Source organism: Elephas maximus, chromosome 11, assembly GCF_024166365.1.
Source record: "Elephas maximus indicus isolate mEleMax1 chromosome 11, mEleMax1 primary haplotype, whole genome shotgun sequence".
NCBI classification, from domain to species: domain Eukaryota; kingdom Metazoa; phylum Chordata; class Mammalia; order Proboscidea; family Elephantidae; genus Elephas; species Elephas maximus.
The window spans coordinates 26,571,333-27,617,915 of NC_064829.1; the positions used below are offsets into that span (position 1 = coordinate 26,571,333).

At 38.7% G+C, this 1,046,583-nt stretch overlaps 6 protein-coding genes, 1 long non-coding RNA gene and 2 pseudogenes across 30 annotated transcripts; 4 read left to right on the forward strand and 5 right to left on the reverse strand.

The window, feature by feature from the left end:
• Positions 1 to 2,064: 2,064 nt before the first annotated feature.
• LOC126085698 (DNA damage-regulated autophagy modulator protein 1-like) lies at positions 2,065 to 18,188 on the reverse strand (annotated as a pseudogene).
• Positions 18,189 to 24,200: 6,012 nt separating this feature from the next.
• Positions 24,201 to 207,851, reverse strand: ROCK1 (Rho associated coiled-coil containing protein kinase 1). 3 transcript variants are annotated; one of them, XM_049901935.1, is made up of 33 exons: positions 206,845 to 207,851; positions 164,234 to 164,315; positions 128,390 to 128,490; positions 127,701 to 127,838; positions 124,711 to 124,886; positions 123,887 to 123,971; positions 121,959 to 122,103; positions 121,320 to 121,458; positions 117,169 to 117,260; positions 111,825 to 111,984; positions 106,709 to 106,769; positions 104,091 to 104,176; positions 100,624 to 100,672; positions 91,399 to 91,534; positions 89,320 to 89,411; positions 88,971 to 89,217; positions 80,285 to 80,391; positions 78,867 to 79,017; positions 72,158 to 72,318; positions 69,433 to 69,617; positions 67,364 to 67,433; positions 57,213 to 57,307; positions 52,397 to 52,562; positions 51,180 to 51,273; positions 50,844 to 50,932; positions 47,964 to 48,152; positions 46,436 to 46,595; positions 39,996 to 40,066; positions 39,702 to 39,790; positions 31,424 to 31,502; positions 31,002 to 31,263; positions 29,924 to 30,131; positions 24,201 to 25,758 (listed from the first exon to the last, which is right to left on the reverse strand). In XM_049901935.1, exons 1-33 carry the CDS (start codon positions 206,935 to 206,937, stop codon positions 25,755 to 25,757), a joined length of 4,062 nt encoding a protein of 1,353 aa, XP_049757892.1. In that variant the 5' UTR covers positions 206,938 to 207,851; the 3' UTR covers positions 24,201 to 25,754. The 3 variants fall into 3 exon arrangements, with proteins under 3 accessions (XP_049757892.1, XP_049757890.1, XP_049757891.1); XM_049901933.1 differs by having other exon boundaries at positions 104,091 to 104,179; XM_049901934.1 differs by lacking the exon at positions 24,201 to 25,758 and having other exon boundaries at positions 29,920 to 30,131; positions 104,091 to 104,179.
• Positions 207,852 to 208,241: 390 nt separating this feature from the next.
• LOC126086003 (uncharacterized) lies at positions 208,242 to 231,103 on the forward strand. The gene is made up of 3 exons (XR_007519382.1): positions 208,242 to 208,273; positions 227,691 to 227,861; positions 231,019 to 231,103. It is a non-coding gene; the product is annotated as an uncharacterized LOC126086003 (long non-coding RNA).
• Positions 231,104 to 396,905: 165,802 nt separating this feature from the next.
• LOC126086401 (uncharacterized) lies at positions 396,906 to 397,022 on the forward strand (annotated as a pseudogene).
• Positions 397,023 to 426,860: 29,838 nt separating this feature from the next.
• Positions 426,861 to 762,291, forward strand: GREB1L (GREB1 like retinoic acid receptor coactivator). 16 transcript variants are annotated; one of them, XM_049901919.1, is made up of 37 exons: positions 427,535 to 427,763; positions 495,717 to 496,631; positions 497,832 to 497,967; positions 579,756 to 580,036; positions 582,159 to 582,267; positions 597,454 to 597,613; positions 597,831 to 598,028; positions 611,280 to 611,456; positions 618,151 to 618,327; positions 620,671 to 620,793; positions 662,691 to 662,819; positions 666,058 to 666,174; positions 666,652 to 666,795; positions 667,971 to 668,108; positions 669,774 to 669,959; positions 675,641 to 675,967; positions 677,085 to 677,213; positions 677,777 to 677,911; positions 680,217 to 680,414; positions 709,693 to 709,873; positions 712,044 to 712,236; positions 721,275 to 721,408; positions 724,901 to 725,240; positions 731,529 to 731,644; positions 732,541 to 732,785; positions 734,273 to 734,844; positions 735,047 to 735,149; positions 739,969 to 740,124; positions 740,623 to 740,762; positions 746,998 to 747,159; positions 747,288 to 747,495; positions 751,816 to 751,981; positions 752,981 to 753,208; positions 754,349 to 754,490; positions 755,269 to 755,469; positions 757,257 to 757,395; positions 758,507 to 762,291. In XM_049901919.1, exons 6-37 carry the CDS (start codon positions 597,457 to 597,459, stop codon positions 758,668 to 758,670), a joined length of 5,925 nt encoding a protein of 1,974 aa, XP_049757876.1. In that variant the 5' UTR covers positions 427,535 to 427,763; positions 495,717 to 496,631; positions 497,832 to 497,967; positions 579,756 to 580,036; positions 582,159 to 582,267; positions 597,454 to 597,456; the 3' UTR covers positions 758,671 to 762,291. The 16 variants fall into 16 exon arrangements, with proteins under 16 accessions (XP_049757884.1, XP_049757876.1, XP_049757881.1 ...); XM_049901916.1 differs by lacking the exon at positions 427,535 to 427,763 and having other exon boundaries at positions 489,948 to 496,631; XM_049901920.1 differs by lacking the exon at positions 427,535 to 427,763 and having other exon boundaries at positions 489,948 to 495,899.
• Positions 762,292 to 764,021: 1,730 nt separating this feature from the next.
• ESCO1 (establishment of sister chromatid cohesion N-acetyltransferase 1) lies at positions 764,022 to 883,929 on the reverse strand. Of its 7 annotated transcripts, none has more exons than XM_049901941.1 (12): positions 883,380 to 883,929; positions 856,838 to 856,925; positions 840,494 to 840,591; positions 837,921 to 840,072; positions 825,136 to 825,247; positions 823,418 to 823,478; positions 822,446 to 822,560; positions 819,628 to 819,759; positions 799,475 to 799,564; positions 789,340 to 789,483; positions 787,587 to 787,774; positions 764,022 to 765,177 (listed from the first exon to the last, which is right to left on the reverse strand). In XM_049901941.1, exons 4-12 carry the CDS (start codon positions 839,475 to 839,477, stop codon positions 765,030 to 765,032), a joined length of 2,547 nt encoding a protein of 848 aa, XP_049757898.1. In that variant the 5' UTR covers positions 839,478 to 840,072; positions 840,494 to 840,591; positions 856,838 to 856,925; positions 883,380 to 883,929; the 3' UTR covers positions 764,022 to 765,029. The 7 variants fall into 7 exon arrangements, 6 of the variants coding, with proteins under 6 accessions (XP_049757898.1, XP_049757897.1, XP_049757899.1 ...); XM_049901940.1 differs by having other exon boundaries at positions 855,506 to 856,925; XM_049901942.1 differs by lacking the exon at positions 856,838 to 856,925 and having other exon boundaries at positions 883,597 to 883,929.
• A 5,389-nt stretch (positions 883,930 to 889,318) lies between these two features.
• SNRPD1 (small nuclear ribonucleoprotein D1 polypeptide) lies at positions 889,319 to 907,697 on the forward strand. The gene is made up of 4 exons (XM_049901950.1): positions 889,319 to 889,476; positions 899,860 to 899,936; positions 905,560 to 905,751; positions 907,519 to 907,697. The coding sequence occupies exons 1-4, from the start codon at positions 889,463 to 889,465 to the stop codon at positions 907,593 to 907,595; spliced, it is 360 nt and encodes a 119-aa protein (XP_049757907.1). The 5' UTR covers positions 889,319 to 889,462; the 3' UTR covers positions 907,596 to 907,697.
• Positions 907,698 to 917,979: 10,282 nt separating this feature from the next.
• On the reverse strand, positions 917,980 to 918,369 carry LOC126085699 (alpha-ketoglutarate dehydrogenase component 4-like). Its single transcript, XM_049901302.1, has one exon. The coding sequence runs from the start codon at positions 918,367 to 918,369 to the stop codon at positions 917,980 to 917,982; it is 390 nt and encodes a 129-aa protein (XP_049757259.1).
• A 25,241-nt stretch (positions 918,370 to 943,610) lies between these two features.
• Positions 943,611 to 994,914, reverse strand: ABHD3 (abhydrolase domain containing 3, phospholipase). Its single transcript, XM_049901949.1, has 9 exons — positions 994,636 to 994,914; positions 993,943 to 994,106; positions 992,606 to 992,788; positions 969,873 to 969,918; positions 953,667 to 953,779; positions 950,040 to 950,213; positions 948,239 to 948,287; positions 947,994 to 948,159; positions 943,611 to 944,427 (listed from the first exon to the last, which is right to left on the reverse strand). Exons 1-9 carry the CDS (start codon positions 994,795 to 994,797, stop codon positions 944,249 to 944,251), a joined length of 1,236 nt encoding a protein of 411 aa, XP_049757906.1. The 5' UTR covers positions 994,798 to 994,914; the 3' UTR covers positions 943,611 to 944,248.
• Between the last annotated feature and the right edge of the window lie 51,669 nt (positions 994,915 to 1,046,583).

A 1,046,583-nucleotide genomic window follows, 5' to 3' on the forward strand; every position in this document is an offset into this window, starting at 1 on the left:
ATGAAGATTAAGGCACGCAACCCTCAGGGAACTTTCACTCTCTTCATGCAGACAGATGTGGAAATGAAGAATGCCAATGCACTGTGAGAAGCGCTGGTAACAAAAGTCTGTCCATAGCGAGACACACCCATGGATTCATCCTATCACTGGTTCCACACAAACAGTACGTGGCGTTCTTCTTCCTCTTCAGAATAATGAATGTTTGACACAGGCTTTGTTGCTAGCTTTCATTCCAGTGCTACAATGGGGATCCACATCATTATTACAAATGACAATGGATCCAGAAATGGTTATCTGGTTCTTCGCTCGGCACGAAAGGGAGATGCAGTTTGTCAGTGCAGAGATCGCTGAATGCACTGCCTCACCCCTTTACTCACTCAAGGAGTCCTTATTGAGGAGACACCACATACTCTCCAGGGCTGTCTAAATGGGCTTCTCTGTCCTTGTGTATTATATCCCCTCAAGGTTTGGTCCCACTTGGCCAGAAACAAGTTTGTGATCTGGGGGATCCTTGAAGGGGAGTTCCTTCTCTTCAAGTTTCAAACCGAAGCCTTGTATTTCAAGTGTCACTTCTCCCCCTGGAATGACTTCCTTTTCACATGTCACTCATGATTAGGGTGAAAAGGTGAAGTCTGTAGGTCCTGCTTAAAGCAAAGGGCCTTACTCACACTCCCTATAATGTGAGAACACCAAGCCACAGGAATTTAAAGAAAGAACAAATAAACAGCACCCTGAACCCAGAAGCTTCTGTGCCCCCTCCCCCCCACCCTTCTCCTTGTCTGTTCTCTTCAACATGTTCACTGGCATAAAAGAAATCAAGACTTGAGTTTCGGTTTCTTAGTTATGTCAGTAATAATAAAGAATGCTTTTAGAAATAGTATTTTCAATATTTTTCATAGATTGGCTTTTGCAGAGCTTTAGTATAAAGCAGGAATTCCTGGGTGGTACAAACAGTTAGCACCCTTGCCTGCTAACTGAAAGAGTGGCAGTTCGAGTCCACCCAGAAGTGCCTCCAAAGAAAGGCCTAGTTAGGTACTTCTGAAAAACCACCCACTAAAAACCCTATAAAGCACAGTTCTACTCTGACACACATGGGGTCTCTATGAGTCAGAACTGACTCGACAGCAACTGGTTTAGTATTAAGCAAAAATCTTTTTTCATGGCCCTGCCATCCATGAGCCTGTGACATGCTGACTACTTTCCCTCCTTGCCCATCTAGCAAAGACACCTATCTGAAGTTCAGTGAGATTTTGCTGTTAGCCAATCACTTGCCTGTTTCACTCTGTTATCATAAGGCTTCTTATTTCTAATCCGCCTTGGTGAATCTGTCCTTCATGGAATTACTTTCACTATGCACTGCAATTAGCAGCAAGGGTAAAATTTGTAGTCCTGTGAGCAGAGAGACCCGGGCAGAGGGTTTTCAAAACTAATGCCTTAGGTGCTCACTTAGCATTAGTGTGATAGTGGCATTAAGGACTCTCAATAGAAGCATTTTGCTTAAAAAACCCAGTGCTGTTGAGTTCAGTTCAACTAAAAATCAGATTACCTCAGCTAGTGTTAATTGATTAACCAAATCTTTATGGTTTCAGTACGAGATCATTATAATTTGAAATTTACAAATATGCTCATGATATAAAACTTCACAGTTCATCCTCTAAAACTTAAAAATGAATATCCGCTTGGCTTCATTTTTTAATGAATGTAACTAAGTTTAAAATTTGTCATTTAGTGTATTTCCACAAACCACACAAAATAAAAGAGAACCTATTAAAAAAAAAAAAAACTCTTCATTTTCTATAACACCTTGTCTCTTCTGTATAAATTTGTTAATATAAAAAAGTGTCTACTTAGAAAATGATAAAACATTGCTCCAATGTCATAAATTCCTTAGGTTCTCTGGGAAAACACATCTGTGGAAATAGTACAACTATTGGGAATTCTTTCTTAATGAAATTCAAGCCCTTAATGTGCCACAGGTGCACTGGAATCAGGTCGGTGTCAAAACAGTGTTCTCTGTACCGCTTATAGAAACTTCGACATTCATTGGCTGAGATGTAATTTTTCTTAGGTGTCATCACTGATTTCTGTGGATGCCCTTTGAGTGCGACTCTGGAAATCTTGGATCAGTTAGGGAGTAGAAAATAAAACCAAAGGACCACTATCCACTCACAACATGTTATACACAATTCTCTTCTTTTGGAGGAGCCCTGGTGGTGAATTGGTTAAGGGCTACAGCTGCTAACCAAAAGGTCAGCAGTTCGAATCCACACCCTCACCTTGGATTTTGGACCAGTTCTACTCTGTCCTACAGGGTTGCTGAGTCAGAATCGACTCCACAGCAACAGGGTTTGTCTTTTTTTTTTTTTTTTCTTTTGGGTTACACTCCAGTTTGGTTATAGAAATTGGTGACTCACAGGCACTCACTGGGAGGACAGCTACACAGGAAATGGCAGAAATGGCCATCCAGTGGGGACATGGCTGGTAAGAGATGACAATTTCAGGAGCGTGTACACAGCATAGAAGACAAATGCAAAAGGGCACCCCTATCATGGGCCACTGGGACAAGTTGTTCCCGAAAATTGGCTACAACATCCATTCCCCTACATGCCATCAATCCTAAAACTAACAACACTGGTTAAAGACAGGAGTGGAGAAAAAGCAAGTTTGATTTTGTTTCTCTACTATTTTATATCTTGCGTACTAGTGGCTGCACCCAGAAATGCAGAAGAGTTTATCATAAGCCCAAAAATACCACCTTCTGGAGGTGTCGTTCCTGTATCATCAATGTAGGGGAGAAAAGTGTGGAAGTGCCCCAAGAGCAGGAATTGATGAAGGCGACGGACGACCAGGTCACCACCAGGAGGAAGGAAACGAATGTCATTCCCTTCAAGAAGCACGGGATGGGCACGGGCTGCTCCTGGCCACCGCGTGGACAGCGACGGCTGGCTGGATGGGAGGCATCGCCACGGCTGGGGTAGGGGGTGGGGGGTGGGACAGGCGGCTGGAGGAGAGGTGGCCAGGTGAGATGGCCTTGTTTTTTGTCTGTTCTTTGCAGTTACTTTGTTAGAATCAGGATTCAAATTAGAAGCATACATTACATTTGGTTGTTATGCCCCTTAAGTTAAGTATTTCCGTTCCTCCCCACCAGCCTTATTTTCATGCCATTGACTTTTAGAAAAGACAGATTAAGTTGTCCCAACCAAAAACCAAACCAAACCCATTGCAGTCAGGTCGATTCCCTATAGGACAGAGTAGAACTGCCCCATAGGGTTTCCAAGGAGCAGCTGGTGGATTTGAACTGCTGACCTTTTGGTCAGCAGCTCTTAACCAGTGCACCATCAGGGCTCCTAGGTTGTCTTATAATACAAAATGTTCATATTCTAGAGCTCTTGGCTTGCTTCCTTGCTTTCCTTGTCCAGCACAAAGAAAACTAAACCAAACCAAGCCACACCCATTGCCCTTGAAGTCGATTCCACTCATGGCAACCCCATGTGTTGCAAAGTAGAATAAAAATTCATAGGGCTTTCTTGGCTGTAATCTTTACTGAAACAGATAGGTCTTTCTTCCAAGGTTCCGATGGGTGGATTGGAACTGCCAAATGTAGGCTAGTAGTCAAAGTATACTGTTTTGAGCTCTAGAGGCTTGATTAGATGCTGGTTAAGTTTTTTTTTGGGGGGGGGCAAAAATACTCCAAGGGTATTGCATGTTTGTTACACTGTTGTGGCTTGCTGAGTGGTTAACACAACAGTATAACATGCTAGAAGCTATGCCACCGGTGTTTCAAATACCAGCAATGTCACCCATAGCGGACAGGTTTCAGCAGGGCTTCCGGACTAAGACTGACTAGTCAGAAGGACCTGGTTATTTACTTCTGGAAAAAAAAAAAAAAAGCCAATGAAAACTTATGGGCACCAGTAGAACATTGTCTGATAATGGTGCTGGAAGGTCAGCTCCTCAGGTTGGAAGGCACTCAAAATACAAATGGGGAAGAGCTGCCTCCTCGAAGTAGTGACTACCCAAAACAAAACAAAAAACTGTTCTAAGGCTTTAATATTTACTGAAGCAGATTGCCACATCTTTATCCTGTGGAGCAGCTGGTGGAACAGCCAACTTTTCCGTTAGCAGCTGACGATTAGCCCACTGGCAACCAGAGCTAGTTCCTCAAAGTAAATTAACCTTAATGATGTGGAATGAGTAAAACTTTTGGTCCCTTCATTTGCTGATGCGGCACAACTCAAAATGAGAAGAAACAGCTACAAATGTCCATTAGTACTTGGAACATAGAATGTATGAAGTATGAATTAAGGAAAATTGGAAGTTGTCAAAAATGAAACAGAATCCTTGAAGATCGATATCCCAGGCATTAGTGAGCTGAAATGGACTGGTACTGGCCTTTTTGAATCAGACAATCATATGGCCTACTATGCTGGGAATGACAAAATGAGGAGGAAGGACATTGCATTCATCGTGAAAAAGAACGTTTCAAGATCTATCCTGAAGTACAGCGTTGTCAGTGATAGGATAACGTCCATATCCCTACAAGGGAGCCCTGGTGGTGCAGTGGTTAAGTGCTCAGCTGCAAACTGAACAGTCAGTGGTTTGAACCCACCAGCCACTCCACTGGAGAAAGATGTGGCAGTCTGCTTCCATAAATATTACAACCTTGTAATCTTTACTATCTCTGTCCTATAGGGATCAGAATTGATTCAATGACAATGGGTTTAGTTTTCTTTTCTTTCTTTCTTTTTTTTTTAATAAGGAAGACCAGCCTTATTTCCAAATCTACACACCAACCACTAATGTCGAAGATAAAAAAAATTGAAGATTTTTACCAACTTCTGACCAAACATGTAATCAAGATGCTTTGATAATTACCAGTGATTGGAATGCAAAAGTTGGAAACAAAGAAGAAGGATCAGTAGTTGGAAAATAGGGCCTTGGTGATAGAAATGATGCTGAGATCCAGTGACAGAATTTTACAAGACCAATGACTTATTCATCCAAAATACCATCCAATGAGATGGATCAACATAGTGGCTGCAACAATAGGCTCAAACATAAACAACAACTATATAGGTGGACCTTGCTGGATGGAATATATAGGAATCAGATTGACTACATCTGTGGAAGGAGGCTATGGAGAAATTCAATATCATCGGTAAGAACAAGGCCAGGGGCTGACTCCAAAGCAAAGCATCAATTGCTCATATGCAAATCTAAGTTGAAGTCGAAAAAAATTAAAACAAGTCCACAAAGTACAATCTGAAGTATATCCCACCTGACTTTAGAGACCATCTCAAGAATACAGGCAGTTCCTGTGTTATGAACTTATGTAGAACCTGTGGTTAATAACCAATTCCATATTCAAGGTACATATAATGGTTCTGATAACAAACGGGTGCTACTTTGTGATTTAGCATATCTGGAATTGTTTCTTTGAAGTTTTTTTGTGCATAGAAAGGTACAGTATATGCTATATACTAGGATAAACATTTGGCTAACTGGTGTTAAATATGAACTGTACCTAACTGTTTCAATTTATGTACAAATTTGACTTAAAGACTGATTTAGGAATGGAACTCATTGGTAATCCAAGATTGCCTGTAGATTTGATACGTTGAACACTAATGACCGAAGACCAGGTGAGTTGTGAAACGACATTAAGGACATCACACAGGAAGAAAGCAAAAGGTCATTAAAAGGACAAGAAGGAAAGAAAAGACCAAAATGGATGTAAGAAGAGACTTTGAAACATGCTCTTGAATGTAGAGTAGCTTAAGTGAGAGGAAGAAATGATGAAGTAAAAGAGCTGAGCAGGAGATTTCAAAGGGCAGCTCGAGGAGACAAAGTAAAGTATTATAATGAAATGTGCAAAGACCTGGAGGTAGAAAACCAAAAGGGAAGACATGCTTGGCATTTCTCAAGCTGAAAGAACTGAAGAAAAAATTCAAGCCTGAGTTGCAATATTGAAAGATTTTATGGGTAAAATGTTGAATGATGCAGGAAGCATTAAAAGAAGATGGAAGGAATACACAGAGTCACTGTAGCAAAAAGAATTGGTTGATATTCAACCATTTCAGGAGGTATATATATAGAGAGAGGTAGGTAGCATATAATCAGGAGCTGACAATATTGAAGGAAGAAGTCCAAGCTGCACTGAAGGCATCGTTGAAAAACAAACCTCCAGGGATTGATGGACTACCAATTGAGATATTTCAACAAATGGATGCAAAGCTGGAATTGCTCATTCGTCTATGCCAAGAAATTTGGAAGACAGCTACTGGGACAACCAACTGGAAGATCCATATATATACCCATTCCAAAGAAAGGTGATCCAATGGAATGTGGAAATTATCAAACAATATTATTAATATCATACACAAATAGAATTTTGCTGAAGATAATACAAGGAAGATTGCAGCAGTACATCAACAGAAAATTGCCAGAAATTCAAGCCGGATTCAGAAGAGGACGTGGAATGAGAGATATTATTGCTGATGTCAGATGGATCTTGGCTGAAAGCAGAGAATACCAGAAAGATTTTTACCTGTGTTTTATTGACTATGCAAAGACATTCGACTGTGTGGATCATAACAAATTATGGAATACATTGCAAAGAATGGGAATTCCAAAGCACTTAATTTTGCTCATGTGGAACCTGTACATAGACCAAGGGTTGGTTCTTTGAACTGAACAAAGGAACGCTTCGTAGTTTAAAGTCAGGAAAGGTGTGCATCATGGTTGTATCCTTTCACCACACTTATTTAATCTGTATGCTAAGCAAATAATCTCAGAAGCTGGACTCTATGAAGACGAATGGCACATCAAGATTGGAGGAAGACTCAGTAACAATCTGCAACATACAGGTATGGATTACACCTCAACGTAAAGAAAACAAAAATCCTCACAACTGGACCAATAGGCAACATCATGATAAATGGAAAAAATATTGAAGTTGTCAAGGATTTCATTTTACTTGGATCTACACTACTGACTCATAGTGACAGTGTAGGGCTAAGTAGAACTGCTGTAAATATTAATGGAAGCAAGCTGCCTCATCTTTCCAAGGGTGTAAATATTTATGGAAGCAGACTGCCTCATCTTTCTCCCGTGGAGTGGCTGGTGGGTTTGAACTGCCAACCTTTTGGTTAGCGGATGAGTGCTTTAACCACTGTGCCACCAGGGCTCCTCCCATGGAAGCAGCAGTCAAGAAATCAAATGACATATTGCATTGGGCAAATCTGCGGCAAACGACCTCTTTCACGTGTTAAAAAGCAAAGATGTCACTCTGAGGACTAAGGTGTGCCTGACCCAAGCCGTGGTATTTTATACCATGGACTGCTAGAAGAATGAACAATCTGTCTAGGAGGAAGTACAGCCAGAATGCTCCTTAGAAGCAAGGATGGCGAGAGACTTCGTTTCACATACTTTGGACATGTTATCCCTGGAGAAGGACATCATGCTTGGTAAAGTAAAGCGTCAGCAAAAAAGAGGAAGACCCTCAATGAGATGGATTGACATAGTGGCTGCAACGATCGGCTCAAACATAGCAACGATTGTGAGGACGGCACAGGACTGGGCATCGTTTTGTTCTGTTGTGCACACGGTCACTGTGAGTCAAGACTCAATGGCATCTAACAACAACAACGCTGCGTGCTTCATGTTGCATCATATCAGAGGTGCACAGTGGCTCACTGCGCCATGTTTAGTAATGATAAGATAAACTAGCTCCGTGGTTCAAGCGGTGACAGTGGGAGCTCTTCATCCTTGGACTCCCTGTCAAGCCATAATCTAATGCTTTAATTCATGAAAGTTTCAAAATGAATTCTAGCTTTCATTAAATACTTAATAGGTGGATTCTTGTGTAAGAAAAAACTTTCCTTCTGCTCAGCAATTGTTTACTCTAAAATATGTTCATATAAAAAAATCAGGGTAAGCATCTGTTTTCCTATAGTTACCAATTTCCAGAGTAAGAAATGTTGTCTAATTCTCTTGCTCACTCTCTCATATTATGAATTCCTGAGTGTTTTTTTTTTCTTTTTCTTTTTTAAGGAACGTTTCATTGTGCTTTCAGTGAAGGTTTACACAGCAGATTAGGTTTCTATTCAACTATTTCTACACAACTTGTTCAGTGACATTGGTTACATTCTTTACAATGTGTGAACATTCTCATTATTTCTGTTCTGGTTGTTCCACCTCCATTAATCTAATTTCCCTGCCCCTTACATTCTCATTTTTGTTTTAAAGTAATTGTTGACCATTTGGTCTCATACAGGTAATTTTTTTTTCTAATTAACTTTTATTGAGCTTCAAGTGAACGTTTACAAATCAAGTCAGACTGTCACATATAAGTTTATATACACCTTACTCCGTTCTCCCACTTGCTCTCCCCCTAATGAGTCAGCCCTTCCAGTCTCTCCTTTCGTGACAATTTTGCCAGCTTCCCTCTCTCTCTATCCTCCCATCCCCCCTCCAGGCAGGAGATGCCAACACAGTCTCAAGTGTCCACCTGATATCATTAGCTCACTCCTCATCAGCATCTCTCTCCTACCCACGGTCCAGTCCCTTTCATGACTGCTGAGTTGTCTTCAGGAATGGTTCCTGTCCTGTGCCAACAGAAGGTTTGAGGACCATGACCGCCGGGATTCCTCTAGTCTCAGTCAGACGATTAAGTATGGTCTTTTTGTGAGAATTTGGGGTCTGCATCCCACTGATCTCCTGCTCCCTCAGGGGTTCTCTGATGTGCTCCCTGCCAGGGCAGTCATCGGTTGTAGCCGGGCACCATCTAGTTCTGGTCTCAGGATGATGTAAGTTCTAGTTCATGTGCCCCTTTCTGTCTCTTGGGCTCTTAGTTATCGTGTGACCTTGGTGTTCTTCATTCTCCTTTGCTCCAGGTGGGTTGAGACCAATTGATGCATCTTAGGTGGCTGCTTGTTAGCATTTAAGACCCCAGATGCCACATTTCAAAGTGGGATATAGAATGTTTTCATAATAGAATTGTTTTGCCAATTGACTTAGAAGTCCCCTTAAGCCATAGTCCCCAAACCCCCGCCCTTGCTCCGCTGAACTTTGGAGTATTCAGTTTATCCCGGAAACTTCTTTGCTTTTGGTCCAGTCCAGTCCATTTGAGCTGACCTTTCATGTATTGAGTATTGTCCTTCCCTTCACCTAAAGCAGTTCTTATCTACTAATTAATCAGTAAAAAACCCTCTCCCACCCTCCTTCCCTCCCCACCTCGTAACCACAAAAGTATGTGTTCTTCTCAGTTTATACTATTTCTCAAGGTCTTATAATAGTGGTCTTATACGATATTTGTCCTTTTGCCTCTGACTCATTTCGCTCAGCATAATGCCTTCCAGGTTCCTCCACGTTATGAAATGTTTCACAGATTCGTCACTGTTCTTTATCGATGCGTAGTATTCCATTGTGTGAATATACCACAATTTATTTAACCATTCATCCATTGATGGACACCTTGGTTGCTTCCAGCTTTTTGCTATTGTAAACAGAGCTGCAATAAACATGGGTGTGCATATATCCGTTTGTATAAAGGCTCTTGTATCTCTAGGGTATATTCCAAGGAGTGGGATTTCTGGGTTGTATGGTAGTTCTATTTCTAACTGTTTAAGATAACGCCAGATAGATTTCCAAAGTGGTTGTACCATTTTACATTCCCACCAGCAGTGTATAAGAGTTCCAATCTCTCCGCAGCCTCTCCAACATTTATTATTTTGTGTTTTTTGGATTAATGCCAGCCTTGTTGGAATGAGATGGAATCTCATGGTAGTTTTAATTTGCATTTCTCTAATGGCTAATGATCGAGAGCATTTTCTCATGTATCTGTTAGCTGCCTGAATATCTTCTTTAGTGAAGTGTGTGTTCATATCCTTTGCCCACTTCTTGATTGGGTTGTTTGTCTTTTTGTGGTTGAGTTTTGACAGAATCATGTAGATTTTAGAGATCAGGCGCTGGTCGGAGATGTCATAGCTGAAAATTCTTTCCCAGTCTGTAGGTGGTCTTTTTACTGTTTTGGTGAACTCTTTAGATGAGCATAGGTGTTTGATTTTTAGGAGTTCCCAGTTATCTGGTTTCTCTTCGTCATTTTTGGTAATGTTTTGTATTCTGTTTATACCTTGTATTAGGGCTCCTAACGTTGTCCCTATTTTTTCTTCCATGATCTTTATCGTTTTAGTCTTTATGTTTAGGTCTTTGATTCACTTGGAGTTAGTTTTTGTGCATGGTGTGAGCTATGGGTCCTGTTTCATTTTTTTGCAAATGGATATCCAGTTATGCCAGCATCATTTGTTAAAAAGACTATCTTTTCCCCAATTAACTGACACTGGGCCTTTGTCAAATATCAGCTGCTCATATGTGGATGGATTTATATCTGGGTTCTCAATTCTGTTCCACTGGTCTATGTGTCTGTTGTTGTACCAGTACCAGGCTGTTTTGACTACTGTGGCTGTATAATAGGTTCTGAAATCAGGTAGAGTGAGGCCTCCCACTTTCTTCTTCTTTTTCAGTAATGCTTTGCTTATCCGAGGCTTCTTTCCCTTCCATATGAAGTTGGTGATTTGTTTCTCTATCACCTTAAAAAATGACATTGGAATTTGGATCGGAAGTGCATTGTATGTATAGATGGCTTTTGGTAGAATAGACATTTTTACTATGTTAAGTCTTCCTATCCATGAGCACGGTATGTTTTTCCACTTAAGTATGTCCTTTTTAATTTCTTGTAGTAGTGCTTTGTAGTTTTCTTTGTATAGGTCTTTTACATCTTTGGTAAGATTTATTACATACAGGTAATTTTTTAAAGGAGCACAGTACTTACAAGTGATATTATTTTTTGAGCCAATTTGTTATTTAGCTACAAGAGGACTTCAAGGGTTAGTTTCAGTTCAAGGTTTGAAGAGTATCTCAGGGCAATAGTCTCAGGAAATCCTCCACTCTCAACCAGTATGGGACGGGAGGTCTTTTTTTTTTTTTTTTTAAGGAATTTGAAGTTCTGTTCCACATTTTTCTCCCATTCTGTCAGGGTCCCTGTATTGTGGCCCTGATTAGAATGGTTGATAGTGGTAGCCAGGCACCATCTCGTTCTTCTGGTCTCAGGGTCAGTGAGGCCATGGTTTGTATAGACTATTTGTCCTATAGACTAGTTTCTTCAAATCTTTGGTTTCCTTCTTTCTCTTTTGGTTCAAAACAGTAGATACCAATAATTGTATCTTAGATGGCCACTCACAAGCTTTTAAGACCCCAGACACTACTCACTAAATTAAGATGTAGAAAATAAATTTATGAACTATATTACGCCAATTGACTGAGATGTCCCACAAAGTTATGGTCCTAATTCTTCAAATCCAGAAATCCACTCCCTTGCGGTGTTTAAGGTACTATGTCTAAGAAGTTTTCATAACTGTGCCCCCATGTGCTTTATTATATATATATACACACATATGTGCATACAGTCACATAGATGCATATGTATATACATATACACATGCATATACCTATATATACACACATATATACATATCTATACACATATGGAGCCTTGGTGGCACAGTGGGTAAGACCTATGACTGCTAATCAAAAGGTCGGCAGTTCAAATCCACCAGCTGCTCTTTGGAAACCTTATGGGGCAGTTCTACTCTGTCCTATAGGGTTGTGATGAGTTGGAGTTAACTCAACGGCAACAGGTCTGATTTTTTTTTTAATACACATATATGCCTACCTATTTTTTTTTAGTACATATATGCCTTGCCTACACATATATTTTTTGTTTGTTTCAAAATTATATATGCCATAGCAGTTACCAAAAGGTGCTTTTTTCTTGTGTAGAATTCCTGAGTTTTTATACAGTCAACATGTTTCAGTCAATTTGCAGGATGATTATAAGTAGGAGTCTCTCTCTTTCTCTGTTTTCTGGTCTTTCATTTACATATTCCTGTCCCCTAGGCCCCCAGTCTGTAGTTTGGGGGGCCCTGTTCCATGCTGACATTTGGGATATTACAGATACAGTCACTAAGTAGCCATGGGTCAGTTACTAGTCACATGGCTCTGCCTTTCCTTCCCACCTTCCTAAGGTCCATTGCTTCCCACGATGCTTTAAATTCTTAGACCCAAGCAACAGGGAGACAGCATTTTTTATTTGCTTTGTTTTTAGCCTGTTTCATGAGTGAGGAAATCCTTCCTGAGCCTCTGGCTTCGGGCATTGATCCACCCACCCACAAACAGAACCCTTGTCACCACTGTCTGCTTCCAGCCCCAAAGCTCAGCAGGAAATGGCTTCAGCGCCACTTACAACTTAACATGTTCATTATTCCATTGAGGCTCTGTGGGGATGCTTTTGAGCTCAGCTGTAAGTTTTTAGTTTTACCTTCTCATATTTTATCTGTGATTTCTATGTGTTTGGCACAAATTCTGGATTTGCCATTTTGCCGGAGGACCCACACTTGTTTGCTATCATTTCAATATGGCTTTAAGACGAAAGCGGGGGCAACAAACATGCTAAAATTCGACTAGAACCAGAAGCCATCAGAGGATTGTTGAAGTTAAAAAAAGAAAAGGTGACCTTTTGTAATATAAGTTAAAACTGAATTTACGATAGTAAATTAAGTTATTATTTTCCCAATTAACTATAAACTTTTCAAATAAACTTTGGGAAACCACCAACCAGCAAAACATAAACCAAGCCCTTTTTTTAGTGTCTAAATTAAATAGGGCCAGTAGTTCGAATCCGCCAGAAGCTCCTTGGAAACTCTACGGGGCAGTTCTACTCTGTCCTATAGGGTCGCTATGAGTCGGAATCGACTCGACGGCACTGGGTTTTTGGGTTTTTTAATTAAATAGTCTGTAATGCATATATACAATTGCTTTATATTATTCTTTCTCTGTTAATTTATTCCTTAAGAAATTTAGGCACTTTGAAGCTGATTTCTATCTCTAGTTGCTTACACATTTGCAAAACTCACACCTAACCCTGCCCCATTTCTCATTGTTTTCAAGGTCTATTTATTAGAGATTTGAATCACAGTTTCTTCAAAGTAAAATATCCCGTCTTGCTAACCCTGCTGAATTTGCCCCCAGCACAGCTGATTAGATAAGAGTATTTAATCAAAGGGCAGCCATTCTCTGGGCTGACTAGTGATTTGTGGAATGGCTAGACTCAAACAGATGAGGGGAGCCAACCAGCCATTCTCAGAATTTGAACTTGCAATGAGGAAATAAGACTTTAACAGAAAGGTCTGTGGTAAATTATTATTTGGTCACAATTGCTTGTTCCATCTCCGCCTTTGCAATGTTGTGTGTAGGTGCGGTGTTCTTCCTGCCCACTGACTTTGGGCTTGGCCATGTGACTTGCCATGGCCAATGAAAGCAAGTACACATGATGTATACCATGTCAGAGCAGAAGCTTTGAAGGTGCCGATGGGCTTTGATTGCCTCTCTTGCTCCTTTCTGCTCTCTTTCATGAGAACAGCATGTTCCAGATAGTAGCTACTATTTCAGCCTGAGTCCTGCAGTGAGAACACTTGTGGAGGCCAGCAGAGTCTAGCAGAGCTGCAGCTAGCCTGCAGCCCTCTGGTGATGGGAGAACAAAATAAATGTTTGTCGCTGTAAGCCACTGAGATATTGGGGTTGTTTGTTATTGCAGCAAAAACTGACTAATACAAAGCTATAGCCAATATAATGCGTGAGGTAGATGGGGTCATGAAGGGCCACGGCAAACCCAAGTTATGCAGAAACAGAAATTGAGTAAAAAAGAGGTCCGTTTTTCAGTGAGGCAGAGAGAAGATGCAGAAAATAGAGCAGTGATTCTCAATAGGTATGTCTTGGCACCCTGTTATACTGAAAATCATGATTTTTTGCAGTCCTTTCAAATTAATTAGAATAGGGGCCTATGCATATTTACTGATTAGGGGAGTGACTTTGACTGACAGTCAAAACAATGCTACACCAGAAGGGAGGTTCTTTCCATTTTCCCAAAAATTGACATGCTAAAACCAGAAGAAGGGAAAAATGGGTGCTGAGTGGTAAAACCAGAAATGTCCCCTAGATTGAGTATCTGGCCCTACCACCAAAAGAGACTAAAAAGACCTCACACTTCACCAACACTGTTTACAAAAGTGTGGAAAATTTGGTCGAGAACATTTTGTTGCATTCAAGGATATTTATATCAGACAAGTCTAACAGTACTTAATTGTTTACGTACTATTACTACAAAATGAAAAAACATCCTTTGATCAGCTTCCCACCACAAACCCAGCCCCTTCTCTACTCACCTTTAATTATGTAAATAATTTTTGAAGTATAACATTCCTGGCATTATAGTAATAAGGAAACCCTGGTGGCATAGTGGTTAAGTGCTACGGCTGCTAACCAAAGTGCTGGCAGTTCGAATCTGCCAGGCGCTCCTTGGAAACTCTATGGGGCAGTTCTATTCTGTTCTGTAGGGTCGCTATGAGTCGGAATCGACTCGATGGCACTGGGTATAGTAACAAACAACTGTTTTGACTCAAGAATTCCTATTTTGCATTCTCTTCAAATTATTTAGAATAGGTACCTATGCATATTTACTTATATTAAGAATGTTAAATCTTAGGCTATATGGTATAACTTCATTTTTAAGTGTAAAAAGGTATCTACTAAAATTCTGAAATTGATGTTTGCTTTCACAGCTCTTATGCTAAAGAGTATGATGGTGGGGGAGGCATTTAGTTTGTTCTGGAAAATCATTCAGGTGACTGCAGAAGAAAGATTCACTCTCTCAGCACAGCAACTTACATGCTTTCTTTGGACTAATTTGAAATGAAGGGCTGACTAAGATTCTTGTTGACTTCCAAGATGCCACCATCCTCTAGGGAACAAAGATGTAAGCTATTTTTGCTTTGTTCATTTTTTTATTTTAAATATCAACACAAATCCTGAAGGTCATCTTACTGGTTAAGTATAGCATCTAAAAATAGTGCATCTTTACCTCATTCTCTGAAGGAAATCTGTAATGAGATAGACAATAATTTGCACCTCACGTGATTTGGAACAAGATTTTTGGAACACTGAAGCAGAAAATTAAAGTGGAGAATTGGGTGCCAGCAACGGAAATACTGGTTTAAAATCTGCTCTTGTCCTGCCAAGTGATTTCTAAGCTTTCCAGGATGCTCTGTCAAAACAGAACAACAACAATAAACAAACAAAAAAACTGGTGCTCTATTTTCTTACTAGCAAAACACCTGAGAACAATAGCAACAAGAAGAGGAATTGCTTTGCTCCTAGAAAATTCCACAAATTTTAACAATGGTTGGTGATGGCAGTGTGTGGGAGGGGAACAGTAGGAAAATATGTGGATGCCTTCCAAAGAAAAACAGGCTCTTTTTAAAATCACACATATTTTATATTTTATCATTCTCGATTTACATTCGATCCTCCCATTCAGAGTTTTTTGATTCTCCAGAAAAGCTCACCGTGCTTATACTAAATTTTCTTACAGTAATCATTCCCATACAGTATTTTCCACTGTACACCTATTTATCAAATCCATTTTATGGATTATAAGGAGGTAACTTTTTAAAATATAAAATTTACTGTAATTTCCTGTTTTTCCCAGAGAATTAGAGCAACCAGGAGCTATGAGGGACATTTATTGCTTTTGCCTTTCCTTTCCTTTTTTTTTTTTTTTTTTTTGTGGAAACAGTAGCCTGGTTTTTCCTTTGGAAACGAGCCTTTCCTCCTGCCTTAATGCAGATAGTTTGTGTGGGTCAGACCTCAAATGACCCTGGTGTAACCAATCAGGACACTCCTTTCCTCTGCCCATAGTGATTGGTTGAAGGATAGACACATGACTCAAGCCCAGTAAATGGGAAGATTTCCTCTGTTGCCAGAATGATCGATTAAAAGGGTCTCTTTTGGCTGAGATGGATACACTTCTAGAATGTACGCCTGGTGCAGCAATGACATGAGAAGATTGTGTAAGATGGAGACCAACCCAAAGGAAATAAGAGATGGAGATACAAGGATCCTAACGATATCATTTGAGCCTCAAGATTCATGCTTAAAGTTAGCTTTATCCCTTAATTTGTCAGTTACACAAGTCAATAAAGTTCCTCTTTAGCCGGTTTGGTTTGAGTTCCTGGCAGTACAGTAATAAGTAAAAATTGATTGATGCCTTTGAATTACGTGTTGGTGAAGAAAATTGAATATACCATGGACTGCCAGTAGAACCGATAAATCTGTTCTGGAAGAAGTACAGCCAGAATGCTCCTTAGAGGTGAGGATGGCGAGGTTTGTCCTTGTACTTTGGACATGTTATCAGGAGGGACGGGTCTCTGGAGAATGTCATCATGCTTGGTAAGGTAGAGAGTCACCGAAAAACAGAAAGACCCTCAACGAGATGATTGACACAGTGGCTGCAACAAGGGGCTGAAACAGCAACCATTGTGAGGATGGCACAGGACTGGGCAGCCTTTAGGTTTGGTTGTACATAGGGTGGCTGTGATTTGGAACCAACTCCACGGCACCAAACGAGTTCAGTCTTTATTTTTTCCAAATGTTTAAATGTTGTCTGTAGCCACTTTTTATGTACTGAATAACATATACTCTTGTCTACTAAAAAGTTCATCATCTTCATGTAGTTTTGGCAACAAAGCTCTATGTGGTAGAACCAGCATTCCACTGAGTTGGGAGACCTGGATTCTAGCCTCAGTTGTTTGTCTAATTGTAAGTTAGACACGGGCCTGTTACAGTTTTCTCCCTGAGTATTGATATCCTTATTTGAAGAACAAGTAGCTTGAGCTGGACTCTGTCTAAGGTCACTTCCAACATTAACATTCTGTGACTCTTAAAAAAATATATAACAAAATATCAAATCATTTTTCTTTTACTAAAACCTGGGTATTGAGATGTTTATGTAAAATTTTTTTATTTTTTGGCCAGAGAAGGAGGAAATAATTGTGGTGGAATATATTAGCGTCCCCCACTATTTCCTGCCATTTCATAGGGGAGGATTATGTATTCTCACTTCCTTGATGGCAGGCTTGGCCTTAGGAATTGCTTCAGTTATGAATGTGAGTGGAAGTGACATGTGTCACTTCTGGACAAAAAAGTTAAGAGCTAGATCATAGATCACTATGTCCCCTTTTCCTCTGTCCCAATGATAGGGGTTGTTCCATCAGCCTGGGTTCCAGTGTGAACGGGACATGCAGCAGAGCTATAGCTGACCTGTGATGGGCACATAGAGTGAGGTAGAAATAAACCTTTGTTTTTGTAAACCACTGAGATTTTGGGCATTGTTTGATGTCACAGCATAATCTATCCTTTCCTGATTAATAGTGTAATGGTGACAAAGCAAAAATGTATTAGGATTACTGTGCAGACCCTGAAGATTTGAAACCGTATTCATAAGGGGTTGATTTTTTTTCTGTGTAGTAAAAGCTGTGAAAGGTGGAACCTGTGTAAGGCGGAAATCTGTCAGAGAAGGAAAACTCAAATATTTTCCACTAAGACGAGTGATAGAAAAATGGTAAGACTGCACCCTGTCAAAGACAGAAAACTTGTGAGACCTGGAAAAACAAGGCAGTCCCGTCGAATTCCGGCTCTCACAGGTTTCACTGCATATAAACATAAAGCTGAGGTAATCATTATGTAAAAATGACTAAGACTGAGGCTAGCACTGGATTAATACAGAAAATTCACACAAGAATTATGTTTTTGTTCAGACTCTTTGAAAACTCATTGATTAGATGTCAATTGTATTAGTAGTAGAAAAATATGACCTGCAGTAGTGCCAGGATCATAAAAGATCCACCTCTACAAAAATCAGTAACAGGAAGCTACTTCAAACTCGAAGATTTTTATGTGAAATGAAGTCGTAGTTGAAATTAGGAAACAATCATTTTAAAAAGTGAGGGTGATAATTAGGTGGAAGCTATGAAATTGTTCCCGGGAAATGAGACTTAAAAAATAAGTGGTCATATTCCACCAGAAATTGGAAGAGTGGTTAAAAATATTCTCTAGGCAAAAGCAGAGTAACTGAAACAACTGTAGTGTATACTGCTTGTAATTGTCAGAGCTGACTGCAATTACCTTTTAGATTCTAAAATCGTATACTGGACATTCATAATACTAAAAGTAGAGATGACTCTTTCAAGAGCTTTACAAAGGGTGAATTCCTTATTGGATGCAATTTTATATGCCATGTTCTGAAGTGGAGACTAACCCGTTGCCTTCTCAATTCAGCCTCATGGTGTTTCAGAGCAAAACAACATTCAGTAGGCTTTTCAATGGCAGTAATCATGTGGAAAGGATCCCTGGTGGTGCAGTGGTTAAGATTGTTGTTATCAAATTGATTACGACTCATAGAGACCCTGCAGAACAGAGTACAACTGCCATATAGGGTTTCCCACCCAACAACCCAGTGCCGTCGAGTCGATTCCGACTCATAGAGACCCTATAGGACATAGTAGAGCTGCCCCACAGAGTTTCCAAGGGCATTAATTTTATGGGAGCAGATTGCCAGCTCTTTTCTCTCTCGGAGCTGCCGGTGGGTTCGAACTGCCCTTTTGGTTAGCTGCTGAGAGCTTAACTACTGCGCCATCAGGGCTCTTCTCTTAAAGATTACAGCCTAGGAAACCCTATGGGGCACTTCTACTCTGTCATATAGGGTCATTTTGACGGCACACAATAATCTTATGGAAGTAGATCGCCAGGGGACTGGACTATACTAAAAAAAAGACTGTGAAGAAGCTTGCAAAGAAAAATGCTTTTGAGACATTGTCAGATTATTCCATGATGGAGTTTTTTGTACCATTAATGTGTGGTTAGCTTAAAAATCTTCAAAAAAAAAAAAAAAGAAACCAGATAACTGGGAGCTCCTAAAAATCAAACACCTATGCTCATCTAAAGACTTCACCAAAACAGTAAAAAGACCGCCTACAGACTGGGAAAGAATATTCAGCTATGACATCTCAGACCAGCGCCTGATCTCTAAAATCTACATGATTCTGTCAAAACTCAACCACAAAAAGACAAACAACCCAGTCAAGAAGTGGGCAAAGAAAGAAGATATTCAGGCAGCCAACAGATACATGAGAAAATGCTCCCGATCATTAGCCATTAGAGAAATGCAAATTAAAACTACGATGAGATTCCATCTCACTCCAACAAGGCTGACATTAATCCAAAAAACACAAAATAATAAATGTTGGAGAGGCTGCGGAGAGATTGGAACTCTCATACACTGCTGGTGGGAATGTAAAATGGTACAACCACTTTGGAAATCCATCTGGCGTTATCTTAAACAGTTAGAAATAGAACTACCATACAACCCAGAAATCCCACTCCTTGGAATATACCCTAGAGATACAAGAGCCTTCACACAAACAGATATATGCACACCCATGTTTATTGCAGCTCTGTTTACAATAGCAAAAAGCTGGAAGCAACCAAGGTGTCCGTCAACGGATGAATGGGTAAATAAATTGTGGTATATTCACACAATGGAATACTACGCATCGATAAAGAACAGTGACGAATCTCTGAAACATTTCATAACATCGAGGAATCTGGAAGGCATTATGCTGAGCGAAATGAGTCAGAGGCAAAAGGACAAATATTGTATAAGACCTCTATTATAAGATCTTGAGAAATAGAAAAAACGGAGAAGAACACATACTTTTGTGGTTACAAAGGGCGGAGGGAGGGAGGGAAGGAGAGGGTTTTTTATTGATCAATCAGTAGATAAGAACTGCTTTGGGTGAAGGGAAAGACAACACACAATACAAGGAAGGTCAGCCTAATTGGACTGGTCTAAAAGCAAAGAGGTTTCCAGGATAAAATGAAAGCTTCAAAGGTCAGTGGAGCAGGGGCTGGGGTCTGGGGAACATGGTTTGAGGAGACTTCTAAGTCAACGGGCAAAATAATTCTATTATGAAAACATTCTGCATCCCACTTTGAATTGTGGCGCCTGGGGTCCTAAATGCCAACAAGCGGCCATCTAAGATACATCAATTGGTCTCAACCCACCTGGAGCAAAGGCAAAGGAAGAATACCAAGGCCACACGACAACTAAGAACCCAAGAGACAGAAAGGGCCACATGAACCAGAGACCTACATTATCCTGAGACCAGAAGAACTAGTTGGTGCCCGGCCACAATCGATGTCTGCCCTGCTAGGGAGCACAACAGACAACTCCTGAGGGAGCAGGAGGCCAATGGGATACAGACCCCAAATTCTCATAAAAAGACCATACCTAATGATATGCATGCAACTAGAGGAATCCCAGAGACAATGCTCCCCAGAACTTCTGATGGCACAGGACAGGAACCATCCCCGAAGACAACTCATCAGGCATGAAAAGGACTGGTCAGTGGGGGGGAGAGAGATGCTGATGAAGAGTGAGCCAATTAAATTAGGTGGACACTTGAGACGAGTGTTGGCAACTCTTGACTGGAGGGGGGATGGGAAGATAGAGAGGGAAGATGGCAAAATTGGCACGAAACAAGAGACTGAAAGGGCTGACTCAATAGGGGGAGAGCAAGTGGGAGAAGGGAGTAAGATGTATGTAAACCTACATGTGACAGACTGATTGGAATGGTAAATGTTCACTTGAAGCTTAATAAAAATTAATTAAAAAAAATACAAAAAAAAATGAATATTGAGATGCAGTTAACATTTGGTTAAGATTTATAAATTGGAATCCTAAAAGTAGTGATAATGCAGATAAGATGCCCTATCTAATTTATCTAACCATGAGGGCCTTCAGAGAGTAACTAACATCTAACGTTTTATCTCTGCCTCCCAAGTAAATTTGTATGGAATTCTGGAAAACAGTTTCAATACAGGCAAGATGACAGCACAAAACCAGAAAACCTTTTCTAGTTTTTTCATGGCTTCCTTTCCTCAATAATACATTGCAGTTATCTTTCCATGTCTGTACATACAAATTTACTTAAGTTTTTATAATGGGTGTAGATAATTTTATAATTGAGTTAATAAATTAAGATATTTAGGCTTATAATTTTTTTGCTATTAAAAATTTAATTATACAAATTGCTCCATGACACTCAAGATACAAGAAATGTAACACTGACTTTTTCTATTAAAATAATATCCATATTCATTCCTGTTTGCCCTGTTTGCCAAGGTAGATAAGAAATCCATTATCAATTGGCTGACCATATGTCCCAGTTTATGCTGGTTGTCTTGGTATGGTTAACCCCTTTCCTTTCAAAAATATGTTTCTTGATCCAGGAAAATGGGAGAAATCTGGAAGTTAACCCATAGTAGCTGTGACTGATACGGCTAACCCTCCTGTTATAGTTTGGACGCTGCCATTGAGGCTTTCCCCAAAGCCTGGGCTCTTAATGGTCAGTTCTCCTAGATACTCACATAGCCATCCCCCATACAGTTCCCATATAAGACCCACCTGGCTTCTTGGACCCTTCCATATCCACCCTCTATACTTTCCTTCCCAGTCCTGGGTTAGTTAACAGCATCAACTTCCTTTAGAGCACCAACCTCTTTTACTTTGCTCTTTAGTACCATCCAACTGAATTCCTCTTTAGGAATAGAGACCACTTGGAATAGGCCTAGGGTTAGGGTTGTGTTCAAGGGGGCCCTGAAACACAAACATGATGCTGAGTAGATAATCAAACCAAAAAAACCCACTGCCACTGAGCTGACTCTGACTCGTAGCAGCCCTATAGGACAGAGTAGAACTGCCCCATTGGATTGCCAAGGCCGTAATCTTTACAGAAGCTGACTGTCACATCTTTCTCCTGTTCCCAGTTGGTGGGTTTGAACCTCTGAGTGCTTAACCACTGCACCACCAGGGCTCCTAATGCCTCAGTAATGTGCCCTTACACTGCAGTAAACTTCCTTTGGCATATATCTTGGTGCTTAATTTAACATTTCCACGGGAAATGAAATTCCATATATATAAAAAGGCATATATATTTAAAATGTTCATTATACTGCCAAAAAAGAGTGAAGTCACTGCCCCAGTAGGCTAGGAGAATAGGGCTACCACTCAAAGTCACCCAGAGTCTGGAGGGTGAGACTACCACACAGATGGACAACAGAGAACTATTTTCAACACTTGAAATCTAATGAAATTTACCCTCATGAGTTTTGGACTTGCTTTGGTACCTGTGACCCTTTCTGTTGCTCCAATTTCTCCCTTTTTGAATGGGAATATCCACCTTACACCTGTTCCACCACTATACTCTGGAAGCAGGTAACTTGTATCCTAGGTTTCACAGGTCCACAGATGGAGAGGAATTTTGCCCCACGATGGACCATACCAGAGTCTCACCCATACCTGGTTTAGATAATAACATTTTGGATTTAGAGCTGATGCTGGAATGGGTTAAGACTTTTGGAGATGCTGGGTGGGATAAATGTATTTTGCATGTGGAAATAATGTGGAATTTGGGGGGGCTGGATGATGGAGTGTTATGGACTGAATTGTCCCCCTTCCCACCTCCCCAACAAAAGATATGTTGAAATCCTAATCCCTGTACCTGTGGATGTGACCATATTTGGGAAAATTATCAGTTAAGTTTTATCAGAGTAGGGTGGATCATAATCCTTACCCTTTGAGTGGTGTCTTACAAAAGGAGAGAACAGAGACAGGGAGTCAAACACAGGGGAAGACACCATGTGAGAATCCATCTGCATCCAAGGAAGCCAAGGAAACACCTGGGCCTACCAGAAGCTGAAAGACTATTATCTTCTTCTAGAGCTGAAAAAGAGCACAGCTCTGCTGACACCCCGAATCCAACTTCTAGCCTTGAGAACTCAGAAAATAAATTTCTTTAAAGCCACTCACTTTGCAGTACTTTGTTTTGGCAGCCCTTTGTTCCTGGGAAATAAAGACAGCCAGACTGGTGCCGAACTTCTAGGCACTCTTAGTGTGTCTTCCTATAGTAAAGTGTGAAAAGCTACAAGTTACAGTTCTCAGACTCCCTTGCAGCAGAGTTCTGGATACCTTTGTTTTGGCCAAGCAGATGTACCCACAGGGCAGAAGCAGGACAGGGACTGCAGCTGTGCTAATGTCAACAAGCAGGGTCATGAAAGTGGTTTTTCTTTTTTATTCATTTATTTGAAAGAGGTTTCTTCTGAGGCAGTGTTGGTGGAGATCCCAGTGTCCACACACAAGGTTCATAAGTGGCAAGCGCACAAAGCATCTAATTCGGTGTGGATTAGAGCAGGCACGGCAACGTACTGTAGGAAGCTTGCAGTAGTAGTGTGGCTTTGTGATCATGCTGGTGTGCTGTGGGATCGAGTGGTTTCCTGATCTTAGAAGAGGAGGCAGCTCTCTTAACTGACCTGGTGCTGCAGGGTGCCACTGGTAGTCATTCCTCAAAGCCCTGTCTTCTCAGGTTAATATTTTGTTTAAAACAGAAACCCTCAGTTGCTTAAACTAATTAGAACTCTGTTCTCTGCAACTGTATGTTAATACATTAGGTAATGATGATGGTTCTAAGAAGAGAGTAGGGACATCATCAAGAACTGTGAAGGGGCTGATATTTTACCCTAATTGCAAGCTGCAAGTTAGCTTGCCACAGCTGCATGGATACTGGTCTGGTAGAAGATATGAGACTCCTGGGTCAGAGCCAAATGACTTTATTTAACAGCACAGCAAGCACCATGAGCTTCATGTTCATGTCAGTTTCTCCTGCGCCTGAAGTCCTATAGAGGTTATGCGGAGCGACTCAGGTAGGTGCTGAGCATACAGTGGGTTTGCATCACAACTGAGAAATCCCAAGTTTAGGGAACCCAAATCTTTTGTAATCAGCTCAAGCAAACCTGCCCAACTTTTGCCCTGGAGACAGACAATATCTTTATTATACTGGACAGTAAACACATCTGCCTTCCTCTTAAGTGTAGGCGCTGTATCTTCCCAGGCTGTTCACTATACAAACATCCTTGAAATGATAGTCGGGATCAAAGGCTCTCAGAGCCTCTGCTCACGAGATGTGCAGAAACGCAAGAGACTCACCTAGTATTGTGTCCCAACAGACATTAGCCAACTTTTCATTTCAACTATAGCCACACTTCCTTTAGAGCCTAAACTAGGCTTTATCTTTTAAAAATCTAGTTATGAAATCTAATAAAACATTTGTATACACTCAGAGGCTAATTTGGAGCATGGTTTCTATTCATTTCAGTCATGAGAAAACACCATAGCAGCCATCATTAAAGGTATCCATCCATAAATTACTTTTATTTCTCATTAAATGAGCACAGAGTCATTAGCATATTAATAACAGATATGTTTATTCTTACATATCCATCAGTGCGGCTTCCAATACCACTTGAAACATGCATATCGTCCTAGAGACGAATCAGTTTTCCAGTGCTTCTTATTTGATACACATTACTGCAAAGCCATTATAAATTACTGAGGAGGTATTTGGTTAAAAAAATAAACAATAAATCATACTGCCCATTATGAATCGACTCTTGTTACTAGACAAGAGTTTAACAGTATTTATCTGGTAATTCCTATGTTAACTGGAAAACATCACAGATGTATTGCCATAATTTTCTTTTATACTGGTGCAACCTTCTACATTTTTTGCAGTTTTATAAAGTCATTCACTGCTGTAGCAGGTAGTTTGATGCAAAGATTGTACTCAATTTAGGAAGGTCCAACAAACCCCTAAATATTTTAAATTAAACCAATTATCAATGAAAAACCCACTGACACATATTTTTTTTTGAAAATATGTTTTCTGAAATTTCTGTACTTAGTCATGGCAGTAAAATAATTCTCTCAAATTAAGGCACTAAAAGGGCAATGCAACTGCCATTGAAAGTGTTCTAAGAATAATTTACATTTCAAACAGTGCATACATTTCTTATATGTTTGTTAACTTAATGTCTTTATCACTTAAAACCACAAAGAAATACATTATACAATTATAGAAATGATGTACCCCACAAAATGCTTTTAAACTTGGTTCTTTTGTACAGTTAGTTTCTAATGTCTCTAGTAGTAAAATAACTCAATATGGCTTGGCAAAAATGCATAATTTTTTTTTTTTTTTGCCTTTTTTTCTCCCATTTCCCAATCTACAAACTTGCTGAAACACATACAATATTTTGTAAAGCATAATGTAAATAAAATATTTAATTTCTCCATCAAGTCCACCATGGGCAATCACCAGTAAGGCTTTTAAGTTCTACAGTGAGGGCACTGAAGTTCAAGTGATGTCACTGCTTTTTAAAAATAGTTTTGTATAGTCTTGCAAGAGCACGAAAACTTAAAGTCATTTAAAAAAACATCAACAACAACAAAAAACTTCAGTTTGTCTCATTTTGAGATATTTTCTTTACTCCTTCCATGAGCTGATCTTGACAGTGATGGCCATTCCACTTGAAAGTTAAGTCTCTTCCTCTCACTCATATGAGGAAAAACGTGTTCTATCATGATTGACAGGCATTTTCTTAGAAATTCAAAAAGGCAGCACCTTTAAAAATATATATATATATATATATATCTAGCTAAGCTTTTTCCCCAATTGTACTTGCATTAAATAGTAATAATTAATCTAATCTACCTGTAGGCAAACCCGCAATAAAAAAAAAAAACCCTCAGTGTGCTTTTGTGCCAAAGCGAAGACAGAGTAACAGCACTCTTAACCCTGAAGCCTGTGATATTTGTGTCAAAGGAACAGCCTGTTTGCTCTGCATGATTAAAGAAGCCTGGTTTATCAGGTAGCATCCCACAAGACTCCACAAGGCACTAGGACACACGGTTAACTGTTGGGGGAAAGAAAAGGAGAAAAATAAAATTTAAGAAATGTACCCAGTTTAAAAATTACAAGAAATAAAATTAAAGGTAATAAATATTATCTTTATATATAATAATTAACTAATTACCCCAAATTTGGAAAATAGGGAAAAAGAAAATACATAAACAGTTTTCAAATGCATTTTTATATAGTTATCTTACTTTAAATAATTTCAGATCTGGTTTTTATCCTACAGATCTTAAACATTTTTTCCATATTGTAACTTAAACCTTCATAAATATAATAGCTACATAATATTCTATAAAGTGAGAATATTATAATTTACTTCACCTTTTCTCAATTACTGGATATTAAGATTGCTCCAAATGTTTTTGCTACTACAAGTAACACTAAAGTGGACATCTTTCTGGTACTTTTAAAGTTGGCTTACAAACAAATGCCATTCTAGTCCACCAATGGCCACGTCATTGGATGATGTTTTAACCATGTACAGGCAGTATCTGGCTTATGATGGGGCTCCATTCTGATGACTCTGCTGTAATTGTTTCTGACGTTACGCTGAATACCTCATTTTTTTTTAAGTTTTCATTATTATTGCTTTTTATTATCAGTATCTTTATAAATCCAATCTATATTTGTCTATGGGGGTTGGAAACATTAGATATAAATTTATGGATATGATGACACCAGCAAATTACATGCTGCAACATCGTACGCAGTACACATTACAAACAGTACGATGTGCCAAAAAAAAGGACGGTCATAAGTGTGGTTCGTCGTAACTCGAGTGTGTTATAAATAGTGGACTACCTTAAGGGAATACCTTAATTCCTTAACATGGAATGGGAATATACCTCCTTCTTCCAGTTCATAGTAAACTTTTTTAAATTTATTTTTAAATTTTATTTTGTTATTGCTGTTGAGAATATCCACAGCAAAACATACACTAATTCAACAGTTTCTACATGTATGATTCAGCGACACTGATTACATTCTTTGAGTTGTACAACCATTCACATCCTCCTTTTCTGAGTTGTTCTTCCTCCCTTAACATAAACTCACTGCCCCCTCAGGTTCCTACCTAATCTTTCAAGTTGCTGTTGTCAATTTCATTCCATATAGATAGTTCTTAAAAGAGCATAATGCTCAAGGCAGACATTTTTTACTAGTTAAGCAAAACTATCGTTTGGTTTTAAGAAGACTTCAGGGGTATTTTTGGTTTAAGGTTTAAAGATTATCTCAGGGCAACAGTTTCAGGGTTCATCGAGCCTCCATGGCTCTATTAAGTCTGCATTTCATAAGGATCTGAAATTCTGTTCCTGTAGTTTCCCCGTTTTGACCAGGATTCTTCTACAGACTGTTTGATCAAGATGTTCTATAATGGTAGCTGGGCACCAGCAGTTCTTCTGGTCTCATGGCAAAGGAGACAGTTGTTCAAAAAGGCCATAGTAATTTTTACTGCTGTTGGTTAACCATAATACTTCATAAAATTTAGAAGAAAAATGCCTTATTTAGAAAAGTTGAAAGGGAACACAAGAGGGAAAAGATTAAACTCTTTTCCAAGTCAAATAAGATGTCAAAATCATTTTTTTTGTTTAATGTGCTTTCTTGTCAAAATCTCTTAAGTATTTTTTATAAAAGCATTTTAAGTTTTGCTCAGCTACAAAGCTAAACAGTAACATTTTTTCAGTCAGTTTCTAAGTAGATAAGAGGTGAAAAGAGTGAATAGATACGGATTAAAGTGATAAGCAATTTTTCTTAATGTACAAAATTGAGACTGTGCTGAAGTTTCAGAAAATTAATAATGAGGGGAGGAGGGAAGACGTATAAAGGACATGAACTATAATAGGAAAATGACCGATGCTATATAGACTATTTTTTTATGGAGATTGTTAACTCATTCCAAAGATAGAAAAACCTGAAAAAATAAGGTCAGACAGCAGCATATATGTAGTGTGATGGATTACTTTTATGTGGCCTTTCTAGCCATGGTCTTGTAACTCCCATCCAAGTGATTGGGCGGGACTGTGTGATAGGGTAGTTGTGGCCCACCAAAGGGTTGGTCAGTTTTGCTATCCCACTGGGTTTGAAATGAGCCACCCCAGAGGCAGGAAAGACAGGATTCTCACCACAACGAAGGAAGAAGAGCCAACATGTCCTTTGGACCCAGGATCCCTGCCCTGAGAAGCTCTTGGAACTAGGAGACAGAGATAACTGTAACACTAAAGGCAGTCAGAAGTGACAGCAGAGATCCGACAGCAGAGGCCCGGCAGCAGGATGTGGTGGGCTGAGTGCCTTTGGGCAGAGGCCTAGGACCATGGAGAGGCATGCCTTAGAGCATGGCTGGGGAGAGGCTGTCCTGAGGGAAGAACTGTATCCTTGAGTGTTTGTGAGCCTGAGTTGTAACCTGTTACCTCCCTAATAAACTTCATAATTGTGAGTATGGTCTGTGAGTTCTGTGTGGCCATTGCAATAAATTATCGAACCCAGCAGTGAAGTAGAGAGTGCTGTGGGAGGGACGGTTGATGTCAGATCTGGTAAAGACGGTGGAGAGAAGAGGCATGTCTGACCCCCACCTCATAGGAATTAGCCTTGGACTGTTGATCTTGATTCTCCTTCCCCTTTGTGAAGTTAGCAGAGGTCAGGCGTCACCTCCATGCTCTATTTTCACAATATATTATACATAGATTTAATACGCTTTTTAAAAAATCTTGGAGAAAAATGTATAACACTTTAAACAACATAAATTACTCATAAAGCAGCAAAAACTAAATATTTTTTGTAAAACTATTTGGTATCTATTTAGGATGGATGGTTAAGAGACTTTACGAATACGGAATGTCCTCTGATTGAAATACTGCTCAGTTTTGGTATACTCTATAGAGATTGTGAGCATGGCAAAGGACTGGGCGGTGGTTCGTCCCATAGTACACAGGGTTGCTATGAGTCGGAACTGACTCAACAGCAGCTAATGACAACAACAACAACATAGAGATCAGGAACTTAAACAGATGGTCAATTCTGGAGGAGAAACACAAATCAGGCTGTAAAGCAGGCAAGGTTATAAAGTAGAGTGAATGGTCTGGCTATGATAGGAAATCAGAATAAAGTAACATGATGGAATTAGCGCTTAAGGAAGATTTGTCTAGCATTAAAATGTAGGGGCAGGGGGCACTTATATAGGATTCCACAGAAATAAGTCAGGAGTGAGGTGATAATATACTTGCAGTGTGGCAGCCGGAAAATACAGAAGAAGGAATGGATATGAATCATGTCAAAGACTTAGACTTGGTTACTGACAAGAGGGAGTGAAGAAAAAAGATGAGTTAAAGACAGCTGGGAGCCTGCTTGGAAGAAGTGGGTAATATTAGCAGAGAGGCAAATTAGCTTTAGGTCTCAGCTTCTAGATTGAAATGGCACTCTTAATCTAAAGATTATACTCCGGGGGGAACTGGTATTTGATATGGGAGGAAAAAACACAGGTTTTGAATTGGGCAAAAATGGGTTCCAATCCTGACTACACCACTAATTAACTGTGTGGCCTTGTGCAAGTTACTTAATTTCTCTGAGCCTCATTTATTCAGGTGAATATACAACAACCTCTCTCCAAGATAGGGTTTAATTATGTCCTAAAACTGTTTATCAAAGCATATAAGATATTTAGAAAAATATCCATCAAAAAGAGTTAAATTAAAAAAAAAAGAACTATGCCAGCTTGCTGTTGTTAGGTGCCATTGAGTCAGTTCTGACCCATAGTGACCCTATGTACAACAGAACAAAACACTGCCCAGTCCTGAGACATCCTCACAATTGTTGTTCTGCTTGAGCCCAATGCCAACACAGTTAACAATAAAGAAAAGATGAACAAAGTTTTATATGAATCTACTTACATTTAAAAAGATATAAACCACACGGTTAAAACATTAAGCCCTAAACATCTGCTATGGATACCAACCTGTGACAATAAAATTTGACAGGGGATCTAAAACAAGTAGCATATTTATAAATATTATTTAATTTTTAACAGGAATCAATTAACCAGTTTATAGAGTCATTTCAAATCTAAGACCTAGCTACAAATGATGGTAAAAAGAAAAATTAGATTTCTGCTTTTAATAGATGTTATCCAATAACTTTCACATTATTAAAAATATTAATATTTCAATCCTTACCTAGTTTTTCCAGATGTATTTTTGACCACTTTCCTGAAAGACTGGTTTGCAGCAGATCTTGTAGAAAGTGTTCGAGGGGATGCGCGAACAAAACCGGAGGGTGGATTTTTGGGGATCTTCTTTACTAAATGAGTTACCCATTTCTTTTGTTCATCCTGAGAACATGCTAACAGCAGCATATCTCTTGCTGATGTTACATCATAACTTACTATATGTTAAGATTTAAAAAAAAAAGCACAATTAAAGCCATATAATATTAAAAAAAAAGTTAATTAAATGATAATTTTTCAAGTTTTTAAAAGATTTACTATGCTTAAATTAGCTTGGACAATATCCCTTTCTCCTCAATGTAATTAAGGCTGAAAATTTTAAAAGCAACATCAGTCATAAGCTAATAAAGTAAAATCAGAAATATTAAAAAAAAAAATGCAGAAGTGAAGCAAGTGAATGTAGTCACAGAACACGATTTTCTTATCTTAAGATGGCTATACCCTGACTTATATCCCTCAAGCCAACTCTGGTAAACTAGACGCTATTTTATAATGTCAATGACACGGTGTGCTGGTCCAGACAAAAGACAAGAAAAGAAACGGGAGGTAAAAACTCAAGGCAGGGGGTAGAGTGGAACTCACCTGTTAACTCCTCTAATTTAGAATGATTTCTTTGTGGCATGAGTTTACAAAGGGGTGATATTCTTAAATATATTATGTTCAAAGCTAAATCTGTAGCTGTGGAATGATAGGTGCTTTTTGCTCTCCTAAGGTCAAAATAAGGAGCCCTGGTGGCGCAACGGAAAAGCACTCAGCTACTAACCAAAAGGATGGTGGTTCAAATCCACCCAGTGCTCTGTGGGAGAAAGCCCTGGCAATCTGCTTCCGTAAAAGATTACAGCCAAGAATGCCTTATGGAATCGGAATGGACGCCATGGCACTCAGCAACAACAGTGTCAACAAAATATTACTTTTTATAACCTCTTTGCAACTTGGTATAGCAACTGCTACACTTGAAGAATTTATTTCACTGGGATTTAAAACTAAATTTGTTAAAGCTGTAAAAACAATTTTTTAACATGCCTTACCTTTACAGGGAGAAATCAAGTCCTCTTTCTTATCTAAATGGTCTCTGTGGCACTTAACATGGCATCTTCGACATTCTAGGGCAGGGGGTGGCTTGAAAACATGCCAGAGAGGTTTGGCACAGGCCTCACAGTTGGCTGGGAAGTGGTAGAGTGTCGGGATGAACTCATGGCCTTTGTGATTTTGAAAATTAGTTTTTTCAGCTTGTTGTACTGGTTCCATCTCTACTTCTTTTCTACATTCACCTTCGTTTGCATATAATATCTATATTCAGAGGTGGTAGAAGAAAAAGATTAAAAAAGATCTTAATCTATACATACAAGTTTCAAATATATAAAAGCCTGCTATATTTTACATTTACTTAACAAAATTCATTTACTACTTAGGTGAAAGATCTTTTAAAATTATAATGTCAGATTTTTACCTGGAATATTTTAGGAATTTCTTCAGTTTCAGCTCTATACACATCCCCTTGGGTTACAGGTCGAACATGAAACAGTTTACTAAAATAAAAATAAACATGACATAGGCCATTATAAAAATTCACTGACAGCAAAAGACAAGAACAGACATTTCACTGAATAGGACATAGAGATGGCAATAAGCACATGAAGATATTCAGCATCATTAGTCATTAAGGAAATACATAATTCAAACCACAATGAGATATCACTATATACCTGTCAGAATGGCTAAAACCAAAAAATAGTGATAACATCAAATGTTGGCAAAGATGTAGAAGCTGGATCACTTATACACTGCTGGTGGGCATGTAAAATTGTATTGCCGCTTTGGAAAAGAGTATGGCAGTTTCTTACAAAACTGAACATGTACATTCCATATAACTCAGCAAACTCTACTGTTGGGCTTTATTTAAAAAAATGAAAAATTATGCCTACACAAAAATCTGTATATGAATGTCCATACCAACTTCATTAATAATAAACAAAAACTGAAAAAACCCAAATGAATGGTTAAACAAACTGTGGCACATTCATACTTCAGAATACTACTCGGCAATGAAAAGGAACAAACCGTAACTTGGATGTTATGTCAAGGGAGTTATGCTGAGTGAAAAACGCCAACCTCAAAAGGTCACATACTATATGATTTTATTTATATAAGTCTTCAAATAACAAAGTTATAAGGATGGAGACAGATTAGTGGCTGCTGGAGATTAGGGAGGGATGGAGAAAGAGAGCTGCCTGTGACTGTAAATAGGATCCTGTGGTGGAACTGTTCTCCGTTTTCACTGTGGTGGTAGTCATATGAATCTATACATGTGATAAAGTCACATAAACACGTACAAGTGGTGTGTGCACATGCACACACATAAATAACTACATGTTAAACTGGTGAAATCTAAATAAGGTTGGTGTACTGTATCTATACCAATATTGTATCACAATTTTCCAAGATGTTTCCACTGGGGGAAACTGGGTAAAGGTATGTGGGGGATTTCTCTGTATTCTTTCTTTTTTTTTTTTTTTTTACGAGTCTTATTTTTTTCTATTGTGTTTAGGTCTAAGTTTACAGAGTGAATTAGTCTCTTTTACTATTTCTTACAATTGCATGTTACTCTACAATTATCTCAACATAAAGTTAAAACTTATTTACATAAAAATCAACCAACTTCTCATTTATTGACTACTACATCCAACAACCGTGGAATACAGATACTTTTAAAGTATACACTAAACATTCACCAAGAAAAACCATATTTGGGCCATAGACTTTAAATGCCCCAAATATTTGGAAATTAAGTAACATGCTATTAAATCATGCATAAGTCAAAGAAAAAGATCACAAGGGAAATTAGAAAACATTTTGAACTGAGTGGTAATAAAAACACAATATACATATCAGCATTTACTGATGCAGCTAAGGCAGTGTCTCAAAGGAAACATATAGCTTTAAATACTTCTATCTTAAAAAGGAGATGCAAAATTAACGATCTAAGCTTCTATCTTAAGGAGCTGAAAAAACAGCAAATTAAACCCAAAACAGGTAGATAAAAATAAATAATAAAAAAAAGAACTCAATGAAATGGAAAATAGACCTACAATAGAAAAAAATAACAAAGTCAAAAGTTGGTTCTTTGAAAACATTAATAAAGCCGATAAGCCTGCAGTAAGACTGATAGAAAAAGGGAGAAAACACAAATTACTGATATCAGAAATACTAAGAGCATCACTACAGATTCTAAAAGACTTAAGCTATCTAAATACAGTAGCCACAAGCCACATGGGGCTATTTAAACTAAAATGGAACAACATTAAAAATTTAGTTCCTCAGCTGCACTAGCTATACTTCAAGCAGCCACTGGACAGTGCAGATATGAAACACTTCCATCATGGAAAATTCTGTAGAATACCACTACTATACGAATTAAGAGTAACAAGTAGGATACAATTTATACCGATAAAATTGATGATGTAAATGAAATGGACAAATTCCTTGAAAATACAATTATCAAGACCATCACAAGACGAAAAAGAAATAATCTATACAGTCCCATACCTATTAAAGAATTTGATTTTGTAATCATAAAACCTCTCAACAAGGAAAACTCCACACCCAGATGGCTTTATCACTGAATTCTGTCAATCCCTTATAGAAGAAATACTACTAATCCTATACAAACTCATTCAGAAAATAGAGGAGGAAAGAACACTTGCCAACTCATTTTCTGATGCCACCATAATCATGACACCAAAACAGGTAGATACTATGAGAAAGGAAAATTACCAACCCATACCCTCAAGAACAAAAATCTGATACTGAAACATTAGCAAATTGAATCTAATAATGTATAAATACATTATAATCGAGTGGGACTTATTTTAGCAATGAAATATTGGTTTAACATAAAAAATATCATAACAGAATAAAGGCTGAAAAACTATGTAATCTCAATAGATGCACAAACGCATATGACAAAATTCAACACCCAGTTATGATTATGGAAAAAAAAGAAAACACTCTCAGTAAAGTAGAAAAAAGCGGGGTGGGGGGGTATATATAATCTGATAAGGGCATGTATACGAAACCTAAAGCTAACATCATACTTAATGGTGAAACATTACATCCTTCCCCTAAGACTGGAAATAATGCAAGAGGTCTGCTCTCAATCACATCTATTAATATTGCACTGGAAATTCTAGTCAGCTCAAGAAGGGAAGAAAAAGAAATATATGCCATACATATTGGAAAGAAAGAAGTAAAACTATCATTTGGAGATGGCATGGTTGTATATATAGAAGAACTGTAGAATTAAAAAAAATAAACCTTATAAAACTAGTAAATGAGTAGCAAGATTAAAGGATTCAAGGTCAAAACCGGTATTCTTGCTTTTCAAAAGTTCACTTTATGTCACTTTGCTTTTACGAAAGACCTACCTGTTTTCACTAACCAAAAGAAACCTGAAGAGGATTTTCACTTTTAGGAAAAAAGGCAAAAAGCGGAAATAGCGTTCAGCACTTGTTTTGCAGCAAGCCATTAAACAGGCAGTGTGTACCCCGAGCAGCGAAAGTGGCGTCACCAAGCTCCTTCCTGGGTAACTACACTCAGCATCAAGCCACCATAGCTTTGAACTGTGTCTGTGAGCATCTGTGGTTTGTCTCAATTTATTTTGTGCATCCGTTAGCAAGATGTGTCCTAAGGTATCAGAAAAGCCTAAGAGAGCTTGTAAGGGTTTTATGTGCTTCTTGTTATGATTTGGTAGGTTATTTTTTGGGTCTAGGAATGTTCAAAATTTTTTCCCACATAAATTAATGTAATTGCTTGTTTATGCCATTTCAGCTTACAAAAGGTTTCAGAGGAACGCTCTACTTTTGGAAAGCAGCAGACACCCGTACATAAACAATGCTGGAACAATATAATTGTGTGGGAAAATTTTTAAAAAAGGACCTTAATTCCTACCTCTCACCAAACACAAAAATTAATTTGACATCAATCATAACCTAAATGTAAAATCTTGAACAATATAGCTTCTAGAAGAAAACATAGGGGAACGACACCTTCATAAACTCTGGGCAAGCAAAAATTTTTTGACCAGGGTACAGGCACTAACCATTTTTAAACACCAATAAACTGGACTCCATCAAAAGACACCATTAAGAATATCTGCTGAGCCTCAAAGAATCTCCCACAAAATATTTGTAAATTACCATAGTGTTTTTAACATATGTCCACAAATTTGTTGATACTTCTACTTCCATGAGATGAAGCTTAATTTCCTTCCCCTTGGTGAGGGCTGGAATTAGTTACTTGCTTCTAATGAACAAGTATGCAAAGGAAAAAAACATAACTTTACAGTACAGAAACTGGACAGAAACCACGTGGATAGGTCACCAAGATTAATTATCATCAGTGATAAATCATTTTGATATCATGTCCTCCCTGATATGATGCAATGAGAAGGACTCCTCACTTCTGTGATAGTCTTCCTTAAAACTCATACCTCCAATTTAATCATGAGAAAACATAAGGCAAACTCAAACTGAAAAACATTCTACAAAGTATCTGACCATACTCTTCAAAACTGTCAAAGTCATGAAAGACCAGGTAAATACCTAGGAGTGCATCTACCTGTGAGAAATGAAAACATTAAGTCCACAAAAAAGAATGTCCTAGCGGCCTTATTTATACTAGCCCAACAGGAAATAACCCAATGTCCATCAACAGAACGGATAAATTCATTCAACGGAGCATCACTCAGCAATACAAAGAACAGAACAGCTGGTATGCACCACATGGATGGATCTCAAAAACAGTATACTTGAGTTAAAGAAACCAGGTGTGTTTACATGGAGTGCGAGAATAGGCAAAACCAATCTCGGTGATATAAGGAGCCTTGGGGAGGCAAGCGGTAAAGCACTAGGCTGCTAACCTAAAGGCTGGTGGTTTAAGCCCACCCAGCAGCTCCGTGGGTGAAAGGCCTAGAGATCTGGTTCCATACAGATTACAGCCAAGAAGACCATACGTGGCAGTTCTACGTTGTCACATGGAGTCATCATGACTCAAAATCGACTCAATGGCACTTAAAAATAATAATCTCAGTGACAGAATTCAGATCAGTGCCTTTTTTTTTTTTTTTGAGGGGGGCAGAGGGGAGGATTGGGCACAAGTAAATTGTGTAGAGTGATAAAAATGTTCATCTTATACTGAATGGTTACATGGATGTCAAACTGTCAAGTCATTGGACCAAACACTTAAGATCTATGCTTTTTATCAATGAAAACTACATCTCAATAAAAAAGTATATTGAAAAAAAAAACACAAAACCTCATTAGTCTAAAAATTAGTGAACTTAGTTATTGTTGTTAGGTGTCATCGAGTTGGTTCCGACTCATAGTTACCCTACGTACAATAGAATGAAACACTGCCTAGTCCTGCGCCAGCCTCACAATCATTGTTATGCTTGATCCCACTGTTGCACCCACAGTGTCAATCCATCTCCTTGAGGGTCTTCCTCTTTTTCACTGATCCTCTACTTTACCAAGCGTGATGTCCTTTTCCAGGGAATGATGCCTCCTGATAACATGTCCAAAGTACGTGAGATGAAGTCTTGCCATCCTTGCTTCTAAGGAGCACTCTGGCTGTACTTCTTCCAAGATAGATTTGTTCATTCTTCTGGCAGTCCATGGTATATTCAGTATTCTTCACCAACACCATAATTCATAGGCGTTAATTCTTCAGTCTTCGTTATTCAGTTATCTGTTTGATCTAATATACTCCAGCACTTTTTTTTTTTTAATTGTGCTTTAGGTGAAGGTTTACAGCTCAAGTTAATTTCTCATACAAAAATTTATACACATATTGTTATGTAACCCTAGTTGCAATCCCTATAATGTGACAGTATACTCCTCCTTTCCACCCCGGGTTTCCCATGTCCAACCAACCAGCTCCTGTCCCTTTCTGCCTTCTCATCCTGCCTCCGGACAGGAGCTTCCCATTGAGTCTCGTGTATCATGTGTCTACTTGAACTAAGAAACACACTCTTCACGGGTATTATTTTGTTTTATACTCCAGTCTAATCTTTGTCTGAAGAGTTGGCTGCGGGAATGGTTTTAGTTCTGGGTTAGCAGAGAGTCTGGGGGCCATGTCTTCTCAGGTTCCTCTACTCTCAGTCAGACCATTAAGTCTGGTCTTTTTATGAATCTAGCACTTTTTTTTACAGTGGTAAAAATATATGAAACATGTCATTGGCGAATTCAATTTTTACACGTATAATTCAGTGGTATCAATTGCATTCATTATGTTGTGCAACCATCACCACTACCCTTTTCCAAATTATTCCACCACTGTTAAGAGAAACTCAGTGGCCCCCTGAGCAATGACTCCCCCTCTACGTCAGGTAACCACTAATAAACTTTAGTTTCTACACGTGCCTGTTTCATGTAAGTGGGATCATGCAATATTTATCCTTTTGTGACTGACTTATTTCACTCAGTATAACAAGGTTCATAGGTTGTTGCATGTATTAGGACTTCATTTCTCTTTATGGCTGAGTAATATTCCATTGTGTAACACATTTTGTTTATCTATTCATCTCTTGATGGACATTTGCATCCACCTCTTGGCTATTGTGAAAAGTGCTGCAATGAACACTGGTGTACAAGTTTCTGTTTGCATTCCTGCTGTTAATTCTTTTGGATATATACCTAGGATTGGGGTTGCTGAGTCATATTGTAATTCTGTATTTCCTGGGTGGTGCAAACAGTTACCAAGTTCTGCTGCTAACCAAAAGGATGAAGGTTGGAATCCACCCAGAGGTGCCTTGAAAGAAAGGACTGGCTCTTTATTTCCCCCAAATCAGCCACTGAAGACCTATGCAGCACAGTTCTGCTCTGACACACATAAGGTTGCCATGACTTGGAATGGAGTAGTTGGCAACTGGTTCTGGAAGCAGTATAGCACTGTGGTTTTGATTTGCATCTCCCTAAAGACTAATGACACTGAGCATCTTTTTTATGCGCTTGTGGCCATTTGTATGTCCTCTTTTGTGAAATATCTATTCAGGTTCTTTGTGCATTTTTTGACTGGGTTGTTTGTCTTTTTGTTTTTCAGTTGTAGGAGTTCTTTATATATTCTGGATAGTAAACTCTTATCAGATATATGGTTCTCAAAAATTTTCTCCCAATCTGAAGGTTGTCTCTTCATTTTGTTGAAAAGTCCTTTGATGCACAAAAGGTTGTAATTTTAGTGTAGTCCAATTTATCTGTCTTGCTGCTCATGCTTTTGGTGTCATATCTAAGAATTCATTGTTAAAAAGTAGGTCCTGAAGCATTATCCCTGTTTAAGTGATGTCTAAGAATTTTATAGTTTTCAATCTCACACTTAGGCCCTTTATCAATTTTGGATTAATTCTCATATATATGGTGTGAGTTATGAATCCAGCTTCTCTCTTTTGCATGGGAAATCCAGCTGTCTCAGCATCATTTATTGAAGAGATTCTTCTTTCCCCATTGTCAAAAATTAATCGACCATAGATGTGTGGGTTTATTTCTGGACTCTGAATTCCATTCTATTGGTCTAGATGTCTAGCGTTATACCAGTACCAGACTGTTCTGTTCTGTAGTGTTATCGTATGTTTGTTTTGAAATATAAATTTGAGAATTGGCTTTCCCATTTCTGGCATTTTGATGGAGAATGCACTGAATTTATTAGACTGCCTTGGGTAATACTGACATCTTAACAATATTAAATCTTCCAACTCACGAACAAGGAATGTCTTTCCATTTATTTAGGTCTTCTTTAATTTTTTTAGTAATGTTTTACAGTTTTCAGTGTATAAGTCTTTTACTTTCCTGGTTAAATTTATTCCTAGGTATTAATTTAGATGATGTCTAGTAGTTTTAAAGACCTAAAAAAGTAAATCAAAGTTATCTAACAGTTGAGGGATAACATCTTTCATATTTGAGTTTATGTATTATTCCACTTGGTTAGTCATTTAACTTTTCACAACTTTTTTTTTTTTTAATCTGTAAATATCAGTACTCTCAAGCCGCTGCTCAGGTCTTTTTACTCTGATTGGGCTCCACAAATGTTTAATTCCAAAGGAATGGTGATACTTCATTTTAAGTTTATATTTTTCTTGAACAGCACTTATCACAGTTTGCTTTGAATTTAAATTTTGTTATATATTTTATGTATATATGTCTTACTTTTCCTACCACTAGACTGTAATATCCTTAAATATGAAGCTTACTTTACACATTCTACATTCTATCTATGATGACACAGGCAGCTGTGTTTAAGTAATGTTTTTAGAATGAATATAAGAAAAACAAAAGAAATCTGAATCCCTTTGTTTATTACGGGCCTCTCTCAACTACTATAAAAAAAGAACAGATACATTTATATTTCCTTCTTAACAATGGCCAGGTAATAGTATACTTTTGAGATGCTTTCTGAATTCAAAACCAGTAAATGCTTGAAATCAAGAGTTTGTCTTTAGAAGAGATCAATCAAGTATACAATTATACACATTTTTCCATGCTCACATTTTGCTAAGGTAAGATTTAATGTCAAGTTAATACTTAAATCGGTTAAGAAAAACAAATAACATTAACTGTTTACATAACATATAAAAGCCATTGTAAGATGGCTGCTTCCTTTAATTAAAAATAAGGCTAAAAATGACTGATTATCATAAGTTAACACTTGATTGACCTAAAAATCAATCAAAGACAACTTACTCTATGTCCAATACCATAGACGGATTGGATTGTTCCTTTTCTTGTTCATCATTGTAGAACAAAATTTTTTTGCTGCTTACCACAACATACTGAAATGAGAAAAAGGGGGAAGAGTTACAGAGCAACATTAACTTGGTTCAAAAAGAAAAGCATAGTGTTCGCCATGTATGTCTACATTGTACTGCCATTAATCTAAAATCAATGCTAATAATACAGCAGTTAATGTAAGATCTATCTTTTAAAAGTAAAATATATAACAAAATATCAATTAAAAAAAAATGAGGCATACGGTACCTGTTTCTTCCAGCCATATCGCTTAATATTCCCTCTGTTTGGTACTGAAAGCCAACCTTCAATTCTTGACTCTAGGACAAAAAGAAAATATAGTATCCAATCTTAAATTGTAAAAAAGGGAAAACTATTACAAGTTGTCTGACAGCATGCAGCAAAAGCATTTGAACACAGCTAAATGAATAAGTGCTATAATTTGCTCTTTCATGCTTCAATCACACAAATTAACTTTAATGGCCATACAAATATTACAGAAAAAAATTTCAAGCCATTTTCCCATAAAATTAATATTTAGTACTCAATTATAAAACTATGAAGTACCAATACCCTTAAGAGCCAGGCAAGACTGGAATGGATTGCAGCTTAAATGGGATATGATATAAAAGACTTTAACATTTAACATTCATATAAAAAATACTTAGCAAAAAAAAAAAAGAACAGAAAGGATTGTGCAGCAAGTGGAACAAATCAGAGCCATGGTTTACACAAGAAAGAGCAAGCAAAAGTATAGAAGTGTCCTATTACTCACAGAAGACAAGAAGATAAATAAATAAGGAATGCAGGCAGAATCAACTAGATACAAAGAATAAGAGACAAGCATTTTATTTGTTTTCTCAGGACAATACTCTGATAAACTTTTTGGTAAAATACTCATAACAATATCAACAAAATTGTCCAAGTTTGGTTGGCTGGTGGTGGTACGTAATGCTAATATTAAGTCCAATTAACAATTCTTCTCAAACTAAATTAAGTGTAAGCAGCCTTTTAAATTTGTGGTACTGAAACTCAATAAACAGTTTTTTTAAAAAAAGAATTCAATTGGTCAACTGCTAATATTTCAATCAGTTCATGCGTATCAGAAATTCCTTGACTAATTCAATCAAGGCATTTAAGAACAGTCATTACTACTGTTTAAACATAATGAATGATTGTTAGAAATATCTGGAGGAAAAAGATTCTATTAGAAATGTAATATCAGGTTGGACTATTCATTCAACTTAAGTATTTTCTAAATCTATCTTGTAACACACACACGCAAATAGAAAAGTAACCAACTTTAAAGTATAATGCTATATAATTTGACATACTATGGCTAAAATCATGATCTTAGCTGGAACAGATAGTGGCCCTCTCCATATTAACTTAAAAGATGTAAAGTTCAGTCTTACAGTGATAACATCAAATAGGTTATGTTTATTGAATATTTATTATTTATCAAGTGCTTTTTTTTTTTATAAGCAATAGCTCACATATAACCCTTCGCACCACCTTATGAAGCAGGTTCTACTATGATCCTCCATTTACAAATGACGAGATTAGGATTTAGCAAGGTGAACTGACTTGCCTAAGGATGCTCTATTAGTAACTGCAGAAGGTCTACAGTTCACATGCAAGCAATGTAATTTCAGAGTTTATGTTCCTAGAGCACAATGCTATTCAGTCTCCAAATAAGTTGTGTGGGTAATTGATATGCGGGTAATGTTCGTTCGTTCCAACTTCTACCACGTACTTAAATTAAATGTCTCCACACCTTTGCCTGTGTTATTTCCCTTCATCTAAAATGCTGTTGCTATTGAAGTGGAGGAAATAATGAAATAACTTCAGTTCAAAATGATCCTTCTCTTCTCCCAACTTTTGTTTTCTTCGTTGCTGTTACTTAGTTCATCAATAATTATTTTGCTTCCTTGGGTAGGTCCTTGGTAAGCTCTGTGAGAGAGGGGGCCATTTCTAACACTTGTTTTGTATACCACATGGCATCTGGCATGTAGAATATGTAGTTGATAAATGCTGGATTATTTTGCAATCTTTTTTTTGAATTAGCTAATTCAAGTCACCTTCTGTAAATAATTGTTTCAATTTAAAAACCAAAGGACAATTTTTATACTTCAATTACATGTAGAAGGTTGCTGATTATGTAATTCTTAGTCACAAATATTTTATCTTATAAAAGCAAAAAAGTTATTGCTAGGAAAATTTCCTTTTAGTTCAAGTGGCAAAAAACTGCAACTCTTGTTTTAAAGTATGGTCTGGAAAACATTAAATGAACAATAGTTAAAATGAAAAGTAGTCTTAATATCTACTATTATTCCTGAGTCTATTTAAGTAATTCTTCATTGAAAAGCAAAAGACGTGAAAGCCAAAGAAAACGTGACAAAATTATGTATGCCGAAATAATCACCATAACTCCTCCCAGTTATTTCTATATGAGAATATAAACGCCATGAATATTCGTACATTCTGACTCTAGATTTGAGTTAACTTGCCAGTGTTTTCTTTAATATATTTTCAATGAGCTGTTATATAAATCAAATGAAGACATTTATAACTCGAAGGTGTTGAGGATATGTGAGGGTCTTTGTTAATTTAAAACAACGTTACAGGAGTGGGTTTTAGTTTTTCCTTCTGGTGAATTTCCTCAGAGAAGTAGCTGAACTAAGCTCAGTGAGAACAGATAAAAAATATCCACTTGCTTCTTTGTTTCTTTTCCTTACTCCTATCTTAGATGCAAGTTAATATACGTAACATCTCTACACAGCAAAACCAAGGAGAGCTGGAACTCCACAGGACTTCTTGTTTTTCCGGGTCTTGCAAGTTTTTCGCCTTTCATGGGGTGCTTACGACACTTTTCTATCACTCTCTATTAAGAATCCTACTTCATAAACATCCAGTGAGTTTTCCTTACCTGACAGGTTTCCACCTTATTGAGGTTCTGGTTTCCGCAGGTTTTAACCATATATAAAGACCTCCTCTAAAACCACGATCACTTGGGACCTAAGTGGCAATCTGAAGGTACACTACTCTATATTCCATCTTTCACATCATAAACACAGAAATTAGCTTTTCCAGAAGTAAAAGAAACCCGTGTTGAAGACTTGTAAGTCTAAATTATCATCAATAATATGCTACCCATCGTGGCTACAGGTTTTATATATTTATACAGCAACTTTAACTTACAAAAACTTAATGTGTTCTTATTGGGATACCAGCCATAAAAGAGAAAGAGAGGCAAATTTTACATAAAACAATATCCAATACAGTCAATTTAAACTGCCATTAAAACTATCAAAGTTTAAAAACATTTCTTTTTAAAATTATTTTTATTTAGGTCAACAATTCCAAAAGGAGGAAAGAGGAAAAAATGAGGGAAGACAGACAGTTACCACTTTAAAGTCTTCTTGTTATCTAAGCAATGGGCAAACTGTAACCTAAAGGTAATCATTACCTTTACACAGTGTGCTAGGCCACAACCTGCCACAGAACCAGAGGGAGGAAGAGACATGAAAGAATTAAAAGGATAAAAGTGACTTCAAGAACTTCAAAGAGTGATAAGCCAGAGAAAGAATCACACTTTTCCTAAGATTTTTAGAATGGGGAAGAGATTTAATCCTGTTAATGACAAGATGCCAACTGAGAAGATTATAGAGGTTAAGCTCTAGATGTACAAGATAATTAAATGGGAATCTTTACATTGAACGATGAAATCTAAGAAAGTAATGAAAGTCATGGTATCTGTTCATCCAGCCATTTTAAAAACCATCTTACGGAACTAAAAATATGTTCCATATTTCAAAAGGCCATTATTCTAAATGCTGAATAAACCTATTCAAAGTTCTCCCTTAGTCTACAGTTTAAATTTACTATAGGTAGTCCCCAACTTATGAAGTATTTGATTTATGACAAACCACACTTATGACTGTCAGTGTACCTGAAACACTGCATCTTCCTGGGAGGAAGTTATGGGAAAATGCATGCAAGGGATATTTCTGAGTCATGTGAATATGCTCCAAGCATTTGATCAGGATAATATATGATGGAAGAGATTGATGGAAAAACTGTCCCTGTGGCAAGAATGCTGGATTTTGAGCTTGACATTGCTGATGTGGAATAGTTTATAGATCACGAAGAAGGGGAATTGACAGATTGGGACTTAATGGATTTTGAAAAGGAAAGAATTGCTGAAGAAAGAAACAATGAGGAAGAGGATGCAGAGAAGTTGTCAAAACATTTTACTGTGAAAGGATTAGCTGGAGTTTTTTCTAAACTAAATCAGGGGCTTCAGTTACTTGAAAACATGGGCCCAAACACTGATCACTTTGCTAAAGTCAACAGGAAGATTCAGAATGCAGTGAGATGTTACTGTGAAACATATGAAGAAAGAAAGAAAAAGACCATACAGACAACTCTAATTTTCTGGCTAGAAATGCCATCCCCATTCCTAGGGATAATTCAGATGATCCAGAACCTTCCACAAGTGGAGTTATTACCGCAACTGGCAAAATGTCAACATCATCCAACTCTATTTCATTGTCAGAGTGAATTTTTATGACGTGTTTTTTTAAATGTATGTATTAAAATTTATCTCTAAGTTTATATGTAATGTTTCCACCCCCTGAAGACAAAGATCGTATTTATAAAGATACTGACAATAAAAGGCAATAATAACGAAAGCTAAAAAAAAAGGTATTCGACTTGTATATCTGAACCAACTTAACACAGAGCTGTCAGAATGGAACCCTGTCGTAAGTCAAGGACTACCTGTAAAACTTTTAAAACTAGGTGAAAATTAATCATTACCTTCAAGAAATCTTTCAGACACTTGAAGGATATGAAACTCTCTCATGTCAAGAGTGAACATTGAATGTCTTTAATAATTTCCCCTAAATATGACTGCAAAACCTTAATTTTACATGCTACAAACCATTTTTAAGCATCTAGTAAATAGTGAATTTAACACAAGACTTTCAAGAATATCTGGTCCAGAGAGAAGGAAAATAACACTGATAAAGATTATCCATCAGTTTCTACTTCCAATATGAAATTCAAAGGGTTTATAGCATTGCTGAGATAGATCTTTTGTAAAATTTCAAGAGTGAGAACATGACAGGCAAAGAGATACTTCACTGGTCTCATTTATAACAATAGAGAAAGGCTACCAGTACATTTTTTCTCTTACTTGGTTTTGATTTTGAACACCTTAAAAACAAAATCCCTCAAAATACAGTTATTCTGTGTAACATACTTAGAATGGAGCCAGTAAAAATATTTAAAAATATCTTTGTTGACTGACTCTTAAGTAGATTTATGAAATCTAAAAGGATCCTTAAGCCTGCCAATAAAATCCTTTGCTTTTTTCCTTCCTAAGTAAGCTAGGATGGAGGATAAAATTCACCACCTTCCTTTTCTTTAGAGGTTCTCCCAACTGCATCTTTCAATTCAAATCTCCTAAACAGCACTCACCAATAGTGATTCAGTTTCTGAAATCCTTAGCTGAATAGAGAGAAAATCAAGATGCACATGGTAAAACATTATAATAAGTAACATTAAAGGGAAATGGATACAATAAAGACAAAACGTGGTCATATACTTAACCAGCACTAAACAGAGTAATGTTTAGTGCTGCAATGGTTAAGGGCTCGGCTGCTAACCAAAAGGCTGGCTCTGTGGGAGAAAGACCTGGCGATCTACATCTGTAAAGATTACAGCCAAGAAAACCCCATGGGGTAGTTCTGTCACGTGGATCACTATGAGTTGGAATCAACTCAAGGGCACCAAACAACAACAAAACAGTAAGAACCCTTTCTAGAAATACTGTGGTAAGGTTAAGGAAGAGGGAACCTAAACTGTAATTTCAGTTCAACAACTGAAAGAATGCAGCCAAATATTCCTACAATTTATACTTTTACTAATGACTAAGTTTAACTTTAGAAAGATGTTCAGACAACAGTGGACGCTAGAGGTTCCTATTAAATCCAAAGTAACTGGCTGATGAGCACCTATAAGTTTCTCAAGAGGCAAGAGGTTTCAGAGAGCCAAAAAAGAGGAAAAATAGAATGAATCCCTTGACCAGTGGAATAAAACATACTCCCCTTCCCTTCCCAGATACTTAATTTTAGGCTACAGAACGTACAAAAGTGATGGCAGGGATTACATGTTACATGACTAAGAGCTGAATTCACTTCCCACTTTGCATCCCCCTTGCTTGACCAAGAAAGATACTATAAAATTTTCTTAATAGTTTATCAAACTTCTGGTATCAAATTCTCAAAAAACAAGACTATATGTTAAAACAGAATCCCTATAATATCAAACATGCTGCTTCATAAATATCTTTCTATTTAAAACTTTCAAGAGTTGCTACTCACGAAGACATGCACAATTTTCTTTACATAGTGAGAAGCGAAACAGCAGCTTTGACTCTTGCCCTGGAGTTAGGTTGCTCAGTATAGGTTCATAAACCTCTTTTGGTCTCAAGTAGAGTTTCTCAAACTTATTTTAAGAGTCCAAGATTGCTTATGACTGATCTTTCCCATAAAAAGCACTAAGTATGCAATTATCATTAGGCCTTGGCTATCAGACAGAGGTAGAAAACCAACTCAAAGAAATACAGATTAATTTCCATAACAAATAAGTATACCTGAATGAAGTAACAGAAATGTTCTTACCTGGAAGGTTTCCATCAGTTTCATCGGCACTAGGAAAACTAGCAACACTTGTAGAATCCGAAAGGTCCAAAAGTTTAGCACGCAGTTGCTCAATATCACTCTCTTTGCTAGCCAACTGCATCTGAAGCTCATTCTTATGTGTACATTCTTCCACTAATTGCTATTTTTGAAAAATATCAAGATAAAGAATCAGAATCAAATAATTTCCAACATTAAGAATTAATTGAAATATAAATGACAAGTACAGACAGTCCTTGGGTTATGACGTCTGGCTTATGTACAACCCATAGTTATGAACCAACTCCCTAAAGCCTATATTATATTAAAAATTTGAGGAACATACAATGGTTTGAAGTAACAAACGGCTGCTACTTTGTGACGCGTGTCAATCATTATTATTAGTACTGTTTTATTATGTTAAAGTTGCTTTAGTGTATCTGGAAGTGTTTCTTTAATGTTTTTTATACATAGAAAGGTATACTATATACTAAGACAAACATCTGACTAGCTGACATTAGATATGAACCATATCTAACTGTTCAGACTTCGACTTAAAGACAAATTTAGGAATGCAACTAGTTCCTAATCTGGGAACTGTCTGTAATCTAAATTGCTAATAAAAATTTACAGAAAACTTCACAAATGTTTGTATCATCAATACACTGTAAAAATGCAAGCTCTCTTCTTCAGTAATACATTACTTCAAATAATGAACGATCATTGGATAGGCTCCTTTTCTCCTTGCTTTAAACAGCTTTTTTTTTTTTTAATACAAGGCATTAAAAAAACTTATTAAAACAAGAGAAAGTGCTTTCATAACTCCAAATGTAACAGCTTAAAGGTACAACAAGCTTCTCAGGATGGTAAAACCATACATGATGGAGTCAATGCTTGGATCTAAGTCTAAAACCAGGGACCATGCTGCCAACTTTATGTTATTAACAAACCAGAAAGTATAGAAAAAAAATTAATCTTGATACTTTGATTTCAGATAAATGAGTGTTGACTAGAGAAAACAAATTAAGCCATGATACTGCAAAACCTCTACCGTAACTGTACCTGTTGCTGTTAAGTCAGTTCTGACTCATAACAACCCTACAGGATACAGCAGAACTAACTCCCCCACACAGTTTCCAAGGAGTCTTCACCTGCCAACCTTTTGGTTAGCAGCCAAGCTCTTAACCACGGAACCACCAGGGCTCCACTGTAACTATAGTCAACTTAACTTTACTAGCCATACCTTAATTTCAGTCTGAAACCACAAGGCAAACCCTTGGTTGTCTCTCTCAATGCAAGGCCTCTAGCCAAGCATCTGCTAATGGCAAATAAGGTAGCAGAGATCCTTTCTAGTTTTTCAAGGTCCTGGCTTATATTTGAGTAATAATGATCAAATTGTGGAAAATATAAACCAAAATATGCACTTTATACTTTTAAAATTCAGTCTTAACAAGATCAATTGATAACAGGTATATATAATAACAATTTAAGAAAATAATTCTATACACATGTACTCTCTCTCAAATCTTACCGCCTGCATGTCATTCAGTTCCTTCTGGTGTTTCACTACCATCTGGTTGAATTTCTCTCTTTCTTGGTTGAGTTCCAGTTGTAGTTTTCGATTTTCCTTTTCCTTCTTTCTTAAATCTTGAGTATTAGCTTTCTTTCTATCAATTTTAAAATCTTTTCGATTCATTATTTCTGCCAACTTGTTAACAGCCTGTTCAATACATTGAAAGGTTATTAATAAGAACATATATTGGAGTTGTTCAGTTTAAATCTCCACTAAAAATATATTTTCTTCCTTCGAAATGAGCAAACAGGCCTTTTTCTGGTGTGTGAAAATTAGGAGAACTTAATGAAACCTGGGGTATGATAATTGGTAGAGCAAGTAAAACATTATTGATTTATCTCATTGTTCAAAGGTAAGGGCCAGACAGGCTGGCAAAAATTCATTCATTGTTCAACAATTTTCCAATATTTATTATGTTGTAGACAGTCTGATAGGCACTGGATATAGAGGCAGAAAATACAGTTATGCTTCAAAGGCATCCTAGTGTGGTGGAAGAGCCAGACAAGGAGGCATCACATACAGAGTGGTGCATAAGAAAGAGCCATGCAAGGGCGACAGGGGCCCTGCACCTAACTGAGACTTGTAGAAGTCAGGGGAGGCTTCCTTGAGGACCTGCGTATGTGTCCACGTATGTTTCTTAGGAGTTACGTAGGAGTTGGATAAGCAAAGAGAAAATGTTATGAGGCAGGAGAGCCAGGGATGGTATTATAAGCAGAGGTAACAGTACACAGGCAAAAAGGCCCAAGAAAATTTTTTTCGTTAGACAAGGATGATAGCAGGGGGCACGCACCTGCCTAGGCCATTCTAAAGGTGAAAGGGAATATAAATACAGGTGAGGCTAACCCCTCTTAAGAAAAAAAACATGTTCAAAATGAAATAGAACTATGCCTATGAAATTAGCTACATAAATCATAAAACAAAGTTAAGTCATGGTATACATCCTCTGCAGTAATGTAATAAAAAGAAAAACAAAAAACAAAGAGCCCAACCAATGTCATTTTCATATACATTAGGTCCCATCTGAGATGAGGTACCCCGAATAAAATTTTTTTAATGCAGTAAAAGCTTACTTTACTGAAATTATAAATGCATTTTTCCCTAATAATAAACTTAACACATATTTATTTAAAAAAAAATCAAATGCAGAGATATTACTATGAATAAAGGGAAAAGTCCTTCTAGTAACACTCCTCAAAAACCACTTCTGCTAAAGCCTTCTCTTTTCTTTCCATCTGCTCGATATGTACCTTTCTAGATAATTTCCCCTGCATACAAATAGATTACATATGTATTTAAGGTAAAAAATGGAATCAAGCTATATGTTCTTTACTGCAACTTGCTTTTTTCATTTAATACCCTACCACATATCAACAGAAATACTGTTTTGCCACCATGTCACTACATATAAATCTACCTCATTTATTTTTTAATAATTTTTATTGTGCTTTAAATGAAAGTTTACAAATCAAGTCAGTCTCTCACACAAAAACCCATATACACCTTGCTACACACTCCCAATTACTCTCCTCCTAATGAGACAGCCCGCTCTCTCCCTCCACAGTCTTTTTTGTGTCCATTTCGCCAGCTTCTAACCCCCTCCACCCTCTCATCTCCCCTCCAGGCACAAGATGCCAACAGTTTCAAGTGTCCACCTGATCCAAGAAGCTCACTTCCTACCAGCATCCCTCTCCAACCCATTGTCCAGTCCAATCCATGTCTGAAGAGTTGGCTTTGGGAATGGTTCCTGTCCTGGGCCAACAGAGGGTCTGGGGGCCATGACCACCGGGGTCCTTCTAGTCTCAGTCAGACCATTAAGTCTGGTCTTATACCTCATTTATTTTTAATGGCTCCTTTGTATCCCACTGTATGGATGTATCATGACTTATTTATCAAACTACATCGATGCAAGGTTATTTTCATTATTATGAATAATGCTATAGTAATTACATTCGTATATATTTCTTTAGAGTATTTGCAGAAGCATTTACACAGAATAAATACCTACATGCCCAGTCACTGGGTCACAGAATATGCACATTAAAATACTTTATTCTGTTATACTGTTCTTATAGTTTACTCCTTCTACCAGTATATGAATGAATTTCCCTTCATATTCTTGGGAATGAGATCTCAGTTAAAACTGTCAATCTGATTGTCAAAAAAATTCCTTATTATTGTCTTAATGTATATTTTTTGGTTTCTTATTGGAGTTGAACATTTTTAAATGTACTGTCCATTTATTTTAATATGAATTGCCCCTATTTTATTTTTTCTATTGGACTATCTTTTTCTTATTTGTTGGTGCTCTTTATATTTTCTTTTATATGCTATTTAAGTATTTTCCCCAGTTTTTTTTCAACCTTATGTTGTTTTAGGCTTCACAGACATTTGATTTTTATGCAATGAAATGTCAATCTTTCCCTTCATGGTCTCTGTCTTGGTATAAGAGTATGTAAAACCTCCACTGAGGAATTTTTTAAATTTGTTTCTATATTTAATAAAGAATGTACATTATACATTGTTTCAATGTAAAACATGAATCTTTTAACCTCAGTTAAATACATAAAGAACATATACTAATTTTTTAATATGTTTCTGTTGTTATTGTGTGTCATCAAGTCCATTCTGACTCATTGTGACCCTATATGACAAAGTAGAACTGCCCAAAGGATTCCCTAGATTGTAATCTTTACGAGAGCAGATCACCAAGTCTTTTCTTCCAGAGTGGTTTGAATCTCAACCTTTTAGTTAATAGCCGAGTGCTTAACCATTGTGCCACTAGGTACAATATATGATACTCAAATACATATACATGGAAATGGCTGAGAGCACGTATACCTGTGTTTTGAGGGTTCGTTCTGTATTGATATTCTTTTCAAAGGCAGCCTTAAGATTACTGATCTCCTCTTCCTTCTTCAATTTATATTCTGTTCAACAAATGATTAATAAGAATAAGAATCTAATTTTCTGTATTCCAAATTAACAATGTTCTTAATTATCAAATTAGTACTACATAGTAACTTTTAGTAATTCCATTAAAATAATTAAGGTTACATAAATTGTTTAATATATATAAGCAAATATTTCAAAAACAATGCACAATAAAAATAGCTAAACATTTATCTTTGAACTTGATTTAACATGATTAAGAAAATAAAAAGAAAACCTACATACCTTCCTCTGTCTTCCTCATGTTTTCAGTTAGCTCTTCATTTTCTTTTCTTAGTAATTCAATATCTCTCGTTAGCATGCTGTTCATTTCTTCTAGCTAAACAAAACACACAAAGGTTTATCCTATTTCTCTACTATTCCTCATATTTAAAGCAATTAAAAAAAAATCACATTTTCTATAAACGAGGACAAGTCAGACATTGCATAACTATAGAAAATGCCTCTTTGCCAGTTTAAAATATGTAGACATAATTAAATTTGAAATATTTCAAAACAATTGTTAGCTTCCAATAATTATGTACATTTGTACCCACGTACACATACGTACATACACAAATTATATGAATGAAAGGAAAAATAATGTAATGGAAAGAAAACTAGACTATTTAGTTCTAGCTCTGTTATTAACCTACTATGTGACCCTGAGCAAGACACAATCTTTCTGGGCCTTAGTTTCTTCATTTGAGTAACAATGAAAACAATGATAAGGCATTTATTAATTACTTTTAACAATGCATTTATTGGTCATTCTATATATATTAATTCATTTAAACAACCCTGCAGAGTAGGTACTATCATCCCTATTTTATAGATGAGGAATCTGAGGCTTAGAGAAGTTAAAACAACCTGCCAAGACCACAGAAACTTCTTAGGGGCAAAGATGGGACTGGAATCTCAGCCTGCTTACATCAGAGCACTTGATGGTGGCTTCAGAAGAAGAAAAACCTCTAACTCCCTGTTTTAGACTTGTGACTGTATATAGACTATAGTATATAAAAAAAAAAAAAAAACCTCTGGAATAGGAACTGTTTCTATTATTGGTTGTCTTATAATGGATTTGCAGATGATCCACAAAAAATTCTCACCCCATAATAGTTTCTCAGTAATGTCACAGAATTCTGGTCCATTTATCCTTATCATCAGTTGTAATATATTAAGAGAATACAACAAATGAATTTAAGCTGAACATTACCTCACATAAAATATAACTAATAAGATCTACAGCCAGAAAGGGTGGGGGAAAAAAAAATCAATACACTAAATACGAGTTTCAATCATTAACAGTTATTTTGGATTATGTAAACTATACATGAGTATAGAATGACTTCTATGTGTGTACATATGTATACATACATACACACTCGTTTTTAACACTTTAAGATATGACCTATTTTGATTTAAATGAATTTTATTCACATACTTGACTATCACACACTTACCCGACTAACAGTGTGATCTTTATCTGTAATCTCTTGTCTGTTTCTTGAAGCAGCTTTCTTGCTTTCTTGGGTCAATTCAAAATACTGTTCTTCCAAAAGCCCTCGAGCTAACTGCTCAGATTCAGCTTTTGTTTCTGCTAGATCCAATTGAGTAGCAAGAGTTTCTCTGCAAAATATTTACAAGAGAAATGTCTATAAACAAATTCACTTCAGTCTTTCAACTTAATCATATAATTAAAATCATAATTACCTTTCAACAATAAAAAGAAATGTTATTTTATTTTAAAATAAACTCCCAATCCATTACAAACTTTCTACAAAAGTAATGAATTTAACCTCTCACACTTTGAAAAACTATAAAAGTAAAGAACTCTTTAAGCTCGTATCTGCTATTGTGCTTAACTAAGAAAAGGCAATAAAACAATGAATGGCAAGCAGTCTTTTTTTTTTTTTAATTTTTACTGTGCATTAAGTGAAACTTTACAAATCAGGTTGGACTCTCATACAAAAATTTATAAACACCTTGCTGTATACTCCTAATTGCTCTCCCCCTAATGAGACAGCACGCTCCTTCCCTCCACTCTCTCTTTTCGTTTCCATTCAGACAGCTTCTGAACCCCTCTACCCTCTCATCTCCCCTTCAGACAGGAGTTGCCAATATAGTCTCAAGTGTTTACTTGATCCAAGAAGCTCCTTCTTCCGCAGTATCATTTTCTATCACATAGTCCAGTCCAATACCTGTCTGAAGAGTTGGCTTGGGGAATGGTCCCTGTCTTGGGCTAACAGAAGGTCTGGGGATCATGACCTCTGGTGTCCTTCTGGTCTCAGCTAAACCATTAAGTCTGGTCTTTTTATGAGAATCTGGGGTCTGCATCCCACTGCTCTCCTGCTCCCTCAGGTGTTCTCTGTTGTGTTCCCTGTTAGGGCAGTGGCAAGCAGTCTACTTTTTTTTTTTTTATTTATTTTTATATTTTTTTAGCAGTCTACTTTTAAGAAGGCATTTGTTATAGATGTTGAATGGAAGGCAGCATGACAGTGGAAAAGTCAATGGTTTGTAAATCAGGAGGCCAGACTCGGACACTTATCCTCTGTTCTATCACCAACTAATTGGGTAGGGACACTGGGCAAGTTCCTTACTCCCTGCAGCTCAATTTACTCAAATCTGTAAAATGAGAGGGTTAAACTGAATTACTTGTGAGGTCCTTCCCAGCTCTGAAGTTCAGTGAGGTTATGAAGATTTATACCATAATTAGATTCGCAAACCACTATAAACTGTATAAGGAAGGCTCCTTGGGAATTACTTTGAAGCTTTCCAGAATTCATATCCAGACCAGCATCAGACAACTCTAGCTCGCCTGTTCTTCCTGAAGAGCCTCTCTTGGGTAAGTTATTTTGGTAACCAACGTATCCCTAGTATACAGTATCACTGAATAAATGTTTGATACATGAAAGAACAAATGACTTAAATCTCCTATTTTGTAGTAGGGGAATAATACAGATAATTTTTGCAGCTTTGAGCCTGAAGATGGAGTCATGTATTAGCTACAAAAAAAAGAATATTCAATCATTCTTTCAACAAATATTTATCTGAATGTTTATGACATGCCAAGCACTGTTCTAGGAACTAGGCATATATAGTAGTAACAAAGTCCTTGCCCTCAGGGAGTGTACATAAGTGGTGTGAGACAGACAATTTAAAAAATGAAAAGTAATACATAGTATGCTGTGGAGAACAATAAAAGAGGAAAAGTGGAAAGGGTATGAGTGTGGGTGATCCAAGTCTCTCTGCTGAGATGACATCTGAGAAAAGATATGAAAGAAGTGAGGGAGTGAGCCATGCATCTATGTGGAATACACTGTTTTAAGCAGAAGGGACATTAAATAGCAAACGACTGATGCTGGTCTGAAGGAAGCTACTTTGAACAAAGCGAGACATGGAGGAAAGTTGTGAGAGATATACAGTCAGAAAAGTAGGGGGGAGAGAATAACAGACCCTGAAAGGCTTTCCAAAACAACAGAAAGACTTGGGCTTTTACTCTGAGTACTCTGATGTTTTAGGGGGACAATGGCAGGAGCAGGGATACCAGTTAGGAAGCTACTGAAATGACCAAGATTGGAGATGATGATGGTTTGGATCAGGGTGGTAAAGGGCACAAACTGAGAAGTGATCATTTTCTGAATATATGTTTTAGTTATAACTGGGAGGACTTGATGGATTGCACAGAGTGTAAGAAAAAAAGAATGACTTTAAGTGTTTTACCTGAACAACTAGGAATAAGAGAACTGCTAATTACTAAAATGCGGAAGACACGGAGAAGTAGACTGGCAAGGTGAGGGAATGAAGATTTTTTTCTGGACACGTTAAGTGAGATCCTTATTAGACACTGAAGTACAGATGTCAAGTAGACAGGTGGATATACATGTCTGGAATTCAGGGGAGAATCTACTTATATGTAGATGCTATTTAAAACCATGAGACTGGATGAGAACAAGTAGGGCGTGATCCCTTGGGCCCTCCAAACTCTAAAGGTCACAGAGATGAACAGGCACAAAGGAGCAGAGATGACTAAGAAAAGAGTAGCCAGTTCATTAAAAGGAAAACAGTGTCTGGTGTCACAGAAGTCAAGTGAAAAAAATTTTTAAAGAGCAATTAACTATGCCAAATGCTACTGTTCAATTAAATAAGAGGAGGACTGAGAACTACTGCCTTTAACTATTTGGAAGTCACAGATGACCAGGAGAAAGGTTTTTTGGTACAGTGACAAATGCAAAAGTCTGACTGGAGCATGTTCAAGACAGAATGGGAAAGGAGGACCTGAAGACACTTGGTACGACACTCTTTAGGAGGTGTGCTGTAAAAGGAAGCAGAAAAATGAGAAAGCAACTAAGTAATATGAGGTTAAAAGAGGGTTTTTATTTTGTGGTAAGTATATATATGTGTGTGTGTATAAAACAAAACATTTGCCATTTCATTATTTTTCACATGTACACCTTAGTGAAATTAATTATGCTCATCATGTTGTACAACCATCACAATTATCTGTTTCCATTTTTTCTATCATCCTTAACAAAGGCTCAGAGCCCCCTAAGCCATGACTCAATCTTTCCCCCTCCCTCTCACCCCTGGATACCACTAATAAACTTTGGTCAAAAAAGGGTTATTTTTAAAGGAGTTATTTAACTGTATATTATATACCAATAACTGTAGAAAGGGAAAAATTGATGTAGGAAAGATAAGAAAATTGTTAGAGTCATATCTTAAGTAGGCAAAGGAGACTAAGGGGCTGGGATCGAGGGATCAAGAATACAGTTTGTCCAATTATATCAATCAGAAGGAAGATAGGGTTTAGATGGACAGATGCAGATAGGTTAGTAGGTATGGTGGTGGGAGACAGTAGATGTTCTCGTTTGACTTCTGGGAAAAAGGCCCTTAGCTATCAGAAGCAGTTGTTGGAGCTTTGGGGAGAGGGGAGAAGATGTGAAATAGTTGTCTAGAAGAGTAGGGAAGTTGGTATACTAGGAGTATCTCCATCTTGCAACATCTAATGTATTAAGGATCTTTTTTTTTTATTATTTTTTTAATAGTTGCTTAACAATACAAATAAAGAGGCAGCCAGACATTACATGATTATATATGAAGTTGTCTTCTCCCCTCCAAAAATCACACTTGAATCTGATTAAGTCTCCAGAACAGGGATGCCCAACAGAATTTTCTCCAATGTTGGAAATGTTCTAACTCTGTGCTGTCCAATATGGTAGACACTGGCCACATGTGACTACTGAACACCTAAAATGTGGCTAGTACTACAGAGGAGCTAAAGTTTTAATTTTACTTAAATGAATTAAAATTTAAATTTAAGTAGCTCTAGATTTAACTACTGATTTGCAGGGAACAGGCAGGAGGAAAATGTTCAATTAACTATGGAAATAGAAATTTGCAAAATCATGACTAAGGGAAACTCTACAGAACAAATGATCCAGCTTCTTTAACAAACGTGAGAATAGTGACGACTCTTTGTGGAGGGGAGGGAGGCATAAGTAGGAGGTGGGATATAGCTTGCTTCAGAGGTGAATAGCAAGGTTATATCTCTTTTGTGAGTGGTTGTTATAATTAAAGCTGTTGTATAAGTCATAAAATGCTACATTTGTTCTTTGCTATTTTTTGTATTTGTTTATGGCAATAAAATAGTGAACATTTTTTATTTCTTTCAAAGGTGGCTAGATAAAAAGGAAACATAACAATGTCAGCAGATATTAGTTGCAGTGTCTTTTTGGGCCCATCGGTTCAACTGTAAAATGCAGCTGACACAGCAAAATAGCCTTATAAGGTTTTCTCCTTCTAAGGCCCAAGTACACAAGTAATGAAAACTAACCTACATAACAATGCCAAGAGGAAGACCTTAAATATTAAATACCTTTACCTAACATGAAACAATGACTTGTGATTACAGTATGATTTACATACAAATGGATGTTTACAGGTTCGGAGACTCCTGAATACAATTCATTGTCACAGTTAATGGAATCTCTAAGCAACTGTTAGAGTGATACTGTGTTAATCTATTTATTAAACTGTTTCTTAAACATAAAGGTAAACTTCAGCCTAAATATAGTCTGAGTTATTCTGAATTAGGCTTTACTATGCCATTACCATCAGAATAATTGCACAGCTACTATCTTTAAACTTAAATTTAAGAATGCTTTTTTTTTTTTATGCCATTACCATCAGAATAATTGCACAGCTACTATCTTTAAACTTAAATTTAAGAATGCTTTGTTATAGTACGGATTCTTGCACAAAGTAAAACAAACATACTTTTCATTTTGTAGTTCCTGTATTTTCTTTAAATTTTCTCTGTTTTTTTCTTGAATTTCTTCCTTAAGTTCCTTTACCTGGGTTTTATAAAGCGTCTGCAAAACAAGTGCCAAGAAGAAATAAGAGTTTACGGTGGTTTAAAAACAGTTTGGCAATTTCTTTATAAAGTTAAACAATTAACATATACTCCAACAATTGTAGTTCCAAGTACTTACCCAAGAGAAATTCAAATGTATGTCCATACAAAGCCTTATACATTAATTTTCATTGCAGCTTTATTCATACTAGCTAGAAACCAGTAAACAACCCAGATATCCAGATTCGTGGTTTAAAAAAACTGTCATCTATCCATACTACTCAGCAACAAAAAGAAATGAACTACTGATATACATAACATGTAAATCTAAAAAATATTATGCTGAGTGAAAGAAGACAGGCTCTGAAGAGTACACCATTTCATGCATATGAAATTCTAGAACAGGCAAAAATACGCTCAACAGTAAAAGCAGTGGCTGCATGGGAATAGAGGTAGGTAGGGAAGGCTGAATGTGGTGATGGCCACGAATGTACACATATGTCAAAACGTATTGAACTACGTACTTCAAATGGGTACAAGTTATCATATAGAAATTATACCTCAAAAAGTATATTAAAATTACATTGATTTGAGAAAAACATTATGAAGAAACCTAGAAAGCATGCTTGTTTAAAAGGCAGATCAATTTTTGAAGTCAGTAATGTTAGAGAAACCCCTTTCCTTCTGGGTAGGAGGTAGAGTAGGTGGTTGAAAAAGGTAGAAACAGTACCCACAAATAAATGCTGTTAACATATAAATATTACATAATTATCACAGAACACACAAGAGAAAGATCAGTCCAAAGGACTGACAGACCACATCTATCACAGCCTCCACCAGACCAAGTCCAGAACAACGAGATGGTACCCAGCTACTGCCACTGACTGCTCTTACAGGGATCATAATACAGCGTCCCAAACAGAGCTGGAGAAAAATGTAGAAGAAAATTATAATTCAAAAAGAAAGATCAGACTTGCTGGCCTGACAAGAGACTGGGGAAACCCTGAGAGTATGGCCCCTGGACACCCTTTCAGCTCAGTAATGAGGTCACTCCTGAGGTTCATCCTTCAGCCAAAGATTGAACAGGCCCATGGAACAAAACAAGACTAAAGGGGCACACCAGCCCTGGGGCAGGGACTGGAAGGCAGGAGGGAACAGGAAAGCTGGCAACAGGGAACCCAGGGTTGAGAAGGGAGAATGTGGATGTGTCGTGGGGTTGTTTACCAATGTCATAGAACAATGTGTGTACTAACTGTTTGATAAGAAACTAGTTTGTTCTGTAAAACTTCATCTCAAGTACAATGAAAAAAAGCAAAAATGATTATTGCAGAATAATGGTTCCTACAAAATTCAGTAAGTTTCTGTCAACTTTGTAAGCACATATGTAACAGGTACAAATAAGTATCAGACATATTGCGTTATGGGCTGGGGTTCCAGAATAAACTCCCAGTTCTGATATCTATTTTTTTTTTTTTTTTTGAAAACCACCTTTTTAAGCTTAAAAGGAGAAGAAAAAAAAAAAAGGCACCAACAAATAGCTGTGGAGAACTACTTTTATACTGTATACTTAATTATCCTTCTAACAAACAGTACTTCTTTAGGGGAAAGTACATAATTTTTATAGGCATGCAAACGAAGGAACAGTGATAGTTTGCTCTAGTTTAAGTGTACAATTTTGAAAATAATAGGATTCATTTCTCCTTTAGGAACTGGACTGTCATATCTTCTCTGACTTCAAATACTGAAATTTACATGCAAAATCAACAAAAAGATAAAAAGAAAAACCAGTCTAATATAAAAGCTCAAATTAAAGAAAAATCTTAAATTTGGTTCATAATACCATGTCAAATTTAATGATATTTAACCCAATTCTTAACAAGCAATGGAATGCATCAAAACTAAAACATGGGGTTAGGTTTTGCATAACTTTACAGAGGCAAAATCCAGAACCCATAAGAAAAACCACAAGTCATCATCTGGCATCCATCCAAAAATCTGGAGCTACCAGGTAATTATGCTGTGGAAAAACATGGACAAGGCAGTGTACAAGACATTGTAGGTCACTTTGCAGAAGTCATTACTACTTACTTTGGAAATGTAATTCAGGTTAATCTACACTCAGCGAAATGTAACCCTGAATTTTTTTTTTTAATATTAAAAACATAGAGGGGTGGGGCCAAGATAGCAGAATGGAACAAGTGAAACAAGTATATTTATGACAAGCTAGGAGCCCTGAACGTCAAAGGGAAAGTTAGAAAACAAACTGAGCGGCAGCTGGAGGAAGAAACGGTTAAGAAGCAGGGAAAAGTTACCGAACCTGAATCGCCGGGAGCCCTCAAGCACCATTACTGGGAACAGCTGCGGCAGGCTAATACTAAAGTTTGGCCGCAGTTTTCTCAGGGAGAAGCAGCGAGCCACACAGCCTTCTCACACCTCCAGAACCAGAGAAGAACGGTGCTCTCAGCAAAAGCAAAGTACTTGCATATATTCTGCCACGTCTCCTGCCCCCAAGCTGGCTTCAGCAGCTGTTGATTTCCCGGGGCCTGAGATAGGCCCTGTTGAGTGCCTAGAGCCATCCTCCGGGCATTGGACCCTATTGAACAGGGTCCTCACTTACCCACATCATGGGCCTAAGGACTGGTGGCTCCACTCAGGTCACCTAGCCACCCGCGACAGGGGTACAAGGATAACTGGTACCTCCCACTCCTTAAAAACAAAAATACTGAGTGTCCATGGTCCATCTGCAGAAACCAACCACCTGTACTCTCTAGGGAAAAGGGACACGCTTTCCTCAGAGACACGTGGGGAATGATTCTCAGCCCCTGCCTTGTTCAGAGTGTGACACCCTGCTGCAATCAGATACTGGTACCTACACCAATCATCCCTGCCCCTCTAAGACTGTAGGGCAGAGCCCGTACCCCACACTTAATGATCACCTTCCTGGACACCTGAGCTGAATTCATACTAGAAAATCGAATGGATTCCCAGACTGATACACCTGATAACAGATCTAGCCATCTGGGGACAGGACATCAGAGCTCCAAAAGTGAAAATAATCAAGCTAGCTCACTGAAGCAACCCATCTGGGCATGTCAAAACAAAACAAAGCAAGAAGCTATAATACAGTAAGCAAACATAAATAAACAAATACAATAACTTATAGATGATTCGAAGCCAACAGTTAATATCAAGTCACATAAAGAAACAGACCATGATCGCCTCATCAAGCTCTCAAAACAAAGATTCAAGGGATCTTCCAGGTGAAAGTACCTTCCTGGAATTACCAGAGGCAGAATATAAAATATACAGAACCCTTCAAGACATCAGGAAGGAAATCAGGCAAAATGCAGAACAAGCCAAGGAACACACAGATAAAGCAGCTGAAGAAATTAAAAAGGTTATTCAGAAACATAATGAAAAAATTTAATAAGCTGGAAAATCCATAGAGAGAGAGCAATCAGAAATTCAGAAGATTAACAATAAAATTACAGAATTAGACAACTCGATAGAAAGTCAGAGGAGAAGAAATGAGCAAGTGGAAGGCAGAATTTGTGAACTTGAAGATAAGACACTTGGCACCAAAATATTTGAAAAAAAAAAAATCAGATAAAAGAATTAAAAAAAAAAAAATGAAGAAACCCTAAGAATCATATAGGACTCTATCTAGAGAAATAACCTACGAGTGACTGGAGTACCAGAACAGGGAGGGATAACAGAAAATACAGAGAGAACCGCTGAAAATTTGTTGGCAAAAAACTTCCCTGATATCATGAAAGATGAGAAGATATCTATCCAAGATGCTCAACGAACTCCACATAACGTAAATTTTAAAAGAAAGTCACCAAGACATTATAATCAAACTTGCTAAAACCAACGGGCCAGGGAAAAATGAAAAGTCACCTACAAAAGAGAGTCAATAAGTTCTGACTAGCTGGCAGAAACCATGCAGGCAAGAATGTAATGGGATGACTTATATAAAGCACTGAAGGAAAAAAAGTGCCAGCCGAGAATCATATATCCACCAAAACTGTCTATCAAGTATGAAGGTGAAATCAGGACACTTCCAGATAAACAAAAGTTTAGGGAGTTTGTAAAAACCAAACCAAAATGACAAGAAATACTAAAGGGAGCTCGTTGGTTAGAAAATCAATAATATTAGGTATCAAATCAAGACTAGAACACTGCACAGAGCAATCAGATGTTGACCCAAATAGGAAAATCACAAAAATAAGATTAAAAAAACGCTCACAACAGGGAAACAGTGATGTTATTATGTAAAAGAAGACAATGTTAAAATAATAAGGAGGGACTAAGAAATGTAGTCATAGATCTTATATATGGAGAGGAAGACAGGCCATGCAAAGAAATAAAAGTTAGGTTTAAATTTAGAAAAATAGGGGTAAATATTAAGGTAACCACAAAGGAGACAAACTATCCTACACGTCAAAATAAAATACAACAAAAAATAGAGACTTAGCAGGAGCAAAATCAACAACAACAAATATGAGAAAAAGACAATATATAATCTATTCAACACAAAAAATTAAGCGGGAAAAAGAAATTGTCAATAACACACAAAAAAAGACATCAAAATGACAGCACTAAATTCATATCTACACATAATTACGCTGAATGTAAATGCACTAAATGCACCAATAAAGAGACAGAGAGTGGCAGAAGAGATTAAAAAGTATGATCCGTGTATATGCTGCCTACAGGAGACACACCTTAGAGACACAAAGTAAAACTCAAAGGATGGAAAAGAACATATCGAGCAAACAACAATCAAAAAAGAGCAGAAGTGGCAATATTAATTTCTGACAAAATAGACTTTAAAATTAAATCCATCATAAAGGATAAAGAAGGAAACTATATAATGATTAAAGGGACAATATACCAGGAGAATAAGACCATAGTAAATACTTATGCACCGAATGACAGGGCTGCAAGATACATAAAACAAACTCTGTCAGCACTGAAAAGTTAGATAGACCACTCCACAATAATAGTAGGAGACTTTAACACACCAGTTTCCGTGAAGGGAAGGACATCCAGAAAGAAGCTCCATAAAGACACGGAAGATCTAAATGACACAGTCAACCAACTTGACCTCACAGACGTATACAGAACACTCTACCCAACAGCAGCCAAGTCTAGTTTCTTTTCTAGTGCACATGGAACATTATCTAGAATGACCACATATTAGGTCATAAAGCAAGCCTTAGCAGAATCCAAAACACTGAAATATCACAAAGCATCTTCTCTGACCATAAGGCCATAAAAGTAGAAATCAATAACAGAAAAAGCAGGAAAAAGAAATCAAACACTTGGAAACCGAACAATACCCTGCTCAAAAAAGACTGGACTATAGAAGACATTAAGGATGGAATAAAGAAATTCATAGAATACAATGAGAATGAAAACACTCCCTATCAGAACCTTTGGGACACAGTGAAAGCAGTGCTCAGAGGTCAATTTATAGCAATAAACGCACACATCCAAAAAAAAGAAAGGGCCAAAATCAAAGAATTATTGCTACAACTTGAACAAATAGGAAGAGAGCAACAAAAGTAACCCTCAGGAACCAGAAGAAAACAAATAATAAAAATTAGAGCAGATTAAATGAAATAGAAAACAAAAACAATTGAAAGAATTAACAAGACCAAAAGCTGGTTCTTTGAAAAAATTAACAAAATTGATAAACCATGGGCCAAAAAGAAAAACAGGAGAGAAAGCAAATAACCCGAATAAGAAATGAGATGGGCGATATTACAACAGACCCAACTGAAATTAAAAGAATCAATCAGATTAGTATGACAAAATGTACTCTAACAAATTTGAAAACCTAGAAGAAATGGATGAATTCCTAGAAACACACTACCTACCGAAACTAAACACAGAGGTGGGGCAACTAAATAGACCCATAACAAAACAAGAAATTGAAAAGGTAATCAAAAAACTCCCAACAACAAAAAAAAGCCCTGGCCTGGAAGGCTTTACTGCAGAGTTCTACCAAACTTTCAGAGAAGAGTTAACGACACTACCACTAAAGGTATTACAGAGCATAGAAAAAGACGGAACACTCCCAAATCCATTCTATGAAGCCAGCATATATCTGATACCAAAACCAGGTAAAGACTCCATGAAAAAAGAAAATTACAGACCTATATCCCTCATGAACTTAGATACAAAAATCCTCAACAAAATTCTAGCCAACGGAATTTAACAATGTATCAAAAAAATAATTTACCATGACCAAGTGGGATTCTTACCAGGTATGCAGGGATGGTTCAACCTTAGAAAAACAATGAATGCAATCCATCATGTAAATAAAACAAAGACAAGAACCACACGATTTTATGAATTTATGCAGAAAAGGCATTTGACAAAGTTCAACACCCATTCACGATAAAAACTCTCAGCAAAACAGGAATAGAAGGAAAACTCCTCAACATAGTAAAGGGCATTTACGCAAAGCCAACAGCCAACATCACCCTAAACGGAGAGAGCCTGAAAGCATTCCCCTTGAGATGGGCAACCAGACAAGGATGCCCTTTATCACCATTCTTATTTAACATTGTGCTGGAGGTCCTAGCAAGAGCAATTAGGCTAGAGAAAGAAATAAAGGGCTCCAGATTGGCAAGGAAGAAGTAAAAGTATCTCTATTTGCAGATGACATGATCTTATACACAGAAACCCTAAGAAATCCTCCAGAAAACTACTGAAACTAATAGAAGAGTTCAGCAGAGCATGAGGATACAAGATAAACATACAAAAATCTGTCGGATTCCTCTACACCAACAAAAAGAACATCGAAGAGGAAATTGCCAAATCAATGCCATTTACAGTAGCCCCCAAGAAGATAAAATACTTAGGAATAAATCTTACCAGAGATGTAAAAGGTGTATATGAAGAAAAGCACAAAAATACTTCAGCAAGACAGCAAAAGAGACCTACATAAGTGGAAAAACATACCTTGCTCATGGATAGGAAGACTTAACATTGTAAAAATGTCTATTCTACCAAAAGCCATCTATAGATTTAATGCAATTCCGATCCAAATTCCAAGATTTTTTTTAATGAGACGGAGAAACAAATCACCAGCTTCATGTGGAAGGGAAAGAGGTCCCGGAGAAGTAAAGCATTACTGAAAAAGAAGAACAAAGTGGGAGGCCTCACTCTACCTGATTTTAGAACCTATTATGCCACGACAGTAGTAAAAACAGCCTGGTACTGGTACAACAACAGATACATAGACCAATGGAACAGAAATGAGAATCCAGACATAAATCCATCCGCATATGAGCAGTTGATATTTGATAAAGGCCCAAAGTCAGTTAAATGGGGCAATGACAGCCTTTTTAACAATTGGTGCTGGCATAACTGGATATCCATGTGCAAAAAAAATGAAAACAAGACCCATACCTCAAACCATGCACAAAAATGAATTCAAAATGGATTAAGGACCTAAAAATAAAATCTAAAATGATAAAGATCATGGAAGAAAAAAAAGGGACAATGTTAGGAGCCCTAATACATGGCATAAACACTATACGAAACGTTACTAACAATGCAGAAGGAAAACTAGATAACTGGGAGTTCCTAAAAATCAAACACCTATGCTCATCCAAAGACTTCTCCAACAGAGTAAAAAGATTACCTATAGACTGGGAAAAAGTTTTTAGCTATGACATTTCCAATCAGCACCTGATCTCTAAAATCTACATGATACTGCAAAACTCAACTACAAAAAGACAAATAATCCAATTAAAAAATGGGCAAATGATATGAACAGGCGCTTCACTAAAGAAGACATTCAGGTAGCTAACAGATACATGAGGAAATGCTCACGATCATTAGCCATTAGAGAAATGCAAACCAAAACTACCGTGAGATTCCATCTCACTCCAAACAAGGCTGGCATTAATTCAAAAAGTACAAAAGTATAAATATTGGGGAGGTTGTGGAGAGACTGGAACACTTATATACTGCTGGTGGGAATGTAAAATGGTACAATCACTTTGGAAATCGATTTGGCACTTCCATAAAAAGCTAAAAATAGAACTACCATACGATCCTGCAATCCCACTCCTTGGAATATATCCTAGAGAAATACGAGCCTTTACACGAACAGATATACACATACCCATGTTCACTGCAGCACTGTTTACAATAGCAAAAAGATGGAAGCAACCAAGGTGCCCAGCAATAGATGAATGGATAAATAAATTATGGTATATTCACCCAATGGAATACGACACATCGATAAAGAACAGTGAGGAATCTGTGAAACATTTCATAACACGGAGGAATCTGGAAGGCATTATGCTGAGTGAAATTAGTCAGCTGCAAAAGGACAAATATTGTATAAGACCACTATTGTTTTAAACGGAGAAGAAAATTTTCTCTGATGGTTACGAGAGGGGGGAGGTAGGTAGGAGGGAGAAGGCTATTCACTACTCGGATAGTAAATAAGAACTACTTTAGGTGAAGGGAAAAGACAACACAGAATACAGGCGAGGTCAGTACAACTGGACTAAACCAAAAGCAAAGAAGTTTCCTGAATGCTTCAAAGGCCAGCGTAGGAGGGGCGGGGGTTTGGGGACCATGGTTTAAGGGGACATCTAAGTCAACTGGCATAATAAAATCTATTAAGAAAGCATTCTGTATCCCACTTTGGAGAGAGGAGTCTGGGGTCTTAAATGCTAGCAAGTGGCCATCTAAGATACAGAGAACCCTTGAGGGAGCAGGAGAGCAGTGGGATGCAGACCCCAAATTCTCATAAGAAGACCAGACTTAATGGTCTGACTGAGACTAAGAGGGCCCTGGTGGTCAATGGCCCCCAGACCTTCTCTTAGCCCGAGACATGAACCATTCCCAAGCCAACTTTTCAGATAGGGATTGTACTGGACAATGGGATAGAAAAAGATGCTGGTGAAGAATGTGCTTCTTGGATGAAGTGGACACTTGAGACTATGTTGGCATCTCATATCTGGAGGGTAGATGAGAGGTCAGAAGGGGTCAGGAGCTGGCCCAATGGACACAAAAAGAGAGAGTGGAGAGAAGGAGCAGGCTGTCTCATTAGGGTGATAGCAATTAGGAGTACATAGTAAGGTATATATAAATTTTTGTATGAGAAACTGACTTGATTTGTAAACTTTCACTTAAAGCACAATAAAAATTAAAAAAAAAATTAAAAACATGGTCCAGTGATGGCCTAATAAGCCAAGAAACAAACAAGCAAAATATACTTAGAAAGCCTCCATCTTTATTAGGAGATGAGTAGAGAGTATGGCATCAGTCAGCAAAGCTCTAAATCATGTGAAACTTTCAGAGTTCTAATGGTTTCAGTTTTTTTATGGAAGAAACCATTACTTTTACCGTAGTTCTCACTTGGTTTCTAGTGGGATGTTCACTAATGCAACCCAAATTACATGCATTTAATTGCACTGAAGAAGGTTTGTATGAAATGTGGTTGCCAGCTTCATCCTAGGGATCAGCTAGATAAATGTTAATTTGAAATGACAGAGCACAAGCTTGGCAACCAGAAGAAACAAAAAGAAAATTCAGAGGCTTCAATAATGCCTCAAAAAGCAATAGCTGTAAATGTTCATCATTAGTAGTAGTAAAAATTACTTGGCCTGCAGCAAGTTAGAATGATTTCTATGGCGTAAAAGAAAAACAGATGCATGAAGTACACAGAGCTGAAACAGGAAAAAACTCTTAAACATTAGTTGTATCTACAACTCAAAGGCCACGGTAACATGTACGCATGAACCACACATGGTAATAGTGACTCTAAAACATGCAAGCTTGCTTCTAGGCAAACAACCCTTAACAAAGTCTCAAAGCTCTAGTCTGATGGCAACTTTGGAAATGCTTGTACAAAAATGATCATTTTTTCACAATTTAGACCATCAACTTGGATTCAGAAATGAAGAAACGAGAATACAAAAGGAGAAAAATTATTCACAGTCATTTGAAAAAGAATCATAATTCTCATAATAAAATCTAAATACCTTGTTTTAAGTCAAATTCTGAAAGTCTACAAAAGCTAAAAATGACTTTGACTTACCGAGAAATACTGCTCAGCTTCAAGCTGATCTTGTAGCTCCCGCATCTGTCCTTCGTTTCCTCTATATTGTCTTCGGATAAAAGAGAAAATTGTGAACAAAGGCACTTATCCATAGCAGGCTTTATATTAGTCTTAGTTCAAAACACACACTTCATACGCACTATTACTTTACTAATTAATTGATTAAGCCACACTGTCTGGTTTCATTTTGCTCCTTATAAAAGAATTCTATGTAAAGTATGTTGTTGTGTGCCATCAAGTTGATTCGACTCATATTGACCCTATGGGAGACAGCAGAAGTGCCCCATACGGTTTTCTAGGCTGTAATCTTTACAGGAGCGGATCACCAGGTCTTTTCTCCCGTGGAGCCACTGGGTGAATTCAAACCGCCAGCCTTTCAATTAGTAGCCAAGTGCTTAACCATTGTGTCACCAGGGCTCCTTATACAAAGTATAGGGAATCCTTTTCTACTGAAGGTCATATTCAGGAGAATATTAACTCTGGATCAATCCAAATAGCAAAAATAAAATTGACAATTTTTTCTTTTGTAAATTTTTGTAGGGAAAAGTAGTATTAGGGGTACATTTAAAATGTTTTATATTGTAAGTACATACATAAAACATCTAAAAAACTCATGGCTGGTGGGTTCAAACAGCCAAGCTTTCAGATCACAGCCAAGCACTGTGCCACTAGGGCTCCACAATTAAAAATAGAGGACATGAAATATTTCGTAAATAATAATTCAGCATTATATATTATGGTCAACTAAGTGTGAAAGGAGGGGTGGAGATGAAAAATCAGGAATGGAAGAAGAGAAGAAAAGAACAATAAACGGACAAAGGAGAAGAAAAACAGACAACTATATGTATACAAAACACAACTCAAACAGAGAGAAACAGACTTTAAAAGACAGAAGCACAACGCAACTCAAAGACAGATTTTCAAGGACCAATAATTTCATATGTGGTTGTTGGGCTTTTGTATTAGATAATAATAACTTTGTATTTTTACCACCTAACAAGTCATGAGGCGCACTGGTGGCACAGCAGTTAAGAGCTCGGCTGCTAACCAAAAGGTCGGGAGTTAAATCCACCAGCAGCCACTCCTTGGAAACCCTACAGGGCGGTTCTATGGGGTTGCTATGAACTGGAATCTACTCAACGGCAACGGGTTTGATTTGAGTTTTGGGTAACGAGGCATGTTGTTTATGGAAAGTATATTATAAATACTTGGTAAATGCTGAAAGTTATCTTGGGAGAAGAAAGATAAAAAAAAACACATTACTAGGTGAAAAGGGTGGTTTTAAAAGGGGAAAAAGAATTTCACCACTATAAATCCAACAAAATCAAAGCTGACAATTTTATACAATTACTGTGTTATAAATGAAGCTGACAACAGAAGATACTATTACATAAATTGGTGAAAATAAAAACATGACTCATCGTAAGACAGGCTCATCTTTGATACAAAATTTTTGAAACATGTCCGTATAAATTCTGAAAGCAAAACACTAACACCTTGTTTTATTTCCATTTCAAATAAGCAGGCACATCAGAGCCCGGAGAAGAAGAAAAAAAGCATTCTGAGATGAACCAAAGAAACAAAACAAAAAAACCCCACGGTGCTACTAATTCTAGCCTTTAAAATAAGAAATCTTGAACCTTTCCTGTAAGTTACTGAATCAATAATAAAAAGTTTAGCCATGATTTTTGCAATACGAATGTCTGAAGAAATGTAACTTTTGTGGATATGAAAATCATATGAGAAAATTGTGTGTTTTTTTTTTTCACCATAAACATACTTAGTGTAAAGTCAGTAGCCTTGATTAATCTTTTTCTGTTCCCCTTAAATACCTGTATTTTTTATTTGGTGAGCCTGTCCTTCCAAAGCCTGAACTCCTTTGTAAACCTTTCCAAGAAAATTATTTTATTTCTTAATGCTTTTTTTAAAGTCTTTTTTACAGATTCTAAATATATAATAAGCACACACATAAAACATCAAACATATAAGCAAATGCTGAGAACACACACACACACACACAAATCAAGGATGTTACTTTCAAGACTTACTTTGTAAGCTGAGCTAACTCAAATTCTAATAATCTCTTTGCTTCCAATAATGTATTTATTTCCTGTTTCATCTGCTTCTCTAAACCTTTTAAATTGTCTGCCTCAAAAGCTTGTGTCTTCAATTCATTTTGTAATAGCAGTCGCTTATTTGATTCCTGCTCCAGTTGTAGGGTTAGATTCTTAACCTGTGAATGAGAAAAATAAATGAGATCATAAATCTCTTTGACAATTTATTAGACATTATTTGAAAGAACACTAATCAAATTAAGTACATTATAATTCCTGTAATTTTTATTAGTATAGAGAATATCAGTATTCTAAAGAGTCTCTAAGTGTTTATTCTATGTTTATTATTGTAGAATTTACTGCTAAGTCAAATTAATTCCCAAATTTCAGATATGAGACCTTGAGAAAAAAATCTGGCTTCTTTCTACTCTAACCAGCATGGAAATTTTAGAGACTTTTGGGAGAATTCCAAAGGACTATTTAAAGTTCACCTGTTCATTCGTAAATGTTTATGTGCTCTAGTCGATTATCATCCAAAGTTTATGAAACAAATTGAATGTATACTTAATTCAACTCAACAAACATTTATCAAATATTTACTAGGTGCTGGGACCAACAAGCTAAAAATTCTTAAGAGTGCTTTACAATACCTTTGTGATCTGCTCCTTCTCTACTTCTCTAGTTCTATCACTGGCCATTCTGTATACCCCATCATATTTTCAGATCCTCAAATGTAACAAGCTCTCCCTCACCTTACAGTTCCTACATGTATTCTTCCCTCTGTCTTTCCCTGTTCATTTATTATTCAGCTTCCAAATTAAATGGCACTCCCTTAGGGAGGCCTTCCTTCCACGACTCCCAGATATGATTAGTCGTAACATTTCTACAGCATTCTGTACTCCTCTTTTTAATATTAGTCATGCGTGTAATTACTAGTTCAATATCTGTCTTTCCCTCCGTAACCCCAACTCCTAGAACAGAGCCATGAAAATAATATGTATTCAAAACTTGTATTTTTTAAATGACTGAATATTATCTCCTAAAATTTCAACATACATTCTTTCTGCTTGCTGGCTCTAATAACCCCAAAATCAAACCCAGTGCCGTCCAGTCGATCACGACTATAGGACAGAGTAGAACTGCCCCATAGAGTTTCCAAGGAGTGCCTGGCGGATTCGAACTGCCGACCCTTTGGTTAACAGCCGTAGCACTTAACCACTATGCCACCAGGGTTTCCACTGGCTCTAATAGGTACCTCTAATCTCTCTTCTTTTTAGCCCATTTTTTTTTTATATACCACTATCAGATTAATTTTCCTAAAACAGTGTTTTCAAATGTAGTTTCCATGGTAAGGTTTTGTTTGTTTGTTTTTTAAATTGTGCTTTAGAGGAAGGTTTATAGAGCAAACAAGTTTCTCACTAAACAATTAATAAACATATTGTTTTGTGACATTGGCTGCCAACCCCATGACATGTCAACACTCTCCGCTTTTTGACCTTGGTTTCCCATTACCAGATTTCCTGTCTCCTCCTGCCTTCTCATCTCTGCCCCTGGGCTGGTATGCCTGCTCATTTAGCCTCATTTTGTTTTATGAGTTTGTCTAATCTTTGGCTGAAGGGTGAGCCTCAGGAGTGACTTCATTACTGAGCTAAAAGGGTGTACGGGGGCCATACTCTCAGTTTCTCCAGTCTCTCTCAGACCAGTAAGTCTGGTCTTTTTTGTGCGCGTGTGAGAATTTTGTTCTACATTTTTCTCCAGCTCCCTCCAGGACCCTCTCCTGTGATCCCTGTCAGAGCAGTCAGCAGTAGTAGCCAGGCACCATCTTGTTGTGCTGGACTCAGTGTGAAGGCGGCTGTGGTAGTTATGGTACCCATGGGAAGTTTTAAAGACCATCAATACTTTGGTCCTCAAGTTTCTCCCATGATTACTCAACATGTCTCTTCTACTCTGGTCAGATCAAGTCCCTTACTGCTCTCACTCACTTACCTTCTTGCCCACTCCGTACTCATCTTTTATCTTTACTGATGGTGTTCCCTCTAGGAAGTCAAATTTCTGACTCTCAAACTATTGCTTCCTGAGGTCTTAACCAACCTTTAAAATCTAGGTAACATCTTGTCCCTCTTTGTGAAGGCATTCCTGACAATTCTGGTCTGCTTCCTCTTTTTCCCTTCTTCAATTTATTTATGTAGATTAAGAACTTTTAGTCTTATAAAAAATTTCTAAAATACTTATAGTTACCAGCAAGATATAATGTGATTTTATCTTTTTATTAACTTCTTTATGTATATGCACCCTATGTTTTCTATCAACCTAATCCAATAAAGATTCTGTAGTTTAAAACTTTTTTTGGAAATTTATGAGCCATGCTCCTCTTTGAGGGTACAGGATACCTTATAATATATATTTTTTTTCTTTAAAACAGATACCAGTTTCTTCAGGGAAGGAGCTATGTCACTTCAATACAGTTATACTGGCAATACAAAATGGCATAGATGCTACAGAATGAATGTTCAATAACTATTTGAAGTTGAAAATTCTAAGAGCTAGGGATATAGCAGGGACCACATAGCAGTGAACACAGATCTTTAAGTTATTCATTCGAATTTTACCCATGTTGTTTAAATCACAGCTAATGACTCTTCATTCATTACTTATGGAAGACGAACATTCATAATTCCCTTATAAGATGAAGGAAATCAGTACTGTGTATTTTTCTTACTTCTTCCTCCATTCTTTCTTTATTTTCAGTCAAATGCTCTAGCTTCTGCTGAGATTGCTTTAGATCAACATCGAGCATGGAACATTGTTTCTCAATCTGAACAACCCTATTTTCAGCCTTCTCTCGGGCTTCTCTTTCTTCCTTCAGCTTTTTTTCCATCTCTACAAAAGAAAAATATTACAAACATGTATTTAGAGAGAGAGAATATGTCAACTTTTTACTTTACATGCATTGTGTATTACAAATTGGTGCCAAATATTCCTACCATTTTTATCCTGGGACTTTAAGGGAGTTATAAAATATAACGAGGTAATAAAATACTTTAAACCCAGCCCTTGCCCAATGACATGTGAGATTATTTAGTACCATTCTCAGACCAAAAGGTGAAGAATATAGCTGGAAAGTTGAGTAACTTGGGAGAAAAATGGAGGTAGGTCAGGGGAAAGAAGAAAAACAAGGTTGTAGTTATTCATCTATATGTTGCTTTGTTCCAGAAAAGTTTCAAGAAGCTTAAGGTTATAATGGGAGCTTTAGCTCAAGCGACTCAGGTCAACAAATATCCACAGTAGTAAAACACCTGTTTATATTATTACCAGAAGATGGAGGTCTTCAGTGAGGCTCTGCTTTTGAGATATGGTAGCTAAGGCTCTGAGAGGTTAGTTTTCTATGCTCATGCAACTAGTAAGTTGCACCATCAGAATTCAAAAAGTTTACATAACTCTAAATCTTGTGCTTTTCCCATTCAACACACTTCCTCAAAAATGTTAAATTAAAAAAACTGGGATGAAGAGGAAACAGCAAGAGGTAAGGATAAAGAGTGAAAGTGCATGCCATGCCATGTCTAGGGAAGAAAAGTAAGAATTACTGCTAACTCCATGCTGATCATCTGCAGACATTGGGGTACATGTTTTATATTCATTCACTCACTTAATAATAAAGGTACTAAGTGCTTACTATTGCCACGCACTGTTCTCAGGGCAGAGATTATAGATGAATATGTATATAATACATTGTGATGTTGTCATTGTTCGTTGATGTTGAGCTGATTCCGACTTATTGCAATCCCAAGAGTGCAGGGTAGAACTACACTCCATACGGTTTTCAAGGCTGTGACCACTTGGAAGCAGATTGCCAGGCTTTTCCTCTGAGGCACACCTGGGTGGACTGAAACTGGCAACCTTTCAGTTAGTAGCCAAGTACTTGAACCATTTGTGTCACCCAGGGACTACTCAAGCTTATATACCAATTAACTATTTGACATCTCTGCCCGAGTACCTAAAAAAACTTGTCAAAGTTAACATATATAAAATGTTGTTGTTGTTGTTAGGTGCCGTTGAGTCGGTTCCGACTCATAGTGACCCTACATACAACAGAACAAAACACTGCCCGGTCCTACACCATCCTTATAATCGTTGTTATGCTTGAGCTCATTGTTGCAGCCACTGTGTCAATCCACCTCAATGAGGGTCTTCCTCTTTTCCGCAGACCCTGTACTCTGCCAAGCATGATGTCCTTCTCCAGGGACTCATCCCTCCTGACAATATGTCTGAAGTATGTAAGATGCAGTCTCGCCATCCTTGCTTCTAAGGAGCATTCTGGCCGCACTTCTTCCCAGAGATTTGTTCATTCTTTTGGCAGTCCATGGTATATTCGATATTCTTCGCCAACACCACAATTCAAAGGCGTCAACTCTTCTTCCGTCCTCCTTATTCAGTGTCCAGCTTTCACATGCATATGATGCGAGTGAAAATACCATGGCTTGGGTCAGGTGCACCTTAGTCTTCAGGGTGACATCCTTGCTCTTCAACACTTTGAAGAGGTCCTTTGCAGCAGATCTGCCCAATGCAATGCGTCTTTTGATTTCTTGACTGCTGCTTCCATGGGTGTTGATTGTGGATCCAAGTAAAATGAGATCCTTGACAGCTTCAATCTTTTCTCTGTTTATCATGATGCTGCTCATTGGTTCAGTTGTGAGGATTTTTGTTTTCTTTATGATGAGGGGTAATCCATACTGAAGGCTGTGGTCTTTGATCTTCATTAGTAAGTGCTTCAAGTCCTCTTCACTTTCAGCAAGCAAGGTTGTGTCATCTGCATAACACAGGTCATTAATGAGTCTTCCTCCAATCCTGATGCCCTGTTCTTCTTCGTATAGTCCAGCTTCTCATATTATTTGTTTAGCACACAGATTAAATAGGTATGGTGAAAGAATACAACCCTGATGCACACCTTTCCTGACTTTAAACCAATCAGTATCCCCTTGTTCTATCTGAACAACTGCCTCTTGATCCATGTAAAGGTTCCTCAGGAGCACAATTAAGTGTTCTGGAATTCCCATTCTTTGCAGTGTTATCCATAGTTTGTTATGATCCACACAACCAAATGCCTTTGCATAGTCAATAAAACAAAGGTAAACATCCTTCTGGTATTCTCTGCTTTCAGCCAGGATCCATCTGACATCAGCAATGATGTCCCGGGTTCCATGTCCTCTTCTGCAGCCTGAATTTCTGGCAGTTCCCTGTCGATATACTGCTGCAGCCGTTTTTGAATGATCTTCAGCAAAATTTTGGCTGCATTTGATATTAACGATATTGTTCTATAATTTCCACATTTGGTTGGATCACCTTTCTTGGGAATAGGCAAAAATATGGATCTCTTCCAGTCAGGTGGCCGGGGAGCTGTCTTCCATATTTCTTGGCACAGGTGAGTGAGCACCTCCAGCGCTGCATCTGTTTGTTGAAACATCTCAATTGATATTCCATCAATTCCTGGAGCCTTGTTTTTCGCCAATGCCTTCAGAGCAGCTTGGACTTCTTCCTTCAGTACCATCAGTTCCTGATCGTATGCCACCTCTTGAAATGGTTGAATATCGACTAATTGTTTTTGCCATAATGACTCTGTGTATTCCTTCCATCTTCTTTTCATGTTTCCTGCATCATTTAATATTTTTCCCATGGAAGCCTTCACTATCGCAACTCAAGGTTTGAATTTTTTCTTCAGGTCTTTCAGCTTGAGAAACACCAAGCGTGTTCTTCCCTTTTGGTTTTCCATCTCCAGCTCTTTGGACATGTCATTATAATACTTTACTTTGTCTTCTCGAGAGGCCCTTTGAAATCTTCTGTTCAGTTCTTTTACATTATCAATTCTTCCTTTTGCTGTAGCTGCTCGAAGTTCGAGCGCAAGTTTCAGAGACTCCTCTGACATTCATCTTGGTCTTTTCTTTCCTATCTTTTCAGTGACCTCTTGCTTTCTTCATGGATGATGTCCTTGATGTCATTCCACAACTCGTCTGGTCTTCGGTCACTAGTGTTCAGTGTGTCAAATCTATTCTTCAGATGGTCTCTAAATTCAGGTGGAATATACTCAAGGTCATATTTTGGCTCTCGTAGACTTGCTCTGATTTTCTTCAGTTTCAGCTTGAACTTGCATATGAGCAATTGATGGTCTGTTCCACAGTCGGGCCCTGGCCTTGTTCTGACTGATGATATTGTGCTTTCCCATCATCTCTTTCCACAGATGTAGTCAATTTGATTTCCGTGTGTTCCATCTCGCGAGGTCCATGTGTAGAGTCGCCATTTATGTTGATGAAAGAAGGTATTTTCAATGAAGTCGTTGGTCTTGCAAAATTCTATCATTTGATCTCCAGCATTGTTTCTATCACCAAGGCCATATTTTCCAACTACTGATCCTTCTTCTTTGTTTCCTACTTTTGCATTCCAATCACCTGTAATTATCAATGCATCTTGATTGCATGTTCGATGAATTTCAGACTGCAGCAGCTGATAAAAATCTTCTATTTCTTCATCTTTGGCCCTAGTGGTTGGTACATAAATTTGCATAATAGTCGTATTAACTGGTCTTCGTTGTAGGCGGTATGGATATTATCCTATCACTGACAGCACTGTACTTCAGGATAGATCTTGAAACGTTCTTTTTGACGATGAATGCAACACCATTCCTCTTCAACTTGTCATTCTCAGCATAGTAGACTATATGATTGTCTGACTCAAAATGGCCAATACCAGTCCATTTCAGCTCACTAATGCCTAGGATACCGATGTTTATGCGTTCCATTTCATTTTTGATGATTTCCAATTTTCCTAGATTCATACTTTGTACATTCCAGGTTCTAATTATTAATGGATGTTTGCAGCTGTTTCTTCTCATTTTGAGTCGTGCCACATCGGCAAATGAAGGTCCCGGTAGCTTTACTCCATCCACGTCATTAAGGTTGACTCTACTTTGAGAAGGCAGCTCCTCCCTAGTCATCTTTTGAGTGCCTTCCAACCTGGGGGGTTCATCTTCCAGCACTATATCAGACAATGTTCCACTGCTATTCATAAGGTTTTCACTGGCTAATGCTTTTCAGAAGTAGACTGCCGGGTCCTTCTTCCTAGTCTGTCTTAGTCTGAAAGCTCAGCTGAAACCTGTCCTCCATGGGTGACCCTGCTGGTATCTGAATACTGGTGGCATAGCTTCCAGCATCACAGCAACACACAAGCCCCCACAGTATGACAAACTGACAGACACGTGGAGGATATATTAAATAGAAAGACTTTATTCATCCCCCTCCCATCCCAAAACCATTCCTACCCCAATTATCTCAATCTCAGCATATTACTATTTATCCAGCTGTTCAAACTAAAAGCCTAAATCTTTATTAATTTCTTCTTTTTCTCTCTTTCCATGCAATTCATTACCAATTCTGTTCATCTACGTCTCCACTTCTTTCCATCTCCACTACGACTGTGTATTTCTTGCCTACAGTCTTGTAACTGATCTCCCCCTTTTCACTGTTATTTCTCTCCAAAGTATTCTCCACACAGCAGCCAGAGCTGTCTTTTAAAAATATAAATTACACATTCCAGTCCAGCTTAAAATGCCCCAATGGCTTCTCACTATTTTTAGAATATGGGTGTTGAATTTACTGTCTCTTTTGCCTGAAATGTACTTCCTCCAGCTGTTTTAATAGCTTGTTCACCATGACCTTCAGTGCTTACCTCAAAAACCTGGAGAGGTCTTCCCAGAGAACCCCATGTTAGACAGTACCACCTAGAAACTATCCTTCACATTAATAATTACCATTGTTAACTATTTTATCTATTTATTTGCTTTTTCCCTGTATTTGCTACAGAATGTAATCTCTAAGAAGGGTTTTTGTCAATTTTAGGCTTGGCTATATTTCCGGGTGTGTCTGGTATGTAGTTAAACCCAAAAACCCAGTGCCGCTGAGTTGATTCCGACTCATAGCGACCCTACAGGACAGAGTAGAACTGCCCCATAGTTCCCAAGGAGTGCCTGGTGGATTAGAACTGCCGATCCTTTGGTTAGCAGCTGCAGCACTTAACTACTACGCCACCAGGGTTTCCGGTATGTAGTTCGGCAGTCAATAATGACCATATGTGAAAGAAATAAAAGTAGTTCAATATAGCTGAAGCAAACAATATTATGAAAAACACAATAGTGCAGAGCAGTAAGTCTGGAAAAATAGGTAGGTACCAACTCAAAAGTTTTACATATCATGAAGAGTTTGAAATGTACCTTGTAAACAATGAAAAGCCACTTAAGGAATTTTAAGAAGGACTAGAATGTGAGTATCAGATACATCATTGTGACCGAAGTAAGGAGGATAGATTGATGAGTAGAATAACTCTAGGCAGAGTAAAAATTAAGAGTCTATTGCAACAGATCAAGCAAAGTAATGATGCTATCATGTACTAAATGGGGACAGGAAAGGAGGATTACATTGTATATATAATTTGGAAGTCGAACTCCTGACTAATTCCCAGATTTCTGGCTTGCTTGAGCTCCTGAGTGTTAAGTAATACCACCACCAGTAGCTACCAATTATTGAAAGCTTTCTATGTACAGTCACTTTGCATGTATTTTCTCAGGTTTTTTTTTTTTTTTTTTTTTAACTCTAGAGAGGTTAAAAGGCAAAGTAGATGTGCCTGATCCCAAAGCCTGGGCTCATAAAGACTACATGGTCATTAACCAGGATAGTGAGGATGGGGTTGATGGATAAGATTATTAGTTCCCTTTGAACAAATGGAATTTAAATTGCCAACGACATATCCAGATTATAGAGAGGTTAAGAAATGAATAGAAGGTGAAGGGCAGGAAAACTGCTTTTATAAGTTTGGCTCTAAAGGGATGGAATAAAACAGTAGAAATCAGTGAGCATCACATGCTCCTGCAAAGGTTTACCTACTTGTTTTTAAGATGGGAGAAATTTGTTCATGTTTACAACAAGGAAGAAGCCAGTGGAGGAGAAAGGCTGAGGAAAAAGAAGAGAGAAAGAGCTGATGAGTCAGGATGAGGTAAGAGGAGACTAGATCTAGAGCGCAGCTAGAACATATTAGCCAGGACAGGAAGAGGACCAGCCTTCTTTAAGAGGGAAGACAACAAAGATGGGTAAAGAGGTAGGCTAGGTTGATAAGTAGGAGAGCTAGATTTAGAGGTCCAGAATGAAACAAGAAAATAAAAGAATGGGCTGAAAACTAGGAGAAAAGAGAGGTTCCACTAACCTTTATAGGGAACAAAGGGAGTAAAGGAGTAACAGAACTAAACAGAGAAACTGCGATTAAAAAAAGGAAGGAATCCTTTCTAGATCATAGTTTATAATTTCTAAGAGTTATAATGCTACAAAATTAAGTTTTGACAAAAAAATATTTTGTAGGCATTATTTAAAACTAACTACACTGACACTTACCACACATTGCAACAGACTTTGCCTCTTCAATAGATTGATGTTTGTCAGTTAAACGAGCTTTGGTTACTTTATGTTCATTTACTTCTTGTTCTAACCGTTGTTGTAATGATTTAAGCTTGTAGTTTAAATCTATCTCTAAGTTATTCTTTTCCTGTAAAATGGGAATGAAAGTCATGTAATATACTGTGCAAAAGATACATTTATTAAATCTTACATTATTTAATATTCCATAAGAATGAATTACACTGGCTTGAAATATGACACCGTATTTAAACATACTTATTCAGTACATGATTTTCATTTTTAATACTCTCCTGTATATTTCACATTATCTTTGTCTTACTTGATGTCTTACTTTTAAAATCAGAATAAACACATGTAAGCAAAATATCATTTTTTCTTTAGTCCCCAATCCTCCCCCCAATTTTGAATCATTAACCATGCCTGATGGCAGGGCATGGCTGGGGTGGTAGTTGGGTTCAGGAGGGTTCATTACTAGGAGCAGAAATAAATTCTTCAGGTTTTATTTTTATTTTTGCTATCACATTTTTTTTATATTATTAAATTATCTCTGTCTATGTTTGTATCTATACCTACATTTACTTTCCTTTGACAAAAGAACAAGAAGCTCTCATGGCAAGTTACCAAGTCCCTGAGATGGCAAGAGAGAACAAGTCAAAATGTATTTCATTTCTGTCTGGGTGCTTCTGCTCTTCCTTCTTTTATCCTATTTCTACTTTTACACCAGGCTTAGCCAGGAAAAAACTATTCTTTATCACAAAACATCCATGGACTCCAAAACATGTTCAAAGGACAAGATAAGTGGTAAGTTTTCTGATAGTTTATCTGAGGTTCAACTGAATCTCCAACATTTCAGTGAGGAACTGAGACAGTGAGAGCTAGACCTGCATGTTATCTCTTTAATCCGCTTCCCTAACAAGGTAGGCAACAGAGGATAACCAACGGGATTTTTTACTTTTAAAGGAACCCTAAACGCAAAGGCCAATCACTTTATGCTTTTTTCTATTTTGCTAATTAACTCTTACCAACAAAATGAAACAAACATAAACGATCTACTATACACCGATCCTTTGTTTTCCTTCTTCATAGGAAGTTTCATCTTACCCATGTACAAAGAAAATTCTATATGAAAAGATATTTCCAAACCAAAGCAACTTATTGATAATCAGATGACACTGAACATCTAATATCTTCAAGGGTCAAAACAATTAAGTAAAAACAACAATAAAAAACCCAAATAAGAAATACATACACCCATATACACCAACCAAACACAAAAACTTTAGAAATGTAAATATGTAAATTTTAGGATTGAATGCTATTTTATAAAAACCACCTTATAATATTTGGTAACGAGCAACAGTTATCTCATAATTGGTGCACGTTGAATCATTCACCTTTTCTGAATGATTAAGCATGTCTTGAGCCTCTTTTCTTTCTCCTTCCAGCCTTTCAAGATTGTGTTTGAGATGCTTCACCTCCTCTTGTGAAGATGTAATTCGAGCTATCAAGTAAGAAAAAAGTTTAAGTCACATAGTCACGGAAAGAAAAGTCACTGATTCAGTGTGCACATTAAGGTTAAAAAAATTTTTAGTATTAAATCGCCTGATCAGATAGAATTATTGTTTTTGGTGATATGCGCAATAAACATAACATACGGTAATAAAAATGTTAATGCTAATTAAAGATCTTTTTTTTTTTTTAGTCAATTTTCTTCATTTTACAAGTGGTCAAAGAGACAAAGCTTGAACTTGGGCTAGAATTCAGATCCAAATCCTTACTGAGTGCCATTTTCTACGAAGTTAAAGGTGAAGCTTTTTACATAGTTACTAAAGAACAAGTATTTATTAAGTGCCTTGTATGTGCCAGAAACTGTACAGTGTTAATGGAGTCAAACTCTGTTTTTATGGGAAACTAAGTTTTAAGATATTTAATGTAACAAAGCTTAGTTTTAGCCTACCTGAAGCTCAAGCTATGCAATGGGAGCAACTCATCTATTTTGTAACTGTCTCATTAAAATATGCTTTAGACATATGGTTTTTAATGCATTAATATTTAACACACACAAATTTAATACAGGTAGAACCTAACTTAAATGAACATACTTATATTACCTAGTTCAAAAGTAAGTATCTATTTTCAGGTTTTGTGATTCAAAGTTGCCTAAAATTTGACAGGAAAATGAATAAAGCACCCTGAGTGATCGGGAAGAATTTTGTACTAAAAGTACAGGTTAACTTACTATACTTGCCCAAGTTTCAAATGTACCCCTTCCTCCCATATTTTGTGTTTCTGAAATAATTCCTTAATGAACAAATGAATATTAAACCTTTGGTACCTGATAATGCTTATCTGCTAGGCCCGTTCTATAATCTAGAGAATACTCTTATTTACATACACACCACACAGTAATGGTATTATGTTCATACAGGAGAATGTGTTATGACATCTGCCAGTTTCTTTCAAATGCCTGAGCAAAAATACAAAGTACATGTGTGTTTGTACGGAAAGTAATAAATCAAATGTGCCAAGATGTTCCAATGTTAAAGTAATATTTAAAAATAGGTTTTAATTTTTTTTTTTTTTATAGAAAGATAGTAAATTGATTAAATTTTTAAATTTTCATCTGGAAAAAGATTATTATAAATAGCTCCTAAGAAGACAAGGTACTGAAGATATATGGGTTGAATTCCTTATAGATTTCTAATAGTCCTATGAAAGACAAGTAAAAAATACTTTCTTTTCCTCACTTATCCTATCTAAAAAAACATGCTAGGAGGAAACTTATAACTTGTCTGTACAATACATGAAAGCAAAAACAAAACCAAAGGAACCTGTTGCCGCTGATTCTGACTCATGGTGACCCCACGTGTTTCAGAGTAGAACTGTGCTCCACTGGGTTTTCAATGGCTATAACTTTTTTTTTTTTTTTATAACCTTACAGAAGTAGATGGCCAGGACTTTTCTCCATGGTGCTGTTAGGTGGATCACAACCCCCAACCTTTTGATTAATGGCCGGGTGTAAACCATTTGTGCCACTGAGGGCCCTTATGAAAGCAAAAAGCTTCATATACAAAAATTATAAAACTACAGTGGAAGGAATATACCATGACATCACCATTTTTAGGTATACACCCAAGAGGAAGCATATTTATGATTACCAAAAAATATACATGAGAAAGTTCATATCAGTACTATCCATAATAGCCCAAACTGTAAATAACCAAAATATCCATTTCCTGTAGAATGATTAATAAATAAATTGCAGTGAACACCCTATTGCCATATACGGCAGTATGGATGAGCCTCACAAACACAACATTGTGTGAAGTAAGCCAGGTGCAAAGTAGTACTTATTGCACGATTCCATTTATAAAAAACAAGAAAAACTAATTCACAGTGTTAGAAGTCAGAATAATGATTACTTGGTAGAGGGTCATTAGTGACAGAGAAAGCCCAGGGAGAGACTTCTGCGTCGCTAGGAACGTTCAGTTTCATGAGCTGGATTCTCGTCACGTGGGTATATTCACGTTGGGAAATGGGTATATTCACGCTGGGAAATGGGTATATTCACGCCTTCAGTTGTACGTTTTTTGATTCATTGTGTTTCTATCCGTGCATACATGTTGTTTCAACAACAACAACAAAAAACCTCACTTAAAAAAATCTAAGTGTGTTAAAATCTCAAATAAATGATGAAAGCTCTCGAACTGAATACATTTGAGGCCTACTGAAAACATAGAAAAATTAAAAATAAATGAATGGGCAAAATATAACAGGAAAACGCAAATCATGGGGGGAACAAAACCTAAGGCCACATGCATCTAATGTCATTTATGGCACAGTGGTTAAAGCAATCGACTGCTAACCGGAAGGTCGATGGTTTGAAACCAACAGCGGCTCTGTGGGAGGAAGATGTGGCAGTCTGCTTCCATAGAGATTTACAGCCTTGGAAACCCTATGGGGTCACTATGAGTCAGAACTGACTTGACGGCAGTAGGTTTGGTTTTTATAACATAAATTCTAATCTACCCAGAACATATATAGAAGTCATAAATCATTATATACCAAAAAACATTACATTAAAAATATACAAAGCAGGGCATATATGAAAATTTACAGTTAACATCATATTCAATAGTGAAAGACTGAGATCTTTCCCTCTAACACCAGGATTAAGACAAGGATGTCCGCTTTCACTACTGCTATTCTATACTGTCAGAGAAGTTCTATCCAGAGCAATTAGGTGCACATACACACACACACAAAGACATCCAAATTGTAAAGGAAGAAGTAAAGCTCTCTCTTTGCAGACAACATGATCCTATACATAGAAAATTCCAAATAATCCACAAAAAACTATTAGAGCTAGTGAACGGATTCAGCAAAGTTGAAAGATACAAGGTCAACACACAAAATCGGTTGTTTCTATACACCATCAATAAGCAATTTGAAAAGAAAATTAGGAAAACAATTCCATTTACAATAGCATCCAAAAGAATAAAATATCTAGTAACAAATTTAACCAGAGATGCAAGACTTGTACACTGAAAACTATAAAACATTGCCAAAAAAAATTAAAGAAGACAAATAAATGGAAAGACAGCCTGTGCTCGTGGATTGAAAGATTAATTGTTGTTACAATGGCAATACTATGCAAAGTGATCTATAAATTCCAATGGCCTGTTTTGTAGAAATGGAAAAGTCAACCCTCAAACTCATATGGAATTACATGGGGCCGAACTTGGAGGACCCATACTTCCTCAATTTCAAAACTTACTACAGTGGTCAAAACAGTGTGGTACTGGTATAAGGACAGACGTACGGATGGATGGAACAGAACTGAGAGTCCAGAAATAAACCCATACATCTATAATCAACTGATTTTTTATAAGAGTGCCAGGACCATTCAATGGGGAAAGAATAGTCTCTACAATAAATGATGCTTGGACAACTGGATTCCCACATGTAGAAGAATGAAGTTGAATCCCTATCTCACACCACACACAAAAATTAACTCAAAATAGATCAGAGACTTAAACATAAGAGCTAAAATTATAAAGCTCTTATAAGAAAACGGGGGTAAATCTTCAGGACCTTGGATTTGGCAACAGTTTCTTAGATAAGATACCAAAGGCAGGAGTAACGAAAGAATAGTTAAATTGGACTTCATCAAGATTAAAAACTTTTGTGCAATAAAAGGACATCAAGAGAATGAAAAGACAACCTACAAAATTGGGAGAAAATATCTGCAAGTCACATATCCGGTAAGGGTTTAGAATCTAGAATGTATAAAGAATGCTTACGATTCAACAATAAAAGGACAAATAAACTATATGCTAAGTGAAAGAAGCCAGACACAAAAGGACACATATTGTATGATTCTGTTTTTATGAAATATCCGGAGTAGGTAATTCCATAGGCAGAAAACAGACTGGTAGGTACCAGGCTCTGGAGAGAGAGGGAGAAAAGGAAGATGAGGGACTGTTTAACAGTACAGGGTTTTCTTTTATGCTTTGGAACTAGATAGAGGTGGTAGCTGTACAACATCATGAATTTACTAAATTCTGCTCAATTGTATACTTTAAAATGGCTAATTTTATGTTATGTGAATCTTACCTCAATAAAAAAGCCATTAGAAATACAAGGGGACTATGAGAAAAAACTGCAATCACAATGGGAACTTTTAGAACATGTTTCAAAATATGACAGATTAAAGAGACAAAGAATAAACGGGGTCTTAGAAAACTGATTGATTAGACAGAGAAGTTTCATGTTTTTTCAAGAAATAAACCCAAAAAGATATGAAAAGAAAAAAACCTACACAATTTTCAAATGCCCGTGCAACTGTTAAAAACAAAATAAACGTACATTATAAACTAAGCCAGGAAAAAAACAATTTCCAAAAAGTACAAATCTTGTAGGTAATATTTTTTTAATCACAATAAAATGAGAAATTAGCAATTTAAGAAAAAATCAAAACAATAAAAACCTCTAAAACTAACCTGGAAATTTAACATTACTAAATAACTCATGAATAACAGAACAAAAGAAGACTAAAAATATTGACTATCAATAGAAATTTATGATGGTTTTTCTCTCAAAAAAAAAAAAAAAAGAAAAGTATTCCTACCTTTGTCCCTTAAAAAATCCTACAGGCACTGATCAAATTAGGTAGCAGTGAGTATTCACAGCACTCAGATTATGGTCCCTGAATGCCATATCCTACAAAAATAAACTAGGGTTCCTTAGAAAATGGGTGACTCCATGTCTGGCACAGAAAATGATCTTGGAAAATCTATGACTATCAGAAAGCACAGAAGCTATCCAAGAGTACTAAAAACAAAACCAAAACCAAACCCACTGCCATCGAGTCGATTTCGACTCATAGCGACCCTATAGGATAGAGTAGAACTGCCCCGTAGAGTTTCCAAGGAACGCCTGGTGGATTCAAACTGCTGATCTTTTGGTTAGCAGCCATTGCACTTAACCACTACGCCATCAGAGTACTAGAGTAGTGTTAAAACTTGAAGAGGTTTCCACTGACTGCAAGACAGTGTCAGTAAGATTACTGCAATGGACTTTTCAGCTGCCATTGAGTTGACTCCGACTCATGGCAATCTTATGTACAACAGAATGAAACACTGTCCTGTCCTGCATCATCCTCACAATTGCCAGCATGTCTGAGTCCATCATTGTGAATATTGTACCAAACCATCTCACCAAGGATCTCCCATGTCCTCATTGGGCCTCTACACTTCGCCAAACATGATGTTCTCCTCCAGCAACTGATTCCTCCTGATGACATATGCAAAGCAACTAATTCAAACAATATTCTGTTGTGATCCATAAGGTTTTTGTTGGCTAACTTTGCAAGCAGATTGCCAGGCCTTTCTTCCTAGTCTGTCTTAGTCTGGAAGCTCTGCTGAAACTTGTCTACCATGGGTGACCCTGCTGGTATTTAAAATACCAGTGGCATAGCTTCCAACATCGTAGCAACACACAAGCTAGCAACACAGTAAGATAAACTGACAGATGGGTGATGGTGCAATGGAGTAATATATGTTAAACATATTAAATCCATGAGTTCATAAATACCCTAAAAAAAGCCAAAAACTGCATCGGTCACCTTTGCAGGATGCTGGGGAAGAACTCATTGTTCTGAAAACGGATAAAGGGAAAGAATCAAGTATTTAATCTGCCTTTCCTCTACAAGAAACCCTGGTGGTGCAGTCCTTAAGCATTTGGCTGCTAACCAAAAGGTCGGCAGTTCGAATCCACTAGCAGCTCCCTGGAAACCCTATGAAGCAGTTTTACTCTTTCCTATAGGATTGCTCTGAGTCAGAATCGATTTGATGGCAACAGGTTTGTTTTTGTTTCCTCTGTAAACTGTGCCTCAAGGTAACTATATAGTTGATGAGAAAGAGTTTCTCTTTATAAGTATTCCAGTAAACGACGGAAAAAAAAAAGAAGAAGATAAAAATAGATTATCACCATTGCAAGCCCCTAAAAATCAATCAACCTAGGCAATGATCATCAATGGCTGCTAACATCACAGAGACAGCCAGGCTTTCTGTGTTCCCCTGGTGCCTATACACCACCACCTATGAAGTACATTGTCAAAAATCCTACCAAAACACATTAAGCTTCTAGACTCAACTACCAGTTTAAAGTGCTACAGGAGAGAAAGCAACATGCTAAATGACACCACAGGATGAAATCTGCAAAATCCAGAGTGGGAGATGCTCAATAAGACAAAAAAAAACCCTAGTTTTTCTACCACAAACAGTAACGAATGCAAAGAATTAAAGGGGCGGGGGAACCTATATAGTAGAAGAAACTTAAGGGACATATTAATGAAACGCAATGTGTAGACCTTGACTGGATCCTAATTTGAGCAAAATAAATGCAAACAAAACAAATGATGGCACTATGGGAGAAATCAGAGCAGTCACTAGATATTTTACAAATCAAGTATCAACTTTTTTCAGGTGTGATAATGATATTGTGGTTACATTTTCAAAAAAAAAAAAGAGTCCTTATCTGAGACTTCCTTCAAAATAATTCAGTGTCAGTGGAATGGAGAGGAGAGGGTATGACTATAAATGAAATAAAACCAGCCATGAGATGAAGATTATTGAAGCTAGATGACAAGTACATAGGGGTCATTACACTATTCTACTTTGACATATGTTTGAATTCCCCAAAACAAAAAATTAAAGAAAGAAGAAATCAACCAAACAATAGCAAAAAACTTTGAGCTATTTTTTAAATAATTCATTTTTAAAATTGGTCAGTTTGAAGAATTACAGATAAACCTACTAGATGAAGAAGAGCTTATTGTTTCAGTTAAAAATTTAATTCCTCCATGACAGTTTGATCTTTGCCCATCGTTTTGGTTAAGTCTCTATGTCCTGAACTTTTGGAAGCTTACTTTCTCTGTAATGGCCTTATTGATTACTTCAGGGCTAGGCAAACGTCAGCTCAAAGTTTGTTTCTATACAGCCTGGAAGCCAAGAAGAGTTTTTACATTTTTAAAAGGTTGTAAAATATAACAAAAGAAGAATATGAGACAGAGATGGTATGTACCTCACAAACCCTACGTTATGTTTGGGAGGTCATTTCTCACAGAGACTAAGAAGCTTCTACCCCTTAGTATACATGAGGGATATTAAACTAGGGAGTGACAATCGTGGCTCTGCCAGAAGCCCAGCATCCCAAGTATAAGAAATTTACACTTGAAGGATACGAACGTTCTCACAGACCACACAAGACTAATGTAAAATTTCTGACGGTTTTACCACCATGCACCTTTATATGCTGAGATGCACATAGTTTTGTGCGAGCTTTAGTGTGTGTGAGCTTTGACTCACATTTAAGTTCAAAACTGAACTTTAAAGGAAGCACCGAAAAAGGATAAACCAGTCAACAATAAATCATCCTACACATTTTTCTTATCTTTCACCAAGATCTGAATAAAGAGCTTATGATTAAAAACCACCGTTCAGCTGAGCATGTAACTGACTGACTCTTCCTCTGAAGTATTCAGCTCAATCAGACCCAGAAGATCACAGGCTAAAAAAGAATCTTAGAATAAGAAGGACTTATAAGGGTAATCTATTCTAAACCTCTGGGTTTACAGATGAAGAAAAGAGATGAAATTACTTTCACACAGCTAATAAACTGCAAAAAAGGACCTAGAAAAGCACTTAAGGAAGTCAAGTGCAAGGCTTTCCTAATATATATAAAGAGGTTACTTTCCTAGTTATATTCATTCAGGTCTATTTTAAGCCTAGTCCCTGAGAAATTGGATTGCACAACACGCCTCAGCCAAGAGCCAACCAACAGGAGCTCCTAATTTTGGTTTCCACAGTCACAGAAACTGACCCTGACCTCTCTCCACAGAACTACTGCTAATCATCAAGCCCCATGAGACCCCAGACTATGTTCCCATCCTGTTACCAAGGTTAAAATGGACCCTCCCCCCCCCCCGCCTTTTTTCCTGAGAGATCTGGCAACTTCCATGCGTATCTGTTTTGATTAGTATGGATGCTACTGCCTATTAGAATCCTCTTAGACTAGAAAAGAACAGAAACATAAGTAGGTAGAAGCAGGCATCTTTTTGAATATAAACTAAATTTTATTACTATTTAAAAACTGTTCTTTTATGCACTGCTAGAGTTACACTCAATCTTCTTCCTTTTAGATTCACAAAGACTGCTTATATCTTTATCACTAACCTTCCCAAGTACCTAACTCTTTTATCTGTAATGGGATTCTGTGTCTGCAATCCTGAGGAATTCTGAGGTTTTAATAGCGATAATTCCCTCTGCCTGGATTAATTCCACTTTTATAAGACTTCTGTGAATTAGGAAAAATTTAAAATTATGTTTTCAGTTAACTTGGCTGTAAAACAGGAAAATATCTCCATTATCTATCTCACAGGAGTATCTAAGAGAGTGAAGAAACTACAGTGTGATCCAAGTATATGCATTATCCAGAGAGAGAAAGAGTCCTAGTCATTTCTGGTTTCACCAAGGTCATTTTCTTACATGAGGACAGTATGACCAAAAAACATATTACCTTGAAGGTCTCCAATCATCTCAGAATCATGGCCTCTGTCTCTTCGTTCAGCGTCTAATACAGCTTGCAGCTGGTAATAATCCTTGTCCGTTTGTGTCTTGGAATTCTCTAAAATTCTATTTCTCTCCTGCAATTCTATGTTCAGGGACTCTAGCTGACTAATCGACTTGCTCATCTCTGTGTGACTCTTCCTTAATCTTGCAGCTGTGTCTGACTCTGTCCTAAGTAAGTCATTGGCTTCTTCTAGCTATTTAAAAAAGATAGAGAGAAAATAGGTTTTTGATCAAAATATAATCAAACTCATTTTAATTATATTAAAAAAAAAAGACTCCTCATTTAAGAAACTTACCTGCTTTTGTAATTGTGCCAATTTCTCATTAGCAAGCTGTGAATTCTGACTGACTTTCTTTAAGTCTTCCAACTGATCCTTTAACGTAGAAACTAGCAAATGAAAAGATAAGGTGTAGAAATTACAAAGTTCTCTGAGAAGAAACATGTAAATTCCTTAAAAAAAGAATAAGACAACAGTCTAGCACTTCCGTTCCCAAGCCCAAATCCCACCTTGAAAACACTTACATTTTAAATTCATCACAAAGTAGAGCATTATTTTATAACAGAGTGCAAAAACAGACTTATTTCTACTGTATTTCCAATTCTTTTAATCCCTTAACATCTATTAGTGAAATATTATAAAGCTAGTTTAATATTATTTATTTTTGAATATTAATTCTTTGAATAGTTAAATATTTTTAAAATGATACAAAATTCAAAAGGTACTTAATGGTGCACTATGTCTCCCAGTCCCTGTGCCTCCCTTAATTGGCTCTCCTTCTCAACAACAACTATTAACTTCTTGTGTATCCTTCCTAAGACAGTCTATGCATCTGCAGTGCAATTGATTACCCTTGTGTGGTCTTTCTAGCTATGGTCTTATAACTCTCACCCAGGTGACCAAGTGAGACTGTGTGATAGGGTAATTGTGACCCACCAAGAGGATTGGTCAGTTTTGCTTTAAAAAGAATGCCAATCCCAGATCAGAGAGGAGGATCCTACCACAGGAACAGCCAAGAGTGAAGAGTATGTCCTTTGGATCCCTGCACTGAGAAGCTATTGGAAGCAGGAGACCAAAAGAGAGAGATAGAGCAAGCTGTAATCCTGAAGATGGTGAGAAGCAGTGGCAGGAGAGACCTGGCAGCAGAGACTCGGCAGCAGGAGATGGGGAGAGGCCTAGGCCAGGGTGAGGTGTGCCTGTGACCAGGGTTGGGAAGAGGCTGTCCTGATGGAACAGCTGTATCCTGAGTGTTCCTGGGTATGAAATGTAATTGTTATTTCCCTAATAAACCCCATAATCGTATCATCTGTGAGCTCTATGTGGCCACTGTAATGAATTACCGAACTCAGCAGACAAGTAGAAAGTGCTGTGCGAGGAACAGCTGGTGTCAGAATTAGTAAAGACAGGGGAGAGAGGAGGCCTGTCTGGCCTCCACCTCATGGGAGTCTGCCTTGTACTGTTGATCCTTGTTCTCCTTCCCCCTTATGAAGTTGGACAAGGTCAGACACCATCCTCACACCGTTTCTACAGCATCCGTATGCTAATGTACAAAAACACAGAGCCCTGGTGATGCGGTGGCTGCTAACGAAAAAGTCAGCAGTTCTAATCCACCAGACGCTCCTTGGAAACCCTACAGGGCACTTGCTTTGTCCTAGAGGGTCCCTATGAGTTGGAATCGGCTAGATGGCGACGGGCTTGGTTTCAGGTTTATGCACTTATATATAAATAGATAAGCACTCTTGTTTTAAACACAAAGGATCTGTAATTTGTTTTTGTCACTTAAAGGTCTAAGCTGAAGATTCTTAATTATAACAATACATAAAGAGACACTTTATTCCTTCATAAGTTGCATAATATTCTACCATACAGATGTATCAGAATTTACTTTATCATTGATTACATTCATGTTTATAATTTTTGCATTTTAAACAATGCTATGACTGCTTTGTATATACATCTAGAAGTGAAATCACTGGATCAAGGGGCGTAGAAAGCTTTTTTAAATGTATTTTTAACACTACTGGTAAAGTTCATGATAGTCTAGCTGAGTGGTTTTCAAAAGTGGCTGCCTGATAGAATCACCCAGGAGCTTGTAAAAACACTCATGCCCAGGCCACATGTCTAGACCAGTTAAATTCGAATTTCTGAGACCTTGGCATTAGTATTCTTTAAAGCTTCCTTAGGAGACTGCAACTCACCCACAAAGTTAAGGATTGCTACTATAGCTAAAATGCTATTTACTGCTGACTTCAATATGTTACCATTTATACTGGGATCTGGGTATTTACCTGGTCAGATATATTAAGATTGTGGCTTCATAAATATATCACAGGCACTTGGAAATTCTAAGGTTTTTCAAAAGAAGCAACAACTTACCTTCATTTTCTACATTCCTTCTCTTCTCATTTTCCTGTTCAGCTTTTCTTTGGTACTCATTAATTCTATGCTGTAGCAACATTTTCTCCTTCTCCATCTGTGACACTGTAGATTCTAGATTTCTTCTTTGGCTCCCCTGGAATTATAATGACAACTTATCACTGTAATTAATATTCCTCATTTATTTCGGAGAATAGTTCTTTAAAATTTTTTTAAAAGATGAGGATTTGATATGAACTTTTTGTTTGAAAATCAGACAGTATCTCCTAACAATGACAACTTTCTAATAACAGAATTAGCTTGCCTTATAAGACAATGAAAATTCTCTCATTTGAATTAGATAAGTAAAAATTTCAAAGATTTTTTTAGTCCATGATTAAAAAACAAAGAATCTCAAGTAAGACCAGACTTACCGGTCTGATAGAGACTGGAGAAACCCCGAGAGTATGGCCCCCAGACACCCTTTTAACTCAGTACTGAAGTCACTCCTGAAGTTCACCCTTCAGCCAAAGATTACACAGGCCCATAAAACAAAACAAGACTAAAGGGGCACACCAGCTCAGGGGCACAAGAAGGCAGGTGGGGACACGAAAGCTGGTAACCGGGAACCCAAGGTCGAGAAGGGGAGAGTGCTGACATGTCGTGGGGGTTGGCAATCAATGTCACAAAACAGTATGTGCATTAATCGTTTAATGAGAAACTAATTTGCTGTAAACCTTCATCTAAAGTACAATAGAAAAAAAAAAATACAATGAATCTACTTTTAAAAGTGACTTTTTTGAATCAAGTCACTGTATTAGTTCAATACCATGGCATTGTATTATATCATCTATATTATTTACAATCCTAAACTTAAGATATGAAATATTAAAGTGATCAGATAATAATTACATTATGTGATAATTAGTGATGCAAAGCTCAAATGGTACTAAATGGTGCATGATGGGCAGTGAGTCAGCTGATTCCTCTGTCTCCCTTAATTCTCTTCCTGTTTCGACAACTTATCTTTTCTAAGATGTCCTTTGTATCTACTTATCAATGTATGCTAAATAGTGATAAATGATATACTTATTTTAGAAAAAGAAACTATAGGGGAGGAGACAGTTAAAGAAAAAAAAATCCAAATTTTAACAACTTGAAAATTTATCTTCTGTTTCTGAGTTACCACTATCAGTATATCCTGATTTTAATGTTTCTTTTTCCGTGAAAATATACATAATAGAACGTACACCTAGTCAACATTTTCTACGTGCACATTTCAGTGAAGCTGGTTACACTCTTCACATTTTATCACTATACTCATGAGTTCTACCCATATTGTTTCACCATCATTAATTTAGACTCTCTGTCCCCAACAGTTCTCCTTTGAGAGTTACTGTTGTCAATTTGATCTCATATATATATTTTTTCTTTTTGTTTCCGGTTTATTTCACTCAGCATAACATTTTCAAGGTTCACTGATGCTATAGTACGTATCACAATTTCACTCCTTTTGTTTTATGTCTGAATAATATTCTGTTTTATACATATGTATACACACACACACACACACACACACAGGAAACGCTGGTGGCATAGTGGTTAAGTGCTATGGCTGTTAACCAAAGGGTCACCAGTTCAAATCCGCCAGGTGCTCCTTGGAAACTCTATGGGGCAGTTCTACTCTGTCATATAGGGTCGCTATGAGTTGGAATTGATTTGATGGCACGGGGTTTGGTTTATACATACACACACACACACATACACACAAGAAGCCCTGGTGACAAGTGTTTCAATGATCCACCACTAACTGCAAGGTCAGCGGTCTGAATCAACCCAGCAGCTCCACTGGAGAAAAAACCTGGTGATCTGCTCTCGTACAGATTAAAACCCCCCTGCTAAAACCCGCTGCTGTAGAGTTGATTCCAACTCATAGCAACCCTATAGGACAGAGTAGAACTGCCTCACAGGGTCCAAAGAGCAGCTGGTGGATTCGAACTGCCGATTTTTTGATAAGCAGCTGTAGTTCTTAACTACTACACCACCACGGTTTCCAAGATTAAAACAGAAGACCCCAAATCTGTTGCCACTGTGTCAATTCCAACTCGTAGCGACAGCAGAGTACGGTAGAATTGCTCCATAGGGTTTCCAAGGCTGTAAATCTTTTTTTTTTTAAATCCCCAGCCCTGGGATTTTTTTTTTTTTTTTGGTATCTTGGGCTAATATTTTCCTTGTGTCTTTGGTGTTTTCTCATTCTCCTCTGTTCCAAATGGGTTGGGACCAATCGATGTATCTTAGATGGTGGCTGCTCACAAGCTTTTAAGATCCTAGACACCACTCACCAAAGTGGGATGCAGAATATTTTCTTAATAGACTTCGTTATGCCAATTGACCTAGATGTACCCCCAAAACCATGGTCCCCAGACCCCAGCCCCTGCTAGTCTGTCCCTCAAAGTATTTGGTTGTGTTCAGGAAACTTCTTAGCTTTTGGTTTAGTCGAGTTGTGCTGGCTTCCCTTGTAATGTGTACTGTCCTTCCCTTCACCTAAAATGATTCTTATCTAGTACCTAGTTAGTGAATTCCCCTCTCCCTCGTAATCATCAAGGAGTGTTTTCTTCTGTGTTTAAACCTTTTCTTGAGTTCTTAAAATAGTGGTCTTAAACAATATTTCTCCTTTTGTGACTAATTTTCACTCAGCATAATGCCTTCCAGATTCATCCGTGTTGTAAGATGTTTCACGGATTCATCATTGTTCTTTATTGTTGTGTAGTGGTCCACTGCGTGTTTGTACCATAATTTGTTTATCTATTCATCTGCTGTTGGCACATAGGTTGTTTCCATCTTTCTGCTATCGTGAACAATGCTGCAATGAACATGGTGTGCATATATCTATTCGTGTGGCGGCTCTTATTTCTCTAGGATATATTGCAAGGAGTGGGACTGCTGGATCGTATGGTACTTTTATTCCTAGCTTCTTAAGGAAGCGCCAAATCGTTTTCCAAGGTGGTTGTACTATTTCACATTGCCACCAGCAGTGAATAAACATTCAGTCTCTCCAACATTTATTATTTTGTGTTTTCTGGACTAGTGATACCCTTATTGGGGTGAGCGGGTATCTCACTGCAGTTTTGATTTGCTAATGACCGTGAGCATTTCCTCATATATCTATTAGCCACCTGAATGTCTTCTTTGGTAAAAGTATCTGTTCAAATCCTTTACCATTTTTTAATTGGGTTGTCTTTTTGTTATTGAGGGTTTGCAATATCTTGTAGATGTTAGAGATTAGACCCTGATTGGTATGTTGTAGCCAAAATTTTTTTCTGTAGGTTCTCTTTTTACTCTTTTGGTGAAGTCTTTGGATAAGCACAAATGTTTGATTTGTAGGAGCTCCCAGTTATCTAGTTTCTCTTCTGGTGTTTGTGCATTGTTAGTAATGTTTTGTATTCTGTTTATGCCATGTATTAGGGCTCCTAGCATTGTCCTTATTTTTTCTTCTATGATTTTTATCATTTTAGATTTTATATTTAGGTCTCTGATCCATTTTGAGTTAGTTTTTGTATGTGGTGTGTGAGGTATGAGTCTTCGTTTCATTTTTTTGCAGATGGATATCCAGTTACGCCAGCACCATTTGTTAAGGAAACTATCTTCCTCATTTAACGGACTTTGGGCCTTTGTCAAATATCAGCTGCTCATAAGTGGATGGGTTTACGTCTGGATTCTCAATTCCGTTCCATTGGTTTATGTATCTGTTGTTGTACCAGTAACAGGCTGTTTTGACTACTGTGGTGGTATAATAGGTTCTAAAATCAGATAGTATGAGGCCTCTCACTTTGTTCTTCTTCAGTAATGCTTTACTTATCTGGGGTCTCTTCCCTTTACAAATGAAGCTGGTGATTTGTTTCTCCATCTCATTAAGAAATGCTGTTGGAATGTGGATCGGTATCGCATGGTATCTTTAAATTGCTTTGGGTAGAACTGACATTTTCACAATGTTGAGTCTTCCTATCCATGAGGAAGGTGTGTTTTTCCACTTATGTAGGTCTCTTTTAGTTTCTTGCAGTAGTGTCTTGTAGTTTTCTCTGTACAGGTCTTTTATGTCTCTCGTTAGATTTATTCCTAAGTATTTTATCTTCTTGGGAGCTACTGTAAATGGTATCAATTTGGTGATTTCCTTTTTGAAGTTCTCTTTGTTGGTGTAGAGGAATCCAATTGATTTTTATATGTTTATCTTATATCCTCATACTCTGCTGAAATCTTCTATGAGTTTCAGTAGTTTTCTTGTGGGTTCTTTGGGGTTTTCTGTGTATAAGATCACATCATCTGTAAATAGGAATACTTTTACTTCTTTTGTACCAATTTGGATGCCCTTTATTTCTTTTTCTTGCAGTATTGCTCTGGCTAGGACCTCCAGCACAATGTTGAATATGAATGGTGATAAAGGGCATCCTCGTCTGGTTCACATTCTCAAGGGGGATGCTTTCAGACTGTCTCCATTTAGGAATGATGTTGGCTGTTGGCTTTGTACAGATGCCCTTTATAACCTTGAGGAATTTCCCTTCTATTCCTTTTTCCTGAGTTTTTATCAGGAATGGGTGTTGGACTTTGTCACATGCCTCTTTTGCACGGATTTTAAGATCATCTCGTGATCTTTTATGTGACGGATTACACTGATGTTGAATCATCCTTGCATACCTGGTATGAATCCCACTTGGTCATGATGATTTTTTTTTTTTTTTTTTAATGTTGCTGAATTCTATTGGCTAGAATTCTGTTGAGGATTTTTGCATCTATGTTCAGGAGGGATATTGGTCTGTAATTTTGTGTGTGTGTGTTGTCTCTACCTGGTTTTGGTATTAGGGTTACTCTGGCTTCATAGGATGAGTTGGGAGTATTCCATCCTTTTCTATGATCTGAAATACCTTTAGTAGTGGTGTTAACTCTTCTCTGAATGTTTGGTAGAATTCTCCAGTTAAGGTGTCAGGGCCAGGGCTTTTTTTTTTTTTGTGGGGAGTTTATTACCTCTTCAATCTCTTCTTTTGTTATAGGTTTATTTAGTTGTTCTACCTCAGTTTGTGTTAGTTAAGATAGTGTGTTTCTAGAAATTTGCCCATTTCCTCTAGGTTTTCAAATTTGTTGGACTATAATTTTTCACAGTATTCTGTTAATGATTTTTAAAATTTCAGGTGGGTCTGTCGTGATCTCACCCATCTCATTTCTTATTTGGGTTATTTGCTCCCTTCGTGTTTTTCTTTTGTCAGTTTGGCCAATGGTTTATCAATTTTGTTGATCTTTTCAAAGAACCAGCTTTTGGTCTTGTTGACTCTTTCAAATGTTTTTCTATTTCATTTATTTCTGCTCTAATTTTTATTATTTCCCTTCTTCTGGGTGCCTGAGGGCTTCTTTTGCTGCTTTCAGATTTGTTCGAGTTGTAGGACTAATGTTTTGATTTTCGCCCTTTCTTCTTTTCGGATATGTGCATTTATGAATTGACCTCTGAGCACTGCTTTTGCTGTGTCCCAAAGGCACTGGTAAGATGTGTTTTTATTCTCATTTGATTATATGAATTTCTTTATTCCATCCTGGATTTCTTCTATATCCCAGTAGTTTTTGAGCAAGGTGTTGTTCAGTTTCCATGTATTTTTTTTTTTCCTTTTTCTATTATTGATTTCTACTTTTATAGTTTTATGGTCAGAAAAGATGCTTTGTAATATTTTGATGTTTTGGATTCTGTTAAAGCTTGCTTTGTGGCCTAACATATGGTCTATTCTGGAGAATGTTCCATGTGCGTTGGAAAAGAAAGTATACTTGGCTGCTGTTTGGTGGAGTATTATGTATATGTCTATGAGATCAAGTTAGTTGACTGTGGCATTCAGATCTTGTGTCTTTATTAAGCTTCTTTGCAGATGTTCCATCCTTCACCGCAAGTGGTGCCCTGAAGTCTCCTATAGATTAATTCTTTAAAAAAGCAAGGTGCTCAAGGTGAACATTCTTTACAAGTTGAGCTAAACTGTTTAGTTTAAAGATGACTTTATGGGAGTTTCACTTCGAGGCTTAAAGATTACCTCAGGGCAATGGATTTAGGGGTTCCCCCAGTTTCAGTGGGTCCAGCAAGTCTGATTTCTATATGAATTTCAAATTCTGTTCCATATTTTTCCTCTTTTAAATTGGGTCCTTGATCAAAATGTTCAGTAATGGTGATTTTGGCATTAGTATTCTTTAGAGCTGCCCAGGACATTTTTATCTTAAGGCTCCACCCAGAGAACCCTCTTTTTAGAGCATGTTTTTCTGGGCTTTCCCATCTTTAAGCAGAAACATTTTTTAAGGATGCACAGAAAACAGATTATAGGGTCACTGTGAGTCAGAAATGACTCAATGGCAACGGGTTTGGTTTTTTTTTTTAAAGACAGATTTAGTAAAATTTGACATACACTATTAAGGTCTTTCCAATTCTATGATTTTATCTATCCTAATTTTATTTTTTGTTAACTTTTAATTTTGAAATAATTATAGCTTCGTAGGAAGCTGGAAAGATAGTACAGAAAAGGCCCATGTATGCTTCCCTCAGCTTTCCCCAATAGTTATATTATTGTAACAACAGTACAATAGCAAAATCAGGAAATGGACATTGATCTAAAATGTATATAGTTCTGTCATTTTATCAAGCATGTAGATTCATGTAACCACTACAATCAAGATGTAGAGCTATTCCATTACCACAATGATTTCCTTTACAGCCACACCCATCCTTATTTCCCCACCATACCTATCTCTGGCAACCAACAATCTGTTCTCCATCTCCATAATTTTATCATTTTGAGAATGTTATATAAATGGAATTATACAGTATGTGATCTTTTGAGATTGGCTTTTTTTCCCCCCACTCTGCATAAACCGAAACCAAACCCACTGCTGTTGAGTTAATTTTGACTCAGCGAACCTACGGGACAGAGTAGAGCTGCCCCACAGGGTTTTCAAGAAGTAGCTGGTGGATTTAACAGAAGACTTTTTGGTTAGCTTAGCAGCCGTGCTCTTAACCAGTGCGCCACCAGGGCTCCATGCCCTTAAAACACATCCAAGTTTAGTTGACTGTATTGATAGTTCATTCCTTTTTGTTGCTGAGTAGTATTCTACGGTATGGATATACCAAAGTTTATTTAACCATTCACCTATTGTAGGACATTTTGGTTGTTTTAAGTTTGGGGCTATTACAAATAAAATGGCTATAAACAATACCATATCCTATGTATCAGGTTTTTGACAGCTTTATATAAGTCCTCATTTTTCTGGGATAAATGCCCAAGAGTACAGCTGCTAGGTCACATGGTGGCTGCATGCTTTGTTTTTTTTGGTTACACTTTTTTCCAAGAATGGCTGTACCATTTTATGATGTACGAGTGATCTAGTTTCTCCACATCCTCACTTAGCATTTAATATTGTCACTATTTGTAACTTTATTTGTTCTAATGGTTATATAGTGATATCTCAAGGTGGTTTTAATTTGCATTTCCTAACGTCTAGTGATGTCTCATTTCTGCCAGGTGGAGGTAGAAGTCCATGTTCCCCACTTGGCCTCTGCTGACACCCAGGGGTACAGAGGGATGGACTCCTTGATACTACTGGACGGGAATGGAAGTTCTGACACCCCACTAGGCCTCTACTTATAATACCATGGCTGGGGAGGGAAGAAGTGGTACGTCATTGCGGCTCCCCAAGTGACCTCTACAGACACCATAATGTGTGTGTGCATCCTCCACACTGCAGTGGGGAAAATGCTCTATACCCCAGCAGAGTGGGAGGGGCACTTCATTACTGCTGGGTGGAAGTGTAAGTCTATGCTTTCCACATGGTCTCCACTGAATGTTTGGGGGAAAGCGGGAGGTTTGTTACCACCCAGTGGAGATGAAAGTCCCTCTACTCAGCCTTCTCTGATGCCATAGCAGCAGGGACTAGAGGGGCTGAAGTATGTTACAGTCTGGTGGAGGCAGGAGACCCTCACAGTCTTTACTGGGAAAGGCTGGGGGAGAGGGGCTGCAGTTCTTCTGTGGTGTTTGGGTAGAACAGGGTGGTGATCGTGTAAAAGCTTTCTGACTTGCTAACCTGCCCCCTTTAATGGTTCTTTGGCTAAGGAAAGCAGACTTTTCTTGGGGCTTTTTCTATTTATTCTTGTCGTCATTTCCAGGTTGCCCACTTCTCCAGTACCTAGTCTGGAATATATGCAAGAAAAAGAAAGCCCAGGGTACTCATTCCTGTGTGATTTCTCTGGACAAGTACTACCACTGGTCTGCCTTCTTCTCTTTACCTTTTAGAATCTTTTTATGTTTATTTTATATTCAGTGTCTAAGGTTTTTAGCTGTACATAGTAGGTGAAATAGAAAAAAAGTACTTTTACTCCATCTTTCCAGAACCAGGACGATTCTAATTTTATAATTAAGATCTCCTCCACTTCAAATTTGGAAATCTGATTAACTTAAACCTTGTACACTTAAATTTTATTTGTGCTTTAAAAAACTAAAAATGGAGAATATACAAAAGGGTTTCTGAAATACTTATTGTCACATAAATAGTGTTAAAACTAATATTAACCAGGGGGCAAGTTGGTAAAATATTACCTAAATCTTCCCAGGTGACTATATGCATATCTAAAATTACCACTAAAAGAAAAGAGTGTATGCAGGGAATTCTTTATACTTAAAATAGAAACATATTTTACAAGTTGACTAAGATAAATGAAAACATATATATTTACAAACATCTGAATCATGAAATGTTTATGCTGTGTTTCCCTGATAATAAAAAATTCTTGTCAGGTGACCATGGCAAATGTTAATAATTCTAAAATCAATATATTTCCCATTTGGTCACACGAGGTGATGTCAATGTCAGTACTTTTTAAATATTTTAAATCGTATTCTTCCCTCTTTCCTATCTGTCTCTTTCTGCTACAATTTCAGGTTCCATTTCTTATCTCTTGATGCTCTTGGTCCCTTCTTCACAAGCACTGAACTGAAACTTATGTACCAAATTCCAGCATGGTTTTAGGATAAAACTACACAAAAGAAACAAAATATAATTTATTCTGTATTACTTGAGCCTGCAGTCAGTCCCAAGGTGAGACCTTCATCATAATTTACTCTGGTTTTATTTTGTGTTTCAACCTATAGAGTTCAAATGTAACTTTTTTAGGAAACAAACTGAGAGGGAGAAAAATCTCAAAAAGGAGAATTTCTGATTAGAAACAAAAATTACCTCTTCATCCAATTCTTTCATTATCTTGTCTAGTTTTATGTTTGAAGTTCTGTAAAAACAAAAGCAATACAGATTAGAAATGTTTATTTTTTACTGCCCAGGAGTTAAATATCCACATTCCTTACTTTTCTACTTGACCATGGTTTCTTAACCTTTTTCTGTGCCATGGATCCCTTGGGCAGCCTGGTGAACAATATTTTCTATGACCTTTTCTCAGAATAATACTTTTAAAAACATAAAATGTATAGGATTAAAATAAGCCAATTATACTGAAATACAGTCTAAAACTTAAAAAGAAAAAAAAAGTATGATTCAGCAATATATGTGCTTCTTTGTTAAACATTAAATCACAAGATCTAGTGGCAATAATTTCAAAGAAGTGATGAACATAAACGGTATTTGGAGATAACTGTAACACCTATAATATAAAAATAAAATGTGATTTCTATTGGTGGTAAAAAAAAATTCACAGGTTCTGCTAGTAACTGAATTGTTGCCTATGCTCAAAACTGAAGGAAATGTTAAACTTCAGTTACAAGTTAGAGAAAATATTTTTCTCAAATTCCATTCACAGACCCTCTTTTGGGGAGGTTTGTGGATACATGGTTAAGAATTCCTAAACTTCCTCATGTAATAATTGCTATCACACAAAAATTAGCCGTTAAGCAAATGAAGGGAAAGGTTGATATAAATCAAATCAGTAAATGTACCATTTGGCAACTTAAGTAAAAATCTGAGATTACTGAAACTATTATCTTCATCATAATTTGCTATTTTTGGTTCAAAAGGTAATTCTGAGCTTCAGATCTACATATGCAATATTTCCACGTGATGTCTCATCAAATATCTCATTCAGAATTTCTAAAACTAAATATTCCCTCTGTTCCACACCCCAAGCCCCCAGTACCAATCTGCTCCCTTCTGGGGCCCTGAAGTAAATATACCACCCAGGAATCATCTTTGACTCATCTTCCTCCCTTACTCCCATTTAGCTGATAAATGCCAAGTGCTGTCAATTAACCAGAGGTTTTTTTTTAAAACAATATTTTATTGTGTTTTTGGTGGAAGTTTACACAACACAGATTAGGTTCCCAATCAATAATTTCTATACAAATTGTTTAGTGACACCGGTAGCATTCTTCACAAAGAGTGAGCACTCTCATCATTTCTGTTTTGGTTATGCTGTTTCCAGTAATGTAATTTCCTGCCCCCTTACCTTCTCTGTTTTATAGCAATTGTTGACTGTTTGGTCTCATATAAATGATTTTTTAAAAGAACATAATAGTCACAGGTAATATTCTTTATTTTGTGAGCCAACCTGTTATTTAGCTAAAATGTGGCCTCAGGGGATAATTTCAGTTCAAAGTTTAAAACAGTATCTCAGGGCAATAGTCTCAGGGAGTCCCCTAGTCTCAACCAGTCCAGTGAGTCTGGATTTTTAAGAATCTGAGATACTCTTTCACATTTTTCTCCTATTCTGTCAGGTTCCATCTATTGTGGCCCTGATCAGAACAACCAGTAGTGGTACTGGGACATCACTTAGTTCTTCTGGTCTCAGGGTAGATTAGGCCATGGTTCATCAGAGTTCTTTTCAAAGAACTTTTGATCATTTTTTTAAAAAAAAACTTTTTAGTTTAACAACTTTCAGTGTTTTTCTATCACCCTTAGGTTAAAGTCCAAATTTCTTAGCTTGTCAAAAACAAAGTACTCCAAGGTCTAGATCCCTGGCTGTCTTCCCAGCCTCATTTCAGGTTTGTCTTTCTCTCGTGCCTTACTGACCAGTCTAAACTCTCTAACCTCAGGGCCTTTTAGATACCCATTTCCTGGACCCTAACACTTTCTCCTACTCTTCCCCTACTATTTCCAGTTGACTCTCTGTTCTCTGACAATAATATAGGCATCTCTTTCTGTATTCTTGTATCACTTTATTCTCTCTCCATCATAATACACATCACACTTATTTATAATTACTTGTCTTCCCAGCTAAATTACAAGCTCCATGTAGACAGGGATTATGCCTTGTTTTATCTGGTACTATACTGCCCAGCGAGCACATTACCTGACACATAAACTGAAATTTTTGTTGAATGAATAAATATAGCTAAAGTGATTTGAAAGCAGAGAATTTGACTAGAAGCAGTCCTGACTCAATCTATATGTGCTGGCAGAGGGGGCACAGGGAGACTTTTGACAAAGTTTGTTTCTAGCTCGCCAACTTAGTTCAACCAATTTCTTTCAATCCCTGCCTGGGGAAGAGGCTGCAAGGAGGACAAGGAATGTCAACCCTTAAAAAATAGACAGCTAAATTTTTAGTGGGATAAAGGACACAAAAAAGCTCTAGTAGACACATGAGATACGCCTTTTTGGAAAGGATGTATCAATTATTTGAACTCTCACAAGAAAAAAAGCAATTAATATTATTCTGCAATCCCCAGCACTAAGTTTTTATTTTAAAAAAACTATTCACCAGTTCAATACAGAATTTTAGAAAGTCTCATTTTAATTCCATTTCATATAATGATAGGCCACTTTGGCTTTTATCTTTTTCTCAAAATGACTCCCCACCACCACTACTACCACCAGTTTGTCATTTGCCTTTTGATTTTGTTTATAATATTTTTTAGATGTAGAAACTTTTCAACATTTGTACAATAATATCTATTCATTTTTCTATCACTTCTATATCTTACATTTATATAGTTCTTCCAAAGTCTGGGACCTATTATTTGCCTACAAGCACTTCAAGTGCTTTTTTAAAAGTTTATATTATATACTTACCTCTTTAATATATCAGAAATTATATAAAATGAGAATTTTACTTGTTTCCTCTTCCTCCCCAGTCACAAAACTGACAGTTTTTTCCAATTCCATTTGTTGAATACTTAATCTTTGTGTTACTTTTGTATTTCATTTATTTAACAATATCCAGCAAACACATAAATAATTATAAAGAGTTATTGTTTAACTAATAACCTAGCATTAAGGTAGAATATTTAAAATAATGTTGATCATTCTATAATTTCATAAATATATATGCTCTTATTTGTACCAGACCCACAGGAAAAAAAATTCTGAGTTATTTATCTAGAGAATCATAATGTAAATTAGAATGATTACATAAAAATTTAGTGACTTTTAATCTCCAATATTTTATATCTTAGAAAACACTGCATTTAATGTAAACTAAGTTACCATTTCAATCAGCTAGTTAACATGGGAGAGGAAAGAAATGAATCAGGTGCTAAGTAAATCAGCGCTTTAAATATTCTGGGAAAAACACATCTGTAACTAATGCCAACAAAAATAATACTCTGGCCAACACACTCTTCAGGGCTGTATATCAGTAGCGACATTTATATCCTCGTCTTACTTCAGGCTACTCTTGAGTGTTTACAGAGGCAAGCTTTAAAATAGCATTTGCTATACAACTTTTAATCTGAAAAACATAGGATTAAATTTAATCTCACCTGCACTTCTGCTCCATTTCATCTTTTAATTGCATTTCATTATGTAGTTGTTCTTCCAACTTGTAGATTGTTTTCTGCAAACTTTCCTGCTTTAAATAAAAATAAAAACTCATTCTACTGAAAATATTCATAAAGAATTTAAAAACAGCCAAGTTTATGTCATCATTTTGCACACCTCTTTAGGGGAGAATTATTTAGGTTAATCCTATCTCCTTTTTGTTTTTGTCTTAGATTTCCTATTAATAATTCAACAACCATTTTCTTAACAGCTACTATATGTCATTAGTAATACAAAAATTAAATAGATTTAGTTCCTCTTCTCATGAAGGAAACAGTGCAGGTGAGTGGGTAAAAACCTATAATGACACAAAGACATATATACAAAATGTTACATTACAATGTGCTTTGTGAAAATAAAATTATATATACAGTGTTCTGAAGGAGAGAAGAGGTCACTTCTAATTGTCCGGAAGACGAAATGTTTGAGGTGAGACCTCAAAGACTAGAGAAATTTACCAAGCAGAGAAAGTGGTACAAGGAAGGCATTTCACCCAAAAAGAACAATGAGTCCAAAAGTTGAGAGGCAGAGGAAAATACGACATATTTGGGAAATTAGGAGAAATCAAGTACAGGCAGAGCACAAAATGTAACAGGGAGACTGACTGACATCAAGTCTGAAAAGGAGAGCAGGACCAAGATCTTTGTAAGTAAAAACAGAAGTTGGGGACATTAACTTGTAAGCATTTTAAGCAGGGAAATGACATAATACTGGCATTTCAGAAGCATCACTCCAATAATAAGGTGAAAGGATTGGTGCAGAGAAATTCTAGACAGGGCAACCAGTTAATAAGCTGTTGAAACAGTTCAGGCAAGAGAGAATGTGGGTCTGAGGTAAGTCATCAGCTGTAGCAATGAGGAGGAGGAGGGGGAGGTGGATATACATATCAATTTAAGGGCAGAATTTAGAACCTAGTAACTTAGAAATAAGAAAGAAAAGACACTGTACCATTACAAAAGACAGGTGACACAAAAGGAAAAACTGGGAGAGGTCGTAGAGAGAACTGAGTTAACTTTAGCCTAGCTGGAGATGTCTGAGAGATCAGGAAGAAAAGTCTAGTACTCAGAGAGAGATTCAGGTTTGGAGTTGAGAGGAGCAAGCCAGACATGCAAGAGATTAAAAAAAAAAGAGAGATTACCTACAGAAAATGAGCAGAGAGTCAGGATCAGAAGCTTGGGGAACATTTAATATTTAAGTTGGCAGAAAGAGATCTTGCAAAGACAACTGAAAGTTCAAAGAAGCGGGGGGAAAAGAAGGAAATAATAGGAACACGAGTTATAAAATTTTGAAGGTCCAAGTAGGAGGGCGCTATCAGCGTCAAATGTAGTAAAGAAGCAAAATAAGATACGGGCTGAAAACTACCCATTTGGCAAGTGCACAGTTGTTCACTAAGATCTCTGCTAGTAGACTTCCAAGGAAGAGTTGAAAATAAAATTAGTTGATTTTTGTACTTATTATCAGATTAAGAGAAACTGAGTAGACATCTACATGTTTTCTTCTTCTCCTGTGATTTTACCAGAGCAAAAGATAAAGAAGGTAGCAGACACTGACAGATCCATTAAACAACATCAGCCCAGAAAAAATACGATTCCTTTGAATATTTTTTTAAGTAATGTGTGAGAGCTAGGTTACAGCAGGTCCTATTCTTAACTTCCCTAGGGCAAAGGTGCTCTAATTTTAAAGATTTCTGAGCCAAAAAATCCCTTCTCAAATGTAAGAAGATTAAAAAAAAAAAATCTGTTTCATGAACATAAACCATACGAATAGAAAGGCTCATTTCTCTGATATTTACTTTTTACAGTAATTTACTTTTCAGTGGACAAATTAGATGATGCTGACTGTAGTAGTTATTCTCATTTACCCTTCTCTCCCTTCCCCCTCCAGCATTAAAGATCCATTCTCTGCCCTTCTTTGCCTTGAAATCTACTGAGTGCATTACCTGGGTTCTGTTGCCCTATATTTTAAGGTTGGTTAAAGATCCAACCATACGAGATACCAGTAGGAAATCAGAAGCTGGGGGAAACGAGGTATTAGCTATCCCACACCCCTCACTGCGGTTCTGGCAGTGGCTATGTTCTATAATCACAGGTCCTCTTCCACATTCCAGGCTTCCTCTGAGGTGTGGTAACAAGATTTTTCTCTCCTTATCCCTTCAGCCTAGGGACAATGGCTTCTCACTGTTAATTCTTGGTCCCCTCAACCCTGCTCACAACGTTAACAGAATTCATTAAATTCTTTTCAGTTAAATTTTTTGAACATGTCATCTGTTTTCCTGTCAAAGACGCTTACTGATACATTGATTTATCATAAACCCCTAATTCCAAAAAGGCTACTACTGTCAACTTGTGTAGCAACTCAGAATTTACTAACTGCCTCCACATATATTAATTCATTTGATGTTCAGGAAAGAAGTCAGACTGGTGAGGGCACAGCAGGTGAAACTGTCATAAAAATTTAATTTCACTAGCTACACATTCACAAGCAAAACATGTTTATACAATACCACACATACAAATACATTATTCACAAACCAAAATAAAACAAAACGGAAAATACCTACCAAATTTTTATCCACATTGGAACTAGTTCTGTTATCATTAGGATTTGCTGAAGATAAGTACCTGGGAGGAAAAAAAGTTTAACAAGAAGAAACCCTTTAATACCACAAAACAAACACTAACAAATACCGCATGCCTATCTTATGTTCAGTATCATACTGGCTCTATTTTTAGAAAATTAGGTACAGTTCCATAATTTTTTAATTTTAGATGCATATTACAGAAATGACACATATATTAAATAAGCTGTGTCCGAAACAGTACCTTATAATGATATATACTGATGTTCCTGCAGCAAAACATATGAATATTCACACCAAGAAGGAAAACAAAAACTATAAATAGCCTCATTAGTTTAGGTCAGGTTTTTGGCCATGAGAGCAAGTTATGACAGAGTTTACCACCAAACAAAGTACTAAAAACCTATCAGTTTTCAGAGCTTTTTGGGGTTTAGGAATTGGGGATAAGGAACTGTATTGACCTCTATAGGCATATACAACACCCCCTCCCTGCTGCCCCATGATACTGCCTTTCTGTGTCAAAAAGTTAAGAGTTTTTGCCTAAGTGGTTGAAAAAACAAAGCCAGAGGTCTGGTGATAGCTGCCTAATCTTTTTGGGACTCTAATCCTTGTGAATGGGCAAAGGAGTGGTTACTGTCCTTTAAGTTCACTGTAACGTTAGAATTTATATATAAATGCAAGCTTTAGGGAGCAAGGAAAACCTGAAAAAAAAAAAAAAACCGTTTTACTGGGTTTTTTTAACAGGTTTTCCTTAGATGTTTTATAAGATCATTAAACAGGTCAAAATAAGTCATGTACGTAAAATGTTATGCAAAAGGTGCTGGTGCCGCTCTCACTATATCCACTGCTACAACTACCACTACCCTCTACTTCTACCATCACCAGGACCACTGCTACCACCTTGATTAACCAGTAGAGCTCTCTCAAAAAAATCAAATAGTTACAGTGTGCCTCTAACACACTACAATACCAACTGACACTGAATAACAGAAGAGTATTTTAAGTACCGTTAAACATATTAATGGTTCGCTACCAGAAACAGCTAGAAATATGTCACTTTCTATGTTTTCCTTGGAAAATTACCCAGATCAAATGGAGATTCAAATTATCATGAGATAATGTCATGAGCTCACAGGGGCTATGTAGCAGATTTATAGAGGAAAGGTTCTATTTAACAAATAACAAATTCCAGATGTAGGGCAGCTGAATTCCATTATTTAAGTGTTTCAGAAATTCGGTTTGAAATTCAGTATTAAATTATGTAAATAAAATCATATAGTGATGTCAGTGGAACCTGAATTAGCCAGAAGATCACAGTGTTTGACCTCTAACAGGGCTTTGAACTGGTTCAAACTGGTTCAGTCATGGCTACAAGGTGAAACTGGAATAGACCTGTATTTTTACAATTTGGGTGAACCAGAGCAGGAAAAATTACGGTTGAAGCCTCAGAATGGGAGACTTGGAAGAGGCATAGTGAGCTCTTTCAGAAGCCTGATGCTGAGATTGGATTATTGACAGGGCCCAGGTGAGTGACACACATTCAAAGCAGTGTGGTCAGCCTCCATCTCTGAGTGAGTCACTTGTTTCCAACCCGGCTCAAAATCTGACGGGCAAGAGATCTGGTTGCTATACAATGTGTATATTGCCCTTGTTTTCTAAGAGGGAGATGAGGTTTTTAGAAGGGCTTTCACCGTAATTTTTCACATCCCTGTTATCGTTCCAGTTCACCCAAATTTTAATAATTTTAATAATTTCAGTCTGTTCTGGTTTCGTCTTGTTGGCCATGACTGAATCTGGAAGAATCAGTTCAAAGACCTGCCTCTAAATGTAATATGCTATATCACTGGAGTTGATGTTTAGCCTTCTACAAAATTAGTAATATAAGATTCTCTGAATGCAGCAGGAGAAATATAATGACACCACCTCATATATCCATTAATGTTTCTTTTGTCCTTTTTTTTTTCTTTCAAGGTCCTTTTGTATATTATACTGCTGCTTTAGGTAATTATGAAAGGGGAGTTAGTATATTAAAAGTATAGCTATACGTTTATGGCTATTAAAAATGTTTAATTTAGCTATACTTCTGCAATAAAGTATGAAATGAAATGGTAAACAAAAGTATGTTTGGATTTCAGAAGCTTATTTCCTATCAGTATATCCAAAATTAATACTTACATATTACAATGAGGCTGATCAATACGTGAAGTGTTTACTTAAGTTTTTTTTTTTTTTTTGCCAAAAAGATTTGCTGATTCTTTACTAACAGTGACCATGCCTTTGCCCATTCACTCAATAATCACTTACTGAACAGCACTGTATTACTCAATAAGATGATAGTTAAGAACAGAGTACAATTTCTACTTTAAAAAAAGAATTTGGAAAATACTTTGGGACATGAAACATACGAATACAAGGAAAAACCAGAGAACATAATCAAGTGTATGACAGTAGAGTACAAACAGTTTATATAGATGTTTATTTAATTCAAGATTACTTATTTGTACAGATAGAGCTAAATAAAGTAATTGACCACTGGACTATACTACAGAAAATCCAAAAACACTGGAAGAACGCCTCAACAAAAATCACATTGAAGCTTCTGCATGTATACGTGTGTGTGTGTGTGTGTGTGTATCTTAATACAAATTAGCTATAATATTATACTCATAGAGTGTTAAGGGAAAAAAGGGTTAAAATTTGGGGTTTTTCTAGTGTTCAAAATTCACTGCTAGCTACCTGGTTGGTGACAAAACAAAACGTATTCAGTACTGTTTTAGCTGGAATATTAAAGAAGTTTCATAAAACAGGACTAAATTACATTCTTGTTTTCTAAACTTGACTTGAATCGACTATTATAAAAGAGTTTTGACTAAAATGATAAGAGTCTTCAGTTTAAAATAAGGTTAGCTTTATAATAACTTCAGAATTAATAACTGCTTCCAGCAAATCAAGTATCTAATACCACTTTAATAGAGTATAATTTGATTAGAAGTAGACATTTTTTGAAGTAATTCAATTAAGTATATTTAACACACGCTGCCATATAGTTCACCATATTATACTGGTGTAGTACTTTATTTAGATTCCTACTATGCAGTCCTTACCACCCTATATTGTATGCAATTTATTTATTTCCTCACTAGGATGTGAGCATTTCAAGAGAAAGCATTGTATCTTATTCATCTTTCTCCAGGATGCGAGTCTCTCAAGAGAAGGTACTGTATCTTATTCATTCTTCTCCCTGTACCCTAGTGCCTGGTACAGACCTGACAAAGAGCAAGTTGTCATAAATAGACAATAGGTAAGTGGTAACTTGGTGAAGGTTAAGACAGTACACAATACTGAGGAAGCAAGTACAACTTGTACAAGGCAAGGTCATGGAAGCTCCACAGATATATCCAAACTCCCTGAGGAACTGAATTGCTGGGTTGTGGGTTGTGGGGACCATGGTCTCAGGAAACATCTAGCTCAATTGGCATAACATAGGTTATATAGAAAATGCTCTACATTCTACTTTGGTGATTAGTCTCTGGGGTCTTAAAAGCCCATGAGTGGCCACCTAAGATAAAACACTGGTCTCACACCTTTGGGAGCAAGGGAAAATGAAGAAAAGTAAAGATACAAGGGAAAGACTAGTCCAAAGGACTAACAGGCCATACTGAACATGGCCTCCACCAGACTGAGTTTAGTACCACCAGATGGTGGCCAGCTACCATCACCAGCTACTCTGACAGTGGTCAAAATAGAGAGCCCCAGATAAAGCTGGAGGAAAATGTAGAACAAAATTCTAACTCACAAAAAAAGACCAAACTTACTGGTCTGACAGAGACTGGAAAAATCCTAAGAGCATGGCCCCAAGATACCCTTTAGCTCAGTAACGAAGTCACTCCTGAGGTTTACACTTCAGCCAAAGATTAGACAGGCCCATAAAACAAAACCAGACTAAGAGGCAAGAGACAAGGACTAGAAGACAGGAGCGAACAGCAAAGCTGGTAATAGGGAACCCAAGATCGAGAAGGGAGAAGTGTTGACATGTCGTGGGGTTGTTAACCAATGTCATAAAACAATGTGTACTAACTAACTGTTTAATGAGAAACTAGTTTGTTCTGTAAATCTTCACCTAAAGTACAATTAAAAAAAAAAGGGTAAGTTGCAAACATGTCTGTTGAATGAATGAATGCTCAGCAAACTGAAATAACATTAAATGCTTAATATATATCTCAAGCACATTTGATAAAGCTAACATTAATACTTGTATAGCTGTTCGTTGTTAGTTGCTGTTGAGTCAATTCCGACTCGTGGTGATTCCACGTGTACAGAGAGAGACCTGCTCCATAGGGTTTTCAAGTTGTGACCTTTTGAAAGCAGATCGTCAGGTCTGTCTTCTGAGGCATCCCTGGGTGGGTTTGAATCTTTTGGCTAGTAGTTGAGCACTTGATTGTTAATATTGCATGCTGACCCCATGCCAAGCCCTGTTCTAAGTGCTTTACTGTGTTTTAATTTACTTTACCCTTACGATAATCCTTTGAGGCAATTATTATTGTTATCATCATCATCATCATCATTTTTGAGGTAATGGAGACATAGACAGTTACTTGCCCAAAGTCGCAGTATAGGTAATATTACATGCTGTAAGACATGGTGAATTCATTAAGCGGTTTTTGGGAGGAATCACTTTTTGAAGAGCTAAAAATTACAGGCCTTTGGTAATATCAATATAGTGATGATAATGCTGGAAATCTCTATATGCTATTCCAAAATGTATTATAAATTAGAATTATTTGGGTAACAAGATAACTAAACTATCAGTATTAGCAGACTCTCCTGACCTATTAATCTTCTAACTTAAAGATAGATATCAATCAGCAAAGAGTTTCTGAAAAACATTACCTTGAACATGGATGAAAAAAATTAAACATGAAGTACTGGAAATACCATGCATCTCTAAAAAACTGGCATAATATAATAAGATATATCTTTATATACAATTAAATCTATTCCAAATGTTCTTAAAATGATTTTTAGATAGCCCTAAGAAAATAACATAAATATAATAAAATCAGCATTTACCCTTAAAACCACTGTTCAGCATACTTACCTACGATTGCTATAATACGTAAATCCTACAAAAGGTAGCTGATTGCCAACAAAAGCTTTAGGAATAGGGAATGTTTCTTCATCTCCCTTGTCTTCTTCCAAGTCATCAAAATTACTTGTATCAATGTCACTACTTAAATCAGGTACAACTGGTGCTACAGCTGAGAAGAGAAACAAAATGAGTTGTTCATTTCAAACTTATTGATAAAGTAAAGCAAAGAATCCATACCAACTACTGATGGTTTCTCTCTCACAAATAACTTGTGATCCACAAAATCCAAATGGGTCAAACTCTACTACAGTAAGCTTTATTGGTGCAGTGGTTAAGAGCTCAGCTGCTAACCAGAAAGTCAGCAGTTCAAACCCGCCAGCCGTTCCTCGGAAATTCTATGGGGCAGTTCTACTCTGTCCTATAGGGTTGCTATGAGTTGGAATCAAGTTGACGGCAATGGATTATTATTATTATCATTATTTTTACTTAACAAGGATTATAAATCAACTGATATTGACCATTACATAATTTTATGAAACACAGTCTTCATTGCCAACTATAATTATCATCTACACCTCAAGTTTAATTTGAAAATTACAAGTCAATGTATTGTTAAGGCTTATTTTAGAATATACCATAGTATAAAATACTCAAAAGCATTTAGAACTACAGAAAAGGCTTTTCAGAAACTATAGCATGACAAATCAAGAAAGCTGATTATTTTTAAAGACACTATTCATAATACAGGTGAAAATATGACAGTAATATTTATATCTTTTTTTGGAGCTTGAATATGTAAGAAAGGGTATATTTAAAAAGAAATTTTAGGAGAAATTATTTTAAAGATACAGCTGTTTAATGAAACATCACTGAATTACTCCATCAAAATATTGAATACTTATCTTAAATACAATCACTTTATGTAACTTTAGAGAAAAAGATGAAGATGAGCAAACAAACAAAAAAAACTGACTTGATTTCCTGTTAATCTCTTATAAAAGAAGAATCACTTTTGAATCACTTTGATATTCCAGACAAAGAATAACTACTATTGTACAACCTCAGATAAACTAAACTAGCTGATGTATTTGGGACTGGAACAACACATCTAGCCCAGCAAAGTGGTAGTGCTGACTAAGTGAAACAACAGAGTGAGACGAGAGCTTCTTTGCTTAATGGCCGAGAGAGCTGCCTGGCTACCCCATTCTAGCTTCCTAATAATAACTACTGCCCAATATGTAGAATGAGGGCAGTGGTGGTTCAGTGGTAGAATTCTTGCCCTTCACTGGGGAGACCCAGGTGCGATTTCCAGCTCAAGTGCAGCAACCACCCATCTGTCAGGGGAGGCTTGTGTGCTGATTTGATGCTGAGCAAGTTTCAGTGAAGCTTCCACACTAAGACAGCCTAGGAAGAAAGGCCTGGTAATCTACTTCTGCAAACCAGCCTTGAGTTGGGGACTGACCTGATGGATGGCAGCTAACAACAAAAATATGTGAAATAAGGGGAAAAAAAAGAAAAAGACTGCCTCCCCTTGCCGAAATGTAAGTCAATTATGATCTTGGCATAAATTTTACCCAAAAATAGTGGCTCTCAACAAGAGGCCATTTTGCCCAGGGGGCAAAGTTCGGCAATGTCTAGGTACATCTCTGATTGTCACAACTTGGGGAGAGATGTTACTGGCACCTAGCAGAGGCCAGGGATGCTGCTAAAAATTCTACAATGCTCAGGACAACTCTGACAACAAAGAATCATCTAGCCCAAAATGTCAAGTGTTAAGTTTGAGAAACACTGCTTTAAAATGATCATATTAAAGGGATTTTAAAAGAAGTAGAGCAAGGATGAATTCAAGATATTGTTATCTGCTAGCAATGTGACCAGCAGTAAGTTATTTAGGCTCCCACATTACTTTCATCTTCTATCTTTAATTTCATTTCTGTCATTTCTTAAATTTTATCTCAAATAAGTGGTAAAAGTAATTACAGTTGTAATACTTTGGGTTCCTAAATTAAGGGTGAATAAGAACAGGCAAGTCACTGAAATTCTTCCAAAAATGAAGCTGTTTTTTACCTTGTGCCCAGATCACCCAAGGAATGGATGGTGAAGATTAAATGCCATTGTAACCTGGAGGCATCTAAGTGGTCATGTTACCAAAGGAATTATTATTTGTAAAAAGTAAGCAATTTTACAAAAAAAAAAAAAAAAAAAAATTGCAGAGTAAAAAAAACAAAAAAAGAATCATAACTGTTACATAATTTTTAAAAAAAACTTAGCAGATCATTTAAGTGCTACGGCTGCTAACCAAAGGGTTGGCAGTTCGAATCTGCCAGGCACTCCTTGGAAACTCTATGGGGCAGTTCTACTCTGTCCTATACAGTTACTATGAGTCGGAATCAACTCCACGGCACTGGATTTGGTTTGGTTTTTTGGTAGCAGATCACAGAATTTGTTCAGAATAAAAGTATTCTTGGTATTTTTTTTGGTATTTTAGGGGTGGGAAGATGAGAAGGGGTAGGAAAAGCGAAGAGGAAGAAGAGAATAGTAAGTCCTACAGACTTCAATTTTTCTTTCTTTTTCAATAACCACACAACAGGCAGTAATAGGATTAGGAGAAGCTATCAAAATGTTTATATGTATGTGAAATCTCACCACACTACGGCAACACCATAGATGGCAATGTAGACATTAAAAAGATATAGAAATGATAACAATAGTAATACTAATAATAATTATGTAAGGACAATCAAAGAAATTCTTTAGAGTTCACTTAATTTAAATCAATGAAGCAATCCACTTGTTTTTCAGAAATCTAAGCAGTTCTATTGACGAGGTATAGCAATACAATAAAATGCCACTGGACTCCTCAATTCCACTGGAATATGAGCTCTACTAGGGGAAGAATTTTTGTTGATCACTGTGGTTTTCCCAGTGTTGAGAATAAAATAGTGCTCAGCACAGAATAAAAAAACAAACTAGTTGCCATCAAGACGATTCTGACACATGGTGATTCCACGTCTATCAGAGTAGAACTGTGCTCCACAGAGTTTTCAATGGCTGATTTTTCAAAAGTAGATTGCCATGCCTTTCTTCTGAGGTGCTTCTGGGTGGACTCGAACCTCCAACCTTTCAGTTAGCAGCCGAGCACGTTAACCGTTTGCAGCATCCAGGGACTCCCAGTATATTATAGTTGCTCAATAAATATTTGTTGAATAAATTAATTTTTCCCCTAATCAAGATGAGTCTTTTAATACACAGAAGGAACTATATACCCTTCCTGCCTTTAAGAGTGATTGCGCAGTTACTCTATAGTTATTCATGCACTGCTCAACTTGAAAAAATAATTCAAAGCAATAGAAAAGATACTTTGTGTTTTCTTCACTCCCTTTTTAAAATTTCTTCAGATTTACAATCTTGTTTGTATGTTTTCAGCCTTCTTAAACTGCACTGCTTGAATAACAACAGAGCTCTTCAATGTAACCATCCATCATCTCACTCCCTGCTCATCTATTTGTTCTTGCAACATGTTCTCTTGAAGCCTGACGATAATGATCATGTCACATTTACAAATGAGGAGGAGGAAAAGCTCCTTACTTATTCTACAGTCTATAACAGTTAATAGGAGTCTCTAGGTGGTATAAATGTGCTCCACTGCTAAGGGAAAGGTTGGAGGTCTTGATCCAACCACAGGTGCCTCAACAAGAAAGACCTGACGATCTACTTCTGAAAAACCAGCCCCTGAAAATGCTACGGAGCACAGCTCTACTCTTGACACACATGGCATCGCCATGAGCTGGAGTCAACTTGATGGCAGCTGGTTTAATGGTTAATAAATTCTCCTAAGGTCAAAGTGAACCTGTAGCTTTTCTAGCTCGCAGGTCATTCAGTGACATCCTTTGTAGTGGTACAATTTCTTAATGGTCATAGTATCTCATTTCCCTTTCTCAATTTTATCGCTTTGCACAAAGTATGTACTCTACTTGAAGGCAATATAAGTACTACTTTCAAAACATTTGCTAACTAGGAGACTTTACTAGTATTGGCAGACCTACATGATCTATTTAATTGAAATTAATGATTTTTTTCCAGAACAAATCTTAAATGTCTCAACTAGATATGCAGTCCCCAAGACAAATATCTAATTTGCTAATAATAGTCCCCACAACTACGTAACTAAGTTCATTTCCATTATTGCTGTTCACTACTGTAGCTACAGCAGAAAGTCAGGGACTAGTATACACTATCCTTTCTCTCATAAATCAAAAGGGAAAAGAATTCCTGAGACTTCGGCAGGGAAAAGATAAATTCTTTGCTTCCTAAATTCACAAAGATTATGGGAATGTTTGGTGCCATTATAATTCTGATTTAGCTATAGTGAACAAGGTTTACTATGAAACATCTACTTATAATTTTTTTAAAAATAGAAATATTTTCTAAGCAGACTGAAAATTAACTTCTTGAATACCACACATTGTAATTCCTGAACTGTAAGCTATAAAAGCCTAAGGAATCAAGTATACCATAATTTCCTTTATCTTTATAAACAGAATTAAATTAATTCTGACATTAATAATAGAGCCTCCTTATATTTTAGGCTTAAATAAAAACAACAGAATAACTTGTCCATTCACTAGAAAAGATATTTTCATTTCATAACCCCTTATATATTGACTTCCTTCATAATGAGATACTAAAACCTAAATTAAAGAGAAATCAATAAAAGATCAAATATCAAATTATGACCGCTTACACCAAATCCATTACATTTAAATAAGATTTCATCTTGATATCTTGAATAAGATATAAGAAAAGCAGTACAGCCAGTCCCCAGGTTATGAATGTCAGACTTATGTACAAGTTGTAGTTACGAACCAGCCCCCATAAAGCCTATTATATTAAAAATCTGAGGTACATACAATGGTTCATAATAACAAACAGGGGCTACTTTGCAATGTGCATCAAACATTATTATTACTGCTATATTATTATGTTAAAGATGTTTTAGTGTATCTGGAAGTGTTTCTTTAATGTTTTTTATGCATAGAAAGGTGCACTATATACTGTACACTAAGACATAAACATTTGACTAACGTTAGATATGAACCATACCTAACTGTTCCAACTATGAACAAATTCAGCTTAAAGACAGACCTAGGAATGGAATTTGTTTGTAATCAGGGGACTGGCTGTAGTATGACTGCTCAATATTATCAAATATTCTTTCTTAAGCTAGGTTAGAAAAATGTCTGTACAGCACTTGTGTACTTTTGATTTTCATCAGATAATACACAATAGTTTCAACTACTTACTACAACTATTTTCAAATATTTTCTGTAATGTGCAAGAAAAAAGAACTTACTGTCTCGAAGTGTTTCCCAAGCCCATTGATCATTTTTGAAGAAGAGATGTCGTTTGATTTCTTCTACACCATTTCGCCCTAATCTCACTTCTCTGAGCAGAGAGGGAAGGAGAAAAATAATCACTTAAGATCTTATTATAACCTGTCTAGGTTATATGTAGGCAGAATGCTAAATTGGTGCAGGATAAGTACAGTTCTGCATCACTTTGAAATTATTTTACTTGTCAGCATAATTTTTAGATTAAATAGAAAAGTTGAAGATCGAGAACATTAGAGAATATTTTAAATGCTAAGTTCATCCAATGGGGAAAGAAGAGTCTCTTTAATAAATGGTGTTGGGAAAACTGGATTTTCATATGCAGAAAAATGGAACAGAGTCCATGCCTCACACCACATAAAAAACAAATTCAAAATGGATTAAGGAACGAAATGTGCAAATTAAAACCATAAAATTCCCAGGGAACAAGCAGGTGCAATGCTGTCAAGCCTAGCTTTCAACAATAGATTATATAACATAATAACAAAAGCAGAAGCAGCAAAGGACAAAACAAATAATTGGAATCTTACAAAAATTAAAAACTTCTATTCATCAAAAGACTCTGCCAAAAAAGTGAGATGACAGGCTACCAACTGGGAGAATATCTTCGGAAACCATATATCCGGTAAGAATCTAATAATCAAAATATATATAAAACTTCAACAACTTAACAAGAAAAAGACAAAAAACCCAATCATAAAATGGTCACCAAACACATGAAAAGATACTCAGCATCATCAGCCGTCAGAGAGACAAACCAAAACCACAATGAGATACCATTTCACTCCCACTAGGATGGCTAAAACAAAAAAGTAACAAATGTTGGCAAGGATGCGGGGAAATTGGAACCCTCATCCGTTGCTGGTGGGAATGCAAAATGGTGCAGCTGTTATGGAAAACCGTGTTGCAGTTCCTCAAAAAACTAAAAATAGAACTACCATATAACCCAGCAATTCCACTTCTAGAAGTATACCCAAAAGTCTTGAAATCAGAAACTCAAAAAGAGACTTGTACACCAATGTTCACTGCAGCACTATTCACAATAGCCAAAATGGAGAAACAACCTAAATGCCCGTTAACAGACGAGCGGATAAACAAAATGTAGTACATATATACAGTGGAATACTACTCAGCCAACAGGAGAAATGAAGTCTTGATATATCCTACAGTATGCACGGAACTTGAAGACATTATGCTGAATGAAATAAGCCAATCACAAAATGACAAATATTGTTATCAACTCACTTATATAAAAAAAACAAGAAAAGGCAAATGTATAGAGACCACAGTTTATTAGTGGTTAGCAGGGGAAAAGGGGGGTTAAAGTGATGAAGAAATTAAGCATAGGGTTGCACAGCTGATTATTATAATTGCTGTAAGTTGTATACCTGTAAAAAGTTGAACTGGCAAAAATTGTGGGATAAGATATATCTACAACAATGACAGAAAAAAGGAGTAGCTTTTGAACTGCTTATGTACAACCAAATACCTCATGGGATTTGGTTCCCTGATTTGGATATTTAGGGTTATGGTTTCATTGGACATCTCGGTTAATTGGCCTAATAACATGTTTAGTGCTTCTGTTCTACCTTCTAGTTTGTTGCATAATACCTGGGGTATTTGCAAGCTTGCAAGCAGCCATCCCAGGCACAACTGATCTCTATTCACTTGGAGCAATAAAGTAAGCAAGACAGTCAGGAAGAGGAGGAGGATATGGAATGTGTGGCTAATTGCCTCCATGAACAACTGCCTCCTTTGCCATGAGACCAGAGAACTGGATGGTGCCCAGCTATTAGTGCTGAACATTTTAATCAACGAGTCCATAGAAGAATCCTGATCAAAATGGGGAAGATGTAGAATACAATTTTTAAATTCTCATGGACTCTAGACTCTCTGGAGCTGTGGAGTAGATAAACCCTTGAAACTACTGCCCTGAAATTATCTTTAAACCTTAAACCAAAAATATTCCATGAATTCTTCTTAAAACCAAAGAACAGTTTAGCTTAACTAGTTAAAAAGGCTTGCCTTGAGCATTATGGTCTTTTAAGAACTATCTATATGGGATCAAGGAAACCCTGGTGGTGCAGTGGTTAAGTGCTACGGCTGCTAACCAAAGGGTCGGCAGTTCGAATCCGCCAGGCGCCCCTTGGAAACTCTATGGGGCAGTTCTACCCTGCCCTATAGGGTTGCTATGAGTTGGAATCGACTGGACGGCACTGGGTTTGGGTTATATGGGATCAAATTGACAACGCAGCTCAAAGGATTATACAGGGACCTTAGGGGGCAGTGAATTTATGTTAATGGGGGAGGAGCAAATCAGAAAAGGAGGGTGAGAATGCTTGCACAACTCGAAAAATGTAATCAATGTCACTGAACTGTACATGTGGAAATGGGTAAATTGGTGTATGTTCTGCTGTGTATATTCTCAACAACAACAAAATAAATAAAATTTAGGAAAAAAAACATCAAAAACAAAAAAGAATTTTTACAAAGAAAATAGTAGAAAAATATATGAAAACACAGATTTGTTGATATTCTATGACTTTACTAGTAACAATAAAGAGCCAGATGAATCACTCACCTTGCTTCATTAGCATAATAAATTAAAGAGAATGCTTTTTCTTGACTTTTTTTTTTTTAGAGAGAAAAAGTTATTATTTTGTTTTTTGGTAATCAATAACTTAATTTTATACCAGAGGTTACTAAAAAGTCCTGGAAGACATTTTAAATTTAAAATTTCCATTTTATAATCTATTAAATATTTCTGACCACTTAAAAAAAAAATAGCAACTAATTCCTGACTCTGCTACAAAATTCAAAGGTAAAACTGGACAAATTACTGATCTCTGGCCTCTTTTAGGTAAGCATGAAGGTAAAGTTCTAAAAAATGTACTTTTAGCTGTATTAGAATGAGTAACTCAGAACCTTTTGTTCTCTAGTAGAATGCTTATAAACAATGAGATACCTTAAATTCCATTTTTTTCATGAGTTAAAAAGATAAACTGCTTTAGATATAACGTGACACTTATTCTGAGAAGCCTTCACTGACTCTCCCAGCCTGGATTAGGAAACCTCTCTAAGGTCCTTGGCATCCAGTAGTTATCTCATGGTACTTATTTTCTCTCTGTACTATATATAAATGTCTTATTTGCTTGTCTATTCCACTCCCCTCAAAGGACTATTAGGTAATATGATGTACTGTGTACCTTGTTCACTTCTATATCCATAGCATCTAACATATAGCACAGTACAGCTCTCTTTATTAAAATGTAAAAATTTGAAAAACTACCTTTCGGGTTCTAAAGGACACAATGAAGACAAATAATCTTAAAAAAAATCTCACACTCATGCATATTTCAAAAGTATTAGGAATCTCTACTATTTAAATTAACACTATACAATCATAAACATTAAACTATCTTAATAAGTCATCTGGTTAACTTTTAAATTAAAAAAGTAAACCACAAGAGGATAACTAATATACCATTTTTGTTAAAACTCATATATGAATATACATTTATAAAAATTCTCACTGAATCTAGAAGACATCATGACCAATGACTATCTGTAGAAGAAAGGAGGTAGAAAACACATACTTTAAAAAAATAGCTTTGTACTATGATTTACTTTATTTCGACAAGCATATACCGTATAAAAAAAAAAATTTTTTTTTTTTTTTATACAGAAGATCAGATCTAAAATGACATTAATTGGAAGATGCTCCTATTAAATCAATACATATCTTTGATTGTAAGATTCACTCTGATTTCAGAGATGTTAATATGTAAAAGAAAAATCTTAGACTCAAAACATACTATCATTTTTATAATTAACTAAGTTAAAAATTTAACAACAAAAGAAAAAGAAATCATCTGGACTAGCCATCAGCCAAGAATCTATTATCCCAGTTCCTCCAATAAGGCAAGTTAGTGGAGAACCAGAAAATCATAAAATTATATTAGGTTTCACTGTCACTGGAATGAATCTGGGAATAGTAGCATTCATATTCTAACAGTTCAAGTGGAGGAGTTCAGATACAGATCTTAAAAACTGAACAGCAAAATAAGAATTTCCTTAGAATAATGGATATAAGTCCAATCTTAAGATTATTTACCTGTCAGTAAGGAAGGCACAAATAAGATTTTTTGCTTCTTTTGATATGTCATTATCATCAGGGAAGGTAAGTGAATTTTTATGGTTCATAATCTTACTGTAAGTCCCAACCAAAGAATCTGCATAAAAAGGTGTATCACCTAAAAATTGATAGAGAAAACAAAAGCAAGTATTTTTCTATACTGGAAAAGAAAGTTTGAAAGGCAAACAGTCAGTCAACTTTCAAAAAAAGATGACTAAATACATATTAAGCTAAAAAATATACAGTTAATATATAAAAAGAAATACATCACAAACCTGCTCTAAGCCTCTAAAGTTTTTTAAAAACACATACAAAGAAGGTTTGGATCATTTCTGTTTCCTACAAATAAGATCAACATTGCTTGATATAAATACTATGATATTAGAAGAAGTCAAGTGGTGAGCTTCCTGGCTATTCTCTCGATATGTTGCAAAGACTATAAATGGCTTCAACTGAAAATAAAGTGGCATACTTGCTCCTTCAAATATGTATGTTATTTAATACAACTAAAAGTGAAGATGTATATTGTATCTTTGAATAGTGACTCCTAAAGAAAAAAGTGAAATTTTTTTTTTCTTTCAACTGTATTAGAAGTATGTAAAATTTTCCTTTACTCACCTACAAGCATTTCATATAAAAATACCCCAACTGACCACCAGTCACATTCTCGTCCATAATAACCATCACCGCCTTGGGATTTTAATACTTCAGGGGAAATATAATCAGGTGTTCCAACTGCTGTGTCACATCGTACCATGCCTTCCTAAAAAGAGCAGCGGGTCAAATTCTACATTAGGATATAAAGTCCCAATTATTTAAAATGACTTTTTTTCTTGATAGAACCTGTAGAATTCTAATCTTTGGCCTATAAAATATCATATCAAAATGTAATGCAAACTTGACAAAAATAAACAAATAGTTTAATCATACATATATTATATGTACAATATATAAATAACGGATACATATATCACATAATGTGAGCATACACATGGATTGTATCAGTGATTTTTATTTTGTGATAATACTCACTAGAAAGACATACTGCCACCATTTATTATTCTCCCAGTTATAATGATATCATGATCGCATCTTAATCACAGAGAACAAGTATACTGGCTAATACAGAGTGGCTGATAGGATGAGACATTTTGTAACATAAATATATAAACACTGATCTCACCCTTTCTTACTGAAATAGCTTCTCGATTTAACTATGCTTGAAATTGAGAAAAAAAAAAAAACAAGAATTGGCTGCATGAATATAAAATGAGGAAACGTGTATGCCAAGAAGATGTTATAGTATTAAGCACTTTAAATATCTAATACACATTTTAACAAAAAAAAATTGATATCCGTTATAGCTTTTAGCTGGTATTAATACAAGAGAATTATAACAAAATGTTCACAGAAAAGTTCCCACATTCCCATGTACTATTCCCTTCTAACCAATAAATTTAAAATAATAAATACGGCTCCCTGGCTATTCTCTTGATATGTTTCAAAGACTATAAATGGTTTCAACTGAAAATAAAGTGGCATACTTGCTCCTTCAAATATATTTAACACAACTAAAAGTGAAGATGTATATTGTATCTAGTGACTCCTAAAGGAAAAAGTGAATTTTTTCTTTCTTTTTTTTTTTTTTAAACTGTGCTTTAGGTCAACACTCTCCCCTTCTCCACCCTGGGTTCCTGTTTTCTAGTCCCTTTCTGCTTTCTGTCTTTGCTTTTGGGCAGATGTTGCCCATTTGCTCCCGTTTAGATGACTGAGCTAAGAGGCACGTTTCTCGTGTGTGTGATTATTTGTTGTATAGACCTGTGTAATTTTTGCCTGAAGGATAACTTCAGGATGACTTCAGTTCTGAGTTAAAAGGGTGTCTCTGGGCCATAAGTCTTGTGGTTCCTCCAGTCTCTGTCAGACCAGCAAGTCTGGTCTTTCGTGAATCTGAATTTTATTCTACTTTTTTCTCCCACTCGTCTGGGACTGTCTATTGTGATCTCTGTCAGAGCAGCTGGTAGTCGTAGCCAGGTACCATCTAGTTGTTCTGGGCTTGGTCTGGTGGAGGCTGTGGTAGTTGGGGTCCATTAGTCCTTTGGACTGATATTTCCCCTGTGTCTTTGGTTTTAGATGTTAAAATCGCTTAAAATTTCGTAGAAAGGCTATGTAAAAAACTGTCTTATGTAAAACACTACAAAATATACACATTACCGAAATCTGTTTTTACAAAAGTCTAATTTTAAATCTGAAACAAGTATTTAGTGACATTTAAAAGCTAACTCTATTTCTAGTTACCAGTAGTGTATTACAGAGTTGTTATGAAGGAATTAGTAAATCTGGCAATCCACTGTGACCCTAAATAGAGAGGAAAAAAATCACTAACAAGTTACTAATACACACTGAAACCATGGTATCTAGTTCAACAAATAAGACAGCTCACATCAACTCTGCACAAGTCCAGATATGGTTAGTAAATTCTTACAGCATTTTCTAAAGAAGTATCTATTTTGAACTAGCAAAAAATAAATTAAAATTTAATTAATAACCTTATTCATCTTCATACAAGTACCAAAATCTGCTAACTTCAAATGTCCAGACTTATCCAGCAGCATATTATCAGGCTTCACATCTCTGTGGGGAGGGAGGAGAGGGAACAAAAATAAAACAACAGTAAAGTACTTCTGAAATAGACATTGATAAAAAATTATGTGAGGTAGTTATTATAGGTCAAGTGTCCTCACTCAATCTAGATATGGCCATATTTGATCTGTATGTGTTCTCTACCCATCTATAAATTCAATTTCATCAAGGAAACTCCTTTATATGTTAATGCTTCAAAAAAAAAAAACCACACATCCCCTTTTCTTTTAAAAGGAGTTTGATTCTTCCAGGGGAGTAATTAAATCATATAAGAGAGATTTACCATAAAAAAAAAAATTAACACTAAGACATAAACAGTCATAGAATCATACAGGATAGGTAGGACATAAATAGCCCCAGGAGAGGGTCTAAGTCACTTTCATTCTTGTAACCGTAGCAATCGCACATAGTCAGGATTCAAATGGTGTTTGCAGAAAAAATGAAATTACTCTTCTAGAGAATAAATGTGGCCTACTCATTAACCAAAAGCATATTAATTTCTATATAAAAAATTAAAGATGAAAGGACATTAAAGAATATATTTATATCAACATTAAACTGAAATGTTAAAACTGTGAATTTCAAAGTTTCAAGTTCTCAAATGCCACTCATGTTATATGGGAAAAGGATGAGTGAATTTAAAGTGGAAAATGCTAATCAAATAAAGTTTAAATACTTTTCATCTTTTCTCTTCAACAAATGAGACAATTTAAAGCCTTTTTATCTTTACCTATGAATAAAACCCATGGAATGGATTGCATCCAATGCAAGAACTACTTCTGCAGTATAAAATCGCGCCCATTTTTCAGGCACATCATAGTTGCTCATTAAGTTTACAAGATCTCCACCAGGCATGTATTCCATCACCATGTAGAGATAACGATCATCTTGGAATGCATAGAAAAGCTACATAAATGCAAAAACAAAACAAAATTAGGATTAAGCAAAATTGTTTCATTTAAAAAATTTGACAAAAATAGTAATGTAATGTAAGATTTAAATACTCAAGTTGTAGAACAGTAGCTGTATTTTTTTTTTTTTTTTAAAAGAAACATACAAATGCCAAAATGACCCTTGCATATACAAAGGTACTATAAACTGTAGCTATTTCTGGGGAGGTAGGTGAAGGCATTTCTTTTTAAATACCTTGCTATACTATCTAAAACCACAAGTTTCAATGAAGAATATACAAACCTGCTTAAGCAAAAAAAAAAAATTGTAGTTCTAATTTAACTTACGCACTAGTAGAAATTACTGTCAAATGTATATCAACACCACAATTCTTAAGAAGTCTTTGGTAAACTGGGTTACAGTCTCAGCTGTCCCTTATTAGCTTGTGACTGTCGACAAGTTACTTAACATCCCTGAATCTCTGTGACTATAATACCCTCTACAAGAGTGTGAGGAAACTATACTTTACGTGACTTTAATGCTGGCTGGTCTGTCACTGTCTGGACGTCCGACACTTAGCAAGTATTAATAAATGTTAAATGAATAAAAGCATGTAGTTAGTAGAGATTAACTACTTTTCAGAGTTGTTCAAAAGGTTAGTGAACATAGAAAGCACTAGTGCAACAGATAACGAATAAATAAATGATAGCAGTCAGGAGGAGGAAGAGCAGCAACAGTTAACAAAGAAACAGGAAGAGAGAAGGAGCTAGAGTATGAGCAGGAAGAGTAAAGTCCATTACTGTGAAATTGGCAAGAACATCAGGCATAAAGATATAAAGGGCAAATTTACAAAAGAACGTTTTAAAGAAATACAAGATTAGAATCAAATTACCTAAAATAAGGACTAGAGAAAATACCTCACATTACCTAGACATTTATGTCTTAAAATCTTCTTTATGTTTCATTTTTAAAGTGTTTAATGATTTTAGTTATGAATTTAGGTTATTTTAATTAAAAATACGTATCCGAGGGAAAGATAAGAAACTAAGTGACATCTCATGGCTATCCTAGATTAAAGTGTACCCCTTATCATTTGGGCCCCATAATTAAGGAAACACTGTTCATTTGGTGGCAGTTTACCCTATTTGTAGGCAATATATCAAGAGAAATAAAGCTCTCTGTACTGAAGCTATAAATTTAACCCTAAAAGTAACAATGTTGTCATATCTTTTCTCCACAGAACACTATATATTCTCTAGATTAGTGGTTCTCAACTGTCTGGACACATTTTTGGTTGTCTAAACGAGTGTACCGGGGGTGCTACCAGCATCTCCCAGGTAGGGACCAGGGAAGCTACCAAATATCTTACAATGTACAAGGAGCCTCCCTACCTCCCCACCCCCAGCCCCCAAAAGAATTATCTGGCCTAAAATGTCAATAGTACTGAGAAACCGTGCTCTACATAGCTGATAAAAATAGAGAGGCTGTTTCAAATTTTTATTACGTAAATCTTAAACATGTCCATATCTTTTTTATTCCAATTACTAGTGTGGTTATTTAGAATAAAACCCCAAGCCCACTGCCATCAAGTTGATTCCGACTCGGAGTGACCCCCTAGAACAGACTAGAACTGCCCCATAGGGCTTCCAAGGTTGTAATCTTTGTGGAAAAGCCCTGGTAGTGTGGCTGCTAATCAAAAGGCTAGCAGTTCAAATCCATCAGCCACTCCTTGGAAACCCTATGGGGCAGTTCTACTCTGTCCCAAAGAGTTGCTATGTAGAGTCTCTATGAGTCGGAACCAACTTGACGGCAACTAACAACAACAATCTTTATGGAAGCTGACTGCCACATCTTTGTCCTGCGGAGTGGCTGGTGGGTTCGAGCGGCCGACTTTTTGGTTAGTTAGCAGCCGAGCACTTTAACCACTGTGTCACCAGGGCTCCTTTTAATTTAGGATACTCTTCATTATACATTGTAAACAAATAATCACAAAATATGTATTAGAAACTTAGAAATGTAGCCCAGTGGTTTGTTTTATGTGTTTTTTTCTTTTTTTTAACCAGAAGACTTTACTTCCCTCATATGAAATCTTACGTAAGAGTCCCAAAATACAAGACAGATAAAACATGGGAGATGCTCCCATTGAAACAGAGGTAGAAAGCCCAGAATTATAAGCCACCCAAATTCCTCTGTACCCTCATGACTTTACTTGTGGTACCTCAGTAAAAATAACCAATCTAAGCCAACTGTCACATCATGAGCAAGGGAACTATGGCCAAGAGATATTAAATAAATTGGCCACACACAGGCCTGTGGCAGCCAAGACCAGAACCTACAACTACTTGACTTTTGGTCTACCGTCCTTTTCACTAAAAAATCTAAAACCAGTATTTGGAGGCCTAGTTTAACTTAGCACCCTTTTACTCTCCCTTCATTTCCCCCCATTACACAAAATGAGGCACAAATCAATGAATAGAAAAACAAATAAAAGATCACATGTTTTGGAAAAAAATGTAAAGTTAAAATTCAAAGTGAAATAAAAGCAGCTATTAAAAGTTAGGTATATATGATTTCCCCCAAGTCAAAGCAGACTGTTTAAATTTTCTATAGTTAAATTCTACAAAAATGTAATTATTTTACTTTGGCCTTACTTCATTCCTAGTGGCAATTGGGTAAAATTAAATTTTAGGATTTTGAAAATAATGGTATAGTAAATAATTTTATACTTGCCAATAAATTCTCTAATACTGTTATAAAAAGCAAAGCTTCTCACAGACATGTTTAGTTACAAACCAGTACAGCAATAATGAAATACTAGCAAAATTATACCTGAACAACCCAAGGGCTGTTAGCAAAAGCCATGATGTCTCTTTCTTCCCAGAAAAAAGCTGAATCAGATCTCTTGATCATCTCAAATTTGCTAAGAAGCTTCATAGCATATACCTTCCTGCTGGATTTATGTCTTACCTTTAAAATTGAAAATAAAAAATAATGGGTTTTTGTTAACATTTAAAATGCAATGTTTCACAGAACAATTTACTAAATTATTTTAACACCTCATTAAATAATTTCACATCATTATTTGAACTATTTTTACTTTTATTTTTAATCTTCTGCTGAATTATCCTAATTAAATAATGTGAGTGCATTATTTACCAGAAATAATGTTAGAAAAAAATCTTTATTCTCTATACAATACCACAGTCCCCCTCCACCCTGCTATGTATGCTGCTCTCTGTTTAAAAAACTTACCTATCCATAGCATACTAGACAGTCTGATACATTACGATTCAAGATTTCTCTTCTGATGCTTCTTGAGACTTCATCTCTACCCATGAAGGCTTAGGGAAAAGCACTTCACACTAGACTTTCACAACCTTAAGCAAGGATGTCTAGGACAACTTAAAGTAAATATTTTCTAACAACAATACTTTCTTCAATAGCATATGCTAAACACACGAGTGAAATTTTTCAATTTTATAAGGTTATTGCTTTTTAATCTCGTTAAAATAACCTACCAATTGAACTTCTCCAAATGCACCTCTACCAATCACCTTCACTACTTCATAGTCTTCAGCTTTCATGCGTAAATCTCTAATTTTATTTATTGTGTCTTTATCTGCAGGGAAAGAAAAGTTTACACTTTTAAATCACTAAAGCATCATAACAAACACTGCTGTTTTACATCCAACTTCTTGAGAAACACAATGAAAACAAAAACTTCATTAAGAATTAGTTTGATATTCAGTAAAACCCAAAGTTATAAAATAGAGAAGTGCTGAAACTATGTGCTAAGATTTTTTTTTTTTAAATACATTCTGGAACAATTTCACTTTAGTTATAAGTTTTTAACAAAGTCTGATTTAACAGGTGCTTTAAAAACAAATATACTACAAACAAAAACTGAGGATAATTACTTCCAGGTACTTTAACTATACATCAAATTTGAATTGAGGGAAGACGGGTAGATGTTTTAGATTAATGGAATAGAATTTTCTTCTTATCAAGTTAGCTTTGATGAGACTCTATAAAAGATAAAAATAATTTAAGAAATCACAGGCAAACATAAAATGCTAGAGATCACAATAAATTTTCCAACAAACACTCTTTAGTACTTACAACATTACATTTCTCTATCTGAACCTAGATTTTAAATTAAAACAAGCAGTGGGAATCACTGCAATTATTTATATAAACCTGTCATGCTACAAACTACAATAATTTACAAATCCCCACTGGGTAGATATTCTAATTCCTAATTTGGTCATAGATTAAAATAGGGCTATTTTAATCCACATGGGTCAACACTGGCATGAGATTACATGGAAAAGCTTCACATTTCAGAGTTGTACAAAATACAGAACAGCTATTAAACTTACGTTCTAGTTCCTAATAAAAGCTGCATGTAATATTCTTATCCTTCTCTTTAAACGCACATTTCATCTCAAATATTTATGGACACTGTTGCCATCAACTCAATTCCAACTCAAAGTCACCCTACAGAACAGACTAGAACTGCTCCACATGGTTTCCTAGGCTGCAATCTTTACAGGAACAGATTGTCAGGTCTTTATTCTCGCGGAGCCGCTGGTGGGTTCAAACCCCCAACCTTTCGGTTAGCAGACCAATGTTTATGAGCAATAAACACGTGCAACAGAGAACAAATTTCCACACAGGAATAACATTAGTATATTTCATTTTAGGTTCATATCCACTGCAAGATGCACCAGAAAGATAGAGACAATAATCAATTAATTCACTATAAAAATATTTGTTTTGTTTTTCACTGGTTAATTTTTTCTGAAGCAACTGCCAGATCCTTCTTCCCAGTTTTAGACTAGAAGCTCTGCTGAAACCTGTGCACCATGGGTGACCGTGCTGGTATTTGAAATGCTAGTGACATAGCTTCTAGTATCACAGCAACAAGCAAGCCACCACAGTATGACAAATTGACAGACGCACCGGATGAGAATATTGAAGATATTTATCAACTTCTACAGTCTGAAATTGTTCAAACAAGCAATCAAGATGCATTGGTAGGAGGCAGAGCCAAGATGGTGGAATAAATAGCCAGACACTTCCTGCGAACCCTCTTACAACAAAGACCCAAAAAAAACAAGTGAAAAGATTATATTTATGACAATTTAGGAGCCCTGAACATCAAATGCAAAGTTAGAAAACAGACTGAACGGCAGTGGGAGAGAGAGACAGATCGGAAACAGAGAGGAGTTGCCGGATGTGAATTGCCGGGATCCCTCAGGCACCATTCCGGGGCAAAAAATAACTGCCTGTGGTGGGCTGGTAGTAGCGTTCAGCCACAGTTTCCTCAGGCAGAAGCAGCCCGCTGCACAGCCTACTCACACCTCTGGAGCCAGAGAAGAACGGCGCTCTCAGCAAAAAAATAAGTACTTGAGTACATTTTACCATGCCCCCTGCCCTCAGCCAGGCTTCAGTGGCTGTTGATTTCCCTGGCCTGAGATAGGCCCTGTTGAGCGCCTGGAGCTATCCTCCCAGCCTTGGAAAAGGAATAAATTCACAACTGGGGGAAAAGATAATTTGCCAGCTCCACTAACCTGGGGAGCTCAGGACAGAAGCAGCTCCCTTCCCGGCATAAACAGTCTGTGGACTTTGAATACATTTCCCCCTGCATGGGCCTATGTGGGCCTATTTCAGGAGAATAGGCCCCCTTTGGCAGACTACAACTGTTTCAGCTGTGCAGTGGAGAGGTGGGTGTTTGATGTTTGACATTACTTTGCCTATTAAACGGGGTCCTCACCTACCTACATCAGGACCTACGGACCGGTGGCTCCACTCAGGTAACCCTGCTACGTGCAACAGGGGTCCAAAGATAACTGGTACCTCCCAGTCCTTCCAACCAAAAACACTGGTGCCCATGGTCCATCTGCAGAACCCACCCACCTGTACGCTCTAGGGAACAGGGACACACTTTCCTCAGAGATACTTGGAGGGTGATTCTCAGGACTCTGTCTCGTTCAGAGCATGACCCCCTACTGGAACCAGATACTGGTACCTAAACCAATCACCCCGACCCTCTAAGACTGTAGGACAGAGCCTGTACCATACATTTGATGATCAGCTTCCTGAACACCTGAGCTGAATTCATACAAGAAAAGTGAATGGACTCCTAGACTGATATACCTGATAACAGCTCTAGCCCTCTAGGAACAGGAAGTCAGAGTGCCAAAGGCAAAAATAATCAGGCTAGCTCACTCAAGAAACCCATCTGGGCATATCAAAACAAAACAAAGCAAGAAGCCAGGACACAGTAAGCAAAAATAAAAATAAACTAGTACAATAACTTATAGATGGCTCAGAGACAACAGTCAATATCATGTTACATAAAGAAACAGACTGTGATCGCCTCAACAAGCTCTCAAACCAAAGAATCAATGGATTTTCTGGATGAAGGTGCATGCCTGGAATTACCGGATGCAGAATTCAAAAGATTTATGTACAGAACTCTTCAACACATCAGAAACAAAATTAGGAAGATCAGGCAATACACACAAGAAGCGAAAGAACACACAGATAAAGTGGATGAAGAATTTAAAAAGGTTATTAAAGAACATAAAGAAAAATTTAATAAGCTGGAAAAAATCCATAGACAGATAGCAATCAGAAATTCAGAAGATTAACAATAAAATTACAGAAGTAGACAACTCAGTAGAAAGTCAGAGGAGTAGAACTGAGCAAGTGGAAGGCAGAATAGGTGAACTTGAAGATAAAGCACTTGGCAACAATATATTTGAAGAAAAATCAGAAAAAAGAATTTAAACAATGAAGAAACCTTAAGAATCATGTGAGACTCTATCAAGAGAAATAACCTACGAGTGATTAGAATACCAGAACAGGGATGGATAACAGAAAATACAGAGAGAATTATTGAAGATTTGTTGGCAGAAAACTTCCCTGATATCATGAAAGATGAGAAGATATCTACCCCATGCTCTGAACTCCACATAAGGTATATTTTAAAAGAAAGTCACCAAGATATGTTATAATCAAACTTGCTAAAACCAAAGATAAAGAGAGAATTTTAAGAGCAGCTAGGGATAAACGAAAAGTCACCTACAAAGGAGGGTCAATAAGAACAAGCTCGGGCTACTCAGCAGAAATCATGCAGGCAAGAAGGCAATGAGATGACTTATATAAAGTACTGAAGGAAAAAAACCTGCCAGCCAAGAATCATATATCCAGTAAAACGGTCTCTCAAATATGAAGGTGAAATTCAGACATTTCCAGATAAACAGAAGTTTAGGGAATTTGTAAAAACCAAACCAAAACTACAAGAATTACTAGACAGAGTTCTTTGGTTAGAAAATCAATAATATCAGGTATCAACCCAAGACTAGAACACTGGGCAGAGCAATGAGATGTCAACTCAGACAGGGAAATCACAAAAATAAATCAAGATTAAAAAAACACAACAGGGAAACAGAGATGTTATTATGTAAGAGAGGACGACACTAAAGCAATAAAGAGGGACTAAGAAATGTACTCATATATCTTTCATATGGAGAGGAAGTCAAGGTGATACAAAGAAATAAAAGTTAGGTTTAAATTTAGAAAAATAGGGGTAAATATTAACATAACCGTAAAGGAAACAAACTATCCTACACATCAAAATAAAATGCAAGAAAAAAATAGAGAATCAGCAGCAACAAAATCAACAACAAATATGAGGAAAAGACAATATATAAGGATAAACTACTGAGCATAAAAAATTAAGTGGGAAAAAGATACTGTCAACAACATACAAAAAAAGACATCAAAATGGTAGCATTAAATTCATGCCTATCCTTAATTACACTGAATGTAAATGGACTAAATGCACCAATAAAGAGACAGACAGTGGCAGAATGGATAAAAAAACATGATCCGTCTATATGCTGTCTACAAGAGACACACCTTAGACTTAGAGACACAAACAAATACTCAAAGCTGGAAAAAACATATCAAGGAAACAAAAATCAAAAAAGAGCAGGAGTGGCAATATTAATTTCTGACAAAATAGACTTTAAAGTTAAATCCACCACAAAGGATAATGAAGGACACTATATAATGATTAAAAGGACAATGAACAAGGAGGATAAGACCTATTAAATATTTGGTTATATTTACAGGGCTGCAGGATACATAAAACAAACTCTATCAGCATTGAAAAGAGATACAGAGCTGCACAATAATAGTAGAAGACTTCAACACACCATCTTTGGTGAAGGACGGGACATCCAGAAAGAAGCTCAATAAAGACCGGAAGATCTCAATGTCACAATCAACCAACTTGACCTCATAGACATATACAGAACACTACACCCAACAGTGCACATGGAACATTCTCTAGAATGACCACATATTAAGTCATAAAGCAAGCCTTAGCAGAATCCAAAACGCTGAAATATTACAAAGCATCTTCTCTGACCATAAGCCCATAAAAGAAGAAATCAATAACAGAAAAAGCAGGGGAAAGAAATCAAACAAATGGAAACTGAACAATACCCTGCTCAAAAAAGACAGGTTACAGAAGACAATAAGGATGGAATAAAGAAATTCACAGAATCCAATGGGAATGAAAACACTTCCTATCAGAACCTTTGGGACACGGTGAAAGCAGTGCTCAGAGGTCAATTTATACCATAAATGCACACATACAAAAAGAAGAAAGGACCAAAATCAAAGACTTAACCCTGCAACTTGAACAAATACAAAGAGAGTAACAAAAGAAACCCTCAGGCACCAGAAGAAAACAATAAAAATTAGAGCAGATTAAATGAAATAGAAAACAGAAAAACAATTGAAAGGATTAACAAGATCAAAAGCTGGTTCTTTGAAAAAATTAACAAAATTGATAAACCACTGGCCAGACTAACAAAAGAAAAACAGGAGAGAAAGGAAATAACCTGAATAAGAAATGAGATGGGCAATATTACAACAGACCCAACTGAAATTAAAAGAATTATATCAGATTACTATGAAAAGTTGTACTCTAACAAATGTGAAAACCTAGCAGAAATGGATGAATTCCTAGAAACACACTACCTACCTAAACTAACACAAACAGAGGTAGAACAACTAAATAGACCCATAACAAAAGAAAAGATTGAAAAGGTAATCAAAAAACTCCCAACAAAAAAGAACCCTGGCCCGGACTGCTTCACTGTAGAGTTCTACCAAACTTTCAGAGAGGAGTTAACACCACTACTACTAAAGGTATTTCAGAGCATAGAAAAGGACAGAATACTCCCAAACTCATTCTATGAAGCCACCATATCCCTGATACCAAAGCCAGGGAAAGACTCCACAAAAAAAGAAAACTACAGACCTATATCCCTCATGAACATAGATTCAAAAATCCTCAACAATATTCTAACCAATAGAATTCACCAACATATCAAAAAAATAACTTATTACCATGACCAAGTGGGATTCATACCACATGTGCAGGGATGGTTCAACATTAGAAAAACAATTAACGTAATCCATCATATAAATAAAACAAAAGACAAGAACCACATGATTTTATCAATTGATGCAGAAAAGGCATCTGACAAAGTTCAACACCCATTCATGAAAAAAATGTCAGCAAAATGGAAACAGAAGGAAAATTCCTCAACATAATAAAGGGCATTTATACAAAGCGAACAGCCAACATCATCCTAAATGGAGAGGGTCTGAAAGCATTTCCCTTGAGACAGGGAACCACACAAGGATGTCCTTAATCAACACTCTTATTCAACACTGTACTGGAGGTCCTAGTCAGAGCAATTAGGCTAAATAAATAAGGGGCATCCAGATTGGAAAGGAAGAAGTGAAAGTATCTCTATTTCCAACAGGTCATTAAAAAGACAGGAAAGACCAAAATGGATGTCAGAAGAGACTCTGAAACTTGCTCTTGAATGTTGAGTAGCTAAAGCAAAGAGGAGAAATGATGAAGTAAAAGAGATGAACAAAAGATTTCAAAGGTTGGCTTGAGGTACTATAATGAAATGTGCAAAGATCTGGAGTTAGAAAATCAACAGGGAAGAACATGTTCAGTATTTCTTCAGCTGAAAGAACTGTAAACTACAATGCTCAAGTGGCAATATTGAAGTAGTCTATGGGCAAAATATTGGACAACATAGGAAGCATAAAAGATGATGGAAGGAATACACGAAGTCACTGTACCAAAAAGAACTGGTCGATGTTCAACCATTTCAGGAGGGAGATTATGATCAAAAACCAATGGTACTGAAGAAAGAAGTCCAAGCTGCAATAAAGGCACTGGTAAAAAACAAGGCTCAAGGAATTGACGGACTACCAACTGAGATGTTTTAACAAAAAGATGTAGAGCTGGAGGTGCTCACTTGCCTATGCCAAGAAATTCGGAAGACAACTACCTGGCCAACTGACTGGCAGAGATCCATATTTGTGCCCATTCCAAACAAAGATAACCCAATAGAATGCAGAAATTATCAAACAATATCATGATACATAAGTAAAACTCTGCTGAAGGTAATTCAAAAACGGTTGCAGGAGGACATGGATAGGGAACTGCCAGAAATTCAAGATGGATTCAGAAGAGCACGTGGGAACAAGGGATATCATTGCTGATTTCAGACGGATCCTGGCTGAAAGCAGAGAATACCAGAAAGATGTTTACTTGTGTTTTATTCACTATGCAAACGCATGTGACTGTGTGGATCATAACAAATTATGGATAACAATACAAAGAATGGGAATTCCAGAACACTTATTTATACTCATGTGGAACACAGACCAAGAGGCAGTCATTTGAACAGAAGAAGTGGATACCGCATGGTTTAAAGTCAGGAACAGTGTGTGTCAGAGTTGTATCCTTTCACTATACTTATTGAATCTGTATGCTGAGCAAATAATCCAAGAAGCTGGACTATATGAAGAAGAACATGGCATCAGGATTGGAAGAAGACTAGTTAACAACCTGTGATATGCAGATGATACAACCTCCCTTGCTGAAAGTGAAGAGGACTTGAAGCACTAACTGATGAAGATCAAAGACTACAGCCTTCGGTATGGATTACACCTCAAGGTAAAGAAAACAGAAATCCTCAAAATTGGATCAGTAAACTACATCATGATAAATGGAGAAAAGATTGAAGTTGTCAAGGATTTCATTTTACTTGGATCCACAATCAACACCAGTGGCAACGGCAGTCAAGAAATCACATGACGCACTGCACTGCGCAAATCTGCTGCAAAAGACCTCTTTAAAGTGTAAAAAAGCAAAGACGACACTTTGAAGGGTAAGGTGTGCCTGACCCAAGCCAGGATATTTTTCAATCGCCTCATAAATGCATGCAAAAGCTGGACAGTGAATAAGGAAGGCTGAAGGACTGATACCTTTGAATTATGGTTGTGGCAAAGAACACTGAATATATCAAGGAATGCCAGAAGAACAAACTGTCTTGGAAGAAGTATAGCCAGAGGGCTCCTTGGAAATGAGGATGATGAGATCTCGTCTTACGCACTTTCCACAGGTTATCAGGAGGGACCAGTCCCTAGAGAAGGACATCATGCTTGGTAAAGCAGATAGTGAAAAACAGGAAGACCTTCAATGAGATGGACTGACACAGCAGTGCAACAATGGGCTCAATCATAAAAACAATTGTAAGGATGGTACAGGACAGGACAATGTTTCGTTCTGTTGTATACAGGGTTGCTCTGAGTTGGAACCAACTTGACGGCACCTAACAACAATTGCAGCAAATATGAGTATTTACCACATGCCAGGTTCTATAATATCACTGGACATATGTAAAGATAACTTTAAAATAAAGATCCTGTTTTCAAGGAGCTCAACTGTAACACACAAAATAGAAACAGTGAAAAAATAATACAAAAAAATGCAATGAGGGAGATGGGCACAGAGTTGGTGGAGTACTAAGGAGGCCACCTAGCTAAGTCTGCCTGAGGTAGTGATCAGAAAAGGTTCTCTGGAAATAATGACACCTGAAATGAGTCTAAAATAAAGAGTAGCAGTTAGCTAGATGACACAGAAAATAAGGTAGAACATCACAGGCAGATGGGCCATATAAGCAAAGGCATCATGGAACTATACACAAGCAGTCACGTGTTGCTGGAATATCAAGTTTGTTTTAAGGACTGGCAGTAGAGGAGACTGGAAAGCCCCGATACGGGTAGGCCAGTAGTCGTAATCATTGAAATCTTTTTTCACATTTAATTTTAAAGCAGCTCAATATGTAAAATAGATAAACTGCTCTGCTTCAAGAGTAGGCAGGGGAAGGGAATGGGCGTCTGGAGCCTTACCTACTTATGCAGTACCATAATGCAGTCCCTGAGGAGTCTTATGGAACGGGTTGGGAACTGAGAAGAGCAATTTGAAAACCATGACATGGGGTCACAACTGGTTTTTTATTATGGGTTTGAGGAAATCACAAAAATAAATAAGACAGATAAACAGCACAGTCAAATTTACATTTCAGCTAAACTCTCTGGGGAATATGTAAAAGATGAATTCCACATGGGCAAGACTAGAGGTGGGAAGAATTTTAAGATTACTACAATACTCCAGATAAGAGATAAGAAAATCTTGAACCCCCAAAGTGTGTTATGTAACAGTCTGTAGCATTGAGAAAGGGTCACTGGCTCTAGTTATATGGGGTTTAAGCCATAAATAGGTTGTAAAGTCTTGAGGAAGGCTGAAGACAAGTCGTTTGAAATCCAAAAGATATTTCTACATTCTTGCTGCCTTGGACTATCTCGTCCTAATACAGACTTACATGTTAACACTGTAAGTGCCTCTTGGTAGATGTACTGCATGATTATACAATAGATGCTCAGTTTCATTCTTTGTCAGTCAGTCTCTGATTTTCTATGGCTCTAGTTTTCCTAGGACATCTTCCCAAGGGTCCAATCTAGAACTAATGAAGGACTTAATGGTAAAGTCTAACCAACAGGCCCAACTACAATTTTGTCTCAACCTCCGTAATCCCAGGATCTTAAAATTGAAACCTATTTATTGAAATGCAGTAACATGGTCTTCCTCTTCTCTTACCAACAGTACCTAGGGATACTATTTATAGCCTCGTCTTCATAGGCTTAAGGCTTCTTTGAGGTAGAAAACAGTGCACACAATAGATGTTTTCCAAATCTGTCTTAGATGACTGGATGTTACTGGGTCTTCATACTTGCTTACGTAGCAAACTAATGTAAGAGTTGAACTGGGTCATAGTTGGTGTCTCTGGAACAGTTAAGAAATATCCTTAATAAAAATTTCAACTACTTTATTTGGCATATGGGCTTCACACCATCAATTCTGTGTTTCATGATGTAATCAATTGGTGACAATTCCAGATCAGACAATCCCTCCTCATCAGTAACTCCCACCCCTCCTTCACATGTGAACAATCTTTGGGATCTCTCTATACACATTTAGCCAGAATAGGGCATTCTGAAATATGATTATACAATAGATGCTCAGTCTTCTCTCTGTAACCAACATACGCTCAGATCTACAATTACAATTAATGTAAATATAAACACCTTACAATTGCAATTAATATCAAAGTACCAAGATAAAATACAAATACAACCAAGGATGCACATTAGGAATAAGAAGATAGGTAAAGGAGTTTTCCCAAGAGCGTTTCATAGCAGCAGTAAGAAAAATGGAAAGAAGAGGATCTATCTGAAAAAATCAATTAGAAAATAGACAAATTTGTTGAGACCATAGGTGATAAAGAGATAAGAATCAAGGATGATATACACAAGTATTATGCCAACACCCACCATGTGGTAGGAACTGTTCTAAACATTAGGAACAGACAAGATACCTAATCTCATGGAGGTCATACTATAGAGGGAAGAATAATAAACAAGTAAATAAATTAATATGTTAATTTAATTTCAAACTGTGATACATATAACTAAAATAAGACCATGCTTTCCCAGGTTCAGGTGAAGAAGGGTAAAAAGGAGGCCCATGCACTTGAAGTAATACCCAGCTTCCCCAGGTATCCCTGATTGCATCAACATGGGTAAAGGGGAAATTGACCACTTGGAATAAGGCCACACCTCCTCCAAAAGTAGACTGCCTGCGATAGAACTGAGATTGCAGCTCCCCTAGGCCTTCTACTCTCTATTGACTGGGGTCAAGAGCAGGCCTGTACATGTTGTAAGAACACGAAATGGAACTCAGTCCACACTTTCTCAACATTCATCACTTCTATTGTCAGTGGTCAAGAGGAAGCCCCAAATATCTACTCCTCCCTACCCTCAACTTCACAACCTTGAAGCTACTGTCTTCAGTTCAACAGAACTAATCTCATCATACCCTTTAACCTTCTTTTAAAAAACAAAACAAAAGCAGAACTGAAGTACCAGATAATCTTTCATTTTTGGCACTCTAGAGTGCTGGTGGTACAACGGTTAAGCGATGGGCCGCTAACTGAAAAATCAGCGGTTTAAAGGGCAGTTCTACACTGTCATACAGGGTTACTATGAGTCGAAATTAACTTGACGGCACACAACAACTAACTTACAGGTTGGTGGTTTGAATCCACCCAGTGGCTCCAAGGAAGAAAAGACCTGGCAATCTGCTTCTGTAAAGGTTATAGGCAAGAAAACTCTATGGAATAGTTCTACTCTGTAACACATGAAGTTGCCTTAAGTCAATCGAGGGCAACAGGTTTTCTGTTTGTTTTTAGTCCCCATAAGCTCTACACATCCCTTTTCTTTCCTTATCTCCCTTGTCACCCTGGGATAGAAAATGCCTGGATCCTAGGCTAACCTCCCTTACAGATAAGCCACTGTGATTTTTGGATATATTTATTATAGAAGGTAACGCTACCTGAATAAATATGCTCAACTCCAGAAATTCTACTGTGTCCTTTAGAACTCATGTTCCATTATCAGCAAATGCTATATAATCTGAAACGCTTCTCTTGCTCTAATGCAGGGGTTGGCAATTTTTGTGTGTAATAGGTCAGTAAAGCATTTTAGGCTTTATGGATTAGAAGGCAAAATCAAGGATATCACGCAAGTACATATATAACAAGGGAAAAAACAAATGCCAAAAAATTTTTACTGATGAAATCCAAAATATAGTAACGATAACTGAGTACAATCTTTATTAATACAGGCCTACTAGAGAGAAGGATACAGCCTTGGAAACCCTACCTGGCAGTTCTACTCTGACATATAAGGTCACTATGAGTCAGAATCAACTCAACAGCATTTTTTTTTTTTTTGGTTTAGAGAGAAGAATGTTATTAACTGCACAGTTAAATTACTTTGAAATATGAAATTTTTCTTTGTACCTGTATCGAGGCCTAAAAAAAAAAACCACTGCACGAACTGTAATTTGACCTTGAAAAATCTATTTGCTGCAAATTTGTATGGAAATGGAGATCTTGTTTTAGATTTTGACAGCACAGGAAGTATATAAAGATTTAAACAACATTCCAAAAAAAAAAAAAAAAAAACCCAAACCCATTTGCTGTCAAGTCGATGCCAAGTCATAGCTATCCAACAGGTGAGAGCATAACTGCCCCAGATGGTTTCCAAGGCTAAAATCTTCACAGAAGCAGACTGCCACATCTTTCTGCCATGGAGCGGCTGGTGAATTCAAACCACCAACCTTTTGGTTAGTAGCTGAGCACTTCACTATTGTGCCAACGGGCCTCCTTGTGTCATCAAAACGATTTTACCACAGTTTAAGTTTTTCATGTATATGCCATTTTGCCTTGTAATTTTATGCTGAATTCATTAGGAAACATTATCAAGTCTAGAGTAAAAACTTTTTTCCAAAGTCAGTCTTCAATAAGAGTGGTTGAAGGTGATTCTTCTCACTTAGAAATATGTTCAGTTTGGTCCTGAACTCAAAAAATGACAATAAAACATTGCCACTGCTAAGCCATCAAACTGCTGTGTAGTGAAGTACGATATTCAGCTTCTATTTCCAACAAAATTTCAAATTAATGATGGTTAGGTCCATGAAAGCAAATGAAGTTTACCACTGACACTAATGGTTCAATAATACATGATAGACTCAAATATTTTCCACAAAGTACCTGCTGATGAATAAAACAATGAATAACTATAGGCTTCAAACACCTTATATTTTCACAAGCTCTGTAAATTTGTCCAACGAAGCATTTTTCTGCACCATACATATTTTTAACCACTATCTGTTGTAATATATCTTAGCAGATTCCACTTCAGGTTGTACTTAATTAGCATTTTCTCAACTTCTTTAAAAATTTTCGCCTATAGTTAGTTGTTCCATGCAGGCTATTCTTAAAAGCTAATTCCTCAGTTACTTCAAACTTGGCATTAACACCTCAAATAAACAACTGAACAGTATCATTAATATCGTCAACTCATGAAGACTCAAAGAAAACGACTCAGAATCATTTGCCCCCCTTTTTTTTCCTTTACTATTGATGTTGCTGCCAGTGTCCTCAATTCTTTGAGCAACTGTTCTCACCAAAAGGCTAACAGTCTTAAACAAATTTCTCTCTATGGATAACATTTCTTCAGCTGCTACAACTTAATTAACTCACCCTCAGTGAACAGCTTTCTCAGCTTGGCTAACAAATTAACCACTCATAACTTATTTAAGGTTGCAGCTTCGTTTGTCATTTTTATTTTTGTGAAAAAAATACTGCTGTGATAAGATACTCCATTTAAAATTTTCTAATTTAAAATGCCTGTTACTTTCTTGTGAGTTGAGAAAATTATGATGAGTGTTTAGTCTGGCAACGTCGATGTATATTGTATTCTTCTGGTGTTACGTGCCATCGAGTCGGTTCTGACTCATAGCAACCCTATGTAACACAGAACAAAACACTGCCTGGTCCTGCAAACAAATCTGTCTTGGAAAAAGTACAACCAGAATACTCCTTAGAAGCAAGGATGGCGAGACTGCATCTTACATACTTTGGACATGTTGTCAGGAAGGATCAGTCCCTGGAGGAGGACATCATGCTTGGTAAAGTAGATGGTCAGCGAAAAAGAGGAAGACCCTCAACGAGATGGACTGACACAGTGGCTGCAAAAACGGGCTCAAGCATAAAAAGGACTGTAAGGATGATGCAGGACCGGGCAGTATATTCTCTTAGTACTGGTATATGGATCGTCACTGCATAATAAACATAATGCTTTGCCAACTAACTTGATAACAATATAACCTACACTCCACTGTGCCTCAAAAGGATAACACTGAAGTACAATTTTGTTTTGACATGATAGGTATGCACTGGTAATAAAAAATAAATAAAATGTTGTGATACAATGATACATATGGCACTCAACTGCATCATTATGATTTAGAGAGCTGAGCAGCAGTGAGAAGCAATGAGAGGGTCATAGACCATCTCTGTTGCAACTACTCAACTCTGTCACTGTAGCACAAACGCAATCATAGACAATACAGAAAAGAGTGAGCATGGCTGTGTCCCAGTACAATTATATATGGACACTGAATTTGAATTTCATACACCCACAATGCCTTGGCTCTATTTTGCTTTACTATAATTAGTTTGGCAAAACCACAATCCTAGTTAAATCAACTCTCCAACTATTCTATGTCCACACCCATGCAGCAGAATATGGCTTAAAAAAAAACCCATAAAATTATATTGACTGGTCCAATTTTAAATTCATAACCACAAATGTCAAGCTGGCTCTTAATTCTGCCCAATCCTGTATTTCCCTAGTCTATTTGTTCTCAGATGTGTCTTGGCTGAAAGCAGAGAATACCAGGAAGATGTTTTCCTGTGTTTTATTGACTATGTAAAGGCATTTGACTGTGTAGATCATAACAAATTATGGATAGCTTTGTGAAGGATGAGAATTCCAGAACACTTAATTAGGCTCATGAGGAACCTGTACATAGACCAAGAGGCAGTCATTTGAACAGAACGAAAAGAGATTCTGCGTGGTTTAAAATCAGGAAAGGTGTACAGCAGGATTCTATCCTTTCACCATACTTATTCACTCTGTATGCTGAGCAAATAATCCGAGAAGCTAGACTATATGAGGAAAAACATGGCATCAGGATTAGAGGAAGATTAGTTAACAACCTGCGATATACAAATGAAATAACCTTGTTTGCTGAAAGTGAAGAGGACTTGAAGCACTTACTGATGAAAATCAAAGACTACAGCCTTCAAGTATGGATTACAGCTCAACACAAAGGAAACAAAAATCCTCACAGCATCATGATAAACAGAAAAAATGCTCAGGTTGTCAAGGATTTCATCTTACTTGGATCCACAATCAACGCCCATAGCAGCAACAGTGAAGAAATCAAATGACATATAGCATTGGGCAAATCTGCTGCAAAAGACCTCTTTAATGTGTTAAAAAAGCAAAGATGTCACTTTAAGGACTAAGGTGTGTCTGACCCAAGCCATGGTCATGCGTAAGGAAGACCGACGCAGAACTGATACCTTTGGTGAAGAATACTGAAAATTCCATGGGATGCCAAAAGAACAAACAAGTCTGTCTTGGAAGAAGTACAGCCAGAATACTTCTGTGAAGTGAGGATGGCAAGACTTTGTCTCACATACTTTGGACATGTTATCACAGGAAGGACCAGTCCCTGGAGAAGGGCATCATGCTTGGTAAAGCAGAGGGTCAGTGAAAAAGAGGAAGACCTTCAATGAGATGGACTGACACAGGGGATGCAACAATGGGCTCAAACACAGCAAGGATTGTGAGGATGGCGCAGGATGGGACGGTGTTTCGTTTTGTTGTGTTCAGGGTTGCTATGAGTCGGAACCGACTCGACAGCATCTAACAACAATAACATTCATTCTCCTGTTCTCCTAGAGACCATATTTTACATTTTCTTCTCTCTTCTCAATCCTCCCACAGCTTTCCCACCGATCCTCATTCCCTACTAATGATCCTGTGCCTACTACACTAAAACAAATGATGCAACCAGGAAAAAACCCACCACAGTTACCACCACTATACATGTACTCACCTCTCACGTATATGGTCTTCTCACATTTTACTACATGAAAATACTCTATTTTTAAGTCAATACCTCCACTGGTGCAGAATCTGCCATTCCTTTTCACTAGTTCAAGGACACTGTTCCAGCAAGTCTCCCCTCTTCCTCCTGTATCAAAGTTTTCTACCCCCTAACTGGGTCTCATCATGTTCTTTTCTCTCCAATAAAGTCTCCTGATCCCATTTCTCTCACCAACTACTGTTCTATTTCTACACTCCTTGCTGTGGCAAAATTCCTGAAAAGTTGACTATACTCTGTTTTCTTTCCTTCTTTTTCCCTCCATTTGCTCTTAAACTTATTCTAGGTGGATTTTGCCTTTACTTGACATTAGAAACACCACTCTTCCAACTATACTGAGAGTTATTTTTCCACCTTCACGGTTACTTCTCAGTTGCTTTTCCTGGTTCCTCCTCATATCCCAGGATTCTTAAAGTTAAAGCAACCAAAGGCTCAGTCCTTTGTTATTTTTTCTATCCACATTCACTTCTCTGGTAAGCTTTAAAAACTGTCTACATGCCAACTCCTAAATTTTTACCTCTGGTCCAGACGTCTCTCTGAAACTTCAGACTTGTATATTCAATTGCCTACACAGTATGTCTACTTGTATGTGTAACAGGCATTTCAAATTTAACATGAACTGATGTTCTCACTCCAGGTCCCTAGATGGTACAAATGGTTTACACTCAACTACTAACCTAATGGTTGGTGGTTTGAACTCACTCAGTGGTGCTGTGGCAGAAAGGCCTAGAAAACTGCTTCTATAAAGATTACAGCTAAGAAAACCCTATGGAGCAGTTCTACTTGGTAATACAAGCGGTCAACATGGGTCGGACTGACTTGATGTCAACAGATTTGGTTTTTTTCTTTTTCTAGTTCTTACCCCAAACCTTCACCTAAGACCTTCACATTTCACTTGATGGGCCAGTTTTGATCTGGGCAAAAACCCAGGAGTCATTCTTGATTCCTCTTTTTCTTACACTCTATAGCCAATCTTTTAGGAAAACGTGTTCTCTCTATTTTTGAAATACTTCTGGAATGTGATTAACTTCTCACCCTGTACATTGCTACCATGCTGGACCAAGTCATCATCATCATCATCTCTTACCTGGATCACCACAATATCCTCTCGGTTCCCTGTGTTTATCTTGACTCCTCACTTCCCAACGCAGGGTAACAATCTTAAACCACAAGCCAGATCATGTCACTCCAAACCCTCTAATGTCTTGCCATCTTATCCAGAGCAAAAGCCACAGTACTTACAATGGCCTACAAGACTCTACATGAAATAGCCTCCCCATTCCCTTAACACTCTGACTTCATCCTACTATTCTCTCCTTTACTTAATCCTGTCCAGCCATACTGGCTTCTGTGCAGCTCCTCAAACAGGCCAGGTGCAATCCTAGCTTAGGGCCTTTGCACTGGCCATTTTTCTGCCTGCCATCTGCATGGTTAAAACCCCTCAACTGCCTCAACTCTTTTCTCGAATGTCACTTTAAATATAACAAAGTATTTCTATTTCAATCATTTTTATGCATACAATTCAGTGACATTGTTCACCATGAATATTACGCAACCACCTACCACAATCTGTTTCCAACTTTTTTCGACACCCTTAACAGAAACTCAATGCCCCTTAAGCAACAACTCCCCATTTCCTCTTCCAACATGTCCGTAGTAACTAGTAATAAACTTCAGTCTCTATGCATTTGCCTATTATAGATCTTTCATAGAAGTGGAGTTATACAGTATTTGTCCTTTTGTGCCTGACTGATTTCATTCAACATGTTTTTAAGGTTCATTCATGTTGTACCATGTACCAGGAGTTCATTTCTCTTTATGGCTAGAAAATACTCTACTGTATGTATATACCACATTTTGTTTATCCATTCATCTTTGCTGGATACTTTGGGTTGGCTCCAACTTTTAGCTATTTTAAATAATGCTGCAATGAAAACTGGTGTACAAGTATCTGAGTACCTGTTTTCAAGTCTTCTGGGTATATACCTAGGAAGAGAATTGCTAGATAATATGGTTAATTCTATGTTTAATTTTGTGAGGCACTGCCAAACTGTTCTCCAAAGTGGTTACGCCATTTTATATTCCCACTAGCAGTGGATGAGAGTTCCAATTTCTCCATATCCTTGCCAACACGTGTTGCTTTCCATTTTTTCTCCTACCAGTCATTCTAGTGGGGATGAAGTCGTATCTCATTGTGTTCTGATTTGCATGTCCCTAATGTGGGTGGTTTTCTGAATGACTAATGATGTTGAACATCTCTTTATATGCTTATGGCCATTTGTATATCCTATGGTGAGATGTCTATCCAAGTTCTTTGTTCATTTTTTTGATTGGGTTATTTGTGACTTTGTTGTTGACTTATACGAGTTCTTCATATATTCTGAATATTAAACCCTTATGAGATATATGGCTCCCAAATATTTTGCCCCATTTTGTAGATTGTCCTTTGACTTTGTTGATAAATTTCTGTGTGATGCACAAAAGCTTTTAATTTTGATGAAGTACAATTTATCTATTTTGTCTCTTGTTGCTTGTGCCTGTGTATCATATCTAAGAATCTACTGCCAAAAACTAAGCCTAAAAGCATTCCCCCACGTTTTATTCTAAGTTTTAGTTCTTACATTTAGGTCATTGACCCATTGTGAGTTAATTTTCATATATGGTATGAAGTACGAGTCCAGTTTCATTCTTTTGCATGTGGAGCTCAAGTTATCCCAGCATAATTTATTGAAAAACTATTCTTTCTCCACTGAATGAAATTTACTCTCTTGTCAAAAATTAACTGGCCAGGAAGGCGGGGCCAAGATGGAGTAGTCAGATGCTTCCCATGGTCCCTCTTACAACAAAGACCCCAAAAAAACAAATGAATCGATTATATATGAAAATCTAGGAGCCCTGAACATCAAAGGCAAAGTTGAGAAATCGGACTGAGTGGCAATGGGAGGAAGAGACAGTTCAGAAGGAGCAAGGAGTTGCCAGATCTGAGCCGGCGGGACCCGGAACCCTGCAGGCCAAATCTGCCGGCGTGCATGGTGAGGCAAACAGTGACATTTGGGATGCGTTTTCCACACAGGAAGAGACCGAGCATCAGAGATTCTACTCAAGCCTCCAGAACCAGTGAAATGTGGAGCTCAATCGGCAAAAGATAAGTACATGGGTCTAACCTAACACTCGGATCAAAAAACACCTGGTTTGGGAAGAACCTCTCTCTCGTTCACCTGCTCCCTCCCTGCTCTGCAACAGGTCACAGGCTGGCTTCAGCGATTGCTGACTGCCGCTTCCCCTGGGCCGGAAGTAGGGCTCTTCATACATCCTGAACCATTTTCTGAGCCTTGGAAATGGAACAAATTAACAAACAGGAAAAAATGATCTGCCAGCTCCCCTAAGCTGGGAACTCAGAGCAGGAACAACTCCTTTGCCTAGGCACAGGCATAAGGGGTCCACAGACTCTGAACACCTTTCACCACTGCATAGACCTGTGTGGGCCCATTTCAACAGCATAGGCCCACATTAGCCCAGTACAACAGGGTATATACCTGAAGCCTAACTTCAGCTATATGGTGGAGTGGCAGGTTCAAGACATCTGACACCGCTCTGCCCATTAAGCAGGGTCCTCACCTACCCACATCAGGGGCCTGAGGACTGGTGGCTCCACCCATGCCATCCAGTCACCTGTGACGGGCCCAAGAATAAATGGTGCCTACCAGTCCTCATAGCCAACAGCATTCGGTGCTTGTGGTCCTGCTTCAAAACCCACCCACCTACACGCTCTAGAGAACAGGTACACACTTTCCTCCTGGACACTCAGAAGCAGCCGTCAGCCCCCTGCCTTGCTCAGGACACGACCCCCTAGTGCAGCTGGATATCTGTGCCTGCTCCAATCACCCTGCCCTTCTAGGACTGTAGGTGAGAGCCTAAACCACACACTCGGTGGCCAACTAGCTGGATCCCTGAGTTGAATCCATACAAAAAAAGTAAACAGACGCCTGGGCTCACATAGTAAAAAATCTAACCACCTGTTGACAGGACATCAGAGCTTCAAAGGCACCAATAATCAAACTAGCTCACATGACTAGCCTATTTGACATAACAAAACAAGAAGCTAGGACACAGTAAGCGAACATAAATAAATATAATAACTTATTGATGGCTCGGAGACAACACTCAATATCAAATCACATGAAGAGGCAGACCATGAGGACCACAGCAAGCTCCCAAAACAAAGAATCGAGAAATCTTCCAGAGGAACAGAACTTCTTGGAATTACCAGAGGTAACATACAAAAGATTAATATACAGAACTCTTCAAGAGATCAGGTAAAACACTGAACAAGCTAGGGAACACACAGACAAAGCAAGAGAGGAACTTAAGAAGATTACAGAAGAGCACAATGACAAATTTAACAGGCTGCAAGAATCCACAGAGGGATAGCAAACAGAAATCCAGGAGATTAACAATAAAATTTAAGAATTAGACATCTCCATAGAAAGTCATAGGAGCAGAACTGAGGCAACGGAAGTCAGAATTTGTGAAATTGAAGATAAAGCACTTGACATCAACGTATTTGAGGAAAAATCAGATGAAAGAATTTTAAAACATGAAGAAACTCTAAGAATTATGTGGGACTCTATCAAGAGGAATAGCCTACAACTGATTGGAGTACCAGAATAGGGGAGAGTAGCAGAAAATACAGACAGAATTGTTGAAAATTTGTTGGCAGAAAACTTCCCTCATATCAGGAAAGATGAGAAGATATCTATCCAAGATGCTCATTGAACTCCACGCAAGGCAGATCCCAAAAGGAAGTCACCAAGACATATTATAATCAAACCTGCCAAAACCAAAGATAAAGTGAGAAATTTCAGAGCAGCTAGGGATAAATGAAAAGTCACCTACAAAGCAGTCAATAAGACTAAACTCAGACTACTCAGCAGAAATCATGTAGGCAAGAAGACAACTGAATGACATATATAAAGCCTTGAAGAAAAAAAATTGCCAGCCAAAAATTATATACACAGCAAAACTGTCTCTCTAATATGATGGTGAAATTAGGGCATTTCCAGATAAACAGAAGTTTAGGGAATTTGCAAAAACCAAAACAAAATTACAAGAAATAATAAAGGAGGTCATCTGGTTAGAAAATCAATAACATCAGATAACAACCCAAGACTAGAACATAGGACAGAGCAACAGGATATCACCCCAGATAGGGAAGTCACACACACACAAAAAAACAAACATAAGCTGGTGAAAATAGGGAAACAGAGACGTCAATATGTAAAATATGACAACATTAAAACGAAAAAGAGGGACTAAAAAATGTAGTCATAGATTTTTCATACAGAGAGGACATCAAGGCAATATAAAGAAATAAAAGATTGGTCTAAACTTAGAAAAACGGGGTAAATATTAAGGTAAACACAAAAGAAACTAACAATCCTATGCATCAAAATAAACAAGAGAAACATAAAGACTCAGCAAATAAAAAAACAACAATGAAAAAGATGAAAAGAAAATACATAAAGAAAAATAACAGCACAGAAAACTAAGTGGAACAAGGAAACTGTCAACATATACACACACACACACACACATCAAAATGATGGCACTAAACTCATAAAAAATAAACTCATACCTATCGATAATTACGCTGAATGTAAATGGACTAAATGCACCAATAAAGAGACACAGAGTGGCAGAATGGATAAAAAACAAGATCCCTCTATATGCTGTCTACAAGAGACACACCTTAGACTTAAAGATACAAACAAACTAAAACTCAAAGGATAGAAAAAAATATATTAAGCAAACAACAATCAAAAAAGAGCAGGAGTGGCAATATTAGTCTCTGAAAAAATAGACTTTAAAGTAAAATCTACCACAGAGGATAAGGAAGGACACTACATACTGATTAAAAGAGTCAATACACCAGGAGGACATAATCATAAATATTTATGCACTCAGTGACAGGGCTCCCAAATACATAAAACAACTCTAACAGCACTGAAAAGAGAAACAGTCCACAAAAAGTAGAAGACATCAACACACCACCACTTTCGATGAAGGAGAAAACATTCAGAAAGGAGCTCAATAAAGACGTGGAAGATCTAAATGCCACAATTAACCAACTTGACCTCACAGACACATACAGAACACTCCATTCAACAGCAGCCAAGTATACTTTCTTTTCTAACCCACATGGAACATTCTCCAGAATAGACCACATATTAGGCCATAAACCAAGCCTTAACAGAATCCAAAACATCAAAATATTACAAAGCATCTTTTCTGACCATAAAGTCATAAAAGTAGAAATCAGTAAGAGAAAAAGAAAAAGAAAAAAAAAATCAAACACATGGAAACTGAACAACACATTGCTCAAAAACTACTGGTTTATAGAAGAAATTAAGGATGGAATAAAGAGATTCACAGAATCAAATGAGAATGAAGACACATTCTACCAGAACCTTTGGGACATAGCAAAAGCAGTGTTGAGGGGTCAATTTACAGCAATAACTGCACATATCCAAAAAGAAGAAATGGCCCAAATCAAAACATCAACCTTATGACTTGAAAAAATAGCAGCAAAAGAAGCCGTTGGGCCCCAGAAGAAAGCAAACAATAAAAATTAGAGCAGAATTAAATGAAATAGAGAACAGAAAAATAACTGAAAGAGTTAACAAGACCAAGAGCTGGGTCTTTGAAAAGATCAACAAGATCGATAAACCACTGGCCAAACTGACAAAAGAAAAACAAGAGAGAAATCTCACTGTAACAAGGCTAGCATTTATCCAAAAAACAAGATAATAAATGTTGGAGAGGTTGTGGAGAGACTGGAACACTTATACACTGCTGGTCAGAATATAAAATGGTACAACCACTTTGGAAATCGATTTGGCGCTTCCTTTAAAAGCTAGAAATAGAACTATCATACGATCCAGCAACCCCACTCCTTGGAATATATCCTAGAGAAAAAAGAGCCCTCACACGAATAGATATATGCACATCCGTGTTCACCACAGCACTGTTCACAATAGCAAAAAGAGGGAAACAACCTAGGTGCCCATCAAAAGACAAATGCATAACAAATTATGGCACATTCACACAATAGAATACTATGCAATGATAAAGAACAATGACAAATATGTGAAACATCTCATAACACGGAGAAATCTATAAGGCATTATGCTGAGTGAAATCAGTCAGTTGCAGAAGGACAAATACTGTATGAGACCACTATTATAAGAACTCCAGAAAAGGCTTAAACACAGAAGAAAACATTCTTTGATGGTTACAAGGGTGGAGAGGGAGGCACTAACTAGGGTATTCACTAACTAGGTAGCAGATAAGAATTATCTTAGGAGAAGGGAAGGATAATACAAGGGAAGTCAGCACAACTGGACTAAACCAAAAGCTAAGAAGTTTCCTGAATACAATCAAACACTTCAAGGAACAGAGTAGCAGGGCAGGGATCTGAAAACCACAGTTTCAGGGGACATCTAGGTCAACTGGCATAAGAAAGTTTATTAAGAAAATGTTCTGTGTCCCATTTTGGTGAGTGGTGTCTGGGGTCTCAAAAGCTAGTGAGCAGCCCTCTAAGATATATCAATTGGTCCCAACCCAACTGGACCAAAAGAGAATGAAGAAGAACACCAAACATACAAGAAAAATACTAGTCCAAGAGACAGAAAGGGCCACATAAACCAGAGACTTCATCAGCCCAAGACCAGAACTAGATGGTGCCCGGCTACCACCAATGACCACCCTGACAGGGAACACAACAGAGAGTCCCTGACAGAGCAGGAGAAAAATGGGGTGCAGAACTCAAACTCTCGTGAAAAGACCAGACTTAATGGTCTGACCAAGACTGGAGGGACCCTGGAAGACATAGCCCTCAGACTCTCCATTAGCCCAAAACTAAAGCCATTCCCGAAGCCAACTCTTTAGCCAAAGGCTGGACTATAAGACATAAAATGATAGTCGTGAGGAGTATGCTTCTTAGCTCAAGTAGATACATGAGACTGAACGGGCAGCTCCTGTCCAGAGGCAAGATGAGAAGGCAAAAAGGGACAGGAGCTGGTTGAATGGACATGGTAAATCCAGGGTGGAAAGGAGGAGTGTGTTGTCACATTATAAAAAACAAATTATAGGGACAGCAATTAGGGTCACGTAACAATGTGTGTATAAATTTTTGTATAAGAAACTAATTTGAACTGTAAACTGTCACTTAAAGCACAGTAAAAAAAAAAAAAAAATTAATTGACCCTCATAGAAAATTAGTATGGGTTTATTAATAGATTCTCAATCCTAGTCCATTGGTCTATATGCCTATCATTATACAAGCCAAGGCTGTTTTGATTATTGTAGCTCAATAGTACATTTTAAAATCATGAAGTGTGAGTCCTTCTATTTTGTTTTTCTTTTTCAAGATTGCTTTGCTATTAGGAGCCCCTTGTAATTCCATATAAATTTAAAGACTGGCTTTTCCATTTCTACAAAGGCTACTGGAATTTTGATAGGTTGGCTCTACAGATTGTTTTGGGTACTACAGACATCTTAACAATGTAAGTACTCCAATACAGAACACGGAATGCCTTTCCATTTAAATAGGTCTTTTTAAATTTCTTTCAAAAATGTTTTATAGTTTTTCAGTGTACAAGTATTTTGCCTCCGTGGTTAAATTTTCCCTAGGTGTTTTATTCTTTCAGATACTATTGTAAATGGAACTGTTTACTTAATTTTCTTTTCAGATTGCTCACTGCTTGTGTATAGAAACCCAACTGATTTTTGTCTGTTGAACTTGTACCTGCCAACACTGTTGAATTCATTTATTAGCTTTCTTGTGGATTCTTTGGGATTTTCCACACAAAGAATTACGCCACTAGTGAATAGGGATGGTTTTACTTCTTCCCAATTCATAAACATTTTATTTCTTTATCTTGCTGAATTGCTCTGGCTAGAACTTCCAATGATGTTGGACAGCAGTGGTGATAAAAGATGCAGTGCAATAGGTTTCTCATATATGGCCTTTCTGGTCCTAGGTTTGTAATTCTGCAGAGATATGTTAGGCGACAATCTTGCAAAGGGATTGGTTTGTCTACTATGTAAACAGAGTATATAAAACCACCCAAGAGGATTAAGTGACCTTACAAGAACTGGTCAATTACTATGCAAATTAAGTGATTGTGGTCTACGGAGGGGATTGGTCAGCTTTGCCATCCTCTCAGGCTTATAACGGCCAACTGCACAGAGGTTGAGGAGGACCTCGCTACCACCAAGAAGAAGAGCCTGGAGTAGAACATGTCCTTTGGACCCAGGGTCCCTGCACTGAGAACCTCCTAGGCACAGGAGAAAGAGGGCTGTAACACTGGAGACAGCACTAGATAATGAGAAATGACAGCAACCACAGCAGAGCCCAGCAGCAAACAGCAGCTGCAGTATGAGCAGCAGGAACCAGGAGACTAGGGCAAGGTGGCTGCAGCGGGGCTTGCGGACACACAGAGTGAGAGAGAGTTGAGTGCCATTAGGCAGGAAGCTTGCTAGTGGAGTGGGGTGCCTCCGGGCACTTGTCTGCTGAGCTAAACAGCTGTAACACTTGCCTGAGCAGGGCAGAGGCCAAGAGAAGTCCCAGTGGCAGGCACTGCCAAGAGAAGGGCCACTTGAGAAGCTGAGAGCTAAGAAGCTGGGAGCTATGTTGTTTAGAAGCTGTCCTGATTGAAGAACTGTATCGTGAGTTGCTCCTGTTACTTCCATGTTGATCCTGAATTACAACCTGTTCCACAAAAACCCAGTGCTGTCGAGTCAATTCCGACTTGTTACTTCCCTAATAAACCACATAATCATGAGTATGGCCTGTGAGTTCTGTGTGGCCACTCAACAAACTCTCAAACGCAGCAGAAAAGTAGAGAGTGCTCTGGGGAGGAGGGGGGAGAGTGGCTGTTGTCAGAAATTGTGAAAAAGTTGGAGGTATGTCTAACCTCTACCCTCATAGGAATCAGTTTTGAGCTGATGGTTATTTTCATCCTTCCTCTTGAAGTTAGACAAGGTTAGATTACAGTGGGCATACTTGTCTTGGTCATGATCTTAAGGGAAAGAGCCAGTCTTTTTCTATTGAGTATGATGTTACTTACGGGTTTTTCATAGATACTCCTTATCATACTGTGGAATTTTCCTTCTACTTGCTTACTGTGTGTTTTTACATCATAAAAGAGTGTTAGACTTCATCAAATACCTTTACTGCATTGAGATATCATGTAGTTCTTTGCCTTTGTTCTAATTTTTTTTATTCATGTGGTATATTACATTGATTGATTTTCTAACATTGAAAAACCCTCGCATTCCTAGGATAATGTCCGCTAGATCATGGCATAAAATCCTTTTACTATACTGCTGGATTCGTTCACTAGTATTCTGTTGAGAATTTTTGATTCTGTATTCATAAGGGATATCGGTCTGCAATTTTTTTCTTGTGATGTCTTTGTCTGGCTCTGGGATGGGGTAATGATAGCAACATACAATGCATTAGGAAGTGTTACCTCTTTTATTTTTGGAAAAAGTTTAATAAGAAGGATGGGGTTACTTGTATAATGTTTGGTAGAATTCCACAATGAAGCCATCTGCTCCAGGATTTTTTTTGTTGGGAAGTTTGTGATTACTGATTCAATTTCTTCACTTGTTATAGGTCTGTTGAGACATTCAATTTCTTCTTGGGTCAATTTAGGTAGTTTATATGTTTCTAGGAATTGTCTACTTCCTCAGTTTAACTCATTTGTATAATTGTTCACAGAATTTCTGTAGGCTTGGTTGTAATGTCCCCTTTTTCATTTCCGATTTTATATATTTGCATCTTCTCTTCTTGTCAGTCTAGCTAAAGGCTTGTTAATTTTATCAATTAAAAAAAAAAACACAAACTTTTGATCTCGTTGATTCTCTTCATTGTTTTTAAACTATTCTCTATTTCTGCTCTGATCTGTGTTATTTCCTTTCTTCTTGTAGCTTTGGGCTTAGTTTTCTCTTCTTTTTCTAGTTCCTCAAATTGTAAAGTTAGATTATTGATTTGAAACCTTTCTTCTTTTTTAACGTAGGTGTTTACCACTATAAATTTCCTTCTGTGCACTGCCATCGCTGCTTCCTGTAAGTTTGGTATGTTGTGCTTTCATTTTCATTTTACTCCAGGTATTTTTTAAATTTTTCTCTTTATTTTTTCACTGATCTACCAGTTGTTTCTAGAGTGTGTTGTTTAATTCAAATATTTGTATATTTTCTAATTTTCCTTCTGTTATTAGCTTCTAGTTTCATTCCATTGTGGTCACAGAAGATACTCGGTATGGTTTCAATTCTTTTTTTAATTTATTGAGCTTTGTTTTGTGACCTAGCATATGGTCTGCCTTAGAGAATGATGCATGCGTACCAGAGAAGAATAGGTATTGTCGTGCTGTTGGGACGAGTATTCAACATATGTCTGTTAGGTCTAGTTAGCTTGTAGTGTCACTCGAATCTTCTACATCCTTTTTGATCTTCTTCCTAGATGTTCTGTCCATTACTGAAAGTGGTGAATTGAAGTCTCAAATAATTATCGTAGAACTATCTTTTTCCCCCTTCAATTCTGTTAGTGTTTGCTACACATATTTTGGGACTCTGATATTAGGTGCATATGTACATATATATAACTGTTACATCGTCTTGATGAATTGACCCTATTATCATTATATAATGCCCTTGTCTCTCACAACAGATTTGACTTAAAATCTATTTTGTCTGTTATTAATATAACCACTCCAGCTCTCTTCTGGTTACTACTTTCATGGAATATTTTTTTCATCCTTTCACTTTCAACTTCTTTGTGTCTTTGGGTCTAAAATGTGTCTCTTGTTGACAGTATACAGACTGGTTGTTTTTTAATCCATTCTGCCACTCTGTTTTTGGAGAGTTTAATCCATTTACATTTAAGGTAACTACTAATAAGGACTTCTGCCCTTTTGGTGGGTGGGTTTTTCTGTGTCTTACACCATCTTTGTCCCTCATTTCCTCCAATTCTACCATCATTTGTGTTTAGTTGATTTTATGTAGTGAACCATTTTAATTCCCTTCTTTCCTTCTGGGCATATTTTTAAAGATATTTTCCTTGTGGTTTTCATGTGGATTAAATTCAACATCTTAAGATTTATAACAACCTTGTTTCAATTGGTATCAACTTCAGTGACCTTCAAAAACTCTGCTCATATACTGCTCTTCTCCCTGCTATATAGTTATTATAAATTACTTCTTTATAAATTATGTGCCCAACAGCATAAATTTATAGATAGGTTTGCATGTATTTGCCTTTTGGAATTACATAGGACATAACTACTAAAGTTACAAACCAAAATTACCAATAAATTGGCCCTTCCATTTGCCCACAAAATTAGCTTTATCAGAGGTCTTTTTTTACATACATCTTCAAGTTACTGTCTAATGCCCTTTCAGTTCTATCTGAAGAACTCCATTTAGCATTAGTTATAAGGCAGATCTAGTTGTCATGAACTCCTTCAGTTTTTGTTTATCTGGAAATATCTTAATTTAATTTAGCCCTCATTCTTAAAAGACAGTTTTGCCAGATGTAGAATTCTTGGCTGACAGTTTTTTTCTTTCAGTGCTTTATCTATCATTCCACTGACTTCTGGTTTCCAAGGTTAAATAAACACTTAATCTTATTGGAGAGCCTTTGTATGTGATAATTCGTTTTTCTCTTGCTGCTTTCAGGATTCTCTCTTATTTTAATTTTTAAGAGCTTGATTATAATGTGTCTCAGTGTGGATCTCTTTGGGTTTATACTACTTGGAGTTCATTCAGCTCCCTGGATTTACAGATCATATCCTTTGTTTGATTTGGAAAGTTTTCATTCATTATTTCTTCAAATATTCTTTCTATTCCTTTCTTTTCCTCCTCTTCTTCTGGGATTCCCATGCTGCATATGTTTGTTTGCTTGAATGTGTACCACATTTCCATTAGGATATGCTCAGCAATCTTGAGCCTTTGCTCTTGTTGCTCTTCAGATTTCATAATTTCAATCACCACATCCCCTTGTTCATTGATGCTTTCTTCTACAGTTCAAATCTGTTATAAGAACTCTACAACAGGGAGAGAAACAGCTTTTATAGATTACTGAAGTTGCTATCAATTTAAACAAGGCTGTTATAAAACTAAAAAAAAATTTTTTTTTTTTTTTAGTTATAAATTTAAGATGTTGGATTTAATCCACTGAAAACCAAAGAAAGTATCTTTAAAAATATACGCAAAAAGAGAGAAGGGGATTAAATGGTTCACTGCATAAAATCAACTAAACTCAAATGATGGTAGCATCATTAAGTCCTTCCAATGAGTATTTCATTTCCGTTACTGTACATTCAGTTCCATTATTTCTGTTTAGTTTCTTTTTAGAGTGTCTACCTCTTTATTTATATTTTCGTTTTGTTCATATATCCTTTTCCTGATTTCCTTTAGTTCTTTGTCCATGTTCTCCTTTAATTTTTTGAACATGTTCAATATTGTTGTATTATAGTCATCTACTCTGTCCATTCTTGAGGCTTCCGTAGAGATGTTTTCTGTCTTGTTCTTTTGAATGCGTCATCACTTCAAGGTTCTTTGTACATCTTGAGATATTTTTGGTTGAAGAATATTGAAATGTGTTAGCGCTGAGCACACGTGTCTGCCTTTCTCAAATGCCCTGTATATACAGTACTTTCAAAAGCACTAATTTCTGCAAGAAACTCTTGGGCAGCCACAGCATTCTCTCTTTGCTCACCACTCCCTCCTCTGCCTTACGTGAAGTCTGATTCAGAGCAGAACAAGTCCTTCAGACAGCTCTCAAAAAGATCAGGCACACTGAAGAGTTCACCAGCAGAGTGTGTTCTATTTACTCCAAAGCCAGAGATTGGTACCCCGTCATTGAGAGCATGAGCAATGGTCTACCCTCCAATGCAGCCACCTGGCTGCCAAACCAGGAGGGGTAAGGGTGGGGGCAATAGAAAAGGTTTTCCTACTACTTAAAAGTCATCTTTTTCTTGTTTCGGTGTACAGTCAGTTTCTGCAATCCTCTACCTACTTTTCAGAGTTCTTACTGCGTTCAGATTATAGATTGCTAGTTACTTTCTTGGTGTTCATCTGTGAAGGTTGGGATCTTAGATCTGCTCTTGCTGCTCCCAAAATCTCCCTCAATATCACCTTTCAACGAGGTCTTCCCTACCTACCCAGTCTAAATTGACAATCCTCTCAGAACTTACAATCTTCTTTATGTTCTATTTTTTCCCATTGCAGATATCAACCTGTTATTCACAGAATTTGTTGAATGAAACATGCTACAACACAGATGAACCTTGAAAACATGTTAAGTGAAAGAAGCCAGTCACAAAGACCACAATTGTATGATTCCATTTATATAAAATGTCAGGAAGAGGCAGATTTATGGAGACGAAAACTAGATTAGCGGTTGACCTACAGCTGAAAGGCTTATGGAGAATTGGAGTAACTGGTAATGGGTACGAAGTTTCTTTACAAGTTGAAGAAAATGTTCCAAAAGTGACTGTGGGCAAAATGTTAACTATTGGTTTAATCTTGATGATGAGTACACAGATATCTCTTATGGTTTTCAATATATTTGAAATACGTGATAATAAAAAATAGTTAAAAGAAACAATGATCAAGTCAAAACTCTACCAACAAAGAAATACTTTCTATGACATCCCTAGCAAGTCAGCATGAACATCTAATCTACATTTAACAAATATTTTATGAGTACGGAATTGTTGTCATGCTTGGCAGTAGAAATACAAGTGCCCCCTGCTCTCATGTCGCTTAAAATCTAATGATGCGAGAAAAGGGGTGAGAGAAATGGGTAACAACCAAATAATCAAACAAATGAATATAAATCCCTAACTGTGTTAAGTGCGAATAAAAGCACAAGATGCTATCAAAGTACACACCATGGATATCTGACCTAGCCCAAGAGGTTAACAAAGTGAAGGTTTATTTGAAATTTGAAGGATGACTGTTTTGAGTGGGGTTAAAAGAAATTCTAGGAAAAGAACATCTAAAAAGTCTTGTAGAGAACTGATTAAGGAACTTTCTAGGAAACAAATGTGAGCCAGGTGGCTGCAGTGCAAGGAAACCAGAAGAGTTCGGGTAGTACAGATAAGAATGTAACTTGAAAGTTCACATAGCATCAAGAAAACCCATCAAAAGATGGAGGGTAGGATCTGACAATCAAATCTGAATTTAAAAAGATTCCTCTGGCAGCAATGTAGATAACTAACTGTATATGGGCAAAAGCAAATGCACTGAAGCTGGTGACAAGACCGATTGTGATCATTTAAGTGAAGCTGATGACACCTGAACAAGGGTAGCAGTGAGAAACAAAGAAAGGTTCAAGTCTCTGTCAAAAGACTGCAGAAATCTGCACTTACCAGTCTTCTCTTCAGTTTATAATCAGACCATTTACTTATCTTTAATCTTCCGGCAACTCCACTATTCTCTGAAGTTTTTCTAAAGATCTTCAATCATATCAGCAAGTTAATTCAATACTCGAGGATATAATCTACCTAGTTCTGGAGGTATAAACTAATTTAAAGTGCTCAAAAGTTTTTTCTCTTACCCTGAAACTTCGATTTCTTTCCCTAAGTGCAAAAAAAAAAAAAATGAGACTAACAAAAACGAGAAATTAAGCAATTCTTTTTTATTGTCCAATTGATTAACCCAAAAGCGCCAACCTCTATTTTAGTCTCATTTCCTGCCATCCGTCCTCCTCACCATCCCCTCCTCGTGAGCCACATTAACCCACACCAAACTCCTGGTCACGCAAAGACACCGCACTTTCAGATGGCTCTGTGACTTAACAACCGTTGTTCCCTCTCTGCCTAAATCGCTCCTCCTCAATCTAGCTCACCTGTTAAGACTCAACTCAAATATTGCTTTCTTTCGAAGCCTTCCTTCACTCCCTCAAAATCTGTGTATTACTTCATTCTCTACATCTTTCTGCTATTATAAAGTCATACAGAAGTTACAATTTACTTCTATGTGTATTTCCCTCCACAAGATGGTAAGATCTATAGTTTATAAGAAAAACACTATCTTATTCTTCACGTCCATAAATGACTAAAGCAAAAAAACAAACCCAGTGCTGTTGAGTCGATTCCGACTCATAGCGACCCTACAGGACAGAGTAGAACTGCCCCATAGTTTCCAAGGAGCACCTGGTGGATTCGAACTGCTGACCCTTTGGTTGGCAGCCGCAGCACTTAAACCACTATGCCACAACTGTTTCAAGACTAAATGGTCTCAGGTAGTGAATTTATCATTATCTCATATATCTTGAATCCATAACTCTAACAGGGAAGGATTCAGAGGAAGAAATGACTTTTTACGGCCTCAGGAATTTTTCACAAGTCTTCGTTCATTATAGGCTTTTGGCCTAACACAATTTTTACAGATTATTACTGTTTTGCATTTATTCTTGGATCTGTACTGATATTTCTAATCTGATGTTCTTATCCTTTCCAATCCGAGCTGAAAACTCCCTGTGGAGTAAACCACTGCAATCTTCTTATATTTACTCCTTTTTGAAATTCCATCCTTCATTTGGAATCACTATTCACGGGATTTATCTTTTCTGTAATTTGATTAAATTTCCTAGGCCTGGAGCAAATGTCTGACTGTGCGTAGCATTTCTTTCCTTTAATAATATAAAATCTAAGGCAGTGGTTCTCAACTGGGGGCAATTGTGCCCCTCAGGGGACATTTGGCAATGCCTATGGACATTTTTGGTTGTCACAATTAGGTAGGGGAAGAGAGGTATGCTACTGGTGTCTAGAAGGTAGAGGCGAAGGCTGCTGCTAAACATCATGTTCTAAACCGGATAGCCCCCAAAACAAAGAATTATCTGACCCAAAATGTCAGTAGTGCCACTGTTGAAAAATACTGGTCAAAAGTGAACTGAACACTTTGTCTCCATCACATCCCATAGGCTAATCAATTCAGCCTTTTTGGTCACAATTAATTCAGAAAAGAAAAATTTTATCAACTGCCCTGGATACTTCAATAAGCAGACAGGTGCTACATCATCACTCTCATAGCTATTACACTACTTCTGTGATCTATACGAGGAAGGCTCTGGTGTAATACCATCGAATACCATTTCCAAGTTTGTTTGTTTTTTATCCAAATAAATGTTCTCTACTGCATTTACACTTTCAGGTTCATAGATTTTCTTCATACAATGTTCTTCCCTTTTCTATTACCTTCTTTTAGACTAGTGAGACTTATTTGACAAGCATGCTTTTCTGTCAACATATTACAAGTCTTATATCCAAGAGTCTCTGTGAAATCATTATAGTTCACAAGCACGTTCAGTCATAATCACTGATCCCAAGTTACCCCACCTTCCCCTTCTCCCCCCGCTGACCTCCACACCAACATGTTTCTTAAAAATTGTGACTAATTCTCACCTCAATAGCTCCATTTTATCTGCATTATCTGTCTAACCCCTACTCAAAGTTTACCTTAAAATTTTTATCAGGTATGTGAGGCTGACACACATTTTCTTTGCAGCCCTCATTACTGAGGTATCATACATAAGAGCCCAGAAAAGCAATTCTTTAACATCACAGATTCCCTTTTCCTTTTCAGTCTCCATATACTCAACACAAAAGAGATGAAAATTAACAGCTTGGAATATAGCTAGGCTTGAAGATTTGGCATACTATTTCAAAATCTAGTGCTACAGGAACTGCATTACTCTAGTGAGGCTTAAGCTGAGTTCTTAAAGAGAAAGATTTTATTCCATATTCCAGGTGTATTCTTAGATCACCGCATCTGCTATCTGGTAGCAAAATGCAATTCAAAACAAAACATTTACTTTTAGTAAAATAATTTTGACATATTCGATGATGAAAGCTATGAATATCCATATAAATGAATTTCAGCAGTATCTAAATACTATCCTATGAAAATCTATTACTCTGTGTGAATTATTACAGAAGATGCAATTTTAGGAGTTGAAGGAGAACGTTATAATTACGTTGGAAAAATAAGTTTATTTACATTTAAAAGAGGTTTATCTTTTGTTTTTGTTCATATGATAACATTATTTAAATTTCACAGTAGTCATATAGGTTGTTTTCCTTAAAAAATTAACTCACACAGAACTATTTTTTTCCCTTGAAATAACAAACTGATTTAGAATTAGGCTGAGTATTAAATGAGTATTAAACGTCCTGGTTTTTTTAAGTTAGATTTATCAATACATAATTTTTAAATGTAGATTTCAATGAGTTTTGACAAGCATATACACTTGTGTAGTCATTACCAAAAAGAGAGAGTATTTCCAAATATCTGTAGTCAATTCCCTGCAACCCCTGACCTGATTTCTATCTCCAAAGTTTTGCTCCTTCAGAACATGATATAAAGATTTATGATGCAAATGGAATCATACAGTATGTACTCTTCTGTGCCTAGCTTTTTTCACTTGACATAATGTCTTTGAGATTCACTGATGTGGTTGCATATTATCAGTAATACATTCCTTTTTATTACTCAGTAGTATTCCAGTACATGGATATACCACAATTTGTTTATCCATTTACCAGTTGATGGGCGACTGGGTTACTTCCAATTTTCAGCAATTATAAATAAAGCTGCCTTAAATATTCTCACACAGGTCTTTGTGTGGACATAACACTTCTTTTTTTTTTTTAAGCAAATACCTAGGAGTGGGATTCCTGGATCATGACAAGTGTACATATAACTTTATAAGAAACTGCCAACTGTTTTCCAAAGCGTCTTACCACTTTACAATCCAACCACTAACATATGAGGGTTCCAGCTACTTCACATTTTCACATACACTTGATATTGCCAGATGTGTACTAGTATCTCATTACTGCTATCATTTGCAATTTCCCAGTGACCAATCAAGCTGAGCAGTTTTTCATGTGCTTGGCTGCTAACCAGAAGGTCAGCAACTGAAATCCACCAGCCATTGCTTGGAAACCCTATAGTTCTACTCTGTCCTGTAGGGTCACTATGAGTGGGAATTGACTCGAGGGTAATGAATTTTTGGTTTTTAGAGCCTTATCAGTCTCTTGACTTGCGAATATTTTCTCCCATTCCATAGGCTGTCTTTTCACTCTCCTGATAGTGTCCTTTGAAGCACAAAAAATTTTTAATTTTGATGATGTCCAATTTATTTTACTTTTGTTGCCTGTCATGTTAGAGCAAAGAAATCACTGCCTAAACCAAGGCCATGAAGATTTATGCATATGTTGTCTTCTAAGAGTTTTACAGTGCCCTTACATTTTGAGTTAATTTTTGTGTATGCATAAGGTGAGAGTCCAACTTAATTCTGCATAGGGATATCCAGTTGCCCAAGAGCCATTTGTTGAAAATACTATTCTTTCCCCAATAACATGTATGTTTTGCAACTATTTTCTCCTAATCTGTGGCTTTTCATTTTCTTAACACTGTTTTCTGAGGAGCGAATTTTAAATTCTGATGAAGCCTTATCAATTTTTTTAATGTTTTGTGTTGTTTGTGTCCTAGCTAAGAACTCCATGCCTAAACCAAAGTCACAAATATCTTGTTTTCTTCTACAAGTTTTACAGTTGTAGTTCTTACTTTTCTATTAAAACATATGTAACCAAAATTGAAAAATAACACCAAAACCAATCCAACTCAAATATATCAAATGTATGGTTCAGAAATAAAGAAATGGGGTGGAGTTTATGATTTAAGTCTTATTCACTCATTATGATCAAAAGTTTGAAATTGTTTTAATAAGTTCTGTAATAAATTTTAGAAATACAGTATCTAATATAAAAATCCAAAAAAAAAGTTTGCCGAAAAGTATACCTGTAACACTTAAATATCCATCAGCTTTCATGGAAAAAAATCCTCAAATTTCAGCGGTAGGAGGGCTTTTTATAGGCAATCTATTCGTACTTTTTGATACTAAAATACAATAGGTAACACATTTATAAAAGAAAAAGAGCATAGATATGACCTTATTGAAATTCATTGTGCATGTATGTGCATTCATACATACATATATACACACACACATATATAAAACATCCTAATTTTAGCCATTTGATTTCAAAATATTTTAATGATTTCCCTAATGGGCACACAAACTGGCTAATGAAGTTTCTTTCCTATTTCCTGCTAATTTTATGTAGGAATTGTTTATAAAATAATCAAAAAGTAGACAGAAAGAAAGAAAGAAGTGCTTGAATTATCTAAGTCAAGATTTAGTTATATGCAGTCTGTCATGAACTGCCACAAAAATTTTACTTACATCTGCTTAAAAAGTTGTCAATATTTTTGTTTTTTCTTAATGCAGGAAAATCCAAATCATATACCAAAGCATCCAATCCATCCTAAACAAACAAACAAACAAACAGTTAGTTTTTGGGTCACACTACTAACGTTTTCATTTTTTATGAGTCAAGCATAAAACATATGCTTTAACATTTAGCTTCCCCTCCCTAATACATCTTATGTTCATTTAACACTTCTAGAAGAGAAAATCTGTTTTATTTCATACATAGATTTTTTACCTCTGAACTGTGCCAGGCAGAGGAGCAGCACAGTTACTACAGATTGGCTGCCCTTTTCCCCTCAGAAGGGCGTGGAATCTTACTTTTCATTTCTCTTTACCACTGCCCTTCTCTTCATTTCACAGACACCCATCGAAAAGAAATGATCTACATTTGTGACTACAAATATTTTACAAGGTAGTAGCTAAATAAGAGTTAATAAAACATTAAGTTTAGTACAAAATAAACTCTGGAGAATTGCAAATAGAAGTTACACCCATTTTTAATTATTAAAAACTTATCAGGTCATCATGAGGGTTCTCTCCCTCTCTTTTTGAAGAACCTTTTAGGGCAATCAGTAGTAAGGGGGAAATATAGGGTTTTGCTTTTAAGGGGATATGTAAGTATTCCTAGGCAGGAGCTGGGCAATGTAAAGGTGTACTAATCTGTTAAAGTGAGAAGGAACCCACTAAGGTGGTATCCTGTCATGTGGGAGGAGCAAGAGGAACATTCAGGTAATTCCAAGTAATATTCCTTCTTTTTTTTTTTTTTCAAGTTCAGGAAATTTAGTTTGTTCCTGCCCAGCCCAAGAATAAAAAGAGAAGCAGCAACAGAAGACACACCTACTGCAGACCCCGTACAATCATGTTCATAAAAGACTGAAGGAGAATTAAAGCCAAAGGATAAACGGACTTTAGATATTGTGTTACATCATGGGGTGAATCATTCAGCTATTTCAGAACGCTTGAAACATTCCCCTAGGAAACTGAAATGCAAAGTCAAATTTAAATGAGCAAGTAAAATATATCACTAGATGAGGTGGAATGTGACCATGGAGAAGACTGCTAATAATGTCAATATTGTTGGCTCCTTGAAGAGATCAGCCTATCATATATGGACTGTCAAAATTCAGAGGTTTGTATAGATTTGAAGAAAAAAGCTCCTCCACTAAACAAGTTCATTTATCTTTGAGATAAATTTCTTAAAGAGTCTTATAAGCCATTTGTTAACTCTTTTCAGAGTTAAGAATTAAGAACCATCACATGAGAACTTGATTTCTAAGATCACTTGATACCTGGCCTACTCTAAATTGAAAAGCAAACCAATAAATATCTGAATTCACTATTTCCCAGGAAAGGTAAATTGAATACAGATTAAAAAAAAAAAAATCATTACTAGATTTTAAGCTTTTTAAGGCAAAAACCAGTTAACAGTTTGTTATCACTCCCCTTGGAAACTCTGGTGGCACAGCGGTTAAGTGCTACGACTGCTAACCAAAAGGTCGGCAGTTCAAATCCAACAGGTGCTCCTTGAAAACTTTATGGGGCAGTTCTACTCTGTCCTATAGGGTCAGTATGAGTCGCAATCGACTCAAAGGCAACGGGTTTGGTTTTTTGCTTTTTGTAGAATGACCTGGACAAGTGGGCATAACATGTACATTAAACCAATAATTTTCATGCTTAAAAGCAAAAACCAAAAAAACCCGTTGCTGTCGAGTTGATTCCGATTCATAGCGACCCTATAGGACAGAGTAGAACTGCCCCATAGAGTTTCCAAGGAGCACCTGGAGGATTTAAACTGCTGACCTTTTGGTTAGCAGCCATACTTCTTAATGACTAAGCCACCAGGGTTTCCCTGAAAAGCAAAGGCATTACATTATTCAAGATTAAAGACTAAGTTTCAGTGTATCATGTCACTACAAAAAATTATACAGATGACAGGGCAATGTAAGTACTACTAGCAACACAAGAAAAAATTTTAAGCAGAATTTTGATACCTCAAAGTTGTCTGGGAGATACAAGCAAGTATAAGGCAGAATCTCAATACACTATTATACTTTAGAATAACTATTACTTTGAGAGCTCCTAGTAACTATCAACTTCCAAAAGACACTTTACAATTTTAAAAAGTTCAGAACATCTGAATTTATAATAGCTTAAAATTTTACCTAACATCAAATAAAACATAAAAAAGTGAGAGAAATATATATTGAAGTTTACTCACATGCCCTATTTGCTAAGTATACTGAAAACGAATGCCTTCAACCTTACTCTAAATTAAGTTTGTGGAAAATAACCACTAAATATTAGAAAATAATTTTTTTAATTCTCTTATTTAACTAGCTCATCTTATAGTCAAGGCAAATAATGATCAGAAAGGTTAACTAACTTGTCCAATGCCACACAGCTAGCTAGTGGCTATGTCTGAATCAAAATACGAACTCCTAGTTTAGCTGTTGTAGACATAACATGATCATCAACAACAAAAATCCTGAAACTCCTATGAATGAAATTAGGATTAAAGAATAAACATGTATATTAGACTCAAGAGGTACTATCTAAAAACTAACAGAAAAGCACAAGTCATTTCTCCAATTATAACTAGAAAGTACACTGGCTAGGACGAAGACTCAATCTTAGCACTCTGACTCAAAATTCCCTCAACTATTTATTAAAACTAACAGTTCTTCCTGTATTAGAGCTAATTTTTTACTTCAGTCTTCTCAGTTAGATTTCAAGCTCCTTAAGATAAACATCATGTTTACTCACAGCATGGTAGATACTGTTGGCCTTCCTGCCCGAACAATCATTCCCCAATCTGTCTTCCTAATTTAACCCTGATTTTGTTCAGGACAGCCACCCTCCTCCAAGAGACTTAAGTGATTCCAAGGAGGCAGGGACCTTTCCCAGTCTCAGGAGGTAGGTCCTGATTTATCTGATCTAAGCCAAACATGGAGGCCCATTCCTCTTGCCAATGATTAGCTTCACTATGAAAAACTAAACCAAACTTGTTGCCATCCAGTCAGCTCTGACTCATGGCAACAATAATCTGGCAAATGAGACACAAGGGAAAATCTAATGAAGGGCTTCTGGGAAAAGTTTCTTCTCTTCTGAAAAAGATATACATAAGATACAGTCACTCCTTTCGTAAGAAATCATCATGTCTGTATGTGACACCTCAAACAACAGCAGCCATCTTACAGCCTCAAAAGAAGTTGGCAGAAGACAAAGCCAAACTACAAAGAAATCGGCAGAGCCTAAAGATGGAAGAAACATGGGCCCTTGATGGTATTTGTTAAAACACTGAACTCACCTACCCTGGAGCCACACCCATACCTTCTTATTTGAGGTAATACACTTTAGATTTTCCTTATGGTACATAAGCCATTTTGCATTGGATTTGTTATTTCTTGTAACTAAAAGCATCCTAACTGATACATATAGTAACAGCTCAATAAATGCTGCACTGAAATAGTACTAGTCAGTGCACAAGCTACAGGTAGGGTTTGTGTGCATTAAAAAGGCCAGAAAAACGTGCATTCAATAGTGATACTGGGGCAAGGTGGGGCTGACAAAAAGTACCACTATTTGTATAACTGAATAGTACTATGAAAAAAAAAATTCTGAGTCATGCTTAATAATATAATAACTTCCAGATGAGTCAAAATAATTCAACCATGAAAAAATACAGCAAAAGCATGCTAAAGAAAAAAAAAATGTTTACATGCTATTGTTGGGAGAAAAAGTCACATAACCTTTCTGAGCCTTAGTGTTCTCCATTGTCAAATGGAGATAATGACTACCTACAACTCATAACAGGTTTATGAGGATTAAATGAGAGTACAGTATGTGAAGTTGTAAGCCTTTAGTTGTTCCCCTTCCCTTTATTTCTGTAGCTGACATTTGAAAGCTCTATAAGTTAGCCTCTTTACTGACAGAAATGACCTAGAAAGAAAACAGACATTTTAGTCATCTTAGCCAAATAATCTTGAAAGTGAATTTCAGACCACAACATTAATCCCCTCCCCAATGCAGGAATCCCATCTGCAATAAATTTTGACATATGGGCAACTGACTTTTGCTCGACCACAGTATTCTGTCAGGTATTTATTAAAGAAAAACTAGTTGCCTCCACTAACTGCATATGGTCACTAGATGTTTGGGCCTATCACCATACGCTCTCTTAAAATTAATTTTACAGTACTACTATGTGAGATGGTTGATTACTTTCTAGTATCATCCAAAATAAAATGGGCAAGAAGGTATTCTTGCATAATCTAAAGCATATATCACTGAGCTAGGGGAGTCAATACACCGGAGCAGGAGAGAGGGGTACAGACTTTCACTTTAATATAAGTGGAAAAGCCACAAAATGCAAGGAATATCATCTATATCCGACCACATGTTGGAGCAAGGAACCCTGACTCTGAATAATCTCAATGCTCTGATATTCTGTAAAATAATGAAAAATAAGTCTTCCCCCACTTCCTAAGGTCTAGACTCTAGAAGGACTTAGGGCCTTAACAGAAATTAACACTCCTCCAAGTGTAAAAATAATTTATAAAAAAATGACAGACTGCTCCTTCACTTAGTTCCCTCTACACTCAAAACATGCCCACCGTAGAGCTTTAAGGTCACTACCAATCTTAAATAGAATGTTTCATCTGACTAGTAGGAGGAGAAACCAGTTTATAGTAAGTAGAAAAATTTACAGAAAATGGGGAAATGAAAAATGGCCAAAGAAATGAAAAAGATTAGAAATATGTATAATTTAGAATCTAAACTTGATGGAATACTTTTAGGTAGAAGAGACATTTTTATAGAAGATAAATAACTGAGTGAGGTTCCAAACATTGTAGAGGAGAACAGGATTCAAGATCCCAAGTTAAGACATTAACTTTGTCATACAGGAGAAAAATACTTCTATATAAACAGTATCCTGTTCGAAAAGCATGGAGTCCTATTCAAAGCTAGGATACTTAATAGTCACAAGACTGTCAGTTACTTAACCCTTCACAGCTTCAATATTCTCATCTGTAAAATAAAGATACCACATAGTGCTGTTATAAGAAACAATCATGTATCCTAATAAACATGTATCCTAACAAGTAATAAAAGCATATTCATGGATAATTTCAAAGAAGGTCCCCCCCACCATCCTCGCTATGGCTTGAAAGGTTTATAGGTATGGGTGAACACAAGCTAGGCTTTCTGCTGGCATGGATAACTGAAGAAGTTCTGATGGTTCAGATTTTGTTATGGAGGAGGCTGTCGTTTTTCAAATCATTTCTTTAAGTGTTTGATTTGTTTCTCTGTGGAAAAAGAAACAGACCTCATGCATTCTTTAGCTAGTATTAAGTATAAAAAAGGGAGTCTCCAGGTGGTGAAAACGATTAAGCACTCAACAACTAGCTGTAAGTTTGGCAGTTTGAACCCCATGCAGAGATGCCTTGGAAGACAGGCCTGGCGATCTGCCTTCAAAAGGTCACAGCCTTGAAAACCCTATGGATTAGTTCTACTCTGCACACATGAGGTCACCATGAAATAGAACTGACTGGACAGCAAATAATAATAACAGATTGAAAAAGAAGACCTGAATTTGAAATACCAGTGAACCAGTAGTGAATTTACCATTTGTTCCCTGCCTCTAGTATTACCCGGCCTGAAAGCAATGCAGCCCTAAACTTGGAAGTGGACACAAAGGTACGAACAGAGAGCTCCAAGAGAAGTCCTCTGCCGACTTGAGGAGTTTAAAAGGGAGTTGGAGAATGTCCTCATTTTTCCCCCTCTTCCTTTTCTCTGCTACCTTGTGTCCAAGCCCCTCCAAGGAATCTCTTGGCAAGAACAGCAGTGAGGACAACAAAAGCCCACAGGGGCCAAAACCCTTAGGTAAAACCCTTCCTCTCTGATTGGAGGAGCTGTAGTCCAGAGATGCTGAGGGGAACGTGAATTGCTTTTATCTCTTTTTGCCCTCTCACCACTTGGCATAGTCGTAGGAAGTACACAGCAGAGCAGGCTAACACACCACACATTTCTGATGAAAGTACTGAAAAGGGGGAGCACCAGGCATCCAGAGAGATCATAGAAAGGGAGGAACTTGGGCAAGCAACCCCACACACCGGTTTATGAGTTCCTGAGCTCACCACCAAGCTGTGTACACTTGGATCTGACCCTAAACTGCATACACAAACCTTGGTAATGGAAATATAAGATAGAATACCATCCAGGTACTACGCTGGCCTCTGTGTGACACAAACATGGGACAGATTGGAAATGCAAAGTCCTTGAAAACTAAATTGATATTGGAATCCAAACTCAAAGAAACCTGAAAAAAAATTGCAACCTGAACCCAAATGAGTCAACTGCCAGCTAAAACAAAAATATCAACATTTTCCATAGAATTTAAGCAAGACCCAGAGTTTCATACCATAATACTCAAAATGCCCTGAAGAAGCTGAGCAAACAGCAAATAGAACATATCCAAAGAAATCCAAGCTAGGAAAAGAACTTTCAAACCAGAATTCTATGTCCAGCAAAAAAAGAATAAATAAATAAATAAAGATATTCTCAGATAAGGGAAAACTAAGATTTGTTGCCAGCGGATATACCCTAAAATAATGGCTAAGGAAAATTCTCTAAATAAAAAAAGAAAAAGAATGAACTTTGGGATATCAGGAAAGAAGAAGAGAAAGGAATGAGTAAAAATATGGAAAAATACAATATACTTTCCTTCTATTGAGAGGTGAATTATAATACTGTCTGATTGGTTCTCAATGTATGTAAGGAAATATTAAAGATAAATATATTATAAATGAAAAGGATAAAGGTACACAAGGTAAGGTTTCCACACTTTAATATATATAAGTGGTAAAATATACCAACAGAATATGGTAAGTTATACATGCCTAATTTGGTACCTATAAAAAAATATATTATAAATGAAAAGGATAAAGGTACACAAGGTAAGGTTTCCACACTTTAATATATATAAGTGGTAAAATATACCAACAGAATATGGTAAGTTATACATGCCTAATTTGGTACCTATAGCAACCAATAAAAAAGGCTATCCAAAGACATACACACAAAAACACTATAGCTAAATCAAGATGAAATTGTAAAAAATGTTCCAGCAACCCACAGAAAGGCAGAAAAAAGAGAAATGCAAGAGACACAGATAATAGAGAGGTCAAGCAAAAAAAAAAATAGCAGAGTTATTCCATAAGAGAGCAACAATTACATTAAATGTAAACAGTGTAAAGCAACAATTAAAAACAGATTGGCAGACTGGATAAATAAAACATGACCAACCTCCATACTGTCAACAAGAAACTTGCTTCTATAGTAAATTGAATGTAAAAGGATAGAAAATTATATCATGTAAATAATAATCAAAAGAAAGCCGGAATGGCTATATTATCATCAGAAAGAAAATTATCAAGGACACAGTGAGAAATTACATAAGAATATAAGGGTCAATCCACCAAGAAGACATAGCAATCTTAAACATGTGCGCTCTAAACAAGAGAGCTACAAAATACATGAAGCAAAAACTAAGAGCAAAATGCCAAAGAAAGAAATAAGAAAAGACTTAAACAAATGGAGACATTCATGGCGTTCATCGATTGGAAGACCCAACGTAGTAAAGACTTCAATTCTCCTAAAGTTGATAGGTAATGCAATTTGTACCAAATATCAATTTCTATCAAATATATTTAATGCAATCTGTAACAAAATCCTGGTAAGATTTTTTATTTTTTGTAAATACAGGCAAGATTATTCTAAAATTTACATGGTGAGGCAAAGGAACAAGAATAGCTAAAAACAATTTCGAAAAAGTAGAATAATGTGAGGGGAATTGTTCTACTCAATTTTAAGACTTATTACATAACTACAGTAATGAACACAATGTCGTATTGGTAGAGGGATAGATATATAAATCAGTGGAACAGAATACAGAACTAAGAAATAGACCCACACAAGTACAGCCAGCTGATTTATGACAGAGTTACAAAAGCAATTCGACAGAGGAAGGACAGTCTTCACTAAATGGTGCTAGACAAAAAGGACATCACAGAAAAATACTGACGCTCAATGTAAACCTCACACCTTATACAAAAATTAACTCAAAAATGGATATGTTTAAATGTAAAACATATAACTATTAAATTTCAATAATAACATACGGTAAAAACACGAAGATCACAAATAAAAGAAAAAAAATTGAAAAATGGAATTTATCATAATTAACAACTTTTTCTCTGTGAAAGATCCAGCTAAGAGGATGAAAAGACAAGCCAAACAGTGGAAGAAAATACAAATATATGGGTTCGCAAACCACCTTTCTGACAAAGGACTTGCATCTGGACTATTTTAAAAACTTTCAAAATTCAAAGATTAAAAATAAAAATCCATTTAGAAAAATAGGCAAAAGGCCTAAACAGGCATTTCATCAAAGAGGTTATACTGAAGGCAAATAAGTAAAACCTGATCCACTGCCATCGAATTGATTCCAACTCATAGCGACCCTGTAGGGCAGGGTAGAACTGTCCAATTGAGTTTCCAAGGCTGTAAATCTTTATGGAAGCAGACTGCCACATCTTACTCCTACACAGCGGCTGGTGGGTTCGGACGGCCACCAATCTTTTGTTTAGCAGCCGAGCACTTAACTGCTGCACCACCAAGGCTCCTGCATTAGCCATTAAAGAAATGCAAAATAAAACCACAATGAGATATCACTATACACTCATTAAAATAGCTACTAATAAAAAAGTGAAAATACCAAATACTACTAAGGATAGGGAGAAACTGGATTCCTCACATATATTGCAGAGGCCATAAAATGACATGGCCACTTGGGATAACAGTTACACAGCAACTACCCATACAACCTAGCGTTTGCACTCCTAGGCATTTATCCCAGAGAAATAGAAACATTGTCCATGTAAAACCTGTACACTAATCTTCACAGAACCTTTATTTGTAATAGCCCCAAAATGGAAACAAAATGACTTCCAACAGGTGTATTGCCTAACAAGCTGTGGGACCATCCATACAATGGAATAATACACAGCAAAAAAAAAGAAATGAACTACTGATACACACAACAATTTGGCTGGATCTCAGGGGCATTATGGTGAATGCAAAATCACATATTATATGATTTCATTTAAATACTATCCATGAAATGAAAAAAATTAGAGAGGCAGGGCCAAGTTGGCAGAATACAGCAGAACTAAATGAAATAGAAAAACGAAAAACAATTGAAAGAATTAACATGACCAAAAGTTGGTTCTTTGAAAAAATTAACAAAATTGATAAACCACTGGCCATACTGACAAAAAGAAAAACTGGAGAGGAAGCACATAACCTGAATAAGAAATGAGATTGGAGATATTACAACAAACACAACTGAAATTAAAAGAATCATATCAGATTACTATGAAAAACTGTACTCTAACAAATTTGAAAACCTAGAAGAAATGGATGAATTCCTAGAAACACACTACCTACCTAAACTAACACAAACAGAGGTAGGACAACTAAATAGACCCATAACAAAAGAAGAAATTGAAAAGGTAATCAAAAAACTCCCAACTAAAAAAAGCCCTGGCCCAGACGGCTTCACTACAGAGTTCTACCAAACTTTCAGAGAAGAGTTAACATCACTACTACTAAAAGTATTTCAGAGCACAGAAAAGGATGGAATACTCCCAAACTCATTCTATGAAGCCAGCATATCCCTGATGTCAAAACCAGGGCAAGACTCCACAAGAAAATTACAGACTTATATCCCTCACGAACTTAGATGCAAAAATCCTTAACAAAATTTGAGCCAACACAATTCAACAACACATCAAAAAAATAATACACCATGACCAAGTGGGATTCTTACCAGGTATGCAGGGATGGTTCGACATTAGAAAAACAATTAATGTAATCCACCACATAAATAAAACAAAAGACAAGAATCACATGATTTTATCAATTGATACAGAAAAGGCATTTGACAAAGTTCAACACTCATTCTTGATAAAAACTCTCAGCAAAATAGGACTAGAAGGACAACTCCTCAACATAATAAAGGGCATTTATACAACGCCAACAGCCAACATCACCCTAAATGGAGAGAGCCTTCCCCTTGAGATCGGCAACCAGACAAGGATGCCCTTTATCATTACTCTTGTTTAACATTGTGCTGGAGGTCCCAGCCAGAGCAATTAGGTTAGAGAAAGAAATAAAAGGCTCCAGATTGGCAAGGAAGAAGTAAAAGTATCTCTATTTGCAGATGACATGATCTTACACACAGAAAACCCTAAGGAATCCTCAAGAAAACTACTGAAAGTAACAGAAGAGTTCAGCAGAGCATCAGGATACAAGATAAACATACAAAACTCAGTTGGATTCCTCTACACCAACAAAAAGAACATCAAAGAGAAAATCACCAAATCAATACCATTTACAGTAGCCCCCAAGAAGATAAAATACTTACCAGAGATGTAAAAGACTTAAACTACAAAACACTTCTGCAAGAAACCAAAAGTGGAAAAACATACCTTGCTCATGGATAGGAAGACATAACATTATAAAAATGGCTATTCTACCAAAAGTGATCTATACATTTAACGCAATTCCGATCCAAATTCCAATGACATTTTTTAATGAGATGGAGAAACAAATCACCAAATTCATGTGGAAGGGAAAGAGGCCCCAGGTAAGTAAAGCATTACTGAAAAAGAAGAACAAAGTGGGAGGCCTTACTCTACCTGATTTTAGAACCTATTATACTGCCACAGTAGTCAAAACAGCCTGGTCCTCGTATAACAACAGACACATAGACCAATGGAACAGAATTGAGAATCCAAACATAAATTCATCCACATATGCGCAGTTGATGCAAAGGCCCCAAAACAGTTAAATGGGGAAAAGACAGTCTTTTTGACAAATGGTGCTGACATAACTGGACATCCATTTGTGAAAAAATGAAACAAGACCCATACCTCACTCCATGCACAAAAACTAACTCAAAATGGATCAAAGACCTAAATATAAAATCTAAAATGATAAAGATCACAGAAGAAAAAATAGGGACGTTAGGAGCCCTAACACATGGCATAAACAGTATATAAAATATTACTAACAATGCAGAAGAAAAACTAGGTAACTGGGAGGTCTTAAAAATCAAACACCTATGCTTATCCAAAGACTTCACCAAAAGAGTAAAAAGATTACCTACAGGCTAGGAAAAAGTTTTTAGCTATGACGTTTCCAATCAGCACCTGATCTCTAAAACCTACATGATACTGCAAAAACTCAACTACAAAAAGACAAATAACCCAATTAAAAAATGGGCAAAAGACATGAACAGTCACTTCACTAAAGATGACATTCAGGTAGCTAACGGATATATGAAGAAACGCTCACAATCATTAGCCATTAGAGAAATGCAAATCAAAAACTATAATGAGATTCCATCTCATTCCAACAAGGCTGGCATTAATGCAAAACACACAAAAGAATAAATGTTGGAGAGGTTGTGGAGAGACTGAACACTTATACACTGCTGGCGGGAATGTAAAATGGTACAGCCACTTTGGAAATCAATTTGGCAGTTCCTTAAAAAGTTAGAAATAGAGCTACCATAGGATCCTGCAATCCCACTCCTTGGAATATATATCCTAGAGAAATAAGACCCTTTACAAGAACAGACATATGCACACCCATGTTCACTGCAGCACTGTTTACAATAGCAAAAAGATGGAAGCAACCAAGGTGTCCATCAACAGATGAATGGATAAATAAATTATGGTATATTCACACTACGGAATACTACGCATCGATAAAGAACAGCAATGAATCTGTGAAACATTTCATAACATGGAGGAATCTGAAAGGCATTGTGCTGAGTGAAATTAGTTGCAAAAGGACAAATATTGTATAAGACCACTATTACAAAAACTCGAGAAACAGTTTAAACAGAGAAGAAAATATTCTTTGATGGTTATGAGAGGGGGAAGGAGGGAGGGTGGGAGAGGGGTATTCACTAATTACAAAGTAGATAAGAACTACTTTAGTTGAAGGGAATGATAACACATAATACAGGTGAGGTCAGCACAACTGGACTAAACTAAAAGCAAAGAAGTTTCCTGAATAAACTGAATGCTTTGAAGGCCAGCGCAGCAGAGGTCGGGGTTTGGGGACCATGGTTTTAGGGGACATCTAAGTCAATTGGCGTAATAAAATCTATTAAGAAAACATTCTACGTCCCACTTTGGAGAGTGGCATCTGGGTCTTAAACGCTAGCAAGCGGCCATCTGAGGTGCATCAATTGGTCTCAACCCACCTGGAGCAAGGGAGAATGAAGAATACCAAGGACACAAGGTAATTACGAGCCCAAGAGACAGAAGGGGCCACATAAGCCAGAGACTACACCAGCCTGAGACCAGAAGAACTAGGTGGTGCCTGACTACAACCGATGACTGCCCTGACAGGGAACACAACAGAGAACCCCTGAGGGAGCAGGTGAGCAGTGGGATGCAGACCCCAAATTCTCATAAAAAGACCAGATTTAGTGGTCTGACTGAGACTAGAAGGACCCCAGTGGTCATGGTCCCCAGGCCTTCTGTTGGCCCAGGACAGGAACCATTCCTAAAGCCAACTCTTCAGACAGGGATTGGACTGGACAATGGGATGGAGAGGGATGCTGGTGATGAGTGAGCTTCTTGGATTAGGTGGACACTTGAGACTATGTTGGCATCTCCAGTCTGGAGGGGAGATGAGAAAGTAGAGGGGGTTAGAAGCTGGCGGAATGGACACAAAAAGAGAGAGTGGAGGGAGGGAGTGGGCTATTTCACTAGGGGGAGAGCAGTTGGGAGTATGTAGCAAGGTATATATAAGTTTTTGTGTGAGAGACTGAGTTGATTTGTAAACCTTCACTTAAAGAACAATAAAAATTTTAAAAAAAGAAAAAGAAAGACTAGACTTGCTGTTGGCCTGACAGAGACTGGAGGAACCCTGAGAGTATGGCCCCCGACATCCTTTCAGCTCAGTACTGCAGTCATTCCTGAGGTTCACCCTTCAGCCAAAGATTAGACAGGCCTACAAAACAAACGAGACTAAAGGGGCACAACAACCCAGGGGAAAGGACTAGATGGCAGGAGGGGACAGGAAAGCTAGTAATAGGGAATCCAAGGTCGAGAAGGGAGAGGGTTGACATGTCATGGGGTTTTTAACAAATGTCATAAAATAGTATATGTACTGTTTAATGAGAAACTAGTCTGTTCTGTAAATCTTCATGTAAAGTACAATAAAAAAAAATTAGAGATGGAGAACAGGTTAGTGACTGCCAAGGGTTAAAGAAGTGAGGGTTAGGGATCGGTGAGAATGTCTACATAGTGGTAGCACAGGGAGATCTTTACGGTGAGGGAATAGTTCTGCATTTTTAGGAATTTATAATGCAAATATTAGGAATATTTGCAACTTCCTATGAGTCCATAATTATTTCAAAACAAAAAGTTAAAAAGACAAACAACAGAAACCAATGCCAAAATAACACAGATGTTAGAATTATCTGGCAAAGATTTTAATGCAGCTGTTACTAAAATGCTTGAAAAAAAATATGAGCTAACACTCTTGCAGTAAATGGAAAGACAGTCTAGGCAATTAATATAAGAACCACATGGAAATTTTAGAACAAAAAAAAAAAAGAACAATAACCAAAGAAAAACTCACTTGATTAGCTCAATAACAGCATTCAGGTGACAAAGCAGTCAGTATTCCTGAAGACACATCAACAGAAATTATCCATTTTTAACAGAGGAAAAAAAGGTTGAAAAAACAAAATGAACAGAAACTCAAAGACCTGTGGTATGGTACCAAAGAGGGGGAACATGTGTGTCATTAGAGTCATAGAAGGAGAGGGAAAAGCATATTAAAACAAAACCAAATCCCCTGTCGTTGAGTCGATTTCGACTCATAGTGAACAACGTATGGTATAGGAATAACATTTGAAGAAATAAAAGGTTGAAAACTTCCCCTATTTCGTGAAAGACATAACCTACTGATTTAAGAAGCTCAGCAAACTCTAACAAGATAAGCTCAAAGAAATATCGTCACAGACACATCATAGTCAACCTGCTGAAAACTAAAGACAAAGAAAATATTTAGAGGGCAACCAGAGAAAACAACACATTACTTATAGTGGAAGAATGATATGGATAACTGTGGGTTTCTCATCAAAAACCATGGAGGCCCCATAATTGATAAAAACTCTCAATAAAATAGGAATAGAAGGGAAATTCCTCAACATAATAAAGGGGCATCTATACAAAATCAACAGCCAGAATCATTATCAATAGAGAGTGCTTGAAAATATTCCCCCTGAGAACAAAAACAGGAAAAGGATGCCCTTTATCAGCACTCCTATTTAACATTGTTCTTGAAGTGCTAGCTAGAGCAATAAGGCAAGAAAAAGAAATAAAGGACATCCAAATTTGTAAGGAAGAAGTAAAACTATACCTATTTGCAGATGATATGATACTATACAGAGAACCCTAAAGATTCCACAAGAAAACTACTGGAACTAACAGATTCAGCAGAATAGCAGGATACAAGATAAACACACAAAAATCCGTTGAATTCCTATATACCAATAAAGAGTATGACAAAAAGGAAATGAGGAAAACAACATCACTTATAATAGCCCCTAAGAAAACAAAATATTTAGGAATAAATCTAACTAGGGAGGTAAAAGACCTATAACAAAAAAAAACTAAAAAACACTACTGCAAGAAACCAAAAGAGAACTACATAAATGGAAAAACATACCGTGCTCATGGACACGTATACTCAACACTGTGAAAATGTCAATTCTACCCAAAGCTGTCTACAAACACAATGCAATCCCCATCCAAATACCAACAGCATTCTTTAATGAGGTGGAAGACCTAATCACTAACTTTATATGGAAAGGAAAGAGGCCCCAGATAAGTAAAGCATTACTGAAGAAGAATAAAGTAGGAGGACTCACACTACCTGACCTCAGAACCTACTACACAGCTACTGTCAAAACAGGCTGGTACTGATACAACGACAGACATATTGACCAACAGAATCGAGAACCCAGATTAAATCAATCCATCTACAGTCACCTGATCTTTTTACAAAGGCCCAAAGTCCATTAAATAGGAAAAAGACAGTCTTTTAAAAAAATGGGGCTGGCAAAATTAGATGTCCATCTGCAAATAAATGAAACAGGACCCATACCTCACACCATACACAAAAACTAACTCAAAATGGATCAGAGACCTAAATATAAAACCAAAAACTATAAAGATTATGGAAGAAAAAATAGGGTCAACACTAGGGGCCCTAATACATGGCATAAATAAAATACAAACCATAACTAATGATACACAAACACCAGAAGATAAGCTTGATAACTGGGATCTTCTAAACATTAAACACTTATGCTTATCAAAAGACTTCACCAGAAGAGTAAAAAGAGAACCTACAGACTGGAGAAAAAAATGTTTGGCTGTGTGACATATCCAGCAAAGGTCTAATTTCTAAAATCTACAGGAAAATCCAACACCTTTACAACAAAAAGACAAATAATAATCCAATTAAGAAACAGGCAAAGGATATGAACAGAAACTTCACCAAAGAAGACGCTGAGGTGGTTAAAAGACACATGAGGAAATGCTTGCAATCACTAATCACTAGAGAAATGCACATCAAGACTACAGTGAGATACCATCTCACCCCAACATTATTGGCACTGATCAAAAAAACAGAAAATAACAAATGTTGGAGAGGTTGTGGGGAGACTGGAACACTTATGCACTGCTGGGGGGAATGCGAAATGGTACAACCATTTTGGAAAATGATATGGCACTTCCTTAGAATGCTAGAAATAGAAACACCATACGATACAGTCCAGCAGTCCCACTCGTAGAAACACATCCTAGAGAAGAGCTGCCACACAAATAAACATACGCACACCCATGTTCACTGCAGCATTATTTAAAATAGCAAAAAGATGGAAACAACGTAAGTGCCTATCAACAGAAGAATGGACAAACTATGGTACATACACACAATGGAATACTATACAACACTGAAGAACAATGATGAATCTGTGAAATACCTCACAACATGGATGAATCTGGAGGGCATTATGCTGAGTGAAATAAGTCAATCACAAAAGGACAAATAATGTATGAGACCTCTACTATAAAAATTCATGGGAACATTTACACACATAAAGAAACAATCTTGGACGGTTACAAGGGAGGGGAAGGGTGGGGAGGGAGAAACACTAACTAGATAGTAGATAAGTTGTAACTTTGGTGAAGGGGGTGAGACAGTACACAACACTGGGGACGTCAGCTCAACTTGACCAAGGCAAAGTCACAGAAGCTTCATAGACACACCCAAACTCCCTGAGGGACCGAGTTAGTGGGCTGAGGGCCCGAGTTAGTGGGCTGAGGGCCAGGGGCCATGGTCTCAGGGGACATCCAGCTCATTTGGCATAACACAGTTTATAAAGAAAATGCTCTACATCCTACTTTGGCGAGTAGCGTCTGGGGTCTTAAAAGCTTCTAAGTGGCCATCTAAGATACTCTACTGGTCCCAACATATCGGGAGCAAGGGAGAATGAAGAAAATCAAAGACACAAGGGAAAGATTAGTCCAAAGGACTAATGGAACACAACTTCTACAGCCTCCAGCAGAATCAGTCCAGCACAGCTAGATGGTGCCCAGCTACCACCACCCACTGCTCTGACAGGGATCGCAATAGAGGGTTCCGGACAGAGCTGGAGAAAAGTATAGAACAAAATCCAAACTCATAAAAAACAGCCATACTTACTGGCCTGACAGAGACTGGAGAAACTCCCAGAGTATGGCCCCTGGACACCCTTTTAACTTAGTACTTAAGTCACTCCTGAGGTTTACCCTTCAGCCAAAGATTAGACAGGCCTATAAAACAAACAATAATACATGTAGTTCAACCATATATATGAGACTAAGCAGGTGCATCAGCCTAGGGGCAAGGATGAGAAGGCAGGAAGGAACAAGAAAGTTGGACGAATGGAAATGAGGAATTTAAGGTCGAGAAGGAGAGTGCTGACAAGTCACGGGATTGGCAACCAATGTCACAAAACAATACGTGTATTAATTGTTTAATGAGAAGCTAATTTGCTCTGTAAACCTTCACCTAAAGCACAATTAAAAAAAAACCATGGAGGTTAGAGAGAAGTACAATATTTTTAAAGTATCAAAAGGGAAAAACTGTCAACCCAGAATTCTAGATCCAGCGAAAATATCTTTCAGGAAAAAAGATGAAATGAAGACATTCTAGGGTGAAGGAGAACTATGCGAATCCACAGCCAGCAGACCTGATGTAAAAGAACTGTTAAAGAAATTTCTATAGACAGGAAATGACAGAAGAGAACTAGGAAGATGAGGCAAAAAGAGCAACAGAAATGATAAATACCTGTTCATCTCCTATTAAGTTACTTAAAATATGTTCAACAGGTGAAAGCAAAAATTATAACATTTTCTGATGGGGTTTTCAATATCTAGATGCAATACGTAAGACAACTACAACTTAAAAGGGAAGGGTAGAGGGATCTATATATGGTGGTAAGATTTCTACATTCCAAATGAAGTGGTAATATTGATTTTAAATAGACTGTGAAAAGTATCTACATTGAAATCCCTAGAGCAGTCACTAAAAAATAAATAAACAAAAATAGTAAAAAACATGTTAACTTAAAATGGAATACTAAAAAATGTACAAAGAACCCACAAGGCAGAAAAGGCATAACAGAGGAATAAAAACAAAGGGAAGAAGTGGAAAACAAAATAATAATAAAACGGGAAATTTAAATCCCAACGTATCAATAACAACATTAAAAGACAATGACTGCCAGGATGGATTAAAAAAAATTTTTTTTAAAACATTACATATTAACACAAATAACATATTTTTTGTGAAAATTAACTCTTCTGGTTTTTTAATTGGTTAAGGAGAACAGCATTATTTTATATTTTTACAAAGCCCTTTCATGTCTGGCTTAGTAGAAGACAGGTTGACTCTCATACCTATTTCTACATTCAATCTGTTGCATTGTCTTGGTTCAACCATGAAAATCTGACTTCATATAGATATGCAGTTGGAAAAGGGAAGAAATTTATTAGCTTTTTCAGATAATTGTAGAAATTCTTTGCTACTACACCAAACTTGACAAGCGGTAGTTTCTTAAAGATCAGCTGCAATGTGGAATCTGAAACCCTATCAATCAACTTTTTTGTACATTAAATTCCATTGGTCTGTCCTGCATTCTGAATGGATGATTTTATAACATCATGCATTGGTCATTTAGAACTACTGGCTCACTCAATTACACAGCTCTTCCAAATGATGACACATTTTATCATACAATATCAAAAAATCGCATTTGTTAATGTCATCATAACCTTATCAGAAAAGTGTTTTAAGCATTAGGAAGCTATTAAGCTCATGGTGGCAAATACAAGTATTCCAAAATTCTAATTTTCACCTAAAAGCTCTAATTTTATCACTGGACATGGACACAAATATTGGCAGTTGTTTTCCAACCATCATACTTCAAATTGCAGTCAGCACAGGTCATTCCCAAATGACACATACATACAAAAAAACCCATACACAGACATGTCTTTCATATTCAAAGGACATACAACTGACAGTAACAAAAAAAAGGTTCAGCTGTTACAGGACCCTGTTCTGTTATAACCCCTTCAGCAAATATTATTTTCTTCATTTTTTCAAAACTCAGGTTATTGAAGTAAAATCCACCCTGTGGTTTATATGTCTATTGACGCTGACAAAGACATACAGTCGTGTAACCACCACCACCACAATCAAGAACACTTCCATCACCCCAGAAAGTTTACTTGTGCGTCTTTCTGGTCAATTCCCTCACCCATCCCCAGTGCCTAATAAATGTTCAGCTCTGTTATAGGACAGTAAAGCCTTCACCAAACACAGGAGTATTATTTTTTTAACATCTTCCAAAAGTCATCCTATATCTTAAAAAAAAAAAAACTTACTTCATACCAATTGGGTAAAATGTTACTACTGTCTATTGTTTAATGATATGCATGACGTATCATTAATCATTACCACTGAAACTATTATTCTACTTCAGATGATCACATTTCATAGCTTAGATTGCCTATCAACATTCACTCCAGACATTTCAAATCAGCAAAGGTGTATTTCAGCAGGAAGCTATTTGAACCTTACAATACACTACAGATTCAAACAGCTGGTTCACACCCCTCATCCGGGTCAGTTACAGAGCATTACTTCTGAGACAAAATATTGCAGGACTTACCTTTCCCTTCAAACCCAGTCAATAAATACTTGTTAAGATCTTGCCCTACTATTCGTATCTCGCCTTCCACATTCCATTCTTTACCAATCCCCATACTTTTAAGTTAATTTACATAGTTTTCATTTAGTGCATTCTGTGTACGATCACTCCCCTAAGCACTATGGCAACCCATATCCATGTGGCATGTTATCTACGCCTTTGTAGTATAGTGGAAAGAGCACTGGACTAAGCAAGGATCAGAAAGCCTGCCTCTCACTAGCTATATGTCTTCAGGGAATTCATTTACCTTTACTAAGGTTTAATTTCTTCATTTATAAATTGGGAATAATAATATCTGTCTCACCCAGCCCACCAGACTGTTGTTATAAAGATTAAATAATGTAAGAAATGTACGAAGTCTTATAAAAATGAATATTACTAGCTTTGGTCTCCTCACCCAAAATTCAGAGATATCGGGTGCGGGAGGGGGGACACCTGGTTGCTGTGAGTTAGAATTAACTTGATGGCAACAGGTTTTTTTGGTTTTCTTACAGTTTTAAAATATACAATCCTCCTAGAACAGATACAGAATCCATGGGTGGTGCAAAAAAGTTACTGCACTTGGCTGCTAATCAAAAGGTTGGTGGTTCAAGTCCACCCAGAGGTGCCTTGGAAGAAAGGCCTGGTGATTTACTTCCAAAACATCAGCCACTGAAAACCCGATGATGCACAGTTCTACTCTGACACACATGGAGTGCCCATGTGTCAGAGCCAACTCAAGGGGCAAAAGGTAGATTTAAGAACAGATACAGTTTATCAACTAGTAAAAAATGTCTGCCTTGAGCATCATGCTCTTTTAAGAACTATCCATATGGGATCAAACTAACAACAGCAGCTTGAAATATTGGATAGGAACCTTAGGGGGCAGTAAGTTTATGTTAAGGGGGGAGAAACAACTCAGAGAAGGAGGGTAAGAAGAATGTAATCAATGCCACTAAGTCGTACACATAGAAAATGTTGATCCGGTGCTATGTTTTGCTGTACATATTCTCAACAACAACAAAAAAGAATAGATACAGTTTAGATTTAAACAAATTACCAACTACACCTTATCTCCTACCATTATGTCCCAGTCTTTCTTTGCTTCTGTCACAGAAACAAATAAAGATATTTTCTACTGATGCAATAACAAAATAAAAGAAAAAAACAAACCCAGTGCCGTCGAGTCGATTCCGACTCATAGCAACCCTATAGGACAGGGTAGAATTGCCCCATAGAGTTTCCAAGGAGCGCCTGGTAGATTTGAAATATTTATTGAAAATTTATAATGTACCATAACAGGCACTGCTCCAAGAACTGGTGATACATTACTGAGTAAGACAATCAGATATTTGCTCTTACGGAGCTTACACGTAGAGCATCAGTACTTCAAAATGCAATAGCTCAGAAGCCTAATAGCTTTTTAAGTAATCAAAATTTGCTCTCATTTTGGAATAGCCTGTTCATGTTAATCTCCCTCTAAGTTACTAAAGAAAACACAGGTCCTTTCCTTTTGGCAGGTAAAGTAATACAGTGATGGGAGTTACAATGCAGGTAATTACTTCATTTGGATTTTGTATCAAATTTGATTTCCTCTCCCCCCCAAAAATCAGATCAATCAAACAAAACTGAATTGTTTCAGCAACTGTCAAAAAACGTTCATCCTCTTTCATATAACCTGGCTTTTTAAACCATATTTTTAAAAAAGGTAAAATAATTTCTTAAATGGCAGGCAAGCCTTTTTCCATTCAATCCTACTTCAATTTATTTCCCCACGGCAGCTTCTCGGAAGAGGTATATGCAGGAGGCATAACGTTGATCTACTTAGCAACTATTCAATCCTTTCCAAACCTGGCTTTGCAATCACCTGAGCCTTGTCAAGAATACAAATTCCAGCATTCCACCTCCCAGCTCCAATTTTCATATAGGTAGGCTGTAGCGAGGCACAAGAATCTCTATTGAGCTCTGATGCGATTGATCCATGAACAAGCATTTGGAAATTCTTCACTATGTCACCCAAAGACATGTATCATCAAGGCAAAGTAGCATTAGGCATTTTTCCCTTAAAGAACAAATGCTATCCCAGACAATGATCTTAAGTTGTCAGTCTTTTGAGTTGGCAATACTTATCCTGACATCAAATAACTGAACAATTTAGTAAAAAAGTCACTTCCAAAAAGGATGAAGATGAATAAACTATCGTCACTTGAGTTTTTCTTGATGCCTGGCTACCACAGCTGCTACTGCCACCAACTGCTCTGACAGGGATCACAATAGAGGGTCCTGGACACAACAGGGGAAAAAATGTAGAACAGAATTCAAAATCACAAAAAAAAAAAAAAAAAAAAGAGACCAAACTTACTGGTCTGACAGAGACTGGAGGAACCCCCGAGACCACGGCCCCCTGAGAGCCTGCTAACTCAGAAATGAAGTCACTCCTAAAGTCCATCAATCAGCCAAAGATTAGACAGGCCTATAAAACAAACAATAACACACGTGAGGAACGTGCTTCTTTCTTAGTTCAATCAAGTCTAGGAGACCAAATGGGCAACACCTGCCCAAAAGCAAAGATGAGAAGATAGGAAAGCTGGATGAATGAACATGAAGAACCAAAGGAAAGGGAAAAAGGGTGGGGGGGGGGAACCTGTTGCCATCAAGTCAATTCTGACTCAGAGCGGCCTTACAGGACAGAGTAGAACTGCCCTATAGAGCTTCCAAGGCTATAAATCTTTACAGAAGCAGACTGTCACATCTTTCTCCCGAGAACAGCTGGTGGGTGCTAACCATTCTCCTTTTGGTTATCAGATGGGCACTTTAACCACTGTGCCACCAGGGCTCCTTAGTAGGTAGTGGATATTTGTTGTTTGAGACTGCCTAGCAGTTCTTTCTCTTGGTAACTAAACTCCAATTCTCATCCTTTTCTCATGCAACCATCATATATCTTGGGATTGGCTGGCACACCCTCAGTTCTGGGAATGGAGCACAGGATGCAGTCATTAGCATAAATTCTTCTGACAACCATGACTGGGTTAGATATGGGCACGTGATCTGAGCTGGTCAGATAAAACAGAAACAACTATCTGAAGGTTAGAAGACAAGACTTTTCTTTCCACTGTACCTAAATAAGTAGTCTTGGAAGCTACTGGCCATCATCTTGCAACCATAAAGTGTTGCCTACCTGAGAAGGGAGACAATACTAAAGAAAAATATTTTAAAAATCTGCTCCCAGTCATATCATCTGAGCCCTCAATAAAGAAATTCCTGAAGCCAGAATCTACCTCTGAACTATTCAGAGACAGTAAGCACTCTTTATTATTAATATCGTTTAATTTCAGTTGCGTTTTCAGTCCTTTACAATCAAAAGATTCCTAATTAAAACAGACAAGAAGGAAAAGAAATCTTTATAGGCCCTTAGCCCTCAATTCATTTAGTTCAGTGTCTACTCTGGAACTACTACAGAGAAAGGGAGGCACAAGGACTTAAATGAATGCTGCAATTATAAAACAAGCCCATTGTTTTCATTTACATTATAATTTAGGTATAATTCATTTAATTATTATGAATACTTAGTCGAAAATGATCTGAGAAAAGCTATGAGTTCAATAAGTAACTTCCTCCTCCTCTCCCACTTGAAAACACTGAAGCTTTGGGGGCTAGGAACAGAAAGGAGAGGTTGTGCCAAAAGGCCAGTTAGCAACCTGGAGCTCCTGCAGGCAAAACGGCTTTGGGGCCAGGCCAGATGAGCTACAGGGTATGTTGATGAAATGGACCAAAAGAGAGCCCTGAGGGGACCCAGGGTTAGTCAGTGCCTACACTCACTTTCTCTCCAACCCCAAGAAACCAAAAATTATATGCAGTAAACCGGGGGTAGGGTGCTGGTCTGGAGATCCGAGACTCCACAAATCATCTTTTGAAGGCTCTCGCTGCCTTAGTTTGAAGGCCTTAACCCAGAGTCCTGAGATAATAAAAAAAGGAAGGGTCCTTAGTTAAGATTCTTTATAAAATAAAAGAAGAAGGCAGAAAAACCATATGAAACAGCAGAATAATAATATTCACAATACAAAAATAAGACCAACGAACATTTAATCAATGCTTGATACACAGCAGGCAGGTCACAAAATGGCACTCCAAGGGCCATTTCACACAGACAGATATAGTTTGTTTGGCCCACCTAGTGATTTTTAAACATCTGAATTAGCTGCCAATATTTAAAAACAGAAATGTTTAATCTACGAATGTGCATTTCTAGCTTCTCTTTTAAGTGAAATGAAAGATCTGTTAACACTGGACCTTGCATTCTTACTTGGTAACTATCAGTTGGAACTTTGCAACTAGGAGGTGGCTGCCCCCTTTCACAGGGCACATGCTCTATATTTTCCCACATCCCTCACCCTCCTTATTTTATCTCCAAAACCGAGGTCAGGTATCATTTATTGTCAGCTTCCATTACTGTTTTTGTCAGGTTTCAAATCCAGCTGTATAGATTATCTCATTTAATCCTCACCGCCACCCTAAAAAGTAACTTGTTATTATCTCCATTTTACAGATTGAGAAAACTGCTTAAGACAGGTGAAGCCCACCAGCTGGCCGTTCCATGGGAAAAAGATATGGCAGTCGGCTTCTGTAAAGATTTACAACCATGGAAACCCTATGCGGCAGTTCTACTCAGTCCTACAGGGCCACTATAAGTCGGAACTGACTCAACAGCAATGGGTTTGGTTTGGGTTATGGCCTTGTCTACCCTGTCCCACTGCTCTCATTCTCCTGAGAACTGCTTCCCCCATTCTCATAGTTCTCATGTCACCCTACCCTCTGAAACAAAACTGATTAGTCCAGGGGTGGACACCTAACCCATGGTAAACCAATGATTGTTTTCCTTCAGAGCTCTGGACTTGAGACTCAAAGATTTAAAGTCAATGGCTGGTGCTGTCTCATTAGGGGGAGAGCAACTAGGAGTACACAGCAAGGTGTATATAAGTTTTTGTATGACTTGATTTGTAAACTTTCACTTACAGCACAATTTAAAAAAAAAGTCAATGGGTGAAGATGAAGATGTTAGATATAGAACTCCAGTACTTTGGACAGCCCTTTTTATGTAACTAAAACAAATCTACCATCAGAGAAAATGAAGCCAACACAAAGAAAAAATAAGAGAATAAAGAGAGAGCGCCATTTGTATTTGAGGCCCAAGTTCCAAGTTGTTATTGATGCTCAACTGAATCCTTACCCTTTAAGAGATCAGATCTCCCCAAATCCATCAATTCTTTTTGCCTAAGAAAATTCAAGCTGGATCTCATCACTTGCAACTGAAAAGAGTCCTAATAAATTCAGGAGGAAAAAAAAAAAACAGGTGAATGGGAGTAGGGTAACCATTCACAACAACCAGCAAGTATTAACTGAACACTAATACACAGAATTATGCTAAATTCCCAAGTAATTCTCATTAGAGAAACAGTCATATGGGACAGTTTATGATTAAATTCTAAACTACATAAAACATTATAAATACTGTAAGAGTACAAAAAAGAAAATAACAATGTAACACAGTTGTGATTTATGTTAGACTATAAAAAAAAAAACTAGTGAGAAGAACGTGAGAAAAAAACTTAATATAGAGAAAGGTAGGACTTGGAGCTACAAAACCAAAAGAGCAGGCAACATGCTGAAGAAAGTGAGAAAATCTACCTAGAGTATAGTCTGGGGATTGGTGGGAATTAAGACGAAGTGCATAGTTAGACTGAGACCATATGGCAAAAAGCAATGAAGTTAAGAAAAAGAAAGCTATAGCATGGGATATATTACCAACTGTTAGGTTCACCCATTAATCCAAGAATGTTGTTGTTGTTAGGTGCCATTGATTTGGTTTGGACTCATAGCAATCCTATGTACAACGGAACGAAACACTGCCCAGTCCTGAGCCATCCTCACAAATCATTGCTATGCTCGAGCTCATTGTTGCAGCCACTGTGTCAATCCACCTCGTTGAGGGTCTTCCTCTTTTCCGCTGACCCTGTACTCTGCCAAGCATGATGTTCTTCTCCAGAGACTGATTCCTCCTGACAACATGTCCAAAGCATGTAAGACATAGTCTCGCCATCCTTGCTTCTAAGCAGCATTCTGGTTGTACTTCTTCTAAGACAGATTTGTTTGTTCTTTTGGCAGCCCATGGTACATTCACTATTCTTCGCCAACACCCATTATTCATTGTCCAGCTTTCACATGCACATGATGCAACTGAAAATACCATGGCTTGGGTCAGGCACACCTTAGTCTTCAAGGTGACATCTTTGCTTTTCAACACCTTAAAGAGGTCCTTTGCAGCAGATTTACCCAATGCGATGCATCTTTTGATTTCCTGACTGCTGCTTCCACGGCTGTTGATTGTAGATCCAAGTAAAATGAAATCCTTGACAACTTCAATCTTTTCTCCATTTATCATGATGTTGCTCATTGGTCCAAGTTGTGAGGATTTTTGTTTTCTTTATGTTGAGGTGCAATCCCTACTGAAGGCTGTGGTCTTTGATCTTCATTAGTGACTGTTTCAAGTCCTCTTCACTTTCGGCAAGCAAGGTTGCGTCATCTGCATAACGCAGGCTGTTAATGAGTCTTCCTCCAATCCTGAAGCCCCGTTCTTCTTCATATAGTCCAGCTTCTCGGATTATTTGCTCAGCATACGGACTGATCGGACTGAATAGGTATGGTCAAAGAATACAACCCTGACACACACCTTTCCTGACTTTAAACCAATTAGTATCCCCTTGTTCTGTCTGAACAACGGCCTCCTGATCGATGTAAAGGTTCCTCATGAGAACAATTAAGTGTTCTGGAATTCCCATTCTTTGCAATGTCATCCATAATTTGTTATGATCCACACAGCCGAATGCCTCTACATAGTCAATAAAATACAGGTAAATATCCTTCTGGTATTCTCTGCTTTCAGCCAGGATCCATTTAATACTAGGCTGAAAATTTGGACTTGGGCAGAGCAGCAATTAACAGGAAGGAAAGGTCGGATCCAAGAAATATTTCAAGTAAAAAATTCCATTCTCCTCTCTTCTACCAAGTTCCCAAATAATAATTTCACCTGTAGTGGAGCCTTCATCAAATCCATACTATAACGTTAAACAAGGAAAGGATGTAAACACTGGGAACTAAGTGTTACAGTACTATGATACTTATAAATTATTTCACTTAATCCTCATAATTAAACCTATGAAGTAACTATTATCATGATTCTAATTTTGCCAAGTTAAATATATTCAGGTTCAAAGAAGTTATGTGACTTGTCCAAGATTACAAAACTACCATATTTTTACACAAATAACGTGCGCCTTCTATGTTTGTTTGCCAACCATGCCCTTCCCCCACAAGGTATTTTCGTAAGTGCGCTATGTTAATTTTTTTTACAGCGAAATGTTAAAAAGAAAATTGGCATAGTGGCGCTTATGAAAATACCTCGCAGGGGGAGGTCATGGTTGGCAAACAAACATAGAAGGAGTGTGGTATATGTGTAAAAATACAGTAAATAAAAAGCTGGCCTAAAGAGTGGGGAGTTGGGTAATAATCCAGTTGGTCAGCATAAAAGCACTTTTTCCAAAGGACAAATTATGAAGATCTATAATAATGATAATGATTGTTGCTAACATTTACTATACGCCAGGAACTGTGCAAATCACTTTACATGCATTATCACATTTAATACTCCTAAGAGCCCTATAAGAGTCTATGTTTAATCTTAATTGAAGAGATGATATATTTGTGTCCTTAAAAAGTTAAGAACTCTGCCCAAAGTCACAACGCTAATAAGTGGCTGAGCTAGGTGGGATTCAAAAATCAGTCTGTCTACGAACAACTGCCTCTTTTGCCATGAGACCAGAAGAACTGGATGGTGCCCAGCTAGCATTACGGAACATTTTGATTAAAGATTCTATAGATGAATCCTGATCAAAAGGTGGAAAATGCAGAAAGAATGTCAAATTCTCATCAACTCTAGCCTTTCTGGAGCTATAGAGGCTGGATCAACTCCTGAAACTACTGTTCTGAGATAATCTTTAAACCTTAAATCAAAAATAGCTCCTGAAGTCTTCTTAAAACCAAACAATAGTTTAGCTTAACTAATAAAGAATATACTTTGAGCACTGTGCTCTTTTAAGATCTAACCATACGGGATAAAACAGACAACAGCAACTTGAAAGATTTGATAGGACACTTAAGGGGCTGTGAGATTATTTAATGGGGAAGGAATAACTGGGAAAAGCAAAGTGAGAATAGTTGCACAACTCAGAATGTAATCAATGTTACTGAATTATACATGCAGAAATTACTGGTGTATGTTCTGCTTTGTATATTCACAACAACAAAAATAAATTACAAAAAATAAAACAGTCTAACCCCAGAGGCAATTCTCTTTACCACTATGCATACTGTCTCTATGACTATGAGCCTACTAGATATGAGCAGAGGAAATACAATTAGGATGTGATAAGTAAACTCCTTTGTTGTTGTTGTTAGGTGCCGTTGAGTACGTTCCAACTCATAGCGACCCCATGTAAAACAGAAAGAAACTCTACCTGGTCGTGTGACATCCTCACAATCACTGCTATGTTTGAGCTCACTGTTGCAGCCACTATGTCAATCCATCTTGTCAAGGGTCTTCCTCTTTTTCACTGACCGTCTACCAACCATGATGTCCTTTTTCAGGGATTGGTCCCTCCTGATAACACGTCCAAAGTATGTGAGAGGCAGTCTCGCCGTCCTCGTTTCCAAGGAGCACTCTGGCTGTACTTCTTCCAAGGCAGACTTATTCACTCTTCTGGCAGTCCATTCAATATTCTTCACCAACACCATAATTCAAAGATATCAATTCTTCTTCAGTCTTCCTTATTCACTGCCCAGCTTTTGCATGCATATGAGGCGACTGAAAATACCATAGCTTGGGTCAGGCACACCTTAGTCCTCACAGTGACATCTTTGCTTTTCGACACTTTAAAGAGGTCTTTTGCAGAAGATTTCCCCAATGCAATATGTTGTTTGATTTCCTGACTGCTACTTCCATGGTGTTGATGTGGATCCAAGTAAAATGAAATCCTTGACAACTTCAATCTTTTCTCCGTTTACCATTTTTGTTCTTTATGTTGAGATGTAATCCCTACTGAAGGCTGTCATCTTTGATCTTCATCAGTGTTTCAAGTCCTCTTCACTGTCAGCAAGCAAAGTTGTGTCATCTGCATATCACAGGTTGTTAATGAGTCTTCTTCCTCCAGTCCTGATGCCTCATTCTTCTTCAAATAGTCCAGCTTCTCAGATTATTTGCTCAGCAATTTTTACAGACTGAATAAGTATGGTGAGAGAATACAACCCTGACATACACCTTTCCTGATTTGAAGCCATGCAATATCTCCTTGTTCCGTTCAAACGACTGCTTTCTTGATCCATGACAACATACTTGTCAAGAGCATTAAGGGCTTCAGAGACCCAGTTTGGTTTTTCTTTTCACTATACCACACCCTCATTTTTGGAAATCACTGTATATTAAGTACCTACTAGGTTGACAAGTACTTGACAAGGCAGTTCTGCTTATGTCATTCAATCCCCACAACAATAGTACATAAGGTATCCCCATTTCAAAGACAGGATAACTGGACATCACAGTGGTTTGGACTAGTAAATAGATAAACCAGGTTGGAACTCAGTAATTCCTGGCTAAAAAATGCCTGTTCTTCAATGTGACAGTGTATGACCATGAGGGGATTCAGGTGGGCGATGGTCCTACTATTAAAAGCTTAGAAGATATTAAAAAGCCTTTGAAACTGACAAAGTGTGGTATTAACACATGAATAGGCAAACAGACCGATGGGACAGAAAATGAAGTCTAGGAAAAAATTTCCAACTACCAATGGAAATTCAGTATGTGAAGAAAGTGGCATCTCAAATCAGTAAAGACAGGCATTTAAAAATAAATGGCTTTATCCACAGGCATTTGCATAAAGATAAAATTGTATATGAATCCCAAATCTAAATATAAAAATTGAAACCATGACAGTACTAGAAGAAAATATGGATGAATCCATTTATTAAAAACCAGACATGGGGAAAACCTTTCCAACTATGACTCAAAATCTTGAGGCAATAAAAGACTGGTAATTCAAACACATTAAAAAAATTTTTTTGCAAGGCAAATAAACAAAAAACGACATGAAACGGCAAATGAAAAATTGCAAATAATATGCAAATTATATCATAGAAAAAGGGCTAATATCCCTAATTTATAAAAAGCTTCTAAAAACCAAGGAAAAGAATTTTTAAAAAACTGAACAAAAAAACAGGGGCAGAAGTTCACAGACGAAGATTTGCAAATGGCCCTTAAAAATATGAAAAGATGTTCAATCTTACTCATAATAAGAGAAATAGAAATTAAACTTACACTGAGATACCACTTCTCACCTATTAATCAGGCAAAAATTCAAAAGTCTGACAAGATATTCTTAGGGAAGCCAAAAGACAAACCCATATATTACTGGTGAAAATATAAATTGTGCTAATTGTGCTAACCCCTAGGAGGAAGACAATATTCCAATAGTGAGCAAAATTCCATATGCATTTGCCTTTGACCCAGCAATTCCACTTTTAGGGATACACTTCAAAGATACTCTGGAAAAACATGAAATGACTATGCACAAGGTCATTCATGATGGCATTACTTGCAATAGCAAAAGATTATAAATAAATAAAATGTCCATCAATAGGAGGATGAATAAACAATGTTAACAGCCACGCCATAGAACACTATGCAGCTGCAAAGAGGAACGACGATCTCCATACACCAATACAGGGTACTATGTATGCTACTTTTTGTGTCAAAAAGGGGTAGAAATATGAATATAAATGTGTATATACACACATACACATATGTATATGCATATATGTGTATATTTGCTTATGTTTTAAAGACAAAACACAAGTATTAAATCAAAAAACTAATAAAAACGTGGGAAGGAAAAGAGAAGGCTGAGGAGGACATGTACGGAAGTGAGAATCCTGATTATATTTTGTTCTATAGTTTTTACTTCTAAACTATGCAAATGTTTTATACACATAAAAAGATAAAATTAAGTCAAAAAGGAAAGGCAGTCCTTAAAAATTAAAAACGAAAGAACCAAATTGATGTCAAACTGGTGACAAAATCGTACAGAGAAAAGAGTTATTTCAAGTGACTTCAGAACATAGTATTCTGATCACCTATCTTCGACAAACTGTTCTAAGATCAAATAGAGGTACAACAAAACCGTAAACTTCATTTCGTAGTTTTATTGTTAGACATAAGGAGACTTGGTTAAGCAACAGTTAAGCGTTTGGCTGCTAACCAAAAGGTCAGCGGTTTGAACCCACCCAATGGCTCCACAAGAGAAAGGCCTGGTGATCTGGTCCCATAAAAATCACAGCCTGTGAGGGCTGGAGACCATGGTCTCGGAGAACATCTAGCCCAAGTGGCATAACAGTTTATAAAGAAAATGTTCTACATTCTACTTTGGAAAATAGCATCTGGAGTTTTAAAAGCCTGTAAGCAGCCATCTAAGATACTTCACTGGTCCCAACCCGAATGGAGCAAGGGAGAATGGAGAAAACCAAAGACACAAGGGAAATATTAGTCCAAAGGACTAATGGACCACAATTACCAAAGCCTCTACCAGGCTGAGCTCAACACAACTAGATGGAGCCCACCACCAACTACTCTGACAGAGATCATAATAGAGTGCCCCAGTCGGAGCTGGAGAAAAATGTACAACAAAATTCAAACTCACCAAAAAAGCCCAGACTTACTGGTCTAACAGAGACTGCAGAAACCCTGAAGAGTATGACCCACCAGACACCCTTTTAACTCAGTACTGAAGTCACTCCTGAGTTCACCCTTTAGCCAAAGATTGTTGTTGTTGTTGCTGTGTGCCGTCAATTCCAAATCATAGGGACCCTAGACAGGTCCACAAAACAAAACGAAACTAAATGGGCACACCAGCCCAAGGGCAAGGACGAGAAGCAAAAAGACAGAAGGAGGACAGGACAGCTGGTAACAGGGAACCCAAGGCTGAGAAGGGGAGAGTGTTGACACGTCGTGGGGTTGGCAACCAATGTCACAAGACAACATGTGTATTAATTGTTCAATGAGAAATGAATTTGCTCTGTAAACCTTTATCTAAAGTACAATTTAAAAAATAGGATTAAGCATAAACAAACAAACCAAAAACAGATTATACCCTAGAAAACCCTATAAGGCAGTTCTACTCTGTCACATAGGGTTGTTGTAAGTTGAAAATCAATTTGACAGCACCTAACAATTGTTAGACATAATATACTTACACACCAGGATAAAACAAATAAGTAATTGTGTTAATGTCAGCAAAACTCAGATTTTCCAGGTAAGAGAAAAAAATGCAAACATAAACTCAAAGAAGTAAAAACGCTGTGATGATAAACAGAAATTACAATTATCAGTATAAACTACTTTTTCTTCTTGTCAAAAATAAAATTTTATAGCTCCATTCACCAAACAAGGACAAGGAGTAATTTCAACCCAGTAGTAATAAATACTTCTAGCACCCAGTAGTAGTAATAAATACTTCTAGCACCCAGTCGTAGTAATAAATACGTCTGGCACCCAGATTGTGGTCTTAGAAGATCATCCTGCGCTACAAGGAACAGTTCCCTGGAGGAATGGTTCATTCCCAAGTCTGAGGCAAAAATGCGTAAGATGAGACTGGGCATCTTATTGTAACCAAAAGCAAGGAAGTTCTATCAAAGATTATTAGAGTCATAAAAATAACACAGAAGCCAATGTGAAAAGAGTCCCATTAGGCAAAGATTGGTCAAAACGAGCATCAGAAAGGATGACGAAAATGGGCTAAAACATAGTTCTTAAAATGTTTCCGTGATGATACCAAATGATACCAAAAATTTAAAACAAAACAAAACAAAAAAAAGAAATGGGAAAGAAGGAGGGAACACAATTAAATTACACTGGTCATTAGTCGCCTTTGTAACTAGGATATTGGTATCTTGTTTGCTGACCCCTGTGGACTATTATCAAGGAGCCCTGGTGGCGCAATGGTTACACACTTGTCTACTAACTGAAAGACCAGCAGTAACCCACCAGCAGCTCGTGATCTGCTCCCATAAATATTTGCCTAGGAAACCCTACAGGGTAGTTCTACTCTGTCCTATAGGGTTACTATGAGTCAGAACCGACTTGACAGTATACAACAACTACATGGGCCTTTATCAATGGACTCTTTTGTATATTAGCACTCAGGTAATAAGAGACCCCAATGGAACGGTGTTGAGCAAGAGGAGAATAAGGTCAGAGGAGACATTCTCCTGGCTTCCTTACTACCAGATCAACATGAGTTGGTTTTCTCACTACCTAAAATCACAGTCCCTGTCAGACCCCTACTCCATAGGGCTACCCTCCCCAATTGCTCTCTTTCGTTGTCCCTTCAGGCCTAGAGGTGGTGGCAGCTCCCTTCCCCACTGAAACTAGTTCCAGAGTACTGCATTATCCCTAACCGGTTTCCTTAAATAATGTCTTTACCTTTACAAACAGTCCCTTTCTTAAAGTACTCTCAGATTACCCAACTTGACTGTGCCATGTCTATGACACTAAGGCTCCAAAATACTTTACTGTGAAAAGTAGCAATTGAAGAGAAAGACTGATCCATTCATCCTGTATTTAATGAACTGTATTTCATGGTACACAAACAGCCCTAGGCCATGAGTGTAGGTTCTTCCGTTAACAGAATTACAACCCATAATGTTAAAGGAATGGCAGAATCTAAAAGTCATTATTTTGTAAAATCTAATGAAATAAGTAGCAACATCATAATAAATGGAGAAAATACTGAAGTTGTTCAGGATTTCATTTTACTTGGTTCCACAATCAACGCTCTTGAAAGCAGCCATCAAGAAATCAAGTGATGCACTGTATGGGGCAAATCTGCTGCAAAAGAACTCTTTAAAGTGTTAAAAAGCAAAGATGTCACCATGAGGACTAAAGTGCACCTGACTCAAGCCATGATATTTTCAATCGCCTCATATGCAGGCAAACACTGGGCAATGAACAAGGAAGACTGAAAACTTGGTACCTTTGAATTTTGGTGTTAGTGAAGAATACTGAAAATACCACGGGCTGCCAGAAAAACGATTAAGTTTGTCTCAGAAGAAGCACAGCCAGCCAGAGTGCTCCTTGGTAGCAAGGACAGCAAGACTTCATCTCACGTACTTTGGACATGTTATCAGGAGGGACCAGTCCCTGAAAATGGACATCATGCTTGGTAAAGTAGAGCGTCAGCAAAAATGAAGGAGACCCTTGACAAAATGGATTGACATAGTGGCTGCAACAATGGGCTCAAACATAGCAATCAGTGTGAGTGAGGATGGCGCAGGACCAGGCACTGTTTTGTTCCGTTGTACATAGGGTTGCTACGAGTCAGAACCGACTCGGCGGCACCTAACAATAACAACCACCACAGCAAATAAAAGACCTGGTTCAGGTAAAGATTATCAATGGATGGAACAATTAGATGAAAAGTTGATAAAGGATTAAAAAAAAAAAACTATCACAGGCTGTTACCACCTGAACACACTGATCAAATTTAGCATCACTAAGGATGCCCAGCCACATATTATGTGCCCCCTGATGTGATCCAACCCTGGTGGCATAGTGGTTAAGTGCTACAGCTACTAACCAAAAGGTTGGTGGTTCAAATCCACCAGGTGCTCCTTGGGCAGCTCTACTCTGTCCTATAGGGTCTCTATGAGTCGGAATTGACTCGACGCCAAGAGGTTTGGTTTTTTGGGTTTGATGTGATACAAAGAAAACACACAGGAACAATTTATGAAGTATGCCTGACTAAAAATTTGAAATGATGACATTAAGCTTTTAGATCTAACTACTAGTTTATAGGAAATATGGAGGATATAGAAACTAGTTCAATGATACCACAAGGAAACAAAGAGAAAAATCCAGAATGTGAAATCATTGTACAGTACCACTGACCTAGTAGTGTCTTCAACAAGAAAATGGCAAGTGTTTAGACAAAAAAAGGGGGAAGAGACTACTCTATATTAAAAAGAGACTTAGAAGACCTAACGAACAAAAGCAACACGTGGATTTTGTCTGGATCCCAGGTTCTAATAAAGTAACTGCAAAAAAGACACTGTCTTAAGGAATAAGGGAAATGTGAATGTAAACTTGGAATTAATGATACCAAGGAGTTCTTAATTTTGTTAGGCAAAATGGCCACTGTGGTTAAGTAAAAAAATTCTTTTTTTTAAAGAGATGCTTATTGAAGTCTGTAATGGTGAAATGACAATGCTTTAAATTACTTAAAATATTTTGTCAAGAAAAAGGGTGATTGATGAAGCAAGTGTGATAAAACTTTGAAAACTGCATAATCCGGGAAATAAGGGTTCACGATACTATTTTCCCTACTTCTATGATGTTTAAGATTTTCACTGCACAATTTCAAAAAACCATTGCCTTTAAGTCGATTCAGACTCATAGTGACCATAAAGGACAGAGTAAATCTGCCCCACAGCGTTTCTAAGGCTATAATCTTTATAGAAGCAAGACTACCACACCTTTCTCCAGTGGAGTGGCTGGTGGGTTTGAACCACCAACCTTTCAGTTAGCAGCCAAGCACTTAACCACTGCATCACCAGGGCTCCTCCACCTCCCCCCGCCAAAAAAAAATCCATGTTCTTTGCGGCATAACAATAGATCTCAAACTTGAGTGTGTCTAAGAATCGACATCTCCTATAAAAAAAAATTCTGATTTTGTTTGTCTGGGCTTGGGCCCAGATTCCATTTTTAACAAGCTCCTCAAGTGAATCTGATACAATCTAGAGACTCCTTTCTGAAAATTATGCACTTAGACTACTTTACCACAAGTCTTTAAATATATCCCAAATCTTAACGGAAAGGCATGGTCTCTTACCTCTACTTCAAGCCTTACTCCGTACCTATCTGCTCACAATTAATCCTTTTCCTGAGACTATAAATCACACGAAAGCAGAGACCCATGTTTGTTTTTACTCACCATGGTGTCCTTAGTGCCTATCAGAGCACCTAGCACACAGTACATATCAAGTAAATACTTGGTGAATGAATGAATAACAGCCAAGAGAAAAAAGAAGAGTTAACTATGATCCACTATTACAAAACTGGTTCCAGAAAATGATCGGAGATAGAATTTCACTATAGGAAGTATGGATGGATCAATAAAGCGGGGATACAGGTTAGCCACCTTTCAAAATATGATACAAGTGTAAGACAATTTCTCATCTCCCTGAGACTCCACTTCAGACATTAATCTGAGGATCTAACTTCCTACTAACTGTTTAGGAAGTATAATGAAAAGGTACTTTATATTTCACAATCCCAAACAGGTAGGGCAGGTATATTAAAGAAGTAAACTACATGTGTACATTTTAGCAGATATACAAATGAATAACTTAATTACTACTTTCTCTGTTCAAAAAGTACAAATCCCTACAGTTATGAAAACAAGTGACAAATTCAAAAAAGAAGAAGTACCAGATATAACAATTAAAAATTAGTTTAGGGTGATCTTCAAAAACTATACAGGGTTCCTAGTCTTACACTTCTACCCCAACATTTAACTTTTTAGATTACAAAAACTTTCGTAATTTTTTTTAAACTTTTTATTGAAATAAAGACTCAGATTGTTTAGAGATGCAAACGACATGAGCAATTACCTGGTCCAATTCTTCATTCTACAAGTGGAGAAACTGAAGGCCAGATAACTTTACTTGATTACACAGAGGGTTAACAGCAAAACTAGGCTATGCTAATCCTATGAATTTCCAGTCCAGTGTTCTTTTCACTACACCACGCTAGTAGCATATTTTTAATAAAAATATTGTCCATTGTGAAATGCAGTATTATCTGTTCATCTTCTTGAACATACATATGTGTGGCCTCAATCACTATGCTCTAATCTTCAACTAATGGATGTATCCCTTATTTAGAGAGGATGAAGATGGGCAAGTGGGACTTTTGGACTATCTTCAGCAATAGAACTCCATGTGTAATATTTCCTGATACGTGGGCTTTTCTCAAATTTATCATAATAAAATCTCTAGTTTTCACCAGACATACACAATACCAAAACTTATAATCATGAAATAAAATTAAATTAAAACTATGCAAAGTTTAATATAAAACTGAGAATTTACTCTTGTTCATTATAAAATTGTGTATGTGGTTCCTTCTTCTGGATTAAAAACATTTCTGACTCAAGGGATTGATGAATGGCCTAATTCATGTCTCCGCTGTTACCCTGAGCCACTCTCTACACACCCACAGGGTCCTTGTAGGGCACGACAGCCTATTTACAAAACACATACTGAAAGTATAAAAGATACAGAAAGGGAGCAAGATGACAACTAAATCTCCACAAGATATGCGTAGCTCCCAACTGCCTTTCATATCAATCTAAACCCTCTGCACGAAGTAGGTATGCTATAAATCATGACTAAATGAATAAACAGTTTCCAAAAGTCCCTCCCCATTCTACTGTATCCCATCAAAATATATCCATTTTCCTTTATAATTGGTTCTGAAGTTTAGATGCTTCAATAAAGCAAAACTGGATTATGAATTTATGGGCTTGGTTTGAGGTGCCAGATAAATTGCCCTGCACTTAGAAAAGACAATATCAATTTCCAGCCCAAGCACAGTGGCTAGCATATAATAGAAATACTATATCAAAAAAAACCGAAACCCATTGCCATCGAGTCGATTCCTACAGGACAGAGTAGAACTGCCCCATAGGGTTTCCAAGGAGCGCCTGCCGGATTTGAACTGCTGGCCCTTTGGTTAGTAGCCGTAGCACTTAACCACTATGCCACCAGGATTTCCTGGAACACTATAAGAGGACAATAATAATTGCTGTCATTAAGTGCCATAGAGTCAGTTCCAACTCATAGCAACCCTATATACAACAGAACGAAACACTGCCCAGTCCAGCACCATCCTCACAATCATTGCTGTTTAAGCCCATCGTGGCAGCCACTGTGTCAATCTATCTCCTTGAGGGTCCTTCCTCTTTTTCAGTGACCTCCTGCTTTACTAATAATAACACAATAATAATAAACCAAAAACCCGTTGTTGCGGAGTTGATTCCGACTCATAGCGACCCTACAGGACAGAGCAGAACTGTCCCACAGAGTTTCCAAGGAGTGGCTGGTGGATTTGAACTGCTGACCTTTGGTTAGCAGTCAAGGTCTTAACCACTGCATCACCAGGGCTCCAGTACAATAATAGTTACAATTATCAAACACTAAATACCAGATACTGTGACAACTGCTTTGCCTATATTATTTAATCCTTACAACAATCTGGTACTATGTTTAGACCCTACACAAAGATTTGCTGAATGAATCAACAAATTAGAAGAGTAATCTCTTTTTAAAAAATTTCTCGCACCATGTAAACATCAAAACCCAAACCCACTGCCGTCAAGTCGATTGCGACTCATAGCAACCTCACAGGGTTTCCAAGGCTGTAAATCTCTACAGAAGCAGGATGCCACATCTTTCTCCTGCAGAGCCACTGGTGGTTTTGAATCACTGACCTTTTGGTTAGCCGTCAATTGCTTTAACCACTGTACCACCAGAGCTCTTTAACATCAAAACAGCCTGGTCCAGATAGGCAACTGATATTGGTAACACCTATTAATTTAAAAAATTACGAACACTGGCAGGCACATAGCTTTAAAGCCTAAAATAACATAACCCCAAATGTGATCAATTCAACTGACAGGGAGTACACAGGGATTACACAGCAATAATCTAAAATTTAGAATGCTACCCAAAAACCTACTGTAATAACCCAAGAGTAAAATGGCATATGTGTGGCCTAAAATGGTCTAAGCTCACAATAAAAATTCTGGTTGATTGACAGGGATAGTAACAGCACTGATGACAAAACAGTTAAGTATGTGGGACAAAGCTGACTTTGGGATATGAGAAATTTGAGTGATAACATGACATGCAAGTAGAGATGCCTGTAGGTAGTAATATACTTAGGATGTGAAATCAGATAAAACTCTAAAAATAAAGATTTGAATATCATGGGCATAGAGATGATAGTAGTTAAAACTGTAAGAATGCATGGAGGAAAAAGAGAAGTCAGCAATGAAAGATGGAAAAGGAAATCCAGAAAAGAGAATTTAAAGGAAGAAAAACTCAAAAACTAACATGGGAAACTTCATTTACATTTGCCTTCCACATTCTGAAAAACTGACTGAGATGTGGTAATAAATATGCACCAAGGGGAGGCACAACGTTAGAACTCACTGTTCAACCAATATTGGTTCCCCTCTCTCTCTACCACCAGACCATTGCGACATCTCCACCAACTAAATAAAAACTGGAAATAAAGGTCATGCTCTTCATTAACTGTCATCCTGAAGCAGTGTGCTAAATGTGCTACAGGCAAGACAGCTATATTTTCATGAAATCTACTTCAAACTTTAAGATAAATATATCCCTAACCCTCCCACCCACTTCTGTTTTTTCTTTTTAAGAATCATACGCAGTTTTTCCCCTGGAAAAATTAAACAAGCTTAAACTCTATCCCTTACTCTATTTTCAGGGGTACCTAAACCTGCTGAGAACTGTTACAAGCCCTAGATAAAACAATCCTAAGAAAGTTGGGAAAAGGAAAACAGCTCTTGATAATCTTATAAACCCTAATGTGGACAGTAAGAAAGATAACCATAGGGCCACTAGAAAGAATGTGACTTACAAAAAAACCAAGATTGAGTAATTTAAATGATCTAGGAAATAAGTGAATGATTATCATATTATCTTAGTATTTCCAGACTATTTTTGCATTTGTTTATAATATGAAAATGAGACTTATGTGGTTCTTCAAATAAATTATAGGTGTTCAAGAAAAGGCTGGCTAGCTATTTCTCAAGGTTTCTTTCAGCTACATGATTTTATAACTACCAGTATTTATCACAGAAGTCCCTGTGTGGTGCAAATAGTCAAGCCTGACTACTAGAGGAAAGGTTGGTGGTTCAAAAGCATCCAAAGGCACCTCAGAAAACAGGCCCGGATTTCTGCTTCCAAAAGGTCACAGCCTTGAAAACCCTAAGAAGCACTTCTACTGTGCACATACAGGGTTAGAATCGACTCAATGGCTATTAACAACAATATTTATCATTAGCATCTCAGCAAAAGAGATGTTCTGTGGTAAGGTGGTTTAAAAAGACATTTGCTGGCAAAGTGTTCTGAAAACAAAAGGATTGGGAACTTCCATTTCTGATCTAGTCAAGGCAGTGGAGAATAAACATAATTGGACAACCTTATTTTTTGAGATTACAAAAAATATCTAGCACTAGAGTATTGCATTTGTCACATAAGTACCCTATAACTATCAGTTAAATAAATGAACAAAGGCCAAAATAACAGAGAGAAAAGGCAACCAGGGTGAGAAGTGGCATTGTCCTTGCAATAAATGTGGATGTCCACAGTTCAGAAAGGGAGAATAAAAACAGACTGAAAAATGTGAAGCTATCTGATAGGTCATTCTGAACAGCAGAACAGAATGAATGAAGACATGAATGCTCAATGTAAGCATAGAATATCATGGAGAGAAAATTCATGCTAAAAAAAAAAGGCACTATAAAAAACTGGAAAGACAATTTGTGCTCTCCGAAGAAAAATTCAATCTTATCACGTTCAGATTGATATGGTAATAAAATTTAAATAACAGCTATCAAATAAACAACTGTTGAGCTAAACAGAAAAAAGGGCCAAGATCACAAGAGAAGATACCTGGCTCTCCTAATTCTGAATGGCCTTCCTTGATGTTTCCTCTTTGTTCAACCTACTCCTTTCACCCTGTTTTCTCTATATACTAGTGTCTCCCTTATCACTGTTACCAGTTTCAACCTGCACCTCTGTGACAAATGATTTCCAAACTTTAATTATGAGCTTGGTTTCATATCTCCAATAGTCTACAGGTCATTCATTTCTTCATGGCTATTCCGCTATCCTCTCAAACACAACAAATTTAAATTGAATCTATCTGTAAACCTATTCTTCCCAATCAATTTCCAGTCCCAACTTTGCTGGTTTTTTTCCATTTTTTCATCATTCTCCCTATAATCCAGGCTCAAAATTTTAGAGTCGTCCGACTATTCCCTCTGTCTCTGGTTCTCCCTTCTCCTCCTCAACCCTGCAGATCTAATTCCATCAATTCTTCTTTCCCCGGTCTCATGCTAATTTGGGACTTTATCATTTCTGAACTATGACAATGAAAAATTCTCCAATCTCAGCCTATCTCCAGTCACTTTCCACACTAACTCATCCTGTACACAATTACCAGATTCATCTTCTTCATTCACCATGCCACAGTCTTGTTTATAAACATTTAATGGATGCAACATACTGAAGAAAATATAAATTCCTTACTCAGTCTAGCAATCAAATCCTCCACAATCTAACCCCAATATATCCTCCCAAATTTATAGTCTTCTGTTCCGTTAAACATGTTTTGGCCAATTATGTCTCCATCCTCCTCGCCCTCAATCCTATCCATCCATCATAAAGCATATTCTGGCTCTCTCAATTCACAGTGATTTCTTCCTTTCAATTTCCAAGAGCACGTTATTACCTATACCAATTACTTGGATTTTATCACATATTTTCTCATCTGTGAGGTGTTTTTTGTTTTTTTTTTTTCTGTGTATGCATGTGGGATTAATTCCTGTTTTCCTAAAAAGACTGTAAATTTTATGAGGAAAGAGCCCATGCCTTCTATTTCCTTGTATCCTCCACACATCATATTTGTTGAGGTTCCCACCAAATGAAGTTGTGGCAAGAGGCTAGAAGACAATTAAAGCAAAAAAAAAAAAAAACTACTAAACCCCCCATGCTGCTTCATGGAATAAGACCAATAAGCAAAATAAAAGCAAAGGTATTTAGACTTGTTAAAAGTTATGGAACTCCCTATTAGAAAGCTGTGTTCCAGTTTCTTCCACTTTTTACATTTAACAAAATGTTTTAAATTGTACTAAGCATCAATCTTCCTGTTTCTCAATATAAAGAGCGTCCATAATGTGGGTGAGACATTTCAAACATACAACCCACAGTACTCTTACTTCACAGTCAAGGATGCTCAGATTAATATTGAAAGTTTAGGGGAGAAACCTTCTTGGAAAATCATACTGATTTAAAAACTTATACAGATATTTATTTTAGGATAACTGAAATGCATGTGATTTTAAACAATCTACATAATTTTCCTCTGACTGAAAATCAGATTTTAAAATCGTATATTTCTCTGAATTTCATTATATTGGTCCCTTGACCTTAATCCCAAATATTGTGTATTTCTAAAACTAATTCTCTGAAGACGCTGTAAAATCCCATCCATATAGCTGCTCCCCAAAATTTTATCTTAGAGATTATGTGGTTTTATTTGGACTAAATCAGAATTCTTAAATAACTGTAGTTGTTCAGTAAAGTGTGGTACTTTTGTAGTCAACAGTGTCAAAGAACTGTGATGACCTACGATCAGGAATCTTGGGTTTTTACACTTAACAGCTCAGCAAAAAGTTACTTCAGACTCAAGCCATCTATGACATTTTAGCTCAAAAATCACTTCTCCAATATCATTTCTCCACTGTCACTTCCAAATCTTAAAAACTAAACCCTTAGGAGCTAAATCGCTGTAAATGAAAAGTAATCTCTCCTACATCACAGTCAGATCGATCAGAAAAATTATCACTAAGACCGCCATTCGACACCCTATACACTTCGGAAACTCTGACGTGACAACTTCAAGCTCTGAGGCGCTGCAGGCGTGCTAACGTTACATGATGTCTGCAAGAGCAGTTTGTAAGTGTCGTTTGTGTAGTGATGAACTGGGTCAGAGCTAAAGGTTCGAGGAGTAGCTGGGACTGAGCTAGCAAAGGATGCACAGAGCCACGCCAGGAGATTTGCGTGGTACTTCAAGAATTTTCGGAAAACAGGAATCGGGTGTTTTCCGAGAATGCTGTGCACACCTGAAACCTTCTAGTGCAGCTAACCAGACTGAAAGCAAGAGGAAGGCCATGCACACAGAAGCCCAGACACGCACAAGAGAACAAGCGCTACTCACCAGCAAACAATCCGAATTCACTTCCGATTTGGGATCCCGCAGCAGGTTGTCGATTTTTTCAAACCGAGTCTCAAAACTGTCCCCAGACGACATGTTGCTGCTACTGTTGACAATACCCTCGTACCAGCACCAGCAGCGGAAAGCAATTTCAACCAACTTCCTCCGCGGTGGGTTCGCAGACGCCGGGCGGAGGAGCCGGAACCTCAGGGTCACCAGGTGCGCCCGGTTCCCCCTCCTCCCCCTCACTGAGGGGATCTCCGCTCTCCAGACCCCGGGCCCGGGGCAACAGCGACCCACAGTCGCTCGGACGCCCAAAGTCGCATCCCACCCGGCAGCTCCTCACGACACCCGACAGCGCCGTCACCACCAGCCTCGTCGCTCCGGCGAGGTGCTTCAGCCTAGCGGGCCCCGGCCGCCTTTGCCATGGAGGGTTCCCCGTCCCGAGGTGGTCAGGAGCAGGGAGAGAAAGAGAAGCAGGGTGGAGACTCCCTCTGGGCAAGCAAGGGAAGGAGAAGAGGAAAGGGAAAAGCGAAGGGCGGGTGAGGAGCTGTGCCAGCTGCCGCCGCCGCCGCCGCTTGGGCCACCGGCCAGGCCCGCTCTGCTCTGAGGCGCTGCAAGCGCTCTAGCTTCACATCCCCGGCTCTACTGGGCCGGCCCGACGTCCCGATCGCTCTCGGCTAAGAGATGGTCCCCGCGGGACAGGCTCACTCTCCCATTTTGTCCCGTCACTGCTGGGGCTGCTGCCGCGGTGTCCGGCGGGGCAGGGCGAGGTCGGTGCCCGATGGAGACTTAGGAAAGACGAAAGGCTGGAGAGCTGGCGGGGAGGAAGACGAGAGTCGGGTCCCGGCCGCTGCTGATGGAGGAGCTTCTAGAAGGGGCTGCAGTCCTGGCCGGGGAGAGGGCGAGTCGCGGCGGCGAATGCCTGGGGGGGTGGGGCGAGCGGGGCAGTGAGGGACTAATATGTCCGCCTTCCTGTTCAAACAAACGGAGACCGCCTGAGCGGACTGCGCATGCGAGGCGCGGGCGTTCGGAAGGGGAACCAGTCGGGCGCCCCGCGCGCGCACACGCCGGAGCCTGTGCGATGCCCGGCCTGCCCGGCAGGAGGGAGCGAGGCCTCAGGGGCGCGCGGGCGCGCGGGCGCGCGGGCGGGCGGGGTTGGGGGGGGAAGGCGCGCAGCGGGGAGGAGCCAAGAGGGTGCGGCGGGCGGCAGCGCCCTCGCTCCGGTCCGCTCTAGGTAGCCACGCAGGGCGCTGGAGCAGCCGCGGAGGTCTGGGCGGGGGCGGAGCTCTGGGCGGGGGCGGAGCTCTCGCTGCCTCTGGTAGCTGTCCTGGCAGCTGCAAGGGCTCTGCTTCCTCTGAGCTGCAGCCGGTCCGGAGACTTCTGACAAGAAAGAAAGGCGCTTGTTGTTCTTGTTCTTGGTATTATGGAGGTAGGTTCATTTTTAGGCAAGATGCCTTTACGTCGGCAGGCACCAGCGTTCTGACTGACACCAGTGGAGTTTACCATTTCATCGTTGGCCTCCCGTGAGCCCCACAACGTTTAACCCGCCTGGGATTGAATGGGAAAATTACAAAGCAGTGCAGTACTCAATCTTTCCAAGCCGAGCGTGTGCGTCAGTGAACCATTAAAATATTTACTCCTAAAATGTGGTCAAAGAAGTCAAGCTCAATTTAGTTTAAAAAAAAAATCATACCAAAAAATTTTAATTCGTTCATAGTGGTTCTCTCACACCATGAACACCCCCACTGTAGTTCGCTTCTTGATGTGTAATGCTGCCTTTTTAACATCAAAACATTCCATGAAAATTTAGCATTGCAATTTTGCCAGAACTAATGGAGAACATAAAAACAATGGCCATTTCTTCCTAATTCAGTTGCTTCATTGACTGTGGTGTGAGTAAGGGTGAAAGACTTTTTATGCAATATGCTGATAATGTTCTTCACTGGTTTAAGTAGGAAATCTACCTTAATTTATTTCTAATCAGTATTTTTGCTCATAAGTCAAATTAAGGAGCTCTAGAAATAGAAAACGTGGATGTTTTACCCCACACTGGAAAATGTTACAAATGAACGAATTGTTTTATATGAAAAGAATTGTATAGCGTCTGAACAGTCCATCAACCTAATGGTGAGTCAGAGGTTAGAAAAATCTTACGTTGTTTAGAAAATGGCTATTTCTGTTTTTATTTTATTAGATGTCTAAGAAATATTTAGATATAAAATCCACTGTATAATCAGGATAGGAAATAAGTCTTCACAAAAATCATAGCAAAGAAGACAACTAGACAAAATTCAGGTATTTCATGAAATGCCTCTACAGTGACTTTTCTTGGCTCCAGTATTTTCAGTCAGTCATGTGAATTAGATTTATTTTTAAGCATAGGGCTTAAAATAAATCTGGCAGTTGCCCTAAAATAAATTTCCTAAGTCCTGCTTGTTCTTTTTTATTACCATTTTTAGGTATTCTTAGGAATTTTGTTGTTTCTCAGAGAACTGTGAGCATTATGTTGCTTTCCATTTGGACCCATATGAAAAAGTGCAGCTAGCTAAGACAATAAACCAGTGGTATCGATAAATGTATAAGTGGGACAGATAACCACTCTGGCAAAGCTACTGGAAATATATTTGAGTCCTATATAGTTTACTTATCTATTAGGTAGTCTGATGATTGTAACACACCATTAATTGTCTTTTACCATAAGATAAATGGACTCTACATCAATTAAAAAAAAAAAACAGTATTCACTTGTAATATGAAAGCTTCATATGACATAAAAGGTCCCTTCCAACTTTAAAATTCTGTTTTCTCATTATGACTAAATTATTTCAAAAGCATTGTGGATATTTGAGGTAACCCTTAAAGTATATGTTAAGATCCTAAGTGAAATTGCAAAATCCTGATACCATGTATCAATATAATACGAATGTAATATTATTTATCATTCATATTTACCATGTGCTAGACTGGCAATCTATTTCCAAAAAATCAGCCGTTGAAAACCTGTCAAGCACAGTTCTACTCTGACACACATGGGGTCACCATGAGTCAGAATTGACTGGTTGGCAACTGGTGGATGGGTGGGTAGGCATTAGTCCATGTACTTTACACTTAGTATCTCATTAAAACTTCAAAAGAACACTGCTGTGGTTATGCCCACATCAGATGGGGAAACTGAGGTACAGAGAGACTGTGTTACTTGCTCAAGGTCATGACATAGCTGCTAAGGTGGCAGGCCCAGATTGGAAAAGAGACAGTCTAACTCCAGAGCCCCTACTTTTAACTACAGACTGTACTAACACTGGGGCCCCTGGTTGGTGTAAATGGTTACCACACTTGGCTACTAAAGGAAAGGCTAGAAGTTCAAATCCACCTGGAGGCACCTTGAAAGAAAGGCCTGGTGATCTACTTCCAAAAAATCAGTCACTGAAAACCCTAAGGAGCACAGTTCTACTCTGACATGCTTGGGGTTGCCATGGATCGGAATTGGCTCGATGGCAACTAGCTAACTGGTTATACTAACACTATACAATCCTAATTAAGAAACGAGTATTTCACGATTATACTCTTTACATTAGCACAGATTTAAATGGTTCTATGTATAAAAGGCAGTGGGTTTTTGGTTTTTTATGTATGAAAGGGAGTTATAGAATTTGCAGCGTGATCAGTATGATTACAGACTCCAGGAAAAGATGTGAAATGCTTTTAGCAAGGTTCAGAGTGAAAAGGACTTTGAGGATATTCAGTAGCACTGCCTTGACTAGAGATTCCCAAACTCTGGGTCCAAGAGCCAGTGGCAGTCCTTGGTGAAGTTTTGTGACCTGCAGTAAAATGAGAAGAATAAAGACATATAGTAAGTTTTCATAAAGTAAGCAGACTGTCCTGAAATTCTCTTTGCTCCCTTTTTTTTTTTTTAATGTTAAATGTACTGCCCTTTATGAAGAATTCGAATGAGGCATATTTGGGAGAAATCATGGAAAAATCAGAAAGATTGAACTGTAGACTTCTGTGTAGTGAAAGGCAATTAAGTTGAGCATTCCTTTGCTTTTGGTTATTTCATAGGAAATAGACTCCGTTTAATGTTGATGGAATTTCTTTCATAAACATTGATGTAGTATCCAGCCTTTAAAGATGCCCACCCCCCCCGCCCCCACCCTGGCCACGAACCGTGTCTCCTAGTATTCACATTTGAGGGCAATTCCTCTCACATCAAATCTGGGCTGGGGCCTGGGACCTCCTTTAACCAAATGAATGCAGTGAAAATGGCACTGTGCTAGTGTCAGGCGGAAGCTTTGAGAGTGCCTGGCAACTAACTTTGTGCTTTGGGAAGTTTGACTAAACTGAGATCACTCTGGTGTGGGGAAACCCAAGCTAACTAACCACATGAAGAAGTTACATTCAATACAACTGAGGATTCCAACAGACCTGCAGAAGAGGGCCCAGACTTCTAGCCCAAATCGAGTCATCCCAGCAGCCCCCAGCCATTTGAAACATCCCAGATAACACCACATGGAATAGAGACAAGCTGATGCCTTCAAGCACTGAGCACACAACAGAATCATGAGCAAATAATAAAATGGTTGTTTCGAGCCACTACTTTTTGGTGTAGTTTCTCAGCAACTACTAACCAAAACAGTTAGATTTCAGGAAATGAATTATTCATAAGTAAATATGTATATAGATACGTATTGGGAGCATCTTTTATACTTTTTTATATTATCCACTATAGGAAGAAGGAAACACTAGTGGCGTAGTGGTTAAGAGCTAGGGCTGCTAACCAAAAGGCCAACAGTTCGAATCCACCAGGCACTCCTTGGAACCCGTGTAGGGCAGTTCTACTCTGTCCTATAGGGTTTCTATGAGTCAGAATCAACTCGAAGGCAACGGGTTTGTTTTGAGGTTTATAGGAGGAAGCTGTCCACAATGGAGTGTTATAAAGGAATGACAAATTAACTCATGTTTACTGTCTTCAGCAAAACCTTTGTACAGAAGAAATGCAAAAACTTTTAAAACAAATTAAGGAATGTTTCCAAATTTTTTTAATTATTGAATTATAGTCCCATATAAACACATTTTTACCTATATATTTGTATTTTCTCTAGTGCATAATCATGTCTATTCTGTCTCAAAAACATACTAGAAATGCAGGTACATACCATGAATTGCACATCGATTGTAATTCATTCCCATAAATTGCGTGTTATTTCAAAAACTCATACCACAAATGTGTTAAGAATGTCATGTGGTTAAGTTCCTATAGAAACTTCAGCTAACATTTCTAAGCAAATATGATACTTATTATGTTTAATAAAACTTTCCAAAAGGGCATTAACATTTTTTAATGTAGAACAACTTCACTTGATTCTGAACAACTTTAATAAACAATTGTGAAAATTTAAGTTCGAGTCTATTTTAAGAGGTTGGTTTTATATGATTAATATTTACCCCAAAGTAGCTTATTTGTACATATTTCTCTAGATCTGAGAACTGAATCATGAACAAATATGTTCCATTACATAACAGTACTCCTTTTGAGAGAAGCTAAGCTTTCCTTTTCTCTCCACAGGGCACTTAGGCTTGGGAGTTAATGTATTTTGACATTTTTAGATCTACAACAGCTTGGTGTTGCCTAGGTAGAGTTGGGGATAAGAGCATCTATCAAAATTACAGCAAGGAAAAGTGTAGGGCAGGCCATGAGCAAAGAGTGCTTTTAAGGCTTCTCCTGACTCACCCAGGAATGCCTTCCTCTAACATCTGTTTTTTATTTCTTAGAAGCTGCTACTCCATTCAACTGCAAAAATACTTTCATTGACCCTAAAAACAGAATGGAGAAATAGAGGGAAAGAAATTTCTATAAAACTGTTACTCCCCTGCTGCATGGCATTGCATTCTTGTGGACTCATTGTTGCCACGCTCACAAGCCCAAGCATGCAAGTGGCTGATAATACAGTTCATTCCTCGGGTAAAGGCTGTTATGTTTGTGGAATCCTTAAGATGGTGGGTATGTGACGACTGTAGGAGAGGGGAACCCAGATACCTGTAGCTGGCTACATGCCCTTTCTCATCTTTTACAATAGCTTCCTATCCAAATTTTCCCCTCCTACGCAGCACCCTTCTGCTGAGTTCCAAGGCTAGGTGTGCTTTCTGGCCTATTGCTTTTTAGGTACTTACATCTTCCTCTCCATTGTTGCAGCTGCAGTGTCAGTCCATCCCGTTGAGGGTCTTCCTCTTTTTCGCTGACCATCTACCTTACCAAGCACGATGTCCTTCTCCAGAGACTGGTCCCACCTGATAAAATGTCCAAAGTATGTGAGGCAAAGTCTTGCTGTGATGGTTAAGGTTGTGTGTCATCTTGGCTGGGCCATGATTCTCAGTGTTTTGACTATTGTGATGTAGTTTGGCAACTATGTAATGATGTAATCACCTCCATAATGAGATCTGATACAGTGTAATCACCTCCATGATAAGATCTGCTATGAGCAGCCAATCAGTTGAAAGAGAGTTTCCTTGAGGATGTGACCTGCATCCAATATATGTGGATTATCTGGCAAGGCTTACAGGCTTTTGCTTGCTCTGGATCTTGCATCTGGACTCAGGTTCTTAGGACCTGGGCAAACAGCTTACCTGCCGATGCTAGGTTCGTCAGCCCCTGCAGCTACATGAGTCAGGAGAAGCCTCTAGCGTGACCCACAGACTTGGAACTTTTCAACCTCTACAACCATGTGAGCCATTTCCTTGATATAAATCTCTCTCCATCTCACACACACACACACACACACACGTATATATACACTTCACCGGAGAACCCCGCCTGAGACACTTGCCGTCTTCGTTTCTAAGGAACATTCTTGCTATACTTCTTCCAAGATACTCATTTGTTCTTTTGGCAGTCCATCATATATTCAATATACAATGATTCTTCAGGCTTTCTTATTCATTGTCCAGCTTTCAAATGCTTATGAGGCAATTGAAAAAAACATGACTTGGGTCAGGCGCACCGTAGTCCTCCAAGTGACATCTTTGCTTTTCAATACTTTAAAGAGGTCTTTTGCAGCAGATTTCCCAGTGCAATGCGTCTTTTGATATCTTGGGGATTGTAACACACTAAGGTCACATCCCTGATCCAATGTAAAGGGAGTTTCCCAAGGGTGTGGCCTGCACTGCTTTTTATCTTACAGGAGATGAAAGGGAAGCTGTCAGAGAGTGAGGGACCTCATACTACCAAGAAAGCAGCATTGGGAACAGAGCACGTCCTTTGGACCCGGGGTTCCTGCGCAGAGAATTTCCCAGTCCAGGGAAGATTGATGACAAGGACTTTCATACAGAGCTGACAGAGAAAGCCTTCCCCTGGAGCTGACACCCTGAATTTGGACATCTAGCCTACAAGACTGTGAGAGAATATGCTTCTGTTTGTTGAAACCACACACTTGTGGTATTTCTATTACAGCAGTGCTAGATAAAGATAACTAAGACACAGTATGTCAGACAATGTCCCCTGCTATTCATAAGGTTTTCAGTGGCCGATTTTTTCAGAAGTAGATTTCCAGGTCCTTCTTCCTAGCCTGTCTTAGTCTGGAAGCTCAGCTGAAACCTGTCTACCATGGGTGACCCTGCTGGTATTTGAAATACCAACATCACAGCAACGTGCAAGCCATCACATTATGACAAACTGACAAATGAGTGGCAGATCTTTCTCTTTAGGGGCTTTAACTTAGTGAATTGTCTTCTTTTGTCAGTGACGGGCTCTTCACCCAATATTTACTTCCCTTTTTTATTCATCACAACTTTTATTACTCATCCTAGTCCTAACTTTAAGGCTTTCATACTGTACACTCGAAATGCCCATTAATGACATTTCACCTTTTTCCCTCCATTCCATCATTCAAATGCCTCCTGACATCTAACACCTTCCCTACAATCTCCTTGACTAGAAGAGAGACACCAATTTTCACACCCACCCATCAACATATACATTTTATCTACATATACTGTATATAAAGCCAGTTGTCATGCAGTGGATTCTGACTCATGGTGACCACATGTGTGTCAGTCAGGGTAGAACTGTGCTTCATAGGGTTTTCGATTGCTGATTTTTTGGAAGTAGATAGCCAAGCCTTTCTTCCGAGGCACCTCTTGCCGGACTCAAACCTCCAACCTTTCCATTAGTACTTGAGTGCAATAACCATTTGTACCCATACTCTATATGTTGTTATGTGCCATTGAGTTGATTCCGACTCATAGCAACCCTATAGGACAGAGTAGAACTGCCCCATAGGGTTTCCTAGCCTGTAAATCTTTATGGAAGTAGGTTGCCAAATCTTTCTCCCACAGAGCAGCTGGAGGGTTCAAACTGCTGACCTTTTGGTTAGCAGCCCAGTGCTTAACCGTTGTGCCACCAGAGCATACTTGTCTTAATTACAGTAATACCTTATGCACTTTACGAAACCCATACCCACTGCCAGCCTTTCAGCAGTCAAACCCACCAGCAGTTCCATGGGAGAAAGATGTGGCAGTTTTCTTCCGTAAAGATTATAGCCTTGGAAACCCTATGAGGCTGTTCTACTCTGGTTGCTACGAGTCAGAATTGACTTGAAGGCGGTGGAACCTACCAGCTGCTCTGCAGGAGAAAAGACCTGATGATCTGCTCCCATAAAGATTGACAGCCTAGGAAATCCTATGGGGCAATTCTATTCTGTCCTATAGGATTGCTATGAGTTGGAATCAGCTCAGTGGCACACAACAACAACAGATATGGCTTTTATTTGCAGACACTGTAAATACTCTGCTAGTTGAATTTGTACATTTGTTTTTCATTTATGTGTTCTTATCATCACCGCTTCATACATTCCCTAGGGCATAAGCTAGGACTTTAAAAGCAATAATTATGTTTTTCTTTTCATTATAAAAATAGCGCATGCTTTTTTAAAAAAATTGGAAAATATGGAAAAGTAAGGCAGAGAACAAAAATCATACATATTCCCACCACCCAATTATAATCACTATTGATATTTTTGGAGTTTTTCTTTTACTCCTTTTTTCCTATGCAAAGGTTTGTTTGCTTTACATGCTGTATGTACAGTTCTTGTCTCTGTTTTTATTTCAGCTTATATAACTTTGTAAGCATATTTACCTTAAACATAACTTTTAATACATGCATAATATTCCATTCCAAAAATTACCATAGTTTAACAATTGCTCTTTTATCCTATAAATAGTGCTACTATCAACATCTTTGTGCATAAAGTTTTTTTCTTAATTTAGAGTCATTTCCTTAGGAGTCATTCTCAGAACTGGGTCAAAGCACTTAAAATGCTTTTGATATAGTTTAGCAAATTGTTTATCAAGATGATGACACACGTTTACACTCCCACTACTAATGGTTATATGCCTTTTTATCATCCTCTATCCATTGATGAGTTTATCATTGTTTATTCTTACCTCATTTTTGTAATAATGTGCATATCTTTTATTACTGTGAGGTTGAATATTTTTCCATGAGTTTGTTGACTGCTTCTTTTTCTATGAATTAATTTATGTTCTGTGCCTACTCATCAATTAGGTCTTAGACTTTTTCTTACTGATTTATATGTGTATATTAATAATACTGACCTTTGTTTTATTAAATGCATTTTTTACCAATTTTTTTGTATATTTAAAATATTTGGATGTATTTTTTACAACTAGAATATTTACTAATTTTACAAAATTTCTGACTTTTTCTTTAGAATTTCTTTTATTATATTTATGTTTAGAAAGTCGTCCCATCTTCCAAAATTTTGATATGGTCACTTCTATTTTCTGCTGTTTCCCTCTGCCATTTTGTATATTTTGTTTTTAATTACAATTGAAATGTATTTTGATGTGTGGAATGAGATAAGAATCTAATGGGGTTTTTTTCAAATTGCTAAATAATTCTATTAACATCATTTATTAAATAAGCTTGTCTTTCCCTATTATGATGCCTTGATTATCGTATGTTAATTTTTTTAAATAACTTTCATTGTGCTTTAAGTGAAAGTTTGCAAATCAAGTCAGTCTGTCACATATAAGCTTATATACACCTTACTCCATACTCCCACTTACTCTCCCCCTAGTGAGTCAGCCCGCTCCCTCCTTCCAGTCTCTCCTTTCGTGACGATTTTGCCAGTTTCTAACCCTCTCTACCCTCCTATCTCCCCTACAGACAGGAGATGCCAACACAGTCTCAAGTGTCCACCTGATACAAGTAGCTCAATCTTCGTCAGCATCTCTCTCCAACCCATTGTCCAGTCCCTTCCATGTCTGATGAGTTGTCTTCGGGAACGGTTCCTGTCCTGGGCCAACAGAAGGTTTGGGGACCATGACTGCCGGGATTCCTCTAGTCTCAGTCAGATCATTAAGTCTGGTCTTTTTTATGAGAATTTGGGGTCTGCATCCCACTGATCTCCTGCTCCCTCAGGGGTTCTCTCTTGTGCTCCCTGTCAGGGCAGTCATTGGTTGTGGCCGGGCACCATCTAGTTCTTCTGGTCTCAGGATGATGTAAGTCTCTGGTTCATGTGGCCCTTTCTGTCTCTTGGGCTCATAGTTATCGTGTGACCTTGGTGTTCTTCATTCTCCTTTGCTCCAGGTGGGTTGAGACCAATTGATGCATCTTAGATGGCCGCTTGTTAGCATTTAAGATCCCAGATGCCACATTTCGAAGTGGGATGCAGAATGTTTTCATAATAGAATTATTTTGCCAATTGACTTTGAAGTCCCCTCAAGCCATAGTCCCCAAACCCCCGCCCTTGCTCCACTGACCTTTGAAGCATTCATTTTATCCCAGAAACTTCTTTGCTTTTGGTCCAGCCCAGTTGAGCTGACCTTCCCTGTATTGAGTATTGTCCTTCCCTTCACCTAAAGTAGTTCTTATCTACTAACTAATCAGTGACTAACCCTCTCCCACCCTCCCTCCCTCCCCCCCCCCCCGTAACCATAAAAGTATGTGTCCTTCTCAGTTTATACTATTTCTCAAGATCTTATAATAGTGGTCTTATACAATATTTGTCCTTTTGCCTCTGACTAATTTCACTCAGCATAATGCCTTCCAGGTTCCTCCATGTTATGAAATGTTTCACAGATTCATCACTGTTCTTTATCGATGCGTAGTATTCCATTGTGTGAATATACCACAATTTATTTAACCATTCATCCATTGATGGACACCTTGATTGCTTCCATCTTTTTGCTATTGTAGAGCTGCAATAAACATGGGTGTGCATATATCTGTTCGTGTGAAGGCTCTTTTATTTCTCTAGGGTATATTCCAAGGAATGGGATTTCTGGGTTGTATGGTAGTTCTATTTCTAAGTTTTTAAGAAAACGCCAGATAGATTTCCAAAGTGGTTGTACCATTTGTTAATTTTTATAATAATTACATTTATTCTATTCCATTGTAGATGTATTTATTCTACCCGCATAATACTTTAATTGTAGTTATATGGTGTTTTAATAGCCAAAAAAAGCTAGTCTTCCTTTGTTATTCTTTTTTTTTTTACCTTCGAGTTTTGTGTGTGTGTGCTTTAGACGAAGGTTTATAGAGCAAATTAGTTTCTCATTAAACAATTAATACACATATTGTTTTGTGACAATGGTTGCTAACCCCACAACATGTTAACATTCTCCCCTTCTCAACCTTGCGTTCCCCATTTCCATTTGTCCAGCTTTCCTGTCCTCTCCTACCTTCTCATTGTAGCCCCTGGGCTGTGTGCCCAGTTAGTCTCGTTTTGTTTTATGGGCCTGTCTAATCTTTGGCTGAAGGGTGAACCTCAGGAGTGATTTCAGTACTGAGTTAAAAGGGTGTTGGGGACCATACTCTTGGGGTTTCTCCAGCTTCTGTCAGACCAGTAAGCTTAGTCCTTTTTTGTGAGTCAGAATTTTGTTCTACGTTTTTCTCCAGTTCTATCCAGGACTCTCTTTTGTGATCCCTTTCAGAGCAGTTGATGGTGGTAGCCAGGCACCATCTAGTTGTACTGGACTCAGTCTGGTAGAGGATGTGGTAGTTGTGCTCCATGAGTCCTTTGGACTAATCTTTCCATTGTGTCTTTGGTTTTCTTCATTCTCCGTTACTCCAGGCAGGTTGGGGTCAGTGGAGTATCTTAGATGGCCACTCACAAACCTTTAAGAACCCAGCTGCTACTCACCAAAGTAAGATGTAGAACATTTTCCTTATAAACCACGTTATGCTGGTTGAGCTAGGTAACCCCCAGGACCATGCTCCCCATCCCTCAGCCCAGGAACTCGGTCCCTCAAGGAGTTTGGATGTGTCTATGAAGCTTCTATTATTTTGCCTTGGTCAAGTTGTGCTGACTTCCTCAGTATTGTGTACTATCTTACCCTTCACCAAAGTTATCATTTATCTATTGTCTAGTGTCTTCCTCCTTTGTTATTCTTTAAAAAAGTTTCTAAACTATTTAACCTGTTATTCTTCCATATGATTTTTAGAATAACTTTTCAAATGCCTATCCATTGTACCCCTAATTCTATTGCCATTTTAACTGAAAATACTTTAAATTTATAAATTAATTTAGAAAGAAAATTTGTATAATACTCTATCGTCCTAATCAGGAATTGGTCCTTTTTATTCAAAAAATTATAAAGTATTTCTTAGCAAAGTGTTACGGATTTAGGGTACGTATATTTCTTCCTTAGGTTTTTTTCTGGGTATTCTAAAATATTTGTTGCTATCCTAAATAGGATCTTTGTTTTAATTATTTTGTAATTATGGGTATAAAAAATTATGGTGGATTGTGATATATTTAAGACATTTTATCCAGCCATTTTGCTCAACCCCTATTGGGTCTATAAAATTTTCTTAATTATTTTGAGTTTTTTAATATATATATTAATAATTACAATTTTTCATTGAGTGTAAGACACCTTCAATTGTAAAATACATAATTATTTTACATACTGCCAGATGAGTGGGAATACTAGAAAACTATGACAAACCATCAGTTTTGAGATTTATCTCAATTTCAGAGAGGTTAAAATATGAAAAAGGACAACCTAAGAGTACAACAGCATGAATGGATAAACAAAATGTGGTACATATAGAGAATGGAATACTACACATGTGGTAGCCAGACACTATCTAGTTCTTCTGGCCTCAGGGTAGATGAGGTTGTGGCTCATGTAGACTTGTTTCTTCTCTGCACTTTTGGTTACCTTCTTACTGTTTTGTTCTTGGCCAGTAGAGAACCCATAGTTGTGTCTTAGATGGACATTCGCAAGCTTTTAAGACCCCAGACGCTACTCACTTCACCAGGATGCAAGTCATGATTTTTGTGAATTATGTTATGCCAGTTGATGGAGTTGTCCCATGAGACTGTGGTCCTAAGCATTCAAACCCAGAAGACCAGTGCTGGAAGATGTTTGGTTATGTCTTCAACGAATATATGCGCCTGCACCCACGTATTTGTATTTTCATGTACTTATAGATACTTCTGGAAACCCTGGTGGCGTAGAGGTTAAATGCTGCAGCTGCTAACCAAAGGGTCAACAGTTCAAATCTGCCATGTGCTCCTTGGAAACTCTATGGGGGCAGTTCTACTCTATCCTATAGGGTCGCTATGAGTCAGAATCGACTGGACGGCACTGGGTTTGTTTTTTTGGTGATAGATACTTCTGGAAACCCTGGTGTGGTAGTGGTTAAATGCTATGGCTGCTGACCAAAAGGTTGGCAGTTCGAATCTGCCAGACACTCCTTGGAAACTCTATGGGGCAGTTCTACTCTGCCTTATAAGGTTGCTATGAGTCAGAATCGACTCGACGGCAGTGGGTTTGGTTTTTGGTTATAGATACTTCTGGGGCCCTAGTGGTACAGTGGTTAACAGGTCGGCTGCTAACCAAAAGGTCAGCAGTTCGAATCCACCAGCTGCTCCTTGGAAGCCCTATGGGGCAATTCTACTCTGTTCTATAGGGTAGCTATGAGTCAGAATCAACTAGACAGCAGCGGGTAACGGTAAATGGGTATAGATACTTCTATCTGTTCTCACGTATGTACATACCTGTACCTACCCACATACCAATTTGCCTTTTTTTTAGAGGTGTAGGGGAAGGTAGAGGGGGGAAACTTGCTCCCAGGCACAAGTCCAAGGGGATGCTAGGTAAGGCATGGAATGACATTCCAAGGCACCACAAATATGAAAGGTGCCTGACTAAGGCAGCTAGACAAGAGCAGGAAAGGTGTTTCTGCTGGTGCATCACTGCTATCAGCATTTATTCATCTTGAAATTGAAGGGGGATGCAATTTAGAGATTGCCTCAGGCACTTGTTGTCTTTGCTGTGCCCCTAACTGTACCCATCCATGTGTGTTCAAACACTCTTTTTTACTTTGGTTGAGCTGTGCTCACTACATCCACATTTGGTGCCACTTTTCCCATCACCAAAAATAACTAGCCTCCTCCCTGGTTACCACCAATGAATATTGGTCCCCTATATTTATCTAATCTTGTCTTCTTATAAAAGAAGGATCATTTGTCCTTGTGTGGTTGACTTATTTTACTTAGCATTCTGCCGTCCAGGTCCATACATGTTATAATATGTTTTGCAGACTCATCGTTGTTTTTTAAGGTTATGTGGTATTCCATTTTATGTGTGTACCACAATTTGCTTATCCATTCATCCAGTGATGGGCACTTCAGTCAACTTGCTTTTGAAACTTTGTTAGGAATATGTCTAATATTTTATCTAGTGTTGTTTTATCATGTATCTGTCATTACCTAAGTAAAACAAAACCTATATGATATGTTGTCGTATAGGTTTTGTGAGTTCTATGGGAGAAAAGACCTGACGATCTGCTCCCATAAAGATTACAGCCTAGGAAACCCTGTGGGGCAGTTCTATTCTGTCCTGTAGGGTCACTATGAGTCGGAATCAGGTCGACAGCATACAACAACAACAACATTAAGTTACCCTTTGTCTTAGTTATCTAGCGCTGTTATAATAGAAATACCACAAGAGCATGACTTTAACAAAAAGAAATTTATTCTTTCACAGTCCAGTAGGCTAGAAGTCCGAATTCAGGGCTTTCTCTCTCTGTTGGCTCTAGGGGAAAGTCCTTGTCATCAATCTTCCCATGGACTAGGAGCTTCTCAGTGCAGGGACCCCAGGTCCAAAGGACACACTCTGTTCCTGGCACTACTTTCTTGGTGGTATGAGGTCCCCGTGTCTTTGCTTGCTTCTCTCTTTTATATCTCGAAAGAGATTGACTTAAGACACAACCCAACCTTGTAGATTGAGCCCAGTCTCATTAACATAACATCATAGAGGTAGGATTTACAACACATAGGGAAATCACATCAGATGACAAAATGGTGGACAATCACACAATACTGGGAATCATGGCCTTGCCAAGTTGACACACATTTTTGGGGGACACAATTCAATCCATAACACCTTTGTAGTCCTAGAGATACTCTCGTATTCTAATAGACAGTTGAATTCTATTTTCTAGCAGCTTATTTAGAATTTTTTCATTTTTATTATAACTGTATTACAAAGATTTTATGGATTTTGTTGAGGCTGTTGCAGTCAACAGAAACCAGCTTAAGCCAGTTTAAGCAAGGGCAGAGCATATGGGTGGGTCTCTTGAGGGACCGAGAGCAGGAGCTGAGAAGCTCTGATGAACTAAGGCCGCTGCTGCTTTCTTAGTCTTTCTAGGCCTGCCCAATCTGTATGGTTCTCATCTTCACTTCTTGTGTGGTTCTACTTTATTCTTTCCCCTATGTCCATCAACTGACCTTTTCAGCTTCTCCCTGAGTGTAAGTCAAACATACCAACCGAGCATTATACACATACAGTGAGTTTAAGTGCTAAAAGAGGTCGAGAGGTATCTCTTGTTTCAGTCCATAGTCTGTAACTTTTACATCGCTATTTTTTTTTTTAACAGTTAACACATGTACATGACACATAAATCCAAAAGCTACAGTAGGGTAAACAATGAAAAGTAATTCTTCCTCCCACCTCTGTCCACAAACCACTTTCTTTCTTTCATAAAAGGCAGCAGCTGTTGAGTTTCTTGTATTCTTTCAGAGATATTCCATAGGTATATAAACATATTCATAATTATTATATAGACTTCTCAACTATACTTTTTCACTTCTGCCTTAACAAGTTATCTTGAATAGTATTCTGTACCAGTAAATATGGTACTGCTGCACTCTTTTTAACCGAACCCAACCCAGTGCCTTCTTGGAGTCGGAAGCTGCATGCATATCCAATAATTTGCTTAATAATACCCTATTGACAGACATTTAAGTTGGTTCCAGCCTTTTGGTATTACAAACAATACTGCAATGAATTATCTGTGTATAAAGTCATCCTTGAGTTATTTATTTTGATTCTTCTCTTTGTTGAATTTTTTTTTTTTTTTTACGAAGACTTGTAGACACTTTGGTTTTCTTTTCTTTCCTTTTTTTTTTTTTTTTTTTGGTTTGTTCATGTACACGGGTACTTCTAGGGACCAAGTACTTTTTCAGCCTCTGAAGGTTTATTGGGAAGCTGCTGCACCACTGACAGCGCGTACTGCCCTGAGGCAGGGGCCTTTATGACTGTTTGAAACCAAAGAATTGGGCATGTGCCACAAATTACTGTTTTTATGAGGTATTGTATGATGTGTCTGAATTTATGGTAGGAAAAACAGAAATTTTGAGAATTTTTATTTGTTACACAGATGTGCCAATAGACCCTGGTGGGAACTCTGGAGTATAATTAGTGGTACTTCATATGTAGCACTGTCTTAGGTTGGGTTCTCTAGAGAAGCAAAACTGGTAAAGTATATAACTATATATAGAGAGAGATTTATATCAAGGAAATGGCTCATGCAGTTGTAGAGGCTGGAATGTCCCAAGTCCATGGGTCAGGATAGAGGCTTTTCCTGATTCACATAGCCGCAGGGGCTGGTGAACCCAAGATCAACAGATCAGACAGCAAGGCTTTTGCTCACAGGCCACGAAGATCAGTGAATCCTAAGATCGGCAGGCCAGACCGCAGGTAAGCTGCTAGCTTAAGTCCCAAGAACTGGAGGTCAGATGAACAGGAGCCAGCTGCAGGATCCAGAACAAGCAAAAGCCCACAGGCCTTGCCAGAATATCGACTTAATCAATGCAGCCCACAAGCCCAAGAAAACTCCCTTTCAACTGATTGGCTACTCACAGCAGATCCCATCACAGAGGTGATCACATTATATCAAATCTCATCATGGAAGCGATCACAACATCGTACAACTATTAAACCACTGAGAATCGTGGCCCAGCCAAGTTGACACACAGCCTTAGCCATCACAACCACCAAACATTTAGGGTAGGCTTGTGGGAGGGGGCAACAACAAAATCCATACTACCTACCAAAAATTCAGACACACTCAATGATTCAGCATGGTTCCATGAATGAAAATACATGGTATCAACAAAATTTCAAAGCAGAAAATAATTGTTTCATGAAAGGGTTAAATTTGACTTTGTGAGTTTATTTACCTTTTGCTTCTGCAGTGATGTGGAATTTGAAATAAAGAAATCTTGTTTTTAGCCTATTAACCAAAAAAACTCCAAACCCATTGCTGTCGAGTCGATTCCGACTCATAGTGACCCTATAGTCTATTAACAGTTACCTTTAAACATAAACAACCATGAATATACACTTCTGTGATTATAAAATTTAAAAATAAAACCTTAACTTTTGAAAACTTGGACGAGAAACTTAGCACTTTTGCTGTCCCTAACTTTATCTTTCTATCTTCTTTTTAAAACAGTATAATATTTTCTTCCAAGTTTTATAATATTACCTTCAGGTTTATAATTAAATTATGACAATATTTAGATTGATTTCTCTGTGTTTAATTTCTATGTTTGCTTCCAGTCCTTGTAAAGAATATTTTCTTGGGTTTTAATTTTGACTCATCTTCGAGTGGTCTGAAGTAAAACTTTAAACAATTTTTAAATGAAAAGAGACTTGGGAAAGATCTTGCACAGCTAAGAATGTCTGTTATTTTCACCTATCAGCGACAACATGGGTGGATAGTTTTTTTTGTCTCACAAATTTTTCCCTAAAATTCATTAGATTTCCTCTTTTATCTTTTCGCAACTTAGCATTACCAAGGAAAAGTCAAAACCAACCTATGTTTTGCTATTTTATAGGCAACATTTCCCTGCTTAGATCTTGTAGGATTCTTTATGTTTCTTAAATCGGCACTAACAACAACAGTAAATCAGTATTATAGGAAGACTTCATGTTCTCAAGAGATTCCTTTCCTTGTCTTATAGTGCAGAATTTTTTTTCTATAGGCACCATTCCTCCCCACCGCCCCTTTTTCTCAACCTTGTATTGGGAGGAAACTATTGAAGCCCAGAGTTTAAAAATACATAATGTGCAGAGTTTTGTTACTTAGTTCCCTCACTGTCTGCTTGGGTACTGGTGAATCTTCTCTGATTCCCTGTGATTTGATCCACACAGGCTGTATTCCAGTTTTTACTGCTTAACAGGCATTTATTTTGTGTAGTTCCTTTGAGATGATATAGACTCACTTCCTTAATTTGTGTAAGAAAGAGGATGTTTGGCCTAGAGAATTTGACTGCATTCACCTGTCTTTCATGACATTGAGCACATGTCAAATTATACCCCTCCTCCAGCTTGCACTGCTTTTAGTGTTCCTCTACCTCCAGCCCACCTGAAATTCTTTACCTTTGAGAAGACTACATATTTCAAGATATCTAGTCTTTCTGTCCTAGCCTTATTATGCACTGGGAAGTGTAGGAACTCAATTGATTAAAAGAGAGCTGTTGATAACAGGAAAGGACACTCTGGCCATTCAGAAATTTGTTTCCACACAGAGAAGGCCATGAGTGCCTAGCTTTTTCATTAGTGAGACTCTGTATTCCCAAACTATGGACGGTCAGTGAGGTAAGTTGAGGGGAAGTATGAAGTATGAGTCTTTACATATTTCCAGCTGTAATTTCTCAATTCAAAAGACACTGTATGCATCAGATACCAATTCTTTTTCTTAATTTGGTCTTACTGAAGTTTTAATAAATAGAAATATTTCCAGGAATCTTCTTTATGTTTTATATTTATCCTTTATTTTGTGGGTTGGTGTACATTTAAAAATTTTTTATTGTCATAAAATATATACAGCATCCAGAAATAAACCCATACATCTATGGTCAACTGATTTTGACAAGTGTGCTAAGTCCAGTCAGTGGGAAAGAAGAGTCTCTTTAATAAATCATGCTGGGAAAATTGGATTTCTGCATGCAGAAGAACGAATTAGAATCCATGCCCATGCCTCACAACATACACAAAAACAAATTCAAAGTGGATCAAGGACCTAAATGTAAAAACTAATACCATAAAATTCTTAGAAGAAAATATACTTGCATGACTTCAGAGCCTAGTTTTTAACAGTGGATTATCAGACATGACAACAAAAGCACAAGCAGCAAAAGACAAAATAAATAAACGGGACCTCATAAGAATTAAATACTTTTGTTCATCAAAGGACTTTACCAAAAAAGTGAAAAGAGAACCTACAGGTTGGGAGAAAATTTTTGGAAACCGTGTACCCAATAAACAAAAAAACCAAATCTGTTGACCTAAAATCCAAAATATGTATACATATATATGAATTCTACAACTTAACAAGACGCCAACTCAATCAAAACTTGTGCAGAAAAAAACAAAAAAACCAAACCTGTTGCGGTCGAGTCAATTCCGACTAATAGCGACCCTATAGGACAGAGTAGAACTGCCCCATAGAGTTTCTAAGGGGCATCTGGTGGATTCAAACTGCCAGCCTTTTGGTTAGCAGCCATAGCACTTAATGACTATGCCATCAGGGTTTCCAAACGTGCAGAAGACTTGGTCAATTCACCAAAGAGGTTAATCAAATAACCAACAAACATATGCAAAGATGCTCATCAATGTCATTATCCATTAGATGAAAATCAAGACCACAGTGATATGCTACCTCACCCCTAATAGAATGATTAGAATGGCAATGATTAAAAGAAAAACAATGAGTGATGGCGAGGTTGTGGAGAAACTGGAATCCTCATCCGTTGCTGGTGGGAATGTAAAATGGTGTAGCACTGTGGAAAACAGTTTGGTGATTCCTGAAAAGGTTGACCATAGAATTACCGTATGACCCAGCAATCCCAATCCTAGGTATATACCCAAAAGAAGCAAAGGTAGGAACACAAACTGAAACCTGTACATCAGTGTTCATTGCAGCACTTTTCACGATAGCCAAAAGATAGAAACAACTGAAATGTTCATCAACAGATGAATGAATAAACAAAATGTGGTATATACACACAATGGAATACTACTTGGCCATTCAGAGAAGTGAAGTCCTGCTGATGCATGCCACGACATGGATGAACCTTGAAAACATCATGCTGAGTCAAATAAGTCACAAAAGGACAAATGCTGCATGATCTCACTTACATGAAATAAGCAAATACATAGAAACCAAGGGTTATTAGTGGTTACTAGGGAGGGGGAAAAGGGGAGTTTTGCTTAGGGGGTATTGAGTTTATATTATTGGGGTGTAATCATTTGGAAAAGGATAGTGAGAGTGGTTCGGAACTTGAAGAATGTAGTCAGTATTACAAATTGTGCCTGTAGAAATTGTTGAGCTGGCATATGTTTTGGTTTATATATTTTCACCAGGTTAAATATGTATTTTATATAAATATATATATAAAACAAAACATTTGCTGTTTCGACCATTTTTACACATGCAATTCAGAGACATTAATTACATTCAGCATGTCATGCAAGCATCACCACTATTCATTTCCAAATTGTTACACGTTTTTATCTTTTTATTCCAGTTCAAGAAGACTTCATGGAAGGCTGGGAGAAGACGTATTAGGTGCTACTATTTCAGTCACCATCCTAACTCTAGAGTGTGGGTCCGATATTATATAACTCACTTTGTATAATCTGGATGTTACAAGGTACCAAGGAAGAGTCTATTCTCCCCTTAGCTTGATACCTTAAATGTAAGTATTAAAAAAGAATTCTTTATTTTAAGTGCTTGCCGTTCTCAAGGGCCTCTTATAAAAAGCAAATATTCTCCAAAGGGGTAAAACAAGTCAGTACCATCTCAGTTTGATAATTTTAGGTCATCAAGCAAAACTGTTTACTCTGGCAGTGAGGGAGTGAAGCACAAAATCTGATGACAGCTGATGTTGTATTTTCCAGTATTCAGACAAACACTTTAAACACAAGGGAGCAGAAAAACATTTATAGCCCTGAATCTTCCCTAGTGCCCCAGGCAATCCCTGAATAGTCATCAGTACTTCCTATCTATAGTATGTCAAGTATTTTGTTAAGAATTAGAGGAGAATAGCTGGAAAGCACCATTACCTACCACTACTGCTGATCAATCCCAGGCTCTTTACCGTAAAGTAGTGGTTTTCTGTGATTTTGTTTTGTTTACCAGTGCAACTCTTAGTTGTTATCATATAACACAGTCCAACATGAAAAAGAGATAAAAAAAAAAAAGTTGGGCTTCTCTAATTGAAGCAGTGGCATAGTACTGGAGGATCCACCGAGTACTCACTACTTTGGGTTTTGAAGGAGCTCCATGGAATGCCCAGGGCTCTGAGTAGCATCATTTCTAAATTACTTCTCTAGACGTCACTGACGGATATTTGTACAAGACTACCCAGTGAAGAAGAGTATGAGAAAAGGCACGAAGACACCTCAGCATAACTGGAATGCTTGAGTTCTGACTTTGGTCAGCTATTTAAAGAATACTCTTGACTACTCACTACCATCAAGTTGATTTTGACTCATGGAAACCCTATAGGACAGAGTAGAACTGCCCCGTAGGGTTTTCAAGGTTCAAATTTTTATGGCAGCAGACTGACACATCTTTCCACTGTGGAGCAGCTAGTGGGTTCAAACCGCTGACCTCTCAATTAGCAGCCTATTAGTACTGTCTATACTTAGCACTCCTATTTCCCTCTTCCCACACCCAACAATTACTGAAGGAGTTCCATTGGACTGTGTGATCTCCAAAGCCTCACCCTTCTATCAATTTTGCATATCTTTACAAACATCCTTAAAAATTTTCTTACATCAAATAATCAGGATTTAGCTTCTAGTTCTGACCAAGATAGAGCATGTCCACTATGATCTGTCTCTCCTGATGATTACAACTCAAAACTCGGGATAAAATACAAAAAGCGTTACCCAAGGACTCTGAAAAGTAAGGAAAATCAGGTGTTCTGTGGAGCAGAATCAAAAGAAGAAAAGTGTATGACAGTGGGTGTCTTAGTTATCTAGTGCTGCTATAACAAAAATACCACAAGTGGATGGCCTTAACAAACAAAAATTAATTCTCCCACAATTTCGGAGGCTAGAAGTCTGAATTTAGGGTGCCAGCTCTAGGGGAAGGCTTTCTCTCTCTGTCAGCTCTGGGGGAAGGTCCTTGTGTCCTTTCAACATCCACGGGCCCAACTTTCTTTGAAAATCTCCATGTGCCTTGGCATCAATCTTCCCCTGGGTCTAGGAAGTCCTTAGCACAGGCAGCCTGGGTCCAAAGGATGTGGCCTGTTCCCAGCCCTTCTTTCTTGGTGGCCTGTTCCCAGCCCTCTGTCTCTGCTTGCTTCTCTCTCCTTTTATATCTTGTAAGATACAACGTGATATAGGCCACGCTCCAGGGGAATGCCCCTTATGTTGGATCAGGGCTTTGACCTGAGTAAGGGTATTGTATCCCACCCTAAACCTCATTAACATGTCCTAATCCTGCCTCATTAACATAATGGACAGTTCACTCCCAAATGGGACCATAACAACAGGCACAGAGGCAAGAATTTACAACACATTATAAAATGGAGGATAATCAGATCACAAAATGAAGGACAACCACACGATACTGGGAATCATGGCCTAGCCAAGTTGACACATATTTTGGGGGGACACAATTCAATCCATGACAGTGAGTTTTCCCTTTTCTGCTCTTTTTTCCTGTGCCTTTGACTCAGAGGCAGGCCCCAGTAATGGAACTATACAGTGGTAGCATGGGACACTAAAACTTTGATAGAAACCCTGTCGTTTGGGCCAAAGGATCTAGTTAATGGAGCCCATGTGATCCAAAGAGGGCAGAGGGAATCCCCGTTTTTTTCTGTCCTGGCTCTGTCCAAAGGGTAGGCTCCAAGTGCAGAACTGCTCAACAGCAGTGATACAGGCAGTTAAAACTTCAAGAGAAACCTCATCTTTCTGCTCAGAACTGGGAAAAAGAGTATAGGAGGAAATCTGGCAAGAAATCTGGCGAAGAGGATGCCTTACTTTTGTGTAAGAGAGTACACAAGTCCCAATCTTCTTGAGCAGCACATGAATGGGACAGACCCAAAGCAGCATAGCAAAAGCTTTGAGAATTGAACTAAATTATAAACCACCACCCAAGTCTCAGACTAACCTCCTAAACTCACAGCAGCATTGCCAAGGCTTTGAAAGCTGAACTGAAATTGGAACCACTACCCGCAGAAAGTGATAAAAAAAACTTGTGGTCTGAAGCTAACTGGTTGATTGCCTACTAAAACAACAACAATAAAAAATAAATAATGTCCTTTAGGGGATTTTAACAGAACTCAGATCTATACAATATAATTAAAAAGTCCAGAATATAATCCAAAATTACTTGACAATCAGGAAAAAGTATCTAATTCTCAAGGGAAAAGATAATTAACAGATGCCAGTACTGCAATGTCACAAATGTTGAAATTACCAAACTTTAAAGTAGATATTATGATTAAGCTCCATACATGAAATACAATGAATGGAAATATGAAAGTTCTCAGTAAGGAAATATAAGAAAGGAACAAAATATCAGAGTTTTGCAGCTTTACTCATATAGGTCTTTTACATATTTTCCTAGATTTATACCTAAGTGTTTTTTGGGGGAAGGTGCTAGTATAGATGTGTTTTGAATTCCAAATGTTCACTGACAGTATACAGAAAAACAATTGACTCTTGTATATCGATTGTGTCTTTGTATCCTGCAACTTTGCTGTAATTGCTATTCCAGGAGAGTTTTTTTGTTGATTTTTTGCAATTTTCAACATAGACAATCATGTCATCTGCAAACAAAGACAGTTTTATTTTTTTCTGATCTGTTTACCTTTTGTTTCTTTTCTTATTGCATTACAGGACTTCCAGGACAACACTGAATAGGAAGAGTGAGAAGGGGCATCCTTGTCTTGTTCCTTATCTTAAGGGGAAAGTACCTGCTTTCTCAAAACTAAGTATCGTGTTAGCTATATGTTCTTTTGTAAATGTTCTTTATCAATTTGAGGAAGTTCTCCTATATTGCTCGTTTGCTGAGAGTATTTTATCACGAATGTGTGTTAGATTTTGTCAAATGCATTTTCTGCATTTATCAATATGTTGTTAGGTGCCACTGAGTCAATTTTTAACTCATAGTGCCCCAATGTAACAGAATAGGACTACCCCACAGCGTTCCTAGGCTGTAATCTTTACAGGAGCTGATAACCAGGTCTTTCTCCCATGGATCTACTGGATGGGTTTGAACTGCCAGCCTTTTGGTTAGCAGCCGAGCACTTAACTGTTGTGCTACCGGGGATCCTTATCTGTTCGCATAGTCATATGATTTTTCTTCTTCAGTCTATCGATGTGATGGATTACACTGATTTCAAGAAATTGAGGATCTAAATATATGGACAGATATTCCATGTTCATGAATTAAAAGACTCAATGTTGTTAGGATGTCAGTTCTTGCCAATTTGATCCATAGATTCTACCTAATCTCAACCAAAACTTTAACATATTATTCTGTGGATATTGACAAAATAATTCAAAAGTTTATATAGAAAAGACATAGACAAACCAGCACAATACTGAAGAAGAAGAACAAAGTTGGAGGACTGACACTACCCAACTTCAAGGCTTATTATAAAGCTACAGTAACCAAGACAGTGTGGTATTGATGAAAGAACAAAGAAATAAATGAAACAGAGTGGAGAGCACAAAAATAATCCCACGTGAATGGTAAAATGATCTTTGATAAAGGAGGAAAGACAATCTAATGGAGAAAGGATAATCCTTTCAACAATTGGTGGCAAAAAAATGAATGTAGATACTGAATTTACGTCTTTCACAAAAATCAATTCAAAATGGATCAAGTATCTAAATGTAAAACGCAAAACTATAAAACTTCTAGAAGGTAAACATAGTAAAAATCTAGGTGATGTTGGGTTTGAGAATGAGTTTTTAGATACAACACCAAAAGAATGATCCATGAAAGAAAAACATTAATAAATTGGACATCATTTAGCATTTAAAATTTTTTGCTCTACAAAAAACACTGTTAAGAGAGTGAAAAGACAAGTCGCAATTTGGGAGAAAATATTTGCAAAACATGTTTCTGTAAAGGACTTGTATTCAAAATATACAGAGAACTCTTAAAACTCAACAATAAGAAAACAAATAACTCATGTACATAATGGGCAAAAGATCTGAACAGAAACCTTACCAAAGAAGATATACAGAAGACAAGTAAGCACATGAAGAGATGCTCAACATCATATGTCATTAAAAAAAAGCAGCAATGAGATATCACATAGCTGAAATCCAAAACACCGACAACACCAAATGCTGGCAAGGATGTGGAGCAATAGGAACACACATTACTTGCCAGTGGGAATGCAAAATGCTACAGCCACTTTGGAAGTCATTTTGGCAGTTTCTAACAAAGCTAAACATAGTCTTACCATTAAGATCCAGCAATCAGACTCCTAGTATTTAACCAAATGATTGTAAAACTTACGTCCACACGTAAACCTGCACACAAATATCTATAGCAGCTCTATTTATAATTGCCAAAAACTGCAGTAATCAAGATGTCCTTGAGCAGGTGAATGAATAAACAAACAGTGGTACATCCATGCAGAATGGAGATGTTAGAGGAAAGAATCAGTGAAAGACAGATAAATAAAAATTATCCAATCTGGAGAACAAAGAGAAAAAAGATTGAAAAAGCTAAATAGGCCTTGTCAAAGGATATACATTTGTAACATTGGAGTCCTAGGAAGAGGAAAAATAAATTGGTGCAGGGTAAATATTTCAAGAAAAAAATGGTTGAAAACTTCCCAAATTTGCTGAAAGACGTTAATTTGTAGATTTAAGAATTTCAGCAAAGCCCAATCAGAAAAACTCAAGGAAAACCACACCCAGACATACTATAATCAAATTACTGAAAGCTAAATGTGAGGAAAAGAATCTTAAAAGCGTTTAAGGAAAAATAACACATTACATATAAAGGGGAAACGCTGGTGGTGTGGTGGTTAAGAGCTACAGCTGCTAACTGAAAGGTTGGCAGTTTGAATCCACCAGGCGCTCCTTGGGAACCCTATGGGGAAGTTCTACCCTGTCCTACGGGGTCACTATCAGTCGTAATTGACTTGACAGCAATGGTTTTTTTTTTTTTAATGTAAAAGGGAACAATGATGTGACTGATGGGGGGCTTCTTATGGGAAACCACGGATGCCAGAAGACAGTGGAACATCTTTAAAATGATGAAATTAGAGAAGCGTTAACCCAGCATTCTATATCCAGCAAATATGTCTTTCCGGAATGAGGGAGAAATAAGATATTCTGAGATGAAGGAAAATTATGAGAACTCATGGCCAACTGAAATAAACATTAAAGGAAGTTCCTTAGATTGAAGGAAAAAAATACCAGGGGAAAACTTAAAAATTTAGGAATGATGGAAAAACAACAGAATTATATATGGATAAATTTAGAATAATTTTTTTTGTTGTTTCTTTTAGTTCCTTAAAATATGTATAGTCGTTGAAAGCAAAATTTTTAGTGTTTTCTAATGCGGTTTTTAGGATCCCTGGTGGCATAATGGTTAAGCATTTGGCTGCTAACCAAAAGGTTGGTGGTTCGAACCCACCAGTGACTCCATGGGAGAAAAGACCTGGCAGTCTGCTACCATAAAGATTAAAAACAAAAACTCTTTGCTGTCAAGTTGATTCCAACTGGTGGATTCGAACTGCCAGTGTTTTGGCTAGCAGCCAAGCTCTTAACCACTGTGCCACTAGGACCAGGTGTGTCAGAATAGAACTGTGCTCCACAGGGTTTTCAGTGGCTGATTTTTCAGAAGTAGATCGCCAGGCCTTTCTTCTGAGAAATCTCTTGGTGGACTTGAACCTCTAACGTTTTCATTAGCAGCCAAGCACATTAATCATTTGCAGCACACGTGGACTCTGTATTAAATCTACATGTATTAAAGACCCCATTGTTGTTAGGTGCCATCAAGTTGATTTAGACTCATAGGACCCCCACTGACAGAGTAGAACTGCTCATAGAGTTTTCTAGTCTGCTGTGGGGTCACCATAAGTTGGAATAGACAGCACAGCAACTATTTTTATTGCTTTTGTTTTTTAAGATTTAACACATATGAGAACTATAACGTAAAGGAGGAAGGTAGATGTAAGTTTTCTGCATTTTACTTAAAATAGTAAAATTTTACTCTAAGTAGACTCTGAAACATTAAGTATTTCTATTGTACTTCTAAGAGCAGGGATTCCCAAGTAGGGATGATTTTGCTTTCCCCCAGGGACATTTGGCAATATCTGGGGACATTTGACTGCTATAACTGGAGGAAGTGGAGTGTGGATCTATTTGGTAGAGGCCAGGGATAGAGCTAAACCACCTCTACTGCACAGGACAGCTGTCCACAACAACAAAAAAATTATCTGGTTCAAAATAGCAATAGTTTTGAGGTTGAAAAATTCTACTTTAGAACAGCTAGAGAGAAACCCAGTCCTAGAACAATGAGAGAGAGAGAATAATGCTGCTGCTTTGTATGTTTTTGTACAAGTATCTGTTTGAGACCCTGTTTTGAAGTCTTTGGATTTAGCTGGAGCAGCATTTAACTTTTTGAAGAACTACCAAACTGTTTTCCACAGTGGCTGTGCCATGTTACATTCCAATCAGGAAAGTACAAGGGTTCTAATTTCTCCATGTCCTTAGCAATACTTGTTATTTTCCTTTTCTTTTGATTGCAGCCATCCTGTTGAGTGTGAAGTGATATCTCACTGTGATTTTGATTTACATTTCCCTTATGATTAATGGTGTTGAACATCTTTTCGTGGGCTTCTTGGTTATTTGTATATCTTTTTTTTTTTTTTAGAATAGTATATATTCAAGTTCTTCACCTGTTTTTTAATTGGATCATTTGTCTTTTTGTTATTGAGTTGTAGGTGTTCTTTATATATTCTGGATATTGAACCCTTATCAGATTTGATTTGCAAATATTTTTTCCCGTTTCATAGGTTCTTTTCACTTTCTTAATAGTGTTCTTTGATACATGGAAGTTTTAATTTTAACAAAGTCCAATTTATTTTTTCTTTCGTTGCCTGTCTTTTGGTGTCATATCTAAGAAACCATTGCCAAAGCCAAGGTCATTCATATTTTCCTCCAAGATTTTTGTAGCTTTAGCTCTTAAGTTTAGGTCTTTTATTGATTTTGAGTCAATTTTTGTACATGGTATAAAGTAGGGTCCAACTTCATTCTTATGCATTGGATATACGGCTTTTCCAACACCATTTATTGAAGACACTGTTCTTTCCTCCATTGAATGGTCTTGTCACCTGTATTAAAATTCAGTTGACCACAGATATGAGGGTTTATTTCTGGGCTCTCAGTTCTCTTCCATTGGTTTATATGCCTGGTATGGTACAATTTTTTTTTTCAATTAATGAGCCAGTATTGATACATTATTATTAACTGAAGTTCATAGTTTATTCAAATTTCCTTAGTTTTTACCTAATGTACTTTTTCTGTTCCAGGATCCCATCCAGGATACCACATTACATTTAGTCTTCTTGTCTCTTTATGCCCCCCTTGGCTGAGGCAGTTTCTCAGACTTTCCTTGTTTTTGATGACTTTGGCAGTTTTAAGGAGTACTGGTCAGGTATTTTGTAGAATGCTCCTCTATAGAAATTTGTCTGATGACTTTCTCATGATTAGACTGTGATTATGTGTTCTCGGGAAGAAGACCACAGAGGTAAAAAGTCATTTTCCTCACATAATGCCAAGGTTTACATGATTTATAACTATTAATATTGACTTTGATCACCTGACTGAGGTAGTAGTTGTCAGGTTTCTCCACTGTGAAGTTACTCTTTTCCCCCTCTTTCTGTACTGAACTTTTAAAAGGAAGCCATTATATGCAGCCCACAGTTAAGAAGTGGGGAGTTATGCTTCCCCACCTTTAGGGCAGAGTATCTACATAAATTATTTGGAATTCTTCTGAATGGAAGTTTCTTTTTCTCTTCTCCATTTATTAATTTATTCAAGAGTTTATTTATGTAAGTATGTATGGTTTGTGCTTTTTTGTGTCCTGTCTAAAAAGTCTTTGCCTAGGCCAAAGTAAAAAAATATTTTCTCCTATGTATTTTTCCAAAAGTTTTATTGTTTAAAACTTGTATCAGTTGTGTATATAATCCATTTCAAATTAACTTTTCTATGTGGTACGGGATAAGTGTTTAGGTTCTTTCTTCCTTTTGCGTGTGGGTGTCCAATTATTTGGTCACCGGTTGCTGAAAAACTATCCTTTCTCCGTTGAATTCTTTAAGCCCCTTTGTCAAAAAATCAATTGGCCAGTTTTTTTTTTTTTGTGTGTGTGAATCTATTTCTCGACTCTCTGTTCTATTTAACTGATCTATGGATTTATCCTTTACCAATACTACACTGTCTTAATTACTGTAACTTTACAATAAATCTTGTAGTCAAGTGGAATGAATGCTCCAGCTCTGTCCTTCTTTTTCGAAGTTGTTTTAGCTATTCTAGTCCTTTGTTTATCCATGTAAATTTCATAATCAGCTTGTCAGTGTCTGAGATTTTGAGATTACACTAAATATATAGATCCATTTGGGGAGAATTAACATCCTAATGATACTGAGTCTTTCAGCCCGTGAATACAGTGTATACTCCATTTGTTTATGTTTTCTTTTATTTCTTACATCAGTAATTTGTAGTTTTTAGCACGCATTTTGTTAGAATATAAATAAATATTTCATGTTTTTATACTATTGTAAGTAGTATTTTTTAAATTTCAATTTCCAGTAGTTTGTTGCTAGTATATAGAAGTACAATTGATGTTTGTATATTGACCTTGAATCTGGTGACTTTCCTAAACTTATTTATCAGTTCCACTAGTTGTTTTGTACATTCTTTGGGATTTTTTATTTAAATTCTTGTGTCAGAACATTATTCACAATAGCAAAAAGATGGGAGTGACTTAAGTGCCTATCAACAGATGAATGGATTAACAAACTGTGATACATACACACAATGGAATGTGTTTAGTTTAGTCCAGTTGTTCTGACCTTGCCTGTATTGTGTTGTCTTTGCCTTCACCTAAAATAATTCTTATCTACCATCTATCTAAAAATTAGCGAAAAACCTCTCCCCCCTCCCTCCCTCCCTCCCTCCCCCCTCGCATAACCATCAAAAAATATTTTCTTCTCTGTTTAAACTATTTCTCTGGTAATTATAATAGTGGTCTTATACAATATATGTCCTTTTGCAACTGACTAATTTCACTCAGCATAATGCCTTCCAGATTCCTACATGTTATGAAATGTTTTACAGACTCATCATTGTTCTTTATGGATGCATAGTATTCCACTGTGTGAATATACCACAATTTGTTTATCCATTCATCCTTCGTTGATGGGCACCTTGCTTGGTTGCTTCCATCTTTTTGCTATTGTAAACAGTGCTGCAGTGAACATGGATGTGCATATATCTGTTTGTGTAAAGGCTCTTAATTCTCTAGGATATATTCCAAGGAGTGGGATTGCTGGATCGTATAGTTATTCTAGTTCTAGTTTTTTAAGGAGGCGCCAAATCGATTTCCAAAGTGGCTGTACCATTTTACATTCCCATCAGCAGGGTATAAGTATTTCAGTCTCTCCACAACCTCTCAACATTTATTCTTTTGTGTTTTTTGGATTAATGCCAGCCTTGTTTTTTTTTGTTGGAATGAGATGGAATCTCATTGTAGTTTTGATTTGCATTTCTCTAATGACTAATGATCGTGAGCATTTCCTCATGTATCCGTTATCTACCTGAATGTCTTCTTTAGTGAAGTGCCTGTTCATATCCTTTGTCCATTTTTTAATTGGATTACTTGTCTTTTTGTAACTGAGTTTTTGCAGTATCATGTAGATTTTGGAGATCACGCGCTGATCGGAAATGTCACAGCTAAGATCTTTTTCCCAGTCTGTAGGTAATCTTTTTACTCTTTTGGTGAAGTCTTTGGAGAGGCATAGGTGTTTGAGCTCCCAGTTATCTAGTTTCTCTTCTGGTTTTTGTGCCTCGTTAGTAACGTTTTGTGTACTGTTTATGCCATGTATTAGGGCTCCTAGTGTTGTCCCTATTTTTTCTTCCATGGTCTTTATTGTTTTAGATTTTATATTTAGGTCTTTGATCCACTTTGAGTTCATTTTTGTGCATGGTGTGAGGTATGGGTCTTGTTTCATTTTTTTGCAGATGGATATCCAGTTATGTCAGCACCATTTGTTAAAGAGACTGTCTTTCCCCCATTTAACTGACTTTGGGCCTTTGTCAATTATCAGCTACTCATGTGTGGAGGGATTTGTGTCTGGATTCTCAATTCCGTTCCATTGGTGTATGTATCTGTTGTTGTACCAGTACCAGGCTGTTTTAACTACTGAGGCAGTATAATAGGTTCTAAAATCAGGTAGTGTAAGAACTCCCACTTTGTTCTTCTTTTTCAGTAATGCTTTGCTTTATTCGGGGCCTCTTTCCCTTCCATATGAAGTTGGTGATTTGTTTCTCCATCTCATTAAAAATGTCGATGGAATTTGGATTGGAATTGCATTGTATCTATAGATCACTTTTGGTAGAATAGACATTTTTACAATGTTGAGTCTTCCTATCCATGAGCAAGGCATGTTTTGCCACTTAATATAGGTCTCTTTTGGTTTCTTGCAGTAATGTCTTGTAATTTTCTTTGTGTAAGTCTTTTACATCTCTGGTAAGATTTATTCCTGAGTATTTCTTCCTCTATGTTTTTTTTGTTGATATAGAGAAAACCAACTGATTGTTATATGTTTATCTCATATCCTGATACTCTGCTGAACTCTTCTATTAGTTTCAGTAGTTTTCTTGAGGATTTTTAAGGGTTTTCTATGTATAAGATCATGTCATCTGTAAATGGAGATACTTTGACTTCTTCTTCACTGATCTAGATGCCCTTTATTTCCTCATCTAGCCTAATTGCTCTGGCTAGGACCTCCAGTACAATGTTGAATAAGAGTGGTGATAAAGGGCATCCTTGTCTGGTTCCCATTCTCAAGGGGAATGCTTTCAGGCTCTCTCCATTTAGGATGATGTTGGCTGTTGTCTTTGTATAAATGCCCTTTATTATGTTGAGGAGTTTTCATTCTATTCCCATTTTGCTGAGAGTTTTTATCATGAATGGGTGTTGGACTTTGTGTCAAATGACTTTTCTACATCAATTGATAGAATCATGTGGTTCTTGTCTTTTGTTTTATTTATATGATGGATTACATTAATTGTTTTTCTAATGTTGAATCATCCCTCATTCCTGGTATGAATCCCACTTGGTCATGCTGAGTTATTTTTTGATATGTTGTTGAATTCTATTGGTTAGAATTTTTTGAGGATTTTTGCATCTAAGTTCATGAGAGATATAGGTTTGTAATTTTCTTTTTTTTGCGGTGTCTTTAGCTGGTTTTGGTAGCCAGGGATATGCTGGCTTCATAGAATGAGTTTGGGAGTATTCCATCCTTTTCTATGCTCTGAAATACCTTTAGTGGTAGTGGTGTTAACTCCTCTCTGAAAGTTTGGTAGAACTCTACAGTGAAGACATCCAGGCCAGGGTATTTTTTTTTTTTTTGAGTAGGGGAGGGTAGTTTTTTGACTACCTTTTCAATCTCTTCTTTTGTTACGGACTTATATAGTTGTTCCACCTGTGTTTGTATTAGTTTAGGTAGGTAGTGTCTTTCTAGAAATTCATCCATTTCTTCTAGGTTTTCAAATTTTTTAGAGTATAATTTTTCGTAGTAATCTGATATGATTCTTTTAATTTCAGTTGGGTCTGTTGTGATATTGCCCATCTCATTTCTTATTTGGGTTATTTGCTTCCTCTCCTGTTTTTCTTTTGTCAGTTTGGCCAATGGTTTATCAATTTTGTTGATTTTTTCAAAGAATCAACTTTTGGTCTTGTTAACTCTTTCAATTGTTTTTCTGTTTTCTATTTCATGTAATTCTGCTCTAATTTTTATTATTTGGTTTCCCCTGGTGCCTGAGGGTTTCTTTCTATTTCTCTTTCTATTTGTTCCAGTTGTTCCAGTTGTGGGGATAATTCTTTGATTTTTGGCACTTTCTTCTTTTTGGATGTGTGTCTTTATTGATATAAATTGGCCTCCAAGCACTGCTTTCTCTGTGTCCCAAAGGTTCTGATGGGAAGTATTTTTGTTCTCACTGGATTCTATGAATTTCTTTATTCCATCCTTAATGTCTTCTATAACCTAGTCATTTTTCAGCAGAGTGTTGTTCAGTTTCCAAATGTTTGATTTCTTTTCCCTTCTTTTTCTGTTATTGATTTCTACTGTTATGGCCTTGTGGTCAGAGAAGATACTTTGTAATTTTTCAATGTTTTGGATTCTGTTAAGGCTTGCTTTATGACCCAATATGTGGTCTATTCTAGAGAATGTTCCATGTGTGCTGGAAAAGAAAGTATACTTGGCTACGATTGGGTGGAATGTTCTGTATATGTCTATGAGGTCAAGTTGGTTGATTGTGGCATTTAGATCTTCCAAGTCTTTTTTGAGCTTCTTTCTGGATGTTCTGTCCTTCTGAAAGTGGTATGTTGACGCCTCCTACTGTTATTGTGGAGCTGTCTATCTCACTTTTCAGTGCTGTTAGACTTTGTTTTATGTATCTTGCAGCCCTGTTATTGGGTGCATAAATATTTAATATGGTTATATCCTCCTGTTATAGTGTCCCCTTAATAATTATATAGTGTCCTTCCTTATCCTTTCCGGTGGATTTAACTTTAAAGTCTATTTTGTCAGAAATTAATATTGCCACTCCTGCTCTTTTTGATTGTTGATTTCTTGATATATTTTTTCCATCCTTTGAGTTTTATTTTGTTTGTGTCTCAAGTCTAAGGTGTGTCTCTTGTAGGCAACATATAGACAGATCATGTTTTTTTAACCATTCTCCACTCTCTGTCTCTTTATTGGTGCATTTAGTCCATTTACATTCAGCATAAGTATGGATAGGTGTGAGTTTAGTGCTGTCATTTTGATGTCTTTTTTGTGTGTTGTTGACCGTTTCTTTTTCCCACTTAATTTTTTGTGCGGAGTAGTTTATCCTTATATATTGTCTTTTCCTCCTCTTCATTGTTGTTGATTTTGTTTCTGCTGAGTTTTTATTTTTTTCTTGTATTTTACTTTGGTGAGTAGGACTGTTAGTCTCCTTTGTAGTTACCTTAATATTTACCCCTGTTTTTCTGAGTTTAAACCTAATTTTTATTTCTTTATATCACCTTGACTTCCTCTCCATAGGAAAGATCTATGAGTACATTTCTTAGTTCCTCTTTATTGTTTTAATGTTGTCTTCTTCTACACAATGACGTCACTTTTTCCCTGTTTTGCACATTTTTTTTTTTTATCTTGGTTCATTTTTGTGATTTCCCTATCTGGGTTGACATCTGGCTGGTCTGTTCTGTGTTCTAGTCTTGGGTTGATACCTGATATTATTGATTTTCTAACCGGAGAACTCCCTTTAGTATTTCTTGTAGCTTTGGTTTGGTTTTTACAAATTCCCTGAACTTCTGTTTATCTGGAAATGTCCTAATTTCACCTTCATATTTGAGAGACAGTTTTGCTGGATATATGATTCTTGGTTGGCAATTTTTTTACTTCAGTGCTTTATATAAGTCTTCCCATTGCCTTCTTGCCTGCATGGTTTCTGCCCAGTAGTCTGAGCTTATTCTTATTTATTGTACTTTGTAGGTGACTCTTTGTTTTTCCATAGCCACTGTTAAAATTCTCTCTTTATCTTTGATTTTAGCAAGTTTGATTATAACATGTCTTGGTGACTTTCTTTTAACATCTACCTTATGTGGAGTTCAATGAGCATCTTGGATAGATATCTTCTCATCTTTCCCGATATCAGGGAAGTTTTCTGCCAAAGAATCTTCAACAATTCTCTCTGTATTCTCTGTTATCCGTCCATTTTCTGGTACTGCAATCACTCATAGGTTATTTCTCTTGATAGAGTCCCACATGAATCTTAGGGTTTTTTCTTTTTTTTTTTTTAATTCTTTTATCCAATTTTTCTTAGACTGTATTGGTGCCAAGTGCTTTATCTTCAGTATTACAAATTCTGCCTTCCGCTTCCTCAATTCTGCTCCTCTGACTTTCTATTGAGTTGTCAAATTCTGTCATTTTATTGTTAATCTTGTGAATTTCTGATTTCTCTCTCTCTATGGATTCTTGCAGCTTTTTGAGTTTTTCTTTATGTTCTTGAATAACCTTTTTAAATTTCTTTGATTGCTTTATCTGTGTGTTCCTTGGCTTGTTCTGCATTTTGCCTGATCTCATTCCTGATGTCTTGAAGAGTTCTGTATATTAATCTTTTGTATTCTGCATCTGGTAATTCCAGGAAGATGTCTTCATCTGGAAGATTCCTTGATGCTTTCTTTTGAGAGATTGTTGAAGCTTTCATGGTCTGCTTCTTTATGGGGTTTGATATTGACTGTTTTCTCTGAGCCATCTCTAAGTTATTATATTTGTTTATTTTATGTTTGCTTACTGTATCCTAACTTCCTGCTTTGTTTTGTTTTGATATGCCCAAGTAGGCTTCTTGAGTGAGCTAGCTTGATTATTTGTGCCTTTGAAGATCTAATGTCCTGTCACCAGATGGGTAGAGGTGTTACCAGGTATATGAACCTAGGAATCCATTCACTTTTCTTGTATGGCTTCAACTCAGGCATCCAGGTAGTTGGTCATCAGGTGTGTGGTACAGGCTCTGTCCTACAGCCTTAGAGAGGCAGGGTGATTGGCATAGGTACAGGTACCTGGTTGCAGCAGGGGGTCACGCTCTGAACAAGGCAGTGGGCTGACAACCACCTCCCAAGTGTCTATGAGGAAAGCTTACCCCTGTTCCCTAGAGCACACAGGTGGGTGGGTTCTGCAGATGGACTATGGGCAACCAGTGCTTTTGGTTGTAAGGACTGGGAGGTACCACTTACCCATGGACCCCTGTTGCGGGTGGTTTGGTCCCTAATGTGGGTAGGTGAGGACGCTATTTAATAGGGAAAGCAGTGTCAAACATCAAACACCCACCTCTCCACCGCACAGCTGAAACAGTTGCAGTCTGCCAATAAGGGCCTATTGTCCTAAAATGGGCCCACACAGGTCCATGCAGGGGTGAAAGGTATTCAAAGTCCGTGGACCGTTTGTGTCTGGACTGGAGCTGCTTCTGTCCTGAGCTCCCCAGTTTAGTGGAGCTGGCAGATATTCTTTTCCCCTAGTCATGAATTTATTCCTTCTCCAAGGCTGGAAGAATGGCTCAGGGCAGGCAGCAGGACCTATGTCAGGCCCAGGAAAATCGACAGCCACTGAAGCTGACTTGGGGGTTGGCATGGTAAGATAAATGCAAGTACTTAGCTTTCACCAATTGCGCCATTCTTCTCTTGTTCCAGAGGTGTGAGTAGGCTCTCCCTGCAGAAACTGCGTCCAGAATGCTACCACCAGCCCTGCCACCTCTCCCTCTTCCCATTTTATAACTTTGCCTTTGGTGTTCAGGGCTCCTAGCTTGTCATATATATAATTGTTTCACTTGTTTTTTCGGTTTTGTTATAAGAGGGATCACCAGAATTCTGACTACTCTGCATCTTGGCCCTGCTTCTTTTGTTCTTTTCTACCATAAGCATTCAGTTTTATAAAATTTCCTCTAGGCACTGGTTTGTTTGTATCCCACAAATTTTGATGTTATGTTTTCATTTTCACTCAGTTCAAAATATTTTCCATTTTTCCTTGTAATTTACCATTTGGTGCATGGTTTATTTAGAAATGTGTTTTTTAATTTCCAATATTTGGGGATTTTTCTGTTTCCATGTTTAATTCTTTTTTGGTCAGATAAATATACTGTGTATATTTCTAATTCTTTGAATTTGTTAAGATTTGTTTTATGGACCAGACTGTGGCTTATCTTGGTAAATGGTCCATGTGTATTTGAAAAGATTGTGTATTATGCTCCTTTTGGGTTGGAATAATTCTATCAATGTAAATATGGTGAAGTTGGTTGATAATGTTGTTCTTTTATGCCCCGTTGATTTCTTAATGAGTCCCTGGGTGGTGCAAATGATTAACACTCAACTGCTAACCAAAAGATCGGGTGTTCAGGTCCACCCAGAAGCACCTGAGAAGAAAGACCTGATGATCTACTTCCAAAAAATCGGTAATTGAAAATTCTATGGATCACAGTTCTACACTGACACACGTGGGGTTGCCGTGAATCAGAATCAACTCAATGGCAGCTGTTTTGGATTTTTTATTATATTGTTCTATCAATTTCTGAGGAAGAAGTGTTGACAACTCCATGTCTACACATGTACATACATAAATTTCTCTATTCCTTTAGGCCTATTATGTTTTGCTTCATATATTTTGAAGTCCTGTTGCTGGATGCATGAACATTTAGGATTGTTACATCTTTGTCTAATGCCCCTCAGTTAACATGCTTGTTGGCTAATGAAAAGATTAGAAGTTCAAGTCCACTCAGAGGCCTGGTGATCTGATTCCAAAAAATTACCCATTCAAAACCCTGTGGAGCACAGTTCTACTCTGACATGCATAGCATCACCATGAGTTGGAATCAACTCTAAGGCAACTGGTACTGACTGGTTTAATGCCCCTCTTTACCCATGATAATACTTGTTTTTCTAAATCTCCTTCTATATAAGTTCTCCAGATTCATGCACTGGAAGTACTCTATTTCATACTCCCCAGTTACATATCTTAATCTAATTTAGTCAGATAACTACAGTAGTTTATATTTTCTAAAAACAGAACTATTAGGCATACAGAACAAGTTAAGAGCTGTTTAGTGATGAAAATATATGCCTTCCAAAGACAAGGCAATCTCACATTAGCAACAGAAAAAAATTTTAGAAAGCATTCTACAATGGTTAGTTGAAATATTAGGTTGAATGAAGTTTTGAATCCTGTATAAGACCCTCTGTTGCATTTTTTGTTACATGTTAGAACCTCTAGCCTGCTTCCTTGTCCTGTACTTCCCCAAAACTAATGTTCTCCCAGCAAACATCAGTGGGACTGAGCATCAGAGTGACCCCTAATGCCAGATTACATACACTCCCACTCCCTAAATGCCAACCTAAATTCCTGAGGGAGCCAAGATTGGCTTGATATCTATTTCTGGATCTCCGAATAGTGGAGAGTTTTGTTAGGTTGTTTTTAGTCCTAACAAGGCAGCATAAGGCAGCATAACTTGCTGTATAATTGGTGGAGGAAACTGTATCCCTTTGCCATCTATTCATCACTGTTATTTCCCTGGCATGGGACTTTTTAAAAAGCACTACAACAGCTCTTATTGCAAAAGAAAGGAAAAGCTGTTATTGGTGAGATTTGACAAAAAATTAAATAATAAAAATGGGGAGGATATTTCCTGAGTCTCAAATTTCTCATTTGGAATATGAGGATTATGATAATGCTTGCCTTAGATGGCTGTTGTGAGAAACAAATAAGATGATTGGTTAGAAAGAACTGAATAACCTATAAAACTCTAAGTAAATGTTAGTTATTAATATTGCTTTTTATATGAACCAATATGGATAGCCACTGAATAATTTTTATTTAAGAAGTTGATATTTTTATTTAGCTTATATTTCCTTAAAATTCTTATTTAGTTTATGAAGAAAAGCAGTTGGCATTTCAGGAAATTATTTTTAAAAGTCCTTTATATTAACACCTCTGTTTTCAACAAAATGAGTGTATCTATCCACATTATTTTCAACAGAGGCTATGTTCATTTAACAGTATTTTAAGTATACATAATATTTCCACAAATACACATGGTACATCTTGTTTTCTGAGGGCTCAATATGAAAAGCTAAAAATCATTCCTCAGCTATTTCTAAAAAATATTGCCCCTAAATACCAGTCTTCAAGTTCTCAGAATTCATATCTAATCATCACTTCAGTTCAAGATATATATAATCTTCTGTTTCAGATAAGGCCTGTTAGGATATAACGTCATTATGTAATCCAGCTCTTGAGTCTATGCAAAGCACGGTTTTAAGGTCTCTGCACACAGTATGTATGATGTTTTAAGTATGCAAGGTTGACAAAAATTTTTTAAATATAAGTTATATTTTTAAATAATTTATCTTTAAGTATAGCTTAAAGATCTTACTGCATCTCAGCATCATCTTTTTGAACATCATATATGTACATGTATATGACTGTAGGAAGCTGTAGGAAATACTGTTGGATGTTTATCCTGGAAATTTAAAAATAAAAGTAAATCCTCCAAATCAGCTTACCCACTTGGAAGTTGCTTTTAATGGGGTTTTCTTCGAAAATATAAAGTATGGAAAAATTTTGATTTATCAGTTTTCCAATTGCTTGCAATTGAAATAAACAGGAGTTTTATGCAATTTTCACTGATCAAGTAATTGAGGGAAAGGGAAATACATTCATAATGACTAAGAATTGGCATTTATGAAGGATTAAAAAATATTAAATAAGTAAAAATTTGTAACTGTATTATTTACTTCATTTTGCAGATTCTCACTATTAAAATCTAACAACCAGATTTTTTAATGAAGCATTACAAAATATACAAGATTTTAATTAAAAATACTTTTTGTACTTTGTTCATAGTTATAGGGATTTCACTATTATTTATTTGAAACTTCATAACTTAATTGGAATAAAACGTTAGAATTAGCTTATGGATGTGTGTAATAATAGTTAATATGTATTGTTATTTAATTATGATTTATTATATTTATCAGTATTGATTAAACTCTTTCTGTGTGCCTATACAGTTTTAGAATTTCATCTATCTCATTTTAATTATCACAACTCTCTGACATATCTCCATTTTACAGATAAAGACATTGAGCCTCAGAGTATGAATGAACTTATGCCGGGTCAGGCAGACAGAACCATAATTTTGACCAAGGCCTCTGACTTCATAAATTTGCATGTGTTAGCGTATATGTATGTGTGAATATAAAAGTAAAGACTCTGTACTATTTTTAGTTGTAGTCAAAGAAGAACCTAGGAAAAAATTTCCCTTCTCTAGTATGTATTTTTTTTTTTTTTTTAGTATGTAGTGTGAGACCAAAGATTTATATAATTTTTAAGGGTTTTTCAAAAATATATTGTGTATCACTCCAACCAGGCAGGTATTAATCCAAAAAACACAAAATAATAAATGTTGGCGAGGTTGTGGAGAGACTGGAACACTTATAACTGCTGGTGGGAATGTAAAATGGTACAACCACTTTGGAAATTGATTTGGCACTTCCTTAAAAAGCTAGAAATAGAACTACCATATGATCCAGCAATCCCACTCCTTGGAATATATCCTAGAGAAATAAGAGCCTTTACATGAACGTTGGGTTTACATGAACAGATATATGCACACCCATGTTCATTGCAGCACTGTTTGCAATAGTAAAAAGTTGGAAGCAACCAAGGTGCCCATCCTCGGGTGAATGGATAAGTAAATTATAGTGTAGTCACAGAATGGAATACTACACATCAATAAAGAACAATGATGAATTCGTGAAACATTTCATAACATGGAGGAATCTGGAAGGCATTATGCTGAGTGAAATTAGTTGCAAAAGGACAAATATTGTATAAGGCCACTATTATAAGAACTTGAAAAATAGTTTAAACGGAGAAGAAAATATTTTCTGATGGTTATGAGGTGGGGGAGGGAAGGAAGGAGAGGGGTATTCGCTAATTAGATAGTAGACAAGAACTATTTTAGGTGGAGGGAAAGACAACACACAATACAGGAGAGGTTACCACAACTGGACTAAACAAAAAGCAAAGAAGTTCCCTGAATAAACTGAACGTTTCGAAAGGCCAGAGTAGCAGGAATGGGGGGTTGGGGACCATGGTTTCGGGGGACATCTAGGTCAATTGGCATAATAAAATCTATTAAGAAAACATTCTGCATCCCACTTTGGAGAGTGGCATCTGGGGTCTTAAATGCTAGTAAGCAGCCATCTAAGATGTATCAATTGGTCTCAACCCAACTAGAGCAAAGGAGAATGAAGAACACCAAAGACACAAGGTAATTATGAGCCCAAGAGACAGAAAGGGCCACATAAACCAGAGACTACATCAGCCTGAGACCAGAAGAACTAGATGGTGCCTGGCTACAACCGATGACTGCTCTGACAGGGAACACAACAGAGAACCCCCGAGGGAGCAGCGGGTTGCAGACCTCAAATTCTCATAAAAAGAACAGAATTAATGGTCTGACTGAGACTAGGAAGACCCCAGAAGTCATGGTCCCCAGACCTTCTGTTAGCCCAAGACAGGAACCATTCCCAAAGCCAACTCTTCAGACAGGGATTGACTGGACTATGGGATACAAAATGATACTGGTGAGGAGTGAGCTGCTTGGGTCAAGTAGACACATGAGACTATGTGGGCAGTGCCTGTCTGGAGGGGAGATTAGAGGGCAGAGGGGGTCAGAAGCTGGCCGAATGGACACGAAAAGAGAGAGTGGAGAGAAGGAGTGTGCTGTCTCATTAGGGGAGAGCAAGGTGTATATAAATTTTTGTATGAGAGATTGACTTGATTTGTAAACTTTCACTTAAAAGCACAATAAAAATTAAAAATGTGTATATATAGTACATATATTCATATTGTCTGTCTCATGAGTGTATCTATGCTTTTTTTGTTCTTGTTATTGGTCTTTGTTGTGAATTTTCTTCTTAAGCCTATTAATATGGTGTATTACATTGATTGATTTTTTAAACCAGCCTTGCATCCATGGAGAAAACCCGACTTTGTCATGGTGTATAACAGTTTATATAGCTTGCTACAAATGCATATATTACTGAATTGTTTGCTAATATTTTGTTAAGAATTTTTACATGTGTATTTATGAGGTAAAATGGACTGTAGTTTTCTTTGTAATACTCTTTTTGTCAGATTTTGGTATCAGGGTAATACTAGTTTCATAAAGCTCCTCCTCTATTTCCTGGAAGAGATTGTCTAAAATTGGTGTTAATTCTTCTTTAAACCCTTAATGGAATTCACCAGTGAAAGCATCCTGAGAATGTTTTTTGGAAGTTTTAAAATTACAAATTATTTTCCTTACTAATTATACAGCTATTCAAATTATCTATTTCATATTGGGAGAGTTGTAGTTTCTGTTTTTCAAGGAGTTGGCCCATTTCATCTAAGTTGTCAAATTTATGTGTGTAGAATCATTATTAGTATTCATTTATTATCCTTTGAAATCTTCAGGGTCTGTAATGGCATCCTCTGTTTCCTTCCTGACATTAATAATTTGTATCTTTCTTTTCTTCATTGTCAGCCTTGCAAAAGGTTTGTCAATTTTACTGGTCTTTTCAAAGAACCAGCTCTTTGTTTCATTAATTTTCTCTATTGTTTTTCTGTCTTCAGTTTTATTGATTTCTGCTTTTACATTCATAATATCCTTCCTTTTTCCCGCTTTGGTACTTACTTTGATCTTCTTTTTCTGTTTCTTGAAGTAGGAGCCTAGATTATTTATATGAGATTTTTCCTCTTTCAATATATGCAGCTAGTGTTTTATATTTTCCTCTCAGTGCTGCTTTCATTGTGTCCCATAAATTTTCATATGCTGTATTTTAATTTTCATTCAGTTCAATGTGTGTTTTGATTTTTTTTGAGACTTCCTCTTTTCCGATGAATTATTTAGAAGTGCGTTGTTTAGTTTCCAAGGGTTTGGAGAGTTTCCTCTTATGTTTGCATTATTGATTTCTAGTTTGACTCCAGTGTGATCTGAGAAGAAATACTTGATATGATTTCAATTCTTTTCAGTTTAGGTTTGTTTTATGGTCCAGTTTATACTACCTTGGTATATGTTCTGTGGGCACTTTAAAAGAATGTGTATTCTGCTATTGGTGGTGGAGTATTCTATAAATGTTGATCACGTACTATTAGTTGATAGTTTTCTTGAGTTCTAGATCCTTGCTGATTTTCTGTCTAGTTGTTCTATCAATTGTTGAAAAGGGGGTATTGAAGTCTCCAACTAAAATTGTGGGTTTGTCTATTTCTCCTTTCAGTTCTATCAATTTTTGCTTCACATATTTTGTAGTTTTGATGTTTGGTGCATTCACATTTAAGATTGCTATGTCTTCATGGTAAATTGACCCTTTTATCATTAACGTAATATCCTTCGCTGTCCCTGGTAATTTTCTTTGCTCTAATGTTTACTTTATCTGATAAGAATATATCAACTTCTACTTTCTTTAGGTTAATATTTGTGTGTACTTTGTATAGCTTCCTTAGTGATTTCTCTAGGCATTACATTTTATATATGCACAATTTATCCCAGTTTAGTGGCGTTGACATTTTAACACTTCAAGTAAAGTATAGAAACCTTACCTATTTTTATATCCCTTTACCCTTCCCTGTTTTTAATAGAATTGTCTTAAATAATTCCTCTACATAAATTTAAAACCACATCAGACAGTGGAGATCATTCTGAGTGGGTCTTACTAAATCAGAGGAACCTTTAAAAGAAGACAAACCATCAGAGAGCCATGCAGCTGTAGGTCTGGAAGAAAGCAAACATCCATGTTGTAAACTGCCTATGGAGGCCTTCTAGAGACTGAGATTGGTCCCTGACTGACAGCTAGCAAGAAAACAGGGACCTCAGTCCTACATCTATAAGAAACTGAATTCTTCCAACCACCTGAGTCATTTTGAACGAGAGCCTTAGATGAGAATCACAACGCGAGCCAACCCTCTAATTTCAATCTGGTGAGACCCTGAGCAGAGGAACCAGCTAACCTGTATCTCAACTTTTGGCCCACAGATAATGAATTTGTGTTGTTTTAAGCACTAACTTTTAATAATTTGTTATGCAGCAATAGAAAACTAATACACCATTCTTGCTTTTGAGCTTTGTTAGGCAAGTGCAGAGCAACTTTTACTCTAGGGCTAATTTTGCCTCACTTAAAAAAAAACCCATTGCTGTTAAGTCGATTCCAACTCGTAGCGATCCTATAGGACAGAATAGAACTGCCCCATAGGGTTTCCAAGGAACAGCTGACGGATTTGAACTGCTGAACTTTCGGTTAGTAGCCAAGCTTTTAACTACTGCACCACCAGGGCTCCAGTTTTGCCCCACTACTGAGCTAAGCCATCCTACCTGATACTCTGTGAATTGTGAGGCATTCCTGTCTGGCTGTGGGGATAGGAAATATTTTCACTTACGGATTAGCTTCAAGAATTATTCTCTCTAATCTTTTCAGGTTGTTCTTTCCCCAGCCTCAGGTAATTTCTTCACATGCATGTGTTGATGAGTACTCAGCTGAAGACTCTAAGGGGAATCTCTTCAGATTCCTGGTGGTCATTCTCTTTGCAGCAGGAGTACTCTTGCTTGCAAACTCTAGCCAACCAGACCTCCCCAGACCTCCAGCTCCATCTCCTCAACTCAGGGAGACCAGTGGGCCCTGCTTGGGTTCCTCCTTCCTGGGCCATGACCTAGGAACTCTCTAGGTGGTTGGGACAATCATAGGATTCATCTTAACTTGTTTCCCATCTCTCATCCATCACTGTTCTTTCTTGTCTGATATCCAATATCTTGAAACCATCTTTCCATGTATTTTGTCTGATTTTGCAGTTGTTTCAGGTGGAAGGATAAATCTGGTTCCTGTTACTCCATCTTGCCTGGAAACAGAATTTCAGCACTTTAAAATCTACACTATGTACTTTTAAATCTTCTTGTTTTTGTTCATACTGTTTTCTAGATTATCCACTTGGTGAGCTCTTCCTCATGTACTAAGGCCAGCTCAAATGTTACCTCCTCTTTACAGCCTAATTCCGTCCTCCAGGAAGAAGTAGCCACTGCCTCCATTATGCTCCCATGCATCTTATTGTATCATATTTCTACTATAAGATACATTGCATTTTATCCTATTTGCTTGATTAGGTGTCTGATTTTCCTGTTGGAATGTGAAAGGAAATGGGTTTCCATTCAGTTGACATTGCATAAATACCAACAAATCAAGCCCATGCTAGGATTGGAACTACAATGATGAAAAGATGTGTTCCCTACCTTTACAGACTTCATAGTCTAGGGATGGGGGATCCTTTTAGGCCAATAAGTAATCATAATGCCACAAAAGAACAGTATGTACAAAATCCTGTATGTAGGAATAATCATCACAAAATCTGGCTAGAAGACTCTGCCACTGCATCTTAAGAGTGTTATTGCTTTATCTTAAATTTGAGGGCTAAGTAGGAATCTATAGGTAAAAGGCTCATGAAAAGAAATCCTACACTGAGTAAACACTGGATGAAAATACAGAGAGATGCAGAGAGCATGATATGTTTGGGTAAGGGCAAATAGTTTAAGCATGGCTATTTCATTGCTCTTTTCTTTATGGATATGCAATTCTAAATGTTCAGAAAAAGTAGACCAAAACCACTTTATCCCTCAGTATTTATTGAGTGCCTACTCTATGTCATAGTTTGCTAGGTTCTTGAGCTGCAGTGGTGAGCAAAAAGAGGCTGGGCCCCTGCTGCTGCTACCATCAATTCCTAAAGGCTGAGTATAGAATGAACATATAGAATAAAATAGTGTCCAATTATCTTATCAGGGAAGCCAAGTAAGTTCTTAGGATGCAAACACAGGAAGCCAAATTTCCAGGTTGAATCTTTTTTCAGTACATTATTAGTTTACCTCTCGTCACTAGTAGCCTCGACATCTGCCTTGTGCTCAGGGAATACAAACTCATGCTAATATTAGCTTCCTCAACACATCAACACACAGGAATGAAGAGCAGAAGGAAGGAAGAGAAAGAGGAAGGAAGGCAAATCTGCTACCCCCAAAGGCAATTAAAAATATTTTTGTTCTGCCTCCTGTTTCTGTTTTATCCCCGCTACTGTCTTTGTTAGACCGTTATATTTAGCTTAGTGCATACTGACCTAGATTGCTACTGAGCAGAGTATGTTTCGTGTGATCTACTGACTTTCTCTACTATCTACAGAGACATGTATTCATGCAACATAGCTTTCTCATAGGAAGTTATTTGCAATTTTGATAAGCAATATGGCTGAGTCAATCTAAAACAAAGAAATCCAGGCAAATTAAGGATTGTGGGATCGAGGAAGGGGGAAGAATCTGTTAGCTCCCGTGACCAAAGAATTGCTGCTATCTGAGCATTGCATCTGTGTTTCAGATAGATCTCAAGACGAGTTTGTATGCCATTTTTAAAAGGAGGAAACACAGAAGAGTTTGATTCTTCTGCCCTGATCTCATTGAGATGCCTTTTTTTTTTTTTTCGTCTAATGTATTCTTCCTCAAAAGGGCAGAATCTAGGCCCGATGCAGTGTGAGAGAAGGGGTTAGTCTGTTCTATAAACTGTTGGAGAGATTTAAAAAATAGGCAATCTTATTGACTCATGCATGGCTCACAGCCATATACTAAATGCTTGCAAAATTGCTTCCTGGGCAGCAGTAGTGACCACAGAGAAGCAGAAGTAAAATGGGAGCAAGTGAGATGAGAACTCTTAGGCAATCTTGAACAGGACTTTAAAACGTTGTTAAGCCTTGTGTAGAACTATGCTTTGGAAGATTAAATGCATTTTCAGTGAGCCTACCTCAAGTCAAAATTCACACAATTTGCCTTCACAATAAATCGTTTTTGGTATTATATTTCACATCTAGAAATACATTGTCTTTCAGAACCAACTGTTAAAGAGAAACTTTATTTTCAAAGACTGTGTCTACATCGTAACCAGAAGATTTGTAACCTGCTTTAAGCATGTTACTAAAATAGAAGTTGACATAACTACTGACTTTGCTGTTTACATTTGAAGACATTACTTAAAATAAAATATATTTGGGTGTTATTTACACTATCAAAAATATACACATGTAAAACTTTTTCAATATTCACTTTTGTTCTAGATATTGATTTAAAATTTTTTTAATTTTGCAGTTCGAATCCGCCAGGTGCTCCTTGGAAACTCTATGGGGCAGTTCTACTCTGTCCTATAGGATCGCTATGAGTAGGGATAGACTCAACGGCACTGGGTGGTTGGGTAAAATAGACAAAACATAAAATTTACCATTTTAACCATTTTTGGGTGTATAAGTCAACAACATTAAGAACATTCACAATGATGTGTAACCATTATACCAGATCTTTTTTTAATCATCCCAAATAGAAACTCTATACTTGTTAAATGATAACTCCCCACTATCCCTCCCCACAGCCCATGGTTACCTCTATTTTACTTTCCATCTCTCTATGAATTTGCCTATTCCAAGTACCTCTTATAAGTTGAATCATACAATATTAATCATCCTTTTGAATCTGGCTTATTGCACTTAGCATAATGTCTTCAAGGTTCGCCCATGTTGCAGCATATATCAGAGCTTCATTCTTTTTATGGCTCCTTAATATTCTGTTGTACGTATATATTCAATTTTTTTTATCCATTCATCTGTTAATGGACACTCTGGTTTTTTCCACCTTGTGGGGTATTGTGCCTTCATATTCGCTTTAAACAAAACTTCCATACATTATCTTCTCCATATTGATTGGCCTTATCTGTGATTATTTCCTAGTTTCTCCTTATGCTCTGCTGAGGTTTGCCTCATATCATTAATTGCCATCATTTGTTTTTTCCTTGTCAGTCATACTCCAAAAAAAGTCTCCCATTTGTTTGTGCTTTCCTTTTACTAATTAATTGAAAGTAATCAGCTGAAATATAATACAATTCATTTATAGTTTTAGTCTCTAAATTAGTTGGTTAGTCACCATCTTGTAAGTAGGGAATTATTTCCTTCTGTGTAAGATTTCATTCTAAAAGCCCCAGTTGTCGTAATGGTAATAATATAGTTACTCAACATGTTCATTGTTATAAATAATTATCTCCCAAGTTACCAAAGACATTTTTCAGGCATCCACTTGAATTTTTGAATTAACCAATAATTTGTTTCATTACTCTCCTTTTAGTTTTTAAATACTAATTTACCAGAAATTTATGATGTCCTCATGTTGAGTCAAAATGAAAGATTGAATTTCTTTAGAAACTAAACTAAGAACTGAGATTCATTATGGAAGTGACTTGTGGGAAGGTGTCTTCTGGTGGTTTACTTATGAGAAACTTTTAAACATTATGTTTATGTGTATATGTGATTTACTAGATTACAATAACCAAAACCAAACCAAACCCATTGCTGTCAAGTCAATTCCAACTCATAGCAATCCTGTGGGACAGAGTAGAACTCCCCATAGGGTTTCCAAGGCTGAAATCTTTAGAGAAGCAGACTGCCACATCTTTCTCTAGTGGAGTGGCGGGTGGGTTCGAACTGCCAACCTTTTGGTTAGTAGACAAGTGTTTAACCACTGTGTCACCAGGGTTCCTTAGATTGTTATACCAACTAATGAAAGTGTTAAACCATTCTAAAGTAGTAAATGTTCTTATTCAATTTATTTTATGCAACCATTAAAATTATATAGATACACATACACAGGACGAAAAAATATTTGTTCTCAATATACTCAATTTCCTATTTTCAAGATGGATTCTCTTTTAGGAGAAATCTCTTTTTAAGAGAAAATTATTCAGAATGCATTGGAAAGTCAGAGTCCTTCATATAGCAACTCTGAAATTTTCAATGAATCTAGCTCTCTGAAGTATGTAATCTAATACTGAAATTCACCCTTGAATTGAAATGCATCATTTGCTTGTGTGGTACCCACTATTTTTGTACATTTTAAATTTTTTAAATAAATATGGAAAAATGGAGACAGGGACACAGAGAGAAAGGAGGGAGGTTTTAAAAAAGAGGGTGAGAAGAAGGGTGAAAATCCTACATTTTTGCCCTGGTCTCATAAAATGTACCCTATATGCTATGCTATAGTACAGGATTCTTGCTATCCCAAACTGGGTTCCAATAATTTGAGATTTCCTATGGGTCTATAAAAATAGCAGGGCAGTGTCTGACCTCCTCTAACTTCACAAGAATCACCATCAACATTAGCCCAAGGCCGATTCCTATGAGGTGGAGATCAGACATGCCTCCTGTTGCCAATGTTTTTACCAGTTCTGACACCAGCCATCCTTCCCATAGCACTCTCTACTTCTCTGCTGGGTTGATAATTCGTTGCATTGGCCACATAGAACTCACAGACCATACTCACAGTTATGGGGTTTATTAGGGAAGTAACAGGTACAACTCAGAATACAGTTTTTTAATTAGGATAGTTTGTTTTCTGGCCATGCCCACAGGCAGGCCTCTGCCGACGGCCTCATGCTTGGCCTCCAGAGGACAGGCTTCCTCTCAGCCCCTTGAGGATAGGCTCTGCCTGGTCGCCTCAGGACAGGCCTCCTCTCTTTGCCTTCAGCCCTTGCTCTGGCCTCTACCCTCCTTGGGCAAGTGTTACAAAGCTCTTTTAGCTCTGCCAATAAATGCTGGAGGCACCACTGCAGTCCACCAGAAATCCTCCTGCCTCAAGGCACTGAGCTCTCTCACTCCATGGGTTGGCATGTCCACTGTAGTCCATCTTGCATTGGTCTCCTGATTCTGCTGCTGCTATTTCTCTGCAACCGGACTTTGCCACGCTAGCTGTCACTTCTTGCCATCTCCAGTGTTACAGCTCTCTGCCTCCTGGGTCTAGGAGGTTCTCAGTGCAGGGACCCCAGGTCCAAAGGATGCACTCCACTCCTGGCTCTTCTTCTTCTTGGTAGTGAGGTCCCCCTCTGCTCTGGGATTGGCTCTCTTTTAAGCATAGTAGGGTGGCAAAACTGACCAATCCCCTTGTTAGGGTTCCGTATACCTTATTTTCATGGTCCACCCCCACATGTGTTCTATGCATCTTATTTGCATTCTTAGCAAGCTGTCTAATCTCAGTAATTTTGTGGGAGTCACAAAGGCTCTGGCTAGAAGGGCCATATTAAGTAATTCACTGCATTGCAGGTCTCATGAGGTATTTTGTACATTTTCCAGATAAAAAAATCTTCTCAGTCATTCTCATAGAATGTAAGGTTCCAATTAAAATCTGTGGAAGAAGGGAAGCTGCTCCCTTCAGATTATCTCCAGGATATGTCCTAATTTCTTCCCTTTTCTTCATGCCTTAAAATATAGGGACAGGTTGAATGATTTTTTTTGGAAAATATAGAACCATAGGTCATGGTATTAGTCACTGCCGCCGAGTTTTTGACCTTTCTTTTAGGAAAGCCAACAAATACAGAAAGAAACCTATTTCCAGCTTATCTAGATGAAGCATAAATGTGAGCACATTTAGCTCCTATGGTACTGTCCTTTAGCTCCCAAATCAGAGCTAAATACTTGGCAGCGTTATTCAGTTTCTCCCCCACTTTGCAGGTTCACATAAAAGGGCCTGGCTTTACTCTGGAGCAGAAAGGCTGTCACTCAAGTTCAGTGAGTAAGCCCTTCACCTATGTTGACAGAACTCCATAAGGCAGGCCAAGCAAATGAATGGGCTCGTTCCTAGGACACCAGACTGTTTTCCAGGGCAGCAGGCCACTGCTGTTTGCTGCACTCCTGGCTATAAGCACATACACCTGTTCCTTAAGAAATATGTTTGTTTTCTTTCATTATAAGGCAAACACTTAGTAGAAATGACACAGCTAATTGGCTGTCATGTCTTTGTAGCCTTCCAGGAGCCATATAATGCATCAAATATGATTTGATCTGTGGAAGGGATTTCACATATCCATACAATGACTAAATTTTCATATGCAATAAAATGTTTCATATGATCGACTGATTTATTGTTGTATTTATAGTCCATCATGTGCCACAGAGGGTTTGAAAAAACAATGCATATTGCTTCAGAAGCCACACCAAGATTTGTTCTACCAGATACTCATGGGTCATCTTTTATGAGTTTTGCAAAGACTACATGTGATGGCTGCCCATGAAACTAACAAGTTTTTCCTCCTACTGGCATCTAGTTGCCACCAGAATTGCCACCACTGCCGCCTATGACTGCTAACCATGACTGGGGCTAGGGAGAGGTGAGTGAGGTGCCTAGATGCAAAATTTAAGGAGGCCTACATTTGTAATGACTCAGAATCAACTGGACAGCAACAGGTTTGGTTTTGAGTTACACGTATCACAAGGAACCCTGGTGGTGCAGTGGTTAAGCACTTAGCTGCTAACCAAAAGATCAGCAGTTTGAACCCATCAACTGTTCTGTGGGAGAAAGATGTGGCAGCCTGCTTCCATAAACTTTACAGCCTTGGAAACCCTATGGGGCAGTTCTAATCTGTCCTACAGGGTCATCATGAGTCTGAATTGACTCGACTACAATGGGTATAGTTGTCATGCAAGTGTCCTGCTGCCAACATCTACCAAAAGGTAGTAAATACCTGAAGTCAAGGGTACCAAGATCTATGTCAAGAGCAGATCTCCTTTTATCTGCTAAAGAAATCATTAAAATCCCAGGGTTCTTAATCTTTCAACTCACTGAGTCTTGTTGTTGTTGTTAGGTGCCGTCAAGTCGGTTCCGACTCATAGCGACCCTGTGCTCAACAGAATGAGACACTGCCCGGTCCTGAGCCATCCTTACAATTGTTGTTATGCTTGAGCTCATTGTTGCAGCCGCTGTGTCAATCCACCTCGTTAAGGGTCTTCCTCTTTTTCGCTGACCCTGTACTCTGCCAAGCATGATGTCTTTCTCCAGGGACTGATTCCTCCTGATAACATGTCCAAAATATGTAAGACACAGTCTCGCCATCCTTGCTTCTAAGGAGCATTCTGGTTGTACTTCTTCCAAGACAGATTTGTTTATTCTTTTGGCGGTCCATGGTATATATTCAATATTCTTTGCCAACACCACAATTCAAAGGCATCAACTCCTCTTCGGTCTTCATTATTCCTTGTCTAGCTTTCACATGCATATGATGCAACTGAAAATACCATGGCTTGGGTCAGGCACACCTTAGTCTTCAAGGTGACACCTTTGCTCTTCCACACTTTAAAGAGGTCTTTTGCAGCAGATTTATCCAATGCAATGCATCTTTTGATTTCTTGACTGCTGCTTCCATGGCTGTTGATTATGGACCCAAGTAAAATGAAATCCTTGACAACTTCAATCTTTTCTCCATTTATCATGATGTTGTTCATTGGTCCAGTTGTGAGGATTTTTGTTTTCTTTATATTGAGGTGCAATCCATACTGAAGGCTGTGGTCTTTGATCTTCATTAGTAAGTGCTTCAAGTCCTCTTCACTTTCAGCAAGCAAGGTTGTGTCACCTGCATAACGCAGGTTGTTAATGAGTCTTCCTCCAATCCTGATGCCCCGTTCTTCTTCATATAGTCCAGCCTCTCATATTATTTGCTCAGCATACAGACTGAATACGTATGGTGAAAGAGTACAACCCTGACGCACACCTTTCCTGACTTGAAACCAATCAGTATCCCCTTGTTCTGTCCGAGCAACTGCCTCTCGATCTATGTAAAGGTTCCTCATGAACACAATTAAGTATTCTGGAATTCCCATTCTTCGCAGTGTTATCCATAATTTGTTATGATCCACACAGTCGAATACCTTTGCATAGTCAATAAAACACAGGTAAACATCCTTCTGGTATTCTCTGCTTTCAGCCAGCATCCCTCTAACATCAGCAATGATATCCCTGGTTCCACATACTCCTCTGAAACCAGCCTGAATTTCTGGCAGTTCCCTGTCGATATACTGCTGCAGCCGTTTTTGAATGATCTTCAGCAAAATTTTGCTTGCGTGTGATATTAATGATATTGTTCTATAATTTCCACATTTGGTTGGATCACCTTTCTTGGGAATAGGCATAAATATGGATCTCTTCCAGTCAGTTGGCCAGGAAGCTGTCTTCCATATTTCTTGGCATAGACGAGTGAGCACCTCCAGCGCTGCATCTGTTTGTTGAAACATCTCAATTGATATTCCATCAATTCCTGGAGCCTTGTTTTTTGCCAATGCCTTCAGAGCAGCTTGGACTTCTTCCTTCAGTACCATCGGTTCCTGATCATATGCCACCTCTTGAAATGGTTGAATATCAACTAATTCTTTTTGGTATAAAGACTCTGTGTAATCCTTCCATCTTCTTTTGATGCTTCCTGCATCATTTAATATTTTCCCCATAGAATCCTCCACTCTTGCAACTTGAGGCTTGAATTTTTTCTTCAGTTCTTTCAGCTTGAGAAACGCCAAGTGTGTTCTTCCCTTTTGGTTTTCCATCTCCAGCTCTTTGGACATGTCATTATAATACTTTACTTTGTCTTCTTGAGCCACCCTTTGAAACCTTCTGTTCAGTTCTTTTACATCATCAATTCTTCTTTTTGCTGTAGCTGCTTGAAGTTCGAGAGCAAGTTTCAGTCTCCTCTGACATACTTCTTGGTCTTTTCTTTCTTTCCTGTCTTTTCAATGACCTCTTGCTTTCTTCATGGACACCGTCCTTGATGTTATTCCACAACTCGTCTGGTCTTTGGTCACTACTGTTAAATGCATCAAATCTATTCTTCAGATGGCCTCTAAATTCAGGTGGGATATAGTCAAGGTCATATTTTGGCTCTCGTGGACTTGCTCTGATTTTCTTCAGTTTCAGCTTGAACTTGCATATGAGCAATTGATAGTCTGTTCCAAGGCCCCTGGCCTTGTTCGGACTGATGATATTGAGCTTTTCCATCGTCTCTTTGCACAGATGTAGTCAATTTGTTTTCTGTGTGTTCCGTCTGGCGAGGTCCATGTGTATCGTTGCCATTTATATTGGTGAAAGAAGCTATTTGCAGTGAAGAAGTCGTCGGCCTTGCAAAATTCTATCATTCGATCTCTGGCATTGTTTCTATCACCAAGGCCATATTTTCCAACTACTGATCCTTCTTTGTTTCCAACTTTTGCATTCCAATTGCCAGTAATTATCAATGCATCTTGATTGCATGTTCGATCAATTTCAGACTGCAGCGGCTGATGAAAATCTTCTATTTCTTCATCTTTGGCCCTAGTGGTTGGTGCATAAATTTGAATAATAGTCATATTAACTGGCCTCCCTGTAGGTGTGTGGATATTTTCCTGTCACTAACAGCATTGTACTTCAGGATAGATCTTGAAACGTTCTTTTTGACGATGAACGTGACACCATTCCTCTTCAAGTTGTCATTTCCAGCGTAGTAGACTATATGATTGTCTGATTCAAAATGGCCAATACCAGTCCATTTCTTTTTTTTTTTTTTTAATGCCTAGGATATTGATGTTTATGTGTTCCATTTCATTTTTGACGACTTCCAATTTTCCTAGGTTCATGCTTCCAGGTTCTGATTATTAATGGATGTTTGCAGCTGTTTCTTCTCATTTTGAGTCATGCCACATCAGCAAATGAAGGTCCTGAAAGCTTTACTCCATCCACGTCATTAAGGTCGACTCTACTTTTTCTACTTTGAGGAGGCAGCTCTTCCCCAGTCATCTTTTGAGTGCCTTCCAACCTGGGGGGCTCATCTTCCAGCACTATATCAGACAATGTTCCACTATTATTCATAAGGTTTTCACTGGCTAATGCTTTTCAGAAGTAGACTGCCAGGTCCTTCTTCCTAGTCTGTCTTAGTCTGGAAGCTCAGCTGAAACCTGTCCTCCACGGGTGACCCTGCTGGTATCTGAATACCGGTGGCATAGCTTCCAGCATCGCAGCAACATGCAAGCCCCCACAGTATGACAAACTGGCAGACACACGGGGGCATTGAATCTTAACCCACCTTTATTACCTGCTCAATACCCTAAGGATACTCAAGCATAAGCCTGTGGGGGCCGGGCTGGAGAACAATTTAACCCTTTTGTGCTTGTGAATACCTCTAGGGACCATGAACTTTTCAGCCTCTGAAGGTTTATTGGGAAGCTGCTGCACCACTGATAGTGCATGCTTCCTCAAGGCAGGCACCTTTATGACTGTTATAAACTGAAGAAAAGGGTGTGTGCTGCAAATTATTGTTTTTTTCAGGGTATTGTGTCAGGTTTCTGAATTTTTGGTGGGAAAAAATAGAAAATTTGAAAATTTTTATTTGTTACACATGTGTATCAATAGACCCCAGTGGGGGCTCTGGGGTGTAATTAGTGGTACTTCATATGTACCACCACTTAGGGTAGGCTTGTGGAAGGGAGCAACAATAACAAAAATCCATAGTATCTACCAAAAATTCAGACACATTCAATATTTCAGCATGCTTCCATTAATGAAAACACGTGGCATCAACAAAAAGTTCAAAGCAGAAAATAATTGGTTCACAAAAGGGTTAATTATACACTCTGCCTTATTCAGAACCACGCCTCTCCTCTAACACTGACTTTCCAAGCAGAATTTTTAGTCCTCCATGTAAACAGACTACTCCTCAAAACCTGCCCACATAGTTACCTTGGATTCTAAGGTGAACAAGGTTCAGGTTAAAGGTGAAAATTCAATAGCGCACAATTTCCACATTTTAAAAGGAAATACCACTTGATATAGTATCCACCTAATGTGACTTTAAAAGCTATTGATTATGCCAACTATTAGACAACTGAGAGTTTGAACCAGCTGACAAGATTATAACCAAACAGAATGGGACTCAAAGATATGATGACTAAAGGTAGCTACAAAGGTAGCTTCAGAGAGAAGTTACTCTTCCTTCTTTCAAAGGGTCTCTGTGGTTCCTGAAAATAGAGCTCGAAGAGCCTACACTTTTCTTGCCTAGTCAGTTCATCTTTCAACTGTTTTAGTCTGGAGATTCTTTTAGTGTCCCTTACTGTATAGTAAGAGAATATAGTAAGTCCTACTATATGGTAAGATCATAGGCATCTAGACTCTTTCTTTCCCAGTACAAACAACAGGCCCTATTCTCATGTCAAGGCAGCAGAGGAGAGGGAACAGACACTCTTCTCCATCTGAGTGGTGGGTGCTTATTTGTTCCACTTTAGCTACTTCACTCAACATGACCACTGTCATAGTTATCTAGTGCTGTTATAACAGAAACATCACAAGTGGATGACTTTAATGAACAGAAATTTAATTTCCACACTTTGGAAGCTAGAAGTCTAAAATCAGGGCACTGGCTCTAGGGGAAGGCTTTCTCTTTCTGTTGGCTCTAGAGGAAGGTCCTTGTCTCTTTTCAGCTTCTGTTCCTCGATTCCTTGTCGATCTTTATGTGTCATGGCATCTGTTTTCCCCCATCTGTGCTTCCTTACATCTGTGCCTAATCTGCTCTTTTATATCTCAGAAGTGATTGGCTTAACACATACTCTACACCAGTATAGCCTCATTGGCATAACAAAGAATAACAATATTCTGAAATGGGATTATATCCACAGGCATAGTGGTTAGTATTCCACTACATATTTGTGGAGGGGGGGCACAATTCAACCCATAACAACCACCCAGACTTACAACATTCTAATTAAGGTTCTCATCATCTCTCGCCTACACTATTTCAAAGCTTAACCAGTCACCTTGCCTCCAGTCTGTTTCTTAATTAACCAACATAATAAAATTGTGTCACCTCAAAATATGTGTCAACTTGGTTAGGCCATGATTCCTAGTATTGTGTGGTTGTCCTCCATTTTGTGATTGTAATTTTGTGTTAAAGAAGATTAGGGTGGGATTAAAACACCCTTACTAAGGTCACATCCTGGATCCAATGTAAAGGGACTTTCCCTGGGATGTGGCCTGCACCAACTTTTACCTTACAAGAGATAAAAGGAAAGAGAAGTGAGCAGAGATGTGGGACCTCACACCACTAAGAAAACAGCACTGGGAGCAGAGTGCGTCGTTTGGTTCCGGGGTTCCTGCATGGAGAAACTCCTAGTCCAGGGGAAGATTGATGACAAGGACCTTCCTCCAGAGCTGAGAAGGAAAGCCTTCCCCTGGAGCCAACACCCTGAATTTGGACTTCTAGCTTACTAGACTGTGAGAGAATAAATTTCTTTTTGTTAAAGCCATCCATTAGTGATATTTCTGTTACAGCAGCACTAGGTGACTAAGACATAACCCTTTTGCATTTGACTGCTAACTTAAAGGTTGGCAGTTGGAACCCACCTAGAAATACTTCGGAAGATAGGCCTGATGATCTGCTTCTGTTAAGACTATAGCCAGGAAAACCTCATGGAGCAGTTCTACTCTGTAATACATGGGGTTGCTGTGAGTCGGAATCTACTTGATGGCAATTAACAATAACAACATGATCAGATCACCTCTTCTCAAAAACATGAAATTATTCCCTAGTGCAGCAGGTAGTGCAGCATTGCATTGGGTAAACCTGCTGCAAAGGACCTCTTCAAAGTGTTAAAGAGCAAAGATGTCACCCTGAAGACTAAGGTGTGCCTGACCCAATCCATGGTATTTTCAGTTGCATCATATGCATGTGAAAGCTGGACAATGAATAAGGAAGACCAAAGAAGAGTTGATGCCTTGGAACTGTGGTGTTGACGAAGAATATTGAATATACCATGGACTGCCAAAAGAACAAACAAATCTGTCTTGGAAGAAGTGTGGCCAGAATGCTCCTTAGAGGCAAGGGTGTTGAGACTGTGTCTTACATACTTTGGACTTGTTGTCAGGAGGGATGAGTCCCTGGAGAAGGACATCATGCTTGGCAGAGTACAGGGTCAGAGGAAAAGAAGAAGACCCTCAACGAGGTGGATTGACACAGTGGCTACAACAATGAGCTCAAGCATAACAACGATTGTAAGGTTGGTGCAGGACCAGGCAGTGTTTCGTTCTGTTGTGCATAGCATCGCTATGAGTCAGAACCGACTTGAGGGCACCTAACAACAAAAACAACAGCAGCAGGTAGACCAAATCCAGCTGCCTATTTTTGTGTGGCTTCTGAACTAAAAATGGTTTTTACGGATTAACATTTGGAATGCATTTATTGATAGAGAACTCTAACTTTGAACCTCAGTTAAGTAAAATGTGGCCCCCCAAAAGAATTCCATTCTCATTAGCAGACCTGTATGATAAAGAAAAGTACTCAATTATTATATTTTTAGTTTCAGCAATACAAATTTACAGAAATTTGTTTTCTCTCTTGTTATTTAAGTACCTACATAACAACCTTGATTTTTCCTCGTGGTCTACAAAGCTTAAAATATTTACTCTCTGGCTCTTTATAAAAAGTTTGGTAACCTCTGCCCTTTGTATAATCAGAATAAAAGTCAAGCCCTTTAGTTTGAGATTCAAGAACCTGCATGACCTTTCCTCAGTCTCTCTACATTCTCACACTTCACCCCAACCTGCACTTCCACTGACCTGCTCATTGTTCTACACTTTCCTGCCTATGGTCCTTGTGTGGTCCTCCTTCCTTGGAATGTTCTTCCCCACCAAACTCTTGACCAAGTCCTACTGTTTTTATGAGACCTTCCAGTATTCCCACAGTCAGATAACATTCTCTTCATCCATTGTCCTATTTCACAGTGTGCCTCAAATACAATAATTTCTCAGTTAATTAGGATAATGGAACTATATGTGTTTGGGGGGCAAGGATAGGATAATGCAGGATGTCATCATCAAAATATGACTTGAACCTTAAACGAAAAATATCCCCTGAAGTCATCTTGAAACCGAACAGTAGTTTAGCTTAATTAGTAAAATAGGTCTCCTTGAGCAATATGCTTTTTTGAGAACTATCTATATGGCGTCAAATTGACAATAGCAACTGGGAAGATTAGACAGGAACCTTAGCGGCCAGTGAATTTATGTTAATAAGGGAGGAACAACTCAGAAAAGGAGGGTGAGAATGGTTGCACAACTCGACAAATGGAGTAAATGTCACTGAATTCTACATGTAGAAACTGCTGAATTGATGTATGTTTTGCTGTGTATATTCTCAACAAGATAAAATTTAGGAAAAAATATGGCTTGAAGTGGATTTAAGGTAAATGTATTTGGCTACAGCCACACCCAGGGTTCATAGAGCACATTGATTACTTGCCCTTCCAGCAGCCATTCACCCATCTTCTAATCAGAGCTCTGATTCCATTCTCAGCCCACATGATCTGAGAGGAGACCAACAACAGTTTAAGGTGAAGTACATGGCCTTGGCCCTAGCCCACCAGTGTGTTACATTTCCTTTGCCAAAACGATCAGAGGTGGACATAGAACCCAGGCTGGTCCACAGTGAATCTTGAGACTTTTGCTTGGACTCCTTTGAAATGTGAAATGGAAGTCTGCAGCCCGAAGCAGCCATTTTGCTGCCAGGATGGGAGAACTTGCCTGAGAACAGAGTAAAAGCAAAGGATGTAGAACCAAAACTGGAGAGAGAAAAATAGGAACATGATGATGACATCTTATGGTCCTCAATGTCCAGATGCATCTGAAACTTGGCCTAACTATGGGCATTTAGTTTAGTTAGCTATTTAATTTCCTTTTGTGCTTCAGTAATTTGGGCGGGGTTTTCTGCCACTAAGAACCATAATATCCTGATTAAAAAGAGACATTTTAATTCTGTAAATGTCATTCAAAAGTATGAAAAGAGCACAACTCCAGTGGCCTGGATGAGAGCACAGTAAGCACCATGCAGGATGTTGGCTGTGCTTACTATCGTCTTAGTTTCCTGAGGCTGCCATAAGAAAACACCACAAAGTCGTTGTTAGGTGCTGTTGAGTCGGTTCCGACTTACAGCGACCCTATGTACAACAGATGAAACACTGTCATCCTACACCATCCTCACAATTATTGTTATGTTTGAGCCCATTGTTGCAGCCACTGTGTCAATCCGTCTCTTTGAGGGGCTTCCTCTTTTTCGCTGACCCTCTACTTTACCAAGCATAATGTCGTTCTCCAGGGACTGATCCCTCCTGATAACATGTCCAAAATATGCAAGACTTAGTCTCGCCATGTTGCTTCTAAGGAGCGTCCTGGTTGTACTTCTTCCAAGACTGATTTGTTTGTTCTTCTGGCAATCCATGATATATTCAGTATTCTTAGCCAACAGGCATCAATTCTTCTTCGGTCCTCCTTACTCATGTCCAGCTTTTGCGTGCATATGAGGTGACTGAAAATACCATGGCTTGGGTCAGGTGCACCTTAGCCCTCAAAGTGACATCTTTGCTTTTTAACACTTTGAAGAGGTCTTATGCAGCACATTTGCCCAATGCAATGTGTCTTTTGATTTCTTCACTGTTGCTTCCATGGGTGTTGATTGTGGATCCAAGTAAAATGAAATGCTTGACAACTTCAGTCTTTCCTCCATTTATCATAATGTTGCTTATTGGTCCAATTGTGAGGATTTTTGTTTTCTTTATATTGAGGTGTAATCCATACTGAAGGCTATATTCTTTGATGTTCATCAGTAAGTGCTTTAAGTCCTTTTTGCTTTCAGTAAGGAAGGTTGCCATCACAAAAGTGAGTGACTCTAAAGAACAGAAGTATGTTTTCTCATAGTTCTGAAGGCTAGAAGTCTGAGTTCAGGGTATCAGTAGGGCTATGCTTTCTTTGTTAGCTCTAGGGAAAGACCTTTCCTTGTCTCTTATAGTTTCTGTCAGCCCCAGGTATTTCTTGGGCTGTAGATGAATCTTCACGTGGTGTCTTCCCCCATGTGCAATTCTGTTTCTGTGCTTGTTATTCCATTTTATAAGCTACCACTCAGAAGGGATTAGAATTAGGACCCATGCTACTCTGGTATGACCTTGTTTAACTTAATTGATAACAAAAGAAAAACCCTATTTCAAAACAAGGTCACACTAATAAGTACAGGGGTTGGGACTTCAGCATATCTTTTCTGAGGGACACAATTCAATGTACAACAAGTTGGTAGAGGTAAACAGAATGTGGCAAGTATTGTAGTTCCTGATAATATATAGAATTTTTTAATGACTCATAATTATTTATAATATTGCCGTTAGTTGCTGTTGAGTCAATTCTGGCTCATGGTGACCTCATGTGTGCAGAGTAGAACTGCTCCATAGGGTTTTCAAGGTTCTGGCCTTTCAGAAGCAGATCGCTAGGCCTTACTTCCAAAGTGCCTCTGGGTGGGTTTGAACCACCAACCTCTCAGAGAGTAACCTAGCACTTAACCATTTGCACCACTCAGGGGCTCCATTTTAAAATATAGATACATATTTACCATGCTTGATCTCAGAACTGATTTAATCCACCCCTGAGTTACTGAGAATTGATTATATAGTATATATCTGAACTGACCATAGATAGGTGGTACATTGAAATAATAGGAAAATACTCTCAAAACTAGAACTTCTGCTGCTGGCCATCATGGAATAACAGAGACTGTGTTTTTCCTCCCACATTAAACAACTAGGAAACTGGAAAAGATATATGAAGCAATGGTTTTCAGACATTGGGTACCAGACAGCACAGGACAGTGACCCCTGAGAGGAGGAAAACAAATGAGGTGAGAACTATAAGTGTACCTGAGCTCACAGGCCCCAAAGCAGAGAGGAGAACACAAACATAACCCAGTGGTCTCAATGGATTGAGAAGACAGAGTTGGAGGGTAGAGGGTGCAGTGACTAAAACTTATGGGATAGAGTATCAGAGAAGAGAGAGGTGCACAGAGAGAGAGAGAGAGAGAACCTCAGAGATTTGTAGGGAGGTCCTTTTGAGTTTTGGGCTGTATGTGAAGAAACTACCCAGGCTGAGGAAAAAAACACTGGAAAGGAGAAGGGGAAACAATCTCTTGAGAATAATTCACACAGATCTGTGAATAGATCATGTTTCTCAGAAGGGTACAATCTCAGTGTTGTTGTTGTGTGCCACCAAGTCAATTTCAACTCATAGTAACCCTGTAAGACAGACTAGAACTGCCCCACAGAACTGTCTAGACTGTAATCTTTATGGGTGCAGATCACCAGGTCTTTTCTCCCTTGGAGTGGCTGGTGAGTTCCAACCACTGACCTTTTGGTTAGAATCCCAGTGCTTAACCATTGTGCCACTAGTAACAAGGTCAAATTAGCTCTAGGCTCAACAGAATGGACCACATAAACAAGAGACTCCATCATCCTGAGACTGGAAGAACTTGATGGTGCCCGGCTACCACTGATGACTGCCATAGCAGGGAACACAACAGAGAATCCCTGGTAGAGCAGGAGAAAAGTGGGATGCAGATCTCAAATTCTGGTAAAAAGACCAGACCTAATGGTCTGACTGAGACCAGAGGGATGCCAGAGGACATGGCCCCCGGCTCCTCTGTTAGCCCAAAACTAAAACCATTCCCAAAACCAGTCTATAGACTGAACTACAAGACATAAAATGATACTGGTGAGGAGTGTGCTTCTTAACTTAAGTAGACACCTGAGACTATGTGGGCAGCTTCTGTCCAGAGGCGAGATAACAAGGCAGAGGGGGACAGGATCTGGTTGAATGGACAGGGTGGAGAGAAGGAGTGTGCTGTCACATTATAGGGAGAGCAACTAGGGTCACATAACAATGTGTGTATAAGTTTTTGTATGAGAAACCGACTTGAATGATAAACTTTCACTTAAAGCAAAAGAAAAAAGAAGATGGGAACAAGATGGCGGAATAGACAGATGCTTCCGGCGAGCCCTCTTACAACAAAGACCTGAAAAAACAAGTCAAACGAGTATATTTATGACAAGCTAGGAGCCCTGAACATCAAGGGCAAACTTAGAAAATAACTGAGGGGAAGGGGGAGGAAGAGACGGTTTAGAAGCAGAGAGGAGGTTCCAGACCTGAATCACCAGGAGCCCTCAGGCACTATTCCCCAGAGCGGCTGCAGCAGGCTGGTACTAATGTTCGGCCGCAGTTTTCTCAGGGAGAAGCAGCCAGACACACAGTCTACTCACACCTCCAGAACCAGAGAATAATGGCGCTCTTGGCAAAAGCTAAGTACTTGCATATATATTTTACTGTGCCTCCCACCCCCAAGCTAGTTTCAGCTACTGTTGATTTCCCTGGGCCTCAGATAGGCCCTGTTGAGCACCTAGAGCCATCATCCAGGCCCTGGAGAAGGAACAAATTTGCAATGGGGGGAAAAGATAATTTGCCAGCTCCACTAACCAGGGGAGCTCAGGACAGAAGAGGCTCTTGTCCAGGCATAAACTGTCCATGGACTTTGAGTTCCTTTCCCCTCTGCATGGACCTGTGTGGGCCTGTTTCAGGAGAATAGGCTTTGTTGGCAGACTACAACTGTTTCAGCCGTGCAGTGGAGAGGTGGGTGTCTGAGGTTTGACACCGCTTTTCCTATTAAGCAGGGACCTCACCTACTCACATCATGGGCCTAAAGACTGGTGGCTCCACTCAGGTCACCCAGCCACCTGTGACAGGGGCCCAAGGATAACTGGTACCTCCCAGTCCTTCCAACCTAAAACATTGGGTGCCCATGGTCCATCTGCAGAACCCACCCAACTGTACCCTCTAGGGAACAGGGACACGCTTTCCTCAGAGACACTTGGGGGACAATTCTCAGCCCTGCCTTGTTCAGAGTGTGACACCCTGCTGCAACCAGATACCAGTACCTACACCAATCACCCCCGCCCCTCTAAGACTGTAGGTCAGAGCCCGTACCACACACTTGATGATCAGCTACCTGGACACCTGAGCTGAATTCATACAAGAAAAGTGAATGGACTCCTAGACTGATATACCTGATAACAGTTCTAGCCATCTGGGGACAGGACGTCAGAGCTCCAAAGGTGAAAATAATCAAGCTAGCTCACTCAAGCAACCCATTTGGGCATACCAAAACAAAACAAAGCAAGGAGCTACAATGCAGTAAGCAAACATAAAATAAACTACTACAATAACTTATAGATGGCTCAGAGACAACAGCCAGTATCAAGTCACATAAAGAAACAGACCATGATCGCCTCATCAAGCTCTCAAAACAGAGAATCAAGGGATCTCCTAGATGAAAGTGCATTCCTGGAATTACCGGATGCAGAATACAAAAGATTAATATACAGAACCCTTCAAGACATCAGGAAGGAAATCAGGCAATATGCAGAACAAGCCAAGGAACACACAGATGAAGCAGTAGAAGAAATTAAAAAGGTTATTCAGGAACATAATGAAAAATTTAATTAGTTGGAAAATCCATAGACAGACAGCAATCAGAAATTCAGAAGATTAACAATAAAATTACAGAATTAGACAACTCAATAGAAAGTCAGAGGAGCAGAATTGAGCAAGTGGAAGGCAGAATTTGTGAACTTGAAGATAAAGCACTTGGCACCAATATATTTGAAGAAAAATCAGATAAAAGAATTTTAAAAAATGAAGAAAACTTGAGAATCATGTGGGACTCTATCAAGAGAAATAACTTACGAGTGACTGGAGTACCAGAACAGGGAGGGATAACAGAAAATACAGAGAGAATTGTTGAAGATTTGTTGGCAGAAAACTTCCCTGATATCATGAAAGATGAGAAGATATCCATCCGAGATGCTCATCAAACTCCATGTAAGGTAGATTTTAAAAGAAAGCCACCAAGACATATTATAATCAAACTTGCCAAAATCAAAGATAAAGAGAGAATTTTAAGAGCAGCTAGGGATAAACGAAAAGTCAACTACAAAGGAGAGTCAATAAGAATAAGCTCAGACTACTCAGCAGAAACCATGCAGGCAAGAAGGCAATGGAATGACTTATATAAAAAAACTGAAGGAAAAAAATTGCCAGCCAAGAATCATATCCAGCAAAACCATCTTTTAAATATGAAGGTGAAATTAGGACATTTCCAGATAAACAGAAGTTTAGGGAACTTGTAAAAACCAAACCAAAACTACAAGAAATACTATACAGAGTTCTTTGGTTAGAAAATCAATAATATCAGGTATCAACCCAAGACTAGAACACTGGGCAGAGCAATCAGAAGTCAGCCCAGACAGGGAAATCACAAAAATAAATCAAGATTAAAAAAATACTCTTAACAGGGAAACAGTGATGTTATTATGTAAAAGAAGACGATGTTAAAACAAAGAGGGACTAAGAAATGTAGTCATAGATCTTTCATATGGAGAGGAAGACAGGGTAATACAAAGAAATAGAGGTTAGGTTTAAAGTTTAGAAAAATAGGAGTAAATAATAAGGTAACCACAAAGGAGACAAACTATCCTACACATTAAAATAAAATACAAGAAAAAAATAGAGACTCAGCAGAAACAAAATCAACAACAACAAATATGAGGAAAAGACAATATATAAAGATAATCTACTCAGCACATAAAATTAAATGGGAAAAAGAAACTGTCAAAAACACACAAAAAAAGACATCAAAATGATAGCACTAAATTCATACCTATCCATAATTACGGTGAATGTAAATGGACTAAATGCACCAATAAAGAGACAGAGAGTAGCAGAATGGATTAAAAAACAAGATCCGTCTATATGCTGCCTACAAGAGACATGCCTTAGACTTAGAGACACAAACAAATTAAAACTCAAAGGATGGAAAAAAATATATCAAGCAAACAACAATCAAAAAAGAGCAGAAGTGGCAATATTAACTTCTGACAAAATAGACTTTAAAGTTAAATCCATCAGAAAGGATAAGGAAGGACATTATATAATGATTAAAGGGACAATATACCAGGAGGATATAACCATAATAAATATTTATGCACCCAATGACAGGGCTGCAAGATACATAAAACAAACTCTATCAGCATTGAAAAGCGAAATAGACAGCTCAACAATAATAGTAGGAGACATCAACACACCACTTTCCGTGAAGGACATAACATCCTGAAAGAAGCTCAGTAAAGACACGGAAGATCTAAATGCCACAATCAACCAACTTGACCTCGTGGACATATACAGAACACTCCACCCAACAGCAGCCAAGGTAACTTTCTTTTCTAGTGCACATGGAACATTCTCTAGAATAGACCACATATTAGGTCATAAAGCAAGCCTTAGCAGAATCCAAAACATTGAAATATTACAAAGCATCTTCTCTGACCATAAGGCCATAAAAGGGGAAGTTAATAACAGGGAAAGCAGGGAAAAGAAAACAAACACTTGGAAACTGAACAATATCCTGCTCAAAAAAGGCTGGATTATAGAAGACATTAAGGACAGAATAAAGAAATCCATAAAAAAGAAAAAAAAATAGCTCTAGACTCAAGGCTGTTCTGACAGAATGCAGATCAGTACCGCCTGAGGCTAGTGTTAGAAAAATAGGGATTTACTACAAATGGGGTGAAGAGCTATGGCTGCTAACCAAAAGCTGGCAGTTCAAAATCCACCAGGCGCTCCTTGGAAACCGTATGGGACAGTTCTACTCTCTTCTGTGGGGTCGCTATGAGTCGGAATTGACTTGATGGCAAAGGGTTTGTGTTTTTTGGTTTCAGCACAAGGAAATTTTTTTGAGCAATGGAAGTATTCCAAAACTGGATAGTGGTGATGATCACACAATTGAATGAATTTACTAAAAATCATTCAAATGTATATGTCCAATGGCTGTATTTTATCACATGTAAATTATATCTAAATTAAAAAAAAAAAAACCGAACTCGTTGCCATGGAGTTGATTCTGACTCATAGTGACCCTGTAGGATAGAGTAGAATTGCCCCATATGGCTTCCAACTAAACAAAGACTCTGTGGAAACCTCTATATCACTGAAAAAAAAGAAAAAAAAAAAGGCCATCCAGTCAGTTCCAACTCACAGTGACTCTATGGGACAGAATAGAACAAGGAGCGGCTGGTAGATTTGAACTGCCAACATTTTGGTTAGCATCTGGGCTCTTAACCATTAGCCACTAGGGCTCCTTAACACTGAACTAATCTTCAAACATCTTTTGTACTTTGTGCTGTGATGTGGGCAGTGATCTTGTCTCTTCCATCTGACTGTAAATTCACTGAAAGTAAGTAGTGGCATCAGTGGAGGGGTGGGGAGGGCAGGATGCAGACTGCACTGGATGATACTGTCTATAAAATTTTTGTGCAGTGTTTCAGCAGAAATTTATTACTTTTTATAAAAATAACCGTGTAGTTAGTTATAACAACAAAAACCTTTTTGTAAGCCCAGTTTACATGTGTCAATTTACCTAAACGCTAAAACTGTATGCTAATTTTCTTTTTGAACATTCTAACGTGTTCCACTCAGAGCTGTCATTATTACCCAATTACAGTGATGCTTCGAATCACACGGTTTCATCTGCACTTGATACAAACCTGCGCTGTCATTTTAGTTGCTGCTGGTGTTTTGTTTTGTTTTTTTTTTTAGTTTTTATGGTGCTTTCAGTGAAAGTTTATAAATCAAGTCAGTCTCTCATACAAAAATTTATATACACCTTGCTATATACTTCTGGCTGCTCTCCCCCTAATGAGACAGCATACTGCTTCCCTCCACTCTCTATTTTTGTGTCTATTCGGCCAGCTTCTGACCCCCTTGCCCTCTCGTCTCCCATCCAGACAGGAGCTGCCCACATAGTCTCATGTATCTACTTGATCCAAGAAGCTCACTCTTCACCAGTATCATTTTCTATCCCATAGTCCAGTCCAATCCCTGTCTGAAAAGTTGGCTTTGGGAATGTTTGCCGGTGTTTTTGTAGTCGCTGATTTTGACAAATTTTCTGGTATTTTAGCTACAATATTGTAGTAATTAACATGGGGGGGTGACACCATGAGTTATCACGCTGGGTGACACCAACCCTGGAGACACCAATGAAGGTAAGGACTACATTTTACTCACCTCTGTAATTTTTTTTTTTAGTAATTTCTCCAGTGGTCAGCTGGATTCCCTGTACATAAAAAATGTTCAGTACACACTTGTTGAATGTTTTCTGACATATTCTTTGTTTCCAGGATTTATGATTTTGGCTCTCCCTTACCACCCAACTCTATTGCTTCCCATATTCCACAGTCATAAATACTAGAAATATAAACCATGTATTACTAGCCCATGAATACATTTTTTTTTTTTTACACTGCTCTAGTATAAAGGCCTGTTAGAGGTCATTGGGCAACATAGGCAGACAAATTTAGCAATGAGACAAGGACCAATTTGTGTTTCTTATTTCCTCAAATGTAATAAATGTAGCATCAAAAAGGGGAGGAGCGAAGATGATGGTAGCATTTAAAACTTACTACTGTATTTACTTGAACTATTCCTTCTCCTTTTCAATAGGGTATTTTCACTCTGAAAGGAGAAAAATGTAAAAGGAACTATTTAAACATCTGATATGGCATAGGAAAAAAAAATTCTTTTCAGAAACCAGGAAGTCCACAAAAGGACACCCTTTGTCCCAATCTGACATCAAAACAAACACAAAGAAACTAAAAAAAGAAGAAGAAAAAAAGCCACTTCAAATATAGCATTGCTCTGAACTACAATTCTTGAGAAAAAGTAAAACCAAGAAAAGTATGACTGTTCTACATAAACTAATTAAAAAATAAGGCATTACTGGGGGCAAAAGTCCTTTGAAACACAGATGGAATTAGTTCTGCCACCAAAAACAAACAAGTCTTCTCTTGAAGTAGTAAATAGATGAATCGCATGTACTAACATTTTCTAAATTTTTATATAGAATACCAATCACCTACCTTGATATCATAATCATGAATCCTTTAACAGTCCTCTCCTATTTTTTTTAAAAAAAATATTGTGCTTTTGGTGAAATTTTATATAGTAGATTAGGTTCCCATTTGACAGTTTCTGTACAAATAGTTCATTGACAGTAGTTACATTTTTCACCATGTGTCACCATTCTCTTTAATTTTGTTCTGGTCGTTCCCTTTCCAGTGCTCTAGTTTCCCTGTTTTGTTTTAACTTAGAACAACTTCTGATATATACCCCTCTGTTTATTCTTTCTTCCTCTCTTCCCCCTACCTTAATAAAAGGATTACCAGGACTTCAAGAATGTTTGTCACCTAAAAAGCTGGAAAGAATAATGAAAAAAGGAAGATCAATAAAAGAGGGAAATTTGGAAGATCCAGTTTATGGGAATTGGCCCAAATGCATTAATCCTTAGAATGCTACCTGGGACCCACATGTCCCAGGAATCTTACTTCCAGTACCTCTGCACCAGCTCTTTGGTATTCAGACTCAGCACTCATTTATTACCAACCCCTGACCCTGTGGCAGAATAGACTTGATGGACATCAGGCTCTTCTGCCTTACTTCGTCCAGTGGGTTTCTGGGCTCTTTGTCCCTGACATTTTCTAAGGGGGGGAATCCATGGTAAAGTTGGTAAACTTTTGACAGGACCCAAGATGAAATTAGGAAAAGAATAGGATAAGTGGGACTATTCTGGTCTGTTTCAACGAAGTTTGATTTGAATTGTATTATTCCTAATTTACGTATTAGAATATAATCAACTTTTCCATTTATTTATAAGTATTTAGTTATACAATGCTGTGATTTAAAGTAAAGATAAAAGTAATATGCAGTAATTCAGACTTTCACATCAGTTTGCCTTTATACCATCTTTCTTGTCATCCCTCTGACTCCATAAAATTATTAAGTAAATGAGGTTTTGGGATTATTTTTGCATAATATACACATTGAAACACTGGGAAAGAAACTAAAGGGTATCAGGAAAAAAATAAAAATGAAAAACAAGACTAGGACCCAGGTTTTAAGATAAAAACTATTTTAATGTTGCTTTGTTGACTCCAATGTGTAGCAACTTAGCCTCTTTCCTCAAATATGGTCATATATTTTGATGATTCATGTCAACTATCTGATAAACTACAATCGTGGAATTCTTTGACACATGTACCATTAGGCCACATGGAAAATACAGGTAGGAATATTCTCATATACAGATTTGTGATACCCCTTCTTGAAATATTTAAGGAATTCCAGGAAGTTTAGCCTTCTTGAGTACCTTCCCAACGTGCTGGCTGATGCCTCAAATTCTGCTGTATTAGTAGTCAGTAGACGGAGCTGGGTTGGTCTGGTGGGTTAGTAGTAATAGTAGTGCTACTGCTACTAAAAGTAGTATCCTTTGCTTTCGAGTTGATTCTGATTTATGGCAACCCCATATGTGTCAGAGTAGAGCTGTGCTCCATAAGGTTTTCTTGACTTTGGTTAGGCCTTTCTCCTGCGGAGCCACTGAATGAGTTTGAACTGCCAAACTTTAGGTTAGTAGCTGATTACAGCTACTATTAAGCAACTAATGTGTGCCAAACTCTGATATATATTTTTATATGTTACATTATATATTCTAGCAATTTTTCAAGACAGCTGTTATGGATTGAATTGTGTCACCCAGAAATGCGTGTCAACTTGGCTAGGGCATGATTCCCAGTATTGTGTTATCCTCCACCGTTTTGTCATCTGATGTGATTTTCCTGTGTGTTGTAAATCCTACCTCTATCATGTTAATGAGCTGGGATTAGAGGCAGTTACCTTAAAGAAGCAGGACTCAATCTACAAGATTAGGTTGTGTTTCAAGCCAGTCTCTTTCAAGATATAAAAGAAATGAGCAGAGAGATCCAAGGACCTCATACCACCAAAAAAACAAGAGCCAGGAAAATAGCGCACCCTTTGGACCCAGGGGTTCCTGCACTGAGAAGTTCCTCGACCAGGGAAGATTGATGACAGACCTTACCCCAGAGCTGACAGAGAGAGAGAACCTTCCCCTGGAACTGAATCCCTGAATTCAGATTTTTAGCCTCCTAAATTTTTTATACATTGGGTTTTTTTTATACTGGTGGCATAGTGGTTAAGTGCTATGCCTGCTAACCAAGAGGTTGGCAGTTCAAATCCAGCAGGCGCTCCTTGGAAACTCTATTGGGCAGTTCTACTCTGTCCTATAGGGTCACTATGAGTCAGAATTGACTCGACGGCAGTGGGTTTTTTTTTTATACTGTGAGAGAATAAATTTCTCTTTGTTAAAGCCATCCGCTTGTGGTATTATTGATCCCCAATTTATGGATGAGGGAAGTAAAGCTCAGTGGTATTGAATGATTTACTCACGCTTACTCAACCCGTGGCGGGGGAAAGCTGGGATTTTAACAGGTGTGGGACACTCCGAAGCTCTTTCTGCTGGGTCACGTAGCCTCTCACTGGTGGGAATGTCCGTCTTTAGTCCAAAGTCACAAACAGGGAGCCCACAGATCAATCCAGTTTACAGGTGTTTTTGTTTTTTTTTTTTATGTTTAGCACATAAACTGTATAAATCCAATATTTTAAAACTGGGAGATTTCTCACAAAATTCTCGTTGGTGAATGAAATGTCAAAAGATCTGGAAATACTGAAGTCCACAACCTATTTGACAACAGTCTGTGGAGCTGGAGAGATGCTGAGACTTCCCTATTCTCCCCGGTCCCCACCACCCTCTGCTTTCCTTGAATGCTACCTGCCTCACTCCTTCACTTCACCTGTCTGGCCCTTGTGACATTTGATCTGATTACCACTGCTTTAGGGTTTGGCTTGGATCCCTGTAGTTACCTCTGGGAAGGTACCCAGGACGCCACGTTAGCCATCTGTGCTTCGTTGGGAATATTGATGATATTTTCCTGAGAACAGGAAGGAAGAGACTGCTAAAGGAATTAACAGCTGAAAAGAGGGGGAAAAGGACTAGGGGAAGGGGAGACTCCTGATGTCAAATATAAATTCTGTCTCTTTCATAATTTTGCCTGGAACTGTTCCCATGAATAACAGTACTTCTCCTGTTGAGTACAGGTGAAAGCCAGTTGTCTGTGAGAGCCCATAAACAGAGCTCCTTCTGCCTAGGCTGCCCCTTCTGATCTAGCCACACCTCCAAGTCCTACTCATTCTTTTAAAGTTCATATTTTTATTAATAATCTTGAGATATTACATGTAACAATTCCTTACCGTTATGTATCACTTTACAGTTCTGAAAGCACATTGACACGCATCAATTAATTTGATTCTCACAATGACTCTGGAGGTAGGCAGGTAGGCATTGTTATTCTCCATATTTCAGATGAGAAAAACAAGTTTCAGAGAGTGAAGTAACTTGCCCAAGAAAACACGGCTAGTCAGTGATGGAGCCAGGACTAGAATCCAGCCTTCTGACAAGGAATCCTCCTGCTCTTCTGGATTATTCCATGCTGCCTGCTCTGTCTCCTCCCCAATACGTTAATGACCATTTTCTCTCTTAAAAATATTAACCTGACAGTGATTTGTTATACCTATGATATTCATTTGACCTGTTTTTCAAAATTTTCTATGACTTTTCCCTAACATATCATTTTAAAAAACTCAACCATGAGATATTTTTCTTGGCACTGTGCTGGTTTTCTCAGTCATTGTCCAAAAGATGAAAAGTTTTGAGGGCACTTGGCTGCACACTCTAAACCGGATTTGGTCAAATTATTTCTGGTCTTATGAAAATTCTACAAGTTGCATTTACTGCATTTAAAAAATTTGAAGACTGTTTATTCTTTAAAAATCTTTTCTGTCTTTCCTAATAAGATTTTTAAATGTGTCTAAATAAAGAGAAATGTGCTGGCAACATAGCATACCATGCTATATACCATATATACCAGTTGCTGTCGAGTCAATTCCAACTCATGGCCACCCCATGTGTGCTATAGTGCATCGGAATGCAAGCCACATGAAAGTAGTTTGATTTCCTTCTGGGTCTTATGTGGGAAGGCAAAACAATATAATTTGCTCTTTGAGGCTTTCATTCCATTCCATGTGATAGCCTCATCAACATACTAGGAAAATTAATCTGAACTATGTGATCACTGGAGAGTGATGGCTCAAGCATTCATAATCAGAGGATGTGGACATGTGTTAGAAGGAAGAAAACACATTTCTCACAGGACACTGAGTACATAGAGTGTGTAGGAAAAGTATTGAGATAACACTGGATTGTATTATCAGGAATTCTTTTATAATCTTCCAATTTGGGTTTCTATAATGTAAGAAATAAAGGGACACATAAAAGTATGAAGAAAAAAGTCAAGACTAAAATAAAGTCTAGAAAAAGGTTGAGGAAATGAAATGTTAGAGAAGATCAAAAAGCAATTTAGAGATGAATGAATGAGTCAAAACAAATAGTCACTATGATTAGGGGTCCTTTCCACGAAAGATCCCTAAGTTGACACCTTTGATCTATGAACTTTGTGACAACAAAAGTTACTGATTACTTCACATAAAAAAGTCACTAAATTGTACATATGAAGATTGTTGAAATGGCAGATAGTATGTTACATATATATTTACCACAAAAAGAAAGACTACAGTGAACAATAAAAAAATAGTATTTAAATATGGTTTTAGAAATTATGCTGCTAAATACTAATCACTGATCATACTTAGGAACTGCTTAGTCATCTAGGGCTGCTATAATAGAAATACCACAAGTGGACGGCTTTACCAAAGAGAAATTTATTCTCTCATAGTCTAGGAGGCTAGAAGTCCAAATTCAGGGTGCCAGCTCCAGGGGAAGGCTTTCTCTCTCTGTTGGCTCTGGAGGAAGGTCCTTGTCATCAATCTTCCCCTGGACTAGGAGCTTCTCAGTGCGGGGACCCCAGGTCCAAAGGACGTGCTGCTCCTGGCACTTCTTTCTTGGTGGTAATGAGGTCCCCCTGTCTCTCTGCTTGCATTTTTCTTTTACATCTCAAAAGAGATTGACTTAAGATACAACCCAATCTCATAGATTGAGTTCTGCCTCATTAACATAACTGCCTCTAGTCCCGTCTCATTAACATCATAGAGGTAGAATTTACAACACATAGGAATATCACATCAGATGACAAAATGGTGGGCAATCACACAATACTGGGAATCATGGCCTAGCCAAGTTGACACATATTTTGTGGGGGCACAATTCAATCCGTAACAGGAACTATAACTTAGGTATCACTACCAGTGATACATGGTTACAAATTACTTTTCGATCTCTAAAAGAACGATCAGTTATTTTGCTTTTTGTGCTTGACTCGTAATGAAAGATTATTTTTTAATCTGGCAACATATGGCAACAATAAAATTTTCTTCAATATAATGAGAAGTTTCAGAACCCTCCATTTCAGCATATTGGATTTAAGACCATTTCTACCTTTGAAACTCATCAATGCTAGTGGCCTTCTTTATACAGTATCAGGGTCATCATCATCTCCTTATTTTCTTTCCATGCCTTTCTTGGCTTGTGAAACCATATTGGTGGTAATAACAATGTTTGGGGGCCCAAGAGAACATTTTGGAACACTAGCATTGCAAGCCACCACTCATTGTCAGTTTGTCATAATGCTATGGCTTACATGTTGCTGTGATGCTGGAAGCTATGCCACCTGTATTTCAAATACCAGCAGGGTAACCCATGGTGGACAGGTTTCAGCAAAGCTTCCAGACTAAGACCGACTGGGAAGAAGGACCTGGCAGTCTGCATCTAAAAAAAATTGGCCAGTGAAAACCTTATGGATAGCAGCTGAACATTATCTGATATAGCATCAGAAGATAAACCCCAAAGGTTTGAAGGCACTCAAAATATAACTGGGGAAGAGCTGCTTCCTCTAAGTAGGGCCAATCTTAAGACGTGGATGGAGTAAAGCTTCTGGGACCTTCACTTGCTGATGTAGCATAACTCAAAGAAAGAAACAGCTGCAAACATCCATTAATAATTGGAACATGTAACGTACAAAGTATGGATCTAGGAAAATTGGAAGTTGTCAGAAATGAAATAGAACATGTAAAGATCGATATCCTAGGCATTAGTGAGCTGAAATAGACTGGTATTGGTCTTTTTTTTTTTTCCTTTTTTTATTGTGCTTTAAGTGAAAGTTTACAGTTCAAGTTAGTTTCTCATACAAAAATTTATACACACATTGTTATGTGACCCTAGTCGCTCTCCCTATAATGTAACAACACACTCCTCCTTTCCACCCCAGATTTCCCGTATCTATTCAACCAGCTCCTCTCTCTTTCTGCCTTCTCACCTTGCCTCCAGAGAAGAGCTGCCCATTTAGTCTCATATATCTACTTGAGCTAAGAAGCACACTCCTCACGACTATCATTTTATGTCTTACAGTCCAGTCTTTGTCTAAAGAGTTGGCTTCGGGAATGGTTTTAGTTTTGGGCTAACAGAGAGTCTAGGGCCCATGTCTTCCAGTCTCAGTCAGATCATTAAGCCTGGTCTTTTACTAGAATTTGAGTTCTGCTCCACACTTTTGTCCTGCTCCATCAGGGACTCTATATTGTGTTCCCTGACAGGGCGGTCATTGATGGTAGCCGGGCACCATCTAGTTCTGGTCTCAGGCTGATAGAGGTTTATATGACCCTTTCTGTCTCTTGGGCTCATATTTTCCTTGGGTCTTTGGTGCTCTTCGTTCTCCTTTGTTCTGGGTGGGTTGGAACTAACTGATGCATCTTAGATGGTTGCTTGCTGGCTTTTAAGATCCCAGCCACCACTCAACAAAGTGGGCTGTAGAACAGTTTCTTAATAAACTTTGTTATGCCTACTGACCTAGATGTCCCCTGAAACCATGGTCCCCAGACCCCTGCCCCTGCTACTCTGTCCCTCGAAGGGTTTGGTTGTATTCAGGAAACTTTGTAGCTTTGATTTACTCCAGTTGTGTTGACTTCCCCTGTATTCTGTGTTGTCCTTCCTTTCACCTAAGATAATTCTTGTCTACTATTTTTTTTTTTATCTAGTGAATACACCTGTCCCTCCCTCCCCAGCCTCATAACCATCAAAGACTGTTTTCTTCTGTGTTTAAATCTTTTCTAGAGCTCTTATAATAGTGGTCTCATACAATATTTGTCCTTTTGTGACTTACCAGTTTCACTCAGCATAATGCCCTCCAGATTCATAGATGTTATGGAATGTTTTCGGATTCATCGTTGTTCTTTATCATAGTGTAGTATTCCATTGTGTGAATATGCCATAATTTGTTTATCCGTTCATCCATTGATGGGTGCCGAGGTTGTTTCCATCTTTTTGCTATTGTGAAGAGAGCTGCAGTGAACATGAGTGTGCATGTATCTATTCATGTAAGGGCTCTTATTTCTCTAGGATATATTCCAAGGAGTGAGATTGCTGGATCGTATTGTACTTCTATTTCTAGCTTTTTTAAGGAACCGCCAAATCAATTTCCAAAGCAGTTGTACCATTTTACATTCCCACCAGCAGTGTGTAAGTGTTCCAGTCTCCCCACAACCTCTCTAACATTTATTATTTTGTGTTTTTTGGATTAATGCTAGCTTTGTTGGGGTGAGAAGGTATCTCATTGCGGTTTTGATTTGCATTTCTCTAATGGCTAATGATCTTGAGCATTTCCTTATGTATCTGTTAGCTGCCTGAATGTCTTCTTTGGTGAAGTACCTGTTCATATCCTTTGCCCATTTTTTAATTGGGTTATTTGTCTTTTTGTTGTCGAGGTTTTGCAGTATCTTGTAGATTTTAGAGATTAGACACTGATTGGATTCATTGTAGCCCAAATTTTTTTCCCAATCTGTAGGTTGTCTTTTGACTCTTTTGGTGAAGTCTTGGATGAGCACAAGTGTTTGATTTTTAGATGCTCCCAGTTATCTAGTTTCTTTTCTGGTGTTTGTGCATTGTTAGTTATGGTTTATATTCTGTTTATGTCATGTTTTAGGGCTCCTAGCATTGTCCCTATTTTTCCTTCCATGATTTTTATTGTTTTAGGTTTTATAGTTAGGTCTTTGATCCATTTTGAGTTTTTGTGCATGGTGTGAGGTGTGGGTCTTGTTTTATTTTTTTTCCAGATGGATATCCAGTAATGCCAGCACCATTTGTTAAAGAGACTGTCTTTTCCCCATTTAATGGACTTTGGGCTGCTTATAAGTGGTTAGATTTACATCTGGTTTCTCAGTTCTGTTCCATTGGTCTATGTATCTGTTGTTGTACCAGTACCAGGCTGTTCTGACTACCATGGCAGTATAATAGGTTCTAAAATCAGATAGTGGGAGGCCTTCCACTTTGTTCTTCTTCTTTAGTAATGCTTTACTTATCCAAGGCCTCTTCCCATTCCATATGAAGTTGGTGATTTGTTTCTCCATCTCATTAAAAAATGCCATTGGAATTTGGTTTGGGATTGCATTGAATTTGTAGATTGCTTTGGGTAGAATTGACATTTTCACAATGTTGAGTCTTCCTATCCATGAACAAGGAATGTTTTTCCACTTATGTAGGTATCTTTTGGTTTGTTGTAGTAGCATCTTTAGATTTCTTTGTATAGGTCTTTTACATCTCTGGTTAGATTTATTCCTAAGTATTTTATCTTCTTGGGGGCTACTGGAAATGGTATTGATTTTGTGATTTCCTCTTCAAAGTTCTCTTTGTTGATGTAGAGGCATCCAACTGATTTTTGTATAGTTATTTTGTATCCTGATGTTTTCTGAAATCTTCTGTTAGTTCCAGTAGTTTTCTTGTGGATTCTTTGGGATTTTCTGTGTATAAGACCGTATCATCTACAAATAGAGATACTTTTACTTCTTCCTTACCAATTTGGATGCCGTTTATTTCTTTTTCTAGTCTAATTGCCCTGGCTGGGACCTCCAGCATAATGCTGAATAAGAGTGGTGAAAAGGGCATCCTTCTCCGGCTTCCATTCTCAAGGGGAATGCTTTCAGATACTCTCCGTTTAGGATGATGTTGGCTGTTGGCTTTGTAAAATGCCCTTTGTTGTGTTGAGAAATTTCCTTTCTCTATTTTGTTGAGAGTTTTTATCGTAATTGGGTGTTGAACTTCGTCAAATGCCTTTTCTGCATCAATTGATAAAATCATGTGGTTCTTGTCTTTTGTTTTATTTATGTGATGCAGTACATTGATTGTTTTCTAATGCTGAATCCCTGCATACCTGGTATGAATCTCACTTGGTCACCTGTTGCCATCAAGTCGATTCCAACTCATAGCGATCCTGTAGGACAGAGAACTGTCCCATAGAGTTTTCAAGTGGCAGCTGGTGGATTCAAACTGCCAACCTTTTGGTTAGCAGCCGTAGCACTTAACCACAATGCCACCAGGGTTTCCAGCTTGGGTCACAGTGAATTTTTTTTTTTTTTTTGATATGTTGTTGAATTCTATCAGCCAGAATTTTGTCGAGGATTTTTGCATCTATGTTCATGAGGAATATTTGTCTGTAATTTTCTTTTTTTGTAGTGTCTTTACCTTGGAAACTCTATGGGGTAGTTCTACTCTGTCCTACAGGGTCGCTATGAGTTGGAATCAACTCGAAGGCACTGGGTTTTTTTGGTTTTGGGTTACCTGGTTTTGGTATGAGGGTTACGCTGGCTTCATAGAATGAGTTTGGGAGTGTTCCATCCTTTTCTGTGCTCTGAAATACCTTTAGCAGTAGTGCTGTTTCTCTTCTCTGAAAGTTTGGTAGAATTGTCCAGGTGTCAGGGCCAGGGCTTTTTTTGTTGGAAGTTTTTAAATGACCTTTTCAGTCTCTTCTTTTGTTATAGGTTTATTTAGTTGCTGTACTTCTTTTTGTGTTAGTTTAGGTAGGCAATATATTTCTAGAAATTTGTCTTTTTCCTCTGGGTTTTCAAATTTCTTGGAGTGTAATTTTTCATAGTATTCTGTTATGATTCTTTTAATTTCAGTTGGGTCTGTTGTGGTATCACCCGTCTCATTTCTTATTCGTGTTATTTGCTTCCTCTCCCGTTCTTCTTTTGTCAGTTTGGCTAACAGTTTATCAATTTTGTTGTTCTTTTCAAACAACCAGCTTTTGGTCTTACTAACTCCTTTAATTTTTTTCTATTCCATTTAATTCTGCTCTAGTTTTTATTATTTGCTTTCTTCTGGTGCTTGAGGGCTTCTTTTGCTGCTCTCTTTCTGTTTATTCAAGTTGTAGGGTTAGTGTTTTGATTTTGGCCCTTTCTTCATTCTGTGTGTATGCATTTATTACAGTAAATTGACCTATGAGCACTGCTTTTGCGGTGTCCCAAAGGTTCTGGTTGGATGTGTTTTCATTCTCATTTGATTCTGTGAATTTCTTTTTTCTGTCTTCAATTTCTTCTATAACCCAATAGTTTTTTAGAAATGCGGTGTTCAGTTTCCATGTTTTTAATTTTTTTTCCTTGCTTTTTCTGTTATTGATTTCTACTTTTAAGGCTTTATGGTCAGAAAGGATGCTTTGTAATATTTTGATGCTTTGGATTCGGTTAAGTCTTGCTTTATGGCCTAATATGTGGTCTATCCTGGAGAATGTTCCACGTGTGTTGGAAAAGAAAGCATACTTGTCTGCTGTTGGGTGGAGCATTCTGTATATGTCTGTGAGGTCAAGTTGGTTGATTGTGGCATTTAGATCTTCTGTGTCTTTATTGAGCTGGATGTTCTGTCCTTCACTGAAAGTGGTGTGTCAAAGTCTCCTACTATTATTGTGGAGCTGTCTCTCTTTTCAATGCTGTTGGAGTTTATGTATTTTTGAGCTCTGCCCTTGAGTGCATAAATATTTATTATGGTTATGTCCTCCTGGTAAACTGACCCTTTAATCATTATGTAGTGTCCTTCCTCATCCTTGGTGGTGGAATTTAAAGTCTGTTTTATCAGAGATTAATATTGCTACTCCTGCTCTTTTTTGTTTGTTGTTTGCTTGATATTTTTTTTCCATCCTTTGAGTTTTAGTTTGTTTGTGTCTTTAAGGTATGTCTCTCATAGGCATTATATAGACAGATCATTGTTTTTTTAATCCATTCTGCCACTCTCTGTTTCTTTATTTGTGCATTTGGTCCATTTACATTCAGCATAATTATTGATAGATATGAGTTTAGTGCTGTCATTTTGATGTATTTTTTTGTGTGTTGTTGACAGTTTCTTTGTTCCATTTAATTTTCTGTGCTGAGTCATTTTTCTTTATGTATTTTCTGTTTGTCATTGTTGATTTTGTATTTGGTGTGTCTTTATTTTTATTTATTTTGATGTGTAGGATTGTTAATTTCCTTTGTGGTTATATTGATATTTACCTCTATTTTTCTAATTTTAAACCAATCTTTTATTTCTTTATATTACCTTGACTTCCTCTCCATATGAAAGATCTATGACTCCATTTTTGGTCCCTCTTTTTTGTTTTAATGTTGTCATCTTTTACATATTGACATCTCTGTTTCCCTATTTTCAGTGTTTTAGCTTTGATTTACCTTTGTGACTTCTCTATCTGGGTTGATATCTGGTTGCTCTGTCTTGTGTTTTAGTCTTGGGTTGTTAACTGATGTTACTGATTTTCTAACTGGAGGACTCCCTTTAGTATTTCTCGTAATTTTAGTTTGGTTTTTACAAATTCCCTAAACTTTTTTTTACCTGGAAATGCCCTAATTTCACATTCCTATTTGAGAGACAGTTTTGCAGGATATAAAATTCTTGGCTGGCAATTTTTTCCTTCAAGGCTTTATATATGGCATCCCATTGCCTTCTTGCCTGCAGAGTTTCTGCTGAGTAGTCTGAGCTTAGTCTTACTGACTCTCCTTTGTAGGTGACTTTTCATTTATCTCTGGCTGCTCTTAAAATTCTCTCTATCTTTGGTTTTGGCAAGTTTGATTGTAATATGTCTTGGTGACTTTCTTTTGGAATCTGCCTTGTGTGGTGTTAGATGAGCATCTTGGATAGATATCTTCTCATCTTTCATGACATCGGGGAAGTTTTTGCCAACAAATCTTCAACATTTCTCTCGGTATTTTCTGTTATCACCCCCTGTTCTGGTACTCCAATCACTTGTAGCTTATTCCTTTTGATAGAGTCCCAAGTAATTCTTAGGGTTTCTTCACTTCTTAAAAAATTCTTTTATCCAATTTTCCTCAAATAAGTTGGTGTCAAGCACATTATCTTCAATCTCACTAATTCTGACTTCCTTTGCCTCAATTCTGCAACTATGACTTTCATTTGCATTGTCCAGTTCTGAAATTTTATTGTTAATCTTTGGATTTCTAATTGCTGTCTCTGTAGAGATTCTTGCAGCCTGTTAAATTTGTCATCATGCCCTTCTATAATCTTCTTAAGTCCCTCTATTGCTTTGTCTGTGTTCCTTGGCTTGTTCTGTGTTTTGTCTGATCTCTTGAAGAGTTCTGTATATTAATCTTTTTATTCTACCTCTGGTAATTCCAAGAAATTATCTTCCTCTGGAAGATTTCTTGATTCTTTGTTTTGGGAGTTTGTGGAAGGCATCATGGTCTGCCTCTTTATGTGATTTGGTATTGACTGTTGTCTCTGAGCCATCGATAAGTTATTATATTTACTTATTTTATGTTTGTTTACTGTGGCCTAGTTTCTTGTTTTGTTTCGATATGCCCAAATAGGCTGGTTGTGTGAGCTAGTTTGATTATTGGTGCCTTTGAAGATTTCATGTCCTGTCACCAGATAGTTAGATCTGTTACTACATATATGAGCCCAGGAGTCTGTTTACTTTTCTGTATGGATTCAGCTCAGGTGTCCAGGTAGTCAATCACCAATTGTATGGTACAGGCTGTTACCTACAGTCTTAGATGGGCATCGGTGATTGGTGTAGGCACCAGTATCTGGCTGTAGTAGGGGGTCAAGCGCTGAGCAAGGTATAGGGCTGACAGCTGCCCCCGAATGTCTGGGAGGGAAGCTTGTTCCTGATCCCTAGAGTGCATAGGTGGGTGGGTTTTGCAGCTGGAGTATGGGCACCCAATACTGTTGGCTACTTGGACCCTAGTGGCTAGGTGACATGGGTGGTACAACCAGTCTTCAGGCCCCTGTTGTGGGTAGGTGAGGAGGACCCTGCTTAATGGGCGGGGCAGTGTCAAATGTCACAAATCTGCCACTGCACCACATAGCCAATATAGTTGAAGTTGGGCTTTTAGGTATATATGCTGTTGTACTGTGCTAATGAGGGCTTACACTGTTGAAATGGGCCCACACAGGTCTATGCAGGGGTAAAAGGCATTCAAAGTTCATGGACCCCTTATGCCTATGACTAAGCGAAGGACCTGTGCCTGCCCTAACTTCCTGGCCTAGGGGAGCAGGCAGATTATTTTTTCCTCTTTGTTAATTTGTTCCTTCTCCAAGGCTGGGAGAATGGCTCAGTGCACATGATGGGTCCTACTTCTGGCCCAGGGGACACAGCAATCTCTGAAGCTAGCCTGGGACCTGGTGCAGAGCAGGGAGGGGGCAGGTAAATGGGAGAGAGATTTTTTTCCAAAAAAATGTTTTTTGATCTGTGCAGTAGGTTATACACATGTACTTAGGTTTTACCAATATAGTGCTGTTTTTCACTGGCTCTGGAGGTTTGAGCTGACTCTGCTGCTTGGTCTCTCCCAATGTGGAAAACATGTCCAGAGCACCACTGCTTCCCCACCATGCACAGCCAATCCTGCCTGTAGGGTGCCAGTTCATGATGAGTCAGGTCTGGCAACTCCTTGCTGCTTCTGAACCATCTCCCCCTCCCCCTGCCACTCAGTCCAATTCCTCAACTTTGCCTTTAATGTTCAGGGCTCCTAGCTTGTCATATATAATTGATTCACTTGTTTTTTGGGGGGGGTCTTTGTTGTAAGAAGGACCACAGGAAGCGCCTGACTGTTCCACCGTCTTGGCCCCACCCCCACCCCCCAGCCAGGTACTGACCATTTTGAATCAGACAATCATATAGTCTATTATGCCAGGGATGACAAATTGAAGAGAAACAGTGTCAGAGTCATCATCAAAAAGAACATTTCGAGATTTTTCCTGAAGTACAGTGCTGCCAGTGATAGGATAATATACATACATGTAGAAGAAGTCTAGTTAATATGACTATTATTCAAATTTACAAACCAACCACTAATGCCAAAGATAAAGAAATTGAAGACTTTTCCAACTTCTGCAGTCAGAAATTGAACAAACATGCAATCAAGATGCATTTGATAATTACTGGTAATTAGAATGTAAACGTTGGAAACAAAGAAGAAGGATCGGTAGTTGGAAAGTACGGCCTTGGTGGTAGAAACAATGCCGGAGATCTATGATGGAATTTTGCAAGACCAACGACTTCTTCATTGCAAATACCATTTTTCAACAACGTAAACAGTGACTATACATGCGAACTCACCAGATAGAATACATAAGAATCAAACTGACTACATCTGTAGAAAGAAATGATGGAAGCGCTCAGTATCATCAGTCAGAACAAGGCCAGAGGCTGAATGTGGAACAGATCATCAATTGCTCATATGCAAGTTCAAGTTGAAGTTGAAGAAAATTAGAACAAGACCACAAGAGCCAAACTACAACCTTCAGTATATCCTACCTGAATTTAGAGACCATCTCAAGAATAGGTTTGATGCATTGAGCACTAATGATTGAAGACCAGACGAGTTGTGGAATGACATCAAAGACATCATATGTGAAGAAAGCAAAAGGTCATTAAAAAGACAGAAAAGAAAGAAGAGACCAAAGCGGATGTCAGAAGAGACTCTGAAATGTGCTATTGACTGTAGAGTAGCTAAAGCAAATGGAAGATATGAAGTAAAAGAGCTGAACAGAAGATTTCAAAGAGCAGCTCAAAAAGACAAAGTAAAATATTATAATGAAATGTACAAAGACTTGGAGCTAGAAAACCAAAAGGGAAGGACATGTTCCACATTTCTCAAGCTGAAAGAACTGAAGAGAAAATTCAAGCCTTGAGTTGCAATATTGAAGAATTCTGTGGGCAAAATGTTGAACAACTCAGGAAACATCAAAAGAAGGTGGAAGGAATACACAAAGTCACTGTAACAAGAAGAACTGATTGATGTTCAACTATTTCAGGAGGTAGTATATGATCAAGAACTAATGGTATTGAAGGAAGAAGTCCAAGCTGCACTGCGGGCAGTGGCGAAAAACAAGGCTCCAGGAATTGACAGAATGCCAATTGAGATGTTTCAACAAATGGATATAACGCTGGAAGTACTCACTAGTCTATGCCAAGAAATTTGGAAGACAGCTACCTGTCCAACTGGAAGAGATTCATATTTATGTCTATTCCTAAGAAAGGTGATCCAACAGAAGGCAGAAATTATCAAACAGTATCATTAATATCATACACAAGTAAAATTTTGCTAAAGATAATTAAAAAATGGTTGCAGCAGTACATCAGTAGGGAGCTGCCAGAAATTCAAGCCAGATTCAGAAAAGAACGTGGAACAAGGGATATCATTGCTGATGTCAGGTGGATCTTGGCTGAAAGCAGAGGATACCAGACAGATATTTACCTGTGTTTTATTGACTATGCAAAGGCATTTGACTGTGTAAATATTAACAAATTATGGGTAGCATTGTGAAGAATGGGAATTCCAGAACACTTAATTGTGCTCATGAGGACCCTGTACATAGACCAAGAAGCATTTGTTCAAACAGAACCAAGGGATACTGCATGGTTTAAAGTCAGGAAAGGTGAGTGTCAAGGTTGTACACTTTCACCATACTTATTCAATCTGTATGCTGAGCTATATGAAGAAGAATGCGGCATCAGAATTGGAGGAAGACTAGTTAACAGCCTGAAATATGCTGATGACACAACCTTGCTTGCTGAAAGTGAAGAGGTCTTGAAGCTCTTACTGGTGAAGATCAAAGACTACAGCTTTCAGTGTGGATTTCACCTCAACATAAAGAAAACAAAAATTCTCACAACTGGACCAATAACCAACATCATGATAAATGGAGAAAAAATAAAGATTGTCAAGGATTTCATTTTACTTGGATCCACAATCATCACCCATGGAAGCAGCAGTCAAGAAATCAAACAAGGCCCTGCATTGGGGAAATCTGCTGTAGAAGACCTCTTTAAAGTGTTGAAAAGCAAAGATGTCAAAAGTGCACCTGACCCAAGCCATGGTGTTTTCAGTCACTTCATATGCATGTGAAAGCTGGACAATGAATAAGGAAGACCAAAGAAGAATTGATAACATTTGAATTATGGTGTTAAAGAAAAATATTGAATATACTATGGATTGCCAGAAGAATGAACAAATCTGTCTTGGAAGAAGTACAGCCAGAATGATCCTTAGAAGTGAGGATGGGGAGACTTTGTCTCCTGTACTTTGGATATATTATCAGGAGGGACCAGTCCCTGGAGAAGGACCATTTTTGGTAAAGAAGAGGGTCAGTGAAAGAGTAGAAAACCGTTAATGAGACAGAGTGGCAGCAGAGATGGGCTCAAACATAGCAACAATTGTGAAGATGGCACAGGAATGGGCAGTGTTTAGTTCTGTTGTGCATAGGGTCGCTAGGAGTTGGAATCGAGTTGACACCTAACAACGGGGAAATGTGACTTGTAAAATAATATGCTCAAGTTGATAAAACTCACACATAGTTAAAGTTATTTAGCAGTTGAACATCTTTCCCCTACAGATACTAATTCAAAACAATCTGTCTTTGTTTATAGGATTTGATTGAATCCCCAGCAGCAAACAGAATTCTCTGGTCCATTAAGCTAACACAAAAGCTGTGAGAATGTGCATGCCTGGTGTGTACTAAGCACTGAAATTCAGGGGTTGGGTAGAACAGTGTTTTATAAACTCAATCAGCCTTTATTACAGAAGCAGTAACAAACACTTGCACAGAAATAATCTCCATGCTTATTATATCACACACGATTTGTATAATTCAAACCTGAATAGCGATATTTGAATGATTGAAATGTATTTTCTGTATAAGATAAGTTAATTTTAAAAGTATCATAAGTGACAGTTGATTCAGAAAGACTTATAGGAAATAATAATATGATATACCTATTTACAGAAGAGCAAACAAGGGTCACCATCCGTCTGTCAGTTTATCATACTGTGGTGGCTTGCATGTTGCTATGATGCTGGAAGCTCTGCCACTGGTACTTCAAATACCAGCAGGGTCATCCATGGTGGACAGGTTTCAGCAGAGCTTGCAGACTAAGCCAGATTAGGAAGAAAGGCTTGGCGATCTACTTCTGAAAATTAGCCAGTGAAAACCCTATGGATCACAACAGAGTATTGTCTGATACAGTGCTGGAAGATGAGCCTCCTAGGCAATAATGAACTCAAACACGCTGCAATCACGGGTATGGCAAAAGGCTGGTTGGAGTTTCGTTCTGTTATACGTGGGGTTGCTATCAGTCAGAGCCAACTTGGTGATGACTAACAACAACAAACCAGGGTGCAGAAATGCTAAGTGACTTGCTCAAGGTCATATCAGTAAAAAGTGGCAAAGCCCAAACTGGTACCAATGTGTTCTGTCTTAAAATCCAGTGTTTTCCCCCGTCATATCGTGCTGCCTGGCACCTTTTAAAGACAAGTATTGGATATCCAAAGTCCTATAATTTGAGGGATTATAAAGAAAGATCTGTGGACCTCCCCCTGCCCCCAGGTCTGTTGAGCTAGTGTCCAATTGTCCGTCCAACTTACTGACGTTAGGTCTCAGAGTAAGTGGGAACCTAACAGACATTTCTTGCTGCCCCATGGACTGAATCAGGCCTCTTCCTCTTTGGTTGGGTTATGGCTCGGCTCCCAGACACTCAGATGTAAGTGGTAGAAGCTTAAACAGAGTGTGATATCTGGAAAAAAGTTGTTCCTCCTTGATTTTTAGTCTGACTAAATTCATACCGGCTTTCGTGGGACATATACTAGCTTATTGAGTACTTGCTGGGAACAGTCATCGCAGTAGGTTTTTTATGCAGTTTATCTCCTTGTGTTTTATCCCCACAGTAATTCAGTGGGATACATACAATACTTATCATCCCATTACGCAAATGAAGAAACTACAACTTAAGGGAACCTAAGCATTTTGCTCAAGATTGTGAAGTAGTAAAAGTTGGATACAGAATTCAAATCCAGAGAGTCAGACTCTAGAGCCCATGTTCATTACTCTCTTGTCTTTGAACATAAAAATTGTTCAGGCCATTCTTTGGTGAACTCACACTTCCATGCTTTGAATCATAGGGCAGGCAGGCTTCCAAGCCCCAGTAGCTAATACCTCCACAAAGGTTTTTCATGGTTTCAGACTAATAGGTTACAAAACAAACAGCAGAAGTAAAATATGCATTTTGGAAAATCTGCTGCAAAAGACATCTTTAAAGTGTTCACTTTAAGGACAAAGGTACGCCTGACCCATCCATGATGTTTTCAATCCCCTCATTTGCATGTGAAAGCTGGACAGTGAATAAGGAAGACCAAAGAAGAATTAACTTGACGCCTTTGAATTATGGTATTGGTGAAGAATATTGAATATACCATGGACTGCCAGAAGAACGGATACCCTGGTGGTATAATGGTTAAGAGCTATGGCTGCTAACCAAATGGTTGGCAGTTCGAATCCATCAGGCGCTCCTTGGAAATTCTTTGGGCAGTTCTTCCTTGTCCTATATGGTCTCTATGAGTTGCAATGGACTCAACAGCAATGGATTGGTTGGTTGGTTGCCAGAAGAACAAACAAATCTGTCTTGGAAGAAGTACAGCCAGTAGGCTCCTTAGAAGTACAGATGGGGAGACTTCATCTAATGTGCTTTGGACACGTTATCAAGAGGGACCAGTCCCTGGAGAAAGACATCATGCTCGGTAAAGTAAAGGGTCAGTGAAAAAGAGGAAGACCCTCAACGAGATGGACTGACACAGTGGCTGCAACAGTTGGCGCAAGCATAACAATGATTGCGAGGATGGCACAGGACCGGGCAGTTTTGTTCTGTTGTACAAAGAAACATAGGGTCGCTGTGAGTTGGAACTGACTCGTTGTGGTGCCTAACAACAACAAGATTTAGTGTGTTCATAAGTCAGAAGATACAATATTGTTAAGAAGTCAGTCCTCCCCAAATTGATCTATGAATTCAACACAACCCAAAACAAAATTCTAGTAGGGTTTTTTTGGGTAGATATTGAAAAGCTTGTTCTAAAATTGACTATGACTTATAATAGTTAAAATACTGTGATTTTAAAAAAGAACAGAGTTGGAGAAGTCACACAACCTCGTTTCAGCACTTAATCTAAAGCTATGATAATCAAGAAAGTGAAGTATTGATGAAAAATGGCATATAGATGAATGAAACAAAACAGAATCTAGAAATTGACCCACAAATATATGGTTGATTGATTTTTGGCAAAGGAACAAAAGCAATTCAGTGGAGAAAGGGTAGCATTTTCAACAATTGTAGCTGGAACAGTTTTATATCCATATACATAAAAAATGAACCTTAACCCATAACTTGCATGATATACAAAAATTAGAATCAATCATAGGCCTAAATGTAAAATTTAAAGCTGTCAAGCTTCTAGAAGAAAATATAGCAGAAAATCTTTATGACTGTGGGATAGGCAAAGATTTTTTATAGATCCAAAAGCTTGGATCATAAGAGAAAAAAATTGATAAATATGATTTAATATAAATAAAAAACTTTCTTTGAAGGACGGTTTTAGGAAATTAAAAAACAAGTACCTTCTGGCATACAATATTTAAAAATCATGTAGTCGATAATGACCTGTGTCCGGAATATATAAAGAACTCTCATACATCAATAGTAAGAAAACAAGTAATCCAATTAAAAATTAGCAAAATATTTGAATAGACATTTCACCAAAGAAGATATAGAAATGAAAAATAAGTACATGAGAAATGTTCAAGGTCATTGCCATGAAAAACAAACAAAAACCTGTTGCCATGGAGTTGATTGTGACTCATAACAAGCCTAAAGGACAGAGTAGAACTGCCTCATAGGGTTTCCAAGGAACAGCTGGTGGATTCAAACTGCTGACCTTTTGGTTTGCAGCGGAACACTTAACTACTGCGCCACCGGGGTTCCTATTGGGCATTAGGGAAACGCAAATTAAAGTTGCAATGAGACACCAGTGTACCTCTACTAGAATGGCAAAAAACAACAACAAACCTTGGCAACAGCAAATGCTAATGAAGATGCAGAGCGACTGAGACTCTTTCATTGCTGGTGAAAAACGAAAGATGTACAGTCACTTTTGAAAGGAGTTTGGTGGTTTCTTATAAAGTTAAACACACATTTACCCTATGACATGTCAATTAAATTTCTAGGTATGTACCCAAGAGAAATCAAGACTTATATCCACACAAAGATCTAAACACAAATTTTATGGCAGCTTTCTTCATAACCACCCAAAACTGGAAACAATGAAGATGTCATTCAACAGATCAATGAATAAACAAATTGTGATACATCAATATAATAAAATACCACTGGGCCATACAAAAGAATGGACTGCTTAAATATGTAAAAACACGGAGGAGTCTAAAAAGCATTGTAAGTGAAAGAAACCAGATTCAGAAGGCTACAATGTATAATTCTGTTTATATGACATTCTAGAGACTACCAGGATCAAAAATAGATGAGTAGTTACTAGGGATTAGGGGTAGAGGGGGGGTTTACAAAAGAGCATGGGGGAAATATTTGGGGTGATGAAAGTATTCTGCAGACATTTGTCAAAATTCTTATGATGTGCACCTAAAAAGGGTAAAATATATCTCCGTAAACCTGACTTTAAAAGATCAATAAATAAAGACAGTCTTTAAAGCAGTGTTTTTTAAATCTCCATTAATGAGATTGAACTCAAAAGGTTGTAACCAGCATTAAAAGAAAAACAGTAGGATTGAATAGGACTCGAGCAGAGTAAAAAAAAAAAGAAAGGGGAATATTATTAATGAAACATTTGCTGTGGTTTCATGTATATGCATGTATGTCCATACTATGTTAATGTATGTACGTATACATTAATGTATCTGGAAAACAGAAACCATTGTCAGAGTTCTTCACAGAGGGAATTTAATACAGGAAATTGGTTACACAAATGATGAAAAGGCTGAGAAATCAAACAGGGGAAGGTGCTGCAATCCAGAGATTAGCAACAACAGAAACCACTGATACCTTCAGGCTGGAGGGACAAGGAGGCTGCAGTGTTGCTAGATCCTGGAGCTAGGGTCACCCAGCAGAAGTTGAAATCAACCATTGCCATAGAATTGATTCTGACTCATAGCGACCCTGTGAGGTCTATGAGGGTGGTCATAAAAAAGGTCTCTTAATAGAGAAGATACAACTCCTAGCAGATGTAGGTGAAATTTAGGCTGGAAATAACAGAGCAGGAAGGAAGTAACAAGTGGAAGGTATATACACAAAGGAATCAAATGCTTCTTTCTTCGATAATGTAAAAGAAAAATAATAGTAGCTAAAAATTAATAGACTGGTTACCAAATTGCCTCTGTCAGAGCTGGTTGTGTGAGAGCGCTATAAAATCACCTGGACCTACAAGAAAACCGGCAGCCAAAATTCATCTACACCACCCTTTTCCTGATTCTGATGCCTGTCTGCTTCCTCTAATTCCAAAGCTTTGATTTCGGGTTATTTAGGGTTCTAACTCCAATAAATGGCTCTCAGGGCTCTGTTATTGGGCCATCAGTTAGCCCCTCACTGCCTCTCAGATTTTGGACTAAACCTAAAGTTTGATCTCTTGTGCTTGAAAACATCTCCAGCACCTACTTTTGTACTTCTCCACGATACTGGCTCCGTGGGAACAATGCACTTCAATCTGTTTCCTGTCTTGTCTTCTTGAGTTATCTTTAAGCATGGTTTTGGTAATATTGTTTTAAACTCAGCTGCATCATTCTCAAGAGTTCTTTTTAAAGGCAACTAGTATTTATTGAAAGTTGCCCTAGTGATGCAATGGTTAAGCGCTCGCCTGCTAACCGAAAGGTTGGCGGTTTGAACTCCCCAGCTGCTCTTCTGAAGAAAATACCTGGCGATCAGTTCCCACAAAGATTACAGCCTAGGAAACCCTATGAGGCAGCTCTACTCTGGCATATATGGTCGCTATGAGTTGGACTCCATGGCACACACACAACAACAACAGCAACAGTATTTATTGAATAAATGGATGGATGAAAGCAACGCAATTCTCAGTTCTAAGAAGATTTCCACCAGGCCGAAAAAAGGGTCGTCCTAACCAGTTTCCTGGTTCTGACCCCGCTTGTAGTTTAAAAACCACCAGAGTGTGGCTGCCCTGTTGCCATCTAGTGGTAGCATAGATTATGTGTGGAAAAAGCACTCGAAGAAAAACAAGCTTCAACGCAAAATGAAAGTATCACAGTTCTTCCAGTTCCAGCTGTTCGCAATTCATGTCAAAACTGAATTATCCTCATCTGGATATCTTTGATAGTAATAGCATTTCATTTTGATTATTTAACACATGTACAAAGAACATTAGCAGGGTTATAAAACTAGATGTCACCAGCTCAGGCACCATATGGTGGAGTACGTTAAAGACCAAATGTCTGTGTGTATATTTGAGACAGTCAACAAGCCCATAGTTGTTGTGGTTTTTAAATGTGATAACCATCTGTTTTCAAGAGAAAGCGTTATAATAATTTTATTGCTTTCGTATTTCAGTGTTAATTTGATGACACCCTTTAAAGAACATACTTTTGTTTCTTCCTTAGAAACACTAAATGCTTAATTGGTAAAATCTATTTATCTCAGAATATAATTATGTAAAAGTAAAATGAAATATTTTCAAAGTTTAGGAAACAAGGAGTATACAGTAAGGACTCCATGTAACAATATACATGTGTGATAAAGTTAACTTGGCTGCAGGGAGCTGATAGTGAGACAGGCTAGCCTGAGACGTCAGGAAACACCTCCCTTACAAACCTTATGTCTGCTCTAAGTGGAGTGTTTGAGGCCTGTTAAACATGTTCCTGGGCATACTTCCTCGTTTGAATGGGGCTCAAGAGCCCTGTGGAAAAGGAATTAAACTTTTTTCACAATTGGATATGTCTGATGGACTCAGGTGTGGGGAGAAGCCTCACAGGAGCCAGATCACAAAGAAGGAAAAAGCCTGTCAGAAAGTCATCATGAGGGCAGAAGAGCTTTTGGAGGGTGGGGCAGACTGTGCTTCAGTCTTGGGGTTTGGGAACAATGATTCCAAGTAAAGTGTGAGGCTATTCTCGAACCACCTAGAGCACCTGTGCACTATGGTAGAGATGAAAGAACTGCATAAATAAATAGGCAGAAATAGACCAAATGTGGGGGGTCCTCTTCTCTGAAAGACCTGGACATCACAAGTGGATTATCGACAATAATACCCATCATATCAGTAATTCCGAGCTCCCATTGCAGAGTCCCCTTCCCCAGTTCTTTCAGGGTATCCTTTATGTGAACTCCAAATATCTTTTCAATCCCACCAGTTAAAATCAAAACAAAACCCGTTGCCGTCAATTCAAGTCTGACCCATATTGACCCTATAGGACAGAGTAGAACTGCCTCATAGGGTTTCCAAGGGTGTAATCTTTATGAAGCAGACTGCCACATCTTTCTCCCATGGAGTTGCTGGTGGGTTCAAACCACCAACCTTGCTGTTAGCAGCCAAGCGCTTAATCACTGGGTACCAGGGCTCCGATTCCCGCCAGTTCGTGGATCTCAAAAATGACCCATTTTGGGACATCTAGGTCAATTGGCATAACAAAGTATATTAAGAAAACGTTTGGCATCCTGCTTTGGTGAGTGGCATCTGGAGTCTTAAAAGCTAGCAAGCGGCCATCTAAGATGCATCAATTGGTCCACTTGGAGCAAAGGAGAATGAAGAACACCAAAGACATAAAGAAAAGAGGAGCCCAAGAGACAAAAGGGCCACATAAACCAGAGACTCCATCAGCCTGAGACCAGAAGAACTAGACGGTGCCAGGCTACCACCAATGACTGCCCTGAACACAACAGAGAATCCCTGACGGAGCAGGAGAAAAGTGGGATGCAGATCTCAAATTCTGGTAAAAAGCCCAGACTTAATGGTCTGACTGAGAGTGGAGGGACCCCAGAGATCAAGGCCCCTGGACTCTGTGTTAGTGCAAAACTAAAACCATTCTCAAAGCCAACTCTTTAAACAAGGATTAGACTGGATCGTAAGACATAAAATGAATGATAATGGCGAGGAGTGTGCTTCTTAGCTCAAGTAGACACGTGAGACTATGTGGGCAGCTCCTCAACTATCCTCCTCACATGAAGAAGTCTAAGTGGTACATTATCATTCCCACCCCTCCTCCCCACCAGAGTCCGTGTAATTCCATGCTGTAACATATAATAAGTTTATCTTGGCTAATGGAGCCGAGATTCAGCAGATCTCCCACTTGCTAATTGGCCTTCCCCCTTCTTGTGCCTCTAGAAATTCGGAGCAAGGAATGTCTTAAACACAATCAGATCTGCTGGCTGCATCTCTGTAGTCACTCTGCTTTATATAAGGCCCACTCCCCTTGCTGCCCTGCTGATGATCTCTGCCTGCTTTTAAAGTTTCTTTCCAATTCTTCAAGCCTGTTCCCTGTGCTGCCCACATACCGCTGCCCACCCATCACCTCCTGGAATTCCAAGATCAGCTGCCCACAAAGCAGCGAGCCCACAAAACGTGAGATGCGTCTGCCTCTGCCCACCTCTGGATTTCAGCTGCTTGTGTCTCAATCTGTGCCCAGGAGGAAATGCCATCTCCCTCTGACAGGCAGCCGCTGTTCTCAGTTTCTTGGTATCCTTCTAGTGATATATACAACTTACAGACATACTTCTGTATTTTTTATTTTTCTCATTTTATACAAACAATAGCAACTGGACATACTGTTCTTTACCTTTTTTTTTTTTTTACTACGTATCTTGGAAATTTTTCTATCATTACATAAAGGGCCTTATTTTTATGGTTTAATAGCGAAACCAACAAAAAGCAAAAAGTGAAAAATGTGGCACTAAATAAATGTGAAAAGGACACTTGTTTATGTTACGAGAGCTGAAACAAGAAGGAGAGCCTTGCCTTGTTCGACCTCAGCTAAAAACATGCACGTAGGGTGATTCAAATTTTTCTCCCTCTATACGTGTCTGTGAATGACTGCAAGTATCACAAGTATGGATTTTGGGGTCATGAATAAAGTTTACAGTAGGAGAATTTGTAAATAATGAGGTTTGACTAACTCTGCTAAGTCTGTTACAAAAAACAGTAATCTTCACGCCTCTCTCCATATTACTCCCTGCTCAAGGCTATTGGCTTCTCCTTTTAGGTGATTATGTTGGAATTTACCTGCATGGTTCTAAATAAAGCATATTTATATTTCTTGATTTTTAAACTTTAGGCATGCTACTATATAACATGTTGATGACTAAAGTGTGCCTGACCCTAGCCATTGTCTTTTCAATTGCCTCATGTGCATGCAAAAGCTGGATAATGAAAAAAAGAAGACAAAAAAGAATTGATGCATTTGAATTATGGTGTTGGCGAAGAATTTGAATACACCATGAACTGCCCGAAGAACAAACAAATCTTGGAAGAAGTACAGCCAGAGTGTTCCTTAGAAGTGAGGATGGCAAGACTTCCAAAAAACCAGTTGCTAGAAAAGGATATCGTGTGTGGTAGAGGGTCAGTGAAAACTAGGAAAACCCTCAATGGGGTGGATGGACGCAATAGCCTCAACAATGAGCTCGAACATATTAAATATTGTGGGGATGGCCCAGGACTAGGCAACATTTTGTTCTATTATACATTTGGTGGCCATGAGGCAGAGCCACCTAACATACAACAACATGTAACATGAGAATTTACGTCTTTTTTTCTTCCCTTAATCCTACCACTAACCAACATTCTTCTCAACATCCTTCTGATACAGTTATATTAAAATTTTGGTAACATCATTATATAGTGCTTATTCTCTTAAAACTATGTAAACACTATCCACAGCAGAGTCATGTAGGTAACTATGATTACTTTTCTTTCTTGCACTTTTTGTTTACCCTAGAGTTCATCGTTAGAATTTTGTTTGTTTTCTATCAATGTCTAAATACCCTCACAAGACATTCGGATGCATCGAGTATTCAGATTTCAAAAAAAAGAAAAATTATTTTAATTTTTTTTTAATTTGAATAACAGATCTATTTTTCTGGTAGTTTGCACGATCTTCTCTTAGTCCCAGGTTTTCTGATTTTCACCATGGTGTGCTTTGGTATGGACCTATTTTTATCCATTGTGTTGTGCTCTCAATGGGCTCTTTAAATCTGTGGACTGCTGTGCTTCTGTTTTGAGACTTTTTTTGTATTATTTCTTTGAATACTGTCATATATTTCTTGCTGTCTATTTCTGAAACTTCTATTTTTAGGATTTTAGACCTTGTAGTTGGACCTTGGAAACCCTGGTAGTGTAGTGGTTAAGTGCTACAGCTGCTAATCAAAAGGTCAGCAATTCGAATCCGCCAGGCCCTCCTTGGAAACTCTATGGGGCAGTTCTACTCTGTCCTGTAGGGTCGCTATGAGTCGGAATCAACTCAACAGCAACAAGTTTGGTTTTTTTTTTTTTTAGTTGGACCTCTGATGTTCCTGCCTTACATCTACTTGTCTTTTACCTTGTTTTCTGAAGATTTCCTTAATTTTTTCTTTCAGCCCTTTTGTTGAATGTTTTACTTTTGCTCTCATATTCATGTTTTTGATTTCCAAAAGCTTTTTTTTCTCCAAGGAACCTTTCCCACCTTTTTAAATAGTATCTTATTCTTGTTTCATGTGGCAATACCTTTTCTTATCTGAGAATACTGATAGCATTTTTTTTCTTTTTTTTTAAGTTTTCTTCTTTCTTGCAAGTTTTGTTTTCTCCAAATTGCTTTTTTTCCTATTTATTTCCTTAGTTTCTATCTTTCATATTGGAGGCTTCCCTCAAATGTCTGGTAATCCTTGGTTGTTTTTGTGTCTTCAAGAGTAGGGAGCTAAAAAACCTCATGTAAGCTCTGAGGGCATCATTTAATATGAGCTTCACAATGGCCAGATTGTTTCATTGAGAAGCTCCACTGTCAGCAGCTTTAGATCCATTTTATTGAGTTGGTCAGACTCCTTAGAAAAAACCCAACTGATATCCTTCCTTAAGGACAGAGGCCTGGGTGCCAGCATTCTGGGAGAAGAGGCCTAGTTGTCTCAGAAATGGATTATGTGTTCCCTTAACTTCTATTTTGGGTACTGTATGGTCCACTCTTAATCATGCCTGCTGTCCCCCAACCCAGAATTCTTTGACTTTAATCTCTCCAAGGAATATACGTTGATGGTCTCACCAGGGCTGGGGAGGGACAGTGGGCAGGGTACACAGCTGGGAGGAGACCTGGGGATCCAATTACTTTTTTTTTTTTTAACTTTTATTAAGCTTCAAGTGAACGTTTACAAATCAAGTCAGACTGTCACATATAAGTTTATATACACCTTACTCCATACTCCCACTTGCTCTCCCCCTAATGAGTCAACCCTTCCAGTCTTTCCTTTCGTGACAATTTTGCCAGCTTCCAACTCTCTCTATCCTCCCATCCCCCCTCCAGACAGGAGATGCCAACACAGTCTCAAGTGTCCACCTGATACAAATAACTCACTCTTCATCAGCATCTCTCTCCTACCCACTGTCCAGTCCCTTTCATGTCTGATGAGTTGTCTTCGGGAATGGTTCCTGTCCTGTGCCAACAGAAGGTTTGGGGACCATGACCACCGGGATTCCTCTAGTCTCAGTCAGACGATTCAGTATGGTCTTTTTGTGAGAATTTGGGGTCTGCATCCCACTGATCTCCTGCTCCCTCAGGGGTTCTCTCTTGTGCTCCCTGTCAGGGCAGTCATTGGTTGTGGCCGGGCACCATCTAGTTCTTCTGGTCTCAGGATGGTGTAGGTCTCTGGTTCATGTGGCCCTTTCTGTCTCTTGGGCTCATGGTTATCGTGTGACCTTGGTGTTCTTCATTCTCCTTTGATCCAGGTGGGTTGAGACCAATTGATGCATCTTAGATGGCCGCTTGTTAGCATTTAAGACCCCAGACGCCACATTTCAAAGTGGGATGCAGAATGTTTTCATAATAGAATTATTTTGCCAATTGACTTAGAAGTCCCCTTAAACCATGGTCCCCAAACCCCCGCCCTTGCTCCGCTGACCTTTGAAGCATTCAGTTTATCCTGGAAACTTCTTTGCTTTTGGTCCAGTCCAGTTGAGCTGACCTTCCACGTATTGAGTACTGTGCTTCCCTTCACCTAAAGCAGTCTCATCTACTAATTAACCGGTAAAAAACCCTCTCCCACCCTCCCTCCGTCTCCCCCTCGTAACCACAAAAGTATGTGTTCTCAGTTTATACTATTTCTCAAGATCTTATAATAGTGGTCTTATACAATATTTGTCCTTTTGCCTCTGACTAATTTCGCTCAGCATAATGCCTTCCAGGTTCCTCCATGTTATGAAATGTTTCACATATTAGTCACTGTTCTTTAATGATGCGTAGTATTCCATTGTATGGATATACCACAATTTATTTAACCATTCCTCCGTTGATGGACACCTTGGTTGCTTCCAGCTTTTTGCTATTGTAAACAGAGCTGCAATAAACATGGGTGTGCATATATCTGTTTGTGTGAAGGCTCTTATTTCTCTAGGGTATATTCTGAGAAGTGGGATTTCTGGGTTGTATGGTAGTTCTATTTCTAACTGTTTAAGATAACGCCAGATAGATTTCCAAAGTGGTTGTACCATTTTACATTCCCACCAGCAGTGTATAAGAGTTCCAATCTCTCCGCAGCCTCTCTAACATTTATTATTTTGTGTTTTTTGGATTAATGTCAGCCTTGTTGGAGTGAGATGGAATCTCATCGTAGTTTTAATTTGCATTTCTCTAATGGCTAATGATCGAGAGCATTTTCTCATGTATCTGTTAGCTGCCTGAATATCTTCTTTCTTTGCCCACTTCTTGACTGGGTTGTTAGTCTTTTTGTGGTTGAGTTTCGACAGAATCATATAGATTTTAGAGATCAGGCGCTGGTCGGAGATGTCATAGCTGAAAATTCTTTCCCAGTCTGTAGGTGGTCTTTTTACTCTTTTGGTGAAGTTTTTAGATGAGCATAGGTGTTTGATTTTTAGGAGCTCCCAGTTATCTGGTTTCTCTTCGTCATTTTTGGTAATGTTTTGTATTCTGTTTATGCCTTGTATCAGGGCTCCTAAGGTTGTCCCTATTTTTTCTTCCATGATCTTTATCGTTTTAGTCTTTATATTCAGGTCTTTGATCTACTTAGAGTTAGTTTTTGTGCATGGTGTGAGGTATGGGTCCTGTTTCATTTTTTTGCGAATGGATACCCAGTTATGCCAGCACCATTTGTTAAAAAGACTATCTTTTCCCCAATTAACTGACACTGGGCCTTTGTCAAATATCAGCTGCTCAGATGTGGATGGATTTATGTCTGGGTTCTCAATTCTGTTCCACTGGTCTATGTGTCTGTTGTCGTACCAGTACCAGGCTGTTTTGACTACTGTGGCTGTATAATAGCTTCTGAAATCAGGTAGAGTGAGGCCTCCCACTTTCTTCTTCTTTTTCAGTAATGCTTTGCTTATCCGAGGCTTCTTTCCCTTCCATATGAAGTTGGTGATTTGTTTCTCTATCACCTTAAAAAATGACATTGGAATTTGGATCGGAAGTGCATTGTATGTATAGATGGCTTTTGGTAGAATAGACATTTTTACTATGTTAAGTCTTCCTATCCATGAGCAAGGTATGTTTTTCCACTTAAGTATGTCATTTTCAATTTCTTGTAGTAGAGTTTTGTAGTTTTCTTTGTATAGGTCTTTTACATTCTTGGTAAGATTTATTCCTAAGTATTTTATCTTCTTGGGGGCTACTGTGAATGGTATTGATTTGGTTATTTCCTCTTCGATGTTCTTTTTGTTGATGTAGAGGAATCCAAGTGATTTTTGTATGTTTATCTTATAACCTGAGACTCTGCCAAACTCTTCTATTAGTTTCAGTAGTTTTCTGGAGGATTCCTTAGGGTTTTCTGTGTATAAGATCATGTCATCTGCAAATAGAGATAATTTTACTTCCTCTTTGCCATTCCGGATGCCCTTTATTTCTTTGTCTAGCCTAATTGCTCTGGCTAGGACTTCTAGCACAATGTTGAATAAGAGTGGTGATGAAGGGCATCCTTGTCTGGTTCCCGTTCTCAAGGGAAATGCTTTCAGGCTCTCTCCATTTAGAGTGATGTTGGCTGTTGGCTTTGCATAGATGCCCTTTATTATGTTGAGGAATTTTCCTTCAATTCCTATTTTGGTGAGAGTTTTTATCATAAATGGGTGTTGGACTTTGTCAAATGCCTTTTCTGCATCAATTGATAAGATCATGTGGTTTTTGTCTTTTGTTTTATTTATATGGTGGATTACATTAATGGTTTTTCTAATATTAAACCAGCCTTGCATAAAAAAAACTTTTATACCTGGTATAAATCCCACTTGGTCGTGGTGAATTATTTTTTTGATATATTGTTGAATTCTATTGGCTAGAATTTTGTTGAGGATTTTTGCATCTATGTTCATGAGGGATATAGGTCTGTAATTTTCTTTTTTTTGTGATGTCTTTACCTGGTTTTAGTATCAGGGAGATGGTGGCTTCATAGAATGAGTTAGGTAGTATTCCATCATTTTCTATGCTTTGAAATACCTTTAGTAGTAGTGGTGTTATCTCTTCTCTGAAAGTTTGGTAGAACTCTGCGGTATAGCCATCCGGGCCAGGAGTTTTTTTTTGGGGGGGAGTTTTTTGATTACCGTTTCAATATCTTTTTTTGTTATGGGTCTATTTAGTTGTTCTACTTCTGATTGTGTTAGTTTAGGTAGGTAGTGTTTTTCCAGGAATTCGTCCATTTCTTCTAGGTTTGCAAATTTGTTAGAGTATAATTTTTCATAATAATCTCATATGATTCTTTTAATTTCAGTTGGGTCTGTTGTGATGTGGCCCTTCTCGTTTCTTATTCGGGTTATTTGTTTCCTTTCCTGTATTTCTTTAGTCAGTCCAGCCAATGGTTTATCAATTTTGTTAATTTTTTCAAAGAACCAGCTTTTGGCTTTGTTAATTTTTTCAATTGTTTTTCTGTTCTCTAATTCTTTTAGTTCAGCTCTAATTTTTGTTATTTGTTTTTTTCTGGTGCCTGATGGATTCTTTTGTTGCTCACTTTCTATTTGTTCAAGTTGTAGGGACAGTTCTCTGATTTTGGCTCTTCTTTTTGTATGTGTGCATTTATCAGTATAAATTGGCCTCTGAGCACTGCTTTTGCTGTGTCCCAGAGGTTTTGATAGGAAGTATTTTCATTCTTGTTGCATTCTATGAATTTCCTTATTTCCTCCTTAATGTCTTCTATAACCCAGTCTTTTTTCAGGAGGGTATTGTTCAGTTTCCAAGTATTTGATTTCTTTTCCCTAGTTTTTCTGTTATCGATTTCTACTTTTATGGCCTTGTGGTCTGAGAAGATGCTTTGTAATATTTCAATGTTTTGGATTCTGCAAAGGTTTGTTTTATGACCTAATATGTCGTCTATTCTAGAGAATGTTCCATGTGCGCTAGAAAAAAAGTATACTTTGCAGCAGTTGGGTGGAGAGTTCTGTATAAGTCAATGAGGTCAAGTTGGTTGATTGTCGTAATTAGGTCTTCCGTGTCTCTATTGAGCTTCTTACTGGATGTCCTGTCCTTCTCCGAAAGTGGTGTGTTGAAGTCTCCTACTATAATTGTGGAGGTGTCTATCTCACTTTTTAGTTCTGTTAAAATTTGATTTATGTACCTTGCAGCCCTGTCATTGGGTGCATAAATATTTAATATGGTTATATCTTCCTGGTCAATTGTCCCTTTTATCATTATGTAGTGTCCTTCTTTATCCTTTGTGATGGATTTAAGTCTAAAGTCTATTTTGTCAGAAATTAATATTGCTACTCCTCTTCTTTTTTGCTTATTGTTTGCTTGATATATTTTTTTCCATCCTTTGAGTTTTAGTTTGTTTGTGTCTCTAAGTCTAAGGTGTGTCTCTTGTAGGCAGCATATAGACGGATCGTGTTTCTTTATCCAGTCTGAGACTCTCTGTCTCTTTATTGGTGCATTTAGTCCATTTACATTCAGCGTAATTATAGATAAATAAGTGTTTAGTGTTGTCATTTTGATGCCTTTTTATGTGTGTTGTTGACAATTTCATTTTTCCACTCACTTTTTTGTGCTGAGACGTTTTTCTTTGTAAATTGTGAGATCCTCATTTTCATAGTATTTGACTCTATGTTTGTTGAGTCGTTATGTTTTTCTTGGCTTTTATTTTGAGTTATGGAGTTGTTATACCTCTTTGTGGTTACCTTAATATTTACCCCTATTTGTCTAAGTAAAAACCTAACTTGTATTGTCCTATATCGCCTTGTATCCCTCTTCATATGGCAGTTCTATGCCACCTGTATTTAGTCCCTCTTTTTGATTATTGTGATCTTTTACATATTGACTTCAATGATTCCCTGTTTTGAGCTTTTTTTTTTTTTAATTAATCTTAATTTGTTTTTGTGATTTCCCTATTTGAGTAGATATCAGGATGTTCTGTTCTGTGACCTTGTGTTGTGCTGGTATCTGATATTATTGGTTTTCTGACCAAACAATTTCCTTTAGTATTTCTTGTAGCTTTGGTTTGGTTTTTGCAAATTCTCTAAGCTTGTGTTTATCTGTAAATATCTTAATTTCGCCTTCATATTTCAGAGAGAGTTTTGCTGGATATATGATCCTTGGCTGGCAGTTTTTCTCCTTCAGTGCTCTGTATATGTCATCCCATTGCCTCCTTGCCTGCATGGTTTCTGCTGAGTAGAAAAAAAAAATTGTCTGAACTTATTCTTATTGATTCTCCCTTGAAGGAGACCTTTCTTTTCTCCCTGGCTGCTTTTAAAATTTTCTCTTTATCTTTGGTTTTGGCAACTTTGATGATAATATGTCTTGGTGTTTTTCTTTTTGGATCAATCTTAAATGGGGTTCCATGAGCATCTTGGATAGATACCCTTTCGTCTTTCATGATGTCAGGGAAGTTTTCTGTCAGCAGATCTTCAACTATTCTCTCTGTATTTTCTGTTATCCCTCCCTGTTCTGGGACTCCAATCACATGCAAGTTATCCTTCTTGATAGAGTCCCACATGATTCTTAGGGTTTCTTCTTTTTTTTTTTAATTCTTTTATCTGATTTTTTTTTCAGCTATGTTGGTGTTAATTCCCTGGTCCTCCAGATTTCCCACTCTGCATTCTAATTGCTCGAGTCTGCTCCTCTGACTTCCTATTGCATTGTCTAATTCTGTAATTTTATTGTTAATCTTTTGGATTTCTGCATGCTGTCTCTCTATGGATTCTTGCAACTTATTAATTTTTCCACTATGTTCTTGAATAATCTTTTTGAGTTCTTCAACTGTTTTATCAGTGTGTTCCTTGGCTTTTTCTGGAGTTTGCCTTATTTCATTTCTGAGGTCATCTCTGATGTCTTGAAAAAAAAATCTGTAAATTAGTTTTTTATATTCTGTATCTGATAATTCCAGGATTGTATCTTTATTTGGGAAAGATTTTGGTTCTTTTGTTTGGGGGGCTGTAGAAGCTGTCATGGTCTGCTTCTTTATGTGGTTTGATATCAACTGCTGTCTCCGAGCCAAGATATAGTAGTTATTTATTCTATATTTGCTCACTGAGTCTTATCTTGTTTTGTTTTCTTTCAATATATGTGGATGGGCTACTAGATTATGCTGTCTTGTTTGTTGTAGCCCTTGACTTTCTTATGACCTATTACCAGCTGGTTTGGGCTGTTGCCAGATATATATGCCTGAGTCTATTCACTATTCTTGAGTAGAATCTGATTTTGGGTCATCAAGTGTGTGCTGCACCCTAACACCTATCCACCTCAAGAAGTAGTGGTGATAGTTGTGTGCACCAGATTCTATTAGCAGCTGGGGTTCACCCTCCGGGGGCGGGGCAGGATGCTGACAGGTTTCCCCCAAGTGTCAGTGAAGTAGGTGTGTCTTTATTCCTAAAGCACCTTTGTGGGTGGGCTCTGCAGCTGTACCTTAGGCCCCCAATGCAAGTACCTCTACTGATTGGTAGGTGTCACCCTCCTTAGACCCCTAAGGCAAGAGGCTAGGTGGTCTGGGGGGAGCTTCAGCCCTCAGTTCCCTGTTGTGGGTCAGTTAGGGCTCTGTTGAATAAGCAGAGATATCAGACCTGGGAAACTTGTTTTTCCAGTAAATCCGCTAAAAAAAAATGCAGTCAGATCCCTATCAGAACTGCCTTTGCATTATAATAGCCACCTTGTTCCCTGTAAGGATGAAAGCCCGAGATTTGGATCATATATGCTTGGCTGGAGCTGGTTCTGTGTTTTTAGTCCAATTAGGGAAGGATTTTTGGTCCCTGGGTTTTTTGTGGTTGCTTCTCTCAGGCCAGAAGAATAGGTTAGGAAAAGACCAAAAAAAAAAAAAAAAAGAAAGAAAGGGAAAAGCAAAGCCAAGGAGCCGGAGCCATTCTCCCTCTGGCTCAGGAAATTCCAATGTTAATGAAGCCACCTGGGAAGGGGAGGGGAGGGTTCAGAAAAACAGGAGAGAGTATCACCCCGGAATATAGCCAAAGTTGCTTATCTTGCTTGGGATGACTGTTTTATCTGAGATTCCCGAGGGGCATGTCGCCTATGTGCGCTGGCTGTGTGGAGATTGCCCCCGAGGGTCTGGCCTGCTGAAGCCGCGGTCAGATCCTCCGCTGCCAGTCCAAAGCCCAGCATCAAGGTTCCCCTGCTGGGACGCTGCACTCCCGGCTCCAAAACCAGTCACTGCCTCCCAGGGACTTCTCCCACCAGCTGCGTTGCCACGCCACCCGCGCAGACCGGCTGGGCCCCCTCCCGGGGTCAGTTCAAGGGGGTAGGGCTGCGCCCTGCGTTTGCGCCATCACAAGATGTTGTGTTCAGCTCTCCTGCGCCCAGTCCTAACCCTGGCACCAAGGTTACCTGACTGGGACGCTGGCTCAGGCTCCGAAAACAGTCGCTGCTTCCCCGTAGTTGTTCGTTCTCCATCTCTGTCACTCAGGTCAACTCTTTAAATCTGTGTTTGTTGTTCAGGGTTCGTAGATTGTCATGTATGTGATCAATTCACTTGTTTTTCCAAGTCTTTGTTGCAAGAGGGATCCGAGGTAGCGTCTACCTAGTCAGCCATCTTGGCCCCTCCTCTCCAATTACTTCTTAAGCAGGCTTTCAACCAATCATCCTGTTTTAGCTTCTCTCCATGCATCCCCACTTCCAGAGGTACGAACTAGATGCTGCCAATACCTGAATCTTTTGGAGAGTCTGCTGTGCAAATGGGGCTGAGCCTCAGCTTTCCCTGCTGCTGACTTAAGATTCTGTTTTGGGGGATTTGCTAAGCCATTTACCACTCCATCTGTTTTTCAGCTTCAAACTTTTGTTTCTATCGCCTCCTTTCCTTTTTATCTCTATCCTCGTGGATTCATACCTTTATGAAGATCACTTCTCTGCTTAATGGGGTTTTGAGAAGAAGGAGCAAAAGCAGATGTATGTGTTTAATCCACCATCTTTACACTGAAGGCCTTCTGTGAGATTAAAAAAAAAAATTTCTGTTTATGAAGTTTCTATTCACTTTTTAATTATTTAAATTTTTCTGAAGAGCAGAGTTTAATTTTTTTTTTTGTAGTTAAAAATAATTAAATTTTCTGTATGATTTTTTTTTCATTGTTTCCAAACTTAGGAAATCTTTTTCCTGTTTTACATTTAGGGAAATTTTACTTATACCTATCCTAAGTAAAATTGCTAAAGAGGTATGGTAATTTTTTGCAATCTTTTGATAATGTTTGCACACCCCTCACCCCATGTCCTTTCTTCTGAAGTGTCCCCAATGCCTTACAGAATGTCCAACTGGAATCTGTTCACTAATATGCCCAGCCAAGGCCTCTCTCCTTCCATGGTGGATCTCTGCACTCCAGGGCTTTTCCAACCCTTTCCTCTACATCACAACTTACCTGCCCAGGGTCTTATTTCATTATATCCTGCTCTTCGTTAACTCTTACAACCCAGTATGGTAGATATTATTAGTTCCATCTTATAGTTGAATATTTTGAGGTTTAGAGAGGTTAAGTAACTTGTCCAAAGTCATAGGGTCGGTAAGTCATAGAAAGTCTACGATACAGTAAGCTTTTAACCCCAGCATACCTACCAAAATAAAAAACCAAACCCATTGCCATTGAGTGGATTCTGACTAATGGTGATCCTGTAGGACAGAGTAGAATGGCCCATAGGGTTTCCAAGGCTGTCACCTTTGTAGAAGCAGACTGCCACGTCTTTCCCCCGTGGAGAAGCTGGTGGATTCAAACTGCCAATCTTTTAGTTCACAGCCAAGTACTTACCCACTGTGCCACCAGAGCTCCTTCTGGGTATACATGGCCTTCCCATACGAGACAATATTTACCATGCTATGTAACGTGGACAGTAATACATTTTTTATTTTAATTGCTATTTTTAGACAATACTTTAACCTACTCTGGTGAGTGTAATAGTTAATTTTTCAAATACAACAACAAAGTTTTAGGCAGCTAGGCCTTTCACTCCATTTAAGGTTACCTTTCTTATCATCCATCTCCACAAAATGCAGCATCAATTTGTAATTTCAATAGCATTGCAGCTAAAGTTTATAGAAATAAAACCATCTGTGACCATAGAAAGCTCTGGGAAAGCAACACTGTTAACTATAGTACTGAGCCGAGAAAGACGAGTTTTTAAGCAATGTATTTAGATATGTTGGCCTGTTATTAGACACATACTTGAGCCCATTGCCCATTTTGCTGCTGTGTTTTTTAATTCAAAGAAGGATTTTTATTGTTTATGGAAACAAATGATAGCAAAATCACAAGGCATCTTCTCTATTTCCATCTAAGGTTATATAAACACACGTTATTTATGACTTAATACATATTTTTATCCATACTGAGATTCTTAAGCTGGTTTCCAAGAAAGCGTAGCAGGAGATTCTAGATCTTCTCTAAAGATTTAGCAGTCTGTCTCCTCTAGCCTAGAACATTCAGCTTTTCATTCTGCTACCAAGTTGATTAGATCTTCCAGTTTTACACACATACACACACACACACAATATTGATTAAAGAACTATTATGTGCACTGTATGTGACATCAAAATGAGTAAGACAGTGACTCTGTCCTCAAAGAGCTCATGGTCTAGGGAAAAGAGTCATAAACACTATAATAAAATACATGAAAAATACATTTTAGAAGTTCAGTGCTGTAGGAAGAAGAATACATATTTTGGCATTTATACTTTCAGAAAAAGAATGGCAGTTTCAGACTACTTGACCCAAAAGGAAACCCCAGTTCTGCTTATCCCCCTGTCTTCCCCTCTCAGTAAATGACACTATCATTCAATCAGTTGCTTAAGCCAAAATTTCTGCTCATTCTTGATTCCCCCTTCTCTTTTTATGTCCATTTTTGTCCCCTTCTCTCTGCCCTAAATCCACTCTATGACCAGGTTCTGCAAGTTCTGGCCCAAAATACATTCAATAGCCTTTTTGACAGCTACCACACTACTCTAAGCACCATCATCTCTCACTTGGACTACTGTAGTAATTCCAGAACAGACACATTGCTTTCATTTTTGCTCCACAGCAATCTATTCCTTGGATAGCAGCCAGAGGGCTCTTTAAAAAGTGCAGATCAGCTTCTGTTTCAGCCATAATGGAGTAGCAGGGTCTAGATTTATCTTGCCCCCATTATGGATTGAATTGTGTCCCTCAAAAATGTGTCAGCTTGGCGAGGCCATGATTCCCAGTATTGTGTGATTGTCTACCATTTTGTGATATGATGTAATTTTCCTATGTGTTATAAATCCTACCTCTATGTTGTTAATGAGATAGGACTCTATCTACAAGATTAGGTGGTATTTTGAGTCAATCTCTTTTGAGATTTAAAAGAGAGAAGTGAGCAGAGAGACAGAGGGCCTCATGCCACCAAGAAAGTAGTGCCAGGAGAAGAGCATGTCCTTTGGATCTGGGGTCCCTGTGCTGAGAACCTCCTAGACCAGGGGAAGATTGATGACAAGGACCTTCTCCCAGAGCCAACAGAAGAGAAAGTCTTCCCTGGAGCTGGTGCTCTGATTTCTGACTTTCTAGCCTACTAAACTGTGAGAGAATAAACTTCAGTTTGTTAGAGCCATCCACTTGTGGTATTTCTGTTATAGCAGCACGAGATAGATGAGGGGCCCTGGTGGCACAGTGGTTACGTGTTTGGTTGCTAATCAAAAGGTCGGCAGTTTGAATCTACCAGTCACTCCTTGGAAACCCTATGGGACAGTTCTACTCTCCCCTATAGTATTGCTATGAGTTCTAATCGACTCAACGGCAACAGGTTTGGTTTGGTTTTAGATAACTAAGACATCCGTCCCAACTGGAAAACTGGTTGAAATATATTAAACAACTGTTTTCAGACATTAGATGACTGGCAGCACAGGATTATTATCCTTGAGAGAAAGGAAACAAGGCAGGCCATTGATTGCCCCAGGTCACTGCCTGAGCCAGTTTTCGGGTTTCAGAGCAGGGAGCAGGAATCCCAACAGGGCGCAGTTAAAGGTATATATTGTACACCCTAGAAGAATTACTGAAAACAACAACATATGAGAAATGAGAAGATAAACTGTTGTTGTTAGGTGTCATCAAGTCAGTTCTTACTCATAGCAACCCTATATACAGCAGAAAAAAAACACTACCCAGTCCTGTGCCATTATCACCATCATTGCTATGTTTGAGTCCGTTGTTGCAGCCACTGTGTCAATCCATCTTGTTGATGGTCTTCCTCTCCTTCGATGACCCTCTGCTTTACCAAGCATGATGTCCTTCCCAGCGACTGGTCCTTCCTGATAACAACCAAAGTATGTGAGATGAAGTCTCACCATCCTTGCTTCTAAGGAGCATTCTGGCTATACTTCTTCCAAAACAGGTTTGTTCATTTTTCTGGCAGTCCACTGTATATTCAATATTCTTTGCCAAAACCATAGTTCAAATACATCAATTCTTCTTCAGTCTTCTTTATTTGTTGTCCAGCTTCCACATGCATATAAGGATTGTAAATACCATGGTTTGGGTCAGGCATACCTTAGTCCTTAAAGTGATTACCTTTGCTTTTTAACACTTCAAAGAGGTCTTTTACAGAAAATTTGTCCAATGCAATGCATCATTTGATTTCTTGACTGCTGCTTCCATGGATTGTGGATCCAAGTAAAATGAAATCTTTGACAACTTCATCTCTTCTCCATTTATCGTGATGTTGCTTATTGGTCCAGTTGTGAGGATTTTCGTTTTCTTTATGTTGAGGTGTAATCCATACTAACGGCTGTAGTCTTAGATCTTCATCAGTAAGTGCTTCAAGTCCTCTTCGCTTTCAGCAAGCAAAGTTGTGTCATGCATATGTCAGATTGTTAATGAGTTTCATCCAATCCTGATGCCATGTTCTTCTTCATATAGTCCAACTTCTCTGATTATTTGCTCAGCGTACATATTGAGTAAGTATGGTGAAAGAATACAACGCTGACGCACACCTTTCCTGACTTAAGCAACAAAGTATTCCCTTGTTCTGTTTGAATGACTGCCTCTCAGTTGTTCCTCAGGGGGCAAGGGTAGTTCTTGGCAAAAGATAGTGGTTCAATTGCTAAGATTTCATTGGTGGTGGATTGGGAAAATGTATCAGTGGAGAGCAATGTTGTGAAAGGTAAGATGATACAGCCATTTGAAAAAATCTGCGGAGACAATGCCCACAATGACAGTGGAGTTAGCTGGCTACTGCTAAATTGTATTGATGTCCTACAGAAGGATAATGAAAGATTGAGGACTTTTAGCAAATATTTAATGGCTAAGGGGACATGCCAACAGTCTTGGTGGTAACTTAAAAAGAGGCCCTTATTTCTGCAGTGGAAGGACAGGCACAGCTGAGTGGCAGGCCGAAGAGCTGATTGTTGAAGTTGAAGAGCTCCAGAGATATTTGAATGCCCAACCAAGCCAGATCTGTTATGCAAAGTTAGGGCACTGGTGGGGAAAACCTGGGATCTTGAACTGTGGGATGGGGAGAAGGGAGAGGATAAGTACCAGTTGTGAACTCGAGAGCAACTGCAGCAACAGGGGCTGTAGTTTATACACTAACTTTCCTCATGAAGAAAGGCCCACAGAAACCATGAAGGAGCTGCTTCCTGAACGTGTATGGAAAAGAGAATTTGTAAAATGAAAGGAATAGATTACAGGCAGCCGTAAGAATACACCTCTCAGATCTCCAGCTTCAAGTAGTGTAATTGCTCAAGGGCTTCTGCTTCTGTGGTCTGAAATCTATTACTGCATTTGTGCCAATTTCCATGAATGAGCATGGCAGGTAACTGAGGCAAGCCTTTTCCTGGGACACACAGGACTTCTCTTATGCCTGACTTTGGCTCAAGAACTCTCCAATGGCCTTGTTGAACTTCTTTAGACTGCACAGTAATGTAGGACTCTTCCATCCAGTCATCCTTCTCTCTCTCCTTTGCTTGGATACATAGTTTCATCACAGTCTGATGGCTTGCCCAGTCTTCTCCAGCTCCCTCCCTGTTTCCTCTCACAAGTATTTTTGCTAATAAAATCCTTGTGAGTTGAATCCCATCGCAGCGTCTACTCAGAAAATCAAGATTAACACACTGGACCTTTCCTCTGCTATGTTCAGTCACTGTTAAACCCATCCAGTGAATGTTGTTATGTCAGAAATTGTAATTTGAGTTAACTGAGTATCTGTTTAGGCTTTTTTTTTTATATATATAATTTTCATTTCTCTGTTGATATTCCCCATCTATTAGTCCTTTCTCCAGTACCTTTCACCAGTTGCCTGGCAGAGGAAAAAAGTCCAGTTTATTATCTAGACAAGCAAGCTTTTCATCTAAAATACAATTAGAATGGGGTAAAAGTGTCAAATGTTTTTGACTTTGAGAACTTTATAGTATTTAAAATTTTCTCTTATTAAATATAAGTCACATCTCAATGGACAAAGAATTCATGTCAAGTGTTTTAGTAAGGATGCTATCTCTTCTGGGATGAAAAAATGTCAAGCAATTGCACTATGGATATGTGAGATCATTAGGGGAAGCTGGGTGAAAGATGCACTGAAACTGTCTGAACCATTTGTGAAGCTTTTCTCTAGTGCCAGAATTATTTAAAACTAAAACGTTAAAAAAAAGTTTTCAAGTATCGAAAGACTCCCTTTTAAGGTATAAAAGAGCACAACCTTGCTTCAAACCCACATTAGAGATTCTTTTTTTTATTCATTCAGCCAACAAGAAAATTAAATCGGTGAACGTTGGTTTTCTTTTTATCTGCCTTGTATTCTTTCCTTTTCAGAACTATTCATTCAGTGAGCAAGAAAATTAAGCAGTAGACATCCACTACCTTTTTATCTGCCCTATATTCCTTCCCCAACTCCATGTGATTCTGATAGGGCATCAAATCACATGTGGTTTTATCTTACTGCTATGGGGTGCGCCAAAATCCAGGGTAACCAATCAGAATATATCATCCTTCTGAACACAGTGATAGGTTCAAGTGATAGCCACGTGATTGAAGTCAAACTAATCAGAGTTCTTTTTGGGAGTTCAGGAATGGATAATGGGGGAAACAGGGACTTGCTACTTTTCTTCATTGTCATTAGTTTTACTTTCAAATTAGTCCTAGAATCTTTTCTTTGCATCTATGTGGGTAGTCGCCCGAGAATTAAGTCAACATAGAATAAAGCCCTGGGTTAGAATAGACACCATGGCAACTGGCAACTAGCAACAGCAGCAGCATTGGAGGAAGACCACTGACACCACACCTGGAGCCACCGCCTCCCCTTAAACTTCCGGCTACATGAACAATGAGGTCTTTTACTCACGCTAGTTTAGGTAAGATTCCTATTCTTTGCTGACAAAGTCCTGATTAATATAGTTAATAAGTAGAAAATATTTGATACAATAGTATTCCTGTAGATAAACTTCAGAAGGCAACTTCTGAAATAGTAACCCCTTCCAGTGAATTATAATTTGAGATTGAAGAAATTTTTTCCTTTCTTTCTAACATATCTGGGAAAAATCCAACCTCACATTCTTCTTCACTAAGTATTAGCATATTAATTGGCCTTCCTTGTAGGTTATTAGCCTATTACTGAAATGATTCAATGATTTCAGAAGGTAGCATATGATCAGTGGTACTGAAGGAAGAAATCCAAGCTGCACTGAAGGCATTGGTGAAAACAAGCCTCCAGGAGTTACAGAATACCAATTGAGATGTTTCAACAAACAGATGGAGTGATGGAAGCACTCGCTTATCTATGCCAAGAAATTTGGAAGACAGCTACCTGGCCAACTGACTGGAAGAGACCTATATATGTACCCATTGCAGAAATGATCCAACAGAATATGGAAATTATTGAACAATATCATTAATATCACCCAGCACTGTCAAGTCGATTTCAACTCATAGCAACCTCATAGGGTTTGCAAGGCTGTAAATATGGCAGACTGCCATATCTTTCTGTCTTGGAGCTGCTGGTGGTTTCAAACCACTGACCTTTCGGCTAGCAGTCAAGCACTTTAACCACTGCGTCACCAGTAAAATTGTGCTGAAGATAATTAAAAAACAGTTACAGCAGTACATTGACAGGAAACTGCCAGAAATTCAAGACAGATTCAGAAAAGAAATGGAACAAGGGATATCATTGCTGATGTCAGGTGGATCTTGGCTGAAAGCTGAGAATACCAGAAAGATGTTTACCTGTGTTCTATTGACTATGCAAAGGCATTCAACTGTGTGGATCATAACAAATTATGGGTAACATTGTGAAGAATGGGAATTCCAGAACACGTAATTGTGCTCATGAGGAACCTGTACATAGACCAAGAGGCAGCAATTCAAACAGAACAAAGGGATACTATGTGGTTTGAGATCAGGAAAGGTGTGCGTTAGAGTTGTATCCTTTCACCATACTTAATCTGTATGCTGAACAAATAATCAAAGAAACTGGACTATGTGAAGAAGAACATAGCATCAGGACTGGAAGAAGACTCATTAACAACCTGCGATATGCAAATGACACAACCTTGCTTGCTGAAAGTGAAGAGGACTTGAAGCACTTACTGATGAAGATCAAAGACTACAGCCTTCAGTGTGGATCACACCTCAACACAAAGAAAAAAAAATCCTCTTAACTGGACCAATGAACAACATCATGATAAATGGAGAAAAATTGTCAAGGATTTCATTTTACTTGGATCCACAGTCAATGCCCATGGAAGCAGCAGTCAAGAAATCAAAAGATGTATTGCATTGGGTAAATCTGCTGCAAAAAACCCACTTAAAGTGTTGAAAAGCAAAGATATCACTTTGAGGACTAAGGTGCACCTGACCCAAGGCATGGTCTTTTCAGTTGCTGCACATGCATTTGAAAGCTGGACAACAACTAAAGGATGTGGAAGAAGATTTGATGTCTTTGAATTATGGTGTTGGCAAAGAACGTTAAATATGCCATGGACTGCCAAAAGAATGAACAAGTCTGTCTTGGAAGAAGTACAGCCTGAATGCTCCTTAGAAGCAAGGATGGAGAGATTTTATCTCACACAACTTTGGACGTGTTATCAGGAGAGGCCAGTCCCTGGAGAAGGACATTATGCTTGGTAAAGTAGAGGGTCAGCGAAAAAGATGTAGACCCTCAATGAAATGGATTGTCACAGTGGCTGCAAAGATGGGCTCAAACATAGCAACGGTTGTGAGGATGGTGCAGGCAGTGTTTCCTTCTGCTGTACAAAGTGTCGCTATGAGTCGGAACCGACTCAACACCATCTAATAACAATGACAAAACGTTAGAGATGCCTTTTCTATCAGTGCTCTTATTCTGTACTATATGTTCTTCCTGGGTAATCTTATCCACCTGCCATCACCTATCGACCTATATGCTGGTGAAAAGTAAGTTCACGTTGTCTGCTTATTCCTCTCCCCAAAGCACTGGAAACCATACATCAGCATGTCACTATTTCCTACACCGTTCACACTTAACTTGTCAAAATGGAATTAATCGTCTTTCCCACTAATGTTACTCTTTTTCTTATAATTTAAAATGTTAATTCATGAAAATACTATCTACCCAACCTCTAAAAGATGACACCCTTACTTTCTTTGCCTTCTATATCCAATCAACTGTCAAGCCTAATTATTGATTTTGTCTACCAATTATTTATTAAACAATCTTCTCTTCTCTACTATGACATTGCAATACATTAACATCCTAATTTTAGTCTCAACTCCTTCGTGTACATCTTTCACATGCTGCCAGGGCTCTATCTGAATTGCAAGGCTGTTTCTTCAGTGGCTTCTTATTACATAGAATGTGCAAGTCTCCTTGGTCTCAGCTTTGCCTCCCTACCAGATGTTCACTGGCCCAGCTTTACACCCATACAGTTGTGCTTGCCTAACAGTGTCATGCTGTTTCTTGATTCTATCTTGACTCATCCTACTGTTTCCTTTGACTTCAATGCATCCTTGAGCCTGCAACTTTTTTTCCTTCTTTATAAGTCTGCTCAGGAGGTAGCTACTTCAGGATGCCACTCCTGAAACTCTGAAACCAGATTAGGGGCCCCTATTCTGAGCTCTCCATTTGTCAGTTTGTCATACTATAGTGGCTTGTGTGTTGCTGTGATGCTGAAAGCTATGCCACCGGTATACGAAATGCCAGCAGGGTCACCCATGATGGACAGTTTCAGCTGAGCTTCCAGAATAAAACAGACTATGAAGAAGGACCTGGAAGTGTGCTTCAGAAAAAAATTAGCTAGTGATAACCTTATGAATAGCGGTGGAACACTGTCCAATATAGTGCCGAAAGATGAACCCCTAAGGTTGAGAAGCACTCAGAATACAAGTGGGGGTAGAATCCACCTTAATGACATGGCTGGAGTCAAGCCTTTGGAATCTTCATCTGCTGATATGGCATGACTCAAAATGAGAAGAAACACCTGTAAACACCCACTAATAATAGGAATGTGGAATGTACGAAGTATGAATCTAGGAACACTGGAAATTGTCAGAAATTAAATGGAACACATAAACATCAATATCCTGAGCAGAAATGGACTGGTATTGGCCATTTTGAATTGGAAAATCATATGGTCTACTATACCAGGAATGACAACTTAAAGAAGAATGGCACTGCATTCATTGTGCGAAAAGAATATTTCAAGATCTATCCTGAAGTACAACACTGTCCATGATAGGAAAATATCCATACACCTACAAGGACAACCAGTTAATAAGACTATTATTCAAATTTAGGCACCAATCACTAAGGCGAAAGATGAAGAAATTGAAGATTTTTACCAACTTCTACAGTCTGAAACTGACGAAACATCCAATCAAGATGCATTTGTAATTACTAGTGATTGGAATGCGAAAGTTGGAAACAAAGAAGAAGGATCAGCAGTTGGAAAATATGGCTTGGTGATAGAAATGATGCTTGAGGCTGCATGATAGAATTTTGCAAGACCAAAGACTTCTTCATTGCAAATACCCTCTTTCAACAACATAAATGGAGACTATACACATGGACCTCACCAGATGGAATACACAGGAATCAAATTGTCTATGTCTGTGGAAAGAGACAATAGAAAAGCTCAATATCATTAGTCAGAACAAGGCCAGGGGCCAACGGTGCAACAGGCCATCAATTGCTCATGTGCAAGTTCAAGTGGAAGCTGAATAAAATGAGAACAAGTCTACAAGAGCCAAAGTACGACCTTGAGTATATTTCCCCTGAATCTAGAGGCCATCTCAAGAATAGATTTAATGCATTAAACACTAATGACCGAAGACCAGACGAGTTGTGGAATGACATCAAGGATACTATATGTGAAGAAAGCAAGAAATCATTAAAAAGACAGCAACGAAAGAAAAGACCAAAATGGATGTAAGAAGAGACTCTGAAAGTTGCTCTTGAATGTAGAGAAGCTAAAGCAAATGGAAGAAATGATGAAGTAAAAGGGCTGAATAGAAGATTTCAACTGGAGAAGACAAAGTAAAGTATTATAATGATATGTGCAAAGACCTGGAGATAGAAAACCAAATGGGAAGAACACACTCGGCATTTCTCAAGCTGAAAGAACTGAAGAAAGAATTCAAGCCTCAAGTTGCAATAGTGAAGGATTCTATGGGCAAAATAGTGAACAACGCAGGAAGCATCAAAAGAAGATGGAAGGAATACACACAGTCACTGTACCAAAAAGACTTGGTCGACGTTCAACCATTTCAGAGGTAGCATATGATCATGAACCAACGATACTGAAGGAAAGAAGAAGTCCAAGATACACTGAAGGCACTGGTGAAAAACAAGGCTCCAGGAACTGATGGAATACCTCTCGAGATGTTTCAACAAATGGATGCAGTGCTGGAAGTGCTCAGTCATCTATGCCAAGAAATTTGGAAGACAAGTACATGACCAATGGACTGGAAGAGATCCATATTTGTACCTATTCCAAAGAAAGGTGATCCAACAGAATGTGGAAATTATCAAACAATATCATTAATATCGTACATAAGTAAAATTTTGCTGGAGATCATTCAAAAGCAGTTGTAGCATTACATTGACAGGGAACTGCCAGAAACTCAAGATGGATTCATAAGAGGACTCAGAATGAAAGATATCATTGCTGATGTCAGACAGATCCTGGCTGAAAGCAGAGAATACCAGAAAGATGCGTACCTGTGTCTTATTGACTATGCAAAGGCATTCAACTCTGTGGATCATAACAAATTACGGATAACATTGCAAAGAATGGGAATTCCAGAACACTTAATTGTGCTTATAAGGAAGCTGTATTTAGACCAACAGGCAGTCATCGGAACAGAACAAGTGGATACTGTGTGATTTAAAGTCAGGAAAGGTGTGCATCAGAGATGTAGCCTTTCACCATACTTATTCAGTCTGTATGCTGAGCAAATAATCCCAGAAGCTGGGCTTTATGAAGAAGAATGGGCATCAGGATTAGAGGAAGACTCATTAACAACCTGTGACATGCAGATGACACAACCTCGCTTGCTGAAAGTGAAAAGAATTTGAAGAATTTAGTGATGAAAATCAAAGACTACAGCCTTCAGTATGGATTACACCTCAACATAAAGAAAAAAAAAAAAATCCTCACAACTGGACCAATAGGCAACATCATGAGAAATGGAGAAAAGATTGAAGTTGTCAAGGATTTCATTTTACTTGGATCCACAATCAACACCCATGAAAGCAGCATCCAGAAATTAAATGACACACTGCATTGGGCAAATCTGCTGCAAAAGACCTCTTTAAAGTGTTAGAAAACAAAGGTGTGCCTGACCCAAGCCATGGTATTTTTAATTGCCTCATAGGCATTCAAAAGCTGGACAATGTATACCAAAAACCAAACTCGTTGTCCTCGAGTCAATTCTGACTCACAACAACCCTTACAGGACGGAGCAGAACTGCCCCGTAGGGTTTCCAAAGGAGCACCTTATGGATTTGAACTGCCAGCCTTTTGGTTAGCATCCATAGCTCTAAACCACTACTCCACCAAGTTTTCCAGGAAATGAATAAAGAAGACCAAAGAAAAACTGATGCCTTTGAATTATGGTGTTGGCGAAGAATGTTGAATATACCAGGGACTGCTAAAAGAAAGAACAAATCTGTCTTGGAAGAAGTACTGCCAGAATGCTCCTTAGAAGCAAAAATGGTGAGACTTTGTCTCATATACTTTGGACATGTTAGCAGGAGGGACCAGTCCCTGGAGAAGGACAGCATGCTGGTAAAGTAGAGGGTCATAGAAAAAGAGGAAGACCCTCAAGGAGATAGATTGACACAGCGGCTGCAACAATGGGCTCAAGCATAACAATTACGAGGATGGCGTAGGATCCAGTAGCGTTTCCTTCTGTTGTACATAGGGTTGCTATGAGTTGGAACCAACCCGATGGCAGCTAACAACAACAACAACTCTGAGCTCTTAGAAATTAGGTCCCTATTTTCTATTATTGTAGCTACCACAATGACCTTTTCATTTATCTTCCTTTATTTTTATTAAAAAACCTGTTGCCGTCTAGTTAATTCCAAGTCATAGCGACCCTATAGGACAGAATAGAACTGCTCCATCGGGTTTCCAAGGATCGCCTGGGAGATTTGAACTGCTGACCTTTTGGTTAGCAGCCATAGCTCCTAACCACTACGGCACCAGGTTTATTTTTATGCTGGCATTCAATATATTGTATGTGGGATAAGTTGATAAAAATAGTACTCAAAGTTACAGATGTCCCTGATAAACACTAGATGTCACTCTTATCTTTTGTTTGAACAAGTGACCAGGCTCTCTCATCTACCTTTCAACTCAGTTCCAAAAACTGGTTTTTGTTGTTGTCATTTTTCTGTTAAACCTTGGATTAAAAAAAAAAAAAGTATTCTCACCCTTTTTTTTTTTAAACAATTTTTTTGACCCATGCGGGTTTGACAAGGAATGGCTAAGTCCTAAAACAAAAACTACTCTAATGTAGTTTTTTTAATTTACTGAATTATGTTTTAAATATGAATTACCTTAGCATCGTCAGCCAACTGGTATTTGCTGACTATCAAAAATAAGTTTATTGATTTTGAAAAACATGCATTTAATTGTATTCTTTAAATAATCATGGAACTTGGAAAAAGTGCTGAAAAAATTTTTTTAAATTGTATTCTAATGCTCACAAGAGATAAACTCTCACTCTTTGCAGTGAGATTGAGTAGTAAATATTTGATGATCTATTACGATTAGCTGTAGGATTTTCAAAGTGTTAAATAATTTAAAAGTGGTCTGACACAGGCACCAAAACAATTCTGTACCAAGGGAAAAAAAAAATTAGAACATGCTTTCAAAAGCAAGGACTTGATAGTGCTTTAATTTAAAAAACAAAAACACAAACAACAACAACAAGTATTCTTTATATTTCTGTACACAGGAAGACTCACATTATATTAACTTTTTTTTTTCCCTTGAACCTATCAATCTCCTAGTTTCCCTAGTTTTGTAAATGGCTCCCCTCCCATCTAATTATTTTAGCCCAAAGCCGGGTGATCATCCTTGATTTTTGCTTCTCTCTCATCTTCTCTACCCAAGCCATCAGCAAGTTTTATTGGTTCAGCTTCTAAAATATATCTCTAATCTGTCCACTACTTACTTTCTCCACTGCCACCACCCTGGTCCAAGTCAGTGTCTTTCACCCACCACAGCACCCGTCTTAGTGGTTTCCCTACCCAAGCCTGCCCAAGCCACTATGACTCCTCAGCTGTATGGAAAAGACCAGCTCCATTCTATATCTATTCCACATAGAACCCATAAGCAACAGCCTAAGGCAGAAAGTCCTGAGAAATTGGAACTAATAAGAAAGTTCTGACACTGAAAAGAGCTATGAAACACTTTAGCTGACTAATGCTAGGAACATCAAATAGCCATCTCAGCCCTGGTACTTCAAGAAAAGAAGATTCGACCTTACTGTCTTTCTATTACAGCAGATGTCACCGATAATGTTCTTTTCTTTGTTAGATTCTAAACGATCAGAACTGCCAAAGCTGGGTTATTTCCATCAGTGGAAGAACACTGTGTCTTGAAAGTATTTTTCCTCAAGGCAATAGTGCTTTTTGTTACACAGGGAAAGCAGCTTCTGCAAATAATTGAAATTTTCGTCTTCTTATTTTAATTAAATAGCCCAGCCTCTTGGCAATTTGTTTTGTTGGAGAACAATTATTCCACAAGCCTCAGCTTCCAAGGTGAGTTATAGTGACTCAGTTAGAAAGAGAACAACGTTTTATTTCTTTCCTTAAAAAAAAAAAAAAGAGGGGTAATTTCTCACGTAAGATTTACTGGGTATATTATTTAAAAAAAGAACAAAAACTGTTGCCATCAAGTTGATTCTGACTCATGGCAAGCCCATGTGTTACAGAGTAGAGCTGTGCTCCATAGGATTTTCAAGGTGTGACCTTTCAGAAGCAGATCACCAGGCCCTTCTTCTGAGGCATCCCTGGGTGGGTTCGAAACACCAACCTTTTGGTTAATAGTCTAGCACTTAACCATTTGTGCTACCCACTGCCATCGAGTCAATTCCAACTCATAGTGACCCCATAGGGTTTCCAAGGCTATAAATCTCTATGGAAGCAGACTGCCACATCTTTGTCACACAGAGTGGTTTGTGGTTTTGAACTCACCAACCTTTTGGTTAGCAGTTGATCACTTTAACCACTGTGCCACAAGGGCTCTTCGGGTACAGTATAGGGAAGTCCAATCTATTAAATTTTCCCCAAAATTTATTTTTTAGGTCCATTCAGCAGATCCACCTCTAGGCTGAGACTAAACGATATTTATATTTAGTTGCCTGATCTAACGGAGAAACTGAGAATCATATTTTGAGAGATTGGAATATAGTGTCCCCATCATCTTCAATTTTCCTTGTCTCTCAGGGTCTTCTGATTGTGGTTATTTTTCACCTCATTCTTTGATTCGATTATCTTCCTTCATACCTAGTGTAACACAGAAGACAAATATTAAATGCATGTAACTATAAAATAATATTTAAATACCAGCTTTAATGCATAGATGCTTTTGCTTCCTAATTAGTTTTCTAATATTTGTGCTAAAACTGTATTAAAAAAAAAGTTTTTATCCTTAGTCTAAAAATTTTTTTTCCAAGGTTGAGTAGAGGAGACAGGGAACAAGTGTCCAGAATAAATAGCCTATATTATAAATAAAAGTCATGCCATAGATATTTATTCTCTAATGTTTTTAATATTGGTTACAATTTATTGAACGTATTTTATGTGTCAGTTGAGAATTAGGCACTTTCTGTGTTTTCCCATTTACTTATTTCACATCAACCCTATCAAGTAGGTATTACTATCCTGTTTCACAACTGAGGAAACTGTAGTCAGTGATGCTAAGTAAACACCCAGGTGACAGCCAATATGGGACAGGGAAAAACTCAAACCCACTTCTTTCTGGATCTAAAGTATGCTTGTTTTTAACCACCTTTTACTTCCTTTTATGCCTCTTCCCCAAAATATTCTCAAGTAGACACTCACAAGAATAAAATCAGGTAGTACTCCACATTAAAAGAGATGTCACAAGCTTAAGTGTTTGAGAAATTTTAAGTCTTTGATGTTTTGTCACTTTCAACGAACTAAAATGCAGTCAAATGTGGAGGATTTATCTGAATCAGTGGACAATTTTAAAAAGCACTTGCAAGGTTGCCTTTAAAGATGTATTATCAAACATAATAAAACATTTCTCAGAATTAACCTGAGAAATTAAATACCCTTTTTAGTAATTAAAAAAAAGCCCATACCCATTATCTATATTCTGTGCCCATGATATTTGACCACAATCTTGTGGAATATTAGGTTTTTGTTGTGAGCTAGGTAAGATTCCTATAGATCTCTAAGAGTCTAAACAACTCACAAGTGCTATTAGTCCTTGCTAAGACCACCAGGGAAAACGGGGGACATTCAGGCTGATGGCCATGATTTAGGAACAGCACCTCAGGACCCACTGAAGGACAGATGACCACATGTGAAATAAGTGGATCCTGTTTGAAGGCCCAAAGAAGTGCTATCCTGATTGATGATGACATCAATTTATGACTACAGTGGTTACCTTCAGAAAAATAATAAATGTACATAAATGTAACTCATTATTTTATTCAAAGAACTTTCCTCTTGATTCCTATTATTCTGTAAAAGGTTTGCTTTACTTAAGAGCTGTTGGATATAAGATGGAAATTTCACTGAAGACGGGAAATATTGCCCATGTAAAATGTAGGCAGAATCATAGACATGTATAACTTAATTTTTCAGCCCTTATTTTACCCCTAGAGAAAATGCTAAAATCAAATTTAGGTTTGTTCACCAAATATATCTCTTCTCCTGTGCTATAATTTAGCCCTGAAATTAACTGTGTTATTCAGTCATAGTTGAAAACAACAAAAACTACTTGGGAACTAGGGACTACACAAATTAAAGGGAAATTAACTTTGTCATGATTATAGAAGAATTACATTTAGAATTTTAATGTATTCTAAAGGCAAGATCTAAAGAATTTCTAAAAACTTTTGGTGTCTCCTATGAGAGCAAATTAAACAATCTAAAACCATCTGAGTACGAAGGAGAAAAGCAAGTAAACCTATAGGCCCTTATGAAGTTACATCTAGAGGGGAAAATGTATTGACCTAAAAATAATGATTGCAACAGTATAAAGCTACTGAGTGAGGTTGTTGGCTTTCCTTCCTCCCCAGCTAAGCACAGCAGTGCTATTAAGGGAAGTGACATCTATTTAAAGGATGGTAAGAAAATAAAATTTTGTTTTGTTTCGCATCACTAGTCTAACGCTGAAGCTTGAGGTGGTTACACGACACCTTTTGTAATTACGGTAGCAGATGCTGGTCTATATAGAGCCCCAAGAGAATTCCAGGCTCTGGGATTAAAATCCTGGTTCTCTTTGATATGGAGGACTAGAGAGTCCCCCTCCCCCCACCCCACAATTCCCAACACTCTTAATCTCGCCATTCCTTCTCAAAAATTCAGGTTCAACAAAACCCATTATATCTTTAGTTCATTCTCTCCTTCAGTCAATCTTATTTCTCCCATTTTTATTTTCTATTTGTAATTTTTTTCTTTTGTAATATTAGTCTACTTGACTTATTTTCTTTTTTATCCTTTTGTTCCCCAATAATTTTTAGCCCAAAATTTAATTGTTTAGTAGTTACAGAATACATCTTGCATTTAAAAAAGAATAAGTTCATTTCTCATGCATATTACCTTGAAAAAGTATGTAAGACTTTTTTTAAATCATGTAATAAATATCACGTAAAAATGTTTGAATAGTTTATACCCTATTGAACTTTAATAGCTCATTCTCAATCACTAACCACTTTAAAAGCTCATTTGGACAGTACTTTGTTAAAAGCGGGAAACCCTGGTGGCGTAGTGGTTAAGTGCTACAGCTGCTAACCAAAGGGTCGGCAGTTCAAATCTGCCAGATGCTCCTTGGAAACTCTATGGGGCAGTTCTACTCTGTCCTATAGGGTCGCTATGAGTTGGAATGGACTCGGGGGCCCTGGATTTGGTTTGGTTTGGTTTTTTGTTAAAAGCTATTCTACTTTTTTGTGTCTTATGCCCTTATGTGTTGCCTTCTCAATGTATATGATCTTTTTTTAATAGTAAGGTTTATTGACTAAAATTTGTTGTTGTCAATTATGTTTTATTTGAAACAGTCTCAATGCAAATTTAAGTAGTTTTCCCGAATGGCAGCCAGCAGGAAGTCTGAAGACATAGAGAAGATACACAGTAGGCTCATCACATTAACACACACACACAGCAACCAGGAAAACAAATCTAAGTACTTAAAGTTACCTACAGAGGCTTTACAGAGGCTTTAAGGAGCCCTGGTGGTGCAATGGTTAAAGTGCTTGGCTGCTAACCAGAAGGCTGGCAGTTGGAATCCATCAACCACTCCACAGGAGAAAAGACCTGGTGATCTGATTCCATAAGATTTACAACCTAGGAAACCCTAAGGAGCAGTTCTACTCTGTCCTATAAGGGTCGTTACGAGTTGGAATCAACTTGACTCGATGGCACACAACAACAACAAAGAGGTCTTGGTTTTGGAGATTGTGTACACATTCAGTTCATTTGAATGTGAAAATGAATCATACTTTGAACCTGACTGAAGCCTCTTAGCCCTTTCTGCCCTCATATTTGCACAGAGCTGAAGTGTTTGGGAAGCAGCTGTAGCATAAAAAGGGAAGCTAAAATATTGACTGACAATTTCTAGCATTCCTTATGTTGCTAGGACATTTTATTAAAACACAATGATCACTGTTCTAGAAATGGCACGTTGTTTATAACATTCTGACACGTATAGAATCACTTCATGATTTCCAAGTAAGGATATGTCCTTGTTCGTGTGTCCTGGACTCATTCTTCCATTTATTCCACAGATGTGGGTGGGGGTACATTCTTGATACAGATGTGACGAAGACACTGCATTCCCAGTTTTCTAAAAGCATCCCAGGCTGGCTCTCACCCACTTGGCACCCATGAGGGATGCTGCTCCTTCTCTACGAGAGATTGATGCTTGCAAATGTAATGTCAAGATTTAAAACCCTTTGAACTCAGTTTGTTTGTAATCCAGCATCCACAAACCAAAGTCATTTTGATGGTTTATCTTTCCCTTCAAAGAACTCATACTGAGAATTAGTAATAATAATAAATAATAATAAATTGTTGTTATTGTTAGGTGCCATCAAGTCGGCTCCTACTTCTAGCGACCACTGCCCAGTCCCGCACCATCCTCACAGTTGTTGTGATGCTTGAGCCCATTGTTGCAGCCACTGCATCAGTCCATCTCATTGAGGGTCTTCCTCTTTTTTGCTGACCATCTACTTTACCAAGCATGATGTCCTTCTGCAGGGACTGATCCCTCCTGATAACATGTCCAAAGTACGTGAGATGAAGTCTCACTATCCTTGCTTCTAAGGAGCTTTCTAGCTTACAACAGCACTTACTATATTCCGGGGGAGTCCTTAAGTGGTACAAATAGTTAAGCTCTCAGCTACTAACCAAAAGCTTGGCAGTTGGAATCCACCAAGAGGCACACTGGAAGAAAAGTCTGGTGATTTACTTCCAAAAAACCAGCCATTAGAAACGCTATGGAGTACAGTTCTGTTCTGAAACATGTTGGGTTGCCATGAGTCAGAATTGACTGGACGGCAACTGGTTTGGTTTTCGGTTTTTATATTCCAGGTACATGCTAAATATCTCCTATGAATTTTCTGACTTAATCCTTAAAACAACCTATGACTTATATATTATTATTATTCCCATTTTACATATAGAGAAAACTGAGGCTTGGAGAGGCTGCAAAACTTTGCCATGTTATGCCTAGAAAGTGGTAGAAAATTGAATTTGCATCTGTCTGACTTCCAATTTTCTAACAGACCCCAAATGAGTCTGTCTGCCTCCCCCAAATTCTTCCCTTCTTGTTCCCCACATTCTTCTCTAGTTTAAAAATTGAATACAGACATTTTTTTCCCATCATGTAAATCATTAATAATACTGCTTAACCTGGGAATTTTTTTTTTTTTAATTCTCCTGAGAGATTTCACTTTCTTTTTTGGCCCTACCCAATGCTGAACTGACACAAATTTGTGGATGAGTTTTAATAAACACCTTCCAGTTGTTTGTCCACTAAATAAATGTGTGGCACGGTATAGTGTGACCTTTTGGTCACCACCTAGTATATAGTGAAATACAACCTGATTTTTTTTTCCTGTATTTTTTTTCTTGAGTTAAGTAATAAATCCATCCAAATTGAACTTCTGATTATGGGTTCTCTTTAGTTAATAAGGAAGTTCTCAACAAATTGACATCTGACCTGTTAAAGATTTATTTCTACAACTGAGTCCATTTCACCGCACACAGCTACCAGATTCTCCCTCACCATTAACGTCCCTGCCTTTTCCCATGGTGAAAACCACCAAAGGTATTGTCCATCTTGAGTCTAATTTCCAGAGGCAAGAGTGAGGATGGGGAGTCTGACAACATCTGAAGTAAAATTTAACAGCTCAAGAAAGTGCATCTTATTTGGGTGTTTTAAAGAGATTCAATGATGTTCTAAGTGACATGGGAATGGGACGCACATGGCAAACATCTTCTTTTGCCTGCTCAGAATCATTTCCCCCTTCTCCAGGTAGCAGTGTCTGGATTTGCCTTTGGGGAACCATCTTGCATCATCCTCTGTGTGGTCTGTGTCATCTAAGTGGGACCAACCCCTTCCTTCTCCCCACCCACCCGGCTTGAGCATGATCATGTGACCCAGACCTAATTAATCAGTCTCCGTGATTGGTTCAGGAGTGAGTCCCTGGGTGGTGCAAATGGTCAATGCACTTGGATGCTAACCAAAAGGTTGGCGGTTTGAGTCCACCCAGAGGAGCCTTGGAAGATAGTCCTGGTGACCTACTTCCAAAAAATCAGCCATTGAAAACTATATAGAGTGCTGTTCTCCTCTGACATGCGTAGGGTGGCTGTGAGTCGACTCAGTAGCAACTGGTGGTGCTGTGTGACTCTGTCAGGCCGGTGAGAGTCAGTCTTGGTTCTTTTCGAGAACTATGGAGAATAATATGCATTCTTTCCGCTAAGTTTACTAAGCTATCCAGATGTAAGTTCAGAGCTACTGCCGGCCAGCTTCACCTGGGAAGAATGTGCCTGAGATCTTTCTCTCAGAGCAAAGCAGAGCACAGGGACGGAGACTGACTTCTCATGATGTTATTTGAGCACCTATGCTCGAGTATGTTTCTTAATCCTGCTGTACCCACAGACCCTTTATTTACCTTAGGTAAAATAATCCTTTTTGTTAAGCTAATTTGAATTGGAATTTTTCACTAGAAATCAAAATAGCCCTAATATATACAGAAAGTAAAGGTAGAGTGAATCAGAAGTACATGGTAGAGTTAACCTGTTCTCAGGAAAATAATAGTCTTCTTGGAAAAGAGACTCAGCCAACACATATAAAAATAAAACAGATAATTAAATGCCAAACAGTGCACACTCAAAATACTACCCTTATCAAATGCAGAGATCAGCTTTTTCTGATGCACCTGGGAGAAGAGATAATGGAGAGGTACAATCTGAGTCAGCCTTAAAGGACAGGTAGGAATTTAAATAGGGTAAATGTTAAGGGCCACACCTGTTTATCAGTTTGTCGCATTGTGGTAGCTTGTGTGTTGCTGGGATGTTGGAAGCTATATCAATGGTATTTCAAATACCAGCAGGGTCACCAATGCTGGACAGGTTTCAGTGGAGCTTCCAGACTAAGATAGACTAGGAAGAAAAGCCTGGCAATCTATACCCAAAAGTGAGTCAATGCAAACCTTATGAATCACAAGAGAACATTGTCCAACTTGCTTGCTTTGGGCAGAGGAGGGATCAATCGCTGGAGGAGGACATTGTGTTTGGGAAGTAGAGGGATAACAAGGATAAGGAAGACTCTCAGTGATATGGATTGGCATAACAGCTGTGATGATGGACCCAAACATGCCATCGGTCATGAAGGTGACACAACATAGGGCAACATTTCGTTCTCTTGTACGTAAAGTCACCACGAGTCAGAGTCCACTCAACAGCAGTTATCTATCTATTTATCTAAAGTTTAGGGGAGGGGAGGGAATTCCAGATATGAAGTGCCTGAAAGCGTGTTGGGGATACAGAACAATAAGGGAGTTCCCCAGCTGGAGTGTTAGAGGCCATTGGAGGTAAAGGTGTAGAGGTAAATGGGCCCAGGGCTTGAATGTCAAGCAGAAAATTTGTACTTTGTTGGGGCAGGCATTAGGGAGCCACTATATGAATTTGAACAGGTGATTAAATATTAAACAGGAACATTAATCTGACAATTTTGTGAACGAAGGGTAACTTGGGAATATGGGAGAGACTAGGGTCAGTGCGACTAGCTATACAGCCACTGTAGTGGCTAAACAAAATAGATTTTGCCAATGTGTAATTATTTCTTACTTTATTTTAAAATAATTTTAGCTCACAAGAATGATGAAAACTAAAACATAATTTTTTTGGAAGTCCTTAGTCAATGGTATAGCAATGACACATTAAAAGACCAATAGACATGAAATAAAATGTTAAAAAAATATGAGCACATCAAGCATTTATTTGTACCAAGATCAGAATGTTCTAAGGCTAATTAACTAGTTGGCTTTGAAAAAAAAAAAAAAAAAAAGCTATAAATCAATATGGTTTACTTGGCTCCAGTCTCCCTGTATTAGCCACAGATTCCATAAAAAAGTTTCCAACAGAAGAAAAGCAAATTAATATACATATTTTTAAAGCAGGTTTAACTGTTGTTTCTGAAATATCCCATTCATCCCTGCCTTTCAACTTCCACCAACTCTGTTTGAGTTCAGACCCTCATACCTCTGTCCTGGTTTATTGAATCAGGTTCCTTCTTATTTCCTTTCTTTTTTTTTTTTGTTTTCTCCTTTCATCCAACTCCTGTACCCCTGCCTGATAATCTTCCTAAATTACAGCTCAGATCATATCAATCTCCTGTTCAAAAACCTTAACAATTGCCGTTGCCTTCCAAAAGCTTTAATGTAGTATTCAAGCTCATTTGAAGGTCTGTCCTCAGCTGCCCTCCCCAGTCTTATTTCCCATCACATCCTGCTTACATTGCACACTCCATCAGATCCCACCATCCTTCCTCCCTGGACAAAAGCACAGCTTTTCTGTCTGCCTTTCCTCTCACAATCTCTTTACCTGGAATACCCACAATTCTCATCTCTACCTGCTGAAACTTCCCATTTCCTCCCAGGCCTAGCACAAAACCTTTATGACAAAAGATTTATGAAAATGTTATCATCTCCAAATTCCATAACCTCTCTCTCCTCGGGGTCCATAGCTGTCTGGTTCTAAGTCTTGAGAGCACATGTCACATTCAGTCTCACATACGATGGCTGAGTATCTCTCTACCCCCACTTGACGATAAGCAGTTTGAGGGACCAGATCTTTCTTGTTCATTTTTTATCTTCCACAGTGCCAGTGTAAAAAATTTTTTTTTAATTTTGTTAAAAATTATACCTGCATATAGTTGAAAAAGCCAAATAGCTCTACAAGTCTTATTGGGAAAAATAGCTACCCCCACCAATTCTTCCTTTTACCTAATAATTTTAGTATGTACTTCTAGAGTTAAAGTAGAAGGTCAGCAACAGAAAGGAAGACTCTCTACAGGATGGACTGACACAGTGGCTGCAGTGATGGGCTCAAGCATTGCAACAATTATGAGGATGGCGCAGGACTGGGCAGTGTTTCATTCTGTTGTACATAGGGTCGCCATGACTCGACGGCACCTAACAACAACCTCCATTTACCTAAATAATACACTTATACTGATGTTTTATTATTTTTTCAGTTTCAGACATTATTAATGAAATTTCATCATGGAAGACAAAGATTAAGCTCACTTTCACCCTGCCCCCGCCATGCGCCTGTAACATACTTGCATCCTTCTCATTCCCCTGTCCTCCCAATACATTTCTGTTGTGATTTTGGTTAAATCCATATCCAGCATATATGTGTTATGGCTATACATATACTTTTCATAGCTGAGCCACCTAGGAAAGTATGATTATTTTTTCTTTTCTATATTACTTTTAATTTCTTTAGGATTGTTGTCTAGTTTCTTTCATTTGCTTTGTTTTCTACATATCTATCACTAATTCAACCTCAATGTCTCACTAATTGCCTAAATTTCCTTTCAGCACCATTCACGTGCATCAGATGTTTCATTAATTTAAACTTCTGACTTGTTCCAATGTGGACCAATTGCCCTTTATCCCTGTTACATAGGCATTATCCTGGAATAATCACTTTACTGTCATTCTAGACAGCCTGTTCACTCTTTATTGTATTGGATCCTGGTTCCACATTTTCCTCTTCTGTGACATACTCCTTTTGTTTTTTTCCATTTCTCTCAACATTTTATTATAAAAAACTTCAAAATACAGAAAAATTAAAAGGATTGTACAGTGAATATCATAGACTCCATCCTATATTCTTCAGTTGTTAACATTTTGCTATACTGTATTTGCTTTATCTCACTTATCATGATACTTTTTAAAAAACTTTATTGTGGTAAAACATATATAACAAAATATTTGCTATTTTATCCATTTTTATGTGTACAATTCAGTGACATTAATTATGTTCACCATGTTTTGCAACCATCACCACTGTTTATTTCCAAATTTTTTAGCACCCTTAAGAGAAAGTCAACCCTTAAGCAATAACTGTCACCTGTGTTTAATATAGTACATTTTTCAGTAGTTTCCTGAGAAAGAATGAATGGAAAGTAAATAAGATCTTGCATGACTGAAATGTCTTTATTTTATTTTTCCATTTGGTTGGTAGCTTAGATGAGCACCTGAAAATAATTGTCCTTCAGAATATTGAAGCCATTATTTTCTAGATTCCAATACTACAGATGAGAAGTTTAAAACTAATTTAATTCCTGATCCTTTGCATAAACCAAACCCATTGCCGTCAAGCTGATTCTGACTCAGAGCAACCTTATAAGACAGAGTAGAACCTTCCTGGAGGGTTTCCAAGGAGCAGCTGGGGGATTTGTACTGAGAACCTTTTGGTTAGCATCCAAGCTCTTAACCACTATGCCACCAGGGCTCCTGATCCTTTGCACATGACTTGTTTTTTCTTTCTAGTCGCTTGTAGAATCTTTTCCTTATCCCTAATTTTAATAAATTTCACAATGATGTGCTTTGGGGTGGGTCTGTTTTTATTCACAGTATTGGGACTTTTCAATTTAAAAATGTGTGTCTTTCATTTCTAGAAAAATTTCTTGAATTATTTCTTTGATGATTTCCTTTCTTTTTCTTTCATCTGTCTTTCTACAACTCCTGTTAGTTGTGTGTTGGACTTCTAGGACTATTCCTCTAATCTTCCTAAGCTTTCTTTCCAATTTTCCATTTTTGTTTTTCTGCTGTACTTTCTGGTAGAGTTATTTTCATTTTTTTGTTAAGGTTTTCATTTATGCTATCATCTTTTTTTAATTTCTAAGAGTTATGTTGTATATCATCCTGCTATTTTATATATGCAATACCTTCCATTGTCTTTCTGATGATACTAATGAACTCTTGGAAGTTTTCATCTCCATTGCACTGTTTTCTCCAAGTTTCTTTTTCTAGTTTATTTCTTTTGGTTTTTAATTTTCATATCAGAGACTTTTCTCCAATATTTGGTGATCCTTGGTTATCAGTTTACATTTAAGAGAGGACCACTAAAAAGCCAACAGGAATCTCTGAGAACAGGTATAGAGCTTCAGTATAGATGATTTTCCTGGGTCAGTGTCTTAGGCCAGGTTCTCTACAGAAGCAAAACCAGTAAAGCATATAAATATACATAGAAAGAAATTTATATCAAGGAAATGGCTCACACGGTTGTAGAGGCTGGTACATGGGTCATGCTGGAGGCTTTTCCTGATTCATGTAGCTTCAGAGGCTGGCAAACCCAAGACCGGTAGGTCAGAGAGCAGGGCTCCTGCTCACAGGCTGTGAAGACTGATGAATCCCAAGACTGGCAGGCAAGATGGCAAGTAAACTACTAACTCATGTCCCAGGAACTGGAGGTCACACAAACAGGAGCCAGCTGCAGGATCCAGAGTGAGCGAAAACCCCCACCTTGTCAGAAAGTCCACTTATATTAGATGCAGGCCATACCCCTAAGAAACCTCCCTTTCAACTGATTGGCTACTCACAGCAGATCCCATCATTGAGGTGATCACATTATATCACATCTCATCATGGAAGTAATCACATCATCATATGACTGCCAAACTATGATGCCAAACATCATAACTGCCAAACCACTGAGAATCATAACCCAGCCAAGCTGACACATAACCTTAATGCTCACAGTCAGTTATTTCAGGAATCCCCCCCATCAGTATCTTTAGGTCTTTCCTCTTGAAGTGGTTAGCTTTCCTCAGAGAGAATCTCCCATTCACCCTCCTGGAGAGTAATATCAAGATGCCAGTGATCTGTGAGCTCAGTGGGGGAAAGAGGACTTATGGATTTTAGCACTCAGCTTTGAAATGCTTACTTTATACCTCCGTCCTCAGAATAATACCCCCAGCTACAACTCTGCCTGGTCTGCCCAAAACCAGGGACCCTGTATTTTACCCTCTTCAAAAATAATGCCCGTCGTTTTGCCACGTGAGAGAAGAGAATCTCTCAGCCATGTACAGCTGAGGAGAGGATCTGAGAATTTAACTGCTTCAGAGAGTTTTAACTTAGTCTCCTATTTTGAGCCTCAACTTCCAGCCATACCTGGTGCCACTAATTCCTAAGCCATTTACAGAGTTCTTGTAATTTGGGTTGCTTCTAGCTTTCCCCCACTGCCAGTGTAGGAATAAACTTTTTCAGGTCTGCTAAATGGGTTGCCACACATCCACCTGCTTTCCAGCTTACAAAGCTTTGCCGTTATGTCTCTTCTCCAATCCCATGGATTTCTCTTTTAAAAAAATCCATTTACTGTTCTTTTAATGGGGTTTCAATAGGATGCAAAAATAAATGAATGAGTTCAACTTGTCATTCCCACCCAAAAATTGACTTTGATTGAAAGGTACTACTCTCCTCAATGTAGTTTTTTTGTTTGCTTGCTTGTTTTGCACATAACTAAATGTTGGACTTGGAATTACATTTCCAGTAGTAACCAAAAATATCCTAGAAGCCTCTTAAAATTGAATGATAGTTTAACTTAACTAGTAAAAAAAAAGGTCTGCCTTGGGCATTATGCCATTTTAAGAACATTTATATGGGACCAGGAGCCCTGCTGGTACAGTAGTTAAGAGCTTGGCTGCTAACCAAAAGGTCATCAGTTCAAATCCACCTCCTTGGAAACCCTGTGGGGCAGCTCTACTCTTTCCTGTAGGGTTGCTGATTCAGAATTGATTCAATGATAATGGGTTTGGTTTTTTCAATATGGGATCAAATTGACAACTCAAAAGATTAAATACGAGCCTTAGGAGGCAGTGAGTTTATGTTAATGAGGGAGGAACAGCTCAGAAAAGGAGGATGAGAATGGTTGCATAACTGAGAATGTAATCAATGTCACTGAATTTTACATGTAGAAATTGTTGAATTGATATATGTTCTGCTGTGCACATTCTCAATAACAACAAAAATAAAATGTTAAAAAAAGAAAAAACATTCCAGTAGTGACCATGCTTCAGTTTATGTGTAAGCTAAACCATTTATTTACCACTATAAAAAAAAAAAAAATGCCCTTAGTTTTGATTTAGTCAGAAATTTGGGGAGCAAAGTGCAACATAGAGGAGAATACACATCTGACCTTGGCCCTAGGCATATTTTTCTAAATTTCCTTAACATCCAAACTGCAGGAAGCCTCCGAGAACAAAGTGACTTGTTCAGGTGTAGTGCTGGTTGTTGCAAAGAGGAAGCTGGGTGTCTGTGTGTCATAGTTCAGTTTTGCTCTAGTTCAAATCTCCTGGACCATTGGTTATATAGCTGTAGAGTGGGATCTGGGAATGCGAGGACATTTACTTTGTATTTTACATCTTTATATACCTTTTTTAAAAATAATTTTATTGTGCTTTAAGTGAATGTTTACAAATCCAGTCAGTCTCTCACAAGAAAACCTATATACACCTTTCTACACACTCCCAATTACTCTCCCCTTAATGAGGCACCCCATTCTCTCCCTCCACTCCCTCTTTTCGTGTCCATTTTGCCAGCTTCTAACCCCCTCCACCCTCTCATCTCCCCTCCAGGCAGGAGATGCCAGCATAGTCTCAAGTGTCCACCTGACCCAAGAAGCTCACTCCTCACCAGCATCCCTCCCCAACCCATTGTCCAGTCCAATCCATGTCTGAAGGGTTGGCTTTGGGAATGGTTCCTGTCCTGGGCTAATCTTTTTTTTTTTTTTTGCTGTGAGTTTATATTACCTTTACAAAAATTACTGTTACATTCTCTGGATCACTTATTCATTCAAAAATATTTTTGAAAGCCAGCTACTTAGGAACTTGGGATCAAAACAGACAGAATTCCTTTCCCTTGGGGGGTTGATATTCTACTGTATAACAAACACTTTTTATTTAAAAAAGAATAACAAGTGTACCATTTATATAAAGTTCAAAAATATGTAAATCACTAGGACATGTTTACAGGTATATATGTGCTTGGTTTAAAAAATTGTTTTAAGTCGCATGGCAAAAAAAAAGTACCAAATTCAGGATAATGGTTCTCTCTAGGGAACAAAGCACAAAAAGAGAATTTTGGTTTTATCTAAAATATAACAAACACTTTTACAGCACTAATTATGGGTCACTTCTTTAAGAATAGTAATTTATTTAACCCATCTTCATTCTTTAAACAGCTTTATTCAGATACAATTCACACACCATAGAATTCACCCATTTAAAGTGTACCATTCAATGATTTTCAGTATATTCACAAAGTTCTGCAGTCATCACCACAGTCAGTTTTAGAATATTTTCAACACCCCGTAAAGAAACCCCATAACCCTTAGCCATAATCCTCTAGTTTCCCCATTACCCCAGCCCTAGTCAGTCACCAATCTATTTTCTGCCTCTATAGATCTGTCCATGCCAGACATTTTATACAAACGGAATCAAATAATATATAGTCCTTTGTGACTGACTTTTTTCACTTAACATGTTTTCAAAAGTTTATCCATGTTGGAGTACTTCATTCCTTTTTACAAGTAATATTCCATTGAATGACTATACTATATTTTGTCTATCTGTTCATCAGTTGATGGACATTTGAGTTGTTTCCACCTTTTGGCTACTATGAATAATGCTGCTATGAACATTCATGGATAAGGTTTTTTCCGGACATATGTTTTCATTGTCTTGGGTGTATACCTAGGAGTAAAATTGCTGGGTCATCTTGAAACTCTGTTTAACATTTTGAAGAACTGCCAGAATTTTTCCAAAGTGGCTGCTACATTTTACATTCCCAACAGCAGTATATGAGGGTTCTAATTTCTCCACATTCTCACCATCTTTTTTATTACAGATATGCTAATGGATGTGAAATCAAACAATGCATTGCATTGGGCAAATCTGTTGCAAAAGATCTCTTTAAAATGTTAAAAAGCAAAGATGTCACTTTAAGAACTAATGTGCTCCTGACCTAAGCCAGGCATGGTGTTCTCAATTGCCTCATATGCATGTGGAAGCTGGACAATCAATAAAGAAGGCTGAAGAAGAATTGATGCCTTTGAATTATGGTGTTGGTGAAGAATATTGAATATACCATGGACTGTCAAAAGAACAAATAAATCTGTCTTGGAAGAAGTACAGTTAGAATGCTCCTTAGAAGCAAGGATGGTGAAACTTTGTCTCACATACTTTGAACATATTATCAGGAGGGACCATTCCCTGAAGAAGGACATCACATTTGGTAAAATAGAAGGTTGGCAAAAAAGAGGAAGATCCTCAATGAGATGGATTGACACAGTGGCTGCAACAATGGGCTCAAGCATAACAATGACTGTGAGGATGGCACAGGACTGGGTAGTGTTTCATTCTGTTGTATATAAAGTCGCTATAAGTTAGAACTGACTCAATAGCACCTAACAGCAATAATGGATGTGAAGTGCTATCTCATTGTGGTTTTGATTTGTATTTTCCTGATGGTTGATGATTTTGAGCATCTTTTCATTTGCTTATTGGCCATTGTGTATCTTCTTTCAAGAAATGTCTATTCAGATCCTTTGCCCACTCTTAATTGGGCTGTTTGTCTTTTTACTATTGAATTTTAAAAATTATATATTCTATCCAATCAAAACATGGACAAAGGGCTTCAGTAGACATTTCACCAAGAGGATATTCAGATGGCCAACAAACATCTGAAAAGATGCTGTTATGGATTGAATTGTGTTTCCCCAAATTATGTGTTATAATTCCTAACCCCTGTGCTTGTGGATGTCATCCCATTTGGTAATAGAGTTTTCTTTATTATGTTAATAAGGCCATATCAGTGTAGGATAGGTGATAAGCCAATTACTTCTGAGATATAAACCAAGCTGATTAGGCAGAGAGAAGCAAGCAGAGATGGGGCAAGACTGATGCCAAGCCACATGGAGATCTCAAGGGAACCAGGAAACAGAAGCTGAAGAGACGAGGATCTTCCCCCAAGAGCCCACAGAGACAGAAAGCCTTCCCCTAGAGCCAACACGCTGAATTTGGACTTCTAGCCTCCTAAACTGTGAGAAAATAAATTTCTGTTTGTTAAAGCAATCTACTTATGGTATTTCTGTTATAGCAGCAGTGGGTAACTAAGACAAATGTTCAAGGTCCTTAGCCATTATGGAGATGCAAATCAAAACCACAATGAGGTACCACCTCACTCCCCCTAGGATGGCTAAAATAAAACAAACAAAATAACAAATGTTGGTGAGGATGTGGAAATTGGAGCCCTTATCCATTCCTGGTGGGAATGCAAAATAATACAGCTCTCGTGGAAAACGTGGTGGTTCCTCCAAAAAATGAAAATAGACCTACTGTATGACCCAGCAATTCCACTCATAGGTATATACCCAAAGGACTTAAAAACAGCAACATGAACAGACATATGTATATCAGTGTTCATTGTAGCATTAGCCACAATAGCCAAAGGGTGGGAACAACCAAAATGTCCATCAACAGGTAAATAGATAAACAATATGTGGTACATAATACAATGGAGTACTACTAAGCCGTAAAGAGGAATGAAACCCTGATACATGCTACAACATGGATCAACCTCGAAGACATTACACTAGTGAAATAAGTCATCACAAAAGGACAAATACTGTATGATCTCACTTATAGTTTGGACAGGAATAGGAACATATAGAGACAGAAAAGCTTATCAGTGGTTATTAATTAGTGGTTATTAGCAGGAGGGAAGGGGAAATAGTGAGTTTCTGTTTATAGTGAAGGGAAATTTAGCATCAATTAAAGGAAATGATTTCACAACATGATTAATGTGGATGATATCACTGAACCATATAACTGAAAAAGTTGAATAGGCAAACGTTTATATTTTGTCAGAGTACAACTTTCAGATGCTTTTAAGATAAAACAAAGAGATTTATTGAAGGTTTAAAAACCATTCGAATATGAACAGGTACTTCACCAAAGAAGACATTCAGGCGGCTAACAGATACATAAGGAAATGCTCACGATCATTAGCCATTAGAGAAATGCAAATCGAAACCACAATGAGATACCATCTCACCCCAACAAGACTAATATTAATCAAACAAAACACAAAATAATAAATGTTGGAGAGGTTGTGGAGAGACTGGAACACTCACACACTGCTGGTGGGAAAGTAAAATGGTACAACCACTTTGGAAATCAATTTGTTACTTCCTTAAAAAGCTGGAAATAGAAGTACCATACAATCCAGCAATTCCACTCCTTGGAATATATTCTAGAGAAATAAGAGCTGTCACATGAATAGATATATGCACACCCATGTTCATTGCAGCACTGTTCACAATAGCAAAAAGATGGAAACAACCTGGGTGCCTATCAACAGACGAATGCGTAAAAAAATTATGGTATATTCATACAATGGAATACTACGCAATGATAAAGAACAATTATGAATCTTCAAAACATCTCACAACATGGATGAATCTTGAAGGCATTATGCTGAGTGAAATTATTCAGTTGCAAAAGGACAAATATTGCATGAGACCACTATTACAAGAACTCAAGAAAAGGTTTAAACACAGAAGAAAACATTCTTTGATGGTTACAAGTGTGGGGAGGGACAGAGAGGGGAATTCACTTACTAGATAGTACACAAGAATTATCTTAGGTGAAGGGAAGAGCAACATACAATACAGGGGATGTCAGCACCACTGGACGAAACCAAAAGCTAAAGAAGTTTCCTGAATATAACCAAACACTTTGAGGGACAGAGTAGCAGGGGCAAGGGTCTGGGGACCATGGTTTCGGAGGACATCTAAGTCAATTGGTATAACAAAGTTTATTAAGAAAATGTTCTGCAACCCACTTTGGTGAGTAGCGTCTGGTTCTTAAAAGCTTGTGAGCAGCCATCAAAGATGCATCAATTGGTTCCAACCCACCTGTAGCAAAGGAGAAGGAAGAACACCAAAGACACAAGGAAAGTATGAGTCCAAGAGACAAAACGACCACATAAACCAAAGACTCCATCAACCTGAGACCAAAAGAGCTAGATGGTGCCTGGCTACCACCAGTGACCACCCTGACAAGGAACACAACAGAGAGTCCCTGAGAGCAGGAGAAAAGCACAATTAAAAAAAAAAAAAAAAAAAGCCATTCAAATGAGGGAAAGTGTCAGGGTCCACTAATGAAACTGATGAATCCCCTCAATGACAGCCTCAGTTTTCTTTTTATAGGGAGAAATCAGGAAGCTAACAGTGTAAAAAAGTCTGTGATTGGTGCTTGGTGAGATAAGGTGGGATCTTTCTTACAGTCGGTTAGATCTGCATAAGTGGAAATGAGTGGTTGGTTGACAATAAAAAACAATTACAGGATTTGATTAATGTTGCAAAATATATACAGGATATGACAAGTCCTGGTCATAAGACTTTCACATATGATTGTTCACATTCCATATATGAACATCTCTTCCTGTGGATAGTCTGTGTATAGTCACAGGATGACTAAAAAGCATGTATCTAGAACTGATTATTAGAATAACTTGCTTAAGGTGGAATATTCCCTGAGGATATCTTGTACTAAGGCTTCAATAACCATTTTTGTTAGAGGCAATGAGTGCCAGCCTTGCAGGCTGACCACAGAGAAAAGCGACTTAGTACAGAATTACAAAGTTTAACTGCTTCTGTGGTTAAAGCTAGAGTGAAAGATGGAGGTTGGGCCCTGACTTTAAATTAGCTATTTACTTTGGTCAAGTGCTTCTGAAATTTAGTGCTCCTTATCAATATTTTTCAACTAAAAAAAAAAAAAAAGCAGCTGCTTATGCTGCCTGTGTATACCAAACACCTCATGGGATTTGTTTTCTCAGTTTGCAGATTTAGGGTCATAGTTTCATGGGATATCCCAATCAATTGGAAAAATATTGACTTTAATGCTTCTGTTCTACCATCTACTTCACTAGGTGGTGGCTGGGGTCTTAAAAGCTTGTGAGCAGCTATCCAAGGTACAACAATCGTTTTCTATTCACCTGGAGCAACAGAGGAAGATGGAGGGTCAGGACTTGGAGGAGGAACTGGAATATGTGTCCAGTGGTTCCACAAATAACCATCTTCCTTGCCATGAGACCAGAAGAATTAAATAGTATCCAGCTACCATTTCTGAACTATTTGATCAAAGATTCTACAGAGGGATCATTATCAAAAGGTGGAAAAACATGGAACAGAAATCAAATTCTCATGGAATCCAGAATCTCTGGAGCCATTGAGATTGGATAACCACCCACCCCAAAACTATTGCCCTGAGGAAATCCTTAAGCCTTAAGCCAAAATGATCCCCTGAAGTCATCTTTAAACCAAACAATAAACCAAAAAACTAAACCCACTGCCATCGAGTCAATTCCAACTCATAGCGACCCTATAGGATAGAGTAGAACTGCCCCACAGAGTTTCCAAGGAGCACCTGGTGGATTTGAACTGCCGACCTTTTTGGTTAGCAGCCGTAGCCCTTAACCACTACGCCACCAGGGTTTCCAACCAAATGATAGTTTAGCTTAATTTGAAAAAAATGACTGCCTTGAACATTGTATTCTTTTAGAGAAGTATCAATATGAAATCAAATTGACAATAGCAACTTGAAAGTTGAGATGAGAAACTTCGGGTACAGTGAATTTGCATTGATGATTGTGAAACAATTCAGAAAAGGATATGGAAAACGGTTGCATAACTTGAATAGTGTAACCAATGTCACTGAATTGTACGTGCAGAAATTGTTGAATTGATCTATTTTTTGCTTTGTATATCTTCACCAAAAAATATGTACAAAAAAAGAATTCTTTACGTATTCTAGATAGAAGTCCTTAGCATACATATGATTTGCAAATATCTTCTAACATTCTGTGGGTTGTCTTGTCACTTCTTGTGTTCTTTGAAGTACATTTTTAATTTTGAAGATGTCCAGTTTATCTATTTTTTCTATTGTTGCTTGTGCTTTTGGTGTAATTCCTCTCCATTTTAAAGATGAGAAAACACGTACAAATTTGTCTAATGTCATAGAACCAGTAAGTAGAAGAGCTAGGATTCAAACCCAGGCAGTTCAATTCCAAAACTTCATACACTTAACCAGTTTCCTCTCCGGGGACTGATTTCTCCCAGTCTATTTCATACCTTTAGAAGTTACTACTTTAGCTGGGATACAAAGTTTCATTTGTATCTTATAGATGTCTACTGTGTAGAAAGCAACATGAAATGAAATAACAAGGTATTCAGGGTTTAAACTCATCTTCTCAAATTTAAGTTTTACCAGAAGAGCAATTTAATTCTCATCGTAGCTTGTGATAAAAGAGTAAACATTAAATGCCACCACCAGTGAATGTTTCAGCTTGCTAGAGTTGATAATTTATTGATAATATAGATTGATCAATTGATCAAAAAGAGTCCAAAATCCTGCATGACCTAGCTCTATTTGTTTATCTAGTCTGTCTTATCGCCCTCAGCTTTCTAACCACATTGGCCTTCTTCTCTTTTCCTAGAATATTCTCTCTCTCTCTGCCACTTCTCCTTCTAACTCTTACATACTTCAGGTTTATGCCTAAATTATTCTGCAAGAAATTCGTCACTGCCTCCACAATCTAAATTAGGCTTCCCTGATATATGCTTTCATACGTCTCTATATTTTTCTTTCACAATGCATATAATGGTAATCATGTTGTTCTTTGTATGTCTCTCTCCCCCACCACATTCAAATTTGACAAGTTTTGTTGCCATCAAGGACCAACACAGAGCCTGGCACACAGTAAACACTTTGTAATTATTTGTTAATAAACTGTATGAACATAGTCAATAATTTTAAAACTAATCAGCCAAATTATTAGCCTGACCCTAACAATTGGATAATGGAAAATTGATCTAATTTACTTATAGGCCACTAACATAACATTAGATTAAAAATAATTTTCAAAAAGTAATAGCCCAGTGATTGAAAGTGTGCTTGCTTATATATATTCTGTCTTCAAGCAGTCAAGAACTGGGGACATCTCAAAGAATTAACGAAATGATGCTGCCTGAAACTGGAATGGACAGCATATTCTCCCCTTTGCTCAATTCCTGTCTCTCTTTCAGTGTTCCTCTCAGGTCCCGTTATCTTTATTAAGCCTTCTTTTTACTACTGAAGCTTCCAGTGAATTATTCCCCTTCACTGAATTCCTGTTGCAGTTGAAGTCCAAGGCCCACAAGTCATCACTGGAGCGCATAGACTGCCTTGTATTGCTCACAGGGGTTTTCAATGTTAGTCTTATCTCACCTTATTAGATTGTAAATCTCTTGAAGGGAGGAACCATACCTGTATACATCTTCTATAACCCCACAGTGCCCAAAGCAGTGCCGAGAAGATGGTATCTGCACAGTAAACACTCACTTATTTGTTTGTAGGCAAAAACAATTAGTTAATCTGACAATATTGGTCTATATCTATCAAAGACGTACATGTAACAGAAGTTGTAATTTCTGGAACCAGTGGCAGATCCCACTTTGTGGGTACTGGGTTCATTTAAACCTTTTCAGTATAGGGCTTGTCCTTTAGTCAAAGGCTTCCTGGATCATCAGCAACAAGGAGGGATATGAAGTTTCTTTTCTTCCTCTTCAACTTCTCTAGGCTCTTGCCATAAAACAAGCTAAAACAACAATTAGAACTGTCTCTACTCTGGGTCAGCTTCTCTTTGAGGAATATATTTTGAGTATCAAAAAAAGCAGCTGCTACACGAAAATATGCTCAGTGTCATTATCTGTTAAAACCCATTGCCGTCGAGTCAAATCCGACTCATAGCAACTGTGTAGGACTGCCCCATAGAGTTTTCAAGGAGCACCTGGTGGATTTGAACTGCCGAACTTTTGGTTAGCAGCTGTATCACTTGACCATTACGCCACCAGGGTTTCCTCATTATCCATTAATTCAAATCAAAACCACAATGAGATACGATCTCACTCCCATTAGAAAGGCAATGATCAAAAAAAGGAAAACTATAGGCATTTGTAGGGCTGCGGAGAAACAGAAATCCTTAACCATTGCTGATGGGAATGTAAAATGGTACAGCCACTGTGGAAAACAGTTTGGCAGTTCCTCAAAAAGTTGAAGATAGAACTACCATATGACTCAGCTATTAAACTTTTAAGTATATATACCCAAGAAACTTGAAAGCAGCACATGAACAGACACGTGTACACCAGTGTTCATTGCAGCACTTTTCACAATAGCTAAAAGGTGGAAACAACCAATATGTTCATCAGCAAATGAATCAGTAAATTGCGGTATATACACACAACGGAATATTACTCAGGTGTATTACTCAGAGGGAAATGAAGTCCTGATACAGGCCACAACATGGATGAACCTTGAAGATATCATGCTGAATATAATAAATCAATCAAAAAAGGACAAATGCTAAATGATCTCACTTATATGAAATAAGCAAATACATAAAAAAAAAAAATAGAAACCAAAAATTATTAGTGGTTACCAGGGGTGGGAGGGAGGGAAAAAGGGAGGGAGATGCTTAAGGGTCAGTAAGATTGTGTTAGTGGTGGTGGAATAATTTAGAAAGGCATAACAAGAATGGTTACGCAACTCAAAGAATGTAATCAGTGTCACTGAGTTATACATGTGGAAACTGTTGAATTGGTGTACGTTTTGTTGTGCATATTTTCAATACACACACACACAAAGCAACTGCTTTGCACTGTTGAGGCAATGTACCTAATTAAAGAGTGCCCAGACAAGTAGAAATAAAACCAGGCTTTCATTTTATTACTGACTAAAGCCTGTTTGAACTCCACATAAATTTTGGGTATGACATGTACTTCTGCTGATTCGAGGAGCCTCTCACTGAGTCACCAGAATGTTGGCAGGGTCAAGCAGTATTCCTTGAGCAAGAGCAGCCTAGCTTACTGTGGATCCTAGACAGGACTGCCAAAAGGGTATTGCTAGCCATATAAGCTAAGAGAGGGAAGAGTTCTGTCTGGGAGAAAGAAGGTGGAAGACTGGGCTCCTTTTCTAATTTATCAGGCTGAGCATTTTCCCCTATTACAGTCAATTGGTCATTCTGTGAGCTTTTTAAAAATATATCTTGAGAAGAGCCATGATGGTGCAATGGTTAAGTGCTTTGCTGCTAACCAAAAGGTTGGTGGTTCAAACCTACCAGCCTCTCTACAGGAGAAAAGACATGACGATCTGCTCCCATAAAGATTTCAGCCTAGGATGGAACCAACACGGAGCTATAGATAGAAGCACCATGCCATCTACCCAGAGCGAAGACCTGAAAAACTAAGTAAAATAGAGATAAACATCAATCCTGGAACCCTAAGCATCAAATGAAGAGATAAAGAACTCAACCAAGCACTGAACGGAACAAGAAACTGGCAGAGAACACATAGCGAGGTAAGGTACGGAATGGATGTCCCCTATTAGCTAATGTGGCACAGTTTCAGATCTTGGACCCCTTAGCCACTGAAATGGACAGACAGAGAGTACAGGAAGACAGCTTCAAGGAGCTCCCAGCACTAGACAGACCACCTGGTAACCAGTGATACACACTTTCCCACCCTCCAGCCTTCTCCCCCTGCTTGGCCTCTGCTGCTTCCAAGTCACTTGGCTGGGTCACTTGGCCAGGGAGGCACTGGCTCCATGCCACTTGGATTCACCCCGCCCACACTGACTGGCTCCTTCAGCGCTATTTTTTTCTTGCCATTGTTGCTTTTTTGGGGGCTTCTTTTGGTTTCTTCACGCCCCCTCACCTCTTTCCCTTCCCTTCTCTGGAACACCTGGCTCCGCGTGCCATCTCCACTTCTTGACAGGCTGTGAAGTGCTGCTCAGCTGGGGAACCACTTCCCCAGTATGCACTACCACACTGGTGTGACCCCTGGGGGCATTTGTTTTTCTTTTTCATTTTTCTTCATTTCTCAGTTTCTTATCTCTTTCTACTTTCATTTCCTGTCTTCTGAATACCTGGTGCTGTGTGCCATCTCCATCCCTTCTAGATGGGTTGTGACATGTGGCTTGGGAGCCACTTCCCTGATCTGCACTGCCACTCCAGTGGGATCCCTGGGGGCATTTCTTCTTATTTATTTTTCTCTTTTTCTTTTTTCCTTTAGTTTTTCTTCATTTCTCGGTTTCTTATCTCTCTCTACTTTCTTTCTCTTCCTGTCTTCTGAATACCTGGAACTGTGTGCCATCTCTGTGCCTTCCAGATGGGGTGTGCAGCACCTAGTGGCTTTGGAGTCACTTCCCCGGTCTGTGCCACCAAGCCAGTGGGCTCCCTTGGGGATTTTTTTTTCTTCTCTCTACCATCTTTCGCTTTTTATCCCCTGAACACCTAGTGCCATGTGCCATCTTTGCTCCTTCTAGATGGGATGTGCAGTGCCACATGGCTGGAGAGCTACTTTCCCGGTCTGCACCACCATACCACTGGGATCCCTTAGAGCATTTTTTTTTCTTTCTCTCTTCTTTTCTTAATTTCTTGTCTCCCTCTACCTTCCTTCCTTACCCTTCTCCTGAATACCTGGCACTGTGTGCCATCTCTGCTCCTTCTGGATGGGCTGTGCAGTGCCGCTGAGTTGGTGACCTACTTCTGGTGGGCTCCCTTGGGTCATATTTTCATTCCTACTTTTTTTTCTTGGTTTCTTCTCTCTCTCTCTCTACCTTCCTTCCTTTCCTTCCTCCCAACCACCTGGCATCTTCTTTTTTTTTCTCTCTTGGTTTCTTGTCTGTCTCTACATTCCTTCCATTCCTCTCTCCCAATCACCTAGACGCTTATGCCTTTCTCTCTCCTTTTTTTTTTTTAAATCTGGTTTCTTATCTCTCTCTCCATCCTTCCTTTCCTTTTCCCTAACCATCTAGCTGGGTGTGCTGTAGCTGTCCCATCTTGACGGGCTGTACCTCACTACATGCCTAGAAAGCCATCAGTACATGGCTTCCCTGAGTCTGCACCACTCCAACGGTAGGCTCCCTCAGCACTTTTTTTTTTTTGGCTCTTGTTTCTCTCCCTTCTTTCCCATACCCACTTAACTCCACACATCACAGCCTCCCCTCTACCTCCTTCCTATCTGCACTGTGGACTGAACATTGCACCCATGAGCACCATGGGCACAGTCTACCAGAACCTGCCCTGTACTGACCCCTAGCCCCACCCTGTTGGCCCCAGTATGTGCCAGAAACAACCCATTCAAGCCCATCCCCTTCCACTGGATCTGCCCTGCTGCACTATAGCTCAGTGACTGGCCCTGCCCATTGGACAAGGTAGTGAGAAGTATTGCGTCCACAGACAAACAACAAAAAACACCCAGCCCGCCTGCTTGGACATAAAAAAAAAATAATAATAAAAAAAGCAGGCTGAAACAAACCAATTTACAATCAATAAATGAAGAAAATAACTACTGCGTGTCCTGAAGACAGCAGACAATATAAAAACATATGAAAAACAGGACAGAATGGTTCCATTAGGCATCCAAAATAGAACACCAAATGAACTTCCAGCAGAAGAAAAGGCACTGGAACTACCTGATGGGGAATTCAGATCTCTAACATTCAGAGCTATCAAAGAGTTGAAGGAAAAAGCAGGAAAAAAATAAGAAAAAATAGACAAAATCATGGAAAAGACAGACAGAACAATGGAAGAGTTCAGAAAATAATACAGGAATGAAATGTCAAAATAAATTTGTAACTAGAAATCATACAAAAACAGCAATTAGAAATCCAGAAGATAAACAACAAGATTTTAGAAATGTACAGTATTATAGAAGGTCTGAGGAGCAGGTCTGAAAGAATGGAAGATAGGATTAGCAAAATTTGAAGACAAATACTTGGATACCATTTCTTTGAGGAAAAATCAGAGAAAAGAACAGAGAGAAATGAAGAAACCCTGAGAATGGCATGAGATACAGTCAAAAGCAAAAATTTGTGAGTGATCGGAGTTCCAGAACAGGAGAAGAAAACAGAAAACACAGACAGGATCATTGAAGAATTGCTGACAGAAAACTTCCCTAATATCATAAATGATGAAAAGCTGGCCATCCAAGAAGCTGAATGAATTGCATATAGGAAGACCCCCAAAAATCACCACGGCATATCATAATCACACTTGCTAAAACCAAAGGCAAAGAATTCTGAGAATAGCTCGAGAAAAACAAAAAGTCACACACAAAGGGGAAACAGTAAGACTAAGATCTGATTACTCGGCAGAAGCCATGCACGAAAGAAGGCCATGGGATGACATATACAAAACTTTGAAAGAAAAAAATTGCGAACCAAGAATAATATATCTGCAAAACTCTTGCTCAAATATGATGGTGAAATTAGGATGTTTCCAGATAAACAGAAATTGAGGGAATATGTAAAAACCAATGCAAACTTACAAGAATTATTAAAGGTAGTCCTTTCATTTGAGAACAAACAACATCAAATGACAGCCTGAATTTAGGACACAGATACCATTCTAGGTAATGAACTTTCAAGGATTAATCAAAACTAAAAGATTTACAACTGAGAACCGGAGAGGTTAATCTGTAAATGACAACAACGTCAGAACAATAAAAGAGGGAACAAACAATGTAGGTATAGAACTTTCTAATGGAGAGGAAGGCAAGGTAATACCAAGTAATAAAAGACTGGTTCAAACTTAGGGACAAAAAAGACAAGGGTAAATTTCAAGGTAACCACAAAGAAAGTTAACAAACCCACTTATTAAAATGAAGAAAAACAAAGTCTCAGTAAATACAAAACCTACAAAAACAAAAGAAATGAAAAAAGTCACAAACAAAAGGAATCTGGCAAAGGAAATTAAGAGGAACAAAGAAAACGTCAGCACCAGACACACACACACACAAAACTACAAAATGACACCAATAAACTCGCATCTCTCAAGAATTTCACTGAACATATATGGCCTAAGTGCACCCATAAAAAGACAGAAAGGAACAGAATGGATAAAAAAAAACAGGATCCATCAATATGCTGTCTATAAGAGACACACCTTAGAAACAAAGACATAAATTTATTAAAGATCGATAGAAAAAATATATATCAAGTGAAAAGCTGCCAAAAAAAGAGCAGAAGTGGCAATATTAATCTCAGATAAAATAGACTTTAAAACAAAATCCACCAGAGAAGACAAAGAAGGGCATTATATAATGATTTATGATCCATCATGAAGACTTAACCATAATAAATATCTATGCACCCAATGACAGGGCACCAAAATACGTAAAACAAACTCTAACAGCACTAAAAAGAGAAATTGACAGTTCCACAATAATAGTAGGAGACTTCAATACATCACTCTTGGTAAAGGACAGAAAATCTAGAAAGAAACTCAACAAAGATACAGAAGATCTAAAGGCCACAATCAGCCAACTTGACCTCATAGACATATATAGAACACTGCACCCAAGAGCTGCAAAGTACACATTCTTTTCCAGTGCACATGGAACATTCTCCAGGAGAGACCATTGCTTAGGCATCAAAGCAACTCTCAACAAAATCCAAAACATTAAGGTAATACAAAGTATCTTCTCTGATAACAATGCCATCAATTAGAAATTAACAACAGGAAGAGCAAGGGGGGGAACCCCACTGGTTATTAGAAGGAATCAAAGATGAAATAAAAAAATTCCTAGAATCAAATGAGAATGAAAACACATCATACCAAAACCTTTGGGACACAGCAAAGGCGGTGTTCAGAGGTCGATTTATAGCAATAGATACACACCAAAAAAGAAAGGGAGGAGGCGGAGCCAAGATGGCAGAATAGACAGACGCTTCCCTCGAGCCTTCTTTACAACAAAGACCCTTAAAAAACAAGTGAAATGAGTATATTTGTGACAAGCTGGGAGCCCTGAGCATCAAAGGTAAGCTTAGACAACGAACTGAGGGGCAGGAGAAGGAAGAGACTGTTCAGAAGTGGAGAGGAGTTACTGGACCTGAATCGAAGGGAGCCCTCAGGCACCATTCCCGGAGCAGCGGCGGCAGCGCGGCAGGCTAGTCCTAGCGTTCGGCTGCAGTTTTCTCAGGGAGAAGCAGCCAGCCACACAGCCCACTCACACCTCCGGAACCTGAGGAGAAGGGCGTTCTCGGCAAAAGCTAAGTACTTGCGTATATTTTACCACACCCCACCCCCACCCTCAAGCCAGCTTCAGCGGCTGAATTCCTAGGCCTGAGATAGACCCTGGTGAGCACCTGGAGCCATCCTCCCAGACTTGGGGAAGGAAAAAATTTGCAACTGGGGGGAAAAGATAATTTGCTAGCTCCATTAACTGGGGGAGCTCAGGACAGAAGTGGCTCCTGTCAAGGCATAAACTGTCCATAGACCTTGAGCACCTTTCCCTTCTGCATGGACCTGTGTAGACCTATTTCGGGAGAATAGGCCCTTGTTGGCAAACTCCAACCATTTCAGCTGTGTGGTGGAGAGGTGGGTGTTTGACGTTTGACATTGCTTTGCCTATTAAACAACGTCCTCACCTACCCACAACAGGGACTGAAGGACTGGTGGCTTCACTTGGGTCGCCCAGCCACCTGTGACTGGGGTCCAGGGATAACTGGTACCTCCCAGTCCTTACAACAAAAACTTTGGGTGCCCATGGTCCCTCTGCAGAGCCCAACCACCAGCACACTGTAGGGAACAGAGACGCGTTTTCTTCAGAGACAATTGGGGGTCAGTGCTCAGCCCCCTGCCTTGTTCAGGGCATGACCCCCTGCTGTAATCAGATACAGGTATATACTCCAATCACCCCTGTCCCTCTAAGACTGTAGGACAGAGCCTGTACCACACACTTGATGATCAGCTACCTGGAAACCTGAGCTGAATTCATACAAGAAAACTGAGTGGACTCCTAGACCGATATACCTGATAACAGCTCTAGCCAGGTGGGAACAGGATACCAGAGCTCCAAAGGAGAAAATAATCAAGCTAGCTCACTCACGCAACCTATAGAGGTATACCAAAACAAAACAAAGCAAGGAGCTACGACACAGTAAGCGAGCATAAACTAGTACAATAACGTATAGATGGCTTGGAGACAACAGTCAATATCAAGTCACAAAAAGAAACAGGCCATGATCACCATAACAGGCTCTCAAAACAAAGAATCCAGGGATCTTTTACATGAAAGTGCATTCCTGTAATTACCAGATGCAGAATACAAAAGTTTAATATACAGAACCCTTCAAGACATCAGGAAGGAAAGGAGGCAATACACAGAACAAGCCAAGGAACACACAGATAAAGCAACTGAAGAAATCAGAAAGATTATTCAGGAATGTAATGAAAAGTTTAATAAGCTGGGAAAATCCATAGACAGCAATCAGATATTCAGAAGATTAACAATAAAATTACAGAATTAGATAACTCAATAGAAAGTCAGAGGAGCAGAACTGAGCAAGTAGAAGGTAGAATTTCTGAACTTGAAATCACTTGGCACTAATACATTTGAAGAAAAATCAGATAAAAGAATTAAAAAAAAAAAAGAAGAAACCTTAAGAATCATGTGGGACTCTATCAAGAGAAATAACCTACGAGTGATTGGAGTACCAGAACAGGGAGGGATAACAGAAAATACAGAGAAAATTGTTGAGGATTTTTTGAAAGAAAACTTCCCTGATATTGTGAAAGATGAGAAGATATCTATCCAAGATGCTCATCGAAACCACATAAGGTAGATCTGAAAAGAAAGTCACCAAGACATATTATAATCGAGCTTGCCAAAACCAAAGATAAAGAGGCAATTATAAGAGCAGCGAGGGACAAAAGAAAAGTCACCTACAAGGGAGAGCCAATAAGAATAAGCTCGGACTACTCGGCAGAAACCATGCAGGCAAGAAGGTAATGGGATGACATATTTTAAAAATTGTAGGAAAAAAATTGCCAGCCAAGAATCATATCCATCAAAACTGTCTCTTAAATATGAAGGTGAAATTAAGACATTTCCAGATAAACACAAGTTGAGGGAATTGGTAAAAACCGAACCAAAACTACAAGAAATACTGAACAGAGTTCTTTGGTTAGGAAATCAATAATATCAGGTATCAACCCAAGACTAGAACACAGGGGAGAGCAACCAGAAGTCAACCCAGACAGGGAAATCCAAAAAAAAAAAAAAAGCAAGATTAAAAAAAGCCCAACACAGGGTAACAGTGATGTTATTATATAAAAGAAGACAACATTAAAATAATAAGGAGGGAATAAGAAATGTAATCATACACTTTGCACATGGAGGAAGATACGGTGATACAAAGAAATGATAGTTAGTTCTAAATTTAGAAAAATAGGGGTAAATAATAAGGTAACCACAAAGGAGATAAACTATCCTACTCATCAAAATAAAATACAAGGGAAAAATACAGACTCAGCAGAAACAAAATCAAAAACAATGAATATGAGGAAAGGACAATATATAAAGAAAATCTACTCAGCACATAAAATCAAGTCGGAAAAAGAAGCTGTCAACACACAAAAAAAGACATCAAAATGATAGCACTAAATTCATACCTATCCATAATTACCCTGAATGTAAGTGGACTAAATGTACCAATAAAGAGACAAAGAATGGCAGAATGGATTAAAAAACAAGATCCGTCTATATGCTGCCTACAAGAGACACACCTTAGACTTAGAGACACAAACAAACAAAAACTCAAATGATGGAAAAAAATATATCAAGCAAACAACAATCAAAAAAGAGCAGAGGTGGCAATATTAATTTCTGACAAAATAGACTTTAAAGTTAAATCCATCAGAAAGAATAAGGAAGGACACTATATAATGATTAAAGGGACAATACACCAAGAAGATATAACCATATTAAATATTTATGTACCCAGTGACAGGGCTGCAAGATACATAAAACAAACTCTATCAGCTTTGAAAAATGAGATAGACAGCTCCACAATAATAGTAGGAGACTTCAACACCTCTTTCGGTGAAGGACAGGACATCCAGAAAGAAGCTCAATAAGGACACGGAACATCTAAATGCCACAATGAACCAACTTGGCCTCGCAGATGTACACAGAACACTCCACCCAACAGCAACCAAGTACAGTTTCTTTTCTAGTGCACATGGAACATTCTCTAGAATAGACCACATATTAGGTCATAAAGCAAGCCAAAATCCAAAACATTGAAATATTACAAAGCATCTTCTCTGACCATAAGGCCATAAAAGTGGAAATCAACAACAGGAAAAACAGGGAAAAGAAATCAAATACTTAGAAACTGAACAATACCCTGCTCAGAAAAGACTGGATTATAGAAGACATTAAGGATGGAATAAAGAAATTCACAGAATCCAATGAGAACGAAAACACTTCCTATCAGAACCTTTGGGACACAGCAAAAGTGGTGCTCAGAGGCCAATTTATATCAATAAATGCACACATCCAAAAAGAAGAAAGGGCCACAAAATCAAAGAACTACCGCTACAACTTGAACAAATAGAAAGAGAGCAACAAAAGAAACCCTCAGGCACCAGAAGAAAACAAATAATAAAAATTAGAGCTGAACTAAATGAAATAGAAAACAGAAAAACAATTGAAAGAATCAACAAGACCAAAAGCTGTTTTTTTGAAAAACTCAACAAAATTGATAAACCATTGGCCAAACTGACAAAAGAAAAACAGGAGAGGAAGCAAATAACCTGAATAAGAAATGAGATGGGTGATATTACAACAGACCCAACTGAAATTAAAAGAATCATATCAGATTACCGTGGAAAACTATACTCAAACAAATTTGAAAACCTAGAAGAAATGGATGAATTCCTAGAAACACACTACCTACCTAAACTAACACAAACAGAGGTAGAACAACTAAATAGACCCATAACAAAAGAAGACATTGAAAAGGTAATCAAAAAACTTCCAACAAAAAAAAGCCCTGGTCCGGACGGCTTCACTGCAGAGTTCTACCAAACTTTCAGAGAAGAGTTAACACCACTACTGCTAAAGGTATTTCAGAGCATAGAAAACGATGGACTACTACCCAACTCATTCTATGAAGCCACCATATCCCTGGTACCAAAACCAGGGAAAGACACCACAAGAAAAGAAAATTATAGGCCTATATCCCTCATGAATGTAGATGTAAAAATCCTCAACAAAATTCTAGCCAATAGAATTCAACAATATATCTAAAAAATAATTCACCATGAAAAAGTGGGATTCATACCAGGTAAGCAGGGATGGTTCAACATTAGAAAAACAATTAATGTAATCCACCACATAAATAAAACAAAAGACAAGAATCACATGATTTTATCAATTGATGCAGAAAAGGCATTTGACAAAGTTCAACACTTGTTCATGATAAAAACTCTCAGCAAAATTGGAATTGAAGGAAAATTTCTCAACATAATAAAGGGCATTTATACAAAGGCAACAGCCAACATCACTCTAAATGGAGAGAGCCTGAAAACATTCCCATTGAGATTGGGAACCAGACAAGGATGCCCTTTTTCACCACTCTTATTCAACATTGTGCTGGAAGCCCTAGCCAGAACAATTAGGCTAGGTAAAGAAATAAAGGGCATCCAGATTGGCAAGGAAGAAGTAAAAGTATCTCTATTTGCAGATGACATGATCTTATACACAGAAAACCCTAAGGAATCCTTCAGAAAACTACTGAAACTAATAGAAGAGTCCGGCAGAGTATCGGGATACAAGATAAACATACAAAAATCAGTTGGATTCCTCTACACCAACAAAAAGAACATCAAAAAGGAAATCACCAAATCAATACCATTTATAGTAGCCCCCAAGAAGATAAAATGCTTAGGAATAAATCTTATCAGAGATGTAAAAGACTTATTCAAAGAAAACTACAGTATACTTCTGCAAGAAACCAAAAGAGACTTACATAAGCTGAAGAACATACCTTGCTCATGGATAGGAAGACTTAACATTATAAAAATGTCTATTTTTATACTTTTAATGCAATTCCGATCCAAATCCCAAGGACATTCTTTAATGAGATGGAGAAACAAATCACCAATTTCATATGGAAGGGAAAGAGGCCCCAGATAAATAAGGCATTACTGAAAAAGAAGAACAAAGTGGGAGGCCTCACTCTACCTGATTTTAGAACCTATTATACCGCCACAGTAGTCAAAACAGCCTGGTGCTGGTACAACAACAGATACATGGACCAATGGAACAGAATTGAGAATCCAGACATAAATCCATCCATATATGAGCAGTTCATATTTGACAAAGTCCCCAAGACAGTTAAATGGGGAAAAGACAGTCTTTTTAACAAATGGTGCTGGCATAACTGGATATCCATCTGCAAAAAAATGAAACAAGACCCATACCTCACTCCATGCACAAAAACTAAATCAAAATGGATCATAGACCTAAATATAAAATCTAAAATGATAAAGATCATGGAAGAAAAAATAGGGACAAGATTAGGAGCCCTAATACATGGCATAAACAGTATAGAAAACATTATAAAGAACGTAGAAGAAGGGAGCTCCTAAAAATCAAACACTTATGCTCATCCAGACTTCAACAAAAGATTAAAAAGACTACCCACAGACCGGGAAAAAGTTTTTAGCTATGACATTTCTGATCGGCGCCTGATCTCTAAAATCTACATAATACTGCAAAAAGACAAATAACCCAATTAAAAAATGGGCAAAAGATATGAATAGACACTTCACTAAAGAAGACATTCAGGTAGCTAACAGATATATGATGAAATGTTCACGATCATTAGCCATTAGAGAAATGCAGATCAAAACTACAATGTGATTTCATCTCACTCCAACAAGGCTGGTATTAATCCAAAACACACAAAATAATAAATGTTGGAGAGGCTGCGGAGAGATTGGAACACTTATACACTGCTGGGGGAATGTCAAATGGTACAACCGCTTTGGAAATTGATTTGGCGCTTCCTTAAAAAGCTAGAAATAGAACTACCGTATGATCCAGCAATCCCACTCCTTGGAATATATCCTAGAGAAATAACAGCCTTTACACGAACAGATATATGCACACCCATGTTTATTGCAGCACTGTTTACAATAGCAAAAACATGGAAGCAACCAAGTTTCCCAGCAAGGGATGAATGGATAAATAAGTTATGGTATATTCACAGAATGGAATACTACGTAGCGATAAAGAACAGTGAGGAATCTGTGAAACATTTCATAACATGGAGGAACCTGGAAGGCATTATGCTGAGTGAAATTAGTCAGTTGCAAAAGGACAAATATTGTATAAGACCACTATTTTAAGAATTTGAGAAGTAGTTTAAACTGAGAAGAAAACATTCTTTTGTGGTTACGAGAGGGGAGAGGGAGGGTGGGAGACAGGTATTCACTAACTAGATAGTAGATAAGAACTACTTTAGGTGAAGGGAAAGACGGCACACAATACAGGGGAGGTCAGCACAATTGGACTAAACTAAAAGCAAAGAAGTTTCCTGAATAAACCAAATGCTTCAAAGGCCAGCATAGCAGGGGCAGGGGTCTGGGGACCATGGTTTCTGGGGACATCGAAGTCAATTGGCATAATAAAATCTATTAAGAAAACATTCTGTATTCCACTTTGAAGAGTGGCGTCTGGGGTCTTAAACGCTAGCAAGCAGCCATCTAAGATGCATCAATTGGTCTCAACCCACCTGGAGCAAAGGAGAATGAAGAACACCAAGTACACAAGGTGATTATGAGCCCAAGAGACAGAAAGAGCCACATGAACCAGCGACTACATTATCCTGAGACCAGAAGAACTAGATGGTGCCCGGGTACAACCGATGACTGCCCTGACAGGGAACACAACAGAGAACCCCTGAAGGAGCAGGAGAGCAGTGAGATGCAGACCCCAAATTCTCATACGACCATACTTAATGGTCTCACTGAGACTGGAAGAACCCCGGTGGTCATGGCTCCCACACCTTCTGTTGGCCCAGGACAGGAACCATTCCCGAAGCCAACCCTTCAGACATGGATTGGACTGGACAATGGGTTGGAGAGGGATGCTGGTGAGGAGTGAGCGTCTTGGATCAGGTGGACACTTGAGACTATGTTGGCATCTCCTGCCTGGAGGGGAGATGAGAGGGTGGAGGGGGTTAGAAGCTGGCGAAAAGGACACGAAAAGAGAGAGTGGAGGGAGAGAGCAGGCTTCCTCATTAGGGGGAGAGTAATTGGGAGTGTGTAGCAAGGTGTATATGAGTTTTTGTGTGAAAGACTGACTTGATTTGTAAACTTTCACTTAAAGCACAATAAAAATTATTTTTTTTTTAAAAAAGAAAGGGACAAAATGAAAACATTACCTACACAACTTGAACAAATAGAAGGAGAATAGCAAAAGAACCCCATGGCCACCAGAAGGAAGGAAATAATAAAGATCAGAGCAGAAATAAATGAAATAGAAAAACAATAGAAAGAATCAACAAAACCAAAAGTTGGTTCTTGGAAAGGATCAACAAAACTGACAAACCACTGGACAAATTGACAAAAGAAAAACAGGAGAGGACACAAACAGCCCAAATAAGAAATGAAATGGGGGACATTACAACAGATCCAACTGAAATAAAAAGAATCATTAGCGAGTACTATGAAAAACTGTACTTCAACAAATTTGAAAACCTAGAGGAAATGGACAAATTTCTAGAAACACGCTATCTACCCAAACTAACACAAACCGATGTTGAAAATCTGAACAATCTCATAACAAGAGAAAAGATTGAAAAGGTAATTTAAAAAGAAAAAAAAAATCTCCAACAAAAGAAAGCCCTGGCCAAGATGGCTTCATCGGAGAATTCTTCCAAACATTCAGAGAAGAGCTTACACCAGTACTACTCAAAACTATTTCAGACATAGAAGGAAGGGATACTTCTGAATTCATTCTATGAAGCCAGCATAACCCTGATACCAAAACCAGGGAAAGACACCACAAAAAAATTACAGACCAATATCTCATGCATATAGAAGCAAAAATTCTCAACAACATTCTAGCCAATAGATTTCAGCATCATATCAAAAAAATAATGCACCCTAAAAAGTGGGATTCATACCAGTTATGCAAGGATGGTTCAACAGCAGAAGATCAATCAACATAATCCACCATATAAATAAAAGAATCACATGATCATCTCAATCAATGCAGAAAAGGCATTCCACAAAGTCCAACACCTGTTCCTCATAAAAACTCTCAATAAAATTAGCATAGAAGGGGAGTTCCTCAACATAATAAAGGACATCTATACAAAACCAACAGTCAACATCATTCTTAATGGAAGGAGGCTGAAAACATTCCCCTTAAGAACAGGAAGAAGACAAGGATGCCCTTTATCACCACTTCTATTTAACATTGTGCTAGAAGTCTTAGCTACACCAGTAAGGTAAGAAAAAGAAGTAAAGCGTGTCCAAATTGGTAATGAAGTAAAGCTGTCCCTATTTGCAGATGATATGATACTATACATAAGAAACCCAAAAGATTTCACAAGAAAACTACTCAGACTAATTCAGCTGATTAGCAGGACACAAGATAAACATACAAAAATCAGGTGGATTCCTATGCACCAATAAAGAGAATGATGAAAAGGAAATTAGGAACACAATACCATTTGTAATCCAAAAAAATCAAACCCATTGCCATCAAGTCAATTCCGACTCATAGCGACCCTGTAGGACAGAGTCGAACTGCCCAATAGAGTTTCCAAGGAGCTTCTGGTGGATTCGAACTGCTGATCTCTTGGTTAGCAGCCATAGCACTTAACCACTAAGCCACCAGGGTTTTCACCATTTATAATAGCCCCTAAAAATATAAAACACTTAGGAATAAATCTACCCAGGGATGTAAAAGACCTATACAAGGAAAACTACAAAACACTACTGCAAGAAACCAAAAGAGATCTACATAAATGGAAAAACATTGGATAGGTAGACTCAACATTGTGAAAATGTCGATTCTACCCAAAGCAATCTACAAATATGATCCAATCCCAATCCAAATACCAACAACATTCCTTAAAGACATGGAAAAAGTAATCATTAACTTTATATGGAAAGGTAAGAGACCCGGGATAACTAAAACACTATTGAAGAAGAATAAATTAGGAGAACTTGCAGTACCTGACCTCAGAACCTACTATACAGTTATGGTAGTCAAAACAGCCTGGTAGTGGTACAACAACAGATACATTGACCAATAGAACAGAATTGAGAACTCATACGTAAATCCATCCACCTACAGTCACCTGATCTTCAACAAGGGTCCAAAGTCCATCAAATGAGGAAAAGGCAGTCTCTTTTTTACAAATGGTGCCGGCTAAACAGGATATCCATCCACAAAAAAATGCAAGAGGATCCGTACCTCACACTACACACAAAAACTAATTCAAAATGGACAAAAACCTAAATATAAAACCAAAAACTATAAAGATCATAGAAAAAAAATAAGATCATTGCTAGAGGCTCTAACACACGGTATTAACAGTACACAAACCATAACTAACAACACAAAAATTCCAGAAGATAACTAGATAACTGTGATCTTCAAAAAATTAAACACTTACACTCATCAAAAGACTTGCCAAAATCATAAAAAGAGAACCTACAGACTGGGGGAAAAAAATGGCTATTGTAAATCCAACAAAAGTCTAATCTCTAAAATGTACAGGAAAATCCAATACCTCTACAAAAAAAAGACAAATAATCCAATTTAAAAATGGGCAAAGGAAATGAACAGACACTTCACCAAAGAAGACATTCAAGCAGCTAACACACACATGAGGAAATGCTCCAGACCACTAGCCTGTAGAGAAATGCAAATCAAAACCACAATGAGATACCATCTCACCCTGGCATTAGTGGGATGAATCAGAAAACAAGAAAATAGCTGTCTTGGTTATCTAGTGCTGCTATAACAGAAATACCACAAGTGGATGGCTTTAACAAAGAGAAATTTATTATCACAGTCAAGTAGGCTACGAGTCCAAATTCAGGGCATTAGCTCCAGGGGAAGGCTTTCTCGACTCTGGAGGAAGGTTTTTGTCATCAACCTTCCCCCGGCCTAGGAGCTTCTCAACACAGAAACCCTGGTTCCAAAGGATGTGCTCTGCTCCTGGCGCTGCTTTCTTAGTGGTATGAGGCTCCCATGTCTCTCTACTAGGTTCTCTCTTTTCTATCTCAAAAGAGACTGGCTTAAGACACTACGTAATCTTAAATATCTCATCAATATAACTGCCACTAATGCATCTCATTAACTTCATAATGATAGGAATTACAACACATATAGAAATCACATCAAATGACACAGTGCCAGACAATCATACAATACTGGGAATCATGACCTAGCCAAGTTAACAGATATTTTGGGGGGACACAATTCAATCCATGACAATAATAAATGTTGGAGAGGCTGCGGGGATATTGGAACTCTCACGCACTGCTGGTGGGAATGCGAAATGGTACAACCATTTTGGAAAATGATATGGCGCTTCCTTAGAAGGCTAGAAACAAAAAATACCATATGATCCAGTGATCCCACTCCTAGGATATAATCCTAGAGAAATAAGAGCCATCATACGAATAGACATGTGCACACCCACGTTCACTGCGGCAATGTTCACAATAGCAAAAAAATGGAAATGACCTAGATGCCCATCAACAGATGAATGAATAAACAAACTATGGTAGATACACACAATGAAGTACTATGCAACGATAAAGAGCAATGATGAATCTGTGAAGCCTCTTACAACATGGATGAATCTAGAGGTCATTACGCTGAGTGAAATAAGTCAATCACAAAAGGACAAATATTGTATGAGACAGCTACTATAAAAACTCATGAAAAGGTTTGCACACACATAAAAAAACAATTTTTCATGGTTATGAGTGAGGGGAAGGGTGGGGATGGAAAAACACTAACTAGACAATAGATAAGTGGTAACTGGTGAAGGATAAGATAGTACACAATACCGGAGAAGCCAGCACAACTTGTACAAGGCAAGGTCATGGAAGCTCCAAAGACACATTCAAACTCCCTGAGGGATGGAATTATGGGCTGAGTGCTGTAGGGACCATGGTCTTGGGGAACATCTAGCTCAATTGGCAGAACATAGTTTATAAAGACAATGTCCTACATTCTACTTTGGTGAGTAGCACTTGGGGTCTTAAATCCTTGTGAGCAGCCATCTAGGATACTCCACTGGTCTCACCCCTTTGGGAGCAAGGGAGAATGAAGAAAACCAAAGGCACAAGGGAAAGATTAGCCCAAAGGACTAATGGACCACAACTACCACAGCCTCCACCAGATGGAGTCCAGCACAATTAGATGGTGCCCAACTACCACCACTGACTGCTCTTAGAGGGATCACAGTAGAGGATCCCAGACAGAGTTGGAAAAAAATGCAGAATAAAAACTCCAAAAAAAGACCAGATTTACTGGCCTGACAGACTGGCGAAACCCCGAGGTTATGGTCCATGGACACCCTTTTAGCTCTGTAATGAAGTCATTCCCAATAGTTCACCCTTCAGCCAAAGATTAGACAGACCCATAAAACAAAACAAGTCTACATGGGCACACCAGCCCAGGGGCAAGGACTAGAAGGCAGAAAGGGACAGGAAAACTGGTAATAGGGATCCCAGAGTCAAAAAGAGAGTGTTTACAAGTCATGGGGTTGTTAATGTCATAAAACAACATGTGTACTAACTGTTTAATAAGAAACTGGTTAGTTCTGTAAACCTTCATCGAAAGTACCATTCAAGGAAAAAAAAAAAAAAAGAATTCAGCCTAGGAAACCCTATGGGGCAGTTTTACTCTGTCCTTTTTTATGGTCACTATAAGTCAGAATCAACTCAGTGGCACACAACGACATTTTCTACCTTAGAGTTACTAGCTAAAAAGAAAAAAAAAAAATCGTTGCCATCGAGTCGATTCCAACTCAGAGTTTCACAAGAAGCCGCTCGTGGATTCAGACTGATGACCTTTTGGTTAGCAGCCAAGCTATTAACCACTGCGCCAGCAGGGCTCCAGAGTAACAACTGATAGAGCAAATGTACTTAAGCTTGAGACCTGAAACTTTAAGGTACAGGAATCCAAGATTTCCTTGATTTTAGAAAAGGGATTTCCTTAAAAGTATTTCTTGAGAATCTATTATGTGTTTAAGTTGACTCAAAAGAAGAATAAGAATTAGTTCTCGCTTTCTAGGAGCTTGTAATCTGGTGAGGGAGATGTTGTTGTTGTTGTTAGGTGCCATCGAGTTGGTTCTGGCTCATAGTGGCCCTGTGCACAACAGAACGAAATACTGCCTGGTCCTGCGCCATCCTTACAGTCGTTGTTATGCTTGAGCTCATTGTTGCAGCCTCTGTGTCAATCCACCTCGTTGAGGGTCTTCCTCTTTTCCACTGACCCTGTACTCTGCCAAGCATGATGTCCTTCTCCAGCGACTGATCCCTTCTGACAACATGTCCAAAGTATGTAAGACACAGTCTCGCCATCCTTGCCTGTAAGGAGCATTCTGGCTGTACTTCTTCTAAGACAGATTTGTTCGTTCTTTTGGCAGTCCATGGTATATTCAATATTCTTTGCCAACACCACAATTCAAAGGTGTCAATTCTTCATTGGTCTTCCTTATTCACTGTCCAGCTTTCACATGCCTATGATGCAATTGGAAATACCATGCACCTTAGTCTTCAAGGTGACATCTTTGCTCTTCAACACTTTAAAGAGGTCCTTTGCAGCAGATTGACCCAATGCAATGCGTCTTTTGATTTCTTGACTGCTGCTTCCATGGGTGTTGACTGTGGATCCAAGTAAAATGAAATCCTTGACAACTTCAATCTTTTCTCTCTTTATCATGATGTTGCTTATTGGTCCAGTTGTGAGGATTTTTGTTTTATGTTGGGGTACAATCCATACTGAAGGCTGTGGTCTTTGATCTTCATTAGTGAGTGCTTTAAGTCCTCTTCACTTTCAGCAAGCAAGGTTGTGTCATCTGCATAATGTAGGTTAGGGAGATAAGATATACAAAACAGGCGGGTAAGTAACAATAGAAGATAGAATTTGATTACATATTGATCAGAGAAGGGCGAGATCACTGAATGGAAGTTGTCAGGGAAGACTGTAAGGTAGTAGAAATGCTACTCAACCTTGAAAGGGCCATTTAAGGTTATATTTTCATAGCTAGGTCAACCAGTTGCCATTTTGATTCCAACTCATGGCACCCTCTCCCCCACCATCACAGTAGAATTGTGCCATAGGGTTTTCATTTTTTTTATATACTTTTTTTAAGGTTTAATCAAAATGCAATAAATTGGACATGTTTCAAATGCCCAATTTGATAAATTTTGACATCTGTATACACATATGAAACTACCATCATAATAAAATATTGAACATAACTATCACACAAAAAAGTTTTTTATACTCTTTTGTAATCTCTCCCTGCTTCTCCCTTCCCCTTGCCATACCAAAGCAACCATCGATCTGTATTGTCGCTATACATTAGTTTGTATTTCCTAGCCTTTTATATCAATTGAGTCAAACAGTATGTGATCTTTTTTGGTCCGGCTTCTTTCACTTAGCATAATTATTTTGAGGTTCATCCAAGATGTTGGATATGTAAATAATTTATTCCATTTTATCACTGAGTAGTATCCCATTGTATTGATATGCCAGAGTTTATCATTTCATCTGTTGATGAACATTTGGATTGTTTCCAGTTTGGGGCTACTGTAAATAAAGCTCTTTTGAATGTTCATGTACAAGTCTTTGCATGAACACACGCTTTCATTTTTCTTGGGTAATGGCAAGGACTGGAGTGACTGGGTCATGTTAACAGGTGTATGTTTAATGTTTAAGAACCTTCCTAACTGTTTTCCAAAGTGGTTGTACCATGTGAGTTTCAGAGCTCCCACATCCTCACCAATGCTTGATGTCATCAGTCTTTTTAATTTTAACCATCCTACTAGTTTTTTTTTTTTAATAGGTGGGAAATGATATATCATTGTTGTTTGATCTTGTGTTTCCCTAATGGCAAATGATGTTGAGCATGTTTTGCATGCTTATTTGTCATTCCTAAATGTATGGTCAACTTTTTTGTCCATTTTTATTTGACTGCTTGTTTTCTTAATGTTGAGTTTTGAGAGTTCTTTATATTTTCTGAGGCCCTGGTGACACAGTTGTTAAGAGTTTGGCTGCTAGCCAAACGGTCAGCAGTTTGAATCCACTAGCTGCTCCTTGGAAACCCTATGGGGCAGTTCTACTCTGTCCTGTAGGGCCACCATGACTCAGAATCGAGTTAAGGGCAACAGGTTTGGTTTGGTTTTATATATTCCAGATCCATGTCCTTTGTCAGATATATACTTTGCAAATATTCTCCCTCAGATTTTAACTTGCTTTTTGTTCTCTTTACAGTGTCTTCTAAAGAGCAGAAAAATTTTAATTTTGATTAAGTTCAATTTATTAATTTGTTCTTGAGTTGAATGGATTTTTGGTGTTGCATCTAGTAGATTTTTTTTATCTAGTAGATTTTTGCTCACCTAAGGTTGCAACAATGTTTTCTTTTAGAAGTTTTATAGTTTAGGTTTTGTATTTGGGTCTATCATCCATTTTGGGTTAATTTTTTGTGCGGGGGTGAGGTATGGGCCCCAGTTTATTGGGTTTTTTTTGCATGTGGATATCTAATTGTTCTAGCACTGAATGTTGAAAATGCCATCCTTTATCTATTGCATCTCCTTTGCACCTTTGTCAAAAATCAGATATATGTTATTGTTAATAACTGTCAAGTGAATTAGAACTCATGGTAACTCCATGTGTGCAAAGTAGGCCTGCTTCGTAATGTTTTCAAGACTGTGACCTTTTGGAAAAAAATTGACAAGCCTGTCTTCTGAGGCATTCCTCGGTGGGTTTGAATCGCCGACCCGAGTAGTCCAGCGTTTAACAATTTGTGCCACCCTGGGACTTGTTGTCCATATACACCCCATTGCTATCTAGTCGATTTTGACTCATAGCGACTCTATATGTAGATGGGTATATTTCTGGATTGTCTATTCCATTCTATTGATCTATTTGTCTATCCTGAGGATAATATCACACCATCTTAATTAATGTAGCTTTTTAGTAATTCTTGAAATCAGATAGTAGTAGCCCTCCAGCTTGGTTCTTCTCTTTCAAAGTTGCTTTGGCTATTGTAGGTTGTATTCATCCCCATATGAATTTTAGAATCAACTTATCAATTTTTACAAAAAAAGCTCGCTGGGATATTGACTCGAGTTGCTTTGCATCTGTAGATCAAAATGGGAAGAATTGACAGTTTAACAATATTGAGTGTTTCTACTCATGAACACCATACATCGCTCTATTCAGTTACATCTTCTCTAATTTATCTACAGAATATTTTGTTGTTTTCAATGTATAAGTCTCCAACTATTTTGTCATATTTATTCCTAAGTATTTGTATTTTTTGGGTGCTATGTTAAATTTATGTTAAATGGTAAATTTTTTTTTTTTTTTTATGTTAAATGGTGGTGTAGTGGTAAAGTGCTATGGCTGCTAACCAAAGGGTTGGCAGTTCAAATCTGCCAGGCGCTCCTTGGAAACTCTATGGATAGCTAACCAAAGGGTTGGCAGTTCAAATCTGCCAGGCGCTCCTTGGAAACTCTATGGGGCAGTTCTACTCTGTCCTATAGGGTCGCTATGAGTCGGAATCGACTTGACGGCACTGGGTTTTTTTTTTTTTTATGTTAAATGATATTTTCAAAAGCAGTATTTAATTCTAAAGTTAATATTCTTAGCATGTATTAAGTCTGGATAACTTTTCCTTTTTGGCATTTTTAGGATGTGAATCAGCGTGGAGTCTAGCTAAGTTACTTCAATAAGCAAATACAAATAGTAAGGGTTATAATTTTTAATCAATTTAGAATGATTGGACAAATATTTATTATGACTATTCCAACAGGCGACAAATAACTAGAAAAAGGCAAAAACCTGATAACTGTGAATTTTCATACAATAATAATTTGTGGACATTTAAAACTCTGCCATTTAATTTCAGTTTCATTTTAATCGAATCACTTCTATTATGGTACATTCTCAGAATTTTCTCTAAATATGGGAGCAATCAGACATTAAAATCTTGCTAACTCATCCTTTGAAAACATATTTTGAACACTTAAATTCATAGAAGTTATCCATTTTAAAAAATGATTTTCCATAACATTAAGAGAGCATATATGAGTCTATTTTTCCTTCTTGCACTAGCACTTGACTTTCTTTTAGAAACATAAATCCAGAATTATAATATTAACTTGATTTATGTTAAAGGAGAAACCCACCTTTTTCTTTTAATCTTCAGAACCTCAAGAAAGGCAACGTTATTTTCATTACGGACTGTAAGTCTGGAATATCTGACAGATTTAACTGGTACAATTATATGCTTTACTTTCACTCTAGTTAAGTGTATTTGTAGCAAATACTGGAATTTGGGGGACAAACCCTGTCTCTAAATATTCCCATGTATTACTACAGAAATAATTGAAGAATCTTATGTTTCCTCCCAGCCACAAATGTGATGAGCTAAGCTATCGTATTTCCTGAATTATTCTAGAATAGTGGCATCCTGGGCACTTACTTTCAAAAAAAATAGAACACTGAGGCATTTATCTATATAATTCAGCCCAAAATTCTATCAGATGATGGAAACAAGTACTTCGTGGCCTGAATTACACAAGCCTCCATTTCCCAAGGGTATTAATAAGTAGTCATAGACACATGAAGCCCATGGCTATGTTTTCAGAAAGTTCTATTTTCACTGTTATTGTTGTGTCAATATTTCTTACTAAATTGAGCCCTGATGGCGCAGCAGTTAAGAGTTTGACTGCTAACCAAAAGTTCAGCAGTTCGAGTTTACCAGCTGCTCCTTGGAAATCCTGTGGGGCAGTTCTACTCTGTTCTATAGAGTCTCTGTGAGTCAGAATCGACAAGATGGCAATGGGTTTTAATCTTGTAAATGTGTGCTAAGACAGCTGAAATAACTAAGTGGACTAGGTCCAGTCTGTTTAATTTGGTCATACAGGTAAGTGAAATGAATATTTGTCAGTCCAGTTAATATGGTTATCTACACTGATCAAATTAGCAAGACCGCAATTATCTACCACACTTTGAGCTATATAAATATAACCTTAGTCTGGTGCATACTGGGAGCTTACCAGTAAGGTACTTACATTACAGTAATGTGGATATTCATTCTGGGCTCAACATTTTAAATAAATTATAGTCTTTAGCAGCCAAGGAAAAGAATATTTGCATTACTGTACAAAGGTCCATTGGGCCATATGATTCAATGGATTATTTTCTTTGATTGTTTACTTTTTGATTGCTTTGAGAGTTTGGTAATTTGGGGTAATTGGTGCTTCAGGTATAACATATTTGAAGGGAGGATCATATCAAGGTCAATGATAATTACTGTAACTGAAACAGTTGTTTCTGAATAAGCACTGAGAAAACTAAAAAAGGACTATGTAGATCTAATTATGGTATATTAAGAGGATAATAGTTGATCTCTGTCACAGTAATGATTCTTTCCTTTTTGTTCATGGTAAATACATGAGGTGAGATGACGGGAATGCAATAATGAGATGTATAATATCTTTAAAAATTCTTAGGAAATAAATTCTAAAGTAATAAGCAAAGCACAGGATGTCTTACAGCATCATGTTGATAAATGACTAGCAGAAATCATTTATTCATTATTTAACAAACTTATTTAGTGTTGTCTCTTTCAGGCAACATTAGGCACTAGAGATAATGGAGCTGGTTAAAGGGAGAACTCAGTTCTCTAGTTACTCAGACAGTTGAGTAAATATCACAAAGGCAGGGACCTTGGCTCACCACTGTATCTTCGGCATCTAGCACTGAGCCTGGCACCTAGTAGATATTCACTTAATTTGTAAAATGAAGTACATATGTTCCTCTACCTTTTTCTTTCCATCTTCCGTTTATCTTTTTACAGTTTAGAGAGAGGGACGAGTTGAGATCAGATGGAGAACATCTGGTTGAAATGCAAATTATTTAGACAAGATCGTCTTGGTTTGGGGAGACAGATTGGGATTTTGGGGGGCAGGTTTAATTTGTAGTATTCCAAACTCATGCTGATGTCTCCACAGGGTTCTCAGTGGCTGAGTTTTCAGAAGTAGATTACCAGGACTTTCTTCCAAGGTGCCTCTGGGTCAACTCAAATCACCAACTTTTCAGTTAGCAGCCAAGCTTTGTATAAATGCCCTTTATTATGTTGAGGAATTTTCCTTCTATTCCTATTTTGCTGAGAGTTTATCATGAATGGGTGGTGAACTGTGTCAAATGCCTTTTCTGCATCAATTGATAAAATCATGTGATTCTCGTCTTTTGTTTTATTTATGCGATGGATTACAGTAATTGTTTTTCTAATGTTGAACCATCCCTGCGTACCTGGTATGAATCCCACTTAGTCATGATGAATTATTTTTTTGATGTTTTCGAAGTCTATTGGCTAGAATTTTGTTGAGAATTTTTCATCTATGTTCATGAGGGATATTGATCTGTAATTTTCTTTTTTTTTTTTTTTTTGTGGTGTCTTTACCTGGCTTTGGTATCAGGGTTATGCTGGCTTCATAGAATGAGTTTGGGAGTATTCCATCCTTTTCTATGCTCCGAAATACCTTCAGTAGTAGTGATATTAAGTATTCTCTGGTAGAATTCTCCAGTGAAGGTGTCAGGGCCAGGGCTTTTTTTTTGTTGGGAGTTTTTAAAATTACCTTTTCAATATCTTTTGTTATAGGTTTATTTAGTTGTTCTACCTCTGTTTTTATCAGTTTAGGCAGGTATTGTGTTTCTAGAAATTTGTCCATTTCCTCTAGTTTTTCAAATTTGTTTGAGTACAATTTTTCACAGTGTTCTGTTATGATTCTTTTAATTTCACTTGGGTCTGTTGTGATATTGCCCATCTCATTTCTTTTTGGGGTTATTTGCTTCCTCTCCTGTTTTTCTTTTGTCAGTTTGGCCAATAGCTTATTGATTTTGTTGATCTTCTCAAGGAACCAGCTTTTGGTCTTGTTAACTCTTTCAATTGTTTTTCTATTCTCTATTTCATTTGATTCTGCTCTAATTTTTATTATTTCCTTTCTTCTGGTGCTTGATGGCTTCTTTGCTGCTCTCTTTCTACTTATTTGAGTTGTAGAGTTAATGTTTTTTTTTTTTGGCACTGTTTTCTTTTTGGATGTGTGTATTTATTGCTATAAATTGACCTCTGAGCAACGCTTTCGCTGTATCCAAAAGGTTCTGGTAGGATATATTTTTTCATTCTCATTTGATTCTGTGAATTTCTTTATTCTGTCCTTAATTTCTTCTATAGTTTTTTATTCTTTATTCCATCTTATAATTTCTTCCAAGTAGTTCTTGAGTAAAGTGTTGTTCAGTTTCCATACATTTGATTTTTTTTCCCCTTACTTTTCCTGTTATTGATTTCTACTTTTATGGCTTTACGGTCAGAAAAGATGCTTTGTAATATTTCGATGTTTTGAATTCTTTTAAGGCTTGCTTTATGGCCTGATATGTGGTCTAGTCTGGAGGATATTCCATGTGCATTGGAAAAGAAAGTATACTTGGCTGCTGTTGGGTGGAGTGTTCTATGTATGCCTGTGAGACCAAGTTGGTTAACTGTGCCATTCAGATCTCTCATGTCTTTGTTGATCTTTTTTCTGGATGTTCTGTCCTTCACGGAAAGTGGTGCATTGAAGTCTCCTACTATTATTGCAGAGCTGTGTCTCTTGTAAATGTTGTTAGAGTTGTTTTATGCATTTTGGAGCCCTGTCGTTGAGTGCATAAGTATTTACTATGATTATGTCTTCCTGGTGTATTGAGACTTTAATGATTATATAGTATCCTTTCTTATCCTTTGTAGTGGATTTTCTTTAAAGTCTATTTTATCGGAGATTAATATTGCCACTTCTGCTCTTTTTTGAGTGTTGTTTGCTTGATATCTTTTTTCTCATCCTTTGAGCTTTAGCTTGTTTGTGTTTTTAAGTCTAAGGTGTGTTTCTTGTAGGCAGCTATAGATGGATCACGTTTTTTTAACCATTCTGCCACTCTCTGCCTCCTTATTGGTGCATTTAGTCCATTTACATTCAGCATAATTATTGATAAGTATGAGTTTAGTGCTGTCATTTTGATGTATTTTGTGTGTGTGTAGGTGCGTGTTGTTAACAGTTTCTTTGTTGTACTTAATTTTCTGTGCTGAGTCGTTTTAGTGTATGTATTTCCTTTTCATCTTTTTCCTTGTTGTTGATTTTGTATTCGGTGAGTCTTTTACGTTTTTCTTTTTTAATTTTTATTGTGCTTTAAGTAAAAGTTTACAAATCAAGTCAGTCTCTCACACAAAAACTTATATACCCCTTGCTACCCCCCCCAAAAAAAAACAGTGCCGTCGAGTCGATACACTACATACTCCCAATTGCTCTCCACCTAATGAGACAGCCCTCTCCCTCCCTCCACTCTCTCTTTTTGTGTCCATTTCACCAGCTTCTAACCCCCTCTACCCTCTCATCTCCCCTCCAGGGAGGAGATGCCAACATAGTCTCAAGTGTCCACCTGATCCAAGACGCTCAGTCCTCACCAGCATCCCTCTCCAACCAATGGTCCAGTCCAATCCCTGTCTGAAGAGTTGGCTTTGGGAATGGTTCCAGTCCTGGGCCAACAGAATGTCTGGAGGCCATGACTACCGGGGTCCTTCTAGTCTCAGTCAGGCCATTAAGTCTGATCTTTTTATGAGAATTTGGGGTCTGCATTCCACTGCTCTCCTCTTCCCTCAGGGGTTCTTTGTTGCATTCCCTGTCAGGGCAGTAATCGGCTGTAGCCGGGCACCATCTAGCTCTTCTGGTCTCAGGATGATGTAATCTCTGGTTTATGTGGCCCTTTCTGTCTCTTGGACTTGTAATTACCTTGTGTCCTTGGTGTTCTTCATTCTTCTTTGATCCAGGTGAGTTGAGACCAACTGATGCATCTTAGATGGCCGCTTGCTAGCATTTAAGACCCCAGACGCCTCTCTCCAAGATGGGATGCAGAATGTTTTCTTAATAGATTTTATTATGCCAATTGATTTAGACGTCCCCTTTAACCATGGTCCCCAGACCCCTGCCCCTGCTATGCTGGCCTTCAAAGCATTCAGTTTATCCAGGAAACTTCTTTGCTTCTCATTTAGCTCAGTTGCGCTGACCTCTCCTGTATTGTGTGTTGTCTTTCCCGTCACCTAAAGTAGTTTTTATCTATTATCTAATTAGTGAATATCCCTCTCCCACCCTACCTCTCTCCCCCCTCTCGTAACCACCAAAGAATATTTTCTTCTCTGTTTAAACTATTTCGTGAGTTCTTATAATAGCAATCTTATACAATATTTGTCCTTTTACAACTGACTAATTTCACTCAGCGGATGCCTTCCAGATTCCTCCATGTTATGAAATGTTTCTCAGACTCATCACTGTTCTTTATCGATGCATAGTACTCCGTTGTGTGAATATACCATAATTTATATATCCATTCATCCATTGATGGGCACTTTGGTTGCTTCCACCTTTTTGCTATTGTAAACAGTGCTGTAATAAACATGGGTGTGCATATATCTGTTCGTGTAAAGACTCTTATTTCTCTAGGATATATTCCAAGGAGTGGGATTGCTGGATCATATGGTAGTTCTAATTCTAGCTTTTTAAGGAAGCACCAAATCGATTTCCAAAGTGCTTGTACCATTTGACATTCCCACCAGCAGTGTAGAAGTGTTCCAATCTCTCCGCAGCCTCTCCAAAATTTATTGTTTTGTGTTTTTTGGATTAATGCCAGCCATGTTGGAGTGAGATGGAATCTCATTGTAGTTTTGATTTGCATTTCTCTACTGGTTAATGGTCGTGAGCATTTCCTCATGTATCTGTTAGCTACCTGAATGTCTTCTTTAGTGAAGTGTCTGTTCATATCTTTTGCCCATTTTTTAATTGGGTTATTTGTCTTCTTGCAGTTGAGTTTTTGCTGTATCATGTAGATTTTAGAGATCAGGCGCTCATCGGAAATGTCATAGCTAAAAACTTTTTCCCAGTCTGTAGGTAATCTTTTTACTCTTTTGATGAGGTCTTTGGATGAGCATAGGTGTTTGATTTTTAAGAGCTCCCAGTTACCTAGTTTTTCTTCTGCATTGTTAGTAACGTTTTGCATACTGTTTATGCCATGTATTAGGGCTCCTAACGTTGTCCCTATTTTTTCTTCCATGATCTTTATCATTTTAGATTTCATATTTAGGTCTTTGATCCATTTTAAGTTAGTTTTTGTGCATGGAGTAAGGTATGGGTTTTGTTTCATTTTTTTTGCAGATGGATATCCAGTTATGCCAGCACCATTTGCTAAAAAGACTGTCTTTTCCCCATTTAACAGTTTTGGGGCCTTTGTCAAATATTATCTGCTCATATGTTGCTGGATTTGTGTCCGGATTCTCAATTCTGTTCCACTGATCTGTGTATCTTTTGTTGTACCAGCACCAGGCTGTTTTGACTACTGTGGCGGTATAAAAGGTTCTAAAATCAGGTAGAGTAAGGCCTCCCACTTTGTTCTTCTTTTTCAGTAAGGCTTTACTTATCCGGGGCCTCTTTCCCTTCCATATGAAGTTGGTGATTTGTTTCTCCATCTCATTAAAGAATGTTGTTGGGATTTGGATCAGAATTGCGTTGAATGTATAGATTGCTTTTGGTAGAATAGACATTTTTATAATGTTTTCTTCCTATACATGAGCAAGGTATGTTTTTCCACTTATGTAGGTCTCTTTTGGTTTCTTGCAGAAGTGTACTATAGTTTTCTTTGTATAAGTCTTTTACATCTCTGGTAAGATTTATTCCTAAGTATTTTATCTTCTTGGGGGCTACTGTAAATGGTATTGATTTGGTGATTCCCTCTTTGATGTTCTTTTTGTTGGCGTAGAGGGATCCAACTGATTTTTGTATGTTTATCTTGTATCCCGATACTCCGCTGAACTCTTCTATTAGTTTTAGTAGTTTTCTTGAGGATTCTTTAGGGTTTTCTGTGTGTAAGATCATGTCATCTGCACATAGAGATACTTTTACTTCTTCCTTGCAATCTGGATGCCCTTTATTTCTTTGTCTAGCCTAATTGCTGTGGCTAGGACCTCCAGCACAATGTTTAATAAGAGCAGTGATAAAGGGCATCCTTGTCTGGTTCCTGTTCTCAAGGAGAATGCTTTCAGGATCTCTCCATTTAGGATGATGTTGACTGTTGGCTTTGTATAAATGCCATTCATTATGTTCAGGAATTTTCCTTCTATTCCTATTTTGCTGAGAGTTTTTATCATGAACGAGTGTTGAACTTTGTCAAATGCCTTTTCTGCAACAATTGATAAAATCATGTGATTCTTGTCTTTTGTTTTATTTATGAGATGGATTACATTAATTGTTTTTCTAATGTTGAACCACCCCTGCATACCTGGTATGAATCCCACTTTTTCATGGTGAATTATTTTTTTGATATGTTGTTGAATTCAGTTGGCTAGAATTTTGTTGAGGATTTTTGCATCTATGTTCATGAGGGATATAGGTCTGTAATTTTCTTTTTTTCTGGCGTCTTTACCTGGTTTTGGTATGAGGGATATGCTAGCTTCATAGAATGAGTTTCGGAGTATTCCATCCTTTTCTATGCTCTGAAATACCTTTAGCAGTAGTGGTGTTAACTCTTCTCTGACAGTTTGGTAGAACTCTGCAGTGAAGCCGCCCCGACCAGGGCTTTTTTTTTTTTGGTTGGGAGTTTTTTTTTATTACCTTTTCAATCTCTTCTTTTGTTATGGGTCTATTTAGTTGCTCTACCTCTGTTTGTGTTAGTTTAGGTAGGTAGTGTGTTTCTAGGAATTCATCCATTTCTTCTAGGTTTTCAAATTTGTTAGAGTACAGTTTTTCATACTAATCTGATTGATTCTTTTAATTTCAGTTGGATCTGTTGTTATAGCGCCCATCTCATTTCTTATTTGGGTTATTTGCTTCCTCTCCTGTTTTTCTTTTGTCAGTTTGGCCAATGGTTTATCAATTTTGTTAATTTTTTTCAAAGAACCAGCTTTTGGTCTTGTTAATTCTTTCAATTGTTTTTCTGTTTTCTATTTCATTTAGTTCAGCTCTAATTTTTATTATTTGTTTTCTTCTGGTGCCTGAGGGTTTCTTTTGTTGCTCTCTTTCTATTTGTTCCAGTTGTAGGGATAATTCTTTGATTTTGGCCCTTTCTTCTTTTTGGATGTGTGCATTTATTGATATAAATTGACCTCTGAGCAATGCTTTCGCTGTGTCCCAAAGGGTCTGATAGAAAGCGTTTTCATTCTCGTTGGAGTCTATGCATTTCTTTATTCCATTCTTAATGTCTTCTATAATCCAGTCTCTTTTGAGCAGGGTATTGTTCAGTTTCCAAGCGTTTGATTTCTTTTCCCTGTTATTGATTTCCACTTTTATGGTCTTATGGTCAGAGAAGATGTTTTGTAATATTTCAATGTTTTGGATTCTGCAAAGCCTTGCTTTATGACCTAATATGTGCTCTATTCTAGAGAATGTTCCATGTGTACTAGAAAAGAAAGTATACTTGGTTGCTGTTGGGTGGAGTATTCTGTATATGCCTATGAGGTTAAGTTGGTTGATTGTGGCACTTAGCTCTTCTGTGTCTTTATTGAGCTTCTTTTTGGATGTCCTGTCCTTCACCGAAAGTGGTGTGTTGAAGTCTCCTATTATTGTGGAGCTGTCTATCTCACTTTTCAATGCAGCTAGAGTTTGTTTTATGCATCTTGCAGCTTTGTTATTGGGTACATAAATATTTAGTATGGTTATATCTTCTTGGTGTATTGTCCCTTTAATCATTATATAGTGCCCTTCCTTATCCTTTATGATGGATATAACTTTAAAGTTTATTTTGTCAGAAATTAATATTGCCACTCCTGCTCTTTTTTGATTGTTGTTTGCTTTACAGATTTTTTTCCATTCTTTGAGTTTTAGCTTGTTTGTGTCTCCATATCTAAGGTGTGTCTCTTGTAGGCAGCATATAGACGGATCTTGTTTTTTAATCCATTCTGCCACTCTGTCTCTTTTTTGGTGCATGTAGTCCATTTACATTCAGCGTAATTATTGATAGGTATGAATTTAGTGCTATCATTTTGATGTCTTTTTTTGTATGTTGTTGACAGTTTCTATTTCCCACTTAATTGTATGTGCTGAGTAGATTATGTTTATATATTGTCCTTTTCTCATATTCATTGTTGTTGATTTTGTTTCTGCTAAGTCGCTATTTTTTCCTTGTATTTAATTTTGATGAGTAGGATAGGTTGTCTCCTTTGTGGTTACCTTATTATTTACCCCTAGATTACATTTCTTAGTTCCTCTTTATTGTTTTAATGTTGTCTTCTTTTGTATAATAACATCACTGTTACCCTGTTTTGGGCTTTTTTTTTTTAATCTTGCTTTTTTTTTTTTTTAATTTTCCTGTCTGGGTTGACTTCTGATTGCTCTGTCCAGTGTTGTAGTCTTGGGTTGATACCTGATATTATTGATTTTCTAACCAAAGAACTCTGTATAGGATTTCTTGTAGTTTTGGTTTGGTTTTTACAAATTCCCTAAACTTCTGTTTATCTGGAAATGTCTTAATTTCACCTTCATATTTAAGAGAGAGTTTTGCTGGATATGATTCTTGGCTGTCAATTCTTTTCCTTCAATTTTTTAAATACGTCTTCCCATTGCCTTCTTGTCTGCATGGTTTCTGCCGAGTAGTCCGAGCTTATTCTTATTGGCTTTCCTTTGTAGGTGACTTTTCGTTTATCCCTATCTGCTCTTAAAATTCTCTCTTTATGTTTGGTTTTTGCAAGTTTGATTATAATACGTCTTTGTGACTTTCTTTTAATATCTACCTTATGTGGAATTCGATGAGCATCTTGGATAGATAGCTTCTCATCTTTCATGATGTCGGGGAAGTTTTCTGCCAACAAATCCTCAACAAATTTCTCTGTATTTTCTGTTATTCCTCCCTGTTCTGGTACTCCAATCACTCATAGGTTATTTCTCTTGATAGAGTCCCACAAGATTCTTAAGGTTTCTTCATTTTTTAAAATTCTTTTATCTGATTTTTCTTCAAATATGTTAGAGCCAAGTGATTATCTTCAAGTTCAGAAATTCTGGCTTCTACTTGCTCAATTCTGCTCCTCTGACTTTCTATTGAGTTGTCTACTTCTGTAATTTTATTGTTAATCTTCTGAATTTCTGATTGCTGTCTGTCTATGGATGTTTCCAGCTTATTAAATTTTTCATTATGTTCCTGAATAATCTTTCTAATTTCTTCAGTTGCTTTATCTGTGTGTTCCCTGGCTTGTTCTGCATATTCCCTGATTTCCTTCCTGATGTCTTGAAGGGTTCTGTATATTAAACTTTTGTATCTGCCTCTGGTAATTCCAGGAATGCACTTTCATCTAAAAGATCCCTGGATTCTTTGTTTTGAGAGCTTGTTGAGGTGATCATGGTGTGTTTCTTTATGTGACTTGATATTGACTGTTTTCTCTGAGCCATCTATAAGTTATTGTATTAGTTTATGTTTGCTTACTGTGTTGTAGCTTTTTGCTTTGTTTTGTTTTGATATGCCCAAATGGGTTGTTTGAGTGAGCTAGCTTGATTCTTTTCGCCTTTGAAGCTCTGACGTCCTGTCCGCAGCTGGCTAGAGCTATCATCAGGTATATCAGTCTAGGAGTCCATTCACTTTTCTTGTATGAATTCAGCTCAGGTGTCCAGGTAGGTGATCATCAAGTATGTGGTACAGGCTCTGTCCTACAGTCTTAGAGGGGCAGGCGTGATTGGTATAGGTACCGGTATCTGGTTGCAGCAGGGGTCGCACTCTGAACAAGGCGGGGGTTGACAATTGACCCCCGAGTGTCTCTGAGGATAGCGCGTCCCTGTTCCCTAGATCGTGCAGGTGGGTGTGTTCTGCAGTTGGACCATGGGCACCCAATGTTTTTGGTTGTAAGGACTAGGAGGTACCAGTTATCCTTGGACCCCGGTTGCGGGAGGCTGGGTGACCTGAGTGGAGCTACTAGTCCTTAGGCCCCTGATGTGGGTAGGTGAGGACCCTGTTTAATAGGCAAAGCAATGTCAAACATCAAACACCCACCTCTCCACTGCACAGCTGAAATGGTTGGAGTCTGCCAACAAGGGCCTATTCTCATGAAATAGGCCCACACAGGTCCATGCAGAGGGGAAAGGTGCTCAAATTCCACAGACTGTTATGCCTGGACAGGAGCCGCTTGTGTCCTGAGCTCCCCCGCTTAGTGGAGCTGGCAAATTATCTTTTCCCCGAAGTGCAAATTTTTTCCTTCTCCAAGGCTGGGAGGATGACTCTAGGTGCTCAACAATGCCTATCAGGCCCAGGGAATTCAGCCACTGAAGGCGGCTTAGGGGTTGGGGGGGCGCAGTAAAATTCACACAAGTACTTAGCTTTTGCCAACGGCGCCGTTCTTCTCTGGGTCCGGAGGTATGAGTAGGATGTGTGGCTGGCTGCTTCTCCCTGAGGAAACTGCAGCTCAATGCTAGTACCAGCCCCCTGCTGCCACTCTGGGAATGGTGCCTGAGGGCTCCCTGCGTTTCAGGTCCGGTAACTCCTCTCTGCTTCTGAATGGTCTCTTCCTCCCCCTGACCCTCTCTTCATTTTCTAAGCTTGCCTTTGATGCTCAGTGCTCCTAGTTCGTCCTAAATATATTCGTTTCGCTTGTTTTTTGGGTCTTTGTTGTAAAGCAGGCTCCCTGTAAGCGTCTATTCTGCCATCTTGGCTCTGCCTCTCTTTTTACGTTTTTCTTTTTCTTTTGATTTGTAGTTTCTTTTTTGGTTACCTTAGTATTTACCCATACTTTTCTAAGTTTAAACCAAAATTTCTTGATATTGTCTTGACTTCCTCTCCCTGTGAAAGATCTATGACCTACATTATTTAGTTCCTCTTTTTTGTTTTAATGCTTTCCTCTTTTATATATTGACATCTCTGTTTCCCTGTTTTTAGTGTTTTAGCTTTGATTTATATCTGGGTTGATACCTGGTTTTTCTGTCCCGTGTTCTAGCCCTAGGTTATTATCTGATGTTATTGATTTTATAACCAGAGGACTCCCTTTAGTATTTCTGCTCATTTTGGTTTGGTTTTTACAAATTCCCTAAACTTCTGATTGTCTGGAAATGCCCTAATTTTGCCATTGTACTTGAGAGACCCAAAACCCAAAACCAAACCCACTGCTGTGGATTCGATTCAGACTCATAGTGGCTGTATGCAAAAGAGTAAAACTGCCCAATAGAGTTTCCAAGGAGCACCTGGTGGATTAGAACTGTTGACCTCTTGGTTAGCAGCCATAGCACTTAACCACTATGCCACCAGGGTTTCCCATTTGAGGGGCAGTTTTCTGGATATATAATTCTTGGCTGGCAATTTTTTTCCTTCAAAACTTTATATATGTCATTCCATTGCCTTTTTGCCCCCATGGTTTCTGCTGAGTAGTCAGAGTTTAGTCTTATTGACTCTTCTTTGTAGGTGACTTTTTATTTATTCCTAGCTGCTCTTAAAATCCTCTCTTTATCTTTGATTTTGGCGAGTTTGGTTATAATATGTCTTTGTGACTTTCTTTTGGAATCTACCTTGTGTGAGGTTCAATGAGCTTCTTGGATATCTTCTCATCTTTAACAATATCAGGGAAGTTTTCTGCCAACAAATATTCAGCAATTCTCCCTATATTCTCTGATATCCCCCCTGTTCTGGTACTCTAGTCACTTGTAGGTTAATCCTCTTGATAAAGTCCCACATAATTCTTAGGGTTTCTTCATTTTTTTAAATTCTTTTATTGGATTTTTCCTCAAGTAAGTTGGTGTCAAGTGCTTTATTTTCAATCTTACAAATTCTGATTTCCATTACCTCAATTCTGCTCCTATGACTTTCTATTGAGTTGTCTAATTCTGAAATTTTATTGTTAATCTTTTGAATTTCTGTTTGCTATCTCTCTATGGATCCTTAAGTTCCTCTATTGCTTTGTCTGTATATTCCTTGGCTTGTTCTGTGTTTTCCGTGATCGCCTTCCTGATTTCTTGAATAGTTCTGTATATTAGTCTTTTGAATTCTACCTCTGGTAATTCCAAGAAATTCTCTTCCTCCAGAAGATTTTTTGAATCTTTGTTTTGGTTGCTTATTGAAGCCATCATCTTCTGTCTCTTTATATGATTTGATATTTGATATTGACTTGTCTCTGAGGCATCAAGTTATTATATTTATTTTTTTTTATGTTTGCTTACTCTGTCCTGGCTTCTTGTTTTGTTTTGATATGCCCAAATAGGCTGGTTGTGTGAGCTAGTTTGATTTTTGGCATCTTTGAAGCTCTAACATCCTGTCTCCAGGTGGCTAGAGCTGTTACTAGGTATATGAGCCCAAGAATCCATTTACTTTTCTTGTGTGGATTCAGCTCAGGTGTCCAGGTCATCGATCACCAGGTGTATGGTGCAGGCTCTCACCTACAGTCCTAGATGGGCAGGGGTGATTGGAGTAGGCACAGGTTTCTGGCTGCCATAGGGGGTAATGCATTGATCAAGGCAGGGGTCTGACTGCTGCCCCTATGTTGGTGGAAGGCATGTCCCTGTTCCCTAGAGTGCATAGGTAGGTGGGTTTTGCACCCAGACTATGGTAACCCAATGCTGTTGGCTGTAAGGACTGGGAGTCACCACTTATTCTTGGACCCCTGTCACAGGTGGCTCACTGGAGTGAGTAGAGCCACCAGTTCTCTGGCCCCTGATGTGGGTAGATGAGGGCCTGCTTAATGGGCAGAGTGGTGTCAAATGTCACAAATCTGCCACTCCCTCTATTAGCAGATACAGATGGAAATAGGCTTGAGGTATATGCCCTGATATACTGTGCTGATGAGGGCCTATGCTGTTGAAAATGAGCCCACACAGGTCTATACAGTGGTGAAAAGCATTCAAAGTCCATGGACCCCTTATGCCTGTGCCTTGGCAAAAGGGCTGTGCCTGCCCTGCGTTCCTGGCTTAGGGGAGCTGGCAGATTATTTTTTCCCACTTGTTAATTTGTTCCCTCTCCAAAGCTGGGAGAATGGCTCAGGGTATATGACAGGTCCTACTTCTGGTCCAGGGTGTGTAGCAATTTCTGAAGCTGGACTGGGACCCAGAGCAGAGCAAAGGGAGCAGGTAAATGGGAGAGAGGTATTTCCCAAAAGGAGGATTTTTTTGATCCACATGGTAGGTTAGACACTTATCTTTCACTGATAAAGCACCATTTCTTGCTGGTTCTAGAGGTTTGAGCCGAACTCTCCACTGCTGGGTCTCTCCCGATGTGGAAAACTCAGCCTGAGCACCACTGCTTGCTTCACCTGGTCCAACCAGGTCTGGGAACTTCTCGCCACTTCTGAACCATCTCTCACTCCCCCTGCCACTCAGTTTGAGTCCTCAACTTTGCCTTTGAAGTTCAGGGCTCCTAGACTGTCATATATAATCAATTCTCTTGTTTTTTCAGGTCTTTGGTGTAAGGGGAACCACAGCAAGCATCTGATTACTCTGCCATCTAGCCCCCACCCCATCATAAAATTCTTCTTTTGCAGGCTTTAATATGATTATTTGAGTTGTGGTTTTTCATGATGAGGGTAGAGTGTGCAGCATTTCCCAAACTTATTTGACAATATAATACCTTTTCATGTATCCTCAAATGGTAATGTGTTCTGAAAACTCAATTTGGGAAATAAGAATGCCCTTTTGGTCTTAAAAATGCTATGATTCTGCATCTTGTACATTAAATGCATATTTGTAGACCTATATGAAACCTGACAAATTTATAAGAGCCATGTGATTTTTATACATTCCAAACTTAGAGAACATGTTCATTTTTTCCTCAAGCAGCCCAAACAAATTGCGGTTATGGGTAAATCTGGTATTACACTAAAACACAGAAATGGTCTCAAGTACAAAACTGAAGCTCAATAATTTTTTTTTTTTTTTTTTTGGTGTTGGTTTTGTAGTCTCTTAATTCCTTAGTACTTTATCCAAAGATACTGCCTTAGATCGAACTTTTTGTGCTTAAATTTGTCCTTTAAATGGGCTCTGTTTGATATGTGATAGAAAATAACCTGATCGAAACAATAGTTAAGCCTAAGGAAAGTTACCTGTTCACTAAATGAGTCCCAGAGTTTTACTTAATTATGATTTTTACCATCTGATAACTGCTGAAGTGTTCTTTTTTTAAAAGAGAAAAAAAAATAATGATGCCAGATTATATTTCTTTCAAAAATCTTCACTTTTACATTAGAAAAAATCTTATTCTGCACTGAAATGTTATAGCCCTGGGGTTTTGTAAGACCTCCTGCTGATTGACCCTACCCTTGACCTTAGCCCCAAACTGGCATGCTGGTGTAAAGAATTTATTTATTTTAACAGTAGGGAGCCAGAAACCAGGAATATTCTTACAAAAAACCCAAAGATATATTTACCAAATCATCAACACCACATGAGTGGGAGGCCTCCACAAAGTGGATGATAATGGATGGCTGCTGTCAAGGACTACATAGATATGGGTCAGCTCTAAGTGACCGGACCTAGAAGGGATGCAAAAAGAGTTCAGCTAGAAATGCCCTTTATTGTTATCGAGGAAAAAATGAAAATAGGCTTATTTTAATAGCAGAGACTTTTTGGTAAAGTGAGGGGAGGGGGGAGGCAGGCTTGTAAGTACCTCAAAAACCAAAACCAAACCCATTGCCATGAGCTGATTCCGACTCATTGTGACTGTATAGGACAGAGTAGAATGGCCCCATAGAGTTCCCAAGGGGCAGCTTGTGGATTCAACCTGCTGACCTTTTGATTAGCAACCAAGCTAAACCACTGCACCACCAGGGCTCCTGTAAGTACCTCAGGTGATATTTATCAAAATAGGCAGGCAATCTTAGAGCCATGGATCAATTCTCCATTTTACCCGCCTGCCTCTATCTATTGATTCCTATTCTCTCTCAAGTATCCCGGTAATTTTACTGTAGGATTATAAAGCACAATTTACTCTGTTTTTTTGTTTTTTACTTTCTTTCATTTGAGTTGGATGATATGCTCACTAAACATCTGTGAAGTACTAAAAAGTACAAAAAAAAATTACCTATATACTATTCAAACAGAGCTATTATTAACAATTTAGTAAATTTTCTTTACATTTTTGGGGGGGAGAGGAGAGTCTCTTTTTACATATTTGTAATACTTTTTTTTTTTTAATAACTTTTATTAAGCTTCAAGTGAACGTTTACAAATCCAATCAGTCTGTCACATATAAGTTTACATACATCTCACTCCCTACTCCCACTTGCTCTCCCCCTCTTGAGTCAGCCCTTTCAGTCTCTCCTTTCTTGACAATTTTGCCGGCTTCCCTCTCTCTCTATCCTCCCATCCCCCCTCCAGACAAGAGTTGCCAACACAATCTCGAGTGTCCACCTGATATCATTAGCTCACTCTTCATCAGTGTCTCCCTCCCACCCGCTAACCAGTCCCTTTCATTTCTGATGAGTTGTCTTCGGGGATGGTTCCTGTCCTGTGTCAACTGAAGGTCTGGGGAGCATGGCCGCCGGGATTCCTCCAGTCTCAGTCAGACCATTAAGTTTGGTCTTTTTATGAGAATTTGGGGTCTGTATCCCACTGATCTCCTGCTCCCTCAGGGGTCCTCTGCTGTGCTCCCTGTCAGGGCAGTCATCGATTGTGGCCGGGCACCAACTAGTTCTTCTGGTCTCAGAATGATGTAGGTCTCTGGTTCATGTGGCCCTTTCTGTCTCTTGGGCTCTTAGTTGTCGTGTGGCCTTGGTGTTCTTCCTTTTCCTTTGCTCCAGGTGGGTTGAGACCAATTGCTGCATCTTAGATGGCCGCTTGTTAGCATTTAAGACCCCAGACGCCACATTTCAAAGTGGGATGCAGAATGATTTCGTAATAGAATTATTTTGCCAATTGACTTAGAAGTCCCCGCAAACCATGTTCCCCAGACCCCCGCACTTGTTCCGCTGACCTTTGAAGCATTCATTTTATCCCGGAAACTTCTTTGCTTTTGGTCCAGTCCAATTGAGCTGACCTTCCATGTATTGAGTGTTGTCTTTCCCTTCACCTAAAGCAGTTCTTATCTACTGATTAATCAATAAAAAACCCTCTCCCACCCTCCCTCCCTCCCCCCCTCGTAACCACAAAAGTATGTGTTCTTCTCAGGTTTACTATTTCTCAAGATCTTATAATAGTGGTCTTATACAATATTTGTCCTTTTGCCTCTGACTCATTTCGCTCAGCATAATGCCTTCCAGGTTCCTCCATGTTATGAAATGTTTCAGAGATTCGTCACTGTTCTTTATCGATGCGTAGTATTCCATTGTGTGGATATACCACAATTTATTTACCCATTCATCCGTAGATGGACACCTTGGTTGCTTCCAACTTTTTGCTATTGTAAACAGAGCTGCAATAAACATGGGTGTGCATATATCTGTTTGTATGAAGGCTCTTGTATCTCTAGGGTATATTCCTAGGAGTGGGATTTCTGGGTTATATGGTAGTTCTATTTCTAACTGTTTAAGATAACGCCAGATGGATTTCCAAAGTGGTTGTACCATTTTACATTCCCACCAGCAGTGTATGAGAGTTCCAATCTCTCCACAGCCTCTCCAACATTGATTATTTTGTGTTTTTTGGATTAATGCCAGCCTTGCTGGTGTGAGATGGAATCTCATCGTAGTTTTAATTTGCATTTCTCTAATGGCTAATGATCGAGAGCATTTTCTCATGTATCTGTTGGCTGCCTGAATATCTTCTTTAGTGAAATGTGTGTTCATATCCTTTGCCCACTTCTTGATTGGGTTGTTTGTCTTTTTGTGGTTGAGTTTTGACAGAATCACGTAGATTTTAGAGATCAGGCGCTGGTCGGAGATGTCATAGCTGAAAATTCTTTCCCAGTCTGTAGGTGGTCTTTTTACTCTTTTGGAGAAGTCTTTAGATGAGCATAGGTGTTTGATTTTTAGGAGCTCCCAGTTATCGGGTTTCTCTTCATCATTTTTGGTAATGTTTTGTATTCTGTTTATACCTTGTATTAGGGCTCCTAGGGTTGTCCCAATTTTTTCTTCCATGATCTTTATCGTTTTAGTCTTTATGTTTAGGTCTTTGATCCACTTGGAGTTAGTTTTTGTGCATGGTGTGAGGTATGGGTCCTGTTTCATTTTTTTGCAAATGGATATCCAGTTATGCCAGCACCATTTGTTAAAAAGGCTATCTTTTCCCCAGTTAATTGACACTGGTCCTTTGTCAAATATCAGCTGCTCATACGTGGATGGATCTATGTCTGGGTTCTCAATTCTGTTCCATTGGTCTATGTGTCTGTTGTTGTACCAATACCAGGCTGTTTTGACTACTGTGGCTGTATAGTAGGTTCTGAAGTCAGGTAAGGTGAGGCCTCCCACTTTCTTCTTCTTTTTCAGTAGTGCTTTGCTTATCCGGGGCTTCTTTCCCTTCCATATGAAATTGGTGATTTGTTTCTCTATCCCCTTAAAATATGACATTGGAATTTGCATCGGAAGTGCGTTAAATGTATAGATGGCTTTTGGTAGAATAGACATTTTTACTATGTTAAGTCTTCCTATCCATGAGCAGGGTATGTTTTTCCACTTAAGTATGTCCTTTTGAATTTCTTGTAGTAGAGCTTTGTAGTTTTCTTTGTATAGGTCTTTTACATCCTTGGTAAGATTTATTCCTAAGTATCTTATCTTCTTGGGGGCTACTGTGAATGGTATTGATTTGGTTATTTCCTCTTCGGTGTTCTTTTTGTTGATGTAGAGGAATCCAAGTGATTTTTGTATGTTTATTTTATAACCTGAGACTCTGCCAAACTCTTCTATTAGTTTCAGTAGTTTTCTGGAGGATTCCTTAGGGTTTTCTGTGTATATAATCATGTCATCTGCAAATAGTGATAACTTTACTTCTTCCTTGCCAATCTGGATACCTTTTATTTCTTTGTCTAGCCTAATTGCCCTGGCTAGGACTTCTAGCACGATGTTGAATAAGAGCGGTGATAAAGGGCATCCTTGTCTGGTTCCCGTTCTCAAGGGAAATGCTTTCAGGTTCTCTCCATTTAGAGTGATACTGGCTGTTGGCTTTGCATAGATGCCCTTTATTATGTTGAGGAATTTTCCTTCAATTCCTATTTTGGTAAGAGTTTTTATCATGAATGGGTGTTGGACTTTCTCAAATGCCTTTTCTGCATCAATTGATAAGATCATGTGGTTTTTGTCTTTTGTTTTATTTATGTGATGGATTACATTAATGGTTTTTCTAATATTAAACCAGCCTTGCATACCTGGTATAAATCCCACTTGATCATGGTGAATTATTTTTTTGATGTGTTGTTGGATTCTATTGGCTAGAATTTTGTTGAGGATTTTTGCATCAATGTTCATGAGGGATATAGGTCTATAATTTTCTTTTTTTGTAATGTCTTTACCTGGTTTTGGTATCAGGGAGATGGTGGCTTCATAGAATGAGTTGGGTAGTATTCCGTCATTTTCTATGCTTTGGAATACCTTTAGTAGTAGTGGTGTTAACTCTTCTCTGAAAGTTTGGTAGAACTCTGCTGTGAAGCCGTCCGGGCCAGGGCTTTTTTTTGTTGGGAGTTTTTTGATTACCGTTTCAATCTCTTTTTTTGTTATGGGTCTATTTAGTTGTTCTACTTCTGAATGTGTTAGTTTAGGTAGGTAGTGTTTTTCCAGGAATTCATCCATTTCTTCTAGGTTTTCAAATTTGTTAGAGTACAATTTTTCATAATAATCTGAAATGATTCTTTTAATTTCATTTGGTTCTGTTGTGATGTGGTCCTTCTCATTTCTTATTCGGGTTATTTGTTTCCTTTCCTGTATTTCTTTAGTCAGTCTAGCCAATGGTTTATCAATTTTGTTAATTTTTTCAAAGAACCAGCTTTAGGCTTTGTTAATTCTTTCAATTGTTTTTCTGTTCTCTAATTCATTTAGTTCAGCTCTAATTTTTATTATTTGTTTTCTTCTGGTGCCTGATGGATTCTTTTGTTGCTCACTTTCTATTTGTTCAAGTTGTAGGGACAGTTCTCTGATTTTGGCTCTTTCTTCTTTTTGTATGTGTGCATTTATCAGTATAAATTGGCCTCTGAGCACTGCTTTTGCTGTGTCCCAGAGGTTTTGATAGGAAGTATTTTCATTCTTGTTGCTTTCTAAGAATTTCCTTATTCCCTCCTTGATGTCTTCTATAACCCAGTCTTTTTTCAGGAGGGTATTGTTCATTTTCCAAGTATTTGATTTCTTTTCCCTCGTTTTTCTGTTATTGATCTCTAGTTTTATTGCCTTGTGGTCTGAGAAGATGCTTTGTAATATTTCGATGTTTTGGACTCTGCACAGGTTTGTTTTATGACCTAATATGTGGTCTATTCTAGAGAATGTTCCATGTGCGCTAGAAAAAAAAGTATATTTTGCAGCAGTTGGGTGGAGAGTTCTGTATAAGTCAATGAGGTCAAGTTGGTTGATTGTTGTAATTAGATCTTCCGTGTCTCTGTTGAGCTTCTTACTGGATGTCCTGTCCTTCTCCGAAAGTGGTGTGTTGAAGTCTCCTACTATAATTGTGGAGGTATCTATCTCGCTTTTCAATTCTGTTAAAATTTGATTTATGTATCTTGCAGCCCTGTCATTGGGTGCATAAATATTTAATATGGTTATGTCTTCCTGATCAATTGTGCCTTTTATCATTATATAGTGTCCTTCTTTATCCTTTGTGGTGGATTTAAGTCTAAAGTCTATTTTGTCAGAAATTAATATTGCTACTCCTCTTCTTTTTTGCTTATTGTTTGCTTGATATACTTTTTTCCATCCTTTGAGTTTTAGTTTGTTTGTGTCTCTAAGTCTAAGGTGTGTCTCTTGTAGGCAGCATATAGATGGATCGTGTTTCTTTATCCAGTCTGTGACTCTCTGTCTCTTTATTGGTGCATTTAGTCCATTTACATTCAGGGTAATTATAGATAAATAAGTTTTTAGTGCTGTCATTTTGATGCCTTTTTATGTGTGTTGTTGACAATTTCATTTTTCCACATACTTTTTTGTGCTGAGATGTTTTTCTTAGTAAATTGTGAGATCCTCATTTTCATAGTGTTTGACTTTATGTTAGTTGAGTCGTTACGTTTTTCTTGGTTTTTATCTTGAGTTATAGAGTTGTTATACCTTTTTGTGGTTACCTTATTATTTACCCCTATTTTTCTAAGTAAAAACCTAACTTGTATTGTTCTATATCGCCTTGTATCACTCTCCATATGGCAGTTCAATGCCTCCTGTATTTAGTCCCTCTTTTTGATTATTGTGATCTTTTACCTATTGACTTCCATGATTCCCTGTTATGTGTATTTATTTATTTTTTTAATTAATCTTAATTTGTTTGTTTTTGTGATTTCCCTATTTGAGTTGATATCAGGACGTTCTGTTTTGTGACCTTGTGTTGTGCTGATATCTGATATTATTGGTTCTCTGACCAAACAATATCCTTTAGTATTTCTTGTAGCTTTGGTTTGGTTTTTGCAAATTCTCTAAACTTGTGTTTGTCTGTAAATATCTTAATTTCGCCTTCGTATTTCAGAGAGTTTTGCTGGATATATGATCCTTGGCTGGCAGTTTTTCTCCTTCAGTGTTCTGTATATGTGGTCCCATTCCCTTCTTGCCTGCATGGTTTCTGCTGAGTAGTCAGAACATATTCTTATTGATTCTCCCTTGAAGGAAACCTTTCTTTTCTCCCTGGCTGCTTTTAAAATTTTCTGTTTATCTTTGGTTTTGGTGAGTTTGATGATAATATGTCTTGGTGTTTTTCTTTTTGGATCAATCTTAAATGGGGTTCGATGAGCATCTTGGATAGCTATCCTTTCGTCTTTCACGATGTCAGGGAAGTTTTGTGTCAGGAGTTCTTCAACTATTTTCTCTGTGTTTTCTGTCCCCCCTCCCTGTTCCCGGACTCCAATCACCCGCAGGTTATCCTTCTTGATAGAGTCCCACATATTCTTAGGGTTTCTTCATTTTTTTTAATTCTTTTATCTGATTTTTTTTCAGCTATGTTGGTGTTGATTCCCTGGTCCTCCAGATGTCCCAGTCTGCATTCTAATTGCTCGAGTCTGCTCCTCTGACTTCCTAGTGCGTTGTCTAATTCTGTTATTTTATTGTTAATCTTTTGGATTTCTACATGTTGTCTCTCTATGGATTCTTGCAACTTATTAATTTTTCCACTATGTTCTTGAATAATCTTTTTGAGTTCTTCAACAGTTTTATCAGTGTGTTTCTTGGCTTTTTCTGCAGTTATCCTAATTTCATTTGTGATATCATTAAGCATTCTGTAAATTAGTTTTTTATATTCTGTATCTGATAATTCCAAGATTGTATCTTCATTTGGGGAAGATTTTGATTCTTTTGTTTGGGGGGTTGGAGAAGCTGTCATGGTCTGCTTCTTTAAGTGGTTTGATATGGATTGTTGTCTCCGAGCCATCACTGGGAAACTAGTTTTTCCAGAAAATCCGCTAAAAAAAAAATGCAGTCAGATCCCTATCAGAGTTCTCCCTCTGGCTCAGGCTATTCAGATGTTAATGAAGCCGCCTGGGGAGGGTGGGGGAGGGAACAGAGAGATAGGAGAGTAGCACCTCAGAATATAGCCAGAGTTGCTTGTCTTGCTTGTAATGACTATTATATCTGAGATTCCCGCGGGCGCGTCGCCTATGTGTGCTGGCTGTGTGGAGATTGCCCCCGGGGGGTCTGGCCCGCTGGAGTCACGGTCAGATCCTCCGCTTCCAGCCCCACGCCCAGCGTCAAGGCTCCCCTACTGGGACGGTGCACTCTCGACTCCAAAATCAGTCGCTGCCTCCCGGGGACTTCTCGTCCCTCCAGTCACGTGGCCGTGCCGCCTCCGAGAACCAGTTGGGCCTCCTCCCAGGGTTAGTTCAGATGGGTGGAGCAGCTCCCCATGCTTGTGCCGTGACCGAGTATCCTGGCTGGGACACTGTTCTCCCCGCTCCAATACCAGTCGCTGCCTCCCGGGGACTTCTCCTATCGGCTGCGTCCCACGCCGCCCGCGCAACCCGGCTGGGCCCCTTCCCGGGGTTAGTTCAGGGGGGTGGAGCAACTCTCCGTGTTTATGCCGTACCTGCGTCCAGTCCAAATCCCTGCAGGACGGTTCCCCGGCTCGGACGCTGCTCTTTCTGCTCCAAGACCAGTCACTGCCTCCCGGGGACTTCTCCTACCGGCTGCGTCCCACGCCGCCCGCGGAACAGGCTGGTCCCCCTCCCGGGGTTAGTTCAGGGGGGTGGAGCAGCTCTCTGTGCTTGTGCCGTACCTGACTGGTACGCTGGCTCCAGGCTCTGGAAACAATCGCTGCTTCCCTGTATTAGTTCGTTCTCCGTCTCTAAATCTGTGTTTGTTGTTCAGGGTTCACAGATTGTTATGTATGTGATCGATTCACTTGTTTTTCCGAGTCTTTGTTGTAAGAGGGATCCGAGGTAGCGTCTGCCTAGTCCGCCATCTTGGCTCCGCCATGTAATACTTTTAATATATAATTTTTTCCTTGCTTTTTAAGCATATTATTTTATTATAAAATAATATGTTTAAATTTAATAACATGGAAATAAAAATTTCCATGTTATTAAATTTAATAGCCATTTCTCTAAGATTTTATTATAAACATTTTGAAACATACAGAAGAATTGAAAACATTGTACTATGAACACTGATATTCTCATCACTTAGATTCTGACTTCTTAGATACAGTTAACATTTTACTATACCTGCTCTCTCACATATCTCTCTCTGTCCATCCATGAACCCATCTTACTTTTTATGCATTTCAAAGCAAGCTACAGTATTGATATTACTTTTAATTGCTATGTGATTTTTTTTTATTCCATGGAGTGAACGTATAATTTTCTTTTAAACTATTTCTCTATGGGTGACCAATTGGTTGCTTCTCATTTTTCACTATTTTACATAAGACTTCATAGGAAGGATACACTTCTAAGATTTAGTAGTTTTTGGCTATAGTAGAGGAGTAATATGAGAAGATAGATAGGGACCTTATGTGGAAGCTTTGAATACACAAAGGGAAATTACAGCAAAGAGTAGTGTAAATAGCTGAATTCTTAGAATCAATAGAGCTGATACTTATTAGGCAACTGAGCCTGGAAAGAGTTATCTGTACTAATAGAAAATTTCCCAACATAGTTTTTTGACAAAATTCAGGGAAAAAAGAAATCCCTTGGAGGATTTAGAGTCAGGGAGTAACGTGATCAGACCTCCATTTTAGGCAGATTAATCTTGTAGAATTATGTGTGATAAGACAGGGGAGAGAAAAGAATAAGGAGGTAGACTTGATTCAGTTTAACAAACATTTACCAAGTATGTATGAAATGCAAAGCACCAAAGCCCTGGTGGTACAGTGGTTAAGACCTTGGTTCTAACCGAAAGATCTGCAGTTGGAATCGACAAGCTGTTTCTTGGAAACCCTATGGGGCAGTTCTACTCTGTCCTATGGGGTCAACTGTGAGTTGGAGTTGACTTGATGGCAACAGGTTTGGGTTTTTTTTGGTTATACTAGGTGTCCTAGGAATACAGAGCAGAGCGATACCTTGACAATCACCACAAAGATTGTAACTAGATGGGTAAAACAAGGATGTAAGCCAAGAGGTATAAAACCAAGCAGAATTCATTCATTAATTCATCCACACATCCACCCATTCATTCATTCATTCTTTTGTTCACTTAGTGAATAATGATTTTGTTTGTCACATGCTAAGAATTGCTCTAGGTGCTAGAAATATAGCAATTAACAAACTAGATAAAAGTTCTTGCCCTTTTGTCTACATTTACATAAATTCTAGTGGAGGAGATGGACAAGATACAATAAATGCATAATATAATATCAGATGTAAAGCAATGAAGTGTAAAGCAACAATGAGGGTGCCATTTTAGAGAACGTGGTCAAGAAAGACCTCTCTGAGAAAGTTCTCTTTAAGCAGAGAACTGAAAAAGATGAAGAAGTAAAGTGTGTTACTTTCTGAGTGAACAGATTTCCAGGTAGAGGGAACTGAAAGAACAAAGAGGCAGGAATGGGTTTGAAGGAACACCAGGGAGGGCAGTGTGTCTAGAGCCTGGAGAGAAAGAGAGCATGATGGGAAATAAGGCTGGAGAGACAAGGACCATTCAGGCCTTGGCAAGGAGATTGGCTTTTATTTATTTATTTATTATTGCACTTTAGATGAAGGTTTACAGAACTAGTTTCTCATCAAACAGTTAGCACACACATTGTTCTATGACGTTGGTTAACAACTCCATGGCATGTCAACACCCTCCCTTCCCAACCCTGGGTTCCCTATTACCAGGTTTCCTGTTCCCTCCTACCTTCCAGTCCCTGCCCCAGGGCTGGTGCACCCCTTTAGTCTTGTTTTGTTCCATGGGCCTGTTCAATCTTTAGCTGAAGGGTGAACCTCAGGAGTGACCTCATTACTGAGCTGACAGTGTGTCCGGGGGGCCATACTCTCAGGGTTCCTCTAGTCTCTGTCAGGCCAGCAAGTCTGGTCTTTCTTTCTGACTTAGAATTTTGCTCAACATTTTTTTTCCAGCTCTGTCCAGAACTCTATCGTGATCACTGTCAAAGCAGTCAGTGGTGGCAGCCGGGCACCATGTAGTTCTACTGGACTCAGTCTGGTGGAGCCCACGGTAGATGTGGTCCATTAGTCCTTTGGACTGATCTTTCCCTTGTATCTTTAGTTTTCTTCCTTCTTCCTTGCTCCCGAAGGGATGAGACTAGTGGAGTATCCTAGATGGCTGCTCACAGGCTTTTAAGACTCGAGTTGCTGCTCACCAAAGTAGAATGTAGAACATAGTCTTTATAAACTATGTTGTGCCAGTTAAGCTAGATGTTCTCCGAGACTATAGTCCCCACAGCCCTCAGCCCAGCAATTCAGTCCCCCAGGGAGTTTGGATGTGTCTGTGGAGATTCCATGACCTTGCCTTAGACAAGTTGTGCTGGCTTCCCCAGTGTTGTGTACTGTCTTACCCTTCACCAAAGTTTCCACTTATCTATTGTCTATAAAGTTTTTGCAACCGCACTCCTCACCTCCCTCATAACCATCGAAGACTGTTTCTTTTTGTATGTAAACCTTTTCATGAGTTTTTACAGTAGTGGTCTCATATAATATTTGTCCTTTAGTGATTGACTTATTTCACTCAGCATAATGCCCTCCAGATTCATCCATGTTATGAGATGCTTCACAGATTCATCATTGTTGTTTATTGTTGTATAATACTCCATTGTGTGCATGTACCACAGTTGGTACATTCATCCGTTGAAGGGCATCTAGTTTGTTTCCATCTTTTTGCTATCATGAACAATGCTGCAATGAACATGGGAGCACACATGTCTATTTGTGTGATGACTCTTATATCTCTAGGATATATTCTTAGGAGTGGGACTGCTGGATCATATGGTGTTTCTGTTTCTCGCTTTCTAAGAAAGCACCATATCATTTTCCAAAATGGTTGTATCATTTTGCATTCCCACCAGCAGTGCACAAGTGTTCCAATCTTTCCGCAGCCTCTCCAGCATTTGTTATTTCCTGTTTTATTGATTCGTGCCAGTAATGCTGGGATGAGATGGTAGATCATTGTGGTTTTGATGTGTGTTTCTCTAATAGCTAGAGATTGTGAGCATTTCCTCATGTGTCTGTTGGCCGTTTGAACGTCTTCTTTGGCAAAGTGTCTGTCATTTCCTTTGCCCATTTTTAAATTGGATTATTTGTCTTTTTTGCCATAGAGGTATTAGATTTTTTGAGGATTTTAGACATTAGACATTAGTCTGATTTGTAATAAATTGGCTTTTATTTTAAGTGACACAAAGAGCCACAGAGGCAGAGGAGGAGAGGCAGGATGGATTTGACAATGGAGTGATCTGTCTCAGATTTGAAAAGATGACTACCTTGGTAGCTTTTTGGAGTATAGACTGTAGAGAGACAACTATGTGGAAACAGGCAGGCCATTGCAATAGACCAGGTAGCTTAGAAATGGGTGGTAGCAGGGCAGGAAGTGAGAAGTTGTCAGACTTGGGCATATTACTAAGGAAAAGTCAGAAAGATTTCTAGAGGGATGGAATGTGGGGTGTGAAACAATGAAAGGAGTCAAGGATGAATGTAGATTTTTACATGGAGTGATATGAGTGCTTTAGTTAATAGAATCACAAGTAAAGTGTTACAGAAGCCTATAGGAGAAGCAATTACTTCTGACTGGGGTTATCAAAACAGGCTAGATGAACACTGAAGAGTGGTGCTCACTTTGGCAGCACATACACTAAAATTAAAATGATACAGAGAAGGTTAGCATGGCCACTAAGCAAGGAGGACATGCAAATTTGTGAAGTATTGAAGGGTAAATAGCATTTTTGTACTCAACAGATGCCTAGGGTGCAAGATATAGGAGGCCCTCCCTCTCAGTGTTGTGAAAATGCAGAATTGTCACCTGAGAGTGAGTGTCTCATTCCATTTTGCACCCTAGTCTTGGCCCTGGCATTCAAAAAGATTAAAGATACTTAGGCTGAAGAAATGGTGGAGCAAAGAAGAGGCTAGTTAAAAGACTGTTGCAATTGTCTGGGCAAGAGAAGGTAAAGGTGTTGAAAAATCAGATGAGCTTTTATGCTCTTAGGCCCAAGCAGCTCCCTATTTTCTCCTTTTCTTTGGCAGGGCCCAAGAACAGCCTTCTTTTCCTTCCTTTATAATGTTGCCACACCCTCTGCTTCCTTCTGACATTTTCTTTCACAAGACTGGCTCTCCAGGGATGTGTGACTTCCATAAATTCCTTCTTTTTCAAATGTGCAAAGGCAAACAGCTTGGTCCTTATGTTTTATGGAGTTTACCACTAATCACTAAAGAATCTAATAAATAGGACTTCCGGCCAACATGGCACCATAGACAGAAGCACCACGCCATCTCTCCACAGCAAAGGCCTGAAAAACTAAGCAAAACAGACAGATATCAGTCCTGGAAACCAACGTGTCAAATGAAGAGATAAAGAACTCAGCCAAGCACCAAATAGAATAAGAAACTGACAGGGAACAGAGAGTGAGGAGAGATATGTACAGAGGTTCGCATCAGCAAATGCAGCACGGATTCACCATCTTGGACTCCTGTCAGAGATTGACAGATGGGGAGCATGGGAAAGCAGCTTCATGGAGCTTCCAGCAGGAGACACAGTACCTGCTAACCAGCAGTACACACTTTCCCATACATTATCCTCTCCTCGCTGCTCTACCTCCGTGCTTCCTGGCAGGCAGTGGTGGCTTGGCTGGCCAGGAAGTGAAGTGTCCAAGCTGCTTGGTGTCACCCCACCCATGCTGGAGATCAGCGGACAGGGAGTACGAGAAAGCAGCTTCACAAATTTTCCAGCAGGAGACAGAGCACCCAGTAACCAGCGATATACACTTTCCTAACCCCCCTTTCTCCCCGTGACCCAGCCTCCTCTGGTTCCTGCCAGCCACAGTCTTTTGGCCCAGAGGCAACTGCTTCAGCCCTGGGCCACTTGGGTTCAGCCCACCCACACTGGCCAGCTCCCTAAGTGCCATTTTTCTGCTACTGGTGTTGCTTTTCTCCATTTCTTTTGGTTTCTTTTGTGTCTCCCACTACCTCCCCCTCCTTTCTCTTGACCACCTGGCTCTGTTTGCCATTTTTGCTTTCTCTTGAAGCCTGGGAAGTGCTGATCAACTGAGGAATCACTCTCTGGGCCCATGACACCATGCTGGTGGGATTCCCAAGGGTTTTTTTTTTTTTTTTTAGCTTTGCTTTGTTTCATTTTGCTTTTACTGTTTGTTTTCTTTTTCTTTTCATGACTTGGGAGCTCCTTCTAGCTGGGCTGCATTGCACGGCTTAGGAGCCACTCTCCCAATCTGCACCACCATGTAGCTGGGATCCCTGGGGGCATTTCTTTTTTTTCTTTCTTTCTTTCTTTCTGTCTTTCTTCATCTCTCAGTTCTTTCTGTATACTTACTTCTTTTCCTGTCTCCTGAATACGTGGCATTGTGTGACATCTCTACCCCCTCCAAAAAAACCAGCCAGGCTATATTGCACAGCCTGGGAGCTACTTCCCCGGTTTTGCAGCTGCACTGGTGGGAATCCTGGGGGCTTTTCTTTTCTTTCTTCAAAATTTTTATCTAGTTATTTTTTCTTTTTTCCTTTTTGTTTTTCTCCATTTTTCAGTGTCTCATCTCTCCACTTCAAAGGCAAGCTCCCTTAGTGCTCTTTTTTGTTTGTTTGTTTTTGTTCCTGTTTCTCCTCTCTCTCCTCTTTCTCATACCCATATTAGTTCCACACATCATAATCTTCCCCCTCCTTCCTGCCTAGCTGCACCATGCGCTGAACATCACACCCCTGAGCAGCACAGACACAGCCTACCAGAACCTTCCCGGCACTGATTCCTGTCCCACCCTGTCAGCCCTAGTACATGCCACAAACAACCCATCCCAGACTTCCCCTTCAGCTGGACCTTCCCTGCTGCACCATAGCTGAGCAACTGGCCCTGCCCATTGGACAAGGAGGTGAAAGGCATCATGACCTCAGACAAGCAAACAACAAAGAACACACTGCCCGCCTGCTTAGACATAAGCAAATAAAACAAAAAAGCAGACTAAACAATCAATAAAAAAAGGAAATAACTACTGAATGTCCCAAAGACAGCAGACAATATCAAAACACATTAAAAAAAAATAGGACAGGATAGTTCCAGTAGGCGTACAAAATAAAACACCAGATGACTTTCCAGTAGAAGAAAAGGCACTAGAACTACCTGACTACCTGATAGGGAATTCAAATCTCTAATATTCAGAGCTATCCAAGATTGGAAGCAAAAGGAAGACGAAAATGAGGAAAAAATAGACAGATTCATGGAAAATACAGACAAAAAATGGAAGAATTCAGGAAAATAATACAGGAACAGAATGCCAAAATAAATTCACAACTAGAAATCATACAAAAACAACAATTAGAAATCCAAAAGATAAACAAGATTTTAGAAATGGACAGTGTCACAGAAGATCTGAGTAGCAGGTTTGAAATGATGGAAGACAGGATGAGTGAAATTGAAGACAAACACATGAATAAAACTGTGAGGAAAAATCGAAAAAAGAACGAAGAAAAATGAAGAAACCCAGAGAATTATGTGGGATAGAATCAAAAGCAAAAATTTGCAAGTGATCAGAATTCCAGAACAAGGGGATAAAACAGAAAACACAGACAAGATCACTGAAGATTTGCTGACAGAAAACTTCCCTAATAATCATGAAAGATGAAAAGCTGACCATCCAACAAGCTCAAGGAACCACCATATAGGATAGACCCCAAAACAAAATCACCAAAGTGTACCATAATAACATTCTCTAAAACAAAAGACAAAGAAAAAATCCTGAGAGCAGCTCGAGAAACACAAAAGCCACATCCAGAGGGGAACCACTAAGACTAAGCTCTGATTATTTAGCAGAAACCAGGCAGGCAAGAAGGCAATGGGATGACATATATAAAACCTTGAAAGAAAAAAATTGCCAACCAAGAATAATATACCCTACAAAATTCTCATTCAAATATAATCATAAAATTAGGACGTTTCTAGATAAACAGAAATTAAGGGAATACGTAAAAACCAAAGCAAGCTTACAAGAATTATTAAAGGGAATCCTTCAGTCTGAGAACAAACAACATCAGACCACAGCCTGAATCTAGGATGCAAAATTGTACCAGCCAGATACCAACCTAGGAAATGAACTCTCAAAGACTATCCAAAGCCAAAAGAATTACAGCAGGGAACCAGAGAGGTTAATCTGTAAATGACAACAATGTCAGAACAATAAGAGGAAATAAATGGTGTAGGTATAGAACTTTCTAATGGAGAGGAAGGCAAGGTGACACCAAATAATAATAGACTGGTTCAAAGCAAGGAAGATAAGGGTAAATTTCAAGGTAACCACAAAGGTTAACAAACCTACTCATCAAAATAAAGAAGAAAAACATAAAATGTCAATAAAAATAAAATCTACAAAAACAAAAGAAATGAAAAAGAAATTCACAAACAAAAGGAATTCAGCACAGGTGAGTAAGAGGAACAAAGAAAATGTCAGCATCACACACAAAAGAAAGCACTACAAAATGACAGCACTAAACTCACACCTATCAATAATTACACTGAATGTAAATGGCCTAAACGTATCCATAAAGAGACAGAGAGTGACAGGATGGATTAAAAAAAAAAAAAGGATCCATCAATATGCTGTCTACAGGAGACACACCTTAGAAACAAAAATGTAAATTTATTAAAAATCAAAGGATAGAAAAAAATATATCAAGCAAATAACTTCCAAAAAAGAGCAAGAGTGGCAATACCAAGCTCAGATAAAATAGACTTTAAAACAAAATCCACCATAAAAGACAAAGAAGGGAACTATATAATGATTAAAGGGACAATCCCTCAGGAAGACGTAACCATAATAAACATCTACACACTCAATGACAGGACTCCAAAATACACAAAACAACCTAAATAGCACTGAAAAGAGAAATTGACAATTTCACAATAATAGTAAGAGACAGAACATCTAGAAAGAAACTCAGAAGAGCTAAAGGACACAATCAGCCAACTCGACCTCATAGACATATATAGAACATTCCACCCAACAGCTGCAAAGTACACATTCTTTTCCAATGCACATGGAGTGTTCTCCAGAATAGATCACATCTGAGGTCACAGAGCAACCCTCAACAAAATTCAAAACACTGACATAATACAAAGTATCTTCTCTGACCACAATGCCATCAAAGTAGAAATTAACAACAGGAACAGCAAGGAAAAAAAATCAATTACATGGAAACTAAATAATACCTTCCTTAAAAACCACTGGGTAATAGAAGAAATCAGAGATGGAATCAAAAAATTCCTAGAGTCAAAAGAGAATTAAAACACATCATACCAGAACCTTTGGGACACAGCAAAGGCAGTCCTGAGAGGTCAATTTATAGCACTAGGTGCAAACATCAAAAAAGAAAAAAGGGACAAAATCAAAACGTTAGCTACACAACTTGAACACATAGAAAGAGAACAGTAAAAGAAGCCCCAAAACACCAGAAGAAATCATAAAGATCCGAGCAGAAATAAAATAAAATAGAAAGAATTAACAAAACCAAAAGTTAGCTCTTTGAAAGGACCAACAAAATCGACAAACCACTGGACAAATTGACAAAAGAAAAATGGGAGGGGACCCAAATAACCCAAATAAGAAATGAAATGGGTGTCATTACAACATACCCAACTGAAATAAAAAGGATCATAACACAGTGCTATGAAAAACTATACTCTAACAAATTTGAAAACCTAGAAGAAATGGACAGATTTCTAGAAACACAGTACCTACCCAAACAAACACAAAATGATGTTGAAAATCTGTACAGACCCATAACAAGAGAAGAGATTGAAAACATATTTTAAAAAACTCCCAACAACAACAACAACAAAAAAGCCCTGGCCCACATGGCTTCACTGGAGAATTCTACCAAGCATTCAGAGAAGAGCTTATGTCAGTACTACTCAAACTATTTCAGAACATGAAAAAGGAAGTGATACTGCTGAATTCATTCTATGAAGCTAGCATAATCCTGACACTAAAACCAGGCAAAGACAGCACACACAAAAAAAGAAAATTACAGACCAATATCTCTCATGAATATAGATGCAAAAAATTCTCAACGAAATTCTAGCCAATACAATTCAGCTTCATATCAAAAAAAATAATATATCACAACCAAATGGGACTCATACCAGGTATGCAAGGATGGTTCAACTTTAGAAAATCAATCGACGTAATCCACCACATAAATAAAAGGAAAGAAAAGAATCACACGATCATCTCAATTGATGCAGACAATTCGACAAAGTCCAACACCCATTCCTGATAAAAACTCTGAATAAAATAGGTATAGAAGGGAAATTTCTCAGCATAATAAGGGGCATCTATGCACAACCAACGGCCAACATCATTCTTAACAGAGAGGGGCTGAAAACATTCCCCTTGAGAACAGGAGCAAGACAAGGATGCCGTTTATCACCACTCCTGTTTAACACTGTGCTGGAAGTCCTAGCTAGAGAAATAAGGCAAGAAAAAGAAATAAAGGGCATCCAAATTGGTAATGAAGAAGTTAAACTGTCCCTATTTGTGGATGATATGATATTATACATAGAAAACCCAAACGACTCCACAAGAAAACTACTGGAACTAGTAGAAAGTTTCAGCAGATTAGCAGGATACAAGATAAACATAAAAAATAAGTTGGACTCCTATACACCAATAAAGAGAATGATGAAATGGAAACATGAAAACAATACCATTTATAATAAAAAAAATAGCCCCTAAAAAATAAAATACTTAGGAATAAATATAACTAGGGATGTAAAGGGCCTATACAAAGAAAACTACAAAGCACTACTTCAAAAAAACCAAAAGAGATCTACATAAATGAGAAAACATTACTTATGGGTAGGTAGACTCAACATTGTGAAAATGACAATTCCACCTAAAGCAATTTACAAATACAATGCAATCCTGATCCACATACCAACAACGTTCTTTAAAGAGATGGAAAAACATCATTAACTTTATATGGAAAGGGAAGTAGCTCTAGATAAATAAAGCACTATTAAAGAAGAATAAAGTAGGAGGATTCACACTGCCTAACCTCAGAACCTACTATACAGGTACAGTAGTCAAAACAGCCTGGTACTGGTACAATGACAGATACATTGACCAATGGAACTGAATTGAGAATCCAGATGTAAATCCATCCCCCTATGGTCACCTGATCTTCAACAAGGGCCCAAAGTCCATGAAATGGGGGAAAAGGCAGCCTTTTTGACAAACGGTGCTGGCAAAACTAGATGTCCATCTGCAAAAAAATGAAACAGGACCCATATCTCACACCATATATAAAAACTAACTCATAAGGGATCAAAGACCTAAATATAAAGCCAAAAACTATGAAGTTCATAGAAGAAAAAATAGGATCAACACTAGAGGCCCTAATACACATCATTAACAAGATACAAACCACAACCAACAGCACACAAACTCCAGAAGATAGATACCTGGGATCTTCTAAAAATTAAACACTTATGCTCATCAAAAGACTTCACCAAAAGAGTAAAAAGAGAACCTACAGACTGGGGAAAAAAATTTAGCTATTAGAAATCAGACAAAGTTCTAATCTCTAAAATCTACAAAAAATCCAACACCTCTGCAACAAAAAGACAAATAATCCAATTAAAAAATGGGGAAAGGAAATGAACAGATACTTCCCCAAAGAAGACATTCAAGCAGCCTACAGACACATGAGGAAATGCTCGTGATCACTAGCCATTAGAGAAATGCAAATCAAAAACACAATGAGATACCATCTCACCCCAATATTACTGGCAAGAATCAAAAAAAAAAAGAGGAAATAACAAACGCTGGAGAGGCTGTAGAAAGATCAGAACTCTTATGCACTGTCGGTGGGAATGTGAAATGATATGGCACGTCCTTAGAAAGCTAGAAATAGAAATACCATATGATCCAGCAATCCCATTCCTAAGAATATATCCTAGAGAAATAAGAGTCATCACATGAATAGACATATGTACACCCATGTTCACTGCAGCACTGTTCACAATAGCAAAAAGATGGAAACAACCTAGATGCCCATCAACAGATGGGTAATCAAACTGTGGTACATACACACAATGGAATATTATGCAATGATAAACAACAACGATGAATCTATGAAGCATCTCATAACATGGATGAATCTGGAGGACATTATGCTGAGTGAAATAAGTCAATCACAAAAGGACAAATATTATATGAGACCATAACTGTAAAAACTCATGAAAAGGTTTACATACAAAAAGAAACAATCTTTGATGGTTACGAGGGAGGGGAGGTGTGGAGATGGAAGAACACTAAATAGGCAATAAAAAAAATAGACAATAGATAAGTGGTAATTTTGATGAAGGGTAAGACAGTGCATAATACTGGAGAAGCCAGCACAACTTGTCCAAGGCAAGTTCATGGAAGCTCCATAGACACATCCAAACTCCCTGAGGGACCAAGTTGCTGGGCTGAAGGCTGTGGGGACCATGGTCTCAGAGAACATCTAGCTCAACTGGCATAACATAGTTTATAAAGAAAATGTTCTACATCCTACTTTGGTGAGCAGCGTTTTCGATCTTTAAAGCCTATGAGCAGCCATTTAGGATACTCCAAGGGTCTCACCACTTTGGGAGCAAGGAAGAATGAAGAAAACTAAAGATACAAGGAAAAGATTAGTCCAAAGGACCACATCTACCTTGGCCTCCACCAGACCGAGTCCAGTACAACTAGATGGTACCCAGCTACCACCACTGACTGCTCTGACAAGGATCACAATAGAAGGTGCCAGACAGAGCTAAACAAAAAGGTAGAACAAAATTTTAAGTCAAAAAGAAAGACCAGACTTGCTGACTTGACAGAGACTGGAGAAGCTCTGAGAGTATGGCCCCTGGACACTGTTTCAGCTCCGTAATGAAGTCACTCCTGAGGTTCACCCTTCAGCCAAAGATTGGACAGGCCCATAAAACAAAACTAGACTAACAGGGCACACCAGCCCAGGGGCAAGGACTCGAAGGCAGAAGGGGACAGGAAAGCTGGTAATAGGGAACCCAAGGTCGAGAAGGTAGAGAGTTGACATGTTGTGGGGTTGTTAACCAGTGTCATAAAACAATATGTGTACTAACTGTTTAATGAGAAACTCATTTGTTCTGTAAACCTTCATCTAAAGTACAATTAAAAAAAAAAAATCCAATAAACACAGAGAACCTACAAAAGTTAAGAAATTCCTTGAAGTTCTTACTTGTTGCCATCAAATCAATTCTGACTCATGGTGACCCCATGTGTTACAGAGCAGAACTGCTGCATAGGGTTTTCTCGGAGGTAATCTTTATGGAAGCAGATTGCCAGGACTTGCTTCCACAGCATCAGTGGATGGGTTCAAACTACCCTTTAGTTTAGTAGTTGTAATGGTTAAGATTGTGTGTCTACTTGGCTGGGCCATGATTCTCGGTGTTTTGGCAGTTATTTAATGTTGTGATCACTTCCCTGTTGAGATTTGATACATGATCACCCCTATGATGGGATCTACTTATTGGTACTGGCAGAGGCGGGGCCTGTGGTGGTTTACTGCCCCCTCAGCCTTCATCTCTCTGCTTCCACCGCTTAGTCCTTCCTGCTGTCTTTGCTGGGGCTTTTGCTTGTTCTGGATCCTGCAGCTGGCTCCTGTTCATCTGACCTCAAGTTCTAGGGACTTGGGGTACCAGCTTACCAGCGGTCTTGCCTGCCGATCTTGAGATTCGTTGATCCTGGAGGCAGGAGCAAGAGGTGGAGTAGTCAGACTCTTCCTGTGGTCCCTCTTTACAACAAAGACCTGAAAAAACAAGTGAATTGATTTTCTCTGAAAAGCTAGGAGCCCTGAACATCAAAGGCAATGATGAGGAATTGGACTGAGTGGCAGGGGGAGAGAGAGATGGTTTAGAAGCAGTGAGGGGTTGCCAGACCTGACCTGGCGGGAACCAGCACCTTGCAAGCTGCATTGGCTGGCATGTGCAGTAAGGCAAACAATGACACTTGGAATGTGTTTTCCACATCGGGAGAAACCAAGTGGTGGAGAGTCAGCTCAAACCTCCAGAGCCAGCGAGAAACAGTGCTTGACCAGTAAAAGGTAAGTACAAGCATCTAACCTACCATGCGGATTGGAAAAAAAAAAAACTCTCCTTTTGGGGAACACCTCTCTCCCATTTACCTGTTCCCCCCCTGCTCTGCTCTGGGTCCTGGTCCAGCTTCAGAGATTGCTGCACTCCCTGGGCCAGAGTAGGATCTGTTGTGCATCCTGAGCCATTCTTCCAGCTTTGGAAAGGGAACAAGCTAACAAACAGGAAAAAATAATCTGCTGGCTCCCCTAAGCCAAGAACTCAGGGCAGGCACAGCCTCTTTGCCTAGGTACAGGCATAAGTGGTCCATAGACTTTCATGCCATTCACCTGTCCATAGACCTGTGTGGGCCCATTTCAATAGCGTAGGCCCTCATTAGCACAGTACAACAGGGTATATACCCGAAGCCAATTTTCAACTATATCAGCTGCAGAGGAAGAGTGGCAGATTTGTAACATTTGACACCGCCCTGCCTATTAAGCAGGGTCCTCACCTACCCACATCGGGGGCCTCAGGACTGGTGGCTCCACCCACTCCAGCAAGCCATCTGCTTCAGGGGTCCAAAAATAAGTGAAGCCTCCCAATTCTTACAACCAACAGCATTGGGTGTCCATAGTCTGGCTGCAAAACCCACTCACCTACGCACTCTAGGTAACAGGGATGCGCTTTCCTCCCAGACACTTAGGGGCACCCCTCAGCCCACTGCATTACTCAGTGCATGACCCCTTACTCCAGCCTGATACCTGTGCCTACTCCAATCATCCCTGCCTGTCTAGAACTATACGTGAGAGCCTGCACCACATACTTGGTGAACGACCACGTGGACACCTGAGTTGAATCCATACAAGAAAAGTAAACAGACTTCTGGGTTCGTATACCTAGTAACAGCTCTAACCACCTGGTGACAGGACGTAAGAGCTTCAAAAACACCAATAATCAAACTAGCTCACACAACCAGCCTCTTTGATCATATCAAAACAAAACAAAACAGGAAGCTAGGACATAGTAAGCAAACATAAAATAATAAATATAATAACTTATTGAGAGCTAGGAGACAAAAGTCAATATCAAATCACATAAAGAGACAGACCATGATGGCTGGAGCAAGCTCCCAAAACAAAGAATCAAGAAACTTTCCAGAGGAAGAGAATTTTTTGGAAATACTGGGGATAGAATTTAAAAGATGAATATACAGAGCTCTTCAAAAGATCATGAAGGATATCAGGAAAATGCAAAACAAGCCAAGGAACACACAGATAAAGCAATAGAGCAACTTAAGAAGGTTATACAAGACCATAATGACAAATTTAACAGGCTGAAAGAAACCATAGAGAAACAGCAAACAGAAATCCAAAAGATTAACAGTAGAATTTCAGAGTTAAACAACTCAATAGAAAGCCATGGGAGCGGAATTGAGGCAACTGGAGTCAGAATTAGTGAGAGTAAAGATAAAGCACTTGACACCAACTCATTTGAGGAAAAATCAGATAAAAGAGTTAAAAAAAAATGAAGAAACCCTAAGAATTGTGTGGGACTCTGTCAAGAGGAATAACCTATGAGTGACTGCAATACAAAACAGGGGAGGATAACAGAAAATACAGAGAGCATTGTTGAAGATTTGTTGGCAGAAAACTTCCCTGATAGTGTGAAAGATGAGAAGATATCTATCCAAGAAGATCATCGAACCCCACACAAGGTAGATCCCAAAAGAAAGTCACCAAGACATATTATAATCAAACTTGCCAAAACCAAAGATAAAGAATTTTAAGAGTGGCTAGGGATAATGAAATTCATCTACAAAAGACAGTCAATAAGGCTAAGCTCTGACTACTCAGCAGAAACCATGTAGGCAAGAAGGCAAAGGGATGACATATATAAAGCTTTGAAGGAAAAAAATTGCCAGCCAGGAATTATATATCTAGCAAAACTGTCTCTCAAGTATGATGGCAAAATTAGGGCATTTCCAGATAAACAGAAGTTTAGGGAATTTGTAAAAAACAAACCAAAATGACAAGAAATACTAAAGGGAGTCCTCTGGTTAGAAAATCAATAACATTAGATAACAACCCAAGACTAGAACGCAGGACAGAACAACCAGATATCAACCCAGATAGAGAAGTCACAAAAATAAATCAAAGCTGAAACACTGAAAATAGGGAAACAGAGATGTCAACATGTAAAAGATGACAACATTAAAACAAAAAAGAGGGACTAAATAATATAGTCATAGATCTTTCATATGGAGAGGAAGTCAAGGTGATATACAGAAATAAGATTGGTTTAAACTTAGAAAAATAGGGGTAAATATCAATGTAACCACAAAGGAAACTAACAATCCTATACATCAAAATAAAAAACAAGAAATACAAAAATATTCAGCAAATACAAAATCAACAACAGTGAAAAAGATGAAAAGAAAAACAACTCAGCACAGAAAATTAAATGGAATAAAGAAACTGTCAACAACACACACACACAAAAATACATCAGAATGACAACACTAAACTAACACCTATGAATAATTACACTGAATGTAAACGGACTAAATGCACCAATAAAGAGACAGAGAGTGGCAGAATGGATTAAAAAAAACCACGATCTGTCTAGATACTGCCACACACCTTAAAGACACAAACAAACTAAAACTCAAAAGATAGAGATTCGTTGATCTTCACAGGCTGCAACAGCACTGCTCTCTGGCCTGTCGATCTTGGGTTCACCAGCCCCTGCAGCTACGTGAATCTGGAGAAGCCTCTTTCCTGCCTCATGGACTTGGGACGTCACAGCCTGTAAAAACTGCATGAACCATTTCCTTGATATGAATCTCTCTGTACATATATTTATATGCTTTACTGGTTTTGCTTCTCTAGAGAACCCAGCCTAAGACAGTAGTCAACCACAAACTATTTGCACCTAAGTTCTTAATTTAAAAAAAAAAAATTATTTTATTGTTGTTGTTGGGAATATACACAGCAAAACATACACCAATTCAACAGTTTCTACATGTACCATTTAGTGACACTGATTACATTCTTCAAGTTGTGCAACCATTCTCACCCTTCTTTTCTGAGTTGTTCCTCCCTCATTAACATAAACTCACTGGCCTCTAAGGTTCCCATCCAGTCTTTCAAGTTGCTCTTGTCAGTTTGATCCCATACAGATAGTTCTTAAAAGAGCATAATGCTCAAGGTAGACTTTTTTTTTTTCATTGTATTTTAGGTAAAAGTTTACAGCTCAAGTTAATTTCTCATGCAAAAATTTATTCACATATTGTTTTGTGACATTAGTTGCAATCCCCACAATGTGACAGCACACTCCGCCTTTCTACCCCAGGTTCACTGTGTCTGCTTGACCAGTTCCTGTCCTTTCCTGCCTTCTCATCCTGCTTTTGGACAGGAGCTGCCCATTTGGTCTTTGGTATCTGCTTGAACTAAGAAGCACACTCCTCATGTCTATCATTCTTTGTTTTATACTCCTGTCTAATCTTCGTCTGAAGAATGGGCTTTTGGAATGATTTCAGTCCTGGGTTAACACTGCGTCCAGGGGCCACAGTTTCAGGGGTTCCTCTAGTCTCTGTCAGACCATTAAGTTTGGTCTTTTTACATGAATTTGAGTTCTGTTCCACATTTTCCTCCTGGTATGTCCAGTACTCTCTGTTGTGTTCCCTGTCAGGACAGTCATTGGTGGTAGCTGAGAATCCTCTAGTTCATCTGGTCTCAGGTTGGTGGAGTCTCTGGTTCATGTGGTCCTTTAGTCCTTTGGGCTAATATTTTCCTTGTGTCTTTGGTGTTCTTCATTCTCCTTTGCTCCAGGTGGGATGGGACCAATCGATGTATTTTAGATGGCCGCTTGCAAGCTTCTAAGACCCCAGATGCTACTCACCAAAGTGCAACACCGAACATTTTCTTAACAAACTTTGGTATCCCAATTGATCTAGATGTCCCTCAAAACCATGGTTTCTGGGTGCCAGCCCCAGCTACTCTGTCCTTCACAGTGTTTGGCTGTGTCCAAGAAACTTCTGAGCTTTTGCTTTGGTCTAGTTGTGCTGACTTCCTCTGTATTGTGTGTCGTCCTTCCCTTCACTGAAGTTGATCCTTGTCTACTATCTAGTTAGTGAATTCCCTGCTCCCTCCCTCCCCACCCTTGTAACCATCAAGGAATGCTTTTTTCTGTGTTTAAACCTTTTCTTGAGTTCTTATAATAGTGGTCTTATACAATATTTGTCATTTCGTGACTGACTAATTTCACTGAGCATAATGCCCTCCAGATTCACCCACATTGTGAGATCGTTCACGGATTCATTGTTCTTCTTTATCATTGCATAGTATTCCACTGTGTGTATATACCATAATTTGTTTATCCATTCATCTGTTGATGGGCATTTAGGTTGTTTCCATCTTTTTGCTATTGTGAATACTGCTGCAATAAACATGGGTGTTGTATATGTCTATTCCTGTGACTGCTCTTATTTCTCTTAGGTATATTCCTAGAAGTGGGATTTCTATTTCTAGCTTTTTAAGGAAGTGCCAAATTGTTTTCCAAAGTGGTTGCACCATTTTACATTCCCACCAGCAGTGCTTAAGAGTTTCAATCTCTCCACTCTCCAACATTTGTTATTTTGTGTTTTTTTTTTTTTTTATTAGTGCCAGCCTTGTTGGGGTGAGATAGTATCTCATTGTGGTTTTGATTGCATTTCTGTAATGGCTAATGATTGTGAGCATTTCCTCATGTGTCTGTTGTTGTTGACTCATAGCAACCCTATGTACAACAGAATGAAACATTGCTCAGTTCTGTGCCATCCTCACAATCATTGTTATGCTTGAGCCCACTGTTGCAGCCACTGTGCCAATCCATCTTGTTGAAGGTCTTCCTCTTTTTCACTGGCCCTCTACCAAGGATGATGTCCTTCTCCAGGGACTGATCCTTCCTGATAACATGTCCAAATTTTAGAGACACAGTCTCACCATTCTTGCTTCTAAGGAGCTTTCTGGTTGTACTTCTTCAAAGACAGAATTGTTCATTCTTTTGGCAGTCCATGGTATATTCAATATTCTTTGCCAACTCCGCAATTTAAAGGCCTCAGTTCTTCCTCAGTCTTCCTTATTCATTGTCCAGCTTTCACACGCATACGAGGCAATTGAAAACACCATGGCTTGGGTCAGGAGCACCTTAGTCTTCAAGGTGACATCTTTGCATTTTAATACTTTAAAGAGGTCTTTTGCAACTGATTTGCCTAATGCAATGTATCTTTTGATTTCTTGACTGCTGCTTCCATGGGTATCGATTGTAGATCCAAGTAAGATGAAATCCTTGACAACTTCAATCTTTTCTCCATTAATCATGATGTTGCTTATTGGTCCACTTGTGAGGATTTTTGCTTTTTTTTATGTTGAGGTGTAATCCATACTGAAGACTGTAGTCTTTGATCTTCATCAGTAAATGCTTCAAGTCCTCTTCACTTTTAGCAAGCAAGGTTGTGTCATCTGTATATTACAGGTTGTTAATGAGTCTTTCTCCAGTCCTGACACCCAATTCTTCTCCATATAGTCCAGCTTCTTGGATTATTTGCTCAGCATACAGATTGAATAAGTATGGTGAAAGGATACAACTCAGATGCACAGCTTTCCTGACTTTAAACCACAGTATCCCCTTGTTCTCCTCGAACAACTGCCTCTTGAACCATATACAGTTCCTCATGAGCACAATTAAATGCTCTGGAATTCCTATTCTTCACAATGTTATCCATAATTTTTTATGATCCACAGTCAAATGCCTTTGCATAATTAATAAAACACAAGTAAACATCTTTCTGGTATTCTCTGCTTTCAGCCAGGATCCATCTGACATGCATGGATCCTGTTCTGAATCTGGCTTGAATTCCTGGCAGTTCCCTGTTGATATACTGTTGTAGCCACTAATGAATGATTTTCAGCAAAATTTTACTTGTGTATGATATTAACGATATTGTTCAATAATTTCCGCATTTGCGTGTGTCTGTTAGTCTTCTTTGGTGAAGTGTCTGTTCATCTCCTTTGCCCATTTTTTAATTGGATTTTTGTGACTTTGTTGAAGTGTTGCAATATCTTGTAGATTTTAGAGGTTAGACCCTGATCAGATATGTTGTAGCCAAATTTTTTTCCCATTCTGTAGGTTTTCTTTTTACTTTTTTGGTGAAGTCTTTTGATGAGCATAAGTGTTTGATTTTTAGGAGCTCCCAGATTTCTAGTTTCTCTTCTGTTGTTTGTGCATTTTTATGGTTTGTATACTACTATACCATGTATTAGGGTTCTTAGCACTGTCCCTATTCTTTTTTCCATGATCTTTATCATTTTCGATTTTATATTTAGGTCTTTGGTCCATTTTGAGCTAGTTTTTGTTTGTGGTGTGAGGTATGGGTCCTGTTTCATTTTTTTGCAGATGGACATCCAGTTATGCCTGCACTGTTTGTTAAAGAGACTGTCTTTTCCCCATTTAATGCACTTTGGGCCTTTGTCAAATATCAGCTGCTCATAGGTGGATGGATTTGTATCTGGGTTCTCAATTTTTTTCCATTGGTCTACGTGTCTGTTGTTGTACCAGTACCAGGCTGTTTGACTAAAGTGTAATAGGGTCTAAAATCAGGTAGTGCGAGGCCTCCCACTTTGTTTTTCTTTTTCAGTAATGCTTTACTTATCCAGGGCCTCTTCCCCTTTCATATAAATTTGGTGATTTTTTTCCCATCTTGTTAAAGAATGCCATTGGAATTTGGATTGGGATTGCATTTTATGATTGCTTTGGGTAGAATCGACATTTTCACAATGTTGAGTCTTCCTATCCATGAGCATGGTCTGTTTTTCCACTTACGCAGGTCTCCTTTGGTTTCTTGCAGTAGCATTTTGTAGTTTTCTTTGTATAGGTCTTTTACATCTCTGGTTAGATTTATTCCTAAGTACTTTATCTTCTTGGGGGCTATTGTAAATGGTACTTGTCATGGATTGGATTGTGTCTCCACAAAATATGTGTCAACTTGGCTAGGCTATGATTCCCAGTATTGCGTGATTGTCCACCATTTTGTCATCTGATATGATTTTCCTATGAGTTGGAAATCCTATCTCTATGATGTTAATGAGAAGGGATTAGTGGCAATTATGTTAATGGGGCAAGACTCAATCTACAAGTTTAGGTTTCATTTTAAACCAATCTCTTTTGAGATATAAAACAGAGAAGCAAACAGAGAGATGGGGGACCTCATACCATCAAGAAAGTAGTGCCAGAAAAGCACATGCTTTGGACCCAGGGTCCCTGCACTGAGAAGCTCCTAGTCCAGGGGAAGATTGATGACAAGGACCTTCCTCCATAGCCAACGAACAGAGAAAACCTTCCCCTGGAGCTGACACTCTAGTTTGGACTTCTAGCCTCTTACACTGTGAGAGAATAAACTTCTATTTGTTGAAGCCATCCACTTATGGTATTTCTGTTATAGCAGCATTAGATGACTAAGACAATATTGATTTGGTGATTTCCTTTTTGAAGTTCTCTTTTTTGGTGTAGAGGAATCCAACTGATTTTTGTATGTTTATCTTGTATCCTGATACTTTGCTGAAATCTTCTATTAGTTCAAGTAGTTTTCTTGTGGATTCTTTGGGGGCTTTCTGTGTATAAGATCATATCATCTGTGAATAGGGATACTTTTACTCCTTCCTTACCAATTTGGATGCCCTTTATTCCTTTCTCTAGCCTTATTGCTCTGGCTAGGACCTCCAGTACAATGTTGAATAAGAGTAGTGAAAAAGGGCATTCTTGTCTGGTTCCTTTTCTTAAGGCGAGTACTTTCATTCTCTCTGTTTAGAATGATATTGTCATTTATAAATGCCCTTTATTATATTGAAGAATTTTCCTTCTATTCCTATTTTGCTGAGAGAGTTTTTATTAGAAATGGGTGTTGGACTTTGTCAAATGTCTTTTCTGCATGAATTGATAAGATCATGCAGTTCTAGCTTTTGTTTTATTTATGTGATGGATTACGTTGACTGATTCTGTAATGTTGAACCATCCCTGCATAGCTGGTACAAATCCCACTTGATCATGATGAATCATTTTTTTTGATATGCTGTTGAATTCTATTGGCTGGAATTTTGCTGAGAATTTTTGCAAATACAGATATTGGTCTGTAATTTTCTTTTTTTGTGGTGTCTTTACCTGGCCTTGGTATCAGGGTTATGCTAGCTTCATTGAATGAGTTTGAGAGTATTCCTTCCTCAAGGCAGACATTTCTTACTAATTAAGCTAAACTATTGTTTCTAAACCCTGGTGGCGTAGTGGTTAAGTGCTACAGCTGCTAACCAAGAGGTCGGCAGTTCAAATCCGCCAGGTGCTCCTTGGAAACTCTATGGGGCAGTTCTACTCTGTCCTATAGGGTCGCCTATGAGTCAGAATTGACTCGTCGGCAGTGGGTTTGGTTTTTTTTTTTATTGTTTGGCTTTAAGAAGACTTCAGAGGATACTTTTGGTTCAGGGTTTGAAGATTATCTCAGGGCAGTAGTTTCAGGGGTTCATTTGCCCTCCATGGCTCCAGAAAGTCTACAGTCCATGAGAATTTGAAATTCTGTTCTGCATTTTCCCCTTTTTGATCAGGATTCTTTTCTGGAATCTTTGATCAATATGTTCAATAATGGTAGCTGGGCACCATCGAGTTCTTCTGGTTTCATGGCAAAGGAGGCAATTAGCCACACATTCCATATCCTCTTCCTATCCCCAACTCTCCTTCTTCTGTTGTTCCAGGTGAATAGAGACCAGTAGTTTTGCCTTGGATGGCCACTAGCAAGCTTTTAAGACCCCAGGCACTACACAATGAACTAGGAGGTAGAAAAGGAGCACTGAACATGTTACTAGGCAAATTTATGGGGATGTCCCATGAAACCAGAACCCTAAACCTCCAAACCAAGAAACCAAATCCCATGAGGTATTTGGTTGTACATAAGCAGCCTCAGCTTCTACTTTTTTTGTCATTGCTGTAAATATATTACACAACTTTTGCCAATTCAACTTTTTACAGATGTATAACTTATTAACAGCACTTAATCAGCTGTGCAACCCTACCCTTAATCAATATGATTTTTCCATCACCATTAAACCCCTTTTCTCCTTCCTTCCTGCTCCTGGCAACCACTAATAAACTTTGGCCTCTTTACATTTGCCTTTTCTTGTTCTTTTAATATAAGTGAGGTCATACAATATTTGTCCTTTTGTGATTGGCTTATCTCACTCAGCATGATGTCTTCAAGTTCCATTCCTGCTACAGCATGATTTAAGACTTCATTTCTCCTACTAGCTGAATAGTATTCCATTGTATGCATTACCACATTTTGTTTATCTATTCTTCTGTTGATGGGCATTTGTTTCCACTTTTGGCTGTTGTGAATAGTACTGCAAAGAACATTGGTGTACAAGCCTCTGCTTAAGTCTCTGCTTTCAAGTCTTTTTGGTATATATCTAGGGTGGAATTGCTGGATCATAACGGTAGTTCTGTTTTCAGTTTTTTGAGGAACCGCCACAGTTTTCCACAGTGGCTGTACCGTTTTGCATTCCCACCAGCAATAGATAAAGAGTTCCAATTTCCCCACATCCTCGCCAACATGTGTTTATTTATTTATTTAATCTTAGCCATCCTAGTGGGACTGTAATGGTACCTCATTGTGGCTTTGCATCTCTCTGTTGGCTAATGATGCTGAGCATCTTTTCATGTGTTTTGTGCCCATTTGAATGCCCTCTTCAGTGAAAGGGCTACTCAAGCCCTTCACCCATTTCGTGATTGGGTTATTTGTCATTTTCTTGTTAAGTGTCTAAGTTTTATATATATTTTGGTTATTAGATTCTTCTTGGATATATGGTTTCCAAAGATATTCTCCCAGTTGGTAGCTTGTCTTTTCACTTTTTTGGTAACATCTTTTGATGGACAAAATGTTTTAATTTTTATGAGGTTTCATTTATTTATTTTGACTTTTTGCTCTCTGTGCTTTTGTTACTATATTAGATAATCCATTGTTGAAAGCTAGTTCTGACAGCATTGCCCCTGCTGGTTCTTCTAAGAATTTTATGATTTGACTTGCACATTTAGGTCCTTAATCCATTTTGAATGTGTTTTGGTGGGTGGCATGAGGCGAGGACCCTGTTTCATTTTTTTGCTTGTGAAAATCCAATTTTCCCACCACCATTTATTGAAGAGACTCTTCTTTCCCCATCAAATGGACCTAGCACCCTTGTCAAAAATCAGGTGACCATAAATGTGTGAGCTTATTTCTGGACTCTCAATTCTATTTCATCTGTTGTTATAGCAGTACAAGGTTGTTTTGATTACTGTAGCTGTACACTGTATTATAAAATCAGGAAGTATGTGTCCTCCTACTTTGTTCTTCTCTTTCAGCATTGTTTTAGCTATTTGGGGCCTCTTGCCTTTCCACATAAATTTGAGGATTGGATTTCTGTAAAGAAGGCTGTTGGAATTCTTATTGGGATTGCACTGAATCTGTAGATCACTTTGGGTAGTATTGACATTTTAACAATATTAAGTCTTCCATTCTATGAACATGGAGCATCCCTCCATTTATGTAAGTTTTCTTTAATCTCTTTCAGCAGTGCTTTATATTTTTCATTCTGTAAGTTCTTCACATCCCCGGTTAGAGTTATTCCTAAGTATTTTATTCTCTTAGATGCTATTGTAAATGGAATTGTTTCTCTAATTTCCCTTCAGATTTCTCATTGCTGGTGTAGAAAAACCCAAGTGATTTTTGTTTGTTGACCTTATACCCTGCAGCTCTGCTAAATTCCTCTATTAGCTCTAGAAGTTTTCTTGTGGACTTTTTGGGATTTTCTGTTATATAATCCACGAAGAGACATAATTTTACTTGTTTTCCAATCTGGATACATTTATTTCTTTTTCCTGTCTTATTGCTCTGGCTAAGACTTCTGCTACAATATTGAATAGAAGTGGTGATAGTGGACACCCTTGTCTTGTTCCCAATTTCAAGAGGAAAGCTCTCAGTCTTTCTCCATTAAGTATAATGTTGGCTGTTGGCTTTTTGTATATGCCCTGAAGCATATTGAGGAATTTCCCTTCTGTTCCAATCTTCTTTAGGGTTTTCAACAAGAAAGGGTGCTGGATTTTATCAAACGCTTTCTCTGCATTCATAGAGATGATCATGTGGTTTTTTTCCTTTCTTCTATCAATGTGGTGTATTACATTGATTGATTTTCTAATATTGAACCATTCCTGCATTCCTGGAATAAATCCTACTTGGACATGATGTATGACTTTTAATATGGTGTTGGATTCTGTTCACTAGTATTTTGATAAGGATTTTTGCATTTATATTCATAAGAGATATTGGCCTGTAGTTTTCTTTTTTGTGTTGTCTTTGTCAGGTTTAGGTATCAGGGTTATGTTTTTTTCATGGAATAAATTAGGGAGTATTTCTTCCTTCTCTCTATTTTGGAAGAGTTTAAACAATGTTGGTGTCAATTCTTCTCTAAATGTTTGGTAGAATTCCCCAGTGAAACCATCTGGTCCAGGACTTTTTTTTGTGGGAGGTTTTTGATCACTGATTCAATCTCTTCACCTGTTATGGGTCTATTGAGACTATTTCTTCTTGACCCAGTCTGGGTAGGCTGCACACTTCTAAGGTTTTCCAAGTTATCCAATTTGTCATATAGTTGTTCATAATATTCTGTCATAGTTCTCTTTATTTCTATTGGGTCAGTTGTAATATTGACTCTCTCATTTTTTATTTTGGTTATTTGCATCTTTTCTCTTCTTTTCTTTGTCAGTCTAGCTAAAGGTTTGTCAATTTTATTGACCTTTTCAAATTATCAACATCTGGTTTCATTGATACTCTCTACTGTCTTTTCTCTTTTATTTTACTTCTGCTCTGATCTTTGTTATTTCCTTTCCTCTGGTAGGTTTAGGCCTAGTTTATTCTTCTCTTTCTAGTTCCTGGAGTTGTCAAGTTAGGCTGTTAAGACTTAAAGTTCTCAACGGTCTTAATTATTATGCCATCCCTAAGAAAGTCATAGATATGAAGCCTCCTTGAGACACTTTCCTTTGAGATGTTTTAGTCCTGAAGGTAGACCATCAAATCTCTTCTCCTTTAGTATACAAATGTTAAAACCCCGTCAGGTTAGAATAGTAGCTTTTAGTCTGTGCCTATATTTTTAATTATCTATTTCTGATGATTTGAAAACTGAACGATATTCATTTTCCTGGGCCTCTTGTGATATTCTCTCAAAATCCTGAACTAGAAGGAGAGAATCAAAAAGAGAAAGTGAGGATTATTTGAGACAAGCAAAGCTGACTAAGTATCTGTAGTATTTGCCCCTGATTCAAGGTGCTAGACAAGGGGAGGTGAAGAATCTAATTTAAAACCCTGGGTTCTGAAGCTGGTTTCCTAATAAAGATGGCTTTAGACTAGGCAAAAAGTTAGTTTTTGACATCTTGAGTTCAAGGCACCATATTGAATGGAAGAAGGGGCCAAACAAGTAGAAATATCTAACCATCAGTTAGAGAGGTGAACCTTGCTCTGAGCTAGTTGAGCTAGTTAAGCTAGAAAGAGGTGATAGTAATTGAAGATATGAAAGTGTCAAAGAAACAAATATATAGAGAGGAGAGATCTCAGAAGAGTTATCAAAAGAGACAGAAGAGGAAGAGTAAGAAGATAACCAAGCAAGAACAGAGCAACAAAAACTAAAGTAGGAGACTGTGAAGGGGAATGAAATTGTGATGTATTAAATACTGCCTTGAAGTTGAAAAGAATAGAAACTAAGATCTATTGGGTTTGGCAATTAAAAGGATTGATAATACAAACAAAAACTCATTGCCGTCAAGTCGATTTTGATTCATAGGGAATCTATAAGACAGAGTAGAACTGCCCCAAGGGTTTCCAAGGCTGTAAACCTTTACAGAAGCAGACTGCCACATCTTTCTGCCACAGAGTGGCTGGTGGGTTCAAACTGCAGACCTTTTGGTTAACAGTCAAGTGCTTTAACCACTGTGCCACCATTGTTCCTTTTGATAATACAAGGCTCATTTAAAGGACAAGGCTGATTTAAAGGAGTTTAATAGTATATGAGAAGTCAATGGTTGAACTTTGTTTTAAAATGGCAGGATAATAGAGAGCCCAGAAATAGATTTGTGCATATACGGAAACGTGATAAGTGGTACAGGGGAAATTCAAATCAGTGGGGGGAGATATATTCTTCAGTAAATGGTAGCGAGATTATTCATTACCCATATTATCTTAGGCTGGATTCTCTAGAGAAGCAAAACCAGTGAAGCATTTATATATATACCCCACACATCTGTCAGCCTGTCTTACTGTGGGGGCTTAAGTATTGCTGTGATGCTGGAAGCTATGCCACCGGTATTCAAATACCAGCAGGGTCACCCGTGGTGGACAGGTTTCAGCTGAGCTTCCAGACTGACAGACTAGGAAGAACAATGCAGCGATCTACTTCTAAAAAGAATTAGGAAGTGAAAACCTTATGAAGAGCAGTGGAATGTTGTCTGATATAGTGCCAAAGATGAGCCCCTATGGTTGGAAGGCACTCAAAATACAACTGAGAAAGAGCTGCCTCCTCAAAGTAGAGTTGACCTTGATTTGGATGGAGTCAAGCTTTTGGGGCATTCATTTGCTGATATGGCATAACTCAAAATGAAAAGAAACAGCTGCAAACATCTGTTTATAATTGGAATGTGGAATGTACAAAGTATGAATTTAGGAAAATTGGAAATCATCAAAAATGAAATGGAACATGTAAAAATGGATATCCTAGACATTAGTGAGCTGAAATGGGCTGATGTTGGCCATTCTGAATCGGACAATCATATGGTTTACTATGCTGGGAATGACAACTTGAAGAGGAATGGCATTGCATTCATCATCAAAAAGAACATTTCAAGATCTATCCTGAAGTACAATGTTGTCAGTGATAGGATAATATCCATACACCTTCAAGGAAGACCAGTTAATACAACTATTATTCAAATTTATGCACCAACCACTAATGCCAAAGATGAAGAATTTGAAGATTTTTACCAACTTCTGCAGTCTGAAATTGATTGAACATGCAATCAGGATGCATTGATAATTACTAGTGATTGGGATGCGAAAGTTGGAAACAAAGAAGAAGGATCGGAACTTGGAAAATATGGCCTTGGTGATAGAAACAATGCTGGAGGTTGCATGACTGAATTTTGCAAGACCAACAACTTCTTCATTGCAAATACCTTTTTTCAACAACATAAACGGCAACTATATACATGCACCTTGCCAGATGGAATATACAGGAATCAAATTGACTGTATCTGTGGAAAGAGATGATGGAAAAGCTCAATATCATCAGTCAGAACAAGACCAGAAGCTGACTGCAGGACAGACCATCAATTACTCATATGCAAGTTCAAGCAGAAACAAGAAAATTAGAACAAGTCCATGAGAGTGAATGTACAACCTTGAGTATATCTAAAGAATAGATTTGACGCTTTGAACACTAATGACTGAAGACCAGATGAATTGTGGAATGACATCAAGGACATCATACATGAAGAAAGCAAAAAGTCATTAAAAAAAACAGGAAAGAAAGAAAAGAACAAAATGGATGTCAGAACAGACTCTGCACCTTGCTCTTGACCGTTGAGTAGCTGAAGTGAAAGGAAGAAATGATGAAGTAAAAGAGTTGAACAGAATGTTCCAAAGGGCGGCTCGAGAAGAAAAAGTAAAGTATTATAATGACATTTTCAAACACCTGGAGATAGAAAACCAAAGGGAAGAATACACTCTTCATTTCTCAAACTGAAAGAAAGACCTGAAGAAAAAATTCAAGCCTCAAGTTGCAACACTGAAGGCTTCTATGGGAAAAATATTAAATAACACACAAAACTTCAAAAGAATATGGAAGCAATACACAGAGTCACTGTACTGAAAAGAATTGGTCAATGTTTGCCCCTTCAAGAGGTAGAGTGTGATCAGGAACTATGGTACTGACGGAAGAAGTCCAAGCTGCCCTGAAGGCATCACCAAAAAACAAGGCTCCAGGAATTCACGGAATACCAATTGAGATGTTTCAACAAACAGATGCAGTGCTGGAAGTGCTCACTCAGGGATGCCAAGAAATTCGGAAGACAGCTACCTGGCCAACCAACTGGAAGAGATCTATATTTATGCTTATTCTCAAGAAAAGTGATCCAACTGAATGTGTAAATTATCATACAATATCATTAATATCACATGCAAGTAAAATTTTGCTGCAGATCTTTCAAAAGCAGCTGCAACAGTATATTGACAGGGAACTGCCAGAAATTCAAGGATTCAAGAGGGGATGTGGAAAAAGGGATAGCATTGCTGAAGTCAGATGGATCCTGGCTGAAAACAGAGGATACCAGAGATGTCTACCTGTGGTTTATTGACTATGCAAAGGCATTTGACTGCGTGGATCATAAAAAATTATGGCTAATATTGCGAAGAATGGGAATTCCAGAACACTTAATTGTGCTCATGAGGAACATATACATAGATCGAGAGGCAGTCGTTTGAACAAAACAAGGGGATACTGTGTGGTTTAAAGTCAGGAAAGGTGTGTGTCAGGGTTGTATCCTTTCACCATACTTATTCAATCTGTATGCTGAGGAAATAATACGAGAAGCTGGACTATATGAAGAAGAATTGGGCATTAGGATTGGAGGAAGACTCATTAACAACCTGTGTTATGCAGATGACACAACCTTGCTTGCTGAAAGTGAAGAGAACTTGAAGTATTTACTGATAAAGATCAAAGACTATAGCCTTCGGTACAGATTATACCTCAACATAAAGAAAATAAAAATCCTCACAAGTGGACCAATAAGCAACATCATGATTAATGGAGAAAAGATTGAAGTTGACAAGGATTTCATCTTACTTGGATCCACAATCAACACCCATGGAAGCAGCAGTCAAGAAATCAAAAGACACATTGCATAGGGCAAATCAGCTGCAAAAGACCTTTTTAAACTGTTTAAAAGCAAAGATGTTACTTTAAAGACTAAGGTGCGCCTGACCCAAGCCTTGGTGTTTACAGTTGCCTCATATGCATGTGAAAGCTGGACAATGAATAAGGAAGACTGAAGAAAGACTGATGCCTTTGAATTGTGTTGGTCAAGAATATTGAATATACTATGGACTACCAAAAGAACTAACAAATCTGTCTTGGAAGAAGTGCAACCAGAATGCTCCTTAGAAGCAAGGATTGGGAGACTATGTCTCACATATTTTGGATATGTTATCAGGAGGGATCAGCCCCTCTGGAGAAGGACATCATGCTTGGTAAAGTGGAGCGTCGGTGAAAATGAGGAAGACCCTCAACAAAATGGACTGACACAGGGGCTGCAACAATGGGCTCGAGCATGTCAACGATATGAGGATGGTGCAGGACTGGAAACAGATCGCCAGACCTTTCTTCCACCACACTGCTGGGTGGGTTCAAACAGCCAAACTTTAGGTTAGTAGTCAAGTGCAAACCGTTTGTACCACACAGTTCTGTATAGTCTCTAAAATGTCACAGTTATGATCTCACAATTAAAAGCATCTACAAGGAGATAAAAAAAAAAAGTACAAGTATTTAAAAAGGACATTATAAAATAGCATCAAGAAAGCCAGCAGATCTTAGAAAAGACATGGAAAAGATAAGTAATAGCAAAATCTGCATCAAAAGCAAAATATACATTTATAATAAACTTTACTGAAAACACAGTAAAATACTGGATAGGTGGTCATCAGCATTGAATCATTTACATATAAAGCTAAAACTGGGTAAACTAGAGCTTTAGAACAAAATATAAATGTCATTATGTAAAAATAATGATTTACTAATAAAATTGGGAGGCAGAAAGAATGTGAGAAATGCATTTATTATATTATTATATTTTCCTGTATTAATTCCATTTTAGAGGGTGATGGCTCCTCTAATTTGATCCTCACCTTTTAATTGGTCGATTCTTTCTTTATGTTTAGTGATTTTTTTTTTATTATTTTTATTATTATCTGGTCATATTTTTAAGGGAAGATTCAATATTGGTACCTGGCATTTCATCTGCAATTAGAGACACCACTATTCAATTCCCCATAGTGGGTCTTATACTCTGAGAATTGTGGTGGTAGGTTGGAGGCTGATTTCCCCTCCAGTAAACTGGCTGTGAGTGGGATGGATGGTTATGGTGGTACACAGGGATACCGGGCCATCAAACCTCAAACTTTAAGTTGAGAGAAAGAATCACAGGGCAAAGAAGCAAGGAAATAAAGCATATGAAACTATGCCCAGGAAAAAACTTGGGGTGTGATTACCGACACATGGAACTCATGTGTCCTGCTTAAGTGTTTGAAAGAACTGTATGGTCAAATCAGCCACAAATTTTAACTGTAAAGGAAGCCTCAGAACCCGAAACGTGTGCCAGCTGGAAATGTGCTATAAAAACTGTGAAGTCTCCAAGGAGAGCTTACTTCTCAATGCCCACTTCAGGTGCGGCCATGGAGTAGAATGAACAAGGAGGAACTTCCAGAGCATGTAGCCAAGGGCCACAGAAGTGAGCACACAAGGGCGTTCATCCTTGAGAGTAGAACCAGGATGCAGTTATAGAACTTACCCCGTTGCAAGGCAGATGATCTTCACAATAACCACTTAGAAGGATTCTATTCAGGGCTTCAAACCAGTTTGTTTGGTTCGAAGCCCTGCTAAGAATTTGCATTTCTAACAAGTTCCCAGGCGATGCTAATGCTGCTGGTTAGGGACCAATTCTGAGAAACACTAGTAGAGCCAAACTGAAAATTCAAACCCACTGCCCTCAAGTCGATTCTGACCCATAGCGACCTGTATGGGACAGAGTAGAACTGGCCTGTGGGGTTTCCAAGGCTGTAAATCTTTACAAGAACAGACTGCCACATCTTTCTCCCATGAAGATCAGTGTTGGGTTCAGTTAGAAGCTGGGCACTTCAACCACTGTGCCACCAGGACTCCTCCACTAGTAGAGCAGTGGGTCTCAAAAATCTATTATACACAAGAATCACCTGGGGATCCTGTTAAAACATAGATTTTGATTCAGTATATCTGGGGTGGAAATGCAAATTCTCACCAGGGGTTGGAAGCCCCGATTCTATTATATATATGGGTCCTGAGTGCTGTGAGCCTCATATTCTTCAGTGGACTCAAGGTTCTGACGCAGCCCATCTATGGAGAAGCATTTGGGAAACATGAGTTGGAATTGATTAGACAGCAAGGGGTTTGGTTTTTTTATTATGAGGGAGGAGCCTTGGTGGGGTAGTAGTTAAGAGCTTGGCTGCTAACCAAAAGGCCAGCAGTTCAAATCCACCAGCTGCTCCTTAGAAACCCTATGGGACAGTTTTACTCTGTTATAGGGTCACTGTGAGCTGGAATTGACTGGATAGCAACAGGATTATGGGGGAAAGTGGAGGAACTCTCAGGCAACGGTACCAGTTGCTGCTGAGTTGACTATAGCTCGTGGTGATTCCCTGCGTGTCAGAGTAGAACTGTGCTCCATAGGGTTTTCAATGGCTGCTTTTTCAATAGATTGTCAGGCCTTTCTTCTGAGGCATCTCAAAGTGGACTTGAACCTTCAACATTTTGGCTAGCAGCTGAGCATTTTAACCTTTTGCACCACGCAGGGACTCCACAGACAATAACGATAGCAGTTAACATTTAACAGGGTGCCAGGCACCATGCATTCTCTATCCACATATCCACTCCCTGAGACATGTTTATTTTACAAATGGGGACGCTAAGATAGAGTGGAGTAACTTGGCCAAGGTCACATAACAGGTAAGTCTTAGAGCCAGGATTCAAAACTATGGGGCCTACCTCCAGAGTGTTGACTCTTAACCCTATTATATTTTATAATCACAGAAGTCTACTGGGCATGATGAACCCTAAAGGGGAGACAAGTCGTATACACACATAAACTCCAGATAAGCGAATGTATTATCTCATGAAGGAGACACTGAACCTTTTTCAATCTACTAGAATATAGATGGATTGGAGTACTGTCATTAATTTTTAATCTTTATAGGGATTTGTCTTGTTTACCGAGGAGTCACCAGTTCCTAGCACACCATCTGGCACACAGTAGGTGCTCAATAAATGTGTTTAATGAAGAACAAATATCAGAGCTCTACAGTATTAGACTGAGGTCCTTGAGGGAATGCGCTATGTTTGCCCTTACAAGTCCAGAGTCTAGCTGTGCTTGGCACTCAACGAATGGTCCTTGAACTAAACCGAGAGAAAAGTGCACTACGGTTTTACTTTAAGGCTGCTCATTGTTCCCAGTTTCCTTATCTTTAAAATGGAAGTTGTCCCTCCCCCCCCCAACTCCATAGACCTTGTGAAGGATTTAATTTTTCAAGAGATTCTCACCTGCTTTAACTTCTTGTGAACTTAGTTTACAGTCACACGGTAAACTTGAAATCTCTGGCTTCTATGTACTATCTTGACCACATGCATGGCCAGTTCCTGGTAAGTCTGGTAACACTGGATTATTTTGATGAGCTGAGCCATACTGCTGATCATCTGTACTTTCCTATGTTACAGTTACTTAAAACCATATTGATTTTATTTATTATGCCTCTACTGTGTGCAAGACCCCAAACTGTGGGCATACAGCAGTGATTAAGAGTGCCACGTTTCCTGCCCTCATGGCATGTAAAAATATTTCTACGTGTTTTTAAAGGCCAGACAATAGGGATTCAATTGTAAAGCAAAATAAAAATCACATTTCAGTTTCTTATCCCCACAAGTAGCTAGACAAACATTTTTTTTTTTTTTTAAATGGCTGCTAAGTATGTCTTCCCAGTGGGGAGAGAAAAGATAATCCAACCAAACCCAATCTCACTTTTGCTAGTTAAGACTGAATTATGCCTTCAGTTATTTTCTGGTGGTTCCAGACTTCAGCGATTACAGTCAGTTACCTCTGCGTTGAGCAAAAAAGAAAAGGGAAAAAAATATATTTCATTATTAAAAAAAAAGAAAAAAGCAAGGCAAGGCAGGCAAACAAACCCTAGTGACTGAGAGATCATATAAGATCTAGCTTAATTGACATTGTCTTTAAACTGTCTTTGACAATGATACCGTAACAATAGACTGATACCAGCCCACGGAGGACTCGGCCCCGCACTTAACCATAGCCTCCCCCACTCCCACGAACATGCTGATCAACTCTTCTTTACCCAGACTCTTCCACCATGCTGCATGGAGCTTCTTCCAGAGGGTGGGCATTCAAATTCATCAAGGGGTGTAGTCGCACATCCCTGGCAAGTTACAGTTTAAAAAATGGAGCTACATCTCTAATAACAAAAACCATAAGTAGAACTAATTCTCAGTCACTCCCAGGCCCCGCAGCACCCGTCCAGGACCGGGGCCGCTGGAAGAGGCTGCACCTAGGGCGGAGCTTCTCCTTTGGTCCCGGGAGGCTCGGGAAGAGCCATGGCGAGCCGGCAGGGTCCCTGAGCCTCTGGCCTGAGCGCGGAGCCCGGGTCTGCTGCCGAAGGCGTGCTCGTCCGGAAGGTGCAAAAGTCTGCTCGGCTCGGAGCTCCGGGTTGGTTTGGTTTTGTCCGCATCCTGCCCCCGCCCTACCCTCCTTCGTACAAAAGGCCAAGGGTTTTTGACCCACCATTGCCCAGGCCGAGTCCACGCGTCGGGTTCTTTAAGCGCCGTCCAGGGAACAGAGAAAAGCAGTCGCGCACAGGGAAGAGCACTCTGTGAATGAACGCAGACTCGGCGAGAAAATCATTTCTCTCCTTGGCTGCGCGCGTTAATAGCAGTTGGGGACAATCCTCTTTTCCAGAAGACTCCCACCCCACCACACCGCACAGTGGCCACACACATCATTTGTGCGGTGGAGTTTGGAAATGGAGGCGTGAGGCCCGCTTACTAAGGGCTCCACAGTCTGGGCGGGGGCGTTTTTGGAGGGGGCGGGAAGGGAAATGGGCGCCCGCTACTTTCGAGGAGGTCCAGGGAGCCCTGAAGGCCAGTCCTGGGCACCGAGGCCGCAGGAGGGCGAGAGGCGGGGCGGGGGCGGGCAGGGGTGCTGGGGTCCCTGCCGCGGAGGTTCTGGGGGAAGCGGGAGGGGCAGCACCTGAGGAATCCGCCTCTAGCCTCGGCGGCCGCCGCCTCGCTCCGCCCCGGGAACTGAGCGCGCGGTGAGCGCGCCTGCCAGAGAGACGCCAGCCGCCGGCGGCGCTAACACCTCGGAGCAGGGCGGCCAGACCCAGCGGAGCGCAGCCGTGGGACCGCGACTGGGGGTGGGGAGACGAGCCCCGGCAGAGGCGAGGGCCATCCCTGGTCCTTTGCCCTCGCGCCCCACCACGGCCAGGTGAGCGGCTGCGGGGACTCGCGGCACGGACGCGGGGAGGGCGGGAAGGTGAGAGGACGCGAGCCCGGTGCGGGCGCTCGCTTCTGCCGGTCAGGAGTTGCCCTTTGGCGGGCTGTGGACAGCCCTGTCTGCGCGGGGAAGCGCTGAGGCTGACTTTTTCTGGAGCAATAGAAAGGTGGAGCGGGGGTGTGAATGTGAGTGTGTTTGTGTGGCGACGGTCGGCGCCAGTGCCAGCCCCTAATCGGAACCCGTTCTCTTCCCGTCGCCTCGTGTCACCCCACTGAAAGGACCTAGCCCGTGCTGTCTGCTCCTGAAGGCCAAAGGCCTGTCACCCTGGGCTTTACTCTCTGCCTTTGTGGCGGGAGCGAGGAAGCCTGAGTGTGGGATGAGGGAAGCTGCGTCGTGCCAGCGACGCGGTGAGCGCCCAGGAGCAGGCGGCGAGGGGGCGCGCCCGGGACCAGTCTCCTGGAGCCCGGGGGGCTGTGAGAAGGTCGATAGGGCTGCGAACTGCAGGTAGGGAGGCGCGGAGGTCAGCAGGGAGAGGATGGGCAGAGCTCAGCTTGGGAAAGTTGAGAGCATCCAGAGGTGGCTCGGCGTTTGCTGAGTGTCCACTGGTCTCTTCACACCAAATGTCACTTCGTCACAAGCACGCGCGCGTGTCTTTCGGCCATCATTCCCATTTTTCTGTGAGTGGCTGAGGACCACTCTTTATGAATGGAACACAAAGGGTTGTGTTGACAGCAGACCCTGACACAAGTAGACAGGGAGGTGAGATGTGCCCTGGCTGGGCAAGGATGATGATGAGGCGGTTTATTAAAGTAAATCAATTTCCTCAGTCCTTCTTCTGAGATCCATTAAATGAATATCATCTGTATGGATTCAGTGCGTGGGGTTTCTTAGTTAAACGGAGCCCATGTAACGTTCACCTGCACAGGGGCAACAGCTGCCTCCAAATGAGGCGGACGCATCCTGAACAAACTCCTCCACCGTCCTCCTTTCTTCCATGGACCCGACTGCTGCAAGGTCCTTACCCACCCACGCCCTGCCCTCTGTCCCCAGCTGGGAACATAAAAAAAAATTTTTTTTTTTTTTAGAAACTAAATATTAATTTCTACATTTCACACTATTAGTTTTTTTTTTCCTTTGAGAAGTGAAATCCCATTAAAACCCCAGCGCACCCCATTTTAAAACCTGGCCATTTAAATGTGGGGAAGAGCTTTTCCTCAAATGGCTTTTGAACTAAATGCCCTCTTAAAAGTCTCTCATTCGTCTGTACATTTTCTTATATTTTCAACCCTGGAATTCTGCTTTGAGGCTTAGGAGACTGTGTTGGTTGTTTTTCTTTCTGAAAATTTCCATGAGATTTTACAGAATGCAATACTGAAAACTTATTTAAAAGAGGAAAGATTGAAAAATAATTTTCATGGAAATGCTTAGTGATAAAACTACATGCATATAGACATGCATTTAAAGGGAAACCTTAATGAATATTGAGAAGTAATATGCAAAGGGTAAAAATTTCAAAGAGCGAAGGGTAGACAGTGTAAAGTAAGCCTTCTCTCTTCTACTCCCTATTCCGATACCCTAGTCCTCCTCCCAGAAGCAACCGCCGTTGTCAGTTTCTGGTATATCCTTCCATAAATCTCATTAAAATGGAATTACATTATGGAAACAGAGGAGGAAAGGAATTGAGTATTAGCAAAGACAGAACCATGTATCAGTGGTGATGGCTATTAATTTGATATCCATTCGTGATGACATCAGACCCTTTATTTGGCCTAGAGTAGAAATTTATTAAGTTGAAGATCAGTTAAAACCCATTGTGGCTGAGTCGATTGCCACTCATAGTGACCCTTTAGGACAGAGTAGAACTGCCCTATAGGGCTTCCAAAGCTGTAAATCTTTATGGGAGCAGACTGCTACATCTTTCTCCCGTGAAGAAGAGTTATAAACCCAGTGCCATGAAGTCGATTCCGACTCATAGCGACCCAATAGCGACCCTATAGGGCAGAGTAGAACTGCCCCATAGAGTTTCCAAGGAGCGCCTGGCGGATTCAAACTGCCGACCCTTTGGTTAGCAGCCGTAGCACTTAACCACTATGCCACCCGGGTTTCCAAGAAGAGTTATAGAGTGCTAAAAATCTTAGAACAAGTATTCAGTGGATAACTATCAAACTGTTATCCAGCCCCCCCACCCCCACCCGTAACACTGCTCTGGTTTTTGTAACCTTTGTTGAATTTTCCCTCCATTTTGGAACTCTTCATAACGTAGAGGACGAAGTTTGCTCCATCCAGTGTAATGTGTATCTGAAAACATTGAAAGGCTGTGTGTATACTCGTGTTGACATGACATAATACAAAGTTTTTAATAGTGAGGGAGAAATATGGAGGCCAAGTTTAATATATTTGGTCTCTTAGTTCCTGGTCTGGATTTGCCATAAACTGCCATAAATACTTCCCCCCAGCCCCCTTGTTAAATAAAGGAATTGAACTACTCGGCTTCTAAGGATCCTTCTAACTCCCAAATTCTGTGATTAAAATAGTATTTCTGTAGGTATCCTAAGAATGGCTAAGGATAATCCAGTTGGATCTGAGGGTATTAGACAATGGGATGACAAAAAAAAATTCCTGAATGATAGATTCGTAAAGAGAAAAGTTAGAGAAGTTTAAACTACATTCCTCTTCTTAATGAATTTGATCTTGCTGGAGAACAGCTACTCACTTTCTCACAAAATGTCTGTTTATGTCGCTGTTAGAGGCCAAATGCTGGGCTGAATGGGCCTCTGTGTGTCACCTTCTATGGCTAAGGAGAGCTAATTTTCTTCCCAACTCACGGTGCCATTTTCAGGGGAAATTACTCTGACTCTTACTTTTCTTTTTGGTAATGTGGAAGATTTCATTTATCTACTTCAAAGGGACTTGACATAATTTAATCTGTTATTTTCATAAGCATTTAGATTATGAATATCCCTTTCAGCCAGGATATTTTAGTTACTACGTAAGTATTCACTCAAAGATCATGTTCTTAGTAGGAAACTTTTCTAATCTCTAGAACACCTGCAACCTCTGGGCTAATTATTCCTGGAAGGGTGTGGGGAGCTGAGGAGTGACTGCAAGGTTGTGAGACTAAAAAGAGTTGATTTTGGTCACCATGTACGACCTCAAGGAATTTCAAAAGTGCAAACGTTTACGTGGTGGTTGCAAAACTCGTTGATGTTAAGATGAAGATCTCATACTTGAAGCTTCAGAACCACTGATGCAGAATGTTATGCAATTATTTTGAATGTCTGTAATAAAAATATAGTGAAGTTTTAGGAATTTTTTGATTGGGGTGCTAAGAATGTGAACGAGAAGAATAGATTTTTAAGGGTGCTTAGAGTAGTCTTGATTGACTGACAAACTGACAAAAAGGAAAGAAAATTAAGTACTAGTAGGAAAATTCTTCCAAAATGGTAATAGTTTCTATTTTCCCTGTTCCTTTCCCAGTCTTGCCATATGAATATATTTTTTACAGCTGTCTTATCATGTTTTTATTTTGATTTTTTCCCTGAACATTTTTCTGTAGTTTACTTCCTATTATTTCTGATAATTTTATAGTAGTGTATCCATTCGGTGTCCCCTAATTTACTTAACCCTTTCTGTTTTAAGTTTCCCAGTATTTTTTTAAAAATGATGAGTCTCATGAATGTAATTTATTTATTTATTTATTTTAACTTTTATTGAGCTTCAAGTGAATGTTTACAAATCAAGTCAGTCTGTCACATAATTTATTCTTAAAAAAAGAAAAAAATTTCCTTGGGATTTTTCCCCCTAGAGAGGCAGGTCAGTGTAGTTGCAATATGTGGAATTGAAAATTGAAAGTTCTGGATTCAAAACCTGCCACAATCACTTATTGGCAATATTGGGCAAGTAATTAATTTTCTCAGAACTTTAGCTTCCGAATGTGTAAAATGGTATAGTAATAGCTCTCTACAAAGTTGTTAAGATAAAAAGCAATAACATGTGAAAACATGAATAAATGTTAGCTTTATGAAAACATGTATATAATATTAGTTCTTATTTTTATTGGGAAATTTCTAGATTTCTGGTCATTTCCAAATTACCTTCCAAAAGGGTTATGTAAATGTATACTGTCACTAACAATATGTGTGTGTGTTTGTTATTTTAAAACATTTATGTTATTGTTGCTAATTTGGTTAGTGTAAAATTATATCCCTTTGTTTTAATTTGCATTTCTTTACCCTTCTGCAAGTGAAAGGATTTTTTTTTTTTTTGCCACTGTTTTGACCTAGACTAGGAGATAGACATGTAGGAGAAGACAGTTACAACAACACCGATGAAGAATAAACCAAATTTTCTATAGGCCTTTTCAAATAAATTGGTAATCTTTATTAGCTATTAAAATAATCTTAGAAAAGTAGCTATTAAAATTAATTAATTAATGAAGCGTAATATCATATATAAATTTTATTTCAGTGAAAGTGCAGTCCTCTCTTTTTTTCCCTTGAAGGGCTGATTTATGATTAGCATTCTTGTGATCATAATCTGGTAGACTTTTAGCAGGAATGCTTCTCAAAACTTGGGAAAAAGAAAATTTCAAGTTATCTTTTGGCTACAAACGGCTGCAAATGAAGTTATGCCTTCTGACTTGAGTTCTTACATCGTCAGGGTAATTCAGACTACACAAAAGCATGCCCTGGTAAGTTCTGCAGTGCAGCAGCCCTGATGTTTCTGACAAACACACACCCGGCATGGATAACAGCAGCTCTTCATGCTGTTGAGCCCCAGGAGGGCTCCCTATCCTGTAAGGCTACCTTCCCTCCCTCCCGTTCTTGAATGACCGGTGATAGCAACTCCTCCAAGTCCAAATGTAAAGCTCCTACAGGGAGCCTCTCTTCAACCCGACTCTGAATTTACCCCTACCACCTATCCCTTCAGGAAATCCTGGCGGCGTAGTGGTTAAGAGGGGCTACTAACCAAAAGGTCAGCAGTTCAAATCCACCAGGCGCTCCTTGGAAACCCTACGGGGCAGTTCTGTCCTGTCCTGTAGGGTCCCTGTGAGTCAGAATCAACTCGGCAGCAGCAGATTTGGTTTTGGTTTTACCTTTCCCTTCAGTGTATTTACTTTCGTCTTGTTTATAATAGAGAGACTTCACTTATCTTTTCAAGGTTGTGGTTCCAAATTTTATTTGTATTTTCCTGTATACTCTGTATGAATGTCCTTAACAGTCCCTACAGCAGTGACTGTAGCCATGCTTAGCACAGATTAGCGCATGATCCACTAATATTTGTTGCTCTGAACCATGTCTTGTATTGTCTTCTTTGTTCCTCTGGGAGTGTTTCTATTTTTGTGGTACCAGTGTGCAGGAGTAAGCTCCAGATGTGTCTTGGCCATGTTTGCCTGTGTTACCAAGGTTTAGGGGTTACCAAGGTTAGGAGTTACCAAGGTTAGGAGTTACCAAGGTTAGGAGTTACCAAGGTTAGGAGTTAGGAAACTGCTTGTTGTGGCCGTTCTAACTATTGTGTGATTAGGAGTGTTTCTTAACTCCTGTGCCTTACTTTCTCCTGTAAAATAGAGTTAATAACTATAATTATTATTCAAATTACCAAACTTCTTCTGTTGTGAAGATGAAAATAGTAAATGCAAGCATGTTTGGAAGTAAAAGGGTCTACAAATTCACATTATGTTGTCAAAATTACATATTATCACCTCTCTTCTGAGAGCATCCATCTTTGAGAAAACCTGGCCTCAGTGTGGAGTAGCACTTAGAGCGCAGGTGCAGTTAGGTACAAATTCTTGGAGCCCACCCCAGCCTACTGAATCAGAAACTCTAGGGGTGGGGCCTACCAGACTATTTTAACAACCCTTCTGAGGCTGAGCGACTGCTCTAGGGAGTAAGAACTTCAACCACCACTGGAAAACTATTGTTGTACTAGTTAAATATTAGTTATAAAATATTCCAGAAATAGCATAAAATCACTTTTGCATGTAAACATGAAATAAAAGCTATTATTATTAGCTGTTGTTTGCCTTTTAACCTGTCCAGTTTTAATTTAGAGCAGGAGTTGTAAACTCCGATGCCTGCAGGGGTCAAGCAGGTGATCTGAGTGAGGCAGGCCACCTGTAAAATAATAGGGGGTGATGAGTTCTGGTGAACAAGAAAGTCTGAAGATGATGGGATTCCTTAAGGTGCCACTGATTGTTGCCCTTTGGGAGTGTGGTTCACTGTTGTCAGATCATCTGATTTTTCAAATGAAGCTAGAAGTTAAAATTTTATGTGAACTTAAATATTGGCAATAAACTAAAGAAAAACACATGGGCCCAACCAAACAGATCAACAAGCCAGATAATTTCTAACCTGTGGGTTAAGTAATATGGGTGAAAATATTTGCAAATGAGTGAATGTGATGACAGAAGAAAAAAGCCCATTCAGGATTACTAGTAATCGAAGAAATGCATTTTAATACTGCTCAAACATATACAAACATTTTTCAACTGTCAGATTAGGAAGATTCAACAGGTTGATAATACCTAGTGTGGCAATTGGGTAAAAAAAAAAAAGGTTATTCTCCTACTCTAATGATGATGGCAGATAATTACAACTTTTCTGGAGAGCAATTTGGCATCATGTATCGAGACTTTTGAGCCCTGGTGGCACAGTAGTTAAGAGCTCAGCTGCTAACCAGAAGGTCGGCGGTTCAAAACCCACCAGCTGCTCCTTGGAAACCTGTGGGGCAGTTCTACCCTGTCCTATAGGATTGCCATGAGTCAGAATCAACTCAACGGAAACGGGTTTGTTTTTTTCAGTTTTACTGAAACTTTAAATGTCTGTACCTGTGCCATCCAATATGGCCCATAGCCACATGTGGCTATTGAAATTAATTACCATTATAGAAAATTAAAGATTTAGCTTCTCAGTTACACCTAGTCACTGCGCAGTTGAGTGCAAAATTTCAACTGCACAATAGCTACATGTGGCTGGTGTCTACTTTATTGGACTGTGTAGATATAGAACATTTCCATCACTGAAGAAATTTCTCTTGGGCAACACTAGTTTTAAAATCTTTGACTCAGAAATTTCCCACCTAGAAATTTATTATAAAGAAATAATTAGACAAACGCACAATGCATGTATCAAAAATACTATCTGGCACATTATTCATACGAGTAAAAAATTGGAAACAACCTCAACACCATGCTGTTATTAAAAATTAGGCTGTGGTTAAGTATCCATGATATATTAAGTGAAAACATCCCTGTTGTAGAATCATTTTATATACTTGGGTAGATAGCTTAGGTACATAGAGTTGGGGAAACAGTTTTTCTCTTCTTGTCTTTCCATCTTTTCCAACAAATACACACCATTATAACCAGCCTTTCCCTTTTCAACCTACAGCTCTTTTTACATAGTAGAATTGGCTAACTCTCTAGGTTGCATCAATATCACCTGGGTTCTTGTTAGAAATCCAAAAACCAGGCCCCATGCCAGACTACTAAATGAGAATCTCTGGTAGGGTCTAGGAATCTGTTCTCCACCTACTGGCTGTATCTGGCTCCTATCACTGAATCTCTCCAGCTTCATTTGTTTTATCCTGGCCAAGTTAAATCTCCCTGAACTCTGTCCAGGCACTGTTCCAGGTGCTGGGGATGCTGCAGTTAAGAAACTGACAAATATCTTGTCCTCATGGTTATCAAACAATAAGCAGAACAAAATGAGTAAAATGTATTTTATTTTAGATAACAAGACTTGCTAAAGAGGAAAATAAAGCAGAAAGGAGAATTAGAAAGTGAGATCTGAGTTGTGATTCTCCGTCTACAAGAGGGAATCTAGGGAAAGTCTCACTGAGAAGGAACAACCTGAGTAAAAATCTGAAGGAGGTGAGGGACTCAGTCATTGGAATCAGGGGGAAGAATATTCTAGCCTGTTGTTAGAGGGGTAACTGGGACGTTCCCTGTGCAGCTGAACTAGAGAGGCAGGCCAGGGAGTGAGTGGAGGGTTAGGTCAGAGAGGTAATCCAGATCTTTTTACTTAAAAATTGCGTGTTCTCTCTAGCGTACCATACTCTTCAAATTCTTGGGTTAATAGTTTGTAAAGAGATCAAACATCCTTAATTTCATTGCATTTCAATGTCATCTGTCCATACCTGCCTCTTGCCCCAGGTGCTTGTTAAATACGGATTATTGGTCTCTAGACTACAGAATAAGAGTTTCTTGAGTGAGACCTAGGAATGTACATTTTAGCAATCTTCTCAGGTACCTTTATGGACATAAAAGTCTTAGAACCACTCCTTAAATTTATCACTGTATAAATTCTGTTTTCATAGAATAGGCATGCATAAGGTTGTCACCACAGCCTGTATAGGTCATTATGTGAAGAGAAGATGTAATTGGTATGATGTCTCATTTATTTCCTACATTTTTAATGAATAAAACTGTCACTTTATGATGATATATGTATACATCTCTATGGAGTTATCAGGGAACTGTAAGACTTTTACCATAATTCTTAACTACATCAGAGGATGGGGGAACCTTTTCTCTTGACGGTTCTACTTCCCATCCAGTCTCTTCTGCTTCTTGGAAAGGGTGAATTTAAATTTGCTTATTTGTTTTTTTCCTTGTGTTTTCTTTTTCCACCTCTTTTTCCTTTTCCATTCTTCTTGATATCTAACCATCCTAAGTTAATTACCGTTAATATTTTTGTGGTCATTCTTTTATGCGTCTCTGTGCATTTTTATATATATTCACTAACATAAATGATTTTACATAAATGAGATGTTTTGTTTTAAAAATATGTATATAATAACTTCTTTTAAGAAATTCAAGGGGCCTATCATTTTCCCCCTTTACACCTTTTTCTTCATCTCAACAAATAAGTATTATATATATTTTATCATTATATTATGTGCTATGATATTTCATGTGTGTGTGTATATGTAAAAAATTTGTCTGTGGTACTTGTTTATGGTTCTATGTGCTTTGCAAAAATGTTTTTAAATTGTGTAACTAGATATGCCTATCCTTTAATATAAGGAACCCTGGTAGTACAGTAGTTAAGTGCTTGACTGCTAACCAAAAGGTCAGCAGTTCAAACCCGCCAGCCACTCCATCAGAGAAGGATGTGGCAGTCTGCTTCCCTAAAGATTACAGCCTTGGAAACCCTGTGGAGCAGTTCTGCCTAGCCCTATAGTGTCGCTATGAGTCAGAATCGTCTCAACAGCAGTAGATTTTTTATCTTTTAACATGTAACTTCTGATTCCTTGTTTAGTTAAAATAAATGCCCTTCAAAAAGAAATGATTGTTTAACTAGGAGATATCCATACTATAGAGTCTTATGTAGCCATTAAGAATGAATAAGTGCTATATGAATTGACTTAGAGGTATGACTAGATAGATATAGACATAAAATATGGTCGTATGTAAGAGACTGAAAGATAGATACATAAAGATTATATCTAAATGTATCTATCTATGATTGCCTTTCTTTTTTCAGCTAATAAAACTGTGGGCATACCTCTACATCATCTGGTATAGCTCTTATTCATGCTTTTTATTTTTAATGGCTACATAGGATTCTGTAGTATGGCTATTCTGTAGTTAAACAACCATGACTTTATTGAAGGGCATTTATTTTAACTAGACAAGAAACTAGACGTCTTATGTTAGAAGATACAAAACCCAACCAAACCCATTGCTGTCGAGTCAATTCCGTCTCATAGTGGCACTATAGGACAGAGTAGAACTGCACCATGGAGTTTCCAAGGAGCACCTGGTAGATTCAAACTGCCAACCTTTTGGTAAGCTGCCATAGCACTTAACCGCTACTCCACCTGGGCTTCCTATTAAAAGGCATATCTAATTACACAATTTAAAAATATTTTTCAAAGTAAAAAAGAACAGTAAACAAATACTATAGACACGTGTTCGATTGGAAAACAATCTGTACATATGCAGTTAAAGGGCTACCATCTCTGGTGTTAGGAAACTCTTACAAAATGACAATAAAAATATATTGAAAAACATAATTTTAAAATATTTTACAGAAGATATAACTAGGCAGTGTAATTCACAAGAGCACACTTCTAAATGGTCAATAAATATGAAAAATGCTTAGCCTTATTGGTTGTTTGGAAATACAGGTTAAAAATAATAATAAACTATCACTTGAGACCTACTTATTAATAGAAAACTTTAATCCACACTACCATTTTCAGAACTAGTTTGTTTATTTATTGGAAATCTATGCAGAAACTTTTTTTTCCCCCAAAGTTACTTTAAAGATATAAAAGAACACAATTATTTTCCAGGGTTTTTGGTTTCCTTGGAGATTTTGAGGAGATTGACTTTTATTCCCTTTCAAAATCAGTTCATAAGCCAAAGAGTGAGAACAGAGATCAGAAAATTAAATATCGGTATCAATTGCATGACATTTTTTTTTTATTCAAAAGTGTTTCCTTCCATTTGAAAGAGGAGCTTTGTTGAATTTTAGAGCTGGAACTCAGTCCACTTATGAAACAGCGCCGCAGGGCCTACTTGACTTGTCCAAGGTCACCCAGCTAGTCCTGCATGCTTTCTGGTTTGCCACATTGCTTCTCGGTATCTTTGCATACCTTTAATTGCAGCTAGGAGCCCAGGCGGTGCAGTAGTTAAGAGCTATGACTGCTAACCAAAAGGTCGGCAGTTTGAATCCACAAGCTGCTCCTTGGAAAACCTATGGGGCAGTTCTACTCTGTCTTGTAGTGTTGCTATGAGTTGGAATCGACTCGATGGCAATGGGTTTGGTTTTTCCTGTTCTGGTAACTGCAGCTAATGTAGAGAAATCATATTTCAAGAGTTTTTTCATTTTCAATCTTATAGGACAGGATAGAACTGCCCCATAGAGTTTCCAAGGAGCGCCTGGTGGGTAAGACTATAAAAACTATTCAATATACAACGTTTGGAAAAATTATACTTTCTTAAATTTGTTTAAATTTTAGGTAGGAATAATAACATATGGAAACAATATAAAAAATCAGAAAAGAAACATCACATACAAATAAGCTGTTTCCCCAATTTTGCTTCAAGTATTTATCTACATGCATTAATGATTTTATATGCTAGTAATACTTTCCTAATATTTAAAAATATTTTGATAACTTTGACTTTCAGGCCTTTTAAGTTAGTCTGCTTTACTCTCCCATTCCGTTCTTCTGATCTGTTTTTCATGCATGTCATCTTTAAGTCTTGAACATTGTTTTGTATCAGTCTCCAACCTTGATCAAATGCCTTCAGTGACTACCAGTTGCCTACTTCAGCACTTACCAAAGGATGGTGCACTAAACATTAGTCCCCCAGAATGCTGTCAGCTGCGTGTAACAAAACCAAAGGCTAAAGGTGTTAAACAGTAATGAGCTTTTCTCAGTCACAGAAAAGTCTGAGCCCCCCTCCCGCTGCCATCAAGCCGAGTCCGACTCATAGCGACCCTATAGAACAGAGTAGAACTGCCCCATAATGTTTCCAAGGAGCGCCTGGCAGATTTGAATTGCTGACCTCTTGGTTAGCAGCCGTAGCACTTAACCACTATGCCACCAGGGTTTCCAAAAGTCTGAGGGAGAGGGCAATTCTGGGACTAATTCAGGTGCTCGATGATGTCATCAAAGACCCATGTTCTTGTGGTTATTCTCTGCCATCCTCAGTATGTTGGTCTTTGTCTCCCAGCTTGTCTTTTCCATTATCCCAAGATGTCAGCAGCAAGCCCAAGCCTCACATCCTCACATAGCCTTGACTGGAGTCAGAAAAAAGTTCTTTTTCTTCAGGTAAAACACTTTTAAAGAGTTTATCCACACACACATGCATCCTAAATATCATCAGGCAGAATTTATCACATGCTAATATTACTGACAAGAGAAATGGAATTACAATGAGTGGCTTAGAATAATCAAAATTCATCCAAAAGGCTGGGGAAGGGTCAGTTCTCTGAGGTGAGCATGCAAAAACTCTGGAGTGGTTAATAATGAAGAAGGTCAGGAAATGGCTTGATTAGGCAACCATTAATATGTGCCATGAAATCTCATTTCCTCAGTCCTCTTAAAGGCTCTTCATAATCTGATGCCATGATAATCTAATACAAAATCCCTTTTCTAGACAAGCCAGTCAATTATCTCTCTTGCTTAAATATCCTGAGCATACCCCTAACAATGGCTTGGCTCATGTTGTTTCCTTGTCTTGGAAAGTTTTACCTGTTTACTAGAGCTGCTGTGACTATCTAATTAAAATTAAATGAAACTAAAAATTCAGTTCCTCCAGCATACTAGCCACATTTCAAGAGCTTAATAACTGCATGAGGCTAGTGGCTACTGTATTGAACAGCGCAGGTTATAGAATATTTCAGTTATCACAGAAATATACTGAATACTTAAATATACTGAATAACTATTTTTCTCCTGCTCTAAACCTCTTTAGCATTTATAATTCACATACCATGTTTTTAGAATTTCATTATATGCATTTGTATTCTCTAATTCTTTCAGAAAGTATATTTTCTGAGTATTAGTAAGCCCTTGAGTTGAGATACTGTGGCATATGATTGTATTTTCCAAAATGTCTAATATAATGTTGGGTACATCATAAATACAAAGCAGTCATTGAGTAATTATATTTCACAGAATTGACAGTCTACAGTGTATTGTATTTAGTTGGCAATTCTTTGAAAAATACTAAAACCGTCCTCAATATTGACGATAGAAGATGAATGATGATAAGGGTATTTTCACAACATTTTCCCTCAATTTCGTTTGTTGGAAGTAAACCTGAAAATTCGGGTTAGGCTTCTAACAAGTATTGTATGACAATGTTCCCTATAAAGATCAGATTTGCAGAATTTTTACAAAAATGGCTATTTAAAAAGTGCTCTTTTGATCCCTTGTTTCTCTTATGGAACATAAACGAATCAAACCTCTGGAATTATAGCTAGTAGAAAAGCTTCCTGATGCAGCCCAACTTCCAATGTGAACCAGGGTTGATCCTGACTTACTGGAGAACCCCCGGGTGGCTGTTCTGACTACAGATCAGGTTAAGGTCTTGGTATATTAGAGAATGGCTAGACCTGTATCTTCCCGAGTTGGAGCACAGTGAAGGGTCAAGGTAGAAAACTAATAACATGGTAGCTATGAGCAGCAGCATCTCACTTAGGACTAATGTATGGAATATTTCTCTTTGGACATAATTTCACAAAGTGTATCATTCCATGGGGTGATGTGAAAACAAACAACTATATTCCCTGGTTGGTTCCTTACCGTATAATACAAAATCAATTAAATCTATTATTTAAGACATGAAACCTCTATTGAACAAATAACTATTTTCCTTTAAGACTCTTGATATATATTTGACTCTAAGACAGTTGACACAAAATTTAATTTGAAAGGAGTCACATTTCTGAGATAATGGATCAAGCAGCAAGCCTGATGCCTGGTACAAAATACAACCTCAGTAAACATTAGTTCTTTCAACTCATGAGACTTGTTGAAGGACGGGCCTCAGATTTTATCAGAGAACGGAAATTAGTATTAAAGGTTTAGCTTCACAATTAAAAATATTACTAAGTTTTTACTTTTTTGGGAGAAGTAGGCCATGTAAAAATGATCTTTTCCACCTTGTTCAGTATTAAATGGACCATCTGCCCAATTTATTGAAACTTTGTTAGAATCTGGACGTGTAGTATCTGAGTTATGGTATTTCAGATATTCTGTATGTTTAAGGTTTTATGCCATCATAAAGATCCCAGGTCAGTGGTATGTTATCTCAACTTTTGCCTCCAGAGCAGGAACTGTGATGGGACAGTATGATACATGGCATAGTTGTGTGTCTGGGTTTTCAGAGAGTGCAAATATATGTCAGAGTGCGTGTGTATGCACAAAACATGGCTTTTCATGAAAACAAAAAACATAAAGGTCCTTATGACTGTCTTAGGCTGGGTTCTCTAGAGAAGCAAAACCAGTAAAGCGTGTATGTATATATAGAGAGATTTATATCAAGGAAATGTCTCACGCGGTTGTAGAGACAGGAATGTTCCAACTTCGTGGGTCAGGTTAGAGGCTTCTCCTGACTCTTGTAGTTACGGGACTGGTGAACCCATTATGGGCAGGTCAGAGAGCCGGGCCGTTGCTCACAGGCTGTGAAGATTGATGAATCCCAAGATTGTCAGGCAAGACCCAGGTAAGCTGCTAGCTCAAGTCCCAAGAGCTGGAGGTCAGACAGACGAGACCCAACTGCAGGATCCAGTGAGAAAGAAAGCCTTCCGATAGAGCTGACACCCTGAATTCGGACTTCAGACCTCCTAGACTGTGAGAGAATTAATTTGTTTGTTAAGGCCGTCCACTCGTGGTATTGCTGTGATAGCAGCACTAGATAACTAAGACAATGACCCATGTACTCTTCTCTGCCTAATCCTTTCCTGATTTAGTGTCATTAATTAAAAAAAAGTAGCAGCTTCCATTTCTTTAACAAACACTGCCTCAGGCATTGTACACATATCATTTATGATCCTCACAACAGCCCTGTAAAGTAGACATCATTATTCTCATTTTGGCAGATGAGAAAACTGAGGTTCAGAAAGATTTGATTAAATTTCATGAGAGCTCACACCTAGTCAGTGGCAAAGTCAGAAGTGAAATTTGGGCTGGCCGATACTAAAGCCTTTGTTCTTTTCTCTTGGGTGCATGTCTTGTGACTCAAATAGATTGTAACATGTCAGGAAATGTATTTTAAAATGTCCTATATTACCCAGAAAGGTGACAGATGTTGCCAATCTTGCTGAAGGTAGTGTAAGTAGGTGCTTAAAAACAAAAACAAAACCAAACCTACTACTGTCGAGTCAGTTCCGACTCATAGCGACCCCAGTGGGTTTCCGAGTTTGTAAATCTCTACAGAAGCAGACTGCCACATCTTTCTCCCATGAGACACTGGTGGTTTCGAACCACCGACCTTTAGGTTAACAGTCGATTGCTTTAATCACTGCACCAAGGGGGCATATTAAGTCTTTCACCCACTAGGGGGCCATTTTAAAAAACCCATTGTCATTGAGTCGATTCTAACTCATGGCGACCCTATAGGACAGAGTACCACTGCCCCATAGGGATTTCAAGGGGCGGCTCGTGGATTTGAATTGTTGACATTTTGGTTAGCAGCCTGAGCTCTTAACCACTGTGCCACAAAGGCTCCAGGGGGCCATTTAGGGCCTTAGTTTTGGGACACAGACTGGTATCTTCCTTGGTAGGCTTGGTGCTAATGGGGATCAAGTCTTGGGTTTATTCATCCAACTTGAATGAAGGTCCCTGACTGCAAGTGCTTTGCCTCTTGCTCACTGCTCTATCTCCAGTGCCGAGAACAAGTACGTAGTCACCCCTTGATAAATATTTGTTAATGAATGAATGGATGACTTCTGTAGGGACCTGTTAGCTTTCTTCCATGGCTGTGGATTCCATCCTTAAACTGGGCCGAACTTCTTTCAGGTTTAAGCCACTGACTACAAGGGAGCTGGGAGGAGGGAAGGTAGATGGAACAACATAATCTTGTCAGCTCCACTGGAAATACCAAGACAAGGCCCAGGCCCTTTGGAAGCTAGGTCAGTAGCATTATCTTTTGAATAAAGGGTGGTAACAGGGAAAAATAAATCCAAAACGATTCCGTGGCACAGGTGAAGGGAGGTGCAGTTCATTTCTCTTTTCTTGTTGAGTTTTATAAAATTATGATGCTTGGGTAAGCCTTCATGCATTTTCACTTTATCATCAAATTTACTTAATAATTAAGGTAATATTGATTTAAATTTGCCAATAAACATCCTAGTTAATAAAAAAGTAATTCAAAGCCATGCATTTCCAGTTTAATACTGCGTAATGGTATTGTCGTATGGTGTCAAGTCCATTCTGACTCATAGCAATCCTGTGTGACAGAATAGAACTCCCCATAGGGTTTCCTGGGCTGTAATCCACAGAAGCAGATTGCCAGGCCTTTTCTCCCTTGGAGCAACTGGTGGGTTCGAACCGCCGAGCTTTCATTTAGTAGCCCAGTGCTTAACCATTGCTCTACCAAGGCTCTTTTCGTAGTGGAATAGACCCATGGAATTGATAATCTAGAAAAAGTGTTCTGAAAAATACGACAGGACCCGTGTACTGTATTCATGTTACAGTTCATACTGTTCAAGACATTCTTAAATTGACAAAGCTACCAAAATCAAAACTGTCAGCTTGCTTAGATACTGTTATATGGGAGATTACCAGATGTCTGTTATGGCGTTTATCCTTGAGAAGCCAAAGTTCACGTATTGCAAACAGACACTATATTCTATCTTAGATTAAGGTTTGTATTTAACCTGGACTGATTTTTTTTTTTTTTTTTTTAAGATTTGCAGCAATAATTGGCAATAGCAATTACAGTATCAAACTACCTCTCAGTTTTTATTTGGATAAAAAGTAATTACTTCATCATATACAGTTGTCACTTCCTTAAAAGTAATTTTTCCCTTCCTAATTTTCCCCAAGTAAGAGATTTATATCCAGTGGGGATAATAGAATTCTCCATTGGGCAGGAAATTAACAGTAATAGTCAAGCTAAGAAGTCTTTATGAAGCGCCTGTAATGGGAATGGGTGCAGTGGAGAAAGAGAAAGCTACCTTTGCCCTTGGGGAAGCCTACAATCTAGTTAAAACACAGTAATGTGTTTTGTGGTTATGTAGATCCATAATTTTACTCAAAACATGTTCCTCAAATCATTACTAACATAGTGAAAAACTTGTATAACGTATTATGTGAGGGTGTCATTTGTTCTGTTCGATAGAATTCTTTAGGAGTTTTGGTATTTTTCAGATATTTGTATCTCTAATTCTTAGGAGAGAAAAAGCTGTGACTACGCAACTGTTTAATTATATGTAATGGAGATTTAGTGTCTGTTCCATTTTTTGAAACTGGAAGATGTGTTTAACTTTGTTCATGAGGCATCGGATGTAAAATTTGAAGCACCGTTGGTCATATTATGGAATCAAGGTATGAACCTTAAGTTTGTTAGTGACAGTTCGTGGATATTAAGATACTTGTAAATAAAACGACTACTGCGGCTTATATTTTTCTGGGAAGGAGGAGGTTTGAAACTGATCACTATTCAGTATGTGTATACATATACATACATACATATATGTGCATATATATATATATATACATACATACCCTTTGCCACTGAGTGGATTTCAACTCATAGTGACCCTCCAGGACAGAGTAGGATTGTTCCATAGGGTTTCCAAGGAGTGGCTGGTGGATTCAAACTGCTGACTGGTTAGCAGCCGAGCTCTTAAACACTGCACCACCAGAGCCCCATGTATATATGTTGTTAGGTGCCGTCAAGTTGGTTCCAACTCACGGAGACCCTATGTACAACAGAACAAAACACTGCCTGGTCCTGCGCCATCCTCACAATCATCGCTGTGCTTGAGCCCATCGTTGCACCTACTGTGTCAGTCCATCTTGTTGAGGGTCTTCCTCTCTTTTGCTGATGCTCTGCTTTACCAAGCATGATGTCCTTCTTCAGGGACTGGGTCCCTCCTGATAACATGTCCGAAGTATGTGAGACGAAGTCTCTCCATCCTTACTTCTAAGGAGCATTCTGGCTGTGCTTCTTCCAAATCATAGATTTGTTTGTTCTTCTGGCAGTCCATGGTATATTCCAGTGTTCTTTGCTAACATCATAATTCAAAGGAATGAATTCTTCTTCGGACTTTCTTATTCATTGTCCAGCTTTTGCATGCATATGAGGCAATCGAAAATTTCATGGCTTGGATCAGGCGAACCTTAGTCCTCAAAGTGACGTCTTTGCTTTTTACACTTTAAAGAGGTCTTTTGCAGCAGATTTGCCCAATGTATTTTTTTTTTTTTTTTTAATACATAGTTTGGTTTCTTGACTGCTGCTTCCATGGGTGTTGATTGTGGATCCAAGTAAAATGAAATCCTTGACAACTTCAATCTTTGTTTATCATGATACTGCTTATTGGTCCAGTTGTGAGGATTTTTGTTTTCTTATGTTGAGGTGTAATCCATACTGAAGACTGTATTTTTCGATCTTCATTAGTTAAGTTCTTGGAGTCCCTTTCACTTTTAGCAAGCAAGGTTTCGTTCCCTGCATTTTGCAGGTTGTTAATGAGTCATCCTCCAATCCTGATGCCGCTTTCTGGTGTGTTACATTTGTCTTATAGAGCAGAAACTAATTTTAGTAAATATAAATATGCTTTTTAAAAGATGTTCTTTCTTTACAGAGAAAATGGATAAAAGCTCATTTTAACCTTCAGACTAAGTTTAAAGCACACTTAAAATTATGTTAGATAACTGAATTAGTAATTAGTATTCTGGTGTATGTGTAAATTATTTTGAGAAATAAACATTTAAATCATAGATCATAAAGCAGTTTATTATAAATAAAATTTACTCTTTAAATATTTGGATTCCTGGCCATTTTTCGTCAGTGAAAATTGTGCACACCCTAACTTGGCCCTTGACGTATATTTCTCATTGTATACAGTGTTAAAAATAAGAATCAGTGCCGTATTTATCACAAAAAATATGTTGTCATTTTATAAATTTTCTTTGAATTGAATGAAATTGAATTTTCTATCTGAATTTTCCATAGAAATGAAAATACATGTTAAAGGAAAAGAAAAAACACAAAAATTTAAAGGATAACTTGAGCTTCAATACTTATGTAATAATATTTTAGCTTTAAACTCTTATTTAGTCTGTTATATTAGGGCTTATGAAAGAAGATTATGATTCAGTTTGCTAAATTCTACCTCATTACATATACGTAGTCATTTATTATTGTGATATTTTTGTTTTTATTGTATTAAAAAGATGGTTTTCTAGAAAGTTCTGTGCGTGGAAAGTCTGTCCTGAATGAATATTTTTTACTAGAGTTCTGTTTTGACCTAACTGCTTAGAGAGACTTTTCCCTTAAACCTTATATTAAGTTAAATTATTAGCATGTAAATTTTACCAAAATGATGTGTAAATAAGGTTCCCTGATTAAAGATACTTGTGTAGTCACAGTTTTCTGTCTCCGAAGAATTAAGAGATTTAAATCTCTGGAAACATTAATATGTGGGGGCAGTTACGACAGTCCAACTGCTTCCGTGTGTGCTTCATTTAAATGTACATTTATCTTAGAGACTCTAAATATGAGCTCAGAAGGTAGAGGGTTTTAATTTGAGTAGTTATTTTATTTTTTATTCATGAATACTGAAATAAATCCCTGTTTTTCACTAAAGTATGAAAACTTATCAAGCACCCAGTATTTTCAGCCACCTTATTTTAAAGGTTTTTAACAGATGATTAATTTTCTCTCATTAGCAGTTTTTCTAAGATTATATAATTATATTTAAAAACTATGTGCTGTAACAGTTTCCAGTATGATGCTGATTATTAGTTTGCAGGACTATGAAAAGGAAAGCAGCAGTGTTTTAAAAAGGAAGTCAGATTGTAGGAATACATTTAAATAATTTAATCTGAGATGATTTAAAAAAAACTATTGAAGTTATGAGCAGCACATTGAGGAAACATATATCTATGTACTATGTATATATTTAGATTATATTTTTAGCCACTGATTAAAACTTAGCTGATACTGTAATTATAGATTAACTTCCAGGGACAATTTTTGAGGACAAGTTTTTGAGGAAGTTTCCAGTTATCACTATTCCCTTTAAGACAGAAGTTGTGATTCACAGCTCTGTAATTTGGGTTTATTTTATCCTCACTGTTGGCATTGTGTAAGCTACGGTGAATGTTCTCCTCAGGGAGGTTACCTTCTGTTGTCTTGAGCTGCCTTTGCCCCTTCCCTGCAATAAAACAGACCATTTGTGTGAGCTGCTGTTGACTGTGTATTTTGAAGTCATTTTTGTCTTTAGTCATTGCATTACCAGCCTGTGATTGTCTTATGTAAAACAAACAAACAGACAAAAAACTCTTTGATCTACCCTGACCTTTCTGTTTGTAAATTTCAGAAAAATGGCACTGTAATATAAAAATGCCGCCAATAAAGTGCATCCACATTTGCTTAGTAATTATAAAAAGAATTATAAAGCTTACTAAAGGAATGGTTATTTGTTGGTTGATACAGTTTATTTAAGTCACATAAACGTAAGTATTTTCTAAGCAACCCCTATAGTCAAGGATTCCTTTGAAGGAAAAACCAAAAACCAAACCTGCTGCCGTGGAGTCGATTCTGATTCCTTTTTATTCTGCATGTCTTTATTTTATGCAGTTTGGAAAAGTAATGTTTTCTGAACATTTTTATAGGGAGATCCTGAGTTTTTATTTATGCAGCTCTTTAATATGCATGTTCCCATAGAGCACTTGAGGATTTAAGACATGAGTATGTTTTGCTTTAGGTAATAGTTCCTGTTTAGAATTTAAAACTGAGTTTAACAGTAACCAGTAGGGGTGTAAAATGTGCACTTAAAACAGTATCTTAATTTATAGATTCTGTGATATGAGCTCAGACCCATTGGTTTAATCTCCAGATACTAGTCAAAATCAGTGATTAGTTTTCTTCCATTTTCTCTGTAATTCCAGTTGAGTACATGGGGATGCTTTCCTTGAGAACAGGGATATGTTAGTATCATTCTTAAGTGTAATAACAGTACCTCTTCTCTCAATGACTCTTTTTGCACCTTCTCTAACTTCTCTCCCATTTTCCAAACTCCTGAGGCTTGGAGAAAGTGAATTCTAAAAACAAGGGTCTATTTTAGACCACAGACCTCTTGGAGGCACATGTGTGCCAGTTTCTCTCATCCCAGGTAAATTATGTAAATACATTGTAAAATACTATGCTGTGGTCACACATTTACCTTCCCAAACAATTGCTTCTATTTTTATGCAAAGAAACATTGTCCTGCTTCAATGTTTGGATCAAAAGCTCAGTTAGTTTAAGATACATGTTTTGTAACAAAAACCTTGGAGGTTTCTTAAGCATGCCATTTGGGAATTAGCATTAATACTTATTGTATTTATTTTTGTTGGTAGCTCAGGATTGGTAATTGTAAAAAGTGTTTCTAGATTACAAACCTTACAAAAACTTAAAAGTCTTTGCAAGGGATGGTCCAGTTAGGAGGGGGATGCATTTTATGTCTCCCTTATAGAAAATGATTGTGATAAATTTTCTCTGGGCTCGTTTCTATTTTGTGTCATAGTTTGAGAAAAATGATAGATGATAGCATATCAGTATGAGTGTTTTTAATCATTCCACCTGGTAAAACTCCACGCATGTCTAAGAAACAGACTGTGGATTTTCAGAGGTATTTTCCTTTCAATATGGCTGCATAGCAACTTCCTAGTTTAAATTTTTTTTAAGGACATTTTGCTTTAACAAATTAGGTGGTGTTGGGGGGTGCATAGGAAACTGTAAAAGGTTTATACCTTTTGTATAGCGAAGTTATTACCTGGTAACTGAAAATGCTATCTGAATCCACTTTTGTGGGCGAGGGAGTATGGGGGATGGGGAGAATGAAACTTGAATCAGTGACCATCTGGCCCAGATTTGGCTGATTTCCCGTGCACTGCCCTTTGTTTCAGCCAGACAATGGATTGTTCCTTTTACAGATAAGAACACTGTTGGTGACTTGGTGCTGAATCAGCAGGTTCGGTTTGTGATTGCAAGCATAGACTCATATGGAGGGATTTTCTGTTGTTCTGAGGTCATTATCCTTATCTTCATCTATTATAAAAATCTTCTAATGGTTCTTTTCTATAGTTCAATAGAGTGGTGGGATTGCAGGCGAATCCATTAAAATAATTGGTATTAAAATATTGGTATTGCCTGTTGTAAACACTGAAATTCTCCTTGTCCTTAGTTTCTAAAAATTAATCTCTTTGATTGTGAATTTTTATGAAAGCACCTCTGGTATACCTGAACTTGAATTTTCCATTCGAACTTTTAATGATTTAATTGTAATGCTGTCCTAAATCTCAGTTAGGCTTTTATGATGTGGCTGTGTAAACCGCCAGTTTTCTGTGACATCTGTTGTCATACATCTGCAAATGATGTCTAAGGGTGTTAGAGCTATTTTTCGTACTTTAAATGCTGTATAATCATGGAGGCACTGTTAAGAAAAAAAAAGGTTATTGACTGGAAGGAGTCATCTTTGTCACCCAACATTCAAAGTCACCCATCAGTTCTTGTAGGTTATTTCTCAGAAGCAGTAAAGATCAGAGCCTGGTTAAGTGTCGCTTTTCCAGAAGACAAGAGCAAACTTCAATGCTACCATCTTTCTGTGTGGCCAAGAAATATAAAAAACAATCATTTTTACTTATTTTTATTTTTATTGTGCTTTAAGTGAAAGTTTACAAATCAAGTCAGTCTCTCACACAAAAACTTAATATATGCCTTGCTACATACTCCCAATTGCTCTCCCCCTAATGAGACAGTCTCATTTTTACTTGACATTATGGGAGGATTGTTGACAGATTTCGAAGTCAACCTTTGAGTGTAACTCTCCTCTACTTTCAGCTAGACTCCAGTACATGGTTTTCTCCGGACAACTTTTTCTAAAACTTATAAATTTAAAATCAAATTACTGATGAAAATTGACTGCTTTGAGACCTAACCTCTGATTAATTTGTGTAGATAAAGGTACATTCCGTAGGTAGAATCAAGGGGCCTGATCATAAGAAGAAAGCTTCTTAATAGTTAGTTCCTCAGGGATCTAATTATGCAGCAGATGGGACCACAGTGCACGATTTGCTGTCATCTGATGTAGTTAATTTTAGGTCCACGTGCAGCAAAAGTGAATGACAACAAATGGCAAAAAAATCTTAGTTTGCATCCGCATGGGGCAGTGTCCATTCATGTATTATTGGCCCTCTTCTCTTTTGGATCTCTTTAATCAGCTCCTTGTTCTATTTGGTGCTAGTAAGCCCTTGGAATTGTGTTTGGTTCACACGGTGGTATGGATGACATGGATGTTAACTGGAATAGAGCATTCAGATTCAGACAACTGGTTAGTTAAATAGTAGGATAAGGCAGAGCGGAAGGTTACGACAACAACAGTAGCAACAATACCTAGACAAGTTCTATTTTATTCCTCCCCCCCCCCGCCCAGGCTTTAATCAGAGACTAGTTCAGGAGACTAGTTTGAGGTAGAGGGAAAGGTCTTTTTCTCTTCCTCCCTTCCCCCCTCCTGTTCACCCTTCACCCCCCAACCCCTGACTCTCCTTCAAATCTCACTGAGGAATTATAGTGCCTACAGAAGCTTCGTTGCAGATGCCTGGAAAGTTTACACTGTGGAGAGTTGTTTTGTTTGGCATAGCTAATCAGGAGCCAGGCTGGAATTGCTCATAGCTGTCATTCAGGTTTTGTTTCAAAGTCCAAGGACCTGCTGGGAAAAACAAAAAGCTAATGAAAGCTGACTGTATTTAGGCCTCAAATCTGTGGAATCTGAAATGATGTCCTGACAGTGTATTCTTATTCTTCCACATTCTTGCTGTTACTAAGGCAACAGATTTTTAGAGCCTTTCCATCTTCATTGTCAAGTATTTGCTACACTTATTGTTGTTTTTCAGTTTAGAGCAATTCAGATTATCTCCTTTTGAGATGAAGGAGAGAGAAAATAATAGCAATAAAATGTTTGAATCAATAACCCTAAATGCTAGCAAGATCAAGGTTTTTGTTGTTGTTATACCTTTAATTTTTAGATTCATGACACATATTAAAATTTAGGACAAGATCAGTTTCATCAGGTTTGTGAGTCGTATGTATGTGAAAATCCCATTCCTGTAATGTGAAATAGTAATTACTTATATAATCACTAAAGAATGCATTTTATGGGAAAATGATAATGAAATAGCCTGTCTTCAAGATCTTCCTTCTTGAATTAAAAAAAAAAAAATTACATGGAATGTTGTTGTTTGAATTTTTATCTGTAAATGGGCACATTAAATAACATAAGAGAGACTGTGATGAACATATTTACCAAAAAAAGTTGGTCTTTTAATATTTGTCATCACGGGGTGTTAACCTTAGTGGATTAGCACTCATCTCTATGAAAATGCTGTTGTTTTTGCAGTCAGATGACCATTTGGGGCACATATTATCTGTGGTTTGATAAGTGATAAAAGATTATTCTGCGGAAACAAGGTGGTTCTTAGGTTGGCTTTAGATTTGAGAATCCCAGGGATATTCCTCAGTAGTGTTATAACCTTTTTGAATCTTCTTGTCAAGATGTTGACTCCTTGAAAGAGGACACAGATTTATCAAACACCTTCATCAAATACTCTTTCCTTTGTGGTAATTACTATAATATTGAAATTACCTAGTTTTAATACTGATGAGATCATGTCAATCATTTGATCCCAAAACAAAAACAGTTTACATTCATAAAGATTAAAAAAAAGAAAGAAAGAAAACAAAAACAGTCGCTATTGCATTATTCTGGTTCATGGCAACCCCATCTGTGTCATGGCTTTCAATGGCTGATTTTTTGGAATTATATCACCAGACCTTTCTTCCAAGGCACCTCGGGGTAGACTTAAACCTCCAGCCTTTCAGTTAGCAGCCAAGCATGTTAATTGTAGGCACCAGCTGGGGATTTATCATAGAGATATAATCTGGCTTAATTTTTTTCTGAGAAATAATTAAGAGAGTGGGCAGCTGGCTGAATGGGGGGAAAAAAACAGTAAAAGTCTGGAAGAGATGTTTTCAAAGCATGTCAGGAAACCCTTGTTTCAGTTTGTGTCTTTGTTCATGCTGGCTCCCCAGCTTGGAATTTTATCTTCTCTCCCCTCCACCTATCTAAATCCTACCCTTCCCAAAGCCCAGCACAAGTCCATCTTCATTCACTAAGCCCTCTTCAGCTACTTGGTGTCCAGATAGAAAGGGAGACAGCAGTTCCACTGTATCCCGAACTGATCACAGTATCTAAAGAATTGTGTTCAAATATGGCTTCTACATTTTTAGGAGAGTGATCAAGATAGGGTAGATAATGGAGGAAAAAGACATAAAGGGAATAGACAATTTGAAATGGGCAAGTTTAATCCAAAGAAGATTTAGGGAGGGACAAGATAGCTGTCTGCAAGGGCTAAAGTGCAGATGGAATTAGATTTACTCTAATTACCTTTAGAGCAGTGGTTTTCAAATTGTGCTCTGCAGAGCTGCAGGAATTCTGTGATGTGCCTTGGGGTAGAGGAGAAGGAGGGGACTAGTGAGCTTGCTGAGTACCCCCTGCTGCTTCCAACAGAGGAGCTCCACTTTTAACGACTTTATATATTGGGCTTGTGCCTAATCTTTCTTTTAAAGACATAGTGCTTAAAAAAATAAAATTCTGAAAGATTGTTGAATAATAAATACAGAATGGAGTTGTAATGTTCTACAGAATAATGTAGTAATAAATATTATTTATTACAGACTATATAAATTCTACAGAGTATGTTATACTCTAAAAATATATATAGAATATCTTTATTATAAATGTATAATAATAAGTAGGTGAGAGTTTTGGTTCAACATAAGATAAAATGTTCTAGCAATGAGAGATTTGAAAAATTAAATGGAGTGCTTTGTGGGATGTGCATTCCACGTTAAATTAGAATCTCAGTGACCCTGCCAAGGATGTTGGAAGATATCTGCTTATGGGGAGAGGTTGGGTTGGATGCATCCTGGCCTTCCTATAGTTCTAAAATTATATAGTTTTACCCCATAGTCCTATGGATTTATTATTGTCAGTATCTGATAACTTGGCACTTAGCTGTTCTCAGTTGGGTTTTTGGGTGAGCCACACCTCCGTATTAAATCATGAGATCCCAGAGAGTAGGAACAATGTCCTCACTGCTTCTGGATTCTTCAGATTTCCCCACAGATGTAGTGGTTCAGTAAATACCTGTTGATAGAAATGACTGCAAGAAGCACTTGCTTAATTGCCTTATGACCTGAGACAATCATAAAGTGTGATAAGGGAAGGTAGTTGCAGGAGTTTTTTTTTACCATTGCTTTTGGCCTTTCAGGAATAGTAGCCATGACAAAGGAGATTTATGATAAGCTTTTTTTTTTTTTTTTTTTTGCCAGGAGGCCAGAATACTACTGTGTCTAAAAAAAGTGAACATGGATTCCCCCAGTGCCTAATAGGAGAAAAACTTGAATGTGGAAGCCACGAATTTCCATATAGATTGAGAAACTAAGGTGCAGTAGAAGGGTGAAGTGAGGAAGTTTCCAGGTATCCAGGTGCAGCAGGGCAATGCTTTCTGAGAGGATCACATCACCAGTGTGGATTTCCAGCTGGTTCTTTTGCCCATGATTCAGTTGGCTCTGATTTTACTGAGAACTAGAACCAAAGGGTGAGAAAGTTTTTCAGATTCAAGACTGGAATAGAGTAATCATGATAGGCACTTGGTGAGCACGGTATAGGCTGAAGCAGTCCTTTCCCTCACGGGAGGCCTGTCATGTTTCCTCCCTTTGTACTGGGTGGAAAAGGGCACAGTGTTCCCCCAGCCCCAGGCACCTTGCCTTCACCTCCTAGACACTTAAGAAGTGCTTATTGAATTGAGTGGAGTTTTGCTTTTGTAAACAGTGCTGCAGTGAACATGAGTGTGCATGTATCTGTTCGTGTAAAGGCTCTTATTTCTCTAGGATGTATTCCAAGATGAGTGGAGTTTTATTAAAGGAACTTTCAGAGCCTGTTAACCAAGACATTGCAGCTGACAACAATGGTCGTCATGGCTTGAAGCCCCACTTTACCCACCCAAATCCAGGGGAGTTTAGGAATGACGAGTTTCATGATGTCAGCATCTTACAGTCCAAATGGGGAATTTGGTCACATCTGTAAACACAAACTTGTGAAGATCTCTGTACATGATAACTTTTAATAAATAACAAGGGGAATGCCTAGAGCCAGGAATGATTCCAGTATTAAGGAAGGCTTGCCATACCCTTGGGGAGAGGGTAATTTTCATATAAATAAATTCTAACTGTATGGACTTTAATACCTGAGCACCTTCTGGTGTGAAGATGTCATAAATAATCAGAAGCTACATTCGGAAGGATCTCAGAGATAGTCTAACGCCCATGACAATTTTACTATACTAGTGGAGAAGGAATTGTGGGCCCAGATATTTAAAGAACCAGGATTAGAACATGGTCATTTAATTCTCAATATAATTTCCACTATTGTATATACTCCTCTGGCTCCCAAGTTGCATAGGATGTTAAATGCATGCCTATTCATAATGGTGAGGGAGGCTTCACTCTATCAAATTTTCATAATATTTAGGAATGATCTTTCTTCCCAATGCTGCTTTGAAATTTGGGAATGCATAATTCTGAAAAACTCTCGATATATCCTTAAACTGCTAAGTGTGTCTTAGGGCCTCATGTAACAAGAAGACACTGCAGGTGTCAAGAACACCACGAAGCTGCTCATGTAATATACAAGGTAACTTCATAATGCCTTCATAACGTCTTAGGCCAGAATGAATGAAAATAAATGTAAGGCTTATGGAAAATTTTAATTAAGACAACTGATATGGAAAGTGTATAACTTTGGAAATGGCCTACAGGCAGTCCCTGGGTTACGAACGTTATCAATGTCCGACTTACATGCAACCCATAGTTACAAACCAACCCCTGTAAAGCCTATTACATTAAAAATTTGAGGTAGATACAATGATTCATAATAACAAATGATGCTACTTTGTGATGCACATCAAAACATTATCATTACTGTATTAGTCTGTTGAAGATGTTTTAGTGTATCTGAAAGTGTTTCTTTAGTGCTTTTTATAAATAGGAAGGTCCACTATATACTATATACTATATACTATATACTATATACTATATACTATATACTATATACTATATACTATATACTATATACTATATACTATATACTATATACTATATACTATATACTATATACTATATACTATATACTATATACTATATACTATATACTATATACTATATACTATATACTATATACTAAGACAAACACTTGACTAATTGATGTTAGATACAAACCGTACCTAACTGTTCTGACTTACATACAAATTTGATTTAAAGACAGATTTAGAAATGAACTCGTTCATAATCCAGGGACTGTCTGTATTCTATTATCTGTATTAAAAAAAAAAAAAAGCATTGTTTTAAAATAAATTGCTAAAGCATATTGGGGCCAATATTTAACTCATTTAAGAGAATATGTGACTTAACAGATTTAATAAGCCTCTATTTCATGTGTATATTTACACGATTCTTAGCCCCAGTTCATTAAAATATCAGTTCATGAATCAGAGTTATGCTGGGCAGTTCAGAAACAGGACCAGGATAAATTTCACAGAGTAAAATTTAAGCATGTAATAAGAAAGAACTTAAAACATACTTATTTATAATTGAATATAGTGAGGGCAATGGTGTTCAGGAGTAGAATTCTCGTCTTCCATGTGGGAGACCTAGATTCAATTCCCAGCCAGTGCACCTCATATGTCGATGCCACTCGCCTGTCAGTGGAAGCTTGCATGTTGCTATGATGCTGGACAGGTTTCAGCAAAGCTTTCAGACTAAGCTGGACTAGGAAGAAAGGCCTGGCGATCTACTTCTGAAAGTCAGCCAGTGAATACCCTAGGGATCATGACGGTCCAGTCCACAACTGATCATGGGGATGGTGCAGAACTGGGCAGCGTTTCATTCCACTGAACATGAGGTCACCAACAATCGGAGGCCAACTTGATGGCAGCAAACAATCATAACAATAACTGAATATACCAAAGAATCTAATAGTGGAAATGAGATCGTCTTCTACCTCTGTCTCCCAGCTACCCAGATCTCCTGTCCAGAGGTAACACCATCTTGTTTATACTTACTGAGATATTCTGTGCATGTACAAGCATACAGGTACACATACTGAACGTATCATTCAGTACTTTGCATTTTCACTTAGCTTTATCTCGGAAATTGGTGAAAACCCTTCTACTAACTAGGGCTCTTCAGCAGTGGAACAAACTGTCTTGTGAAGTAGCTGAGAAGTGTCACAAGTGTCAACAAAGCCTGGAGGATTGGCTAAGAGGAATGTAGAGAGGATTCCCATCGTGGATGGGAGTTTGGAATAGATGACCTCAAAGGTCTCCCTCTCAGATTCTGTGATGTAGTTAAGTGCGTACTATGTTTTAAGCCTTGTGGATGACAAAAAGAAATATAAAGAACTTAACATTTTAGTTAGAAGACAAGATACATGCTCACATATATGTCTTTAGTTAGAAAACAAGACACATGCTCACATATATGCCATCAGTGTTAATGTGAAAATTTTCATAAGGCAAACAGTGATATCACAGAGCCATATGCAAATAGGTATTGAGTGAGCCAGGTAGACAGTACGTACTTTGAGTTAAGCGACATTAGAATTGAGTAGGTGGTCTGTACCTAATTGAAGACCTGAAGAATTGAAATTAGATTAATAGGGAAGAGGTAAGGAGAGCAGTTTGGCACGGAGAAACACCGAGAGCCAGTACAGCGATGGAGGTAGACCGGTGTGAAAGTGGAGGAAATAAAGGGTGGGTAGTAAAATACCATCTATCTGTCAGTTTGTCATACTTTGGTGGCCCGTGTGTTGCTGTAATGCTAGAAGTCATACCACTGGTATTTCAAATACCAGCAAGGTCACCCATGGCGGACAGGTTTCAGCAGAGCTTCCAGACTAAGACAGACTAGGAAGAAAGGCTTGATGATCTACTTCCAAAAATTCGCCAATGAAAACCCTATGGATCACAACAGAATATTGTTTGATATAGTGCTAGAAGATGAGTCCCCAAGGTTGGGAGGTACTATACAATAACTACAACAGTGGACTCATACCAGTGTCATGAGGATGGTGCATGCCGGACAACTTCCTGTTCTGCTGTCCATGGGGTCACTATGAGTCAGAGCTGACTCAATGGCAACTAACTACAAGAGGGACTAAAGGGAGTAGGCAAATTCCAGGCTCTAAAGTTTAGCCTACATCTAGTGAATAACAGGCCCACTGAACGTTTCTGAGCAGGAACTTGACAGTGTTGTATTTTTGAAAGATGAATCTAAGCTATTGCATAAATATGGGCTCAGTGTGTATGGATCTGAATGTCGGTGTTGGCAATAAAAGGGAAAGAAAGAGAATCAAAAAATGAAATGAAAAGAGATATGTGGTTGCTGATTGAGTTTGGAGTCAAGGGAGAGGAATGACAGATTGATGACTCAAAGTTTTTAAGGCCAGTTGTTTGGGAGAAAGACGATTCTATTAACAGAAATAGGGAAGACACAGCAAGTGTTATGGGCAGAGAGGCAATGAATTTGACTTTAGATTAAGGTGAGACATTCAGATAAAATGTGTATTTGCGAGAGTGGTACTAAATCTCTTGAAAGAAATTACAGCTGTAGATGGCAACGTTCCCAGTTTTGTACCTGTAGGAGGGCACCATCTTCCGGTCAAAAAGAAGAGGCAAGGTATGTTTTCCTCTGGCTGAACTCATGTCAGACCCAGTTTAAGTGGCAGGGAATTGTTTGCTAATGATAATGTGATGTTCAATATAGGGAGATATGAAAATGAGTATGCTTTTAGTGTTTGATTCTAGCATTGCACTTCATGTCTATGTGATGTGCATATTGTATTGGTGACCCACATTTGTTTAAATTCTTGTGTACTATTTCGGTTTAATTCTGAAAAAGAGCTCTAGGGTGGTGTTGTGGTGAGTTACCCTCCAAAATAGCATTATTGTCTTTATTGTAATTAATAAAGTACAGTTTTTACATTTAAGGAATCTGAAGTTCAGTGAACTAGTTTGTATCCTATTGTACATGCCTCTGTTTTAGCAGTTTTGACATTGAAATGTAATTACTGTATTGAAACCTCTGTAATGTTCTTTTTTCTTTATCCAGATTTTATCTATCTGTTTTATTGTGCTTTAGGTGAAAGTTTACAGCTCAAGTTAGCTTCTCATTCAAAAATTTATTCACATATTGTTTTGTGACATTGGTTGCAATCCCCGCAACGTGACAGCACTTTCCCCCTTTCTACCCTGGGTTCCTTATGTCCATTCATCCAGCTCCTGTTGCTTCCTGCCTTCTCGTCTTGCCTTTGGGCAGGAGTTGCCCATTTGGTCTCATATATTTGGTTGAACTAAGAAGCACATTCCTCACATGTGTTATTGTTTGGTTTATAGGCCTGTCTAATCTTTGTCTGAAAAGTGGGTTTTGGGAGTGGTGAAACCTCTGTAATAAAAAATAAAAAATTTTTTTTTTTTTTAATAGGGTCAGGAAAAAGTTTTACTTGCCCTTAAGAACTCTATACATCCTCTTCTCTGTTGATAAGAGAATGTTATGATAAGAGATCATTGAGTTCCCCTTTCTCCCCTGGTTCCCAGGAAGGACAGAGCTAAATCTGATGCTGAACTTGATATTTAAAAAACAAAACACAAAAAGCAAACCTGTTGCCGTTGAGCTGATTCTGACTCATAGCGACCTTACAGGACAGGGTAGAACTGCCCCACAGGGTTTCCAGGGAGCACCTGGTGGATTGGAACTGCTGACCTTTTGGCTAACAGCTGTAGCTCTTAACCACTACGCCACCAGGGTTTCCAACTTGATGTTTACTGGTTAGTATATTTCATATCTTCTCTGTCCTGGATCTGAACTGTCTTTTACTATTCCATTATATTGTATATATTCCTTGTTGTAACCTATCACACAACCTGTTGGGGAAGAGACAAGGTACAAATAAATTCAATTTATTGTAGCCATTAAACTGTTCCGAAGGGCTGAGACTATGTCCCCTCAGCACCTAACATAATTCCAAGGTCGTGGTAGGTATTCTAAAATTTTTTTTACAAAGGTTCAGAAATGTCAGGGAAAGCTAGAGATGCTATCTTGAAAGAGCAGGCATTTATGTATGTCTCAGACAGGCAGAGACAGGCTGATGGGTTTGGTAGGGAAATGAATCACATAAGCAGAGATGTTGAGGTGAAAAAATGTGAGTGATATCCTTGTAATGCTGAATAATCCATTTTGTAGAAGCATGGGGAGTGTGAATGGAGTGGTAGGAGGGTTGTCTGGGCCACTACGCAGTTAGGATTATCGTCAGTGGTTATTCCTTGGCACTTGTCTCTTTATCATCTTTTCTGGAGTGAGGCCTCAGAGTCCACAAGCCCGGGGCCAAAGAGTTCACAGGGATAGGAGAAAGCACACACTCCACACTTCCAGTGTCCTCTCTCATCTGCCCTTGACTCTTTGTCATTGACTCTGATCCTCCACTTAAAACAACTTAGCCCTGATGTTGTTTTAACCCTGCTTAAAACCCAAGCAGTCCAAAGGCTGTCAGACAACCTTAATTATTGTGCACTTTACTCACTAGGAGGCCCTGAACATAAGGCACACATACGCACATAGGAAGCAAACACTCCTTCAAAGACAATAGATTATTTCTTTACTGCAAGCTGTATGGCTGAAATTTTGAGGTAATAAAAATAAAAGCTTATATTTATTAAGCATTGTGTGCCAAGCACTAAATGATTTGTCATTTGATCCTTATCATCATCCTTAGAAGTATATGTTATTATTTCCATTATAGTAATGAAAAAACTGAAAGAAATTAGTATCACTTAAGTTCACGCAGTAAGTGTCAGAACCGGGATTTGAACCCAGGTGATCTGACTCCAAAGCCTGAACTCTTAACCAGCACATTATACTGATTTAAAAGAAGCACATTAAAAAAGTATGAGAGAGAAACTTGTTTTTCTGTGTTCAGTAAATGATGACAAAAATTTAGGTTTAGTGTTAAATTTTAAATATTAACAAAAAAACCGAACCTGTTGTTGTGGAGTTGATTCCAACTTATGGCACCCCATATGTAAAAGTAAAACCATTCTTCATAGGTTTTCACTGGCTGATTTTTCAGAAGCAGATTACCAGGCCTTCTGAGTTGCCACTCAGTGGACTCGACCATACAGCTTTTTGGTTAGCAGCTGAGCATGTTAACTGTTTACATTATCCAGGGACTCCATTAAATTTGTAGGGATTTATATTTCCAATTTCACAAACTGAGTGCCTTTGGGCCCCTTGAGGCCTTTATTTTGTCACTTCAGTGTTTGAGTAGAAACTTACTTATGAATGTATGCCTTTAGATGGGGCATGCACTCTTCATTTCATATTCCCATGTCCACATCAGCCCACAAGTTTACACAATTGGTGAGTATGCTATATCAGTTCAATATGCAGCCCCAGCCATGCAGGTCCCTGTTCGAGGCAAGGAGAGGGAGGAAGGGATGATGCAGGTTCCCTTTTACCAGGAAAGGACAATCTTTCCCTTAAATCCTTGCAGCTGACTAGCCCTTAGGTCTCATTATTGAAAACTGGGCTACGTGGACATCCCTCACTGTTGGGGAGGCTAGAACGATGAGGGAACACGATGTTTGTGATGAGTTGTTGCTGACTCATGGCAACCCCGTGTGTGTTAGAGTAGAACCGTGCTCCATACGGTTTTCAGTGGCTGATTTTTTAAAAATAGATCACCAGGCCTTTTTACTGAGGCTTGTCTGGTTGGACTTGGACCACCAACCATTCAGTTAGCAGCTGAGCATGTTAACCATTTGCACTACCCAGAGACTCCATGATGTGCTTAGACCAATCAAATTCTTCACCTGGAGCTGTGTGCATTGTCACCCCAAACAAAATTCTAGCAAAGAAGAAGGGGGTATGGGTATTAGAAAAATGACTAAGAGCGTCTGCCATCATTGTGCTCTTTAAAATTCTGATAATTCACCAGGATAAGCTAGCTGCTGGAAAAAATGTCCTCAGTGGCTTAATTAATTACTTGCTGACATTACAGTCAATATGGCGAGGTGCTTCTTGCCGCAGCTCAGGGATCCAGACTCCCTCATCTTGATCCACTGTATCTTCAAATCCTGGTCTCCAAGATTGCTGTGGGAGGGGGAGAGAGTGCAGGGAAGGCACACTACTCTGACTTGTCATGGCGATCACTTCAGGCACATTCCCTTGTGAGAGCCAGGAAATGTTTAGCTGTGTCTCCAGGGAGAGGAAGTAGGTTTCGTGAGCATCTCGCCAGCATCTGCCACACAATGGTGAGTGGGATCTAGTTGTCACTGAAGACAGTCGACAGAATGGATGAAGTCGTTCTTTACAAATGTGGAGAGTGAGTTTCACAAGAAGTTATTAATGACTGGGATTTACTATCTATGAATATTTCTTAAAGCTACACATTCACCTAATATTCCTCTTCATAGACATTTAAAATGTGGGCGGTACGTAACATGATTAATGTAATTGATAGCACTAAGTTGTATACCTGAAAAATGTTGAATTAGTCAGTGCTGTGTTATATATGGAAACCCTGGTGGTGTGGTGGTTAAGAGCTACAGCTGCTAACCAAAAGGTCCGCAGTTCAAATCCACCAGGCATTCCTTGGAAACCCTGTGAGGAAGTTCTACTCTGTTCTTTAGGGTTGCTGTGTGTTGGAATTGATTCGACGGCAATGGTTTTTTTTTTTTTTTTAAGTGTTATCCATATATATGTTTACAACAATAAAAACTATAAAGTTCTTGAAGCTGAGAGATGAGCACTAGGAAAATACAACGTGGTAGGTAGTCCTGTTTCCACTGGTTGTGAATATGTGTCCTGATTTTGAAAAATCCATTACTGCTGTTCTTGTCTACTTCATGGTAATACCAGCTCAGAGTTTGAGGACTGAATTCATACTTTTCACATGAAAGCCACATTTGAACTTTCACAGTTGTGTGTAAGAGATTGCTGTAAGAATTCGGATATTCTCTAAACTGTTCTTTTATATTGGCCTCAAATAAAATCCTCCTTCAAAGAGAAAAAAAATATGGCTAGTAAGGTCTCATGCACATTATTTCCAAAAAGCCTTTTCTGACCTCCCCAGACAAGCAGGCAACACACTGTACTTACTTTTGTGTCGTGTTGGTCCTTGACTGTCAAGATCTGTTGGCACGTGTCTTGCTTGACTGAACTCTCAGACCATATATAATTCATCTTTCAGTCACCAGGGCTTAATGCCTAGAAGGCACTCAATAGATGTGCAGTTGAATTAATGATTAAATGAATAAATGCATGAATAAATACATCAACGATAGTAAAACTTCAAACTAAAAGGAGAAAAGGCTAGTTCTGAATTCGTTAATGTACAGAATTTTTTTTAAATTATGTTTTTTCTACGAAATACATGAAGTTTGAACTAGCTGCTCACAAAATAGTCAAATGCAGGTCTGTTTTAAGTAACATATGTAGTAATGTCTAGTAGCATCTGTTGTTGTTAGGTGCCATCGAGTCGGTTCCGACTCATAGCAACCCTGTAGGACAGAGTAGAACTGCTCTATAGGGTTTCCAAGGAGTGTCTGGTGGGTTTGAACTGCTGACCCTTTGGTTAGCAGCCAAGCTCTTAACCACTGTGCCACCAGGGCTCCTCTAGTAACATCTAGTTGTATACAAATGATTATGAGGCAAAGATCTTATATTTTTTAAAAAATTGATTAAATATGCATTTCAGTTTGGTCTTAAATTCATGTTAGTAGAGAATAAGTTAGTGACATTAATGAATGATATTTGTGATATTTATTATTTTAACTATTTGTTAATTCAGCTAATATTCATTGAGTTCCTTTTCAGAGAAGACATTAATAAACAGAAATAAATCCATAATTATATAATTGGGCAAAGGACTAGAAAGGCAAAGAGTAACACGGAAGCACTGTTATATTGGGGGTTTAAGAACATTTTTGTGGAGTTTACTATCTCTGTTACTGTCTGAAAGGCTGGGGAGAAAACCTTTCAGAATGTGTGAAGGCCCTGAAGGGACAGAGCTAGGCAGGAACTGAAAGAAAGCCAGATAGAGCTGGTTGGAGGAGAGGGGCGAGGTGAATTGGTAGGCACCAGATGGATGTTAAGGCATGAGACCTCTGCTTTGATTTATTAGTGTGTGCTTTTAAAGGGGGGAAGCAAAAAGGAACTTAATGTTTTAGATGGTAAATTTTGTCTGAAGTTTTAGCCACTGTAAAACATTTTTGGAACAAAATATATAAATAGATATCGTTAGGTGCCGTTGAGTCAATTCCGACCCATAGCAAGAATAGGTACAACAGAACAAAACACTACCCAGTACTGCACCATCCTCACAATCGTATGTTTGACCCTATTGTTGCAGCCGCTGTGTCAATACATCTTGTTGAGGGTCTTCCTCTTTTTCGATGACCCTCTATTTTACGAAGCATGATGTCCTTGTCCAGGGACTGATCCCTCCTGATAACATGTCCAAAGTATGTGAGATGAAGTTTCACTATCCTTGCTTCTAAGGAGCATTCTGGCTGCACTTCTTCCAAGACAGCTTTGTTCATTTTTTTGGTAGTCCACGGTATGTTCAGTACTCTTTGCCAACACTGTAATTCAATTGCATTGATTTTTCTTTGGTCTCCCTTATTCATTGTCCAGCATTCACATCCATATGTGGCAATTGAATATACTATGACTTGGATCAGGAGCACCTTAGTCCTCATGGTGATGTCTTTGCTTTTTAACACTTTAAGGAGATCTTTTGCAGCAGATTTGCCCAATGCAATATGGCATTTGATTTCTCGACTGCTGCTTCCATGGGCTTTGATTGTGGATCCAAGTAAAATGAAATGCTTAACAGCTTCAGTCTTTTCTCCATTTATCATGCTGTTGCTTATTGGTCCAGTTGTAAGGATTTTTGTTTTCTTTACATTGAGGTGTAATCCGTACTGAAGGCTGTAGTCTTTGGTCTTCATCAGTAAGTGCTTCAAGTCCTCTTCACTTTCAGGAAGCAAGGTTGTGTCGTTTGCATATCGCAGGTTGTTAATGAGTTTTCTCCAAACCTGATGCCCTGTTCTTCTTCATATAGTCCAGCTTCTCAGATTATTTGCTCAACATACAGACTAAGTATGGTGAAAGGATACAGCTTTGATGCATGCCTTTCTTGATTTTAAACCATGTGGTATCCCCTTTTCTTTCGAACGACTACCTCTTGGTGTATGTACATGTTCCACATGAGCACGATTAAGAGTTCTGGAATCCCCATTACTCCCAATGTTATCCATACTTTGTTAAGATTCACACAGTCAAATGCCTTTGCATAGTCAATAAAACACAGGCAAACATCTTTTTGGTAGTCCCTGCTTTCAGTCAAGATCCATCTGACATCAGTGATGATACCTCTCATTCCATGTTCTTTTCTAAATTCGGCTTGAATTTCTGGCAGTTCCCTGTTGATGTATTTCTGCAAATGTTTTTAAATGTTCTTCAGCAAAATTTTACTCGTGCGTGATATTAATAATATTGTTCAATAATTTCCAAATTCATCTGGGTCACTTTTCTTTGCAGTGGGCACAGATAGGGATCTATTCCAGTTGGTTGGCCAGGTAACTGTCTTCCAAATTTCTCGGCAGAGATGAGTGAGTGCTTCCAGCATTGCATCTGTTTGTTGAAATAATCTCAAATGATATTCCATCAATTCCTGGAGACTTGTTTTTTCACCAGTGCCTTCAGTGCAACTTAGACTTCTTCCTTCAATACCATCAGTTCTTATTCATATGCTACCTCCTGAAATGGGTGAATGTCAACCAATTCTTTTTGGTACAGTGACTGTGTTTTCCTTCTATCTTCTTTTCATGCTTCTGTTCAGTATTTTGCCCATAGAATCCTTCAGTATTATTGCAACTCAGGCTTGAATTTTTTCTTCAGTTCTTTCGGCTTGAGAAATGCCAACTGTGTTCTTCCCTTTTGGCTTTCTAACTCCAGGTCTTTGCACATTTCATTATAATACTTTACTTTTTCTTCTTGAGCTGCCCTTTGAAATCTTCTGTTCAGCTCTTTTACTTCCTCTTTTCTTCCATTTGCTTTAGCTACTCTATGTTCAAGAGCAAGTTTCAGAGTCTCGTCTGATACCCATTTTGGTCTTTTCTTTCTTTCCTGTCTTTTAAAAAATTTTTATTGCGCTTTAAGTGAAAGTTTACAAATCAAGTCAGTCTCTCATGTAAAAATTTATATACACCTTGCTGTATACTCCTAGTTGCTCTCCCCCTAATGAGACAGCACACTGCTTCTCTCCACCCTGTATTTCCGTGTCCATTCAGCCAGCTTCTGTCGCCCTCTGCCTTCTCATCTCCCTTCCAGACAGGAGCTGCCCACATAGTCTCATGTGCCTACTTGATCCAAGAAGCTCACCCCTCACTAGTATCATTTTCTATCCTATAGTCTAGTCCAATCCTGTCTGAAGAGTTGACTTTGGGAATGGTTCTCTGTCTTGAGCTAACAGAAGGTCTCAGGACCATGACCTCTGGGGTCCTTCTAGTCTCAGTCAGACCATTAAGTCTGGTCTTTTTACAAGAATTTGAGGTCTGTATGCTGCTGCTCTCCTGCTCCCTCAGGGGTTCTCTGTTGTGTTCCCTGTCATGACAGTCATTGGTTGTAGCCGGGCACCATCTAGTTCTTCTGGTCTCACGCTGATGTATCTTTCCTGTCTTTTTAATAACCTTTTACTTTCATCATGTATGATTTCATCCCACAACTCATCTGGTCTTTGGTCAATTGTGTTCACATCTATTCTTGAGATGGTCTCTAAATTCGGGTGGGATATACCCACGGTCATACTTTGGGTCTCACGGACTTGTTTTAATTTTCTTCAGCTTCAGCTTGAGCTTGAACTTGAATATGAACAGTTGATGGTCTGTTCCACAGTGGGCCCCTGGCCTTGTTCTGACTGATGATATTGAGCTTCTCCAGCCTCTATTCCACAGATGTAGTTTGATTCCTGTGTATTCCATCCAGCGAGGTCCATGTGTATAATTTCCGTTTACGTTGTTAAAAAAAGATATTTGCAATGAATAAGTCCTTGGTCTTGCAGAATTCAACCATGTGATCTCTGGCATCCTTTCTATCACCAAGGCCATATTTTCCAGCTGCTGATCCCTCTTTGCTTCTGACTTTTGTGTTCCAATCACCAGTAGTTATCAATGCATTTTGATTGCATGTTTGATCAATTTCAGACTGCAGAAGTTGGTAAAATTCTTCGATTTTTTCACCTTTGGCATTAGTGGTTGGTATGTAAATTTTAATAATAGCTCCATTAACTGGTTTTCCTTACAGGCATATGGATATTATCCTATCACTGACAGGGTTGTCTTTCAGGATAGATCTTGAAATGTTCTTTTTGATGATGAATGTGGAGCCATTCGTCTTCAATTTGTCATTCCCACCATAGTAGATCATATGACTGTCTGATTCAAGATGGCCCGTTTATATATTTGATATTTATATAAACATTTATGTATAGAAATTATTTTTATATATTGTATTTAAATATTTCCTATATCATATATATAGATACCAAATATATAAAATACAGTAAATGCAATTTTTATTATTAAAAAAAAAATATATACTCACAACAGCAATGAAAAAAATGTAATGAAACTGTTGGTTACAGCTCATAAAGGAAGGAAAAAGACTAAGATTGAGAGAAATGTTGGAGAAAGATTTAAATAAATGGGAGAAAAGAGTTAGATGCCAGTCTCACCTTTTAAATCAGAATAATTTGCAGAAAAATTAAACATACAAAAGTAATAATGTTGTTGTCAGTTGCCATTGAGTCCATTCTGACTCGTGGTGACCTTATGTATAATAGAACAAAACTTTGCCTGGTCCTGCACCATCTTCATGATCGTTGGTCTGTTTGAGTCCACTGTTTCGGTTATTGTTTCAATCCATCTTGTTAATGGTTTCCCTCGTTTTCGCTGGCCCTCCATTTTACCACACATGATGTCCTTTTCTTGCAAATTGTTCTTTCCGTATGATGGGTCCAAAGTAAGTGAGCCTAAGTCTTGCCACCCTTTTTTCTAAGGAGCATTCTGGTTGTAATTCTAAGACTGATTTGTTTGTTCTTTTGGCAGTCTACAGTCTGTTCAGTATTGCTCCTCAGCACCACAGTTCGAACACATTAGTTCTTCTGTCTTCCTTTTTCATTATCCAACTTTCACATGTGTATGAGGAAATTGAAAAGGCCATGGCTTGGGTCTTTTCAAAGATGTCACTTTGATGACCAAGGTGTGTATGACCTAAGCCCCTTACTTAAGAAAAAATAGCTGAATCGTATAATATTGTTGTAGGGAAGATCATTCTAACCATGACTACAAAGCCCAAAACAAGGGAAATGATTGATCAATTTGAATACATACACATACATTTACTTAAACTTTTATATTTTTCCCAAACATCCAAAACAAAAAATATGAACTAGAAGACAAAAATGCTGGCAGCATAGGTAATAGACAAATGACTAATATTGTTTATATATAAATAATTCTTACAGTTTATAAAAAAAAAAGACAAACCTCCAAAAAGAAAATGGTCTGGGGCAGAGGCTGGCAAACTATGGCCCCTGGAACAAATCCAGTCCACCGCCTGTTTTTGTAAATAAAGTTTTTTTGGAGCACAGTTATGCTTATTCACTTACATCTTGTCTGTGGCTGCTTTTGCACTACAATGGCAGAGTTGAATAGTTGTGATATCAAGCCTACGGTATTTACTATGTGGTCCTTTACAGAAAGACTTCCCTGACCTCTGATATAGAGGAATATCTACTTTTGGTAGCCTTGAAAGATAATATAGAATCTCTTTCCTTTGGAATGCCTTTAAATGGTCCTTTAGGAGGAAGAATGGACCAGCTGGCTTCTTGAGGTTCCTCCCTCACCCCTGTTCTGTTTTATCTTGAACTTATCTTGAGTCAAGTTATTAACCATATATGTCCGTAGGCATCTGTTCTCTTATGCACTATTTCCACAGGGTCAGTCCTCCTATTAACCTGTTCTTCTGCTCTTATTTTACTTGCAGTGTCACCTCTTCCGTGGTAAATAAACCTTTAGGAGTCTGCAATGTTTTCAAAGAACATTCCCTCTACATTCTGCCCTTTAGTAATACCAGACTCTCTAACCATCCAATTTTCTCTGCTCTTGCGCCCAGATTGTTCACTTTTGCTAGAGAAATCCACACAACTAGGGCAGTTGGTGGTACAACTACATTCATGGTCTCTCATCTTTGCTGGGAACACTGTCCTGAAATACTGCATGATCCCAAATCAGCTTCTCTCCAGTTACCTCTGTGGCTGACCAGCCTAAATTTTCTTCTCTCACTTCCACAGTCTTGTTCCACCAGCCCTTTCCAGCTCTCTGAAAATGAACTTGCCTTCTACTTCACAGAGAAGATGGACGCTATTATGCCATAAATGCTCCACTTGTCATTTTTCTTACCCACACTGCTTTCCACTACATCTCTACCCATCCTTACTCCTGACTTCAGCAGAAGAGTAATCAGTTTTATCTTGTCACAGATTAATCTTTTACCTGTGTGCTGGATTGCAGCCTTTTTCAGATTCCTCAAAGTGAGGGATCTATTCAGGATCCCTTATTCCTGATTTATTTTCAATGTTTTGCCTCCAAAGGGTTTTCTTTCATATAGCTTCTAAACTAGTTCAACCCTAATGTTGCGTTAAAAAAGAGGAGGGTGGAGGGAGAGAGGGAGAAAAGGACAGGAAAGGAAAAGAAAGGCAAGGAGGGAGGGAGGAAAGACAGAGGGAGAAAGAGAAAGCTCTCCCTGAGTCCTACATGCCTCACCAATCCTCCCTACCTTTCCTTCCCTTCACCACCCTGCTTTTCGTTTTAATCGTTGTAAAAGTATAGAGAACATAGAATTTGCCAGTTCAATATTTTTCTTGTGTATGATTCATTAAAATCCCCCAAAACCAAAACTCACAACTCAAATTGAGAAGGAACAGCTGCAAATATCCCTTAGTAATAGGAATGTGGAATGTATGAAGTGTGAATTTAGGAAAATTGGAAGTTGTGAAAAATGAAATAGAACACTTGAAGACAGACATCCTAGGTGTCAGTGGCTAAAATAGACTAGTATTGGCCATTTTGAAGCAGACAATCTTATGGTATGCCGGGAATGACAGATTAAAGAGGAACGGCATCGCATTCATTGTCAAAAGGAAAATTTTAAGATCTATCCTGAAGTACATTACTCAGTGACAGGATAGTATCCATATGCCATATGCCTACGAGGAAGACCAGTTAATATGACTATTATTCAAATTTATGCAACAACCACTAAGGCCAAAAATGAAAAAAATTGAAGACTTTTACCAACTTTTGCAGTCTGAAATTGATCAAACATGCAATTAAAATGCATTGATAATTACTGGTGATTGGAGTACAGAAGTCGGAAATGAAGAAGGATTGGTATTTGGAAAATATGTCCTCATTGATAGAAAGATTGCTGGAGATCACATGATAGAATTTTGTAAGACCAAGAACTTATTCATTGCAAATATCTTTTTTCAACAACATAAATGGCAACTATACGCGTGGACCTTGCCGAATGGAATACACAGGAATCAAACTGACTATATCTGTGGAAATAGAGGCTGGAGAAGTTCAATATCATCAGTCAGAACAAGGCCAGGGGCCCACTGTGGAACAGACCATCAATTGCTCATATGCAAGTTCAAGTTGAAGCTGAAGAAAATTAAAACAAGTCTGTGAGAGCCGAAGTATGACCTTGAATATATCCCACCTGAATTTAGAGACCATCTCAAGAATAGATGTGACCCACTGAACATGAATGACCAAAGACCAGATGAGTTGTGGGATGACATCATACATGATGAAAGTAAAAGGTTATTAAAAAGACAGGAAAGAAAGAAAAGACCAAAATGGATATCAGACGAGACTCTGAAACTTGCTTTTGAACGTAGAGTAGCAAAAGCAAATGGAAGAAAAGAGGAGGTAAAAGAGCTAAACAGAAGATTTCAAAAGGCGGCTCAAGAAGAAAAAGTAAAGTATCATGATGAAATGTGCAAAGACCTGGAGTTAGAAAGCCAAAAGAGAAGAACACAGTTGGCATTTCTCAAGCTGAAGAACTGAAGAAAAAATTCAGGCCTTGAGTTGCAATACTGAAGGATTCTATGGGCAAAATAGTGAGCAGAAGTGCGAAAAGAAGATAGAAGGAGAATACAGTCACTGTACCAAAAGGAATTGGTTGACATTCACCCATTTCAGGAGGTAGTGTATGATCAAGGCCGTGTGGATCATAACAAATTCTACTGTGTGGATCATAACAAATTATGGATAACATTGCAAGGAATGGGAATTCCAGAACACTTAGTCGTGCTCATGCGATACCTGTACATAGACCATGAGGCAGTTGTTCAAGCAGAACATGGGGATAATGCGTGGCTTAAAATCAAGAAAGATGTGTGTCGAGGTTGTATCCTTTCACCATACTTATTCAATCTGTATTCTGAGGAAGTAATCTGAGAAACTGGGCTATATGAAGAACAACTTGGCAGCAGGGTTGGAGGAAACTTATTAACAACCTGCAATATGCAGATGACGCAACACTGCTTGCTGAAAGTGAAGAGGACGTGAACTACTTACTGATGAAACCAAATTCTACAGCCTTCAGTATGGATTACATCTCAACATAAAGAAAACAAAAATCCTCAGAACTGGACCAATAAGCAACATCATGATAAATGGAAAAAGATTGAAGTTGCCAAAGATTTCATTTTACTTGGGTCCACAATCAACACCCATGGAAGCAGCAGTCAGGAAATCAAATGATGTACTGCATTGGGCAAATCTGCTGCAAGAGACCTCTTTCCTGAAAGTGTTAAAAAGCAAAGAGGTCACCTTGAGGACTAAGATGTGCCCGACCCAAGCACATCTATTTTCAGTCGCCTCATATGCATGCAAATGATAGACAGTGAATAAGGAAGACTGAAGTAGAATTGATGCAATGGGATTATGACGTTGGCAAAGAATCTTGAATATACCATGGACTACCAAAAAAAAAATGAACAAATTTGTCTTGGAAGAAGTACAGTCAGAATGCTGCTTAGGAGCAAGGATGGCAAGACTTCATCTCACGTGCTTTGGATATGTTATCAGGAGGGATCAGTCCCTGGAGAAGGACATCATGTTTGGTAAAGTAAAGGGTCAGTGAAAAAGAGGAAGACCCTCAAAAGATGGATTGACACAGTGGCTGTAACAGTAGGCTCAAATATAGCTGTGATTGTGAGGATGGCACAGGTCCAGGTAGTGTTTTGTTCTGTTGTACGTATAGGGTCGCTGTGAGTCTGGACTGACTCGATGAAACCTAGCAACAAAGAACAAAAACTCAGTGCTACCTACAAAATGATTCCCTTCTTACCCCATCCCTCCTGCCTCGGGCAAGCACTGGTAAACCCTAATCTCTGTAGCATTTGCCTATTCTGGATATTTTACATTAGTGAAATCATACATTTGCCCTTTGTGACTGAGTGATTTCACTGAGAATAATGTTTTCAGGGAGCTCTGGTGGCGCAGTGGTTAAGAACTTGGCCGCTAACTGAAATGTCGGCAGTTTAAATCCACCAGCTGGTCCTTGGAAACCCTCTGGGGCAGTTCTACTCTATCCCGTAGGGTAACTATGAGTTGGAACTAACTCAGTGGCACCTAATAACAACCACAACATTTTCAGGGTTCATCTATGTTGTGGCATGCATCAGGACTTCACTTCTCTTTATGGCAGAGTAATAGTCAATTGTGTGTGTATACCACATTTTGTTTTTCCGTTTATCTGTTGATGGACTTTTGTCTTTTGGCTATTGTGAATACTGCTGCAGTGAACATTTGTGTACATGTGTTTGTTTGCATCGCAGCTTTAAAGTCTCCTGGGTATATACCCAGGAGTGGAATTGCTGGATGACTCAGCTTTTTGAATGCAGGCTCTCTTCTCGTCACCAGTTCCTCACACAATGTAATGTGGTTTAGCATCCTACAGGGCCAGGTGCCCTGCCCATGTTGCCATACTAAGTGTCCCTCTTCCATCCCTGTCTGATCTGGCTAATTTGTAGCATAAGATACAATTGACTATTACCTCATCCTTAAAACTTACTTCATTTCCTTTGTTGATATTTTCTCTGACCTTTCTCTTCTTTCTTCCTCAGACACTTTACATGCTGTTACTCAATTCCCCATCTCCTAATATCGGTGTACGGTAGAACTCCATCCTTAGTCCCCTTTTCTTTCCCTTTGTATGCTTTTCCTAGACCCGCACATTATCTGTACACTAATGACTCACAGATTTCTATCCGCAGCCTAGACTTTTTCCAAACCCCTCAGGTAAGTGCCTACTAGAACATTTCCATGCTGGAAACCCTGGTAGCATAGTGGTTAAGTGCCATGGCTGCTAACCAAAAGGTTGGCAGTTTGAATCCACCAGGCGCTCCTTGAAAACCCTGTGGGGCAGTTCTACTCTGTTTTATGAGTCGACGGCAACGGGTTTGGTTTTTGGTTTTGAATGTTCTTAAGTCATCTCAAACTGAACATATCCAGAATTCAACTCTCTGTCACCTCATGCCATGCCATTCCACACCGTGTCGTAATGTTTCATGTTATATTGTAATACCCTGTTACTGGTCTGTTTAGTGTTGAACTTCTTGTAGGCAAGGGCCACATTTTTCATCTTTGTATCTTCAGTATCTAGTACATTGAGTATTACACTCAATAAATACCTGAGAGAATGCAAATACGGAAGAAAAGTGAAAGCGAGAGAGAAATTTGTTTTGGATTTAGGGGTTCCCAACAGAAATCAAGTAATAGGTAGTTTATTTGTGGCATGAACTGAGTCTGGGAAATTGACTGGAGGATGATGTGCCAAAAAATATTCTCCTTATTCATAGGGCTTGTTGGTAAAACATGATAAAGCTCATGAGGCCTGTTGAAATTGATATAGTTATGTCAGATGACTTTTTATTTAATGTTGAAGCCATTCAGGTTCGTATATTGTAGGGTACTGATGCTACAACAGCATTCTCCTCAAAGCATGTAGTACTAAACAATTAAAGATTTTTACATTTAGTTCTTAGCTCACTTTTGGTTGGTACTTGAATTCTTTGTACTTGGCGGCACTGAGAACACTTAGTGTAAAGTGTTTTGGGTATAAAATGTTCTAGTATCAAATGTTCTTAGAACATTTAAGTACAAATACAAATCCTTGAGCAATTCATAGCACCAACTATAAAAATATGCAAGGGAAAAAACAGCAGTGACATTGCATTATAATGTGTAAAAATTATGGCCTGTGCCAGATTTGAATTACCAGAGTGGCCGTCAGAAATCACGAGGAAAAGATATCTATACCATACTCAGTCCAGAAACCAATCAATTAGATATTTTAAAAAATCAGATTGTCTTAATGGCAATAATACTTTAAAAACAATTCAAGACTTTTGGAAGGTTGAAACTAATGAACATTAGAATAGTTTCTGTACAACTGAACGCATCTCCTGTATGGTAATGTTATGGACAACTCCTTTTGATGCTGGATGTAAATTTAACTCAATTAAAAAAAAAAAAGCTGTTTAAAAAATGTCCTACTAACCAGCAAAAAAAAAAAAAAAAAAGCAATAAAAAAGCCCACAATTATATCATATGTCATGTTTTGTAAACTTCTTTGTTCACTTAAATATTTATGTGAATACCTTTCATGTCAACAAATTTAGACCTGTGTGTGTAATTAACACATTGTATTTTCCCTGATTGTTTTCCCCTTACCTTGCAAAATATCATTTGAAATCCTGCTTTCATAATACATTTTTTTGCTTGTCTCCTTCCATTCTTGTCCTTAGACTTGCGTATTGAAGCATAGTTGTAATGATCGTGTACATTTTAGCATCGTGAATATCACACAGCCTCCTAACTATTTTTCCATATGCTGCATAATTATGGTGACAGTTACACATTTCTCCATAGAGTATATGTGTCATAATTACCTATTTCCCTATGTTTGAGCGTTTAGGCTGTTTAAAAATTTCTACTGTTAAAAATAATGTTGTAATGCATAACTTTATGAGTTTAGCTTTTTTCTTTCTTTTTTGTGGAGGACTTATTTAGGATAAATTTCTAGAAAGTCTCTACTGTTCTTGAACTTAAACAGAAACAACTTCAGAGAAAAATGAATCAGCTTTCATATAATTCCCTTTTAATGTATTTCAGAAGTTTCCATGTATGGGAAACCTATCATTTATTACTATTACCTTTTAAGTTGCTCTCTGCATCATGGCTTCTGGTATTTTGCTGAAATATACTTTTTATCAATTGTATTGATTTGAAGAAGTGAAGAAAGGCAGGAATTCTGTGAAAAGACCTAGGTGTTATTTTCTCTTCCTGAAAGACAGCAGCAATCTCACAGTGTTTTTACTCTACTTAAAAATTTCCAAAGAGACAATACAGGGGAAGCCAGCGCAACTTGTCCAAGGCAAGGCCATGGAAGCTCCATAGACACATCCAAATTCCCTGAGGGACCGAATGCTGGGCTGAATGCTGTGGGGACCCTCGTCTCGGGGAACATCTAGCTCAACTGGCATAACATAGTTTATAAACAAAATGTTCTACATTCTACTGTGGTGAGTAGCGTCTGGGAACTTAAAAGCCTGTGAGTGGCCATCTAGGGTATTCCATTGGTCTTACCCCTTCAGGAGCAAAGAAGAATGAAGAAAACTAAAGACACAAGGGAAAGGTTAGTCCAAAGGACTAGTGGACCACATCTACCATGGCCTCAACCAGACTGAGTCCAGCACAACTAGATGGTGCCCTGCTACCACCACTGACTGCTCTGACAGGGATGACAATAGAGGGTTCTGGACAGAGCTAGAGAAAAATGTAGAACAAAACTCTAACTCAAAAAGAAAGACCAGACTTGCTGACCTGACAGAGACTGGAGAAACCCTGAGAGTATGGCCGCTGGACACTCTTTCAACTCAGTAATGAAGTCACTCCTGAGGTTCACCCTTTAGCCAAATATTGGACAGGCCCATAAAACAAGACTAGAGGGACATACCAGCCCTGGGGCAAGGACTAGAAGGCAGAGGGGACAGGAAAGCTGGTAATAGGGAACCCAGGGTTGAGAAGAGAGAGTGTTGACATGTCGTGGGGTGATTAACCAATGTCAGAAAACAATATGTGTACTAATTGTTTATGAGAAACTAGTTTGTCCTGTAAACTGTCATCTAAAGTACAATTAAAAAATTTTTTTTTCCGAAGGGAGGGGCACGGTACCCACTTTTGACTGGGCAGCGTCGTATTTCTAATACCTGCTTATCTGAAATGACTGTCTGCATTGCGCCATCTCATCACTGAGAAGCCCTCTTTTTTTTTTTAAATTTTAAATTTATTGTGTTTTAAGTGAAAGTTGACAAATCAAATCAGTCTCACATACAAAAACTTATACCACCTTGCTGTGTACTCCTAGATGCCCCCGCCCCCATGAGACAGCACACTCATCCACCTGTATTCCCGTGTCCATTCAACCAGCTTCTGTCCTCCTCTGCCTTCTCATCTCACCTCCAGACAGGAGCTGCCCAGATAGTCTCATGTGCCTACTTGAACCAATAAGCTCACTCCTCACCGGTGTCATTTTTTGTCTTATAGTCCCGTCCCTGTCTGAAGAGTTGGAGAAGCCTTCTTTTAAGCCAAAATCTTAGTTAATTTTTTTTTTTTAATAGCATTAATGGATCACTTCTTGGCCAAGTCTGGAAGTGACCGGGCACTCTGGAGGGGGTTCAGGACTTCTCAGTGTCCAGGAAATATACCTTATCCTTTAAATGGGCTGGTACTCAGGTTGCTGGAATCACTCAGTCTTAGGGTTTTGTTTTTCTGAAATGACCTGCCACCTGACACCTATATTAACCATCTTTAGAATATGGCACCTGAAGCCTATATTAACTGTCTTTAGGATATGAATACTGCTATAATAGGACATGTTCAATGACAGGACCTCAAGAAGCCCAGGATCAAGTTGGTTCCTGAGGAACAATTTGTGCTTTCCTACAAGCTTACCTGTACTTCCCTCTGTGTTATAACCAGGGCATGAAAATTGCAGCCTTGTCACCAACATTGTCAAAGATGGTGCAATTTTTAAACAAAGCTCCCTCCTTGCCAAATGCTCCCTCTTCTCTACCTTCTCCAGTCCCTGGGCAGCCAGTAAACCCAATGTCAGGGGCAGTGAGCACTCCATTTCCCACCCCTTTGTGTGTGCAGTGCCAGTCTGCCTTTGTCACCTCATTCCACCCCCTTATTGGTTCAAGGGCCTGTTCCCCACCCCCATTCAAAAATTTATACGCAGATTCTTTTGGGACATTGGTTAAAATCCCCACAATGTGTAAGCACTCATCCCAGACTCCACGTGTCCATTTGTTCAGGGTTCTTGTTCCTCCCCGCCTTCTCACCTTTGCTTTTGGGCAGGCGTTGCCCATTTGGTCTTGTATACTTGACTGAGCTAAGAAGCATGTTTCCCATGTGTGTTGTTTGTTTTAGGCCTGTCTAATCTTTGGCCGAAAGGTAGACTTCAGGAATGGCTTCAGTTCTGAGTTAGCAGGGTGTCTAGGGGCCATAGTCTTGGGGCTACCTCCAGTTTCTGTCAGACGAATAAGTCTGATCCTTTTTTGTGAATTTGAATTTGTTGTACAGTTTTTTCCCACTCTGCCCGGGACCCTCTCTTGTGATCCCTGTCAGAGTGGTTGTTGGTGGTAGCGGGGCACCATCTAGTTCTTCTAGGCTCAAGGCTGGTGGAAGCTGTGTGGTTCATGTGGTCCATGAGTCCTTTAAACTAATATTGTCCTTGTGTCTTTGGTTTTCTTCACTCTCCTTTGATCCCAGCGTGAGGGGACCAATAGATATATCTTAGATGGCTGCTCTCAAGCTTTTAAGACCCCAGACTCTGCTCACCAAGGTTGGATGTAGAGCATTTTCTTTATGAACTATGTTATGCTAATTGACTTAGCTGTTGCCTGAGACCATGGTTCCCAGACCTCAGCCTCAGTAACTCTATCTCTCAGGTTGTTTGGATGTGTCCAGGAAGCTTCTCTGACCTTGCCTTGGTCAAGTTGTGCTGACTTCTATATAGTGCGTTGTCTTTCCCTTCGCCAAAGTTAACACTTGTCTACTATCTAGTTACTGATTTCTCCTCTCCACCTCTCCCCTCCCTTGTAACCATCCAAGATTTCTTTTTTTCTGTGTATAAACCTTTTCTTGGGTTTTTATAATAGTGGTCTCATACAACATTTGTCCTTTTGTGATTGGCTTATTTCACTCAGCATAATGACCTTCAGATTCATCCACAGAGATTTTCTGTGGATTCATCGTTGTTCTTTATTGTTGCGTAGTATTCCATTGTGTGTATGTACAATTGTTTATTCATTTATCTGTTGATGGGCACTTAGGTTGTTTCCATCTTTTTGCTATTGTGAACAATGTTGCAGTGAACATGGGTGTGCATACGTCTATTTGTGTGATGGCTCTTATATCTCTAGGGTATATTTCTAGGAATGGGATTGCTGGATCATATGGTATTTCTATTTTCAACTTTTTAAGGAGGCATCATATCATTGTCTGTAGTGGTTCTACCATTTTACATTTCCACCAGAAATCAATAAGAGTTCCAATGTCCCTGAAACCTCTCCAACATTTTTTTATTTTCTGTCTTTTTTTAGTGCCAGTAATGTCAGGGTGAGATGGTATCTCATTGTAGTTTTGATTTGCATTTCTCTAATGCTAGTGATCTTGAGCATTTCCTCATGTGTCTGTTAGCCACTTGAATGTCTTCTTTGGTGAAGTATCTGTTCATGTCCTTTGCCTATTTTTAAATTGGATTATTTGTCTTTTTGTTATTGAGGTGTTGAAGTATTCTATAGATTTTAGAGATTAAACCCTTGTTGGATATGTCATAGCCAATTTTTTTTTTCCCTGTCAGTACATTCTCTTTTTAGTCCTTTGTTGAAGTCTTTTCATGAACATAAGTGTTTAATTTTTCAGAGTTAACAGTTACCTAGTTTCTCTTCTGGTGTTCGTGCATTGTTAGTTATGGTTTGTATTCTATTTATGCCATATATGAGGGCCCCTAGCATTCTCCCTGTTTTTTCTTCCATGATTTTTATTGTTTTAGGTTTTATATTTAGGTCTTTGATCCATTTCAAATTAGTTTTTGTGTATGGTATGAGGTATGGGTCCTGTTTCATTATTTGTTTATTTATTTAAAAAAAAAAAAACAAACAGATGGACATCCAATTTTGCCAGTACCGTTTGTTAAAAAGACTATCTTTTCCCCATTTAATGGACTTTAGTCCTTTGTCAAAGATCAGCCAACCATGGATTTACATCTGAGTTCTTGATCGTGTTCCATTGGTTTATGTGTCTGTCATTGTACTAGTACCAGGCTTTTTTGAATGCCCTGGCTGTATAGTAGGTTCTGAGATCAGGTAGTGTGAGGCCTCCTATTTAATTGTTTTTCTTCAGTAATGCTTTGCTTATCTGGGGCCACTTTCCTTTCCATATAAAGTTGATGATTACTTTTTCCATCTCAATAAAGAATGCTCTTGGTATTTGGATCAGGATTGCATAATATCTGTAGATCACTTTGGGTAGAATTGACATTTTCCCAATGTTGAGTCTTCCTATCCATGAGCATAGTATGTTTTTCCACTTATGTAGGTCTCTCTTGGTTTCTTTTTTTTTAATTTTTATTAAGCTTCAAGTGAACATTTACCATTCCAATCAGTCTGTCACATGTAGGTTTACATACATCTTACTCCCTTCTCCCACTTACTCTCCCCCTATTGAGTCAGCCCTTACAGTCTCTCGTTTCGTGCCAATTTTACCTTCTTCCCTCTCTCTCTATCTTCCCATCCCCCTTCCAGTCAAGAGTTGCCAACACACTCTCCCGTGTCCACCTGATTTAATTAGCTCACTCTTCATCAGTATCTCTCTCCCCCCCACTGACCAGTCCTTTTCATGCCTGATGATTTGTCTTCGGGGATGGTTCCTGTCCTGTGCCATCAGAAGTTCTGGGGAGCATTGTCTCTGGGATTCCTCTAGTCGCAATCATACCATTAGGTGTGGTCTTTTAATGAGAATTTGGGGTCTGCATCCCATTGGTCTCCTGCTCCCTCAGGAGTTGTCTGTTGTGTTCCCTGACAGGGCAGACATCGATTGTGGCTGGGCACCAACTAGTTCTTCTGGTCTCAGGATATTGTAGGTCTCTGGTTCAAGTGGCCCTTTCTGTCTCTTGGGTTCTTAGTTGTCGTGTGACCTTGGTGTTCTTCCTTTGCCTTTGCTCCCGGTGGGTTGAGACCAATTAATGTATTTTAGATGGCTGCTTGTTGGCATTTAGGACCCCAGGTGCCACAATTCAAAGTGGGATGCAGAGTGTTTTCATAATAGAATTGTTTTGCCCATTGATTTAGAAGTCCTCTCAAACCAAGTTCCCCAGACCCCAGCCCCTGCTTCGCTATCCTTTGAAGCTTTCATTTTATCTCGGAAACCTCTTTACTTTTAATCCTGTCCAATTTCTCTTGGTTTCTTGAAAGTGTTTTTTGGTTTTCTTTGTATAGGACTTATATGTCCCTGATTAGATTCATTCCTAGTTATCTTTTCAGTGGCTACTATAAATGTTACTGTTTTCCTGATTTCCTTTTCAAAGTCCTCTTTGTTGGTGTATATGAATCCAACTGATTTTTGTATGTCAATCTTTTATCCTACTGCTTTACTGAATCTTCCAGTAGTTTTCTTATGGAATCTTTGGGGTTCTCTATGTATAGGATTGTATAATCAGCAAATAGGGATAGTTTTACTTCTTTCCAATTTGGATGTCCTTTATTTCTTTTTTCTTGCCTTATTGGTCTAGCTAGGACTTCCAGCACAATATTAAATAGGTGTGGTGATAAAGGGCATCCTAGTCTTGTTCCCGTTCTCAGGGGGAATGCTTTCAGCCTCTCTCCATTCAGAATAATGTTTGTATAGAAGCCCTTTATTACGTTGAGGAATTTCCCTTCTATTATTTTATGGAAAGTTTTTATCAGAAATGGGTGTTAGAGTTTATCAAATGCCTTTTCTGTGTCAATTAAGATGATCATATGGTTTTCTTCTTTTGTTCTGTTTATGGTGGTGGATTACACTGATTGATTTTCTAATGTTGAAAAGTCCTGGTATACCTTGTATGAGTTCCACTCGGCTGTGGTATATTATTTCTTTGACATGATACTGAATTCTATTGGCTAGAATTTTGTTGAGAATTTTTTTATCTATATCCATGAGAGATATTGGTGTGCAATGTTCTTTTTTTTTTTTTTTTTTGTGGTGTCTTTGCCTACATTGGTATGAGGGTTATGCTGGCTTCATGGAATGAGTTTGAGAATATTCTTTCCTTTCCTGTACTCTGAAATAGTTTGAGTAGTACGGTGTGAGCTTTTCTCTGAATGTTTGGTAGAATTGTGCAGTGAAGCCCTCCAGGCCATGGTTTTTTTAATTGGGAGATTTTTTTTTTTTAATTACCTTTTCAATCTCTTCTCTTGTTATGAGTCTGTTCAGATTTTCTATCTCAATTTATGTTTGTTTAGGTAGGTAGTGTTTTTCTAGAAATTTGTCCATTTCCTCTAGGTTCTCAAATTTTTTAGAGTACAGTTTTTCATGGTGTTCTGTTGTGATCCTTTTTATTTCAGTTGGGTCTCTTGTGATGTCCCCTGTTTCATTTCTTATGTGGGCTATTTGCTTCCTCTCCCGGTTTCTTTTGTCAGTTTGGCCAGTGGTTTGTTGATTTTGTTGATCTTTTCAAAGAACCAACTTTTGGTCTTGTTGATTCTTTCTATTGTTTTTCTATTGTCTATTTTATTTATTTCTGCTCTACTCTTTATTATTTCCTTTTTCTGGTGTCTGTGGGCTTCTTTTATGCTCTCTTTTTTGTTGTTGTTTGAGTTATAGGGCTAATATCTTCCTTTTGGCTCATTCTTCCTTTTGATGTGTGCATTTATTGCTATAAATTGCCCTCTGAGCACTGCTTTTGCTGTGTCCCAAAGATTTTGGTATAATGTGTTTTGATTCTCATTTGATTCTAGGAATTTTTTTATTCCCTCTTTGATTTCTTCTATTACCTAGTGGTTTTTAAGCAGGGTGTTATTCAGTTTCGATTTTTTTTTCCTTTGCTCTTCTTGTTTTTGATTTCTGCTTTTGGCATTGAGATCAGAAAGAAGGCTTTATATTATTTAGATGTTTTAGATTTTATTGAGGGTTGCTTTGTGTCCTAAAACGTGGTCTATTCTGGAGAATATTCCATGTGAGTTGAAAAAGAATGTATACTTTGCTCCTGTTGGGTGAAGTATTTTGTATATGTCTGTGAGGTCCAGTTGGCTGATTTTGGGCTCTAGATCTTCTGTATCTTTTTCATTTTCAGTGCTGTTAGAGTTCGTTTTATGTATTTTGGAGCCCTGTCATTGGGTGTTCAAATATTTATTAAGGTTGTGTCTTCTTGGTGGATTGTCCCTTTAAGCATTATATAATGACCTTCTTTGTCTTTTATGGTCGATTTTGCCTTAAAGTTTACTACATCTGAGATTAGTATTGCCACTCCAGCTCTTTTTTGGTTATTGTTTGCTTGATATATTTTTTCTATCTTTTGATTTTTAATATATTTATGTCTTTTTGTCTAATGTGTCACTTGTAGACAGCATATTGATGGATCATTTTTTTTTTTAATCCATTCTGCCACTCTCTGTCTCTTTATGGGTGCATTTAGGCCAGTTACATTCATTGTGGCTATTGATAGGTATGTCTGTCATACTGCTGAGCTTATTTTTTGTGGTGATGACATTTCCTTTGTTCAACTTGCTTTCCTGTGCTGAGTTCCTTTTGTATTTGGATTTTCTTTTCTCTTGTTATTATAGATTTTGTGTTTACTGAGTCTTTACGTTTTTCTTCTTTTTTTTCCTGGAAACCCTGGTAGCATAGTGGTTAAGTGCTATGGTTGCTAACCAAGAAGTCAGCAGTTCAAATCTGCCAGGGACTCCTTGGAAGCTCTATGGGGCAGTACTACCCTGTCGTATAGGGTCGCTATGAATCGGACTCCACTTGATGGCAGTGGGTTTTTGGGGTTTTAGGTCACCTTGGTTACCTTGAAATTTACCCTTATCTTCCTAAGTTTGAACCGGTCTTTTATTACTTGATACTCCTTGAGTTACTGTCCATTTGAAAGTTCTATACCTACATCATTTTTCCCCCTTTTATTGTTTTGATGTTGTAATCATTTACGGATTGATGTCTCTGTTTCCCTTTTTAAGTCATTTAGCTTTGTTTTATTACTGAGGATTCTTTACCTAGGTTGTTATCTAGTTATTGCTGTCCAGTGTCCAAGACTCTGGTTGTCGTCTGATGATATTGGTTCTTTAACTGAAGGACACCCTTTAACATTACTTATAAGTTTGGTTTGGTTTTTACAAATTCTCTTAATTTCTGTTTATCTGGAAATGTCCTGATTTAGTCCTGGTATCTGAGAGAGAGTTTTGCAGGATATATTATTCTTAGTTTGTAGTTTATTTCTTCCAAGTTTTTATATATGTCATCCCATTGCCTTCTTGCCTACAGAATTTCTGCGGAGTAATCAGACCTTTTTTTGGTGTTTTTGAATCAGAGCTCAGTCTTATTATTTTTTCCCTTTGTAAGTGACTTTTTGTTTTTTTCAAGCTACTCTCAGGACTCTTTCTTTGGTTTTGTCAAGTGTGATTATGACACGTCTTGGTGACTTGGTGACCCCCCTGTTCTGGAACTCTGATCATGTGTAAAGTTTTGCTCTTGAATGAGTCCCACATAATTTTAGGTTGTCTTCATTAATCTCCAATTTTCCCTGATTTTTCCTCAAACAAAGTGGACCATGGACTTGTCTTCAGTCTCCCTGATTCTGTCTTCCATTGTTTCAGATTTGCTCCTAAGACCTTCTTTTGAGTTGCCCAGTTCTGAAGTTTTGTTGTTTATTTTTTGAATTTCTAGTTTCTGTTTTTGTATGATTTCTAATTATTTATTTTGGCATTTTGTTCTTGTATTATTTTCCTGAATTTTTCTATTGCTTTGTCTATGTTTTACATGATTTTGGCTATGTTTTTGCTGGTTTTGTCTATTTTTTCCTTGGTTTTGTCTGTGTTTTCCTTTTCTTTCCTAATCTCTTGGAGAGTCCTAAATATTAGTTTTTTGAATTCCGTATCAGGTAAATCTGCTGCCTTTTTTTCTACCAGAAGGTCATGCTGGAGCCATCTTTTTTTTTTTTTTTTTTTTAATGTTATGATATTGTCTGCTGTCCCTAAAACATTGAACTATTATTTTCTTTATTTATTGATTATGTGCATTTGTTTCATCCTGCTTTTTCTGTTTTGTTTTGATATGTCAGGAATGCTTTGATGCTTGCTCATCTGTGGGCACAATAGCTCTCACCACCTTGTTTGGGCAGGCAGGGCAGCATCAGGCAGGGTGAGCCCACTTTACTATATACTGGTTTGGTGAGGTGGCTGAAGGCAGACTTGGTGGATGCTTTCTGCCTCTTGATATTGGTCCAGTGGAGTGGGAGTGTTCACAACCCTTCACCAGATAGGTGAGGGTGTCAAATGGGGAGTGATATGGGCTCACTTCCCTCCATTCAGCAGTGGTTGAGTGACAGGAGGGGAAGAGTTGTGTGGACCCTGTGTGGGGGCAGGCCTGATCACTGAGGATGCTGTAGCCATGGAGGAATAGCAGGGGGTGGTGGGAAGGGGGGTGGTGTATGGGGCTACCTGTGGGGAAGAAGGAAAAGAGAAAAAAGAGAAAAGAAAAAGGAGGGGGGAAGCAGCACAGTGGGGGCCAGCCCATGGGGATGGGGAAGACCTGGGGTTGGTGGGAAAGGAGGGGAGGTGAAATACTGGGTTAGATGGGAGGGAGAAAGAAAAGAAAGAAAAAAAAAAAAGATAGTGTGGTGGGGGCTGCAGGTGGGAGCAGGCAGATCTGGGACAGTGGTGGGCACTTCGCAGCAAAGACCAGAAAAACTAAGTAAAACAGCAGTGGGTCAGTGCGCCTGTGATTCTCCAGCCACGTCAACGTGACAGAGTCCGGCAGGAAGGAGGTGTGGCATACAGTGCTGAGTGGGAGAGAGAGTAAAGGGAAAAAAGAGAAATAAATAAAAATTAAAAAAAAAAAAAAACAGCAAGCAGGCGTGAATTGGACCTGAGGGCTAGTGGGAAGGGAGGGAAGGTGGCCTACAGGGCTAGATATTGGGGGAAAGAAAAGAAAATAAAGAGAAAAAATGGCAGTATGGCTGCAGTTGACAGGTGGGGGCAGGGCCAACCTGGGGTGGTGGTAGGCCGGTGGCTCTCTATCTGAGTGAGAGGTGCAGTGTGGCGCATCAGTAGAGGTGGGTGTGGTGTAGAGGCAGAAGGGCAAGGGGCAGGAAAACATGTTTCTCTGGTTACTAGGTGCTCTGTCTCCTGTTGGTAGTTCCATGAAGTTGCCTTCCTGTACTCCCTGTCCAGGGTTGTTGCTGGCTGTGTCTCAAGATGGTGATGCTATGCCATATTAGTTGGCAGGGGACCTCCACTCTGTGTCTCTCCTTGTTCTCTATTTTCTGCCAGTTTCTTCTTCCATTTTGTGTTTGATCTAGTTCTTTATCCTTTCTTTTGATGCTTAAGATTCCAAAATTGATGTTTGTATCTGTTTTACTTAGTTTTTCTGGGCTTTGCTACAAAGTGTCAACATGGTACATCAGTCTACAGCGCCATGTTGGCTCCACCTCCTGGGCCTGTTTTTTTTTTTTTTTTTTAACTGTTTTATTGAGATATAGTTCATGTTCCATACAATTTACCCATTTAAAGTATACAATCCAGTACTTTTTAGTATATTCACAGAGCTATGCAACCATCACCACGATCATTTTTAGAATGTTTTCATCATCCCAAAAAGAAGCCTACTTCTATTTGTGTTAGTTTAGGTAGATAGCGTATTTCTAGAAATTTGGCAATTTCTTTAGGTTTTCAAATTTGTTGGAGTACAATTTTTCATAATATCCTGCTATGATTCTCTTTATCTCAGTTGGTTCTGTTGTAATGTTGCCCATTTCATTTCTTATTTTGGTTATTTGCATGTTCTTGTTTTTTTCTTTTGTTAATTTGGCCAGTGGTTTGTCAGTTTTATTGATCCTCTCCAAGAACCAACTTCTAGTTTTGCTGATTCTTTCTCTTGTTTTTCCATTTGCTTATTTCTGTTCTGACCTTTATTGTTTCCTTCCTTCTAGTGACTGTGGACTTCTTTTGCTGTTCCTTTTCTATTTGTTCATGTCAGGTTAAACTGTTGATTTTGGATCTTCCTTCTTTTTTGATGTGTGCATTTAGCTATAAGTTTTCCTCTGAGCACTGTTTTTGCTGTGTTCCAGAGGTTTTGGTATGTTGTGTCTTCATTCTCATTTGATGCTGAGTTTTTTAGTTTTGTTTTTAATTTTTCCTGTGATACAATAGTTTTTATGTGTTTTTCAGTTTCCATATATTATTTCTTTGCTCTTTCTGTTATTGATTTCTAGTTTTATAGCATTTTGGTCAAAGAAGATGCTTTGTGTTATGTTGATGTTTTTAAATTTATTGAGGCTTGCTTCGTGGCCTAGAATATGGTCTTTCTGGAGAATGATCATGTCCGTTGCAGAAGAATGTGTTCTGTGCTTCTGTGGGGTGGTATGTTCTATATATGTCTGTGACATCAAGTTGGTTGATTGTGTAATTTAGACCTTTTGTATCTTTATTGAGTTTCTTTCTAGTAGTTGTTCTGTCCATAAATTAAAAATGGTGTGTTAAAGTTTTCTAATATTATTGTAGAACTGTCTTATTTTTCTTTTCAATTCTATTAGAGTTTGTTTTATGTATTTTGCAGCTGTCATTGGGTGCAAAAATATTATTATTATGTCTTCTTGGTGAATTGACCCTTTAATCACTATATAATGCCTTTCTTTGTCTCTTATAACGGATTTTGGGTTAAAGTCTATTTTATCTGAAATTATTATTGCTATTCCTGCTCCCTTTGGGTTACTGTTTACTTGTTATAGTTTTTCCATCAGTTTATTTTTAAGTTTTTTATGTCTTTATGTCTAAGGTATGTCTCTTGTAGGCAACGTATTAATGGGTCATGTTTTTTGTTGTTTTTGTTTTTAAATCCAATCCACCACTCTCTGTTTCTTGACTGGTACATTTAATCCATTTACATTCAGTGTGATTAATGATAAGTATGAATTCATTCCTGTCATTTTGTTATACTTTTTTTTGTGGTGTTAACAATTTCTCTGTTCCTGTTAAGTTCCTGTGCTGAGTTCTTTTTGTATATGGATTTTCTTCTCCTATCAATCATTGTTTTTTACTGAGCCTTCTTGATTTTCTTTTTCTTTATTTTGGTGAGTAAACTCATTGCTGTTGCGTTGATTCCAACTCATAGCAACCCTATAGGACAGAGTAGAACTGCCCCATATGGTTTCCAAGGAGTGCCTGGAGGATTTGAACTGCTGACTTTTTGGTTAGCAGCTGTAGCTCTTAACCAGTATGTCACCATGGTTTACCATTTTGGTGAGTAGATTTATTAATTTTCTTCGTGGTTACCCTGAAGTTTACCTTTATCCTCTTAAATTTAAAGCAGTTTGTTATATCTTGGGTTCACCTTAGATTCCTCTCAATATGAAAGTTCTATAACTATGCCTTTTATCCCCCCTTTTTGTTTTGAAGTTGTCACTGTTTATAACTTAACACCTCTGGTTCCTTGTAGTCAGTTTTGTAGCTTTATTTCACTTTTTGAAATCTTTATCTGGGTGATGCTGTCATGTGTCTTTATCTCAGGTTGTTGTTTGATGTCATTGGCTCTCTAGCGGAAGGAATTCCTTTAATATTTTTTGTAAGACTGGTCAGGTTTTTACAAATTCCCTTAATTTCTGTTTATCTGAGAATGTCTTAGTTTTGCCATCATTTTTGAAAGACAGTTTTACTAGATACATGATTCTTAGTTGGCATTTCTTTCAGGATTTTGTATATGTCATCCCATTGCCTTCTGGCCTGCATGGTTTCTGACGAGAAATCAGCACTTAGTCTTATTGGTGTCCCCTTGTCTGTGACATTTCGTTTTTCATGAGCTGCTTTCAGGATTTTCTTCGTCTTTGGTTTTGGAAAGTTTGATGATGATATGTCTTGGTCAGTTTCTTCTTGGACCTGTCCTGTATGGGGTTTGTTGGGTTTCCTGGATGGAAACCTTCTCATTTTTCATGATATTTGGAAAGTTTTCTGCCAATGTATCTCCAAAAATTATCTCTGTACTTTTTTTTCTCCTCCTCTTCTGGAATTCCCATTACATGTAATTTATTCCTTTTGATGGTGTCCCACATAACTCTTAGGATTTCTTCTTTTCTCTTCATTCTTTTTTCTGATTGCTCCTCAAACAAATTAGTGTCAAGATATTTGTCCTCTGTTTCACTGATTCTTCCACTGATTCAACTCTACTTCTGTCCTTCCATTGTACTACTTCTGATATTTTATTGTGAATCTTCTGAATTTCTAGTTGTAGTTTTTGTATGGTTTCTAATTGTCCATCGAATCTGTCATTTTGGTCTTGTATTATTTTCCCGAATTCTTCTAGGTTTTTTTTTTGTGTTTTCCTTGATCTCTTTATGGATTCTAAATGTACATCTTTTGAATTCCTTCTCGGGTAACTCTAATATCATTTCTTTCTCAGGAAGATTTTCTTTTTCTTTATTTTGATCGCTTGTTTGAGCCATCTTATCCTGTTTCTTCATGATTTGTTATTGTCTGCTGTCTCCGAGGCATTAAAGTGTTATTTTATTTAACTATATATTTAGTGATTGATTGTTTGTTTTGTCCTGATTTTTTTTTTGTTTTGTTTTGATATATTAGGGCGGGCAGGGCAGGCGTGCTCCACCGATCACGGGTCTGGCAGCACAGGAGCCCTCACCACCTATTGCTGGGTAGGCAGGGTAGTGGTGGAGGGTGGGTGGGGTGGGCATGTGCTGCCACCGGTCATCCATCTGATGGTGTAGGAGTCCATGCCGCTATCTGCCAGGCAAGTGGGGTAATGGGTGGTGGGTGATGGGCAGGGTGGATGCATGCCATTGCTGATCATCAGTTCTGTGGCATGGGAACACACACATTGCCACTTGCTGTGTGGGCAGGGTGGCTGGGGGTTGGCAGGCAGGTCAGACACATCACCAGTCATGGGTGGGGTAGGGCTGGGTAAGGAGGAAGGGTAAACTTGTACCACAGTCCCGGGGTGAGTGGGGCAGCAGGAGTGTGTGGGGCTTGTGCTACTGGTCACCGCGAGGGTGAGTGGGAGGTGGAGCATACTCCTCTGGTCACTGGGCATGGGCACTGGTGCACTCCCCATAGGCTGCAGCCAGCAATCAGGACCTGGCCCTGACCAAATGTGAGGAGGGGCACTGCCTGGAGCCTGGTCTGGTGGGGGACCTTTTGCTGACACTCTGTGGCTCTACTACTCTTTGTGTGCTATCCATCCTAATGGTCAGGGACTGCTGCTGGTGAGTGGTCCTGTCTCTGGTTCCTGGCTTCCTCCTTGCCCTGTGGTTGCCAGGATCCCTGGAGCTCTCGCCCTTCTTCCTGTACTTTCCCTTCTTGGATCTGGTTCATGTCCTGCTAACTTTGCTTCACTCTGGGTTTGCCTGCACAGTTTCTCTGTCTCCAATTGAGAATTTCATGAAGTTGCCTTCCTGTGTTCCTCACCCAGGGTCGCTGTTCGCTTTGTCTCTAGATGGCCATGTTGCACCAGGCCTGTAACTCTCCTCATTCACCATTTTTGTTTAGTTTCTCCTCCCAGTTGGTGTTTGATCTAATTCTTGATCCATCATTTCGATGCTCAAGATTCCAGGATTGTCATCTGTATCCGTTTCACTTGATTTCTCAGGTTTTTGCTGTAGGGGGACAGCATTCTGTGTCTGACTAAGATGCCATCTTTGGCCATCCTGCCTCTTTTCACTTTCTTGCTATGTCCTTTGAAACCCCAAAGGTTTCAACTTTGTTGAATTCCAATTCATCCATTTTTTGTTTTGTCACTTGTGCTTTTGATGTTGTGTCTAAGACACTATTGCCTAATCTAAGATCATGAAGATTTATATCTATGTTTTCTTCTAAGAGTTCTATAGTTTTAACTCTTACATTTAGGTCTATAATTCATTTTGAATTTTTTTTTATGTATATCATAAGGTAGGGGTCCAATTTCACTCTTTTACATGTGAATATCCAGTTGTCTCAGAAGTATTTCTTGAAAAGACTATTGGTTTGTAGTAAGTTTTGAAATTGAAAGTTTGAGTGCTTCAAACTTTATTCTTCTCTTTCAAGATTGTTACTCCTATTCTCAGTCCTTTATATTTCTATATAAATTTTAGTATCAGTGTGTTGATTTCTGCTAAAAAGCCATCTAGGATTTTGGTAAGGATTATGGGGCAGTTCTACTCTGTCCTATAGGGTCACTATGAGTCGGAATCAACTCGACGGCACTGGGTTTGGTTTTTTGGGTTTTTTTTTTTTTTTTTTTTTGTATTGAATTTGTAAGTCTCAACGGCCCATTATGTGTTGTTGGTTTAGGCACCAAAATGACATCTATGGCTCTGCATTTCTTGTTATTCTCCCAGAAGATGGTGTTATCACTGGCTTCAGTCCCATGAGAAAAAGAGGAAACCAATTCAAATAAATATTAGAGACTGAGTGCATTTTATCTGCCTCAGTCTCCTCATAAGTAAAATGGGGTAAGAGTCAAAAGGATATAGTGAAGATTAAATGAGAGAATACATATAAAGCATCCAATAAGCCATCAATAAATGCTATCCATAATAATAACAATTCTACTGTCAGGCACATTTCCGTCTAGATTTACTCTCTAAGTCCTTCACGCTATGGCCTCATCTCCTACTGCTTTCTCAGATATGATTTGCACTCCAGGGAAATCTACATCCAGTTCTCTCAACTGTACTGATCAATGTTTTATCATTTAAAACTGCAAAATGAGGTGTATATTTGCAATGTGTAGCATAAAGGACATTTTCCGTTAAGAAAATCTTAATGGAAAAAGTATAATTTCTAGACTCTGAGGGAACGAAGGGTGAAAAAACAGTTACTGGAATATATATATTTTTTTCATCCTTAAGAAATTGTTTCCTGGCCCTGATAGTTCTTCTTGATTGGGTTGCTTATGACTGTTAGTCAGGAGCTAACAGTTACAGGAGAACCCAGAAGACCTGCTGAGATAAAGCATCAGGTAGAGAAGATTATATGTGTAGGTTTATCTTATCGTGACCTGAATATCCATATGTTCTCCAGCCTACAGGGAGAGTCTCCTCCCCTTTATGTATTATACCCATCTAAGTCTATGCCCCAATCCAGGTTCCGCAACAAGTGACTGAGAATTCTCAGGTGGTACTTGCATGTTCCCGTCATGGCTTGTCACTTCTTACTGTGGGACATAGCTGTGAAATTCTGTTCTTCTGACCAACCTAAAGGAGTTGATGTTAATGTTTTATAAGTAGCCAACCACTAGTTGCCGTCAAGTCAACTCTGACTCGTGGTGACCCCGTGTATGTCAGAGTAGAACGGTGCTCCATGAGTTTTCAATGACTGGTTTTTCAGAAGTAGATTACGAGGCCTTTCTTCAAAAGAATCTTGTTAATATTACAAATGTAAACTGGAAATTTCTTTGGGTTAACTGTCCTTTTCCTAATGTTGGATATCTGGTTTCTTAACATTCACTTTTGGAGTTAACAACCACAAAACCCAATACACCCTAGTGGTGAGGGAATAGAGTTCCTTAGCAATTTACAACTTTCACAAATGATGTAATAGTTTTTGGTACAGTGGCCACAGACTTTGTGATAGGTTTGTATGGCTAATAAACTAATAAGTTTGTGTTTCAGTATGTGTGTGACTAATCTCATGGCCATTTCTTCTTTCTCCACCTAAATCTATCAGCTCTTGTTGTCTTATCCATCCTCTTAAGTAGCTTCCTTCAAATGTGATACATTCCCTAAAACCTCTCCAGACCCTCCCAACTACATGTGAGATTATTTTCTTTGAACTTCTGTGTAAGCAGAGATTAATAACTCTTTTACAGGACTGACTTTATGTCACTTTTTATAATAGTTACCTGTGTAGTTGTGTTATTCCCCTTCTGGGTTGTAAGCACCTTGAACCCAGGTGCTGTGTGTTGTAAATCTTGTTATACTCTCGCTTCCTAGTACAATTCTTTGTACATAGTGGGTGTTTAAATATGTTTGTTAAGTTGAATTTCTAGCTCAAGGTAGAAGGAACTTGACTAGCTAACCACTTAAATAGGCAGCCATTTTCATGCTCTTGCCTAGGGCATCTCATCAAGAATCTGTAATCAAAGTTTCCTGTACTTGGCTGTGTACTGGGGCACTGGTAAGAGTCCTGTTACAAGTAAGGAGATAATATCATGATAAATTAATACATCTGCACTACATATAGAAGAACAAAATCAACTAGAACGTCCTTATCATGTCCTCTGGGCTCATGCCATAGGAGCACTTATTCAAATTTTTATTTCTTTTGATACTTGTAGCACATTTGCCTGAAGTTAATATCTAGCTAAAGCATCTCATTAGAACAATGAATGAAAACTTGGAGAATGCTTGGAAGAGGTCCCAAACAGACTAACCCTATATCAAAATCCATGTCATAATAAATTGTCATCTAGTAAAAGTCCAGTGGTCAGAAATTACAACTGACACATGTATGTAAATAGATGACTGTGTTTGCTCCTGAGGTAAAGTATGTTCTGTACAGCTTAGTATTCAGCATTCAGGTTGCCTAGAACCCAGTCTTGTATTGGTAAGGGAGACTAGCCATGCTCTAAGCACCTAAGAAGACAGAATTTAATAGCTCAGTGGGGTATGTTGGAGCAGTGCTTCTCAAATTGTTTTTGGTGAGGCATGAATTTTTTTTTTCTTTCCAATTCAGGGTAGACCACTGATTTTATAAAATTATAATAAAAATAAATTACTAGAAAAAATGAATCTTTAAAAAAATACAAAATACAACTCCTAACTTTTTAATATTAAATTCAACAGACATAAAATGACTCTGTCAATTGCTGTTTCTGTACTTAACAGATGAGGCGCTGCCTGTGGTCTGTGGATCACACTTTGAATAGCCCTGGTTGAAGGGGTAGACTGTCCTGATTTGCCCGTGCAGGGACTGGGATGACCAGACATGGAGTTAATGAAGAGATCTGCTTGACTAGAATGGACACTTAGTGGTAACTGGAGAAAGTGTTTGTGTCTTGAATGAGATCAGGCCCCAAACTGAGCTTATTCTTCATTCTGTAGGGTGAATGATCTGAGCAGGGAGAAGGGTGTGATAAAATTGAAATGGCCCCTCTGGAAAATAATTTTCATACTTAACGTTGATTGTAGGTATGTTAACATGATAGACACGAACTGTGCATCAGGCTGGCTCATGCTCTAGACCTCTGCGTAGCGGTACTTGATGGGGGAGAGATAAGATTTACTGGTGGTAGTGTAAGAGCCCTAGGTAACAATGCAGAGCTTTTCTACAGTCATGGCCATGAATTCATATTACAGCTGCTTTCCAGATAGTCACAATATAATCCCTCCCTTTTTTTTCCAGCAGAAAACCTGTTGATTCATATTTGCTAAAAACATCTCAGTATCTGTTCCCATGTTTGTTTCAAATGCTGGTGCAGAAAGGCTTGTTAGTCTCTAGAGTTATCATTGGATAGAATGTTACTAAAGTATAATGTGAACTCACGATTGTTATAACTTGCACAATTTAATGTTAAATGTGAGGCAGAATATAGTTGTTAGTAAACATCTCATAAAATTAAAAAAAAAGATTGTAGGAGTAGAAATGAAAAACAGACTTTCAAGAAATAGATCATGAGAGTTCAGGCTAAAGATGAACAGTAAATACCTGGTCAAGTGTGGGGCTGTGGAAGTAAAAATGGAGCAGCAGCAGAAACATTTACTGCTGACCCCTGTTATGTACTAACTACTGTGCCGAGCACTTTACAGATGCTATCTCAATCTTTACAACAATCCTGTGTGGTAGTATCATTAAACCTCATTTTTCAGATGAGGAAACAGTCGCCAAGAGTTGAGTAACTTGCCTCAAGGTCCCATGACTTTCAGGTGGGTGGAGTGTGTAACCTAGAACCCAGATTTAATAGGTTCTGAAATGAGTGTTGGAAACCCTGGTGGCATAGTAGTTAAGTGCTGCAGCTGCTAACCAAAAGGTCGGCAGTTCGAATCCTCCAGGTGCTCCTTGGAAACTCTATGGGGCAGTTCTACTCTATCCTATAGGGTTGCTATGAGTCGGAATCGACACGACGGCAGTGGGTTTGGTTTTTTTTTTTTTTGGAAATGAGTGTCTAAATAAAGTAGTTTGATTAAATCTTGCTTAGTATTTGAGCCATGGACTTGAGAGTAAATTATCATTGTCCTTGGATAGTAAATAGTCTGTTAACCATTCTTCTCAGCTCTTCAACTGCTCTTTGTCTAAACTTTCAGAGATTTGTCCTTGAATAGGATAGATAGAATGGCTGAGCAGGAGACAGTTCTGAGAGCTATAGTCATGGCTGCAACAACATAACTGTGTGAAGTGGATTAAACCCAGGGTGGATGCTAACACTGGGACAGTGATCCTCAATGCTACTTATTAAGTGATATTTTATACTCTAATTTTAATCATGTAATTTCTCCATTGTATATGATAAAGTATTTCATCTAGCCTGCTTTAAGTCCTCTTTGTCCCACGCTTTTCAAAATAATTATATGAATTTTCTTGGAGTGAGTTTTTTGTTTTGTTTTAAAAATTAGAAGAGAAATAGAACAGAGCATGTAAGCAGTCCTGCATGCTGTTTTTTTTTTTTTTTTTCTTCAGCAGAACTTAGAACAAGAGCTTGTACATATTCTTCTAAAGAACTGCACTCCATCACACTATTGGCACTTGGTAAATGTTAAATAGTAACTCCTTGGGGGAGGAGGAGGACTTACCTTGTTAAGATAGAACACAGTGATCATTTTCATTTGAAATACATATTCCGTAATAAAGGGCCCAAATATTTACAGTTGTCTGTCAGCATATACCGGAGCCCTGGTGGCACAGTGGTTAAGAGTTTGTCTGTTAACCGAAAGGTCAGTGGTTTGAATCTACCAGCTGCTCCTTGGAAGCCCTATGGGGCAGTTCTACTCTGTTCTATAGGATTGCTATGAGTCAGAATTGACTCGACGGCAATGGGTTTGGTGGTGGTGGTTTTTTTCTTTTTTTTGTCAGCATATATTCATATTCAGCCCTGTTATCTGTTCTTCATTGGAATTATCTGTTTTTTCTTATATATTACTAAAAATGAATTTTAATTTAAAACACAGACCCAATAGCTTTATTTCCTGTAGCAGCTGTATCTTTTGACTCACTCCTATGTTTAACAAGAAAAATGTTAAATGGCCTTGTATATATTTCCGTACAAAGTGTGAGAGTTAAAAGTGCTGTCTTTTCATTTGGGTGGAGTTGTTGGTCTAGTAAAGTGAAGAAAGATTCTATAATTGGCTTTAGCAAACTTGTAATAATAGAAAAAGGATATAAAAATCAACTTAAACCCATCTGCATAAAATAAGTTAAAAATTATTGTGCAAATCAGTCTAATATTGTTGCCTTGTTGGGGTGGTGTGCACAAGACGGAGCCCTGGTGGCGTAGTGGTTAAGAGCTTGGCTGCTAACCAAAAAAGATCAGTAGGTGGAATCCACAATCCGTCCCTTGGAAACCCTATGGGGCAGTTCTACTCTGTTCTGTAGGGTTGCTGTGAGTCGGAATGGACTTGATGGCAACGGGTTTGGGTTTTTTGGTTTGGGTTTTTTTGGTTTGGGTGGGCAATGAGCTGTGGTCTTTCCTCTGTGTGGGGGACAATGAGTGTGTGACTGTGGGGCAGAGCTATGCAGGACACTGGCTTCTTATACCAATGTGTTTGTGCTGCCGCAGGGCTGCATCCAGAACACCACATTCGGACCAAGGGACACTCTTCTGTGCTGACCAGTCAGCCACATCGTAATGAATGGTGGTGAGCTCAGCTCTGAAGTATGTTAAGGGGTTATTTCTTCCATCTAAACAATAATTAAAAGTGAAAAGGCTTGAAACAGATAGTGGTGATGATTGCACAACGTGGTGAGTGTACTTAATGTCACTGAATTGTATGCAAAAAAATGTTCAAACCACAAATGCTTTGTTATTTATATTTTTAACGCAATGAAAAATAAATAAGCAACATCCAGATTTTTGAGAGCTGAGCTAAAAAAAACCCTTTTCTATAAACCTGAAGAACTTTTGTATAGGTTCTGTTTTTAGATAAATTCTGAGGATATGTGGTAAATTATGATATTTAAGAAAAAGCAACTCTCCTGTACTTTTCGGGCATATTCTGGGTAATGCTTTACCTGTCTTGACTTAACAAAAGGAATTCTATTGTAAGATTGAACTTTGGGCAGTGTTCAGGAGGCTCCTTTTGGCCAGTAAATATTGTAGCACTTATGTAAAATGGATAATAATAAACCCCATGTAGTTGTTTTTTAATAATCAAAAATGACAAGGGACACAGAAATGTTCTGTTTAAATTTGTAGCATATACTTTGGGAGGTTGATAAAGAAAATACAGGCAGTCCCAGGGGTTATGAACATCCGACTTACAGGCAACTTGTGCTTAAGAATGGACTGCCATGAAACCTACTGTATTAAAAATTAGAATTAAATACAGTGGTTCGTATTAACATTTAATCATTATCTTTTTTCTTTTTCTATCTAAATTGTTTTAAGAACTATTCCTTTAATTTTTTTACAGTACTGTGTACCTACATACATACACACCGATTCTCTCTCTCACACTCTCTGCAATACAATACTGTACGTAGTTAATTTTATTATTACTGTATTATTATTATGTGCTGTATTATTAAGATATTTTAGTATATTTGGAAATGTTTAAGTGTTTTATATGCAGAGAAGATAACATATACTACATACTAAGACAAACATTTGACTAACTGATGCTAAATAAGAACTGTATGTACCTGTTCTGACTTACCTACAAATTCGACTTAAAGACAAACTTAGGAATGGACCTCATTCATAACCGGGGACTGTCTGTACCAATATAGTAACTATGAGATGTCTGCTGCAAGGTGTTGTATTTCATAAATAACATTTTAGACAATGCTTTACAGTTTACGGAGCCCTGGTGGCACAATGGTTGAGAGCTCGGCTGCTAATCAGAAGGTCAGCAGTTTGCATCCACTAGCTGATCCTTGGAAATGCAGTTCTCCTCTATCCTATGGGGTCCATATGAGTTGGAATCGACTCAATGGCAGCGGTTTTTTTTTTTTTTTTACAGCGTATAAAGTGATTTTTTTAAAGTTATTCCTCATAGCAACCTTGTGAAGTAGATATTACCACCACATTTCCAAACGAGGAAACAGTCAAACTCAAGTTGTCTGTGACAGAGCAGTGATAGCCATGGCAACCAGGCCTTTAATTAAAGTATACATACACCATACACTTTGTGTCCCAAGACTGGTGTAATGAGAATGGTGATGGCCTTGAGAACAGCATGTCTGAGATACATCAGAAGACAGACATACTTCTCAAGTAGACGGCACTCACTCCCGACTTTCTTGCCATTCTTCTTTCAGGGGAAAACAGTTGTGGACCTTTTTTCCCCAGCCTTTTTTCCTCCCATTCTCAAACCCATGCCTGTCAAGGAATTTGAGAGCAGACCTTGATTTAAGAAGCTTGCCTTGGTTTTTGAAAACCACCTGCCTTCCAACTCATAGTGACCCTGTAGGGTTTCCAAGGCTGTAAATCTCGTTGGAAGCAGACTGCCACATCTCTCTCCCACATAACCACTGGTGGTTTTGAACTGCCGACCTTTCAGTTAGCAGTCAATTGCTTTAACCACTGTGCCACCAGGGCTCCTTTGGTTTTAGAAACTACTCATTTTATCACTGTAGTGTGTGAGGTACCATATTGATCTGTGTAGACTTAGCTTAGGATGACTTGTTCTGGACTCCGGAATTAAAACAAGCCGGTGGCATGGAATGCTGTAAGGCCACCATGCTACCTTTTCTTTTCTTGTTCAGTCTTCCATAGCTGAAGACAAGAACGTGGAGACTGTGTATCACACCCTTCAGTTAGAGGTTGAGCTACTCCACTGTGTATTCGAGGGACTCTAATTTACTGAAAGGTAACTACTAAAAGACATCTCTCTTTCCTCTAGTTTCCCTGAACTACAGTGGTAAAGATTCATTAAAATATTAGTGCTACCCTTAGTATATGTACCTATTTGAATAGAATATAATTGACCATTTTACTAGTATTGACTTAAATAATTATTTTGTGCTGATTGATTGCAGTTTACTTTGTATTCAGTCTTGCCCTTGATTTAGCAGAGGGAGGGAAATAATTCATGTTTATCTGGATGATAAAGGTGCAGACACTGTGATGACCTGGATAATTTTCTGCTGTATGTATCTGTCTGTATATATTTGTCTGTGGGTGATATTTGGTGGTGATATGCCATTACCGTAACAACAGGCTACATCCCTGGTTGCTACTAATGGCCTCCAATTATGAGGGCATGGAGGTTTTCCTGTTGACAATGCATAATTTTTGTAGAAATATAAAAAGGGCTCCATCAGAGCTACTTCAGTCAGAGCCAACAGCTCACTGGCTACAATGACTGAAAGAGGTGGGACTGTAAGCACTTACTGTGGGAGAAGGATGTGGCATGTCTGCTCCCGTAAAGATTACAGCCTTGGAATGGCAAAGGATTTGGTAAGGGTTTACTAGCGACTTACTGCCCTCATTGCTGACAGATGCTATGTTGCCACCTGGCATCTGGGAGATGGAAAAGGTAAAGTGGGCTTTGGCCTTGGGTTCTTCTGTGGGAAACACAACAGCGTGAATGCCTTGTTTCCTGTCCTACTCCTTCATCCAGTTACCAAATGGACCGACCATCTTAATTACCTTCCAAATGTAGCCCAAAAAACAGAGTTGGGGACCTTCGATAAAATTAGTTTATTATTCTTTATTTTACAGGTAGGTTGCTTGTATTTTGTATGAAATGGATGACCCATCTTTTGGCACTTAAATCAATCACTAAGTTTGTTTTGATATCACAATACTGTATTTAATGTAAATGTTACTTTAAAAAGATTACAGCTTTTATAAATGCTTCCTTGGAAACTCTACGGGGCAATTCTACTCTGTCCTATAGGGTCGCTATGAGTCGGAATCGACTCGATGGCACCGGGTTTATGGAATCCTTAAGTAAGGAACCCTTGAGACACAATGCTTAAGTGCTCGGCTGCTAACCAGAAAGTCAGTGGTTCAAACCCACCAGCAGCTCCACAGGAGAAAAGAACTGGTGATCTGTTCCTGTAAAGACTTATAGCCCGGGAAACTCTGTGAGGCAGTTCTGCTCTGTCGTATTGGGTCACTATGAGTCGGAATCGACTCGATGACCACACAGCAACAACAGTCTTTAACTGCTGGGAAGATGGCTCTACTTCTCTTTTTTAAATTGTGGTTTGGATTTTTCCCCTTCAAAATAGAAGTTCACTTAAGATAGAACATCTCAAGTTTATGGTGGAGCTTTACTGTGAACTCAAAGCATGATATGCTTTAGCAGACCTATATAAGCTGCCATTATTATCAGTTGTTTATATCATGGGACTTTTCTGTTGTGTTTTGTATTTCGACAGTGCTTTGTAATCAACAACATTTGTCTTGCTGTGTAGTAGGATTTATCTAGCCAAGCAATTTATTCTACAAACACAGTTATCTGTATCCATTCCACTGATATTATCAACTGAAAACTATTTCTAGACCAATATTCTATTCTTCAGCCAGGTGATCACAGATCATAGCCTAGCCCTGTTTCATCTCCTGTCCCGCTCTCCCAGGCTATACCTAGCCATTCTGAGGACTTGTCCCATTGTTCTTGAAACCCAAGTGTTCTCTCACATGTCAGTGACTTTGTACACACTGTTCCCTCTTCTCACCTGGAATGCTCTCCCTGCCCCCTCATCCCCACAAACCTGTTTACCTGATGAAAGCCTGGCTCATTTCAACTCTCAAATGTTCACCTCTTTGGTGAAGCTTTTCCTGACTCACCGTCCATCCCCTGTGTTAGAGACATCTGGGGCGTGCCCCTTCGCAAGCTGAGTGCTTGTGTCTGTTTCACTACTACAGAGTAAGTTCTTTCTCTGTTTTTTGTTCCCAGCACCTAGTGCAGCACTTGGTACTCAATGTATGTTTACTGAATGAATAAATGGTGAGAGCTAGCCCATGGTATTTTCATTTCTCTTTTTATTTCTTTATACTGGGAAGGAGGAAGGAAGGGCCACATGTTACTTGAAAATATTGTGAACATGATGGCTCTGATATAAAGAAAATTCTGAAATTGTACCAATCTTAGAAAAAATTATAAAGGAGGTAGTCCCCTAGGCTTCCCTTATAAGGTTGTTGTGGTTAGTTGTGGCTGAGTCAGCTCTGACTCATAGTGAGCCCGTGTATAACAAAACGAAATGTTGCCTGGTCCTGTACCATTGTTGCAGCCATTGTGCCAGTCCTTCTCATTGAGGACTTGCCTTCCACTTTCCCAAACATGGTGCCCTTCTCCAGTGATGAGTCCCTTCTCATGACGCATCCAAAGTAACAAGTCAAAGTCTAGGACAATATCCTGTGATCCATAGGGTTTTCACTGGCTAATTTTCAGAAGTAGATCACCAGGCCTTTCTTCCAGGTCTTTCTTAGCCTGGAGGCTCTGCTGAAACCTATCCACCTTGGGCGACCCAACTGTGATTCGGAAGACTGGTGGCATAGCTACTAGTATCACAGCAACACAGAAGCCACCGTAGTATGACAAACTGACAGGTGGTGGCTTCTAAAGCTAAATGCATACATTTCAATGGAGACTAAAACCTTAAAAGTAAGAGAACAAATTAAGTAAAGACTACTGGGTGTTGAAGGGTGGATTTTGGAATTTCTGGGGGCTCTGAAACCACTACCACATCCTATGTGTCCAGGAATCTCTATTTAACAGCATTAGGAAGACTGAAAGATTTGTTAAGAATAACAAAACACACACTCTGAAATACGAATTACTTAGTCTACATAATTTACTCTGAATATTTATGTAATATGAACTATAAAGGATACAGGATGGATTTTGTTATTATTTTCAGTTTCTTCTTTTTTAAAAAGCTGGTGGTAGCCTTTACGGAGGAGGATAAAGTTGACTCTGACACTTGTACAGAAAACCATACTCCCAGTCAAAGACAGAAACTTATGTTTTGTTTTTTTATTGAGCTATAATTCACACGCCATAAAATTTACCCTTTTAAAGTATACAATTCAGTGGGTTTTAGTATATTTATAAGGTTGTGCAACCATCACCATCATCTAATTCCAGAACATTTTCATCACCCCAAAAAGAAACCTGTACCCATAAGCACTCAACCCTCCTTCACCCCTCCCCCCAGTCCTGGTAACCACTAATTTATTTTCTGTCTGTGTGGATTTGCCTATTCTGGACATTTCATCTAATTGGAATGATATAGTCTGTAGTCTTTTGTGTCTGGCTTTTTCGCCTTAGCATAATGTTCTCTGGGCTCATCTGTGTTGTGGCATGTATTGGTACATCATTCTTTTTTATGACTGAATAGTATTCCATTGGGAAACTTAGTTCTTGATCAAAAATCAGATAAGCAAAAGACATTCTGTTAATTTCTGCTATGGGAAATTTTATAGAGTGAAATGGTTGCTATTGCAGGATAAGTCCTGAAATTTGATCACAGGTGAAGATTCCCAGGAGTGCTACCGTAGTCACAGAGATAGATAGCTGCGATTGAGTCAGCTCCAACTCATGGTGACCTTGTATACAACAGAATGAAACATTGCCTGGTCTTGCATCATCCTCATGATCACCAGCATGTTCCAGACCATCATTACAGCTACTGTGCCAATCCATCTCACCAAGGGGCTGCCTCATCCTTGTTGATCCTCTGCTTCGCCAAACATGATGTCTTTCTCTGGTGATTGATCCCTTCTGATGACGTGTCCAAAGCAAGCAAGTCGGACATTGTTCTGCTGTGAATCATATGGTTTTCACTGGCTACTTTTTGGAAGAGATCCCTAGACCTTTCTTCCTAGTCTAGAAGCTCCATTGAAATCTGCCCACCATGGATCGCTCTGTTGATATTTGAAACACTGATGGCATAGCTTCCAGCATCACAGCTACACATAAGCCACTACAGTACAACAAACTGACCAATCGTGGACTTTAGTCATAGTCAGGTTCGGTAACTTGATGCAGCAAAGGAGAGAACATAACAGGGGAACCATGGAGCACCTCAGTAAAGGTCTTTTTGTAGGGTTTGGACTTGTGCTAAATTATTCTAAGGAGGGACCAGGGAAGAGGAAGCCAGCACTGGGTGGGTAGCATTATGAAGCAGGGGCGGTTTAGTAATTGGGCTTCTGAGCAAACTTTGTTCTAGATGGGAGGATCAAAGAGGGATTGGGAAGCCTTCGGTAAGAATGCAGTAATCACTCCCAAGGAACAGTGTGGCCCTGGGAGAAAAACTGCTTTCTGCTGGCCGTGCCACTGGCCTTGTCTGTGTCTGTTGGAGACACTGCAGTCTGATCATCAGTAGAGATGGTTTTCACCCTCTCACATGAGAAGGGTGTGCTCTGATTCTGAGATTAAGGAGCAAGTAGACTTGGCGAGACTAGACAAGTAAGACACAAACTCCAAAAGAGGACTGACCGCACTCACCCATTAAAGTAATATCCCTTAACATAAAACCTTTTTAATGGTCTTCTGCTGGAATAACTTAAGTATCAGAAGACAAGAAGTAGGACTTCTCCACCTACTCATACATATTGTAAATAAACCAAAAAACCGAACCCATTGCTGTCAAGTAGATTTCGACTCATAGCGACCCTATAGGACAGAGGAGAACTGCCCCATAGGGTTTCCAAGGAGCGCCTGGTGGATCTGAACTGCTGACCTCTTGGTTAGCAGCTGTAGCACTTAACCACCAGGCCACCAGGGTTTCCACATATTGTAAAGCACCCTTTATTCATTGCCTGCTATGTGATGCCCTTCATGCTACATATTTTGTGTATGTCTTCTCCTATAGGTTTAAACATTAGTGACTAATTAATCCTTTTTTATTCAGCTAGAAGAGTATGTGAACATGTCTGTATTGGCTGATATAGTCATTCATTTAAAAGCTCACTGTAGTGAGTACAAGGCTCTAGGAATGAACAAGACATGTTCCCTGCACAATAGCTTAGAATAGTTCTGTCCAATAGAACATTCTGTAATGATGGAGATGTTCTATTCTACACTGTCCAATACTGTAGCCACTAGCCACTGTGGCTCTTGAGTACTTGAAATATGGCTAATATGACTGAGGAACTGAATTTACTTTTTTATTTATTTTTAATTAATTAAAATGTTGATAGCCACATGAGGCTAGCGGCTACCACATTGGACAGCATGACTCTAGGAATTCACAGTCAAATAAGAGAAGGAAACAAAGGCCCTCACAATTCAGAGTTTGGTGTGTACCACAATACAGGTCCAATACAGTAAAGTGCTCTAGAAGCTCAGGAGAAAGCCTCTCTGTTGGAGGTGACAGGGAAAGCATCCAAAGGAGGGGAGGCAGCATGGAAATGAGACTTAAAAACAAAATAATAAAATAGTAGTGATTATTACTATATTATTATTTTGGCAAAGAAGGAAGGGAGGGAGTAGAGAGGGTTCATTCCAGGCAAACGGCAACATGTGTGCAAGTTCAGAAAAGGCATGTGGCTTGGTAGCATCAAAGTGTAGGTTATTGTATGATACCACTACACAAAATTGTTGTTGGAAGTTCACACAGCAAAGCATAGCACCAATTCAACAATTTCTACACGTACAATTTGGTGATATTGATTACATTCTTCAAATTGTGCAACCATCCTTACCCTCCCTTTCTGAATTGCTCCTTCCCCATTAACCTGAACCCACTGCCCCCTAAGATTCCTATGGACTTTTCAAGTTGCTATGGTCAGTTTGATCCCATATAGATAGTTCTTCAAAACAGCATGGTATTCACAGCAAGCATTCTTTACTAGATAAGCTAACCTATTGTTTGGTTTAAAGACCTCAGGGGATATTTTGGTTTAAAGTTTAAAGATTATCTGAGGGCAACAGTTTTGGGGGTTCATCAACCTCAATGACTCTGAATTAGGAGGTAGATCAGAAGCAGTAAAAATGATATTAGGCCAATTACCTGGGATGTCCCATGAAATTATGACCCTAAACCTCTAAACCAGGAAACCAAATCTCCTGAGGTATTTGGTTGTGTATAAGCAGACTCAGCAGCTGCAATTTTGTTTTGGCGGGGGGAGTATATCACACAACATTTACAAAATGGTTTTATGGTAAAGGCCTATTTTAACAGATTAAAAACAAATTTAGCATACTTATTTAGCATTTATTGTGTGGTATACATTGTTTGAAGAGCCACCAGCGCTACTTCAAAAATGTATAATAAAAAAAAAAATTCTTTTTTTATTGTACATTGTTTGAAGTAGTCCTGGTGGCTCAATGGTTAGGTGTTTGGCAACTAACTAAAAGACTGGTGATTCAAACCCACCCAGGGCTTCCAAGGGAGAAAAGACCTGGCAATCTGTTCTTGTAAAGATTATAGCCGAGAAAACCCTATGTCACATGAAGGTTGCTATGAGTTGAAATCAACTCAATGGCACCTAACAACAATATACATAGTTTGGATACATAAGCTGTCTTCGTGATCCCCATTTTGCAGGCGGAAAACTGAGGCCCAGAAAAGTAAAGTAATTTGCCCAAGGTCAGATAGTAGGTGGAGGGAGACAGGACTTAAATTCAGGCCTGTTTGACTCAGGGCTTTGAACCGGTTTGTTCTGGTTCGAACCCCTGCTGAGAAATTGGATTCTTCCCAGGAGATGCTAATACAGCTAGTTAGGCACCAATTCTGAGAACCACTAGTAGAGTAGTGGTTCTCAAAATATATTATACATAAGAATCACTTGGGGATCTTGTTAAAATGTAAGTTCTGATTCAGTGTATTTGGAATGTTGTTGTTGTCGTTAGGTCCCATTGAGTCAGATCTGACTCAAAGCAACCCTATGTACAACAGAACGAAACACTGCTTGGTCCTGTGCCATCCTCATAGTAGTTGTTATGCTTCAGCCCATTGTTGCAGCCACTGTGTGAGCCTATGTCATTGGGGGTCTTCTTCTTTTTGGCAGACCCTCTACCAAGCATGATGTCCTTTTCCAGGGACTGGTCCCTTCTGATAAAATATCTGAAGTATGTGAGATGAAGTCTTACCATCCTTGCCTCTGAGGAGCATTCTGGCTGTATTTCTTCCAAGACAGATTTGTTAGTTCTTCAGGCAGTCCATGCTATATCTTTTCCAACATCATAATTCAAAGGTGTCAATTCTTCAGTCTTCCTTATTCATTGTCCAGCTTTCACATGCATATGAGGCATTTGAAAACAACATGGCTTGGGTCAGGCACACCTTAGTCTTCAAAGTGACATCTTTGCTTTTTAGCACTTTAACAGAAGATTTTCCCAATGCAATATGTCGTTTGATTTCTTGACTGCTGCTTCCGTGGATGTTGATTGTGGATCCAAGTAAAATGAAACCCTTGACGACTTCAATCTTTTCTCCATTTGTCATGATGTTGCTTATTGGTCCAGTTGTGAAGATTTTTGTTTTCTTTATGTTGAGGTATAATCTGTACTGAGGGCTGTAGTTCTTGATCTTCATCAATAAGTGCTTCAAGTCTTCTTCATTTTCAGCAAGCAAGGTTGTGTCATCTGCATAACGCAGGTTATTAATGAGCCTTTCTCCAGTTCTGATGGCTCCGTTCTTCTTCATATAGTCCAGCTTCTCAGATTATTTGCTCAGCATATGAATTGAATAAGTATGGTGAAAGAATGCAACCCTGACATACACCTTTCCTGGCTTTAAACCACGACGTATCCCCTTGTTCTGTCTGAATGACTGCCTCTTGGTCTATGTACAATTTCCTCATGAGCACAATGAGGTGTTCTGTAATTCCCATTCCTCACAATCTTATCCATAATTTGTTATGATCCAAACAGTCAAATGCCTTTGCATAGTCGATGAAACCTAGGTAAACATTTTTCTGGTATTCTCTGCTTTAAGCCAGCATCCTTCTGAACATCAGCAATGGTATCGCTCATTCCACGCTTTCTTCTGAATCTGGCTTGAATTTCTGGCAGTTCCCTGTCGGTGTACTGCTGCAGCTGCTTTTGAATGATCTTCAGCAAAATTTTACTTGTGTGTGATATTAATGATATTGTTTGATAATTTCCACATTCAATTGGATCACCTTTCTTCGGAATAGGCATAAATATGGGTCTCTTCTAGTCGGTTGGCCAGGTAGCTGTCTTCCGCATTTCCTGGCATAGATGAGTGAGCCCTTCCAGTGCTGCATCCATTTGTTGAAACATCTCAGTTGGTATTCTGTCAATTCCTGGATCCTTATTTTTTGCCAGTGTCTTCAGTACAGCTTGGACTTCTTCCTTTAGTACCATTGGTTCTTGATCCTGTACTACCTCCTGAAATGACCAAATATTGACCAAGTCTTTTTCGTACAGAGACTCTGTATTCCTTCCATCTTCTTCTGATGCTTCCTGCGTCGTTCAGTATTGTGCCCATAGAATCCTTCAATATGGTAACTCGAGGCTTGGATTTTTCTTCAGTTCTTTCAGCTCGAGAAATGCCAAGGATGTTCTTCCCTTTTCTATCTCCAGGTATTTGCACATGTCATTATAATACTTTACTTTTCCTTCTCAAGCCGCCCTTTAAAATCTTCCATTCAGCTCTCTTACTTCATTGTTTCTCCCATTCACCTTCGCTACTTGACATTCAAGAGCAAGATTCAGAGCCTCTTCTGAAATCCATTTCGGTCTTTTCTTTCTTTCCTGTCTTTTTAATGACCTCTTGGTTTTTTCATGTATGGTATCCTTGCTTCCATTCTACAACTCGTCTGGTCTTCAGTCCTTAGTGTTCATTGAGTCAAATCTATCCTTGAGATAGTCTCTAAATTCAGGTGGGATATACTCATATTTTGGTCTCATGGACTTGTTCTAATTTTCTTTGGCTTCACCTTGAACTTACATATCAGCAATTGATGGTCTGTTTCACCGTCAGCCCCTGGCCTTTTTCTGACTAATGATATTTAGCATTTCCATCATCTCTTCCCACAGATGTAGTAGATTTGATTCCTGTGTATTCCATCTGGTAAGGTTCACATGTGTAGTTGCTGTTTATGTGAGTGAAAAAAGGTATTTGCAGTGAAGAAGTCATTGGTCTTGCAAAATTCTACCATGTAATCTCCGGCATCGTTTCTATCACCAAGGCCATATTTTCCAACTACCAATCCTTCTGTATTTCCAGCTTTCAAATTCCAATCACCAGTAATTATCAGTGCATCTTGGTTGCATGTTTGATCAGACTGTAGGAATTGGTAAAAATCTTCGATTTCTTCATCTTTGGCCTTAGAAAAAAGGTCGGTGCTAAATTTGAATAATAGTCATATTAACTGGTCTTCCTTGTAGGCGTATGGATATTATCCTATCACTGACAGCGTTGTACTTCAGGATAGATCTTGAAATGTTCTTTTTGATGATGAATGCAATGCCATTCCTCTTCAATTTGTCATTCCCAGCAAAGTAGACCATATGATTATCTGAGTCAAAATGGCCAATATCAGTCCATTTCAGCTCACTAATGCCTAAGATAACCCAAAAAACCAAACCCAGTGCCGTCAAGTAGATTCCGACTCATAGCGACCCTATAGGACAGAGTAGAACTGCCCCCATAGAGTTTCCAAGGAGTGCCTGGTGGATTCGAACTGCCGACCTTTTGGTTAGCCATAGCACTTAACCACTGCACCACCAGGGTTTCCTTATGCCTAAGATATCAGTGTTTATGTGTTCCATTTCATTTTTTACTATTTCCAGTTTTCCTACATTTATACTTTGTATATTCCACATTAATGGATGTTTACAGCTGTTTCTTCTCGTTTTGAGTCATGCCACATCAGCAAACGAAGGTGTCGAAAGCTTGACTCTACTTTGAGGAGGGAGCTCTTTCCCAGTCATATTTTGAGTGCCTTCCAACCTGAGGTGCTCATCTTCCAGCACTGTATCAGACAATATTCCATCACTATTCATAAGATTTTCACTAATTTTTTTTTTTTTTTTTAGAAGTAGACTGCCAGGTCCTTCTTCCTAGTCTGCTTTAGCTGGAAGCTCAGCTGAAACCTGCTGCCATGGGTGACTCTGCTGGTATTTAAATACCAGTTTAGCATAGCTTCCAGCATCACAGTCACACGCAAGCCCCCACAGTAAAACAAACTGACAGATGCGTGGGGGATGTCCGGGGTGGAAATGCACGTTGTTAATAGAGGAACGAAGTGGTTTGAAGCCCTGATTTGACTTCAGAGACCAGTTTCCTTATCAGTAACTCTACTTTTCCCAATTTAAATTTTTCTCATGTTAGAAAAATTGTGATTAGATATATCTTCCATAATTAGTTTCTGAAGTCTTCCACTAGCTTTTTTTTTTTTTTTTTTTTTAATCTGATTTCACATTGCAGATGTATTCTGGCTAAAAGTCTGGTATTATGAGATACTCTATTCTGTTAATTAAGCATTCATGAGCTCAAGTTTTAGAACTAGCTTTATCGATGGTTTCCCTTTTTCTGCATATTTATGGCACTAGGAGCCTTTTATATCCTAAAATGCAGTGGTTAGGGAATCAGTTAAATTGGAGGACTAGTCCATGTATTCTCAAATTTAAATGGGCTTCTGTGACCGTCACAACCCAGAGAATTTTTGCACCATGTGGTGGGGAATGACTTGTTATTCGAGCCTCTCCACATCTCAACCGAAAAGGTCATGACCCTTAGCTCTGACTTCTTTCTTTTTTTACCTTTTCTTAAGAAATAAGTCTTAGTGATTGGATAGAGATTTTGCTTTTCTTAACTAAGAGCAATTGGATCTCTATACCTGTATGGCAGACACGGTCAAGTTCTGAAAATATTTCTTTCTGGCTGGGAAAGTACTTTTTAAAATTTTGTTTTCAGAAGTGAAATCACTCATCGTCTTTTTTGGCTGAAATTTTTTTATTTGCTGAATTTCTCCGAAAGTCAAGAGTTTAGTCGTCTTCACGGAGGGAGGACTGGTGTTAGGTCTTAAGGGGAGGGCAGGACTCAGCTGGGGAGAAAAGGACACTCTATGCATGGAACACTGTCTAGGCAAAGGTACAAGGTTAAGAGGGAGTAATGGGTAGAATGGTTGGCTAAAGAAGGAAACGAAACTTCAGCCGCACATTAGAATTACCTGGGGAGTCATCACCAGCTCCCTTAAAGATTCTTATTTAATTGATCTGAGGCGCAGCCTGAGCACCAAGGAGTTTTAAAAGTTTCACAGGTAATTTTACCATACAGCCAAGGTTGAGGGCCATTGCTATCAAGTCTCACTACACAGAGTGTGGTCCTCTGACCAGCAGAGCCTGCCTCACCTAGAAGCTTGTTAGAAATGCGGAATCTCAGGTCCCCCCTCCACCCCCATTCCAGATCTGTGGAATCAGAATTTGCATTTTCAAAGATCTCAGGTGACTGTTATGCACATTAAAGTTTGAGAAGCATTGCTGTAGAGAAAAGGTGAGGAAATATAGTTAAAGAAGTCCAGGTTACCCAACCAGGCTTTCCCAACCAGCGTGCAGGGCTAGGAATGAGTTCTGGGTGTGCAGTAAGAGCAATCCCACAGCCCTCAGGGATTCTTGTACTTGTCCACAAGAAGGCTCCTCTGGTTATCTCAGTGTGCTCCACAGATACTGTTGAATTTTCTCTGGGTGCCCTGAGGCACACAAAGGTAGGGAAGCACCAGCTAGAGAGTTTTGTCTGTACCCTGTCAGTAGTGGAGATTCCCCGAAGATTTTTGATCAAAGGTTGTTATGGACACCAAATTGTGGTCTAGGAAGATGATCCTGGCAGAGACCTGTTGAATGGACTGGGTGGGGGGCGGCGGGGGGGTGTACTAGAGTCTGAGAGACATGTTAGGGAACAGTTGGAATAATCCACACACAAGGTGAGAGAGGCCAAGGCTAAAGTAAAGAAAGGGACGGGTGATGCTTGAGAATCTGAATAGCGCTTTCATACCCATTCCCAAATCTTCAGGACACAGTTTAGAAAAAATAGCAACGGATTTCTTTGTACCTTTCTGGAGATACTTTGTAACTTTTTGTTTTGTTTTAGTTTGTCTTTGTGTGGCATTCTCTCAAGAAAGTCAGGAGAGTTTCTGATGATTAAAACCTGCTTGGCATCAGTAAGGCCATAAACACTTAGCTCTCACTGCATGATCCCCTAGTTCTTGGTGGGTGGTGGGATCATCTAACTTGAGGGTTATTAGTGATTTCAAAGGAGAAAGGAAAACAATGCTGGTCATCATCTGGTGAATTTCAGGAAATGGAGAGGTTAAAAGTCCAAGTATGAAAGGCTTGCTGTTGTGTAGGACTCCACTGATACATGCTAGTTGGGACAGTGATAATAGGAGAATCCATACATTCCGTGAGATTATTTTGTTTAGAAAAAAAAAGTTGAAATTACTGGTATGCTAACTTGCATATTCTTCAAGGCCAAGCTTAACGTAGACCTCTTCTATGAATTCTTCCTGAGTCACCTCCCAGTTCATTCTTTCTCTCTTAAAATTCTCTTTAGTAAGTCAGCAAGTATTTATTTAGCCCTGATATTTGAAAAGTACTGTGGTATCTACATTTTCTAATAACTCACTTAGGGTTTATTTTTCTTTTTTATGAAAGTATACTGTCTCCCAAATTAGATTATAAGCTCCTTGAGGTCAGGGACCCTGCCTTATTCCTTTTTATCCCCCCAAGACTTCTGTATCTTTCAGTAAATGTGTGCAAATAGTGATTATTTCCTAAGAGGAGTCATTTGTGAATTTGCCATTTTATGAAACAGCTATCTTCAATCTTCAAGGCACTCATAATTGAGTGTAAACAGTTAAAAATAATTTACCATTTTTTTCCATGTTTGTTGATGTTTCTAATGAAAAAAATACTATCAGATAAATATTGGGATTTTCTTATGTGCTTTCAGTAAACAACCCTGTTTTCCTAATCTTATTATATGGTACCCTTTTTCCTTAGTTGCTTTTCTCATCTGGCCATTTGGGTTTCTTTTTCTTTTTTCCTTCTGTTTGGGAGTGATACCATTTGTTGTAGGCAGGTAACTCCTGGCCATGTTTGCAATCAAGAGTGTCACTAGTCATCTGGATGTGACCCAGTAACATGATTAAACTGTTAGATGATATTTTATGCGAAATGTATGAAACTTAAACTGTTAAAAAAAAAAAAAACTGTTAGATGGTATTTTATGGGAAACGTATTAAACGTAAATGTTTTAAGAATTTTGCTTAGTATCAAATCATGACATGCTATTTCATCCCTTTTCTTAGAATTAGGGAATCTAGTTATTTGCCAAAACACAAAAGGCATATATATATTTTGAAACTCGGGACACTGAAAAATTGTCCATATCCCCTGAATTTGGGGAAGGAGGGTTATTTTAATTGCAGCTTGTTGTAACGTTTGATGTTATGGTAAAACAAGTATGTGTTACGTATAGAAAACCAGCGAGAGCTTGACTAGAGAGAGTGAAACTCCCAAGATTAAATCAACACTTTGGAAAAAAAAAAAAAAAAGCTTAAGATGGGGAAAACCCTTTAAAAGAATTCTTAGTGAATCAATCAGCAGTTTATATCCTTGAAGAATTTTTTATGGTATAATAATGAACGTTTATAACAGAACAAAAATAAGGCATTTCCTAACATTAGCCTCTCTGCCTACGGAGGTCATAAAAATTGTTAATGCAGATGAGGTTGCCTTCTGCTGTGTAATGCTAATAGGAAATGGATCATTGCGGTTTATGGGGTACTTAGCCATTTTGGTTCATGATAAATGGCTGACTTCAAGTGACATTCTTTCACTGATTTCCTACTATTCATCACCTGAAAGAATGGAACCTAAACATGAAGTTGATTTTGAAGTTGTTAAGAGTTTCACTGTGGTGTAAATGCATCAGAAACCAATGTTTTAATTGATTTAGGAAGAAATAGTATGAATGGAAACACTCATAAATGTTTTATGCTCCTATTTTCTTTTGTTCAAAAGCCAGTTTTGTGACTCTTTCTTATCCTGCTCTAACTTCTGTGCCCTCTTCCCCTTCCCCTCCCCCTCTCCAAACATTCTCTGGTTTTGAAAATTCCCTAGATTGTATCTTGGCAGATGCTTTGATGTGATTACCTTGTTTGGTTCTGTAAAATCTGCCCAAAATAAGCAGAAAGAATGGAACATGTTTTCAACTTGTATGTCTCCCTACATGCTAGGCATTATACAAAACTACTACGGAAAATTTCTTTCACTGGTGGGTTCTTGTTATTATCCTATTTTCTCCCCTTACTCTCTCCTTGACATCCCCACCCCCACATGCACCAGGCACACACCATCCCTGAGTAGGGAGGGAAAAGGCTGCCTGTTGGAAGAAGGTAACATTATCCTACAATTAAGCTCTTACTCTTAGCAAATTATTCCGTAGCGTATTTTCAGAGAAGCCTTTGTGGCACTGTAGGAGTTACCCAAGAAGTCTAGTCATGCCTAATGTATGCCTAAAGGAAGTTGAGTCTTTCCTGTGTTGTCTCAGTGTGGAGTTTACTGTTGTTTGGAGTGTTTATCTCTGCGGTGGAGCCTGTGTTTAATTCAGTACTCATGATTTTCTCCATGTTGCTGGCGTTTGGAGGGTGTTCAGTATCTGACAGAATGCTATTTGGAAAACAAAACTCAATTTTTTTTTGCAGATTGTCTTAAAATTATTTAGTGCAATTGAGATAATTTGCCATTTATTTCATTGGTTCTTAAAGAATTGTTGAGCTCCCTTGTCTATGCACATGTGTTGGAGTGATGTTGACAACAGGTTGTTTTGTTTGCTTTGTAGAGCTTACTTGGAGGAAGCACATCCTTGGCTTAACTTCAGGTGCTGGTATCCTGGAAGGGAAGCAGGGAGATCTCTCCCTCCCAGTGGCTATCTTTTGATACAAAGCATTTTAGTTCTTAGCACATTCCATTGAGAAGCTTTGGTGGAGTCCAGCTACCCCTTTAGCAACTGGTATCCCTGTTCAGAAATAACTTTAGGCCAATCAATTGAAAGCATTGGAGTGTCTGAATTTTTTTCATTCTCTAGAACCCCCGATGCCAGTGAAATTTTGGAAGCCTAAAGTGGTAGAATGGAAATATTAATTTGGTTTCCTATGGTCATTTTTCCTACTGACACCCTAGAAGTAGCTCATGTAACATAATTTGGTTCCATGGCCTTAGATAAATCCTATCAGTCTTTTATAGCTGGTTGTGATTGGAAAGAAAATTTTTTTTTCAAATTCGTTGAGTGAAGAATCGCTGATCTTGAATACTTATTCAGCTTAGCTCAAACCAGTTAGCAAACCCTTAAAATAGCCACTTCTAATATGCTACATTAATCTCTTAAGACTGTTGCAACGTATTTATAATTTAATTTTTGGCCTGCTTTTGTATGATGTAGCTGTTGGTGACATGAAAGCCGGGATAGGAAAAGATTGCTAAAGGGAGGAAGAATGGAGGAAGTGAGGGAAAAGAGGAGAAAACTGCAAGAAGAGAGGCTGAGAGCATGGATGACTCAGTAGACTCTCTACTTTTGACAGAATTTACCTATTCTTACCTCTGTTATAGTAAGGTGGACATTGGTGGCCTTTTACTTTCCTCTTACCTTTTATTTTCTTTCTTTTTTCTCTCCGGTATGTAGGCAGGTATATATATGTTGAAACTGAGGAGAAGCAGGCTATGATCTAAGGTGTACGAGTTTTTCTGGGAGGGGAGTGGAAGATCAAAAGAAATAGCTCACCACTCAAAGAATGTCTTAGGAAGGAATAGTAGTACTGTGCTTTTTAGGAGGAGGTTGTTAATTGTTGTTAGTTGTCATGGAGTCAGCTCTAACTCACAGCTACCCCATGTACAGCAGAACAAAATGTTGCCAAGTCCTGCGCCATTTTTATGATCATTGGTATGTTCGAGTCCATTGTTGCAGCCAGTGTGTAGGGGGGCCCATCTTCCAGCACTACATCAGACAGTGTTCTGTTGTGATCCTTAGGGTTTCATCGGCTAATTTTCAGGAGATCACCAGGCCTTTTCTTTCTAGTCTGTCTTAGTCTCGAAACTCTGCTGAAATCTGTTCATGGTGAGTTACCACGCTAGTATTTGAAATACTGGTGGCAGGGTGTTATGGATTGAATTACGTCCCCCCAAAGTATGTGTTGTAAATCCTAGCTGCTGTGCCTGTGATTATAATCCCATTCGGAAATGGGTTGCCTTTGTTGTGTTAATGAGGCAGGATTACTATAGGGTATATCTTGAGTCAATCTCTTTTGAGATATCAAAGAGATTAAACAGTGAGCAGAGGCACACGGAGATCTTCAAGGAACCAGAAGCTGAAGAGAAAAGGACCTTCCCCCAGAGCTGACAGAGAGAGAAACCCTTCCCCTAGAGCCGGCACTCTGAATTCAGACTTCTAGCCTCCTAAACTGTGAGAAAATAAGCTTCTGTTTGTTAAAGCCATCCATTGGTGGTATTTCTGTTGTAGCAGTACTAGATGACTAAGACACATAACTTCTAGCATCATAGCAACATGTAAGCCACCACAGCACTACAAACTGACAGACAGTGGTAGTTGGAGGAAATGGGGAGTCATTATTCAGAGGGTTTTAATTATTACCTTCAATCTATGTTGCCAAGTCTTTTGAATGCAATGTGTTCTTGAAGTCTAGGTCTTCTTCCTTTAAGGTAAAATTTTAAGTTTTTCTGCACTGCATTCTTACCACCTTGGAGCAGTTAGAGTCGTCTGTTAGACATGCAGAGAAACCTCCAGATAATTCCTCAGAATTAAACTAAAAGTAGAAAAAGAAAAAGGTGCCAAATGGAAAATGACTGTTCTTTATTGGAAATAATTTTTAGAATATATAAGTTTATTGGAAATAAATTTTTGGAAGGACGAAACTCTTAAGCATAAATATAACATCTTTCAGGGACTTTCTAATTGCTTTTGAAATTTTCACAAAAGAATAGGTTAGCTGTTAATGATTTTCTCTCTTTGAATCTTACTGATTCAAAGGTGTAATGTTAGTTTTACTCTGTAGGCTGTTACTTCACTTCTTTGCACTTCAGAAAGATCTAAGGTCACTGATTATGACTTTGCCACTTCCTGCCCTATTGTGCTTACAAAGGGGTTTTGTGGGCTTAGACCTCACTGTAAAGAAATCAGCCTAAGTAAAAAGTTTTAATATTTACATGGCTATTAAATTCAGTACTTTTGCTTTTGATTTGAACCTGTTTAATTGTATAATTTATGAGATAATACTGGGAATTCAGGGTTCTCTCATGAGAGTTGAAATGCCTTTTGGGTCCCTTTTCTTTCATGGTGAGTTGTGTAGTAGAGTAAGAGGGCCTGTCAACCAAGGGCTGAGACTGTGCTGTGAAACAACCTGGTTAGAAGGGGTTTACATGTATATGAAATTCTGTTGACCTACAACGAAGAAAGGCATTATCAACACATTTTTAGTCAGTTGCTCCTCATAGAATTTGCTTTTCTTTTGCTATAGCAGTATTGATAGACCTTTCCTGCAGTTCTCAGTTCTCTTGTCAGATATCATCTGTGAGTGACTCTTGTGTTCAGGGTTGAAGTAGCAAACCAGTGCATCTGGGCCTGAATCAAAAAAGCATTCTGTTGACTTGCTTTCAGGTTTTCATTAACTAAGTTTACAATTCTTATTCCTGATCATGGTAATTCTTTGCTACAAGTAATTGTTAGTCATATGGATCTTAGTGAGGGAATAATTGAGCTGAGTTAGTAACAGCGTCAAGCAAACAAATCAAAGATATTCAGTTTTTGGCTTTACAATTACTACTTCACGTCATCTCATGTTTTTTAGCACTTTTTTCTGGTGAGGCACGACAGCCTACAGAGTAAATTTAAAGACAGAGTCCTCACCTCTCATGAACGTATGTTTCTGATAATATTTTTTATTTGGACTTAGAAACAAAAACAAAGTATGTCTGACCTCTGCCCAGAGCTCCAGATTCTTATATACAACTGCCTACTCTTCATCTCCATTTGGATGTCTCAGAGGCAGGTATCTTAAATATAAAGTACAAAACGCAACTTTCGATTTGCCTCAAAACCACTCCACCTTACCTCGTAGCTGCTTTTCTCCTTTTCTTTCCCCTTTCAGTTAATGGCGGCAGTACCACCCTCCTAGTTGCTCAGATTAATTAGCTAGGGGTCATTTTTTATTTTTTCTTTCCCTAAGTCCACCGTTCAGGCCTGATTCACCACTTCTGCTGTGTCCATTTTCCCACCACAGTTTTAGGCACCATCATCTCTTACTTGAATGACTGCCATAGCCTTCTCCCCATCTCAGTCTGTTCTCCACTTAGAGCCAGAGTGTTCCTTTTACAACAGAGATTGGATGCTCTTTAGCTCAAAACTCTATGGCAGCTTCCCATCACTCTCAGAACAAAATCTAAATTCCTTCTGCAACAAGAGCCTGCCTGGCCTGCTGTCTGGCTACCTCTGCTATCATTTTCCTCTCACGTACTGACCTTATTACATATTCCTCAAACATACCCAGCTCATTCTCACCTTAGGACTTTTACTTTAGCTGTTCTTCCTGCTGGAATGCCCTTTCCCCAGATTTTCACATGACTGACTTCTTCCTAGTGTCCAAGTCTTACCTGTAACATCAGCTCCTCAGAGGGGCCTTTCTTGAGCATCTCATCTAAATTATATCCCTCCCTGTTAAGCTTCATCCCATTACCCTATATTATTTTATTCCTAGCAAAGATCATTACCTAAAGTTCTTTTTTGTTTATTGCAATATGCCATTTCTTCTAGAATATATGCGCTGTGAGGGCAGGGACCTTGTCTGCTTATTCCCTGATGTATGTCTTTAATGTTGTATTCAGTAGGTGCTTTATAAGTGCTTATGGTTGAATTAGTGAATAAGTATATTTAGGGCCAAGAAGATAAACTACTTAATCAGCAAAGGTGAGTATAGATTATATTGAAGTGAGAATATTTCTTTCAAATTTCCATAATAATTAAATGGCCCAAAGGCAAGGAAATGGACCCTTCTCTTCTGGTTATTCTATTTATTTGTTACAAGGAACAAAATATTGGGGGAAAAAAAAAAAGATTGGCAACCATAGTCAGTTGGCTTTCCTTTTGCAGGATCTGTGCATGTAAACTGGTGATCGTTTATCAGCTCTTCATACTTTTTATTTGTAACTTGGTGTGAGTGTTATATGCTTGAACATCAGTACAGCATGTACTCCTTGCAGATAAGAGCCTGGAATTGTGGTAAGTACTCATTATGATGAGAACAGCTTGCACTGAGCAGGCAGTCACCATACACATGTCTCTCCCAAGAAAGAAAACATCAAATTGCAGACTGTGCGTGTAAACAAGGAGTTAATTTAATTGTAAAGGCTTTGAATATGAATACTGATTTTCCAGGAATTGATGAATACATAGATAAGGACTATTTATGTATTTATTTTGCAACTGTCTTTGCAAATCAAGTGTAATAAATTTGGTGCATGCCTATAATTAAGGCAGAAGAGGGGAGAAAATGGAAAGACCTCTCCCTTTCCCTGGCTGTGGTGCTCTAATAAATGTCAACAGGCTATAGGCCATAGAGTCACCAAAATTAAAGGGTGATCAAGATGTTTTGTTGTTTCTTTCATTTCTGAGGCCATTTCGGAATTCTTCTTAGGCTCTTTTTTCAAGTATTTCCTTGTGTTATTTTCTTTCACTCGATGGATCATGTTTTTCCTTCCACTTTCTTAGGAAAAGTACCACCTTCAAAGTATTAAACTTTTCAACCACTGATGTCCCTCATACATTTTCCAGCCTCAACTCTCTTTTCTGTTCTACTGCATGGTAGAAGTTTTTTTGCCTTAGGAGCTTTGGATACCTTTCCTTCCCCTACTCCACTGGCAAATCCCCAAATACTTAGTTCTGCCATGTTCTCAAAGAATAAAAGCTTTAGTTATATGAGGCAGTTACCATCAATCCTTTGACCAGTTCCTCTGATGAGAAGAACTACTTTTGCCTCTAGCCAGGAATCCAGAGTTGCTGTATTTGGGACTGACTGAATCAGGCCCGGCAGTATTAAGGTTCATAATTTCTCTGTTATTTGAACTTTCCTCTTAATTGGGATCTGATTTTTGTCCTGAATGAAATCCTGTCTTTTAATTAGAGTGGTGGTCCTAATACTCAGATTTTGACCATTATTATAGGGTAGGAGTTTAAAAATTATTCTTTCTTATTAGATTATGGGTAAATTGATCATGAATTGGTATCTTGAAGATTTCCAAACACTACCAGTTCAGGAATAGTGTTCCCCTATTATTAAGGATAGCTTCCTTTTTTTACCCATTCAGATCTAGTCTCCACCCTTCTCTACGCTCCCTCTTTCTACCAGGGAGGCTGCCTGTGAGGACTACAGCAATGCTGTGTGTCCTCTGACTTCTGCCAATGGCAGAGTCCCAGCAGGAGATCTAAGAAAGGGAGGAGAGTGAGGTCAGGCTAATTATTCTCCTGACTCCTTCCTTGAGGCATTGCCTTGGGCTGCCTGTGCCCCTTGACCTAAGGTCATGGTTCTTCACTATAAGACTCTACTTTTGGGTTTCTGTAATCAGTCCCTCCTCTCGTCTCTTTTTGCCTAGGAGTGGTTACAGTTTGCTGTTACTAATTCCAGATTACAGCACTACCCCTTGTAGTTCCCCTATAAAAAACCCTGTCCGTATCTTTACAAATAGCCCCTTTCAAATAAACCTCTGCAAAATATCCTAATTTGAATTGCCATCTTTTTCCTATTGGGACGCTGTCTGATATAATGATTACTGTTTCATGGATTTGGATACTATCAAGTATTACTGACTGAGCATCATGTTGCTATTTTTGTTGTTGTTCGCTGCTGTTGAATCAGCTCCTGACTCATGGCGATCCCCATACACAACAAAACAAAACACTGCCTGACCCTGGTCCTGCCATCCCCACAATCAGTTGTGAATTGTACCATTATGAGCAATAGGATTTTCACTGGATGATTTTCAGAAGTACATTGCCAGGCCTTTCTTCCTAGTCCATCTTAATAGGAAGCTCCAGTGAAACCTGTTCAGTATCATAGCAACACACAGGCCACCAGTAGCAGATGGGTGGTGGCTATACATGAGGTGCAATGGCAGGGAGTCGAAGCTGGGTTTCCCACATAGAAGGTGACCATTCTACCGCTGAACTACCACTGCCCCCACCTACTATATAAAAAATATAGAATCACCTTAATAGAGTCTATGGAATGGACACAAAGTTAAAGAAAGAGTCACTGTTTTGTGGGGGATCTGTCATATAAGAGGGACAGCTTCTTCTTTACCTTAGTCAGTACTCAGTGTTTATTAAATAGCTAATATAAGCAACACATGGCAGATGGGTGTGAGGTTAATACAATAGTGAGCGCTATTTGGTCCCTGCTTTTATATGTCTGTATTTTAACTGTGTATTTATAGGACATTCTAGGTGCCCAGAATCTTTCAATAATTATAGTTCACAATCCTGGCCCAGGGAGAGATGAAGTCCTTCCATTCCAGCCTCACACATTTACCAGGATTAATCAACGTATTAAGAGTACCACCACAACCACTGTTAGTCTATATGAAGCTGACAATGAGCACGTGGAAAACATGGCTTTGCCTTATCTGTCTTTAGAGCCTGAGCACCACACAGTACCTTACTTGAGCCTATAGGAGTCTTTTACCCTGTGGTTTGTTTTACTTGTTAGGCCATATCACTAGTTTTATAAACCTCTTTAATGCCCAATTCCTGAAACTCTGTCAGTGGTCTTTGTGCCCCTGGACTGAGTAGAAAGTACTAGCCTGATTTCTGTGTCCCATGGTGCTATAAACCAAAAACCAAATCCGTTGTCATTGAGTTGATTTCAAATTAGAGCGACCCTATTGGACAGAGTAGAGCTGCTTTATAGGGTTTCCAAGGATCAGCTGGTAGACTTGAATTGCTGACCTTTTAGTTAGCAGCTGAACGTTTAACCACTGCACCACCAGGGCTCCCATGGTGCTATATTCCTTCCTTACTCCTCAGTGGTCTTGAGAGCTTGATAAGAAACCAGAAAATTGCCAGCTTGCTTGGTTGTGCCTGATGCCTGGTCCTCATCTTTTCTGTTCTGTTCTTAGTTCCCAATTCCAAATTCTGTATGGTGACCTCTGTGGTGCTCAAGTATGACCATTTCCTGAACCCATAACAGGGCTTCTTTTGTGCCTTGATCTCTCTGGATGGGAATCTTGTAGAGTGTCAAAGAAACCCTTCTGGGCAGATGAAAGATTTCAGTTGAGCACAAGTCTTTTCTTTATGTTAGCATTGGGTAAAATATATTCAATGGCATACTTCAAAAGAAGGGGTCTGTGATTAAATAGATTTGGGAAATTGTTTTTAGAAAGTTTCTTTCCTGTAGGATACCTTAGGGTTAGTGGTCACGTTTTGTGATTTGTGTAGTTGAGTTGTTTGCACTAAAACTCCAGGTTGTAGGAACTTTTCTTTTCATCTGTCTCAATGCCTGCTAAACCAGAAGAGTCATTAGAGTCAGAAGACACTATGGGATAAGTCAAGAAAGATGTGGACCTGCATAGTCCTGTGCCGTGGAAAGGAATGTGTAAGTGACCCTGTCCAGTTATTAAGGCCACTGATTATCTCGAGCTTCATTACGTGATGATGCCTTGACAGCCCTGTACTTCATGCCCTGCCAGGAGATACCATCAATCTACACTAGAGCCAAAACTCTCCTTTATATTTGCAGGGGATGGGGCAGGGCATTGCTCCTGAAGACAGCCCTATTTTAGTATATTCTAAGTGCCATGAGGGCAGGCAGAAGAAAATTTACTGCAGCTTACTGAAAGACTAGGACCTGTTACTAAAAAGTAAAAGCTGTAATAAACTGCACAAGGGTTTTATGGAAACCTTTTACCCTCTGATCTCTTTTCCTTTCTCTGTTCTCCTGTAACCTGCTCCAAGTATATCTCTGCTCTTTGCTTTCCTGACTTATTTTGCCCCTTCTCCATGGATAAGCAAAAAGTAATGTATAGCTGTATGGTTTCATCTAGACCAGGGCTTGGCAATGTCTGTGCATATTTTTGGTTGTCAAAACTGGGGAATGCTACTGGCATGTAGTAGGTAGAGGCCAGGAATGCTGCTAAACATCCCACAATGCACAGGACAACTCCCTAACCCCCATGGCAAAGAATATCTAGCCCAAAATGTTAGTAGTTCTAAGGTTGAGAAACTCTAATATAGACCATCTTCTGTCCAATAGAATTTTCTGTGGTGATGGGAATGCTTTATATACTAGTCACTGCTACACGTGACTCTTAAGCACTTGAAACGTGGCTGGTGTAACTGAGGAATTGTATTTTAAATTTTATTTAATTTTAATTTAAATATGCACACTATAGCCAGAGGCTGGCATATTGGACAGTGAAAATTTAGACCATGGAGCTCCTATCCAGATACCTTGGCTTAAAATGATGGGCAGAAAATGTTGGTACCTGAGAAAAGCAAGAATTGGTGAGGGAATTTAGAGGATGCTACAAAGAGCATCTTCAAAGAAGCTGTGAGACTGATGGAAGTGTTGGTCTTCTATGGAGAAGATGGAAGGTTTGGGGGGGCCCATCATCAGGACATTTATATGAGGCAGGGCCTAGAAAACCTCGTAGTGCATTGAGTTGAAAGATGAAACCATGTATTTATCCAAGGATAAAGAATTAGATAAAGAACAAAAAAGAAGCTTAAGTTAGTGAACTAAAAGGAGTGACCATGGAGGGAAGAGATAAAGGCAGATAAAGTAATGAGGAAGGTGGATAAAGAAATGTGGAAGGAGGAAAATGTAACTTGTGGTAGGAGAGGGGCTGGAGGGAGAATGTAGATGGCCATGACATGTGAAAGGCATGTTTTATGGCGGAAAATTAGTTACCATCTCTCCTCTTCCTTCTTCCCTCCATTTAGTCCCAATGAGTTTTGTTTTTTTGTTTAAACTATGTGTATCAGTCAGGGGCCCAGCAGGAAATACATGACATACTCAGATTGGGATGACTTAAGGTGAGTTTCATAAAGCAGCTGTTTACAAAGGTATGGGCAGGGTATAGAGGAGCACAAAGCATAGTGCAGGACTCTAGGACAGTAACAGTGGGGTGTACTTACCACCTCCAGGCCTGAGGTGCTCAGAGAGGGAGCTGTTATGGAACCCAGTGAATTAGAGGAGAGGAGTCCTGGTGCACAGTGGTTAGAGCACTTGCCTGCCAACCAAAAGATCAGTGGTTTGAGCCTACTGTCCGCTCTTCAGGAGAAAGATGTGGCAGTCTGCTTCTGTAAAGATTTACAGCCTTGGAAACCCTGTGGGACAGTACTACTCCATCCTATAGGGTTGCTAGGAGTTGGAATCAACTCGATGGCAGTGGGTCTTGGTTTTCGACATAGAGGACTGTGAGGACTGGCTGCCTGGCAAGAACTGGGACCTTCACTGGTGAGTCGGGCAGCTGTAGGAGATCCAGCTGGTGGAAAATACTCTGACTTTACTCTCTACCTTCCCAACAGCCTCCATCCCTCCAGGGCTCCCCATTCACCAACCCCAACCAGAAGCCAGAACACACAAGGCAGCCTTCGTTGGTGTGGTGCTTACAAGTCAGCTCCTGGCCCAGAGCTGCATGGAGATCAGTATAGATAGGATGTGATCACACCTTGCCTACTCTTTTTTTCTTCAAACTTCTTCTTTCATTGGCCTTAGATGTTACCTTTTTCTCCCACTGTTACCCAGCCTTCTCTTGTTAACTCCATTTTGTCCTTTACAATTAGGACTATTTTATCTCCAGCAAGTGCATGTATAGTATTGGTGTTATAACTCTTGGGGATGACTTCTTAGTATCTCTGCTCTTCCAGTCTAGCAGCAGAGACTCTTAGACTCCTTAATTCTTTAGTCTCCTTAAAAAAGAAAAAAATGCCTGCACTGTACCTGACACCCCTCATGAACCAAAGCTTTGCATTTTCTGTCCATCCTGAGGCCAGTTTTCTGTGCTGGGAGCAGCTCTGCACCTATACCCAGTATAGAGTGAATGATCACCCAACAGAGTCTCCAAAAGAACTTCCCAAGAGTATTATAAAATACTTAATCTGCCAGCAGGTAGCATTAAAAGTTGTGTTGTTATTATTGTTGCTAGTTGTCCTTGAGTCGATTTCAACTCATAGTAACCCCATGTGACAGAGTAGAGCTGCCCCACAGGGTTTCCTAGGCTATGATCTTTACAGGAGCAGATTGCCAGGTCTTTTCCCCATGGAGCCGTTAGGTAGGTTTGAACTGCTGACCTTTCAGTTAGCAGCTGAGCACTTAACTGTTGAGCCACCAGGTCTCCTTATTAGAAGTCATAGGGGCATTAAAAGGTGTTGGTTTTCAAATCCCTAAGAACTTGAATTTCTTAACACTACTTGGAAAGGTGATTTAATCATCCCGGGCAGAAGTAAGAAGGTCCAAACCAGGTTGGAAATGAAGAGGAGACATACAAGTGATGTTTCAGAGTTGGAATGTGAAGGTCTGGGCACCTGGTTAGACATGGAAGCAATGAAAAGGTAAAGATCACTCCAGTAGTCCAAATCTGAGTAATTGGGATAACTGTGGTGTCATTAACATAGGCAGAGACAACAGAATGAATAGCGGGTTTGTTTGGGAAGCTGAGAAGTTATGTGTGAGGCAGGTTGAGCTTGAAGTGCTGGCAAGACAGTCCATGGACATGTCATAAAAAAATTTAAATATGCACGTCTGGAGCTCAAGAGAGTGGCTGAGGTGAGACAAAAAAGAGGCATTTAAGGACATGGAAATAGGTGAGATCACCAAAGGAGAGAAGATTAGAGGCTGCTCAAATTTGTCATCCTAAGAGCCACCCATGGAGGAAGTCAGCACAACTGGACTAAACCAAAAGCTAGAAGTTGCCTGAATACAACCAGACATAAGGGACGGAGTAGCAGGGGTGGGTATCTGGGGACCATGGTTTCCGGGGATATCTAGGTCAATTGGCATAACAAAGTTTATTAAGAAAATGTTCTGCATCCCACTTTGGTTAGTGGCATCTGGGGACTTAAGCTAGCAAGTGGCCATCTAAGAGGCATCGATTGGTCCCAGCCCACCTGGAGCAAAGGACAATGAAGAACACCAAAGACACAAGGAAAATATTAGCCCAAGAGACAAAAAAGGCCACATAAACCAGAGACTCCATCAGCCTGAAACCAGAAGAACTAGATAGTACCTGGCCACCACCAATGACCACCCTGACAGGGAACAAAACAGAGAGCCTGTGATGGAGCAGAAGAAAAGTGGGGTGCGTAACTCAAATTCAAGTAAAAAGACCAGACTTAATGGTCTGACTGAGACTGGAGGAACCCCAGAAGACATGGCCCCTAGACTGTCTGTTAACCCAGAACTAAAACCATTCCTGAAGAGTTGGCTATAAGACATAAAATGATACTTGTGAAGAGTGTGTTTCTTGGTTCAAGTAGATACATGAGACTAAATGGGCAGCTCCTGCCAAGAGATGAGATGAGAATGCAGAAAGGGACAGGAGCTGGTTGAATGGACATGGGAAATCTAGGGTAGAAAGGAGGAGTGTGCTGTCACATTATAGGGTTAGCAATTAGGGTCACATAAAAATGTGTGTATAAATTTTTGTATTAGAAACTAACTTGAGCTATAAACTTTCACTTAAAGCATGATAAAAAAAAAAAAAACACCCATGGATATTAAAAAGTTGACTACCAGACTCCTAGAGACTTATGATTCAGTGGATTTGGGGCGGTACAATTGCTCTAGGAATATTCATTTTTAGCAAGCACCCCAAGAGATTCTGATGCAGTTTGAGAAGCACTGTAGTTTGCAGAAAGAAGTTTTAGAGACTAAATTAAGGAGATTGATGGTATACTCCCAGATTAGAGGGGAAAATGAGAGGAGTGAGGAATAAAGATAAGGTGAGTAGAAGGTGATTCTGTTCTGTGCCATGTCAGCCAAGCTGAGGGTAGGCAGAGTTGGAAGGTGAAGGGGGAGGTGGGGGTGTGGAAGGAGTATAAAGAATGTAGCAATTAATGGTATTAAATGCTGTAGAGCAGAGGTTCTCAAGATTTTTAATCTTAAGAACTCTTTACATTCGTAATTACTGAGGCCAGATTAGACAGGCCCATAAAACAAAACAAGACTAAAGGGGCACACCAGCCCAGGGGCAAGGACTAGAAGGCAGGAAGGGACAGGAAAGCTGGTAAGGGGGAACCCAAGGTCAAGAAGGGGAGAGTGTTGACTTGTCATGGGGTTGTTAACCAATGTCATAAAACAATGTGTGTACTAACTATTTAATGAGAAGCTAGTTTGTTCTGTAAACCTTCATCTAAAGTACAATAAAAAGAAGTAAAAAAAAAATTGAGGCCTCCAAAGAATTTTTGTGTGAGTTACATCCAGTGGTAAAACAGCCCTCAAAACAAAAGCCGCAATATGTGGTGTTGCCGATTTCCCTGGTGTAAATTCTCACCATGACCTATTTTAAACTACCAGCAGCTCTATTGCAAACTGGTATGAGCCCACTCCAACACACCACTGAATATCTACAGTATTTACAATTATGATGATTGAAACTAAGATTTTAAAATGTTTTATTTCAAATTGACAATAATAATTCACTATACGTTAACACAGCAGTATATTTTTATGAAAAATAACTATTTTCTAAAATAAAAAGAAATTTGGTGGCAAGTGTATCATTGTTTCCCATTTTTACAAGGCTTAATAGAAAACTACTGGATTCTTATATCTGCTTCTATATTCAATCTGTTGCAATGTCATGTCATGTAGCCTCTGGAAAATTCATGAGGGATTGGGTGAAAAAGGTCAACTGTATCTTAGTATTATGAGAACAGTTTTGACTTTGCAGACGCCTTGGAAGGATCTCAGGTACCGCACAGGGTCCCCATGCCAGACTTTGAGAACTACTGCTATACAATACTGATCCCCAGAGTTTTATTGATTGCATATCCTATCAGTAAAAAAATTTGAGTAATCATTCCCCTTACTGAATTGATATGCTCTACACATTGTTAAAAAAAAAAAAAAAACACAAAATAGAAAATTTTAAGGTTGAAATTAAAAACATGACTAAAGTTTTCTGTTCTGTGCTTCTTTGCACCCCAAGCACTATCTGGCACAGCACACACTGCTTTAGAGACCCATTGTTATAGAGGCTGAAGATGGAGACAAGCATGGGAACTTAATAAGTTGAGGGCCTGTACTGTCAAACTTTGAGAAAGTAATATCTATAAAATGGTGGATATAGGAGTAAAGTTTACAAGAAGTGAAGGGAGTGATGGATGGTGAGGAAGTTGGGACAGACTGCTCTACTGGTTGGTAAGAGAGAGAAGGACAGTACTGATTTTCCTGGCCAGGCAAGGACTAGGCAGAAGGGGCATTTGAAGCTCTTGAAAAAAAAAAGTAATAATCAAGATACTTTAAAAGATGCCAGTTAACAATGCAAACATTAGTTATCTTTGACTTCTCTCACAAGAGCAAAATAAATAAAACAGTCCTTGGCAGCTATTTTGAGATATTTTGAGGGCAGTGTTTTTTAACTGTGTAGGAGAGTCAGTCCCTACAAATAGTGAATGGTTGCCTGGAGGTTTGTTTATTCTAGGTAGGTCAGAACAAGCTATTCTGATGGTTTTGGATGGCATGAACATGAAGGACTGGCCTCTCCTTTTGCAGATAGGTGCTCTTCTTTGCAAATGAGCAAATTTCCAGAAATGAGCTATTGAAGATAATCCTCTGCAAAATGATAAATTATGCCCGAAGTGGCACTCATCTGCCTGCCTGCTTAATTTTTCTTTCCCTTCTCCAGGCACATGTGCTGCTCAGTAATCTTAAAGACATTATGCTCAGCTAGATACCATGTAGGAGTCTCTGACTGGTTGCAAATGGTTGAGTGCTGTGCTACTAACCAGAAGGTTGGGGATTTGAGCCCACCTAGAGGCACTTGGAAGAAAGGCCTGGTGGTCTACTTCCAAAAGGTCACAGCCTTGAAAACCCTATGAAACGTAGTTCTAGTCTGACATACATGAGGTCACCACGATTTGCAATCAACTTGATGGCAACTAGTTTTGTTTTTGTTGTTGTTGGTAGGTGCTGTCAAATCAGTTCTGACTCCTAACAACCCTACATACAACAGAATGAAACAGTACCCAGTCCTGTGCCATCCTCACAATCATTGCTATGTTTGAGCCCATTGTTGCAGCCACTGTGTCAATCCATCTTTGGAGGGTCTGCCTCTTTTTCGCTAACCCTCCACCTTACTGAGCATGATGTCCTTCTCCAGGGACTGGTCTCTCCTGATAACATGTCCAAAGTGTATGAGACAAAGTCTCGCCAGCCTTACTTCCAACGAGCGCATTGGCTGTACTTCTTGCAAGATAGGTTTGTTCTTCTGGCAGTCCATGGTATATTCAATATTCTTTGCCAACAGTATTATTCAAAGGCATCAATTCTTTGGTCTTCCTTATTCATTGTCCAGCTTTCACATGCGTATGAGGAGATTGAAAATATCATGGCTTGGGTCAGGTGCCTCTTAGTCCTCAAAGTAACATCTTTACTTTTGAACACTTTAAAGAGATCTTTTGCAACAAATTTGCCTGATGCAAAGCATTGTTTTATTTCTTGACTGCTGCTTCCATGGGCGTTGATTGTGGATCTAAGTAAAATGATTTCCTTGACAACTTTAATCTTTTCTCCATCTATCATGATGTTGCTTATTGGTCCAGCTGTGAGGATTTTTTAGGTACTACCTAATCCCCAGAATGGGCTCAACTTCTAACATGTTAAGATGTCAAGTATGTGGAGACATTTTCATTTTTGCTGACTACTCTCCAGGGCAGAGAGGACTTCAGTAGCCAAAGGAAAACATCTCTGCTGGTAGAATTTTAGTGACTGTGAAAGAAGAAAAGGAGCCAACTGGGTAGTCACCAAAACAAACCAGGGATGGAACTATCTACTGCACTGACTCTGAAAAGTCCATTTTGGGGCTTTAGCATATATAAAATAATAACGACAACAAAAGTAGTTTTTTTTAAGTACCTACTAGATGTTGATAGCAGTGTTATGAGCTGACTCATGTCACCTCATTTAATCCTTGAGGCAGCCTAGCAAGGTAGATGATATTGTCGGCATTTTGCAGAGGACAAGGCTCTGAGAGGTGAGGAAACATATAAGGTTGTCTACAAATCTAGACACAGAATCTTCTCATTTTACCTTCGAGATATAGGATAGCCATATCAACGATGATCTAAAACAACACTCAAGACATTTGCTTTTGGTTTGTGTTTTTTTTTTTTTAATGTATTTTTATAACATTAACCATGTCAGCAAAAAGTGAGAAAGTATCTGGGTTGTAAATACTTTCTCCTCCCTTTTATTTTTCCACTAAAACTCCAAAAAACACTTTCTTCAAACTTGGATCCAAACCACATTTCTTAGAATCCTCTGAAATACTTGGCTCAGGGTTTATGTCCTCTCCCAAAGACAAATTACTCTGTTTTTGCCCCGTCTTTATGGAAATTAAAACAATAATAATGGTTATTTTTCTTCTTTTACTATATTCGTATGAGCCTTTTCTCATAAATATGAATTTAATTAAAAAAAATCAAAATAACCTTGCATTATCCTGGTGTCAAAAAGTGGACAATTCTTTTCCCTGACTGGTTAAAGTAGAAAAAATGAGAGAATTATTTGGTGCATAGGAACTATCTTGCCTATTTACCTGCTCTTCCTGAGTCTGTGACCAGTGATTTCTCACCAAAGCAGTCTAATTATTGCTGGCTCAGATGCCACGCTGCTACTGTAAGGATGGCTTCTACCCTCTGCCACAGTGTCTCTATAACGCCTGCTCTTTACACAACCCATTCTCAGAGGTCACAGGAGATGGTCTAGGAAAATTGGAACGATCCCTTGGCTTTGCGAAAGCTTGGAGATGCACACCTGGAAAATCAGCAAACTCCTTGAGGCCAAAAACGGTGAATTATTCTTCCATGAACCTGGCACAAGATCTTCTTGACACATAGTAGGCACATTTATCAACTCCTTGAGGCCAAACCGATGAATTATTCTTTCATTAACCTTCAGCACCTGGTACAAGGTGTACTTGACACATTAAAAAAAATTTTTTTTTTTTTTTTTTTTTTTTACATGGTACCAGAAAAAAACCAAACCTGTTGCTGTCAAGTCGATTCCAACTCATAGTGACCCTACAGGACAGAGTAGAACTGCCCCATAGGGTTTTCAAGGAGTGGCTGGTGGATTTGAACTGCCATCCTTTTGGTTAGCAGCCTAAGCTCTTAACCACTGCACCACCAGGGCCCCTGACACAAAGTAGGCTCTTGATAAATGTTTGTTAACCAGTGGAAATGATAGCAGCTTGATTCGGATGTCATCAGGGACACCAAAGCAAAAATACAAAGCTTGAGTCCAGGGCATCTGATTTGTAAAATGGCGAAGAAGAGCCTATTGCAGATTGTTGACTACTTGGTATTTTCTATTTTCCTGTTTCATGGTTTGTATTCTGTGATAATTTTAGGTAAGAGGTCTGCAAACTTTTTCTGTAAAGGGCCAGATAATAAATATTCTCGACTTTGTGGGCTAGTCATATACTCAACTAAGCTGTTGTAGCGAAAGCAGCTATAGACCGTATGTAAATTAATGAGCCTGGGTGTCTTCCAGTAAAACTTTATTTACAGAAACAGGCTGGATTAGATCTGAGGGCTATGGTTTTCCCACCCCTGATTTTAGGAATTGGAATTTAGTGAACTTCTAAAGTATATCAAAAGATACTCTGTGAGTCAGTTTTCTGTCTTGAAACAAAATGATTATATGTAAAAGTCTTTAAATAGTCATGTTGTTGTTGGTGCTGTTGGATGCCATCCAGCCTATTCTGACTCACTGCAACCCCAGGTGATAGAGTAGAACTGCCCCATAGTGTTTCCTGTGCTGTAATCTTTACAGGAGTAGATTGCCAGGCCTTTCCCCGTTGGAGCTCCTGGGTAGATTTGAACCCCAACCTATGGCCCCTTTTGCCCCTGTAATTATTAACGTAGGTATGTGGATTTGACATGTAGGTAGAGGGCAGAGAGGTAGGGGGTTGCATTCAGTGAGACTGTTCATATAACCATTAGTTTAAGACATTGATCATTGAGCGTTTATAGCCTTTGCCCAGTGATTTTCCTTCTAGGAGTGCATCATAAGAAGTAATCAGCAATGGAGGCAAATATTTATCTACAGATGTTCAACGTATGTCATTGTAAACAAAAATTTAGGAACCACTCAAATGCTCAACTTTAGAAGAATGGTTAGGTATATGATACATCCACATGAAAAAATAGACCCATTACCACAACATTTTTAGGGCCCGGGGTAGAAGGACAAATGAAGGCCCGTATACAATGTGTATAAATAAATGAAGTCAACAGACTGTTAAAGTATGCCTCATCCTTCTCCTTCGACACATACACCTTCTTATGACCTAGAAGGACAGGTTTAGATCTGAAGTGTTCATGCTCCTTGGACTTCCACTCTGGAATGTGATGGTATGGGACAGCCAGCCTCCTACTTCTCCCATCTCTGTTTCAGACCCACCCCAAAAGGGGCCTTAGAGAATACTCAATTTTCACCTCCAAAGTCCATCCATACCTTCTTCAAATAGCTACATTCTTCTTATGGTGCATACCAAAGAAAAAAAACCCAAACCCGTTGCCATTGAGTTGATTCCAACGCATAGAGACCCTGTAGGACAGAGCAGAGATGCCCCATAGGATTTCTAAGGAGCAACTAGTGGATTTGAACTGCTGACATTTTGGTTAGCCTCTGTACTCTTAACCACTGCGTCACCAGTCCAGAACAATCTGCCCACAGGGGGATAGCCCTGGGGAAGGGGTTTTGGTTCCAAGTCAGGGTTCCAAGTACCTTGAGAATGGTCTAGAAGGGTGATGCAGACTCTGTGTGGATATGTTTCTCATCCCGTGTGGACCCCTTATCTCATGGTGAGGAGCGTAGCCAGAGGAGGGCCAGAACAGGCTTGCTGTAAAACACAGGGTCCAGGGCAAGGGAGCATTTGACTGGTTTAAGGTCCATACTGTTCATGACAGTGCTAGTAAGAAGTTCTGAGAACATGAGAAATGTTTTCAGTATGGCTTTATGTGAAAAGAGTTTAATAGTAAGTATGCAGACTGATCGCAGTTATTCAAAGAACATACAGAGAAAAAGAACTGGAAGGAAAAAAGCAAGACTAGAAGGAAATGTTGAAAGGCTAAATTTCTGAGTGCTGAGATTAGGCATTTTCACTTTTTCTCTACTCTCCAGGTTTCCTGCAATGAGCATGGGTTGCACTGATAATAGGATAAAAATCGCTTATAGAACATTTCCTAAAATTTTGGCTAAGAATAATTAATAAATGCAGCATCAAACCAAAAACCAGTTGCTCTCGAGTCAATTCCAACTTATGGCTACCCCATGTGTTACAGAGTAGAACTGTTCTAAAGGGTCTTCTTGACTGTAGTCTTTATGGAAGCAAATGCCAGGCCTTTCTTTCATGGTACCACTGAGTGGGTTCAAACCACTAACCTTTTGGTTAGTAACTGAGTGCAAACTGTTTGCACTACCCAAAAAACCAAAAACCAAACCTGTTGCCATTGAATCGATTTCAATTCATGGCAACCTTATATGGCAGAGTAGAACGGCCCCATAGGGTTTCTAAGGCTGTGATCTTTACAGAAGCAAACTGCCACATCTTTCTCCCATGGAGTGGCTGGTGGGTTTGAACCACCAACCTTTTGGCTAGCAGCGCTACCTGGGGACTCCTAAATGTACCATAGTACTACAGTAACTGCTTTTCTTTATCATAGTTATGGGGAGGCTGGAAAAGGTCATTTTTTTTTTCTTTTCCTTTTGGATCTTTAAAGTAACACCTAATGCCTTTTCTGTTTATAAAAGTGTTACAGTGAAGGATGTTTTGAAAATGTGTAGAAGAAGGCATTGTAGGAAGAGAGGTCTCATCTATGTGGATCTCATCCCCACTGTTTACTAGCTATGTAACACCGGGGAAATCTTTCAACTTTTCTGAACCTTAAGTTCATTTTCTTTTGGAAAATGGGGATAGTAGTAGCTACATCACAAGATACTTGTGGGGAGTCATTGTAATAGTATATGAAGACTGTGGCATCCGTAAACCATCGGTGTTACTTTCCCACCCTGACCATTTTATGACTTGTGAAGGAGGAAAACAGAGATAGAAGCACCTTGTCTCTCAGGATGTTTGCAAATTAATGAAAAACATACCTCATAAAACGTAATGACCAACTAGAGAGAAATATTTAAACAAAATCTAAATAAACCAAAAACCAAACCCATTGCTGTCAAGTCGATTCTGACTCATAGTAACTCTGTAGGACAGAGTAGGACTGCCCCATAGGGTTTCCAAGGAGCAGCTAGTAGATTCAAACTGCTGACCTCTTGGTTAGCAGCCTGAGCTCTCGACTACTGCACCACCAGGGCTCCCAAAATCTAAATACAAAGAGTATAACTGTTTGAGGTAATTGGTGGTAGTAGGGACCTCTTAATACTTCATTTTTCCTGGATCTGTTGGGAATTTTACCCAAATATATGATGTTTATGCATGTATGTTAAAATAACTCAAACTACACTAAATAAAAGGTATTACCTGTGAATATGAGGCTCCATTAAAAAATCATCTGTGTTTAGAGTAGTGGAAATGAAACAACCGGAACGCAATTAATGAGAATGTTGATATATTTGAGAAATGTGACTAATGTCACTGAACAACTTGTGTAGAAATTGTCAAATGGGACCTAATTTGCTGTGTAAATATTAAAAAAAAAAAATCTGGTTTGAGACAAAGGAAAAAAAGAAAATTTACACCAAGGACTTCCAAGGATGATGACTGAAGTTCACGTGACTTTGGACACATTTGTTAGCTAGATAGAAGGGCACACAGACTGGACAGAGCTCTTCAAAATTCACTTAGAGAATTTTAGAACAGCAGGATGGAGAATGTAGCTATTAATTTTACCAGAGTGAGTTCCTAGCTATAGTCTGCTTATTTCAGGAAGCTAAGGAAACATGGGTTTGTGATAAACATAAAAGCAAATCTGCCACCTTTAGCGCTTGTATTATTTAAGGCATCAGCAAAACTAGGGCATGAGCAATTTTCTTTTGTTCTAGTCTTTTGACTAAGTGGCAGAAAAGAGATATCTGGCTCAAATTATAGAAAACCAGACAAGGTGCAATATTATGTTAGAATATTCTCAAGATCCCAGCTGAAATTTTTCTCCCAGATCTTTTTGTCTCTGCCAAATGGCAGTGGCTCATTTTGAAGGTGCCTGAGGAGAAGCAGCCAGGATTAATGGACAGAACAGTAGGCACAGAAATGATTACTCCTGCATATCCACGTGCATTTGTGTTCTTCCTGAGCTTGCTTTCTTCCATGTTACCCAGCAGTAACAACCACTTCTGCCTGCGGGGCTGTCCTAAGAGATAGGAGTAGGTCGTCTTCCCAGAAACTGGTTTAAGATGTTGAAAAGAAAGTATCTATATAAATATAATTCTATACTGCCATTGTCTATAGCATCATTTACTAATATGATTTTTTAATTACTTTGTTATTACTGTTTTTTAGCAGCTAATTGAAAGTTTAAAGTTGATTGAGCTAATACGTTTTTAAAAATTCCCCTATCCCAGGTTGTAATGTTAAGAAGTAATTGCCACCTTATACTTATAAAATAAATAGCAGTTGGTCAAGTGTCTTTCATGAGACAAGGAGGTATGATCACCTCTCACTCATGTTCCTTCCAGGTATAAAATAAACCTGACCTGGAATCAGTTTTGGTCCTACTGCTGGGTAACCTTGGTTAAGTCTCCAACATTGCTGGTCTGTTTCTTCATATAGAAAAGGGGGGTAAATCATGTGCCCCAGGATTGGTGTAAGGGTTAAATTGGATGATACCTGTGAAAATAGCCATTTCAGAGCTTAGTATGTAGTAAGTAGTCAGTAAATTGTTTAGAGAATCTACATCTGTTTGATCAGGCCACAGCAAAAGAAGGAAGTTAAGGATTAAAACAGCAAGTAATATGTAACTAGTTCTTAAAATCAGATGAAGACACCATGGTCTATAGGGTATCTAATAGGTTTTTCTTTTTTGTTTTTTCCTCATATGGGTACAGTTGGCTTACCTAACCTTAAAGGCTCTATTTTATCCTTTCCAAATTCTTTTAATTATGTGCCTCTTAAAAATTGGTCTAGATTCTTCCAAAGAACTTGCGTAACCTTGACAACAAGGATCACACCTATGGGTCAGAATCTAGTCATTATTGGTCTCTACCTTCTAAACCGAAAAAAAAAAACCAAACCCATTGCTGTCGAGTCGATTCCGACTCATAGCGACCCTATAGGACAGAGTAGAACTGCCCCACAGGGTTTCCAAGGAGCGCCTGGTGGATTTGAACCGCTGACCTTTTGGTTGGCAGTCAGCACTTAACCACTACACCACCAGGATTTCCCTCTACCTTCTAGGTATCTAAAATTTAGAGAACTCGGTATAAATTAAATAGGTAGGAAACTCAGATACTTTTTGAAAAGCATTTTTCATGTGTAGAATTTAATGACATCAATTACATTAATCAGGTTGTACAACCATCACCAATATCACTTGCCAAATTTTCCATCACCATAAACCAAAACTCAGTGTTTTCTAAACAATCACTCCCACTTCCCCCCTCCCTCCCACACCTAGTGCATTAACCCGTTGCTGTTGAGTTGATTCCAACTCATAATGACCATACAGGACACAGTAGAACTGCCCCATAGGGTTTCCAAGGAGTGACTCTTGGATTTGAACTGCAGCTGAGCCCTTAACCACTGTGCCCCCAAGGCTTCCCTTCCGCACCTGGTATCCAGTAATATTTAGTCTCTATACATTTGCCCGTTATAGATGTTTCATGTGTGTGAGATCATACAATATTTGCCCTTTTCTGATTGACTTAATTCACCATAATGTTTTCAAGGTTCATGCATGTTGTAGCATGTATCAGGACTTCATTTCTCTTTATGGCTGAGTAGTATTCTTTTGTACATATATACCACATTTTGTTTATTAATCTTTCTGTGAATAGTGCTACAGTGAACATTGGTGTACATGTATCTGTTTGCATCACTGCTTTCAAGCGTCTTGGGTATATATCTAGGAGTGAAATTGCTGGGTCGTGGATTCCAATCATGCCAAATTGAGAGAATTTCTGTTATTTACTCAGCCATGTGCATTTAAAGTATATTGATAAATGATGTTAGGAAATTATGTCTTAAAACTCTATAATCTTATGTTATAGCTTCAGAATTATCAGGCAAAAATTGAATTGTTTTAGATCGTTTTAGAGTTAAGATAATTTATTGCATAGGATTTCCAGTTTAAAAGTTATGGAGAAAGTTTGCTTCCCCCCCCCCTTCTCCTCTTGGCAATCCCACGAAGAGAAATAGATACGCAAACTCAGACTTTCTAGAAGACATCTGGAACCCCGAACTATATGCAGGAGAAGGCACTGCCAAATGCAGTTAAGGTAGAATCAGGGCATAAGTAAATGTTTAGTGAGGATGACCCTGTAGCAAATCTGAGACAAAACTGGCAGAACAGTTACCCAAAGTAAATGGCCTACCGTTAGGGGCAAAACCAGCAGTCTTTGGAAAATGAAAATTTGTTTGCAAACTGACACGAGAGCTTCCCTGGAACAAGTTTGGCCTAAAGAAGAAGCAAGTTACCAAAAAAACCAAACCCAGTGCCGTCGAGTCGATTCTGACTCATAGCGACCCTATAAGACAGAGTAGAACTGCCCCATAGAGCTTCCAAGGAGAGCCTGGTGGATTCGAACTGCCCACCCTTTGGTTAGCAGCTGTAGCACTTAACTACTACACCACCAGAGTTTCCAAGAAGCAAGGTAGCTGGGGGTAAGTAAAGAACGCTCAGAGAAGTAACATTTGTAGTAAGCAGTTTGTGAGTGAAGCAGGGTAATTGAAAGAGACTCAGGATTTTGAATAAACATTTACTTACTGCTGTCTTCTGATTGAGGACAAGTTAAAGCTAAAATAACTCGCACACATAACCTTGTATCAAAGAGAGAATTCCTGCTAGTTAAAAATATGGTCTTGATCTCTTTCCCACACAAATCTGCTATAAATTGCTGGTTCTGGAACAACTCATCTCATTCAAAAATGAATAAGCATCAAAAAGGAAACTGTACAGAATATATACAGAGTTATAACAAGAAAAAGGGAGAAAAATGGAGGTGAGGAACAGTGACTAGAAAAAAACATGTTGCCTCAGGGGAACATAAAGAAATTATCACCAAATAAGCCATATGTTAAAAATATGTATAATTAATATGGCAATTACTACTTAAAAACAAGAGCTTAAAGGAAAGGTACAAGAGCTTAGGGGATATAGTACAGGTCAACTGAAGGATGCAAGATGGTAGCGCTCAGAAGGAAAACAAAACTTTTAGCAACAAAGGCCTCTTTGGAAGCAGCACAAAAGAAAAGAGACATTCTGAAAACAGTAAGGAACTTGGAAGGAGGATTGAAAATAGAAGCAAAATTAAGTGAAAATGAAGAGTTTAAAAGAATTAAAGAGAAAATACATATGAAACACAGGCAGAAGAGATCTGGTGTTTGGATAACTGCTATCTCTAAAAAAGACCAAAGAAAAGATAAAAAATAATATCTAAAGATTTAATTTAAGAAACCTTATCAGAAGCTAAAGAAAATCTTCAGCCAAGAGACTGAAAACATATACTATGTCCCAGCTTTTAAGAACTTGAAGCACAATAATCCAAATAATGACATATTTTAATGAAATGAAGAAATTTGAAAGATAAAGAAAAGCAAAAAAAAAAGACCTGAGAAACAGAGAAAATATTGAAGTTGTCGAGGATTTCATTTTATTTGGATCTGTAAAGGGGAAAATCAGGCCTGCCTGAGGCTTCTCTAGAGCAGTATTCAACTCTAAAGGACAGATGCATGTATACATATACAGGAAAAACTGTGACCCCCCCCCATTTTATACCCAAGCAAACTATCATTTTAATTATAGTAGTAGATAAGTATTTAAAAAATAGCGCTGTTGTTGTTAAGGGCCATCCAGTTGGTTCTGACTCATAGCAACTAAATGTACAACAGAAACGCCACCCAGCCCTGCACCATCCTCACAATCATCGCTATGTTTGAGCCCATTGTTGCAGCCACTGTGTCAACCCATCTCCTTCAGAGTCCTCCTCTTTTTCACTGACCCTCTACTTTACCAAGCATGATGTCCTCCAGGGACTGGCCCCTGTTGATAACATGTCCAAAGTATGTGAGACGTAGTCTTGCCATCCTTGCTTATAAGGAGCATTCTGGCTTTACTTCTTTCAAGACAAATTAGTTTGTTCTTTTGGCATTCCATGGTATACTCAGTATTCTTCCCCAACACCTTAATTCAAAGGCAGCAATTCTTCTTTCTTCCCTTATTCACCATCCAGCTTTCACATGCATATTAGGTGATCAAAAAACTCCATGGCTTGGGTCAGCTGCACCTTAGTTCTCAAAGTGACATCTGTGCTTTTTAACACTTTTAAGAGGTCTTTTGCAGCAGATTTGCCAGATACAATATGTCATTTGATTTCTTGACTGCTGCTTTCCACTGACATTGATTGTAGATTCTAGTAAAATGAATTCCTTGATAGCTTCAATCTTTTCTCCATTTATCATGATGTTACTTATTGGTGCAGTTGCAAGAATTATTTTCTTTATGTTGAGGTCCAATCCATACTGAAAGCTGTAGTCTTTGATCTCCATCAGTAAGTGCTTCAAGTCCTCTTCACTTTCTGCAAGTCAGGTTGCACCCTCTGCATAATGCAGGCTGTTAATGATTCTTCCTCCAGTACTGATGTAAGAGCTCATAAATACAGCTCCAAGAGTCTTTTTTTTTTTTTTAATAATTTTTATTGTGCTTTAAGTAAAAGTTTACAAATCAAGTCAGTCTCTCACACAAAAACCCATATACACCTTGCTACACACTCCCAATTACTCTCTCCCTCCACCCTCTCTTTTTGTGTCCATTTTGCCAGCTTCTAACTCCCTCCACCCTCTCATCTCCCCTCCGGGCAGGAGATGCCAACATAGTCATAGGTGTCCACCTGTTCCAAGAAGCTCACTCCTCACCAGCATCCCTCTCCAACCCATTGTCCAGTCCAATCCATGTCTGAAAAGTTGGCTTTGGGAATGGTTCCTGTCTTGGGCCAACAGAAGGTCTGGGGGCCATGACCACTGGAGTCCTTCCAGTCTCAGTCAGACCGTTAAGTCTGGTCTTATGAGAATTTGAGGTCTGCATCCCACTGCTCTCCTGCTCCCTCAGGGGTTCTCTGTTGTGTTCTCTCTCAGGGCACTCTCGGTTGTAGCCAGGCATCCAAGAGGTTTTCTTGAATAATGAGTAAATTGTCAAAGGATCAACTGGAAGAACACATTGAATTCACTTAACTGTGGAAATAGGCTTAAAAATATCTGAGAATTATGGTTATAAGAACAAAAATAAAATTTAAAAACAACAAAGATATTAAAAAATTGGGGGAAGGAAATGTAGATGGCTGAAAGACTGATTTTGTCATCTTTTATAGCTAAGAGTCAAAAGATATCATTTAGAGCTGATAAATCAAGACTAGAGGTACAAATGTAATTAAAAACTCAGGAAAAATATTAAAATTAACTAAAATTAGGTGAAAGAGGAAAGAGAAGAAACAAAGGAATAGAAATATACTAAGTTTGTATAAGAAGGATTGGTAGTTGGAAAATATGGCCTTCGTGATAGAAATGATACCGGAGATCAAATGATAGAATTTTGCAAGACCAATGACTTCTTCATTGCAAATACCGTTTTTCACCAACATAAACAATGACTATACATGTGGACCTCGCCAGATGGAATACACAGGAATCAAAGCAAAAACATCTGTGGGAAGGGATGATGGAAAAGCTCAATATCATCAGTTAGAACAAGGCCAGGGGCCAATTGTGGAACAGACCATCAGTTGCTCATATGCAAGTTCAAGTTGAAACTGAAGAAAATTAGAACAAGTTCAACAAATCCAAAGTATGACCTGGAGTATATCCCACCTGAATTTAGAGACCACCTCAAGAATAGATTTGAAGTGTTGAACACTAATGACCTAAGACCAGACAAGCTGTGGAATGACATCAAGGACATCACACATGAAGAAAGCAAGAGGTCACTAAAAAGACAGGAAAGAAAGAAAAGACCAAAATGGATATCAGAAGAGACTCTGAAACTTGCTCTTGAATGTCAAGTAGCTAAAGGAAAAGGAAGAAATGATGAAGTAAAAGAGTTGAACAGAAAATTTCAAAGGGCAGCTTGAGAAAACAAAGTATTATAATGACACTCGCAAAGACCTGGAGATGGAAAACCAAAAGGGAAGAACATGCTTGGCATTTCTCAAGCCGAAAGAACTGAAGAAAAAATTCATGTTTTAAGTTGCAATATTGAAGGATTCTATGGGGAAAATATTAAACAACTCAGGGAGCATCAAAAGAAGATGGAAGGAATACACAGAGTCACTATACCAAAAAGAATTTGTCCACATTCAACCATTTCAGGAGGTACCATATGAGCAGGAACAAATGGTACTGAAGGAAAAAGTCCAGGCTGCACTTTTGGTGAAGAGCAAGGCTCCAGGAATTGACAGAATACCAATTATGATGTTTCAACAAATGGATGCAGCGCTGGAAGTTTTCCCTTGTTGATGCCAAGAAATTTGGAAGACAGCTACCTGGCCAACCGACTGGAAGAGATCCCACCAAATGCGGGAATTATCAAAAAACATCATTAATATCACATGCAAGTAAAATTTTGAGGAAGATCCTTCAAACTTGGCTGCAGCAGAATCTCGACAGGGAACTGCCAGAAATTCAAGCCGGATTCAGTAGAGGACACAGAACCAGGGATATCGTTGCTGATGTCCGACGGATCATGGCTAAAGGCAGAGAATATCAGAAAGATGTTTGCCTGTGTTTTATTGACTATGCTAAGGCATTCAGCTGTTGGGTCATAACAAATTATGGAAAATATTGTGAAGAATGGGAATTCCAGAACACTTAATTATGCTCATGAGGAACCTGTACATAAATCAAGAGACAGCTGTTCAAACAGAACAGGGGGATACTGAGTGGTTTAAAGTCAGATAAGGTGTGCGTCAGGATTTTTTTTTTTTAAGGTGTGCATCAGGATTGTATCCTTTCACCAGACCTATTCAGCCTGTATGCTGAGTAAATAACCTGAGAAGCTGGCCTATATGAAGAAGAACAGGGCGTCAAGATTGGAGGAAGACTCATTAACAACCTGCATTATGCAGATAACACAACCTTGCTTGCTGAAAGTGAAGAGGACTTGAAGCACTTATTGATGCAGATCAAAGACTACAGACTTCAGTATGGATTACACCTCAACATAAAGAAAACAAAAATCCTCACAACTGAACCAGTAAGCAACATCATGATAAATGGAGATAAGATTGAGGTTGTCAAGGATTTCATTTTACTTGGATCCACAATCAACACCATGGAAGCAGCAGTCAGGAAATCAAAAGATGCATTGCATTGGGCAAATCTGCTGCAAAAGACCTGTTTAAAGTGTCAAAAAGCAAAGATGTCACCTTGAAGACTAAGGTGCGCCTGACCCAAGCCGTGGTGTTTTCAATCGCCTCCTATGCATGTGAAAGCTGGACGATGAATAAAGAAAACTGAAGAATTGACCCCTTTGAATTGTGGTGTTGGCAAGGAATATTGAATATACCATGGACTGAGAAAAGAATAAATAAATCTGTCTTGGAAGAAGTACAACCAGAATACTCCTTAGAAGCAAGGATGGTGAGACTATGTCTCACATGCTTTGGACATGTCAGGAGGAATCAGTCCCTGGAGAAGGACATCATGCTCAGTAAAGTAGATGGTCAGCAAAAAAGAGGAAGACACTCAAGGAGACCGATTGACACAGTGGCTGCAACAACGGACTTAAGCATAACAACGATCATGAGGATGGCACAGGATGGGGCAGCATTTCGTTCTGTTGTGTATCAGGTCGCTATGAGTCGGAACTGACTCAATGGCACCTAACAACGACAAGGTTGTCATTACTCACAGTATGGAGTAAGTAGATAATGTTTTAAGAAAATAGAAAATTAAATATAGTCTATAAAGTTATGAAGTTTTGTTGTTGTTAAGTGCTGCCAGTTGGCTCTGAATCATATTGACCTTACGTATAACCGACAAAACCTTGTCCCCTCCTGTGCCATCTTCACGATTGTTGGTATGTTTGAGTTTATTGTTTTGGCTACTGTGTTAATCCATTTCATTGAGGATTTCCCTCCTTTTCCCTGACTCTCTGCTTTACCAAACATGATGTCCTTTTCTAGCAATTGTCTTTCCTGGTGATGTGCCCAAAGCAACTGAGCCAAAGTCTTACCATCCTCACTTCTAAGGAGCAGACTGAGTTGTTCCTTTTTCTGGCAGTCCATGTATACTCAGTGTTCCTCACCAACAGCACTGTTAAAATGCATCAATTCTTCTTCTATCTTACTTTTTCATTGTCCAGCTTTTGCATGTGTGTGAAGCAATTAAAAAGACCATGGTTTGAGTCAGGCACACTTTAGTCATAAAAGTGACATTTTTGCTTTTAAGAAGTTTAGAATTTGCCCAGTGCAGTAGTTATTTGATTTTTTGACTACTGCTTCCATAAAAAAAAAAAAAAAATTTTTTTTTTTAGGCATTGTTAATCCAAGTAGAAGGAAATCCTTGACAACTTCAGTGTCGTCTTCATTTATCATGTTGTTTTTTCATCAGTCCAGTTGTGAGCATTTTCATTTTCTTCACATTCAGGCGTAATCCATAAAAAAGGCTGTAATCTTTGATCTTTATCAGTAGGTACTTCAAGTTGTCATCATTTTTGGCAAGCAAATTTGTATCATCTGCTTCCTCCAATTCTGATGCCATGTTCTTCATGTAGTCCAGCTTCATGAATTATTTGTTCAGCATACAGACTGAATAAGATGAAAGGATACAACCCTGCTGCATACCTTTTCCAGTTTTAAACAACTCAGTATTCCCTTGTTCTATTCCAATAACTGTCTCTTGATCCATGTACACGTTTCACGTGAGCACAATTAAAAAACGTTCTAGATTTCCCATTCTTCGTAATGTTTTCCATAATTTGTTATGATCCAGAATCAAATGCCTTCGCATAGTCAATAAAACACAGGTGAACATCTCTGGTATTCTGGTAAATAACATACATATGTGTGTATATATTTATATTTCATTCTCCCTCAGAAGAATAAACAGGAAACTTGTAACCATGGTTGTCCCTGTGGAGAGATATTGAGTGAGACGGAAGTTACTTTTCATGGTATACATATTTTTTTAATTTTTGAATTTTGTGTTATAGGTGTACACTACCAAAATATTAATTTAAAAAATTGTATATTTTTACCAAAAAATAAAATTTTAAGAACTCTAAAGAAAAATACATGTAGTCTACATCGTTAAGGAGTAAAGAGTTGCTGATTTTTCCAGAGGGTTGTGAATGTATAGATTTTTTAAGTTGTGAAGAACCTTTGAAACTTATTCTTTTAAATGCTCATATTTAAAAAAGTAACGATTTGACAGAAATATTTAAAAGGTTATTATAAATCATTAAATGCTTAATAAATATACCTTTATCTTGATACTTAGTTTATTTTCAGCATATTAGTTTTGGGCTAAGCTGTAGAAGAGAACCATGTGCCACTAAACTAAATGGCTCCAGATTGTTGTATATTTTAAGTTCTTCTGGTTCTTTTTTTTTTTTTATTATTTTTTGTCTTCACTTTCAGTGTCAGGTTAAAGCTTTACTTTTTCCTACTGCGATTGTCCTTGCCCCTGGCATACCACTCCTTTTCATCTGCCACATACACAAATTTTTTCAAACTGTGTCTAAAATGAGAGGAAATAAGTTTGAGTGAGTGCCTGAGTGCTCCCCCTGCGTAAAGTGCAAATACCTTTACAATGTGAACTTTGTGCTGTCTGCTGTGTCTGTTTAAATACTTATTGGCTTACTTTTTAGACACTGGGCCATGTTCCAATAGTTGAGAATCTTGAATCAATGACCCCTAGAAAGAGAAGTTATTACTGTATTTGAATTGTTTCAAAAATTGGGGCATGTACCTATTTACACTTTCTACTAAAAATATTTAATGAAATGACTAAATACTCAGCACATTTCGTTCTGTTGTGTATCAGGTCGCTATGAGTCGGAACTGACTCAATGGCACCTAACAACGACAAGGTTGTCATTACTCACAGTATGGAGTAAGTAGATATTCAGTCATATTTACTGAATATTCAGTCATATTTACTGAACCTAACTAACAAGGCTGTATGTTATCCTATCATTCTGTAAGAGTAAAAGCTTTCTTAGATGTGTCTTTGGGAGGTTGAGCGCATATGTATCCCTACTGCTATGGTGTCATTTGGGTTTTGGGATTAAGATAGTTAAGTCTTAATTAAATATGAAAGGCATTATTTATATGATAACATGCGACTGGCAATTTTTGTCTTTCTAAAAATCAACCAGAAATCAGCTTTTGTTTTAAACCTCATTATTGAAAATATGGAGCCCTGGTGGCAAAGTAGTTAAGAGCTACAGCTGTGAATCAAAAGGTCAGCAGTTCGAATCCACCAGCTACTCCTTGGAAACCCTGTGGGGCAGTTCCACTCTGTCCTATGGGGTCACTATGAGTTGGAATCGACTTGACAGCAATGTTTTTTGTTTTTTAATGAAAATATTTCCAAGGGGAATTACTCACTTTTCTCCTTTAGTAGGAGACTATATTTGGCATAGAGTAATTGCTGTGTGTGAAGATTTGTACTGGATCGTAGCATCATAGTTCTCAATTTCACATCTCACAACATAGTGGTAGGGTTGTCAATTCTGATGATCTCATAAGTGGGACTACATTTTCTGATCTCAGGACACTCGCTGGAATTTAAGAAAGAGCTTCAATAAAAGTATTGGTGAGGGTGTGTTTTACTGATCTTTTCCTTATTCTTTTTTGTCAAGTTTAGACATAATTTTGTAGTTTTTGTGCTTTCCAAATATCAACAAAGTCTCTTTAATAGAAAAATTCTACCTAAATCTTATATATTTCTGCCTAATTAGGCTATGGAAGTTGCCATAGAACTTTTAAAGATAAAGCTTTTGTGGGGAGTGAACCATCTAGTCTGATTGATGCCTTTTGGGAAAATGTTATAGTAAGTTTATAAAGGTTGGTAGTATTATCTACTGTTCTCTATCTTCAGTGGACAAATAACTAAATGTCTGCCAGATTTCTTCTTGTATCTCTTTCCTATCCTCAGATCCAACTTAGACAGAAATTGAATTGGGCGAAATAATGACCAAATAATGGTTGATTCTGACTCATGGCAGTCTCATGTGTATCAGAGTAGAACTGTGTCCATGGGGTTTTCATGGCTGTGATTGCTCAAAAGTAGATTGCCAGGCCTTTCTTCCAAGGAGCTTCTGGGTGGACTCGAGCCTCCAACCTTTCAGTTAGCAGCCAAGCACATTAACCATTTATATCACATCACCCAGGGACTCGGTGGTTAAGGTACAGGCGTATAATTATTTTACTTGGATCTATAATCAATGCCCATGGAAGCAGCAGTCAAGAAATCAAAAGACACATTGCATTAGGCAAATATGCTGCAAAAGACCACTTTAAAGTGTTAAAAAGCAAAGATGTCACCTTGAGGACTAAGGTGCACCTGACCCAAGCCATGGTGTTTTCAGTTGCCTCATGTGCATGTGACAGCTGGACGATGAATAAGGAAGACTGATGAAGAAATTGATGCCTTTGAATTATGGTGTTGGCAAAGAATGTTGAATATATCAGGGACTACCAGAAGAATGAACAAATCTATTTTGGAAGAAGTACAGCCAGTATGCTCCTTAGAAGTAAGGATGGCAAGACTTCATCTCATGTACTTTGTACGTGTTATCAGGAGGGACCAGTCCCTGGAGAAGGAAGGACATCATACTTGGTAAAGCAGAGGGTCAGCAAAAAGAAGACGACTCTCAGCGAGATGGATTGACACAGTGGCTGCAACTCTGAGCTCAGACATACCAATAGTTGTGAGGATGGTGCAGGACTGGGCAGTGTTCCATTGTACATAGGGATACTATGAGTCAGAACTGACTCTACGGCACGTAACAACAACAACGTATAATTATTTGTTCCTGGTGTCAGCTAGCAAATTCTAATAAATTGGGGGAGCAGTAAAACTACTTACTAACCAAACCCCAAAAAAACCAAACCCATTTCTGTCGAGTCGATTCCAACTCATAGCGACCCTATAGGACAAAGTAGAACTGCCCCATAGACTTTCCAAGGAGCATCTGGTGGATTTGAACTGACAACCTCTTGGTTAGCAGCCTGAGCTCTTAACCACTGTGCCACCAGGGATCCTGAAACTACTTACTAAATGTCCCTAAATAAAGAATTGGTTATATAAAGGATACAGTACAGTCCTGTCGTAGGATTCTATGAAATCTTCGAAGATTGTGTCATAGTTTTTTTTTTTTTTTAGCAAAAGAAAGTACAACATTGGTAAATGAAAAAAATCAGTGTGTACAATGTGGTGCCTACTTTGTGAGAGAAATTATACCACAAAGTAAACGAACAAATACTCTGCTGATATAAAAAAAAAATATATAGTAAAATGTTAAAAAGGGGTTGTTTTTTATTAGGATTACGTTTGGCATGAGTAACAAAGACCTAACAAATAGTGGCTTAAATAACATAGAATTCATTTTTCTCTCACTTTTAGGAAGTCCTGAGGGAGGCAATTTAGGCTCAGATGGTGGCTCATGGTATCAGCGACTCAGGCTCTTTTGTCTTGTTGCTCCACATTGCATATCTCTTATCCCCAAAACACCTCATGGTCCAAGACAGCTGTGTGCTCAAGTTCCAACTGTTGTGTCCACATCCCTTTCCCACCCTTAGTAATAATTTTATATTCTTTTTATAAAAATGAATGTGCTGAGTAACCTTGTAGTTCAGTGAATAACCAAGTTGCATTTCATTAAAATGTTATGTTAATTTTATTTACATTTGCAATACTTTAGTTAATTGTTAATACAAATAATCTTTTCATCTGATATAACAGATATATGTAAAACAAAAACATGAGGATAAGACAGCTACTACATTTTAAAAAAGGATCCCTGTTCTCTCTGACCTGGACCTCTGTGTATTAAACTCACCATTGTATAAGCTCTCCCTACTTAGAAACTGCCCCGGCAGTAAAACCAGCCTGTTGTTCCTTCCTCTTTCTCTAAACTTGCTCTCATTTCCCATTTGGCTCATGTAGCCTTTTGGCAGTTGTCTGCTCTTCTGTTTTTCTTTTTTCACCTAGCTGTCTCATGCTTAAAGGCCGGTCTAACCACAAAACTCATTATTTTGAAATAAACCATGAAAATTTTAATTTCCACGACAACTGTTTAAAATTGGAACTAATACTGAGTACCTTAGGACTCCTTTGGAAAAAATGTAGAAGTAAAAGAATACCTTATTGAAAACAAACTGGAAATGTTATTTTCCTGAGATTTCAATCTGTTCTTAAATTCTGTCCTGGGGAGTCTAGGTGTTAGTGACACAGGGTAAACAAGAGGATCTCAGAAGTTTTACTCTACAGATTCACACGCACCGAAGCACAGGACCACACTTTCTTTTCTACCCCTCCAAGTTAATGGGACGACGTTCAGTGAATACTGAGGTGCTCAAACTAGAAACTCCCCAGTTATCCTAGGATTCTCCTCCCCTCCTCATGCCCTGTGTCCAGTGGGTCACCAAACCCTGTCCACTCAGCATCCTACGTACTTATTGAATAAATCACGTCTCATCTCCACTGTCCGTGTTAGCCCCTCGTTGTGTCTTGCCTAACCCATTGTAATCATCTCCTTACTAAGCTGTCTACCCTTTGACTATTCCTTTTCCTATTCTTACTCCAGTGTCTTCCATTTGATCCCATAAATTATCTTTTTGAAAAACAAATTTGTCATATTATTCTTTTGCCTGCCATCTTCAACATCTCACCTTTATCTGTAAAAAAAAAAAAAAAAAAGGCCCAATTGCTTTTCTTATTCTAGTTCTACTCTGTAGCCTAACTTCCCACCATTCTCCTTTCATGTACCCTATAATCCAGACACACACAAAAAGTGACACCTATTTCTTTTGCTACCGTGTTCCTTTACATAGATTCTCGTCAACCCGACCCTTTCTCAATCGTGCAAACTCCTGCTTGTCTTTAAGGTCCTAACTTGTCCTCACCCCCAGGCTTCTTAAGCTCTATGTTTCTTCCTCTCATAGAGCCCTAATTATACTGTACGTAATTGCTGGTCAGATTGTCCCTCTAAGCTGTGACTTCTAGACGGTGTGGTCTTATTCACGTATGTGTCCTCAAGGGCTGTCCCAGTGCTGGCACATACAGGAACAAAATAAATAATAATTGAATTGAGTAGAAATAAAAACAAGTACAGGATGTGCTTTGCCCTAAAACATGTGTCCTTGTAAGACCCCAGACTGAAAACAGAGCCCAGATAACCAAGAAACTGGGTAGTGAAACTGAGATGGATGGGGTAGGTCTGCAGTCGTTCAAATGTAGTCCTGGGGGATTGTCTCAGGAAATTTCCAGCCCTCATGTCACCCTGGCCTGACCCATTCTTTGCTTGTTCTGCCTAATTTCCTCATTCTTTTCTCTCGTTTGCTCAGAGCTGTCCATTTAGCTCTAACTGTTGGACCTGCTCTCTTATCAGCACCAAAGGCTGCTGTATCTGTTATATGTGTGTGTGTGTGTGTGTGTGTGTGTCTCAAGATAAACTGAGAAATAGAGCCAGATGTGCCCTCTTTGAAAGTTGTGTGAATGAGGGGAAAAAAGGGGGCAACAGAGAATTAATAATAATCATAGTTGTTATATACTATTTGCCAAATGCCTGGATTTACATTTAATCCTTATAACCACCCTGTGAGGTGTAGGTAACGTTATTACCCCTACTTTACAGATGAGGTAACTGAGGCTTAGAGAGATTGAGTAGCAGGCACCCTTGGGAAGTAGTGAAACTGGTATTTAATCAATGTATGTCTTAATACAAAATCAGGTCTGTTAATGCAGTTAGTCTTAAAGTATTGAAACATCCTACGTTATAATTGATCTTTGTCTTACAAATATATCTCTTAAGGGCAAAAGAGTGAATGTTTGTTTGTCCAGGTTTTTGTGTGTGTGTAAGAGAGAGAGAGAGAGCACTGGTGGGTTTTTCTCATCAAGGATTTAACTCCAGGGATCATTGCGTTGTTGTTGTTAGGTGCTGTCGAGTCGGTTCCAACTCGTAGTGACCCTATGCACAACAGAACAAAACACTGCCCGGTCCTGTGCCATCCTTACAATCGTTGTTATGCTTGAGCTCATTGTTGCAGCCACTGTGTCAATCCACCTCATTGAGGGTCTTCCTCTTTTCCGCTAACCCTGTACTCTGCCAAGCATGATGTCCTTCTCCAGGGACTCATCCCTCCTGACAACAGGGATCATTGTAGGAAAGATGATATTCCTTTTGAACTTGGACTTAATCTCAAGGACCTCATTGCTTTTCCACTCAGAGGGCCTGGGAATAGGTACTGTCTCTATTCTAGGTCTTACACACCTGGAATCAGGCAGCACTAATAGCTTGTTTCTCAAGTTCTCTTCTGATTAGTTAGTGTTTATTGATCTCCTTCTTGACCAGATGCTGTATTATGTGTGGTAGGCAAACAACAACAGCAACAACAAAACCCAAAACAACTGTGACCATCCTGTTGGAAAGACAAGCCATTCACAGAAGAACTGTTAACCAACGATGGAGAGCTGTGGTGATATGATGAGCCCTTGAGAGATTTCTTGGTCCTGGGCTGGCGAGGACCACTTCAGAATCCCTTCTGGGCTATCTGCCTGCATTTTGTGTCTGTCCCTCTTTCCTGTGTTACTTTCACTACGAGCCCATTCTCTTTGATTTCCAGCTTCTCTGTGTTTCAACTCTGTGGCATGTTCTATGGTAAATCTGCTTAGAATCCCTCTTTATCCACAAGGATTTCCCTAGGTCTTTACCCTGGATATAACTCCTTTTTTCCTACGTCTTACAAGGGGTAATCCATCCTGAATATAACTCTGTAATTTAAGAAAAACTAAAACTAAGTCATTCGTTACAGAATGTGTGAGTCCTGGCTGTGGGCCAGCCAGCAGGTTAGCTGGAGAAGCAGCCCCACAATGGGCCAGGCAATGGCCGTCTGTCCTAACTATGCCAAATGGAGCACCAATGAGCCAGGACTCTGACCTGTGAGGGCTGGTCTCACTGTTTGGTGATTTGAAGGATAAACAAAAAATTTCACACGATGCATCCAGAACTGAGTAGTCAAGGTCACTGTGGTGCAAACAGAACGTACGATGTCAGTGTGTCCTGGCATCTGGGCTCAAGTGGCCTTTCTTGGCAGCATCTATAAAGAATACAAAGTGTGCTGTGACCTCTCCTGTTGATATTGGGTGTGCTCTTGGCACACTTAGTGAAATTTCTAGATCTGTTCCTATTTCATGCAGATTGTTTTGTGAATGGAGTCAGGCTTGCATTTTCTGTGCGTTGGTCCTTTGTCCAGTATGCTTTGCTCCTCTACTTGAAACTGACCCACATTGCTCTGATTCGTTAGTTTGAACCTAGGAAGTAGCAGGTACACACAAGGAGGCTCAGACGGCCTTTGGTTTTCCTTCCAGGTTGGAGTAAGGACACATGGACATACCTAAATCTCTCTTTGAAAAAACATATAATGAACCTAAAACAACCTGATTTTTTTTTTTTTTTTGGATGGTAACACATTCAGTATTTTTTTTTTCCCCAATAGTCACATGTTGGTAAGAAGTATTGAATGATTGATAGGATAAAAAGAAAATCATAATATTATACAAGCGTCAGACTTTCCTTGTTTTTACACAGGAGTGTCCATCTACATACAGTAGTATACAACACTTTCTAATAGACACATACCTTCCCGTAGCTTTGAGAATTTTCTTTTTTGTAAGTAGACATCAGGCTTAATTTCTCAGCAGAGTTCTTATCTGGCTTCAAAATCAGTGCCTTGTCATTAGCAAACTTCACTTACTAGTTTTAGTCAAGTCTGTGCTGCACAATGGTTGAATTGGTGACTATTATATTTGTTTAACTGCTGTAAAGTAAGTTTGCAACAATAGATGCTTGCACTTAAATAGGCCTGTGGACCACTGGGAGCCTATCCGTCATGCAGAGATTTCCCTCCTGCTGTCTCCTCTGATGGACAATTCTGCTGATGTGGATATTCAAAAAGAAGGGATCAGGAAGAACAGATGATGGATAAAGACAATCTTCTGTCTTGAGAGGAAATCGGAGAAATCCTTTTAAGGAATGTCTTTGTCATGGTGTCAGAAGATTAATTATGCTCGTGTGAGAACAACTTTCTCATTGGGTGAAAAGAGACATTATCCTTCTGACTTGTGACAGATTTCCAAAGAAAGAGAGTTAACAATTCCAGCTACTCTGAAATCTTCTTATTCTGTTGCCTTCTAAGCGTCGCCCAAGACCCTTGGATTACACCCATGACATTGTGACGGTGAACGAGTAATTAATGAATTGGGAATTTTTGTTTCAAGCAACTCCTTCTCTTCCTCATGCAGATCTCTTCAGAGGCCTTAACACCCAAGTTTGTAGGTAGGATTTTTATATAACATCGTAATAGTGTACTTATTATAAGCCAGGAGTGGCATCTTGTTGTAGTTACATGGAAGAACAGACACCACAGTACAACCAAAATCTTGTATAAACAGATCAGTGAAGACACGTTTAACAAGGCAAATAATTCTGTAATCTCAAAGGCATCCTGAAAAAACAAATTCAACTTCTAATTGTACGATTATACTAGTTTTAAATAGTGGTAATATTGAATGTATTTATACTCTTTACAACCACTCTGAGCATTAACAAATCAGTATTTATAAAGATCTTTGAAAGTTAGAGATGAAGTATGTTGTATAAAACATAAAGTTTCAAGTAACTTCATTTTCCAGGTAACTGAAGGCTCAGGACTTTAAAAATAAGTCATTATTTTAGTGAAAAGTCTGTCTAAAATACATCATGTACTGCTCTGCCTTTTAAATAATGCACGTTAATGACTCAGGGTCATAATTCTAAAGATGTTGTTGTGCCGCCCTGAAGTACGATGACGTCCTCAGGGACTGTTAAAGTATTTAGTGTGGGGTTATTTGCCTCTGAGCTAAATGGCCTGCACAGCCATATTTTTACTTTTACTGCCTAGTTTTTGTAGCTAGGGAGGCCATCCCTTCAGGTGAGTTATCATTTCTCCCTGGAATCTGTGTGTCGTGTTGCTAGCGAGCTGCTGTTTTGCTTTGTATTGGAGGTGAGGATGAACCTGCACCTCCAATACAAATCCAGTACGTTTCTTTCATTACTGTGGAAATGAATCTTTTTCTCTTTTTCCAGGTACTTGACTTGTTCTAGGGTAGGTAATTGAGGTTTTCCAGAAGTCTGATATCTGGAACAAGGGGCATTACTGTGTACACACACACACATACATGTATAAATGCATTCATCTATTAGTTGTATTAAATATTAGAACTTTGTATACTGCACTTTTTTGGGACTCTGAATATGTGTCACCAATGGCACACTTCTACATCGAGCCTTAAGATTAAATTTGCAGTTACGTTTCCCCCCTCCTCACATTTCTTCCCCACCTTTCCTGGAGTTCCAACACTGCTGCTGTCAGGTGGTAGCTACACCTTGGTTTTAAATAAAAATGAACTATTAGATTGCATGAAAATAAATTATTAAAATAAGCATTGTTGATGTTAGTAAGTGTAAAAGTTTTGCAGCAACTACAGTGATGATCAGATTCAGATCTTTGTGAGAGCTGATAGGCAAGACCAAATAAATGAGTCTTAATTCATGCTTGAGAGTGATGCTTAAACTAATAGAGTTAAATTCATAATTTAGGGCTCTTGAGTTTTATGCAGGATTCAAACTTTGATATATTCCCAACTGTATTTACAATCTGAGTTTTTGAAGATGATACACTACGTTGATGATTGTTGTGAAACACACAAAGCGTTTAAGAAACAACTCCAGGGGGGGAAAAAAAGTCTAGGAGGTAAATGCAGCCCCTTTTCTCCTGCCTTTATAAAGAAGGAACTGATGATTCTGTTACATTTTGTCCTGCCAGATGAAAACGTCCCATTTTGCCTCTGTTGCAATCTCCTTTAGCAGGATGTGTTAGAAGGCTTTAATTAAAACTGGAGGTAATTCATCTTGATGACATAGGACATTTGAAGAAAAAACTATTTACTAATTAATAAAAAATATAGTCAGTTATAGAAAATGTTTCTTTTTGTCTTTCTGACCCTGCTGTTAAAAGAGAACCATCAATTTATCACCCACCAGCTGCATGAATTCAATGGAAAAGACCTTTGGGTTTTCTCCTTCCTAAACCCTTGCTGAGTTGTTCTGGCAGTACTTAAAAGTGGGTTATTTGTACCTAAAATACTTCACTGATGCTCCATTAATCTTAGTGATGGTGTTCTCTCTTTCCCTTCAAGAAGCAGGGCAGGGGATATTATGGGGAAAGAAGAGGAGGTAAGTATTTTTTAAATGGGGGTATAAATACGTAATAGGTCATTTAATATTTTGTAACCTAGCCTTTTTGATAATGAGTACATAATTGAAATACCAATGATTATTTGTGGTATAGTTTATATTATTAATAGTGTACCATATCTTCAGCGTGAAGGGGAGTGTTTTAAGAATTTCTGAAAAAGTATGTGTCTTTCAGTATATACTCAGAATGTCTTCAGTCTAGAAACAAATGGTTTGTCAGACCAAAATAATGTGGAAAGATAGATTAATCAAGGACAAAAGATGCTTTTCTTTGGTTGTTTTGTTTTAAATGCAAAAGCTCTATTGCTCTGCTTCTTATACACAATGATTAAAAGGGAAAATAAAATAACTGAAGACTTGAGAGCTTCCTCAGCTGTTAGAAGTTAAATGAATCTTATGATGACCTTCATTATAGTCTCTTTCATGTGTTTTGTAAGGAGCCCTGGTGGTGCAGTGGTTAAAGCATTCAGCTGCCAATCAAAAGTTTGGAGGTTTGAACCCACCAGCTGCTCTGCAGGAGAAAGATGTGACAGTCTGCTTCCGTAAAGATTACAGCCTCATAAACCCTATGGAGCAGTTCTGCTTTGTTCTACAGAGTTGCTAAGAGTTGGAATCTACTCGAGGCAATGGGTTTAATGTGTTTTGCATTTTTTAAAATAATTTTCTTAATAAATTGTCTTCTATCGAAACAGTGAGAGAATGTTGGATGGCAAGGCTGCATTGACCTTCCCCCATGGTTTTCTCTGCTGGTTGGCAGGTTTCAAAGGTTAGATTAGCTACAGATGAAACGTCATCTTTAGTGACTTGATTTCTTTCCAGATCCCTCTGGAAACTGCAATAGCCAACTTTGTTCATCTTTGAAGAAAGAAAGAAAGGCCATTCCCTGAGCAGTTTGGAATGGGAAGCAGCCACCCGTCTCCTTCTGTCTTACTTAAATAAACAGAGCAAACGGAAAAATAAACTTCACTTCTTCACGTCTGGTACACAGCTTCCTCTTTTGTTGAAAGTTCACATACTCTCTTTGCTGTGCTCCGCCATGTGAATCAGGTGTGTCCCTTCCTTCTGTAAAGTGACATGTGCGGTTACAAGGAAAGCCCCTGCCTGGTTTAACAGTCCAATAGTGTCCTTATATAGAAACAAAATAAAGCCCTCGCATTGGGGATGACATTCAGGTGGCATCCAGGCCAGCCTCCCGCGTGTCCATTAACAGTGAAGCAACAGGACCTTTTGAAAATGATACAGGGAGAAGTTATGGAATAAGAAAACAAATTCTCCTGGGTCCTCTTACAGCAAGTCAGATTATCCTTATTCTTGTGTATAAGCTCTACTAAATGTGACTAATTTCCCAGCTTACACAGTGATTTATTTCCCTTTACAGCATACAACCACTTTGGCAACCCCGAGCAGGATATCACAGGTAGCCATGCCAGGATTTCTGGCACACAGCATTTACTAACCACCAGGAGGATACTGCTAGTAATCAGAATTTATCTTGCAGAATCCCAATCTTTCTCCACCCCCCTTACCTTCCTGCACCCCGTTTTCCATACTCCTGGTCCACTTTCTCAGAACTCCCCTTCCTGTGGCACTGCTACCACCACCTCTTGCCATCAAATCAGTTCCCACTCATGGCGCCCCCATGTGAGCAGAACAGAACTGTGCTCCATAGGGTTTTCATGGCTATGACCTTTCTGAAGCAGATCACCAGGCCTGTCTCCCGAGACACCCCTGTGTGGGTTTGAACAACCAGCCTTTTGGCTAGTAGCCCAGTGCTTACCTGTTTACACCATTCAGGGACTTCCAGCTGGCATCTCTTAGCTAATGAAATGTTTTAATAATTGGTATTTGATAATGTGATTTTTCATGAAACGGGGGTGTCAAACACCATTTACAGCCTCTTTTCCTTCAGAATTCTACACACTCGATGTCTCTTATTTTATAATTGAACATTTCACAGCTTTCTTTAAAAACACACCTTTCTTGTACTACAGGACCCAGTTGCCACTATTTACAGCTTGGTTAGAAGCCATTTGGGGCAGAAAGTGGAATCCAAAAGCTAGACGAATTGTTTTTCCTTTGAACTCTAAGCATAATGTTTTGTTTCATCTCAGTATAGCCTTTTCAAGGGTAAGCAATAGAATTAAAAGTTTAATTATGATTTTGGGGTAGCCAAGATCATATTTTTGGATGAAAAACTCTCATGCTGGATTAAGTTTTAAAATTATTTTATGAGAAATTTGATGTATAAAAAATGCAAATAGTAAAGCTAGAATTTATTTAATTGACTAGAGTCATATAAGAGCAGGGTAGGAATACCATATTCTTTTAGTCTGACTTCTGTAGTTGATCAGGAATAACTTTAAAAAGTTTTTTTTCAAACTAAACTAACTTTTTGGAAACCAATCTGACCTTACTAGTCTCTATTTAGGGATTTTCTGAGGTGTGGTTTAGAAATTTGGGGTTAATTTAGATGTTGATTGCTTCTAATGACAATTAGAAAACCTCAAATCTTGGACTAAGCTAATATTTTGTAGCCCTGTTATTTTTATACGTTTTTCTCAGACTCATCTAAAATAATCACATTCTTATCAAGATCTAGAACCTAAGACATTATAATTGATGTTTCGCTTTTATGCTCATTGCCTTTTACAGAAAACACTTTATTGATGAACCTCATAGGCAGCCTACCCCTCTAGCAATTACCCTACTAAGTGCTATGGGCTGGTTTTTATTTGTTTATCTATTTTTGCTTCCTTTGCTGGCTTCCAAGATCCCTTCTAGTTCAGCCTATGTCCCCTGCCCCTGGAGCTGATGATACAAGAGCGTAATTGTGGTCCTCACCACCATCCCTCACAGAGCAGTACAACAGAAAGAACTTTGGCTCTGGAGCCAGAGGACGCACATTTGAGCTTTAGCTTGGCTACTTATGAGTGTGGTAATCTCGTAAAGATTAACTAGGATAACACACATGAGAGAACTGTATAAAGTGTAAAAGCATTGTTCTTTCCATGGCTAGGGAAGGGTATTAACATTTATTTTATGCCTAATATATGCTAGGAGCCCTGGTAGCACAGTAGTTAAGAGATGGGCTGCTAACCAGAAGATCGGCAGTTTGAATCTACCAGCTGCTCCTTGGAAACCGTATGTGGCAGTTCTACTCTGTCCTGTAGGGTCGTTAGGAGTTGGAATTGACTCAGTGGCAACGTGTTTTGTTTTTGGTTTTGGTTTAATATATGCCAGGGTGCTTCGTATACATTATCTTCTCTACTATAACTCTGTGAGGAGGCCTTGGCTGGTGCAAACAGTTAATGTGCTTAGTTGCTAACTGAAAGGCTAGCAGTTCAAATCCACCCAGAGTCACCTCAGAAGAAAGGCTTGGTGATCCACTTCTGAAAAATCAGCCGTTGACAACCCTATGGATCACAGTTCTACCATGACACACATGGGGTTGCCATGACTCAGAATCTACTCCATGGCAGCTGGTTATAACCTTGTGAGGTAGGAGATACTCTCATTTTACAGGTAACTAGCCTCAAGCCACATGATATAAAGTAATGGAGCATGTTTTGAATTCACACATATCGTTTACCCAAACCACACTGCCTGTCTTCATTGCTTTGAGAGCAGCACAGGTTGCAGCATTCTTGGTCCTACCTCTTGACTCTCAAAGAGGGAGGGAAGGAGTAGATGAGAAAATGTAAGGAGTCACTTCGTATATGTAGTTGGCAAATAACGAGATGTCTGAGAAAATACACTAGTCACTGACTTGGTAGGGCAGATTCCTGCTATTTGTCACTGACAAAACTGAAAAGGCAGCAACAGAATACAGAAAGGCCACAGCACCAGCACCAGTTTCTTCCCTTGGGTATTCCTAGTGTGGGTTGTGCCTCTCACCCATAATGAACCTGACATGTGTCTCAGCCAGGAGTCCCTTTATCTCGGTACTTGCTTTTTCCTGTCAAGCAAGAGTGATTGACTTATTATAGTTTTTAAAACTAGGGGGATGATGAAACCAAGAAGGTTTTCAGAGTTTAGACTCATTAAACTTTTCTACTGTTTTTCCCCTTGAGCACAAATGAAGTCGGTTTTCACCCGGGCCTAAAAGCAACAGGTTACATCAGTCCATTAGGAGTAAATGTTCTCCTTCTGTGTTAGTAGTACAGCCTTGCTTAAGACCCTATTTTAATAAACAAAACAGAAACAAAATCTGTTACTCTCCAGTTGATTCTGAACCATGCATTAGATTTGAACCGTTCCATAGTGTTTTCTTGGCTGTAATCTTTGCCGAAGCAGATTGCCAGGACTTTGTTTGACGGTGCCACTGGGTGAGTTCCAAATGACCAACCTTCAGGTTAACACTAGAGCACAAACTCTCCTCTTGGTGAGGAGTGATTATTATAATCAAACAAAACTGGAGATGTATGAAAAATTAACTTTCTGAACGTAGAAACTATAGGGAAAAGGTCTCATCATTAGACCTCAATTTTGGTTTTAGGCTTTTAGGACTATATTCTGTCTGTGTCTGTCACTTTGTTATACTGTGGGGGCTTGTGTTTTGCTATGATTCTGGAAGCTATGCCACGGGTATTGAAATACCAGCTGGGTCACCTGTGGCGGACAGGTTTCAGCTGAGCTTCCAGACTAAGACAGACTAGGAAGAAGGACTCAGCAGTCTACTTCCAAAAAGAATTAGCCAGTGAAAACCCTATGAATAGCGGCGGAACATTGTCTGATATAGTGCCAGAAGATGAGCCCCTTAGGTTGGAAGGCACTCAAAAGATGACTGGGGAAAGTCTTCGTCCTCAAAGTAGAGTCGACCTTAGTGACGTGGGTGGAGTAAAGCTTTCAGGACCTTCATCTGCTGATGTGGCAGGACTCAAAATGTGAAGAAACAGCTGCAAAAATCCATTAATAGCTGGAAGCTAGCATATACGAAGTATGAATCTAGGAAAATTGGAAATCATCAAAAATGAGATGGAATGCATAAGGATTGATATCCTAGGCATTAGTGAGCTGAAATGGACTGGTATTGGTCATTTTGAATCAGACAATCATGTGTTCTACTGTGCTGGGACCGACAACTTGAAGAGAGGAATGGCTTTGCATTCATCGTTAAAAAGAACATTTCGAAATAAATCCTGAAGTACAATGCTGTCAGTGATAGGATAATATCCATATGCCTACAAGGAAGACCAGTTTAATATGACTATTATTCAAATTTATGCACTAACCACTAAGGCCAAAGATGAAGAAATTGAAGATTTTTACCAACTTCTGCAGTGTGAAATTGATGGAACATACAATCGGGATGCAGTGATAATTACTGGTGATTGGAATGCAAAAGTTGAAAACAAAGAAGAAGGATCAGCAGTTGGAAAATGTGGCCTTGGTGATGGAAACAATGTCAGAGATGGCATAATTGAATTTTGCAAGACCAACAACTTCTTCATTTTCAATAACTTTTTTCAACAATGTAAACGGCAACCATACACATGAACCTTGCTGGATGGAATTCACAGGAATCAAATCGACTACATCTGTGGAAAGAGACAATGAAAAAGCTCAATATCAACAGTCAGAACAAGGCCAGGGGCTGACTTCGCAGCAGACCATCAATCACTCCTATACAAGTTCAAGTTGAAACTGAAGAAAATAGAACAAGTCGACGAGAGTCAAGGCACTGCTTGAAGTATATTCCACCTGAATTTAGAGACTCTCTCAAGAATAGATTTGATGCATTGAACACTAATGATGGAAGATCAGACGAGTCGTGAAAGGACATCATATATGAAGAAAGCAAGAGGTCAGTAAAAAGACAAGAGAGAAAGAAAATATCTAAATGGATGTCAGAAGGGACTCTGAAACTTGCTCTTGAACGTCGAGTAGCTAAAGCAAAAGTAACAATTGATGAAGAGAGCTGAACAGAAGATTTCAAAGGGTGGCTGGAGAAGACAAAGTATTATAATGACATGTGTAAAGAGCTGGAGATAGAAAACCAAAAGGGAAGAACACACTCGGCATTTCTTAAGCTGAAAGAATTGAAGAAAAAATTCAAGCCTCGAGTTGCAATACTGAAGGTTTCTACGGGGAAAATATTAAACGATGCAGGAAACATCAAACGGAAGTGGAAGGAGTACACAGAGTTAATATACCAAAAAGAATTGGTCCATATCCAACCATTTCAGGAGGTAACATGATCAGGAACCAATGGTACTGCAGAAGTCCAAGCTGCTCTGAAGGCATTGATGAAAAACAAGGCTCCAGGAATTGACGGGATACCAATTGAGGTGTTTCAACAAATGGGTGTAGCACTGGAAGTGCTCACTTGTCTATGCTAAGAAATGTGGAAGACAGCTACCTGGCCAACCGACTGGAAGAGATCCATATTTATGCCTGTTCCAAAGAAAGGTGATCCAACAGAACGCGGAAATTATCGAACAATATCATTAATATCACATACCCAGTGCTGTCAAGTCACATCACATGCAAGCAAAATTTTGCTGAAGATCATTCAAAAACGGCTGCAGCAGTATATCGACGGGGAACTGCCAGAAATTCAGGCCGGTTTTAGAAGAGGACTTGGAACCAGTGGTACCATTGCTAATGTCAGATGGATCCTGACTGAAAGCAGAGAATACCAGAAAGATGTTTGCCTGTGTTTTATTAACTATGCAAAGGCATTCAACTGTGTGGATCATAACAAATTATGGATAATGTTTTGGAGAATGGGAATTCTGGAACACTTAATTGTGCTCATGAGGAATCTGTACATGGATCAAGAGGCAGTCGTTCGAACAGAACAAGGGAATACTGCATGGTTTAAAGTCAGGAAAGGTGTGCATCAGGGTTGTATCCTTTTACCATGCTTATTCAGTCTGTATACTGAGCAAGGAAACCCTGGTGGCGTAGTGGTTAAGTGCTACCACTGCTAACCAAAGGGTCGGCAGTTTGAATCCACCAGGTGCGCCTTGGAAACTCAATGGGACAGTTCTACTCTGTCCTATAGGGTCACTATGAGTCGGAATCGACTTGACGACACTGGGTTTGGTGTTTTTTGGTATTCTGAGCAAATAATCCAAGAAGTTGGACTATATGAAGAAGAACAGGGCATGAGGATTGGAGGAAGACTCATTAACAACTTGCGTTATGCAGATGACACAACCTTGCTTGCTGAAAGTGAAGAGGACTTGAAGCACTTACTGATGAAGATCAAAGACCACAGCCTTCAGTATGGATTACACCTCAACATAAAGAAAACAAAAATCCTCACAATTGGGTCAGTAAGCAACATCATGATAAATGGAGATAAGATTGAGGTTGTCAAGGATTTCATTTTACTTGGATCCACAATCAACACCCATGGAAGCAGCAGTCAAGAAATCAAAAGACACTATGCTTTGGGCAAATCTGCAAAAGTTCTCTTAAAAGTTTTGAAAAGCAAAGATGTCACCTTGAAGACTAAGGTGCACCTGCCTCAAGCCATGGTGTATTCAGTTGTCTCATATGCATGTGAAAGCTGGACGATGAATAAGGAAAACTGAAGAATTGACGCCTTTGAATTGTGGCATTGGCAAAGAATATTGCATATACCATGGACTGCCAAAAGAATAAACAAATCTGTCTAGGAAGAAGTACAGCTGGAATGCTTCTTAGCAGCAAGGATGGTGAGACTACAACTCACATGCTTTGGACATGTTGTCAGGAGGGATCAGTCCCTGGAGAAGGACCTCATTCTTGGTAGAGGGTCAGTGAAAAAGAGGAAGATCCCCAATAAGTTGGATTGAAACAGTGGCTGCAACAATGGGCTTAAGTGTAGCAACGGTTGTGAAGATGGCGCAGGATCGGGCAGTGTTTCGTTCTGTTGTGCATAGGGTTGCTATGAGTCAGAAATGACTCAACAGCCCCTAACAACAACAGTACTATTTAAATTACTAGAACCATTCTTGCCTGTGTGCTTGTGTGCTATTGTAAGAAAAAAAAAAATTTTTTTTTTCCCCTAAATACATCTGTGGTACAAAAGATTAATGCACTCAGCTGCTAACTGAAAGGTTGGAGGATCAAGTTCTCCCAGAGGCACCTCAGAAGAAAGGCCTGGCAATCTAATTCCAAAAAAATCAGTCATTAAAAACATTACAGAGCATAGTTCTACTCTGTCACGTGGGGTCGTCATGAGTTGGAATTGACTCAAAGGCAACTGGTTTTTAAATATGTTCGTAAAATTTCAGACTGGTTAATTAATGGTCTGTACACTTGAGAATACTTTTACCCTTGAAAATGTTCACTGTGTTGCCATTTGGTCTACTACTACACATCAGTGAATTAAACTGTAGAGACCATTGTCTTCTTACAAGACTTTCAATGAGTATTTTTATTTCACACCAGTGCTATTAGGCTTAGAAATATTGAACCATCTTAGTGACTAGAACTGGCAAACAAAATGAGCAGTTGTTAAATTTATTTAACGTAATTCTTTAACCTCCTCTGCCCCCTCCAAATAAAACAAAGCAAAACAAAACAACAAATCCCAGTCTTCTCCACGTGGAACTAAAGATGATTTTCGTACCATGTTTTCAAATTTAAACACATAAATTGTATTTGGGTTTAAAATTTGCAGCACAGTCAATACAGGCATGTAAAATGGTGGGTATTTTTTAGGAAAATGATACCATGACCTTATGTTTTGCTTCTTTTCGTTTTGGCGATTGATACCCAAAGGTGTTACTTATTTTCTCTGTAAATGAGGCAACAATGCGAAAGAACAGTCACAGTTGGAGAGGTTGGACTTTTTCTACTTTGTATTAAAATTAGCAGTCTGAGTAGAGTGATAAAATTGAAATAATGTGTACAACAAATTTTAAAGTCATTACAGGCCTTTAGAATGTCAGGAAGATGAAAAGGGAAAAGGGTTAGGGTGTTTGGCTCATGAATTTTGGTCATGAACACGTTGTTTCAAGAGGTCATGAACACGTTGTATTCAAGAGCCATCTTTAGACCCGTGTTCTCCTAGGCCTCATTGCCTCAAACACAACTTAGATGGAATTATTTTTTAATAATTACCCTTAAACACCTGATGATCTAATGAAGGCAATTTCTTAATGTGTTAAAATGAGGTCTTTGTATCTTATTTGAATCTTTTGTTGCTTAAAGCTAATCTGCTTTAGGGTTCTCAAATCCAGGCAGTTTACAATGCAGGCTCTATCGATGGCATTCATTTGGAATGCTGCCTTTTGTTTACTGGCTTTACCAGACCCTCACTGCTTCCTTTGGTCATGTGGTGTCCTCACTAATGTGATTTGTCCTCCTAGGCTCTGCAGGTAGCCCAGAGCTTTTATAAGTGGGATTTACAATGGGACTCACCACCCTGGCTGCTAATGAAGGGAGCCACAAGAATTTTGTTTTGTTTTGCATCCTTTTTCAAGAAGAGCGAAGGAAAATTGTGTTCTGGGTTTGTTGATTCTCCTTGTGTTCTGTTTACTTTAATTTTTACAATTGATCGACTGTCATGCAAAAATACAAATATTTTTATTTAGGAGTTGCAGTGTTTCATCTGCCAGCCTTCCATGCTAATCACTAGAATTGTTTATTATGGGACCTGGGAAGAACAAAGTGAAGTCTCTGTTTAAACTCGACCAATTGGCATTTCACCTTCATCTGCTTTTGTCTTTCATGAGATTTTTGACCAATTTGGTAGTGTAAAAAAAAAAAGTACATCACTGGGAGCCTTGGCTTATAGTACTAGCCTTTTGTTTAGTAACTCTCTAAGTCACTTAGACTCTTTCGGTTTCTCATCTGAAAAAAAAAAAGGAGTGTGTTACCAAGGTATATATGTAAGATCCAAGATGATGTTTCATATTCTTCCAGCTGTCTTCTCTTTTTACTGTCAAAGTGAACTAAGGCACCCTTAATTAGATTTCGGGGTAAACGTATCATTGAAAAACAAACTTACATCTGATAAAGTGTTTTAACCAGCAGTTAAAGCAATAAGTAATTATAAAATGTCAGCGTCTTCATTTTAGAAACAATAGGCTTTGTAGATTATAACCCAGCTTTATAGAGAGAGGATTTGCTCATTTACTAAAGTGAAACATGAGAACGGAGCCCATGGTTTATGTGCTTGATAAGGCAGTGGTTCTTAGGTGTGATTTAAAAGCCCCCAGGGGTCACCATGAGTTGGAATCCACTCAACAGCAACTATAACAACAACAATAATCTTTGGATTTTAGAAGAGAAATCAGCAATCTCTGTTCCAGTTCGCTTTAGTTTTACTAATGACGATTCAGGAGCCCCAGAAATGCTTAGTAGCTTGTCCATGGTAACAGAGCCAGCTGAGCTAAAATCCAAGGACAAAATGGGCTCATACCAGGGTGCAGGTGTCTTAATTACATCTAAATGAAAAACAGAATGAAAGGGTCAGAGGGAGGGACTCTTTATCCCATCTGAAAGCTTGAAACTCACCGTCCGGTAGAATTAGACAGTGATTAGTTTCTGCATTGATGCCGCCGTATAGAATCAATCCAATCCCACAGATGTTTAATGCAGATATACTGTTCATGAGGCATTCTACCCAGGCAGTGCTGCTGCGGAGGTGATTAAGTCACAGTCGATGACTTCAGGGAGTTTACAGTCTAACCTAGAAATAACACAAGTACACAAATAGTACTGTGCGAGTTGCTGGGTGTAAAAATGATGATAGACAGTCCATGACTGAGGATTTCCAAGTCCAAAGGGAGTTGGACTTAAATAGAACCTTACAAGTCAAGTGATTAATAGCAAGGCAAAGATAAATTCAGAGTGCCATGTAAACTCATAGACAAGGTCTAAATCAGCCTGGAAGAAAAGAACTATTAAGATGATAAAATTTTGGTAGGGTTTCCTGTTCTTAGTTAGTGATTACTGCTAGAGAAAATCCGTCAAACCTTGTAGATTGATACCACTATAAATTGCACCTAACCCTAAATACTGCTTAATTTGATCTTAGCCTGCCCTTGGCTGAGTCCCTCTCCTTTTTTTATCTCACCAGTTGTTCCTGATCTACCCCCCTCTTTAAGCCTGCATCCAACTGCCCCTTTCTCAGCAGTCTGTTCCTCTCACTTCTGCAGCTCCTGAAACCATAGCCAAACTGGTGGTTGTCAAGCCAATTCCAACTCATAGCGACCTCATGTGTTACAGAGTAGAACTGCTCCATAGGGTTTTCTTGGCTGTAATTTTTATGGAAGCAGATTGCCAGGTCCTTCTTCCCTGGCACCGCTGGGTCAGTTTGAACTACCAATCTTTAGATTAAATGCCAACAGTTTATACCACCTACGGACTGAGGACCCTGAAGAGTCCCAGTAATTGCCTTGACTTTAGCCATCCTCTAAGTGCTAGTGATGCCAAGAGCTTTATCTCCACCCTGGGTTCCCCCTGAATTTCAGACTCATCTATCAAGTTACTTCTGAATATCTCTGTTTGGATGTTGCACAGCCATCTCAAAGTCAGTATGTCTAAAAACTAAATGTATCACCTTCCACCCAAATCCTCTTCTTCCTTAGAATGTCGTTAATCACAGAAAGTACCACCATCCCCCCAATTTGCATTTTAGAGAAACTACTCTGACTGGAACAGGCCAAATGCAGAAAGGATGTTCACTCAGAAGACTGTAGTAATCCAAGCCACTATTCCTTTTCACAGTATTTAATACATTGTATCTAATTGCACATGAAATAACATGGTCCAGGGATTAAACACATAGCTTTGATTGGATCTGCGTTTGATTGCTGGCACCACCACTTTTCAGCTAGCTTGGTGATCTTGAGCAAATCATTAAACTTTCTAAACCTGGGTTATCTCATCTGAAAAATTGAAGACAATAATCCTCGTGCTTATCCCATAGTGTGTCCTGAGGATTAAATGAGATCATATATAAAGCATTCAGCATAGTGTCCCCAACTGGAATGTAAGATCTGTGCAGGCAGAAACCATTTCTAGTGTGTTCATCATTGTATCGACAGGACTGACACATATTAGGCACTCAGTAAATACCTACTGAATGGATAAATGAGGGTGGCATGCTCTGAATTAAAGTACTGGCAGTAGGGGTAGAGAAAAGCAACCAAAGCTGGAGACCTAGGCTTCATCCTGAATCACCAGTACCTACTGAATTAATTCCTAAATATTCTGTAGGTTTATCCCATCCTCTGTAGCCCTAATATAACTGCACCTGAACAGGGTATTGTGATCTTGCACCAGGACTATAATATCAAAAAACCAAACCCGTTGCCGTCAGGTCGATTCTGACTCATACCAACCCTATAGGACAGAGTAGAACTGCCCCATAGGATTTCCAAGGAGCGCCTGGTGGATTCGAACTGCCAACCTTTTGGTTAGCAGCCATAGCTCTTAACTGCTACCAAAAAAAAAAGACCCATTGCTGTCAAGTTGATTCTGACTCATAGCAACCCTATAAGAGAGAGTTGAACTGCCCCATAGCATTTCCAAGGAGTACCTGGTGGGTTCAAACTGGAGACCTCTTTGTTAGCAGCTGTAGCGCTTAACCACTATGCCACCAGGGTTTCCCTTAACCATTGAACTACCAGGATTTCCGCCCTGGGTTACCACCCTGTAGTGGCTCCTTTTTATCTACAGAATCCAGTCTAAGATCCTCAGACCTGGGTTGACATCTTCATCTTTCTTTCCTACCACTTCTTCCCTTGCAAGGTGGTAGTCTAGTAATGTCAAGTTGGTCTTGTTTCCTGGAAATACTGTGTTATTTCATGTCTTCATGTTCTGGAAAGTCTCTTGATTATTCTTATTCGTTCAACACCCTTTTTTCCTGCATCAGTTGGGATTACATTTGTCTACACCTGACAGGAAACACTAAACAGCAAGTTTGGAGTTGATTTTGTTTCCGCATAAACCAAATTCGGAGGTAATACACCAAGTCTGGCATAGCATCTCTGCTAGCATCAGGGACCCAGGCTCTTGCCTTGTGGTTCTGACATCAGTATGTGGCTTCCACCCTTGTTCCTCTCTCCCCTTGTCCTCTGTTCTCCACCTCCTTCGGACTTCATTCCATTAATCATCTCCCCTCTTCTGTATCATTACCTCTCCCTTTGAGGGGAAGCATCCCTCCTCCTAATTATGTCTTCTTTCCATTTTACCTTTCCAATAGCTACCGACTTTTTTCCATCCTAGTTCACCACACTTATTCTTGGAAGAGCAGTCACCACATGCCATAGCATGCTTTCATTTCTGGTCCTATCTGACCTCGTTTACCTGCTGAAAATGTCGACCACCCTCCGTTTCTCCAAACTCTCTTGTTCCTTGGCTTTCATTTGCTCCTGGTTTCCTTCCCGTTTTTCTTATGGTCCTTCTTTATCTGCTGAGTTTTCTTCTTCCTCTGCTTGACTCTTAAATAATGGTGTTTCCCAGGCTTCCTCCTTGGCCTTCTCTTACCCCACATACTTTCCCTACATAGGCAATGCTAGATAAACACACCAGCTGTCTGTGTGGCAGCTGTCTGTCTGTCTCCACAGTCTGTTTGTTCAGTCCCCACCTGCTAAGCTCTAGACATGAATTTCTACCTGCCTAACAAAAGGGCTCTGCTTCTCTGTTCCCTCCACCACTCATGGTGTGCAATCCCCATCATCTCTTACTAGAATCTACAAAAACTTCTTATCTGGTCTCTGTGTCAACCTTCACGCTAAAAAAATCCAATTAATGTTAATTCCATTTTTGAAAACTTCCATTGGCCTCCTCCCGCTTCCAGAATTCAATTCAATTCTTTAATTTGGCATATAAGGTCCCTCCGAGAATGGCCGCAACATGCCTTTTTATTCTCTTCTCTTGCTACTCAACCCCCCCGCCCCCACCATTATGTACCCACAGTGAACTTTCAGTATTTTTAAAATACACCGTGCCTTTGATACTCTGTTCCCTTGGCGTGTGAGGTTCTCGCAATACTGCTTGATGAATTCCTCCTGATTTTTATTGTTGTTATTGTTAGGTGCCATCCAGTCAGTTCAAACAAAACACAGCCTGGTCCTGCACCGTCCTCACAATACTTGCTGTGTTTGAGCCCATTGTTGCAGCCACTGTGTCAATCCATCTTGCTGATGGTCTTCCTATTTTTCGCTGACCTTCTACTTTACCAAGCATGATGTCCTTCTCCAAGAACTGGTCTCGCCTGATAACATGTCTTGAAGTATGTGAGATGAAGTCTTGACATCCTCGCTTCTAAGGATCACTCTGTGTGTACTTCTTCCAAGACAGATTTGTTCATTCTTCTGGCAGTCCATTATATATTCAATATTCTTTGCCAACACTGTAATTCAAAGGTATAGATTCTTCTTTGGGCTTCCTTATTCATTGTCCAGCTTTTGCATGCATATGACTAAACCAAAAAACCAAAGCCATTACCATCTAGTCTATTCCAACTCATAGGGACCTTACAGAACACAGTAGAACTGCCCCACAGGGATTCCAAAGACAACTCGAACTTCAGACCTTTTGGTTAGCAGTCATAGCTCTTAACCATTCTGCCATATGAGGTGATTGAAAATACCATGGCTTGAGTCAGGTGCACCTTAGTCCTCAAGGTGACATATTTGCTTTTTAACGCTAATTAAAGAGGTCTTTTGCAGCAGTTTCCTAGTGCAATACATCATTTGATTTTTTTTTTTAATTTTTATTGTGCTTTAAGTGAAAGTTTACAAATCAAGTCAGTCTCTCACACAAAAACCCATATACACCTTGCTACTCACTCCCAATTACTCTCTGCCTCCACTCTCTCTTTTTGTGTCCATTTTGCCAGCTTCTAACCCCCTCCTCCCTCTCATCTCCCCTCCTGGCAGGAGATGCTAACATAGTCTCAAGTGTCCACCTGATCCAAGAAGCTCACTCCTCACCAGCATCCCTCTCCAACCCATTGTCCAGTCCAATCCCTCTCTGAAGAGTTGGCTTCGGGAATGGTTCCTGTCTTGGGCCAACAGAAGGTCTGGGGGCCATGACCACCAGGGTTCTTCTAGTCTCAGTCAGACCATTAAGCCTGGTCTTATGAGAATTTGGGGTCTGCATCCCACTGCTCTCCTGCTCCCTCAGGGGCTCTCTGTTGTGTTCCTTGTCAGGGCAGTCATCGGTTGTAGCTGGGCACCATCTAGTTCTTCTGATCTCAGATGGCTGCTTGCTAGTGTTTAAGACCCCAGATGCCACTCTTCAAAGTGGGATGCAGAATGTTTTCTTAATAGATTTTATTATGCCAATTGACTTAGATGTCCCCTGAAACCATGGTCCCCAGACCCCTGCCCCTGCTACACTGGCCTTCGAAGCATTCAGTTTATTCAGGAAACTTCTTTGCTTTTGGTTTAATCCAATTGTGCTGACCTCCCCTGTACTGTGTGCTGTCTTTCCCTTCACCTACAGTAGTTCTTATCTACTATCCAATTACTGAATGTCGCTCTCCTACCCTCCTCCCCTCCCCCCTCTCGTAACCACAAAAGAATGTTTTCTTCTCAGTTTAAACTATTTCTCAAGTTCTTATAATAGTGGTCTTATACAAATTTTGTCCTTTTGCAACTGACTAATTTCACAGCATAAGGCCTTCCAGGTTCATTTGATTTCTGGACTGCTGCTTCCATGGATGTTGATTGTGGATCCAGTAAAATGAAATCCTTGACAATTTCAGTATTTTCCACATTTATCATGATGTTGCTTATTGGCCCAGTTGTGAGGATTTTTGTTTTCTTTATGTTGAGGTATAATCCATATTAAAGGCTGTGGTCTTTGATCTTTATCGGCAAGTGCTTCAAGTCCTCTTTACTTTCAGCAAGCAAGGTTGTGTCATCTTCATAATGCAGGTTATTAATTAGTCTTCCTCCAATCCTGATGCTGTATTCTTCTTCATATAGTCCAGCTTCTCAGATTATTTGCTCAGTGTACAGATCAAGTAAGTATGGTGAAAGGATACAACCCCGATGCACACCTTTCGTGATATAAACCACACAGTGTCCCATTGTTCTGTTTGAACAACTGCCTCTTGGTCTACATACAGGCTCTGCTTGAGCACAGTTAAATGTTCTGGAATTCCCATGCTTCGCAATGTTATCCATAATTTGTTATCCACACAGTCGAGTGCCTTAGCATAATCAATAAAACACATGTAAACATCTTTCTAGCATTCTCTGCTTTTAGCCAAGATCCATTTGACATCAGCAATGATATCCCTCATTCCCCATCCTCTTCTGAATCCATCTTGAATTTCCGGTGGTTCGCTGTCAATATACTACGGCAACCATTTTTGAATTATCTTCAGAAAAATTTTACCCCATGTGATATTAATAATATTGTTCGATAATTGCCACATTCTATTGGATCACTTTTCTTTGGAATGAGTACAAATTTGGATCTCTTCCAGTTGGTTGGCCAGATAGCTGTCTTATAAATTTCTTGGCAGAGATGAGTGAGCCCTTCCAGCATTGCATCCATTTGTTGAAACATTGCAATTGTTATTCCATCAATTCCTGGAGCCTTGTTTTTTGCCAGTGCCTTCAGTGCAGCTTAGATTCTTCCTTCAATACTATCAGTTCCTGATCATATGCTGCCTTCTGAAATGGCCGAATGTCATCAAATTCTGGTACAGTGACTCTGTATACGCCTTCCATCTTTTGATGCTTCCTGCATTGTTCATCAACTTCTTCAATATTGCAACTTGAGGCTTGAATTTTTTCTTTAGTTCTTTCAGCTTGAGAAATGCTGAGCATATTGTTTTGGTTTTCTAACTCCAGATCTTTGCACATTTCATTATAGTACTTTACTTTGTCTTCTCAAGCTACCCTTCGAAATCTACTGTTCAGCTCTTTTCCTTCATCATTTCTTCATTCACTTTAGCAAGTTTCAGAGTCTCATCTGACATTCATTTTGGTCTTTTCTTTCTTTCCTGTTTTTTTTTTTTTTAATGATCTTTTGCTTTCTTCATGTATGATGACCTTGATGTCATTCCACAACTTGTCTGATCTTTGGTCATTAGTGTTTAATGCATCAAATTTATTCTTGAGATAGTCTCTAAATTCGGGTGGGATGTAGGTCAAGGTTGTACATTGGTTCTCATGGACTTATTTTAATTTTCTTCAGCTTCAACTTGAATTTGCATATGAGCAATTGATGGTCTGCTCCACAGTCAGACCCTGGCCTTGTTCTGACTAATGATACTGAGCTTCTCCATCACCTCTTTGCACAGATGTAGTCAATTTGATTCCTGTGTATTCCATCTGGTGAGGTCCATTTGTATATGAAAACCAGTAAATAGGACTATTATTCAAATTTATGCACCAACCGCTAATGCCAAAGATGAAGAAATTTGATGATTTTTACTAACTTCTACAGTCTGAAATTGATCAGACATGCAATCAAGATGCATTGGTAATTATTGGATTGGAATCTGAAAGTCAGAAACAAAGAAGGATAAGTAGTTGGAAAATATGGCCTTGGTGAAAGAAATGATGCTGGTGATTGAATGATAGAATTTTGCAAGACCCAACAAATATTCATTGGAAATACCATTTTTCAACAATGGCAACTATACATGTGAACCTCACCAGATGGAAGTCCATGGTGGCCACATAAAATGTCACCACTTCTCTGATGTCTTCTGCATTTCTCCAGACAAAGTTGCTCTTTTCTCTGTGCTTTTATAGCACTTTGCTCCTCCTTCTAGTGAAGCACTTAATGTATACTATTAATTACAGTTCTGTCATCACCTGTAGATTGGGATTTCTTGTGATTAAGGATGACTGTCTTAGTCATTCTTCCTAACACAGTTCACAGTAGTTTCTAGGTGAATAAATAGATAAAACAATGAAGTCAGTGAAGAGGAACAGCTTTTACTCCAATAATAGTGAGTTTTATTTTGGACATATTGAGTTAACATATTTAGGTTAAGGGAATAAAAAAATAGTAGAACACAAATGTGTTATTCTGTAGATTTTTCTAAATTTTGGAGCTATAATGCATAACAAGACTTTAGGGCCAATTGTGTAGATGTGTAGGAGTCATTAGCAAAGATAATAACAACTGGTTGGAGCCTATGTTTTTCAGGTATGGACTGAAGAAAGGTAGTAGATCTATAGGAAGTGGAGGAAGGATTGGTAGTGGGAATTTGAGATATGGGTGGAGAAAATCCATAAAACTCATTGCTGGAAAAAAACCATAGGTGACAGTTTTGCCCTTGGTCTTCCCTCCATCGAAGTATCCAGCCTATCCGCTAATTTAAGTTAAAGTCCAGAATCCAGACAGAGAATGGATCAAAAGATACTCCGTCTAAGATTAGGAACTAATGAATCCGAAATTTCATCCCAGGCTCCTGCTGGCTACTTTAAACCCATTTTGTCCCTTGTCCTTCTCCTCTTCTCTTGCTTGGGAGGGGAGTTTTCTGTCCTCTTTGTGATAGCAAGAGAGAATGGGGAGGGCAGGAATACCTGTTTTATTCTTCTGACAACATGAATAATAAGCTAAGAAAGCTTAAGAATTCCTCTTTAAAATGTAAAAGTAACATCTTTGGGGATTACATTTATTGAGATAGTTTTTTTTTTTAATTACCTCTCTTTCCATCTATCCCACTCCTTTGCTTTCTTAGTTCCTCTAGGAAATATAATATGGGCTTATATTGATAAACAGGTAAAGTGATGTCTGTGTTTTCATGCAATTAACATTTTAAAAAATGATAAATTCAATTACATAACATTAAAAATTGCATGGAAAATAACAAACATCATAATCAAAGTGAAAAGGCAAAATGACAAACTGGGGGAAAATATTGCAACTCATAGTGTACACAGAGGAAAAATTCCTTAATATATAAAGAGCTCCTATATTTGAAGAATAAAACCAATAAGCAAATAGAAAAAAAAAATTACAAAGACTAGACATTTTAGAGAAGAAAATTTAAGGGCCTTTAAACATTTAAAAGATATTCAATCTCATTCATAACAAGAGAAATGCAGATTAAAACTACACTAAGATATTATTTTTCATCTGTCTGGCAAAGATACAAAGGTAGATAATATACATTCTATGTCAGAGAACCAAAAAAAAAAAAAAGTCAAACGCATTGCCGTCAAGTCAATTGCAACTCATAGCGACCCTACGGGACAGAGTAGAACTGTCCCATAGAGTTTCGAAGGAGTGCCTGGTGGATTCGAACTGCCAACATTTTGGTTAGCAGACGTAGCTCTTAACCACTATGCCACCAGGGTATAGGGGGATATGTAAATTGCTAATGGGAGCAAAAATTGATTCAGCCCTCATCAAGGACAGTTTGGCAATATTTATCAAAATTAAGACCACACATATCCTCTGACCCAGCAATTTCACTTCTAGGAATTTATCCAATGAGTACAAAATTAGTGTGTATTAATGCAGGGTTGATTATTAGATTATTATTCTATTTATAGTAATAAAGATTAGATACTCAAAGTTTCCATCATTAAGGGAGTAACTTTTTAAAATTATAGTATATACATACCAGGGAATTCTTCAAAGCCACAAGTAGGTCTTAATGTGCTTATATGGTAAGATCTCCAAAACATTTTTTAAAAAAGCAAGGTGCAAAAGGGTCTATTTGTTTTCTTTTTACTTACATATGCATTTTTAAAATCTAAAGGATATATTTTAAAAAACTATTTAGAAGTGGTTTCCTGTGATGAGAGACTGTAGACAAGAGTTAAAGGGATTATTTTTACTACCTACTCTTTTCTGGGTTCTGGGTTTTACTCTTTTCTACTTGTAGGGTTTTAATCAGGTAAATATATTATCTGTTCAAAAAAACTTTAAAAAATCCTTAAAATAGAAATATTCTAGTTTAAATACCTACAGATGCATAATTTTAAACTGATTCAATATAGGTAGGTTTTACCTCCAAAAATTTTAGTGATACCTTTGGTTGGTTCTCAAGTGCCACCCGAATGCCCAAAATGATACCAGGTAGTGATGTGGGACTTGAGAAAAATATATGCCAGTAATGTAAGAAAAGAATTAAGACTGGCTGAAAAGTAAGGGAGTGGGATGGATAGCTTGAACCAGATACAGACATGGTTGTGGGTTTGTTATTTCTGGAGGACAGTAATAGAATCAAATTGATAACAACAGATACTCATATTGAGAGATGATGGGCAATAAGTTTGAATAGGCACGGAAAGATACTGAAGGTTTTCAAACGCTAGGTTGTGAAATTTGTGTTTGATCTTAGGTGTTATTTCTATTTCCTGTATTATCATAGAAAGTTTTTGCAAAGCTCCACATAAGTAAGCTATTATAAATAAATTTAGCATATTCACTGGCTTATGATAGTGAAAATGATATATGAAAGGGTATTAAAAGCAACTTATGGTATTTATTTATAGTCCTATGTTCACATTCATAAATTGCATTTGTCACTGTATAATAAACCTACTGATATGGAAAGGTATTACTTATCAAATGAGAAAGTCAGTGTTTCACAATTATCAAACATTCAAGGTCAATAAAAATAGTAATAATGATAATAATAAAAGTACATAAGGCTTAAGTTTGCAGTATGCAAGTAACTTCTTCATTGTAGAGCTAAGTAACTTCATTGTAGAAAATTGGAAAATAAAATAATGACATCCTATAATCATATATCCCACTGTTTAAATTTATATCTTTAACTCTATATTTTATCAGATTACTTATATATGGGTCCAAATTGTTTTATAACATTTTCCCATTTACTATATAATGAATATATTTCTGTGCCAGAAGTATACTTCTTAAAGTTTCATAGTATTCCATTTATGGATAGATTGTGATGATTAAATGAGGCAATGTATGCTAGGTACCTAGTCCAAAAAAAAAAAAAAAGAAAAGCAAACCTATTGCCCTCAAGTCAGTTCCAACTCATAGCAACTCTATAGGTCAAAGTAGAACTGCTCCATAGGGTTTCCAAGGAGCAACTGGTGGATTTCAACTGCTGACCTTTTGGTTAGCAGCTATAACACTTAACCGCTATGCCACCAAGACTCCCAGCTACATGGTAGATACTTAGTATATGGTGGTAGTTATTAGAGCCCTGGTGGTGCAGTGATTAAAGCACTGGGCTACTAACCTAAAGGTCAGCAGTTCAAGTCCACCAGCCACTCCATTGGAAAAAGATGTGGCAGTCTGTTTCCCTAAAGATTACAGCCTTGGAAACCCTTTGAGGCAGTTCTACTCTGTCCTATAGAGTCGTTACCAGTCCCCATCGACTCAATAGCAATGGGTTTGGGTTTTATAAAGCACTTGGAGCCCTGTTGGCACCGTGGTTAAGTGCTACAGCTGCTAACTTAAAGACCGGTAGTTTAAATCTACCAGCAGCTCCTTGGAAACCCTATGGGACAGTTCTGCGGTGTCCTGTAGGGCCACTATGAGTCAGAATTGACAGCAACAGGGTTTGGTTTCTTGGTTTACAGTGTGCTTAACCATTTATTTATTAATGGAATATCAGGTGGTTCCCAGATTGGAATTATAATATACACCGTTGTGAACATATGCACGTATGACTCTCGCTATACTTTGAATTGGTTCCTTAGGATAGAGTCCCAAAAAGAGAATTACTGGCTACAGCTTTTGGATATTTTTATGGCTTTTGATATATATTGCCAAATAAAGGATTTTTACTAATTCATGGTGTTCCTGGCAGTTTAAAAGAGTACCAGATTCATCATTAAAGGATTTGATTTTGTTTTATTTGCTTGTTTTACTAATCTATATATATAAACATGTATGTCGTTTTCATTTATATATATTTTTTATTTTTGGCAAAAGGTGGTGATTTTTCTTTATTTCCTAAAGTTCGTTTTCTCTGAGCTCTCTGTTCAAGCTGTTTGCTTATTCACCTCCTAGAGGTAGGGGTATTTATTCTTTTACTTTATTATGTGCATAATAGACCTGAACCCTTTATTAACTAGAAATATTTTTCTTAGCTGATTGTTTTTGTTTTGCTTTAGGTGTTTAAAGTGTAGAAGTTTCACTAGTCAAATCTGTCAGTCTTTTCCTTTGTGATTTCTAGGCTTAGAAAGTTAAATTCTCACTATGATGCCATAAGAAGTGTTTATAATATATGTGATAAATACCACCATAGTAAGTAATTCTATTTCCTCTTGGTTTTTATAGTTTAATGTGAGTGGGCATGTAAATGTACTTATGTATAGATAGGTGGGTTTTTATAGATATTTAAATTTCATTTTTTATTCTCTCTGGGGTTTATTTTTAGTGTTTAATGTAAGTTGTTTCTTAACTGTTACTTTTAAAATTGTTAATCATCATTCGAGTATCGTTAAATGGATAATTTATCCTTCTCTTTATTGTTTTATGATGCCTCTATTATCATATGTTAAATTCTTACAGATAATAAAAAAAAATTATACCGTCACCAATGAGCTTCCCATTTTTGTGCCAGCCTATGTTTTAAATTATTAAAAAAAAAAGAGTTTTTAGTGTCTACTACGTGGTGAGGGGAAACCCTGGTGGTGTAGTGGCTAAGTGCTACAGCTGCTAACCAAAAGATTAGCAGTTCAAATTCCACCAGGTGCTCCTTGCACACTCTTTGGGGCAGCTCTAGTCTGTCCTATAGGGTCACTATGAGTTGGAATCGACTCGATGGGAACAGGTTTGGTTTGGTTTTGGTATGTGGTGAGGAGTCCCTGGGTAATGCAAACAGTTAAGTGCCAGGCTACTAACAAAAAGGTTGGAGATTCAAACCCACCGAGAGCCACTTCAGAAGACAGACTTTCCAATCTGCTTCCAAAAGATCACAGCCTTGAAAATCCTGTGGAGACCAGTTCTACCCTGCACACATGGGGTCACCTTGAGTTGGAACCGATTCTACCGTACCTAACAACAACAACACAGGGTAACAAAATTGGGAACTGCAGATTTTGAACATCCAAATTTTAGTACGCTACATTCATAGGACATCAAGTTGCATATCCAGTCAAACCCTGTTAGAGTTAATAATCCCTTAAGTATCACTTCCTTTGGTATCAGATTTCAAAGTAGTAATATACATTTTATAGCACATTTCCAATTTTTAGCATTGTCATTTTGAAATTTAGTGCCATGACTTCGAGAACTGCCTCTCTCTTCAATTCTCCCAAGACGTGATTCCTACCAGACAGGAACTATTTCTTCTTTGAGGTCTAAATAGCTCCTAGCAACCTACTGCGTTGAATATTTAATGAAGATTGAATATTTCCTCTGTGATAGATCAATAACTCTTGTTGATTCTCTGAGGAATGCTTTTTTTAACATCGTGTAGTAGGTTAAGAAAATCATATTCTTAAATATTGTGATTAATGTCAAAAGTTTGTTTTAGTGATGTAAAAATTCATGTACCATAAGTTTTCAGTTACCTGTTTTTCTTGGTTTATGTATCCAGTTTGGATTTTGATGTTATCTCAAGTGTAAATCTGAAATTGATTGATCTGGTAGCTTGCAATATAGTTATTTGCTAGGAGTGTTGATTACTCTAGAATTTGTAGTATTTGAATTTGTGGTCTCTGAAAATCAAAATCATTTACTAATGAGGTTTAAAGATGTTAGTGGTGCATTTTTTAATAATATAAATATAATTTTATTGATAAATACCTCCAAAAACATAAAAATTCTCTCCTTTTAATTGATAAAATTATTATTTCTTGTATTTTTACAGTTTTATATTTAATTTTCTTAGGTTTAAACTTCTTAATTGAAATTAGGTTTAAATGAAATACATTTGTATTTGCCAGTGAAGTCTCTCTAAATTTGTGAAATAGTTTGAAAGTTTTCAATTGGTAAAACCGGAATCACTGTATTGGAATCATTTGGTACAAGTTGTTAATGTGGCATTCACATGGAATTTATCAGAATCAATTAGAAAAACAAACTCTCATTTAAATAACAACAGAAAAAAATTAAGCTGGTAGGGGAAAGGGTGCATATACTTTTCATTCTCTTTCTACTCTAGGAAGCATATGAATATAACTTTGAAATAGATGTATGTCTATTTAATTATGCCTTTGACAGTTATGCGTAGTGACAACATAGCCTCCATTTTTAAGGAATAATTTCACTGTGTTTCACATTTCGTGACATCTGAGATCTATATTTTAATTTAAATAACTGCAAACATTGTTTGGTATTTATTTTACTACAACAAAATTGTGTGTGTGTGTGAGAGGAGAGAGAGACTACACTTACAGTGCGTATCCGATAACAAGGGTGGAATAAATCTGTTGAATCATAGTGGACTGTTATCTGTTTTAAAGGTCTTTTTGACCCAGGAGTCTGTGACCTGTGAAATCTCCACTTTTTTGGTTTTGTAGAGATATTTTACAAAGCAGGGATTTAAGTTTAGATGAACATTACTGCCGGAAGTTGGCTGATACGGTCCAAAACCTGAAAGTTATCAAGATAATACACTGAAAAAAATTTTAAAAGAGTCCTGTAACAATTAACATATTTGAGAAGAAGAAGGCTGAGGTTAAGGAAGCTTCTTTTCTTCCACGACTTATAAGTAAGAGAACCTGATATACAACCTGGTATTTTCAATGCTCTGACTGCTCAGTAGCATTCCATTTTGTGAAATCATTGCCCAAAAAATGCACCCAAATCTTAAGTTACAAACTGTTCTTGATCTGATTGGAAGGGGCATCCCATAAAGGGATATGAGTTGTTTATAAGGCATTGCAGATCCAAGGCTGCACAAAGGAAGGCTGAGACTTGGGGGAGGGTTCGAGTCAGGGAAGGGAAGCTTCATAGACGTTACAACTCTGTCCAGAGGCCAAATGGGAGATAAATCACTGCTGGCCACCTCTCCTATTATTGAAATGGTTCAGGCTTGGGGTTTCACTGAAGAACTTACAGGGTCTTGAAGTGCAAATAGGATGGTGAAGGGTAAACCCTTTTAGGGTTTCATTTTGAAGGATTTTTTTCCTGTGTGGATTTCTAGCACTGACTGTGATCTGGAAGGGGCCCTTAAAAAAGAAAACTTTTGTTTTTTGTTCAATCAGGCAATAAGGACTTTCCACCGGGGTGCACTTTTCTTGCATGCATATCGATCCCAGTGTATTTAAAAGTAGGTCATTTAATTGGGTTTTTTTTTTTTATTATTAGACTTCTGCAATGAAACTGTCATTTCAAGGTCATGTCTCTCTATTGGTATTAATGCCCAAGTTTGAGTGTTCAATAAGGTGGTACTTTTTTCAGATCAGTAGTTTTGAGGGCGTTACTCAGGGTTAGTGTGTGTTAAACAAAGATTTCTAGTGAAAGATCAAGTCCATAGTAGAACCAGGCCTTTCTGTATTGAGAAGCATTCCTAATTGATCTTTTTTTTTTCCAAATTGAGTTGGATGTAATTGTAGATCTTTTAATTTTTTGTGTGCATTCTGTTTTGTCAGCCTTCAAACAAACAGAAAATTCTGAGATTGTGAAATATTTGTACTACTTTATTTGTACAGATACACTGACATTCTTGAGGAAATAAGGGAAACATGAAAAATGTTTAGGAAAGGGATATGTTGATTTATTAAGATGAAATTTTTTCTTTTACCCTCCAAATAATTCAAACACAGGAGCTAAAATCTCTCTTAAAATTCATATATTTTAATAAAATGGGGGTGAGAGGAGTCATTAGTGACTCCAAAGAAAAACAATTGTAACATACCTTGAAGGTTTTTTATGCAAAAATTTTTTTAATTAGAATATTTTTATCCTTAAAGAAATGTCTCTGTAAATGCTTACATTTCTTCTCAGCAATATCTTTGATGAAAATTTTCTTGAGTATTTGGCTCTTTACTTCAGATTTAACATAAATAATTGCACCAGTTACCCAATTTGAAAATGGTAATGTATTTAGCTGCAAAGAGATTTTCCTCTATGATGCTTGATATCTACTATAAAAATGGGTTGTTAATCTCTATAATTGACATTGGTTACACATGTTCTTAATTGATCTGGTTGGTTTTTGTTTTTATATTCTTCAGTATTTCCCCTTCACTGAATTTACCTAAATCTGAGAGTTAAATTTACTTCCCATTGCTGCATGAAGATTTTTAAATAAGGTGCTTTACAAAAACAAGAACCCTAGGTGACACCAGGCAGAGTCCCCCCACATCTCCAGCTTCCCTGTCATTAGTTTGTGGCTGGGAGATGTTAATACGGCCTTTCCTTTGTTAGAAAAGAGATCTGCAGTCTTTCCCAGAATCCTCTTGTTAACTGTCTTTTTAACTCAAGTTGGAGGTTGTCTGATGAGTGAATGGTGAGCTTTTTTTATGAGCTACATATATTGTTGACATTGTGTCACGTGGTACTTTTTAATTTCTAATGTGTTTTTAATTTGCAAAGCATGCATGTACCTCTGGAAGCAACAGAACTAAGCCAGCATCGCTGAGTCCAGATATTGCTTTATGCAAATAAGAAAGGTCAGGCTTAGGAATGTTGTATCATAGCCTTCGATTTACTGAAACACACGTGTGAATGAGTTTCACTGTGAATATTGCTGAATAAAGGAGGATACTTGAGAAAGATTTTTTTCCCAAGGAGTTCTCTTGCCTCTTGTCAAGTGAATTGCCCCAATATAAAAGCACTGGGGGGAAAAGTGAGCTACAGACTGAAAAGGCAATCCACAAATAATCACTCTTTTCTGCCTTTGATTGTGTCAGATTTTTTTGTGTGTTTGGCAATTGTTTTCTTTTTCGCTTAGAAGAGGTTTATGGTCCAATGTCTGTCAAGTTAGCCTCTGTCTTAAGGTTGCAGTTGTATTTCTCTCTTGAGTTCCTAGAGGTGATGTTATCTTTTGTTCACTCAGCAGTGTGGTCGTTCCTGAGAGCATCTGTCACTTTAGGCATTGCAAGATGGATGGGTCTCCAGTGAACTGCTGGTTAAAGCAAATGGTGAAAATAAGAAAAGACAAGGGGTTTCAGGGTCTGCAGAGGGGACAGACAACAAGAAAACACTGTTAGAAATCAAGAGTAAGCTGAGCAATAGAGGAAGAGAGAACAAAGATGGATCATATGTCATTTTATAAACATCTTGGAAATCAGAATCTGTTGGTGGCTACTGTGATCTGAGGAGGACATCTGCATCATGGTAAACAATCTCTGTGCTTTGGGGTTTTTAAATGTAATTGGGTGTATGAAAAGAAAAAAGCCTGGGGAAAGTGTGGAGAAATTACAGTAATGATACAGAATGTTTCCTATGAGGATTTTGCTGATTGGAGAGTTAGTAATCTTTTAAAATGTTCTAAAGATTTAAAAAATTTCAACCCAAATTTAAAAAATATTTTTCCTCTCTCTTTTTTTGGTAAGAAAATATATATTAAGTGTTTGAAAGGTTTTGGCCATGTAACTAACATCTTTACTGCGTGCCTTATGGCATTTTTGCAGGGGTCTCTAAAAAGTCTGTGCTCACGCCTTAGGTCGGTTGGGGTGGGTTTTAAGTTATTTTAAGTAACTTCCAATTTCTATTTAATGGGCTCTTTAATGAAAGAAATGTAATTGTTATTGATCTGTCAGGACAAGCTGGAGATTTTGTATTGTATTTAGAAATCCATTTTGTTGGAGAAGGTCAAAATTTATAAATCCTGGCTGATACAAAGCTCTTCCTTGTATAAAACAAGGAACAGGAAGGAGGTTAGCCAGGGAATAAGAAAGAATGGGAGCAGGGGCTGATGTCATTGAAAAAAATTATTTTGTCAAACTTTTTGGCATTTGTCTATGAAAAAGACCGTAGGTTGAAAGGCAAAGAAATTAAGATGATTAGAAGCTTTAAGTTATACAAATGGTAGAGTATCTTCCTTCTCTATGGTGTAAATAATAGATGAAAGAGTAAGAGTGACAACAAAGGATCAGGTCGTTTAAGAGAATGTGTGCAGCCTGAATAGGGGTCTGTGGCCCAGGGCCAAAGGTCTCAGCTTTGAGTGTAATTAGAAGAAAATACAAAAATGTCATTACTAGCAGGTGAAGTGTGCAGCACGTGGCCAAAAATTAGCAATTTTAGACTCTGAAGCTATCGGAATTGGATTACTGACCTTTTTTTTTTTTTTTTAAATCATTAAGGTCCTTGTGGAGCCATATAGTTTCATTGGCAGTAATGCAGTTTGACCTTGTTGACCATATGGGGTAATCTGGTGTTGGATGTAGGTAGAAGGTTCTGATTTAGAGGAAGATGTCTGTGTGTGTATGTATGTGTATGTGTGTGTTAAATACATGAGTTTGAAAATCTGGATTTTGCATTCTTAAGTGTAATTTTACCTGAAGCCATTCTTGTGACAGTAAAAGAGGTAAGATATTTATTTCAAAATCTAAAATGTTTTTCTTTTTCTCACTCTCTTTCCCCTCTTTTAGGCTGGCACAAAAGAAGAGTAAAATGAAAACCTTTTTTTTTTGAAAACATAAGTTAATATTATTTCAGATATTTTAATGTTATATTCATACTGAAATTAGTGCACTCTTTCCTTAGACATAATAGCAAAGGGATAGAAACACGTCTAAGTTAGTATAAAAGTCATTAGCACATAGTTTTTACTTTACTTTTGCTTTATGACTATATTTTCTGTTTTTCTATGCAATAGTTTATATTGACCATAATCTACTTAGAGAAGAGAATAATATGTACACTGTAATTTTCATCCAATTATATGCAGCCATAATTATTTAGTTTATTCTAGGAATACACTACCTAAACAACTCTTTTTCTTCTTGGAAATTATTAAAACATTTATTTCAGAAAGTTTAAAATCATTTCAGTTAATATTAGGGATTAGGTATATCTTAAATTTTTTCTATTTCTTTGAGTAGATAAATTTTGACCAGTTATTAAGGTTTATAAAAATCTTCAGCTTTTTAGTGTAAGAAAACTACCTTGTATTAATTTCATTCCTGAAGCTAAAATAAATAAATAAAGATATGGTAACATCTGTTAGAAAACACAGACTAAATAGACTTATTCAATTTATATTTATTGGGGGAAAATCTTAAGACTAACAGAAATTAAATATGAGTATATTTAATTAGGAGTGATTATTTTGGGGGTATTTAGGAAGGAGGAATGTCTGTGTTTGCCAGTTATGATGTATAAGTATTTGTGTAAGACTATAATAATTCATTTCTAATTGTAATTTTTATAGAATTGTACATATTTAATTATTGTAGAGTATAATGCTTTCGAAAATTAACTCGTCTTTACATATATATTTTTTATGTTTTTGCAGGTGCAAAAAAGCTTTAAACAAGTTAAAATATAGGCAACAGGCTCCCTGAAGTGTTGACTGCCCAACTTAATCATGAATGTGATTCAAAAATGTTAATAAATAAGCCAAGGTATTGTACAATTACAATATGCCCCCCTCCCCAAATTTTTTCAAAATCAAGTTTGTTTTAGGAAGCTTTATTTAGCTTTTAAATAAAGCTACAATTTTTGGTGCTTAAACCGATCAAGCAGATATTTCTATGAAATCCTCCGTTTCATCTCCTCCCCTTCCCTATGTCTCTCTCCCCTCCCCCATCTTCTCCACACGTGTGTGCGCATGCGCGCGCATGCATGCAACCCTTACTCAGGAATAAGGTTATTATTACAACAGCCTCTGTGTTATATTACCTGTATATCTTTATATTTCCTGTATTAAGTAAATAAGAATTCCATTTTTGATTCCTCTTTGTTGGTGGTGGTTTTATCTTTCAGATTGCCTAATGAGAGACTTCCAGATTATTGGTCTCAGCAGAAAGAAACAAACCATATTTACTGACAGGATACGTGTTAAATTGTTATCATATAACACTATCCTGAGATGTGTATTATAAAAGTTTTATAGAGTTTTTTTTTTTTTTTCCTATTCATGCTTTTAATTTAGGGAAGGAAAAGGTGTTTCTCTCTCTGTTTCCTCTGTCAAAGAAAATCAAGAGCTGCTTAGAATTGAGAATTTAGGACTACTGTTTTAAGTAACTCTTGTCTATCAGGAGCATAACTCAAAAAACGAGCCTTCTCCTTTTGGAAGTTGCAACGTGCTTAGATGGTCTGGTGCTTCCAAGGGAGGCCAAAGATCTTTTCCTCTTTTATGACCTGTTGTATCCTTTTGAGGCCAAAAAGAACAAGAGGGTCATTGCCACTTCAGCCTGGTCCCTGTTTGTTCCTTCATGGTGACCACGCAGATACTGAAATCCAGTATTGGCTTATCATTTGGGCCTGGAACATCTGGCAAGTAGTCAGAGAGGGAGCGGAGGAGACAGAAGAAAAAGAACGGTTTCATTTTGTTTCACCAGGTGCTAGGAGGAAGCAACATTAGCCTTTTTGATATGGGAGGCAAATTCTGAGGGCCCTGGAGTTAGGCTTCAACAATTGAAGAGGTCAAAGGGCAACTGAATGGGGTCAGTGAGACACCATGGGGTGTATTTTGTTACTTAGTAAAAGGAGCAGCCTCCTAAACCTTAAAGGATTGTCTTGAAAATCTGTGTTGTGAAAAGGTTTTATGAGTCTCATGGCAAAAACTCCTGATTTATCTAAGGAATGCTCCCCTTTGTCTAATGGAAGGATAATCCTTACCAAATGTTGGCAACTACTCTAAGTGTCAATACAGGTTGAAAGAACAGTTAAGGTTTGAAGTGTACTTTGCTTTCCAAAATGTTTATCATTTTAATGTTTCTCTCTCAGTAAAGAATTTTGCACTGTTGAAATATCACGTTTTTCTCCCCTCAGAGCAGAAAGGGGGAGGGGCAGGGACAGGGATTACATTAATTTAAAAATTATTCTACCAGCATTTGACTTTACCCACAAACAGGATATTATTGTTAAGCCTTTAAAGACACCACAGTTTGTTCACTCTGAAACCTTTTAATTTATTCTAACTGGTAAAGGGAATAAACAGCACATAAGCATAATGTTACAGGAGTACAGAAGTTGTTTTTTGTTTTAATTTACTTTTATTTAATAGAAAGGGAGATATCCGTTGACAAATTGCCTTAAATTTCATGTTTCTCCCTGAATGTGTTTCTTGTGTTTTGTGTAGTAAGGAGGAAATAGACGTCAAAGTCAAGAATTGAGAATAAGAAAAGCAATATAATAAGGAATTTTCTCTTTGAAAGAAAATGAAGAAGGAAAAAAAATCTGATAAAGCTGGCTTTACTACACAGCCCATAGCCTCAATGCCATTTATATGATTGTGGATACCTTTGAAAGGTATTGGCCACCTGGCAGATAGGTAATGAAAGAGGACTGTTAGAGAAATTTGGCAGTATTTTGATGCTCCAATTTATACACTATATATGTTCATATACGTAGAGAGACAGCATACATGACAATAGTAACAAACAAACAAACAAAAAAAACCTTTGCTGTCCAGTCGATTCCAACTCATAGCAACTCAATAGGACGGAGTAGAACTGCCCTATAGGGTTTCCAAGAAGTAGGTGGTGAATTCGAACTGCTGACCTTTTGGTTAGCAGCCGTAGCTCTTAACCACTATGCTACCAGGGTTTCCACAATAGATATTGAAAGGGAAAAAAAAAGAAAGAAAATCATGACTATACAGTAGGCTTTATTGACCATTTTCTTAGTAATTTATAAATGTAGAATATTTATAAATTGTATGTGTGATTTTTTAAACCGTTTTTAAATAATGAGTCATTTGAAAGCTGCATATACATAAACGTAAGGCTCAGCAAGCAGTGTGATCTGTTTCTATTTTCTCAAGGTTAAAGTGCCTTTCAACAACTAATTTAGAACCCTAAGTGTAGTAACTGATAATTGCCTAGAGAAAATCCACAGCTGTTTAAGTAGCATTGAAATTGTGGCAAGACTGACAAATACAATTAGCAATGTTAGTAAGATAAGAAGATGGTAAGACAGGGGCAGATGACAGAGTGGAAAGATGAAGACAGCAGGGGTATAAGAACACATATATCCATATGAGAACACAACATTTAAGTTACTTTGAATATACAGAGATTTTTCCTTTAAGTCTTCCTCTTTTCCTACTCTCTGAATTACCTGCACAATGTATGTTTATAAGTTACATAATTCAGATAATGTTTGTTCAGTCCCACGTGCCTAATTCACATTTGTTTTTGAAAAGACAGCAGTTTCGCAGTAGTATCTAAGAAAAACAATCATTTTGCTGGTTCTAAGGCACAATTTGATTTGGGGTACTTTTTAAAAGTCCATTTTAAATATAATTTTATTTTATTGTAATTACTGTGAGTGGGAATTTGTTTACCCCTCTTTACACCTTTATCATTCCCATTATTCATCCAAATGCACCCCAGAGAAGAACAAAGCCCTGTTTCTGGATCTGATGACCCAACATTACAGAAAAAAAAAAAACCCCAAAAATCTGTAACAGCCTTTAATATGTTATTTGGAAACCCTGGTGGTGTAGTGGTTAAGTGCTATGGCTGGCTGCTAACCAAAAGGTCGACAGTTCAAATCCACCAGACGCTCCTCGGAAGCCGTAGGGGGCAGTTCTACTCAGTCCTATAGGGTCACTCTGAGTCGAGTTATTACTGACTATGCTCATCTAGTTAATGTTCATAGCCCACTTTCCAAATAACTTCTTAGGGAAATTAAATGGGGATAGGGAAATAAGAGAAATCAGGCAAATGTTATTTAAAAATCCTAATTTAGTCATCTGTGCCCTTCTATAATATTTGGGTGCCCTTTCTAGAATACTATTTAAAGCATCAGATGAAATTTGGAAAAATTATTGTAGTACCTTCTAAAATTCTCCACTCTGCATTTGGGAAATGTTTTATGCAGATTTTAATGATTATTATGATAAATCCCCAGAAGTTTGTTCTTTGAAACCATAGAGACTCTGAACTCTCTAAGCATGGCAGCCTTGATGTATGTGATGAGCCACACTTTGGAAGCATTTCTCTTTATTTAATGTTTTCTGTTCTGGATTATTGACTCTACTCCCTGTTGAAAAATTGGTCTCTGGTGACATGGTAGAGGTCACAGGCTGCCTATTATTGTTTTGCATCTTTGATCTTACACAGGGATTGCCTCTGGTAATTATACTAGTTCCAGAGAGTCTTCATGTAGATGTGTTTATTTTACAGAAGAATTTCTGGTATTTCAAGGAAGAAAGTAAAGATTCCTAGTTCTAACATGTAACTCTTCATTACAAAGGAAAAATAGCATTGTACTTCATCTCTTAACTATGGCAGTTCTTGCCAATTATTATAAAATCAGTTGGCATATTACAGTCATCATTTCCTTTAATAATTTAAGACATGTCTGTAAGTATATTGCTAAAAATGGTAAATTTTAGAATTAAGTAACTAGGGCTGGGTTTTTATTTCAGTACCTACAATACTGTGGACTTTAGAAATTGTGGAAAAAGATTTATCCAAATTTAAATGTGCAGAACAGTTAAAAGTGGTTGGAAATTTTGTCTTTTAATCTGTTTGAATACTCAAAAGTTTTCAGCAAAATTGAATAAAACGCTTTTGAATGCATGGTTAGCTTTGTGCTTTTTTGGAATGTGCATGGGAAGAGATAATATCTCTTCAAATCCATTTAATGAGTAATTGGATAAGATGCAAAAAAAAAAAAAAAAGTTCAGTGTACTCATTTTTTACTCAATTCTAGTTTTAAAAAAATATTTACCCCCAAGAACTCACAATCTAGTGTGGAAGTCAGACACAGGCTAGACCCAAATAACTATAATTGAGAGTGACAATTGTCAATTTAAGAGAGTAAATGAAATGTTAAAAGAGCATGAAAGAGTAAGAACTGTGAATATACACTTGATTCTAATTTTGTGTTATAGACTCTACGAGAACTTGCAAGAACCATGTTTGGTTTATTTGTCTAGTAGTCACACATTGTAATTCTCATCGCTGGGTATTTCTAGCAGAGAAAGTGTCAGCAGTCATGTTATAACAAGTAGTTTTCTTATATGAAGGCAAAGAATTTTACAACTGTCAGAGACAGCAATAATCTAGCCTGTATACTCATTTTGCAGTTAAGACACTGAGCTCAGTAGAGATTAAATGACTTACTCACAATCATATCACTAGGGACACAGCCAGACCTCTTAGAATTTAGGACATCTTCTGTCTCCTGTAGGGTCACTCTGATTTGGAATCGACTCAACAGCAACGGGTTTGTTTTTTGTTTTTTTTCTGTCTCCTAGTTATTATATATACTCTAGAGTTCCATCGTCTAATATGGTAGATACTAGCCAAATTGGCTATTTAAATGAAAATATTTAAAAATAAAAAATTTTTAAAAAATAAAAAATTCAATTCCTCAAACACACCAGCTACATTTTAAGTGCTCAGTTACCTCATGTGGCTAAACCCACTGCCACTGAGTGGATTCTGATTCAGTGACCCTGTAGGACAGAGTAGAACTGCCCCATAGGGTTTCCAAGGCTGTAATCTTTGCAGAAGCAGACTGCCACATCTTTTTTCTGTGAGGTGCTGGTGGGTTCAAACTGCCGGCCTTTTGGTTAGCAACTGAATGCTTTAACCGCTGCCATATTGGACAATGAAGATAAAGAACATTGCCATCATCACAGAAAATTCTGTTGAACAGCACTGCTCTTAGAGTCTCAAAGGTCACCCTGATTTGTACATGTAATTGTGACATTTCTTAAGAAATGAATTGTATACAGTACAAAACAGCAGCTTTGGGAACTTTTGCTTTTATGGTCATTTATTCCCAGAATCTACTGTAGTGCCCAATCCATACACGGGACAGAGTGCATCTTATTTTTCTTAGTATTCTCAATGTAGTGCAGTGCTTAAAAAAAAAAAAAAAAAAAGCTATTACCTATTACATTTTGCGTGCACTTATTCTGTGCCAGATACTCTTCTAAGACAGATAGAAAGAGAGATAAAGAAATAGTATTGCCCCGATTTTACAGATGAAATATTGTGTAACTTGCCCAATATCATAGAGGGAGTAGTTGGTGCAGGATTTGAATTGAAGTCATCTGACTTCAGAGCCTATGTGTTTAACCACAACAACAGTTCAATTTCCATGAATGTTGGCTGGCTGGGTGGGTGATTTTAATGGTTGCAAGGTGGGTGACAGCATCTGCAAAGAAAAAGGTAACAGAAAACTGAGAAGTGATGCAGATTCCTTTTTAGTACTATGCCTTGGGCTCAAAAAAAAAAATTTTTTTTTCCCCTTGGGCTCAGTTAATAAATTGTGCCTTAAAAAAAAAAGGTAAGTCTCAAACTTAAATACACACCACAAGCAGGATGCATCACTTTTACCTTTTTCATTCTACTTCAAACAGCATGTTTTACTGGAAAAAACCATGGACTTTTGAGTATATATCTGAATCCTAGTTCCACCGTTTACAAACTACAACTTTGGCTTGTTGCAGAAACTAGGTTAGTTGCTCTATAGATTTGTCTCTCCTTCTGAATCTGCTTGCTTACTGCCTTGTAGTTTCATCTAACCCGCTCCTCCATCCATCAATGGAAGTTAGCTCTAGAGGTCTGATTAGCTTCATCACACCCTTTGGCAGAATTGCTTCCTACGTGGTGTGTGTCCTTCATGCTGGCTCACGTGGGGAGGCACGCAGTGTGACCACCCACTGTTAGTAATGCTAAGCTTGATCAGTAGGTTCAAAAGTGACAGGCTTTCCCTTATAAAGTTCCTTTTTTTTTTTTTCAATCCAACGGTTTCACTTATTATCACAGCCTGAATGAATTTTTCAGTAGGGGTTGTAAAATGGCAATTTTATAATTCTGTCATTCTTTGCACATTTATTAGTTGGAATTCTTCATAAAAATAAAACTCTTCCACAATAACCAGTACTGGAAGGGCAAGAGAAATGCCTCCCTCTTTCCTTTTCCTTCTAACAGTGTCCAATTAGGAGTTCTCTTTCTCTTTGAGTAGCAGAATGAAATCATGAGTTTTTATATTTTAAATATACTTCAGTCACTTGTATTTATTATTTTTTATGTTCAATTTCTCTAATCTTTCTCCAGTGGAAATCGTTCGGGTTGACTCTTATGCCTTTTGACAGGACCATTAGTCCTTGAGAGCATCTTTGCTTTCTGAAAACACAGGATATTCGAGGCTCATTTTGTGTATTTCCTGCCCCAGACCTGGGATTAGACAAACCTTCCTGATTTCCTTGCAGTGGAGAATGGTATTAGAAAGCCACAATTTAGATACTAGGAAGTGCTTATTATTGAATTGTCATTGTTTCTCAGACTCTTCAGCAGACAGAGTTTCTAAATACAGTGAAACCTGTGAGAGCCAGATCTTGACAGGATGGCCTTGTTTTTCCAGGTCTCGCAAGCTTTCTGCCTTTGACAGAGTGCAGTATTACCGCTTTTCTATTTCCTGTTTTAGTGGAAAATATTTGAGTTTTGCTTCTCTGACAGGTTTCTGCCTTATACAAATTCCAGCTTTCACAGGTTTTACTTATATATTTGAAACCATTTTTTTTTAAATGAGTTATTACCCAAAAGCTAAGAAGTGTAGATTAGAGGCTTCTCAAACTTATGTTCATCATAAGAATCACCCATGGAGGAAGTCAGCACTACTGGACTAAACCAAAAGCTGAGAAGTTTCCTGAATACAACCAAACACTTTGAGGGACAGAGTAGCAGGGGCGGGGTCTGGGGACCATGGTTTCAGGGAACATCTAGGTCAATTGGCATAACAAAGTTTATTAAGAAAATGTTCTGCATCCCACTTTGGTGAGTGGCATCTGGGGTCTTAAAAGCTTGTGAGCAGCCATCTAAGATGCATCAATTGGTTCCAACCTACTTGGAGCAAAGGAGCATGAAGAATACCAGACACAAGGAAAATGTTAGCCCAAGAGATAAAAGGGCCACATAAACCAGAGACTCCATCAGCCTGAGACCAGAAGAACTAGGTGGTGCCCAGCTACCACCAATAACCGCCCTAATAGGAAACACAACAGAGAGTCCCTGATGGAGCAGGAGAAAAGTGTGGAGCAGAACTCAAATTCTAGTAAAAAGATCAGACTTAATGGTCTGACTGAGACTGGAGGAATCCCTGAAGCCATGACCCCTGGACACTATGTTAACCCAGAACTAAAATCATTCCCGAAGCCCACTCTTCAAAGATTAGACTGGACTATAAAACAAAATAATACTCATGAAGAGTGTGCTTCATAGTTCAAGCAGATACACAAGACCAAATGGGTGGCTCCTGTCTGGAGGCAGGATGAGAAGGCAGGAAGGGACAAGAGCTGGTTGGGTGGACACAGGAAACCCAGGGTGGAAAGGGGCAGTGTGCTGTCACATTATATGGATTGCAACTAGTGTCACATGACAGTATGTGTATAAATTTTTGTACGAGAAATTAACTTGAGCTGTAAACTTTCACCTAAAGCACAATTTTTAAAAAATGAGTTATTACTTAAAATATATATTATCCCCATGTACCTATTCCGTAACCTAACTTGCTGTTAAAACCCCAAAGTAGTGTCTTAGAGAATAATTCTTTCTCTTTTAGCATGAACATGATTTTTTAAACCTGTACTTTTCTTTGTTACTGTGATGATCCTTTTTAAATCCTTTTAAATTAATATTTTCTCCAGATACAGTGTATTAAAATCCAACTTTTACTTAAAGCCAAGTGCCAAAAACCCACTGCCGTCGAGTCAATTCCTACTCATAGCAACCTTACAGGATTGAGTAGAACTGCCCTGTAGAGTTTCTAAGGAACACCTGGTGGATTTGAACTGCTGACCTTTTGGTTAGCAGCCGTAGCTCTTAACTACTACGCCACTGGGGTTTCCTGAAAGCCAAGTGCGGTATCCTGAAAGTATTTATACTTGGTCAGAAGAGGAACTTAGTGAAGGAGTATAGTTAAGTCAGTACAAGTCTATCATCTAGAAAATAGTTTGGAGTAATTATGCTAGAAGGCAGTAGTAGAAATTCCAGTTCTTGACGGGAGGTTCTCCATCTGTGTGCTAGAATGAATTTTTTTATTTTCCCTGGAATCTTGAAGCACCAGTAGAGGATGGGGGTGTTCACTTTGCAAATTCAGTTTCTCTTACCATCTTTTTGAGTAGTAAATCTATTTTTTAAAGCTACTTGCTCAAGGGTAGTCATAGATTTGGGATTAGTTCAGTTGCTATATGATATTTTCCTTTTCCTTTATTACATTATGGTGTAAAACTGTTCATTACTTTAAGAGTTAGAAAATACCAGTAAGAAGAAAGATAGCAATTTATATACCCAGAGACTGCCTGTAGAAGAAAAGTTGTATAAACATACCCAATGCTTGTATTTTGGGGAGTTGATACAAATGTTTTTCATTTTAAATTTGCCACATAATGAATTGAGATAACATGACTGACTCTTCTAAAGTTGGAAGCAATGGTGTGAAAAAGAGCCTGGGCAAGAGAATTCGTAGAATCGAGGGATGTTGCTGCTGGTTGTACTGATGCTTTAGAGTGTAAGAGCAGGCCTGTACTTCCTCCCCCCACGTTTCTCTCTATTAAGTCATTTACCCTTTGCCCATCTTTCCCTTTCATCTAATACTTGCAGTAAGATTTTTTTCAGAAAGGAAGAGTCGTTTTATTTTTTATTTTTAAAATTGTTGCTTTGGCTTATTAACCCCACATCTTAAGTTCATAAGTTAAAACACCTTTCTCAGCCTTGTCTTGCAGCTGTGATATATATACTTAAGGACAAATCAGCAAACAAAAATCTTCCTTGCAGGTTAGCCATTTGCCAAATTAGGTCATTATTTTAACAGCTGAATGGCATAGGTGATAAAGATAGCTAAGAGAACTGCTTCTATAGCCTAACCGATTGGATTCTGATTGGTTCTGAATAGGCTCTACTCCTGAGGAGCCCTGGTGGTGCAATGGTTAAGCATTTGGCTGCTAACCAGAAGGTCAGTGGTTCAAACCCACCAGCTACTCCTTGGGAGAAAAGAGCTGGCAATCCGTTCCCATAAAGATTTCATCCTAGGAAACCCTATGGGGCAGTTCTACTCTCATATAGGGTCACTATGCGTCGAAATCAACTCCACAGCACATAACAATGGTAGATTCTGCACCTGTCTTTGTCATCTCCTCATAGCGTGACCTTGGGCGAGTTCCTTCCCTTCTCTGGGCCCCAGTTATTTTAAAAATGGAGGCAACAGTAGTACTTACTTTTCTCTTAGTAAGCTTTCCATGTTATTATAATTGTCAAAAAAAAAAAAGCTTCCTTTCATAGTTCTTGACATGACTAGTACCATACCACCACCATTACCACAACCACCACCACTCGCACCACCATCAACACCACTACTAGTAATAAGAAGAGTGATAGCAGCAGCTACTCTTGTATCAGCTACTTGTTAGATGTCTACTGTTGTTATATACTTCACATATAACTTAAAACTAACTTTTTAAAAAGAAGAATATATATTCTGAAATATGATCTGATACTTGATTGTAAAAAATCTTTAGGGAGTAAATTAAAGGGAAATTTTATTAAGATATTTTTCTCCCTATCTCCCGTATACTTAATTACTGTGAGAGTAATTATTATGTCAATAATACAGTAATTATTAACCACAAAACCTTTGGCAAGAAGGTGATAAAAAACATTACAAATCAAGGAGTAGTCTCCCTCAAAATGTATTGCATCTCCTTTCCATTTTCAAGAGAAAAAGGAGACTTGAGAGGCCACGCAGTCATTAAAAAACCAAAAGCAAACCTGTTGCCGTCCAGTAGATCCCGACTCCTAGTGACCCTATAGGACAGAGCAGAACCGCCCCATAGGGTTTCCAAGAAGTGGTTGGTGAATTCCAACTGCCAACCTTTGCTTAGCAGCCTGAGCTCCTAACCATTGCACCACCAGGGCTCCACGCAGACATTAGCAGCCGTCTGATTCCCCAGCTACTCCTTTCTTTGCTTTCCCCTTCTATCCTTCTTTTTGTTGAAAAGGGAAAAGTCTAGAACAGAAAGATACCAAGTCGAAATGCCAATGGTGATTTGTACTTGATCCCTCCTGCACTTAGAGCAGAAATTAGTGGTGCAGAAAGACCTCACATCGAATACCACCCCTTTCTCAGAGACCCCTCAATATCACAAACATGCTTATGGTAAGTATCTCATAGGTCTGTAGTGCTAATAACAAAATACTGAGTATCATTTGCTCTGTTAAAATTTCACAATAATAAAGCACTGTAATGCAATCTCAAAAACTTAATGTCAGCCAGATACATGGGAGTCACAAGACTGGTTTCTTGTCACGTTTCATTTAATGACGGTTGCTTGAAAATTATGTCTGCATCTTTTGGCTTGAAGTTGGATTCATTCACACTATTTTCAGTCAGGTGTTATGCCATCTCAGGCATTGGAGGCTCTTTGAATTTCAGAGAAAAGGAAGAGTGGTTGTCTAGGCAAGTAATGCCAACAATTTCAGTGACCTTAAATATTATAGCTTATGATATTAAGAATAAATTGCATTAAAAAGCTTCACCCTTTTGCAGGGAGCATTGGACTGTCAAGCACAAAACTCCAGAGTCAGCACTAAAAAAAGCTGGGCTCAATTCTGTAATTCTTTGAATTATTATCATTAAAAAAAGAAAAACCCTATTTATATTTTTATTTTGGAATAGAATCAGCTACTTCCTTTTACTCTACCAGGTCTGGACAGGAGATGTTCCATGGGCACTTCCCCTTGTCTCCATCGGAGTATTGCTAATGCTCTTTTTTTTATTGCACATTAGGTGAAAGTTTACAGAGCAAACTAGTTTCTCATTTGAGAGTTTGTACATGAAGTATTTCATGACCTTGGTTTCATTCCCCACAATGTGTCAGCACTCTCCCCATTTCCGCTCTGGATTCTCTGCTTCCTTTCATTCTGATTCTGCCCCTTCCTGCCTTCTTATCTTTGTTTTTGGGCAGATAATGCCCTTTTGATCTTGTTTAATTGATTGTTCTAAGGAGTACGTTCCTCTCTGGTGTTATTCCTCTCTTATGTGCTTATCTATTGTTTGGCTTTGAGGTGGTCTCTGGGAATGGCTTCAGTTCCAGGTCATAAGGGTGTTTTAGGGCCATAGCCTCGGGGGTTCCTCCAGTCTCTGTCAGACCAGAAAGTCTGGTGATTATTGCAGATGCTCTTGGAGGATTATGCACATCCTCTATGAGGGTGAAGCTTGATTGCCTATTTTTATGCTGATTTAATACAGTAAAATCTTTGAAAGCCAGAACCTGTGTAAGGCAGAAACCTGTCAGAAGGAAAACTCAAATATTTTCCACAAATAGAGAGGGACAGAAAAATGGTAAGCTGCACCCTGTCAAAGGTGGAAAACTTGGGAGACCCGGAAAAACAAGGCAGACCCATCGAGTTCCAGCTCTCACGGGTTTTATTCAGCATAGTATTTATTTTTCAGCATAATTCTTGCCTGTACATATGTTTGCCATATTACTCCTTGAACTATAAAGGGCAGAGATTGAGATTATGTTCTCCTGTGTATAATTTGGCACTTTATCTTTGAGAATGTAGGTTTTCAATGATGAAAGGAAAATAACTTGTTGAGCTGGTAATAGATTAAGAAGAGGCAAGATTTCCAGGCACTGATGCTTTGGAGAAAGGCTAAAAGTCCACCTGTGAAGTTATTCCATTTTTCTCCGTGGATAAGAAATCCCGTGGTTGACTCTGCTAGTTCTGGTAGTTTTCTCCCTTCAGCAAAGAAGAAAGGTGAAATGGCTGTTGGATTTTGACTTAGATGCTAAACTAGAGACACAACATATTTCTCCTTCTTTTCCCACTCTGTGTAAATCGTGTGTGGTTGTGTTGAAAAATACAGTAAAACCAGTAACAGCTGGAACCTGTGTAAGGCAGAAACCTGACAGAGAAGGAAAACTCAAGTATCTTGCACGAAAGTAAGCGATAGAAAAGTGTAAGACTGTACCCCGTCAAAAGCAGAAAACTTGCAAAACCCAGAAAAACAAGGCAGTCTTGTTGAGTCCTAGCTCTCACAGGTTTCATTGTACGTTGCTTTTGAGCTTTAGAAAACTTAATTGTTTATAGTTGTACTTGTGGGGAGTCTTACTGATTTAGCCCAAAACATGGTATTTCAGGAAAATTTCATTTGACAGACTGTTGATTTTATTCCATTTACAATTTTTAATTGGATATCTTGTATTACTTTGGGGTGTATGTTTTTGTAAATAAGGACTTCAGTGATTTAAATCCCTGCATTTAGTTTCATATTACCTATTATGAGAAAGGTTGTCAAAATATAAATTCTGGCCTTTCCTTCAGATCATAGGAATCTCTAATAAAGCTTTGATAAGCCCAGCCATTCTGATGGAAATCACTGTGCACTACTTACTGTTATTGGAATCACGTAAGAAGACTTTGCTATAAAGGCAGCTTCAGGCGCCAAAACCTCTTACGGAGCTCTCATGTATAAGCTTGAGGAGCTTGCGAGTATGGTTGTGATGTGCTATGCATCACCCTTTCTCTGCTCTGAGTCATCACCACTTGACCATCGCATAGCTCCCTTTCCTGTTGAGCCTAGCCACATTCTTTTCAACCGGTCCTCCAGGGACTGCCTCCAGGGAGTCTATCAGAGTTGACATTCTAGCCGAAATTTAGTATCTGTCCCTCTCCTGGATTGAAGAAGTGGGTCTGAGATATTCTTAAAATTGCCTTTCTTGAAATGAGATACCCAAGTTGACCCTGTACTCTAGGGGTGCAAGATTTGTTATCACAAGTCCTGTCCCTACCAGTTGGGTGATAGTGGACAATTCACTTGGCTTCTCCAAGACTCAGTTTTTTTCATTTTTTTAAGTGGGAAAAGGTCATATCTACTTCAGAATACTGAGGATTAAATAAAATAATTTTTGTCAAGTGCTTATTATACTATCTAGCCCAGCAGTTCTCAAATTTTTGGTCTCAGCACCCCTTTACACTCTTGAAAATTGTTGAGGATCCCAAAGAATTTTTATTGATACAGGTAATACTTATTAGAAATTAAGCAAAGATTAGACAGGACTATAAAACAAAAAATAATACACATGAGGAGTGTGCTTCTTAGTTCAAGCAGAAACATGAGACCAAATGGGCAGCTCCTGTCCAGAGGCAGGACGGAGAAGGCAGGAAGGGACAGGAACTGGTTGAACAGACACAGGGAACCCAGGGTAGAAAGGGGGAGTGTGCTGTCACATTGTGGGGATTGCAACTAATGTCACAAAACAATATGTGTATAAATTTTTGTATGAGAAATTTACTTGAGCTGTAAACTTTTACCTAGAGCACAATTAAAAAAAATTAAAACTGAGAAGTTTGAAAAATATTTATCAAAATTTTAAATTAATAAATCTATAATATATTAGCATTTAATAGCATATTTTATGAAAAATAACTATTCTTCTCCCAAATAAATTAGTGAAAAGAATAGCCAATCGTGGCTTCTGGAAAACTCCACTTTACACATATGAGAGATTGAGAGTGAAAAAAGCAAATAATATTTTAATAATATTTTGAAAACAATTTTTAGCTCATTGACCCCCTGAAAGGGACCCTAGACCATTCTTTGAGAATTGCTGGTCTAGACTAAAGTTACTACTCCATAAACTGTAGTTATTATTGATAAACATAAATTTTTGTAACTAACAAGTGCTGTCTGTACAAAGTGCTATAATAAGTAAAGGCCATGCTTTCAAGATTTCTTACCATGTACTTTCCCAAAGAATCCCAAATAATATTGTGCTTCAGATGGGGCGAAAGAAACAACAGTGTTTTTCAAATAAATACTAGTAATACATATGTGTTCTTTCAGTTTGAAAGACTCAAATCTTCGTTTCAGGAATTTGTGAATTAAATATATTATCATGAAGCTCCCATTTTTTTTTCCACAGGAAAATATTTTTCCCCCTAAAAAAAGAAAAAAGAAGTAAGGTATTTACTGTGTAACCACTGAGAGAGTTGGTGTGGGGTTATGGTAGCCCATGAGTTTTAAGGATGTATAGCAGATGTGAAAACCCTGGTGGCATAGTGGTTAAGTGCTATGGCTGCTAACCAAAAAGGTCAGCAGTTCAAATCCACCAGGTGCTCCTTGGAAACTCTGTGTGGCAGTTTGGGTCGCTATGAGTTGGAATCAACTTGATGGGAGTGGGCTTGGTTTTTGGGAGTTATAGCCCCATTATGAACTAGGTTGGGCTTCACAATTGACAGGTCAATCTTGATTTACTGGTTGGAGAGCCTTGAGTTAAAGCATTTATTACTGTTTGACTCTCATATACAAGATCCTTTAAAGGGGCTTTTTGAAATGGTTTGGACTCTAAAGACAAAAAGCAAAAGTGATGTGATAAAAAGACAACTTATACAAGTTAGATAAGTTATAACTTACAACTTATACGAGTTATACAACTTTTACAAGTTGTCTTAACAAGATATGTGAGTATAGTCCATGTAGTTCCTATCTTAAGATATATGGATATAGTTCATTTTACCTATGTATTTTTTTTTTTTTTTTTGCAGACATAACCATCTAATTATATCCATTTTATTTTTCTTTCTTCCTCTTTTTCTTTGGTGTATGTGGGGGTGTAGACCATGGGGAATTCATATGCTGGGCAACTGAAATCTGCTCGATTTGAGGAAGCTCTCCACAACTCCATAGAAGCCTCACTGAGATGTAGTAGTGTGGTACCACGGCCAATTTTTTCCCAACTATACTTGGACCCTGACCAGCATCCTTTCTCATCTGCAGGTAAGTTTTTCAATCATACAAATTTCTAGACTCCTTTTAAATAGCTGGGGACTCCAGAAATCTGGGAATTTCTAAAATAAATTTCGTTAAATGTTAGAAAACACTAGTCTCCCTTTCCTCAGCTATACCTTTCAGAACTATGAATTTTTCTTTTGGTTATTTTTCCATAAGCTTTTGTTTTTTTATTAAATTAGCTATGATTTATTTGCCCATCCAGATGTAAAACCTAAGGTGGAGGATCTGGATAAAGATTTGGTGCACCGCTACACTCAAAATGGAAGTCTGGATTTTTCTAACAATCTGACGGCTAATGAAATGGAAGATGACGAAGATGATGAAGAAATGTCTGAATCAAATAGCCCACCAATTCCCTATTCACAAAAACCTGCCCCAGAGGGGTCTTGCACTACAGATGGTGGGTTTTAGTTTTGTTTTTTTCAATCCCTCTAATATTGTTTTTTTTTTTTTTTTAATATTGTCTGGCTAGTTTCTGATCATTACACTTGGCGCTCAGGGCTGGAAACTGGGCATTATGGAAAGGAATGAGGAGTGATTGTGCTCTCACTCAGATTATCTCCCAGCAGGTGTCCTTAAGAGCACCATAATACAGCAGAGCATGTATTATCGCCCCATCTTACAGATGAAGAGAGATTCATAGCAGTTGAATGACATCTTTGACATGGCATGTAGCAAAGGCAAGCCTAGACTCAGTCCAGGGCTCTTCATTGCTCCATATACTCCCTGCAAGAATGCAGATATTTTAGGAGCTTTTTTCGTGTTCTCCCTTACTACGTTTTTCGACTCCACCTCCAAACGCATTCAGCTTATTATCTATGGGGGATAAATATGTAAATATTTTTACAGTCCCATTTTATTTATCAGTGTCAATCTCCTCTTCCACTAAATCTTGAACTGCACTGTTAATAAGAAAACTCTGGTATAAAGCATTTTCAGTATTTCATGGAATTGATGATATCACAGTTTAAATTATACCCCCTGCCCTCCGTTTAGTGGTGTACAGTGCTATTTTCTAACCATTACAGCCTAATTAACATATGGGTTCTGCTTTATCCAAGTTAGCCATACCAAAACCCAAAACCAAGCCCGTTGCCATCGAGTCAATTGAACTGCCCCATAGGGTTTCCAAGGAGCAGCTGGTGGATTGGAACTGCCAACCTTTTGTTTAGCAGCCAAGTGCTTGCTTAACCCCTGTACCACTAGGCCTTCAGATTAGCCGCAGTACAACTTGTACATTCAGGCTGCCTTGGACCTGAGATGATTCCAGTGTATAAAAATCTGGGAATGAGTGAAAGAGGGGGATAAAATCTCAAGATATTCTCCCTATAAGGCTTGAAGTGCAGATAATTTTGGATAAATTAGAGATTCAAATTTGCACAACCAGAAAAATGAGTTTACACTGTTTTGTAGCATTATTTTCTCCTGACTTGAATTCTCTTAGTTTAGGTGTACTTGATGCAGGAAAGTCCAGTAGTGGCAAAATATAAAGCAGTGGTCTCTAGCAATTAGTATTACTGCTCTTTGAGTTGGGCCTGCCTCCAACACATCATTGCTTATGGATTTGCTTCCAGATATGTTTGAGTTTTTTTAATCCAGACTTAACATATGTATATTGATTTATCCATTATTGATGTAATACAGGCCTGTAAACCTGTGGAAATGTGGGAGGTGACTTGGCATTGTTTCTGCTTACCTGGTTTATATCTATTTTCGTGCCTACGGTTTAATTGATCTGTCAGCTCATATTTATCAAGGAACAACTAGAAGTTTAAGTAGTGCTTAAAATATGTTTGAGTTCTCATTGGGACATCTTGTTATATTTGAGAATTAAATTGAACCAGAGTAAAACCCCTAGAGGCTAATTTTGAAATACCAAATTTTATACCAAAATATGGAGGGAGGGGTTCCCTTGTTTTTCCTGTGCCCTGGATATGCCTTTATTTTGCCTCTTAGGGTATCTGGCACTCGTATTATTTATCAGCAGGTTTGGAAAGCTGCTTAATACCCACCAAGATATAAACTCAGTGATATAGTAGATAGCAAATATTTCTTGAATTTTATAACACGAGACTACTACTCTTACCCTGTAGAAATTCTGTAAAGTATAAGGGAAGAGTAATTATTATTTGAAAGATAAAAGAAACTTGGAAGTACAATTTTTCTAACAAAGAACCCAAGCACAAGATGCAAATCCAAGACAACCTGAAAAGCACTAGGCCTGTGCTCAGATTCCTATGTCAGCTACTTAGTTTCCTACTTAATTATATATCTGTTATTTGCAAGGCTTCAAACCGGTTCCTTCCAGTTTGAACCCCTGCTGAGAATTTGCCTTTCCACCCCCTGATATACAGAAGCAGAATCTACAGTTTGACAAGATCTCCAAGTGATTCTTATTTATAATAAATTTTTAGACTCACCGCTCTACTAGTAGTTCTCTCAGAAATGGTCCCTAACCAGCATCATTAGCATCAGCTGGGAACTTGCCAGAAATGCAAATTCGCAGCAGGAGGTCAAACAGGAACGAAGTGCTTCATTTATCCTGTGTTTCTACCCCCCACCACACTTTAATTCACCTGGGGGTAGGCACTTAAAAAGCACAGTTTATAATTTGATAGTTTACAGCGTGTGCACAGCTCTTTCCACTTTGGCTTATTCTAAGATGGTTCTGAGAGTCTTCTCACTTGAATGAAGAACAACCCTTAAATTTCCCTTATAAAATGGCTGTGAAATAAGGCAGTATAATGGCTGGACGTGCTTCAGTGTACCAGCAGCGGTCGGTGGGAAATCCTCTGTTTACCTAAGGCTTAAAGGAAGGTAAAGCTATTTTTAGAGGCAATTTAGATAAGCAGATACTTAACACCTGATGTGCTGCTGGGTTACCATTCAGATGTAAATTTTGGTTGCTAATTCCTTATGTAAATTATTGCAATAGTGTAGGTTCCTACCCTGCTGAGAGGCAGTTGATTGTCTAAGGGGAGAAGGCCAACCAAATTTTTGGCCCCCAAGACTGCTTTGATTTCTTTGGTTTTGTGTTTACAGCTGTTTTGGTAAATTTTCCCCTCTCCCCTCTCAGTTTACTCTGTAACCTTCAAGTTGAAGATAATTGGAGAATGCAGATCTCCTCCTGTGAAGTGAAAACCTTGGCTGTTTTCTTGAGGAAATGCAGATGAAATTTGATAAACAAGGGCCCTCTCCTATTCCCTTTTTTATTAAAATATTTACTCTGCAAGAGCATAGGTTTTAGAGCAATATTTCAGTATTGCTTTTAGAAAATGAAACTATTTGGGGGGCAAGTGTGTGAAATAAATTGTTATAGGTATGCACGTATGGATAACTTCTCCCTCCTGGTGTGCAGTAAACAGGCTTAGATCTTCCCTCAGGGAACTCTTTTCAGGAGCTGTGAAGGAAAGATCACGTCCAGGGATTATTTCAGATGCAATTCAGATTCACCCTGCAGCGGAGCAGGAAGGCTTCTTTTCATTTAGCTTGAGGTTTTAACTGAGATTTAATATTTGATGTTTATTAGAGTAATAGTCTGACATATATTTAAAAGTGACAAAAAGAACTACCTGCCACACCAGAGTTTTGGATTTTACAAGTCTTGATATATAATCACACTTCATAGATTCTTTAGCTCTTCACCCTTCTTTGTGTGCACATGCACACACACACACACACCTTATTTTCAATCTTAAAAAAAAACAAAACTAAAATATTGTTTTTTACATAATTCTTCCTTGAGGGAGTAATTCCTGATGATATATTCTATATACAAGTAGCTGATCTGAACCCTGAGAATGAGGGCTTAGAAGAAATAGTAAAAAGATATCACAGCAAAAAGCCAATGCTTTGCAGGTAAGAAACTTATTCTCACAATAACTGCAAACTGAACTTGATTCCTTGATTCAACAGCCATTTTTGGCCTTGGATTGGTTTCTTCCTGACCCTGTTCCTACACTCTGCCTTGTTTTTCCTTACTGTCTCCCATTCTCTTTCCTCTTAATTAAATGCTCTGTGGGGCTTGTGCTGGCGAGTAACTAAAGTGGAAAGAGATAAATAGGACATATTTGAAAAAGAAACTAACTTTTAAAACAGTCTTGGATTTGCAGAAAAACTGATAGTACAGAGAGTTTCTATATACCCCCCACATACACACAGTTTCTTCTATTATTAACATATTAATATAGTACAAGGAGTCTTGAGGTGGTGTAAACGGTTAAGCCCAAGATTACCAACTGAAAGGTTGGCGGTTCAAACCCACCCAGAGGTGTTTCGGAAGAAAGTCCTTGAAAACCCTATGGAGCAGTTCTACTCCAAAGCACGTGCAGTGACCCTGAGTCGGAATCGACTCGACCACAACTGGTTTGGTTTTTGGGTTTACTATAGTACAGTTGTTATAGTTAATGCACCAATATTGATACTTTTTAAATTAATTTTAATAATAAAATCCACAGTTTATTCAAATTCCTTAGTTTTTACCCTGGGGGGGGGGCGCAAAAAGTTTAAGCACTCGACTACTAGCTGAAGGGTTGACAGTTCGAACCCACGCGGAGGCACCTCAGAAGACAGGCCCTGCGATCTGCTTCAGAAAGGTCACAGCCTTGAAAACCCTTTGGGGCAGTTCTACTCTGCACACGTGGGGTTACCATGAATTGGAATCAACTCGATGGCGACTTAACAGCAACAGCAAAAGTTTTTAACTAAGGTCCTTTTTCTGTTCCAGAATCTCATCCAGGATACCACATTTCATTTTGCTCCATGTCTCCTTAGGCTCCTCTTGGCTCTGATGGTTTTTCAGACTTTCCTTCTTTTCAATGGCCTTGACAGTTTTGAGAAGTAGTGATCAGGTGTGTTGTAGGATGACCCTCTACTGGATTTTGTCCATGTTTTTCTCCTGATTATACTGGGGTTATACTGGGGTTTGGGGGAGGAAGATCACAGAGGTAAAGTGCCATTTTCATCACATCATACCAAGGGCATCAACATGATATATGACCGTTGATGTTTACCTTGATCACCTGGCTGAGGTAACGTTTGTCAACTTTTCTCCGCTGTAAATTTACTTCCATCTGCTCCTCAAGCTCCCCCTTCTCATGCATTGTGAAGAAAGTCACTGTATCCAGCCCACACTTAAGGAGTGGAGAGGTGTGCTCCAGCTCCTGGAGGGCAGAGTGTTCACATAAATTATTTGGAATTCTACTGCAGGGGAGATTTGTCTCTTCTCTCTTATTGGAGCCCTGGTGGCCGAGTGGTTAAGAGTATGGCTGCTAATCAAAAGGTTGGCAGTTCAGATCCACCAGCTGCTCCTTGAAAACCCCATGGGGCAGTTCTACTCTCCTCTAGAGTTGCTATGAGGTATAATTGACTCGATGGCAATGGTTTTTTTTGGTTACCCTCATTATTAAGGTATTCAGTCATTTATATCAGTAGGGACTCGTTAGTGTTTATTTTATTCTTTGGGTCATAATCCAGTACAACTTTATTTATTTTTTACTTAAATTATTCCAGCTTAGGTCTATGGGAGCTCTTTCAGCTGAGTCGTGTGCTCCTTTGACATACCCTAATCATCATGGGTTTTTTTTTTTTTTTAGAATGTAATAGGACATTTTCTCTTTTCATTGTCATAGGCACCTCTTCGAAATTTTTTTTAAGAGAGAGAATCCAGTCTTTGTGTAATAAGTATTACTTTTGACCGCTACACACCCACACCACACCTGCTGCTGTCGAGTTGATTCCAACTCATAGTGACCCTATAGGACAGAGTAGAACTGCACCATAGGGTTTCCAAGGAGCACCTGGTCAATTTGAAATGCCAGCCTTTTGGTTAGCAGTCATAGCTCTTAACCACTACACACCTCTAGGTGTCCGCATATTATAAATGGGAAAACCCTCCTAAAAACTGTGCGTGTGGCTTCATTCGAATGGATTGTGTCATTTTCATCTTGCCACAGAAATCTCTGAGATAATCTGTCTTCCACAGAAAATCCTGCCTTCTTCAGGGATTTACCACACTGACTACGCCTTTTCAACTCTGTCCCTATTTAGCCCGGAACCAAATTTGTGCTTTCCCACTTAATCTTCCTCTTGTTGCAAAGTATGGCCTAGAGAGATCTCACCAGAAATGTCACTCGCTAGGCATGGGTTACCTGTGTGGTCTGCATAGTCATGATTTTAAGATTTATCAGCAAGTAGGAAATACATGGTTCCTGACTTATTCCGTGACCAGAAGGGACTGGTGTATCAAGCGCTCCAGCCTCAACCTAGAAAGGACCAAGGGAAGTTGGATGATAACCTGCTGGTGTCAAGTTGATTTCAACTTGTAACAACCGTATAGGACTGAGTAGAACTGCCCCATAGGGCATCCAAAGAGCAGCTGGTGGATTCAAACTACCAGTTTTTTGTTAGCATCCAATCTCTTGACCACTGTACCACCAAGGCTCCAGTTAGGTGATTAAAAAAAAAAAAAAAGTCTCCATCAAGTCAATTCTGACCCATAGCGACCCCATAGGACAGGGTAGAACTGCCCTATAGGGTTTCCAAGAAGCAGCTTGTGGATTCGAACTGCCAGCCTTTTGGTTAGCAGCCAAACGCTTAACTACTGCACCGCCAGGGCTCCAGATGGGTGATAGAACACCACAAAAATAGGCAAGAAAGAAATTACAGCAGAGTGTCTGAAATCAGCCTGGGGGAAGGTGAAGCATTATGTATAAGTTAGAGAGATGTTAATGAGGATGAAGCAGTGTCTAACCTGAAGTCTTAGAGACCTTGGTTCTGGTTCCAACCTTTCTGATTACTGGTATATGACCTTGGGCCATTTTTGTAACTTTTCTGGACCCTAGCTTCTTCTTTTTCATACTAAAGAGTTTGAAATACATTTGACTCATAAACCTTGACTTATAAATCTTTGTCCTAGTATAATCTTTTGAACCCCTAAATACTTAAAAACTAGTTCTGTCTTTATATGACATATGATAATTGATTTTAAATGGAAAGCATTTATTTTAGATGAGAATCCTAAAAGAGTCCCTGAGTGGGGCAAATGGTCAGTGCACTTGGATGCTTACTGGAAGATTGGAGGTTCAAGTCTACCCAGAGGCACCCTCAGAAGAAAGGCCTGGCAGTCTACCTCCAAAAATTTAGCCATTGAAAACTCTATGGAGCATAGTTCTATTCTGGCACACATGAGGTCTCCATGAGTTGGAATTGATTCGACAGCAACTCATATATTAATATACTCTTAGGCATACTCCAGGAATTGACAGAATATCAATTGAGGTGTTTCAACAAACAGATGTAGCCCTGGAAGTGCTCACTTCTCTATGCCAGGAAATTTGGAAGACAGCTACCTGGCCAACCAACTGAAGAGATCCATATTTATGCCTATTCCCAAGAAAGGTGATCCAACCAAATGCGGAAATTATCAAACAATATCATTAATATCACACACAAGTAAAAGTTTGCTGAAGATCATTCAAAAGCAGCTGTAGCAGTATATTGACAGGGAACTGCCAGAAATTCAGGCCGGATTCAGAAGAGGATGTCGAACCAGGGATGTCAAACCAGGGATGTCATTGCTGATGTCAGATGGATCCTGGTGGAAAGCAGAGAATACCAGAAAGATGTTTACCCGTGTTTTATTGACTATACTAAGGCATCCAACTGTGTGAATCATAACAAATTATGGATAACATTGTGAAGAATGGGAATTCTAGAATATTTAATTGTGCTCCTGAGGAACCTGTACATAGATCAAGAGGCAGTTGTTCGAACAGAACAAAGGGATACTGAGTGATTTAAAGTCAGGAAAGGTGTGCATCGGGTTGTATCCTTTCACCAGACCTATTCAATCTGTATGCTGAGCAAATAATCTGAGAAGCTGGACTATATGAACAATAACAGGGCATCAGGACTGAAGGAAGACTCATTAATAACCTGAGATGTGCAGATGACACAACCTTGCTTGGTGAAAGCGAAGAGGACTTGAGCAGTTACTGATGAAGATCAAAGACTGCAGCCTTCAGTATGGATTACACCTCAACATAAAGAAAACAAAAATCCTCACAACTGGACCAATAACCAACATCACGGTAAATGGAGAAAAGATTGAAGTTGTCAAGATTTCATTTTTCTTGGATCCACAATCAACACCCATGGAAGCAGCAGTCAAGAAATCAAAAGACGCATTGCATCGAGCAAATCTGCTGCAAAAGACCCATTTAAAGTGTTGAAAAGCAAAGATGTCACCTTGAAGACTAAAGGTCACCAGACTCAAACCATGGTATTTTCAATTGCATCATACGCATTCGAAACCTGGATAGTGAATAGGGAAGACTGAAGGATTGATGCCTTTAAATTGTGGTGCTGAATATTGAATATGCCACGGACTGCCAAAAGAACGAACAAATCTGTCTTGGAGGAAGAACAACCAGAATGCTCCTTAGAAGCAAAGATGGTGAGACTACGTTTTACGTACTTTGGATATGTTATCAGGAGGGATCAGCCCTTGGAGAAGGACATCATGCTTGGTAAAGTACAAGGTCAGGGAAAAAGGGAAAGACCCTCAATGAGATGGATTGACACAGTGGCTGTAACAGTGGGCTCAAACATAACAACAATTGTGAGAATGGTGCAGGACTGGGCAGTGTTTCATTCTATAGTACGTAGTGTCACTATGAGTCGAAACCAACTCGATGGCACCTAACAACAACAACAGGTATTATTTATACTAAAAAAAAAAAAAATTTTTTTTGAGAAAAAATGTTTACTTCTCATTTAGTAAATGCTGTTTAGTTTTATTTTAAATTGTGTAAGAAAGCACATATTGTTGACAAATCTAAAATAAAATACACTGTTTTTTAAAAAGATAGGGAGATCAAAACGTATAATAAATGTTTTCATCATCAAAGAAAGGAAAAAATTACTTTTAATACCCAAATTTTGGAATTTCTACACTTCAGGATTATAAGAATTATTGTTGTTAGTTGCTGTCAGATTAATTCCAAATCATGACTGCTCTGTATGTGCAGAGTAGAACTACTCCATACCACTAAAAAAAAACTAGTACATGTTTATTTTTTTGTTGTTGTGAGTTTTTTTTTATTACCTCTTCAATTTCTTTTTTTTGTTATAGGCTTATTTAGTTTTTCTACCTCGGTTTGTGTTAGTTTAGGTAGGAAGTGTGTTTCTAGGAATTTGCCCATTTCCTCTAGATTTTCAAATTTGTTGGAGTATAATTTTTCATAATATTCTGTTGTGATTCTTTTAATTTCGGTTGGGTCTGTTGTGATATTGCCCATCTCATTTCTTTTTCAGGTTATTTGCTTCCTGCCTTGTTTTTCTTTTGTCAGTTTGGCCAGTGGTTCATCAATTTTGTTGATCTTTTCAAAGAATCAGCTTTTGGTCTTGTTGACTCTTTCAATTGTTTTTCTATTCTCTATTTCTGGTGTGCCTAAGGGCTTCTTTTACCACTCTCTTTCTATTTGTTTGAGTTGTAGGGTTAATGTTTTGATTTTGGCCCTTTCTTCTTTTTGGATGTGTGCATTTATTGCTATAAATTGACCTCTGAGCACTGCTTTTGCTGTGTCCCAAAGGTTCTGGTGGAAGTAGTAGATTTATTTTTATAATTTTTTGCATATTTGCTCTTTGTTATTAGATAAGCTAGAAAGTTTCAGGCTGCTGTTTGTAGGAACTTTTTCTGCAAATAATATGCTGCTGAAAGAGCTGGTCTTTCTTCCCCTATATATGAAAAGCCAAATTAGATTATAATCACCACTTGTTTGTTGTTGTCCTAGAAACATATTGGTGCATTTTAGACAGTCTTTAACTTAATAAGTGGAGATGGGGAATGAATCTGACTTTCATATCTAGCAAAGAACAACTTTAGGCATTTGTAAAACTACTATTTTTGTGTTCATGAACACAATCAGAATTCCCTGAGTGCCTCATCTTTAACCAACAGCCCGTTATAGGTATAAATTAAGTAGCATATTGATACATATGACTAATACTTTAAAATTGCATGGTGGTCAAAACCATACAATGATATGGGGTTCAACGGAATGAGTCATGAGCTCACTAACCTACTTTCTACTAATTAACCCTACCTGTGTTGACTTGAAAGCCTGCAGAACATTCTGTTTTAAAAGTAGAATAGTAGAATAACTATGAATTTATAAAAATTGGTAATGATATATATTTAGATTTCATTTTTCATTCCCAAGTATTTTGGAACAATTTAATGAATCCCTGGGAATAGGATAGCCACTTCTTGGAAAATAATCTTGAGGTCAGATAGTCTTGATGTTCCATATTGTTCTGTTTTATAAAGCTTGAAATAATTTGCAAATTGCTACAGACTTGTGGTTCCATCTAGCTCACTCTTTCTAAAGTAGGATGAGTCAGTGTTGCACTACTTGTTGGTGAGAAGAAACAGCTACCAAAGCATCCTGTTTTCTATTCATAGGCAATCATGAGCCTCTCATCACTGAATTTAAACCATTTGGGATGATATTTTATATGTTCTGCCTTTTGGAGCAAGTCATACTTATAATAAAGGTGCCACTATGGATCTCTTCCAGTCAGTTGACCTAGTAGCTGTGTTCCACATTTCTTGGGATAGACGAGTGAGCACTTCCAGCACTGCATCCATTTGTTGAAACATCTCAGTTGGTATCCTGTCAATTCCTGAAGCCCTGTTTTTCCCCAATTACTTCAGTGCAGCTTGGGTTTCTTCCTTCGGTACCATTGGTTCCTGATCATATGCTACCTCCTGAAATGGTTGAATGTTAACCAATTCTTTTTGGTATAGTAACTCTGTGTATTCCTTCCATCTTCTTTTGATGCTTCCTATGTCATTTAATATTTTTCCCATACGATCCTTTAATATTGCAACTTCAGGCTTGAATTTTTCTTCATATCTTTCAGCTTGAGAAATGCCAAGTGTGTTCTTCCTTTTTGGTTTTCTAACTCCAGATCTATGCACATATCATTATAATACTTTACTTTGGCTTCAAAGAGCCGCTCTTTGAAATCTTCTGTTCAGCTCTTTTACTTTATCATTTGTTCCATTTTCTTTAGCCACCCGACATACAAGATCAAGTTTCAGAGTCTCTTCTGACATCCATTTTGGTCTTTTCTTTCATTCTTGTCTTTTTAATGAACTCTTGCTTTCTTCCTGTATGATGTCTATATGATGTCCTTGATGTCATTCCACAACTCCTCTGGTCTTTGGTCATTAGTGTTCAATGTATTATATCTATTCTTGAGATGGTCTCTAAATTCAGTATAACCTTGAGTATAATAACTCAAACTAGCTTAGGTAAAATGAAGAAATTATTGGAAGAATTCTAAGAAAAAGTTTTCTGACCACACCATGGCAAAGTGAGATATAACTGGGCTTAAGGGATTCAAACACTGCCAGAACATTCTTCCTCCTCTCTCTGCTGACAGGCTTCTCTCACATGGCAAAGAACATGGTGACCAACAGAGTGAACTGAACCAGGCTCTCCCTGGCTCCATGTTCAGAATTCCCAGGGAAAGAGCTTTAATTGGCATGGCTTATGTCAGGTGCCACTCCTAAACCAATCCACTATGGCCAGAAAGGTGGGGTACTAAAGTGGTCCAACTTGGGTCAGGTTCTAGCTTTTAGGTCGGTCTGGAACATCACAACTCCTTAGGAGATCACATGATTAGAGTGCAAACATACACACACACAAACAAATCCAGTTGCTGTGGAATCAACTCTGACTCATGGGAACCCCACATGTGTTAGAGTAGAACTGTACTCTAGAGGGATTTCAATGGCTGATTTTTAAAAGTGGATCATCTGGCCTTTCTTCTGAGGTGCCTCTGGGTCAACTCAAACAGTCTACCTTCTGGTTAACAGCCAAAATGCTTTAAATATTTGAGCCACCCAAGGACTCTGATTAGAGTGCAAAAAAAGCAGGGAGGATCATTTCCCAGAGGGTATAGAGAGGGGTGGCGCAGTGGTTAAGAAGAGCTCAGCTGCTAACCAAAACGCTTCAGTTTCAATCCACCAGCCACTGCTTGGAAACCCTATGGGGCAGTTCTGCTCTGTCGATAGGGTCATTATGAGTTGGTATCGACCCAGTGACAATGGGTTTGGTTTTTTGGTTTTTGGTATAGAGGGGGGTACTCTGCAGCAGAATAGTAGGTGTCCTTTATAACATCGTTTTGTGATTATTGGGTTCTTCTCATTCTTCGCATAGATTACAATGTGAGTTCTTAGAAGGAAGTATATTTTGTTCAACTCTGTGTCCCCCAGCCTAGAACAGCATCTCTTGCAGATGTTGGATTAATAAATCATGAACTAATGAATTATTGTAAAACATTATGGTGCACAAAGTGGCTATAAGGTTTTGTTATGTCTTGTCATGTCATATCTAGTGGAAATAATCTGAAAATTCTGAGTGTTAGTTCTGGCCCATTTATGTAGGAGTCAGCAAACTCTGTACTTCAGTTTTTTCCTCTGTATAATGAAGAGCAGCTCTTTCTATGATTTTCCCCATTTAGAAAATTCAGTTTGCATTGAAAGAAAAATTACTATCTTATGTGCACATGAAAATAAGTACACTTTTTTGTTTTTAGTCATTGCCTTGCCCATGAACCAGAAATAAGTCATCAATGTTGGCTTAACAGATAAAAATATCTCCTTTTAGTGTCTTTTCCACTCTGCTCAGAGGTCCACATAAGAGAAATTTGTCTTCTGGTTGGAGTACATGGATTTTAAATTTAGCGCCTAATAGTGACAAGTAAATTAATCCCCGAAAGGCTGTAAACATTTCTGAGATCCCTGGGTAGTACAGCGGTTAACATATTTGGCTACTAACTAAAAGGTTGGAAGATCAAGTCCACCCAGAAGCACTTTGGAAGAAAGGCCTGAAAAATCAGCCATCGAAATCCCTGTGGAGCATAGTTCTACTCTGACACACATGGGGTCGGTGAGTCAGAACTGGAAAACACTTCACTGTGTCCTTTCTTTTTTAATAATATTTTATTGTGTTTTCGGTGAAGGTTTACGCAGCACTTCAGGTTCCCATTCAACAATTTCTGCATAAGCTGTTCAGTGACATTGGTTACATTCTTCACAGTGTATAAACATTCTCATTATTTCTGTCCTGGTTAATCAATCTAGTTTCCCTGCCTCCTTACATTCTCATCTTTGTTTTAAAGTAATTGTTGACCATTTGGTCTCATATATATAAGTGATTTTTTTAAAAGGAACACAGTACTTACAGGTGATATTCATTATTTTTTGAGCCAATTTGTTATTTAGCTAAAGTTGACCTCAGGTTAGTTTCAGTTCAAGGTTTGAAGAGTATCTCAGGGCAATAGTCTCAGGGAGTCCTCCAGTCTCAACCAGTTCAGTTAACAACAAAAAAAAAAATAACCAAACCTGTTGCCATCCAGTCAATTTTGACTCATAGTGACCCTATAGAACAGAGTAGAACTGCCCCATAGCATCTCCAAGGAGCGGCTGATAGATTCAAACTGGCCTTTTGGTTAGCAGTTGAGCTCTTAACCACTGCGCCACCAGGGTTTTTTTGTTGTTGTTTTAAGAATTTGAGGTTCTGTTCCACATTTTTCTCCTATTCTATCAGGTCACTGTGTCCTTTTTATCTGTTTTTAGGTTTTTGTCAAGCGGGAAAGGATTTGCGTTTAGTATCGCTGTGTATGGAACAAATTGATATTCCAGCTGGATTCCTGCTGGTGGGGGCCAAGTCTCCCAATCTTCCTGAACATATCCTAGTTTGTGCTGTAGACAAGCGATTTCTACCAGATGATCATGGAAAAAATGCACTTTTAGGTGAGTATGTCATGTTTATAAAATTCCTTCTAAAATAAGGCAGTTATAAAAAAAGAATAATAAAATAAGGCAATTAAAATAGAAGTTTATTTAAAATTATCATGGAATTTTTAAAAAATTTACAGAATAAATTGGGAATTATATAGTTTAGTTCAAATGAGAAACTTTTTTTTTATTCATTCTTAAAATACTTGCCTTAATTAAGAGACTTCTTTTTTTTTGACTAAATGTTAAAAGATAGAATGCAGTTTATCAAAAATTAATATTTTATAAACAAAGTAAAATTCACTCCCTGTAGTCATTTATGTAAAAAAAAAAAATTTTTTTTTTATCTAAAGCTGATGTTAAATCAGTTCTCAGTTATTCTTCTGTGGATTATATACTTTGTAAACTATTTGTAGTTTTTCCATTGTATCTATTATCCCTGTCTACACTTGATTAGTATGATTCTCATTTTATATTTAGCATTAGTTTACCCAAAATAACTAAGAATGTAATTATGATATAAAATACATAGCTTCATCTCAAAATTAAATAGTTTTCTTTCCGATATTAGCTTAGAGTCCAGGCTTTTTCACGATATAGCTTTCCTACATCTTGGGAAATAACAGAGTGGATTTTATTTATTTATTTTTAGTAATTAAAAAGACAAGAGGACATATGAAGCTTGTTCCTTTTTTTTTTTTTTTTTTTGATGCTACATATCTCTGGAGTTTTCTTTTTAATTGTTCTGTTTCTCAGAATTTCTCTTTCTATAGATGGAATCAGATGTTTTAGGTACAAATATCAGAAAAAAGGAAAAAGAGAAAAGGGCAAAGAATTCAAGTGTTGTATTGATTCACCAACATATTTGTTTGTTTGAACTGATGTTTAAGGTTCCTTAAATTACAGTTCAGACCCTTCTTCTGGTCATTTTCATTTTTTATAAGGTTTTCTTTAAAAAAGACTATGTTTACTTTTTTTTTTTTTTTAGTGAAATTGAGAAAATGATTTAATACGGAAGCCTAGTGATAAAGTTTATATAGTTGACTAAAATAGTAAGAAGGTCCAAGTATCTGTTTGTTTATTGATTCATTCAGCAATATTTATCCAAACGTACTGTGTGACAGAAATCATGCTAGGTTATGATGTGGGGGTATGAAAATTATAAGACACAGTACTTTCCCTCTCAGAGCTTACAACATAGTAGGTTGTGGTAGAAGGACTTTGGAAGACTTCTCTAGCATTTTAAATGCATCATAGTCTCAAAGTGGGCAAAAAATATGAATAGACACTTCACCAAAGAAGACATTCAGGTAGCTAACAGACACGTGAGGAAATGCTCGCAATCATTAGCCATTAGAGAAATGCAAATAAAAACTACAATGAGATACCATCTCACCATGACATTACTGGCACTAATCCAAAAAAAAAGAAAATAACAAATGTTGGAGTGGTTTCAGAGAGATTGGAGCTCTTATACATTGCTGGTGGGGAATGTAAAATGGTGTAACCGCTATGGAAAAAAATATGGCGCTTCCTTAAAAAACTAGAAATAGACATAGCATATGATCCATCAATCTCACTCCTAGTAATATATCCTAGAGAAATAAGGGCCATTGCACAAGTAGACATATACACACCCCTCATTGCAGCATTATTGAATTATTGACAATAGCAAAAAGTTGGAAACAACCTAAGTGCCTATCAGCAGATAAATGGATAAAAAAATTATGGTACATACAATGGAATATTATACAACGATAAAGAACAATGATGAATCTGTGAAACATCTCACAACATAGATGAATCTGGAGGGCATGATGCTGAGTGAAATAAGTCAATCACAAAAGGACAAATATTGTACAAGACCACCATTATAAAAACCGGAGAAAAGGTTCATGCACAGAAAAAAACCTTTGATGGTTACAAGGGAGGGGAGGGATGGGGCAGAGAAATCATTAACTAGATAGTGGACAAGTGTTAACTTTGGTGAAGGGAAAGACAATATACAATAGAGGGGAAGTCAGCACAACTTGACCAAGGCAAAGCCATAGAAGCTTCCTAGACACATCCAAACAACTTGAGGGACTGAGTTACCGGGGCTGAGGTCTAGGGACTGTGTCTTGGGGGAGATATAGATCAACTGGCGTAACATTGTTCACAAAGAAAATGTCCTACATCCAACTTTGGTGAGTAGCATCTGGAGCCTTAAAAGCTTGCAAGTGGCCATCTAAGATACATCTCTTAGTCCCATCGCATTCGGAGCAAAGGAGAAAAAAGAAAACCAAAGACACAAGGGAAATATTAATCCAAAGGACTCGTGGACCACATGAACCACAGCCTCCACGAGTCTGAGCCCAGAAGAGCTAGATAGTGCCCACCTACCACCCCCAACCACTCTGACAGGGATCACAATAGAGGGTATTGGACAGAGCAGGAGAAAAATGTACAACAGAATTCAAATTCACAAAAAAAGACCAGACTTACTGCTCTGACAGTGACTGGAGGAACCCCTGAGACTATGGCCCCTGGATACCTTGCTAACTCAGAACTGAAGCCACTCCTGAAGTCCACCTTTCAGTCAGAAATTAGACAGGCCTATAAAACAAACAATAATATACATGAGGAATGTGCTTCTTAGTTCAATCAAATATACGAAACCAAACAATATGTGTATTAATTATTTAATGAGAAACTAATTTGCTCTGTAATCCTTGATCTAAAGGACAATTTAAAAAAGTAATAAAAATAATGGAAAAAAATATATATGAGACCAAATGGGCAAGACCTGCCCCAAAGCAAAGACAGGAAAACTGGACGAATGGACACCGGGAACCCAGGTTATAAAGGGAGAAAGTGCTGGCATGATGTGGAAATTGCAACCAATGTCACAAAACAATTTGTGTATAAGTTTTTTAATGGGAAACTAATTTGTGCTGTAAACTTTCACCTAAAGTGCAATAAAATTAAAAAAAAAAATTATAGTCTCATCTGATGGAACAGTTCAGGTGTGGCTGCGACTATAGAGATAGAAAAATCTCTTATGATTCCTTTTTGCTCAGTGATTCTTCTTGACTAGAGGAATCCTGAATATGGAAAGGACATAGAAAATACCATCGGAATAATAGATTTCATAATCCTGTGTAAATAGGAATATATAGACCAAAGACCATTTGTCTTTGGAATCAGACAGACCTGGGTTTAAATTCCAGATTTGCCACTTAGTACTTTCAGAAACTTGGCAAGCTACTAAACCTTTTGACATCTCAGATTCCTTATTTCTACAAAAGGGCCAATAGTATCTACTCTGCAGGGTTGTAAAGATCAAATGAGATGATGTTTAGAAGGTACCCATCCAGCGCAGTTTCTGACACATAGTAAACCAAATCAAACCCATTGCCATTGAGTCAAATCTGACTCATGGCGCGACCCCATGTATTACAGAGTAGAACTCCATAGGGTTTTCTTTGCTGTAATCTCTATGGAAGCAGATCACCAAGCCTTTTTTCCTCAGTGCCATTAGGTGGGTTCTAACCGCCAATCTTTAGGTGAATAGCCAAGAACAAACCGTTTGCGCCACCCAGGGACCTAGTACTTGCTCATTAAATGGTAGTTACTCTGTTATGTTATTAAAAAAAAAAAATTATTTTTATTTATTTTTTATTACATAGTATTTATTAAATACCTTTATAGACTTGGAACAGTGTTTACTTTTTCTAGCCTTGTACAAATGGGCATAACTTTTCACTTGCCACTTCTCCAAGTAAAAATGTATCATAGCAAAATGGTAGAATTTTTTTTTTTTTAGGTAACCATATTGAGATTTTCATATGTTCAGTACTCTTGTCCAGAAGTTAATATTCACTCAACATTTTCTACTTATCCTGGATGATTTTAGTATGCATTAAGATACACTGGGAAAAAATTTAAGCTTCAGATTCTAGAATCCCTGTGGACTCCGATATCAATTTGTCTGGATTTTTATGTAAATTATGCAGATTTCAAAGACTGTGAGGGAATTGATTTTAAAAAAGTAATTGCTCCAGTTGGCAGTGCATGTACCTCTAACCTACCTTGCAACTGGATGACTTGATTGCCAGAATAACTAGAAAGGTAATTTGGCTGTAATAGGTGCTATTTTTTTAATTGATGTTAGCAAGAACTTTGACCCAATAAAATCTCTCTTGAACCAAGGATAATGCTGAAGCCGTACAGAGTTTGAAAAATGGACTGTAGGCTTCTAACTCCTTAATATTGTTAACTCTTCTTTGCAGATAACCCAGATCCATTGCTTTTCTTCCTCACCCCATTCTCTTGCTTTTCACCTCAGAGAACAGGCAGAGGAAAAGATAAAACTCAACCTTATTAATTTGTTAATTCTAATTCCCATACTAATCTTTTCTGAACTACTTGGACCTGTCATATCAGCCTCATTTTTTGGAACTGTCCTAAATTATTTCTGCTGAAATGTTCTTATAGCATTTTTCCTGTGTTTTGAATGTGGTATATCTGCCTCACAGGTCAGGCAATTTCCACTAAGGGATGATGATCACGCCAGAATGTAAGCTACATGAGGGCAGGGGCTTTGCCTACTTTGTTCAGTGCTAATCCCTCAGTGCCTGAAATGGTGTCTAGCACCAGTTGCTGTAGAGTTGATTCTGACTCATGGCGACCCCATGTGTGTTAGAGTAGAACTGTGCTCCACAGAGGAGCAGAACTGTGCTCCATAGAAGAGTAGAACTGTGCTCCACAGAGGAGTAGAACTGTGCTCCACAGGGTTTATAAGGCTGTGACCTTTCAGAAGCAGATCATCAGACCTTTCTTTTGAGACACCTCTGGGTGGGTTCGAACTGCCACCTTTTGTGGTTAGTAGTCATGCGCTTAACCATCTGTGCCACCTAGGGACTCCTGCCTGGCACATAGTGAAGTAAAAGTGTTTGTTCCATGGATGGATTGATGGAAGGATGACTTTAGGGAATTGATGAGCTATGCAGCCATCGACAATGGTTTTTCTGTTTGTATTCGTTCAGTTTACAGGCTCTGTATAAATGGCCAAATGCTCTCAAGTGCAATCCATCTGTGAATATATTTTAACTTTTTAAATTTATAAAATTATAGTAATGTTTACATTTCTATAAAATGAGAATAATGAATTAGTAATTCTATGTAATTGGTCAGATGTTGTGGCTATCTCATGTTCACCACTTGTTCCCCAGTGTTTAGCACAATGGCTGACATACAGGTAGGTGAATTAATAATAAATTGGACTGCCCGTTTATAAATGCTCTGAATTGATTGTCAGAATTCTGAGACTGGTGGAACATTGGGAGATATTCTGTCTTAATCCTAGTAGCCTTTCTCTTCTCTCCTTACAAATCTTTGTTAGTTGTGTAACGGTTGGTTTTAGGATTTAAAAAGAGTGTATCACTTTATTAGTGAATTTATTTTCAAGTAGGTACAAAAAAGCCATTGCTGTTGAGTCGATTCTGACTCATAGTGACCCTGTAGGAGAGAATAGAACTACCCCATAGGGTGTCCAAGGAGCAGCTGGTGGATTTGAACAGCTGACCTTTTGGTTAGCAGCCATAGCTCTTAACAACCATGCAAAAGTATTCCTATAGGTATATAAAAACCAGAAACCAAATCCACTGCCACCGAGTCGATTCCAACTCACAGCAACCCTGTAGAGTTTCCAAGGCTATAAATCTCTGCAGAAGCAGACGGCCATGTCTTTCTCCCCCGGAGCCATTGGTGATTTTGAACCACCAACCTTGGGGATAGCAGTAGATCACTTTAACCACTGTGTCACCAGGGCTCCTCTTAGGTATATAAAGGCACTGTATTTATTACAACTTGGAATATCTTCTTATTTACAACTTTTTTGTCTGTGTTCAGCCATATGAAAATAAATGTGTAGTGTTCTCATCAGGCAGCCAGAGGAACTGACTCTTTTACTGCCTGCCTTTTCCTCTGGGTATTAAGGGGGAACCAAAAAGCTGATTTCCAATAAAGTAGAACACGACTTCTCATCCTCCCAGCATTCTCCGTTTCTTTTTCTTTCCATGTCCCCTGCTCCACACAGCCCACTGGAAGTTTTATTTCATTTGATAAGTCTGAGAGAGGAATTGTCTAGATGTTAGAGGTAAAGGAATAAAAACACAAAAAACAAGCCCAATGCCATCAAGTCAGTTCTGACTCATGTGTTACCCAATGCCAGCATGTCATTTGATTTCTTGATTGCTGCTTCCCTGGGTGTTGATTGTGGATCTAAGTAAAATGAAATGGTTAACAACTTCAGTCTTTTCTCCATTTATCATGATGTTGCTTATTGGTCCAGTTGTGAGGATTTTTGTTGTCTTTATGTTGAGGTGTAATCCATACTGAAAGCTGTAGTCTTTGATCTTCATCAGTAAGTGCTTTAAGTCCTCTTCATTTTCAGCAAACAAGGTTGTGTCATCTGCATAACACAGGTTGTTCATGAGTATACTATCCAGTTGATTTCCTTAACCCTTTCCCTTTTGGGGTATATTTATTTCGTCTTTCACCATTACAAAATAACTCCTCTGAAATTCTTTTTTGTACCTGTTTTTATTTCTTCCTTTGAATTATTTCCTTGAACTTGGGAGGTTACTGAATGAATATTTATTTTTATATGTGAAAGCATTTTATCCATTTACAAGGCCACCAGTAACTTTGGTTTTCCTTATTTCAGGGTTTTCTGGAAACTGTATCGGCTGTGGAGAAAGAGGATTTCGGTATTTCACAGAATTTTCCAACCACATTAACTTGAAGCTCACCACCCAGCCAAAGAAGCAGAAGCACTTAAAGTACTACCTAGTCAGAAGTTCCCAGGGTGTACTGTCGAAGGGACCCCTCATCTGCTGGAAAGGTAGTGTCAGCTTCTGGTAGGGAAAGGAAAGGGAGTGGGGATTTTACAGTAGTGATAGTGACTCATACCGGACTGAGAGTTCAGGTGTGACGTAATAAGTATCTCAAGGTCATAAGGCTATCAAAAAAATATAAATCCCCCTAGTAGGATATTTAAGGAGCCCTGGTAGTGCAGTGGTTAAGCAGCTTTGCCGCTAACCAAAAGTTCATTGGTTTGAACCCACCAGCGCTCCACAGTAGAAAGATGTGGCATTCTGCTCTCTTAAAGATTACAGCCTAAGAAACCCTATGGAGAAGTTCTACTCTGTCCTATAGGGTCACTGTAAGTAGGAATCAACTCTACGGCACATAGAGACAGCAGCAACAAGTAGGTTATTTGATCTGCTTCTTTTCTGTTTTTCACAGAGATTTTTCAAGTTGAGGAAAAGTGCATGTGTCTGTCTGTATTTGTCTTTTGGAGGTGGTAGGGTGCAACCTTGGAAGAAGAATGGACTCTTCCTAGCTCTTCAGTCATTTGGAAAGGACCTCAAAGTGTCAGTCCCTGCTCAGATACTCTTTTTACTTTATTTAGGTTCTTTGGTAATTCTCAAGTGTGTACAATTTTCTCTTTTAATTAAACCCAAAATACTTTAAATAATTTCTCTTCGTAATACCTGAGGAAAAGTTACTATTAAATTGACAAAGTTTTGTTTCTTTTAAACTAGGAAGAACTTAACTGACGTGTAGAAATGAATCCAGTTACAACTTCATATCTTCATGTGTTTGATAGGAATTTACACACGTTTTATCTGTTGTTCTAATGCAGGGCTGTATCCAGTCCTAATTCTACTGAGTAGTTTCTTAGATGCTAAGTTTTTTTCTCCATGTAATAATATGTCTTTAATATTTCCATTTGTTGTCTGTGCAAGATTTTTTGCCTGTCCGTGAAAAACAATATAATAACTACAAATTACAACTACAGGTTTGTCTCTTCATAGTAATTACTTTTGGTTGCATTTGAAGTGGCACTATATAATGCCAAAGGAAATGGACACATATTTCAAGCCAGGTATTATCACTTGGAACCATTGAATCATAAGCATTTTAACTCTTTGTCCTAATAAATTCCGAAGAATTTTCCTCTAGAAAAATCATTTTGAATGCCATGAAGCCTAGCGAAAGAGTAAAAATAGGATAGGTATAGCCTCCCTACGTTTTAACTTCCTTTTTTTCGCTTTTGTTTCAGTTGCATAAAAAATTTTTAACTTCTTATTTAGTGCCCAGTGATAATTCATCTTTCTGCTAAAGAGTAAATTTGCAAAATAGCTTATGATACAGTGATCCTGCGTGGCTTTGAAGCTTCATGTTTATAGAAGTTGCTAATTTGGAATTGAAATTGTATGTATATACATATATACAAACATATATAGTATCCGAATAATACACATAATATGGAGACATGCTTTAAGGCCAAAATACAGTAGCTCTTCCTGGAAGGTCCTAGCATAGATGAAGGTTATAGGAAGCTGCCTTCAACCCTTGCATATATGTGATAAACTTGGAAACTCTGTAAAGAACCCTCGGTAATTGGCTTTGTCATATATAACCATTTATAGTCCCTTTTCATTTACTATCTCTAGCGATTAATATGGTATAAAATGTAGGATAATTTGGTCGGAAGTTACAGCACCACAGGCTGTGGTATTATTCACTGTGTTATCTGAATTGGTACAAACTGCTATTAAAATATGTACCAGAGCCTTGTTAATTATCAGCTTACTTAAAATGAAGCTTAGTATTGTATTTTCAGCAATAACAACTTGAATGTTGTCTATTTCCTTGAATAAGAATTGAGAATATATTTGAGCATTTGTAATTTTTCTCTTCTGCCCATACATTTTTCTTTGCTTTGGTGTTGGGACATGCATTAAGGTTGGGTAGAGAAGGCTGAAGGGAGCCGAGATGGACTGTAGGTTACTGTTCCACACTAAAGTCAGTCATGGACAGGAGGTTAACTGGTGTTTGAAAGCTTATTCGGTTTTCATAAATTATTGATATTTTAGCCTAAGTTTTGTCCATAAAACTAGCATGCCTATATTGGATATGATTTATCTACCCCTGGGAACTAGTCTGAGGGGAACAAAGATGTGACTGTTCTTTGTAACCATTTCTTTGCCTTCCAAACATGACATCTGGACCAGGGAAAAGAGCTGTGCTCCCCAGCTTGAACATTTTATTGGAGTCAGGATTAGGGGAAAGGTGGATCTCTATAAGCAGAATGGAGATTTTTATGGATTGTGCCCCTGTCACTTGTTTTAAAAGAATATTGATCTCCTCATGTAATGTTATTCTTACTCCTTTCCAGAATGTAGAAGCCGACAATCCTCTGTTACTTGCCACTCTCTTAAACCAAACTCTTCAGTGTCATCAACTGTGACCCCAGAAAATGGGACAACTAATGGATACAAATCAGGCTTCATTCAGACAGGTATGGGGTCCTTTCTTTTGGAATTTTAAGGAGCAGATGTATATTCAATGAGGCATTTTTAGCTTATTATTGGCAGGTTTGAATAGAGTTATTATTTGAATTACTGTTAGAATTAGAACTCAGCATTGAGGTGGGTCAGTCTGTGGAGGACCCCAAGACCAGACAGTCCTTCTGTGCTAGGAAGAGGAGGGTGAAAGGAACTAACGGTAGGAAATCTAGCTCAAGCATAGGACCTGTCTCTACAGTGTCTACAATAGGCAGTGGGTGGAAATCAGATATTAGGGAAGTCTGCATCTCAGCTCTCAGGCGGCATGTGTGGGGGACATGCTCGCGAAAACTGGAGTTCCAGGGGGAAGAGTCTAACTAAGCCCACAAAACATTGTAGAAAGCAGTACACCAACTATGATGGAAAACAAGGCCCCAAGGTAGGGTCATGAATCATAGCAGATGAAACCAGGATGTGGTGTCTAGGGACACAGGTTGGGGCTTGGTTACAGTAACCAGATAAAATCTTAGTGCCTGAAACCAGGTTGCAGAATCAGAGCAGGAGCAGCTGAATGGCTGATCTGATACTGAACAGATAAGCTACTGGTCTAAGGCTTCTAAAAATTCTTCCAGGGTAGAGGACTGTGCTAGCCCATGCCCTGAGGTCAGGACAAGGCTGCAGGTAAGACTTAATGGTTCCAGGTGGCTGAAGGGCTAGAGAGCCGGAAATGAAAAGATTCTTGCAGATAGTATTTAAGAAAATTACTCAGAACCAGTCTCTACCACCACCAGTTGCCATCAAGTCAACTCCGACTAATGTGACCCCATGTGTGTCAGAGTAGAACTGTGCTCCATGGGGTTTTCAGTGGAAGTAGATCTCCAGGACCTTCTTCCAAGGTACCTCGGAGTAGACTCAAATCTCCAGACTTTTGCTTAGCAGCTGAGTGCCTTCATGCTACATCTTAGGCAGGAAGAAAAGTAGTTCAAGAGAGTTTGTGAATTTTTTTAATTTCACTTGTTTTGGTGAAATTCCACCTTACCAATCTGATGTGGAAACTTCATAGCATATGTGCATTCCCAGACCCCCAGTGCCCTCAAGTCGATTCTGACTCATTAGCCTTGCCAATGTCCACTCAACCACAAGGAATTGAAAAGAAGGTTGTCTTCATTTATATCACTACTACCATGCTTTTTCAAGTGTATATAAAATTCTGATGAGCTGGTAAATTGTTTCCACTTATTTTCAAGGTGGAAGTGATTATTGGAATATATTAGTAACAATAACAGTGGTAATAAGGCTAACTTTATTTGGGGGCATTTCTTGCTATGTGTCAGCACTCAGCTAAGTCTGCCTCATCCTAGATAAGAAAGCCTAAATTTAAACTGTCCAGGAGATTTATAGAGTGGCTGTCAGCTAAGAGGAGAGAGCATCTCTCTTTAGAATAAATGAGAGAACAACATATTAGTAGATATTGAAGAAAAAAACTTGACATTTGGCTCTTGACAGTGAAAGATTACATTAAAATAATGATAAACCCACATATCTCTCCTAGAATATTATTTCAGTAGTTTGACTGGTTCCATGGTATCTTTTCTGCCCTTGGACCCTGGGGCTAATGAAATGTAATTTTAAATATACAGTATTAGTAATTAATATTTACTTCCTTCCAACAAAAACTTAAAAAAAAAAATTTTTTTTACCTAGTGTTTATTATGTTCTAAGAACCTTGTTAGGTGCTATAAGGTAGGGTTCCAATACTTGATTGATATTTCTGATGGTTTAAAAACCACTCATGTAAGAGATATAAAGATATAATTTGGGAATGGTTAATGGTGATGGTTGAACAATATGACCTACATAATTAATGCCAGTGAATTGTACATGTGAAGATCACTGAAATGTCAAATGTTTTGTTGTATATATATTTACCATAATAAAAAGAAGAAGAGTTAAAAAATATTTATAAAGAGAGAGAGCTCCTCAGAAGACAAAAACCAGAAGCCAAACCCATTGCTGTTGAGTTGATTCTGACTCATAGCGACCCTATAGAATAGAGTAGAACTATTCCATAGGGCTTCCAAGGCCATAATCTTTATGAAAGCAAACTGCCACATCTTTCTCCCACTGAGTAACTGGTGGATTCAAGCAGCTGACCTTTCAGTTAGCAGCCAAGCACTTAACCCTGCACCACCAGGGCTCCTTCCTCAGAAGACAAGAACTCTGTAATTGTTGGTATAGTTTGATAACTGTTTCCCACTGACTGCTCTTTCTCACTGTGCATGCTATGTGCTCAAGAAAGATAAAAATTGTTATGAAAAGAAAAGACATATAAAGAACAACAAAACACATTCCTTTCCCAAGAGGGACAAGCGGCCATATCAATTATCATTTGAAACTGAAAATCATGAAAAGATAGGAAAATGTTAATTATACCAGGAAAAATATTCTGAAAACAAATTTTGCTCTAAATAAAGAAATCAAGATTTGAGCTTTTAGTAAAGGCTCTCCCAGTTGCCATGAAGAGACTGAGGTACACAGGGAGGGAACGGCACCGACAGATTCAGAGTGAATACAAGTGGCCAAGTGTTCTGCCAGTATTCTTGTATCTCATTGTGAGGTGTGAGTGGTAATTTGACCATGAAATTAGTTATTAACAATTTTAAGTGCGATCTAGAAAATTTAATGGTAGAAAGTGCCTTTAAAGTGAGGCTTTGGATCTAAAACTTTCATTTTGATGAATTACGTTTACAGATTCTTCAACAATAATTTCCTTCTTCCTACACATGTTGAAAGTAATAGGCTGTAAGGATTTCACATTAGCGTCATGATATCATTGTAAACATTAGGACATGTGGCTTCGCCTTAGCTGATAGATGGAGATTCATCCTTCCAAAGATTGTCTTTTTCATCTGAATGATAGCGGTGTTTAAACAAATCTGCGTTTAGTGGCTGCCTGTGATCAACATTTCTTAGTTGGAAATGTAGGAATACATGTTGCATAGTACTCGGAAGAGGGATTAACTTGCTGTTTACACAGCTTTGTCTTAAGTTGCACCTACCAAGCTCTAAACGTTCTGTTCTGGCTGGCTTGCCACTTATTCCTTGTATATATTCCTTCAACATTTTTATGTCACCGATAATTCAAATTTTAGTCACCAATACCTGTAAAATGTTTTATCATTTCTAGTGAAGATGATTATGTATTCACATTCCTACATTATACCCACAAACACCCCCCCACACACACACATGTAAATGTATTGTTTTAAATTAGGACAAGAATTCAAGAATACACGATAACAGAATCTTTGCCTAACCCGATATCTCGAAAAATTTTTTCTATGTTTTTTTCTAAATGTTTTATTGTTTTAGCTCTGACATTTAAGTCTGTGAGCCATTTTGAATTAATTTTTATATGTGGTGTGAGATGAGGGTTTAAGTTCATCTTTTTTTATATGGGTATCCAACTGTTTTAGCACCATTTATTGAACTGGCTGTCATCTCCACTGTGAGTCAGAAATGACTCAACAGTGAGTTTGGTTTTGGTTTGGTATCCTCTCCACAGTGAATTGCATTTATCAAAAATCAGCTGACAACAAGTATAGGAATTTGGATTGACTCGATGGCAGCTGGTTTGGCTTGGTTGGTTTATTTATGGAAAAACTGAGAAATTGGACTTCATCAAAATTCAAAACTTTTACACTTCAAAAGACATCATTAAAAGGAAAAGAAAAGCAATAGACTAGGGAAACATGTTTGCAGAACACATATCCAATAAAGGATTTGTGTCTAGATTTTACAAAGAACTCTTACAACTCAATAAAAAAAAAAAATCTAATCAAAATATAGGTAAAGAGTTTTAATAGACATTTTTTTCAGAGAAGATATACAAATGGCTAATAAGCACATGAAAACCTGCTCAACATCATTAGTCATTAGGGAAATGCAAATCAAACCACAATTAGATACTACTTTCCATACACTAGAATGACTATAATAAAAAAGACAGATAATAATAAATGTTGATGAGGATGTGGAGAAATTGGAACCCTCATACATTGCTGATAAGAATATACAATGGTGCCACCATTTTGGAAAAGTGTTTAGTGATTTCTGAAAAAGTTAAACATAAAATTCTTATGTAACCCAGCAATTCCACTCCTAGGTGTCTATCCAAGAGAAATGAAAACATGTCCACACAAAAATGTGCATGCAAATATTCACAGCAGCATTATTAATTACAGCTTAAAACTAGAAGCCAAAAACCCACTGCCATCGAGTTGATTCCAACTCATAGCGACCCTATAGGACAGAGTAGAACTGCCCCATAGAGTTTCCAAGGAGCGCCTGGTGGAGTTGAACTGCCGAGCTTTTGGTTAGCAGCTGTAGCACTTAACCATTATGCCACCAGGGTTTCCTAAAACTAGAAACAACTTAAATATTATTTGGATAGACAACAATGTAGTATATTCATACAATAGAATACAAGGAATAAATAACTGACATGGTACATCGTGGATGAACCTCAAAAATATGATGCTAAATGAAAGAAGCCAGATGGGCATGTATTATAGGATTCCATTTATATGCAATGTCCTGAAAAAGCAAATTTATAGAGACAGAAAAGTGGACTAGTAGTTGTCCGGGGCCACCTAAAAAAAAAAAAAAAAACTTTTTTTTTTTTTTTTACCCAAAAACCCACTGCCGTCGACAGAGAGTGGGAATAGAGATTAGCTGAAAAGGGACATGTTATTGTTGTTAACTGCCGTTGAGTTGATTCCAACTCATGGTGAGCCCGTGTATGTCAGACTAGAACTGTGCTCTGTAGGGTTTTCTGGGCTGTTACCTTTCAAAGCAGATCAGCAGACCTGTCTTCCAAGTCACCTCTGGGTGGGTTTAAACCGCCAAATTTACTAGCTGAAAAGGTTCATAAGAGATCTTATTAGGGGGATGAAAAATGTTTTAAAACCAATTTATGGTGATGATTGTGCCACTTGGCAAAGTTACTAAAATTCTTTAAATTGTACACTTGAGTTGGTAAATTTTATGACGTGTAAAATATGCTTTAATAAAGCTCTTAAAATTTTGATTTAATATAGCTGCTCTTAGAGAAAGATGAAATCCTTTGGAGTGGTACTAGTCCTCTTTCAGTTCATTGCTGTCCAGTTTATTGAATATTTACTGTGGGCTGAGCACTGTTTCAGAACAGAGGATAAACAGTACAGGGCTCGGAGTCAGAGCCCTGGTATTCAAATACGGCACCTAGCATGTACAGGCTGAGGCTTGGGATAAGCCACTCAATTGTTCTTTGTCTTGGTTTCTTTATTTGTAAACCTGGAAATACCAACTCCTACTTTGCTAGTTCATAAGGATTAACTTAGCTCTGCTACAATACTACTACTACTTACGTGACACTCCTCCCAATTATAATTATTTGTTCATAGTCCATATTCTTGCATATGCCAGAAGTTTTATGTTCATTTTGTTTATTCATTTATCTCCTAGTACATAGGAAAGTGCCTGGAAATAAATGTTACTTGAATTCCATTTTTATTTAAATTTGAAGCTAGTATTTGGGGGATTATTAATTCACTGGTGTGTGCTATTTTCCTAATGGAGATGACATGCTATTCTGCCATTCGGAGGAAACACGTTTTTATCCCTCAACTGGTAGGGAAGGAGAGGAACAAAATCTAAAATCTTCCCCAGTGATAGTGTAATTTTTAAGAAGACTGTATCAGGCAGGGCCACATTATGATTTTTTTTTTAATATACTTTTTATTGTGCTTTAAGTGAAAGTTTACAGATCAAGTCAGTCTCTCACACAATAACCCATACACACCTTGCTACATACTCCCAATTACTCTCCCCCAAATGAGACAGCGCACTCTCTCCCTCCACTCTCTTTTCGTGTCCATTTCGACAGCTTCTAACGCCCTCCACCCTCTCATCTCCCCTCCAGGTAGGAGATGCCAACATAGTCATTGGTGTCCACCTGTTCCAAGAAGCTCACTCCTCACCAGCATCCTTCTCCAACCCATTGTCCAGTCCAACCCCTGTCTGAAGAATTGGCTTCGGGAGTGGTTCCTGTCCTGGGCCAACAGAAGGTCTGGGGGCCATGACCACCGGGGTTCTTCCAGTCTCAGTCAGACCATTAAGCCTGGTCTTTTTACGAGAATTTGGGGTCTGCATCCCACTGCTCTCCTGCTCCCTCAGGGGTTCTCTGTTGTGTTCCCTATCAGGGCAGTCATCGGTTGTAGCCAGGCACCATCTAGTTCTTCTGGTCTCAGGATGATGTAGTCTCTGGTTCATGGGCCCCATTCTGTTTCTTGGGCTCGTAATCACCTTGCGTCCTTGGTGTTTTTCATTCTCCTTTGATCCAGGTGGGTTGAGACCAATTGATGCTGCTTGCTAGCGTTTAAGACCCCAGCCACCACTCTTCAAAGTGGGATGCAGAATGTTTTCTTAATAGATTTTATTATACCAATTGACTTAGATGTCCCCTGAAACCATGGTCCCCAGACCCCCGCCCCTGCTACACTGGCCTTCGAAGCATTCTGTTTATTCAGGAAACTTCTTTGCTTTTGGTTTAGTCCAATTGTGCTGACCTCCCCGGTATTCTGTGCTGCCTTTCCCTTCACCTAAAGTAGTTCTTATCTACTATCTAATTAGTGAATGTCCCTCTCCCACCCTCCCTCCCTGCCACACTTCCCCCTCTCTTAACCACAGAAGAATGTTTTCTTCTCAGTTTAAACTGTTTCTCAAATTCTTATAATAGTGGTCTTATACAATATTTGTCCTTTTGCAACTGACTAATTTCACTCAGCATAATGCCTTCCAAGTTCCTCCATGTTATGAAATGTTTCACAGATTCCTCACTGTTCTTTATCAATGCGTAGTATTCTATTCTGTGAATATACCATAACTTATTTATCCATTCATCCGTTGATGGGCACCTTGGTTGCTTCCATCTTTTCTCTATTGTAAACAATGCCGCAGTAAACATGGGAGTACATATATCTGTTTGTATAAAGGCTGTTATTTCTCTAGGGTATATTCCAAGGAGTAGAATTGCTGGATCATATGGTAGTTCTATTTCTAGCTTTTTAAGGAAGCACCAAATCGATTTCCAAAGTGGTTGTACCATTTGACATTCCCACCAGCAGTGTAGAAGTGTTCCAATCTCTCCGCAGCCTCTCCAGCATTTATTATTTTGTGTTTTTTGGATTAATACCAGCCTTGTGTGTTTTGTTGGAGTGAGATGGAATCTCATTGTAGTTTTGATCTGCATTTCTGTAATGGCTAATGATCGTGAACATTTCCTCATGTATCTCTTAGCTTCCTGAATGTCTTCTTTAGTGAAGTGTCTATTCATACGTTTTGCCCATTTTTTAATTGGGTTATTTGTCTTTTTGCAGTTGAGTTTTTGCAGTATCATGTAGATTTTAGAGATCAGGCGCTGATCAGAACTATCACAGTTAAAAAGTTTTTCCCAGTCTGTAGGCAGTCTTTTTACTCTTTTGGTGAAGTGTTTGGATGAGCATAGGTGTTTGATTTTTAGGAGCTCCCAGTTATCTAGTTTTTCTTCTGCATTCTTTATAATGTTTTGTATACTGTTTATGCCATGTATTAGGGCTCCTAACGTTGTCCCTGTTTTTTTCTTTCATGATCTTTATTGTTTTAGATTTTATGTTTAGGTCTATGATCCATTTTGAGTTAGTTTTTGTGCATGGAGTGAGGTATGGGTCTTGTTTCATTTTTTTGCAGATGGATATCCAGTTATGCCAGTACCATTTGTTAAAAAGACTGTCTTTTCCCCATTTAACTGTTTTGGGGCCTTTGTCAAATATCAACTGCTCATATGTGGATGGATTTATGTCTGGATTCTCAATTCTGTTCCATTGGTCCATGTATCTGTTGTTGTACCAGTACCAGGCTGTTTTGACTACTGTGGTGGTATAATAGGTTCTAAAATCAGGTAAAGTAAGGCCTCCCACTTTGTTCTTCTTTTTCAGTAATGCCTTGTTTATCCGGGGCCTCTTTCCCTTCCATATGAAGTTGGTGATTTGTTTCTGCATCTCCTTAAAGAATGTCGTTGGGATTTGGATCGGAATTGTATTAAATGTATAGATTGCTTTTGGTAGAATAGACATTTTCACAATGTTAAGTCTTCCTATCCACAACCAAGGTATGTTCTTCCACTTAGTAAGTCTCTTTTGGTTTCTTGCAGAAGTGTACTGTAGTTTTCTTTGTATAAGTCTTTTACATCTCTGGTAAGATTTATTCCTAAATATTTTTTCTTCTTGAGGGCTACTGTAAATGGCATTGATTTGGTGATTTCCTCTTCGATGTTCTTTTTGTTGGTGTAGAGGAATCCAAGTGATTTTTGTATGTTTATCTTATAATCTGAGACTCTGCCAAACTCTTCTATTAGTTTCAGTAGTTTTCTGGAGGATTCCTTAGGGTTTTCTGTGTATAAGATCATGTCATCTGCAAATAGAGATAATTTTACTTCTTCCTTGCCAGTGTGGATGCCCTTTATTTCTTTATCTAGCCTAATTGCTCTGGCTAGGACTTCCAGCACAATGTTAATACGAGTGGTGATAAAGGGCATCTTTGTCTGGTTCCAGATCTCAGTGGGAATGCTTTCAGGCTCTCTCCAATTAGGGTGATGTTGGCTGTTGGCTATGTATAAATGCCCTTTATTGAGGAATTTTCCTTCTATTCCTATTTTGCTGAGAGTTTTTATCGTGAATGAGTGTTGAACTTTGTCAAATGCCTTTTCTGCATCAATTGATAAAATCATGTGATTCTTGTCCTTTGTTTTATTTATGTGGTGGATTACATTAATTGTTTTTCTAATGTTGAACCATCCTTGCTTACCTGGTATGAATCCCACTTGGTCATGGTGAATTATTTTTTTGATATGTTGTTGAATCCTATTGGCTAGAATTTTGTTGAGAATTTTTACATCTACATTCATGCAGGATATAGGTCTATAATTTTCTTTTCTTGTGGTGTCTTTACCTGATTTTGGTATCAAGGACATGGTGGGTTCATAGAATGAGTTTCGTAGTATTCCTTCCTTTTTTATGCTCTGAAATACCTTTCATAGTAGTGGTATTAACTCTTCTCTGAAAGTTTGGTAGAACTCTGCAGTGAAGCCGTCCGGACCAGGGCTTTTTTTTGTTGGGAGTTTTTTGATTACCTTTTCAATGTCTTCTTTTGTTATGGGTCTATTTAGTTATTCTGCCTCTGTTTGTGTTAGTTTAGGTAGGTAGTGTGTTCCTAGGAATTCATCCATTTCTTCTAGGTTTTCAAATTTGTTTGAGCATAGTTTTTCATAGTAATCTGGTATGATTCTTTTAATTTCAGTTGGGTCTGTTGCAATATTGCCCCTCTCATTTCTTATTCAGGTTATTTGCTTCCTCTCCTGTTTTTCTTTTGTGAGTTTGGCCAGTGGTTTATCAATTTTGTTGATTTTTTCAAAAAACCAGCTTTTGGACTTGTTAATTCTTTCAATTGTTTTTCTGTTTTCTATTTCATTTAGTTCAGCTCTAATTTTTATTATTTGTTTTCTTCTGGTGCCTGTGGGTTTCTTTTGTTGCTCTCTATTTGTTCAAGTTGTAGGGATAATTCTTTGATTTTGGACCTTTCTTCTTTTTGGATGTGTGCAATAACTGTGTGCATTTATTGATATAAATTGGGCTCTGAGCACCGCTTTTGCTGTGTCCCAAAGGTTCCGATAGGAAGTGTTTTCATTCTCATTGGATTCTTTGAAATTCTTCATTCCATCCTTAATGTCTTCTATAATCCAGTCTTTTTTGAGCAGTGTATTATTCAGTTTCCAAGAGTTTGATTTCTTTTCTCCGCTTTTCCTATTATTGATTTCCACTTTTATGGCCTTATGATCAGAGAAGATGCTTTGTAATATTTCAGTGTTTTGGATTCTGCTAAGGCTTGCTTTATGACCTAATATGTGGTCTATTCTAGAGAATGTTCCATGTGCACTAGGAAAGAAACTGTACTTGGTTGCTGTTGGGTGGAGTGTTCTGTGTATGTCTACAAGGCCAAGTTGGTTGATTGTGGCATTTAGATGTTCCGTGTCTTTGTTGAGCTTCTTTCGGGATGTGTTGTACTTCACCAAAAGTGGTGTGTTGAAGTCTCCTAGTATAATTGTGGAGCTGTCTATCTCACATTTCAATGCTGATAGAGAGTTTTTTTTATGTATCTTGCAGCCCTGTCATTGGGTGCATAAATATTTAATATGGTTATATCTTCTTGGTATATTGTCTCTTAAATTATTGTATAGTGTCCTTCCTTATCCTTTATGATGGATTTAACTTTAAAGTCTATTTTGTCAGAGATTAAATATTGCCACCTCTGCTCTTTTTTGATTGTTGTTTGCTTGGTATATTTTTTTCCATCCTTTGAGTTTTAGTTTGTTTGTGTCTCTAAGTCTAAGGTGTGTCCCTTGTAGGCAGCATATAGACAGATCTTGTTTTTTAATCCATTCTGCCACTCTCTGTCTTTTTATTGGTGCATTTAGTCCATTTATATTCAGGGAACTCCTTATGTGGAGTTCGATGAGCATCTTGGATAGATATCATCTCATCTTTCACAATATCAGGGAAGTTTTCTGCCAAAAAATCTTCAGCAGTTTTCTCTGTATTTTCTGTTATCCCTCCCTGTGCTGGCACTCCAATCACTCGTAGGTTATTTTTCTTGATAGAGTCCCACATGATTCTTAAGGTTTCTTCATTTTTTTTAATTCTTTTATCTGAGTTTTCTTCAAATATATTAGTACCAAGTGATTTATCTTTGAGTTCAGAAATTCTAGCTTCTACTTGCTCAATTCTGCTCCTCTGACTTTCTTTTGAGTTGTCTAATTCTGTAATTTTATTGTTAATCTTCTGAATTTCTGATTGCTTATTAAACTTTTCATTATGTTCCTGAATAATCTTTCTAGTTTCTTCAGTTGCTTTACCTGTGTGTTCCTTGGCTTGTTCTGCGTATTGCCTCATTTCCTTCCTGATGTCTTAAAGGGCTCTGTATATTAAACTTTTGTATTCTGCATCTGGTAATTCCAGGAATGCGCTTTCATGTAGAAGATCCCTGGATTCCTTGTTTTGAGAGCCTGTTGAGGTGATCATGGTCTGTTTCTTTATGTGACTTGATATTGACTGTTGTCTCTGAGCCATCTATACGTTATTGTATTAGTTTATGCTTGCTTAATGTGTCATAGCTGCTTGCTTTGTTTTGTTTTGGTATACCCCTATGGGTTGCTTGAGTGAACTAGCTTGATTATTTTCGCCTTTGGAGCTCTGGTGTCCTGTCTCCAGCTAGCTAGAGCTGTTATCAGGTATATCAGACTAGAAGTCCATTCAGTTTTCTTGTATGAATTCAGCTCGGGTTTCCAGGTAGCTGATCATCAAGTATGTGATACAGGCTCTATCCTACAGTTTTAGAGGGGCAGGGGCGATTGACGTATATACCAGTATCTGACTGCAGCAGGTGGTCATCCTCCGAACTAGGCAGGGGGCTGAGAACCGACCCCCAAGTGTCTCTGAGGAAAACACATCTCTGTTTCCTAGAGTGTGCTGGTGGGTGGGTTCTGCAGAGGGACCATGGGCACCCCAAGTTTTTGGTTGTAAGGACTGGCAGATACCAGTTATCTTTGGACCCCTGTCGCGGGTGGCTGGGTGACCTGAGTGGAGCTACCAGTCCTTAGGTACCTGATGTGGGTAGGTGAGGATCTGGTTTGATAGGCAAAGCAACATCAATGTCAAACACCCACCTCTCCACCGCACAGCTGAAATGGTTGGAGTTTGCCTACAAAGACCTATTCTCCCAAAATAAGCCCACACAGGTCCGTGCAGAAGGGAAGTACTCAAGGTCCACGGACAGTTTATGCCTGGACAGGAGCCGCTTCTGTCCTGAGCTCCCCTGGTTAATGAAGCTAGCAAATTATCTTCTCCCCCTAGTTGCAAATTTTTTCCTTCCCCAAGGCCGGGAGGATGGCTCTATGTGCTCACCAAGGTCTATCTCAGGCCCAGGGATTCAGCCACTGAAGCTGGCTTGGGGTTAGGGGGGTCATGGTAAAATATACGCAGGTACTTAGATTTTGCTGGGAGCGCCGTTCTCCTCAGGTTCTGGAGGTGTGAGCAGGCTGTGTGGCTGGCTGCTTCCTTCTGAGGAAACTGCGGCCGAACACTAGTACCAGCCGTCTGCAGCCGCCGCCGTCAAGGCTCCGGGAATGGCACCTGAGGGCTCCCCGCGATTCAGGTCCAGTAACTCCTCTCCACTTCTGAATGGTTTCTTCCTCCCCCTGCCCCTCAGTTCATTGTCTAAGCTTGCCTTTTGATGCTCAGGGCTCCCAGCTTGTCACAAAGATACTCGTTTCACTTGTTTTTTTCAGGTCTTTGTTGTAAAGAGAGCTCGCCTGAAGTGTCTGTCTATTCCGCCATCTTGGCTCTGCCTCTCATATGACCCACATTATGATTTTTGTGAGCCTCAGGAATCTTTGCCTATGGGGGAACTTCCTCCATAAAATAATATTTAAAATGGTATCTTAGGATTGTGTTGATATGTTGGTTGTTGTTGTTAAGTGCTGTCGAGTTGGTTCCTACTCGTAGCAACCCTGTGTACAACAGAACAAAACATGGCTTGGTCTTGCAGCATCCTCATAATCGTTGATATGTTTGAGCCCATCGTTGCAGCAATTGTGTCAGTGCATCTCTTTGAGGGTCTTCCTCTCCTTCGCTGACCCTGTACTTTACCAAGCATGATGTCCTTCTCCAGGGACTGGTCTTTCCTGATAACATACCCAAAGTATGTGAGATGAAGTCTCTCCATCCTTGTTTCTAAGGAGCATTCTGGCCGTGCTTCTAACAAAATAGATTTGTTCATTCTTCTGGCAGTCCATGGTATATTCAATATTCTTTGCCAATACCATAGTTTTAATACTATTTAAAATAGTGTCTTAAAATTGTGTTAGTATAAAGAAGAACATGTTAATATATATTAAAACACTTTCTTTGACATAAAAGCTCATTTTTCTTCTGATTTTGAAATAAATTAAAACATTTTAGGAGCTCCTAAAAATATTGTGGACCCTAGGCACCGTGTCTGCTGTGCGGAATTGAGAAGTTAGCCCTATTTTTGGAATCAGAGGTATTGTCCTTTAAATGGCATTTCCCACTCTGTGAGCCATTGTAGATTCAAGGTAATATGTTATCTTAGGCTTGCATATGAAAGAAGTAAGAACAATAGCAAATGAGAGGAATGACCTACTATATATCAAACTTGTAAAGCTTTAACAATAACGACAGTGTGGAGTTGGCAAAGGAATAAGCACAGAGCAGTAGAACAAAGTAGAAAGCTGAAAAACAGATTCACGTGACGTACGGATGTTTTATACTTAACAGGGGTGTCTTCCAGATCAGTGGGACCTTTCGATGAAGTGTTTTCAGAAATTGAATATTTCATATGGAAAAAAAGAAATTGTACTCTGATTTTATACTATACACAAAAATAAATTCTAGATAGCTTGAAAATCTAAGTGTGAAGGGCAAAATTATTAAGGTATTGTAGAATCTTAAAAGTAGAGACAAAATGTGCTGGTGATAAAGAAAAAAGACTGATATTTGACTACATTAAAATGACAACTTCTAATAGAGGGCACCATAAAGAGAGTGAGAAGACAAGTCACAAATTGGGAAGAGATATAGGTAATGCGCAGGAGAAAGTTGTGGCTGGCTGCTTCTGTAAAGATTTACAGCCTTGGAAACCCTATGGGGCAGTTCTACTCTGTCCTATAGGGTCACTATGAGTTGGAATCGACTCCACAGTAGTGGGTTTTGGATATGTGTCTTAGTCATCTAGTGCTGCTATAGTCCAGAAATACCACAAGCAGATGGCTTCAACAAACAGAAGTTTATTCTCTCACAGTTTAGTAGGCTAGAAGAGCGAATTCAGGGCATCAGCTCCAAGGGAAGGCCTACTCTCTCTGTAGGCTCTGGAGGAAAGTCCTTGTCATCAATTTTCCCCTGGACTAGGAGCTTCTCCGTGCAGGAACCTCAGGTCCAAGGGACATGCTCTGTTCCAGGCACTGCTTTCTTAGTGGTATGAGGTCCCCTTGTCTCTCTGCTCGCTTCTCTCTTTTATATCTCAAAAGATTGGCTTAAATTGTAGATTAATCTTGTAGATTGAGTTTACATAACCTCCACTAATCGCATCTCGTCAACATCATAGAGGTACGATTTACAGTACATGGGAAAATCACATCAGATGACAGAATTGTGGACAATCATACTATACTGGGAATCATGACCTAGCCAAGTTGCCAGATATTTTTGGGGGACAGAATTCAACTCATGACAATATGTAATGCAAACAATCATCAAAGGACTAGTATCAAGAATATATAAAGAATGTCTGCCTCTGAATCAATAAGAAAAAGACATGGATAGAAAAATGAGCAAAGACTTAAGCAAGCACTTCACAAAAGAGGAAACCCAAGTGGCCAATGAATACATGAAAAGATGCTTAACCTCTTTCTTTGGTAATTAGGAAAATTACTTTAAAAACACAATGAGATTACAGCATATGTGGTCCAAATTGGCAATAATTTGAAGTATGACTATAATAAATGTTGGCAAGGATTTTAAGCAACAACAACTATCATAAACAGCTAGTGGGAATGTTAATTGATGCCACCACTTTGCAAGTAATTTGCAATACATCGTGCCTTAGATTTCTAGTACTGCTATAACAGAAATACCACAAGTGGATGGCTTTAACAAACAGAAATTTATTCTCTCACAGTTTAGGAGGCTAGAAGTCTGAATTCTGTGCGCCAGCTCCAGGGGAAGGCTTTTTCTTTCTGTTGGCTCTAAGGGAAGGTCCTTGTCATTAGTCATCCCTTGGTCTAGGAGCTTCTCGGCCTAGGGACCTCAGGTCCAAAGGATAAGCTCTGCTCCCAGTACTTCCTTCATGGTGGTATGAGGTCCCTCTTCTCTCTGTTCACCTCTTTCTTTTATAGCTCAAAAGAGATTGTCTTAAGATACTACATAATCCTGTAGCTTGAGTCCTGCATCATCAACATAACTGCCTCTAATCCTGCCTCATTAACATCATAGACATTCGGTTTTATAGCACACAGAATAATCACATCAGATCACAAAATGGTGGACAACCATACAATACTGGGAATCATGATCTAGCCAAGTTGTTACACATTTTGGCGGGGGGCGGGGGGGACACAGTTCAGTCCATAACACATAGTAAATACATACATTTTCTAATGTGCATGTAATATGATCTAGCTGTTCCACTCCCTACAGAAACTCTTGTACATGTGTACCAAGAGGTAAGTATAAGACCCTTCATAGTAGTGATCTTTACAATTGCCTCCAAACTGGAAGCAACTCAAATGTTCATCAGCAGTAGAATGGATAAGTACGTTGTGACATGTCTATATAATGAAATACCATATGGCAATGAAAATGAATGAACAACAGCTACATACAGTGCTATGGGTGAGTTTTACAAACATGCTGTTAAGCAATAAAAGCCATTCACAAAAAAAGAAATCCATCTGATATGATTTTATTTTTATTAAGTTAAAAAATAGGCAAAACTAAAAATAGTTTACATAGTATACATAACACAGTGGTGCTTATAATTATATATATAAATTTATAATATATATATTTTTTATATATATATAAACTTCTTATTTTGATATAAATAATCAATGGAGGAAAAGGATGGACTTCCCCACTCAAATTTATCATAGGCCATGGTTGCCATGGTGTAAGAATAATGCTTTGGTCCTTTTGAGTTTCTATATTTCCCACTGTAATGATTCTACATTGGTGTCATTGCTTGGGAATGGAGGTGCAGTATGGAACCTGACTGACTTTTGTTTCTAAGAAGGGAGGAGGCAGGGCCAACCCTAAATGGAAATATCTTGGGTGCCTAACACTGTTCCTTCCCTACCCACCTCTTGGCCTCTTCTTTGCCTTCTAAGAGTTTAGAGCTTTCGAGCTGCCCTCTGTGTGTCTAGAATGCTTCATGATATGCCTCACTCAACGCAGACCTCCTTGTTTACATAGCTTTGCTCACTATGTCTCCATTTCCCCCATTACAACTCCCCTGTCCCTGGTGGCAACTGTTCAGAAAGAAGTTTCTATTGGAATACACCTGGAAACCCTGGTGGTGTAGTGGTTAAGAGCTACAGCTCCTAACCACATGGTTGGCAGTTCAATTGCATCAGGCACTCTTTGGAAACTGTATGGGGCAGTTGAATCAGAATCAACTTGACAGCAACAGATTTTATTTAACTGCTCCTGAAGTGTAGCTGTGTTCATTCCCTGCTTAATCTTTAGACTTGCCCTCTGTTGAGCCCCTAAGTTTCTTTTTTCCCTCTTTAGCTACAACCTTGAGACCAAGGTACTCAAAAGTTCCTCTAGCAAACTTTTCTAAACTAAGTTTAGTTTAGTGCTTTACTGAAAACACAGTCTCCTTTTTCCAAATATGGTGGAAACCCTATTTGTCTACGTCCAACCATACATTGAGAACATGTAGGGACACATGGAGGCTCTTCTTTTACACCGAAAACTCCTTGAGGAAGGGGATCGTATTTTTCTCTTATTCCCTCATTGTATCTCTAGAGCCTAGAATAGTACCTGGCACACTAAAGAGGTTCAATAAATATATGATGAATGAGTGGATGGGAGGGTTGTTAGGTTGTTAGGTGCCATCCAGTTGGTTCCGACTCATAGCGACACTGTACGACAGAACAAAATGATACCTGGTCCTGCACCATTCTCACAATCGTTGTTATGCTTGAGCCCATTGTTGCAGCCACTGTGTCAGTCCATCTCTTTGAGGGTCTTCCTCTTTTTCGTTGACCCTCTACTTTACCAAGCATGATGTTCTTATCTCGGGACTGGTCCCTGCTGATAACCTGTCCAAACTACTTAAGACAAAGTCTTGCCATTCTTCCTTCTAAGGAGCATTCTGTCTGTACTTCTTCCAAGATAGATTTGTTCATTCTTCTGGCAGTCCATGGTATATTCAATATTCTTCATTAACACCATAATTGAAAGGCATCGATTTTTCTTTGGTCTTCCTAATTCATTGTCTAGCTTTCACATGCACATGAGGCAATTGAAAATACCATGGCTTGGGTCAGACGCACCTTAGTCCTTAAAGTGACATCTTCGCTTTTTAACACTTAAAAAGGTCCTTTGTAGCAGATTTGCCCAGTGCAGTGCCTTGTTTGATTTCTTGGCGCTTCTTCCATGGATGCTGGTTGTGGATCCAAGGAAAATGAAATGCTTAACAACTTCATTCTTTTCTCCATTTATCATGATGTTGCTTATTGGTTCAGTTGTGAGGAGTTTTGTTTTCTTTATGTTGAGGTGCAATCCACACCGAAGGTCTTTGATCTTCATCAGTAAGTGCTTCATGTCCTCTTCAGCTTCAGCATGCAAAGTTGTGTCATCTGTACATCACAGGTTGTTAATGAGTCTTCCTCCAGTCCTGATCCACATCCTTCTTCATATAGTCCAGCTTCTCAGGCTATTTACTCAGCATATAGATAGAACAAGTATGGTGAAAGGATAAAACCCTGATGCATACCTTTCTTGATTTTTAACCATGCAGTATCCCCTTTATTCTGTTCGAAAAACTGCTTCTTGACCTATGTACAGGTTCCTCATGAGCAAAATTAAGTGTTCTAGAATTCCCATTCTTCAAAATATTACCCGTAATTTGTTATGATGCATATAGTCAAATGCCTTTGCACATTCAATAAAAAAGAGGTAAACACCTTTCTGGCATTCTCTGCTTTCAGCTAAGATCCATCTGACATCAAGCAGTGATATCCATTGATCCATGTCCTCTTCTGAATCCATCTTGAATTCTGGCAGTTCCCTGTCAATGTACTGCTGCAACCGCTTTTGAATGACCTTCAGCAAAATTTTACTTGTGTGTGATATTAATAATATTGTTTTATAATTTCCACATTCTGTTGAATCACCTTTCTATTGAATGGCCACAAATATAGATCTCTTCTAGTTGGTTTGCCAGGTAGCTGTCTTCCAAATTTCTTGGCATAGACAAGTGAGTGCTTCCAGAGTTGTATCCATTTGTTGCAACATGTCAATTGATATTCCTTCAATTACTGGAGCCTTGTTTTTCACCGGAAGCCCTGGTGGCATAGTGGTTAAATACTATGGCTACTAACCAAGAGATTGGCAGTTCAAATCCACCAGGCACTACTTGGAAACTCTATGGGGCAGTTCTACTCTGTCCTGTAGGGTTGTTATGAGTCGGAATCGACTCGACGGCAGTGGGTTTGATTTTTTTTTGGTTTGTTTTTCACCAGCGCCTTCAGTGCAGCTTGGGTTTCTTCCTTAAGTACCATCAACCAATTCTTTTTGGTACAGTGACTCTGTGTATTCCTTCTATCTTCTTTCGATGCTTCCTGCATCGTTTATTATTTTTCCTGTAGAATCCTTCAGTATTGTAACTTGAGGTTTGAATTTTTTCTTCAGTTCTTTCAGCTTGAGGAATGCCAAGCATGTTCTTTCCTTTTGGTTTTCTAACTCCAGATCTTTGCACATTTCATTATAATACTTTGTCTACTCAAGCTGCTCTTTGAAATCTTCTTTTCAGCTCTTTTACTTCATCACTTCTTCCATTTCCTTTAGCTACTCTACATTCCAGAGCAAGTTTCAAAGTCTCTTCTGACATCTATTTTGGTCTTTTCTTTGTTTCCTGTCTTTCTAATGACCTCTCGCTTTCTTCATATATGATTTGTCATTGATGTCATTCCATTCACAATTCATCTGGTCTTCAGTCATTAGTGTTCGATACATCAAATCTACTTTTGAGATAGTCTCTAAATTCAGGTGAGATATACTCAAGGCTGCATTTGGCTCTTGTGCACTTGTTCTAATTTTCTTCAGGTTCAGTTTGAATTTGCATAAAAGCAATTGATAGTCAGTTCCACAGTTAGCCCCTAGTCTTCTTCTGACTGATGATATTGAACTTTTCCATCATCTTTTTCCACAAATGTAGTCAATTTGATTCCTGTGTATTCCATCCACGTGTATAGTCACTGGTTTTGTTGTTGAAAAAAGATATTTACAGTGAAGAAGTTGTTGGTCTTGTAAAATTCTATCATGTGATTTCCAGCATTGTTTCTGCCACCAAGGCCATATTTTCCAACTACTGATACTTGTTTCCAGCTTTTCACATTTCAATCACCAGTAATTATCAATGTATCTTGAGTGTATGTTTGATCAATTTCGGATTGCATAAGTTGATAAAAATCTTCAATTTCTTCATCTTTGGCCTTAGTGGTTGCTGTGTAAATTTGAATAGTAGTTGTAGTAACTGGTCTTCCTTGTAGGCGTATGGATATTATCCTATCACTGACAGCGTTGTACGTCAGGATAGATGTTGAAATGTCTTTTTGACAGTGAATGCAATAATATTCCTCTTCAGTTTGTCATTCTTGGCATAGCAGACCATATGATTGTCTGAATTAAAAATGGCCAGTACCAATCCATTTCAGCTCACTAATACCTAGGAAACCCTGGTGGTGTAGTGGTTAAGTGCTACGGCTGCTAACCAAAGGGTCAGGAGTTCAAATCCACCAGGCACTCCTTGGAAACTCTATGGGGAAGTTCTACCCTGTCCTATAGGGTCACTATGAGCCGGAATCGACTCAACGGCACTGGTTTTTTTTTTTGTTGTTGTTGTTGTTGTTTAATATTCCATTGTATAGGTATACCACTTTTGTTTATCCATTCATCTGTTGATGGACATTTGAGTTTTTTCACTTTTGGCTATTGTAAGTAATGCTGCAGTGAGCATTGGTGTATATGTATCTGTCTGAGTCCTTGTTTTCAAGTCTTTTGTGTATACCCAGTCATATGTTAATTCTATGTTTAAGTTCTTGGGGAACCACCACACTGTTTTCCACAGCAGCTGCACCATTGTACAATGCCATCAGGAATGCACTGGGGGTTCCAATTTCTCCACATCCTTGCCAACACTTGTTATTTTGTTATTCTGCTAGTAACCATCCTAGTGGGTGTGAGGTAGTATCTCATTGTGGTTTTGATCTGCATTTCCCTAATGACTAATAGGAGCCCTGGTGGCACAGTGGTTAACATGGCTGCTAACGAAAAGTTCATCAGTTCGAATCTACCAGCCACTCCCTAGAAACCCTATGGGGCAGTTCTAATCTGTCCTATAGGGTTGCTATGAGTCACTATGAGTCAGAATCGACTCGATGGCACTGGGTTTTGGTGATACCTAGGATATTGACCTTTTTGCATTGCATTTCATTTTTGACAACTTCCAATAAGAGCTCAGCTGCTAACCAAAAGGTCGGCAGTTCAAATTCACCAGGTGCTCCTTGGAAATCCTATGGAGCAGTTCTACTCTGTCCTATAGGGTAACTGTAGAGTTACTATGAGTCAGAACCAACTCGACGCACATAACAACAGCACTTTTCCTAGATTCATACTTCATAATTCCATGTTGCGATTATTAATGGATGTTTTCGGCTGTTTCTTCTCATTTTGATTCATGCTACATCAGCAAAGGAAGGTCCCCAAAACTTGACTCCATTCACATCATTAAGTTCAGCTCTACCTTGAGGAGGTAGCTCTTCCTTAGTCGTATTTTGAGTACCTTCCAACCTGAGAGGCTCCTCTTCCAGTACTGTATCAGACAGTGTTCTGCTGCTATTCATAATGTTTTTACTGGTCAGTTTTTCAGAAGTAGACTTTCAGGTCCTTCTTCCTCGTCTGTCTTAGTCTACAAGCTCCACTGAAACCTGTCCACCATGGGTGACCCTGCTGGTGTTTGAAGTATCGGTGGCATAGCCTCCAGCATCACAGCAACACGCAAGCCACCACAGTGTGACAAAATGACAGATGAGTGGTAGGGATGGGAGGGAGAAGGAGGAAAACCAATGATTACTCGCCTCCAAGATTGGGGAGGTAGGGCTGAGAGCTACGAAGGTGCTTGTGAGATTTCTCTTTCTGTCCTACAAATTAGGAAATGTAAGTGTTTAGCAAATACAAGGAAGAATGGCCAGATTTGTAGAAATGAAGAAGCTGTAAGTAATAACAAGTGCCATTTTCACCTTTTACATTAGGTAAACATTTTGCCTGAAGTGGTAATATACAGTGCTAGCAAGAATATGGTAAACCTTACACTTTCAACTAGACTGGTGGAGTGAATACTGGTGTGACCTTTTAAGAAAGCAATTTGGCAATATGTAACAGGAGTATTAAAAATATTTATGTTTTATTCTAGTAATCTCACTTCGGAGGGTCTAGCCAAGAAAATGACACAAAAGGAGAGTCAAAATATTCACTGCAGTTCCCTTTTTATTAGCTAAAAAGGAAAAGTAACCTTAGTATTGAGACATTTGAGTAAATCATGGCATACCCACATGATGAAGATGTTAAAAAAGATAATTATGAACAATATGTAGCCAACAGGAAATAATTATGTTAAATAAAAAAGTAGTATATAAAACTATATATGTGTTTCTGTTAACATCATGTAAACATACAATGTGGAAACCCTAGAAGGGCATATATTGAAGAAAAACACAATGGTATGTGGGAGAAGTCAGATTTTTTTAACATATTGTTTCTATTTCTGATTTGTCCTTTATGTTATGTTTCAGAGTTAAACATTTAAAATTCTCAGAATTAACACAAATATATAGGCCAGTAGAAAATGTCTGCTTTATACCCATCTCTCCCTTTAGCATTCTTTGCATATATAAGAATAAGGGCCACTAAGTTTAAAATACAGCTATAAAGTAACAAAACCAGAATTCGAGCCCTCTCTGCTTACTACTGAACAATTTTATTGGGTAATTAGTGGATACTAGGAATGGGCTCTACCTAGAATTCTGTAAAATGCTCCTGTATCTCAGATTTCAAGAGCAGGTGAGGGGCAGGAGAAGCAGGAAAAGGAGAGGGGGAGTACCAATGTTAAAAAAAAAATCAACAGCAGATCTACTCGATATCTGCTTCTAGCCAAAATGGGAAGGAAGAAAAAAAGGGGGGGGGGGGCTGGATTTACTGTTCCACATGAAACAACAATAACAACAAATCAGACAGACAAAAACACATAAACAATTTTCAAGACACTGTACATATGGCAACAAAGGGCAGCGATCTCTGGGAGATAGGAAACAAACAATGTGAGTCATCCAATTGGTCCAGCTTACTGCCTTGAGAGAGCTTCTAAACCATGTCACAGGTTATAGATCCCAGCAGACTTTCTGAATTGAGTAGAAGGAACTGAAAGTTCAGGGAGACCAAGTTCATAGGACCAAGTACCCGAGAAGAGAAAGCTGCACACAGAACCCCAGAGATGTGCAGAGGGGCCCCTCAAGTGTTCAGCAGAGTACTAGTTGGTACATGCATGTGAGGAAATTACTTGATGCTGGGGAAAAGTACCATCCAAAGATTAGAGGGAATATTGCCCAGCACTCACACAGGGCCAGGAATGGTGCCCATTCCCACCATCCAGACTGGAAACCCTCATAATTCAAGGATGGTCTTAACAACTCAGTAATGGAGAATAAGAACAATTTTTTGCCAAAAATTTGACAATTTAGATGAAATGGGAAAACTCCTTAAAAGGGACAAATTAGAAAAGCTTACTCAAGAAGAAATAGATAACCTGAATAGCCCTTTATCTATTAAAAAAAAAAAAAAACCCAGTGCTGTTGAGTCGATTCCGACTCATAGCGACCCTATAGGACAGAGTAGAACTGCCCCACAGAGTTTCCAAGGAGTGCCTGGCAGATTCGAACTGCCGACCCTTTGGTTAGCAGCCATAGCACTTAACCACTACGCCACCAGGGTTTCCTTTATCTATTAAATACACTGAAATTGTGTTCAAACATCTTTCCTCAAAGAAAACTCCAGGTCCAGATGACTTTACTGACAAATTCTACTAAAATGTAAGAAAGAAATAATATCAATTCTACACAAACTCTTCCAGAAAATTTAGGATAGATTACTTCCTAACTCATTCTATGGGGCTAGCATTACCCTGGTACCAAAATCAGACAAAGACATTACAAGAAAATAAAACTTCAGACCAATATCTCTTGTAAAATAATTATAAAATTTCTTAACAAAGTTTTAGCAAATTGAATTCAGCAATACGTTAAAAGGATAGCACATCATGACCAAGTGAGGTTTATCCCAGGAAAGCATGGCTGGCTTAACACAGGAATATTAATCAGTGTAACTTACCATGTTAACAAATTTAAAAAGGTAAAGCTTTATAATTATCTCAATAAATATAGGGAGAAAATTTTTAATGAAATACGACATCCATTCCCGATAAAAACTCTTAACAGACTAGGAATAGAAGGGACCTTCCTCAACCTGATAAAGGGTATCTGCAAAAATCTCACCCCTAACATACTTAATGGTAAAAGATTGAATGCTTTCTCTGTAAAATTGGAAACAAAACAGATATGACCACTCTTACCACTTCTATCCAACATTTTACAGGAGGTTCGAGACAGTGCAGCCAGGCAAGAAAAAGAAAAGTCATCCAGGCTGGAAAGGAAGAAATAAAACTATCTTTATTTACAGAGTACATGATCATCTATGTAGAAAATCCCCTGAGCTCTGCAAAAAAAACTATCAGAAGTAATGAGTTCAGCAATGTTGCAGAATACAAGATCAATAAGCAAATATCAATTGTATGTCCATATGCTTATAATGGGCTATCAGAAATTAACACTTTAAAATAATACCATTCATAACAGCATCAAAAAATGACATATTTAGAGATAAATATAACAAAATGTGTGAAAGAACTAGAAAACTAGAAAGCATTACTGATATAAAGTAAAGAAGGACTAAGTAAATGTTCATGGGTTAGAAGACTCAATATTGGCAAGATGTCAGTTAGATCCCTTAATTGATCTATAGTTTAACACAATCCCAGCAAAAATTCCAGAGAAGTTTTTTGTAGTTGACAAGGTAATTCTAAAGTTTAAATGCAGTTAAAATAGCTAGAACAACTCTGAAAGAGAAGAAAAATGTTTGAAGGCTAATACTAACTGATTTCAGGAGTTATTATAAAGCTACAATAATTAAAATGGCATGGTACTGCTATAAATATATAAAACTGATTAATGTAACAGAATTGAACATCTAAAATAAACCCACACATATATGCACAAGTGATATTTTAACAAAGGTACAAAGGCAGTGCAATGGAACAAGGATAGCCTTTTTGACAAATGGTGCTGGAACAATTGTATAGCCATATGCAAAAATAATGAACTGGGATCCATACCTTATACCACACACAAAAATTAACTCAAACAGATCATAGTCCTAAGTGTAAAACTATAAAACTTCTAGAAGAAAACAAAAGAGAAAATATTTGTGACCTGGGTTAGGCAAAGATTTTTTAGATACACCACCAAAACACAGTTCATAAAAGAAGAAATCGATAAATTGGACTTCATCAAAATTTAAAAGTTCTGTTCTTCAGAACACTGTTAAGAGAATGAAAAGGCAAGCAGACTTGAAGAAAATCTTTGCAAAGCATATAAAGGAATTGCATCCAGAACAATAACAAAATAATCAAATTTTTTAAACGGGCAAAAAAAAAAAAAAAAAGCTGTTGAAATGGTCAACACCATTTGTCATTAGGAAAATGTAAATTAAAAGACAATGCAATACCACTCTGGAGGGAATGGAACTTTAATACACTGATAGTGGGAATACACTTTGGAAAACAGTTTGGCAGTTTCTTTAAAAAGTTAAACATACACCTACCGTATGGGCTAGCCATTCCCTTCCTAGGTATTTACCTAAGAGAAAAAAAAAATACATGTCCATACAAACACTTGTACACAAATATTCATAGCAGCTTTATTTTTGATAGCCTCAAACCACAAACAGCTCAAATGTCCATCAACAGGTGAATGGATTAACAAACTGTTGTATATCCACATAAAAAAAAAAATGTGATACTACTCTTAAAAAGCAAGTTTCTGAGTCTCCTCTGACATCCATCTTGGTCTTTTCTTTCTTTTCTGTCTTCTCGATGACCTTTTGCTTTCTTCATGTACGATGTCCTTGATGTCATTCCACAACTCGTCTGGTCTTCAGTCACTAGTGTTCAATGCATCAAATCTATTCTTCAGATGGTCTCTAAATTCAGGTGGGATGTACTCAAGGTCATATTCTGGCTCTCGTGGACTTGCTCCGATTTTCTTCAGTTTCACCTTGAACTTGCATATGAGCAATTGATGGTCTGTTCCACAGTCAGCCCCTGGCCTTGTTCTGACTGATGATACCGAGCTTTTCCATGGTCTCTTTCCACAGATGACGTCAATTTGACTTCTGTGTGTTCCATCTGGTGAGGTCCATGTGTATAGTCACTGTTTATGTTGGTGAAAGAAGGTATTTGCAATGAAGAAGTCGTTGGTCTTGCAAAATTCTATCATTTGATCTCCAGCATTGTTCCTATCACCAAGGCCATATTTTTCCAACTACTGATCCTTCTTCTTTGTTTCCAACTTTCCCATTCCAAGGGCCAGTAATTATCAATGCATCTTGATTGCATGTTCGATCAATTTCAGACTGCAGCAGCTGATGAAAACCTTCTGTTTCTTCATCTTTGGCCCTAGAGGTTGGTGTGTAGATTTGAATAATAGTCATATTAACTGGTCTTCCTTATAGGCGTATGGATATTATCCTATCACTGACAGCATTGTACTTCAGGATAGGTCTTAAAACGTTCTTTTTGGCGATGAATGCAACACCATTCCTCTTTGAGTTGTCATTCCCAGCATAGTAGACTATATGATTGTCCTATTCCAAATGGCCCATACCAGTCCATTTCGGCTCACTAATGCCTAGGATATCGATGTTATGTGTTCCATTTCATTTTTGACCATTTCCAATTTTCCTAGATTCATACTTCGTACATTCCAAGTTCCAATTATTAATTCAAGCCTCGAGTTGCAATAGTGAAGGATTCTATGGGGAAAATATTAAACAACACAGGAAGCACCAAAGAAGATGGAAAGGAAGCACCAAAGAAGATGGAAGGAATACACAGAGTCATTATACCAAGAAGAATTAGTCAATGTTCAACCATTTCAAGAAGTGGCATATGATCAGGAACCGATGGTACTGAAGGAAGAAGTCCAAGCTGCTCTGAAGGCGCTGGTGAAAAACAAGGCTCCAGGAACTGATAGAATATCAATTGAGATATTTCAACAAACAGATGCAGCTCTGGAGGTGCTCTCTCATCTATGCCAAGAAATATGGAAGACAGCTTCCTGTCTGAGTGGAAGAGATCCATATTTATGCCTATTCCCAAGAAAGGTGATCCAACCAAATGTGGAAATTATAGAACAATATTATTAATACCACATGCAAGAAAAATTTTGCTGAAGGTCATTCAAAAATATCTGCAGCAGCATATTGACAGGGAACTGCTGGAAATTCAGGCTGGTTTCAGAAGAGGACGTGGAACCAGGGATATCATTGCCGATGTCAGATGGATCCTAGCTGAAAGCAGAGAATGCCAGAAGGATGTTTACCTGTGTTTTATTGACTACGCAAAGGCCCTCGACTGTGTGGATCAGAACAAGTTATGGATAACATTGTGAAGAGTGGGAATTCCAAAGAACACTTAATTGTGCTCATGAGGAACCTTTACATAGATCAAGAGGCAGTTGTTCGGACAGAACAAGGGGATACTGATTGGTTTAAAGTCAGGAAAGGTTTGTGTCAGGGTTGTATTCTTTCACCATACCTATTCAATGTGTATGCTGAGCAAATAATCCGAGAATCTGGACTCTGAAGAAGAAGGAGGCATCAGGATTGAAGGAAGACTCATTAACAACCTGCGTTATGCAGATGACACAACCTTGCTTGCTGAAAGTGAAGAGGACTTGAAGCACTTACTAATGAAGATCAAACACCACAGCCTTCAGCATGGATTGCACCTCAACATAAAGAAAACAAAAATCCTCACAACTGAACCAGTGAGCAACATCATGATAAATGGAGCAAAGATTGAGGTTGTCAAGGATTTCATTTTACTTGGATCCACAATCAACAGCCATGGAAGCAGCAGTCAAGAAATCAAAAGACGCATTGCATTGGGTAAATCTGCTGCAGAGGACCTTTTTAAAGTGTTGAAGAGCAAAGATGTCACCTTGAAAACCAAGGTGTGCCTGACCCAAGCCATGGTATTTTCAGTTGCATCATATGCATGTGAAAGCTGGACAATGAATAAGAAAGACCGAAGAAGAATTGATGCCTTTGAATTGTGGTGTTGGCGAAGAATATTGAATATACCATGCACTCTCAAAAGAACAAACAAATCTGTCTTAGAAGAAGTACAACCAGAATGCTCCTTAGAAGCAAGGATAGTGAGACTGAGTCTTACATACTTTGGACATGTTGTCAGGAGGGATCAATCCCTGGAGAAGGACATCATGCTTGGCAGAGTACAGGGTCAGCAGAAAAGAGGAAGACCCCCAGTGAGGTGGATTGACAAAAGTGGCTGCAACAATGAGCTCAAGCATAACAACGATTGGAAGGATGGCTCAGGACTGGGTGGTGTTTCATTCTGTTGTGCATAGGGTCACTATGAGTCAGAACCGACTCGACGGCACCTAACAACAACAACTCTTCAAAAAACAGGAATGAGCTACTGATACTCATAATAACCTGGATGAATCACCAAATAAATGTACCATGTGAAAGAAGCCAGACAAGAAGAAGTAATGTTTTATGATTCCATTTATGCAAAACTCTTCAAAAAAAAAAAGCAAGCTGATCTGTAGTGACAGAAAGCAGATCAATAATTGCTTGAGGCTGGGGAGCAGAAAAGGCGCAGGAGGGAGAGATTACAAAGGGGCGTGTGGAAATTTTGGGGGATGATAAAAGTGTTCACTGTTTTGACTGTGGTAATGGTTTCACAGGTGGATATGTATGTCTAAACTTATCAAATTATATACTTTTAGAATGTGCAGGTTATTATGTGTTAATTATACATCAAGAAAGCTGTTTTAAAAATCAGTAACATAAGAGCAAGTTAGGATATCTCATTTAACATTAATTTTTGGGGGAAAATATTTTCACATTTTAATTAAATACTAGCTCTATTTTTTTTTATTTGAATCAATAGTAAAACATAGCTGACAAAAATAACTAATGCAGCCTCAGAGTGCCCTAACAGAAATACAGTGCAGTCTGTGGTGTTAAAATAGGTCCAGTATATTCTACTCAAGAACGAAGCAAATTATCTAGTCTGTTTTTCAGAACTGACAGCAATGGGTTTGTTTTTTCAATCATCTAGAAAACGCATAATAAGTTTTAGCACAACAAATATTTATTGAATATCTACTGTGTTCTAGGCATTGTGCTAAGCCTGCTAATTGTTACTGTGAGGTAGATTTCAGTACCATTTTGCAGGTCCTGAAACAGTCTCAGAAGATACAGAATTTGGCCAAAAAAGAACTAGTAAGTGGCAAAACCAGGATTCAAACTCTTTCTACTCACTGCTTAATTGAATCCCTTCATATGAAGTCTCCCCACCCACCCAGTGATTTTTGGGCTAACAGAGAGGTACTGAGTTATTGCATAAAGAGGGTAAGGATATTGTTTTGGCTTTTTTTTTTTCCTTTTCATTTCTTTAGCCATGATGTGCTAGGAGCTGGGAATGCCCTCAAGGAGCCCATGACCTAGCGGGAAAGACGAGAAGTTACAAACTACTACAACATATAGCGCAGGCTGTGACTCACTCAAGCAGCTTTCCAAGTTTGTAAATCCTCCAGTGCTTATAAATTCTCTCTTTAAATGGCTTTGAAATCACTAGCGGAAAGAAATCAAGTCTTGGTCAGGTGCTGAACTAATTTACTCACTATCTAACTGCTGGGTTTCTCATAGTACCCTTGCAGCCCTACAATTCAAATTCATTCCTGAGCAAGATTACAGGGTATCACATTTTGGACATTTAGGGCTGTTCCCAAATAATGAAAACCACTAGCGTTAAATACTAAATATGTAAATGTCACCATATATAATAAATACAAAAGTAGAAGCTTGTGCAGTGTGGTAAAGATTAGGGAATAATGTAATAGGATTTATATTTTGGGAAGGTTACTGGGGCCTTATCTCATATTTATCTATGCTATTTTGTTTTTCTGTAATTTATGTATTACTTATGAAATAAGACAAGCAATATAAATGAGATGAATTGTCAAAAATTAAAAATAAAACCATGGAGTTTGGTAAGACTGCTGTAAGGAATAAAAAGGGTTGGAGAACACCAGTAGTTTTGTAGACAAAGAAGAACTTGCACTAGGACATAGTTTGTCTTGGTCACCATTTTATGCATTGTTGCTAGGCACCAACAAGTTGACTTCAACTCATAGCAACCTCATGTGACAGAGTAGATCTGCCCTGTAGGGTTTTCTAGGCTGTAATCTTTTTTTGTTTGTTTTTCAAATTTTTATTCCGCTTTAAGTGAAAGTTTACAAATTGAGTCAGTCTATCATATAAAAATTTATATACACCTTGCTATATACTCCTAATTGCTCTCCTCCTAATGAGACAGCACACTCCGTCCCTCCACTCTCTATTTTCATGGTTGACTACGGCATCTAGATCTTCCCTGTCTTTATTAAGCTTCTTTCTCGATGTCCTGTCCGTCACCGAAAGTGGTGTGTTCAAGTCTCCTACTATAATTGTGGACCTGTCTATCTCACTTTTCAGTGCTGTTAGAGTTTGTTTTATGTATCTTGCAGCCCTGTCATTGGGTGTGTAAATATTTAATATGGTTATATCCTGGTATAAAAATATATATATATATATATTTTTTTATAGTGTCCTTACTTGTCCTTAGTGGTGAATTTAACTTTAAAGTCTATTTTGTCAGAAATTAATACTGCCACTTTTGCTCTTTTTTGATTGTTGTTTGTTTAATATATTTTTTTTCCATCCTTTGAGTGTTAGTTTGTGTCTCTAAGGTGTGTCTTTTGTAGGCAGCATATAGACAGATCGTGTTTTTTATCCATTCTGCCACTCTCTGTCTCTTTATTGGTGCATTTAGTCCATTTACATTCAACATAATTATAGATGGGTATGAGTTTAGTGCTGTCATTTTGACGTCTTTTTTTGTGTGTTGTTGACAGTTTCTTTCTCCCACTTAATTTTTTGTGCTGAGTAGTTTATGTATTGTCTTTTCCTCTTATTCATTGTTCTTGATTTTATTTCTGCTGAGTCTCTATTTTTTTCTTGTATTTTATTTTGATAAGTAAGATAGTTAATCTCCTTTGTGGTTTCTGTAATATTTACCCTTATTTTTCTAAGTTTAAACCTAGCTTTTATTTCTTTATATCGCCTTATCTTCCTCTCCATATGAAAGATCTATGACTACATTTCTTTGTCCCTCTTTATTGTTTTCTTTTACATTGCTGTTTCCCTGTTGTGAGCGTTTTTTATCTTGATTTATTTTTGTGATGTCACTGTCTGGGTTGACATCTGATTGTTCTGTCCAGTGTACTAGTCTTGGGTTGATACCTGATATTATTGATCTTCTAACCAAAGAACTGCCTTTAGTATTTCTTGTAGTTTTGGTTTGGTTTTTACTAATTCCCTAAACTTCTGTTTATCTGAAAATGTCCTAATTTCACCTTCATATTTGAGAGACAGTTTTGCTGGATATATGATTCTTGGCTGGCAATTTTTTTCCTTCAATGCTTTATATAAGTCATCTCAGTGCCTTCTTGCCTGCGTGGTTTCTGCAGAGTAGTCTGAGCTTTTTTTTTTTTTAAATAATTTTTATTGTGCTTATTTTATTTTTTTTTTAGTTTATTTTGTTTGCTTACTGTATTGTAGCTTCTTGCTTTGTTTTGTTTTGATATGGCCAAATGGGTTGCTTGATTGAGCTAGCTTGATTATTTTCACCTTTGGTGCTCTGACGTCCTGTCCCCAGATGGCTAGAGCTATTATCAGATATATCAGTCTAGGATTCCATTCACTTTTCTTGTATGAATTCAGCTCAGGTGTCCAGGTAGCTGATATCAAGTGTGTGGTACAGGCTCTGTCCTATAGTCTTAGCGGGGCAGGGGCGATTGGTGTAGGTACCGGTATCTGATTGCAGCAGGGTGTCACACTCTGAACAAGGTGGGGCTGAGAACCATCCCCCAAATGTCTGTGGGGAAAGCTTGTCCCTGCTCCCTAGAGCATACAGTTGGGTGGGTTCTGCAGACGGACCATGGGCACCTAATGCTTTTGTTTGTAAGTACTGGGAGGTACCAGTTATCCTTGGATCTGTGTTGCAGGTGGCTAGGTTACCTGAGTGGCGCCACCAGGCCTTATGCCTGTGATGTGGGTAGATGAGGACCCTATTTAATAGGCAGAGCGGTGTCAAATATCAAACACCCACCTCTTTACCACACAGCTGAAACGGTTGTAGCCTGCCAGCAAGGGCGTATTCTTCTGAAAAAGGCTCACACAGGTCCATGCAGGGAGGAAAGGTATTCAAAGTCCATGGACTGTTTATGCCTGGAGAGGAGCCGCTTCTCTCCTGAGCTCCCCCAGTTAGTGGAGCTGGCAAATTATCTTTTCCCCCAATTGTGAATTTATTCCTATTCCAAGGCTGAGAGGATGGCGCAGGGTGCTCAGCATGGCCTATCTGAGACCCAGGGAAATCAACAGCCACTGAAACTGGCTTGGGGGCCAGGGGCATGGTAAAATATACGTAAGTACTTAGCTTTTGCCGAGAGCACCAATATTCTCTGGTTCTGAAGGTGTGAGTAGGCTGTGTGGCTGGCTGCTTCTCCCTGAGGCAACTGTGGCCAAACACTACCACCAGCCTGCTGCAGCCGCTCCCGGGAATGGTGCCTGGGGGATCCCGACATTTCAGATCCAGTAACTCCTCTCCACTTCTGAACTGTCTCTACCTCCCCCTGCTGCTCAGTCCACTTTCTGACTTTGCCTTTCATGTTCAGGGCTCCTAGCTTGTCATAAATATAGTCATTTCACTTGTCTTTTCGGGTCTTTTTTGTAAGAGGGATTGCAGGACGCATCTGGCTATTCCGCCATCTTGGCCCTGCCTCTTAGGCTGTAATCTTTACGGGAGCAGATCTCCAGATCTTTCTCCCATGGAGCTTCTGGGCAGGGTTGGAACTGCCAACCTTTTGGTTAGCAGCTGAGCACTTAACCATTGTGCCACCAGAGCTCATTATTTTACCTGTAGACCTGAGCAAAGTTCTTGGCACATGGTAAGTGCTCAATAAAATTGTAGACTAAATCAATAAATGCAACAGTGGGATTCAGAATGATAGGGGCTAAAAATTGTCTTGTGGATTTGAGAATTAGGTCATTGATAACTCTATAAAAGCAATTTCATTGCAGTTGAATTATCTTTTGAAATTACTATGTATAATCTAATGCTAAAAGAAACGTCCACTTTGTACAGTTAAGAAGTACTTCTGACACCAGTTGTCAGTCTACATGTAACTATTTTCTATCCTTACTTTAAAAAAATTTGTTTATTCTAATGTTTTGAAATGTTTACATTTTTCAAAAATACATGTGTATGTATGTGTGTATAGGAGTCCCTGGGTGGCAGAAATGGTTAATGTGCTTGCCCGCTAACCAAAAGGTTGGAGGTTTGAGTCTACCCAGAGGTGCCTCAGAAGAAGGCCCTGGTGACCTACTTCTGAAATATCAGCCCCTGAAAACCCTTTGGAGCACAGTTCTATTCCGACACATCTGAGGTTGCCATGAGTCAGAACTGGCTTGACAGCAACTTGTTCTGTATGTGCGTATATTCGTATATAAAGTGAAGTTTCTTTTCCATTTTATCTCATTTCTGCATAAGCGTCCCAAACCAGTAACTCCTATAATTAGTTTCTTACATTCTAGATTTTCTTTATGTCTACTCAGGCAAGCACAAACACGGATTATTTTTACCCCTTTGATTTTCCAAGGCAGCACTGTGTACTCACTGTTCTGTACATCACTTTTTCATATTGTTAGGCCTTAGAGATCTTTCCAAACTAATAAATAGGGAGTTATGATGGTTAAGGTTGTGTGTTAGCTTGTCTGGGCCATGATTCTCAGTGGTTTGGCAGTTATATTGTATAGCAGTCTATCGCTTTAACCATTGTGCCACCAGGGCACCACCTCACCACTGCTAATATACTTCCTGTTTCTATGGGTTTGCCTATTCTAGACATTTCATATAAGTGAAATCATAGAAAATATGGCCTTTTGTGACAGGCTTCCTTCATTTGGTGTAATGTTTTCAGGTTTCATCCATGTTGTACCATGTATCAGTACTTCATTCCTTTTTATTGCCAAATAATACCCATTGTATGGATATACCACATTTTGTTTATCCATTTGTCTGATGATAGAGATTTGGGTTGTTTTCAGTTTTTTTTTTTTCTATTATGAATAATGCTGCTATGAACATGTATGTACAAGTTTTTATATGGACATATGTGTTCAATTTTCTTGAGTATATACCTAGGAGTGGAATTGTTGATCATATGGTAACTCTGTTTAACTGCTTGAGGAGATTGTTTTCCAAAGTTGCTGCACCATTTAACATTCCCACCAGTAATATATGCAATTCCAATTTCTCCATATCCACGCCAACTCCTGTTATTGTCTGCCTTTTTAATTTTACCCATCCAGGTGGGTGTGACTAATTTTACTCATCCTAGTGGATGAGTCATTAAAAAAGAAGGAAAGAAAAGACCAAAATGGATGTCAGAAGAGACACTGAAACTTGCTCTGGAATGTAGAGAAGCTAAAGCAAATGGAAGAAATGATGAAGCAAAAGAGTTGAACAGAAGATTTCAGAGGGCAGCCCGAGAAGATTAAGTATTATGATGAAATGTGCAAAGCCATGAGTTAGAAAACCAAAAGGGAAGAACACACTCAGCATTTCTCAAGTTAAAAGAACTGAAGAAACAATTCAAGGCTTGAGTTACAATACTGAAGGATTCTGTAGTCAAAATATTGAATGACACAGGAAGCATCAAAAGAAGATGGAAGGAATACACAGAGTCATTGTATCAAAAAGAATTGGTCTATGCGTCACCATTTCAGGAGGTAGCATATGATCAAGAATAGATGGTACCGAACAAAGGAATGCAAGCTGCACTGAAGGCATTGGCGAAAAATAAGGCTTCAGGAATTGACGGAAAACCAACTGAGATATTTCAATAAATAAATGCAACACTGGAAGTGCTCAAGAAATTCCGAAGATATGGAAAGGCCTGGCCAACTGACTGGAAGAGATCCCTGTCTCTGCCCATTCCAAAGAAAGCTGATCCAACAGAATGCAGAAGTTATCAAACAGTATAGTTAATATCAAACACAAGTAAAATTTTACTGAATGTAATTCAAAAATGGTTGCAGCAGTACATCAGTAGGGAACTGCACGAAATTCAAACCAGATTTAGAAGAGGACATGGAACAAGGGGTATCATTGCTGATGTCAGATGGATCTTGGCTGAAAGGAGAAAATACTAGAAGAATGTTTACCTGTGTTTTATTGATTACACAAAGACCTGTGACTCTGTGGATCATAACAAATTAGGAATAACATCATGAAGAATGGGAATTCCAGAACACTTAATTGTGTTCATGTGGGACCTGTACACAGACCAAGAGCCAGTCATTCAAACAGAACAAGGGGATACTGAATAGTTTAAAGTCAGGAAGGGTGTGGTCAGGGTTGTATCCTTTCACGACAGGTATTCAATCTATGCTGAGCAAATAATCCGAGAAGTTGAACTATATGAAGAAGTACGTGACATCAAGATTGGTAGAAGACTTATTAACAACCTGCGATATGTGGATGACACAACCTTGCTTGCTGAAAGCAAAAAGGACTTGAAGCACTTACTGACTAAGATCAAAAACTACAGCCTTCACTATGGATTACACCATGATATAAAGAAAACAAAAATCCTCACAACTAGATACTGGTGAAGAGTGAGCTTCTTGGATCAAGTAGACACATAAGACTATGTGAGCAGCTCCTGTCTGGAGGGGAGATCACAAGGTGGCCAAATGGACACAAAAATAGAGAGTGGAGGGAAGGAGTGTACCATCTCGTTAGGGGGAGAGCAACTAGGAGTGTATATAGGTTTTTGTATGAGAGACTGACTTGATTTATAAACTTTCACTTAAAGCACAATTAAAAAAAAAATCCTTACAACTGGGCCAATAAACATCATGATAAACAGAGAAAAGATTGAAGTTGTCAAGGATTTCATTTTACTTGAATCCACGATCAACACTCAAGGAAGCATCAGTCAAGAAATCAAAAGGCACGTTGCATTGGGCAAATCTGCTGCAAAAGACCTCATTCAAGTGTTAAAAAGCAAAGACGTCACCTTGAAGACTAAGGTGCACCTGACCCAAGCCATGGTGTTTTCAATTGCTTCATATGCATGTGAAAGCTGGGCAATGAATAAGGAAGACTGAAGAAGAATTGATGCCTTTGAATTATTGAGTATTGAAGAATATTGAATATACCAAGAACTGCTAGAAGAACAAACAAATCTGTCTTGGAAGAAGTGCAGCCAGAATGCTCCTTAGAAGGAAGGATGGAAAGACTTCATCTCATATACTTTGGACGTGTTGTCAGGAGGGACCAGTCTCTGGAGAAGGACATCATGCTTGGTAAAGTAGAGGGTCAGCGAAAGAGAGGAAGATCCTCAACAAGATGGATTGACACAGTGACTGCAGCAATAGGTTCAAACATAGCAAGGATTGTGAGGATGGTGCAGGACTGGACAGTGTTTGGTTTTGTTGTACCTAGGGTCGATATGAGTTGGAACTGACTTGATAAGAAAAAAAAAAATTTTTTTTTTTAAACAACAGTGGGTATAAAGTAGTATCTCATTGTGATTTTAAATTACATTTCTCTAATGGTTCATGATATCGAGCATCTTTTCATGTGTGTATTTGTCTATCTTTGGAGAAGTGTCTGTTTGTGTCTTTTGCCCGTTTTTCAGTTTGGTTATTTGTTTTTATTGTTGAATTGTATGAGTTCCTTATATATTCTGGGTGCAAGAGCTTTATCAGATATATGATTTGAAAGTATCTTCTCCCATTCTGCATTTTTTTTTCACTCTTGCTGCACAAATTTTTTTTTAATGAAATCCAATTTATCTATTTTTGTCATTTGTTGCTTGTGCTTTGGTGTCATATCTAAAAAAACATTGGTCAGAAAAACTCCTGTGTTTTCCTCTAAGAACGTTGTAGTCTTAGCTCTTACATTTAGGTCTGTAATGTATTTCAAGTTAATTTTTATATATAGTGTGAAGAAGAGGTTCAACTTCATTCTTTTGCACGTGCATATCCAGTTGTGCCAGAACAATTTGTTGAAAAGACTATTCTTTCCTCCTATTGAATTGCCATGGCACTCTGGTTGAAAATCAACTGACCATAAATATGAGGGTTTGGTTCTGGACTCTCAATTCTGTCCATTAAATCTATGTATCTAACCTTATGCCAGTACCACACTGTCTTCATTACTGTGACTTTGTATTAAATTCTGAAATAGGAACATATGAATTCTCCAGCTTTGTTTTTCTATTTCAAGACTGTCGCAGCTATTCTGGGTCCCTTGCATTGCCATATGAACTTCAGAATCAGGTTGTAAATATCTGTAAAGAAGCCAGTTGGAATTTTGATGGGGCTTATGGTGAATCTGTAGATCAGTTTGGGGAGTATTGCCATCTTAACAATATTAAGTCTTCTGATCCATGAAAATGGAATGTATTTTTATTCATTTAGGTCTTCAATTTCTTTCAACAATGTCTTATAGTTTTCAGAGTGTAAGTTTTACACTTCTTTTGTTAAATTTCTTACTAAATACTTTATTCTTTATTATGCTACTGTAAATGGAATTGCTTTCTTAATTTTACTTTAGGATATTTCATTTTAAATGTGTAGAAATACAATTGATTTTTGTGTATTGATCTTGTATTCTGCAACCTTGCTGAACTCATTTATTAGCTCTAAACCAAACCAAACCCACTGCCATCGAGTCGATTCCGACTCATAGCAACCCTATAGGGCAGAGTAGAACTGCCCAATAGTTTCCAAGGAGCACCTGGCGGATTCGAACTACCAACCTCTTGGTTAGCAGCCATAGCACTTAACCACTACACCACTAGCGTTTCCTTATTAGCTCTAGTAGTTTTTAAGTGAATTCCTTAGGATTTTCTATATATATGATCATATCATCTGCAAATAGGTGTAATTTTACTTCTTCCTTTTCAACCTGGATGCATTTTTTTTTCCTTTCTAATTACCTTGTTTTTTTTTTTTAATTACCCTAGATAGAACCTCCCATACAATGTCGAATAGAAGTAGCAAGAGTAGACATCCTTATCTTGTGCTTGATCTTAGGGAGAAAGCATTCAGCCATTCGTGATTAAGTATGATGATTTTGGTGGATTTTTATAGATGCCCTTTATCATGTTGAGAAAGTTCTCTTCTCTTCCTAGTTTGTTGAGCGTTTTTATCCTGAAAGGTAAGGGTGTTTGTTGAATTTTGTAAAATGCTTTATATATACTTTTTGCGATTATCATGTGTTTTTTTCCATTATTGTTGTAGTGTATTACATTGATAGATTTTTGTGTGTTAAATCAACCTTGCATTCCTAGGATAAATCTCACTTGGTCATGGTATGTAATCCTTTTTATAGTTACTGGATTCTATTTGCTAGTATTTTGTTGAGGATTTTTATGTCTATATTCATAAATTTCATAAATTATATTCTGTAGTTTTCTTTCTTGTGATGTCTTTGTCTGGTTTTGGTATCAGGATAATTACGGGCCTTATAGAATGCATTGGGAAGTGTTTTTTCCTTTTTCGTTTTTTGGAAGAATTTGTAGAAAGGTATTAAATCTTCTTTAAAGGTTTAGTAGAATATGCCAGTAAGGCCATCTGAAACCAGGACTTTCTTTGTGGGAAATGTTTAAATTACTGCTATAATCCCTTGTTATAGATATATTCAGATTTTCTATCTCTTCTTGATCAGTTTTGGTGATATGTGTTCTTCTAGGAGTTTGCCCATTTCATCTAGGTTATCTAATTGTTGGCATATAATTGTTCATAGTATTCCCTTATAATTCTCTTTATTTCTGTAAGGTTGCTCTCTTTCATTCCTGACTTTTTCTGATGATCAGTTTAGCTAGAGATTTGTCAATTTTGTTGATCTATTCAAAGAGCCAACTTTTGGTTATATTGATTTTCACTATTGTTTTTCATATTGTTTTATTATTTCATTCATTTCTGCTCTAGCCTTCTGTTTGCTTTGGGTTTAGTTTGAATTTTTTTTTCCTAGTTTCCTAAGGTGGAAAGTAAATTATTGATTTGAGGCCTTTCTTCTTTTTTAATATAGCCATAAAATTCCCTCTATGCACTGCTTTAGCAAATCCCTTAAGTTTGCACATTTTGTGTTTTCATTTTTACTTACTTTAAAATGATTTCTAATTTCCCTTGCGATGTCTGCCTTTGATCCATTAGTTATTTAAGAATGTGTTGTTTAATTTCCACGTATTTGTGAATTTCTCTAATTTCCATCTGTTAATGATTGCTAATTTCATTCCACTGAAGTCAGAGAATATATTTCCATATGATTTCAGACCTTTTTAATTTGTTGAGGCTCGTTTTATGAGCTAACATAAGATCTATCCTGGAGAATGTTCCCTGTGCACTTGAGAAGAGTTTGTGTTCTGCTTTTATTTGGATGAGGATTGTATTGATATCTGTTGCGTCTCGCTGGCTTATAGTATTGTTCAAGTTTTCAGTTTTCTTATTGATCTTCTGCCTAGTTGGTCCATCTACTATTGAAAGTGAGATATTGAAGTCTCCAACTATTAATATTAAATTACTTATTTTTCCCTTTAAGTCTATCAGTTTTCACTCCATGTATTTTGGGGCTCTGGTGTTGGTGCATATATGTTTACAAGTGCAAATGTCTTTCTGGTGGATTGACCCTTTTACCATTATAAAATATCCCTCTTTTTTTTTTTTAGTAACAATTTTTGTCTATTAGTATGACTAGTCCAACTCTCTTTCAGCTACCATTTGTATGGCTAGAATATGTTTTGCCGTGCAGAATTTCATTTTCATGTAGTTGAATTTATCAATCTTTTTTTCTGGCTTCTGTATTTTGAGTATTAGTTTGGCCTTTTTCACTTCAAGGTAATAATTAATTCTCCCATATATTCTCTTATTATTTTTATATTTTCAATTTTTAAGTTTATAACTTTCATCCATTTGATTTCATTTTGGTCTTATTGTAAAAAATGGATTCAACTTAATTTTTCCCTTTATATCCAATTCTCTCAAAACAATGTATTGAAGAGCACATTCTCATTGCTTATTTGAGCTGCCAACTTTAGCTTAAGCTAAATCCACATGCGTATTTGTATCTGTTCTAGTATACTGCCTTTTTTTCCCATTGTTGTTTATCTACTAATGCGTCGTGACCATAAAGTTTAATTGACTGAGGTTTTATAATATATTTTATTTTATCACTGTGCTAACCTCATTGCTTTTACTTTTCAGGTTTGCAGCTATTCTTGTCTTATTTTTCCATATCAACATGACATCAGCTTGCCTAGTTAAAACATTCTAATAATTCTAACAGTAATGCTAATAATATCTAAACCTGTTGGTATTTTTTTCTAAAATCATGTTAAATTTATAAAGTAACTTAGGTTTATCAGCATTTTGACACTGAATCTTCCTGCTCAGAAACATGGCATTGCTGTTTCTCTTTTCATGATCTTCAGAAGCATTAGAAATTTTTTAATCTTTAATGTCAAAATTTTCAAATGTATATATAAAAATAATAGAGAGAGTAATATAATGAACCACTTATCACCCAACTTTAGTAGTTTTCAACACATGAAAACTTTAGTAGTTTTCAACACATAGCCAATACTATTTCATCTTCCTCTCTCCCTCCCCCAATATTTTAAAACAAACCCCAGACACATTATATTTAGAAGTATTTTCTTTATATGATTATGTATGTTTCTTATTAAGCTTATTCCTAGGTATTTTATTTAACTATTGGACATATATATATATAATTTTATATCCTTTATTTATTTTTTTATCTTTTTTTAAAATAATTTTTATTTTGCTTTAAGTGAAAGTTTACAAATCGAGTGAGTCTCTCACATATAAACTTACATACACCTTACTACATACTCCCATTTACTCTCACCCTAATGAGTCAGCCCGCTCCCTCCTTCCAGTCTCTCCTTTTGTAACCATTTTGCCAGTTTCTAACCCTCTCTACCCTCCCATCTCCCCTCCAGACAGGAAATGCCAACACAGTCTCAAGTGTCCACCTGATACAAGTAGCTCACTCCTCATCAGCATCTCTCTCCAACCCATTGTCCAGTCCATTCCATATCTTTTATTTTTTTAATATTGGCCTATGTTAATTTGAATTTATGGATTTGAAACAACAAGATGAATCACTACCCTTCTTAGTCTCTCTAACTTCATTATTTGTCAGCCAGATTTTACCTATGTTTTACCTATGTGTATACCTGAACTATTAGTTAGGAATATACTAAATAAACTAATGTAGTAAGCTACTCATTCTGTTCTAAACAACATGATTGTGGCCTGAAAAATATTGCCCAGCCCTTGTAATGGCACAGCAAACTTACCTGGGATTCCTGTCCCACAGGCTGTCTGTTAAGACATGAAAAACTTGGGCTGTCTTTAGTTTTCCATAACTTTGTAATGTTATATGTGTACTTGCTGGACTCTGTTCTCTCAGGAGACCTTAAAATCACTCCTTGGTAGTAAGTGAGACTCTCAGAGAGGCACGTTAACTCTTCTAAACCATTAGGGGATGATTTCAGTCTTTTGAGTTCTTATGGGAAATGCTGACTAGATGTATCAGGAACCACGTTGTGAAGTGAATGATATTTTTTAGAATATTTTTAATGTAGTACCATCAGTATCTTGTTTGATTTCCAAACTCTCAGAGAGTGTCACTAGTCCCTTTGGCACTTTCCTGTGTTAACTGATGTTCTGCTGGAGTGAGGTCAGGATTTAGGGCCTGCTCAATTAAAAAAAAAAAAAAAATTTTTTTTTTTTTTTTTTGCTCTATTAGAAGGACTCATGTTGGCTGGAGTCTTTCTCCCGTGGCATGTGGGTTTTCTGGAATGAATTTTTTTTCTGAATCTAAATGGGAGCTTTCTTTTGAATATACCTAGTATTACATAGGTAAATTAATCCTAGTTTATTCAAAAAATTACAGCAACTTTCCTTCTAAGAGAAGTCCTTTCTTCTAGGGTACAGTGACCTAGTTTGCGTGAAATCTCTTAAGTGACAAACTCATCTGGATAAAGATAAATATATCGCATTAGAATATGATTTTGAGGGGATCTGTGGAGGCAGTTTTGATATGGAGCATAATGATATCCTTGATACCAGGTCACCTGACTTTGATCAAGTTAAGCAACTATTACTGTTTAAGAAAATAATACCTACCTCATGAGTTATTAAAGGAATAAAGTGAGTTAATATATTTAAAGAGCTTAAAATAATACCCAGTACATACTAACTTCTTTTTTTTTTTTACATACTAACTTCTAATGAATGTTTGTTAAATAAACAAAAAGTAAAACAGATAAATTGACTTTCCTAAAATGTCAAAATAGGCCAAGGAAAACTCCAAAATTTTGGTCTGCTTCCTCTCAACTCACTCTTTTGAATTAGCTTCCTTTCTGAAAATATAATAGTTGCTAACTTAAACAACCTCTTTCGTTTTAAAGATTCACCGATTCTCAGTCCATCTAATTCTGCAATCAATTTAAGTGGAGCTCAGGACCTGACCCGGAATAAGAATGTTGTGAAACCACTGGCTTTATCTTTGCAGGTTGTAGGGAAGACTTTTGCTGCAGGTGATGTTTTCCTCGCTTATATTTCTTTGGTAAATACGTAGTCTATAAAAGACTTATGGGAAATTTATTTGACAAATTGACAATGAAAATAGAAGCTGCTTCTACCCGCCAGTTGAAAACAGAAGCAAGGCTGTTCATAGCAGTGTTATTGCACAAAGCCTTGTGGTCTCTGTTTCCAACCAGAAAAGTCAGGGGATGACATTTGACATACAGAGGAGACAGAGCAGTTTGATTCCAGTCAACAACTATTTATGGAGCGCCTGCTATGACTAGAAGCTGGGGGTACAAAGATAAATAAGACTCAGTCTCTGATCCCTAAGGTACTTGTGATCTAGTGGGGGAGACTGACCTTGTACTAATTTTGTTGGGTTCCATAACAAAGCACCACAAGGTGGGTGGCTAAAACAACAAATATTTACTCTTTCAAAGTTATGGTTGCTAGAAATATGAAATCAAGTTGTCAGCAGGGCCATGCTCTCTCTGATGGTTCTAGGAGAGTAATCCTTCCTTTCCTCTCCTAGCTTCTAGTGGTCCCAGGCATTCCTTGGCTTGTAGCAGCATAACTCTAATCTTTGCCTTTGTCTTCACATGGTTGCCTTCCTTGTGTGTCTGTCTGTCTTTTATTCTCTTTTTATAAGAACACCAGTGATACTGGATTAGGGTTCACCCTATTGCAGTATGACCTTGTGTTAACTAATTGCATCTGCAAAGACCATATTTCTAAATCAGTTCACATTCACAGGTACTGGGGGTTAAGGCTTCAACATATCTTTTTGAAGGGCACAATTCAATCTATAACAAGCCTATAACAAGATATTTTGGGGGTATTGTGATAAGTACAATGTGCTAGTGGAGCATTAAGAGAAGGGAGTTTCAGCCCAACATTTTAGGGAAGAATTGAGAATGAGTTGGTGGAGGAGCTTGGTTTTGGATGGTGAGGAGGTGTTAACTATACAAAGGAGTGGGGGAAAGGCATTTCAGATACAGGCAACAGCAGGAGCAAATGTTCAAAGGAAAGAAGCAATATGATGTGTGGACGTATTTCCAGCAGTTTGGACTTGTTAGACGGTGGTGGGCAAGAAAAAGGTCACGGGACATCATGCTAAGAAGTGAGGATTTCAGTCTATAACTGATGGAACAGGGGAGTGACATGGTCTTATTTGAACCTGACCTAGACCATTTTGGCAGCAATCTATAGGAAGACAAGAGTCAGGAAAATTAGTGAGAGGTCATTTCAATAGTCTAGATGAGAAATAAGTCCTTGGCCAGGGTGACAATAGGGTTGGAGAGGAGGTGACAGATTGGATTACTACCAGTAAGCAAGACTTGACTGAGTTAATATGAGCATGAAGGAGAAGAAGGGGTCTAGGTGATGTCTACCTTTCTGTGCTAATGGTGGTACCATTACATGAGACAGGGAATACAGAAGGAGGGCCAGGTTCTCCAGGAGGAGAGAGTTTGGTTTGCATATACTGAGTCTCAGATATCATGAGACATACAAGTGGAGCTGTTCAACAGTCATTTGATGTATCATGGGGGAAATCCATACCGGTGGTTTAGATTTAAAATCATCAGGGTAAATAATATCACTCAGGGAGAGATGTAGGGTGAGAAGCTGTGAACTGAGGATAAATCCTAGAAAAGCCCAGTGTTTGAGGAGAAGAAATGGTCAGAGACAGAGAAGAAGAATGAGGAGAAAAAGAGCCTCACATTTTTGGAGACTTTCCAACAGTTCGGCATCGAAATTTACCCAGCCCACTTTTGTTCTTACACTGGTCCCAATGCTTGCAGCTTCGCCCTCCTAGCTTAGATTACAGACCTGAACAAGTTGAATCCAAATTTTTATAGCATTTTAAAAAATAATGAAATACTGGATTTTAGCAGTAATTATCTTAGCTTCTAAAACCATCAGATGAAAGGCTGTTGGACAATGTTATAGTACAAAGATTTTAGACTGACAACTTGTGAACCCCCTGATCAATCTTAACCTAACAAAAAGAGAGAAAAACCAGCCATTATTTGCTTCCTGATGGAAATAATACAACTGTACTTATGAGATACTCTTGGTGAAAAACTGAACCTGAATCTGATCACCTTTATATCTAACTACCTGTTTATAGAAAATACAGGGGACAAAGGAATATTAAGTGACACCATGAGTATCCTAATAGCAAAATCCAGAAAATGGGAAACTCTGCCAGGTCTTCAACAAATTAATTGTAAGAAAGAAAAGGAGGACGCGAGAAATCCTAAATGTTAAAAGAGGTTTACGGAACATATCAACTGAATTCAATGTGTGGATCTTTTCTGAGTCCTGATTTGAACAAGCCAACTGTAAAAAATTATTTCTGAGATAATTGAAGTAAATTTGAATACTGATGGGATATTTGTTGATATTAAGAAATTATTAGTCATAATTAATGGGATTGTTAATTTTAGGAGCCCTGGTGGCGCAGTGGTTAAAGCACTTGCCTGCTAACTGAAAGGTCAGGAGTTCAAACCCACCAGCTGCTCTGCTGGAGAAAAATGTGGCAGTCAGCTTCCATAAAGATTACATTCTTAGAAACCCTATGGGACAGTTCTACTCTGTCCTATAGGGTCACTGTAAGCCCAAATCAACTCAACAGCATGAGTTTGGTTTGTCTGGGTACTGTTAATTTTAAGTATAATAATGATATTACAGTTACATTTTTTCAAATAGTCCTTTTCTTTTATAAATGCATACTGATGTAGTTATGATTGAAATAATATGATAAATGGGTTTACTTCAAAATAATCTCGAGTGTGTATGATGTATGTGGAGGCAGGAGGGAAGCCGGGGGCATGGATGAACTAGGTTGGCCGTGAGTTTATAAATTTTGAAGCTGGGTCGTAGGTACATAGGAGTTTGTTATACTCTTCTCTCTACTTTTGTATGTTTGAAAATTTCCACAACAGAGTTAAAAAAAAAAAAAGTTTTACTTTCCTTCTACCCACAATCTCCAAACACTTCACGGAAAATGACTTTTCTAATTCGAAGATCTCTTGAGGTTTTAAAGAATTATTTTTAGGTGGCATTTAATTTTCAATGAAGGTACTACTCTGATGGTTGTAGCTGGTTTTATTTAAATTGGCTGAGTCCTGTCAGTGATGTGCCTTCGAATCCTAGAGTGTGAGGTTTTCTGTGGTGGCAGCATCACAGAGTGCAATGTCCTACCCAACCTCTCTTCTGAGTGGCTTTTCCACTTGTGTCCTACAGATGCTGCTAATGGAAACAGTACCCATGGAGGGAAGAGCAGTGCATCCGGCTCTACTCCAGCCCGCCCAGTGACTTACTCTTTGTCACCAAGACCAAGCTATGCATCAGGAGACCCAGGTAAAAAACCCATCTTAGAATCTTGAATTAATGCATTTAATTATGGTAGAAATGCTACAGATTCTGGAACAATGAATTATCTGACGGCACACTTCCAGTATTTTTTCTTAGCTTGTCAAACAACGTTTTGAACATTTACAATTGGTGTGAACAGTAATGATTAAATAACTTAGTGATTCTACATGGATGAGCCTATCTGGGAAATACTGTTGAAACAAATGTGTAAGGGAGGCGTTTTGAAAAACTGTGGGATCTTCTGACCAAAGTACAGGATTCAACAGTCTTCACTGTTGTGTGACTCTGGGCACATCTGAGCCTTCCTTAGTCCATTTCAAAATGATTATAACAATCACAGTTGTATTACAACTTCACGTGGTTGTTGATAGAATAAAAATGAAATAATCTGGGTAAAATTGTAAAACAGTGCCTTATGTTATTCTCACATTCTTTCCTTTCTTCCACATTGGTGAAAACAAGACCCATCTTTCTTTTTGTCTTCAGCTACCATGTTCACTTCTGGGCCACCAAAGAAACGACACCGGGGATGGTATACCGGGTCGCCTGTCCCCCAACCTGGTCTAGTTGTACCTGTTCCTACAGTTCGACCTCTTGCAAGAAATGGTAAGATTTTATTAGAAGACTGGTTTAAAAAAAAAAATTTTTTTTTAATTAGCAGCGATATCTACTCTTGTTCTTTCCCTGAATCCTTGAAGATAAATTTCCTTAACTGACCACTGTGCCCAATATTATGTAAGGATATTAAAAACAAAAAAATCCAAACCCATTGCTGTCAGATCAATTCCAACTCATAGCCACCCTGTAGGACAAAGTAGAACTGCCCCATAGAGTTTCCAGGGAGCACCTGGTGGATTCAAACTGCCAACCTTTTGGTTAGCAGCCATATCTCACTGTACCACCAGGGTTTCCAAGGATATTAATAATAGGTAATATTTTGTTCTCCTCACATCTGCCTTCCCTACAACCACATGTGATCTTAATTCATTTGGCATAGTTTTCTCCCATAATATCAATAAGCCATGGTGTCACATACGTGATGCTACCAGCTCACCATCAAAGGGCACAGAAAGACTTATTTTGCTGATAGTGGTGTTAGATTTGCCCTCCTGTGATCTGGTTTCCTATGTGACCCGTGCTTATTATTTCCGGCCTGAATGGTTCAGCCTGTAACTAGAACCCTGAAAAACCAACTGGTTCTTCTTGATGATATACCCAAACTATGGCCACGGGGTACCTATGGTTAAATGGTAAAATGCTTGTCTACCTTGCTGTAATAAATTTAACTATACCAATTCTGAGACATAAATGGGGTTCTTTAAAAATTTAAGTTTGTTTAAATAGATAATTTTAAAGACTACACAGAGATCTCATATACACAAAGAATTGTGCCAATATGTTACCTGCTGTTGCCTTTAGGTAGTACTGATTAATGATGAGTTATCCTTCTTCACACTTTTCTAATTTCTGCAATGAGCAGATATGCCTTTGATAATCTGGGAGGAATAGATAAAATACAAAACTGAATCCTAAAGATTACATGTGGAAAAACAACTGGAAAGTAGTAGTTATCTCCAGATGGTACGATCATGATTGATTTTTTCTTCCTTTTGTTTTTTCTTACTTCTAATTTTGTATAATAAACATGGATTACTTTAGTGGAAAACACACGCACACAAACTTCTTTATTAAAAGTATTAAAACTGTATAGCTTTCAATTGTACTTCATTTAGCTTTCTCTTATAATCCTTCTTGTCAAACAATTTTTTTTTTTTTTCCAGAGCCCCTTTTATCTGCCCCAGGTCCACAGACCCCATTAACTGGAATTTTACAACCTCGGCCCATTCCTGCGGGGGAAACCGTAATCGTTCCTGAAAATCTGCTGAGTAACTCAGGAATTAGACCAGTAATTCTGATAGGTAAGGCAAAGGAATTCCAAGTTGCCTGTAAGTTGGAATCCAGGAGTGTTTCTCCTTTTAATTGTTTGTGTATTTACTCATGTGTTCATAAAAGTATTCATTTATCCCTGTATTGGTTCTTTCAGCTTTTATTGGCCAGCTATTTCATGTTATATTAAACATATGACTAAAAGTTAAGAATTTATTTGCCCTCAAGGAGCTCTGTGTAGTGGGGAAGTCTGACATATAAATAACAATTACAGCAAACTCTGATAGGTGAGGTCGTGGAGGTCTGTACCCAAGAACTTCAAGGGCTCAGAGGAGAGAGGTCTTACCTCTTCCTGGAGGGGACTGAGAAAACTTTTCTCAGAGGTGAGGTTTAAACTGGGTCTTGAAGTATTGGTGAGAATGGAAATGGTGGGGGAGGGGACGTTCCAGACAGAAGAAGCCAAACCACGGAGAAAAGAAGCTAAGCCAGCTAACAGGCCCCACACACCAGAACCAGGAGGCCCCAGAGTTGCAGGTCTGAACCATGGGGAACATCTGTGAGTCAGTATCTTTAAAAAGTCTGGGTTCTTCTAGGCTGTGTATAAGTGAAAAATAAGTGAGGCTGTAAAAATTTAGGGGTACTTAGATTTGAGGACTAACTTAGCACCTTTCATACCCACCTCAAGAGTCCTCTCAGTCTTGGGACTAGCCTAGCCAGAAAGAGACTGTCTGCTCTACCTTCCGGACAAAACAGGTGTGGTGTTTAAGCACCACAGGTCTTTAGGGTATATCTAAGTTAGGTGTTATATGCTTCTTGCAGTTGGCCTGAGCCTACTGATATGGCTAGTTTTGCTTCAACCCTTGTCCTTTATTTGGCTGCCCTATCTACTCATCCTGGGCCTGTAAGCACTGGAGGATCCCAGTTGTTTGAATCCTATATGGCTTAGGAAAGTCTAATTGAACATTTATATTGTGCAGCTAAGCCTTGGAAAGATAATGTAGAACATGGGAACCCTTTGGTTTCTGCCTTTTGGGAGTCTCACAGAAAGATTGCCTTCACTACAGACCACTGAAATGGGGCATATTTCAACATATATTTATCCCATCTACTTCCAAGATCATTTGAGGCTGTTTACTCACATATAGGGGAGAAATAACAAAAGTATCGAAGACAGGCAGAAGGAGTAGAAACTATTAAGCACCTTCAGCTGGTACACCATTGCTTTGGATCAGTGAATTTAGCTTACATTTTCTTTTAAGAAAACCCCAGGAAGTGAAACATATTAGTTTGTTTTCTAACTTCTACAGAGAAATTTCTTATCTGAAAAGAAATCTAATCTGGAATTTCTGGGAAAATATTCTAGAATTGCAGTTTTACAAAGAATACAGAGATGCTTTGCAAACTCTCACCAATCCTCTATGGCAGAGATGTAATATTAACATGGCTTTTCTGTGGGAAACAGAGATAACTTGAGTATTTTGCTTCCTGTTCATCTAGTTTAAGATAAGGATAAGAATTTGGAGCAGCCAAATAAATTCACTAGGATTGATACATTTGTTTGGTAGCCACCTCAGAGGGCAGGGGACTTTGTAAGCATCTTTGTATTCTACTTGAGCAAGTGTACCTGATTAGACCTGAAAAAAAAAAAAAAAGTTGAACTTTTTAGACTTATTTATCAACCTGCTTCTATTGGACAGGCTATGGCACTTTACCCTATTTCTATGGAAATGTTGGTGACATTGTTGTGAGTCCTCTGCTGGTGAATTGCTACAAGATTCCACAGGTGGAAAACAAAGATTTGGAACAATTAGGGTTGACTGGCTGCCACCTCCTGAGTGTGGAAAACATGATTCTTCTGACTATCCAGTATCTTGTGCGGCTAGGTAAGCTGTTTCGGTAACCATTTGATAGTGACTATTCCCATTTTTCCTTGTAACACGCTTTTCCTTTCTTTTCCCACTTTCTCACATTCATCCAACTGTCTCTGTCTCTTATTTTCCTTCTTTATCTTCCACCATTTCTTTCCTCCAACTCCATTCTCTATGATTTTTCCCTTTCCTCTCCTTTGTTTCTTTGCTCCTCCTTCTTCCTTTCTTTGCTCCTCCTCCTTCCTTTCTTCCTCTTCCCTATTTCAGCCACCTGCCTATCTCTGTTTTTTCCCCATTTCTCTCAGATCCAGCCTCCCTTCCTCATCTGGAAAAGATGAATTGCTCCATCTAGTGTCCAGTCTCATGCTCCTAAGCTCTCTAAAGCATTCAATGCAGGCAGAGCCTTAAAGAGCTGTGCCAAGTAACCTGTGAAAATGCAACTGCTATATGGAATGTAAATATAGCATTGACTTAGGCAGTGACTTTCCCATTTTCCGCTTAGCCTTTTTATTTTGTCTATCCACTGTCCCTACATCCATTTTTTTTTTTTTTTTGCTTCTGTAGCTATGTCCCTTTTACATAGTCCCATCGTGTTTTCCTTCCCTGAGGTGGTAACTGTGGACCTCTCTGAAAGGCTCTCTGAGCTTTAGGGTAAGGAGGTGTATAGGTCATGAACCCTGTACTTACTCTATTTGATATATCTTCTTGAGCCCCACGGTGGGTACATGCAGGTGCCCTGACACTACTGTATTGGTTTGGCAGCATTTACATTGAAAAGTCCTTTATTTTGCAAACTTTGGTAGGCCATCCGACATGCACCCTAGTTACAAACTCACTCCAGGACTTCAAGCCACTGATTTATTTAGAAAAATGTTCAAGATGTAAAATTACACAGGAAAATTTCATATGCACTCTCATGAATTTTTTTTAGTGTTAGAAAGATACTTTAATATTAAGAAATAAAATAAAAATACTGGTCTAGCCAAAAGCTTCATCAGGCCAGATTCAGTCTTTGGAGCATCACTTAGCAACCTTGGCTATAACATTTAGTGCCCGAGAGTCTCAAGGCCTGCTTAGATGTGCCTTTGATACTTTCAAGGCTTCAGGTCTCCCATGAGCCACTTTCATGATAAATCTAGGACTTGCTGATTGTGCTTAACCAAACCAAAAACCAAACCCAGTGCCATCGAGTCGATTCCGACTCATAGCGACCCTGTAGGACAGAGAAGAACTGCCCCATAGAGTTTCCAAGGAGCGCCTGGCAGATTCAAACTGCCGACCCTTTGGTTAGCAGCCGTAGCACTTAACCACTATGCCACCAGGGTTTCCAGTTGTACTTACTGATAGGTAATAAAATTATAAAAATCACCTGGGTCTGCAGCTCAGTTGATGTCATAATTTTAATTGCTATGTACGGACCGTGGACTGTGGAGTGTGTTCTAAGATAAAAAATCAGCTTCTGGATGTACCCAGAAACTGTATTCCTCCAAACAATGATATTACAGCAAACCAAGCCACTCAGTATGGCATTTTTTTTTCAGTCTTCATAACAGTTCTAAAAATCAAAGTCTAAGTTAATGAAATGGACCAGATTTCTTCCCTTAAATTATTAGATGCTTTTATCTTAAAAAAAAACACACACACACTCAAAAATCTCTATTCATTTATACAAGGCTCTTTTGTACCCTGCAGGATAAACTCTTTTCTGACTTTTACTTCCAGTCAATTAATTAGGTGTCTCTGTGTGCAATCTCAATAGCTTTTTTTTTTTTTTTTAAATCTAGACTTTGTATATTGAGATTTTTCTGCCTCCCAACAACTAACCGACATGTATTTTTTGTTGCAGAGGCCTTGGAGAAGGCAGCAGGAATATTTTCACATATACCATAGATTATAGACATTAAAAAAAATAAATTCAAACTTCCAAAAGGATATATCTGTTATTCAGTGGAGTCCCTGGGTGGTATAAAGAGTTAAAGCACTCGGCTGCTAAACAAAAGGTTGGCTATTGGATTCCACCCAGAGGCACTTTGGCAGAAAGTCTGGGCAATCTAATTCCAAAAAATCAGCCACTGAAAACCCTACAGAGTTCAGTTCTACTTTGACACACATGGGGTTGCCGTGAGGAGGAATCAACTCGAAGGCGAGTGGTGTCATACTCTGATGACTTAGTTACCTGGAGATGATGGAGAAGAGCAAGATTTTCCAGGAGGAACTGGCCTTTCCACTTTAGAAAATATCGGCTATTTCACAATCTGAAACTCTTTTGAAGCTGATAATGAAATCAGCAAATCCAGAGATTCTTGGAGGGCTCTAAGTATGTTGGAAGCTTGTCTTTTTCTATTAAGGCAGCTGTATCTGAAAAGCCATCAAAGCTGATGCCTGGGCTGACCTGAGTTACTGGGTATTAGTACTTGAAGGGGGAAAAAAAAAAAAAAGAATTAGTATTATCAAGCTTGTGAAAAGTGGGGAAAAAGTTTCTGTAATTTAGCTGTAAAGGCTGAGATGAAGAAATTATGGGAGGTGATAGGAAGCAAGGCATTTTACTCTTAAGAAGTCCCTTACATTGTTTAAATTTTGATTCATTTTTCCCCCTTTCTCGAATCTGAGCAGGAAATCAGTCAAACTCTATAAAAGTGAGTTCTATGATGACGGAGAGTATTGTGAACGCGTTGGGTAATTTCATTTTCCCAGAATGCCTTATATTTGGAATTAATTATGCTGCCTAGTAGAACATGTTACTCAGTAGTGATTTGGAGTGGGTCTTAGGGACGCACCTACTAACCAGCTCTCTGAGCCATCAGGTTGTCTATGAGAGGTAGTAGGGAATTGGAAACAGTCAGGGCCACATGCTTTAGAGCGATCATGCTCTGGGACGACCACTTTCCCTTCATCTGATACAGAAGGTGCAGACCAGCCCACTTTGAGCTCACTCCTGATAAGTATCCACCCAGTGACTACTAACCCAGATGCTAATTTGATGAAGCTAGAAGAAGATTGTTAAGTCCCAAGGTAATAAGGAGGCATCCCTCTCGCCCTAGCAAATGATTGGGGAGGACATTAGAAACATAAACATGTAAGCACTGCAGATTTCTTGCCCTGTTTCCATGTATACAAGAGAACAAAGTTGCCTGTGAGGATTCCACTCTCCCACCTCCTCCTGGCCCCCAGCCAATCCTGGAAAAACAGTTTTATCTAAGTAAAATGTTTTGTTTTTAAAATTATAATATTTTATTTAATTTTTCTTATCCTAAAAAATATTACAAAGTCCCTCATTTTCTTACTCTCCCAGAGGCAGGGTCCAGGGAGGCCATGTTGCCTGTTAGAGGAAGCACTTGAGGTGTCCTTCCCATACAGAAGTCCAGGCCCTTATCCCTGCGTTCTAACGTAAGGAGCTTTAGCCTTGGGCTGTGAAGCTGTTGCTTGATCTCAGGTCACAGATACTGAAGAGCATGTATCTGTTTACAGCAGATTCAAGTTTTAAATCTCAGGTTCACAGAGCAAAAGAAATCACTCTGAATAAAAAAAATAGAGGGGGTGAATAGAGTCTCACTGGTTTCAATTTAAACTAAATTTAGGAATCAATTCATTTCTGTGACTTGGTTGCCAAACATTGACTTATTTTATTCCAAGGACTGGTTGAGATTTCTAAAGAGAATAAGAGAAACAAAGTTCCCTGAATTCCAGGGGCCACAGGTCACCAGTATAAGCTTAGTTATAATCGTGACCGGGAAGGAGGCTCAAATGCCATATTTAAAAGCCCAGAATGCTGGTGAATAGCTAGAGAGTGAGAGCATTCTCTATCAGGAAAAAGTGTGAGGCTGCCGAAAAAATAAATTGGGAGTAAAAAATAATTAAGCTCAATTTTCCTTTGGGCAGTATTCTCAAAATTAGGTATAGAGGCAATACATTAAAATGTATTTTTCAAAGTATCTTTGAATAAAATGAGAAAAGAATGAAAGCTAAAATTAATTTTGGCTTCTTATTTTATTAGTCACTGACCATTTCCATAATGCCAAGTTTAATAGGCCTAGAAATATGCTACCTGCAATGACCATCTCCCAAGATAGACAATGGAAAAATTTTGTGTAAAAAAAAAAAAGTTGCCTTTGAGTCAATTCTGACACGTGGCAACCTCATATATGTCAGAGAAGAACTGTGCTCCATGAAGTTTTCAATGGCTAATTTTTTTTGTTGTTGTTATTGTACTTTAGATGCAGGTTTACAGAACAAACTAGTTTCTCATTAAACAGTTAGTACACATACTGTTTTATGACATTGGTTAACAACCCCATGACATGTCAACATTCTCCCTTCTCAACCTTGGGTTCCCTATTTCTAGCTTTCCTGTCGCCTTTTGCCTTCTAGTCCTTGCCTCTGGGGCGTTGTGGCCCTTTAGTCTCATTTTGTTTTATGCACCTGTCCAATCTTTGGCTAAAGGGTGAACATCAGGAGTTACTTCATTACTGAGCTAAAAGGCTGTCTGGGGGCCATACTCTTGGGGTTTCTTCAGTCTCTATCAGGCTAGTAAGTCTGGTATTTTTTTGTGAGTTAGAATTTTGTTCTGTGTTTTTCTCCAGCTCTGTCCAGGACCCTCTATTGTGATCCCTGTCAGAGCAGTCAGTGGTGGTAGCTGGGCACCATGTAGTTTTACTGGACTCAGTCTGGTGGAGGCCGTGGTAGATGTGGTCCATTAGTCCTTTGGACTAATCTTTCCCTTGTATCTTAGGTTTCTTCATTCTTCCTTCCTCCTGAAGTGGTGAGAACAGTGGTGTATCCTAGATGGCTGCTCACATGCTTTTAAGACCCCAGATGCTACTCACCAAAGTAGAATGTAGAACATTTTCTTTATAAATTGGTATGCCAACTGAGCTAGATGTTCCCCAGGACTGTGGTCCCCACAGTCCTCAACCCAGCAATTCAGTCTTTCAGGGTGTTTGGATGTGTCTATGGAGCTTCCATGACCTTGCCTTGTACGAGTTGTGCTGGCTTCCCCAGTATTGTGTACTGTCTCACCCTTCACCAAAGTTATGACTTATCTATTGTCTATTTAGCATTTTTCCATCCCTACCCCTACCCTCCCTCGTAACCATCAAAAATTGTTTCTTTTCATGAGCTTTTACAGTAGTGGTCTCATACAATATTTGACATTTTATGATTGACTTATTTCACTCAGAATAATGCCCTCCAGATTCATCCATGTTATGAGATGCTTCACAGAGTCATCATTGTTCTTTCTCATTGCGTAATACTCTGTTGTGTGTATGTACCACAGTTTGTTTATCCATCAATGGCTGATTTTTCAGAAGTAGGTTACCAGGTGGTGAATTGTCATTTCAAACGCTGTGTAATTATCCTTTCTTCTGAGGTGCCTCTGGGTGGACTGAAACCTCCAACCTCTCAGTTATCAGGCAAGTGTGTTAACAGTTTGTGCTACCCATCTCCATTAAACGGACCAAAAATAGGAGAACAGGCCTTTTTTTTTTTTTTTAATGGAGGCCAAGAAAGAAGAGAGAAGGTAGTTTTGCAGTAGAAATCAGTTAGTAGGAGCTCTAGACTTGGGACCACTACAAGAACAAGAGAGCTTACCTGTCAGGTGGAGCATAATAGGCTTAGAAAGACTGCACACTAGTGTGTGCATCTCTCTTCTTCTAGCTGTAATTTTTTTATTCTATCTGTGATTCTCTTCATTTTAGGTCCTGATCAGATACCTCTCAGGGAAGAATTTGAGCAAATTATGCTGAAAGCTATGCAGGAATTTACTCTGAGAGAGAGAGCCCTGCAGATGGGTGCCCAATGTATATCCGTGTCACCAGGACAACTGCCCTGGCTTGCTAGATTAATCGCCAGCGTATCTCAAGACTTGGTACATGTGATTGTGACACAGAACTCTTTGGCAGAGGGCATTTCAGAGACATTGAGGACTCTCAGTGAAATGAGACACTATCAAAGGCTACCAGATTATGTTGTGGCAATTTGTGCATCAAAAATCAGAGGAAATGAATTTTGTGTGGTCGTGTTAGGTGAGTAATTTTTTTTTTTTTTAACCTGTTCCTTCAACCATCTGTCCATTTGAAAAATATTCATTGGGTGCATATGTGTCTCAGTCATCCGTGTAATCTCTTGGTTAACTGCTTCAACTTGGATTCTTCCTCCTAATTTTAACTTTTTCTTTCTGCCTCAGATCAAGTGTTTGTAGCCCTCAGTTTGGCTGGCATCCCTGTCAGCTGGTGGGAGAGCGTCATTCCAAAGCTCAGCTAGTAACAGATACCCTTGTCTCATGTATCTTCTGTCCTTACACAGTTTTGGAAATGTTACCACTCTAGCATGTGATAAAACTAGTGCTGCAGATGGCCTAAGCCCAGCCAATCAAATTTGCCAAAAACTTATGCTCATGTATTCACCTCCTCACTGAAGAGGATATTTAATGGTATAACATTGACTCTAAAGAAAAAGTTTAGAAAGTTGATACATTACAAAATGTGTGCTTTTCTTCTTTCTTTCTTTTTTTTACCCCAATGCTGATTTTCTACCAGGCAAGTACAGGCACCATCCTAGGGAGCCATATGGGCTAAACTGTGCTTCTCTCCCATCTGTAGTAAATGGCTCTTGCCTCTTACTACCAGAGTGGCTAAACCCCCTCACTTTGAGAAAACCTGCCTGCCATCTGTCTCTGCTGCATATATCTTCCAGAAAGTGTCATCAGGAAGTGTGGCACATTCATTTTTCTTTCCTCTTAATTTGTGAAAAGTACTTACAACATGAGTTTTTATTTTTAAGGCAGATATCCATAATAACCTTGCAAACACAGATTTTTTTTTTTTAGTGTTTTTCCTAGTTCCTCCCTAGTCTATCCACATGCATGCGTATGTTTTCACAGTGACAAACATAAGGTATATCATTTTTCCCTTGACCATTTGACATTATATTATAAACATTTTCTGTGTTTTCTGAACAGAGCCTTAAAACTGTCATTTCAAATGCTGTGTAATTGTCCATCTTTTGGTGCACCATAATTTTCTTTACCAAGGCCCTATAGTTTTTTTCCAGTTTTTGCTATTATAATGTTCTAGTGAGTATTTGTGCATTTAGCTTTTCCCTTCTGTTGGCCAGTCATCTCTTCTCCCCCCTGTTCTCCAGGTCAGCATCAGTCCAGAGCTCTGGCAGAGAGCATGCTCACCACAAGTGAGTTTTTAAAAGAAATTAGTTATGAGCTCATCACAGGAAAGGTCAGCTTCCTGGCATCGCATTTCAAAAACACATCATTAGGTGAGTGGTTGTGAGATGCAGCAACACTGCCAGCCTCTAGCTACGTGATTTTCTGAAGTTAAATCTTCGCTCTGTCAAGGAGATGAGTGTGGGGCTTGAGCTTGCCAGCTGATTTCCTTTCATCTGGAACAGTTTATCCTAAGTATTTTGTTACTAACACCAAATAAGGCAGCAGTATGGTTTCCAGGAAGGCACACTAGCACTAGGGTCAGAAGCCGCAGCTCATCACTGATTTGCTGTATGACCATGGGTGAGTCTCTGTCTCCCCAGCTGCAGGGTTCAGTATGTCCAATGGAGACATTATAATCCTGTCTTGCCTGCTTTAAATGCTGTGAAGGTCAAGAGAGATAAAGCATGGGGAAACGTGTAAATTATAAGCATGATACAAACGAGGGTAGCTCTAGCTGTAAAGAAACCACTGTAGAAATGGCCATGAAAAGCTGGCTGACCCCCAAATCCTAATGCAAACCCAGCTGTATTACCCAATGATGAGACTGATACAAATGATGATACAACCATACCATTCCTGGTAATCTTCTTATCTCTGCTTTATTTTGTAACAGGCGATGACCTGGACAAGCTGCTAGAAAAAATGCAACAAAGAAGGGGAGACAGTGTGGTTACCCCTTTCAATGGAGACCTTAATGAATGTGTGTCCCCTGAGGAGGCTGCTGCTATGATTCCCAAGCAAAACCTGGGTAATGTCCCCTCAAACCAAGAGGGGAAACCAGTCCTAGTAGAGACATTATGGAACCTAAATCATTCTGAGGGTTTTGAGAACTTGTCTCCAAGTGACAGACCATGACAGGCTTTTCTCATTATCTGTATGATACATCAGGCTCAATAAGAAATGCCTTCTCTTGTGGCCTAGATCAAAGGCTTTGTTATTAGTAAATGTGACATAGAATTGAAAACAAAGTCAAAGATTTTATCTTAAGCAGTCTCTCTCTCTTTTTTTTTCTTGGAAGATTCTGGGGTCCTCAGTGTACTTAGTTCCATCAGCTCTGTCCAGAGTAATGGTTGAGGGCCTCAAGAACTGCGTGAAGGAGCCTAGACGGCAAACTGTGCAGGGCTCCTGGCTCCCCCTCCCTCCACTTGTGCTCTGACTTGTAAAGCATCCATATCTCAGGGAGTAGCTAGGCCTTCCTGGCAGTGAGAGCAGCAGCCCAGCACATCAGCTGCCCCATAACAAGTTTCAGGGGCACATGGGTCAGGGAGGCGGGGACAGTGGGACAGGGATGAGGAGCCTGATCATTAGACCAGATTACTTTGAGTTCAGATTCCTCCCTCAATTCACTGATTGATAGAGACAGCATAGGAAAGAATGAAAAAAGAACAGGAGAAAGGATTGATAGGAAACAGATCCATGTAAGTTGCTGCTGACAGCCATTTGGCCTCCACCTGATAGGAGAGGAGCGTTTATGTATTAGGACTACCTCAGGCCAGAAAAGGAATGTGGCTTCGCATCAGCTCCATCATAAAAAACAAATGCAAATACAAGATAAAATTGTTCATCTTCTGGACAGTATTTGATAATAATGCAATTGTCCAGATGATCTAAAATGTGTTTGTGTTGTTTTAATAATTATTAAAATTAGAATTTAAAAAATTCTCAGAGTACTTAGATTCCCAAGTATGTATTGTTGATTCTCAAATTAAAAAATGCTGCGTATTTTTTTGTTTCCTAAATCTTCAAAATTTATTAAGTAAATTCTATGAATCTCAAATTATGTCTTCATTTGCATTAGTCCACAACCCAGAGAAAGGAAATGGCAGCCGAACTATTAGAAGACAGACTCACTTTGATTGGCAGTCATTGTGTGCCAAGAGCTAATCTGATCTGAGCTGCTACTAAAAATCGCAGCTTTAACCTGTTCCAGTGGGTTCTCTTTTTTTTTTTTTTTTAGTGGGTTCTCTTAGCTAGTAGGGAGACCACCTGTAGCTGGGCTATTGTGACTACTCTCTTTGCCTTGGCTGCATTGCAGTTTGATTTTATAAAACAATAATTAGAACAGGTTTATTTGTCCCATGTGATTCGCTTCAAACTGGCTTATGTGTTCCTGATAAAAATAAGCCCTTTAAACAAGTATTGGGTGTTGCCAACGCAGCTGTTTAGCCGATTAGGCTGGCTTCTGTGTGTGTGTGTGTGTGTGTGTGTGCGTGCGCGTGTGTGCGCATTCATGCGTACTCCTGTATAAAAGATTAATTGATTGATTGTAACTTGTCATGGAAAACATTGCCCAGATGCTTAGAGTATCTGGGCAATGTTTTCCTAACTTGTCACCTATGGAGTGGCCAAATGGCTGTGTCATGGGTCAGGTCTGTTCAGATAGCACAGGCATCAGCTCTGGCATTGACCAGAACCACCTAGACCTGCCAGGTCACAAGCCCTGGCGAAGTTGGCTAATAGGTGAGTCGGTGTCTCCATGACTTATGTTGTGCGTTACAGCAAGGAGAATTTCAGGCCATGTTGCAGCTGCCTTACTGGTGAGGAAATGTTTACTGTGGTGCCATCCAGAAAAGCTCAAAAGAACTCAGCATTATTTTAGTTATGGCAAACTCCTTTAGTTATGGCATCTACTTCCCTGAACTGGATCTCAGCTCAGGCACCTGACCTCTGCTGATATTCCTAAAGGAAACTGGAAACTCTTTCTTCCTCTTTCCAGAGATGAGCTCTGGCTCCAACTACCAGAATGTAGACTCTCCCCTCTATTTCTGGGTAGAGGGCTAGGGAGTTGAATTAGTGATTTGTGAGACAATCAAGTAATTTTGAAATAATACATTTTGTTAAATTGCCACATCCACTCCTGAGCCTATCCATTCAGCCAAGTTTCAGGGAAAATAAGCAAAACTATTAAAACTCACTAAAGAGTGAGAATAGAAAGTGGGAAGTCTTAGTGATGGGGTGTTACACTGCCGTGTATATATTGTGTGTCCTCATATGAATTATAGTGGCCATCACTGAAGTAAATTCATCTTGTTCTTATGACTTTTTAATTTTAGATTTAGAAAATGAAAACTTCCAAATTTATCAACCACAGCTTACAGTTGCCAGAAAACTCTTATCTCAGGTGTGTGCTATCGCAGACAGCGGCAGCCAGAGCCTGGACCTCGGCCACTTCAGCAAAGTGGACTTCATCATCATCGTCCCAAGATCGGAGGTCCTGGTCCAGCAAACTCTTCAACGGATTCGACAATCAGGTAAGACTGACCCTCCGTAGATCCAGCCCCAGATACCCTCAGTCTCTTTCTTCTGCTTAATCCGAATGTTTATAGGATGCTTACATTCTTTTTTACAGTAATAAAAATCATAACAATTTAAATGTTACTTTGAATGTATCTGTTGGTTTTCCCTCAAAGTACTCTGACCTTTTCATTCCAAGGTCAAGGGTAAATTGATGTGCGTGTTTATCAGACAAACTGTTAATTCTCTGATGTAATAACTTAGTTACTCAGGTGGACTGTTAATTCTCTGATGTAATAACTTGGTTAATCTAGTCGCTTATTTATGAAGAGAAATTTTCTCAGGGAGGGATACCCCTGCATGGGGTGCTGGGGTGGTGCCACCTGAGCCCCCTCTGTGTACTCAGATAGGTCACATGCTCCTAGGTGGATTTTTAGACCTTTAGCATATTATCAGCGTAATTGCAACCAGACTGCCATCCCCCATGGCAGCAATTAAAAAACACAACATTGGAATTCATTCTAATGACTTCAAGTGAATAAGTATAGAAGAGAACATATTTTTCCCAGAAAATATAAAAAAGTAAGGAGTAAAAATTTTAGAAGTCTGTGGTAAATAGTATCTCTTTCAAACATAAAATTTGCTTAGAGTTACAAGAGGCCATAAGGAATTTAGAAGATTGAGACAGCTGAAAATGCCTGCATTTGTAAGCTAGGTTTTAAAAGGAAGTTATAAATGTCAAGTTGTTTCTGGGTACCTTAAACCAAAGAAAAACCAAACCCATTGCCGTTGAGTCGACTCCGACTCATAGCAACCCTATAGGATAGAGTAGAACTGCCCCGTAGGGCTTCCAAGGCTGTAACCTTTAGGGGAGCAGACTGCCACATCTTCCACAAAGCTGCTGGTGGCTTCGAACGGCCAAACTTTTGGTTAGCAGCTGAGCACTTTAACCACTGCAACCAGGGCTCCTTCTGCTGCAGAAAAAACACGAAAGCATGCATGTGCGAACACATACACAGAGATTTTAGGTGGAGGATGAGTCTTTTATTTTCAGTGTACTTGAAAACAGGTAGGAAGCAGGAAAATTCCAAAGTGCTTAAAATGTGGTTGAAATATTGCATACTTGTCACGCAGTGCTCTGAGAACCTCAGCATGCATACAGATCACCTGGGGATCTTGTTAAAATGCACATTTTCTTTAATAGGTCTAGAGTCTGCATTTCTAACAAGCTCCTGAGTGATGGCAACGCTGCTGGTCAGACAGCCACCCTTTGAGTAGCAAGGCTGTGTAAGAAATCTGTCATCATTAGTTCCATGGGTCAAGTGAGCGGATTGACAATGGATTTTTTCCCCTCTAACCTCTTTGGCGTACTGGTTAAGAGCTATGACTGCTAACCAAAAGGTCGGCAATGTGAATCCACCAGGCACTCCTTGGAAACCCTATGGGGTGGTTCTACTATGTCCTGTAGAGCCACTATGAGTCAGAATCAAATCGATGGCAATGGGCTAACCTCTCTTGGTGGCTGCAAATGACACATGCAAAAGCTTTTCCAAGTCTACTGGAAGCCTAAGTGCCTGGTTTACAGCGTGGCCTCCTTCTTAGCCCCTAAAAATCTGAATGGCAAGTTACAAAATGACCTGTTGCAAGTATTGACTTATAGGTGATCAGCCAGAGAAGGTCAAATGCCTTTTCTCATAGCTCTCCCAGAAATCAGAGTGAGTTCCAGGCTTCCTTAAAAAAAACCACTGGCATTTCCACATTTTTTCCTACATCCTTCCAGTGTGGGAAACAGATGGGCTTTAGCTGCACCAAGTACTAACCAGGTTTTTGTGATTTCTCATGGATTTCCCATTTCCATAACATGGAGGGAGTACCTTCTCTTATAGGCGCTTTGAGTGTACCAGTTGGCGTTTGTGGCCTTCCTGAGTTTGTGATCTGATATCCCAAATCGCGCTTGAGCAAATGCATCACAGCACCTGTTTGAAGTGGTGAAATCATCCCTGGTCAGCGGTTGTACTCTCTGCAGAGCCTTTTCCTGAAATAACCTCTCCATGACCTGCACCTTAACCTTTCCTAATAAATTCTAGACCCTAAATAAAGCCTTGCATTTTTGACAGACGAAGAAATTGTATAGGTCTTTCTTTTCCCCTTCTCAATGCCCTCAGATTTTTCTAAAGTGAGCATTTTTAAGATGGTGAACCCTAGGAAAGGTAGCAGAATTTGACCAGTTACATGAGCTTAAAATCCAGAAAAATCAGTGTTATCAACAGATTTGGAAAATCGAGGCTAAGTACATTTTTGAATTATACACATCTGGCTTTGGCATATGTACTGAAATTGTTGCTGTGAAACACTACAAAAACACTTGTACATATTTAAAAATGATTTTTCCATTTTTATCATAGAAACAAACGTAAATAGGGTATTCTTTATTTTGAAAAATAAAAAGGAAGAAAAAAGAAAAATTTAAACATTTGTAATCTTATTATTCAAAGATAACCATGTTAAAATCTGGGTGTTAACAAGTGACTTAATAGCTAGTGTTCTGGGCTGTCTTCTGTACTTCGTTTCTTCACTTGACTTTATAGTGTGGGTATTTTCCCATGTCATTAAAAGACTTTGTAAGCATTCTTAATGAACATGAAGTGTTCCATATCATATAACTATAACAACATTTATTTTGTTTTAATATTTAAATGCCTTCATATTTTTTGAGCACAAAGCAGTTGATAGTAGTGGGGAAAGACCATAAACATGTTAAAGGATAAAGAGTAATTTTCCAGGGCTGAATAAACACTTGGCAGGAGATGATCTACCAGAATAAGTCTTTAAAATCATAGTTGCTAAAACAGAGTTCTCAAGAATCATGTTTCCTCTTATTTCCTCTTAACATAATTACCCAGGTTCCTCATATTTCCTCTGAACATAATTGCCCACTGAATCAAGGAGACCTTAGGTTGCCTAAGGTCACAGAAATGCTATGGGGCAGTTCTGCCCTGTCCTATAGGGTTGCTATGAGTCGGAATCGACTCAACGGCAGTGGGTTTTAAGGTCACAGAGCACACTTCCTTGGGGGCAAGACCTTTTTTTTTTTTTTCCATCTTTGTAATGCCTGGTGTCTTATTTAGTGCCTCACTCAGGCCTGGCATCCAGCAGGTACTCAATTAATGTTTGAATGGAGGGTTAGAGGGAGGGAAGGAAGGGGCAGAGGGAGAAATGATGTCCAGGTGCTCCATTACCTGGTTCCTTTGCCTTGCCCTAAAGCAAGTATGTCAGCAGCCAGCCTGCCAGGAAAAGCAGCAGACAGAGAAATGCAGCCAGAGTGTGAAGAAAGGGTATGTCCTTGGCAGTCCATGTGTGTCTGAAAGCAAAAGGTGAAAATAGAAACCATCACATTGTTGCAGACCCAGCACTAAAGCGAGGGATTTAGAACCTTAACTCACATTCTAATTTTAAAAAAGAAAACATTATGGAATGAATATGAAGGTTAAAAAAAAAAGTCATAAAATGGGTTCCAACCCAGTGCCATCGAGTTGATTCTGATTTATAGCGACCCTTTTATAGAACAGAGTAGAATTGCCCCCATAGAGTTTCCGAGGAGCACTGCCAATGGGTTAAACATTTTTAAATTTGTCCAAAGCTGACTTGTAATTGTCAGAGTTGTTTGTGGAGAAGCAGCATAAGGAATTTTTAGACTAAAGGAAAAGCTTTCATGTAAGGTCAGGTTTTTTGTTCTTTTAAATCTGAAGTTGTATCATAATTCTTCTAATTCAAGAGACCCCAAACTCTATAAACTGGAATACTAGGATATTGGTACAGTTCAAGTGGTTAGCATGTCTCCTTTACATGCAGAAGATCGTGGGTTCCATCCCCAGTGGAGCCAAGGTTTGTTTTGGAGCCCTGGTGGCACAGTTGTTAAGAGCTCAGGGTGCTAACCAAAAGGTCGGCAGTTGAATCCATCAGCCGCTCCTTGGAAACCCTATGGGGAAACCCTGTAGGGTCATGAGTTGGAATCGACTCGACAACAGCGAGTTAGGTTTTTTGTTTTTTGGTACAATCCAAATGAAACCCAAACCATACCCACTGCTGTCAATTCCAACTCATAGCGGCCCTATAGGACAGAGTAGAGCTGGTCCACAGAGTCTCCAACGCTGTAAATCTTTACAGAAGCAGCTGATAAGTTCGAACTGCTGACCTTTCTGTTAGCAGCCCAGCACTTAACCACCAGGGCTCCCTAATCCAAATGAAAGCTGCTTTCAATTCAAGGTGGAGGGGATGAAAACAAGAAGTTAATAATACTATAATACAACACAACTGACATCGTGTTGTAATTACTGGTTTATTAATGATTTTTCTCTTTGCTTAGATAGCAAAACAGGCAGAGAACATGTTTCTTATTTATGGCACAGCAGACACTAAATATTTGTTGAATTTTAAGTTAAAATCTATTTTCAAAAGGAAGAGATGAAAGTATTATTTAGGATTTGATGGTCTTCTGTCAAACAGATTGACAATATTTTTCTCCTCTCTTCTTTTTTTTTAAAACGGTGTACGTGGGAGCCCCCAGGGGATGGGAGCAAATCTGGCAGTACTCAATCAAGGAAATTCTCTCATGCTCAAGGGTGGTAGAGATTAGAACCACTACCCAACTGTCTGATCGTCATGTGGTGCCGGCTTGCATGTTGCTATGATGATGGAAGCTATGTCACCAGCATTTCAAATACCAGCAGGGCCACCCATGGTGAATAGGTTTCAGTGGAGCTTCCAGACTAAAATACACTAAAGAAAGGCCCAGAGATCGACTTTCGAAAATTGGCCAATGAAAAACTTGTGGATCGTAACAGAACGTCATTGAGTATAGTGCTAGAAGAGCCACCTAGATTGAAAGCCGCACACAATAGTCACAACAAATGGACTCAAACATATAACAATTATGAAGATGGCACAGGACTGAGCAATGTTATATATAAGGTCACCGTGAATTGGAGTTGACTCAATAGCAGCTAACAACAAGAGCAGAGATTAGGAGGCGAATTAAAAGATAGAGGGCAATGCTTTCACTTTTGAAAATATATTTTCTTGGTCTCGTCAACCTTATATCCCCCTCTGTTAGTCACCTAAAATGTACACAGAAAAAAGACAATATTCACTATGCAGCAACAAAGAAGGCACGGAAGGGGATCCCATGGAAGAAAGTGCTGGAAAACCACTCTGTCCTGAGATGAAATAAAGACACACCAGAGGTTTCTTTGTAGCAGTGTAACTGAACTAGTACCTAAAGTTAGCATTCTTAAAGTCAATTAATTTCCAAGTAAGTAGTTAGCTGCCTAGTGCCTACCTCTGGTTTATAGAAGATGTTGGCACCTGGCTCAGTCTTTCTGCCTCAAAACCTGCCTTCATCCTGAGTCACTTCAGCATTCAGGTGGATGACTCAGCCAGTATCCTAGCTTCTCAGTGCTGTGTGTGTGCTCCTTATCCTCAAACACCTTCACCTCCACTACTCTGCAGCCACCTGCTCTGCGGTCGTATCCTGAACCCTGTTGGACCTTGGATTAACGCGTTCAAATGTTCTCAATTTCAGACCACAGGCTCCTTTCCTTCATACTCAGTTGTTGGACGCTGTGGGGGAAAAAACAATCAACCTTTCCAATTGATGCTACAGTAAATTCCTTTTTGGCTCTTTTGTTAGATCTCTCTCTCATTCTCCACAGTGGCTGTTGCAGACTCCATGTCACTCATTCAAACTTCTGACCTCATTCTGTCTTAGCAAATGACTATGCTGCCTACTCCTCCCCTCGCTACACCCAAAAAACTAAAATTTCAGATAAAAACTTCTTGCCTCCAAATCTAGAAACTGAGCTGCGTACCCAGCTATCTTTCCCCCTCTTCTCTTCTGATCAAGGAAAGAGCTCTCCTCTCTTATTTAAGACTGATCCTCCCACCTTGCTCTAGACACCATCCTGTCCTCATTCTCATGGACCTCACACTATTGATTAATCTCATCTCTTCTTGCTACCTTCAGTTTCTTTCTCTCTTTGGGCTCATTCCATCAGCTTAAACATATTCCGATCACTCAAAAACAAAACAAAACAAGGCTGTTAACCCTACCTAGCCCTCCACGTCACCCCACACCTCTTCTCTAATTGCCACACTTGCTGAGAGAGTTGTCCGTTGTTATCTCCATTTCCTCATCTCTGCTCCACACCCTGCAAACTGGCTTCTATTCCCCACCCCCACCCCCACCACCACCCCGAGAGGGCTCTCACCAAGGACCTGTTCTGTCCTTATCTGGACTTTTGCTAATATTGGTGATTCTATGCTTTGTCCTTTACAGACTGCAGTTCTTTTGGCTTCCAAGACACAACTCAGCTTCTCTTCTACTTCTTATGCCCTGGTGCTCATTTGTATCCTGTACTTCTCCAGCCAAGGCATTAGGCATTGTATTGCAGTTACTCATTTATCAATGATCTTTCTCTTTAGTTGGATATCGAAATAGGCAGGGAACGTGTCTGTCTTGTTTATGGCACAGCAGATACTAAATATTTGTTGATTTTAAGTTAAAATCTATTTTCAAAAGGAAAACATAAAAGTAATATTTAAGATTTGATATCTTCTGGCAAAAACAAATTTGTTTATTAAAATCATGTTTCAGAAATCCATTTTGGCTCTTGAGTAAAAAAACAAACCCATTGCCATTGGTTGATTCTGTCTCCTAGTGACCCTATAAGACAGAGTAGATCTGCCCCATATGGTTTCTAAGGAGCAGCTGGTGGATTCAAACTGTTGACCTTTTGGTTCGCAACAAAACTCTTAACCACTGTGCCACCAAGGCTCCTTAACTGTATGTGCCTTAGGGGTGTATATCAGTCACAGAGGGCTCTGGAGTTTTCTGTGTATTTAGAATACTGTTCTTGTGCAGTTCTGTGCTGCTTCCCTCCTTGACCCAGCCAAGTGTTCTTGTTCTTTTCCCCTTTGATGCCCATTGGTTGTAGTCCCCCTTCAGCTCTGACTCACAGTGACCCCATGTGTGTCAGAGTAGAACTGTGCTCCATAGGGTTTTCAATGGCTGATTTTTCAGAAGTACCTCGCCGGGCCTTTCTTTCAAGGTGCCTCTGGGTGGACTTGAACCTCCAACCTTTGAGTTAGCAGCTGAGCATATTAACCTTTTGCATCGCCCAGTGACTTCTTGATTCCCCTAGATGGTAAAAAAAAAAAAACCTACTTCCTCTTTAAGTTTTTATGGGAATGGTTCAAGAGAATGTGATGTTTTTTCTCTATTCCCATAAAGGGAGATAAAGGCTAATGCTCAAGTTTTCCTTAAAATCGATTCTGTAGCCTTCAGTAAAGAAAAAAGAGACACCAGTGGCTACAGCCTAGCTGCTGGGAGTCCTTAGCCCTCCAAGAAGTTTCCTCTCTAGAAAACCAGTTGTCGTCGAGCCTATTCTGATTCATGGAGACCCCATATGTGTCAGAGTAGAACCGTGTTCCATAGGCTCCTCTCTGCTTTATGTTGTTGTGTGCCATCAAGGTGATTCCAATTTATAGCAACCCTTATAGGGCAGAGTTGAACTTCCCCATAGGGTTTCCTAGGCTGTAATCGTTATGAAAGCAGATTGCCAAGTATTTTCTCCCACAGAGTGGCTGGTGGGTTTGAACTGCCAACCTTTCGATTAGCAGCTGAGAACTTAGCCATTACGCCACCAGGACTCCTTAGGCTCTGCTCTAGGGGCCTTTAAAGTTGGTTGTTTCTGTGAAAGATCTCCATGACTGGACACCACCCCGTGGCAGCTCCCCGATGTTCAGATTAATAACCTTCAGTGGGCACAGTGATTTCCAACCAGCACTGCTTCTATTCTACAACTCAGTGAGTTGCAGACCATCATAAAAGAAGGATTACTGATGCCGCCTAAGTTCCCACTCACATCAAAAGTAAGATTTAGTGTTTCGGTAGACGTGGTCCTGAGTCTCTCCGTGCTACCAGTACCCCAGGTGGGCCCTGTTGATATCTACTTTTAATTGTGGAGTTGGAAAAAAAATAACAGATTTGCACATGATTTATTAGAAAATAAAGTCTTATTTAACCCTACAGAATTTTGATAAATAAATTAAATTACTAAGAAGCCAGAATAGAACTGGCCTTCCTCAGACTGCCCATTTATCAGCACTGTAGCCTGTTCAGGAGCCCTCGTGGCACAGTGGTTAAGCATTTGGCTGCTAACCAAAAGGTTGACAGTTCAAATCCACCAGCTGCTCCTTGGAAACCCTATGGGGTGTTTCTACTATGTCCTATAGGGTCAACTATGACAAAGATTGATGAGACGTGTCAGAAGAACACAGCAACCTGTTTGAAGGGGATTTTACAGGCCAAACCTGGAAGAATTTGTATATCAAAAAGAATGATGATAATGGATTGTAAACTATTGAATTTTTTTTAATCCATAACTACATAGTAAAAATAAAAAATTTAAAGGGTCAGGAGGAGTGAAGAGTGAGGGGAAGACTTTTAGAGAAAAGTACCACCTAATAAATGTAGGAAAAATAATAGAATTTTAAAGTCCCTATTTTGCATTACCAGTGTAGTTGTTGATTCTGACAAAGATCATCTACTAATATTAAAATCGTTGAGTACTGCTGAAATGTCACTGGGGAACAAATGTTTGCACAGTCTCAAAGTATCATCCCGTAGACTAAAAATGACAAAGAAAAAAAGGCATCTTTACAATGGAGAAATCAGACAGTAGACAGTACCATAACCTACTAATCAAACCTTGGCATCAGAACAAACTGACATTATGAACAAAGAGAAGTACACAGTGTTACCTGTGAGGTATAATTGCCAAAAACTTTAACCTGAGCCTAATTACAGGGAAAATCTCAAACAAATCCAAATGGTGAGGCTTTCTATAAAACAGCCTGAAAATTTTTTAAAATATCAATATCATGAAAAGAAAAAAAAAAGCAGAAGACTGTCCTAATTATGGATAATAAAGAGACATGACAAACATGTGCAATGCTTCATTCTTAATTCGATCTTGGACCTAAAATAAAAAAATTAAAAACACAGCTCTGGGACAATTAGTGAAACTCAAATACGGGCTGAGTATAGACAATATTGTACTAATATTAATTCCTTGGATGTAATAATGGTATTGAAGTTATGTAGGAGAATGTCTTTACTCTTATGAAATACAGGTTGAAGTATTCGAGGTAAAATATCGTATCGGTTACTTTCAAATTTTTAGCAGTAACAGCAATAAAAGCAACAAATTAATAATAATAAATAGAAAAAGCAAATGCAGCAAAATATTAACAATTGGTGAAGCTAATTGAAGGGTATACAGGTATTCATCGTACTCGTCTTTCAACTTTTCTGTGGTGTTAAAAATAAAAAGCGAGGAGAAAATAGTTGCTGTTCACTGATGATATATCCATCAGATGGAATTTAGTATAGTTATTATTAATGTCTTCAAGAAGATTCTAAAAACATGGATACTTCCATTTCCCCTTTTTAGAATTTTTTTTTAACTTTATTGAGCTTCAAGTGAACGTTTACAAATCAAGTCAGACTGTCACATATAAGTTTATATACACCTTACTCCATACTCCCACTTGCTCTCCCCCTAATGAGTCAGCCCTTCCAGTCTCTCCTTTCGTGACAATTTTGCCAGCTTCCAACTCTCTCTATCCTCCCATCCCCCCTCCAGACAGGAGATGCCAACACAGTCTCAAGTGTCCACCTGATACAAATAACTCACTCTTCATCAGCATCTCTCTCCTACCCACTGTCCAGTCCCTTCCATGTCTGATGAGTTGTCTTCGGGAATGGTTCCTGTCCTGGGCCTACAGAAGGTTTGGGGACCATGACCGCCAGGATTCCTCTAGTCTCAGTCAGACGATTAAGTATGGTCTTTTTGTGAGAATTTGGGGTCTGCATCCCACTGATCTCCTGCTCCCTCAGGGGTTCTCTGTTGTGCTCCCTGTCAGGGCAGTCATCGGTTGTGGCCAGGCACCAACTAGTTCTTCTGGTCTCAGGATGTTGTAAGTCTCTGGTTCATGTGGCCCTTTCTGTCCCTTGGGCTCATAGTTATCGTGTGACCTTGGTGTTCTTCATTCTCCTTTGATCCAGGTGGGCTGAGACCAATTGATGCATCTTAGATGGCCGCTTGTTAGCATTTAAGACCCCAGACGCGACATTTCAAAGTGGGATGCAGAATGTTTTCATAATAGAATTATTTTGCCAATAGACTTAGAAGTCCCCTTAAACCATGGTCCCCAAACCCCCGCCCTTGCTCCGCTGACCTTTGAAGCATTCAGTTTATCCGAGAAACTTCTTCGCTTTTTGTCCAGTCCAGTTGAGCTGATCTTCCATGTATTGAGTATTGTCCTTCCCTTTACCTAAAGCAGTTCTTATCTACTAACTAATCACTAAAAAACCCTCTCCCACCCTCCCTCCCTCCCCCCCTCGTAACCACAAAAGTATGTGTTCTTCTCAGTTTATACTATTTCTCAAGATCTTATAATAGTGGTCTTATACAATATTTGTCCTTTTGCCTCTGACTAATTTCGCTCAGCATGATGCCTTTCAGGTTCCTCCCTGTTACGAAATGTTTCACAGATTCGTCACTGTTCTTTATCGATGCGTAGTATTCCATTGTGTGAATATACCACAATTTATTTATCCATTCATCCGTTGATGGACACCTTGGTTGCTTCCAATTGTAAACAGAGCTGCAATAAACATGGGTGTGCATATATCTGTTTGTGTGAAGGCTCTTATTTCTCTAGGGTATATTCCGAGGAGTGGGATTTCTGGATTGTACGGTAGTTCTATTTCTAACTTTTTAAGATAACGCCAGATAGATTTCCAAAGTGGTTGTACCGTTTTACATTCCCACCAGCAGTGTATAAGAGTTCCAATCTCTCCGCAGCCTCTCCAACATTTATTATTTTGTGTTTTTTGGATTAATACCAGCCTTGTTGGAGTGAGATGGAATCTCTTCGTAGTTTTAATTTGCATTTCTCTAATGGCTAATGATCGAGAGCATTTTCTCATGTATCTGTTAGCTGCCTGAATATCTTCTTTAGTGAAGTGCATGTTCATATCCTTTGCCCACTTCTTGATTGGGTTGTTTGTCTTTTTGTGGTTGAGTTTTGACAGAATCATGTAGATTTTAGAGATCAGGCGCTGGTTGGAGATGTCATAGCTGAAAATTCTTTCCCAGTCTGTAGGTGGTCTTTTTACTCTTTTGGTGAAGTCTTTAGATGAGCATAGGTGTTTGATTTTCAGGAGCTCCCAGTTATCTGGTTTCTCTTCATCATTTTTGGTAATGTTTTGTATTCTGTTTATGCCTTGTATTAGGGCTCCTAAGGTTGTCCCTATTTTTTTCTTCCATGATCTTTATCGTTTTAGTCTTTATGTTTAGGTCTTTGATCCACTTGGAGTTAGTTTTTGTGCATGGTGTGAGCTATGGGTCCTGTTTCATTTTTTTGCAAATGGATATCCAGTTATGCCAGCAGCATTTGTTAAAAAGACTATCTTTTCCCCAATTAACTAACACTGGGCCTTTGTCAAATATCAGCTGCTCAGATGTGGATGGATTTATATCTGGGTTCTCAATTCTGTTCCACTGGTCTATGTGCCTGTTGTTGTACCAGTACCAGGCTGTTTTGACTACTGTGGCTGTATAATAGCTTCTGAAATCAGGTAGAGTGAGGCCTCCCACTTTCTTCTTGTTTTTCAGTAATGCTTTGCTTATCTGAGCCTTCTTTCCCTTCCATATGAAGTTAGTGATTTGTTTCTCTATCACCTTAAAAAATGACATTGGAATTTGCGTCAGAAGTGCATTGTATGTATAGATGGCTTTTGGTAGAATAGACATTTTTACTATGTTAAGTCTTGCTATCCATGAGCAAGGTATGTTTTTCCACTTAAGTAGGTCCTTTTTAGTTTCTTGTAGCAGTACTTTGTAGTTTTCTTTGTATAGGTCTTTTACATCTTTGGTAAGATTTATTCCTAAGTATTTTATCTTTTTGGGGGCTACTGTGAATGGTATTGATTTGGTTATTTCCTCTTCAATGTTCTTTTTGTTGATGTAGAGGAATCCAAGTGATTTTTGTATGTTTATCTTATAACCTGAGACTCTGCCAAACTCTTCTATTAGTTTCAGTAGTTTTCTGGAGGATTCCTTTCTGTGTATAAGATCCTGTCATCTGCAAATAGAGATAATTTTACTTCCTCGTTGCCAATCCGGATGCCCTTTATTTCTTTGTCTAGCCTAATTGCTCTGGCTAGTACCTCTAGCACAATGTTGAATAAGAGCGGTGATAAAGGGCATCCTTGTCTGGTTCCCGTTCTTAAGGGAAATGCTTTCAGGCTCTCTCTATTTAGAGTGATGTTGGCTATTGGCTGTTGGCTTTGTATAAAAAAAAAAAAAAAAAAAAATTTTTTGTTTCTTTCTTTGATGCCCATTATTATGTTGAGGAATTTTCCTTCAATTCCTATTTTGGTGAGAGTTTTTATCATAAATGGGTGTTGGACTTTGTCAAATGCCTTTTCTGCATCAATTGATAAGATCATGTGGTTTTTGTCTTTTGTTTTATTTATATGGTGGATTACATTAATGGTTTTTCTAATATTAAACCAGCCTTGCATACCTGGTATAAATCCTACTTGGTCATGGTGGAGTATTTTTTTGATATGTTGTTGAATTCTATTGGCTAGAATTTTGTTGAGGATTTTTGCATCTATGTTCATGAGGGATATCGGTCTGTAATTTTCTTTTTTTGTGATGTCTTTACCTGGTTTTGGGATCAGGGAAATGGTGGCTTCATAGAATGACTTAGGTAGTATTCCATCATTTTCTATGCTTTGAAATACCTTTAGTAGTAGTGGTGTTATCTCTTCTCTGAAAGTTTGGTAGAACTCTGCAGTAAAGCCATCCGGGCCAGGGCTTTTATTTGTTGGGAGTTTTTTGATTACCGTTTCGATCTCTTTTTTTGTTATGGGTCTATTTAGTTATTCTACTTCTGATTGTGTTAGTTTAGGTAGGTAGTGTTTTTCCAGGAATTCATCCATTTCTTCTAGGTTTGCTAATTTGTTAGAGTACAATTTTTCGTAATAATCTGATATGATTCTTTTAATTTCAGTTGGGTCTGTTGTGATGTAGCCCATCTCATTTCTTATTCGGGTTATTTGTTTCCTTTCCTGTATTTCTTTAGTCAGTCTGGCCAATGGTTTATCAATTTTGTTAATTTTTTCAAAGAACCAGCTTTTGGCTTTGTTAATTCTTTCAATTGTTTTTCTGTTCTCTAATTCATCTAGTTCAGCTCTAATTTTTATTATTTGTTTTCTTCTGGTGCCTGATGGATTCTTTTGTTGCTCACTTTCTATTTGTTCAAGTTGTAGGGACAGTTCTCTGATTTTGGCTCGCTCTTCTTTTTGTATGTGTGCATTTATCGATATAAATTGGCCTCTGAGCACTGCTTTTGCTGTGTCCCAGAGGTTTTGATAGGAAGTATTTTCATTCTCGTTGCATTCTATGAATTTCCTTATTCCCTCCTTGATGTCTTCTATAACCCAGTCTTTTTTCAGGAGGGTGTTGTTCAGTTTCCAAGTATTTGATTTCTTTTCCCTAGTTTTTCTGTTATTGATTTCCACTTTTATGGCCTTGTGGTCAGAGAAGATGCTTTGTAATATTTCGATGTTTTGGATTCTGCAAAGGTTTGTTTTATGACCTAATATGTGGTCTATTCTAGAGAATGTTCCATGTGTGCTAGAAAAAAAAGTATACTTTGCAGCAGTTGGGTGGAGAGTTCTGTATAAGTCAATGAGGTCAAGTTGGTTGATTGTTGTAATTAGGTCTTCTGTGTCTCTACTGAGCTTCTTGCTGGATGTCCTGTCCTTCTCCGAAAGTGGTGTGTTGAAGTCTCCTACTATAATTGTGGAGGTGTCTATCTCACTTTTCAGTTCTGTTAATTTTTGATTTATGTATCTTGTAGCCCTGTCATTGGGTGCATAAATATTTAATATGGTTATATCTTCCTGATCAATTGTCCCTTTTATCATTATGTAGTGTCCTTCTTTATCCTTTGTGGTGGATTTAGATTTAAAGTCTATTTTGTCAGAAATTAATATTGCTACTCCTGCTCTTTTTTGCTTATTGTTTGCTTGATATATTTTTTCCATCCTTTGAGTTTTAGTTTGTTTTTTTCTCTAAGTCTAAGGTGTGTCTCTTGTAGGCAGCATATAGATGGATCGTGTTTCTTTATCCAGTCTAAGACTCTGTCTCTTTATTGGTGCATTTAGTCCATTTATATTCAGTGTAATTATAGATAAGTAAGCGTTTAGTGTTGTCATTTTGATGCCTTTTTATGTGTGTTGTTGACAATTTCATTTTTCCACTTACTTTTTTGTGCTGAGACGTTTTTCTTTGTAAATTGTGTGTTCCTCATTTTCATAGTGTTTGAGTTTATGTTTGCTGAGTCGTTACGTTTTTCTTGGTTTTTCTTTTGAGTTATGGAGTTGTTATACCTCTTTGTGGTTACCTTAATATTTACCCCTATTTTTCTAAGTAAAAACCCAACTTGTATTGTCCTATATCGCCTTGTATCACTTTCCATATGGCAGTTCTATGCCACCTGTATTTAGTCCCTCTTTTTGATTATTGTGATCTTTTACGTATTGACTTCAATGATTCCCTGTTTTGAGCTTTTTTTTTCTTTTAAATTAATCTTAATTTGTTTTTGTGATTTCCCTATTTGAGTTGATATCAGGATGTTCTGTTCTGTGACCTTGTGTTGTGCTGGTGTCTGATATTATTGGTTTTCTGACCAAACAATTTCCTTTAGTATTTCTTGTAGCTTTGGTTTGGTTTTTGCAAATTTTCTAAGCTTGTGTTTATCTGTAAATATCTTAATTTCGCCTTCATATTTCAGAGAGAGTTTTGCTGGATATATGATCTTTGGCTGGCAGTTTTTCTCCTTCAGTGCTCTGTATATGTCATCCCATTGCCTTCTTGCCTGCATGGTTTCTGCTGAGTGGTCTGAACTTATCGATTCTCCCTTGTAGGAGACCTTTTTTCTTCTCCCTGGCTGCTTTTAAAATTTTCTCTTTATCTTTGCTTTTGGTAAGTTTGATGATAATATGTCTTGGTGTTTTTCTTTTTGGATCAATCTTAAATGGGGTTCCATGAGCATCTTGGATAGATATCCTTTCGTCTTTCATGATGTCAGGGAAGTTTTCTGTCAGCAGATCTTCAACTATTGTCTCTGTGTTTTGTGTTATCCCTCCCTGTTCTGGGACTCCAATCACACGCAAGTTATCCTTCTTGATAGAGTCCCACATGATTCTTAGGGTTTCTTCTTTTTTTTTAAATTCTTTTATCTGATTTTTTTTCAGCTATGTTGGTGTTAATTCCCTGGTCCTCCAGATTTCCCATTCTGCATTCTAATTGCTCAGGTCTGCTCCTCTGACTTCCTATTGTGTTGTCTATTTCTGTAATTTTATTGTTAATCTTTTGGATTTCTGCATGCTGTCTCTCTATAGATTCTTGCACCTTATTAATTTTTCCACTATGTTCTTGAATAATCTTTTTGAGTTCTTCAGCTGTTTTATCAGTGTGTTCCTTGGCTTTTTCTGCAGATTGCCTTATTTCATTTCTGAGGTCATCCCTGATGTCTTGAAGCATTCTGTAAATTGGTTTTTTTATATTCTGTATCTGATAATTCCAGGATTGTATCTTCATTTGGGAAAGATTTTGATTCTTTTGTTTGGGGGGTTGTAGGAGCAGTCATGGTCTGCTTCTTTATGTGGTTTGATATCGACTGCTGTCTCTGAGCCATCACTAAGATATTGTAGTGATTTATTCTATATTTGCTCACTGAGTCTTATCTTGTTTTGTTTTCTTTCAATATACGTGGATGGGCTACTAGATTGTGCTGTCTTGATTGTTGTAGCCCTTGACTTACTTATGACCTATTACTAGCTGGTTTGGGCTGTTACCAGATATATATGCCTGAGTCTATTCACTATTCTTGAGTAGAGTCTGATTTTGGGTCATCAAGTGTGTGATGCACCCTGTCACCTATCCACCGTGAGAAGTAGTGGTGATAGTTGTGTGCACCAGATTCTAGTAGCAGCTGGGGTTCACACTCCAGGGGGGGCAGGATGCTGACAGGCTTCCCCCAAGTGTCAGTGAGGTAGGTATGTCTCTATTCCTAAAGCACCTTGGTGGGTGGGCTCTGCAGCTGTACCTTAGGCCCCCAATGCAAGTACCTCTACAGATTGGTAGGTGTCACCCTCCTTAGACCCCTAAGGCAGGAGGCTAGGTGGTCTGGGGGAGCTTCAGCCCTCAGTTCCCTGTTGTGGGTCAGTGAGGGCTCTGTTGAATAAGCAGAAATATCAGACCTAGGAAACTTGTCTTTCCAGTAAATCCGCTAAAACAAATGCAGTCAGATCCCTATCAGAAATGCCTTTGCATTATAATAACCACCTTGTTCCCTGTAGGGATGAAAGGCCGAGACTTTGGATCATATATGCTTGGCTGAAGCTGGTTCTGTGTTTTTAGTCCAATTAGGGAAGGATTTTTGGTCCCTGGTTTTTTTGTGGTTGCTTCTCTCAGGCCAGAAGAATGGGTTAGGAAAAGACCAAAAAAAAAAAAAGGAAAAGAAAAACCGCGGAGCAGTTCTTCCTTTGGCTCAGGAAATTCCGATGTTAATGAATCCACCTGGGAAGGGGAGGGGAGGGTTCAGATAAATAGGAGAGAGTAGCACCTCAGAATATAGACAAAGTTACTTGTCTTGCTTGGGATGACTGTTTTATCTGAGATTCCCGAGGGGTGCGTCGCCTGTGTGAGCTGGCTGGGCAGAGATTGCCCCCGAGGGTCAGGCCCGCGTCCCGTGCTTGCGCTATCTCAGAAGCCGCGGTCAGTTCCTCCGCTGCCAGTCCAAAGCCCAGCGTCAAGGTTCCCCTGCTGGGACGCTGCACTCCTGGCTCCAAAAACAGTTGCTGCCTACCGGTGACTTCTTCTCCCGCCAGCCGCATGGCTGCGCCACCCGCGCGGGCCAGCTGGGCCCCCCAGGTCAGTTCAGGGGGCTGGGGCTGTGCCCCGTGTTTGCAGTGTCACAGGATGTGGTGCTCAGCTCCCCTGTGCCCAGTCCAAAGCCCAGCGCCCAGGTTCCCCGCCTGGGACTCTGCAGTCCCGGCTCCAAAACCAGTCACTGCCTCCCGGGGACTTCTCCTCCCGCCAGCTGCGTCACCGCGCGCCCGCGTGGACTGGCTGGGCCCCCTCCCGGGGTCAGTTCAGGGGGGTAGGGCTGCGCCCCGTGTTTGCACCATCACAGATGTCGTGCTCAGCTCCCCTGCACCCAGTCCAAAGCCTGGCGCCAAGGTTACCTGACTGGGACGCTGGCTCCAGGCTCCAAAAACAGCCGCTGCTTCCCTGTAGTTGTTTGTTCTGGGTCTCTGTCACTCAGGTCAACTCTTTAAATCTGTGTTTGTTGGTCAGGGTTCATAGATTGTCATGTATGTGATCAATTCACTTGTTTTTCGGAGTCTTTGTTGCAAGAGGGATCCGAGGTAGTGTCTACCTAGTCAGCCATCTTGGCCCCCTCCCCCCTTTTTAGAATTTTTTAAATTAAATATTGAATATATCGTTTATAAAATTTATTAAAAGTATTTAAAAATTACAATATACCTGATCCTCACTTATTGACTGTTTCATTATCTGACGTTTCACATTTACCACAACAGTCAAAAAAACTACTGTTTTGCCCATTAACAATGTATGTCTGGCAGTAATGAATGCCAAGGTGTGAGGCAAAAGTGATGCTGGCTCTGATGGTTAAGGTTATGTGTCATCTTGGCTGGGCCATGATTCTCTGGTTCGACAGTTATGTAATGATGTAATTTGGCAGTTATGTAATGATATAGTCATCCTGCATTTCGTGATCTGATGTGCTCATTCTCCAGTTTTGCGTAACACTGATTTTCGCGTTAATGACCTGGTCTTGGGAACCTAACCATGTCGGTAAGTGAGGAGTCGGTATACAGTGAACACCCGTGTGCCCAACAAAATAAATACTGAAGACTCTTGTGTTCCTCCCTGATGGTAACTCCCCTCTTCTCTCAAAGCTAACACTATCCTGAATTTGGTGGTTATAATTCCTTAGCATTTATTTATAGTTTTACCATACTGCCTCAACTCCTAAACAATATATTGTTTAATTTTCATACTTGAAAACTTCCCATAAATGGAACCACACTATGTTTTCGTCTGTGATTTACTTTTTACACTCAGCCTTAGATCCCTGAGATTGATCCAGTTGTGTGTAGCTATAATTCATTCATTTTCCTGCCTTATAGTATTCTGTTATAGGAATACACTGCTTAGTTTCTAAAGTCAGTTTTACTATGGGTGGATATTTGAGTTGTTTCTAGTTTTTTTACTATTTCAAACAAGGCTAGTACACATGTACAAGAGTTTCTGTCGGTAAAATTGTTGGGTCATAGATTATGCACATTTTCAACTTTACCAAATAATACCAAATTCTTTTCCGGTGTGATTATATTTATACTCCCACCAGCAGTGTATAAGTGTTTCAGCTGCAAGTATTTGATACTGTCATGCTTTTTAAAACATTTTTTATTTTGAAATAATTTTAGGCCTACAGAAAAGTTATGAAACGAGTACAGAGATCCAAAAATGAAAATAAGAGAACAATTTTATTTACAATAGCACCAGAAGAAAATACTTAAAAATACATTAAAAAGTACAAAACTTACACTCTGAAAACCACAAACATTATTGAAAAAAATTAAAGAAGACCTAGATAAATGTAGTGACATCCCATGTTCATGAGGATTTAAAATTGTTAAGATGGCAATTCTTCTCAAATTGATCTATAGAGTTAATGCACTCTGTATCAAAATCTCAGCTGGCTTCTTTGCAGAAACTGACAAACTGATCCTAAAATTCATCTGGAAATTCAAAGGACCCAGATAGTCATCCAAAAAAAAAAAAAAAAAAAACCCAAAAAGTTGGAGGATTCACACTTCCCAATTGCAAAAGTTAATAAAAAGCTGCAGTAATCAATACAGTGTGTTACTGACATAAGGACAGCCATATAGGTCCATGGAATATAATTGAGAGCCCAAAAATAAAGCCTCACATTTATGGTTAATTGATTTTCAACCAGGGTGCCAAGACAACTCAATGGAGAAAGAATAGTCTTTTCAACAAATGGTACTGGGGCAATAGGGTATCCACATACAAAAAGATAAAGTTGGATCCCTACCTCACACCATAAAAAATTAAATTCAAAAAGGATCAAAGACCTAAATTTAAAAGCTAAAACTATACAACTCTTAGAAGAAAACATAGGTATAAATCTACCTGATTTTGGATTAGACAGTACTTTCTTAGATACGATACAAAAACTAGACAAACTGAACATCATCAAAATTTTTTAAAAAATTAAAAACTTGCTGCTTCAAAGAAAACAATCAACAAAGTGAAAAGACAATCTACAGAATGGAAGAAAATATTTGCAAGTCATATATCTGATAACTTATATCTACAGTATATAAGTACTATTACAACTTAATACAAAAAGACAAATAACACAATTAAAATATGGACAAGGGATTTCAGTAGACATTTCTACAAAAAAGATATAGAAATGGCCAATAAGCACATGAGAAGTTGATCAACATCAATGGCCATGATGGAAATGCACATCAAAACCACAGTGGGATACTACTCCGCATGCACTAGGGTAGTTAAAATAAAAAAGACAGATAATAACAATTGTTGAGGATGTGGAAAAATTGCAACCTCATACACTGCTGGTCCCCCAAATGTCCGTCAGTTTGTTGTACTGTGGGGGCTTGTGTATTGCTGTGATGCTGGAAGCTATGCCACCAGTATTCAGTTACCCACAGGGTCACCCACGGAAGATAGGTTTCAGCTGAGCTTCCAGACTAAGACAGACTAGGAAGAAGGACTTGGCAATCTACTTCTGAAAAGAATTAGCCAGTGAAAACCTTATGAATAGCAGTGGAATATTGTCTGATACAGCGCCGGAAGATGAGTCCCCCAAGTTGTAAGGCACTCAAAAGATGACTGGGGAAGAGCCACCTCCTGAAGGTAGAGTCAACCTTAATGATGTGGATGGAGTAAAGCTTTCAGGACCTTCGTTTGCTGATGTGGCATGATTCAAAATGAGAACAGCTGCAAATATCCATTAATAATCAGAACATGGAATGTATGAAGTATGAATCCAGGAAAATTGGAAATCGTCAAAAATGAAATGGAACTCAAACATTGATATTCTAGGCATTAGCGAGCTCAAATGGAATGGTATTGGCCATTTTGCATCAGAGAATCATATGGTCTACCATGCTGGGAATGACAACTTGTAGAGGAATGGTGTTGCATTCATCATCAAAAAGAACATTTCAAGATCTATGCTGAAGTACAATGTTGTCAGTGATAGGATAATATCCATATGCCTACAAGGAACACCAGTTAATATGACTATTATTCAAATTTATGCATCAACCGCTAAGGCCAAAGATGAAGAAATTGAAGATTTTTATCAGCTTCTGCAGTCTGATAGAACAAGCAATCAGGATGCATTGATAATTACTGGTGATTGGAATGCAAAAGTTGGAAATAAAGAACAAGGATCAGTAATTGGAAAATATGGCCTTGGTGATAGAAATGACGCCAGAGATTACATGATAGAATTTTGTAGGACCAATTACATCTTCACTGCAAATACCTTTTTTCACCAACATAAATGGCAACTATACACGTGGACCTCACCAGATGGAGTACTTAGAAACCAAATCAACTACATCTGTGGAAAGAAATGATGGAAAAACTCAATATCATCAGTCAGAACAAGGGCAGGGGCCAACTGTGGAACAGACCATCAATTGCTCGTATGCAAGTTCAAGTTGAAACTGAAAAAAATCAGTAAGTCCATGAGAGCCAAAATACGACCTGGAGTATATCCCACCTGAATTTAGAGACCACCTCAAGAATAGATTTGATGTGTTGAACACTAATGACTGAAAACCAGACTAGTTGTGGAATGACATCATACATGAAGCAAGAGGTCATTGACAAGACAGGGAAGAAAGAAAAGACCAAGAGAGATGTCAGAGGAGACTCTGAGACTTGCTTTCAAACGTCGAGCAGCTAAAACAAAAGGAAGAAATGATGAAGGAAAAGAACTGAAAAGAAGCTTTCAAAGGGCAGCTCGAGAAGACAAAGTATTATAATGAGATGTGCAAAGAGCTGGACATAGAAAACTCGGTGTTTCTCAAGCTGAAAGAACTGAAGAAAAACTTCAAACCTCGACCTGCCATAGTGGAGGACTCCATGGGGAAAGTATTAAACGATGTAGGAAGCATCAAAAGAAGATGGAAAGAATACACAGAGTCATTATACTAAAAAGAATTAGTCAACATTCAACCATTTCAAGGGGTAGCATATGATCGGGAACTGATGGTACTGAAGGAATAAGTCCAAGCTGCACTGAAGGCATTGGCGAAAAACAAGGCTTCGGGAATTGACGGAGTGTCAAGGAGATGTTTCAACAAAATGCAGTGCTGGAAGTGCTCTCTGGTCTATGCCAAGAAATTTGGAAGACAGCTACCTGGCCAACTGACTGGAAGAGATCCATATTTATGACTATTCCCAAGAAAGATGATCCAACTGAATGCGGAAATTGTCAAACAATATCAATATCACATGCAAGCAAAATTTTGCTGAAGATCATTCAAAAATGGCTGCGCCAGTGTATCAACAGGAAACTGCCAGAAACTCAGGCTGGATTCAGAAGAGATCGTGGAACCAGGGATATCATTGCTGATGTCAGATGTATCCTGGCTGAAAGGAGAGAATACCAGAAGGATGTTTATAAAGGCATTCGACTGTGTGGATTGTAACGGATTATGGATAACATTGCGAAGAATGGGAATTCTAGAACACTTAATTGTACTCATGAGGAACCTGTACATAGATCAAGAGTCAGTTATTTGGACAGAATAAGGGGATACTGAGTGGTCTAAAGTCAGGAAAAGTGTACATCAGGGTTGTATCCTTTCACCAGACCTATTCGATCTGTATGCTGACCAAATAATCTGAGAAGCTGGACTCTGAAGAAGAACGAGGCATCAGGATTGGAGGAAGACTCATTAACAACCTGCGTTATACAGATGACACAACCTTGCTTGTGGAAAGCAAAGAAGATTTGAAGCACTTACTGATGAAGATCAAAGACCACAGCCTTCAGTATGGATTACACCTCAACATAAAGAAAACAAAAATCCTCACAACTGGACCAATGAGCAGCATTATGATAAACGGAGAAAGGATTGAAGTTGTCAAGGATTTCATTTTACTTGGATCCACCATCAACAGCCATGGGAGTAGCAGTCAAGAAATCAAAAAACTCATTGCATTGGGCAAATCTGCTGCAAAGGTGCTCCTTAAAGTGTTAAAAAGCAAAGATGTCACCTTTAAGACTAAGGTGTGCCTGACCCAAACTATGGTATTTTCAATCACATCATATGCATGCGAAAGCTGGACAATGAATAAGGAAGACAGAAGAAAAACTGATGCCTTTGAATTGTGGTGTTGGCAAAGATTGTTGAATATACCATGAACTGCCAAAAGAACAAACAAACCTGTCTTGGAAGAAGAACAAACAAACCTGTCTTGGAAGAAGAACAACCAGAGTGCTCCTTAGAAGCAAGGATGGCAAGAATGCGTCTTACACACTTTGGACATGTTGTCAGAAGGGATCAGTCCTTGGAGAAGGACATCATGCTTGATAAAGTATAGGGTAAGCAGAAAAGAGGAAGACCCTCAACAAAATGAACTGACGTAGTGGCTGCACCAATGGGCTCGAGCATAACAATGATTGTAAGGATGGCTCAGGACCGGGAAGTGTTTCATTCTGTGGTACATAGGGTCGCTATGAGTCGGAACCAACTGGATGGCACCTAACAACAACAACCCACTGCTGCTGGGGATATAAAATGGTGCAGCTGCTTTGGAAAACAGTCTGACAGTTCCTTAAATAGTTAAACATAGAGTTACCATGTTGTTGTTGTTGTTATGTGCAGGCAAGTCGGTTTCAACTCACAGTGACTCTATAGGACAGAATAGAACTTCCCCATAGGGTTCCCAAGGAGCATCTGGTGGATTTGAACTGCCAACCTTTTGGGTAGCAGCCCATCTCTTAACCATCACACCACCAGGGCCCCCTCTATGATCCAGCAGTTCTACTCCTAGGTATGCTATGAGGGAAATGTCCACACAAAAACTTGTAGACAAATGTGCATAGCAGCATTATTCATAATAGCTAAAAAGTAGAAACAACTCAAATGTCCATAAACTGATAAGTGGATAAATAAATGTGGTTAATATTAATTTGGTAATAAAAGGAAATGAAGAATTGATACATGCAATAACATGGATAAAACTTGGAAACATTGTTTAAAGTGAAAGAAGCCAATCACACAAGACCAAATATTGTATGATTCTTTTATATGAAATGTCTATAATAGGCAAATATATAGAGACAGAAAATAGATTAGTGGTTGCTTAGGGTTGGGGAAGGGAATGGGGGAATTCAGGGGTGATGGTTAAAGAGTATAGGGTTTCTTATTGGAGTGATAAAATATTATAAAATTGATTGTGGTGATGTTTGTACAACTCTGTAAATATACTAAAAACCTTGAATTGTATACTATACACGGGTCCGTTGTACACTATAAATGTGGGAATTGTATGTGAATTATATCTCAATAAAACTGTAAACAGTAGTATGTGTGCCTTTCACCTAGCATCCCTTCAAGTTAATAACTTCGATTCTAACTCACGGCAACCTCATGTTGTCAGAATAGAACTGTGTTCCACAGGGTTTTAAGTGGCTGATTTTTCAGAAATAGATCACCAGGCCTTTCTTTTGAGACCATTCTGGGTAGACTGTAAGCTCCAGCCTTCCAGTTAGCCGCCAAGTACGTTAGCCGTTGCACCACCCAGGAGCTCCACAGCTTATATAACCACAGTGTAATTGTCAGAACAGGAAATCAACTCTGGGACAACACGATTAACTAAACTACAGTTGATTTCACCAGTCTTTCCTTTAATGTACGTTTTCTGTTTCAGGATCCAATCCAGGATCACACATTGAATTCATTTGTTATGTCCTCCTGGTCTTCTCCAGTCAATGACATTTACTCAGTCTTTCCTTGTTTTTCGTAACTGAAACACTTTTTGGTAATAATGGTCAGTTTTGTATAAAGTTTCTCAATATGGGAATGTCTGATGTTTTCTCATGATTAGATTGAGGTTATGTGTTTTTGTCAAGAATACCATGGAAGTGAAGTTGTATCCTTGTTAGTGCATTATACCAGGGGTGCATGATGTCAGTATGTTACATTACTGGTGATTTTATCCTTGAATAGTGATTAAAGTGGTGTCTGCCAGGTTTATCCATTGTAACGTTAGTATTTTTCTCTTTGTAATTGATAATAGTCTTGGGGGGGGGGTATTTAGAGACTCTGCTAATATCCTGTTTCTCCTTAAACTTTTGACCACTAATATTAGCATCTATTGGTGGATCTTGCCTGCAACAGTTATTTCTATGGTATTTGCCTAATGGTCAGTTTAAATTTTTGTCATTTTTCCTACATTTATTAGTAGGAACTTATTAATTAAATTCTTCTGTAAGGGAGAGCTATTCCTTCTCCTTTACTTTTTAATATGCTTTATTTTTAGAGCAGTTTTAGGTTAATAGGAAAATTATACAGAAAGTACAGAGCTTGTTTATTTGTTTCAGTATGAGTTTATGGATATTTATTTTATATCATGAGCTATTTCCAACATTGTGATCATTTATTTTGTTGCTCAAATTGTTCCAATTTTGACCATTGGGAGTTTCTTCAGGTGAAATCTTGTGTTCTTTTAATATATCTCCATTCTTTTTCAAGTACTTTCTTGTTTTCTGGGACCAGAAGGCATTCCAATATTATCTTTTATTTCCCTGCCCAACCCTGGAATAAGCCTCTTCTCCGGAGAGTCCTGGTTCTTTTTTATTAAAAAAAAAAAAAAATTTTTTTTTTTTTATTAGGCAATAATATTTAAAAACCAAGATCTGGGTGCTGAGTGTGCCTATTGCTACTGGCATATCATTGCTCCTAGGCTCTCTTAGCAGACAGAGGTCAGAAATATATGTATACAAACCCATTCATGCACACACTAACACACTCATACACCTCTATTTCTTTATCTATCCATCTACCTACATATTTATATTTGAAACTATGATACCTCCACTTCAAGCCAACACCACAAGGTTCATTTTAGTCTTTTCCCTTTCCTTATTTATATTTTCTTCATCTGACAGTGAGAAACATGGTTCTCATTATCTTCAACATATTCATTTTTTTTTTTTCTGGTAGTTAATTTCTAACCCATACCTGTGAGAAACAGATTTGCTGTCTAGAGTACAGTTTTTGTGTACAGTTCTTTTTGTCTTAGCCTTAGAGTATCCAGCCAAGACAGTGGATGCTTTGGTTAGGTTTGTTCTTTTCTTTCCCACCCCTTTCAGTATGTTTATGTCAGATTTTAGGTGTTGCTGTTTGAATTGCACGTTACTCTTCATCCCCTCCCAATCTTATTTGTTTTTATTCAATTATTTCTGTGGTTCTAAGAGTTAAAGTTACAGAAAAGGGTTTATTCAGAGAAGCTTCACATCCTCCTCATACCTACCACCCCATTCCCATTCTCCTCTTTCTCCTTTTTCTCACACAACCCATGTAGGTAACCAGTCTCATTAGTTTCTGTTTTATCCTTCCTGTGTTTCTTTTGTACAGATGAGGAGACATGTATATTTTCTTTAATCTTACAGTTATCTTGCTTTTTAATTTTTTATTAATCCGATATGGTTCCACTCCATTGTGGCTTTAATTTGAATTTCTGGTATTACTAATGAGGTTGAACATTTTTTCATATGTTTATTGACCATTTGGGTTTCTTCTTCTGTGGTGTGGTTATATTTTTTGCCCATATTCTCTTAGATTTGTAGGAGTAATTTATGTATTATGAATACTAATTCTTTGTTAGTAATACTTGTTACAGATTTGGGAGGTTTTGTCTTTTTATTTATAATGTCTTTGATGAATAGAAGTTCTTATGTTTAACTTATCTATCCTTTGAACTTAAGAAATCCTCTACAAGGTCATAAAGATATTCTTCTCAACCTTCTTCCAAGAGTTTGAGTTTTGTCTTTTACATTTGAGTTTTTAATCCACCTGAAATTGTTTTTTATGTATAGGATAAGATCCAGTATACTTTGTATTCCATATGGATAACCAGTTCTTCCAGCACCATTCACTGAAGAGCCCATCCTTTTGCCATTGATCTGCAATCCAAACTTTATCAGAAATCCAGTTTCCATATGTACATGGGTCTATTTCTGGGGTCTACCTCTGTGCCAAAACTGCTCTGTTTTATTTATATAGCTCTCTAATTATTAAGCTCTGGAAAGGCAAAGCTCACCTGCCTTTTCTTCTTAAGGACTATCTTGACTGTCTTGACTTTGTTCTGCTATATAAATTTTTAAAACATTTTTTAAAAGTTAAAAAAACTGAATTTTTCTTGGAATTACATTGACTTCTTAGATGAATTTGGAGAGATTTAATTTTAACTATATTTCATGATATAGCTCTAGTTAGGTCTTCTTTCATGTCATTAGGAAACCCTGGTGGTGTAGTGGTTAAGTGCTATGGCTGCTAACCAAAAGATCGGCAGTTTGAATCCACCAGGCGCTCCTTGGAAACTCTATGGGGCAGTTCTACTCTGTCCTATAGGGTCGCTATGAGTCGGAATCAACTTGATGGCAATGTGTTTGGGTTTTTTTTTGTTTTAATATTTTCATCATTTTCTCCATAAAGGTCTTATGCACCTTTTTTCAGATTTATTCCTAGATATTTAATTTTTTTATGTTATTGTAAATGGTTTTTAAGATACATTTCTAACTGTCCACTGCTAGTGTATAGAAATGCAACTAATTTTTATAATTTTGGATCTAGTAACTTAACTAAACTCTTATTTGTATTATTGATTTATCCATGGATTATTTTGTTTTCTACACAGACATGGTATTAGTAAATGATGAGAGTTTTTTTTCTTACTTTACAGTTATAAGTGAAAAGAAAATCAGAATATATGTAGTTAGAAAATGTAAGCTTGTTAGCACAATATGCACAAGAAAAAATGCACACAAATATTAGCAGTAGCTTATTTTGGGTTAAGGATTTATAGATAAATTTTTCTTTTTTAATATATCTCTATACTTTCCAGTTTTTCCAAGATGAGTATCTATCATTTTCATAACAAGAAAAGAAACAAAACTTAAAAATAAAAGCAAGTCTAAAACAAAATTTTAAGGTAAGGATGATCTACTAAAAATGCCCCATTAACAAAAAACAAACCAGATGCCATCAAGTCGATTCTGACTCAGCGACCAGTTAGAAAAGTCAATCAAGTACCTCTGATGTGCCTGGTCTTCGCCCAGCTTCGCCACTGCAGAGCCAGCCGGCCTCTGCTGCACAGTTATGGACTAATATACCACGTTATAGTTAAGAGAAAGACCTCTTGGATTCATGGAACGTTGTTTTCTCATTAAGGGCATGCATAGAATTGACCTGTCAGTGCATACAATCAGCTTTTATTTCATTTGTTTTGAAATATAATCAACTCTTAATTGTCCGTATGGTATATTTTTTTCTCCGTTAGGGATAACTTAGAGCTTTTCGTACTAGGATGCCCTTAACTCACACTGCTTACTTCCTAAGTGTAAATTTAGGAAATACAGACTAATTCTCAACTGGTACTGCTCTTCCCATTTTACAGATAAGGAAATGGAAACCCTAGAGACTAAATAAGCCCTCTTTCTATGCCTCTGCTCTCCTCCTCTAGCCTATGGTGCTTTGTCTCCGTCATGACGCTCATCAGAATTATCCATTTCTCTGTCATATGCTCCATAAGGTTAAGATCTTTGACCTGTTCCCTGTGTATTCCTAGGCCTAGCACAGTACACAACACATAGTAGATGCTCAATAAATAGCTACCGAATGTTGAATGAATTCTGAGGTAATCCCCTTTCCAAAAAATCACGATAACCTCCAAATTAAATATTTGATTGGTTGGTTTGAGGAATATTCACAACAAAATTTGCCTACATTTGGGTAGAAAATGAAAACAATCTCTGAGTAAAGGATACTAATGAAAAACGTTTGAAAGCGAAATTACCTTCTGTCTACCTGTTCAGGTACAATGAATTTTTCTAATATGTATCCTTTTTTTGGTACTATTTTTAGAACTATTAGTATTAATTACAGCATTTAGGCGCTAATGGCATATAGTTGTTAATCAAACCAGTTGTATATTAAAAGAAAATATAGAAATAACACCGAACAAACTAAATCAACACAATTCATAAAAATCTCTTAATTTTAATGGAGGATTCGGTATTTTAATTATCCCAACAATAGCTTCATGTGCCTAGAACTATTTTAGATGTTTGCATGTAAAAGTAACTTTATGATAGACAGAAATAATGATACAGTACTGTTAACATTTTTTAGCATGTAGAATATATAGTAATCTTGGGTAGTTCATGTCATCTTATTGATTTAGTACATAAACCCAACATTCACGGAGGGCTTCTCATACTCTAGATACTGTGAAAGACTGTTGCTGTACAAAAATGAGGAAAATACTGCTTAAAAAGCTTTCAATCTATTGGTGGCATCTTTGGACATCACATTTTATTTTCATTTTTCTTACATTATTTTGCTGTTAAACTGTGGGGGAAGGAAATCTTATATGATTATATTAATTTGGCCATGGGCTGTAGCCCAAAGCTTAGTTTTTTTCCCAGTAGCCTATACTAGCTATTAGCAGCAGCACTTTCTATATATGTAGAATTTAGTTGGACAGAGGTCTCACATATTCAACTGCTGTCACAGAGTGTATCAGAATATTCCCTCTTGTCATTTGTATCAGGTATGGGGACCAGGGTGTGGGAGCTTTATAAAGAAAAGGACATGTTTTCTCAGAATGATGGTGGGCAACATGAAAAAGAAAAAAATATTTTCTCTGTTCATTTCTGTATCTGCTTAATACCCAGTATCTGTTGTTGCTGCACATGGATTTGTCTCATTGATATATATGTATGTAGAAAGATAAACTCTTCTTTTCTTCTTGGCAGGTGTCCTTGTAGACTTGGGTCTGGAGGAAAATGGGTCAGCCCATCAGAGAGCGGAGAAATATGTTGTTCGTCTCGACAATGAGATTCAAACCAAGTTTGAAGTTTTTATGAGAAGGGTGAAACAGAACCCGTACACACTGTTTGTGCTAGTTCATGACAACTCCCATGTGGAACTAACGAGGTGATTGCCTCAGAGTGAGCAAATACAATATTTTTTCTACTGCAGTAATTGTTACATAATAAAATATTTAAAAGGTAAAGGTTTGAAAACCCAGGGACCCCAATATTTGACATCTTCTTACTGGTAACATTCTTACCCTTTCCTTACTCTCTCAACATTTAAAAACTGATTTAACATTGACTTATTTTGTCTATATTGTGAATGAAGTTAGAAATTTCTGATGAAAATACTGTCTTAAGAGCATTCTGGAACTCTTCTGCTTCAGAGAACGGGTGGTGATAGGAGGTTGAGGTTAATGAACTCCTGGAAGAGAGATTTGCTTTCCTTCTTATAAGCTTTCCTCCTCCCGGTTCTTTTCCTTTTCTTTTCCTTCTCTTCCATCTGCTCTTGCTCTTTCTCCTCTTCCTTGCATTTCTCTCTTCTCTCTTGCCTTTAATAGCAGTAGAGAAGCCACTTGAATGATCAGACTGCTTTAATTAGTAGATGGCCTGAGAGCAGATCTGAAACCTTCTCCAGTTTACCAGGTTAGACAAGAGAATGCCATATTTCTTCAGTAGGCTTATTAATGAAAGAACATTAAGTGTGGAAGGGCAGAGCCATTTTTGCTACTAGATAGAATTATAGTAATTATCTGGTAGCTAGTATCTTTGCTTTTACAGACTAAAAAGGCAAATAGTCTTCGAATATTACATATCATAGTTTGTCCTCACCATGTTGTCGTCATTGTTGCTAGGTGCTATTGAGTCAATTTTGACTCATGGAGACCCCATGTGACAGAGTAGAACTACCCAGTAGAGTTTTCTTGGCTGTAATCTTTACAGAAGTAGATTGCCATGTCTTCCTCCCATGGAGCTGGGTTAGGAGCTGTTTGTGCCACCAGCGCTCCTTCCTCACCATGTGGGGAAGGGTAAATTTTGGGATATCATAAAGCATTTATAGATTTTCTTTTCTGCAGGAGACATTGAGGTTAAGAATCTGTAAGTGTTTTGGGCTGTGGTGGAAATGTGAGAATTGCAAAAGCCCTTGTTTAGAAGCCAGAATGTGTTTGGTACCCCATAATCTGAAATCTAGAGCCATATTGTTGTTATGTGCCGTTGAGTCAGTTCTGACTCGTAGCAGCCCTATAGGACAGAGTAGAACTGGTTAACCAAAAATCAAACCCATTGCCATTGAATTGATTCTGACTTATGGCCACTCTATAGGACGGAGTAGAACTGCCCCATAGGGTTTCCAAGGAGTGGCTGGTGGATTCAAACTGCTGACCTTTCAGTTAGCAGCCTGAACTCTTAACCACTGTGCCACCAGGGCTCTAGAACTGCCTAAAAAAAGAACTGCCTAGGTAAAAAAAAAAAAAAAAAAAAAAAAAATTTTTTTTTTTTTTTTTTTTCTAGGTAGGTATAAATAAAATTTTGGATAACTCGTTAAATTTAGGGTAGAAAGGAAGGAGTAAGAAGTTCTTTTCAGTTATTGCTAATGTTCTCTGAGCAGAGGTAGCATTCTGACCTTACAGACCTCATCTTTGAAAGCTCTGGGTGCTATCTTTGTGATATCTCTGAGGATATGTACTGGGTCTCTGTGTACTTAATCACTTAGGGCATCAAGATCATTTCTTTGAGGAAGAAATGTGGGGATCTGAGGCTGCATGGCAACCTGGTACATCCAAATTGAGTGAAAAACTGAAAATGATCAGAGATCTGAAAATCTTGGTCATGGACGGACAGGGCGGATCTAGTGGTCTAAAGGGAGAAATGAGAGTGGTTTTACACAGTGGGGATCCCTTCCTGCTTTGGGCATCTCTGGGGTACAGATCACTATAGCATGGTAAGCACCATGTTTTGATGGAGAAGCTCCCTCATTCTGGTGAGCTCTTCAAAGTAAAGTGGATCCTTCTCAATTATTTGGGAGTATAAAAAAAAAAAAAAAAAAATTTTTTTTTTTTTTTTTTATATCAAGGGTAAACTGAAAAGCAGGGGAAAATATCCCTGAAATGGGTAAGAAAGAGCCTAAATTTTTTCTCTTCCAGATAAAATTTCAGTTGTTCCTACTCCTGCTCCCAATGTCAAAGAGCTAGAAAAAGAAGAATTAAAGCAGTATGTCCATTTCAGTGTCTGCTTCTGCATCTAATTAGTTAAAATAGGAGCTAATAACTTGACTCTCAACATTTCTTCAGTGTCATTTCGGGCTCCTTGTCCCATGGTGAACCGAGTCATGGATTGGCTGATAGAGTCATTAATTGCAGAGAAGTCCTGGAAGCTTTCAACCTCCTGGTGCTCCAGGTGAGCTCCTTCCCGTACACTCTGCAGACCCAACAGTCCCGAGTCAGCTCTAACAATGAGGTTCACTGGATACAGCTGGACAGCACGGTGAGTCTCTCTTCTACTCTCTGATGCACAACCATGTTCTCGGTTCCCCCACGGGTAGAACCTCGTAACAAAATATGGTCATGGCTTTGTAAACTATAGCACAAGAGTGAAACAATATGACACCATGCTTCATCTCCTAAGAGTTATTTATTTTTACTTATAATTATTTATAAGTATTTTAAGAGTAAAAACTTTTGAGTAATGTCATATATAAATTTATTAGGTGGTTCTTTTTAAAATTCTCGTGCACTTATAAAATTATTCATCCCATATAGTTTTTGCTTTTATTTTTTTTTTAAACAAAATATATTGTCTGACATCATCATCAATAACCTGGATTATCTTTTTTTTTTTTTTGCCTTTGAATTATTACTGATTAAATTATGTTGATTAATTTCAATCTAAGACCAGAAACTTTTATTGTCCTCTTGGATGGATTCTTGTCATGTTTTAATCTTATTGACCTGTATCACTGTTAATGACTCTCCTGCTCCCACAGTAACTGGATTTTTCCTTTTAATCAGTTCTCATAATCTAATGTTGAAACAGGGGATGATGGTAGTGTTACTTTAAAGGCCTCAGTAAACAAACAAAAAAAAAAACAAAGCTCATTGCCATCGAGTGGATTCCTACTCATAGCGACCTTATTGGGCAGAGTAGAACTGCCCCATAGAGTTTCCAAGGACCTACTGGTGGATTCAAACTGCTGACCTTTTGGTTAGCAGCTATAGCACTTAACCACTACACCACCAGGATTTCCAAGGACTCAGTAGTAGCATTTAATGTATTGAGAACAACCATTTCAACATTGTACACACCCAGGTCTTTACATTTTTTGGCTCCAGCCTCCAATACTTGCAAATGTTTCCTACGACTTATAAACTGTATGCTAAATACACTACCAAACAAAAAGTTTCATAAAAAATAAAGATTAGTTGTTAAACAATGGATCTTTCATTTAAAAATATTGAACATATTGGATATTTTAAAATAAACATTTAACTAAAAGGCACTAGGAATGACTTACATAAGAATAATATTTGTTTATTTATCAACCCAGGGCATTGCATTCTGTTATGAAGTAGGTAAGGTGTCCCTTACTTTGAGAATTTAGTTCTTTCCAGCCAAGGCCATTGGATTACTTAGTTTCAGTACCAAAAAACCAAACCCATTGCTGTCAAGTCAATTCCGACTCATAGAAACCCTATAGGATAGGATAGGACTGTCCCATGGGGTTTTCAAGGAGCAGCTGGTGGATTCAAACTGCCAACCTTTTGGTTTGCAGCCATAGCTTACCATAGCACTTAACCACTGCACCACCAGGGCTCCCGTGGTATAGTAGTTAAGAGGTTGGCTGCTGACCAAAAGGTCAGCAGTTCGAATCCACCAGCCAGTCCTTAGAAACCCTATGGGGCAGTTCTATCCTATCCTATAGGGTTGCTGTGAGTCGGAATCGACTTGATGGCAAGGGGTTGGTTCCATAGGCCCTCCCTTATAAGAACTATTTCAGTGTGTTCAGTATCACATATAGATTGCTTTGAGCATTTTCTTTATTGGTTTCTTCTCCATCCCAGCCCCATCTATTAATTGGGTGGTCAAGTTAGAGATGGGATCACAGAGGTTACCACAGTCTTTTAGACTCTAAAGTATACAGCTAGCCTCTGGCCCTACATTCCTGCTGGGTTGCTCCGACACAGAACGGGATTGCCAATACAACTAATGAAAGGAAAAACATTTTCTTCATCTAATGGGCAGTTCTCCTATTAAATGTTTCAAGTTGCAGTATATTGTGGAAACAGAAAAAAAGAGAACTATCCTAATTTACCATGTTTGTTCAGTCTTCTCCAGAAGGAATAGCACCAACAAAAGGAAGGACTCATAGCATCTGCACTTTTTCTTCTCTCGATGTGAAGTGATAGAAAAACAGGCTTAAAATAACTTCCCTTGAAAGTCATTCTTACGGTTGTGGTTAATGTCCTAGGTATGATAATGGTATTGTGGTTATATTTTAAGAAGTTATTATCTTAGAGGTATCTAGTGAAATATTTATGGATTAAAGATATAATATCTGGGATTTATCTAAAATAATTAGACATGGGGTATAATTAAAGTTAAAAAAAAAACATTCCTGTGAAGTTGAGATCAACATAGAAAAAGGAAAAACATTGAATCTAACTTAAAACAACTTTACACACAGGAGGTTATCCTGAAGCCAATGTCCTAAAAAGGGAGTAATTAGGAAAAACAAACCAATTCAACTTAAAAAATAATGAGTCCTTGTGGGCTTGTGTTAGATCTTTCAAAGAGCACACAGAGAAATTACAGTTTAGAGGAGAGAGCGATGTACATGTCTAAGTTATTATCCAAGGGAGAATAATGCCATTTAAAAACAAACCACAGTGCTCTGGGGGCTGAAATGAGGGAGAAGTCTGTTTGAGAGGACCAGGAAAGGCTCCACCGAGGAGACAGTACCAAGGATGGGCCTTGAGAAAGGAAGGACTGGGCAGACGAGATGGGGAGCCAGGACCTCCTGGCAGACAGAGGGCTAGAGTGGGGTCGCAGAGGAAGAACACAACACTTGGTAGGTTAAAAAAAAAAACCTAGATATAGACACATGGAGGCTTCCAGTGCTAGGCTGATGAAGTTTACACTTATTATGCCGGCATTAATGATTTTTTTTTTTTTTTGGCAGAAGTATAGTTTTATTAGAAGCCAGGGTGGTGTGAATAGTTAATGTGCTCAGAGGTGAACCAAAAGGCTAGAAGTTTGGGTTCCCTCAGAGGCACCCTGGAAGAAAGGCCTAATGGTACACATCTGAAAAATCACCCATTGAAAACCCTATGGAGCAGTTTTATTCTGGCGTACATGGGGCTGCCATGAATCAGAATCAACTGAACAGCAACCGGTTGTGTGTGTGTGTGTAAAATTTCCTTTACTTTTTATATTAACAATGTAAATGTATGTCGTTTTTAGGTGCCCTGGAGTCTAGCCCAATTCATGGCAACTCTGTGTACAACGGAATGAAACGCTGCCTCCCCAGCCCTACGCCATCCTCACAATCCTTGCTGTGTTTGACCCCATTGTTGCAGCCACTGTGTCAGTCCATCTCATTGAGGGTCTTCCTCTTTTTTACTGACCCTCTACTTTACCAACCATGATATCCTTCTCCAGGGACTGGTCCCTCCTGATAACATGTCCAAAGTATGTGCGACAAAGTCTCACCATCTTCGCTTCCAGCATTCTGGCTGTATTTTTCCAAGACAGACTTGTTCATTCTTCTGGCAGTCCATGGTATATTCAATATTCTTCTCCAACACCATAACTCAGAAACATCAATTCTTCTTCAGTCATCCTTATTCATTGTCCAGCTTTCATGTGCATATGAGGTGATTGAAAATATCATGGCTTGGGTCAGGCACACCTTACTCTTCAAGGTGATATCTTTGCTTTTTTAACACTTGAAAGAGGTCTTTTGCAGCAGATTTTCCCAATGCAATGTGTCATTTGATTTCTTCACTGCTGCTTCCATGGGTGTTGATTGTGGATTCAAGTAAAATGAAATCCTTGACAACTTCAAACTTTTCTTCACTTATCATGATGTTGCTTATTGGTCCAGCTGTGAGGATTTTGTTTTCTTTATGTTGAGGTGTAATCCATACTGCAGGCTGTAGTCTTTGATCTTCATCAGTAAGTACTTCAAGTCCTCATTTCAGCAAGCAAGGTTGTGTCATCTGCATATGGTAGGTCATTAATGAGTTTTCTACCAATCCTGATGCCACCACCTTCTTCACATAGTCCAGCTTCTCAGATTATTTGCTCAGCATACAGATTGAATAAGTATGGTGGAAGGGTATAACCCTGATGGACACCCGTCCTGATTTTGAACCACACAGTATCCTCTTGTTCTCTCCAAATGACCACCTCTTGGTGTATGTACAGGTTTCTCGTAAACTCAGTTAAGTGTCCTGGAATTCCCATTCTTCTCAATGTTATCCATAATTTGTTATGATCGACACAGACCAATGGCTTTGCATAGTCAGTAAAACACAGGTAAACATCTTTCTGGTATTCTCTGCTTTCAGCCAAGATATCATCTGATATCAGGATCCCTCGTTCCATGTCCTCTCCTGAATCCAGCTTGAATTTCTGGCAGTTACCTGTTGATGTACTGCTGCAGCCATTTTTAAACTATCTCAACAAAATTTTGCTTGTGTGTGATATTAATAATATTGTTTGATAATTTCCGTATACTGTTGAATCTCCTTTGTTTGGAATGGGCACAAATATGGATCTCTTCCAGTCGGTTGGCATAGGCGAGTAAGCGCTTTCAGCATTGCATCCATTTGTTGAAACATCTCAATTGGCATTCCCTCAATTCCTGGAGCCTTGTTTTTCGCCAATGCCTTCAGTGCAGTTTGGACTTATTCCAGTATGATCAGCTCTTGATCATGGGCTACCTATTGAAATGGCTGAATGCCGCTAAATTCTTTTTGGTACAGTGACCATCTTCTTGTGATGTTTCCTGTGTTGTTCATAGAATCCTTCAATATTGCAACTCAAGGCTTGGATTTTTTTTCTTTCATTTTTTCAGCTTGAGACATGCCGAGCATGTTCTTCTCTTTTGGTTTTATAACTGCAGGTCTTTGCAGATTGCATTATAATACTTTGTCTTCTCAAGCTGCCCTTTGAAATCTTCTGTTCAGCTCTTTTACTTCATCATTTCCCATGTTCACTTTAGCTACTCTACATACAAGAGCAAGTTTCAGAGTCTCTTCTGACATTTATTTTGGTCTTTTCTTTCTTTTCTGACATTTTAATGACCTTTTGCTTTCTTCATGCACGATGTCCTTGATGTCATCCCACAACTCATCTGGTCTTTGGTAATTAGTGTTCAGCGTGTTAATCCGTTCTTGAGATGGTCTCTAAATTCAGGTGGGATGTACTCAAGGTTGTATTTTGACTCTCGCGGACTTGTTTTAATTTTCTTTGTCTTTAATCTCAGCTTGCATATGAGCAGTTGATGGTCTGTTCCACAGTCAGCCCCTGGCTTTATTCTAATTGATGATATTGAGCTTCTCCATCATGTCTTTCCACAGATGCAGTCAATTTGATTCCTATGTATACCATCTGACAAGGACCACATATATAGTAGCCATTTATTTTGTTGAAAAAGGTATTTGCAATGAAGAAGTTGTTGGTCTTGCAAAATTCTACCATGCAATCTCTGGCATTGTTTCTATCACCAAGGCGGTATTTTCCAGCTGCCAATCCTTCTTCTTTATTTCCAGCTTGCACATTCCAATCACCAGTAATTATCAATTTATCTTGATTGCATGTTTGATCAATTTCAGACTGCAGAAGTTGGTAAAAATCTTCAATTTCTTCAGCTTTGGCATTAGTAGTTGATGCATAAATTTGAATAATAGCTGTATTAACTGGTCTTCTTTGTATACTATTTTACTTCAAGATAGATCTTGAAATGTTCTTTTTGACAGTGAATGTGATGCTTTGCCTCTTCAGTTTGTCATTCCTGGCATAGTAGACCATATGATTATTCAATTCAGAATGGCCAATACCAGTCCATTTCAGCTCACTAATGCCTAGGATTAGAACTTTATACATTGCACTTCATTTTTGATGACACTCAATTTTCCTAGATTCATACTTGGTATATTCCACATTTGAATTATTAATGGATGTTTGCAACTGTTTTTTCCTCATTTTGAGTCACTGCCACATCAGCAAATGAAGGTTCTGAAAGCTTGACTCCATTCACGTCATTAAGGCAAACTCTACTTTGAGGAGGCAACTCTTCTCCAGTCTTGTTTTGAGTGTCTTCCAACCTGAGGGGCTCATCTTCTGGCGCTGTATCAGACAATGTTCTGCTGCTATTCATAAGGTCTTCACTGGCCAGTTTTTTCAGAAGTAGACTGCCAGGCCCTTCTTCCTAGTCTGTCCTAGTCTTGCAACTCTGCTGAAACCTGTCCACCATGGGTAACCCTGCTGGTATTTGAAATACTGGTTGTGTAGATTCCAGTATCACAGCAACACACAAGCTACCATAGTATGACAAAATGGTGATGTAAATGTATAACTTGATAAATTTTCACACCCATGTGATCAGCACCCATATTAAGAAATAGACCATTACCCATACCCCAGAAACCCTCTCATGTCCCTTCCAGGCACTCCCCCACCAGAGGGTAACCACTGTCCTGGCTTCTAAAACCATGGATTCGTTTTGCCCAGTTTTGAATTTTATATAATTGAAATCATGCGGTATACTCCTTTGTATCTGGCTTCTTTTGCTCAACATTAAGTTTGTGAGCTCCTATATTTTGTGTGAGTCATAAAACATTGGTTTTTATTGCTGTATATATGGTACATTATGGGGCCCCTCCACAATTCATTCTTTCATTGCGTGGCATCTTGATAGTCTCTAGTTTTAAGTGAAGTTAAAGAATACTGTTATTAACATTCTAGCATGTGTTTTTTGTAAACCCAGGTATGCCTTTATGTTGGGTGTACATGTAGGAGTGAAATTGCTGGGCCATGGGGTATGCACATGTTCAGCTTTAGTAGATATCACAAGGCTGCAGTTTAAGGCAAATGCATTACGTAGGCTAAATCAAAGGGATCAGAAGTAGAGAATTGAACCAGTTAGCTTTTCTGATAATTCAGTTTAGACTTAATGAGTATCTGAAGTGGGTAATGGTTCTGGCAATAAAAATGACGGGAGAAATGGTAAAATTTCTAAGATTTGTTTATTGGGGGAGAGGGAAGAATCAGAGATATTTGTGAGGTGATGCCTTTAAAAAAAAAAAAACTTTAGTTGGGGAAAAAAAAGTCAAGCAGAAGATTGATTTGTAGAGGCAGATGAGACTGATTTTGAATGAGTTAAGACTGAGGTAAGCTCACCGTTGCAAATGTATAATTGGAGTTTGGATTTGGGCTTTGAGATGAAGATTTGGGATATTTTCTAAAAAAAAAAAAAAAAAAAAAAATCACCAAAGCAACTGGTGTAAATAAAATCACCGAAGAAAATAATGAAGAGAACTGCCGAGGTGCGGTGAGGCCAACAACTTCCGTGTAAGGGTAGCTAGTCTGGCCTCAGGAGCCCTGGATGACCTTCCAGACAGGAGGTCGGTGGAGCAGAGGAGGGTTTGGCTGGAGGAGAGGGGAGACAGCAGAAAAAGAACAGGGAAGGCTGCGGGGCTAGGGATGCTGAGAGGCCAAGTACTTTTGGAGGGAGATTTTTTTTTATAAAGGGACATTCCCCCCTGCCCCCAAAAATGGTACCAAGACTGAGAAGGAATGTGGAGATCAAGTACCTACGAGATAAAGCTTTTCCAAATGATGGTGTGTCCATGGATCAGATGAGGAGGGAAACAGGGGAATGACGTTTTCCATCCTGAAATGACTTCTTTGACACAGTTATCCAGAACACAGCCAAGAACCCAGAAGGAAAGAAACAAGAAGGCTTCTAAGTTTCTTTCTTCTAAGTCTCTGCACTGAGCCTCCAGTATTTATAAGAACGTACCATGGTCCCTGCTTAAAGCCTGTGTCCTCTCAAATAAGACCCTATTCTAACAACAAACTCAACTGGTTTTTCAGGCCTCAAAAAAATTAAAAGCTGCAAGTTAAATACTAACATTTTACTTTTTTTTATCGTATGAACCGTATAAAGTCACATAATTGATTGCATTTCTCTCTTTAAGTGGGTTACTAAAAAGCTCAGGTTATGGAACTCCGGGCATGCATTTTCGGGAGTACTGACTTTATCCCTGGCCTGATCTAATTTCTCCTACCCTTGCCTTTTCTTTCTCTGATTGCCTAAGTTATTTTTATCTTATTACACTTTTGTTTTTTTTTTTAAAGCAGTCACTGGTGGTTCGGTGGTAGAATTCTTGCCTTCCATGCGGGGGATTCGGTGTCGCCATGAATTGGGAGCTGACTCAGTGTCAACTAACAACGACAACATACTTTTTAAAGCTGCTTTTAATCACGTTTGTGAAATGAGTTGGAGAGTGGTTAAAGATGTTGATACACAACAAATAACAGTGAGACTGAAATATTTAGGCAGTGTAGAGCACGAAGAAATTAATGTGAAAAATTAATGTAGAAAAGATGCCAGAAAACTACTTTTTAAGAAAAATACATGAACTGCAATGGCTTGTTTAATATTCTGGGGCTACTGAGTTTAGGCACAAGCAGCTTGTCACACATCTCAGACTCCACTGAGGACATCTTTGTGTCATATCCCAAAATAGTTTATTCATTTCCATAGTGATGATCGAGTCATCAAGAAGAGAGATGGATTAAATGCTGTGTATTATTCTGTTTAAGAGTCTAGACAGGTGTATACATTCCATTTTTTTTTAAATTTTGTTCATAAAAGATAAGCTTTTATGAATTACCATCATTAAATCTGATGCCAGAAAAATTAAACTTTTCTGTAATAGAAGTTTTTGAGTTTGCCAGTCTGCACAGTTTTGTGTATATTGTATATATCAGTATAGAATGTTTCTTTGAGTCGGGAAAGCATGAGGGTTGATACTTTCTGACTTTTGTAATCATACCAGCCCTAAAAAATGCTACTCCTCGGAAAGTATATAGACAAAAGAAAAAGAAAACTGACCATCTGTATAGTTACCATCTACCTTAAGACACTATGTGAACCTTTCACTAGCCAGTTGCTGTTGCGTCGATTCCAACTCACGGCAGCCCCATGTGTGTCCCAGTAGAACTGTACTCCGGAGGGTTTTTGAGAAGATGGCCAGGAGTTTCTCCTGAGGTGCTTCTGGGTGGACTCAAACTACCCACCTTTGGTTAGTAGCATAGAGTGTTAACCATTTGCACCACCAGGTTCTCCCAACTAGTTACCACAGAAATGATTGTAGAGTTGGTACCAGGTTATATAACTAAACAGTTTTTCTTTACCTTCTAGGGTATAACATCTTACAGAGTGTTTTTCCCCCTAGAAAACAAGACACACTGCATGCTATCTTCACTGGGTTTTGTTCTGTCTTTTGAATCAGGAGGACATGGACTGTGAGGAGAAGCTGTACTTTGGCTTAAATGAGTACAGCAAGTCTCTCCAGTGGGGGGTGACCAGTCCACTTCTGAGATGCGACGAGACTTTTGAAAAAATGGTGAACACGCTCTTGGAGAGGTAAATAAGAACTTTCCACCTTTTCTTTATCTGTTTTTGCATATCTAAAATAGCCAAAAACATTCTGTACCAGTGTCACGGGGAATTTGGTAAAGCCCAGGCTATGCAAATGATACTTGCAAAGGCAGAATAAAAATAATCTTTTCCAAGATGACCTTTACTTATATGGGTTTTATATGATCATCCAAGATCAACAAAGGAACCAATAAAAACAAACTGAACCCATTGCCATCATGTCAATTCTGACTCATAGCGACCCTATAGGACAGAGTAGAACTACCCCATAGGGTTTCCAAGGCTGTAATCATTACAGAAGCAGACTGCCACACCTTTCTCCCATGGAGCAGCTGGTGGATTCAAACCACTGACCTTTTCAGTTAGCACCCATGTGCTTAACCACTGCACCACCAGGGCTCCTCAACAAAGGAAAATGGTGGCCAAAAATGGAACCTAGCACCGCTTTAAATAATCTGAGTTGTTTCCCAATCATGCCTCACTGCTACCACCAGGAGCTTAAAAGGCTGAGAGGATTTTGCTTATTGAAGCCCATTCTCTGAGGTCTGGCCTTCCCCCACCATACACCCCAGACTTTTACACAATTCCCTCTTTTTTCCTCTGCCTATCACAGGAAGTGCCCTCAGATGACTCCATGAAAACTAAACTTTACAATGAGAGATTTGGAGTATAAACTGGAGAAAAGTAAGGAATAATCAGACAATTTAAGTGAGTTTAGCTCCTAAGGCCCCTCCTCCAGGCCCTGATCTCAAGGGTTAAGGATCATGACACTTCCATTTTCTCTGCCTTCTTTTTATTCCCCGGTTCTAGGTCACACTCTGGAAGCGTAACAGGTTTCCTCTCTGGTTTTGAATCACCGACTCAGAGGTTAGGTAGGGGCATTGGAATTTGCCCAACCTATTAGAGGTCCCTCCCTGCCCCTCCCCTCCACCAGGTCCCACACACAATATTGTATATGTTTGGTCATCCAATGAGAGGAGCAATTGGGCTCTATTTTATAAAATACATTCTAATTTTTAGGAACTCAGTTCTTAAAACCCATGCTGGCTCCAGTTGATCACAACCCATCTATTGAACAGCTTATAATTTTGCTGGAAATTGCTATGAGAAAGAAAAACAAGGACAGGTGAATGTATCCTATCTAGCAATACAATTCTGTGTCAGGAGAAGGAGCAGGCTTGGAGGAGGATTTTATACACCTTCCACTTTGTGATCAGATATAATCATCCTCCATTTTTGCAGAACGCTGATTTCACATAACAACTGGTCTTTGGAAACTAACCATGTCGATCAGTGAAAAAGAGGGTGTATTTTCCCAGCTGTTGGATTATTTTCAAAGCTTAACTGTGACATAAATGCTTTCAGAGCACATGTGATCTTAAATCTCCCAAATCACTCCATGAGTTTCCCCTTTACATGTCACCCCCACCCCTCCCCTGCACCTGTTCCATCTCCAGCTTGGAACTTATCCTTCTTTACAGCAACATCACTCAGAGCTTCCTAAGTTGTATTTTAAAGGATAACCCCATTAACTTCTATTGCAATGTTTGTAATACTTATAAAACTACAATTACAGTCTAATGAAATGATAACAGATTGGGAAAATTATTCACTTTTAAATTCATAATTCTTTCAGAGAGTGAAATTAAAATGTCTGTATGTCAATGTATATCAAAGGTACCATTTATTCTAACTTTGGTTTTCCTCTGTGACCCAGCAAAAAACATTAAGGCTAAACATGAATCATCTGTGCTCAGTTCTCTCAAAGCCAGCCACTCCAGACTAATAATAGCAGCAATTTATTGAATACCTGAAGGGACTGCTCCAGGCCTGATTGAACCAAAAGATTTCTGCACTTTTCCTCTGTGTAGAAATCTTTGTGCAGTGTCTGTGCAATCCGTCAGGCAGTGGGGAGTCCGAGACTTGAACAAAATCTAGATCCAGCTCTGTCTCTGATCTTGGGCAAGTAACTGCATTTCAGCTCAGTCCCTGGACTTGTTTTTCTACTACAAGAAGATGGAGTGGTTAGAATACAGGGACTTAGATGCTCTAGAATACTAGAGAGCCATGTTATTCATCTGATGACCCTAATTGGTGTTTGACCCTGGGCTTTTCTGCGCAAGGCCTGCGGACTACTTGTCTCCCTTTAAATAGGATTATCAAAGTGGAACAAAGGTGAAGTCCCACGTAAGACTCCTCAGCTGCTGGCTAGCTATATGTGCCACCAGCTGGCAACCAGAAAGGAAAGTTCACAGACTAAGACTCATTTTGCCTGACTCCACGAGAGGCTTAGCCAGCCTTGAGCCCGGGGCCTCACTTTGCCAGCACCCACTTTCTTGACTAGTTTTCCTTCATGCTTGCAAGTGAGGCCTCTTTGCCCATTTGTACTCACGTTGTTATGCTGCAGGCCTGGATTTCTGCAGAATGGCACATAAGAGAGACGTTTCTTTTCTACCTGCCCTGTAATTGTGAAAAATCGCCAATTTGAACAAAGTCCAGGCAAGTGGGAGAGTGGTGGTAGGGATGTTGGGATGAGGAGAGGCTGATTCTCTTCCCCTCCGGGGGCCTCCAGATTACTCTGGGAAGGGACCTGGGACAGGTGATTAGTAGATCATACCACAAGGGGGTGCTGTTTCTCCAGTCAGCTCCAAGTTTCCTCCAGCACCAAGAACATTTTATGGGAAGACAGTTATTGTTGTTTGTGGGGCTGACCCCGAATTAGCAATATTAATTACCCCTTTTGTGCTTGATACTCCTCAGACATTACATTGATGTCTCAGCTTCCTTCTTAAGTGTCAGAGAACTCCCCTGACAACGCCATGATTCTAACCCAATACCTTTCTGCTACACCAGTAAAAGGATTCAGGGATTCTCCGTCGTGACTCTGTCACCAATTAGCCTGAAGAGGCCAGTGCTTTTTAAAATTTAATGCACATATACAAGTCACCTGGGGATCTTGTTAAAATGCAGATTCTGATTCAGTTGCTTTTCTAACAAGCTCTCAGATGCTGCTGACACTGCTGGTCCACAGCCCACACTCCATGAAGCAAACATCACCAAACCATCTGTACACTCCTTTAACTTGCTGTACCTACCCTGATGGAGACCTGGTGACACAGCAGTTAAGTGTTTGGCTGCTAACTAAAAACCCAGCAGTTCGAATCCACCAGGCACTCCTTGAAAACCCTATGGAGCAGTTCTACTCTGTCCTATAGGCTTGTTATGAATTGGAATTGACTCGAAGGCAATGGGCTTCATATTTTTGTTTTTTACCTACCCTGACAGGTTATAACTCACATGCTTTGGAAGCCCAGCTTTTCCTTCTGGTAATGTGGGATTCAAGGTCATTATAGAGCTAAAGCCCCCACTGCGCGGTGACCCCTTCCCTCCGTGTTGATCTGCATTCTTACCGCACAGTCCTTGCTGTTGCCAGCTGGTCCTGCTGCCTGAGTGCTGGTCCCCTGTGTTCTGTCGAAGGTACCCCCGGCTGCACAGCATGGTGGTCCGCTGCTACCTTCTCATCCAGCAGTACTCGGAGGCTCTGATGGCTCTCACCACCATGGCGTCCCTCCGAGACCACAGCACCCCAGAGACACTCAGCATTATGGACGACCTCATCAGCTCCCCGGGAAAAAACAAGATTGGGAGGGGGCACATGCTCATCATCAGGGTGCCCTCGGTGCAGCTGGCGATGCTGGCCAAGGAGCGGCTGCAGGAGGTGCGGGACAAGCTGGGGCTGCAGTACCGCTTTGAGATCATCCTGGGGAGCCCGGCCTCTGAACTCAGCGTTGCAGCTCACTTCCTGGCACGATTAAAGGTTGGCAGTGGGTGGACATTTCTCCTTCAAGATACCATTTGTCTCTGTTATCTAGATGCCTGAGTTTAATAGATTTTTACACTTGTGTGAATCTGGCCTCCATGACAATCTCAAGACTAGACTAAGGGATGCAACCACTTTCTTAATTGGAACCAGTTGCGGAGATTCTAGCCCGTCCCCTCTTTAGTACATGCATGCAGTTGGTCTTCAGTGCTCTCCAACTGCAGGTGCAAAAGTGACATGACCCAATTTGACCCCATGTTTACTGACCTTGTCCAAGATGCATCTAGCTCGTGGCCATCTGTTTTCTCAGAAAAAAGGTAAGCTGTTCCCTCAGACCTCTGTGGGATTCTCCTTTAAGTATTATTAATTCACTCGTTCTTTTCTATCCATCTAGCCTATCTGTCAGCTCATTCTAGAGTCGGTATTTTGTTTTATCTTCAGTACTCAGGTAGAACAATCCCCAGCCCTCTTGCATGTGGATTGCTCAACAATTTGTTCTTTCTTTGGAGTTGCTGTGACCCTTAGCCCCAAGGCCTTGGTTAGACTGAGGCTCATCCAGGCCTCCAGTCTAGGCATTCAGGGCATGGTCCAGCCCCTCCCCGCTCCCTCTGCATGGCTGGTGACCACAGCTTCCACACACCCCTCCTGTTAAGCATGGACAGGGAGTACAATCCCTAAATCTACTGACCTCGCTCCGTGCCTTATGCCCAACTGAGTTTTGTTTTGTTTTTCTGGAGACTTTTATAATCTGTTATGTCCTAGCCATTAGAAAGCATCCAATAAAATATTAACAAATCTGTTGCCATCAAGTTGATTCTGACTCATATAGTGACCCTACAGGACAGAGTAGCACTGCCCCATAGAGTTTCCAAGGAGCATCTGGTGATTTGAACTGCTGACCTTTTGGTTAGCAGCTGTGCATCAGAACCGACTCGATGGCACCTAACTAATAAAATACTGGCTTACATCTAGGTAAGGTACTGAGCTAGGTACCGTATGTCTGAGGTAAACCAACGTGGTATCTGCATCCTGCACACTAATGAGCGAATTGGATTTTTAAAATTTAGTTCTGCAGAAATTTTATGAAAAGAAAGCATGTAGTCTTGGGGGGGGGGTGTTGCATTTTCCCTGTGGGCTGTAGTTTCTCATCTATAAAATGAGAGAATCAGACTGTGTGATCTCTTAGAGCTCTAACTTTGGGATTACAAGGTAGTGTTCATGAAGCATTTTGCAAATATAAACCTTTGTATTCTATTATATTATATTCGTATTATATTCTATTAGCTAGCCTAAACTGAATTACCTAAAATGCAAACAATGTCTTGCTCAGTAAATGAGAATAAATAAATTTGTCCAGAAAAGAAACTCTTATATTTAATGGATGTTTTAACATATTTCAAATATATATATGTGTGTGTGTTGATACATGTTCACAATTTTAAATTTTAGTCATAGATCACATTAGAGTGGAATTCTTAGGATAAATAACAAATACAAGTCCTGAAATCTTTCTCACAATATAACTCATCAGGATGAGACATAGGGCTTGGGATGATTTTAATAATGTTAATGGTTGAAGGAAGGAGCCTTAGTGGCACAGTAGGTAAGCACTTGGCTGCTAACCAAAAGGTCAGCAGTTAACCCACCAGCTGCTCTGCAGGAGAAAGATGTGGCATTCTACTTCCATAAAGATTACAGCCTTGGAAACCTTATGGGGCAGTTTTACTCTGTCCTATAGGAATAGACTGGACAGCAACAAACAATGGATGAAGAATTGGTAAAAACAAATAGTCACACGACTACTATGTGAAAGGAGCCTTTCTAAATGGATGCGAGGCTGCAGGGTCTTCTCTGAGTCACCACTCACACTGATTAAGTTGCAGCTACTTAGAGAGTTTTAGGTCACTTGTTCAGACCCTTCAGAAGTGCCAGTCACTATGTCAGTATAAACAAAAAACCAGTTGCCCTAGTTGATTCCAACTCATGGCAACCCCATGTGTGTCAGAGTTGAACTGTGCTCCATGGGGTTTTAAATAGCTGGTGCTAAGTCATTTACCCCTCGGGCCATACTTCGAAAACCGCAGTCAAGCATGAGGTTCTTAACCTGGCTGCTAGCATATCAGAGTCACCTGTAGGGCTTTTAAAAGGTATTGGTCAGCAGTGCGAAGAGCGTGCCATAAATGAAGACCCAGACTTAGGTCCAAGGGGGTCTCAAGTAATCACCTTTCAAATCAGTTATATCTCATTTCTACGAGTAGTTGCCTTGAACCAGCTACACATAAAAAAAAAAACGTAAGACAGTAGTATATTCTCGAAACCACTGGGCCACATCCATCCATATTTTCATACTCTCTGTGTGGGAGTGAAAATATGAGATTCTCTTGGGATGTTCACATCCTAAGCTAGCTGCTGCCTTGCCAAATAGTCTGGTTCACCTGTTCATTTATAAATTACCAACCTCCTTTCCATTTTTGGGATGGTGTGGGTATGCCTTTTATTTCTAGTCTTGGGTAAAAGTTAAGCCTCTCTTTTCATTAGATTATCTCATTTTTGTTCTTACCGCAAACTATCCTGTTAGGTATTAATGGTTAACTTTTAAGTAATAACAATCACTTGAGAAGGATACATTTAAATCTAAGTTTTTCCAGAAAGCATGTGACACTCTCAGTAGATTTCCTTGGCCTTGAGTTCCATATTTCCTTGAACTCAGTGCCCTTCTGCAGTAAAATTATCCTGAGGACATGGTTGATATGTAGAAAAATTACAGCCATCATTCATCAGAAGTAGCAACGTGTTGGAAAAGCACTTTACAGTGCATTTTGCTAGCTCTGATTGACCAAGAGTAAAAGTGAGATTTGCTTAATAATGTCTTTAAAATAAATCTTCTTGTGCAGTAAAATATAGTATCTGTTATCCCATCATTATAACCTGACCTCATTGTTATTGGTGGAATCATGATCTATGGATAGTTTCTGGAAGTTAAAATACATTAAGGGAGAATTCAAACATCAAGCATATCAGAGTGTAATATGAAAGCTCTAAGTAATAGGACTCCTATTTCCAGAATTGTTGACCTTAAACCATGGTTCCCTTTGATGTGAAAATATGTGGAAAGTTAAATTTTTGTAAAGAACCTTTCTCCTAGTTTTTTAAATCTTTCTGACAAGTTGAGTTTTCAAGATCGACATTGCATTTATTCAAAAATACACATCACTCTTTTAACTCAGTACTGAAGTCACTCCTGAGGTTCACCCTTCAGCCAAAGATTAGACAGGCCCATAAAACAAAATGAGACTAAATGGACACAGCAGCCCAGGGGCACGGACAAGAAGGAAGGAGGAGACAGGAAAGCTGGTAATAGGGAACCCAAGGTCGAGAAGGGGAGAGTGTTGACACATCGTGGGGTTGGCAACTAGTGTCACAAAACAATTTGTGTATTGTTTAATGATAAACTAATTTGCTGTGTAGACTTTCGTATAAAGCATAAAAAAATACACATACACATGCACACATAGAAATGGATGCTTAATGGATTCTTTGTGAAACCATGAACTAATTGAATTAGTGTTCTAAATAAGGGGCAGTTGGTTTTTGAATTCAGATTTGGTTATATTTTTAGGCTTCCTGAGAGAGACTCTTTGGAATAATTACTTGAGTTGTGTCATAGTCATCTAGTGCTGCTATAACAGAAATATCACAAGTGGATGGCTTTAACAAAGAGAAATTCAGGGCGTCAGCTTCATGGGGAAGGCTTTCTCTCTGTGTCGGCTCTGGCGGAAGGTCCTCCTCATCAATCTTCCTCTGGACTAGGACCTTCCTCTTACAGGAACCCTGGGTCCAAAGGACGTGCTTTGCTCCAGTGCTTCTTTCTTGGTGGTATGAGGTCCCCAACTCTCTGCTTGCTTCCCTTTCCTTTTATCTCTTATAAGAGGTAGTGCAGGCCACATCCCAGGGAAACTCCCTTTACATTGGCTCAGGGATGTGACCTGAGCAAGGGTATTATGTCCCACCCTAATCCTCTTTAACCACAGGCAGAGGTTATGATTTATAACATACAGGAAAACCACAAAATACACAAAATCACAAAATAACATATAGGACAACCACACAATACTGGGAATCATGGCCTAACAAGTTGGCACATATTTTGGGGGGACACAATTCAATTCATGACATTCCACCCTTTCACCCCCTAAAATTCATGTCCTTGTCACATGTAAAACATATTCAACTCATCAAATTATATTAAAAGTCTTAACTCCAAGTCCAAAAAACAAAAATTCTTCTTCATCTGTGAAATCTAGAATACAAGTTATCTGCTTCCAAAGTACAATGGCAGACCAGGCACAAGCCAGACATTTCCATTACAAATAGGAGAAATTGGAGGGAAAGAAGGCATAAGAGACTCCGAGCAAATCAGCAGGACATGTTTACATTAGCCCTCAAGGCTTTGAAAATAATCCTGTGTTCTCTGAGACCATTTATACAATGGCCCTGCCCTCCAGACTCTAGGTATTGGCCACACTCTCTGGATTCTGAGTGGAGGTCCCTCGGCTGTGAGCTCCAGTTCTGCCTTCCAGGCCCACTGGAATGGCAACTTTGCTCCCTTGGCTTTAGGTGCACCATTCTCCTAGTCCATCTGAGTGGCAACTTCACCTTTAGAAACACCAGAGGCCGTGGCTCCACGCTTTGAAACCCCAGAGGTCGTGGCCATACCTTTTGAGACTGAAGCAGCTCAGCCCTCAGGCCTCACACCTGCATCTGTCCTGCTGGGACAAGTGTTCCAAAGCTCAGTAGCTCCACTGATAAGTGCCTGGAGGTACCCCACTCCACCAGGAAGCCTCCTGCGCACAGGCACTTACATCTCTCACTCTGTGAGTCAGCTCCAGTGCTGTCTGGCTCTGGTCTCCTGGTTCTGCTGGTGCCAGTCCTCTGCTGCTCTTTCTCACTACCTGTGCCTTCTCTAGTGTTCACAGATCTCCTCACTGCCTTCTGAGTCTTTTATCCATTCACAGTTTCAAAACTGCTTCTACGTTTTAGGTATCTGTTACAGCAGCACCCCATTCTTGGTACCAAATTCTGTTTTAGTTATCTAGTGCTGCTATAGTAGAAATACCACAAGTGAATGGCTTTAACAAAGAGAAATTTATTTTCTCAGAGTCTAGTAGGCGAGAAGTCCAAATTCAGGGTGTTAGCTCCAGGGGAAGGCTCTCTCTCTCTTTCAGCTCTGGAGGAAGGTCCTCCTCATCAATCTTCCCCTGGACTAAGAGCTTCTCCTCACAGGAACCCTGGGTACAAAGGACACACTGTGCTCCTGGTGCTTCTTTTTTGGTGGTATGAGGGCCCCAACTCTCTGCTTGCTTCCCTTTCCTTTTATCTTATAAGAGGGAGGGCAGGCCACATCGCAGGGAAACTTGCTTTACATTGGCTCAGGGATGTGACCTGAGCAAGGGTGTTACATCCCACCCTAACCCTCTTTAACCACAGGAAGAGGTTATGATTTATCACATGTAGGAAAATCACAAAATGGAGGACAACCACACAATACTGGGAATCATGGCCTCACAAGTTGACCCATTTTTGGAAGACACAATTCATGACAAGTCGGTTATTTTTAAAGTCAATAAAGGGAGTCATTAGGGGTGGCTAACTTTCATGATTTTCTTGGTGAAAATGTCAGTTTTGATGGAGTTTTGAGATTCTTTTCCGAGTCATTCACAACTGAAGCTGTCTTTTCCAGTCAGTCAGTCCCAGGAGTGCGTCAGTTGTGTGAAGAGTATATTTAGAGCTTGAGTCAGGTAGTTTATTCAGGAATCTATAAGGTATGTATCACTGGCAGAGTATTTCACATTGTACGTTTCTTTGGCCTACATGGCTAATGCATGATGTATACCCAGATATCCTATTTTATCCTAAAGTGATAAAAACTACAGGCCGCATTCTTCTAGAAGGGGTTTGTGTATGATTTTTAGTAACAGTTAAACATATGTATCACTTAGTGGGGAAACCCTGGCGGCATAGTGGTTAAGTGCTATGGCTGCTAACCAAGAGGTCGGCAGTTCAAATCCACCAGGTGCTCCTTGGAAACTCTATGGAGCAGTTCTGCTCTGTCCTATAGGGTCGCTATGGGTCGGAATCGACTCAGTGGCAGTGGGTTTGGTTTTGGTTTATCGCGTAGGGGAATTCATTTGGAAACAGCTGGGTCTAAAATGTGGCCCTAGAAGACCTTTACAAAGGTAGAAACTTAAAGGGTTTTAATTTTATCCTCTGGGTCTCTTTGTACAGACTTGGAGAGGAAATGAACAAGAAGAGTGGGTCCCTCGGACATATCAAGATTTAGAAGGTCTACCATGTATCGTGATTTTAACTGGCAAAGATCCTCTTGGAGAAACCTTTCCCAGGTACCATTTGAATACTTAGTTCTCACTTTTCATTAGTTGTTCTACTGAGCTGATGGTAAAGCTTAGCTGATGCTTAACCATTTTGTTTGTTCAATAAGTGATGAGAACTATTTTATGCAGGGATATAAGAAATGTTGTTAGTTGCCGTTGAGTCGGTTCTGACTCATGGAGACCCTGTGCGTCACAGAGAGCTGCTCCATAGGATTTTCAAGGCTGTGACCTTTCAGAAGCAGATCACCAAGCCTGTCTTCTGAGGTGCCTCTGGGTGGGTTTGAACCTCCAACCTGTCAGCTACTAGTATAGCTTTTAACCACTTGTGCCACCCAAGGACTCCATGTAGCCTTCCTTGATTCTTCTTTTGACCTTCCAGAGATCACCCAGCAATTTTGGGATGGAAGACCTCCACATTTGAGAAATATCTGTGCAGGGCCCCCAGAAAGGAAGAGAGGAAAAGCAACTGCCCCAAACCAGAATTTCTTTCTGATGAAGTGCCTTGTCATTGTTAATCCACTGCCCAAACCCCTCGAGACTCTAAGGCCCACGGTTCGGAAGGCAACAGCAGCAATAGTAGTAGTGTTGACTGAGCGCTTACTGTGTGCCTGACAGCGTCTTAAATGCCCTGCTGCGTGTACCATATCATCCATTCTCACAATGACCGGATGATCCAGCCACTGCTATTCTATTTTATACCTGGAGCAAGAGAAGCACAGACAGGTTAAGTGACTCGCCCGAGGTCAAAACAGCTAGGAAGTGGCAGAGCTAAGGTATGAATCAAGGATCATCTGGCACTGAAACCCATGATTTTAACTGCTACGTGATACACCCAGATATCCAGGTAAATGAACACTTTGTGGAAAGCCAGATGGGATCACCAGAAACATTCTACTTTTGTACAGGTCTTTGAAGTACTGTGATCTCCGCTTAATCGACTCAAGCTATTTAACTCGCACGGCCTTGGAGCAGGAGGTGGGTCTGGCGTGCTGCTATGTCTCAAAAGAGGTCATCCGGGGGCCTGCGGTTGCTCTGGACCTTAGTGGTAAGGAGCAGGAGAGAGCCACTGTCAGTGAGAACGACTCAGATGAGCTGCTGATCGACTTGGAGCGGCCCCAGAGCAACAGCAGTGCCGTTACAGGAACCTCAGGTCAGTACTTTCTTTCTCTTTCAAGAGACAAAGGGACAGGAAGGTGGGTAGGGAGGGATAAGGAAGCCAGAGGCATTTACTGAGACACACCAAGGCTTCAGAGTAGCCTTCAGTGACTCAGACATCCTCTCCAGGCCTCAGTTCCCCAGGAAAGATACTTGGAAATCGTGACTGTTTAACACTCACAAGACAGTTCTCTTTAAGCATTTATGGAGCTTGGGAATGGGCTAAATAGCTTAAATAAACTTTATCAACCCAGCCTGCACCATTTTCCTAGTCTTTACCGCCCTTAAGCATGTCATGGTAATTACGCATCTGATATTTTCTTCTAGGTCCTAAAGCTGTAAATGTGTGCTATTTAGCTTAGTTCCGGACACAAAATGTTTGTTTGAATGAATGAGTGACTTTTCTAAATACTTAATGGCAAGTATTTATGAACTGAAGACTGCTCTAGGGCCACTAGTTGATTGTATAGGTCCACTGGGCTCACAAAACCCCGAGCACACACCTACAGCCTGGGCACTCACTGCCCAAGTGCTCAGGCTTGTGGACGCCAAAGGTCAGGACTGTGAGGGGAAGGCAGTTCTCATACAAGATGCACAGACACAAAAGTCCAATGAACAGTGGAGTAATTTGGTTTTCACACCCTCCAGTTGATGGCTGTTCATTCAGGATCTCCACAAGGTTGGGACTGACCTACATACCAATTGGGAAGCACCAATGTGAGCTCAGAGAGGACCTTCAGAATGTAGTGAGCTTTGGTTTGTCCTCAAACCTAAAAGTGGCTGATCTATTGGAACCCGTTGTGGTCGAGTGGATTCCGACTCATAGTGACCCTACAGGACAGAGTAGAATGGCCCATAGGGTTTCCAAGGAGTGGCTGGTGGATTCAAACTGCCAACCTTTTCTTTAGCAGCTGAGCTCTAAATCACTAGGCCACCAGGGCTATTTGGGGTAGACCATATTTGAAGTTGATTGACCAAATGTGCAGAGCTACTGTGGGGAGAGCAACGCCTCAGGTGGAGTAGACTTCCCTCCCCTTCACCTGAAGACAGCCTCACCCTGACTTGGAGGCTCACGGAGAGACGACTACAGCCTGGGAAACTTACCCACTGCCGCAAGTGAGTGCCATTGAGCAGGACTTGAATATGGAAGCTGTATTGGTCAGGGTCCTGGTTTGAATCAGCTGGCATATTCAAAGGAGGTAACTTAAGGAGAGTTTAATAAAGGGACTACTACAGAGACATGAGCAGGATTCAGGAAAGGAGTGCGGTCTACTTAACCACAGGGGGCCCTGACTACCTGAAGCAGCAGGGGGAGGGAGGGTTGCTGGGGCCCAGGGAAGGGGTCTGGCACAGGGTTTCTGCAGCTGCTCTCCCAGCCGGCCTTTCCCTCCTTCCGCGGGAGGTGCCAGGAGCCCGGGAGGGGCACACCTTAGCTTTGGTAACAGGGTGGGTGTGGGCTCGGCTCTGTCCCTCCTCGTCCAGGTTCCATCATGGAGAACGGGGTGAGCTCCTCCAGCACGGCGGACAAGTCCCAGAAGCAGCCCGTGACGCCCAGCTTCCAGAGCCCAGCCACCAGCGTGGGGCTGGACGAAGGGGTCTCCGCCCGCACCCTGGCGGCCGGAGAGACGCTGAAACAGGAGTGCGATTCCCTGGGCCCCCCCATGGCCAGCAGCACCACCTCCAAGCCTTCGTCATCGTCCTCCGGACCCCGGACCCTCCCGTGGCCCGGACAGCCCGTCAGAGGCTGCAGGAGCCTGCAGTCGGCCCTGCCGCCCATCGTAATCTTGTCCAAAGCGGCCTACAGCCTCCTGGGCCCGCAGAAGGGCGGGAAGCTGCCGGCCTCCTCAGCCCTACTGCCCCACGCCGACGTGGCCTGGGTGAGCGCGGTGCGGCCGCTCCTGCACAAGGAGATGAGCAGTGAGGAGCAGTCCCTCTACTACCGGCAGTGGACCGCTGCCCGGCAGCACCACGCAGACTTCAGCAACCAGCCCGACGCTGCCTCCGGCGCCCGGAGCGTCCACCCACGGCGCCTGCTGCTGACCGGCCCCCCCCAGGTAGGGAGGGCCAGGCTGGGCATTGTCCGCGGCTAGGACTGGCCCAGATTCCCCAAGAAGGGGAGGCCCCCGGCGGTGGGGTGGGCGCGACCCATTCAGGCCGCTGGAGGCAGGAGGAGATGCGGGAAAGCCAAGGTGTGAAACCTCTTTTCTCTTTTCCTTCTCTTCCTCACCCCTCCCCAATTAAAAATATTTCCATCAGGTGGGAAAGACTGGCTCCTATTTACAGTTCCTTAGGATCCTCTTCCGCATGCTCATCAGGCTGCTGGAGGTGGACGTGTATGACGAGGAGGAGATCAACGCCGGTGAGTGCTGGAGCTGGTGGAGGGCCAGGGCACTCAAACACCGACTCCGCAGGCCTTTTGCTGTCTGGGGTTTTTCATACAGCACCTACCGTCCAGAATTCTTGTGAGGGTTAAAGACAGTGTGCCCAGCAAATCGTTCTAAGTAAACTGTGGCTGTTTTTTAGCTCCTTGAGATCAGGAATGGAGTATCTGACTTGGTTTGGACTCCCCCTCCCCACAGTGCCCAGCCAGGCCTGGGGCAAAGGGGCATTTTATAAAGGCTTGTTAGGTTAATTACCTAGATGGTCAAACCCTGGTGAAACTCGATTCTGTGGTGGTCTACTGCTTAAGAGTCCAGGGCATAGTTTTATTCTGGATGCTAGGCCCTTGTTGGTTAGCCAAGTGTGCCTCCTGTTTTAACCATGGGCTCTGATTGAAGGCATAGGATTATCTTCATATTATAATGAAGTGAAAATTTCTGAGTAGAACAGAATACTGCCGCTGCACTGTGGGGAGTAGTTTCAACTTCAGATCATTTCCAGCCACCCTCCTCCAGTTCGCCCCATCCCAGCCTATTGCTTCCCAGCTGTTACCTCTTAGAGATTAGATGCCATTCTGCAGCCTGGAGACTACAGTGGGCATAAGTAGGAGTCAGCCAACAGTACTGTGATTAAGAGCAGTGTGGCCTCAAAACTATTTGACTCTCCTGGAGGAGAAACTGTGGGGAGGAGGGAGAGGGGATCAGGTAGAAGTTCTTCTCAAGCCCCTCAAAAGTGAGCCTAGAATAGGAAAAGCTCTTGTGTCTTCTCCAGCAAATTAGCCTTGGAGATCTCACCTCACTAGTTTTTCGTAAATAGTTAAACCAATTCTGTGACCAGCTCAAGGGACTAGGTTTAGTCCAGAGCAAGACTAGGTAAAATTAGCCATGGTTGATCATTTCTCTATGGCTTCCAGCTCTATTCCCATTCCTCAGTAATGCACATCCATGATTTCTCTCTCATACACTCACTCTCTCTCACACAGACACACACCCCCACACACACACTCATTATCATCATCAGCCTACCCACATCTCCTTGCTTGTGTCTAGAGCTGTGCAGGATCCCCAGGCGCACGACAGAGGGGAACCAGAGCTCCAGGTTGGCCTCTAAGCAAGCTGGGCCTCCTGGACCAGGAGGGCAAAGCCAGAGCCAACCAGACAAGAAGCAAGGGAGCTTCCAGTCCTGTCAGCCTTTCCACCATGCTCCTGGGAACCACCAAAGAACGATGCCTTTACTTTTATACTCAGACCATGCTGCAGTGATCTTGGATCTTAATCTCTGCTGCTGAGCTGTGAGAGAGGTCTCCCCACAGCCAATCTGAGAGAAGAGCCTGGCCTTTGTAGTGAGAAGCTGTTAGTCTGGATTTATTTTTTCTCCCTATTTTAGTGTTGGTGAATGCAGTGCTGTACTTCTTCCAAGACAGATTTGTTCATTCTTTCGGCAGTCCATGGTATAGTCAATATTCTTCGCCAACACCATAATGCAGAGCCATTAATTCTTCTTCGGTCTTTCTTATTGCCCAACTTTCACATGCGTATAAGGTGATTGAAAACACCTTGGCTTGGGTCAGGTGCACCTTAGTCCTTAAAGTGAATACTTGCTTTTTAGCACTTCAGAGAGGTCTTTTGCAGATTTACCCAATGCAATGCATTGTTTGATTTCTTGCCTGCCACTTACATGGGCATTGATTGTGGAGTCAAGTAAAATGAAATCCTTGACAACCTCAATCTTTTCTCCATTTATCATGATGTTGCTTATCGGTCTAGTTGTGAGGATCTTTGTTTCCTTTATGTTGCGGTGTGATCCATACAGAAGCCTGTAGTCTGTGATTTTCGTCAGTAAGTGCTTCAAGTCCTCTCCACTTTCAGCAAGCAAGGTTGTGTCATCTGCAAATCACAGGTTGTTAATGAGTCTTCCTCCAATCCTGATACCCCCTTCTTCTTCACATAATTCAGCTTCTTGGATTATTTGCTCAGCATACAGATTGAATAGGTATGGTGAAAGGATACAGCCCTGATGCACACCTTTCCTGACTTTCAACCACACAGTATCTCCTTGTTATGTCTGAATGACTGCCTCTTGGTCTATGTACAGGTTTCACATGTGCACAACTAAGTGCTCACTCATCTATGCCAAGAAATTTGGAAGACAGCTACCTGGCCAGCTGACTGGAAGAGATCCATACTTATGCCTATTTCAAAGAAAGGTGATCCAACCAAATGCGGAAATTATTGAACAATATCATTAATATCACATGCAAGTTAAATATTGCTGAAGATCATTCAAAAGCAGCTGCAGCAGTACATCGACAAGGAACGGCCAGAAATTCAAGCCAGATTCAGAAGAGGGCATGGAATGAGGGATATCACTGCTGATGTCAGACAGATCCTGGCTGAAAGCAGAGAGTACCAGAAAGATGTTTACCTGTGTTTTATCAAATATGCAAAGGCATTTGACTGTGTGAATCATAACAAATTAGGGATAACATTGCAAAGAATGGGAATTCCAGAACTACCATATGACCCAGCAGTTCCACTCCTAGGAATATACCCAAGGGACTTGAAAACAATGACACAAACAGACATACACCAGTGTTCATTGCAGCAGCATTCACAACAGCCAAAAGGTGGGAACAACCTAAATGCCCATCAACAGATGAATGGATAAACAAACTGTGGTACACACATGCAATGGCATACTGCTCAGCCAGAAAGAAAAATGAAGTCTTGATACGTGCTGCAACATGAATGGAGCTTAAAGACAGTATGCGGGGTGAGATAAGTCAATCACAAAATGACAAATATGACCTTACTTACATAAAAAGACAAGAACAGGCAAATGTATAGGGTCCAAAGTTTATTAGTGATTACCAGGGGCAGGAAGGAAGGGGAGAGGGGAGGGCGTTATTGCTTAGCGAACACTGAGCTTATGGTGATAGAGAATTTTCACTGATTAAGGGTAATGGTCGCATGGCCAATTAATGTAATTGATGGCAGTTTTATACACCCATAAAAAGTTGAATTGGCAAAAATTGTGTGATAGATATACTTATGACAAAAAGAACAGCTGCTGAGGCTGCTTATGTACGACCAAACTCCTCATGGGATTTGATTTCTTGGTTTGGAGGCTTAGGGTCATGGTTTCATGGGACATCCCAGTTAATTGGCCTAATATGTTTAGTGCTTCTGTTCTACCTTCTATTTCACTGCATAGTGCTTGGGATCCAAAAGCTGGAAAGTATCTATCCAAGGTACAATAATTGGAGAGTCAGGAATAGGAGGAGGAAATGGAATATATGGCTAATTGCCTCCATGAACAACTGCCTCCTTTGCCATGAGACCAGAAGAACTGGATGGTGCCCTGCTATCATTACGGACTGTTTTGATGAAAGATTCTATAGAAGATCCTGATCAAAAGGGAAAATGCAGAACATAATTTCAAATTCTCACAGAATCCATAATTTTTAGAGCCATTGAGGCTGGATGAGCCCCATAACTATTGTTCTGAGATAATCTTTAAACCTTAAACCAAACACATCCTCTGGAGTCTTCTTTAAACCAAACAATAACCCGTTGCTCTTAAGTTGATGCCACCTCATAGTGACCTTATAGGACAGAGTAGAACTGCACATAGAGTTTCCAAAGCTGTAATCTTTATGGAAGTAGACTACTATATCTTTCTTCTGCAAAGCGGTTGGGGGGTTCAAACTACTGACCTTTTGGTTAACAGCCCAGCTGAGCTCTTAACTACTGTCACCAACTAAAATGAAACCTGTTGCCATTGAGTCAATTTCGACTCATGGGTGACCCCGCAAGAACAAAGTAGAACTGCCCCAAAGAGTTTTCAAGGAGTGGCTGGTAGATTCGAACTGCTGACCTTTTTGTTAGCACCCAAACGCTTAACCACTTTGCCAGCAGCACCCCTCAAACAGTAGTTTAGCTTAATTAGTAAAGAACATCTGTCATGAGCATTATGCTCTTTTAAAAGCTATCTATATAGGATCAAATTGACAACAGCAACTCAAAAGATTAAACGGGAAACTTAGGGGGCAGTGAGCTTATGTTAATGGGGGAGGATGGGAGTGGCTGCACAGCTCAAAGAATGAAACCAATGTCACTGAATTGTACGTGTAGAAATTGTTGAATTGGTGAATGTTCTGCTGTGCATATTCTCAACAACAGCAAAAAAAAAAAAAAAAAAAAGACAAAGGGAGACTTGTAAAGCAAGATGGTACACTCCTGGCTTTTAAGGTAGAAGAAGGGGCTGAGAACTGCAAGGACTGCAGCTCTAGAAACTGGAAAAGGCAAGGAAATGGCTTCTCCCGCAGAGCCTCTGGAGAGAGCGTGGCCCTGCTGACATCTTGATTTCAGCCCAGTGAAACAAATTTTGGACTTCTGACCTCCAGAACTGTAAGAGAATAAATGTGTTTTGTTTTAAGCAAAAAACAAACAGACTCCACTACTAAAACTCTAAGACAATATAGAAAATCCAAAATTAAACAAGCTTCTAAGAAAAGGTGGCAAGGGAGCCTTGGTGGATCTCAAAAGTGGCAATCTGTGAGCTGGGTCTGCAGAGAGGAAGCCTGGGTGCCAGTCAGGCAAGATTTCCTCTCACCATGGCTCTGAAGTTGCCAGAATTCTGGTTCCTTCTGCCCTGGGTCAGGAGAGCTCATTTTTCAGAAGTGCCTTCGTCCACTCACTCTGGGCCTTAGGCTTCATGCCTTTTCCTCCCTGACACTTGGGAGGGAGGGAGAGAGGGAGGGAAGTCTGACTGCACCCTGCATTTTTTTCTCGTCCTAGATCAGAGTGAAAGCAGCGAAGTCAGCCAGTCAGCAGGAGAGCCCTGGCCTGACATCGAGAGCTTCAGTAAAATGCCTTTTGACGTCAGTGTGCATGATCCCAAGTACGGTTCCATGAGCCTGGTATACACAGAAAAGCTGGCAGGAGTCAAACAAGGTCAGTGCAAGTGGAGCCAGGCTGTGCTCCTCCGAAGGTCAAGGTCAAGGGAAACCTAAATCAGAGCGGAGGCCCAGGGCAGTTTTATCTTTGGGAGCAGTTTAAGTCAGTCTCTTTTTTCTCTCTTCGCTCTCCCTCTTACACACGTGCTCATCATCGTTTAATTTCCATTATCTGCCCCTCAGGGCATAAATTATAGAACACTTGAAAAAGCCCTTTTGGGGAGTAGGGAACTTTTCTTCCTAGGCATAAATGCTTTACGCGGGATATTTTTTTTGACCCTTTATACACGGAAGCAGAGCCCCGGTGTCACGGTAGTTAAGAACTTGGCTGCTAACGAAAAGGTTGGCAGTTCGAATCCATTAGCTGCTCCTTGGAAACCCTGTGGGGCAGTTCTACTCTGTCCTATAGGGTTGCTATGCGTCTTGATGGCAATGGATTTGGTTGTTGGTTTTTGTTTGTTTGTTTGTTTGTGTTTGTGTTTTTGTTTATACACAGAAGCAATAAAGGAATCCAAAGTTGAGGAGCCCAGGAAACGAGAAACGGTGTCCATGATGTTGACAAAATATGCAGCCTACAACACCTTCCACCACTGTGAGCAGTGCCACCAGTACATGGACTTCACTGCTGCCTCCCAGGTACAGCCCCTCACCTGGCCTGGGGCCTCTGCGACCCAAACGGACACTCTGTGTAAGGGAGAAGTGGAAGGGTGAAAAGGCCTAGGTAAAAAACAACTTTTTTTTTATTAATAATCTTTATTGTGCTTTAAGTGAAAGTTTACAAATCAAGTCAGTCTCTCACACAAAAACCCATATACACCTTGCTACACACTCTTAATTACTCTCCCCCAGTGAGACAGCCCACTCTCTCCCTCCACTCCCTTTTCGTGTCCATTTTGCCAGCTTCTAACCCCTCCACCCTCTCATCTCCCCTCCAGGCAGGAGATGCCAACATAGTCATTGGTGTCCACCTGTTCCAAGAAGCTCACTCCTCACCAGCATCCCTCTCCAACCCACTGTCCAGTCCAGTCCATGTCTGAAGAGTTGGCTTCGGGAATGGTTCCTGTCCTGGGCCACCAGAGGGTCTGGGGGCCATGACCACCGGGGTCCTTCTAGTCTCAGTCAGACCATTAAGTCTGGTCTTTTTATGAGAATTTGGGGTCTGCATCCCACTGCTCTCCTGCTCCCTCAGGGGTTCTCTGTTGTGTTCCCCGTCAGGGCAGTAATCGGTTGTAGCCGTGCACCATCTAGTTCTTCTGGTCTCAGGATGATGTAGTCTCTGGTTCATGTGGCCCTTTCTGTCCCTTGGGCTCGTAATCGCCTTAAAAATAACTCTTTAGAGAGGAAGCCATTCATCAGTGACTGAAATGCATGAAGCAATGATTAAAAGGGCTTTGGGCTTGTTCCATTAGGGGGAGGAGCAATAGGGAGGGCGCTGGCTTTGTTTTTGCATCCTAAATTAGTTTACCTGAATGGCTGCATGTGTCACACCTAGGTTAGAAAGTAGCTGAGATGTTTCTCTGCAATCCTGAAATAACTGAATGTTATGGTATATGAAGTGAAAGCATCTCTTTTCCCCTTCAGTTTGTTGACTAAAATGACAAATCAGTGGAGTGTGCCCTTTGAGTTATGAATCTAATAAGTCTGTTGATTTGCACAGACCTAGTTACAGTGAAACCTTTGAGAGCCGGAACTTGCCGGAACTGTCTTATTTTTCCGGGACTTGCAAGTTTTCCACCTTTGGCAGGATGCAGCCTTAACACTTTCTCTATTGTTCTCTATTAGTGGAAAATACTCGAGTTTTTCTTCTCTGACTGGTTTCCGCCTTACACAGGTTCCAGTTTTCACAGGTTTTACTGTATGTTCGTACCGCAGCTTGGGAAGGTTCTGACCAGTGGATATACAGAGGAGTAGATGTTTTATGCAGGGAGAGCTGAATGTGAGCCAATACCAATACTATGTGGCTTCTTTCTGGTCAGCACATCTTTAAGCGCAAAAGATATATGAGTCAGAATTGACTCAATGGCAATGGGTTTTTTTGTTTTCCTTTTAAAATCCAGTGCCTATTTGGGGCGTAAGTTGTTTTTCCCCTATTTATCTTCTTGATTTTATTACTTAGCTTGGAACATCTAGAAACAACTCTTCCTTCTTCTTATAGTCCATGCTGACTGGACTTCTCCCAAACCTGTTTCTACTCTCAGGACCAGGGCTACACCCTTCCTTTTCCCACCTCTCACTCCAGAATACAAATGGGTGTTGTTGTCATTGTTAGGTGCCGTCAAGTCAGTTCCGGCTCATAGCAACCCCATGCACAACAGAACAAAACACTGCCTGTTCCTGTGCCATCCTCACAATTGTTGTTATGCTTGAGACCATTGTTGCAGCCACTGTGTCAATCCATCTCGTTGAGGATCTTCCTCCTTTTCACTGACCCTCTATCTTACCAAGCATGATGTCCTTCTCCAAGGACTGATCCCTCTGATAACATGTCCAAAGTAGGTGAGCCATAGTCTCACCATCCTTGCTTCTAAGGAGCATTCTGGCCACACTTCTTCCAAGACAGACTTGTTCGTTCTTTTGGCAGCCCATGGTGTACTCAGTATTCATCACCGACACCACAGTTCAGAGGCATCAGTCCCTCTTCGGTCCTCCTTATCCACTGTCCAGCTTTCTCATGCGTATAGGGCAACTGAAAACACCATGGCTTGGGTCAGGTGCACCTTAGTCCTCAGGGTGACATCTTTTCCTTTTCAACACTTTAAAGAGGACTTTTGCAGCCAATTTGCCCAATGCAATGTGTCTTTTGATTTCTTGACTGCTGCTTCCATGGGGTTGATTGTGGATCCAAGTAAAATGAAATCCTTGACAACCTCAGTGTTTTCTCCGTTCATCGTGATGATGCTGATTGGCCCAGTTGTGAGGATTTTTGTTTTCTTATGTTGAAGTGTAATCCATACTGAAGGCTGTGGGCTTTGATCTTCATCACTTTCAAGTCTTCTTCAAGTTCTGCAAGCAAGGTTGTGTCATCTGCATAAACCAGGTTGTTAATGAGTCTCCCTCCAATCCTGATGCCCGGTTCTTTTTCATATAGTCCAGCTTCTCGGATTATTTGCTCAGCATACAGATTGAATAGGTATGGTGAAAGAATACAACCCTGCGGCACACCTTTCCTGACTTTAAACCATATGGTATCCCCTTGTTCTGTTCGAACAGCTGCCTGTTGATCCATGGAGATTCCTCCGAAATGTTATTTATAATTTGTTATGATCCACACAGTCGAATGCCTTAGCATAGTCAATAAAACACAGGTAAACATCTTTCTGGTATTCTGTGCACTCAGCCAGGATCCATCTGAAATCGGCAGTGATATCGCTTGTTCCACGTCCTCTTCTAAATCTGGCTTGAATTTCAGCCAGTTCCTTGTCAATATACTGCTGTAGCCACTTTTGAATGATCTTCAGCAAAATTTTGCTTGCATGTGATATTTATTAATGATGTTTTTTGATAATTTCCACATTTGGTTGGATCACCTTTCTTGGGAATAAGCATAAATATGGATCTCTTCCAGTCAGTTGGCTAGGGAGCTGTCTTCCAAATTTCTTGGCATAGACGAGTAAGCACTTCCAGCGCTGCATCTGTTTGTTGAAACATCTCAATTGGTATTCCATCAATTCCTTGAGCCTTGTTTTTCTCCAGTGCCTTCAATGCAGCTTGGACTTCTTCCTTCAGTACCATGGGTTCCTGATCCTCTTGAAATGGCTAAACGTCAACCAATTCTTTTTGGTATAATGACTCTATGTATTTCTTCCATCTTCTTCTGATGCTTCCTGTGTCATTTAATATTTTCCCCGTAGAAGCCTTAAGTATTGCAATTCAAAGCTTGAATTTTTTCAGCAGTTCTTTCAAGCTTGAGAAGTGCTTGGGGGTGTTATTCCCTTTTTGGTTTTCTATCTCCAGCTGTTTGCACATGTCATCAATAATACTTTACTTTGTCTTCTCCAGCTGCCCTCTGAAATCTTTTGTTCAGCTCTTCATCATTTTTTCCTTTTGCTTTAGCGACTCGACATTCAAGGCCAAGTTTCAGAGTTTCTTCTGACATCCATTTAAGTCTTTTCTTTCTCGCCTGTCTTATTAATGACCTCTTGCTTTCTTCATGTATAATGTCCTTGATGTCATTCCATAAATTTCTGGTCCCGGTCATTGGTGTTCAATGCCTCAAATCTATTCTTGAGATGGTCTCTAAATTCAGGTGGGATATACTCGAGTCATACTTTGGATCTCATGGACTTGTTCTAATTTATTTCAGTTTCAACTTGAACTTGCATATGAGTAATTGATGGTCAGATCTGCAGTTGGCCCCTAGCCTTGTTCTGACTGATGATATTGGGCTTTTCCATCATCTCTTTCCACAGCTGTACTCAATTTGTTTCCTGTGTATTCCATCTGGCGAGGTCCATGTGTATAAAAAAAAAAAAAAAAATAGTCACCGTTTATGTTGGTGAAAAAAGGTATTTGCAGTGAAGAAGTCGCTGGTCTTGCAAAATTCAGTCATGTGTTCTCCGGCATCATTTCTATCACTAAGGCCATATTTTCCAACTACCAATCCTTCTTCTTTGTTTCCAGCATTCACATTCCAGTCTCCAGTAATTATCAATGCATCCTGACTGCATGTTTGATCAATTTCAGACTGCATAAGTTGGTAAAAAATCTTCACTTTCTTCATCTTTGGCCTTAGTAGTTGGTGTGTAAATTTGGATAATAATTGCATTAGCTGGTCTTTCTTGTAGGCATATAGATACCATCCTATCACTGACACCGTTGTACTTTCAGGACAGATCTTGAAATGTCCTTTTTGATGAATGCAACGACATTCCTCTTCAAGCTGTCATTCTCAGCATAGTAAACCATATGATCGTCCGATTCAAAATGACCAGTACCAGTCCACTTCAGCTCAGTAATGCCTAGGATATCGATCTTTATGCACCCGTTTCATTTTTAATGATTTCCAATTTTCCTAGATTCATACTTCATACTTCCAGTTTCTGATTATTAATGGATGTTTGTAGCTATTTCTCCTCATTTTAAGTCTTGCCACATCAGCAAATGAAGGTCCTTGAAAGCTTGACTCCATTCACATCATTAAGGCTGACTCTACTTTGAGGAGGCAGCTCTTCTCCAGTTGTCTTTTGAGTGCCTTCCAAACTGCGGGGCTCATCTTCTGGCACTATATCAGACAGTGTTCTGCTGCTAAGGTTTTCACTGGCTAATTCTTTTCAGAAGCAGACCACCAAGTCCTTTCTCGTCTGTCTTAGTCTGGAAGCTCAGCTCAATCTGTCCGCCATGGGTGGCCCTGCTGGTATTTGAAAACTGGTGGCATAGCTTCCAGCATCATAGCAACACACAAGTCCCCACGGTACCACAAACTGACAAACATGTGGGGGAAATGGGTGCTAAAGGGATATACTGAAACACTGGATTGAATCATTCTGCCCTCCTAAGACAAGTCACCTTTTATATCCCATTTGTTTTCTCAGTCTTACTGAAACCTTTTGGTAGGCTCGTTCCAAATCAGCTCATAATGCTTTACAAAATATTTAAGATTCAAGTTTCCTGGTCAGAAAGTCATAGGATTTTAGGAAATATTCTTTTAAAACCCCTCTATTTACACAGTTTCTGTGTGATTACAGTACTAACCCATAGCCATTGAGTCAATTCCAACTTATAGCGACCCTACAGGACACAGTAGAACTGCCCTATGGAGTTTCCAAAGAGTGCCTGGTAAATTCGAACTGCCAACATTTGGTTAGCGGCCATAGTACTTAACCACTATGCCACCAGGGTTTCCACAATTACAGACTAAGTAATTTCCCCACTTGTGAAGCAGAATGCACTAGAATTTAAAGGAAAAATCACATTATAAGTCTTCCATAAGATATATTTAGGTTAAAGCTTTTGGGATACCCACCTACATCCTAGTCGCTGCTCATAAGATGTTAAGTTTTCGTTAACGCAAATGTCTGCATTGTAAACCATATAAAGACTTAGCATATAATATTCACTGAGATAGGTTACTGACAGCATGTGAACTTCCCCGCAACTTTATATTTGACTTAAACCAAAAAACCGAACCCACTGCTGTCGAGCTGATTCCGACTCATAGTGACCCTATAGGACAGAGTAGAACTGCCCCATAGAGTTTCCAAGGAGCGCCTGGCGGATTCGACCTGCCAACCTCTTAGCTAAGAGCTGTAGCACTTAACCACTACGCCATCAAGGTTTCCATATGTGACTTAGATGAGTGAAATGGTGTTTCCCTGAAGCCAGGGTTCTGGGCTAAATGACTGTTCAGACCTTTTCAGTTTCCCCTGTCACCAGGCAAGAGGGGCCACACAGGTATTTCAATGCCCATCCTAATATTTTATCTAGAAAAAAAATTTTTTTTTTTTTTTTTTTATTTAGAAAGATGGTATTCAATTCATTTGACCTGACCCAAATATAACAAAAGTGTTGGACTCCTACAACTGGTGGCCCTTGGGAATGTTTACACAGCAGGACATCCCATATGTACATTTGACCTCTGCATAAGCCTGAGCAGTATGGTTCTGAAAAAGTCAGGAATGCCCAGCCAGTGCCAAGCAACCATGGGGACAGCCCCGTGGAGAGGTTCTGTGGGACAGGGTGGTTTCCTCTCATGTCAGCAGCAGCTACCGAAAGATGAAATGTTTGCCTCCAGCCCTCTGGATGTTGCTCTCACAGCTATAAGGTCTGGTGACATTTATAAGTTCATGTTGGTTTGCCTCTTTATAACCTCGAGGAATAGCCTGGAAGTCTGGGAAACCATGAGCTGACACTCTTTTCTTCTTTGCAAATGTAGATGTCTGATTCCACCCTACATGCGTTCACATTCTCCTCCTCTATGCTGGGAGAAGAGGTTCAGCTCTACTTCATCATTCCCAAATCCAAAGAGAGTCATTTTGTCTTCAGCAAGCAGGGCAAACACCTGGAGAGCATGCGGCTGCCCCTGGTTTCAGACAAGGTGGGTGATGGGGTCTGGACACAGGACTGACAGGCATCAGGCCCTGGACCAAATTCTCTAAGTGTCTTCTAAGGGTTTGAATTTCCCTTTTTAGTCTTTGGTTTTGTTTTTTTTTGTTTTTCTTTCAGCAGAATTTGAATGCAGTCAAGAGCCCTATTTTCACTCCTTCCAGTGGTCGCCATGAGCATGGACTCCTAAACCTTTTCCACGCCATGGAGGGCACCAGCCACCTTCACCTTCTGGTGGTCAAAGAATATGAGATGCCTCTGTACCGCAAGTACTGGCCCAACCACATCATGCTGGTGCTTCCCGGCATGTTCAATAATGCAGGCGTGGGTAAGGGGGGCCCCCAGGGGTGGGGAGAAGGGCTGAGAAGATAAACTGAGCTCCCCTACCCTGGCACAGAAATTTCAAAGGTCCCCTGCCTCTGAAAACTATCCTGTCATCCCGGCCAAAGGTCTTTTGGCTCCTCTTTGAGTTTTATTTTTCATCTTATCTGCACTTTCTTAAGAGTTTTTAATTTCTGAGGACTGAAGTTACTGGCGGAATTGAGCACCCAGTGACGGTTGCAAATGTCAGTGGGCTGAACACTCTGGTGGCAGGAATATAAGGGAGAAACTGGTCTGAGGGGGGAAGGCAGTCAGAGTTCACTAGCACAGGAAGGGGTGTCGTCTCTAATCTTAAAGGCACCTGGCAAGTTCCAAGGGCTGCTATAAAAGCCAAAACCAAACCCACTGCCGTAGAGTTGATTCTGACTATAGTGATCCTATAGGACAGAGCAGAACTGCTCTATAGGGTTTCCAAAGAGCAAGCTGCTGACCTTTTTCGTTAACAGCCAAACTCTTAACCACTGTGCCAGCAGGGCTCTGGCCAGTAAGATGCATCACTACTGCCTATGGCAGTCATGTTAAAGGTGCCTGTAAGAAGTCTTTCCTGTTTTCCCCATAGGGTCTCAGGGCAACGGCTGATTTCTCAAATGGGGAAATGGTTGCTGAGTATAATGACAGCATTGTGGGGAGGCAATAGAGATGTCTAGAACTACTCAGGGTAGAAACCGCTAATGAAACCAGTGTTTTAGAACTATATTGTTCTGGTCACTTCTTGAATTATAGTTATAATTTTTCCCATCAGCTTCTGTGGGTGTCTAACAGTGGAGAGAGATCTGAGGTGCTGAAGAACAAGAGCTGCTAATTCACACTTCAGAGGGAGGCCATAACAACATCCAGCCTAGAGCTGGGGTCGAGTGCAGATGAGACTAAATAGATGCTGCATCTACGCTTTGCTTCTCTCCAGGGTCTTAAGTTTTCTCACTTTCCTTAGCGACTCTATAGGACAGAGTAGAACTGCCCCACAGGGGTTCCAAGGGTATAAATCTTTACAGAAACAGAGTGCCACATCTTCTTCCTGTTGAGCAGCTGGTGGTTTTGAACCTCCGACCTTTCAGTTAGTGGCCAAGTGCTTAACCACTGAGCCTCCAGGACTCCTTCTTCTTTGTCTCTGTGACTTTTTTTTCTAATTTTACTTCAGATAAAACTAGTTTCTCATTGAACAGCTAGTACACATATCATTTTATGACATTGGTTAACAACCCCACGGCATATCAACACTCTCTTCTCTACCTTGGGTTCCCTATTATTAGCTTTCCTGTCCCCTCCTGCCTTCTAGTCCTTGCCCCTGGGCTGGTATGCCCCGTTAGCCTTGTTTTGTTTTATTTTATTGGGCCTGCCTAATCTTTGGCTGAAGGGTGAACCTCGAGTGACTTCATTACTGAGCTAAAAGGGTATCGGGGAGCCATACTCTCGGGGTTTCTCCAGTCTCTGTCAGACCAGTAAGTCTGGTCTTTTTTTTTGTGAGTTAGAATTTTGTTCTACATTTTTCTCCAGCTCTGTCTGGGACCCTGTATCCTGTCAGAACAGTCAGTGGTGGTAGCCAGGCACCATCTAGTTGTGCTAGACTCAGTCTGGTGGAGGCTGTGGTAGATGTGGTCTATTAGTCCTTTGGACTAATCTTTCCCTTGTGTCTTCAGTTTTCTTCATTCTCCCTTGTTGTATCTTAGATGGCCAATCATAGGCTTTTAAGACTGCAGACACTACTCACCAAAGTAGAATACAGAACATTTTCTTTATAAGCTGTGTTATGCCAATTGAGCTAGATGTTCTGCGAGACCATGGTCCCCACAGTCCTCAGCCCAGCAATTCGGTCCCTCAGGGAGTCTGGATATGTCTACGGAGCTACCATGACCTTGCCTTATACAAGCTGTACTGTGTTACCCTTCAAAATTACCACTTATCTATTGTCTATTTAATACTGTTTTTCCATCCCTACGCCTCCCTTCCCTCGTAACCATCAAAGCTTGTTTCTTTGTGTAAACCTTTCCATGTGTTTTTACAATAGTGGTCTCATACAGTATTTGTCTTTTGGGGATCGATGTATTTCACTCAGCATAATGCCCTCCAGATTCATCCATGTTAGGAGACGCTTCACAGATGCATCGTTCTTCTTTATTGTTGCATAGGACTCCATTGTGTGTATGTACATAGTTTATCCAGTCATCTGTTGATGGGCATCTAGGTTGTTTCCATCGTTTTGCTGTTGTGAACACTGCTGCAATGAACATGGGTGTGCATATGTCTATTCATCTGATGGCTCTTATTTCTCTAGGATATATTCCTAGGAGTGGGATTACTGGATCATATGGTATTTCTATTTCTAGCTTTCAAAGGAAGTGCCATATCATTTTTCCAAAATGGTTGTATCACTTTGCATTCCCACCAGTGGTGCTTAAGAGTTCCAGTCTCCCTCAAGCCTCTCCAACATGTGTTATTTTCTGTTTTTTTTTTTTCATTTGTGCCAGTAATGCCAGGGTGAGATGGTATCTCATTGCAGTTTTAATTTGCATTTCCCTAATGGCTAGTAATCACGAGCATTTCCTCATGTGTCTGTTGGCCTCTTGAATGTCTTCTTTGGTGAAGGGTCTGTTCATTTCCTTTGCCCATTTTTTAACTGGATTATTTTTTGTTGTAGACGTGTTGGATTTTCTTGTAAATTTTAGAGATCAGACCTTTGTCTGATTTGTAATAGCCAAAAGTTTTTCCCAGTCTGTAAGTTCTCTTTCTACTCTTTTGGTGAAGTCTTCTGATGAACTTAAGTGTTTAATTTTTAGAAGATCGCAGTTATCTAGCTTATCTTCTGGAGCTTGTGTGTTGTTGGTTATGGTTTGTATCCTGTTAATGCCGTGTATTAGGGCCTCTAGCTTTGTGTTTTTTCTTCTATAAACTTTATAGTTTTTGGCTTTATATTTAGGTCTTTGATCCATTTTGAGTTAGTTTTTGTGTATGGCGTGAGATATGGGTCCCGTTTCATTTTTTTGCAGACGGACATTCAGTCTTGCAAGCACTGTGTGTTAAAAAAAGACTGTCTTTTCCTCATTTGATGGACTTTGGGCCCTCTTTATGACCAATAAGAGGAAGTTTCTTCATCCTAGATTTGACCAAATTTGTCTAGTGCTAGTTTTGTCATTGTTGCAATAATTTAGGGAGAGTAAAGCCAACATATATGCAGCCAATGAGATAAATGCAAACTATAACACATGTACTCTTAGGTTTTCCTAAGTCCAAATATTACCCTTGATTTATTGAGACTGTTTTCCTGGCTCCTGCATAGACTCAATAGCTCTTTTTAGCCTCTTCATTATCATCTCCATTTTGTTTCATTTTAGGGTGGCCCATTCCTAAAATTTGGCTAATATGTGGTCGTCTTAAAGATTGCTAACACTTATTGAGTGCTTACTGTGTGCTAGTCACTGTTCTGAGCACTTTAAGCAACAGCCCTATAAGACAGATGATTGTTATCAACTCCTGCCAGATGGGGAAGCCAAGGCACAGGGACATTACTTGCTTAGGCAGCCTGGATCCAGTCTGTGCTCTTATACCATACTGGACCTTGCAAAAAGCAGATCTAGGTAAAGGGAGCCAGTTTCTAGAATCTTTTCCAGAGAAGACACTACTGCCAATTTCCTAAAGTCTAAAGCAAAGGAGGAAACCCTGGTGGCATAGTGGTTAAATGCTACAGCTGCTAACCAAGAGGTCAGCAGTTCGAATCCACTAGGCACTCCTTGGAAACTCAATCGGGCAGTTCTACTCTGTCCTATAGGGTTGCTATGAGTCAGAATCAACTCAATGGCAGTGGGTTTGGTTTTTGGTAAAGCACAGGAAGCATCAGTGGAGATGGCATACCCACTTAGCCCCATCCACTCCCAAATGCAGGACATGTGAGTGACTGCCTCCAGGACTGAGAGAGCCTCTTGTCACAGCTTTAAGCAACAAAGCAGTAATATGCTTTTCCTGTGTGTGGTATCCTTTGTTGTATCAGGGAAACTGGATTCTTGCAGTACTCCCTGCATCATCAAAGACATCTCTGGTTTCTGGCCCCTCACCAGACTTTCTCAGTTGAATCTCTGGTGATTGGCTCCAGAAATTCACATTTAAACACATGTCCCCAGTGATCCTTATCTGCACTGAGGTTTGAGAGCCACAGCTCTAAGCCTTCAGTTGACTCCTGCAGTGTGATCTCCACGACTCACTTGCCTCTGGAGAGAATGTGGGCTGTTGGTGGAGCCTGGGCCAAACCTGGGGCCATGGTCCTGTTGCCTTCCAGGTGCCGCCAGGTTCCTCATCAAGGAGCTGTCCTATCACAACCTGGAACTGGAGCGGAACCGCCTCGAAGAGCTGGGAGTTAAACGCCAGTGTGTCTGGCCTTTCATCGTTGTGATGGATGATTCCTGTGTCCTATGGAATATTCATAGTGTTCAAGAGCAGACAAGGTAGTGGTACTTCCAGAGCAGTTCTGGGGGAGATATGACTCAATGCTGTAGAGAAAAAGATACTTCTCTTAGCTCCAGCTAAGTATAGCTTTCCAGAGGGTACCAGTCTTCCATGGGACCACCCTTACTAGTACATTTTCTGGTGCCTTAGGAATTGTTCAGACATTCAGTATAACTTCAGATCCCCTGGACCATTTCTGCATCATGGTTTTGGTTAGCTATAGAAACGTTTACCTAAAGACACTGGCTTATTTGGAAAAAGCACTGACATCTCAATCAGGAGACCTGTTCTAGCCTCCTGCCCTGCTTCTTAACTGTCTGAGTGAAAAGGGAAAGTCAGTTCATGTCTGTCTCAGTTCCATCACCTGTAAAATTATGGTTGGGCCAGAATCAGAGGCTCTCATCCTGGGACAGCGCTGCCCTCCTAGGAGGCATTTGGGGATGTCACAATGCTAGGGGCTGGGGGGAGAGCCCCTGAGGACCAGGGAATGCTAAACATGGTAAAGTCCTACACAATGAAGAATGGCCCTCAAAATGTCAGCAGCACCCCCAATTGGAATGCTGTGCCAGATGATATCCAGGCCCCTAGTGTGATTTTGTGTCCTCGTTTCTACTGTGGATTTGAAGCTGGTGAAGTTTCAAATATTCTTTATTATACCATAATTCCCAGAACCAGGGCATATACTTCTGTACTTCTGTCCTCTCTTCGGTAACTCCAAGTTCATTATTCACTTTGAAACATGGGCTGGATTTCTTGTTCTGCCTTAAGTTGATAAGCCCCAGCCCTAAAAGGTACCTTCCTTAAGTTTGCAGTGACAGGCAGCAGTGAAAACTGGACTTGACATACATGTCCATTTCAGGCCAGTACAGAGAAATCAGCTTGTCTTTTACAGATATTAGTACTGTACATTGAAAGTAGCAGTGTTGGCCCTTCCTAAACACTTCTCTCTTCAGTAATATTTATTGACATCTTACATAACCTAACTTTCTCTTTCACAGCCCATCCATGGAAACAGGAGTTTCCAGTAAGAATGTGTCCTTGAAGAGTGTTTTGCAGCATATTGAAGCCACACCAAAAATCTCCCACTACGCAATACTGGGCATACAGAAGTGGAGCAGCAAGCTGAATTCTCAGAGCCTAAAGGCTCCCTTCTCTAGGTGCCATGTGCATGACTTCATTCTCCTCAACATAGACTTGACCCAGAATGTGCAGTATGACTTCAACAGGTAAGTCGTACCTAATGGACACAAGTAATTCTGGTATCCACTGATTTTATTCAGTCACATCTTAGCCTTTGACTGTACTAAGTATCAAAACGAAAAAGGTATGGGTCCCATTTGTTCATACTGTCAAATTGACAGACTGTTTCTTTTCAAGAGAGTTAAAGCCTGTGCGGGAGGTACACTTTGTCTCTTCTAATGTGAAACAACCTTGGCATTGTTTCTCATTATTTCTGTTCATCTCTAGCGTGTGCAGTGTTACTTCTATGTGTCTTTAATTGAAAAGCTAAGAAATTCTTTATATGGACAAGGAAAAAGGGGGGAATCACAAGCCCGAAAGCATCCCTTCATCACCCTTCAAACTGACCTAGACCTTTAAGAATAGGGGGTCACAAAGTAACATGCTTAGAAAACGTATTTAACCATCTCATTATTCAACAAGAACTAAAACAGGCACAAAAACTGTTGAATCAACACAAATCAATGTGTAGACACATAAACATGCAAGACTAAACCCACGTCCCACACTCAGAAGTCCATTTCCCCAAGTGTAAGTAGACCCAGAGATCTGGATCCTACAGGGAAAAGCCAGCAGGTGGGATAAGCAAGCTGTCCTGGCCTTGTCTCGAGGATAAATTACATCCAAGTGCCTGGAAAATCTGAGAGGGCCAAGGAAGGTACCAGGGATGGTCAAGCCCCTAAGTCAGCTCCCAACCATAGCTATTAGTATAGCAGCTGCTTTCACTTCCTTTTAAATCTGGCAGGTGCTTTATCCTGTTGGAAGCCTGGATTTTAAAACTGGGAGCACCTCCCTACCCCTTTCCTGCAAGAGTATTTAGGATGTGCAGTCCTATTTCAGTTCTAGAATGCCTAAAACCCTGTGGAATTAAGAATATCTGGGACAAAAATCACCTAACTTCCTCCTTTCCTTAATGGATGTAACGCCCAAATTGGGGGTTTTCCCGGGTCTGTGTTAAGTGGCCCAGCTCAAAGAAGGCAAGGTTGAAGACATGCTAGTGGTATGTTTAATTGGACTAGAGAAAAATCACTTCCATCTCGTAACATCTGCCACACCATTCTGTGTGTGTAATTATTACGGTTGAGATGTGACAGGCAGCCAAAGAAACCTATTGTTATATCATTTAGGTACTTCTGTGAAGATGTTGACTTTAACTTGAGAACAAACAGTAGTGGCCTGCTGATCTGCCGTTTTAATAACTTCAGTCTCATGAAGAAACACGTCCAAGTTGGAGGGCAAAGGGACTTTGTCATAAAACCAAAGATCATGGTAAGCTTTACAAGCGTGGTTCTACTGTTGAAAATGAGCACAATGATTTCTTATTAATATCTTTGTTTATTAGGTGTTTTAGTTCTTGTTGTATTACGTGCTTTCCACTTGACTGGAAAGTGAAGCAAGACAAAGGAGTTGTTTATTACTGGCAGATTTGCAAAGTCCCATTTCCTTCGCTAGTTGCTTTAGATTTAAGGCTTAACTCCATCAACGCTTTAGTTTCAAGATGGTAAACTTTACATTTTTACAATCTTTAAATGTAATACATGACAGAAAATGTAAATCAAGATGTTTGCTTGGGTCCTCTGCCAGATTTTTTTAGAGAATAATGCAGATCAAAATTTGTTAAGAATGAATTCCATCGGCCTACCCCTCTCTCTTTAAAGGCTATCTCATCATTTACAACTTGTGGACTAGCCAATGGAGTTTAGAAACTTCTTTCCCCCTTTTTTAGTTGTGATAGGATAGGATTTAACCCATACACTCATCAGCATGGTGAAAGGTTTCCTGTTGGACCTCACAATGTACTTGCTAAATGCAGTAACTTGCAAAGAAGCCTACTTTTCCATTTTCTCCTGCTCTTGCTGTGTATAACTTATATTAAATCCTATTTTACTATGCCCAAGAAAAAAAAGAAATTCTCAGGACCCAAAAATGGCAGACTTACATCTGAAGCCAGCATCTGACACTGTTTTGTTAGGATGAAGTGCGGCGCTGCCTTGCCTGTTTCATCCAGTGACAGGTTTTCCAGTGATAATCTCGGCTCTGATTCCAGGTATCAGAGACCATAGCACCCATCTTGCCCCTTCAGTATGTCTGCGCTCCAGACAGCGAACACACTCTACTGGCAGCTCCTGCACAGTTTCTCCTGGAGAAGTTCCTTCAGCATGCCTCACACAAACTCTTCCCCAAAGCCATCCGTAACTTCAAGAGTCCTGTGTTGGCCATTGACTGCTACCTGAACATTGGACCCGAGGTAAGAGGGGAAGGACTGTACCAGCTTCCATCCATTTCTGTCCCATTTTAGCTCCTGTTGGAAAGCTTAACATGGTGACAAAAAGGAGCCTGTGACATACTCCCTATGCAAAGCCTCATGCAAAATTGATTTCAATTGTCCCTTTCAGACCTATTTCACTTCTAAAAAACCAGCCAGTGTACACTCATAGCTTAGCTCAGATGTCTGCTCCTCTGAGAAACCTACCTTAATGGCCTGTCGTAGCTCCTACCTCTCAGAACATTTATCAGACTGTAACTATGTGATGATGTTTCTCCACAAGACTGTGACTGCTTCAAGGGTACACAATGTCTTATGTTTCAGGCACATTAAGAGCTCAATGATGCTAAATGGTACAGAATTACATTTGAGACCTATAGCTGTCACTTTCCCCTCTTCTTTTCCACCATTTCCTTATTTCTCATTCTTTATCCCCTGCTTCTTTCTGTCCAGTTCTTCACCAGTTTAGGATTTTTTTTTTTTTTAAATTGCCAGTTGCACCTACAGGCTTCTGATTACTGATGGCCCTTAAGACTAAAGGGCTTTTGCCACTAAGCTTTCCGTTAGGATTATGAGTTTTGTCTTGTTTTTAATTCTATTTTATTTTATTCTATTCAGTGAAGTTATATATTTTCCTTGTAAAGGATTTTCAAAAATAAAGAAAAGGTATAAAAAAGAAAATCAGATCCTTTGTAACAGGAGGTACTACACTGGTATACTACATTGCTTCCACCTTTTTCTTTACATGTATCAACACCCGCACACATACCTTTTTAACAACGAAATCCAACTATATTTAATTTTGGAACCTCATTTTTAAAATCCAACAGCATAAGCATTTTACATTCTCATTTTTATTTTCAATAGTCTACACTGTGGGCTGGACCATGAATTGTAGAATTTTAGAGGTAGAAGGAATTTTAAGAAACTATCAGATATAATAATACCATTTATGGTATATATGTAAGTTACATACGTGTCTAACCCAGGTTTCTCAACACCCCTAGCCGAGGCCAGGGCTCTTGATATAAAAAAAAAAAAAAAATTTTTTTTTTTTTAGACCACACAATCTCAATACCAGTACTAACAGCAGCCAATACTTAGTGAATGCTTATAACTGCTTTACACTAAATTATTTAATTCACAAAACAGGCCCGTGAAACTGTGAATGTTGTCTCTACAGATGAGGAAACTGAGGTATAGTGAAATGAAGTACACTGCTCAGTGTCATACAGCCACTAAATGGAGGAACCAGTGTTTGCGCACAGGCAGTCTGGCCCATATTCTAACTCTCAAGGTCTCCCAACTATTTTGTTCACTTCCTTGTAATTTTCGTGAAGTTACCTTCTGTACACAGAAGCCATTTAGAGCTAAAAATTTAGTCATGCACTGTTTTGAGCTTCTATCCAGTTGAAAATTTTAAGTATATCTAAATGAAAAGGTGATTAAAAATGATGATCTAAGCATTTATCTTAAGTATGCCTTTTTGTGGAAGGCAGTTTTGTTTTTTGTTTTTTTTTAAAGACTCAGGTGAAGGGGCTTGTTTCTAATTTCTCTCATTAACAAATTATAAGTTGGCACACTAAATAAGAGGTACAATGCTTGAGTAAACAACCAGCCAATGTCATGTAACACTTAAGAAAATCATCTCCTTTACCTTACCCTGAAATAGATAAATTAAAAAGGAAGGTAACTGGCTCATTCAGCTAAAGTGCAGATGTTATGGTTGCTTGTGAAATGAAAATGCTATTTCTGCTTGCTGATTTCAGGTGGCCGTATGCTACGTTAGCTCCAGACCCCACTCCAGCAATGTCAGTTGTGAAGGGGTGTCTTTCAGTGGACTCCTCTTGTACCTCTGTGACTCTTTCGTAGGTGCTGATCTTCTTAAGAAATTTAAGTTTCTAAAAGGTAAATTAACTATAGAATCTAACTTGTGAATGCTCTTGGTTCCCACTGGACAAAATATGGAGATGAAAGATATAACAAATTACTTTAACATTAATTTTTGCCAATAAATTCAATACCTTCTTTTAAGCCAGGGCCGCTGATTTTTTTAACTTAAAAAAAAAAAAGGATCAAGTCATTGTTATCCTAAGACTGCAAATGCAGATAAATAGCCGGATTTGTGACCATTTTAAATAGGCTTCTGCCACTATTAAGAAGAGAATCATGTAATGCTTCTCATATATTCTAGTTTGAATAAAAATCAAGTTAATAAGTCTACCTATACAACTATATATTCTATAACATATTGCCTCAGTCAGAAATCAACTACATCACATTTGTACAAGGGACATAAGCCTTTAGTTAAGATTATGGTGCAAATGATGAAGTTGCTTCAATAGGTATGCACAGTTAGATTTGCCTAAGAACAAACTGCAGATTAAGCACCACAAATAATCTTCACAAGATGACCTTCAATGTCAGTGGAAAAAAGGAAGTTCAGAATATTGTGTACAGCATGCTAACATTTTTATGAGAAGAGGGGAAATTGTATATTTACTTCTATGTGTATAAAGCACCTCTGGAGCAGTGGTTCTCAACCAGGGGCAGTTTTGCCCCCTGAGGACATTTTGCAATGTCTGGACACATTTTTGTTGACGAAACTGGGGGCTACTACCACCCAGTGAGTAGAAGCCAGAGATGCTGCTAAACATCCTACAAGGCACAGGACAGAACCCCCCGCCAGCCCCGCCCCAGCGAAGAATGATCAATCCAGTAGTGCCAAGGTTGAGAAACCCTGGCCAAGAGGGACATACACGAAACATAATGGTGGTGCCATGGGGGAGTGGCTGTGCGGCTGGGAGATTTTTCACTTTACACTTTTTTAAACTTTTAAATCTGTAATACTACTTACTCAAATAATAAAATTAACAATTTTGAAAGATTATTTACCTACATGTTGGTTCACATGTGTTAGCATAGGTGATATAATCAAAGAGTGGTGGTAAAGTTGTTTGATTTCATTCTCAATCTAATAATGTCAATAAAAGATATCTTTCTGACTTTTTTTCTGAAGGTGCTACCCTGTGTGTCATCTGCCAAGACAGAAGCTCCTTACGCCAAACAATTGTCCGCTTGGAGCTAGAAGACGAGTGGCAGTTCCGCCTCCGGGACGAGTTTCAGACTGCTAACAGCAGTGATGACAAGCCTCTCTACTTTCTTACTGGACGACATGTATGAGCTTTCTCGAGGAGAACAAAAGAGCAAAGGGATGCCTAGGTGGGGTGGGGCAGAAACAATTATTTGGGATTTTTTTTTCTTTAAAGTACAATCACTGTGGAGCAAAGTGCAACATATTTGTCTATTCTCCAAAGAACCCCCCAGTCTGACCCAGGTCTTTGGGGCATCACTCTCCTTCAGTTCCAATTACAGGACCTTGAATTCAGGCAAACTCCACCCAAGGCAGTTACGCAGTTACTTAGGACGTGGTCTGCCCACAGGATCCTGAAGAGGTAGACTTTGGAGAATTAAGATGGCATTTGCATTGTTTTTTCTACTACACTGTTGGGGGAAAACTGACTTTCAGAGTTAGCTAGCCTGAATGTGTTACAGGAGACTCACACCGCTGGTGTGGAATTAATCGAAGATTAACATTTGAGGTTTGAATCCTCAGTTACTCTTCAGATCTGTACCTTGGTACAGTATTACTCAGGGGTCTGAAATGATAGAATGTAGAAGATATTTGTATTTAAATGAAGTAGCTTTGTCTTTCTCTGTGCAGTGTTAGTTTAAGATTTATAATCTTATATGTATTGAAACTTTGGGCAAAATTTCCACAGGAGTTAAAAGTTTACTATTTAAACTGAACAAACATCAGTAAATGCAGAGCAGGCCTCATGTGCGTTTATGCAGCTTGCCCTAGTTTAATACCTTTGCTTTTCCTCGTCTTTTAAAATGTTTCCAATTTTGGCACACCATGTCTACTGGAATGTGGACTAGAACCTGATTACCAAGTAGCTGAGCCAACTGAGAAATGTCCGAAGTTACCTGCAGCAACTAACTAGCAAACAGGACTGTCAGGTTGGGGTTTTATGTGGAGTGGAACTACTTTGTTTCCTCTCAAGGACTCACGCAAAGCTTCCTTTAAAAGGTACACTGAGTATTAGCTGCCTTATACTAAAAGGAACACAGAAATTGCTGAAATGGGAACCAGGAAATAGGGCCATAAAAAGGAGAGAGCTGTTTTTACTTAATCCACTAGCCTTTTTAACTCATTAAAATTGTTCTCAGCTGCTGCTGAATCAGCCCCCGACTGAACGGCAACCCCGTGCACAATGGAACTAAACACTGCTTTATCCTTCGCAATCCCCATGATCGGTTGCAGACTGGACCACTGTGATCCGTAGGCTTTTCACTGGGTGATGTTCAGAAGTAGATCGCCAGGCCCTTCTTCCTCATCTGTCTTAGTCTGGAAGTTACACTGAAACCTTGTGAGCATCATAGCAACATGAAAGCCTCAACTGACAGACGGGCATGAGGTGCGCTGGCTGGGAACTGAACCTGGGTCTTCTGCATAGAAGGCAGGAATTCTACCACTGAACCGCCAATGTTAACAGAGGGGCTCTTTGTCCAGTGGACCCCTCGAGTGGTGCAGAGTTAACCTTTGGCTGCTAACTAAAACGCTGGCAGCCCAAGTCCACGCAGAGGCGCCTCAGAAGAAAGGTTTCTTGATCTGCTTCCCAAAAAGCTGCCGTTGAAAACTGTACGGAGCACAGTTCTACTCTGACACACCTGGGATAGCCATGAACTGGAACTGGCAGCTGGGTTTTATTTGCCCAGTGGATCCGTGGGTGGTGCAAACAGTTGATGTGCATGGCTGCTAACTGAGGTTACAGGTTCGAGTCTACCTAGAGCAGCCTCAGAAGAAAAGGCCTGGCAATATACTTCCAAAAACTCAGCCACTGAAAACCCTATGAGGCACAGTTCTACTCTTGACACACATGGGGTTGATATGAGTCAGAATCAGCAACTGGTAATTTGTCCAGTGTCAACAGTGGAAAACATACATTCCTACAGCATTCTCACTGTATAGTTCAATCACAAATAGATTTAAAAAATATTCTAGAACAAACAGTCTACTGGATGTTTACTCTTAAATTTACTTCAGTTCTCGTCATAACAACCCTCTGGGATCTTTTTCATTAGCCCCACTTTATCCTTTCTTAAAATGGTTATTTTTACTTGAATCTGCGTCTTGTTCATGACCTGCAACTACTGAGAAGGCCCTACTAAGCCTGCATTTACTTAGAACAAATAGTGTTAATTAACCAGCTTTATTATCTTGTGGTAAGGAGTTTACAGCTAGTGAAAAGACTGAAAATGGCTTGCAGATCTCTTGATTTTAGTATAGCCAATTATGATGCTTTAAATGTATTTTGAAATGAACAATTCCTTTCAACTCCATTTATGATTATCCTTCAAAGAAGACCTGCCTTATATATACGCTTTAAAAATACTCCTTAATTTTAGAACAGCAGAATTTTTGGCAAAGAGGTACGTTTTGAAGCAAGTTGGTTTAGATATGAATGCATTTCAATTTCAGTTGTTCCTGTTTTGTTGGAAGGGCCTATGCGGACCATATCAAGTAATCCATTATTCGTGCAATATTCCAATAACTTTTACTATATAGGGCAAATAAAATACTTGAAATAATTCTAAAACAGTTTTACCGGGGGCAGATGGCCTCTCAGGGTTTCTTCTGGCTTTATGACTTCATAGTCTAAAGAATATTTTTAAAGTAGTTATTTTACATGCAAGTACTCCACATTAGTTAGGGCTGCAGTCTGAAGAGATCATAATCATTTGGATTTTAAGTACTATTTAACTCTGTGGAAGAGAAATGCCAGAATAAAAGCCAAAATCAGACCATCAGCCCAAAGATGGAGAAAGTCAAAATGGCCTGCCTATTCTTCTCAAGTTCTATCTTACTAAGGCTTGGATCTTTTAAAATCACCTTATCAGTTTAATTCTTCAGAGAATGTTCGATCCTTTCCCCTTAAGGATAAAATTGCACAAGTACAGGACACCATGATTTGTTAATATACATCTTGGTGTGTTCAGCTTTAAGCCTTGCCATCCCTTAGAACATTGATGTGGTATGAATGTATTAAATAGGCCAGCATAATTTACCTACAGACCTGTTGAATCTTGGCATGTATGACAGTTCACACAGGTTAATACTGAATGTAAACTAAACATTAGAATGAGAACTACTGTATTCAAGTTTTTCTGGCTGTAATTTATGCAATTGCTTTTTGTGGTTTTTAGAAAATGGGGCACCTGTGTTACTTTATTACTGTAAAATTTTCTGAACCAAAATCTGGTGAATTTCACTAGTCAGTCTACCTCACATTTTGTTTATGATTTTAAATTGTCTTAAAAGTTGTGTCTACAGTATGTTATTGTCTTTTCATTTAATTTGGTGAATGTATTAAAATTCCCTCCCACACGCACACAAAAAAGTTCATTTTCTTTAACTTTCCAGTGTGGTAAAAAAAAATAGAACGAGCTCCCTGACTCTGGCCATGTGTCAAGGGTACATTATATCGAAGGGTATTATCAACTTGGTGTAACAGTACAAGGAAGTGCTAAATACTTGTTGAATGCAAATCTGTAGCTTATACAAAGGAAATACACACAAAATATCTACAGAGCATGCCTATTTTCAGATTTCCACATAATTATGGATGACAGACCCAGAAATGATTAAAGAGATATGAACAATATTCATTAGTACATCCTCAATATTTTATAGATGGCAACTCACTCACTTTGGTGCCTTTGTCAAGACACAGAACTTTATGATACAAGGTGTTAATTTCTCATTTATTTCTGAACTCTACCAATTTTACCAACTTTTGTGTAGAAATAACTGTTATCTCAGAAAAATGCCTCTCAGTTCTATTATGTAGAGTGATAACAGAAATCGACATAGACCCCATGAAAACATGCTTCTAGGGCAGAGGTCGTGGCCTTTACCTCAGGAGGGATAATAAACAGTTGTATGTATGATGACCAATTCTGGGGAAAGAAGAGACTGCCAGTGTTCCTCTATATATTCCAAAGCAGCTGTCTTAGAAAGACTAGAGACTAGAAAAAAAAAAAAAATTTTTTTTTTTTTTTTTTTTGACTAATAGCTGTGAAAATATGACTACTGTCCATTCCTAGACCTGAGCAACATCCAGGGAACCAACAATCCTCCACTCTCTCTTTAGTCATGGAAACCGGCCCTACAGCTTCCACTGGGTCCAGAAGAACACTGTGTAACACTGAAATCATGGCTTCACTAAGATACCCATCACTAAAGACAATTTCAGGAAAGGCCTCTGAGGTAGACAAAACAGCCATTCACACAATAAATTCACTGTGCTCTTAACTGTCAAGTACTGACAATTTACTTCAGTGACCGACAACAGATGGAGAGAAAAACAACAGCAGTAAGTGGTTTTCTGACCACCTCTCCATTCTATAAAGAATACAATGTACTTTGTTTTTATTGGGGGTGGGATGGGTGGGAGGGTTAGGGGTTCTTATAAGACAGAACTTTCCTTTTTTCTGTCAGAAGGCCCAGGAGCCATGAGAATGAGTAGATGTGTGTGTAAGAATCACCTCAGCAATCTTAATCCTTGGTGGGATATGCTAGGCAAGAATATGGCTGTGTTCCTATCCAGAAGGTTGGCAATCATAGCCTGTAGGCAAAAACAAAATACCACAGCATGTCTGCTATAGTGACAGACTGTCCTTACAATAGTCATGCTTTTAGTAGATACACCAAGTTCACTCTTACATATTATGAACTTGCAAAATAAAATATTTTTAAAACTATTGCAAAATAAACTAAAACCACTATATGTCCATGCAGACAGGGCCATCTCTGTTTTAATCATCACTGAATTCATTGAATTCCCCATAAAATCTCATGGTTCCTGTCTACACCTGTGGTCCCTATAACATCTATATATACTAGACATTTTTTAAATAAACTAACAACTCTTTGAGGACAGCTGACAAAAAATGTATAGACACCTTTATATAATCAGCAATTATATAAGCAACCTCTTTTGAAGTGTGACTGTAGTCATTAGTGTATACTCACTGTGTCTGCTGCTGCCTCTACCACTCTGTAGAAACTGCTCTTTTTCTAACGTCACTTGGAATCTCTTTAGTCTTCAGTTGTGGTGTGACAGTGTTGAGCATTCTTTTGTTCTTAGAATTCTTCCTTTGGTTTCTAACCACTCTCTTCTGGTTCTCTTACTTTGCACCATGCCATCTCAGTTACTCTTTTTTGAGATTCTTAAATGATTGTGAGCTCATCCTTCCCCACCCAGCCCTTCCAACCTAATTCTCCTGTATTCACTTCTTAGTAAATTAATCTACTCAATTACCTAAAACAAAGCTGGTGAAAACTATCAAGAAACCAGTGCTATAATCATATTTCAAGGTGTCAAACCTAAGGAGCTCCCTAAAAAAGCACAAATGACAACACATACTTTCCACACCATTATCTTAGTACATGTATCACGTAGAAAAAGCTATCAAGTATTTTATTACTTTATTCTACATTATATACAGATCATAAAAGGCCACAGCAGTTTTTCAACATATAAACCCTTTAAAAGTAGAGGGCATTATGAAGGATAGACAAGTATCAAAATGAAGTCCAGTAATGAGGGCATATACTCAGTGCAGTATTTCTAAAGAATAACAAAGCAGATACCAAGTAATCCATGTTTACCTTGCAACTATTCCATAGGTTTTTATAAACCTCTCTGGGATTTGTTAACAGCCTAAGTGAACCCAGTTGCCATTTATTTAAAAAAAAGTGGAACCAGAATGAAAGAATAATGAACTTTAGGGATGCCCTTACCACTTCTAGTCATTGCTAGCTCTCCAGGAAGGAAAGCCTCAAATCTTTACCACTTTCCACTTCTACCTGTCATTAAGGACAGGAAAGAGCTAAATGGAGGGAAAAGCTCAATATTCTGAAGTCATCCTGTTTGGAGTGTCCGTTTTCTGTGGGGGTTCTGTCAAAGTATACCTCAGGTCTTTCACAAATTAATATTGCACCCTCCTTATGTAACAACCCAAAAACATTGGTTTCTGCTCTGTGAAAATACAATCTTGAAACCTATAACTGGTATCAGCAGATCAATATAAAAAATACAGTACCAAGCTACACTGGTATAGTTCCATCTTAAGAACTTCAAAATATACTTATCACTGAGACCATATAGTCCTTGCATTAGTTTTCAGTCCACTATGAACAGTTATCTGCTGCATGTAAACATGTCTAAATAACTATAGATAAAATACATCAATCATAAATTTCTGTAAAAGATAATAAAATATCTTCTTTAAAAAACAAAACAATAATAAGCTCTTACTGCATTGTTTCCAATTTTATGAAAATGGAACAACCTTATGGTTGTTGCCAGTCCTGAGTTCATTGTAATAAAAATGGCCCTTGATCCTGGTTAAAGTCAGCAACCAATCCATTCTCTTCAGTAGATGTCTTCTAACACTGTAGGCAAGAATTTGTTTTAGGTGCTTTTCTGTCCATTAATAAAATTATATACCAGAAACTGACCAGTGCCACAGTACTGTGTTGCAAACAGTTTTCCATCAGGAGTAGGATCTGAGAAAGCAATTTCTTCTTTACTCAAATATGAGCCATATATAAAGTTACTCCTATTAAAAAAAGAGGGTGGGGAGGGGAAGGAAAATGTGGAAAAAGAAAGCAAATAAATATTATTTCTAATTATTAAAATCACAAAAATGTATCAAATACAATTTGACTAGAAGGACTTCTTAGGTAATGTATGTTCTACAAATATTGAAAATAATCTAAAATATTAATATTTTGAAATAAGATTTTTTTATAAAAACAAGCATTCACACATCTTTTCATGATGAAAATACTCAACAACCAGGAATAGAATTTTCTCTAGCTAATAGGATTTTCTCAACTAATCAGTGTTAATGGTGAAGGACTAAATATTTCCCCCTTACGATGAAGAACAAGACCAGGATGTCTGCTCTTGTCATGTCTATTCAACATTGTACTGAAGGTTCTAGCCAAGGCAATTAGACAAGGAAAAGAAGTAAAAAAACACCTAGCTTGGAAAGGAAGAAGTAAAACTATCTTTCTGCAAGTAACATGATCTTATGTATAGAAAATACTATGGAACTCCCCCTAAGAAACTATTAGAATAAACAAGTACAGCAAAGTTGCAGGACACAAGATCAATTATCTAAAAGCAATTGTATTTCTGTAACACAAGAAATAATTCAAAAATTAATTAAATTACAACTATAATAATTCCATTTAAAATAGCATCAAAAAGAAAAAATACCAAGGAATATATTTAACAAAAGAAGTGTAAGACTTCTACACTGAAGTTATAAAAGATGGTTGAAAGAAAAGAAGACCTAAATGAATGAAAAGACATCCCACATTTATGGATCAGAAGACTTAATATTGTTAAGTCGGCAATACTCTCTAAATTAATTTATAGCTGGCTTCTTTGTGGTAACTGAAAAGCTGATTCTAAAATTCATATCCAAACACAAGGAACAATACGGAACAGCCAAAAGAATCTTCAAAAACAAGAACTAAGTTATATAACTTGGAGGCGGGGCCAAGACGGCACAATAGCCAGATGCTTCCAGTGATCCTCTTACAACAAAGACGAGAAAAATCAAGTGAAATGATTTTATTTACGATAAGCTAGGAGCCCAGAACATCAAAGGCAAAGTCAGAAAACGGTCTAAGAGGCAAGGGGAGAAAGAGACGGTTCAGAAGCAGAGAGAACTGCCAGACCTTAATCACTGGGATCCCTCAGGCACCATTCCAGGCACAGCTGCAGTGGGCTGGTAGTAGTGTTCGGCCGCAGTTTCCTCAGGGAGAAGCAGCCAGCTGCACAGCCTACTCACACCTCCAGAACCAGAGGAGACCGGCGCTCTTGGCAAAAGCTAAGTACTTGCATATATTTTACCATGCCCCCCAACCCCCAAGCCGGCTTCACTGGCTGTTCATTTCCTTGGACCTGAGATTGGCCCATTTGAGTGCCCCGAGCCATGCTCCCAAACTTGGAGAAGGAATAAATTCACAATAGGGGGAAAAGATAATTTGCCATCTCCATTGACCTGGGGAGCTCAGGACAGAAGCGGCTCCTGTCCAGGCATAAATGGTTCGTGGACTTTAAATACCTTTCACCCCAGCATGGACCTGTGTGGGCCTCTTTCAGGAGAATATGCCCTTGCTGGCAGACTGCAACTGTTTAAGCTGTGCGGTGTAGAGGTGGGTGTTTGATATTTGACACCGCTTTGCCTATTATACAGGGTCCTCACCTACCAACATCAGGGGTCTAAGGACTGGTGGCTCCACTTAGGTCACCCAGCCACCCGTGACAGGGGTCCAAGGATAACTGGTACCTCCCAGTCCTTAAAACTGAAAGCATTGGGTGCCCACGGTCCATCTACAGAGCCCACCCATCCGTACGCTCTAGGAAACAGGGACATGCTTTCCTCAGAGACACTCAGGGGATGATTCTCAGCCCCTTGCCCTGTTCAGAGTGTGACACCCTGATGCAACCAGACACTGGTACCAACACAAAATATCCCTGCCCCTCTAAAACTGTAGGACAGAACCTGTACCACACACTTGATGACCAGTACCTGGACACCTGAAATGAATCCATACAAGAAAAGTGAATGGACTCCTAGACTGATATACCTGATAACAGCTCTAGCCACCTGGTGATAGGACGTCAGAGCTCCAAAGGCGAAAATAATCAAGCTAGCTCCCTCAAGCAACCTATCTGGGCATATCAAAACAAAACAAAGCAAGGAACTAGGATACAGTAAGCATACATAAACTAATACAATAACTTATAGATGGCTTGGAGACAACAGTCAATATCAAGCCACATAAAGAAACAGACCATGATCGCTTCAACAACCTCTCAAAACAGAGAATCAAAGGATCTTCTGGATGAAGGTGCCTTCCTGGAATTACAAGAAGCAGAATTCAAAACATTAATATACAGAAAGGAGATCCGGCAATATGCAGAACAAGCGAAGGAACATACAGATAAAACAGTTGAAGAAATTGAAAAGGTTATTCAAAAACATAATGAACAATTCAATAAGCTGCAAGAATCCATACAGAGATGGCAATCAGAAATTCAGAAGATTAACAATAAAAATACGGAATTAGACAACTCAACAGAAAGTCAGAGGAGCACAGTCAAGCAAGTGGAAGGCAGAATTGGTGACCTTGAAGATAAAGCACTTGGCACCAATATACTTGAAAAATCACATAAAAGAATTTTAAAAAATGAAGACACCTCAAGAATCCCGTGGGACTCTATCAAGAGAAGTACCTACAAGTGACTGAAGTACCAGAACAGGGAGGGATAACAAAAAATAACAGAGAAAATTGTTGAAGATTTCTTATCAGAAAACTTCCCTGATATCATGAAAGATGAGAAGATATCAATCCAAGATGCTCATCAAACACCACATAAGATAGATTTTAAAGTCACCAAGACATATTATAATCAAACTTGCCAAAACCAAAGATAATGAGAGAATTTTAAGAGCGGCTATGGATACACGAAAAGTCACCCACAAAGGACAGTCAATAAGAACAAGTTCGGACTACTCGGAAGAAACCATGCAGGTAAGAAGGCAATGAATGGGATGACTTATATAAAGCGTTGAAGGAAAAATATGGCCAACCAAGAATCATATGCCCAGCAAAACTGTCTCTCAAATATGAAGGTGAAATTAGGACATTTCCAGATAAAAAGAAGTTTAGGGAATTTGTAAAAAACCAAAACTACAAGAAAATAGGGAGTTCTTTGCTTAGAAAATCAATAATATCAGGTATCAGTCCAAGACTAGAACACTGGACAGAGCAATGAGATGTCAACCCAGATAGAGAAATCACAAAAATGAATCAAGATTAAAAAAACGCTCAAAATAGGGAAACAGCGATGTCATTATGTAAAAGAAGACAACATTAAAACAATAAAAAGCACTAAGAAATGTAATCATAGATCTTTCATACAGAGAGGAAGACAAGGCGATATAGAGAAATAAAGTTAGGTTTAAACTTAGAAAAAACAAGGGTAAATATTAAGGTAGCCACAAAGGAGACTAACTATCCTACACATCAAAATAAAATACAAGAAAGAAATAGGGACTCAGCAGAAACAAAATCAACAACAATGAAGAAGAGAAAGACAGATTGTAAAGATAAACTGCTCACCACACAAAATTAAGTGGGAAATAACAATCTGTCAACAACACAGAAAAAAAGACATCAAAATAACAGCACTAAACTCACACCTATCCATCATTACACTAAATGTAAATGGACTAAATACACCAATAAAGCAACAGAGACTGGCAGAATGGATGAAAAACAAGATCCGTCTATATGCTGCCTACAAGAGACACACCTTAGACTTAGAGACACACAAACTAAAACTCAAAGGATAGAAAAAAATATAACAAGCAAACAACAATTCAATATGACCGTGAGTGGCAATATTAATTTTGGTCAAAACAGATGTTAAAAGTTAAATCTACCAAAAGGATAAGGAAGGACACTATATAATGATTAAAGGGACAATATACCAGGAGGATATAACCATATTAAATATTAATGCACCCAATGACAGGGCTGGAAGATGTACAAAAAAAAACTCAAACAGCATTGATAAGTGAGATAGACAGCTCCACAATTGTACTAGGAGACTTCAACACACCTCTTTTGGTGAAGGACAGGACATCCAGAAAGAAGCTCAATAAAGACACACAAGATCTAAATGCCACAATCAACCAACTTGACCTTATAGACATATACAGAACATTCCACCCAACAGCAGCCAAGTATACTTTCTTTTCTAGCACACATGGAACATTCTCTAGAATAGACCACATATTAGGTCATAAAGCAAGCCTTAGCAGAATCCAAAACATCAAAATATTACAAAGCATCTTCTCTGACCACATGGCCATAAAAGTAGAAATTGATAACAGAAATAGAGGGAAAAGAAATACTTGGAAACTGAACAATACCCTGCTCAAAAAACACTGAGTTATAGAAGACACTAAGGATGGAATAAAGAAATACATAGACTCCAATGAGAATGAAAACACTTCCTATCAGAAATTTGGGACACAGCAAAAACAGTGCTCAGAAGTCAATTTATATCAATAAATGCACACATACAAAAAGAAGAAAGGGTCAAAATCAAAGAATTATCCCTACAACGTGAACAAACAGAAAGACAGCAACAAAAGAAACCTTTAGGCACTAGAAGAAAGGAAATAATAAAAATGAGTGCAGAACTAAATGAAATAGAAAACAGAAAAACAATTGAAAGAATTAACAAGACCAAAAGCTGGTTCTTTGAAAAAATTAACAAAATTGAAAACCATTGGCCAAAATGACAAAAGAAAAACCGAAGAAGCAAACAACCCAAATAAGAAATGAGATGGGCGATATAACAACAGACTCAACTGAAATTAAAAGAATCATATCAGATTACTATGAAAAACTATACACAAATTTGAAAACCTAGAAGAAATGGATGAACTCCTAGAAACACACTGCCTGCCTAAACTAACACAGAGGTACATCAACTAAACACACCCATAACAAAAGAAGAGATTGAAAAGGTAATCAAAAAACTCCCAACAAACAAAAGCCCAGGCCCAGAAGTCTTCACTGCAGAGTTCTACCAAACTTGCAGAAAAGAATTAACACCCCTACTACTAAAGGTATTTCAGAACATAGAAAAGGACAGAATACTCCCAAGCTCATTCTATAAATCAGCATACCCCTGATACCAAAACCAGGTAAAAAGAAAGTTACAGACCTATATCCCTCGTGACCCCCACGTGTCTATCACTTTGTCATTCTGTGGGGGCTCATGTGTTGCTGTAATACTGGAAGCTATGCGACTGGTATTCAGATACCAGCAGGGGGTCACCCATGGAGGACAGGTTTCAGCTGAGCTGCCACACTAAGACAGACTAGGAAGACGGATCCGGCAATCTACTTCTGAAAAGCATTAGCCAATGCAAACCTTATGAATAGCAGCGGAACACTGTCTGATATAGGGCTGCAAGATGAGCCTCCCACATTGCAAGGCACTCAAAAGATGACTAGGGAAGAGCTGCCTTCTCAAAGTAAAGTCAGCCTTAATGACGTGGATGGAGTAAAGCTTTCAGGACCTTCATCCGCTGATGTGGCACGACTCAAAATGAGAAGAAACAGCTGCAAACATACATTAATAATCGGAACTTGGAATGTATGAACTATAAATCTAGGGAAATCAGAAATCGTCAAAAATGAAATGGAAAGCATAAATATCGATATGCTAGGGATTAGTGAGCTGAAATGGACTGGTACTTGCCATTTTAAATCAGACAATCATATAGTCTACTATGCTGGGAATGATAAGTTGAAGAGGAATGGTGTTGCATTCATCGCCAAAAAGTACATTCCAAGATCTATCCTGAAGTACAACACTGTCAGTGACAGGATAATAACCAAACACCTACAAAGAAGACCAGTTAATATGACTGCTATTCAAATTTACGCACTAACCACTAGGGCCAAAGATGAAGAAATAGAAGATTTTATCACCTGCTACACTCTGAAATTGGTCAAACCTGCAGTCAAGATGCATTGATAATGACTGGTGACTGGAATGCGAAAGTTGGAAACAAAGAAGAAGGATAGGTAGCTGGAAAATATGGCCTTGGTGACAGAAACAGTGCCAGAGATCGAATGATAGAATTTTGCAAGACCAATGACTTCTTCATTGCAAATACCTTTTTTAACCAACATAAATAGCGACTACACACATGGATCTCGCCAGATGGAACACACAGAAATCAAATTGACTACATCTGTGGAAAGAGAGGATGGAAAAGCTCAGTATCATCAGAAAGAAAAAGGCCAGGGGCCTTGGAACAGACCATCAATTGCTCATATGCAAGTTCAAGATGAAACTGAAGAAAATCAGAGCAAGTCCACGGGAGCCAAAATATGACCTTGAGTATATCTCACCTGAATTCAGAGACCACCTCAAGAATAGATCTGACGCATTGAACACTAGTGATTGAAGACCAGACGAGTTGTGGAATGACATCAAGGACATCATCCATGAAGAAAGCAAGAGGTCACTGAAAAGACAGGAAAGAAAGAAAAGACCAAGATGGATGTCAAAGGAGACTCTGAAACTTGCTCTTGAGCGTCGAGCAGCTAAAGCAAAAGGAAGAAATGATGAAGTAAAAGAACTGAAGATTTCAAAGGGCCTCCTGAGAAGACAAAGTAAAGTATTATAATGACATGTGCAAAGAGCTGGAGATGGAAAACCAAAAGGGAAGAACACGCTTGGTGCTTCTCAAGCTGAAGGAACTGAAGAAAAAATTCAAGCCTCGAGTTCCAATACTGAAGGATTCCATGGGGAAAATATTAAACGATGCAGGAAGCATCAAAAGAAGATGGAAGGAATACACAGAGTCATTACACCAAAAAGAATTAGTCAATATTCAACCATTTCAAGAGGTGGCATATGATCAGGAACCGATGGTATCGAAGGAAGAAGTCCAAGCTGCTCTGAAGGCACTGGCAAAAAACAAGGCTCCAGGAATCGATGGAATATCAATTGAGATGTTTCAACAAACAGATGCAGCACTGGAGGTACTCACTCATCTATGCCAAGAAATATGGAAGACAGCTTCCTGGCCAACTGACTGGAAGAGATCTATATGTGTGCCTATTCCCAAATTATAGAACAATATCATTAATATCACACGCAAGCAAAATTCTGCTGAAGATCATTCAAAAACGGCTGCAGCAGTATATCAACAGGGAACTGACAGAAATTCAGGCCGGTTTCAGGAGAGGACGTGGAACCAGGGATATCACTGCTGATGTCAGATGGATCCTGGCTGAAAGAAGAGAATACCAGAAGGATGTTTACCTGTGTTTTATTGACTATGCAAAGGCATTCGACTGTGTAGATCATAACAAATTATGGATAACATTGTGAAGAATGGGAATTGCAGAACACTTACTTGTGCTCATGAGGAACCTTTACATAGATCAAGAGGCAGCTGTTTGGACAGAACAAGGGGATACTGATCAGTTTAAAGTAAGGAAAGGTGTGTGTCAGGGTTGTATCCTTTCACCATACCTACTCAATCTGTATGCTGAGCAAATAATCCGAGAAGCTGGACTGTATGAAGAAGAACAGGGCATCAGGATTGGAGGAAGATTCATTAACAACCTGCGTTATGCAGATGACACAACCTTGCTTACTGAAAGTGAAAAGGACTTGAAGCACTTACTAATGAAGGTCAAAGACCACAGCCTTCAGTATGGATTGCACCTCAACATGAAGAAAACAAAAATCCTCACAACTGGACCAATGAGCAACATCATGGTAAACAGAGAAAAGACAGAAGTTTCAAGGATTTCATTTTACTTGGATCCACAATCAGTAGCCATGGGAGCAGCAGTCAACAAATCAAAAGATGCATTGCATTGGGTAAATCTGCACCAAAGGACCCCTTTAAAGTGTTGAAGAGCAAAGACATCACCTTGAAGACTAAGGCTCGCATGACCCAAGCCATGGTATTTTCAATCGTATCATATGCATGTGAAAGCCAAACCCATAAAACCTGTTGCCGTCGAGTCGATTCCGACTCATAACAACACTATAGGACAGAGTAGAACTGCCCCATACGGGTTTCCAAGGAGCGCCTGGTAGATTTGAACCACTGACATTTGGTTAGCAGAAAGCCAGACAATGAATAAAGAAGACCGAAGAAGAATCGATGCCTTTGAATTGTGTTGGCGAGGAATATTGAATATACCATGGACTACCAAAAGAACGAACAAGTCTGTCTTAGAAGATGTACAACCAGAACGCTCCTTAGAAGCAAGGATGGCGAGACCGGGTCTTACATACTTTGGACACATTGTCAGGAGGGATCAGTCCCTGGAGAAGGACATCATGCTTGGCAAAGTACAGGGTCAGCAGAAAAGAGGAAGACCCTCAACAAAATGAACTGACGTAGTGGCTGCACCAATGGGCTCGAGCATAACAAGGACTGTAAAGGATAGAACAGGACCGGGCAGTGTTTTGTTCTGTTCTGCACAGGGTCGCTATGAGTTGGAACTGACTCAATGGCACCTAACAACAACCACAAACCTTTGTGGACCTAGATGCAAAAATCCTCAACAAAATTCTAGCCAAAAGAACTCGATACCATATCAAAAAAATCATTCACCATGACCAAGTGGGATTCATACCAGGTATGCAGGGACGGTTCAACATTGGAAAAACAATTAATGAAATCCATCATATAAATAAAACTAAAGACAAGAACCACATAATTTTATCAATTGATGCAGAAAAGGCATTTGACAAAGTTCAACACCCATTCATGATAAAAACTCTCAGCAAAATACGAATAAAAGGAAAATTCCTCAACATGATAAAGAGGACTTATACAAAGCCAACAGCCAACATCATCCTAAATGGAGAGAGCCTGAAAGCATTCCCCTTGAGATTGGGAACCAGAGAAGGATGCCCTTTATTACCATTCTTATTCAACATTGTGCTGGAAGTCCTAGCCAGAGCAATTAGGCTAGAGAAAGAAATGAAGGGCATCCAGATTGGTAAAGGAAGAAGTAAAAGTATCTCTATTTGCAGATGACATGATCTTATACACAGAAAACCCTAAGGAATCCTCCAGAAAACTACTGAAACTAAGAGTTCAGCAGAGAATCAGGATACAAGATAAACATATAAAAATCAGTTGGATTCCTCTACACCAACAAAAAGAACATTGAAGAGGAAATTACCAAATCAATACCATTCACAGTAGCCCCCAAGAAGATAAAATGCTTAGGAATAAATCTTACCCGAGGTATAAAAGACCTGTACAAAGAAAACTACAAGACACTACTTCAAGAAACCAGAAGAGACCTACGTAAGCGGAAAAACATACTTTGTTCATGGATAGGAAGACTTAACATTGTAAAAATGTCTATTATACCAAAAGCGGTCTATAGATACATTGCACTTCCGATCCAAATTCCAACGACATTTTTTAATGACATGGAAAAACAAATCACCAACTTCACACGGAAAGAAAAAGAGGCCCCAAATAAGTAAAGCATTACTGAAAAAGAAGAGCAAAGTGGGAGGCCTTACTCTCTATGATTTTAGAACCTATTATACCATCACCGTAGTCAAAACATCCTGGTACTGGTACAACAATAGATACACAGACCAGTAGAACAGAACTGAGAATCCAGACATAAATCCATCCACATATGAGCAGCTGATATTTGACAAAGGCCCAAAGTAAGTTAAATGGAGAAGACAGTCTGTTTAACAAATAGTGCTGGCATAATTGGATATCTATCTGTAAAAAAATGAAACAAGACCCATATCTCACACCATGCACAAAAACCAACTCAAAATGATCAAAGACCTAAACATAAAATCTAAAATGATAAAGATCATGGAAGAAAAAATAGGGACAACGCTAGGAGCCCTAATAGATGGCATACACAGTATACAAAACATTACCAACAATACAGAAGAGAAACTTGATAACTGGGAGCTCCTAAAAACCAAACACCTATGCTCATCCAAAGACCTCACCATAACAGTAAAAAGATTTTAATTTTAATGAAACCCAATTTATATATATTTTTTCTTTTGTACTTTAGGTGTCTAAGAAACCATAGCCTAATCCAAGGTCATGAAGATGTATGTCTATGTTTTCTTCTAAGAGTTCATAGTTTTATTTCTCAAAACTAGGGCTTTGATCCATTTTGAGTTAATTTTTGTCTGTCATGTAAGGAAGGGGTCCAGCTTCATTTTTTTTTTTTTTTTTGCATGTGGATATCCAGTTGTCCCATCACCATCTGTTGAAAATAGTCATCATCCATTGAATTGTCTCAGCACTCTGGTCAAAAATCAATTGACCATACATATGAGGGCTTATAGCTAGGCTTTAAATTCTATTCCACATGGAGTAGAACTGACTCCATTAGGATGGCTAAAATAAAAAGACAATAACAAAGAGATGGTGAGGATGAAGACAAATTGGAACCCTCATACACTGCTGGCAGGAATGTAAAATGGTTTGGGAAAACAATTTGGCAGTTCCTCAAAATGTTAAACACAGAGTTACCATACAATTTAGCAATTCTAATCTTCGGTATATACCAAGAGAAACAAAAACATATGTTCATGCAAAAATGAGCACTGGAATGTTCACAGCAGCATTATTCATTATACCAAAATGGCAGAAGCCACCCAAATGTCCATCAACTGATGAATAAATAAATAAAAAGTTGTGCATCAGTGGAATAGTATTTGGCAATAAAAAGAGACAAAGCACTGACACATGGATAACCCATGGACAGAGAAAACCACTGAAACAGAATGTAGATTACTAGCTGCCAGAGGTAGGGGGCGAGGCCATGCAGAGTGACTGCTAATGGGTATGGGTTTTCTTTTTAAGGTGATGGAAATGCCCTAAAATTAGACAGTAGTGATGTTTGCCCTGCCTTGTGAATATACTAAAACCCACCAAATTATACACTTTTAAAAGGTGAACTTTATGCTGTTGTTAGGTTCCGACTCACAGTGACCCTATGTACAATGGAATGACACACTGCCTAGTCCTGTGCCATCCTCATAATGATTGTTATGCTTGAGCCCATTGTTACAGTCACTGAGTCAATCCATCTCATTATGGGTTTTCCTCTTTTTCGCTGACCTTCTACTTTACCAAGCTTGATGTCCTTCTCCAGGGACTGGTCTCTCCTGATAACATGTCCAAAGTATGTGAAATGTCTCACCATACTTGCTTCTAAGGAGCATTTTGATTGTACTTCTTCCAAGACAGAGTTGTTTGTTCTTTTGGCAGTCCATGGTATTCAATATTCTTCAACAGCGTAATTCAAAGAAATCAATTCTTCTTCGGTCTTCCTTATTTACTGTCCAGCTTTCGTGTGCATATGAGGCAGCTGAAAACACTACGGCTTGGGTCAGTGCATCTTAGTCTTCAAGGTGAAAGAGGTCTTTTGTAGCAGATTTGTCCAGTGCAATGCGTCATTTGATTTTTAGACTGCTGCTTCCATGGGCTTTGACTGTGGATCCAAGTAAAATGGAATCCTTGACAACTTCAGTCTTTTCTCCGTTTATCATGATGTTGCTCACTGGTCCAGTAGTGAGGATTTTTGTTTTATGTTGAGGTGTAATCCATACTGAAGGCTGTAGTCTTTGATATTCATCAGTAAGTGCTTCAAGTCCTCATCACTTTCAGCAAGCAAGGTTCTGTCATCTGCATAACACAGGTTGTTAATGAGTCTTCACCCAATCCTGATGCCCTGTTCTTCTTCATAGAGTCCAGCTTCTCAGATTATTTCCTCAGCATACAGATTCAATAGGTATAGGGAAAGGATACAAACCTGACACATACCTTTCCTGATTTTGAAGCACACAGTATCCACTTGTTCTGTTCAAACAACTGCCTCTTGATCTACATATAGGTTCCTCGTGAGCACAATTAACTGTCCTGGAATTCCCATTCTTTGCAATGTTATCCATAATTTCTTATGATTCACATAGTCCAGTGCCTTTACACAGTCAATGAAACACAGGTAAACAGCTTTCTGGTATTCTCTGCTTTCAGTCAGGATCCACCTAACAACAGTAATGATACTTCTTGTCCTCTTCTGAATCCGGCTTAAATTTTGGGCAGTTCCTGTCAATGTGCTTGCAGCCACTTTTAAACGATCTTCAGCAAAATTTTACTTTTGTGTGTAATATTAATGATATTGTTCAGTAATTTCCACATTCAGTTGCATCGCCCGTAGTTGGAACAGGCATAAATACGGATCTCTTCCAGTCGGTTGGCCAGATAGCTATCTTCCAAATTTCTTGGCATAGATGGGTGAGCATTCCAGCACTGCATCAGTTTGTTGAAACATCTCAACTGGTATTCTGGCAATTCCTGAAGCCTTGTTTTTCACCAATGCATTCAGTGCCACTTGGACCTCTTCCATCAGTACCATCAGTTCCTGATCATATGCTATCTCCTGAAATGGTTGAACATCGACCAATTCTTTTTGATATACTGACTCTGTGTACTCTTTTCCATCTTCTTTTGATGATTTCTGCATCCCTTAATAGTTTTCCCATAGAATCCTTCAATATTGCAACTCAAGGGTTGAATTTCTTCTTCAGTTCTTTCAGCCTCAAAAATGTCAAGCATGTTCTTCCCTTTTGGTTTTCTAATGCCAGGTCTTTGAAACTTTCATTATAATACTTTGTCTTCTCAAGCTGTCCTTTGAAATCTTCTGTTCAGCTCTTTTACTTCATTTCTTCCTTTGCTTTAGCTACTGAACATTCAATAGCAAATTTCAGAGTCTCTTCTAACATTCATTTTGGTTTTTTCTTTCTTTCCTCCCTTTTTAATGACCTCTTGCTTTCTCCATGTATAATGTCCTTGATATCATTCTACCTCTCGTCTGGTCTTTGGTCATTAGTGTTCAGTGTGTCAAATCTATTCTTGAGATGGTCTCTCAATTTGGGTGGGATACACCTGAGGTCATACTTTGGCTCTCATGGACTTATTTTAATTTTCCTCAGTTTAAACCTGAATTTGCATATGAGCAATTGATAGTCTGTTCCATAGTCACTCACTACCCTTGTTCTGAATGATGATAGCAACCTTTTCCCATCATCTTTTTCCACAGATGTGGTCAATTTGATTCTTGTGTATTCCATCTGGCAAGGTCCACGTGTACAGTTGCTGTTTATGTTGTTGAAAAAAGGTATTTGCAATGAAGAAGTTGTTGCAATGAAGAGTGTTAATACATAAAATATTTATCCAGGATATAGCCTATTAGAAGAATTTTCATACTGTAATCTTAAGAAGGAATTCTGGCCACTAATAGGAAGAATCACATAAGAAGGAACAATAAATGAAAAAAGTATTTTAACAGGAGGGTTATGGTGGCAATTTCATTAGCCCTCAGAGCAATACAACTATTATACCGGCTATATTTTTTCTTAATAAACTAGAACCACCTTACAGTTGTCTGAAGACCTAAGTTTTTAAGATTTAAAGGAGAAGCAATACCCTCCTTTAGAATTATTTAATCAGCTGAATTTTCTAGGCTTAGTTGTGATGGAGCTAAAAACATGCCTGACTCTGTCATGAAAAGACTGTTTAGTGCTCAGCCCTTCCAGATCATTACTCATTAATAAAATGAGGGGACCCCTGAGGGAGCAGGAGAGCAGTGGGATGCAGACCTCAAATTCTCATAAAAAGAACAGACTTAATGGTTTGACTGAGACTATAAGGACCCCGGAGGTCATGGTCCCAGACCTTCTATTAGCCCAAGACTGGAACCATTCCCAAAGCCAACTCTTCAGACAGGGATTGGACTGGACTATAAGACAGAAAATGATACTGGGGAAGAGTGAGCTTCTTGGATCAAGTAGACACATGAGACTATGTGGGCAGCTTCTGTCTGGTGAGGAGATGAGAGGGCAGAGAGGGTCAGAAGCTGGCCAAATGGACACGAAAATAGAGAGTGGAGGGAACGAGTGTGCTGTCTCATTAGAGGGAGAGCAAATAGGAGAATGCATAGCAAGGTGTATATAAGTTTTTGTATGAGATACTGACTTGGTTCGTAAACTTTCACGTAAAGCACAATAAATATTAAAAAAATAAATAAAATCAGAGGGACAGACCAGATAAACATTAAGGTCGTAAGAGCCTTGGAATCTCACTTACAACAATGATGGATTATTTTGAAAGCCATACCCACAGATAATAACAGGGATTCTAATAATAAACAAAACTGATAAACAACTGATGACCTAAAAAACCTCATATGAATGATCAATTTTAAGTTATTCCATGAACCCTTCAATAAAAGTGCTTTATAAAATAACAAAAAACATACAATTTGTCTGAGCCTCCTTTTTACACCTTTGATAAACAATCATGAGGTAAAAGCAGGAATATAAGACTTGGATAATTTACAAACAATATTCCAGAGCTAACATAAATTTCCCTAAAAGCCGAACTCCTAAGAAACTCTCTACATTTCTTTTGCTATGTTTAAAATTCTCCCACAGCAAACCCATCTGAAAATAAGTACATCTATTTTGGCCTGATATCATGGTCACAAATAAGTGAGTCAAAATTGTTTTTTTTTTTTTTTTTATTAACTTTTATTGAGCTTCAAGTGAACGTTTACAAATCAAGTCAGTCTGTCATACATAAGTTAATATACATCTTACTCCTTGCTCCCACTTGCTCTCCCCCTAATGAGTCAGCCTTTCCAGTCTCTCCTTTCGTGAAAACTTTGTCAGCCTCCAACTCTCTCTATCCTCCCATCTCCCCTCCAGACAGGAGATGCCAACACAGTCTCAAGTGCCCACCTGATATAATTAGCTCACTCTTCATCAGCATCTCTCTTCCACCGACTGTCCAGTCCCTTTCATGTCTGATGAATTGTCTTCGGGGATGGTTCCCATCCTGTGCCAACAGAAGGTTTGGGGACCATGACCGCCGGGATTCCTCTAGTCACATCCAGACCATTAAGTATGGTCTTTTTATGAGAATTTGGGGTCTGCATCCCACTGATCTCCTGCTCCCTCAGGGGTTCTCCATTGTCCTCCCTGTGAGGGCAGTCATCAATTGTGGCCAGGCACCAACTAGTTCTTCTGCTCTCAGGATGATGTAGGTCTCTGGTTCGTGTGGCCCTTTCTGTCTCTTGGGCTCTCAGTTGTCCTGTGACCTTGGTGTTCTTCATTCTCCTTTGATCCAGGTGGGTTGACACCAACTGATGCATCTTAGATGGCCGTTTGTTAGCTTTTAAGACCCCAGATGCCACATTTCAAAGTGGGATGCAGAATGTTTTCATAATAGAATTATTTTGCCAATTGACTTAGAAGTCCCCTTAAACCATGGTTCCCAAACCCCCGCCCTTGCTCTGCTGACCTTTGAAGTATTCAGTTTATCCCGGAAACTTCTTTGCTTTTGGTCCAGTCCAGTCCAGTTGAGCTGACCTTCCATGTATTGAGTGTTGTCCTTCCCTTCACCTAAAGCAGTTCTTTTCAGCTAATTAATCAGTAAAAAACCCTCTTCCTCCCTCCCCGCCTCGTAACCACAAAAGTATGTGTTCTTCTCAGTTTATACTATTTCTCAAGATCTTATAATAGTGGTCTTATACAATATTTGTCCTTTTGCCTCTGACTCATTTCGCTCAGCATAATGCCTTCCAGGTTCCTCCATGTTATGAAATGTTTCACAGATTCGTCACTGTTCTTTATCGATGCGTAGTATTCCATTGTGTGAATATACCACAATTTATTTACCCATTCATCCGTAGATGGACACCTTGGTTGCTTCCAGCTTTTTGCTATTGTAAACAGAGCTGCAATAAACATGGGTGTGCATATATCGGTTTGTGTGAAGGCTCTTATTTCTCTAGGGTATATTCGGAGGAGTGGGATTTCTGGGTTGTATGGTAGTTCTATTTCTAACTGTTTAAGATAACGCCAGATAGATTTCCAAAGTGGTTGTACCAATTTACATTCCCACCAGCAGTGTATAAGAGTTCCAATCTCTCCGCAGCCTCTCCAACATTTATTATTTTGTGTTTTTTGGATTAATGCCAGCCTTGTTGGAGTGAGATGGAATCTCATCGTAGTTTTAATCTGCATTTCTCTAATGGCTAACGATCGAGAGCATTTTCTCATGTATCTGTTAGCTGCCTGAATATCTTCTTTAGTGAAGTGTGTGTTCATATCCTTTGCCCACTTCTTGATTGGGTTGTTTGTCTTTTTGTGGTTGAGTTTTGACAGAATCATGTAGATTTTAGAGATCAGGCGCTGGTTGGAGATGTCATAGCTGAAAATTCTTTCCCAGTCTGTAGGTGGTCTTTTTACTCTTTTGGTGAAGTCTTTAGATGAGCATAGGTGTTTGATTTTTAGGAGCTCCCAGTTATCAGGTTTCTCTTCGACATTTTTGGTAATGTTTTGTATTCTGTTTATGCCTTGTATTAGGGCTCCTAAGGTTGTCCCTGTTTTTTCTTCCATGATCTTTATCGTTTTAGTCTTTATGTTCAGGTCTTTGATCCACTTGGAGTTAGTTTTTGTGCTTGGTGTGAGGTATGGGTCCTGTTTCATTTTTTTGCAAATGGATATCCAGTTACGCCAGCACCATTTGTTAAAAAGACTATCTTTTCCCCAATTAACTGACACTGGGCCTTTGTCAAATATCAGCTGCTCAGATGTGGATGGATTTATATCTGGGTTCTCAATTCTGTTCCATTGGTCTATGTGCCTGTTGTTGTACCAGTACCAGGCTGTTTTGACTACTGAGGCTGTATAATAGCTTCTGAAATCAGGTAGAGTGAGGCCTCCCACTTTCTTCTTCTTTTTCAGTAATGCTTTGCTTATCAGAGGCTTCTTTCCCTTCCATATGAAATTGGTGATTTGTTTCTCTATCATCTTAAAAAATGACATTGGAATTTGGATCGGAAGTGCATTGTATGTATAGATGGCTTTTGGCAGAATAGACATTTTTACTATGTTAAGTCTTCCTATCTATGAGCAAGGTATGTTTTTCCACTTAAGTATGTCCTTTTTAATTTCTTGTAGTAGAGCTTTGTAGTTTTCTTTCTATAGGTCTTTTACAACCTTGGTAAGATTTGTTCCTAAGTATTTTATCTTCTTGGGGGCTACTGTGAACGGTATTGATTTGGTTATTTCCTCTTCGATGTTCTTTTTGTTGATGTAGAGGAATCCAAGTGATTTTTGTATGTTTATTTTATAACCTGCGACCCTGCCAAACTCTTCTATTAGTTTCAGTAGTTTTCTGGAGGATTCCTTAGGGTTTTCTGTGTATAAGATCCTGTCATCTGCAAATAGAGATAATTTTACTTCCTCCTTGCCAATCCAGACGCCTTTTATTTCTTTGTCTAGCCTAATTGCCCTGGCTAGGTTTCTAGCACGACGTTGAATAAGAGCGGTGATAAAGGGCATCCTTGTCTGGTTCCCGTTCTCAAGGGAAATGCTTTCAGGTTCTCTCCATTTAGAGTGATGTTGGCTATTGGCTTTGCATAGATGCCCTTTATTATGTTGAGGAATTTTCTTTCAATTCCTATTTTGGTGAGAGTTTTTATCATAAATGGGTGTGGGACTTTGTCAAATGCCTTTTCTGCATCAATTGATAAGATCATGTGGTTTTTGTCTTTTGTTTTATTTATGTGACGGATTACATTAATGGTTTTTCTGATATTAAACCAGCCTTGCATACCTGGTATAAATCCCACTTGATCATGGGGAATTATTTTTTTGATATGTTGTTGAATTCTATTGGCTAGAATTTTGTTGAGGATTTTTGCATCTATGTTCATGAGGGATATAAGTCTGTAATTTTCTTTTTTTGTAATGTCTTTACCTGGTTTTGGTATCAGGGAGATGGTGGCTTCATAGAATGAGTTGGGTAGTATTCTGTCATTTTCTATGCTTTGAAATACCTTTAGTAGTAGTGGTGTTAACTCTTCTCTGAAAGTTTGGTAGAACTCTGCAGTGAAGCCGTCAGGGCCAGGGCTTTTTTTTGTTGGGAGTTTTTTGATTACCGTTTCAATCTCTTTTTTTGTTATGGGTCTATTTAGTTGTTCTACTTCTGAATGTGTTAGTTTAGGTAGGTAGTGTTTTTCCAGGAGTTCATCCATTTCTTCTAGGTTTTCAAATTTATTAGAGTACAAATTTTCATAATAATCTGAAATGATTCTTTTCATTTCAGTTGGTTCTGTTGTGATGTGGTTCTTCTGGTTTCTTATTCGGGTTATTTGTTTCCTTTCCTGTATTTCTTTAGTCAGTCTAGCCAATGGTTTATCAATTTTGTTAATTTTTTCAAAGAACCAGCTTTTGGCTTTGTTAATTCTTTCAATTGTTTTTCTGTTTTCTAATTCATTTAGTTCAGCTCTAATTTTTATTATTTGTTTTCTTCTGGTGCCTGATGGATTCTTTTGTTGCTCACTTTCTATTTGTTCAAGTTGTAGGGACAGTTCTCTAATTTTGGCTCTTTCTTCTTTTTGTATGTGTGCATTTATCGATATAAATTGGCCTCTGAGCACTGCTTTTGCTGTGTCCCAGAGGTTTTGACAGGAAGTATTTTCATTCTCGTTGCATTCTATGAATTTCCTTATTCCCTCCTTGATGTCTTCTATAACCCAGTCTTTTTTCAGGAGGGTATTGTTCAGTTTCCAAGTATTTGATTTCTTTTCCCTAGTTTTTCTGTTATTGATTTCTAGTTTTATTGCCTCGTGGTCTGAGAAGATGCTTTGTAATATTTCGATGTTTTAGATTCTGCAAAGGTTTGTTTTATGACCTAATATGTGGTCTATTCTAGAGAATGTTCCATGTGCGCTAGAAAAAAAAGTATACTTTGCAGCAGTTGGGTGGAGAGTTCTGTATAAGTCAATGAGGTCAAGTTGGTTGATTGTTGTAATTAGGTCTTCTGTGTCTCTATTGAGCTTCTTACTGGATGTCCTGTCCTTCTCCGAAAGTGGTGTGTTGAAGTCTCCTACTATAATTGTGGAGGTGTCTATCTCACTTTTCAGTTCTGTTAAAATTTGATTTATGTATCTTGCAGCCCTGTCATTGGGTGCATAAATATTTAATATGGTTATATCTTCTGGATCAATTGTCCCTTTTATCATTATGTAGTGTCCTTCTTTATCCTTTGTGGTGGATTTAAGTCTAAAGTCTATTTTGTCAGAAATTAATATTGCTACTCCTCTTCTTTTTTGCTTATTGTTTGCTTGATATATTTTTTTCCATCCTTTGAGTTTTAGTTTGTTTGTGTCTCTAAGTCTAAGGTGTGTCTCTTGTAGGCAGCATATAGACGGATCGTGTTTCTTTATCCAGTCCAAGACTCTCTGTCTCTTTATTGGTGCATTTAGTCCATTTACATTCAGCGTAATTATAAAGAAGTGTTTAGTGTTGTCATTTTGATGCCTTTTTATGTGTGTTGTTGACAATTTCATTTTTCCACATACTCTTTTATGCTGAGACGTTTTTCTTAGTAAATTGTGAGATCCTCATTTTCGTAGTGTTTGACTTTATGTTTGTTGAGTCGTTACGTTTTTCTTGGCTTTTATCTTGAGTTATGGAGTTGTTATACCTCTTTGTGGTTACCTTATTATTTACCCCTATTTTTCTAAGTAAAAACCTAACTTGTATTGTTCTATATCGCCTTGTGTCACTCTCCATATGGCAGTTCTATGCCTCCTGTATTTAGTCCCTCTTTTTGATTATTGTGATCTTTTACATATTGACTTCAGTGATTCCCTGTTATGAGCATTTTTTTTTTTTTAATTAGTCTTAATTTGTTTTTGTGATTTCCCTATTTGAGTTGATATCAGGATGTTCTGTTTTGTGACCTTGTGTTGTGCTGGTATCTGATATTATTGGTTTTCTGACCAAACAATATCCTTTAGTATTTCTTGTAGCTTTGGTTTGGTTTTTGCAAATTCTCTAAACTTGTGTTTATCTGTAAATATCTTAATTTCGCCTTCATATTTCAGAGAGAGTTTTGCTGGATATATGATCCTCGGCTGGCAGTTTTTCTCCTTCAGTGTTCTGTATATGTCGTCCCATTGCCTTCTTGCCTGCATGGTTTCTGCTGAGTAGTCTGAATTTATTCTTATTGATTCTCCCTTGAAGGAAACCTTTCTTTTCTCCCTGGCTGCTTTTAAATTTTTCTCTTTATCTTTGGTTTTGGCGAGTTTGATGATAATATGTCTTGGTGTTTTTCTTTTTGGATCAATCTTAAATGGGGTTTGATGAGCATCTTGGATAGATATCCTTTCGTCTTTCATGATGTCAGGGAAGTTTTCTGTCAGGAGATCTTCAACTATTTTCTCTGTGTTTTCTGTCCTCCCTCCCTGTTCTGGGACTCCAATCACACACAAGTTATCCTTCTTGATAGAGTCCCACATGATTCTTAGGGTTTCTTCATTTTTTTAAATTCTTTTATCTGATTTTTTTTCAACTATGTTGGTGTTAATTCCCTGGTCCTCCAGATGTCCCATTCTGCATTCTAATTGCTCGAGTCTGCTCCTCTGACTTCCTATTGCGTTGTCTAATTCTGTAATTTTATTGTTAATCTTTTGGATTTCTACATGCTGTCTCTCTATGGATTCTTGCAACTTATTAATTTTTCCACTATGTTCTTGAATAATCTTTTTGAGTTCTTCAACAGTTTTATCAGTGTGTTCCTTGGCTTTTTCTGCAGTTTGCCTTATTTCGTTTCTGATGTCTTGAAGCATTCTGTAAATTAGTTTTTTATATTCTGTATCTGATAATTCCAGGATTGTATCTTCATTTGGGAAAGATTTTGATTCTTTTGTTTGGGGGGGTTGTAGAAGCTGTCATGGTCTGCTTCTTTATGTGGTTTGATATGGACTGCTGTCTCCGAGCCATCACTGGGAAACTAGTTTTTCCAGAAAATCCACTAAAAAAAAATGCAGTCAGATCCCTATCAGAACTGGCTTTGGATTATAACCGCCACCTTGTTCCCTGTAAGGATGAAAGTCTGAGATTTGGATCATATATGCTTGGCTGTAGCTGGTTCTGTTTTTAGTCCAATTAGGGGTGGATTTTTGGTCCCTGGGTTTTTTGTGTTTCCTTCTCTCAGGCCGGAAGAGTGGGTCAGGAAAAGACCAAAAGAAAAAAAAAGGGGGGGAAGCAAAGCCGCCGCGGAGCCGGAGCCGTTCTCCCTCTGGCTCAGGAAATTCCAATGTTAATGAAGCCACCTGGGGAGGGTGGGGGAAGGATCAGAGAGATAGGAGAATAGCACCTCAGAATATAGCCAGAGTTGCTTGTCTTGCTTGGAATGACTACTTTATCTGAGATTCCCGAGGGGCGTGTTGCCTATGTGTGCTGGCTGTGTGGAGATTGCCCCGGGGATCTGGCCCACTGAAGCCGCGGTCAGATCCTCCGCTGCCAGTCCCATGCCCAGCGTCAAGGTTCCCCTGCTGGGACGGTGCACTCCCAACTCCAAATTCAGTCGCTGCCTCCCGGGGACTTCTCGTCCCGCCAGCGGCATTGCCGCGCCGCCTCCGCGAACCAGCTGGGCCCCCTCCCGGGGTTAGTTCAGGGTAGTGGAGCAGCTCCCCGTGCTTGTGCCGTGACAGTGCCCAGTCAAAAGCCCAGCGGCAAGATTCCTCAGCTGGGACGCTGCTCTCCCAGCTCCAAGACCAGTCACTGCCTCCCGGGGACTTCTCCCACTGGCTGCGTCATCACGCCGCCCGCGCGGACCGGCTGGGCCCCCTCCCGGGGTGAGTTCAGGGGGGTAGGGCTGTGCCCCTTGTTTGCGCCCTCAGCTCCCCTGGGCCCTGCCCTAAATCGGGCGCCAAGGTTATCTGACTGGGACGCTGGCTCCAGGCCCCGAAAACAATCGCTGCTTCCCCGTATTTGTTCGTTTTCCATCTCTAAATCTGTGCTTGTTGTTCAGGGTTCGTAGATTGTTATGCATGTGATCGATTCACTTGTTTTTCCGAGTCTTTGTTGCAAGAGGGATCCGAGGTAGCGTCTACCTAGTCTGCCATCTTGGCCCTGCCCCCTCAAAATGTTTTAATAATATTTAACCAATAGCACTTTCTTCCTCCTCAGATTAAGTTCACATAAAAAGCACTTACAGATCCAATACAGTGACAATCTTATGCAAAATATACAATTAATGAAGGCTTTACCTGGTGGCGCAGTGGTTAAGAGCTATGGCTGCCAACCAAAAGGTTAGGAGTTCGAATTCACCAGCCACTCTCCTTGGAAATCCTACGGGGCAATTCTACTCTTCCCTATAGGGTCACTATGAGTCAGAATCAACTTGACAGCAATGCGTTTCATTTCTGTTATACACTTAAGATTAAATGCCAATTCTACTAAAACTTTGTTTAAATCCCAACGTACTGAAAATAATTTGAAGAATTACATTTAAGTTACCTTAGGCATTCAATCATGCGAGAAGCAATTTTCTTCCGCCGCATCATGCTGAATACCCATATTCGACTGATCCCACATATAGCAGGCTCTGGCAATGTTGAGCAGCACCAGGCTTTTTGCCTTTCAAATCTAACTTTTTCTTCTTCTGTTCCGATAACTGGAAGTTTCTCTTCTATAACTCTGTAGCCCTAAAGGTGTCAAAATTGGGGAAAAATTTTTAAAATGAGAATGTTAATTAGCAATTGTTTAGTACTGACCTTAGTGAAGACGTCATCACGGTTCTCTGGCTTCTTAAACTATGGATACCACTTATGACTTCATTCTCGTTTTCAGAAAATAAATAAACCTGGTTCCACATTCTGTTCTAATTCATTTACTAGTTATGTGACATGACAGGAAGTTACTTAATTTCTCTCCATGCATTAGGCTCCTCACAGATAATTTGGGGATGTTCACCATCTCTCTCAAGAGAGTTGTTGAGAAATTAACTAAGGTATTACATAAAAAGAACACTGCCATCATGCTGGGCCTGTAATACTAACGCAACGTTAGTTCTCTCCACTTCCAGAATTCTAAGGACCAGCCAAGTACACATTAAGAACACAGCAGTAATAACAACAAATGTTTCTGAGACTGCTGCCATAGTTGTAGGGTACACAGCTGTGTGGCAACTAGAAACAGGGATGGCAGAGGATGTCAAGAATTTAGAAAGGCCCTTTCCCCAATGCCAATTTCTTTTTTTAATGTACTTTTAAAAACATACATTTCCCTTGCCGTTTAGTTGCCAAAAAGAACATGGCCAGCCCACTGATAGGACATGATACAAACCTTTAAAGCAATTAATTAGACAACACAAATAAGAGCTAGGAAACAAACATTACCTAGCTATCTTCTAAACACTGCTACAAGTCATTTTTGGAGCTAGGTGGGACAGGAATTAAAACACAACACAGTATTTTGTTGTTTTTTAAGTTTTGTTTTGTTTGTTTACAATTTGGCCCCTAAGCACAAGCCAACTACTTCACCTAGTGCTCAGTCACAGAACAGGTGATCTGTTCCAGGGATCAGCAAACTTTCTATAAGGGCCAGATAGTATTTCAGGATTTGCTGCCCACCTGGTCACTTTGGCAACAACTCAACTACTCAACTCTGCCTCTATTGTGAGGAGGCAGCCAGAGACAATATGTAAACAAATGGATGTGGCTGTGTTACAATGAAACTGTATTTACAAATAGGCTGGATTTTAGCATGGACCGTAGTTTGCCAACCTTTGATTTATTCCAGGGACTTAATGAGGCAGCCATTACATTAGAAATTTCCTAAACAAAACTTAACACTGCTTTTGATTCTATAGGAGTCCTGCTAGTACAGTGCTTAAGCGCTCAGCTGACAACCAAAAGTTTGACAGTTTGAACCCACCAGCCACTTTGAAAGAGAAAGATGTGGCAGTCTGCTTCCAAAAAGATTTACAGCCTTGGAAACCCTGTGCTATAGGGTCGCTATGAGTTGGAATCAACTTGATAGCAAGGGTTTAGTCTGGTTCGGTTTTTGATTTTATAGAATTTTTATCTTATATTCTAAACTGAGAAACTAATCCCCATGTAAAATACAACTCCACAGTGTTACAGAATCACACACTGGAATTCTTGTACTCATACTTAAATGTAGATAAATTTATCAGGAATATCAAGATTACATAGTGAAGTCAGTAAAAAAAAAAAAAAACTACTTACAAGTGCTCTTCATCACTTACCTGCTGGATATGTTCTGCAATTAGGCAGCCAACTACTTTTTTATCATTAGAAATAAAGAGAAGTGTTTTAGTTCTCGAATAGCACATTAGTGGAGCCTGTTGGAAGCCTAAATCATTATCAACCATCTCTCTAATTTCATCAACCTGCCAAATAAAAAACAATTTTTTAAACAATAAAAGCACTGTATATGTATGTTTGCATATATATACGTATATATAAAATGATGTACTTCAGTAAGTTGGTACATTATTCCAAACAGAACATTCTCTAAAGGGTTATTTTGAGTAACTAACTCAGTGGGTAACCATTACTGCTTTGTTTTGTTCTTAAGCCCTGCAGACCACTTTGCAAAATGGGGGAGACTAAAAGTGATGCCAAGCCCAGGTTTTAATTTACGGCAGTCTAGAAAGTGAGCACCACTCATCTGTCAACTTATTAGCTGGTGTGTTCCTGTAATGCTGGAAGCTATGCCACTAATATTTCAAATATCAGCAGGCTCACCTATGGTGGACAGGTTTCAGCTGAGTTTTCAGACTAAGACTGACAAGAAAGAAGGGCCTGGCAATTTACTTCTAAAAACCATTGGCCAGTGAAAACCTTATGAACAGCAGTGGAACACTGTCTGATAAAGCACCAGAAGATGAGCCTCTCAGGTTGAAAACAAAACAAAACAAAAACCAAGCCCACTGCCTTTGAGTCAATTCCAATTCAGCAACCCTATAGGACAGGGTAGAACTGCCCCACAGAGTTTCCAAGGAGCATCTGGTGGATTCCAATTGCCGACCTCTTGGTTAGCAGCCTTAGCTCTTACCCACCGTGCCACCAGGGTTTTCCTCAGGTTGGAAGGCGTGCAAAATATGACTGGGCAAGACCTTTATTAGCTGACGTGACATGACTCAAAATGAGAAGAAGCAGTTGCAAACATCCATTAATAACTGAAAGATGGAAGGTACGAAGTATGAATCTAGGAAAATTGGAAGTCATCAAAAATGAAATGGAACGCATAAAGACTGATACCCTAGGCATTAGTGAACTGAAATGGACTGGTATTGGCCATTTTGAATCAGACAATCATATGCTATGCTGGGAATGACAAACAGGAGAAGAATGATGTCACATTCATTGTCAAAAAGAACATTTCAAGATCTATCTGGAAGTACAACGCTGTCAGTGATAGGATACTATCCATATGCCTACAAGTAAAATCAGTTAATATGACTATTATTACAATTTATATTCAACTGTTAAGGCCAAAGATGAAGAAATTAAAGATTTTTCCCAACTACAGCAGTTTGAAATTGATTGAACATGCAATCAAGATGCAGTGATAATTACTGGTGACTGGAATGTGAAAGTTGGAAACAAAGAAAAAGCATCAGTAGTTGGAAAGTATGGCCTTGGTGACAGAAACAACGCCGGAGATCACATGATAGTATTTCGCAAGACCGACGACTTCTTCATTGGAAATACCTTTTTTCAACAACATAAATGGCAACTACACATAGACTTCACCAGATGGAACACACAGGAACCAAATGGACTACATCTGTGGAAAGATGATGGAGAAGCTCAGTATCATCATCAGAACAAGGCCAGGGGCCAACTGCAGAACAGACTATCAACTGCTCACATGGAAGTTTGAGATGAAGACGAAGATAATTAAACAAGTCCAACAAAAGTCCAAGTACTACCTTGAATATACCCCACCTGAATTTGGAGACCATCTCAAGAAGAGATTTGATACATTGAATACTAATGATTGAAGATCATACAAGTTGTGGGATGCCCTCAAGAACATTAGACATGAAGAAAACAAAAGGCCATTAAAAAAACAGGAAAGAAAGAAAAGACCAAAATGGATGTCAGAAGAAACTCTAAAACTTGCTCTTGTACCTAGAGTAGCTAAAACAAATGGAAGAAACGATGAAGTAAAAGGGCTGAACAAAGGATTTCAAAGGGCGGTTCAAGAAGACAAATGAAGTATTATAACGAAATGTGCAAAGACCTGGAGTTAGAAAACCAAAAGGGAAGGACATGCTCAGTATTTCTTAAGCTGAGAGAACTGAAGAAAACATTCAAGCCTCAAGTTGCAATACTGAAGGAGTCTATGGACAAAATATTGAATGACGCAGGAAACATCAAAAGAAAATGGCAAGAATACATGGACTCACTGTACCAAAAAGAACAGGTCCAAGTTCAACCATTCCAAGATCAAGAATATGATCAAGAACCGACGGTATTAAAGGAAGATGTCCAGGATGCACTGAAGGCATTGGCTAAAAACAAGGCTACAGGAACTGACAGGATACCAATTGAGATGTTTCAATAACAGATTCAGCTCTGGCAGTGCTCGCTCCATCTATGCCAAGAAATCTGGAAGACAACTACCTGGCCAACCGACTGGAAGAGTACCCACTTCAGAGAAAAGGTGATCCAACAGAATGCAGAATTTATCAAACATCTCATTAATATATGGGGCAGCTCTACTCTGTCTTATAGGGTCGCTATGAGTCGGAATCAACTCAACGGCACTGGGTTGGGTTTTGATATCATTAATATCACACTCAAGTAAAATTTTGCTGATGATAATTCAAAAGCGTTGCAGCAGTATATCGACAGCGAACTGCCAGAAATTCAAGCCAGATTCAGAAAACGATGTGGAATGAGCGACATCATTGCTGATGTCAGATGGGATAGTGGCTGAAAGCAGAGAATACCAGAAGGATGTTTACCTGTGTTTTATTGACTATGCGAAGACTGTGCGCATCATAACATTAGGAAGAATGAGAATTCCAGAACACTTAAATGTGCTCATGAGGAACCTGTACATGGATCAAAAAGCAGTCCTTTGAACCAAACGATGGGATACTGCATGGTTGAAAATCAGGAAAGGTATGTGTCAGGGTTGTATCCTTTCACCATACTTATTCCTTCTGTACACTGAGTAAATAATCTGAGAAGCTGGACTATAAAAAGAAAAATGAAGCATCAGGATTGGAGGAAGATTCATTAACAACCTGCAATATGCAGATGATACAACCTTGCTTGCAGAATGTGAAGAAGACTTAAAACTGAGGAAGATCAGCCTTTAGTATGAATTACACCCCAACATAAAGAAAATAAAAATCCTCATAAAGGGACAAATAAGCAACATCATGAAAAACAGAGAAGAGACTGAAGTTGTCAAAGATTTCATTTTACTTGGATCTACAACCAAAGCCCATGGGAGCAGCAGTCAAGAAATCAAATGGCATATTGCATTGGGCAAATCTGCTGCAAAACACCTTTTTCAAGTGTTAAAATGCAAATATGTCACCTTGAGGAGTAAGGTGTGCCTGACCCAAGCCACAGTATTTTCAATCGCCTCAAATGCATGTGAAAGCTGATCAATAAAGAAGGAGACCAAAGAAGGATTGATGTCTTTGAATTATGGTGTTGGCAAAGAATACTGACTATACCATGGACTGCTCTAAGAACGAACAAGGCTGTCTTGGAAGAAATACAGCCAGAGTGTTTCTTGGAAGCGAGGATGGTAAGACTGTCTCAATTACTTTGGATATGTTATCAGGACGGACCAGTCCCTGGAGAAGGACATCATGCTTGGTAAAGTAGAGGGTCAGCAAAAAAGAGGAGAACCCTCAACAAAATGGACCAACACAGTGGCTGAAACAATGGACTCGAATATAGCAAGAACTGTGAGGGCTGTGCAGGACTGGGCAGTGTTTCGTTCTGTTGTACACAGGCTTGCTATGACTCAGACCCAACTCGACAGCACCTAACAACAACTAGGGAGTGAGAGGTTAAGAGCACCTACAATACGTAATGAGGACCTTAAGGCGCACCATTAAAAACATCATAGGTTTGTGAAATGGGGAGAGCTTCACTGGAGGAGTCTTGGCTAGGCAAGCCACATTTCCCCCTAAGCCTTAATTAGTACTGTCATCAGTTAAATGAAGTAGCTAACAGAGAAAGAAACTCATGTTTACTCTTTGTCAACCATCTATGGGCCAGACATTATGCAAAGCACTTTATCCACAATCTCTTGAAGGTTTTTGGTTCCTCCCTTTATATATGGAAGAAATAAGACTCAAAGATTTAGTAACCTTCCCGTATCAATTATCAAACATTTTAAAAACCGAGTAATAAGGATTTGACCCAAAATGTTAACATGACATCAAACTGTGCTTCTTCCAGTTTTAACCTCCCAGAACTGTGGTCAAAGTTAAATAGAAGCTCAGACCTTTGAAGGCACTCAAACCCAAGACTTGTATACACACTAAAACATTAGTCTCCTCCCAATTAAAAACAATGTCCACATATTCAGTCCAATAAACACTCATTTGTGTTAGTAAGTTGAATAATGCAGATAATCTCTAACAGGGTTCAGTATTTGTATCTCTGACATGCAGAATACCACATAGCTTATACCTTACTCAGTGATGAAAACTGAAGTCCCCCTAATCCTGGATCAGTATCCCACAATACAACTCCCGCTTCGGTTCCTACAGGGAAATGACTCACAATTCCCTAATTTTTAATTTTTAACCTATTTTGGGTTACTAACTTTTAACCTACTAAATTATAGTTTACTGAGATTTTATCCTAAGGAAGTGAAATGAAGACATTAGCAATTCACTGAGGATTCTTAAAAAGTCTGGCTTCCACAATGTGGACCTAACAAAGGTCTCTACTTCACATTTCTACACGATGATGGTATTCCAAAACGTCCATAATTTAATTTTCATTTAGTCAATCACTGATCCAACATTACTTCGATAGGTATGTATTTCTGTACAAGGATCAATGTTTCAAGTATGAGACATGTGCTACATTTCCATGTCATTCTAAGTACAACTGTCTACATTGTTATGCAGTGGTAGTAGGAAGACCTATTTGTGTATCTGGGATTATATACAGGGCATCTGAAAAGTCAGGAACCACAGGATAAACTTATGTTTTAAGTAGAATGTCAGTTACATTTTTAAGTAATAGATTCAAAGTGTTTCTCTTCAACCTCCTTTTCAGGTGAATTATTTCTAAATTTAAAGAGGTCCAATTGTCAACCTGAAAAAAGTTTAATAAATACACTATTTTGTGTTTCCAAGGATTTTGCACATATTGTAGTGTATTTTTTTCAGATAAACCATTGGACCAACTGCTTTACATTATGAAGCACTTCTGAAAAAGCATCTTTGCTTTTTGAAGAAAAACGTATGAAACTATCTTAAAATGTAACTAATATAAAAATTAGTTTAATACCCAAAATATATAAATAACTCCTACAATTCAACAATAAAGAGGCAAAAACCCAATTAAAAAATGGGGAAAAGTCTTGCAATAGACATTTCTCCAAAGAAGCTATACTAACGGACAATAAGCAGATGAAAATATGCTCAACATCACCAGTCATTAGGAAAATGCAAATCAAAAGCACAATGAGATATCACTTTACCTCCACTAGGATGGTTATTATCAGAAAAATGGAAAATAACAAGTATTGGCGAGGAGATGAAGAAAACTGAAACTCTCCTGCACTGCTGGTGGATATTAAGTACACCTGCTGTGGAAAACAGTTTGGCAGTTCCTCAAAAAGTTAAACACAGAATTAGCAATTCTACTCTATACCCCAAAGAATTGAAAGCAGGGAACTCAAACAGATGCTTATAATGTCAATGTTCACTGTGGCATTATTCACAATAATCAAAAGCTGGAAACAACCCAAGTGTCCTCCAACAGATGAATCCCAAAAACCCACAGATGAGTGGACAAACAAAATGCAATATATATATATGCAATAGAATATTATTCAGCCATAAAAAGAAATGAAGTTCTGATACATGCTATGATATGGATAAACCTTGAAAACATTATGCTAAGTGAAAGAAGTCAGGTATGAAAGAACAAATATTTTATCATCCCACTTAAATGAAATATCTAGAATAAGCAAATGCATAGAGACAAACGTTAAGTACCCCTTAGCTAATAACTCCCATATCCCTCTCCCCCAGACACTGTCCCTCTCCTCCAGACTCTGGGGGAGAGGGAAATGAAGAGTTATCAGTGAAAGGGTACTGAGTTTCTGTTTGGAGTGATGGAAAACTTTTGGAAATGGATAGTGGTTATAGTTGCACAACATGGTAAATGTAATTAATGTCACTAAATTTACACTTAAAGAATGGTTAAAATGGCAAATTTTTTGTTATATATGTTTTACCACAATAAAACTTTCTTTAAAGTTTATCCTATGGTTCCCAACTTTTAAGACACTCTATATAAATGAAATGGTTCCAGGGTTCATTACCTCCCTGGTTCATTTTCAACATAATAAACTCTCTGGATCCTTAAATTATGGAACTTTAAGTTGGACTAAGCCTTGATTCACACTAAATAAGAGGATTTTCTTTAGGTTTTCTATATTATATTTATAAATTGAAGTATATCTCTATTTTCAATATCATTATATTATTATCTAATGTTTAATTTCAGGTTTTTATGGCCTACTAAGTTTTGTTCTGCAATAGTTTTTATTTAGAAATTTAGTCTTAGAATGGATTTTTATATATTTTATTAATTTAAACATTCACAATTACTGTGATTCAACTTTTAATTCTAATTCTCAAAATCATTTAGCATAATTCATTAACTTAACTAGCATACCTTCTACTCCATCACTGAAATTATTGATAATACAAGACACTAATCAATTCATCTAAAATGCAATTCACTAGGAAGAAGGACCCGGCAGTCTACTTCTGAAAAGCATTAGCCAGTGAAAACCTTATGAACAGCAGCAGTACACTGTCTGATATAGTGCTGGAAAATGAGCCCCCAAGGTTGCAAAGGCACTCAAAAGACGACTGGAGAAGAGCTGCCTCCTCAAAGTACAGTCGACCTTAATGACATGGATGGAGAAAAGCTTTCAGGACCTTTATTTCCTGATGTGGCACAACTCAAAATGAGAAGAAACAGCTGTAAACATACACTGATAACCAGAACCTGGAATGTATGGAGTATGAATCTAGGAAAATTGGAAATCGTCAAAAATGAAATGGAACACATAAACATCAATACCCTAGGTATCAGTAAGCTGAAAGGGATTGGTATTGGCCATTCTGAATCGGACAATCATATAGTCTAATGCTAGGAATGACAACTTGAAGGGGAATGGTGTTGCATCCATTGTCAAAAATAACATTTCAAGATCTATCCTGAAGTACAACGCTGTCAGTGCCAGGATAATATCCAAACACCTACAAGAAAGACCAGTTATTACGACTATTATTCAAACTTATGCACCAACTACTAAGGCCAAAGATGAAGAAATAGATTTTTATCAGCTGCTGCAGTCTGAAATTGATCAAACGTGCAATCAAGATGACTGGTGACTGGAAAGTAAAAGTTGGAAACAAAGAAGAAGGATCAGTAGTTGGAAAATACAGCCTTGGTGACAGAAAAAAAGACAGAAATAGAATGATAGAATTTTGCAAGAGCAACGACTTGTTCGTTGCAAATACCTTCTTTCACCAACATAAACAGCGACTATACACATGGACCTCGCGAGATGGAACACACAGGAATCAAACTGACTACATCTGTCGGAAGAGATGATGGAAAAGCTCAGTATCATCCATCAGAACAAGGCCAGGGGCCGACTGTGGAAAAGACCATCAATTGCTCATATGCAAGTTCAAGCTGAAACTGAAGAAAATCAGAGCAAGTCCACGAGAGCCAAAATATGACCTTGAGTATATTCCACCTGAAGTCAGAGACCATCTCAAGAATAGATTTGATGCACTGAACACTAGTGACTGAAGACTAGACAAACTGTGGAATGACATCAAGGACATCATACACGAAGAAAGTAAGAGGTCACTGAAAAGACAGGAAAGGAAAGGAAAGACCAAGATGGATGTCAGAGAACACTCTGAAACTTGCTCACAAACATCAAGCAGCTAAAGCAGAAGAAAGAAATGATGAAGTAAAAGAACTGAACAGAAGATTTCAAAGGGCAGCTCAGGAAGACCAAGTATTATAATGACACGTGCAAAGAGCTGCAGATAGAAAACCAGAAATGAAGAACACGCTCGGCGTTTCTCAAGCTGAAAGAACTGAGGAAAAAATTCAAGCCTCGAGTTGCAATAGTGAAGGATTCCATGGGGAAAATACTAAACGATGCAGGGAGCATCCAAAAAAGATGGAAGGAATACACAGAGTCATTATACCAAAAAGAATTAGAGGATGTATCAAGAGGCAGCATATGATCAGGAACTGATGGTACTGAAGGAAGAAGTCCAAGCTGCTCTGAAGGCATTGGCGAAAAACAAGGCTCCAGGAGTTGATGGAATATCAATTGAGATGTTTCAACAAACAGATGCAGCACTGGAGGTGCTCACTCGTCTATGCCAAGGAATATGGAAGACAGCTTCCTGGCCAACTGACTGGAAGAGATCTATGTTTATTCCTCTTCCCAAGAAAGGTGATCCAACTGAATGTGGAAATTATAGAACAATATCATTAATATCACACGCAAGCAAAATTTTGCTGAAGATCATTCAAAAACGGCTGCAGCAGTATATGAACAATATCATTAATATCACACGCAAGCAAAATTTTGCCGAAGATCATTCAAAAACGGCTGCAGCAGTATATCGACAGGGAACTGACAGAAATTCAGGCCGTTTTCAGAAGAGGATGTGGAACCAGGGATATCATTGCTGATGTCAGATGGATCCTGGCTGAAAGCAGAGATACCAGAAGGATGTTTACCTGTGTTTCACTGACTGCAAAGGCATTCGACTGTGTGTGTCATAACAAATTATGGATAATGTTGTGAAGAATGAGAATTGCAGAACACTTAATCGTGCTCATGAGGAACTTTTATATAGATCAAGAGGCAGCTGTTCGGACAGGAAAAGGGGATACTGATTGGTTTAAAGTCAGGAAAGGTGTGTGTCAGGGCTGTATCCTTTCACCATACCTACTCAATCTGTATGCTGAGCAAATAATCCGGGAAGCTGGACTGTATGAAGAAGAACAGGCATCAGGATTGGAGGAAGACTCATTAACAACCTGCGTTATGCAGATGACACAATCTTGCTTGCTGAAAGTGAAAAGGACTTGAAGCACTTACTAATGAAGATCAAAGACCACAGCCTTCAGTATGGATTGCACCTCAACATGAAGAAAACAAAAATCCTCACAACTGGACCAATGAGCAACATCATGATAAACGGAGAAAAGGCTGAAGTTGTCAAGCATTTCATTTTACTTGGATCCACAATCAATAGCTATGGAAGCAGCCGTCAGGAAATCAAAAGACGCACTGCATTGGGTAAATCTGGTGCAAAAGACCTCCTTAAAGTGTTGAAGAGCAAAGATGTCACCTTGGAGACTAATGTGCTCCTGACCCAAGCCCTGGTATTTTCAATTGCATCATATGCATGTGAAAGTTGGACAATGAATAAGGAAGACAGAAGAAGAATTGATGCCTTTGAATTGTGGTGTTGGCAAAGAATACTGAATATACCATGGACTGCCAAAAGAATGAACAAATGTGTCTTGAAAGAATTACAACCAGAACGCTCCTTAGAAGCAAGGATGGCGAGACTGCGTCTTTCGTACTTTGGCCACGTTGTCAGGAGGGATCAATCCCTGGAGAAGGACATCATGCTTGGCAAAATACAGGGTGAGCAGAAAAGAGTAAGACCCTCAACGAGGTGGACTGACACAGTGGCTGCACCAATGGGCTCAAGCATAACAATGATCGTAAGGATGGCATAGGACCAGGCAGTGTTTCATTCTGTTGTGCATAGGTTGCTGTGAGTCAGAACCGACTTGACAGCACCTAACAACAACTTATTAAATTCACACTACAAAGTTTAGCACAGTTTTTCAATTGTTTATATTCTTAAAATCCTTATTTCTTGTTCTTAGAATTGGTGTTTACATGTACTATGCCAGCATTGCTAAACAGGAATCACAAAAATACTTGAGATGGAAGAACACAAGCCCTTTCCTTGCAGTATTACATAACTGCAACACTTCAGCATGAGTAACTGAGTTTTGCATGTTTTCCTCTTAAAATATGCTACACTAATTTTATGCACTGTACATGAAATCTCACTGGAAATGTACCTTTTTCAGGGCATACTTCGGGTCTTCAGGAAGAACCATTATTATCCTGCCATCAGGGTACTCAGCCAGAATTCTTTCTTTTTTCCAGCCCTAGATATAAAAAAAAGAGTAAATTTTTATGTATCATATTTTACTCATCATACCCATTTACAAGAAGAAAAAGTACATAAATCTGTCTAAAAATTTCAAACACAGCAAAAATATATGCTCATTAATTTTAACTAATAAAGCATGGTGAATCTGCTATTTTGTTAAGCGCATAATAGAAACAACACAAGCAAATTTCCTCCCTACTATTCATTCAGAGATACATCTAACACCACAAAAATATTTCTAAGTATCACTTCCCATTTTAAATTAATTTTGAAAATCACACCGAAAGCAAGCCCCTTAAAGTCAATGATTCCCAGAACCTGAAGGATAACTCTCCCAGCTTCTTGTTAAAAGATTAAACTCTTAAATTTCTTTGGAACATGGTTACCTCCACAAACACACACTCATGGTTTAATGTCTGGCATGCTAAAGACCTCCAGGAGGTTTTAAATGAACTGATTTGCATGCAGTAGCCCAGTATGTAAGGAATAGTTTTTATTCTTATTGATCACAACTATCAAAGTCACAAGAAGGAGACTATAAAAAATATAACTACCTTCTAAGAATCTAATAGGGAAGGAGAGGCTACGTTGTGTGTATCTGAAGTTTAACATACTCAAAAAAAGAGAGGTAATAAACTCTTCTTCAGATCCACACTCGTGGTGATTAATGAGCAGAACCTGCATGAAAAAAAACAAAACAAAACAAAAGCCACTTAAATCTAGTAAGATGGGACTGAACCAGAGGTTAAAACTAGGAGCTTTGAAGTTCAAAATTAAGTACAGAAGGAATGAGCTTAACTGATTGTTCCATTTGTCTTACCCGAGCAACTTTACGTAAAAAGGCCTTTCAAAAAGCAATACATACTTCTATTAGTGAAACCCATTATCTTCTTTTGAAATTTGTTTCTCCTAAGAATATAAAAGCTCAGTAAAACCAAGAAAAAGACAACTAGATTTTTTTTTTATACTACGTCAAGTTTCAGAGGAAGTTGGTTTTTGAGCTATTTTTTGGGAGGGTGCTGAAAAGTCCTAATTTTCACCAAAGAGATTGTTGTAAAAATTTCTTAAGAGAGCATTAACATCATTTCTAGAGGGTGCAAATACAGAGGTTGTTCTTTTTAAACAATCCAGAATGGGTTTTTTTTCCCTCCTTGGCAGGGGGCAGGGGTCTTAGCTGGAGATAAAAAATTCTACAACAAGCTTGGTACACTTAATAATTTGGATTTGAATATTTAAAATCCTGAATCTGTTTACAAAATAGGGCACCCAAAGGAAAAGTAAAATTCTGGTGATTATCATTAATAACGACTGGTAAATTGTTCTCAAGATTTTAAAAGAAAAAAGGAGCAGAAATAAGTCATTTTTTTCAAATTAGAAACTAAATCTGAATCATATACAGATCTGAATATAGGCAAGTAATTTAAAACAGCATAAAAGGTATCATCTCTTTAAAAACGAACTTATGTTAAAAATATATTACTTTTTTAAAAAAGCTTTTTAAAGGAACCTATTTTCCATAAACTAAAAACAGAAACTTTTCACTTTAAAAATGTTTAACTACAAATTTAACAAAGAACTAGAAATTTAAGCCACCTCAAGTTATAAGAAAGCCATACTTACTGAATTGAACTACCTAAAGACAACCCGGTAAGTTCTTTTCCTATTAATCACCTTTGAAAACCATAATACTGGTCTAATGTGATTATACTGCACCACAGGCACTAGACAATTCTTGTGTTTTACTGACTTTTAATGCAAAGCCTTCCCTTGAAACAAATTGAGACTTTTATGTTCATGTAGAAAATTTTAATACAATTGGATTTGATATAATTTTATGTTTTAAATGTGACTGTCTTTTCATGCACTAAATACAAGACCACCATATCTAAAAAGCAGGAATTATGAAAGGCAAAGTTACCATTGCTTAGGTTTCTAATGCTCATGAAGACACATGTTTTAGTGAGAACATTTTAACAGTTCTGGAGTAAAAGTTCAAGGTTTAAATCCTCGTTTTTAGTAGTTACTAGCTATATGGCCTTGGCTAAATCACTGGAGCTCTGATTTTGTTTCCTGATCTATAAGATCTATAAAATGACTGCCACCCACCTCCACCACTTGGTAGTTAAGAAGTTTATATCTATGAAGATTCCTCACAGAGTGGCCACTTTGTAACTCTTAGTAACTTCTATTCTCTCTTCCTACTAGTATATCACACCAAGATCGATGCAAAACAAGCGAAGTCTAGCAAAACAAGCCAAGCAAGAAAATGTCACAAAAGTTAAATACAAGAATAAAGTCAATCAGGGACAAAGCAAAGATGAAAGAACCAAGATGGCTAAGGTCTGTCAGGTAATATACTCAAGATATTTATGTGCCTCAGCTGCAGTTAACTCATTCCTGGTCTCCATAACCACAGGACCCTCGTGACTTTAGAGGAGAATTTAGAGACATGGTGGAAAGTGTGGGGGAGAAGTGCAGCTTTTACTGTAGTGATAAATTCCAGGGCAGTGCGTTCACACTTCCCACCTTTGACTCTAACATGTCACACATATCCCTCTGCTAGCAAGTATTTTTCCAAACCCCAAATTTTCTTAATCTAGTTGCTGAAAAGCAGAAGTCTTTATATTCCTAATTTATATTCCTAGTAGGGTCACTATGAGTCGGAATCGAATCAACAGCAATGGGTTAACAGGTTAATAGCAATCAATGACTATGCTCCTTGTAGCTGTGGTTACTCTAAACTTTATAGAGTCTAAAGGAACAGAAGGGTTTTCTCGTCTTTTTCCCAACGAAAAAGACCACAAAAGAAAACAAAGTATACTGGATAGTAGTTATGCTGATGTATACACACTTGTTAAAATTCATCAGCTGAACACTTGAGATCTGTGCATTTAATTGTATGTAAATCATACCCCAATTTTAAAAATGTATACTAATTTTTCAGGAAAAGGCTGAATGAGGCTGCCCATTTGAAAGAATACCAGAGAAATAAAACTGACAACCAGCTTAAAAAAAAAAAAATCAACAAATATTTCAAGGACAAAGAAGAGATAAAGAGAGTACCTTTAGATTGAGAGAAACTTAACAGATATATCAACCAAGGCAATATATGAACCTCAATTCAAACAAACAGCATAAAAATCTGGTATTTGGGGAATTTTGAACACTGACCAAATATTCAATGATATTAAGAAACTGATTATTTTTAAAGGTATGATTATATTCTTTAAAGAGTTTTCAATGTTTAAGAAATAGAACATTAGGAAATTAAAAAATGTTTTCATTTTTTAGAAATACTGAAATATTCACTAAGATGATAACATGATCCCTGGGGGTTTACTTCAAAACAATTGGGGGGAGGGTGTTGGATGAAAGATGACTGCCCGTTAATTATCAGTGTTGAAGATGGGTGATGGGTACAGGGAGGTTCATTATACTATTGTCTGTATTTGTGTGTGTGTGTGTGTGTGTATGTTTTTATTAAACTTTTTATACTGGAAAATTCAAATCACCGATCAAATCAAAACCGTATCAGTGGCTCAAGATTTGCTCAAATACTATTTATTTAGAAGTGACAAATGAAAGCAAAACTTATCTAGTCAGCAGAGTAGCTAGACCTGGGGTGGGGGGAAAGCAGTGAGTGCAAGAGGAGTGCAAAGGAGATTCTGAGGCGCTGGGAACGTTCTGTTTCTTGTTACATGGTTGTATGCATTCACTTTGTGGATATTCACCACCAAGCTATACAGCTCATTATTTGTATATTTTTCTTAAAAATTTTACTGAAAAATAATCACAAGATTTGAAAAACATTTTAGTTCAACAGCAATTCTAACAACTTTAATGTTGAAATAAATGTATTCTGAACACCATTTCTTTTTAAAATCAAGTAAGTCTTCAGAAATTAAAATTAGCTTATTGAAAATTCAGTCACAAGCTGTACTTGAAGAGTTCCCAAAAAGCATAAAAACTGCAGAAAAGCTCACTGAGACATTAAATTACGGATTCTTGAAATACGTGCTTTGTTGAAATGGATTTTAAATGCAAATGTTTATTTATGCATATTTAAAAGCCAGCAAGGATATACACCAAAATATAAACAGAAGCTACCTGAGTGATGGCATCACAGTGATTTAATTTTTTTTCCTTTTAGCCCATCTGTATTTCCCTTTTTTTCCTACTGTAATAAATTGGCCTAAAAAAAGTTAATATTCTTAACTATCCCAATCTGCTGGTTTTAAATGCATATTATGGACATTTCTTGGTGAAAATAATCCTGTACTAATGACAATACTGATAAAGGTTGTTTTTCTAGTCAAATGTGACCTTACTGAACTTTTAAAACTTGTCTGAAAAAGTCAAATTATTAGATGCTACCACAGGAATACCTCAGAGATATTGTGGGTTTGGTTCCAGACCACCATAATAAAGCAATTATCACGATAAAGAATCACATGAATTTTTTTGGTTTCCCAGTGCATATTAAAGTTATGTTTACACTATGCTGTAGTCTATTAAGTGTGCAACAGTTCTGAAGAAAAAACAATGTTCATACCTTAAAAAATACTTTATTGCTAACAAATGCTAACCATCATCTGACTCTTCAGCGAGTCGTAACCTTTTTGTTGGTGGAGGGTCTTGCCGCCATGCTGATGGCTGCTGACTGATCAGGGTGGTGGTTGCTGAAGGATAGGATGGCTGTGGCAATTTCTTAAAATAAGACAACAATGAAGTTTGCAGCATCAACTTACTCTTCCTTTCATGAAAGATTTCTCTGTAGCACGCAATGCTGTTTGACAGCATTTTACCCACAGTACAACTTCTTTCAAAATTAGTCAATCCTCTCAAACCCTGCCACTACTTTATTAACTAAGTTTACTAGTATTCTAAAACCTTTGTTGTCATTTCAAGAATGTTCATAGCATCTTCACCAGAAGCAGATTCCATCTCAAGAAACCACTTTTTTTTTCCAGCCATAAGAAGCAATTCCTCATCTGTTTAAAGTTTTATCATGAGATTGCAGCAATTTAGTCACATCCTCAGGCTCCCCTAATTCTAGTTCTCTTAGTATTTCCACCATATCTGCAGTTACTTCCTCCACTGAAGTCCTGAACTCCTCAAAGTCATCCATGAGGGCTGGAATCAACTTCTTCCAAACTCTTGTTAATGTTGATATTTTGACCTCCTCCCATGAATCACAAATGTTCTTAATGGCATTTAGAACAGTGAATCCTTTCCAGAAGGTTTTCAATTTACTTTGCCCAGATCCATCAGAGGAATCACTATCTATGGTGGCTATTAAAAACGAAAAAAAAAAACAACCCACAGCTGTCGAGTTGATTCCGACTCATAGCGACTCTATAGGACACAGTAGAACTGCCCCATAGAGTTTCCAAGGAGCACCTAACGGATCTGAACTGCTGACCTCTTGGTTAGCAGCCACAGCACTTAACCACTGTGCCACCAGGGCTTCCAATGGTACCTACAGCCTTATGAGATGCATTTCTTACATAATAAGACTTGAAAGTCGAAATTACTCCTTGATCCATGGGCTGCAGAATGCATGTTGTGTTAGCAGGCATGAAAACAACACAGATCTCCTTGTACACCTCCATCAGAGCTCTTGGGTGACCAGCTGCATTGTCAATGAGCAGTAATAATTTTGAAAGGCATCTTTTTTTCTCAGCAGTAGGACTCAACAGTGGGCTTAAAATATTCAGTAAACCATGTTGTAAACAGATGTGCTGCCATCCAGGCTTTGTCGTCCCATTTACAGAGCACAGGCAGAGTGTATTTAGCATAATTCTTAAGGGCCCTAGAATTTTTGGAATGGTAAATGAGCGCTGCTTCAACTTAAAGTCACCAGCTGTACTAGCCCCTAACAAGAGAGTCAGCCCGTCCCCTGAAGTTCTGAAACCAGGCACTGACTTCTCCTCTCTAGCTATGGAAGTCCTGGACGGCATCTTCTTCCAATACAAGGCTGTTCCGTCTGCACTGAAAACCCACTGTGGAGTGTGGCCCCTCCATCAGTGATCTCAGCTGGAGCTTCTGGGTGACTTGCTGCAGCTGCTGCATCAGCACTTGCTGCTTCACTTCGCACTTTTACGTTATAGAAGCGGCTTCTTTCCTTAAACCTCATGCACCTACCTCTGCTGGCTTCAAGCTTTTCTTCTGCAGCTTCCTTACCTCTCTCAGCCTTCACAGAATTGAACAGAGTTAGGGCCTTGCTCTGGATTAGGCTTTGGCTTAAGGGAATGTTGCGGCTGGTCTGATCTTCTATTCAGACCACTAAAACTTTCTCCACATCAGCAACAAGGCTGTTTCACTTGTTATCATTCGTGTGTTCACTGGAGTAGCACTTTTAATTTCCTTCAAGAACCTTTCCTTTGCATTCACGATTAGCTAACTATTTGGCACAGGAGTCCTAGCTTTCCATCTATCGCAGCTTTCGGCATCCCTTCCTCAATAAGCTTAATCATTTCCAGCTTTTGATTTAGAGTGAGAGATGGGCAACTCTTCCTTTCACTTGAACACTTAGAAGCCATTCCAGGATTACTAACTGGCCTAATTTCAATGTTGTCGTGTCTCAGAAAACAGGGAGGCCTGAGGAGTAGGAGAGAGACAGGAACGACCGGTCGGTGGAACAGTCAGAACACACACAACATTTATCAATCACCTTCACCGTCTTACACTGGGTGTGGTTCGCAGCGCCCCAAAACAATTACAATAGTAACATCAAAGATCACTGATCACAGATCACCATAACAGGTATAATAATAATGAAAAAGTTCAAAATACTGTGAGAATTACCAAATTGTGACACAGAAACATGAAGTGAGCACATGCTATTGGAAAAACAATGCAGACAGACTTGCCCAACACAGGGTTGCCACAAACCTTCAATTTATTAAAAACACAATCCTCTACAAAGTGCAATAAAACAAGTATGCCTAAAATAGTCTGCATGTGACAGCTATAAGGAAAAATGCAGTCAATTAAAAAAATATGTATTAACCACCTACCATGTGTGCAAACCACTGATCTAGGCAGTACAGCATAGTTATAAGAGGACTTTATAAATCAGAGGGGCCCAGATTCTAATTCAGACTTGCTACTTACTAGCTGTATTGCCTTGGGCCGATTACTTTTCTAAACCTCGGTTTCCTCACCTATAAAATGGATATAAAAACAACTACAACACAGAACTATTGAGAAGCTAAATGAGAACACACTATAAAACGGTGAGCATATTGTCTAGCACAACAATAAGCAATCAATAAATAACAGCTCCCATTATCATCACTATGATGATTAAGTATTTTCTTGTACTTTTTTAATGTTCAATACCTTAACGCCTTACAAAGTCATTCATGATCTGGCCCCCCATCTATCTCTTCCAGCCTCATCTCCTGCAGCTTTCCCAATACATCACACATTCACAAGCCATAATGAAATACGTTTTCCACCTTTTCACATACCATTGTGCTCCTGGCCTCATAAGCCATTGCTCTATACTTCCCAGGCTCAAAGAACTCTTACTTATCCTTTCTGACTCTCTTCAGGCATTAACCTGGCTTCTCCAATCTTTGTTGGATGTCCTTGCTCTGTGCTTGTATAGTAACCCATATGTATTACTAATTTAGCATATTCCATACTATTTAACTATTTAAATATGTTTACTTATGTGTGTCTCGCACGTGTGTCCGTTGTGTCAGTTAAGAGAACTTCAAATGTAATCACAATATCAAACATTACTAAAAGAATAACATTTCTCATAAGATAAAGTTGGTTCGGACCTGTATGTCAAACCAGAGGAATTATGAGATTCTTTTCTCTTCTATCATCCTCAAATAAAAGAATCCTAAACATCTATTACACACCCACTGCCATCAAGTTGATTCCAATTCACAGCAACCCTGTAGGACAGAGTAGAACAGCCCCATAGGGTTAACAAGGCTGTAAATCTTTACGGAAGCAGACTTTGACACCTTTCGCCTGCAGAGCGGCTGGTGGGTTCGAACTGCCAACCCTCTGGATAGCAGCGAAGCACTTAACCGCTGTGCCATCAGGGCTCCTATCTCTCTATTAAAAAAAAAATCGTTATGGTTGAGTTGATTCCAACTCACAGCAACCCTAGAGAACACAGTAAAACCGCCCTGAAGGGTTTCCAAGGAGCAACTGGTGGATTCGAACTGCTGACCTTCTGGTTAGCAGCTGAATGCTTAACCGCTGCACCTCGTGGAGCACCTGGGCTCCACCTCTCTATTTAGAGTCACAAATTCAGTTAAGTACATGCTTTTCAGCTTGTAGCAACCATTTCCAACTATATATGAAATATTTTTATTTGATGTAAGTCTCATCTTAAGGTCATCTGGGACTTAGTGAGAATATCTACTGACCTCATTAGTATTGCTCATGATTTTAAAAAACTCCCTTTACCCAAATATAAATACAGCCTCCAAATCCATTGCTGAATGTTCTCAAAAAGAACATATTTGGGAGTTACCTTTCCAGTTAGGATAAAGAAAAGTCAGAAAAGATTACTGTTCCTGTTGTAATAAGAAAACATTAGCTAAACCAAAAAGCGTGATTTTCTTTAAAGGCATTAAAGGGCTGTGGACACAAAAAAGTCTAAACCAACTGATCGCCAGAGATGAACAAGCGCTCCCTAGATGAGCAGAGACCAGCAGTCGTTTTCATCTCTAGGACACTTACCAAATCTGGGAGTACAGGCCAAGAAGCATGCATGCCACAGGCAGAGGAACTTTGTGGGACAAGGAGAAGTCAATCAAATTTCTAACAGCCACAAGTAGGTTGACATAGCAGACTAAAATCTTGAAGGAGCTCCAAACACAGAGGTAATTCTCTGCTGAGTCAGACTCGAAAGTAGAGAAATCTTGTGTCTTGCGGTGCTTAAAGCCCCAATGTCTGCTGGAGAGAAGTACTTGGTCCCAACATCAAGACATTTGAAAGAAAAAGTGAATTGAAAACTAAAGCTTCAACCCAGCTCTGACTCAGCTCAATTCCTAATTAGATCTAAGAGATCAGCCCTTCACCCATAGTTGCCTGACAGTGGAAGGGGAGAGCTCTTGTAGGGGGAAAAGGGTATCTGCTTCAGTCTCTGCTATTCTTTTATACGCCATGTCGGATGTACAATAAGGGGAGACCACGAAAAGAAAGAGAAAATGATGACCCAATCAAGAGAAAAAAGTTAATACAAAGAAACCAGAAATGACCCAGATGTTTGAATTAGCAGGGAACTTTAAAATTGGTAATATAAGTATGTTAAAGATTTTGAAGAAAACAGATGGACAAACTGTGAAAAGAAAGACTCCAACAGATAAACTGAGACTCTAAAAATGTACACACTATAATAAAAGGACTGGAAGCATTACCTCCATATATAAAAGAAAGTATAACTTACAGGGAACCCTGGTGGTGCAGTGGTTCAGAGCTCGGCTACTAACCAAAAAAGGGTGGCAGTTCAAATCCATCAGTTGCTCCTTGGAAACCCTATGGGCCAGTTCTACTGTGTCCTATAGGGTTGCTATGAGTCAGAAGTAACTTAACGGCAACAGGTGTATCTTACAGAAATTCTTAAATATAAACTGAAAAAAAACATTGGTGTAAAAGGATCTATAATACCTTTTTACATCATAATAATAATAAGAGTTAAATTACTTTGACTATTTTTCCATATGAAGAACCACTTTAAGCAGCTAAATTCAGTCAGGTATATAATTCCATGTAATCTATATGTGGAGCAAATAATTCAAGAAGCTGGACTATATGAAGATCTCAGCATCAGGACTGGAGGAAGACTCATTAACAAACTGAGATATGCAGATGACAACCTTGCTTGCTGAAAGATCAAAGACTACAGCCTTTAGTATGGATTACACCTCAACATAAAGAAAACAAAGATCCTCACAACTGGACAAATAAGCAACATCACGATATATGGAGAAAAGACTGAAGCTGTCAAGAATTTCATCTTACTTGAATCTACCATCGACACCCATGGAAGCAGTTGTCAAGAAATCAAACAAAATATTGCATTAAGCAAATCTGCTGCAAAAGTGTTAAAAAGCAAAGATGTCACCTTGAGAACTAAGGTGTGTCTGACCCAAGCCATGGTATTTTCAACTGCCTCATATGCATGCGAATGCTGGACAATTAATAATGAAGACTGAAGAAGAATTGATCTTTTGAATTATGGTCTTGGCAAAGAATACTGAATATACCATGGACTGTCAGAAGAATGAACAAATCTGTCTTGGAAGAAGTACAGCCAGAACATTCCTTAGAAGTGAGGATGGCAAGGCTTCGTCTCACATGCTTTGGACATGTTATCGGGAGGGACCAGTCCCTGGAGAAGGACATCTTGCTTGGTAGAAGGTCAGCGAAAGAGAGGAAGACCCTCAACAAGATGGAATGATACAGTGACTGCAACAATGGGCTCAAGCATAGGAACGATTGTGAGGATGGCACAGGACCAGGCAACATTACATTCTGTTGTATACAGGGTCAGTATGAGTTGGAATTGACTCAGTGGCACCTAACAACAATGTATAATTCTGTGTGTAAACCTAGTTAATACACCTCTAATTGTCACAATGAATTAAAATTTGGGCTGCTTTACATATTTTGAAGTACATTACTAAAAATTTTATTTTACCTGACTTGTAAATATACACAATTAGTTCTATAACCCCCAAAAGACAATTATATTATCAATTCCCAGTGAACAAAAGTCAACTTATACTCGAGTTGCCCAAGCCTGGAGAGATGTTCTGATTTAATATATTTTTAGATCAGATAACTAAGACTCATGATTCTTATTCTGTAAGAGAACAGGTTTCTTCTTTAATTCACTATATTTGTTGAACCCCTACTGCTCATCGGCAGGTACTCTTCTAGCATAATAAACAGACTATCAAGGACTCTGCTCTGACAAAGCTTATACTCCAGTGGGAGACACATATAACAAACTTTCAGAATGTGATAAGTGATCTAAAGACAACACTGATAAAGAATGACACGGAGGGGGAGCTAGTTCATACTAAGTTGTTAGGGAAGGTATTCTGGGAGGGTGACATATGCTATAAAATCTGAATATAGGGTCAATATGTGAAGATCTGAGAGAAGAATAGTCCAGGGAGATTAAAGTATACACTAAGAACAAATAAGCTGGATGTTTTAGAAAAAGAAAGAAAAGCCACAGGGATGGAGTAGAGAAAGTAAGGGGAAGTATGTGAGGAGGTGAGATCAGAGAAAGATGGAGTATGTCACACCTTGACGCCATAGCTAAGTAGCTTAGATTTATTCTGTATGTGATAAGAATTCACTGAGGAATTTTAAGTAGGGGAATGACATAATCTAATTTAAACTTTTCAAAGACCACTCTTTTGTGCAGAAGAAACTGGGAGCAGGGAGACCAGTTAGGGAAGCATTGCACAAGCGGTCTGGGCAAGAAACAATAGTGACTTCATTTAGAGTGGTAGAGGTGGAAATGACAAAAGTGGGAAGGTTTGGAATCTATTTTGAAGATTTATTAATGGATTGGATATAAGGAGTGCAATAAAAAAGATCGGAGGATTATTCCCATGTTTTCAGTTTGAGCAACTAACTGGATGGTGGTATCTTTTCTGGAATAGGACAATCTATAGGAAGAACAGGTTAGAGAGGTTTTATTTGCTACTAGTTATGTTACAGGGTCTCCCCCTTCAGATTTTGTGAATGCTTTAAAAATTTTTTTTTAAACTGTTGCATATAATATTCATATTAAAGGCATTTTTCCTCCACTATATCCCTCTAAGCCAAAGCAAAATTATTTTCTAAGATTTGGAAGTGCTCCGTCCATCCTATACACTATAATGTTCTCAGTCTCTAAGACATAATAAAGTAGAAAAATAAAAAATTCAAGAACCAAGGAACAGAGAAACAGTGACCTGGATATTTGACACATAAAGTTTGGTAATCTTTATTTAACAAATTCCTACCTGTTTCTAAAAAGGATTTCTCAGCACAGCGTATTACAGCCTTAGCTTTATCCAGGGAAAGTTAATGAAACTCAGACCCAACTCTTTGACCTGGCTCTGAGTTCCTCCTACGAATTTACCAGCTCCCTATTTTTATGCCCCCAGGATTCGAGAATACAGTTCTAAAAGCCCAGGCTACTCTGCTTAGATTCATTTCCCATTTCCAAGACTTTAAAGTCTGTACTCCTGCTCTGCTATTCACTTTACTTCTCTTTTCTCTCACGCCCAGTTTCCTTTTTCCTAATCATCTTCACAAGAAGTACAAAAAAACTATACGAAATGTTTAGAAACCAAAGTTTATTGGTGATTACTTGGGGTGGGAAGGAGGAAGAAAGGAAAGGTTAACGGTGATGGAAAATCGCACTGATGAAGGGTAGGGTTGCACAGCCGATTGCTGTACTGTTAACAATAAGTTGTACCCCTATTAAATAGTTGAACTGACAAAAGTTGTGTGATAGACAAATTTATAGCAACGACAAAAAAAAAAAAAAGAGTAGCTGCTGAGGCTGCTTATGTACAACCAAAAAACTCATGAGATTTGGTTCCTTAGTCTGGAGGTTTAGGGTCATGTTTTTATGGTATATCCTAGTAAATTGGCCTAACAGCATGCTTTGTGTCTCTGCTCTACCTCCTAGTTCCTTGCATAGTGCCTGGGGTCTTAAAAGCTTCCAAGTGGCCATCCAAGGGACAATTGGTTTCTATTTGTCTGGAGCAACAAAGAGGAAGGACAGTCAAAAATGTGTGCCTAATTGCCTCCATGAATACCTGCCTCCTTTGCCATGAGACCAAAAGAACTAGATGGTGCCCAGCTACCGTTACTGAACATTTTCATCAAAGTAAATTCTATAGAAAAATCCTCATCAAAAGGCGAAAATGCAGAATAGAACTTCAAATTCTCATGGACTCCAGACTTTCTGGAGCCAAGCAGACTGGCTGAACCCCTAGAACTATTGCCCTGAGATAATCTTTAAACCTTAAAGCAAAAATATCCCCTGAAGTCTTCTTAAAACTAAATGATAGTTTAGCTTAACCAGTAAAGAATGTCTGCCTTGAGCACTGTGCTCTTTTAAGAATTATCTATACAGGGTCAAAGTGACAAAAGCAACTCCAAAGACCAGACTGGAACCTTGAGGGGTAGTGAGTTTATGTTAAGAGGTGAAGAGTAACTCAGAAAAGGAGGGTGAGAATGGTTGCACAGCTCAAAGAATGTAATCAGTGTCACTGAATTGTACCTGTAGAAATAGTTCAAATGGTGTTATGTTTTGCTGTGTATATTCTCGACAACAAAAAAATAACTATACAGAAGTAAACTCATTTGTATTCAAATTTGACATAAGGAAGGTTAAGAATTACTGCATCATGATTTCCCTTAAATTACAAATTTAGAGGTATTTATGACCTCTCTCCTTAGCTTTCTGCAGCAGTGCTAGCCAACAGAACTCTTTGCAATACAAATATTCTAAATCTATACTGTCTAATTAAGTAACCACTAGCAAGGTGATGGCTATTGAGCCCTGGTTATTGTGACTGGGGAATAATGCTTCTAATTTCATGTGGCTTAGTGGCTCCTGTACTGGATAATGTACTATAGCCAATCACAGATCTGTCAAATCTTTCTTCGAAGCTTCTCGTTATCAATATTTTCCCATTTACCTCACACATGCACTACTCTCTCCCTACATGCCACTGAAATACTATTTTATCTTCCTACATTCCACCGAAATATTATTTCAGTATTATTTAAATTTTACTATACCATTCACTCTACTCAAAATGCTTCAACACCTAAAAGAAGAGAAACAATAAAGTCCAAAGAGCATTCAAAATACCCCACAGTCTGATCCGATGTATTTTTCTAGCTTTAAAATCCACAAAAATCTCGATCCAGTCAAAAAGATCTACCCATTATTCTTCACAAAGATGTTAAGCTTTCTCATGCTTTATACGATGCTATCAATCACATATGACCCCTTAGCTCCAGTTCAAAAAAATCAAATCTTAACTCTTCCCTACCTAAGAAAACAAATGTCTCCTTTGACCACTGCTTTACCAAAATAATTATTACCTTGTTATGGATTGAATTACGCCCTCCAAAAATACGTGTTGTAAATCCTAACCTCTATTCCTGTGGTGGCAAACCTGGTGCAGTAGTGGTTAAGAGTTTGGCTGCTAACCAAAAGATCGGCAGTTCAAATCCACCAGGCGCTCCTCGGAAACCCTATGTGGCAGTCCTACTCTGTCCTGTAGAGTTGCTATGAGTCGAAATTGACTCGACAGTAATGGGTCTGGGGTTTTTCATTTGTTTGTTTTGTTTTTTTATTCCTATAGTTATAATCTCATTTGGGAATGGGGTACCTTTATTATGCTAATGAGACAGGGTAACTGTAGGACGTATCCTGAGTCAATCTCTTTCAAGATATAAAAAGAGATTAAACAAACAAGCGGAGAAACAGATGGAGTAAGACACATGCCAAGACACATGGAGATCTCCAAGGAACCAGGAAGTAGAAACTGAAGAGACAAGGACCTTCCTCCAGAACTGACAGGGAGAGAAAGCCTTCCCCCTAGAGCAGGCACCCTGAATTTGGACTTCTGGCCTCCTAAACAGTGAGAAAATAAATTTGCTTGTTAAAGCCACCCATTTGTGGTATTTTTTAAACAGTGAGAAAATAAATTTGCTTGTTAAAGCCACCCATTTATGGTATTTTGGTTATAGCAGCACTAGATAACTAAGACAGAATTTTGTACTGGGAATAGGGTGCTGCTCTATCAAATACCTAAAATGTGGAAGTGATTTTGGAATTGGCTAATGCGTAGAGGCTGGAGAGTTTTAAGGTGTCTAATAGTAAAAACCTAGATTGCCTTGAAGAGACCGTTGGTAGAATTATGAACGTCAAAGGCAATTCTGCTGAGGCCTCAGAAGGAAGTGAGGAGAGCTACAGAGAAAGTCTATATACACATGAGAACAGAGATGGCACCAGCAACAGAATGTGGATAGAAGTGTGGACGTTAAATGCGCTTCTGGCCAGGCTTTAAAGGAAAATGATGAACATGTGACTGGATAATGGAGGAAGGGCAATGCTTCCTATGCAGTGGCAAAAAACTAGTAAGTTATGAACTTGGATACCTGGCTGAGAAGATTTCTAGGCAAAATCTTAAAGGGGTATGTGATTTCTCCTTGCTGCTTATGATAAAATGCAAAAGAAAAAAACAGACTTAAAAATGAACTGTGAAAAATTAAAATAAAAGTTAAAAATTTGGAAAATTTGTTAATTTCTTCTAAGGACACACATCCTAGAATGTTCACTAAGGATGTGGTTACATATCTTTTGTTAAGGAGATTATGTGACTGATAATCTAACCAACTGCCACAGCAGAAAACCCATCAAGTCGGACTGAAGGGGACAAAGAAAGAATGAAAGGAAAGCATGCTGTCTGCCTCTTGGAATTCTAGAGGCCGGAAACAGGCCAAAGGAGCAACATATGTTTTCCTCCAAGAAAAGAAACGGGCCATCCTTGGAGCAGCTCAGAGGAATGAGCACTGGAAGCAGTGCCTTCTTGGTTTCAAATGGTGGGGCCATGGTCTCCTGATTCTCAAAGGATGGGACCACAGCCTCCTAGGTTTCAAAGAGTAGGATCTTCACCAACTCAGTTACAGAGTGTGGGGCTTCTGTTAAGGTGTGCCAGGGGAATGGAGCTGCCACCCAAAGCTGAGGGGGTGGGGCTGCCATGCCCAGGGGGCAGAACAGGGCCTGCTGGGTCCGAGAGGGTAGGGTCGCCACTCAGATGGACTAAGAGAATGGGGCCATGCAAAACTGAGGGAGCAGAGTTGCCATTCCAGAATCCATCCCAGAATCCAGACAGTGTGGCAGGGCCATTGCCCACATGATCTCAAAGAACAGAGGACTATTTTCAAGCACTGAGAACTAAATTGTTCTGCTGAGTTTTGGACTTGCTTGGTGCCTGTTATTCCTTCTTTCCCATCAACTTCTCCCATATGTAATGGAAATGTCTACCTTGTGCCTGTTCAACCATTGTACCTTGGAAACAAATAGCTTATATTCTAGACTATATGGGTTCACAGATGAAGAGGAATTTTGCCCCAACGTGGAATACGCCTAAAGCCTCACACATATTTGACTTAGATGATTCAGAAGATGACATTTAAACTTAGAGGTGATGTAAGACTTTTGGGATGATGTGATGGGGTGAACGTGTTTTGCATGAGGCAAGAACACGAATTTTGGGGGGGTGGGGTCCAATGGGTGGCATGTTATGGATTGAATTATGCCCCCCCCCAAAATGTGTTGTAAATCCTAACATCTATGCCTGTGGTTATAATACCATTTGGGAATGGGCTCTCTTTGTTATGTCAATCAGGCAGGATTAACATAGGATGTTTATCTTGAGTCAATCTCTTCTGAGATAGAAAAGAGATTAAATAAGAAAGCAGAGGAGAGATAGGGTAAGATAAATGCCAAGACACATGGAGATCTCGAAAGAACCAGGAAGCAGAAGCTGAATGAAAAGACAAGGACCTTCCTCCAGAGACACCAAAGACAGAATGCCTTCCCCCTAGAGCCGGTACTCTAAATTTGGACTTCCAGTCTCCTAAACTGTGAGAATATAAATTTCTGTTTGTTAAAGCCATCTACTTGTGGTATTTCTGTTATAGCAGCACTAGATAACTAGGACAAACCTCTAAATTGCAAAGTGAAGGTATGATTTACTTAAATATTTAATACTGATTACTTAAAACTTTTCTTATTGTTTAACTTTTCATTTGTTTCAGACTTTGGTCCTAAATCTAAGGGCCAAGACCATATCATACAGCCCTGATAGTGCCCTCTACATGGCATTCAGTCAGATGTTAATTAATTCAAAGGCGATAAGGAAGTATACAGGAAAAAAGGGTTAAATTATGAATTTCTTTGCAAAGAATAACCTAAATGTCATTCCTCTTCTGCATTACTGAAAGCTAAAAGTTGACTCGAAATGGTTAATTAAAGATCAAACAAAATACAGCTAATTTCCTGGTGAGTTCCCAGCCTGTGAAATAGCTTAATGCTCAAGTTAAATACATACCACTAGAGAAGTAAGCAGCCCTGGTGGTGCAATGGTTAAACACTTGGTTACTAACCAAAAAGTGGCTGTTCGAACTCACCCAGCAGCTCTATGGGAAAAGACCTGGTGATCTGCTCCTGTAAAGATTACAGCCTAGAAAACACTATGGGGCAGTTCTACTCTGTCACACTGGGATACTATGAGTCAAAAATCAACTTGACAGCACCTAACAACAGTAACAGGAGAGAACTTTTCCTGCTTTCTCCTCACACCTTTAAGAAACAGTACATTAGTTCACAAAGAAAAACTAAAGTAGTTCCTAGGTCCAACCCAGAGTCCAACCTTCCATTGAAACATTTCAAAGCTCCTTCCTAAACGGTTTCTAATAAGTCAGATAAAATACATTTCCCTAAATGGTGTCAATGAAGCCAATAAGACAAAATGAAGGAACAGAGAGTGCACCATCACACTCTCCCCTACCTCCAACCAAAGAGAATATAAGAGATAAAAAAAAAAAAGAGCATTTTAGTCAATTAAGAATAGGCTCTGTGAGCACTGATTTTTACTATAAGTACATAATTTAAACATTATTTTAACCTTTTTAAAACAGGGCTTTAGCCATTTCTAATTGTCATAGGGTTATCAATCAACCTATCTAGGGGAAATGTTTAGCTCAAGAAAAAGATATTTATTTTCTAAAGAATGTCTGATTAAAATTTAAAAACAGATATTCTTTGTTTCTAACTTATCCTATTTTAAAATAGTCTTAAAACAGAACAAATCTTTATTGTCAGTTCCTGAACACTGTCCATTTAAAATGAATTAAAGCCAGAGTACCAAGTGATTTCTTTTCTGTGCTTTTCTCCAAGAAACATACATAGCAGGTAAAACTGACACTAAATAAAATCAGATGTTCTGTCAAGCACTTCAAGTGCTTAATATCTGTGCAAGGCACAAGAACTGGGTGCTGAATAAATACTTAATGTCGTAACTCAAAAACCAGAGCTGTAATCACTGTAGAGTATCTTTAAGATGTTGTTATTAGGTGCCACTGAGTCGATCCTGACACATAGTGACCCCGTGTGACAGAGTAGAATTGTCCCATAGGGTTTTCACTGTAATCTTTATGGGAGCTGAATGCCAGGTCTTTTTCCTGTGGAGCCACTGGGTGGGTTCGAACCTCCAACCTTTTGGTTAGCAGATGAATGCTTAACCATTTCTGCCACCAGGGCTACTAATCTTTAAGGTATGTTTTTATCTTCCTTCCATTACACTAAAAAAGAATATTATAACATTTTGGGGAAGTTTCTACCTTAGACTCTATGTATGCCTACAACTGGAAACATCAAACTGAATTTGATGTTAGCAAACGATGGCTAACTGCTAAACTCAATTCCTTCTTTTGAGCTTATTTCAAAAGTAAATACAATAACCCTTAGAGCTGTCCCATCAAGGGAAGGGTATTAGGGGTGGCTGGGGCAGGAATCATTCTTCCCTAGTTGTTACATTGCTTTGCAGTTTTGCAGGAGAGCCAGAATTTGTTTAGAAGAATATGGCTCTACCTTGTTCTATAAATTAATTTTCCTTGGTATTACAGAAGAGCAAAGAACATATTTCCTGACAGATTTCTTTACTGCTCCTCTCGGAAATTAAGAACTTTCCTTAGGGTAAAGAATAAAGTTTTTTAAACCTTTTTTTTTTTTTTTTAGAAAACTAAATTATAGCAAGAATCAAATAAGGTAAATTGAGCAAGATTCATTTGGACTAACCTCTGCCAGGTTCATGTACATAAAATAAACTGAAATATTTTTGCCTCATAAGTATTCCATAATTTAGCTACCTGAGAGAATTATTTTTCTTTTCAAATTGCAAGAATATTAATATAGTCAAACTGGAAGAATACAAAATTTCAAATGATAAATCAGTACCTAGCTATAGATAATCTGTGTCCCATACACTTTATACATCATTTGAGTGTGAAGAGGGGTATGTGTGGAAAAGGCAGATGAAATAAGGACCAGCCACAGAAGGGAACCAAAAAAAGAAAGCCCCACCTATTTTGGGTAGAAATAACCGGATGAATGAGACAATGAATACAAACCCTTCAACCAAAGGTAAGGTTATGAATTTAATTAAGGCCAATAAAGACCTTTAAATAATCAACATCTGGTACCTTTGAAAGGCCTAAATGGAATGAATTGGTGATCTCAGTTCAGATATCCTGGAGGTCTTATCAATGTGAGTGTACAGTACTGAAGGTAACATGTATAGAATAAAAATAGATTCCATTTCAGATATGGGTAAACAGCAATTACATTAAATTACTATTTTCACAAGATATCTGAAATGGTTCAAAATTGCTAAAAATTTTGCTATTTCCAGAAACAAGTACTAAATAATACCCATTATGCCTCAAATGCACATATATTAAGACATATTTTACACTAAAACATATTTACTTTGTGGGATTTTTTTAGTACACTACAAAATTCTGAGGTCTTAACCTTCTAGAATTTTTCTTCTTAAATTTATAGAGAAAAACTCTCACAATAGAGAAGGTAAAGGAAATCCCAAAACCACCTATTTGGTAAAATATGTATGACTATGAATCCCAAAATACAAAGTTGTGCCAAGCTATATGCGTACTACACAGGTTCACCAACAGTTAATAATTATTAAAAAAGAAAGAAAATAAGATAAAATACTCAAGATGAATTGTATTACTTCTTAGAAGAGGTATAATAACTACTTTAAAAACATAATTTAAATAAAAAATCCCACAACACAAACCAGCCAGAATAAACTAGCTGGTTTTTATGTTTGGCTTTGTTTGTTATATACTACAGCTTCCTAAAAACAGAAATTTCTTCAATTACTTAAATTTGGCGATTTATCTCATTAAGATCCTGACCTAATTATCTGAATTTGCTTTTGAGAAGGCACAAATTCCACTTACCACATACTTTACAGCACTTATAAACTGGTTGTGGAAGAGGAGGTGCTGTGTTTCATCTTCTGGATTTGAAGCTGTGTAAAGCATTCCACAGACATTACAGGAAACGGCTCCGAATCTCTTTTGTCCTGCATCCTATTTAAAAAAATAAAAATAAAAAGTTCCCCCCGCCAAAAAAAAGAATTATTCTAGTGCATTGGCCTCTAAGGCTATAATGTGAACATAAAGTGAGAACTGTTTAATCTATAGTGAAAAATATTCAATATTAATTACAAAAATTAGGATATTAACCTTTGAAATCTGTGACTTTATTAAGAAGTACTTCCATTTTAGTAAACTGATCCCTTTCTCCATAGCACACAATAACTCAAAAAATTGAGAACTATCTTAAACACTACAAACTTAGTCCTGAAACCCCAATAACAAAAACTATATAAATGAGAATTAATATATATATATTTCAGACTTGTAAAAATTATACTGCTTGAATCTACACAAAATAATGTTTTATGGACTCCATTTTTTATATTCAAAACTTCAAGTTTATTAATAAAAAGTTCACAAATATATTTCAAAAAAATATATAAAAGATATGAAATACAAGCAAAATGTTAAGAGGAATAAAGTAAAAATAGATCAAATCCACCCAACCATGCAAACCTAAAACTAAAAACCAAGTGCCGTTCAATCAATTCCGACTCATGGCAAGCCCCTGTGTGCTGGCTAGAACTGTGCTCCATAGGGTTTTCAATGTCTGATTTTTCAGAAGCAGGTCACCAGGTCTTTCTTCTCGGTCACCTCTGGGTGGACTCAAACCTTCAACCTTTTGGTTAGCAGCCTGGCACATTAACTATTTGCACCACCTAGGGACTCCATGCAGACCTAACTCAAACAAAATAGATGACACTCTACGGTCACCTGCTTAAAATTTGTCACAAAAAATCTACAAATCTTCCATGAATATATGGACTGCCCTTTTTTAAATGTCTTAAAAGTCTGTTCTCTTTAATAGTTTTCTTCTAGGTAGTTTATAGACATTAAAAAGAATATTTTGATGTCACTAGAAACTTGATGAAAGGTAAAATTAAATTTTTTCAGTTATCTTTATATTAAATAAAAAAGAAAGACTGCTATCAGTAACTCACATTTCTGGTCTGGAATAATAACTGTTTCACAAAGTGTTTTCTATTCTTGTCCTTTATTCAACAAGAAAATTTCAGCAATATGGCTGAATTTTTTAAATAAACAAAAAAATTCTTTTATTTTTTCTACTCTATAATTACCCAATTTGAACTTCTAGCTGAAAAGAGTAAGATCTAAGACAGTATCTCTAGTGTCTTAGAACTAGTGTTGAATGGTAAAAACAAATCAAACGGTAACTAAATGATTGTGTATAAAAAAAGGGAAATTCATTCTCAAGTATTAAAACTACTAACAAAACGTTACTTAAAATTTATTTCAGGCAGTTTTCAGAGCCATTAGTAAGCATTTATGCTTTGGTTTCCTCAATGATGAATAGAAATAATAGAAGTACCTGTTTCATAATTTTTCTATGAGGATTGAGATAACATAAGCAGAGCACATGCAACAATTCATTCATAAAGTATTAGCTGCTATCATCATCATCTCTAAACCAGCATGTCTGATAAAAATGGAATTCATAAATCTAATTTAAAATTTTCTAGTAGCCATGTTACAGAAAGCAAAAAAAGCAGGTGAAATTAATTTTAATATTTTACTTAACCCAACATATCCCAAATAGTATCATTTCAACATGTAATCAATATAAAAAACTATTAATGAGATTTTTCACATTTTTCAGGGTTTTAGTCTTCAAAATGTGGTCTATATTTTTACATTTACAGCATATTTCAATTCCAGTGATCCACATTTCAAGTGCTCAGGAATCGTGCGAGCTACCATATTAGACGGTGCACTTCTAGATTCTGTTGGTCTAATCCTATGTCGCTAGCATACTGATTTCATAACAGGAACATTACTAAGCCAGATAAAACATGTTTTCCCTTCATATTCCTTCTCAAAAACCTCTAGACAATTTTTACAAAGTTATTCTCTCCCATATAAATGTTCGAATCAATCACCTGTTCCCCTCAAATCTCTACTGATGATGCTGACTGGAACTACATTAAATGTCCCTCTTACTATGTATGGGTTCCTTCATTTTTATGTTGTCCTCACTCCCTTAGATTTTTCAAAATCATTCAAAGTAACTCCCTCTTTTTCTACCTTGCCACGACATTGTACTTATTTTCTACTTCCAATTAACTACTGGTTTATCTGCCCATAAAATTCATTTTTAAAATTATAAAGTATATATTTAAAAAAAACTACTGCTGTCAAGTCAATTCTGACTCGTAGCAATCCTACAGGACGAGTAGAACCACCCCATAGGGTTTCTAAGGCTGTAAATCTTCACAGAATCAGACTGCCACATCTTTCTCCCACTTATAAAGTACAGATATTTAAAACCATTTTATGTATTAAGCTTTATTTTAAAATTTAAATCAACTACTGAAAGAAGGTAGTGATCAAATGACATATGTAAGAAAGTTACAATATTATATAATCTGTTATAAATGAAACCAGAAGTATGAAAATTGAATTTTCATTACTTGTTACAGGATGAACTTGACATTTATTTGGGGGGTGGGACTTTGTAATGATATGCCTATTTCCAAGATTTACGATGACAAAAGAAGCTTCTTTCAAAAAAGGAATAAATTTATTCTTCAACAACTTATATAAACAGGGTGCTTATAATAAGACTTCACAAAAAAGTAGGTCAAATTTGTATGCTTACTATGATCAACTGTTTCTCATCAGCTTTCTCTGCTTCTTTTAGTTTTAAGTCCTTTGGAATTTTTATCTCCAAATGAGAATTGCACTTAGGCCAAGGATGATTTGGTGGTGTCTCCCTTTTAAAAAAAAAAAATTGTATTAAATGGTAGAAATCCGTATCACCTCAAATCATTGGAGGGAACAAAATAGCTTATTTTTTATACAATACTGACAAGTCCCACCTTTCAAGGGGAAAAATAACCTTCCAAAAAAATCAAGAAAACTAATTCACAACAAACAAAAACTGTAGTTTCTAAGTTTAGTTTTATCGCTTTAGCCATCTGAGTCACTACAGTTTGTCCTGGATACTGTTTGTTGGTAATACCTAAGGCAAAATAAGTCAGACCGAATTTAATTCTAACATTAAAAACAGAACAAAAAGCTCTAAACCCATTTAAAACACTTACATATTGATAATACCCAGTATTTCCAAGGGTGTGGCGAAATGAGCATTCTCAAACACTGTAGCTTCGAGCATAACAGGCCCAGCCACCCTGGAGGGAAATTTGGCAATGCCAGATAATAAGTCCTACAGCTATGAATTTACCCTAGAGATATTGTCACACAAGTGGGCAGATACATGTGTTTGCCACAGGATTTTATTTTGGTTTTTAATAGAAATAAACTATAAACAACTAAAATGCCCACAAAGTAGAGAGCAATTAAATAATCCATGGAACTTTCACATACTGGAATCTACGACAGAATTTAAAAGAATGAGGTGGATGAAATGGGAAGTGGAAAAGATACCCATGATACATTAAGAAAAACAAAAGCTATAAAACAGTACATACAGGCATAGAAAAAAGTGTAATACAACGAGAAATTGTATCACTGTCTTTCTACAAGGAAAACTGAAGATTACTAGCATAGCTTTTTTGGGAAAAATCCTCCAAACTCAAAGATTTATACTTACATTTAACTAATATCTTACCTGTTGTCACTGTTTTTAGATGTTTGGTTATTGAGTGTACTGTGCTGTTTGGAAGCTGAACCTGTAAATTAATCAGTAAGATGGGTTATGTATTAAGTTTTGTACTAGCTCGCCACCAAACAGTCAAAAATCAATTATACAAAAAGGGAGGGAAAAAAAAAAACTCAATGCACTAAATGCTTTACTTTTAATAAAGATCATGTGATAAAGTCAGAACTCCCCTCCTACTTAGACAGTACTCTTCAGAGAAGAGGCAGAAAGGCTGTTCTATATGTGGACTACACAGCTACAAAGAGATCTAATGATGGATTAACAGGAATTTATCTTTAGTTTCACCAATAATTACTGGCAATGAACAATAAAGGAAATTCTGTAAATGACCTGCATAATTATACAAACTCAAAATGGAAATGCACACATTTCCTTTTTAAGAAAAATACAATCTCTGAAGTTTTAATCACATTAATAAATGCAATCATCATTTTATGTTCTAATGAATAAATAAATGCATTTCTCATATTTATAACACCTGCTCTCCCCCCACTATGAGAAAAGATTAAATGATATCTAATGGCAGCAATTACCTGATCTGAACATTATGCTCTAACTATACCTTTCCTTTAGCAGAGAGAAACAATAGCAGTTATGAGTTTCTTTTCTATAGCCCCAGGAGCCCTGGTGGCGTAGTGGTTAAGCATTTGGCTGCTAACCAAAAGGTAGCAGTGCGAACCCACTAGCCACTCCTTGGAAACCCTGTGGAGCAGTTCTACTCTGTCCTATAGGGTTGCTATGAGTCAGAATCGACTCGAAGGAGATGGGTTTTTGTTTTTTTTTTCTCTTTTGGGTGTCCATTCTATAGCCCCACGGTGCTTCAGCTGACATGGGTAAGTAAATCTCCACCCAGCAGTTCAAATAACATATTGTCAAGATAATGTCACAAGATTACAAGAATAGCTTTTACGTGGGCAAACTGCAACATTCAGTAAATCCTTGAGTTCAATTCTGAGAATCACTTAAAGTTGAATAATTGAGGGTTAAAGATAAGAATCTGAAGTGGTAAAGCACAGTCATTCATACTCGAGAATTAATACTACCATTAACTTCAGCAACTCATTAAATAACACTTCCTGGGAGAGTAACCACAAAACCAAACCCACTGCTGTCAAGTCAATTCCGACTCATAGCGACCCAATAGGGAGAGTAGAACTGCCCCTACAGAGTTTCCAAGGATCGCCTGGTGAATTCCAACCACCGACCTTTTCGTTAGCAGCCATAGCTCTTAACCACTACACCACCAGGGTTTCCCAGAAGAGTAAGGCACAATCAAAATAAAAGATTAAGAACAAAATACCTTTTGGTAGGGAGGCAAAGGGCCATACTTTAAGTCAACGGACAGAAGAAATTCTCAAAGAATGCACTTGAAAAACAAGCAATGGTAAAAATTAACAGGCTTATTTGGTAGAAGATACCAAACAAAACCAAACCAGTGCTGTAGAGTCGATTCCAACTCATAGCAACCCTACAGGACAGAGTAGAACTGCTCCATAGAGTTTCCAAGGAGTGCCTGGCGGATCTGAACTGCCGACTCTTTGGTTAGCAGCCGTAGCACTTAACGACTACGCCACCAGGGTTTCCTGGTAGAAGACAGAGTTTCCTATTTCACTAACAAAAGTATCGCTAAACACCGTGAAATCTGAATAATATTTTCAAAGTATTACCTGGAAATTTACTCTCTCCTTTATCAATTTTTGCTTGATTAAGCAGAGCTGAAACTGTGGTATTTTCCACCGGAGTGTTTTCAAGCTTGGATTCCAAACACAAACTAAAATTCTGAACACGTATAATTCAAAATGTTAATATTTACTTTTATATCAACCCTTGAATCTTATCCCAATACACTTTCAGTAAATCTAAGTATACTAAGAAACATCATATTCAGAGTAATTAACACAGACATGTGTTAAATGTCTCTCCACAAACTACCCCTCTCAGCATCAGCTCCCATTACTCCCTTATATGGTAAATTTAAAACTTTACGACTCCCACAAATACATTCCACATTCACATGGCTCTATACCTTTGCTCAGTTTCATCTGTCTAGACTTGCACTGCCCACTATGGTAGCTACTATCACATGTAACTATTGCGTACTTAAAGTGTGGTTAATACAAATTGAGATGTGGTATTTCATGTATAAAACACATACCAGATTTCAAAGACGTAGTTCAAAAAAAAAAATCTCAATTTTTATATTGAATACATGTTGAAATAATATTTTTATATGTCAGGTTAAAAAAATATTAGAATTAATTTTACCTGTTTCCTTTTGCTTTTTTAATGTGGCTAACAGAAAACTTTAAATTGCGTATGTGTCTCATATTATATGTCTATTGGATAGTGCTGATCTAGAACACACTTCTCTCCATGTGAATTCAACTCATGGCTCAAGTATTAACCTTTTCCACAAAGCCTTCTCCAGCCTTGCCCAGATACTTCCCAAAATTTAGAATAATTCTCCCTTGTCTACTTTAACTCTTTCAACCCCTCAGCACTTTCTATTTTCAATTAGTTATTTGTGATATGACTTATCTCTTATAACTCTTAAAAGCAAGCACCACACTGCATTTATCTTTGTATCTCCCACTCCCCCCCTCCAAAAAAAAAAAAAAAAAACCACACTGTCATTGAATTGATTCTGAGTCATAGAAATCCCGTGAGTTACAGAGTAGAACAGCTCCATAAGGTTTTCTTGGTTGTAATCTTTAGGGAGGCAGATCACCAGGCCTTTCTTCTGTGGCACTTCTGGGTAGATTCAAACCACCAACCTCAGCAAAGCTGAGCTCAAACCATTTTTACCACCCAGGGACCTTTCTGTACTCCCAAGAACCCTAGTTCAGAACCTTGACATAGTAGTCACTCAATTAATAACTGGCAAAAGAAAATAATCCCAAACTTTTAACAGTTGCTATCTCAGGGAAATGAGGTGAGAAACAATTCTATGTCTTTATATACCTATCTATATTGTTAAGGTTATGATGAACATGCATTATTTTTTGTCACTGAAAATCAAAGCAGGAAAAAAGAAAAATAATAACCATGAGATGCTTACTAATTACTCCAACAGTCACTAATAAATAGGAAGTTAGTAAATTACTGACTTAAAAAACAAATTATAAAATCATTAAGTTTTAACATTTCTAAGGTCCGAATAATTTAAATTCAACCCCAAGAATTCAGAGGGTCAACTGGATGTTTACCCTTAACAACCATCATTATTTCTCAGTACTTCTGAGGCTGACATCATGTAATTAAAAGAACAAAATTACAGGTGGTCAATAGGAAAAGTTTACAGTGATATAATGCTTGTTTTTTGCATTCTCCTACCTGCCCCATCGTTATGAATCTGGCTGGGCTCTGAAACTAGACAATCTCAGTTTAAATCCTGGCTCCATCACTTATTAGCCAGTCAGTAAGACAAGTTACTTAAATCTCTAAGTTTCATTTTCCTCATATGAAATACGTAATAATAGAATCTACATTGTAAACTGTGATGAGGAGTATATGAAGCTCTCCTTTGCCTAACAAAGATGCAGGGTTCATTAAACAAGAGCTATTATGATGGCTAAACTGAGCTACCTCACTTCTTATCGGTTATGGAGTGAAGAGAAATCTCTAAGTGACCACTATAATGTAAATTCCTTAAAGGCAGGAAACATGTCATATTCTGTAGCCTATCACAGTGTCTCTGGCACGGCAAGCACTCAAATATGTCTTGAACTGATATAGTCACCACCACATTTACTGATCACTCCGTGATAGTGATCACATTGTTAATATTGGTGAAAAAACTGAAAACAATCTATAAGCCCTTTAATGGGGAAAAAGATAAATTATGGTAAATCCCTTTACAGCTCTCAAAATACCCACATATCCATAAGTATAAAATACAATGTTGATTGCACAAAACCCAGTTGCAAAAACATAGTTATGTTAGCATTTATATAAAAATTCAAAACACAAAACAAAGCTAAGTATTCTTTGTGAATACACACACACAGTGAAATCATAAAAATAAACAGAATAAATTCACACCAACTTCAGGAACATGGGGAGGTAGGGCAGTGAAATGAAGATGGAAGTAGCGTGTTCAACTATATTTGTAATGTACTTTTCTTATTTGAAAAGATATGAAGTAATTCAACAAAAAGTTAATTTTTTCAAATCTAAGAGGCTGATACCTCAGTGGGTGTTAGTCTCTATGATATTCTGAATGTTTAGGATATTCAAGAACTTCAAAATGAAAGAAAAATTATTAACATAGCAACAAATTTCACAGGACTGTCTTTTATAATGTTTTTCAAAACAGAAGAACTATGTAAATTCAAAGCACAATTCAATAAAAGCAATGTTGTAAAAGATCAAAATAATATGCTCTAATAAAGCATCTTCAGGCACAGTGCTTGGCTGCTAAGCAAAAGGTCAGTGGCTCAAATCCACCAGCTGCTCAGTGTGAGAAAGATGTGGCAGTAGGCTTCCACAAAGATTCCCAAACCCAACGCACCGCTGTCGAGTCGATTCTGACTCACAGTGACCCTATAGGACAGAGTAGAACCGCCCCCATAGAATTTCCAAGGAGTGCCTGGCAGATTCAAACTGCTGACCTCTTGGTCAGCAGCCATAGCACTTAACCACCACGCCACCAGGGTTTCCTCATAAACATTAAAAATAATAATAAATTTTTAAAACATTACAGCCTTGGAAATCTTACAGAGGCAGTTCTACTCTGTCCTATGGGGTTTCTGTGAGTCGAAACTGGCTCAATGGCAATGAGTTTTATCCTAGTATACTTTAACATACTGTCGTTCAGACAATATTTTAGGCCAAAGGAGCTGATTAAATTTCCTGTCTTTTAATATATTCTCCATAATATTTCTTCATTTTGAGTTTTCATAAGGATTTATGCAGCACAGAGTTAGGAAATAAATTCTGACATGTACCTAGAGTGTTGCTATCAATTTCCTGGCAAAGATTTCACTTGAATAGAAAGCCATCCCATCTCCACAAGCAGCCACTTTTATATGGTGTCTGTTCCCTTTAAGTTCTCCTTAATTTCTAGCCCATAAGAATAACAGACACTGATCTCTTTTTACGGCTTCTGGCATATAATCCAGACTCCTAATTCTGTCAAATCTGCTCCAATACGAAAATGCCTCTAAAAAAACTTTAAATCACTTCAAAAACTTTAGGGTGACTTCATTTTTTTCTCTACTTGTGATAAACTTTTTGCTCAAATGATCTTTTAATGTCAAGACTACGGCATAGTAGAAAGAATGCTTGGCTGAGAATCAGAACACCTAGATTCTAATTTCATTTCTGCTACGGGAACTACTTACAGGTGAAGATCAAACACCACACCCTTCAGTATGGATTACACCTCAACATAAAGAAAACAAAAATCCTCACAACTGGACCAATAAGCAACATCATGATAAACAGAGAGAAGACTGAAGTTGTCAAGGATTTCATTTTATTTGGATCCACAATCAATGCCAATGGAAGCAGCAGTCAAGAAATCAAATGAGGGGGCAAGATGGCTGAATAGACAGACGCTTCCGGAGACTGTTTACGACAAAGACCTGAAAAAAACCAGTGAAACGACAATATTTACGACAAGCTAGGAGACCTGAACATCAATCCCAAACTTAGAAAACGAACTGAGCGGCAGGGTGGAGGGGGAGACAGTTCAGAAGCGGAGAGGAGTTACCGGACCTGAACCGCCAGGAGCCCTCAGGCACCATTCCCGGGAGCTGCTGCAGTAGGCTGCTGCTAACGCTTGGCTGCAGTTTCCTCAAGGAGAAGCAGCCAGCCACACAGCCTACCTACACCTCTGAAACCAGAGAAGGGCGCTTTCAGCAAAAGCTAAGTACCCACATATGTTTTACCGCACCCCCCGCACCCAAACAGGCTTCAGTGGCAGTTGATTTCCCTGGGCCTAGAGCCATCCTCCCGGCCTTGGAGAAGGAATAAATTCGCAGAGGGGGGAAAAGATAATTTGCCAGCTCCACTATCCTGGGGAGCTCAAGATAGAAGCGGCTCCTGTCCAGGCATAAAAGATCCGCGGACTTTGAGTAACTTTCCCCCTTGCGTGGACCTGTGTGGGCCTATTTCAGGAGAACAGGCCCTTGTTGGCAGACCACAACTGTTTCAACTGTGTGGTGAAGAGGTGGGTATTTGATGTTTGACATTCCTTTGCCTATTAAGCAGGGTCCTCACCTACCCACATTAGGGGCATAAGGATTGGTGGCTCCACTCAGATCACTAAGCCACCCACGACAGCGGTCCAGGAGTAACTGGTACCTCCCAGTCATTACAACCAAAAACACTGGGTAACCATGGTCTGTCTGCAGAATCCACCCACCTGTACATTCTAGGGAACACAGACACGCTTTCCTCAAACACACTTGGGGTACGATTCTCAGCCCCCACCTTCTTCAGAGCATGACCCCCTGCTGAAACCAGATACTGGTAGCTACAGCAATCACCCCTACCCCGCCAAGACTGTAGGACAGATCCTGTACCACACACTTAATGACCACCTACCTGGACACCTGAGCTGAATTCATACCAGAAAAGTGAATGGACTCCTAGACTGATATACCTGATGACAGCTCTAGTCATCTGAGGACAGGACGTCAGAGCTTCAAAGGTGAAAATACTCCAGCTAGCTACTCAAGCAACCCACCTGGGCATATAAAAACAAAACAAAGCAAGAAGCTATGACACAGTAAGCAAACATAAAATAAACTAATACAATGACTTATAGATGGCTCGGAGACACTAGTCAGTGTCAAGTCACAAAAAGAAACAGACTATGATCACCTCAACAAACTTTCCAAACAAAGAATCAAGAGATCTTCTAGATGAAAGTGCCTTCCTGAAATTACCAGAGGCAGAATACGAAAGATTAATATACAGAACCCTTCAAGACATCAGGAAGGAAATCAGGCAATAAACAGAACAAGCGAAGGAACACACAGATAAGACAGTTGAAGAAATTAAAAAGGTTATTCAGAAACACAATGAAAAATTTAATAAGCTAGAAAAATCCACAGACAGAGAGCAATGAGAAATTCAGAAGATTAACAAAAAAATTACAGTTAGACAACTCAATAGAAAGTCAGGGGAGCAGAATCGAGAAAGTGGAAGGCAGAGTTTGTGACCCTGAAGATAAAGCAATTGACACCAACATACTTGAAGAAAAATCAGATAAAAGAATTTAAAAAAATGAAGAAACCTTAAGAATCACGTGGGACTCTAACAAGAGAAATAACCTACGAGCGACTGGAGTACCAGAACAGGGAGGGATAAAAGAAAATACAGAGAGAAATGTTGAAGATTTGTTGGCAGAAAACTTCCCTGATATAGTGAAAGATGAGACGGTATCTGTCCAAGATGCTCATCAAACACCACATAAAGATTTTAAAAGAAAGTCACCAAGACATATTATACTCAAACTTGCCAAAACCAAAGACAAAGAGAGAATTTTAAGAGCTACTAAGGAAAACCCTAGTGGCGTAGTGGTTAAGTGCTACAGCTGCTAACCAACAGGTCAGCAGTTCAAATCCACCAAGCGCTCCGTGGAAACTCTATGGGGCAGTTCTACTCTGTCCTATAGGGTCACTATGAGTGGGAATCGACTTGACGACAGTGCATTTTGGTTTTACTAGGGATAAACGAAAAGCCACCTACAAAGGAGAGCCAATAAGAATAAACTCGGACTACTCGGCAGAAACCATGCACCCAAGAAGGCAATGGGATGACTTATAGACAGAACTGAAGGAAAAAACTTGCCAGCCAAGAATCATATATCCAGCAAAACTGTCTCTCAAATGTGAAGGCGAAATTAGGACATTTCCAGATAAACAGAAGTTTAGGGAATTCATAAAAACCAAACCAAAATTACAACACATACTAAAGTGAGATCTTCGGTTAAAAAATTAGTAATATCAGGTATCAACCCAAGACTACAACACTGGGCAGAGCAATCAGATGTTAACCCAGACAAGCAAATCAAAAAACTAAATCAAGATAAAAAAAAGGCTCAAAACAGGGAAAAAGCAATGTTATTATGTAAAAGAAGACAACATTAAAATAATAAAGAGGGAAGACAATAAAAGAAAAGGTTTAAATTTTAAAAAAATGGGTAAATATTAACGTAAACACATGAAAGAAAAACTATCCTACACATCAAAATACAATATAAGAAAAAAATAGAGACTCAGCAGAAACAAAATCAACAACAAAGAAGGGGGAAAGACAATATATAAAGATAATACTCAGCACAAAAAATTAAGTGGGAAAATGAAACTGAAAACTACACACAAAAAAAGACATCAAAATGACTGCACTAAATTCATACCTATCCGTAATTACACTGCATGTAAATGTACTAAATGCACCAGTAAAGAGACAGAGAGTGGCAGAATGGATAAAAAACCTGATACTGTCCATATGCTGCCCACAAGAGACACACCTTAGAGACACACACAAAAAAAATCAAAGAATGGGAAAAAATATACCAAATGAACAACAATCAAAAAAGAGCAGGAGTGGCAATATTAATTTCTGACAAAATAGACGTGAAAGTTAAATCCACCATAAAGGACACGGAAGGACACTATATAATGATTAAAGGGACAATATACCAAAAGGATATAACCATATTCAATATTTATGCATCCAATGACATGGCTGCAAGATACACAAAACAACCTCTAACAGTATTGAAAAGTGAGACAGACAACTCCACAATTATAACATGAGACTTCAACACACCACTTTCGGTGAAGGACAGGACATCCAGTAAGAAGCTCAATAAAGTCACAGAAGACCTCAATGCCACAATCAACCAACTTGACCTCATACACATATACGGAACACTCCACTCAACAGCAACCAAGTATACTTTCTTTTCTAGTACACATAGAACATTCTCTAGAATAGACCACATATTAGGTCATAAAGCAAGCCTTAGCAGAATCCAAAACACCGAAATATTACAAAGCATCTTCTCTGACCATAAGGCTATAAAAGTGGAAATCAATAGCAGAAAAAGCAGGGAAAGGAAATCAAACACTTGGAAACTGAACAATACCCTGCTCAAAAGAGACTGGGTTATAGAAGACAGTAAGGATGGAACAAAGAAATTCATGGAATCCAATGAGAATGAGAACACTTGCTATCAGAGCCTTTGGGCCACAAAGAAAGCAGTGCTTGGATGCCAATTTACATCAATAAATGCACACATACAAAAAGAAGACAGGACCAAAATCTAAGAATAATCCCTACAACTTGAACAAATAGAAAGAAAGCAACAAAAGATACCCTCAGGCAAAAGAAGAAAGCAAATAATAAAAATCAGAGGAGAATTAAATGAAATAGAAAACAGAAAAACAATTAAAAGAATTAACAAGACCAAAAGCTGGATCTTTGAAAAAATTAGCAAAATTGATAAACCACAAGCCAAACTGACAACAGAAAAACAGGAGACGAAGCAAATAACCCGAATAAGAAATGACATGGGCGATATTACAACAGACCCAACTGAAATTAGAAGGATCATATCAGATTACTACAAAAAACTGTACTCTAACAAATTTCAAAACCTAGAAAACGTGGATGAATTCCTAGAAACATACTACCTATCTAAACTAACACAAACAGAGGTAGAACAACTAAATAGGCCCATAACAAAAGAAGAGATTGAAAAGGTAATCAAAAAACTCCCAACCAAAAAAAACGCCCTGGACCGGACAGCTTCACTACAGAGTTCTACCAAACTTTCAGAGAAGAGTTAACATCACTACTACTAAAAGTATTTCAGAGCATAGAAAAGGATGGAATACTCCCAAACTCATTCTATGAAGCCAGCATATCCCTGATACCAAAACCAGGGAAAGACTCCACAAGAAAAGAAAACTACAGACCTATATCCCTCGTGAACTTAGATGCAAAAATCCTCAACAAAATTCTAGCCAATAGAATTCAACACCATATCAAAAAAATAATTCACCATGACCAAGTGGGATTCATACCAGGTGTGCAGGGATGGTTCAACATTAGAAAAACAATTAATGTAATCCATCATATAAATAAAACAAAAGAACTACATGATTTTATCAATTTATGCAGAAAAGGCATTTGACAAAGTTCAACACCCATTCATGATAAAAACCCTCAGCAAAATAGGAATAGAAGGAAAATTCCTCAACATAATAAAGGGCATTTATACAAAGCCAACAGCCAACATCATCCTAAACGGAGAGAGTCTGAAAGCTTTCCCCTTGAGATCGGGAACCAGAGAAGGATGCCCTTTATCACCATTCTTATTCAACATCATGCTGGAGGTCCTAGACAGAGCGATTAGGCTAGATAAAGAAATAAAGGGCATCCAGATTGGAAAGGAAGAGGTCAAAGTATCTCTATTTGCAGATCACGTGATCTTACACACAGAAAACCCTAAAGAATCCTCAAGAAAACTACTGAAAATAATACAAGAGTTCAGCAGAGTTTGAAGATACAAGATAAACATACAAAAACCAGTTGGATCCCTCTATACCAACAAAAAGAACATCGAGCAGGAAATCACCAAATTAGTGCTACTCACAATAGCACCCAAGAAGATAAAATACTTAGGAATAAGTCTTACCAGAGATATAAAAGACTTACACAAAGAAAACTACAAAACACTATTGCAAGAAACCAAAAGAGACCTACGTGAATGGAAAAACATACCTTGTTCATGGATAGGAAGACTTAACATTATAAAAATGTCTATTCTACCAAAAGCGATCTATAGATACAATGCAATTTCGATCCAAATCGCAACAACATTCTTTAGTGAGATGGAGAAACAAATCACCAACTTCATATGGAGGGGAAAGAGGCCCCGGAGAAGTAAAGCATAACTGAAAAAGAACAAAGGGGGAAGCCTCACTCTACCTGATTTTAGAACCTATTATACACCACAGTAGTCAAAACAACCTGGTACTGGTACAACAACAGATGTATACACCAATGGAACAGAATTGAGAATCCAGACATAAATCCATCCACATATGAGCAGTTTGCATTGGATAAAGGCCCAAAGTCAGTTAAACGGGGAAAAGACAGTCTTTTTAACAAATGGTGCTAGCATAACTGGATATCCATCTGCAAAAAAAATGAAACAAGACCCATACTTCACACCATGCACAAAAGCTAACTCAAAATGGATCAAAGACCTAAATATAAAATCTAAAACGATAAAGATTATGTAAGAAAAAATAGGGACAATGTTAGGAGCCCTAATACATGGCGTGAACAGTATACAAAACATTACTAACAATGCAGAAGAGAAACTAGATAGCTGGGAGCTCCTAAAAATCAAACACCTATGCTCATCCAAAGACTTCACCAGAAGAGTAAAAAGGTTACCTACAGATTGGGAAAAAGTTTCTAGCTATGACATTTCCGATTAGCACCTGATCTCTAAAATCTACATGGTACTGCAAAAACTCATCTACAAAAAGACAAATAACCCAGTTAAAAAAAGGGCAAAAGATATGAACAGGCAGTTCACTAAAGAAGACATTCAGGTAGCTAACAGATACATGAGGAAATGCTCACGATCATTAGCCATTAGAGAAATGCAAATCAAAACTACAATAAGATTCCATCACACTTCAACAAAAAAAAAAAGGGCTGGCATTAATCCAAAGAAATACAAGATAATAAATGTTGGAGAGGTTGTGGAGAGACTGGAACGTTTAAACACTGCTGGTGAGAATGTAAAATGGTACAACCACTTTGGAAATCTATTTCACGCTTCCTTAAAAAGCTAGAAATAGAGCTACCATAAGATCCAGCAATCCCACTCCTCAGAATATATCCTAGAGAAATAAAAGCCTTTACACGAACAGATACATGCACACCCATGTTGACTGCAGCACTGTTTACAATAGCAAAAAGATGGAAGCAACCAAGGTGCCCATCAACAGATGAATGGGTAAAAAAATTATGGTATATTCACACAATGGAATACTACACATCGATAAAGAACAGCAATGAATCTGTGAAACATTTCATAACATGGAGAAATCTGGAAGGCATTATGCTAAGTGAAATTAGTCAGTTGCAAAAGAACAAATATTGTATAATATCACTATTATAAGAACTTGAAAAATAGTTAAAACATAGAAAATATTCTTTGATAGTTACGAGAGTGGCGAAGAAGGGAGGAAGAGGGGTTTTCACTAATTAGATAGTAGATAAGAACTACTTTAGGTGAAGGGAAAGACAACATACAATACAGGAGAGGTCAGCATAACTGAACTAAACCAAAACCAAAGAAGTTTCCTGAATAAACTGAACGCTTCGAAGGCCAGTGTAGCAGGGGCGGGAGTTTGGGAACTATGGTTTCAGGGGACATCTAAGTCAACTGTAATGATAAAATCTATTAAGAGAACACTCTCCATCCCACTTTGGAGAGTGGCATCTGGGGTCTTAAACGCTTGCAAGCGGCCATCTAAGGTACATCAATGGGCCTCAATCCACCTGGAAGAAAGGAGAATGAAGAACATTAAAGACAAAAGGTAATTATGAGCCCGAGAGATACAAAAGGGCCACATAAACCAGAGACTACATCAGCCTGAGACCAGAAGAACTGGATGGTGCCCAGCTACAACTGATGACTGCTCTGACAGGGAACACAACAGAGAACCCTTGAGGGTGATACAGACCCCAAATTCTCGTAAAAAGACCAGACTTAATGGTCTGAGTGAGACTAGAAGCACCCCAGTGGTCGTGGTCCCCAGACCTTCTGTTAGCCTAAGACAGGGACCATTCCCAAAGCCAACTCTTCAGACAGGGATTGGACTGGACAATGGGATAGAAAACGATACTGGTGAAGAATGAGCTTCTTGGATCAAGCAGACACATGACACTATGTTGGCATCTCCTGTCTGGAGGGGAGATGAGAGGGCAGAGGGGGTCAGAAGCTAGCCAAATAGACTAGAAAAGAAAGTGGAGGGACGGAGTGTGCTGTCTCATTACGAGGTGAGCAATTAGGAGTATACATCAAGGTGCATATAAATTTTTGTATGACAGCGTGACTTGATTTGTAAACTTTCACTTAAAGCACAATTTAAAAAAAAAGAAATCAAATGAGGCACTGCATTGGGCAAATCTGCTGGAAAAGAATTCTTTAAATTGTTAAAAAGAAAAGATGTCACAACTGACCCATGCCATGGTATTTTCAATTGCCTCATATGCATGTGAAAGCTGGACAATGAATAAGGAAGATCAAAGAATTGATGCCTTTGAATTATGGTGCTGGTGAAGAATACTGGACTGCCAGAGAACAAACAAATTTGTCTTGGAAGAAGTACAGCCAGAATGCTCCTCAGAAGCGAGGACGGCAAGACTTCATCTCACATACTTCGGACGTGTCATCAGGTAGGATCAGTCCCCGGAAAAGGACATCATGTTTGGTAAAGTAGAAGGTCAGCGAAAAAGAGAAAGACCCTCATGAGATGGACTGACACAGTGGCTGCAACAATGGCGTCAAACATAGCAAGGACTGTGAGGATGGAGCAGGACCAGAGAGTGTTTTGTTCTGTTGGACGTGGGGTTGCTTGAGTCGGAACCAACTCAACAGCACCTAACAACAACAATGGCTCAGTTCTCTCACTTACAAGAGCTCCACAGTTGTATAACACAGTTCTATAAAACTTCGGTATGTCTTACATACTGGCATTCCATACGTAATTTAACTTGGGAAGAAAAGACGTCAAGTCCTTGCGTAATGTTTCAAAACCCTTCCTCAGATAATCATTAAAGTTTCTCCCAGATATAACATTGTTTTTCAATTTACTGTTCCATTTTAAAAATTCTTGACCTCTACCATTTTATTCCTGGACTGAAGACTAAATGATTTACACCTTTCAGACATTTGCCGACTGTTGAATTTGGCCAAACAACTCAAGCCAAAAGCATTCTCTGCTACTAAAGACGTCCTTTAACTTTTAAATTTTATCAGAGAGAAAAAAAGTTCATTTGCCCAGGCTAAAATTTATTTTAATATCTTAGTTAGAACTGGGCTTAACTTTAAGTCCTAGGTTTTAGTCACTATGAAATTTCTTTTCTGGGGTTACAATAGACAATAGAAATAAGACTGTGTTAAATTAAAAAGAAAAGCTAGAATTCAACAAGCTTATGTTTTACACAAAATAAAAATGAAAGGTGAAAATGAGGAAACAGTGAGAACCATCCATGTAAATATAAGACATCTAAGGGAGACTATCATCATGTGACTGGATCAATAAAACTCTTACAAATTAATAGGATACCTTAAGAAATGATTCTTCGGTCTTTTATGACTTAATTCTTAAGCTAAAATATGCTGGAAACACATTTATTAGAAAGTACTCAGGCACCTCTACCATGCATAACGAAAACGGATTACCTTATCTGGTGTTGCTGTAATGGGCTGTTTAATCTGATTATCCAATAATGGTGGCTCAGGAGAAGGCTGTATCTGATTATCCAAACGACCATTTTCAGGAGCTCCTCCTGTGGTTTTATTAATTTCCACTATATCATTACTTTTAACTTCTTCAGAATAAATTTCTTTAATTTTTTCCTGCTGGCAAGCTATGTTTTTATAATCATGTGGTTTTGCCCCTAAAAATGTACTCTGAGTCATTGGGTGATGTATCTCTAATGTTGGCGGTATAAAACTGGGTCGTAATAAGGCCAATCTAGGGGAAGCTTGAGAGTCCAACTTATTTTGTTGCACAGAGTTGAATTTTGAGAGTTTAATTTTAGTCCAATTGGAGTTCTTCTTAGTTGAGCTGTTTATTCCATTTAGTACACACTTCACAGGCTTTGTTTTTCTACTGGGGAAGAAACGATTACACTGAACATCCTGATTTGTCTCCTTGTGGTGATGTATTTGTTTTTCAACATCAGTCTCTTCAGATTTTATTTCTGTAGGCTTCTCCTCCTTTGAACTTTGCATTTGTGAAGATTCCCTTTTTACCTCTACAGTATCTGATTCAATTTCACCAGCAATTTCTTCACAGAGCTGGAGAATGCTACCTCGTTTGCTCTTTCCTGCTTGCTCCAGGTCATTATCTACACTTTGGTCAGGCACTGATGGCTGCGGACTTTTTGGGGGTTTTGCACTAATATTTACTTGTGTATGAACTGACTTCATTTTCTCATTCTTTTTAGAGACCACTGACATACTTATTTTTGATCTTTTTACCTCTGAAGAAGTTACAGGCACTGGTTTTGTTTCCTCTTTTCTAGTAGTCTTCTGAAGACACTTTTCAGATCCTTGCACGCCATGGGAACTACAAGTACAGGCTGTCTGGTGCTCTACCTTGCGTTTCTTTCCTTTGGGAGAATTTATTACATCGTTAATTACTGAATTTTCATCCTCTTTAGAGTCAGATTTTATTTCCAGTACTTTTCTTTTCGCATGTTCTTCACTTGTTTTAACTTTATTAGATTTACTCTGAGTATTGCTACAGTGCTTTTTTCTTGTTGGTGGCAAACTCTGTTTAAGTGCTTGAACTTGACCCTGAACTGCTCTACTACGTAAAGATCTTACTGAAATTTCTGTTAACTGTTGTAGTCTTTGTGATCTCCGGTTAAGCTGTTCATTTGATTTCAAGGTCTCATGTGCTGTTTTTTTCTGAGATAATTTCTTCTTTTTTGTAGATTCTTGTTGTGAAAGTCCCTTCACAGTCACCATATTTTTATCAATGGAGTTAGTAGCTTTTTTGTCACTGGATGCTGCCTTTGCTGACCTTGTACTCATTCGTGTTCCTGATTCAGGCTGGTTTACTTTATTTTCACTAGAAGATTTAACCAGTGATTGTACAGTTTCCTTTGGACCTAATTTTTTTGCTACATTCTTTTGAGAACCCTGAATTTGTGTCTCTAAATCCTTATCTTCACTTTTTTTAGTAACTTTAGAGGAATTCTCTTTTGATTTCTGCTGAATGGACATCATTCCTGAGTAAGGTCCTCCTTTTCTGAGTAGTTTCTGAAAGGATTTTTGGGTCCTGGTAGGTGTAAATACCAAATGCCTAGTGTTATTTCAGAAGAGCAGTCTTAAAAATCTGACTTTAACTGATGCTGATATGCATTTTCAACAGAAATACTAGTTTGCTTCAAGTAAGGTTTCTGCCATTCCTAGAACATGAGAAAAGCTGACATAAATGCTGAAAGACAATTGTTTTACTTTGGACAAGGCAATAAAAATTTAAAGAAAATTTATTCTAATCTGACGTTTTTAGAAGTTTTTATTAAAAAATAATTAATTTAGGTTCAATCTGTTTTGTTAATTTTTCAATTAATTTTGGTTTCAGGTCTAGCCTTATTACTGGAGGAGTTATTTATTACTGATCTGTCTGTTTTGACAAAATTTTTGAAAATTTTTTCTTCTGAACTCTACAGTTACTGCACTTTGATTCATTTGAAACATGTCTTACAGCTAACACGTTTCTTTCCTTGTTTGCTGAATCTGTTGGCTTGCAGTTCTTACCTAACCTCTTTTGTTTAATGTAACACTCTGTTAATACAGATTTCCTTTTGTGGTGCCATCTCTGAAAAGTTAAAAGATAAAAATTAAATTTTGTACAATCCATGAAATATGGTAATTCTATATTACACAGAATAACCTTGGTTTATATAAAATCTAATTCCTCCTTTTGAATTACTTAGTCTGTACACTTAAGGCTAGCAGAATGAAGTATGCCAATTACATATCTATAAGTAATCAGTAACTTTTTTTTTATAAGCATCAAAACCAAAAACCAAACCCAGTACCATCGAGTCGATTCTGACTCATAGCGACCCTACAGGACAGAGTAGAACTGCCCTGTAGAGTTTCCAAGGAGTGCCTGGAGGATTCAAACTGCCAAACCCTTTGGTTAGCAGCTGCAGCACTTAACCACTACGCCACCAGGGTTTCCTTATACAAGCACAGGACAGGGAAAATCAGTTTATTTCTCGAGGTTTACTTACAGTTCTTTTCCCACAAGACAGAATTGATGTTTCAGACACCATAACTCATGAAAACGTGACGAGACCATTCCTTATGTTCTTAACACATTACATAACACCTAAAAGAAAGATAAAGGTTTATTTTTTAAATGTCTATATAACACTTAAGGAATAAGAAATTAAGGAAAGTTATAATCACTCATTCATTCACCTCTCACCAAATATGCTGTTAGTTGTTAGCTGCTGTTGAGTTGGCTCCGACCCATGGTGACCCCATGTACAAAAGAATGATTTGGTCCTGGGCATGGCCAAATATGACACTCTATAATTCTACCCTGTCCTATCAATAGTCTTATTATTTCCTCAGACTTCACCTTATACGCAGCATTTAATTTTAGTAATTCTAACTTGAAGTAAATTATGGTACGTGGACCTAATGCAATAACATGCTTCCATTTATGTTGTGGGAAAGTGTTAAAATACAAAAAGAAAAAAAAATTCATAATAAGAGCATAAAATGGGTTAAACTGGTTCAACATAATCCTATTTTGAGGAAAAACAGTGCATATAGATACATAAATAGAAAACAACTGACACACACAGCCAAAGAAGGTAGATTTAAACACAAATATTTATCTCTACTCCCTCCTAAAACTCACTACAAATAGCAGAGGTAAACAAAACAAAACCATAAATCCAAAAGACAAAGAACAAGAGAGTACATAAAAATATATATAAATAAATAAATGGTCTGGAAGCTACAAAGAGGAGCAAATAAGAAGATTGAAGAAAACCTGAATCCTAAGCTGGAAATGGGCAAATCCAAGCAGCAGCTCTATTTAACCCACAGAAACTCCAGAACTCAGAAACTGCTAACACCATGGGAGATGGGAATAAAAATGGAACTCAAAAAAGCCAACACACTCTCAGATTGCCATTCCAATTACAAGCACCTAGGCTGCCCTGCAACTGCCTCCTGAAGACTGGAGGTTTAATTCTGTGGAAGGGATAAAACAAAAGATCTTTGGTCTGGGAATTCAACATGGCCAGTTGAGGGTGAAGTATCATACTGACAACAGGCAAAATAAGCCAAGAATACCAGAAAGATGTTTACCTGTATCTTATTGACTATGCAAAGGCATTCAGCTGTGTGGATCATAACAAATTATGGATAACAGTGTGAACAATGCGAATTCCAGAATACTTAACTGTGCAGTCGTTCGTACTGCATGGTTCAAAATCAGGAAAGGTTTGTATCAGGGTTATATCCTTTCACCATACTTATTCAATCTGTATGCTGACCAAATAATCCAAGAAGCTGGACTATATTAAGAAGAAGGCAGCATCAGGATTGGAGGAAGACTCATTAACAATCTGCCTTACGCAGATAACACAACCTTGCTTGCTGAACATGAAGAGGACTTGAAGCACTTACTGATGAAGATCAAAGACTACAGCCTTCAGTAGGGATTACACCTCAACATAAAAAAAGCAAAGATCCTCACAACAGAGCCAATAAGCAACATCATGATAAATGGAAAAATACTGAAGTTGTTAAGGATTTCATTTTACTTGGGTCTATAATAAACACCCATGGAAACAGTCAAGACATCAAACGATGCACTGCATTGGGCAAATTTGCTGCAAAAGACTTCTTTAAAGTGTTAAAAAGCCAAGCTGTCACCTTGAAGACTAAAGTGCACCTGACCCACACCATGATGTTTTCAATCACCTCGTATGCACACAAAAGCTGGATGATGAATTCAGAAGACCAAAGAATTGACGCCTTCAAATTATGGTGTTGGCGAAGAATATTGAATATACCGTGAACTGCCAAAAAAACCAACAAATCTGTCTTGGAAGATATACAGCCAGAACACTCTTTGGAAGCGAGGATGCCGAGATTTTGTCTCACATACTTTGGACATGTTATCAGGAGGGATCATTCCCTGGAGAAGGACATCATGTTTGGTAAAGTGGAGGGTCAGCAAAAAAGGGGAAGACTCTCAATGAGGTGGACTGACCCAACAGCTACAACAATGGACTCAAGCCTAACAACAATCATGAGGATGGCACAGAACCAGATGGCGTTCTGTTCTGTTGTATACAGGGTCGCTATGAGTTGGAGCCGATCTGACAGAACCTAACAACAACACATACTTATTGTTGAAACCCACACCCTCCATAAAAAGCCTGTTCTCTACTCAGAGGCTCCTAAAGGCTAACAGCCAAGCCCACACCTTCCATTAAAAAGAACGAAAGATTGTTTTCTAAGGAATCTGACAAGTACTAGAGAAAAAAAAAAACCTATAAATACTGATAGGGCCCATAGTCAGTAACACAAACACACATACGAACATGGATTTAGTCATGGCTATTGTCTACTAGCCTACCCACCATCCATTCACACACACCACTTCCAATTAGTTCTTAGAGTCTCATTTTTACCCATGAGAAGATTAACAAAAACCACTGAATATACAAGGAAAACCTTAAAACAAAACAAACAGGAAAAAAAGCAGCTTGGAAGAAACAAACTTATCCAAAGACACAAACTAAAAATTAGCTAACTCATCCAGAAAACAAATATACAAGAACACTCACACTACAAGAACTCTGAAAAATTAAAAACACTACAGAAGAAATAAAAAGTCAATAAAAGAATTTAAAGATGAAGGTAAGGAAATCTATAAAGTAAAACAAAAAGGCTGACGTGAAAAACAGAAGCAAAAAAAAAAAGAAAAGAGGACCAATTCACAGGGCGTCTAACAGTCCAGTAACGGGGGTTTTAGAAAGCAGAAAAATTACAGAAGAAAAAAAATGAAGAATTCAAGAAATTTTCCTGGAACCGAAAGACAAACTTTCAGATTAAAAGAGCCAAGAGCATCTAGCACAATGGACGAAAAAAGATTTTAAAAAGCATATCATAAGGATAAAATGATGGCCCTCAAGCTACCTCCCAAATCCAGTGCTGTCGAGTCAACTCCGACTCATAGCGACCCTATAGGACAGAGCAGAACTGCCCCATAGAGTTTCCAAGGAGCACCTGGCAGATTTGAACTGCCGACCCTCTGGTTAGCAGCCGTAACACTTAACCACTATGCCACCAGGGTTTCCTCAAGCTACCTAGAGGGAAGAGAAACAACCACACGCAAAGGATTAATAAGAATCAGAATTACATCAGATTTCTCAATAGCAATACTAGAAATATGATGATAGAAACATCCTTCAAAATGCTCATGGAAAATCATGTTCAAAGTAGACATCAATGGCCAGCAAAACAATGGAGTACAAACACATTTCCAGACATGAAGGGTTCCCCACTCATCTTCCTCTAGGAGCTACTAGAGAAAATGTGCCACAAAATGAGTACGTTAAAATGAATCAGGGGAGCGGAGAGAAAAGGAGGGGATTCAGAAGAACAAACGAAAAGGAAATCAGAAAGCATACACATGGACGTCCTATGGAAGTTTACATGAGTAAACAGAAGCATATACTAAATAACTGACAATTTTTAAAAAGAGCTGCTATTGATAATTCACACGCACTTATATAGCCCCACTCTTGATTCTTCACTCATGCCAATAAAAGGAATGAGTTGGCAGTTGAAGGACTAATAATATTTTCAGATAATATCATCAACTTTTGGAGTGTACAGATCAAAAGGCAACATCATGCTTTACGACGTAACACAAAGTCTTCCACTTAATTTAGGAAGTATTTTTTAATAGTGTTCCAGAGGTGATATAGCTGAGCAAGAGAAAGAAAAACAAAAATTTGAAAGAAAATTTTTATATTTTCTCCAACCTAAAAAATTCCTAGAGAATTAACAGAAAAATGATTAAGAAAATATGTGAATTCAATAATGTGAATGAGTAAAAAATAAACATTCAAAAATAAAAAGCTTTCTAGTGGGTATCATGGGCTGGGGGAAAAGGAGAATGGGAGTTATTGTTTAATTCGTACAGAGTTTCTGTTTGGGGTGATGAAAAAGTTTTGGAAACAAGCAGTGGTGATGGTTGTACAACACTGTGATTAATGACACTGCATGGACACTTGAAAATGGTTAAAATAATAAATCTTATGTTGTGCATAATTTACCACAGTAAAAAAGAAAGAAATTCAAAGGCTTTAAATATACAATCAGCTGAAAAACATATTAGAAAAAAATATCATACATACTTACAATACTCACACACAGTAACAAGAAGTAATGAGGGTAGATTTGCACTTAGCTGATATTAAAATACACTTAGCTACACTAGTAACTTAGAGGACAGTGTGTTTATGTTAATGGGGGAGGAACAACTTGGAAAAGGAGGGTGAGAATGGTTGCACAACTGGAATGTAATTAATGTTACTGAATTTTACATGTAGAAATTGTTGAATTGCTTTGAGTTCTGCTGTGTATATTCTCAACAACAAAAATTATTAAAATATAAAGCTACAGTAATCAAAACAGTGTAATACTGACAAAGAAACAGACACAAAGAATGGAACGGAATACAGAAATACCCATATATTTATGGTCAAGTGATTTTTCACAAAGCTGTCAAGGCAAACAAATGAAAGTATTTTCAAAATATGGTGCTAAGAATTACTCAATACCCAAATACCAAAAAAAAAGAAAAAGAGCATATACCCTTACCATACCATCACAAAAATTTATTTGAGATTGGTCACAGACCTAAAGATAAAACTACAGTAGAAAACTTCTACAAGGAAACAAATATGAAAATCTTTGAGAACCTAGGGTAGGCAAAGATTTTTTAGACAGGAACCCTAGTCATGCCACCTCTACGTATCTACCTAAGAGAAATGAAAACATTTGCTATTCAAAATCTTCATAGCAGCTTTACGCACAATATTCAACTGGGAACAGCCCAAAAGTCAGGTGAACAGATAGAAAAAAAAAAATGGTATTATCAATACAATGGAAGGCTATTCAGCAATCAAAAGAAACAAACTACAAACATATGGAACCGTATGGATAAGCCTCAAAATCATTACATTGAGCAAAAAAAAGTTACAAAACACAAGTATATACTGTATGATTCCATTTTTTTTTAATTCTAGAAAAGACAACTAATCTACAGTAACAGAAAGCAGATCAGTCATTGCCCAGGGCGATGGGTGGAGGGAGAGATGGGCTTTGGGGAATGCCTAAAAAATTCTGTATCTTGACTGTGGTGACGGTTTCACTGGTACAGGTAGACATCTGTCAAAACCTATCAAATTGTACATTTAAGAGGATGTAGTTTATTGTACATAAATTATGCTTTAATAAAGCTGTCAAAAAAATAAAGCTATAACCAGAAGAACTAGATGGTTGCCAGCTACCGCTACCAACCGTTTCTGATCAGGGCCACAACAGGTGGATCCTGATAGAATGGGAGAAAAACATAAAACAGAACTCAAATTCTTTAAAAGTCCAGACTTGGAGTTGGGGCCAAGACACCATGCCATCCCTCTGCAGCAAAGACCTGAAAACCTAAGTAAAAGATACAAATGCCAATCCTGGAACCCTAAACATCAAATGAAGGCATAAAGAACTAGATCAAACACCCAAAGGAAGAAGAAACTGAAGGAAAACAGAAAGAGGAGACATAGTGAATGGAGGTCCCCTGCCAATTAACATCGTACGGAGACAATATCTTGGAGCACAGCCAGCAACAACCCTGGACAGGGAGTATAGGAAGGCAACTTCACGGAGCTCCCAACAGGAGATAGTGACCCGGTAACCAGAGAAACACACTCACCTAACCCCTCCCCCTTCTACCCCATACACCACCTCCCCCTCTTCCTAATGGGCCACGCCACACCACTGTGGGTAGAGAGCCACTGGCCCGCAACCTCCCCAGGTACCACCCGCTCTCACCCACGAGCTCCCACCACACTATTCTGTTTTTTCTTTTTCTTCCCTTTCTTTCTCCCTTCAACCCTAGCCCCATTTGCACCTCCACCCCATCCCACTGGATTCCACCGCACCACCACAACTAGAGAGCCACCAGCCCACCTTCATTCCAGGTCCACCCCGCCCCCACCTGCTGGCACACACCACGAATCCATTTTTTTTTTTTTTCGTTTCTCTTTCTTCCTTTTCTTTCTCCCTCTCACCTAGCCCTGAACAGCACCTCCCCATCTTTCCCATTGGGCCCCACCACACTGCCATTTCTTTCTTTCTTTACTTTCATCTTCCCACCTAGGACAGTATGTCACCTACCCTCCTTTCCCACCAGCCCCGGGTCCAAACCACCTCCACTTGCCAGCCTACGCTGTGCCACCATGTTTTTCATCTTTTCTCCTTTCTTACTTTTCTTTCTCCCTCCCACCTAACCCCATACACTACTTAACCCTGCTTCCCACCAATCCTTGCTGTGCCACCACGGATAGAGTTCCACTGGAACGCCAGCCCACCCCAACCCACTGGCCCCAACTGTGCAGTTTATTTTTTCTTTCTTTTTTTTCCTACTTCCCACCTAGTCCCGTATACCATACCACCTCCAAGTTCACCCCCCACCCCAATCACTGGCTACTCGATATTTTTTCTTCTCTCTTTTCTTTCTCCTACCCACCTAGCCCCATACGCCAAGTCACCCTTCCACAGGCTCTCGCCAAGTCACACTTCCTGTAGGCTCTCGCCAAGCCACTACAGCTAGAGCATCCCCCGTGCTCAGACCCACCACTGCACCAGGCTCACGTTACCCTTCCCCTCCTGCCACTCGACCAGTTGCTGAATGAGAAGCAAGCCTGTACCACTCTCTGCACGACACCTTTGCCGATTTGGTGAAGGGCTGTGAACACTCCCATACCACTGGACCAACATCAGCAGAGAGAGTGCCCAGCCCATCCACCCTTAGCCACCTCACCAAACCAGTGTAAAGCAAAGTGGGCTCACCATGCCTGCTGCTGCCTGCCCATCCAAAGAGGTGACAGCTGTCATGCTCACAGGTGAGTAAGCAGCAAAGCATGCCTGATCTGTTAGCCCTATCAAAACAAAACAAAGAAATAGGACGAAACAGACATACAATCAATCGATAAATAAAGTAATACCTTAATGTCCTGGAGACAGGAAACAATATGAAAACATATAAAAAAGCAGTACGAGATGGCTCCAGCATGACCAAAATAAAGAATCAGATGACCTTCCAGCAGAAGAAAAAGCAGTGGAATTACCTGATATGGAATTCAAAAGACTAATATTTATGGCTCTCCAAGAGAATGGGAAAGAGAGCAAGGAAAATACAGATAAAATAAAGGAAAAAAACAGCCAAAATCATGGAAAACAGACATAAAACTAACAAAAGCATAACCAAAATCAAGGAAAACATAGACAAAGCAACAGGAAAATAATACGGTAACAATACGTCAAAATAAGAAAACAATGAGAAATCACACAAAAACAGCACTAGAAATCCAAAAGATAAACAACAAAATTCCAGAAATGGACAACTCAGTAGAAGGTTTTAGGGGCAAATTTGAAACAATGGAAGACAGAATCAGCAAGATTGAAGACAAATTCATGGATGTGACACTGAGGAAAAATCGGAGAAAAGAATGACGTAAACCTAAGAATCATGTGGAACACAATCAAGAGCAAATATCTGTGCGTGACTATGGTTCCAGGACAGCAGGAGAAAATGGAAAACACAGAGAAGACTGTTGAAGATTTGCTTTCATATCATGAAAGTTGAAAAGCTGGCTATCCAAAAAGCTCGATAAACCCCAGAAAGGATAGACTCAAGAAGAAAGTCACCAAGACATCATAATGACACTTGCCAAAACCAAAGAAAAGAAAGAATCCTGAGAGCAGCTTGAGAAAAACCAAAGACGAAATAGTAAGACTAAGCTCTGCTTACTCGGCCGAAATTATACAGGGAAGAAGGGAATAGTATGACATATATAAAACCTTGAAAGAAAAAAACTACCGATCAGAATAATATACCCTGCAAAACTCTCAAATACAATGGCAAAATTAGGACATTTCCAGACAAAAAGAAATCAAGGGAATTTGTAAAAACCAAACCAGAGTAACAAAAAATTTAAAGGGACTCCTTCATTTAGAGAACCAAGAATATGAGACAACAAGCAGAGTCTAGGACACAGGACAGCATCAGCAGATACTAATCTATGAAAATAAGTCCCAGTAATAAAACAAAGCTAAAAGATTTAAAACAGGAAAACAGAGACATCAATCGGTAAATGACAACAACATCAAAACAATAAAATGGAATAAACAGTGCAGGTATAGAAGTTTCAAATGGAGAGGAAGTCAAGGTGATATCGGGTAATAAAAAACTGGTTCAAAATTAAGAACATAAGGTTAAATTTCAAGGTAACCACAAAGAAAGTTAACAAAACTACTCATCAAAATAAATAAGAAGAAAAACATACAGTCTTAGTGAACAAGAAGTCTGTAATAACGTAAGAAAACAAAAGGAACTCCACACAAGAAAGAGGAAAAAGAAAACACTAGCAACTCAAAAAAAGCACAACAACATGACAGCAATAAACTCCTACCTGATAAAAAAAAAAAAGATAACCACTATGAATGTAAACGGCTTAAATGTGTCTGTAAAGAGACACGGTATAGTAAATGAATAAAAAACATGGCTCATCAATATGCTGTCTACAAAAGGCACACCTTAGACAACAAAGACATGAATATATTAAAAAGCAAAGGATGGAAACATGTGTCAAGTAAAACAAACAAAAAAAGGCAGGAGTCACAATACTAATATCGAATAAAACAGATTTTAAAACAAAATTAACCATAAAAGACAAGGAAGGACATTATATAATGACTAAATGGACAATACATCAAGAAGGCAAAACCTTAATAAATATCTACACACCCAATGACAGGACTCCAAAATACATAACACAAACTAACACCACTGAAAACAGAAATAGACAGTTCCACAATAGTAGTAGGAGACTTCAACACACCAATCTCAGTAAAGGACAGAGTATCTAGAAAGAAACACAACAAACATACAGAAGATCTAAAGGCCAAGATCAACCAACTTGACCTCCTAGACATGTGTAAAACACTGTACCCAGCAGAAGCAAAGTATACATTCTTTTCCAACAGACATGGAACATTCTTCAGGGAAGACCACATTTTAGGCCACAAAACAACCCTCAATAATACCCGAAACATCAAATTAATATAAAGCATGCTCTCTGACTACACCACCATGAAAGCAGAAATCAATAAAAGACCAAGTAAAAAAAAATCAAATACATGGAAACTAAGTAACACATTGCTTAAAAACAACTGGGTAATAGAAGAAATCAAAGAGGGGATAAAAACATTCCTAGAATTAAATGATAATGAAAACACATCATACCAAAACCTTTGGGACATAACAAAGCCAGTGCTAGAGGCCAATAATAAACACACATGTCAAAAAAGAACAGGCCATGAGACCAGAAGGGCTAGATGGTGCCTGGCTACAACTGATGATTGCCTTGACAGGGGCCGCAACAGAAAACCCCTGAGGGAGCAGGAAAGCAGTGGGATGCAGATCCCAAATTCTCATAAAAAGACCAGACTTAATGGTCTGACTGAGACTAGAAGGACGCCAGTGGTCATGGCTCCCAGACCTTCTGTTGGCCCAGGACAGGAACCATTCTAAAAGCCAACTCTTCAGACAGGGATTGGACTGGACAATGGGTTGGGGAGGGATGCTGGTGAGGAGTGAGCTTCTTGGATCAAGTGGACACTTGAGACTATGCTGGCATCTCCTGCCTGGAGGGGAGATGAGAGGGTAGAGGAGGTTAGAAGCTGGAAAAATGGACATGAAAGGAGAGAGTGGAGGGAGGGAGCAGGTTGTCTTATTAGGGGGAGAATAATTGGGAGTATGTAGCAAGGTGTATATAAGCTTTTGTGTGACAGACTGATTTGGTATGTAAACTTTCACTTAAAGCACAATAAAAATTAAAAAAAAAAAAAAAGAACAGACCAAAATCAAAATGTTAGTCTTACAACTTGAACAAATAGAGAGCAGCAAAAGAAGCCCACAATCACCAGAAGAAAGGACATAATAAAGGTCAGAGAAGAAATAAATGAAATAGAGAAAAGAAAAATAGAAATACTCAGCAAAACCAAAACCTGGTTCTGTGAAAAGACCAACAAAATCAACAAACCACTGGCCAAAGTGACAAAAGAAAAAACAGAAGAGAAAGCAAATAACCCAATAAGAAACAAGATGGCAGACATTACAACAGATCCAACAGAAATTAAAAGGACCATAACAGTTTACTTAACAAATTTGAAAACCTAGAGGGAATGGACGAATTTCTAGAAACGCACTACGTACCTAACTAACACAAACAGAGCTAGAACTAAATAAAGCCATAACAAAAGAAGAGATTGAAAAGGTAATTAAAGAACTCCAAAAAAAAAAAAAAATCCCTGGCCCTCACGGCTTCACTGGAGAACTCTACCAAATTTTCAGAGAAGAATTAACACCACTACTACTAAAGGCATTTCAGAGCACAGAAAAGGATGGAATACTCCCAGACTCGTTCTATGAAGCCAGCATAACCCTGATACCAAAGCCTGGCAAAAAAAAAAAAAAATTTTTTTTTTTTTTACCACAAAAAAAGAAAACTACAGATCAATATTCTCATGAATACAGATGCAAAAATTCACAACAAAATTTTAGCCAAATTCAGCATCATATTTAAAAAATAAAAATAATACACCATAACCAAGTGGGATTCATACAAGGTATGTAAGGATGGTTCAACATTAGACAACCAATCGACCCATTCCACCACATAAACAAAAGAATCACATGATCACCTCAAGCAATGCAAAAAAGGCATTTGATAAAATTCAACACCCATTCCTGAAAAAAAACTCAATAAAATAGGAATAGAAGGGAAATTCCTCAACATAATAAAGGGTATGTATATAAAACCAAGAGCCAACATCATTCTGAATGGAGAGAGGCTGAAAGCATTCCCTGAGAACATGAACAAGACAAGGATGCCCTTTATTACCACTTCTATTTAACACTGTGCTGGAAGTCCCAGCTATAGCAATAAGGCAAGAAAAAGAAATAAAGGACAACCAAATTGGAAAAGAGAAAATAAAACTATCCCTATTCACAGATGATATGATCCTATACATAGAGAACTCGAAAAATTCCACAAGAAAACTACTAGAACTGATAGATTCAGCAGAGTAGCAGGATACAAGATCAACATACAAAAATCACTTGGATCCCTATACACCCACAAAGAGAACTTCGAAAAAGAAATCAGGAAAACGATACCATTTATAACAGCCCTAAAAAGATAACATACTTAGGAATACATTGAAAAGAGGGACATAAGACACATATACAAAGAAAACTACAAAACACTATTGCAAGAAACGGAGAGACCTACATAAATGGAAAAACATACCATGCCTATGGAAAGGACGACTCAACATCGTGAAAATGTCAATCCCACCCAAAGAAATCTACAGATACAATGCAAATCCAACCTAAATACCCAATTCTGAACAACAAGATGGAAAAACTAATCATCAACTTTATATGGAAACGTAAGAGGGCCCAAAAAGCAAAGCATTATTGACGAAAAAGAACAAAGTAGGAGACCTCACACTACCTGATCTCAGAACCTACTATATAGCCACAGCATTCAAAACAGCCTGGTACTGGTGCAATGACAGACACATAGATCGATGGAAAAGAACTGAGAACCCAGACATAAATCCATCCACCTAAGGTCAGCTGATCTTTGACAAAGGACTGAAGTGCATTAAATGGCGAAAAGACAGTCTTTTAAACAAATAGTGCTGGCAAAATTCGATGTCCCTCTGTTAAAAAAAAAAAAAAGAAAGAAACAAGGCCCACATCTCACACCACAGACAAAAACTTACTCGAAATGGATCAAACACCTAAATATAAACCTAAAATGATAAAGTAATGGGGAAAAAAAATGGGAACAACACTAGGGGCATTAATACATGACAAAAATACAATAGAAACCTACCTACAACAGAAATAACTACCAATGCACAAACACCAGAAGATAAACTAGATAACTGGGAGTTCCTAAAAAATTAAACACTTATGCCCATCAAAAGACTTCATCAAAAAGGTAAAAAGAAAACCTACAGACTGGGAAAAAAAAATTGGCTACAATATCTCCAACAAGGGTCTAATCTTTAAAATCTATAGAATACTTCAACACCTCAACAACAAAATGACAAATAATCCAATTAAAAAATGAGAAAAGGAAATGAACAGACACAACACCAAAGAAGACACTGAGGCAGCTAAAAGACACATGTAAAGACGCTCTCGATCGCTAGCCATTAAACAAATTCAAATCAAAGCTACAATGAGATACCATCTCACCCTGACATTACTGGCACTAATCAACAAATCAGAAAATAACAAATATTACAGAGGTTGTGGGGAGTTTAGAACTCTTAGGCACTGCTGATGGGAATATAAAATGATACAACCACTGCAGAAAACAATATGGTGCCTCCTTAAAAAGCTAGAAATAGAAATACCATACAATCCAGCAATCCCACTCCTAGGAATATATCCTAGAGAAATAACGGCTGTCACATGAATAGACATGTGCATACCCATGTTCATTACAGCATTATTCACAATAGCAAAAAGATGAAAACGACCTAAGTGCCCATCAAGAGGTAAATGGATAAACAAATTATGGTACACACACACAACAGGATACTAAAACCTACGCAACTATAATGAACAATGATGAATCCATGAAACACCTCACAACACAGATGAATATGGAGGGCATTATGCTAAGTGAAATAAGTCAAAGACAAAAGGACAAATATTGTATGAGATCACTACTACAAAAACCGTAGAAAAGGTGTAAACCCAGGAAAAAACGATCTTCGATGGTTACGAGGGAAGGGAGGAGTAGGGAGGAGAAATCACTAACTAGACCGCAGAGAAGTGTTAGCTCTGGTGAAGGGAAAGACAACACACAATACAGGAGATGTCAGCACACAGCACAATGTGGCCAAGGCAAGGTCATAGACACTTCCTAGAAACATCCAAACACCTTCAGGGACTGAGTTATTCGGGCTGAGGGCTAGGGACCACGGTTCTACACCCTACTTTGGCATGTAGCGTCTTGGGTCTTAAAAGCTTGCTGTTGGCCATCTAAGATACATCTATTGGTCCCATCATATGAATCACAGCCTCAATCAGTGTGAGCCCAGAAGAACTAGGTGATGTCCAGCTACACTACAGTCAGCTCTGGCAGGGATCACAATAGAGGGTCCCAGGCAGGGCAGAAGAAAAATGTAGAACAAAATGCAAATTCATAAAAAAAAGACCAGACTTACTGGTCTGAAGAGACTGATGGAACTCCTGTCTACGGCCCCCGGACATCCTGCTAACTCAGAACTGAAGCCACACCTGAAGTCTGCTTTTCAGTCAAAGGTTAGACAGGCCTATAAAGCAAACAGTAACACACAAGAGGGATGTGCTTCTTAGTTCAACCAAGTATATGAGACCAAATGGGTAACACCTGCCCAAAGACCCAGGCAAGGCAGGAAGGGACAGGAAAACTGGGCAAATGGACACAGAGAACCCAGGGTGGAAAGGGAAAGGGAAAGGGGAAGAGTGATGACACATCGCGGGGATTGCAACCAATGTCACAAAACAATTTGTATATAAATTTTTGAATGAGAAACTAATTAGCACTGTAAACTTTCACCTAAAACACAATAAGATTAAAAAAAAAAAAAAAAAGTCTAGACTTACTGGACCAGATGAGACTAGAAGACTCCCCTGAGACTTCTGCCTTGAGATACTCTTTAAATGAAAATGTCCCCTAAGGTCACCTTTTAACAAAATTAACAGACTGGCATACAAAATAAAGGATATTATCCGTGAGTACGGTGTTTCATTAAAAAACCAACTATATGAGACCAAAAAGTCAATAATTACTCTAAAGCAAAGAAGAGAAGACAAGGGGACAGGGAAACTCTAGTACTGGAAACGGAACACCCATAATTCAATTAAAAAGAATCCTAACACGTTGTGGAAAGTATGACTAATGTCACTGAGCAATTTGTGTAGAAATTGTCAAATGGGAACCTAATTGGCTGCATAACCTTCACCGAAAACACAACATTACTGGGGGAAAAAAAAATTGAGGTACATGTAATTGACAAAGATCTATGGACAAGAAGAGCTGTTACACCAAAAAACAAAAAAAACAGCTGCAGATCAGGGTGTACAGTATGCTTCCCTTTATGCAAGAAGAGAAAAGAAGGATGATGGGAGGTAGAAAATGTAGAGAAACATGATTGCTTATGCACAGAATAGGCTTGAAAGGATACAAATGAAACTAGTAATACCAACGATTTCTGGGAAAGAGAAATAGGGAACCAAGTGTCAGTAGTGTAAGGAAAGCTTTTTTTTAATTATTTATTTTTTGCTGTTGTGTTGAGAATATACACAGCAAAACACACAGCAATTAAACAGTTTCTACATGTACCATTTAGTGACACTGATTACACTCTTCGGGTTGTGCAACCATTCTTACCCTCCTTTTCTGAGTTGTTCCTCCCCCATTAACACAAACTAAATGCCCCCTAAGTTTCCTATCTAATCTTTCAAGCTGTTGTCAATTTGATTCCATATAGACAGATCTTAAAAGAGCGTAATGCTCAAGGAGGACATTCTTTACTAGTTAAGCTAAACTATTGTTTGGTTTTAAGAAGATTTCAGGAGATATGTTTGGTTTTAAGGTTTAATGATTATCTCATGGCAATAATTTCAGGGGCTCATCCACTTTCCATGGCTACAGAAAGTCTAGAGTCCATGAGAATCTAAAATTCTGTTCTGCATTTCCCCCTTTTGATCAAGATTCTTCCATGGAATCTTTGACAGAAATGTTCAGAAATGGTAGCAGGGCACCATCCAGTTCTTATGGTCTCACGGCAGAGAAGGTAGTTGTTCACGGAGGCAATTAGCCACACATCCAATTCCTCTTCCTATTCCTTACCCTCCTTCTTCCTCTGTTGCTCCAGGTGAATAGAGACCAACTGTTGTGCCATGGATGGCCTCTTGCAAGCTTTTAAGATCCCAGGTACTATGCAACAAACTAAAAGGTAGAAGAGAAGCACTAAAAACATTAGGCCAAATAACTGGGATGAGCCATAAAGCCGTGATAGTAAACCTCCAAACCAAGAAACCAAATCCCATGAGGTATTTGGTTATACATAAGCAACCTCAGCAGCTCCTTTTTTTTTTTTAATTTGATCATTGCTGTAACTATATCTCTCTTACTTATCCAGTGCTGCTATAACAAAAATATCAGAAGTGGATGGCTTTAACAAACAAATTTATTCTCTCACAATCTAGGAGACTAGAAATCCGAATTCAGGGCATTAGTTCCAGGGGAAGGTTTTCACTCTCCGTCAGCTCTGGGGAAAGGTCCTCATCATCAAATTTTCCCAGTGTCTAGGAGTTGCTCAGCACAGGGACCCCAGGTTCAAAGGACACACTCCACTCCCAGTTCTTTCTTGGTGGTAGGAGGGCCCTCTCTCTCTGCCAGCTTCTCTCTCCTTTTATCTCTTAAAAGGTGATGCAGGCCACACCCCAGAGAAATTCCCCTTACACAGGATCACGGCTATGACCTGAGTAAGGGTTTGCCTCCCACCCTAATCCTCCTAAACATAACCTAATCTTGTCTCATTAATCACAGGCCAAGATTAGGACTTACAACACACAGGACAATTAGATCACAAAATGGAAGACAACCACATAATACTGGGAATCCTGGCCTAACCAAGTTGACACATATTTTTGAGGGACACAATTCAATCCATGACAGTATTTATCACACAACTTTTGTCAATTCAATGTTTTACAGGTATACAACTTGTTGACAGCAATTATAATAATCAGCTGTGCAACCTTACTATTAATCAGTGTGATTTTTCCACCACAGTAAACCAAAACTCAGTACTCCATAAGCACCCCTCCCACCTCTGGTAACCACTAATAAACTTTGGTCGCTATACACTTGCTTCTTGTCTTTTTATATAAATGAGGTCATACAATATTTGTCCTTTCATGATTGACTTATTTCACTCAGTATAATGTCTTCAAACTCCATCCATACCGTAGTAGCATGAATCAAGACTTCATTTCTCTTACTGGCTGAAGAAAGCTTACTTTTCACAATATATCCACTTAAATGTTTTATTATGTAGACATAATAACCAAAAATTTAAGTTACATTTCTCTGAAAATGTAAAGCATATTTGGCACACTGAATAAACATCTTGGAAGGCACACTAAATTATAAAAGCATAAGCCACTTCCCACTTACCTTACTGAAATGGAGACCATGTATCACCTTGTTCTTTAAGTTGAAGATACTTATAATGAAGTTTCTTTCTGCATATCTAGAAAAGAATCTTAAAAAAAAAAAATTGTACAGGTAAAATAAAACCATCCACCGAATAAAACATGGGGATACAAAAATAGTATTAATTTTCTATTAACTGATAATATTAAGATAGCTTAAACTAAGCTAGACTAAGTAAATAACAGCTTAGTAATGATTTTTCACTCTTACATGCAAAATATTACATAACTGCAATGTGGTCAACATGTCAGTCACTCTTAGACCGTATAGATCCACTTTTAATTCAGAAACAATCACTACCTCCTACCCCAACCCCTACCTCCATAGCAGAAGTATACGTTCCTTCCTGGCTGATGTTGGGCTTGGCCACATGCCTTACTTTGGCCTCAGAGTGGGCAGTGTATTCCCCTGCCCCCACAGCGCTGGTCATCTGACTTGGTTTGGCCAATGGGATGTTAGCAGAAATAATGCAAACAGAGGTTGGATATGACTCTAATGGTTGGGCTTGCCCTCTTGTACCTCTGCCATCACCATGAGCAGAGTTTCTCCAGATGGTTGCTGTCCCTTCAGTCTAGGTCCCGGAATAAACACACACAGAACTGAGACAAAGCTGAAATGAAATCCAACTTACAAAGAGAAGCAAAGCCCAGCCACACCTATAGCCTAAAACAGAGCTGCCCAGCTAAACCTAACCTAGACCAGCTGACCCACAGCTGCTCTACAGATTTGTAAGCAAGAATAATTAATTGCGGCCTTAAGCCACTGACTGAGTTTTAGCGCAGTTTCTTATTAAATAATACTTACCTGACAGATAATACAGTCAATGTTTCTTTCCTGGGGAGCCCCAAATGTACTGTTATAGATTGAACTGCACTCTCAAAAATTTGCGTCGTAAATGGTAAACCCCCATACTGATGAATGTAATCCCATTTGGGAATAGGGCATTCTTTGCTATGTTAATGAGGTCGTCATGTAAGGCATACCTTAAACCAATCGCCTTTGAAATATGAAAAGAGCAGATTAGGCACAGAGAAGGGAGTTCATAAGGAGGGGAAGATACATGCCACGTGAAGATTGCCAAGGAACCAAGGAAAAGAAGCTGAAAAGAGACAATAACCTTCCTCCAGAACCGACAGAGAGGGAAAGCTTTCCCCTATAGCCAGTGCCCTGAGTTCAGACTTCTAACCTTCTAAACTATGAGAAAATAAATTTGTTTGTTAAAGCCACCCACTTGTAGTATTTCTGTTACAGCAGTACTATACTACATCTAAGGTATTTACTAAAGACCAACCTCAGACGTACAGTAACTTGGAAAATATACAGAATATTCATTTAATTTTCAATATTACTTTAACAGTAAGAATTCTAATTTTTTAAAGATGAGTATCTTTACTTATGTTACTTCTAATTACTAAACATTTTAGTACAATTTAACACCAATGGTTTGGCAGTTAGGACCTACCCTAGAAAAGAAGTAAATTGATACACATATCTACAGTAGTTAACAGGCTGTTCAAGTATACTAAGGATCACTTTATTTTAGTTTACCCTACCTCACAAATCTGACATTATAATAGAATTTAACAACCCCTCCCCCTTTCTATTAAATAAAGTCTTTCAAACGAGGATCCAAATGCATTCTATAACATATTGACAACTTGACAAAACTCTCCCAACATACAAGAGCTGATTAATATAATCCTAATAAAATTAATTTTAGGGTAAAAACAATGGAACTTTACAGAAGATGAACACTACAGAAAACCCCCAATAATTTATATTTCACAATGGAAAGATATTTTACAAAACACAGGTTATAAAGTATCCTAGAATTTAAGAGTGCACCCAATTTCTCACAGTGCTTATACTCAAATTTTAATTATTGACATTATATATCTGATATATTTCAAGTTTAAAATAATTTTTTAACCATGTTTTAGTCAGATGTAATTGTCATACCCTAAAATTCGCCTCTTTATGGTATACAATTCAGCAGTTTTTAGCATATTCACAGAGTTGTGCAACAATCATTACTATCTAATTCCAGAATATTTTGATAACCCTAAACTGAAACCCCATACACATTACTAGTCACTCTCCTTTTTCTCTTCTTCCAGTTTAATCTACTTTCTGTCTCTATGAATGTGGAAAGTCCAGTTATTTCATATAAATGAAATCATGTAACATGTGGCCTTCTGTGTCTGGCTTCTTTCACTTAACATGTTTTCAAGGTTCAAATATGTTGTAGCGTGTGTTAGTACTACGTTCCTTATTATGGCTAAATAATATTCCATTCACTGAATATACTGCATTTTCTTTGTCCATTCATCAGTTGATGGACATTTGGGTTGTTTTTACTTTTGGCTATTATAAATAATGCTGCTATGAACATTACCGTACAAATTGATATGTGAACATATGTTATCGATTCTCTAGAGCATATACCTAGGAATAACATTGCTGATCCATATAGCAACCTATAAGGTCGCTATGAGTCGGAATCAACTCGACGACAATGGGTTATGGTACCTCTACGTTTAACTGTTCGAGAGAATGCCAAGCTATTTTCCAAATAGGCTGCACCATTTTACATTACCACTAGCAACATATGAGAGTTCCAATTTCTCCACATCCCAGTCAACGTATCAACATGTCTTTTTTTATTTCAGCCATCCTTGTGGGTGTGAAGTGGATCTCATTGTGGTTTTGATTTGCATTTCCCTAATGACTACTGATGGTTGAGCATCTTTTCATATGTTTACTAGCCATTTGTATATCTTGTTTTGGGGAAATGTCTATTCAAGTTCTTTCCCTCCATTTTTAAATTGGGTTTTGTGTTTTTGTTAGAGTTACAAGAGCTTTTGTATATTCTGGACACTAGGGCCTTATCCAATATGTGCTTTGCAAATATTTCATTGTATGGGTTGTCTTTTCACTGTCTTGATAGAGTCCTTTGATGTGTAACAGCTTTTAATTTTGATGAAGTCCAATTTATTTTTTCTTACGCTTAGGTCTTTGATGCATTAGTTAATCTTCTTTATATGGTGTGAGGTAGGGGAATCCAACTTCATTCTTTTGTATGCAGATGCCCAGTTGTTCCAGTACCATTTGTTGAGAAGACTATTATTCTGGCATCCTTGTCAAAAATCAATTGCCCATACATCTGTAGGTTAATTTCTGGGCTCTCAATTCTAGTGCATTGATCTATATGATTCCAGTACCACACTGACTTGATTACTGTAGCTTTGTAGTAAAATTTAAATCAGGAAGTGTGAGTACTCCCAACATTCTTCTTTCTCAAGATTGTTTTGGCTATTCCGTTTCTTTGCATTTCTATATGAATTTTAGGATCCACTTGTCAATTTCTGCAAAAAAAGCCAGCGGGGATTTTGTTGAATCTGTAAGATTAAATTCAAACTAAAACCAAATTCTATAATAAAGCAATGCTGACTTTATTAACAGCATGCTGTATGAAAATTAGAGCCAATACGTTGTTTTCAGACAAGGATACTAAAGCTAAGAATAACTACGACAACCTGCTATTCTACTTCTGGCTCTACATAAGAAAAACTATGTACAAATAAATTAATCCTACTTAATAACATAAATATAAAGGTCAGACACAAAAGACAAAGACTGTATGATCCCCCTTAATGAAATATCTGGAATGGGCAAATGCACAGAGATAAAAGTAGATCAGTGGATGCCTGCATTGAGCATTAATTAGACTCTTTTAAGAACTATCTATACGGGAACAGCAACTCAAAAGATTAGTTAGGAACCTTAAGGAGTTGTGAGTTTATGTTAATGGAAGAGGAACAACTCAGAGAAGGAGGGTGAGAATGGGCACACAACTCAAAGAATATAATCAATATCACTGAATTGTACATGGAGAAAGAGTTGAATTGGTGAAAGTTTTGCAGTGTATATTCTCAACAACAAAAAATTTAATTAAAAAGTAGATTAGTGGTAACCAAGTGTTTGGGGGAGGAGGAGGAATGGGAGTTATTGCTTAATAAGTACACAGTTCCTGTCCGGAGTGATGAAAAAGTTTCGAAAATGGATAGTGGTGATGGCTGCACAACACTGTAAATGTAACTAATGTCACTGAATTGTTCACTTAATGGTTAATATGACAAATTTTATGTTACATATATTTTACCACAATAATTTTTTTTAGTTCAGCATAAAAAAAAAATTCATAAGGGCTGTAGGGTAGGAGACAGTTCTCTTTCAGGAGCTGGGTATTAAATTTGATATGGTATTGATCAGTTTTTAAATGTAAGTTATCACTAAATAAGTTTTTCTCCTCACAAAATGGTAACACCAACACCTAGTAAGTAGAAGCATTTTCACATTAAAAAATTAAATGCTTTAAAAAAAAAGGTCACACCAGATGTATAAATGTTATTTCCTCAGAAAAATCACACCAACTCAACTCAACAGCACCTAACAACAATAAGTGCTTGGTTAGTTTCTTGAATGCACGTGTATTATCTGCTTTATTAAACATAAATGGCTTTAGCTGGAATCTGGCAACATTTCCACCTAATAAAAAGGTCAATGCCTTAAATCAGGCATTGGTTTGGCCCCTTTATGAATGTAGGTCCACTCTGGCATTTTTGTCCAGTATAATTCGATCTTGTCCACATTAAATATTTGTTCAGGCAGACAGTTCCCTTTCGAGATAATTTTGTGAAACTCATTTAAAAGGAGTTTTGCAGCTTCTTCATCAGCACTAACAGCTTCACCTTTAAGTGTGTGCTGTGGTAGTGAATCATCTCTGGAATCTCAAAAACCAGCCATGGCTGGCAGTGAATGTTTCATTGCACTCCTCACCTGCATATTCCTTAAGAGTGTCAAAAATGCTGTGTGCTTTAGCTTAAACTATAAGTTGGCTAATTGGCACGCTCTTTTGTATTTGATCCTCCGCCCAAAGTATTGGATCACCTAGCACCTCAGTGTTCGTTACTGCCAGACATACACCATTAATGCACAAAATAGTCAGACAGTAGATTTTTTACTATTGTCGTAAATGTGTAATGTCAGATAACAAGATAGTCAATAAGTGTGGAGTAGATGTATTCACTCTGCTCAGCCATGCCCTAACCCAAACTGCTGGGCAGGTCTGCAAACACCATTACGGTTCTGATAACTAGAAACAGACGGTGCCCTGGCCAAAAAGCAGAGAAGGCAATCACTGTACTGGCTGGGGTGATTGATTCCTAGGTTAATACTACAAAATGAGAGCAAGGGAGGACTATGTCTAGAACCCAGGAGATTTACTACGGTACCTCTTAAAACTCCTTTGTCCAGTATCTTGGTCAAAGGATAATAAAGACAGGTCCATCAAGCACTCGAATGCCACATAATGAATATCCACACCAAGTTAAAAAATAAGAACAAAAACTCACCCAGCCCAATGCTGGCACAAACCAAATGGAATAGGCAGAGAGGAAGAAGGTAACCGTTATTATTCATTTATGCTTCAAGACCACCTGCAGAAGAAAATACTACAGCTAGCAACTGTTTCTTATTAATTATCTTTCTTCCCTCCTCCTCCATCTTGTATGAAGTGCAAAGGTGGTAGCTAATGCTTTAAGTTCTAGAAGAAAGGATGACTGAATTGATAGCACCTCCCAGTGATATGGTGATACCTGATACAAAGATAGTCAAAAGAGGTAAGGGAATATACAACCCACCCCAGTGCAAATAACACAAAATGAGACAGATTTAACCTCAAACATATAAGAAATTATATCACATGTTTATGGATTGGAGCCCTGGTGACACAGTGGTTAAGAGACTGGCTGCTAACCAAAAGGTCAGCAGTTCAAATCTACCACACACTCCTTGGTAACCCTATGGGGCAGTTCTACTCTGTCCCATAGGGTCACTATGAGTCAGAATCGACTCAACAGCAACGGGTTCTAGTTCATGGATTAAATCCTCCAAATAGGCCAAGATCGTGAGACCTATTTAGGCACAAGGATATAGAAAGAATTAAAGGAAAAAGAAAGAAAGAAACTATGCAAATACTAACCAAAAGAAAGCTGGTATACCTATGTTATTATCAAACACAAAAAAGAATTTTAAGACAAAAGGCAATATTAGAGATTAAGAGTCATATCATAATGATAAAAAGTTTCAACAGGAAGATATAACAGTTTCAAACTGCATACATCTAACAACATAGCCTAAAAATATATAATACCCAAATGACAGAACTACAAGGAGAAATATACAAATCCAAAATCCTAACTGGGAGATTTTGACACACCCTTCTCAGCAACTGGTAGAACGAGCAGATCAAAAAACAAATCAAAACTAACCTGTAAGGCTGCAGAAGCCTTGAACAACATAATTAATTTTAAATCTAACAGACATATACACAATATTACCACAACAACTAAAAAATACATTATTTTCAAGCACACACGGAACATTTACAAAAATGCCCCCCAAATACAAGATATTAAAGGAAGTCTCCACAAACATCAAAGAAATAAAATCCTAGAATATGTTCCCGGATCACAATACAATTATACTAGAAATGAGTAACACAAAACACTAAGTAAAACATCCCCAGATGCTTGGAAATTAAGAAAATCATTTTTAGATAAACCATAAGAAATCACACTTAAAGAACAACAAGGTGAGAGGACTTGTTCTACTAGATACCAAAACTTAATGTTAAAGGCAAAACAAAACTGAATTTAACTTTACCCAAAGAGTTTGGTCTTTGTCCTTGGTTCCTGAGAAATAATCTGTAAAATCTTGAAATTCTCCCAGTGACTGAAGTATCTTTGATGAGGCCTCCAGTCCATACCTGAGAGGTTATGCTAATGAGGTACCTCTTGGGTCGGGGGCTGGCCAGGCCCGAAAGACCCACCAAGTGATACCAGCCCAACCTCAGGGGAGGGGGGCTGATTCAATCAACCATGCCTACCTAATAAGGTCCCAAAGACTGTAGACATGGAAGCTCCAAGGACTTCCTGGCTGGTGACACTGATGCATGTGGGAGGGCGGCACATCCGTTTTTGGGACATGGAAGCTTCCCACTGGGAACCCTCCTAGACCTTGCCACATGCATCTCTTCAACTGCTGTAATAAAACTGTAATTATAAGTACAGCGCTCTCCTGAGTTCTGTGAGTTGTTTTAGCAAATTAACGAACCTGAGGGAATGAGCAGTGGGTGCCAGTAGGTTAGAAGTGGGAGATCTGGGGACCACTGAGCTTATAGCTGGTAACCTGAGGAAGCAGAGGGAACCCCAAATTTGTAGCCGGTAGGTCAGACCAAATAATGGAGCTCTAGGAACTCCCATGCTTACAGCTAGCATGCTGAGGGGGTTGTAGGAAATCCTAGCCGTCAGATCAGAGCGGGGGTCTGGAGACTCCCAATCTTGTGGCTGGCAGCTGAGTCTTGTGCAGATGAGGCAGTCTGAAGGACTGTGCCCTTTAACTTGAGATCTGACCTAGCTCTGGTGGTTAGGGCCAGAGGAAGAAGCACTCCATCTGTAGTTAGGTATAGAATAGATTGTACTGACTTGATTTCCCTTATAAAAATTTAGTATCCACATATTTCAGAAAGTATTCCTATAAATCACTACGACAGACAAATGAAGAGAAAATGGGCAAGAAATATGAACGAGCCCTACACACATACACACAAAAGGAAAGAAAAAAGAGAAATATAAAAAGCCAATAAACCTCTTCACTAGAATGACTAAAACTAAAAAGTATGAGGATACCAACTGTTGATGAGAAGGCAAGGCAATGGTAGCTCTCCTATGCTCCTGGTGGGAGTATAAATTATACAAACAGTATGAGGACAGGCCAAGAGAGCAACCAGTACACAATGAAGAAAGTGGAAGAAGGATCCAAACAGGAATCTTGAGGCTAGCAAGGGTGGGAGGGAAATGATTAGAACTAATGTTTGGGTATGAAAAATACTACTGCCAGGCATGTGACATTTGGGAAAAATACTAACCTAGCATCTTAGAAAATTAGGCAAAAGACAAGTGAGCAATTATTAACTCCAGGGAAAAAAGAAAGGAGGTTCAGGCAGCCCCTAAGTTACGAACATCCAAATTATGTACAACCCATAGTTATGATCAATCCTTGTAAAGCCTATTAAAACTTCACGGTACATACAATGGTTCTCACCTCAATGAGATGGACTGACACAGTAGCTGCAACAATAGGTTCAAACACAGCAGTGACTGTGAGGATGGCGCAGGACCGGGGAGTGTTTCATTCTGTTGTACACAGGGTCACTGTGGATCAAAACTGACTCAACAGCACCTAACAGCAAAGGTTCACAATAACAAACAGGTGCAACTTTTCAATGCGCATCAAAACACTATTATTAGTATTACTGTATTATTATGTTAAAGATACTTTAGTTCATCTGGAAGTGTTTTTTATCCATAGAAAGGTACACTACTATAAACTAAGACAAGCATTTGACTGACATTAGATAGGAAGAATGGAGAAAACTAAAGACACAAGAGAAAGACTAGTCCAAAGGACTAATGGACCATAACTACCACAGCCTCCACCAGTCTGAGTGCAGTACAACTAGATGGTACCTGGCTACCACCACTGACTGCTCTGGCAGGGATCACAATAGGGGGTCCTGGATAGAGCTGGAAAAAAATGTACAGCAAAACTCTTACTCACAAAAAAAAAACATCAGATTTACTGGCCTTACAGAGACTGGAGAAACCCAAGAGTATGGTCCCCAAACACTCTTTTAACTCAATAATGAAATCACTCCTGAGGTTCACCCTTCAGCCAAAGATCAGACAGGCCCATAAAACAAAACGAGACTAAAGGGGCACACCAGCCCCAGGGCAAGGACTAGAAGGCAGGAGAGGACAGGAAAGCTGGTAACAAGGAACCCAAGCTCAAGAAGGAAGAGTGTTGACATGTCATTGGGTTGTTAATCAATGTCATAAAACAATATGTGTACTAATTGTTTAATGAGAAGCTAGGTTGTTCTGTATGTAAACCTTCATCTAAAGTACAATTAAAAAAATACACACTGAATTTTAAATACAAAAAAGAATAAAATATTTCAATAATTTTTATATTGATAAGATAAATTGGATTAAATAAAATATATTATTAAAATTAAGAATATATACATAGAACTAGGTACTAAGAGAAACAGATACAAGAGTGGAAGCAGTTGCTTCTGGAGAAAGGTACTGGGGAATTGCGAAAACCAAGGAGTGGAATGATATCTGTTATTATAATGCTTTTAGTGCAATTTGACATTAATAAAAATGTACATGGATTACTTTGAAAAACTTGAGAGTTTTCCACTCTTACTGTGTCTACATTTCTGTCACAGAAATGGTTCTGCATAACCATTTTTTTAATTTAATGAGTACATATATGATACACTTTAAAATCTTACCAAAACAGAAGTTCTGAAAATAATTTACCCCAAATGAGAACAGAAAAAAAAAATCTGAAAATGCAAGAGAAATCATTCAGGATAAATTTTTAAGTTCATAGAAATACTATACAGGAAGAGATTTTCATTAGTCTAATACATAATCTCAAACTTTTAGCATGTCCATATCCGAACTCCTGACCTTCCCTCCTAAACTTCAAACTTCCAAAGGATATTTCCTATCTCACTAAATAGCAACATCATCCTTAACAACTGTTTAAACCAAAACCTTGGAGTCATACCTGACACCTCTCTTAAACTTCATACCCAATCAATCCATCACTGAGAAATCCTGTCTACCTTCAAAATACACCCAGAATCTGACTACCTAACATCTCTGCCACTACCACTTTGGTCCAAGCCACCATTATCTTTCACCTGGGTTTTTGCAACAGCTTCTTAAGTGACAAACTTGTCTTCACCTTTTGTCCCTCTCTTATCCCCTTATAAGTTTCTTCTCAACACATCAGCTAAGGTGATCCTTTTATAATTTAACCAAAAAAAAAAAACCCAAACCCACTGCCGTCGAGTCGATTCCGACTCACAGCAACCCTACAAGACAGAGAAGAACTGCCCTACAGAGTTTCCAACGAGCACCTGGTGGATTCGAACTGCTGACCTTTTGGTTAACAGCCATAGCTCTTAATCACTATACCACCAGGGTTTCCTTTATAATTTAAGTCAGGTTATATTACTTCTCTGCTCAAAATACCCCAGTGACTTCCCATCTCAATCAGAATAAAAGCAAAGGCTCAACGTCGACTACTTCCTAGTCTTAACCCTACTTACTCCACTCCAGTCACACAGGTCCTCTTTGCTATTCCTTGAACCTACTAAGCACATCTGTCTTAGTCTTCCAGTACTGCTATAACAGAAATACCCCAAGTGGATGGCTTTAACAAACAAATTTATTCTCTCACATCTAGGAAGCTAGAAGTCTGAATTCAGAGCACCAGCTCCTGGGGAATGCTTTCTCTCTTTGTCAGCTCTGAGGGAGAGTCCTTGTCATCAATCTTCCCCTGGTCTAGAAGCTTCTCAGCACAGGGACCCCAAATCCGAAAGATGAGCTCTGCTACCTGGCTCTTCTTGCTTGGTGGTAATAAAGTCCTTCTTCTCTCTGCTCGATTCTCTCTTTTATATCTCAAAAGAGACTGCTCAAGATACAACCTAATCCTATAGATTGAATCATGCCTCATGAATATAACTGCCTCTAATCCTGCCTCATTAACATCACAGAAATTAAGATTTAAACACACAGGGTAATCACATCAGATACAAAATGGCAGAAAACCACACAATACTGGGAATCATGGCCTCGCCAGGTTGACACACATTTTTGAGGGGCACAATTCAATCCATAACAACGCTCTTACCTGAGGCTAAAAAGTGTTACAAGTGTAGTTAACATCTCCTGCTTTCAAAGACTGATAATTTTTGTTCCAGAATGCACGAAAAGTTACCCAAAATAACACAAAATTAGTTCCTGTATCAAAAGTAGGGTCTGCACACACACACTCTTCCAGCCTCATACACAAATGTAGATATGAAAAGACTAAATTAAAATTAGCAAAAACATTTTTAACAGTACATGAGTACAGCCAAATGAGCCACCACTTCCAAGCCGAACTGATGAAAGGAACACAGAGTTGGCTCAATTTTAGGAATTCTATTAATATCTGAGAGGCCCTGATGGCGCAGTGGTTAACCACTCAGCTTCTAACCAGAAGATCAGCAGTTCAAACCTACCAGCTGCTCCATTAGAGGAAGATGTGACAAACTGCTTCTGTAAAGATTTACAGCCCTGGGAACCCTATAAGTTAGGTTCTACTCTGTCCTGTAGAGTCTCTATAAGTTGGAGTAGGCTCAATGGCAATGGGTTTTTTAAATAATATATGACATCAATAAGTCAAATAAAAATTACTATATGACCTCAATATAATTCACCCCTCAAAAAAAAACCACGTCTTAAAATCAAAGTCCTTTTTCTACATAGATTATTTTCCCCAATCTGCTCCTGGTATCTCAGTCATCACTGGAACCTTCCAGCCATCTCAAGGTGCAGTAATTTCATCAGAAGATTTACTGCAGAATCCAGCTCAGTACCTCTCAATCCCAAAATAATTTACCGAAGGACTGTTTCCCAAGCTACAAAAGCTTCTTCATACAACAGCATCTAAAATAATAAAGTAATAAATTCAACTAAGAAAAAATTTAACCAAGAAGATCAAAGATTTCTACACAGAAAATTATAAAATATTACTAAGAGAAATTAAAGACCTAAATAAATGGAAGTAAGACAGGGAACGGAGGGCCCCCCAAAGCTGCAAACGAAGTACAGGAAATGGGCCAGGGCACAGAAACAAAGCCGTTCCCCCAGAACAATGGGGCAGGGTATCAGAAAATACCCTGCAATCTTATTCAAAGTTGTCTTACAGAAGTAGCTGGATAAAACCAGCCCCACAGACACACACAGAACACCCACCTGTGACCATTGTGTGACCTTCCACCAGGGGCAGTATGGGGCAGCAGCAGCCGCCAGGAATCAAACTTGGGGAGCGAGAGGCTGCATAGGCATGACATCCGATAATAAGTCCTGCTACGAATCCCAGAGGCCTCCGGGACAAGGGCCATCTTAGAAAGCTGCTGCATGCACACTGTAGTTAACATATCCCCGCCTACGCCTATGAATAAAGATGAATCTTTTCTCACCCAGGAACTTTTAAAAACCAGGCAAGTCATTTGTTCTGTGAGAAGGGGGTATGCTTTGCTTTGGCCCTCCTCATCTCCACTTGCAAGCCCCTTCAATAAAGCTTTGCTTGTGTAGAAAACTCTACATGCCTTACCTGCTCATTCTTGACCAGTGAGAGGTAAGAACCTTATTCTGGTAACGGAAGGGCATTTCATGTTCATGGGTTGGAAGGAATAATACAGTTAAAGTATCAACACAACCCAAAGCAATTTAGATTCAACGCAATCCCTACCAAAGTTCCAACAGCCTTCTTTACAGAAATGGAAAAGCCAATCTTCAAATTTATATGGAACAGCGAGGGATCCAGAATAGCTAAATCAATCTTGAGGAAGAATAATGAAGTAGGATTCATGCTTCCTGATTTCAAAACATATTACAAAGTTACAGTGATTAAAACAGCCTGCTACTGGTATAAAAACTGACATATAGACCAGTGGAATAGAACTGAAAGTTCAGAAATAAATCCATATATGTACGGTCAAATGATTTTCAACAAGGGCCCTGTGTTCATTCAATGGGGAAGGAAGAGTCTCTTCAGTAAATAGCGATGTGTAATTTGGATTTCCACATGCAGAAGAATGAATCAGGATCCATGCCTCACACCATACACAAAACCAATTCAAAATGAATCACATTATTCACTGCAACACTTTTCACAATAGGCAAAAGGTGGAAACAGTCCAAACGTCCATCAACAGATGAGTGGATAAACAAAATGTGGTATATGCACACAATGGAACATTACGCAGCTGTAAAAAAAAAAAATAAGGTTCTTATGTATGCCACAACATGGATGAACCTTAAAAACATGCAGAGTGAAATAAGTCAGTCACAAAAGGCCAAATACTGTACGATCTCACTTAAAATGGGCAAATTATACACAGAAACCAAAGATTATGAATGGGGGGGAGGAGAGGGAAGTTTTTATTTAGGGGACCCTGAGTTTATATTAATGGTGATAGAATATACTGGAAGAGAACAGCATAATGGTGGCACAACATGAAAAATGTACTCAGTGTCACTGAATCGTAAATGTGGAAGTTGTGCTGGTGAATGTTTTTGGCGTGTATATTTTCACCACGATAAAAAAAAAAAAAAAGGGGGAAGAAAAGAGCCTCTTCAGTCCATGAAGCTGTGGCACAAATTCAGAATGCCATCTAACCACCTGAGAAAGATTTCTCTTCTGAGACAGAATAACTTCTCAGCAATACTCAGCTTAAAAATTGCACAACCAAAGACAAAAAAGTCTAGCAACAGCATCAGACTTCTCATACTTATGCTCTTCAGTTTGCACAGATCATCGTTTTAAAGGTCCACTTCCACCAACCAAATGCAAGACAGAAATATTTATAGGAAATCTGAGTCAGGGGGCTTGCCAAGTGCGTAACCCCTTTTTGAAAAAAAAAAAAAAAAAATCACCACGTCCACAGGCCCTTGCTTAAAAAAAAAAAATGCCTCAGGCAGATCTTCATAAAAAGTTATACTCTGAACCTCCTGATCCTGATATAATCCCTATAACTGATTAGACCAAAAATAGGTTCTTGACCCAAGAGCAGCCAATATAGTCACTATAATGCTGGGTTTTTCAATCTTGCAACTACTAACATTTTGGACAGGATACTTCTTTGTTGTGTGAGGGCTGTTCTGTGCACTGTAGGATGTTTAGCAGCATACCTACTAGATGCCAGTAGTACCTCTTCCCCAGTCCTGACAATCAAATATATCTCCAGACATTGTCAGAAATCCCCTGGGGAGGCAAAATCACCACCACTTGAGAACTACTGCTATAACGTCAAAGAACTACAGTAGGAATTACAGGATGCCTGCTGCTAGAGGAATTAAAAACCGCCAGAGCTACACTGTATTCTCAGAAACCTTTTGGGTCTTGAACTATGTTTAGATTTTTGTAAGGCCTAGATGTGCTCTTCCTCAGCAAGGCCTAGTGTTTTGTGATTCCTGTTCTTTTCTTCCACAAGATCTGGCTCTGCAAAATGGAGTCCTCTCTTCATCTTTCTGTTTATCCTTCCAATGAACTCCCACTACTTAAGGTGATCTGAGTGTTTCTCACATTCTAAAAAGGTAACACTTTGAGATTAAAAATCATTTTAAGGAAAACAAAGTTTAAATTAATCACTACTAACCAAGAACATATAAAAAGTCACAAATGAAACAACAATAAACCACCAACAGAGCATTTAACAGAACGAATACACATATACACACGTATATACGCCCCCACAATAACATAAGATAATGCCCCTCATAAAATTTTCCTAACTTTCAAAGGATAAATCCCTTTATTACACAAATGGCTCTAAAATACACTCACCAACTCTTTTCATGCAGGAAATACGGTTGGAGAGCTAAAACTTAGTAAGAGCAAAACTAAAAAGAAAACTTAAGCTCTAAATCAGTAACATTTTAGCAATGAGATACCCACTATGACCAAGTAGTTTATCCTAACAAGGGAGGTATAAGTATCACTGTAAAAATGTTTTCATAATTAATCACATTTAATAGGAAAAACAAATTGCAAAATTCCTATAATTTTCTCAGTACATTGATAATAGGTATTCAGTAAAACTCAACATTATTAGTTAAAACTAAAAAAGCTAATACTGAACTAATAACTAATAAAAGCTAAACTAACAAAAGACTAACATTATTAGTTAAAACTAAAAAAGCTAGGCAAGAGTAATTTCATATATATTTTTTTTAATTCTATTCCTCACACAAGACACTCCCTAAGATAATCTCATCTACATCCATACTTACAATTATGTACCACCTGTGAACAGGTAACTTAAAATAAATATCCCCAACACAGATCTATTTTCCATCTCTCCTGGTACTCCAATACCCAACAGCCTATTGGACATCTCCGTTCTGATGTCACAACCCAAACCGAACCCACTGCCATTCAGTCGATTTCGACTCCTAGTGATCCTACAGGACAGAGGAGAACTGCCCCGTAGGGTTTCCAAGGCTGTAAATCTTTATGGAAGCAGATTGCCACATCTTTCTCCCATGGAGCAGCCGGTCGGTTCAAACAGTAGACTCTTCAGTTAGCAGTCGAGCACTCTAACCACTGTGCCACCAGGGCTCTTCTGATGTCATAAAGGCATCTAACACTCAACTGTCAAATACTCAACTCATGCCACTATCTCCATAACGTACTACATTACCATCCACCCACTCACCCACAACAAGAAAGTAAAAAAGAAAATTTATATAATGACAGCAGTAGCATTTATAATAGCAAAAATATCTGAAACAGCCCAAATGCCCAAAAGCGAAATGATAAAATGCCAAGGTAGAATTTTGATAGTCATTAGAAATGCAGTGCGTGTGACAGGTCGCTTTTGTGTGGCCTTTCTTGCCATGGTCTTGTGCAAATAAGGTAACAGTGGTCCACCAAGGGACTGGTCAGTTTTGCCATGCTGCTAGAACCAATTCCAGAGCAGGGAGAGGATCTCATCACCACCAAGGAAGAAGAGCCAAGAACTGACCCAGGATCGCTGCACTGAGAAGCTCCTAGAAGGAGGAGCCTGACTGGGAGAACGAGACCAAGAAAGAAAGAGACAGAGAGACAGAGCTGTAACAGTGAAGACAGCAAGCAGCGGTGGCAGACAAATGGCAGCAGGAGAGGCAAGAGACAGAAGCACACTGGGCTTCCCTGCCAACGGAGCAAGAAAGCTGAGTGCCTTTGGCTGGGGGCTTACTGGCGGAGTGGAGTGCTTTTGGGCACTTACTGGCAGAGCTGAAAAAGCTTTGTAACACTTGTCTGAGCAGGGCACAGATTAAGTGGCCAAAAGAGTTTTGTAATACTTGCCCAGGCAGGGCAGAGGCCTAGGGCCAGAGGGAAGCATGCCTATGAGCACAGCTGGAAAGAGGCTGTCCTGATGGGAGAACTATATCCTGAGCATTCCTGAACCTGGATTGTAACCTGTAACTTCCCTAATAAACCCCGTATTTGTGAATATTGTCTACGTGGGCACTGCAATGAATTATCAAGCCCCGCAGAGAAGTAGAGAGTGCTACAGAAGGGATGGTTGGTGTCAGAATTGGTAAAGACGGTGGAAAAAGGAGGCATGTCTGACCTCCACCTCATGGGAATCTGCCTTGGGCTATTGCTCTTGATTCTCCTTTCCCCTCATGAAGTTAGAGGAGGTCAGATGTCGCCTCCATGACACTTTTAACCATTTTTACATGCAGGTACATACAATGCATAAATATAAAGGGATTTTGTTAAAAAGATATGAATTAATGTAGCATATGTAGGCGTGAAAACGCATGGGAAGAATACACAGTAAAATGTTAGTAGTATTTGCCTTGAAGTTATTTTCAAGGGATGTTTGTATAGGTAAAAGGGAGGGAGAGATGAAAGGGTGTACAAAGACCGAAGGGGTATTAAAAGTTTTGTACATGAAAGGACTTTATCAACAAAGTGAAGAGACAAGTTACAAATGGGGAGAAAATTCTGGGGAACTATATATTTGTTACAGTCTGTCAGTTTGTTACACTGTGGTGGCTTGCATGTTGCTGTAATGCTAAAAGCTACGCCACCAATATTTCAAATAACAGCAGAGGCACCCATGGTGGACAGATTTCAGTGGATCTTCCGGAGTAAGACAGACTAGGAAGAAGGACCTGGCTGTCTACATCTGAAAAACCTGGTCAGTTAAAACCTTATGAATAGTAGTGGGACATTGTTTGATATGGTGTCAGAGGATGGCGCCCCTCAGGTTGAAGGCACTCAGAATACGAACGGGGAAGAGCTGTCTCCTCAAAGTAGAATCAGCCTTAACGATGTGGATGGAGTAAAGCTTTCAGGACCTTCATCTGCTGTTATAGCATGATTCAAAATGAGAAGAAAAAATTGCAAGCAACCATCAATAATTGGAACAAGAAATGTACAAAGTATGAGTCAAGGAAAACTGTCAGTCATCAGAAAGGAAACAGAACACATACAGGTTAATATCCTAGACATTAGTGAGCTAAAATGGACTGGTATGTGCCATTTTGATTCAAACAACAATATGGTCTACTACACCAGGAATTTGAAGAGGAATAGTGTCTCATTCACTGTCAAAAGAACATTTCGAGATTTATCCTGATGTACAATGCTGTCAGCAATAGGAAAATATCCATATGCCAAAAAGGAAGATGAGTTAATATGACTATTATTCAAATTTACATACCAACGACTAAGGCCAAAGATGAGAAAACCGAAGATTTTCATCAACTTTTGAGGTCTGAAATTGATCAAACATGCAATCAAGATACATTGATAATTACTGGTGAATGGAATGCAAAAGTTGGAAACAAAAAAGGATCGGTAGTTGGAAAATATGGCCTTGGTAACAGAAACAACGCAAGAGACTGCACGATAGAATTTTGCAAGACCAATGACTCCTTCATTGCAAATACCTTTTTTCAACAACATAAATTGCAACTATACATGTGGATCTCACCAGATGGAAAAACACATGAATCAAATCAACTACATCTGTGGAAAGAGAGATGGAAAAGCTCAATACCATCAGTAAGAACAAGGCCTGGGCCGACCACCGAACATACCATCAAATGCTCATATGCAAACTCAAGCTGAAGCTGATGAAAACTAAAACAAGTCCACAAGAACCCTAATACAAACTTGAGTACATCCCACCTGAATCTGGAGACCATCAAGAATAAATTTGTTGCACTGAACACTAACGACCAAAGACCAGATGAGCTGTGGAATGACATCAAGGATATCATATGTGAAGAAAGCAAGAGGTCATTGGAAAGACAGGAAAGAAAGAAAAGACCAAAACACGTCAGAAGAGACTCTGAAACTTGTTCTTGAACGCGCAGTAGTTAAAGTGAATAGAAATGATGAAGTAAAAGAACTAAGCAGAAGATTTCAAATGGTGGCTTGAGAAGACAAAGTATTACAATGAAATAGGCAAAAACTTGGAGTTAGAAAACCAAAAGAAAAGAACACACTTGACATTTCTCGAGCTGAAAGAACTGAAGAAAAACTTCAAGTCTCGAGTCACAATTCTGAAGGGTTCTATTGTGCAAAATACTGAATGACCCAGGAATCATCAAAATAAGATGTAAGGAATACAGAGTCACTGTACCAAAAAGAATTGGTAGACGTTCAACCATTTCAGGAGGTAGTATACGAGCAAGAACCGGTGGTACTGAAGGAAGAAGTCCAAGCTGCATTGAAGGCACTGGCAAAAAACAAGGCTCCATGAATTGATGGAATACCAAATGAGATGTTTCAACCAATGGATGCAGCGCCAGAGGTACTCACTCATCTACGCCAAGAAATTTGGAAGACAGCTACTTGGTCAACCAACTGGAACAGATCCATATTTGTGCCCATTCCAAAGAAAGGTGACCCAACAAAATGCAGAAATTATCGAACAAAGTCATTAACATTACAAGCACATAAAACTCTGCTGAAGATAATTCAAAAATGGTTGTAGCACTACATCAACAGGAAACCACCAGATATTCAAGCCAGATTCAGAAGAGGATGGGAAATGAGGGATATCATTGCTGATGTCAAATGGATCTTAGCTGAAAGCAGAGAATACCAGATAGATGTTTACCTGTGTTTCACTGACTATGAAAAGGCATTGAACTGTATGGATCATAACAAATTAAGGATAACAGTGCAAAGTATGGGAATTCAAGAACACCTGTACACAGACCAAGAGGCAGTCATTCGGAGAGAACAAGGAGATACAGGATGGTTCTAAATCAGGAAAGGTGTGTGTCAAAATCAGGAAAGGGTTGTATCCTTTCACCATACTTACTCAATATGTATGGTTAGAAAATAATCTGAAAAGCTGGACTGTATGAAAAAGGCAGTATCAGAATTGGAGGAAGACTCATTAAAAATCCACAACATGCGGAAGACATTTTTTTTTTAATTTTTTTATTATTGTACTCTATATGAAGGTTTACAGAACTAGTTCCTTATTAAATACTCAGTACACACATTGTTCTACGATACTGGTTAACAACCACATGACGTGTCAACACTCTCCCCCTTCTCAATCTTGGGTTCCGTATTACCACTTTCCTGTTCCCACCTGCCTCCTAGTCCCTGCCCCTGGGTTAGTGTGCCCCTTTAGTATCATTTTGTTTTATGGGCCTGTCCAATCTTTGGCTGAAGGAGTGACTTCATTACTGAGCTGAAAGGGTATCCGGGAGCCATAGTCTCAGGGTTTCTCCAATCTCTGTCAGGCCAGCAAGTCCAGTCTTTCTTTTTGAGTTAGAATTTTGTTCTACATTTTTCTCCAGCTCTGTCTGGGACCCTCTATTGTGATCCTTGTCAGGGCAGTCAGTGGTGGTAGCCAGACACCATCTGGTTGTACCTGACTCAGTCTGGTGGAGGCCATGGTAGATGTGCAGAAAGTGAAGAGGACTTGAAGCACTTACTAATGAAGATCAAAGACTACAGCCTGCAGTAAGTATTAGCACTCAAAGAAAACAAAAATTCTCAGAACCAGACCAATAAGCAACATCATGATAAACAGAGAAAAGACTAAAGTCAAGGATTTCAAATTACTTGGATCCACAATCAACACCCAGGGAAGCAGGAGTCACAAAAATCAAACAACATATTGCACCAGGCAAATCTGCTGCAAAAGACCTCTTTAAAGTGTTAAAAGGCAAAAACGTCACTTTGAGGACTAAGGTATGCCTGACCCAAGCCACGGTATTTTCAATTGCCTCACCTGCATGCAAAAGCTGGACAATAAAGAAGGAAGACCAAAGAAGAATCAATGCCTTTGAATTAAGGTGTTGGCGAAGAATATTGACTGCCAGAAGAACAAACAAGTCCGTCTTGGAAGCACAACTAGAGTGTTTCTTGGAAGCAAGGATTTTGAGACTTCATCTCACGTTTTTTGGACATGTTATCAGGATGGATAAGTCCCTGGAGGAGGACATCATGCTTGGTAAGGTAGAGTGTCAGCAAAAAAGAGGAAGACCCTTGATGAGATGGGCTGATACAGTGGCTGGAACAATGGGCTGAAACACAGCAATGAGTGTGAGGATGGCGCAGGACCATGCACTGTTTCGTTCTGTTGTACAGAGGGTCACTATGAGTCAGAACCAACACAGCAACACCTAACAACGTGTATTTCTTAAGGGTTTAATATCCAGAATATTAAAGAACTAAAATTGACAAAAGACAACTCAATCAAAAAATGGGCAAAGGACTTGAACAGGCTGTTCACCAAAGATGATAAACAATGCCAACAAATACATGAAAAAATGCTTAACGTCATTACAGCAAAAAAAAAAATACTAAACCTGTTGCTGTCAATTCTGACTCTTGGTGACATCACAGTTACAGACTAGAACTGCTCCATAGGGTTTTCTTGACTGTAATCTTTATGGAAGCACATCACCAGGCATTTCTCCCATGGAGCCACTAAGTGGGTTAGAACTGTCAACCTCTAGGTTAGTAGATGAGGGCAAACCACTTGAGCTATGTAAATCAAAACCACAATCAGATACACTCCATCCCCTCTAAAATGGTTATGATCAAAAAAGAGAAAAATAACGTGTTAGAGAGGATGTGGCAAAATTGGAACCTTCATCCACTGCTGGTTAGAACATAAAATGGTACAGCCGTTGTGGAAAAGTCTGACAGTTCCTCACAAAGCTAAACATAGAATTACCATTAAAAAAAAAAAAAAAAACAGAATTACCATACGACCCAGTAATCCCAATCCTAGGTATATATCCAAAACAACTGAAGGCAGCAATGTGAACAGAACACACCAATGTTCACCGCAGCACTATTCACAAAAGCCAAAAGGTAGGAACAACCTAAATGTCCATCAACAGATGAATGAATGAACAAAACACAGTATATACACGTCACAGATTGAATTATGTACCCCTAAATATGTGTGTATCAATTTCGCTGGGCCATAATTCCTGGTACTGTGTGGTTTTTCTATACGGTGTAAATCCTGCCTCTATGACGTTAATAAAGGGTGATGTGTGGCAGCTGTGTTAGTGAGGCAGGCCACAATCTACAAGATTGGACTGAGTTTTGAGGCAACCTCTTTTGAGATATTGACAAGGGGACCTCACACCACCAAGAAGGCAGTGCTGGGAGTACAGCATGTCCTTTGGATCTGAGGTTCCTGCACTGAGATCCTCCCAGATCAAGGGAACACTGATGACAAGGACCTTCCTCCAGAGCTGACAGAGAGGGAAAGCCTTCCCCTGGAGCCAGTGCCCTGAATTTGGGCTTCCTGCCTACCAGCCCATGAAAACAAATTTCTCTTTGTTAAAGCCATCTACTTATGGTATTTCTCTTACGGCAGCACTAGGCAACTAAGATAATGCATATAATGAAATACCATACAGCTATAGAGAGAAATAAAGTCCTGATAAATGCTACATGGATGAACCTTGAAAACATTATGCTGGTGAAATAAGTGAGTCAAAAACAAATACATACATGATCCCACTTACATGAAACAAATATATAGACACTAAAGTTTATTAGTGGTTACCAAGAGAGGGAACGAGGGGAAAAGGAGGGGTCACTGCTTAGGGGCCACTGAGTTTCTGTTAATTGTGGCAGAATACTTTGGAAAAGGATAGTGATGCTGTTTGTACAACATGATGCAACCATCAATGTCACTGAATTGTACATGAAAATCACTGAATTGGCAAAAGCTTTGTTATATGTATTTTTACCATAAAAAAAAAGGTATCTTCACATTTTACTTTCTATGTTTCTGCATTGTTTGAATCTTTCACTTTAAATGAATATACTTATCAGCTGTGAAGCAGAAAACAGTATATATAATACTTAAGCGAAATACATTGGGAAAGCTCAAAAATGAATCTGGTATGTTCACATCAAAACTTGTACATGAATGTTCACTGCAATATTATTTATAATAGCTAAAAAGTAGACACAATCCAAACATTCATCCATTGATGAATGGACAAACAAAATGTGGTACATCCATACAATGGGGTATTATTCAGCCACAGAAGGAATAAAATACTAACACATGCTGCAAAATACATATGAACCTTACAAACATACTAGGTGAATGAAGCCCATCACAAAGGCCAAAATATTGTACAATGCAATTTATATGAAATGTCCAGAATAGGCAAATCTATAAAGACAGAAAATAGGTTAGCAGTTCCTAGGAACTGGAGGAAAGAAGAAATGAGGAGCAAATGATAAGAGGTGCAGGTTTTTTTTTTGTTTGTTTTTTTGGTGATGAAAATATCTTAGAATTAGATAGTGGTAATGGTTGCACAACTCTGAATATACTAAAACCACCAAATTGTACACTTTAAGGGACCTTAAGGGTGAATAATATGGTACGTGAATCTGAATAAAAATGTTACTTAAAAGGTATGTCTGAAATTATATAGATTTTCATACTCAGGTTTTAAAACTAAGCATACATTTGTTTTCTGAAAACATCTACTTCTGTTTTTAATGAAAACTTTCACTAACTTGTGGTCACAATCAACTTTTAAATACTATTTGGGCTAATTTAACAAAATAAAATAGTAAAATTCAAATTTCCATGTTGATAGGAATGCCTTCTTAAAAACTATTATTTGTTACATTTAACAGCAATTTTCCGATCAGTTAAACTAGTCTAAAATGATGTAGTTTAAACACATAGTAAGAAATGCTAGAAATAAACATATTCTGCATTCTCAAACAGCTTATACAGGAATTATCTAAAAGATATACACCCTCTAAAAATAACAATATCTGAATTATGAAGAACAAATATTTGCCAGAAAAACTACTACCTAATTAAAGGAAAAAAATAAGTTAAATTATATTTGCCTTTCTCTTAATCATCATTAAAGATGAGACAATAGAAAACTTTCCTAATATAAAGTACTTAGAACAGCTCCTGGTACATCATAAGCACATATTAAGCATTAGCTATAGGGTCATTATGAGTCAGAATCCACGTAACAGCAAAATGTTTGCTTTTTTTTTCTGATAATAAATATTAACTGTATTAATTAATATTATTGATACAGTAATTTTTTTCATGAAGTGAGCATAAATTTAAAACATTTACTTAGTTACTCCTGGTTTCACTTAACGACATGACAATTCTATTTCCATATTGTCATTATCCTTTTCAGCTTCAATAACTACATTAATGTTAAACTACTGTTCACATGAAACAGTTAATTCTCAAAGTGTGGTATGGGGACCCTGGGAGTCTCAGACATCCTTTTAGAGGATTCGTGAGATTAAAATGATCCATTCAAAGTACAAAACAGACCATTGGATTTTAAGGCAACAAACAGTATATTGATATGGCTTCACATTCCACCTTGTAACTTACCTTTAAGAAATGATCACTTGTTGAATTTTGTAGTAGAATCAAAGAAGTGTATCACAATTATCTGAAAAGGTTATTAAAGTACTCCTTCCAACATATCTATGTGAAGCTAGATATTCTTCATATACTTAAATCAAGATATCATAGAAATAGATTGACTGCAGAAGCAGATAGGAGAATCTAGCTGTTTTTCATAAAAATATGTTATTTATATTAACCTATAATTAGTTTGGAGCCCTGGTGGCACGGTGGTTAAGCCTCCAGCTGCTAACCAAAACGTTGGCAATTTGAATCCACCAGCCGCTCCGTAGGAACTGTATGGGGCACTTCTACCCTGTCCTATAGGGTCGCTATGAGTTGGAATTGACTGCAGTGGGCTTGGGTTTTTTTTTGTTTTGTTTTGTTTGATAATTAGTTTATTATTACTTTTAAATGAACATAATAAAACATCTTAGCTCTAATTTCTAATGCAATAACTATTAACAGATATAAAAAATATGAACACAGTTATTTGGCATCCTACACAATTTTTAAGAAATCCCAAGACCAAAAACTTCTGAGAACCAGTATGTTAAATACTCAATACCCCGTTTTTATTACTTCTTGGAATTTTTATCTCTGTGACTCTTACGTATGTAGCTATAAATGTTTAAATTAAGCTGAGAGAGCAGAGGTCATAAATCTTGCTTTCTTCAGACATACTGTAAGGCAATCAAGCATAAGAAACAGTCACCCCAAAAAGAAAAGATAGGATGGTCAGGCTTAAAGAATGCTATATTTGTCAAAACTAACTATAATAGTGTAATATACCTATAATACAGACCCTTACACAGAAACAGAGCCAAAGAAGTTTCACCGTACCAAGAAAAAAGGATATACAGAAAAACATGAAAGTCTGGGTTTTGGGTCAGAACAGTTAACATAGCCTTTATGTGACTTACCTACCGCAACAATTTTACTAGAGTTGATTTTTCACTACCATCCAAGCTTCTCAACACCCTCAGTAAAAGTCAAGAAAAAATATTCTAAAACCATTTTAAAAAAAAAACTTTAATCCATTATTTTGAATTGTGCAATGCTGGTCACCTTCATTATTGGAATAAATACAATCAGCTTTGTGTTAAATAATGAATTACCAAGCTAAAGAGGACCATTCAACAAAGGGAATTAATGGTATTTATTAGAGTCTTTTCTTAATTCCTCTCTGAAGCATAACTTACCAATTTAAACGCCCAGCACAAAACTTTGTATGGGGCAGATGTTAAAAAAAATTACTTGTTCACTACCAAAGCCAAAACCAAACCCACTGCTGTCAAGTCAATTCCCACTCATAGCAACCCTATAGGACACAGTAGAACTGCCCTATACGGTTTCCAAGGAGCGCCTGGTGGATTCGAACTGCCGACCTTTCGGTTAGCAGCTGTAGCTCTCAACCACTGTACAACCCCGGTTTCCTGTTCACTACAGAATTATAATAATGACTGTGCCAGGTCAAATGGAAGCATATTTTCATCAACAACTAAGGATTAAGGTGGGCAAAAGCTCTTAAAAAAAAATAAGCCAGGGCAAATTTTGCTCTAAGAAAGGTGCTTCCAAAGTCACACATCTGACCCAAAGGGGATATTGTGATTTGTGTCTAAAAGGGGGAAGTGTCTGTTACAGTTCTAGGCATTTTTTCTCATTTCCTTGCATGCTTCGAGGCCTGAATCTGCAGTTTCCAAATTGAGCATTTTTTAAGTACTTTTCATGTCTAATTCCACTGGTGTCTCGGTGGTGGAAATTCTTAAGTTTTTCAAGTTAAAAAATAATTCCACACATGTTGGTGACCTATGTAAAGCAGAAACTAACCGCTTGATGAGAATATGAATACAGTACACAGTTCGCTGTAACCTGAGTATTTAAAAGTCAAATTCGCGTTTCTTGTGGTTTAAAAAAAAAAAAATTAAAACTTAGGAAAAAAACCCACCCACATCCTACTAGTCCACAAAGTAACATTCTTTCATTGGTTTATGCAAAGCCTAATTTATTAAAATATCACTTCGTATAGTATTTAGATACAGTGTGTTGCAATTATTTCCTGCTGAAACAATCCCATTTCAGCTATGTAAGGGCTACAGAAAACATGGTTCATAGTACCCCTCAAATCTCAACATTTTAATTCCTTGTTCCCCTTCCTCCCCCCCCCCCCCCAACAAAAAGAACGCGCTCGATTTTCAGAGACGGTAATTTAGAGGCTGCGGCGGGCGGAGGGGGGAGCCGGATAGGGCGATTGGCAGTCCTCTTAATTTTTTTTTAACTCGCTACCCCAGTCTGTCAGAGCAAGATGAACCCCCATTGTAAAATAACCTTACGAATAGTGGTAAAAAACGAGGATCCAATTCCCTTCTGCTTGCATCTCTCTTTCGCTATAACCTTTGCTCCAACCCTCAACGGATAACCTACATCTACTGCAGAGCAGCCTTATAGGGTACCCTGCTCTATACCCTCATCTCCAACCCGAATTACCCTATGACCTTGGACCCGGTCCAACGCTCCCCTCCCAAGACGACCAGGATCCCCGGATCCGACCCCGCAGACTGCAGACGGCTCAGGGTTCAGGCCGGGTCAGCGGGTTGGGGCCGGGGCAGGGGACCGAGAGACAGCTCCGCGACGACGGATGAGGCTCAGGGGAAATGCGGGGAAGGAAAGACGCCGGGGTGGGAACGAGGCCTGGGACTACCTGCGGGGCCAGCACCGATGCTGACCTAGTAGTCGCAATGGCTGCACGCCACCTCGGGGCTCTGAAAGCCCGTGAGGCCGTCTTGGGAACCCTGGCCCTGACCCCGTCCTCGGTCATTGCCCCTTCTTAACTCTGACCACCTGGCAAGGAGAGACAGGCGATGCGGCACGGGCAGCCGAGATGTGCAGTTAGCTGCCTACCTCAGGGGACGGCGTCTCCGAGCCTCCCACCTCCATCCTAGGGGCGCGAGGAGCCGGCACCAGAGGAGTAGAAAGAAGCGTGCGAGGCAACGCGACACAGAGGGTGGGACAGGAAAAGGGAGAACCGTTCAGCTCTCTGGAGGGGCTGGCAAAAGGGAGCTGAGGGCTCGGGCAGCGCGACAGCAGGCGGCGAAGACAGTCAGGGACGTTGGCGTACCTGCCAAATTCCTGTCTGAGGGTTCAAGTGGAGCCAGCGTATCGCCTCACATCCGGGTATCAGGAGACACTCCGCTGCTTCTGCCGCCACCGCCGCCTCTCCCGCGGCGCAGAAACACCGAACTTCCGGCGACAACGGCGACGCCTCGCCCGTCAGATGGGAGTTACCTGTGACCGTCTCGGGTGCGCTTGCGCAACGCTCCTCTTCAGCCCTAACAGGCTCAGCTGACGTGCCCAGCCGACGAAGATGGCCGCCACGCTCGCTGCGAGTCACGCAATTTTTCACCCCCGCGCGGACGGCTGGGCGTCGGGGAAAGCTGAGCCAGAGTCCATCCTCAGCGCAGGCGCGGTGGGAGGCCTCGCGTACGCGCCTCGGCGGACAGGCGCCTCTCGGGGAAGCGGCGGCGCCCCCTGGCGGCGGCCGCTTACCTTCCAGGAGTCCCACCCCCAGCCTTGGGGGTTTGTCTAGGAAATCCTTAACAACGGATAACCTTGTCGCTTTCAGTTACTTTTCTCTGCCTTCAGTTAAATGCTTTTGATCTTCGATATGTGTCAGTGTAAAGAAGGGAGACAACTGACCTGTCTCCCTCTTTCCCCTGTGCTGCACCATGCATCAAAAAAATGAGGCCTTCGCCCTCTCCTTGCACACTTTTCTTCTTGTGTATTGGACCATAAAAGCCAACGAGAAATTGCAGAAGGTTCCACTAGGTTTAGTCAGGGCAGATGTTCAGACAAAACTGTAGCTCCTCGAAGCTTCTAAGGATAGAATCCAGGGTTCTCCCACTAGAATTAATAGTTCCCACCCAGAGTTTTTTCCCAATGTAAGCCATTTGGCATATACTATTTATGTATCGGAAGGAAAATTAAAAAGTGATCCTATAGACCTATAATTCTGATCATATATTTACCTCCACCTGCACGCAGTGGTTAAAAGTTTGGCTGCTAACCAAAAGGTCAGCGGTTCAAATCCACTAGCTGCTCCCTGGAAACCGTGTGGGACAGCTCTGTTCTGTCCTATAGTCTCATTATGAGTCTGAATGGCCCAAGGGCAATGGGTTAGAGTGTCAGAAAAGTGATATGATTTCTTTTAGTTGTGTAAGCCACTTTATCTTTGTTGTTGCTACTGTGGAATTGATTCCAACTCATAGAGACTTCATGTGTGCAAAGTAGAACTGCTCCACAGAATTTTCAAGCTGTGACCTTTCAGACCCTGGGTGGTACAAATGGTTAAGTGTTCAACTAGTAATCAAAAGTTTGACAGTGTGAGGCCACCTGGAGGCATCTCAGAAGTAAGTCCTGACAATCTGCTTCTGGAATGTCACAGCCTTGAAATTCTGTGGTGCAGTTCTACTTTGCACACATGAGGTCGCTATGAGTCAGAATGGACTTGATGGCAATGGATTTGGTAGGATTTTTTGTTTGTTTGACCCTTTGGGAGCAGATCGCCAGGCCTGTCTTCACCAACGTTTCGGCTAGTAGTCAAGCTCTTATTTTGTGCCACACAGGGACTAATTAGTTACTTCTAGTAACTTTACTAACTCGAATTCTGGCATTAAAAAAAAAAAAATTCTGGCATACACACATAAAATTATAGTACAAGCTTCCATTCCCACAAAACAGGCCTCTGCTTCTAAGTGATCTATTTCACTGTATTTGTTGTATTGGTCACAATTAGGAGTATAATTTTACAAATGTCAGACCACATGAAAGTAGATGTACTGATTTTTGGTACAGAAGTAAATCATATTTAATGTATAATTCATTTCTAATTTATTCTAGATTTTCTTTTCAAAAATTATTTCTTAAACATGCTATGAAAGTATAAAGTCATTCACTTTTATGGGAAAATAAGCTTTCTTAGACATTATTCTTTATCATTTTGAAGTATATTTTCACTTCTGATTCATTAGCTCTCAATTTGTAGTTTGATTAACTCAATTATTCTGAAATATCATATTGGCAAAATTTGTTTTGCCTTCTATCAGTGGTTCTCTTTTAAAACAATCTATGAGCTTTGGAATTTGGTGCATTTAATTTAGTTGTGCACTACAAAATAATCATGATCAGCCAAATAAATTTCTCCCCTGACTGAGTTTTCAGTTTTTTCTAAGAAATAGTAAAGAATTTGGGTTTTTGCAAATGATGATCAATGAGAAGCCTAGCATTGAACTGAACTGATGGAGGAATGTAGGTCACAATTGAAATATAGAAATACAAGTTTTGGGTTCAGAAGGGGCCTGGGACTAGCAAGAGATAGTTTCTCAGACAACTATAAGAAAATATTCAACTTAAAGGAAGAAGTGTTTGGTAATCCAAAGAAAATGTTAGCTGGGTCTCTCTTAGTTCAAAAATAACTGAAAACCACCTCGAACTAATATAGAGGAAAAAAAGAAATTTATTGCTACTGTAAGTACAAACTGCAGGGGAACCGCTGACCTCAGGACATCCTGAAACCTGAGGTTCAGGTGATGTCAACAGGACAATGTCTCTCCAACTCTCAGCTCTTCTTTCATCTGTACTGGCTTCATTCTCAACCAAGCTCTCCCAACAACATGGCAAAGACTATGTTGAGCTCACAGCAAACTGATTCCAGTAAAGAGAGAGGTCCTTATGCCTGTGAGCTCCAGAGAAAGTCCTAGGGGAGAGCTGTGATTGGTTCAGCTTTTGCCATGTGCCCATGCTAGAAACAAACACTGTGCTTAGATATACAGAACTTAGATGGTTATCTAAATGGTGAAGGGTTTTTTTTCACAACATGTACACCAAGATTTGCAAGCTTCTGCCCTAAGCTCTGTTCCTAAATTCAAAACAGTAAACGTACTTTCTTGGACTTGTTTGGAGCCCTGGCGGTGCAGTGGTTAAGAGCTTGGCTGCTAACCAAAAGGCAAGCAGTGCTCCTTGGAAACCCTATGAGGCAGTTCTACTCTGTCCTATAGGGTCGCTGAGTCAGAATCAGCTCGAAGGCAACAGGTCTTATGCATGTGATTTTTGTTGTTGTTTTTTCAGGCGGGGGGCTTGTTTAAATTGTCCATTTTCCTTGCTGGCTCAGAATTGCCGATTGTACTTTTCTGGACTCGCTTATCGTTAATTAGGGCATCTACTTCTAAAAACTGGTAATGCAATAGTTGTCTTGCCCCACATACCACATTCTCATTTCCTTGTTTCTTGTGACTAATCTAAATGCCTGTAACATATGTAAAACCTCTGCTAATTTCCAGAAGACAGGGCAGTCTCATTTTCAAACTGACCATCCTGCTAGCAGCAAATAAAGGCTTTATCTTTGTTGCTCCACTTTTGTGAATTTTATTTCAGTACTCTTTTGACAGTTTTGTACTTATAAGAGTAAAAATTCTAACATTTCAAGCTAGAAAACAAAAACAAAAAGTATAGCAATTTACAGGAAACTTATGGGGCAATGGGTTTATGTTAATGAAGAAGAACAATTCAGAAAATGAGGGCAAAAATGGTTGTGCAACTTGAAGAATGTAATCAGTGTCACTGAATTGTACACGTAGAAATTGTTGAATTGGTGTGTGCACAGATGTGTATGTTCTCAACAACAAAAAATAAAATAAATTAAAAAATTATAGCAATTTGGTATAAACCAACTGACAATGCCATTTCAATTTGCCCTCCTCTGGAAGCCCCACCACTATTAGATACAAGAAATAATTCCCCACTTACTTGACAGGAGATGAGTAGGTATTAGCCAGATCAAAAAAAATGCATGTACAAAATCTGGAGAGGAAAATGAGCTTGATGAGTTCCAATAACTCAAATATTCTAATGCTATTGAGAGGAAATGGATTAAGAGGTAGTCAAAGCCCAAATTAGGAAGCGCTTGAGGACAATACCAGTAAGTACCCAGGGAGAAAGGTGTAGCAGTCTGCTACCATAAAGATTTCAGCCTTGGAAATTCCATGGGGAAGTTCTACTCTGTCCTGCAGGGTCGCTATGAGTCAGAATCACCTCGACAACAACTGGTTTGGTTTGGTTTGGCTCAGCACTAGGGATGCTGCAATCAACAACACACACAAGGTCTCTTCTTGGAGGAGCATACATTCTAATGGAAAAGACAAGCCATTATTTCACAAATATTGATTGAGGGCACATTATGTGCAAGGCACTATTCTAAGTGCTAAGGATGCTACAGTGAACAGAACAAATACAAATGCCCTTTCACAGTTGACACTCTTGTGTCAGACAGTAAATAAGTTATCAAATAAATGCTAAGAAGGAAACAAATATGGTAATAAATAGAGCAGCAGTGTCCAACAAAACTTTCTGCAATGAAAGAAATGCTCCATATCTTTTTTGTCCAAAAGAGTAGCCACAGCCACATATAGCTATTGAACACTTGAAATGTGGCTATTGCAACTGAAGAGCTGAATTTTTAATCTAACTTCATTTTAATTTAAATTCCACACTCAGGCACAGCTTGATCCAGCAGCTCATTACTATCACCATGGGTTTTTGTCTGTTTATTAACTCTCCGTCCTGAGACTCTTTATTCTCATAGTACTAAGGCAAGTCCCAACACAACAACCGAACGAAAACTTTCATTTTAAAATTTTCCCCAATGAGTCCTATGAACATTAAAGTTTGATGAATATTGTTGCGTCATAACATCCTAGAATTCTGGTGATCAGGGATTAAGTTCATGCTGGAGATACAAATTAAAGCCATGGTTTGGAGGAGATTACCTACCTACAGGAGAAAGTATTCATACAAAGATTACCGTTTAGGGTACGTTGAGAAAGGAGTGTTTCAAAAGGAAGTGCTTATGTTGAACACTGATGAGATGCTGAGTACCACAAAGATAGAAAAGTTTGTCTTGGAGGTTTCTGATCCCCTTTGAAAAGCAACGTCAGTGAAGTAGTTTGCAAAGTGACCTAGAAGTGATGAAACAAGTAGAGATAGCTCATTCAAGAAGTTTTCCTGTTAAAAAATGGGGCAGTAGCTAGGGCTGAAGCAGAGAGAACTTGGCTTTGTTTTTAAGGTAAATTTGAATGCTGATGGGAAAAAAATCAGTAAAATAGGAGAAAGAGTAGAGTTAGAGAGAAATAACTGAAGGAACGAAATTCTTGAGAAATTGAGAGATGGGATCCAAACTACTAAGAAAAGGAGTTTGTCTTTGAAAGGAGCGACATTACTTTTAGCCTTGTAAAAGGAGAGAAGGCAAAAGGATGGCATCTGTTTTCTGAACGTGTGAAATATTAGTAGAAAGATTTGGTAGTGAGACTGTAGAAAGTTTGAGGGGGACAGAAGGTATGAAAGAGTTGGTGAGCTTACTAGAAAAGAGTAACAGTCTTTCTGGGCAATGTAAGGTGCCCATCTGAGGTTTATGATCAGAACTTAAATGCAAATAATAAGTTAAATTGGGAGATTTTCTTCAGGTAGGTTAGGCAATGGTGAGGTAGGTTCTGGGTGCTCTGTCGATCTAGAGTTAGAATAATCTTTTGGGCTTCTCTTAGAACTTCCCTTTATTCGGGGGGATATTCGGAGGGGTGTAATGCACGGTGCCTTGCCGCGAGAAAACGTGATGGCGACAGGCCTCCGAACTGGATTTGATCTCCCCAAATTTTCCTCTTGCTGGAAATTTCCTCCCAGACCAGCCCTAGCCGCCCTCAGCAGTCGCAAGGCACACCTCCAGGCACCAGGGGGTGCAGTCGTGCTCCTCACGGCCGGAAGAGAGCCGGATCAGCTCAACCTCTACGTTTCCGCCGTGCGTTCGCAGGGCTCCGCGCGCTCTTTACGTCCGGAGCCCCGGGAGTAGGAGTTTCCGGCCATTCATACCCCCGTTCGGTCGGGACTCTGTTCTCTGGTCTTGTGCGCTATCGGGCCGAAAGAGTGACGGCGCCGCTAGGATGAAGCTCGTGAGGTGAGAAGGCTACGAAGCGGCGTGCGGGTTGTGAAGGGAGGGTTTGGGCCGGAGTTGGGAGACTGGCTTCCCCAGCTGCAGGAGGCGCGAAAGCCGCGTGCGCGCGCGCGGCCTGGTAACGGCCTCCGGCGCCAGCCGCTCCCGTCCGGGTCTTGGCCGCGCGGGCGGTGCTGCGGGCCGGGCTTCAGACTGGGTCGCGAGGGATCGATCTGCTCTTCCAAAAGGTGGACGCAAAGGCGGGGACGTTTCTTCCCACTTAATGTCTTAAAGTCTTTCACGGTGCTTTCCCGGGTTTACGAGCTCTTTCGCCTAGTTACCGATACCGATTTTCTTTTCGAGGGGGAACTCGTGCTCTAGTCTAGGTTACTTTTCTGGCCCGTCTCAACTCCTGAGAACAGGCTACTATGAGTAGGTCCATGTGCCCTAAGGAGGCGGGAGCCATCGAGAAAAATTGTATGCCTTCCGTGAGAAGTTCTTTAAATGAATGCGTTTTTCGTGATCAAATTGTTATCGTCGGTTTAAATGAGTACTTAGAAGCAGCATGGCTTTATCTGGAAATATTGAAGTGTACTTCTAAAATATTTTAAATATATATATGTGTAGCTTTTTTGATATAGCTTAAGATATTGTTCAACCTACATTTTCTATAAGGTAGACTTTTAGGAAAATCTCCCAATATTCGTATTTGTGGCTAATTACACAGATAATAAGTTTTACTTCCATTTTTTCTCTTCTTTGACTTTATACTTTGTCCGTTAGCTGTGCCTACTGAAGACTTGTTTACCGGTTTGAGTACTTCATTCCATACTACCTGTAAATACATATGGTTTGGCTATTTTTCCTTTTAACTGATCTCGAAACAAAGGGGTAGAGGCTTCTACTAAGTGAGCGGTTATATTTAGTTAGTTTTTTTGTTGTTGTTCTGTTGAGTCAAGGATTGTTAATGTCAACGAAATTCTTACTATTGTTCACCTGTTATTCTGTGCGCTGGTAATAGAACCATTAAAAAAAAAAAAAAAACATCTCCACCTTGTTGGAGTGGTAAAGACAGACAAGTAGATACTTTCTGCTATGCATGAAATAATATAAAATTCTCAGTGTTTCTGTAGATCGCATGCATGGTTAATTTGTAGTCCATATTTATATGGAATGTAGCTTTGGAGAAAAACGGCTCAAATTTAAAGAATATTTTTGCAATTTCTGAATACCTTCCAGTCTATATCTATTTACAGTTAGGTTTTATGTAATATTCTTTGGATTCAGTTTGTCCTGTTTAAAGGCATTTCGTGTTGCGACAGAATTTTCTTGTAATTTTTAATGGCTGTAGTGAAACCAGAAGGTCAGTGGTTCAAACCCACCAGCCGCTCTGTTGGAGAAAGATGTGGCAGTCTGTTTCTGTACAGATTTATAGCCTTAGAAACCCTGTGGGGCAGTTTTACGGTGTCCTATAGGGTCACTATGAATCAAAATCAACTCAACAGTAGCGGATGATGTTAATGTACTGAAACCCATTCTGTGACTTCGGTAGAATATAGAAACAAAATTTCTTGCTGGAAAATGTGTTTTGCCTGGAGGAAATGATGTTTCACTGACTAGCTTGTGTTTTCATTTGGCTTTAATCCTGTGCCTAAGTCGGTGACACTATCGTTCATATCCTTACAGTCACTCTAACCAAAAACCTGGGAGTCTTGTCCCTGACTTCTTCCTCTCCCTGATAATCCTTACGTTTGAGAAATCACTAGATTTTGCCAATTATTCTTCACAGAAGTATCTCTACTGTCCAATTCTGTTTGGTTTTTGAGTTCAGATAGTGTGAGTTTGGATACTGAAGGAAACCATGTTATCTGGATCTCCTTGATTCTAAATTATGAATAGTAAGTAGAAAGATTTCAGGTAGTGAAATTTTCATCAGAAAATAATTTGAATTTATTTGACTCCTGGGCTCTGATAGAAAGGAATAACTCTCTATTTGCCCTCTCCACAATACCTTCTCTTTCATTCCAATCACCACAACTGAAGTGCAGGCTCTTTTTTTCTCCCCATAGACTCTCTTTTTTTTCCTCCTTCTGAGGTATATATTTCATACAATGACAGGAAAGAAAGAAAAGACCAAGATGGATGTCAGAGAACCCTCTGAAACTTACGAACATTGAGCAGCTAAAGTAAAAGGAAGAATTGATGAAGCAAAAGAACTGAACAGAAGATTTCAAAGCGTGACTCGAGAAGACAAAGTATTATAATGACATGTGCGAAGAGCTGGAGATAGAAAACCAAAAGGGAAGAACACGCTTGGTGTTTCTCAAGCTGAAAGAACTGAGGTAAAAATTCAAACCTCGAGTTGCAATAGTGAAGGATTCTATGGGAAGAATATTAAACGACGCAGGAGGCATCAAAAGAAGATGGAAGGAATATACAGAGTTATACCAAAAAGAATTAGTCGACGTTCAACCATTTCAAGAGGCAGCGTATGATCAGGAACTGATGGTACTGAAGGAAGAAGTCCAGGCTGCTCTGAAGGCATTGGCGAAAAACAAGGCTCCAGGAATTGACGGAATATCAGTTGAGATGTTTCAAGAAATGGATGCAGTGCTGGAGGTGCTCGCTCGTCTATGCCAAGAAACATGGAAGACAGCTTCCTGGCCAGCTAACTGGAAGAGATCCATATTTATGCCTATTCCCAAGAAAGGTGACCTAACTGAATGTGGAAATTACATAACAATATCATCAGTATCACATGCAAGCAATATTTTACAGAAGATCATTCAAAAACGGTGCAACACTATGTCGACAGGGAACTGCCAGACATTCAGAAGAGGACGTGGAACCAGGGATATTATTGCTGATGTCAGATGGATCCTGGCTGAAAGCAGAGATACCAGAAGGATGTTTACCTGTGTTTTATTGACTGTGCAAAGGCATTCGACTGTGTGGATCATAACAAATTATAGACACCACATTGTGAAGGATGGGAATTCTGGAATGCTAATTGTGCTCATGAGGAACCTTTACATAGATCAAGAGGCAGTTGTTCAGACAGAACAAGGGGATACTGATTGGTTTAAAGTCAGGAAAGGTGTGTGTCAGGGTTGTGTCCTTTCACCATACCTATTCAACCTGTATGCTGAGGAAATAACACGAGAAGCTGTACTTTATGAAGAAGAACGGGGCATCAGGACTGGAGGAAGACTCATTAACAGCTGTGTTATGCAGATGACACAACCTTGCTTGCTGAAAGTGAAAAGGACTTTAAGCACTTATGAGTCAGAATTGACTCGATGGCACTGGGCTGGGTTTTTAATGAAGATCAAAGACCACAGCCTTCAGTATGGATTGCACCTCAACATAAAACAAAAATCCTCACAACTGGACCAATGAGCAACATCATGATAAACAGAAGATCGAAGTTGTCAAAGATTTCATTTTACTTGGGTCCACAGTCAACAGCCATGGAAGCAGCAGTCAGGAAATCAAAAGACGCATTGCATTGGGTAAATCTGCAAAAGAATTCTTTAAAGTGTTGAAGAGCGAAGATGTCGCCTTGAAGACTAAGGTGTGCGTGACCCAAGACATGGTATTTTCAGTTGCATCATGTGCATGTGAAAACTGGGCAGTGAGTAAGAAAGACCGAAGAATTGACACTTTTGCATTGTGGTGTTGGCGAAGAATATTGAATGTATCATGGACTGCCAAAAGGACGAACAAATCTGTCTTAGAAGAAGTACAACCAGAATGCTCCTTAGAAGCAAGGATGGTGAGACTGCATCTTACATACTTTGGACATGTTGTCAGGAGGGATCAGTCTCTGGAGAAGGACATCACGCTTGGCAGAATACAGGGTCAGCAGAAAAGACGAAGACCCTCGATGAGGTGGTTTGACACAGTGACTGCAACAATGAGCTCAAGTATAACAACGATTTTAAGGATGGCACAGGACTGGGCAGTGTTTCGTTCTGTTGTGCGTAGGGTCACTAAGAATCGGAACCGATTCGACAGCACGTAACAACAACAAATGAAATGCCATGTATGTTTCCCAAATATGAAATTTTTGCACAGCTGTGTATCCCAACCTCTGTCAAGAGACACAACATTACCAAAACTTTAGAAAGTACCCGTAAACCCCTTCTCAGTCAAATGTCTGGCCCTCTCTCTCCCGAGGCAACCAATTTCTTGCACCATGGTTTAGTTTTGCCTGCACTAGAAATTGTACACTTGGAATCACGTGTACTCTGTAAAGCTTCATTTACTCGGTGTAATGTTTTTGAGATTAATTCATGTTGTGATGTGTATTGATAATTCCTTTTTATTGCTGAGTAGTCATCCGTTGTATGTTTAAAACAATGAACATTGTTGTACAAGTCTTTTTGTGGATTATAGCTTTCATTTCTTTTGGGGAAATACTTATGAGTGGAGTTGCTGGATCCTGCACTACTGGATATACCCGTATTCATAGGTATGTGCTGGTTTTACAGGAAACTGCTAGATCATTTTCTGAAGTGGTTGTACCATTTTACACTCCTATTGCTAGTGTAGAGCTCTAGTTCCTCCACATTCCTTACCAGCTGTCTTAGTTCTAGTGCTGCTATAACAGAAATAAATGGGTGGATTTAACGAACATGTATTTTCTCACCTTTTAGGGGGCTAGAATTCCAAATTCAGGAAGGCTTTCTCTCTTAGCTCTGGGGGAAGGTCTTTGTCTCTGAGCTCCTGCTCCTGGGCAGTCTTCATGAGGCTTGGAGTCTCTCTTCCTTCATCTTTGCTTCTCACTTGATTGTTTAATCTGTTTTGTATCTCAAAAGAGATTGACTCAAGATACACCCTAGCCTAATCCTGTTCATTTGTGTAACAAAGACAACCCATTCCCAAATGCAGTTATAACCACAGGCATAAAGGTTAGGATTGACAACACATAATGTGGGGGGACGCAATTCAATATAGCAGCATTTGTTGTCAGTCTTTTTAATTTTTGCCATTTTCAGTTGCATTTTTCTGATGAATAATGATGTTGAGCACTTTTTTACCCGTTTATTGGCCATCTGTATCTTCTTTTGTAAGTATGTGTTAATAATCTTTTGGTTATTTTTATCGTGCTGTTTCTTTTTATCATTTAGTAGGGATTCTTTGTATATCCTAGATAACAGTCCTTTGTCAGATGTATTTTCTCACAGTTCGCTTATTCATTTCTTTATTTTGAAGAAGTCTTAATTATTAGCTTTTTATTTTATGGTTATTGTTCTCTATGTAAGGAGCCCTGGTGGCTCTGTGGTTAAGCACTCTGCTACTAACCAAGAGTCAGTGGTTCTGACCTACCATCTGGCTCTGTAGGAGTGAGATGTGGCAGTCTGCTTCTGTGAAAATTACAGCCTTGGAAACCTTACGGGGCACTTCTATGAGTTGGAATCAACTCGATGGCAATGGGTATTTTTGGGGGAGTTCTCTATGAACTTTCAAAGAAACCTTTAAAACCCAAACCAGTTGCCACCTGGTTGATTCCAACTCATAGACTCTGTAGTACAGATAGAACTGCCCCAGAACAGGTAGAGTTGCAGGGAGAGGCTGGTGGATTCGAACTGCTGACCTTTTGATTAGCAGCTGACCTCTTAGCCACTGTGCCACCAGGGCTCTAAACTTTTACATATCCTCAAATCATGAAGTTATTCTCCTGTATTTTCCTCTAAAAGCTTTTTATGATGTTGACATATAAGTCTGTGATCTATCTTGAACTGGTTTTTGTAAATGTTCTTTTTTTCCTGGTTCATTTTTTCCATATAGATTTCCAGTTATTCCTCTCTGCATTGGACTGCTGTGGCACCTGTGTAGAAAATGAGATGACATGTGGTTCTGTCCTGGGCTCTCTATTCTCTTCCATTGATCTATTTGTCATTCTTGACATCTTGATCACTGTAGCTTTAACCTGGATGCTGCTCTAGCCACCTAATTTGTCTTACTTGAGATTGCACTTTTGCCTTTCTAAAATCTGTCTGTATATCTGCCCCAGGTTCTCTTTAAAGTGTGACTCTTCTAGAGGAATTCTTAAAGAATGCTTGGGGCTCTCCATGAAACGAACTTGCTTAACTCTTCCCCAATCATTTTCTTCAACTTAGTGTTCCATCACATGTACCCACAGTTGTCTTTGGGTGGTTACCCTGCTTGGCTGGTGACTGAAAAGCTGGAGGTTTGTGCCTACCCAGAGGCACCTTGGAAGAAAGGCTTGGCAGTCTACATCTGGAAAAAAAAAAACAGCCACTGAAAACCCTGTAGAGTACAGTTTGACTCTGACACACATGGGGCTGCCTTGAGTCAGAGTCACTCATGGCAATTGTTGGTTGGATTTTTTATTTTTTTTAGTACCCTCAATTACCTTGCACATGGTGCTGTTACTTACCACTATGTCTTTATTGTTCTGTTTTTTCTTTCTTTGTATTTGGAGTCCCTAGGTGGTGCAAATGGCTGATGCTCAGCTGCTAACTTAAATGTTGGAGATTCAGGTCCACCCAGAGGTACTGAGGCTTGGTGATCTACTTCTGAAAAATCAGCCATTGAAATTCTATGTAGCACAGTTCTACTCTGACACACATGGTATCACCGTGAGTCAGAATCGACTCAACAACAGCTTGTTTACTATGTATTACCAACTTTTTGGAAACCCAGGTGGCGTAGTGGTTAAGTGCTATGGCTGCTAACCAAGGAGTCGGCAGTTCAGATCCGCCAGGTGCTCCTTGGAAACTATATGGGGCAGTTCTACTCTGTCCTGTGGGGTCACTATGAGTTGGAATTGACTCAATGGCACTGGGTTTGGTTTTTGGTTTGGACCAACTTTTCAGACTTCTTACTAGAAGCCCACCAAGATCTGACTCCCTCCTCCTCATGCCGCGTTAGGTTCCTGGTAATAACCTGTGCGAATTTCCATTTGCATCCTACAATCTATGGTTATTTTTAAGTATCTCATATGTCTCCCCTTCCTACTAGACTTTGTGCTCCTCGAGGGCCTTACTCAATTTTAATCTTCATTATCAGGCATTGGGACTACCACATAATAGATAATGGTAAGTATTATTTATCAAAAAAGAAATCTTTGGACTTGCTGGGATGTGTTTTTACTTTTTAGAGACCTTTTTTGCTTTTACTTCATGGTTTTCCTTTACTTCCTTATGGCAGATTGCGTGATAACTAAGGTATTTTTATTTTTAGTTTAACCCTGCCTGCTTCCAAAAAAGATTTGAAGAGCCTTACAGCAGCACTGGAGCCCTGGTGGCACAGTGGTTAAGAGTTCGTCTGCTAACCGAAAAGGTCAGCAGTTCAAATACACCAGCTGCTCCTTGGAAACCCTATGTGGCAGTTCTTCTTGTCCTGTAGTGTCGTTCTGAGTTGGAGTTTACTCCTCGGCAACAGATTTGGGTTTGTTGTATATTAAAAGTTACTACTCAATGGGGTAATTAAATAAAAGATAAAAAACAAAATTCTAGGATAATATAGTTATTATTGATAATTAAATTTAGAGTTAAATTAAGTAATTCTTGTCTGGTGAAAAAAATACTACCAATTCACTGAGAGAAACTTTCCTTGACATCAGATACTAAAAGGAATGGAACACATGAATGTTTATGCGAGGACATAAGTAGATTTTAAAGCTTATGACTTGATATAACCCAGACCAAGTAATTTCCCCTCCTGTTCAAAAAAAAAAAAGTACTTTAAGGGTAGATTCACATTAATCGTTGAAGTGTTTCGGCCAGTGTTATTCAGTGCCTGTTGCAGTCCAGAATTAGAATGTGGAAGATACAAAGAGCTCATAATCCTCATTCTCAAGTCGAGCGGGGGAGAAATACAAGTCATCCTGCCTGTACCATTTAGTCTTAAAGACGGCATGATCAAGTGTACAGAGTACATACCAAAGACTAAACCACTTGCTGCTGGGTCGATTCCAATTCATGGCAGTCCCACGTGTTTCAGAGTAAGGCTGTGCTTCACTGGGTTTTTATGGCTGTGACCGTCCAGAAGCAGACCATCAGGCCTTTTTTCCAAGGTGCCTGTGGGTGGGTGGAACCACCCAGGGACTTCTCCTTCAAGACTAGGAGTTTTGAATATGGCCTGCATATTAGATGATATTGTAGGTGAGCATTCTTTTTTTTAGATGTGGTTATGATGTTATGGTTATGTGAGAGAATGCCCTTAATTAGAAAATGCATGCTGAAGTATCATAGTGCCTGTAACTCTACTTTCACATGGTATGTTAAAAGTGTAACTATGTGTAAAATGGCAGCATTTTAATAATTTCCGAATCTTTCAAGTTTTCTTCCTCTGCAGTGTTTTATAATAAAAAGTTTGGGCAGAGGAGAAAACTAGATGAAGTGGGGAACAGATGGATTATTCAGTAAATATTATTGAGGTAACTGGTATCCGGGAACCCTGGTGGGGTAGTGGTTAATTACTATGGCTGCTAGCCAAAAGGTTGGCAGTTCAAATCTGCCAGGTGCTCCTTGGAAACTGTATGGGGAAGTTCTGCTCTGTCCTGTGGAGTTGCTATGAGTCGGAATCGACTCGATGGCAGCAGGTTTGGTTTTTTATGAGTTTAACTGCTATCCAGTTGGGGAAAATAATAAAGGCAGATTCTGAATCCTCACTATACAGAAAAAAAAGGTGAATTTTTGTGAAGGTTTACATAGCAGATTAAGTTATCATTCAACAATTTCTGTACGTATTGTTCAGGGAAAGAGGCTGTTTTTACAAACTTCAGTTAGGGAACATCTTCCTAAGCAGATTGTACACCCCAGAAGGATTGACAGATTTAATAACATGAATGGGGGAAAACTGCATGATTAAAGATATGACAAAACAAAAATAAAAACTCAACCTAATTGAACGTGTGCATAAAGTGAAGAAATAATTATATTCATAAACTGATATTCAGTCTCATAAGTAGTTGCCATTAGATGCCATCGAGTCGGTTCCGAGTCATAGCGACCCTTTGTACAACAGAACAAAACACTGCCCGATCCTGCGCCATCCTTATAATCGTTATGCTTGAGCCCGTTGTTGCAGCCACTGTGTCAGTCCATCTCATTGCGGGTCATCTTCATTTTTGCTGACCCTCTACTTTATGAAGCACAATGTCCTTTTCCAGGGACCGGTCCCTCCTGAAAACATGTCCAAAGTATGTGTGAGACGCAGTCTCACTATCCTTGCTTCTCAGGAGCATGCTGGCTGTATGTCTTCCAAGACAGATTTATTTGTTATCTTCACATTGTAGGTTGTTACTGAGTCTTTCTCCAATCCTAATTCTGCCTTCTTCTTCATGTAGCCCGGCTTCTCGGATTGTTTCCTCAGCATACAGATCTAATAGGTATGGTGAAGGGATACAACCCTCACATACAACTTTCTTGATTTTAAACCCCTCGTTCTGTTGGAATAACTGCTTCTTGGTCTATGTACGGGTTCCACATGAGCACGGTTAAGTGTTCTGGAATCCCCGTTCTTGGTAATGTCATCCATAGTTTGTTACAATTCACACAGTTGAATGCCTTTGCATCGTCAGTAAAACACAGGTAAACATCTTTCTGGTATTCTCTGCTTTCAGCCAGGATCCATCTGACATCAGCAGTGACATCCCTTGTTCCATGTCCTCTTCAGAATCTGGCTTGAATTCTTAAGTAGTTAGGGAAAAACAAATTGCCTTTTTTTCCCTATCAAACTGACAAAAATTTAGAAAGTTAATAACAACTAGCCAGGGTGAGGGATTGCATAAATAGATTCGTCATGGCAAAAAATTGGAAGAAATCTACTGTCCATCAACCAGGTTAATAAATTATGGTATTTTCATATAGTGAAATACTGACTCGATGGTAACTAACAACATCCAGCTCTTAGAATGTTCTTTATTTATTGAAGTGGAAATATTTTAACATTAGCCGTTAAAGGAAAGCTATAGGTTATAGAAGTTATTAAAGCATGGCCCAGTTTATGTAAAAACAAATCTTACATCTGTGCTTATGAATGCATGTGAAAAGGTAAGGGATCAGGAAGTGAGGTTATTTTACTCTGTACTCATACAGTAAGCATGCATGTTTTTTACTGCCAATTATAATCTCTTGATTTCTTTTATGTGGTTTCTAGTGGGTCTAGGATCTTGTATGTCTGGATTTAGGCTGAGCTATGTAATGGCTTAAAGAATTGGAAGCCTCCAAATGACATTTTGTTGTTACTATTGTGCCTCTTTAGAACTGTTGAGGATATAATTCAGGAGAAGCTGAAATTGTTAGGAAAATTATTCATAGGAATTAGTGCAGATATTCACGTTCCAGAAATTTCACCCTTTTCAACGCAATAAAAATTATTTTAAAATGTTAAGAGTGACAGTTTATGGTTTTGTTCCTATCGTCTTTATAGGTTTTTGATGAAATTGAGTCACGAAACTGTAACCATTGAATTGAAGAACGGAACACAGGTCCATGGAACAATCACAGGTATATCTTTTATAAACAATTTTTTCACCCTCATCTTTTCCACTTGCAAATGAGAATTCTTTCATGGTTGCCTAATGAACATTATTGTAGTATAGATCGTCGTCCTTTTTTTCATTTTTGGTATTAATATTTCCTTTTATTTTGATGAAAATTTATTCAGTAAAATCTGCTCCCATTCAGCAGTTTCTAGACATAATGATCAGTGACATTGGTTACATTCTTCACATTGTGTTAGCATTCTCATTATTTCTGTCCTAGTTGTTTCACTCTCATTCACTTAGACTCCCTGTCCCCCAACTTCATCTGTGCTTTAAAATAGCTCTTGTCTGGTTGGTCTTATACAGATGATTTTTAAAAGAACACAGTACTCAAGGGTAACAATCTTTACTTTTTGAGCTAAACTGTTACTTAGTTTAAAGGTGACTTCAGGGGTAATTTCGATTCAGGGTTTCCAGAGCAACTAAGTGCGGTAGTCTCGGGATCTTTGTAGTCTTGACTCCAGCCTCATTAGCTTCAGTAAGTCTGGATTCTTTTAAGAATTTGAAGTTCTGTTACATCTATCAATTGCATCAATTGTGTTCCTGCAGATTGTCATCCTTTTTGTCTGAATTATTTCATTGACGTTCCTACTTAAGCCTCACCTTAAGAATTGCTTGCACTATAACCAAATTGAATTTCCCACCTTATCCTGTGTGTGACCCCTGTAGTCCTGCTTTTATGCCTTTGCCTGGAATGTTTTTCTGAAATACATTTTACTGTTGTTAGAATTTTGTGGCCCCTTTTAGAGCAAAAAAGGAGCCCTGGTGGTGCAGTGATTAAGCACTTGGCTGGTAACTGAAAGGTCGGTGGTTTGAACCCACCAGCTGCTCTGTGGGAGAAAGAAGTGGGAGTCTGCTTCTATAAAGATTTCCAGCTTTGGGAACCCTATGGGGCAGTTCTACTCCGGCCTTTAGGGTCGCTATGAGTCGGAATGTCACCAAGGCAGTAGGTTTATTAGAATGTAAAGTCCTTGAGAAAGTGGGGTGGGGAGGGTTCTATGTCAGACTATCTTAGGGAAAATAAGTGGCAAATACGGGAGTAGGGAAAAAAAAAAGCCTACTGCTGCCTAGTTGGTTCCAACTCATAGCAACCCTATAGGACAGAGTAGAACTGCCCCGTAGGGTTTCCAAGGAGCAGCTGGTGGATTTCAACAGCCGACCTCTTGGTTAGCAGTCAAACTCTTAACCAGTGTGCCACCAGGGCTCCAGGGCAGTAGGAAGATGATCATAATTTTCCTGCACCAAGATAATCAAACTGTTAGCTTAACATTTTGCAGTATTTTCTTTCCATCTTTTTTCTTAATGTGTCTGATGCTTTGTTTTAATGATGTTGTATATTTAGTTTTATATTCAAGGCTCACTGAAATTCTTTGCTCATGGTAGGTGTTCCAAGAAATTGAAAAATTTCAAAAGAATTGATGAGCTAAATCAAAGAAAATACTGTTTTAACTTATGTTCCCACCCTCTGAAATAATTTAACTGGTATTTGTGGATATGCTAGAACTTTGCAACACTAGTCGCTTTGAAAGGAATTCAGTATAGCATAATGTCTTGACGTGGTCTGTGACCATATCTCAGGAAGTGTAATTTTTGTCCTGCTGGAATTCAGTAAAGAGCGACTTAGTCTGCTCTGTCCGGAGTACAGTGTTAGATGTTGTGGAGGAACCAGTTATAACCATAATTTGTGGAAAGGACATACTGATTACTGTGTACTGCTGCTTTCCTCTTTGCTAAGATCCTAATTGATTTCAGCAAAATCCTTTACTTTCCGTAAAGTTTTCTCCAGTTGAGATCAGTATCTCATTCTTCTAGCTAATCCAAGGGGAAATGGTTAACTCATTCTGCAAACCTTGAGTTTTTATTGTGTGTCAGATATTGGTAGGCACTGGACAGAGGTAGATGTTACAAACTTTTAGTATGGGGTGGCACTGAGGAAAGCTGGAATCGGTAGGTGATGTTGAAGAAGTGTGTGATGGGAGCCAGGGGAAACTAATCTTCGAAAGGAAAGAATGGGCTTTTGAAACAGAATAACAGCATGTGTATAGGCATGAACCATAACAGACTTGGCGAGTGCAGAGAATATCATTTTACTTGCAGTGAAGTAAATATTGGGATTAGCTATGGGGGAGCAGTAGGAACTGAGGTGGAGGAGACCAGCTTGTGAAGGGCCTTGAATGCCACACTGTAGAACTGAGATATTATCCTATTGAAGGATTTGCATAACCAGTTGGCATGAGATTAGCATTTTAAAAAGACAAGTGGTGATGTGTGGAAGTTGGACATGTAGAGAAGAGACAAGAGTCTAGCTAGGAAACTTATAAAGAATTAAAGAATAAAGAGGATTTGACAGATTCAGTTGCTGTTTAGAAGGTTGAATTGAATGGACTTGGTGAATCAACGAGGGGGAGAGGTAGCATCCAAGGATGAAGTGGCTTCTAGAGTACCAGGAACTTCCCTCCATATCTATCCTCACCTGCAGAGAAATGTTTCTGTCAGGATAAATTTCCTGTAAGACCTTCCATTTCTTGTACCATTAAGACTAGTTGAGATTGAAGGCTACCTTGTAGTGAAAAAAAATAAAAATGCCTTCTTGTCTTCACAGTAGGCAAGGTTAGTTAACTTTGGAGAATTCAGTGTCCACAGTGTTGTTCTTAGCTAGGAAATGACAGTGTTTTGGCATGTCCTCTAACTTGAGGCCTAGAGAATGACAGCAAATAACAGTCTTCATTTACTCCATAAGAACACAGGGATGAAGAAAGAGGGGTGTGGAGTAAAGAAGGAAGAAGATAAAGGAGAAGTGGTGGAAAAGAAAAAGGGAATGAGACTAGACATAAAAAATATGAGGAAGACAGAAAGAAAAGGGAATGGTAGCTCAAAAAAAGAAATAAATGAAACAGGAAGAAAAAGGAATTGTGTTTTTTTGGGTGGCTTGTGTCTTTTTTTTTCAAATCAGCCTGGAAATTTGAAAGTAATGAATGAATGCTGCAAGATATGGTTGTGGGAGGAAAATAGACAATAGTCAGAAATTTCAACAAGAGTGCAAAGCAAAGTATACTTGAATTTTATCAAAGCAAGTACCTTGTTGCTGTTAGTTACTGTCAAGTTAGTTCCGACTCGTAGGGGCCCTGTGTACAACAGAATGAAACACTGCCTGGTTCTGCATTGCAGGCACTGTATCAGTCCATCTCACTGAGGGTCTTCCTCTTTTCTGCTGACCCTTTACTAAGCATGATGTCCTCCTTCTCCAGGGACTGATCCCTTCTGATAACGTGTCACATACTTTAGACATGTTATCAGAAGGGACCTGGGCAAATCTGTGTAATGTGTTGTTTTATTTCTTGACTGCTCCTTCCATGGGCATTGATTGTGAGTCCAGGTAAAATGAAGTCCTTGACAACTTCAGTCTTTTCTTCATTTATCATGATGTTGCTTATCGGTACCTTACTTAAAGGAAAAACAGATACGTGAAAACTTTTATGCAACCTGAATTAGTGGGTACTTGTTAGTTTTTAATTTACAGAGATTTTCTTAAGGAAAAAATCTTTGATTAGTAAGCATTCAAATATTTTAATTATATGGATCGATTATTATGATAGAGATTTTCCAAGAATGTTTTAGCCAAAAAGCAGCTGTTTTTAAATAGCCTTTCCATGTTGTGTTGTAATGCAGTGTGCATCATATAAATAATATTTTGACATAGAAGCTATTAATTTTTTATAAGTCCAGTAAGATTGCAAGAAACCCAGATTACAAGATTGAGGAGAGGAATGAAGATGATGATGATGGGCCTATTTTTCTTGAAACTTCGTGGCCAAGGGAAAGAGAAAAGGCAACTTGTGCCAAATGAAGATAGGACGATTAGAGTACATTTTTTAGCAGAGAGGAAAGAAATTGTGGAAGGCAAAAACGGTACAGTTAGAAGGAGGCTGTGTAAAACAGTAGTAGCTAAAGTCTCTCCTGGAGCCAGATTGTTGGGGTTCAGAAGCCCAGCTTCAGCACTTACTGAAGTCAAACCAGTTGAGCTGTGCTCCTTAGGGTTTTCAAGGCTATGGCTTTCTGGAAGCAGATTGTCAGGCCTTTGTCTGAGATGCCTTTTGGTGAGTAGCTGAGCATTTAACTGTTGATGCCACCCAGGGACTCCCAGCACTTAATAGCTGGGTGTTTAATTTTTTGTATAAGTTACACATTGACATGATTTAAATTTTTTAATAGTGTTAAAAAGGTATATATGATTTTATTCTCTTTTTCACGCTCGTCAACTGAACACCTAATTCCCTCCCCACGGAAAATCTGTTGCAAGCTTATCATGTATCCTATATGAATATATATACAAATATGAATACATATTTTAGTCCTCACAGTGGGGTTAACCATATTATCTGCCATATGAATGTTGAGGATTAAATTTAAATGTTTTAGCATGCAGTTCCTGGAACACAGAAAGCATTCTTCCTAGCTGATAGATCAAGGTCACCAAGGAGATGGAATGATATCAAAAGCATATTACATAATCTTGGGAATGAAGTAGACCTCTTCTTCCTCTCACTGCAAGTTAGGAAGAAAGCATTAGTAATACTGAAAAATTTGAGGTAGATGTTGGGAAATTTGAGAGAATTCATGTTTCCTGGCCTTAATTTTCTAAGGAAAGAAATTATCCAGGTCCTTAGTGATACCATAGGAGCCCTGGTGTTGCAGTTGTTTTGTGCTTGGCTGCTAACTGAAAAGTTAGCAGTTCGAACCCACCAGCAGCTCCAAGGGAGAAACATATGGCAGTCTGCTTCCATAAAGATTACAGCCTTGGAAACCCTGTGGGTGGGGCAGCTTTACTCTGGCCTATAGGGTTGCTGTTAGTCGGAATCAACAACGGTGGGTTTGGTTTGGGTTTTAGTTATTCCCTATGTTCAGATATCATCTGGTAAAGGCTCCGATAATCAGGTGTTCCTGCTATGTTCATTTTTTAAAACCTTGCTTTGTATCCTGCAAATCTCTTACTAAAATAATGGCTTTATGGATAGTTTGGGGCAGATCACTCAGAGCCTCTGCAACTTTTTAATCAGAGTACTAATAAAAACAGTAACTTAAAAAAAAAGTACAGTTAAAGTGACATGTTAAATTCCTAGTAAATGAGGAAAAACTCTACAGTAAATATAGAACTTTAAAAACAAAGGTGAGGATAGTTTGGTGGAATGAGATGTGAGGAAGTTGTAGAGGCAGTGTTCTAGTGCAGAAAGATCTAGGAGAGCTGTGCAGCAAGTACTTACCAGCCTGAGACAGGAGAAGGGTGCATGGGCACAGTGGGCATAAGGCACATGTACCAGTCAGGGTTCCTCAGGTGGCTTGCTGCACTCACTTCTTTAAGCATGCTTAATTATGCAAAAAAGGTCTCTTGTGAAGGAAAGAGTTCTGATTTATACTGACCTTATTTCCCCACTTACCAATTGCATGTGTGCTAAATTGTGTCATACAAACTTGTATTGTAGCAGAACAGACTACTCTTTGACAATATGGTATTTACCCCGGCTTGATAGCTTAGTTGGTTGCCTTTCTTATCATGCTAATAATTGCCTTTTTTTTTTTCCCTTTAGGTGTGGATGTCAGCATGAACACACATCTTAAAGCTGTGAAAATGACCCTGAAGAACAGAGAACCTGTACAGCTGGAAACACTGAGTATTCGAGGCAATAACATTCGATATTTTATTCTGCCAGACAGCTTGCCTCTGGATACACTGCTTGTGGATGTTGAACCTAAGGTGAAATCTAAGAAAAGAGAAGCTGGTAAGTTTGAAGAATTACCAGTTTTTGTGAATGGTACTCTCATACCATTATTTAGTGTTCAAAATATAGACATTTATAAACAATAACAATTTTTGTAGTTTAAAATTTCCTGTATTTGGCGTGGCTGCACGTCAGTATTACAGTTCCTGGTGTTGCTATTAGAAAGGCTGAAGCCATTCTTACTTCCTATATCTTCGCGTATGGCCTGGTCCCCCCCTCCCACCCCTACTTTGGAAGATTTGGAGATTGGCCTTTCATTCCTGATGTTCTGAAATTTCTTAATGACTTGGTATAGCATCTCCCCCTCATTTTTCTGGGTACTTTGTGGAACCTTTCATTGTGGATATTGTTGCTCTTTGGAGTTAAGAGGAGTGCTAGTGGCACAGTGGTTAAGAACGCGGCTGTCAACCAGAAAGTCAGCAGTTTGAATCCACCAGCTGCTCCTTGGAAACCCTATGGGACAGTTCTAGAAACTTACTTGCATATCTTTGATAATTTTTTTTTTCTCCTTTGTTAGCTCTGTTTTTTTCTTTCTGGAATTCTTAATAACTGGATGTCTAGATTTATTCTCTGTCTTCTCTTTTCTCTTTTGTTGTTTTCGGAGAACTTTCCTTGTCTTTATCTTCCAATCTAGCACATACAGGCAATCCTGGGTTAAAACTTTCAGACAGCTTCCCTTTTGTGTAAGTTTGCCCTTACTTTAAAACAATTGAACCAACCCTAAAACCGAACAAGCCGAATGCCGTCAGATTCCGACTCATAGCTACCCTATAGGACGTTGTAGAACTGCCCCATACGGTTTCCGAGGAGCAGCTGGTGAATTCAGACTGCTTAGTAGTTAGTAGCTGAGCTTTTAACCACTGCGCCACCAGGGCTCTGACAACCCCTACTTGCAACAAATTCTTCACCATAACTACCTTCACTTGCTGTTCTTGCAATTTTTAAATCACTGAAAAGGCTTTGAGCCTTTTCTTGCATTAAAGTAAGGCTAAATAAGAACCGTATGACTTACATACAGATTCAACTTAAAGACACATCTAGGAATGGATCTCATTTGTAACCCGGGAACTGCCTGCACTTAATATTTAAATTTCCTTGCTCTCTGATTACTTTTTATAGAATCCTTTTCTTGTTTATGGATATATTTTCTTATCAGTGGTAGAATATTAACTATATTTTTTATTTTTGAAGTTTTATTCCATGCTTTGTCTATTGTCTCTGGTTTCTCTTTTTATTTAATCTCTTTATTTGATCTTTTACTTTGAGGGTTTTACTTAAGTATCTTGAGAGCTTTGGCCATTCGTGATTAGTTAACATGAAACCTAATAAAAAGGAAAGTCCTGGGGAGGGAGGCTAGATTCCTTAGCAGGTGGGTCTTTCTGTAGGGCGATTCAGAAGTGAGTTGGCCTCCTTACTAAGGAGACCCAAACTTCCAGTAGTACCTGGATGTCTTTTTGGAGCTGCTTTTCTCACTAAAAGATTCTGGTCACCTGCCTTGGCAGCGAGTGTTATTGAGATGGGCTGCATGTTTTATAGACATTCACTTACCGCAATGACTTTGAGACATTTTTGCCCTCTACCCACTAAGAAATAAATTTTTCATCATGACCCACTCATACATGTAGCTGAAACAAAATCATAAAGAATTACAGCTGCTCATTAAGAACTATAATGAGAAGAAAAACTGTATGTGTCTAAATGCTGTTTGTGGTGGCCAGATAACATCAGTACAGAAGAGAGTTGAACTTGCTTTTTCTTTTCCCTTAGTTGCAGGAAGAGGAAGAGGCCGAGGTAGAGGAAGAGGACGTGGCCGTGGCAGAGGAAGAGGGGGCCCTAGGCGATAATGCCTTTCAAGATTACTGTTTCAAATTGATGCGTGATTTGGTATATTTTTTTGTACAGGTTTTGTTTGTTTATGTCAGTTTTTAATAAACATAAATGTGAGACAGAGTTGTCTATTGTCTGTATCAAAGTTTTAGTAGTTTCATGTACGTTCATTATGTTAACACAGTAAGAGCTAAGCGTTACTCCTAGACAGTCCCAGGATAATTCCATTCTTAGATGATCATGTTTTGAAGTTTGAACTAAAATTTTTATTTTATGATAAATGTGTCGAGAATATATACTTTTTTACTTTACATCCAGTATTTTCTTGTTTCATTCTGACTCCATTCAGTAGGACCTACCCAGAGTAAAGTAGTAACTTCTTTTTGGTATTTCAGAAATTAAAGGCTTGTGGAATGGCTTCGAAAATTGATTGTTCTTTTTCTAAGTTTTATTCCAAGGAGACTTGGGTGCTTGATAAAAGGTGATAGTCATTTTCTAAATCAGGGGTCAGTGATTTTGTTTTCATTGTTAACAATTTTTGTTTGTTGTTTCATAGATCCCCAATAGAATATAGTTTTGAGCTCTCCTTGGTTGAAACTGCAGATAATATTCCCTTGTTTATCAGTTGTTAGTGCCAAAACCGTCTGTTAATACGGAATGGACTTGTCATTGGCTCCTTATCAAGTACTTGAATCTTTTAAGAACAAAAGGACAGATACTTTATTTTACAGCAAACTAGATTATTTCCAATTGTTAATAAGGATCTTTTTCTTTTTTAACGTTTTAATTGGTCAGGCTTAAAGAAAAATACCTTTTTAGTGTATGCAATTCCTTGTCAGACTCACGACCATTTGTTTCTGTGCTAAGAAAAAAAGTTAATGTTGAAGATGTGGGGGAACTAAATCTATGTTTTCATTTGATTATGTATTGCGGGGTTTTTTGTGCTTTTTTTTTTTTTTTTTTAATGAGAAGGAAATTTTCTGTGAAGATTAATTACCTAAAAAATAAGGCCTGGGCTCTGTAAAAGGGTTACTTAAATTGAGAGATAGCAAGAGCATTGTGTGCATGTTTGTGTACTTGTTTTAAAGAAGTTACTGTAAACATTTGAATATATATATTTAAAAAAACCTTGTTTCATCAAGATAATTCAGGTGCTTCTTGATTATTCCACAGTTGACATGTTTCTTATATTCATAAATTATTGAAGCTGTCTCATAGCGATTAGTGATTTTATCACAAATTATCTAGCAATGGTTAGATAATTTTGTTAAAAATCCTGAGATCAAAAAACAAGCGTGTCATTGTATGAAATCCATGGTGATTATTCTTTAAAAGGAAATACAGTAAAGTTAAATCCACATGATAGTATGTTACTATTATGTAACTTTCCTCCATATATTTTGCAAATTAAAAAGCTGGGGGAGTAAACTCCTGGATTTCATTCTTTTCCATCTTTTGATCTCCTGGTGTTCGTATTGGTTGCACCCAAGCAGAAGCTAGAAGGCAAGGAAGCCCAACGATGAAGCAAGTTGAGTAGATTTGAAGGGGACAAACAGAGAAGACTCCACACAAGTGGTGAATAAATACACTAGCTGGCTCTTGCCCTTATAGGCCTCAATAGTAAGGAGATAATAAGCAAACATAGATAAAAAATTGCAAATTAGATTAACCAAACCCATTGCATCGAGTTGATTCCGAATCATCGCCACCCATATAGAACAGAGTAGAACTGCCCCATAGGGTTTCCAAGGAGCACCTGGTAGATACGAACTGCTGACCTTTTGGTTAGCAGCTCTAGCACTTAACCACTACACCCCCAGGGTTTCCAAAAACTGAAACCTGTTGCCAATGAGTCGACTCCGACTCATAGCGATCCTATAGGACAGAGTAGAACTGCCCCATAGGATTTCCAGGGACCTCCTGGTAGATTTGAACTGCTGATCTTCATGGTTAGCAGCTGTAGCTCTTAATCACTACACCACCAGAGTTTCGCAAGTTAGAGTACAACAGATATAAAGAGTACTTCGTGTTTTCTTGTTTTAAAAACAGTAAGTAGTGGCAGCTCGATTTGATATTAAGCCAAATACCATACAACAAAATTTTAACTACATTTTGGGAGAGTTTTAATATCTAGGATGTTTGCAGTGTGAAACTGTTACCTTATAAGGTTCTTTCTTCTCACTGGTCGAGAATGAGCAGGTAAGGCATGTAGTTTTCCACACAAGCAAAGCTTTATTGAAGAGGCTTGTGAGCTGAGAGAGGAGGGCCTAGAGCAAGGTATACCCCCATCTCATAGAACAAAAGACTGAGTTTTTGAAAGTTCTTGGGCAGGAAAAGATTCATGTTTATCCATAGGCACAGGCGGGGATATGTTATCTAAGGTGCACGCACAGCAGCTTTCCAAGATGGCTTCTGTCCTGGAGGCCTCTGGGATTCGTAGCAGGACATATTATGGGGTGCCCCGCCTGCGCAGTCTCTCACTCCCCAGGTTCAATTCCCTGGCTGGGGCTGCAGCCCCTCACTGCCTCTGGTGGAAGGTCACACAACGGTCACAGGTGGATGTTCTGTGCATGTCCCTGGGCCTGGTTTTCTCCAGCTGCTTCTGAAAGGCAACTTTAAAGAAGGTTGCTGGCTATTTTTAGATACCCTGCCCCATTGTTCTGGGGTATGGCTTTGTTTCTGTGCCCTGGCCCATTTCTTCTTAGTTTGCAGATTTGGGGGCTCCTTGTCTTAATAAGTCCCTAGGTTCCACACCTAACCCCCATTACCTCCCTGATAGTATGGCCTATCTCTCTTTTATACTTGCTCCTCTGACCACACCAGCCTCTTTCCTAGTCCTCAAACAGGCACTCTCCAATCTCAGGGGCTTTGCTCCATCTTAAAACCAGTCTAATAACATGTTTTAAGTGTAAGAATAAACCATTGTGCATACTAGATTGACTTAGTCCTCTAGGAGTTACCATTTGAAGATAAAACTGTTTGAACTGATTGCCATAATTAGATATAAAGGAAGCAGTGCAGTGAATAGAAAACAGACTAGTCAGTAGCATGCTTCTCTGGCCAAAAACCAAAAGCATATATTATGAGTGTAGATAGAACACCTTAGGTGAAATAATAGAAAATCAAAATTCACAGTGTTTTTAAAGTATTATAATCATGTTGGGTTATGCAAGGATGGCTTTGTATTTTGAAATGTATTAATATAGTCAGTAATCAAAATTCATGTGATCCTCGATGATAGATGCCACATGCCAAAATGACATAGAATGCTCATTTCTGAAAAACCTAACCTAGGTAACTTCTTTAACACAATGAAGAATGTCAGTCTTAAACCAATACCTCACATATTCTAGAGACATTTCAATTAAAACAGTAACCCAAAAAGGTGTATCTAGTATTAGTCTTCATTATTTAATGTGAAAATTCTAGTGGACCCACAAAATAAGAGGTATAATTTTGAAAGGGAAAATTTTTTTGCAATATTCTTTCCGCATAGGAACATGATAGTGCTCTATTTTTTCAAACTAGCTTCTCCTTTTATAGTTTTATTTATGTATTCCATATATTTTGAAGAAGGTTAGTATATAATAAGAGATTCAATTTATGAGAAAAGAATAGCAATAACCTGAAAATTTTATGTATTTTGGTACTGTAGTGAAAGGATATTTTATTCTGCTCTGTTTACTTGAATTTTAACTATTTCATCTATTCTAGGATGAATTTTTTAAATATTTTAATATCCCTGAAATCAGGATTCACTTTAAACGGTGTCCATTTAGATAATGGCATCAAACTTAAATTGGCTGTTTTTTTTTTTTTCCTTTGTTAGTAATACATAAAATAATGATGCATCTAAAAATTGATATCTTAGATTCAGTGAGCTATAGAAATTCTAGTCTGGTTCATTTGACTCTTAAGTATAGCCAACATGAGTTACTACTGCGTTGTCTTTAAGTGTTGATACACATTGAGCCTACAAGGAGAATGAAAAGATTTTTCGTGATTTCTAGAATCTTGTATTTTCGCTTTATGCACTTTTGGGCAGTAGCAAACATCAGAACATCAGCTCTGGCCTTTTTCTGTTTTTGTGTTTTAATTCCTGAGTCATAAACCAGGAATGGTGCCATATTTTAGGGTAGTAAAACTGAAGAATGTAAAGATAGGAATTCTCACTGTTTTTTTAGGTTTAATGCAGTTATACCAGTGATTTTTAAAAAATACTTTATTGATGATAAATCATTCTGTACCAGGTTATACTAGTTAATTTATAGATTTAATGCAATTGCAATAAGAGGATTTTTTTGTTTTTTTTAATTGCGCTTTGGGTGAAAGTTTACAGCTCAAGTTAATTTCTTATACAAAAATTTATGAACATATTGTTACGTGACACTAGTTTGCAATCCCTATAATGTGACAGCACACTCCCCCCTTTCCACCTCGGTTTCATTTGTCCATCCAACCAGGTCCTACCCCTTTCTGCCTTCTCATCCTGCCTTCACACAGGAGCTGCCTATTTAGTATCATGTATCTACTTGAACTAAGAAGTGTGCTCTTCACGAGTATTTTATAGTCCAGTCTAATCTTTGTCTGAAGAGTTGACTTCAGGAATGGTTTACTTCTGGGTTAAAAGAGATGCTGGGGGCCATGTCTTTGAGAGTTTCTCTAGTCTCATTCGGACCCTTAAGTCTGGTGTTTTTACGTGAATTTGACTTCTGCACCACACTTTTCTCCTGCTCCATCAGGGACTCTGTTATGTTCCCCATCAGGGTGGTCATTGGTGGTAGGTGGGCACCATCTAGTTCTTCTGATCTCAGGCTGATGGAGTCTTTTTTTTTTTTTTTTATGATATTAACTACCCTTTTGTCATTTGACAGTGTTGACTATGCTGGGTTCTGTGCTAGGCCCTTTACAGGTTTTTTTTTGGTGTGTGTGCTTTAAGTGAAAGGTTACAGTTCAAGTCATCTTCTCATACAAAAATTTATACACACATTGTTATGTGACCCTAGTTTGCTCTCCCTGTAATGTGACAGCACACTCCTTTCTACCCCGGATTTCCATTCAACCAGCTCCTCTCCCTTTCTGCCTTCTCATCTTGCCTCCAGACAGGAGCTGCCCATTCTTCACAAGTATCATTTTATGTCTTATAGTCCAGTCTAATCTTTGTCTGAAGAGTTGGCTTCAGGAATTGATTTAGTTTGGGGCTAACAGAGAGTCCGGGGGGCATGTCTTCTGGGGTCCCTCCAGTCTCAGTCAGACCATTAAGCCTGATCTCTTTACTAGAATTTGAGTTCTGCACCCCGTTTTTTCTACTGCTCCATTGGGACTGTGTGTTGTGTTCCCTGTTAGAGTGGTCATTGGTGGTAGCTGGGCACCATCTAGTTCTTCTGGTCTCAAGCTAATGGAGTGTCTGGTTTATGTGGCTCTTTCTGTTTCTTGGGCTAATAGTTTCCTTGTCTCTTTGGTGTTCTTCATTATCCTTTGCTTTAGGTGGGTTGAGACCAATTGATGCATCTTAGTTGGCCACTCACTAGCTTTTAAGACCCCAGATGCCACTCACCAAAATGGGATGCAGAACATTTTCTTAGTAAACTGTTATGTCAGTTGGCCTAGATGTCCCCTGAAACCATGGTCTCCAGACTCCCACCCCTGCTACTCTGTCTCTTGAAGTGTCTGGTTGTATTCAGGAAACTTCTTAGCTTGGTTTAGTCCAGTTGTGCTGAATTCTGTATTGTGTGTTGTCCTTCCTTCACCTAAGATAATTCTTGTCTACTGTCTAGTTAGTGAATATCCCTCACCCTCCCTCCCCACCCTCGTTAACAGGTTATTTCTTTTAACCCTCGGGCCAGCCTTGTTTGGCAGATGGGGTTTTCTGTTCTCAGAGAGAAAAGTTATTCCCAGAGAGGCTAGATAACTGCCTAAAGTCCCAGTTATAAAGCTGGAATTTAGTTATAAAGCTGGAATTTAGATGCAAGCCTATATGCAAGAATTCTATGCTCTTAACTTGTAGACTGACTGATATTTATTCTGAAGAGTAAAGAGACTATAGGAGATTAGTTATTTTTCTAGACTAGAAGGGAGGGTGTCTTAAACTTATGAACTATCAAAACATCATAAAATACTAAAACCAGAGGAGATTATCTTGATACTTATGTAGTTTTAAGCCAAAATTAAGTAATTTTTTATAAGCACTTATTGTCATAAAGGTTGCAGACCATTTGAGATAGGCTAATGGGAAGATAAACTGAAAAACTCTGGAAAGCATTTTGACAAGATATATCAAAGCCTTAAAATTTTTTCTGTACTTTGATCCAATAATTCCATTTCTCCAGAGTCTGAGGGGAAAAGTTGACAAGTTTAGTCATAAAGATGTCATAGTTATTAATTGAAAAAGAAAACAACTCTACATGTCCAAAATTAGAGGAATGGTTAAGTAAATTATAGATAAGGTGTCTTAGTCATCTAATGCTGCTCTAACAAAAATACCAAAAAGTGGATGGCTTTAACAAAGAGAAATTTTTTCTCTCACAGTTTGGTAGGTTACAAGTCCAAATTCAGGGTGTCAGCTCCAGGGGAAGGCTTTCTCTCTGTCAGCTCTGGAGGAAGATTCCTTGTCATCAATCTCCTCTTGTCAAGGAGCTTCTCAGGCAGGGTCCCCAGGTCCAAAGAACACACTCTGCTCCCCATGGTGTTTTCTTCTTGGTATGAGGTCCCCAAATCTCTTGATTCCCTTTTATCTCTTATAAGATAAAAGGTGGTGCAGGCCACACCCCAGGGAAACTCCTTTACATTGGATCAGGGATGTAACCTGAGCAAGGGTGTTACATCCCACCCTAATCCTTTTTAACCACAGGCAGAGATTATGATTTATAACATAGGAAAATTACAAAATGGAGAACAACCACACACGGCCTAACCAGGTTGACACATATTTTGAGGGGACACAATTCAATCCGTTATACCAGGATTCAGCAAACTTTTTCTTCAGGGGCCAGATAGTAAATATTTTAAGCTTTACGGACCATAACAGTCATGAGCAACTGCCCAAAGCAGCCATAGACAAGAGATAAGCAGGCATGGCAGTGTTCCAGTAATACATTATTTACAAAAATGGACCGGCCTGCAGGCTTTAGTTTGCTAACCACTGGGATACAAGATAATGCCAGTGCCAAGAATTGTTTCTGGGAAACAAGTGTTTTGGTGGACTCCTGACTGGGAGAGGATACATGGAAAGCATATAACCAGCCAATAAAAGATTAAAACAAAGTTTTTCTAGAAATCAGTAAGAGAAAGAATTTAATGGAAAAGTAATATAGACAGGTAGTTCACACAGGAGGAAACCCAAATGTCCAATAAAATGTGAAAAGATGACTAACCTCCCTAAAATTAAGGATGGCAAAATTAACTTGCAGCACACTTAACTGAAAATGTTTCAGCATTGCTTTTAATCAGTAAAAAATAGTAAAAAAAAAAAAATTTTTTTACTACAGTAAAAAATTGCCAAATACCTAAATCTCCAGTAGGGAAAGGGCTTAACTAAATTATGTAGGAAAACACTATACATCAGTGAAAATGAACTAGAGCTACATGTATCAATATAAAATCTCACAAACAATATTGATCAAACAGTGTAAGTAGAATGCATATAGTGTGACACCACTGCATAAAGAAGGAATTGTAAAAACAACTGTGGCGTAAGTGGTCTAACCTAAAACCACAGAAGAAAGGCCTGGTGATATGCTTACATAAAGGTTATAGCTAAGAAAACCCTGTGGAGCAGTTCTAAGATGGGGTAGCCATGAGTCAGAATTGATTCAATAGCAGTGGGTTTGGTGTTTGTTTTTAATGTATGTGGTTGGAATTTAGAGATGTGCACTGGAACAACTGATAAATGCAGGAGAGCAGTCACCTCTGTGAGAGAGATGGAGGGGAGTGTGATGGCGGGGGGACACGTGAGTTATTGTGGATAATACCCTGTTAAGCTGGGTCATGGGGCTACTTGCTTTTATTAAACCCACCCACTGCCATCGAGTTGTTTCCAACTCATAGCAACCCTATAGGACAAAGTAGAACTGCCCTGTAGTTTCCAAGGCTGTAATCTTTACAGAAGCAGACTGCCACATCTTTCTACTGTGGAATGGCTGGTAACCACTGACCTTTTGGTTAGCAGCCAAGCGTTTAACCACTGCTCCACGAGGGCTCCTGTATTAGGTTGAAACATGAAATTGCTAACATTCGATTGTTTGACTTACAAAAACATTAGTTTCATGTGGTTCTGCTTATTACTATATCTGTGTATTTTATGTCTGAAATAGGCCATAATTTTTAAAACTGTGCTGACAGTTTGGCTAAAGGAAAATAAATGTGTTAATCTAAGTACTCTTACTTCAGCTACATGACATTGAGGAGTGTGGGCATAGGAGGTAGACATTTGCTGTAATTATGTTTGACTAAAAAAAAAATTTAGGGAAAAGCTTACTGGGAAAGTTTGAGAAGCCCATTGGGTGTCAGCCTGTGGTGTGCTAGTAAATGTTTAACAGTTTGTAGCTTTGCAGACTTCCCTACCATGGTGATTTCATGCTACTAATATGACATTAACCAGATCACAGAATTTCTGAAAATTTAACGATCGATCAGCTCTTGTATGCCCATATCACACACCAGGACCATCACCACCCTCTCCCAGGGAGAAAAAAAAGCAACTGTTTTTGCTTGAAAGACAAACACCTCATTTACATGTGAATTGGTAAGGTAAGACTTGGTTTTATGGTCTTGATAAGATGTAGTTGCAGAATTGGAGGTAAGTTTATGGTGGTTGGTTGGTGCAGGTCCTGGGAGTTAGAGTGATGGGTATTAGAAGCCAATATAAACTTGCTCTGAGGTGCTCAGAAGGTCTTCATTTGCAGGCCTTTCTGGCCAACAATTCTCGACTTCTCATAACCAAATTTCCCTGAGGTTGACTGTCCAGGGACCTATGTTCTCATCCTCTTAGTGCCCTTTCAGCCTAAGTTTTACCAGCTCTGCTACCTCAGGTGGCTGTTCTAGCAGTAGACAATAACTTCCATTTCTTAGTAGTAGTAGGTGTGCTGAGGGCTGGGTTGACATGTTGAAGCACAGAATGATAAGGAAATTTTCTTACACAGTGCTTCTAGGTTGTGTTTGAATATGGCTGTTTTTGTTTTTAAATATTTGGAGTTGCATTCCTGAAGAATTCTGGTAAGCTGATTGTTCATTTGTGAACAGGCACTGGCATCCATAGGGTAATGACAATCTTAAACACCCACAGAATGTAGACCTTTAAGTAGTATTTCTCTCTGTTGAATTCCTTAAGACAAATTTGTATCAGTTGGTAACTCAATTAGTTGACTTATTAAAGAGAATTATATTATGCCAGCCTTGGAAGATAAAATGTAGTTTAAGTTAATATACCAGAAGGACTGATTCTAAGTAGTTTTGTAAATTGATAACACCCTAGATTTTAAGCCCTATTTTCCTGGAATTTCATTTTTAAATCTTTGAATATGCTTGAATTTTTACTGACATTTGTATTTTTTTTAAATAGCTTTATTGAGATACAGTTCACCCATATAAAGCATATAATTCAATGGCTTTTAGATTTACAGAGTTGTGCATCCATCACCATAATCAATTTTAGAAAATCCCATTACCCCAAAAAAGAAATTTCACCCCCCTCAGTGATCACCCCCCAACCTTCCCCTTCATCCCTCCCAGCCCTGGGCAACCACTAATCTAACGTCTGTCTATAGATTTGCCTATTCTGAATTTATCATATAAGTGGCATCATATAAGCTGTCCTTTCTGACTGGCTTCTTTGACAGCATAGTATTGTCAGGGTCCATCCATATTGTAGCATGTAAAGGTGCTTCATTACTTCTTATTGGCAAATACTATTCCATTGTATGACTATATCCCCTTTTACTTATTCATCCACCAGTGGATGGCCATTAAGGGTGTTTCCCCTTTTTAGCCATTATGAATAATGACTCTGTGAACACTGATGTACAAGTTTCTGTAGACATGTTTTTAGTTCTTGGGAATATACCTACCTAGAAGTGGAATTTCTAGATCACATAGTAACTCTGTTTGAGGAACTGCCAGACTTACAGTGGCTGCACTGTTTCACATTTCCACCAGCAGCGTATGAGAATTCCAATTTCTCCAAAACCTCACCAACACTTGTTATTATCTAATATTTGGTTGTTATTCTTTTCTTTATTACCATTTAAAAAGGTATACTTTAATAAGTATAAAGTATATAAACGGTTAGGTAAGCTTGTGGAGAAGCTGACCCAGATATGTAAATTAGGATATATCAGTGTCCATCTAAACCTTCTATTATTTCTTTGTGGACTGTTTCATTAAAGTTGTCTAATGTACAGTTTCTCATTTGTCATTTTGGAAGTCCTTTATTGTAAAGATAATTTTTTTTGTCTGATGACAGACAGCAGCCACATTGTCAGTAATTATTCTACCTCCACGTGAGATCATTTTGATTTCTTCTTGAGACACAAGTTTCCTTTTGAATTTCTGAGGTAACGTCTTCATTATTTCTGCAGTGTCTGGCGAACCTTGATGCATCAGCAAATCTGGTGATTTACACCCCTTGGAATGCTGGGACATTGCAGAGGAGTGTGATGCTATTCCTCCTGATCTCAAAGCTTCTGATGCAGTGGGTTTAGGGTTGTCACGTCTGTCAGGGAACCTTATTAATGGAGTATGTGGCTTGACTACCTGAACAGTCCTGCTGGTGGATAGCATCTTGCTGCTCGTCATGACCCCCGCCCCGGAGTAGGGACAGCTTCTAGATATTACTCTTATATCATGTGCTATCTTAACAAGAGGAAACCCCAATATCCATGTTGTGCCAAGTTATTGGCTAAAGAAGAGACTAAAAACACTTTTCCTTCTGGGTAAATATTTCCTCCAAAAATACTGCTACATTTAAAAAACATGACAATCTTACTATATTAAAACTACTATATCTAAGATTGCATTTCAACCTATATACAGTGATGCTACCAATTAGACTTTTACCTAAGTCTACCCCAGGACTGCTAGTGAGGAACACACTGCACTATGTTGGCATGTCCTTGGGCTAGAACGCAAGAAGCCATCCAGTCTCTTGCTGACTGAAATAGGGTTTCAAAAACCTGTGTGCTTCTGGAAACAACCTCCCTATCAGCTCTTGTCCCAAGTCACTGCTATAATCTCAGTAATTGCCCCTTGTCAACTGACTGCAGGGGAGGTCCTGGAGGGTGAGAACTGCTAGGCAGCTAAAGCCATGATTGTGCTATCTTTACCAGTTAACAGCCTTCATAGTGGCAGGACTGGCCATTTGAGGACAGCTGTCCCTGGGCCTTCCCCTCTAGAGAACTTCTCAAGTGTTAGTTTGATGCATCTGGAAGGAAAAAAAATTACCTTTTCTTTCCATAACAAGGAAGCATTTTAATTCTAGAAGCCAAAGTAAAAATATGGAAAGCCAACTGACAAAGACTTCCAGAATTAGAGCTTTAGTTTTCCTTTGTGTCTTGATCCCTGGGCAGTTTAATAGCCACCCAGCAGCCACTTTCTTTGCATTTAGAGCCTTTGAAAAGCAGGGAGATTTTACAATTTCAACGAAGATGGAGTCTTCGGCAGGATGTTCGCAATTAAACAAGAGCCACGTCCACATCTGTGCCATGTCACGGGATCTAGAGCACTGCACCTTCTGAATTTGGTCTGGGTTCTATTCTGAAGTTTAAGATTTAAGTTGGGGCCCATGTCCTTAAGGTCATAGTCTCCTAACTGGCTGTAGCCAAGCCCTCCTTCAGGGGCCTAGCATTTGTTTTTATTGGGTATTTCCCCTTAACTGCATAGTTAAACCATACGTAGTAATAAAATAGTTCTTTTAGCCTATATGTACTCATCACCCACCTTCTACAGTTATTAACATTTGTCAATTTTGATCATTTTTTGTTTCTTGCTGGAAATAATGTACATTGGCTGAGGGATTTGGCTAAAATGAATCCTAATGTACTGATCATTTGGTAGATTAATGGAAACCAATAAACGTTTTTGACCAGTCCTTTACATTTCCTCCTATCTTACTCATCTTCTCACTTGCATATCTGTTCCTCACCACTAGTCACTTTCTTCATCTCTAGTCTCTCCCACCCACCAAGCCAATCTTGCTATTCAGTATATTTGCACTTTTTTGTGTAACATCGGTAATCTACGTATAGATGTTTCATTGACATCTACCCTAGAAAAAGCCAACGTTCTGCTAAGAACGCACTACACTTCAATGAGAAGCATGTTTATTTAGGTCAAGGACTCTGGATGTATTATGGCCATCACTTTCAGTAAGAAATAATGTGCTTGCGTTTCCTATTTATATTTTTATAATAAGTTCCTGGCATTTACTAAATGTTCTCATAAAATAACACCTCAGAATAACCATGGCAATTTTAACATAAAATTGATTTTTCATCCAGGGGCAGCAGGTCTCTTTTGCTCTTCACATTTCTGCCTGTGGGGGAAGAGGCTTGGTCAATTTGTTTACCTCACTTGTCAAAGTTGCCTGTGTTCTGTTCAGCAACATTGCCGAGGGACCATGAAGGAGATTTACACACTAAGTGTGCTCCGTACACCCAGTTCTTCCCATAAGCTGGTCCTAGGTGTGCCTTGCCGGAAAGCAGGAGTTCCGTTTTTTCTTCCAATCAAAACTGCTCTTTAATCTAGCTTTAACATCAATAAAGCAGATAATCTGATCCCCATTAGACTTTTTGTCTTCTCTGTTTGTTTCATGCAAAATCCAGTGATAGGAGAGGTATGGTTAATTCGTATGTTTGAAACCCAAAAACTTCACAATATAGATACAAATAGGATCCTAGTAAATAAATTTAGTCACAAATTCCTGATGCATATTTGTGACACACACAAAAAAAAGTACTCTAGTTGGTAAATTTGTTTCTCACAAGGGTGCAAGTTAGAAACTGAAAGTATTAATATTTTTATTTGTATTGATTTGTTCAAGAAATAAATATACTATAGATAATCAACTAGGTTTCTCATTGGGAGAAGTTACAAATAAGGAAAGGGGGGAGGCTAGAATTCTGTGTTGCTAGACTGGAATTCGAGGTTTATTTATACATGACAGGTAAATACAGATGTGTGTTTGCATTATATACACACATTCATATTTTTTCCTAACTCCACCAAGGGGGTATTATAAGCATTGGCACCCCAGTATCAGTGAGCGTATCTAGCATCCAGATCTTGGTTTTTAAATACCATTCTTCAATTAAAGAAGCCAGGGCTCCTTGCAGAACTAGGTGATTCTAGGCCTGGGGCAGGGAAAATATAAGTTGAACCTAGAGCATCACCTGGTACCGGAAGTGCTTACAAAAAAAAAAAAAAAAAAGCCTAAACCAAAAGGGCACAGAAAGCAACCTGAAAGAGCTCCCAATAGCCAAAATTGAAGCAACAAAATAAATAATGATGGTATTATAACCCAAGGACAAAACAAATATCCATGAGTTAATACTGATATCAGTAAGTGAATTAATAAAGAAATGAAAGGAAAAAATCACAGCTATTTCTTTCAGAAGAATTCCAATTAATGAACATGGAAGGAATGCCAGAAACAGAAAATTGCAATCAGGACGTCACAGAAATAATTTCTGCAGGCAAGGCGAATGGTGAGTTGGTGGAGGTTTAAACAGAAACCGTGTTTCCTTAGTCTCAAAGTATCTTCCCCAGAATGTTAATTACAAACGGAAAATTAATAAATTTAAAATGGAGAATCACCTTAGTCATCAAGGTTAACATCACCAGTAATATGTACCAACATGTACTTTCTCCCCCTACCCTGAACACGAGTTGTTTTTTTTTTTTAAATAATGTTTTAATATGTTTTCAGTGAAAGTTTACACAGCAAATTAGGTTCCTATTTAACGATTACTACACAAATTGCTCAGTGACAATGGTTACATTTTCCACAATGTGTCAATATTGTCATTAATTCCATTCTGGATGTTCCCTTTCTAGTAATCTAGTTTCCGTTCCGTCTTTGCTTTAGAGTAATTGTTGACCCTTTGGTCTGATATAGTTGATTTTTAAAAGGTGCGTAGTACTCATGGGTGATTATTTTATGAGCCAGTCTGTTATTTAGCTAAAAGGTGGACTCAGGAGACAGCTTCAGTTCAAGGTTTAAGGAGTATCTTAGGGCAATAGTTTCGGGAAGTCCTGTAGTCTCAATAGATCCAGTGTCTGCACTTTTTAAGAATTTGGGTTGTTTTCCCCTTTTTTCTCCCATGCTGTCAGGATCCATCTATCATGGCCCTGATCAGAACAGTCATTAGTGGTAGCCAGTCGTCATCTAGTTCTGGTCTCAGGTTGTGGTTCATGTAGACTAGTTCTGTAGACTAGTTTCTTCTCTGAGTCTTTGGTTTCCTTCTTTCTCTTTTGCTCCAGATAAGTAGAGACCTATGGTCGTATCTTAAATGCCAGCTCACAAGCTTTTAAGACCCCAGACACTACTCACCAAACTAGGATGCAGAATGTAAACTTTATGAACTATATTATGCCAGTTGACCAAGTTGCCCCATAAAACAGTGGTCTAAGCCTTCAAACCCAGAAAACCAATATTGCAAGGTGTTTGGTTATGTCTAAGAAGTATCTGTAACTGTGTCCCCTGTGTTGTTTATTATATATATGGATGTACATCCATGCACACAAATACATGTATATACACATGCAAATAGATACTTGTATAAGTGCACACATGTGTACACACACCCATACTCATATGTGCATATGTAACCACACATATTTTTGGTTGTTGGTTTTGTAACATTATATATGTCATATCCTTTATCAAAAATGTCCTTTTGTGTATTTTTTGTGACATCATTTACCTTGGTCAAGGTGTGTTCTTCATCCACACTTCCACATTTAGTGCTACCTTTCCTGTCACAAATATTATTTATATATATGTCGTTGTTAGGTGCCATCGAGTCTGTTCTGACTCATAACGACCCTATGTACAACAAACCAAAACACTGCCATATATATATATATATCCATGGTAACCACTAATGAACTATATATATACATCCCTGGTAACCGCTAATGAACTTTGGTCTCTGTTTGTATACCTATTGCCTTCTTATAAAAGTGAGATCATACAATGTTTGTCACTTTGTGACTGACTTATTTCAGTCAGCATAATGTCCTCCAGATTCATCTACATTATGTTTCAGGAACTCATCATTATCCTTTGTGGCTGCATAGTATTCCATGTTTGTACCACATTTTGTTTATCCATTCATCCGTTGATGAGTACTTAGGTGGTTTCCATCTATTGTGAATAGTGCTACGATGAACATTGGTGTGCATGTCTGTTCCTCTCTTTAGGGTATAAACCTAGAAGTGGAATCGCTTGATTATAAGGTAGTTCTATTTCTAGTTTTTTGAGGAAGCACCATACTGTTTTCCATAATGGTTGTACCATTTTACAGTCCCACCATCAGTGGATAAGGGTTCCATTCTTCCCACATCCTTGCCAGTGTTTGTTGTTTTCTGGTTTTTTTTATCAGTGCCATTTTAGAAGGTGTGAGATGATATCTCATGGTAGTTTTGATTTGCATTTCTGTAATGGCTAATGATCATGAATATCTTTTCATGTGTTTGTTGACCACTTGAATGTCCTCTTTGGTGAAGTGTCTGTTCATGTCCTTTGCCCATTTTTTAATTGGGTTGTTTTGTTGTTGTTGTTGAAGTTTTCCATATATTTTAAAGATTAAATCCATATGGGATATGTTCCTGAAAATTTTTTTCAAGTCTGTTGGTTGTCTTTGCTCTTTTAGTAAAGTCTTTTTATGAGCATCAGTATTTAATTTCTATGAGGACATAGTTATCTATTTTATCTTCTGGTCTTGCATTTGTAGTTGTGTTTGATAACCTGTCATTAAAAAAACTAGGTTCCATAGTTTTGCCCCTGTGTTTTCTTCGAAGAACTTCATGGTTTTTAGCTTTAAAATTGAGATCCTTGTTCCATTTTGAGTTTGTTTTTGTGTGTAGTATGAGGTATGGGTCCTGTTTCATTTTTTTGCATGAGGATATCCAGTTTTGCTAGAAGAGACTGTTCCATCCCCACTGAATGGACTTTGATCCCTTGTCGAAAATCAGCTCTCCTTAGATGAATGGATTTATTTCTGGGTTCTCAATTCTATTCCACTGGTCTATCTGTCTATCATTGAACCAGTACCAGGCTGTTTGGAATACTGTAACTGTATGTCAGAAACTACACAGGGGAGTTTCTATTATACAGCTCAGAGAGTGTGAGGCCTCCTACTTTATTCTTCTTCAATATTGCTTTGTTTATTTGGTGTCTCCTTCCATATAAAGTTGGTGATTTTTCCATTTCAGTAAAGTATGTTGTTGGAATTTGAATTGGGATTGCATTGTAGCTATAAATCGCTTTGGATAGTATTTGACATTTTCACAATATTAAGTCTTCCAATCCATGAGCAGGGAATGGACTTCCATTTACGTAGGTCTCTTTTAGTCTCTTTTTTTGTTGTATAAGTCTTTTACATCCATGGTTAGGTTTATTCCTAGGTATTTTATCATTTTGGGGGCTATTATAAATGGTATTTTTTTCTTGATTTCCTTTTTGGATTTCTCCCTGTTAGTGTAAAGGAACCTAAATGCTTTTTGTGTGTTGATCTTATATCCTGCAACATTGCTAAATTCTGTCTTAGATCCAGAAGCATTCTTATAGAATCTCTGGAGTTTTCTATCTATCAGCTCATGTCATCTGTGAATAGAGATCGTTTCACTTCTTCCTTTTCAGTTTGGTTACCCTTTTTGTTTTCATGCCTTACTACTCTGGCTAGGACTTCCAGTCAATATTGAATAAGCACGGTGATGGGTATCCTTGTCTCATTCCTGTTTTCAAGGTGAAAGCTCTAAGTCTTTCTCCATTGAGGATAATGTTGGCTGTTGGTTTTTCGTGTATGCCCTTAGTTACGTTGAGGAATTTCCCTTCTATTCCTATTTTGCTGAGTCTTTATCAGGAAAGGGTGTTGGATTTTATCAAATGCTTTTTCTGCATCAATTGAGATGGTCATGTGATTCATGTCCTTTGTTTTATTTATGTGGTGAAGTGATTTTCTAATGTTGAACCATGCTTTGCATTCCTGGTATGAATCCCACTTGATCGTGATGTATGATTTTCTTAATATGTTGTTGAGTTCTGTTTGCCAGAATTTTGTTGAGGATTTTTCTGTCTATATTCATGAGGGACATTGGCCTGTTTTGTTTTGTGATGTCTTTACCTGGCTCTGGTATCATTGTGATACTGGCTTCATAGAAAGAGTTAGGGAGTATTTCCTTTCGATGTTTTGGAAGAGTTTGAGTAGAATTGTTGTCAACTCTTCTGTAAATATTTAGTAAAATTCCCCGGTGAAGCCACCTGGTCCTGGACTTTTTTATTTTATTTGGGGGGGGGGATGGGGGTGGTGATAACATCTTCAATCTCTTCTTTTGTTTAGATTTTCTGCCTCTACTTGTGTTAGTTTAGGTAGGTAGTGTGTTTCTAGGAATTTGTCCGTTTGATCTAGGTTTTCAAATTTGTTGGGAGTACAGTTTTTCATAGTATTCTGTTATGATCCTCTCTATCTCAGTAAATCTATTGTAAAGTCTCCAGTTTTTTTTTTAATTTTTATCGTGCTTTAAGTGAAAGTTTACAAATCAAGTCAGTTTCTCATACAAAAATGTATATACACCTTGCTATATACTCCTAGTTGTTCTCCCCTAATGAGACAGCACACTCCTTCCCTCCACCCTCTATTTTCATGTCCATTTGCCAGCTTCTGACCCCCTCTGCCCTCTCATCTCCCCTCCAGACAGGAGATGCCAACATAGTCTCAGGTGTCTACTTGATCCAAGAAGCTCACTCCTCACCAGCATCGTTTTCTACCCTGTAGTCCAGTCCAATCCCTGTCTGAAGAGTTGGCTTTGGGAATGGTTCCTGTCTTGGGCTAACAGAATGTCTGGGGACCATGACCTCCAGGGTCCTTGCAGTCTCAGTCAGAGCATCAAGTCTGGTCTTTTTACGAGAATTTGAGGTCTGCATCCCACTGCTCTCCTACTCCCTCAGGGGTTCTCTGTTGTGTTCCCTGTCAGGGCAGTTATCAGTTATAGCCAGGCACTGTCTAGTTCTTCCAGTCTCAGGCTGATGCAGTCTCTGGTTTATGTGGCCCTTTCTGTCTCTTGCGCTCATGATTACCTTCTGTCTTTGGTGTTCTTCATTCTCCTTTGCTCGAGGTGGATTGAGACCAATTGATGCACCTTAGATGGCTGCTTGCAAACATTTAAGACCCCAGATGCCACTCTCCAAAGTGGGATGCAGAATGTTTTCTTAATAGATTTGATTATGCCAATTGACTTAGATGTCCTCTGAAACCATGGTCCCCAAACCCTCACTCCTACTATGCTGGCCTTCGATGCATTCTGTTTGTCCAGGAAACTTCTTTGCTTTTGGTTTAGTCCAGTTGTGCTGACCTCTCCTGTACTGTGTGTTGCCTTTCCCTTCACCTAAAATAGTTCTTATCTACTATCTAATTAGTGATAACCTGTCTCCCTCCCTCCCTCCCCACTCTCGTAACCGTCAAAGAATATTTCCTTCTCTGTTTTAACTATTTGAGTTCTTATAATAGTGATCTCATACAATATTTGTTCTTTTGACTGATTTCACTCAGCATAAAGCCTTCCAGATTCATCCATGTTATGAAATGTTTTGAAGATTCATCATTGTTCTTTATCAATGTGTAGTATTCCATTGTGTAAGTATCCCATAATGTATTTACCCGTTCATCTGTTAATAGGCATCTTGGTTGCGTCCATTTTTTGCTATTGTAAACAGTGCTCCAGTGAACATGGTTGTGCCTATATCTGTTCGTGTAAAGGCTCTTATTTCTCTAGGATATATTCCAAGGAGTGGGATTGCTGGATTGTATGGTAGTTCTATTTCTAGCTTTTTAAGGAAGCGCCAAATCGATATCCAAAGTGGTTGTACCATTTTACATTCTTTTTGTGTTTTTTGGAGTGAGATGGAATCTCATTGTAGTTTATTTCTTACTTTGATTATTTGCCTCTTCTCATTTTTTTCTTTTGTCAGTCTAGCCAGTGGTTTGATTATTTTATTGATCCTTTCAAAGAACCAACTTCTGGTTTTTTCAATTCTTTCTCTTGTTTTTCTGTTTTGTATTTCATTTATTTCTGCCCTGATCTTTATTATTTCCTTTCTTCTAGTAGCTTTGGTCTTCTTTTGCTCTTCATTTTCTATTTGTTCAAATTGTTTGGTTAAGTTATTGACTTTGGGTCTTCTCTTTTAATGTAGGCATTTATTGCTATGAATCTCTCTGGGCACTGCTTTTGCTGTGATATGGATTGAATTGTGTCCCCCCAGAATATGTGTAAACTTGGCTAGGCCATGATTCCCAGTATTGTGTGGTTGTCCTTCATTTTGTGATCTGATGTAATTATCCTATGAGCTATCAATCCTAACCTATGATGTTAATGGGAACCCTGGTTATGCAGTAGTCAAGGACTATGGCTACTAACCAAAAAGTCAGCAGTTTGAATCTGCCAGCAGCTCCTTGGAAACCCTATGAGGCAGCTCTACTCTGTCCTATAGGGTTGCTATGAGTTGGAATTGATTCAACAGCAATGGATTTGGGTTTTTTGTTTTTATGATATTAATGAGACAGGATTTGAGGCAGTTATGTTAATGAGGCAGGACACAATCTACAGGATTAGGTTGTATCTTGAGTCAGTCTCTTGAGATAAAAAAGAGATTAAGCAAACAAGCAAAGAGAGGGACCTCCTACCACCAAGAAAGAAGAGCCGGGAGTGAAGTGCATCATTTGGACTGAGGCTCCCTGTGCTGAGAAACTCCTAGACCCAAGGGCAGATTGATGACAAAGACCTTCCTCTAGAGCCAACAGAGAGATAAAGCTTGCCCTGGAGCTGGCACCCCGAATTCAGACTTCTGCCTCCTAGATTATGAGATAATAAATTTCTGTTTGTTAAATCTATCCACTTGAGGTATTTCTGTTATAGCGGCACTCGATAACTGAGACGTTGAGTCCCAAATGTTTTGATATGTTGTATTTTCATTAGATTCCAAGTCTTTTTTAATTTCTTGTATGACCAAATAGTTTTTTAGTAGTGTGTTATTTAGTCAGAATTGACTCTGTGGCAACAAGTTTGGGTTTTTTTTTTTTTTCTGATTTAATTTCCATGTATTATATTTTTTTTCCTTATTTTATGTTATTGATTTCTAGCTTTATACCATGATAATCAGAGAAGACGCCTTGTATGATTTCAACTTTTTAAAATTTATTAAGGTTTGTTTTCTAACATAAAATATGGTCTACTATGCAGAATGATCAGTGAGCTTTGGAGAAGAATGTGTATTGTGTTGCTGTTGGGTGGTGTGTTCTATGTATATCTGTTAGGTCTAGTTGGTTGATTGTGTTAACTCAGGTCTTCTATATCTTGATTTTCTTTCTAGTTCCAGTACACTTTGACAGAGGAAAAAATATGCTACATTAGCAATAAAATGTCATTTGGTTTTGATTTGGTTTATAATGATAAACATATCTTTTCACAGTAACATCTCACCTGTCAATAGCACTTAATAGTTCATAAAGCACTTTCACATATATTATCTTTTTTATCCTCATAATAACTCTGTAACATCGATATCAAAAAACCAATTACCTTTCCTTTTGTTTATAGAAGTGGGAAAGTTGGCACTGAATATGGGTGAAGCTTGCACATCATGAATAATGTCAGTAAGCTGTACATAAGGAAAATGGATTAATGGGCAAATGCTAGATTGTGTATGGTTTTACAACAATAACAACACCCAAAAAAAGGGGGGGGGAGGAGGAACTAGAGATGCTGATATTATTCAGACATAACCAGTCACCTCATGTGATTAGTTCTTTTCTTTTGGCAGTGTAGGGCCATGGTCTTGTTGGACAATCCAGTCAATTGGCATAATGTAGTTCTTAAAATTTATGTTCCACCTCCCAGTATGGTGAGTAGTGTCTGGGCCCTTAAATGCTTCTGAGTGGCCATCTAAGATAAAATTACTGGTCTTTATTTGTCTGGAACAAAAGAGAAAGAAAGAAACCCAAGATTCAGAGAAGGAACTGGACTATGAGACTAATTGTCTATATGAACCACTGCCTTCTCCACCTTGAAACCAGAAGATCTAGATGGTGCCTGGCTACCACTACTGAACATTCTGATCAGAAGCACAATAGGTGAATCCTGATAAAAAAGGAGAAAAATGTGCATCAGAACTTCAAATTCTTAAAGAATCCAGACTTAGTAGACCTATTAAGGCTGGAGAGGTTCCCAAGACTATGGCCTTGAGTTGCTCTTCAAACCTTGAATTTAAACTATCCCCTGAATTCACCTTTAAATTAAGTAACGGTTTACTCAGAGTGAAGATTGTCACCCTTGATTATTGCATTAAAAAAATTATATCAGACCAATTGTTCGACAGCTATTTTAAACCACTGATGAGAAGGTTGAGGAGAGGTGCAGGGAGATTGAGTAAATGGAAGTGAAACAACTAGAAGTAACGAGAATGTTGACACGATGTGAAGAACATAACAAATGTCACTGATCATTATGTCTAGAAACTGTTGAATGGGAGCAGGTTTTGCTGTGTATTTTTTTCACCAAAAATAAAATTAAACAAAACAAAAACAAAGCACCTATTGCCTTTGAGTCAATTCCAACTCATGACAACTCCACATGTGTCAGAGTAGAACCGTGTTCCACAGGGTTTTCAATGGCTGATTTTTCAGAAGTAGATCATCAGGTCTTTCAAGGCACATCTGGGTGAACTCTGACCTTCAAACATTCAGTTAGCAGCTGAGTGAGTTAACCATGTGTACCACCATGGACTTCAACATTGATATTATTACCATCTGAATTTTATAGATGATGAAATTGATGCCCAAAAAGTATAAATGTTTTGTGTCAGGTCAAAGGGTAGATCACTAGCAGATTTGAGAGTCAAATTCAAGTTCTCTGAATTTAAGTCCAAAGAACTTTCCCAAGAAAAGATTAAAAATGTTAGGAACTAGGATCCCTGATGGTGCAGGTGTTATGAGCTGCCGACCAAAACATTGGCAGTTCGAATCCACCAGCCACTCCACTCCTTAAAAACCCTATGGGGGCAGTTCTACTCTGTCCTACAAGGTCGCTATGAGTTGGAATTGACTCAACAGCAATGGGTTTGGTTTTTTTGGTGTTGTTATTAATGATTATAAAGAGCTTTAGCTAGATATAACAAATACTGGACATTTAAAATTTTACATTAAAAAAATTACTCCAGGATATGTTTCATGAAATATATATAGTAGTTCATTCTACATCATGTTTCTCAAAGTGTCCTTATAATTGGTAAGAAAACCTAGACGCTCAAAGGCCATACTTGAACCATTTTGTATGGATTAGGGGAAAAAATCAGATTCAAGGTCTAGTAATTAAGCGCAAAGTACGCTTCATTTGAGCATGGTACAATGGAGAAAAAAATCTGAAATGCTTATGTGTGCCCATAGGTAAAGTAGGTAAATGGAATATTTAAAATGTACAGATACCACGTGGTAGGGTTGACAGTTGAAAACAGAAAATGTTTTATGATCATTCCTATCTATTGCTGTACAGCTAGCCCACCTACTGATATCCAGCTTTTATTGAGTCCTTGGTCATATGATCAAAAACAAAGTGTAGATGGGGTAGATGTGATTATTGTACTGCTTGCAAATTTTGTGTGCTAGTGTCTAACTCTGGTTTGGGGCAGAGTGGAATAGCCCTTTATAGAAGGCACAGATACACGAATTGTCAAAATGAATTAATACTGAGTCATGATCATAAATGACAGTGAAGAGAAGTATTTCTTATTTGACCCAAGTAATTATCTTTATTTAAAATAAATATTCAGAGAGGTGAATTATTCTTGTCAAAGTTTTGCCTTTCACTATTTTGCAACATAACAATTTTCAAAGTAACTCCCCCATTTAAGTGGTTGAAGAATAGAGCCAAAAAAGTGTTCAGTATTGAGAATGGGGATAATTAGCACAGGTGAGTAATTCACAGCTTTCTGGTGCATATGACAAAAGAGAAAACATTGTTCTTTTATCATCACAAGGCCCATGAATATATAAATATCTATCTTTTTGCTTAGAGATAAAACTTAAAGCAAATAATAAAAGCAATTACATATAAGAATTTTTACTGCATTAACTATAAATGCTGATTTCAATATTATATTCTAGAAGAAGCTTCACTTCTACACCTAGGCTTGTTTTTAGAAAAATGTTAGGGCCAAAATACTGTCTTTTTGGTGAGAGCCGGAGTAAAATAGTATATTTTCTAAGCGTTCTTTATCATCTGACATTGCAAATTGTCCACAACTCCAACTTAAGTCCTAAGAAGTTGAGTGTTGCCTTGTGATGAGCACTATGCTAGGTTCAGAGCATCTGTGAAATTTTAAAAATTATCATCTTGACTCTGAAGTCTGTTTTCACACATGTTGTGATTCAGGAGAGGTGGTAAAAAATTCCTTTCCTGATTTGTACATAAATTCTTCCTTTCCTTCAGGGTCAGGGCCTAGAGTTCAAGTCTTATAGAAGCATTCCACAGTAGCAAATACCCATTAAGGACATATTAAGAACCGGACACTGCTGGCCTTACAGGATAAAATGGAGAGCAAGAAAAACTCTTACCTGCTGTCACTGTGCTTACAGTCTGCTCGGAAAAGCAGATAAATAAAGAAGCTATTACAACCAAGTGTGAAAACTGCCGTAGGCAATGGTAATTTCTTTAACTTCTAGAATTCTAATGTTTTTCAAACTGCAGATCACAACCCATTAGAAGGTTGCAAAATGCATTTTTACAAAAATTTACTTCACTGTTGTTGAGAATATTCATAGCAAAACATATACCAATTCAGTAGTTTCTACATGTACAATTCAGTGACACTGATTACATTCTTTGAGTTGTGCAACCATTCTCACCCTCCTTTTCTGAGTTGTTCCTCCCCCACTAACATAAATTCACTGGCCCCAAGTTTCCTATCTAATCTTTCAAGTTGCTGTTGTCAATTTGATCCCATTATAGATAGCTCTTCAAAGAGCATAATGCTCAAGGCAGACATTTTTTACTAGTTACGCTAAACTATTGTTTGGTTTTAAGAAAACTTGAAGGGACATTTTTGGTTTAAGGTTTAAAGATTGTCTCAGGACAATAGTTTCAGGGGTTCATCCAACCTTCATGGCTCCAGAAAGTCTAGAGTCCATGAGAATTTGAAATTCTGTTCTGCATTTTCTCTCTTTTGATCATCAGGATTCTTCTATGGAATCTCTGATCGAAATGTTCAGTAATGGTAGCTGGGCACCATGCAGTTCTTCTGGTTTCATGGCAAAGAGGCAGTTGTTCATGAAGGCAATTGGCCACACATTCCATATCCTTCTATTCCTCACTCTTCTTTTTCCTCTGTTGTTCCAGACAAATAGAGACCAATTCTTGTGCCCTGAATGGCTGCTTGCAAGCTTTTAAGACCTCAGACACTAGGAACTACACAACGAACTAGGAGGTAAAACAGAAGCACTAAACAAGTTATTAGGCCAATTAATTGGAATGTCCCATGAAACCATGACCCTAAATCTCCAAACCAAGAAATCAGATCCCATGAGGATTTTGGTTTTACATAAGCAGCCTCAGAAGCTACTTTTTTTTTTTTTCATCGTTGTAAATGTATTTATCACACAACTTCTTACAGGTGTACAACTTACTGACAGTAATTACAATATCTGGCTGTGCAACCCCACCCTTAATACGATATTTCCATCACCATTATCCACCCTTTCCCCTCCCTCCTACCCCTGGTAACCACTAATAAACTTTGTTCTCTTACATTTGCCTTTTCTTGTCTTTTTATGTGAGGTCATATAATATAGGTTGTTTGCACTTTTGGTTATTATGAATAGTCCTGCCAAGAACAGCAAATTGTATTTTTGAAGGTAAGGTTTTAAAGTAATAAAAATTTTCATACACAAAAGTAGAGGGAATAATGTAGAGTCCATGTACCCAGCTACCACATTTAAGAATTAACAAAATTTTGCCATTTCTCATTTTGACTTTAAAAATGAAAACAGGATAGTTAAAAGAATAAAATAGGCTAGAATAGAATAGGATTGACTACAAAATATGAGAGTGTATTGCACACAGTAAGTATTCTTCCATATAACTTGTGTACTTACTGGTTTCAAGATACAAAAAAAGAAAGGGAGGAAGGAAGGAAAAGCATTGCATCTATTTGTTTCCCTAGTACCAAAACCTTGTTGCTGTCAAGCCTATTCCAACTCATAGTGACCCTACAAAACAGAGTAGAACTGCCCCCATAGGGTCTCCAAGGAGTGACTGGTAGATTTGAATTGCTTCCTTTTTAGCAGCCGAGCTCTTAACCACTGTACTACCAGGGCTCCTAGTACTGAATACAATGCCCTATATAGAGAACATTTTGAATAAATGTTTGATGATGAGAATAACCAACAGTGACACGAGAGATTAACTTTTCAAAACAGGGCCGTTTCATTACTTCTCGGAGCTTGCTATTGTGTGAAGAAGCAGCTGAGAACAGTCTACCCTCCGTGTAAAAGAATCAATGCTTAGAAATGCTAATCCTATCATAACTGACACACACACAACCACATGCATGAATTGTAGTATTTTTGTTTTGCACTAATGAGAATATATATATACACATATATATTAAGTATATATGTGTGTGTGTGTGTGTGTGTGTGTATATAATTGGAAACCGTGGTGGTATAGTGCTTAAGAGAGAGTTCAGTTGCTAACCAAGAGGTTGGCAGTTTGAATCCACGAGGCACTCCTTGGAAGCCCTATGGGGCAGTTCTACTCTGTCCTATAGGGTCACTGTGAGTTGGAATCCACTCAATGGCAATGGGATTTTTATATATATATATATAACCCGTAATATGTATACATATATACACACATACACAAATCAACTTTTTCATTAAATAATGTGTCATAAATATCTTTACAAGTCAATACATATAGTGCTATCTCGTTCTTTTTGATGGCTACATGAGTGTGTCATAATTCATCTAGTCCCCTACTAAATATAGGTTGTTATCCTTAATGTCCAATGCTGCAATGAACACATCCTTGCTAGCTTTTCCTATAGGATAGATCCTTCAAAATGCCTGAGATATTAAGAGCTATTAAAATTAGTTTGATGGTATAGTTTACTGAGCACCTGATTTGTCAGTTTACTAAGAAGCCTACTACCTTGTGCTGGTTGGCAACACTACAAAGCATACACACATTAATTTTAATTTCTCACCTGTTCTTGATGGGTGCTTTATCAGTCATTCCTATTATTGCCATAAGTTATGATTTTTCTTCCCAGATCTTCTGCTTACCTATGCTCCAAAACCAAAAACCAAATCCACTGCTGTTGAGTCAATTCTGACTCATAGTGACCCTATAGGACAGAGTAGAACTGCTCCGTAGAGTTTCCAAGGAGTGCCTGGGGGATTCGAACTGCTGACTATTTGGTTAGCAGGCACAGCTCTTAACCACTATGCCACCAGGGTTTCCGCCTATGCTCCAGGTACACCAAACTTCATACAATCCTCTTAATTTATCACTTTCATGTTTGTGCTATTTCTACCTACAAGTTTCTTCCCTAGCTCATTGCCTGGTGGCCTTCTGCTCATTCCCTAAAGACCATCCAGCTCAATCTTCCTCCTGGGAAAGCTTTTCATATTGTCCCACATAGACAGCAAAAAGAGTTCATCTTCCCCATGAAGCTCCACTGGGCCTCATACAGAAGTCCATTATAGTACTTCTCATGCTAGTAAAATTATCGGTTCACATATTTGCTTGTTATTGTGTGTGAGCTCACTGAGGGCAACGATGATATCTTTCCTTCTTTTGAAAATTATTATTTTTAAATAGGTAAAGCATACCCACAGCAGAAAATTCAAAAGACAAAATCTCTCTCCATCTGTCTCCCAATGCCCAGCTTATCTCAGACAAAATTACTGTTCCTAGTTTTTGGGGTATCCTCACAGAACTAGTCTGTGTATACATATATATATATATATATATAATTTTTTTTACTTTACTACTTTTGTGTAAAAAACACACACATACACACACTGTTCTTTATCTTGCTTTTTCACTTATATTTCCTAGAGATCCTTTCATATCAATACATCTAGATCTGCCTCATTTTTTAAATGGTGCATATTTCACTGTATGGATAGGCTTCAGTTGAGTTAAACAATTCCCTACTGATTAACATTTTATACACACACACACACACACACATATAATTTCACGTGTAGAAATATTCCTGGAAATGGAATCAGTAGGTGGGAAATGAGCATTTTTGTGTAATTTTGGTAGACATTAGCAAGTTACCCTCTGTAGAAGTTGTATTAATTTTATACCCCCACCAGCAGTACCTACTGGCCCACCTAACCAAACTGTGGTAATTTTATTTTTTTATTTTTTTGCTATTCTGTTAGATAAAAAAAAAATATTAGTCCTGGCTACTGACTGCTCTGATGGATCACAATAGAGGGTCCTGGACAAAGCTGGAGAAAAATATAGAACAAAATTCTAACTCACAAAAAAAAAAAAAAAAAAAAGACCAGACTTACTGGCCTGACAGAGACTGGGGAAATCCTGAGAGTATGTCTTGGTCATCTAGTGCTGCTATAACAGATATACCACAAGTGGATGGCTTTAACAAAATCCAGTAAGATAGAAGTCTGAATTCAGGGCACCAACTCCAGGGGAAGGCTTTCTCTCTCTGCTGGCTCTGGAAGAAGGTTCTCATCATCAGTCTTCCCTTGGTTTGGGAGCATCTCAGCACAGGAACCTCAGGTCCAAAGGATGCACTCTGCTCCTGACACTGCTTGCTTGGTGGTATAAGGTTCCCAACTCTCTGCTTACTTTCCTTTCTTTTTATCTCCTGAGGGAGAAAAGGTGGTGCAGACCACACCCCAGGGAAACTCCCTCTACATTGGATCAGGGATGTGACCTGGTAAGGGTGTTACAATCCTACCCTAATCCTCTTTAACATAAAATTACAATCAGAAAATGGAGGACAACCACAGAGCACTGGGAATCTTGGTCCAACCAAGCTAATACATATGTTTTTTGGGGAAACATAATTCAATCCATGACACCCTTGAGCTCAGTAATGAAGTCACTCCTGAGGTTCACCCTTCAGCCAAAGATTAGACAGGCTCATAAAACAAAACAAGACTAAAGGGGCACAACAGCCCAGGGGCAAGGACTAGAAGGCAGGAGGGAACAGGAAAGCTGCTAATAGGGAACCCAAGGTCGAGAAGGGAGAGTGTTGACATGAGGTAGGGTTGTTAACCAATGTCATAAAACAATATGTGTACTAACTGTTTAATGAGAAACTAGCGTGTTCTGTAAACCTTCATCTAAAGTACAATAAAAACATTAGTAGTTCGATTTGTACTTCTGGTTATCATCACTGAGGTTGAATATCTGTACATATGTTTAAAAGTCATCTTATTTCCATTTCTGTATATTGTCCATTTTCTATTGGGTTGTGGGTATTGTTTGATTTGTTGGAGATTTTGATATATTAAGGAAATTCCCAATGATATCCAGTGTCCTCCATAGTATCTGTCACAGAGCTGACAATTGGTAAGTATTCATTGACTAAGTAGAAGAAAAAACAAACACACTAGTGGAGTGCCAGGAAAAGCAAAAAGGAGGTGGTAAGGTGAATTCGAGGGACAGAACACCTATTCAGTAGTACAGGCAAATTCATCAGGTTTCATTAGAAAAATTAAACAAATGGCAAAATGCAAAATATCAACAGGATAAGACATCTTTAAGGATGGTGTCTGAACAAGGAATTAAAAGAAACACTAGGGAGGAAAAGATGGTAATGGAACTGCCTGATAAGGAATTCAAAACCCTTATATATAGGGTCCTTAAAGAGAACAAGGAAAACACAGACAAAACCCTAGAAGAATTCAGGAAAACAATAAAGGAGAAAATGACAAATTAAATAGACAGAAATTGTACAGAAACTGTAGCTAGAAATCCAGAAAATTAACAATAAAATATCAAAAATAGGTAACCCAATGGAAGAACATAGAAGTAGAATTGAAACAATGGAAGAATTAGTGAGATGGAGGACAAATCTCTTGGCACCAATTTGTTTGAGGAACAATCAGAAAAAAGAATGAAACAAAATGAAGAAAGTCTAAGATTTATGTGGGACACTATGAAGAGGAATAATTTGCATGTGATGGGAATCCGAGAACAGGAGGAAACAAAAAAAAAAAGAAGAAGTTTTGAAGATTTGCTGGAAGAAAACTTTCCCAATATTATGCAAGACAAGATTTCCATCCAAGAAGCTCAATGAACCCCATACAGGATAGACCCCAAAAGAAAGTCATAAAGACATATCATAATCAAACTTTCCAAGTACAAAGATAAAGAAAGAATTCTGAGAGCAATTCAGGAAAAATGAAATATCACCTACAAAGGAACTCCAATAAGACTAAGCCTCTGGTTCCTAGACAGAGACCATGTGGGCAATGGAATGACATATATAAAACACTGAAAGAAAAGAACTGCCAACCAAGAATCATGTACCCAGCAAAACTGTCTCTCAGATATGATGGCAAAAGTAGGACATTCACAGATAAACAGAAACTAAGGGCATTTGTTAAAAACAAACCATCCTTACAAGAAATATTACAGGGAGTCCTTCCAATAGAGAACCGACAACACCATGAGAGTAAGCCACACGATGGCATCACCAAGGTGCCAACCCAGATAGAGAAATATCAAAAGTAAAATAAAGCTACAGAACCAGAAATAGGGAACCAGAGATGTCAATCTGAAATCAACGACAACTTCAAAACAAAAAGGGGAATGAATATTGTAGCTACAGAACTTCCAAATGGAGAGGAAGTCAAGGCAATATCTAAAAATAACAGACTGTTTTAAACATAGGATGATAAAGGTAAACCTCACAGTAACCACAAAGAAAATTAACAAACTTACCCACCAAGTAAAGAAGAAAATAAAAAAGAATCAGTAATCAAAAAATCGACAAAAAGGAAGGAAATGAAAAGACAATCCATTAACAAAAGGAACTAAGCACAGAAAATTAAGCAGAACAAAGAAACTGTCAACACAACTAGAAAAAAGCATAACAAAACAATAGCAGTAAATTCATATCTATCAATAATCACACTGAATGTAAACAGTTTAAATGCACCAGTCAAGAGACAGAGAGTGGCGGAATGAACTAAAAAAAAAAAAAAAGACCATCAATATGCTGCCTACAAGAGATATACTTTAGACACAAAGACATAAAGTGGTTAAAAATCAAAGGATGGAAAAAATATATCAAGCAATTAGTAACCAAAAAAGAGCAGAAGTTGCAATATCAATCTCTGGTAAAATAGACGTTAAATCAAACTCTATCATAAGAGACAAGGAAAGACAGTATATAATGATTAAGGGATCAATCTACCAAGAAGCCATAATAAATATCTATGTGCCCAACGACAGAGCTCCAAATACATAAAACAAACCCTAACAGAAATGAAGAGAAATAGACAGTCCTACAATAACACATCATTTTTTTTTCTCTTTTTACTTGTACTTTAGATGAAGGTTTACAGAACAAAGTAGTTTCTCATCAAACAGTTAGTACACACATTGTTCCATGACATTGGTTAACAACCCCACAACATGTCAACACTCTCCCTTCTCAACCCTGGGTTCCCTATTACCAGCTTTTCTGTTTCCTCCTGCCTTCCAGTCCCTGCCCCAGGGCTAGTGTGCCCCTTTAGTGTTGTTTTGTTCCATGGGCCTGTTCAATCTTTGGCTGAAGGGTAAACCTAAGGAATGATCTCATTACTGAACTGAAAGGGTGTTGGGGGCCATACTCTCAGGTTTCTCCAGGCTGTGTCAGGCCAGCAAGCTTGGTCTTTCTTTTTGAGTTAGACTTTTGTTCTGCATTTTTCTCCAGCTCTGTCCAGGACCCTATATTGTGATCCCTGTCAGAGCAGTCAGTGGTGGTAGCCAGGCACCATCTTGTTGTACTGGACTCAGTCTGGTGGAGGCCATGGTAGATGTGGTCCATTAGTCCTTTGGACTAATCTTTTCCCTGTATCTTTAGTTTTCTTAATTCTTCCTTGCCCCCAAAGGGGTGAGACCAGTGAAGTATCCTAGATGGCCGCTCACAGGCCTTTAAGACCCCAGATGCTACTCACCAAAGTAGAATGTAGAATATATTTGTTATAAACTATGTTATGCCAATTGAGCTAGATATTCCCCGAGATCATGGTCCCCACACCCCCCAAATCAGCAATTCGGTCCCTCAGTTGTGCTGGCTTCCCCAGTATGGTGTACTGTCTTACCCTTCACCAAAGTTTCCACTTATCTATTGTCTATTAAGTGTTTTTCCATCCCCATCCCTCCTCTCCCTCGTAACCATCAAAGATTGTTTCTTTTTGTATGCAAACCTTTTCATCAGTATTTACAGTAGCGGTCTCATACAATATTTGTCCTTTGGTGACTGACTTATTTCACTCAGCATAATGCCCTCCAGATTCATCCATGTTATGAGATGCTTCAGAGATTCATCATTGTTCTTTACCATTGTATAATACTCCACTTTAACACAGCATTTTTGATGATGGACAGAACAACTAGAAAGAAACGCAGCAAAGATACACAAGATCTAAATAATACAATCAACCAACCTGACCTTATAGACATATAGAGAGCACTCCACTCAACGGCAGTGCAATACACATTCTTCTCCAGGGTACATACATCATTCTCTAGAATAGACATTATCCTAGGCAACACAGCAAGCCTCAATAAATTAAAAAATATTAAAATAATACAAAGTTATCTTCTCAGATCACAACACTATAAAATAAAAATCAATATCAGGAAAAAAAAATCAAGCATTTGGAAACTGAACAATGCCATGTTTAAAAACCACTGGGTAAGAGAAGAAATGAAAAACGAAAAAAAAAATTCCTAGAATCAAATGAGAATGAAAATACACCATACTGAAGTCTTTGGGACACAGTAAAAGCAGTGTGCAGAGGCCAATTTATAGCAAACGCACACATCAAAAAAGAAGAGCCAAAATAAATACCTTAACCCTAGAACTCAAACAAATATAAAAAGAGCAGCAAAAGCAACACATAGCTGCCAGAAGGAAGGAAATAATAAAGATTAGAGCAGAAACAAGTGAAACAGAAAACAGAAAAAGAACTGAAACAATCAACAGGACTAGAAGCTGGTTCTTTCAAAGGATCAATAAAATTGACAAGCCACTTGCCAAGCTGACGAAGGGAAAAAAAAAAGAGAAGATGCAAATAACCCAAACAAGAAATGAGATGGGTGAAATCACAATAGAACCAACTGAAATAAAAAGGATCATGACAATACTATGAAAAATTATACTCCAACAAATTTGAAAACTGTGGTGTAACAGATTGCTTTTGTGTGGCCTTTCTTGCCGTGGTCTTGTAACTCCCACCCAGATACTTGGGCAGGACTGTGTGATAGCATAATTGTGGCCCACCAGGGGAATTAGTTAGTTTTGCCATCCTGCTGGGCTTGAAATGAACCACCCCAGAAGCAGGAAGAAGAGCCCACCACCACCAAGGAAGGAGCGATGTACAGGAGAGACCCTCAAGAGACGGCACAGTGGGCTTCCCAGCCCATGGAGTGAGAAAGTTGAGTCCTTTTGGGACTGAGGGCCAGGGAGAGGAATGCCTGTGAACGTGGCTGTGAAGAGGCTGCCCTGATGCGAGAACTGTATCCTTGAGTGTTCCTGAGCCTGAATTGTAACCTGTTACTTCCTTAATAAACCTCATAATTATGAATATGTTTTGAAAGTTCTGTGTGGCTATTACGATGAATTATTGAACCCAGCAGAGAAGTAGAGAGTGCTGTGGAAAGGACGGTTGCTGTTAGAATTGGTAAAGACAGTGGAGAAAGGAGGCATGTCTGACCTCCGCCTCATGTGAATCAGCCTTGGGCTGTTGATCTCAATTCTCCTTTCCCTTGGGAAGTTAGAGGAGGTCAGACAGCACACCCAAGCAACTTTTACAAAAACCTAGAAGAAACGGACAAATTCCTAGAAACACATTACCTTCCTAAACTAACACAAACTGAGGTAGAAAATCTGAACAGACCTATAACAAAAGAAAAAATTGAAGAGGTCATAAAAAAAAAAAACTACCCCCCCCCCACAAAAAAGCCCTGGCCTAGACAGTTTCACTGGAGAATTCTACCCAACATTCCGAGAAGAGTTGACACCAACACCACTCCAACTATTCCTGAACACAGAAAAGGAAGGAATATTCCTGAATTCATTCTATGAAGCCAGCATAACCATGATACCAAAGCCAGGCAAAGGCACCACATGAAAGAAAATTATAAGCCAATATCCCTCACGGACATTGACATAAAAAATCTCAACAAAATTCTAGCCAATAGAATCCAACAGTATATCAAAAAAATAATACATCATCACCTGGTAAGATTCATACCAGGTATGCAAGGATGGTTCAACATTAGAAAATCAATCAACATAATCCACCACATAAGTAAAACAAAGGAAAAGAATCACACGATCATCTCAATAGATGCAGTAAAGGCATTCGATAAAGTTCAACACCCATTTCTCATAAAAACTCTCATCAAAATAAGAATAGAAGGGAAATTCCTCAGTATAATTAGGGGCATATACACAAAACCAACAGTCAACATTATTCTCAATAGAGAGATACTGAAAACATTCCTCCTGTGAACAGAATACAGACAACAATGCCCTTTATCACCACTCTTATTCAACATTGTACAGGAAGTCCTAGCTAGAGCAATAAGACAAGAAAGGGAAATTAAGGGCATCCAAGTTGGTAAGGAAGAAGTACAAACTATCCACAGATGATATAATCCTATACATAGAAAATCCCAGAGAATCCACAAGAAAGCTACTGGAACTAATAGAAGGATTCAGCCAAATGGCAGGGTACAAGATCAACACACAAAAATCAATTGGGTTCCTCTACACTAACAAATAGAAATCTGAAAAGAAAGAAAGTTAGGAAAACAATACCATTTACAATAGTCTCTCAAAAGATAAAATACCTAAGAATAAACCTAACTAGGGATGTAAAAGGCTTATACAAAGAAAATTATGAAACACTTTACCTGTGTTTTATTGACTATGCAAACGCATTCAACTACGTGGATCATAACAAATTATGGATAACAATGTGAAGAATGGGACTAAATTGTCCTCATGAGGTACCTGTACATAGACCAAGAAGCAGTCGTTTGAACAGAATGGGATACTGTGTGGTTTAAAGTCTGGAAAGGTGTGTGCCAGGGTTGTATCCTTTTGCCGTACTTACTCAATCTGTATGCTAAGCTAATAATCCAAGATGCTGGACTATATGAAGAAGAATGTGGCATCAAGATTGGAGGAAGACTCAGTAACAACTTGAGATATTCAGATGACACAGCCTTGCTTGCTGAAAGTGAAGAAGACTTGAAGCACTTACTGATGAAGATCAAAGACTACAGCCTTCAGTATGTATTATACCTCAACATAAAGAAAACAAAAATCCTCACAAGTGGACCAATAAGCAACATCATGATAAACGGAGAAAAGATTGAAGTTCTCAAGGACTTCATTTTACTTGCATCTATAATCAATGCTCACGGGAGCAGCAGTCAAGAAATCAAACAACACATTGCATTGGGCAAATCTGCTGTAAAGGCCTCTTTAAAGTGTTAAAAAGCAAAGATGTCACTTTGAAGGCTAAGGAGCACCTGGCCCTAGCCATGGTATTTTCAATCACCTCATATACATGCAAAAGCTGGACAATGAGTAAGGAAGACCAAAGAAGAACTGATGCCTTTGAATTATCTGAGCCATATCGACTGAGGATAATTATCCTTGTTTATGGAGTACACGCTGTTCAGACAAAAAAGCACTGGTATTACCATTCTGCCATTCTAGACTCAGTATTGAGGGAATACATTATCAAGAGCTCTCCAAATGGTGGCATTTTTTGATAGACAGTTTTGTGTTAATATGCTTTATTTTGCACATAGTTCTCTCAATGGGGCAAAAATATACATATTTTAAAAACATGTTGAGATAGTAAAAGAAGAGGGAAAAGGTGTTCAATGGTATGGAAGCTATCATTGTTGACTGACAAGCCCAACAACCATGGCCAACCCCTTCTCCCTTGCCAGCCTCGACTATAGTTGGAAAAGTTTACTTATTTGCTTTGCCAGTTTCCTACTCAACCAGGGGTGGCCATGTGGCCTGGTTCTGGCCAATGGGTATAATTGCAAATCTTCTGGGAAAGCTTTCACTTTTCCAAAAGGGCAGGTATGTCTGGCACCACTCCTTCCCCCTTTCCCTTCTTTGAATGTGAATGTGATGTCTGGAACTGCAGCAGGTGTTCTGCGTCTAGAAGATAACAAGGATGCTCAGGATAGAGTGGAAACAGAAAGAGCCTGGGTCTTTGATGACACTGTAAGCCCCTGTACCTACTCTGGACTGCCTACCTGGAGATTACTTCTGATGCAAGATAATTATCATTATTCCTTAAGTCATTGTTAGATAGGTTTCCTGTAGCTGAAAGTATTCATTCTTAACTGGTATCAATGGTGTGAGCCAATGGTGGAAACAGGGAAACAAAACAATTTTATTTTTCACCTTAATGTGTTCATGAGATTATCATAAATTAATTTCTAGGGATTATTTTCTGGGCCTTTTTTGTAGATAAAAACTTACAAAGAAACAGTTTAAAATGGCAGAATTTATTTTAATATAATGGTATATATGTATGTACATATGCTATTTTAAAATAAGCATGTGAATTATAATCATTATAAAACATAAATCAGCCCTAATTTAATATTATCAGAGTAAAAGAACATGTACTTAAGTCAGTCTAACATTGTTGCACTTGCCTTTTTAAAGTTAGGATACATAAAAAGATTTAGTGCACTGTATTTCAGTTTTCATGGTATCATGATATATCGTCAAGGTATAAATACCTTTAGGGATGTGCCAACTTATAACTTATATTCAAATAACCAAAACCTCTTAACAGTCATTAAAGTACCATTAAATCACCTAAAATGAGTAGCCTAAAAAATACTGGCCTAAATTAAAACCCTGAGGAATTAAAATCTTTTTACATGATAGTTTTGGTTAAGTGCAATTCCATTTATACTACTTTATTTAAGGTCATACTTGGTAAGGCATAGTAAAAATAAAATCTACATAACAATCTAATACTATATTTAATTTCTTGCTACAAAGTTGGTTTCGTTTCCCCAAAAAGTAGTTTTTGCATGTCATTCCGGACCTCTTCACCCACCTGCTGGCTTATTTGCTTTATATACTATAGTTAAAATTTGTGCACTGAGCTCAGCTGCCTTTATAATGGTGGCTCAGACAAAACGCACCTGAAGACTACATGTTAGAGAGTTCACGTCCATGTTCAACCATGGCCTGCACAAACTGCTTGAAGACACGATCCATGTAAGTGGATTGCCTCGGCCAGATTCCTTCCAGAAAACCAATATGGCCTCCGTAAGAAGTAAGGACCAAAGCGACATGAGGGTTTTGCTTAGCAGTTTCTACTGGAATAGCTTGGGGAGTGGTGGGGGGAGAAGGGAGGAGGGTAGGAGAGAGAAAAAATATTATCATTAGCAGCTTTTTTAGAAAAAGTATACACCTTTACTATTTGTAATCAATTTAAACCACCATTAAACAAATACAGATTTTTTTTTAAACAAATATCTGTAATGAGTACGAGTAAATGGGATAAGTTCGACAAATTTATATCAACTGTCTATATTTTTGTAACAATTCATGTTTACAGTCATGTCCTGGACCATCATTTTTAGAAGAATCAAACCACCTGTTTTTAATTACAACACAAAAACTTAGATCCAGTGTTGTTTTGAGAAATTAAAGTAAGATAATTCAAGGATCAGTGAGTACTTACACACGATATGCTGTAAGACTTCCAACTTGGTGTTACCACCTCTGAGAGTTACAAATTCATGATATAAGACTTTGCTTAACTTTATATGCAGTTAGATTCCCGAGGCCAATAAGTGGCTGTATTAAAGATTCAAAATTATAATTACGTTTACATAGTAAAAACATATATAAAACCAAAACCAAATCCACTGCCATCAAATTGATGACAATGACCCTGCTGGACAGAGTATAACTGCCCCATAGGGTTTCCAAGGCCGTAATCTCTACGGAAGCAGACTGCCATATCTTTCTCCCACAGAGTGGCTGGTGGGTTCAAACCCCTGTACTTTAACCCAGTACTTTAACCACTGCACCACAAGGGTTACTGTTTTGCTACCATAGATAACAAAAAAAAGGAATAAAATACTTGCAAATAGTAGTAGTGTTTATCTTTTAATGGTTTTCTTTTCCCTCGTCTGCATTTCTATTTTAGTCAGGGGAAAGAAAATTTTTATTTTGGAAATACAGTTGCTGTATTTAATATAATTCACCAGTAATGACAATCTTTTCATACGCTCTGAGAAATCTGTCCTGAGTATAAAATTTACTCTAAAAAAAAAAAGCCATTGCCTCTAAAGGATGTTAATTAAAGTTGCTTTATTTTTATTATTTTCCTCCCATGTTTTAGAGTTCAGACAGTTAAAATGTTTTGATTTAAGATTTATAACAGGTTACAACCTGGCATAAGAAGAGTGTTGATTTCAGGTTCTGCCAAATCTTATCTCCTTAATTAAGATAATGCGGTTGATATGATAAGTAGACCTTTACACCTTGGGCTGAATCTTGGGCATAAACGAGCTAATTAAAGGCAAGCTCTCCTTAGCCCACCCCACTCTTCAGAGGGAAAGGAAGCTGATACACCAGAAGTCCCAGCCCCTTCTAAGACAGGGATGCTGCAGTGCACAAACTGCCTGTTTAGACAACACTCTCAATTTGATCCCTCACAACATTCCCAGAAAAATAAACCTAGAGACCCTAAATTAAGGCACAGCAAGCCAAGTCCTTGTCCAAGAGGAGAGCTTAACTCACATCCAAGGCAGCCACAACTGTCTCAAGGAAGCAGACTTCAAAGTGAACATCTATCTTGGGATCACGCATGGGAACTTAAGGGAAGGGCTAAACAAGTGATGGAGCCCCTGGGTGGTGCCAACAGTTAACACACTCCGCTGCTCAACAAAAGGTTGGAGGCTCAAGTCCACCCAGAGGTATTTCAGAAGAAAGGCCTGGCAATCTACTTCCAAAAATCAGCCACTGAAGAATCGTACGGACCACAGTTCTACTGTGACACACACAGGGTCACATGAGCTGGAATCGACGGCAACCGGACTGGAAAAGACTGATACTATTTTTGCTTTTCCTTTTCACCATACCTTAAGGGCTTAGATTTAGAGTACTGCATTGGCCTCTAAGGTGATTATTAAGAATGCCTGTTTCACACTGTGGAAACACTCAGCAATTTCTAACACTGTTGGAAAGTTACAGTCGTATCAGAAGAACAAAAGGCTGAGCCACGTGTGAGTCATGTGAAAGACGCCAGCTGCCTGCCTTCTCAGACTGCAGACAATTGTCCACTATTCTGATGTGGCGAGACAACTTTAAGGGCGAGAATAGGAGATAATGAGTTTAAACTTCAACCAAGTGAGTTAGGCTAAATGTTAGGAAATTTTTGTTGCTATAAGAAAAAAAAAAAAAATCTGGGTCAGTGAAATACAAAAAATGGATGGAGAAATACTAGACTTCCTTAATCCAATGAAAATAGGCTAACCAACTAATGTTAAAATTCAGTTTCATTTTCTGGTTTGTGGCCAAAGGCCAAAAATTACATGTATCTAAAATTATCTGTGATTAGCCATAAATCACACAATAAAATGGAATTCCCTAGAGGAATAATAGGTGATTTTTAAAATACACTTTGGGGATTTTCTGAAATTTTCACAATACATATGTATTGTGTTTGTAGTTAGAATAATTTTTATACTTTTTTAATGAAGTACTTGAGGAAAATGTTTTAAAAGTATTTAGGGGGAAATAAGGAGAGAGTTTTATAAAGTGCTTCGTGATGTTTCGTCAGAAAAAAATTAGAGGTCAAGTCTACTGATCCTTAAGATAGTATGATTACCTCTTCTTTTATATTGCTTCAGTGTATGAACACAAACATTTATGTCTTTGCTACCAAATTCCTTATTACTTGAATTAAAAGAGCAGAAAAGTTAATTTTGGCATAATTTTCTTTCATATAATATCCAGAGGGAAGACAAAGATTCTTTCCTTTCAAATATGACTTTATAGTCCTAAAGGGCTATAATGAGATATTCAAGGCCATCATCATGTTTATAAAGTCTGAAATTCTCTTCCAAGTTAAAAAAATAAACCAAACCCATTGCCCTCATGTCGATTCCAACGCATAGCAACCCTATAGGCCATAGTGACCCTGTAGGGCAGAGTAGAACTGCCCCACAGGAAACCACAGGGTTTCCAAGGAGTGGCTGGTGGATCTGAACTGCCGACATTTTGGTTCACACCTGAATGCTTAACCAATGCGCCACCGGGGCTCTCTCCCAGGTAAGGGGGGGAAAACTACAATTCCTTTTATCTAAAACCCCACGAAGAAATGGCATGTGACGACAATGTATACTTGAGGCAAAGATACTGTAACATAATCTGTCCAACGAGCAGAATATGTGATAAGAAAGAACAGTTACAAAACTGAGAACAAGCAAAATATTGAGTCATAATTTCTTCTGAGGCTCTCACAGAGGAGTAGACAAGGTTCTCTGAAAATGTTTAAGAAGTGATCCAAGACATTTAGATATTATAAGTATCTAGGGTTTTTTTTCTTTCTGTTTATCACATTAAAACATGTGACTGACATTTTATTTCTTAATAATGTATTTTCTTAGCAAGCCTAAGCCAAGCCAAGTCTGTTGCCATCGAGTTGATTCCGACTTACAGCAACCCTATAGAACAAAACAGAACTTCCCCATAGGGTTTCCAAGAAGGAGATGGTGGATTCAAACTGCCAACCTTTTAGTTAACAGCCAAGCTCTTAACCACTGCACCACCAGGGCTCCTTCTTAGCAAGAACAACATTAATTGCTTAATACTGTATTTTCTTAGCAAGAATAACAGTTAATTCATGTCAAAATATATACAAAGATGTTCATTTTACCATGACTGGGTGAGAAAACATCATCCACAGAATTCAGACACAACACAGGAATTCCTACTGACTTTAGTCTACGATTGGGACTGGCATCAGTATAATAATCATCAATTGTTCGGTAGCCAAACATGACTGACGTGAATCGCTTATCAAACTCTCTGATGGATTTAGCCTGAAAAATCAAAACAAATTATATCTATCCTTGGAATCAAACAAGAAAATAAAAGTATTATACAAAGTTTCTCTCCTACCTTCATGACATGATCCATATCAATTTGTTTTACAAACATATGCCGGTGCCTGGAACAAAAGAATTCCAATAGTAAAAAAATCAAGTTCAAACACACCTAAATGCATAATAATAAATAACTAAATATCCTAGCACAGGGTATGCAGTTGGTACTCAGTAAATATTTATTTAATCAAACAAAGCAAGAGTACGTTGATATTTCTCCTGAAGACTTATGTTTTAAATTGCTAGGCTGAAAATTAAAATTTACATTTTTGCATACTTATTTTTCAAATGTTGCTCATTTTTCTTGCAAAATTGACAGTTTAATTCAGGTCACTCTTTCACTTTTCTTGCTACCTTCCCCGTTTCACAGACCTCTTAAGTAATTAATGATGACTATTCATTTTTTTTTTATTCGTTAGTATTTCTAGAAATATTTTATAATGAACATCTGTAGTTTTATAAACAAATGAAGCTTAATCCAATGTTTAATGTGAACTTTCACAATAACTATGGTTTTCAACAAGTCATGCACAAATAAACTGTCTTTTCCTTTAGAGTTTATATATAAACTTATCAAGTCACTTAAAAATGCATCACACCAGTCTTCACATAAACCAGACACTACATCAGCCTGAGATCAGAAGAACTAGATGGTGCCTGGCTACAACCCACGACTGCCCTGACAGGGAACACAACAAAGAATCCCTGAGGGAGCAGGAGAACAGTGGGATGCAGACCTCAAATTCTCATAAAAAGACCAGACTTAATGGTCTGACTGAGACTAGAAGGACCCTGGAGGTCATGGTCCCCAGACATTCTGTTAGCCCAAGACAGGAACCATTCCCAAAGCCAACTCTTCAGACAGGGATTGGACTGGACTACAGGGTAGAAAACGATGCTGGTGAGGAGTGAGCTTCTTGGATCAAGTAGACACCTGAGACTATGTAGGCAGCTCCTGTCTGGAGGAGAGATGAGAGGGCAGAGGGGGTCAGAAGCTGGCAAATGGACATGAAAATAGAGGGTGGAGGGAAGGAGTGTGCTGTCTCATTAGGGGAGAACAACTAGGAGTATATAGCAAGGTGTATATAAATTTTTGTATGATACTGGCTTGATTTGTAGCCTTTCAGGAGAGAATTAAGTACTGACAAGATTACTCATGAGGAGAGTGCTGGTTCAGTGGTAGAATTCTCCCCTTCCATGCAGGAGACCACGTTTCGATTACTGGCCAATGCACCTCATGTGCACTCACCACCATCTGTCAGTAGAGGCTTGCATGCTGCTATGATGCTGAACAGATTTCAGTGGAGCTTCCAGACTAAGACAGCTCAGGAAGAAAGGCAATCTACTTCAGAAAAATCAGCATTGAAAATCCTAAGGAATGCAGTTCTCCTCTGACACATGTGGGGTCGCCATGAGTTGGGGGCCAACTTGATGGCGGCTAACTATAAGATTAGCAACAGGTAGAAAATTCAGGGAAATGGCCTATTATGTTACTTAAAACATTCCATACTAATATTGTTAGTCTTAGAGAATAATTTAGAACAGTGATCTCCAAAGTGGGGTCCATGTTCCCTAGGAATTATATAAGACAATCCAGTGAGGGTACAGAAAGAAAACATTATTATTTTCATATTTTTCACTTATATTTAAAAATTTTTATGTATGTTTACCATATACAGAATATTTTGGTACGGCAGTAAATGCATATAATATGTAAATAAACATACGTATTTGACAGTGTTATGCTTTAAAACTTCTTACTGTTAGGGTATGTAATCCAAAGAGTTCGGGGACAACAGGTTTTAAAGACAACTCACTTATTAACTGAAGACTGGAGGCAGGTTGTCAAATAGTAATTAAAAAGCAGCCAATTCAGTGGCTTCTCCAATGACTCCGAGCAAGCAAAGGTATTCCAACCAACTGAAAAAGTTGCAGCTGCCATCAAAGGAGTTTTAGACCCAATTTTGCCCAGGTAATTTAAAAGCAACATTCTAAAATGAAGAGAAACAGGAAAATCAGTGATTAATTTGTTATCTCTCTCAAGGCATCCCATTTCTAAGTACGTACTTCACATTAACTATGGAGAAGAAAACGATAAGCCAGTGCATAAGTCCTTTATCTTGGAAGAGCAAGTTATCTTCTTTCTTTCCTTATATTCATATAATTGTTTATCTTGTGGTGGGCTGTATTGTGAATGGAAGAAAGGATACCATCATTACCTATATATGTATCCTTCTGTGAAGTAAAACTTGAGAGAAATCCACTGTAACAGTGGTTTTCAAATTTGGCTGCACCCTGGGATCACCTGGGGAGTTTAAACACTACTACTGATGCCTGCTCTCAATCCAGGAATTCTGGGTTTACTGGTGTAGGCTGGCATCCCAGGAGCCTAGTAACAAGTCTCTGAAAGACTCCTGAGTCTATAGTCAGACTCACTGACTTGTGGCAGAGCAACTGGCTCCTTAAGTAATTTATTTTCTCTTCCTACTCCTTTCTAATCTTCTATCACACTTTCCGTTTTTCTTTTTGTTCTATCATTTTTCGTGGTTCTATCCTAGCTCTAATTTGGTAAAAGGGACAAGAGTTGAGTTTAATCTAATAACAATGTCAGAAATCTAAGTTTAACACTGCCAACTAAGACAAAGGATGATAGTCTAAATTCTGTTTCTCAACGTATTTTCTCTTCTTTAATTCCTCAATTGTTCAGCTTCTGAAATAGAAGAAATGTTAAAAATTTCTTAAACCCTCATTCTTTTATCCAACCCAAATGACGTGGGTTGAATGTAAGGAAGCTTTAGATGCAAGGTGCAAATTTAGTTTTTGAAAATGACTCTTCATAATGACTGTACACAATATTGTATTCACTAAGCCATTTACAAGGAGTCTTGGTAGCACAACGGTTAAGTGTTTGGCTGCTAACCGAAAAGCTCATGGTTCAAACCCACCAGCAGCTCTGCGGGAGAAAGATGTGGCAGTCTGCTTCCGTAAAGATTACAGCCTTGGAAATCCTATGGCTCTACTCTGGCCTTTAGGGCCATTATGAGGTGTAATCTACGCAATGGCACACAACGAACAACAAAATACTCATTAGTTGGAAGTCAGATAGAGCTGGAAGGCTGCTGCAATGAGCAAATTTGAAGGGTTATAGAAGGAGAAGGGAGGACCAGCAGTAGCCATGACCAAGTAGGTGAGGCTAGCTCTTCATTATTACTCAGGAAAAAAGCAATGCCAAGCTGTTACCAAAAAAAAAACTTCTTTTACTTCTACAGTATAAAGGATTCTACCTTTTTTCACCAAAAGGGGGGAAAAAAAAAGCGAGAGCAATGGGGAAGAAACCTATGGATTAAGAGACTTAAGAGACCTATCAATCCCAAAGTATGGACCTTATTTGGCTCCTGACTCAAACAAACTGTAAAATCAAACTGAGGACTGGGAAAATGTGAACACTGATTGAATATTTGATGATATTTAAGAATTACTGTTGATTTTGTTTAGGTGTGGGTTGTTCTGATTTGTTTTTTTCTGAAAGAGAAATTCTACCTTTTAGAGATACCTACTGAAATATTTATGAAAGATGGTGGGGATTTATTGTATTATAATCAGAGTGGGAGGGATGGGGAGATACTGATGAAATGATATTATCCATGAGTTGAAAATTACTGAAGCTGAGTGATGAGAGCTGGGTAATATTTAAAGTTGGGTAATGAGCATATGAGGATCATAATACTCTTTAATGCATATTTGGAATTTTCTGTACAGTTTCAAGTTTGTTTACTAACTCATTGTAACACTGGAATTTAACTGGGTCTAGAGCAGCATGGAAACCCTGGTGGCACAGTGGTTAAGTGCTACAGCTGCTAACCAAAATGTCAGCAGTTCAAATCCACCAGGCTCTCCTTGGAAACGCTATGAGGCAGTTCTACTCTGTCCTATGGGGTTGCTATGAGTCAGAACTGACTCAATGGCAACAGGTTTGGTTTTGGGTTTTTCTTTTTTTTTTTTTTTTTGAGCAGCATAGGCACCCTGGCAGCACAATGGTTAAGTGCTTGGTTGCTAACAGAAAGGTCGGCAGTTCGAGCCCATCCAATGGCTCAGAGAGAGAAAAGACCTGGCGACCTGTTCCCTAAAGATTAAAAAAAAAAGGAAATCCTATGGGACAGTTCTACTCTGTCATATAGTGCTGCTAGGAGTCAGAATCAACTTGACAGCACAGGACAATAATGACAGAGCGGCATGGGTTCCTTTGCTAGACTCAGTTCTGGCTCAAAGCCTGTACTTGGCCTCAGGCATCACAGACTTGGGAATTACCCCAGTGTAAGGGGCACTGGGCATAAGGATGCGCAACTGACTCTGCTTTTTGTCTGCTGCACCTCCAAAAGAAAAAAATGTGTCAAACTGTAAAACACATCCTCAAGTGGTAAGGCCACTTGGGAACGTGTCACAGTGCTAGGCAACTAGAAAGGGTGTTTCCTTCAAACAATGTATAAGACATTAACATTCAACCAGCTGCAAAGGCTAATGGTCAAGTCCTGCCTTCAGGCACTGAGACTTCAGTGAGACATAAATAAGCATTTCCCACGAGCTTCTGAATAGAGAGAGTCTGGGCCTGTTTATTATGTAAGGTCTGGCCGTAAAAAACGTCAAGAATTTATGATTAAGAGGAAAAAAAAGTTCAGCTGGCACCCTTTCCTTTAAGGTTCATGTTATGGGGCAAAAGAGAGAGAAGCTAAATGCTGTCTCTTAAGCACAGTTCAGAGATTCTGCCTAGCTTTTCTGCACTGATTCAGATGTCTTCCTTTAGTAGGTCAAAGCAGACCTTCCATGCTAATGTAAGAAATGCATTCTCTTCTTCTTAGCTTTAGGTTTATGGGAATCTAAAAAGCTATGGGGAAGGCCTATTTTTCAGAGTCTATCATTTGTAAAGCTTATCGCTTTCAAGCGAATATACTGCTAAGATGTTTTGAAAGGTGAAACACCAGGTAAATCAATTACAAAATCAAGAAAAAAAATAATGTTTTCTATCTCGAGTGCTTGCTGATTTCAAAAAGTCATTTTGGACAATGGTTTAGGAAATCTAAAGCATAATAAAATGCCAGATGAGAAAAATTTCAGTTTCCTTAAGCTCACCACCACTAGAAGAAGAAAACAATTATTAGCAGAAATGAGCTTGAATATAAACATGAAAAATAAAAGCTCCAAATAAGCCCAAATGTAATTGCAAGCGCCACAAATTATAATAATGTACATAAGCTTAAAATCGTAGCCGGAGTGAAAGGGGTTAACAGCAAAATTTCACAACTTAGAGAACAGCATTCAACCACAAGTGGTAAAATACAGCAAAAATAACCACGTATATTAAAATGCCTATGTAGTTCCAGTCCTGTGGAACAGGCAGTCGGCAAGACCACCTTACTCTCAGATATTTTAGAAACAGGAAACCTTACCCTCCCATGGAAACCCCTGCTGCCAGAAAAGGGGCAGAAGGGTGCAGGCTGTGTACGTGGTGAATAACTGTCTCCAAGTCTTCAGTGTTAGCACAACAGTAAGTCCTCGGCGTCTGTAAGCAGTGACAAGGAAAGCAAAAAAATTAAAATATGAGGTAGCTGATTTATATAATGCAGAAGTATAAAAATGAGCAGTATGTCATTTGTTTGCCCATACTGGCAGTAATAATTGACCATTTTCATACCTTGCAGTACACATAAACGCCACTTCAAATCCACACCATTTGAGTTGGCATTAACGAAAAGACTTTGAACATGCAAGGGAGGCTCGACAGAAATGGGGCAAAACCTGTACGATTACCTTAAATTAAGTGGACACGAAGTACCACAGTCAAACGTGTTTCCAATTTAACAAGAACAGAGTCAATTTAGGGAGAAAAGGTGGAGGAAAAAACTTATGCCTGAAAAGCCAAAGTAATTCTTTATCAAAAAACAAACAAGCAAGCAAGGAGACAAAAATGCTGTCACTGATAACATACAAAGGCTTTCCAATCATGCCATAAAAATTTTTAACTGTGGCTTGTTTCTAACTGGCAAACTGTTTCCGCTATCCTGGGTACTGTCTGCCACAATAAACACTTAAAATGTTAAAATGTGTAAAGCTGATTATGCCCTGATATATAATGCATTAAACTAACAGTTTTCATCTGAACATCATCAATAAGGGCTCCATTTATAACAGAAAAGCTTCACAGATGCTTCACCTGACATCTGGGAAGGACGTGGAATCCTCTCTATAGAATATACATGAGAGATGTATATGAATAAAGTATACGTGAGATAAAATGACCAGAAATTAAATAATAAGGAAAGGAATCTGGTAACACTACTGTAATAAAAAACATAGAAACTAGTTATCCACATCACAGTGATTTCAATATTCTAATAAAGTATGATTGCAACAGGAAGGTCATGTGCCATCCACTCAATCACTAATGAGTTCCCATTGCCGTCGAGTCAATTCCGATTCATAGTGACCCTATCCAACAGAGTAGAACTGTCCCATACGATTTCCAAAGAGCGCCTGGTGGATTCGCACTGCTGACCTTTTGGTTAGCAGCAGTAGCTGTTAACCACTACACCACCAGCATTTCCTCACTAATGAGTAGTCAAAGAAAATGACAATTTCCAATTTCTCCAATTAAACTCATCCCCCTACAATACTGCCTACTGCCATCTTTTTGAGATCTGCAAATATGGAGCTCTCCAAAAGACAAATGTTAACCTGAGAATATTTATGATAATGACTCACATTTATTGATAATTACGTTTGTGTCCACAAAACTGTGAGGAAGATGCTATTACTATAATGTCTATTTTATAGACGAGCCAACGGTTTAGAGAGGTTAAATAATTCCTGTAACATCTTAAATGGCTAATGAGTGACTGAGTTGAGATACTTTACGAATTACTGTGTGATTAAATGCACTTGAGGGGGTGCTTTTTTGGCCTGAATTTAAGGTAGAATCTAAATACGGTAGTTCCTGGGTTACGAATGAGATCGGTTCCTGACTGGGTCTTCAAGTAGAATTTGTACATAAATTGGAACAGGTGCATATAGTTCTTATTTAGCTTTACTTTAGTGCAAGAAAGGAGACCTGGTGGTACAGTGATTAAAGCACTCAGCTGTTAACCAAAAGGTCGGTGGTTCAAATCCACCAGCTGCTCCGCAGGAGAAAGATACGGCAGTCTGCTTCCATAAAGATTTACAGCCTTGGAAACACTATGGGCAGTTCTATTCTGTACTACAGGGCTGCTATGAGTCAGAATCAACTCGAAGGCAGGGGGTTTGGTTTTTCTGTTTTTTAGTGCAACAAAGGCTAGAAGCCTTTTCAATGACTTAAAAGCTAAACATGCATCAAGTGAATTCATGATCAAGTGAAGGTGATGGTGATGAAGAATTTGTTGCAAGCAGGGGTTGGTTCAGCCATTTCAAAATGGGGGCAAATCTACACAACATTAAAGGGCAAGTAAATGTGCACAAGTTGGACGTTTGTAACCTGGTGACTGCCTGTGCAATGACACCTACCTACGACCATGCTCATACATGATGACTGCAGAATTTGTCACAAGAATTTAGGTGAAGAAATGATCCTTACTCAGCGTCTTAGTCATCTAGTGCTGCTATGACAGAAATACCACAAGTGGATGGCTTTAACAAACAGAAATTAATTTTCTCACAGTTTAGGAGGCTGGAAGTCCCAATTCTGGATGCCAGCTCTAGGGGAAGGCTTTCGCTCCCTGTCAGCTCTGGGGGAAAGTCCTTGTCTCCTCTGAGCTTCTATTCCTGGGCAATCTTCACATTGCTTGTCATCTCTCTTCCTATCTCCATTTCTCTAGCTTGTTTATTTAATCTCTTTTACATCTCAAAAGAGACTGACTCAAGATACACCCTGCATTAATCCTGCGTCATTAACATAACAAAGACAACCTATTCCCAAATGGGGTTATAACCACAGGCATGGAGGTTAGGATTTACAACACATATTTTTGAGGGACACAATTCAATCCATAACACTCAGCATTTTCATTACTTGTGAGTCTATTCACACTTTAGTGCTTTAAAATTTCTGAATTATTTATGTAGTCACCAACCTCTACTCCTGTTACACAGGCTCTAAGTAAGTGCATGTATGTACATGTACACACACACACTCTTACTGGAAACAAGAACATGGCCTGTGGAAAACTTTTACAATCACAGAATTTTAGAGCCAGGAAGAACCATAGATATCACCTGGTTCTTTATTTACACGTGAGGAAATTGAAGCTCAGCAATGGGCTCAAACATACCTACTATTGTGAGGATGGCGCAGGACCGGGCAGTAATGCCTTCTGCTATACACAGAATTGCTATGAGTCAGAACTGACTCAAAGCCACATAACAAGCAAGGCTGAAGTAATTTGCCAAAGGTCACAAAGTAGTGGAGCCTGGGTATATGCTTGTAATAAATGAACTATTTCTTATAAAGCACCAGAGTACCCTGAAGCACACAGATAAATATCTGGTACTTCCAGATATAGGAACTGATTTTTCCCTAAATGTTTTTGTCCAAAAGGATTACATTAAGATCAAAACAGTTAACAGGTGTGAATCAAAAGTTATCAGAACCCTGGAACTCAACAAATCTACAGCTTTCTCAACACCTTCTACCTCCTCTAGGACTGCTCCCTTGGTGCTCATGGCAGCACTATCCTGGTCCTCCACAAGCTGCTGGCTTTCCATTTTCTGCCCAGTTTCTGCATCTTTCCCACCACCCTAAATGTGGGTATTCATTTCCAACAGTTGTGTTTTTGGCCTGCATCTGCTCATTCTCTGGTCAGTACCCAATTCTTGAAGGTCTTATCTGCCTCCATAGCGTCAGCAGCCACCTCTATGCAATGACCAAACCTAAATCTCCACCGTCTCACCTTCATCCTGAGCTGCAGATCCAAATTTCCAACTTCTCGTGGGCAGTGTCACTGGAAGGGTCTACCAGTACTTCAAACTCAAAATGTCCAAAAGCAAACTCTTTTTTCCCTTTGTGAAAACTTCAAATGCTTCTCCTAACTTCCCATTTTTCTACAAATACTTTCCTAGTTAAAACTGTTGGTGACACTATTGATTTTCCTAGTTGAAATTGTAGGTGACATTCTCCCTCATCCTTAACTGCACAGCCAACATACGGCCACGTCCTGTAGCTTCCACCTCCTTAGTATCTCTCGCAGGAAACCTCTTCATTCCACTCTAATAAAGGCCTGGTTGGTTGGGTTCTCCCAGAAGCAGACACGAGAGAAGGATGGGAGCACAAGCAGTTCATCTGGAAGGTGATATAGGAAGCACTGGGAAGGGAGTGGTGACACTTATTCACGGAAGGGTAGGAAGCCAACTAAGAGTATGTTATCAAGTGGCTGGTGGCTGTGGGCAACAGGGACTCAATTCCCTTGGGGCATGCAGGGAGACTCTGTAGAACATTGCTCAAAATGATCCCAACTGACTGGTAAGGGAGCTGAGTAATTTAGCCACCAACTGCCTTCAGCCACTGGTAGAAGGCTGCTCCTGGAGGATGTTAACTCCCTGGCATGTCTGGTCTGTCCCAAGAACAGGTCCAGTGGGCTCCAGTGCCTAGAGAAGGTGCCCATCAGTTACAGGTGTTTGCAGTGGGAAGCCATCAGATAGGCATGCATGAGACATGGGAATCCTAAGTGCCAAGGGGATAAGGGCATGGCCCCCACTGTCTCTGCTACTCACCTGGACTGCTACAATGACCTCTCACCTGGTTAACTCCTAGTCTTTCCACAACAATCCACAACCCTGCATTCCACTCCCTGCCGGATTCATCTTCTTAAAGAACACGGCCAGCTCCAAGCGTAACAGCTGCTGCTGAAAACCCTTCATTTGCTCCCCCATTGCCTACTGAATTAAGTACAAAGTCCTCCGCCAAGTGTTCACGGTCCTCCACACTATGACGCCAAGCAACATTTCTACTCTGTATTTTACTACTTTTCTATATTTACTGATTCAGACAAACGGCACACTGCTGTTCTCTTGCGGGCTAGGCCTCATAATATCCTTGCCACCAAAGTAATCTTCTCTTGCCGGGTTTCCTTCACTGTCAACTTTGCCTCTTGAAATTGTGTCCATTATTCAAGGCCCATTCATGGTAGGCCAAAGAGCTTCAACATAAGCAGACAGCAGGAAAGCCTTGGCCCCTGTCCTCCAGGACCTCAAAGCCTTTCCCAAGTCCACCCCTAATTGCCCTGTTGAGCCTGCTCCCTGCCCCGCTACCCAGCTAAGTCTTTATCATTACCTATCTTTGACAGTCAAACATTTTTGGCTTGAATTGAAACACAGTGAACTGAATGTAAGAAGACCTCATTAAAAAGCTCTGATATGTAAAACCATGTGGTTATATCACAAAGCTTCCTACTACTTAATGGGCTCCAACAGGAAATATCATATGTCTTTTTTTTTCTCTAAGGATCTAATATTCCAACAAGCAGGGCCTATAGAACTCCAGAAACACTATTGGTGTAGTGGTTAAGTGCTACGGCTGCTAACCAAAAGGTCGGTGGTTTGAATCTACCAGGCGCTCCTTGGAAACTCTTATGGGGCAACTCTACTCTGCCCTGTAGGGTCGCTATGAGTCAGAATGGACTCGACGGCAATAGGTATGGGTATAGAACTCCAACACCCATTAACAAAAGATTCACCCAGGATACACAGCAAAGACACTTAGGAGGTAATACACTGAATTGGTAAGCCTTACAAAGATTTTCTTCAGGCCTGAAGATACATCTAGCAGCTTTTTACAGGAAAGATGTTACAGTTAAGTCTCAGTTTGCTACGGCTACTAATCCAGTGAGCAACTACACTATTGCAGTGATTTCCATGCTTCCAGAACAAAGGTAGATTAAGCCACACCTCATCAGAAAAGAGAAGAGGAAGGCCTTGCAGGATCTGGCTAGGTGGTGAAAACTCCTCCTAGGGTGAGATGGGGATGGGAAATATGTTCTGGAAAAATGCAGGAAATCCAAAGTACAGATAACCTTCCAGCAGATGCTTAGGCATAATTTCTTTTTTTTTTTTTTTTTTAATAAGCTGGACAAAACCATTTGACAATAATTAGAAAAACCAGGACAGTTGCAATGCAACTATAGTCAGAGAAAAACAACAGGAATTAATTTAAAGCATGTTAAGTGGTTAGTTTTTAAAAAAGCATTGAAAAGAATAATAAAGTATAACTAATTCTTAATTAGCTTGGAAACCCTGCTGGCATAGTGGCTAAGTGCTATGGCTGCTAACCAAAGGGTTGGCAGTTTGAATCCGCCAGGCACTCCTTGGAAATCCTATGGGGCAGTTCTACTCTGTCCTATGGGGTCACTATGAGTTGGAATTGACTCAATGGCAATGGTTTTGGTTTTTTGGTTTACTTCTTAATTATTCGTATGTTAACAGATAAGAAAAAAATAAAGTATACGCTTTGTATTTCTCTGTGGACTACATCTAACTTTTATCCTTCTTAATCAACCAAGAGCTTCTAAAAAGCAGACAGACTGATTTCTCCCTAACCTGAGAGAGAATTGTCTTGTTCTGGGTTTGGAAGACCCCTGTTTTAGAATACAAATTTCATTAAAAAAAAAAAAATTGGTTTAGAAACAAATTTTATACAGATGGACCCTGTTAATCAAGCAGGCTGACTCTCCCTAGCTATTCTGGGAGGAGATTAATTTACTAATCTGCCGTAGAAGCCATAACCCAGAATCCTCTCTCTGAGTGCTAGGGTTGCCATAGGTAACCATATGGAAGCAGGTGGTCCAGGATTTGTCTTCTGTCCAGTAAAAGGAAAAGTGAAATACACACATCCTTTTAAAAATCATTTTAATTTCACATTTACTTTATTGTCATGTCTAACACTAAATCATTGGGAGCTTAGAATAGTTTGTTTTATAGTCTTTCTTAAGTATTTAATATCTGTACTCAAATATTTGATAAGATGCTATTTAAATGAATCCTGTTGTAACAGAATTACTTACACTCTAACTGATCTCTAGAGTGATTTTGTTGTTGTTGCTGTTTTCATTCCACCCATCCCTTGTCTGGTATTTGGTGAACTGCCCAAACTGTTCCTAGGAAACCTGATCTTAATTTTGTAAGATGAATTTGTTAAATAAGAAGTCAGAGAAAAGAAAAAAATATGGGTACATAAATAAAACCCTCACTTTAATGAACCATTATTTCACCCAATCACTGATCACATAAAATGACCAAATGCTTGAATTTGCCTGGGATTTTGTTCATCTTTTAAAAATAACTAGCCACAAAGAAATGGGGCACAGGAGATAGCCTGGCCAACTCTGAGCCATGTTCCTTGTTCCTGAGAATGGGCAGGATGGCTGTGGCATAGTTCACGCTGTCACACTATACCTGCTACACCCATAAAGGAGTTAGGTTAGTGGCTGAGAGCAGGTCAGCCAGGCAGACCAGAGTTCACTTCAAGCTCTTTAGAGGAAAATCTCCTGCTCTACCCTGGCTGGGTTTGGAGGCAGAAGTGACTCACCTGGGCCAGGATCCTAAGGTAGGCTGCCACATCCCAGGCTACTTACCACCTCACAGTAGTTTTCAACCCCGTCCGTACTTTAGACCCACCAGAGAGTGTCAAGAAGAATGACCAATACCAGAACTCCACCCCTAGACCAAATACATCAGAATCTCTGGGGGTGGAGTTCAGGGACTGGTATTTCTTTAAGCTAATGTGGATTCTAATGTGCAGCTAGGGTTGAGGATCACTGCCCCAGGAAGACAAAGAAACAGGCTCAGAGTTGGGCCAAGAGAGGAGGAGGCGCAGTGACAAGCATGACAAAGCTATCCAGGGTCACTTGGGAGGAGGGAAATCCAGCTTTACAAGGGTCTAGGGTTCCTTGCAGTGTACTGGGAAGTACTCCCAAACATTTCGTACCTTGTAAGACCACCTGGCACATTCCATGAATGCTAGCTAGCTATTAAATTGGAGTCCTGGTGGCGCAGAGCTTAAGAGCTACAGCTGCTAACCAAAAGGTCAGCAGGTCAAATCCGCCTGCTGCTCCTTGGAAACCCCATGGGGCAGTTCTACTCTGCTCTATAGGGTCTGTGTGAGTTGGAATTGACTCGATGGCACACAACAACAACAACAAGCTATTAAATTATTATGCCTAAAACTCTTCAGTTACTTAAACATTCTTTTTCTTTTCTTTTGAAAAAAAAACTGTAAATACAGAAAATTGTACAGTCATCTGTATACTCACCACTTATAACAGCTGATGTTACTGTACTGGACCCACCTACCAGTGTTAGGAGAAATGCTGAAGGGTTAACTGAACTCACACCTACATCTAGCTGAGATCAACCTTCCTGGTTGAAGAGAGAGAGCTCATTTTGGAGCACTCAGAAAAGGTCAGGCTTGTGTGGGACACAATGGTGTTCAGAAGAAAGGTACTGGGAGTACTCAATATGAATGCTGAGTAGGAAAACACTGTTGAGTGGAAAAGAGAGTGCCTGATGGTATAAGCTTGAGAACTGAACTGTGCTCTAGCTGGCCAGCCCTATATGCGCTTCCTCTCCTAGACTATAAGAGAGATCCTCAGTCCTTTCTGGAGTCCCTGGGTGGTGCGAACAGTTAATGCACTCAGCTGCTAACCAAAAGGCTGGTGGTTCATGTATACCCAGAGATGTCACAACAGAGACCTGGCAATCTACTTCCGAAAATCAGCCAATAAAAACCCTATGAAATGCAGTTCTACTCTGACACACATGGGGTCAACGTGAGTCAGAGTCCACTTGACAGCAAGTAGTGGTGGCAGTCCTTCCTGAATGCCTTCTTCAGAAAATGGGGGTCACAGTGGGAGACAGCTCTAAGGCCCTCCTATTCCATTTGCTTCTACAGAAAACTAAGGTGAAAAAGCTTAGTAGGAGACAAGAGCAGATTTCCCTAGATTTGAGTCTTTCATCACCCAAAGAATCTAGGTCAAAGAGAGAACCCTCTCTCTGAAAACACTCCTTCCCTCCACCCCCAGGCTTTCAGCCTGGCTGTACTTGAAGCTGGGGTTGAAAGGTGAAGGTGCTGGACTGGACAGTCTGAGTTCTTGCCCTATAACCACCGATCAGCTTTATGGACTCAGGCCAGCCACCCCACACCCCCAAAGACATCCTCATCTATAAATGAGGTTCTGAGGATTTGAGGGCTTCTTAAAACAGAGCTGGAGCTCTAGTAGCACAGTGGTTAAGAGCTCAGCTGCTAACCAAAAGGTCGGCAGTTAGAATCCACAAGGCCCTCCTTGGAAACCCTATGGGGCAGTTGTAGTCTGTCCTATAAGGTTGCTATGAGTAGGAATCGACTCATTGACAATGTTTTTTTTTTTTTTTTTCCAGGTAATGCAGAGCTACTCCAAGTGCCAGTCCACGAGGGATAAGATGCTGGCATCAGAAAGCAGATCGACATACTGCTTCTCCCATTAAGAGAGTATTCCTACAGGAAACACATGCCATCTTGCCTAAACAAAGTGCTTGGAACCGTCACTGATTTACATTCTATCGCAAGCTCCTCATCCTGTCAACAACTGGTGTCCCAGAGTTTGAGGAGAGGAAACTGGTTCAAAGATGACACTTTGAGTAGCTCTGCTTTAAAGCACCCCCCAGCTTCCTGTCCTCCTTGTTGGCCCTCCCTTACCTGCTGAACTAGCTCTAAGTCGAACTGGAAAGAGCCTGAGGAGACTGCTTGTTACCTCTTTTTAAAAAAATATAACAGCGTGAGTTATAATTCACATATAATTCATCCATTTAAAATATGCAAATCAATGGTTTTTAGTATATTCACAGAGTGGTACAACCATTACCACAATCTTAAGTTTAGAACGTTTTCTTCCTCCCTAAAAGAAATACCCATTAGCAGTCATTCTCCACACTCCTCCACCCCCGCTCCAGCCCTAAACCACCCCTCCCAAAAAGACAAACAAACAAAAAACAAACCCGTTGCCATCAAGTCAACTCAGACTCATAGTGAGCCTACAGGACAGAGTAGAACTGCCTTACAGGGTTTCTAAGGAGCACTTCGTGAGTTCGAACTGCCAGCCTTTTGGTTGGCAGCCGTAGCTCTCAACCAGTATGCTACCAGGGTTTCCCCTCCAGCCGTAGGCAACCACTAACCTACTTTCTGTCTGTAGAGATTTCCCTATTCTGGAGTTTTCATATAAATAGAATCATGCAATATGTGGTTCTCTGTGATGGTTTCTTTCACTTAGCATAACGTTTTCAAAGTTCATCCATGTCGTAGGACTTATTAATTTTTCTCATTACAGGTAGTCCCTGATTTATGACAGGGTCACATTCCAATAACTCCTTCATAAACCGTTCTGATGTATGCTGAATATCTTATTTATTTTTTTTTAGTTTTCATTATTATTGCCTTTTATTATCAGTATCTTTATAAATCCAGCAATGTTTTGAACAATAAATCATGAAATTGAATCATCTGTGAGTGAACATCTGAGAATGACAACATCAGCAAATTATGTGCTGCAACATATTATTAACGATAAGATGGACCAAAAGAACCTGACAGTCTTAACTGTGGCTCCTCTTAACTCGAATACAACGTTAAGTCAGGACTACCTGTACCAATACATGCTATGACATGGATGAACTTTGAAAACGTTATGCTAAGTGAAAGAAACCAGTCACAAAGGACCACATATTGTCTGATTCCATTTTCATTCCTTTTTATTGCCAAATAATACTCCATCGCATGGAAATACCACATTTTTGTTTATCCATTCATCAGCTCATGTGCATTTAGGTGGTTTCTACATTTTGGCCATTATAAATAATACTTAACATTTGTGTACAGTTTTTCTGTGGACATGTTTTCGTGTCTTGTAGTGCAGTGGAGTTTCATTCTACCTAGGGATGGAATATACCTAGGAAGGTTTAACTTCTTAAGAAACTGCCACATTGTTTTCCAAAACAGCTAGGAGGTTTTTCTTGTAGGGAAACAGGAGTCTGTATGACCCTATAGCCCAAACTATAAAGGCCCATATGTAGCTTTCAACAAACTCCATTTTGACTGAGTTCTTTGTGAATTATCATTACTAAACTAAGCTGGAGACAAGATCGTTCAAAACATAATCACTAACATCAGGGACTTGTGGATAATTTGGATTTCTCAGTACCTATCCTTGAAAACCAATCTACAGAGCACAAGAGAAAGTACCATCTAGTCCGTGAGCTCCAAGAACCCGGCAGTAATCTGAGGATCATGCTCCTAAGATTAGGGCTGTCTGACTCCTACAGAAACAGCCCAGGGAGGGCAAGGAGCAGGCTTCTCATTTCATGTGAGCACAGACTTTGGCTTTCCCTCAATCAATTTCCAACGATTAATCAGAAATGAGGACACGATCATGGTTGTGGAAAATTTCTCCTTTGCAGGAGCCACAGGAATCCCTATAAATTCTAAGTATCTTCAACACATTCCAGCAAATCCTTTACTTTTGCATTTTCCCACTTTTTTATGAGAACTGCTCTTGGGAGAAATTCCATTTCATCTTGGCTAGCTCTTACGGGTTAATTTCAGTTAGAGACAGTTCCTTCCTATTTGATCCTTCCTATTTGCTGATTCATCTTTTGTTCTTTTTTATTCCTACCCTAAGGTCTTACTTTGAGCCTGAGCCATATTAAATCTTTTCTGGAACAAGGTGAGGTATAAATAAACATAGAATTCCTCTAGTCTGAAACAGTAATCATCCATAGCTCTAAGGCAAAAAGGAGGATTATCAGGGGATCTAAATATCAAAGTTTGCTCCAATAATCAATATTGGTATTTGATTTTTTTGTGATCCAACTTAAGAAAGAATAAGGATCTAAAACGAGCAAAATATAATCATATTCTTTTAGAACTGCTTTAAAAAGGAAATTAAGAGAGTAATTTAATCATAATTTAATAGATACTTCTTGTACCCTAATTTAATGAGTTAGTAGTAATCATACCTTGGATTATGAAAAGTCTCATTTTACACGATATTTTCATAGTCATTATTTCCTTTGAACTTTGAGCATCCTTGTAAGATAGCACATGTACCTTATTAGCAGATAAGAAAATGAGACACAGAAAGGTCACTTGACTTGTCCCATCACTAAGCTGCTTAGTGGTGAGGACAGAGCTGGAACAGGGTCTTCTCACTAAGACCAAAGTACTTCATGCCACACACACCCAAGCTGCTTTCCAGACTGTAGCTATAACAACCTAGCTTGAATTAGTCTTTATGACACAGATATTTACTTGAGGTACAAGTTCACCAGAATTCAACCCACTGCACTGTTTAAGTCCTCAAAGGCCAAGCTACTCTTATCTTCTACCTTAGAACTCAGTGAATTAAAAAAAAAAAAAAAAAATTGGTTAACTATATACCATCCCTTTGCAAGAACTCAGTGTTCTTGGAGATTTTTCAAAATTCCAATTAAAGTTTAAGACTAAAACTTACTGGGTTGCTGCTACATCTTTTTTTTTTTTTAATAATTTGTTTTATTTTTGTTGTTGAGACCTATACACAGCAAAACAAATACAAATTCAAGTTTCTACATGTACAATTCAGTGACACTGATTATATTGTTAGAGTTGTGTAACCATGCTCACCCTCCTTTTCTGAGGTGTTCCTTCCCCATTAACATAAACTCACTGCCCCCTAAGATTCTTATCTCCTCTTTTGAGTTGCTATTGTCAATTTGATTCCACACAAATAGATCTTAAGAGGGCATCATGCTCAAGGCAGACATTGTTTTAAGGTCAGCAGTTCGAATCCACCAGCTGCTCCTTGGAAACCCTACGGGGCAGCTCTTTTCTGTCCTATAGGGTCACTATGAGTTGGATTCGACTCAATGGCACACAACTACAATTGTTTGGTTTTAAGAAGACTTCAGGGGATATTTCTGGTTAAAGGTTTAAATTAGATTATTTTAGGACAAGAGTTTCAGGGGGTTCATCCAGCCTTCACCGCTCCAGAAAATCTGAATTCTAGGAGATGGCTGTTACATTCTTTTAAAGTAAATTCCCAATTAAGTTTAAATGCTGAGGAGAAAAGGTTTCTAAAGCTTCCTCTTCCTCTTTTTCTCTCCTCCTTCCTATTTGTTGTTTTCTAACCTCTTCCCCTTTAACTCTCACAGGCTCTCTTCCTCTTCTATAAACTCTCCCTAAGCGATCTAAGTACTCCTGGGCTTAGCTTCCACTTGAACACTGCCAATCCCAAGTTTCTCTCTCTAGCTCACATGTCTCTCCTGAGATTCAGTCCAGTATATCCAACTATATACTACAAATTTCTCCCTAGGTGATCTAAAAGTACCTAAACAGCTAAAACTGAATTCGTTATCTTAATTACACCAAAATCTCCTAAATTGTTTATTTCAGCAAATACCAGCACTTCTACCAGTCAGCAAAGCTAGAAATGTCACCCATGACTCCTCTCTCTCCACTTCTTACAATACTGGCAATACTATTGCTTTTCTGCCCCATGAATACCTCTCATTTTCCTTATCTCCTCTTCATCCATCCTACATTTACTTTCAAACTCCAGGTAGATCTACAGAAACTGATTTCTAATTGATCTCCTAGCCTCTAGCCTCATTCTGCCACCCCCACTTCTTTTCTACACCCCAGTGCCATGCTTCTCTTTCTAAAATATGTTCAATTATTCCCTTGTTTTGAAATTTCAATGGTTCTATACTAGGTTTCTTAGAGTGCTACACATGAATCTTCAATGTCACTTCCTAAATAATGAAAGGCAGTATGAGTGACAGAATTAGTACTTGGACTACCTGGGTCTGAATCCTGGCTCTGTCATTTCTTGACTGGGGCAAGTTTCTTAACCTATCTGTGCCTCATTTTCTTCATCTGGAAGATGCCAATGACGGTAGTTATACTTACATAAGGCATCGGGTAGGAGTCCTGGTTGTGCAGTGGTTAAAGCACTCGGCTGCTAGCCCAAAGGTCGGTGGTTCGAACCCACCAGCCGGTCCACAGGAGAAAGGTGTGGCAGGCTGCTCCTGCAAAGATTTACAGCCTTGGAAACCCTACGGTTTCTACTCTGTCCTATATGGTTGCTATGAGTAGAAATTGACTTGACGGCAGAGGGTTTTTTTTTTTTCTGGTTGAATGCATTGGGTTGTTTTCATTGCTGAGCATTAAGTAAGAAAAGATGTAACTGATAGATTCTAAGGACTCAATGACATTAGATATAATTATTACCATCGTTATCCAGCTACAAGTACCTCTTGATATTCCATGTTCTTTAATACCTTGTTCTTTATGCCAAGAAAGCCTCTCTCTCCCTTCTCCTGCTGGTTCAATACCACAGTCTTCAAGATCCAACTCAAATGTTACCTCCTCTGGGAAGTTTTCCCACTTCCTCCAGGCAGTCAGCTACTCCTTCCCTTTGGGCCTTGTAGCCTTAATAAATTTTCCTACGGTATAATCTATGTACTTTTATGTACCTGACCTTCTCCCTCAACTCAAGTTTGAGCTCCCAGGGTAGGGCTGTGTATCCTCCTCACTTCACTGTCTTACACAGTCCTTATTAGGCATGCAGTACAGCTTTGCTGAATGAATACATCTTTGCCCCTCACTTTATGGGATCTAACAGACTATGCTTTGTAGAACTATGATTTGCTTGAGAACCTCAGACCATGTCTTGCCCATCTTTGTGTCCTGGAAGCTTCTAGAAAAATGTACATTAGACTATAGCTGCTCAAAAACTATTTGCTTGGTCCAGAGTCACAATGACAAATTCATATCTTTCCTGTTAGAGTACCTTCTGTCTATAAAATTCCTGACAGGCTGTACTAAATAAGGAAATATAAACCATTTCATTGAACTATTTATTATGAGGCACTTGAGCAAGACCATAAACACTTTATAATTTTAGCTTCTGAAACATATTGACCCTGATTCCCTCCAGGGCCTAAGTCATTGTGAAGCAGACTGAAAGAGCGCTTATTTTCCCCCACGTTCTCATAAAGCTTTTGTGACATCACTGTAAATATTTATTTTGGCCATGACTTAAGTGTTTACAGTCTTTAGGTCATCCTTCTGCCAGTGACACAAAACAAAACAAACAAAAAGTAGTCACTGCTCTTTCTTTCAGTTCTGGTAGAATTGCCTTTGGCCTGTCAAAGTGGTGAGGGACTCAAAGTCAAAAAGCTGCAAGAAAACTTTAGTGAGTATAGTATTTCTCGTTCCAACTCACAGGTTTAAACCTTAGACAGGGATATGATTTTCTAAGAGATGGAAGCACTTGTATCCTAGCAAAACCTCTAGGATTTAGATAAAATAAAAAGAGTGATTTAAAAAAAGTTTGAAATAATATTTTCTCTATGGAAATTTTGGCTAGCAGGCACATAATGGAAACCCCAGTAGGTGGTAGTTAAGAGCTACAGCTGCTAACCAAAAGGTTGGCAGTTTGAATCCACCAGGCACTGCTTGGAAACCCTATGGGGCGGTTCTACTTTGTCCTTTAGGGTCGCTATGAGTCAGGATCGACTCGATGGTAACGGGCATTGGTATAGGCATATAATATGCAGTTATTTTGTGACAAAAGAAAATTTCGTTTCCTAAGTAAAAAAAGTATTACTGTACTGTTTGTTTTTGCACTGTTTAATTTTTAAATAGAATGTGTTTTGTATTAAAAATGATGTAGGTAAATTTCTAAAAACCCGTTGCCATCGAAGTCAATTCCAACTCATGGCAACCATATGTGCGTCAGAGTAGAACTGTGGTCCACAGGGTTTTCAATGGGTGATTTTTCAGAAGTAGGCTGCCAAGCATTTCTGGGTGGACCCAAACCACCAACCTTCCAGTTACCAGTCAAGCATGTTAACTGTCAAGCAAGGAATCCAGATAAATAGATACCAAAACACAAAACCAAACCCATTACCGTCAAGTCGATTCCGATTCATAGTGACCCTATAGGTCAGAGTAGAACCGCTCCATAGGGTTTCCAAGGCTGTAATCTTCATGGAAGCAGACTGCCATATCTTTCTCCCACAGAGCAGCTGGTGGGTTCAAACCACCAACCTTTTGGCTGGCAGCCTAGTGTTTAACCACTGCACTACCAGGGCTCCCCAGAGAAAAAAATACAGTAAGTGCAAAAATTAAGTTACAAGATAGAATCTTAATTTTTTAAAAAAATATACATGTATTACATATTTTATATATGTAACCTGTTGCCATTGATTTGATTTGACTCATAGCAACCTATAGGACAGGGGAGAACTGCCCTATAGGGTTTCTAAGAGCACCTGGTAGATTCGAACTGCCGAACTTTTGTTTAGCAGCTGAACTCTTAACTACTATACCACCAGGGTTTCCATATACATACGCACGTATATATGTATATACACATACATATATATATACACATATATACATACATATACATATTACACACAAATAAGGTCTGGATGAACACCATTTCTCTAGTTGTGATACTGTAGGTCTTATAAATTTCCTTTTTTTTTGGCTTATCTGAAGTTTTCTACAATGCACTTGTACTGTTTACATAATAAGAATTTTTTTAAATAAAAAAGAATATGCTTTTTATTCTAAAACTGGAAATGAAGGCCGCTGTCATTTATTTAGATTTACTTACCAAGAGATTCTCCCCCGCCACTCCTCTGTTGTTAAAAACCACACATCTAAAAACCAGGAAAGTAGCTTTTGTTATTTCTAAACATGATTCTTGCTCACAATATAATATTAAGATTATCTTACTGGCACTGCTTTACAGCACTGGAAGATTTTTGAAAAATCTCTTCGACAGAAATGATAATGTTTGACCATCTCATCTCAATGCACTAAAACAGAATTCCAGTTCTCTAAATGTGGGTTCAAATTAGAAAATTGCACAGTGAAGTGATGTTCATTTATCCTACCAAAGGGCATCATTTTTACAACTTCTTCCTATGTATATATGTAAGCCTCCAATAAGTATTATTAAAATATTCAAAAATATAAGTCAAATATAAATGTTTCTGTGTTCAAAAAAAAAAAAAGTCCTCTACCCATTCTACTATGACATTAATAAGCATCTATGCATAGTCTAAGAGATGGCTCATGTTCCATCAAGGCTCAGCAAACACAGAGACCAGCATCTTACGTGAGGTGGAACATTACCACAGGCGGAGCTGTGACGCGTGGCCTCCCTCCCCACTTCAGGAACCTGGCATCTGAGTTGGCAGGCTGGGTCACCAATAGGCTACTGTTTGGTATTCAGTTGACCTAAGGGGGAAAGACTACCTGTGTGCCCTACAATCGGGTTCTCTCCCAGGGAAATGAGTTATGTAAGGAACTTAGGTCAGTATTGGCACACAGCGGTGCTCAATGTGAAGTGCTATTAGTATCAACGGTAGTTACAGTGTCATGCTACCTTTAAACAGTAGTTCTATATTTAAAGTATTTAACTTTCAGCCAACCATATCCCCAGATATGCAATTTTTGCCATCCTCAGACAAAATCCTGACCCCTGTCTGCACAGGTTCTCTTTGATTAGTGCATCTATAATCATACTGAGGAGCCCTAGTGGTACAGTGGTTAAGTGCTTGGCTGCTCCTTGAAAGGTCGGTGGTTCAAACCCACCAGCTGCTCCGTGGGAGAAAGATGTGACAGTCTGTTTCTGTAAAGATTTACAGCCTTGGAAACTCTATGGGGCAGTTCTACTCTGTCCTATAGCATCACTACGAGTTGGAATCGACTCAACGCAATGGGTTTGGTTTTGGTTTTCATATTCGTATCAATTAAAATTCATTTAGTTTTTGTTTACTTATACAGTCAATCAAGGTCATTTAAAATCTACTCCTCTTCTTTCAGGGTGTTGCTCGCCATTGTATGGGTTCTCAGCACTAAAGAACACCCTGCTCTACATAATATACACAACTCTGACTCTCTCCTCAGGGATTAGATTTCAAGGTATATCACTTCCATTCAATGTGATACTTAGAATATTTTTTGCAAGCGAAAAATTATTTTTTGCAGCCGAAAGGTCATATAGAGAATTTGACTAGGCTCAGCTAAAAGAAGGTCAGTGAAAAAGAGGAAGACCCTCAAAGAGATGGACTGACACAGTGGCTGCAACCATGGACTCAAGCATAACAAGGATTGTGAGGATGGTGCGGGACTGGGCAGTGTTTTGTTCTGTTGTACACAGGGTCACTATGAGTCAGAACTGACTCAACGGCACCTAACAACAGCAACAAGCTAAAAGAATAGAAATATTTAAAAATCTCAGAAATGTGATTTGAGAAAAAGCTAGAAGTATGACATTTTACTGACCAAGCTGAGATTTTAAATGCACTATAAATCCATGCAGAAAAAGCAAGCAGAGTCAGTTCCTCTTTTTTTTTAATTTTTATTGTGCTTTAAGTGAAAGTTTACAAATCAAGTCAGTCTCTCATACAAGAATTTATACACACCTTGCTATATATTCCTAATTGCTCTCCCCCTAGTGAGACAGCACATTCCTTCCCTCCACTCTCTCTTTTCATGTCCGTTCCGCCAGCTTCTGACCCCCTCTGCCCGCTCATCTCCCCTCCAGATAGGAGAAGCTAACATAGTCTTATGTGTCTACTTGATGCAAGAAGCTCATTCTCCACTAGCATCTTTTTCTATCCTATTGCGCAGTACAACCCCAAGAGTTGGCGTTGGGAATGGTTCCTGTCTTGGGCTCACAGAAGGTCTGGGGACCATGACCACTGGGGTGCTTCTAGTCTCATTCAGACCATTAAGTCTGTTTTTTTTTTAATGAGAATTTGGGGTCTGCATCCCACTGCTCTCCTGCTCCCTCAGGGGTTCTCTATTGTGTTCCCTGTCAGAGCAGTCATCGGTTGTGGCCGGGCACCATCTAGTTCTTCTGGTCTCGGGCTGATGTAGTCTCTGGTTTATGTGGCCCTTTCTGTCTCTTGCGCTCATGATTACCTTCTGTCTTTGGTGTTCTTCATTCTCCTTTGCTCCAGGTGGGTTGAGACCAAATGATGCATCTTACATGGCTGCTTGTTAACGTTTAAGGCCCCAGAAGCCACTCTCCAAAGTGGGATGCGAAATGTTTTCTTAATAGATTTGATTATGCCAATTGACTTAGATGTTCCTAAACCATGGTCCCCAAACCCCCGCCTCCACTATGCTGGGCTTCGATGCGTTCAGTTTCTTCAGGAAACTTCTTTGCTTTTGGTTTAGTCCATTTGTGCTGACCTCTCCTGTACTGTGTGTTGCCTTTCCCTTTACCTAAAATAGTTCTTATCTACTATCTAATTAGTGAAAACCCCCTCCCTCCCTCCCTTCCCACTCTTGTAACCATCAAAGAATATTTTCTTCTCTGTTTAAACTATTTCTCGAGTTCTTAAAACAGTGGTCTCATACAATATTTGTCCTTTTGCAACTGACTAATTTCACTCAGCATAATGTCTTCCAGATTCCTCCATGTTACGAAATGTTTCACGGATTCATCATTGTTATCAGTGTGTAGTATTCCATTGTGTGAATATACCATAATTTATTTATCCATTCATCCATTCATGGGCACTTGGTTGCTTCCATCTTTTTGCTATTGTAGACAGTGCTACAATGAATATGGGTATGCATATGTCTGTTTGTGTAAAGGCTCTTATTTCTTTAGGATATATTCTGAGGAGTGGGATTGCTGGATCGTATGGTAGTCCTATTTCTAGCTTTTTAAGGAAGCGCCAAATCGATTTCCAAAGTGGTTGTACCATTTGACATTTCCACCAGCAGTGTATAAATGTTCCAATCTCTCCACAGCCTCTCCAACATTTTTTTTGTGTTTTTTGGTTTAATGCCAGCCTTGTTGAAGTGAGATGGAATCTCATTGTAGTTTTGATTTGCACTTCTCCAATGGTTAATCATCACGGGCATTTCCTCATGTATCTCTTAGCTACCTGAATGTCTTCTTTAGTGAAGTGTTTGTTCATATCTTTTGCCCATTTTTTAATAGGGTTATTTGTCTTTTTGCAATTGAGTTTTTGCAGTATCACGTAGATTTTGGAGATCAGGCGCTGATCGGAAATGTCATAGCTAAAAACTTTTTCCCAGTCTGTAAATAATCTTTTTACTCTTTTGATAAAGTCTCTGGATGAGCATAAGTGTTTGATTTTTAGGAGCTCCCAGTTATTTAGTTTTTCTTCTGCATTGTTAGTAATGTTTCATATACTGTTTCTGCCACATATTAGGGCTCCTAAGGTTGTCCCTATTTTTTCTTCCATAATCTTTATTGTTTTAAATTTTATATTTAGGTCTTTGATCCATTTTGAGTTCATTTTTGTGCATGGTGTGAGGTATGGGTCTTGTTTCATTTTTTTGCAGAGGGATAACCAGTTACGCCAATACCAGTTGTTAAAAAGACTGTCTTTTCCCCATTTAACTGATTTGGGGCCTTTATCAACTATCAACTGCTCATATGTGGATGGGTTTAAGTCTAGATTCTCAATTCTGTTCCCTTGGTCTATGTATCTATTGATGTACCAGTACCAGGCTGTTTTAACTATTGTGGTGGTATAATAGGCTCTAAAATCAGGTAGAGTGAGGCTTCCCACTTTGTTCTTCTTTTTCAGTAATGCTTTACTTATCCAGGGCCTCTTTCCCTTCCATATAAAATTGGTGATTTGTTTCTCCACCTCATTAAAAAAATGGCAGTTCCTTTATCTTTTCTCTGCTCAAAAAATGGCAAGACAGACTAGATATAAACAAAATTTAAGTTAGCCATTTGTGTTTACTTGCATAAGCACCTAAGTAAGAGGAATCGGTGCAAAAGTTAATTGTGACCTTGAACCCTGAAGGGCCTAATCATTCAGAGAAGACCACTTTTATTATTTTTTTATTGTACTTTAAATGAAGGTTTACAGAACAAACTAGTTTCTCATTAAACAGTTACTAGACATATTGTTTTATGACATTGGTTAACAACCCCACAACATGTCAACACTCTCCCTTCTCAACCTTAGGTTCCCTATTAGCAGCTTTCCTGTCCCCTCCTGCCTTCTAGTCCTTGCCCCAGGGCTGGTGGGCCCCTTTAGTCTTGTTTTGTTTTATTGGCCTGTCTAATCTTTGGCTGAAGGGTGAACCTAAGGAGTGACTTCATTACTGAGCTGATAAGGTTTCCAGCGGCCATACTCTCAGGGTTTCTCCAGTCTGTCAGGCCAGTATGTCTAGTCTTTCTTTTTAAATTAGAATCTTATTCTACATTTTTCTCCAGCTCTGTCTGGGACCCTCTATTGTGATCCCTGTCAGAGCAGTCAGTGGTGGTAGCCAGGTACCATCTAGTTGTACTGGACTTAGGCTGGTGGAGGCCGTGGTATATGTGGTCCATTAGTCCTCTGGACTAACCTTTCCCTTGTATCTTCAGTTTTCTTCATTGCTCCTTGCTCCAGAAGGGGTGAGACCATTGGAGTATCCTAGATTGGCCACTTACAAGCTTTTAAGACCCCAGATGCTACTCACCACAGTAGAATGTAGAACATTTTCTTTATAAACTGTGTTAAGCCAATAGAGCTAGATGTTCCCAAAGACCACGGTCCCCACAGCCCTCAGCCCAGCAATTCGCTCTCTCAGGGGGTTTGGATGTATCTATGGAGCTTCCGTGACCTCGCCTCATACAAGTTGTACTGGCTTCCCCAGTATTGTGTACTATCTTACCCTTCACCAAAGTTACCACTTATCTATTGAGAAAAGACCGCTTTTAATCCTTATTTAATTAATATTAAATAAGAATTAAAATGGCTTTGGGGACAAGATGCCATCATCTGTTACTAAGAAAAGGGGACAAAAGTAGTGAGCAGAAAAAAAAAACATGATCTGCAATCTCCTGCTAAAGGAGGAACTGCACTGCTTTCTCCAGACAATGTTTAATCAATAGCAGTCATCATACTTCTAGCCTTAGAAACAGGGCAGAGAGAGAAGGAAAGGTGAAGGCATAGAGCAACTACAGAGAAAGGCAGAATGAGGGCTGCCATTCTGTCCCTTTCTCTCAATTCCAGTTGGTGACAACCATCTTCTTCTTTCATTTAACCTCTTTTCTGCCCTGACAGGCAAAGTGCAGTCATCAGGAAACACTTCACACAAAAAGCTGACAGAGCTGGCTGTGGAACCAACTGCTATTCTTCAGGCACTCAATAAGCCTCTGTTAATCTCTGTATTGGCTCTCACAATTTTAAAGGGTGCATCATGAGGAAAATCATTCTGCAAGACTTATTTTTCTCACATATTTTAACTAAATTTCTTCTTAAAACAAGGAAAATATGAATAAATAGAAGAAATGCCAAATAAAGAAGAAATCTGGTATTAAGAACTTTCTGTGAAACAGAACAGGTTAACCAGGGAAGCAGGTGAGTCTCCTTGAATAAAGGTTACATAAAAGGCAGAGAGCTACCTATAGCACAGGGTTTTTCAGCCTCAGCACTACGGATATTTTGGACCAAATCAGTATTTGTTATGGGGGCTGCCTTGTACATTACAGGACATTCAGTAACATCTCTGGCTTCTATCCACTATCTGCCAGTAGCACCTGCCCCAGGCATGACAATAAAAAATGGCTCCAGCTGTTGCCTAATGAACCCTGGGAGGTAAAACTGTCTCTTGGCTGGGAAGGACTATTACAGTGAGAAGGACCAGATAGGCTTAAAATCTATTGAACACAGTGATCTCCCAGCATACATGCTGTAGTCTTTCCCACTAAACAGGTAGCGCAGACTTCGAGCTTGCGCACCTGCAAAAAGCAGTGAGACGTGAATGAGAAAAAAATACCCCTCTACACCTAGTTTCCTCATCTGTAAATTAAAGGGATTATATCAGATGACTTCTAATATATTCCAGTTCTAAGATTTCCCAAGTCTTTGAATCTAAGACTAAAAAAATATCCAGCAAAGAGTGGAATGAGAGGAATATTCAGGGATCAGTCACTCAGTACCATACTGATGTCAGATAATAAAAACAACTAACATTTATTAGCATTTACTACGTGCCAGATTATGTTCTAAGCACTTTACATAAATATTATTAGGATGGTTCATCCATTCATTAAACAAAATTATTAAGCAGAATATTTACCAAACTAAAGATTTAAGTGAGGGTCTGTAGGAGAGAAACAAAATAACACTCTAGTGGGGTTGAAAAGCTATACACCATATTTGCAATTGAGTGACTACAACAAAAGTGATATCACAAGGAAGCATATGATTAAATATCCAGTGAGTGGTATAGATAATAAAGCCCTATGAGGTCAGGATGGGCAAAACTGACCAGGAAAGGCTTCACAGAAGACGTAAACAGAGTTTATGCTGAGACTTGAAAAATGGCAAAGATTTTGACAAAAGGGAAGTGTAAAACACTGTAGATTGAAGGAATCAGTGTGAGCAAAGATATAAAATAAAAATATGTAAAATGTAAGAAGATATAAAATATATCATCTTTGCATGGTGTCATGGATTGAATTGTGTCTCCCAAAAAAGTGTGTCAACTTGGCTAGTCCATGATTCCCAGTATTAAATGATTGTCCGCCATTCTGTCACCTGATGTGATTTTCCTATGTGTTGTAAATCCTACCTCTACGATGTGAATGAGGTAGGATTAGCAGCAGTTTATGTTAACAAGCAGGACTCAATCTACAAGATTAGGCTGTGTCTTAAATCAATCTCTTTTGAGATATAAAAGAGAGAAGCAACCAGAGAGACATGGAGACCTCATACCAGCAAGAAACAAGAGTCAGAAGAATAGCACATCCTTTGGGCCTAGGGTCCCTGTGCTGAGAAGCTACTTGATCGAGGAAAATTGATGACAAGGACATTCTCCCAGAGCTCACAGAGACAGAAAGCCTTCCCCTGGAGCTCGCACCCTGAATTCAGACGTCTAGCCTCCTAGACCGTGAGAGAGTAAATTTGTCTTTGTTAAAGCTACCCACTCCGGGTATTTCTGTTATAGCAGCACTAGGTAACTAAGACACATGGCTATATAGAAAATACGGATGGAAAAGTAGGATAGAACCAAGAAGGCATAGGATTCTGCCAGGTTAAGAAATGATGACAAGGAGGCTCTGCTTCCAGTAATGACAGAGTAGTACTATTAGACCAAACCTTTGGTAGGTTTGCTATAAATCAGAATTGGCTCAATAGCAACGGGTCTGTAGGATAACTATAAAAATCTTGATAAAATATGAAGGCACTGGAGAACAAGCAAAAACTGAATGGGAGCTGTCATAGATTGAATTGTGTCCCCCCAAAATATTCATCAACTTGGCTAGGCCATGATTCCTAGTATTGTGTGACTGTCCACCACTTTGTCATCTGATGTGATTTTCTTATGTGTTGTAAAGTCTATCACTATGATGTTAATGAGATGGATTAGCAGCATTTATATTGATGAGATCTACAAGATTAGATTGTGTCTTAAGCCAGTCTTTTTTGAGATATGAAAGAGAGATGTGACCAGAGAGATGAGAGGACCTCATACCACCAAGAAAGCAGTGCCACAAGCAGAGTACATCCTTTGGATCTGGGGTTCCTACGTGGAGAAGCTCCTAGTCCAGGGGAAGATTGATGACAAAGACCCTCCTCCAGAGCCAACAGAGACAGGAAGCCTTCCCCTGGAGCTGACACCCGGAATTTGGACTTGTAACCTACCAGACTATGGCACAATAAATTTCTCTTTGTTAAAGTCATCCACTTGTGGTATTTCTGTTATAGCAACACTAGATAACCAAGACAGGAGTTGACATTTGAAAGAAGAAAATGGCACTGGTTTTTACATCTTTTTTGCCAGAGGGGAGATCCCAGTTGGTATTACTCAGGGACAGATAAAACTTGGATAGAAAACTCAGTCTCATGAACTTGAAAATAGTAAACAGAGTTTGGGGTAACTATGGCAGTTGGAAAACAAGGGGAAAATCTCAGAAATGAGAGAGACACAGAGGGAGAGCCTTAAATTCTGAATAAAATCTGGGCCCAAATCTCTGACCGACCTCTCATTTATTCATATGTAAGGCAGGCTCCAAGAAGCCCAATTAAGGCTTAAAAAAGATGAGCAAATATTTCAAGTCCTGTCCATTACAGAGGAGTCAGAGTTTGAAGTTTGAGTTTAGCCAGGTTATCTGCCCCATAAAACAAACAAAAATCAATACTCTTTGGAGAACTATAAAAAAATCCAGAGTCTCTACAATGGATCATTCCAACTGTCCAGAATACAATCCAAAATTACTAGACTATGAAGACACATGAAAACATGACCCATACTCAACAGATAAGACAATTAATGGAGACTGACCATTAGAGATTCAGATGTTAGAATTAGCAGATGAGGAATTAAAGGATCTGTTATACCTATTTTTTTATACCTATGGAGCCCTGGTGGTGAAGTGGTTAAGAGCTCAGCTGCTAACCAAAAGGTTGGCAGTTCAAATCCACCAGCCATTCCTTGGAAACCCTACAGGGCAGTTCTACTCTGTCCAAGAGGGTCCCTATGGGTTGGAACTGACTCAACAGCAATGGCTTTGTTTTGGTTTTATTCTACCTATGCTCAAGGACATTAAGGAAAAGAAGCTTTTGATGAATAAACAAACAGGAAGATTAAGCCTATTAAAACCAGAAATTCTATAACAGAAAAATACACTATCTTACATAAAAAACTCACTGGATTTGCAAATTGCAGTTGACAGAAGAAAGAATCAGCGAACTGGAAGATAGATCATTAAAATTTTCCAGTCTAAGGATCAAAGAGAAAAAAAATTAGAAAAAATGGACAGAACCTCAGTGATTTGTGGGATGATATAAAAAGATCTAATAACTGTGGTCCCAGAAGAGGGGAAAGAAAATAGGGTAGAAAAATATATGAAGCAATATTGGCCAAACATTTTCTAATTTTGATGCAAGACATACACTGACAGATTTAAGAAGCTAAGTGAAATCCAAGCAGGATAAATGCAAATAATACACCTGGGTATATACTAGTCAAAGTCCTAAAAACCAAAGACAAAGAGGAAATCCTAAAATCAACCAGGAAAAAAAAAAAAAAAAAAAGACATTATATAGGGAAACAACAATGCAATAACTGCTGATTTCTCATCAGAAATAATGTAGGCCACAAAACAATGGGTCAACATCTTTAAAGTACTGAAACAAAAAACAGCCAAACCAGAATTCTATATCCAGAAAAAGAGTTCTTTAAAAATGAAGGCAATATACAGACACCTTCAGATAACTAAGAGAACTCATCACCAGTAGATATGCACTATGAGAAATACTAAAGGAAGATCTTTAGGCTGAAGGGCAATAATACCAGATGGAACTCAGATCTCCAGGAAGAAATGAAGAGTACCAGAAATGGTTAATGGCAAATAATAAAAACTTTCTCTTAATTTCTTTAAAACATTGACTGTTTAAAGCAATAACATGACTGTTTATAACTCTGTTCTGTGAGTCTTACAATTTATACAGATGAACTATACATGACAACTTACAGCATAAAGGATTGGGGATGGGTAAGTAAATATATTTGATTGACATAATTGCACAGTTCTTAGATTTTTCATGAAGAGGTACAGTATTACATGTAAGCAGTCTGAAAAGATAATGCAAAGAGATATAGCTAAAAAATAACTAAATTAAAATGAAATACTGAACTGCTCATCTTTGGCAGCACATATACTAAAAATGAAATACTGAAAAATATTCAAATAATCTAAAAAAGAAAGGGAGGAAGAGAGGAACAAAAACAAAAACCAAGTAAGAAAATGGTAAACCTAAATCCACCATATCCATAAAAACTCTAATTAAAAGGCAGAGATTATCAGACTGGATAAAAAAGCAAGACTCAACTATATGCTGTCTACAAACAATACACTTAAAAATACAGATACTTTCAAAGTTAAAGTATAAAAAAAGATATGCAAATAGTAAAGATAAGAAGCCTGGAGTAGCAGTAATATCAGATAAAGCAGACTTCGTGACCAGAGATAAAGAGAGGCATTCCACCATGATAAAAGAGTTAGTCCATAGGAATACTAACAATTTCCAGGGACTAGTTCCCAGAGAAGGACATCATGCTTGGTAAGGTAGAAGGTCAACAAAAACAAGGAAGACTCTTGACAAGGTGGATTGACACAGTGGCTGAAACAAAGGGCTCAAACATAGCAATGATTGGGAGAATAGTACAGGATTGGGCAGTATTTCGTTCTGTTGTACACAAGGTTGCTATGAGTAGGTACTGACTTGCTGGGACCTAACAACAATGTCACTAACAAAACAACAATGTCACTAACAAAGCTTCCAAATATGTGAAAAAAAAAATTGACAGTATTAAATGGAGAAATAGAAAATCCATAATCACCGTTCATTTTAACACCCTTTATTCAACAAGAAAAAAACAAAAAACAAAAAAATGAGTACTTACATAGACAGTCTGAAGTCTGAATAACACTATCAATCATCTTGATCTAATTTAGATTTATTTAACACCACCCAACAATGGTAGAATACACATTCTTTTTAAAAAATATTGATAATACCTGAATGTTTCCATCCTCACTAAAGTCATAAGAGTAGTAAAACAATGCAATTTCACATACCCTTTTTTTTAGAATGTGAAGTTTCAGAAATGAAACACAATAATTAACAAGAATATATTACTGATTGCACTCAGCTCCTGATGATCACATGGTAATGGAGGCCCAGTGAAAATTAATTCATAATTCAGGAACTTCATTATCTCTTGTTTCAACTTTTTCCCTACAAAAGCTATTCCCTGGGAAGGGAACATGACTTGTTTGCCCTTCATGTCTTGAACTTCCCTGATAACACTGAGTCCCCATGCTATTACAAGTCCATGTTATCCCAGTAGGCAACAATCATGGGGTTTTGGGGCTAGTTGTTCCCAAGCTTAAAAGACTGTGACATCCAGGTATGTAAAAAAAAGTAGTAAAGAAGGGTCTTCAAAAGACTCTCAACATTTCAAAAGCCTAAAAGAAATCATACACCCGTCTGTAGCAAGACAGTACAGTTGAATCTTAACCTGCCAGACACGAGTTGTATCATTTTGGTCAAATTTCGAACACTCTATAGTTCTGTTTTCTGGTTGGCAAAATGGGAATAATATATACCCTGGAATTGGGTACATATTAAATAAGATAACTTAGTACAGGGCCTATCATATGGCAGATACTCAACAAGGATAATTTTAACTATAGTAAACCAGAATGATAATTCTAGTTATCTCTTGGCAATCCTAAGTTCTAAGTGGCCCTGTAATTTAAAAGGGGCCAGCAAGTTTTTGTTTAATTAATGCAGTTTACTTCTTAGGCATATTTCAAAACTTGTGCTCACAAGGGGACAAAAGAGTCAGAAGTATCCTTAATGTGAGAAAGCTAAAAGCCTTATTACATATCCAGAAACCATTGTTTTAGCATTGATAATTCTTTCTCTAAGAGAATTTTTTAACTTAATATTCCCAAAAAACAACATTATTGAAAAATTTTTTTCTATTAGCTCTGCCATTAACACTTATTCAACTGCTTTCCGATGTTCCCATATTTTATGTCACTCATTAGAAATCCAGCTGGGTCTCCAGTATTTTTGTAGATTCTGTCATCTAAAGTTGAACTAGGCTACAGAAAATCCTATTTAATAACAAATTTGCTCTATATTAATAGCTCTATTACTCAAAAGATGTTACTCCAAAGTCACAGGTCACTGTTGGAAACTCTACTCTCCAAAAGAGTTGAAGTCATGTGTTACAGGATGTAGACTCTGCTGGTCACTCCACGTTAGCAAGGCATTTCGTTTCTCCTTGTACAATAGGGAACCTTCCTGGTGTGATGGTTAAGCAGCTTGGCTGCTAAAATCGTAAAGATTACAGCCTAGGAAACCCTATGGGGCAGCTCTACTCGGTCCTATTGGGTCACTATGAGTCAGAATCGACTCAATGGCACACAACAGCAACAACAACCTTGTACTACCTACCCGTTGCCAGATAGTACTACCACTGCTATCTCTGGGCCTTCTTGGGATGGTTTCTTGCCTGAAAATACAGACAGTAAGTACCTCATTTCCATTTGACCAGGCTAGAAGAGTGAGGCGCTTCCCTCAGCCAGACAATAGCCCTGAGTGACTACTTAGAGTGTCATAGCTAATATTCTGCCCACCCTCGACTGTGTCTTTTTTTTTTTTTTTTTTTTTTATTAAGGGGAGACATCTGTCACACTACAGAGCTGTAACATACAAGGTACAGAAAATGTACAAAAACAAATGAAGTATCATAATGGTTACTTTGGTTGGTTGGTTGTTTTTTGAATAAGCAGAGCATCAATGGATCTGTTTTTTAATTTGCAACATTTACAGAGCAATGTTAGGAATTTAAGGTTAAGACACAGGCCCTTTGGATTCTTTCCACCTGAGCCATTTATGGCAAAATTAGCCACCTTCTTGGCTGTCTCTGACCTGTATCTGGTGTGCTGCAGTGTGAGGATGCATCCACAGGTGACTTGTACACAAGCTGCACAATTTGTGGGGCCCAGTGCAAAATGAAAAATGGGGCTCTTGTCCAAAAAGCAGGGGAAGTCCCTGGGTGGCATGAACAGTTAAGTGTTTGACTACTAACTGAAAGGTAGGATGTCTGAACTCACCCAGAGGCACCTCGAAAGAAAAGCCTGGTGATCAGCTTTCTGAAAGGGCACACAGCCCTATGGAGCATAGTTCTAATCTGAAACACATGGGGTCCACCGTGAGTTGGAGTCATCTCAAAAAGCAGGGGAGTCTTCAAGCCTTGAACTGAAACTAACCCCGAGGCCACCTTGTAGCTAAGTAACAAACTGGATTAAAAAGTTAATGCTTTTTTAACATTTGTTTTGGGCCAGACTCTAGTCAATGCATTTTACATATATGTTAAACGTAATTCTCACAACAGGATTATGAGTTATAGGTAATATCTAAAAAAAAAAAAAAACGGTAATATCTACAGAGGAGAAAATTGAGGTGCAGAGAAATGAAATAATTTGTCTGTGGATAGACAGCTAGTATTTGACACAGCTGGGATCTGAACCCACCTAGATCTGACTCAAGAATCCAAGTAAGCACCTCACTTTGCTGCCCCCCTACTATCTAAGCTAGTAACATTAAAGTCTCTTTTCCCAAAGAACACGGGTGCTCTGAACACAGAATACCCTCTGAGTGCATGCCAACTCTGGTAAAAGAAGCTTTGTCCCGGCAAGTTTGCTAACTGAGGTAACATTTTATAATGAAATATCTAACAGTGACTTGCCCAAGAATGGGACCACTGATAAGTATCCAGCATAACTTTTCCCAGGATACTATAAAATAAGCCAAACTCTTCACTCAGTGCTTTTTAATTTACATTATTTAATCTAGCCAGTCTCATGAATAATCTGTCGGTTAACTGACTCATCCTCAAAATTTTAAGAACCAAATTATTTTAACAACAAAAAATGAAATGCCTAGATAAAAATATTCAATCTTAAAGTGACTCTGTATCTTAAGATACTGCTCTCTGATTAGGGGCAAGGTAGTTAGCACTTGCCCTTCTGTTTCACTGCTTCATTTTCCTTAGTTCAGTGTCTCCATCCTTCCTTTCTCAGGAAGAATCTGTAAGTGACCCCCCGATGTACTTACAATGCTGCAGGAAAAGTAAAGCCATATAAAGGTACAGTATCCACTGGTGCTTTTCCCCTTAGATAAAAAACGCTCAGCCCCAAACACCAAACTTGATAAGGAAAATTTTAAAGCAATTAAATTTAAACTGCTTTTAAATCATCTCCCACATCAAGTCTCTTTCAAAGATACAAATGGTGGACAATGGCATCTTTGCTACCAATAAGAGCTCTTTCCCCATGTATTTGTCAGTTTGTCATACTGTGGGGGCTTGTGTGTTGCTGTGATGCTGGAAACTATGCCACTGGTATTCAGATACCATCAGGGTCACCCATGGAGGACAGGTTTCAACTGAGCTTCCACATTAAGACAAACTAGGAAGAAGGACCCAGCAGTCTACTTCTGAAAAGCATTAGGCAGTGAAAACCTTACGAATAGCAGCAGAACGCTGTCTGATATAGGGCTGGAACATGAACCCCCCAGGTTGGAAGGCGCTCAAAGGACGACTGGGGAAGAGCTGCCTCCTCAAAGTAGAGTCGACCTTAATGACGTGGATAGAGTAAAGCTTTCGGGACCTTCATTTGCTGACTCAAAATGAGAAGAAACAGCTGCAAACATCCATTAATAATTGGAACCTGGAATATACGAAGTATGAATCTAGGAAAATTGGAAATTGTCAAAAATGAAATGGAATGCACAAACATCAATATCCTAGGCATCAGTGAGCTGAAATGGACTGGTACTGGCCATTTTGAATCTGACAATCATACAGTCTACTATGCTGGGAACGACAACTTAAACAGGAATGGTGTTGCATTCATCGCCAAAAAGAACATTTCAAGATCTATCCTGAAGTACAATGCTGTCAGTGATAGGAAAATACCCGTACGCCTACAAGGAAGACCAGTTAATACAACTATTATTCAAATTTACGTACCAAACTCTAGGCCCAAAGATGAAGAAATAGAAGATTTTTATCTGCTTCTGCAGTCTGAAATTGATCGAACATGCAGTCAAGATGCATTGATAATTACTGGTGATAGGAATGTGAAAGTTGGAAACAAAGAAGAAGGATCAGTAATTGGAAAATATGGCCTCGCTGATAGAAACAATGCTGGAGATCAAATGATAGAATTTTGCAAGACCAACGACTTCTTCATTGCAAATACCTTCTTTCAACAACATAAATGGCGACTCTACACATGGACCTCGTCAGACACAACACACAGAAATCAAATTGACTCATCTGTGGAAAGAGACCATAAAAAGCTCAATATCATCAGTCAGAACAAGGCCAGGGGCTGACTGTGGAACAGACCATCAATTGCTCATATGCAAGTTCAAGCTGAAACTGGAGAAAATCAGAGCAAGTCCACGAGAGCCAAAATATGACCTTGACCATACCCCACCTGAATTTAGAGACCATCTGAAGAATAGATTTGACACATTGAACACTAGATGAGTTGTGGAATGACATCAAGGACATCATACATGAAGAAAGCAAGAGGCCATTGAAAAGACAGGAAAGAAAGAAAAGACCAAGATGGATGTAAGAGGAGACTCTGAAACTTGCTCTCAAACGTCGAGAAGCTAAAGTAAAAGGAAGAATTGATGAAGTAAAAAAGAACCGAAAAGAAGATTTCAAAGGGCGGCTCAAGAAGACAAAGTAAAGTATTATAATGACATGTGCAAGGAGCTGGAGATGGAAAACCAAAAGGGAAGAACACGGTCAGCATTTCTCAAGCTGAAAGAACTGAAGAAAAAATTCAAGCCTCGAGTTGCAATAGGGAAGGATTCTAGGGGAAAATATTAAATGACGCAGGAAGCATCAAAAGAAGATGGAAGGATACACAGTCATTATACCAGAAAGAATTAGTTGGTTGTGATGTTCAACCATTTCAAGAGGTAGCATATGATCAGGAACCGATGGTACTGAGGGAAGAAGTCCAAGCTGCTCTGAAGGCATTGGCGAAAAATGAGGCTCCAGGAATTGACAGAATATTAATGGAGATGTTTCAACAAACAGATGCAGCGCTGGAGGTGCTCACTTGTCTATGCCAAGAAATATGGAAGACAGCTGCCTGGACAACTGACTGGAAGAGATCCATATTTATGCCTATTCCCAAGAAAGGTGATCCAACTGAATGTGGAAATTATAGAACAATATCATTAATATCACACACAAGCAAAATTTTACTGAAGATCATTCAAAAACAGCTGCAGCGGTGTATCGGCAGGGAACTGACAGAAATTCAGGCCAGTTTCAGAAGAGGACGTGGAACCAGGGATATCATTGCTGATGTCAGATGGATCCTGGCTGAAAGCAGAGAATACCAGAAGGATGTTTATCTGTGTTTTACTGACTACGCAAAGGCATTTGACTATGTGGATCATAACAAATTATGGATAACATGACGAAAAATGGGAATTCTGGAACGCTTAATTGTGCTCATGAGGAACCTTTACATAGATCAAGAGGCAGTTGTTCAGACAGAACAAGGGGATACTGATTGGTTTAAAGTCAGGAAAGGTGTGTGTCAGGGTTGTATTCGTTCACCACACCTATGCAATCTGTATGCTGAGCAAATAATCCGAGAAGCTGGACTGTATGAAGAACGGGGCATCAGGATTGAAGGAAGACTCATTAACAACCGGTGTTATGCAGAAGATACAACCTTGCTTGCTGAAAGTGAAAAGGACTTGAAGCACTTACCAATGAAGATCAAAGACCACAGCCTTCAGTATGGATTACACCTCAACATAAAGAAAACAAAAATCCTCACAACTGGACCAATGAGCAACATCATGATAAACAGAGAAAAGACTGAAGTTGTCAAGGATTTCATTTTACTTGGATCCACAATCAACAGCCATGGAAGCAGCAGTCAAGAAATCAAAAGACACATTGCATTGGGTAAATATGCTGCAAAGATGTTGAAAAGCAAAGATGTCACCTTGAAGACTAACGTGCACCTGACCCAAGCCATGGTATTTTCAACTGCATCATATGCATGTGAAAGCTGGACAATGAATAAGGAAGACCAAAGAAGAGTAGATGCCTTTGAATTGTGGTGTTGGCAAAGAACATTGAATATACCATGGACTGCCAAAGGAATGAACGAATCTGTCTTAGAAGTACAACCAGAATGCTCCTTAGAAGCAAGAATGGTGAGACTGCATCTTACATGCTTTGGACATGTTGTCAGGAGGGACCAGTCCCTGGAGGACATCATGCTTGGCAAAGTACAGGGTCAGCAGAAAAGAGGAAGACCCTCAATGAGGTGGACTGACACAGTGGCTGCAACAATGAGCTCAAGTATAACAACAATTGTAAGGATGGCACAGGACCAGGCAGCGTTTTGTTCTGTTGTGTGTAGGGTTGCTATGAGTCAGAACTGACTGGACAACACCTAACAACAACAAGAGGTCTGCAGTGAGGAATAAAAGATTTTGATTATGTCAAATTATGTTTAAAAAATCAGTGCTTTCCTCTAGGTAGTAAAAAAAAAAGTGGCAAGAGAGTAAAAAATTTCTTGAAAAATGTCTAAAAACCCTCGGTTGATTCTTTTGCCCTTTTCTAATCACTCTCGTTTCTCTCCTTTCTCTGTCGAACTTATCCACGTGTGATTCACTCTTGCTTTTGTCTGTTGAGGTCCTCTTCACCCCCTTCCTCATTGTCCTACTGAATCTTCTCAAACTTCACTTTATCCATCCTCATTCTCCTGTCCCTTTCATTTGCATCGGACACTGCTGACCTATTCCTTCCCTACAGAAAATGTCTCTCCTCTAACACTCTGACAACTCAGAGGTAAAGGCTGCTAGCTATCTCCCAAAATCCATCCTCCTCTTCTTCCTCAGCAACAGAACCCCCCATTGTATTTGGGTACATTAAAAAAAAAAAAAAGGGTACATAGCTGCTGAAAATAAAGATTAAACTTTCAAGCCCTCCTGGCAGCTAAGCGCAGGACAATGTGACATACACGAGAGTCGTATGAGCAACTGCTGGAAAGCATCCTTAAAGGAAGATGCTGCATTCTCTACTTCCCTTTTTTCTCCTTTTTGGTGCTGGAATGCTTAAGTCTATCATAGCTGCAGGTGGAGCAGCCATGAGCCATATGATAAAGAGCTTAGAGCACCATACAAGCCTTGATCTGCCGTCTTGGATTTTTACATGAGCAAAAAATAAACTTGTCTCTTGTTTAAGCCACTGTTATTTTGAGTTTTCTGTCACTTGTAGCCAATCCTGTCCTTTCTAATACATACTTCCTTACTACTGCAAACTCTTTGTCCCTTCAACTAGACTGTATATTCCTTGGGAATACAGGAACCAAAATACATAATGACTAACCTAGATTTCAGTGAACTGATTATTTACAATTCTGGATGGGTCACTGTTTTTTAATATTGGTTGGGGATGAATATAATGAAGGCTCTAATAAAGAAGATCAAAGTAAAATATGATTCAGATGTTCTCAGAGATGCTGTTATTCTCCTTGTTTTTAGTTGTACTATTAGAAATCAATTCAGAGAATGGAAAAAGATTTAAGAAACAGGATATTACTGAGATACATAAAATAATATTCATTAGGCTATACTAGTGAAGGAAGACTTTCTAAAAAAAGAAATCTTGGATGAATGGATAGGCTTTCTAACTACTTTATCAATCATTTAAATGTAAATTATTATAGATGACTACCTTTTCTTTAGTTCTCTGGTTATGAGGGTTTATGTCTAAACAAACTTCTGGCCTGTCTTTGGCCCTTTACTCACTTTTCTCATCCTCCAGGAGGCAGAAGCCTTATCTTGGAATTTTGGATAGATTGCCTGGAGCTGCGTGGCTCAACAATGCTCATCTCCTCTTGGGGGCAGGCCTATCCCCCAGAGTATATACTGTGCTCTGGCAATGAAAATGGGCAATGTAGGCAGACCAAATATTCTCCACCCAATTGATTAACTTAGTAAAGACTTTGCTCACAAGTATCATAAATGAACTTTAGTCTGGTCTCCAACCTATCCATTGTTAATTTTGAATTAGTGGGCCTTAACAGAGAAGTTATCAGGAGGGACCAGTCCCTTGAGAAGGACATGATGCTTGGTAAAGTAGAGGGTCAGTGAAAGAGAGGAAGACCCTTAATGAGACTGACTGACAAAGTGGCTGCAACAATGAGCTCAAACATAGCAAAGATCATGAGGATGGTGCAGGACTGGGCAGTATTTTGTTCTGCGGTACATAGGGTTGCTATGAGTTAGAATGGACTCGACTGCACCTAACAACAGCAATAGCGAAGTATTGTGTTTTTGTTAATTTTCAGGAGCATGAAAAAAAATTTTTTGATAGCAACGACAATAAACTCTCATGTTTTATTTGCTCATATGCTGGAGGCTAGGTTCTCTCCAATGAGTAAAACATATCTCAACATAAATCATCAAACAATTCCCTGGTGACCTGACAACATTCATGACCCTCTCTAAACACTCAGCCTTTATATAAGATCATAAGTTGGGCCCTATGGCAAGTGCACCTTGTGTTATAGGAGTTTTCACACTGTATATAAAACTCTTCTGTGTAAGAGACATTATAACAATATCCAAGCAGTCCTGCAAGGAAACCAGATGTATATGTCTCCCAAAGGGTAAGTTTGCTTTTACTTGCTTTTCTAAATTATACACAAAATTCTACTCTGATCTGGGAGTAAAGATAAGGGAAGGAAGACATAAACATTTATCATTGTTGCTGGTGTTAGGCGCCGTCAAGTCAATTTTCAACCCATAGCAACCCCATGGGACAGAGTAGAACTGTCCCATGGGGTTTTCTAGGCTGTAATCTTTATGGGAACAGATTGCCAGATCTTTCGCCTATGGAGCAGCTGAGCGGGTTTGAACCATTAGCCTTTCCGTTGGCAGCTGAGCACATAACTGTTGTGCCACTAGGGCTCCTAAACATTTACTAAAGACCCACTTTATGCAGGGCACTAAACCAAGTACTTTACATATTCTAATTCATTTAAACCCTCTGAAGTAGGTGCAATTACTGCGATTGGGAAGTTAAATTAATTGCCTATGATCACTCAGTAAGGGCAATTCCAACAGTTGATTCCAGGCCTGTCTGGTTTCAAAGCCCACACATTTCCCACATTATACAGCCTTCCATAAGCTCTGTTACCTACTAGATCCCATGCTACAGAATCAGTATATCAATGACTTAGACATGTTTTGCCACCTAAGGACTCAACTTTAGGTGGTAAATTGGCTACTGTATTTTGCAGCTCTTCCTATCAATAGAAAAGTCTATTTCTCTACCCTTTGACTCTGGGCTGGCTTTGTGATTTGCTTTGATGAACAGAATGCAGCAGAAGCAACACTGTGGGAATTGCGAGCCTGAGCCTCCAAAGGCCTTGTAGCTTCCACTCTTGCACTGTTGGAACTTTTTGCCACCAAAAGAACAAGCCCAGGACTAGCCCAGTGGGGAAGAAGAGACTACATGGAGCTGAGATGAGCCATCACAGCTGTGGGCTCCCCAGACCAGCAGCTTTCAGGACAGCTGACCACAAACATACAAGTGATCCAAGCCAAGACCAGAAGAACCACCCAGCTGAGCTCAGCCCAAACTACTGCACCACAGAATGGTGAGCAGAAAAATTGCTGTGTTAAGCCACTAAGTTTTGAAGTGGTTTGTTATACAGCAGTAAGTCCCTGGGTGACACAAATGGTTAACATGCTTGGCTGCTAATTGAAAGGCTGGAGGTTCAAGTCAACCCAGAGGTACCTCAGAAAAGGCCTGGTGACTGACTTCCAAAAAAGCAGCCACTGAAAACCCTTATGGAGCACAGCTTTACTCTGACACACATGGGGTCGCCAGTTGTTGAAATGAACTCAACAGCAACTGGGACTTTTGTTATATGGAAAAAGTAACTGATACACTCTCTCTGACCTAGATTCTGAGACTCCTTGAAGTTAAAATAAATGAGGAATAGGCCCCAAAACCACTGAGGATTTGACTGACTGGCTTAATCATCTTTTCTGCTACCTTCAAGCACAGTCTGATTCAGCATTCAAACTCCTTAAACCCAAACAGGCTGGTTTTTCAAGCAACTGGGGGTGACCTGGCCTAGCCTTCCCCTCTCAAATGCTCCTTGAGGCAAGGACTACTTCTTCTAATTCTTTGTATCTCTTCATAGTCCCTGGCACAAAGCCTTCCTTATATCATACATCCTAAATAAAATTTCTAAATCAATAAAAAGGAGATCATTTTAATCCCTAAGAAGCTAGAACCTTCCAACTGCTTTGAAGCACAATACAATCATAGCCTTGGTAGTAAAATCTGGCAACTTTACCAAGTGATGGAAGGAAGCCATGCCTACTGGCAGCTTTAGGTTTCCTTGAGTTTCAAAGACATTGTTTTCAAAAGCAGTTTCTTAAATCTTGGGAGTCAGCTCAGGCCAAGTCTAGAATCACCAATTTAAATACATTCAAAGGGCTTTATGATCTTCTATACTTTATGAGCCTAAGTTTTAGCAAAAAAATTGGAATCAAGCCTCATGTCTAACTAGTGGTGGCTAAACATGGAATAATGATGAATTCCTGCTACTGCTTGGTACAACTATCATTGGAACTGTAATTCTGGAATACCACATCATAGCTTCTGAGAGAATGTCACTTCATGGACAAAATAGGCTTTATCTGTAAAAGATCAGAGTTAACTTGTTAAAATTGAACTAGCTATTATAGGGTTTCCCTCTTTATATCAAAATGTATTCATTAATATAAACTGAATGTCAGATATTCACAGAGGCAAGGGTTCCAAGTTTAACAAAAGATATCATTCAATTTTAAATGCAACTCATTACAATAACTACTCTCAGCTAAAAAAGACTGAGGCACAAAAAAACCCATACCTTTCACAATGACCTCTGCTCTACAATTCTGGGGCTGTACCTGAAATTTAAAGTTCTTAAGTCACTTCCAGGAAACCCTGGTGGTGTAGTGGTTAAGTGCTACAGCCGCTAACCAAGAGGTAAGCAGTTCGAATCCGCCAGGCGCTCCTTGGAAACTCTATGGGGCAGTTCTACTCTGTCCTATAGGGTTGCTATGAGTCAGAATCAACTCGACGTAAGTCACTTCCAAAACATTAAGTTGTACCTGTTGACTCGTTGAATAATGGTTACTCAAAAGTGCTGTGGCATCATCAGCTGGACACGAGCCATGTGCACCTGAAAACTAAGGTGGACAAAAGAGGCAAGAATATTTTCCTGCAGCTGGCAGTAGCGTACGGGACATGCCTTTGGAAAAATAAGAAAGACCTAGAAACTGATTCTGAATGTGTTTTACACTTGGGATCTGAGCCAGGGAGATTAGATTAGTGTATCCAGGGCCCAAATGCAGAGTGTAGCATAAGGGCCACTGGGTACTCTCTCAGGGCTTTATAACTGCTGTTTTCCACAGCACTCTCTCCAGTGGGGCCTTCTGACTTGGGGCCTCTGTCAATTCCATGTGATTCTCATTTCATTCAACCAAAATTTGAAGAGCTAAGTGATATTTCCTGTAAGATGATTAACTAAATTAGACATCTTCCTGAAAAAAGAGGGCAAGGAGGAAACAGAGAAAAATAATAACTTAGGAGATTGCTTAATCCATGTAAAAAAACTAAGTATTTCTGAAACAAACTTGTAGATATATTTGGACTTCATTTACAACGAACAAGCAAAAAACAGAAAAAATCTTTCGCTGGTACCTGTATCCCAATTCTTCACTGAGATGGATCATATGAAGGATATATGATTCCTTGCTTGTTCCAGTGAGGCCGGGCAACAATAAAATAGTAGGCCTGGTGCTGGCATCCGTATAGCATTTACTGTTGTCGTTATCAAACCAGTCCAGGGAAATCTGTCCTCCATCTGCAGTTTTAATAAGCTCACTAAAAGGAATATTTCAAAGGACATTACTCATTAAGTATTTCAAGTCATGTCTTAATCTCAAAATAACTTTTTATTCAATATTCACATATATATGAACTGTATATAAACCACATATTATAAGTCACTTTCTTTCAGTACAAGGATATTATAAAGATTAGTACAATAAACTACTTCCAGCAACCTCCGTAAAAGGTAATATATAAAAACAAGTTTCAAGGCACTTCAAATATTTATCTTCCTCATTTCATCATGACCCTAAAATACCCAGCATTTAATCCCTACATGATTGAGGTTACCCAAACAACTCAACAGGGAATTGCCAATAAGTAAAATGCCAATCTGATCACCGCTCTAGCTCTTTTGGCTCAAGAATGCAGTCTCCCAACAAAGTATATTACGAAAACTGCTTCTTAAATATTTTAAAGTACTTCTCAAATAGTATCTAAGAACTTACAGAATTTTCCCAAACAGTGCAAGTTCGAGGCAACAAAAGGAACTCCAGAAGAACTAGATGACTCGGGGAAATTAATAATAGGCACCATTTAAATCACCCTGTTACTGATATATTCTGATCCATAACTTTAACATCTCCAGAATATTATTATCAAGAACCTATTTGCTTATCAATATGAAGTCCCCTTCACAGGAATCCCTCACACACAGCCCAAATGAATTGTTTTTCTTCTCTGCCCAGCCATCCCCACACCTGCTGCAAATCGATGAAACAGTGCATGTCATAAAAGGATCTAGGTCCTCAGGGACAGACACATGACAAACGAGAAAAATAACCCCAAAACACTTCCCTCATTCCTAGAAATAAACTATTCCTATCAGGGTGGGGAAAAAAATGGTGAAAGGCAATACCAGAATATTTTCCTGCAGCTGGGAGTAGAGTGGGGGGACACACCTTGCATGTTCACTTTCCCCTCCTTTTCTAGAACTATCCCACAGGGCTTCCAAGGAGCGCCTGGTGGATTCGAACGGACCACCTTCGGTTAGCAGCCGTAGCTCTTAACCTTACACCACCAGGATTTCCTTTCTAGATACTTATCAAACCAGAGATTCTATTGACCAAGAATTGAGAGTATGTTTTTTAAAAAGTGTCCCAAAAGTATGATTATGGAGAAGTGACCGAAAATGCAAATTTACTTACTTCCTGTACTGCACTGGGGGCTTGGAAGTGATGAAAGGTCTCAGCAGAGTCTGTCCTCGACTCTCCCAGCACCACACCGTCGGGTAGTATGTTTCCGTCACCACGGGACAGTGGTCCTGAAGGAAGCGGTTGAAACTCTCACCGCCGGTCACTAACTGGGGTTTCTGGAGGAAAAGCCAGCGTCAGCGAAGGGCTCAGAACAGAGCAAAGTTTCTGCCTACCTTAAAACAGAAACGAGCACATTCTTGTCCCTTGCTCACACTTGACCCGCACGCTTCCTCCCATTACATCCTGTTTTGGCAGCATTTCGCAAACAACCCACAATCACATCGGACTTACACAGTGTTCAAATCCCTCCCTCGAGAGAAAGGCGAGAGCTGAGATAAGGAAGTCACCCTCAAAAGTGCACCAGCATTGCGAGCGGTGACAGGGACCGCCGCCGGCGCCCCGCCGCGGTCAGCAGGGGACGGGCTGCAGTCAGAAGACCGGGACCCGGAGCCAGGCGCTCCAGACTGGCCGGCTTTCCCGCGCGCCCCGGAAGGGCGTCCATCAGATGCCGGCCAGAGGCAACAACTTGGGAGAAGCTCTGCTCGCGCCCAGGGCTGCCACGGCCTCCCGCCCCCGAGACTGCTCTCGCTCAGCGCAAAACCGCCTGCGGCCCTGCGCTCCGCGCCTGCGCCACCCCCGGCTCACCTTGGCAATGCTGCTCAGGTAGTAGCAGGCATAAGCAACGCTGAAGCCCAGGATCAGGGATAAGCCCACTCCCGAACCGAAGAAGCCAACCCGGACCTGGTGCTCCAGATAGAGGGAGAGCTCGCGGGAGAGCATCCGCAGGTCCATGGCCAACCGCTGCATGGCACCGGAGGGCGGCGCGCCGGCCCTGCGGCGGGAGGAGAGCCAGCCGGCGACCGAGCGAGCGCGAGCGCGCTGCGCCGCCACAGACCCTGGATCAGAGCATCTCCTGCCGGGCGGAGCGCGGCTTCGGCCAACCCGCGCCGCGGGGAGGCCTGGGAGGCGTAGCCCGGCCCTCCGTTCGCCGCTGGCTCCGCCCCTCTGTCTGCCACTCAGGAACCTTCCAGAGAAGCTGTTCAAAGTCCTAGCACCCTGCGGTCCTGCCTCCAGGTAGCAACCAGCCGGGTGGACCCTGAGTGGGGTGAGAGAGTGGACTGATTTTGGGGGCGGAAATGGGCCTGCAGGGCTTGCACAGGTGCCGGTGGGCATCTGTCCAGTGACCTTGAACACGGAAGCGGGTCTCTGTTAACCGTCTAAGCAAGCGGTTTAGGGTGCCGAGAAAGTGTGCTCTGGCTGGGGACCATGGTCTCAGAGAACAGCTAACTCCGTTGGTGTACCATAGTTTATAAAGAAAATATTCTACATCGTACTTTAGTGTACGGGGTCTTAAGAGCTTATGAGTAGCCATCTAAGATACTCCTGCTGCTCCCACCGGGTCTGGAATAAGGGAGAATGAATAAAACGAAAGATGCAACGGAAAGATTAGTCCAAAGGACTAATGGACCACAATTACCCTCAGCCTCCACCAGACTGAGTCCAACACAACTAATTGGTTCCTGGCTGTCACTACCGACTTCTCTGACAAGGATCACAATAGAGGGTCTCAGACAGCTGGAGAAAAATGTAGAACAAAATTCAAACTCATGGAAAAAGACCAGACTTACTGGTCTGACAGACACTGGAAAAAACCCAAGAATATGGCTGCTTGACGCCCTTTTGACTCAGTACTGAAGTCACTCCTGAGCTTCAACCTTCAGCCAAAGATGAGAGGGTCTGTAAAATGAAACGAGACTAAATGGTCACACCACCGAGGGACAAGGGTGAGCAGGCAGGAGGGGACAGGAAAGCTGGCAATGGGGAACCCAAAGTTGAGAAGGGGAGAGTGTTGACATATTGTGGGGTTGGCAACCAGTGTCACAAAACAATATGTGTATTGTTTAATGAGAAACTAATTTGCTCTGTAAACCTTCATCTAAAGCACAAAAAAAAAAAAAAAATTCAGAACCTAAAAGAAGTAAAAATAAATGGAAAGTAAAGTTCTTGTAAATTATTATGCTGCCGTGGAACTATAGTGATATGCCTCCCCCCCACATACATTTTTTAGAAAAATACTGGGCCGTTCCAAATCCTAACTAATAATTTAAAACTATGTTCTACGCAGTGATTACGTTTTTGTTTTTGTTGTTACTGACTAATCATTTCACCATCAGCTCCTACATTTCATGAATGGAAATAAAACTTCTACGGGATAAGCATGACATGCCTATAAATGAAGTTTAAACAACAGTGGCTCTCGGCGGAAACAAATGTAGCCATTTGACTTCTCCAAAGTGGGCTTGTCTAGAGATGAACCAAGAAAATCGCAGACCTCTGCATTCAAGACTCATGGCTGGAAATCGAAGTGTAGAGGAAAGTCAAGAAGGAGAAGTTGAAACTTACCATTTTGTAGGACATAGGTGCTAGGAGCAAAATGAGGGGAGGCAAGGGCCTGGAGTCTAGAGAATGACATCAGCAAACACATCCTCACCTGGGTCCCTGAATGCCAGAACTCTCTCAATACCAAATGCAGTTGTTGTCAAGTTATTCCATAAGAAGAAGGAACCCTCACCTTTACCGTTTGGTGGTTACAAAACCCTCTGGAGAAAATGTATGTATGCATATAAACACGTAAGTGGATTGAATAATCCTATTTAAATCCAGAGATGATTGAAGTGGAAAACTATGTATGAGATATAAAAAGAAAAAAGCAGGTTACAAAACAAAACAGAAAATGGGCCTTGGATTTAGGATTTAAGAAGTTAATGCCAAAGGAATGTTAGAATGCATCTTGTAGGAAAAGAAGCGTACATCTTACAGGAGTTTGTGTTGCCGCCAAAGACTATCAAAAGAGAAAAATACAAACATTAGACAGTGAGGACATTCATATTGACTTAGATTTCTCTGTGCATCCTTTTAGTAGCTGTCATGGATTGAACTGTGTCCCCCCAAAATAGGTGTATCAACTTGGTTAGGCCATGATTCCCAGTATTGTGTAACTGTCCTCCATTTTGTGATAGGTGTAATTTTCCTAATCTCTGCCTGTAGCAACACATTTGCTGTTTTAGGATACGTTGATGTTTTAAAACTCAGATCAATCCTGTATCTGAGGTAACAAAGTTGAAGCAATGCGGGCAGCCCTCACAGCTTGGTATGATATGCACTTGAAGACCTTTATGAATTTTCTTCTAACCCTGTGTGAGCCAGAACTCGATGGAACTGTCTTGTTTTTCCAGGTCTTTCAAGTTTTCCATGTTTGATAGGGTACAATCTTTTCACTTTCCTGTTGCTTGTTTTAGTGGAAAAATACTTGAATTTTCCTTCTCTGAGAGGTTTCTACTTTACATAGGTTCATAGGCTTTACTGTATTGTATTTGAAGGAGAGCCCGGGACTATTTTACGTGGCAGGCAGACCCTCGTGTGACCCCCAATGATCTCTGCCTCTTGGTGTCCATGCCTCTGTATAATCCTTTTGAATGTGGGTGGGACTTGTGACTTACTTCTGACAAATAGAATGTGGCAGATGTGATGGAATGTCACCACTTCGGTAATTACACTGTTACATAAGACTCCATCTCAGCCAACGGGAGCTAGAGGCTCTCCCTCTGACTTTAAAGAAACAAACAACCATATTGTGAATTGCCCATGGAGAGGGCCACATGGCAGGCAACTATGGACAGCCTCTAGGAACTGTGGGCAGCCTCTAGCCATCAAGCAGCAAAAACAGGGACTACAAGAAACAGCACTACAACTACAAGAAAATGAGCTCTGCCAACAGCCTGAATGAGCTTGGTAGCAGATTCTTGCCCAGTCAAGCCTCCAGGTGAAAACACACCTGGACCGGCACCTGGCCTGCAGCCTCGTGACACCCTGAGCAGAAGATCCGACTAAGCCCTGTCTGGACTTCTGTCCCACTAAAAATGTGAGATAATAAATGGGTGTTGTTTTAAGCCTCTAAGTTTGTGGTAATTTGTTATGCAAAAATAGAAAATATAGAAAGGTTCTACAAAATAATTCTGAGATTAATACATATTAATGGTTCATTTTTAAACTACCACTGTATTTATTATACGAACAAGACAAAATAGGAGACAATTTTTAAATAAGAACAAGTGTTCACAATTTTGTATAATATACCATATTTAACTGAGGTACAATGTATTAAAATAGAGAAAAATCCACCTGTAAAAAGTGTGCTTAGCTCCAGAAGGGAACAAAAGAAACTGGAACTAGTGGCTGCCTCCAGCGAGTGAAAATGCGTCTTTGGAGATGAAAGGTAGGAACGAGATTTACTTTTCACCGAATACCCTTTTGTACCTTTTAAATTTTGTATCATGTTAATATAGTACTGTGAGGAACCACGCCAAGGCTGCAAGGTACTCACACGTGGTCCCAGATTTCTAATTAGCCAGGAGGCCATTAGGAAATGGGGACTGATTATTAAATGTGATTATTTCAGGAATATCATGTCTTTCCAGTCAGAGCCTGAACACATGTTGGCACATGGAAAATAGCTTTTATCATTTACATTAAGAAGCAGACAGCATACAACAGACAAGAAATGCCCCTGGCTCAAAGCGGTCCAGGAAGAGATGCAAAACTTACTATGCCCCATAGATGAGGAACCCGAAGGGGGCAGTTACACACACGCTGGTCCCCTGCCCCCCTCAACTTCTGGCAACATTCCCAGTAGTTATAGAGAACTCTTTCATGCAACCTTCCGCCTGGCATGGTGGGTGAGGGACTCAAATGGGAACCTATCTTCTGCCGATCCCCGCTGACCAGATAGGCCTAGTTAGGTGGACTGAACAAGTACTTAGGCTACCTGTACTTCCACCTAGCAACACAGCTGAGCGACCACAAGGTCCCACATGGCCATTTTAATACTCCAAAGGTCATATGACTGGGACCCACCTGGCCCTTTACATGAAACACAATGTAATTTCCCAGCCTCACAATGTAATTTCCCAGCCTCACAATGTAATTTCCCAGGGCCCTGGGAGCCAAGCCTGGGATTGTATCTCTTCAACCCTGCTGACCTTTAGACAAACTATTAGGGTGGGACAGGGGCGCGATGGTTTGTTTCTGAAGCCCAAAGATGCTAGCCGGGGGGAGAAAAGGATGACATGGCCATCAGGCTTGTTTGAACAACTGCCTCTTTATAAGCACCTGTGCAGCAACAATAACAAAAAAGTTGTTATTTACCACTGTTTCAGGATTGATAGCTAAACTGCAAAAAGGGCTTCAGCTTTAATCTCATAAACTTTGAGGAATATATCAAATCCAATCAAAATTCATCTCTAAAGATTATTATAAAACTGAGAAGGAAATAGGTGCAAAATTGGACATAAAGTATTAAGTAACTGGCATATACTGTAGCTGCATGATTTTGATACAGTCAGATCTGGATAGAATATTTGATAGGTTCAAATGATCAAGGTTTTTTCTTTTTTATGTTTTTGAAGCATTCATAGAACTTCATTGCCCCTCACACATTGATTTTAGGGTGGAACTAATTCACTGTCTAGGAGCTGAAACAAGATCTGTGATAGTAATCGTGCCTTAGTGGACTTCTCATGAGTACATATGTTGTGCATAGGAATACTGATGAAGCACTACTGAGGGCTCACCTGAGTCACTTTGCTAATAATCTCACATCATTCTTATTTTTCAATTATGCAGGAAATTCATTAAGTCACATGCATTACAGTTTGGAGAAAATATTTAATGGGAGCAGCAACAGAGATCTAATGCAGGCGTGTGTGCAGCTGTGGCCTTGCCCAGTGTAACAGGATGTTGAGTAGGGCTTCTCCTCTTGCTCTGGAATTGATACCTGGAGTCCATATCCAGTCATCAGTTCCAGAGGAGAGGTGTCAGGTACCCATTGTTGGGGTCCACACAGACCTCCAGGGTTTAATAAGAAATGTCTGAGCTGGCCTTATCACCCAAAACCATCAGTCTAGGTGGCGCCCCTTCCATCCAGCCTCTGGAAGCAGAAAGCTAGTGATGAAGAGGTCATCAGCACTGTGAGTTGTTGGGCTGGGAGGTTTGTTGAAAATGCCCCGTGTGTAGAAGGTGTCCAGATACTGGCTGGTGAGGTGAAAGTATGAATTCTTTGCTGGGGGTAGAGAAGAGAGGAAGTAGGGGTTGGGTGGTATGGAGGGGTGGGTCTGTAGACCACACCACTGTATGGTTTCTAAGAGACCTACTCTTGCTCACAAAAGGTCTAATTATCTTATTAGGATAATCAGAAGGGAATTAATTATCTTCTAATTAGCCCCCTCGGCTTTCACTCCACAGCTTCTCCAGGAGTCTCCCTCCACAGAGACTGTGGTAGTCTCCATGTTGGCCCCCCAGTGAATCATGGCTTCTGGTATTCATACTGTAGAGTGGTCTCCTCTCACATTGTGATCCTGTGACCTGCTTTATCAACAGAAGGAGCTGGAAGTGAAACTGTGATTTCTGAGACTACGTCATAAGAAATTTAGCAGTTTCTAACTTGGTCTTTTGAAACACGCACTCTGGGGAAACCAGCTGCCATGTAAGAAGTCCTACTACTCTGAGACCACTATGCTACGAGGAAGCCCACCCACTAGAAGAGGCTGCATATGTGGAGAGAAATACCTGGTCAGCCCCTGGCTGTTCCTGTCAACTCACCTGTAGTGCCACATATGTGAGTGAAGAAGCCTTCTTGGACGTCCTACCCAGTCCAGCCTGCAGGCGACTCCAGCACCAGGTATCATCTGACTACAGCCAGCCACACAAGAAATCCCAAACAAGAAATGCCCGGCTGAGCCCAGTCAACCTATAAAACTCTGAGAAACAATTATACATTGTTGTTTTAAGTCACTAAGTTTTGGATGGTTTGTTAGGCAGCAGTAGTTAACCAAAACCATCTTGGTTGAGGTACTAGCAAGACAGTTCAAGTCCATCCACCTTACTGGGCACTCATAAAGACAGACCAATATGGCACATAGGTCTTTTGGTGGGGCAAACAATTTCCATTCAGCTACTAACTGAAAGGTTAATGTTCAGGTCCACCCAGCAGTGCCGTGGAAGAAAGGCCTGGTGATCTACTTCCATAAGATTGCAGCCATTGAAAACGTTATGGAGTACAGTTCTCCTCTGAAACATATGGGCTTGACACGAGTTGGAATCTGTTTGACAGCAGTAGGTTTGTTTGTTTTTGTATGTGGCATCGTATAAGTAAGAGACGCTTTTCTTTTTCAAGCTGTCCTATCCTTTCCTGTCACTGTATGTGGAAGACGGGAGACCCAGAAAGCAGGGGAGAGGACACTAAAGAACAGACCAGGCCCCCTTCCCATTCCAAACTAAACCAACCCAAGCAAAACAAAACCCGTTGCCATCGAGTTGATTTCAACTCCTAACAACCCTATAGGGCAGAGTAGAACTGCCCCATGGGGTTTCCAAGGGGCAGCTGGTAGATTCAAACTGCCGACCTTTTGATAAGCAGCCATAGTTCTTAACCACTGTGCAACCAGGCTCCTCTCACTCCAAAGTGTTCAGGAAAAGAAAAAGAAAATTCAACAAGAAAAAGTTTAAGCAATGATAGAAAAAAAAAATCACTTCCAGTTTGTACACGATGACTTCAGTTTGTTAAATAAATACACTAACATTCCCAAATGGATTCCAGCAAAATAAGGACAGGGCAGATGAGAATGGCGATCTCAGTTATTCATTTCATAACTACTTAGTGAGCACTTGGTGTGTGCCAGGCATCACTCTTAGCCCTGGGGATGTAGCAATGAAGAAAACAGACAAAAACTCCAGCCATCACAAAGTTTTCCTTTTAGTGTTTGTTAATGCATATTCATCTAGAAAAAAAAAAGACAAAGCCTTTAAAAAAATCATTTCAAACAAATGAAAGTTCGGGTCCTTTGGAAGTATTACTCAAAACGTAGGGTGGTACCAGTTGCCAAACGTTTGTTACCAGACTGCGGCAAAATAAGTACAGGAATTGAGAGCGTTTAGAAATGCTTATAGTGATTTGACAGAGTTATTTTATTTTTACTGTATATTATTTTAGGAGTCCCTGTGTGGCACAAATGGTTAAGCACTTGACAACTAACCAAAAGGTTGACAGTTCAAACCCACCCGAAGGCACCCCAGAAGAAGGGCCTGGCAATCTGCTTCTGAAAGATCACAGCCTTGAAAACCCAATGGAGCACAGTTTTACTGTGACACACATGGAATCACCATGAGTCAGCATCAACTCGATGTCAACTGGTTTGGTTTTGATTTGGGGGCATATTTTTTAAAAATTGGACTTGTATTTTGTCTTTCTTATTTCATTTTTCTAGTAATTTATTTTTATTGTATTTTATAAACATACTGGTCTACAATGGATGGGAAATATTAAAAATCTCAAAAACGGATTGAGAAGCACTGCCTTAAAATTTCTCATTTCTAGGAAGTCACCCTCTATACTTTTGCCACTGAAAAAACTTCAAAACGAAACTTTCATGACTGTACCAGAATGGAAAAGCTCATGTATACAGCACTTGTAAGTACAACCAAAATATGAAATATCTAAGAATAAGTATAAAAAGATTTATAAGACCTTTTGGAGATTAAAAAAAAAAAAAAAAACTTGATTGAAAGACCTAAATAAATGGAGAAATATCCCAATTCCTATCACGAAAAGGCCAGTTCTCTCCCCAGTATAGATTCAAAATGGTTCCAACCAACATCCTAACAGAGGTTTTTGAGTAATTTCACAAGCTGATTCTAAAATGCATAGACAGTTACACAGGGACAGCAATAGCCAATACATTGCTCAAGAGAAGAAACAAAGGTTGGAAGAACTCACTCTACCAGATGTCCGGAATTACTGCACATAACATATCACCCCAACCTTAGTAGCGTAAAGGAACATTTTATTATGCTTGCGGACACCGTGGAAAACCTGTAGGTCTGGCTTGTCTCTGCTGCACAACATCTGCGGCCTCAGCTAAGAAGACTGAAAAGCTAGAGGTGATCCCAGGTGAAGACTGGAACCATCTGAAAGCTTGCTCATTTGCATGTCTACTGTCTGGGCTAGGAGGACATGAAGGCTAGGACTTCTTCTGACCAGTGCACCTCCACGTGGCCTCTTCAGATGGCTTGGCTTGTTCACAGCACACTTTTAACATGGTGGCTCAGGGTTCCAAGTATGAGCGTTCCAGCTAAGAACGTAGAAAAAGAATCTTTTATGTCCTAGCCTCAGAAGTCATGCATAAACATTTCCATCACGTTCTGTTGGTTACGACCTAGCCAAAGCTTTGCCAGACTAGAACACCAAAATAGTTTCTGTGGAGTTGACTCCAGCTCATGGTGTCAGAATAAAACTGTGCTCCACAGCATTTTCAATGGCTGATTTTTTGGGAAGTAGATCACTAGAACTTTTTTCTGAGACACCTCTGGGTTGGACTTGAACCTCCAACCTTTTGGTTAGCAGCAGAGCATTTTAACAGCATTACATTTGTACCACTCATGGATTCCGTGCCAGATTCAAAAGAAGTGGAATTAAACTCCACCTTATGATGAGGAGTGTCAAGATTCTAGAAGAGGACACAGGAGGAAGATATTATAGTGGCCATCATTGGAAGATATGCTCTGTCACAGCTATAATAATTACGATCAATGGAACAGAAAGGAGAGCCCAGAAACAGACCTAAGCCAGATGGAAAGTTGATATATGATACAGGTGATATTGCAGATCAGTGGGAAAAGGATGGATTATTCAATAATTAGCACTGGGACAATTGGTTATCCATATGGAATATCCACATGGAAAACAGGTCATTGGAACCCTACTTCACACCACTTATGAAAAATTAATTCCAGGTGGGATAAGGATTTAATATGAAAAGCAAAATAGTAAAACTTTAATGGAATATAGAAAAGGATGTTTTATGACGCCAGGATGGGAAGATTTTTTTTCTTTAATTGTATTTTAAATGAAGGTTTACAGAGCAAAATAGCTTCTCATTAAACAATTAGCACACATATTGTTTTGTGACGTTGGTTACCAACCTCACGAAGTGTCAACCCTCTCCCATTCTCGACCTTGGGTTCCCTATTACCAACTTTCCTGTCCGCTCCTGCCTTCTAGTTGTTGCCCCTGGGCTGCTGTGCCCCTTTAGTTTTGTTTTGATTTAAGGGCCTGTCCAACCTTTGGCTGAAGGGTGAACCTCAGGAAAGACTTCATTACTGAGATAAAAGAGTATCCGGGGGCCATACTCTCAGGTTTCTCTAGTCTCTCTCAGGCCAGTCAGTCTTTTTTTGTGAGTTGGAATTTTGTTCTACATTTTTCTCCCGCTCTGCCTGAGACTCTCTATTGTGATCCCCGTCAGAGCAGTTGGTGGTGGTAGCTGGGCACCATCTAGCTGTGCTGGACTCAGTCTGACGGAGGCGATGGTAGTTATGGTCCATTAGGCCTTTGGACTAATATTTTCTTTGTGCCTTTGGTTTTCTTCATGCTCCCTTGCTCCAGAAGGCGTGGGATCAGTAGACCTATCTTAGATGGTCATTCACAAGCTTTTAAGACCCCAGATGCTACTCAGGAGAAGGATCTTAAAGCAATATTCAAAAAAGCCAGATGATTAAGGGAAAGACTGATAAATTAGATTATATTAAAGAATATTTAATTGTTGGCACCACCACCTGTCTGTTTGTCACACTGTGGTAGCTTTCATGTTGCTATGGTGCTGAAATCTATGCCACTAGTAAAATACCAGCAAGGTCACCCATGGTGGACAGGTTTTAGTAGAGTTTCCAGACTAAAACAGACTAGGAAGAAAGGCCTGGCAATATACTTTTGAAAATTAGCCAATGAAAATCTTACGGATCACAACAGAATACTGTGTGATACAGCGCTGGAGGATGAGCCTCCTAGGTTGAAAGATAGTACACAGTGGCTGCAACAATGGGCCTGAGCGTACCAACAATAGTGAAGATGGTGTAGGGCAGGAATACATTTCATTCTGTCATACATAAGGTTGCCGCAAGTTGGCACTGACTCAACAGCAACCAACAAAACTTGTTGGAAAATCACCATAAAGAAAGTAAAGTTCAAGTCACAAACTGGGAGGAGGTACTGGTAACACGTGTAAGAGCAAATGATTATATCCAGAACGTATAAAGAATTATTATGAATAAATCAGAAAAAAAGACCTACAACCCAATGGAAAACTGGGCAAAAGACATGTCCATCCATTTCCAGAATAAAAACTACAAACGGCCACCCAGTTGCTGACAAGTTGATTCTGACTCATGGCCACCCATGTGTTTACAAGCAGAGTTTTGCTCCATGGGGTTTTCAATGGCTGGTTTTTTAGAAGTAGATTGCCAGACCTTTCTTCCAAGGTGCTTCTGGGTGGACTCAAACTTCTATCCTTTTGGTTATCAGCCTAGCCCTTTGCACCACCCAGGAATTCCACGGATGGTTAACATACATATGAAAAGATTGCTAACTGCGTTAGTAATTAGGGAAATGCAAATTAAAACCCAGTAAAAGGAGGTTTGTTTTTTTCCTAGACTATTAAACAAATGGAATCATAACGTATGTACTCATATTTGTTTGACCTCTTCCACTCAGCGTAACTATTTTGAGATTCATCCATGTTGCAAATATCCCTTTTATTGTTGAGAAATATCCATTGTATGAATACGCCATGATTTGTTTATCCATTCATCTGTTGATAGGCATTTGGCTTGTTTTCAGTTTTTGACTACTACAAAAAAGTTATAGAAAATGCAAACTAATCTAGAGAGACAGAAAGCATATCAGTGGTTGCCTGGGGACAGGGTGGGGCAGGCAAGGCCAGGAGGTAGTGTTTACAAAGGGCCATAAGATTTTGGGGGTAAAGGATATGTTCATTACCTTGATTGTGGTGATGGTTTTACAGGTGTATATATATGTCAAAACTAATCAAATTGTAAACTTTACATATCAATTATACCACAATAAAGCTTTTTTTTTAGTAAAACAATGAACTATAATATACCATGCGATATCGCTAATCATAAAAAAAGCTGTAAAGACTATATTAACATGAGACAAATTGATTTCGAAACAAGACATATTACTAGAAAATGGCTAAAATTTGAAAAGTCTTTCCATTTATATTAAATATCCGAAATAGACCGATATATAGGGATAGAAAGTAGATTAGTAGTTGCCAAGGTCTAGGATGGGGGCAGGAGTAAAACCAAAAAGCCATTGCTGTCGATTTAGTTCCAACTCGTAGTGACCCTATAGGACACAGTAGAACTGCCCGTAGAGTTTCCAAGGAGTGCCTGGTGAATTCGAATTGCTGACCTTTAAGTTAGCAACTATAGCTCTTAACTACAATGCTACCAGGGTTTCTGGCGGTAGGGGAAGTGACTGTTAATTGGTATGGGGTTTCTTTTGGGGGTGATGAAAATACTCTAAATTTGATTGTAGTGATGGCTACATAGCTTTGTGACTATACCAAAAACCATTGAGTCATATGCTCTGAATGGGTAAAGTATATGGGATGTAGATTATACTTCAATAAAGTTATTCAAAGTGGCTAATAATGTCAAATGTTGGTAAGTGATATAGAATAACTAGAGCTCTCATTAACTGGTAATGAAAACTTTGGAAAACAGTTTGGCAGCTTTTTTTTTTTTTTTTTAGTTTTGCTGTGTTTTAGGTGAAAGTTTACACAGCAAATTATGTTCCCATTTAACAATTTCATACAAATTGTTCCTTGACATTGGTTACATGTTCTACAATGTGTCAGCGTTCTAATTATTTCCATTCTGTATGTTCTGTTTCCGTTATTCTAGCTTCCCTCTCTTTACATTCTCATCTTCGTTTTAGGGTAAATGTTAATCATGTGGTCTCATGTAGTTAATTATTCAGGGAAGCACAGTACTCGGGGGTGATCTTGTTTGTTTTATAAGCCAATCTATTATTTAGGCGAAAGGTGACCACTGGGGGTGATTTCAGCTCCAAGTTCAAGGGGTATCTTAGGGTGATAGTCTCGGAGGTTCATCTAGTCTCTTTCGGTACAGTACGCCTGGCCTTTTTTAGGAATTTAAATTTTGTTCTACATTTTTCTCTCTTTCTATCTGGAACCTTCTATTATGTCCCTGGTCAGAATGGTAGGTAGTGGTAACTCGGCACCCTCTAGTTCTGCTGGTCTCAGGCTAGATGAGGCGTGGTTCATGTAGACCATTAATCCTGTAAACTACTTTCTTCTTTGATTCTTTGTTTTCCTTCATTCTCTTTCATTCCAGATGAGTAGAGACCAATAGTTGTATCTTAGGTAGCTGCTTGCAAGTTTTTAAGGCCCCAGACACTACTTACCAAACTAGGATGTAGAACATTATCTTTATGAACTATGTTATGACAATTGACCGAGTTGTCCCACAAGACTATGGTCCTAAGACTTCAAACCCAGTAAACCAATCTCACGAGGTGTTTGGTTATGTCTAGGAAGTATCCGTAACTGTGTCCCCTATGTGGTTTTTTATGTATATGAATACATACGCAGTGCAGACAAACGTGTGTATACATACGCCTACAGTATACCTATACATGCACACCCATATACTTATATGTGCCTTCATATACACATATATGCACACATCTATACGTATGTAACTACACACATATTTTTTGGCTGTTGTTAATGTTGCAAAATTGTATGTGTTACATCATTTATCAAAATCATCCCTTATTCTTATATACTTCCTAGTGTCACCATTCACCTAGTTCAAGTTGTGCAGATTTCACCCATTTTGGGTATCGCCTTTTCCGTCACCAAGAATAACAAGTGTCTACTATTTAGAAAGTGATTTCCCTTCCCTTCTCCTCCCATCCTTGGTAACCAACAAAAATGTTACTTTTGGTGATATACCTATTCTTGACTTTTTATCAAAGTGAGACCATACAATACTTGTCCTTTTGTGATTGACTTATTTCAGTCAGCATAAGGTCCTCCAGATTCATCCATGTTATTTCATGGACTCATCATTATTCTTTATAATTGCATAATATTCAATTGTGTATGTACCACAATTTGTTTATCTCTTCATCCATAGATGGGCACTTAGGTTGTTTCCATCTTTTTGCTACTGTGAATAATGCTGCAATGAACATAGGTGTGCATGTGTCTATTCATGTCACTGCTCTTATATCTCTAGGATATATACCTACGAGTGGGATTGTTGGATCAGAAGTGCACAAATAGAGTGGCAGGGGCATCCGACCTCCTCCAACTTCAAGACAGAGAGAGAATCACCATCAGCATCAACATCCAAAGGCTGATTGCTATGAGGTGGAGGTCAGACATACCTCTGCCCTCCAAACTTTTTACCAATTCCGATGCCTGCCATCCCTCCCACGGTACTCTCTACTTCTCTGCTGGGTTCAAACTGTCCTTAGAGTTATGGGGTTTATTGGGGAAGCAACGGGTTACAATTCGGGATACAGTTCTTCAATTAGAACAGCCTCTTCTCAGCTGTGCCTGCAACCAAGCTTCTCTCTGGCCCTTGGCCTGGCCCTTGCCCTGCTTGGGCAAGTGTTACAAAGCTCTTTAGCTCCACCAATAAGTGTCCAGAGGCACCCCACTCTGCCAGTAAGCCTGGCCTGAAGGCGCTCAGCTCTCTCATTCTGTGGGTTGGCAAGCCCAGCACCGGTGACAAGTGCCCAGAGGCACCCCACTCTGCCAATAAGCCTCAGCCCAAAGGTGTTTAGCTCTCTCACTCTGCCGGTCAGCACACTTACTGCAACAGCTTTGCTCTGTAGGCCGGGGAGCCCACTGTATCGTCTTGCGCTGGTCTCCTGGCTCTGCTGCCACAATTTCTCTGCCACTACTTCTCACTGTCTTGTGCCGTCTCTGGTGTTACAGCTCCCTCTGTGTTTCCTTGGGCTAGGAGGTTCTCAGGACACGTACCCTGGGTTCAAAGGACGTGCTGTGCTCCACTCCCAACTCTTCTTCTTGGTGGTAGTAAGGCCCCCCCCCCCCCCCGCCCCTTGCCCTGGGATTGGCTCTCAATGGCAAAACTGACCAATCCTCTGGTTAGTGTTCCAAGTACATTAACCACTGCAACACCAGGCATCCTTAGTATCCACAATAGGGAGATAAATTAGCCCTGCTTTCTCCAAGGTAACTGGAGTCGTTTGGGAATATCTTTACTGTGGAGGGAATTCACTTACAGACTATAACCCAACTGGAAACAAAGTTAGTGCTTCTTCTTTCTCCTTTCCCAGGGGAAAGCCAGAGACATACCTTGTATAAGATGAAAAAAAAAAAAGACAGGGAAGAAAGAAAGAAAGGAGGGAAGAAAAAGAAAGAAAGGAAGAAAAAAAGAAAAGAAATTATTACATGGGTTCTAGCTGCAACAGCTGAAATCAAAATTATCTTATTAGAACTTTGATAAAATTCACCTTTGTATTTCATTTTCATGCAGAGATGCAGCTTTCTGATTATATATAGTTGGAAAGAGAAATATTTTTGGTCACCTTGACATCTTGTGATAACACTGTGCCCTGTGAATTCTCAAATAGCTTGTTTCCAAGTAAAAGCACCCACAGCAGACAAGTGCAGAGCAGTCATATGAAACACTGTAAGGATGTGCTAAAATCAGTCCTTAAAGCAAGGCGATTTCATTTCAGTTGAAAAAAATAGAGAAGAGAATACTATGCTCCTGGTTTGTATACCTCCAAACTTACCTGTACACATAATGCTGTGACTGATGGGATATGGTCCTTGAGATAAGAAGGGATGAGACCCAAAACACAGGAGGGGGAAACATCCTTTCTTACCTCTTCAAATATCACAGCCTGTGGTAGGTAGAATTCTAAAATGGTCTCCAAAATTCCTCCCCCTGGTGTGTACATCCTTGTATAGTCCTTTCCCCTTTGGTGTGGGCAGGACATGTGAATACGATATTACTCCTGTGATTACTATGTTATGTTACATGGAAAAGGTGAAGGGATTTTAGCAGATGTAATTAAGGTTCCTAGTCAGCTGACTCTGAGTTAACCAAAAGGGAGATTATCCTGGATAGGCCTGACCTAATCAGATGAGTCCCTTAAACGAGGGTCCAGAGGTCAGAGATGAATGAAGTCAGAGACTCTTCTGCTGGTCTTCAAGAAGCAATCCTACATGAGTTTCACACAGCAAGAAAATGAATTCTTTGAACAACCACGTGAGTTTGGAAGAGGACCCTAAACCTCAAGTTAGATCACAGCCCTAGCCGACATCTTGATGCTTCCTTCTGAGACCCTGAGCAGAGGACCCAACGAGGCCATGTCTGGAGTCCTGATCCACAGAAACTGAGAGATAGTACACAAGTGTAGCTTTAAGCCACTATGTTTGCAGTAATTTGTTAGGCAGTAACGGAAAATGAATACACTGTCCATCAGTTATTTCCTTACTCTGTTGCCTTTAACTTCTCTCTTTCTCTCAATGTATCAGCATTTAAACAATTATCAGCAATTGGACAAGTTCAAGTCTTTCCTATCTTACAAAACTACCCGTAATCCAATGGCTTCCTGTACTTACTGGCCTATCTGTCCTCCACTTCATAGCCAAACATTATGGAAGAGTCGTGTGTCAGAAAGGAATTGCTTATAGCTTACACAAGTGGCTTCTAACAAGATAGGGTTTGTTTTTCTTTCATGTGGCAAAAAATCTGAAAGCACACAATCCAGGGTTTTGGCAGCAGCTCAAGGATGCCATCAGTGCCCTAGGCTGCTGCTTTCTGCTGCACTGTGCTTAGTGTGTCGGTCTTATGGTTGCTTTTATGGCTCCCCAGGCATTTCAACAGGCAGAACAGAAAAAGAAAGGGGCAAAAAGGGCAGGTGCTAGTAGAAGCTTTCTCCGTTACCCCACTCAATGAATTGCTTATATCTCACTATACACAATGGTATCACATGGCCATAAAAGCCCTTTAGGACTTGGGGAAAAGTAGCTTTTTAGATGGGTGCATTGTTTCCCTTCACAACATTGGCATTTGGTCAGGGAGGGAGATGGAAAGAATGAATATTAAGTCGAGAACTAGCAATCTCTGCCAAGGTGGTCTACACTGTCTAACCTTCCTCATATTCCATTGATTCTTTGATCTATTTATAGTAGTCTGACTTATGCCACCATGATGCTTCTGCAATTGCTCTTAGCAAGGTCATCAGTGACTTCTTCATTCCTACAACCTTCAGATACTTTTTGTTCTTTTTCCTTTTTCCAGCTCATTTTTCTCTTCTGAGCTTCTAAATTCTGTTTTAAAAAATGGATACTGGATGCAATAATAATAGCTAACTTTTATTGAGTACTTACTACGTATCAAAAGGAGGCATGGTGGCACAGTGATTAAGCGCTCAGCTGCTAACCAAAAAGCCGTTCCAACCCACAAGCCCCTTCACAATAGAAAGATGTGGCAGTCTGCTTCCATAAAGATTGTTGTTGTTGTTAGGTGCTGCCAAGTAGATTGTGACTCACAGCGACCCTACGTACAACAGAATGAAACACTGCCCGGCCCTGCGCCATCCTCATAATCCCTGTTACACCTGAGCCCATGGATGCGGTCACTGTGTCAATTTACCTTGTTGAGGGTCTTCCTGTTTTTCACTGACTCTCTACTTTACCAAGCATGATGTCCTTCTCCGTGGACTGATTCCTCCTGATAACATATCCAAAGTATGTGAGACGTAGTCTCACCATCCTTACTTCTAAGGAGCATTCTAGTTGTACTTCTTTCAAGACAGATTTGTTTGTTCTTTTGGCAGTCCGTGGTATATTCAATATTGTTTGCCAACACCATAATTAAAAGGCATCAATTCTTCTTTGATCTTATTCATCGTCCAGCTTTCACATGCATCTGAGGTGACTGGAAACACCATGGCTTGGGTCTGGCACACCATAGCTTTCAATGTGACATCTTTACTTTTCAACAGTTTAAACAGGTCTTTTGCAGCAGATTCGCCCAATGCAATGTGTCTTTTGGTTTCTTGACTGCTGCTTCCATGGGCATTGATTGTGGATCCAAGTAAAATGAAATCCTTGACAACTTCAATCTTTTCTCCATTCATCATGATATTGCTTATTGGTCCACTTGTGAGAATTTTTTCTTCTTTATGTTCAGGTGTAATCCATACAGAAGGCCGTGGTCTTTGATCTTCATCAATAAGTGCTTCAAGTCCTCTTCATTTCCAGCAAACGAGGTTGTGTCATCTGCGTAAGGCAGGTTGTTAATGAGTCTTTCTCCGATCCTGATGCCGCCTTCTTCATATAGTCCAGATTCTCGGATTATTTGCTCGGGATACAGATTGAATAAGTATGATGAAAGATAAACAATCCTGATGCACATCTTTCCTGACTTCAAATCACGCGGTATCCTATTGTTCTGTCCAAATAACTACCTCTTGGTCTATTTAGAGGTCCTGCATGCTCACAATTAAGTGTTCTGGAATTCCCATTCTTCACAATGTTATGATCCAAACAGCTGAATGCCTTTCCATAGTCAATAAAGCACAGGTAAACCTCTTTCTGGTATTCTCTGCTTTCAGTCAAGATCCATCTGACATCACCAATGACGTAACTAGTTCCACTCTACTCACTGATTTTTTGAAATATAGAATTATTTTTTATAAAAGTATGATACTTATATTAAATGTAGTGTGTTTGTTATTGAGTCTGAATCGACTTGACAGCAGTGGGTTTTTAGTGGTTTATGTTTGCTGTTATTTTTAAATATATTAATAAAATATTTTGAAAATATTTCAGTTTTAATATCTAGCATAATATGTATTAATAGATGACACCCACCTAAACAAAAGCTTTTTTTCTTAATAATTTTTAAGAGTCTAAAGGGGTCCTGAGACCAAAAAGCTTAAGAATTGTTGCCCTGAAATAATCACTTATCTCTTGTAGCTGTAGAACTGACATAGCTTAAATTCAAACACATTGAAATCACAGTCTCATTAAGTCTCTATGGAAAAGCTCAGGCATTGATTACGAAAGTGTGGAATCCTGAAAACTAGAATGGAGGCATGTGTGAATTCAGATGAGTCTAAGGACCCTGAATCTCTGAACTTGAGCTTTTCTTATCTGCAAAGGAAGCTCCTCCTTCATTGTCTGATGAGGCCTCTTCTGCTTTGCTTAGACACTCCATAACGACATCACCTGAGGTAGTTATCTTCAATGTCATGCCACTTTTCTCCTTGTCTGTTCTGCCCCATATTCTATCACTGCTTCCAGACCTATAAGTAGAGTCCTATCCCAACATGCCCCAGAGGGTCCAGTATAAAGTCTAATCCAGAGGATACAGCATATAAACTAAAATATTTGCATTATTTGTTTTTCAGAAACCTAGCAAATACGTGTAGGAATGGATGCTAAATGGAAGAAAATAAATTTTTTTCAGATTAGACCAGTTTTGTAAAAACAGGTACACTCAGCAGGAATTCTGGATTCACTATCTAGTTTGAGCAGCTATAAGTGTTTCTAATACTTTGATTGGACTATAGTCAATGAATTCAAAATGCCATAATTCTTTGATATAATGTAGAGAAGTTAATCTAAAGACTTAAGGAGAGAGGAATAATGAGGTGGATTTACTAGAAGAGATCTACTCGCCCAACGCTTATGTCAGCCATGAAGGTCCAGGATACACCCATTTGACCAAGGCAACAAAATAGACACAGTTGAGCAGCTCCCTGGCGTCTTTGAAGAGCTGAATTGTTTAGGACAGGAGATACTGCATGAGGGAAGGTAAAGGGGAGACAAGGCAGTGGGCACAGGAAAGGAACTTTGGGGAGAATTGAGATGTTTAATGAGGAATTTTACTAATGCAACTCTTGCGTTGTATAAGTGGGACCTATGTAGTAAAAACAACTTTATTCTTTTCCCTCATTGCCTATTCAACTGCACCATTAATATGGATAGTTATTTTCTTGCCCCTAGATGAGATTTTGAGCAGACTCTATGACTTTTTTCAAATTATAAAATGTTTCCGGGCACTATTTTTAAATTGAGATATAATTTATGAACCATAAAATTTATTCTGATCCCTTTTAATCACAAAATATTCTCAACTCAGAGTCCAGTGTAAATTTTTTAAATTTCAATTTTGATTTAAAGCTAAGATTTAGTCTCTCCCTCTAGCTAGACTTGTAGTGAGATGAAAGTGTGTAGTGGAAAAGATGATTTATGTGGTTTATGGCTCTTTATTTCACTTAATGTTCCTATTCTTTCCCCATCACTTAATCAGCTATCTTTGGCTCCTCCTGGGTTGAACTCAGGGAGAACAGCGAGGGTCTTATTTGCCTAGCCGAGGCCTAGCCTTGGTTTATTTTAACCTTACCAAAACCCAAACTCATTCCTGTCGAGACGATTCTGACTCATAGTGACCCTACAGAACAGAGTAGAACTGTCCCATAGGGTTTCCATGGAGCGGCTGGTAGATTTGAACTGCTGACCTTTTGGTTAACAGCCGAGTTCTTAACCAAAGCTGACCTTTACGGGCACTTCCTTGAATTTTTCAGAGAACCCTGCTTTTTACCTATATTACTTTTGATGCAGGCAAATGCATATCTATACCTGGTCATTTAAGATTTCCTCCTTAGCTCTATTTCCAGAATGTTCCTACTGAGGTCTCCTTGCTCCTACGAGCAGTTGTCTTGGGCAAGATTAAAGACACTGCCATACTACCCTGACTCCATCTCTGCCTTTCTTTTTCTCACTCTCTCTTTTTTGTCCCTCTCCCATTGTTCCCATCTGTTTCATGAAAAGCGTGCACCATATATCTACTTCCAGTGAAGGTAAAGCATTTCCCAAATCCGGTACTACTCTACTGCCATATACTGCCTCAGTCACTTTATTGACCTTTACATATCTCAGGCATAAATTTAACCTTGATCCACTGGGCTTCTTAAATTATGGGAGCTATATATCTAGATCTCTAAGCTCTCTAAATGATCTCACACTGTCCTTGAGGTCAGGGGAAATCAACTCTTCCTCCTCCCTCCCTCCTCTTTCTCATGAAAGTATGGTGCGACTCACAGCAAAGCTCTCTCCAAAGAAAGCTTTCTAATCACTAGCTCTCCTGTCCTTTCATTGTCTTAACTATAGGTCAGCCAAGGGTCACAAAACATATTCTTGCCCACTTCCTTTGCAAGTACTACTATAACGGTCTTATATCTCACTCTGGGATGTGAGAGTGGCATTCCTTATCTTGGCACCTTAGCAAAAATGAAACAGAAATAGTAGCATTTTAAAATCTTGTTAAAATTAAGTTGTATGATGTATATCCTCTTCTCTGTTTCCATAAAATCTTCAGTAAAGCATCCATTTCTTGTCTCGTGAATTTCCACCTTTTTGAGAGGCAGGATAAAAAACTGTGTTCTTAAAGTGACTATGGGTTAACGCGTAGGTAGACTATCCTACGTGGGTGATACGTGGTGGAATAATCTCCAGAATTTTTTAACTAACATGTAGCATCTGGCAACAACTGGGAACAAATGATCACCTCACAAATGTGCCCAGAGCACACCCCTACTGTGTTGCCAAACTACTGGACTTGTGGTATAAGGGAGCAGAGAGCAGTGTGCTATGAGCTATGATTGTTCTTGGAACATTTCTTTAGCAGAAAACTGTAAGCTAAGCGAAGACTAGCAGTATAGTCTTAGTGAGGGTAGGATGTATTGGGGGAAAATGCACGTTCTAGAATGGATGTTTAAGATGAAAAGCCAGGCACGTTACACATGAAAGTCTTCTAAAAACATTTATGAGGACAGCAAATGGTGGCATGAGGAGTTCCATATTGGTTCTGCCCCACAGCCCCCATAAGATCACCAAGGAAAACAATCGGAAATTGGTAGAATCAACTTTGTAAAATTCTGAAAAGCAGTTAGAAGGTTTCAGCAAGTAAGTGAATGCTGAATTAAGAAAAAACTGACTTTTACATTGTAGGAAAGCTCTGGTTTCCAACTCAGCTGAGACCATCCTATTCTGCAGCCTGGTGGCTCTGCCATCTTAAGGTGGCAGTGGTGGGCAGCACTCCCAAACAGGAGGTTGGATCTTTGGCTCTGGAGAGAGCAGAGCAGATTTTAGCATATTTAAGTGGAGGTCTCTTATGAACTGACTGGGACTACCTGCCTGAAGGGTAGAAATAATTTCTTTTCCAGGTGTGGTCTGTCTTGGGACTCATGCAGGGTGAGAAGTGACGGGCAATGCCTGAAGCCAGTGATCGCACACACTTGCCTGTACCAACCCAGAGCTACAGTTAGTGGAAAATATAATTAATGCCTAAGGGTTGAAGGAAAAGCCAGAGTGAGTGTTTCTTTCAGAATTTGCTTTCAGAAGCCCTGTGTATATGGATTAAGGGGATTGTACATATGCTGAAGGGCAGGATGATATTGTGGTGCAATGGATACTTTAATATGGCCTTTCTCACCATGGTTTTGTAACTCCACCAAGTGATTGGGTGAGGCTATGCAAATGAGGTGCTTGTGGTCCACCAAGGGGATTGGATAGTCTGCTAATAATGTAAATAAGAAGCATGGTACTTTTGTGGGGATGGGACTATGCAAATAAGGTATATGGAATCCTAACAAGGGAATTGGTCAGTTTTGCCATCCCACTAGGCTTAAAATGAGCCATCCCAGAGATAGGAAGGGCAGATCTCACCTACACGAAGAAAGAAGAGTCAGGAGTGGAGTGCAACCTTTGTACCCGGGATCCTTCCACTGAGAAGCTTCTGGAACCCAGGAGACTAAGAGAGAGAGCTGTAACATTGACTGTGGGGAGAAGCAGTGACAGAGAAACAGGAGACCTGCAGGAGTTGGTGTGATGGGCTTCCTAGTCCACAGAGCAAGAAAGCTGAGTGCCTTCGGGCAGGAGGCTTGCTGGCAGAGTATAGAGCCTCTGGGCACTTGGTTGAGCTAGGTTCGCCAACCCACAGAGCTACAGCGGAGTGCCTTTGGGCCAAGGCTTACTGGCAGAGTGGGGTCCACTTATTGGCAGAGCTGAAAGAGCTTTGTAACACTTGCCTGAGCAGGGCAGAGGCCAATGGGCCAAAGAGAGGCATGCCTGCAGCCACGGCTGAGAAGCAGCTGGCCTGATTGAAGAACTATATCTTGAGCATTCCTAAATCTGAATTGTAATCTATTATTTCCCTAATAAACCCTATAATAGTGAGTATTGTCTGTGAGTTCTGTGTGGCTATTGCAATGAATTATCAAACTCAGCAGAGAAGTAGAGACTGACATGGGAGGAATGGTTAGTGTCAGAATTGGTAAAAAGTTTGGAGGGTAGAGGCATGTCTGACCTCCACCTCATAGAAATCAGTCTTGGCCTGTTGATCTTGATTCTCCCTCCCCCTTGTGAAGTTAGAGGAAGTCAGATGCTTCTACCATGCCATTTGTATACATGCGCAGGAGACACCTGGCAGGACCCTATGATTTCACCTTGGGCTTTCTGGAAGCAAGCCCAAGTGTTGACGGAAGGCTCTGGCAGAAATCCAATTTTCAAAGACTGAAAGAGTTCCCCACCACCACTTTTTTTGTTTGTTTGTTTCTTGCTTTTCCCTGGAGAACAAGGAATTTTCTTCTGAACACTATGTGGGAGCAGATTGGGTAATAAAGCCCTAGGTGTCCATATATATCTAGTAGAGAAGTCTTTACAAAAATAGCTATGGGAGAAAGCTGAGAATGTGGATTATTATAGCCTTCAACAATTAAAAAATAATTGCAGCTCCAGGGGAAGGAGAAGAATCTGAGTTCCAGAGTTGCCACATTATAATATTGAAATGTCCCAGTTTCAATAAAAAAAAAAAAAATCGCAAAGCATATAGAGAAACAGGAAAGGATGGCCTGATCAAAAGAACAAAAAGAAGAAACAGAAATCATCCCTATGGAAACCCAGGTAATGGATAGACTGGAAGACTTAAAAAAAAAAAAAAAATTATATATGCTCAGAGAACTAAAGAAAAACATGAAGAAAGAAATAAAGGAAATCAAGAAAATGATACAGGAACAAAATGAGAATTTCAACAAAGAGATACAAACTATAAAAAAGAACCAGACAAAACTACTGAATCTGAAAAATATAGCTGAAATGAAAAATTCAATGGAGATACTCAGCAGTGGACTTAAGCTGGCCGAAGAAGGAATCAGTGAACGTGAAGACAGAACAATTGAAATTATGAAATCAGAAGAACAAAAGAAAAAAGATAAGAAACGTGAACAGAGCCCAAGGGACTTGTGAGACATCATCAAGTGAACTAGCATACATATTACGGGAGTGCCAGAAGGAGAAGAGAGAGAGAAATGGGCAGAAAGAATATTTGAAAAAATGACAGAAAACTTCCCACATCTGATGAAGGACATGAATATTCACTTCCAAGAAGCTCAATGAACTTCAGGTAGGATAAACCCAGAGAGACTCACACTGAGGTGCATTGTTATCAAACTATGAAAAATAAATATAAAGAGTTGTTGTTACAGCACAACTGGAAAAAACAAAAAGCTAACAAGTTTCCTGAATACAACCAAACATTTTAAGGGACAGAGTAGCAGGGGTGGGGGTCTGGGGACCATGGTTTCAGGGGACATCTAGGTCAACTGGCATAACAAAGAGTATTAAGAAAAACGTTCTGCATCCCACTTTGGTGAGTGGCATCTGGGGTCTTAAAAGCCAGTAAGTGGCCATTTAAGATGCATCAATTGGTCTCAACCCACCTGGAACAAAGGAGAATGAAGAACACCAAAGATACAAGGAAAATATGACCCCAAGAGAAAGAGAGGGCCACATAAGGCAGAGACTCCGTCAGCCTGAGACTGGAAAAACTAGATGGTGCCTGGCTACAACGAATGACTAACCTGACAGGGAACACAACAGAGAATCCCCAATGGAGCAGGAGAAAAGTGGGATGCAGACCTCAAATTCTAGTAAGAAGACCAGACTTAATGGCCTGACTGAGACTGGAGGGACCGCAGAGGTCATGGTCCGTGGACTCTCTGGTAGCCCAAAACTAAAACCATTCCCGAAGCCAACCTTTCAGACAAAGATTAGACTGGGCCGTAAGACTTAAAATGATACTGGTGAGGAGCGTGCTTCTTAGCTCAAGTAGACACATGAGACTATGTGGACTGCTTCTGTCTGGAGGTGAGATAAGAAGGCAGAAGGTGGGCATGAGCTGGTTGAATGGACACTAGAAATACAGAGTGGAGAGGAGGAGTGCACTGTGACATTGCAGGGAGAGCAACTAGGGTCACATAACAATGTGTGTATAAGACTTCGTGTGAGAACTGACTTGAATTGTAAACTTTCACTTATAGCACAATTAAAACAAAAGAGTTGTTGTTGTTAGGTGATGTTGAGTCAAACTTGACCTGCAACGATCCCATGCGACAGAGCAGAACTGCCCCATAGGGTTTTCTAGGCTGCAATCTTTACAGGGGCAGATCACCAGGTCTTTCTCCTGCAGAGCTTCTGGGTGGGTCAGAGAATCATGAAAGCAGCAAGAGAGAAGGGAATTGTCACATACATAGGATCCTCAGTAAGACTAAGTGCCCATTTCTCTTCAGAAACCATGAACACCAGAAGCAGTGGGTGTCCTTAAAGTGCTTAAAGAAAAGAACGGTCCACCAAGCATTCTAAATCTGGCGAAACTATCCTTAAAAAATGAGGGCAAAATTAACACTTTCATAGATAAAAGCTGAGATAGTTCCTTGGGACGATAGTATTAGGCCTTCAAGAAATGCTTGGGTGAGTTCTTCAAATTGAAGTGAAATGACACTAGACAGTTTACTTGAAAATGTATGAAGAAAAAAAGATCTCTGGTAAAGGTAAATTCATGACCAAATATATGGGTCAATTTTACAGTATTTTTGGTTTGTATGTTCTACATGATTTAAAATGACAAATGCATAAAAAATAATTATAAATTCATGTTATTGGGCACATAATGTATAAAGATGTAATTTATGGTAACAACAACATACAGGCATGGAAGAGTGCTATAGGAATGAGTTTTTGTGTCACTGGACTTAAGTTGGTATCAATTTAAACTAGGCTGTTATGAATGTAGGATGTTAAATGTAATCCCCATGGCAACCACAAAGAAAATATCTAAGAAAGAAATACAAAGGGAAATAAAGGAATTAAAATGGTTTACTACAAATCAAACATAAAAGAAGGCAGGACAGTAGAGGCAAAAAATATTTAAGACATATAAAACAAACAGCAAAATTACAAAAGTAAATGTTGAAACTGTATTTATACACAGGAGGGCACTGTCTTTAGACTTCAGATTCTGCTCCCTCTCCCTTTCTGAGGTATCTCTAGCTCAGGCCAGACCAAGGTTTCAGTTTTTCAGCAGCTCCTAGACAGATCCAAAAACATATACTAAACAGATCTGTCCGTGTGGGGGGCTAGGGGGCACAGGCTTTAGTCTTTGAGTTACCTCTCCCTCCCCTACAGTTTGTGGGCTCCTTTAGTGGCTCCCAAACTCATGGAGGATGCACGCTGAATAGATCGCCCTCGGGTGGGTATGGGCCTCAGTCCTTGGTTGCTGCTTCCTCCCTGATTCTATCATGGCTCCAAGTCAGGCCAGAACGCAGTTTCAGTCTTTTGGGCTGCCTCAGCCAGTGAGGATATACTTCCTGAACAGCTTCCTAGCAAGATCTGTTCTATTTATTTTGGAGCCAGAGATTGGAGCTCTACCCAGTGCACAGGAAAGCCTTGGATTGACTAGGGCTATGGCTGCAGCTGTCCATTTGCCGCGCCAGGAAATAGAGGGGTGAAGTCACCCTGAGTAGTTCTCCTGGGAGATCTATTTGTTTCGAAGCCAGATATTGGGGCTCTTCCCAAAGGAAAGCTGTTTGTTGGTTGGTGGTGTGGGAGAGAATTTAGAGGACCACTGGTGCCACTCATCTGCTGCGCCAGGAAGTGGAGGGGTGGAGATGGTGGAAGAAGCACTTTTCCTACTGTATGATTTGTCCATGTCTCTTCGGTTTGAAGCTCCTTGCTGTGGTACTTTGCCCATCATCTTAGAGTTCTTTTAGGGCTGAATACCCATTGATGTCAATTCCGACTCACAGCAACCCTATAGGACAGAGTAGAACTGCCCCACAGGGTTTCTAAGGAGCAACTGGTAGATTTGAATTGCCAACCTTCTTTTGATTAGCAGCTGAGCTCTTAACCACTGTGCCACCAGGACTCCCTCAGGGCTGAAAACAGGGTTCTAATTGCTTTACTTGATGTTCTTGTGGGGAGAGTTGGGATCAAAGATCTGCTTATGCTGTCATCTTCACGGAATTCAGAAATAGAAGATTAGAACACGACTATAAACCAACTACACCTAACAGGCATATATAGAACACTCTACCCCACAATAATACAATATACTTCCTTCTCCAGTGCACATGGATCATTCTCCAGGGTAGACTATATGCTAGGGCCGAGAGCAAGTCTCAATACATTTAAAAAGGCTGAAATCATGCAAAGCATGTTTGCTGACCATAATAGGATGAAACTAGAAATCAGTAACAGAAGGAAAGCTGAAAATTACACAAGTATGTGGAAACTAAACAACATGATTAAACAACCATCGACTCATAGAAAAAATTAAAAGGGAAATCAGAAAATACTTAGAGATAAACGTAAGCACAGCACAACATACCAAAATTTATGGGACACATTGAAGGCAGTTCTCAGAGGGGAATTTACAGCTATAAATGCCTACATCAAAAAAGAAAAAAGACTTCAAATCAATAACTTTACAACTTGAGGAGCTAAAAAAGAAGAGAAAACTAAATTAAAAGCTACCGGAAGAAGTAAATAACAAAGATTAGAGCAGAGGTAAATTCAATAGAAAAACAATTTTGACAATCAATAAACCAGAAGTTGGTTCTTTGAAAGGATCAATGAAAGGGTCAATAAAATAGATAAATCTTTAGCAAAAGTGACAAAAAATAAAGGAGGAGAGAGAGAGAGAAAAAAGCAAATAATTAAAATCAGAAATGAAAGTGGGAGCATTACTACTGACCCTACAGGAATAAAAAGGATTAAAAGAGAATACGAAGAATGATTACCCCCACAAGTCTGTCAGTTTGTGGTACTGTGGGAGCTTGTGTGTTGCTGTGATGCTGGAAGCTATGCCACTGGTATTCAAACACCAGCAGGGTCACTCTGGTGGTGGGCAGGTTTCAGCTGAGTTTCCAGACTAAGACAGACTAGGAAGAAGGACCTGATGGCCTACTTCTGAAAACAATTAGCCAGAGAAAGACTTATGAATAGCAAAACAATTAGCCAGAGAAAACCTTACAAGTAACAGCAGAACATTGTCTGATACAGTGCCAGAAGGTGAGCCCCTCAGCTTGGAAGGCACTCAAAAGATGACTGGGGAAGAGCTGCCTCCTCAAAGCAGAGCTGAATTTAATGATCTGGATGGTCAAGCTTTCGAGACCTTCATTTGCTGATGTGGCACGACTCAAAATGAGAAGAAACAGCTCTGTTAATAACCGGAACATGGAATGTGTGAAGTATGAAAGTAGGAAAATCGGAAGTCATCAAAAATGAAATGGACCTCATAAAGATTGACGTCCTAGGCATTGTTGTTGTTGGGTGCCATCAAGTCAGTTCCGACTCATAGCGACCCTATGTACAACAGAACAAAACAATGCCTGGTCCTGAGCCATCCTCACATTTGTTCCTATGCTCAAGCTCATTGTTGCAGCCACTATGTCAGTCCGTCTCCTTGAGGGTCTTCCTCTTTTTAGCTGACCCTACTTTAACAAGCATGATATCCTTCTCCAGGGACTGGATGTCCAAAGTACATGAGATGAAGTCTTGTCAGTCTTGCTTCTAAGGAACATCCTGGTTGTACTTCTTTGAATACAGATTTGTTTATTCTTTTGGAAGTCCATCGTATATTCAATATTCTTCGCCATCACCACCATTCAAAGTCGTCAATTCTTCTTTAGTCTTCCTTATTTGTTGCCCAGCTTTCACACGCATATGAGATGGTGAAAACACCATGGCTTGGGTCAGGCCCACCTTAGTCCTCAAGGTGACATCTTTGCTTTTCAACACTTTAAAGAGGTCTTTTGTAGCAGATTTGCCCAATGCAATAAACCAATAAACCAAAACCACACCCAGTGCTGTCAAGTCGATTCCGACTCATAGTGACCCTATAGGACAGAGTAGAACTGCCCCACAGAGTTTCCAAGGAGTGCCTGGTGGATTCGAACTGCCGACCCTTGGTTAGCAGCCACAGCACTTAACCACTACGCCACCAGGGTTTCCCAATGCAATACATCTTTTGATTTCTTAACTGCTGCTTCCTTGGGTGTTGATTGTGGATCCAAGTAAAATTAAATCCTTGACAACCTCCGTCTTTTCTCCATTTATCATGATATTGCTTATTGGTCCACTTGTGAGGATCTTTGTTTTCTTTATGTTGAGGTGTAATCCATGCTGAAGGCTGTGGTCTTTTATGTTCATCAGTAAGTGCTTCAAGTCCTCTTCACTTTAAGCAAACAAGGTTGTATCATCTGCATAAAGTAGGTTGTTAATGAGTCTCCCCAATCCTGATGCCCCGTTCCTCTTCAGATAGTCCAGCTTCTCCAATTATTCGCTCAGCATACAGATTGAAAAGGTAGAGTGAAAGGATACAACCCTGATGTACACCTTTTTTTTATTTTAAACCATGCGGTATCCACTTGTTCTTTTCAAATGACTACCTCTTGATCAGTGTACAGATGCCTCATGAGCACACTTAAGTGTTTTGGAATTCCCATTCTCCACAATGTTATCCACATTTTGTTATGATCCACACAGTCGAATGCCTTAGCATAGTCAATAAAACATGGGTAAACACCTTTCTGGAATTCTGTGCTTTTAGCCAGGATCAATTTGATATCAGCAATATCACTAGTTCCACATCCTCTTCTAAATCTGGATTGAATTTCTGGCATTTCCCTGTAGATACACTGCTGCAGCCACTTTTGAATGATCTTCAGCAAAATTTTACTTGCAAGTGATATTAATGGTATTGTTTGATAATTTCCACCTTTGGTTGGATCACCTTTTTTGGGAATAGGCACAAATATGGCTCTCTTCCAGTCGGTTGGCCAGGTAGTTATCTTCCAAATTTCCTGGCATGTGAGTGAGTACCTCAAGTGCTACATTCATTTGTTGAAACATCTCAATTGGTATTCCATCAATTCCTGGAGCCTTGTTTTTCACCAATGCCTTCAATGCAGCTTGAACTTCTTCCTTCAGTACCATCGGTTCTTGATCATATGTTACCTCCTGAAATGGCTGAATGTCGATCAACTCTTTTTGGTATAGTGACTCTGTATATTCCTTCCATCTTCTTTTGATGCTTCCTGCAGTGTTTAATATTTTCCGTGCAGAATCCTTCAGTATTGCAACACAAGACTTTGAATTTTTTCTTCAGTTCTTTCAGCTTGAGAAATGCCGAGCATGTTTTTCCCTTTTGGTTTTCTATCTCCACCTCTTTGCACACATCATCATAATACTTTACTTTGTCTCCTCGAGGCACCTTTTGAAATCTTCTGCTCAGCTCTCTTACTTCATCATTTTTTCCTTTTGCTTTAACAACTCGATGCTCAAGAGCAAGTTTCAGAGTCTCTTCTGACATCCATTTAGGTCTTTTCTTTCTCTCTGGTCTTTTTAATGACCTCTTGCTTTCTTCATGTATGATGTCATTGATGTCATTCCACAACTCATCTGACCTTTGGTCATTAGTGTTCAATATGTCAAATCTATTCTTGAGATGGTCTCTAAATTCAGGTGGGATATACTCAAGATCATACTTTGGTTCTTGTGGACCTGTTCTAATTTTCTTCAGTTTCCACTTAAACTTGCATATGAGTAATTGATGGTGTGATCCGCAGCCAGCCCTTGGCCCTGTTCTCACTGATGATATTGAATTTTTCCATCATCTCTTTCCACAGATGTAGTCGATTTTATTCCTGTGTATTCCATCTAGTGAGGTCCATGTGTATAGTCACCATTTATGCTGGTGAAAAAATATATCTGCAATGAAGAAGTCAGTGGTCTTGCAAAATTCAATCATGTAATCTCCAGCATCATTTCTATCACCAAGGCCATATTTTCCAACTACTGACCCTTCTTCTTTGTTTCCAACTTTTGCATTCCAGTCACCAATAATTATCAGTGCATCTTGGTTGCATGTTTGATCAACTTTAGACCGTGGAAGTTGGTAAAAATCTTCAATTTCTTCATCTTTGTTCTCAGTGTTTGCTGCATAAATGTGAATAAAAGTTGTATTTACTGGTCTTTCTTGTAGGCATATGAATATTCCCCTATCACTGACAGCATTGTACTTCAGGATTTATCTTGAAATGCTCTTTTTGATGATGAATGCAATGCCATTCCTCTTCAAGTTGTGATTCCTGGCATAGTAGACCACATAACTGTTCGATTCAAAATGACCAATACTAGTCCATTTCACCTCACTAATGCCTGGGATAGCCATGTTTATGTGTTCCATTTCATTTTTGGCAATTTCCAATTTTCCTAGATTCATACTTCATACATTTCAGGTTCTGATTATTAATGGATGTCTGCAGCTGTTTCTTCTCATCTTGAGTCATGCCACATCAGCAAATGAAGGTCCCGAAAGCTTGACTCCATCCATGTCAATAAGGTTGGCTCTACTCTGAGGAGGCAGCTCTTCCCCAGTCGTCTTTTGAGTGTCTTCCAACCTGAGGGGCTCTTCTTCTGGCACTGTATCAGACAATGTTCTGCTGCTATCCATAAGGTTTTCACTGGCTGATTCTTTTTCAAAAGTAAACTGCTGGGTTCTTCTTCCTAGTCTCTCTTAGTCTGGAAGTTCTTCTGAAACCTGTTCGCCATGGGTGACCCTGCTGGTATTTGAATACAGGTGGCATAGCTTCTAGCATCATAGCAACACAGAATCCCCCACAGCATGACAAAATGTCAGATTCATGGGGGGATCTTAGGCATTAGTGAGTGGAAAAGGACTGATGTTGGCCATTTTGAATCATACTATCATATGGTCTACTATTCTGGGAATGACAAATTGAAGAGGAAGGCATCGCATTCATTGTAAAAAAGATTTCAATATCTTTACTAAAGTACAACGCTGTCAGTGGTAGGACAATATCCATACACCGACAAAGAAGACCAATTAATACTATTATTATTCAAATTATGCACCAACCAATAAGGACAAAGATAGAGAAATTAAAGATTTTTACCAACTTCTGCAGTCTGAAATTGAATGAACATGCAATCAGGATGCAGTGATAATTACTGGTGATTGGAATACTAAAGTTGCAAATGAAGAAGTAGGATCAGTAATGGGAAAATATGGCCTTGGTGATAGAAAAGATGCCAGAGATCGCTAGAAAGAATTTTGAAATACCAACAACCTCTTTATTGCAAATACCTTTTTTCAACAATATAAATGGTGACTGTACACCTGGACCTCACCTGATGGAATACACAGGAATCAAATCAACCACATCTGTGGAAGGACACAATGGAAAGGCTCAATATGATCAGTCAGAAGAAGGCCAGGGGCCAACTGTGAAACAGATCAATTGTTCACATGAAATTCAAGTTGAAGCTGAAAAAAATTAGAAAAAATCCTTGAGAGCCAAAGTTCGGCTTTGAGTATATCCCACCAGAATTTAGAGACCATCTCAAGAATAGATTTGATGCATTGAACACTGTCATGGATTGAACTATGTCCCCCCAAAATATCTCTCCACTTGTCTATGCCGTGATTCCCAGTATTGTATAACTGTCCACCATTCTTCATCTGATGTGATTTTCCTATGTGCCATAAATCCTGCCTCTATGATGTTAATGAGGCAGAATTAGAGGCAGTTATGTTAATGAGACAGAACTCAATCTATAACATTAGGTTATGTTTAAGTCAATCTCTTTTGAGATACAAAAGAGATAAATGAGCAGAGAGACATGGGGAACTCATACCACTAAGAAACAAGAGCCAGGAGAATAGCGCATCCTTTGTATGTGGGATCCCTGCACCAAGATCCTCAACTGGGGAAAATTTATGACAAGGACCTTCTCCTAGAGCCAACAGAGAAAGAAAGCCTTCCCGTGGAGCTGGCACCCTGAGTTCAGAATTCTAGTACCCTAGACTATATGAGAGAATAAATTTCTCTTTCCTAAACCATCTACTTGTGGTATTTCTGTTATAGCAGCACTAAATAACTAAGACAAACACTAAGGACTGAAGACAAGACAAGCTGTTGGATGAAATCAAGGACATCATGCATGAACAAAGCAAGGAGCCATTAAAAAGATGGAAAAGAAAGAAAAGACCAAAAAGGGTGGCAAAAGAGGCTCTGAAACTTGCTCTCGAATGTTGCATAGCTAAAGTGAATGGAAGAAATGATGAAATAAAACAGCTGAACAGCAGATTTCAAAGGGTGGTTTGAGAAAACAAAGTAAAGCACTATAATGACATGTGCAAAGACCTGGAGTTAAAAAGCCAAAAGGGAAGAACATGCTCAGCATTTCTCAAGCTGAAAGAACTGAAGAAAATATTCAAGCTTCGAGCTGCAATAGTGAAGAATTCTATGGGCAAAATACTGAACAACACAGGACGCATCAAAAGAAGATGGAAGGAATACACACAGTCACCGTACCAAAAAGACCTGGTCAACATTCAATCATTTCAGTAGGTTGCATATGATCAAGAACTGATGGTACTGAAGGAAGAAGTCCAAGCTGCAGTGAAGACACTGGCGAAAAACAAGGCTCCAGGAATTGACGGAATACCAGTTGAGATGTTTCAACAAATGGATGCAGTGCTGGAAGTGCGCACTCATCCATGCCAAGAAACTTGGAAGACAGCTACCTGGCCAACTGACTGGAAAAGACCCATATTTATGTGTATTCCCAAGATAGGTGATTCAGCGAAATGTGGAAATTATCAAACAATATCATTACTATCACACATAAGTAAAATTTTGCTGAAGATCGTTCAAAGGCGGTTGCAGCAATGCATCAATAGGGAACTGCCAGAAATTCAATCCGGATTCAGAAGAGGATTTGAATGAGGGATGCCATTGCTTATGTCAGATAGATCCTGGCTGAAAGTAGAAAGTACCAGAAAGACGTTTACCTGTGTTTTATTGACTTTGCTAAGGCATTCAACTGTGTGGATCTAACAAATTAAGGATAACATTGTGAAGAATGGGAATCCCAGAACACTTAATTTTACTCATACAGAACCTCTACGTAGACCAAGAGGCAGTTGTTCCAACAGAACAAGAGGATACTAAACCAAAAACCCATTGCCATCGAGTCAATTCTGACTCCTAGCGACCCTATAGGACAGAGTGGAACTCCCCCATAGAGTTTCAAAGGCGCGCCTGGTGGATTTGAACTGCTGATCTTCTGGTTAGCAGATGTAGCTCTTAACTACTACATCACCAAGGTTTCCAATGGGATACTACATGGTTTAAGGTCAGGAAAGCTGTGTGTCAGGGTTGTATCCTTTCAAGATATTTATTTAATCTGTGTGGTGAGCAAATAATCTGAGAACCTGGACTATATGAAGAAGAACAGGGCATCAGGATTGGAGTAAGACTCATTAACAACCTGCAATAGGCAGATGACACAACCTAGCCTGCTTAAAGTGAAGAGTACTTGAAGCACTTACTGATGAAGATCAAGGACTGCAGCTTTCAGTATGGATTACACCTGAGCATAAAGAAAACAAAAATCCTCACAATTGGACCAGTAAGCAAAATCATGATAAAGAGAGAAAAGATGGATGTTGTCAAGGATTTCATTTTACTTGGAACCACTATCAACACCCATGGAAGAAACAGTCAAGATATCAAAAGACACATTGCATTGGGCAAATCTGCTGCAAAAGACCTCTTTAAAGTGTTAAAAAGCAAAGATGTCACCTTAAAGACTAAGGTGTGTCTGACCTAAGCCATGGTGTTTTCAATCTCCTCATATGCATGTAAAAGCTGGCAATGAGTAAGGAAGACAGAGGAAGAATTGATTCCTTCGAATTATGGTGTTGGTGAAGAATATTGAATATACCATAGACTGCCAAAAGAACAAATACATCCGTCCTGGAAGAAGTGTAGCCAGAATGCTCTTTAGAAGCAAGGGTAGGAAGACTCATCTCATTTACTTTGAACATGTTATCAGGAGGGATCAGTCCCTGGAGAAGGACATCATGCTTGGTCAAGTAGAGGGTCAGAGAAAAAGAGGAAGACCTTCAAACAGATGGATTGACACAGGGGCTGCAACAATGGACTTAAGCATAACAATGATTATGAGGATGGCACAGGACCAGGCAGTGTTTGGTTCCGTTGTGCATAGGGTCACTATGAGCTGGAACTGCCTCAGGGCCACCTAACAGCAACAACAACAATGAATAATTATATCAAAGAAATTAGATAACCTAAGTGAAATGGAGAAATTTCTAGAAACACAGAAACTACCTAAATTGACTCATGAAGAAATAAAAACTGTCAACAGATTCATAGCAAATGAAATTGAATCAGTAATACAAAAGCTCCCAACAAAGAAACGTTGTAGGCTAAATGGCTTCACTGAAGAATTCTACTAAACATTTAACCAAGATTTGACAGCAATCCTTCTTTAACTCTTCCAAGAAATAGAAGAGGGAACTTCTTAACTCATTGTATAAGGCCAGAATTATCCTCATACTAAAGCCAGACAAAGACACCATAAGAAAACTACAGACCACTATCCCTTATGAATATAGATACAAAAATTCTCAACAAAACACTAACAAACCATATCTAACAGCATATTAAAAGGAGTATAAACCATAATTATGTAGGACTTCTCCTAGAAAGGTAAGGGTGGTTCAAAATAAGAAAAACAATTAATGTAATACACCACATTAGCAGAATGAAGGAAAAGAACCGTATAATCATCTCAATTGATGCAGAAAAGGCATTTGACAAAATCCAACACCCTTTCATGATAAAAACACTCAACAAATTAGAAGTAGAAGGGAAATACCTCATCCTGATAAAAGGCATTTATGAAAAGCCCACAGCTAAGATCATATTCAATGGAGAAAGACTGAAAGCTTTCTACTTAAGGTCAAGAACAAGACAGAATGCTCACTCTCACTACTGCTTTTCAACGTTGTACTGGAGTTCTAGCCAGAGCAACTAGGCAAGAAATAGAAATAAAAGTTACCCAAATGGGAAAGAAAGAAGTAAAACTATTTCTCTTCTCAGGTGACAGTATCTTATGTATAGAAAATCCCAAAGAATCCACAAGAAAGTGACTAGAGCTAATAAATTAATTTGCAAAGTCACAGAATACAAAATCAACACACAAAAGTCAGTTGGGTGACTATAAGCAGAAATGAACAATCTGTTAAGGAAATCAAGAAAATAATCCCCATTCACAATAGCATTAAAGTGAATGCAATCCTTAAGAATAAATTTAAACAGAGAAATGAAAGACTTGTACTCTGAAAACTAAAAGAAATTAAAGAAACTTAAATAAATGGAAAGGCATGCCATGTTCATGGATTGGAAGACTTAATATTGTTAATATGCTGATACTACCCAAAGCGATCTATAGATTCAATGCAATCCTTTCTTTGCAGAAATGGAATAACCAATTTCAGATTCATATGGAATTGCAAGGGGCCCCAAATAGCCAAAACAATATCAAAAAAGGAGAACAAAGAAGGAGGAACTGAGAATTCAGAAATAAATCCACAGATTTTTGATCAACTGATTTTTGACATGGGTGCCAAGTCCATTCAATGGGAAAATAACAGTCTCTTCAATAAATGGTACTGGGATAACGGGATCTACATGTGCAAAAGGATGAAGCTGGACCGATATCTCACATTATACATGAAAATTAACTCTAATGGATCAAGGACCTAAAAGTAAGAACCAAAACCATAAAACCTTTAGAAGAAAACATAAGGGTAATGCTTCAGGACTTGGATTTGACAATGGAGTCTTAGATATGACACCAAAAGCATGAGCAACAAAAGATAAAATGGGCTGTAGCAAAATTAAAAATTTCGTGCATCAAAAGACAGCCATGAAAATGAAGAGAACTGGAGAAAGTATGTGGAAACCATATATCTGAAAAGGGTTTAATATCTGGAACATATAAAGAATTCATACAGCTCAACAAGAAAGAGACAATCAACCCACTTAAAAAATGGGCACAAGGACCTAAATAGGTATTTCTCCAAAGAAGATATATGAATGGCCAACAAGCATTTGAAAAGATGCTCAATATCGTTATCATTAAGGAAATGCACATTAAAATCATGATGAGATATCCCTTCACTTCCACTAGGATGGCTATGATAAAAACCCCAAAACAACAAGTGTTAGTGAGGATGTGGAGAAACTGGAACCCTCATCCATTGCTGGTGGAAATGTAAAATGGTGCAGCCCCCTATGGAAAGCAGTTTGGCATTCCTTCAAAAAATTAAACATAGGATTACCATATGACTTAGCAATTGTGCTCCTAGATATATATCCAAAGGAATTGAAAGCAGGGTCTCAAAAAGATCTTTGGACAGCAATGTTCATTACTGCACTATCTATAATAGCCAAAAGTGGAAACAAATGTCTATCAACAGATAAATGGATAAAGAAAATGTGGGATATACACACAATGGAGTATTATTCAGCCATAAAGTGAAATGAAGTGTTGATACATTATAAGACGAATGAACCTGGACAGTATTATGCTAAGTGTCCCCCCAAAAAATGTGTATCAATTTGGCTAGGCCATGATTACCAGTATCGTGTGATTGTTCACCGTTTTGTCATCTGATGTGTTTTCTTATGTATTATAAATCCTATCTCTATGATGTTAATGAGATAGGATTAGTTGCAGTTATGTTAATGAGGCAGAACTCAATCTAAAAGATTAGATTATGTCTTAAACCAATTTCCTTTGAAATATAAAAGAGAAAGGCGAGCAGAGAGACAGTGGATCTCATACTCCAGAGAGTGAGAAGTGCCAGGAGAAAAGGGTATCCCTTGGACATGGGGTCCCTGTGCTGAGAAACTTCTAGTCCTGGGTAAAATCGATGGCAAGGGCCTTCCTCTAGAGCCAACAAAGAAAGCCTTCTCCTGGAGCTGATGTCCTGAATTTAAATTTCTATTCTTCTAGACTGTGAGAGAGTAAACTTTTGTTTGTTGAAGCCATCCACTTGTGGTATTTCTGTTAGAGCAGCAGTAGATAACTAAGACACTAAGTGAAATAAGTCAGACTCAAAAAGATACAGTATGGTTCCACTTTCATGAAATATCTAGAATAAGCAAATGCATAGAGGCAAACCTTTGTCAGTGCTTACCAGGGGATGAAGGGAGCACAGACGGGGAGTTATGACTTAATGAAAAACTTTGGAAACGGATAGTGGTGACAGCTGCACAGCATGGTGAATGTGATTAATGTCATTGGATTGCAGACTTAGCAGTAGTTGAAATACTAGTTTCTTGTATTTTATATGAAGGTTTACAGAGCAAATTTGTTTCTCATGAAACAATTACTACGCATATTGTTTTCTGAAATTGGTTGTCAGCTCCCCAGCATGTCAACGCTTCTCGACCTTGGGTTACCCATTACCAGCTTTCCCGTCCCCTCCTGCCTTCTCATCCTTGCACCTGGGCTGGAGTGCCCACTTAACCTTATTTTGTTTCGTAGGCCTGTCTGATCTTTGGCTGAAGGGTGAACCTCAGGGATGACTTAAATATTGAGTTAAAAGGGTGTCTGGGAGGAAATAACAAATTTTTAATGATATATATTTTACCACGATTAAAAAAAAAAAAAAACTCTTGTGGAATATCAGCCTGGAATTATTTAATTCAGCCTAAAGCAGGCACAATTTCTTTAGAAAATATAGCCTTTCCTGGAAGAGGAGAGGAAGGATGCAGCAGTTCCTACCTCATATTACCTGATGAGAGAAGCGTCGCTAGAGAGTGAATGCCTGCCACAGGCCTGGCATCAAGTTTAGGGTAAACTACTGGTCATATCACATTCTGAAAGAAACCAAAGAAACCTGTGGGGAGCAGTGGCGTCACTAGAGTTGGTGTCACCCAGTGCGGTAACTCATGGAGTCATACTCCCTCTCCTCCCCCTCCCAGGGTAGGCAGGGCCAGCAGGCTAACCCCTGCAGGTAGAGCAGCCCTGCTAAGTCCTGACCCTGTGCAGGTCTGAGAGCTATACTCCTCTCCCAAACCCACCCCTTGCGGCTCCCCGAAGTTCCTCCCTCTCCTCTAGGCCCACCTTTCTGCCCAATGGCAGGCACTGCAGCCAGGCCTCCCACACTCTGACTGGTGGGTGACAGGGGTGGGGTGTTGCTGGATTAGGGGATGGAAAGGTGGGGATGGGTGTTGTGGTGGTGGTGATGAGTTATCACCCTGGGTGGTGGGTGACACTAACCTTAGTAACACCACTGCCTTGGTGGCCCTTCCTTCAGTAGTGTTGGCCCGCTCAGTGCTTCCACTGCCTCCACCCCCGCTGACCCTGGGGTCATTTTGGTGCTACCCCCTCTGACAGTGTCAGAGGCTGTGGTTTACACTGCCTACACCCCCCTAGTGATGCCACTGGTAGGGAGTACAGTGCCAGGGGTAGAAAAGTAAGATTTAAAGTTGTGTTAGTGTGTATAAGCTTTTGTATAAGAAACTGACTTGAATTGTAAACTTTCGCTTAGAGCTACATAAAATAAATAAATACATAAAGTTGTGTTAGAATATTCCAGTGAAATGCTGTAAGTGTTGTAGAACTCGAAGTAGGAAAGTAACAGAGACTGTGGTGAAATGAGTTCCTTTATGTGGCCTTTTGCCTTGGTTTTTTGAAAAACAGCTTGAGGATTTTCCCCCTAAACCCTGAGGAGTTACCTTTGCCCTGGTTTTCTACCACAGAGGGTTTGTTACTTTTGCCCAGGCTGATTAGCATTTCCTGGGTAAGCTGTACACAACTTGATGGTTTGACACTTTCTGTTTGGCCCTGGGCTGCAGCCTGCCCTGTGATTGGTCTATTTCACACACCTTACAGGAATTGGTCAATATGCTTATACAACTAAAGTGACTATAGCCTGCTATACAAATGAAGTGACTGTGGCCTACCAAGAGGGGATTGGTCAGTTTGTGGCCCTGGTGGGAGAGCCATGCCTTGAAACTGACCAGGAGTTTGCTTATATATTAAGCTAATCCTACAGAGGTTGGCAGATAGAAAGAGAAGGAATAAAGAAGCAGAAAGAAGAAAAAGCAAGAGAGAAGCAGAGAGAGAAGAGGTGAGAAACCCCTTAAAAGAGCTGTAACATGGATCAAGGGCTGTAACACTGAAGACATCAAGATGTCTGGATGGGGCCCTCTGGTAGAGTTGGTGGTGATGGCAGAAACCTGCTGCTAGGAGTACAGCTAAGAGAGCTGAATCAAACTGCTACATTGGCTATGAGCCGGGTCAGTTAGCGGTGGAGAGGCAAACGGCAAGGAGGCCGAAGGCAGAAAGTCTTGTCCTGAAGGGGCCAAGAAGAGGCTTGTCCTGAGGGGGCTGAGAGGAAGCCTGAAAGACTGAGAGGAGATGTGCACGGTAGAGAAGATGGGTCTGCTTGCTTGCACGGTTGAGAGGAGCTGAGAGAGCTGTCCTGTATGGAAGAAGGGAGAGATGTGCTCTTCACTTTAGGTGAGCCTTTCAGACTTTGTCTACATGCTTCCTGATCCTGATCCCAGTTGTAGCCTGTTACTTCCTTAATAAACTGCTTAACTGTAAATATGGTCTGTGAGTTCTGTGTGATCATTGCAACAGATTATTAAACCCAGAAGAGAAGTAGAGAGTGTTGTGGGAGATAAGACTTGTGCCAGAATTGGTAAAAAGTTTGGACAGTAGAGGTATGTCTTATCTCCACCTAACAGGGATCAGTTTGGGGCTGATCCTGGTTCTTATCACTAAGGAATCTAGGCAAGTTCTGACACTACTACTAGAACCTCACAGAGACCAAGAAAGTTTGTAGTTTGGCACTAGGAATTGTAAGTGGACTGCAACTCCTTTCACATCTTTTTCTGGGATGGAACTCCTGACAGCACTCAAAAGAGTAACATGAGACCTTCTTGGAATTTACATGTTGAGTGTCTGACCACATGCCAACAGGAAGACAAAAAAAAAAAAAAATGTTCTGTAAAGTCTTACTGAGAAAATACAAAACAAATCTAAAATTTTACTACAGTCTTGTGGCATTTCTGAAGTTCTTACTGTTGAAACCCAAACCCAGTGCCATCGAGTTGATTTCGACTTATAGCGACCCAATAGGACAGAGTAGAACTGCCCCATAGAGTTTCCAAGGAGCGCCTGGCGGATTTGAACTGCTGACCCTTTGATTAGCAGCCGTAGCACTTCGCCACTACGCCACCATTACTGTTAGCTAATCTAATTTGGATGAAAGAAGGAAAAGAAGTGCCACTTGTTGTTTCGGACCTGAATTGCTGGTACAATTTTGTGGAGATGAAGCAAGTATGGCACAGCTTCCAAAGACTGAACCGGATAGGCAAGGAGTGTGGGGCCATATTTTTCCCACTTCCACCGGAGTGCCTCTAAGAGCTAGTAGCAGACTAGCACCTACTATGCTTTCATAATTACAAGTCTGGCCACAAAAGTGGTTTCTGTGACCCTTCAGCACTAACCCTTGGTACTTCTTAAACTGAAGTATGTGAAGATAAGATGCAAAAATTAACCAAGAACCATTAAATGCACAAATATTAACAACTTTGTCTTACAGGTGAGGCATCTGATGCCCAGAGAATTCAGGTGGTTTGCTGAAGATCATGGAGCTGGTAAGCCTCAGCGCAGAGCTAGAACCAAAGTCTCCTGACTTCAGTGCTCATTTCATTCTACCACATTGCCTTCATTCAAATGGCTGACACCACCTAAAATGTCAGCTGGTTGTTGTTGCTGTTAGGTGCCATCAAGTTAAAACGTCAGGTGATTTCCTTTAAATCAGAGACGTGGCAAATACATGGGGGAATGGATACTACAGGTGCTAGGCAAAAAAGAACAGAACTGAACATTGGACTGGGCTAAATTTATCAGCATGGGAGCATTTAGAGTTTTCAGATACAATGTATAGCTCAAGCAGTAGGATGGTTGCCTGAAAATTGGACTTAATGATGGCTTAATTTCAGTAGATTGACATGTCAAAGCTTCCCTGGTATAATTTAAAGAAAGGAATCCAAAGGCTTAGGGAGAAGGAAAAGTTAGAGAGGATATATGATATGTGATCTCCACCCTCTTTGTCCCTGGGGAAATCCCTGAAGACATTCCTTTGGGAGATTCCCTTGACAAGTACCATTGTAAGCATATTGCTTTCACCTAGCAGGGGCAGCAGCATATGCTCAATGTCTTCCCTCAGGACTGTGTATAGTCTCCTTCTGTCTGTCATAACCTAGTTTGTAGAGGCCTTGATTGTCTCACTATCCCACAGGCCATCAGAGTGGCCCATTACAGTGCTGACATCATATTGACTTGATTTGGTGAGCCAGAAATGTCAAGAATACTAGACGCCTTAGTAAAACACATGCATGTTAGAGAATGGAAGATAAAACTCCAAAAAATTTTAGGTTCTAATGACTTTGGTGAAGGTGTTAGGGGTCCAGTGGTGTGGGTATATCAGGATGTTGTTGCTAGGTGCTGTTGAGTTGGTGCCAACTCACTGTGATCCTATGTACAACAGAACAAAATACTGCCCAGTCCTGCACCATGCCCACAATCATTGCTATGCTTGAGCCCATCGTTGCAGCCACTGTGTCAATCCACCTCATTGAGGGTCTTCCTCTTTTCTGCTGACCCTCTACTTTGCCAAGCATGATATCCTTCTCCAGAGACTGATCCTTCCTGACAACATGTCCAAAGTATGTAAGACACAGACTCGCCATCCTTGCTTCTAAGGAGCATTCTGGCTGTACTTCTTCTAAGACAGATTTGTTCATTCTTTTGGCAGTCCATGGTATATTCAATATTCTTCTCCAATACCACAATTCAGGTGTCAATTCTTCTTCTGTTTTTCTTACTCATTGTCCAGCTATCATTGTCCAGGTATCAGGATATCCCCTATAAAGTAAAAGACAAGTAGTGGCATTAGGTAACTAAGACAGCTGCTAAGAAAGAGGTAAACACTTAGGCCTCTTTGGATTTTAGAGGCAATAGATATCACATTTGAGTGTGTCTCTCTCCCATAAACAAATTTGAGTTGGTCCCAAAGCAAGGGAAGACTCTTTAGCAGGCCCAGGCTGCAGGGGAAACTTCTTTGCCTCTTGGGTATATGAGCTATCAGATCCAATGTTGCTAAAATGTCTGTGGCAGATGGAAATATTGTATGGTTCTTCTGCAAATGCTGATAGGAGAATCCCAGTGCAAACCTCTAGGGTTTTAGAGCAAAGTTATGCCCTCTTTCGTCAATATAGATATTTTTCCCTTTGAGAAATCGCTCCTGTTTGCTCCTGAGTTGTGGTTGACACTAAATGCCTGACTATGGAACATCAAGTGACCATGCTATCTGAGAAGCCCGTTATGAAATGGGTGTTATCTAATTCATCAGGCCATAAAGCTGGATGTGCAGAGCAGCATGTTATATCATCAAGTGTATATGATATACTCAAGCAAAATCCTGAAGACACAAGTGTGCTGCATGAGCAGGTGTCTCGGATTCCCACAAGACTTTGTGATACATCACTACTTCTCTCTCAACTCACATGTGTGGCCTTTTGGGGTGTTTCCTATGAGCAGCTGACAGAGGAAGAAAAAGATTGGGCCTCATTTATAGATGGTTCTGCATGATATACAGGCACTAGCTAGAAATGAACTCTTATACATTATAGCTCCTCTCAGGGATGACCCTGACAGACAATAGAGAAGGAAAACCTTCCCAATGTGAAGAACTTTTGAGCTGTACATCTGGTCATCTATTTTGTCTGGACAGAATGGTGGCAAGGGATGTGGATCTACACTGATGTGTAGGCAATAGCTAAAGATTGGCTGGATTTGAACAAAATTGCAGGAGTGGTGAAAAATCTCTGAAGAAGAGGGTATAGGTGGACCTCTTGGAATGGGCACAGTAAGGATAATTGTGTCCCATGTGAATGCTTGCCAAAAAGCACCCAGGGTAGAGGACCAAACCAAAACCAAACCCAGTGCCGTTGAGTCGATTCCGACTCATAGCAACCCTATAGGACAGAGTAGAACTGCTCCATAGAGTTTCCAAGGAGGGCCTGGTGGATTCGAACTGCCGCCCCTTTGGTTAGCAGCTGTAGCACTTAACCACTATGCCACCAGGGTTTCCCAGGCAGAGGAAGCTCTTAATAATTGCATGGAAAAGTTACTCCATTCTCTAAAAGTCAGTCAGGATCTTTCCCACCTCTCCTGGCACTTACTCAGTGGGCTCATGTACCAAGTGGCATGGTAAGGATGGCAGTTATTCATGGTCTCAAGAACAAGGAGTTCCACTTACAAATGCTGACCTGGCCACTGTCACTATTTAGTTACCAACCTACTGTTATCAGAGGTCAACAGCGAGCTCCCAATACGACATCATTTTTTCTGGGACAAATAGCTATCTAGTAACAAGCTGACAAATTGAATTTCTCCCTTATAAAATGGACAGCATTTGTGTTTACTGGAATAGAAACTTATCCTGGGTATGGATTTGCCTTTCCTTCACTCATTGCTTCTGGTAAGAGCACCACTGTGAACTCACTGAATGTCTTAATTATAATGATGGTAACCACATATCCTTGTTCCTGACCAAGGGACTTTTTTTTTTTTTTTTTTTTTTACAGCAAAAGAAGTGCAGCAATAAGCTCATGTCTACAAAATTCACTCCTCTGACCATGTATCCCATCATGCATATGCACTTGGTCTTACAGAATGTAGAACAGTCTATGATAACTCAGAATGGTGACAGCTGGGAGATGTTATTCTACAATGTTGGAGGGTTATCCTATAGGATGAGCTGTATGCTTTGAACAGGTGACCAATATATGGTGTTCCCATGGTCAAAATACATAGGGTCAAGAATTAAGGGGTAGCTGTGGCTTTTCTTACTATTACACTATTAAGTAACCACCACTTTGGATAAATTTTTTTTTTTAATTTTAATTTTCATGGCTTTGGGTTTTAAGGGTTTAAAGGACTTTGTTCCCAAGGAAGGGCTGTTTCCACCAGGAGATACCATGATGTCTCCACTTAACTGAAGTTGGGACTGCCACCTGAACAATTTGGGTTCCTCATGCCACTGAACCAACAACAGGCAAAGAGAGTTACTGTATTGACTGGGTGACTGATCCTAATTATCAAGTGCAAATGGGGTTCCCACTACAAAAATGGTTAAAAAATAGAACTGTGTTTGGAATCTGGAGATTCTCTGGGGCACATTTTAGTACTGTACAAGTATGTTCTATTAAATTCAATGGTAGACTACAACAACCCATTAAGGACTCAGCATGAAGTCCTTCAAGAATAGATTTGGATCACTCACCAGGTGTGGAACTCTGATCAGTTGAAGTGCTGGCCAAGGGAAAAGGGAATATGGGCTGTTTAGTATAAGAAAGAGGCATCTTGGTGGTGGAATAGTTAAGTGCTTGGCTGCTAACGTAAAAGTCAGTGGTTTAAACGCACCAACTGCTCTGTGCATAAAAGAAAGATGTGGCATGCTGCTTCTGTAAAGACTACAGCCTTGGAAACCCTATGGAGCAGTTCTACTCTGTCCTATAGGGTTACTATATGATCATTATGAGTCGGAATCAACCCATTAAGGACTCAGAATCTACCCGAAGGCAACATGTTTGGTTTTTGGTGGAAGGAGAGGGTTATAAATATCATCTATGGCCCATGCACCTACCTCCATGACAAAATCGTTATAAGGGTTTTGTGGAAAACAAAGAATTAAATATCTTTGTCTTAGCAAAACAAAACAAAACGAATAAACAAAAACCCAACTATGGCCTTATGACCAACAGAAATGAAGACAGTAACAGTTCTACTCTGCCACGTGGGGTTGCTATGAGTCAAAATAGACTTGATGGCACCTAACAACAATAAGAGCTGTGTTTATTTTTTTCGTTTTATGCTATCTATCTATCTATATAAAACCAATTATTTCTCTTCTTACCCTTGTTCCTACTACTTTATATAAGGAGTGTTGGTGGTTGTTTGAGTATTATCTCTTTTGTTCTTGGTCAGTCCAGTTAAAGATTTGCCATTTTTGTTGTTTGCAGTTAATTTTACAATTTAGGTCACTAGGTTACAGAATATCGAGGTGTGATTGTGGCTGAAAAGAAGCAGAGTTAATATCTCCCAGACACAGAAGGACGTCATGCTTGCTAAAGCACAGGTTCAGCGAATAAGAGGAAGACCATCAACTAGATGGATTAACACAGTGGGTGCAACAATGGGCTCGAGCATAGTAACAATTGTGGTGATGGCGCAGTGTTTCATTCTGTTGCACATAGGATCATTGTAGGTTGGACCCGACTCAACAACACCTCCAAGACAACAACGTGGATATATTAACTGACAGGACTTTCTTTGAGACGGATGGGAGACAGAAGACAGGTGAAGCCATTTTTTGTTTCTTGCTTCTGTTGAAGAAGCTTCTAGCAGTTTCTGGGTTCCTACTCAGCCAGGGTAGTTCTAGCAGCCATAGTAGCAAAGTGTGCCCTGCACTCATGGGGCTGACTTGGGCAGCGGCAGTGGCAATGGTAGGTGACTTTGGGTTCTTGGTTTTCTGCAGCTTCAGCGTGACTGTGGGCTCTGGCTCACTGCAAAACGACAGTAGTTTCAGCATCTGGAACAGTTGTTCTAGCAGTCTCAATACTCAGTTACGAGCCCTAGGTAACACTATTTTCTGTTTTGCTCCTCTAGTTCTGGGGGGTAGTGCTTTCCAGCAGTTTTTTATCTTTTTGCTTCTGCAGCCCTTCCAACGCTTTTGCAAAAATTCACTATATGAAATTCTTTCTGTTTGAATACTTAGAGTGATTTATGTTTTCCTAATTGGACATTAACTGATACACTTTTCTCCTTGGGCATTCAGCCAGACTACATCTCTTTGCCCTTTCAATCAGATGTGGCTGAATTCTAGATGATGGAATGTGAAAGAAGTGAAATATGTCATTTTGGGGCCAAGACTTTTGAGAAGCGGTGTGCTCCCTTTATACCTCCACCCCTTTCTTCAGCTAGACATAAATATCTGAGGGGTAACAGAACAACACGAGTCCTTGAATCACCAAGTGGAGGAAAGCCTTGGCTACTACATGAATGGGAAATAGACATCTATTATATCTGAGCCTTTACGTGTTTTGGGGCTTGTTATCACAGGTAGTGTTACTCTAACTAATAAAGTTACTCTTTGAATATTATGTATTTTTGTAGCGTGTAAGCAGCCAGAAATTCATTCATAGTAGTAGAGTAGTAGGTGAATTGTAAAACTACTTCCTTTATTTGGGCAAAGATTTATCTTATCTCATCTATATAAGCCGGAATTGACTCGACGGCACTGGGTTTGGGTATACGGTTGGAATAAAAGCTTACTAGTTTTGAATGACCTTAAATCTTTCTAAACAAATAGGCAGATAAACATATGTGCAAAGTGGGTAGGTTCCAAACATGACAGACACATTTATAACATCATGGTCTCCAAAGTAGGGCTCGTCTGCTTGGGAGACTAGCAGTTTAAATGCCTAGGGATGCAGAAGATGATGATCTATTGGGGTAAGGGAAAAATATAAAAACCTTCTCTCTGTATATTTTATATCTCAGCTCTTTATCATTTTTACTTTTGAGTATGTTTTATGCATAACATGGTAGTGTATATATATATATAATTTATACATAAAGAAGAATATATGTTGGAAGTATATGTTCAAAATTTTGTACTAAAAGAATGTATGATTCAAAACATTTGGAGACTATTGGTAAACTATATTTATTTAAGGGTCTTGGAAAAGTCTTCGCAACACGATAGTGTTAGAAGTTCACAATATACTGGTACTAAAGGGACGGATAAGAGAGTGTTTAACAAAGAGAAATAAGACACAGCACTATATGGGTTACAGTCTTAGCTCTATCTCTTAACTTTTTCTATAATCCTGGATAAGTTAATTAATCAGCCTTGGTCCCATTTTCTTCATCTCAGATATGGGGATCAGGCTAATTTGAGTTTTTTTTTTTTTTAATTTTTATTGTGCTTTGAGTGAAAGTTTACAAATTAAGTCAGTCTCTCACACAAAAACTTATATACACCTTTTACATACTCCCAATTGCTCTCTCCCTAATGAGACAGCCCCACCCCCTCCCTCCACTCTCTCTTTTCATGTCCATTTTGCCAGCTTCTAACCCCCTCAACCCTCTTCCCTCCTGGCAGGAGATGTCAACATAGTTTCAAGTGTCCACCTCATCCAAGAAGCTCATTCCTCAACAGCATCCCTTTCCAACCCATGTCCAGTCCAATCCCTGTCTGAAGAGTTGGCTTTTGGAATGGTTCTGTCCTGAGCCAACAGAAGGTCTGGGGGCCATGACCACTGGGGTCCTTCTTGTCTCAGTCAGATCATTAAGTCTGGTCTTCTCACGAGAATTTGGGATCTGCATCCTACTGCTCTCCTGCTCTCTCAGGGATTCTCTGTTGTGTTCCTTGTAAGGGCAGTCATCGGTTGTAGCCGGGCACCATCTAGTTCTTCTGGTCTCAGGCTGCTGTAGTCTCTGGTTTATGTGGCCCTTTCTGTCTCCTGGGCTCGTAATTACCTTGTGTCCTTGATGTTCTTCACTCTCCTTTAATCCAGGTGGGTTGAGACCAATTCATGCATCTTAGATGGTGGCTTGCTAGCATTTAAGACCTCAGACGCCACTCTCCATAGTGGGATGCAGAATGTTTTCTTAATAGATTTGATTATGCCAATTGACTTAGATGTCCTCTGAAACCATGGTCCCCAAACCCCTGCCCCTGCTATGCTGGCTTTTGAAGCATTCAGTTTATTCAGGAAATTTCTTTGCTTTTGGTTTAGTCCAGTTGTGCTGACCTCGCCTGTATTGTGTTATCTTTCCCATCACCCAAAGTAGTTCTTATCTTTTCTTTTTTTCGAGTTCTTATCTACTGATTATTAAATACCCCTCTCCCACCTTCCCTACCTCCCCCCTCGTAACCATCAAAGAACATTTTCTTCTCTGTTTAAACTATTTCTCGAGTTCTTATAATAGTGGTTTTATATAATATTTGTCCTTTTGCAACTAATTTCACTCAGCATAATGCCTTCCAGATTCCTCCATGTTACAAAATGTTTTACAGATTCCTCACTGTTCTTTATCGATGCATGAATATACCATAATTTATTTATCCATTCATCTGTTGATGGGCACCTTGGTTGCTTCCATCTTTTTGCTATTGTAAACAGTGCTGCAGTGAACATGGGTATGCATATATCTGTTTGTGTAAAGGCTCTTATTTCTTTAGGATACATTCCAAGGAGTGGGATTGCTGGATCGTATGGTAGTTCTATTTCTAGCTTTTTAAGAAAGCACCAAATCGATTTCCAAAGTGGTTGTACCATTTGACATTCCCACAAGCAGTGTAGAAGTGTTCCAGTCTCTCCACAGCCTCTCCAACATTTATTATTTTGTGTTTTTTGGATTAATGCCAGCCTTGTTGGAGTGAGATGAAATCTCATTGTAGTTTTGATTTGCATTTCTCTAATGGCTAATGATCGTGAGCATTTCCTCATGTATCTGTTAGCTACCTGAATGTCTTCTTTAGTGAAGTGTCTGTTCATATCTTTTGCCCATTTTTAAATTGGGTTGTCTTTTTGTAGTTGAGCTTTTGCAGTTTCATGTAGATTTTAGAGATCTGATGCTGATGGGAAATATCATAGCTAAAAACTTTTTCCTAGTCTGTAGGTAATCTTTTTACTCTTTTGGTGAAGTCTTTGGATGAGCATAGGTGTTCGATTTTTAGGAGCTCCCAGTTATCTAGTTTCTCTTCTGCATTGTTAGTAATGTTTTGTATACTGTTTATGCCATGTATTAGGGCTCCTAACATTGTCCCTATTTTTTCTTCCATGATCTTCATTGTTTTAGATTTTATATTTAGGTCTTTGATCCATTTTGAGCTCATTTTTGTGCATGGAGTGAGGTATGGGTGTTTCATTTTTTTACAGATGGATATCCATAATTTGAGTTTTTCATACTTCTGCTAAGTTGTACTCAAGACATTTTGATGAGGTCCTATTGCTGTTGTTATTTATTGCTATTGAGGCCATGAAAGTGTCAGAGGAATGGAAGAGCACAGGTAGACTCCAGCCTTACTGCTTCATCTAGAATACCTAGTTCTTCTTATAGATCAAATGGATAGGATAAGAACGAAGGGGTTGGGGTGGGGTGAAGAAAATGTCTGGACTAGATCACTTAAGATCCTTTTCCATTGAAAGGAAGTACAGATCATCATTTAAGGGTAAATAAAATTCAAGGGTATTGCAATTTATCTCTGGCAGTACGAGTTGGAATCGACTTGATGGCAAAAGATTTTTTTTTTTTTTTACTATAAAGACCTATTTTCATATTAGACTATGTCATAGTAAATATAAACACAATTAAACATTACTGATGTAAAATGCAAGGTTGCACTATTAAGGGTCTGACATCTCAGCTGGCCTTTACTTGAATCAATTTATCACAGAAAGTCAACCACAAGTATAACTCTTTAACAGTGGCTGTATTTTATTCTAGAATCTTATCAAATTATTAATTCATTTGATCAGTTTAACTGGCTAACAAACAAAGAAACCAGAAAAGATCCGAAGGAGAGCATGAAGAGTTGGTAGAGTAGAAATCCACAAGAGTGTTCTTTTTTTCTCCAATGCTTAAAATTTAAATTACAGTTTTAAAATATTTCATTGTGTTTTAGGTGAAAGTTTACCGTGCAAATTCGTTTCTCATTCAAAACTTATACACAAATGGTTTTCCAACATTGGTTGCAATCCCTGCAATGTATACATAAGTGTTCTTAACTGAATAGGTGCGGTTGAGTAACTCTGGGAACAGCACATTTAAAATTTCCAGGGTGAAAATATTTTGAAACACAGAGTAAAAATTTGGCGATTCCGAGCAAATATTTTAACTGTTTAGACTCCAAATTTAGCTTTATTTGTACTTTATAATTGGCATTTTCTTCAGTTTTTATTTACATGAAAATTAAGACCGTTTTACTTATTTCACTACATAGCAATTCATCGCTTCCATTTTACACTGTCTTGTCTTTTCCACTTGATTTGACTCTGCTGGAGTATTCCCTTCTCCTTACCCAAACCCAAACCTTCTCCTTAGACTCTAGCAAAAATCTAACAGTTCACACTAACAGTGTATCTGTGTTGGGCTTTGAGAACAATGGTTTTAAACTCTACGCATCATAGTGTCATTTAAGTAATTGCAGCCAGATACCACTCTTGTAGTCCTTATCTTCAAGGCTGCATTTTGCAATTTGGGGCTGAATTATGTTGTGGGCGGGAGTCGTTATCAATTGGCAAGTGCTTGTAAGCTCTTTCCGGAGAGCTTGTGCTGTTTGGAGCCCATTTACCACCTTGACTTCGCAATAAGCCAAGACAAACCTTCCAAAAGGCTTTATCCTTTGCTTATATCATTCAGGATCATTCTGCTTAATTTAAAAACATATCACTAACCACCCACTCTGGTTTGAAGTGTTTCCAGTTTACACATACAAAAACACAGGTCGCCTTTAACCTGTTCTATAATCCATCCTATTCCCCGCCCCTGTTCAAAAAAAAAAGAAGACGGAAACAATACGAATCCCAAATTCACACTGTGTACACCATACAGCTAGATACACCGGAATTTAACCAAAGACAGATCTCATCATAACTACAGAGTTTCAGTAGGCGCGCTCGCACCCCAACCCTCACTTCCTCCGGCCCCACCTCCCGGCCAGCCCGGAGGAGCTTCTTGCCCCGCCCCTTTCCTCACAACCAATGGGACGCGCCGTACCACCAGTCGGCGACAACTCCAGGGGCCCGCCCCTTCGTCGCCCCGGCCGGCCTGGGCCTCCACCCCGTTTTTCCGGGCCGTGAACATGCGCACGCTCGTTGGGCCGGGGACCGACGCTTAGGGATCGATTTTCTTCTCCTTTCTTTCCCTAGTCGCGCGACTCTCCGAAACCCTTTCCGCTCTATTATTGCCTGAAGAGCCCCCTCCTAGTCACTCGGAGGAGCTGCAGCTCCGGCGTCCGGTGCGTCAGTACCCGGATGTGGAGCCGCTCTCGCCCGGCGGGGACTCTGCGGCGGGGCGGAACGCGGCGGCGTGCGCGGGGGCAGGGAGAGGGGGGCCTGGGCCCGGGCGCTCGCCGGACGCCGAGAGGTACCACCGCTGCCCGCGGGGGAGGCGGCGGCGCCGACGCTCGGGCGCCGACCCTGGGGCGAGGGCCCGGCGGAGAAAAAAAGCCGGCAGCTAAGTTTGCTTCCCGCCGCCCTCGCCGTCCCCGCCGGGCCAGCCTCCCCCGGCCCCCCGCACTCCCCGCGCTCCCGGCCGG

Excerpts from the sequence above, each read along its gene's own strand:
- ROCK1 (XM_049901933.1), bottom strand. The coding sequence starts at position 206,937 with ATGTCGTCTGGGGACAGTTTTGAGACTCGGTTTGAAAAAATCGACAAC. Across the intron at positions 124,887-127,700 it reads ACAGCCCTTGGGTTGTTCAG|CTTTTCTATGCATTCCAAGA; the intron begins GTATAATTTTGC and ends GCATTTATGTAG. Across the intron at positions 48,153-50,843 it reads AACGAACCCTCAAAACACAG|GCTGTTAACAAGTTGGCAGA; the intron begins GTATACGTGCTC and ends TGTATTGAACAG.
- GREB1L (XM_049901927.1), top strand. The coding sequence starts at position 597,457 with ATGGGGAATTCATATGCTGGGCAACTGAAATCTGCTCGATTTGAGGAA. Across the intron at positions 598,029-611,279 it reads GGGGTCTTGCACTACAGATG|GTTTTTGTCAAGCGGGAAAG; the intron begins GTGGGTTTTAGT and ends ATCTGTTTTTAG. Across the intron at positions 725,241-731,528 it reads ACTTCCTGGCACGATTAAAG|ACTTGGAGAGGAAATGAACA; the intron begins GTTGGCAGTGGG and ends CTCTTTGTACAG.
- ESCO1 (XM_049901942.1), bottom strand. The coding sequence starts at position 839,477 with ATGATGTCCATTCAGCAGAAATCAAAAGAGAATTCCTCTAAAGTTACT. Across the intron at positions 823,479-825,135 it reads AGGAGAGAGTAAATTTCCAG|GTTCAGCTTCCAAACAGCAC; the intron begins GTAATACTTTGA and ends ATTAATTTACAG. Across the intron at positions 819,760-822,445 it reads ATGAGAAACAGTTGATCATA|GATGCAGGACAAAAGAGATT; the intron begins GTAAGCATACAA and ends TTTTTTAAATAG.
- SNRPD1 (XM_049901950.1), top strand. Across the intron at positions 899,937-905,559 it reads GGTCCATGGAACAATCACAG|GTGTGGATGTCAGCATGAAC; the intron begins GTATATCTTTTA and ends TTTTCCCTTTAG. Across the intron at positions 905,752-907,518 it reads ATCTAAGAAAAGAGAAGCTG|TTGCAGGAAGAGGAAGAGGC; the intron begins GTAAGTTTGAAG and ends CTTTTCCCTTAG.
- LOC126085699 (XM_049901302.1), bottom strand. The coding sequence starts at position 918,369 with ATGACGAGCAGCAAGATGCTATCCACCAGCAGGACTGTTCAGGTAGTC.
- ABHD3 (XM_049901949.1), bottom strand. The coding sequence starts at position 994,797 with ATGCAGCGGTTGGCCATGGACCTGCGGATGCTCTCCCGCGAGCTCTCC. Across the intron at positions 992,789-993,942 it reads CCCCCAGTGCAGTACAGGAA|TGAGCTTATTAAAACTGCAG; the intron begins GTAAGTAAATTT and ends TATTCCTTTTAG. Across the intron at positions 969,919-992,605 it reads AGTGAAGAATTGGGATACAG|ATGTGTGGTTTTTAACAACA; the intron begins GTACCAGCGAAA and ends CCTGGTTTTTAG.